The sequence below is a fragment of the Mauremys reevesii genome, linkage group 5, assembly GCF_016161935.1.
Source record: "Mauremys reevesii isolate NIE-2019 linkage group 5, ASM1616193v1, whole genome shotgun sequence".
Taxonomy (NCBI): Eukaryota; Metazoa; Chordata; order Testudines; family Geoemydidae; genus Mauremys; species Mauremys reevesii.
In genome coordinates this window covers 58,344,114-59,497,546 of record NC_052627.1, presented here as the reverse complement: position 1 = coordinate 59,497,546, position 1,153,433 = coordinate 58,344,114, and the positions used below count along the sequence as shown (strand labels likewise).

General features: G+C 42.1%; 8 protein-coding genes, 5 long non-coding RNA genes and 1 other non-coding gene across 48 annotated transcripts; 6 read left to right on the top strand and 8 right to left on the bottom strand.

The window, feature by feature from the left end:
• Positions 1–55,719: 55,719 nt before the first annotated feature.
• FHDC1 (FH2 domain containing 1) lies at positions 55,720–111,178 on the bottom strand. Of its 4 annotated transcripts, XM_039542641.1 has the most exons (13): positions 109,231–109,447; positions 108,960–109,092; positions 103,823–104,444; positions 92,524–92,585; positions 90,073–90,175; positions 79,181–79,266; positions 78,995–79,095; positions 72,776–72,846; positions 72,582–72,689; positions 71,494–71,564; positions 67,892–68,009; positions 64,668–64,832; positions 55,720–59,819 (listed from the first exon to the last, which is right to left on the bottom strand). In XM_039542641.1, the coding sequence occupies exons 3-13, from the start codon at positions 104,297–104,299 to the stop codon at positions 57,750–57,752; spliced, it is 3,432 nt and encodes a 1,143-aa protein (XP_039398575.1). In that variant the 5' UTR covers positions 104,300–104,444; positions 108,960–109,092; positions 109,231–109,447; the 3' UTR covers positions 55,720–57,749. The 4 variants fall into 4 exon arrangements, with proteins under 4 accessions (XP_039398575.1, XP_039398577.1, XP_039398578.1 ...); XM_039542643.1 differs by lacking the exons at positions 108,960–109,092; positions 109,231–109,447 and adding an exon at positions 111,031–111,178; XM_039542644.1 differs by lacking the exon at positions 108,960–109,092.
• Positions 111,179–133,650: 22,472 nt separating this feature from the next.
• Positions 133,651–230,124, bottom strand: ARFIP1 (ADP ribosylation factor interacting protein 1). 5 transcript variants are annotated; one of them, XM_039540668.1, is made up of 10 exons: positions 229,844–230,121; positions 218,422–218,501; positions 207,463–207,564; positions 185,435–185,543; positions 181,738–181,833; positions 179,451–179,563; positions 164,174–164,395; positions 159,144–159,301; positions 153,772–153,946; positions 133,651–135,237 (listed from the first exon to the last, which is right to left on the bottom strand). In XM_039540668.1, exons 2-10 carry the CDS (start codon positions 218,497–218,499, stop codon positions 135,082–135,084), a joined length of 1,209 nt encoding a protein of 402 aa, XP_039396602.1. In that variant the 5' UTR covers positions 218,500–218,501; positions 229,844–230,121; the 3' UTR covers positions 133,651–135,081. The 5 variants fall into 5 exon arrangements, with proteins under 5 accessions (XP_039396602.1, XP_039396600.1, XP_039396603.1 ...); XM_039540666.1 differs by lacking the exon at positions 229,844–230,121 and adding an exon at positions 229,501–229,623; XM_039540669.1 differs by lacking the exon at positions 218,422–218,501 and having other exon boundaries at positions 229,844–230,124.
• LOC120407210 lies at positions 161,211–161,325 on the top strand. Its single transcript, XR_005599840.1, has one exon. It is a non-coding gene; the product is annotated as a U5 spliceosomal RNA (small nuclear RNA).
• Positions 230,125–233,471: 3,347 nt separating the features above from the next.
• Positions 233,472–236,510, top strand: TIGD4 (tigger transposable element derived 4). Its single transcript, XM_039540665.1, has one exon. It carries the CDS (start codon positions 234,940–234,942, stop codon positions 236,479–236,481), a length of 1,542 nt encoding a protein of 513 aa, XP_039396599.1. The 5' UTR covers positions 233,472–234,939; the 3' UTR covers positions 236,482–236,510.
• A 17,823-nt stretch (positions 236,511–254,333) lies between these two features.
• TMEM154 (transmembrane protein 154) lies at positions 254,334–284,805 on the top strand. Of its 7 annotated transcripts, XM_039540674.1 has the most exons (8): positions 254,728–254,812; positions 256,545–256,654; positions 259,184–259,379; positions 272,547–272,873; positions 276,089–276,116; positions 277,684–277,769; positions 279,658–279,718; positions 281,842–282,141. In XM_039540674.1, exons 4-8 carry the CDS (start codon positions 272,588–272,590, stop codon positions 281,876–281,878), a joined length of 498 nt encoding a protein of 165 aa, XP_039396608.1. In that variant the 5' UTR covers positions 254,728–254,812; positions 256,545–256,654; positions 259,184–259,379; positions 272,547–272,587; the 3' UTR covers positions 281,879–282,141. The 7 variants fall into 7 exon arrangements, with proteins under 7 accessions (XP_039396609.1, XP_039396611.1, XP_039396607.1 ...); XM_039540675.1 differs by lacking the exons at positions 254,728–254,812; positions 256,545–256,654 and adding an exon at positions 254,334–254,392; XM_039540677.1 differs by lacking the exons at positions 254,728–254,812; positions 256,545–256,654 and adding an exon at positions 254,426–254,456.
• LOC120406217 lies at positions 281,523–336,638 on the bottom strand. 5 transcript variants are annotated; one of them, XR_005599146.1, is made up of 6 exons: positions 336,382–336,638; positions 332,116–332,208; positions 302,533–302,679; positions 289,181–289,307; positions 284,299–284,465; positions 281,523–281,895 (listed from the first exon to the last, which is right to left on the bottom strand). It is a non-coding gene; the product is annotated as an uncharacterized LOC120406217 (long non-coding RNA). The 5 variants fall into 5 exon arrangements; XR_005599148.1 differs by lacking the exon at positions 289,181–289,307; XR_005599149.1 differs by lacking the exons at positions 284,299–284,465; positions 289,181–289,307.
• A 386-nt stretch (positions 336,639–337,024) lies between these two features.
• On the top strand, positions 337,025–632,149 carry FBXW7 (F-box and WD repeat domain containing 7). Of its 7 annotated transcripts, XM_039540659.1 has the most exons (14): positions 337,025–338,160; positions 376,608–376,661; positions 435,619–435,689; positions 491,443–492,003; positions 586,567–586,649; positions 590,102–590,243; positions 603,597–603,731; positions 609,174–609,297; positions 619,118–619,254; positions 621,757–621,870; positions 624,010–624,191; positions 625,395–625,620; positions 628,699–628,909; positions 630,282–632,147. In XM_039540659.1, the coding sequence occupies exons 4-14, from the start codon at positions 491,512–491,514 to the stop codon at positions 630,548–630,550; spliced, it is 2,115 nt and encodes a 704-aa protein (XP_039396593.1). In that variant the 5' UTR covers positions 337,025–338,160; positions 376,608–376,661; positions 435,619–435,689; positions 491,443–491,511; the 3' UTR covers positions 630,551–632,147. The 7 variants fall into 7 exon arrangements, with proteins under 7 accessions (XP_039396593.1, XP_039396591.1, XP_039396598.1 ...); XM_039540657.1 differs by lacking the exon at positions 435,619–435,689; XM_039540660.1 differs by lacking the exons at positions 337,025–338,160; positions 435,619–435,689 and adding an exon at positions 338,409–338,467.
• LOC120406218 lies at positions 346,184–368,115 on the bottom strand. Its single transcript, XR_005599151.1, has 4 exons — positions 368,010–368,115; positions 356,603–356,645; positions 352,735–352,942; positions 346,184–346,594 (listed from the first exon to the last, which is right to left on the bottom strand). It is a non-coding gene; the product is annotated as an uncharacterized LOC120406218 (long non-coding RNA).
• On the bottom strand, positions 478,195–481,585 carry LOC120406215. The gene is made up of 2 exons (XR_005599141.1): positions 481,296–481,585; positions 478,195–478,469 (listed from the first exon to the last, which is right to left on the bottom strand). It is a non-coding gene; the product is annotated as an uncharacterized LOC120406215 (long non-coding RNA).
• On the bottom strand, positions 589,784–813,246 carry LOC120406216. 4 transcript variants are annotated; one of them, XR_005599142.1, is made up of 6 exons: positions 813,097–813,246; positions 709,251–709,358; positions 628,689–628,868; positions 602,137–602,240; positions 594,020–594,205; positions 589,784–589,880 (listed from the first exon to the last, which is right to left on the bottom strand). It is a non-coding gene; the product is annotated as an uncharacterized LOC120406216 (long non-coding RNA). The 4 variants fall into 4 exon arrangements; XR_005599143.1 differs by lacking the exons at positions 589,784–589,880; positions 594,020–594,205; positions 602,137–602,240 and adding exons at positions 607,488–608,026; positions 609,164–609,266; XR_005599145.1 differs by lacking the exons at positions 589,784–589,880; positions 594,020–594,205; positions 602,137–602,240; positions 628,689–628,868 and adding exons at positions 706,776–707,224; positions 708,689–708,813.
• Positions 813,247–898,263: 85,017 nt separating this feature from the next.
• On the bottom strand, positions 898,264–946,908 carry LOC120407174. Its single transcript, XR_005599823.1, has 3 exons — positions 946,758–946,908; positions 903,989–904,029; positions 898,264–899,436 (listed from the first exon to the last, which is right to left on the bottom strand). It is a non-coding gene; the product is annotated as an uncharacterized LOC120407174 (long non-coding RNA).
• Positions 946,909–950,863: 3,955 nt separating this feature from the next.
• On the top strand, positions 950,864–1,013,760 carry GATB (glutamyl-tRNA amidotransferase subunit B). Of its 3 annotated transcripts, none has more exons than XM_039540024.1 (13): positions 950,868–951,591; positions 954,322–954,472; positions 983,262–983,375; positions 987,284–987,482; positions 988,562–988,684; positions 991,404–991,517; positions 992,174–992,258; positions 994,064–994,108; positions 995,707–995,896; positions 1,001,808–1,001,941; positions 1,002,476–1,002,554; positions 1,007,445–1,007,523; positions 1,008,327–1,008,355. In XM_039540024.1, exons 1-13 carry the CDS (start codon positions 951,434–951,436, stop codon positions 1,008,338–1,008,340), a joined length of 1,485 nt encoding a protein of 494 aa, XP_039395958.1. In that variant the 5' UTR covers positions 950,868–951,433; the 3' UTR covers positions 1,008,341–1,008,355. The 3 variants fall into 3 exon arrangements, with proteins under 3 accessions (XP_039395957.1, XP_039395958.1, XP_039395956.1); XM_039540022.1 differs by lacking the exons at positions 1,007,445–1,007,523; positions 1,008,327–1,008,355 and adding exons at positions 1,008,753–1,008,887; positions 1,011,870–1,013,760 and having other exon boundaries at positions 950,875–951,591; XM_039540023.1 differs by lacking the exon at positions 1,008,327–1,008,355 and having other exon boundaries at positions 950,864–951,591; positions 1,007,445–1,007,618.
• Positions 1,013,761–1,019,349: 5,589 nt separating this feature from the next.
• On the bottom strand, positions 1,019,350–1,144,502 carry FHIP1A (FHF complex subunit HOOK interacting protein 1A). 6 transcript variants are annotated; one of them, XM_039540017.1, is made up of 13 exons: positions 1,144,394–1,144,502; positions 1,125,666–1,125,740; positions 1,072,035–1,072,268; positions 1,069,678–1,070,304; positions 1,061,106–1,061,261; positions 1,058,181–1,058,267; positions 1,044,266–1,044,433; positions 1,035,906–1,035,985; positions 1,034,109–1,034,296; positions 1,032,548–1,033,591; positions 1,026,957–1,027,135; positions 1,026,547–1,026,685; positions 1,019,350–1,022,260 (listed from the first exon to the last, which is right to left on the bottom strand). In XM_039540017.1, exons 3-13 carry the CDS (start codon positions 1,072,134–1,072,136, stop codon positions 1,022,010–1,022,012), a joined length of 3,021 nt encoding a protein of 1,006 aa, XP_039395951.1. In that variant the 5' UTR covers positions 1,072,137–1,072,268; positions 1,125,666–1,125,740; positions 1,144,394–1,144,502; the 3' UTR covers positions 1,019,350–1,022,009. The 6 variants fall into 6 exon arrangements, with proteins under 6 accessions (XP_039395951.1, XP_039395950.1, XP_039395953.1 ...); XM_039540016.1 differs by having other exon boundaries at positions 1,144,023–1,144,484; XM_039540021.1 differs by lacking the exon at positions 1,019,350–1,022,260 and adding an exon at positions 1,023,071–1,023,871 and having other exon boundaries at positions 1,144,023–1,144,485.
• Positions 1,144,503–1,147,949: 3,447 nt separating this feature from the next.
• Positions 1,147,950–1,150,947, top strand: LOC120405975. Of its 2 annotated transcripts, none has more exons than XM_039540025.1 (2): positions 1,147,950–1,149,721; positions 1,150,349–1,150,947. In XM_039540025.1, exons 1-2 carry the CDS (start codon positions 1,149,436–1,149,438, stop codon positions 1,150,696–1,150,698), a joined length of 636 nt encoding a protein of 211 aa, XP_039395959.1. In that variant the 5' UTR covers positions 1,147,950–1,149,435; the 3' UTR covers positions 1,150,699–1,150,947. The 2 variants fall into 2 exon arrangements, with proteins under 2 accessions (XP_039395959.1, XP_039395960.1); XM_039540026.1 differs by having other exon boundaries at positions 1,147,954–1,149,639; positions 1,150,349–1,150,944.
• The last annotated feature ends 2,486 nt before the right edge of the window (positions 1,150,948–1,153,433 follow it).

Sequence of the window (1,153,433 nt, the reverse complement as noted above, 5' to 3'; positions counted from 1 at the left end):
GAATGAAGACTGAGAAGTGACTTGATTACAGTGTATAAAAGTACCTACGTTGAGAGAAAATACTTGGTGCTAAAAGTCTCTTTAATCTAGAAAGCCATAACAAGAACCAATGGCTGGAAGTTAAAGCCAGACAAATTCAAATTAGAAATTAGACAGTTTAAAAAAAACCAAAACACAGACAGAGTAATTGTGACCTTCCTCTCTGGTGTTATCTGGACCAGTGATCTGCTAGGCCTCTCCAATCCTTGACTCTGGGAGCCAGCCTTACCCTGCTCTGCTTTGAGAACCCCTACTCCTGGACTGTTCATGCACAGCCTCTGGCATGTAAGCTGCTCCCAGCTACTTGCAAGCAAATGACACTAGCCAATATCTCTGGTCCCAGAAACAACCCTAGGAACCTCCATCTTGCAGTGTCCAGTTATGCCCACTGGATGCTGCAAGCTTATATAAGTTTGTCAATTTAACACAGGGCCGCCCAGAGGATTCCGGGGGCCTGGGGTCTTCGGCAGCGGGAGGCCCTTCCGTTCCGGGACCCGCCCCCGAAGTGCCCCAAAGACCCGCGGCAGGGGCCCCCCCGCCACCGAATTGGGACCCGCCGCCGAAGTTCAGCTCGGTCTTTGGCGGTAATTCGGCGGCGGGGGGGGGGCCCTGCCGTGGGTCTTCGGGACACTTCGCCGGCGGGTCCCGGAACGGAAGGGCCCCCCGCCGCCGGGGCCTAGGGCAAATTGCCCCTTTTGCTCCCCCCTCTGGGCAGCCCTGATTTAACAAAGAAATTGAAATGTACCAGGCTTGTTATCCCAAGAGGTGCCTCTGACACTCTGCAAACCAAACACACTGCTTCAGGTAGAACAAACAAACTGGTTTATTAACTATAAAGATCGATTTTTAGTGCTTATGAGTCAAAGCATAACAAGTCAGATTTGGTCAAATGAAATAAAAGCAAAACTCATTCTAAGCTGATCTTAAACACTTTCAACGCCCTTAAAAACTTAGATGCTTCTCACCACAGGCTGGCTGGTTACTTTTCAGTCAGGCTCTCCCTTTTGATCAGCGTTTCAGTTGGTTGGTGGTGGTGGTGGTGTCTGTAGATGCAGGTGGAAGAGAGAGCATGGCAAAATGTCTCTCTTTTATCATGTCCTTTCTTTCCTCTTGGCTTTGTTCCCTCCTGCCCCTCCCAGAGTCAGGTGAGCATTACCTCATCACAGTCCTACACTGACCAAAGGAAGGGGGTGACTCCTTTGAGGATCTAACAGATTCTTTTGTTGCTGCCTAAGCCAGTGTCCATCGCTCCTGTGGGGCTGTGCTGAGTTTCTCCCATCTGTGCCCTGACTGAGGTGTGAACTGCCTCTCTGTTCTTGGAGAGTTTTTGCATGGGCTTGCTTTAAACCATGAGGATACATTTTCAGCATCTTAGCTATATACATGAAATTATAACCTGTAACCTTACTATAACATTATTGTAACAATTACTATAACATCACTATAACAACCATGCTCAGTGCAATATGAGCCTTCTGAAGACACCCAACATGACAAACTTGGATACCACACAATCATTTTATAAAGATGAACATGTGGGTGTAGGGTGTCCCCCCACCCCCGAGGTACAGAGTGTCACAGTGATTAATCATTGAAACAAAGACTCTCTTGATGTCTTTGAATCACGACCAGATGCCTTTCTGGAAGATACCCTTTAGCCACACAAGTTATTGGCCCAAAAGAGGAGAAACCAGATGAAATTCCATGACCTGTGTTATGCAGGAGGTCAGACTAGATCTTCTGGCCTTAAAACAGTGAATCTGAGGGGAAAAAATTAAAACGAACAAAAACTGACAAGCATGAGAGTAAATACACTCTGCAGTCACCTTTTAAGCATCCTGAAAAAGTTTGTGCCATTTCTGGTATAACAGGTCAGCCACCCATCCCCTTTGCCCAGTTAGTGACCTTAACGATTGTTTCCTCATGGCAGAATAAAATCAAGGATAGATAATCTAATACAAATCCAAACGTGGAAACGAGAAAAGTGTGGGACAGCATGAGCCCAAGTATACAGCCTATGTGTCTCCCACAGTATTGGAGGCATGGGAAGAGGCAGAAATAAAAAGAGCTATAAGCAATTCTGCAGTTTGGGTTTGCAGGGATTCTTCCCGACCAGTTCTTTGGCTTCTCTTTATGAAGCTCTGCACTTCATAAGATTTTCTCTGACTTTCAGATTCAGAACAAGACACAAAATCAAACTCAGCCCAAACTGCTAGATTTCATATGATAGTGCTCATACAAAATAAATGGTTGTCTCATTAAGGCCTTGGCTACACTGGCACTTTACAGCGCTGCAAGTTTCTCGCTCAGGGGTGTGAAAAAAACACCCCCCTGAGCGCAGCAAGTTACAGTGCTGTAAAGCGCCAGTGCAAGCTAATCCCCACGGGGAGGTGGAGTACGTGCAGTGCTGGGAGAGCTTTCTCCCAGCGCTGGCGCTGTGACCACACTCACACTTCAAAGCGCTCCCGCGGCAGCACTTTGAAGTTTCGAGTGTAGCCAAGCCCTAAGTAACCCCAAAGATGTGTGACCCTTTCAACAAAGCTGAGATTCAAGTTAGTGATGAAACACTTACAGCCAGCTGAGATTCTCTTTATGCCCTGCTTCCTTAGAAATATTTCACACACCTCTAAGAATAACCCTGTCATAAAAATAAGAATACAAAAGATGCAGTGAAAACTACATATTACACCAAATTTTCAAAAGTGTATGTGTAATGTACACCGATAGAGGGCTGCGCATACAAATCCCCAACTGGTGCATGCGAGTTAGATATTGTTGACACACTTTTCAAAGTTCTGACCGTTAGGAATCCAGGTCTGGTCTCTCCTTAAAACACACTTCTTCCCCCAGGCCTACATAGGCTACACTAGTTCCCTACCTCTCAAGAAGAACTAGCAAAACATATGATTAAATGATATTAACAAAAAAATCATGGAACTAATAAAGCCAATGGTAAAATTAATCACTTGCTTCTTGCTACATCACATCCTTATCCACAATTCAGTCTTTGTCCCATGCTGGAGTAGGCGTCTGGCTTGGAAGGGGCATGATGAAGGATCTAGGCCTGCAAATTCTTCAGGGCAGGTACTCTATCTTCTTATTATTAGCAAAGCACCTTGCACATTTTCAGTGCTATTAGATAAATAAAATAATGTTCCTTAGAACACATTCTCTAAGATGGCAGCATAAATCTAAAGCACCCCATAAATCCTTCCACCCCACCTCAATAAATATGATGCAGGACTAAAGGGTAATTCTTGGAAACACTTTTGTGAAGAGCATTTTATTTTCATCAGCCAGGAGAGCTGGGAAATATTACTTCCTTGCTGGGTTATGGTTATGCTGGATTCAGCAAGAGCCTGAGTCAAAGCCCACTGAAGTCAATAGAAGGACTCCTATTGACCTCAATGGACTTTGGATCCAGTCCCCTAATGAAGATCTACCTTCTGAGAATTTAAATAAATATTCAGTGCTAGGTTCTGCAATACAGTAACTGTAAAACAAAGAAAGGGAAACCACTTTCCCTGGGTTTCATTGATCCTCTTTGTGAAGACAATAAGGGATCATGCCTGAAGGCCAGCCTCACCGCAGGAGAGCTACTGACTTTGAGCAATGGTTCTCAAACTGTGATCCAGGGGATAATTATTGGTGGTCAGAAGAGTGCTGGCAGGTGTCTTCTCCTTGTTTCCAGCTGATACATTTTAGTTTAAAAAGCTAATATAAAATAATAATACCACCTAACTCACAGAGTCTTTCATCAGTAGATCTCAAAGAGCTTCACAGTCTTTAATATATTTATAAATACTTTCCTAATACGTCAACTTACCATGTAAGCAATTGCTGTAGTTGCCACAAGGATACTATACAATTACTAATGTGGAGGAAGGCGATTCACTCAATGATGACTTGAGAGTGGACATGTCCACGAGACAATCTCTCTATCAAGATTTAGACCATGACATAAAAAGTTTGAGATCTTTTTATGCAGAATCCTATGGGGCCACCCAGTGGTTACTCAGTATAATCTTTTGCCAGAAATTTGCGGCATTCAAACACATCAGGGAAGAACGCAGAGACAGAAAGCCCTAGTTTTATAGACTAGAAACAAAGATTAAAATTAAAAATTAAGAAAATCATCTGGAATGAGTTACGACTTTGGAAAACACTGCAAAGTATTAGAATGTGGGAGAGCCGAGTGAAAACGATTGATGACTCTTTCGTTCTCCTTTCAAGAATATAAAACAGATTTTGCTTCCCACTGAAATGCTTCACAGTTTAAAAAACATTCACTTAGGCATCAAATAGCTTAGCTACAGAATGAATAGAAAATGCTAATTTTTCTAGACTTTTTTTGTATCTGTTTATAGCATTTAATATACAGTTATAGCCCTGCTACTTAATTCTATGCAGAGGTTAAAAGAACAAATAGAAAGGACAGTATTTTCCCATTCAATTCTATTGGTTTTTGAATAGTTTCTAAAGACTGCTCTCATGTTTCTCTAAACCCCAATAGATTCACTTCCTATTAATATCTATAGGACTTTTCCATCAAGGTCCTAGAATTTTCAAGTGACAGGGTGAAAAAGTAGAAAAGAAGAAGACAGCAGCAGCCAGCAATGGGGAATGATAAAGCAGTTGTAAGCAATGCAGAACTGGTCTCATGAGACATTCAGATAAACAGACATTTTTATTGATTTTTTAATTTCTTTTAACTTTCTATTTTATTTCTTTAAATTTTTGCACCATACAATTTCCTATTGAGAAAGTGAATCAAACCCATTAAGCGGGTCTATGCCAAAAGCACAGCCTTTTGCAGTCCTCTGAAATTTGGCAGCTTGAATAAAATAAAACAAATCCTAAAGCGGCCGTACTTTAACGTGGCTTGTGTAGTCGCTGCAGAGTGCTGGGAAAGCCATCTCCATGAGGGGTGTAGCTACCAGTGCTGGGAGTGAGGATCCCAGCACTGGTGCACTGTCTACACTGCCACATTACAGCACTGAAACTTGCAGCGCTCGGGGGTGTTTTTTTCACACCCCTGAGCGAGACAGTTGCAGCGCTATAAAGTGCCAGTGTAGACAAGCCCAAACTGCCCCTGGTGTTGGTCTTGAATTTGCAAAAGCAGATGGATGCAGTTTTAGAGAACTAAGATTTGGCCTAAAAATGAGACATTGTGGGACAAGGGGACCTGTTAGATCAGGGGTCGGCAATCTTTCAGAAGTGGTGTGCCGAGTCTTCATTTATCGACTGTAATTTAAGGTTTTGCGTGCCAGTACAGGTCTGTCGCATCTTACGCTGGGGTTACGTTCCGCTGTCAGCGCGTAAAGCGAAAATTGTGTATAGTCAAAATTACATTGAGTGTAATGGCGGGCGGAAACGCCCGCACTACAGGTACAGTATTAAAATTGTTATTTTTCTTTTTTTTTGTTTTTGCCGACTGCGTAAAGCTGAAATCGAGCATGTTAAATGTGCGTAAGATGCGACAGACCTGTAATATATTTTAACCTTTTTAGAAGGGCTCTTTCTATGTCTATCAAATATAACTAAACTATTGTTGTATGTAATTTAAGAAGCTTCATTTAAAATTAAATTAAAATGCAGATCCCCCCCGGACCGGTGGCCAGGACCCAGCTAGTGTGAGTGCCACTGACAATCAGCTTATGTGCCGCCTTCGGCACATGTGCCATAGGTTGCCTACCCCTGTGTTAGATCAAATAAACAAACAAACAAACAAGATTTAGCTCATTCTGTAATACACTGCTAGCTTTTTCCTTTAGCTAATCCTCCCTTTTGACCATGGTGAAGCCAAAAAAATTTGTTTCATTACAAACCCAACACATTCCAGCTTCCTGATAACAAGTGGCAAGGCAAAGCTTCAAAAGAGATACAGATGGGAGAAGTGGCTTCCAAGAAGATCTGCTGACTGTGATGAAGTCTGGGCAAGAGAAAACAATATTCAAGCACAAGCATCTCTGAGGGAAAAGGAAGTAAAGCCAAAGCACTTGATGCTGGAGAGAAAAGATGACAGACATGCCTGTGGCTGCAGTACCATGTCTGGCCCTCTTATAACTCGTACCTTTGATAAGTTTAACTGAAACTGGGTCCTTTGTCTCAGTTAACAGAGAGCAGATGGAAAACGCAATCAGTCACTCTTAGAAGAGTTCTTCAGGGCATGAGATTTTCTGATGGAAGGCAACGTGAGATTGGCTGGGGATAAAGAGGACTTGCTCAGTAAGCTTTTTTTGGTGGTCATTTCCATTACCAGGGTTGATATTGAGTCATGTGTAAGCTCTTCAGGGCGGGAACTGTCTCTTACGGTGTGTTTGGACAGCAGTTAGCACAATAGGATCCTGATCTGATGCAGGCTTCTGGGCACTGCTGCAATATAAATTCTAATAATTTATTAATAATAGACCTATTCCACTACTATTAATTCCACCATATTCCATGTGGCGAGCAACCATGGCAAACTGTGTACTTTTATAAGGCTGAAGACAGTTTCTGGGTTACATAAACACAGGCAAAGGAGAAGCAGACTGTTATATATACACCCACTATAGAAGGTTGTTGTGGAAATACCCATTTATTTTTGCATAAGAGACTGCTCACAGGCACATTACTTTATTTTTATGCTCAGCAGGTAAATTCTTGCCTATTGCTAGATATAACTAGCAAAAATTAGTTCCGATTTTTTCCCATCAAATCAGAGGGATAATGAATTTCAACAAATATTTCCAGTTCTACAACATATCTCTTCCCTTTCCTCCACTTTGCTGTCAAAGGCAGCCCCTCTTCCCCTCTCCCCCAGCTGTGTGATCTAGACCTGCAAATGTGCCATAAAATTGAAAATGTAATTTTATTCCAAGAGTGGCTGCCAAAGCTTAACTGGGGGACCACACCAGAAGTGGGAGTAACACAAAAATATATTAATCTTTCTTAGAATGTCATATGGACATATTGTCTAATTCAGCCAATTAATAGATACAATGGGCTAAATAAAAGCATTCCGTTCATATATAACAGCGCTACTTCTTATAAACAATTGAAAAGATGGAATTTTTTTCAAATGTGAAAAGCCGTGTCTTTTACGCTCCTTGCTTTGTCTCCCAGCATAGGCAGGAGCTGAGCTGTCTGATCTGATGGGGAGCTGCTGCCTGTAGATTTCAAATTAAATCCAATACTCTGAGTATAATCCAGACAACCCCCTTTCTAGCCATGACGGCATCCAAATAAAAATGATCCAATGAAGCTTCCAAGGGTATGTCTACACTACAAGACTATTTCGAATCAACTTAAGTCGAATTTGTGGAATCGACCTTATGAAGTCGAATTTGTGTATCCACACTAAATACACTAATTCGACTGTGTGAGTCCACGGTAACGGGGCCAGCGTCGACTTTGGAAGCGGTGCACTGTGGGAAGCTATCCCACAGTTCCCGCACTCCCCGCTGCCCATTGGAATTCTGGGATTTCCCCCCAATGCATGCTGGGGGGGGAAACTGTGTCGAGGGTGGTCCTTGGTAACTGTCAGCATTCAACCATCACTCCCGCCGGCAGGAAATCAGTTCGTGCACTTTTCCTGTTATAAGTGACAGCGCGGACGCCACAGCACTCCACTGTGATCATGGAGCCCGCTGCGATCATCGCTGCACTTATGGCCGTTGTCAACTCCTCGCACCTTATCGTACACCTCTTCAACAGTCAGATGCTGAGAAATCGGGCGAGGCGGCAATGGCAGCGCAGTGAGGACATGAAGTCTCAGACTGGCACAGACCTGTCAGAAAGCACGGGACGCCGCGCCGTGGAGATCATGGTGGCACTGGGTCATGTTCATGCTATGGGACGGCGATTCTGGGCCCGGGAAACAAGCACGGACTGGTGGGACCGCATAGTGCTGCAGGTCTGGGATGAATCACAGTGGCTGCTAAACTTCAGGATGCGTAAGGGCACTTTCCTTGAACTGTGTGACTTGCTGTCCCCTGCCCTGAAGCGCAAGGACACCAGGATGCGAGCAGCCCTGACAGTGCAGAAGCGAGTGGCCATAGCCCTCTGGAAACTTGCCACGCCAGACAGCTACCGGTCAGTAGCGAACCACTTTGGCATGGGCAAATCTACCGTGGGGGTTGCTGTGATGCAAGTAGCCAACGCAATCGTTGAACTCCTGCTCTCGAAGGTAGTGACCCTGGGAAACGTCCAGGTCGTCATAGCTGGCTTCGCCGCGATGGGATTCCCAAACTGCGGTGGGGCTATAGATGGGACTCACATCCCTATCCTGGGACCGGACCACCAAGCCAGCCAGTACATTAACCGAAAGGGCTACTTTTCAATGGTGCTGCAAGCACTGGTAGACCATAGGGGACACTTTACCAACATCAACATCGGGTGGCCGGGCAAGGTTCATGACGCGCGTGTGTTCAGGAACTCTGGTCTGTTTAAACGTCTCCAGGCAGGTAGTTTCTTCCCGGACCACAAAATAACTGTTGGGGATGTGCAGATGCCTACAGTGATCCACGGGGACCCAGCCTACCCACTAATGCCCTGGCTCATGAAGCCCTATACTGGAGCCTTGGACAGTGACAAGGAGCTCTTCAACTACCGGCTGAGCAAGTGCAGAATGGTGGTGGTGTGTGCTTTCGGACGTCTCAAGGGGAGATGGTGGAGCTTACTGACTCGCTCGGATCTCAGCGAAAACAATATCCCCATTGTTATTGCAGTTTGCTGTGTGCTCCACAATCTCTGTGAGAGCAAGGGGGAGACCTTTATGGCGGGATGGGAGGTTGAGGCAAATCGCCTGGCTGCAGATTACGCTCAGCCAGACACCCGTGCCATTAGAAGATCCCAGCGGGAAGCGCTGTGCATCCGGGAGGCTTTGAAAGCTAGGTTCCTCAGAGAGCAGGGTAACCTATGACTGTCCAGTTGCTTTATAGAGAAGCTGAACCTGCCCCTGTTTCTTTACCCATTTACTGTTGACTCTCCTCTGCAGTCTCATACCCCGTTCACCCCATTTGCCCCCTTCCAACACATGTGTAAAAATAAAGGTAATGGAGCATTGTTATTTAAAAACCTTTTCTTTAATAATGATTTCGCGTCAAAGGGTTGAAACAGGGTCACGGACTGTGGTGGGTAGGGTGTGCAGTGATGTAGAGACTGCTTCTAGACTCTAGGAATGATAGCCTACTGCTCCTACAGCGGTCTCTGGGGGGAGGACGGTTACAGGTGGGTGTGCAGGAAGGGGTGAGGGGTGTAGGCTTTGGGACGGAGTTTGGGTGCAGCCTCAGGGCTGGGGGTGGGGGCGTAGGAAGGGGTGAGGGGTGTGGGAAGGGGTGTGGGAAGGGGGAGGAGGCGTAAGGGGTTGTGGGCTGTGGCTGGGGCTGAGGGTTTGGGGCATTGTGGAGGCTCAGGGCAACGGTAGAAGGGCAGGGTGATGGCAACCTGCCTTGCCATTTGTGGATGGCAGGCGCTAGTACCCTGGGGCAGCAGACAGCATTTGTGCCGGTAGCTGCTCTACTGTCAGGTAGGGACGCAGCGTGGAGGGGGGGAGGGGTGGCAGGTGGGCGCTGGGACCTGCTCCAGGCAGGGAATTGACGGGGCGGGGGGAGACCCACGTGGGCCAGGGCCCGATCCAGGCTGGGCCGGGGGAGAGACCCACCTCCAAGTATACCTGGAGCAGGGCACCTGCCGCCTATGAACAGAACATTAAAAACACCTCACAGACTGACCAGGGTGCCTAGTGACTGCATTCAGTGAGTAACCTGCTGTTGATCCTGCCCCCATGTCTGTACCCTGTTCATGGTGACTGTCCTATGCAATTACCAAACCCCTCTCCCCCCTTCACAGAAAGTCTTCAGCAAACAAACATGACAGAAACAGTAATTAACAGCAAACTACTTTTAATACTCGACAACACAGTAAAGGTGAGAACTTTTCAAAATCTAGGGACTGAGAACTTTTGGGTAATTTAGCAGTCCGCTGTGGTTCAGTGACAGTTTTCACAGCCCTTGGTACCCCTCCTTCTTGTTATTCTGGGAGAGGTGGGTATTGGAGTGTGTGGCAGGGGGAGGGCGGTTGCAGACACAGTGCAGGGGGGCTCTGTCCTCCTGCCTGCGGTCCTGCAGAACATCGACAAGGCGCCTGAGCGTGTCCGTTTGCTCCCTCAGTCCAAGCAGCGTTTGAGTCGCCGGTTGGTCCTCCTGACGCCACCTGTCCTTCCGTTCGCTGTGTGAGCGCTGCTGCTGTGTGAGGTTCTCCCTCCACTGGCTCTGCTGGTCCGCTTCTGCTCTGGAGCAGCCCATAAGTTCTGCAAACACCTCGTCCCGGATCCTTTTCTTACGACGCCTAATCTGCGCCAGCCTCTGTGAGGGGTATGGTGGAGCAGGTCGGGATACTGTTGCAGCTGTGTGAGGGGGAAAAGGGAGTGAATTGCTTACAAAGATGCCTTTTCTTAAAAATGAAACATAGTCTACTCATTGCCTGTGAACCAGACCATGGATGGCACCTATCTCCTGAGCACTCACTCAGGGAAAGTTCGATTTATCTGCATTCGCTTTCATTGCCTGGGGTATTGCACTGCAGACCAGACAAGCGGGGCAGGAAAGCTGAATCCGTGGAGCAGCCAGGCATGGTAAGCCAAAGGCTTTTGGCTGCTTAAAAGTCAATGTCCAGCTCTGTCCTCTTGCTGCAGGCAATCCTGAAAGCATAAACTCTGCCCCTGTTCCACCCCCTCGCGGTTTTCCCTTGGAAAAGATCCCTGTATGCTGCCACTCTGTAGCCTCCAGCACGTGGCTCTAAAGTGACGCTTCTTGTTGTTCGAAGGAACAGTGAAGCACTACCAATAGTAATAGTACACAAATCACTCTACTTCCATGCAGGAGTCTGCGCGCGAGATCACCCTGAGGAGGGTGTCACGGAGAGACAGGGAGCGCATGCTGAATGAAAGCCAGCACAAGCCAGGGCCCTATGCTGCGATGCTCGTCAAGGCACTGGTCCCGGAGTACCAGCTGAGAGCGTGGCGCGGAAAAGTGTGCTACCTTGGAGCACACAATAAGCCAGCTCTCCCCAGGAACCTCCTCCATAGGCTTTTCGACTACCTCCAGGAGAGCTTCGTGGAGATCTCCGCGGAAGATTCCTGTTCCATTCCCCTGCATGTAGACCTTCTGTTCGCCTAGTCTATTTTCCTGTTCCATTAATAATAAAAGTTTACATGTTTAAAGCACTTACCGACTGATCCTTCTCCTGATTCAGGGTCCGTGGTAACGGCTGCGGAGGGTTGGTAGGGGATCTCAGTGAGGGTGATGAAGAGATCCTGGCTGTCGGGGAAATCAGCGTTGTAAGCGCTGTCGACTGCCTCCCCCTCCTCATCTCCTTCCTCATCTTCCCCATCTGCGAACGTCGACGAGGAACTGGCCGTCGACACTATCCCTTCGTCAGAGTCCACGCACACTGGTGGGGCAGTGGTGGCAGACCCACCGAGAATAGCATGCAGTGCCTCGTAGAAGCAGCATGTCTGGGGCTGGGCTCCGGAGCGTCCGTTTGCCGCTTTGATTTTATGGTAGCCTTGTCTCAGGTCCTTGACTTTCACGCGGCACTGCATTGCATCCCGGCTGTATCCTCTGTCTGTCATGGCTTTGGAGACCTTCTCGTAGGTCTTCGCATTCCGTTTGTTGGAGCGCAGCTCCGAAAGCACAGACTCATCGCCCCACACACCGATCAGATCCAAGACTTCCCGGTCAGTCCATGCTGGGGACCTCTTTCTATTCTGGGATTGCCTGGACTCCTCTGCTGGAGAGCTCTGCATCGTTCCGATGCTGCTGAGCTCGCCCTGATGTCCAACCAGGACATGAGATTCAAAGTGCCCAAACAGGAAAAGGAATTCAAATTTTCCCAGGTCGTTTCCTGTGTGGCTGGTCAGAGCATCCAAGCTCGGACTGCTGTCCAGAGCGTCAACAGAGTGGTGCAGTGTGGGATAGCTCCCGGAGCTACTAAGTTCGATTTGCATCCACACCTAGCCTAATTCGACATGGCCATGTCGAATTTAGCGCTACTCCCCTCGTCGGGGAGGAGTACAGAATTCGAACTAAAGAGCCCTCTATGTCGAATTAAATGGCTTCCTGGTGTGGACGGGTGCGTGGTTAATTCAAATTAACGCTGCTAAATTCAAATTAAAGTCCTAGTGTAGACCAGGCCCAAGTCAGTTTACACAGGAGTGCATCATGTTACATCACTATCCACTATGACAGAACAAACACAGGGAAATTTATCCAACTGCCTTCACTTCAGAGCTGATCTGTACCTGTCTCAATCAGCAGATCAACCTCTTCTATGCTCCCAGGTGCACATTCCCAGAAAGCAGTCCTCCCTCAGCCCCATCCCTAAAGCCCCTCTCCTCCTGGTTTTTAGGGCTGTTCCCTGATTACCAGCTCCCCCTCAAGAGATCCACATTCCTCTCTCTCTTTCTTGCCCCTTTGTTCTGATGACTGGCTTTGCCCTCCCTCTTGCTCTCTGGAGTAGCATTTGTTTACCTGATGCTCTGACGGCAGGGCTGGTTATTCAATCACAGGTGTGATAACACACAGGATTTTCCAGATTCTTTCCACATGGATTGCAGTCTGCATGATGCTGCTTTGCCCCTCTGAGAAGTTACTGGGCTGGATTGTTTGACAGAACTCTACATTTTATTTGGACACTCTCAAGTACTTTTTTCATTATTTTTTTCCAGTGATTATAATACTTTTTCCAAAGCTTGAAAGGGGATTTTTATTTTTCTTGCCTTTTTCTCCCACAGTTTTGTCTTCTGGACTTTACAAGCATTCTCTCCTCACACCCGCACAGGATGAGTCAGAACAAAAATTCCAGCTCCTAATTTCATATTTCTTCAGTGGGCAAAACCAGTTGCCCAGACCTGAACATTCCCACACTTTTGGATTTGAAATCTAGATCCAAATCTAAACTTCCCTAAGTGTCAAGTTGTTTGAATTTGACACATTTGAGGGAGAGATTCAAAATTAAATCTAAACCAGGACCCACATCTGGAGTTTAGACGCAAGGTTTTGGTTCAGGCAATTTCTCATGATTAAAATTTCCCCAGATTAAAAATAATGCAACTTTTCTTATTAGCTTATTGCATCAATGGTCCATCATTGAGTACTGTAGCAGAGCTGTGGCAAATGGGTTTGTTAATGAAACCACTGTTCTGCAAGTTACTCTGCAAGGGGAACAGACCCTGCAGCCACTCAGAACCCCATTGACTTCAATAGGGCTCAGTGTGGGTGGATACAGACCACGGGCCCTTATTTTGCAAATCCTTATGCAGTGAAGCTACCCAGCAGAACTGAATGCAAAAATGGACTTTTTGGTTCATTGACAATTTTGAAAATTCAGGACAAATCATTTCTGGTCAAAACGTTTTGTTTCAATCTGAAGCATTTTAAAATATTTTTTAATTTTTTAAAAATAAAATTAAAGGTAATTTTGAAATGAAAAGTTGTTTCAAATCAAAAAAAGAAAAAAATCAAAACATTTTGTTTTGAAAATGTCCAAACTGGTCATTTTGATTTTTTTTCTGAATTCTTAAATTTTTCTCCTAAACAAAAACATTGACAAAATTGACACATTCAATAAATGTTTTGGTGTCACAGAATCGGCATTTTTTGCCTTAAAAAAGTTGTGCATGAAAAATTTTGCCAAGCTCTGTCCTCAAATATAAGGATAAGTTACGTGTTTGCAGGTTTGAGGCCTTTACTTCTATGCCCTCTAATAGCAGAGCACAAAATATTGTAGGTCCTACATAAACAAGGTTGAGGAGAGGTTGTTTGTTCTGTATTTATTTTGAACCAAATTGGTGGAGATGTTTTAAAAGGCCTGATTTTCAGAGATGCTTACACCCACAATCATATCCAATACAGTTCTACAATATTACTTCCCAGGATTGATAGCCCTCAACCTGAAGATCTCTGTGAAACTCGAATGCTTGTCTCTTTCACCAACACAAGTTGATCCAATAAAAGATATTACCTCACCCACCTTGTCTCTTTCATATCCGTGGCCCAATATGGCTATAAGGACACTGCAAACAGCCCTCAACTCATCAGTCTCAAAGCCATTTCAGAGACTAGAATCAGGACCTTGATTTCTCTCCTTTTTTACCATGGACTAAACGCCATCTCTGTAGCAAACTTCTCAATCAACAAATACTCAGAAATAGGGAACAAGATGTGGTCACGTGGTTTAGTCATATGTCAACTCCCCAACAAAAGGCAGCATGGCCATAGTTAATCTGAAACCGTGATTATGAGCCAAAGAGAACAGTTATATAATTCAGAAAACTGAAACTAAATAGAACAAAAACAAACAAGTAAGTGCCACATTTACTTGAAAGAACAATCACCCAACACTTACGAATTTATTACACTTGCTAGGCAATCAAGACCTTCATATAACTGATTTTTTTTTAAATTAAAAAAAATAATGGAGGGATTGTGCTAATTAAAAAGTACATGCAAGATGCTGAAAGGCAATACATTATTTAAATACACGCTGTAACAAAGCAAAATATTTGCTTTACCTGTACTTACAGAATTAGCAGACTCAAGACAAACAGCCTGGTGCTGCATTTACCAGCTGGAAATGGACAAAGACAAACAGAACACTTCCCAAGAGATAAACTGCCCTGGGAAGGAATGGAATCCACTGTCTCTAGGTCAAGGACAGAGGTTTACCATAGAGGCAGTCACCCTTTTAAGCCCCCCAGAAGAAATCAGCCCTGTAGGTGAGGTGCCACTGAACAGTGATAAATTTCAAAGACAAAATCTACTGCATGGATCAGTGATCTGTTTACCCATTGGCATCATTTCCAAACCTAGAATAAAATGTTTTTTAAAAAAGGACAAATGTCCATCAGCAGTGTTTCTCCCTCACAGTTGCAGGAAGTGATTGTGTAGGCTGTGCCTACCTGATCCTAATGTATGATTTCCCCCAGAATACATAACAGAACTACATTCCCTCCTAAAGTCACTCTCAATATGCCCTGGGAGGAAATGCCTCCTCAAGCCCAACATGGCATTCACTTTAATCACCTGTATGTGGTTATGTACTGTTGTAGTCAAGCATCACCTCCTGAGATATCATTTGTAACCAGTGTGCCATCCATTTTTTTTCTTAAATCCTAATAAAGTGGATTCTGGAAGAAGAGAATTTAAACCAAATAGGAAAAAATTAAGAGGGGGGGGGGGTAAAATCCACATCAGAAATGTGTCTCATTGCATAACATGCTAGCCCTTTAAATTACAAATTCCTGCCACTGCTGTGGGAGTGACTGGTGCTGTTCTTCACAGTCATGGGCAAATTCTTCATGCTGAGTACAGTTATTAATAACATTAGCATTTATATGGTGTTTTGCATCTTCAAAGCACTGTGCAGACATTCATTTATTAAACTGGAAGAAATGCTTTTACTCTCAGCCTTCATCATTTAACAAATAGGTCCATGTTTTTTACCATTGTACGTCAGCACCAGTGAGGGGTGCTATAGAAAACCCTAGCACAGACAGACAGATGCCAAACCTCACTTGGTCTCAAAACCTGCACATGTTCACATATGACTGTAACATTCATTAGGCACATGAGCGGTCCAACTGAATTCAGACTGGAGACAATCTACAGCTCTCATATATTTAAAGAGAAAGCCAGTATGTTCAGTCCAAATTAACTTTACTTTGGATTGAGAGACTATGCAAAGACAAATCAAAGCAAGGTCTGTGTGAGACAGTACAGGAGGTGTGCATCTAAAATGTAGCATTCTGCTCTGAACCAGCCCCAAATGGCTACCTATTTCTGCAGGCAAATCCTTAAACATTTATGGGAGGCAGTGCTGCCCAAAGGTTTGGGTGATGGGCTGGAACTCAGGAAACATGGGTTCTATTCCTGGCTCTGCTACTAACTTGCTTTTAGACATTGGGTAAGTCATTTCACCTCCCCATGCCTGATTCTCTTCCATCCTTTTTGCATCATGTAAACTGTAAGTGCTTCAGGGCAGAGACTGTCTCTCTCTATGGCCATGTCTATAAGAACGTAGGAATGGCCATACTGGGTCAGACCAAAGGTCCATCCAGCCCAGTATCCTGTCTGCCAACAGTGACCAACGCCAGGTGCCCCAGAGGGAATGAACCTAACAGGTAATGATCAAGTGAGCTCTCTCCTGCCATCCATCTCCACCCTCTGACAAAAACAGGCTCGGGACACCATTCCTTACCAATCCTGGCTAATAGCCATTAAGGAATGGTACAACGACACAGCTCTGGGGCTGTAGCACAGTAGTGTAGACACTTCCTACAGTGATGGAAGAGGTTTTTCCATCGCTGCAGTAACACCACCTCCTCAAGTGACGGTAGCTACATTGATGGAAGCATTCTTCCATTGACCTAGCTGCACTGACACCAGGGGTTTGGTCAGCATAGTGACAGCACTCAGGAGTATGGATTTTTCCCAACCCTTGAGCACCACAGCTATATGGACCTAATCTTAAGTGCAGACCAGGCCTTAGTGTATGCTCAACACAATAGGGCCCGGATCTTATTTGGCCTCTAGGCACTATGTTAATAATAGAGTGGTACAAATAAATGAATAACAGTTACATAACTAAAACACACCACAAATGAGATAATGTTTGTAAAACACTTTGAAGATGAAAAGTGCTACAGCATATAAGATCTAAGCATTGCCTACCTATGAATTTTTTGCTACTGAGGACTCAGAAGCCACTCAGAACATGCCTTTACTTAACAAAAACAGCATATGAATCACTATTACACACTGTCCTCCTCCAGCAACAAATAGTACTTCCAGAACTTCCCATAAAAGGACATTGTTTTTAAAGAAGTATTTTACATACATTATAAATATATGTCCTCACCGGTATTTTAACACTTTTGAGTATTGAAGATGACCAACTCTCGGGGAAACAACCACATTTGCTTTTCACTATTCACCTGCTGCTTTCTTTACATTCACTTTTGTTATGAGTTCATTACACTTTCCGGTTCTCCTGCAGTAGCAGAATGCTGCCTTGTTTGCATTGCAAAGGGAAACATTTAAATGCAAAGAACAAAGTATTATTATTTGAATAATAATAAAAAAATCCTGAGACATTTCCTGGAAACATTTCCATTGAACTTAGATTTTGTGAAACCTAAATTCTGGATTTAAATTGACTTTCCAGTGTCCCTTTAAATCAAAGTTGAGTCTCAGCCAGAATCAAGATCCAAATTATGGCAAAGTTTAGTTACCGGTCCAATTTTCATGGCTAGGCCCTATCCTATGATGCTCATGGGCCTAAACTGAATCCCAATCCAAACACTCCCCAAACAGATTCCAGCTCCAAAATGGTGCTCAGGCTTATAGCTGCTTTAGTTGTTCTCATGCACAGTGTAAGCACATATCTATTTATTACTGTGATCATTATTATTTACTTTATGGCAGGAGCAGTGAGAGGTCTCAGGTTACCGGGGTGCTCTCCAAACAGATAGGAAGGCCTGGCCCTGGGGCCGCACCCTGAGCTCCCATTCTGAAGACTCAACAACAACAGGAAGGAAAGGACCAGGGTAACAGGTGAACATATGATTACTTGGGTTAACTTTGTGCATAATTTGGTGGTTCTTATTCATTTAAAGTATGACTATAAAAAGAGAGAGAAGATACAATTAAACAAAACAGATCTCAGCCATCCCAACTCAACATCTACCTAGATAAAATTACAAGACTCACATTAACAGATAGTTCCACTAGGTGGAGCTGAGTAACAGTTCTCTCAGGCCACATCTATACTTGCAATTTAAATTGCATTATCAATGATACATGCTGAAACATGCTCGTTCACCTGCACATCTACCAATGTGATATATGCCATCATGTGCCAGCAATGCCCCTCTGCCATGTACATTGGCCAGACCGGACAGTCTCTATGTAAAAGAATAAATGGACACAAATCAGATGTCAAGAATTATAACATTCAAAAACCAGTTGGAGAACACTTCAATCTCCCTGGTCACTCGATTACAGACCTAAAAGTCGCAATATTACAACAAAAAAAACTTAAAAAACGGACTCCAATGAGAGACTGCTGAATTGGAATTAATTTGCAAAATGGACACCATTAAATTAGGCATGAATAAAGACTGGGAGTGGATGGGTCATTACCCAAAGTAAAACTATTTATCCATGTTTATTTCCCCACCCCCCATTGTTCCTCACACCTTCTTGTCAACTGCTGCAAATGGACCATTTTGATTACCACTACAAAAACTTTTTTTTCTCCCCTGCTGGTAATAGCTCACCTTAACTGATCACTCTTGTTAGAGTGTGTATGATAACACCCATTGTTTCATGTCCTCTGTATGTATATATATATATTCCTACTGTATTTTCCACTGCATGCATCCGATGAAGTGGGCTGTAGCCCATGAAAGCTTATGCTCAAATAAATGTGTTAGTCTCTAAGGTGCCAGAAGTACTCCTGTTCTTTTTGCGGATGCAGATTAACACGGCTGCTACTCTGAAACATGTTGAAACAAGTTTCTTGCTTACAGGGTGCTCACATTGTTTCCCTTGCCAGTTTAGACAGGGCTGAGCTGTGGTGAACAGTCATAAACTGATTACCAAACTATGCTACGGGCTAGGCTGATTCACCCTTCACGTGTGATGATGTCAGACTTCCCTTAGTAGATTTTGTAGTTAGAAATGCAGTCCATGTGAGTTTGGGAGGAGAAGGGAGGAGCTAAATTAGCTAACAAATGAACAGCGGTTGTACAAGATCCTTGTTCTTAATGGCTTCTTTTGTCACCCAGAAGACAGGAAACATTAAGCTTGCAGTCTTTAGGCAACTAAAATATTTCTAATCACTGGGAACTAGAGCTGGTTGGGAGCAAGGGGGAGAGAGACAGACAGCCCGTTGGGCCTAATCTAGATTTCATAGATGCCAGATCAAATCAGAAGTAACTCCACTGATATCAGTGGAATTAAGCCAGTGTAAATGAGAGGAGAATCAGACCTTAACTGTTTAATGACTGCACTAATACAAGTATACAGCTTGCACAGGCAGATGAAGGGGAAAAAATGAAATTAGTAAATGGTCATCTGAATCTGAAATGTTCAATTCCAAACACACTATCCAAAAAACAGTTCAGTCTAGTATTCAGCTTATTAAGCAGCTGCACCTATGGAGATATAGTATATCACCTTAAAACTTGTTTGATTGTTTTGTGGTATAATGTGGTATCCTGTGTTTAGACAGCTGTAAAGTATATGCTGAAAGATCTTTTGACTAGGAGGTGTTAGTGGTTGGATACCATTAACACATCTCAGATGCACTATCCAGAAAGGGTCTGTGCACTAAGGGCAGATTTGTATTGTATGGCATCCATTAGCTGAACAGGGGAACATCTGTGACAGCACTGAGCTGCTTTTATGTCAAGTGGAGTTTGGAGCCTTCAGAAAGGGTGTGGTGTCTTTACTAAAGGATGAGGATGATCTTGGTGTCCTGTAGAATGCAGGCATCACTGGTGTCACATTACTGATCTCTCTATTACAGTTAGTGTTGTTGGGCTCCACATTGTTATTAAATAAAATGATAGCAAGCCTGGGTTAGAAACTGTATGATCTGCAAAACAGTGAATAAAGTGAGACATAATTACCCAGAAGATTAAAGGAAACACTCAACTGAAATCAATGGAGAGCCACCGTTAATTTGCAGAATTGGGGTTCCAGGTGCTTATTCTGCAAACACACCCATATAAGTAATTTTCTCAGCTTGGGAGAAATCTCAGGAACATCACTATTCTCAAATGCTTATCAATTCATTCATTGCCTGAAGCTGTGAATGAGGCTATTTTATTGTCACCCTTTTAATCTTCTATTAGCCTATTAAACATCTAATGGAGGGAATTCTGATCACAGTTTATGGTGTCAAGTATCAGAGGGGTAGCCATGTTAGTCTGGATCTGTAAAAGCAGCAAAGAGTCCTGGGGCACCTTATAGACTAACAGACGTTTTGCAGCATGAGCTTTCGTGGGTGAATACCCACTTGCATGCATCCAACGAAGTGGGTATTCACCCATGAAAGCTCATGTTCCAAAAGTCTGCTAGTCTATAAGGTGCCATTCTAGGTGGCCTAGAAAGCGCTTATAGATCAGAAACATTAAAATCTTTTTTATATTGTGCTAAAAAAACCAATAGCCCCTATAACTAAGCCTGTTAGGCTTTCTTGCAATTCAGTCAAGGGTGTAGCAAGAATAAAAACAGCACCCGCCTGAAATGAGAAACAAGAATATGATAAAATCATAGGCGGGGTCTGGACAGCCAAACTCTAACCTGGGCCTGTACAATTGGTGTATGGAGGACAGCAGCCTCCTGTACAAACAGCCTGCCTACACCAATGTTTCCATGCAAGCAATACTACTGTCCGCTCTTCCAGGTTCTCTCTTCTCTTCTCTTTAACGCTCTCCTTGGAGTCCCTCTCCCAAACTCCACATCTAGTTCCTACGCTGAGCTCCTAGTTACTCCACTCTGCCTGTGCTTGCAATAAAGTTATTTTCATTTGTGCCCTCAATTTAAAGAGCTGTGCTAGAATTTAGTAAATAGATCATTTAAGATAGGGATTGATTTTGTGCCTTGGCTCAAGAGACTGTTAATGATAAATGTTTGGACTAGCATCACCAGGAGAATCAAACCGAAAGCCTAGAAGTGAGACTGCCCAGGGGATGTTTTGAATCAGTGCATCCACCTAATGTCCTGGCTATGCCCCCTCCATCAATTCCCAGTGTATATGTTTGGGGCTGCCCTGATCAGCTGTAAATCCATGGGGGAGCTAAAATTACAAAAACTTTGTGCCACTGCAGACTCCAGACTTTCCACCACTGGGGGCAATATGCCTTAAAAAAAAAAACCATAACTCAGAGCAGAATTGCACCCTGGGATGCAAATCTATTTAATGCTGCTATGAGTTCACACAGTGTGGAGCAGCCAAGGAGCTCAGTGCAGGAAATGGAATTGGAGGAGGAAAAGACAGAGACTGGAAGGTTTTGGCACCTGGGATGGGGTTTTTGTCAGGGAATGATCATGAGATTTTGGCAGCTGGTTTCAAACCTCCCCTTGTTTAAGCTGGAACCATGTGAGTTGTAACTCCCTAGAGTAGGATTTTTCTGTAAGAACAAACATAAATCAGCCCTTGCAATAATTTTTTGGTCCTGCACCATGGTGGGAAACTTGGACTCAGACAGAAGAAAACAGATGAGCAGCTTAACATGGCTGCGCAGAAGGGGTGTACAAGAATGGTGGAGACTACAGCCTGATCCTGCAACCCATACTCACTGGAAAGTGCCAGAGAATGAACTACAGCATCTGGCCCTATTTAGTAACTGAACTATGGATTTCTTTCTTTCTTTCTTTCGCTCTCTCACCCCCCCCCTCCTTTTTAGGGTTCAGAGAAAAGCATTGTCTGGGCTGAGAACTTATGGAAAGTTGTCCCTTTGGGAGAACTCCTCCTGCATAGCCAGTTCCCTGCCATTTGGCAGTCCTTGGCAAGACATCTCCAGGTTGGTCAGTGGGAAGGGGAGGAGCAGTGGTATCGGGAGCACCACCTACTGATAAGTGTGAGGTTCAGGGTTTGTTTGGTGGGTGGGTATATGTAATTAACTGTAATGTTCTTGCTTTTCGTTGTTCTCTCAGGAGTCTGGCATGTGGGAACTGATGTTAAGGCAGCTCCCCAAGGAGCCTGCCAACCCCAGCCCACATTAAGGTATGTGGCTGCAATAGGATATCTGCCACTCTTTACCCTTCCCCTCCCCTTTTTTTTTAAAGGGTGGAATCTTAGGCCCTTGTTTCTCTGTTGCATGCACTTGCTGCTGGGCATAGCAAAGTGGGGGGCTATGGCGGGGGTGTTAGCAACTTGGTTATGATTCCCTGACCCTCTGGCTTAGCCCTCGGCTCAGTAATGGCTCCCTAGAGGCCATTTGCCAGCTGGGGGTACTAGAGCACAGTGAGCTCCAGCCACACCTTTTCCCTGCTGCAATGCACCCCCTATGCTAAAAGCTGAGAGGTGGGGAGCACCCATATCAGAGCTGATTATTCTGGCTCTTTGCCTACTAGGGACTCCTAGCATGGGAACAAGATACTGGCAATTTCCACTCCCCTGTCACCACAGGACTGGCACAAAGGTAGCAGAGGGGGAGAGAAAATCTGACCATAGTTTCTTTGCAGGAGCTGACAGTCCCTTCACTTTTTTTCATTGCACAGATCCAGTCTTTATTCTGAATGTTTTTTAAGCAGAGCTGAGGCAAACCAAGTGAGATTAATATTTACATTCTTTTTTAAAGAGCTTTGAGACCTAATGATGAACAGCACTATATACCACCTAGGTCAGGGATTCTCAACCTTTTTCTTTCTGAGCCCCACCTCCCCAACATGCTATAAAAACTCCATGGCCCACCTGTGCCACAGTAACTGGTTTTCTGCATATAAAAGCCAGGGCTGGCATTAGAGCAGGACAATTGCCTAGGCGCCACCACAATGCTACATTGGTCAGGCTTCGGTTTCAGCCCCGGGTGGCGGTGCTCAGGGCCCCAGACTTCAGCCCTGTTTGGAGGACCCCCTGAAACCTGCTCATGGCCCCCAGAATCCTGGTTGAGAACCACCGACCTAGGTATTAGTGTGGGTGTGGAGTGGACACTGTTTTACAATTATTTCAAGACCCAAACCTGTGGCAGCACCACATTATTCTCCTTCTTTCTCTCCGTTGTCTTTGCTTACTCTGCCTGTGTAAGTGAGATGGACATTTTTAGTTTTATTGCCGTTCAGAACATAGAGATTGTTTTCAGGTCCACCATCTGTTATTTATTGTTTACACAGACTGGTTCAGCTTTGAGCCAAGATCAATGGTATTGCTTTAACTGCTAGAGAAAGTGTTCAATTACCACAAATCTTTGACAGTTTTTCATATTTCAGGGCTGCATGCTGAGGCTCCAGGGCACAATCTCTAGTTAAGTCTCCAGAGACCAGTTGCAAAGGAGACATGAAAGACATACACGCTCCCATTTTTGCCAAGCTGCTAGAATTAAAGCTGGTTACAGCAGTGTGAAAAACCCTTCATGCAGTAGGATAATGTCTTTTTTTTCTAGGACCCTTTCTTTCGTTGTGCAATAATGAGAGCATATTCAGAACAAATGTCAGGGAATCCAGCTCCTGCTTCTTACTGCCCTGCCATCACCTTTTAGAGTTCTATTTGTTTTGACAAAATGAAAGCACTGCCTTCCAGCAGTGATATGCCAGATGGGTGATTATGCCCAGAAACTGCACAATGTTCCCTGGTTATTTATTCCCATTGTGGTAGGGCCCAAGGACCCCAAATCAGGATCAGAGTCCCAGTGTGGAAGATACCACACAAACCTACATGAAGTTACCTGGTGTCCCAAAGGGTTTATAGTTCAATATGAAACTAGTGAATTAAATAAACAGTAGGGTGAAGAGGAAGACAAGGCTCTTAGGGATAAAATCACAGTTAAATAGGATGGCTCTGGGACTAATTTAATGGTCCCAAATCATTCATTAAAGTTTTTTCCTCTTATAAATAAAATCAGCTATCCCTGACTGCTATTCAACCCAGCCATTGTCTGCTTAATTCTCATAGGCATCTCCGCAAAACTAGGTGTTGAAGAGGGATTTGAAGGAAAGAGTAGTAGGGTTATGGATCAATTCCCAGCATAAAAAGGGGCTGAACTAGAAAAATAGACATTCAAGACTGACGTCACCTGACAGTGCAAACACAACAGCAGGAATATTGTTGCAATAAGAATTCAAACTAAAGCCACCCCATTCACTTAGATTGCTGTAAAATATTTACTATGAGAGCAGAAACCAACCTAGAATATCAGCTTCACTCAAGAGCTATTGGTGAAAAGACTAATTATACACATGGAACATCAATGGGGATTGTTAAAATGCACTAAGCTCTGCTGTGCATCTTAATAGCCCTGAGGTGTTATCTTCACCCTTCCCCCCAGTCCCCATTTATTTGACTGGCAGAATGCAGATGCTGGGATTGTCATTCTATTTCCTGCCTTGAAGTGCTGACTCAACTGTAGGGAAGAGGCAGGAGGGCTGATTACACAGGTGCTGCATACAAGCCTCAGTGGGAATTGGAAGTGTGCAGAGGCAGGAGCATAAAGCCCTGGGTTGGCACTGTGAGGAGGAGGTAGGTGAGGGAAGCGGGATAGAGATGGGAGTGTAAATAAAGTGAGAACGGAACAGAAATGGAAAAATAAGTTGTCTGAAAGAAAAAAAAATGCAAGTAGTAAGAGCTAAGCAGAAGAAGAGGACAGAGAGGAAAGAAAGGGGAGAAGTATAACACTGAATGGATGGAGAGAAGAAAAGCAAGGGCTGAAAGAGGGTAAAGAAGATGCCCTACCATTAACAAAATCTTTTACCATTTCCTACAGCAAAACTTGTCAAGTAACTTGCCTGTTTTATTATTGTGATATTTATGGCGTTTGTGAAGGGTTTGCAAGGCTCTGTCAGAGGTATGCAGTTATATCAGTACTGTTCGTTTAGGCCTAAATTTATTGGCTTGGCCTAAATAAGAGAAGTGAAACAGCTTAAGGTGAAAGAAATAAAATCTTAAAGTCAGACTGCCTACTACCTATGAATAGAAGTAAACTAGTTGCTTGTTAAGCATCTCAACAAAAATTAGCCCAAACTGTTGCCAGCCCAACAAAGGTCCACAACCCAAGTCTAATATCTACAACACATCCAGAGAATGTTCCTTTACTAGGAGCCTTCACGGATCCCAGAATTGTCAACATTTTGGTTGTAGTGAATACACTGTCAGCTTGTCATGACACTTACCCTGCTCCATACATGGTACTTTAACAACAGGTGGGCATCTGTCTGCATAGTTCAAAACTCCACCCATAAACTGCAATGCTTTAACTCCTTGGCAGCAACTGGGGCTCTTGTGCAAACTCAGATCTAGTGCCAGGGACAGAATGGCCTACCAGCAAGTTACACATAGTAATTAAGGCCTAGTCATAGCCAGGGGTGCTGGAACAGGGGGGCCAGGAGCCATGGCCCTGCCCTACTTTTTACCATCTGTAACGATGCGCGATGGGGGAAGGGAGGGAGTATTGGGGGGCGGGGAACAGATGGTGCGGGAGTGGGGCCTCAGAGGAAGGGGTGGTGAGAGGATGGGGCTGCGGGGGTCTCACCGGGATCCCAGGGGAGCCACACTGAGGTCACTCAATTAGGGTGAATTGCAAAGAATGGGGAAGACAATCCTCAAAGCTGGTGGATATTCCAATACTTAGATTTACCAAACCAGCACAAAACAGCTTCTATAATACCTCACTGGTTACCCAGAAGCCAACAACACAGTTCCCTTAAAGCAACCCAGCCTTAGGCCTCCACCCAGATACCCAAGTCAAATATGATGAGGATTACTGAAAATCGTATTCATCATATAGAAAAGTTCTACCAATCCCAAAGGATCAGACACTATCTCCCAGGTTAATGAATATTCCAGATCTTACTCAAATACACAATTACAGCCAATTCTTATTAACTAAACTAAAATGTATTTATTTTTTTAAAAAAAGAGTGAGATCAGCATATATACAGACATGAGTACAATTCTTGAGATTCAGATTCATAGTAGAGATGGTGAGCTTTGTAGTTGCAAAGAGTTCTCTCAGAATTAATTCATAGGTTATAATCCAAAGTCTATATTCAGGGTCATTCCAGGTTAGGACTGGAGATCTCAGTCTTGGGCTTCCCCTACATGAAGCATCAAGCAGATCTGAGATCAAAAGGATTGGGACCCAAAGCATCTTTATATAGTTTCAGGCCTTCTTTTGACAGCTTGGAGTCCTTAGGTGAACAATAGACACTCATGGGGACTTTGAAGTGGACCTATTTCCTAGGCTTCACAGAAAATTATCTACACAGATTAACATAAAGCAATTGCTCATTTTCCATCATTCTCAGGTGATTTGCTGTACATTTCAAAGAAAGATGAACACAGCTATATCCTATGTTTACAGTTCATTTAAATGTTAAGGTGTCCTTTTGATCTCTGAATTAACAGAATACAGCCTAGACAGGGACTGTGATTACATTGTTAATCTCTACCAAAATATATGTAAACACACAAAACCACAAACATTATCTACCAATATGTTTTTAAAGGTTGAATTTGGGTCATTTATCCTGGAGGATACTTAAGCCTTTCTGGTTATGTGTCACACTTTATATAATTGCAACAAATCTTATACAACAGTGGTAGCAACAATGATTTGCCTGGTCATACTCTAATCAGATAACGTCATGGGGGGATGGGTGGTCTGAGGGCAAAGACTCAGGGGAAGGAGCATCACTAGGTGAGGCCACAATTCAGGCATCAGTGGCCCTCCCACTGTAGGAAGCTTCTATCGCCCCTGGTCATAGCATATCAGTACAGGTTGCCTTCATTCAAGCCCTAGCTCCCCTTCTCCGAGTTCAACAGTGGCCTTTGGCATACCATTCTTTTTTTATTTATAAGCTTTTATCCAATATTCTGACTATTTTTTTCTTTAAGTTATTAACTAATCCTAGTTTTACATATCTTGTGTGTGACCCTCCTTCAGGTACCTTGGCTTCATACTTATCTGTAAAGCATTTAGCGAACTGTTGAATTAGCGAACAAACAATAACAGAATACTATACACAGAGCCCTGATTAGTTTCATAGGTGTTTTGTTCCTTTTTGTTTGTTTGTTTTTTGTTTTAAGATGAAGCAGCCTAAACTGAATAAATTCCACACCAAGTGATCATTAAAAATATGAACTGATTATGAGCTTAGTGAGGTTGGGGTAGTTTGAAGGCCAAAAGAGTGGGGTGGGGAAAGATTTCTTTCAGGATGTGGTTCCCATCAAGTATGAGTTGTAATAGTTTTTCTGAAGTCCTTCGGCAGAGCAACTCAGCATATTTGGAGTTGTATGAAGCAGTGTGAGGTGAGGTCTCGGGGACGATGTTTCTTGAATTTGCTCAGGAAATAGATGTTGCTATTAAGTTTGGCTTCCTTTTTCTTCATGTTGCGGAGTTTGCATGTCAGATGGCAAAATTCTTTCACAGAAGTACCGTGAGAATTAGCTATTATTTATAAAACAATTGACATTCTTAGTATTTGCTTCTTAACTACCAAGCCAACAAAAATAGAGTTGCTTTTTATAACATATGTATTTTAGATTATAGGGCCCAAAGAGGCGATATGTTAAACAATGATAGGTGTTTGCAACAGAGGTATAAGGGATAGGAGACAAGTGACCTCAGATAGGATCAAATGAGCAAAGCTAACTTTCGACATAGACATCTCCCATAGTACAAACAAGTATCACAATTACTGAGAGGGGTGGACTGGCACAGATGGGAAAGTCCTCCAAGAGCCATTCCGGAGCCAGTGCTCCAGCATGGTACTAGCCGGTATTGTGCTGTGACAGACCGTGGGACAAATTCAGCCTTGCTGTAATTCTACTTACGATGGGAGACTGCCAGGGTGAATCGGGCCTGATGTCTTTTGGCTGAGACAAAGCCCTTGTTTACTCACAGCCATTAGAGACTTGACCAAATTGTAAAATACTGTACCTCATGGCAAGACGTAGTATTGGCGGGGCCGGAATCTTGGGGGTTGAAAACCTAAATAGTAATAAACTGCCTGTTTTTTTAAAACAGGCATAACAGTCTGGTTTTAGGGAAAAGGGGAAATATAGGAAGAGCTAGGCAAGGAAGCCTAGAGCTTGCTGTTGTCCCTCGGGTCCAGAAATGCTCTAGGCTGCATACCATATAAGCTGCCAACATGCCATCGATATGTATCATGCTTATAGTAACCCAGATAGTAACATTGATTTGGTGTCTCATCTATTAAGGTTAAAGGATGCTTGGATGTGTATTTGGAGCCTCATGTGTTTTTCTAAAGTGTCTTACATAAAACACTGCTCTTATGTGTTATATTTTCTGAAATATGTTACAGATCTCTTCAAAACTTAACACCAGGATGACTGATTTTTTCCCCCCAGCAATAATTAAGTAATGACACCTCCACCCCCACCCCCACCGTTTATTGCTAAATAGTATCCCACACCAGATTATTTTATTTTTAAACAAACATCGATTTGGCAAATCCAGAGAAAGATTCAAAGCTGAAAGTCAGAATTACATTCGAATTAGGTTAAATGAGCAAGTTCCAGAAAGAGCCCTGTGGGTCAGTGATGTTAATGTAATCATCTGTTAGACTGGAGAAGTTGCTGGTAGACATTTTCCTCTGGGTTATCAGCATAACATAGGGCAAAATCCTCCTTCTTTGGTGTAGAACATTTATTGTAAATTTGCTGTGATCCTTCCTCCCCGCCCCGTAAAAGCTTACAATGTGGTAAATTGAACAAAACAAATGAAATTATTGGATTAGCAGGAGTTAGACAGCTCTGCTTCTAACAGAGGCATTTGATCTTACCAGATATTTCATCGCTTTAGAATAATTCACTAGAAAATCAAAGTAATTTTCCTGCCTCTGATCAATGCTAAGTTGTAAGCCTTCTTTTTTTCTGAAAAAAGCACAATGTAGTACTATTCCACCCCCCACACACACCCCCAAAAAGTAACTTCAAGGAGTGTGGATTTCAAAAAATAATTACACCTTGGGGGGGGGGGGGGAGAGAATCAAGGCTGTGCATTTAAATTCATAATACCCCAGGAACTGTTTATTGTAGGATGGCCATGCCGAGTGTCTAATGCCACACCCTGTAAATATTATGATGCTCAGTAAGCAATCAGAAAAGTTCCTTCCTGAAAAATGTGAATCCACACATTTTAATTTAGACATTGGTAAAGTAGAAATTCAAAGCTCCAAATGTGGTGAAGTTAGAGGAGTGGGAGCAGGGTAGAGTCGGAGGTTACCCCTTCCTCTTTTGCCAGTGGAGCAGACACTGCATGTGTTTGTTTCCTCAACTGAGGGAACAATGTAGTCTTTCATATGATGCAGGTGGCTTGAAGCATAGCAGAAAAAGGACATTATGAATTACCATGATACTGTTGGTTGAAAGATTTGGATCCCATTATTCAAAAAGCCTTTGCTGAGAATATTGCTGCTGCATTAAGTATCAATGAAAGCTACATATCTGCTGGTATGAATGTGAACACCACAGAAAATGAGCGGAAAGTACTGAGCGGCATACAGTATTTCAAACTGAAGTGAATGCCAGGACTAGGTCAGTGAAAGAACTGCTTTGAAGAAATAAGGAAGGATCATGAGCAATCTGCAGCAGATGTGAGAGGGGGAAAAAACAACAACAACAAAACCCAGTGAATGCAAGAATCTGTGAAAGATGATAAAGACCAAATTTTGCGTAAGGAGACCTTTTTGGACAGGAGCATGAAAGATATACAAGTTTATGAAGGCAACAAATATAAAATCTTTCTACAATTCCCTGCAAGAATCAGTTTATGACCACAGGGCCATTCTAATAAGTTACGGGAAGTAAACTTCACTGTTGAAAAACAGACATCCTAAGGAGAAAACAGGAGCATTTTGGCTCTGATTTATCTGCCACCAAACATCAGGAATCAAGCATTAAAAACAGCAATTCAATAAGCACAAGAGGTAGGAAAATATTGCCATTTTACAAGAAGGAAAACTGAGATGCAGAGAGGTGAACTAACTTGTCCAAGGTCACACAGGAGCCAGACATAGAAACCTGATCACTAGCCCCATGCCTTCACCAAATTCTACTCCTAGTTTACAAGCTGTTATGGCATTGAAAGTTATTAAACTGGAAAAATTCCAAGCCCTGAGTGAATCTCTTTGAGATCTACAACTACGTCAGTGCACGTACCAGCCAGCTACATATGCACCTCATTTAGAACAATATGTAAGTAGAGTTCCGTGGGACTATGTACAAGAAACTTTCACAATCATCATCATCTGTAACTGCAAAGGTGTGGAGGGAGCAATAGTGGCTACTAGAGTGGTATTCCCCTATTGTCACCTGCAGAAATAGAACTTTCTGCAGTGTTTCTTGATACTGATGTTGTAGCCGTGTTGGTCCCAGGATATTAGAGAGACAATATAGTGAAGTAATCCCGATGTACAGACACTTTCCCCAACCTATGTATTATAATTTTTTAATATTAGCTTTAATAAAAAATTTAAATCTTTTATTGGACCAAACTTCTGTTGGTGAAAGCTTCTGAGTTAACACAGAGCTCTTCTTCAGATCCGGGAAAGGTAGTACTCAGAGTATCACAGCTAAATACAAGATGTAACAGACTACTTAGCATAGGGAGTAGCAGCCATGTTAGTCTGTATCCGCAAAAAGAACAGGAGTACTTGTGGCACCTTAGAGACTAACAAATTTATTTGAGCATAAGCTTAGCATAGGTAGTTAACACATATTTCAAGGGACCACTCAATGTGAAGTAGCCCTTAACACATTTCCAGTCATAGGGAGGAAAGGAACAGGGGGAAGGAAAAAGCAACGGGGAGCGGGGGGTGCTGTTAGTGGGTTACAGATAGTTGTAATAAGCATACATCTGGATTTAGGAACATGCAAATATTACAGATAAAGAATTACACCTGTCTTCTGAAGAAGAGCTCTGTGTAAGCTCAAAGCAAACTCTTGTCCACCACAAAAAAAAAAAGCCAGAAAAGAATATATTCACACACCCACCCTCTCTCTGATATGGATGGATGATATAGTTAATGCCACATATACATTACCACTGTTGTGAAAAAAACTTGTTGAGTGAGAAACACACAACACACACACACAGTTTAAGTTGGCATAAGTGGTGGTGTGGTGTGTGTGTGTGCTACATAGCTACTGCCACTCATTGCGGGTGCTTTAAATTATACCACCAGGAGAGCTCTCTCTCATCAGCATAGAGCAGCTACATGAGAGATCTTACAGAGGCGCAGCTACTTCAGTACAGTTTTGCCACTGTAAGGTCTCTAGTAGACATAGCCTGAGTCCTTCCAGAAATACAGTGCTGCTTCAGAGTAGAAAGAAGTGCTATTGGCTTTGAGTGAGTTTGTTACCTGAGAATTACAGGAAACACACTGGGAATTAAACACAAGCTTGTTTACAGTTTTGCCCAAAGTTTTGATATTGTCAGCTGGTTAGGATTGAGCAAACTGCCCTCAGAGCATGAATTTCTCTAGGCCAGTCTGCCTGACAGAATTCTGGATGGAGTCTTTGTACATGGTGCTCTGCCTTGCCCAGTTGTAATAATAAACTTAATGGAGGCAAGCAAGACTACGTTTTGCCCCGGAGTCACTTTGGACTCAACTTGGTAGCATAATTGATGACGCTATCAGAGATGTCATGATGTCACAACTGTGATGACAAGATATTGTATTACATTTCAAACATCTACCAGAGCAAATTTGAAAGCCTATGAGAAGGTTATGCAGGTGATTGTGCACTTGTCACACATGCTCCAAAACTTCACCACCAACAAGCTTGCTGAGGCAACTAAAAACTACAGACTTATCATTCTTAAGAAATCCCTGGCAATATGCTAACTACACCTGAAAATGCAGCAGCACAAATCAATTTCACCATGCCATATGGTAAGAGATCTCTGCCCTCTCAAACTGTTCTCATTAGCCAAGAAATTAGTAGAGAGATGTTTGCCATAACTACCCCAAGGCTTCCCTTGAATAGACAGGGCCTTTCTACAAATTTCCCACCATTGCTAACACCAGAACAGTTACAGTGGTGTTAGCAGCTACCACCATTTTGAACACTAAACATGCTCAAAGCAGCATTACGTGACACGTTGGTTAAAATGGCAATGGGTGCCCATTCATACTAGCGCTCCCAATGTTGGTAAGACTGGTGGAGCCAGTGGAATCAATATTAGCAATTAGGGAAATGTTTAGAAAGTTTCCCTTGCACAGAAGGAGCCAAAAGAGTTGGGTGGTATTAATTTATACTGCTAGAATAATTTAGACCATAGTTTAAACTATAGGTGTGGATAGTGCTTAGAAATATAAAAGATGACAAGATCCCTGCCCTGGGGATCTTACAGTCTAGTAGAAACAGGTAACAACAAGAAAACATATTAAAACTTGGGTAGGGAGTAGGGACAGGTTGGGGGAGAATGTGGAGAAATTATCTCTGGCACATCAAAGAGCTGGGAAAAAATCCATCAACAGAACCTGAGAGCTATTTATGTTTTTCAAGGCGCAAGATAAAATCATGACCGAGTTCCTGCAAAGACTTTGCAGAAACAGCACTGAGGCAGTGCTTATAAAAGCACTCGTCTGCCTCAATGAGTCCTCTGCATGGTGGATACAAATCTAAAGTGTATGGAGAACTTTTGACCAAAAAAAAAAAAAAAAAAAGAGGCTGACAAATGTCCTGGGGCAAACGGGCAGGACCCATTGACACACTAGCAACCCTGGGGATTTCGTTCCACGCCTACATGACAAGAGTCTGTATCCATGCAGCCTTCTTTTTTGCAGCTCCTTTTGCCCTTGACTGTGTTCTCAAACTGTGTTGTCTCTACTCCTGAACCAAACTCTGGTGAGGTCAAAGTTCAGGTTCCTTTTCTCCTCCCAGCAGTGCTTCACCCCATTGTCTTTCTCCAAGTCCAATTCAAAATACATGTTAAGAGGAGAACATAAATACAACTAAACCTTACATTTAGCTGGATATTACTTAAACAAGATGGAGAGTTGTGTGTTTTGTTCTTTTGTTTGACTCACTATTCAAACACTGTCAGTGTGTGATCTTCTCAACTTGTCAGCTGAAGAGAGGTGTACATAGGTCAGATTTCACCAAGAACCTCGCTGCTTGTTTAGGAGTTGCATTGGGTTGGCTTATTAGCCCTGTACCTTGTTCTGGTTCTGTCCTCACATGTTGCATTTACCAGAGTTTCATTTAAAAAAAAGAGAAGTAGTAGTCATCATCTCCTATCCTGTGTGCAGCTGAGAAGCATTCAGCCAGTTGACTACAGCCCAAGAGACTGAAATGGCATCTAGAAATCAGCAGAGCATATGCCACAATGCCTTCTTTTCCCTATATCAGCCACAGGGAGTGGGACAGCATAGGAGCTTTCATACAAGCTCTATGCCACAAGAGGCTTCCCCTACACTGGGATGATCCTAATGTCGTCAGCTACACTGGCTATAGGGCTGCTTTAGCACAACCCTGTGTAAAGTAACCACAGCACAGCTCAGGATCTGTGTCTGGGTCTTATCCCTTACAATTACAGAGAAACCCTCCAATATGTAAATTGAGTATAAAACCAGTGCTGTTCAGACAAACAGAAATGGAACATGAACAGAAACAGTTCCCATTCATTTCAACTGCATGCAAAACTATGAAATCTACTGATGAAAGCATGTGTCAACAATGTTAACTATTTCACTAAAACAACGAGGAGTCTGCTAGCACCTTAAAGACTAACAAGTCTATTTGGGCATAAGCTTTTGTGGGTAAAAAACCCACTTCTTCAGATGCAATAATCTGTGAGTCTTTAAGGTGCCACCGGACTCCTTGTTGTTTTAGTGGATACAGACTAACAGGGCTACCCCTTTGATAACGATTTCACTGCTGATCAAAGCACACAAAAAAGTGGGATAAACCAACTATGAAGTTCTGCACAATCTGTGTGTAGCATCTGTAACCTTTTTAGCTGGGAGATAAATTTTGAGTGATGTAGTTATACTGACCTAACCCACTGCCCCCTCTCCTCCCTGGTCCCATGTATACTGCGCTATGTTGAAGGGAGGGCTTCTTCCATTGACATAGCTACTGCCTCGGGGGGAGGTAGATTAACTACGTCAATGGGAGAAGCTCTCCCATCAGCATAGTAGCATCTTCATTACAGCACAAGAGCAGCACAGCTACACTGTACATGAAGACAAGTCCTTAGTCTGTGAAAGGTACTCCCAGCATCACAGTAAAATGCAAGGTGGAACCAGGGGTGAAAGTAAGCTGGTACATGCTGGTACGCTGGACCGCACCAGCTTCCCCAGGTGGCAATTTAAAGAGCCTGGGGCTCCCAACAAGGCCGGGGTGGTGGCTGCAGCCTGGGCCCTTTAAATCGCCACCCGATCCCTGCTGCCAGAGCCCTGGCGGCGGGGCTAGGGCAGCGATTTAAAGGACCCGGGGATCTGGCCACCGCAACTGCCCGGGCCTCAAATATCCGAGGGCTCCGGCAGTGGGACTCGGGCGGCAATTTAAAGGATGTGGGGCAGTTGTGGCGACTGGAGCCCCAGGCCCTTTAAATCGCCACTGGAGCCCCACTGCCAGAGCCCTGGGGTAGCGGCAGCAGCTGGGACTCCCGGGGCTCTGTCGGCAATTTAAACCGGCTGGGGCTCTGCTGCAGTAGCAGTGGCTGGGAGCCCTGGGCCCTTGAAATCACCGCCGGAGCCCCTGGCCACTGCTGCTACCCTGGGGCTCTGGCAGCAGGGCTCAGGCAGTGATTTAAGGAGCCTGGGGCTCCACTCCGGTAGTGTCCCTTTAAATGGCCCCCGGGGCTCCCAGGCACCTCTGCATGTGGTAGCTCTGGCAGTGATTTAAAGGGCCCAGGGCTCCCAGCTGCCACTACTGTAGCCGGAGCCCGGGGCCCTTTAAATCTCGATTTAAAGGGCCCGGGGCTCCAAAGGCCCTGCCTCTTCCGTTTGAGGACACGCTACCTGCTCGGGACTCTGGAGTACCGGTAAATTCTTTAAGTTACTTTCACCCCTGGGTGGAACAGATTGTTTAGCATAAGTAATTGGCACATATTGTAAAGGACTATCCAAGGGAGAATGACCCATAACACCTCACCTATCTCATTTCCAAGCATTCCCCCCCACCTCTCCTGCAAGCAGCTTATCAGGCACCTGCTTCTGCCTGCTGACTTTTTACACCTTGACCAGTATTTCTTGGCCCTGCCTGTTTGCTGATTTATCACCTCATTATACATTACACTCTTCCCTGATTTTTTTATTTTTTTTTAAACAATGCTTCATTTTCCAGCACTTGGAAATGAAAAGGTAACTTCCTCTTGAGAAAATATCAATAGCCTACCACTTATGGGTCAAGGGAATGTAGCTGAGACAGTATTTCAGCTCTGAAAAGCTTTGATTCCTCTCATTTATCATTGCTTAACTCTTCACTACAGAGTTAGGTCGATGTAAGGCAGCTTACGTTGACCTAACTCTGAAGGTGTCTACATGACAGCGTTGCTCCAGCCAATGTAAGTCCCCCACTACGCTGACCTAGTAACTCCACCTCTACGAGAGCCGTAGTACTTTGATCGATGTAGTTAGGGCGGCAGTGTAGACACTGCATTACTTACATTGTCTGTCAGTGCTGGGCAGTTGGGCTCCCAGCTCCCAGCACCAGGAGCCCTGCACAGGGCTGACCACACTGTACCACTTAAGTCACTGGACACATACCACCGGCAGAAGTAGGGTAGTGTGAGCATGAAAAACAACAGTAATTACTGCAGTGGCTGTACACTGACCTAACATAGGTCAACTTAATTGTGTAGTGTAGACAAGGCCTGAAAAAGTATCCTTTCTTCTCCGTATGGCATTTTGTATTTTATACAGCATAGAGCATAGTACATACGACATAATTTCCTCCTCCTATAGTACCCCCAACACATAGGATCATACTATAACCCACGCAGAGAGAATTAAACAATCAATTCTGCTTTGCATAAACTGGGCAGTTATAAATTATATGCATCACAATCTGGATCGTTAGTTAAAATTAAGTGTGCACAAGCATTTAGTTCTCATCTTTGTACAGACGCTACTCAGACACAAATGCCAAGATGATTATGAAGTCACAAGGACAAAGATTATTTTTACATTTAAATGATTAATTCTAGGAAAGCATTTCTATGAATTTCTCCTGCACCCCAAAGATCTCCAGGGACCCCTCCCTTTGATACAGATTGGAGGCATATTACAAGAGGTAAGAAATTAAGACATATGGTCAAATTGAATGGAAGGGGAAAATTACGTTTTCTGACCTGTAAATGGAGTTCTTAGAAATGACCTCATCACATTCCCACTGTAGGGGTGCTGATGGTGCATCCCAGAAGCCACTCAGAACAGCCTAAGGTCCCCAGTCTTTGTCTTCTATTTTAAAAAAACTTGACTCGATGTCCCTCTTATTTTCACTGCTCTCATGGCACATTTGTGCAGCTTTTGTGACAAGTAAAGACTGGAGGGTTATATTTTGTTATTGATTGTTTTTATTTGGTACAAGATACACAGATGCTGTCATGATTAATATTTCCAAAAGCATATAATGGTGATAAACACTTAAAAGAAGTCTGGGGAAAAAATGGGGCAAATGCATGTTGTGTGTTTCCATACACAGAGAAACTTCTAAACCTGAATCTAAAAATAGTGAAAGACAGATTAAGAAAAAACAAGCAATAACAAAAATTAAAATCTCCATGAGATAGAAGAGTGCATCTCCTCTCTAACAGGCAGCATCTGAAGGAAACATAAAATGGCAGATTCATGCCACATACTCCTACAACGCAAATGTGCAGTAGCTAGAAAATGAAATTGTATATAACAGAGCTACACACACTTCAGTAGGCAGAAGAGTCAAAACATGTACTGGCACTTTAGTGACAACTAGCCATTGTGGGTTACTGAACCAGCATCCATTGTATTAATAACAGCACCATGTACTAACCTAGCCCCAGAGACTATAGGTGAAATCCTCGCCCCACTGAAGGCCATAGTAAAACTGCCTTTGACTTCACGAGGGTAAGGATTTTAACTTTATGTTGACCTGACAACTTTGTTTTCAGGCTATGGCTACACTAGAGAGCTTATGGCTGTCCTCTCACCATCACCTTTAACTTGCTCCTCAAACCCTTTTCTCCTATAACCCCTCTACTTGTCCTAGTGTCCCCATCCCATCTCCTGACCTTTCTGTGCCCATCCTCATCCATTCTCTTACTCTTCTTCTTAGCTTCGCATTGTCTAGTTCTTCCCACTCACAATACAAACATGCTTTAGTCTCTCCCATATTAAAGCAACAAACGCTTGACCCCAATTGGCTCTCTGACTATCACCCCATCTCTTTTTCATTTGTTAGCTCATTGAACTCTCTACAAATTAATCTTCTCCTCCAGTTCTCTAGGCCCTCTCAATCGGACTTCTTCCCCTTGCATTCAGCTGAAACTACTCTCACCAAAATCTTTAATGAGCTCTTCCTAGAGAAAGTTCAGAACCAATACTCCATCCTCATCCTCCTTGACTTGTCAGCTATCTTCAACATTTTCGACCATACTCCACTTCGTGAAATCTTGTCCTCCATTAGCTTCTGTGTCTCTGTCCTCTCCTGGTTCTCCGCCTACCTCTCAAACCACTCCTTCAACATGCTCTTTTGAAGGCTCCTCCTCATCCCCTCTCCAATTTTCTGTGGGCGTTCCACAGGGCTTGGTCCTTGGTTTCTGTGAATAATTTGAACAAGAGTATTGTCAAGCTTGAAATGAACAATAGTATGGTCAGTGTTAGGCCTAAAACTTCCGGAAGTTTCACAAAGCGAGCCTTGTAAAATTAGTTTTAAAAAGCAAGCTTTGCAAAAGGAAACAGACTTGTGGTCAAAATGCGCTGCAACCAGATAACATATTATGCTGATTCCTATAAAGTGAGATAAGTTGTACCCCCCGGGCACAGCTTGTCTAACCCACATTAACCATATTTAAAACAATCGGCTACAAGAAAACAAGCATAAATTATACAGTCAAAGGAACAATGCTAACCACATTAGATATTTGGCCTAACTTGATTGGTTGACCTGCTTCAAAACACAGCCAGCAAATACTGTATAAAAAAAGGTGTAAAGACGCAAGTGTTTGTGTGTGTGTTGACCTAAAAGAGATCACTCATATACACACCCCCTGAACCAAAGGGACTTGCGCTTCACCGACTAGCTGTGCTTGGCCAGTGCGGAAAGCGGTCGACTGAAGGTAACGTATCTTTGGAAGAATGCAGGGTAAGGTTTCGGAGTGAAGAGGTCTGGTTGTGCTCAAGCTAGTTAATCTTAAGTCTGTATCAATACTATAACTCAATTATCTTGGTAAAGTGTTTTAGAGTTGTTTAAGTTGTTTAAAGATAATAGTAGTCAATAGTTAATCAATATATAATAACTGTATATGTTCTTGTGCCTTGCTGGGAATGGGCACAACGCAGGTAAAGCTAGTAGTTTGTAAACAATAATAGCTTTGCATGTTGCTGTGCCTGTCTTCAGTATAACTTGCCATTTATATTAATCCTCACTCAGTGCTGGTCTTTAATTCTGTTTTTCTTATTCTGTCTGTGTTGTCTTTATAGTTGTAAGTCATTAAAAACCTTTCTTGAGGAATAATTATTTGTTTAGTTTCTCTTTTGCGGACACTACTCAACTTCATTACATCTGTGTTGGGTGGTGGGAAGTAGCGATCACCCAGACCCCCACCAGGGTCCTGACGTGTGCCTCCTCCTTCCATTAATCTCCACAGTTTCCTTCTCTTCGCCCTCTAGACCTTATCTCTGGATAATCTCACACACAAACAATAATTCAGCTACCACCTCTGGGCGGATGATTCACCAAACTACTCCTGATCAGTCTCCCTCTGTCAACTAAAATTTCAGTCTGTCTCTTTGTGGATGTCTAGCTGACAGCTCAAACTCAACATGGATAAATCAGAGGTCTTAATCTTTTTCCCCAAGCCCTCCCTCCTACCTCCTTTCTTGAGCAGCAAACCCACCATCCTGCCTGTCACTGAGGCCCACAGTTTGTCATCATCGTTGATTTGGACCTGTTCCTTACACCCAGGCTATGTCTAAATATTGCTGATTCTTTCAGTGTAACATGTTTAAGATACAGCCTTTCCTATCCATTCATACAGCTGCTCTGCCTCATTCATCTAGCCTGTCACTTTGACCAGGTCACCCCTCTCTTTACATCCCTCCATTGGCTCCCCCTCTTCTATCATGTCAAACAAAAGCAACTTGTCTTAACTTTCAAGGCCCTTCATATCTTATCCCCACCCTACCAATTGCAACTCCTGCCTCCAACTGGCCCATACCAGCCTCCATCACCCACTCTTTAGATTTTCAGACACCTTAATAATTTCTCCCATGCGGTCCCTCACTCCTGAGAGAAGCTCCCCATTAACATACACAAAGCTACCTCATTATTTCCGTTCAGGTCTGGCCTTTAACCTATCCTTTTACATAATGTCTACAAAAAAGCTTGGCAACAGTTAAGGCCGCTGCCATGTTGAGACCACTGCTTCTCGTACAGAACAATACTGGCTGTCTTCTTGTACTTCCCCATCTGCTGCTCTTATCTTAGATTGTAAACTTCTTGGGGCAGGGGCTGTCTTTTTGTTGTGTGTCTGTACAGCACCTACCACAATGGGGTCCTGATCCATGACTAGGGGCTTGATAATACATATCAACTATAATAATGTCACATTTCCTTTGGGCATTGACATGCTTCCAAATGCATTCACTTTTCACAGATTTTACCAGAGAAGATCTCAGCAATTTTCTTCCACCTAGATTTGGGATTCAAAGTCTCCAGATACTTTAAGTAATTCACACAGCATTCTCTTCTGTCTGTGCCTCCCCAAACAGCCTGGCCCCTTCCCCCCCATCTGCCCCCTCGCACTTCCCACCCTCCTTAGAACTTCCTACCCATCCAACCCACTCTGCTCCTTGTCCCCTGACTGCCCTCTCCTGGGACCCCCCGCCCCTAACCGCCGCCATGGGACCCCATCCCATATCCAACTCCCCCCCCCCGTTCCCTGGCTGCCCCAACCCCTATCCACACCCTCACCCCCTGACAGGCCCCCCAGGACTCCCATGCCTATCCAACCTCCCCTGCTCCATGTCTCCTGATCGCCTCCCCCCCGAACCTCTGCCCCATCCAACTGCCCTCTGCTCCCTGTCCCCTGACTGCCTCCTGGGACCCCTGCCCCTTATCCAACCCCCCTGCTCTCCTCCCCTTTACCATGCCGCTCAGCACAGCAGGAGCTCATAGCCCCGCCGGAGCCAGCCACGCCACCAAACTGCCCAGCAGGAGCTCGCAGCCCCATTGCCCAGAGCACTGGTGGCACGGCAAGCTGAGGCTGCAGGGGAGGGGGGACAGCAGGAGAGGGGCCGGGGGCTAGCCTCCCTGGCCAGGAGCTCAAGGGCCAGACAGGATAGTCCCATGGGTCATAGTTTGCTCATCTCTGAGCTAGACAGAGCTCCTACACTTCCAAGAGTACCAACTATGAAATACAGCAGATTCTTTTGATTGTTCTCTCTTCAGGGCAGGGATCAGGTCTTCCTCTGAACATGGAAAGCACCGTACACACCACTGTAGGTACTGCTGCTGGCCGTAAATGTCTTCAGAAGTTGCAAAAGTCTCTTTAAAAACATTAGACTGACCTACAAAGAGTTCAAAGGTCAGTGTGATTAAAGCATTAGTTGCAATTCACTTCTCAAAATACAGACAAGCTGCTATTCAACACTTGCTGTGTACATAGTATGTTCAGTACTCCTTATTTTGCTCTAAGTGGTATTTTTAAATGCACATTAAAGACAAATTTAGCTGTGCTCAAAGAGACATAGAAGAACATTTTACCTGATTATTTTGCCTGCAAAAGTGGATCATGCAATACATTGTTTGGGTTCACCCTTAGTGCACCATCCAAAGATCTGAAAGCACTTCTCCATTTTTTATTAAGTTTCTCAGTCTACCACTAAGGTAAATAAATGTTCTATGCAGATGAGGGTGCTGAAGCAGACATAGGTAGACAGATTTTCACAAGTGGTGACTCACTTTGGGTGCTTTAAATTTTGGGTTATATATCTTGGGCCCATGTTCAGTGTTGCTAAGAACCCACAGTTCTTGTTTTCTTCAACTGAAATTGTTGATGCTCAGCATTTCTGAAAAATCAACATCAAGGTGTCAAACAGAGCACATGCTGAGTAAATGGAGGGTTTAAGCTAGAGGAAGGATATATGGTCTAATGCAGTGGTTCTCAACCAGAGGTACGCATACCCCTTGGGATACCCAGAGGTCTTCCAGGGGGTACATCAATTCATCTAGATATTTGCCTAGTTTTACAATAGGCTACATGAAAGCCACTAGTGAAGTCAGTACAAACTAACATTTCATACAGACAATGACTTGTTTATACTACTCTATATACTATATCAGTGTTTCTCAACCTGGGGGTTGCTATGTATTTTATAATTGTATGGTAAAAATGAGAAAATAAGCAATTTTTCAGTAGCAGGGTGCTGTGACACTTTTGTATTTTTACAAAATGTCTGATTTTGTAAGCAAGTAGTTTTTAAGTGAGGTGAAACTTGGGGGTACGCAAGACAAAGACTCCTGAAAGGGGCACAGTAGTCTGGAAAGGTTGAGAACCACTGGTCTAATGACAGGCGAGAAGGATCATTTTAATAGTCACATTTTGGATTATTTTCCTGACCCCACCAGTGTGTAACTTAACACTTTCCTGATACAGTTTTAAGTGTTGTTCACCACACGCACACACACGTACGTAGTGGAAATCAAGGAAAAAACAGAAGATAAAATGTAAGCTATGGACTTCCAGTATACAAGTTAGCACCTGGTCTATGGGATTCACTGTTCATCACTTGCAGAACCAAGTGGTGCTGTGCAGATAGATAATAAATAATAACGGTCATTAAACATTTTGCTGCCCTAGGCCACCAGCCTTATGGCAGAGTTAGCTCCAAAAGTTTTCTGCCATCCACCTGCTGTGTGGTGCTCAGCTTTGCTGCCCAGTGTATTCCTCTAGGACTTGCCTACGGCATCCTAAACTTAGCTTCTTCCCGGGGCTGCACAAATTTTTACTTCAAGTCTGTTCTGCGTCATCTCCTCCTCAGTGCTTCTCTTGTCCTCTGGTTTAGCATCCTAGTGCAGCACTAGAAATCCCTTTCCCTTGGACAGCAGCAATAAGCCATAAAACTGGAGAGAGACAAGGTAGGTGAAGTAATATCTTTTATTAGACCAACTTCTGCTGGTGGAAGGTACAAGCTTTTGAGCTTCACAGAGCTCTTCTTCCTGGTTGAGGCTGGAAACCAAAGCTGGTCTAATAAAAGATAGTACCCCTCCTACCTCCTCTCTCATATATCCTGGGATCAACACAACACCACTACTGCAATAAAACTGAAGCACAACCAAAGCTGTGCTCTCTTGGGACTCCAGCCTTGTCATGCACCAGTGAGAGCTCCTGCAATAGGTAGCAAAATGAAGAGTGTGTTAAAATAACGAGCGCAATAACTTGCAGAGTTAAGGCCACCACTAACTCACCCTCCTTGTGCTGTGACCAAATTCCCACACCGCAGACTTTGGGATTCTTCATCTCAGTATCAAATCCAACAGCTCAAAAACCATGAGATAAACAGGAAAAAAAGGAGATTAAATCATGTTTTTCTGGTCTGTATTCTGAATTTTGAACTCCCACTCTCCAACCCCAGGGCATGAGAGACAATGGGCAGCTTTGAGCCAGCTCATTGTTACACACACCCATTCTAGCTCATTTTGCTTCTCCAGACTCCAGACCTGCCAGAGGCTTGTGACAAGATTTTTAATGTAATTTGTATAAAGTGCTGCCTGATGGTGCAAAAGGCTTCCAAGTTTCTTCCCCAACCCCAAAATGCCAATTAATGAATTCTATGCCCCACCTCTCCAGCTCTCATATCTGTCCCAGGCCTACAGCAAATCTGCAATCCCCCCTCCCCAACCCCACATGTGCTTGCCCTGCAGCAGCAATAAAGGATCTTCAACCCCTTCCAGACCTAGGCTTCCCCACCTCCCCCATGCCCTCCCAGGCCTAAGATATGGGGGAAGTTCCAATGGAGGCACGGGGGAGTGTGTCTCTCCCTTCCCGGGCCTAGTGTTCCAGCGTTAGAGAGGGAGGAGCAAGAGCCAAGCCATTTTTCATAAGAGGGAAGTGTGGGGAGAAGGGAGGAGAGCTACCTTGCACTGCTGGGCTTTCTGCTGCCCCCTCCTTTCTTGTCACAAGGCACATCAGGCTACTCCCTGTGCTCCTCCTCAACCTACACATTTACGTGGCTCCTGAGGGGAGAAGGAGAGATCTCCCTACTTCAGAAGCTGTAATTAACTGCTCTTTCCCAGAAGGTGGGGAAAGCAGCCAATCAGAGGGACTCCCTCCTCGGACAGTCTATAACTGCTGTGAAGGCTGAAGCTTTTTCCACCCACAGGAGATTGCCTGTGGCAGAGACCAGAATCCCCACTACTCAGATAATATTGCAAGAATTGAAAACACTGAAATCAGTTTTGATCAAATTGCCTGTCTTTGGGGTTTCCATTATCATCCCTACTCTGGTTTTCCAGGTTAGGGTGCACGTGATTGACCACAGGAGCTTTAGAGTTTTGGCAAACTGCTATTTCAAATCACCAAGAATATGTTCAACGAAAAGAGGAAGTACCTTCCATTTGAACTTGCCCAGAATTTGCTATGGGTGAGCTGGTATTTCACTCAGCATTTGCTGAAAGTCTCAACTGTTTTATTTCCCCACCCCTCATAATAGGAAATTAAAAAAAAAATCTGCTTTCCTCTTAATGTTGGTGTGACATTTTCATGAACTATTAGCATATTTCACAAGTTTGAGATTTACAGACTTTACTTCAGTAGATAATGTGAGAATTGGTTATGCTTCATAAAGCATTTTGAAGATGAAAGTGCTACTTAATGTTGAAAATTACTAGGCTATTTGAAAGAAATACTTTAAAATGCAGTGGAAAATTATGAACAATAGTTTATTAGAAAAAAGTCACCTGTTTGTCACTGAAATTACATGACCAAGCCTGAGTGTTTATTCTCTAAGGTCCAGAGAGCCGATTCAAAGCAGTACCACAGGAACTCCCGCCAAACATATTTCCCCAACAGAATATCAAGTTACAGAGAGTACATCATCAGAATTCTCCTGGGCTGATGAGGGCAGATCACACTGCTTTTAGAAACATAAAAAATTAAAGTTAAAATCATAAAATTATTTTTTAAATTATAAACTTAACCCTTTTATGGGCCATTCGCCACAGTTATTAATTTAGTCATAGTATGGGCTCTGAATGTATCCTGCTCCATAAAAGCCACATAAACCTGTTTCTCTCTCTCTCTAATCTCATGCTGGTCTTTCACTGGCAAATGTATCACTCTACATAAGGAAATTCACCATTTAGGCTCTCTCATAGTGAACCATGTGTTCTCTTGCATTATGGGAAAGGTTTTTTTCTGGAATTCCATTTGCCTGGCTCCTAAAGCTATTTTATGCATGAATGTATTTGTATTACTGTCAGGAGGCAATTACATCATCACTTAGGAAGGTGGCCCAGGAAATAGTGCAAGTCTTCTCAGGCTGCAGTGACTCAGTCTGAGCCTTCCTGGTGTGGCACTGGTAGAGCAAGCCACCCTATTATTCACCATTAAGTTGAGTAAACAAATGTATTTAAGATCAGTTTGGGAGCCACAGAGGCTGGTACAGAACAATGTTTATAATAACAAGGACATTCCAAACCAGCAATTAGCATCCCTCACCCCTGCCTTCTCACCACCCCATTCCCAACCTCCCAATGCTAAAGACTAACGTGCTTCTCGTGCTGTATAATAGAATATCACCTACCCCATTATAAAGAAAAATGACCAGATATGAAGACTTCAGTTTAATAATCCCCTTGAGGCACTGCAGCAGATGTGTCACACACTAAGCTGAAGTCTGAATCACTGCGTTATCAAGTACAAAGAACAGGGATGAGGAGGAACTAGCACAGCTGCTGGCCTCGAGTTAGAAGAGGGACTGGATTCTTTTTAGAGATAGTCTTCAAACTGGAGAACGTAGTTAGCAAATATATATATAGTTAAAAATGAAGGATGTTATCCCATATCTGCCATTTGATCCACAAACCCATCAGGATAGTTCAGAGTTCCTTGTTATTCTGAGTAAAACATGATGAAAGAAGGAAGGGAAGGGGCTAGGGAAACCCAGCTCCCTCATTATAGGATGCCTATAAAATGAATCATTAGAAATCAATGTCTCCTAATTTCAGAATGCTCAGTGTGACTCCTGGGAAGGTGGGAGTGGAGGGGTAGGGGGAAAGGTTTACAAACAAATACATTACTGGCATAAATGATGACAGTGAAGAGAATTCTGTGCAAGGCAAGATCTGCTTGTACCCTATTGCTGAAAAAAAAAAAAAGGAAAAAACATGGAGAGACAGCGAATAGGGATTTATCAATATTAACATTGCCCAAGCAAAGCACAAAGGAACTTCTACAGTGCATGGAACCCAACTTCTGACAAGAAGGCAACAACCAATTCTTTCCCCGCACTGAAGAAGAGCTCTGGGTGGCTCAAACACTTCTCTCTTACCAACAGAAATTGGTTCAATAAAAAAAAAAAAAAAAATTACCTCACCCACCTTGTCTCTCTAAATCAATCCTGTGATTTCTAATAGTATTTAAATCTTCATTAGAATATAGTAGGATGCTATTTACAAAATAGAATTTCAAAACAACATCCTACCTGACAATTATTTCATTTTGAAACAAACCTCTTTCGTTAGCCATATTTCTAATGAAAGAGAGAGAGGGGAGAGAGAGAGTTGCTGGAGTGGTTTGGAAACTAGTTCAGGGCACCAGGAGCCTGGCCTACCTGAGTCTCCACCCAGTTGTAAAATCAGCCCAGCTGAACAGGTTTTCAAAATAGTTGGCATACTAGCCAAAGTTTCCCTGGTGCACACCAAAGCCTAGACAAATGGGCTGGATTCTCTGTAAGGTAAGTTTGTGCCATGCAAAGTGGCCTTAAAGCAGCCAGAGAAGGTCAGTGGAGAATTCACCCCATGCAGGTAAACTCTGATGGTGAAAAGCTGGTGTTGGCGGCAGAACCACCTCCTATGCCAGATGCTCCACCTCCCACCCCCAGCCTGAGGACGGGGTGTTCCCTCCCTGTCCCAGCCATGCTTTGTTCTGGGAGGGGGACTGGCAGAGCAAATCTCTGCTACATCCAATCCACCAGCTTGTACCAGTCCTGAATAAGGGAGCCACACAGACTTCCTGCAGCTGCCACTCTCCCTTACAGCCAAGAGCATTGAACATAATGGAGAATCAGGGCCTGTGGCCCAGCTTCAGTCTGGATGAGTAACAGCTAATTTGTTGCAAAGGATGAAGTTATTTTTGAGGAAGTTAGGGAAGTCTTTATGCATCAACTTTGCAAATTGGTGTTAAAGTGACACATCCTCATGGACGTCTATTTTACAATCATTTAGGATCAGGCAGTTTGCTATGACTATTACAGAATGTCTCCTATCATAGTCATGTGTCGTCCTCTCTGGGTTGTTTATGGCACATTTCACATGATTTCCAACAATATCTTTATCCAATGCAGTGAGATTACAGCGATATAGAATCCCCTTGGTTGTCCCCACTCCTCAGTCTGTTGCTCAGCTGTGGACCAGGCACATATTGGTGGGAAGGGTGTCCTTAGATTTGGCCCAGCAATCTTAGGCTTGGTCATGTTCGCCCTTTGAGCCTCTCCTCTAGATGTTTCTCATACTGAGATTCACCCACAACACACATCTCCAGCCAAGAACATCTCTTTAATTGGTTTTTGCTGTACTTAGGAATTCCCACACAAGATCAGACTTGTGGTCTGAAAGTAGCTAGTCTGAAAGTAGCTAGTTACCAGTCTGAAAGTAGCTAGTACCAGATGATTCAGAGGAAGGTGCAAGGAACTTTACAATAAAGAATTACAGTTCCAACCTCATCAGTTAGTTGTTGGCTTACGCCCTAAACATGAAGAGTTTATATTGCTTAGGATAAAAACAACAGGTTCTATCATGTCTAACATAACTGTGAGTGATCTCATTTAATCATAAATGTATAACTGTCAGGAGAAACGTGACCTTCTTTGGAGCATCTCATCCAAATCAGCTGGAAGAGGCTCATAGGGTCAGAACGCCTCTTCAGAAAAACTGGACCTAGCCAAGGTTTCTGGTGTTTGAGACCTGTACCATGAAAAACACCTGACTTTAGGCTTCTTTTCTCTCCTCCATTCTGGCTTTGTGATGTAGTGAGATCACATCCCAACACTGAGAAACAAAGGTACAATATTGTGGTAGCGTAGATGTCAATTCTTGGTCCTGCTTTGAAGATTTTGCAAGAGATGGCATTTTCACATGAGCATTTTCAGTGGATAAAGTATCCCCTGACAAAACACAGTGGGTAGAATTTTAGCAAAACATAGTGGGTAGAATTTTAACTCAGATGCTCATCCCTGACAATTCAATATAATTTACCAATGGACCAATCAGCCAGCCTTTTACCTCTCGCCAGTCTTAGTAACTATCAAATCCTGGAGGACAACTATGTAGTTAGCAATATTAGTGTTGCGAGTTATTTGTTTTACTTGGCCTTATTTTCCTTTCGCCATTTGGCAGGACTATTTCCACCTAAATTCACAACCTTGGTGCTATCTTTGACTTCTCTTCCCTTCAACCTTTATATTCAGGACCGCACCAAAGACTGCCATTTTCTTTACAGTATCTCAAATTCCTCCTTTCCATTCTTATTGTTCCTGCCAAAATGTTGATTCACATGCTGGTCAATTATCTTTATTACTGGAAATTCCTCACATCTCTCCCCACTCCACTCCATCCAAAATGCAGTTGCCACGGTCATCTCTCTCCCCACAAGCCTGACCATTCCTCCCTTCTCAAAACTCTTCAATGGCTTCTTTTCAAATTTCTCCTCGCTTCCCAAACATCTTTCTGCAACTGCTTACCCTTCCTTCTGCTCCTTGCATTGAACTCAAACTTCTCTTTAAAAGGGGAAGAGGGAGCACCCGGGGCATCCAGGGAGATTTTGGCAAACCAGTAAAGTGCCTGAAACCACTATTGCTTATTGCTAAAAGAAGCCGTGTCAGCAGGCCGTAAATTGGCCATGCAGCAGCCTCAGCTTAACCAAGGCAGGAGGGGAGGGGGTTTAGGGTGCCAGAGACAGGGCAGCTTGACCCCCATCCTTCCTGATCAGCATTGTGTTGAAATTTCTGATACAAGCATTTTAGAAGAACAGGAAGCTTGTCTATGTGCCTTCAGGAATGTGTCTGACAGGGCCTCAAGGCATGCAAACTCTGAAAAACCACGCCTGGTTAATCGATGACCAGAAGGAAACCTCTTGCTTGACCTTTGAAACTGCTTGTTTAACAAGTTTTCTTGAAGTGACATGTCATTGTATTACTAATGTATAAATTAGGGGGGAAAGTTTGAGTTAGTTGGACTTTTCGGGAGGGTTTCTTCAGGGACTCTTCCTCTGGACACATCATGGTCCCCACCATCAGATGGAAGATTTGGCCACTGTAAGGCTGCCGCTGTGCCACTCGAGAGCCACACACAATTATCTAGGGTTGTGGTGTTTTATTAACCTGTTGTGGACGTACGCAAGTGCTTGAGACTATGTAAAGTTTAGCTTTAAGTGAAAGCATTCTTGTGTTGCCCTGTTTGTGCCAGCCATCTATCGGTCGGATGGCTGCGGCTCCCTTGATTTATTTACTCACACAGAGTAAAAGCTACCAAGAGCTTTGGGTTGAAAGAACCCCAGGTAACAGGGGAACTACAGACTGGTCAACCTCACCTCAGTCCCTGGAAAAATCATGGAGCAGGTCCTCAAGGAAACCATTTTGAAGCACTTGGAGGAGAGGAAGGTGATCAGGAACAGTCAACATGGATTTACCAAGGGTAAGTCATGCCTGACTAACCTGATTGCCTTTTATGATGAGATAACTGGCTCTATGGATATGGGGAAAGCAGTGGACAGGATATATCTTGACTTTAGCAAAGCTTTTGATGCGGTCTCCCAGAGTATTCTTACCAGGAAGTTTAAAAAGTATGGATTGGATGAATGGACTATAAAGGTGGATAGAGAGCTGGCTAGCTTGTCAGGCTCAATGGGTAGTGATCAACGCCTCAACGTCTAGTTGGCAGCCGGTATCAAGCGGAGTGCCCCAGGGGTCAGTCCTGGGGCTGGTTTTGTTCAACATCTTTATTAATTATTTATCTGGATGATGGGATAGATGCACCCTCAGCAAGTTCGCGGCTGATACTAAGCTGCGGGGAGAGATAGATATGCTGTAGGGTAGGGATAGGGTCCAGAGTGACCTAGACAAATTGGAGGATTGGGCCAAAAGAAATCTGATGAGGTTCAACAAGGACAAGTGCAGAGTCCTGCACTTAGGACTGAAGAATCCCATGTACTGCTACAGGCTAGGGACCGACTGGCTAAGCAGAAGTTCTGCAGAAAAGGACCTGGGGATTACAGTGGATGAGAAGCTGGGTATGAGTCAGCAGTGTGCCCTTGTTGCCAAGAAGGCCAACAGCATATTGGGCTGTATTAGTAGGATCATTGCCAGCAGATCGAGGGAAGTGATTATTCCCCTCTATTTAGCACTGGTGAGGCCACATCTGGAGTATTGCATCCAGTTTTGGGCCCCCCACTACAGAAAAGATGTGGACAAATTGGAAAGAGTCCAGTGGAGGGCAAGGAAAATGATCAGGGGACTGGGGCACATGACTTACAAAGAGAGGCTGAGGGAACTAGGCTTGTTTAGTCTGCAGAAGAGAAGAGTGAGGATGGGATTTGATAACAGCCTTCAACTACCTGAAGCAGGGTTCCAAAGAGGATGGAGCTTGGCTGTTCTCAGTGGTAGTAGATGACATAACAAGGAGCAATCATCTCAGGTTGCAGTTGGGGAAGTCTAGGTAGGATATTAGGAAACACTATTTCACTAGGAGGGTGGTGAAGCACTGGAATGGGTTACCTAGGGAGGTGGTGGAATCTCCATCCTTAGAGGTTTTTAAGGCCTGGCTTGAAAAAGCCCTGGCTGGGATGATTTAGTTGATGTTGGCCCTTCTTTGAGCAGGGAGTTGGACTAGATGACCTCCTGAAGTCTCTTCCAACCTTAATCGTCTATAATTCTGTGATTCTCTCCTGGCTATTCCCTTTATCTCTTATGCTGACTCCTGACTTAATGCCTCCTGTTAAGCTTCCTCATGTGCTTGGAACAGCTTCCCACCTAGGTCTTGTCTAGACTAGGATAACGCGTTAATTAACATAGAATCATAGAAATGTAGGTCTGGAAGGACCCCAAGATATCTTCTAGTCCAGCTGCCAGCACTGAGACAGGATCAAGTATACCTAGACCATCCCTGACAGGTGTATGTCTAATTTGTTCTTTAAAACCTCCAACAGCAGGGATTCTACCACCTCTTTTGGAAGCCTCTTCCAATACTTTACTATCCTTATAGTTTAAGAAGGCCAGGCCAAACTCCTGCAGGACACCACTATATAAGCCCTTCTAGTTTAACTATTCCGAGTATGGTTTTTCGACCAATTGTGCCCCCATTTTACAACAATTCCATCTAGACCACATTTTCCTGTCTTAACAGGAGGGCTGGCTGGAAAACAAGAAATCGGTTTCACCAAAAATGTTGAGGTCTTGCTGTTTGTTTCCAGTCCCATGAAGAATAAAACCAAGACCTTTTGAAAATGTTTGTGAAAAGAGGGATGGTGGGCAGGCAGGCCAAGAACCTAATAATCCTGGGATGTGGGAAACCCATGTTCAAGGGCCTGCTCCAAATCAGGCAGAACAGAGACTTCAGCTTGGGTCTCCTATATCCCAGGTGAGTGCCCTAACCACTAGGCTATTAGCTATTCTGAGATGGGGTGTTCTTTCTTTCTGAAACCTTCCCATTAAAAGTTGCACCAAAACACAGGTTACGTTGGTGTGAAGGTATTCTACCTTGCTTACATTAGGCTGCTACCACCTTCCAAATCCTAGTCTAGACAAGATCCTAATGTTCTGCTAGTACCTTCCCCAAAATACCATCTATATTTTGGTAACACTTTGGACCACCATGACATGCCATAATTTTTAAATGAGCTGTATTTAAAAAAGCGCACCAATTTCCCTTGAAGCTATACACATTTGTATACCACATAAATATATTATGCACAAATTCAGAGTGCTCTGTATCATGTAGTAATTCATCAAGTCTATATTGATGAGCCATCGTTGGTTTTTGCAGGTTGGGGAATGCTTTGCAGAAATCTTCCTCCACAAGCAGGGAGGGGGAAATTCGTACCATTAGTAAAAATTAGTGATTTAACACAAACTGGAAAAACTGCAAGTTAGTCAAAAATTACACCTGCATTTACCTCAGCAGTTACAAACTGGCAGTTCAAATCTCTGGTATTTGCTCATGTCACTAAGATGGCACTGAAGATTATGGGTGGTTTGGAAGTCTTTTGGCAAAGAGGATATTTAAGTCCAAATGCCTGGCATTCTTTCATTACCACTCATTTATCTATTGACCCAGAAAGCCAAGAAAACCACACACACACACACACACACTCCATTCCCCATAGACATCAATTGTTCCATTTTTAGAAGAGTGTGTCCCAGCCTCTTGCATTATTACTAGTATGGAAACTCCAGTGATCAACAACTAGCTGCCCTTCCACTTGGTAACAGCTGCATCCTAGCAGTTCAGTAAGAATGAAAGGTGGAAGCTGAGATAGAAGCAGGATCCTTAAGACCATATCTCTGTTTCTTGTCCTATCTTCCTCCCTTCCTAAGTGTTGGAACCAGGGGTGCTGGTGGTTTCCATTATACACAGAGGTTGCAGCCTGGTTTAATGGCTCTCAGCACCCCCACTGTACAAATTGTTCCAGCACCTCTGCCTCCCTTACCAAAGGCTGGCAGAATAACTCGATTTTCACACACCCACAAGAGGACTTGAGGAAAGCAGAGAGGATTGGAAGGAGAAAGAAGTGATAGGATCAGAGAACTAAGAAAAAGCTTGAGAACGGAAAATGGCAGAACAGAGCTTGCAGAGAGAAGCAGAGAAACAAAATGAAAGATAAACAGAGTGAGAGTGTTAGGGAAGGATGGAAAATAAAATAGGGATGGATGGAAAATATAAAAGGAAATGGGAGTGGGAGGAAACAGCAATGAGATGCAAACAGTTGTTTGAGGGATGGAAAGAAGAGCACGTTTGTAACAGCTTTTCTTTCTAAAAAGGTGGTTGTAGATTTTAATGATGAATACATCTAACACCTTCAGATGCCCCATGAAAAATAATAGAAACACACACACTGAAGATAGTGACTTGGGTCTTTTTTTAGTAATAAAACTCAAGCAGCAATATGCATCACTACTAGTCAGCTGTTTGCTACAATGCTTCAGTTCGGCAGGCACAAAGGACTCTAGCCCTTTCTCTGTGACTGATCTGTGTAACTATTTGCCAGCAGTAGTACTTCCAAGACTAATTTAAAGATGTTAATGACACAGAAGAAAGGATCCATATGGGCTTGAAAACTTGTCTCAAATTGTGTCTTAATTTATCACTTCCACATTTGCCTACTAAACCTGACAAATCTATTTCCATACACAACTTATTAGCTACTAAAAGCTAATAATGCATTACTGCCATTTCCAGACATATTTATCTTAAGAACATTAGCAGCCTCAGGCCCCAGAACACGTGGTAGTACATGAAGATACAGAATATTACTTCCCTGAATAAGCTCTTAGAAGTGCACATCTTTTATGATTAATCCGCTGGCTTCCTTTACACGTGCAGAACAGTTAAGCATCACACGACAGTTTTGCTTAAATGAAGAGCTAGATAAAGCATTACTAATACAGACTACTCACCTTCTGGTTTTGCTGGGGGATTTTGATATTGTTAGCTATTGTTTATTGCTCTCTACTACACTGAAGGCAACTTTCTTTGGTTTCTAATGACCCTCAGACAGAAGGCCATCAGGAAGGCAACTCTCATAATAAACCAAGAAACAGAAATGGCACAAACATGTGTGGCCAACTTTCTTTGATGCACACATGAACATGGCCCTTCTTCAATGGCTAGGATTTATATTTCCAAATAAAAAGACAGTCATTTAGCCCCATTTTGAGGCTGAGAAGAGATTCTGCTTTTTTGTCTTAGCTACTTTGCTACTGAATCCATATCCAATGAAAATGTGTGCCCATTTCCAGCAAAGGGTCTGTTTGCAGTTGCCAACTATTTTAAATGGTCAGTCTCCTTGATAAAAGTGGGTAGAATTTATATTTTTTTCCTTCCACTTTGCCCATATAAAAGCATTAAAGTATTTTTTTAAAATAGACAAAGATAGAATAGGACAGAGATGGCTATTGTGTATTTGTAGCCAACACCTAAAGCAGGAGAGATATATTCACTGCTGTATCTCCAATACATCATCATTCAAAGGGAGTTTTCCCCACACTCTTTACTTTGGACTGGGAGAGTCTCTTTTGGAGGGATAAAAAACCCAAAACACGTATGCAACTTTTTGATCCTTCCCTATTAAGGCCACCCTTGCTAAGCATTGACTCATCATCTACAAAGCCCCACTCCCTTCCCCTCCCAACAAAATCAGTACGCTCATGATGACCTTTGCACTCCAAGTTGGTTCAGTGCAATAAGAAAGGATAGCTGCAGTTGGAGGTTAGCAGATCTTAAGAAAGGAGTAAGTTGACAGCTGAAAGTTTGTATTCATTTAGATATGTCATTGGCTCTAGGAAGCACAAATTCCAGGTACACTGCCAGTGATGTCCATATGCCAGCAAATAGCCTTGTTCCAATGCAAATAACTGACTTGACACACTGCTGGTAAGCTAGTCTCGTAATTATATAGTCCTCAGTGGGTCTGTTTTAATCATTGTCATGGAAGACAAAAATGAAGTCTTACAGTGAAAAATTATTTACAAGTACTGCACTTCAGTGTCTTTTTTTCAGTTACAAGGTTATTTGCCCAAAAGCCGTTACTAACAGTAAAGAAGATTTCTAGAATATGTCATTCAATCACCAGAGCTAGCTAGATTTAGATTAGCTATCTGTTAATAAAAAGGGAACGAGTTGCTGGCTGTTTAAGTAATGACACAGTAGATGAACTCCATTGTTTTGGGTAGTGGTTATGTAGGCAAGTGTTCCCAAGATTTAAACAGTATGTGTTAAGTTTATAAATGTTATTGTTAAGCAGTTAGAAAACTGGATATTTTGGTGAGGATATAGTTGAAAGAAAGGAGCTCTGTTTAGTTTGGTCTGTTTAACTGTAGCTACATCATAACATATAGTAGTTAGCCAGACAAGCAAGATTAGAAAGATGTCAGATTGTTTCAAACAGCACAGTCTTGCACTTGGATGAAAACTTTTTCTTTCTTCCCTGAGAAATTCAAAGCCATTGTAATGAGTGATGCAGTGAATCCCTGATTCTGAATGGCTAGGTATGTAATTCCCACAAAGTGTATATTAGATACCTGTAAGTATGCCCCAGCATGTTTCCTTTCTAAGCTTGCTTGTCTACCTGCCAACTAGCTATAGAGATCACCACGTGTACCCCTAGCTTCCTCACTTCACTCTCACTTTGTCCCTCCACCCATGACCCAGCAACACCATAACTGGGGAGAAGGATCACATTAATCTATTACCAGAGACAAAAGTGTTTGACATTTGGCAAAGCTGGAAGAAGTGGAATTGTCTTTAGTCAACTCAGAACTGACTGCAATCTAGTTAACTGTGGGTACGTCTACGCAGCAAAGAAAACCCCCGGTTGGCATGGGCCAGTAACGGGTCTTTTTTTGCTGTGTAGACATACCCTATAAGGCCTTTCATATGCAAACTTGTTTATAGGGAAAGGGGTTAGGTTAGCTGATGTCAAGGAAAATTAAACCTACAGGGCATTTATCTCTGTCACTCAATTCTGACAGCAGATCTGGTAGTTAAAAGTAATGAACTGGTACTTACAAACCCTGTTAAAATGAAGTTTAAAAAATTAAAAAAGTTAAGACATGTTTAAACGGTAAAGGAGCCTTCCCACAAAGCTCACATCTGTCAGCAGTCAGGCTGCAGGTCTTTGTCACTTATAAGGGACAAAGCACTGACTAAACAAACAAAATCAGGAGCCGAACAAGTCTGAAAAGAGCAGCAATGCCAGCACAGACAGCATTCTCCACAGTACAGGGGAAAAGGGTTTTCTTTTAGGAGAACTGATGTCCCACTTGACATGGGCTGGTGCTGTATTTCAGCTTATACCAATTGCTATTTTATAATGCAATGGAGGAAATAAAAGATGAGATGAAGCTTTAGCCCATTTTTTCCTTTAAGGGTTATAGTAAAACAGTCATCACACTCTCATTTCTAAACCCCTGCTAGTTATGAGCTAGGATTTCCCAATAAAGTGTGCTATGCCAAAAAGTATGAAGATAGCAGCAGATCCAGACTTGTTAGTCCCATGAATATTTATCTTGGCCAAAACACAAAATGTGTGCAGAACATGCTGCAAATTAATCCTTCACTATAGATCCAAATATGCTCCACAAATTTGCTGTTAACCCATGTTTAGAGCAGGAAGCCCTGCATTAGAAATGCTTAATCATGAAACTGAAGTTATATAAAATATCTTTTAAAAAATGAATCCAACATTTAAAACTTCCTGAATTTCTATGTTAAAGTCCTTCCTTTTGGGACACTGTCAGGTTGAGAAATATAGTACCAAAATCAAAATAGAAAACAGGGAAAATATAAAGCACAACCCCGGTAAGTGGGAACTTTATTAAACTACCAAGTTACTCAGAAATGTATAAATGGTCCATTAAATACATTGTTTGTTTTTACAGACATTTATATAGATATTTATTTACATTTTCCAAACACATTTAAATTACTTTTTTTCAAGCTTACTACCAATAAAAGATTTTTAAAAAAGTCACCTGCTCTCGCAAATGTGTACTCAAGGACACAGAGAGGGCTAAGGGACACACTTTCATATTTAACCCACAAGGGAGGGAAGATCCTAAAGCTTATGAGATTTAAAGCAATATTCACTCTGAGGTCCTTGCCTGTGAACTGATTATAAAAATTCTCACTTTGAGACAGACTTTCACAAGAGGTCCCATGGAACAGCTGATAGTGTTTTGGTATGCTGTCTACAGTGGGATCTGCTTGGTTAAGGGCCACTTGCTTTATTAAAATCATATAGCTGGCTGTACCCAACTGGTTGGTTGCTAGCCCATGGAAGTGTATGGGCAGGTAGTTAATTCTGAATGAAGTATACACTCCTAATGGAAGGGGATGGTGGGAGTGATGTATCAGTAGGCAGAGATACAACTTTCCAAATATATTTCATTTTATGATTTTTTTTTAAAATGAGGTTTCATTCATAAGTGAATAAAAAGGCAACTGTTTAAATAAGATGTTTGGAGACAGTCAGTTTCCCCACACCTACATACATTTCTCTTGGAAAGGCAAAGAGCATGTTAAAACAAGTTTTCCCTCATTCTCTGTATCTTAGTCTGACACGGTGTTAAAATTTGTATCTGCAGAAAAAAGGTATTTTTTTTAAAAAGCTTATGAAACATAAAACATGTCTTTAATTCATCTTTTAGCCACTTTAAACATTAAACACATTTGAAGCAGCCAAAGCAGCTTAATTTACAAAACATTGTCCATGCGTAAGCTGTGTGTTTCCTGCTAAATGCTCCTGCTGACAAAGAAAGGAGGAGGAGGAGGCAGGGAAATGGCTGTTTCGAAGCCATAGCAACATTCAAGTAATTTGATAGTAGATAAACCAGTGGAAATAAGGAATGGTAAGAAAGTGCTCGGCACCAGGTTGCAGCCTTCAAATGTTGAGCTGCATCACCTTTGATATGTATTATAAATATGGCACTTTTGTATTACCAAAAGCTGGCAAGTTTGCATCTGACTGAAATGAGTCAGAACATGAGTAATTATTATCCCTAACAGCTACTGGTGGTATTTCCAATAGGCATGACCTCCAGCGGTGCTACTACATCCAGCACCAGTCAATTTTTTTACTATATTCTACTTGTACGTGCAAGACAATTCTGCCACACTCATGGAGAATAAACTTTCTGCCCAGCAGAGTTTTCCTTCCTTCCTACACAGACACACATACACAATAAGACATGCCATAAATTCTTCAATGAGGTTAAGACAGCCACAAACAGTGAATGTCCCGTTTCACCATTTTTAGGCCAGCGGTTCCCAGTGTGTCCAATTGCCAGCAATGGACTTTGCAACAGGCACAGATGACTCTTGAATCCAAGGAATTAAGAATGACAGAAAGTATCTTCACCCAAGTTCATTTTCTGCACTATTCCAAAGGCGTCGTTTCAACTTTGAATAAAGGAACCAACTAGTAAAACTGCTTAAGCCTTTAAAAGAAAAAAAAAAAAAAAAAAAAAAGGCTCCTGTATACAAAAACTGGCCATAACCCCACCCCCCCCCCTTTTTTTTTTCTTCTCATGTCACAAAGTAATTTCAATTGGTAGTTTTAAATTCCTTCAGGTTTGTTTTTTAGCAACGTACTGTACCACAAATGCATAAAAGATTTGTGGCATTTGTACTCCACCACAGTAACATTAAATACATTCAAATTCATGCTTGCAGGTTGAAGACCAGAATAAAAGTAGTTGCTGTCCTCTGATGGTGTACTGTACATTAGATACCAGGAGATGTTATTAAATAGTGATATTACTGTTTTGGATATTTCACAAGACATCCAGTGCTTAAACGTGTTCATATTCCAAGATGTCAAAAAGCTCAAACCCTTATTTCAATAATGGTTTAAATATCTTTCCTATTGTGGTCCGGTTTGCATCTTTCAATTTAAGGGACGACTTTTCCATTATACCTTGTTCCTTTGCTGTAGGTTCCACTTTAACACTGAGAATATCACTATGGTCTGTGTTCCTTTTGAGAACTCTAGCACTACTTGCTCGTTTTAGGAAGTTTCCAGTATTCTCCTTGGGGATGAGGTCATCAGAGTTTGCTGCTGGCCTCATTCTAGGTAGCCTCTGAGACACTGACCTTGTGATGCTTGGAGTTTTCGAAGAGTTAGGTAGATCCACCTTTGCACTCCTTGAGGAAGAGGCCACTGTGTTCCTTGCAAAGTTTGGTATAGAGGACGGTGGCTTGGGAGCACTGGATGTCGTGCTTTTGTTAGTATCTGGAGGGGCCTGGGGTTTTACAGTGGAGCGACAAATCTTACTTTCATCTGGTTTTGATTTGGGAATACCTCTGACAGATTTAGAACCTGGCACTTTAAGAGAGCCCTTGCGCTGAATTTGGTCCCTCTCAAAATGGGCACTGCTGGAAGTTGCAGTCCCTCGCTGTAATTTTGGCTCCTCTACTGATAAGCTATGCCTGTAAGGAGTTCTTGGAGGGGTTTCTGTTGTGCCTCGGATAGCGTTGCGATGGGACAGTTGTGTTTCAGCTGTACTGGCCTCTCGAAGTGCTGGTTTGGCTTCTGGCTTTTTCAGACTGCTTGGTGCTTTGTTTGACCTGGAAATGGGCACCACTTTTCTCATACTCACATTTTCAGATGCATTCAAAGTTCTTATTGGTCTGGCAGTAACTGTCTGGGTAGGGCGAGTGCCACTGGATTTTGAGGAGTTTAGAGATCTATCTTTTAGAGAGTTTCTCTTTGGTCCTAAGGATTCTCTACATTTTACAGGCTTTTCCTTAGGAAAGTTGTGCTTGCTGCTGGAGTCCTCTTTGTCATTTGATGAAGTAGGAAGAGAAATTTCCTTTGCAGAGGATGAATTCAGATTTGAGGCAATTGTACTACTGCCATCTCGAGCATCATTTGCACAAGAGTAAGCTCTGCCATCTTGCTCTTTCATTTCATCGCCCACTAATTTTAAATCATTTCCTTCTGAACAGTCGAAAGTCAGAGAACAATCAGTAGTATCAGATATATAGAATGTTGGCCCATGTTCTTTACTGCCAGAAACACTTGTATCCATAGATGTGGGGCCACTACTGGTATGCTCGGAAACTTCATTTTTGCAGCTCCCCACCTTGGCTTGACAATCATCGGCCTCTCTGGAACTTTTGTAAGAGGGCACTGGATCATCATTATCTGCAGTGCTGAGGGAGTGCAAGCTCAAGTCATCTAGAGTCTCTAAGTCTGCTGCACCAACATCCTCTAAGTTTATTAAAGGCATGTCTTCCATAGGTTTTGTTCCTTGGATATCAGACTTATATAGTCCTTTAACAACTTTACATTCCTCAACAGCAAGGGCCAAAGCATTTACATCTGTTGCTTGCCCGCCAGGCACACTGGACCTGTGCTGACTGTTGTCAGTATTCTTTTCGGAGTGACAGAGGTTAGTACTGGTAGAGCCCACCTCCATGTCCTGTAAGTGACTGGGCTGAGCTGAAGGCAACTGAGACAGATCTGCGCTATCCATTTTGGTTTCAGATGCTTGGTGTAAATTCAAGTTATTTAAACTGAGATCTCTAGGCTCTTTGGATTCAGTCAAGGCTATGCTGGGTCTTGCTTGTCGTGTGTTTGCACGAGGAAGGCTGTTGAATTTGTTTGGATCCTCATCCTTGGAGATTTCCAGGAAAGTCAGAAGCTCTCTCTCTGCAGTAATCCCTAAGGACAGTCGGGAGCGCCTAGTGCTGGGGTTTCTATTCAAAGGACTGTGAGGTCTCTGCCGCAACAAAGGTAGAAAATCCTCCAGTCCTTTTTTAGCCAATGTCTGAACATCATTTTCACTGCTACTTCTCCCAAAGCTCCCAAGTTCTCCAGCGGCCCAGGATTGGCGCTTTTCCTCCAGCTCCCTTAATCTCTGCAGTTGCTGAATTTCTTGACTCTCTCGTTCCCTATTTTCCTGTCAAAGAAAGGAAGAGAATGAGGAATAAATACACATTTCAGAGTGAAGCATCCCTTATTTCAAAACAAGCTAAATGAGGCCACCCATCCCTTCATTTTTTCCTACTGTGGTCAGTTCCTCACTCAAATCACCATGGCAACTATTGTACCATATGGAGAACAGTTTCCTGCCTAATACAGCTCATTAGACCAGCCAGCATAGGAAGCACTGAAAATCACTATCAGACCCCCGCAGAGACCAAGAATATGAACTACAATATGCTAGGTTTTAAAGTCCACTTTTAGTAAGTTTTAAGTCAGCAGTTTTTATTGCATATGCAAACATTTAAAGCAGAAACATATTAGACAATTAACCTCAGCCATTAAACAATCAAGTTTGATGATACAAAGATCCATATGGCCCTCTGGATCCATTCCATCCTTCTGGACTTGGATGTATCAGAGAGCTTATACTCAAGCACCCCAGTTGCAATTGTTCCTCAACAACAGGTGGCATTCTATAGCCAAGTTCCTCTGAACTCCACAGTGACAAAGCCCCAGATTCTGTAGCATTCTAGTGCAGCAGGCAGGGAATTCTGTGGCAGAGACTTCAATGAATTATACATGCAAGTGATACTCTAATCAGCAGAGTTAACTTGTGTTCTTTATTTTGATAATAAATTCAGTTTTACGCTGTCCCCACACTCAAAATTGAGTATATTCATATATTGTCGAGATATATATCTGCAACTACAGCAGCAGGTTTTTGGGGGCAGGCTGAGTGTTTTTCTGCTAAAATCACTGGCAGTGACATAGTTAAAGACAGCATTTAAATTGTTACCGTTAGATTTAATATTTAAACTATTCAAGACTTATCTGCACTACATTGTTTTTTGAAACATGTGCACCTATTCCTAATACCACTGCAACTGCACAATGGAGTGAATGCTAGTATAGACAAGGTACTGATGACAGCCATCATTTCCCATTATTTTGCTAAAACCTAATCAGAGGAGGGCTATGCAGCAACATTTAAAGACAAAAACAAAACCACACACACCAGCATTCATATGGAGATTTATCTACCCTAGCACGTCTTCTGTTGCTACAAGAGGTGCTGCACCAGTGGTAGCAGCTGCAATGGCATGAAAAATTTTCAGAAAAACAAAAAAAATTAGTGTGGACATAGTCAGGAAAAAGATCTTGGAGTTATCGTGGATAGTTCTCTGAAGATGTCCACGCAGTGTGCAGAGGCGGTCAAAAAAGCAAACAGGATGTTAGGAATCATTAAAAAGGGGATAGAGAATAAGACTGAGAATATATTATTGCCCTTATATAAATCCATGGTACGCCCACATCTCGAATACTGTGTACAGATGTGGTCTCCTCACCTCAAAAAAGATATTCTAGCACTAGAAAAGGTTCAGAAAAGAGCAACTAAAATGATTAGGGGTTTAGAGAGGGTCCCATATGAGGAAAGATTAAAGAGGCTAGGACTCGTCAGTTTGGAAAAGAGAAGACTAAGGGGGGACATGATAGAGGTATATAAAATCATGAGTGATGTTGAGAAAGTGGATAAGGAAAAGTTATTTACTTATTCCCATAATACAAGAACTAGGGGTCACCAAATGAAATTAATAGGCAGCAGGTTTAAAACAAATAAAAGGAAGTTCTTCTTCACGCAGTGCACAGTCAACTTGTGGAACACCTTACCTGAGGAGGTTGTGAAGGCTAGGACTATAACAATGTTTAAAAGGGGACTGGATAAATTCATGGTGGCTAAGTCCATAAATGGCTATTAGCCAGGATGGGTAAGAATGGTGTCCCTAGCCTCTGTTCGTCAGAGGATGGAGATGGATGGCAGGAGAGAGATCACTTGATCATTGCCTGTTAGGTTCACTCCCTCAAGGGCACCTGGCATTGGCCACTGTCGGTAGACCGATACTGGGCTAGATGGACCTTTGGTCTGACCCGGTACGGCCTTTCTTATGTTCTTCAATGGGTGGAGTAGTTCAGACCTCTCTGAGCTATTTTTCAGGCTGCCACCAGACTCAAGAAGATCAGATAGCCTTGGAAAGACCTACAACACTGTTTCTTCAAAATCAAACTCTCTTCTTAAAAAAAGGAAACGCTTGGATGTTGGAACAAAATTCTGGGGCAAAGGATTTATTCCATGACAATGGAATGCACTAAATCCTGCCTGTAGGTGGGTCTCACTGAGGACCAATCAACTTTAAATAATCACTTTCTAAATATTAATTGTTTAATAATAATTGCATATAAATATACCTAATAGTGGAGTCATCCTTCAATGGTCTATGGTTTTACTAATTATTTCCCTTTAAAAAAAACACACATCTTTTTAAGGAACTTTATAAATTGTTACCATACACTTTGTTTTAATGCATCATTGCATGATATTTCTCTACATTTTTCTATTTGATAAGGTTACACATTGAATTTTCTTACCCCAACCAGGATATATTTCTGGGGATTTTCTTATGCTATATTTACAAACGTGACATACTCAGACATGTTCAAACATATTAATATTCAAAAAACTTCCAAATGCAATTCTTCTTCTGGATCCAGTGCACTCCTAGTATCAAATGAATATCTTCTGTCCTTGGTCTATTTTGCTGTGTGTCTACATGCTGCTTCCTCCCCCACCCACGCCAAACTATAACCTCTTATATTTTTTGGAACCATTTCTCTGTTTTGGGGCTGTTTCTTATCCACCACAAGAGGCTACCATTAGTCTAGTGGCTACTAGCAAATATGAAATTAATTATTCATTTATCTGAGTGTGACCTTTTCCACGAGAAAGAGCCTGGAGGATCACCCGTAGATAATAAACATCAAACAATTTGTAATGTTTGGTTACGAAATGCATCTCAATACATGAATAATTGCATATGTCCTCTATATGCATAAAATCAGCTCTTTCACTATCATTTATTCACTTATCCAAACAAATGGTTTTGTATTATAAGTGCACGTATGCACACATTAACCAGGCTGGTGTAGAGTACTACACAACCGTATTTTTAAACAAAATATTCTTGTATCATGTTACACACAGAGATTGCTGACCCTCAAACTGAAGAGTATTTCTCTGGTGTAATTTGTCAACCCTACTATATATGATAAAATGCCAAAAGGATTTGGATATTTTGTGAGAAGTTGTCAGCAAGTAATAAATTACTTTTTTTATTTGCAATCCATCCAGAAGTCACCGCTTTTATTACAGTTAACTTTCTATATAAAAACAGCTTTCTAGAAAGCTGGAAAATAATGCTAAATTGAAGGTGCTGATACCAGAGGAGACTGCAAGTTAAAGTTGGGTTTGAGTTCTTTAATAATAATAATAAAAAAAAAAAAAGAGCGAGAGAGAGAAATCTCTTTAGTATACAACTGGCTAGTTGTGTTTTTATTCTGTGACTTTCCCAATCTTGCAAGCTCTCTGGTTCACAATTGAGGATAAAGTCTGGATTATTTGCAATGGATGTCACTGGCAAAGGAAGACATGAAATCTCTAGCTTTATCCCAAATGGAAAGGGTAGCTTTCCTTTGCCAAAAGGGTGTGTTCACATTTCTGGAATCCTACTTTTTATTACATTATTAATCCATCAGAGCCTAGCAATATTCACACTACTAAAAAAATTATCTACCCTGTGTCAACACAGAATGACAGAATATATTAGCTAGAAGAACAGAGGGAGGGGGGAAGAGTTAGTCTTTACAAATTGCTGTCAAATGCACAAACAAAAAATTATTATCCAACTTATTCCAATGTGATTATTTTAAGTGTACAGTTAACAGAACTTTTGTTGTTATCGTCATCATCAGAAATGCAATTCAGGCTGATGGTATTCCTTTAATATTGAAGTACCCTGTACAGGCTAAACACAATAAGGATTGGTCTGAGATATTATACATTTTGAATTAGTTTTGTTCAATATAATCCCAATTCAGATTACTTAAGCAGGTGAGTAGTCACATTGAAGGCAATGGGACTACTCCAAGTGCTTAAATTATTTGTTATGAACCTGGGTATTGTATATCTGTTTTATTTATGTGTATTTATAAGCCAGGAGTATTATTCAGATCTTCATGTCCCATCCAACAGTACTTCCTCGTGTATTCTTAATATGCCAATATCAATCGCTTACTTAATTGGAAGTTGCCTGTTTATACCATTATACAGCACTGTAGGGGAAAACAGGCATAACGCATTGGATTAAATGAGACAAAGAACATATTTATGTACACAAAGCTGTCCCTGGAAAAAAGCAAAGCTGCCAATGACAAAAGTAGAGCAAAGGCTACGAAGGCTGCTTTCACACCACAGCTGCCATGACCACACTGGCAGGACTGGAGGTCACCTATAATAGAAGTCTTGAAATAGATAAAAATCTGTTAGTCACCCCCCAAAAGGCCACAATGAGTCTTCATGGAACCCAAAACACCACTTAATGCCTTCCTCTGGAGGGAGAAAGAATGCAAGTCAGAGACAGGGAATTTTTACAGACTTGTAAGGAGGGTGAGGGAGGAAGCTATCTTATAATGACATTTAGATGACTGGCCTGACGTCCTCTGAATAATCTAATTGGCTGGTAACAAAATATTTGGGGCAGCAAAATGTTTGACTTGATTATTGGACTAGCTACAAGGCTGGGAGAGGTAGCTATTTTCCGTTTGCTTAGAGCAATAAAAGCCCTAGAAATGGGCAATTTGCCACATTATATTAATTCAAACAAATATGTCAAATAATATGGGGATGTTAGGTCCCTGAAGCAGTCTTAGATCACATAAGAATAAAGAGATTTATTTTAAGTGAAAGAGAATGTGTTTTCATTCTCCTTACCTTAACAGCCTTGTTGAACTTTATGCAGAAGTCCCTGAATATCTGGAAGCACTCATCCAGTTTCATGGTTTCTTTGTCTTCACAGAAAAAGTCAATAAGCATATTTCCTTGCTCCTGTAATTCTCGTTTCCAGTATTCTAGTTCTTTTAGTTCTTTTACAGCAAACTGCAGTAAAACATATATATTGTAAGCCAGATATATTAAGAACTTATACACCTGATAGATATAGTAGGTGCTGATGAAATCCATGTTCCCATCTACCAGCTATCACAGAGTCCAATAAATCAGGACTTTGAGAGTAACATCCTACAATGTAAAAGCAGATGTGTTGCCATTTCAGTGAAGTGAGGAAGAAAGAAAAAGAAAAAAGATAAATCAAAACAGTAATTCCAATGAGCAAGATGTGTCACTAGATGAAGGATTAAAGCAAAACAACATGTTTCAAACTTTAACTCTCAGAACAATGCAGTCAGGTTGGAGTTGCCTCTTATCAAGCTGCACTAAGAATATGATGAGCTTTCTTGTCTACAGCTGCTGATCCTTCCCAAAATAACTTCGCCTTTCCTGCTGGCAGCTCCCTTCTCTCCCCTAGAATTTGCCCTTGCTATACTAATTTCCCATCCTTTCCCTCTGGACTAGAGCCATGATTAATTCCATTACTAGTTCCATCCCATTCTTGTCCATTCTTGAACCCATGCACATCCCAGAAGCCCTCCTGTATACCCCACACATACAACTCATTCACAGCACCCCAATTATTTAGTTTCCAGAAGCTGGTCTTCCTTACAATATTTCATTGTGTTTGATCATGGCTGTGAACAATGGAGCTAAGTAACATGACAGTGACGACTTAGTGTAGACCAGGACAATTTTTGGTCAATGCCATGTCATTGCCCACATTTATGTGCCATGTCAGATTGCTCACAACTCTATTTAGGGGTGGCTGAAAGATTTCCTTCAAAAAGGGATTTGATAGAAGATTGGGCTTTCAGCTAATCAATAGATTTAAAAAAGTGTCTGTTCTCCATGGGTAGTTTCTAATTTTCCATCCCAAACCTGAAATATTTTGATTATGAAATGCTGCTGTGGTGCTTTATGGGAGTTGTAGTTTCAATGCCTCATGCTCCTATTCTCTTCTATAGGGCAGGCTCCCCAGCTGGACTACATCTCCTATGATGCATAACGGTCTCCCCTCTTGGAGGGTAGAGGTGGTTCATCATGTGAGACGAAGTCCATCTGGGGATCCAGGCTCATGGAAAACCAAAAATGGAGCCCTAAATATTTAGACTAAAAGATCTTAATTTTCAACCCACATATATCAGATTCCAATTTTCCAAGGAAGATCCAGACAAATTTCCTCCCCGCATTTTCATGGAATAATACCCCCCCAAAATTTCTGACTAGATCTGGTTGTATTTAAACACTATAGTATTTTGAAATATTCACAAGGTCTGAGTGTCTTCCATGAGGAACTTGCTCAGATACTACAGTGATGGGCATCAGTGTAAGAACCTAAATAAGAATCTATATGTTTTATCCAAATGTTTAAGGAAAAGCAGGAATGGACTTAGACATTTTAAATCCAAGCCTTTTTTTCAAGGAATTGACAAAATAAAAGTTAAGTCTAACAACCACTAAAGACAAACTAATGTTTGAACAAGCTTAGGATATCACAATATTGATCTAAAAAAATATTGACTGGATTATCTTATCCTCCCTCTTTTCTCTTAAATGTATATAGATAAATAGACACAAATAATGCCATCAGCTCCTTTATTAGTTTAATTTAGACAATGAAAGAACAACAGTCTTAAAAGTATAACGAAAAGATCAAAAAGGGCCAGAAATATTAAAAACAACCTAGTAAACAAAATTGCTGTATAAAGTAGCAGTTTGTATCAGGAGCCTAAGGCTCTATATAGAGGGCGTGCGGGATTTTTTTTTTTTTTTGGATGGGAGAAAATTACTGTAGGATTACTACTGTAGGAATAAATCTTTGCTTGTCAGTCTTCAGACACACAAACACACACACCAAAACAAACAAAAGCTGGATTGAAGAGAAACAGGACAATTGACATGCATGGGTAATTAGTTCTACCACATATTAGTAGCTTATTCACAGGGATGACATAATGTAAGCTGATTTATCAGTGTAGTTATTGCCCACAATTTCAAAAACGGAAGCATTATATAAAGTATCTATTTGTAAAGTGAAAAATGGTTCCAAGATTCCACTTGGAATTTGTCCTAGGCAAGGTTTTAATGGTACGTAAAGCTAGCTATTAAAATAAAAAACATGTTAAAACACAACATTAAGGAGTCTTAATAAAGTCGATAAAAGCTAATAATTCAGAGTGATGGCAACTACTCCATTCTTAACACACCCTTTTTCTCCATCAACTTCACTGCTCCTGACAAAGTGCAACGGCTAATCCATTAACAGCTTCTGTAAATTTAAATCACACCTGCCTTAACAAGTTTCTTGGTAAATACTGTATTCTTATTTGCAATATTTATACAACGAATATATATATATAAATAAAAAGACACAGATACACTCTTACACTTCATGGAAACCCACGTATAGATTCTTCCACTCATCACACCCGCTTAAAAGGTGTTACACTACATGTGCCAAGATTGTACTCCGTTTATTTACATACAAAAAAAATGACTGGAAAATCAAATAAAACCACCACCCAAGAACAATCATGGGGCTCACACTAAAGCATGTTAAGGGTTAATCCACAGCAAATCTGTTAAGCATACGAATTGCTAAAAATACCCCTTCAATCTCCCAACAACTAGGGATTGAAATGCTCAATACAGTCTCAACTAAAACTGGCATGCTCCAGCATAACAAGTTGGTAAGAATCTAGTTTCTGCGTGTTAAATACAAAGCAGTAGAACCATGCAAATAATCTGATATTCTAATCACTGATCTCCGTCAGCCATTTCACAACAGTTAAACATGCTTGCCTGATCAGCCCTCAAGGCAACATACATCCAATATTTCTTCCTCTAAACAGTGTAGTCCTTTATAAACTCATATTTGACAAACATAGTAGTGCAGCGTGAGCAGCTCTGAACAGATGATTTCTGATGAGGCAGACATATTAAAGTGAATCTACTGCCTGTTAACATATCCATGCAAATTATGTTACGCTGAGAAACACAGCTGTATGGAAGTGACAGTAGCACAGTAGCAAGGATATTCTACAAACCTGGATAAAACCTTCCATCTGGTGAAAGAGTCCTGGGTCCTGTCGAATATTGTCTTTAAGAGATCTTGTCTTGGCAGATAGAGAATGAAGTTCTGCTTCTATATTATCAATGGATAATCTAAAAAATAGCATATACAGAGAGTACTCACTGAGAGAAAGGAGTTGCCCATTGTTAGATGTTGCATGCTTCATAAATTTGTCATAATACACCACCTGTACATCAAACAAGACCTGCCTGCTTGGTAAACCTTCCCAGAGCAGAAGGTAAGAGTTAGCAGAGAAATCTGCTTATTTTTCCTTATTTGCAATGTTGAAAGGTTCCCCCCTAAGCTTTCTTAGAGGGTATTCCTTCATGAAGTCACAGCAATGCAGGCAGCTCAAAGAGCCACAAGTTCCCTTTGGCCCAGCAGCCATGATGTTTCATCCTTCTACCATATTACCTGCATAGCTGCAACAAACCCCTCCACATCACTTATGTGATGTGGCTGCTAAACAGACACGTTCCTGACCATTACACAGCCTAGTCTCCGAAGAACTGCTGGCTCTCCCTGAAAACAGCAGTGCAAGTTACAGAAGAATCTCCCCCTCTGCAGGTTTCATGCATTGTTCCTGGGGCATTATTGCTCACTTGGCAGGGCAGTGCAACAGGCCCAAGACTCACAGAAATAGCCCAGTTCTTAGAGAACCTGAGCCTCTTTGTGTTTGAAGGCCCAGCTCCTATAGTTTTTGCAGCCCCACTTGCAAATTAAGTATCAGAGGGGTAGCTGTGTTAGTCTGGATCTGTAAAAAGCAACAAAGAGTCCTCCTGTGGCACCTTATAGAGTAACAGATGTATTGGCGCATAAGCTTTTGTGGGTGAATACCCACTTCGTCAGACGCAGGTGAGTCTGACGAAGTGGGTATTCACCCACGAAAGCTTATGCGCCAATACATCTGTTACTCTATAACAGGGGTAGGCAACCTATGGCATGCGTGCTGAAGGCCGGACATGAGCTGATTTTCAGTGGCATTCACACTGCCTGGGTCCTGGCCAGGGCAGGCTCCAGGCACCAACGAAAGACGCAGGTGCTTGGGGCGGCCAATGGAAAGAGGGGCGACACGTCCAGGTCTTTGGCGGTGGGTCCCTCAGTCCCTCTCTTCCTCTTTGAGCTGCCGCCGAAGAGGCACCCAAGAGGAAGAGAGGGAATGAAGGACCCGCTGCAGCATTGCCGCAGAAGAATGAACTGCCGCCGAAGTGCCTGCCGATCGGCTGCTTCTTTTTTGTTTGTTTGTTTTTCCTTTTTCCCCCCGCTTCGCCACTTGGGGCGGCGAAAAGCTGGAGCCGGCCCTGGTCCTGGCCACCGGTCCGGGTGGCTCTGTATTTTAATTTAATTTTAAATGAAGCTTCTTAAACATTTTAAAAACCTTGTTTGCTTTACATACAACAATAGTTTAGTTATATATTATAGACTTATAAAAAGTGACCTTCTAAAAACATTAAAATGTATTACTAGCACACAAAACCTTCAATTAGAGTGAATAAATGAAGACTTGGTACACCACTTCTGAAAGGTTGCCGACCACTGGTCTATAAGGTGCCACAGGACTCTTTGTCACTTGCAAATTAGTAGCAAATGACTGAGTCTCTCAACTACCTCAGCAATGGATCTTTCAGGGTAACTCCCCACAGGGAGATGCTATTACCCTAACACAGTGAGTTCAACACCACCCCAGAATTTTAGCCTTGCTTAGGAACTGAATCATATATCTCTCAGATGGCCCAACATTACTGACTGCATACACTTATTCTGGTTAGAGGGCATTTCACCAACAGCATGATTTTAATTGCCGTCACTGCTCTTTTACAGGTATGTGAACTGCAGTCCCCATGACATGCTTCCCAGAGTACACAGGGCTGGTGATGATGGCAGCAGCACCTATAATTATCAGCACTAGAGCAGGGAGTGCACATATCTATGGGTATGAGGTAAGCTATTTTTCCTCAGCATCCTTCATCTCTACTGATACACTCCCTGCTTCAGTGAAGATCACAGATGCTTCAGAGATCTGCATCCCAGTGCACTGCAGAACCTTCAGCAGACCAAAAAGTCTGTAGATACAAGGGTTGTATTTGGCAGACCTATGAAAGAGAGCAGTAAGAAAATGCAAGAGAACTAAGTTAACAGAGGGCACAACAACAAATCTGTGATTTTTAAGGTTTTAAGGGTTTATCAGCAGCTTGTACTAGCGAGTTTTCGATCTTGTTTATGTCCAATGGTATATGTTTTGGTTTGTTTCATTTAAATCTGACTAAAACCAATGGTGAGACAAAAATGACAAATGTTTTGTTGTAAATTGGACCTGGCCAGAAAACAGTCTTTTCCCTCCCATGAAAAATTTTGAATTGGGGGGCGGGGGGGGAGAAGGACTTTCACCCAAATGGGATAAGGTCGTCAAAAATTCTAAATATTTCACAGGAGGGAAAAGACAGGAAAAAAATTCTGTTTTGGGAGAGCCAAAATGGAAGTTGTCCGCTTATTCCCTGAGAAGCCTGGGCTCCTCAGCAGTTTGCCAGGCAGGTTGCTGAGGAGTCAAGGGCAAGACAGCAGGAAGCCAGGCAGGTTTCCATCAGAAATTTCCAGTCAGGTCTATTGCCAACAGATTCAGAGCACCTTCCCTCAGGGGATCTCCAAGTAATTTACAGACATTAAATTAAGACTCAGTATATCCATGAGATATGAAGTATCTCCATTCTACAGATGTGGAAAGAAGTTAAGCCCAAAGCTAAAGACAGACATGATGGCCAGGATTAGAACCCAGTGGTTCCTAACTTCCAGTTCTATGCTTGAAATCATACACTGCCTCATAAAGGTACATATGTAGTTTAGCCAGGTATGAATTAATGTTTGCTGTAGCAATTCAAGGCCTCAGGTTGAAAACTGTACTCAGCCCCAGGTATTATAGGTTTTCTTCTATACACAGAATGAATACAACATGTTCATTCACAAGCATAATCTTCCTTCCCTCTACCACCTAAGAGAAGTGGGGACTCAAGTTTGTAAAGTTAGTTCACATTTTACAAGAATGGGGCGGTCCAGCATTTTGAATGTCCCATAGTAGAGTATGTATTATGGAGGGAGGCTCTCAAGGATAGAAAGGGAGGGGATATTGCAAAAATGAGGAAATCTAGTCTGTAAAGGAAGTGGGAGCCACTAGTAAACTTTATGAGTGTACATGGTACCAGACCTGGATCTGTACTATACCAACCCAACAAATAGCTGGAAGTTATTCTATAGAGCAGCAGTAACAGTAACATGACACTATTTTAAAAAACATGCCCTGTAGGTCGATCTCTTAAAAGTAATATATATGCATTTACCTAGTTGAACGTGTTGACAAAGGCAAAAAACCCTATAAAAATCAATTAATAAAACCCTCTAAACCTGAAGGCACATTGCAGGCAAACTTCTGTTTGCAAATTAAAATGAAGCCCTAAAAGCTATGGTAAACACTTGTAAAGATCTCAGTTTTAATGCCAAAGCTCTGTGAATGCGCTTCTGTGCTTCACAAAAAGAAGTCTCATGTGGCTTTCTAACAATAAGTTCTCAGTTTTCTTTGCTTACCTGGCTGCATCATGAACATGCTGTAATTTTTCTGAAAAGGTTAGAAGAACCACATCTTTCTTTTGTGCTTCCTAAAATTAAAGAAAAAACAAACAAACAATGTCCCCTTGACATTCCATTACCCTGCTAAAATCTAAGTAAAAACTGTTTCTAAAGCTTTGGGAAAGGCACTTAGTTTCTGTATTACACTGCTGCTTTCAGTTCAACTGAGTGAATTATTGGAAAAAAGCCTCACTTAAAAGGTGGACAAGGATCAGATGTAGAGAGAGTTTAAACAATTTCCATTTCACAGAGCACAGATAATAGTACCTTCTTCCACTGAAAACAATCCATGTGCATTAAGAGAGAATCTTAGGTAAGGGCAATTGACTAATGCCAATTGTTTGGGCTAATGCAATATTTCCTGCCTAAACATCACCTAATACTTATGTCGTTAGCTGAAGGTGTCTTCCTGATGTAAAAGCTGTTAAGCCAGTTTGCACACAGACAGTGGAAAAAAAAATCACAAGTGGAGGTATTTCAATCTTTTCCCTTCCATGGAGGGAAGAAAAATTTGGTCAAGACAGTGACCCCAGGTGTGTTTCAAAGTCATTCCAATTAGAAAAGGAAAAAAGGAAAAAAACCCTGAAGGAGCTGCAACAGATTTGATAGCTTTAAAAACTATCCAATGAGTCAAGCAGTGCAATGAAATAGGTCATTTCTCCTCAGAAGTTTTAATAGAAAGAAGTTTTTATCAAAATTGACAGCTCCTTTAACAAAGTATCCCAGGACTCGAATAGTCAGGGGGATGTTATACTTGAAGAGCTAGATAGGAGAATTATTTTTATACAGTACCAGAAAGTTTCTGCTGAAGATTTAACTAGTCTTTATATTTGTTCAGTTTTCTGTGGATGGGATCACCATACACCGGTAGGCTAGTGGAATGTGTGGAGGCAGAGAGGGAAGGGTTAAGGACCGGAGTCTTAAGGTTTACCCTCTTATTGTATAGCACATACCTCTTTCACTCAACTAAAACAAACTGTCAGTCATCTGTACCTCCCCTAATTAGATTATAATATTTATTCTCAAAGATGGTAGTTTTTACATACCAAAGCAACAAAATGCAGCAGATTCATCCCAGGTTTGTTTGCTTTTGTGTCTGCCAGCTTGAGCAGTGACGAGAGTTTAAAGCCAACTGCATTGCCAGCATAACCCCCCTGAAGAGGAAAAGAGACAGAGAAGGCATGTGACATCAGTGGACTGCAATAGTCAATCAGGCCTCTTCATATTGATGCACACTTACTGCATTCATAATATTCCCAGCTTGAAGGACCAAGTGTAATATGGAATGTAGTTCTTCACATGACATTAACTCTGTAGAGAAACAAACAGAAAATTGCTGTCTGGAGGCTGTTTGTTTAGAAATATATACAGTGTGTATATTATACATGGATTGTCAGTTACCAGAGTCCATTTCATTCATCCTCAAGCTCATAAAGGTGTGAATATTTATTTATTTATTTATTTTTATTTTTTACAGGAAACTACAATTAACTGAAAGGTCATGGGAGAAAATGGCATTATATAATGCAAAGTCACAGACACAGTTGGCAAATCACAAGTATACATTCAGACCTTAGCTCAGCTAGTATAATGTTTCCAAGGCAACCACCAGTAACTCATGAAACATTTGGGGTCTAATCCTGCCCAGTGCTGAGTGTCTTATAAGAGCTGCCAACCTCCCTCACCTCTCACTAACTTCAGAATGAAGCAAATGTGCATAGCACCTTGCAGGAACTGTTCAATGTCTGACAGGATTGGGACCTTGATTACTAAAGTTTGTATATAAAAATAATTGGTGGGGTCTGAAAAGGTGTAAGGAAAGTACAACTTTCCTTACTTACCCCTCCTCCCCTCACCCTGCAGACTTTGTGTATAATCAAAAGACACTGAGTTACAATAAAGACAGCTCTGAGACATCAAAGATAGCATATAAGGCTACATTAAATCATCATACAGACAGTAATATGAAATAAAACTTCTTTATAAAACTCAAGAATAAAAGCTTATTTCCTACATATTCTACTTTTGCAAAACACAACAGTACTTTAGATAAAAATATACATGGACATTTTCAACAAGATTCAACTTAACATACATTTATGTGCTTAGAAACTATCATGATAAGTACCTTAGGGCTTGGCTACACTTACAAGTTGCAGCGCTGGGAGTTACAGCGCTGCTCATGCAGCTGTGTAAGGGCCAGCGCTGGAGTGTGGCCACACTGACAGCTACCAGCGCTGCAGTGTGGTCCAGCGCTGTATTGAGAGGTGCATTGTGGGCAGCTATCCCACAGAACACCTCGTACCGTTTTGGCGCCGTTTTGGCGCTGAGTATTGTGGGAAGGGGAAGGAAGTGTGCGGGTCATTCCGCTTCCTGTTTGCCAGCGCCCCGTGGTGCATCGCTTCACATCCCAGCATTCATTCCGGCAGCGTTTGGCGCCATTGTGAGTGTCTTTCTGTTACTCTCTGTGAATCGCGATTTCTGTGGCAAATGGAGCCCGATCTGCTGAGGACTCTGCTGATGAGTGTCACCAGCACAACACGTTTGGCAGTCGAGCTATTCCTTCAGCTCCAAAGTGACAGTGAGGAGTCCGGCGATGATATCAATATGGATTTGTCTGACACTAGAGTGCTTGCGGCATTCACGGAAATGCTCAGCACCGTTGAACGCCGCAAACAAGCACTGAGTGGTGGGATCACATCGTCATGGAAGTCTGGGATGACGAGCAGTGGCTGCAGAACTTTCGTATGAGAAAAGCCACTTTCATGGGACTGTGTGCTGAGCTCGCCCCACTCTGCGCGCAGGACACAAGATTGAGAGCTGCCCTGACGGTGGAAAAGCGGGTGGCTATTGCAATCTGGAAGATGGCAAATCCAGACAGCTACCGGTCGGTCGGGAACCAGTTTGGTGTGGGAAAGTCGACCGTGGGAATCGTTTTGATGCAAGTTTGCAAGGCAATTAATCGCATCCTGCTAAGAAAGACCGTGACTCTGGGGAGCGTGCAGGACATTGTGGATGGCTTTGCACAAATGGGTTTCCCTAACTGTGGAGGCGATAGATGGGACGCATATTCCTATTCTGGCCCCACCTGGCATCAGAGTACGTTAATCGTGGTATTTCTCTATGGTTCTCCAGGCGCTTGTGGATCACCGCGGGCGTTTCATTGACATTTACACAGGCTGGCCTGGAAAGGTGCATGATGCACGCATCTTCGGAACAGTGGCCTGTTCAGGAAGATGCAGGCAGGGACTTTTTCCCAGACAGGAAGATCACAGTAGGGGATGTCGAAATGCCCACTGTGATCCTTGCCTTGGCTCATGAAACCCTATACAGGGAAGCTTGACAGGAGCAAGGACCGGTTCAACTACAGGCTGAGCCGGTGCAGAATGACTGTGGAGTGTGCTTTTGGGCGAAGGCTCGCTGGAGATGTTTGTATGGGAAGCTAGACTTGGGGAAAGCAGCATCCCGCTGTACCCTCCATAATATTTGTGAAGGAAGGGTGAAACATTCAGTGAGGCATGGACCACCGAGGTTCAAGTCCTGGAGGCTGAATATGCACAGCCAGAGAGCAGGGCTAATAGAGAGGCCCAGCACAGGGCTTCAAGGATTAGGGATGCCTTGAGGGAAGAATTTGAGGCTGAAAGCCAACAGTAATGTTTGCTGCCTTGCATGGGAGTGAATTGCACTGCTTACACTGTTATTCTATTATCCATAATAATAATATGATTTGCAGTGCCTCTTTCTTTACTGGGCTAAGGTGTCTTTCACTATCTGCTATAATAAAGACTGTTTTCAAAGCCAAGAATTGTTTTATTGAAAAGAAAAAAACTTCCTTGACAGACAGACAGACACACAACATTTCATTAACACAAGAGGGCAAGGTGGTGGGTTGGTGAACTGTACAGTCACAAGTTTGCATATGCCATGTCTGGATTGCTGTTTAATGAATCCTGCACTTCAGGGTGCATATACTGCATGGTGATGGGGTTGAATGCAGAGGGTAAGGGTGGTGGTAGGTATCAGGGCTGGTTGGGGAACGTACAGGTGTTGGAGGCAGCTGGTGGTGGTAAGAGCCTGGATGCTGGGGAAAGGTGGTTGGAGCTGACATTGGGGCACAAGGCACAAAGGACGGGGCGGGTGGGGGAGTAGCACGGTAGTGCTCTGCTTGCATGGCAACGAGTGACTCTATAGACTCCGCTTGCGCTCCAGGATGCTTAGCAGCCGCTCCGTGCTTTCCTCTTGGCCACTGCATTTCTCTTGGTCCTGCTTTCTTTCTCTCGCCACTCCTTCAATTCTTTTCTCTCTGTAGCAGAGTGCTGAAGAACAGTTTTCAGCATGTCCTCTTTGCTCTTTCGGGGATTTTTTCTCAAATTTTGAAGCCTCTGTGATGTTGAACATCTGGGCAGTCCAGTCAAGGTCACTGTACACACAGAAATGACAACATTTAACACGGGCAGCATTGTATCCACTATCTCCAGACATGAATTGTTACACTGAGGAGTTCTCACTTGCAAGTTCTCACTTGCATTCTTTATCCCAAAAGGAAAACACAACAGAAGCCACGAAATGGTGAGTGAGGAGTGGGGCTTGAGTGAGAGGAGCTGGTTGGTAATCTGGAGTGCTAGAGGGGTTGAGTGAAGATGCAGATGCAGGGTGATCTTATCTCCTATCTCTTCACTAAAGAGTCTCCCAACATTTTTCACAGGACTTAATCCTGGAAGATGTTTAGTCACTAGGGAACAGCGGGGGCTCTTTTAGAGCAATGTGGATTCCGCCGGGACCCTATGCGGCGTGCCTGTGTTCAGAAATGGTCCCCTGGCCGAAGAGTGGCGCGGACGCGTCGTCACACTGGGACAAGGGACACAGTGGCTCTGCCTATAAACCTGCGCAGGCATATTGCCCACGCTCTGGATGAAGCTTTGCTGAGATAACTGAAGCAGATTACCGCGACGTGATAGACCACATCAACGGGCTATTCCACATCTAGACGCTGCCATGCATGCATCCATAACCCCCTTCCTCTCCAGAAACATTTCCACCCAGAAAATAAAAGCCGCCTCTGCCTGTCCTTCTGCAACTGCTGGCTGCTGCTGCGATTGGGTACTTTCCTCCTGGCTTGAGAAGAGCTCCTGGCTGCATGCCTCCAGGAATCTGCGGTTTCTTCCCCATCCCAGGAGCTTCACTCGCGGTTCCTCTCCCCGCAGCCTCCTCCTCCTCCTGTCCCCAGCCTGCTCAGAAGTGTCCATCGTTACCCTGGGATTGGCAGTGGGGTCACCCCAAGTATGTTGTCCATCTCCACGTGCGGATCCGGATCTGCGATTCTCTCGGGCTTTGTAATAGGCACTCCGCAGCTCTTTAACTTTCACCCTGCATTGTAGTGCGTCCCGTTGATGGCCCCTATCCAGCATGTCCCTTGATATCTGCTCAAAGATATCGGCAGCTGTGCCTGAACAGACGCCTCACCCCAAACACTGATGAGGTCCTGCAATTCACCTGTGCTCCATGCTGGGGCTGAGGCATGGTTACCTGAAACCTGTAACTGATTAACTGATTGCACTCCACACATGGCTGCAGCAAACAGGAAGGAGATTTTTAAATTTCCCGGGGCATTTAAATGGCGGGTCACCTGAGGCAAGAGCAGTAGAGTGCAAACTGATGTGCAGAGTGGCTGAACAGGAATTCTGGGATAGCTCCTTATTCCCTGGAGGACAGGTAAAGCGCTGGTGAGTGTCCACACCTGCTGAGCAGCGCTGGTGTCACCAGCGCTGCACTCTTATACCCCAACCCGGATGGGTTTTCAGCCAGCGCTGCAACCAGGGAGTTGCAGCGCTGGTTGTGCCCTGCAAGTGTGGACGGGGTGTTAATTGCAGCGCTGGAAAGCCTCCACCAGCGCTGCAACTTGTAAGTGTAGCCAAGCCCTTAGAAATAAGAGAAACAGAGCTATGGAGCTGTGAAGAGTTAATAAAATTAGTATTCTACAAATGCTGTAGAGTAAAAGATCTTTGCAAATTTGCAAGGTATTCACAGCATGGGAACAAACACAGAGGGCAGGGGAGAAGAGAGCTCAGTGGTTTGAGCATTGGCCTGCTATACCCAGGGTTGTGAGTTCAATCCTTGAGGGGGCCATTTGGGGAACTAGGGTAAAAATCTGGGGATTGGTCCTGCTTTGAGGAGGGGGTTGGACTACATAACCTCCTGAGGTCCCTTCTAATTCTATGAATATCTAGCCACCATTCATACTAAAATATGGAACCCTTAAATTGTAGAAGGCTTAAAATAAACACACTTGCAATCACTGCACTGTAAAAAAAAAAATTTTTAAAGACAAGACATTATATTGCTCCAAAATTAGCATTATTTAAATTATCCTGTTTTTAACTGCTTAATCCAACATGCTAATCTGTCATTATGGGAGCAGTCAGCAGTGGTACCTCTCAAACCACTTTGGTCAGTGTTGCCAAAACACAAGGTAATTTAAAATGTTTTGCTATAAAAAGGTTTATACAAGGAAGCATGACGCATTTTATAGCAAGAGGCAAAAAAGAATGTGCAAGTGGATACAGAAGTCTAAGAAGTCAGCCTACAAAGATAGCACACAGGACGAGCCCGTCTATACTACAATTGCTACCCTGTCAAGTGACAATTACAACATAGTTCCATTTTGCAGTGTATATGGACCTTTATTAATTGACTTTCTTGTAAGTCCCCGGTTAAACCCTCAGCATTAGCAAGATATAATAGACTTTTTTGCCAAAAATTTACAGCCATTACCACCACCAATTCAGCTCTACTAGTGGAAGAATTAGTGTAGACAAGGCTCCTGCAGCTGGACACTTTGCTACTGTGTTGTCTAACACTGCTTGGGACAAGTGTGAACAATGCTTCTGTGGCTTTCAGTGTGTTTACCAGTATTCCCACACTAAGGATCAGAGTAAATGGGCAACATAAGGATTAGGTGAAGGTCAGAATCATAGGAAGGAGCAGAACCAGAAAATTAAGAAGTTAATTATTTTGCATTAGCTTAAAAGAGAGCTAGGAAGGCAGGACTTAATTAGGGTTTGGCTTCCTAGGCCAAAGGAGCAACATATCACCAGCGCTACGGTGTCTGTAAAGTTTAGAATATAGAGAGTTCAGAAGAACAGAAGGAAATGGATCTGTAAGAGATTATATGAGAATCCATTATGATAATGATTTCAGTCAACCAATATCTCCATCTTACAGACAGCTTTACCAGGCATAGAGGACTGTGAAAGAGATGCAGTAACTTCAGGATCTTTGGCCCTGGGAGCAGAGTTAAAGATTCAACAGACACACCCTTATGGAATGTGTCACAGGCTAGTTAGCGTCCTTTAAATAGCTACTAGGTACCTGAAATTCAAGATCTAGTCTCCATAATGCAGATTGATGAATCCTCTTGCAAAAACAAGAATGTAATGCATGTCACAGCATGTTAAATTACCTTTGGTAGCTGTTCTTATAATTGCCATGTCTTTCTGCAGAGAAGTACAAGAAGGTGTGAATTCTCTCTTTAGCACCATAGCTTCAATCCGAAGAGAATAGCTGGAACATAAACAAACTCAGCTTTAAAACTGAGAGCCAAAAAAGAGAGTTTGCCATGAATAGAATAAACCTAGTACCTCCTTACTTTGGCACCTGGATTAGTAAATACATAAAGTAATCAGCTTGACACAGTTTTGCTACATCTCCATCAAAGGCTTTTAATTTCTTTACCTAGAAAAGAAAGAGAAACAAACAACTTAATCTTTAAGTTCAAGATTAAAAATGAAAAGATATACTTTTACTGAAGAGAAGCCAATTTAACTTAAAGAATTACAGTCAGTTCAGTGACTTGTTTTAGGGGAGTCTTGAAATCAGAGTTCCCTTTCAGAAAAATGAAAACCAACTGCACTTCCTTCAATCCCAACATATTAGCAGGGAAGCACAGGGGGAAACTTGCAAGTCATTATTATATGCCTCTCATACCTCCACAACTAGTCTTGCAGGAGCACACAAAAAGACAAAGACATGGTCATGATGTTTGGGAGAACAGTGCCCCAGTTTCCATGAGAATTAGGGTCTTTCATTTTTATTGCTCCATTTGCGATTCTCCATTGTAAGCAGGTGAACTGCCTGTCTGACAGGTGCCAACTATTCAGGTGATCACAAGACTGGCATACTGGATGTATGCTTGAAAGTTAACAGTGTTCAGTGCTTACAGAACTAAGATGATCTAGCTATATATTACAATTGTAATAGAAGTGTGTAGCTAAGTTGCAACATATTGTCATCACAGACATGCTTTCACTCATTGCTTTCCCTACAATTCTCTTTTGGGGTGAGACTACACATTCTTGGTCTCAATTAAATGTGAATTTGTGGGAGGTTTTATCTTATTTTGTAATATTGAAGCCAAATCCAGGGAGACATTTTAAAGTATTTGGGTGTGGCTGGAAAGATACTTTAAATGTAAAGGAAACAAATTTTAAAAATAGCTCAACTTTAGAACCTCACATGAGGCTAGCCCTAGCCCTCCATGAGGATTGGTCACCTATACAGGTTTGGGAAGAAAACAAAAGAAGATACAGTGTAACAACCAGAGTTCCCTAACATGATTATATTTGATGCACAACAGGGCCTTAAAAATATACTGCTGTCTAGTTTATGTGCCAGAGACTCATGGCACTGTGCACACATCACAAAAATGTCCAGAACCACCCTTATCTCAAATACAGACAATATGAGTAAATGCAGCAGATACCACTATCCCCCAATACACGTGTCTGTCATCTGTATTCTCCTCTTTCATCATGGCTGCATTAATATCCATACACATTTTGGAAGCCATAGATACAAACAGACTGTTTGTACACAAGCACCCACAGATACAGTGAAGAAGTACACACACCCTTGTTGAAGCACAACTGCAATTTTGTCCAGATAAGTTATAAGAATGTTTCACAATATGTAAAAATCATGCATAAAATCATGCCCATATCCAGTCATCCTCCTCTATCTTCCCACACACAAACTTCGTATCTAGTCTCACCCTCACATTTCTCTCACACCCCGCATACATACATGCATACAAACAACTCCATCCTCTGTATTATAAAGATCCTAAGGCTTCTGTCATTGTGCTCTTTTATGACATTAAGACAAAGGATCCTACCTCTCCACACAAAAAAAGTGGGTGGGCAGAAGGGGCTATTCTACTTGTTTCAAGATTTGCTTGTTGTGGAAGTCACTATGGCTTTAACTAAGTTATGGACTTCTTTGTAAAAGATCCCCGACAAGTGACAGACAAGGCTCTGCAGCTGGACCCTTTTTCACCACTGTGTGTTAACCCTGCTGAAGAGCTGGGTAAACTTAATTTAATGGTAAAGAGACTGGAAACTGCTGGTGCTTAGTCCACACTAGAGTTCCCAGTATGCACTTAAGGATTCCTCCTCCCCACACACCACCCCAGTACGGTTCCCTTGTGAAGACAGCCATACATGACAGAAGAACTAATTAAGTTATGACACAGGAATCAAGAGAATGAAAGCAGAGTAAAATGAGAGATGAAAAGATATTTAGTCAGACTATTTATTTGTGTGAACTCCCAGTGCCTAATGAACATTCTAAAGAAAAGGATTGCTTTCAAAAGAGCTTTGTTGAAGATTTAACCCTTGCCTCTTCACTTAAGATAAAAGAGCCACCAATAAACCAATTCCAAACCCACCCCCCCCCCACAAAGCCACAGAAGACCAGACTTGATACTTTATTTATTTTTTTATATAAATAGTGTAGAAATACAGCAAAGTATAAAGAGCTGAAAAATTAGAGGAAGCATAATTTTAAACATCAGAAATGCAGGCTCTACCTAACATGAAGGTAGAGCTGATAAAAGATATTTTGCACAAAAAAATTAATCAGAAACTGCAATTGCTATTAGCATTTTCTGCAGATCAATGTTGCTTTCAACATTTTTTGAATTTTAAAAACAAAAACGTGTTTGTTTCAAGCCTACATTTCAAAATGAATTTTTTCCTTTAACATACCATTTTGACTTTTGGAAAATGAAAGTTCTCTCTCTCTCCTCCACCCACCACCACCAGCATTTTTATGCTGGAAGAAGAAATAGGAGCGGAGATGGCATGTAAAAAAAATAAAAAAAATTAAAGAGGGAGAGAGAGGAATCAAAAATCAAAAGGCCAAAACCCCAAACTTTTCAGTTTCCAAAAACCAAAATGACATTTCACATTGAAACAAAATGAAAAAAAAAAAACCTGTTGATTCAAAATGAAAATGCCCATAAAAACCCAAATTCTGTCAAAAAGCGATAAAGCTTCTATTTTTCCAGTTATGACAAAGATATACCAAGAAAGAGAATCCTGGTTAGAGAGAAATTGAGTCGCATACACACTACTTACATACAATTTGCGTAGTCTTTGCAGGTATCCTGACCTAATGATATGCCTACATAGCAAAGAAAACCCCGTGGCTGGCCTGTGCCAGCCAATTCGGGCTCAATGGGGAGGGGGCTGCTGCAGGATGGAACTGGGCCTACACAGCAATGATGAAACATCCCAGCAGCCAGAGCCAGCTGCTGGGGGTTTTTTTTCTCTGCTGTGTGTAGCAATACTAAGTGTGCATTCAATTCTCAAAAAAAAAAAAGGACAGAACATGTAAAAAAAAATAATTTAAACTTTAAATAAAAAATGCAAAGCAGGCAAGCAAGATAGCAGACATCAGCTATGGCAGAGGGTGAACACACCGTTGGGGGAGGCTGGGTCCCCCCCCCCCCCTGCCCCCTCCTCTCTCCCTCCCTCCTCTCCTCCCCTCCCCCCCCCCACCTACATACACTGCAAGCCGCAATGTGCCTGCCCCCCCCCCCCCCCAGCCCCCCAGCGGGCAGCGGGCAGCGCCCCACCCCCCCCCCCCAGCAGCAGAGTGCAGCCAAGCAGCAGCAGCAGCAGCGCCCCAGCCCCAGCGCAGCCCCGGCGCCGATGCAGATTTACAAAGAGAGGAAATAAACAAAGAAGACAAAAGAAAGAAGATTTGAGCTGCACTTTAATTTCTATACTATATTTATAACTAGTAGTATATTACATATAAGTTTTTACATAGTTTAACTACTTTTTTATATATTATTAACAATCATGATTATATCTATAAATCTCTGGCAATATTGCAATATCTATTCTTTCACATTTATTTTTATATTAAATATTTATAAAAAATAAAAGTCACAAAAAAAAAAATAATGAAAATCAAAAAGCAACCATGTTTCTAGAATTCAACCTTCTGCAAAAGTTGTTCAAATAGTCAAAAATCAAAGTGCTCCCATGTGCACAGGGGTCTCATGCACCACCCATTTTTTGCACACTATTAAAACTTTGCACACTATTATATTTGTCATTATTTGGCATATACACCACTTACTTAACACATGAGGACTACTATGATGAACCCCTGTCTACTGATGCTTTACAGTCAGTACACAAGAGGATATTTTATTGAATGTGAACAAGATAAACTAACTAAACTTCAAAATTTTCACATTTCTTATTTTTTTTTTTTGCTGTTGCTAATTTTTTTGCTTGCTTTTTTTTTGATGGATTATTTGTTATATGTTTGCAACATTTATGAACAAACATTTTTTAACATAATTCACATATTCACATTCAAGTCTACAATGAAATGGAAAAAAAAAAAATCTGATATGAAATGGTTTTTTTCTAACCAGGAATATTTTTTATTTTTTATAAATTTTTAATTTTTTAGATTTGAGTAATAAGCAGAGTTATAAGCAGCTGCAGCCAGCGCAAAAGCAGCAGTAAGCTAGCAAAATAGAGGAAAGTAATTTTAGAATTGAATACATCCACTCATTCTTGGATGCATATACTCATATTAAATCGGAGTAGATTACTCCATCTCAAAAAGAGGCAGCGGTACACAATGGGAGAGATGAATAGGATAAGTCTCCTCCATTTTTCCATGTTTCTATATTATTGTGAACATACATGGCGTTTTAAAAAATGTTCCCACAGTGCTTACTGGCTAGATCAAACAATGACACATTGGAAAGCAGCTGAAGTGAAAGGAATGGAGACACCACATGTGAAATGCCCCTCCCCTTACCTGTGCAATATAGAGGAGATAAGAAAAGGAGACAAAGGGTGCAGTCAAAAGAAGACTACAGCTGATTTAAGGGGTAAACAAGGATGTAGGAGGAGATAAAAAATGTAGAGGGGCAGAGCTACACACAGCATTGAAGGAAAGGAAGAGGGGACTGAATTTTATATAGAAATTGAGAAGGTATTTAAAGGGAGTGGTGCAAGCAGAGAGAAGTTTTCCAGTAATCTAGGCGAGAGATTATTAGTGTTTTTAAAACGAAGAACTAGCAAACATTTTTAGGCATTGTAAGGAAGGATTAACAGGTTGTTCTGATAAACCTAGGCAAGCATGCGTGTGGTGAGTTGATGAATTGGCTAGACTATCCAAAATTTGTACTTGCAATACATACAGAAAAGAATGTGGCATGGTGGCTACTAACAATTGTGTTCCGTGGACTCCCTTAACCCTTACCAATTTGGGCCTGTTAAGCCGTGTGGTGGTATGCATCAAAAGCAGCTAGATTCCCCCTGGTTTGACCAGGATGCCAGGAAGAGTAACTGTCAGCCATTTTAATGGGATATAGGCCCAGCTGTGTAGCTGGAATCCTTTTTAAATGGGAGGGAGTTGGGGAGGCTCTTATATATCAGAGATTGCTAGCATGGAAAACCAGCACTTTTCCTCGATAAATACGCAGAAGGCTGACCTGACAAGAAGTGGGCTGGGGAAGGAGGAAGCAACAAATACAGATTTGTCTTTCTTCTCCAGTGTTGAGAGATATGGTAGGGTGGTAAATGAATTATCCCAGGAAGACCTGTGGTTGGCAACTAATGATTTGTTGTTGGTGGTGGTTTTTTAAAATTTATTTATTTTAAACTATCTAGAAAAAATTACATTTGTTTTTTGCACCAGACTTTCAGACCATTTTCTGTGGATGCTGGTAACCCTGGTAATAAACCCTCAGTACTCCACAGAGAAAAGCTTGTGGTTTTAAACAGCAAATTTGAGAAATTTCACTAGCTGGAAGCTTTGTCCGACCTTGACTTTGTCAATTTTGCAAATCACACGTTTGAAAATGTTCAATTTCTGTTTGACAAAATTCTTCACACAGTGCCAGTATTTCAATAATGCCTATATTCATAGTTTCACAAAAACACTGAACAAAAGTGCCATTTATACACAATTCTAACAGCTCAGTTACCAACTAAAATGTTCTTTGTGTTAACTTTATTTACATGCATTAAAAGGGTGTTATCACAGTACAATTACAGTGGGGAAGGCACAAAACATTTTGAGGACAACAAAATAAATCCTCATTCTTTGTTTTGTTTTAATTATCTAGCTTTATTTTAAAAAGTTAAAAAAGTTGTTCCATCTCAAAAAAGATCCCACAGAAAGGTGGAATAACCATCAGTGGGAGGTCAGTGAGGGAGGGACAAATTGTTAAGATATAAAACTTGCAGCATAAGTCAGGCTGGTGAGTAGGGAAACACTGAGGTAATAGGGCTATTTATCAACACTTTCTAGGACACTGATAAGATTACAGCATAAATCAAGTGTTTACAATTTACCAGCAGTAGTGTGAATAATGGTTGAGGGTCAAACTGAAAAGAGTATGAGAATTCAAAGCTGACTCCCTTCACAGCTGTGACAAGGAATGCATTTTCATTGCAAGGTTTGTATCACTGTATCATGGAAACTGCAGAAAAATCTCGTAAGTCACAGCTGATTGGGTGGGGGAAAAAAAAGACTGTTCAGGACACGCCTGAGGATGGCTCCTCAACCCAACACACAAGACAAATCAAGAGTGCCCACAAAGAGGTCTACAAGCATCCCACGTCCACATCAGAAACTCTAAGCTGTTCTGCAAGGGACAAGCAGAAAACAGGATGGTGTGTTGTCTTCCTGGAACCAAGATGTGGCTGCAAGATTAGGTAGGCTTCTGAAGTCAGTGCACAAAGATCCACTGGCATGGTGCATGTTGGTATTAATGACACTGTTTCAGATGATACCTCAGAGATTACAGACCACTTCAGAGAAGATAGAAGGGTACGGAAGGAGAGGAATGTGATCTTTCCTGTCCCACAAGCAAAGGAAGAGAGAAAGCAGAAGATTCTGGAACTGCACCACTGACCAGATAAGTGGCTGAAAGGAAGAGGGGTTTGATTTCGTGGAACATGAGTCAACCTTCTCAGGAGAGGGAGCTGTGCAAATCTGGATGACCTCCATCTCAATAGAGGGGGAATCAATCTTTAGGGGACAGGCTGGAGTGCATTTATATTTAACAAGAGAAGCAGATGAAAAAAGGAATAAATGAGCATTCATTTGGTACAAAATAAATCCAAGCACCAAGGGATGCGAAGAGAAGAAATTCTTTAATTGCCTATGTACCAATTATAGGAGTCTGGGTAATAAGAGGAATTGCAATTGCTCATTTATAAGCATAAATTTAACTTAGTGGGTATTATTGAAATCTGCTGGGAAGAGTCACATGACTGCAATGTTAAAATCATTGGTTATAACTGCTTTAAATAGGTTTGAAAGGAAAAAGGGGAAGCGGAGAGGGTACTCTGGCACCCTGTCAAAAATAGAATCCCTGATGACTTGGAAGCAAATGACCTTGAATGCTTATGGACCAACCTTCTAACAGATAAGGCACAAGATATGATACTTGCTGGTGCCTGCTACAGACCACCAAGTCACACTAAAGAACAGGACCACCAGCACCTTAAGCATCTACATGTAGGGGTAGGACAAAAAGCTACATTATGGTGGGGAACTTCTATCTGAGTGACCTATGTGAGAGATCTCATGCTGCCAAGACTGAAATGTGCTTGGAATTTATAAATATTATTATAAATAACAGTTTCCTAACTCAAATAGTGTGGCATCCTACATTGGAGAATTCTGAATGAGACCTAATCCTGACAAAATGAAGCGGAATTGACCATAAAAATAAAGAAGTTTGTGTTTGCTTAGGTGCAAGTGATGATGACTTGATTACATTTATTGTGTGTAAACAAAACAAACGCCAAATGCCAAACCAGTAATATATGTGATGAAATTGGAGTTGCTCTATAATAATATATGAATACTGTGTGTTGACCTGGTTACTGGGATGCTTACTGTATGAACACATGGGTGTAGTTTAATAGGAGGCTATAAAGGAAAAACAAACAAACAGGAAGGGGGGGAAGAACAATAGTTCAAGATAAACAACTTTTCAGCAAACATGTGAGAAACAATGCCAGAACCAGAAAAGGCCTGGGAACCAGAAGATCCAAAGGGCAATAGTAGTTAAGAGAGAGAGACAAGAAAGAGGGAGGGGAAAAACAAACTAAGATGCAGGTGACCACTGGGGTGCCTGAAATTAGGCCTGTCTAGTTACCCTCAGAAGATGGTCAGACTCTAGGTAAGATAAACCTGTGTAGACTATTGTTTTAAAATCTCTCTCTAAATGCTTTTTTCCTATTGCAATGAATGTTTTATCACTATAAACACCACTAGGTCACAGACTCCTGAAAGGAAGAATACAGGTGCCAAACCCAGTCAGACCTGCTGGGTAAGCAGGACTGATAAACAGGGTACCCACGGCCCAGTCTAAGGCCATGTCTACATTATGGGGACTAAACCAGCATAGCTACAGTGCCATAGCCATGCCACATAACCCAGTAGTGTAGACACAGCTGACGCTAATGCAAAGGTTTTTTCCTTTGGTGTAGGAACACCACCTTCTTGAGCTAGGTTGGCAGAAGCATTCTTCCATCAGCCTAGCTACTACTACACTGAGGATTAAGTTGAAATAGCTGCATTGCTCAGAAGGGTGGATTTTTCACACCCCTGAGTGATGTGGCTATGTCCATCTAAATTTTAAGCACAGACCAGTCCTAGAAGTAGGAGGAACCACCCAGAATGGGTAAATCCACAAGGCCTGACACCTGAAAAAGTGACACACCACAAGACCCCCAAAGAGGATGCAGCTAGCATTGCAACTGTGACAGTGCTTTGTGCTTTAAAAATATCAGTTTCACAAAGCTGAAAACAATTATGACCCAAATCATCTGGGAGAAAATTTAAACAGTGAATCTGAAAAGGACTTGGAAGTCATGAATAATCAGCAGAACATGAACTCCCAGCATAATGGACTAGTGCAATCCTTGGAAGTATAAACAGAGGACTATCAAGTACAAAGATTACCTCACCTCTGTATGTGCCCAGTTCTGGTATCTACATTTCAAGAAGGATATTGGAGAGGGTACAGAGAAGAGACATGAGAATGATTCAAGGATTGGAAATCATGCCTTATAGTGAAAACCTCAAGTTGCTCAATCTATTCATCTTAACAAAGAAAAGGGTAAGGGGTGACTTGATCATAATCTGTAAGAACCTGAGATAATAGAGGGCTCCTGAGTCTAGCAGACAAAATGTATAACAAGAACTAATGGCTGGAAATTGACTAAACAAACTCAGCCTAGAAATAAGGTGCACATTTTTAACCATTGGAACAACTTATCCAAGGATGTGGTTGATTCTTTATCACATGAAGTATTTTTAAATAGAGATTAGATGTTTTTCTGAAAGACAGGCTCTAGTTAAACCACAGCTACTGGATTTTAAGTAGGAATTCATACAGGGAAGTTCTATGGCCAGTGTTATGTAGGAGGTCAGACTAGTTTATCACGATGGTCCCTTGTGGCCTTTAGGTCTCATAATTTAATCAGTTTTCTACTGCTGCCTAACTACATGCCAGTCTTCTTTCTCCAGAGATCAACTACAGCCTCCCCACCCTGACAGCCCCATACTAACTGCTTTGCTACAGGACATGCAAGATGTACATTCACTACCCACAGCAGCTTGACTGTGTGTGACGTTCAGCTGTTTCACATAAGGTCAACTGAACTCTCACAGTATCAGAAGCCATGCTCTAGTTATAGAGAATTGCTAGACAGGTCAGGATTTCACTACTGTAAGTCTTCCACAGCATGGAACTCAGAAAACTAGGTTTTAGGACTGAAGTGCGTGAAATTATAATCAAAGCACACAATTAATTTAGAGAGTCACGCCTATCTGAAAGTTAACCTACTCTTGCCACAAGTAACATCCAAGACCTATAGCTGAAAGATTAGAAGGGAAAAATACTTTTTGTCAGTTTATTTTGTGCATTGACTACAAATGAACTGAGGTTATGATTCAAGTTTCCCATTATATATAGTTACTCCACCATTTTCCACTTAATGTGGGTTTTTCCACACGCACGTAAAGCCATATAAAATTGGAGGGGAGATGGGATGGTTTCAGGAACAAATTTCAGTACCCAAAACTACTTTGAACTCCATCTCTAAAATTAACTAGCTACATTTCAAGTTGACGGTGTGCCTTTATGTACAAACCCCTCTAGCTTCACCTTTAGATTACATATTCCCTATCAGAGTCATAGACCTTACCACTATACATGTTATTTGTGCACATGAAAAAGTAAGTAGCCTGGGTTAAGGGTGTGTGTTTGAGTACAATTAACTAGAGATGTGTGGTGTTGTTCGTTATATGTTTGAACTGAAAGCAAGTTGTTCTCAGTGAGTATTTGAATATTAGGACACTGAAGTGGTATGGCATATGAGTTACGGTTGGCCTGAATGTTAACTGTCAATTTCCTGGTTTTTAAAAATTGCTTTTAGAGAGCTTGTGTGACAGTCGACTTAAGTTTATCAAACAAATTGGCACATTTAGGATTGTGGATCACTAAGGCAGCACAGAAACAAACAGCACTCTAAGGCTATGTCTACACTGCCGCAGTAAGTCAACCTACGCTACACAATTCCAGCTACATGAATAACGTAGCTGGAGTTGACGTGCCTTAGGTCGGGTTACCGTGGGGTCTACACCATGGAGGGTTGATGGGAGAAACCTTAATCTTCTCTTCTAGGGTAGAGTACAGAGGTCAACTGGAGAGCAATCTGCTGTCAATTTGGCTGGTCTTCACTAGACCTGCTAAATTGACTGCTGGTTGATCGACCTCAGAGTGTCGATCCAGGCTGTAGTGTAGATGTAGCCTAAATGAAGGTACTGGCCAACTGTGTTTGGTTCCTACTATAGAACCTCTGCACCTGCTGGAAGAGCATTGAGCAGTAATTTACAGGTTGTAACTTAATAAAATGCATCCAAGAAACAAAGCCACCTTATCAGTGCCTTAATTAAGAACTGCCAACAAATAAACAGTTAAACTACTTAGTAGGCAGGGAATGACTAAGACTATGTCCTTGGTATCTCAAGCAAATATGTTGTCATCCTACAGGCCAAATATTCGCACTTAATGGTTTTTCATCCATAGATCTTCAGAGTTTTGATGCCCCTTTTAGAGAGAAAATAAGAGCTATTCTGTAGAACCCCAGGCAACAGCAGCTCTGCCACAAAAACAGCCACTAAATAAAACTGCTTACTTACCTCCTCTGCTTCTGGCAATAATTTAAGGAATTCACGCAGCATCTCAGACCCATAGGGATCACTTTTTCCTTGATTAATATCTTCAATTATGGATTGAGCAGGCCTTGAATACATAATTAATCAATTACATTTCAAATGCTTGAGTAACAGCATTGAGTAACACACTGGAGAAAAAACACACCTCTGCTATGCACAAAAGTTGTAATTAGTCATGCATCAGTACTCACAACAGTGTTATTCTAAAGCAACATTCAGCAATGCCTCTGCTGAAGAACAATTTTCTAATTAGTGCATAAAAGACTCGACACCACCAGCTTACTCTTAAAAAAAGTGACTTCGTCTCATGAGAACAGCTATACTGGGTCAGATCAATGGCTCATCTAGCCCAGTGTCCTGTGTATTCTGACAGTGGCCAATGCCAGATGCTTCAGAGGAAATGAACAGAACAGGGCAATTACTGAGTCATACATTCCATTCCCAGCATCTGACAGTCAGAGGCTTACAGACACCTAGAGCACGAGGTTGCATCCCTGGCCTCTGGTCTAATAGCCATTGAAGTACCTATCCTCCATGAACGTACCTAATTCTTTTTTGAACCCAGTTATGCTTTTGGCCTTCACAATATCCACTGGCAATGAGTTCCACGGTATGACTGTGTGTTGTGTGAGGAAGTACTTCATTTTGTTTTAAACCTGCTGACTATGAATTTCAAAGGGTGACCCCTGGTTCTTGTGTTATGGGAAGGGGGAAATAATGCCTCATTATTCACTTTCTCCACACCATTCATGATTTTTATAGACCTCTATCATATCTCCCCACCCCAGTCATATCTTTTCTAAACTGAACAGTCCCAGTCATTTTAATCTCGCCTCATATGGAAATTGTTGCATATCCCTAATCATTTTTGTTGCACTTCTCTACACCTTTTCCAATTCTAATACATCTTTTTACTATGGTGCGACCAGAACTGCATGCAGGATTCAAAGTGTAGGCATACCATGGCTTTATATCGTGTCATTATTACAGTATATTTACTGTCTGATTATCTATCCATTTCCTAGTGAGTCCAAACATTGCTAGCTTTTTTGATTGCCGCTGCACATTGGGCAGTTGTTTTCAGAGACTATCCATGACAACTGCAAGAGCTCTTTCTCAAATATAACAGCTAATTTGGACCCCACCATTTTCTATGTATGGTTGGGATTATGTTTTTCAATGTGCATTTCTTTGCCTTTATCAACACTGTATTTCATCTGCCATTTTGTTGCCCAGTCACCCAGCTTTGTGAGATCCCTTCGTAACTTTTTGCAGTCAGCTTTGGTGTTAAATTATCTTGAGTAATTTTGTATCAATCTGCAAACTTTGCCACCTCCCTGTTTATCCCTTTTTCCAGATCACTTATTAATATTTTTGACAGCATTAGTCCCAGTACAGATCCTTGCGGGGTGGGGGGATCCCAATATTTACCTCTCTCCATTCTGAAAACTGACCATTTATTCCTATTCTTCATTTCCTGTCTTTTAACCAGTTACCGATCCCTGAGAGGACTCACCCTCTTATCCCATGAATGCTTAGTTTTCTGTAGAGCCTTTGGTGAGGTACCTTTTCAAAGGCTTTCTGAAAAGGTAAGTTCATTGTGTCCAATGGATTACCCTTGTCCACCTGTTTGGTGAGGCATGATTTCCCTTGACTCTTTCCTAGCATATTAGGTTCATTTATGTGTCTAATAATTCTGTTCTTTAATATAGTTTCAACCAGTTTACCTGGTACTGAAGTTAGGTTTACTGCCCTGTACTATAATTGCCAGGATTGTCTCTAGAACCATTTTTAAAAACTGGTATTCCATTAGCTACCTACTGGTACCAGAGGCTGATTTAAGTGATAGGATACATATCACAGTTAGTATTTCTGCAATTTCATATTTGAATTCCTTCAGAACTGCTAGGTGAATACCATCTGGTCTTGGTGACTTATTACTGTTTAATGTATCAGTTTGATTCCTCTAGCATCACCTTAATATGGGACAATTCCTCAGATTTGTCACATAAAAAGAATGGCTCAGGTGTGGCAATCTCCCCCACATCCTCTCTCACCCCATTCCATTCTTTCTTCATAAAGAGAGAGAACCAAATGAAGAACATCTCACATTGAATTACATGAGAATTTATAGCTTTCTATTACTGCATATGAAACTTCAGCTCAACTGGCAAGGCTACAATCAAACTGACCTCATTAGTACACAAGATTTAAGTAAAATTGGCTCTCAAACACATTTTTGTTTAAACTACGAACTGAAGTTATTTGACAATTTTGTGCAGAACCTAAACTAAATTAAAGAAAAATTGCCTTTCCCATTCCATCATGTGTCTTCTTTATTTCCTAGAACACTTATTGTGTAGCCATTTCACTTGAAGCTCAAGTTAATTAATTGTATGAAAAAGGAAATCTTACTTTTTGAATTGCTTGAGAAATATCCCAATATTCATACTTCTTTTTGAATCCAAAATGGAAATCTGAGAGAGAGAGAAAGCAAGAGACATGACTCCAGTAATACCTGTCCGGAAAACCTTAAAATACAGATACTCTTCCTTAAATTGCTATAAAAAGAATCACTATATGCAACTTTCTGTACAAGAGTTGTCACCAAAACACAAGTGAAATGAATGGCAAGATCTGGGTATCATTCATTAGTGAGCAGACAAGGAATGATCTATTATTAAACTAGTCTTTAACAGGAAACAATGCAGCCCACCCACAATAGCCTTGGCTTGCAGAACAGATGTCCAAGTTTAGTGAAAACCACAGCATATTAGTGAGAGAATTAAGACAAATTATAATTCACCATGTAACAAGCTAGATTTTATCATAGAAATGTAGGGCTGAAAGGAACCTCAAGAGATCATCTAGTCCATCCCTGTGCTGAGGCAGAAACAAGTATAGTTAATAGCATCCCTGGCAAGTATACGTCTAACAGTTCTTAAAAAGTTTCAGTGATGGGGAGTCCACAATCTACCTTGATAACCTATTCCAATACTAAAAATGTAACCTACATCTCTCTTGCTGCAGATTAAGCCAATTACTTCTTGTCCTACCTTCAGTGGACATGGAGAACAACTGATCCCTGTCCTCTTTCTGACAGCCCTTAGCATATCTGAAGTCATATCAGGTCACCACTCAATCTTCTTTTCTCAAGGCCTGGTCTACACTAGGATATCAGGTCGGTATAACTACATCATTCAGGGCTATGAAAAATCCACACCTCTGAGCAAAACAGTTAAACCGATCTAACCTCAGAGTAGATAGTGCTAAATTGATGGGAGAATTCTGTTCATCCAGCTACCACCCCTCAGAGAGGTGGATTACTTACGCCGATGGGAGAAGCCCTCCCATCAGCATAGACAATGTCTTCACTGAAGCACTACAGTGGTACAGCTGCACCGCTGCAGCATTTTAAGTGTAGACAAGCCCCAGGACTAAAACACAGCCAGTTTGTTTTTTTTAACCTTTCCTCAGTATGTCAGGTTTTCTAAATCTTTTATCATTTTTGTTGCTCTCCTTTGTACTCTCTCCAATTTGCCCACATCTTTCTTAAAGCACCCAAAACTGGACACAGTACTCCAGCACCAGGTAGAGTGGAATCAGTTATTTCATACCATATCCATACATTAATGTCTCTCACTGGGACACAGACTATAACAAAAGGTTTGAAGTTCCATGACCTCCAGGGACATACTAATGAACTATGCATTTCAAAGTATTATTTTTATTTCAGGGGTAACTTATTAAATACCATGACCACCATAGTATAAGAACCTAATTAAGAGTCAACACACAGTATTGATTTAATTCATATGAATGAACGTCATGCTGATTAAATCAGTGGCTCTCAAACTTTTTTTTTTTTTTTTTTTTTTTTAAAACTGGTGACCCCTTTCACATAGCAAGCCTCTGAGTGTGACCCCCTCCCTTATAAATTAAAAACACTTTTTAATATATTTAACACCATTATAAATGCTGGAGGCAAAACAGGGTTTGGGGGTGGAGATTGACAGCTCACGACTCCCCATGTAACAACCTTGAGACTCCCTGAGGGTTCCCGACCCCCAGTTTGAGAACCCCTGGATTAAATGGAAGGATTTTAAATCATTTAATCAATTTGACATCAGTATTAGATATAGTTAATGCTCAAGTCTTCAGTTTATCTGAATGCAGTACCCCATGACATTAATTTGGTTTCAGCGGCTTTCTTAGTACGGATATGTTAGGATGGAAGACCAGTGAATTGTGAAGCATGTTTACCAAGGAACGCCGCTACTCAGCCAACAATCACATGGTCACCAAAAGTTCTGGCAATACAAGATTGCCAATGGCTGACAGGCTGAACATCCAGCCGGATTATGTTAAGAACCTAGCTAGAGATCAATGTAATTCTGGACCAAAAAAAAGTGTACTTTTTTTCTCCTCCTAAATTTTTAAAGTTCTTTCTAATCAAAAGAATGAGTCAGTTTGTTTAATACCAAAAATTTGTACGAAGTCCTAATGGAACACAGCTAGGAATCTGAAAAGTTAGCAATTATCTTAGTGAATGATATCACCTCATTTCATTAAAGTTGAAATTTTATCACTGCAAGTTTGGTGATAACAGCCATAAGAAACAGTCAGGAGATTTACTAGCACAGGGGAATTGTTTCATGTTAACATTGTCACCTGGCTGTCACAAACAACTCCAAATACACAGATGTACAGGACTCCAATGGCCTTACACTGTGTTTGACAGTTTCACAGATATTTTATACTCAGCAACAGTGCCGGGGGGGGGGGGGGGGGGGGGGGGGGGAGAATTAACATCATTTGCAATGGGAACATCAGGAAAAAGTACCAAATATGTGAAGTTCTGAGGCCAGCTGGTGAAAATAAAAATGCAGATGTAGTTAGTATGCTTCCAGCATACTCCTAGACAATACTGCATATCCAAGGCAATCTCATTTGCCAAATTACAAAAAAAAAGAAGTAGATTTGAATATTTTCCAGAACTTTGATATTCCCTCGCTTCTTGATTCAAAATTCATTACAAGTCTGAAAGAATATGATACAGAGTTCGTGGTTTTTTTATAAATTAGATTATTGCTAGCCTGAATTCCTACCAATCTAGCAAATGTAAACAGTGGGGTACACCTCAGTCTCTCTCCTCTAATCATGGGAGCTGAAAGGCTCACACAGTTCAATAAGTGAAAGCCCCAGCACCTAGAACAGGATAAACTAGCATTCCCCAGTGCATTATCTAATCTCCTTTCAAATGTTTCACTGAAGGTACCCCTCAATTACCTTTTAGATTGCAGTTCTATTCTCCAATTGTTCTGCTCACTTCTAATCTAAATTTACCATTCTTTAAATACACTGCATCCTTTAACAGTCGCATTCAGTCCTTATAGCTTGTTCAATAATTTGTTCAGATCTAAGATCCCTCTCTCCATTTGTGTAAGCTATACAAGTTCTTAACCTTCTCAGACCTTACGTGCTACTCTTTGTATTCTTTTTAGTTGGAGTATTTAACTGTACAGAATAGTGCACAGTTAAATAGACAGTATGCAGCGGGCCAAATCCTCGCTGTTAAGTCAATTTAGCCTCATTGACTTCATGACACTACACAGATTTACATCAGAAAATCTGGCTCAGTGCATCAGGGAAATTGGTGAACCAATCTAATTGTTTTTATTCTTTCCCTTAAAGAGAACATATAACACTACTCTTTCAGTATCAGCACAATACAAAGTTACTGCTATGACCACAAGCTAGGTACAAAATCAAAATTCAACAAATCATCAGTAGTCAGATTTTCTTATAGGGCCTAGTATATTAGCTCTCTTTGCTTTGAATAAGATTTTACACTCATTGTTCAACTTTTCAGTTAAAACTTTTGACCAAGATTTTCATAAGCAACTTGTAATTTTGGGTACCTCACTATTTGTGTGTTCACCGTAAGACTCTTTAAAGGGGTCTTCTTTTCTGAAAAATCCTTGTGCCTCAAATTGGGCACACACCACACAAAAATTACTCTTCACTTTAAAACAATGGCCCTTAACTCTGCATACATGGAGCTAATATAACTTCTATTTTTACATACATTTAATCACACTAAACCTTGTTCTGCATTCCTAACATCCATCCTTCTCGCTGTTGGAGTTTTCCTTTGGTTTTCTTCTTGCCCAAAGGCACAGAATAATAGGATCATAAAAATGTAAGGCTGGAAGAGACCTTGAGGTCAACCAGTCCAGCCCCCTGCACTTCAGCATCTTGGCATGCTTTCATATTAGGTTGCCTCTTGTTATTCCTCAAACATTACTTCAAGTTTTTCTGGAGTCTGCCTTAATCTTCTCTTTGTGTCCGACCTCCAGTATTGGTATCATCTGCAAAGTCTGGTCAACACAATATATGCCAATTCCTCCACATCATTTATAAAGTTACTAAAATAATGCCAGTTCCAGTGTTGACCACTACTAACAACATTTGATACATCATTTCAAGTGGAGAATTTTTTGTGGATTGTAACCCTCCCCTTCACCAAAGCAGATCTCACATGATTTCTAATTACCTTTTCTAGCCAAGTCTCAGGGCTTCTTCTCCACCCTCATCTTCCTTGACCCTTTTGCCTCAAAAATCCCTCCTCAAAACTCATTTTGCTGGTGAAGCCCATTAACACTTATCACCAGTATCAAGGCAAACCCCAAGAGAACATACCTCCTTGCAGATCAAGCATAATCCAGATTGATCTCTAGCTGGGTTCTTAACATAATCCAGCTGGATGTTCAGTCTGTCAGCCATTGGCAATCTTATATTGCCAGAACTTTTGGTGACCATGTGATCGCTTGCTGAGTAGCAGCATTCCTTGGTAAATACGTTTCACAATTCACTGGCCTTCCATCCTAACATATCCATACCAAGAAAGCCACTGAAACCAAATTAGTACTGATGGAGGCAACTGCTGGACTATGAATATCCTCATTGCTAATCTTGTTCTGCCACTTAATATGAACCATCTGATGAAGATGGCAAGATTAAAAAAAATTCACTCCAGTGCTATTCAGCCTTCCTCAGCACCCACATTTCACTGTGGTACAAAAGAGTTGAAATAACTAGTTCTATAGAACCACAGCTTCAAAGCAAGCTTGATGTGGCAATGTCTCCAAACATCACTGAAGGGACCAGAACATGGAGGTGGCTGATGCTACACAAGCGTCCACATCTTTCAAACATCCTCCAGCACTGTCTGTGATGCTTCCCAAGTATTTGACAGTTGCCACTTGAACTCCATATTAACCTGTTCAAATGGGACATTGAGCATCATAAACTGGAGCTAGAAGCTGCTTGATGGTAATGGCCAAGGACTTGATTTTATCCTGATTAATAAATGGACCAATGCGCACTGTTTCATGCCTGCCCAGCTATCAGCTGCAGTGATTCAACAAACTAAGCCAATAAGGCACAGTGTGGGCATCTTTGAGATCTTGAAGCAAAATGGTGTTCAGCTCAGTGCCACCGACCACAACCTTTGCAAGCTTATCAACCAACCAATGCCGATGCTGAACAATGATGGTGACAGAATGGAGCCTTGCCAAACTCCTGTAGAAACTGGAACCATGCTACATATCTGCCACTGACCTAAACACAGATTTCTATCAGTGACAGTATCTTCCCTGGGATTCTGAGTCACTTCATCAGACCCCACAAATGTGCTCAATGCTCTAAATAGAAGGCCTGATGAAAATCTATAAAAGTGCTGGACACTGCTTATTAAATTCAGCCATCTTCTCAAAAAACTGTCTCAAAAGTAAAGATCGGGTGAAAAGTGGAACCACCAGGTTTAAAGCCACACTGAGTATCCCAGCCTTTGCCATGAAGCGCATAAGTGATTTAAGACATTAGCATGGAAGTGAAGACTTTCCCTGGGACCAACAACAGCATAATCTCTCTACAGTTACTACACTTGGCCTTACTGCCTCTTTGAACAGAAGCAAGTACACCATCCTCCTTCTAACTGTTGGGGAGATATTAGTTCACCAGATGGTCTGAAAAAGTCTATGCAGCTACATACAACAGTACCCTCACCTCTTCTTCAGCAACTCAGGAGTGAGGTTACAAAACCCTGGTGCCTTCCCAGATGTCAGCTTACAGACTGCAATCTGGATCTCTTCTTGGTTGAAAGAAGGCAGCTTTACTTCCTGCCCCCACTTCAAGCAGAAGAGAGACAGTAGATGGCAGACACTTAAGGAGCATCTTGAAATGGTCTTCCCAATAATAAAACTGATCTTGTAGACTCTTGTTTCTGCTGCCATCCCAATTCTTTACCAAACAGGCTGATGCCACCTACCACCACAGACACTGCAAAGATTAATAAAAGCTGCACCTGTACCACACTAACTACCTCAAATCAACCACCAGGATTCCTTATCTTTCTTACACAATGACTTGATGACAGTCCAAAGTCAAACCCATTCAGACTTTGCTTTTGCGCTCAATAAATGTGTCTTTAAAGACACAAATTGTAGCCTCACTTTTTCCTGAACTCCAACTGCTGGAGTGTTTTCTTACTGAGCCACCGTTGACGTTAAAAGGGCTGAGATCCCAGCACCAACCTGGCAGTGACCAGTACCAATGACTTGAAACAACGCCATTCCTCACCAGATGACAAGGAGAGACTTCAGTCTGTAATGTTTCCATGGCCTGGAGAAGTTTGGAATAGCAGCTGACCAATAGCTCAGTTCTAATAAAAACTTTTGGTTGAATCTGACTAATTTCAGACAGTTAACTGTGTGGCAAAGTCAGAAACTAATGGTCGGTGTCTAGTTCAGCACCTCTGTATACTTTTCATCCATGACTGTTGAGTAACAACTATAATTAAAGAGGACATGATTGCTAAGAGCCCTCGTCAAATCATCTGGGCTGTAACAGGTCTACTTGTGAGTCTCTGGTGGCAGAAGAGAGTCAGTGATCACCAGGAAGTTCCAGCAATCACTTCCTGTTCTCCTGCTTGATGCCAAGATGCCCGAGTATATTTGCCCAGGTGTCAGTCTTTTCTACCTGTGCTTTAAAGCCACCCAGGGTCATGAGGATGTCTTTTTTCTCAGGGTTCCATTAAGGACTACCTGCAACTGCTGGTAGAAGTCAACTGCATCTGAACTGTTGGCCAACCTGAACATGATAGTACAATGCCAACAGCTGATAGGGAAATCAGACTTTGATGAGTCACAGGTTAATCACCTACCAAGCCTACAATACTCATTGGCACTGGGAGAAAGTATAGCGGCCACCCTTTGCTGGAGCAACCCACCAATATGGCATTAAAACAGAAACATAGTCCTTGACTTTCTTTTCTTCACTTCCTAGCTAGTGCACTTCAGATAAAGGTGCAGATATCAATGTTTAGGCTTTTCAGCTGCTTAAGGAGGACAGCTTTAGCTGGTTTGGTTAACGTTTGGCTATTCCAAGCACAAATTTTACATTTGCTGCCAACAAATGTCCCTTGCAAGGTTTAACTGGCATTTACACCTCAGCATCCAAGGGAAACTCTTCACAATTTCAGCTACAAGGATAATTGGCCAGATTGTCACAAGTTGTCAGCTTCAGTAGAAACATCCTCACAATGTGAACATACAGCCCTTGGCATCAATACCAGGTTTACAATGGTGCCAATGGCCACACTGGGAAGGGACCCATTATGGACTCCTCTAACCTATCCACACGGCTGGGTCTGGCCCCTCATGCTGGGCAGTACAGTGCCCAGGCCTTGCTATGTGAGGGACTCCCAGCCAGCATGTCCCTCTCACCTGTAGAGGGCTCACTGCCCAGAAGCTGGGCTCCACCACTCAGGCTGGGCAGGGCTGCTGGCCATGGGGCTGGTGGACACAGCCAGCTGGGCTCTTGAGGGTTGTGTCCCAGGGATCTGCCGCACTTCCCAGTGCAGCTCCAAGCAGTCTCTGCTGCCCACCATGCATGAGGTCTGGCCCACCTCCCCAGGGCTGAACTGCCTAGGACTTGTGCAGAGGCCAGGCCAGTCGGGGGAGGAGGACAGTGCGTGGAGCTCGGCCAGGCCCCACCAGACAAGTGCGTCCTGATGGAGCCTGGCTAGGGCAGGCCCTGCGCCCACTCCGGCCTGGCTAATTGCACCACTCCGGAGGGACCAAAGCAATTCCCACCCTAGGACTGGCCCTGGCTGCGCTACCAGCTCAGCCCAGCAGACAAGGTCACCTCCCAGCAGGGCCACTGAGTGCAGCTAGGTGGCAGGGCACAGGGGAGTGGGTCTCTGGGAAGTTTGGTGAGAGGCACTGGGCAACGAAGGGTGGGAGAGGTTTCTGTGTTTTGGGGCACTGGGCATAGGGGACCCTGGGGGGACACTGTGCAGTTGTGGGGACTCTGGGAGGTGCTGGGCGAGGGGTGGTAGCATGCAAGGATCTCTGGACATAGGAGGTCTGGTGGGGTCCTGAGCATAGAGGTCTGTGGGGGAGTCTCCAGGCATAAGGGGTCAGGGGGTACTAGGTGGGGAGACGATGTGGCACGGCCTAGCCCCACCCCTGAGAGGAAGCAGCACTCTGGCAGCACAGGGCCAGGAGGACCCACGTGCATCTGGCAGCTGCCGGTTTGTAAACAGGGCCCTCGCACTGGGCTGGGTGGAATGGGGCTGCCCCCCCGCACTGTGCCCCATTGCTCCCATCTAGCCCCTTGCTCTGGGGACCAACACCCCCACCCTCCGCACCATATCCCATTGCCCCCTTGGGGGCCCACAAATATGTTTGGCACGGGCCCACAAAGGTTTATTCGGTCCTATTCGGCATCCACACCAATAAAAAGGCTATCATTCATCCATCATTTAAAAACAAAAACAAAAACCACACGATTCTCCACCTATTTGGAATATAAACACCTGAAAAACAGATTTCGTCTTGTATCATGGACTGAGCTAAGATTTTATTTTTTTTTGCACTAAATAATACTGTATTCGTACAATATTTTATTTATATAGGACCTGCAACTCCCATTAATGTTAAAAAGAGCTGCAAGTCCTCAGCATCTCAGAGGAGATGGGAGAAGATTAGGCTGACCAGATGTCCCGATTTTATAGGGACAGTCCTGATTCTTGGGTCTTTTTCTTATATAGGCTCCTACTACCCCCCACCCTCTTTCCCGATTTTTTACATTTGCTGTCTGGTCACCCTAGAGAAGATCAAAAAAATACTCAAACACCACATTAGCAACTACATACCACCTCTAAGCCAAAACGATTCCATTAATGGCTCCATTGTTCTCATTTCAAAGAAAATCTCACATATCAACACTTTGCTCAATTGGAATATCTCCTAGGGGCATCATGTTTGTTGTTATATTAATGAAAGCTACAAAGTTTTGGTAGATATTTGAGAAATCATGTTATCTGATGCTCGTTATTCCATCATTCATGATACTTAATAAGCAGAGATTCATTATTCCACTCTTTGCTTGATGTAAAAATTACTCATGGACGTCTTTAAAGAGCAGCACTATATTTGCCTCTTTTTTTTTTTTAAATCATTTGGCCCTCCCACCTGTTCACAATGAAGTAACCAGATCTCCAATGTTTGTCTATTTCCTTAGTGTTTATAAGGAATTAGTTTCCTTTTTCTAATATCTGCACATTTGTTTGTTTAAACTTTATTTTGACACCCCTTTTCAAGTCTACTGAAGTTACAAATGTATGATGTTTTAAATCAGTTCCAACAAGGGGGGAGGGATAGCTCAGTGGTTTGACCATCGGCCTGTTAAACCCAGGGTTGAGTTCAATCCTTGAGGGGACCACTTAGGGATGTGGGGCAAAAATTGGTCCTGCTAGTGAAGGCAGGGGGCTGGACTTGATGACCTTTCAAGGTCCCTTCCAGTTCTAGGAGATTGGTATATCTCCTATTATTACCTTTTTATTTTCTCAATAAAGTTTGATACAAAGCAGTTACATTTCCAGCAGTCTCTCATTTGGTGCTTGAATTAATATTGGTTCCGTTCTTTGGCCCTTTATGCATATTTAACATTTCCTCTCTGTAAATTCCCTTTGCCTACCAGTACTTACATTTGCATTTTTACTTCCAGTTTTGCAAATATTTAATAGAAACACTTCCAAGCTGTTTAGTCCAAACAATATAGGTTGTTTGCAAGAATTTAAAAAACAAAAAAAAAGAAAGAAAAAGAACAAAATAGAAATATTACTGAGTGGTTCATTGAAAAGTGTTTGACTCTAAAGATTCCCTTAGAGTTGAAGTAAATGCTTTGTTCTTCCCCACCCCACATGATCCCCAAACCAGATTTCCTGTTGCACCAGAGAATGAAACTAGTCTATTGCTATTGCCCAATATTAAGAAGGTGAACTTGATAAATAGGGAACAACTTAAACTAGATCTAAAATTAGTAGCAGATGCAGTGAGCAATTCTACACTACTGTGCTATATCGGTACAGCTGTACCACTGTAGCACATCTGGTGAAGACACGCTATGCCAACAGGAGAGCGTTCTCCCATCAGCATAATTGCTCCACCTCCATGAGAGGCGGAAACTATGTTGGCAAGAAAGTGTCTCCCGCTGACATAAAGCACTGTCCACATCGCGCTAAGTCGATGTAATTTACATCCCTCAGAGGGGTGTCATTTTCACACCCCGAGCGACGTAAGTTACATCGACGTAGGCGGCAGCGTAGACTAGCCCTAAGAAAACCATTTGTTGTTTCACTCACATACTTACATGTTCTCCCCTACATTGTCTCCAAACAGTCATATTAAGAACAAAGTTTTGTCTCTTTACAGGGCCGTCCTTATACATATGCAAAGTACGCAGCTGCGTAGGGCACTGGGAAATTTGGGGCACCACATTTCCTGATGCCCTGCACAGCTGCGTGCTGCTCCAGCCCCTGCCCCACCTCTTCCTCATGGCCCCCGCCCCTACTCCACCCCCACAGCGGGGCCAGGCCTGCACTCACCGGAGGTAGGAAGTGCAGCGACCCGGCTCCAGCGCCGCCGGTGAGTGCTGAGGGGCAATTCTCCCTTGTCCCGCAAGCCAGCCCTCCTCCCCCACCCGCAGAGGCCTGCCCCCCCACACACACACACACCCTGCGGGGGGGCTGAGTAGGGCCTCAGAATAGCTAGGGACGGCCCTGTCTTTTTACATTTGTGTTAGGATGATTCTTTTATCCTCCTTCAAGATACATCATCATTTACTTTTGCCCCTCAGAACTACTACTAATGGAACGCTGCCTAGTAGATGCCTTTAACAACTCCTTGAAGTCTGTACTTTCAAAAGTAGCAACTGAAGAGGAAGACAATGACATGGTGCATTTATGCACATAAAATAATGCATGTAAATTACTGTAGTTGTACTGTTCATGTACGCCATGCCCAGGAATGAAGATTTATCAAGGGCTAGCCAGACAGAATCTACAGTAATCATTGGAGACACATTCTTTCTTCCTCAAATATAATATTTTTTGCCGGTGATCAAATTAAGGGACTTTATTGAGATAACTTACTTATAATAACAGAGCCAGCCTTTCACAAACAAGTATCTTTAAAGAAAAGCATAAATCTAACAGTTTATACTCTGCAAGTTTGGGGGTAAAGTGATAAGAAAACATATGGTAAATGGCAGCTGGTCAGACTTCACACTAGTTTCTAAGACATGACAGTGAATGAGAGATAGAGAGAAAAACACAACAATGTAGGGCCTACTTCTGAATTCTTACCTCTTCTTTAGTATCTTTAAATGATGATTTTGAAGTTCGCCTTCTGGGACCCTGAGGGTTGGTTTCCTCTTGCTGCCCAAAAAGCTCCTCAATTGTTTTTGTGTCAATCTGAAACTGCTGCCGTCTTGCAGCAATAGTCCAGATATTTGTTTTACCACGGACTTGCTCTTCAGGAATTGTTTTCCAGAAGAAACTCCGCATCCGTTTTTTTTTGCTGTGGGGGCCATGCCCATTTATAAACTGTGGCGGAGCAGGTGGGGTTGGTCCTGGAGGAGGAGGTGGTGGTGGCGGCGGCACCCCGGGTGGTGGGGGAGTAAAACCAGCACCTGTGACTGAACATGGCGGAGGCAACGGTGGTGCTGGAGGAGGCGGCGGCACTTGTTCTGTTGTCGTATCTTCAATCATTAATCCAGTTGCAACTGAAATAGCCCCATTTTCTTTATCATTGACCAAGGAGAGACAATTCATAACATGCATTTTAGTCTCTCCTATGAGGAGAGACTTACTTCCCTGGGTCTCCTTTGAACATTGAACAATGCAGTAGCAATTTGTGTCAGACACTTTCAAACTCTAATCTGCCAGGAGTGAAAACAATGCAGGAGCCCTGAACCATCTTCACAACCTACAACAAAAAACACAATGGTGAAATTCAGATCAAAGAGACTGGATTTTTCCCTGGTACAAGTAGCAATGTATTAGTGGGAAATATACACAATTAAATGTAAAACAATCATTAGTCATTTTAAGTTTTAATCTAGATGGGAGATTTTCTGAAAAAAAAAAAAAAAAAACAAAGTTCTCTAGGGCCTAATTTTGTAAAATGTATGTACATCCACAATAAAATGTCATCTAATTGTAGGGAATTACATTTAAATAAAATTAAAAACTTTATATTTAAATCTCTGAGTGCCTCTGGGGAGACCAGAGGTTACTGAAGTATCTATTTTGGATTCAATATAATTTTTAAAGAAACAATATTTATCTCAAGTCATTTCAACAAACGGAACAAATTCCAACTATTCATTTCAGATTTAAAATACCATTATACAGATTTAAATATGCAGAGTTAGAATGTACTTATATATTGGCAAAAGCTTTGCTTGAAGCTTTTTAAATGGCTTCCCCTTCATCAGTGAATCAAGACAATGAATCATCCCAGATTGTTCAACTATGTAGCATATGGCTTTTTTGCCCTATTTTTCATGCAGTTTTCATGAATAAAGTGTACAGAGTCCCAAAACCCTGGATTCTTAATAAAACTTTGCAATATTTATGGTTACTGACATAAATATGAATCTTCAAAAAGCCCAGCATCTACATTTTGTCATTGTCATTAATGGTCATGTTACAATACATTTAACTAAGTGTACACAATAGAAGAGACTGCAGTTTTATTAGGATGTGTCTTTATAATTCACTCAGGTATCTAGATTACTGTAGCTACCTCAATAAGCACATCTCACTACAGATAGAAAAAAAGGGGGGGGGATATAAATTGGAATCATAAATTACATAGCCTAAGATCTATGCACATGGAAAGCTGCAAATATTTACTTAAGAAAACTTGTATGTCTAGATGAGATAATCTGGTAGCTCAACAGGAGTTTTCAAAGTTATTGTGACAACTGCATTATTTTTTTATATTGCCACTGTGGCGAAGCAGATGGTGATGTCAGTGGCAGCAATTTTAAAGCTAGTTAGTTTTAGTCTTTTTTTAAAAAAAAGGCTCAATTTAAAAGTTTGTCAGGTCACTCATATTAATGAACAGATTTACACTTTTTAGATATTTTCCCTGAGAACGCATCAAACTAAAAAGTTTCAAAAACAAGGCCCAACTAAGAATGCTATTGTTTAATCTCCTTATTTGTTTACTGGAGGATGTGATTAAACACTCAGTTTGGTAGTATCTTTGCACAGGCAAGTTAAATGGAGACTGAAGAAGGGAGTACCAGGCAAAGAATGGCAATAGGAAATCTAATGAAGAAGTTACAGCAATGCACTTGGGCAAGACTACTACTAAACAAAAGTTTGTTGATTAATTAGCCTCATCTACTTGGCATTATTCCTCCCATTTGACAGAACATATACATAATTAACAGCAATTCAGATCATTTAATATTTTGGAACAAAAAATACTGGCGGGGTGGGAGAGGAAAATGAGACACCTTCACCGCTGCCAGATATGAACCATTATAGCATACATGCACAGAGAAAAAAAATTACAGAGACAAGCCATGGGGCAGATCTTCTGCTGATGTAACTTGACATATCACTTTCTACTGAAGCCAGTGGAGCTAAGACACCGGTCAATTTCACCTGTGCTCTTCAGAATCTTGTGGGCAGCAGCCAACCAGATATTTATTTCAAATTTACTAGTCATATTCATTTCACTCTCTTGAGTAGTGAAAGTATTCATGAGTGTGGGGAACCCAGAAAATACAGGCTCTGAAGCATTAAAGGAGGATACTTTGATGGAAGAAGGAAAAGAGAGAAAAAAGGATGTGAGAAAGTGGTGCTTCAAATTTAAGTCAGCTATCTTCTATACAGACTAATAAAATGAATACATCAAAGGTTTGTCTCAACTCTCAGAGTGTTACACAAGAAATGGAAGTTTCTAATAAATTCAGATGCATTAGGAAGAACTGGATCAAATCCTAATCAAACAGTACAGGATATGCTGATTCATCAATGTCAACCACACAAGAGTAGAACTTCAGATACATTAAAGAAGTGGTTCTCAATCTTTCCAGACTACTTCTAGCAACTTCTAGCTGTTGAGTAAAGCCTTTAGATTTCTTAAAACTTGAGATATTTCATTTGTATATATTACTTATATTTAAGCTAACTTTAATTTTTTGGATACGCATAATGATGTAGAAAACTGAATATCTATTATGAATTCATTACAGCTCAATACAGTCTTGGACATTGGAACCTGTTCTATTGAGACAGGAAATGTTGGCAAAAACAGAGCAAAGACTGATGTATCTGAACAGTGCCATGGGGCATTTAACTTCCTTTTAGAGCACTACTAGAAGTCAGAAAGAAGGCACATTGACTTTAATATTTCACCTATAGGAAACAAACAGATTGCACTACTAATTAGCACTGTTTCATCACTGGGCAAAGCCCTTGAATACACAGCTTTCTATCCCAAAGTAGAATTCTATCAAAAGAACTACATCTCCCCAAACGTTTTGGTCATTTCTAGAGATAGGACCTATGCTAGAGGCCCCAGAGAAACACCCTCACACCCCAACTTTGAAAGGGTTTGAGTTTTGTATCCAAATGTTGAGGCTTGTACTCTATTCTAATCAGTTGAATAACTATACATAATCCCAAATGAAGCCTCTTATTCCCCAGACTGGCAGGAGTGTTGCAACAGCTGTTACACTCTTTACAGATGAGTATAGGAGATGGATGGTCCAAAAAGGAAGTGAATCATACATTCTATTGCCTTTCCTTGGGGGAATTGACAAGGAACAAAAGCATCTCCTCTCCACTTCTGTAAAATTAAGCCCATAAGTAGAAGAGGGGGAAAATCCTGGGAAGTAATGGTAAACCTAATAATAGAGACCATCTTAAACCCACCACTACCGCATGCTGCTTTGGATGATGGCAATAGCGATAAACTTATTTTTTCTCCTCCATCCTGGTTATGGGAAAAAATTAAGTCTGGAATGAATGTGTGAAAGGAAAACTACAAAAAACACACAAGCATTCAGCTATTGTTTTCCCACAGATAAGCACAGTCAAGTAGAGGAGGTCACCTGCTCTTAACAGTACCCTAGTTACTAGGCTGAGATACAGAGGAATGTCAAAATTCCTCTCTCAAAGAATCAGTTTGTGGATGCACCATAATACTAGCCACTAATGTGGGTGGATGGGGGAAGAGAAACTAGCAGACTAGGACAGTGTCTGCACAGCTTATTGATAGCAGTAGGTGTTCCCTAGCCCCTGTAGGAAGTAGAGGGAGGGACATGGGGGGAGGGGGAGAGGAGGACAGCAATTTCTACTCATAACTAGGGGGCAATTCCCACTCCTAAAATACACTGGGAGCAGGATCTTTGCTACATCCAAATTTGTTACATCCAAATCAGTCTGAGCAGCAAAACAGTTTTAAAGTGATGCCTTTAGTACACGTTTAAGAATGTTCATATTGAAACTGCTGTACACATATTGAGTAATATCAGATCTGTAGATCATACTTTTCAAAGGAAAAGGAACACAATATTTTAATTTAATGGAGCATTTTATTTTTTGTCTCACTCGTGATTTTATTGTACAGAATTTCACCTATAACCATTCTTCAAAGATGGAGAGCAATAAGGAGCTTTTCCCCAGTTCAGAAGACAAGCATTCGAAATAATGTTGTTTCCCAACCACAGTTACTGCCATTTGAAAGAGACACAAAATTTTGTATTTGCATACACAAATTAACAAGTGAAATGTACAGCGTACAAAGTGATATTTAGAATTCATATTTGTTCCCTTTAGTCCATACCTCCTGTTTGCTACCAAATATATTTCTCCGTAAGATATCTCCCAAACTCACTGAAACAGCACTGCCTTTGAATGCTCACCCACCACAATCCTCACCACAGTACTTAGATGTCTGGATCTCAACAATAGCTTTACAAAGAAGTAAATGGAGCAACTAGTTGCTAATCACAGTTACAGCAACAGAAAACACTGGGCATGTATAGCTAGAAATCTAATCTGTCAAAATGTGGGTAGTAAATGAAGAACGGCTCATATTAATCACAACTTAAAATATGACCATTGAACACATCCTGAGAAAATTCTCATATGAAACATATCCCTTAAAAGTATAACTGAAAAAAACAAAGCCACTTTTAGTTCAGTGCACAAGTAAAACAGACAATGAAAACTAGTGACTGTGTGGCAGGTGGCCACCGGACAATATAAAGACATTTTAGTTTGAAAAGCTAGCCTTTTGATTCCAAGGATACTTTTAGACGGTGGTAAAAGACAGAGTGTTAATATTTGATTTCTGATTGGGAAAAATAAGCCACAAAGATTTGTCCTCTATGCAGATAAAAAGGCATGTGTATGTGTACATACAGAGCTGACTTAAGAGGACCACCCAAGGGGCAGTAAAAAATGGGTTACTTACAGGTTGGTCTTTAACTGAAGGTCGAACTACATGGTCCTGGAAACCTCGGGACACTTCAGAAGAGTTGCTTAAACCTGAGGTTTGACTTTGGAAGTAGGCTGTTTGCCCGGCTAGATTCTGCCCTGCGCACACACTTATACGGGAAATAGCAGGGACTTGATTCAGCTAATTACAGCGAAGCCAGCAAGTGTATCCCGTCGGGTGATTCCTCCTCCCCCTCCCCGCTCAGCTGCAGCCCAGAGAGGAAAGGGTCAGCCCCCCCCTTCCTTACCTCATTCTCCCAGCCCCTGCTGGCTGCTCTGGGCGGATCCTGGGAGGCAATTAAAGAAACCCTACTGAGAGCCCACGTTTGCTGAGTGTGTTCAGTCCTGGAGCTAGGGTGAGGTGGTGCGGGTTGCGGCGCGCGCCCCCTCCCTCCCCCGAGGGAGATGCTGCCTGCGCTCCCCTCCGCAACACGGGCTGCAGCTGGAAGAAAACCCGGCGGCCAGCAGCTGCGTCCTTCCCCACACCAGCGAGCGCCCTCTCCTCGCACCCCCCCCCCCCCGCTCCTGCCCGGCTCAGGGCACCCCCACCCCCTTGTTCTCGCCTCGCGCAGCCCCGTCCCACCGCGTGCGCAAGTAGCGAGGCGCCCCCCCCCCCGTTTCCCGCACCTGGCGGGGGCCGGGAAGCCCCGCCGTGTCTATGCCAGTCCCTCTCTATGGTTTCTCCGTTCCGCCCAGAGGCGACAGGGGGCGCTGCAAGCTGGGGTCCCTGGCTCCTCGGGGCGGGGCTGTCTCTCCATGCCCTAAGCTGACCCCAGAGCCCCAGCAGCCGCAGGGATTCCCCCACCCACCGCCACCGCTTCTCTCCCCTGTAGGCTGCACAACGCACTGGCCCCTGGGCTGCCACTCAGCCCGTCCCCAGTCTCCCCCTCCCATTACGCCCGGGAGGAGAAAGCCTCGCAACCATGGCTGCGGCTCAGCGGACAACAGCATTTCCAGCATCAATCACTGAGCGGGGCGTGAAGAGAAACACACCCGTGTGAAAGCTGGAACAGCTCATGACGCAATCGGGGCCCATCAATATGTGTCTTGTTCTGCAGCTGAGGGGGAAGGGCTGTACCCGCCTCCCTCTCTTCAACTTCAGGGGACTCACGGTGGCGCACAATTGCAGATGAAGCCCCAGCGACCAAGATCACTCCCCACAATGCAAGAGTGCAGCATGGACCTACGTTTACTTTTAATGTCCTTTCCCGCTCTGAAGTTGAAGATACTGAGTAGGGAGTTAAGCAAGCAATAAATATACAATCCCGTGGAAGGAGCCAGGTTGTGTAGAAAAGAACAGCATTTCAGCCTCCAGTGAAGTCACAGTGACACAGGTGCTGGAACTAGGGGTGCTGCAGCACTCCCTGGCTTGCAGTGGTTTCCATCATATACAGGATTTACAGTTTGGTTCAACGGCTCTCAGCACCCCACTGTACAAGTTGTTCAGATATCTTGCACAGAGGTGCAAATATTTGATTTTCTTAGTGGTGGGGCCTTTGAAAAAGACAGAACCAGCATCTACATTAAAATGAGATTGTTCTTCTTCTTTCCGGGAACAAAATCGATTTTAAGTTGCAGTAGAAGGAAAGGGGATTTTTATGGCCGTGTTATTACTTCTTTTTAATTCTGCGGGAAGAGACGCGAGGTCTCACTGCGCCTGAGCCCAACCCCTCCACTTCATCGCCCAGCCAGGCGCGAGCCCTCCCAGGGAAGCCCCAGCAGCTCAGGTCCAGCTGATCTGGTTTCTGAGCTAACGCACACACCGGCCGGAACGCTGGGCAAAGCCAGAGCGAAAGAAACGAAGAATTCGACCAAACCTGCGATACGGTCCCAACCTCGCTCAGCAAAAGCATGGAAGAGAAGGCGGCACGCGTGACAACTCTATAACGCAGCCTTCCCCTGGCCCCTTGTGTCAGTGCCCCAGTAGTCGGGAATTGCCATGTAAACAACATCCATGTCTATAACAACATACATGATCCACTCACACGCAGGCTTCACTCGCGCTATTCACATGTCACAGCCTTGCTCCCGTTTTCAGGGCCACTTACCTTTTCTGCCTCCAGTCGCACGGATCCCCCTGAGGCCCCTCTCCCCAGGGGCAGCTTGAATGCGCACTGCCTCCTCTCTCTCACTCCCCACTGCCTTGGTCTGCCGCTGGGCTCTTCCCCGGGAATCCGGGATAATGCCACCACCTCCGCCCATCTCACTGCAGCCGGGACCAGGCAGCAGGAAGAAGGAGGTAACACGCAGGCGCAGCACTAGGCGGGGCTGCCTCAGGTGACAATGCTACCCTAGTCTCTCCAAGCACGTAGCAAAGGGCAATAAAGCCGGGTGGTTTTTAAATTTCTCTCCACTCTCTGGGCAACATCAAGATCCCACTGGAGTCCGTGGTGAACGTCTCCTTTAACTTCAGTAGTATAGCATCAGGCTCACGCTTTGCACGTGCACCTGTAGTTCTTCTAGCCTAGGAGCTATTGCTTTGGACAGAAGGACAGGAAGGAATAATGACAAAAAGGTTGTGGCTTGGGCTAAACCCATGTCATTTACAGGGAAAGGACTCACACACCGAGACCCCCATCCTGCAAACGCCTATGTACCCACTTACCTTCAAGTATCCAAATAGTCTAGTGCCTAATTAAACAAGTGTGTAAATGTCTGCTAGATGGCATGACTAGTGTACTGAAACTATTCACAGAATGAAGAAAGAGAGGGGACCCCTTTGGTTCTGTTCAGAAAGGACAGTCTCTGGGATTTTTGTTTATGGGCTTGGGGTTTTGTTTTTTAAATGTAACTTCTATCATTTTCCCACTCTGGCCTCCGAAAACTTCTCCATGTCTACTGATTTCCATGGAGTTAAAAGATGTCTTATTTTTCTCCATAAAAGGTTCCCCTTTGCAAAATTCAAATATCTGCAGATATAGCAGCGTGAAGGGGAGTGGTGTTTAAGAAAACTGTCATGGCAAAAAGATTAAACCAAATATTGAAACATTTTAAATTCAGTGTTATACGTTATTTCTTTCAGAGAGGCTTAGAAACACCTAAATTTTCCAATAAATGATCATGAAGAACTGGTGGTCATTCACTTGAGACAAAATAATACAATGTATTACAAACAGTGGGAAATAAATGGGTTGTATCTTTAGATATCTAATTGGTAATTTTGAATAATGATATAGGTCCTAATACTACAAAAATAATGCACATTCTTAACTTTATGTAGTGGGAGTAATGGCGTAATCCAGTGAGGTCAATGGTACTATGCATAATATATAAAATTAAACACTTGCATCTTTGTAGGACTGGGGCATTTGTCTAAATAAATTCATCTGTGGCAGTATGTGACAGGGTCATCTGTACTGGCCCAAGTGCAGTACTGGCTACTGATCTATCCACCTTGACCCCTGTCATAGCTCTTTAAGAACTAAATGGTCTATTATAGATACAACAACCTGCAGAGAGAAGGGGCAAGGCTCCTCCCTCAACCAACTGGGGATAAACTGGGAGAAGGGGACAAGCATAAATGCTGCTTCCTCCCACATAGCAGGGCAGTTTCCAGCTTGTATCCACCGAAGGGAATAACAAGCTTCCTGTAGGGCCCTGAGTTAGTAGGGAGTAGATATCAGTAGGAGGAGACCACAAAACCCTCTGAACTTGAGGACTAAGTGGGGGCAGTTGAGGGAAACAAATTGCAGCCCAGCTCCAGGAGGACAGCTGGGGGGTCCTGCTATAAGGAGGAGACTGAGAGGTTATCCTAAAGTAATAGTAGCTTGAACTACCCAGCTCCCCCAGGAGGGCTGAGGACTCCTGCCATAAGGAGAGACATAAAGACTAACATAGAATACTTGAGGTGACTGGAAAGGGAACCTAAAGGGCAGGCTTCAGAGGAACTCTCAAAACCAGAGGCATCTTTTATTTATTCAGGACTCTTTGTTCTGCCCCCCTTTGTATGAGGTTTTGTAATAAACAAGCCCTGAGGCGAGTATTATTGAGACAAGCATTATGAGTGCCTGACCTGGAGTTACTGGCTTCCTGAGAAGGGAAACTGAGACAAGGAGTTCATACAGTGCAGCACTAACTCAGCAGGGGGTGCTACAGGGCAGGCTTGCCCTAAAACAAAGCTATTTCCCATTTGATCACATATGGGAATCACTTATCACACTTTATCAGAGGAAAGTGTGTCATGGGAGAAAATAATCTGTGCAGGAGGATTAATCTTTTGTTAAATGCTATTGCCAACATTGATGTCATTGTAACTATTTATATAGAAAGAAGGTAAAAGCCTTCTCTAAACACACTCAACATAGCCCTTAGAAAGTAGTCTGTTTCTGGAGATGAAGCCTTTACAGACTCCATTCTTGCTCCCAGATAAGCATCACCCTTTCCATTCCCATCTCAGTCCCTCCTCCCCAATGAGTCAAAACCCAGGATCTCAGTGACATCAGAAAGAGGGTAGGCAAAACAGGCATGTAAATACATTCTCAGAACCAGTTATTAGAAGCAGACTAAGTTCAAGCTGTACCTTATTGGGCTAGGAGGAATTTCCACAATCCCAACCTTTGAAAAACACTCCAAGAGTTTATCTGCCTGGAGAAATTTACGGGGGCAGGGAGCAGGTGTACACATACACACCATTATAATCCATATGGATATTCTTATGTGGAATAAATGTCCATTAAGGGCGTCATACTGGTAAATTTCCCCTTGTAGACAAGCCCTAAAGTCCTACTCATGATTTTAAAACGACTTTAGCACAATTTAAAATACATTAGCAATTGTCTGGGTTTATCTGCTACAATACTCAACTAATATCACTATTGTGCTTCCCTACTTTCTGCCATTTGAAAGCTGTAAACAGAGGAAAAAATAGGTCCCACACCTTTTATACCCATTAAAATACACTGACTAGAAGACAGTTATTATTTTTCAACTCTGTCTCTCCAAAACAAATTTACAAAATAAGGCTCTGATCTTGCAAACACACATGTCCATGAATAACTTTTTGCTCACATCTGTATCCTACTGAGTAAAACTGGTACTATGGCTCAGGGCCCCATTGTGTTAGTCATTGTAAAAACAAAGAGTAAGAGTCTCTGCCCCAAAGAGATTATCATCTAAATACATAAATCAAAGGATGGGGAGGAAAATGATACAATAAATAGTTACTTGTTGCTGAAAATTGGCTCTGCACCAATATTCATAGCTAGTTTTGCCTACCTGCTTCCAAATGTCACTGGCCCCTGTGGGGTTGGGGAGCCTTGGTATTGAGTTCAATGAGTACACTGGTGTTTGTGAAGCTACTCATGTGCATACGTGTTTGCAGGACTGGGACCTAAGACAAACCACAGTGGGCACATTTTCTGCTGGCATAAATACATGCAGTTCCACTGCTTTCAGTGGAGTTCTTCCCATCTACCCCATCAGAGAATTTGGGCCAGTATTTTCTGAATACCTTTTTTCCCTTTCCTGGTAAGAACATATTCAGTATTTTAAAAAATGAAAGTACTGATCAGTTCTTGAGATTTTTTATTTCAGACATAGTAATTTTGGGGGGGTGAGAGGGAAGATACAGGAATTTGCATTCATGCTCTAGAAAGTTTAGTTTAAATAAATAATGATATCCTTAGATAAAGAAAGGAGTTCTCTGCTGATTTAATAATAAAAAAAGTATCACAGTATTTTTTTTATTGTTAAGACTACACTAGTTGCCCTCTTGGCTTCTTGAAAATGAAAATAACAAAATAGTATAAATCCATCAGATGAAAATCTTAATTATATAATATTATATATAATTATATAAATCAGATAAACTATTTTGTTTTTCATTCTCAAGTAGCCAAGAGAGGAAGCAGTAATTTTAAAATCAGAGACACTATGAAATATGTATGGGCCATCCATACAGAAACAAACTGTTCAATTATAATTATAGTAAAAATATGTGTTACATCATCTCTAGCTCTTGTTGGTGATTTCCCAATGTTTTTATTTTCCAAAGATTGTAAAAGATGTTCTTTTGACTAATAATCAGATACAATTAACTTACAATCTTAGCAGTTGCGTTTCTAAAACCCCAGCTGCATTTTAACATTAAAAATTGAAGATGAGAGATTTTGAACTAGGGGTGGAATCTATGAAGGAGTTTAGGGGTTTCAACACTGAGCCTTGTCGTGCCTAACTTCTAGGCACCTAGAAAATCACAGGAACAATACTAGAATCCAATAAGCCAAGTTAGGCTTTTTGACTCCCTATACAGGTCTGTCGCATCTTACGCGCATTTAACATGCACGATTTCAGATTTACGCGGTCCGCAAAAACAAAACAAAGAGAAAAATAACAATTTTAATACTGTACCTGTAGTGTGGGCGATTCCACCTACCATTCAACTCAATGTCATTTTGACTATACGCGGTTTTCGCTTTACACACTAACCGCAGAATGGAACCCCCACGTAAGATGAGACTCGCCTGTACAATTAATGGAGAGACAGGCACATAAGAATGTAATCCATGAAAGCCAGCACAGTAGGTAGGGAACCACCTAAACTAGCCAATGGGAGATGCCAACAACAATGGTGTGGGCAAAGTCCTGCCCCTCTCTTGGAGATAGGCACCTGTCTCCGCTTAGCCATCCATGAATGGAAACCAGCTGCCTGGAGTCAGACAGTTTAGGCATATAACTCATTTCTTGCAGGAATGACTAACGTGCCTGCCTTGCTTCATATGTAATGGTAAGAGGAGGAGAAGATGGTAGCAGCAGCCAACTTATAACATCGCCTAGTGATTAGTGTGCTCAGCTGGGATGCAGGAGACCTAGGCTCAATTCATCCCTCTCTACCAGAGGGAGAGAAAGGATTTAAAGAGGGGTCTCCCATTTCACAATAATCTACCCACTCAGCTATGGGATATTCTGATATTTTAATAGTTGGGGCCTACAAATTTACCCTAATTGTGAGCTCAACTGTAAAAAGTATGTGTAAGTTCATAAGATGTCACAATACCCTATAATGTTGACAGGAAAAGTTGTAAAAGAGAGACTGATTGAATTAGTCCAGCAAAAAGTTCTGATATAATTCAAGGACAGTTATGATCATGTTTGGTAATCAAAACAAGCATGGAACCAGAAATCAATGAACCAGAACTGGTATGTCAGGAACTAGACCTAATTGGTGGACAAAATAATAGGAGGATGGGCTAACCCATCCCTCGCTTTTGGGGTCCTTAAAGAAAGAGATCGTGGGGCAAAAAAATGGCTACAGGATAAATCTTCACTGCCATGGCTACCACCCCCACCATCTCCTGGAACCCTGGGCCTTCATCATCCTGGGAGATGCCCTGACCAGACTGGGCTAGAGAGAGGTACCCAGCTGACATTGCCACCTTTACTAGCTCCAGCTGAATCCCAAACACCATCGGGGATATTGGACTTCAGTGAGAACAGCTCCATCCATTTCAATTAATTTCTTCTCTTTCCCCCCAAAAAGGCAGTTATTGCCATCTTTGATACCATCTAAAGGACAGTCAAAGAAGGAGAGTGTGGGAAGTTCCTTCTAAGAACTCTCTCCAGCAAAGGGAAATAAGGGATGTTGTTACAATGAAAGCCTTCCTTAATATTGTACATTTCAAATGCTCTAATTATTTTTCCTTCTTTACTTTATCTTTAATAAAAGACTAAAAAAATGTTTAATGGTGTGTTTGCAATGCTACCAAGCAGACTGAGGGTCTCTGTATACCAAACCTCAAACCTTGTGTAAAACGGTGTTTAATGTTGGACAATGATTGGGTTATGTTAATACCTTTAGCCTAGATATTCCATCTACATTAATACAACAGGGCTTCCTCAGTCTCTCCTGTTGAAGTTTTTCCCACTGTGGGTAAATATGAAAGCGGGCCTGGATGCAGCGTCTCCCACCTCCCTGGTGGGTGCTCTAACCACTGGACTACAGCGTCATTCTCACACTCATGAGTCCATTGACTTATCCCCTGCCGATAAAGACTCCTAAATAGTCAGGGAGAGAGAGCAAGAGTGAGAGACACACACACACACACACACACAGTTGCAGCTAGCTCTGCTGCCTGGGAGGTGTAAAAACCCCTGGTCAAATCCTCGCTCCCCCTCTGGCCATAGGGAGGCCTGGTTCATTGAAAAAACAGTACTCGTCTTCCACCTTAGGGCAGGTTTTCATTATGACACCAGTGGAGGGGGGAAGGCATTGCTTATGTTTTTACCACTTACCCCATTGCTAGCACTCATGAAGCTGCATTGTTGCTGGAAAATGGATTCACAACAGAAGGATGATAAGGGGATTTGTAATGCAAAACACACATCTCTACATGACAGGTTAAAATCTGCCCCGTACTGCAAGAACTGAAAGCTGTTTCTAGATATCGGCTACAGAATTAACCACAAATACTACATTAGCACTATCATAACTATAAAGGGAAGGGTAACAACCCTCCTCTGTACAATACTATAAAATCCCTCCTGGTCAGAGACACCAAAATCCTTTTACCTGTAAATGGTTAAGAAGCTCAGGTAACCTGGCTGACACCTGACCCAAAGGACCAATAAGGGGACAAGATACTTTCAAATCTTGTGGGGGAGGGGGTTGAAAGGCTTTTGTTTGTGCTCTTTGTTTTGGTGGGTGTTCACTCTTGGGACTAAGAGGGACCGGACATCAATCCATGCGCTCCAAATCTTTCTGAACAAGTCTCTCATATTTCAAACTTGTAAGTAATCGCCAGGATTTTACAGAGATAATTTTTACCTTTTCTTTTAAATAAAATCCTTCTTTTAAGAACCTGACTAATTTTTCGATTGTCCAAAGACCCAGGGGTTTGGGTCTTTGATCACTTTGTAACCAATTGGTTAGGATATTAGTCTCAAGCCTCCCCAGGAAAGGGGGTGTAAGGGCTTAGGGGGGTATTTTGGGGGAAGAGGAACTCCAAGTGGTCCCTTCCCTGTTTCTTGTTAAATCACTTGGTGGTGGCAGCATACCAGGTTTTAACCTAAGCTGGTAAAAATAAGCTTAGGGGGCTTTCATGGGGATCCCCACATCTGTACCCTAGAGTTCAGAGTGGGGAAGAAATCCTGACAAGCACTATCATAGGGTTTTGTACCCTTAATGTAGTGGAGGGGGTGTTTTTAATATAGCTTACCATATAGTGGCTCTGTTTGTTTGTAGTCTCATTGCAGGTACTAATAGATAGTGTCCATTTCACACTTGGTGCTAATTCTAGCTGATGCCCCCACGGACGATTCAGCGAAGAGGCCTAGTAATGAATGGGTCTGGAGATGGAACTTTCTTACCCCTAGTCATGTTTCCTCAAGGCTGAAGTTGAGGCTTATTAGCATGATTATATAAAAATTCCAGTCATTGTACCTGTTCTGTGGCTAGCTTGAGGTCTTCTGTTTACAGGGCTCACCAGCTGGCACAACCATTTGATTCATTTTGTAAAAAACTACCAGCCAGAAAAAGCTTTAGGAACATGGTCAAGTTTAGCTTTAGTTCTAAATGAATTTAGTGGAAACAGCTCAGTCCTACTGAACAGCAATTCATATCACACAACTCAGCACATAATTTGGCACTACTAACAGTAGCGGGAGAGGGAGGATAAGCTCAAGTCTGAGTCATCATGGGCATTCCTAGAGAATATGAAGTCAGGGTTGAGGTCACCAGCAAGGAAGTGCAGAACTGCTTACGCTGTAGCTGCTTGTGTCCGGACTAAAAAGACTTGTTTCTGCTCCTTGTGTCTGTAAAGATGCTTTAGAAGGAGAAGAATTACATATTTTCTCAACAGTCCATCAGTGCTCTGAAATTGTCAGTTACAGCTGTCCTCAGTTCACCAAGCAGTACTTGTGTGGGAAAACAACCTAACAAACTACTAGAAACTGTGTACTGAAAAGCTTCTGACAAAAACCCCACAAGGTGAGAGAAAGGTCAGTTTAAACTTCACATCCAAGCTCGTGCTCTGCCTCTAACTTGACCTGTTGGTTGGACTTGTTATTATTATTATTAATACAATGACATAATGGAAGTCTCTTATGGGGGCATGGAATTTCAACCTTTTTGAGTGAATATTTTTGCTTATGACTGGCAGCAATGTCACAGTGTTGCCATTCATTCCTCTCCATAGCTTTTTCCTCCAATATAAGCCCAGACTGGTCACATCCCACTATCTAGTCAGTGGTCAGCCTCAAGGTCGGACTTTGGTTGCATTGGCTTTATTTTCTTTGATAACCTACCATCTTCTACAGTGTCCTCACCATCATAATCTTTTCAGTTGCAGCTAGTCCCTTATCCTGATTTCACATCCTACTGATGTGATTTCGTTTGTCTCTAAAATCATTCCACTCCCCACTTGCCCTCTTGCAATGAACTCTCCTCTACTGCCTCCAGCCTTCTGATGTCTGTTTCATTAAATACTGCTGCTTCCAGACCATACAGTAATACTGTTAATACTCTGGTTTGATAAATTTTCATCTTGGTACCCGATGTAATGTTATCAGTTCATAATTTCATCAATTTCTGTGCAACACTTCTAGCTAAAACACACCTTTTCTAACCTCATTCTTGGGGGAACCATCAGAACTGATCAATCTTCCTAGGCACTCATAAGATTTTACTTGTTCTACAACTTCACCGCTGCTGCATTTCAACACTTTATCTATTGTTATTTTTCCAAGATACAACCACTTCATCTTCCTGGTATACACTAAAAGTCTAAGTCAACTAACTTATTTTCCCAAGGTAGGGAAGACTACCATCACTAATTCAAATCTGTCTGCCAGTTGTACAGTTAAGAATGTAATCAAAAGTGACTAAAAATTCTATGCCCCCTTGTTTTACAACAAACTTTGAGTTGAACCAGTTGCTGAATTGTCCAACAGTTTTTATGGCATTGCAGGAGTCATTGTAGATGGATAACTGCAATTATAAATTCTTAACTGGAAATCCATATGATTCTACTACTTTTCATAATGCTTCCCTCCAAACTGAATCAAATGCCTCCTGAAGTTGATGAAAACAGAAAATATCTTTAATCCCTATTCTTGCTTCCCCCCCCCCATCAGAGTTGGAATATCTGATCTATGCAACGTCAGCCTTGTTTGAAGCTACAAGAAACATGTAATTAGTAACTTATTAAAAAGCAGATTTGACAAGATAAAGCAAAATGATATTTTGGCACTCAAAGGCCTATTAAATCAACACTTCTAGCATCTGCAGTTCACCCATCAATAATGAATAAATACTTGATCTGAAGTGTTTTTGTTCATACAGTCTCAGCTATACTAAAACTAACAGATAGATGCTTCTATAGTTAGGTAATTAAAAATCAAAGTGAAACACCAGGAAGGTAATTTATTTGGTATCAATCTGTCCTAACTCTTATTTATAACTAAATGACATGTTTTATGCTTATTACTCCCACCAAGGGGAAGAATTAACTCACATTATGTACAAAGTGGTCTCAATGTTTTGTTTCAAGAAATAAACAAATAAAAGTATTTACAATTCCAAAACCAAATTGCATTTGACTTATTTTTTTATTATTATTTTTTAAGTGTGACAGGTGAGTTTGGGCATGGAGAGTTTAAGCCTGGGTGTTGTGAATCTGCATTACAAACCCCATTCAAAATAGAGGCTTTGTTCAAGTGCTGTAAATAGCTTTATTCTCATTAGTGAAACTTAAATAAGCCACACTATTCTATTTGATCGTTAAATTAGAGTGATCAGTTGAATTCATCAGAAGCCTTTGTACTCTTAAAAAGAGCTACATTTACAATAATGGAGGATGAAAGTATTCTGATTTTTTTTCTAGAATGAAATAAGTAATGTGTTAAAGTAAACAGCAGCTTTGGAAACTGGCCTGAATATGCTATAAACTTCAAACAGTATTTTTGTTGACAGCACACACTATCTCTTCATTGTCTACACTAGTGAGGTCCACATAATACATTTTTCATTATAAGTGGGGCTGGTAGCCTACTAAAGTTGCCCAACACTTAACATTAGATTGCCCTGATTTCAGTTGTTCATAGCTTGGTGAAAGCTGAACCATTTGGGCTGAAATTTTCCATTCTGGGTGTCTGCCTCTGGCTGAATTATTATTTGTTTTAATTTCAGTCATTTCAGATAACAAAGCTAAGGAAAACATACATTGTTTTGCTTATTTAAAAAAAATCCAACAACCTTTTCTTTGAAAAGCTCAGGTTCTTCTATGCTTTGGAACAGGGGCTTGAATTTTGGCAGAAGGGGTGGCCTTTGTGTCAGGAATGTGCCTTTTGTCATCAGTATGGAAAATCTTCCCATATTTGGCCAAGTTATAAGCTTTTGAGATATCACAGCTTGCACGTGTTCTGTAGAGACTTCTTAGTTTTGATTGAGCAGCTACATTCCCTGAAGATTCTGTCTTGCAGTGGGCATGCTCCAGCATGAGGCTCAGCAGAATTTTCCCTGAAACTGCAGCTCTGGCCTATTGTGGGCCATTGCTGGCTCTGGGTCTGGGCACCTGAACTGACAGCAGGGAGCCCGTCTCGCCTGTGCTTTCAAGGTGTGTCTATGCTGCAGGTGGCAGCAAGCCTCCCAGCACAAGTAAACAGACTCACACTAGCAGGGCTCACAGTTTGCATGCTAAAAATACCAGTTTGGATGTTGCAGCTCAGGCAGGAGCTTGGGCTTCAAGCCTAGGGCAGCATGTTGCACTCCAAGCCACAATGTCCACAGCGCTGTTTTGTCACGGGCTAGGTCACACTCCACTAATATGAATCTGTCTGCCTAGGCTGAGAGGCTTGCTCCCCGGTGCAGCGTGGACATACACTCAGCAAACTCCAGCTGGGCCCAGGCAGCATGGAGGAAGAAACTGATTCAGATGCAGAGGGGACAAGAAGCAGGGGTGTAGGGAGAGGGAGGGGGGGAATCAGACCACATAGATGTGGGAAGATTGAAATCAGATGAGGAGTCTGGGGGTAGGGAGACTACGATTAGGTGGACAAGGAGAGGTAGGGAGGGAGGGAGAGAGACTGAAATGAACAAGCAGCCCAGAGGAGACTGGGGCTCCAGTAGGGATAAAGAACATGGGCCAGTGAGGAGACAGATTAGATGACAACCCTGCGGGCAGAGCCGGGGGAACTAGAAATGACTGTGTAAAGGCACTGGGCTGGGGAGTCTGAAGGGTGATAGTAGGAGCCTGGGTTGAGAAGCCAGAGGAATGGAGATGAGGGCACTGGGTAGACAAAGAGAGTGGGACTGGGAGGAATACTTGATGGGAAAGAGACAAGACTGGGACAGGCTGGAGGGATCGGGGGAGGAATGGGCAGAAGATTTGTGTCCACTAGAACACACTCCCCTCAAGAGCCTGCAATAGAACCCAAGATTCCTGAGTCTCACCATTCCTGTGTAAGCAAATACATGTGAAATCCACTGGCAAAGTGCATGTCTTATCCCCCTCTAATGTTGGTCTGCACATAGGATGACAACCTGTTACTGCTATCAATCACTCAGGTGGCAGAGGTCTGTGTGATGGATTGAAGGTTTCAACCCTCCTGCTGGCCCATGTGGGTTTTCATATGCCACACGATGGAATTTGTTTTTTTCCAGTTTGCTTTATTTAAGACCTAGGAATACATACAAAATTACATTACAAACATTATTAAGGTTGCAAAGTCAAGCACTCTAAAGTTAAAACATGTCAGAATTAAAGGAGCTGATTCAACCTTAATTTTGCTCCCTTGTGCATATGTATTATGATACAGTTTTTTAATGATATGGTCACACACTGTTTTTCACAAGACCCCTGCCTCACTCAGTGCACAGGATGGACATGATCTGGACATGAATCAGGGTTGTGTTGTGAAGGTGACTTGTCTGTAGGATCCCTGCCTCATTTGCTGCAGAAGTTGGAAGGTGTATAGTGAATGAGTAATTTTACCAGGTGTCCCCTATTACTAATGGACTGCAAAGTATTTCATCATCCTCAAGTGATGTGAGTGCACCATCCTGCTTTTTTCAAATACAGAACAGAAATATGTATTGAACACTTCTGCCTTTTCTTCTTTTTCTCTCTCCACACACACACCATCATATCTCTCTGGATGAACTGTACTATTGCTATATCCGGGGAGGAGAGGGGGGCGGCGGAAGCCCCCCCCCAACTCCCCCCCCCCCCAGAGGGGGGAGGATCCACAGGGCCACGGAAACCCACTAAGTGCGGGGGACAACTAATAAAAGAACAGGGAGGCAGGGGATTGCAGGAAGAGTAAGGATGGTCTCATGGTTAAGACAGTTGAATGCTGACCTGGAGAACTTTATTTTCTCCCTGCCTCTGCCACAGAGTTCCTTTGTGATGCTAGACTATTTAACATTTTTATCAATGACTTGGAAGAAAATGTAAAATCATCACTGATAAAGTTTGCAGATGACACAAATTGGGGGAGTGGTAATTAATGAAGAGGACAGGTCACTGATTTGGATTGCTTGGTAAACTGAGTGCAAGCAAAAAATGTGTTGATACGGCTAAATACAAATGTATACAACTAGGAACAAAGAATGTGGTCCATATGTACATGACGGGGGACTCTATCCTGGGAAGCAGTAACTGAAAAATTCAGATTTGAGGGTCATGGCGATCACAAGTTCCCAGTGTGACACTGATCAAAAGAGCTAAAGCAATTCTGGGATGCATAAATAGGAGACTCTCAAAGACAGAGAGGTTGTTTTACCTCTCTATTCAGCACTAGCGCGACCACTGCCGGAATGCTGTGTCCAGTTCGGGTGTCAGCAATTCAAGAAGGATGTTGATAAACTGGAGAGGGTTCAGAGAAAAGTCATGAGAATGATTAAAGGATTAGAAAAAAACATACCTGATAGTGATAGACTTCAAGAGCTCAATTTATTTAGCTTAACAAAGAGAAGGTTAAGGGGTTACTTGATTACAGTCTATCAGTACCTATGTGGGGAACAAATATTTAATAATGGACTCTTCCATCTAGCAGAAAAAAGTATAATATGATCCAACAGATGAAAGTTGAAGCTAGACAAACTCAGACTGGAAATAAGGCATAACTTTTTAACAATGAGATATTAACTTTTGGAACAATTTAGCGGGATTTTGGTGGATTCTCCATCACTGGCAATTTTTAAGTCAAGATCAGATGTGTTTTATTTTGTTAAAAGAGGTGCTCTAGGAATTATTTTGGGAAAGTTCTATGAGCTGTGTATACAGGAGGTCATGCTACATGATCACAATGGTCCCTTCTGGCCTTTTAATCTATGATATCATTTAAACCAATGTTTTCAGAGGTGATCACTAATTGTGTTCCTCATTTTCTGGGTGCTTGATTTAAGATCCTGGGGTCTGATTTGGAGACATCCTGAGCATTCTGGTACAACTGTAGACAATGGGAGCCATGCTTTAAGCATATGAAGTGCTCTAGAATGCGAAATACACTGAAAAATCAGGTCCCAAGTATCTCAAATTTGGCACCCAAAGCTAGCGGAAACTCTTAACCTTTGTGCTTCTGTTCCCCACCTGTAAAATGGAGATAATACTCACATATACATCACAGGAGTATTGAGAAAATGCATTTATTAGTGTTTGGGATGCACTCAGGTACTACAGTGATAAACACCACTGGAAAACGCTATGAGGAAATTAGAAGTCCTGTCTTCAGAGCAGGGCTTAACTACTGTGCAGTCAATAAAGCATAAGGACACACACTGACCAAGGAGGAAAAGAAATACTGAATAGATGCTTAAGTGAGCATTGTCCATCCTGGGTACCGAATGAAGCAGGAATCTCAGGGGAGGAAATAGCATGTGATCAGATTGTTAAAGGCTGTATCATAATATATATGCACAAATGGACCAAATTAAGATTGTCCAGGCAACCTAAATTTTGGTATTTCCTAACTTTTGAGTGCTTGACTTTGCACTCTAACAAAGGTCTTTTAACAACGTTGTATGTGTAACTATTTATATTACAGTAGCACGTACACCTTGCTAAACACTGTTCAAGATTTAGGGCTTAATCCAAATTTCACTGACCTTCAATAAGCTTTGGATCGGGGGCATAGTGAGACACTATCCCTGTCCAGAAGACCTTACAATGGATGCATCTACACAAGAGAATTGTGCTGTTACTGACCCTAACCATTCTCTTTCCGGTACAGTTCTGCTCCACATACAAATACAGCACTTTAGTCAAGCATTGCAGTTGTCTAGCCATGGGGGTATTTATTCCACAGTTCTCAACACAACTCCTTCAAGTGGTGTCTTGTGGAAAGGGGTTCAGGGATCCTAAGGGAATTGTGGTTCCATTACCCTTTCAGAAATGTAACCATATTTGCAACCTCCTCACAATGGAGGCTAAAGCCTGGTAAATCTGGAGAAGTTATATCAGCACAGCTACGTCACTCAGAGGTGTGAAGAAACCACATCTCTGATCAACGTAGCTATTCCAGAAAACCTCCTAGTATAGACACAGATATGTCGATGGAAAAGGGCTACTATTGACATAGCTAACTTTGGTTGGGAAGGTGGAGTTCTTACACTGACAGGAAAACCTTTTCTGTTGTTCTAGGCTGCATCTACACTACAGGGCTATATCACCACAGATATACTGGTATAGTCTCGGTAGCATAGACATACCCTCAGTAGAATGATCAGTGATTGCTCTTCACTCAGAGCTGGTTTTCTCTTACAAGTTTTGAAAATTCATTGCCAAGTAATAAGGCCTTGGGACAGCAGTATAGCATGGGCCTGGGATATTAATGAAAATCCTACTGCAACTCAGGAAGGCTCCCTCTCCTCCACATCTGTAGTAACTGAGTCCACCTGTTATTTGAAAGAGACATTTAGTGCTGCTTTGGGGTCAGTACCATGGCCCCACACACTGGTAGGATCAAGTTGTTCAAGACATGGCACTACCAGCATTTGCCATCTACATTAATACAACACGTACAAATAGACATAGAAATTAGTCTTGCTAAGAACAACTGCAGTCTGGATGATGGTGCAAACAGCTGTACACCATTGATAGCAATTTTATGCATGAGGCCATGCATGTACCACTGGTTTAAATTTCAAAATGCTCCAGTAATACTAAAATATTATCCAGGCTACTGTGAAAAGATAAGTGACAGATGAGCAGGGAGAGGTATAAGACAGAATCAATGTTCTTTTGTCATTTATTCCTGTTTAAATATTACCTATATATTAACTACTCCACAACCAGCCTTTATAATTTGGTTCATTTCATGTTGGCCTCACAACAGAAGAGAGCTTCAAGGGCTAAAGAGAAGAAGGTAATTGTTATAAGATCTGCACAACAAAAGTGTTCAGTGTGGAAACGGTGGCATGGCAAAAGGTGTGAGTGGTTGTGGGAGAAGCAGACAGCTTGATGGGAGAGAGGTGGAAGATGAGGATAGCATCATGGACAGATCAAAGGTTGTTGCAATAAGAGACAAGAGAAGATAAAGTGGGGTGCAAAGTGGTAAAGGGCTTTGAAGGTCAGAAAAAGAAGTTTGAACTCACTACAGCAACAAATGAAGGACATTAAAGAGGGGAAGGACCTACTCAGAGCAATGGACAATGAAAATCATTTTGATAACCATATTTGGTAAGGATTAGAGGGGGTGAGGCAGATGTTCAAATGATAAAAATTGGATGACTTGTACTGGTAAAGTGACTCTGCACGTTCTGTCTTGTTCAGCATGTCCATTCACAGGACTCCCTCCAAACATAGCAGTGACAGTGTAGTGTGGGGATTTATAGTGGGGTTCTCAGCACAAGCCCACCAAGCAGAGATTTGTAGAAACAGCAATTCATAGTTGGAAAGAGAGACTTCAAAGTGAAGAAAAGTGGGAATTGTTCCAATTAGTATATTGTGTATACACCACACAGTGTACAAAATTATCTTTTGAAAGAAAATATATAAGATTGTATGCATGGGGCCTCTAAGAAATTCTATGCATAAAATTACAGGAACTCCAGGGGTTCAAACCAAGTCAATCAGCAAAAGTACAGTAGACATTACACATTATGAGTATTGAAGGGACTGCAGCTTCATAGGACTTTGCTGGGAATACCCAGTGCAAGAGCACAGCTGCACCACCACACTTTCCATCTACACAAGCATTGAGTGCTACAATGACCTGATGCAGGAAGGAAGGAAGAGTGGTGAGGTGTAGAGTGCTTTCCCTCCTGCTTGGCACAAGGAAATGCAAACAGTGTCACTAATGTTTGTGCACGGGCAACCTTAACTCTGCATTTCCTGGTTTTCAGAAGCTTGAGTTTTGCTCAACTCAGTGGTCTGCCAGGGGATAACAGATCACAAAGCCACCTTAACTCTGCATAAACATAGTTCTTCCAATTGAATGTGTTTGTTCATTGAATAGGAAAACATCTGTTGATAGGCATTAGAAGTCATGTAGGCCATTGTACATATTATTGTCCTGCAATTTTCTTACCCAGGCACTCATCAGCTGGGCCCCACCAGCCATGTTTTGGCACACCTCTCCAGCCATGCCTCTGATGTGTGTGTGTGCGGGGGGAGCAGCAGGGAACCCAACTGGCCCGTTCCCCTCTGATGGACCTAGCAGGGAATGCATTACTCTGAAGTATTCACTCCCTAGTATAGAAACCTTTCTGTTGTGAAGATTTGGGAGTTTGGCCTGTACCACTTCAGAACTGTGAATGATTGTTATGAAATTGTGTCATGAAATTACTGTAATGTAAAGCCTATATGTGTGTGGATCCCCTGTGAGTTAGCAGAGTTGTGTCATGTCTTTGCCCCGCCAGAGACAATGGTGAATGATCAGCACTCAGTGATCATCTGTTCAAGGTAAAACACCGCAGGACAATAGGTTTGCTCTGCCTAGGAGGAGACACTTCCTCCTATTATCTGAAGAGAATGGGGTTGGGGAATAATGTAAAATGCCAAAGGACAAAATAAATGACCCCAGCAGGAGCCTTACAGGGAGGACCTGTGGAGGAGAGAGACATTTTGCACCAGATGAGGGAGGCTGCTACAGGGCCTGGGTAGGCAAAGGGGTGGAAGACCCTGCCTGCCAGCTCACAGATCTCCCCGCAGGGTGAGCTAATGAGGGGCATTGCATTTAGGATGTTTTATTGTCTTGTAGGATCTCCTGTGCGTTACATGATTAACTATAAGAGCATAAAGATGTTAGAGTGGGCAAAATGTGTGCATTTGTGTTGACTGCTTCAGAACTGCTACATGCCCCTGAGGGAATTAAACTGTAAAGCAGAAGCTTCACACCTATTGGGTGGAGTACTGGGAGAGGGGTGCGTTTACGTACTGAGGAGTCTGAAGGGTCAGTGCTGTGCACAGAGGGGCAAGGCAGCTGGACTCTGGGTTCCAACAGTCAGAGGAGGATCATGCCAGACAAAGTCTGTGTTGTGTGTGTGCCTAGGGAGCCGGAGACAGGGGCAGCGGCGGGACTCTTCAGTCTCCAGGAGCTTGAAAAACACTGGTGATCCAGACCCCAGAAGCTTGGATTCCCCTCACATCAGTCTTAGTGGGTGGCCTGGAAAGGGTGCACATTAGGATCTGGGCTAGTCATTACTTCCCCTGCTCCTGTAACCAGACTGACAGGCAGTGCCTGGAGTGAAAGCTGACTGCACCTACACTTCCAACTTTCTGCATGCTGATCCATGGCTTATTGCCCTTATCCCCCCATCATCCACACTCAGTGCCTATAGGTGTGTGTTCAGGGGCATACTGAAACCCAGCTAGCATGGTTGCCTGGAGCATAGGGTAAGAACATGCACTCACCTGTGACCAGCCACTTTAGCCACCCACTTTCTGCCTGCTGACCTGCCCTCAAGTCTACATAGTTCTCCACACCATAACTCCCTCAAACTCCTGTACCTCTCTCGCTTCCGGCCTTTCAGTCTCCTCCCACTTGTTCTCTGTGGACCAGAAGCTACCTACTATTTCTATACTCTTGCTCAAAGTTTAACCCTTCTTTGTGTGTGTGTATGGCTCCACTTCCACAACTTGCTCAAATCAGTCTTGACTGGCCCTTTGAATTTTGTCCCTCCCAGCACGTTGGCAGGCAGGTGGAGAAGCACCAGAATGCTAGTTAACAGCTGGGGTGAGTATACATACCAAGAGCATGACTTTAGCAAGAGAGCACAACATATATGCACATTTATAAGAATCTCATAGGGGCTGGCAGAGCAGGCATCCATTCAATAGCAGAGCAGTGCAGTGCAGGGAACGGCTCAAACATTTGAAGGCCTCATATTGCAAGGGCAAGGCCACAAACAGTAGGTCTGGTGCCATGCCTAGCACCCCTGTCCCCCTGCACGAGGAACTCGACAGGGAGCTTGTCACAGCCCCTAGTATGGAGACTTCTTTCTCACATGACATCCTCCTGCAAGCAGAGGGTCTCACTGTGAGGCTGGAGAAAGGAAATGTGAGTAGAACCACAGGGAACTCGCTGTCCCAAGAGCATATCATGGAACAACCCAGCAGGATGGATTAGCATTTAACATTTGGGGCCCATTTTCTGAGGATTGGTTTGGGGATGGACCCAGTGACCAGCTTGGAGAGACAGAACTTGGAGAAAGAGCAGAGCAGGATCAGGGCATTGAGCCACAGCCCTGTAAGAGTTCCCATCACTTTTATTATTATTGCCACATGATTAAATCTGTGTGTTTTTTAGGGTGGGATTTCAGTTTATGACTAAACTTTGTTATGAGGAGGATGTTACAGCTTCAGACACGTTTATCCTGAGTTGATGATGCTATACAAAAGAGCCCCTTGGCCTCATTCTCTCCCTCTCCCCAAGCTCACCCTCACTCCCATCCACTGCACATTTTCAAAGAGGGATGCCAAGTAAAGGGGGAAAAAAAATTAAACACTATTGTTTCTCCTGCCTAGAGTTAGGTACACAGAGTTCCCATAGAACTCGTTCCCTTCATTCTTGTTCCCTCATCACCTCATGCAAGCTTTGGAGATCTTCCCTGCAGAATGTACAGCAGGGGTCGGCAACCTCTGGCACGCGGCTCACCATGGTAAGCACCCTGGCGGCCGGGCCAGTTTGTTTACCTGGCGTGTCAGCAGGTTCTGCTGACCGTGGCTCCCACTGGCCATGGTTCGCCATCCCAGACCAATGGGGGTTGCGGTGTGGGCTGAGGGATGTGCTGGCCGTGGCTTCCCGCCACTCCCATTGGCCTGGGACAGCGAATCGCGGCCAGTGGGAGCCGCGAGCAGCTGAACCTGCTGACGCAGCAGGTAAACAAACTGACCTGCCCCGCCAGGGAGCCAAGTGCCAGAAGTTGCTGACCCCGATGACTAGGTCCGTCACTAATGCTCATCCCTTTGGCCCTAAATTCTAAAGGAACATGGGATAGATGCTATCTTGGCAGCAGCTTTTCTGGGTCATGAAGGTCTTGTTTATTTCTTCTATAATAAGTGGGGCTGATAGTAGTGAAGTAGTTGGACTCTGTTGGACATTTAGAAAGAGCTCATTCTGAACCTCCTTTCCAGTCAGTTGTAGAGTTCGAATTACACAGGTGTGAGGTGACAGCTTAGACTGTCACTTACAATTGATGGAGTTTTAAAACATCAGGGATTCCAACAGAAGAGTGAGGAGGCTTTACAACTGAATAAGACCACCACATGGAGATGAATACAAACAAACAATAGCTCTGAGATGTGTGAATTACTCCATTCATCCCAGTAGGTGTTCCCATCCCCCTTTAGAGTGCTTTAGAGCCTGAGATATGCATGAAGTATGCCCCTTCTCAGCTCCCCACCTAAAGAGGCAGGACTTCTCTAGATCCTGGTTCACAGAGTGTGTGTGTGAGGGGTGTCTCAGACCCTCCCAAAAGGATTTCCCCTCTCCCCCCAAACCCTGCTTACATATGGAGTGGAGGAGGGAGTCCAACTCCTACAGATGGTCATGGACCTCCCAGGAGAACCAAGAGTCCCCAGATCCGGGCACACACCCACAAGGGGAGAATGTGGGGCTGACAGGTGCCCCGCCCCTATTTTCCCCCAGTTACCCTGCCACTCACCAAAACATTCCCCTTATCCCAGAATCCCACCTCTACTCCCCCAACACTGACCTGAGTCCCCAACCTCTTTCCCCTCCTCAAAAAACCCTTCCCATCACTGCAGCTCCACACTCCTCTCCTCCTAATATCCCTCCCAGGAAGTATTCATGTCTAGTTATCCCTCCCTCCTGAAAGGCTTTATCTTCCCCCTAAAATAAAATTGCTACCCATGACTCACACATTGAAGCAACCTCTGGCCCCTCAGAATATCTCTACTCTGCAATTAGACACCCATGGTGGGCCCATACCAGCTGACTTGGGCTCGCAGGGCTCTGGCTAAGGGGCTGTTTAACTATGGTGTAGACATTCCATCTGCAACCTGAGCTCTAGGACCCTCCTCCCTTACAGAGTGCTAGAGCCTGGGCTTTAGCTTAAGCCCAAACATTTACACTTCAGTTGAACAACCCGTTAGCCAGAGCCCAAGTCAGCTGGCACCAGCCAGCCACGGGTATTTAGGCTATGTCTACACTAGAGACCTTACAGCGGCACAGCTGTACTGATCTCTCGTGTGGCTGCTCTGCCCTGATGGGAGAGCTCTCCCATCAACATAATTAAACCACCCCCAATGAGCAGCAGTAGTTATGTTGGCAGGAGAAGCTCTCCCACTGGTCACCAGGAGATCAATGCCAATTGCAGGAGACTCCAGGCCAATCCTGGAGGGTTGGCAACCCTAATAGTGCTGTGCACACTACCACTTATACTGGTGAAACTTATGTTGCTCGGTGGTGTGTGTTTTTCACACAAGTTTTGCAGACTTAAATGGTAGTGCAGACATGGCCTTAATTGCCATGTAGACATATCTTCAGTCCAAAACTCCTTTTGTCCTAGGGGAGGACCTGTAATTAACATATCCTTAGTTATGTTAATAGAAAAGTGAGTTCACAACCATCAATCTCACCTAGGTCTATCGTTCATCCAGTCACTAGCACCTCTCCATTTTAAGTACAAGGCAGTAGTTTCTTTGAGGGGGCTGTAACTTGGAAACCCTACAGTCAAATTACCACTAATATAGATAATTAACACTATCCCTTGTCTCCCCCCTCCTCCCCCACACCATGAGGCACACCAAATTTCAAACCAACTTAAGAAACTATTCCGATTTTAGAATACTTGTGTCAAGCTAAAAACACCACACAGTTAAATCGACCTAAGCCGCCTTGCATTGAACTAGCTGTGGAGGAGTCTTTGCTTAAATTTGGCTCCTGCGGACGTAAGTGCCTCTGTACACCAATGTAGTGACACCCTCTCCCCAAGCAGTATAGTCATGGTCAATGTAATTAGGTTGATGCCGTGCCACCTCAGACACTGAATTGCTCATGCCAACTGTTCCTGGCGTTCAGGAGCTGTCCCACAATACCCCACATTGACAGACAATACAATTAATACAAGCGCTCCTGGTGAGGTCATGCACAAGCAATTTAACAACTGTGGTGACTATGCTGACATAAATTAAGTCGATAATTTTGTAGCGTAGACATGGCCACAAAGGTGTACAGCATCTGTATAGGCACTTATTAGTTCCTATAACTCTAGTATCTGAACACCTGGATAAATAAGAGTATAGACTGCCAAATGCAAGTATTAAGAAAACAATCAGCAAGATACACCTGTAGGACACACTCTTACCAGAAGTATTAGAATTGGTTGGGCTGGAAACATTAGTTTTGAATACAATACATCAGCTTCCTGACCCATTCCATGAGTAGTATATAGAATGAGTAAAGGGAGTAGAGGAAGAAAGTAAAATTAATACTTATATAATATTTGGAATGTCTTATCCAGCAATTCAACATCCAAACAGGTCTAGCAGCAACACTAGCAGTTTACGGTCTTGCCTTGGGGAGCAAGATAAAGAACAGGAATTTAAACTGAGTTCACATTCACCATTTCTGCCCAGTTATTTACTCCCAGGCCAGGGTTAGCCTGACCCAGCACAAGTTTCATCCTTAAAGATCTAATTCAGGTGGGGAAAATATACTCGGATGTGTATTTTAGAAGAATTATTTTTCCTTTACTGCTCTGACAGCTGGCATTCAAGTACCAGCGTAGGAGTCTACCACCTTCACGTCTCTGCTGTGTCTCTGCCCTCAATGAGTCTCCTGTGCAGTCATATGGCTATTTGCAAAAGCCACTTCACCTGCACCGTCACACACACGCACTTGCAAAAATCCAAAGCTTGGCTGCCGGTAGGTGCAGAGCTCCAGCCCCAGAGCACCCACAGAGTCAGCACCTATGCTAAAGCACTGGGATGGCATTCTGGCACGACTGAAGCCCTGCAAAACAGTAATTATGAACAAGGAATCCAAGACAACAGCAGTGATGTGCATTCATCCTTAATAATAGAATCAGCTCACATTTTTAAGTGGCTTCAACATACAATCACTGACATTTATTCACAAGTAGATTTGTTTGCACTGGATTTTAACTTGTGTATAATGTCAACTTACCCTGTGCTAAGTTATAAAACTTACCATGCTCCCAGTGCTCATTTACTGAAATTGAAGTGTCGTGTTCACCTGGTGGTTCTCAGTTTTTGCTGCAGAGAATTACAGCAGAATTCTATTTATAGTTATCGACAAGGAAAAAGATATTGCAGCAAACACCTTTAATATGAATAAAAAATTCACAATGGAGGTACATTCTGGGGAAATGTAAAAGGAATGATTACAAGAGAAATTCTGACAGAACACAAAAATAAAGAAGGCTCTGTCAGACTATGAATCTAATGAGGAATGACGTAAATATGTTTGATTTATAGTTACATTATTGTGTTAAGCACTGAAAACAAACTTTTAAGAAACATCAGCTGAAAGACACTTGAACATATAGTACATAAATCATACCATCCACATAGTTGTAAGTAATAGTCCTTAAGTACTTCATTTTACTTAACAGAACACAAAGCAACGGAACATGTGCAAATGAGGACTCACATATACTGAATTTAAAATGCCTATGATAAAATTAACATATATAGTTACATTTAAATAAGGATTACACTACTGATGGAGAAATGAAACATACAAATATCAGCCTCATTATCCCTGCTGCTGAAATATGCTCCACAGTTAATCATACTGGCCCTATTTTTCTCTCAAACAAACTTCACATCAATCCATCAATCTTAACCAAAGTTTTATCTTAGTCTAAAGTGTAGAAAGAAATATAGCATTATGTAGTATTTTTTCCCTTGTTGGGAACAGAGACAAAAAAGGCTCTCTTGTGGATTATATACACTGGTTGAAAGAAGTCTCTCGTGAAAAGGCACATACCTGTGATTTAAGGCTAGTATGGTATTTGTCTCATGCAGAAAGTAACATTTAAAAATGGAATTAGTATGGCAAGTGGTTGGCTTCACCCAGCTAGCCACTTGGTGCAAAGCTAAAATGTGTGCTTAGAAGCCTCAGACTGACAGTGATTCTCGCTTCTTTAGAGTTTTTGTTTTTAAATATACAATCGACAGATAAAGACCTACCTTTTAAAAAGGTATTTGCTGCAATTCCATGAGTCAATCAGCCATCTATTACAGCTGTTGCCTCTGTGCAGGTACTGCATGAAGGCCTTATAATATTATTACTCTGAAAAATATTCTTTTTACTCTCCTTTTTAAAACACAATTACATGAAAATGATTCATTAAAGATGTTTAATATATTCATATATAAAATATCAGATGTTGGTACAAATCATGTAAACCTCCCTTTGGAAATATTTTGACTAGCCACCACAATGACCAGAAACCACAAACATCTTATCAGTGCAAATCTATATTTTTTGTTTAACTACAGAAATAGCCATCAACCCTCACATACAAAAGGAGTACTCAAAATCTGAAATGACAAATTATGCTTGGGCACCGGAAAGACACCACCCTCCAACCATATTAAATTACAGTATTATAAAAGGGAAAAATTAAAGCTGTTTGTGCAAGAATCACTGCAACAGTCCTTCTATCCCAACCCCTTATTTTTTATCAGATGTACAGATTCTAGGTTAAACAATGCTCCTCTTTTCTAGTTTGATCACTGTTCTTCAAGCCAGGATGGAGCATCTACTCCAGGAGTTTTCAATTTGATGTGGAACTGTTTAAGTGTCTGTTCAAGCTGCTTCTGATTCCCAGAGAAGTATGCAGCAATGGCATTGTGGAACAGAACAAGTTGATTGTGCAATACTTTAACCTGTGGACAAGGACAGAAGGAGTTAAAGATGAAGAGGCACTTGATTGACACTTGAGGCTTTAGACATAACAGGAGATTTATTGGATGTACCAATTTAAAATTCAGACTCTAAACAGAGAAGAGTTATTCAATACATATTTAACATTTTATGCAAAAATCCAAGTTTTTGTGATACAATCTGAGGGTCATTAGGGTCTATTAATTCAAAGAAATTCAATTCCCCACTACAAGATTTTTCCGATCACAATGAAAACTAAGGTAATGTAAGAAAGTATTTGTTTTAGAGTGTTTACACTCTGCAGCCATTTATTCTACATATGTCTGAACATGTTCTTGTATTTAGCTCTACTTTATTTTCATGCAGAAAGCAGCATACAGATATGCTCATAAGACTTTGTTAACATTAGTAAGAGACTTGCATGCTCTTCTATTAGGAGGCAAATATATTTGTTGATGTCTGAAATACTCTCTCTCATTTAGGTATTATAATAAATTCAACCCACACTGCAACACTTTTTGCGATAAATGATATATATATTCTCACTTGCCAACCCTTTTAAGCTTTATTAGTTCCTGAGAATCGCCAATTTTTCTCAAAATAAATAGTGAAGACATGGGTTTAGCACTTGTGACTTGATACAATAGGGAACAGGCAAAGACAAAATTCAGCTTCACTTGTAATTTAAGAACAACTGTTCTTCAGTGACTGAGTTGACACTAAGGGGGAGATTTTCAAAGGCACACAGCAGTTAGGCACTTGACTGCCATGTGTGCCTTTCAAAATCTCCCCCTAGGTCACTTATGACCCATACGTATTACATCCAACACCACCCGTGTATGGATAGGGGTGTTTAACATATAGAATGCGAACAGGAATATGTTCGCAAAACATTTCTAGGGAATAGGGTTACAGCCTAACCTGACAGATTAGTATAGATGGGCCCTTAATTTGTCATGCAGCGTAGTGAGCAGCCCTTTCTGAATGGACACTGCTGGTCTCAGATAGCATCACTAAAGCATATATTACAACTATTTCTTCTCCTAATAAATATTCACCCCATGATATATGCATTTTGCCCAGGACCTGACATCTTGGGTCTGCTTTTGAAACACTAGGTAGTCCATCTACTCACTAGGTAGGATGCGACTAAGTCACTGTGCCAGCAAGCAATCCACTAAGCAACATAAAGATAATCAGACAAACTAAGTGCTTGAATAGATAGGCTAACAATTCATTAAAGACGTCAAATCGGTGTACAATTTATAAATGCTGGTGGGCCAAATCTACTTCAGATTTGTCCCCTCCGAGATAATATACATAGCAACTCATTTTTAAAGTGCCCATCTCATTTATGTGCCCTTGAGGAAACAAAAAGTCACTTTTCTGATGTAATCTGCTTCATTGAATCATAGGTCTTTTTCCATCCGAGTGCTCTTAGGTAATCCAGCCCAGCTCCCTGCCAATGCAGAATTGTTCCCCCCCGCTATATCATATAATTGAACCAGGATTATGTAAGGTTATACTGATACAAGTTTAAAATACACAAGATCCTTGTTTTCAATAATTTGCTACATGATTCCAGACAAAATGCAACAGATAAATGAAAATTTCATCACAATATGGACAGTTTGCTTTTACCTCACAGAAGTGAAGAAATTCAGGAACAAATGAATGTTTGTCCTTAAGCCCATTCCTTTGCTTATCAGCAACTGAAGACACTTCTATGCAAAAGTCTGAAGTGGGTGTGGGATCATAGGAATCTTGTTCAGACCCACACTTCTAACCTAGCATTTTAAAAAGGTATGCCAAAAGGGAGAATTGCCCAGTGAAAGTCTGCCGCACCAATCTGTCTTTGCAAGAGATCAGACAAACCAAAAGGGGTGAGTCTCCCATCCTGTCACTTCCAATGCCCCAGTTCTTCATCTCACTCCTCTATTAAACACTCCATCTAACTATGGTCTACTTCTTCCCAATCACCTTCACCTGATTTGACTTCATTTTCTTCTTTCTTGTGTCACAATTCCTCCACTAACATCACTCAGTGATTTCAGTGATGACCTGCTTGCCTCATTGTCTTAATCTCATTTGAGCTGGATCAACTCTTCCACTCACTTGGTCTGGTCTTCATTAAACACTGCTTCAACTCTAACTTCTCCATTGAGATTCCCCTCAGACCATCATCTAGTCTCCTTCAATATTGTCCACTTACTTAGACTTGTTTGATATTGTCTGGGCTGAGTATTTGGGCTGGACGGGTTTCTGTTTAAATTTAGTGTTCTGTACCATGGTTTGTTTAGATAATTTGTAAGGAACTTATGGCACCGAGATTAGAAAGAGGGTCATCTGGGCTATAAATCTAAGTACTTAAATTAATTAGTAAGTTGAAGATAGCTCTCAATCTTTTAAAAAATGTTATGAAATTCCAAAAATCATTCTGTGGCACAAATCTATATATTATCCTTGTTTAAAAAATAGGCAACCATGTTTACTGAACTTAAGTATCTTTATAAAGATACTACAGATTATTTCTAAATTATAGTGGTGTCGAATACATTCTATGAAGTTAGACTTTGATAAATCCAGAGTAACAGAAAAGACGGTTACTCACCGTAGTAACTGTTGTTCTTCGAGATGTGTTGCTCCTATCCATTCCAGTTAGGTGTGCACGCCGCGCGTGCACGGCTCTCCGGAACATTTTTATCCTAGCAACTCCAGCGGGCCGGCTGGGCGCCCCCTGGAGTGGCGCCGCTATGGCGCCTGTTATATACCCCAGCCGGCCCGTCCACTCCTCAGTTCCTTCTTGCCGGCTACTCCGACAGTGGGGAAGGAGGGCGGGTCTGGAATGGATAGGAGCAACACATCTCGAAGAACAGTTACTACGGTGAGTAACCGTCTTTTCTTCGAGTGATTGCTCCTATGCATTCCAGTTAGGTGATTCCCAAGCCTTACCTAGGCGGTGGGGTCGGAGTGAGACGTGGCAGAGTGTAAGACTGCGGAGCAGAAGGCTGCATCGTCTCTTGATTGCTGCACCAACGCGTAATGGGAGACGAAGGTGTGGACAGAAGACCAGGTGGCCGCTCCACAGATGTCCTGGATGGGAACATGGGCCAGGAAGGCGGCCGACAAGGCGTGTGCTCTCGTTGAGTGAGCAGTGAGGCGGCATGGTGGCACGCGAGCAAGCTCGTAGCATGTCCGAATACATGCCGTTACCCAGGAGGAAATCCGCTGGGAGGAAACCGGCTCACCCTTCATGCGGTCGGCGACTGCCACAAACCGCTGGGTCGAACACTGGAAGGGCTTCGTCCGCTCGATGTAAAAGGCTCGAAGGGCGGTCCCATAAGCTTGGCCAGAACGAGGTTCAAATCCCAGGTCGGGGCAGGACGCCGCACCGGCGGGTACAACCGGTCCAGGCCTTTAAGGAAGCGGGAAACCATCTGGTTAGAGAAGATGGACCGACCTCCCATAGATGGACGAAAAGCAGACACTGCTGCCAGGTGTACTCTCAAGGAGGAGACCGCAAGACCTTGCTCCTTAAGGTAGCACAGGTAGTCGAGGATGGTAGGGACCGGGACTACGAATGGATTGAGTCCTCGTTGATCACACCAGAGTGCGAATCGCTTCCATTTCGCAAGGTAAGTGGAGCGAGTGGAAGGCTTTCTGCTCTCTAGCAGGACTTGCTGTACTGCCGCCGAACAGTCCCTCTCTGCGTGGGTCAACCACTCAGGTACCAAGCTGTAAGATGGAGGGACTGCAGGTTCAGATGGCGGAGTCTGCCGAAGTCCTGGGTGATGAGGTCCGACCATAACGGAAGGGGGATGGGATCCCGAACGGAGAACTCGAGCAGCAGGGTGTACCAGTGCTGCCTCGGCCAGGCCGGAGCTACGAGTATGACGCGGGCTCTGTCCCTCCGAAGCTTCAGTAGCACTCGGTGCACTAGCGGGAATGGAGGGAAGGCGTAGAGGAGACGATCCGTCCAGGGGTAAAGGAAGGCGTCTGACAGGGAGCCTGGCGAGCGACCCTGGAACGAGCAAAACAGGTGGCACTTCCTGTTCTCCCTGGAGGCAAATAAGTCTATCTGGGGAAACCCCCACCTCCGGAAGATTGTGTGGGCGACATCTGGACAGAGGGACCACTCGTGGGAGAGGAACGACCTGCTGAGATGGTCGGCCAGCGTGTTCTGCACTCCCGGAAGAAAGGATGCTTCCAGGTGAATTGAGTGGGTCACGCAGAAGTCCCACAGGAGCATCGCTTCCTTGCAGAGCGGGGAGGAGCGGGCTCCGCCTTGTTTGTTCACATAGAACATCGCTGTGGTGTTGTCCGTGAACACCGCTACGCATTGGCCTCGCAGACGGGTGTGGAAGGCGTGGCATGCCAAGCAAATTGCCCGCAGCTCCCTGACGTTGATGTGGAGGGAGAGCTCCTGGGGCGACCAGAGGCCCTAGGTGTGTAGGTCGCCCAGGTGTGCCCCCCATCACAACGCCGAGGCATCTGTCATCAGTGTCACGGACCGACGAGGAGGGCGGAACGGGACTCCTGCACATACGACCTCTGGGTTCAGCCACCAACTGAGCGAAGCGAGGGTAGGCTTCGTGACCGTGACTACTCTGTCCATCGAGTCGCGGTGTGGGCGGTACACCGACACCAGCCAAGATTGAAATGGGCGAAGGTGCAGTCTCGCGTAGGCGGTGATGAACGTGCACGACGCTATGTGGCCCAGGAGGCATAGGCAGGACCGAACCGTCGTAGTGGGAAAAGCGTGCAGGTCTCGGATGATGGAGACCATCGTCTGGTGCCGGGCGCGAGGGAGACAGGCCCTGGCCACCGTGGAGTCGAGGACCGCTCCAATAAACTCCACTCTCTGTGATGGAGTCAGTGAGGACTTCTCCACATTGACGAGAAGGCCCAGTGCCCGAAATAGGGCGAGTATCTCAGCAACTTGGTCTGTTACCAATTGGTGGGATGGCCCGCGAACCAGCCAGTCGTCGAGATAAGGGTAGACGTGAACTCGACGACGGCGGAGGTCTGCAGCAACTACTGCCATGCATTTGGTGAAGACCCTCGGAGCGGTGGATAGGCCGAAGGGTAGCACCGCAAACTGGTAGTGCGCACCGTTGACCACAAAACGCAGGTAGCGTCGATGGGGAGGGTAAATAGCAATATGGAAGTATGCGTCCTTCATGTCGAGGGTGGCAAACCAGTCTCCCGGATCCAGGGAGGGAATGATGGTCCCCAAGGTCACCATGCAAAATTTGAGCTTGATCATGTACTTGTTGAGCTCCCGGAGGTCCAGTATAGGTCTGAGGCCTCCTTTCGCCTTGGGGATGAGAAAATAATGGGAATAGAATCCCCTGCCCCGCCTGTCTTGCGGCACCTCCTCTATGGCACCCAACCTCAGAGTTTCGACCTCTTGCAAGAGGCATTGCTCGTGAGAGGGGTCCCTGAAGAGGGACGGGGAAGGTGGGTGGGAAGGAGGGGGCGAAATAAACTGAAGTTGGTAACCATACTGGATAGTACGGAGTACCCAGCTGTCCGATGATATTTGGGACCACGCCGGGAGGAAGCGGGAAAGGCGGTTGCAAAATAAAGGGGTTGGATCCTGGGAATAGACTGATGAGCCGTCCTCGGGCATCCCATCAAAACTGCTGTCTGGGCCCTTGCGGGGCCTTGGACGACGCCTGGGCCTGGTTGCACCTGCTGCCTGAAGGTCTACGGCGGTTGAGGCCGTTGCGCCGACTATTATAGGGCCTTGACCTGGCCTGGGTAAAAGGCCGGAAGGGCTGCTGTTGGCGGAAGGAGCGCCTCTGGGTAGCTCGTGTGTGCATACCCAGAGTGCGGATAGCTACACGACCGTCCTTCAGGGTCTGTATCCTCGAGTCCGTTTTCTCTGAGAACAGGCCGTGAGTCTCAAAGGGCAGGTCCTGGAGGGTATACTGCACCTCTGGCGGCAAGGTGGAGGACTGTAGCCAGGAGATGCGCTGCATAGTTACTCCAGAGGCCAAGGTTCTGGCCCCTGAGTCCGCCGAATCCAGAGCAGCCTGGATGGAAGAGCGGGAGGCTGTCCTGCCCTCTTCGACCAGAGCCAAAAACTCTCGTCGGGAAGCCGTCGGGATCAGTTCCGCGTATTTCGTGAGGGACACGAAAATGTCGAAGGCGTACCGGGCTAAGAGGGCCAGCTGGTTTGCAATGCGCAGCTGGAGACCCCCCGCCGAATACACCTTGCGGCCCAACAAGTCCATGCGCCTGGCGTCCTTCGACTTCGGCGCTGGGGCTGGCTGTCCATGCCGCTCACGGTCGTTAACGGACTGGATGACCAGTGAGTCCGGAGCGGGGTGAGTGTACAGATACTCATATCCCGTGGGGGGGACCGAGTATTTACGTTCCACGCCCCTTGCCGTAGGGGGGGACGGACGCCGGCGACTGCCAGATGGTCGTGGCATTTTTCTGAATTGTTTTAATAAAAGGCAGGGCCACCCGCGTCGGGGCCTCCGCGCCGATGACGTTGGTCACCGGGTCTTCATCTTCTGGGACCTCCGCCACCGGAAGGTCAATGGCCTTTGCCACCCTGCGGAGAAGGTCCTGGTGGGCCCACAGGTCGATCGGGGGAGGGTCCACTGTAGCGGCGCCCGCCACTGCCTCATCCGGAGAGGAGGATGAAGACAGAGTCTGTACCACCACCTCTGCCGGAGGCTGCTCAGGGGCTTGGGAGGTTGACGGAAGCCCTGCGGGATCCGACGACGGTAGGGTCTCCCCCAGTGGTGCTGGGGGAGGGCGGCTCACCGTGGCTTCCGGTACCCTGTGTTCAGCACCCACTAGGCGCTGGGACAAGGGGAGCCCTTGGGACTCAGCCGGCCCAGGGGACCCAGAAACCCCACTGCTGGTGTCCAAGATGTTGGCTCTGGGTGGGAGCCCGGAGATCTGTCTCGCTGTCCACCTGGGAGACGACCGATGGCTGATGCGAAGGCCACGGGGGTGCAGAGGCGCTGATGGAGTGCGCCGCTGAAGGAGGCAGCTTATCCCCGGACGGTGCCGAGGAGCAGTGCCGGCCGTCATGGTTCAGATCACCGTCCTGGCACTGTCGGCCACTTCGGTACCGGGAGCCAGAGCGTGACCTTGATCGTCGGTGGCAAGAGCGGCTTCGGGAGTCGCGACGGCGAGATCGGTACCGGGAACTGGATCTCCGACGGTACCGTCGGTCCGGTGACCGGGACCGTGAGCGATGCCGGGAGTGCGACCGGTACCACGAGACTGAGCGGTACCGGGACTGCGACCGGTGCCGGGACGGGGTGCGGTACCGAGACTGGGATCGGTGCCGGGATCGGGACCGACGTGACGGCGACCGTTGCCTGGAATGGGACCGGGTCTGAGGCTTGGAGCGTCGCCCCTCTCTTCCGTCAGGGGCCGCATCATTGCAGTCTTGCCCAACGATTGAACAGCCCGCACTGGCGGTGCCGGGGGCCGGAGGCTCAGTGCCTCTACGAGCTGAATAAGCTCTCTCGCCATCACAAATGTTTCAGGGGTGGACGGGAGATGCAGCTCTACCGCGGCCAGCGCCGGGGAGCAGGGAGGTACCGGACTCGAGGACTCTTGAGGTGCCGGAGTCAACGGAACCGTGCACGGCTTGTGCACTACCACAGCCGGTGCCGGAGGTGGCTGGGTAAGCTGTCCCGAAGCTGCAGGTTTAGGAGACGGGTGCACCGTCTTCCGCTTCCTCTGTGGGGAGAGGGAACGGTGCCGGGACTTCGGTGCCGTCTGCGTGCCTTTAGGAGCCTCGGTACCGGGACAGCTCGATGCCGCTGGTGCGCCGAGGATGGTTTCGGCGGTGCCGGGGACGGAGCGGGGGGCTGAAGTGCCGCCTCCGTAAGGAGCTGTTTAAGTCGCGAGTCTTGCTCCTTTCTTGTGCGCGGCTTGAATGCCGTGCAAATCGGGCACTTATCTGTCCTGTGCGATTCCCCGAGGCAGCACAGGCAGGAATCGTGCGGGTCGCCGATGGGCACAGGCCGCTGACAAGCCGCACAGGGCTTAAAGTCCGGTGCCTTGGGCATGAGCCCGCACCGGTTGTGGAAGAAGAGGGGCTAACCCCTCTAATTCCCTACTATACTATTACTACCACAACTATAACAACTATAACAACTAACTTATTCAACTAATCTAACTATTAAACTAAGTGAAACAACTATATACACTAAAGATACGGAGAAACGCTAGGGCTGTGGAGGTGAGATAGCACTCCACTGTTCCAACTGGCTGTCACGGGCGGTAAGAAGGAACTGAGGAGCGGACGGGCCGGCTGGGGTATATAACAGGCGCCATAGAGGCGCCACTCCAGGGGGCGCCCAGCCGGCCCGCCGGAGTTGCTAGGGTAAAAATGTTCCGGAGAGCCGTGCACGCACGGTGCGCACACCTAACTGGAATGCATAGGAGCAATCACTCGAAGAAGAAATTAATTTCAGGGCCACACTGTTTTAATTCCTAGTATGTTCTCTTGATTTTCCTGTGTACTGTATTGGAAACGCTTGATGCAAGTGAAAAAATTGCCACATCTATACAGTCTTAAAATGCAGGCTCCCCTCCACTGACCACTTTAAACTGACCAAAATTGGGTTAACTTGATAGTTTCTAATCACAAAGGTGGACATGCTTCCATTTCTGAATCTGCACTATCAGATGACAGTGAATTATGTGAGGGGCTGGGGGAAAGGACTGCGTGTGTTAAAAAGGTTGGGGCATTTTGTTAAACAAGAGAATAAAGAAAGGCTACTTTATCAGTGAGTTACAGTGCTTTGAGAGTGCTGTCTATACAAAGTCACTCTCCTAGGATGTAGAACCCCAGGTGTTATGAACTTCTAGAACCTTCTGGAAAGCTCTGGCTGCCCATTGTGGGCTGCACAAGTACTGCCTCATGGCATCAAAGTTAGGATGTTATAGAAGCAAGTCATGATTCCAAAGTTACGGCTGAGTTTTACATGTGAAGCAGAAATTCATGCCGCATTTTATGTATCAAAAATGGATCATATCACCCTCCCCCCAAACTACAGCACTTATTCCAAATATCATCTACACATAAATCCATAAATTCAGGAATTTAAATTAAGAATTAGACCTTTCAGAAATGTATTACATTGTGTCAGTCTCTTTGCTTCTAATGATTTAAATAATGGGCCATCTCTTTTCTTTTTCACACCTTCCAGATAATAAAAACTCACTGAAGTCTTGTATATAAGCTATATCTGGGGGAAAAAAATAGGATTAATGGTCATTTTTTGCTGCTTTTCTGCATAATTGAAAGTTTCTCCTTCAGCAGAGGCTGACAAATCATGTTCTTCAGAATGCCACCATATCTCATTGGACTGAAGATGCAGGCTGCCCTTAGCAATAACGGCCACTGCTTTCATTCACCTGATCCTCACAATTTCTCAGTGCCTTTGAAAGCACTGGGCACTACCATCTTCCTTAAGGGCAGCTTGGCATCACTCTTATTTGAAACAATGGGGAGATGGTGACTATTTTGAAAGATGACAATTTGAGTTTCTCTGAAGGAAAATACCGGGTATATTTTATTTTTCTGTCTCTACTAACAGATAAACATTTAGTTAGGATAATGGCAAAAAGTGGCCATTAATTCTAAATATTTATTTAAAATAAAAGCTACACATTGCCTAGATCTACGCAACTGGAAGGACAAAACTGGTGTGCATGTACTGTTGGGCATGCATGTGCTGGGGAACATGATGGATGAAGAGGAAAACTCAGGTGTGCACTGCCTCCTTTGCAGTTGTCTGTCACTGCAAAGCAGGTATAAAATCCATCTCAACTGGCCAGTATAATCTGGATGATTTGTGCTGCTCTGGAGTGGCTAAAGCAGCTAGAGCATACGAGTGATTCTGCTTCTAAACGTTAAATAAAGTATGAGCCTTAAACTATGTATCTTCTACTCAATAGAACTATCATATGGGAGCATTCTCTTTGAATTTCTAGTTTAGTGTACATGTATGAACTTTTCAATTAAACAAGGAAATTCCAAGACAAAAAACTAAATTAAGATAGCATTAAGTTGAGAATACATATGTATAAACTCTAGGTAAAATACATTACAATAACATCATTATCCCAAAACCAAATGTTATAAATCTAGATCATTCAAAGTTTAAACTTAACTTAAAAAGAAATCCAAATATGTTAAGGGTAGGCCACCCAAACAACTCTAATTCTGCCCAGTAGTGATACAGGAGAGGAGGGTAGCATGGGTGGGGCAGGGGAAGAAAGGAAAAAATATTTTAAAAAAATCCATTCAATCTAATCTGGAACTACAAATACTAGAATTGTTTATTATAATCATATGGCTATTGCATGGTGTAACAATACTGCATGATTATTTTCATTATACTACTGCCTAGAAGCACTACTGATATCATGATCACACTGTTCAAGGCACTATACAGACACATAAGGGACAGCCCCAAAGAATTTACAATCTAAACAGACAAGGCCAGACACCATTTGGTTGTTTGATTGCCCTACCTATAAGGGCGTCTATAATAGGTGAGAACACATTTTTATCCATAAGACTGCTTCCTTCAGACTGCTTTGAGTTCTTAAGATTTTACCACTCTTCAGCATTTTGCATAGCTAAGGCTCTTAAAGGAGAAAAAAGCTCTAGAATTAAAAAGTTCTCATGTATAATTTATTTCAGCACCAAGACCACATATATTAAGTCAGAAATTTATTGACTGATGTCCATTCTAGAGATACAGATGTACTAATACAGCTCAGTGTTCCTACTGCATTTGATAACATTGTTCATACAGTATGTTTAGGATTTTCTTCATATGCAGTAAGTCTGGCATATGAAAGACGGCTTTCCAAACCAAAGATGCATGCCAAGCAGGCCAGTATGGACTATTGCTTTTTCAATTATCTCCCTTTATTTCAATCTTCTCTTCTTCAATTAAACAGTGGCACTTCTCTTGTGGTATAAAGAGAAGACAGGAAATGGCAAACTCCAATTAATAAGGGGCTTACCAAAGCATAATGTAACAACATCTTTGCAACTACTGGATAATAGTATTATGGAGACTGTTCCATCAGCTTAGTAGTTGAAAGTTCTGCAGTTGTTCTTAAACCTAGTCTCCTATATGGTATACTGAGCTAACAAGTGAAGCAATGGGGTAGCAAAGATTCTCTTACAGCCTTACTCTGGGACTTGTTTTACATGTACGGTATTTCACTCCTTCAGATACAGATTGAGTCATAATTTGACTAGTTGTAAAATCTGTTAGAGTGCTGGTGACACATAAATGTTCCTTTGGTAAGACAGGTTTAAATGATGTCTCAGCTTTCATAACTACAATGGGAAAAAACCTAAAAGACAGATTATTTAATCAAAAGGAAATTGAATTAGAGTGCAGTAATCCCTCTGGATTTCAAGAACCTTTCTTCAAACTTTGTTCTGAGGGCTACCAAATTTATTCTGGGAAGAGCTCAAAGTACTATTTTAGCCTCAAGTTCTATTCTAGTGAAATACTGATAACATTACATTTTCCAGTATCACATACAGGACAAGTACTAGTTGTAGCAAGAGCTCCTTTGTTTTTCCTGATAAAATCCCATCAGCACAGCCTGACATGAAAAGAGAGTGGTGATTTAAGAAGGATTCATTGGAAGAGTATGATTCCTATATGCTCTGTGATTTAGGAATCTTCCAATAAATGCCAGTAAGCACAACAAGAAAGAAGAGTCGTTACATAAAAACAAGGGAAACTAGGAATTATATACAGACAAAGCTACAGGCTGAAAAAATGGGTTCCTATCACAGTAAGTAACCATAATCCTGTTTTGGCTTCTTTTCAACGACCCCATATAGAGACAGTTGATTTAGAACACAAAGATGATGTTAGGAGGTGGGCCTAAAGATGTATTTAAAAAGACCCCTCATTATGGCTGTTTTGATTAAGATACCCTAGAGGCCTCTATTTTCAAATGGTAGCTATAAAAGTCCTACAGTAAATATTTTAAAGCTTCCAATGCCATGTAGTTGAGAAACAGTGCTAAGACTGCTAAGCACACAAGAGCAGTTTTTAAAAATCCCTTTTTAAACAGAAAAAGCCTTTAGCCAAACCTCTCTCAAAGCTCAAGATAAATCAAGACCGATTGCCAGATTTTACAATTTATGTAGGAAATTGTCCATTTCCAGCCAAACCATTAGTCCTTAAATCTATGTGCAAATTCCACTTATATTTGTTGAAAGTATACAGGAAGATTTCACTAATTTTCAAAAAACCTTAGCACACATTTCTAAAACTCTACTTAATTTTTTAGAAATTACCTCAATTAAATTTAAAATACAGTGTTGCTGTGTTAGTGTTTAAATAGGTATTTATGTATAAATATTTATTTTTATGGCAGCAGTACAGAAGTCAAGAACTGTGTACTATGCTCATAAGAAAAAACATACAACTTGAACTATCATAAGAACAAAATATCTACTGTGTAGAAAGCACTGGAGCTCAGAAATTCTGATACTAGATCTTGTGTCCAAAAGGTAAGGATGTATTCCCTGTATAGAGGTTGAATTTAGTCAATGAAGGATTCTCCTTCCCCCAACCTCAAATTCCTACCCAACCCACACAAGCCCAGAAATGACTTCAACCTTTTTACTGTAGGATAGGGCTTCCTTAAGAGATTGCAAGTCTCCCGGCTCCAGTACAGGGTTAACTACAAGGCAATTCTCTACTTCCCTATTGCCAATCCAAAGGTTGTTTGCAGTTTCCGCCACAGTTCTCAGCCCTGTTGAGTTATTTGTCCCCCTTGTAGTAGCAGCAGTGGAAACCAGAGGCTGGCAGGGACAGATTTGGGGATTGCAGGCTGCAACTATCAATATAATTCTGCTGTTAATCAAGACTCCCTGAAGGAAGGAAGAATTCAGAGGTCTCTACAACATTCAGTTTCATTAAAAAAACACAACAAGGTGGCAGTAAATGGACTCTTGTGGGTCAATTAAATCTCAAGATTATTCCATCTCCACACTAGATTGGCTGTGTTTGTTAAACTGCATGTGTGTGACGTGTTTATGCAATTTGTATTTACACAACCATGAAATCTGCAATTTGATATGGGTATAAAAATGCAAAAGGGCAAAGGAAAAATTTCAGCAAGTGCTACCTTCAGCTGTTTTAAAAGTCATATCAATAGCTCCTCTATAAAAGTTAAATCATTTCAACGAGAAAAAAAAGCCAAACTATATCAATTACATTAAGTCCTTAATCATAGACGTAACAGGAAGCAATGAAAGAAAATTCTCAGTACACCAGTTTGCAGAAAAACATTTATCTCCAGTTTCCAGATCAGCATACACTGAAAGTTCAGCTTGTCTGAGAATTAACAGTTTAGTATCTGCATTAACGTTGGGATCTGAGGTTCAGTTTGCTTCAAGAATATAAATTATAACATTACTTGCAAATGGAAGAACTATGCATCAGACACTTAATGGGCTAGGTGCTTCACATGGTGTTAACAGGAAAAACTCTGATAACACTGATTTTCAACAGTTGATGATCTGGCCCATTAAGGGTTTGGTGTGCTGTTTATTTGCAGATGGCAGAGCTATATAGGTATGGATGTTTTTGAAGGAATCTGAACCTCTGGTCCTAATACTGATGCCGGTTTAGTAAAGTATCTTATTGCTCAGAAGAGCTGAATCGGTGAATGTAGAGCTGGAAACCAGAGGGAAGTGGTGTTTTTTGCAAGTGTATGTGCTGAGACTCTCTCCTTTTTCGTCTCCCCACTAGTTTATTGTTCTCTACTACTTTTTCCCCATTGTGTTGAGGGCTTAATCTAACTGTATTGTCTAATTTAGGTTTGGGCTACACTACAGAGGTAGGTTGACATAAGGCAGCTCCCGCAGATGTAAGTTGCCCACTACATTGACCTAATAACTCCACCTCCATGAGAGGCATAGCATTTAGGTCGATGTAGTTAGGGTGATAGTGTCTGCATAGACATTGCATTACTTACATTGCCTGTTGGCCCGAAGGCAGGAGGAGCTCCAGCTGTCTGTGCCCCACACAGTTTAAGTCAGTGGAAGCGCTCCTGGTGAGGACGTGCACAACCAACACAGGGGGCACAGTTTGGACAGGAACCACCATAGTAACTGCGGTGGCTGTATGTTAACCTAATTTAGGTCGACTTAATTTTGTAGTCGAGACAAGGCCTTATATTGACTTCAGTGGAGCTAAGCTGTTTTACACCAGCTGAACATCTGGCCCAAAACACTTTCTCTTGAAAAGTCAGAGACCTGCAAGGATTTTAGGGTTGGTTTGGGTTTTTTGGTGTGTTTAAGAAAAACAGCCTGCACCAGAGTAACAGGTAATGTTACCAATGTCAAGGTTTTGCAATATGAGCTGGTGTGCTACTGAAAATATTCATCCATTGTTAGAGATAGAGGTTGCTAACTCTCCCTTCCCTGTGGGCATTTGCAGTAACTGCAGTCATAGGAAAGCACTCTAACCATTCCAAGCACATATTAATAAGACTGTACTATTTTTATACCTATCTAAGAGAAAATAACTTTGACAAAATGGATTTTTCCTATCTTCATTTTACCCTAATCCTGACATTGTCATTAACTTCCAAACCCATACATGCAGAGATCAGTAGTGTCGGTTAGAAACAAGAACTGTAGTAAGATGTTTGCATGAGAAGCCTTTATTTTTCTAGTTCACAGGAACAGGGGTGGGGTGGGGAAATAACAGTGACTCTTGCATGTCTGAAAAAGAAAAACTCTTGCAGGACCAGAGAGAGAGTATGTGAGGGAAAGGGGCTGGCAGAAGCAATCCTGTCTAGAATCTACGAGAAAGGGAAACTGTTCCAAGAACCAGACCCTTGCCTAGATCCAGGTTGAGGGATAGCATAGTTTTGCTTCTGAGCCCTGGTCTACACTACGAGTTTAGGTCAAATTTAGCAGCGTTAGATCTATTTAACCCTGCACCTGTCCACACAACTAAGCCATTTTTGTCGACTTAAAGGGCTGTTAAAATCGATTTTTAAGGGTACTCCTTCCCAAAAAGGGGATTAGCGCTGAAATCAACCCTGCTGGGTCAAATTTGGGGTAGTGTGGACACAATTCAACAGTATTGATCTCCAGGAGCTATCCCAGAGTGCTCCATTGTGACCGCTCTGGACAGCACTCAACTCCGATGCACTGGCCCAGGTAGACAGGAAAAGGCCCGCAAACTTTTGAATTTCATTTCCTGTTTGGCCAGCATGGTGAGCTGATCAGCACAGACGACCATGCAGAGCTCATCAGCACAGGTGACCATGCAGTCCCAGAATCGCAAAAGAGCTCCAGCAAGGACCGAACAGGAGGTACTGGATCTGATCGCTGTTTGGGGAGACGAATCCATGCTATAAGAACTCTGTTCCAAAAGAAATGCCCAAATATTTGAAAAAAAATCTCCAAGGGTATGAAGGACAGAGGCTATAACAGAGACTGGCAGCAACGTAAGGAGCTCATGCAAGCCTACCAAAGAACCAGAGGGGCAAATGGCCACTCTGGGTCAGAGCCCCAGACATGCCACTTCCATGATGAGGTGCATGCCATTCTAGGGGGTGCCCCTACAACTACCCCATCCCTGTGCGTGGACTCCATCAATGGATTCTCACACAACAGGGATGTGGATTTTGGGGACAAGGAAGATGAGGATGACGACGAAGATAGCGCACAGCAAGCAAGCGGAGAAACCGTTTTCCTTGACAGCTAGGAAATGTATCACCCTGGACTCAGTACCCTCCCAACCCATCCAAGGCAGGCTCACGGACCTTGAAGGCAGAGAAGGGACCTCTGGTGAGTGTACCTTTGTAAATATTATACATGGTTTAAAAGCAAGCATGTTTAATGATTAATTTGTCCTGAAGACTTGGGATGCATTCGAGGCCAGTACAGCTACTGGAAAAGTCTGTTACCGTGTCTGGGGATGGAGCGGAAATCCTCCAGAGACATCTCAATGAAGCTCTCCTGGATGTACTCCTAAAGCCTTTGCAAAAGGTTTCTGGGGAGGGCAGCCTTATTCCATCCTCCATGGTAGGACACTACCATGCCAGACCAGTAGCATGTAGTCTGGAATCATTACATAAAGCATGGCAGCGTATGGTCCCGGTGTACCACTGAGCTATCCCTCCCCTCACTATTCACAAATGAATACAAAACAAATCTGGTCTCTTTATTGTTTTGATCCACTCCATCTCTCTTATACATCTTAGGCTGGCAGCAGACAGTGCAGTATGACTACTAGCCATTGTCGTCTCCTGGCTGCTCGCCAGAAGATGGTGCAGTACGACTGCTGGCATTCGTCATCTCCCATTTATGTCCAGGCGCCCCGACCGACCTCACTGAGGCTGGGCAGGAGTACACATCTACCCAGGTGCCCCCAACCAACCTCACCAAGGTCGGCTAAAAGAGCACCCAGGAGACAATGACTATGGCTACCAGTCATAATGCACCATCTGCTGCTGTGTAGCAATGCAGGACCACGTCTGGCAGCACCCAGGAGACGTATGGTGACAGCGAGCTGAGCGGGCTCCATGCTTGCCGTGGTATGTCGTCTGCATGGGTAACCCAAGAAAAAAGATGAGATGATTTTTTGCTGTTGTGTTCACGGGGGGTGTGGTGGGGGCTGACAACATTTACCCAGAACCACCCGCGACAATGTTTTTGCCCTATCAGGTATTGGGAGCTCAACCCAGAATTCCAATGGGGGGGCGGAGACTCTGGGATAGCTACCCACAGTGCGATGGTTCAAAAGTTAACGCTAGCCTCGGTACTGTGGACACACTCCGCCAACTTAATGGTCTTAAGTAAGGACACACACAATCGATTGTATAAAATCGATTTCTAAAAAACCAACTTATATAAATTCAACCCAATTTCGTAGTGTAAACATACCCTAAGTTGAAGGGTTGGCATGTAGAACAATTGTTACAGTTCCTCAGTCTAATCCTCATCTAACATTGATTAAATACATACATCTTGGCACCATAATTATTAATTCTTAATTAGGAGAAAGATTAGTTTTGAAATGGTCTCTTTACTGCCCTTTGTGGAAGTAGAGAAAGAACTGACAGGGATTTGAAGGGGATTTCATATTCAAACAGTCCTCTTGTGTGAACAAGGGTCAGGCTAGCTGTAACCCTAATAACGCGAGATTTGTGTGAGGCGAGTGGGAAAGAACTGTATGAGAAGTTGTGACCCTGTGTTAGATAAGTATGGAATGTAGACTATAGTCTAAATTGCTGAGGAAAATAAGCTATTAGGAGGACTTATGTATAAACAAAAATGCAACTGTCGCCCATTATTGTAAGTAACAAAAGATATAAATGCTTGCTGTAATTGTTTACCTAGTGAGAGACCTGTTCTTCTCTCTCCCCCTCCACGCATTTACTAGAGAAAATGAAGTATCTGACTTGCTGCACCCAACCTGAGTGTGAGAACTCTGTTTTTCTCCGACACCTTACTCACTGCCTTTAAGGCCTGGTCTACACTACACTTTTATACCGAATTTAGCAGTGTTAAACCGATTTAACCCTGCACCCATCCACACAACGAAGCCCTTTATATTGATATAAAGGGCTCTTAAAACTGATTTCTGTACTCCTCCCCGACAAGGGGAGTAGCACTGAAATCGGTATTGCCATGTCGGATTAGGGTTAGTGTGGCCGCAATTCGATGGTATTGGCCTCCGGGCAGTATCCCACAGTGCACCATTGTGACCACTCTGGAAAGCGATCTGCACTCAGATGCCCTGGCCAGGTAGACAGGAAAAGCCCCGCGAACTTTTGAATTTCATTTCCTGTTTGCCCAGCGTGGAGCGCTGATCAGTGGCCATGGAGTCCCAAATCCAAAAAGAGCTCCAGCATGGACCGTATGGGAGATACTGGATCTGATCGCTGTATGGGGAGACAAATCTGTTCTATCAGAGCTCCGTTCCAGAAGACGAAATGCCAAAGCATTTGAAAAAAATCTCCAGGCTAAGATAGACACATAGGGACTCAACATAGTGCTGTGTGAGAAGCGTGATGGAAAGCCAAAGAATCAAATGGACGCTCATGGAGGGAGGGAGTGGGGACTGAGGACTCAAGCTATCCCACAGTTCCTGTAGTCTCCGAAAAGCATTTGCATTCTTGGCTGAGTTCCCAATGCCTGAAGGGTCAAAAACATTGTCGCCAGTGGTTCAGGGAATATGTCGTCAATTTACCGCCCCACCCCTCAAAGAAAAGGGAAAAAATTCAAGTAATCTTTATTATATGCTTTTTCCTCAATAATTTAGAGTGAGGGACTTGAGGTCTCTAACTCCATGAAGGCATGTTCCAATAGTACAATAAGAATCCAGAAACCAATCTAGTTTACTTCTCTTTCTTCTTTTACATTTTGAAGCAAACTCTTTCAAGAAAATGTGCTGCTATATCAGATATTGATCTCGGGAGACAGAATCTAGCAGAAAGCAACTCCACTACAAAGTGTAGGAGGTGATGTTGTAGCTTACCTTGTTTTCCTCCAAAAATTTCAATTTGATAGATACATCATTGCGCATTTTGTCATATTTCTCTTTATGCACTTGGAATAGCTGCTGTGACTGTTCAATCTTTGGCAGCGTGTTTGCATCACGGGGACCAAGATTAAGTTCTTCTAGATCTGTGCGATAGGCATCATATTCAATTCTAGGAGGGGGAAAAAAAAAAGTTAAAATGAGCCACAATGTCTCAAAACTTGCACACCAAAACCAGGCGATTAGAAAGAAAGCTGGACCAAATATACAACTGCATGTAATGCTCATGAAAGGTACTAGAATGACAATGCTTTGTTTATACACATGCTTTGATGCAACATAAGTCGTACTGATGAGGGAACATGCCGACAACTCAACCACGTTATAAGAATATGTCTTCACTGCAGAGTTGATTCAGGTGATCAGCACCTGCACCTGTGCATTCAAGTTAGCCTAGAACAGGTATGAGCAGCCACATCGTAAAGCCACAACCCAGTGTCCTCATTGATGCCACACTCATCCGTAAGTGTTGATGGGGTTTCAGGGGCATATCCTATGGTTCTTTGTACTATAGTAAGCTGAACTGCTGTATGAAAAGGGAATCAGAAAAAAGTTTGTCCTTTTGGGCACAAAGGGATAATTGTGGGAAGGCACTGGAGTGATTTAGTCTGCATCCTCGTTGCAAAAAGGGCAGGTTACCAACCCAAGTGAAAACAGCATTTGGGTTTTAGCCTACATCCCCAGACAAGCCAGCTAGCCTATATGAAAGCACCAAATTCTGGGAAAGGGTTGTGTGTCTGGATGGGAGGGAGGTTACAGGCAACACCTTTGTAAAAGCCTGCATTACAATCTGCAGTGAAGACATACACAGAAGGACTACTAGACATGAAAGGGTAATTCAATCCATCTGTTCATAAAATTTTTGATCTCTCTCTGCAACTTCAAATTAGTGCCAATGTAGATTCTTTTGAGATGAGGGTTCCAGGGAATGGACTGAAATAATCAGTTCATTTTACCCTTACCCACAACCAGCACAAGATGGATTTTAAGTTGTTCTTATAGATAAGAGGCTGTGTCCTGATACCAATCCCATGAGCCATCCAGCCCTCAAATACGATTTATTCTAAGAACACTCAGCTAGAAAGAGTGCCTTTAATATACTAAACCATTCTTTATAAACCTGATGTAAGAGAAACCTAAACTCTCAAATTACAAAACACCTTTGACATGTCTTCCTAGATTAGATCATACCAATTATAAGATAAATCAATTACAAGTCTGCCATGTGTTTTATGCAAATTAATGTAATCCGAGTAGCCAGCAAGCCTATCCTTGTTTTCATGATCCTAAAATATTTGTCCAAGTTATTTCCACATTTTTGTAGTAAAAGGCAGTAGGAAAGAGTACTCCCAATAAGCAATGCACTTTTCAGCCATCAGTCTCAAAAGGTAAGACTCATTCCCAGTTGAGAGCTGGAGAAACTGAGGTACATTAAAGTTAAATGAATCATCCCCAGTATCACAGCAAGATAATGCCAGATCTGAAAACTGAACTCTGGTCTCCCAATTCCCATTGTCACATTCACCAGCCTACTGAACTCCCTGGACTCCAATTAGCAAGGTGTGCATGATGTTTTATTTTAGTAAGAAACGCTTTTCTACAGTTGGATGGCGCTGAAGAATGGAGTAGACTTGAAGGACTTATTTAGACAGGGAAGACATTGTGAAATAAGCCAGGGTGTGAATTTACAGTGTATTAGTTATTCCACAATAACTTGCTGTGTGGAGTATCAGAGGGGTAGTCATGTTAGTCTGGATCTGTAAAAGCAGCAAAGACTCCTGTGGTACCTTATAGACTAACAGATGTATTGAAGCATGTATTGAGCTTTCATGGATGAATACCCACTTTGTCGCTGTGTGGACACACACTTATTCCACACTAAGAGTGACTTTGTGTGGTTTAGTTTAAACCACTCTGAAACCAAGAGTCACCTACTTCCATTTTGCTTGAGAAAACAGAATTAAGTACTATCAAGTACTGTGAACTGGAACCAGGAAGAATTTTGCCACCAACAAACCTGGCTTTTCAGTTTGGTGGTGGCAAAATTGCCCCAAGAGGAAAGTTTATATTTTCAGAGTGAAAAAAGATGATATGGTGCCTATTCCAAAGAGCTTACAACTTAGTTTCAGACATGAAACAACAAAGTAATAAAACAGGTCTGCTGGGAGGAAATAACATTGGATAGTTATTAAAATGCCAATGCACAACAAGGAGAAGCCTAGAGATAAATCTGACTCATCTTTGAAGGTGTCATGTTAAAAGGGAACTTGTTCTCATTTAAATCCTTCAAGGTATAATGGACCAGCTTGGAGATGTTTGTAGGAAGAATGGACGTGGAGGTGGTATCACTGGCAGAGTGGATAGGGCAGGAAACAGTGAGATAAGAAAGCCCAGATAAGTAGGGTGGGGCAGAGTTATGCAGAGGCTTCAAGGCAACAACAAGAAGTTTTAAAACTTATTGCATAGAAACAAGTACCAGTGGAGGGATTTCAAGAGAAAAGGATGATTTTGTCAGAATGCCTGGTGAGTAAAATCATTTTAGTAGCTATTCTTATGCATTTTGTATGGATGAAAGGGACTAATGTATGTTGTGGACACCAGAGAGGAGATGTACGCCTCTGACAGCACTCCAACTGCAGAAGGTTTATTTTTGGGCGGTGGGAGGGGGAGAGGGAGGGAGCGGGGGGAGAAAAAAATCAGTCAGAAAGAAAATAGTCAAAATTTTGAATGATCCACAATCCAAATTAGAGACTTCTCGTTACTCCTCTCTTCGCATCCCTTCACTGGTTCTCTCTTCTCTGTCATATAGTATTAAGCACAAGCTGCTTGTCTTTACTTTCAAGGCCCTTCATGACCTATTACTTATCTCATTCAGAACTGAAAGGTCAACCCTGCCTCTGATCAGGCCATGCCCATTGCCCACTTGTTACATTTTCAAATAAGCATGTTTGTGTTTTCTTCCATGCTTCCCTCACACTTGGGAGAAGCTCCCCATAAACATCTGCAAAGCTATCCTCCTTCAAACTCTTCTTTACCACAAGGCCTATTTAAAAAAAAAAAGTAAAAGCTAGGATGCTGCTATGCAGAAACCACTGTCTATCATGCTGACGGATACTGTCTTATTGTTTCCTTGTACTCCCCATCTCTGTGTGTATCCATCTGTTGTCTTGACTTATACTTGGATTGTAAGGTCCTTAGGGCAGGGATAGTCTTTTTGTTCCATGTTTGTACAGCACCTAGTACAATGGGGTCCTAGTCCGTAACAGGGGCTCTTAGGCTCTATAGATAATAAAAGCAGATGTCTTTAGAGGAATCTTTCTGGAGAGCTGTGAATTTTTTTGCACCACACTCCATGGTGAATGAGTAGCACTGCTCACAATGGAGCAATGAAAGAGGATGGGAGAGGCAGAGGAGAACATGGTAGAACAGAGTCCAAGAGATTTAATAAAACTAAGTAGCAGGAATCATTCCTTCACCTTTGTCTGCACATGAATGCATATAGCACTTGATGAGATCACTGATTTATAATTTGGCATGACTACCTGACTAACTAAAAATAAGATGAATATATAAAACTTCTACAATTCAAGTTTTGCAATAGGAAGAGCTATTGATTCATATTAAGATTGTCTGGAAAAAAAAATCACAACACATTATTTTATTCTCCTGCTAGAAAATGTTTGGCATATGTAATTAAAAACGTCACACAAGTGGACTCAAAATTGTTTTCCCCATATGAATGTATATATAGTATTCGGGACTTACTCCTTCTCCCATTGAAATCAATGGCAAAATTCCCACAGAAGGAAGCTCAGGCCCCCAAGAAAGGTTAAACTCTAATACAGTGTTACTCAGACTAAGGCTTACTAGCCACAATTGGCTCTTTAATGTGTCTCCTATGGCTCTTTGCAGCACATGATATTAAAACACTGATTTAATTAACAACCAGTCAGGATGGTTTTAGTATGTTACTAACCAACTGTAGTTGATAAAAATAATAATACTTGGTCAGACATACATATATGTATATACTCTTTTGGGTAATGTTGGGTCCAGAATCACTGAGGTCTCAGCATCACTGCTCTAGTATATGAACACTAACCACTGAACATTAGTACACTAATGCTAGTCTTTTGTGACCTGCACTACATCATCCATGCATGGAGAGCACAAGAAAATAACTGGTATAATCTTCTGAAGTCATTTATTTAGCATTCCATTCAAAGTAAACTGTTAACAGATTAAAGACAGGGGACTAAATGGTTTAGGTATTCAGTCGAGAGGTTAGAAGCCTGTCACGTCCAGATTATCAGTTTGAATCCAGCCCAATTCAGACAAGAGCTAAAGTTACTACCTGATCTGTTTGACAGATCTGACATGAAATTAATTTAGCTTATACATGACACCATATTAACTAGGCACTGAATTACTGGTCTCAGTCCAGTTCATAGCAGATAGGTATCCATACTATAAAGCCCCATCAGTTCAGCTGGCACCTAGTCAGCAGACTCCAAAGACTGGTCAGTGACTGAATGGACCACTATTCAAGGTTAATATATACTAACAGGAAGCAGACTGAGAAATCTGGCTTTGTTGCCACCAACTATACCTTTACTGTGGGTAAGTGTCTCCAAGTTGGATAATCAGTTATCTAAAGAATGCACTAAAGGGAACTGGAAGAACATTTTATTTCTCATTCAGAAACATTACTTCATATACGACTATATGTAACCTCCCAGAATTTCCACTATTATTCTACCGGGGCGGGGAGGGGGAAAAAAACCAAAATCTTTACCCTATAGGAAACATTAAGGCCATGTCTATACTACCCCTTATGTCAGCAAAACTTATGTTGCTCACGGATGTGAAAAAACACCCCCCCCATGTGACATAAGTTTTGCCCACATAAGTGCTTGTGTGACGCTCTCTCACTGACATAACCACCTAAACAAGTGGCGGTAGCTATGTCAATGGGAGAGCTCTTTCCTGTTGGCATAGCACGACTACATGAGCAATCTTACAATGGCACAGCTGTGTCAGTACAGCTGTGTCGCTGTAGGCTTCTAGTATAGACCTGGCCTAAATAGAATCATTTCTGAAAGATCTGAGTTTAGCAGAAAATTTTCTGCAAGTTTAAATTTCAAACATCATTTTGAAGTATTATGCAAGTGTAAAGAGAGAATGTACTCAGGATTTAAAATATGGAAGTTGTGTTATATTTACAAACTTTTCAACACTGTTTACCAGTCCAAACACAGGGAGTAAACCTGAAGACTATGTTAAATGAAAATAACTGACAAAATATCTACCTGGCACTTTCATACTGTTTCACAGTCATTAAAGTATCTTCAATTGTTTTATTCACCAGTGTGTTCACACTGGCAATAAAAAAGTTAATAGCACCAAGAAGGGTCTCTCCATTTTTAGCTAGAAGTTTCTGAGTATCTGCATTGTATCCAAATTCCTCCTACAACAAAGAACAAAAAAAAATAATAATATTGTGGTTTATAATTAAATCATGTCATTTACCCAAATACTCATTAACACTGGAAAAAAAACACACATACTTACTAGGAAAACACAGATATGATAGACCATGTTGTATGCAATTTCATCACTGCTGTTTGAATGTGTGTATATTTAAATAGACATAGTGATTACAATAGTCTAGGCAACAAATTAAGCTCAGAGAGAGAGTCATAGCCACAACTATCCCTTTGTTTTAGACCTTTACAAGCAACTGTTCAAGTTTCTCCCATGAAACCCCATTGACTTCAGTAGAATCTGTCCCAACAGGATGGATAGCACCTATTCTTGATACCAATTCTATTGTGAAGACAGTTACAGATCTTGGCTAAACACAAAAAAATTACCCTTATTACCACTTCAAAGAACACTGCCAAAAATCTTCAGATCATTTTGTAACCATTTAGGATTAGTCTAAATTCAGTGTCTCCCTTAAAGACAACTAACACCATGAATTATACAGCAAAATTGGAGTAGTTAACTAAATTCAGAGAGGGTAAATGGTATTAATTAATGAACAAGGGTGGTTGTTATATCCTGGAACACCATGATCTGATATTTATTTTAATATGTTATAAGTGACTGAGACAGCAGAATGTACTATCATAATGGATGGTGAAAAAAAGGAATAATACAGATTAGCTACAGATGTTAAGGGGGCATGATTAAGATGGAAGTTATTGCCAAAGAGAACTGCAATCAAGTTTAGGTATGACAAAAGGCAAGGACCAATTTATCAATAGCAAAAGATTTCAATGTCAGATTGCAATGATTATTCTTTTAATGTAAGGCTCCCACACATAAGACTCATTGATGTATTTGTGTTTTCCATACAGCATTTTCATATTCTGCATAACCTGAGCTTTCATTTACCAAAGTAAATTTCTAGCTATCATGGTTGTGAAGATGTGAACCTAGTGTAACCAACTGATGGTGTAAACACTAATGCCAAATTAGGGCTCTTAAAACGTTAACATTAACTGTTTCACATGTGATAATTTTAGTGGTTGGGAGTAGGGAGTGAAACCTAGAGGAAAGAAGATGCAGAGGAAACAATACAAAAAGAAACAGCCAAGAGGGAGAGAAACAGACAAAGATGGGGAAGAAAAGGAACCTAAAAAACAGGTCATATTATTCTGTTTAGCGTATAATAAAAGTACTGAATAAATAAAAGTTTAGTTATTACATAAGGGCCATATTTTACCCATGTTCTTTGTGCGTACGTCCTATAAACATTAATGGGAAATCCTCTCTGGATTGAGGATAGTCATATTTACATCTTGACACAGATTATAATTAAAAATGGAATCCAGCTCTCTCAACATAACCAGCATGACACCCCTGTTCAAAATAAATAGGCCTTGAAACCAGGGAATAAATACAGGAGAAATCCTTGAATCTGAAGGATAAACACAGTAGAGAGCTCAAGATTAAAGCTATCACCCACTGATTTTATAAAAGGTAAGAGCTCAGTTTATTAGAGCAATGTCATGTCAAAATCTTGATTTTTCACCGAGTAGCAACTAACTGCTTTGCAGCTCAAATGTGGATGTCCGATTATCTACTGTGAATGTTAACATTCCAGCTTTTTAAACTTGTTTTGCTCAAGTCTAAAAAGTGTTATCCAAACACCTAGCTCTAGTGAGAAAAAGAACCCCAGATTCATCAGGCATCACTACAGTGAAGTTCAATTAAAACTAGGGTAAGTTAGAGTACTTCGTTACATTTGTGGAAACCTTTATTTATTAACAGAATCCTCTTCAACTATCTACAGAACAAGAAATGAGTGGCATGAGGGAACTGCTATAGATATGAGAAGTAAGATTGCTTCCCTCCCCCCAGATCTGTTCATCCTCTGGTTTCTCTTCAGATCGTATGGATCTTTTGCCTTTTACTAAAGATTTCTGTGAAAAGGAATATATATGAGTTTCTACCCAGATCCGTTCATCTTTTTTGTATACGATACCTGGCTTCCGCTTCTTACAAGATGTAAAATTTACAGTCAGTTACAGCAATATTGCCTGAATAGTATACAACTCTGAACTGAAGAATTATCCCAACACTAAATGTAAGATTTCTAAGTGATCACCTCTAACATTTTTGCTTGGAGAGTCTAAATGCTGTAAAAGGAACTGGTTTTCATTATACTATACAGGTTGTAAGGCTCTGATCAAAATGGTGCTCCATGAAACAACTGAACTCAACATTTTAATCTGCTAAACAAAAAGTGATTAATCCACATTGTTACCTCACCTCTTTTGCATGAACCCCACTCTATTCCCAAACATAGGCACCACAGGCTTGTTGTATTTTACAGGAAATGATGATCTAGAACAATTCTATTGACATTTAATTAGTGACAAATGAGGAGCAAAATTGTTCACTATACAGAGTAAACTTGTATGTTAGGGTACGTCTACACTACGGGACTATTCCGAATTTGCATAAACCGGTTTTGTAAAACAGATTTTATAAAATCGAGTGCGCGCGGCCACACTAAACACATTAAATCGGTGGTGTGCGTCCATGGTCCGAGGCTAGCGTCGATTTCTGGAGCGTTGCACTGTGGGTAGCTATTCCCTAGCTATCCCATAGTTCCCGCAGCCTCCCCCGCCCCTTGGAACTTCCGGGTTGAGATCCCAGTGCCTGATGGGGCAAAAATCATTGTCGCGGGTGGTTCTGGGTAAATGTCGTCAGTCACTCCTTCGTCTGGGAAAGCAACGGCAGACAAGCATTTCGCGCCTTTTTTCCCTGGATTGCCCTGGCAGATGCCATAGCATGGCAATCATGGAGCTTGTTTTGCCGTTTGTGACTCTCACCGTATGTGTACTAGATGCCGCTCACAGAGGCGATTCAGCAGCGCTACACAGAAGCATGCTTTTGCTTTTGCATGACAGCAGAGATGGTTACTAGCCATATTGCACCATCCAAACCCTTCCATAAATTGGAACTGAGGATGATCATGGCTACCAGTCCTTTTGTACCATTTGCTGTTAGTGCCCCTGGTCAATCAGCCAGGCGCAAAAAGCCAAGAGTGGTTACTAGCCATATTGTACCTTCCATCGTTTTGTACCATTGGCTGCTGTCATAAGTGCCCCTGGCCGATCAGCCAGGGGCGCAACAGCAAAAATTGGGAATGACTCCCTGAGTCAATCCCTCCTTTTTGGTATCTAAAAATAGAATCTGTGCTGCCTAATATAGGCAAGTGTGCTAGAGAACCACCTGCTCTGTGTCAGAGCCCGCAGAAATTATCTGTATGCTATTCACAGGGGGTGCTCCTGTAACAACCCCACCTGTTGATTCCGTTCTTCCCCCAGCCTTTCTTGGCTACCGTAGCATTGTCCCCCCACTTGTGTGATGAATTAATAAAGAATGCAGGAATAAGACACACTGACTTGTTAGTGAGAAATGAGTGGAAGGCAGCCTCCAGCTGCTATGATAGTCCAGACAGGACATTAAGCAGTGTGTAGGAGAGAAGCCCAGCATCCCACTGCTAGTCCAGGGCAACTGAATCTTTTCTTTACACATGAAGGGTGGGGCTGATGGAGCTCAGCCTCTGTTGCTATGATGAGGATGGTTACCAGCCATATTGCACCATCCATCCACCAGAAAAAATTAGGGCCAATAGGCTGATGACGAGGACGGTTACCAGTCCTTTTGTCCCATCAGCTGAAGCTGATCATGAGGATAGATTTCCATCATTTTGTACGATCAGCTTATGCTGATGATGAGGATGGATTTCCATCTTTTGTACCATCAGCCGCCCATGACGGGGAGCAAGGATGTTGGTGTTGAGTGCGGCACTATTGTGTCTATCTGCTGCATTCAGTAAAGATAGGGTGTCATGTAAAAGAGTCAGTGGATTGTTTTACCTTTCGCTTCTGGGGTGGGTGGGGTGGGTGAGTAGATTGCCAAGCTATGCCTGACCCGCGGGAACTGTGTTTGACGCTAGAAGCATTTTGAGCTCAGCCAAGAATGCAAATAATTTTAGGAGGCTGCAGGAACTGTGGGATAGCTTCAGTCCTCCAGTCCATGCGCATCCATTTGATGCTTTGGCTTTCCGTTACGCTTGTCACGCTGCAGTGCGCTGAGTCCCTGCTATGGCGTCTGTCTGGAGATTTTTAAAAAAGGATTCTAACGGAGCGCTGATAGAACGGATAGAACGGATTTGCCTGCCCTTACAGCGATCACATCCGCATGGTCCATGCGGGAGCTCTTTTTTTTATTTTGATTTCGGACTGCATCGCCACCCGTGCTGATCGGAGCTCCACGCTGGGCAAACAGGAAATATTCAAAAGTTCGCGGGGCTTTTCCTGTTTACCTGACCACTGCATCCGAGTTCAGATTGCGGTCCAGAGCGGTCACTGGTGCACTGTGGGATAGCTCCCGGAGGCCAATACCGTCGATCAGCGTCCACACTAACCCTAATCCGATATGTTAATACCGATACTAGCGTTACTCCTCTCGTTAGGGAGGAGTACAGAAACCGGTTTAAAGAGCCATTAAAATCGATATAAGGTGCCTGCTAGTGTGGACGGTTTCGGCGTTAAATCGGTTTTACGCTCCTAAAACCGATTTAAACGCCTAGTGTAGACCAGGCCTTAGTAGTCTTTTAGTTTAAATTCCAATTAAAGCCAGGCATTAAAAACTACTGGATGACTGTAATTTCAATGATTTCCTTCAGAGTCTCAAATGTTATTACATAGCAGCTATCTTCCTAAATATTGAAGATGATCTACTGTACAACATGCATAAGCCAGTGACATTCATCCTCAAATTTGTATTTTATTTTCTAATACTATTAAAGTCTTACATGGAGTTCCAATGATTTCAAACTCAGGTCTGCAAATGCATCTCCAAGTTGCCTTTGGGTATTCACCATCTGGTACAGTTGTGTGGACAAAGTCTGTGCCAATCTTAAGATATTTTCATACTTTTTTTTGTTATCTCTTAGTATGTCTATTTGGGCTTCCAGTTCCAGGTCTACTGTTCTTGAGCCACGGCCCAACTTTTCAGAGATGATCTGACGAGTACACTGCAAATTCATAACAAATAGTTTAAAATTATTATAAAAGCAAAACAAAATTCTATATTCAAGACAGTACAGCACACACCATTTCTTGGCTTCAAGGAGTACATAATTATAAGCAATTCTTTCACAATCACCCCTCCCAATTTAAGTTTGCACAACAAACTGAAGAAAAATGTCAAGCTCTTTAGAAGTTTTTCAAGACTCAGCAAGAACATTTGTTGGACAAGTCTCAACTCCTACTAATAAAAATATTTACGTTAACAAATCAAGAGCAGAACTAATTACAATTCTCAAATGAGAAATTTCAGATCTTTACTTTTTAGATTTGGTGAATCTCATTAAGTAAAAGCAATGATTATTTAGTTCAATACATTCAAGTCAGTTTATTAAACACAGCATAAACCAGAACGTTACTGATTCTAAATAACTGTTCTAATATTCATTCCATCTTCATCTACCCAACCATCCAATCCTAGAGGCATTAGCCACTTAATTCCAAAGTTAGGCCTAATGGATATAGAGCATCTTCAAATGTAAGTTCCTATATTTCAACATTTAGAATCTTACTATTTCAGGAAACAATTGCTTCTTCCCATACTGTGGAGGCATTTTTAAGAAACTGAAAACTTTTGCTGAGGAATTTATAGGAAGATAGTCTTAAGACTGAATTTGTGCTTGTCTGATTATAAAAAAAGCGCGTTGATTATCTTAAACCTTAGGATTTAAAAAGTGAAGTTTACTATACCCTGCTACAGGAGAAAACTCCTAAATTGACTTGCAATTCATTGGTATAGTGAGCAGCAAATTCAGCACTTCGAAAGATAAGATACTTAGGGTATGTCTACACTACAGGATTACTCCGACTTTACAGAATTCGATTTTTGGAAACAGATTGTATATAGTCGAGTGCATGCGGCCACACTAAGCACATTAATTCGGCGGTGTGCGCCCATAGTACCGAGGCTAGCATTGATTTCCGGAGTGTTGCACTGTGGGTAGCTATCCAATAGCTATCCCATAGTTCCCGCAGTCTCCCCCGGCCACTGGAATTCTGGGTTGAGATCCCAATGCCTGATGGGGCAAAAAACATTGTCGCGGGTGGTTCTGGATACGTTGTCAGTCCCCCCTCTCTCCCTGAAAGCAACGGCAGACAACCGTTTTGTGCCTTTTTTCCTGGGTTACCTGTGCAGACGCCATACCACGGCAAGCAGGGAGCCTGCTCAGCTCAACGCAGCAGTCATGAACATTGTAAACACCTCACGCATTATCGTGCAGTTTATGCTGAACCAGAACCTGCAAAAACAGGCGAGGAGGAGGCGGCAGCGCGGCAACAAGAGTGATGAGCACATGGACACAGAATTCTCTCAAACCGCTGGCCCCGGCGCTTTTGGAGATCATGGTGCTTATGGGGCAGGTTCATGCCATGGAACGCCGATTCTGGGCCCAGGAAACAAGCACAGATTGGTGGGACTGCATAGTGTTGCAGGTGTGGGATGATTCCTAGTGGCTGAGAAACTTTTGTATGCGTAGGGCCACTTTCATGGAACTTTGTGACTTGCTTTCCCCTACTCTGAAGCACCAGAATACCAAGATGAAAGCAGCCCTCACAGTTGAGAAGTGAGTGGCGACAGCCCTGTGGAAGCTTGCAACGCCAGACAGCTACCGGTCAGCCGGGCATCAATTTGGAGTGGGCAAATCTACTGTGGGGGCTGCTGTGATGCAAGTAGCCAAAGCAATCACTGAGCTGCTGCTACCAAAGGTAGTGACTCTGGGAAACGTGCAGGTCATATTGGATGGCTTTGCTGCAATGGGATTCCCTAACTGTGGTGGGGCGATAGACGGAACCCATATCCCTATCTTGGCACCGAAGCACCAGGGCAGCCAGTACATAAACCACAAGGGGTACTTTTCAATGGTGCTGCAAGCACTGGTGGATCACAAGGGACGTTTCACCAACATCAACGTGGGATGGCCGGGAAGGGTTCATGACGCTCGTGTCTTCAGGAACACTAATCTGTTTAAACGGCTGCAGCAAGGGATTTACTTCCCAGACCAGAAAATAACTGTTGGGGATGTTGAAATGCCTATAGTTATCCTTGGGGACCCAGCCTACCCCTTAATGCCATGGCTCATGAAGCCATGCACAGGCACCCTGGACAGTAGTCAGGAGCTGTTCAACTATAGGCTGAGCAAGTGCAGAATGGTGGTAGAATGTGCATTTGGACGTTTAAAGGGACGCTGGAGCACTTTACTGACTCGCTCAGAACTCAGCCAAACCAATATTCCCATTGTTATTGCTGCTTGCTGTGTGCTCCACAATCTCTGTGAGTAAGGGGGAGACATTTATGGCGGGGTGGGAGGTTGAGGTAAATCGCCTGGCCACTGATTATGTGCAGCCAGACACCAGGGAGATTAGAAGAGCACACCAGGAAGTGCTGCACATCAGAGAAGCTTTGAAAACCAGTTTCATGACTGGCCAGGCTACGGTGTGACAGTTCTGTTTGTTTCTCCTTGACGAAAACCTGCCCCCTTGATTGACTCACTCTCTGTAACCCACTCACCATCCCCTCTTCGATCACAGCTTGCTTGCAAAGGAAATAAAGTCACTATCGTTTAAAAACCATGTATTCTTTATTAATTGATTATAAAAATAGGGAGAGAACTGACAAGGTAGCCCAGGTGGGGTGTGGGAGGAGGAAAGGAAGGAAAAGGCCACTTCAAAACTTGTTGAATGACAACCTTTTTGCTTGGGCTGTCCACTGGGGTGGAGTGGCAGGGTGCACAGAGCCTCCTCCCACCCCCCCAAGTTCTTGGCCGTCTAGATGAGGAGGCTATGGAATATGGGGATGGGGGAGGGTGGTTATACAGGGGCTGCAGCAGCACTTTGTGATCCTGTTGCCGTTCCTGAAGCTCCACCAGATCGGAGCATGTCCATTTGATCCCGCAGTAGCTGCAGCGTTACATCCTGCCTCCTCTGATCTTCCTGCCACCACCTCTCATTTCAAGCATCCCTCCTGTCCTCATGTCCATCCCTCCTGTCCTCACGTCCGTTAGCCACTTTCCTGTACTATGATACTGTGTCCTTCCACTCATTCAAATGAGCTCTTTCACTGCGAGTCGACTGCATGATCTCAGAGAACATTTCATCTCGCGTGCGTTTTTTTCGCAGCTTTATCTGAGATAGCCTTCAGGACAGAGGAGGGAGGCTTGAAAAATTTGCAGCTGCGGGAGGGAAAAAAGGGAGATAAGTATTTAAAAAGATACATTTTACAGAACAATAAGTGTACTCATTCCCTGTGAACAACACTATTCACAGTACATAGCACATGCGATTTTGGTACAAGGTCGCATTCTGCATCTTGCTATTGAGTGCCTGTGGCTTTGGTGTTAGAGATCACAGACACAGGGCCGGGCAACAGAATTCAGCTTGCATGCGGCCATGGTAAGCCATTGTCTTTCAGCTTCTGCAACCTTTATAAAAGCAGTGCCGTCCTTTTCCATACCAAGAAAAGCCCATTGAGTGCTGTGGTTTTCATGTTAACATGCAGCAGCAGAAACCAAACTAACCCCCTCCCATCCAATTCTCTGGGATGATCACTTTACCTCTCCCCGCACCACGTGGCTGGTATCAGGAAAGATCCCTGCTAGCCAAATGCGAACAACTCAGCGCCAATGCCTCCACCGCCCCCCATCGCTTGGCTAACTGCAGGGAAGGATTTCTTTTCAGCCACAGGCAAACAGCCCCGTAGGAATGGCTACCTCTGTCCCCTTAATAAAATTCCCCTATTTCAACCAGGTGACCATGAATTATATCACTCTCCTGAGGATAACACAGAAAGATAAAGAACGGATGTTGTTTGAATGCCAGCAAACACCAGGACCATATGCTGCCATGCTTTGTCATGCAATGATGCCAGATTACTTGCTACTAGCATGGCGTGGTAAAGTGTCCTACCATGGAGGACAGAATAAGGCTGCCCTGCCCAGAAGCCTTCTGTAAAGGCTTTGGGAGTACATCCAGGAGAGCTTTATGGAGATGTCCCTGAAGGATTTCCACTCCATCACCAGACACGTTTACAGACTTTTCCAGTAGCTGTACTGGCCATGAATGCATCCCAAGTCCTCAGGGCAAATAAATAATTAAAAAACTTTTGCTTTTAAACCATATTTTATATTTACAAAAGGTACACTCACCAGAGGTCCCTTCTATGGCTTCATGGTCCGGGATACCGCCTTGGGAGGGTTGGGAGGCTACTTCAGTTAGGCTGAGAAAAAGATCCTGGCTGTCGCAGAGAACGGTGTGCTGTGTGCTCTCCGCAAGCTCGTCGTCCTCCTCCTCCTCCTCATCTTTCCCATCCACAAAATCCTCAGGCATGACTGAGAGTACTGCCTCCTCAGAATCCATGGTCAGAGATGGGGTAGTGGTGGCGACGCTCCCTAGAATTGCATGCAGCTCAGCGTAGAAGCGGCATGTCTGCGGCTTTGCACCGGACCGTCCATTAGCTTCTTTGGTTTTCTGGTATGCTTGTCTGAGCTCATTAACTTTCATGCAGCAGTGTAGTGAGTCCCTATTGTGGCCTCTCGCCATCATGCCCTTGGAGACTTTTTCAAATGTTTTGGCATGCCATCTTTTGGAACATAGTTCTGGTAGCACAGAATCCTCTCCCCATACAGCGATGAGATCCAGTATCTCCCATACGGTCCCTGCTAGAGCTCTTTTTCGATTCTTAGATTGCAGGGTCACCTGTGCTGATGAGCTCACCACGCTAGCCAAACAGAAAATGAAATTCAAAACTTCCCGGGGCTTTTCCTGTCTACCTGGCCAGTGCATCTGAGTTCAGATTGCTGTCCAGAGCAGTCACAATGGTGGATTGCGGGATACAGGGGCGGCTCCAGGCACCAGCACGCCAAGCGCGTGCCTGGGGCGGCAAGCCACGGGGGGCGCTCTGCTTGTCGCTGCGAGGGTGGCAGGCAGGTTGCCTTCGGCAGCATGCCTGTGGAGGGTCTGCTGGTCCCGCAGCTTCGGCGGACCTCCCGCAGGCAAGTCGCCGTATTCGTGGGACCGGGGACCTCCCACAGGCAAGCCGCCGAAGACAGCCTGCCTGCCGTGCTTGGGGCAGCAAAATGCCTAGAGCCGCCCCTGGCGGGATAGCTCCCGGAGGCCAATACCGTCAAATTGCATTCACACTAACCCTAATTCGAACCGGCAATGTCGATTTCTGCGCTACTCCCCTTGTCGAGGAGGAGTACAGAAATCGATTTCAAGAGCCCTTTATGTCGCAGTAAATGGCTTTGTTGTGTGGACGGCTGCAGGATTAATTTGATTTAGCGCTGCTAAATTCGACCTAAACTCGTAGTGTAGACCAAGCCTTAGGTGTAAACCAATGGTTTACTGCTGTGCTAAGCTATTTTTAGCAAGCTTTAAAGAGGAAGGAAATCTGTGGCCCAAAAGAGAAGCGGAAAACGGTCGAGATGGAATGGTGTTGCGCAAGTGGAAGAATGACCTTGCGTGAAGAGAGTCCTGATGGAACTGAGATGATCAAGGTCACAACTACAGTGTTGGGAGGGTGGGACCTGATTACAACAGTTTAGTCTTACAGTGTAAATGAAACCAAACCCTGTTTCCACAACATGTTACAGTATTGGACTTTGCAGGGCTACAGCAGGATTTGGAAAAATGGTTTGATCTGTTCTACACTTCAAGATCAGTGTTTTACCAGTGCCTCCCAACCTCACAGACTCTCTCTCAAAGACAGATACACTCAGGAGTTCCCTTTCCTGTAGATTTTGGAATACTTTTGTTGTGCCAATAAAACATTTTTAAATTGAATTGACAATGTAGATGACACCCAAGAATGGAAAACTAGATGGTGGGAGAGCTGGCAAGTACAAAAGACAAGACCAACGGGGTAAAGGTGGAGTCAGTCCACAGAATGTTATTGTAAAAATGACTAACTGGGCACATGACTTTCAGTTGGAATCAGAGCTATCAAGGCAAGAGAAGGGAAGGCAATACAGTACCATTTCTGAGCGAGCACAAGAGAAACAGTGCACATTGAGGAGTATGGAGTTACTACAAAAAGTCCATAAAAGGAATTGCAGCAGATTAGACAGAATGCAATTAGAGTATAAGTAAGTGTTGCATTAGAAGCACAGTATGGGTAAGGATAAGTTCTGGCTATTTTCCAGAGATGTTGATAGGCAAACTTACAAAGAAGGGACATGTAAGAGGAAACCTGAGCAAGGGATGACAAAATGTTTGGGAGCAAGAGGTAAGGAGACATGTCAGACATGACAAAATGGTTTTTATTTTGAAAACCAAGAGGATCTTGAAGCATTCAGCTTCAGAAACATAGCATAGGGGAAAAAAACAAACTTAAGAATCAACATTCACAAATGGGTGAGAAAAGGAATTAAAAAAAAAGTGAGGATTCCATAGAAGTGGTGTTCAAAGCTTACAATAGCAATCAGCTAAACTGAGTTGCCCCCAAAGAATAAACTATACAAAGAGGAAGTTAAACAGAGAACCTATAGAGAGGGGAAATTATCTTCTCATTTGATTTTTTTCTTTTCAGTGGGTTAGTCCAGACATGTGGCTATTCTATCATCCCACTAGCAGATGGAGATAAGAAATCAAAATATCTGTATTAAGTGAGGTCAAGTGCCCTGTATAAAGTAGGTGGCTTTGGCTGGGCAATCTATGATGCAAGACATGGAAAAAAATTAGTGAGAAAAAACTAAAACTGAGAATAAATATTTTAATGAAGTTCCTCTACCTGTGGGTAAGACAAGCATGCATGAAAAATGCAAACAGTGCAATAAAGAAATGCAAAGCCTGGTTGCCTAAATGAAACATCATCATGAGAAATGTTCCTTCTCAGGAGGAAGCTGTTGAAGATGATGAAAGGAACATGTCTGAACATGCAGGATCTTCAGGTTGGTCAACTTTTTTATTTCATACTTCTTTCTTAAGGACCCCCTGTCTTCCTTCTGGACTATTCTTGAATTCTCATGTTTGAGCAAAAAATATAGTTGTTACTCTATGGTACTAATCATTTTAGATGCAGTTGTAATAAAAAATAAATAGCTGAAATATGCAGCTCTTCCTTGTACAATTTCCCCTTTAAAGTAGTACTGAGTGTCAGGGAATGCAATGAGTAATACTAAATGAGCAGTATGGTGATAATTAAATAACTGCATTGACTTGTTTTGTTTAGGAGAATCCATCCTCAACATACAGGATTCTGAAGACTATCCACCTTCAAGATCACCATCATTTTCTATGGTTTCAGAGTTATCTGTCAATGATATTGTCTCAGTCACATCATGTATGTCACAGCCACAGTATATCACCTGTAGCAAAAAAAATTAAAAATCTCCATCATCTAAAAACAACCATAGATAAGTTTGTGATAAGAACCAGCAGATTTCAAAGAGGTAATTGATGAAAAAAAATGCCCGGTTTGTTTATGCAACAAACTCTCCTTTCTGTATGATTGAGAACCCACACTTCATTAACATGGTTCAGTGATTAAGACCAGTCCACCCAACAGAACAGATGTCGCAGGAAAATTGCTGGATAAAGTGTATGAAAGAGAAATTGAGCAGTGTGCAAAAGATCTAGAGGGTAAAATTGTTAACTTGAATCTTGATGGGTGGAGCAATGTCCACAATGATCCTGTTGTACGTGCCTGTGTGACAACAGAAGAAGGGAATGTCTTCCATACAGAAACACAGCAGAATACTTACAAGAAGTAGCAGTAAAAGCTATAACAAACTGTGAAAAACAATTCAAATGTCTAGTACACAGCTTGGTCACAGACAATGCTGCAAATGTATCCACGATTAGAAGAAATTATTTAGAAGAGAGTCCCAAGCGAACAACATACAGTTGCAGTGCTCATTTGGTGCACCTCCTAGCCAGAGACTTCAGAGCACTCCAGTGCTCCAGAAATAAAGGCTAATGTTGTTGAAATTGCGAAATACTTCCACAACAATCACTTTGCAGCAGTTGCTCTGAAAAAAGTGGGAGGAACCAAGCTAACTCTCCCACAAAACATATGATGGAACTCCAAGGTGGACTGTTTTGAGCACTATATCAAGAACTGGCCTAATCTGAGGACAGTTTGTGAACAAAATCGTGAAAAAATAGATGGCACTGTCATAGCCAAAGTTCTCAACATTGGGCTTAAGAGAAATGTTGAACACGTGCTGAGTACCCTGAAGCCTATTTCTGTAGCCTGGAACAAAATGCAGGGAAATAGCTGTTTTATTGCTGACGCTATTGAAATTTGGAAGGAACTGAGAGAGATCTTAAAAAGAGAAATTTGCAATGACACACTTAAATTACAAACATTAAAAAAAAAAAAGGGACAATCACTATCTCCAGCTCATTTTCTTGACAATATTCTAAATACTCAGTACCAGGGTCAAACCTTAACTGCTGAAGAAGAGGAGTTGGCTATGATATAGACATCATGCAATCATCCCTGCATATGTCAACTATAATAAAGTTCAGAGCTAAGGGTGAACCATTCAAGAAATACACATTAGCTGATGATGTCTGAAAGAAAGTCACGCCAGTAAACTGGATTAAATCACTTTATCACTTCAACAGTCTCTGAATCCAAGTGCTTATCTCACTTTTAAACAGCAGTAGCTTCTTCTGCTGGTTAGAAAGAATATTTTCTTCCTTTGGACTAATTAATTCCAAATTGAGAAATCGTTTGGGTCCTGAAAAAGCAGGAAAGCTTGTTTTTCTTTTCCAGATTATAAACAAACAGGAAAATGAAGGTGAAGATGACTGAGTTAGCTGCAGAAACCAATATTTTAAGTTTCTCATGTTGACCTGGATGACAGTTAATTTAATTTTTTTTAAATATTTCATTTAGCTATTGTAATTAAAAACAATTTTAACAAAAACAAACCTGATTTTAAGAAACGTGAATGTTTAACTAAATTAAAAAATTAATATGCTTTTTTGTTATAATATAATATGTTTGCTGTTGAAGAAAAAAATCCAGAATATATAACGTTGTTGTTTTACTTAAATAAAACAATTTAAATGTCTGTCTGGTGATGTTCTCCTCCTAATACAGCATGGCAAGAAAATCCTTCAAATATTAATGATTAACCTGTTGAATTGGAGATACTTCACCTCCCAATGACTTCATAAATATCTGCTTCAATTACCTTTGATAAATGAAATAACCAATCATTCATTTTCTGATATAGCTGTAAAACTAATCTGAAAAGTTTCCAAAATAAATCACTTAAAAACGTATAGTGTGTACCTTCTAAAAATGAAACCTACATCTCCAAGTTGTGAAGAATATGTATTAAGGTTATAACAACCAACAAGAATGCATTTTTATGTAGAAATCCATGATTAAATTGAGTCTTCCTGACTAGTGATTTAAATCAAATCCACCGTCGCAGAATCACACCTTATATCTTCTGAGGCCAGGGCAAGACTAACATAATAACCTGTTTTGAAATTGTCTACACATGCAAAATTATGCTCTACTGTACTACCAGGGCACTATCAGTTTGTAAAAGGATACTCTGACATGAAAAAGCTGACTATGTAAATTGCCTCCTCCCTGTTTGTGCCACTGTTTCTCTGGGTACCAGCATTTGGACTTGATACAAGTCTCCCATGTAAAGATGACGCTGTGATAACTAATGCTATATCTACACTATAGCCTAAGTTGGCATAACTTATGTCACTCAGGGGTTTGAAAAAAACCACCTCCCTGAGTGACATAAGTTATGCCGACATAAGTGCTCACTCGCATAATGCTTATGTCGATGGGAGAAGTTCTCTCCCGTTGGCATAGAGCGTCTTCACGAGACAAGCTGCAGCTGTGCACCTATATTGGTACAGGTGCAGAACTGTACGTATAGACATAGCCTAACATGTTGGGGAATTCTTCGTTCTTGACCAATCTGCTCAAAAGACAGAGTTGAAGGCACTGACTGATGGAAAAAAGAGTAAATCTTCTCTTGATCTCTTATCTATAGATCCTGTATGGGTGTAGACAAGACCGTAGGGAGGAAGGGGAATAGGTACTTTTATACAAGACATACTTTTATACTTCCACACTAAGAATGGTACTGATATCAGGATAGACTGACTTAAATTGAAGTGATTTAAATAATCAATTTTAATCATGTTTTGCATTTGTACTTTTTTAGTTATTTTCATAAAGAAAAGTTGCTTCTCATTAAAATGTTGAATTGCAACTAAATATAGCTTTTTACACAATTTGCAGTGTGTAGGCCTTAGCATAAGTTGTCAATTTCAAATTTTAATTTTAAATGTTTATTTTTTATAAATATATTTAAAAAAAATCTGATTTTAAAAATTGATTTTTATCCACCTGGCCTGATATACCTCTACAGTTAAAATCTCAGCCCTAACCAAAATAATTATATCAGTACAAAAAATGCATATAAACCAGACCTAAGAAAGAACTGAGAATTTTTTTTCCTCCTCCAGGGATAGAAAGGTAGAAGGAAGGATGGAATGGACTCAAATAAAAGGTGATTTAAAAGTTGCTAGTTTTAAAGCTTTGTTTAAATAAAAAATTAAACACTTTCCGTAAGAAAAAGTTAAAGGCATATGGGTAAAGCAGAATATAGTTACCCAAAAATGAAATTTGTGCAGTACATTCACATTTGCATGAAGTTCTATTGATAAAGAGGGGGATGCTGCTGTGACTTTGTCCCTTTATCATATTAATTTCAAGACTAGAACTGGCCTATTCCAAAGTCAATGCTTCCTGCTGACATCAAAGAAAACTGTTCCACTGAACTGATGCAGATTGCCAGCCTGCTACCTAGATAATGAGTTTAAGAAATAAACCAGTTTGCCTGCAATATCCTCTTGCAGGTGTGGACAATACTGTTCCCATTTCAGACTAGTTGACTCCCAAATGGTTTCTCAAATTTGAAATTAAGCTCAAGTCCATCTCCTGTATCATGTCATCATCAATCCCTCCCCCTCCTATTTACCTTGACTATTTAATCTTGATGCTCTTCTCAAAGCTATATTCTCCTTTTCCTCCACATCTGTGTCTGCAAATCTTCCTTTCATCACCTATGCCACTGTGCCTGTAAACACCACTGTATCAATTCAATCTTTGCTGCAACTGCATACATGAATTCATCTTCTCACCCTCCTCACACGTGCAACTCCCTTCTTTAAGGCCTCCCTCAGCCTCAGCTCTTCAGATTCCTGCATGCTTCCTCCCTTTATCTTCTCACACGTACAAACAGAACCACATCACCACAATCACTAATACTCCACCTACTCTCCACTCATGTCAAGATTTCATCAAAACTGCCTTTTCTTGTTTCTAGAATGTGTTTTCCAGATCTGATCTAGCCAATTTCAGACTTCTCACAAGTCCAGGGCTGGCCAGCAAAAACAAGTTTAAGGACACAGCCTGAACTGGTTACTTTAGTCCTTGTTAGAGTTTACTTTAGTTTCTATTACTAATACAAGGTCTTCTAGGTAATGGACAAGAGAATCTAGCCCTGGGTAAATCCACTTTCCATTGCTTGGGTGGGTGTTGGCTCTGCTAAACTTAATCTTCTACTGGCATAATTTCGAGCCGCTCCTCCCCTGTCCCACAACCAAGTGGAGCTTTGGCCAGGTGGAGAATCTCCCAATATCAGAATGAATGAAAGGAGTTGCAGTGTTCAGGGTATGACTCCTACAGTAGTCGAGAGAATTGGCAGACACCATCAAGAACGCCTGGGAACAGAAAGGAAGCTAAAGGCAAAGTGGTAGAAAGAATAATCAAGATGGATTCTGAAGTCCCAAGGGATGGTGAAGATAGAGCCCAACAGTGGTAAATGGAAAAATTCTGACGGAAGTATCATTAGATAGAGATGGCCTATAGGCTACACAATTTCAGGCTGAATCCTGATGGAAAGTGAGAGAAAGGCTCATGGACTGTAGTAAGCTGATTTAAGAATTTATATTCAGATTAGCCAATAACTCATTTCAAAGCAAGAATTATTTCTAAATGGTAACTAGGTACAGTAGCCTGGAGAAAGAAGAAGTCAGAGCCTGAAATCTATTAGATCTCTGTTAGAGGATATAAATTCCATCAAGGTGCGTAACAGTAAGGGTTTGCTAATTCATTTGACATTAAAGGGGGTTATTAGATGATATAACTTCTGTTTTACAAATGTGTTCAGAGCCATATCGTAGGAATTACATGCCTTGGCAGGCAGCCATAGAACAATTCTGTGCTGTGTTAGTTGAAAGCATGCCTGCCTTGGGCCGAGGGTATACATAACCCCCTGGCTCCATCAATAACCGTCACCAATTTCTCCATCACCAGAAGCCCTGAAAGTATTTGGGCTTCCAACTAGGGGCAGCAGATTTTGGTGTGGCTATGTAGATTCCATACATTCACAGATCAGCAGTTACACAAGGTAAGTGACCTTTTCTCCTTCACATATGTACCCCCACAGAACCACAGTGCAGGAAATTAGCCAGCAATGACCTCCCTGAGGTGGACCAAGGAAATGCACTAGTCACACACAGCAAAGCACTGTCCTCCCAAATTAATCATCTGTTCCGGTTCAGAACAGAGGTACAGGGGTTCATAAATGTAACCACCAACCACTGTATAGATGCCAGATAGATTTCAAATGAGGGCATGTTACATAAGTATGCCCTGAATTATCCCATTCTTTTGGTGGAAAAAGCCCCAAAATGTTCTAGCATAGGGACTTCAGAGACATCACACACGACCTGGATTCACAAACTAACTCATCCGGCAGCTTTAGGCAATAAATGTTTAACCTTAGGATCTTAAGGCAAAAACGCATCCTACTCCATGTTCCAAAAAGTTTAGTGCTGTCATTCTGAGCAGTAATGAACGTGAGTTTTTGTTTCGCTTTGTTCTCTATGTTTTTGTAAGTCAAACATGCAGCCTGACCTCTCTGAGATGGTTTTGTGGCTTTGGAAAGAGCTTGGCAGAGAAATAATGTTTCAAATGAATAACTGAGACTTTGCCAAGGTTTTGCATATACCTCAGCCACCTTTTCTTTGTAGAAGACTGCATTAAGTGAATGAGCAGTCAGTCCGCAACTTTGGGCCAAGATGATGGCCAGCAGGAAGGAGTCTTTTAGTAAGAGGTGGAACAAAAAGCCAGATCGAGAGCCTTTCAATAAAAGTTTGTGGAGCGCCAATTCAAATCCCAAGGGTCGGCAGGCTACCTGACTGGAGGGTACAGAGAACTTCCAAGAACTTCTTCACAAGGGGAGGCAAAATATTAGTTCCCTCTCAAAGGGAACACGGTAGGCAGAAACAGCAGTTGGACAGACCTTTGCAATTTAGATTACATGAAATTAGAAGTTCCTGAACCAATGGAACTGAGCAAGAAAAAAGATGCAGGCCTCTGTCCTGAACAAATCTTTTGAACTAGTTACAATTAGCAGCATCACATTTGCTACTGAAAAATGTCCTCATTTGTTCTCACCTCTATCAAAGAGGAAGTCAGTACATGGATCTAAGAGTACAAGTGATTAAAACGGATAGGGAATTTTGATGAAATTGTTTCTCCCATCAAAAAATGCCAATCAGCTGAAACCAAAATTTTTTGTGGAAGCTTGCCATTTTTGTCAAAACTTTCATCAGGAAGGCTTCTGAGGTCCAGGGTGGAATTTCTGGTTGAAACAGAGGGCACACACCACCCCAAAATAGCCAATAGTCTGGTATTAAGGGCACTCACCAGGGACGTCAGACATTCAGGGTCAAGTCCTTGTTAAGACCGATTCAGAGCATGGATTTGAACCTGCATCACCCACATCCCAAGAGACTGGAGAGTCCAGTGGTTAGAATCAGGTTTTGGGGGTTTTTTTCCATCAAAGGATTTTTGTTTCATCCCAGTGCAAAATGGGGAAATTTTTGAAATCTCAAAAAGTTTTGCAGGACAGGAAAACAGTTTCCTGTCCAGCTCAACTAGAGACCCTGGTAGTCAAATGATGGGAGGGTGGTGGCTTGGTATCTTTGCAGGAGTTCTTAGATTTGTGGGGATTCTCCACTGCAAAGCATTCTCCTCTCCACAGGCTGAAGGAGTGGTGAAGAGCCCAACATGGACCGATACACATAATCCAAATTCCTTCCCTCCAGCTCTCTGTCAGCCAAGTTTCAGGGAGAGTAAGGAGCTGCTGCTCTGAATTGGGCTAAATTTAGAGCTCTTGGCAGTAGTCGGTTTACTGTCACAAATGCACCAATATATCCTTATATCAAGGGTCCGAAAAATGGGAGGATGGGGGAGCCATTTGCAATTGTCACTAGCAAAATAAATGCACTTTATCACCACCATGTTATTACTCATTCACTTGTTCCTGTACTGTTCCGTCAAATTCAGGCTACTGGGTGCACTTGAACACAAGAAATGCAGTGGAAATATAAAAAAAAATACCAGAGCAAAAAAATCTCAAAGAAGTCACCTTGATACCAGATGTAATCTCAAATTAAATTTTTTTTTAGATAATTTGTGATAAAAACAACCATATTTCACATTTTTATTGCAGCTAATGCTACCCAATGACAAATCATATAAAACTTAGCAGTTCCACTAGCAAAAAGACATAGGATTTATGCATTAATTTTGAAGTTCACTAAACTTGTTTTAGCTCAAGTAAGTGTGTTTGTGGGGAAAAATATAATAGACTATTTTTGTCATGTAAATAAGGTTTAAAAGCTATCATTGCATCATAAAAATTTAAGAGATCTATACATAATTTTGCACATATGTAGGTTCTAACAGAAGATTCTGGAGTTCTAACCTAGTTTAAAAAATCTGAGGGAAAAAGAACAAATCAGTAGAAGGCCTAGTTTACATAAGTCATATCTACATCAATTCAGAAAATATGTTTCTCCATAACAATGACAGATTTTTAGCTATCTGTAACATGCTGCATCTATCAACACATCGTATGCTACAATAGGATACGTTTACAAATTTTAATTTACATTAGCAATAATCTGGAAACAGCAATACAAATTTACATGTGTAAACTTGCAAACCTTGTAAGTGTTTAGGCTCCATTTTCTCACAAGCTCTAATTTTTCCATTGCTGGATTCTTTACTTCATCTGCTAGAACAACTGGCCCACTTTTCTGCTGCATTCTTACACCACCTGAACAAGACACAGAAAATCTTTAGGGCCCACTTTTTTTAAAAAAAGTCAAGCATATATCTGCATATCCAAAGAGTTATAAAGCAGCACTCGTGCATGGAAAAGCAAATTATGCATCTAACTAGATTTTATGTGAACGGTGTTAGGTAAATGGACATGAAAGACTGTTTTCAAAAAGCAGTTTTGTGCTAATCGGGCCTAAAAGTGCATACAATAAAGGGAAGTATATCTATATTGATTTTAAAGTCAAACCAGAATATTTGTGTAAGTGAATGATTTAGGTAAACTAACATTAAATTGAGTAAGACAGTATGATAAAGTTACATGGGTGTTTCTGTATAGAATTTTTACTACCCTCAACAAGTAATTCAGATATTTGTTTAGTTATTTAAACTCTTTTAAAAACAGCATTTAGGCAACCTTTAACAGTCCAACATTCTGCTGGAATTAGCCAGCCTAAAAAACTTTTACACATTACAAGCCATTGTTAGTAAGTTACAGAAGTATACAAAGTCAAATCAAACTGCTGCCACCAAGTACAGCCAACTTAAGATGTACAGAATTATCAACACAATATTTGTTAACATAAGAGTAAGACATTCACATTTTTCCAGATCGTGCTGCTGTTAGTCTCAACATGTTTAATTAAAATTAACAGGAGAATCATAACTCTCATGTACATGTAAAAAGGTTAGTGTACTTCATAGTTTTATTAGGTCCTCATTCACAGAGATAGTGGAACTCATTAGTCCTCATTCAAAATCAGCAATAGAGAAACCACAGCAAGCAGTGAAACAGAATAAAGGGTCACCATCAGTACACTATAATCAGTCCAAACTTTTTGCAGGTACCAGTCAGTACAGAATGTTATTCAAATTGCACATTTTGATTTTGAATTGAAAAGCTGACTCTCAATATCAAAATTGTAAAAAAATGTTGCAGCCATTTTGTTGGGAGCACCCTTCATTGTCACATATGCACTGACCACCCAAGTTATGCCAAGAGCTCTTTAGCATTGTACAAATGAAAAAAAAATTAACAAAGAGCAAGGTAGTTTGCTTGGTCGAATTCCCAGAGTTACATCCACTTCACGTGGCTCCTGATGCTATGTTAGTGTACTTAGTAGCATATACAGACCCTTGCTGACTTCACTTCTAAAGAGAACAGCAAAATAAAATGCCTAGCATCAAATGCAAGACAGAGTCAGTACGGAAAATGTTTTTCTTCAAGTTCCTAAGGAAGTATTACACACATGGCAGAGTTAAAAACCTAAGCAATTTACAAAAGGATATTTGATAGTGGCCCCCGTCCCTCTTTAGATAGAAAAAAAGCAAGTTATATAAGGAAGAAAGTTTAGTCATTAGGCTTTACAATAGCATTCCAGGCTGAAAAACTGAATTATTAGCAGAAGACCCATCGGCATATGAAGGTGCAATTATTCAGAAGGCCCATTTAAACTGGAGAGAGAAAAAGAGAGAAATACTATCCCTGCACCTGCCACATCTCGTATAATACAGAATGTATTAACCTTGCCAGGTTATTTGTAAACAAGGGTTTGTAAAAACAGTATGCTTCTGCATATGTCTCCAGACATTCCTTTATAGCACTGAGCACCAACATGTGATTTACACATTAAAAACAATTTTTATAGTAAGTAATTAATCCTCACAGCACCCCTCTGAGGTAGCCAAGTATTCTCTCAATTTTAAAGAGGAGGAAACAGACACAAAGAGGTTAAGTAACTTGACCAAAGCCACAGAGGCAGTCGGGACAAAGCCCAATTTGGGTGTTATGAACTCCAAAATCCAATCTCATACTTGGAGTATTAGAACATGTCTCTGTTTTGGCTGGCAAAGAGAAAAAAGCTGACTGCTTCAGCACTAACAATTACACCTAGAGTACTTTTTAAATGTCATTTGTTTTTATTTATTGTTGATAAAAAGTAAAGATCTGTACAGATTATACTTCATGCTTTGGAGCAGGAAAAGTTGTTCAGAAGGGAAAGCATAGGTTACTTTGCAAACTGTTGAAGCCCAGAAATGACAGAATCACCAAATAGCAGGAATTACACACTCACCTAGTAAAAAAAGTGAAATTATTACAGACAGTAGGAGTTAGTGTAACAAAGGTGTTAGTGTAACACTAGTGTATCCAGCAGTGAGTGTTGTGAATACCTGTGGGAATAATTAAATCACTCCCTTGTCCAGCCAGTCTGCTAGCTGCTGCATTGCTAGGAGATATAACAGATGATATGGGTGATGCTGAGGAACCTGAAAAGGGGACACATTTAACCATGAAAACCCATCATCTTCTTTCCTCAGAAAGTGTGTACTTTTATGTACAGAGATAGCTTTTAGTATTGCAGATATACCTGTAACATCAACACAAAACTAGAATAGAATAGTGTATGGAATAATTCTTGGGATTTCTGGTAGTGATATATTAGCAGGGACGGCTCTATGTATTTTGCGGCCCCAAGCATGGCAGTCAGGCGGCTTTTGGCAGCATGCCTGCGGGAAGTCTGCTGGTAATGCGGATTCGGCGGCGTTTCTGCGGGAGATCCGCCAGTCCCACGGCCGAATTGCCGCTGAAGCCGCGGGACCAGCAGACCTCCCGCAGGCATGCCGCCAAAAGCCGCCTGACTGCTGCCCTCACAGCGACCGGCAGGCCGCCCCCCGCGGCTTGCCACCCGAGGCACGCACTTGCTGCGCTGGTGCCTGAAGCAGCCCCTGTATATTAGAAAGGAGCAGCTAATATGAAATCCTCAAAGTTACTCCTGACTTAACTGTGTGTTTTCTTTAAAAGAAATTGGCAGTATGACTGGAAGTAATCAACCAAAATACAAAATGCCAGATATAGGAGGTAGGAAAGAAAACAAATAAAATGACTTTCATACTGATCAACATGGCTGCTTTTCAGCTGAAATCTGATTTTTCTTATCTAAGTAAAAGTCACTCTACTGTTATCATGCAATACTCCTAACCTTGAAGGTTGATATTTGGACTTTGGATTCAATTCCAATTTCAAATAAGCAGGTGCAAGAACAGATTTTAATGAAGTGCAGTAGCTATATGTCTAGAATATGCAGCAAGAATGCTTAAGTATGTGAGAACAGGATTGAGCCATTAGGTTGTTAAAATATTAGCCTGTGTGGTTCTCTGTCTAGAAGAAAAAGGCCTACTAAAAACATTAATTATATTTAAAATATTGAGTTACGGGCATCATTGCGTTAACAGTAAGAGTGCTGTGCTCCCAAAGCTATTATACATATTTTAACAAGTCATACAGCTCATGGCTTTATACTCTTCCACATCAAGGAAAGCATATAATAAAATAGTCAATTTAACTGTATAGAGGCAACCATGAAAAAAATCACCCCATTTGCCCAGGACAAAATACTTTTTTTGATGGGTGACTAAAATCAGTAATAACCCCCTCTGCCCGCCCAAATTGATCATCATGGTATTGCAATGGTATTTGCAAGTCAATTTCGTGCCTGAGCATGTTAATTTTCATAACATTTTTTCAAGGTTGCATAAAAATCTAATGGGTCAATGTGCCCTCAGAAATTATGTACCCTTTAATGGCTTCCACAAAAGCTATACTTTATTAATTCAGTAACACCTCAAAAGAGCTCTTTAAATAACTGAAGCAAGACTCAGCATATGTTTCTTATATATGTCCCTGTAGTATGGAGAATTTGTCTCCCCTCATTATTCCAACTGTAAGAGCAAAGCATAAATTTTTTAGCAACATCATTAATCTGCACACACAAACAAAGTTAAGGCTGAAAGACATTTATTTAACTTGCCCTACCTTGTTACAGTATGATGATATGTTCTACGAGAGCGGCAATACCTTGGGTACTAATGTCCCCAATTCTGCAACTGGATTCATGCAGGCACAAAGGTCTGCCCACAAGGACCCTTTTACAGGAGCAGTGTCTAATCATGGAATGTAAGCAAGCTAAAAACAACTTTTCATTCTTTAAGTTTTCTTGGCTTCTGGCACAAGAGTATCCAACTTTGCTTAAGCTTCATTGTTCACAATAAGAATCATAGAATACCTGGGTCGGAAGGGATCTCAGGAGGTCATCTAGTCCAACCCCCAGCTCAAAACAGGACCAATTCCCAGACAGATTTTTGTCCCAGATCCCTAAATGGCCCCCTCAAGGATTGAACTCACAACCCTGGGTTTAGCAGGCCAATGCTCAAGCCACTGAGCTATCCCTCCCCTCATCCCATCCCTACTAATTTTGCTTCCCTCCCCCCCTGTATTTCTTTTTTATCCATTCTACTGGACAGAAATCAAAGCCCTTAAAATTTGGCATTAATCATATTTTATCTTTTTGTCTATTGGGTTATTCAAAACCTAATTTCCATCATTTCTCCTTCATTTGGGAAAAACATAATCAGAAATAATCTGAAGCAATTGGTTTTGGAGAAAGACTGGAGTATTATTTTTAAATTCAAGTCAGTTCATGATAATCTACGTTTCACACAGAGAAAGCACAAAGTTCCCTGTTTCTATAACATATGAAAATTAATAATTGTTGCCTACATCGTAAAGCATTTATGACATTTCAGAATTATTAGCATAGCTTGAACAATGTCCTGTACACTTTATTTTGGTATTAGTTCTGTTGTACCTGCTCTGTTAAACTAGTGTATTACTTCCTTACAGATAGAATGAAATGAAAAGGGAATGGCAAGCAGTGTTTATTATTTATGCAACTTTTCATTAGCTGCACTGAATATTTCAAACACTCATGAGCCACAAAAACATTTTAATTATGTAACAAGTTGTACATTTTCCCTTCATTTTTGAATTTTTAAGGTTTTACTTATAAAAGCAAAGATATATGCAAGTTATACCTACTACTACAAAGACTCAATCTCACAGCTGCTCACTCAATATTCAGCCAGATTTTCTAAATTCATAATCTTGCTCTAGATAAAGTAAGACTATGTATAGTGGTTTATTAAGATTTCGTTTATGTCCTGTTTCCTGTATTCTTTATTATTTTCAGACAGATTAAAGAGAAAGTGCTATTATTGGATTGTTTAATAATTTTGCATTTCTCAAGGTTAGTTTTTAAATAAATCCATTCAAATTAAAGAAACCTGCAGCTCTATGCTGAGCAAGTAAAATGGTGGATCCATCTTCAATATAACCAAATTTTTGTAGTATTTTTAGGACTGATTCTTATGCTTGGTGTCTAAGAACCTTTAGAACATATACATCACAATAAAGAGGAAACAATTTAGTCTCTTTGGAACAACCCACTACAGAGCTGGGAAAAGAATTTCACTGTAATTCTATTTTCTTTAGAAAATTGAAGTGGAGTGGTAACTGATAGTGGGACTGATTTGAGCTATGTTTACAACTGGAACAATACCTCTAACTTAATTAGAGCTATATAACTAAATCATTATGTATAGAGTTTTTATTATAATAACCTAAATTTTCCCTTAATATAGCAGTTTTTAAATTCCCAGTATCCATCAAACAACATACATACTTTTGTAACACCAAGAATCTTTTCATTAAGAAATCCAACATGATTATAGGAAAGGACCTATTAAAATTAACTGCAGGCTAGTTAAAAGTTACCAAATCTGCTATAAGTTTTCATTAAAACCCATTAACAAGTGGATATCAATTTCTCATTTTAGCAACCCAGCGACTGAGGAGAACACTTTTCACACCTAAGGTATACATGGCACATCAGAATAACTGCTATTTATGCTGAAGTGCAAAGCAGCTACAGAGTTTGAGAAGAGTCTAGGGAGGCTATGCCTTTAAAAATCTGCCCAAATCAGGTAAATTGTTCAAATGTAAAAATCACGTAGGTATACAAGTAGTTTTTACCTTGAAATGGCCCTGCTTCAATGACTCCCTCTTTGGTGCTGTCAAAGCCATGAGATGTTATTTGGGTTTCCGAGAGACCAAGTCCAACTGGTAACGAACGTTTCAAATCCTTGGAAATGTTTGAATAAAAGGGAAAATCCATATAAAAACCTAGATAAGGAAACTTTTAGGCACCATAATATCTTTTCAATTGCATCTTAGACAATCCTGTCTATAGCCTGGAACTTGTCTTACGGTGTCATGGCATTCTATTGTGATGCATTAGTAGCAAACATTTACAATGTAAGACACTGTTTTACAATGTGTGTTAGATGAAACAGTTTGTACACTCATTTTAAAAGTGTGCTGATTTGTTAAGTATGTGAAAAAAAATGAAAAATTAAAACAGCAGAAAACAAAATAATACTTTTCCTTTCCTTACCAATGTCCTTACAGAAGAAAAACAATAAGGTAAATTCTAGTTTTTCCAAGTGGTTGAGTGCAAGATTAACTCCTAGAAACTAAAGAGTAAATAGTAATTGCTAATAGAAGGTTTTCCTGTTGTCACAGTCTTCATTTAGACAAAGTTTTTCTGGATTGTGCATCGTTTTACTTGTTCTGTAAAGTGCCAAATACATCATGATGCCATATAACACTTAGCACATTTTACTCATTCAAAACACTGTGAAAACACTAACAAATCCTTAAAGTTGATCTGAGGTTGGAGAGTTAGTATTATCCATGTTTACAAATAGAGAAATTGAGGCAAAAGATTAAGGTACTTCTCAAAGGCTATGCAGCACAGTAAGTCAGGGTTAGAAGATAGAATGCCTTCCAACCTCACTAATTTCCCTGTTCCACACTACGTAAAAATAAAACTATTAAAAACAATGAGCAGAAGACAGACTAATAATTCAGTCACATCACAGTAGATTACATAATCAGAAAACCTTAACTGCTGACATGGAATTCTGAATCTTTCTGATCTTAGCAAGGTGAAAAATAAATAAATAATAAAGGAACAGATGAGCAATGCATGAAGTATGCACAGAAAAAAACATTTATTTTCAAGATGCTATTGCAGGGCATATGCAGTAACTTCTTCTATCACCCCCCCCCCCCGCCTAAGAATTAATATCTTTAAAACCCAACTGATTTTTTTTTAGTACAGTACAGAAATCATTTAATCTGCAAGCCCCATGGGAGTTGCTGAATAGGTGTAATATTACCTAAAGGCCCAAACTGGAAGTTAGAATGTAGCTCTGAATAATCCCAATCCACAGTAATAATTCCCTACAATATAAACCAAGTATCAGGAAAAGAGAAAAAGGAACCCTACAAACACACAAACTCCAAAGTAATAAAAATGTATCCTTAGCAGAAGAGACACTATACTTTGGTTAAACTAACCATGATTCCTGATTATTAGTTATTTATAAAGGGCCAAACAAAAAGTGAATCATTTAAGTGCAATAATAAAGAAGGAAAAGAAATAAACAGCACCATGATCACTAGCAGCTTCTTGGGGCATGTCTACACGCACAGTGCTGCATATGCATCGCTGCAGCACATTTGGTGAAGACACTAAGTTGATGGGAGAGCTCTCCGATCAGCATAATAAAATCACCTCTGCAAGCAGCAGAAAAATTTGAGCCACACCGGCGCTTATGGTCAGTGTAACTTATGTCACTCAGGGTGATTTATTCAGACCCCATGAGTGACATAAGTTCTGTAGACATAGCCTCAGGGCTTATCTATGCTACCAGCCAGATTGATGGGCAGCGATCGATCCAGCAGGGATTAATTTATCGTGTCTAGTATAAAGGTGATAAATAGACCGCCGATTGCTCTAGAGTAGACTCCAGTACTCCACCTCAACAAGAAGCGCAAGGAGAATCGACAGGAGAGCGTCTCCCATCAACACATGCAGTAAGTAGATCTAAGTACATCAACTTCAACTATGTTATTCACGTAGCTGAAGTTGCTTAATTTAGATCGATCCCCCCGGTAGTGTAGACCAACCCTCAGTCTCAACCTACCTATGGGCACTAGACTCCTGTAAAGCTTTGTATTTTAAGCTAAATTTCTGAAGACTCTAAACTCCAGCCCACCCATATCCTCTGGCCCATTCTTCACCTTGTTGAGGACATTGTTGTAGGGGACAACCTTGGCTCGAGTGATCATGAGCTAATTCGTTTCCAAATAAATGGGAGGATAATCAATAGTGCATCTGAGACTAGGGTGTATGATTTCAAAAGGGCTAATTTTACTAAATTAAGGCGACTAGTTAGGGAAGTGGACTGGGATAACATATTTAGGGATCTAAGGGCAGATGACGCCTGGGGTTACTTCAGGTTGAAGTTGCAGGAGTTGTCAGAGGCATGTATCCCGAGAAGGGGGAAACGGCTCGTAGGTAGCAGTTTTAGACCGAGCTGGATGAGCAAGCGTCTTAGAGGGGTCATTAAGAAAAAGCAGAAAGCGTACCAGGAGTGGAAAATGGGAGGGATCAGCAAAGAAACCTACCTTATTGAGGTCAGAGGGTGCAGGGAAGCTGTGAGAAAGGCAAAGCGACGAGTGGAGATGGACCTAGCGAAGGGGATTAAAACCAATAGCAAACGGTTTTTAGCCATATAAATAGGAAGAAAACCAAGAAAGAAGAAGTGGACCGCTTAAAACTTTAAACGGAGTGGAGATTAGGGATAATCTTGGAATGGCACAATATCTGAACGAATACTTTGCCTCGGTCTTTAATGAGGCTAATGAAGGGCTAAGGAATAGTGATAGAGGGACCGATGGGAATGAAGATGTGGGGTAGACATTACGGTATCTGAGGTAGAAGCCAAACTTGAACAGCTTAACGGAAGTAAATCGGGGGCCCGGATAATCTTCATCCTAGAATATTAAGGAATTGGCGAGGATATTGCTAGCCCGTTAGCGATAATCTTTAATAAATCCTAAATTCGGGATTGTACCGACTGACTGGAGATTAGCTAATGTAGTTCCTATATTCAAGAAGGGGAAAAAAGTGACCCGGGAATTATAGGCCTGTTAGTCTAACATCTGTAGTATGCAAAGTCATGGAAAAATCTTAAAAGAGAGAGTGGTTCCGAGCATGAGGCCGATGGCAACTGGGATAGATTACAGCATGGATTTACGAAAGGTAGATCGTGCCAAACCAACCTGATCTCCTTCTTTGAGAAAGTAACAGATTTTTAGACAAGGGAAATGCGTGGATCTAATATATCTGGATTTCAGTAAGGCGTTTGATACGGTACCGCATGAAGAATTACTGGTTAAATTGGAAAAGATGGGGATCAAATGAAAATCCAGAGGTGGATAAGGAGCTGGTTAAAGGAGACTGCAGAGGGTAGTATTGAAGGGGAACTGTCCGGTTGGAGGGGGTTACCAGTGGAGTTCCTCAAGGCTCGGTTTTGGGTCCGATTTTATTCAATCTATTTATTGCTGACCTGGGAACCAAGAGTAGGAGTGGGCTGATAAAGTTTGCGGATGACACCAAGTTGGGGGGTATTGCCAATTCGGAAGAGGATCGGGATATTATCCAGGAGATTTAGATGACCTTGTAAACTGGAGTATTAGTAACAGGATGAAATTCAATAGTGAGAAGTGTAAGGTTATGCATTTAGGGATGTCTAACAAGAACTTTAGTTATAAGCTGGGGACGCACCAGTTGGAAGTAACGGAGGAGGAGAAGGACCTAGGAGTCCTGGTTGATCGCAGGATGACTATGAGTAGGCAATGTGATGTGGTTAAAAAGCTAATGCGGTCTTGGGTTGCATTAGGCGAGGTATTTCTAGTAGGGATAAGGAGGTGCTAGTCCCGTTATATAAGGCGTTGGTGAGACCTCATTTGGAGTATTGTGTGCAGTTTTGGTCTCCCATATTTAAGAAGGATGAATTCAAACTCGAACGGGTACAAAGAAGGGCCACTAGAATGATCCGAGGAATGGAAGGCCTTTCGTATGAAAGGAGACTTGAGGAGCTCGGTTTGTTTTCCTTAACCAAAAGAAGGATAAGAGGAGATATGATTACACTCTTTAAATATATCAGAGGGATAAATACCAGGGAAGGAGAAGAATTATTTCAGCTCAGTGCTAATGTGGACACGAGGACAAATGGATATAAACTGTCAGTCAGGAAATTCAGGCTTGAAATTAGACAAAGGTTTCTAACCATCAGGGGAGTGCAATACTGGAACAGCCTACCGAGGGAAACAGTGAAGTAAGGACCTCCATGACTTTAAGATTAAGCTAGATAAGTTTATGGAGGGGATGGTATGATAGGATAACGGGCTTAGTCAATAGGTCAATTAAGTGCCACACTGGTAAATAGTACAATGGGTCAATGGTATGATATAACCTTTTCCAGAGGGTTTGGCTGGAGAGTCTTGCCCGCATGCTCGGGGTTCAGCTGACCGCCATATTTGGGGTCGGGAAGGAATTTTCCTCCAGGGAAGATTGGCAATGGCCCTGGAGGTTTTTCGCCTTCCTCCGAAGCATGGGCCAGGGGTCGCTTGCTAAGGAGTGGGTGGATCGGCTTATGTGGCCTGCATCTTGCAGGAGGTCAGACTAGATGATCATAATGGTCCCTTCTGATCTTGAATTCTATGATTCTATGATTCTAAATTTCTGAAGACTCTAAACTCCAGCCCACCCATATCCTCTGGCCCATTCTTCACCTGAAGATGTGGAAGCCAAGCCTCTTTCCTGTGAAAGTGTTAAAATTCTCAGCTACTTGTCTGTACTTTTAAGGCCCTTCAAAATCTATCCCCACCTGCCCAATTCTCTAATCTCCAAAGCATATGTGTACTCTCACCCTCACTCTACTGATGAAAGCCTTCATTGCCTGTTTGCTAAGTTTTGACAAGAGTACCTACATGTTTTCTCCCTCCCCTTTAGAACTCTTCTGCCACAATGCCTATAAAAGCCTCAACAATGGTATGGCAGCTGGCATGCTGTGACCATTGCCCATCATAGCAAACAGTATTGTCTCATTGTTTCTTGGTGCTCCCATCCGTTTATCCACCTACTGCATCACTTCTTATTTTACAACCAAAAGTATAAGCTCTCTGGGGCAAGGTCCATCTTTTTGTTAAGTTTGTACCATGTCTAATATAATGGGACACTAATCCATGAGTAGCAGCACATCGGGACCCTACAGTACAAGATAATAAACAGAGAACTTTACTGCTAGAATAAATTATAGTAGTAAATTGTATTACCAAGACTTAATATATTGTGAACCTGAGGTGGAATGGATAAAAACCTATGATTTTTAATCAGATTTTTATTTAAATTGAGTTATTTAAATCAATAAAAAAAAAGCCCAAATGTCAATGTTTATTGATGCAGAGTATTTAAAGGATTTTTATGTATTGTAGTAAATTACGGGCTTACTATAGGCTGTCATAATTTCAAATTTAATGTTAATACAGAGACAGAAGAAATGATCCGACTCGTCTAGTCAACTCACACTTTATAAACATGTCAAAATATCATGTCCTTAAGTAAGCATTATTATTTTCAGTCTAAAATGGAGCAACTGCCGGTAAAATAAGCTAGCTAGATTAAAGCTAGCTTAGGTTCCGGAGCAATGAAGCTGCTTCAGCATGCACTACAAGCCCATCCAGAATGCTGGGTAATTACTCACAGGGTTATCCTGCACTGCCCTGGCTTCACTGCTCTGGGGCCCAGGCTACCTAGGGTATGTCTACCCGAGCTGCAATCACAGCGTGTGAATGCAGCATAGACATATCCTTAGTGTAAATACTATAAAGTATTTGGTTGCAAATCAACATGTTTTAATGGCAATACCAACCAATGACAATCAATATTTTTTTTTAAATAGTGGAAAGTAACTAAAAAGTACAAATACTAAACAAGAATAGAATCAATTATTTAAATCAGTGTTCTTGCTTGCTGATTTAAATGGGTGATTTAAAAATCAATCATCTCTGACCTGAGGGTTTTTGTTTGTTTGTTTAAATAAGCAAAGGAGGTGTTTGTTCTGGACATACGAGTTCTTGCATGAAAACCTGGGTTAGGTTTTATGGCATATAATCTCAGACATCTAATTATGATTTATTACACAACACTCCTAAATAAGAAGGCTGCCAACAGCCCATAATGGTCTTGATGAAGGGATTTATCACTGACAGTTTTTATAGGAAAAAAATTGAGATAATTTGGAGAAAAATTGTGGGGAAAAAAAATGAGGCATGGTATGTACATTCCTATTTACAACAGTAGATAAATGATATGTGTGGTATAGGAGACTTATTTTTGAAGGGCACAGGGATAAAAAAAAATAAGTGGCTTTGACTTGCACTCCCTCAGAAGCTTGTTATTTGGTACAATGAATAACCTCATTCTAAAGGAAAGTGACGATACTTTATCTCATTTCACTTTTTTGAAAGTCCTGGGACAAGTCCTTCCAACTTCATGCAGTTAACCTTCACTTTGTCAATGCAGAACCTATGCAGTCTCCAACTTCCATTGATGCATACATTTAAAAGACTGAAGAGTGGTTTGACCCAGAAAGGTGACCTAAAAATGGTCTTTTGTAATCTGTTGCATCTGACTCCAGAGCTGCACTGGTACAGTTGCTCTGCTTTAGCGCTTAGTGAAGACACCACCTATGCAAATAGGATTTTCAAAGTTATAAGGATCTAAAAATGCAGAAGGTGTCTAGTGGGATTGTTAGGAGTACCTAACCTTAGGTACTCTTGAAAATACCAGTAGACACTTACTTGCATCTTTAAGTGCTCACGTTTATTGCAAATCTGGCCCCACACTCTTCCAAGTTATCATAATTACTAGATCTCATCCTCTCCCACCTGATTTTTATTTATAGATTGGAAGAGAAAAACAAGCTTTCCTGCTTTTTTCAACTTCCAATTTGCTTTTCAACTTTGTTTGAACTAGTCCAAATAAAGAAAACATTCTCTGCACTGAAACCAAAAATAATTAGGGCAAAAGTTCTCTCTCTAACAAACAAACTACTGACGGTTGGTGAAAAGTAAATACCAGCATTTGCTCCATTTTAGACTGAAAATAACAGATGCTTACTTATTGAAGAACATTATTATTTGGAAATATTTATCAGGCTTGAGTTGACTAGAAAAGTCAGATGTTCTCCCCCGGTTTCTGTTCTGTACAGTGATCAATAGTACAAGTGTGGAGTCCCAGGAGAAGCTTGTCAGACTGTATATTCCAACATATAAAGTATCGATGCCACCAGTACTGATGAAGCAATGTAGGTCACCAAGGAACATGATCCACCAGCCTTTGAAGGCTCATAGTTGCAATGTAGTTTCAAAAAAGCCTGTTTAGACAAGTTAGCATGACGACTCTTGGCCTTCTTCTTGGTCAGTATCAGAGACTGCAGTCATCCCAGAGTCCCATCTGGAGATCTTTGTTCTTCCCTGCCTCCGGGAAGGGAAGTCTAGCCCAAGGAGGGCTGACTGGAAGGCTCAGAATGCTCAATAGCAGCATGAGGTCCCTCATGGCTAGAAGATCTCTCATGTCTCAGAGTGGCAGCTCTGTAGCCAGGACCACTTGTTGAAACCTGCTTTGAAGCAGGAAGAGATTGCTCCCGAGAGGATACTTCTAAGTCACACATACTCCACGTAGACCTTTCCATTGAAAATAATTTTGTTAAGGGGCATCATGAGTCCTCTGTGTGCGCTTAGAAAAAGAGGTACAAATGGCACACTTGCTAGCAGTTAAACTCCCCTAAACAAATCAAACATTTTATAGGAATATCATTAGCAGGCATAGCATTCTCATAAGCAGGACAGATTTTAAAACCTGGAGAATGACACTGACAGTGGGCAGTCAGAAGGAATGGAGTGGTGTTTGCAGCTGTTCTACTCTTTACCTTTGTTGATGGAGGTGAGAGAGTACATGGGTAAATGCACAGCCCCAATTGACATTGCTGGCTAAAAGATTCTGGGCTAATGCCTGGGGAGCACAAACCTACAGTGGGATCTCTGTGGACAAATGCTCAAACAAAAAACAGAGTTCTTGGTATAAACCCAAAACTGATTAATATAATATACTTGATACAACATATACATACGTTTGTAAGATTTGTTATAATCCAACATGACTGACAAATATTTCGTAAAGTTGCAATACATATTTTATTCTCAGTAAAATTAATAATTTTACTTAAAAACTAGATACCAGCACTGAAAAAAAAATCAAGCTTGAATTTGAGACACTATCAACCTACAGTTCGGGTTTTTTGTTTTTGGCTGATGGTTTAAGTAGCAAAGAAATTCCATAATCAGAACTTGATGACAATTTGTTGATTAGAAACTTCTATAACTTATTTTCAGTATGCACTGCTTTCAGTAGTAAAAACTTGTTTCTCTCATTAAGGTAAACAGATAATTAAGACAGTTCCATATCTTTTCAGACTTCAGTCCCATGTTGGAGCCAAAAAAGATCAAGAATGCATTTGTATCATGTGATTGCATCAGCATTTTTACTACCTAACTCTAAATTTTTCAGGCCCCAACATTTTACTCAGGTTTTTCTTTCAAGTTTATGAGATTTAGAGTTGAAGGCAATTAAGACAAAGCTTAAATTACAGAAAGAAACTACTGTTTTAAAGTATGTTTAATTTAGTTTCCCACAAAGATTCCATTAACTGTTACCCTAGCCTATATTTATATTAAAATACCTAAAAGAAGCTAGTTATGTATGAACTTGAAGTAAGGATAAGTTAAACAGAAATGATTCAGGAAATCTAGAAATTGAACCATATATGTGAATACATACTGTAAGTTATTAAAAATTCCTTGACATAGAAAAGGAGAGTATCAAGCTTTACCTTTGAATTTCCTGGTTTATGTCATCTGATAAAGGGGAAAAAGCCTACCTCATTGTCAAGTTTCCTAACAGCTGGACATAACATTATCTGAACATACTGGGGATTTGTTCATTTAATGTTTTAATAGAATGAAAAATAATTACAAACCATTAGTACACAAGTTGCTGTAAGAAGGTATTTTACTTGATGATCTGTAAAGCTTTTTTGTGTTTTTCCATCAATGCAAGAGACCAGTTTTTGGTCCAATAAATAATTCTGCTGCTGCTAGTATACTGTCACACGCTCGACTGATATTTTACGGTTAATTTAATTATAAATCACAACATATAATATTATGATTAAATATTGTAATTAGCAGTGGGAGAGCTAGTGCATCATACTGGTGAAGTAACTCAGTACATTTAGTAACAGTTAGCCACACACTAGGCTCAAACTATGGAGTTAGCCTGCTGATGACATTCAGTTACATTAAAAAAAAAAACTATCCGAAGATTAGACAGCCTTCTTAAAATAACTGGTCTGGTCCACCAGTAAGTTATATAGAGGTCAGTGTGTTCTATGCAGAAGTCTGCATTTGTGGGAAATCTGCGTACATTTTAAAATATTTTAAAATATTCACTCAAACTAATTATTTCTCCTCTGAAAAGTTAGTTTACAAGACCACTATGGTCTCAAACATTTTCAATTAAACCTGTTTCAGTGAGGAGAGTATAAGACATCTAAAATTAACATACACAACTTAAAAACCACTGCCTTAAAGGGGGCTTTATCTTGGAGTGAAAAAACAAAATGTTAAAAATGTTAAAGTTAGTTCCTAACATCATTCTGACTCCATTACAGAAAGCACTGGAAAACAAGTGTGCTGTCAGGAATTAGGCTCTTATTCAAGCAAAAAAACCAAAATCACTTTCTTTACAATCTTTTTTTTGAAGTGTGCTTCAGCATGAAACAGTCAAAAAGAGGAAATAAACATTTGCCATAGGTGACCTATTTATGAGAAATTCATGATTACCCTACTCTGAAAAATAACTGCTTTATTAAGTGTGTGTTTGATACATAGTGACAACAGTGACATTGTGCTATAAGTTTTTATTATGGGTAGTAGTTCCACTACTGATAGTAGTATTATTGTCCCTTGGCCAAAGCAGTTAGCTAACCTGTTCTTTCCTTATTCAGGCTTGTGTTCTATTAAGTAGTTTCCAAGGGAGGCTGTGGAATCCCCATATTGAAGTCTAGGTATACTTGGTTCTGCCTCTGCGCAAGGGGCTGGCCTATATGACCTGAAGGTTCCTTCCAGCTGTGCATTTCTATGATTATCCATGTGACCATTGGGGAGCATATCAAAACCTATAGAGCATATGGAGCTTATGATGGTTTGTATAACATCAAACCTGCAAAACATTACTCTTCTGCCTGTCTAAACAGTAACTAAGTACAAATAACTTTTACATCACCACGTTATGAGGGTGGGGCAAGTAGATTTTATACTTAGATTTCACAAGATTGGAACAATACGACTTAGTCCAATCATTTTTTGTTATGGAACTTGCCTGGGCTGTTTCTTTTCCATTTAAAGTTTTATCCTCTCTTAGTCACAAAAGGTAGTGGTGGTAGGAACCTCAAGAAGTCATTAGTCCATTCTCCTGAGCTGAGGCAGGACCACCTAAACCTAGACCTTGCCTGACAGGCATTTTTCTAACCAGTTCTTAACAGGACATTAACACCCAACTTGCTAATTTCCCTAATAGTAGACAGAGACCCCAACAGCTTAGTGAGGCAGTGCGGCCTCCCTCTGAGCCAGAGGGGGAGGGACAACCACCACCCAACTACACACAGCTCATGAAATACCGCAGGACAGCCACATTGTGTTCGTAACACTCATCACCAGACTGGTCAACAGTTCAGGATCCATGCTGTCAGGCAAAGATGGTGGGCGCACAGTTTACAAGGACAGTTGAAAAACGGCATGAAATGAAGTTCGAAGCCCATGAAATGATGGGATGGAAAGAGCCACACCACGGAACGGCAAGCATGCCCCCATGATGCACCGTGATCCATTCCCAGAGCTCCCGGCGGCAGAGGGTGGTGTGTTGCATTATTAGTAGCTATCCCACTGTGCAACACCCTCGGTCAGTGTAAGGGCAAGGACTGTGGACATGCTCTGCCGTCACAAGGAGTATTGTGTGGACATACACAACCGATGTAATTAAAGCGGCTTATGATCACTGATGTAACTTAAGTACTTCTTTGGGAGGAAAGTGGAATGAATAAAAAAACTAGCCCACTTATGCAACCCATTAATAAGAATTTAGGGAATTTAACTGGGAAAGACTATACACTGTTGTCATAGGTCTCACCCCCACTTAGAGCTGTTGGGTTCCAAAATGGGGACGTGCATGGACTCCCCTAAACTAAAATCCTAGTTTAGTTCTGGTAAAAGCTGCCACCACCCAATAATGTACGTGTATTGGGACACAGTCCTCCCCCAAAATCCTTGGGGATCCCAAGAGCCCCAAATCCATGGAGTTCTTACACCTAGGAGAAAAACCATTCCCCCCTGCTTCCTCCCCCCTCCCTTTTCCTAGGAGAGATACCGGGATTCAACTACAGAGGGTTGCCTCCCTCCTCCCCTTTTCCTGAGAATTTACCCAAGGAAAGATCAACCAAGTCCTTAACAGAAAAGATTTATTAAAGAATAAAAAGAAAGTAACTGTCTCTGTAATACCAGGATGGAACAATACACAGAGTCTTACTTACTATACTTACTATTGGATAGTAGGAACTACTCCAGGAGAACTTGGAGACATGACTGGCCTCTCTTAGATTCAAAGAGAGCATGAACACTTACACAAAGAACACAAAAAAAAACTTCCCTCCACAGAGATTTGAAAATCTCTTGTCCCTAATTGGTCCTCTGGTCAGGTGTTCACAGGTACTGCTTGTTAACCCTTTACAGGTAGAAAAAACCTTAACCCTTAACTAACTGTTTATGACAACTGTCCTCTCCTTAAGGATGAATCCGTCCTAACGAATAAAGCAACAATTAACGCAGATTCATATTACCTTCTTTTACATTTTTTCAAAAGCACTGAAGTGACTTAGGAGCCTAAATCAGATTGTCAAAAGTCATTTAGGAATTTAAGTTCCACTGACTTTCAATGAGACAAAACATTGGCTCTGTCTGTTCATCACGTCGCATCTATTCCACACTATTAAGATACTTGCCATGGTCACTTTTGCCTTGACTAACACGGCCTCCCAGTTCTCAATTCCAAGCCTCACCAAGTGTGTCCACTTGACTTTACAGTGAGTATTGTAATCTTCCTCCCACTACAACCATATTACCCACACTTTGCTTTGAATCAATCCATTGTTTTCCTGCATTACTACCATTCTAAGCTCGCCTCTTAAGCTAAAATACCCCACTAACTTGCCCGCACCTACATTTGTGTTTTGGTTTCCCTCTACACCCGGGTGGCCAACCAGAGCCTGAGAAGGAGACAGAATTTACCAATGTGCATTGCCAAAGAGCCACAGTAACATGTCATCAGCCCCCCCCCCCATCAGCTCCCCTGCCTGCCCCCAGTATCTCCCACCCACCAGTAGCTCTGCCGATCAGCACCTAACCCTCCATCCCTGTGTCTCCTGCCTGCCGCGATCAGCTGTTTTGTGGTGTGCAGGAGGAGGAAGAGGAGCAGCAAGGGCGTGGCAGACTTGGGGAAGGGGCAGAGGCCTTGGGGGAAAGGAGTGGAGTGGGGCCGGGGTCTGGGGCAGAGCCAGGGGTTGAGCAGTGAGCACCCTGTGTACCACATTGGAAAGTTGGTACCTGTAGCTCCAGCCCCGGAGTTGGTGCCTAGGCAAGGAGCCACAGGTTGGCCACCCCTGCTCTACATTAAATTTAATTCACTTTGCTTACTACTTACTCTTTGTATCTCCTTTTCCATCTCCTGGCCTCAGGCCTTAAATCATGTTACTCTTCACTTGAAAGAAGTCTTTTCCTCCTCCACTAAGCAGTTTGTCTTCTCCACATCTCACCTTACAATCCACCTTTCTGAACAATTTCTCCTCCAGTCTTATCAATGAAGTCCAGACCCTTCCTCTTTTAAACTGCATGAAATAAGCTACTTGGCAGCAGAAAATAAAAACCCACAAGTTTCTAAAGGTTTGTTTTTATGATAAGAAGCAAAGAAATGGCTTCTCCAGTTGAGACATTCTAGTAAAATTGAATATAATTGCCCAAACTGGAATTTGGCCAGGCCAGAGATAACATACCTAAACTTAAAAGAGAGACTACAGGTGATCACGGGTTTGATTTCCAACGCATCTAAAATAGAGCACCACAAGCAGCACACCTCAGTGTTCTCTACCACCAGGCTGGAACACTAGCTCAGTATTGACTCAGAAGGCATAAGCACTTCCTAAAGCACCTGAGTTTCCTTTTGTTAGTCTCCCATATAAGTGCTCTGACCTTACATGGTTTATGTGATCTGACAAGATTACAGCCCAAGGTGTTATGAGTGCAGGTGCAGTGAGTAACAGATCTTAAAGATACTCTTTATTATAATAGCACATACTGAAGATTCACAATGAAGCTCAAGTTTCCCACCCTGCCAGATATCCTTTGCTATTGGCAGCATATAAAGATGCTTAGAGTGCTTTTGCTCTGGAAGAGGGCAAAAAGGGACAGGAGGAAAAAGCCTGTCCTGGGAGACAGAGGAAACCAACAACAACAACAACAAGATATACAAAGGAATTTCAGAATGCAATGCACACATCAGGTTTTGTATTTTCATAAGGCATTTCAAACATATGATGATGATGCATCTGAAGAAATGGTTTTTTACCCACAAAAGCTTATGCCCATTATAAATCTGTTAGTCTTTAAGGTGCCACCTGACTCCTTGTTGTTTTTGTGGATACAGGCTAACACAGCTCCCCCTGATACTTGACAAATACATAAAAGTAAGTTTGTAAGATAACAGTATTTGGGCTCTTGGGTAGCCTAACCACAACAATTTTAATTCATTCTTTAGAAACTCTCTTTCGGCCAAACACATGGCATGTTTTCAGATTACAAAGAATAATGCACTTTCCCCCATCTCAAGGTCCGGTTTGTTAAACAATGTTAAGTATTCTCACCTACATTAAAAAAAACTGAAAGCAAGTATTTAAATGACAAAATGTAACTTTTCTCACACTATTCATGTTGTAAAGAGTGTTAACTACAGGACCAACAAGTTAAAAAATTGCAATCAGCTGCGTTTCCTCCAGCAAACAATAATAAAGGGCTATGTCAATTAGTCATCCCATTAACACTACCATTACTAATGGACTTTAAAGGTGCATAGACACTAACAAAACCAGTATGCTTAAGCATGCTTTAAACTCAGATAGTTTTGTCTCAACCATACGATGTCATAACATAAAAACAGCAAAGAATCCTGTGGCACCTTATAGACTAACAGACGTTTTGGAGCATGAGCTTTCGTGGGTGAATACTCACTTCGTCGGATGCATGCATGCATGCTCCAAAACGTCTGTTAGTCTATAAGGTGCCACAGGACTCTTTGCTGCTTTTACAGATCCAGACTAACACGGCTACCCCTCTGATACTTGAGCTATATTGGGCCAAAAGTTTGTTTTTATGTTGTCAAGGCTACAGCCCAGTTCAGTCACTTTAAAGTTTACATCTATTATAATGGCTGGACAAACCAAGTTAGAATTTCAGTCATAACTGTATTTAAGTAGTTCTTGATAGTGCACATGAGGACAAGTGAGAATACAGCAGCTTTTTATGAACAATTTTAATTAAGTGAGCAGTGATTTCATCTATGGTGAGGGTGCAGGTGCAAGTAATTCCTGACCAACAGTGCCACTATTTACCTACCAGAACAGCCATACAAGAATTATATGTGGAAGCAGAAACCAAATAGGACACACATTTTACAGGACACTTTTGAAGCAAGGGAGGTAGTAACTGAGTAGCAGTTTCTTCAGCTCCCTCTGCTTCCAACAACAGGAGGCTCTCACTACCTTCCTCTCAGTCATGAGGGATCTGCTGTCCACCTCCTCTTCCTATGTGAGGCTCCACTGTCCCTTCTCTATTCCCCAAGCAAATGTAACTTTGGCTGCTAGAGCTCACACCATCTGCCCCTTTAGAATGATGTGTGCACCACATCATTTCTGCTAGTTACAGTTCCTTCGGGTTTTTTTGGTCACTTGCCTCAATATAGACAATACACAAAGGGTAACAACATTATTTCATTTATTGCAGGTCTCTAAAACTGGTTATAATGGGTGGAGGGATATGTTTATTTGTGAAAAAGATACATCCTCTCTTTTATAATTCCAGTGATGGGCCTAATCTGGGCTCAAACCACAAAATTTGTATTTTGATCACAAATCTCCCCAGATTAGAGTGTGTTTGGATCCACAATTTTGTTTTTCCTTATTGTAGGGATATGAGATAGTCCCGGATTTAAAAACCATCCTTCCCTGAATCCAGGAGTGTCTGGATACAGGATTTGTATTCTGGACCATCCTGAATGTAAATCATATTAAATTACTTGCATAGCATTCTTCAGCAGTAAACCAGGTGAGCAGGGGGGGATGGGGAGAGAGGTGTGCACACAGCCATCAGCGTAACAGCTTCACTATACTGCAAAGTTAATCTGAGTCAAAGTTTGGTGGCTGACAAATAATTAGTAAGCACATAATGGCGAGCCATACGTTCTGATTGGGGGAAGCCTGGAAGGAGACTAATCTTTTGCTCTGTTGTTGCAGCTATTAATTTTTCATAACACATTCCCGCTTTTATAGATCACCAGTTATGGTTTATCAGTGATTATGTCTGAGAAATAGGTCAGTGCTTCATTTAGTGACCAGATCATTAATGGATGTACAATGCTTATATAAATCTGTTAACTAACAATTGAGCCAGTTGTTTATTATTGGTTATGTAGATTTGTGCACTTCACTCAACAGTGAAAAATGAAAAGCAAAATTAAAAGGAAACCGTGTAACATGAGGAATGAAAGAGGGGCTTTCAGTTACAAAAGTAATTTTAAATTGATTAAAATATTTTGAGGATCCTGTTTAAGCCTCTAACCTGTCTTTTTAATTATTAATTTAGATTTTGTTAGAGAACCGTTTACTGGAGGTGATGCAAATATGTTAATACAGCAATATTTACTGTTACCGATTTTTTTTAAAAAAAATCAAGTACATTTGGTGACTCATGTTTTATTTAACAGCATATTCCTGCATGATGCTGTATGCAAGTACTATAAAAGCACTTTACTGCAAAAATGAAATACCATTATTTTACAAGAACTCAGAAACAAGGAGAGAGATGTGTATTGCAAAATCATATATTGCAAAATCATATATTGCATTTGCTTGTGCATGCATAGAAATGGATTTATGCAGAACAGAACCTCAAATTGGTCTCTACTGTTATTTTGTTGCTAAAGGGTATATTCCCAGAGCAAGAGTTTGTGTAAATCACATTAGCATTGAACAAGACTTGCACAGCTAGATCTCTGTGCATACAGATGAGAACAAATACGCCTAAAGCTGCTGAAATATCTGCAAAGTTATTACATTCGCAAAATGTAAATGAAAATATGGGTCAAGTCAAGCATGGGGGTAGGGTTGCCAACTTTCTAATCACAGAAAACCGAACACCCACCCTTGTCCCACCCCCCTCCCTCCATCGCTCGCTCACTCATTTTCACTGGGCTGGGGCAGGGAACTGGGGTGCGAAGGCTCTAGCTGGGGGTGCGGGTTCTGGGGTGGGACCAGGGATGAGGGGCTTGGGGTACAGGAGGGGGCTCCGGTCTGAGGCAAGGGTTTGGGGTGTGGAACAGAGTATGGACTCTGGGCTAGGGGTGTGGGCCCCAGGGTAGGGCCAGAAATGAGGGGCTCAGTGTGGGAGGGGCTCTGGGCTGGGGTGCGGGAGGGAGTACAGGCTCTGGGGTGGGGCCAGGGATGAGGAGTTGAGGGTCCAGGAAGGGGCTTAGGGCTGGGGTAGGGGCTTGAGGCATGGGAGGGGGTTGGGGCACAGGCTCCAGACGGCGTTTACCTTAGGCCGCTCCCAAAAGTGGCTGGCATATCTCTACGGCTCCTAGGCGAAGGGGCAGCCATGGGGCTCTGCGTGCTGCCTAGGAGCCGGAGGGACATGCTGGCTGCTTCCGGGAGCTGCACAGCGCCTGGCAGCCCCGCTGCGCCAGCAGTGCCACCAATCAGACTTTTAACAGCCTGGTCAGTGGTGCTGACTGGAGCCACCAGGGTCCCTTTTCAACTGGGTGTTCCAGTCAAAAACTGGACATCTGGCAACCCTACATGGGGCACTACCACAAGTTTAAAAAAAGCAAAAAAAAATACTAAAATGTTTCTCAACTGAATCCAACTTATTCAAAACAAAAAAAAGGCTTCCTTGAAATTTAGTCCATTTACTCATTGTAATCACCTCCACCACCCTCTTTTATTTATGAAGTACTACTATAATTGTACAACTGAAGTATATTCCTTCCCCCAATCTTAGGTGAACTCCTTTAACCATTGCTGTGCTGGCTCTGCCTACAAACTAATAAATTAATACTCGCAACAAAGCTGAAGAAATTTCAGAGCAGTAACTAACACATTATATATAGTTTTACATTAAACTCAGAAATAATGACCAAAATTACAGGAGAAAAGGAAAAAGCAAAAGAGAGGCATTAAAAGTAACGAAGACGAAGCAAGATGAATAACACTTTTTTTTTTTTTTAAGGCATAATAGTTCTGATTTTGGAGACTGACAATAGTAAACAGATCCAGAAAGCTATCCCAAAGGAAACAACCTATAAGCCTTTAATCTTTTTGCAATAATTCTGATCATCACACATTCTAAGTTAAGAGGGCGTCTCAGATGTGAGTGTAAAATTGTGCTACACAGAGTTTCTAGATCACCATTTTCTTAAACCGACTGGTTTACAGTAAATATTTAAGAATGTTTCCTTACTGCAGATGGAAGACATTCAGATCTCATCTTCAGGCTGCAGAAAACTGGTGATATATGCACACTATGCTCTGAGGATTGCTTGTATTTTCTACTTTCTGGGTTACTAAGAAAGTAAGTAACTTCTGAAAAAATCAGTGAACAAAAAAAAACTAGCTGCTGCAACTTTTCATCTGTAACCATGAACTAAAGCTACTATACACAATTATACACAATTTCAATTTTCTATAGTTAGAATTCTATTATTTAGCCCTATAACACAAAAAATCCACTTATTTTGCCTGCACAGTGAATTTAGACGAGAACACACAGATTCTCTGAACACAGAGCATGTATTAAATTTTAAATATTTTAAAATGTTTAATAAAACTTCCTTGAAGGTTCTCAAATACCATTCTTACTCTAAATCTGATTAAGTTAAAAATAAACTTCCTCTTAATCTTTGCACTGTCATGTGTAAGTTACAAGAATTGGAACAGTTGCACAGGTTTAAAACATGACAAGTTTTCAGACTACCATTTTTAGCTTGCACACAGTAAATTCAACAATTTTGGTTAAAAATACACAAAAAAAGTTTATATATCTGCCTCTATTATATTTTAGTCAGCACCCAGAATACTGCTGATATTTACTTTGGGCAACAGTAGAGATATACCCTTTGAATGTAGGTGTAAAATATCATGCTTAGAAAGTAGGTACCTCCATTTTGCACCTAGATAGCTGAAAGCCCACAGAGTTTTGTATTTTTAAAGACAAGCATAAGTCATTTGCTTTATGCACCACATAGCAAAATAAAAACCAGAATTCTTACTCAGAAGACTTTAACATGAAAAGCAACTATGTAAAAATGGCACCATGTTACTATGCTCTCTGTGAGCATTCAAAGCCACATCTGCTTAAGTACTTGCTTTACTAACTAAAGCAAGTTTCTGCTACTTTTCACCTATTAGCCCTGCAGAGTCAAAGATACAGCAGAGTAAGTTAGAATTCTATTCAAGCTTGGGCATCAAAAGAATTGTTAGCCTTGCTCCAACTGTGGGATCTTTAGCATAAATAGTCTATGACCATAAAAGAACTGAAGTTGACTCTGCAGATCTGGTAGTTAGCGATTTTCAGATATTTACTCTAAGTTAAAAACAACAACCACCCCCACCCTCACTCCCCCAAACATCACTTTCTAGTCTAAGTATTATTTGGTCTATTTTAACATTACTTACCATACAGTGTAGGTTTGCTGTCACAATACTAACCAACCAAGGACTGAGCAAACTCTTTATAAAAACAATTTAATTCTTTAACAGACTACAAGCCCAATGCTTCTCCCTATTGCACAAGGCACAAGTTCATTGCCACGGCAGAACTCTAAGTTCTGTTTTAGTTGCCCTAATCATTCACAATTACCTTTAAGATAAATTACAAATGAAGCTTTCTTTTTATTTATTACACATATCCTGACTCTGGGGGCCCTCTTGAAGTTCTCATTTGACAGCACAGATTTAATGTCACTGAAGTATCTTTTCTCCCATAATGTGTATTAACAGCATAGTCATGGAAACGCAAAGGGACACACATCCAGGGTGACTAAAAAATATACTTATGACCGGGGATAAGAGCAGTAGTAACTTTACATCTTTATTATTGGACACCATATTGTGTTCCATCCCCATGAAGTTCCATTCTTCTTGTCAACCAGTCACTAAACCTACCTGATGACCACAAATGCAGATTGTGTTAACCCTGAAAACAATTCTTCCAGACAACAACAACAACAAAAAAATCAGTTTCTTCCTCACTCAAGGATCCAGTAAGGATCTACTAATTTTTAGGTCTTGCCAGTAATTTTTTTTTTTAAAACACAAAAAATATCCCCAATTCAGTGTTGTATGGGTCTAATTCTAATTCATATTCTACTAGAAGATCTCACTTAACTCTAGGCTACGAGGGTAAACAAAAATTTAGAGCAGGAACCAGCCTTTGTTTCTACAGTATGAAATTGAAAATGTCTAAATCTCTATGGCTTGTACCACAGCAGCCCCTGCTGGTCAGTCAAGGAACAAATTATTAGCTATCAATTAAATGTCTGGGGGAAAAAGCATGGGTGTTGAAAGAAATGACACGTGCATACACACAAATTCTTTACCATGTAATGTAAATGTTACCATTTTTGTATTCCATTTTAAAGAATTAGAAACTATTGATACCATATAGCAGGGGTAGGCAACCTATGACATGTGTGTCAAAGGCGGCACGCAAGCTGATTTTCAGTGGCACTCACACTGCGTGGGTCCTGGCCACCAGTCCGGGGGGGCTCTGCATTTTAATTTAATTTTAAATGAATCTTCTTAAACATTTTAGAAACCTTATTTACTTTACATACAATAATAGTTTAGTTATATATGCTAGACTTATAGAAAAAGAGACCTTCTAAAAACGTTCAAATGTATTACTGGCACGCAAAAACTTAAATTAGAGTGAATAAATGATGACTCGGCACACCACTTCTGAAAGGTTGCCGACCCCTGCCGGCAATAGGTATATTTTATATAGATATGTGGCACGAAAACTTCAGTTACCCAAATGAACAGAACTATTACACTCCTCTGCCTTCTGCAACACTACTTGGTGCAGTTGCATACAGAAGCCAAGGTGCAGTTACATATAATTTTAAATGTGCCACCTCTTATTTTAAAGCCTTTTGAAGTGGCCTGCTTTTTAGCAAGTAAAACTTAAGAACCAGCTAATTGTGTAAACTAGCTGCCTGTACAGTAATTGCATAGCCCCTTAAGTACCCATTTTAAAAATACATGATTTGAAATTTTAATGAATAAAAACTTGGGGGCAAAAACCTAATGTAGGCTCTTTTTTTTTTGGTAAGAGAAATTTTATTATGAATGTAAGATTTACATGCTGGACTATGAGCTATATGGTCCATTACTAGTGGCAGAGTTTTGTAAATGTACAATAGTGAAAGCATAAAGTAATTTCAGTACAAACTTACTCCAGTTTGTGATGCCTGCTTGATTTTATCTACTTTAAACTTGAATTTTTAAATAGAGCTTTTTAACAAGTTTTTCCATTAATGCTGTCAGAAGACTGCCAAGATCACTGACATCCCCTTACCTCCTCCAATAGACATTTCATCCACAGAGAAATAAAATTCAAGGTATTGCTTGCTGCAAACTTATTTTTTTCCATGTAAAATTAATTTTACAACTAGGACAGAAGTGTACCAAAAAAAACAAATATAGAAGGCAACCTGAGGCACCAGAAAACATCTGTCTAATGGGAGACATTCTACTTTCAACTCATAACCCCAGTAGTAACTGTAGTTGGAATTAGGGTGAATTTACACACAGAAATACAAATCTATAAGTACTTACATTTTCTTAAGTCTCTACTAGAAACACTTAAAAGTACTAAACATATTTATAGATGTATCTTAACGAAATGCTTAAGGGTGAACAAGACAACCTAGTAGTCCAGAAGGCTAACCAAACTAACTTTAGTAAGATCAAATTTTTATCATATTTCTGTCTAATAAACTACTAGAATGCTTTTCCATTTAATTTCTTTGAACAAATGCAAGCCTGCAGGCATCTTTATGTAGCACAGTGATACTCAGACTGAGGCCTGCAAGCTGCAAGTGGCTCTTTAATGAGTCTCCTGCAGCTCTTTGGAGCACATGATATTAAAAAATCGTGTGATTTAATTATTCACCAGTCTAAATTATAAACCTATCAGGATGCTTTTACTATGTTATTAACCCATTGTAGTTGGTAAAATACTTTGCCAGTCATTTTCCTGAGAGAATAAGGATATATAAAAACTAAGTATTTCCCATCATACCGTTTAAATATGACTACATATTACTATAGTAAATTAAACAATGAATTCACAGTATTGTGGCTCTTTTGGGAAATGCTGATCGCTAATTTGGCTCCTGAACAACTGAGGACTGAGTAGCACTGATATAGCTGTTTGTAGTCTAATCTCCTCCTCAACTACAAGAATAGGCATATGTTCACCTCTGACATGATAAAATATTAACCAAACTAGCCTTCTGTGAGCCCTAGGGAATCAACCCAGGCCAGATTCTGTTTATTACATATTACCTTGTAATCTCAGCATTTCATTAATTGGATTTCTGATAGTGATTTAGTGGTAATTAACGATACTGAAGAAACTCTTTTTACCCTGTTAAAACTGCGTTCACGTGAATCTTCAAGCTCTCCATTACTGGTCACAGGAATTTCTGCTGCTGAATTTTTGGGAGACTCTTGAGCCATTGCAAACTCCTACAGTGTAAAAAGAAACAGGTTACTATTTGCCAATACACCACAGTGACTAGCATATTATAAAAGTGCTCAACAGAATATTTAACAATTAATTTTACATACAAGCTGCTGTTACAAAATGGGAATCTAATTCTAACATTTCATTGATACAAAAACTGAATTCAGTCAGTATTTAAAATCACACAAAAACAATGTCACTGTGTGTTAGATACTTTTTTCCAAGTTGTGTAACACAATTCCATACTTAGGACCTGACCCACATCACAGTGTTTGGTAATTAAAGAATGTCATTCAGTTTACAGAATCATAGAATACCAGGGTTGGAAGGGATCTCAGGAGGTCATCTGCGGATGGGACAGGTAAACAAACCGGCCCAGCCTGCCAGGGGCTTTCCTACACAAGCGGCAACCCCAGTTTGAGAAACCCTGCAGTAAGCAATAGCAGACAGTTACTGGAACCGTTTATGTGAAAGACAGACCGAAAGGAAAGGGGCTGAGGGAAAGAGCAGATTATTGAGTTCATCTTTTCCAACTCCAGCACAGCAGTTAGTTAAACAGTCCTGAAGAGACTAGACAAAAAGCATCTTATCTGTTCCATTAGCTAGGGGAGGGAAGACTACAATTTTAGACAACAAATTAAGGCTTCAAAAGGGTTAAAGGCCAGCATCTCTCCTGCCCCCCACACAGAAAACTTAGTGTAGTACAAAGATTTATTGACACTTGTGTGGGATGGCCTGCATAATTCATACTGATAAAGCTTGTTATCATACATATTTTCCCCTCTTCCACCGTTGTTTCAACTGTGTGGCTGACAGAATAAGTCTGGTTCAACAAGGAATACTTCATTTACGACTTGAGACTCTCCCTAGACTCTGATAACCATTGATCCATTTTTTAACCAAGCTCTGAATGTGCATGTGTCTGAAGCATGGACTTTAATCCATGTGTTTCTCCATCACCAGATGATTTTCAAAAGCAAATTAACATTATATGAATTACACTTGCATGCTTAAAAAAAAAGAAAATCACTGACTATAGTAATGATTTTTCACTCCACTCAGTCTTTTGAAGAAGAGATCATAATTTCATCCAACTGCAAAATAACACAGTGTAAAGTGAAAGAGCAAAATGAGGGACCTGGGAATAAATATTTAGCTTCCCATGTGGCTCAAGGAGTCTGTTGCATGAGCCACAAAGCAAGAACATTAGCCATTAAGGATAGAAACATTAACTGTCCTTAAATTGGGTTAAAAATGTACAAAGGCTTGCCCAGTATGAAGTGCTATGCTCTTGCAGTACAATATACAAGATTTTGTGCAATATCTATACAATTTTGTCTAGCAGCACCAATTTGCTTTAATAACCGTATACTTTTGCAAGACTTTTCATAGCTTACATTACTATCAATCTGTAACTGTAAGAACAGGGAAAGAGTGTGAAGACAAATGAAAAAGTCCCTTAAACCCTGATGAAGTGTTGCTTTCAGGTGCATATATGGAGGCAGTGGCGAGGGAGAAAGAGAAAAAATATATTTCTGATTCTTAGCACTCTTGCTTACAAACTACGATCTTCCTTTCTTTTAGGAAAGGAATACAACACACTGCAAGCAGGTGTACAGGGTCCAAGAAAATCTGAAGTTGTATATTTATAGTTTTATTCTCCATTGAATCCACAAAGAATCAACTAATTTCCGTATTTAACTAATCCTATACCTTTGAAAGACTTTTCACAACTTACATTGCTATCAAGCTGTAAGTGTAAAACAAAAAGGCTATGATACCAGGCTTTTGAAAGAACTCTTATAAGCCTTTAAAAATGAATTAGGAAGAGTGGATTACAGATACAGTAACTCCTCATTTAACGCTGTAGTTAAGTTCCTGAAAAATGTGACTTTAAGCGAAACGATGTTAAGCAAATCCAATTTCCCCTAAGAATTAATGTAAATAAGGGGGTTAGGTTCCAGGGAAATTTTTTTCACCAGACCCCCCCCCCCCCCCCAAAAAAAAGACACACAGTTTTAAACAAACAATTTAATACTGATACACAGTGATGATGATTGTGAAGCTTGGTTGAGGTGGAGGAGTCAGACGGTGGGATATTTCCCTTACTGCTAAATGATGAACTAGCAATTGGCTGAGCCCCCAAGGGTTAACTCTCTCACTCTGCAAGGCAGCAGGAATGGAGGGAGATATGCACATTTCCCTTAAGTACCAGCCTTGTTAATTAGGTCAGCTTGCGGAGACCAGCCCTGGTGTGTCCCCCCCGCTCTACGGAAGATGGGGTAAGCAGGGTGCAGGAGCAGGGGGGAGGGGGGACACCCTGACATTAGCCCCCCTCTTCCTTCCCTCCCCCACCCGGCACAGCAAGTAAGAGTCTTGGGGAGCAGCTCCAAGGCAGAGGGCAGGAGCAGCACATGGCAGTGGGGGGGAAGGACACAGCTGAACTGCAGGCAGCTGCTGCACAGGGAACTTAGGGGAGCGGGGAGCTGATAGGGGGCTGCCGGTCCACCCTGGTTCCAAGCCCCCACCAGCTAGCTGCAACTGGCTGCTCTTCCTGCAAGCAGTAGACAAAGCAGGCAGCTGACGTTACAAGGGAGCATTACACAACTTTAAAAGAGCATGTTCAGCAACATAACAACGAAACACTGTTAACCGGGATGACTTTAAGTGAGGAGTTACTATAATTTAAATTAAACTATACATTCAGAAACACCTACTAAAAGCAGTATGCTACTGTCCAAAGCAAATTAGTGATTTTTGTGTTTGTTAAAGAAGAGTTGTCTTAAAGAAAAAGAAAAATATTTAGAAACTCATCCATTGAGACAGGAAATAAGTTTGTTTTTGAATATTTCAGACTTTTGTTTATTTCGGGAGAGCTCTTTGGGCTGGGGGAAGGAAGAAAATTTCCATCACTGCAAAAAATTAGTTAAGGTATTTGGATTTTTCCTCCAAATTAGTTAGAAGAAATCAGTTTCAAAACCCTTGAGATCCAGAGTATTTATAAATTCTTGAGTTGGGACAGTCTAAGGCCAACATGAGAAATATATGGGTAATGAATAGCAGCTGATCTATTTATCTGAGCACTGGAACTGGCTGTGTTCACAAAACAAAGGTTTAAGCAAAAAAAATTAAGTGAATATCTGTCAGAACTCTATTAACATGGTTGTGATCATCAAATTTACATCAGGAAAATAAAACTCTTTCTGTCAAGATTATCAAACAGACTCAGCTGATTAAATGACATAGCTCTTTCAAGAAAGGGGCTGCCTTTATTTTGGGCCTTGCGGTATCTAGCACATTGACAGTGAATAATAAGCAGCCTCAAAAATACAACATAACAGGTTATTTTTAATTGATCCTTTAAAGGTTCTATAAAGTAAACTGTGAAATTATACATCTTTAACCAAGTGAATTATGAAGTATAACAAAAAATCCACTAGACTTAAATATATTTGGATTTTAGGTTCAGACAACCAACTAGGTAAAACAGTCCAACACCAAAGCAAAAAAAAACAAAAATCAAAAAAAAAAATCACACCATCCTCCACTTCAACTGTCCATGTCCATCAAGAGTCACATGGTGCTTGTTTCCACCTGCTAGAGTCACATCAAAAGCTAAGACATGCACCAAATGCTTTCCCAACACTTTTCCAGATAAACAATTACTGTGGTTGTTACAAAGATGTTATTCAATTGTCAATGGGAGGGAAGATGATCCATGCAATGATGAATGGGGGGAGGTTGGTGGGGAGGGGGAGATCTGTGCCACAAAAACACTGTTGCTATTAAGATGTGATGCATATAATGAAGAAGTTTAAGAATTCCTGTCCCACATGAAATCTTTGTGGCCAATCAAAAAGTACAGTCTAGTTCTATTGAGATTGGACAAATATCCATCCATAAACTGCACACCTTAAGGGTATGGCTACACTTACGGTTTGCAGCGCTGGTCATCCAGCTGTGCAGGGCCAGCGCTGGTGTGTGGCCACACTCACAGCTACCAGCGCTGGTGTGTGGCCACATTTGCAGTATTTGCAGCGCTGTTGGGAGTGATGCATTATTGGCAGCTATCCCAGCGTTCAAGTGGCCACAACATGCTTTTCAAAAGAGGGGGGTGGAGTGGGGTCTAGTGTGACAGGGAGCGGGGGGAAAGAGAGGGGATTTTTGGAGCCAACACTGTGTGTTTAGCTTCCTGCATTGAAAAATCAGAACATGTTTCTGACCCCTTAGTCTTAACTCTTAATTGCAAACAGCCTGCCTCCAACACGGACTCCCCGCGGTGTACTGTGACAGGGAGCAGGGAAGAGAGAGATTGGAAAAAATCACAAAATGTTTGCGAACCCTAACAGCCTGCATCCAACGCTGTTTCCCCTGCCTCTCATTTGATCGTTCACAGCCAGGTACAGATAGCTCCTGTTTGCTGTGATCAGTGTTTGTTTTTTTAGATAAGCAGTTCAACGGAGCTCCTCCGTTCTGTTTCATTCACTCTCCCTGCCTGCCTCTCATTTGATTGTTTACAGCCAGGTACAGATGATCACAGCAAACAGGAGCTCTGTTTGTTCGGAGCTCCGGATCGGAGCTCATTCACAACAAAACAAAGAGAGGCTGCATAACAAAACAAAGAGTAATTTATAAAAGCATTCTGGGATACACCTTATACCCTGCAGGCCAATCACAGCGCTGGTGTGTGGCCACACTTGATGACCAGCGCTGCAGCACCAGCGCTGGAATCCTTATTCCCCATGCCGAGGGAGGTGTACGGCCAGCGCTGCAGCCAGGGAGTTGCAGCGCTGGAAGTGCCCTGCAGGTGTGGCCACTTACTAATTGCAGCGCTGGTGGAGGCTTTCCAGCACTGCAAATCGCCAGTGTAGCCATACCCTAAGTTACTGTACAAAATCATTTGTCCTTTAACAGTAATGAGATAGAAATGAGATTTATAATATAGTTCACTATCTGAAGGTGCCCTTATGTAGCACATACACACATATAAGCATAGTGTCTCCTTGCTCAGGAAGTGCACATATAGGGAGCACTAATGTATTTTATCCTGCCTTGCTATCACAGTAGTAGGGAAGTAATTTTTGTCCTCATTCTGCTGGAATTTGTGTTTGTTTTTGTTGTTTTATTAATTGATTTATAGAGCTCTAATAACCCCATTCAAAAATACAACTGCCAGAGTTACTCGGGGGCCATACACAAAACAGCGCAGGTCTCATAGCACAAACCCAGTTTGTGGGAACAGTTCAGTTTTTAAGCTGGAGAGAATGGCTTCCTGCTTTGTTATATTTGATGTGCGTGTGCTGTTGTGAATATTTAACCCTTTTTTCGGCACCATGTCCCTACTTACCCCGGTTATATGAATAACAGTAATTTGTTAATTTATCTTTTCCTACTCTGAAAAAGTGTTACTTTCTCTTTTGTAATAAATACACACAACATAACAGAGTTAAAATTGCACATACTGATTTGGAGGGTCTAACCAAGACGTTCAGGTATCACAGCAATGGTCATCTACATACAATCCCTAAATAGTGTTAGTAGAACAAGTCCTTTTCTATGGAAATTATATTGTACTAGAGACCTTAGGTCCTGGGATTTAAGTAGATTTATTTCAGCTCGTTGAAAATTTATCAAAGCGCTGAAAATATTTACTGTCACAGATGCAACATCCTGCACCGTCCCAACTTTGCTTCAGAAATCTGAAGCAGAAGGGTACAAGAATGCTATGAAGATACTAAGATACCACGTATGACAGACACCTTAGAAATATTTGAAGTGGACTCGGCATTTCCAGCCTTTAGGGGGAGTTTGAGAGAAAAATAAAAACAACATGCAATAATGCTCAATACAGCCAGCCCTTCTTTGCAAGTGTCACTTTAATTCCCTCTCTTGGAAATCTTCACATTTTCCTGAAACGGATCAAGCATTGTCCAAACAAACCTTCCAGTTTTATAATAGTGTATGTCCAGTGTATAGAGATTAGTAAGTTTTTCCATGCTATGTGCCTCATACAAAAAAAAAAAAAAAAAAAAGAACCAAACCCAACAATGTTTATTGGGTGAATATGTAGCTAAAAATACATTAAGGTGCACCACACAAGCCCTATGGCTCTTCAGTACATATTTAAGGTGTGTTTTAAATGCATTAGAAGTACTTGGTGGATAGACAGATAATCTGTCCCACTCCTATGAAAGAACACTGGGCACAGAGATGCTAATCACCTGCCAAAATTAAGCTTTATTTTAAGAAACCTATAAACAACTCAACTGTTTTTAAAAATTGCTCCAAAACTGAACTCTCATACACTAAGTCTCCATACAGACCAAGTTATCATAGAATTATGACCTGCTTCAACTTGAAATGCAGTACAATCGGTTATATTGGCACGATGGCTCCAATTGTTTCTATATGTGGTACTGCAGTTTCTGGACAAGTCAAAATACTTTAATTTGTTATCCTATCAACTGTGCAAGAGACTATATCAGGCCTGCACAACATACGGTCCGCATGCGGCCCGCGGAGCCTCACTGTGCGGCCCGCCGGGGGATTCTAAATCCCCCCCACATGGAGCTCTGCGGGCAGTCCAGAGCCCTTTGAATCCCAGCCGCGGCCAGGAATCAAAGGGCTCTGGGCTCCCTGCTCCTGCAGGGAGCCCAGAGCCCTTTAAATCTCAGCCGGGGCCGGGATTCAAAGGGCTCTGGGCTGCCCGATGCGGCGGGGAGCCCAGAGCCCTTTAAATCCCAGCCGTGGCGGGGAATCAGAGGGCTCTGGGCTGCCGGCAGCCGCGGGGAGCCCAGAGCCTTTTAAATCCCAGCCGCGGCCGGGAATCCGAGGGCTTTGCGCTGCCTGCAGGGGCAGGGAGCCCAGAGCCCTTTAAATCCCAGCCGGGGCCGCAGCTGGGATTTAAGGGGCTCAGGGCTCCCCGCAGCTGCCAGCAGCCCAGAGCCCTGTGAATCCCAGCCCCTGGCCGCTGATTGCCCCCTCCCCAGACCCCTGCCCCTTGGGACCCCAGCCCCATCTAAGCCTCCCTTCTCCTTGTCCCCAACTGCCCCCTCCTGAGACCCCACCCAACTTCCCCCCAGGACTCCACCCCCTACCTGTCCCCTGATAAACCTCCTGGACTCCCCTGCCTATCCAATTGCTGCCTGTCCCCTGACTGCCCCTCCGAACTTCTGCCCCATCCAACCCCCTGCTCCCTGTCCCTTGACTGCCCCCCCAGAACCCTCTACCCCTTCTCCAACCCCCAAACCGCTTACTGTGCCACTCAGACCAGCGTGTCTGGCTCCTGCAGCTCCAGACAGTTGCTGCCATGCTCCCCCATGGAGCCCACAGCCCTCTCCCACCCCCAGCACCTGCCTTCCAGATTTGAACACCTCAAAATTCAGGACTGCTCAAGCTTGGTTTGGGCAGCTTTTACTTAATTTCTCCCAAATCAAATATACTGATCCACTGTAACTTGCTGTAGAAAAAGCAGGATAAAATTGAGCAAGAAATGCTTCTCAGTGGTTATTAGGACTGGAATTGCAATTTTCAACAGCCATTGCCTTTTTGTTTGTTTGAAAGGAAGACAGTGATATTGCATTGGCAAATTCCCCATAGAAAGAAAGAGTGGAACAAAAGAATAATAAAGGCACCTCAACTTTTCCTCATTTATGGAGGACAGTCTTATAATATGCATCCAGATATCCTCCAATCACACAAGTTGAAAATTGTTCCACTTTACTGCAGCTCTGTAACCATATGGAAACCAATCCTGTCTGTGTTTTGTGCACATCCGAAATTCCGGCTGAATGACCCGCCCTGAGAGCAAGTTACCAGTGACCCAGGGCTGGGGTGGCAGGAGGTGGGGTTACTGGTGGGGGGGAGCCCAGGGCTGGGGCAGCAGCAGGGTGGAGGGAGGGCACTGGTGGGGAGGAAAGGGGGAAGCCCAGCGCTGGGGTGGCAGGGGGTGTGGGTGGGTGGGGGGAGAGCCCAGGACTGGGGCAGCAGGAGGGTACGGGGGGGAGCCCAGGGCTGGGAAGGGGGATAGCCAAATTTTTTTTTTTGCTTGGGGCAGCAAAAAACCTAGAGCCAGCCCTGCCGGGTTCCCCCAGCCACCGGAGCCCCGGGCTCTTTAATTTGACCCTGAGGGCTCCAAGCCACCTCTTTAGCTGGGAGCCCCTGGTTAATTTAAAATAAAGTATCACCTCCCCACCCCCAACCTTCCTTTTTGGCCCACAGCTGTTTTGGTGGGGCAGTGCTGGGGAAGGAGGGTTTGTTCCTGCAGGGCTGGGCGGCCCTGGGGCGGGGTGTTTCCTCAGGCTGGGAGGTTTCGGCCCTCAGCTGTTTTCTTTGGAGGAATGTGGCCCTCGCCGCTTTACGAGTTGTGCGGGCCTGGACTATATTCTTCATATAGATAGTTAGGTTGAGGTTAGAAGAGGTGGGAGTTGTCCCATATTGTCATGCAAGAAACATTAGTGTGACAGTAAGCACATTTTGGATTACCAACAATTTGAGTATTAAATATTTTGCTCAAATGCCTTCCATCAAAGACTTTGTCACTTTACTCATATTAATGAGCTAAGCCTCTCAATTACTATTATATAGATGGTAGAACTGAAGTACAGTCATGTTACCTGACTTGCCCCAAACAATATATCAAGTCTGTGGCAAAAAACCAGGAAGCAAAAATAGTATAAAGTGGATGTATTTTGTGGAGATTTTCAGGTGGGAAAAACCAAAATGCATCACAAAAAATATAATGAGCAAAATCCCAAACTCAGTGGAGAGTAATTTTTTGTGCAGCAGTGGGAGGGAGTGGCACAGTCAGAGTATTTGAGCAACTGAAAAAGTTCTGAAGAGTTCTGTGAAATCACAAACTTTTGCATGAACTAAATGCTAAAGAGGGATCTAGATTAAATAGGGTCCCATTTTAAATTTTAAAATGGCTACTTTAATCCAAGACAAATACTAACGTAATCAAAGTAATGTAATTAAAGAATGATTACCATATTCTCTCTTTTGTCTATTAATTTAACTATATTACAAATTGAGGGTGAAATTCATAAACAATGCCTACCTAATGAGTTGTTTTCACGTAGTGAATACAAATCAAAATGTAATCAGATTTATGGTTTGATTTTCAGCCACACTACCATGGACAAGGACTTTTAAAGAGTCAACTTTACAAAACTATAGGTATGGGATACACAGAGAATGAACAACAACTGATTTCCACAATATTTACAACAACACAGATCTCCTTGTTTAAGTACAACAAAAACAGTTTTCAAATAAAATTATTGGTACCTCGGCATATTCTATTTCATGAGCCACTACACTGTCAAACAAAAATATAAAACAAGCTGGACACGAGCCTTCACCTGGACAGAAAAGCTTTCTGCCAAGTGAGTCGAGCATTTTACACATTCATGCTCTCAGAAAATGGCCTGAACCAGAAAGGTGCTGAGCCCTCATTACTTCCATTAGGTCAGTTGGAGCAGGTCAGCCTTAGATGAGCAGGCCCAAGAGAGTGTAGGTGGCATTGTCCCTATCTTGGGGGAACAAGATTGTACAGAATTACCCTTTATGCTTACACTGTGTGCATCATTTTCAGAGGTTATTAGTCCAAAGATAATACACATCTGTTCTTTGAACCAACAGAGAAACTCTAGAATAGACACATTTAGAAGCACATTCGTTTTGTGACAGTTTTGCCTATCAACTGATGCACTCCTTTTTCTAAATTGTATTTGGCCCATTCTGTGATGGGGAAAATGTGTTCAACAAGATCAACTGATTCACTATGGAAGCACCTTTATACACAGTTGGGCACCCACTCAAATTCCCAAATCCTCTATGAGTCAGTGTTTGACAAGTACTTCCACTTTGTGGTCAAAGCCATGTCTGCATCAAGTGAGATTATTGCACAAGTTCCCTGGCTTTTCGCCACCAACTTTGCAAGATGAAATGATCTCCCAAGAATTGAATTAAAAGTGCATTTTAGGTAATGGAAAGAAAAATATAAAAATTAAGTGCATTTTTAAAGTTTCTTGAGTTAAACTATTCTACTGAGGTAATTCTATGGACAATATTAATTATCTTCCCATGTCAGCTACATGTGAAAGGGACTGCAGTACATCCCACCAGTAGCAATGGGATGTGCACTATGCGTTTGCCCAAATTCTTCAGATTGATAAGTATTATGAGACATACATAAGATGACTACACAGAACAAATGTTATTTATCCCCTCAAGAAGGTCTTTTCTTTCAGTGTTAAAAGAAAAATTTCCCTAAGTTGGTTTTTTTTTTTTTACTTCTTATCCAAACTCAATAATATTTTAGTCCTTTGACTAACAATGTCCAATATAGCCCTTTTCATCCTGAAGGATGCCAACATTTACTACCTTAAATCATCAACTACAAGTGGTCAGATTCTCTGTTTTAGTTTTCACTCTATGCAACATCCCCTCCTACTCTATCATGCTGAGGAACTAATCAAGGCAGACTGAGGGAAGATCATCATATTTTTAAGTTACCAGTGCCTCTTCCTGCAGTACCTGTGTGTTCCTTCTAATCCCCAACCCACCTAAACCTATTTAGCTCATACAATCAAATAGTAGCACAGCACAGCAGGAAAGTTGCTGGCTGAAGTGATCCTGAATTATGGACTAAATTTAGTGTCACTGCTTCAGATGCAACAGGACAATCTGAAACCGGACCCAAAGTTAAAAAGGCCAGACTATAAAGCTAGCAGCACCACATGCATGTGTGCACACCCAAGAATTTTATTATGCATTGCATTATGCATTTTTGGTAGTCTGAAACTGTTACTGGGATTGGTTGATTTTACAGTATTACACAAATATCACCCAATCACCTCAGAGTCAGACCGGACCTCTTCTGCGGCTGGATGAGATTCATCAACTGCTGTGGGATCATTGCTGTGTCCTGACATACCTGAAAATGAAATATGTTGAGCATGCATTAATTCTTATGCAAGTGATTATATGTTATACCTCACAGACATTACTGATGAAAAATAGTGAACTTTCAGAAAATATTAATGCCATGCTCCTTCTGCATTAAAATGTAATTCTTCTAAATTCACTATAGCTGCTGCTGTATAGTAGAATATTTTATAAAAGTCAAAAGGACAATATCACTAGACAATTTTTAGCAGATTAATTAGTTTTATCTCTTAGCAGCCAGATATGTTCATAAGCACATTACAGTTATACAAGACAGTTAGCACGATTTTGGTGTCCACCATCTGGGAAAACCACATAAAACATTAAGAGTAGGTCTACACTGCAATGGAAGCTCAAGATTAATAGAAATCGAGTGAGCAAACATTTTGTTAACCTAGGGCCTGAACACCTACACTCATTTGTAACCCCAGGTTGGGAACTGCTGAATCTTAGGTCCCAATCTGAGGCTCCAGAAACTACATTGCATTATGTGGGCCCCAGTCCAGTCACCCATATCCCAGATTCCCTAGCACCCTCCTAAAATGTGGCCATTCTAGCCCTTTGTTCATGGTGCTATGTGACAAAAACCGAATTGTTCAATAAACTTGACTGTCCTGGTCAAAGAAAGTCAGCCATGGGGTTGAGGAACACTTTTGGAAAACTGCCAGAGCACAAGTCCAGTGGGGCTACAGCTACACTGCAAAGAAATAAGGCTGGAACCCAGGGTCCTGGCTTGACTCGAGCTCAGACCTTCCACCCCCGTGGGGTCCTGAAACTCTGGGTCTGACCCCTGAATTAGCACTGTGTGTATGTAGACAGAAAAGGGGGAGGGGGGGAAGAGAAGATTAGGCTTCAGCCCGAGTTCAAACCCCTGGTCTTACATTACTATATATATATATATATATATATATATATATATATACACACACACACACACACACACACACACACACACACACACACACACACCTTAAGATGTTTTGAGGTAATAAGTGTTTAAGGCCATGTCTGCACTACAAACTTACATCGACTCAAGGTATGTTGACATACAGCTGCTGTAATTAGTACATCATTTGTGCACATGCATACTTGACTCCTTGTGTCAGTGATGCATGTACTCACTAGGAATGTTTGTGTCGATGCAGACTGTGGTGCACCATTGACAGGCATCCCACTGTGCAACTCCCCACCATCAGCACACTGACTTTTGGGAAGTTTTGGCAATGTCTGATGGGGCAAAATAAGTTATGCAGCAGTGACTGGGAGCATGCAATCAACTTCTCAGTTTGCAATTATTTCCATCCCATAACGGTATCAATATCCCATAATTTTTATGACTTTTTTTCAAAATCCCACAAACCCGCATGGCCCTCCTGGCTGTCCACCATCTCTGACAGAAGCATGGAGCCTGCACAGCTCTGCATTTTTGTCATGAACTTTGCAAGCAAAGGGCGTACAATTCTGCAGCATTTCCAAAGCTGCAAAAAGAACCAAATGAGTGGGGAGCATGAGGATTCCTTGGGGGACAGACTGCTGTGGGACACAGTGAGAACCAATTCAAGGTTGTTGGCGGCATTCACCGAGCAGCTGCAGATGGTGAAGCACTGCTTCTGGGCCTGAGAACTTGCACTGACTGGTAGGATCCCATCATAATGCACATTTGGGAAAATAAGCATTGGCTGCAGAACCTTTGGCTGCACATGGCTACATTCCTAGGTCTGTCCATTGAGCTTCCAGCAAAGGGACACAAAAACAAGAGCTGCACTGACAGCTGAGAAGCAAGTGGGATTGCACTGTGAAAACTTGGAATACCCAATTGCTACTGGTCAGTTGGGAATCAATTTGGAGCAGGTAAATCCACCATGGGGGATGCAAGTGTGCAGGGCCATTAATTACATTCTGCTACACAGCACTGAGACCCTCGGCAATGTGTAGGACATAGTGGTCAGCTTCACAGCTATGGGGTTCCCAAACTGCAGTGGAGAGACAGATGACACACATATCCCTATTTTGGCACAAGACCACTTGCCACTGAGTACATCAACAGAAAGGGCTACTTTTCTGTGGTTACGAAAGCACTGGTGCATCACCGGGAACGCTTCACCAACATCAACGTGGGCTCGTCAAGGAAGGTGCATGACACCCATATCTTTAAGAACACAGAACTGTTCAGAAAGCTACAAGCGGGACTTCCTTTTCAGACCAGCGGATTACCACTGGAAATGTTGAAATGGCAATAATGAATTGGGGAAACCCAACCTACCCCTTGCTCATGAATCTATACACCGGCTACCTTGACAGCACCAAGGAATGATTGACCCACCAGCTCAGCGGGTGCAGAATGACAGCCAAATGTGCTTTTGCTCATTTGAAGAGTCAATGGTGTTGTCCACTCACAAGACTGGATCTCAGTGAGAAAGATATCCCAATGGTTTAAGCCGCCTGCCATGTCCTTCAAAATATCTATGAAATAAATGGGCAAAGTGTCTGCCACTGTATGATTGAGATGATAAAGGAGCACTCAAGAACGATAAGGCCATTGCAGAGAAATTAAATGAATTCTTTGCATCGGTCTTCACAGTTGAGGATATGAGGGAGATTCCCAAACCTGAGCCATTCTTTTTAAGTGACAGATCTGAGCAACTGTCCCAGACTGAGGTATCATTAGAGGAGGTTTTGGAACAAACTGATAAACTAAACAGTAAGAAGTCACCAGGACCAGGTGGTATTCACCCAAGAGTTCTGAAGGAACTCAAATGTGAAATTGCCGGACTATCTGTAACCTATCATTTAAAATCAGCTTCTGTACCAAATGACTGGAGGATAGCTAATGTGATGCTAGTTTTTAAAAAGGACTCTGGAGGAGACTCTGGCAATTACAGGCAGGTAAGCCTAACTTCAGTACTGGGCAAACTGGTTGAAACTATAGTAAAGAACAAAATTGTCAGACACAGATGAACATAATTTGTTGGGGAATAGTCAACATGGTTTTAGTTAAGGAAAATCATGCCTTACCAATCTACTAGAATTGTTTGAGGGGGTCAACAAGCATGTGGACAAGGGGGATTCACTGGATATAGTGTACTTAGATTTTCAGAAAGCCTTTGATAAAGTCCCTCACCAAAGGCTCTTAAGCAAAGTAAGCAGTCATGGGATAAGAGGGACGGTCCTCTCATGGATTGGTAACTGGTTAAAAGACAGGAAACAAAGGGTAGGAATAAATGGTCAGTTTTCAGAATGGAGAGAGGTAAGTAGTGGTGTCCCCCAGGGGTCTGTACTGCTGGGACCGGTAATTAGTTGCTTTCAGAACTACTGAGCACCAAGCAGCATATGTTGTGAAATAATAAAGATGACTTGTGTTATAGAATAAAATTGTACTATTTGCAACAAAATCAGTGCAAAAAGTTCTGAAATTTTAAATCTAATACATTATAAACTTAATAAAACTTAATAGAACCAAATTTGTGAAGGGGAAAGAATATTCATGTCCATTTCAGCTACACATACACCAACCGTAGGTTTCACAGATCTGTGTATGTGAAGCTGTGATTGTCTTTAATATACCCCAGGCCAAATAGCAGGAGCTCTGCATGCAAGACGCATCAGACCATCATCTGGGTTACGTACTGACAAACCCTTTCAACCTTAGCCTCAAATCCCATATCTATTAGTCATGTAAAGCGTAGAACAATGTCTGTGATGGCAGAGGAGCACAAATATTCTGCACAATCTCCCCATGACTTTTACTGGTTTTGCGATCATTCATAAAGCAGAAGGTGCCAACAGCATTTTGGCCTTTATCTTTTTAAAGCATGGTTCTACTTCAAAACTGGACTAAAAATGCCAGTTGTACCAAGTTCAACTTCCAGAGCAAACATGCACAGTTTACAAACAAAAAGGTGGGCTTTTTTAAATGTCAGCCCTTATTATTTATACTATGACAGCACCTAGGGATCCCAACCAAGATCAGGGATCCATTATTCTAGGCTGTAGAATAAATATAAAATTGAAGAACTAGAGTTATATTTCCTTAACCAAACTTCAGCTAGGTGTTGTAAAAAAATGCCCTGACTAGCAGGTAGGAGGAAGGCCTAGAAAATAATGAGTTTAAGACCAGAAGCCCAGTGAGGCTCGGGCTTTGGCTTTGGTCCCCTCTCCCCTCACAACCAGGACAGTGGGGCTCAAGCAGGGTCAGGGTTTGGTCCCCCCTCCTGGGTCGTGTAGTTATTTCTGTTCTCAGAAGGGAGTCGTGGTGCAATGAAGTTTGAGAACCCCTGACATAAAGGGATGTTCATGAAAAGAAGGCCTTCAATCAATAGGAGTGACTGCAGATGGGTTTAAATAAGACAAAAGGAATGTCTTAAGAGGAGCCAACATGGACCTTCGCACCTCGTATACCAGTGTTAACAGAAAGGAGAGGAAGAGATAAGGAGGAAAGACCTTGGGTAGAAAGGAGATTGTAAATCTTACCTGGATTAAACCTGGAAATTAGGGTGAGCTGTCTCAAATTGGTTGTTTAGATAAAGTGGTAATTGGCTAGGACATAATTTGCTTGTTGAAGGAAATAAAAAGCATTATGAATTTGAGGTTTCATTGTGAGACCCTACCTGATCATGCTGGAGTATGTCAGGATGACATGGTTTTCCCTAGGTCTGGCCTGGTGGGAAGCATCTTGGTCACATGCTTAAGAATACTTTGTTACTATATTGGGTGCAGTAACTGCTTATTTTATAGGCTGTTAGACGTGTTTAGAGCAATTGTATAAAATATCATTTGACCACTGGACTTAAAAGCAATTTATAGTTAAATTAGTGTTTTGTGGTCTCCCATATTAATAATTCCAGCACAGGCACTATACATAGAATAAGACAGCCCTTGTCCTGAAACAGTTATGGTCTAAATAGACAGGAGATAAAGGGTTGATGGAAGGGATATAACATACAAAGTAGGATGAACAATGTGATTGTTTGCAATTGGCATGGTAGTTCCATAATTTATATTTTGTTAGGGTTTTTTTAATATTTGGGGTGAAGCTTTTGGCAGTATGTCACGTTCTGGGAGTGCAATTCAGACCAGTGAAAGGGTGCGTCATTTCTTGTATTATAACCCTGAGTGACCCAAAATGCTTCTGCTACTAGTGTCTCCCCATCTGGGACAGACACACAGCCAGCAGGCACTTTGCATTCTGTACACTATACAGCTCTTATTCAACTGCTTCGAGTCCAACAGCCTGCCAGTAGTTATCACAGACTTTACCAGACTTGTGTGACCCTAACACTACCCCAGCACTGATCTTCCCCCAGACTCATGCGCTCTGATATGTCCAGCCCTCTCCTGCAACGTTCAGAGCAGGGGTCGGCAACCTACAGCACACATGCCAAAGGTGGCACGCAAGCCGATTTTTGATGGCACGCGCTGCTCTGGGGTTCCGGCTGCTGCCCTGTTGCCAGCCGGTGTCCCGGCTGCCGGCCCCCCCTCAGCCCGCTACCGGCCTGGGTTTCTGCTCACCGAGGCCGACAGGAGGCTGAGCGGGGCCAGGGGCTGGGACCCCAAATGGCAAGGGGCCGGTAGCCGGAACCCCAGATCAGCAGCAGGCCCTGCTCAGTCCCCTGCCGGCTGAGTAAATGGAACCCCAGACCGGCAGCGGGCTGAGCAGGACCAGCGGCTGGACCCCAGACCGGCAGTGGGCTGAGCGGGGTTGGTGGCTGGAACCCCACACAACGATGCCAGGGAAGGATCATACTAAATTGATAAGATCTGCATTTTAATTTTATTTTAAATGAAGCTTGTTAAATATTTTTAAAACCTTATTTACTTTAAACACAACAATAGTTTATTTATATGAGAGAGAGAGAGAGAGAGAGAGAGACCTTCTACAAATGTTAAGACACGGGAAATCTTAAATTACAGTGAATTTGGCACACCACTTCTGAAAGGTTGCCGACCCCTGGTTCAGAGGAACAGTAAGATGCATTTTGTCTCCTTCAAGGAGCAAATGGAACAGCCTGCAACTTTAACTGGAGTTAACATTCACTTTGGTACAGACACAGCACTGTTGGTTTATATGAATAATAAAACAAAATAAGATAGGATTGTAAGTGATTTAAGTATAACAGATGAAGTTAGAAATATAGAAGCAAATAAAAGTGCTAATACTCATGTAAAAGTCAAACCTAATCTAGCAGGGTTTGGTTCAGGCTTTGTTCAAGACAGTCTCTCTTCTAGAGACAGAAAGTTGTGGGTTCCTTTGTTTTCTTAGGTGAATACATTTGAGATTTTCTGCCCCTTTCTCTTATAGTCCAATGAACCTTTGAAATGGATTCTTCTGAAGGTCACTCCTCACAATAAAGTTTATTCAAGAAATGAGGAAGACAAGATGGAGCCTGCTGGTGAAGGAGGCTCCATGCTCTATTCTCTCCCCACCCCTTAGCTGGAGTTTGCTAAAATGCAAACTGTTCAGTTTCCTGCACTCTCCCCCCACCCCCTCACCAACTGTCTTGATTGTTCTGTTTATTACTTCCATATAAATTAAGATAAACACACAATCCTTTGTTTAGGTTAGGCCTGTTTAACAACGTTTTCCTAGGCAGGGCTGCCTGGTTTTCAACAAGTATCTTAAGGGGGAATTCACAACTAGACATGTGATGTTGATACATACATTTTACCATATTACTGACCAGTGAGTTATGAGTGTTCAGATGATACCTCAACAGGTTTCTTTTGTACAAAGACTGTAAGTGTGTTAGGGTGTGAATCACAGAGGACATTAGCTGAAAAGAGAAACAAAGTTAAGGAGAGGAGAAACTGAAGGGAGGAGGAAAGAAGAGGTGTAGGAGAGGGCTGGTGGAATGAAGGTGAAGAGAAGAGATTGTGAGGAAACTGGAGCAAATACCAATCAGCAGAGAGGAAAAACATCCAGAGTAAAAGCTGCAAAAAAACAGCCAGATACTTGTAACAGTGTCCAAAGTCCTAGCTGCAACTGTTTTTCTCTACTCCTGACAGCTCAGTTTCATTTGGCTTCTAAGTCTCTCTTCCCCACGCTCCCAAGGCTGTGAGGAGGGCAGCAGGAGGAGGTGTATGCTCTGGCAAGGAGGACTAAACTTGCAAACCAAAACTGGGTTCAGAGGTTAAGGTAGATTCTTCACCAATCACCTGTAATGAAGGTTATAAAGGTCAATTATGCCCTGCAGTCACCTCTGTAATTCCTTAGTCACTCAGGACATACTTTGAAGACACATGTACAAACTCTGTTAACGCTGATGTAAATCACTGGAACAGTAGACACTTCAGCATTATGCATAAATAGAAAATGAACCCAGATTTCTCTTAACTGTGTTGTCTGTACAGCCTAACAAGAGTGAGACCCTCACTTTTGATGCTAAAGCAAGCAAACAGCTCTCTGAATACACACAAGGAACAGTTCTGTAGATGTACAGTAATGTAGTGCTATTTTTACATGATCACTTTTCATAACAGAACTGCACTTGGAAACTGTAATCTGAAAAAATTTCCAGATCGCTGAAACCTACAAATGATACTGCACTGTTTGAGCAACCTGTGAGGTAGACAGCTGATCTCTGAAAAAATAAATCAAGACTGCCAATAATCTTCGGTATAACAAAAGGTGGCATGCCCTGTGTAGAGTAAGCCTCCTAGCATTCCACATTTACTTACTTGCACACCAGATACAGAAAATCCCAGTTAAATAAAGCAGCACTAGTTATCTTCATAGCACATTTCAACTTTCCAATTTGTGTTGAATGTTTTATTTACATAAAGTCTAATCATGAGTAGTCAGGTGGTCCATGTGATGTATAAAATAAGATAACAAGCAAGATATAGCAAACCTGGGGAAATGAATTATCTAAATTACTTTATGTTGAGCTGACTCATTACCTTCTTTTAAGAAAGGTAAATAGAATTATGCAAGAATGAGCAACATTCATGACAAAAACAAGAAGACTACTACACAGAACTGTCTTTGCGAGCAAACCAAGTATTACTTTTGCTCTTATTGATCCAAAAGCCATATGAACTACTTCAGTAAGTAATGCAAATAAGTATTTGCAAACATGAAGGACTTACCAGTAGGTGATCATTACAGAAGTGTCCCCACACAACTCTGCCAATACTCCACTATTTGCCTGCAATATTTCTGCCATGTGTGAATGTCTTTGATGGGGCTAAGTGTCCACTAGGGACGAGGAGACTAATAAACCCATTTTGAACAAGACTAGAACACAAGACTACAAATCCAGAGACATTAACTCTGCCATGCTGTGTGACCTTGGTCAATCTCCGTCTGAATTGTACTGTATGTAAAAAGAGTGTTTTTGGGTGACACTTACCTCACTTATAGCCATACTCCAACCATATAGGTTTAATTTAAATAAAAAATAATCAGAGATCTCCCATTCAAACAAGGGGTTTGCCCTTAATCTAGTCACTTTGGGGGGGGGGGGGGGAGAAGAGAGAGAAGAGTGATTGACACACATTGCAGTGCGGAAGACTGGATTCCAAACCACTTCTTTTTCTCTTTAAGGACGCTGACCACCAACTTACCAAAGACTTCACTAATGCATGAATTACCAAATTGGAAATACAATACTACCTCTCTGGCTGAATGGTGCTTGTTACACAGCATATTTTTATTTCAGATTAGTATCTCAATCTGCTGTGCAAAGAACATGCAACATTGTATCTAACAAAATTTGTAAGTATTAATGCAAAGTGACTGATTATCACATCTCTACTTCATCAGATTGTTCTATCTTTCTCTCTAATGAAAAAAAATTGAGCATCACTGAAAAATGTTTTCCTCAAGTGACTTTTTAAGTTTCAGCTATTTAAATTTGCATCTCAGAGTCCATTTTTCAAGTACCATTTGTCCAAACTAAACAGGGCTCTTATAGTCTACCTTTTCAATAAACATTGGCTTGCCAAGACTCAGAGCACAATAAGGCCCCCATTTACACTGCAAATACAGTAGTATCAAAAGGAGCAGTAACACCACAGTTGTCCACTGACATGATTAAAGCACATTTCAGTTTGACAGTATAGATGGAACCTAAACACTTACGGTTCCAATGCAAATTTAAAATGAGGCATCCTTTAACACTGTCCCAGACAATCATGTTCTAAACAGACACTGGTGTATTTCCAAGGTAAACTGTGTCTAAGTACTCTGAAAAAAAGCTTCAAAAGTGTTAGCTTTTGAGAACAGCTATGGCTTTTTTTCTTATTTTGAAAGACTGTCAGAGGAAATATAAGTTTTGGCTGTCCCATGGATTTTTAACAAGTTCACATTCCTACTTCATCTAAGCCACAACTATCAGCCATCTGCTCTGGTTCATTCCACCGTAGACAGCCAACCTAATTTAATTGAAGAACACACCTTAACTACCTAGCAGAGTGATATAAAAAAAGAGCATGCTGCCACTTGGTTAAATGAACTGGCAATACTGTGATTGATGCACAATTACTCCTGAACAACTAGAGCACAAACAATTTGCAATTCCCCAAGGACCATTCACTTCTTTCTACCTAATGAATGTCAAACAGAGGCCAATTAAAAATAACATACTGCTGTCCAACTTCATCCTCTCCCAGTCACCGCCCATCTCTCCTTCACATATAAGGGTTGAAACTATCAGCCCGCAATAAAATGGCTTTTGAACAATAAGCCTTTGAGCCACAAACCACAAAATAATCTCTTTCTCTAGCCCACTCCAGTCATGAGTGCAAAACCACTATTTGGAAAGATCATTGGTTCTGAAAGCACTTCTACTGATTAAGTGTTTAGGCCACACAATATGAATAAAATCTTGGATGATATCCCTATTTGAAATCATGGGTGATCCTGCCGACGGACACAGACCGTTTAATGCTATATGGTATTACCTCCACCCCCATTTTGTCACTTTGTAAAGCTCCTCAACAGTGCTAGAAAACAATATAAATATTTGTTCTGCATCTTCCCTGAGGTTTGTCCTCCCAGTGAAGTCAGACAGTGTGTTGTATATTACGCTGCGACTAGTTTCCCATTTTACATTCAAGAAGCATCTCACTTTCTGTATGGTTACAACCAGAATCTCAATCACAAGAGTGTTCCCTATGTCTTCCAACACACGTGAGAAAGCTGCAGGATTTCTGAGCAAATGGAAGGTGACAGATGTTGGCAATTCCAACCCCTTATAAGAGCTAGGAAAGTGGGGAGGAAAATAAAGGACTGAAGTGCAATGGCCTAACACTACCAAAATGCAATATCAGAACTCTTCACCCCGATATGTGACTCCGCCTGATGACAAAATGGCTCTCTAGCTCTTCAAGAAAGAGTATGAGTGCTGTACACACAGAAATTCAAACTTTTATTTTAAACTGAAAACTACCAACAAGAACTGGTCATAATTTCCTCAATAAGCCATTAAAAAAAAAAAAACCAAACACACAAGGAGAGGACAAGTCTCATTTAAACAGACTGTTGAAAGAGTTAACATGCCATTCACACTGTCTGCTGCAAATTAGGCTTGTATCATTTCCTCCTGATGCTTTCCACACTTCATTTCTTACTACCATGTAATCAATGGTAAGTGGCTTTTTTCCCCTTGAGGCTAAACAGCGTGTGGAAACAAAGGATCAAAACAAATGACTTTTTTTAAAAAATGTTTTTTTCTTTTCACTTACGTTTATTTCATTTTAACGAAGCAACCAGTTAAACACCCATTTAGTCAATCATTAAAAACAAGCCTCTAGATGCCAATTATTATTTAAAGTTGCAAGACGGTAAAAGCTGGCTAAAAACAAAGTGAATACCAAGAGCAGCTAACAACCGGGGTCTCTCTGCAGACCTTCTGCAGCCCACCCAGGCGCTCGCGGGCTGACGGTCCCTGGGGAGGCGCCGATGGCAGACCGGGGAAGGGAAAGTGTGTCAGGATCAAGCTTTCGTTGCTGGTGACAGGCGTGCAGCGGTGACGCGGAGCGGGACCTACCTTCAGGGAAGCGCCGCCGCTGGGAGCCCCGCACAAGCACCGCCCGCGCTGGCACCTGGGGCGAGGGACGCGGGACCGGGAAGGGGGCTGGCGGGTCCCGTTCCGGACACGGAAGCAGCTTCCCGGCCTCCGCGCCGAGACGTGACACGTACACGGCAAGGAGGGGGCGGGCGCTGCGGCCCGGCTCCCCGCCCATCGCCCGCGAGCTGCGCCCTGCGCGGACAACAGCCGCCGCTCGCACCGAAGCGCGGAGCTGGGCACCGCCGCCATCCCCGCGGGGAGCCTCCAGCCTCAGGGCCCAGCACAGAGCGCTGCGCTGCCCCCCCGCCCGACCTCCTCTCACCTGCCAGCGGCGCCGCGCCCGCCCCGCTCGCGTCCTGCTCCGCGGTGGCCGGACGAGGAACAGCTGCTGTCAGGCCCGGCGGGGAAAGGGGCGGCTCCTGCGGGCAGAAACGGCTCCGGTGCCAGCGCCTGCACCTTTATTTCTTCCTTCTCCGGCACCAGTGGCAGCCGGAAGCGCTTGGCCGGAAATGGGGCAGCGGCGGCCTCTCTATGGCCATGACGTGGAAGAGTCTCTCTAGCCAACAATGTCCATTTCTATGGTGTCGCTGCCTCCATGCAGCAACCATAGCAACGACATCCGGGTCCGCCGCCGCTTCTCTAACGCCCTCCCGCCTTCACCCGCTTCCGCAGCATCTTGTGGGCTCTGCCGGGGACTGGAGCCGAGTCCCGGGGCGGGAGGTCACGTGGCGGCTACGGCCGCACACCGTGACCCCCCCCCCCCCGCTGGGGGCAGCCGGGCAGGGAGCTCGGCGCAGCCTCCCCCGCCGGAAGAGACGGGTGGGGCGGGGGCGCTGGTGTGTCCCGGGAGTCTCTCGCTGACGCTCGGGCGGGCGGGTTCCTCCCAGAACCTGTCGCCGCCCGGCTGCAGCGCTGGGGTCAGCCAGGCTGAGCGGGGCGGCTCCCCGAACCACAGGGCAGCGAGCGAGCCGCTCTGTAGGTGCGTCTACACTACGGGATTATTCCGAATTTACATAAACCGGTTTAGTAAAACAGATTGTATAAAATCGAGTGCACGCGGCCACACCAAGCAGATTAATTCGGTGGTCTGAGGCTAGCGTCGATTTCTGGAGCGTTGCACTGTGGGTAGCTATTCTGCAGCTATCCCATAGTTCCCGCAGCCTCCCCCACCCCTTGGAATTCTGGGTTGAGATGCCAGTGCCTGATGGGGCAAAAATCATTGTTGCGGGTGGTTCTGGGTACAGCCTCACCCCTCCCTCCCTGAAAGCAGCAGACAACCGTTTCGCACCTTTTTTGCTTTGTGAACTGTGCAGACACCATAACACAGCAAACATGGACCCTGCTCAGCACAATACTGCAATCGTGGAGGTTTTAAACACCTCGTGCAGACTATGCTGAACCAGGACCTTCAAACCCAGGCGAGGAGGAGTCGGATATGGCAGTGTGGCGATGACAGTGATGAGGACGTGGACACAGAATTCTCTCAAACCGCGGGCCCCTGCGCTTTGGAGATCCTGATGGTAATGGGGCAGATTCTACCCACTGAACGCCGATTTTGGGCCCGGGAAACAAGCACAGACTGGTGGGACCGCATTGTGTTGCAGGTGTGGGATGATTCGCAGTGGCTGCGAAACTTTCGCATGCGTAAGGGCACTTTCATGGAACTTTGTGACTTGCTTTCCCCTGTCCTGAAACGCCATAATACCAAGATGAGAGCAGCCCTCACAGTGGAGAAGCGAGTGGCAATAGCCCTCTGGAAGCTTGCAACGCCAGACAGCTACCGGTCAGTCGGGAATCAATTTGGAGTTGGAAAATCTACTGTGGGGGCTGCTGTGATGCAAGTAGCCAAAGCAATCACTAAGCTGCTGCTACGAAAGGTTGTGACTCTGGGAAACGTGCAGGCCATAGTGGATGGCTTTGCTGCACTGGGATTCCCTAACTGTGGGGGGGGGGGGGCATAGATGGAACCCATATCCCTATCTTGGCACCGGAGCACCAGGGCACCCAGTACGTAAACCGGAAGGGGTACTTTTCAATGATGCTGCAAGCACTGGTGGATCACAAGGGACGTTTCACCAACATCCACGTGGGATGGCCAGGGAGGGTTCATGACGCTCGCGTCTTCAGAAGCACTACTCTGTTTAAACGGCTGCAGCAAGGGAATTACTTCCCAGACCAGAAAATAACAGTTGGGGATGTTGAAATGCCTGTCGTTATCCAGAATGGTGGTAGAATGTGCATTTGGCCGTTTAAAGGCGCGCTGGCGCACATTACTGACTCTCTCTGACAGTTGGGGATGTTGAAATGCCTGTCGTTATCCAGAATCGTGGTAGAATGTGCATTTGGCCATTTAAAGGCGCGCTGGCGCACATTACTGACTCTCTCAGACCTCAGCCAAACCAATGTCCCCTTTGTTATTGCTGCTTGCTGTGTTCTCCACAATCTCTGTGAGAGTAAGGGGGAAACCTTTATGGCGGGGTGGGAGGCTGAGGCAAATCACCTGGCCGCTGGTTACGCGCAGCCAGACACCAGGGAGATTAGAAGAGCACACCAGGAAGCGGTGCGCATCAGAGAAGCTTTGAAAATGAGCTTCATCACTGGCCAGGGTACGGTGTGACTGCTGTGTTTGTTGATGAACACCCACCCCCCTTGATTGACTCATTTTTAAGCTGCTGCAGTCCACGAACCCAGTAGGAAAATGGCCATCTCTGTGTCCCCTTAATTAAATTCCTGATTTTCAACCAGGTTACCCTTAACGATATCACTTTGCTGAGGATAACACAGCGAGATAAAGAACGGATGCTTCTTGAATGCCAGCAATCACCGGGACCATACGCAGCCATGCTTTGCCATGCAATGATACCTGATTACTTGCTACATGCATGGCGTGGTAAAGTGTCCTACCATGGTGGACGGAACAAGGCTGCCTTGCCCAGAAACCTTCTGCAAAGGCTTCTGGAGTACCTCCAGGAGCGTTTCATCGAGGTGTCCCTGGAGGATTTCCGCTCAATCCCCAGACATGATAACAAACTTTTCTAAGTAACTATACTGTCTGCGAATGCATCCCAAGTCCTCAGGGAAAATGCTTGATATTTGTAAAGGTACACTCACCAGAGGTCCCTTCCATGGCTTCATTGGCTTGGGAGGGCAGGGAGGGTAATTCCGTCTGGGTCAGAAAAAGCTCCTGGCTGTTGGGGCTACCGGAGTGCTGTGTGCTCTCTGCAATCTCATCGTCCTCTTCCTCCTCCTCATCTTCCCCGTCCACATAATCCTCAGCCATGGCAGAGATTACAACCCCCACCTCGGAATCCACGGACGGGGTGGGGTAGTTGTGGCGCAGCCCCCTAAAATTGCATGCAGCTCAGCGTAGAAGTGGCATGTTTTTGGCCCTGCACCGGACCTTCCGTTGGCTTCTTTGGTTTTCTGGTAGGCTTGTCTGAGCTCCTTAACTTTCACTCTGCACTGCACTGAGTCCCTGCTGTGGCCTTTATCCGTCATAGACTTTGAAATTCTTTCAAATACTTCTTCATTTCGTCTTTTGGAACGCAGTTCTGTTAGCACTGAATCCTCTCCCCATATAGCGATCAGATCCAGTACCTCCCGTGCAGTCCATGCTGGAGCTCTTTTTCGATTCTCAGGATACTGCATTGTTATCTGTGCAGATGAGCTGTGCGTGGTCACCTGTGCTGATGAGCTCTCCACGCTGGGGAAGCAGGAAATGAATTTCAAAAGTTCGCGGGGCTTTTCCTGTGTATCTGGCCAGTGCATCAGAGTTCAGAATGCTGTCCAGAGCGGTCACAGTGGTGCAATGTGGGATACCGCCCGGAGGCCAATACCGTCGATTTGCGGCCACACTAACCCTATTCCGATATGTTAATCCCGATATTAGCGCTACTCCTCTCGTCAGGGAAGAGTACAGAAACCGATTTAAAGAGCCCTTTATATCGATATATCGATATAAAGGGCCTCTTAGTGTGGACGGGTGCAGCGTTAAATCGGTTTAACGCTCCTAAAATCGGTTTAAACACGTACTGTAGACCAGGCCTGTCTCACGGGCCCGGCCGCCGCTCCGCGGGAGGTGCTGCGAGGTGCAGAGGTGTTAGCCTCCCGCTCTCTGGTTACCTGGTGGGCTGGGGGACACCGTGCCGGGGGAAGATCCGTGTCCGTCAGCGGACGAGAGTGGTTAGGTGGGAGAGTGTTTGTCCTGTTCGCAGCGTGGGCCCAGCTGCTGCAGGGCTCTCTAAGCCACCAGGTTATTGTCGGCACCTTGAAAGACTCAAATTGGCAATGTGAAAGCTATTTGGTGCCCCCTCCCTGCCCTTTTAATAATTTTGCAAACGGCCAGTAGGTGGAGGCAGAAGCCTCCAAAAACCTCACCTACACAGTACCCTGAACTTTTCAACTAGCTTTTCTCTTCTGCCACAAAGCAGCTAAATCGTGCTCCAAGCCAGTTTTCCCTGACCAGATAACGGTTTCACGGGGTCCGGTAACCACCAATGAAGCGTTAACACGGCATGGTCTTTGTCTGAAAGTGTATAAAAAGCTTGTGAAACTTGTGTGCAGTAGAGTCTTCTGTATCTATTACAGAGCTCTCATTTCTTCTGCAGAATAAAGCATTTTTCCTTATCCCTGTCAGGCTGTTATTGGCTCTCAGCTAGGCAGACCCGATATTTCGGTAACAGCAACATAACATCCCTTTGACGCCCAAATGAAATTCAGGCCTGGGGTTAGGTAAATGAAAGAAATGCTGCTAATGTGCGTCCTTTCTCTCTCCTTGTTTTAGTGGCCTGGGGTGAAGGAAACAGTTGGCCTCAAGGGAACCTGCTGCCAGCAGCAAAGTCTTTCCTAGGCCATGGTCCTGCACAAAAGGAACACCAGACAGCTTTGCATCCATTAAAAAAAATTATTTATCCATACAGGCAAGGGCACTGGAGGCCACTTTTTTATTGACTATGTTCTCTTCTTTGAATTAGTTCCTAGGTGTGGTTAAGGATTATAACGCACCAGAAATAAATCAGTGGGACTGAAAGGTTTTTATATTTATGTTAATGAAGTCATCCTTTCCCCACCCTTACTTTTTCAATCTTTGGGGGTGGGAGGTGCGAGGGCAGTTTCCCAGAATGAACCTGAAAGGAACTTGTAATCATTGTGTTAATTTGTATAAATGCTAACTTAGTTTTTAGACTCCTCTTTCTAGATAAAGACATTCAAAGAAGTAAGAGAGGCTAAATTGCTATTAATGTACTGATAGTATCCAGGAAGATACCAGTGACTGTACCACATCAGCATTCACAATGTGATGACTGTGACATCAGTATATATACTTGAAAACTAATCTAATTAAAGAAGCTGATATCAGAAAGGACTAGAAAGAGTGTATGTTTGTGTGTGCTTGTTTGTAAAAGAGTGCAGGATACCATGGCAGAGACTTCAGTGGATCCCTCATCTTTACCTGTAATAAAGAAAAAGAAAAGTTTATCCATTGAGGAAAAAATTGACATAATAAGTGCTGTGGAAAGTGGCAAGAAAAAAGCAGACATTGCAGCAAAATATGGCATAAAGAAAAATTCATTGTCTTCAATTATGAAGAATAAAGATAAAGTTCTAGAAGCCTTTGAGTCCTTACGATTTGATCCTAAAAGAAAAAGACTAAGAACAGCTTTTTATACAGATCTGGAAGAGGCATTAATGAAGTGGTACAGAATTGCTCAGTGCTTGAATGTACCGGTAAATGGCCCAATGTTGCGTTTCAAAGCTAATGATTTTGCTCAGAAACTTGGACATAGTGATTTTAAGTGCAGTAACGGCTGGCTTGATCGTTTTAAATCAAGATATGGTTTAGTATTCAGATCTAAGTCTATAGAACCTGTGGCTACTACAGCAGATACTTTAACTGTTTGGTACCAAAATGTTCTTCCTTATTATTTAAATGATTATCAGCCAAAAAATGTGTTTAATGTAAAGGAGACTGGATTGTTTTATCGAATGTTACCTAATAATACATTTGCATTTAAAGGGGAAACTTGTTCTGTTGGCAAACTAAGCAGAGAGAGAATAACTGTAATGGTTGGTACAAATATGGATGGCTCTGAGAAACTTCCTTTGCTTGTTATTGGCAAAAATAAAAATCCGCACTGCTTTAAAGATGTAAAGTCACTGCCTGTGGATTATGAGGCAAACAATATGGCATGGATGACCTCAGAAGTGTTTGAACAATGGATGCGTAAACTTGATGAGAGATTTCAAGCACAGCAGCGGCGAGTAGTATTTTTTGTTGACTCTTTCCCAGCTCATCCAGAGGTAAAGAATCTAAAGTCTATTGAACTGGTGTTCTTTCCTCCATGCTCATCATCCAAATTTATAGCTATGAAACAGGGAGTTATAAAAAGTCTGAAAGTCAAATACAGGCATCGTCTTATCAAGAGATTTGTAGACTGTGTAGAAGGTAGTAAAGAGTTTACATTGACTCTACTTGATGCAGTTGATATGTTGCACCTATGCTGGAGGAATGTAACTCCAGAGACTGTTGTTAAAAGTTATGAAGAAGCAGGATTCAAATCACAAACAGGGGAAAATGATGACACAGACAGAGAAATTGAAAGTGGTTTAGATTTGATTGCACATGCATTGGCAGCTGGGGTAGAGTTTCCAGAAGGCTTATCTTTGGAGGAATATGCAGCTTTGGATGATGATTTGGTAACATGTGAAATGCCCACAAATAATGAAACGATATGGACCAAAGAAAGCACTTCGGTTAAAACTGATTTGTTTGTTTATGATGAAGAGGAAGATGAAGGTGATGGATCTCCAGGAATTGAACAGCCTTTGCCATCAAAAAATGAGGCTCTAACTGCTTTAGATACTCTTCGAAGGTTTCTCAGAAGTCAAGACATGAATGATTCTCTTCATAATTCCCTAGCAGATCTAGATAATTTTATTCAGCATGTCGCATCTAAATGAGGGTTTATCCAAGTATGAAAGCATTTAAATGGAACAACTAGTTATTTAGCTAGTTAAAAAACAAAAACCTGCAGCATGGTTCTGTGGTTTGCTTTGCAAACATATCTAGGTATGACGAATACAATTTAAAAAAATAGCTCTAAACTGAGGTCTTCCAAGGATAAGGGTGGGGAGAGAGGTAACCAACCTTTGTGTATTCTTGGGCCTTTTAACTTGATAACTGTGGAAGGTACAAGAAAAGTAAAAATGATTTTCCAGTTGATAAATGTAGGCAGATATTGAACTCACAGTTCGTTCCCTTTTTTATTGATTTCCTCCCCTCCCTCTCTCTCCCCCCCCCCCTATTAATAGTCCCACTGAAGTTAGTGGAAGTCTGTATAGTATTTCAATAAAGATTTATAAGATTAGGCCTTAGGACTTTTACTCTGCTTTAAAATACGCCCCCTCCCCCCCCCACACACAAAAGTTTGAGCTCTTAGAGAACTAAAGTTTTTTTTAATGTAGAACTTTCTTCTTCTTAAAGAAACCTAGTGATATGTAGATATCAGAATTTGTTTTTTAAATGAGAAACAGTGGAAAATTGGTGCTTGTTTTATTTTTAAAAGATATGTTTGACCTGGATCTATACGAGTAGCACAATCTGCACCAAAGTTTAAACAAAAACAAAGTTGACTCTATTTGATGGGTTGTACATCAGAGTTCAAAATGGAGACCCACTTAACTCCATTTCAGCCTTTTGATATCTGAAATTTGGGAGTTGACCCTTCTATACTACTACTATATTCTTCTGTGGTAAATAGAACAATTTAGGATTAGATTATGCAGTATCTGCATTTTAAATCTCACAAAACTTGTAGTTACTGTACTTAGTAACAGTATCGATATAAACCAAGTAAAGTACTTAAACTTGTATTTGTGAAATACATAATATAGAGACATTATCTAGACTAGGATTTTATTTATGAATGAAAGCTCATAATGTACATGCAGTTTGAATTGGTGCAGTTTACAATGTGGTAAATTACACTGCACTCCTAAACTGAGCCTAGAGTAGAGGCATGTCAGAGTGCAGCTAAGTGAGAGGCTAAAATCCCACTGTAGATGAGGTCTAGAATTTGTAAGACTTAAAACAAAAACAATCTTCATTTTTAATCATATTGTAGATATTTATCAAAATATTAGTTTTTTAAAAGTCAATAACTTATTTTTTTCTGATTTTTGAGAAAATACAATATTTTACAGGACCACTTTAGAAAACCTAAGTTATATAGACTCTATTGTTGGAGCTAGTGTCTAAACCTTACTCCATGTTTTTTTAAAATTCTTGGTTATGTAAATGTTCAGTTTGGAAATTAATAGTTTGAGTAAGACTATATTTATTTTACATTTACTAGATACTGTATCCAATTGTAAATTCATCCCTGCTACCAGAAAACATTGTATCAAAGTGTTATCTTGCAAATCATGATGTTCCTTTTCATGTGACAAATTTCCTATGGCTAAATTGCATGAATCTTTCATGAGAATTGTTGTCTACAACAATATTAATTATCTACTTTTTGGGTTCTTGTTACAAAATGACTGAGTTCTATCAAAAAAATGATTGGGCTCCTTTTCTGAATGACAAATATAGTCAACATCTGACCCAGACATTTATAGATTATGTAGAAAATGCATCCCGTTCCATCATACCCTTAGAATGCTGTTGGAAGAATATAGATTTTTGTGGTTTGTAAATTGGAACGATAGTGTCTCAGTCACTAAATGCTTTAGACCCAACATTTAGAAAACATTACTTCTTATGCAAGCTAAGGCTATTTTAAAGCTACAGAAAATGAAATGTTAAATACCATAAAACCTGTGACTAATTTTCCTTTAATATTATTATGATTTGAAGCTTGTCAAATACTTTGTTGATATGTTTACCTTACTGTGGTTTCAATTAAAGCAAAATCCCAGTGGCCCTGATCCTGCAAGCCAATCTACCTAGCAGACCCTACAGCCGTGACCCATTGATGTCAGTGGGTCTGCAGGTGGGTGCAGGGACCACATGCTTTAGTTGCCCGGGCTCAGGGGTGGCTCTACAAATTTGGCCGCCCCAAGCAGTCATGCCCGGGAGGCGCCCCCGAGCCGCGGGAGCAGCGGACCTGCCGCGGGCATGACTGCGGAGGGTCCGCTGGTCGCGCGGCTCAGCTGGACCTCCCGCAGCTGCGGACGGTTCGCTGGCTCCCCCGGGAAAGGGCCGCCCCAGGCGGGTGCTTGCCCCACTGGGCTCTAGAGCCGCCCCTGCCCGGGCTAACTAAGGAATCTGACCTTGCTTCCTTCTAAGTCAATGACAAAACTTAAATTAACTAAATGGAGCAGGCTTGCACCCTAAATAGTGAAGATAAGTTATCTTTATTGCCAGATGTAAAAAGTGAGCGATGTAAAGGGGACGTGAACACAACAGATTTTTTTTTTTAACCCAAGGTCTTGTTGAATAGTTGGAATCTTTGGAAACAGATTTAGAAGGTCAGGAGAAACTGAAATAAGCAGGTCTATGAACAACTAAACAAGAAAAGATAGTGGACAACAATAGATACTATAATAATGTTTTACTGAAATAATTTTATGCAGAATAGTACCCTAGTAGATCTTATAATTATAGAGGTTTTTTGCCATTTTGTGCAGGGGCAATGTGTGACCATGGGAAATACCAGAAATTCAGGGGCTTGAAAAGTCTGAGTTTATTCATGCTAACAAAACAAGGCAGGAGCAAGAAATAACTTATTACTTTGGCCTTAGACATTGAAAGTGAATTGTAAAACTTTCATTTAAAAACACCTCTCAAGATTCCATATTTTTGATATAATACACTTGAGAACTCGGTATTTTGAAACCTCTTTTTTTCATGTTGAGGCCAGCTAGAGAACTCTTACATTGAAATATTTTTGCAGTTAACCACGTTAAACTTGAGTAAAATTTTCAAACTGACTTACAAGTTCCGAGTCTTGTTTTCAAAACTGACTTAGGAAGCCACTTTTGAAAATGAGACTTAGGCTTTTAAGTCAATTAGGTACTTTAAGTCCCATTTTCAAAAGTGACTTCATAAGTCAGTTTTGAAAACAAGACTCAAACTTGTAAGTCAGTTTAGGTGCTTTTGAAAATTTTACCCTTGCTCTCAGAACACTAGCCAGCACAAAAGTGAGAATGCACTGTCTAGCAACAGACTAGCAGCAGAACTTGCCAGTCAGACTGAACAAATTTATTGTCCTTTCATTTCTGTTCACTTTTTAAAAATTCTTTCATATAGCAAAATCTACACTATTCACCAGTGTATGTAGACTTAAAAATTACAAATAATTTGAGATTCTGTGTTGAAACTTAAAATGGGTTCAGCTGTTGTTGTTTCAAGTGGCTGTAATATGATCAACTTTCAGAGGGAAAATATTTTTCAAGTCTTCAAGTCTTGGTAATGGTGAAAAAGGAATTTGAATATGTAAATATATTTTTAACTTTAGTCCACATACACACTCATTTATGGATTTTTTTTAATTGCTTAATGTAAATCTGCCAAGCACATAAAGATTATTCATTTTGAATGATTATTCATTCATTCACCAAGGAGAAGATGAAAGGAATTGTCTTCAAACTGAAAAATGTTTGAAATTATGAACATTTATATAAAAGGCAGTTTGCTTGACTGGTCATTCTCTCTAAGTATTTGTTAGGCTAATATTTTATATATTTGTACATTTATTCCTCCATAATCATCCTCTTGCTTTAGCCTTCAGTGAGTTGATAATTTTGTACTGTGAGATTATATTTTTTTTTAATTGGGTCTGCCAGAGTCAGTACCATATCCTCACAGGTAGATCAGGTAAGAAGGAAAAAGGAGCCATCTTAAGAACATAATTTCAATAACTTGCAAACAGGGCCAGAAAAATAAAAAAACTTAAAGGTTTGTTTGATATACTTGAAAGCCTTCTCCAGCATAAAAGTCACTGTTTCAAGTTAAATTTACTTTGTAAGACAACATCTGCATTAGAAAATTTTAGTAAAAATAACCCACTGGGGGGATTTTATTCTTGTGGCATAACTCTGCAAGATTCTGAGAGGTTCTAAGTATGCACAAGTCCCTTTGAAGTTACTGAGCCTTGAGGATACTCCTCACCTGACAGGAGGCTGTCAATATCTGGACTCTTAATGCTTATGGGAAATTACTTGGAAAAATTTTCTGTGCATCCAGTGATCAACAAAAGAGAGGGCAGTAGCTTGTTTGAGAAATGTAACCAGCTAGGTAAGCTGGAAGTAATAGATCAGTAGTACTGGTTTTTATTACATATTAGCATTTATATAAGTCTTGAGAACCACATTTTTAAAGGTGCAAAATTTTGTTCAATAGGGTTTTTAGTTGAAAAATACTATAAATTGTTAGTCCTTATGTGTACAGTAGAAAACATCAGTTATATGCAAGTATAGATTTGAGAGATGTTGATACAGTTTTTCTGTTTCTGAGGCACTGAAAAAGGAGATGGTTCAAGTAACCTGTATTTTACACCAAAACCTCCCTAAATTTGTAGCTGTGATTACTAATGGTCTCAACTGTAAATTAGCTTATATTGTAACAACTGCTAAAGTATATAATTGAATACACATTTATGAGAGTCCTTGTGGTTTTGTTACACTGAAATGTGACATATAGCCCACTCCAATAATATTACACTGATTGGGGAAGCACAAACCCGACGGTACTAAGGACACCTCAAAATGACATGGAAGACCATGGTGATTTATCATACAAAGTGAGATAAGGAAAATTGGCAAAAGAAGTATAACTTTTGTATACGTTTTGTCAGAGCCTCACCATTCTCTCTCACACAGAACCCTTACAATTAAAACTTGTCCTACGTAACAGCCAACACTCCTGCCTGAGAACTCCATGGAGATTCATCCAGAGCCTACAAATGCCTCTTCCCAGTTTGCTGGCATACTCAGTATTGAATCAAGTGAGGCACTCTTTCTCTTCCCCCACCACCCCGGCGTCCTAGCCTACCTGTGAAGAGAAAAAAACACCTTTGGTGCAACCACTGATCCATCATATCAATTAAACCTAAACCATGTTTAAAATTCAGCTGAACCAGTAGCAGTACAGTGAGAATTCTATAAAATTTCCCAATATATAGTATAGTATAGGCTTTAAGAAATGAGTGAAGAAAGACATTCCCTGTGCTGGGATTGAATATGCTATATCTGTAGTACTCCCTTCTCAGGCTTCAAAACCCCACCAAAATTAGAAATTGCACCTAAGACCCTTGCACATTGTCAGCATTGGGGAACTTGTGTACATAATCAGTGTTTGCTCATTTGTGTTAAATCCGTTGATATTCTGCTAATTGATTTACCTAATGTAGATAAAGACTTGGGCACCAGGCTTCCCCTTCCCCACAAATGGCCCCTTTGACTCTGCTGTTCTAATTCACAGCCAGAAAATACCTATTTTGCTCCTAATTATATATAAAATTAGCCTGGAAGGGTTGTGGCATTGTTGATTTGTTTTTTTCTACGGCTGTCAATGGCAGTTAACTCACGTGATTAACTCAAAAAAATTAATCGTGATTAATTACTGTTAAACAATAGAATAGCAATTGAAATGTATTAAATATTTTGGATGTTTTCTATATTTTTAAATATTCAGTTATAACATGGAATACAAAGTGTACAGTGCTCACTTTTTATATTTTTTATTACAAGTATTTGCACTGAAAAAAAAACCAAAAAAAAACCAAAAGAAATATTTTTCAATTCACCAAATACAAGTACTATAGTGCAATCTCTTTATCATGAAAGTTGAACTTACAAATGTAGAATTATGTACCAAAAATAACTGCATTCAAAAATAAAACTATATAAAACTTTAGAGCCTGCAAGTCCACTCAATCCTACTTCAGCCAAACAAGTTTGGTTAAAATTTGCAAGAGATAATGCTGCCTGCTTCTTGTTTACAGTGTCACCTGAAAGTGAGAACGGGTATTTGCATAGCACTTTTGTAGCCCTTGTTGGAAGGTATTTACATGCTGGATATGCTAAACATTCGTATGCTTCTTCATGCTTTGGCCACCATTCCAGAGGACATGCTTCCATGCTGATGATGCTTGTTTAAAAAAAAATGTTAATTAAATTTGTGACTGAACACCTTGGGGGGAAATTGTATGTCTCCTGTTCTGTTTTACCTGCATTCTGCCATATATTTCAGGTCACAGCAGTCTCGGAGAGTGACCCAGCACATGTTTGTTTTAAGAACACTTTCACAGCAGATTTGACAAAACGCAAAGATGGTACCAATGTGAGATTTCTAAAAATAGCTACAACACCCAACCCAAGGTTTAAGAATCTGAAGTGCCATCCAAAATCTGAGAGGGATGAGGTGTGGAGCACGTTTTCAGAAGACTTAAAAAGAGCAACACTCAGATATGGAAACTACAAAATCTGAACCACCAAAAAAGAAAATCAACCGTCTGCTGGTGGCCTCTGAATCAGATGCTGAAAATGAACATGTGTCTGTCCACACTGCTTTGGATCGTTTTCGAGCAGAACCCGTCATCAGCATGGACGCATATCCTCTGGAATGGTGGTTGAAGCATGAAGGGACATGTAAATCTTTAGCACGTAAATATCTTGCACTGCTGGCTACAACAGTGCCATGTGAATGCCTGCTCTCACTTTCAGGTGACATTGTAAACAAGAAGTGGGCAGCATTATCTCCTGCAAATTGTAACCAAACTTGTTTGTCTGAGCGATTGGTTGAAATAGGACTGAGTGGACATGCAGGCTCTAAAATTTTACATTTGTTTTATTTTTGAATGCAGTTTTTTGTACATGAACATACAAATGTAGAATTAACTTTCATGATAAAGAGATTGCACTATAGAACTTGTATTAGGTGAATTGAGGAAAAAAAATTTTTTTACAGTGCAAATACTTGTAATCAAAAATAAATATAAAGTGAGCACTGTACACTTTTTATTCCATGTTGTAATTGAAATCAATATATATGAAAATGTAGAAAACATCCAAAATATATAAATAAATGGTATTCTATTATTTAACAGCGCAGTTAACTGCGCTTAATTTTTTTAATCGATTGACCGCCCCAGTTTTTTCTTAAACACATTAGAAATAGCTTTTGACTACTCTCATTTTATTGGAGGACTTTGTCAAGCTCTTAGTAAGAGCTGAACAGTGATGTCACATGAGGAAATAGTTTATTTAAATAAAATATAGGTCAGGTCTATCTGGGCACATGGTATCTATGTGCAATTGTTTTTATACACTGTCAATACAGTGAGAAACGATGCACAGCTTCTGGTTATCTTTGAAATGGATTTATTTAGGGCTTTATAGAATCATAGAAATATAGGACTGGAAGGGACCTCAAGAGGTGATCTAGTCCATCCCCCTGAAGCCGGATCAAGTATACTAGACTGTCACTAACAGGTGTTTGTCTAACCTGTTTTTAAAACTTCCAGTGACGACGATTCCACAACCTCCCTTGATAACTTGTTCTAGTGCTTTAAAAAAAAAAGGGGGGGGGGGATTCAGTCATATTGATCCCAAGGGAAGGGAACACAAATTTTAGATAGCTATCACATTAGGTTTGTACTCTTGCCTTGCCATATAGGCATTACAATTACCTACCCAGTTACCAAATGTGATATCTATGGATGAAACTGTTGAAAGAGCAGGATACTGTCTCTACTGTGTTCTTACAGGAGACCCATTTTAAAGGGTCATTGTCAAGGCAATTTAGTTCCAAGATCTGTTTTGTGCGTAAAAAAACAAAAAAAGATTTTTACATTGCTCCATAATAAAAACAGAAATGTTTCCATTAAAGGAATAATAAAATTGAAACTGATTAGAAACTGACTAAAAAGTAAAATTGATTTGGGTATAGCCATGGTTGCTTGTGAATGAAATGAACCAGGGTGAATAAAAAGCAAAGATTTAAAAAAAAAATTAAAACTGGATTTTTTTATTGAAATTGGATTTTATTTGATAAAGATAGTTTTTAATTAAGATAAATTATAGCTCAAAGATATCTCATGGAATAGGGATTATAAATTCTAATTCTACAGTATGATAATATATTCATGTAATGTTTAAGAAAAGTTTTGTTAATGAGTTCCAATAGTTCATGGATTAGGAACCCAATTTTATGGGGCTTCCAGGGCTTCTGTATGGATTATTTAGGTTAATTTCTCTATCTACCCAATGAGACTCAGTGCTCAGTCTAGAAGATACCATCAGAGATACTTAGTTTTGCAGTTCTCAAACTGTGGATTTGTCTCCAGAGATAACATTTTGTTGTTAACAAAAATGTTTTAAAAATAAATTAATAATAGAGATGAGAAATAACAGACTTCAATGCTATTATCCCACGGCTAATTTGTGTACACAGAGTTAATCCCTTACCTCTCTGTAAAAGTGCAAAGTTTCAAAAAATTCAATGACTAGAAGATTGTTGAGGGTGGAATAGACCTTGGCAAGGAGAAGAAGTCTGGAGATAAATGTGAGAAGGTAGGGACAGGCAGTAGAAACAAAGTTAAACTGTTTGAGCAGCATATTCCAGAAGTCTTGAGGTCTTTCTGAGTGTAGCCTTCATTGATTTGAGATCTACCATACCATTCTCTCACTAAAAGAGAAAACCTATCATGACAGCAGGCCATAAAAGAGACCCAGTTTGGGAATATTTTAATGAAGTTCCTCTACCTGTGGGTAACACAGGCATGCGTGCAAAATGCAAACAATGCAACAAAGAAATGCAAGGCCTGGTTGCCCAAATGAAACAGCATCATGAGAAGTGTTCCTTCTCAGGAGGAAACTGCATTGAAGATGATGGAAGGAACATGTCTGAACATGCAGGATTTTCAGGTTGATAAACTTTTTTATTTCATACTCCTTTCTTTAGGACTGCTTGTCTTCCTTCTGGACTATTCTTGAATTCTCATGCATGAGCAAAAAATACAGTTGTTACTCTATGATGCTATCATTTTAGATGCAGTTGTGATAAAAAAAATAAATAGCTGAAATAGGCAGATCTTCCTTTTACAATTTCACCTTTAAAGCAGTACTGAGTGTCAGGGATTGCAATGAGTAATTCTAAATGAGCAGCATGGTAATAATAATTAAATAACTGCATGGTCTTATTTTGTTTAGGAGAATCCATCCTCAACATACAGGATTCTGAAGACTATCCCACTTCAAGATCACCATAATTTTCTATAGTTTCAGAGTTATCTGCCAATGATAGTGTTTCAGTCACATCATGTATGTCATATAGCCACAGCATATCACCTGTAGCAAAAAGAAGAAAAATTCTCATCTTAATCCAGAAACAGCCATAGGTAAGTTTGCGATAAGAACCAACAGATTACAAAAAGAGGTAATTGATGAATAAATTGCCCAGTTTGTTTATGCAACAAATTCTCCTTTCTGTATGATTGAGAACCCACACTTCATTAACATGATTCAATCATTAAGACCAGGATACAGTCCACCCAACAGAGAGATGTTCTGGGCAAATTGCTGGATAAAGAGAAATTGAGCAGTTTGCAAAAGGTCTAGAGGGCAAAATTGTTAACCTGAGTCTTGATGAGTGGAGCAATGTCCACAATGATCCTGTCGTATGTGCTTGTGTGACAACAGAAGAAGGGAATGTCTTCCTTCCAGAGACAATTGATATATCAGGAAATGCACACAAAGCAGAATACTTACAAGAAGTAGCAGTAAAAGCTATAAAAAACAGTGAAAAACAATTCAAATGTCTGGTATGCAGCTTTTTCAGACAATGCTGCAAATGTATCCAAGATGAGAAGAAATTATTTAGAAGAAAGTGAAGAGAGTCCCAAGCTAATAACATACAGTTGCAGTGCTCATTTGATGCATCTCCTAGCCAAAGACTTCAGTGTTCCAGAAATAAAGGCTAATGTTGTTGAAATTTCAAAATTCTTCCCTAACAACCACTTTGCAGCAGTTGCTCTGAAAAAAGTGGGAGGAATCAAGCTAACTCTCCCACAAGACGTGCGATGGAACTCAGGAGTGGACTGTTTTGAGCACTGTATCAAGAACTGGCCTAAGCTGATGACAGTTTATGAACAAAATCGTGAAAAAATAGATGGCACTGTCACAGCCAAAGTTCTCAACATTGGGCTTAAGAGAAACGTTGAACACGCGCTGAGTACCCTGAAGCCTATTTCTGTAGCCTTGAACAAAATGCAGGGAAATAGCTGTTTTATTGCTGACGCTGTTGAAATTTGGAAGGAACTGAGTGAGATCTTAAAAAGAGAAATATGCAATGACAGAGTTAAAATACAAGCTTAAAAAAATGAATGGGACAATCACTATCTCCAGCTCATTTTCTTGACAATATTCTCAATACTTGGTACCAGGGTCAAACCTTAACTGCTGAAGAAGAGAAGTTGGCTATGATATGGACATCCAGCAATTATCCCTTCGTAATGCCAACTATAATAAACTCCAGAGCTAAGGGTGAACCATGCAAGAAATATATGTTTGCTGATGATGTTTTAAAGAAAGTCACACCAGTGAACTGGTGGAAGTCACTTAAGGATTTGGATTCAGAGACTGTTGAAGACAATGTCACTTTTAACAGCAGTAGCTTCTTCTGCCAGTGTAGAAAGAATATTTTCTTCCTTTGGACTAATTCATTCCAAACTGAGAAATCGTTTGGGACCTGAAAAAGCAGGAAAGTTGTTTTTCTTGTCCAGATTATGAACAAACAGGAAAATGAAGGTGAAGAAGACTGAGTTAGCTGCAGAAGCCAATATTTTAAATTTCTCATGTGACCTGGCTGATGTAGTTGATTTAGTTGTTTGGGGTTTTTTTTTTGTTTGTTTGTTTGTTTGTTAGTTTTTGTTTCTTTAATATTTCATTTAACTATTTTAGTTAGACATTTTTAACAAAAACAAACCTGATTTTAAGAAACATAAATGTTTAACTAAATTCAAAAATTCATATGCTTGTTTTGTTAAAATCTTATGTTTGCTTTTGAAGAAAAAATCCAGAATACATAACATTGTTATTTTGGTTAAATAAAACAATTTAAATGTCTGTCTGGTGATGTTCTCCTCCTAATACAGCATGGCAAGAAAATCCTCCAAATATTAATGATTAACCTGCTGAATTGGAGATACTTCACCTCCCAATGACTTCATAAATATCTGCTTCAATTACCTTTCTTTGGTAAATGAAATAACTAAACTATCATTCATTTTCTGATATAGTGGTAAAATTAATCTGAAAAGTTTTCAAAGTAAATCACTTAAAAATGTATAGTGTGTTTCTTCTAAAAATGAAACCTACATCTATCTCTGAGTTGTGAAGAATATGTATTAAGGTTATAATAACCAACAAGAATGCACTTTTATGTAGAAATCCATGATTAAATAGACAGGGGCGGCTCTAGGAATTTCGCCACCCCAAGCATGGCGGCACACCGCGGGGGGGCGCTCTGGCGGTCGCCGGTCCCGCAGCTCCGGTGGACCTCCCACAGAGGTGCCTGCGGAGGGTCCGCTGGTCCTGCGGGTCCAGTGGACCTCCCGCAGGCATGCCTGCGGATGCTCCACCAAAGCTGCGGGACCAGCGGACCCTCCGCAGGCACGCCTGCAGGAGGTCCACCGGAGCCTTGGGACCAGCAGACCCTCCGCAGGCACGCCTGCAGGAGGTCCACCGGAGCCGCCTGCCGCCCTCTCGGGGACAGGCAGAGCGCCCCCCGCGGCATGCCGCCCCAAGCACGCGCTTGGCGCGCTGGGGTCTGGAGCCGGCCCTGTAAATAGAGTCTTCCTGACTAGTGATTTAAATGACATCTACCCTCAAATGAACAAAGTAAAGAAACAATATATGTGGTGCCTATGGAAACTAAATTAGATTTTTCAAACTCCACTTCTAGTGATGCTGTCAGTTGCACATATAAGGAAATGCAGGTTTTTGTTTTAAATACATTATCTCTGTTTTTCACCTTTAGTGTCATCGATCTTATAAAGGTCTAATTTTCTCAAGTAGTAAAATCTTTTAAAATCACATTCTCTCAGGAACCTTAGCTGTCCTACAAAAAAACAATATCCTGTCCAAACAGTTATGTGAGCAGTATGGTTTTCCAGCCACACCTTAAGTAGCTGAAGATAAACTTAGATGTCCCAAAATAATATTGCTTACATGTTTCTTGATTCTTTTTTAGATCATGGTATTTCTCACTTGATCCTCCCATCTACAATCCTGAATTCAAAACAGCTCAACTTTTTTTCCTTTGCCTACAGCCAATTCCATATTAAGTACTGCACTATACTAAATAGGCAAACAGGGTTACAACTATAAATAAATTAGATATTAAGGGTCAGATTTTTAAAGGTATTTAGACACCTAAAAATCTGGTTCTATGAGCCTAATTCTTCTACTGTTACTTAAACTGAGTGGTATCTTACCCATGAGTAATCCCTTTGAAATCAAGGGCAATGCCTGCAAAGTAAGGCCCCAATCCTGCAAAGATTTAATTGTATTTAAATTTAAGCATTCAAGTAGTCCCACAGGGTTAACTGAGGCAGAAGTCTTTTGGAAAAAGTAGTGTGTGATCATGTAATTAAAGACTGTATCATAATGCACATAGAAGTTGAATTAAAATGACACAGATAACTTTGAATCTGGCATTTCCAAACTTTCAAATGCTTGATTTCATAACTTAAAGCCCTCACTTAGGAAAGCATTCCTTTTCAGTAAAGCACCTAAATGTGTGCTTTAAGCACATACTTCAGTCACTAAGACATGAACTTAATACTATTATTTAGCACTTCCACAATGATTTTCAGAGAGACAAACAAGCATTTAACCTGAGGGTCCTCAGTACAACTCTGCTAAGGGGTGAACATTATTTTTGACATATTACAGATAAGGAATCTGACCCAACTACTGTAAGATGGATTCATTCTATTTCAATCTTTGTCATTAGCCTTCAAGGTAGTAGTATAATCAAAATGATTAGAAATGGCTGATATTTGATTTCCAAATTGCATTATAAAAATCTTAGGTTTCTTGTAAATTAATGAATGAGTGTGCTTTGTGTAGTTATAAAATTCAAATGTAAAAGTGTCTCTCTGCCACCTAAAAGCTGGAAAGACTCTGAAACTTCTGGCTTTATCTGAAACTACAGGCTTTCCTGAAAAACACCACCTGAAGTTGTACTTGGAGTTGTTTGCACCACATAAATCTTAGCCCAGTGTTCTTCTCATGTAAAGATGGACCTAAGCTCATGTGGATTTCAGTACTAGTAGTCCTGGAAGGTCGCAGATAGTGGGATACCTTTGTGTACTAAAAACACACTGGTTCAGAACAAGGTATTGTTTGTAACTATTGTCTGTCACATAATAAATAAGGATATGTTTCCAAAGTGAACAAATAATGACCAGGCTCTACGCTCAAATGAAAACTCTTCATTGTTTTAGAAATCTGTCTTTAGCCAATGTTGGCCTTTTACACATTGGAGAGCACTTTAAAAAAAAGGTAATTCAATAGTGTGAGATTTTAGCCCAACTAAATGAGCCTCCAGAAGAGAATATATTTCAGAACAACATTCGTGCTATAATACAACATGGAAACAGTTTATCACTGTATGTTTTAAGATTTTGTAGAGTATCAAAATGTGATGCTGACAGACATGATGCCAGCTCTCGCCCAGGTTACAGGCATTAGCTAAGAACTAACAAACCCATAGCTGGAAACCAGACCAGTTCACCTGTATGCTAGTTTTGCTCATAATAGGTATTAGTCTGATAAGAATATTTAGTGTTTGGACTCTATAGGATGCTTGTAAGTTGCTGCATGCATTAATATCACTTATAGCATGGAATAGTGACATGACAAGAAAATATGTAAGTTTTGCTTTATAACTTTGAAAATGCTCTGAACTTGTGAACCTAGGCACAGGGATCATCCCCCCGTCCATCCAGAAGGACTATGAAAATCAGATGGGCCATCAAGGAACATCACAATACAAAACATTGGTTAAGGGCAGCAGCAGCAGTGCAGAAGGAAGGATGGCATGGTATGGTATTGCCACCCTTCCTTCTGCGCTGCTGCTGGCCAGCAGCTGCCACTTTCTGGCCACCCAGCTCTGAAGACAGCACAGAAGTAAAGGTAGCAATATCATGACCCCCCCTACAATAACCTTGCAATCCTCTCCACCAGGACCCCCAGTTTGAGTAACAGTAACTCTGGTCTTCACTGTGAAATCTGTATAGTATAGGGTTAAAGTACACAAAAGACCAGATTTCACAGTCCATGATGCGTTTTTCATGGCCATGAATTTGGTAGGGCCCTAGTTATACTAAATTAATGGTGTGCAAGAGTACAGAATCCTCTTAAGGAGCCAGTCAATGCAATGCAATTTTATTGAAAATGAAGAGGGATCCATTCCTCCACGTTAGCCAAAGGCTTTTCGTGTATAATTGCAAACATGTCTGCCACAGTTCTGAAGCTTGTCACAGATTCAGCTGTTAGTACTCAGAATAATATCACAATGAATTGGTTTGTGGAATTGTGAAATTTTTTATTCTGCTAACCTCTTTCTAAGAGAATGAGTCAGACAACCTTACATTCTAGTAGACACTGTTTGGGCTCTGAATCCTTCATTCTCCAGAGCATTAGAAAAAGTTCAGGGCCAAACCCCTGAGAATGACTGGGCTCATGTGTATATACCATTGGCCTCTACTGGATGGAACTAACATGGATTAACTGTGTGTCATAAGCACCAATACTGTCAACAACAAAAGTAGCCCCTCGTTTCATTCAAATCAGATGGACCCCAGTGCATTTTAGCAGGAAGATCTGAGTTATAAACCACTTGTTATGGTAAAGTACCAAGTGGCCATGATGTGCAGCATAATGATAATTATGATTTCCTAGGAGGCCATAGATTCATTACAATATGGTTCTAATGACATTCCAAATCCAAACAGAAAATTCATCCTCAAGGATGCGCCATACACCAAGCTAAAATTCAAGGACAAGTAACACTAAGATATGCAGAGATGGTACTTGTAACCTAGAGTGTTGCTGTTACATTGCTAGAGGCTTCTACTCTGTGAATATTGCCTGGGGATTGAGAATCAGGATGGGCAAATTGGTTAGAAAAAATAAGAGCCTTAAATCTTATTACAGACCCTGATCTGAACCCAGACCATTTAGATTAAATTAAATAAGGATCCACCTTCTTCCTATTCCTAATATTGATTCCATTTCTTTCTTCCTCTCTGGGTATGTGTACCTATTGGGTTCTGGGAACCTCTCTGGGTATGTGTACCTATTGGGTTCTGGGAACCTCTCTGGGTATGTGTACTATTGGGTTATCCGGGAGAGGGGGCGGGCGGAAGCCCGCCCCATTCTAACGGATCCCCACCCAGCCTAAGGGGAGGATCCACAGGGCCACGGAAACCCACTAAGTGCGGGGGACAACTAATAAAAGAACAGGGACAGGAGTGAGTTCAAAGGGTCATAAGGAGGGAGCCTGATGGGGACACCGAGCAGAGAACCCCGGACAGCGCCCACTGCTCCTCGAAGGCGTCAAGGGAGCCAGCGGACGCCGCCCAGAGGAACTCCGCCCGGAGACGTGAGTGGACAAGGGACCGGAAACAAGCCCCACAGTCGCAGGAGTCTCCGTCGGCCAACCTCCTCTCCCTGGTCATGTGGATGGCCTTTTTAGCCAGGGCGAGGAGGAGGTTGACCAGGAGGTCCCGCGACTTTGTGGGGCCACGGATAGGGAGTGCATGGATAAGGAGGTGAGGGGAAAAGTGCAGCCAGAAACGTAACAGAATGTCGGTGAGGAGCCGGTATAGGGGCTGCAACCTGGCGCACTCTAGGTAAACATGCGCCAGGGTCTCCCTCATGCCGCAGAAGGGGCAGGTGTCCGGGACAGGGGTAAACCGCGCCAAGTACACGCCCGTGCTCATGGCCCCGTGAAGGAGCCGCTAGCTGATATCCCCGGCGGGCCTCGGGACCAGGGTGGAGTACAGGCTGGCCCACCGGGGCTCCTCACCCTCCACAGGTGGCAAGAGGTCCCGCCACTTGGTGTCGGGGCGGGACACGAGGGTGAGGAAGTGAACGGTATGGAGCACGAGCGCGTAGAGTTGTTTCCTTGGCGCGGTTTGTAAAGGGACCGGCTGCTGATCGTGCTGCCGGCTGGCGGAGAAGGGGGGGGGGGGCCGGTCGGGTCCACGGGGCAGGGGCCCGATGAAGAGGTCCGGAGGGCTCGGGGTGGGGGGTGGGCGGGGCGTGCCCTCACGCAGGACCCGGTCGAGGTAAGCCCGAGCAGCGGCCTTCACCTCCTGTAGTACGCGCCGGGGAGTACAAGGTCTGGAGAGCCCCATCCGCCGAGCGAGCGTCAGGGGATCCAGCCAGTCTCCCCGGTCGTAGTCCAGGAGGTCCAGGACCAACCTCTGGCGCACCGCGGGGGACTCCGCCACCTGCACACGGAGCTGAGGGTTGTGTACTATTGGGTTATCCGGGAGAGGGGGCGGGCGGAAGCCCGCCCCATGCTAACGGATCCCCCCCCCAGCCTAAGGGGAGGATCCACAGGGCCACGGAAACCCACTAAGTGCGGGGGACAACTAATAAAAGAACAGGGACAGGGGTGAGGTCAAAGGGTCATAAGGAGGGAGCCTGACGGGGACACCGAGCAGAGAACCCCGGACAGCGCCCACTGCTCCTCGAAGGCGTCAAGGGAGCCAGCGGACGCCGCCCAGAGGAACTCCGCCCGGAGACGTGAGCGGACGAGGGATCGGAAACAAGCCCCACAGTCGCAGGAGTCTCCGTCGGCCAACCTCCCCTCCCTGGTCGCGTGGATGGCCTTTTTAGCCAGGGCGAGGAGGAGGTTGACCAGGAGGTCCCGCGACTTTGTGGGGCCACGGATAGGGAGTGCATGGATAAGGAGGTGAGGGGAAAAGTGCAGCCAGAAACGTAACAGAATGTCGGTGAGGAGCCGGTATAGGGGCTGCAACCTGGCGCACTCTAGGTAAACATGCGCCAGGGTCTCCCTCACGCCGCAGAAGGGGCAGGTGTCCGGGACAGGGGTGAACCGCGCCAGTACACGCCCGTGCTCACGGCCCGTGAAGGAGCCGCCAGCTGATATCCCGGCGGGCCTCGGGACCAGGGTGGAGTACAGGCTGGCCACGGGCTCCTCACCCTCCACAGGTGGCAGAGGTCCCGCCACTTGGTGTCGGGCGGGACACGAGGTGAGAAATGAACGGTATGGAGCACGGCGCGTAGAGTTGTTTCCTTGGCGCGGTTTGGAAACGGACCGGCTGCAGATCGTGCAGCCGGCTGGCGGAGAAGGGGCGGGGGGGCCGGTCGGGTCCACGGGGCAGGGGCCCAATGAAGAGGTCCGGAGGGCTCGGGGTGGGGGGTGGGCGGGGCGTGCCCTCACGCAGGACCCGGTCGAGGTAAGCCCGAGCAGCGGCCTTCACCTCCTGTAGTACGCGCCGGGGAGTACAAGGTCTGGAGAGCCCCATCCGCCGAGCGAGCGTCAGGGGATCCAGCCAGTCTCCCCGGTCGTAGTCCAGGAGGTCCAGGACCAACCTCTGGCGCACCGCGGGGGACTCCGCCACCTGCACACGGAGCTGAGGGTTGTGTAGCAGGGTGGTTACCCGCTCCTGGCCTGAGGGGTTTAAAAGCAGCCCTGGAGAGGGCTGCAGCTCTAAAAGCTGGGCTGATTGGGGAAGCAGCCACAGCTGGGCCATGCCCCAATCAGGCCACAGCTGGCCTGTATAAAAAGGCTGGGAGCCAAGCACTCAGCAGTTTTCCTCTGCCTGTAGAGAGAGATGGGCCTCGTTGCAGGGTGCTAGAGACAGGGTACCTGAGTTGAGGAAAGGTAGGGGTGCTGGGGAGCTCTAGCCTGGAAAGCCCCAGGCTGCAGCCTAGCACAAGGCCAACAGGTACTGGGGGTTGCAGAGGGCAGCCCGGGGTAGGCTAAGGCAGTAGGCCCAAACCCAACCTTGCCAGTGATGAGTAGGCTGATACTGCAGTCTGCCCCAGGGTGTGGAGGCTAGATGATGACTGGCAGTAGCCTTATAGTGAGGTGAGGTGGGGATAGTGGATGGGGGTTTCTTAGGGAGGGGAGACCCTGAGAGAAAGGGGTCACTGCCAGGGGGCAGCATCCCAGATAAAGGGGCACCTGGTCTAGAGAGGGACATGGGGGGCCAAGCGGTAGTGGATCACCAGCCTGCAGAAGGTGCTCTGGGCTGGAAATTGAGCTAAGGCCCAGAAGAAACCAGCAGGAGGTACCACAGGGGTGAGTCTGCATGCTTACAGTATGTCTATGCTGCAATTCAACCCCGTGGCTGGCCCACACCAGCTGACTCTGGCTCACTGGAACTGGGCTCAGAGGCTGTTTAATTGTGGTGTAGACATTTGGGCTCAGGCTGTAGCTCAGCTCTAGAACCCTGTGAGGTGGGAGGGTCCTAGAGCTCAGGTTGCAGCCCAAGCCTGAACACCTACATCACAATTAAACAACCCCTAGCCAGAGCCTCTTAGCCGAAGTCAGCTGTCTGGGCCGGCTGCAGGTTAATAATTGCTCTGTAGACATACCTGCTATGGCCTCTGGTAAGTTTCTAGCCTCATCTCACTACCTGAGACGCTTCAATATTCCCCAGCTCCTTCCTCCTCTCTATGCCCCTCCCACAAATGTTTGTTCTAATTGCAACCCCATACTACTTTTGAAGATGTCCAAGGTTTTTACCCCATTTCAGAATAAAGTTAAGATCCTAACTTCTCTATATGTAACAAGGTTCACTGAATATTTGTAGGGTGCTACCAAATTCATGGCCATGAAAAAATGCTTAATAAAGGGTAAAAGCACACAAAAGATGAGATTTCACAAAAGGAAGCCAGATTTCATGGTCATGATGCATTTTTTGTGTCTGTGAATTTGGTAGGGTCTTTCCTATACTATACAGATTTCATGGGAGAGGCCAGCATTTCTCAAATTGGGGGTCCTGACCCAAAAGGGAGTTGCAGGGGGGTCACAATATTGCTACCCTTACTTGTGTGCTGCTACCATCAGAGCTGGGCCTGGAGAGTGGCAGCTGTTGGCCAGGTACTCAGCTCTGAAGGCAGCGCCCCACCAGCAGAAGCACAGAAGTAAGGGTGGCAATATCATACCGTGCCATCCTTACTTCTGTGCTGCTGCTGGTGGCAGCTCTATCCTCAGAGCTGGGCTCCCAGCCAGCAGCTGCCACTTTCCAGCTGCCCAGCTCTGAAGGCAGTGCTGCCACTAGCAGCCATGCAGAAGTAAGGGTAGCAGTACCCCCCTACAATAACCTTACAACCCCCCCCCCCCAACTCCTTTTTGGGTCAGGACCCCTACAATTACAACATTGTGAAATTTCTTATTTAAATAGCTGAAATCATGAAATCTAGGATTTTTCAAATCCTATGATCATGAAATTGACTAAAATGGACCATGAATTTGGTAGGGACCTATATATTTGTACTGCTGGCAGACCTTTAAAGTATACCAGAAACATCCTTGACAACTGTTTCCAACCCATTTGTTGCCAGTAGAGTTATGTCACATTTTCCTGTCTGTTATAGATAAGTTTCTTTTTAACAACCATGCTAGGTAGACTGTAGTTTCTGAAAATAGTTGGAACACTTTGTAATAATGATAAATGTGGGCACTAGCCATATTGTTAGAATTGTATTAGTTTATACTAGTGTGTGAAAATGGTTTCAAACACAAGCACAGTGTGGTCAGGGTCTCTCTCCAATAACGTCTTCCAGCTGCTTGAGTCAGAGTTCTGTTATGGATGTGGACTTCAACATATACTGTTGCTTGGTGTTAACCGATTGTGTGCCACTTAAGTCTCTGTGACCTTTGCCATTCACTTTAAGTGTCCGGTTGCCTCAGATGTTGGAGATGGTAATAGAATTGTGAAGGGTAAGGTAGGTATTTGCCTTAGGACTTGTGATTGTAAAGTGTAGTGAGTGTGCCACATAATAGTTTTCTCCTTCTGTGTTATCAGAAAGTCCTCAACAACCTTTATCCTGCTTGTCAGACAAAATCTACTCCATAAGGAATGGCACATCAAACTGGGGAAGGGCAGGTTGAAGAAAAGAGTAAATAAAATAGAAGGTAGAGTGCTGTTAATTAAAAAGAGGAAGGAGGATATAAACTGCCCCACCCAGTCTTTTTAATTTTAACTTTCTAAGCTTCGCTCTCTTTAAATTTAGATTGCATCTTGAGTTCTGTTGCAACTCATATTTTTTACTTAGTTGTGAACAGTTTTGGGAGATCAGCATGTTTTGTGTGTTTATCCTCAATGGGTTAATATTAACTGCAAAAGTAACACAAGTTGCATTGCACTGTATTTTAATGTTTCTCACAATGAAACTAGACACCCTAACTTGACCATTTTAAAAGGGCTTTATGTATCATCTCTCTGACTGATTCTTCTCTCTGCCTGACAACAGGATATTTATTATTTCTCCATTAGTTAACTATACAATTTGTGGTTCTTTATTTTTAGGTTCAGATGGGTTTGTACTTCAGAAGTCTTTTTTTTTTTAAACGATTTTTCATTATGTTGAGCAGGCACAAAAGTGAAAACATCTAGACTTTTTCAACTGAAATTTTGAGTTTTCATTCTGTTACTGTTAGAAGCTAGGAATAGGCGACAGGGGATGGATCACTTGATGATGGGGCACCTGGCATTGGCCACTGTTGGAAGACAGGATTCTGGGCTAGATGGACCTATGGTCTGACCCAGTAAGGCTGTTCTTATATTCTAGCATCCAAGATATTTCAGCCATGATTTTGCAATCATTTTTGTCTGATGTACAACAAAAAGCAAAGGCTCAGGAATTTATAGGGCCAGTTGTGCAGATTCTTCTTAATACTGCCAGGCTTTGTCTACTTTGAGTTTGGTTATTTAATATCAATATTTTAACTTCACTCAAAGGCCCCAGTCAGGATCAGAGCCCCATTGTGCTCCATGCTGTGCTATTTTTTTATTGATAACTTTAGTTTGAGAGACAATATAAATCTAGTTCCTTGAGAATCTTTCAGTTTCACACCATCAGAATAGATTCCATTTATCCTGCAAAGAGCTAGTCATGTACATCTTACTCTGGCAAAACTTTCATTGAAGTCAAAGCGGTAAAGCTTCTCTACAAGAAATCAGATTATAGTCTTGATTCTGCAACACTTATCTTCAATAGCATTTACTTACATTAGTATTCTATGAACTTCAAAGGGACTGATTGCCTAAATAAATAATATTGATTATAGGGGTATGTCCTAAATGCAGCATTAACTTCAGTTATCTACATTCAAGCTATTCTTCTCAAGTTAGCTAGCTGGAGAGAGAGCAGCCATGCTGAGAAATAACATTCAAGCTACTGTGTCCATACCGGCACTGCAGTTATTCATATGTGGCACTAAGATTTCTGTGGGCACATCCTATGGTTCTTTGCACTGCAGTATGCTGAGCTATACTATGAATTCTTTCCCAGTGAATTGTGAGATAACTTGTCTGTCCTTTGGGCACCTGCATGGAACTATAGGAAGGCACTAGAGGATTAGCAGCACTCAAATGGATCTAGCCTGAGTCCACACTACAGAGTGGTCATGTTAGCCACAGATCAATTGTGTTAACTCAGGCTTTAACCTATACCTCCTTATGGGCTAGCCAACTTTAATTAGAAGTGCCACTACACTTGAGTGTAGCACCTAACAACATGAGTCCCATCCACACACAAAACCCCTTAACTCAAGTTATGACTTTCAGTTAACTTTGAAGTGAAGACAGGCTCTAAGAGTTGCAGAATCAGACCCCATATTAATAAGGTTTTGTTCAATGTAAGCTACAAAGGTTGTGATGGATACAAAGTTTGGCATTAAAAATGGTAAAGAGAGATGATGGTTCTGCTGTATAACCCTGGTATTCAGTATATCCTTTCTCAACTTTTCAGTTTAAGAAGTAATTCTTATGTTCCAGCTTGTTCTTTACATTCTATTGTGATTGTATATAGGTTGCATTTCCTATAACTTGATTTGTCTATTGCACCTTGGCTTGAAGAATAGAATTTCCCCCATTGTCTTCCTCCACCCCCAAGCTTCAGAAGCAGTTCTGTTCAAATGCAGCCTCCCATGGAGGGGTCTGTATGCTCTCTCTATCGGAGACCTTGGTCAAGATTTAAAAAAACTGGAGCCCCTGTTCAGCAAAGTGCTGACACATGTTAGTTTATATTTCTGGAAATGTCACTCTGACAATATCCTGTAGACTTGGTGATAAAATAAAATGTCTGAATAAAAAGTTACATTAGTAAGTCTAACTAGGTGATCATAGTAGTGGTCCCCTATGGCCTTAAAATCTATGAAACCAGGTGGCAGACAGTGCCTGATCAGACAGATTTAGCTGAACCACATACACACAAGATAAACAAGGAACTTTTATTTTTCTCATTGTAAACCTTTGATAAGATCTTTTTCTCTTCCGAAGAGGTACTACTGGTACCATTGACTATACCAAGGTTTTGGAGGCTATATCTAGTCTGCTGCTGTTGTAATTATGATCTGTGACTGTTCCTACCTCAGCTCTCAAGCTCTTTGTACAGGTTAGTTGTTAGATTGTCAATACCTGTTTTATTTTCTTCATTATAGTGCAAGCTGACAGGAACAAAGCTGAAGAGGAAGATTGAAGAATTTGGATTAAGTGTATTTTGATACAGTAGATGGAACATACTGGAAGTGTTTTGGAGGGGGTTAAATCACAGCCCTCATGAGGATGAACTGATTATCCACTATGACCCCCAAGTCTTTTTCGGAATCAGTGCTTCCCAGGATAGTCCCCCATCTGGTAAGAATGGCCTGAATTCTTTGTTCCTATATGTGTATGTATACATTTAGTCATACTAAAACTCATAGTGTTTGCTTGCCCCAAGATTCCCATGCAATCCAGATCATTCTGTATCAGTGACCTGTCCTCTTCATTATTTGCCACTCCCTCTAATCTTTGTGTCATCTGCAAACTGTTATGATTTTATGGCCACTTCCAGGTCACTGATAAAAATGTTAAATATTGTAGGGCCAAGAACTAATCTCTGTGGAACCCTACTAGAAACACACACTCTGTGATGATTTACTCCTCCACCCCACCTTTGAACAATTACATTGAAACCTACCAGTCAGCCAGTTTTTAATCCATTTCACGTATGCCATGTTGATTTTTATATTATTCTAGTTTCTGAAATCAAATTGTTGTGTAGTACCAGGTCAAATTTCCTGAACTTTAATTTTCCATACAAATCCATTAATTGGATACGTAACAATTGGTGGTGGTTTTGCTTTAAATGGGAAGTGGGTCACTAGCTGAATATTTGTCTAAAATTGTTTAAAATAGATAACTGGAATTCTAGTGAGAGGCTATAGTATATATAAAAGGAGGATTGGGAATGGGAAAAAGAAGGGAGATTGCACTGTATATCAGAAATATATTCATAAATAATGAACTAAGGACAGCTATAAGGATCAGAAATAGCAAATGTGCATAGGTTAGTTAGAGATGAGTAACTGGTTTGGGGCTACAATGGGGCAAAAGGGCCAAGCACAGAGAGGAATAGATAACAAGTGGAAATGCTCCACTACCCATACAGGTCTAGGGATGTAGAAAACAATGAGCTGGGAAGGGGGTGAAGAAATGGGGGATGAGGGGGAGAATAGCTAAATGTCATCAAGAAAATAATATAATTGAAGAAAGAGGACAATGATATCAGAAGTTATGACAAACAATTGCTGAAAACTAAAAAGTTTAGACTGGACAAAACTAGAAGCATTCTTAGAGTAATTAGTCATTAGAATAGACTGCAGGTGCTCAAAGCCCTTTCCCTGGAGCTATGTAAAGCAGATAAGACAAGACATGATTGAAAATGTAGGGAATCGTCTTGCAAAATTCAATGTGTCAGACCAGATGAGCTAAGGCTTTTCAGGCCTTAGACAGTATTATCTGTAAACCTAACAAAAGAATACCTGCCCTAAGAAATGGTCCTCTCTGCATTTGGAAAAATTGGGTGTGTAATTCATTTCCAGTGGAGGCTGTGGTTTAGACAGGACTCAGGGTTTAACACCATGTCATCTAACCCTGTGCTCAGGGCCAGCTCTAACTTTTTTGCTGCCCCAAGCAAAAAACAAGAGTGCTGCCCTCCGCAACCCCGCTCCGAGCGCCACACCGCTGAAACCCTGCCCCCCGAGCGCCATGCTGCCCGAAACCCTGCCCCCTCAGAGCGCCGCGCTGCGCCAAGGTGAGACCTCGGTGAGGTCTGTCGGGCACCTGGACATAAATGGGAGTGACTCCAGGTCATTCTCTTTTTAAGTTTTGTCTCATGGAGATTCAGTCCATACTGCACTGTCTTCTGGTGAGCACCCAGGAGACGATGGTGGCTAGCAGTCGTACTGCACCGTCAGCTGCCAGCCTAAGATGTATAAGAGAGATGGAGTGGATCAAAACAAGAAAGAGACGAGATTTGTTTTGTATTCATTTGCTCCCCCCCTCTCCCTCCATGAATAGTAGGGGAAGGGATAGCTCAGTGGTTTGAGCATTGGCCTGCTAAACCCAGGGTTTTGAGTTCAATCCTTGAGGGGGCCATTCTGTATGACAGTTGTGTGTGTTTCTCCTTGATGCAAACCCCCACCCCCTTTGTTGATTTTAATTCCCTGTAAGCCAAGTCGTCTCTCCCTCTGTCAGAGCAATGGCAGACAATCATTTTGCACCTCTTTCTCAGCGCAGACGCCATAGCATGGCAAGTATGGAGCCTGCTCAGATCACTGCGGCAATTATGGGCACTGTAAACACCATGTGTATTATCCTGCAGTACATGCAAAACCAAAACCAGGCAAGGAGGCGACAGCAGCGTGGTAATGAGAATGATGAGGACATGGACACAGACTTCTCTCAAAGTATGGGCCCTGGCAATGTGGACATCATGGTGTTAATGGGGAAGGTTCATGCTGTGGAACGCCGATTCTGGGCCCGGGAAACAAGCACAGACTGGTGGGACCACATAGTGTTGAATGTCTGGGACGATTCCCAGTGGCTGCGAAACTTTCGCATGCATAAGGGCACTTTCATGGAACTTTGTGACTTGCTTTCCCCTGCCCTGACGCACAAGAATATGAAGATGAGAGCAGCCCTCACAGCTCACAAGCGAGTGGTGATAGCCCTGTGGAAGCTTGCAACGCCAGACAGCTACCAGTCAGTCAGGCATCAGTTTGGAGTGGGCAAATCTACTGTGGGGGCTGCTGTGATCCAAGTAGCCAACGCAATCAAAGAGCTGCTGCTATCAAGGGTAATGACTCTGGGAAATGTGCATGTCATAGTGGATCGCTTTGCTGCAATGGGATTCCCTAACTGTGTTGGGGCGACAGGCGGAACCCATATCCCTGTCTTGGCACCGGAGCACCAAAGCAGCGAGTACATAAACTGCAAGGGGTACTTTTCAAAGGTGCTGCAAGCACTGGTGGATCACAAGGCACATTTCACCAACATCAACCTAGGTTGGCTGGGAAAGGTACATGATGCTTGCATCTTCAGGAACTCTGGTCTGTTTCAAAAGCTGCAGCAAGCGACTTTCTTCCTGGATGAGAAAATAACCATTGGGGATGTTGAAGTGCCTATAGTTATCCTTGGGGACCCAGCCTACCCCTTAATGCCATGACTCATGAAGCCGTACACAGGCAGCCTGGACAGTAGTCAGGAGCTGTTCAACTATAGGCTGAGCAAGTGCAGAATGGTGGTAGAATGTGCTTTTGGATGTTTAACAGCACGCTGGCACAGTTTACTGACTCGGACAGACCTCAGCGAAACCAATATTCCTATTGTTATTGCTGCTTGCTGTGTGCTCCACAATATCTGTGAGAGTAAGGGGGAGACGTTTATGGTGGGGTGGGAGGTTGAGGCAAATCACCTGGCTGCTGATTACGCGTAGCCAGACACCAGGGCAGTTAGCAGAGTACAGGAGGGCATGGTGAGCATCAGAGAAGCTTTAAAAAACAGTTTAATGACTGGCCAGGCTACGGTGTGAAAGTTCTGTCTGTTTCTCCTTGATGAACCCCCTCCTACCTCCCCCCCGGTTCACTCTGCTTCCCTGTAAGCTAACCACCCTCCCCTCCCCTCTTCGATCACCGCTTGCAGAGGCAATAAAATCATTGTTGCTTCACATTCATGCATTCTTTATTAATTCATCACACAAATAGGGGGATAACTGCCAAGGTAGCCCAGGACGGGTAGGGGAGGAGGGAAGGACAAGGCCACACTGCACTTTAAAACTTATTGAATGCCCCCTTTCTGTTGCTTAGGCAGTCCTCTGGGGTGGAATGGTTGGGTGCCCGGAGGCCCTCCCACCGCGTTCTTGTGCATCTGGGTGAGGAGGCTATGGAACTTGGGGAGGAGGGCGGTTGGTTACACAGGGGCTGTAGCAGTGGTCTGTGCTCATGCTGCCTTTCCTGAACCTCAACCATACGCCGGAGCATATCAGTTTGTTCCTCCAGTAGCCTCAGCATTGCCTCTTGCCTTCTGTCACCAAGCTGATGCCACCTATCATCTTCAGCCCACCACTTATCTTTAGCCCATGTTCATATTGTGCTTTCCTGGACTCTGACATTGTCTGCCTCCACGCATTCTGCTGGACTCTTTCAGTGTGGGAGGACTGCTTGAGCTCAGAGAACATTTCATCAAGTGCAGGTTTTTTCGCCTTCTAATCTTTGCTAGCCTCTGGAAAGGAGAATTTAATGTGAGCGTTGAAACATTTGCAGCTGGTGGAGGAAAAAAATGGGAGAGTGGTAGTTAAAAGGACACATTTTAGAAAACAACGGGTAGACTCTTTCACGGTAAACCTTGCTGTTAACATTACATAGCACATGTGCTGTCGGTACAAGGTCGCATTTTGCCCCGTGTTGAGGGTATGCTGGTTTGGTGTGAGAGATCACTCACGCAAGGCCGGGCAACAGAATTCGGCTTGCAGGCAGCCAGGGTAAGACAGTCTTTTGGCTTCTTTAACCTTCATAACATGTGGGAATGGTTTCAAACAGCAGTGCCCTCATTTCCCATACTAAGCAGCCGTTGGGTGGCCATTTCAAATGGGTTGGCAATTTAAAAGGAGGGGCTGCAGTTTTCGGGTTAACGTGCAGCACAAACCCAACTAACCCCCACACACACACCCAATTTTCTGGGATGATTGCTTCACTCCTCCCTCCATGACATGGGTAACAACGGGGAACATTTCTGTTTAGCCACAGGCAAACAGCCCAACAGGAACGGGCACCTCTGAATGTCCCCTTATAAAATCACCCTATTTCAACCAGGTGACCAGGAATGATATCACTCTCCTGCGGATAACAGAGAGATAAAGAACGGATGTTGTTTGAATGCCAACAAACACCAGGACCATACTTTGTGTTATGCAATGTTTACAGACTATGTGCTACTGGTCTGGCGTGGTAAAGTGTCCTACCATGGAGGATGGAATAAGGCTGCCATCCCCAGAAACCTTTTGCAAAGGCTTTGGGAGTACATCCAGGAGAGCTTTATGGAGATGTCCCGGGAGGATTTCCACTCCATCCCCAGACATGTTAACAGACTTTCCCAGTAGCTGTACTGGCTGTGAATGCCAGGGCAAATTAATCATTAAACACACTTGCTTTTAAACCATGTATAATATTTACAAAGGTACACTCACCAGAGGTCCCTTCTCCGCCTGGTCCGGGAGGCAGCCTTGGGTGGGTTTGGGGGGTACCGAGTCCAGGTCCAGGGTGAGAAACAGTTCCTGGCTGTCGGGGAAAACGGTTTCTCCACTTGCTTGCTGTGAGCTATCTTCAACCTCCTCCTCCTCCTCATCTTCCTCATCCCCAAAACCCTCATCCCTGTTGTGTGCTACTCCATTGACGGAGTCAAAGCACAGGGGTGGGGTAGTTGTAGGGGCACCTCCTAGAATGGCATGCAGCTCATCATAGAAGCGACATGTCTGGGGCTTTGACCCGGAGCAGCCGTTTGCCTCTCTGGCTCTTTGGTAGGCTTGCCTGAGCGCCTTAAGTTTCACGCGGCACTGCTGCGGGTCCCTGTTATAGCCTCTGCCCTTCATGCCCTTGGAGATTTTTTCAAATGTTTTGGCATTTCATCTTTTGGAACAGAGTTCTGATAGCATAGATTTGTCTCCCCATACAGTGATCAGATCCCGTACCTCCCATTCGGTCCATGCTGGAGCTCTTTTGCGATTCTGGGACTCCATCATGGTCACCTTTGCTGATGAGATCTGCACTCACCTGCAGATTGCCACGCTGGCCAAACAGAAAATGAGATTCAAAAGTTTGCGGGCCTTTTCCTGTCTACCTGGCCAGTGCATCTGAGTTGAGAGCGCTGTCCAGAGCAGTCACAATGGAGCACTCTGGGATAGCTCCCGGAGGCCAATACCGTCGAATTGCGACCACACTACGCCACTCTACCCAAATTCGACCCGGCAAGGTTGATTTCAGTGCTAATCCCCTTGTCAGGGGAGAAGTACAGAAATCAATTTTAAGAGCCATTTAAGTCGAAAAAAATGGCTTCGTCATGTGGACGGGTGCAGGGTTAAATCGATGTAATGCGGCTAAATTCGACCTAAACTTGCAGTGTAGACCAGGGCTAAGAGTGGCCAATTACATAGGTGATTCAGTTGAATCAGAGCTTGGAGAGCAATTTTTTTTCTCCTCTTTTGCAATCCTTCCTTGTCTGACAGGCCCAAACTGAATTACATCACTTCCTAAAAGCAATCAAATACAGCACATCTTCTTAAGAAATTTAACTCACATACACATCAGCAGGAAACAGGAAACGTACTTGTTCCTGTAAAACAGGGAGAAACTAAAATTGAGAATCATGCCTAATCACAAAAAATGTAACATTCAGAAACAAAACTTCATGCTGTTTTTTGTCCTGTTTCTCGCAGCAGGATCTGCCAGATATGGTAAGTAATAAAGTGTCTCTTGCATTCTGAAGTAGAACTATGCAGACATGTTTTATGCCTACAGCGACAGAACTCTGTTAGAGGGTAACACCCTTAAAACCTGATCTCTCTGTAGGAGGTTTATGAAAACTTGCACTGTTTGTTTTAGCTTTATTTAACTTTGCTACTTTTGTGTGTGTGTTGTTTAATACAGATCAGCTTCACCTGCAACATTTGGATCCAAACATCCTTAAATCTCAGGTGTTTTTAGATACAGGGGTTTGGTTAACATCCATCACTATTTTCTGTTATGATTTCCACCATTTGGTGTATTTTGTCTGTAAAAGTCATGTCCTTTATAACGGCATTTAATGGACAAAAAAATTTACTCCGATTACAGTACATTCAAAGTTTTCAGTTGAATATTTCAAACAGCCATAACAAACAACTTTTGTTAAGCAAAATAATAATCTAGGGATGGTTCATACTGTTTAAAAATATTATGTGTTGCAGGCTTGAATAGTTAAATTATGAAGAAAAAATCATTAAACCATTACATGTCCAATTGTTTCATTTGTATTTTGCACAAGAAACAGAGGCAGTAACTGAACAATGTTGGTAGCTGTTTTAAAGAAAACTTACAAATTGTTTTACTTATGTGCCTTTGGGTGTGAAACAAACCACTGTTGAAATCCTTTAATATACAGTGGTATTATTAGCTCAAATTGCTGTATCACATAACAGTTCTGCACAAAATGGGGAGAAAGGATAGTCACTCTGTTATTGCTGCCACACTTTTATTATGGTTTTAATGACCATGGTGAAAATGAATTTAAAAAAAAAAAGGGATTATAGCCATGCTGTAAGTCTGGGCAATAGTCCCTGTCTATACTACAAACCTTACCGTGGTTAAGGGTAATGTCTATACACACAAGTGCTATGACTGAATTATAACATGGCTTGGTCTTGTCTGTGGAGATGGAATAAAATTGTGTTACAATCATGCTAAGGATGGTTATAACCCAAGTTATTAGAAAAAAGTCCCTGACCATAATTATCAGGGAAACTATGCAGAAGTCTTTCTAAATTTGGTCTAGTAATAATGAAGGACCAGAGCTCTCAGGCGGTCTCTCTAAGGTCTCACCTACGTGTTTGGGGACTATTTAGAACACAGTATGCCTTAAAGATGGTGAAAGCACAATTAGGTCTTGCAGTGTGGATAGGATTATGTTATAAATAACATTTCCAAAGTATATTAGAGTCTTGCAAAGTCAAAATCCCACAAGTTGAATTACAGCTAAAAGAAGACAAAGCTGTAACAATCTCTGAGGAAAACTGTATTGTAACCAACCCCCTCACCACAGCCAGCTTTATAATGCAGATAAAAGTTGTAAAAGCTGTGCTGGTATTCCCTGGAGTGTTCCATGTCCCTTTGTACTATGTTGAATGAACATTTAGGAAGTTACAGAAAAGGCTTCCTCACTTACTGAGCTATGCCACAAGAACCTTGTTCAGCCATAGAGATAATGGTATTCAATAGTGCTTCATGCAGAGGATGTCAAGAGCTAAGAGGTGATAGAATTTGTGCTGTGTATGCCCATGCTATTATCACCTTTAGCCATAATTCAAGAGGACTTCTCAGTTCAAGAGCCAAATGTGCTGTAGATTGTACGAACAGCATTTACAGACACCCTATAGTTTGCTGAAAAGACTTCTTAGGTCTTAGCTAGGACCACTGGGGGATTCTTGTTCTTGATCTCTTTTCCTTAAATTAATGAATTTTAAAATGGATCTGAACACATCAATGTTTGTAGACAAAAACTTTTTTTTAATCTATGAGGAAGCTTAGTATAATTGCTGAAAATGGAAGTAAAATCAGATTTCCTTTTAGTCACTATGAAGTTGTCTCCCTCTCATGTATTTTGAGACCAAAAATGTGCATGTAAATTTTCTAGCAAAGTGATAAAGCAAGAGATGAGGGTTTGCTAGGATCCTTCTGTCTGGCCTGGTGCAGCAACTGCTAGCTTGCTGCATCATCTCTTTTTAAAGATGCATCAAAGTGCAACTCTCTGAAAAGTGGCCATGTAAAAATAGTACCTTTTTACGCAACAGATTAACTCTGTGTATTCAGCCAGATATTCCCATTTGATTCACAAACAAGTTGTTACTGCTGTTTACTCCTGCACTAGAGAGCCATCTCAGAGAAAGAGAATCCTTCTTACTCATAAGTTAAATTGTATATCAAATTCCAGTCAGTGACCCGTGTTCGTGAAGGTATCTTATGATTGCTGGTGATAAAGGCTTCAGCTCATTTGGTCTTAAACACAGAGGTCCTCTTGAGTGATACCTTAAGGTGAGAAGATTCACATCACAAATTTGTGAATGCAATGGAATTGCACAAGATGTCATTGAGGGCAAAACTGAGACAGTAAGGTTAAACATAAATGCATAATTTGGTCTGCAGAACCTTTATTACTGTTGATGATGAATGATCCCAGTTTGACTCCTAGATGCTGGTCTGAATTTGCAGGACTGGCAGTAGAAATGTCTATACCAGGGATGAAGTTGTTCCATCATCTAGAAATAAACTTAAGTATATTTCCCTCCTGATTCACATCTATCTGGACAAGACTTTTTTGTAAGCACCCATTTTCTACAGGATCTTTTCTATTGATTTACCCCCACAAACATGTGGCTGTTTTACCCTTCAGGACACCATATCTATTAATCAAGCTGGTCTTCAGTTGTTTTAAGGATTCCTACATATCATATTTGAGGCATGTTTCAACATGTTACCTGGGCAAGCCTTGCCCATTTCAAGGAGCAACACTCCCTAGATCAACAGTTAAATGTAATCAGATAAAAGAGAGTTGAAATGATGTAGAGAAAAGTTATTAGGTAGAAAGAAACACCTGGGCAAACTGGAGCCCCCCACCACCACACACACACACAGTGTTTGTTAGTTAAAAAGTCCAATGGAAAACAAAAATCCTGCCAGTACTCCATAAATAATGCCACCTGGAGAAATTTTTAAAAGGATGTTATGAGTATAGGGGGTATTAACAAACACAGTTATGGGGCACTCCAGTTTACACAAATGTTTTTTTCAGGATATATAGTATTTTAACTCTGCTTTTTAGCTCAAAATTGAGTTTTCTTTCACATGGACTATTTGTATTTTATAGCAAAGTTTGGAGAAACCAAAATTCCCTTTAAAAGAAAAACTGATTATTCCATCAATTGAAATCTTTTATTTTTTTCCCTTTTATTTTGTGCTTAGGTACAAAACTGTAATTTTAAAACATTCCCCTCCAGGGACTTGTTTTATCAAAAAAATCTAGGTCTGCTCTGGCAATTTTATAATAGGATGTATTTATATTCTTTAGAAAGAGGAAGCTAATTACATGGTTTTTGCTTTGTCCTCCCCTTCAAATTAAAAAGAGAAGTCTTGTTTACCTGCCTACTTCATCAAGAAGGCCAACCACTCAGAGCAGGAAATGCAGCAAGCATTGTGTTCAGATGTGGCAACAAAAATATCATTTTGCTTTTGTTGTGTAGAGAAATGTGATCTAGTCAGTACGGCCAGTAATGAGAGAGAGTCAAGCAAGATTCACCAGTTTCTCACCAGCAGCTTTAAAGAGGGGAAGATGCTAAGCAAGCCTGCATGCCTTAGTATACATATCTGCAAACGATACTGCTTCTCCTTTTCAAAATTTGAATGAACAACTTCATTCATTCACTAGCACAACCAGTTGTGATAAAAGCCCTATTGTGAAATTTAAAGCAACTTTTGAGCAGCTGCTAAATCTTAATCAATTATAAAGGGCCCAATCCTGATACTCTTACTCATGCTCTGTAATATTGTATTCTGTGAGGAGTCACATTACTGTTTGTGGATTAAGGTGCTCTTCGCTGTGAGTTAGGATGTCAGAATCTGGCCCAAAGAAAAGGACTAATAGCATTAATTTGAGTCCCAAAAAATGAAGGCATGTTCTGTGATAGCTCCCATGCTTAGTGCCACCAGTGCATTTCAACTCTGATCTATAACTTCTCCTCCCACTGGGTGGAGCTATGTTACACTATGCAGTGACTGTATGATGTTGACCAGTGAGGTCATCACAGTCGTCATCTATCACTTGAGACCTCAGCAGGGCTGGCGAGAGCAGGTTCAGGCCCCAGTGAAAAAAAATTTTCGGGCCCCCCAGCAAGGGCGGACTGGCTAAACAGGGCCGGGGAAGCCGGGCTCCGGGCCCCCTTATGGACCACTGGGCCCCGGTAATTTGTACCGGCTTCCTCCCACTCTCGTCAGCCCTGGACCTCAGTCATGCTTTAAATTTTGGCCGCAGTTAAAACATAATTTCTAAATACAGCAGTTAAAACACAGGAGGTAACAACAATATGCTGGAAGCAGCACTGTATAACTGGCTACTGAACTGCTGAAGGATGTATTTAATTCTCTCAAATTAAATCACTTAGGAAAAAGAAAGTGGGGATAGATGCTGTTTTGTCTCTAGAATTATGGGAAGTGAACAAATATACATGTTAACAAGGTCACTCTCTGTTATCTGAAATTATCTTTGGCTGGAGACTGGAAAGGGGAATTTTATTTAATAGAGAGACAAGTGATCTGAAATCTGCTTTATAGCTTGAACATGGCAAATAAAGAACAGAAGAGACACTGGAACAGTCTCTCTGGGACATCAAATGCAAAATATATTCCAGCTGAAAGTTTAGGATTGTGGTTAATGAGATGTTACTATTTGTTCTTGCTTTCAAGTGTACATCATGCTTCAGACATTTGAAAAGCTTTTAATAAATTCTTTGCTCCTGAAATAACAGAAACCTAAACTATTCCCCCCCCCCTTTTCCCCATTTGTACTATTTTTAGCAGTGGGCTTGTTGCTATCAGTATGTTAAGTAGAGGAAGCTGACAGATTTCAAGAGAAGAATGATCAGAGGAGGGATAATTAAGCAAATGCGGATAAATGGTTCTGTGACACTGAGTTGGTTTATCTGTTATGTCAGTATTATGGTTAGCCATGCAGGCGTCTGCAACACACATGTCTATACTGGTGCGTTGGCCCATCATGACTAGATGATGATAACTGTCAAATAGAATTGCTGCAAACACTGGTGGTGACTAGAAACAATTTCTGGGAAGAAGAATCAGGAAGAACCAGGTTGCAAGGAATAGAAGTACAGTGGCTCCTCTTGATAGGATTTAAGCAGAACCAAGAATATAATGGGTTATCAATGCATGCAAAAATAAGAAGATGCATGTAAGAGGTCACATGAAGGCTATTACCTACCAAAGAGGCAGAGATTCTGTTTTGCTGTTGAATGAAGATTGGAAATAGTAAATAAAGAAGTTAAGTTTTACTAATTAATGTTTTGTAAAGTGCTTTGAAGGAGATCAGTTAAAAGTTGTTGCTATGTTTTGAAGTAGTCTGATGACTTATTTTTAATATTAAACGTTTTGTGATGATGATTTTTAGTAAAGGATAAAATGACAGGCGCTCAGATGATGAGTATGGCATAAATACCTAGATAGATAAATCATCGCTACAATAACTTAATGCAATAAACTCAAATTATTTTAATAATTTAAAATCTTGTTCCCTAGGATACAGCCTCGAGAGACACTTATCTCCTTCCAAAATCTAGCAGTAAGGAAAAGCAATTGTGGTCCAGTGGCTTAAGCATGAGATAGGGATCTCGAGTTCTAATTCCGTTTTTTTCACTGACTCACTGTGTCCCCCCTGGGCAAGCCACTTCACTTATCTCCCTTTATTTCCTCATTTGTAGAATTGATATAATTGCTTCTCTCACAGGGTTGTGATGAGGATTTATGTGCTTACAAAGCAATTAATGTGTAAAATACTATTGGTCCCAGTCCAGTGAAGGTCCTGAGTGCCTCCAGCATGGGGCTGAGAATCTTTAGCTCTCATTTAAATGGAAGCTGAGGAGGATCAGCACCTTGCAGGAAGATGTTTAGCACATCACAGAATCGGATCCCCAATATGTTGTTAAAACAGCCAGACAGTCTTACCCTCATAGATTCAGTACAATGAAAGCCACAGAACACAGGGCACTGTCTAAAATAGCAGACAACACTGAGCAGTCACAACTTCAGCTCATTTTAGGCTGAGAGTTATTTAAGACTTGATACATGGAAATGTACAAAGGACTCATTCCTGCACCCTTCACTCAGGCAAAAGCTTCCATTGACATCAACAGGAGGTTTTGCCTCACAATAGGGCCCACAACTTGTTCAAGTTGTTCGAGTGATAAACACCACAATGGTTAATAAAATCTATCTGAGGAAGCCTTGAATAATCCTGCTCACCCAACGCAGGCAGAAAGTTTTCCCACATCACAGTGATCGATGTTATCAAGTGTAGCCCCATTTGCTTGAACGAACAAACAAAAAACTCTACCCCTATTAGATTTGAAATGAGGGTAGCCAACTCTTTAGCTGCTATTTGTGCTATCCTGCCTGGCTGTAGAAGGAGTTCTACTCACTGCCTCATTGTAGGTGGAGGTGGAGGAACTGCAGTTGTGTCTACTAAATTCTCCATATTCTTGGCTCCTCCAGTGCAGAGTCCACAGGGAGGATGAGTGAAAGTCAGCAGTTTCTATGGGCTTTGCCTTCTCCTGAGCCAGACCTATTCCCGCCCCATTCTGGCTGCCAGTGTGGTGTGGTTGCGTGGTGTGTGAGAGAATGTATATTGTGCAAGAGCAAGTGGGTGGGTGTGGTTGTCTGGGAATGGGGTTACACGTGTTGCTGTTTATAAGAAGAGCAAGCTAGCAGAATTTTGTCCAGATCATACATTTTTTTGACAAATTGGCAAGGGTGATGTGGTTATGTATGAAGTGCCCATCACTGTGGTCAGTCAGTCTGCAGACATTCAAGTGAGGTTTAAAAAAAAACAACAGGATGGGTACAGGAGAAATGAAGAGGAAATTTTAAAACCATATGCTTTGACACTCTATCTATTTTGGTTATCCAATTAAAAAGTGACAATGTTAAGATGTTTACATATATTTGGCAGGCACTGCAAATGAAGAAGCTTCAGGAGATGGTTCACCCGTAATGAATGTCGCAGTAACACCTAGACCAGAGACATCTGCAGTATATTTTACAACTGCAGGCGATCATGATCTGAAACCTGCCATCAAACCAACAGAGACTGAGATAAATGTTGAAACAGGAAATAATGCAACTACTGAGTTAGATTGTATGAATAATGACAACACCCCAGAAACAGCAGGTGCACAGCCTGCCTTAATGTTTGGCATTCCTGTGGTGATACTAGTCCTACTAATTCTGCTGATAGTTTTCTTTGTGATACGTCATAAAAGGAAAAAGTCTAAGCAAGGTAAATTTTAGGACTTCTCAAATTTTAGAAGGATCTTTGTAGAAAATATTGAACATGAACAGGAAAGGATTTCAGGAAATGGAATGCAATGTTTATGATGTATTTCTCTGTCTAGTGATACTTGAATTTTCATATGCAGAAATGCAATGTATTATGAAACTCTAGAGTTTTGTTTTCCTCACTAAATCTTAGCACAGTATGTACAGTGTATCCCATGTAAATTGGTCTAGTTCTGCTTCTTAGCACCCTCTGCTTATTTCTCACATCCATGACAGCTATGGGCTATAATAAGATCCTCTGCCATCTTAGCCCTCTGGTAAAATTTAAGGGAAAAGAGATAACTATTTGACCATGCATGTTTTTTTTTCTTGTTCTGTTCTTATGCTTACTAATTCACTGTTGAGGGTACTTCTCTAATGAACAATTTACTTCTTTCATTACTGACAGGGAGAAACTACCTGAAAATAAAAGCAAAATCTTGATAAGAGTGAATTTATCTTAGCACTTCAAGGGAAGCTTTCACAGAGACCCTGTAGTGCGATTGCTGTTATGAAACCACTTGTTCAGATCAGCCTAAAGTGCTTAAGAATAATGTGATCAGGATAACTGTATTCTGCAATAAGATGCAATTTCAGGAAGGTACATACACCCTACCTCAATAACTCCACTGTGTGAAACAATAGGAACTGAACAGAGGAAGGGCCTTAAAGATATAGAGTGATATAGGAACTTTTGAAGGAGGTGTACTGATATATTTTGGAATATTTTGTACTGTTAAAAGTATGTCAGCCTACAAATATTAAACCATAAATCAAAAGTTAGGGCCAACCTTTCAGTGTGCCTCTGAAAATGCCCCTTCATTAGTATTGGGTACATCACTGACATACACCAAATGGGTAATGAAGCTTCTGCCTAGTTGTTCATATGTGTGGGAGCCGTTCATGTAAATATATGGGTCCATTTTCAGAGGCCCACTGGAAATCTGATCATAGGTGCCAACTTCGTGGGTGCTCCAGGGCTGGAGCACCCATGGAAAAAAATTGGTGAGTGCTCAGCACCCACCGGCAGCTCCCCGTGGCCCTGACTCGCCCCCCTGCTCCAGCTCACCACTGCCTCCGCACTGCTGTGTCCTGCTTCTCTCCCCTCCCTCCCAGCGCTTGTGCCACAAAACAGCTGATTCGCAGGGTGGGGAGGAGGGGGAACATGGCATGCTGGGGGAAGAGGTGGGGCCAGGATTTGGGGAAGGGATCCAATAGAGGCAGGGAGAGGGTGGAGTTACGGCAGGGACTTTGGGGATGGGGTTGGAATGGGGGCAGGCCCAGGGGCAGGGATGCGGTGGAGTAGTGGCGGGGAAATGGGGGGGGGCATGGGCACCCACCAGCACCGGAGAAAGTTGACGCCTATGTTCCTGCTCACTTTTTCCTTTTGCTTGGAAGCAATACATTGGGTGTCTTAGTCTTGTAGACATTCTACTCAGCCTATTCACTGCTCCTGACATGGCAAACAGAGAGATAAGGTAGATGCGCTGGGGTAGATTGGAGGCTTTGGTCTCTTTTGGCTGGGCTGAATTTAAAATGAGCTGATTTGAACCATAAAATAATTGTACAATGTGGATATTACATCCAGCCCTTTATTCTTTTTATTACATGCTGGGATGCCTAAAGCATTTTGAAGCCTGTGCAGAAGAGGTTAGTTCTCTGTATAGTGGCCTGCTATATGCCACACCACCTGACTGCTTGCTTGCTTGCTTGCTTGCTCACTCTCTCTGGTATTTACAGCTATTGGTATATGCACATTTCCCTTCTGTTCTTCCCACGGTTTCTAGTACTCCTTAATATCTCACCCTACCCTCAGTCCTCTTTCATTTTCCATCTCTTGTGTGGCATCTCATCCAATTTCCCTGACAATTGTTCCCTTTGGTCTCTGTAATTTAGCACTCTGAGATTTCAGCTACCATTCAAGCTTCTTTACCTTTTCCTCCAATGTGGAAAGCAGCTCCTATGATCTTCATAAATAGGTACACTACACATGGTCTGTCTCAAAGCTTGCAATAAGCCAATTTTTATACCAGTTGTTACTTTTTCAGGATGTCACTTTCCTTCCTGGAACTTGTTAGGTTCAAGGAACTTTGCGTTTCCAGTCTCTTGTTCACATTCTGAATGTTAGCTCCCACTGCACTGAGCTGTATTTTAGGTTTACCTCGGCTACTGATTTCTGCTCAAGTCAAACAGGGCGAGGTGACTTGTGGGAGGGGCCTGGGTCAAGTGTCCCTCCAGCAGCCGGCTTGGGTGGGGAGAGAAGGGGGTGGGGCCAGAGACTGTTCCAGCCACACTGCCTCGGATGTTGCCCAGTGCAGTGGCTGACTGGGAGAGTCCCTGGCTGCCCCCACCCAGGCTCAGTTTCTGGGCACAGTGGCCCAGCAAGCCGCAGCCCTCCCACCCCTGTGGCATGCTCAGAGCCGGCTCCTGTCCCCAGAAGTCGAGCCTGGGCAGAGACTAGAGCGGACTGCTCCTGCCCCCTCCCCAGCCAGGCGCTCATAGCCAGCTACTGCTGTGCGCAGAGCATGCTAGGGAGGAGGGAGGGTCTCCGACTTGGTCAGCTGCTGTCTTGCAAGCCAAGCCCAGGCGGGAAGCGGCCTGCTGCCGCCACAGCCAGGCTCTCCCAGGCAGCTGCTGTGCTGCACTGGGCAGCATCCAAGAGTGGCTCCGGGGCCTGGCTGCCAGGGAGAGCAGCCGAACATGCCAGGGGGAGAGCGGGCAGAGCAGGAAGATAGTGTGTCTCCTCCCCTCCCCCCCCCCCGGTGTAACGTGCAGTGGGGAGGGGCCGGGAGAGCATGGGGCCCTGGACTGGGGGCAGGGAGGAGCCACGTGGGGAGATCACGTGTCCTTCCCTGTAGCTGGTGCCCCCCAGTCATCTCATGTAAATTAATAACCAGTAAGAGTTGTGGGTGGTCAGCTTCTTTTAGTACATTAGAAAAAATTACTGATTAAAAGCAGTCAGCACCTACGTAAACGACATACTATGTGGTTAATGGAAGAAAACGTATAAAGCATTTTATTTTTAATCTAAAGGATAACCAGTTATATATTGAAAACTGTTCCATGTTTAAAATAAACCTACTGCAGAATTTTCCCAGCTATTTGGGATATCACATTAAGAGAAAATGGCTAGTTAAAGACAAGTTAACTATACATTTTTAACTTATTTTATTTCAGATGAACTGGGAAGTGAAAATGTCAAAAGGTAACATTTATAGATACTGCTCATTGTTCTAGCTTGTTTCTTAAAGTAGACCATGTTAATTTTTAGGGCCTTATTGTTGTGGTTTTAAACTTGTATGTCCTGCACGTCTTGAGAAGTTTATATTTTGCACTTTCAACACTCTTACTCTTTCTCATTAATTAACCCTAGAGGACGCTAAAGGACCCCGAGACCCATCAAATAATAAACACTGTTGTATTTTGTGGTTGATGTATTGTAGGGTGTATTACCTCCTGCTAACATTTGCAGGTTCCTCTGGTGATTATAGGACATCTGGCTGCCACTGTGGGACTTCTGATCCTTCAGCACATAGACTGCAGGTAGCAGAGGGAGGTTGCACCTAACAGGGAATACAGGCTTCTGTTGGGATTATTTCAGCCACACAGGTGGCGTATGACATAGGTGCCATGAGGTCTTTGATCCAGTCTGCTGTCTACAGCCCCACCACTTGTTTTGGGCACGAGCCACCACTGGTTCTCTTACTCTAAATGTGGATGCCGCAGGATACAACTATACTTTCCGTAACAGGGACAGGCTTCTATCTGCCCAGAATAAAGCTTTATGTCATGTTCAATTATTTTTCAAATTTGTTTGCTCATTATTACATGACATGTAAAGATTCTCTGGAGCTTGTGTGAACTGAATAACCCTTGTCCAATAAAAACAAGCAGGCTGCAGAATAGTTCTCAACCATTTGATAGTTGTTACCTTATTATTTATTTTACTGAGATCCTTCCTCATGGTAAGTGGTGAAAATTATTAAAATGGATTGGGGGAGGGAAGATTCCCTTTAATTCAGGGGTTCTCAAACTTCATTGCCCTGCGACTCCCTTCTGACAACAAAAAATACTACACAACCCCAGGAGTGGGGACCAAAGCCTAAATCCGCCTGAGCCCCGCCGCCCTGGGTTGTGGGGCCCAACGCCCGAGCCCTACCACCTCAGGTGTGTGTGTGGGGGGGCGGGGCAGAAGGCCAAGGGCTTCAATCCCAGGTTGGCAGGGTGTAAGCCCTGATGACCCCATTAAAACAGGGTCACGACCCTGAACTGCTGCTTTAATTCATGCTAAAAATACAAAATAAAGTTAGCAATAGTCTTTCAACCATGAGGCTGTCTCTAAAAATGATCAGTAAAAGAAAGAGTAAAATTAGTAACATGTAGTTAGTATAGTTATGACCTTTTCTTTTTAGGTCATTGCTGAAGCCAACCTCCTGGTTGAAATAGCATTTCTAACTTGGGGCTCTATCTTGCTTCCATTGAAGCAATGGGAGTTTCACCATGGATTTCAATGGGGTAGGATCAGACCCATTATTTTCTAATTTTCTATCTACAGTGTGTAGTTAAGATACCCATTTATTCCATTGCGGGCCATGATTATTTGTTTTTTACCTGATGGGCTGACACATCTTCAAAAAGTAAACTCACTAGAGCAGCATTGGTGTCCGACATGTAAGGCCCAGAATTATACAAGATTGATATGATGCTGTTATGTTACATGTCTATTTGAGTGAAACATGTTGTCTAACCCATCTTTTGTTTCCTGGATCAAGCCCTATTTTTGAAGAAGACACACCCTCTGTTATGGAAATAGAAATGGAAGAGCTCGATAAATGGATGAATAGCATGAACAAAAATGGTACTGGTAACCCTCCAATCATTTCTCTCTCTGTGTCTGAGGTAGCCTCCATGAATAGAAAAAATACCACAGAGCTATTTTATATTTGTGTTGCTACTTTTCCTAAAACATTTTTAGTCCTGACCTTAAGCCTACAATACTAGAATAGTTGCACAAGCAAATATCAGGGGTATTTTAGGCGTGCTTACTTTTAACAAATGTTGGGATACTATAGATATAATACCATAAAGGTTTCAATTTTCAGTAGAAGCTTTCATTAAACACGTGTACTGTATTTATATTTTTAAATAAAAATTGCTTTTTAGGGGTAAAAATTGTCTCTTTAAAAGATCTGTCTCTCTCTCAGTATTCAGTGTGTCTGGACTAGAGTGCTGCATATTGTGCCATTCTAAGAGAAATCACTGTTTACTCATAGCCCATAGCACTATTTACTTATTACACTGCTGCCAGGATCATCTTCCTGGCTCATCACTATGACTACATCACCCTTCTTTGCATCCTTCCACTGGCTCCTTATCCTCTACTGCATCAAACACAAGCTCCTTCTTTTTGCCTTTTAGGCCCTTCACCATTTAGCTTCATCTTATCTGTCAGAAATACTGCTTATCAAGCTGTGAGCCTCCACCATTAATTTCTCAGTGATCCTCTTCTCCCTGAAGCACCTCTGTGCTTTCTCCCAGGCTGCCCCTGGTTCATGAGAAGAGCTCGCAGTCAAAATTCTCAAACGCGTCACCTAAGCTGCCTTCAAGTCAGTTCTCAAAACTCACTTCTTCCTTAATGCATAGAGTTAACTGCAACCTGATTTCAGATACACAGGTGGCACCTTGTGATTACTGCTCCATATTGGCTAAGAATTGCACATATTCTAATATTTTTGTTGCCCATCCCTTGCCCCATGCCCCAAAATGCTTGTTTGCTTCATCCACTTATTATACCTTGTCTTTCAGATGGTAGCCTCTTTTGGTAGACACCTGTCATTTCCTGTAGGTTTGTACAGTGTTTAGCAGGATGGTCCTTTGACCTTGTTAGTCTGTAGACACTACCACAATACAAACATTAAATAATAACAATACTATGTCAATGGCTTTAAATACAATAGATGGGGAAATATTTATTGTAAAAAGATGTTAACAATTTTTTTAAAAGTCAGCAAACATTTCACGTATTTCTTCAGCAGCAGCACCACATACAAAAATACCCCAAACTGCTGGCTGTACTAATCTTGTGAAATAACAGATGTGATTGTAAACAGTAGTACTGTGCATAGCTAACACATAGCCCTTGTAGTCTGAGTTTATGGCAAAGATGCATGCAAACAAGGTAAGGCACTTCCTATGTGTATACATACATCTGCACCAGGGGCGGCTCTAGCCATTTCACCGCCCCAAGCACGGCAGCATGCCGCGGGGGGCGCTCTGCCGGTCGCCGGTCCCGCAGCTCCGGTCGACCTCCTGCAGGCGTGCCTGCGGATGCTCCACCGAAGCCGCGGGACTAGCGGACCCTCCGCAGGCACGTCTGCGGGAGGTCCACCAGAGCTGCCTGCTGCCCTCCCAGCGACCGGCAGAGCGCCCCCCGCGGCATGCCACCCCAAGCACGCGCTTGGCATGCTGAGGCCTGGAGCCGCCCCTGATCTGCACACAAACAAATGAAATAAATATCATAAAGGTTACCAGGTCTTCCACTACAGCCACAAGGGCAGGACATTTTTAAATAGCTGATAATTATATTAAACAAAACATATGAATGTGCAAATATTACAGATAAAAAGAACTATACCTGTACCCTGGAGTTTTGTGGTTTGCAGTCACTACTCTGAAAGTGAACACAATTTTGAAATGTCTGAAAGAATTACCAAAGGTAACAGTGTGGTTATCTTTTCCCTTCTTAGCTGACGGTGAATGTTTACCTACTGTAAAAGAAGAAGAAAAGGAATCCAATGTCTTCACAAGGTACTTTTAATTCTACCATTGTATTACTCTAAGAAACACTATCAACATTAGTAATTTGAAAATGTGATCTACTTTTTTTTCTTTGTCTACTTCTAACATTGATTTATTTAATTAGTTATTATGGACTTTGATTTCTCTTCAGACAAATGCCTCAATGCTCTTTTATCTTTAAAAAAAAGTGTCTACTTGTAGCTTTGCACCCACTGAAAACCCTACAGTAAAAAGCCTATGTGTGAGAGAGATGGAGCAAACAGAATTTTATTAGTTGATCAGATTTTAATTGCCATTTCCCAAGGTATTAATATGAGCATGTTGAAAAATCCATTGTTTGTGAGCTGTCAAAAAGAAAGGTCAGTCAGCGTAAGACAAAAATCTTGAGTCTTATCTTTTACCACTAGGTGGCTCTACTTGACTGAGAATGACGATCACACTTTTTGGCTTGTGTAAACAATTATTATATTTTGCATTTAGTTATCAAGATCTGTTATTATGAGATGATAATACATAACTCATTTGTCTGCAGCAAGTATACTGCTGGGCTCTGAGTTTGTCCAATCTCACAAACCAAGTAGGGTCAAGTCTGCAAGATCAATAGCTTGACAGACCTTAAAAGAAAGCCAGCAGTGCAGTAAAAATGGTTTTGTTGCTTCAGGAGGTGAGACTCTCCCCTCAAAGTCAATATTGAGTTAACCTCCTACATGGTATTAAGGGGAGGAGGGAAACACTGTGCTGCTTTCATTCAGATTAGATTTAAAAATCAAAATCCTGATGGCTTGGTAGACAGTAAAATTCTCTTGGCATTTTTTCACAAGGGTAAGGGCATGAACCCTGGTATCCTGAATAAACTGGCCATTCAGTTCTGCCTACCTAAAATTGCTCCTATTCTTCAATTTGCTCCTATTGGCTTCAATTGCTCCTATTCTCTTCTTGTCATGCTCCTGCATTCCCACCATAGAGGTGGCTGCATTTCAGTGGTAAGTGAAGTAATTAATCTCTCTAAGATATATAATGATGAACAATGACACAGGCAGAAACAGCTATGCATAGATGCCATGTCAGTAGTTCCAAATGCCATGGGGTGGTTCCAGTAGAAAAGAGTTGCCGAGAAATCAGCTGTGGAAAGGCTACTGGGGCCCATGAGGCCACACAAGGCCTCCTTATGGGTGTTCTCAGCCTCCACAGATTCCTGGGGATCCAGCAGCTTTGGGGTAGAGCCTATAAACTCTTTGGTGGGGAAGCAAATTCCATGCTTGCAAACAAGATGCTGGGGGCGGGGGGGGAGAGAGCATGGAGGAAGGGAGAGATTCTCCTGGAGATTTCTTTTCCCAGAGCCCCATTCCAGGGAGATTATCATGGCAGATGATGAGCTAAGATAAGGTTACTTCATCATAATGTGGGTGCAAGCAACTAGTCTCAAAGGGCATTTTTAAAAGCTCGTGTGGTATAAGTTGTATTGGTCACATGCCTGGTGAGCAAATAGTGTGTTATATGGGGGAGGAAGAAGTGGTTTGGTTAATGTTTACATAGTGACTTGACATGCACACCAATGCAGTGTTTCTGTGTGATCCTGCCTCCCCAGCTGAGGAAGTTACAATCAAACCTCCCACCAGGATTGTGTTCCAAACCCATTCTTGTTTAGGCTCATGTAACACCCCATCCCGAATGAGCTTCTATAAACTTTAGTTAAAATAATATATAGAACCTTGTAAGGTTAAGCTTTGTTTCTGCTGCACTCAACTTCCACATTCAATTCATATAACTGATCCTGCATGAAAAGATGAAAATTGACAGTAAAGACAGGAAGTGATCTGGACTCTGAAATATATTTTCAAGAGAAGAAAATAGAAAAGCTTAGATGGTGGGAGATGGGTCACAAGAATGAAAGGATCAGATCCATGAGCAAGTCACATTCAGGGATCAGATGGGGGCGGTGAAAAGAGTTGCAGCCTACCCTCCGTTCACCAAATGAGAAGCCATTTACAGAAGATAACGTAGATCTTCCTAATATGTTGATCTCTTTCTTTCATGCCTTGATGAGTGAAATAGTTGTATTGACAATACATCATCATTAGCTTCAGAGCTGACTCAGGCAGTTCACATTTCTCTCAACGCTGTTGTTCCAGGATGTCTGCAGATACCGCTGCATCTGTTTGCATTTGAAGACATTTCCTTTACAACTATAAAGACAAGAGAAAGTACTCTTTTAAAAAGTGAAAGCTTAGATTCTGGGTCCAAGATGCAACCACCAGCAATCAGACTGTGAAAAAGCATGTAATAGCCCTCCCGTTTCTCTGTTCCTTCCTGTGTATGAGCCCATCATGATGACAGATGAAGAAGGAGGGGGCAGAACTGAGAAGCCATGGATTGTAAAGATAACTACACACCCTTTCTCTAAAAGTTAGATTTATCATAGGTCCTTGCTTGCCCAGACTTGAATTAGCAAGTAGAATAAGACCAAGAATTTCTTAAACACCTGCTAATACCAATACTGGAAGTGTTGCTGCAAAAGCCATTTTTAAGATATAACCTTCCCTAGTATTAATTTTGTTCTCCAAAATTACATAGCTATTGAATTACAACTCTTGGCATTTTCTTAAGTGTTCATTTTCAAAAGTATCAGCTTGACCTACCAATTTGAGTTGATATTTTATTACCATAGGTCTAGTTAGGATGGTCTTGTGGCTAAAAAAGCAAGAATCTGAGGCTGTCTACCCTGCCCCACTGTTCAGCCTGGGGAGTGTGTGAATACAGTGCTGCACTGTAACTCCCCCATGTGATGCTGCAAGCACAAACGAAAACGTTCCTAATTCACATTAATGTAGTCCTGTCTGACAAGGACTATACTAGGAATGTTTTAGTTCATTGCCACAAATCTACACGGGGAAGTTACAGCACAGCACTTTTATGCGGACTCTTATGCACACCCCTGTAGTCCAAACTGTGGGGCAGTGTAGACAAACCCAATGTCAGGAGAGCTGGGTTCTTTCCTGGCTAGGCCCCAGATTTCCACTGTGATTTTGGCCAAGATGTCTTTGGGCCACTCATTGCCTCAGTTTCCCCAACTATAAAATGGGGATATTGCTACTTCACATTGTTGTTATGACTTAGGCCCTAAGTCAGGAAAACATCCCTATTCAGGAAAGCACACATAAGCATGTACTTACATCCCACTGAAGTCAACAGAAAGTTAGGCACTTTCATTAAAGCATTCCTTAATTATGGTCTGAGTTTCTTTTAATATTTGTAAAACACCCTGATGCCCAGTTGAGGGGTATTGTTGAAATGCAAAGTGTTATGACTGATTCTTTTAAATTTAGTTCCAAATTCAGGAAGACGGGCTCATTTAGGCAGAATTTTTTTTTAAATTATGTAACTTTTTTTTTAATGTAATGCTAAATAATTCTACAATGCAAAGAATCTTAGCCAACTTTTCAATGCCTTCTTGAACAGAAGTGGTGATCCTTTTTGTCAGGGTTATTTGTTCTTTTTTTAAAAAAAAATTTTTTTGAGGAAAATTCCATTTTCATCAAAGTCCAAATGTTTTGAAAAATGTGGTGATTTCAACTACATTTTGTTTTGAAAAAAATTAAATGAAGCATTTTTGATAATGCTGAAAAAGCCGTTTCAACATTTTTGGAACAGACCATTTCAATTTTTCATTTTGAAAGAATTTTTTCAAACAAAATTCATTGTTTTTATATTAAAAACACTTTAAAATATAAAATGTCAAAATCAGAACTAAATTTTTAGATTCTCCCAAAACTACATTTTTTCAGAGTTTTCATTTGTAGGAAATTTCTAAATGTTTTGGTTGTGTTCAGGGCCGGCCCCAGGCACCAGTGAAAGAAGCAGGTGCTTGGGGCAGCCAATGGGAAGGGATGGCACATCCAGGTCTTTGGCGGCAAGTCTCTCAGTCCCTCTCAGAGCGAAGGACCCAGCGCCGAATTGCTGCCGAGGAATGAAGCAGCACGGTTGAACTGCCACCGAAGTGCCGCCAATCGTGGGGTATTTTTTTTTCCCCTTCGCCACTTGGGGCGGCAAAAAAGCCTGAGCTGGCCCTGGTTGTGTTCCATTTTGGAGTAGAGATCAAAATCTTGCAAAAAAAAAAAAAGAAAGAAAGAAAAGGAAAAAATCTGATTCCCCACCCAGCTTTATTATTGAATCTTACCAAACAGACATGTTTTGCTGACAATGCCTCCTGGGTCACTTAAATAGAGGAAAGAAAAATACATAGAACTATTTTAACAGCTCATTTGAGGAAGTGTGTTATTAAAGTCAAATAAATGAAGTAAAACAGCTATTATTAAATTTTAAAAAATCCTGTTAATCCAGCATTAAGTTATAGATTTCAGCACACAAGGCAGGAAATTACAGTACACTCGGGAGCTGCTAGCCTATGCTGAATTCTGCACCACTACGCCTTCAATACTGCTGTTACCTGTGCTAGCTAGAATCCAAGTTAGCACAGGTATGCCTAGCCATGCTGCAATCACAACTTCACTTGCAGTGTAGACATATCCTAAGTAACAGAAAGATCTTTTTGTGTTACAATAAACAAAACAGGTTATTGGAAAAAATACCTGAGAGTAAATTGTTTACGTGTAAACAACATGAACAGAAGGGGGGCGGGGAAGGAAACGATTTGGCTTATATAAGAATGGTTTTAAAAAACGAATTCCATATGGTTCCCATAGCACAGAAGCTGGGGTGGGTGTGTCCGGAGGAAATATGATTTGTCAGGGTTTGTCTGCAAACAGAAGAGAGAAATGAAATCAGCTCCGCTCACACTGCCTGGTATCACAAACACGTTCATTTTATGGAATCTATAACCTGTGTTTATTTTCAGTCCACAAGATCATCATTACAATACACTGTCCCACCACTACCACTGAGTAAACTTAATTGGAAAATTATAGTGACACAAGTTGTTTCTCTCTTTAATACATATACAGTGACTGCGAATCATGAAGTCCAAACAGCACTGAACTGGTTAAAGGGAAGCTGTGCACAAGGCTCGTAGTCCTATCCCACAGATACTAGATGAACTGGATGTAAACTTAATTCGTCTCAGACAGCGAGAGAAGCAAATGCTTTGTTGTTTCCTGTTGCATGCATTCTTCATAATGGAGGCATCACCAATAAAAACAAGGAAATGCATTAAAGTAAGATTAAGGATCTGATTTAAACTGCATTGCAATGAAATTTCAGCATTAATATAGCGAGAACAGTCCTATTTCTGAAGGTCCTCAGAACAGTCCATGTTCCACCTTATCCTCTATCAGTGTGTGGCTGTGATATGTATGACTGCTCATGTACCAGAGTTCCTCCATAAAGCATCACTGTAGCCTTAACTCCCAATTTCCTTGTGCTAGTGGGTTTAAATCAGACTGCTAAATTCATAATCTTGTGGGGGTAGGGGTTGTATATAATTTACTTTTTTTGTAATGGTGGAATAATTTGTGTTGGATTTCCATTGATGAAGTAAAAGGCTCTGACTGCCAGAAGAGATTTGATGCCCACTAAAAAATTAAACTGCTGAAAGCTACAGCATGGATGATGCTCCTTAAAGCCAACTGCAGCCCCAAAGGAGGACCTAAGGTTTGTCAAATGTTTTGAGATTCTCAGGAGAAAGGTGCTATAGACGTGGAAAGTTTTATTTTAAGATTTCCTCTCAGCCGTTGAACCATAGTCCTCCAGATATTCAGAGCTGTTCTCTCAGCTCTTCTCTCAGTTCAGGGCTATTTTCTAATAATAATTAACTCTAGGGATTTTCAGTTTAAGGTACTTTCTGTGAAAAGCAGGATGAATATCAAACAACTGGATACCAACCTATTCTGAACATATGCATCAGAAACTGCCTGCCCACGATTTTTAGAATTAACAAGTTGATTCAGATGCCTCAATTTTTGGGTACCCAACTTGAGTCACCTTCAAGGGGGGATTGCTAAAGGGTGGATGCTCAATACTTTCTAAAATCAGTCCTCTTACAGATGCCAGAAGTTGGGCACCCAAATATTGTGGAACCCAAAAAATTACTAGCCTCTTTTTTGAAAATCATAACCATGGGTTTTTTTAATGTGTAACAAATGTGTGGAACTGAATGTTAGTTAATGTAGATTTTTGTCCTATATTTAAAACATTAACCTCAAGTCCTAGCTAAATTTACTTTCTATAATATATTATTTTGTACCTGGGCAATATATTTTTGAGAAGTTGGGCACAACTACTTTAAAAATATTTTTCCATGCACAGGGTTTTTTTTGTTTTTTTTTAAGTGAGGCTATCATCTAACCCTCACCAACCAGCCCAACATTTTAGGGGGTAAGCAACTTGAACAGTATGACTTTCACTGAAGAATTTTTGCTCTTTATATTCTCAGGTGGCCTTCTTGAATTTCTTCTTGGCTTAAATGAGCAATTTCTACAAAAGAGTATTTGGTCTGTACATTGTTCCCAAGTAGTTAATTGCAAGTATTCAGCCACTGAGCTGTGGTGACTTCATTTTTCCTGACTGGATGAGTTTATCTTTGAGAATCAGGTTTGAGTTCAAAATTAGTTTTTCACAAAAATTCTCCAACATTTCCCAAATGCTCTTGACAGTAAATTTGTTCAGTAGAATATTTGTCAAAAACAACAAACACGACAAATTAAGCGGAAGCAATTTGATTCTCAGGAACATTTTTTGTAGTATTTGCTCAACTCTGTTAGCAACTTAGTAAACTAAAACCTGGATGTTACTCTGGCATTTTTCACTCCTTGCAAAGAGTAATTCTGAAGACCGCATAAAAGTAGGATGATTTCTAGAAGAGAATGTGGTATAAGATGTATTTTGACAGTTGTAAGAACTTTTGAGTTCTATGTCAGTCAGTTCCAGTCTAACATTTTTAGAGCAAGGGCAAGCATTGACTAGACTGCTCTACCTTCATTTCCCATCAATCCCTTTCTTCTCCTCCCCGCATTTCCTGTCTTCCCCATACCATGACACTCTTGTCACTCACCCCTTTCTCCTTCTTCCTGTTTGAGCTCATGCCATCCATTCTTTCTGTATGTGGCTGTCATCAATATCTGTCTCACTCTTTTCCTATCATCTCAATTCCTCATCTCAAACCTAGGCGACTTCAACCTCCCTACTGATAATTTATCCAGCTTCCTTTCTTTACTCTTTATTTGACCTCCTGTTTTGGACTGATTTCTCTACTCACCAAAAACCTGATCCATTGCTGATTGACCTCAGAAAGTTTGAATCAGGCCTCACTTTGATTACTTTCTTGGCTTTCCCTAAGTACCATTCTAACATGTCTTAGTCTCAGAGTTCCTTCTCTCAAACTCACCACTTACTTAATATTGCTCATTCCATTAACCTTTTGTATTGCTCATCTGCTCTCAGTTCCTTCCTTTCTTAATTTCTCTCACCTTTTACAACTCTATGGCCATCACATTCCTCTCCCTCAGATTAGTTTCCATTGCTCATTGCTCTCACAGCACTGTCCATCCAGACATGCAGAAATTTGCTTTTCCTGCATCTGTTTCCACCCCCTCAGATGGTCTCACTGCTGAGTACTTCTCAAGAGAATCCAGGGACCATAACTGACTTCCTCCACTTTCTTTCAGCTCTGCCTTTTTCTTTGCTACATCAGTTTGCTGTTCCTCCATGATTGACTTCTCCTCCTTCTTTATGAATAGTCTCTAAGTTTTGCAAAACTTAATCAGTGGGTCATCAGCTATTAGATTATATAAACATCAAAATCCCACTGGCATCAGAACACAATTTAGGCCTCTTTGTACATAATGCTGATTGTTAACCCGATTTGACCTAATTCACTACCATTTTGTGCCATTACTACCTCTCAACATAGACTGAGAAAAAATATTGTATTTTAAAAACAATTATTAGTACAATGTTATTCTAAAATGTCTCCCAGTTTCATTCCTCCTACTTGTTGGAATTGTTGCCTCCTTTTTAATTTTTGTCTTCCACTCATTACTAGGCACTGATCAATACAATTCAATATAAATTAGAGAATATAATCTGCTCATTTGTCCAGTAAAATGGGGGAAATTAAGTTAGTTATTGACTCAGAGAAAAGTAGTGATTGAAAATTAAATCTATAAATTGAAGAGTGTAATTAAGAACTACATTTTTCCTACAAGTGATTAGAAATGCCTATGTATTAGCAGAGAATCATTAACTGACAAATAAAAATAATTCTTCTGTGAAGTTACTTCAGTATAAGCTACTAACAGCTAATACCAATAACAGTGAATTGGTACCATGATATTTTGATCATAAAATGAGGGATCACTTTGATTTACCTGAATGCATCTAAGAGGATGAATTTTTTGCTATTATGCATTTGCACTTCAGCAATCCATAAATATCTATAGACAGATACAAGGGCAATGCAAATTGGATAAAATAGGCAAAAATACTTTTAATGCAGAATCTGAAAAAGTCTATGAAAAATCCATTTTCCATTCACTTTCAGTATATGGAAATGCTCTGTTTGTGCCAGCAAATTTCAAGTGAACTTTTAATATAAATATTTCAAAGTGGGAATATAATTTTGTTAAGCTGTTAATAAAAGTTTCATATTTTTTAAAAAACACTTTTGAATAAAAGAGTTTTAAAAGTATTCTCACTGGAGAAGGCTTTTTATCTTTTCCCCACCCTTTTTATCCGCCCAGGTTCTAACTACCATCAATGACATTCTTTGGATGTTTATAGTATTTATTTATGCAGATTGCTCAGACAAAAAAGAAGGGAGCAGAGTCACTCATGGCACATATATAGCATAACCTCATAAAGGATTCAAAATTTAGAAGAGCAAGTATAATGATGGGTTAGTGCACTAACCTTTCATCCTTGTTGACATGCTTCAACATCACTTCCACTTTACCAAAAATTGTTACATTGTAATGTGAAACCCTGCTTTATGCTGCCTCCTCTTTCATTGTTGATCCAGTTACAGTCCTATTTGGATATTCCAGATAATGCGCACTCAACATGAAATTCTCATCCCCTTGAAGTCAGTTGCAAAATACCCACCGACTTCAGTGAGATCAGGATTTCACCCATAATATTCCTCCTTGGCTGACTTTTTACCTTTCTATTGTATCTGAACAGAGAGCTCATCTCTTTAATGATCAAACACTTCTGAAGCTATTCTTATTACTCACCAAAATGGGAGTCTTTAACCTGATAAACTGAAGAGATCAACCAAGCTGCTGAGGTCTTTTAAGGGGAAGCAAAGTTTCCAGTTAGAAATTCAGAGAGATTAACAAAACAGGACAGTACTTTTGTCCATTACTGTTACAGGAACAGGTTCACTAGAGGGGAAGGAAGTGGTCTTGGGATCCTCCAAAAGGCTTGACTCACTCTCCATTTAGTTTTTTTAAGTTTAATATTCAAGACCTCAAGATGAGAGCTCTGAAGACATGGATGAACAAGAATTCCTCTTCTTACCTGCCTAAAAATCTGTGTAGAAGAATTTCCTTTGCTCCTTACTGTTCCTTGAATCGAGTGGAGACCCCTGAAATCCATTTTTAGGTTGTTTTCCTTTAGTTCATTTGCTTTCTCTTTTCTCTCAAGTCTGAGGAGTATGGATAGAAGTGTATGAATACCTACCTACCCACTTTGAGAGTGCACACTCATGCTGTCCTGGACATTTCCTACGTCATCCTATGGAGGATTTGGGTCATGTTTCCAGTGTGTGTATCAGTGAAAGAGGAGGGGTGAGATGGAAACAGTGGATGGGAAGCACTGTCTTCTCAGTTCTCATAGGGGATAGAGAGATATGCAAGCAGCATTCTCCTTATAGCATCTGTGTGAGGCTGTCTTATGTCAGCCTGCCTCAGTAATCATGTAAACAGAAATGTATCACACACCTACTGGTGCAGTAGCACAGCTATAGTTAAGGTTGTGTCATGATGTATGTTTAAAGGTCAGCCTAAGTCCTCTAAAATCAAAATGCGTAGTCAGATTTCTTTGAGATTTGGTGTGCCTCATGAAGGAGCAGGGCCGGGGTAGTGACCTGTATTCTGAGTCATTTGAATGTGGGGTTCTGGAGATATAAGACCAACCAAATATTAGCCATTTAAAAAAATTCTTCTAGGTGGGAGATTTTATGGAGAGCTAGACAGCTAATTTTTCACAAGCTGTGCATCAAAATGGTCTTAATCTGTGAAGTTTTCAGATATCCAAGGTAGTGCATGGCACCCAGTAAATCTTTTGGGGACCCAAATTGAGAATGGTATTTAAGAAAATGTAAGGTTTTTTTATACTCTGCGTGCTCCAATACAGAAAAATGGCTAGAAAATTTCAATTCCTGCCATTTTATATGTTTGAAATATGACTCCTGTAAGTGCTCTAAAATCTGTACAGTTAATTGGATTGCTTTGAAAACTGGTGTGCCTCATGGGGATGTGGGGTGATATTAGTAATTCAAATTTGGGACCAACGGGTTCCCAAATTACAAAACCCAAAAACCCTGATTTCCTTCTGTTGCCTTGTACTGTTAAACTGAGAAATACTAATGACTGGATGAATCAGACCTCTTGGTGGCTGAAAACTCATCCTTCAATTAACCTATCTAAGGATAAGTTAATCACAAGCCCACACTTGAGACAAAAGGAGTTTTTAAAGGAGAGGCTGGAGGTTGCTGCAATTTGTCAGTATTGGATGGCAATTTTATTTTGGGGGCACTGTAATCAAAGTATTTGAGAAGAAAAATAAGACACGTGACTGCTTCCTGGAAGGGGAGGGAATGGGATATTAGAAGGCAGAGGAGTGGGGGAATATGGAGAGAAGGGTTTGGGGCTGCAGGAAGTTATGAGAAGGGGAATATGTGGGGATGGATGGTAGGGAAGGTGAGAGAGGTTGGGGGCTCAGGTGAGAGAGGCATTTTACCCCTGATCTTTGCCAGTACACCCCAACCCCACATACTGTCCACAGCTCTGCCAGTCCACCTTTCTGCAGCCCCAGTCCTGCCAGTGCACCCGATCCACCCTGCAGCCCCATCACTGTAGCCCAACTGCTATCCCACAGATTTGCTAATGCACCCCACCCTCTGCACTCCACCCTTCTTGAACCCCACAGCTCTGCCAGGGCACCCCAACAGTGCAACACTGAAAATTAAGTGTTGGCAGAACATTAATTGGGACATTAGAGGTTTCCTGGCTGATCTGAAAATGTGTACTGTAGGGTACAGAAACATTACAAGGTCTGATATCTCAGGGTATGTCTACACTACCCACCAGATCAGTGGGCAGCGATCGATCCCGTCGACTCCTGTACTCCAGCGCTGCGAGAGGCACAGGCAGAGTCGACAGGGGAGCGGCAGCAGTCGACTCACTGCAGTGAAGACACCACGGTAAGTCAATCTAAGTATGTCGACTTCAGCTACGTTATTCACATAGCTGAAGTTGCGTAACTTAGATCGATTCTGCCCTCCTCCCCCCAGCATAGACCAGGGCTCGGTGTTTCTCAGAGATGGGATACATCTAATGGACAGGGTCTACAGGATCTTTCCCTCACACATAAAACTGTCAGTATTTTGGAAAAGAAACCCTGTCTTTGATTTCTCTCACCAGCCCTGCCACAAATTTCACCCACCAACCATTCTGAACCCTGACCTGGAACACCATTCCACAGTTGTCCTTTGCTCCAGGCAATGCATCTCAAGCTGCATCCCGTAGGCTGCTTGTGCCCCAATCAGCACATAGCCCATGTGACACCCTCAGGGCCATACAGGTAGTATTGGATGCGGCCCACATAACACACTGCAGCCCACAATGGTAAATAGGTTGAGAACTACTGCTGGAGGCACTTAATATGTATTGGGTTATAGGAGGGGGTAAGTAACGGCAATAGAAACATTTGTATACCCGGGAGTAAAGACTTCAGGGAGATGAGTTCTCTGATTAATGTGTGAAGGCCTGAATACATTAGTGGGGATGGGACATGCTGGGGGGCGGGAATGCAGTGAATGGGCTAGGGGCATTACTGGAGAAATGTGCTGAAACAGGGCTGGTGGGGCACAGCTGATGTGTGAGTGGGGCGAAGGGAGAGTGCAGCTGGTTCGATTTGCTAATTACAGGTACAACTACCTAAATGACTACTAACTCCTAAGAACATCTCTTTTCCTGTAAAAAAATCTAGGAAACAACTACAACTGCAACAGGGCCACCGCCCTCCTCCCATCCCAAATAATGCTGATTTAAGGTTGCTTGGTGGTATGGTATCCCCTTACAGAATACTGAGTTGAGCAAAATGCAAATTTCTGAAAACCAGGAAATGCAAACTTAACTTTGCCCATGTAACCTTAACTCTGCCCTCTTTCAGTAATGCCCCAGTAAGCTCTGTTAACACACATATCCTTACTCTGTCAACTCCACAGTTGCTGAAGTGTACAAACTCTTCACCTCCTTTTACAACCCATTCACTCTCACCCACAGGATTCCAGTTAACACTATAAAAGGACAAAAAAAAAATGTGCCCACGCCACCTTCCCTCCATCTTCTTGGAGCAATCTGTCTGAATGCACATAGTGCCAAGGGCTGGCGAAGTATGCAGTAAAAAAGTCAGAAGTTTACAGATCTGGGCTTATAGTCCCACACTTGAGCCAACTCCCCAGAAAGAATATATCACCTACAATTTAAGAACCACTTTATGGCCTTTCTCAATTCCCTAACCCTAAGGCAGTGTTTTTCAAACTTTTTAGGCTGTGTACCCCTTTCCAAATAATGTAGCCTACCTCATACTCCTATCTGATACAGGGTCATAATATACCTATGATTAGATCGCCAAGTCTTACTAAATAAAATGCGTTGTCCGCCAGTACAGGATTTTTCTCTTGTACCCCCTGACGAGAGCTTGTGTACCCAAGTTTGAAAACCACTGCCCTAAGATTATGTCTACATCTGAACTGGGAGATGTAACTCCTGGCTCACACAGATGTACCTGCGCTACCTCTGTTCAAGCTAGCACACTAAAAATATCAGTGTAGCCAGAGTATTATGGGTGATGGCGGTTTGGACTAGTTCCCAGAGTACCTACCCATGGGGTGGCCAGGTAGGTTTGTATTAGGGCAGCTCATCCAAGCCACCCCTTTGCTACCCTGGCTGTGCTGCTATTTTGAGCATGGTAGTTCAAGAAGAGCATGGATACATCTACAGGAGCTGGGAAGCACAGCTGAAATGTAGATGTGGCATTACTCACAGGATACTATCTCATTTCTCTCCTACCCCATTAATGATAGCAGAACAATATTGTTTCTATCAGCAACATCAGGGAAGAGGTGTGTTGGTAGCACAGTTTGTTGTTGCTCTAAGGTCACTTGTCAGAGCATTGTTAGTTCCAAAAAACATTAAGTGATGCTCTGCATGAACAGTTTGTCTCTGGATTATGCAATGACCAGATCTGGAAAAAGTTACTGAATCAGCACTTACATTCAATAAAACTGTTGAGGTAGCTATTCCCATGGAAACTGCAGAGAAGGCTCTGGAATTTAGTCTGAACTGAGGAATACACCACCTGAATCAGCAAAACCAGAGGGTCATGGGAATGTAAGGAATTTCCATTTGGCCATTGGGCACACACTATGCATGCTGAGGAGGCCTGTTGGGCATGCCAGGTCATTTGCTGGAAGTGCCAGGAGAAAGGACACATTGTTGTAACCTGTTGCACAGTTCAACAACCAGCAACACACAGTAACCATTCATCCTAGAAGACATCTATGGAGACTGAACCTAAGAAAAGATGGAAATTGGGAATTCAAAATGTAAAAAAAGACAGGAGCATTCATCAAGATCAAGCATAGCACGTATTATCGAAAGCAGGAGTAAAAGATGGCATCTGGGTCACACTCTTGATTGAGGGAGCTTGGTACTGGAGCTGCCATCTCACTGATTACTGCATCTAGCTTCCATCAGACTTTGTCACAAGTTCCTCTGGAAGAAACTTTCATGATTTTGAAGACACACCAGAGAAAAGTTAATCCCCAAAGGGATACTACAGGTGAAAGTTCAGCTAGATGGATGGTTGTTTTATCTTTTCATGTCACTGAAGGAAATTATCCATTCATTATTTGGCAGCACTTGACTTGAAATGCTCATGGTACAGTGAGTCAAGATCAAGAGTGATCTTGAAAACACCTTGAAACCTTCAAGAAATACTGGACAGACACCAGCGTTTCTGAAAAAAGAACTTGGAGAGATGAGGAGCGTGTCAGTGAAGCTCACTGTTAAGTCTGACAGTCAGCCAAAATATTGTAGGCCCGGCGTTATGCCTTATGCTCTGAAGCCCCTAGTGGAATTTGATTTGGACTGTTTAGTGAACCTGAATTATCTGTGAATCAGGAGTGTATCTTATGGAGAATGAGTGATCATTCCAAAAAAATCACTCAATTCTCACAGTCTGGTAGCTCTTCATGAACATCATTTTAGTATTGTACAAATGAAGGCTATAGCCCCGAGTCATGTCTGTTGGCCAGGAATGAATAAAGACATAGAGAGGAAGATGAAGTGCTGTACTAAGTGTCAACAAATTCAGCATGATCCTGGCCCAGCTCTTCTGTACTCTTGGTCATGACCACAGATTCCTTCCACACTGTGATGCTCTGAGGCTTCACCCAGATCAGTAAAAGGTTGTGCCACTGCCTGCTCTGTAACCTTGGGTGCTTCTGTGCTGTGATGCTTTGACTCAGAACCCTGACACCAGCAGCCTGCTCACTGCACAATGGCCTCAGGCTGGCCTCCATTAGCCTGTTTATTCCTTGCAGGGTGACACCAACAGCCCATCTAGGCCCGAGTCTCCCCAAAACTATGCTGCCTGCAGTGTCCACTGGACCCTCACAGAAGTTGTCAAGTTCACTGCCTCCAAAGAGACAGAATACTCACTGGCCTGTTAGTTTGGCTGAAAACCCACACTTGAGTTTAATACATAGCACTGAGATGGTTTTGTAAAAAAACAAGAATAAGCTTTTTAACAAAGAACGTAGCTTTAAATAACTACAAGTAAGCAAGAAAGATAGGAACAGTAACAAATAAAACATACTTTCTAGTGCCTAAAACATAATTCTAGCAAGTTAAAATCTTTGCCTTTTCCTTACTTATATCAAGTTATCAGCATCCCTAGTTCTCCAGGCCAGGAGACCCAACTTTCGTAGGCTCGAAGGGTGCTGTACTCTATCATTCCCTCAGTGATAGATACCAAAATGGCTTCTTGCTTGTGCTTTATCTTTCCAAAGTTTACTGACCCTGTTTCAAGAGGCAGGAAGGCTTCCTGGGGGTGCAGCCTCCATCCCCCATTGAAATTGTTAAGTGGTCATCTTCTCCAACTTGCTTGCCTAATGGCTTTGTTTCCCTTTCATGTACATGTCCTTTTAATTGTCTTTGGTCTTACCTTGCTTAATTTACATTAGAGAGACAGTCACACCAGAGAAACTATATTCCTTTATCTAGGACAGGTGGGCTTAGGCACTGTCTGCCAAACACATTTCCATCACACATCTATAAATCTTTATACACAGCCCGTACATACATGATGCAATAATATTGATGACCAGAGTGATACCATTTTGCATATGACACCTACACAATACCTTTTAAATACAGATTATGACAACAGTAAATTGGGCCAATCAGTGTGTCAGGACTGATGAGAGTTGTTATGGTGTGTGCTCTTTCAGTTGGCATTGACGGGCTCCCTGGATCACATATATGTATCTCTGTGGACTTTGCAGAACCATTAGGTGGTTATATGTTTTTGGTCATCGTTGACACCATTTAAAATGGCCAGAAGTTTGCAGAATGACTTCTTCTACAGCTGCCAAGACCATTGGACATCTTCATACTTTGTTTAGCTAGTCTGGTCTACCATTAGAGTTGGTGAGTGACAATAGACTTCAATTCTGTTCAGAAGCGTTTCAGAGGTTCCTAGTTAGAAATACAATTCAGCACGTTTGTTCTGCTCCGTAGCATCCTGCCACAAATGGACTAGCAGAACACTTCGTACAGACATGTAAGCATGCCTTAAGAACAAACTATTCTATTTTGAGTCAACAGCAGAAATTGGACAACTTCTTGCTAGTCTACAGGAACACACCACATGCTCAGGAGTCACATGCAAGTTTTTGTTTGAAGCAATCTTTGCATATCTGTTTGGACCTGCTATGTCCTGATGTTGCCCCACGTGTCACCAAATCCCAAGCTATGCAAAGTGAAACTTGTCACTGTTCTTTCCGAGCAGGAGACTTAGCATGGACTCACAGCTACAGATGTGGAATGAAGTGGTTACCTGGAGTTGTAAAATGCACAGGACCAGTTTTGTTTATGGTGAAACTCTCTGATGGTAGTTTATTGAAATGACATATGGAAAGGTTGCCTCCTCAACAAGTACCAGAGTCTAGGGCTATTCCGGTAGGATTTTCTGTTTCTCCAATCAAGCTGCCTCCTGTTACAACTCCTAATTTTATAGAATCATAGAATTGGAAGGGACCTCAAGAGGTCATCTAGTCCAGTCCCCTGCACTCAAGGCAAGACTAAGTATTATCTGTACCATCTCTGACAGGTGTTTGTCCAACCTGCTCTTAAAAATCTCCAATGATGGAGATTCCACAACCTTCCTAGGCAATTTATTCCAGGGCTTAACCACTCTGACAGTTAGGAAGTTTTTCCTAATGTCCAACCTAAACTGCCCTTGCTGAAATTTAAGACCATTGCTTCTTGTCCTGTCCTCAGGGGGTAAAAACAACAGTTTTTCTCCCTCCTCTTTGTAACAAGCTTTTATGTACTTGAAAACTGTTATGTCCCCTCTCGGTCTTCTCTTCTCCAGACTAAACAAACTCAATTTTTTCAATCTTCCCTCATAGGTCAGGTTTTCTAGACTTTTAATAATTTTTGTTCCTTTTCTCTGGACTTTTTCCAATTTGTCCACATTTTTTCTGAAATACGGTGCCCAGAACTGGACACAATACTCCAGTTGCGGCCTAATCAGTGCAGAGGAGAGCGGAAGAATTACTTCTCGTGTCTTGCTTACAATACTCCTGCTAATACATCCCAGATGCTGCTTGCTTTTTTTGCAACAGTGTTACACCGTTGACTCATTGTTAGCGTGTTGTCCACTATGACCCCCAGATCCCTTTCCGCAGTACTCCTTCCTAGGCAGTCAATTCCCATTTTGTATGTGTGCAACTGATTGTTCCTACCTAAGTGGAGTAATTTGCATTTGTCCTTATTGAATTTCATCCTATTTATTTCAGTTACTTTTCATAACTTGTTGGTAGGAACTCTGGTACCAACTGTTTCTGTTGTACAGGACAATGTCACACCACCACATTATCCAAAAAGAATGTCAAATCCAGATGTGTACATGAATTTATCATTTGTTTAGCTAATGAGTTTCTATGCCAAGGCAGAATAATCTCTTGCAATTTGAGAGTCTGTGCTAGTCCACCTACAACTGTTAGGTTGGCTTTATGTTAGCCCTGTAAATGATAATGTATTTGGAAAGTATTTTAAAGCTGGGTGGAGAAATGTGATATTCTGCCCCTTTAAATGTTTGGGTGCTCTGTATCGACCTTGAGCAGAGACTCACTTCTGTTTGTTTCTGTTTGTTGCCAGAACAATAAAATCACCATAACAGATAGAAACACAGCTATCAGCTTCCCTTATGTCTATCTCCCTCACTGTTGGTTCTAAATATAACCGGGGTAACCTTAAGTCCGCATTTCCTGGTTTTCAGAAGTCTGAATTTTGCTCAACCCAACATGCTGCAAGGGGACAACATACCACCCAGAAACTTTAACTCTATTAACATAAAAACCTATATGATATTAATATTACATATGTAATCCTCTCCTTAGGAAGTCCTCTTCCCCTGGTAATGAAGGCTAAGAGTTAATCTGAAATGTAATGCTTAGGAGATTAAAGGATCTGAGGCCACATCAACATGGCCTTATCCTGTGTGGCAAACTGCACTCAACCTCTGCATCAAAGCCTCCTAGTTTCTTGAATACACTAGGGTGGATGAATTAGAACTTTTATGGCAGATTTAGGTAAATTCAGAAACTGAGGATTCCAGTTTCTTGAATACACTAGGGTGGATGAATTAGAACTTTTATGGCAGATTTAGGTAAATTCAGAAACTGAGGATTCCAATACATAAGAACTTGAATAATACACAACATTATACTCCCCTGTGACATTTATTTTGATATTATATCACTTATTCTACACTGCTCTCAATTTTTCAGTGCCGTGCATATTTTTTGTACTGACAATGCATAACTGTATTTTGGAAACTGTCAGGAGGGAAGGGGGAGATTTTGGCAGGTGGGCATGGGGCAGTTGGGGCTTTGGGCACCCAGATGGCAGCTTGAGGCCTCAGCCCCCAATAGCATTTTGGCAGTGGAAATGAAATACCTCTTTCCCTCCACCTGTTGACAGGATTGGCAGTAACATGACATTTGGGAAGAGGGTTAGGGGGAGGTGACTTAAATTTCTAGTTCTTTATCCTAGCCACCTGTGGGCTAGTGTACTGATTTCACAGCCTACAGAATAAAAGTCAGGTGAGCTTCAGTCAGTGTGGTCCCTTCTTCCCAGAGCCACTTTTATGAGAACTTATAAGGAGTCCAAACAAAACAAAACCAGCAATAGCAAAACAAAGACTGCAACTACAACCAACAGTCTCAACATTCAGACCTGCAGGCAAGGCCCCAGTTCACATCCAGCTGTCCCCCTCCCGGCAGCCCTCTGTGTTGCTCCGACTCTCTACTCCCTCTAATAGGTCAGGGTTAATTGGCTGCTACATTTGGGTGTGGGCTAGGGGGTGCTCTTGTACCCTGTTACACCAGCCCTTGGCAACAACCAATTACCCCTAGCATACAATAAATATGGATAAGTACAGCTGGTTGGAAATTCTTTGACAAACTGGTTTTTCAATGAAAAAAAAAGGCCATTTCTGTCAATTGAAATGTTTTTAAAAAGCTAGATTTTAACAAAATTTAATTTAGAAAAACACAAAACAGTGTTTTGATAATGTTTAAACATCTTGTTTTGACATTTTCAGATTGAAAATTTTGATTTTTCATATCAAAATGAAATTCATTTTTATATAATTTGAAAAAAAGGTCAAAATCAGAGGAAAATATTTTTATTTTAATCAAGAAAAATATTTTCAATTGACCCCAAATCAACTTTTTTTCTAAAACTCATTTTGTGAGAAATTCTATTTCAGAATGGAAAACATTTGAAAATCATGATACTTCCTGTGAAACAGAAAATCTGGTTCCTGCCCAGCTTTATACTTAAGCATATTAGCTCTTTATTTCTGCTAAAGATATCAGCACAGAAATAGGCAGAGGTGACATTTAAACTGTCATCATTCACTTTCAGAGTTAATATGCAATTAAGAAGAGTAGAACATTGCACATATCTCAGGACTGTCATTTCAAGCTGTCTGCAGACTCATGCATGTGGTTTATATTGCACATAAGGGTGTGTGAGTATATATATATAGAGACAGACAGACAGCTTAGGATCTGCCTTACAATCCTGTGATAGATGGAAGCTTCTATGTGGAATGTGGAATACACTGGGCCTCACTTATAAAAATAAGTCATTTGTATTCCATGCCATCTGATGTGAGGAGCAAAGAGAATATTTTTGCTGCTGTCATCAGGATCCAAAAAGCATGGCATTAAAACTAGCTCCAGTTCCTCATCACAAGAGCCATTTAGTTTATTCTCTATGCAGGAAGAATTCTATTGGGAATCATTTTGATTTTGTACATTAGTTTTCACTGTGTTGTTTTGCTATTTAAATTTTTTTAAATAAAATGCATTACATCTCCTTGATTGTAAATATGTATCTGGATAGTTTATGGAACTATTGTGAGGCTTTTCTGGTCCCCCTGAGCACTGTTGAGTGATGTTTGTGTAACAAATGTATGCTAGGCAGCACATGTGCTGCTGAAAATAATGTATGTGCCTCAGATTATTTGAGAGACTAGGTGGGTGAGAGAATATCTTTTACTGGACCAACTCTTTTTACACATAGCTCTTCGGATAATGTTAATAAACTTTATGACACTGAATTTTTTAATGTTTATCCTCTTTTCACTCTCTTTCTGTAAGGAAGATGCATACACGCTATTCAGGTTAAAACAGTTAGGTATCTTCTTCACTTTTGTTTTGTTTAAAGCTTCTATTTCAGAATATAGCACGCTCTGTGTAATACTGCAGAAAAAATGGGACAGTCCTAAGGAGAAACCTACAAAAAAAATGAGCCATACATAAAAATGAATATTACCAAAAAGACCTCTTACCTGGCTTTCCCAAACATATATTTATTTAACAGCTAAATTCAGTCATAACACAGAATTAAGCCACTGTATCATCTTTTTAGTGAGTGCTCAGTTGATTTAAACAGGCATATTGTGAAATGAGCATTCTAGATGGCCATTATGATGATAGTACTTCTCTCAACACTATTTTTATGATGCATACTTTCAAATCAGTGAAATATATTCAGAGCTGTTTAGAAATGTTATGAGGAATGCCACTTTCAAAAGTGTTATCTATTTTTAGTTGGTGAAGCTATTCAGTTTTAAGAAGCTTTAAGCCTTTTATTGAAATACCTTATTCTGTATAAGTCTCCCATTCATAAAAACCCAAAACAAAAACAACAACAAAAAATTAGGCATCACACAGATGTTTTTCCTTCATAAACTGAGTTTTCCATTGTGTATTTCTGGAAATGTTTTTAACAGTATTATACAATCCTACTATATGGTTACATTTGTTCTCTCACTATTGCTGATAATAACTACCAGCTCGGTGATTTGTTTGTTTTTTTGGGGGAGGTGGCTAGGGTTTTTTTTACGATTTATATTACTTCACACTCTTTTCTGTCCATAGAAAACAAACCGTACAACAAGATGTAACCAGATCTAGATGGCTACAAGCTGGTCTATTCCTAATGGATCAGGGGACAATGTGTTCAGAATGCTGGTTAGAAGGATAATTAGGGTCAGTGACACTCTCACCATCTGGAATTGTTACAGTTGCCAAAATCTGAGATGACTCATCATGCTCTGGGGACCCTATCTCTAATGGCAGCACTAATCATAAGGGAACAGTAGACAGGGATGAAACTGTTGTTAAGTGTCATAGCTTGAGGAAAATGTTCAAGAAAAAGAGGGAGGGGCCCTTTTTGACTTAATATTTTTTTCACACAGAAAAACAAGATACTCTGACTCTCACCAAACCAGAGGTTTGTGTGATTTTTATGAGTTCCAGCCACCACTGAGAGTGCATCTCCTTATATGTTTTCAGTCCAAACTAGAACTGGTTGTATAGATTCTTACATACAATCCCTGCAGGTTTTTGTTTTACTATGCACTGAAGAAAAAACAAACAAACACAAAGAAAACCTCATGAACCTATAGTCCAGTAAAACACTCGCTGAAGTAAATGGGAGCGTTGGCAGAGTAAGGACTGCAGGATTTAGCCCTGAATGATCAAACCAATGATTAGTATATGAAATTGTTTCACAAAATTAACATAATATGATTAAAATAAATCTTTAAAGGATTTTTTTGGGAAAGTCTAAATTATTTAAGAATGGGAAAACCAAATCTACAGAATTGCTATGAGATTTTCTTAATAACAGCTATGGCTGTTTTGATTTGAAAAAATGTAATTAACATTTGTAAGGAAGTGTGGTTTTTATGCACTTCACCAATACATACAGAAAAATTGGGAGACACATTTGTGAGTGGATTAATTTGAGAAGCATAGGTGCTTTACTCAGAAGCCTGATTCTGTTATATAAACAAACATAGCAGGGATTGTCCTAAGAGCTAAATATATTCTCCTCACACTGCATATAAGGAAAAGAAAATTGAGAGAGACATTAAACTGCAAATCCTTTTGCAGAAGTAACAAGCAGTGTTTGAGTGACAATACTATAAGGAAATGTGCAGCAGGCACTGCTGTCTCTGTGGAACTATGACTGTCACAGTATACAAATAATTAACACAGATAAAGGGAGTAGCTAAGGGGAAATAATTGGCTGGGAATAAAATTAAGAGAATATGGCCATAAAGCTGAGGTTTTATACTGTTGCATTAAAGATAAATATATTTAAATATTGTTCATAAGAAATGTTTATTTTAGAAGACACTCAGATGTACATTAAACACAGTGTTACACTTCATATAGCCATGGCTATTTCTTCCCAATTTCTACAGTAACATTAATAGTTTTACAGGGAGATTCCAAAACATACTACAGTAGTAGCTAGAAAAAATAGGCAGTTTGTGAAATATACCAGTGTAAAAATGATTGATTCCTATGTTTTCTGATGTAAAGCCAAATTGCCAAATGCAAAGGCAAATATTAGGATGAACCAAAATACTCTATCTGAATATACCCTGAATGTTGGGAAAGTTCAGATATTTATCCAAAACTTGCAGCTCAGGCCCATTTGTAGAAGAAATTAAGTCTCTTTCTGTACAGTTCTGCTTTACAAAGATTAATTTTGTACTTCATGAATAGTGAGATCAGTCACTCAAGACTTAAGTTAACATTTAAGTTATATTTAATAGAAATGTGTCCAGAACAGTACAGGAGCTCTGTATTGCTCCCTCAGATTCTGGGCAAGGTTGGACACAGATTCAAGTGTCTTGGCTTGAGACTCTACCTAGTGCTTTAATTTAATAAATGAATAGCTAGAGTCAATACACCATATAATAGCCCACAACCTTGAATAGGCCACTGTAATCTGAAGCATCTACTATCATTTCTGTTTACTCACATATTAGAAAGAGGAAAGTGATGCTTTTGGATCCAATCAACGTTCCATTTAACTCTGTGGGTATCTCTCCACTGAAATCTGTGGGAGTTCCATGAAGCCCTTGATTGTCCTTAAATGATGCGGGTATACAGGAGCCATTTTCTCAACCTGAAAAGATCCCAATTTGGGGCACGATGTGTGACAAAGACCCAGATGAAGGGCACAAAAATTATTTGTTAGGAAACATAAAATGAGGTGGGACTGAGTCCTCTTGTATAAATAACTTTTCCTATAACCTCAGTTTCATTCTTTATTTCTCATGTAATTAATAAATAGTAAAAGTTAGGGACATCACATTTGTGTGAAGTGTAGGGATGAAAAAGAATGGCATTCCTTGAAATTAGGAACATCTGAACGGTATGGCAGATTCTGTTCCTATTCTGAAGCCAAGTCATCTACCATATACAAAGACTAATAGCACCATGCTTTGCTCAGCTGACCTTCATAGGGGAATGTAGTTTCCTATACTCCTCTCATCCAGGCCACAAACAGAGCCATTCTGTGCCTACTCCTATAGTTTCAGAGCTGCAGAAGGGTGCCTGTACTCTTCCTCAACAGGTTTTAATCAGTGGCTCCCTGCAGTGGTGGATTCACACCTCTAATCATTCTGTCCCTAAACCTCCCTCCCTATTACTGAAGAGAGAAACACTCAGCAGGGCAAGCAAAGTCTTACTGTGCAGCCTCTCCACAGCCTGATGCATCCACCAGCATGGTGAAACCAAGTCTGTTCCACAATTTTAGCGCCATCTGCATCCAGAGGGCCAGGACTTTGCCCACAAAGATCAGATATTGGTTGGAGATGTACGGTCTTCTTTAAAAAAAAAAGTATTTTCCCCACTTTCCATTAATAAACTGGACCACAGTAATTTGTGACTTGACTACTGTAACCACTGTCTTTCTGGCTTTTCAACTTTGCTCCCCTCCAATCTATCCAAAATACTGTTGCCAACCTCATCTTCCTCACCCACCTCTTTCATCATATTACCCACTTTCTTCAAGTCTCTACCTGGATGCACTCCGCATAAATTTCATACACCTTATCCTCACTTTCAAGGTTCTGCCCATTTCTGCTCAAGCCTGCATCTCTGGTTATTCATCCTACAATACTTCTGTTTCACCTCATGCTCTACCAATTTACTTCCTGGGTTGTTTCCTCTCTCATATGTCACATATGCCCCTGTGCCTTCTCCAATGGTGCTCCTGCCCTGCACACCCAGTCATCAGGTTTCCTCCCTGATCCTGTACAGCATCCACTATCCCTTTCCTCTTCTATATCTCTCTTCAAAACCCCGCTTTCCTCACTCATCCCTCCAGCAACATGCCTCTAATCTGCTAAAAACTCATAATTCTAATTTTAACCCCCCCACACACACATGGTCTGTAAACTGCATTTCTATAAAGAATCCAATCACCATATAAATATGGGCCTCAATCCTTGGCCCCTGTTCTGACTGCTTTGTACCACCCTTAAGGGGCAGCAGAAGGATCCTCCTGGCGCAGGAGTACTTGGATGGTGCAAAGCCAATGTAGTTGGCGCTATACCACCCATTTCTCTCCCACCTCTGCCCCACCACACACATACATTTTGTGTACGCAGCATATTGTGGGTGGGGGAATGAGGCATATGGTGCTCTGCCAGATCCATGGCTGGCACTGCAAGTGACTGAAGCTGAGGTAAGTTAGAAACAGTCTCAGGACTCCTCTACAGACACAGAAGAATCTGCCTCACTGCCTGAATTTGGTCCCAAGCTAATTTGTAGAGTGTTACTGTTCCGCATCAAGGGCTTATAACTGTAATGCTGAGTTATACATTCCAGCTTTGAAGGTGGCTGTCTGTTTGTTTACTGTTTTTCTTACACACAAATCACTTAAAAACATCTCCTTTATTTTTTACTTTAATGAAATATTCCTTCTGGCTATTGCCTAACATTCAGGAGTTATGGGGTTTTTTCCTAACCTGTTACATGCAGCTATTTCTCTGTTACCATGACACCCACTAATGTGCATGAGACTGGAGTCTAAGAACATTAAAGTCACATGGGAAGATGGACAAGTTGACACGAAGATGATGCTAAAGGGCAGACACCAGATACTCAGCTGGTGCAAATCAATGTAGCTGCGTTGAAGTCAGACTTTAAGTCATCTCTTTAATGCATTTGTAAATATTTTTAAGGTACACATTTATTAAAGACCTTTACCCACATTGTTTAGTGTTGCAGCAAATATTTTACTACAACTGTCTATTAATTTGCATGGAATTAACAAAGGCACCAAAATTTGAGAGTGATCACTGATTAGGGTTGTCCAACCTGAGACACCTTGACACATCTGACACATTATGTATTTCAGGAGTGTAGGGCAGCTGCATCTCCAAGTGAAATCCATAGGAGTTGTGAGTACCTGATACCTTTAAAAATCAAATATAAAAATGTCTGAAATTGGGCACCCAAAAACAAGTGGTCACTTTTCAAAAGCTTTGACCTAACATTCCCTGATATCAACTGGCTTTCTGACAATTTAAGAGCAACAAAAAGTGTTTAGAAAAATCAACACATTTTAAAATAGCAACATTGAATATTATACCATTCCTCACACTACTTCAAATTCTAAGCCTACCCTTTGCTCCAAAGCACTGAAAAGATAGCAGGCAGAACATTTGTTGCCCAACACTCTTGTTTTCCTCTTGTTATCTGTGTCCCACGGTTGTCTTCTCTGTGTATGCCACACTTCCAATTAAAAACAAAAACAAACAACCCAACAATTTTAATTTTACCAACGTCTGAATGCCCCTGTTTCCATGTTGTTTTCATACTTGGATGAGTCTTAGTGTTTTGAGAATGAGAGGTTTGATAAATGCAGTATTGACAGATGCTGTTCATGTTTCTTTTCCCACCCCATCTGATGGAAAGCCTCCTTTCTTTCCAAAGACATCTTGAAAGCAAACAACCCTTGACTCTGCAGTGCTGGACTTTCCTTGAACAGAAATTATTAATTATGTCTATTACAGACTAGATTTAAATAATGAAATTCATGTCATCCTGTCACATGTGAGCCAATCTGGGTCTTCATCAGTAAAAAACTAATGCACTATATCCCCCGATATTCAATTTACCAGACATTTTTTAATTAAACATATTGCAGTTACTTTTAAAAAAGATGATAGACAATGATGTAATTTATTTTAGGGCAATGCGAGCATCATGAGAATTTTTTTATTAGTGAATTACGAAAACATGTCATACTAAGCAATTTGTCTACCAAGCCCAGTACAATGACAATATCAGTGACAAATACTTGGATGCTTCAAAGACAAAATGCTCCTGCAATCAGGGCCGGATTATGACCTTTAGAGGCACTAAGCACTGAAAAGATTATGGTGCCCCCCCATGTAATTCAAAATAAAACAATACTATACTGTAAAATAAAATTTTATTATTTGAAATGACACAAAATTTACATGTATGCTGAAATTAAAATAGCTTCTTTCTAGATTTTCTGATTGCAAAATTCTGGGTAAGTTCATCGAAGCTGACTCGATGAAGCATGTCCACCTCCATACACAATAGAGAAAGTGAATCAAGTCTGTCCTGACACATTGTTGTTCTCTGAGGGTTTTTTATTCTTTTCAGCTGAGAAAAAGAGCGTTCTGCGGAGCAGTTAGTAAGCATTAATGTTAGAAAAATACATAGTGCGATCTCTACATTTGGAAATATTCATTGTATTCCGCAACAAAGAGTCCTGTGGCACTTTATAGACTAACAGATGTATTGGCTTATGCACCAATACATCTGTTAGTCTATAAGGTGCCACAGGACTTTTTGTTGCTTTTTACAGATCCACACTAACAGGACTACCCCTCTGATACATTGTATTCCATCTTTCAATATTGTGTCATGAAGATCAATGTGACAATTTCATTTTTCCTGTTTCATTAAATTTTGCGTGCATATAACAATGGAACCGCCGTACTTCTCCACAGAGATTCATGTTTGAGTCAACAGGGTATGAGTCAACTAGCTTTTGGGAACCTTGTGAATATTGTTCGTCAGATAAGTTCATATCGTTTAGAAAAGAAAATCTACTTGATACTTCTTTGTACACTTCACCTCTCCTCTTCATATGAGTTTCCACTGTATCAATTATAGCGTAGTAAGTAGATACACAAAATTTGTCTCTAGGATTCAATGCTGTTTCTGTTGCACTGCTATCATTTGCTTGTTTTTTCCTGATTCACTTGCGGGACTGGGATTCTTTGTAGTTAGTATCAGGCAAGATATCTTTTGATATGTCTTCAAATCTTTTGAAATCATTCCTCAAAGTGTGTAAGTGGTCTGCTAATGATTGACAGAGGTCTGCATATGTTTTCAGATTCAATTCTTTTTCTTGGAGAGCTTGACTTGTGTGGTAAAAGTGTTGTAAAATTTCATTCCACATGGTCAACATGAATACAAACTCTAGTTCCTGCATCTTGTTTGCAATGTTTTCTGCCTCTCACAGTTTCTCCCTTTTCTGATTGGTCTTCAGCTATACTTTCTAATGCATCCACAATCTTTGAGTAGGACTCCAGAATTGCACTTGCTGCCACTGCATGTGCCTCCCAGCAAGTATTAGAAAGAGATTTCAACACACGATCATTGCCCAAATATGTTTTAAGAAATGCCCATCGGTGTGTTGAGGCAGAGAAAACTGTATAAAGCAGGGGTTGGCAATCTTTCAGACGTGGTGTGCCGAGTCTTAATTTATTCACTCTAATTTAAGGTTTCGCGTGCAAGTAATAAATTTTAACATTTTTAAAAGGTCTCTTTCTATAAGTCTGTAATATATAACTAAACTATTGTTGTATGTAAAGTAAAAAAGGTTTTAAAAACGTTTGAGAAGCTTCATTTAAAATTAAATTAAAATGCAGAGCACCCCAGACCGGTGGCCAGGACCCAGGCAGCGTGAGTGCCACTGAAAATCAGCTCACATGCCGCCTTCAGCACACGTGCCATAGGTTGCCTACCCCTGGTATAAAGTAACTGGACTGTTGAGAAAAAAACTTAGTGCCACTGGACAACAATCAACAGCACTGTGTCCAACAAGATTGAGAGAGTGTGCAGCACATGGTATAAATATGGCATATTTGTTCTGTTCTAAAAGCTTCTTCTGCATTCCTTGATAATGCCCTGACATGTTGGCAGCGTTGTCATAAGGCTGACCTCTGCCCTTTGAGAAATCTATTTTGCAAACTTGGCACAGATAATGCAGTACCTGATTTGCCATTTCTTCACCAGTGTGGCTTTTCAAATTGAGGAATGTTATAAATCGTTCAACTGGTTTTCCATCTGTGGGAGACATATATCTTAGTACAATACTCAATTGATCAATATGTGAAAGATCAGGTGTAGAGTCGACAGATTAACTGAAGTACCCAGCAGTACTTATTTCATCCACAATAGCTGAACAAACCTTGTCACTCTTTAGACCAATGAGTTCATCCCATATTGTCTTGGATAAGTATGATGGGTTACATTTGCCAGCATTCCCATATTTTGAGATATGGCCTGCTAAAAATGGGTCAAACTGATCCACAAGCTCCAACAATCCCAAGAAATTTCCATTCTGCAATGATCCAAATGTGTCATTTGATCCCTGGAAAGGCAGACCACGTTCAGCTAATGTTGGAATAACAGCTATAACATGCTGCAAGATATGTTGCCAGTATTCACGCTCCCCTTTAATTTGTTCTTCCAATTTCTGTGTCAATCCAAAGCCCTGTCTTTGATTTAAATATGTCAACATCGAATCTCTGTGAGTAGTGCTATTTTCATGTTGTTCAATTAAAACAGTATTCCACCAGTCACTAAATCCATCTGCAGCAAACCGGGATGTTGAAGGTTTATATGCAAAAAGTTTGCAAACAAAACAGTACACAGACCCTGTTGATGGTGAATACAGTAGCCATTCTCGAGTGTATTTCTCACCATTCGCTTTCATGCCAAAAAATATTTTTTGTGGATAATATCTTGTTTGTTTGCCATTGGTAAAAGTCTGACGTGATTTCTCAAATGGCCCAGTGTGGTGTTGACAGTCATTTGGTCCACTATCTATCCAGTAAGCTACATCATCGGTACTGAAATCAACCCACATACCAGGACCTTTTCTCCTATTATTTACAGCATGAGCAGTTTCAGTCTCTGACACATTCACACCTTCTAGAACAATGTCTGTTTTACCACCAGGAGTAGATGATCAGTTACAGTCTCTGATTTCCTTGCATTATTTCGATCTATGTTAGTAGGATGCCTCCCTGGTTTAGGTGGGGATAACTAATAAAAAGAGAACAGAAAAACTGGGGAAGAGTGTGTAGTGGAGTGTAAGGAAGTCTAACAAAGTTCTGATTTTTCCCATGATGACTACTTGGATGCTTTTTTTGAAATATCAAATTTTTAAAAAAAATTCATTTTTTTTGGTGCCCCCTTCTTTGCTGGTGCCCTAAGCACATGCTTAGTCTGCCTATAGGGTAATCGAGCCCTGCCTGCAGTGTTTCTAGATTTCATAGTGCCTTGCAGTACGCAGTGACAAAAATTCCTTCCTGATTCCAGCTGATACTATAATCCATGAGATTTAATTACATAAATATGGACGTTATCCAGTAATTTTAAAATTCCAGCCACAGCATTTGATTCTACAAACTCTTGTTGCTGTGAATTCCACAGGTTGATTTGATGGAATACAAAGTAGTATTTCTTTTCATTTGTTTATGCCAAGCTATTCATTTTATAAAATGACCCTTTGTTCTTTTACTATGCATTAAGGTATTAAAGAAGAGACTAATTAATGTTTACTATAATCATAATTTAGAATAACAATCTATTCACATCCTCCCTGCTCCAGCCTAAATGAGACTTTACACCAGAGCTAGTTAATAGGACCAATACTGCAGCCAGTTCATTGCATTCTTATGTAATGCAATAGGTGTTTTGCATATTGAATACCTCATTCTGCCCTATAAGGAAAAGCTATGACTGAAGAAATTGATTCCTTTGCCTGTTATTGTTGTAACATTTTTTAAACCTAAAATAACACAAAGACAGTCAGAAGTCATCACACAATAATTACTAAAATCAAGAATTCAACACTTCTTTCATTTAAATGACCTTCCCAAAAAGAAGCTAAAACTGTATATGAAATAAAAACTTTAAAAGCAAAGTAGCATGCAAACCATACCCCCAGATCCAAACTCTGAGATAGCTCAGATATGGATTTGAATGTATCAGTTTAGATACCACTCTCCTGAAGAGTCACATGAATGTCAAGCAAATGTATGTAGGTTAGTAATGCTGATTTAATTGTCTTAAAGGTGACCTGTAAAGGAAAATAAATTGGAATGTGTGCCCGCCCTCCTTCTTCATAATATCTAAAGAAAACCTTATGTGTGTGGTGTTTTGTCTTTCTTGGAAAACTCTATGGCAGCTGGATGACAAATAGAATTGTGACATCACAAGCACAAAGAAAGAGAAATCTGATTAAATGAGAGAGGAAATTATTTGTATTCACAGCAGGTGAAATCCTGGCCCTATTGGGCATTGACTCCAGTGGGGCCAGGATATCAGTCACTGTTCAAAACTCTATTTTTGGTTTGTGTTGTAAAAACCTATTTAACATAAATGACTGAGAAGCACTTGGATGAAAGGATGGCTCTAAGATTCAGCACCACTTTCTCTTCAGTTAAGGTGTGAAATGTTCAAACCTACATTTCTAAGACTTCCCACAAGTCTGCTCATAAAACCAGGGAAGAGCAGACAGTCCTGCTATTTATAAAGAGAAACCAAGCAGATTTTACATCTTTCAGCACTTCTTTATACTGTACTTCCTAATTAAAAAAAACAACTAAACAAGTTCTTATCTTTGTAGGTCAGCTTTAATTGTCTTGATAAGCTACATCAACAGTAAAAAAAAAGATAAATGGCTTTTTAATTACCAGCAGCTTCTTAGCTACATCCTATCTAGCAACAGTTGTTGGGTAGGACAAGCTTTTCTTACATTGCATCATTAACACAGTAACTTGCAAACGTAGAGGCCTTGCATATCCTAAAATTCAAACTCCCACAGGAACAAGGTGCTTAGCTGTATGATGTCTGGGAGCAGCTAGATGATTTTTTGAGTTGGGGTCAGCCACAAGTCACTTTCTCTATAGTGTTGTCTATGTGCGAGAATTTTTACCAACCTCTGGTTTAGTTGCATTACAGAGATTTCTAAATTAGTACCCACTGCATTGCTTGGAAAACTAGCATGCAATCAAAAGTAACCTAATTCAGTAGGAATCCCTGAAGACCCAGGGAATTTGTACAAAAATTCTTACAGTTGTAACACTGGTTCAGCTGCATTAGTATTAGCAATGTTGGGAACTGGTGCAAACAATTTTCCATCTCCAGCAGCTGTTTTCAACATTGTGTGAATTAGACAGGCACAAGTGCTGAAAATAGCTGTTGAAGTCTGAGAGCCATTTATATTAGGGCTTTCAATATTGCTAATACTCATGCAGCTGAAGCAGTGCTACAACTGTATGAATTTTTTGTAAGAATTCCCTGGGTCTTCAGGTAAGTATCTTTCTTAACATAACTTCAGTAAATGGGTAATTGTCGGGGTTCGAGTCCCTGACCGCAGAGAGACAGGCAACATAATTAAGGGTCAAGCTGCTGATTAATTTAAATAATTTAGCATGTATAGGTTAATGAGCTATATATGTAGGATAGTACCACATACAGAGTTTTGATTGTCTATATATATATATACACACACACACACACACACACAGGGAACCCTGTAGTGGACAATTATGGAATAATCACCTATCCTTAGTGAAAACTTCTGCTTTAACTTCATCAGTTAGTGGTTGGCTTTGGCTTATGCTCAGTAGGATGAAACTTTATATCACTTTTTTCAATCCTATTTAATATAGTTAGAGATGTTCTTATCATTCTCTCATTGGACACATATAACTCAGCATCCTAACACAGGTGCTAAAATAATGGATTACTCCTGTAGTTAGAAAGAGGGTGGTCACAACTACTCTGTACTATTTTAACCCCCATACTTCTCCCCTACACATGCTTTTAATGGATAATGTATTTGGGTTACAATGTCATTGTTAGAGTTAGGAAGTGCCACTCCCTGCAAAAAGAACAATGAGATACTGCATACACTGATTGAGGAAATATCTCCTCAGGAAATCCTTGTGGTTTGCTGTCATTATCAAGCAGGAGTAATAGGCCTGTAAATTACACATGCCAGAACACTATGTTACAGCCCTGGCAGCACCACAAAACCACCAATGTAAAGCTGAGTCTTCCAACTAAGCATCTTCATCAGCATGACAAAGAAAGCATCTATAGAATATAAAAATTCAGTCTAGCAGGAAACCTTCAGAAAATGTGCTTGTGCCTACATTAGCCTTAAGAAAATACTCAGCTACTCCCCAAAACATGCAGCCTCTCCCTTTTCTGCATAACTTATTGGATCTTAAGGCAGTGTAAGAAAAGCTTGACCTATGCAGGAATTTAAAATGCATCCAGGATTATAAAAACTAACAGCTATTCAAAAAATTATAGTCTCTACATTTATCTTGTGACGTGCTGAGAAATGGAGCAAAGGTTTGTTTGTTTAATTGCATCATAAGCCACCCTCAGGAAATTCTAGGGGTAAAGCACTGAGAAAAGATGGGTGTGATGGAACACACCCCTGTATTCAGTCCCCACACACTATTGTGGTAATCTTTGTACAAGGTATGCCTTGTGAGGTATCATTTGAAAACTCCTAACTTGCTAATCAGTAATATCATGGTGGAATACATGTAACAACATTATGTGTAAAGTTATGAATAGAAGCTGAAATTAGGGGTCTTTCCAAGATAAGTCTGGGGAAAGGCTAAACCGGTTCCTCAGAGACAAAGGGCAAGCTGATGCCCCAGCGAGGTGCATAGGCGGTGAGTTATATGGGTCAGTGGTGTCCATCTTGCCCAATATTTGGGAATGTGGGCCTGGCTCCACCAATGTTTGGGCTTAGCACGCTTTGGGGGGCCCTGCGCTTAAGGGGAATGCAGGTCCAAAGTGGACTGGGGGGTTAGCAGGGAGCCTGGCTCCAGCCCGCCCCACTCCACTCCACCCCGCTGGCTCTGGCGTCGCTCAGGGGAGGGGATGGAAGCTGGAAATAGGCGGGGCAGGGGCATGGAGAAAGGGGTGGAATGGGGGAAGAGAGGGGCATAGCAGGGGCGGGATGTGGCCAGGTTGCTTGCTGCTGCTGCTGACGCCAGGCCCTCCGCTATCAGCCCCAGGCTGCCTTGGACCCAACACACCTCTGAATCGTGGGGCCACCAAAGCATGGGGTGGTTGCCCCAGTCTGTCCTATGGACAGGATGGCTCTGCTCGGGCTGTTCTGGGCACCACCAAAATTATACAAATGTGGCACCCATTGCCAGGTGTCAACAAAGCTGATGGGCCATCACCTATCAAGTGGCCATTCTTTGGCAAGAAATGGGGGCAGGGATAAAGAGATCTGCATCTTAGCAAAGAAACAGCATAAGGTGTCCTTCCTCCACCAGATTCTGTGGTTCACAGCTGGAAATGCTTTTCATTGAGGGACTGAAACTATAAAAAGGAGGGGCAAACACCTCATCACCTTCTCTCTCTTGCTCCCTGCCCATCTCATTCTCTGCACCCAAGAAGACAAAAGAAACAGTCACTGGAGTCTGGGAGAAGGTTCCTGACCTGAAGACTTTGGTCAGTAATTCTGTTGGAAGCATGTGATGAGAAACTTTGCTTTAAACCGAATATAGTCTGTTAAGTTAGGTACTAGAAAGTGTTTTATCCTTATTTTTCTTGTAACCATTTCTGACTCTCATGCCTCATTACTCGTACTCACATAAAAATCTGTCTCTTTGTAATTAATAACCTTGTTTTATCTAATCGAGTATGTTTAAAGTGTATGGGTAACTCTATTTAGGGTGGAGAGTTGTGCGTGTATATTATTCCCTTAAAAGAATAATGGATTTAATGCATTTGGACTGTCCAGGAGAGGGCTGTGCAGTACAAGATATACATTTCTGAGGGAAAACTTGGGACTTGGAGTGTGTTGGGGTAACCCTTCAGTGGAACCAAGGCTGGTGAGAGGCACAGTGTGACTGGCAAGCTGCAGTTGCACAAACACATCTGCGAGTGACCTGTGTGCTGGCAGGCTGTCAGCGGTCCAGGTTGGGAGTTACAACAGTAAGGCATTGCAAGGCATCCCAGATTGAAGGGCAAGAGTGACACAGTCTAACATAGGTTGAGATTGCACCCCGGTACATCACAGTGGGTCAGACATTTTAATCTGAAGGTGATCAGATCTCTAGTCTTTTAAAATCTTGTGGAAGGGTGTTTCACAGCTGTGGGACCAATTCCTTCACATCTTGGATGTTTCAATTCTACAGTCCCTGAGGAGTGAGGCTGTCATGGTCAAGAGAGAGTTCTAACTCCTCTTGCTAGGATGGGACTTTAGGCACTAAGATATTGGTAGCATCATCATTGATGCTTAAACTTTAAATTGTTGTTTCTCTGTTAGGCTCAGGCTTCATCGGCTATGCAGGATGGTCTTGTATCTTTGCAGTCCCAGAGGCTGTCAATCATTTTGCAGATGTGAATACCACAGAATTGAAGGAAGATACAGAAAACATGGATTCAGACACCACAAATGGGTTTATTTTGCTCAGGACTTCTTACTTTTCTGCACAGCTTAATTTTGTGATTAAAATTATCATCAGAGTTTCTAGTAACATGGTTTAATATTTTCAGAAACCTTACTGTATTGACAAGTGCTGCAGTGATTGGCCTCCGCTGTAAAGACAAGGTAATCAGCCTTTTGGAGTTTAAACTGTTCTCTATCTACTGGCTAATGCTACTTTATCTATCTGACGTTGAAGTACACTGCTAAGGGGTTGATAAGAACAGTCAGGAAGTCCAGTTGGCTCCTTCTATGTACAATGGAGATTGCGCAGTGGACTCAAGTAATACTATTGGTTCCTGGCTTTGAAATAACTACGTCTTCATCTGATTTAAACCAAAAACGGGGGGAGGGGGGGGAAGGGGGGAAGTGTTCAGTTTTCTCTCTGTTGGGTTATTGGGCTCAATGAAAAAATGTTTTGTTTACACTTACATATTCAGCATCACCTTATTCCTTAAATTCTCACATACAAACTCTCATGTTGCTGTTGGATGTCTTTGGACAAGAATTGTAGACTTAGCTCATGAGAAAAAAGGCATTTTCTTCCAGAAGCTGGAGAATATACCAAGCTATTTTAATCTGCAATTAAGAGTTCATTCTCTTTGTTTGGTTTTCTATTTTATTCATAACTTTCTAGTAATCGGTTACTAAATAATTGATAAACTATCAAGCAATAGCAATTGGAAAGTAAAACTATCTCAGAGGTAAGGAAATGTAAACTGGCATAATAAGTGTTAAATGTAAATATCTACCATTCCACTGTGGTGGTGGTTTTTTTTTTAGGGGGGTGGGGGAGTATGCTAGATTGGTAAATTCACAGATGAAACTAGGTTAATTGGATAACCACTCTGCCATTTCTAAATAAGAATTATTGCTTTGGATCTATATAATTAAAGTGTGTTAATTCCACTGAATGTATGCTAAAATCCCTCCTTCAGAAGAATAAAGCATCAGACAACAGTGCATCCATACCACATTTTTTTGTTATGCCTTTTTTTTTTTAAACTGAGTACACCTTTCACAATTCTGTAGGCATAATGACAGAAGTTAATTAAAAACAATTAATATAACTATATAAATGGCCACATTCAAGTTTTGAGTGGTATGGCTGTAAACCCATTGAAGTTAATGGAGCTGCTTCCCACTTGCCTCAGTGTTGAATTTGTCTATACTAGGTTGAATTTGGCCCAATGTCAACAAAAATGACACTAAAATCCACACTGCTCTAATCCAACCCCTCAGAAAAGACCTGCTTTAAATAGCATACATGGAAAATCAGCAACTGAGGTTCTATCGATGAATGGGTCAGCAAATTCTAGAGTGGAGGCCTCTCCTCTGCAAAGTGCTGTGTAGAGGTTTGTACTCTAAATGGTCCAAGGCAACGAAAGCACAACTCAGACTTATATAAAATATTGTTTAGCAAAAGATACAAAAGGGAAAAAGACTGAATTAATCCAAACAAAAAGGTCTACTGCTAACACCTAAGGACAGTGTTGAGATCATGGCTGGTAAACAAGACGAGAATGGAACTAGAAATTAGTGAACCAAAATGGGTGTACTGAAAATTAGATCGAATTGGTGGACAAAATAATAAGGGGGACAAGTTATTCTACCCATCAACCCCTTTCTGGGGTAACTTAAAAAAAGAGATTACAAGTGTGAATCAGAACGATAGGTGTGTGGAGATGAGTAACTTGGACAGAGCAAGCTTTACCGCCATGGCTGCCACCTCCCTGCCTGTGGGGATCACAGTGTCTATTATGCCACCATTGGACCTTCATTGTGCTGATCCTGAGATGGCCTGACCAGAACATAGAGGGGGACCCAGATGACATTGTCACTTCTATCAGTTCAGGCTAAATCTCTAATACTTCCTGGAATGCAACACTCGGGTTCCTGATGTCACCCTCAACCCTGCTCTCTCGTGTCCTTTTCCTTCCCCTACCTTATTTCTCTTTTTTTTCTCTCTCTCTCTCCCCCCTTTTGCCTTCTGTTTAATCAGTCTAGCTTAGTTGGCCAATGCTGTCTTTTGCAACAGTGCTGCATGCCTAGGACTGGAAAGGCAGCTAAAAGCAATCCCTTAAACATCCTGCTACCAGTACAAGTTTGCCAGCTATCAGAGGGTACGTCTGCACTGCAACATAACACCAGGGTTCAAACTCAGGCTAACCTCCCTTCTGTTTTCACACAAATCCCACTAATCCAGCATCCCAGGACTCCATGGGAGTAGAGGGTTCAAGCCTTAGTAAAGCCGGGACCCAGGGTTCAAGCCCTACTGCTTTGCAGTGTCAACACAGCCCCACTGGACTCGTGCTCTTGGAGTCGCCCAGAAGTATTCTGCAATCCCATAGGCCAATGTTCTTTCTCCTCTGGACAGTCAGTTTTGGTGGACAGTCAAGTTTTCTCACACACCGCAAACAAAGCGCTAGAGCGGCCACCTTTTGGAAGGGCACTAGGAAGTCTGGGATATGGGTAGTTGGATGGGGGCCAGCATAATCCAGTGTAGATGAACCCCAGGTTCAACATTGGGGGGTTACAAATGAGTGTAGAGGCTCTAGTCTTAGGTCAACAAAGGTCTGCTAATTTGAGCTCTACTAACGATGAGCTTACAGTGCAGTGTAGACATACCGAGAATGGCTGATAGGACTGTATGCTATGCACGTGTTTCTCCTGAGTGAGGCTGAAAGCAAATAAGAGTATGTCTACACTCAAAACAGCTGTGGCTGGCCCAGGTCAGCGGATTTGGACTCAGGTTGTGGGGCTATAAAATTGCAGGGTGGATGTTCACACTTGGGCTAGGGGTGAGGGTCCCAGAGCCTGGGCTCCAGCCTGAGCATCTACAGAACCCATGTTTTGTTATGATGTTGGAGGATCCGAGTGACCTTACTCACTCCATCTCTTAATGAGACTACGATGGGGTCAATTGCTATAAATGGTAGGAGAGTAGGAACTCCAACCTCAGTAAGAAGATGGGCTTCATTCATTAAATAAGGCCCAAACTTGCTTTAGATGGCTATTTCAAAAGGGGAAACTGGACTAGGAGGCACTCTGCAGCTGCACAGTTAGGAGACTAATTCCACAGCTGCATCAGAGAACATTCAGTCTGAATAGAAGCACCTGAGTGTAGAAAGCAAATTTTGTGTTTATTCTTTATTTTGTGCAAATAAGTCGTGCTGTTTCTTTCAAATCACAGTTTGATTTGAAGTACCAAGATACACTCTGTGAAATAGAACATAGTGATACTGTATTGCTGATTAGGAAACCAATTTCCTTCCAGGTATCATCTTCCAGTATTTTAACATAAGATTTTTAGCCCATAATTCATTAAATTTATCAACCCTGATGTAATAAGGTGTAAATGAAACACTCTGAAGTTAAGATATTCTTGGTAATATGTAAATCCTGTCTGAAAGTGGATTGATCTCCCACATCTCCCTCGAGTCTGTCTCTTCTCTTATCTGCCCAAGGAGTGAGAGTCTCTTCTTGCTTCCTCCCATATCAAGATTCTGAAGCATTCCATCACAGATTTTTTTTCATTTTCAGCAGAGAAGTGTGTAACTCAGTTATTTCAGTTTACAACACTTTGTGTGAACATATTAGTTGGTTTCAGTCCATTCACATTTGCACTGTTTCCCTCTTTCCCCAGCCTGTCCATGGCCTTTACTTTCAGCTAAAAAGTCAAAGCAAAACTCATGCAAAGCCACTGAATTTAATTGGGTTTCACATCAGAGTCATACAAAAATGGCTTCTGCATTGAGATGATGACAGATAGATGATGTCCATGCAGTTGCAGTGTTCTCCTGTGCCCAACTTGTAACCACTAGTTCTTCTGTGAGGAACGCTGCAAATTTTCTTGTGCTTTTAACCAATAGTTATCTTAATTTTTTTCCTCAATCATGCTTAGAGGACAGAGCTCTGTTTTTTTCAAAAGTGACGGTGCCTTTAACTTTTCTCAGGTAACATTGAAAATCAAATTTAGTTTAGATTGAATATAAGAAGAATTTATTGACAAAGAAAACAGAAATTAATTACTCATTGTTAAAAGCATGAAAGATAGCTTAAAAAAAGAGTTGCATGCTCACAGAATTTTTATTATTAGTTTTGTTAGTAAAGCCTAGTATCAGAAAAATATCATTAGACGTTGAAGCTCTTTTTTTCCCCTCAGCACCAGTCCTACCCTAGTTCTATGAAATAGGGAACTCTCTTCCATATGTGCTTTAGGAAAGAGGCTCAAACTTCATTCGGGTTACTGTGTTAAGCTTGGAGGTCCAGATTTTGATTGCCTTAGATTTAGGTGCTCTAGTTTTATAGTCATGCAATTCAAATCAAATTAGAACTTGGTTCAAAAACTTTCCTTTTTCCTGAAAGTGTTGCCAATTAATTACAAAATGGATGTTTATTTCTAGTTAGTTGTGAATACGCTAGTCTAATTTCCTTCTCTTCCTTGCATTGTCCCTTTCTCACCAATGCAAACAAATGGTCGTGAATATTTCATCACTAACTGGGCTAACCACTCATAAAATGTAACTTTTTCTGTTTTGAATTGTTAATGGGCTAGTTAACACATCAGTTGAACAAACCTTTTTAATATGTTAATTGTTCTGGACCACAACAGAACACTGCTAGGCAGTATGGAGTGAGAGGAGAAATAAAATTTGTGCATTAGAGCTTAATACAGAACACCAATATTAAAAAATAATTAGCATAAATATAGCTAGTAAAATTAACTTTGGACAGGAAGGCTATAAGTTCATGAAGTTTTTGAGTGAACCTAGTTCTATTTATGATCGTGTGGATCCAAAACATTAAAATCATGTCTCTTAGGAAATTGAAACATTACTGAAAATAGTTTTGAGCACTGGTTTCCCCTGAACTGGTTTTCCAAATGATTTTAATATTAATGTTGTCAGAAACAAATCATTTCAGAATGTTTTTCATGTGTTGAAAATTTGTTCCAACCAAATTTCAGTGGCCCTATCTACAATGGAGTTCAAACCACATTAGGTCCAATGATGTTTAAATATGGCGTATGCTAGAAAGGTGCTAACACTTTCAAATTCAAATGCAGACAAGGCCTAACCATACTAAATTGATTTACAAAGGAGTGGGCTAGCTTGTACAAAATCATAGCTCAGGTCCCATCCTCAGGTCAGTGTGTGTTTCCTCTGGGGTATTCATGGAAATAAGCTGTTGTTAGCTAAATATTTTAATGTCTTCATTAATTTTGGTGCTAATGAAAGTGAGAGAATAACAATATTAGCTAGAGAGAAGCATGCTGATTAATGTTGTGGTAGCTTCCCTGCATAGTTCTGCCAACACATTGCTCTGCAGTACCCTTGCTATTTATATCTTGATTTCTCCAGAGGACAGTAAATGTTTAAATATGGCTCTAACATAGTTTTAATTCAACTATATATATTGCCTTAGTGGTCCTTTGACAAACCTGGCCAGTGTATTTAAGCTGTGATTCAGAAAAGCCTATCTATTCATGACAGCACTTAAGTTCAAAGTGCTGCCTTAAATAGAGATTGACTTAAGTGATTTCCAGTTCAGGGCTCGAGCTTGAAATATTGCTCGAGTTCAGGTGAGTTTTAGATGGTTTTGGGATTTGTTCCAAGCATTTCACAAAACCCTAATTTTCATTTAAATCTATATAATTAAAAGGTACTATTTTTAATGATGGTTAGCTTAACAGTAGTGAAAGAATACCTTAATGTAACTCATTTGTGATCTAAACAAACAATCCTGCTAATCTTTACCACAATGATGCTGTCATAAACAGATAGTTAAGGGTTAACGTCTCTTTTACCTGTAAAGGGTTAAGAAGCTCAGTAAACCTGCCTGACACCTGACCAGAGGACCAATAAGAGGACAAGATACTTTCAAATCTTGGTGGAGGGAAGTATTTTGTTTGTGCTCTTTGTTTGGGGGTTGTTCGCTCTTGGGACTAAGAGGGACCAGACATCAATCCAAGCTCTCCAAATCTTTCTGAATCAGTCTCTCATGTTTCAAACTTGTAAGTAATAGCCAGGCAAGGCGTGTTAGTCTTATTTTTGTTTTCTCAACTTGTAAATGTTCCTTTTTGCTGAGAGGATTTTACCTCCGTTTGCTGTAACTTTGAACCTAAGGCTAGAGGGGGTTCCTCTGGGCTATATGAATCTGATTACCCTGTCAAGTATTTTCCATCCTGATTTTACAGAGATAATTTTTACCTTTCTTTCTTTAATTAAAAGCTTTCTTTTTAAGAACCTGATTGATTTTTTCCTTGTGTTAAGATCCAAGGGGATTGGATCAGGACTCACCAGGAATTGGTGGGGGAAGGGAGGAGGGGTGGTTAAATTCTCCTTGTGTTAAGATCCAAGGGGTTGGATCGGTATTCACCAGGAACTTGGTGAAAAAGCCTCTCAAGGCTGCCCAGGGAGGGGAAGGTTTTGGGGGGACAGAAAGTGATCCAGACACTGAAATTTCTGGATGGTGGCAGTGTTACCAGATCTAAGCTAGTAATTAAGCTTAGAAGTGTCCATGCAGGTCCCCACATCTGTACCCTAAAGTTCAGAGTGGAGGAGGAACCTTGACAGATGCCAACTTGCTTTCGCTAGAATTATATTTGCACTAGGGCATAACCAGACATGCAAAGACTGTTTGTACAATATCACATAATTAAACCTGTGATTAATACACATTCACACTTACAAGCCCTAAAGAACCTTCTCACTGACTGCCCTATTTTTTCCTCTCACTTTAAACAGTTGGTTCAACTACTAGAAATTACTCCTGTCAAAACAATTACTATATATAAAACAAAGTTAGAACCTACAAACAATAATGTATTATCAACTTTAGCATTTCTAAAAAAAGTAAGAATTACCCTAAATTAGGATAAAAACTTGCAAATCATCTCCGCCAAACATTACTAATTGAACCCTTGGGTCTCAGATTGAGAGTCCATGGTGACTAATTACCTCAGCACAGATAATATAGAGATGGGACAATATTAGCTAGAGCAACAGTTTTCCTGTAGGCCAAATCGTGAAGTCCTTATTTTGATTGTACTCAGACTTCCCATTGAAATTGGTGCAACGATGTATGAATAAAAACTTAGTAAGTACTGCTACTTCGAACCACATAATAAATTAAGATGTTCTAAAGTTCTGTTTCCTACTCTTCTTTGGTTACTCGACACAGCTCATTGCTGCAAAGGAAACTGTTCATATAACAATCTATTCGCTCAGTTATCCTACCCATACTTCCCAAAATGGACTGACAACAATGTGAATATCTTCCTTGATATTAGGATCTGATCCTACTTCTATAAAATTAATTGGCAAAACTTCCATTTACTTTGATAGAAACGGGATTGAGTCCCTAGGTCTCCTAATTTTGTGATATAACTGTTCCAGGAACCAGTTGTTGTTCTGTTCCTTTAAAATGGACCTTAGCCATCCTAGATATTTCCTGTTTCCCAGACTTCTGCTGTCCATCTCCTTGCAGTTGAGAAACATCAAATGTGAGGCTGTGCTACCTCCTCAGGAGAGGTGTGACACTCCTTTTTCCTTTACCAATTCCACTAAAGATGTAGGGAGGCAAAGTACTGCTGACTTTGGGTGAGTAATCAGTATATCCACTAGGCACCTTTTCTGTATGTTCCTGTAGTGCTCAATGTGGGTGAAAGGAGTTGTTTGGTTCGTTTCTTTTTTACTTTTAGTGTGCCTGCAATCTCTGGTCTTATTTGTTACTTTGGGTAAGTGTATTAGGCTCTATTATGTATGTTACCTTACAGGCTATCAGCAGCAGCCAGTTTGTACGTAGGATTATAGTACCAGTAAAACTGTGGGAAAAGTTTGGATAATGCCTTGAAAGTCACTCTGAAACTAATAAGAATTCCTAAAAAGGAAACAAGATGACAAAAATGAACCAAATATTTAACTAGCTGAAAGGAAGAGAGTTGCAGCCTGTTCAAAATAGGCTCCTTCGGGCTAAAAGCTGCTTGTTTGCTGGGAGAAAAAGGACTAGCTAACAGTGAAGATCAGGCTGGTAAAAGTCCCCTATAAAAAGAACTATTTGCTCCCCATCTTGATGTTCACCACATCCTGACATCAAACACACAGGATGTTTCATGTTATATTAAAGACAGAAGTAGCTGAGACCAAACACAGCTGAAAATTACTACTGCTCAGAGGGAGCGGGATTGTATTTAGGGGATGGTTTTCATTAGAAAAGGGGTAGGATTTAGATAAATCAAAAGATTGTAACTGGATGCAAAACCTTCAACTGGGAGGCCAGCAGTTCAAATCTGAACCAGGCTGGTAATTATCAAATGGTGAAGTCTGTTTACTGCCTTATATATAAAGAATTAATACACAATCCTCTTACAGATGGACAGGTGTCCACCACAAACTAGCATCCTTGTTAGTACATCTTGTAGAGAAGCTGGAGAATGAACTTCTTCCTACCCATAAATGTGATCCCTCCACTTCAGGACTGAGGCATGTTGACTAACATACCTGTTCTCTGAATGAACCAAGGACTTCATTTTCAAGGCTGTTAATTTGACACCCTTCACTTAAAAAAAGGGGGGGGGATTAAATAGGAAAATAAGGTAACGGGGCATGTGGGAGAGCAGTTGGACTAAGGGAAGTTCAATTTGGCTAAGGAGTGTTCTCATAGCTATAGCAACCACCTGGGTAAAATTTACCCAGGCATAGGTCTGTTGGAAGACAGCACTTGCATCTGAGTTGGTGAGATGATACAGGGATTATACTTTTGGATTGGGTATCTCTAGTTGTAGATAAGGAAAGTAAGAATAAATAAATTAATCTAAGATGGGGATAAAGAGATTTTACAGGAAGGAACCTCAGAAAATTAGCAACAGTTGTGAATGAGATGGCCTAGACAGAATAAGATAAGGAAGAAATAAATATTTTTTTCCCATTTCCTTTCCTTTAAAATGATTAAAAAGCCCAAGTTTCCCAGTTCTAAATATGAATTTGTTTCAATTGCAACCAGAGAAGAGGAGAGTGTCAGGGCAATATGTTAATTAGAGCAACAGATATTCAGGGTGTGCAATGTGCCCACAAAGTATTAATTTTCTTTTAAAGCAAATGAGTATATTATAGGAAATGTAGTGAACATGTTGGTCTTGCTGCTGTAATCAAACTAAATCGGATTCTTTACAGGCTCATCCGTCATTACCACCAATAATAGAAGAGAAAATAATTGTAGAGCCAACATGATCACATACAGAACAATTCTTATGAATGAAACTAATCTGATTCAGCATAGGTAAGTGGTTATAAATGTCCCAATCTGCAAATGTACTTAGTTGCCTAAATCCCAGACTAAGGCCCCCAAGTCTCACATTTAGGCTACTAAATCCCAGTTTTAGGCTCCACTGAGATCCACAAAACTCTTGCCGAACTGTGTAGATGCCTAAACTCACTTGATGCCTACATTTTCAGAGTAAAAGTTCTCTTGGAGCCTAAATTTCTGCCTCTGGGTATGTGCACTGCTGCCTTACTTTAGGCATCTGGATGTTTATCTCTCACCTAAGCCTCAGAGTGATTCAGGAACATTCATGCACCTATCTTACATGCAGAAGCTGATTCAGTAGGTGTGCCCAGAAGCCACCTATTGGATCAGGTCCCATTCAAAATCCAGGTGGAGGAGGTGAGTTATGGGATAATCAGATGTAGAGCTCCCTCTAAGTCCCCTGTTGAAGCTGTTCCACTATGTATAAATAATTAAAGGTGATTGGAGCAGTGCAACTGGACTCTGGGTCTCCTACCTCCTGGGTAGGTGCCCTAACCACTGGACTATAGAGTCATTCCCTCACTCTAGCCCAATGACTGTTCTACAGTGAATACCGGTAGTTAAATAGTCATTGGCCCACAGAGAGGGACAGACACTCAGGAGTGTGGGAGAGCCCTAAGGTCAAATCTCCCTGCTCCAGTGATTAGATCACTCTCTTGAGAGGTGGGAGACGGCTGTTCAATTTCTCCCTCTCAGGCAGAGGGAGGAACCCCACCTGGGTCTCCGACATCGCAGGTGAGTGCTCTAACCACTGGGTTAAAAGTTGTAAGGTGGCCTCCACTGGCTGTTTTACGGGGAGCAAAGCAGGTGCCTAACTCATTCCCACAAGAATGAATGCCTAAGCTGCCTGACTCCAGAAGACAGGCTCTCATTTGTGAATCACCAAGCTGACAGGTGTCTTCCTCCAGCTTGGACTTGGGCACCTAATTCCAGGAGAGGAGCAGGGTTTTGCACTCACCCCTGCAGTCGTCTTCTTCCACTGGCTAGTTTAGGTGGCCGTGGCTCCCTGCCTCGCATACTAGCTTCAGTGGCTCGCATTCTAAGGCCCCTATCTCTCCCTATCATTGTACAGGGAGCCTAGACGCTTAACTCAGGCTTTGTGGAGCACAATGTTGTTCCTTGGGTTTTTTTTTTCTTCCCTAGATGCCTAAGTTAGGCGTTATGATACTCAATGTTGCAACATCTAAGTCTCTTTGTGGATCTGAACCAAAGGACCCAAGCCAAATCCCACTAAAGACAATGAAAAGGGTCTCATTGACTTCAATAGGTTTTGGATCAAGGCCTAAGAACTAATAATGCATTACTAGAAATAGTGTCAGTATACATTTTATGGGTATTAAGAAAAGATGAGGTTTGTTGTATTCCAATTTTTGGAAGCTATTTAAATCAAGGTATGAGACCCAAAAGTGAGTTATATAATTGGTATGCACTGTGTAAATATTCCCACCGTACTCAAACTCCCCAAATCCAGTCCTACCATGCACTAGGATGTAATACTGTACCTAGGAAGGCCTCTTGGGGGGCAGTCTCATTTGTTCAAAAATCCTGATCAAGACTCTGGAGGGCATGTCTCCATGACACTGCATGGTGAAATGTCATCCAACCATTAACTGAACAGTGAAATAGCTAGAAAGCTACAGGGGAATTCCACTTCCACCACTTGTAATGCAGCCTCTTTTCTTCCATTTAATTCTGGTGGCTCACACTATTGTCATTGTATTATGGGGATAATCATTGCTTTTCTTCTTCTTCTTTTTTTTTTTTTTAAAACATTTATTCTTCCTCACACAAATTCCCAAGAAAAACGATCTCTCAATTTCTTCCTCTTGTGATGTTTTTCTTTACTTTCCTTACTTCTTGTCTTTCTAACCTATTTCCATCTCTTGTTAGGCCACTTGTGCAGTCCTACTCAATTTCGTGCTGCAACTGGCTCCGTGAGTGTTGGTGTTTTTACCCATAGGCATATTATTACCTCTTGTCTACTGCTGCTGGCACTGGTTAATCCGCATGATTGGCTAGCGTCATGAACAGGAGCGGCTAACGGGACTTTTGCGAGGGACTTCTCCAGGTGAAGGAGGCGCGATTACATGACCCTTGAGGTAAGTTTGTTGTCTCGTGTGTGTGTGCGCGCGGTGCTGTGCTTGCTGCTGGACTGAAATATATACCGTGTGGTCTGTTTGTTTGGGGGACCGTGTGCTGACCATGTGGGTGCTGAGCCTAGTGGTCTGCTAGGCATGGCTGAGAGCTTCTTAACGAGGCTTTGATCCCTGAGCCCGTTAGCACCCATCAATCCTTAACCAGGGGGTGGGGCTACTTAGGAAGACCAGGGCTTTCAAAAGCCTGCTCCTAAAGGACCAGAGGAGCTAGTGTTGTGAACAGGAGCGGCTAACAGGGGAGTTTTGCGAGGGAGTTTATAGGGGAAGCAGGGAGGGGCTACATACACTTAACATTCCTTAAACGAAGCACAAAACACCCCCTGATAACAACAACAAAGGAACAAACTTCAGGAGTAAAAAGAGAATGCAGGCAGAAGTCCAGCAACAGACTAGGGGCTACCTGTCCAGTTTATTGCACCCGATGCAGCATGTATGGGCAGGTGGCGTATGTGTGCATTTCAGGCAAGAAGCTCCTGGCCCTCAGAGACCAAGTATGGGTTTTGGTGGCTGAGCTGGAGGAGCTAAGGAAGATAGATAGGTACATAGATGATACTTTCTGGGACACAGTAGAACAGTCCCACCCCTGGTCTGACAGACTCTGTGCTGTTGAGGAGGATGAAAGCCTCAGAGAAGGAGAACATCTAACTGCAGCAGAGGGAAACGATCCCATAATTGGGACCCTCCTTCCAGATGGTGTTGTGGTATCCTCTCGCACTGAGGATACCTCTCCAGGGAAGGGAACTCCAGTTATTAGGAAGAGATAGGTATTAGTAATGGGTGATTTGATCATTAGAAACATAGATAGCTTGGGTTTGCGATGACTGGGAGAACTATATGGTGACTTGCCTGTCTGGTATGAAGGTTGCGGATCTCTCAAGACATCTAGATAGGCTTATGTGTAGTGCTGGGGGGGAGCCAGTGGTCATGGTACATGTAGGTACCAATGACATAGGGAAGGATAGGAGAGAGGTCGTGGAGGTCAAATTTAGGCTGCTAGGTAAGAGATTGAAGTCCAGGACCTCCATGGTAGCATTCTCTGAAATGCTTCCAGTTCCACATGCAGGGCCACTTAGACAGGCAGAACTGCAGGGTCTCAATGAGTGGATGAGATGATGGTGTAGGGAGCACGGGTTTAAACTTATTAGGAACTGGGGAGACTTTTGGGAAAGGGGGAGCCTATAGAAGAAGGATGGGCTCCACCTAAACCAAAATAGAACCAGATTGCTGGCGTTTAAAATTAAAAAGGTTATAGAGCAGTTTTTAAACTAAGAACTGGGGGAAAGCCGATGGGTGCACAGGAGCACGTGGTTCAGACATCCCTTAGGGGAGGATCTATAAATAGAGATTCCCAATGTCCTAATAAGGAGGAGAGGATGGAAGATTATAAAATACAGGTAGGATCTGATGAGATACAGTGAAATGAAAAAAAGTCCCATTCAATTACATCATGTAATGGCAGGCAGCTAAAAAGTGACAAGTTTTTAAAGTGCTTGTATACCAATGCTAGACGTCTAAATAATAAGATGGGTGAACTAAAGTGCCTTGTATTAAATGAAGATATTGATATAATAGGCATCACAGAAACTTGGTGGAATGAGGATAATCAATGGGACACAGCAATACCAAAATATACTGGAAGGACAGAACAGGTCATGCTAGTGGGGGAGTGGCACTGTATGTGAAAAAACGTAAAATCAAATGAAGTAAAAATCTTAAACGAACCAAACTGTGCCATAGAATCTCTATGGATAATAATTCTATGCTTGAATAATAAGAATATAACAGTAGGGATATATTACCGACCACCTGACCAGGATGATGATAGTGACTGTGAAATGCTCAGGGAGATTAGAGAGGCTATTAAAATAAAAAACTCAGTAATAATGGGGGATTTCAACTATCTCCATATTGACTGGGTACATGTCACCTCAGGAAGGAATGCAGAGATAAAGTTTCTTGACACCTTAAATGACTGCTTTTTGGAGTAGCTAGTCCTAGAACCCACAAGAGGAGAGGCAATTCTTGATTTAGTCCTAAGTAGAGCACAGGATCCGGTCCAAGAGGTGAATATAGCTGTACCACTTGGTAATAGTGACCATAATATAATTAAATGTAGCATCTCTGTCGGGGGAAAATACCACAGTGGCCCAACACTCTAGCATTTAATTTCAGAAAGGGGAACTACACAAAAGTGGGGAGGTTAGTTGAACAGAAATTAAAAGGTACAGCACCTAAAGTAAAATCTCTGCAAGCTGCATGGAAACTTTTTAAAGACACCATAATGTATACTTGACTTAAATGTATACCCCCAAATTAAAAAACAGAGAACCAAAAAAGAGCCACCATACCTAAACAACAAAGTAAAAGGCAAAAAGGCATCCTTTAAAAAGTGGAAGTTGAATCCTAGTGAGGAAAATAGAAAGGAGCATAAACTCTGGCAAATGCAGTGTAAAAATATAATTAGGAAGGCCAAAAAAGAATTTGAAGAACAGCTAGCCCAAGACTCAAAAAGTAACAGCAAATTTATTTTTAAGTATATGAGAAGCAGGAAATCAGCTAAACAACCAGTGGGGCCCCGGACGATCGAGAGATAAAGAAGCACTCAAGGACGATAAAGCCATTCAAAAATGATTTTTTGCATCGATCTTTACGGCTGAGGATGTGAGGGAGATTCCCAAACCTGAGCCATTTTTTTTAGGTGACAAATCTGAGGAACTGTCCCAGACTGAGGTGTCATTAAAGGAGGTTTTGGAACAAATTGATAAACAGTAATAAGTCACCAGGACCAGATGGTATTCACCCAAGAGTTCTGAAGGAACTCAAATGTGAAATTGCAGGACTACTAACTGCCATCTGTCACCTATCATTTAAATCAGCTTCTGTACCAAATGACTGAAGGATAGCTAATGTGATGCCAACTTTTAAAAAGGGCTCTAGAGGAAACCCTGGCAATTACAGGCTGGTAAGCCTGACTTCAGTATCAGGCAAACTGGTTGAAACTATAGTGAAGAACAAAATTGTCAGACACATGCATAAACATAATTTGTTGGGGAACAGCCAACATGGTTTTTTTTGTAAAAAAATCATGCCTACCAAATCTATACTAATTCTTTTTGAAGGGGCCAAAGTGAAAGGGGAGGGATATAGTGTATTTAGATTTTCAAAAAGCCTTTGACAAGGTCCCTCACAAAGGCTCTCAAGCAAAGTAAGCAGTCATGGGATAAGAGGGAAGGTTCTCTCATGGATCGGTTACTGGTTAAAAGACAGGAAACAAAGGGTAGGAATAAACTGTCAGTTTTCAGAATGGAGAGAGGTAAATAGTGGTGTCCTCCAGGGGTCTGTACTGGGCTGCTCTATTTAACATATTCATAAATGATCTGGAAAAAGGGGTAAACAGGTCGCCCCATCTCAAAAAAGATATACCAGACTAGGAAAAGGTTCAGAAAAGGGCAACAAAAAATGATTAGCGGTATGGAACGGCTGCTGTATGAGGTGAGATTAATAAGATTAATAATTTGCTGTTACTTTTCAGCCTGGAAAAGAGATGACTAAGGGGAAATAAGATTTTATAGACCTCTATCATGATAGATGTGGAGAAAGTAAATAAGGAAGTTTTATTTACTCCTTCTGATAACACAAGAACTAGGGGTCACCGATGAAATTAAAAAGCAGCAGGTTTAAAACAAACAAAAGGAAGTATTTTTTTCACACAACGCACAGTCAACCTGTGGAACTCCTTGCCAGAGGATGTTGTGAAGGCCAAGATTATACCAGGGTTCAAAGAACATAAGAACATAAGAAAGGCCGTACCGGGTCAGACCAAAGGTCCATCTAGCCCAGTATCTGTCTACCGACAGTGGCCAATGCCAGGTGCCCCTGAGGGAGTGAATCTAACAGGCAATGATCAAGTGATCTCTCTCCTGCCATCCATCATCCATCCTCGAACAGAGGCTAGGGGGGGATTTCATCATCATCCTCCCTAATAGCTAATAGCCACTTATGCCCATGAATTTACATGTCCTATTTAGTCCCTTTTAATATAGTCTATAGTCTAGCCTCTCTCAACCTCCTCAGGGTAGTTGTTGTTGACTGTGACTGAAGAAGAAAAAAGAGAAACTTTTTTTTTTTTTTTTTTTAAAACCTGCTATTTATTTCATTTCTTTGGTGACTGTATCTTGTATATAAGGGAATAATTACTTTTTTTCTTTTCCTTTTTCACTCAACATCACTCAATATTTTATATATATCTTTCCCTTCCCCTTTTCCTTCTCTTTTTTCTAGCCTCTTTAAGTTTTCTTTTCTTCTTTCCTCATATCTCTCAGTTGCTCTTTCTGAACCTTTCTAGTGTGCTAGAATATCTTTTTGGTGAGAGACCACATCTGTACACACAGTATTTGATGTGGGCGTACTCATGGATTTATATAATAAAATATATATTATCAGTCTTATCTCTCTTCCCCCTTTTTTATGATTCCTAACATCCTGTTTTTTTTTTGACCGCACACACACTGTGCGTGAGCATCTTCAGAGAACTATCCTATCCAACTCCAAGATTTTTCCTGACTTCTAGTAGCTATTAGCCCCCATCATGTTGTATTAGTTGTATTTATTTTTTTTTCCATTTTTTTTACTTTTATTTTACATTTATTTTTAATTTTTTCATAAATTCATGAAGGATAGGTCCATCAATGGCTATTAGCCAGGATGGGCAGGAATGGCGTCCCTAGCCTCTGTTTGCCAGAAGCTGGGAATGGTTGACAGGGGATGGATCACTTGATTACCTGTTCTGTTCATTCCCTCTGGGGCACTTGGCATTGGCCACAGTCAGAAGACAGGATACTGGGCTAGTTGGACCTTTGGTCTGACCCAGTATGGCCGTTCTTATGATCCAGAATGCAGCCTGGTCCATGGTTAAGGCACTAGTATGGGAATTGGGAATGGAATGGAATGGGACCCAGATATCCTAACTTTTCCAGTGACATGTGGTATGACATTGGGCAAGTCACTTATGGCTTGTCCATTCGGGGATACTCGGGAAAGTTAATCTGACTGAACCGAAAGGTGTGAATTTAAAGTGTATTAGTTAAAACACATTAAACTCATATGGATGCTCTCATTCAGAATTAAAGTGGCCTTTGAAAAGATAACTCTAAGTGCCATGTGTAGACAAACCCTGGCCTTAGGTCCATATTTTCTTTTTACCTATAAGTGCTACACACTTTACATTTACAAAGCCCTTTACAAACACTAGTTAATCGACTAGTACAAGTGAATCAAATTGATTTTTAAAAAAAAATGCTGTTTTTAGTATTTTGATTTGCATCAGATTGTATGCAGTCCTTTCAACTTAAGCACTGATATACAATTTTAAACATAATATAATTAACTAGCATAATACAAGGTTAGATTTCCTCTTGAATCAGTTATTCTAGTGTCTATTTGACACTAAAGACTGCAGCTTCTCTTCCCAAATTTATCAGAATCAGCAACATTTTCTCATCTTCATCTATTTTTTCCTCTACATCTGTTGACATATAATTTTCCATTTATCAAGATCATACCTGAATTTAGTCTAGTCCAATGACATGTCCATGTACAAGCATATTTTGTCTTTTTAATCTTATTAACAAATGTTCAGTTGTATTACCACTATGTTTAACGTCAGCTGCTTGCATAGATAGCAATGTCTCAAAATTCAGAACACACAAGAAAGCTAGTGACACTGTGAATATATTTTCTATCTGTTCAGTCTTCAGACTAAGTGTTTGGAAGAAATGTTTCGCTAGCTCTGTCACTCTCACAAGAACAGTAGTATTCCCTGATAAATTTCTGTTTTCTCTCTGGATTATGCATGAAAAATAAAGAGTCTGCAATTAATACTTAGTTATACTTTCTTCTTTTTTAAAGGAATTTAAATGCTAATGAAAGTGTGTGTCAATACTAGAGCCTGAGATATGACAGTGTAAGCTTATCTATTAAGTTCTGTCAGTACATTAATCTGCAGTACCCTTGCTATTTTTATCTTGCTAGCCAAAGAATAATCATAACAAAATTTCCATTGAAGACTAGATACTGAACTAGTTTAATTTGTGACTTAATCAAAACTTTAACAGTTTTCACTAGATTCTGATGCAGATTTAGCACTACCACCACTGCCAGATAACTACTGTTGTCATGATTTTTGATCAATAATCCACCACTGCCTTGGATGCATATTGATGAAGCAGCTGACTCATTCTCAGCCCCTAAATTACTATATTTTATTTAGATTTCAGTACCCCAGATGTGCTAAGTGGTTTCCAAACACAGTAAAAAACAGTCCCTGCCCCCCAAAGCATACCTTCTCAAAACCAGGAATTCCTGATTTCTAATCCTAACTCTGGCACCGATTTCTTATGTGACCTTGGACAAATCACTGCTTCTCTCTCACCACCTGTAAAGTGAGGATAATAATATTTATAATGACCTACCTCACAGAGAATTCTCAGGATGCTCTTTATTTAAAGTCTATTGAGACAAGTGTTTTAATCTAACACAAAAACTTTATACTAAACCAGAGAAATATTCTGTAACCTATGGTCTTTAATTCCCTATATCCAGCATCACTTATCATTGCTTACTCTTCTATATATTTTTCACTACTTTTCACACTTTTTTCTCTTCAGGGCAGTGTTACCTAGTAAAGAGAGCACTAGAGACCTGGGTTATTTTTCTGATTCTGTCATTAGCCTGTTAAGTGACCTTGGGCAAGTCACTTCATCTCTCTGTACCTCAGTTTCCTCATCGGTACAACAGGGATAATGACGCTGACCTCCTTTTGTAAAATGCTTTGAGACCCACCAATGAAGAAACTGTGGTATTATTTATTACTTAAGATTGTTGCCTTCATGAGGCATCACCAATATGTTTATTTACACACCAGAGACATAATCAACTCTCATCTCATCTTCCTAATATACTCATGTCAGACATGGGACATTTTCCAACTATTTTAACCTTTTACTATTCAGTGGACAGTTCCCTGGCTAAGGACAGTTTAAATCCTATATGCCATTGGCATTATAAACCAGTGGAACTGGGATTTAAGGTGTCCACAGCTACAGAATTAGGCAGGATTGAAAATGATCCATGCTGCTAGGTTTTCTAGCTGAAAAGCCAAAATATCTGGGTTTAACATTTGAATTGACTGAAAATAAATCCTTGTCATAGACACAGCTACTTTTTACAGAGGATGCACAGGTTGGTAGAGATGTGAGGGGAGAGTTAAGGTTGTTTGGAGTATCTTAATACTGCAATTCTATCCTTTTGATGTTAGGAGGTTAAGTGTAATCTTAAATTTGAATTTTCAGGCTTTTAGTTATATATTATAGGCAGGGGTGATAGCATCACCTATGATTAAGGTTCCTCAATAGTTTATAAAACCCTGTTTTCTGTTGCTCGTAACTTTTTTGGCCCCAACAGTGAAAGTTTTGCAATTTTCCATTCCAGGTATCTGCTTCAAGTTTTTTTTTTTTTTTTAATTTCAGCCAAAATGGTTCAGTTGTTTCTGAGAATTACGCTAGGGAAAATATGTTTTGCCCATGTTTAAAAAATTGTGGAGATTTTTTCCTTGAAATGCTCTAGTGTCCCATGCTTTGGAGCAGGGACTTGAAACTTGGCGGAGGGGTGGCGTGTTCGTGAGGGATGTGCCTTCTGCCATGCCTGTGAAAACTGGCTCAAAATTTGCCAAGTTACAAGTCTTTGAAAAATCTGTTTGCGCATGCTTAGTAGAGCCTTGCTAGCATTTAATAACTGAAATCTCTGAAGAGTCCTTTTTCACTGAGGGTGCTCAAGCCTCTCACAGCTCCAAGTGCTGATTGGACTGTGTATGCACAGTCCTCAAAGAGCAACTGAGCATGTTCCAGCCCAGGGTTATGAGCACTCAAAAGGACTTTCCCTGTAATTGCTGCTCTCAGCAGTTTATTTTGCAACTTCAATAATATTCTTTTAACATGTTTTTTGGAAGTAATATTGTAATATACATCTTTCCTCTGTACCTATCAGGCCACAGTAAGCATATGTATAAGTATTTACAAAAACACTATAATAAAGGATTTAACAAAAGGATATTTATCACCAGTACTCATATGTAGTTGAAATATTGACCACTGCTTAGCCCACTTAAGGATAATCCCGAGAAATCAGACAGGTATCATATCATGCTCTGAAAGTCAAAGGATACCAGTCACAAAAACAACCCGAGTAAACATCAGTCAAGAACCCTTTTCTGGAATATCCTACCCTCAAATGCTCAAATCTAAGGAGTGAAAGTCACAGCATTTGGCTGTCTCAATTGTTTCAATGGCCTATAATGAGAGAGACCCAATCTCTTAGGTAGCTTGGTGGTCGCAACCAATAGAGGGCTTTAGAAATTAAAATAAAGACATTGAATTTCACCTGAAAGCCTATGCTGATTTTGGGGAGCATATATAATATACTATGCCTGAGTGCAACCATATTCAACATTAACTGCAGTTTCTGAGTGTTCCTAAGGGTAGTGCCATCTTCAGTGCCTTGCAAAAATCCTATCTAGAGGGGTGACCAAGGCATAAATAGTGACAAGGTCACTATTACGGTGAAATGTCACAAGTATCTAACGAGATTAAGAAATTAAAGGTACTTCTGGCTACAGATAATATCTAAGCATCTAGGAGCACATCCAAATCGAGTATTTATTTGACCCAGTGGAAAACCCATGTAATGATGGGGATAAAAATTCCCCATGCCACCCAATATCACCTCTGTCTTGTCTGGATTCAGTTTTAGTCAGTTTACTCCTCCTAGCCCCTATCTGGCCTAGACAGTAGGGACAGTCCATCAACCACAGCAAAGCCTTATCATAAATTGTTGTAGTGAAACATTGAATATTATGGCAAATTAGGGAAACCATAAGGATAGGCTCATACTTGCCTTACAGATGTTGACGTGTCCCATACTAGCTCCCTGATATACAGGATCTGCCATAAAATAGTAATGGGAAAACTAAAACTGTCAAACATTTCCTGAAACCCTATCATTTTAAGGATGAACAGGGCTAATTGGTTAGAGGATGGCATGCTGGGTGAAAAAGGCAAGAATGCCTGTAACTGACTATTCTTGCAACTGATTGAACAGTACAGTTACGTATCACCTTGGGATAATGCTGAGGCATCACAACCCAGGAAGAACTGGATGATCCTGAAGACTGGAGTAATAGAAATGGCATGAAACTGCACTTAGGGACTAATAACAAGAATTTCTGTTGTAAGCTGGGGGCTCATCAGGTAGAAATGACAGAGAAAGAGCTGGATGTATTAGTTACATAGAATGGTGGCTTGTAGTCAATGTGCTATGGCTGTGAAAAAGGCAAGTGTGATCCTAGGATCTATCAGGCAAAGTATTTTCAGAAGAGAGAGAGAACTATTAGTGCCATTGTACATCGCACTAGTAAGAGCTCATCTGGAATATTGCATACAATTCTAGAGACCCATGTTCAAGACAGATGCATTCAAACTGGACCAGGTGCAGATAATTGCTACTAAAATGATCAGGGAAATAGAGCCATCTTACATAAGGAGACTAAAAGAGCTTGTCTTGTTTAACTTAGGGAAACAAAAGCTAGGAGGGGATATGATCACACTCTATACATACATGAAGCAAGGAAACAGCAGGGAGAGAGAAGTTATTTACCTGGAAGGACAATGTTGGCACAAGAACACGAGTATAAACTGGCTATGAATAAATTTAGGCTGGAAATTAAAAGAAAGTTTCTAACTATCAAACGAGTGAGAGTCTGAAACAGCTTTCCAAAAGTAGTGGGGGCAAATAACCTGATTAGTTTTAAGATGGAAGTGGATACATTTATGGATGGGAGTTACATGATGAGGTTACCTGCAATCACAGGGGACTAGACTCGATGACCCAGAAAATCCCTTTCTGTCCTATCTTCCTAAATCCAGAGAGTGCGAGGTGGAAGGGCAATTATATCTGTAATTATTGACAGTATTCTTGTAACTAATTGCCAATTATGTTGGGTATTAGTACTTGGATTCTCAGCTGATAATGGTAAGGCCTCACAACCCTGTCTCAGAAGATTAAAAAAAAAAAAAATCCAAAGAGGTCCTTTTATTGTTGTGGGTTTGAAAATACTAGCTTAACAAACATTTAACCTTTATATTTGCTGTAATTTGTTTTTCAAATACTTGGTTAAAGTGCTTGTTAATTTCACTATATGTTTCACAATAAAACAAATTACATAGCACTTAAATTCATATAGTGATGTCAGAGTGGAATAAAGGATTTAAATTTCAAGACAAAATATTTAGTTTTATTTATGTATATAAACAGTAACTGTGGATATGCTGGTGATAAAAAGCAAGACTATTCAGGCAGCAGATAGGTTTTGTGTACTGAATGTACAGGGGTATCTGGAAATGGAGCTCTCCAGAGAGAGCCTGAAGCAGAACCTCTTTTTAGGAAAATGGACACTGGAGAAATAGAGAGCATATAATTTAAAAAGGCTTTTAGGAGTGCAGTATGAGAGGGCCTAAATTCAGAAGCACTGTGGTTCAAATCAACCAAAGCATACCTGACAACATCTTGTTTCTATGGGAGGAGAGGCTGCTCCATTACTAGCCAGTCACTGAATTACCACAGCTGGTACTGTAGCTGGAGGCCAGCAATTCTTGTGCCTGTGTAAACTGCTGTTGAATCTTGCTGCTCAAGACAACAATACAACTTGTGCAATGAAACCAAATGTTTTCAACACAATTGCTGTACAGGAGGTTGACATCAACATGCTTGTTTTCGCAGATGCTTCTTGGATGAGAAGGGGCAGCATGTTAGAATAAGAAGCTGCCTGGTGCATGGCAGCTGTGAAGGACAATTGGCTAAATCCAGTGGAGGAATGTGGATGAGAACATGAGGAAAAGTCAAGAAGGGGCCAACAAAGGCCGTAGTTCACAGCAGTTTTCCTTTCCACGCTACACAAGGAGAGGTAAATGGGGGTAGGAGAAAGAGTGCAAAGAGCTTCTGGTGCCCGGGCAGCAGGGCACGGATCCCCTGTGCCTGCGTCCCAAGCCTCCCCGCTGCTCCCTGTCTGAGCTCTGGGCTTTACCGCAGTAGCACGCAGCTCCCCGCCAGTAGCCCCCAGAGGCCAGTCACCGCCTCGGTCTCCGCAGGGTTTAAGTGTCCGAACGTCCAGGGCCGCGGGGAGTCGCTGCTGTGACGTCAGCTCTTTCTAGTGAGGGGCCAGCGCGGCGCTGCCCGGGGATTACTGCACCCGCTCCGCGGCCCCTGGCGCACGGTTCCGCCCGGCGTCCCCTCGGCTTCAGCGCAGCTGCCCTCGGAACAGCGGGGGTTAAACGTCTCCCAGAGCCGATTCCTCCGCCAGCAGCCCGGCACCGAGCGGGTTAATCCCCGCCCAGCGCTTTGGCTACGGCGGGGTCTCTGCGCTCAGGCTCCTCCCCCTTGTCCTGGCCTGAACCATCCAGCAGCAACGGTGCCCGCCCCGCGCCACCTTGTCCTTCTCTGACGTAATCGCCGTGCGCCAGCAGAGAGGTGGGGGCTGTTGCCTGGTTACGCCTGTCATACTCGTGCGCCGCCGGCCTCTTCCCCCTTCTGCTCCCGAACCAATCGCTCTGTGTGAGATACAGAAAACAAGCGGATCCGAGGCGCGAGCTGCAGCCCGGACCGGCCTCCCCAGCGCCCCCTCCCGCCACAGCCGTAGGGCTCCGGCCGAGGAGGTAACGGGCACCCACGCGTGGCGGCTGCCGCCCGCCTCTGCCTGCGGAGCGCCCCGCGCAGAGACTCACACATGCCTGAGACCAGAGTGGGAGCGGCGCTGAGCCCGGCCGCCTGGGTTCCCCGCGCTGCCTGGCTGGGGCCCTAGCAGCGCCCCGGCCGCTGGAGCCGGGTGCGGCGGTGCCCGAGTGTATGAGAGGGAGCGCGGAGCGGGGGCCGCGGCCCGAGCCACCCGCCTTCTCTCCCGGACGGCGGCAGCAGAGAGACCGGCCCGGGGGGAAGCGAGGGGGCAGCGAGGAGGCGGCGGCTCCATGTGAAGAGACCCGGACACGCACGTGAACTGCCGAGCAGCCCCCCGGAGCCGGGAGGCAGCGAGAGAGACTCGGAGACCCGGCAGCCGAGGGGGCTGACCCGTCTCTCACTAAACTTTCCCGGACACGCGGGGTGTCTCGGGACCTGGCGTCCAACTTGCTGTGAAGTCCTAGAGCCCCCGCAGGGAAGCGGATCCCCGTGTCCCCGGCGCAAGGGTGAGCTTTAGCTGCCCCCTGTATCACCGATAGCCTGTCTGCTGCAGCCAGAGAGCCAAAGGAGGGAACCTTAACCCGCTGCTGTTGCTGTTCCTAAGGTGAGTGAGGGTCGGGAGGAGGGTCTAGTTCTGCTGGTCTCTGCTCCGCGCCGCTGATGACTTTCCAGGTGAAACACGTGAATGCAAAGACCCGCAACCCCCGTGAGCATGGAGCTGGGGACTAAGTGGGAGCATGCGGCTCAGTCCCTCCCTGCGGGGCGGGGGCGCACCGTCATCGCAGCAGCCCCGCCCGAGGTATCCCCTGTTTCACATGCGCCTCACGTTGCCGGGAGCTTTGCACGGTCTGCTGAGCTAAGTGTCCCTCTCGAGAATGCAGCTCTTCTTGCTTCTGCGAGAGAGACGCACGGTAGGGAAATCCTTATGTTAAATCAATTCCTATCCTGCCACTTTTCACCTTGAGACTTAGGCGGTTTCGGCTTTGTAAAGAGTTACTACGGTGAGAGGGGCTGATAGCGTCCAATCAAAAAACGAGTTTGGGAATTAGTTCCCTTTTTGAAACTTGTACGTCTCGCTTTGTACTTGCTGCAGCAAGGAACAGCAGAGAATGATACTGAAGTCTTGAACAAAGACCACGTTTTTTAAGCGACTTTGAACCTCCTTCCATTCACTATTGTTTTACGTAAAATCTTACGAGCTTAACAGAACTGTGCTTGTGCTTTATCAGCATGTATTGTATTGTACACCAGAACTGAAAAATACAAGCATCTGTAAAAGCCACAATATTTTAGTGGAGGGATTTTCAAACTCTTATAGGGTGGGATTCATCTTAATAGCAAGATTGTGGATTCCTGTCTATGCACAGTTGCATAACATTCCTCTGGAAGCTGTAATTGCTTGTATGAAAAAGTAATATTAGGCAAGTACTTAATGCATTTTAGCTGGATTTTAATACAGTTCAGCAGTTGGAAATAAGAAGGAAGAGCCAGTACCATGTGTCTAATCATCTCTCCACACAATACCATCAAGTGCTCCCTGGGTCTCAGTTTGGAAATCCTATGCTGGGTATTGAGCCTTCATATACAGGGTGTTTTTTATATTGCTACCATACAAGTTACTGAAAAGGATCTGTCTGCTTGAGTAGCATATCTTCAGCCTCATTTGCCAGAAGTTCAAGTTGCTGCTAAATTAAATAAAAAACATTTTATCCCACCATACAGGCTTTGACAAATGGAAATCACTCTACATTCTGCCTTATGGAGAGCTACATACTGTACATATGAATTTGGTTTGTCTAAATTGGGCTTACACATAGACTATATGCAAACCAAGAACATCTGTAACTACCATTTGAATGGTATTTCAGATCTAGTTTCAGAATTAATAACATTGGGATAACACTGGTGTCTGCAACTGTTTATAGGGTATTTTTCCTAGCTGTCTTTCTGAAGGAGAAAAAGGAAAACCTTTATGTTTAACTGACACTTTTAACTGAATGGAGATTAAACAGGTTGACCAACTTTATCTAGATTTATTTTTAGAGAGTGTTATTGACTTCCCTCCTACATTTCCCTCCAATCAGCTTTTACTTTCTCCTCTTTCAATCCTACATTGCAGCAGCTGACCTTCTATCAGAGAGGAATGTATAGAATTCCCTCTGGATCTACTAAATAGTGCCCTTTTGGAGTGTTAATATAAATTGTCATGCTTTTTGTCTAAAAACTTTATATTTCTAATATCACTGTCAGCTAGGATTACTTCAACTGAAAGATTAGAGGAAAAAAACCACCTTGATCTGTTTTTTTTTCCTGTTTGTTTGCTCTAAGCATTTGACTGCACTACATGTATACCTACTGTACTCGTGGCACTTTAGAGACTAACAAATTTATTTATTACTCCTGTTCTTTTTACGGATACAGACTAACACGGCTGCTACTCTGTACCCGTATAATCAGTTTCTCCAGTTGTTTAAAGGTCTTTCACCAGGAAGCGAGAGACTTTAAAAAGTGATTGTAAAACCTAAAAAATTGCTGGGGTACTTGAAGAATACTAGAAATTTCTTAACTCCTTTTTTTGAGACAAAGTCACCTTGAGGTGCGCAATACTTTCTTAAACAACAGGAGCATGGATACAACACTTACTGCATTAAGGACATTCAAGAATTGAGTGATGCCTCAACAACACTTCCAGCTTCTGCTGACTTACAGGGCTAAGGTACCAGAAGTTGAATGAGTTTCCTTGAGTGTAGAGGATTAGTAGGATAGTCAGTCTTCCCATATTTAATTTATACATGTGCCTAAAGCAACATGATTTAGTTCAATCTGACAATAACATTTCAACTTCCTTTGACATAAACTTAATTTGGATTCCGGATATTGACACAGCTTTAACTTCCTCTCTTTCATTATTATCTCTTTATAGCACCTTTTTGCAATGGTCAGATTGTTAGCTGTTTTTTTTTTTTTTTTTAAATTGCACTCATATTCTGCATGGTCCATGCTAGTAAACATCTTGATTCTGTGAAATAATTATTAATAAAATGTATTCATTTATTTATTTTTATTTTACAAAACTGAAAATAACTTGGATTTTTCGCTTCTTGGGCTGTCTTAACTTTTTAATTCCTCCCTACTGTGTACCAACTGCTTTCTGATAGTCTTGGTATTGTGCTGGCTTTCTCTCTCTTTTGAAATTAAATTTTAAAGCTATTAGAAAAAGGAAGGCGTTAGAGGGCCCATTGTAGGTCTGTCAACTTCAACAATGTCTGCAATTTTTTTTGGTTGGCTTTTTAAAAAATGAAAAAGCTTATAACAACACATGAAGCATCACCACTCAGGGTACTCCAATCCTGAATTTAATCTGATATTTGGGCACACTGGCTGTTACTCTTCAAAACATATATCCACTAACTGAATTTATGTATGTAGTACTTGAATATCTGAAATCAACATGAAGCCTTTGAAGATACGTGAACATTTATAACACTTTTGTGTCAGCGTATGCACAACTTCATTTTAGAGAAGGAGGAAACAGTTCAATTGATGATGGTGGTGACTAACAGATAGAGCAAATGTTACATTTTGATTCCATTTCCTGTAAATAAACTAATTATGTGCTGGGATGCATTGTTTTAATGTGTTTAGTAAATTCATGAAAGATGATGGAACCACCTGAATTGAAATCTTCTGTTTATTCACAAAACAGATAAATTGTGAGCAGTGGCAGTGCAAACTTCTGCTTACTGTCCTGGCCTCACTTCTGATTTCTATACTTTTTTGAAAAGCCTCTACTTTTTCGGTTCCAGGTCTCTCTGCGACTGCCACAAAGTGTGCCAATTATGATAGATATTTTTGAGATCAACCTGTGGAACTCTTTGCCAGAGGATGTTGTGAAGGCCAAGACTATAGCAGGGTTCAAAAAAGAACTAGATAAATTCATGGAGGATAGGTCCATCAATGGCTATTAGCCAGGATGATCAGGGATGGTGTTCCTAGCCTCTGCTTGCCAGAAGCTGGGAATGAGTGATAGGGAATGGATCACTTGATGATTACCTGTTCTGTTCATTCCTTCTGGGCCACTATCAGAAGATAGGATACTGGGCTAGATGGACCTTTGGTCTCACCCAATATGGCCATTCTTATGAGATGTGATTACCTATTTGGTATTCTTAGGCCTTGGCTACACTGGCGCTTTACAGCGCTGCAAGTTTCTTGCTCAGGGATGTGAAAAAAACACCCCCCTGAGCGCTGCAAGATACAGCGCTGTAAAGCGCCAGTGTAAACAGTGCCGCAGCGCTGGGAGCACGGCTCCCAGCGCTGCAAGCTAATCCTCTGCGGGGAGGTGGAGTATGTGCAGCGCTGGGAGAGCTCTCTCCCAGCGCTGGCGCTGCGGCCACACTCACACTTCAAAGCGCTGCCGCGGCAGCGCTCCCACGGCAGCGCTTTGAAGTTTCGAGTGTAGCCAAGCCCTCAGTCCAGTTCCTAGGGAACAAATTTTCATTTTACATAAGTCAGCAAATTTAAGGTACTACATATCTGTCACAAAGGAGCTCTTCTCTCTTAGCTTTAGCTCCATGTGCAGATCTTGATGGATCTGCAAATAAATGTAGCAGCAGCCAGAAAATTCATTACCCACATCAAAAATAAGCAGTTCCTTCTTTAGAAGGTTTTTTGCCCAGGTGTCAAGATGGAAAATTATGGCCTTACTGGCATAAATATATGATTTGAAGGCACTTGAGACGGATTGGGTGCGGGGGTGGGGGGGGGAGTGCTCTCTTGAATTATAAAATGGTCTGGGGGAAAATATGAAATGTAACACTTGAAAGAAATATTTTGATTTATATTGCATTCTGGCTTGCTATTTTTGTGGGGTGAGAGGGCAAGATACTCTGTCAGTGGTTCTTTCCAACAAGAGCTGTGTTAATCCTATACCAACATATAGTGTACAAGTAAGCTTTTTTGTGTCTACCATATCTGGTTCTGGTTGCCAGTCCAGGTCTGGCTTTTGCCTCTTCCCCTTCTGTCAGATTTAAACAAACATGATTACACGTCTAGAAAACATGATCTCTGATGGAAGATTGGAGGGAGGGGGGAAAAGGGTTTGTTTAGTTTGGAGAAGAGAAGATTGGAGGGGCATAACAGTTTTCAAGTGCATAAAAGGTTGTTAAAAGGAGGAGGAAGAAAAATTGTTCTCTTTAACTTCTGAGAGTAGGACAAGAAGCAATGGACTTAAATTGCAGGAAGGGCAGTTAGGCTGGTAGGAAAAACTTCCTAACTGTCATAGTGGTTAAGCACTGGAATAAATTGCCTAGGGAAGTTTGGAATCTCGGTCATTGGAGGTTTTTAAGAGCAAGTTAGACAAACGCCTGTCGGGGTAGTCTAGATCAGTGGTTTTCAACGTATTTACCATTGTGGGCCGCATTCAACACTACCTGTATGGCTCTGAGGATGTCACATGAGTAGCAGTTCTGTGCTTGATTGGGCCACAGGTTGAGAATCAGTGGTCTAGATAATAATACTTATTCCTGCCTTGAGTGCAGGGGACTGGACTAGAATACCTTTCAAGGTCTCTTCCAGTCCTACAATTCTCTGATTTAATTTCGGTCAGCATAGTAACTGTGTTCTTCCTCTATTGTTGTTCTTAGATTGAAACAACAGGTTTTAAACAGCTTAGCCAACATAATTATGATCTAGAAATATGTAAGGTGAGGAGAGGACAGATGTGTGTAATATAAACTTATTTATATAATGTGCTCAAAGGAAGTTAAAAGAACACTTTTAGGGTTGCAAAGTCAAGCACTCAGAAGATAGGAAATGCCAGAATTAAGGTTTCTGTACAACCTTAATTTTACCTGGCTCCCGGCCTAAGTCTCTGCCCCAGTTCCAAGTTTGCTTGCCCAGCCATTCCCAGTGTCCCCCTTTCCTTCATTCCAACTCTCATTTCCCTTTCCCTCCAGCTGCCTCCTCTTTCCCTGCCCCTCCTCCAACTCTTGTTCCAATCTACTTCCCCAACCTCCTTTCCTCCTGCAAGTCTGGCTCTTGTCCCCTCAGCATTTGAATCAGATCGCTTTCTCCTCTACCCTGCTAGGGACCAATAGGGGAGGCAGTCTCCTTGCTCTCTGAGTTCAGGTACCCATACCTGCCCAGCACAGGTTGTAGCAGCCTGTAGCTGCAGTTGTAGGGAAAGTCTTGTAGAGACCCAGCCTGAAGCATGCCTATTGCAGACAGAATTCTTTGAGATTTGTCTTTTAAGCTTTATCAAGTCTCTGCTGAGCATGTGCAAACTGATTTTTTTTTCAAAAGGTTTAAAACATGGTCAAATTTGGGCACATTTTCTCAGGGATGACAAATGGCACATCCCTGACACAAAGGCCACATTTCTGCCAAATTTCAAGTCCCTGCTCCAAAGCATGGGGTATTAGAGCTTTTCAGCGAAAAGGTCACTAGAATTTTATAACATGAACAAAACAATGTTTTTTCCCAGCCTTGCTTTTGGGAATGGCTTAACCATTTTGGCTGAAATTTCCCAAAGAAATTCAGTGAGGCAGATGCACAGCATGGAAAATTTCAGCCCAAATAGCAGAGTTATAAGCAAGTAAAACCAAGGTCTTATGGTGGGAAGTGTTGGGCAACGTTTGTAATAGGCAGTGCTCTAGCTATAATTACATGAAACTCCCCAAACCCTACACTGAAATAACATAAAGATTGCAAAATCAAACCCTCATAGACGTTGCCTATTTTCATTCAGTGCACAAGGTGGATGTCGCTCACTGAATTCAGTGTCGTCTTGTCCTTGTCATCTTATGTGCATGGCTCCAGGCCTTATTTACTGCACACTATCCAGACCCTGCACTGAATACTAAAATTACTAATTTTTTCCTGGGGTTTTCTATAATGCTTATTGCCATAGTGTCAATGTCCTTTTTACAAACATTTAAAGAATTTGTGTTCAAAATATCCCTGTTTGGCAAGGTGCTGCTAATACTGTTTTTATTATGATAGTGTCTAGGAACTAACCAAGAACAGGAACACCAAGACCCCATTATGCTAGGTACAATACAAACATAGAGTAGGAGACAGTCCATGCCCTAAAGAATGTACAATAAGAGTAGACAAAGACAGTCAAAGGTTAAGGAAAAGGGATATAATGCACAAGCAGACTAAGTACTGTGATGGTGTGCAAATGTCCTGTGTTGTTTTTTTTAAACTTCTTGGAGTTTTGTTGGGGTAGTCTTTGATCAGATCAAGGAAGAGAGGGGCTATAGAAGCAAGTGCAGCAAGGGGTGAAAGAGGGAAGGAAGCATGGAGTGAAGCGGTTAGCTCCAATCCACTTCTTCACCATCAGGACAGAGGAGAGAATATTCAAAGTCAGAACTAGAAAGCAATCTGGCAGCATGCTGCTGAGGCAGCTTCAGTATCTAATCCAGCTGGTTTGAGGTTCTCTGGCTTCTGGGGCTGGCTTCTCGATAGAATTTTTTCCCCCTGAGCTCTTGTGGCTCTGGGGGAGAGGGATGTGCTACACAGCTTGTAGTATTCCCAGAGATGTTCCATGGAAAAAGTAGTATGTGATCATCTGATCATCATTTGCCACAGAAAAATGCAGAATTTGCTTTTTTGCAGAGAACATTTTTTTAACGTGTTGTGAAAAAACAGTTAATATATGTTTTTATTAACTAAATTTTGCTGACAGTTAGGGTAACCATATTTCCCAAAGTGAAAATGGGACATTGTGTGGGGTTAGCCCAAGCCCCAGTGCCTGGCATCTCCACTCGCCCCTCTGAACATTCCTCTGCACTGCCGAGAGGGGGCACACCCAATATTTTTTTTGCAAAACTGGGCATTTGTCCCGTTTGCTCTTGCCAGCTGATCATGAGGACATCCAGGATAGGAATTAAAAAATGGGATGTATGTCAACTGATATTTATATATTGTGGCTAGGGAAACTAAACTTCAGTGTTTTATTTTAATTGTAGAAAAACGTTGATTTTTGTGGATTTTTTTGGGAAAATTTTGTTTATCATGGAAAACTAGGATCCCTGGTAATTAGATTATATCATAATGCATATGCACAAGGGGGCTGAAGTAAGATTACACACGTAGCCTAAATTTTGATATTTCCTAGCCTTTGAGTGTTGGACTTCTCATCTTTAATGTTCATGTAATAGTTTTTTTCAAGTAATTTCCTTGCTTTTTTTTTTTTAAAGCAAAAATAAATTCAGTCACGTAGAAGCATGTGGATTCCCCCATGTGGGTCACCAGCAAGGTTGGAACATCTACATCCACAGCTAGAGCTAACAGTATAACTGTTACGAACAACCTCCATTCCCAAGGTGTTTGTAACTCTGAGATTCTACTGTAGATAAGTTCATGGAGGATAGGTCCATTAATGGCTATTTAACCAGGGTGGGCAGGGATGGTGTCCCTAGCCTCTGTTTGCCAGAAGTTGGGAATGGTCAACAGAGGATGATCACTTGATGATTACCTGTTCTGTTCATTCCCTTTGAACCACCTGGCATTGGCCACTGTAGGAAGACAGGATACTGGGCTAGTTGGATCTTTGGTCTGGCCCAGTATGGCTGTTCTTACGTAGAATTCCCCAGTTCAGTTTCAGGTTCTCAACGGTAGTATGCTATATTGGTTACAGATCCTTCTGCCCCTATTCCCTAGCAGGTTCGAGGAAACTTGCTCTCTTCTTCCCCTCATACTTCTGCATTCAAGTCAAGCTGCTTCCTCCTCCTTGTTGTCTGGGTTTTAGGAGTGCCTAGTGACAGTGGTTGCCAAAAGCTGGGAGGATCAATTGAGAGAAAAGCCCTGCTCAGTCTCTGCAGGTATGGGCTGGAGCATGGTCACAGCAGATGAATTTTAGGAGAATTTACCAGTCATCCCTTACTTAGCATGTGCAAATGACAAATTTCAAAGGCCTATAACTATTGAATTTGAGTGGATTTTCACATGGCCAGTAAATTGCATTTCTGTGTCCCTAGGTTTGACGCTGCTGCCAAATTAAATCTGTGCTCCAAAGCAGGAAGGTAGCGCATCTGAAAAAAAGATTGCATGATTTTTTTGAAACATTGGTAAAACTATACTTTTCTGTAACTTTCTTCTGAGAAACTGCAGAACCATTTTTGTTGAAAGATTAGAAGACAAACAAAAAACCCCAAACAAATAATAGACACCTGGCATCGAACACTTTAATCTGAACAGTTAAAGTATTTTTAAGCAACTGAAAACAGGGTCTTATAATGAAAAGTTTTAGGCAATCTTAACTATAGGCATTGTTGCCTGCTCTTGCCTATAATTACACAATCTGTGTCTTTTGCACTAAACTTTGCAATACTGTTTACTTGATTTATATGTATTGCATAAGTTTTGTATTTCTGTTTTATATTCTCACAAAAGGTTTATTCTTTAAATTTGGTAACTTTGTTGAATTATACTTTTATTTAACCAAGTTTATTCTTATTAATCAGTACTCCTACCCCTTCACTAGTTTGTGGACTTAAGGTCCTTTGGGGAATTTCTTAAGTCGATGACATGTCTGTGAGTGTTGGATTTGTATTTCTGATTTTGATTATGACTATATACTTGAATGTTATGGTGTTGGTGGCCATATAAGAATTTCAGTATACAAAAGGACCTCTAGAGAACCGTCTAAGCATTTGCAGAAGCTAAGGCAGAAGTGGGCAAACTATGGCCTGTGGGCCACATCCAGCCTGTGGGACCGTCCTGCCTGAGCTCGCGGCCAGGGAGGTTAGCCCTTGGGCCCTCCTCTGCAGCCTCCCCTCCCCACAGCCACGCCGCCGCGTGGGTGGCACTCTGTCCCGCCGCTCCTGCTCAGCAGTGCGGTCGGCGTGGCTGGCTCCGGCCCGGTGGTGGGGCTGCAAGTTCCTGCTGCTCTGAGCAGCATGGTAAGGGGAGGGGGGCAGTCAGGGGACAGGGAGCAGTGGAGGTTGGATAGGGGGTGGGGTCCTGGGGCGGGAGGTTAGGGGCAGGGAGTCCTGGGAGAGGGCAGTCAGGGGACAAGGAGCAGCGGGGGTTGGATGGGTTGGGAGTTCTGAGGGGGGCGGGAAGTGGGAGGGGAGTGGATAGGGGGCAGGGGCCAGGCTGTTTGGGGAGGCACAGTCTTCCCTACCCGCCCCTCCATACAGTTTCACAACACTGATGTGGCCCTTGGGCCAAAAAGTTTACCCACCCTTGGGCTAAGGGCATAGAATAAATTATATTAATATATTTGTTCCAGATGCACTACATTTAAAAAACATAGTATAAAAATAGTCTGTCTAAATTCTCCATTTGTAAATGCTTTATAATTACTTTCTGTTGTATTGTAGTGGTACAGTCAATTTAAAAATTACACTTCTATATGGAAAGTATGAAACCTGATCTAACGCATATAGTTTAACTGTGAGCCCCTGCCAGGCCGCATCATGGGAGAAGTCTTTCTGCTAGGAGTGAATTAATTGAGCTTCAAATCCTGGGTAGTGTGGGGAGGAGAGTGAAAATGGCTGTTAATATCAATTTCATTTCCAGCCCAGTGAAAATTTTGTGGGAGAAGAAGAATGGAAGTGGGGAGAGAAACTAGGCATCTAAAAGTGGATGGGGACTACATGGGGAGGTGATCTAAAAAATCACAGATAACACAATGGAATTAACTAATAAGTAAAAAAGGAAGATGAAGAGGAGAAAACACATGGGGGCTGGGGGAGGGATAGGGACTATAGGACTTACATAATGGATCAAATCAGTGGTCTGTCTATTGCAGTATCCTGTCTGACAGTGGCAATGTCAACTGGAACCCTGTTTGGGGCAATTATTGGATAACCTGGGGCAGGTTAAGTTGGTAGTTAAAGGTTTTATTATGTCATGAAGCTTGAGGGTTTGTTATAGCAGCGGGCTAATTCCACTATAGTTAAGGTTGAGCAGTGTTTTCTGTTTAAAGGTTGACTATTCTAAATGTTTTAAAATCTATACTTATTCAGATTGTCTTAAAGCTAACTATGCATCATCGGAGTGAGGGGTAGGGTTAGTGGCCCAAATTTGAGGTCTTTTGAGAAAAGGATTCTCCAGTAGAATCCCTTTTAAAAACAAACCCAAGTATCTTACAAAATCACCTGATTCTTCTAATAGTTTTTGTGCGCACTTGAGGTTCAAACTATGACATTAATCATCCCCCATCTGATATCAGTTGCTTGATGTTGCTCAGATAGTGCATGATGCCTATTGCCCCACTGGGGACGCAATACTGGAAAAGCTATGGACCATAGAGTTTAGGTCTCCAAAATGGCTTGTGCCAAAACTGTTGAGTCAAAGAGATGGAAGTGTACATGTTCTGTGCACCAAGGCAAGGACTCTATTGAAGTAAGAGAGATTCTAGGGAGACTGTTGTCACAGTGACTATGTGGCAAAGGCGCCGACTCCATGGGTGCATCCACAGGGAAAAGAATGGTGGGTGCTGAGCACCCACTGGCAGCCCCCTATCAGTGCCTCCCCCCCAGTGCCTCCCACCTGCTGATAAGCACCTCTCCCTCCCTCCCAGTGCCTACCATCTGCCGCGGATGAGCTGTTGAGCAGCATCAGAAGGTGCGTGGGGGAGGAGCGATGGCGCAGCGCGCTCTGGACATGGGGTGGAACTGGGTGGCGTGGGAAGAGGCAGGGCAGAGCGGAGGTGTGAAGAAGCAGGGCGTGGTGGGGCATTGAGGGAAGGGGTGGAGTGGGAGCGGGACTTGGATGGAGCTGGGGGGCAGCAACCCCTGTCAGATTAGAAAGTCGGTGCCTATGCAGTGTATTGACATTAGTGAACTTGAGCTACACCATGCACTGAGTTTGAGCATTGCCTGTGGCAGCTTTCAGAGAATGTGTTTTGTGCATGATCCTCAATATCTGTCTGCATTATGCAGATACTCCTTTTGGAAGTTTTGCCCCAAGACCAAAAATTCTAGTTTACGATCTAAAATCCACTCTGATTTTACTTTATAAGCATTGTCAAGGGGAAATTAGGATTGATTAAATAGAGCAGGGGTCGGCAGCCTTTCAGAAGTGGTGTGCCGAGTCTTCATTTATTCACTCTAATTTAAGGTTTTGCATGCCAGTAATACATTTTAACATTTTTAGAAGATCTCTTTCTATAAGTCTGTAATATATAACTAAACTATTGTTGTCTGTGAAGTAAAAAAGGTTTTTAAAATATATAAGAAACTTCATTTAAAATTAAATTAAAATGCAGAGCCCCCCCAAGACCGGTGGCCAGGACCTGGACAGTGTGAGTGCTGCTGAAATTCAGCTCACGTGCCGCCTTCAGCACGCGTGCCATAGGTTGCCTACCCCTGAAATAGAGTGTTTCCCTCTATGGTCCAGCAAGAGCATCTCAGCCATCACATCTCTTGGGCAAAGTCCTGCATTTTTTCCCCTCCTGACCAGGGTGGGTGGGGTTGTGGTACTTCCAAACTGTACAGCTCCCTGCCTATACTGGGATCTCCCCAGCAAAGTCAGGCTGCCTAAGCCAACCTGCTTTATTTTTCTCCTCAGAGATGGTAATCAGTCTAATTGCCCCAGTTAAGCTACCACATAGCTCTTTCCAAGCAAGCACATTCTTAAGGAAAAGCATTAGAGAGAAAACATATTAAAGACATTCTGATAAGCTTACCAGAGATCACACCCAACTCCAACAAGGACTTTTCCTGTAGTCATGAGTTCATCCTAGCTTCAGCTCAGAACAAGCATACTCTGTCTTAAGGAGCCTCCCTGGGAAAAACTCTTTTGCTATGGATTGGGGCCACACTTGGACCAGATTTCTTCTTTGCCGGATCAGAAAGAAAGCCCGGAGTCAATTTAAACTCAGGATATTCATCCAAAAGTATTTCCTTTGAACCAGTATATGCAACCGTCTCGCCAGGTGATGGTAGCTTTCTGGAGGTGTTAGAACCTTAGTGAATGCCTAACCACTCTCTGCTCTTCTTAGTTCCTGGAGGGGCTGTAGTCCTGCTTTCCCTTGGGAGTATATACACTTATTCAAAAGGTTTGTCCGGAATATTGCAGGAAATTGCTATCTCTGGCACAGATGCCTCCAATTCACAGCCCTATCTCTCAGGATAATGACCAGAAGCCAGAGCAATTTGGTGGGCTCTGCGTCTCAGAAGGGGTCTTACCCCTCTCCTTGCCCCCTTCCCACATATAAACTAGGATTTGGGAGTGGAGGGGAGCTGAGCTCCTCTTTCTAACACTCCATGTGAGCTGAGATTTGGAGGGGGGCCACTTCACACCTCTCTGATCTTTCTGTGTAGCAGATGACGTGTGGAGTCCTTTTTCCATATACATTAGGCCCTGATTTTGAGTAGGTACTCTGCATCTCCACTCTCCTGTCTTCCTCCTTCTTGTCTCTACCTGGTACATGCAGTTCTTACAGCCCCACCACTTTCCCACATTCTCATAGTCCCTCCAGGCTTATCAAGGGCATGGAGTGGTGGGGCGTGCTCTGAGCAACGCATGTGTGGAGGGAATTTTGGAGGAGTTAGAGCAATGGTTGGAGCTGGGTTGTTATGGAGAATGTGAGGAGTTGGAGTTGAGAAGGGGAATTTGTGTGTGTATCTGTGGGGTTGGAACAGTGCAGGGAAGAGTGGGATGGAAAGGAGATTGTCAGGCATGCAGTAAGGGATGATGGGGGGGGGGTTAGTTCTGTTCCCCAGCATCCCCCATCATCGATCCATCTGTCAGTCAATGGCCCCCATCACAGTAGTATCCTGAGTGCCTCACAATTTTTAATGTGTTTATTCTCACAATGCCCCCATGAGGTAGTATTGCTTCGGTTTTACTGAGGGGGCTCTGGGTCTGTACTTGGGTGGCTTGCCCATGTACTGTGTCCACGCTGCTATTAACTTGAGCAAAGTTAGCGTGAATCTGTCTACCTGGGCTGGGATGCATGCTTCCAGCTGTAATGTAACATACGCAGTGAGACTAAGACCTGCCCAGGGTCACACTGGAATTTTGTGGTGGGCCAGGGATTTGAATTCAGGTCTTCCAAATCCCTGGCCCTAACCAGGGGATTATCCTTCCCATCATGCCCACTCTCAATGTCAGAAATGTCCCCAGTCTCCATGCTAGACCTTGTTTGTGCATCTTCTCTCCAGTTCTTCAACCTGCGATTCCCATGCCAACACCTATGTCTGTGCTGGTAGGAGGGAGAATTGGGCAGTGCTGGACACAGACAGAGGTGGGAGATGATACAGTAGGAGACGAGATCAACATGTTGCCATAGCATTCAGGGGTTGAGGTGGCAGAGGAGGGGAAAGCTGTGCTGTGGTATGTAAGGATGCTGAGAAATTACTTTAAAAAAGCCTAAGGAAATTAAATGTCTGGAATTTAGATAACACAGAGTTAAGATTGCCCAGTAGTTCTTTATGCCTTTCCAGAATCTGGAGAGAGGCTAAACGTAAATCTCTGAAAACCAGGAAATGCAAAGTTAAGGTGGGGGTTACTACTGTAACGCAGCCTTATTGCAGTTGTCTTTGAGCAATGCCTCAACATACCAATAACACAAGTACTCTAGCTCTCTATCCCCACAGATACTACAAAACACTTTAGGAACAGAGCACATGGTCATTATAGACTAAAGACAAATGTTTTTGCTAAGGCAAAACTTGGATTTAGGTCAAATCAGACATAGCAAACAGGAGCTACCTACACTCAAACACTGAACCTGCTGTACACAAACCACCCCACACTGCAAAATGTTACCACCCCTTCTTTCTTGCCTTGAGGATCCTGTCTGAAGTGTTGCGTTCACTTGTCCCTCACTAAGCCCTGGAGGTGACTGTCAGGTATGCCACCATGCAGAGGACCCTCCTCATTCATTATAGCTATAGCTACAGCTAACAACCTGAACACAGCTGGAGTAAATGCAGATAAATGCTGAAGTTCAACCCTGTAGAACACAATACAAACTGTGTCACCTTCTCTTAGTCCTTCCTTATATCTACTTATGAATTTATAGATTTTTTTTTTGAGGCCAGAGGGGACCATTAGAACAGATCATCTAGTCTGTCCTCCTGTATAACACAGGCCAGAGGATTTCATCCTGTTACTTCTATGTTGAGCCTAATACTTTAGTCAAACAAGTTATCTTCCAAAAAGACATCCCATTCTTGATGTGAAGACTTAAAGAAATGCAGAATCCTCTACTTACCTTGGTAGTTTAACCTTTGCATTCGCATTACATGGGGTCCCTGGTATACGTCTCCCCCTTATCCATCAATAGGTGAATGTGTTCCGGTTCATGTTGGTCCCTATCCATATATCCGTCACTTCATTTTTTGCGTCACTTTTCTGTGGGTGCTTAGCACCGACCGGCAGCCAGCGCCCTTCCTTTCTTCCCATTGGCTGCTACCAGCTCCCTAGGGGCAGAGTTAAGGCTGTGTTATGGGGTTGATGTGTACCATAACTTTATATTCCCTGGTTTTCAGAGATTTAAGTTATGAATTCTCCATGTTCTGGATGGGCATAAGGGACCACCGGGCAACTTAACTGTGTTAATGAAGTTTTTGGGTGTTTAATATTCCTTCAGAAGTACTCTTTTACCAAAAAAAAAAAAAAAAAACGGTTATAACTCTAGGTATTCTTGCTAGTTTGTAAGTGGGTAATCCTTTTTTAAATCTTGAACTCTTAGCCTCAGTATATTATGACAGTGAATTCCACAGTTCTGTGTTGCATGGAACAGTAATTTCCTTTTCAGTCTTGAATTTGCCACCTTTCAGTGTCACTGAATGTTCCCTTGTGTTTGTAATATTACTCAGGATAAATAGAAGTTCTCAATCTACTTTCTCTATAATATTAATTATTTTGTATACTTCTGTCATGTCTCCTCTGCAATGTTAACAAATCTAATAATTTTCAATATCACTTTATATGAGACCTTGTATTAAATTAATATTAAAATTGTGCCATCATGAGAATTTTACCATTCTTTTCTTTCTGATTCTTAATCATTTTCTGATTCACACATCTAATAATTGTTGTCACTTGTCTATTTTTGCGATATCATTTTTTGAGATGGGTTGATAAGAACTGAAAGCAGAATTCCAGGTGAAGACTTACCATTGTTTGTATGATGGCATTGTAATACTGTTCTCCATTCCATGCTCGTGCATCCTAACATTTTATTTTATTTTTTTTATTTTATTTTGGTCACTGTTGCACACTGAGCAAGGTCTCCACTGAGCAGTCTGATCTCTTTTCTGAGTTGATATAGTTAATTTAGAATCTTGAAAATTGTATGAGTAGTTCAAATCATTATTTTCATTTTGCAGTACCTGGTGAATATTGACTTTCATCTGCCATTATTTTGTCCATTAGTCTTGCTTGGTTAGATCTGTCTGAAGTTTCTTCCTTACAGTCTTCTCTCATCTTGACTAATGCCTGGTATACATCTAAAACTTAGGTCATTCTAGTTATGTCACTCAGGGGTGTGAAATATTTCATGCCCTGAGCACTCTACTTAGGTTGAACTAACTCTTGGTGTAGGTGCAGCTAGGTTGATGAAAGGATTCTTCGATTGACTTAACTACCACCTTTGAAAAAACCCTTTCCGTTGTTGTAGGAAGAATCTACGCTACAGTGGTGCTGCAGCGTCATGGCTGTACAGACGCCCCCTGCCTTACGCAGTCGTTCCATTCCGGAAAGCCTTGCATAACTCGAATTTTGTGTAAGTTGGAAATGTATACCTGTACGTTACGCAAAAATGTCTGCAACTCGAAAATCCTATTGCTGGCTTATGGAACTTTTTCCGTAAGTGCGAATTTGTGTAAATCGGGTCTTGCGTAACTCGGGGAGTGTCTGTAGTGTGGACATAGCCTAGTCTAAATAACTTTTTGTTGATAAATTTTGCCATCACACGGATCACCTCTCCTTTTGGACCAATAAGACATACATTAAACAGTCCTGATATGGAACTTTGTGGCATCCTGCTGTTAATCCCCTTCCATGGTAAAAATTGACCATTCAGCCCTACTCTTTTTCTATCTCTTAGACAATTTCTGATCCACAGTACTTTGTGTCTCACACCAAGATTAATTTATTTGGAGACCTTTTGGAAGTCCAGACTGGAATAAGAAGAAAGGGTTGACATGTTGTTTTGTTAATAATTAGTGAGGCATGATTTTCCTTTCCAGAAGCCATACTAGTTGGACTCTCTTTTATCATATGATCTTCTAGGTATATATAATACTACCCTTAATTATTGTTTCAACCAGTTTGCTAATTACAGATGAAAGTTACTGGTCTGTAACTCCCTGGATCATCTCTATTGCCTCTTTTTAAATATCAATAGATACAACATTTGCTATATTCCTGAGCAATTGCTGTTATAATGAGAGGTGGAGATTGACTGGTAAGCAAGGGAAATTAAAATACCTTCCATAAGATGAAAGCATTTTCTTTCATCTCCCCCATTTGAGTAAGGAAATATTTCTCACCCTTGACAAAAATGACAGAGAATTGCTATTTCTTAACCCACATCTGGTCTTTGTTTCTAAAATACAAAACTGCAAGCTTTCAGATTCTTCGAATTGAGGTTTAAAGGGACACTGTTAGCTCCTTGGAGATTCTATCTATCTACCCCCCCCCTTTTTTTTTATTGTAAACTTCCCTTATATTGTAATTTACATGTTGGATTAAGACGTCCATGTTGTGCTGAAAACCAATCTAATCTTGACAGGGACAATCTATTCTAGATATTGTCCTGCTCATGCAGAAGTGTGGGACAATAATAGAACCATCACTTTTGAATGACTTATTCCTTAATGGAACAATGCAGGCAGGATCATTGACAGAAGTAGGAGAGCAGGGTGTCTGGAGCCTGGAATTCTCCCAGTGGAAGCACATGGACAAAAATAGGGACAGAGACTATTCTAAAAGGTGTACTTTTCTCTGAGAAAAGGGACCAGATCACCACCACATGCCGGAAGACCAGGTTAGGAGAGGGAGAAGGCAGGAAGTTCTGTCTACCATAAAAATGCTGATCAAACCTCATTCTCAGAATGGGTGATATGTAGCTATCGGCTACTTTCAAGAGTAAAGTGACTGTGGTTAAGAATTCATTGGCTAAGCATGTGTTTCCTGCTTTTCTGCCATGTTGTCCCTGAAGTGTTTGACCAGAAGTCAGAGCTCCCATAGGCCGAATGTGTCTAAGCACCTGGGGTCTTAGGAGAGCTGAGGCACTGGCTTCAGGGTCTAAGGCAGCCATACTGGGATCACATTGCTCAAAAAGAGTGTCGGACATGGGGACTGCACCTGGGAGACCCACAGCTAAGAGCCAGTCACTGCCCTGGCTAAGGATTTGGGTCTCTTGCAACATGGCGACCACACAGAGGGAGGATAGGCCAGGTTGTAACAAGTGGTTCTCAACTTCCCTCTTTTTGTGGTGGTAGTTAGAACTGCTTATTATTATGCACCGGAAGACAGGGTTCTCATTCCTGTATTTCCTTTTTCTTGTTTCCCAGTACAGTTGCTGGCCTTCCTACTTTCCTTTTCTTGATTTCACATCTTGTATGTGTACATGGGCTTTTTTCCTGACCTTTTCTTCTAACCCCCAAAGACCACTACGATATGCTGTTTCTGTAGGTTATGCATGTCCATTGATGGCTTAATCGAGTGGGTTGCATGTGCTTCCATGGCAGTCAGCTGAGCCATAAAAGCTTGGATAGGAACTACTGCCTTCAATCCAGAATACATGAGCTGATCCCATGGCTGGCTGCATTAAGGGCTGCGTGCAGACAGGGAGAGAAGGTGGATAGCTTTCAAGGAGCCGCTCTCTACTTTTACTTGCAACTGTTAGAGCATGTTTACAGTCAAAAATGAGCTTTCCCTACCTCTGTGTCTTCTGCATCCTGATATCCCCAACAAAAGACCAGCCCCTTGTGGTAGAGGAAACACATAACTTACATGGCTAAAAGTGAAAATGAGAGAGACAAGGTGGGAGGGTAATTTATTGGACCAACTTGTGCTTGTGAAAGTGCCAAGCTTTTGAGCTCCACAGAGCTCTTCTTCAGCTCACTCACCTTGTCTGTGTCGTATGCTGGAACCAGCACGACTACAACAACACTGCAAACATAAAAGTGAAAATGTTAAGATCACCTTGGCTTTCTCCTTAAATACTATTTACTGCTTGCACACGCACTTGCACAAGACTTCAGAACTTGTGTTGACTATGCTGTTAGGTAAGGTCTAAATCCAAAGATGCCCTAATAAGGGTTTATTGTGCATCCAGCTCTAACGCTAGAAAGCTTAAAAAATTCCCTAACAGCTCATAACTTGGGGTGGGGGACGGGATCAACCAAAAGTATTTTACTAATAGCATGGGTGTTAGAGCATATTGCACTCAATAAAATGAGTTTTGTCCCTGAAAACTTGGCAAGCTGACTGACAAATACATGGGATCACAGTCATTTATGCAGAGGTGAAGGAAGTATGTCAGTGGTGTGATCAGCAATTGAAAAGGTGATTAAAGAAGTTTTGAGGAAGGTGCCTTGCAAACGAAGTAGGAAGATGATCAGAGTACAATGGGTACAGTGAAAGAAGATATAAAGTTGGATGTGAGGTCACAGTACTACTATGTAGGTATGATAGGATAGCTAGGAGGCGATAAGAACAGAAATGTTGGCAGAGGGAGTTGTGTGAGGAAAAAGCTTGAACTCAATATTGGTAAAGGTTAGATAATAAGCCTGAAGGGTAACTCTGGGGGCACAGAAGAAGTGGTTGAAGTGTTTGTTGAAAGAGGAAGATAGACTTAGGGTAAGTGAGAAGTAGGATGTCCATTGTGGCTTTAGTATCCCCTTTTGAGCTTATTAGATTTGCTCTTTTGGGGCTTGTTTGTTCATGAAAACACTTTATTTGAAAGTATTCTTTTAAAATGTTGTAATCTTTACTTGTATCTTAAAATTTTTTTTTGTTTTTAAAAATGAAAGTAAATGTGACTTAAAGGTAAAATGTCTTTATTGCATTGTTGGTTTAAATTCTATGGCTTGTGTTAAATAGGAGGTTTGAGGCCAGACTAGATTATTTTAATGATACCCTGTCCTTAATATCTCTCTTTGACTCTTTTGTAGCATGGAGAAAAGCTTTTTTTCCCACCATCTACTTCTCTCTGTCATTTGGATGCTCCTGGCCATATCTCTGCTTTCTTGGCATGTAACTCTTCACAGTTTCGCCTTCAAAGTCACACTCAGGCCACAAACATTTTCTCTTCAGAAAGCTTGAGCAACTCAGGTGGTTCATAAATCCTCTTGTCTTTCAGGAAGGAGAGCCAGGACCATTCATGAAACTGGTGGGAGGAAAAAGTGGCAGCCTAGGACTGCTTTGGCAGCAGAATTTTATGCTACTTGCCAAGAGCAGCAGGTATAGTAAGAGGGAAACTTGCAGAAGACCCATGGATGTTTGGTTCAAGGGGGGAGAAGGGAGATCATGCTTGAAGACTGACTAGTATTCAGTTAAGGTCATGCTTGGGGAATGGTGGTTTAGATTGAAGGTTGGGCTATATAACATATGGTCACTGATGGATGGGTGGGAACTGTGGAATATTATGTGCAAAATCTTGGACGGGGATTGGAGAAAAAACTTGTCTCTCCTTGTCATAGAAAATGGCAGCTTTCATGCTATAAGATTATAATCTATATCCATAGAGATCCATCACTAAACTCCCTCCAGTGTTTGAGCTAATGTTCTTTTCTAATATTAATCTTACCTGAAACATTTAAACAGTCTTTGATATAAAAACGCTGGAATTTTCCTTAGTTGTGGAACAAATAGTTTCTTCTGGACTTACTGTACGGTAAGAGCTGTTGAATCATAGGTTAAAATAGCCAAATACAGTCTTCGCTGGTCTGGAGTTGGCAGCTTTTGTGTTATTGAAGCTGTTTTCAAGTCTGCTATGCTGGCATTGGATCATCAGTAATAATATTTAGCTCTTAATACTGCTTTTCGTTGATAGATCTGACAGCTTCACAAAGGAAGGTGATACGTATTGTCTCATTTCACATGTGAGGGAAGCTAAGCTAGGGTCAGAGAGGTGAAGTAACTTGTCTTGGGTCAGTTAGTAGGTTAGTTACAGAGCTGGGAACAGAACTTGAGTCTCCAGACTCTCATTCTAGTGACCTGTCTACTAGATTATAGTTGCCTTCCATCAATACGTATCTTTAAATAACTAAATTAGTTATAACTTCACTAGTTTAGAGTAAATTTTGTAAAGTACAGTTTGGTTGGACTACAGAATGATGCCACGTTTTTTTTTTTTATATACAGTATAAATATGAGATTTTAAAACTTTCTAGTTTCAAAGACACACTTTTAAATGCATTAGGAAAGTCCTTATTCTTTGTCACTTTATTGTTGTTTCATACTGCTCTGCTTAATTTTTTAATTTTGGCAAGGTGAAATATCCAAAAATTAGATTTCTACAGCACTGGCACATACCACTTCAGAGATCCAGATTTTAGTAACTTTCACCATACCAAAAACAGTGAAAGAGAGTTGTGTGTGTGAAAGACCAGACAGAGCACTCATACAAATGTGTTCATGAATGGAATATTTCTTTGCAGAGGATTTGGGAATTGACAATAAAAGCTCAGTCAGGAAAGGAAGGTGAGGGGAGGGAAAGGAAGCTATTACAGAATGATTAGGGTTATTGACAACATGAGTTCCCCCACCACATGCGTGGCCATATCATTATTGATTACTTTTTTTCAAATTGTGTGTACAGTGGATATAGATGATTTCTGCAGTTGAAAGATCGCAACATAATATTTTTCAATCAGTGGAGCAATGGTAACAGTATAGCAGTATAGGTTACTTGGCTGAGGGTCTTATTGTATAGGTATGATTTTAATCTAGTACCTATTAGTTTCCCACACAGCCTAAAAATGACAGTTTTTATATAAGCCACTTTTCTGAAAGAATGTATACAAGAAATATATTCTGTATGCTAGATATTTAAAATTTAAATTGGGTCCAGACCATGACCACAGACTAGTGCAGGAGTCTCAAACTCAAATGACCACAGGGGCCACATGAGGTATAGTGCATTGGCCAGAGGGCCACATCACTGACACCCCCACCCTCATTGCCCCCCGGTCCTGCCCCCACTCCACCCCTTCCATGAGGCCCCACCTCTTCCCTGCCCCTTTCCACCCCTTCCCCAAAGTTCCCACCCCAATGCTGCCCCTTCCCTGTCACTAGGGGTACAGGGTGTGGCAGGGGCTCAGGGCAGGGAGTTGAGGTGCAGGAGGTGTGCAGGGTGCGGCAAGGGGCTCAGGGCAGGGAGTTGGTGTGTGGGGTCCAAGAGGGGTGAGGGGTGTGGCAGGGGGTCAGGGTGCAGCAGTTGGCTCAGGGCAGGGAGTGCAGGAGGGGTGGGGCAGGGGGCTCAGGGCAGGGAGTTGGGGTGCAGGAGGGGTGTGGGGTGCGAGCTCCGGCCTGGTGCCGCTTACCTAGAGCGGCTCCGGGGTGGCAGCGGCGTGCATCGGGGCCAGGGCAGGCTCCTGGCCCCGCGCTGTGCCACTTCAGGAAGCAGTTGGAACCATGGCCCCTGGGGGAGCGGGGGTGAGCACAGGGCTCCGCTGCTGCTCCTCCAGGTACCTCCCACGAAGCTCCCATTGGCTGCGGTTCCCTGTTCCTGGCCAATGGGAGCTGCAGGGGGCAGTACCTTGAAGTGAGGCAACGCAGGAGCCCTCTGCCTCCTCTCCCCTCCCCTCCGGCCCGAAGGGACGTGCTGCTAGCCGCTTAAGGGAGCGGTGCGGGGCTTGTGGTGCCACGGGGGGCAATCCCGTGGGCCGGATTCGGCCCGCGGGCTGTAGTTTGCCCACCCCTGGCCTGGAGGTAGGCGGCGGGGGGAGGGCGGCCCACGGGCAGCATGTTTGAGACCCCTGGGCTAGTGGAACTGACTTGTTCTTGAAAGTTGGAATGAGTAGGTAGTATCTGTAGAAATTCTGATTGTGCAAGAAGACTTCACTATATTAGGCCTGGTCTACACTAGGCGTTTAAACCGGTTTTAGGAGCGTAAAACCGATTTAACGCCACACCCGTCCACACTGAGAGGCCCTTTATATCGGTATAAAGGGCTCTTTAAACGGCCTCGGGCGGTATCCAACAGTGCACCACTGACCGCTCTGGACAGCAATCTGAACTCGGATGCAGTGGCCAGGTAGACAGGAAAAGCCCGGGAACTTTTGAATATTTCCTGTTTGCCCAGCGTGGAGCTCCGATCTTAAAAATCAAAATAAAGAAAGAGCTCCCGCATGGACCATGCGGATGTGATCGCTGTAGGGCAGGCAAATCTGTTCTATCAGCGCTCCGTTACAGAGACGAAATTCAAAATCATTTTTAAAAATCTCCAGACAGATGCCATAGCAGGGGCTCAGCGCACTGCTGCGTGACAAAGTAATGGAAAAAAAGAATCAAATGGACTCATGGACTGGAGGACTCAAGCTATCCCACAGTTCCTGCAGTCTCCGAAAGTATCATTGCATTCTTGGCTGAGCTCCAAATGCTTCTAGGGTCAAACACAGTGTCCGCGGTGGGGTCAGGGCATAGCGGCAATTTTTTTCACCCCCCACCCCCCCCAGGAAAGAAGGGAAAAAAATCCTCTCTTGACTCTTTTACATGTCACCCTATCTTTACTGAATGCTGCAGATAGATGCGATGCTGCAGCACTCAACACCAACATCCTTGCTCCCCCCCCCTGCCATGGGTGGTTGATGGTGCAATATGACTGGTACCCGTCCTCATCATCAGCCTATTGGCACATGGGGCAGTGCAAAAGGACTGGTAACCATGCCGACTAGCATCAGTTAGGTCAATCAAGGGTGCCTGGCCCTAATTTTTCCTGGTAGATGGTGCAGTATGGCTGATAACCATCGTCATCATAGCAACAGGGGGCTGAGCTCCATCAGCCCCCACCCTTCATGTGTAAAGAAAAGATTCAATTGCCCCTGGACTAGCAGAGGGATGCTGGGCTCCTCTCCTCCACACTGCTTAATGTCCTGTCTGGACTATCATAGCAGCTGGAAGCTGCCTTCCACTCATTTCTCACTAACAAGTCACTGTGTCTTATTCCTGCATTCTTTATTACTTCATCACATAAGTGGGGGGACAATGCTATGGTAGCCCAGGAAGGCTGGGGAAGAACGGAATCAACAGGTGGGGTTGTTGCAGGAGCACCTGTGAATAGCATACAGCTCATAATTTCAGCAGGATCTGACACAGAGCAGCTGTGCTCTCTGGTTCTATGATACAGTGGTTCTCTAGTACACTTGCCCATATTCTAGGCAGGACTGATTCTATTTTTAGATACCAAAAGGAGGGATTGACTCAGGAGTCATTCTGGCTGATCCCAGCCAGGGCCACTTACCACAGCAGCAAATGGAGCAGTGCACAAGGACTGGTAACCATGATCATCTTATGACCAATTTCTGGTATGGTACATGGTACACTATGGCGGGGAACCATCTCTGCTGTCATGCAAAAGCAAAAGCATGCTGCTGTGCAGCGCCGCTGAATCGCCTCTGTGGCGGCATCTAGTACACATACGGTGACAGGCACAAAAGGCAAAACAGGCTCCATGGTTGCCATGCTATGGCATCTGCCAGGGCAATCCAGGGAAAAAAGGCGTGAAATGCTTGTCTGCCGTTGCTTTCCCAGAGGAAGGAGTGACTGACGACATTTACCCAGAACCACCCGCGACAATGATTTTTGCCCCATCAGGCACTGGGATCTCAACCCGGAAATTCCAAGGGGCGGGGGAGGCTGCGGGAACTATGGGATAGCTACGGAATAGCTACCCACAGTGCAACGCTCCAGAAATCGGCGCTTAGCCTCGACCGTGGGGACACCATCGATTTAATGTGTTTAGTGTGGCCGCGCGCACTCGATTTTATACAATCTGTTTTGCTAAACCGGTTTATGTAAATTCGGAATAATCCCGTAGTGTAGACGTACCCTTACTTTGGAACTCTTGCTCCAGCATTGTACTGTCAGATTACAAAGACCAGAATACTGCTCAGTATGGAAAATGTGGTCATTGGCCTGTAGAAGTTGGCTATCCTGGATAGTTATTGGTGATTGAGCACACAGTTTAGGGGGTCGGGATTAGAGGTGGTTGTGGCTTGAGGTTAAATTGAGTCTGGATGCAATCTAATCAAAAGAAACCTGCAAAGGTGTTCTTGGCTCTGCCAGTGCTTCCCTTCCTTCCTAGTCTGCTGCTTGTATATACTACTGTTCTTGGGTAATTCGCCTCAGCCTCAGTGGCTTCTTGGATCTAAATGTAATGGGTTTATGGATCCAAATGTAGTGAGCCTGGGCTCCAGCCTGAGCCCAAATATGTACACTGCAGTTTTACAGCCCGGCAGCCCCAAGCCCTGCAAGCCTGCATCAGCTGACTCGGGTGTTTAATTGCTGTGTAGCCATACCCAGTATCACACAGCTCATTAGCAGTGTGATAAAGATCTCTTGAGGTTTCTGTTTTAGGTAGTATTTGAATTGAAAAATATTCAAAAATATATTCCTGGTCCTGTGTAGAAAAAGTATTAAGACTAAGTTTAAGTGGAACTAATTCATGCAATTTCTATAAAAATATCACAAAGTTCTTTTTCACCCAGTTTCAGGAACTGAAAAAGTGAACTGATTTTAAGAGAACATTCTAGTTTTTATGATAAAAACAGGAATATTGCAAAGTTAAATGCATTCTGTGAGGTTTCTGATGTTTCATAGACTAACAAAAGGTTGCTTTATTAGTAGCTTTAATGAACAAATCGCTTTATTGGCTTAGACATACTGGTAGCTTTGTCGGTTGAAACAGCTATGAGTTCTTGTTTCAATTCACCATTGTGTAAGAGTAGAGAAGTGATAGCCATTGACCTTCTGTTAAAGCACAATAAAAAGTTTTTTTGTGAAGAAGAAAGTGTGTGAAGAAAATAGCAATGCAGTTCTGACTTCAGTTCAGCAACTTAAAAATTAAGAGCCCTTGTACTTCTCTTATACACACAAATGGTCTCATTAAGTGGTTCAGTATAGAAAGGTAAAAGAGCATTTACTTCTGAAAGTTGTTTTTCAAAGGACTTGTAGGTAAAGTAATTGCATTTGTGTAGTAGCTATAACAAAGAAGTAATGAATATGTTAATGTTTAATTTATTTTGGACACTAAGAACTGTGTATTCAAGAGCAAGTTTTTTTGTTTTTTTTTTAAATGGGCAACCTACATAATTTAACTTTGGATTTTATTAAGTGAACATATGCCCTAGTTTTTGAGAATTCGGCTAAATGAGGACATGTTTTGTTTCAGGCTATCAGTAAAAGGAAAAGAGGAAACTGGTTAGAAAGTTTCATTGAAACTTGCTTTGCAGGGATTCTTAGTAGAGTAGTTCAGTAGAACTCAATGGTTGATCGATATTAAGTTTTGATATATTCTATATAGTGATTACTATATAACCCTTCCTTTTTTAAAATAATAAATAAATAAGAGCAGGAACTTGAAAAACGTAGTCAACACCTGTAGTCCAAGAACTCTAGGACAAAATAATTTCATGCCCTGAGCCACTTTTTCTTCTTCTTGATCAATGAGATTCCAGGTACATCTCCCCTCAATCCTTACAACCACTACTTGGGCCCAAAGACCCTTTTTTGTTCTTGACAGCTGAACTTTGTTCTCAGAATTAATGCTAGCCCCTGTGCAGAAACATCATACCAATCAGTGCAGCTTTGTATGTCCCCAAAACATCCATAGAATCCTCAGCTGGAATGGCAGGACATCTTGTTCTAAGAAGTGGTAGCACACCCAGATCACCCTACTCCTAACAGGTGATGCTTCTCTCCCCAAACTGGCAGTGGCATCACTGGACTGTGTCTGCAGATTTAGAAAGACATCACTGAGTCTGTTTATGCCTGGTTTGTGTTGGAATGTTATCTTCATAACCATAAGGGTTTGAAATTGTTTTCAAATGAAAGCTTTGATTCTGCAGAAAACTGATGGTACTTACTAGGAATGATTCCTATTCATTCTGTGCAAGTGGGTTTTTCAAGTCCTGATCTAGGGGAGAACATGCTGTAGTCAATTACCAGGTGTTACTTGAGTTTTTCAGTTTCTGATCAGGATACCTATCACCTAGTAGGGGTAGCCATTACACTAAAGAACTTTTTATTCGATATATAGTTCTTCAAGTGCTTGTGGTAGTGAGGCCGTGGCTGTTGGGCAGCTGGAATAGTATAACCATAAATTGTAAAGATAGATAGATACATGCTGAGGTTACTTCAATAGGTATGTGCCTCCTGAGTTCTGGGCTGGGTTTCTGGCTGGTAATCAAGCTGACTTCCTATGTGGCCGCCCCTCAGTGTCCTGAGTTCTGAAGAAATCCTTGCTTTCTTGAGGCAGCTCTTCACTGCCTTTCTTATGTTTCTCCTCCAGTGACTCTTGCTGCTTGTTCGGGGGGGGGGGCAGGGTTTCCAACCTTCTTTGGTTCAGTAGTGATGTTATTACGTAAAATCCTGTCCACAGCCTCAAAAAATGTACAAGTTATGTGTTCCTGGCTGATGGTTGTGTGTCCTGCCACCCCTGGTATTAATGTAAATTCTCCTGAGCTGTTTGCTCTTTATCTGGCACTGATAGGCATTCTGGTTGTACCTACTCTCAAGCAGCTATCTACCAGTGTCTACAATCTTTATTGCAGTGACTGGCCTCAAGAGGTTGCTGCAAAACCACTTCTCCCCAGATGGCAATGAGATTTAAGATCTCAACATGGCTTCAAGCAGATGGTCAAGGCATGTTGTAAAGGCTGCTAGAGTAATAATGCTGTAATGCCAATATATTGAAATCCAGGCTCAAATAGGCCAATCCTGGCACTGTGCCAGCTTTTAAATGAAGGAGAAGGATATTTGGTTAGCTTGACTCCAGAATGTTGGAGGGTACGGTGGTAAGTAAACAGGATGATCGTGGATACCCTCAAAGCAGTGTGGAATAGTGGTTGGATGACTGCCATAGTTGTGCACAGCAGTATTGTGTGTGCACGAACAATAGATAACAGTAACTCAATTCACATCAAAGTTAGTACACTCCGAAAGAAGATTCCAGAATTTGCGATAAGTGCAGACTTAGGTGTAGTCTACACTACAGACCTGTATCAGTACAACTATGTCACTGGGGTGTGAAAAATCTTCACCCCTTAGTGATGATGTTATACTGACCATAACCCCCTTTGTAGACAGCACCATTTTTGTGCGAGAGCTTCTCCCATCAACATAGCTACCGCCTCTCAAGGAGGTGGATTAATTATGCTGACAGGAGAGCTGTTTCCCATTGTCTTAGAGCGTCTTCATTAAAGTGCTGCTGATATAGCATTTTAAGCGTAAACTTTCCCTTAGAGTTCTCTAAGGAATTGTCATTGCAGATCAGGTTAACTTGAGTCAGCATGGATTATACCTCCTGTGTAGACAAGTGCTTAATTTCATTTTTGGGTTCTGAATGCTGCAGTGCTCCAGGGTTTCAAGTGATGAGGAATGTTGTGTTTTTAATATCCAGTGTGAAGTTGTTTATGAACAGAGCAAACAATACAACCACCATAAACGTTTTCATAACTCTGTTTTTTTAAATTAATAACATTGAATGTATATCTTGGACCATTCTTCTGTTGATAATGGTGTCTCAGTTCTGTGAACTTGGGTAAGTTTCCTGGTAAGTCTCATGAGGGTCTTGTGTTACTCTGACATGGTTCAGGCTGTTTCCGATAATTTCTTACTGTTGTAGAACTTCATTATATTTCATTGTGCAGGTTATAATCTGAGTCGTGATGTTACAATGATATATTATGCACCAAAACTGGCTGTTGCTAATGTTAACTGTAAAGAATGTAGCTTTTTATCTCATTATTTGTAAGTTTGCAGAAGACAACAAATGGGCAAACAAACATCAGTTGGAGATAGAGCTCTCTCTCCCATTTCATACTAATTGGGTAATAAAAACAGATGATTGAGGGGGGCAAATAACTGTTCTCCAATGGTACGGCTTTTTGGAGTATTATTATTTAACAAACAGTTCTGTTCTTAAGATAACAGTACCTTTTGCTAATGACTCCATACAGCCCAAATGTACTCTAATTTTATAGAATCCACTTCTTGTTCCAGAAATGAGTTACAGAATCTTGGGTTTCATTTTCTAAAATAAACTTCTAGCCCTCATCATTGTGAAGATAATCAACAGTGTTAAATGATCATTGTTTTCCTGAGTGTCTTTCCAACTATCCATAATCATCTTGATGACTATAAATTACCTTACCCATCTCAGTGGTTGTTGATTCTGAAATCTAAAGATGACAGTTTAAATGTCAGTTACACACAGCTACCTTTAAAAGAACATGATTAAGGTTGCAAAGTCACTCAAAAGTTAGAAAAACTCAGAATTAAGATGGGCTCTGCAACCTTAATTCAGCTGCTTGTGCGGTATGATACAGTCTTTAGTTACATGATTTTGTACTATTTTTCCATAGGACCCTTGCCTCATTCATTGCACAGGATGGACCAGCTCCAGAGATTTAGCAAAGTTGCAAGACTGTTTTCAGTTGCTTATAATAGCAAGTGCTGATGACTTAATACACAGTGTTACCAGCCTCATCTCGAATACTGTTAAATATTTCACTGCTTTCATTTTTGCAGATATGCTTATTCCAGTGCCAGATTGCCCCATGTTTTCCTATGAGGGGAGTATAATATCAAAATAAATGAGGGGATAATGATTGCATTATTTTTCATATTTAATTAAATCGTAATATTTCTGGATGGCCATAGCTATGAGGGACTTTGCAGCAGAACTTAAAGATGGCTTTCCACATGCTACACCAGATTTTGGTTTATAGGCTTAAATTTAGGGGGTCATTAACTTATATGCCTTTGATCCTCAATTGTGGTAGTTCATTTTGTTTTGTGATACTGTTTTGTGAGATAACCAGGACCCAACCCACATTCAGCATCAAGTGAATTTTCCAAGTTGTCTTGATAAATAGCTCTACATAGATTGTATAGCAGTAATCTAGTTTCAAGGTAGCAAAGAGTTGGATCACTATGGCGAGGTCTAGGTCTGAAACTTCCAGCTAAATGCAGATGATAAATAATCTTTGTTACAGCTGCTACATAGATATGCAGAAACATCTGATAATCCAACCAGACTCCAAATACCAAAGCTGAGTAACAAATGGCAGGCACACTTCCACAACTGAAGGAGCATGTGTCACCTCGGGTATTTCTTGTAGTTATTTTTCTTAACCTACATCATAACTTCAGTCTAATCTGGATTAAATCACAGCCATCTTTCTATCATCCAAAACTATATTTTTACATGTCAGCAGGCAAACCTATCAACTGCATCAAATAGGTCAGCAGAATTTCAGATGCATAGTGGAATGTTATCTGCATATTGGAGAATATCACAGCCCTTACCTGTTTTATTGTCTTCCACATTTGGGTTCATATACATGCTAAAAAGGAAAGATGTGAGACTAGAATCTTGTGGCACCTTCATGAGAGCGCCCTTGGGGAAGGTAACCATTTGCCAAGTATTATACCATTGCATAAAAATAACTGATCCATTTGAACAATTCTGCTTGTCTGTCAGAACTTGCGATTGTTACTTCCTTGTGATTAGTGGTATCCCAGGTAACTTTGTCTGAAGAATCTAAATGGACACTTGACTTGCAACCATTTCCAGAAAACCAGCACTGTCTCCTTACCATACTTTGGTCTAAAACTGGATTGAATATTTAAGTCTAAAGACTCCGGGTACTGCCAGAGTTGCTTTGATACCATCTTTTCTAATCGTCCCCAAATTAAAACGAACAAAACAAAATGAGAAACACTGCTAATATCAAGTGATCAGCATTTGGTTAAAAAACTGTTGTTTAACCATCTGGCACTTGTCTTTTTAAAAAAGAGACATTCATAGCTTCCCTCAGTCACAGATCTGGTGTGTCTCCATCTTGCAGCCAGTCCATATGCCAAGATGATTTCAGTGGAAGAAGATACTTGGGAATCACTGCACTGACAGTCATGGTTTAAAAAAAAATAATTGGCAAACCATCTAATTAATAAGGCTGAGATTTTGTCACAGATATTTTTAGTAAAAGTCGGGCAGGTCATGGGCAATAAAGAAAAATTAATGGAAGCCTGTGATCTGTCCCTGACTTTTACTTAAAATATTCATGACAAAATGGGGAGCTCAGCTGTGAGGTCTCTGCAGCGGTTAGGCAGCTGCGGGGGCCCACTCAGAACTCCAGGGGTCCCCCCACCATCTTGCAGCTCCCAGCCGCCATGGGCTGAAGTCATGGAGGTTGCTGGAGGTCATGGATTCTGTGACTTCTGCGACCTCCGTGGCAAAAATCTAGCCCTACTCATTAATAATGGGCTGTGGTGTATGTAATAATTTTCTTGAGAACCTCGGAAACCAAACTAGTTCCATTAGTCTGAGGGGAGACAACGAAATAGATCTTACGTCCCAACCTCAAAGAGCACAAGGGAGTGGTCTGTCCATGACAAGTATTGACTCTCCTATTTCCAAACCAAAAACAAGATCCAGAGTGTAATCTGCTGTATGTATTGAGTTGGAACCACTTGGGATAACTGCGTGATTACCATAGTAGTCATGAAATTCTGAGCAATTGGTCATTCCAGTGAGAAAATCCTCCAGTCCAGTCATAAACAGTAATAATTTGAGCCACAGTCAGAGAACAAACTCTTGAAGGGACCAGAGGAACTAGTGTTAAAGGCTGCACAGCTTTCATCTGCCTAACAAATGGACTGTTCTTGTATCTTTGTCCATAACTCTGATCAAGAGGCTCAAACTCATGCCACATAATCTTGTCTTCCTTCCCCTTACAAATGGTGTGTGCATGTGTGCGCTTATGGGAAACATCTACATTTCTGGGTTATCATATTATTTGACTTGTGCAGTGTTGCTTGACTTTCTCTCGAACACCCTAAAACATGGGTGGTTCAGGTGACTGACTAAATGAGGACAACCATCTATGTAATTGCTTAAGTTCCCACAAATCTGACACACAATGCTCTCTTAGTAAATCTTCCCTGTACCATAGTCCATCAGCCACTTCAGTTGCTACCACCATCCTGAGCAACATAACTTACATCAACTTAGGGCAGTATAGACACAGCTTTATATCAGTGGGAGACATTCTCCCGCTGACATAGCTTCCACCTCTTGTTGAGGTGGAGTAATTACGTTGATGGGAGAGCGCTCTTCCTTCGATGTAATACATCTTCACCAGAAGTGCTAACCGCTGCATCGATGCAGTGGTCCCGATTTAGCACAATAGGGAAGACAAGCCCTAAGTTTCAGTCAGTTAAACCTGTGCAATGCTATGGAATGCAAAGGGGTTGCACAGATGGGTGTCCTTGAAGGCTTCATATGAAAGCAGTGGGGCTGTACAGGTGTCACTGAGTGTCTAATTGGCTTTCAGAATTTTTATTATGAGTAGTGGTGTGCAAATAGGAAAGTCTATTGTGACTTTCAGATTTTAGGAGCTACTTCTAGAAATGATAGCTAGAGAAATAAACATTTTAGTTGTAAATTGAGCAAATGTACTTTAGTCCCAAATTCCACTAAATCTGCAGTGTAATATTCCCCCTTCTCCAGAATAAAACAAAACCCCCAATTACCTTATATATGGCTTTGAGAATGTTTGGTTTCTTTAAAGATCAAAGGGCTTGGTTCACAACAGAGAACTCATTCCTGGGTCATCTTGACAAGAAGTATAAAATAGTTTCTCTTTTCTACCAATTACCTCAGACCTCTCACTCTTTTCCTTGTGTACTATTGAGACAAGGTGTTAAGAATATCTTGGCTCACCATTCTGCTCTCACAATCTATCTGGCTCAAAAATATATAGTTGGTGTACTTTGTGTCCGGGGGACTAGGCCCTATTTTTAACATGTCAGTTACCAGAATGCTTCACAGAAGCTTTAAAATGAATTTTGCTCAGTGAGTGAGTATAAGTCAAGTTCTTTGCAACATAGACTGTAAGGGAAATTTTCATCCATTTTCTTCAACTCCATAAACAGTTTTCAGCCTAAAAACTGCTTGTTGCCACAAATGAACTGTGACGTGTTTAAAGTTCCTAGTTGCAACTGTACTTCTATGTCTATTACTAGAGGTGGCCGTGTTGTGTAGAAGCTGTCGCTTGTGGTGTGGGAGCCCACTGTAAAGACACTTTGTAAACCAGTTTCTATGATTTCATAATGTTTTCTGTCTTGCAGTTTTTTATATAAAGCTGATCGTTGTAATATCTATGATATCCAGTTAAAAGATGATAAACCTCATGTTTTAATTTTTAAATGTTACACAATATTGGCTTTTCAGATGCTCTTATTCAGTTACACCCCACTCACTAGAGAGCGGGGAGCAGTACAGAGGCATTGTGGAAGAAGGAGGAGCAGGGACCTCTTGGCTGCCAAGGTGCTCTAGTCATTCTTCCCTCTTCAGTTCTAAATGGAAGGAATCCAAGTTACTCAATCTCAACCTATTGAGAATTTTGGGCAGTGAAGAATAAGTTTTTAGTTTGCTTTTGAAGGATGCATATTTCCATGTTCAGAGTACAATTCTCCTTGTCTCCTGTGCGATATTCAGTACAGAGCATTACCACAGCTTCCTGCATATATACCAAAATGATGGTTGTGGCATCAAATGTCTGTGTTCCATAAAGTCTGTCAGCTGTATTTATACTGAAATTCTGGTATCTTAGTACCTGCATGTAACGTTTCCAAAGAGTTTAAGAAAAGCTATGAACTTGCCTGACAAGTGGCTGCATGTGCCCAAAAAGGAAAAAAATTTGATAGTAATTATTTTTTTTGGAATTTGCAATACTTTAAGTTTCCTAAAGCAGGTAATGTGGGAGGCTTGTTTACAAGATAACTGGTGAGTTGTTCTGACAGAACCATAGAATTGTCCTCTTTCTGAACTGTGAAAGGAACCTGGTATATTGCAAATCTTTTCTGTACTTATTATCCATTTTCAACATAGCCATTGCTGTAATATATCCTCAGACAGAACTTAAATTTCATAGTATGTAAAAATGTGTATCAAGGGGGTTTAAGACTGAGAAAATATAGGAAGACACAACTTTTTAATGACCTAAATACTGACGCTCTACTTCTGTAAAGCTAAGAAGTAATTAATTCTCCATGCTTGCTCAGTCAGACTTTTCCTCTTTCAAGACAGACAGCTTGTGTCTAATTGGAGCTGGTGGTTTTGAAATGTGGGCTGCTTTCACAAGGGAATGAAACAAGACCACAAAACTTATTCTGCCTAAGATCACAAGCTGAACTCAAATCATGGTCTCAGAAGTAAGAACAGTGGATTCTTTGTGGATTTTAAAGGCCGAAGACAAGTATTATTAATTTTAAATATATGGAAAAATAACACGGTAGGTATTAAATTCTATTGTCGGATGAAAACACAGGAGGTAAAAGCAACGCATTTTTAATAACACTCGGAGAGGAAAACAGTTGTGAAATTAATCAGTAGTTATAAGTCACTGAGAAATGGCCTCTGTTCTCAGTTCATCGCTCAAGATGGTGTGAAGTTAAAAACAAAACAAGTAGTGAATAACATTCATGAAATTCATAATGTAAATCTACAGCTATCATCAGACAGTCAAGGCTATGCAATCTTAAGAATAAGTGGTTGAAAAACTGGAGGCAAGAAACTTAAAGGTGTACTGGTAATTTATTACAATGATGCCCTCCCCCCTTTTTTTTTTTACTGTAAATGAAGTAACAATTAAATAATTGATTTAGTGGTTTCAGGCACACTTCTAGGTAAGTGTTTACCTCATAGGTTGGCACACTTGTAGAAATCATTTTCACTTAACATTTGTCATAGCTATATCTGAAATTAGCCTCTGACGCATTGACATGAGACTTCAGTTATCTAAATTCCTTCACAGTAAACATTTTTGCCTGGTACAAATAACTTTAGATCATTAAAGTAATAATTTTGGAGATTGTGTACAGGTGCACACCCCTTTCAGATGATGGAATGTCTGTGAGCAGAGAGATGCATTGGCAGTGTTCTGTGTTTGTGGGCCTAGGCAAGCACAGACATTGCCTCCAAATTGTATTCACTTAGTGGCCACTTATGAAGAAGCTGCTCTATGTACTTTGAGGCCTCACAGATAGTCAGAGAGGATGATGAGAGACGCAGCCATGTAATTCCCTAGCTGTGTCTGCCAGGGAGAGGACTGGTGCAAATAGAGAGCCTCTTCAAGGAACAGACTGACAGCAATGGGGAATCTGTAATAGGAGTCATGCTGTCTGCTCTTCTGAGAAATTCCCATTTCAGAGACAGCAGGGTGAAGGAGCACTACTTGATAGCAACCTGTCATGGCTTCCGTCCTTCTAGCAGGGAACAGGAAGACAAGCGTACTCCACTGGAAAAACAGACTTATAGATAAAGTGGCTGAAATCATTGCCCAGGGATGTTCAAGTCATCATTACTGCGAGGAGGCATCACTACCGCAGATGCTGCAGCAGGAGGGGAGTGGTATGCTGACAGGGGGAGCAGAAGGTCCTTTGGCACAGCCTGCAGGGCTTTGAACTTGTCTGCGTTGCCTCTTCACACCTTGATGAGGAGTGTGCAGCGGACCGGATAGTACAGGAACACTTATAAGATGGGATGCTGGTACTCACTGAGTCAGATCCTCTTCATTGCATCAGTTGGCTGTCACCTTCCTCTCCTGCTCACCATCAAGTGTGTACTCAGAGTGCCTTTTTAGCACAGCAGTGCCACAGTCTCCAAAGGGTACACATGTGTCTTCACAGGGAAGGTGGAAAGGCTTTCATTCATCTGAATAGACAGACACTGGCTTCCTCAGGAACTCACCCTGTATGTAATACAGGACACCAGCAGCAGCCTAGTGGAAGACCCTGAGGCCAGGGCTGAATAAGAAGAGGAAGATGACAACAGTGGTTTTCGTGCATTGGGGGGAGAGTTGGAAGGAGTTGTGTGAAGAAATACACCTTTTTTACCCCCCTTTTACTTTTTCTTCCAGATAATGTGAGAAGGTCTACTGCTTTTGCTGTCAGCATGATACTTAGGTTTAAACATAAGAATGGCCATACTGGCTCAGACCAAAGGTCCATCTAGCCCAGTATCTTGTCTTCTGACAGTGGTCAATGTCAAGTGCCCAGAGGGAATGAACAGAACATTTAATCATCAAGTGATCCATTCCTTATCTCCTATTCCCAGCTGCTGGCAAACAGAGGCTAGGGACACCATCACTGCCCATCCTGGCTAATAGCCATTGATGGAACTATCTTCCATGTATTTATCTAGTTCTTTTTTGAACCCTGGTATATAGTCTTGGCCTTCACAACATCCTCTGGCAAGGAGCTCCTACAAGTGGAAATGCACAGAGGCTCTCAAAGCAGAAAGAGGTTATTTATTGGTAATTGTTTTTCAGGAGAGATTCTTGTGAATTCATACTATCAGTTCACCTTCCCACCTGATTCTGAATTCTCAATAACATCAGAACTCTTGTGTTTTGGGAGACGGGACTGAGATGTGTGTGATCTACTTTGTAGTGTAGATTGATAAGATTGCCCTCCTGAGAGATTTCAATTGACATAGCTTTTCAAGGCAGTTCTGCAGCTGTCTATCAGTCTCCTTATTCTCTCTTCTGCTACTCAGTGGCACAGCAGTGACTGGCAGCCAAGAGAAGCAATTTCAGGTCAAGCCCTGCTAAGCCCCTGATTCTGTAGGCTGCAGCTTGAAGTAAGTTTGTCATGTTGGAGCTGTGTCTGAACTGGACATGCTCAGTGTGAATAAAATTCTCTGAGAATTAAGCCACCATATTTGTCTAAGAAGTCTCTACAGCAGATGTACAAATGGTGATTTTTTTTCCTCCAGAGGCTTATAAAACTGCCGAATTTGGGTGGATTTTTACAGGAATGGCCAAAGGCACCTCTTTGGCTCCAGGGCAATCCCTTTACCAAACTTCAAGCCCCTACTCCAGAGCATGGAGCCCTAGAGTTTCTCAATAGAACAGTTGTATGATTTTATTATTGTACACATGGCTTTGTTTTGTTGTTTTTGCTAACCTCTTTCTCTGAACCGGCAGACCTGCTTTTTTAATGCTAAAACTTAAAAGTTCAGCATAAGACAAACACCCATCATGGAAAATTTCAGCCCAAATGGTTGAAGTTTGGCCAAGCTGTAAGCAAATGAAAACAGGGTTTTATAATGGGAGATGTTGGACAACCTGAGTTTATAGATGTTGATACCACCACCATATATAGAGCGGTGAAACCAAAGCTGAAATTGTTCAACTGCACTGAGCAACCTGCCACACTTAATTAAATAGATGCCTATTTCTCGTTTGCTATTATTAATTTATTGTAGGGTTAATTGTTAGTGTTTGAATTTTTTGTTCAGATTTGTACTCAAGTAGTTGATTTGCTTGCTGTTTTTGACTTCTCTTTTCATGCCCGTCTCTGTCCTGAAACTCATTAGACTTGGGAGTTAACCAGGTTGTCAGTATTGAAGGTTGAATGCCACCAAGAATACTGTGGAGTAATGCTAGCATTCATCTATGAGTAATTTAATCCACAAACACAAATTCAACTACTATCTCTATGCTGATGACTGACAGAACTCTTGTCTCAAGATCTGTCTCTTTCTGTCCCAATGAAAGTCATCTCCTCATAGATGTCTAGCCATCAGCTCAAGTTAAATATGATTAAAACAGAACTCTTGATCTTCTGTTCTCCTGCCGACAAAGCTGCTGCCACTCGTTGGGGGAGGAAGTTTTTTGTCGTCAGGAGAGCTCTCTCTCCTTCCAACAAACAGCAGCTACACTGCGTGCCTTTTAGTGGCATAGCTGTAGTGGCACAGCTGTATGGCTAAAAGGTGCGTAGTGTAGACAAAGCTTTAGTCTTGCTGATTTTTTTCTGCTTAATGTCTCTGAAAATGGCCTTTCATATCCATCCACACACCTAAACCTCGATTACTGCAACATTCTTTTTTTGCTACATTTGATAAATGCAACATTACCCTACTCCTATCCATTTAGAATGCTACTGCAAAGATCATTATCATAGCACATCACTTTGACCATGTCACTTTTCTCTTTGCATCCCTCCGCTGGCTACCTCTTCTCTATCACATCAAATATAAACTACTTATCTTTTGTTTTCAAGCCCATTCACAACCTGTCCCCACCCAACCTGTCATCTCTCATTCGCTATTGAGACGTTGACTCCTGCCTCCCAGAGTCACATGATGCCAGCCTCCGTCGTCCACCTGTTAAATTTTCAAGTGAGCACCTTTGTGCTTTTCCCCATGCTACCATCGCTCTTGAGGGGAACTACCCAGGAAGATCTGTAAAACTATCTCGTTATCTTCCTTCAAATCCTTCCTTAAAACTCTCCTGTACCATCACGTTCACAAAAAACTTAACATCTGTTAGGCTGCTGGAATGCTGAAACAACGGCCTATCCTGCTGCCCAGTGTGGTCATTGTTTCCTTGTATACTACCATCTGTCTGTATGCACTTATTTTATACTTAGATGGTAAGCTCTTAAGGGCAGGAACCATCTTTTTGTTTTGTATTTTGTACAGTGCCCAACCCAACGTATTCCTCCTCCATGACTAGGCCTCCTATAGTAATACAAATAATAATCACTGATGTTGCTTTTTTTGATATACAAAAGCATTTCTAAGGAGTCATCAGCTTGCAGCTGCTGGAGGAAATGATATCTTATCTTTCTTGTGGTAGTTCTTATAGTTGTGATAAGCTGTATTTGCCTGCACCCTAATGTTACAAGTTATTCTTCAGCCTCTCTGGTATTATTCATATAATGACAAAACTTTCTTAATGTATGATTTTACTGTCTTCATTTTGAGCCTTGTCCTAAGAGCAAGGAAGACCGTTTGTTTATATTAAATGTAAATTAATTAAGGATTGTATAGTTAATGTAGGATCATTTGCTGTTTACATAGGGTTTAAAAAATATTTTTTTTTTATTATACAGGCATAATATTAGACTACCAGAGAGACTGTGAGAAGATTATTTTAAAGAAATCTGGTGAGTAACTGTTAGCTTTGTCTTCTCCTTGTTCATAAAACCATATAGGGGCTGCTAATCCCTCTGTTTTTTTGGTTAGATACAATATATTTTGATGAAGGAGCTCATTTTAAAATGTTTTTTTCCAATCCTACATTTATAGGGTTTTTTGTTCTGTGTCTGTGCTTACATGAAGAACTTGCTACATAAGCAGTTCATGCATCATTTCACTGCATGAAGTCCTTGTTTTAGTAGTAGTTACTCCTGTCACAGTATGTGCTGTAGGATTTATGCTGATACAGCAGTTAGTTGCAAAGACTTACATACCATGTAGTTCCATCTCAGAGCCAAGAACTAATGTGATGGGATTTTATTAGTAGATATCTGATTGAATATTAGTACTCTGAAGCTAGTAAATAAATTAGTTTGTGCACAGCTGGGTGTCCCCCAACTCTTGAACGTAGAAGTTGACCTTGTAACTCCATATTTGAGAATAACTCCTTTTGATTTTGAGTGATTTATGTAAGAAGTGTAGAAGACAACTACGTATTTTTCATGGGTGTCCATACATTACGTGTACTTGTGGTTTTTCTGTTAATTGTGGAAGCTTTGTTACAGTTTGGGAAAGAAATAATGTAGTGACTCTTCTGACCAAAATCTCGGTGGTGTTATATGTGCTGTGACATCATACGTGAGCCCTGTACAACACCTAGGCAGACAGAATATCACTAAGCTCTACTCACTCAAAACCGCCTATGGTAAACTAGGGAGAAAAATCTTCCCTAAAATTATAATCTGTGCAGGATTCTCAGAGAGTTTATGCTGTTTAGCGCAAGACAAGTGGACGCCACAAGTGCTGAAATTTTTGGTCTCTAAAGGTGGTATTTGTGGGCTGGGTCATGAGTACCACACATTTGGCTCCTTACTGGGGCTCATGTGGCAATCAGAACTCTATTGCCCTCCCTCTGATTAGTCCCTTCCTTATGGCCTATGAACAAACTCTTGTAGGACCTCTGCCTCTTCAGCTGCTGCTCTTGCTGTTTGTTTTGCCCAGTTCTAGCCTGCTTTGGGTATCCTCCTTTGGTATGTCCTCTTCTGCCTCCAAGTCATGCTTGTTTGCCTCCAAGTTATTTAATTTTATTTTAATTTTCTGTCCCTGCAGCTATTTGGTATTTGAGTTGTGTACTATAGTATAAACACTCGATTAGTAATAATGTATTATCACAGGATAATTAAGGGACTACAGAATGGTTTGAATCATTTCAGAAAGGCTGGTTTTTGTGATTTTTTTTTGCCATACTTAAGCTTCTGTTAAGAGCTTTCCTTGTTCCTTAGGAGTTAATTTTGATTCCCCCAGGAGGATGGGTTACCTCCTGGTGGAGTGCAAATTGAGTGTCCTGTGAAACTTTTGAGACTATTATGTGATCTTCAGTAATTATTTCCACTCATCATTGATGGTCTATGGATAAATTTTTTTATGTGCCATAATCCAAAGCAGCACAGCCTATTTCTCTTTCCAGTCTCATCTTGTTGGTTTTGAAGATAATGTGAGTCATAGCCTATACTCCATATTGGACTACCTGCTGAGCAGAAAAGAAAATGTATATCTTAACCTTATAAATTGGATTTCTGCAAAAGTCCTTTCCAATGCAAGATCCCACCTGTGTGTTTATTTTTCAGAATTATGATTCTGCTTTTTTGCTGAGGAAGTTAATAATCTTGTATCTGAAGGCAGATGCCAATGCAGGATTGCTGAGAGCACAAAATCCTTCTAGGATTGTGAGTGGAAGGTTTTGTTTTTTTTTTTTAAATAATAAAAGGAGCAGCAGCCCAGATTCTGAACTAGTAGAGCACTTAGGCAAAAAAAGAAAAATATATCTGAAAGACAAAAATGGCATTTCTGTAGTTTAGTTACTACATTCAAATATTTACATGTGAGACTATATTACTGATGATGATCTCTTTAATTGGCATTATTTTGAGATGTATATTAAAATATTATCTGTTAGAGGGTGTTGAAATAATTTTTTATAAAAGCATTTCCTGAAAAAAGTTTAGGGGGTTATTTCTTCTGGAACTATGCTGTACTTTGAGTAGTATTTATTTAAAAAAAACCAAAAAACAAAAAACCAATCCCACCACAACAAAAAGCTAATCTGCAATTGCCAGCCTTCTTCCTTTTAAGTAGTGTTGCGAAGACTGGTTGTATACAAAGACTTTTTTTCCTGCCCTGCCCTTCTTTTTCCCCAGACAAACAGGTGCTTTGGCCAATGGGTTGAACATCTGGGTGGATGACATTAAATAATACTGAGATAACATCTTCCGTTCAGTCCCAAAGCACTTCACAATTATTATGCCTTAAATCCTTTTTAGGGTAAGTTGGTAAGTAAGGATTTAAGGTTGGGGAGGGAAAATTAATGACTAGGAAAACAAATTACTGGCAGAAAAGAGGAAGCAATAGGCTGAAATATGGTTTTGAAGCAGTAGAAATGCCAAGGGTGACACTGGGGAAATTGCTGAAAGGAACTGAAGCTGTCTGAAAGACTTCTGGAGTGACACTTTTTTTTTTTTTCTTTCTTCCTTTGGTGTGACCATTGGTCCAAATGTTGCTGGACAAATATCATGAAGTTAGATGCTAACAAATAGGGAAGAAATGTTATTTTTATTTAAGATTTTCAATATCAAAAGTTGCACCTTAAAATTACATTATTACAGCTGAATTTTTGCATTTCACTGTCATACTTTTCTGTTTTCTCTAGTTTAGAAGTTAATATAGCCTAGTCACTTTCATTTTCTGTTTTTGTGTGGTATTCAGACAATAGTATGGTATTTAGTTTGGTAATAAACAGTTTTTACTGAGCGTATAAAGACTTCTATAGGTCATAGGTTTGGAAACCTGAAATCTTGGTGGGTCAAATTTGACCCACAATATGGACATGGTTAACTACTTAGTACATTTTCTAAATTCCCAGTTGTTTAATAATCCTTGGCACCTTGAAAATTGAATATTGCCTAATGACTTTGTTCTTTTACCTAAAAGATGCTCTTTTCTTTCTCTATCACCCTGTCACTTATGGGTTTTGACTTTTTTTTTCATCTGCTTGTGTACCAATACTATTCATGCCATGATTGGTCTAGAAATAAAAAACGTGCATAAGTCATGTTTGGAGTGCAGAAAAAATTCTACTTACATATTTTGAAAGATTCTTTGTAAATAACATATAGGGACTGTAAGTATTCAAAAGTGAAGGGATATTGCCTTATTTAGTAACAAATATAAGGATATTACAAGGTGGCCTCCCTCCAATCCATCAGTACTCTTCCTCTTGAACTACCCATGTTCCTGGTTTCCTAAGAATGGTCTTGGAGTAAGACCATCTTTGTTTCCTGTTCACATTCTCTCTGTTGTAGCAGTGTGATAACTTTTCCATAGTTAAGAGTAAGACCAGCTTTCTGTGTAGAGCTTGATTTGTCCAAGTGCTCTAAAATCTGTACCTTTTCTCATATTGCCTTGATTTTTTGTGTTTCTCTTGGGGGGGTATTGGGTTTAGTCAGAGATCCATATTTGGGGCTGTTCAAACTAGGAGTTCCCAAGGTACTGCTCCCTAGAAAAACTAGCTTCTTTTTTTTAAGAGGTGGTATGGTTTGCAATTTTTTGTGCACAGATAAAGATCAAAACAGGGCTGAGTTCATAGCATCAGAGTCTCAAATGCTTGAGAGTTACCCCAATAGCGTGCATGCCACGCACTAGCCCTTTAGGGGAAATTATTTTACAATATTAGCTGAAGAATTTGGTTCTTCGTTTAGTTGGTCTAAAAAGCACTTATAATGCTAAAAAGCCCCATGGATTACACAAAGGCCTGCTCTATACTGTAAAATTAGGTTTTTAATTTTGGGGGAATGTATTCAAAGTAGATTTATAAAATATATGAATATATATACATGCAAATGATTGCTAGTAGGGGAGGGGCATTTTAGGGATTGAGGAGTCGGGGGAATAAAGATGAGAAGAGAAGCATTTGGGTCTGCATCAAGGGGAGAGAGGATTATGGAAGGGGGATAGATGAGAATGGGTGCTAGTGGAGGTGAGAAGAAATGGGGGCTGGTAGAGGGAGAGGGACACTGGGAAGGGAACGTGAGGGTGAGGGGTAGGGACTCTGAGGAAGAACAAGGGTCAGGAAGATGTCAGCCCTCGTTATCCCCTTCTGTGTGTGTACCAACATTTTGGGCCCCGCCTGCCCCTGTAGGGGCCCTGATACTTTCTCCCTTCCTTCAGTCATGTAAGCTGGGATATGGGGGGGCCTTAAATCTCAGGGGGGTCTGAGTCATGCTCCCTGCCATCCTGTCTGTCTGTGTGCCAGGATCTAGGGGGCCCCTGTTCATCCACAGGGGTCAGACTTGCTCCATGTCCCCCTCATGTGAGCCAGGTTCTGGGGCCTGACTTTCTTGGGGGTTGGGGGTCTGAGCCCTCTGTGCTTTCTCTCCATGTGAACTGGGATCTAGGATCCCTTTCACCCTGGGGGTGTGTGAGCCCTGCTCCCTCTCCCCTGTGTATGTGCTTGGATGTGGGGGTCTCTGCCCATCTTTGGGGTTCAGCCCCCCCCCCCCCAATCACCGGCTCTCCTGTGAGCCAGGTTCTGGAGGGTGGTTGTCTTTCTGGGGAAGTCTCAGACCCTCTGTGACATTGCCCTGGTATTATCTGGACCGGTGATCTGCTAGGTCACTCCAATCCTTGACTCCGGGAGCCAGCCTTACCCTGCTCTGCTGTGAGAACCCCCAGTCCTGGGCTGTTCACGCACAGCCTCTGGCATGTAAGCTGCTTGGATTGTGCAACCGAATGACACTAGCCAATATCTCCAGTCCCAGACACAACCCTAGGAACCTCTGTCTTGCAGTGTCCAGTTATGCCCGCTGGACGCTGCAAGCTTATATGAGTTTGTCAGTTTAACAAAGAAATTGAAATGTACCAGGCTTGTTATCCCAAGGGGAGTCTCTGACACACTTCAAACCAAAGCACTGCTTCAAGTAGAATAAACAAATAAATTTATTAACTAGAAAGATAGATTTTAACTGATTATAAGTCAAAGCACAAGAAGTCAGATTTGGTCAAATGAAATAAAAGCAAAACACATTCTAGGCTGATCTTAACACTTTCAGTGCCCTTACAAACTTAGATGCTTCTCACCGCAGGCTGGCTGGTTGCCCTTCAGCCAGGCTCTCCCATTTCATCAGCGCTTCAATCGCTTGGTGGTGTTGTCTGTAGATGTGGGTGGAAGAGAGAGGAAGAGCATGGCAAAGTTTGTCCCTTTTATCATGTTCTTTCTTCCTTCTTGGTTTTTCCCCCTCCTTCAGATCAGGTGAGCATTAGCTCATTGCAGTCCCAAACTGACCAAAGGAACGGGGGTGAGTCACTTGAGAGTCCAACAGATCCTTTGTTGCTGGCTAAGCCGGTGTCGGTTGTTCCTGTGAGGTTGGGCTGAGCTAACCCTAACCATACATGCCCTGATGAGGTGTGAACTGCCCCTCTGCTCTTGGAGAGTTTTTGCCTGTGCTTGTTTTAAGCCAGGAGGACACATTTTCAGCCTCATAACTATATGCATTAAATTACAACCTATAACATTACTATAACAACAATGCTCAGTGAGCCTTCCAAAGACACCCAACATGACAAACTTTGCATTGGATACCACTCAATCATTTTATAAGGATGAACATGGGGTGCAGGGTATTCCCACGAGGTACAGAACATCACAACTTCCTCACCCAACTCAAGTCATCTCCCTGCTCCTCTGAGTTGTCCTGCCTCTCATGTGAACCATTTTCTGGGAAGTCAAGCCCTTCTGGGTGGGATGCTGAGAACAGGCATACTGGGTGCATTCACCAAGAACACTGGTGAGGACTGGGGTGAGGAATTGAGAACCAGCATGCTTGATCCATATCATAGGGTCTCCAGCACTGGATAGGGGGATGAGAACACCCACTGACATGAAAGGAGCAGTTCACACATCTCAGAGCTGTTGTTTAAGGCAGGATTCATTTCAGTTTGGAACCATCACTTTGAGATGCATGGGTCACTTCACAACTCTCTGAGTCTACTGTGCTTTTGGGATTATCCTGTGCTAAGGATATGCATATATAACTAATCCACCTCTGATGATTAATTTCACAAATATAATAGTGGAGTGATAGATTGTCTACAATTACAATTGTGAAGATTTTTTCTGTTTTAAAAAAACTGATTATTCCAAGTGGTCCAAAATCTGCCTGCATACCTGGGTTGTCTTGAAATGTGTGTGCCTTATAAGGTTTTGGGGTAGGGATAGTGATCCAGATTTGGGGTCATTTGAGCAAGACGTTCCTGAGAACAGCTCCCTGAAAAAACAGCTTTTCTTAACGTTCACAGATTTTTCCAATGTTTGTTGCAGGGAATAGTGGGGTTTTGGGGAGGAAAGAGGCACACCAGTTTTCTCTCACATGCTTAAGTACTGTAACCGCTATGTAATAAAACTGTTAGTGTCATGTCTGCGATTTCTCACTGGCTTTGTTACCAATTACACATTGCAGACGTCAGGGCTGGCTTTAGGGCGATTCCCCCGATTCCCGGGAATCAGGCCCCACAGCGTCCGGAAGAGGGACCCCGCACCTTCCACCAAAGTGCTACCAGAAACAGCAGCAACCGATTGAACTGCCGCCGAATTGCCGCTGCTATCTTTGGCGGCAGCTCAGTTGCCGCCGCTGTCTTCGGCATTTCGGCAGCAGCTCTTTCAAATTGGGCCCCGCACAACCTAAAGCCAACCCTGGCAGACATTTCAAAGCACAACTATTATCCCCTAACACTGCAAAAAAAAGTGTATGTTAGGGTGTGGAGGATTTAGGAAATACATAGTCCACGTGTGACCGGATGAAGAGAACAGCGGACAGGGACTCAGAATACCTGAGCTCCATTCCCAGCTTTTCCACTGGCCTGGGACTTGGGCCAAGTCTCTGCCTCGCTGTGCTTCAGTTTCCCCATTTGTTCAAGCAGATGAAAAGTGCTATGTAAGAGCTACATGTTGTTGTTATTCCCTGTCCACCAGGTGTCTGTACTTCACGCCTGCATGATAATTGCAACTGCCTGAAAAACTACTGACTCTTACTCACAATGTTTCTCTTTCTGTTTTAAAAAAAAATCCTAGAAAATTAAATGGCAAAAAGCTTTAACGCAGAGTTAAGGTTCTCCAGGCAGTGATAGCTCGTGAACTTCCAGGACGTTGAGTTCAGTAAAACTCAGACTTACTAAAAACAAGAAATAGAGAATTAAGGTGCACAACAGTACTACCTTAACTCCGCCCTCTTTGAAAGACGGCCCAATAAGCCCATAATATACATTTACATGTTGCCTTTGCCCTGTGCTGAACAAGGATTTTCTACACTCAGGGCTTGTCTACACTTAAAACACTGCAGTGTTTCAGTGAGGACACTGTCTATGCTAAGAGCAGGGTTCTCTTGTCGATGTAGTTTACTACACCTCCCCGAGAAGTGGTAGCTATGCTATCTACACCATGGTTAGATTGGTTTAATTGCATTGCTCAAGGGTGTGGGTTTTTCACACCCCTGAGCAACATAGTCATACCAACCTAATTTCCTCATGTAGATCAGGCCTCATACACTTAGCCTACTCCACAGAAAAAACATCATTACTAAAGTTTACAACTCCTTCAACCCCTTTTTACAACCCTTATGCACACAATACGCTTATGCACTCAATACCGTGAAACATTATTTCACTTACCCTTAATTAAACTCTCAGACCACACTCATCTCCCACCTAGCTGCTGACAGTCCTCATTGCAAGAAGACCCTGTGCCCCACTACTGATCCAGTCTGCACTTCACAGAGCTGAAATGAGTCATATTGAACCTCTGAATACACATGCACCTCCTTCCTTTGATCACAGGGTTCAGGGAGAGAGGCTCACATACACCCACACAGTCCCCCAGATCTCCTCAAACCACAGTCACAGCTTTTCAAAGCTGCTCCAACTAATTCCTCCACCATTCAATACAGCTCCACTTAACACAATGAATGCAGATGGAGTGCATGCCAGCCGCAGGGGGTGCAGAAGTACGATTCTGTAGTCCTATACCTTGTACCTTATATTTCTGGGTTTTCACAAGTCTGAGTTTTACAGAATTTGATGTTATGGAAGGATGCAAGCCATCACTGGGTAACCTTAACTCTGCATTAATGAAGTTTTTTGCCATTTAATTTATCCAAGAATAAAGCCTTTAACTACGCTGCTAGTAAAAACACTTTCTGAGCCAAATAATCTTACATTTCTGAGATTAGCAGTCCTTCATAACACCTTGTCTAGATGAGGATAAATGGTGAGATGTTAAAACATGTTAGCTATCATATGTATTTGAAGGTCTAATACAGAAAAGTCATTGCATACTTTTTAACGTGTTAAATTGGGGGGAGTCTAAACTCTAGCTTGTGCTAAATAAATTAAGTTAAAGTATACAATGATGCGTATATGCTATATTTTTCTAATGTTAGTTATCTGTACTATGCTTTATACAAGGGGCACATCTTCCTGTGTAGACTCTCCAAATCCTCTTCTACTTTGTGCAGTTGAATATGTTTTACTACAGAAAGACCATTCACACCTGCAAAAGAGAGGCAAGGATTTGGTCTTTGGAAGGAGTGAAGTGATGTGATGTATGTATTGGAGTTGTCATTGGGCTAGATTGTCAGCTGTGCACATCGCCTACTGTGTGTAGATGGGGAGTGAAGCTGTTTTGCCCCTTCACATCCCTGCTGGGATGCATTGCATGGAGGTTGGCATCACTAGATTTATGCCAGCTAGGGAGATCAGGTGACTTTCTACCCTCTTTACACTGACAGAGCATTGCAAAAGGCTCAGATATAGAAGAGAATGTATGTTGGGTTATGTGTAGCTTTACCCTAAATGTGTGTGTGTGTCCCTTTTGTATTGTTTGGAGAAACTGATACCCATAGAATGTCCTAAATGTCATGTGAAGGAGTCACATTCAGATAACATATTTGGAAGTTAGAGAGACTTGGTAATATCTTGTATTGGACCAACTTCTCCTGGTGAGAGAGACAAGCTTTTGAGCTTACACAGAGTTCTTCCTCAGGTCTGGGAAATGTACTCAGAGTTCAGATCTACACTGCAGATGCATATCGGTATAACTACGTTGTTCAGGGGTGTGAAAAATCCACACTTTTGAATGATGTAGTTATACCAACCTAGCCACCTGTGTAGACAGTGCTATGTTGATGGGGGTGGTTCTCCTGCCCTCTCAGGGAGGTGGATTAATTACGCCGATGGGAGAAACTATCCCGTTAGCGTAGGAGGAACATCTTAATTAAAGTGCTACAGTAGCACAGCTGCAACACTGTATGTGAAGACAAGCCCATGTTACCATAATTGTTTCATGTTCCCCGGGTATATAGATATCTTCCTTCTGTATTTTCCACTACGTGCATCCGATGAAGTGAGCTGTAGCCCACGAAAGCTTATGCTACAATAAATGTGTTAGTCTCTAAGGTGCCACAAGTTCTCCTATTCTTTTTGTGGATACAGACTAACATGGCTACTACTCTAACAGCTAAATACATGGTTGAACATATTTGTTTAGCGTAAGTAGTTAACAGATATTTCAAGGGGCCATTCAAGATTAGCTGACTTGAGTTAGCATTTTATGCTTACATTTTTTCTGCTGTTATTTAATCAGTTTGATTTATCATTTTAAATAATTTAACTAGTGATTACACAGTGATGCAGAGTTTCCATCTCTGTTTGCATTGGTTGCTTACTGATTTGTGATTGCAGACATATGCACATATGTAAAACTTGGCTCATATCTTACACATAAATGCATGGATAACCTCACTAATATCAAGGTGCGAGACAGATTAACCAAAACTTGCTAATGTCCAATAAAATAATAAGACTTATAACATCCAGGGCTGATCCTCATTCTTTCATATATAAAATTTTAAGTATTAGTAACTGTAACGAGATTTTTTTGGAAGGTTTGCTGACTATCCTCTAGATTTATACCAGTGGTTATATATATATATATATATATATATATATAATATATATATTATTTATTTATTTGGACAACTTTTCCCCCTTTAATAATGTCCAGTAATTTTAACATAAGGATTGGTTCTCCTGCTGGTCAGATACAAAGGCAGCCTAGAGCTGTCATTTAAATAGCTGAGCCCTCCGGATCCCATTGCTTGAGCAGGGTAGCAGGAAGCAACAACATTCCTATCTAAGCAGGATTCCAGTGTTTATTTTTGCATTTCTGTCTATTTACTGTTGTAGACACAGTTCTTCTTTGTGTTTGACGTTACTGGAGCTGGCCTGCCAAAAGTTAAACATAGAGAAGGTGGGTGAGGTAATATAGTTTGGACTGACTTCTGTTGATGAGAGAGACAAGCTGTCGAGCTTACACGGAGCTCTTCTTCAGTTCTGGGAAAAGTATACAGAATGTCACAGCTAAATACAAGGCAGAACAGATTGTTTAGCATAAGTAGTTAACACATATTTCAAGGAACTATTCAAGATGAAGTGACCTGTTAAAATCTGTCCAGTCATAGGAGGGAATAAGTGGTGGTGGTGGGGAAGCTGGGGGCAAAGGGGGGTTAGTGGATTATAGATTGTTGTAATAAGCAGTAAATCCAGTATCTGTATTCAGTTCATGATTTTTAGTGTCTAGGACAGTTATGAATTTAAGCTCCCAGGCTCATCTTTTGATTGTGTTATGCAGGTTTTCTTTGAAGATCAGGACTGAGAGGTCAGATATAGAGTGATTGCTTTGTGAAAAGTGTTCACTCACAGGTGATACGGTGTATAATCAGTTTTTCTGTGTTTGCTCTTTTGAGAACAGAGTGACTGTCTGGTTTCACCCAGATAGTTGTTGTTGGGGCATTTAGTGCACTGGTCAGGGTACACCACATGTTGTGATAGGCATGTGTAGGACCCATGGATCTTGAAAGATATCGTGTGTGTGTGTGTGTTGGGGGAGTGTTGATCATCATAGCAGTGGAGATATGTCTTCAGGTTTCGCATCTGTTGTTCTGACAGGGTCTGGTGCTTCTTTGTGTTGGTGTGTCCTGGTCTGAGGGGAGCTTGCTTCTGATGATGAGCTTGGTGAAGTTGAGGGGTTCTTTCAAGGCCAGTAGAGGGGGTTCAGGAAAGATTTCTTTCAGAATGTGGTCCCCATCGAGCATGGGTCATAATGGTTTGATGGTACCCATTGTCTCGCAAATATCTTGGGACCAATGGGCCACAACAATACTGTATACAAAAGTTAAACATGTCTCTTACCCCTCACTCCTCCCATCCTCTTCCAGCAGCATAGGTAGTAGAGGAAGAAAAGCAAGAGCAGGATTTTTCTGATTAACTTTCTGGATCTATGTTCAAGGTGAATTGCTGGGATTTTTTTAAGTGGTTCTCATTACCATAGTAATGAGCACATCACAATCTTTAAAATATTAATCACTGGAACATCCCTGTTAGGTAGGGAAGTGCTCCTATCACCATTTTACAGACTGGCAAGTGAGACACAGAGAGACTAAGTTACTTGCCCAGGAAATTAATGATAGAGCAGGAAACTAAACTTGCGTTTCCCAAGTCCCACACTAACACCAATCACTGAACTATTCTATCTCTCATCTAACTTTCAGGGCTCAGAGATAGGCCTGGACAACATGGCCTCCTGCGTAAACACAGGAGGAAATTACCTAAGTACCTTCTTTCCCTTACTCTGCTGTGGACAGCCTGGCAGATTAGTTTATCAGTTGTGTCCATGTACTTGTAAAATTCACAGCTACCGCTTCATTCTCTAATTCTTTTTTTCATCAGTATAATGCATGGAGGAGACACATGATAGCACAAGCATCATATGAAGAGTAATCAGGATACAAAGTCCCTATATGGTTTGCCATATGTGGGTAAGGTTAAGAAAGCACCAGATGAAACTGTGCAGGGTGTAGTAAGCAGTGTTCTGTACAGCAGTAAAAAATAGTGAAAAGCTTGCACTTCCGAACCTTAGTGCTCATTTCTCCATAACCATGTCAATTCCTTGAGCTGAGAAGCGTTCTGTATCCATGAAGGATATATGTATATGTGTATATACACACAGATGTAGAATCTTGTCACTTCCTCCTGTTAGAAGGAAATCGATAAAGAAAAATATATCCTATTAAGTATTCGAGTGCTCTGTTTTTAGAGTCATGAGGTACTCTGAATTTATTTTCCTTTATTAATCATGGAAATGGAAAGCGTAGCCAGGAAACAGGGTTTGCAGAATACTCAATCTCCTTTGACCACTTCGGGCTGCCTTTACACTTTCCTAGCTGGAGGAAGTAATTCCCCTTTTAGGATTGTCAGACATGATATAGTAGAAAAGAAGTTAACAAGCAAGACACTTTCCCCTTTCTTTCTTTGTTCACATCTGTTAATGTATTTTGATGTTAAACATTGCCAACTTCTGCTATTAGGAAGACCCACTCTTCGCGCCAGAAGGTTAACAGCTATACAGAATATAATTGTCTTTTATTTTTAAAGCTTTAATTTTTTTAGCACATGTAAGTTGTTCTTAATAGCTTTTTAAACCCTCATAACCTCTTGGTATTGTAAAATAGCATTTTCCCATGTGTCTCTCTCATGCAGATTGTGTTCGCTGTAGCAGGGGTTAGATTGGGTAGCGAGCTTCGGACCTGTAACCTCCTAAAGGGTTAATGGGGGAGGGAAAAAAAGAAGAAAGTTGACAATGAGTTACAACACTGAAGAATTAAGATGGACTGTTTAAAATGTCAATGTTTACAATGAAACAATTTGTCCAAATAAATCCTTTGTTTAGAAGAATAAATATACCGTGGACAAGAGGAGGGAAGAAAAGAGGCGAACAAGACAGTTGCAATGAATTCCCATGCTTGGATCAAACAACTCAGATGTTAATGTACACAGACTTGTCTTTAAAGTAGCTGATTACCGTAAATATTTCTGCTTCCTAAATTTAATTAAGGCCAGTCCACTTGTTTTGCTGCAGAGTAAAGGGGTGGAAAGAGTAATAAATGACAACACAACTTTCAGTTCATAATTTCTTTTATGCTTTCTGCTATGGTTCTTGAGTAATCTGAAAGTGTATCAGGGATGCCCCACAAATACGGACTCTTCCGCTCCTTCTTTTCAACGGGGAGATTAACTTGACAGGAGTCCTGTTGAGAATTTTCATAGCAGAGAACCAGAAACGGTGAGTAAATGCCTGCTTTCCAGATCTGCTTGCTAGGGGTACATTTCAGACTTGTGGTTTTATCTAGGAGAAAATATTGCTGAAAAACTGGGTTGTTGCAGGAAACAAGATGATTAACCTGTGGTATCTGTTTCCCTGAGATGTTGATGAGAGAAATGGCTTAGTGCATTTAAAAAAAGTTCCATGTTCTGAATGAGAATAACACTTGAAGTTGCAAAAAATTGCAAGTTTTCAGTTCTCATACTTTGGGATATAACTTGATTATATTCTTGTGTCAACTTCCTCTTGATAAAATATTGCAGTGTTTGGTATATTCCCTGTCAGTTCTCTCTACCTAGAATCCCTTTCCTGCCTGTGTTTGTCTCATGCCTTTTCACATTCCTTATAACCCCTTCCTGAAAATTCACATCTTCCAAAAGCGTTTCCTAAATTGTCTCCTCAAATGTTACACCAGACTGTATAATTGTACTCCTCTAGAATTTCCAAAGACTCATGGAACTACCAAGACTCTGTATGGAGTACATTACCCAATCTACATTGCTTTTGTCACTTCCCATCTATCTGCTTTCTGTCCTACATCCCTCATACATGTTCTCCCTACTGTCTTTGTCTATGTCCTTTGTATTTGTTGTCTCTGCAGGTTTAAGGTAAAATCAGGGTAAGGGATATAAAATGCATGAGAGTAAAGTCAGACTTTTATTATATAATAGCTTGAAGCCATAATGTTACAATATTTAATTTAATAAAAGCTGGGTAAAATTGATAGCCATCATGCACGTAATGAAGTTTGCCTGTGACAGCAAAAGCACTCTGGGTAGTCCTGCACGTGCCCTTCTCAGGGCAGTGGTGCCTTTTGGTCTTGAAAATCCAGTCCTATACCCGTGGGTGATGGCATACAAAGGCCAAGAGTGGCTGTTTGGGGTGATTGTAGACCCCACACAATTTCAAATGTTGGTAGAAGTGCCTCTGTGTTCGAGAATAGCGTGGATGTGTGTGCTATGAGGAAAGCTTGTGGCTCTCCAGAAGGAGATATTAAGGCTAAGGTCTCAACCCAGTGCCCCTGATACATTTTATCTAAGGTGCTATGATTGGTCGCTGTTTTCAGACACCTTTTTGAGAGGCTATAGATGCATCCTCAGCAAAATCAGGTACACTTCCTTTTCAGCCTACCAGTAGGAATCTGTTCATTATCTTGTCCTTTTGAGGGATTCCAGTTTTTTTAATGGTGGCCACATTAGATAATGTCTTGAATGGGATGTCATTCCAAACCTCAACTCCATCTGTAATGATGGATATTGTGAACAAAGGACCTGTTGGTGCCAACAGGCAGAGGACACAAGAGGTGCGGAGGGTTTTACAGTGATCCCCAGAGTCAGATATATGGATATTAGTTCACTGAAGGATGGCATGAGAGGTCTCTACTGAGAGCCAGTAGTCCACTGGAGCCAAAGACCCAATTGCTGAAGCCTCCAGTTCTCACTCACACTCAACCGCTTGTGATAATTATGGGATAAATATAAAAATCTGTGCCATATTGAAAACTGAAAATGTAGGTACAGTGTACCATAAAGTGAATTTATGAAAATAAATAACATAAGGGCTACTTTACTAATGTTTTATATTTAAGTGATTAAAACTTTTAAAAACTTTTTTTATAATTTTTTCTTCCTGAAGACTACATAGAAAGTAGTTTTAAGGCTTATCTACAGGAGAAGTTTCCAAAATAAGAGCAAATTTTCCCAGAATAAGAGTATCTGCATGAGGAGTTAATTCAGAATAGCTATTCGGCTTTAAAAATCATGCCCACTTTAATCTGAATTAACTTCACAGTATAGACAAGCCCTTACATGGGTAGCATTTGATACAGCAGGGAAAGAAGACAACTAAATAAAACCACAGTAAGATGAGAGAGAGGAAATGAGGCTGAACACATATGTAGATATCTCCATATCTACCTGTAACAGGGTTTTACCTGATCTGGTGTCAGATGCTGGCCTTGCCTCAGTTACTTCACTCAGATAGACTCACTGTCTCATGTTTTGGTGGTTCTTTGGCTCCTGGCACTAAGATGCGTTGATTTTTAGTGACTATGTCCTCCAGCCAAATCTAAAACATCAGTCTAAAACATCCCTGCTATCAGGGATAAACCAAGTCTAACAGAATAAACATTTAGCAATCTTGCACTGGGTTTTCCTCTGTTCTACCTAGGGTTAAGGAAACCCAGTAAATTCAAATTACCCACCTCTTTTGGCTAAGAGTGATAGGCTTGCATTCTAAGCATTCGTTCCATTGTAGTTCAGGCAGTGAAGATTCTCACAGCCAACAGCATGGCAGTTTATTACTTGAATTGGCAGGGGAAATTTTTCGTCCCTGTCTTGTCAAGTTTCATAAATCTTTGGGAATAGTATATTCTGAACAAAGTAATATTTTCAGCTCTGCATCTGATAGGAGTGAAGAGAACATCTTAGTAGACTTAAGTCAAATAGGGTCTGAACAGTGTGTCTGCGTCTCTCAAGGATTAAGTGGTAAGCAAGGCTCAAATTTGGCCCAGTCGGTGATTCAGCAGGTCTTGAGGTGCTAGAGAGCAAGTTGGCATTCTCTTTTTATGAAAACAGTCTAATCCTATGATTGCAAGGAAAATCTTGAAAATATAAACTGAAAGGAATAGGTGCAGTGAGGTGTAGAGGCAGCCTAAACCAATAGATGTGAATTCCCATTGAGATAAATCAATGAGAATGCACCTTTCTTTAGAAAATCTGCTGACTCAGTTTTCCAGTGATTTAGAGCTTGTCTAGATTAGGTAAATCTTCACCAGTACAATTAATGACACACTGATGTAACCACATCCATATCACCTTACTATACACACTACACTGATGCAAAACAGAGATTACACTGGCGTAATTAGAACAGTGTAAATAAATAAGTTTAGATTCTGATACTATCATATTTCTGGTAGCTGGGCCACTAAGCACATATCTGTGCTTTAATCTGGCTTTGATTATAGGAGTATCTCAACCCCAGTGATGTGGAGCAAATCCCAGTGATGCAAAGCAGACCACTCCTTCATGTGGTGGAGCCCAACAGAATGCACGTGATCACATTTTGAATATCTGTGTAATCTGCTATGGGTGGCATTTCATTTTTTCTTAAGGAAATAGAGCTTGAGTGAGCCCCAGTACTTTTTTCTATTTTATTTGTTGGTGGCGAGTTCAGTTTTTGTCAAATATGGTCCTCTGGATATTGACTTACTTATCTGAAGTGTAAACACAGTGTCTGAATATGAGTGCCAGGTCAAACATGGACCTAAGGGTATATATGCACTGCAATAAAAGAGCTGCAGCAGTGAGTCTCAGAGCCTGGGCAATAGGCTTGGGCTCACGGGATTTGGGCTGTGGGGCTAAAAATAGCAGTGTAGATGTTTTGGGGTTGAGTTGGAGCCTGGGCTCTGAAACCCTGCAAAGGAGGAGGGTCTTGGAGCCTGGGCTCCAGCCTAAATGTCTAGACTGCTATTTTTAGCCCTGCGAGCCCAAAGTCAGTTGGCAGCAAGTCTCAGAACTCTGTCGTAAGGTGTGTGTGTAGTGGGTTTTTTTTTTTTAACTTTTTTTATTGCAGTATAGACTTACCCTGTGGTTCATGTCAGACATATTTATTTTGTGTTTAGGGCGAAGGCTCTCACTCCCTCTTCTCCACCTTTTTCCCTAGTTCCTGCTAACTTTGGGTAACAGAAGGATGTTTCGAAAAGAATGAACTCAAGTGGTCTAGATCACTTAAGCATCTGCTTGACAGATGTAGACTCCAAGGAAAAAAACATAAGGTATGTCGTTGGAAAGGGCTAACAGATTTGAGAACCACTTCTGTTGTCTTAGGTTAGGGATCAGAAGCATTACCAAGACTTGAAGTCACTTCTTCTAAGGTCATGTGTACGCTACGAAGTTCAGTTGCCGTAAGTTATGTCACTATATGTCCGCTGACTCTAGTAGGTGATGTGTGCGCACTTGGATGCTTTCATCAGCTCTATGCATCTTCACAATGAGTGGTTGCATCAAGGTAAAATGCACTTCACCGTAGGTAGGAATCTCACAGTTCCCCATGTGAATGTCCAGCTCAGTGTCTTGTGGGACATTTCTGCAGTGTTTTGTGGGTTGCCACTTCTCTGCCCCAGGATTTCTGGGAGCTAGGTGTCAAGTTCCCACCATGTCTCTTTCTCCATTCCAGAGTGCTTATTCCATCCCATAACTGTGGTCCTGTTTTTGAAATCTTTTATTGTTTTGTATGCCTCTTAGTCTCTGCCAGCTCTCTGGCACAAGGTGGATTGATTTAAATCAAGGCAATGATTTCAACCACCAAGTGGTAAACCTCGACTTAAATAATCTGTGTTAATCAACTTTTCCATTTGTACTTGAGTTATTTTCTAAAGAAAAAGGTGTATTCTCATTGATTGAGAACCATTACAATGTGTTGATTTATGTATCTATATAATTGCTTAAATAAATGTATATTTAGTTACAATTTTCAGATTCTTAATAACTGTACCTTTTTAGTATGTTAGGAAATGGTGAATGATGTATTGCTTATTAATTAGATAATTAACTTGTAGCTTATGATTTGTGTCATTAGGATGGTAACTGGAATTTAATTAAGCATACTAACCATCATATAACATTTATTGTTATTAAACAAAACAACCTTAAATGTTTTGGATAGATAAACTTCATTGTTTTCCCATCAGCTGGACAGTAAATTTACATGGTGGGTGGTGTCATAAAGATTCATTATTTGAGAACTGAACCAATTTAAGTTCATGTAGGAAGAAGCTGTGAAATAGGAGAATGAGACCACCCAGTTGGGCTTGGTAGATGATCATGATGAGATGCATGATGTTGTCTCCTGGAATCAGAGGCCAGGTCCCAACACCTGTGATGACTTTTCTGGTCCATTGCACCCAGTAGCCCAGCCCCAGGTCCCTCACAGGATCAAGCTCTTAATACAGTACATAATCTGTTGTGCCATGTGTAAAGCTTGATATCAAAAGTTAGTTGTTTCTCCCCTAATTCTTTCTTTCTACATAAAAGCAACCTTTAACTCAAGAGTTTTTGATAGCGGCTCATGGATTCATATTAATTCTTACTTAAATGTTTTAAGAAATTCTAATAAGTTTAGGCCTTAACATATTTTGTATTAAATTCAGATTTTAAAAATAAACGTGTTTAAAATTAAAAGAAAAACTTCTTATAATTTCAAAATCAAAATCAAACAGTTTAAATACGTTTTTTTAAAAGTTTTTTTTAAAAAAAAAATCAATTTGTATCCTCCCTGCTTTGTCAGAAACATGGACCCTACACAACTCAGTGCAGCTCTCTTGAGCATTGCTAGTAGGAACACATAATTCTCATGTATTTGCAGAACCTGGAGTACTACCACAGTCAGAATTGCAATGAGGAAGATATGGGGATGTTCAAGCACAGTAACTGCATGCTGATGGACACAGCAATTGAAAATGCCAGGTTGCTGCCATTATTCATGGATCAGCTCCACACAGAGGATCACCACTTCTGGGGCTGTGAAATGAGCAGTGCCTGGTGGGCTTGTGTCATAATGCAAGTTTGGGATGACAAGGTGTGGCATTAGAACTTGTGGATGCAAAAGACCACATTCCTCAGGCTGTGTGCTGAGTTGGGCCCAGCCATCCAGAGCAGGTACCCCAAAATAAGAGTTGGATTGACAGTAGAGAAGCAAGTAGCGATTGTGCTCTGGAAGCTTGCAACACTGGATTGCTATCTTTCAGAAGGCAATCATTTTTTAGTTGGAAATTCCACAGTAGGGGCGGGGGGCGGACTATTGTCTTGAAAGGGTGTAAGAGTTATTAATCATCTTCTGCTATACGGAATTGTGATTCTTGGTAATCTGCAGAATATTGGATATATTTGCAACAATAGGGTTCCTGAAATGGGTAGGAGCAACAGATGGCAGGCATATTCCTATTCTGGCCCCTGCCCACCTTGCCACTGAAAACATCAGCAGAAAGGGATTCTTTTCCATGGTTATGCAAGCTCTGGTGGATCACTGGGGACACTTCACTGAGAACAGTGTGGGCTGGTTGGGGAAAGTACATGATGCCACATCTGTAAGAACATTGGACTTCTAAAAAAGTAGTAAACAGGGACATTCTTCCCCAACTGGTACACAAACCTTGGGGATGTTGAAATACCAATAGTGAGTCTGAGGGATCCAGCTTAGCCATTGCTCCCCTGGCTCATGAAGCTGTACACTGACCACCTGGACAGCACCAAGGAAAAATTCAGCTACTGTCTTAGCCGGTGCAGACTGATAGTTGAATCTGTGTTTAGTAGATTGAAGGGTTGCTTTCTAGGCAGACATCCCCATCATTATTGCTGCAGGTTGTGTTCTGCACAATATCTGTGAGGCAAAGGGGAGAAAAGCTACTGCCAGGATGGAGGAGCAAGGTGGACTGGCTGTCAGCTGAATTTGGACAGCCAGACCCATGGGCTTTTGGAAGAACTCACTTCGAACTTCTATGGCTGAGGGAGACCTTAAAAAAACATTTTAACTCTCAGGTACATTAGTGTTGTCTGATGTTCAAGGGTGGGTTACTGCCTCACACTTTTGAAATCTAATGCTTGGTGTAATCTGTTTAATGGGGGCTGGGCGGGTTGTTATATGCTGCTATGAATTCCATAATGCTCGGTGTACATTCTTTAATGGGGGGGGGGGGAGGCGAGGCATTGCCCCCCCCCCAATGTCTGTAATGCTTTGTCTAAATATTTGAATGTGTTCTTTATGGGCTGCTGCTATAAGTTCTGTAATGTTTGCTCTACAGTAATAGAGATGCAACATTTTCCAAAAATAGCACTTGATGTGCAAAGAAATAGTCAACAGTAATAGAGTGCCAAAAAGTTAAAACAGACTAGCAACAGTGTAAACCATACTTGAAAGCCCAAATCCAAAATGGGATGAAAGAAGTAGTGTCTGATTCTGTGATTTCTCCTTGTTTACTACCAGCAATAGAGTGGTAGGGGTATGAGTGCACACCATGATGCCAGCTGTTGTGTTTGGAGGAGGAGGGGTAGGGGCAGGGGCATAGGGTCTCCTGACCATGGAGTTTTCCAAGGATTGTAAAGGCTGCGGAGTCAGTGTTCTTTTGGCATGTAGGTCAACAATATCCTGCAACATTTGTTTGTAGCCGGAGCAAACCCACAATGTCATAAACTCATAGACTTTAAGGTCAGAAGAGACCATCATGATCATCTTGTCTGACCACCTGCACATTGCAGGCCACAGAATCTAACCCGCCCACCCCTGTAATAGATTCTTACCCTCTGGCTGAGTTACTAAGTCCTCACATCATGACGGAAAGACTTCAAGTTACAGATAATCCACCATTTACACCAGTTTAAACCTACAAGTGATCTGTGCCCCATGCTGCAGAGGAAGGCAAAAAACCCTTCGGTCTCTGCCAATCTGACGAGGGGGAAAATTCCTTCCTGACCACAGATATGGTGATCAGTCAGACCCTGACTATGTGGGCAAGACCCACCAGCCAGACACCTGCGAAAGAATTCTCTATAGTAACTCTGAGCCCTCCCCATCTAGTGTCCCTCAGCCAGCATTTCCTGTTGCATCTCTTGGTCCTTCTTCCTCAGCTGCAGCAACTGATTCCTCCATTCTGGATCCTGCTCCATGGTCACAGTCCTCCAAACTCTGTTTTCACAATCCAATGCTGTAGAGGATTGGAGGAGGTTGCTCAGCATATCTTCCGGAGTCCTCTTCTTTTTTCTCCTGATCAAGGTCATATTTTCAGTAGGTATGGATTGGGAATCCCTCACTGACCCTGAACCAGAGGCTATTGTTAATTACAGGATTAGATGTACACAACAGAAAGGGAGAAGTAAGTCTCAAAATTCCCTTGTATGATTCACATTAAAACCTTCAAAAAGAAGTGCTAATTATCACTTTTGCTTTGGAGTCTCTTGGTACAGAATGACTTTACAGCTTAAACCATGCTTAATACTTAGTCCTGCCATGAGTGCAGGGGACTGGACTAGATGGTCTTTCAAGGTTCCTTCCAGTCCTATGATTCTGTGATGAATATGGCCTAGACTACTGGGAAAAAGGACAGGGGAGTGATTTGTTCCATGAAAGTCCAATGAATATTACAGTATTTTCACATGTGGTGGTGATGTTGGCTGATATCTCACTCCTGAGGGTGAAGGGACAGAACATTCAGCTGCTGTTGGCATCCCAAAGCAGCCCGCCTACTGCAATGGTCCCAGCTGAGCTCATCCGAGACTGGTGTGGGCAAATTTCCTGTCACGTGGGGAGAAACTAGGCTGCTACCCTTAGAAATGTTTGGGAGAGGGTCGAAGAGTATTTCCAGAAACGTTCATGGATGTCTCTGAAGAAGACAAAAGGGTCCATCCCTATTTAGATTTAAAAAAAAAAATAGTACTCCATATCCTCCTTGTTCCCCACTGTCTCACCCAGCAAACCAAGCAATTCAAAAGCGGATACAGACTTTACCTCTGGTTTCTTTTACCTTTGCCCAAGCACAGGATACTGCTTTGAGGTGGACTGTGTAATCAGACTGCCATACTGTTTTTTAGAATGTATTCCCTAACTCTATATTTTTTAATATTATACCAGTAAAGTAATTAATGAAAAGTCAATGCCTTTTTTCTCAAAAGTTGAGAACAGTCCAGGCCCCATTTTTATATGGCAAAAGTAGGGCATAGTGGGAAGGAGGGAACAAGGGCGATGAGGTTTCAGGCAACAAAAAGAGGAAAAGGTTAGTACAAGCAATAATTCTTCGAACCTACCCATGTTTTCCTCTCCTTAATCTGCGAGATCACGGGAGTTTCCCTGGCTCGACTTGAGAATTTTAGAATAACTTCTGACACACGGCATGGTTTGAGTCCCCTCACCGCATCATCCCTTCTCTCTCCCTTCTGTTCAGGGCAGGGGTCTCTGCCATGGGCTCCTGGTGCCCCACCAGCACCCACTGTCAGGTGGGGCCACTGCCAAGTATGGCATGCAGTTTGTTATAAAAGCAACAGGTCTGTGGGACAGCACCAGATTGTGTGCCTCCCTCATCTTCTGGTATGCTTGCCATAGTTCCTTCACTTCACATGGCACTGATGTTGATCCCTGTCATACCTCTTGTCGAGCATCCCACAGAAATCTGATTATAGATGCTGACATTTCTGTGGTTGTTCTATGGCTGTGCTTGCACAACTTGTTCTCCCCACAGGTCAAGGGGATCCAACACCTCTTGCCTGCTGCAGGCAGGCGCATGTCTATTGGCTCTCTGTGTGTATGGACCCAGCATGATCAGTTTGACGGTTGGTTGGATGCACACAATAAAGGTGAGCTGTTAGCTGTATGCGCCTAGCTGGGCAATCAGGAAAAGGTATTTTGAAAACAAGAGTTTAAAGGGCATGTGTGTGGGCTTCCAGTGTCTGTGTTCCATAGGCAGTGAGGCTCAAAATTGTGACAAGTGGCCACTGTCGCCAGGATAGGAGACTTGTGGGACAGCTGCTGGAGGGCTGTTAGAGTCAACACAGATCAAACACTTCCACTGTGTTGACCTTGGTAGGCTGACTGATTCTGTGGTGCTCGGGGAGGTAGAGGTCTTGCATCTCTGTAACAAGGTGCTTATGTCAGTGGAGGACGAATTTTGGTGTAGACACACATACCTCAGTGCAAGTCAATTTATGTTGACAAAACTTTGTAACGTAGATCAGGCATAACTGTTTGGATGGTGGGCTGTTAATAGGGATGGGAGGGGCATTTGGCGTAAAATATATATATATCTATCTGATCTGATCTTCTAGAATCTTGACACATCCAGAAAATGGCTTCACTCCTGCAAGTGGAAACCTTTTCAGATTTTTATAGAGGCTAAAATGGTGATTTGTAACTTCTCTTTTAGCAATTACTTTTTTCTTCTCTCCCAATAAGCTGTTGTCTTCTATCTACAGCTAAAGTGTATGTAGCAGCCAGCTACCTATCATGTTCTTGTACTGCAGGACTCAGTCTTTTCTCACCCATAAGGAAAGCAGTTTTTAATGATCTGACAAATGTTTAGCCTAGATTCAATTCATAATTACATATTCACAATAAGACTTAAGTTCTTATAATTAGTTTTTGTGAAACTTAGAGGTTCCTTTAAAACCTCTTAGTATCTGTTTACTTTTGCATCTGAATAGAATGTTTCTTTGTGGCTATAACAGAAAGAGTTTCTAAGCTTTCAGGCTTTTATGGTATGGAAGACTTACATACAGTTTTTCATAAAGACAAGGTAGTTTTGAGACTTCATAGAAGTTTTTGAATAAGGGGGGCTCAGTTTGTCACTTAATTTATTTACTCTCCCTAAGCTTTTAGTAGTTTCTGTCTTGCACATATAAATGTGTGATTCTGCTTGTATTCAGGATTGGTTAAAAATTTGTGGACACATTTAGGGGAAGGCTCATTGAAAATTTGGCTTTTGTTTGATAGTTGGAGCAACTATCTGTTTGGCAGGCAAGTTGTGTTCAAGCAGACTAATTGATTTGCAGAGCAATGGCTGGTCAAGATGCAGATATTCTGTACAATTTCTGGGTGGGTATATTGCAGATGTTGAATTTGTTTCTTACCCAGGAGGCCAACCTGAGTATGTCTGGAAGCTGAGCTAGACAGGTCACTTGATAATCCATAGTTCTCTGGGATCTTATGCCCCCTTCTAAAAAGAATCTCCTTAAGACTTGGTTGTCATCAGCAGGAGCTTCTTTTTTCTGTCCTGTGAACTTTCATTAGGTTGGTTCTCTTCTGTTTCTATCTAGAAGATAGCAAAACATTTGTATTAAATTTAGCCTGTTAATTTTTTGTCAAAATTGATAGTTTGCCACATAAAATAAGTTAGAATACATTCTAGCTCTGAATTTTTATATATGATGTGAATTCCCTCTTTACTCTCTATTGAGAAATATTAGCAACGTATTAAATGTTTGAGAGGACATGAATCTCTACCTAGAAAAAAATAAAAATTTTTGTACCTTTCCTAAGAGTTTTTACTTTATCAGGAATCCAATAAAAAAGCAACCCAAGTGTCTAAACTTGCCTTTGAGTTTGGGATCAGTCTTCTTGGAGTACTGCCACTGCCTGAATTGAATGGTCAGAAACCTGTTTCTGGTGTCTACATACCAGAGTTGCTTGGTCCCAAACCTTTGTCTACATTGTGATTTGTGGAGAATTTCTTTTTCAGGTAGTTGTCTCCCCCTCACTTTCCCCGTAGTATTCAACAGTTTCTGTCCAATGTCTTCATCTCCTTCATGACTTATTTATAATTTCTAGGCTCATCCTTGTGAACTATATTTGATATCAGAGGGTGTACAAGTACCGTACATAAGTAGTTTTTTAACCAATTCTTTTAAACTATTCATAGTGTACAGTCCTCTCCCTATTCAATGTCTGAATTTCTGAAGATTTTTCATCAGGACTCCTTAACCAAAAAAAATCTTGTGTGTGCGCATATGTAGCTGTTTTTCCTCTTTATATTTTACATAAGGAAGAGTCAGTTCTAGCTTAGCATGATATCACCTCTGTTTCGCTTTAAGAGATGTATTAGAATTCTATAATTGGTTGTATAAATTGCTAGAGAATAATATATTTGCAATAAAGCATTTTTATTACAGAACAAGATGAATGCTTTTTTGAAATTTCTAAGATTAAAACAATTTTTAAACTTGATTTTTTTAACTGATTTAATAGAAATATTTAAGGCTGTTAAACTTTTGAAGTGGTATATCAATAGTTCTGAGAGTATTGCTTGCCTTACTATAGATTCTGTCATAGAATAACTTGAAGGAGAACGTAATAAATTAGAGTTTGCAACAGGAAAGTGAAGGTCAGGTTGATCTTATGCTCAATTCATAGCAACCAATTTTAACTTTAGTGGTAACTTGCGTTTGTCGGAGTTAAAGTATGTGCAAAATTACCAATGTTAGGGACTGGAGGTTTACTAGTTTTCTAAATGCAGGAGAAACTAATATAGTTGAGACACTTTTCAGATTAAACAAAATCTGATTTCACATTTTTAAAATAGTTTAAGAACAGTTCTCTACAAAAAAAATTAAGGTTGTCACTCTCTGCTAAATTATATCATTAGTATCAGGATTAACTTTTATTGGAATTGTTTTGTCCTTCCCATCCGTAGCCTTGAAAACAAAATTCTGTAGTGATATTAGTATCTTTCTAAACCATCTTCCTTTTGTCTTTTCTGGATAGTTGTTCTATATATATCTGGTTTGTCTGTCACTGGCCCCATCTGTATGCATTCTGAGAATCAATAGTACATTAAGGAAACTGACATGAGGAGGGAAAAATCATAAATAATGAATAACAGCCTTTACTGCTGGTGTTTCATTTCTGTTAAGAGGAATACAAATTCCAATGAAGTACTAGTGTAATTCATAACCATGTTAAACTAAAAATCTTTACCCAGTGCATTAGTATTTTATTAGTCTATTTTTTTGTTTAGAAATAACATTTTGTAATGCTTAATTATGTGCTGCCAAAGACAAAATAAGGTTTCCATTTATTAGAGGTATTGTGCACAGAGTTAGAATATTCTATTAGAACTTATCTACAGTCTACTGATATGCAAGGGTTTGAAACAAGGATTTTGTTTTTTGACAAGATCTCTCTTAGCTTTATAAGCAATAGCATCTTGAGAGAAGAGATTTTTGTGGTATGAAAGATGTGAAGTATTAATGGTCAAAGCGTGATCCTTGCACTTCAATTCTGTGTATTAATTTTTTTTCATTAGCTCTCTGCACATCCACATCCTGCATATTGCTGGTAAGCATGCATCAGCAATAAGACTTTCTTCACCAATGTGTCTGACATATCTCTGAAATGTGACTGGTCAAAGCAGCAGCTGATTTTTAGATGTCGGTTCCTTTCAAACCATCTGAGTAATTTCACCTGATTTTACTTTAAATTTTCGACATAATGTGCTCTTTCAATGAATAGACGTGTAGAATCAGCACAGGAAGAGCAAAGTCCTTGGCAATACCAGCTCAATTGCATCTGCAGATGAGGATTTAAAATTCTATGCAGCAGACAGTACCTCAAGCAGGCGAGTAAAAGGTTATTGCATTATTTTGCTTATTTGCATCCATAGTCTTTATCTACAAAAGGTTTTCTTTATTCAATTTGCAGTGCATGCTTATATGTAGATATTACTGGAAATTGATTGAATAGAAACATAAATATCAAAAGGGCAGAGCAAGGTGAAAGGGAGAGGCAATACTAGCTCAGTTCAGCTTTAAACCTAGGAAGGGGAGGGAAGGAAGCAGAGGGAGCAGGAGAGAGCAAGAGAGAATTAAGCTTTCAATGCAGTATGAAAACAAGAAGTTTTTTTTTAATATATATGTTTAAGCTGCTTTCATGCCATCTGTATTTTTCTTAACCTTTTGATAAAGAGGCTGCTATTGAACTAGACAAGCACTGATAGCTCTATAAATGCAAGTGACAGTTATTTCAAGTCACATTATCCAGTAATGATTTTAAGCATTTGTGTTAAGGTGAGCCCTTCTACTTCAGAAAGCGTATTGCTTACTTCAGTAAGCCAGTTAAAATGAGCTTTTTATAATATTTGTATTGTTGGCATGTTGTTTTAGCATATGGAAAGGAAAAAGCAGTATATGGTTCATTGATATAGTACTATGAGAAACACTGTCAAGTTTTCTGACTGAGAGATTGAATTATATAGATGAAATTAGGCAGATACTATTATTGAGAAATCATATTTTCGTTTCAGAACATAATTTTTTTTGAAACAGGATAGGAAGCCTATCTAGATCTCACTGCTCTTTTGAATTAGGTTTGCCTTTCTATATAACTCTTCCTCTGAGCCAAAGACTTGTCTAACTTTTTTTCAAAGCTGCTTATACTAGATAGTTCTATTGCTTCTCTTGGGGAATTGATAAGCGCAGGGTTATGTTTCAACTTAAATTCCTTTATTGCTTAGTCCTTCTTTAGTTTAAATTTGTATTTGTTTTTTCTTAAATGTTATAGTAACTCACAGCTCGGTAGCAGCAATTCTCATTTCTCTTCAGAGATTTGTATGCCTCGGTGCTATCTTTTTGTTGCATATGCATTTTCAATTTAGAATAAGATTTTAAAATATATATTGTAGAAAAGCTATTGTAGAGTATAACAGGAAGACAAATCTGTCATTCTTCTTACATGTAAGTGACAGGTCCCTCTTGAACACTAGAGTCATAAAAGGTCAGCTGCTTTGATTGGCAGGTCAGGCTCCATCCAGTAATCTGTTCCCTGTTGTTGCTCTAAGCAATGCAGCAGCAGTTCTTTTCCAGGTATTGAGCGGTTCTTGAATAGAGTGCATGGGTGATGTTGAGGGGTGTGGCTCTTTTCTGTTGGCTATTGGAATAGCGTGCACTTAGAGAGAGAACAGGTTGGATAGGCTGAGCTGGTAGAGTAGGTAAATGGACTTGAAGTGATGGAGGAGGACAGAAGCTGTAGTGAGTGTGCAATTTAGCGTGTCTGACACCTCAAATTTATTCCTTTGTTAGATGCCTTTCTTTCCTTTGTAAACCAGTTAAGACCCTTAAAACATCTTATCTTGTAAAACCATAGTCTGGGAAGTTTTTGTTTTTTTTTAATACTGAGTTTTGCTAGGTGATGGGACTGTGGCTGGCCTTTTTGGGGAGGAACACCTGTTTGTTTTTTTTTTTTTTCCTCCCTTCTGTTTATCAGTGTTAATTTCAGCCAGGGAACTGCAGAATGAGGCAGTCAGCCAATTTTGAGTATATATGGGAATGTACCAGTTCTGGTTTCTTAAGGAATAAAGTCATCTGATGAGCAAGTCAATGTGTGGATGTGGCTGCAGCATTATTTCTTCTTTAATGAAGAGGCTGGGCCGTTCGACCTGCTGCTCTGATCTTCTATCTTGCAGCCATACATCAGACCAGTTACAGAGACTATCCATCGAATGTCCCAGTCAGCCAAAGAAGGTAACTATACATATTTATTTAAAATCTAAAATATACCATAAAATAGCTGCATTATAATTTGGACCTACATGAAAAGACAAATTTGAGATGTTCCTAGCAGTTTTCTTGACCTTGCAGTAGCTATCCAATATCATTTTGCTATCATCAGGTTATGTAGCAATAGAAATGTGCTGCAGTAATTGATTTTGTAATAGGATCAGGTGATTTACTGGCTACAATGACAACCACTTGCTTGCTTGCTCTGAAACGTGGAGCACTCTAATGGATGTTATGATTGCAGTCTAGAGTTGCTTTGAAACTGCTGGACTCTTAAAGATGCAGTATCTCTTATTTGTGTCAAAATAAAAACTACTTTTAACAGTATTCTTCTGGCAGCTATTTAATGCACATTTTTGTTAATGTGCGTTACTCATTTCTTGAGAACTTGGATCATAGCAAAACTAATTTAACTCAGTGTTTGGGGAAAGTACAAAGACAGCAATTCTCTTGAACATTTTATCTACTTAGGACATTAATGGGTGGGTAGGAAGCAAAATGCTGGCTCTGGTTAGAAAACAAACTCAGCTGCTAAACTTCAGGTCAAGTTAAGGATTTTATTGTACAAAAGTCATTATAAACTCTATGATGAGTGAAATTGAGACTCATAATTGGTTCTAGCCTTTGGACCAGCCTATCTTATCCTGAAACTGAACATGTTTTGTTAAGCTTTTATATCGCTAAGATTTACAAGGTAGCATTCATTTGCAAGGTACATTTGTGAATAGTAAGTACACCTCTACCCGATATAATGCGACCCGATATAACACGAATTCGGATATAATGTGGTAAAGCAGTGCTCTGGGCGGGCGGAGCTGCGTGCTCCGGTGGATCAAAGCAAGTTCGATATAACGCGGTTTCACCTATAACGTGGTAAGATTTTTTGGCTCCTGAGGACAGCGTTATATCGGGGTAGAGGTGTATAAGTACAAAGTATGCTCCTATGTTTGATGCTAGTTTATATTTAGTCCTTTTCAGTCAAAAACTTTCAGAATGTGTTGCTAATATATTTACCCGTTATTGTTCAGGAATAAGCAAACATTTTTGTGAATACTTAATGCCTCCTGTACGACACCTATTTTGTAAGTAAGAGAGAGCTTAAGACGTGAAAACAATTATTTCTGTGTTTAACTTTTCTTTATGTTGTGCCTGGACTGCACTAGTAATCAGTGAAAAAGTTGCCTATGTCACATTACACTTACCAATGGGAAATTCCTGCATGAATTTTGAAGTAGGAAACAGCTACGTTAAAAGGTAACTTGAATTGTGGATTAGTGTGCTAAAGTTTAGGTGATCATACAGTCACCTCAACCTGAAAACATTAGTAGGATGTGTACAGTAAACAATTAATTGCTAAGATCAGCAAGGTGATGGTTTTTAAGGTAAAGTATAGAGTGCAGTGATTCAAATGTTCCTTAACTAATGTAATATTTTTCAGGGTTTATTTTTCAGTGTAATTGTGACTTTAGAAAGACATAGATCATACAATGTTTTCTGTCTAGGGTATTACTTTGGAAAAAGATGGTATGATTCACTGTATTTTTGTGTACCTAAACTCTGTTAATGTTAGGGATCAGAGGTCACCTTCCGAAGTTAAAATACAAGAATTTATTAAACATTAAGCAAAATATTTGGGAGTAGCTGAGTTCAGCAGTTACAAATATAAAATAGAAACAACACTATTTTAAACAGTAAAATTGTTAACTTCAGTAGGAAAAAACAAGTGTGCAAAAACATTTTAACCACAAGTTTACAATTGTGTGTCATTATAATGATGAACATGGCATAAATAAGCACATTATATTTCCAGTATTTTCAAAATTGCACTAAAAATGGTGATGTGTTATACATGTTAATCACAGTGCCCACAACAGAACAGAGTGAGCGATGGGAATTTCCTTTAGGCTGCAGAAATAGTGTGGCTGCTAAAACTAGGCCCAGCACTCTGAAAGTTCACATGGTGGGCAGTAAATGTGTGTGTATGTGTCTATATGTATGTTGATACAAAAATATATAATAAACTGGAAGTGATATGGAAAATATGAGACAGATTCTCAGGTAGAATCTTGACTTCAGTGGAGCTATGGCAATTTACATCAGGTGAGGAACTGCCCATATGGATTTAGAGGTAGCATTCTTTTACCAGCTATCTGTCTGAAAGATATTTGCAATACCAGCTGTTATGGTAGCCAAAGATCATAAACTTTTAAAAAGTTTAGATCCTGCTTTAATATCATTCTAATACCATAAGAACTACATTGTGAAAACATGAACAATTAGATTAATTTAATATGTAACTTAATATTAAAAGCATTATTAAAGTAAGATGGAAACTGGCTTTAAATTTTACTTTGGATATACATTTCTGTATAGCTCTTTCTATATCTCTATATAAATACACACACCAGTGGACATAAATACTTGTTAATGGAGCAGAAAAATAAAAATTCATAATTAGCCATTTTTAGCATGCTTAGCAAAGTGTTTTTTTTGTATGAATTACAAGAATATAGCACACACATGGCTTTCCTTTAAATTAAAGGGGAAAAGAATGCTTTGGATCCAAAACTTGTCTTGTCTTGAGTACATTCTTTTGATGAATGGCCTTCAAACCTTAAAATACTTTTAGTTTTAAAATTGCTGTCTTTCCAGTTAAGAAATCTTTTTAAATAAACTTTATCTCCTCCCCTCCAGAAACAGCTAGGAACTATTTTTGTAAGATAAACAATAAATGTAAATTATGCACCTGTTAGCTGCTACTATAGAACTTTTAATACTGTTCCCAAAGATGTACTTATAAATAATGTTTCTTGAAAGGACTTTTGAAGTATATTGCATTGGTTAAAATAATACTGCTGAAATGATAGAATCACGGTTTTTAGTGTATGGTGATACATTTGCATAACCATGGTCCCTTTTTAAAATAAACTAAATTAATCTATTTCCAGATTATTACTAGTGATTTATTTCTAACGGCAAACACCTAAACAGTTCTATTTATCATGTTTTTTGAGCTCACAGCAAAAATGTCATGCAAGGCTTGCTATGGTGGTAGTCCCCAAATACTGGAATTTTTTGTTCATGACATTAACAATAAACACTACCAATATGTTCTTATCTTTGAGTAGAGAGCACAGACTTTGATAGTCAACTTGTAACTTGACATAACTAGATAGCGCTTGTTAGTGAGTTGGACAGGGAAGAGATAAGTGCACAAAGTTACAGCAACGTGTCATCAAAATACACTGAAATTTTCTGTATCTGAGGAGTAGCCGTGTTAGTCTGGATCTGTAAAAGCACATCCAACGAAGTGGGTATTCACCCACAAAAGCTCATGCTCCAATACGTCTGTTAGTCTATAAGGTGCCACAGGACTCTTCTGGTTTTCCCAAACAGTAACCTTAATCTTAGACATCAGTGATGTGGGTCTGACAGAGATAATAAGGATCTCTGATTTGTCCCTTAACAGGGAAAAGGTAGATCATCTTTTTTTAGTTACTAACACTAACAGGTTCTTATACAGATCACTATTCTAATAGCCAATATTTGAACCAAATATAACCTGCCTAGGAGTCTAAAAACAGTTTTCATCCCCTCTATATGCACTCAGACACACATCATTTTAAGATAAAGAATTTAGAGACTTTCTCAGTATGCCACTGTGATGGGGCAGCTGCCCCACGCTAGCAGAAAAGGGGTTAAAAGCAGCCCTAGGGAGGCTGCACCAGAGGCAGCCAATTAGAAAGGGTCTGAGAGGAGCAGCCAATCATGGCCCGGCAGGCTCATATAAGAAGTGCTGCAGGGCAGAGCAGAGCGAGTCACTCCCTGGAGGTTGAGGAGGGACGTAGATTGGCTGCCTTGTAGGCTGAGGGCAGCAAGTACCCCGGACATAGCAGTGCTGCAGGCTAAGGCCCTGGGACTAAGGCAAAGAGGATGTTGGGCCGCAAGGAAGTGGCCAGGGAGATCCGCAGAGGAGTTGGAGGGGATGTAGTAATTGGCTGCTATATTTGGACCTGGAGTAATGAGCGAGCCCGGGTCCTTCCCCTCTGCACCTCGCCACTGGGGAAGTGGCTAAACAGTAGAATACACTTGCCACGGAAGGAAGTGGCTGGACAGTGGACTGCAGTTGCCCCAGAATGGGGGAGAACAGTGTGTGACACAGCCAGAGGGCTGTGTCCTGAAGAGGACTCCACGGTCCTTGGGGCGACATAGGTCCTGGAGCAGAGGTGATGGCGTGCAAGACACCACCTGAAGAGGGGCAGAGCTAATTCCCAAGACAACCAGCAGGAGGCGCCACAATGGTGAGTCGAGCCCCATCACAGTCCCCAAGAAACCTATTAATGAAAACTTGAGGAAGCCCATTATACTGGTATGCCACAAACAAAAAATGTAACTTAATACAAGTATATTAGTTCTGAAGCACTGGAGTGTTCAGAGTCCTTCAATTGCAGTTAAGTGAAGCACTAATTCTGCAGAACCAGAGAACCATTCCCCCACCATGTGCAGTGTACTGTAGTTCAGAGTTCAAAAGCCATATTTTGGAAGGGTCAGTTCATAGCACAAGCGCCCCAAGGAATTTATTTAACTAAGCAGCACAAGAAAAGATGTTAAAACTCAATCCTCATATTTTATGCACTGACTAGTTCAGCAACTGATTGATATGTCTTGCCTGTAAGAATGTATTATTAGGACTAAAATGCAAGCATATATATGATTTGATGTTCCAGTAAACAAACTGTGGAGTTTCTATCCTTTCAGTTCAATGTCTAGGGCAGATGTTTTAGTAGGAGATCAGTTTTGCTAGTATACCAAACTTCTTTAATCCATGTCACCTCCCTGTTGGTGACTCATGAATACTACATACTATCATATCTTATCCAGGATTTTATAAAAGGGGGTGAAGGATAAATGAGTACAACTCTGAAAGAAAATACTAGATGGACATGGAGTAATTTTTTAAAGAATAAATTAGCTCTTTCTTAAAATATAAAACTTTAGATTAGTTAGTGGGCGTGGACTAGGGATAACTAACTGATGTGGTTGGGTAAATAGCCAAAACATGTTTCTAATTATTCTCAGTGAGGGTGGTGATTGCTGTGACTGTCTAGATCACCACAATCATTACAATCCTTTGCCTAATTTTTATCTCTATCCTGATTCTCGGTCAGGTCTTTTAGCACAAGATCATTCTCAGTGAGGAATTGGTAAAGACTTGATCAGTAGAATTGTACTGATGATTTCAGTAGAAACAAGAACTGGTCCATAGTGAGTTGCAGTGTTTATTAGGGACTTATCCAACTCATATTGAATGCAGTGGGAGTTGGATTCAATCTGTACTCAGAAAAGTGACTCTAAAAATGGAAGTGTGGAGTTCAGTTTGACACAAGTTCTGAGACCAATGTACTCATTTTACAAGTAAAAAATAGTTGTTTTTTTCTGAAATAATTATCAGTGGAAACTCCACTTTGGAGTCTGGAAGCTAAGCTGTGTTCTTTCTGATTTGAACAAAATAATTAATAATAAAGATTCTGCAACTGACATATGAACCAGAAAATAATCCACTCACTCTCTCACAACTGTATATGGCTAGTAGTAAAAATAAAATAAAAACTATAGTTGGTAAAGTAAGCAGTTGGAATCTAAATAAATATATATGTAGATATCCTGAATAATAAAGTGCCACTTTTAATATTTTGGACCGGAATAGACTTCGTTTCCCTGTTGATTTTTCACACTTAATTGTATTCTCACACAAGCACTTCAAACAAGCACCCAAACTGCCTGAACTCTCATTCCATACAGATGCCAGCATCTCATCTTTTCTTTACGGATCATCAAAAATGTGCATTATGTAACAACGGTGTTTTAATTCATTTAGTACGTTTGTCTTCTTTACTCAGTGCAATGATTCATCATCACCCCGACTTTTGCTCTTTTCATGTAAATACTTTAGTTTCATGATCTTAGGGATATGTAGTTTTGCTCTATAGAGACAGACTAGCTCTGTGTCTAACACTTGGATAATTGGTTGCCCTATGTAAGCATTTCATTTGAGTAGTGGAGTGCTCTCAGTGCCTATCAGAATTGGTCTTGTAATGAAGAATGATTGTCTGTGGGGAGAGTATGGTAAGGAATTTACCACATTAATGCGTATGGCTGTAAAGCCAAACAAGCGCTCTACAAGTAAAAGATATATTATACTTTTGTGATGTTGATAAAACTTAAAGCTTCTTATGGATGCAAAGAAAAGTGTGAATTTCATTTTCAGGGCTTCAGCTTTGGTCCCTGCCCAGGGTGGTGTGGCTTGGGCTTGGCTTTTGGCCCCTCTACGTGGGGTGGCTGGGCTCAGGCTTTGGTCCCCCCTCCTGTGGTTGTGTAGTAATTTTTTTTTTTTTTTGGTCAGAATTGGGTCTCAGTGCAATGAAGTTTGAGAACCGCTGGGCTAGATGATAACAGTGGATCCCTTCTGGCTTTATAATCTATGAATCTGGTGTTATATGAGAGAATTTTTTTTAATCTTTTCCTTTTTCATGGTTATAAGGTATGCAAGAAAAGCCCCCGGTGGACACTGGATTTATTTTCATTTAAAAAATGTAGATCTCCAACTCTTGCTGTCCTATACTAAGCTAGTCAGAGCAGTTATCCCATAGCCACCTTACAAATTCAGAAGTTAATTACTACTCTCTGCAGCTAGACATGTGTTCTGGGCACTAGATGGAGGTGGCCAGGACACTAAATTGTATTTGTCTTTTAAGTGGCAAAAAAGTTTATTCCTTGAGCTCTGAATACCTCTGTTTTCAGTGTGTCTTAATTTAGAAGTCTGTTGTCTTAATTCACTTCAAATCTTGTGCCCCAGACCTAAATTATATCTATATGCCTTTTATTGTAGTGGTAAGTGAGGGCAGGTAGCAACATCAGCCTTATCTAAAGCAACTCAGTTGCACCCTTAGATAGGGAATGACTGCTGTTGCTCCATAATGTCCTCTTAAAAGCTGCCTCTAATGCATCAATCCTTTCTTCAGACATCTCTTCTTTTACCCTCTTTCTTTATCTTTTGTTTATGGCCCTACTGGCCCTTTGCCCCTTGGCAATAGCATTTGCTGAATTCCAGAGTTTACTGACTTATACAATTTTATGAATTAGTGATATATTTTTTTCTTTCCTTTTTTTTACTCCCACTTCTAGCAAGATGGTCTGTCTGGCAGGGTTTGCTAAAGAAATATAGTAGTTTTAAAATTAAACGATTTGCTTGCAAAATTCCTGTGCAGAGAACTTAAGGGTTGTTGTCATAGTTCAGGGCAACCACACCTGTATTCTCCCTATATGAGCTTGCAAGGGTACCCACTTTTAGGCTTCCAGCTCCCCTCCTCTTTTGTCTCTTGGGTGGAGACACCACGTCTCTCTCCCTTCTGACTGGGATATTTCCACTCTGCATTGTGAATTCCTCAGCAAAGTCAGACTGCCTAAGCAGGCCTGCTTTACTTTTCTCTTCAGAGACGGTAAACTCTGTAACTGTTACAGTTAATTTACAACACACTCTTTCTAAGGAAGCACATTTATTCTTAAGGTAAAAGCTTTACAGAGATAACATTTAGAAAACAATAGAAGAATCTATACGCAACCTAATAAGGCATCCAGAGATCACCACCTGACTCCAATAAGGGCTCTGGCTGCTGACCAGTCCTGCGGCTATAAGTTCGTAAGTCCTATTGCTCAGAATAAGAACCCTCATGACTCCGTGAGTTACTCCTTTATGCTGCTTGGGCCTTTTGATCCTGGGAATTGGTCATTTGTAGATAAAGGTTCCCTTCCTAGATAGAGTTTCAGAAGATCAGGTCCAGATGGATGGGCATTTGCATTCGCCTTCTCCAAGTATTTCCTATCAAACGTATTCAACTCACCGTTTCATTCTTGTCTTAGCCCGTTATTTAAAAGAGTCCTTTGAGCCTAACACTTCCTAATCCTTACATGAGTCATGTCTTCTGGATAAGTTACATAGAATCCCACAATAACACTTAACCCATATGCATTTTAATAGAATGAACTCCTAAAATACTTAAACTTAATTCAATAGGTTGTCCAGGATATTGCAGAAATTGCCATTTAACTCTTTTGAAAGCCCCAAAGTGCACTCCATGCCACATTAGTAAGACAGGACGTATGTTTTACCCTTTTAAAAAAAAAAAATGGAGTTTGAAGTTTAAATTTTACATCATGCAACTCCTGAGTCTCAAAACCAGACACAAGGAGGGGAGTAGAGAGAGATGAAGAGGGTAACAATAAATAAGATCATGTACGTACGCAGTTAGGCATGAATCCTGCTTGATGACTTTAACATATTTTTTTTAAAAGAAACAAAATAAAGGTCCTAATTTTGGAGTTGCAAGTGTAATCTAAAAGACAGTTACACAGTGATAGCAGCAAAGAATCCTGTGGCACCTTGCTTCTTGCTTGCTTATATATACACCTGCCCCTGGAAATTTCCAGTGCTTGCATCCGAAGAAGTGGGTATTCACCCATGAAAGCTCATGCTGCAAAACGTCTGTTAGTCTATAAGGTGCCACAGGATTCTTTGCTGCTTCTACAGAACCAGACTAACACAGCTACCCCTCTGATACTTTACACAGTGATAGAATAGACTGGGAAGTTCCAGAGGAGTAACTTAATTTTTAAATTCATAGAATCATAGAATTCAAGATCAGAAGGGACCATTATGATCATCTAGTCTGACCTTCTGCAAGATGCAGGCCACATAAGCCGATCCACCCACTCCTGAACTAATTCTCTCCCTTGACTCTGCTGTTGAATGCTCCAAATCATGATTTAAAGACTTCAAGTAGCAGATAATCCACCAGCAAGCGACTCCTGCCCCATGCTTCGGAGGAAGACGAAAAACCTCCAGGGCCACTGCCAATCTACCCTGGAGGAAAATTCCTTCCCGACCCCAAATATGGCCATCAGCTGAACCCCGAGCATGTGGGCAAGACTCTCCAGCCAGACCCTCTGGAAAAGGCTAACAATATCCCAACATTGACCCTTTGTACTAATTACCATTGTGGCACGTTATTGACCTATTGACTAAACCCGTTATCCTATCATACCATCCCCTCCATAAACTTATCCAGCTTAATCTTAAAGTCATGGAGGTCCTTCGCCCCCACTGTTTCCCTCGGTAGGCTGTTCCAGAATTGCACTCCTCTGATGGTTAGAAACCTTCGTCTAATTTCAAGCCTAAATTTCCTGACTGACAATTTATATCCGTTTGTCCTCGTTTCCACATTAGCACTGAGCTGAAATAATTCCTCTCCTTCCCTGGTATTTATCCCTCTGATATATTTAAAGAGTGCAATCATATCTCCTCTTATCCTTCTTTTGGTTAAGGAAAACAAACCGAGCTCCTCAAGTCTCCTTTCATACGACAGGCTTTCCATTGCTCGGATCATTCTAGTGGCCCTTCTTTGTACCCGTTCCAGTTTGAATTCATCCTTCTTAAACATGGGAGACCAAAACTGCACACGCTACTCCATATGAGGTCTCACCAACGCCTTATATAACGGGACTAGCACCTCCTTATCTCTACTAGAAATACCTCGCCTAATGCATCCCAAGACCGCATTAGTTTTTTTAACGGCCACATCACATTGCTTACTCATAGTCATCCTACGATCAACCAGGACTCCTAGGTCCTTCTCCTCCTCCGTTACTTCCAACTGGTGCGTCCCCAGCTTATAACTAAAATTCTTGTTAGTCATCCCTAAATGCATAATTTTACACTTCTCATTATTGAATTTCATCCTGTTACTAATACTCCAGTTTACAAGGTCATCCAAATCTCCCTGGAGGATATCCCGATCCTTTTCCGAATTGGCAATACCTCCCAACTTGGTGTCATCCGCAAACTTTATCAGCCCACTCCTACTTTTGGTTCCGAGGTCAGCGATAAATAGATTAAATAAAATCGGACCCAAAACCGAACCTTGAGGAACTCCACTGGTAACCCCCCTCCAACCCGACAGATCACCCTTCAATACGACCCTCTGAAATTAATCATCTCTTGTAAACAACAGAGAGGAGCAAAATCTTCGGAGGATAGATTAGTAAGGAGGCATTGGTGGGCTGGAGAACTGAAAGGGGAAAGCATTCCATGTGTAGGAGGTATCATCAGAACGTGTACAGAAGAAATGGGAGGAAGGGAAGATTAATAGATTGAAGGCCTGAGAGACTGTTATGAGCATCTAGTCTGACCTTCTGTGTAATACAGGCCAAAGATTTCACCCATGCTTGTAGTTTATATACAGCGGGTTTTTTTGTTTTTGTTTTTTAAGGTAAGCTGTTCAAATGATTCATTGCCCTCATTATATATATATTTAAAAGTGCCTTATTTCTAATTTAAATTTGTCTAGTGTTTCCCAGACCATTGGATCTTGCTGTGCGTTTGTCTGCTAGATTAAAGAGCCTTCTATGATCAGCAGTCTTCCCATGTAGGTGTTTGCAGATCACGATCCATGATTGTAAAGCAGGTTTTCCAGACCCTGAGTCATTCTTGTAGCTCTTTTCAGACACCTTTCCATTTTTTTGATATGCTCTTGAAAGTGTGGTCACCAGAACTGGGCACAGTATTCCAGTAATTCACAAATGTCATATACAGAAGCAATACCAGCTTACAACTCCTACTTTGTATTCGCCTGCTCATACATCCAAAGATTGTTAGTTCTCCTAGTTACGGCATCACACCAGTAGCTCGTGTTCACTTGGTTATACACCATTACTATTAAGTCCTTTTCAGAGTCACTGCTTTCCAGCATACAATCCTCTATCCTGTAAATGTGACCTACATAACTTTGTTCATATATTTGCAGTCTTTCATTTGACTATATTAAAATACATGTTGTTCAAATGAGCCCAGTTTTAGCAAGCAATCCAGATAGCTCTGTTGAAATTACCAGTTCATACAGTTATTTACCACCACTGCCAATTTTTGTGTCCTCTGCAAACTTTACCAGCAATGATTTTATTTCAGATCACTGATAAAGATACTCAGTAATATTGGCCCAAGAACAGATCCTTGCAGGACCCTATAAACAGCCCTTTTGGATGATGATTTTCTATTTACAATGCCTTTTTTTTTTTTTTCAAATCCTCAGTTTTTAAACCCATTTCATATGTGCTACGCTGAGGTTTTTTTGTATAGTACTTAATCAGAATGTCATGTTATAGTAAGTCAACCCCCTTGCAAAAGCCTAAGTATGTTGCGTCAAATAGTTACCTTTATCAACCAAATTTCTAATCTCATTTTAAAAAATCAAGTTTGTTTGACACGACCCATTTTTTCCCATAAAACATGTTGCTGACATTAATTATGCTACTGTCCTTTAATGCTTGACTGTTACATTCCATATCACTCTTTCCAGTTTTGTTTGACAGTTGTGTCAGACTAATCCAGGTCATTTTATTTACCTTTTAAAAAATATTAGCTCCGGTGTTCTGGCACTTCCCCAGTGTTCCAAAATGTGTTAATCGATATCAGTGGTTGACAGAGCTTTTTGGATAATTCTTTGACAACTCATGATGAATCAAGGCTGCTGATGTTGTAGTAGAGGAAGTGGAGAGGTACAGAAAGGCCACACCTAAAATAACAATTCTATGAAAATCTTGTATTGGGGCTGCTCCATGGATAGCTTCAACAGTGGAAGTCCTAGGGCGGAGCAGAGCATGTTAATCACAATGTTCTGTTCATGGTGTTAGGTGATGTAGTCAGTCTTCACTAGCATTTGCACTGTTCCTGTCACTGGTAGAGTTATACTGGTGGTATCCGTTTCAGGGAGGTTTTAACAGATTTGTGATAAACTCTAAGAAGTAGGATTATAGAAATTGCCATGCAGGTTAGATCTGAGGTTCATCTTCTCCAGCATCCTGTATCTGTTGTTGGCCAGCATCAGAAGCTTCAGAGGAAGATGCAAGACACCTGTAATGGACAATTATCGAACAACATGCCTCATCAATCTACTAGAATTCTTTGAGGGGGTCAACAAGCATGCGGACAAAGGGGATCCAGTGGATATAGTATATTTAGATTTTCAGAAAGCCTTTGACAAGGTCCCTCACCAAAGGCTCTTAAGCAAAATAAGCAGTCATGGGATAAGAGGGAAGTTTCTCTCATGCATTGGTAACTAGTTAAAAGACAGGAAACAAAGGGTAGGAATAAACTGTCAGTTTTCAGAATGGAGAGAGGTAAATAGTGGTGTCCCCCAGGGGTCTGTACTGGCCCCAGTCCTATTTAACATCTTCATAAACGATCTGGAAAAAGGGGTAAACAGTGAGGTGGCAAAATTTGCAGATGATACAAAACTACTCAAGATAGTTAAGTCCAGGAAGACTGCAAAGAGCTACAAAAGGATCTCACAAAACTGGGTGACTGGGCAACAAAATGGCAGATGAAATTTAATATTGATAAATGCAAAGTAATGCACATTGGAAAACATAATCCTAACTATACATATTCAATGACGGGGTCTAAATTAGCTGTTGCCACTCAAGAAAGAGATCTTGGAGTCATTGTGGATAATTCTCTGAAATCATCCACTCAATGTGCAGTGGCAGTCAAAAAAGCGAACAATGTTGGGATTCATCAAGAAAGAGATAGATAATAAGACAGAAAATATCATATTGCCTCTATATAAATCCATGGTACACCCACACCTTGAATACTACGTGCAGATGTGGTAGCCCCATCTCAAAAAAGATATATTGGAATTGGAAAAGGTTCAGAAAAGGGCAACAAAAATGATTAGGGGTATAGAATGGCTTCCGTATGAGGAGAGATTAATAAGACTGGGACTTTTCAGCTTGGAAAAGAGGTGACTAAGGGGGGATATGATAGAGGTCTATAAAATCATGAGTGGTATAGAGAAAGTAAATAAGGAATTGTTATTTACTCCTTCTGATAATACAAGAACAAGGGGCCACCAAATGAAATTAATAGGTAGCAGGGTCTTTGTTTTAAACAAGTATTTTTTCACGCAATGCACTGTAAACCTCTGGAACTCCTTGCCAGAAGGTGTTGTGAAGGCCAATACTATAACGGGGTTCAAAAGGGAGCTAGATAGATTTGTGGAAGATAGGTCCATCAATGGCTATTAGCCAGGATGGGCAGGAAGGGTGTCCCTAACCTCTGTTTGCCAGAAGCTGGGATTGGGTGACATGGCATGGATCACTTGATGATAGCCTGTCTGTTCATTCCCTTTGGGGCACGTGCCATTGGCCACTGTCAGAGGACAGGATACTGGGTTTGATGGACCTTTAGTCTGACCCAGTATGACCGTTCTTATGTTTCCCCAACATGATTGTTGAGGGAAACTCGCTTCTTAACTGTCACAGTTCAGGGCAGCTGCACCTATATTCCTCCTCTACGGGTCCCGCAATGGCCCCCACTCTCAGGCTTCAGGTTCCCTTGGCAATCACCTTTCTTGGCTGGATACTCTTCTGACTGGAGTGTCTCCAGGCTGCACAGTTCCCTGCCTTCACTGTTATTCTCAGCAGAGAGAGGCTTAAGTTAATTCCGTAAAGCTTATCTAAGGCCTGGTCTACACTGGGGGGCCGAGGGGGTCGATCTAAGTTATGCAGCTTCAGCTACGTGAATAACATAGCCGAAGTCAACATACTTTGATCGACTTACTGTGGTGTCTTCACCGTGGTGAGTCGACTGCTGTCGCTCCCCTGTCGATTCCTCCTGCGCCTCTCGTGATTGTGGAGTACAGGAGTCAATGGGAGAGTGCTCAGGGGTTGATTTATGGCTTCTAGACTAGACGTGATAAATTGACCCTCCCCCCCGCTGGATTGATCGCTGCCCGCCGATCCGGCGGGTAGTGTAGACATACCCTTAGTTCCATAAGGTTTGTCCAGGATGTCGCAGGATATTGTCAGTCTGTTACACCAGTTTCTATCAGGAAATGGTTAGTTTTTCCTCTGAAGCATAAGCATTAACGTGCTTCCTAGAATTTTTTTAAATCCTGTCATATAGTTTAATATTCTTATTCTCCATATAAATATATGATCCTATTCTGAATCCTGCAAAGTTGTCACAAGAAATCATTGAAATCAACAGTTAGTTAATTATACATTGTGTAAAAACAAAAAAAATCCTTTTATGACTTTCAAAAAAAACTGTTGCTGTTCAATTTCATTGATAATATCCTTGTAGTTGGAGCAGGTAAATTGGAGTGCCTGATTTACATTTTGAATTGTTAATTATTTTGTCTCTCTCTCTATCATGTCTCCTCTCTAACTTTAGCAGCCCCATTGTTTTTGATGTCTTTGTATAGAACATTTTTCCATGTCCACTTGCCATTCATTGTGTTCACCTCTGAATCATCTCTATTTCTGCTATACCTTTTCTGAAATGAGGTGGTGAAAAATGAAGACAATATTCCAGATGAGAGTATACCATTGGCAATGCCTTACAAAATGTAAAAGATGTAGCCGAATACACGCTTAGGTCTACATTTTCGATGTGTGCCTACCCAGAGATACTTTTATGAGGCTTGACAAGCTAAGGATGGGTTCTCAACACATCATGAAAATCAGAGCCCTTTAAAATGTGCCAGTTTGGGCATCCAAAATCAGTGTAGTCATTTTTGAAAATTTCATTTGGAAGCCCTGACCCTGCAAACCACTACTTCATCTATGGTAGTTGACTTGAATGCTACTAAGGACTTGCAGAGTCATATCCTAAGACGATAAAATGGAAAAATCCCTTCTCCACACCAAAGAAAGAGGGAGAGGAAGAAAAATTGTCATACATAAACATTTGCACCTTGCTCTTTCCAACCAAAATGAAGATTCTGTACTGCCACTTTTCTGTCTACCTTGTAAGTGAATAATACTAAGCTTGTTGGCAATAATAGAAACACAGAGCGAAAAATTCAAGCATTTTAAAATGAGGCAATTTGCCTGAGGTAAGAGTGCATGCTCAGAGAATACAGAAATGCCCAGATAATTCCCCTCCATGAGAAAAGAAATAAAAATAAAAGCAGCATGGTTACCTCCAGTGGCTTTTCCTTCACATTTTACTAAAGGCTGCCATGGACACAGGGCAGATGAACTCGCGTATCTAGCCAGGGTCATCAGAAAGTGATCGTTCCATGCTGGGGAAGAATCCTCAGATTTCTGGATGACTCCTTTACTGCAGTAGGGGACTTACCAGTTCATCTTGATGTATTGCCGGTGTCAAAGTTAGACTCAGGACTCACAGTTTGTCAGACCACTCTGTTTTATTAGCACAGCGCTCTGCTAATAACACCCAGATAATGTGAGCACCATGCAAGAAACAAACTATCTTATTTATACAGATAAAAGGGTGAGAACTTAACAAGGTAACAAAGGAAGCAGAATCAGATAAGTTTTCCTGGGCTAGGCATGCATATCTTATTTCCTTACTAACTATTACCCATCTTCTGTTAATGTTTCGCCATTAGCACCATTGTTTATGCCTAATGTTTCTTTTCCTGGCACCTATATTTCAACATTTCTTATTTCTGCTTAAAGGTACATACAACATTTCTTTAATCCATTCTTATTTTTACAATATAATTCATTCTACTTTCACAATCCCTCCTTTTGGTCAAGCTCACGCCATGACCAAAATTTTACGGGGTTCCACATATTAACCATTCTTTATCTCTTTGTTCATCAGCAATATTCAAAATCATCATATTAGCACTCTGTTCTGGGGCAGTCACCTGAGTGGCATGCCTTACACAATTTTGGGTACAACAGGAGACTAAATGAAAACATACAAAAATTATTAGGATTCCAAACAGGATAGTCAGAGCTCCCTGAAACAACCAGTTTCCTATGCCAGAGAATACTTAGCCACTTCCATAAAGAACTTGGCTCTTCATGGGGAAGATATGCGATTTGTTCTAAGTGGCTAGCATGATCTATTACCTCATTGGTATCGTCAGGTATAAACACACAACATTGTTTTCCAATGAGAGCACAGGTCCCTCCTTTGGCCGCCAGCACTATGTACAATGCCTGCCTGTTTTGGAGGCCACCTTTCGGATTGCCCCTGTTTCTTTGGCCAGGGCTCTTAAACTTTCTCCAGTTTTATTTGCCATTATTTTAACTACTTATTTTAACCTCAGGAGCCTTTTTTTTTGCCTGGTGTATTACTCCCCCAAGTGGGTTAAAGGAACTGCCAATAGTCTCTTCCCAGGTGTCATTACTGTTCTATATTGTGTTAAACGGACAAGGTCCTCCCTCCAGTAAGGTCTGGGGAATTGAGTGGGATAGCCAGGACAGGAACATCAGTTTGAGAGTGGGCTGGGATGTGGCTGCAGACCCAGCATTTAGAAATATTAAGGGTCTGAGCTATCCACACTTGCTGCTGGATAAAAGAATTGTCATTGTGGACTCCCCAGACCTTCAGACACCAACAGCCGAGGAACAGGCACCACCAGAGGCACTTGTTGGAGGCAGGGCCCTTCTGGTTCTGACAACCTCAACTGAGGGAACTGTAGTCACAGTTTTATGTCCAGCAGGCGCTAGGCTCACTACTGCTTTTTCTTGGGCCTTGCTTTAGGTAGTCGTCTGCTTCTGGCAACCCTTATGAGAACGTAGATTGTAAGGTATTGCAGGCTGTTCCTCTACGTCATCTTCTGGAGTCAAAATTGACTCTGCGTGGTCCTGAGGTGATGATTGGTTCGCTGGGGGTGGTGCATTCTTACACGGCAAAGCATGTATTCATGCTGCGGATGCCAGACAGTTTAACAGCTGTCTGGGTAGTAAGCAGTGCCTGATGATTCTTTGATACTCTTTAAGTCTTTTTGCTTCTTTCCTTGACTCTGGCTATAACAATGGCCTTCACACCTTATCTTTTCCTGATGCATTCATTCCTCATTCACACAAACAGATTGAGAATACAAACAGTAGTATTTTATATCGAGCAAAAAGGCATTGCAAATTAAACCTTGCTAAGTTTTACAATTAATAACCAAGACAATTTACATTGAGACCCGGGCCTTCAATGTTTCTCTAATTTACTTAACATAGACACAATAGAGAATCCTGTCTCTTACTACCTAAATCTTAAAACAAAGAGTTAGAGAGGGCCCAATTTGTAATGCATATGGGAAAACAGAATCTTATAGTCCCAGAGGGTCATTTCTTTCTGCTATTCAAAAAGGATGGCTAGCAGGATGAAATCAAATTATACATTATAAAGTCCAGCTCCTACATATCTCCCTTTTGACACTAAGATTATCAATCGCCAGTGTCACTTCTTATGTAGTAAAAATACTGGGAGGTGATTTGGGCCTGAGGCTCTAGCTTTGCATACATTTGTTTTATTCACCAGCATATTTTAAACATTTCAGTTAAACACATACAATTTAAAACCAAAAAAACAATTAGGGGTAGTAACATTAGTATGCCAGTAGTTGTGGGAGTCCATCCAGATAATATGAATGGTTCTGTTTCCCACATTGTTTTGTTTGTTTGTTTTTAGGAACTATGTTACCTTTTTACCTTTTTAAACAGATAATAGGTAACTGTTTGCCATTTAATGCCAAGACTGATAGAGAACTCAGCTAAATCAGTGCTTACAGTAAGCTGAGACTTTTTGGTTGTGGCAAATAGTAAATGTGATTATTGGTAAACACAGTACTTACATTACATGTACATTTGTCTAACACTTTTATTCTTTTAAAACACTTCTTTCCAAGAATTAACACACACATTGCCCGTTATACAATACTTTGGTCTAATTATTAATTTTATTCCACATACAGGATCCTAGTGAGATGTCTTTACTACAGGGCTTTGGAGCAACAGGCATGGATAAGCATACCCACTTTTGAGGAGTTCACTTGGTACAACCTTTAGGGCTTGGCTACACTTACAAGTTGCAGCGCTGGTGGAGGCTTTCCAGCGCTGCAATTAACACCCCGTCCACACTTGCAGGGCACAACCAGCGCTGCAACTCCCTGGTTGCAGCGCTGGCTGAAAACCCATCCGGGTTGGGGTATAAGAGTGCAGCGCTGGTGACACCAGCGCTGCTCAGCAGGTGTGGACACTCACCAGCGCTTTACCTGTCCTCCAGGGAATAAGGAGCTATCCCAGAATTCCTGTTCAGCCACTCTGCACATCAGTTTGCACTCTACTGCTCTTGCCTCAGGTGACCCGCCCTTTAAATGCCCCGGGAAATTTAAAAATCTCCTTCCTGTTTGCTGCAGCCAGGTGTGGAGTGCAATCAGTTAATCAGTTACAGGTTACAGGTAACCATGCCTCCACGCGGCAAACGAGCCCCAGCATGGAGCACAGGTGAATTGCAGGACCTCATCAGTGTTTGGGGTGAGGCGTCTGTTCAGGCACAGCTGCGCTCCGGCCGTAGGAATTACGATATCTTTGAGCAGATATCAAGGGACATGCTGGATAGGGGCCATCAACGGGACGCACTACAATGCAGGGTGAAAGTTAAAGAGCTGCGGAGTGCCTATTACAAAGCCCGAGAGGGGACTCGCAGATCCGGATCCGCCCCCACGACCTGCCGTGTTTACGGGGAGATGGACACCATACTTGGGGTGACCCCACTGCCAATCCCAGGGTAACGATGGACACTTCTGAGCAGGCTGGGGACAGGAGGAGGAGGAGGCTGCGGGGAGAGGAAACCGCGAGTGAAGCTCCTGGGATGGGGAAGAAACCGCAGATTCCTGGAGGCATGCAGCCAGGAGCTCTTCTCAAGCCAGGAGGAAAGTACCCAATCGCAGCAGCAGCCAGCAGTTGCAGAAGGACAGGCAGAGGAGCGGTGTACCGGTAAGCGGCTTTTATTTTCTGGGTGGAAATGTTTCTGGAGAGGAAGGGGGGTTATGGATGCATGCATGGCAGCGTCTAGATGTGGAATAGCCCGTTGATGTGGTCTATCACGTCGCGGTAATCTGCTTCAGTTATCTCAGCAAAAGCTTCATCCAGAGCGTGGGCAATATGCCTGCGCAGGTTTATAGGCAGAGCCACTGTGTCCCTTGTCCCAGTGACGGTGACGCGTCCGCGCCACTCTTCGGCCAGGGGGGGGGGGACCATTTCTGAACACAGGCACGCCGCATAGGGTCCCGGGCGGAATCCACATTGCTCTAAAAGAGCCCCCCGCTGTTCCCTAGTGACTCGCAGTAGGGAAACATCTTCCAGGATTAAGTCCTGTGAAAAATGTTGGGAGACTCTTTAGTGAAGAGATAGGGAGATAAGATCACCCCTGCATCTGCATCTTCACTCAACCCCTCTAGCACTCCAGATTACCCGAAGCAACCAGCTCCCCTCTCACTCAAGCCCCACTCCTCAACCCCTCTAGCACTCCAGATTACCCGAAGCAACCAGCTCCCCTCTCACTCAAGCCCCACTCCTCACTCACCATTTCGTGGCTTCTGTTGTGTTTTCCTTTTGGGATAAAGAATGCAAGTGAGAACTTGCAAGTGAGAACTCCCTCAGTGTAACAATTCATGTCTGGAGATAGTGGATACAATGCTGCCCGTGTTAAATGTTGTCATTTCTGTGTGTACAGTGACCTTGACTGGACTGCCCAGATGTTCAACATCACAGAGGCTTCAAAATTTGAGAAAAAATCCCCGAAAGAGCAAAGAGGACATGCTGAAAACTGTTCTTCAGCACTCTGCTACAGAGAGAAAAGAATTGAAGGAGTGGCGAGAGAAAGAAAGCAGGACCCGCAAGAGAAATGCAGTGGCCAAGAGGAAAAGCACGGAGCGGCTGCTAAGCATCCTGGAGCGCCAAGCGGAGTCTATAGAGTCACTCGTTGCCATGCAAGCAGAGCACTACCGTGCTACTCCCCCACCCGCCCCGTCCTTTGTGCCTTGTGCCCCAATGTCAGCTCCAACCACCTTTCCCCAGCATCCAGGCTCTTACCACCACCAGCTGCCTCCAACACCTGTACGTTCCCCAACCAGCCCTGATACCTACCACCACCCTTACCCTCTGCATTCAACCCGATTCACCATGGAGTATATGCACCCTGAAGTGCAGGATTCATTAAACAGCAATCCAGACATGGCATATGCAAACTTGTGACTGTACAGTTCACCAACCCACACCCTTGCCCTCTTGTGTTAATGAAATGTTGTGTGTCTGTCTGTCTGTCAAGGAAGTTTTTCTTTTCAATAAAACAATTCTTGGCTTTGAAAACAGTCTTTATTATAGCAGATAGTGAAAGACACCTTAGCCAGTAAAGAAAGAGGCACTGCAAATCATATTATTATTATGGATAATAGAATAACAGTGTAAGCAGTGCAATTCACTCCCATGCAAGGCAGCAAACATTACTGTTGGCTTTCAGCCTCAAATTCTTCCCTCAAGGCATCCCTAATCCTTGAAGCCCTGTGCTGGGCCTCTATTAGCCCTGCTCTCTGGCTGTGCATATTCAGCCTCCAGGACTTGAACCTCGGTGGTCCATGCCTCACTGAATGTTTCACCTTCCCTTCACAAATATTATGGAGGGTACAGCAAGCGCTTATAACCGCGGGATGCTGCTTTCCCAAGTCTAGCTTCCCATACAAACATCTCCAGCGAGCCTTTAAACGCCCAAAAGCACACTCCACAGTCATTCTGCACCGGCTCAGCCTGTAGTTGAACCGGTCCTTGCTCCTGTCAAGCTTCCCTGTATAGGGTTTCATGAGCCAAGGCAGTAACGGGTATGGGGGTCTCCAAGGATCACAGTGGGCATTTCGACATCCCCTACTGTGATCTTCCTGTCTGGGAAAAAGTCCTGCCTGCATCTTCCTGAACAGGCCACTGTTCCGAAGATGCGTGCATCATGCACCTTTCCAGGCCAGCCTGTGTAAATGTCAATGAAACGCCCGCGGTGATCCACAAGCGCCTGGAGAACCATTGAGAAATACCCCTTACGATTACCGTTCTCTGTGGCCAGGTGGGGCCAGAATAGGAATATGCGTCCCATCTATCGCCTCCACAGTTAGGGAAACCCATTTGTGCAAAGCCATCCACAATGTCCTGCACGCTCCCAGAGTCACGGTCTTTCTTAGCAGGATGCGATTAATTGCCTTGCAAACTTGCATCAAACGATTCCCACGGTCGACTTTCCCACACCAAACTGGTTCCCGACCGACCGGTAGCTGTCTGGATTTGCCATCTTCCAGATTGCAATAGCCACCCGCTTTTCCACCGTCAGGGCAGCTCTCAATCTTGTGTCCTTGCGCCGCAGAGTGGGGCGAGCTCAGCACACAGTCCCATGAAAGTGGCTTTTCTCATACGAAAGTTCTGCAGCCACTGCTCGTCATCCCAGACTTCCATGACGATGTGATCCCACCACTCAGTGCTTGTTTCCCGAGCCCAAAAGCGGCGTTCAACGGTGCTGAGCATTTCCGTGAATGCCGCAAGCACTCTAGTGTCACACGCGGCAGACAAATCCCTATTGATATCATCGTCGGACTCCTCACTGTCACTTTGGAGCTGAAGGAATAGCTCGACTGCCAAACGTGTTGTGCTGGTGACACTCATCAGCAGAGTCCTCAGCAGATCGGGCTCCATTTGCCACAGAAATCGCGATTCACAGAGAGTAACAGAAAGACACTCACAATGGCGCCAAACGCTGCCGGAATGAATGCTGGGATGTGAAGCGATGCACCACGGGGCGCTGGCAAACAGGAAGCGGAATGACCCGCACACTTCCTTCCCCTTCCCACAATACTCAGCGCCAAAACGGCGCCAAAACGGTACGAGGTGTTCTGTGGGATAGCTGCCCACAATGCACCTCTCAATACAGCGCTGGAAAGTGCTGCAAGTGTGGCCACACTGCAGCGCTGGTAGCTGTCAGTGTGGCCACACTCCAGCGCTGGCCCTTACACAGCTGCATGAGCAGCGCTGTAACTCCCAGCGCTGCAACTTGTAAGTGTAGCCAAGCCCTTAGTGTCCAATAGTTTCCCTTCCTCCCCAGCCCACTGGCTTGAGGTTTGAGGTAGCCAGAAGGATCCCAGGTGCAATCTGTGGAGTGGGCTAACTTTCCATCTCTTTGCTTCCAGAGCCTGTTGGTGTGCAATTTTAACAATTTCTTCACTTAACAAATTTTGTCTTACCGTACTGGAGACATACTGCATCCAGTTATATTGATAGGTATTAAACAATTATTTTTTTCTTTGCTTTAACAGATGTATTAAAACCTTAATATTTTCTGATATTACCCAAAACATCTTATGTTCTAAATATCTGCATTTTAGTACATTCCATAGCTATTGCAGTATGTTTTTTTTTTTAACTTATTTGTTTTTGTAATAGGTTGTTCTGTAGCTGGTATTAGCTTTTTCTGATTTTCTGAAAGACAAAAATAACATTTTTCTACCCCTTTCAAGATGGCATTGAATGTTGCTTAAAATATTCCTTTCTTTTACAAATACCCTTGCTGATTGCAGGCAAAACAGAGGAATTACCCCCATATTTTCCGGTGTTTTTTTTTTTATAGGCAGGCCAGGTTTTAATGGATTTTACTTTTTAAGGGTTATGGGGAAATTATTTCACTGTTTAGTTATTAAATTCATGAGGTGGTATACCTCAAGTTTTTCTTCTTATATAGCAGACCAAGTTTGTAATGTTTTTCCTGCTGTGTTAAGCTTTAAGTTTATTCACAAGTAATAGCTGAGAAGCATCATTACCATATTACCTTAAAGGATTTTTCCAAAAATCATACACACTATACGTTGTTACCGGGGTACTTACTAACATTAAATTTATTTCAATGTTTAATATTAACAATAACATTTAGCATCAAATCTCTTAAAGGGATCTTGTTATACCATGTCTTTTATTTAGGCAATTTCTTTTGTGCTGGCAGTTTTCACCTTCCTTTATCAGGCTTTGGCTACACTTGCATTTCAAAGCGCTGCCGCGGTAGCGCTTTGAAGCACTAAGTGTAGTCAAAGCCAGCGCTGGGAGAAAACTCTCCCAGCGCTGTCCGTACTCCACTTCCCTCTGGGGAATAACGGACAGCGCTGGGAGCGCGGCTCCCAGCACTGGGGCTTTGACTACACTGGCGCTTTGTAGCGCCGCAATTTGCAGCGCTGCAGAGGGTGTGTTTTCACACCCTGCTGCAGCGCTGCAAATTTGTAAGTGTAGCCAAGCCCAGTGTTAGGTAATTTGCTTCAACACAGGCTTGGCTTTTGGATTCAAAGCCATCAGCAGAGCTCAGAGACTCTGTCTTAAAAGGGACACAATCAACTTCCACCAGAGTTTTGATTTCTTTCCACTTTCAACTCCTGCTTACAAAACACACAGAGATCTGAAAAAGAAAACAGTCTATTGCGGCTCTTTTTGGAGCCCTAATAGGATTTTAATTCAGTAGCATATTTCATTTGTATTTCTTTTACCCCTTTTTACAATATACACTGCACATGTCCTAGGGAAAAAGCACATTCCTTCTATACTACAACTTTTTTTTTAAACATTAGCCATATCAATTTTTACATACAATGTAACTGTTTCTTTTTTCTTACAGAGTTTTCATGTACCCTTATCAAAAGTGACAGTCTGATTACACAGAGCCATTTTAAGGCTCAGTATTTTTAACATTGCTTCTTTATGTTTTATGCACCTCACCTCTGCTGTTGCTTCAGAGGGGCACTGTTAAAATTTTTTTTTTCTTTCACTACAGCTCTTATCTGCTATTGTTACACAAAAAAAACCCAACAACAACCAACAAGACTCCAGAATCTTTCCCTATTCTCCTGATTTTGACTGCCCTATTGCAGCCATGACTTGGTTTTTATTTAAAAAACATTTTAAATTTTATAAAGAATCAAGTTACCCCTTAAGGGTTAAATGCTAAATCCCAAAGCCAAACAACACTAATTACCTGTGTCTTGCAAAAAGATCTGTCAGTTTTGCAACTTTGAATTAAGAGTAAAATGAATTTTTAGTGGCATTAAAAACAAAACCAAAACCAATTTATCTTACACCTACAAAACAGGAGTCTTACAAACCAGATGTGCTGGTTTAGATTTTTAGAACTTTACATATTTTCACAGACAAATAGATACATACACATTTTCTTTTCCTTAACATTCCTTTACACTTTTTTTTTTTTTTTTTTACATAGCTCTATATATATTTGGATTATTTACAGGCACTCTTTTGGAAAAGGGTCCATTTTCCCTTCAGAATGGCTGCAAAGAAACAAAGAATTCTCTCTTTAACATGGTCCTTTTTAACATTTTCACAAAGTTTAACTGCTTAATTCTCTCCAGCCTTTGTAGAGTTAACTTTTCACTCTCTTTCCATAAATTACTTGTTTATCTCCCAAAATAACACCTTTATCACCTCAGATTTCACCATTTTAAGTATTGTTCCAGGGGTTCATACCTGCACTTAATGCTTTTCTTACTCCTTACACTATGCCCTTAGGGCTTCCAACCTGTTTTTCAGTTTCTTTATCTGTTGCTTGCCTGCTTTTCTGGGCCTGATCCTGCTCTTTTTTTTTTTTTTTCCCAATGAACCGTTTGTGAGTGATATTGTGGTCACTTCACAATTTTGAAATAAATGTTCAAGGAAAGGGACCAGGAAGGGTGGTGGGGGCTAGTTGAGGAGTCCACCTTCTTTGCTGAATTGGTAGTGGAACACTAAAGAATCAGTTTTTGAGGCAGACAACAAAGGGGAACAGAACAAGGGGCTTTTTGTCCTTTTTACAATGAGATGGGAGTATTAAGGGGGTTGGATCGATCCAGGGTGGGTTTTTGAGAACGGGGTAAAGGGGAGCGCTCGGTCTGGTGGTGGGAGAGGAGGCTTTTAATAAAGCTTTCAACTTATTATTTGAATATTTGAGAGAGGCGAGTTTTTGATTTTGTCCAGCTACGATTTGCCTCTTCCCACCACTGAATGAAACAATTAACCTCTTCTTTAGCCAATTTAGTTTTAGGTTGGCCAAGTTTGTCGTTTAAGACGTCCACTCAGTCTTGTTCCAAGATTTTAACAGTGGCCACTGAGTTTTGGGATCCCCCTGAGTTAGCCTAGACCATTTTTCCAGAAATTTACAGGAGTCCGGACCCTTCTTACAGGAGTCTGGACCCATCCTAAATACATAAAATGAGCCGGCGTTCGTTTAGGGAACTGTCCCAACTTAGACATCTGGATACCCATACAGGAGGACTTCACACACCAATCGCACAAGAAGGAAATTCGGATTCATGAGAGCAATGCCCGGTGCAACACACAAAAGGAGCCCACAGGCTACTGCCTCAATTGCCCTTGCTTTCACACCCAGGGATTTACCCAAAGTGTGGTGCGGCTGCAATTGTGCAGATTCCACTCACTCAGACCGCAGGGACAGGAACCCCTTGGTTGGCCGATCCCCGGACGGAGATGGCACCCAGACTCAAACACTCCACAGGAAGACGGATAGACACAGAGACAGAACTGTCCTCAGTCCGGACAAAACACAGAAATAATTACCTGACCAGATTCCTGATGTCAGATCCCGGGATCCCTACCAGAACAGAGTGGGAACCAACAGGTTCAATGGCGTAGACTTCACTGTGGTCGTGCACCTTTCTGTTCTGGTGGAGGACCGCTCGGGCCAAATGCCCAGGTGCCGGCTGCCACGGTCGTCCTACAAAAACAGTCAGGAATCACACAGCCCTAGTGAAGACGGTTGCCATCTCGGTGGAACCTCCAAATTGTCAAAGTTAGACTCAGGACTCACAGTTTGTCAGACCACTCTGGGCTTGGCTACACTTACAAGTTGCAGCGCTGGTGGAGGCTTTCCAGCGCTGCAATTAACACCCCGTCCACACTTGCAGGGCACAACCAGCGCTGCAACTCCCTGGTTGCAGCGCTGGCTGAAAACCCATCCGGGTTGGGGTATAAGGAGTGCAGCGCTGGTGACACCAGCGCTGCTCAGCAGGTGTGGACACTCACCAGCGCTTTACCTGTCCTCCAGGGAATAAGGAGCTATCCCAGAATTCCTGTTCAGCCACTCTGCACATCAGTTTGCACTCTACTGCTCTTGCCTCAGGTGACCCGCCCTTTAAATGCCCGGAAATTTAAAAATCTCCTTCCTGTTTGCTGCAGCCAGGTGTGGAGTGCAATCAGTTAATCAGTTACAGGTTACAGGTAACCATGCCTCCACGCGGCAAACGAGCCCCAGCATGGAGCACAGGTGAATTGCAGGACCTCATCAGTGTTTGGGGTGAGGCGTCTGTTCAGGCACAGCTGCGCTCCGGCCGTAGGAATTACGATATCTTTGAGCAGATATCAAGGGACATGCTGGATAGGGGCCATCAACGGGACGCACTACAATGCAGGGTGAAAGTTAAAGAGCTGCGGAGTGCCTATTACAAAGCCCGAGGGGAATCGCAGATCCGGATCCGCCCCCACGACCTGCCGTTTTTACTTGGAGATGGACAACATACTTGGGGGTGACCCCACTGCCAATCCCAGGGTAACGATGGACACTTCTGAGCAGGCTGGGGGACAGGAGGAGGAGGAGGCTGCGGGGGGGGGAGAGGAAACCGCGAGTGAAGCTCCTGGGATGGGGGAAGAAACCGCAGATTCCCTGGAGGCATGCAGCCAGGAGCTCTTCTCAAGCCAGGAGGAAAGTACCCAATCGCAGCAGCAGCCAGCAGTTGCAGAAGGACAAGCAGAGGAGCGGTGTACCGGTAAGCGGCTTTTATTTTCTGGGTGGAAATGTTTCTGGAGAGGAAGGGGGGTTATGGATGCATGCATGGCAGCGTCTAGATGTGGAATAGCCCGTTGATGTGGTCTATCACGTCGCGGTAATCTGCTTCAGTTATCTCAGCAAATGCTACATCCAGAGCGTGGGCAATATGCCTGCGCAGGTTTATAGGCAGAGCCACTGTGTCCCTTGTCCCAGTGACGGTGACGCGTCCGCGCCACTCTTCGGCCAGTGGGGGGGGGACCATTTCTGAACACAGGCACGCCGCATAGGGTCCCGGGCGGAATCCACATTGCTCTAAAAGAGCCCCCCGCTGTTCCCTAGTGACTCGCAGTAGGGAAACATCTTCCAGGATTAAGTCCTGTGAAAAATGTTGGGAGACTCTTTAGTGAAGAGATAGGAGATAAGATCACCCCTGCATCTGCATCTTCACTCAACCCCTCTAGCACTCCAGATTACCGAAGCAACCAGCTCCCCTCTCACTCAAGCCCCACTCCTCACTCACCATTTCGTGGCTTCTGTTGTGTTTTCCTTTGGGATAAAGAATGCAAGTGAGAACTTGCAAGTGAGAACTCCTCAGTGTAACAATTCATGTCTGGAGATAGTGGATACAATGCTGCCCGTGTTAAATGTTGTCATTTCTGTGTGTAGAGTGACCTTGACTGGACTGCCCAGATGTTCAACATCACAGAGGATTCAAAATTTGAGAAAAATCCCGAAGAGCAAAGAGGACATGCTGAAAACTGTTCTTCAGCACTCTGCTACAGAGAGAAAAGAATTGAAGGAGTGGCGAGAGAAAGAAAGCAGGACCCAAGAGAAATGCAGTGGCCAAGAGGAAAAGCACGGAGCGGCTGCTAAGCATCCTGGAGCGCCAAGCGGAGTCTATAGAGTCACTCGTTGCCATGCAAGCAGAGCACTACCGTGCTACTCCCCCACCCGCCCCGTCCTTTGTGCCTTGTGCCCCAATGTCAGCTCCAACCACCTTTCCCCAGCATCCAGGCTCTTACCACCACCAGCTGCCTCCAACACCTGTCCGTTCCCCAACCAGCCCTGATACCTACCACCACCCTTACCCTCTGCATTCAACCCCATCACCATGCAGTATATGCACCCTGAAGTGCAGGATTCATTAAACAGCAATCCAGACATGGCATATGCAAACTTGTGACTGTACAGTTCACCAACCCACACCCTTGCCCTCTTGTGTTAATGAAATGTTGTGTGTCTGTCTGTCTGTCAAGGAAGTTTTTTTTTCAATAAAACAATTCTTGGCTTTGAAAACAGTCTTTATTATAGCAGATAGTGAAAGACACCTTAGCCCAGTAAAGAAAGAGGCACTGCAAATCATATTATTATTATGGATAATAGAATAACAGTGTAAGCAGTGCAATTCACTCCCATGCAAGGCAGCAACATTACTGTTGGCTTTCAGCCTCAAATTCTTCCCTCAAGGCATCCCTAATCCTTGAAGCCCTGTGCTGGGCCTCTCTATTAGCCCTGCTCTCTGGCTGTGCATATTCAGCCTCCAGGACTTGAACCTCGGTGGTCCATGCCTCACTGAATGTTTCACCCTTCCCTTCACAAATATTATGGAGGGTACAGCAAGCGCTTATAACCGGGGATGCTGCTTTCCCCAAGTCTAGCTTCCCATACAAACATCTCCAGCGAGCCTTTAAACGCCCAAAAGCACACTCCACAGTCATTCTGCACCGGCTCAGCCTGTAGTTGAACCGGTCCTTGCTCCTGTCAAGCTTCCCTGTATAGGGTTTCATGAGCCAAGGCAGTAACGGGGTCTCCAAGGATCACAGTGGGCATTTCGACATCCCCTACTGTGATCTTCCTGTCTGGGAAAAAGTCCCTGCCTGCATCTTCCTGAACAGGCCACTGTTCCGAAGATGCGTGCATCATGCACCTTTCCAGGCCAGCCTGTGTAAATGTCAATGAAACGCCCGCGTGATCCACAAGCGCCTGGAGAACCATAGAGAAATACCCCTTACGATTAACGTACTCTGATGCCAGGTGGGGGCCAGAATAGGAATATGCGTCCCATCTATCGCCCCTCCACAGTTAGGAAACCCATTTGTGCAAAGCCATCCACAATGTCCTGCACGCTCCCAGAGTCACGGTCTTTCTTAGCAGGATGCGATTAATTGCCTTGCAAACTTGCATCAAAACGATTCCCACGGTCGACTTTCCCACACCAAACTGGTTCCCGACCGACCGGTAGCTGTCTGGATTTGCCATCTTCCAGATTGCAATAGCCACCCGCTTTTCCACCGTCAGGGCAGCTCTCAATCTTGTGTCCTTGCGCGCAGAGTGGGGCGAGCTCAGCACACAGTCCCGTGAAAGTGGCTTTTCTCATACGAAAGTTCTGCAGCCACTGCTCGTCATCCCAGACTTCCATGACGATGTGATCCCACCACTCAGTGCTTGTTTCCCGAGCCCAAAGCGGCGTTCAACGGTGCTGAGCATTTCCGTGAATGCCGCAAGCACTCTAGTGTCACACGCGCAGACAAATCCATATTGATATCATCGTCGGACTCCTCACTGTCACTTTGGAGCTGAAGGAATAGCTCGACTGCCAAACGTGTTGTGCTGGTGACACTCATCAGCAGAGTCCTCAGCAGATCGGGCTCCATTTGCCACAGAAATCGCGATTCACAGAGAGTAACAGAAAGACACTCACAATGGCGCCAAACGCTGCCGGAATGAATGCTGGGATGTGAAGCGATGCACCACGGGGCGCTGGCAAACAGGAAGCGGAATGACCCGCACACTTCCTTCCCCTTCCCACAATACTCAGTGCCAAAACGGCGCCAAAACGGGACGAGGTGTTCTGTGGGATAGCTGCCCACAATGCACCTCTCAATACAGCGCTGGAAAGTGCTGCAAGTGTGGCCACACTGCAGCGCTGGTAGCTGTCAGTGTGGCCACACTCCAGCGCTGGCCCTTACACAGCTGCATGAGCAGCGCTGTAACTCCCAGCGCTGCAACTTGTAAGTGTAGCCAAGCCCTCTGTTTTATTAGCACAGCGCTCTGCTAATAACACCCAGATAATGTGAGCACCATGCAAGAAACAAACTATCTTATTTATACAGATAAAAGGGTGAGAACTTAACAAGGTAACAAAGGAAGCAGAATAGATAAGTTTTCCTGGGCTAGGCATGCATATCTTATTTCCTTACTAACTATTACCCATCTTCTGTTAATGTTTCGCCATTAGCACCATTGTTTATGCCTAATGTTTCTTTTCCTGGCACCTGTATTTCAACATTTCTTATTTCTGCTTAAAGGTACATACAACATTTCTTTAATCCATTCTTATTTTTACAATATAATTCATTCTACTTTCACACCGGGCCCTTCAAGAAACTTTACATATACAGGTAGCTTAAAAATCTTCCTGTTGTAACTGTGGCAGTTTCACATCACCAGGTACCAAACTGCACTTCTCAGGTCTTTCTGCAATAAATAGCTGAAGTTCATTGGTTCTCTGCCTTAAAAGATCTTACTACTAAATTTATGAAAAAGAGAGCTAGTTCTATATGTGCTTAACACATTGCTGGTTGCTTTAAAAACCCAGTTTCCTGTATTTCTGTAAATTGAGTCTCATATGCTGCAGCTTTCTCCCTAATATATCTTCAGTTGTTTAGAGCTTCCATTCTGCAGCTTTCCCCCCAATTTTAATAGTTAGCTTTCTCATTGCATCTTTAACAGTTTTTTGCAGCCATTCTGTAATGCAAGAAAATCAGTACAACAGACATGGATGTTTTTGTATTAGTATGTGATGTTAAGCAATCCCTATGTTTTGTGGTTAATTCTAGAAGTAAATAATAAATTCAGGGATATCTTATACAACCAGCTTTCCAGAGCCTTCAAAAGATCCTTGTATTCATACAAGTTATTTTCCTTAATTGCTTAACAAGCCTAATTTTTTCCATCTCTTCTCTTAGCCTGTTGAGTTGCTGATGGTGATGAAGTATTGATCCATTAAAAAGGCTTGCAGTGAAGGTTTTTACTTGATGTAAGTTGTCTTTTTAATTATAGCTGTGCTGCTCTATAGTGCAAAATGCTGTAGTTAAGGTTGCGTCAGCACTTGCATTTTAAAATTCCCCTTTTTCCCCAGCATTTAATTCTAGGCTATTAAAAAAAAAATTGCTCTGAGCTAACTTGTAACATGCACAAGATGTTGGCTTTCAGGAGAAGTTTACAATTGTAAAAGTCTTTTATCAGTATTTGGGTTATTGAAATGTTAGCTTTTTTTCCCCCCTGGTGCACTATTTGAACGTGTGTGTGTGTACACCATCACATCTCTTCTGATTGTCAGTACAGCCCTGCATGAATACAAAATTTTTATCTGCAGATATAAATTGGTATTTGCAGAGTTCCAGGGCTCTACCAAGAGCCACAGCAGCGAAAGCAACAGCCTGTTGGGCCGCCGCTCCCAGGAGTCAACGCCCCATGCCAGCAACTCCTCCAGCATGGATGTACCACACCAGTCCCACCCACTGCACTAGTGTGACCAGGGACAGCTGCCATGAGCCTGTTGCCCACCCCAGTGGGCAGGACTGGGGCGGTACACCCATGTCAAAGGAGCTGCTGGTGTGGGGTTCTGGCTCCTGGAGCAGTGGCCCAGCAAATTGCTGCTTTCGTCGCTGCGGTTCCTGTTAGAGCCCTGTAGCTCAGCGGATACCAATTTATACAGCAAGTTTGCTTGCTCTCCCCTACACTGGCTCCTTTTCACCAGGCTGGGGCAAGCGGTTGGGGTGCAGGAGGGGGTGAGGGTGCAGGCTCTGGGGTGGGGCTGGGGATGAGGGGTTTGGGGTGCAGGAGGGGCCTCCAGGCTGGGTCCAAATGGTTTTGGAGTGTGGGAGGGGGATCCGGGTTGAGGTGTAAGAGGGGATGTGGGCTCTGGCTGGGGGTGCAGGAGAGGGCTCTGAGCTCAGGGGGGCTGAGGGATTTTGAGTTTGGGAGGGAGCTCCAGGCTGGGATAGGGGATTGGGGTGTAGGAGGGGGGTGTGAGCTCTGGGCTGGGGCTGAGGGGTTTGTAGTGTGGGAGGGGTATCCAGGCTGGGCTGGGGCTGTGGGGTGGGGCCAGGGATGAGGGATTTGGTGTGCAGGAGGGACTTCAGGCTGGGGGGGTGGGGCCATGGGCTCTGGGCAGTGGGGCTGCGAGCTCCTGCCGGGCAGTGCAGCAGCAAGAGCCGCTGGCCTGCCCAGGTGCTGTAGACTGTGCGGTGACATTGCTGGCTCTGGCCGGGTGGCGCGGCTGCCAGTCCTGGTGCTCTGAGTGGCATGGTAAGGGGGTGTGGAGCGGGGAGGTTGGATAAGGGGCAGAAGGTCCCGGGGGATAGTCAGGGAGCAGGGGGCGGTTGGATAGGCATGGGAGTCCCGGGCCCGTCAGAGGGCGGGAGTGTGGAAAGGGGGTCGGGCAGTCGGGACAGGGAGCATGGGAGGTTGGATGGGTTGGGAATTCTGAGGGGGGCAGTCAAGGGGCGGGAAGTGGGAGGGGGCAGATAGGTGGTGGGGGCCAGGCTGTTTGGGGAGCACAGCCTTCCCTACCTGGCCCTCCATACAGTTTCAGAACCCAATATGGCCTCAGGCCAAAATGTTTGCCCATCCCTGGCCTAGGAGCTGGAGGGACATGCCGGCAACTTCCCAGGAGCTGCGTGGAGCTGGGCACAGAGCCTGCCTGCTCTGCTGTAGCCAACTGGACTTTTAGCGGCCCGGTCCACTGTGCAGACCAGAGCTGCCAGGGTCCCTTGCCGACCGGCCATTCTGGTCAAATACTGGATGTCTGGCAAACCTACATATATGTCACAGTTAAGGGCAACTGCATCTCATAGACTTTAAGGTCAGAAGGGACCATTATGATCATCTAGTCTGACCTGCACAATGCAGGCCACAGAATCTCACCCACCCACATTAGTGAGCAGTTATTTACCTCACCAGGGACTAGTCACGTGAGCAACTACTGCCCAATGTGATTTAGGAGCAACATAATCTGGCCCTAAATAGCAGAAAAAACACCAGTGTAAGTCTGTGACAAAATTTTATTTTGTCTGTGGTCACTTGAAAAGGCTCAAATCAGAACTGGGCAGAACAGAGCTGCTAGATGAAACCACAACTACTTCTGGCTAGAAATTTAATAAGTATTCCACAAGTATTTTGATACTTCAGAACATGGGCCTATGAGCCACCCATGGGCATTTCAGATATTTTGATCTTCGGGCCTATAGCTATTATCCATTTTTGAATATCCTCTGGGTATAAAACTGAGAATGTAGTGATTTTTATTGTTGATTATTTCATTTTATTCATATCTGTATTCCCCCCTCCTAGTCCACCTGGGGCACCCACTCTAGGCTCTGAGCTTCTCTGCCATTACCTCTCTTGGGGAGAGACCTGTGTCTTTCTGTCTCCTGACCAGGCTGTCAGGACAACACAGCTCCTTGATTTACACTGTGATATTCTCAGCAAGCCAGACTGTCTAAACAGGCCTGTGTCTGTGCTTTGCTATCTCTCTAGAGGCCATGAACAGTGTAATTGCTTGCAGTTACAAGTTACCACACTTCCTCTTTCTAAATAAGGATATCTATTTGGAAGGTGAAAGCATTACAGATAAAACATTTTAAAAACAATAAAAGAACCTACATGTTTGCTAAAATGCTTACCAGAGGTCACCCCAACTTCAATATTAGAGTTGGGTAGGTGTCAGTCCTTAAAAACACACAGTTGGGTTTTCTCTTCATTACAAGTTCATAACTCCCTCTGATTTGGAACCAGAACACAAACTGAGCAGATCAGTCTATTTCTTTATATAGCTCAGGCCTTTGATCTCCAGTATTGGAGAACAGGTAATCAACAAACAGTGATTCACTCTTCAGGGCATAGCTTCAGGATGTGGACAAATTAGAGGATTGGGTCAAAAGAAATCTGATGAGGTTCAACAAGGACAAGTGCAGAGTCCTGCACTTAGGACGGAAGAATCCCATGCACTACTACAGACTAGGGACGAAGTGGCTAGGCAGCAGTTCTGCAGAAAAGGACCTAGGGGTTACAGAGGCCTCATCTGGAGTACTGTTTCCAGTTTTGGGCCCCACACTACAAGAAGGATGGAAAAATTGGAAAGAGTCCAGCAGAGGGCAACAAAAATGATTAGGGGGCTGGAGCACGTGATTTATGAGGAGAGGCTGAGGGAACTGGGATTATTTAGTCTACAGAAGAGAAGAATGAGGGGGGATTTGATAGCTACTTTCCGCTACCTGAAAGGGGGTTCCAAAGAGGATGGATCTAGACTGTTCTTAGTGGTAGCAGATGAGAGAATAAAGAGTAATGGTCTCAAGTTGTAGTGGGGAGGTTTAGGTTGGATATTAGGAAAAACTTTTTCACTAGGAGGGTGGTGAAACACTGGAATGTTTTACCTAGGGAGGTGGTAAGGTCAGGCTTGACAAAGTCCTGGCTGGGATGATTTAGTTGGTGTTGGTCCTTCTTTGAGCAGGGGGTTGGACTAGATGACTTCCTGAGGTCCCTTCCAACCCTGATAGTCTATGATTCAGAAGGCTGTTTTTTTTGTGTAACCGGAGATAAAGGCATTTGCTAACCTCTCCCTTTGTGTTTCTCAGGAAATCCACTTCACTCTATTGTTCCAGAAGTCCATTCTTGTCTGGCACACTTTCAGTATAGTTCCTTGACTCCCAGGCCTCGCATCACATCTCCCTTGCAGGGAAGTTACATGCAGTCCTGGCCTGTGATAATACATAAGCTTTGCATTTAATACAATGGACCCCAAAGATACTTAAACTTAATTTAATAAGGTCTTCCAAGGATATACAAGCAATTGCTTTATTTGTCACAATGCCTTTGTCAGCAAGGTTGAACAGTTCCCCGCTATCATATATTTTCTCCATGTTTAAGAACCTATACACAGGGATCAAGATACTTCTCAACCTTCTCCTCGATAAACTGAATGGGTTGAAGCTCCTTAAGCCTCACATCTTGAGACGTTTTCCAGCTCTTTAATAATTTTTGTGGCCCTCCTTTGAACTCTTCCAGTATTTCATTCTTCATGAAGTGTGATTATCAGAAATGGATACAACATTCTAGCAGTGGTCTTACCAATTCTGTGTACAAATGTCAAGATCACTTCCATGCTTCTACTTTTGTTGCTCTTTTTTATACATCTGAGGATCTCATTAGCTTTTTGCCAGTGTTGCACTGACAGCTCATGTTGAGGCAAGTACTTATGATTATGCCTATGTCCTTCTCTAAGTCACTGTTTTCTAAGACAGTCTGTCATCCTGTATGTATAACATCTCATCCCACTCATTGAGATCTCCCCATTAACAGCTACATTTTGAGATCTGTCTGTGAGCCAATTGTTAATCCATCTAATGTGTATTCTGTATAATTCAGTTTAAAAAAAAATCAAAATGTCATGTGATACTAAGTCAAATGCCTTGGAAAAATCTATGTATGGTGTGTAAACACAGTTGCCTTTATCAACCAGATCTGTTACCCTGTTTAAAAAAAAAAAAAAAGTTTGACAAGACCTACTTTCCATGAAACCATGCTGTGTAGCCTCTAGTTCTTTGATAGAGTCCCAATTAACTAGTCCATTATTTTACCTGGGATTAATGTCAGACTAACTGGTCTACAATTCCCTGGCTCATCCTTTTCTCCCTTTTTAAATATTGGAACTACATTGGCAGTCCTCAGCCCTTTGGAATGTCCCTTGTTTTTCAAGATTAGTTAAAAAGTCACACTAGCGGTTCAAAGTGCTCCTTGGTTAGTTCCTTTAAGACTCTTGGTTGTAAATTGTTCGAGTCTGTTTATTTGAAAATATTAATTTTGGCAGATGCTGCCTCACATGCTCTTTTGTTACAGATAGTGATCTTAATATTTTCTCTACAAAATCACATGGGTTGGGTACATCTCCTTGTCTCATTCTAAACAGAGAGTAGAAATATCTATTTAACATTCCTGACTTTTCTACATCACTGTTTAAAAGTTTAGCATCTGCATGTACTGATGGACCTATACCTGACTTCCCTTATCAGTTGCCTGCACTTTTTTTAACTTATATTCATTGCCATTTACTTCCCCTTTTTTGCATCCTTTATATATTTTATTTGTTTTATCACCACATTCCCATCTCCTTTTAGCCAGATTGGCTCCTTGTCCAGCATAACTTTTGTTTTTTAAATGTCTTTGGAGTCGTGGATTTTTGGTTATCCAGTAGGACAAGGGGTTCTCAAACTTGGGGTTGGGAACTCTCAGGTGGTCACAAGGTTATTACATGAGGGGTCGTGAGCTGTCAGCCTCCACCCCAAACCCCGCTTTGCTTCCAGCATTTATAATGGTGTTAAATATATTAAAAAGTGTTTTTCATTTATAAGGGGGGGTCACACTCATAGGCTTGGTGTGTGAAAGGGGTCACCAGTACAAAAGTCTGAGAACCACTGCAATAGGTTGTCCTTGAACAATTTCCAGTTTTTGTTAAAGTTTCCATTTTAAATTTGTTCCCAGTCAGTTTTGCCAATAATTGCTTTAAGCTTTGGAAAACTGACCCTTTTAAAGTTCTAAATATACTTACTACTAGTTGGTGACATATTCTGTTTCTACAAAGTAAATATAACTAGATCATGTCTTTTTTGTTTGTTTTCACCAAAAAGGTTAGCAGTGATTGGACGACTAACATCGTGAACAGTAGTATAAATGGGGTAGAATCAGAGGTGAAAGTAAGCTGGTACGGTCTGGTACAATGTACCAGCAAGAGCTGGTACACTGTTCCAGACTGGACTGGCTTCCCGGGCGGTGATTTAAAGGGCCCAGGGCTCCAGCCGCTGCGGGGAGCCCCCAACCCCTTTAAATTACTGCTGGAGCTCCGGCAGCCAGGCTGGGGTGGGGATTTAAAGGGCCCGGAGCTCCAGCCGCTGCGGGAAGCCCCGGGCCCTTTAAAGCGCTGCTGCCGGAGCTCCAGCTGTGGGGCTCGGGCAGTGCTTTAAAGGGCCCGGGACTCCCCACAGCAGCCGGAGCCTCTGGCCCTTTAATTCCCCACTGGAGCCCAGCAGCCGGGCTCAGGTAGTGATTTAAAAGGCCTGGGGCTCCTGCTGCTGTGAGAAATGTAAAGGGCCCAGTGGTCCTGCCGCTGCAGGAAGCCCCAGGCACTTTAAATCACCGCTGGAGCTCCGGCAGTCGGGCTCGAGCGACACTTTAAAGGGCCCAAAGCTCTGCAGTGGCCGGAGCTCCGTGCCCTTTATTTTGCCCCTGAGCCCCGAGGCTCCCAGCTGCCTCTGCAGCTGGTAGCTCCGGGGTGATTTAAAGGCCCTGGGGCTCCCAGCGACAGCCGGAGCCCTAGGGCCTTTAAACACCTCTTCCGGTTGAGGCCACGCCTCTTCTGGTTAAGGTCACACTCCCACTCAGGACTCCAGCATACCGGTAAGTCCTTTCAGTTACTTTCACCCCTGGGTAGAATCTGAGGCTAAAATAGGGAAAGAACAAGTTAAGAATTGTTTAGACAAGTTAGATGTCTTCACCAGCAGGGCCGGACGGAATACATCCTAGAATACTTAAGGAACAGGCTGAAGAGATGTCTGAGTCATTAGCAATTATCTTTGAGAACTCATGGAGAGAGAGGAGAGATCAGAGAGGACTGGACAAGGGTAAGTATAGTACCTATTGATAAAAAACGGAATAAGGACAATTATAGACCAGTCAGCTCAACTTCAGTACCTGGAAGATAATGGAGCGAATAATCAAATAATTGATTAGTAAACACTAAAGGATAACAAGGTGATAAGTAACAGTCAACATAGATTTGTCCAGAACATATCATGTCATACCAATCTAATATCTTTCTTTGACAGGGTAACAAGTCTTGTGGATCTGGGGAAGCAATAGATGTAAGTAAGGATGGGTATAAACTGTTCAGGAAGGACAGATATGGGAGGAAAGGTGGAGGAGTTGCATTGTATGTAAGAGAGCGGTATGATTGCTCAGCGCTCCAGTTTGAAACTGGAGAAAAGTCTGTTGAGAGTATTTGGGTTAAGTTTAGAAGTGAGAGCAACAAGGGTGATGTCGTAGTGGGCGTGTGCTATAGACCACTGGATCAGAAGGATGAAGTAGACTAGGCTTTCTTCGGACAACTAACTGAAGTTTCCAGATCACAAGCCCTGGCTCTAATGAGGGACTTCAATCACCCTGACATCTGCTTGGAGAGCAATACAGCAGTGCACAGACAATCCAGGAAGTTTTTGGAAAGAGTTGGGGACAAGTGCTGGAGGAACTGACTAGGGGCCGTGCTTCTCTTGACCTGCTGCTTACAAAGAGGGAAGAATTGGTAGGGGAAGTAGAAGTGGGTGGCAACCTAGGCAGCAGTGACCATGAGATGGTTGAGTTCAGGATCCTGACAAAAGGAAGAAAGGAGAGTAGCAAAATATGGACCCTGGACTTCAGAAAAGCAGACTTTGATTCCATTAGGGAACTGATGGGCAGGATCCCCTGGGAAGCCAATATGAGGAGGCAAGGAGCCCAGGAGAGCTGGCTGTATTTTAAAGAAGCCTTATTGAGGGCGCAGGAACGAACCAACCTGAAGTACAGAAAGAATAGCAAATATGGCAGGCGACCAGCTTGGCTTAACAGTGAAATCTTCGGTGAGCTTAAACTCAAAAAGGAGCTTAGAAGAAGTGGAAATTTGGACAGAGGACTAGGGAGGAGTATAAAAATATTGCTAGAGCATGCAGGGGTGCAATTGAAGTTGCAGCTAGCAAGGGATGTGAAAGGTAACAAGAAGGGTTTGTACAGGTATGTTAGCAACAAGGAGGAGGTCAGGAAAAGGGTGGGACCCTTACTGAATGGATGAGGCAACATAGTGACATGATGATATGGAAAAATCTGAAGTACTCAATGCTTTTTTGCCTCAGTCTTCACAGACAAGGTCAGCTCCCAGACTGCTGCAATGGGCAATACAGTATGGGGAGGAGGTGAGCAGCCCTCAGTGGTGAAAGAACAGTGGTGAAAGAACAGGTTAAGGACTATTTAGAAAAGCTGGACGTGCACAAGTCCATGGGTCCAGATCTAATGCATCCAAGGGTGCTGAGGGAGTTGGCTGATGTGTTTGCAGAGCCATTGGCCATTATCTCTGAAAATTCGTGGCAATCGGGGGAGGTCCCAGAAAATTGGAAAAAGGCAAATATAGTGCCCATCTTTAAATAAGGGAAGAAAGAGAACCTGGGGAACTACAGACCGGTCAGCCTCACTTCAGTCCCTGGCAAAATCATGGAGCAGGTCCTCAAGGAATCCATTTTGAAGCACTTGGAGGAGAGGAAGGTGATCAGGAACAGTCAACATGGATTCACCAAGTGCAAGTCATACCTGACCAACCTGATTTCCTTCTGTGATGAGATAACTGGCTCTGTGGCTATGGGGAAAGCGGTGGATGAAATATATCTTGACTTTAGCAAAGCTTTTGGTACAGTCTCCCCCAGTATTCTTGCCAGCAAGTTAAAAAAGTATGGATTGGATGAATGGTCTGTAAGGTGGTTAGAAAGCTGGCTAGATTGTTGGGCTCAGTGGGTAGTGATCAATGACTCCATGTCTAGTTGGCAGCTGGTATCAAGTGGAGTGCCCCAGGGGTTGATCCTGGGTCCGGTTTTGTTCAACATCTTTATTAATGATCTGGATGATGGGATTAATTGCACCCTCAGCAAGTTCGCTGATGTCACTAAACTGAGGGGAGAGGTAGGGTAGGGATAGGGTCCAGAGTGACCTAGAAAAATTGGAGGATTGGACCAAAAGAAATCTAATGAGGTTCAAGAAGGACGAGTGCAGAGTCTTGCACTTAGGAAGGAAGATTCCCATGCATCGCTATAGGCTGGGGACCGACTGGCTAAGCAGAAGTTCTGCAGAAAAGGACCTGAGGATTATAGTGGATGAGAAGCTGGATATGAGTCAGGAGTGTGCCCTTGTTGCCAAGAAGGCCAATGGCATATTGGGCTGTATTAGTAGGAGCATTGCCAGCAGATTGAGGGAAGTGATTATTCCCCCCTATTTGGCACTGGTGAGGCCACACCTGGAGTATTGCATCCAGTTTTGGTCTCCATGCTACAGAAGGGATGTGGACAAATTGGAGAGAGTCCAGAGGAGGGCAACAAAAATGATTAGGGGCTGGGGCACATGACTTACGAGGAGAGGCTGAGGGAACTGGGGTTATTTAGTCTGGAGACAAGTGACGGGGGATTTGATAGCAGTCTTCAACTACCTGAAAGGGGGTTCCAAAGAGGATGGAGCTAGGCTGTTCTCAGTGATGGCAGATGACAGAACAAGAACAGGCAGTGGTTTCAAGTTGCAGTTGGGGAGGTCTAAGTTGGATATTAGGAAACACTATTTCACTAGGAGAGTGGTGAAGCACTGGAATGGGTTACCTAGGGAGGTGGTGGAATCTCCATCCTTAGAGGTTTTTAAAGCCCGGCTTGACAAAGCCCTGGCTGGGATGATTTAGTTGGTGTTGATCCTGCTTTGAACAGGGGATTGGACTAGATGACCTCCTGAGGTCTCTTCCAACCCTAATATTCTATGATTGTAAGGCTTTTGTTACTGTCTCACATGACCTTCTCATAAGCAGACTAAGGAAATACAGCCTAGACTAACCTACTGTAATGTGGGTGCACAACTCGTAGAGAAACTGAATTCAGAGAGTTATCAATGGTTTAGAATCAGGCTGAAAGAGCATATTGAGTGGTTTCCTCCAGGGATCTGTCCTGGGTCTGATTCCATTCAGGATCTTTTATAAATGATCTGGATAATATCAGAGAGAGTACACTTATAAAGTTTGCAGTTGACACCAAGCTGGGAAGGGTTACAAGCACTTTGGACAGGATTAGAATTCAAAATGATCTTGATAAACTGGAGAAATGGTCTGAAATAAATAGGATGAAATTCAATTAGGACAAATGCAAAGTACTACACTTAGGAAGGACTAATGAATTGCACAAATACAAAATAAGTAGTGACCGCCTTAGATGGTGTACGGCAGAAAAGGATCTGAGGGTTAAAATGGATCACAAACTAGGTGTGAGTCAACAAATTAATGCTATTGCAAAAAAAAAGTGAATACATCATTCTGGCTGTATTAGCAGGAGTGTTGTAAGCAGGGCCGGACTGGGCTCCAGACCCCAGCGCGCCAAGCGTGTGCTTGGGGCGGCATGCTGCGGGGGGCGCTCTGCCTGTCGCCGGGAGGGCGGCAGGCAGCTCCGGTGGACCTCCCGCAGGCGTGCCTGCAGAGGGTCCGCTGGTCCCGCGGTTCCGGTGGACCTCCCACAGGGCATGCCTGTGGATGCTCCACCAGAGCCGCGGGACCAGCGGACCCTCCGCAGGCACGTCTGCAGGAGGTCCACCGGAGCCGCGGGACCAGCAAACGCCAGAGCGCCCCCCCGCAGCGTGCTGCCGTGCTTGGGGTGGCGAAATTGCTAGAGCCGCCCCTGGTTGTAAGCAAGATACAAGAGAAATTCTTCCACTGATAAGACCTCAACTGGAATGCTGTGTCCAGTTCTGGGCACCACAGTTCGGGAAAGATGTGGACAAATTGGAGAGAAGCTGGAGGAGAGCAACAAAAATGAGTAAAGGTCTAGAAAGAGGAGGGGAATCAGTTGTTCTCCTTATCCATTGAGGACAGGACAAGAGGTAATGGGCTTAAATTGCAGTAAGAGAGATATAGGTTAGACATTAGGAAAATCTTCCTAATTGTAAGGGTAGTTAAGCACTGGAACAAATTATCTAAGGAGGTTGTGGAATCTCTGTCATTGGGGATTTCTATGAACAGATTAGAAAAACACCTGTCAGGGTGGTCTAGATAATACTTAGTCCTGCCATAATGCAGGAGATTGGACTAGATGACCTGTTGAGGTCTCTTCCACTCCCACGTTTCTATGAGTGTATGATCACTGATACCTAGGCAACAGTCATTGCTCTTTCTTGTCTGTCAGAATAAGGATGAATATTGAATTACGCCTATGTTGGGTGCAGGATTTTATGTTAAAAATTATTCTGTTTAGAAACTCTAAGGAAGTTTTGTTACTGGCTGCATAAGATGTCCAGCAAAATCTCCCTCAGATTATAGTCCCCTTTGATATGTTTTTCCTCCTACATATTATGGATAGATATTTAATGAGCATTTTGTCCTGTTCTTTAGTCCAGTGGTTTTCAACCTTTTTTCATTTGGAGGTGCGGACCCCTTTGGAAATCTTCGACATAGTCTGTGGACCGCAGGTTGAAAACCACTGTTCTAGTCTGATTAAGTTTTCTGCAACAGATATCCACCAGTACCCCATCTTTAATCCATAAGCAGTCAAACTATTCTCATTCTTGTTATTTTTAATCTTTGTTGACTAACAGGTAATTGTGTTTTTGATGTGAAGTGCCACCTTCCTTCCCTTTTTTGCCCCCATTCTAGCCTTCGATTTTAACATCCAAATCATAAGACCCAGCCCACCAATATTAACAGTTCTTTGTGTGATCCCAGGGTCACTCCCCCACCATAGTGGCTCCCAGACTCGTTATTCCAGTCTACTTCTTTCCTTCCCCCCATTCTGGCTTTTGTCCCTATATATTTGAATCAAGCAGCTTCCTCTTCTCTTCTGCTGGCAGCCATGCAGCGTGGGTAATTAAGAGCATGAGAGACAGGTTTCCTGCTTACCGTTTTGGTGCCTAGCCCCACCCAACCTGGAGCAGCTGGGATCAGTCTTCTCAGGGAAAGTCCTTCTGAGCCCCCATAGCTCTGGGCTGGAGCATGCACAGTTACTGTGTGGGGACGGTGCATGTGCAGGCTGGTCAGCACTAGGAGCTGAGGGGCTTCAGCATGCTTAGGTGAGGATGGACTCTGAAGATTTTAGCTTTTTAAGCTCTAGCAACCAGTCTCTACTAAGCGTGTTCAAATTGAGATTTTTGAAATGCTTATAACTCATCCAAATTTGGGTGGAATTTCACAGGGACTGCAAAAGGCACATTTTTGACACAAGTCCAAAGCATGGGGGCACTAGAACATTTCAAAGAAAAGATTTGAAATATGGGGAAATGTATTTTTCCCTAACATCGTTCTCAGAAATTGCTGAACCATTTTGTCTAAAACAAATACATAAATAATTAGCCAGAGGCAGACATCTCCCATGGAAAACTTCAGCTCAAACAGTTAAAGTTTGGCAAAATTATAAGCAACTAAAACCCGAATCTTATAATGGGAAGTGTCAAGCAACTTTAATAGGCAGTTACCAGCGCTGCTTACAATCATCTCATACTTCCACAAGCTTCTGATTTCTCTCAGAGGCCTGCAGGTTATTATTCTCACTGGGGAGATACAGGTTTAAATCTAAAGGTCAGTGCAATTTTGTCGTATGCCATCTATATACCACAGAGTGTGTAGTTAGACAAGAGTTTTTTTTATTTCGTGGTGGAAGAAAGCTTTGTTTCCTATAATGAGGTAAGAAGGATTATTTACAGGGTTGGCTTGGTTGTTCCTGTTATCTCTCTACTCTTGGTTTGAGCCTTTTTTGAGGCCAGCTTTCTCCTCTTTGGGAAAGGAGAATAAGCTGGCTTCAATGTTTACTTAAAAACCCATGCAAATTTGAACAATCCTCTGCCTGTTCTCAAGATATTCTCAAGGACTCGGATGAATTTGAGTTAAAGAAATGGTCTAACTTTCTTGTGTGACGGGATGGTTGGTCATTTTGAGACATTTTCCCCTTTTCTTATTAGCTTATGGGCTAAACCTTTTAATTAAAGTTAAGAATACTGAGCTCTCTTGCCAACTCTACCCTGAGCCTGCTTCTCCATTTTAAAAGAATAAAATAGTTTCCTATTGTTCACTGTACTTAATTGTAACAGTGATTCAACGTTCAATTTGATGAACTTTTATTGTACTTACAATGGTTTTGATATGCTTACTTTTTCTTTCCTGACGTAGCACATCTTTTATTGAATTGTTTTCAGTATTTGTTGTTCCCTATTTCCAATTCCTCCTCCTCCAATCACTTGTATCTCTTCCTTCTTTCCTTACATTGTTCTTCTTCCCTCTCCCCCTTAAATCTGTCCCCTACTTCTCTCTTCCAGTTCATCCCCTTACTTTTCCCACCCACACTCAATCATATTCAGATGTCCTCCCTCACCTTGCAAAAAGAATGGAATGTCTGCTCTTCTCCTTGCTGTCTCTTCTTCCCTATCAGGGAAACTTGTAGCAAGCAGCTCTTGAGCCCCACTTACACCATTTGTCTGCTCTAAACTTCCACACAGTATGAGCACGTGGTATTTCTAAGCCCTCTGTTTGTCATTGTCAGATTTGGTAATGATGATCAATGTAAAATTACAATGACAGATGACACTTCTGTTTTAGCTTTAGCTTCTTCTTGTGTTAGTAAGATGGTTTAGGTAGCTTATCAACAAATATTGCTTCAGTGATGAGTCAGCAGAGTCCAGTATGGTTATTACTGGATATAGCATATAACATTTGCAGATGATGCCAAGCCAGGAGTGGTTGCAAGCACTTTGGAGGACATGATTAGAATTAAAAATGATCTTTTTAAATTGGAAAACTGGCCTGAAATCAACAAGATGAAATTCAATAAAGACAAATGCAAAGTACTACACTTAGGAAGGAAAAATCAAATGCACAGTTACAAAATGGTAAATAACTGGTTAGGCAGTAGTACTGAAGAAAAAGATTTGGGGGTTGTAGTGGATCACAAAGTGAATGAGCCAACACTATGATGCAATTGCCCAAACAAAAAAAGAGCTAGTATCTTTGTGTCATAGGTAAGGCCTGGGAAATGTTCCACTCTATTTGACACTGGTGAAATCTCAGCTGGAGAATTGTGTCCAGTTTTGGGTGCCACACTTCAAGAAAGATATGGACAAATTGGAGAGAGTTCAGAGAAGAACAAAAATGATAGAAGTTTTAGAAAATATGACCTATGAATAAAGGTTAAATAAACTGTGCATGTTTAGTCTTAAAAAGACTAAGGGGGACCTGATAAGTCTTAAAATATGTTGAAGGCCATTATAGGGATGATGGTGATCAGTTGTTCTCGATGTTCAGTGAGGATAGGACAAGAAGTAATGGTCTTAATCTGCGTCAAGGGAGATTTAGGTTAGATATTAGGAAAAAATTTCCAACTCCAAGGATCGTTAAACACTGGAATAGGCTTTCAAAGGAAGTTGGGGAGTCTCCATCATTGGAGGTTTTAAAGAGCAAGTTAGACAAATACTTATCAGGTATGGTCCAGGAATACTTGTTCCTGCTTCAGTGCAGGGTGGGATGGACTAGGCAACCTCTTGAGGTTTCTTCTAGCCTTACATTTCAATTATTCTGTATAAGAAAGCTTGATAAATAAACTAGAAAGTGGTGTTCTTTGATTATAACTGGTTCGTTCTTTCACTTTTTGGACTCTGAAGGAGTGATGGCTTGTGGTTATTGCAGCAGATTGTGTTAGGACAAGCAGCAAAGAGTCCTGTGGCACCTTATAGACTAACAGACGTATTGGAGCATGAGCTTTCGTGGGTGAATACCCACTTCGTCGGATGCATGTAGTGGAAATTTCCAGGAGCAGGTATATATATGCAAGCCAGAAGCAGGCTAGAGATAAGGAGCTTAGTTCAATCAGGGAGGATGAGGCCCTCTTCTAGAATATTCTAGAATATTTTCTGGAACAGATAGATCTAGACAGTCAATACTCAAAGAAGAAAAAAGCCATTCAGACCACTCGCTTGAATTAGAGGAAGGTAGTTTGTGATTCATGTTGTGTTGAGAATTCATCTGACATGCTGAAATTTCATTTCTTTTACCTTGCATTGATCTGGCAGAATGTTTTTCACATTACATTTGAAAATCGTGAATTGTTAGTGAAGCACAAGGTATCTTTTTAAAATCTAAAAACTTGAACCAGTGACCTGTCTCACATTATTAAATTAGCATGTAAAATTGCAGGTTGTCAAAGCTGTACAATAAACAAACCATAGAATGGTTTTGCTTGCTATTGCACTACCACTCAGTCCATTCTGTTTAGCCATTCCCTTGCTACATTAGTTTTAGCCACCTAACCAAAACAAGTTTAATGTTCAGTTGCACACAAATTGTGTGTGTCGGCGGGGGGGGTCAGACAGAAATTGACAGATTTTTTAGGTTAAAAAAAAACCTAAAGCTTTATAACTAGGGCTATCAAGCGATTAACAGCACGATTAATTGTGATTAACTTTTTAAAACAATAATAGAATACCATTTATTTAAATATTTTTGGATGTTCTCTACATTTTCAAATATATTGATTTCAATTACAATACAGAATACAAAGTGTACTGTGCTCACTTTATATTTATTTTTGGTTACAAATATTTGCACTGTAAAAAACAAAAGAAATAGTATTTTCAATTCACCTAATATAAGTACTATAGTGCAATCTCGTTATCATGAAAGTTGAACTTTCAAATGTCGAATTCTGTACAAAAAAATAACTGCATTCAAAAATAAAACAAGAGCCTACAAGTCCACTCAGTCCTACTTCAGCCAATCACTCAAACAAACAAGTCTGTTTACATTTGCAGAAGATAATGCTGACCGCTTCTTGTTTACAATGTCACCTGAAAGTGAGAACAGGCATTCTCATGGCACTTTTGTAACTGGCGTTGCAAGATATTTACATGCTAGATGTGCTAAGGATTCATATGTCCCTTCATGCTTCAACCACCGTTCCAGAAGATATGCATCCATGCTGATGACGGGATCTGCTCGATAACAATCCAATGCAGAGTGGATCGATGCATGTTCATTTTAATCATCTGAATCAGATACCACCAGCAGAAGGCTGATTTTCTTTTTTGATGGTTTGGGTTTTGTAGTTTCTGCATCTGAATGTTGCTCTTTTAAGACTGCTGAAAGCACGCTCCACTCCTCGTCCCTCTCAGATTTTGGACGGCGCTTCAGGTTCTTAAACATTGGGTCAAGCCAGGGGCGGCTCTAGGCACCAGCAAAACAAGCTGTTGCCTAGAGCGGCAAAATGTAGGGGGCGTCCCCTGCCGCCGGGGAGGGCGGGAGGCTGGTCTGGCGGACCTGCCGCAGTCATGCCTGCGGGACGTCCACCGGAGCCCGGGACGAGCGGACCTACCGCAGGCATGACTGCGGCGGGTCCCCTCTTCCCGCGGTTCCGGTTGAGCTCCCGCAGGCATGCCCGCGGCAGGTCAACCGGAGCCGCCGGACCCCGGCACTCGCCGCAGTCATGCCTGCGGCAGGTCCGCTCCTCCCGGGCTCCGGTTGACCTGCCGCAGGCATGCCTGCGGGAGCTTAACCGGAGCCGCGGGAAGAGAGGACCCGCCGCAGGACCGGGGAAGGGCGGCGCAGCGCACCGCGCTGCTTGGGGCAGCCTGATTTCTAGAGCCGCCCCTGGGTCGAGCACTGTAGCTATTTTTAGAAATCTTGCATCGGTACCTTCTTTGCGTTTTGTCAAATCTGCAGTGACAGTGTTCGTAAATCCAACACCATGTGATGGGTCATCATATGAAACTGCTGTAACACAAAATACATGGCAGAATGTGGGTAAAACAGAGCAGGGGACATACAATTCTCCCCCAAGGAGTTCAGTCGCAATTTTTTTTTAACGAACATCATCAGCATGGAAGCATGTCCTTCGGAATGGTGGCTGAAGCATGAAGGGGCATACAAATGTTTAGCATATCTGGCACATAAATACCTTGCAACGACAGCTACAAAACTGCCAAGTGAACGCCTGTTTTCACTTTCAGATGACATTGTAAATAAGCAGGAAGCAGTATCTCCTGTAAATGTAAACAAACTTGTTTGTCTTAGTGATTGGCTGAACAAGAAGTAGGACTGAGTGGACTTGTAGGCTCTAAAGTTTTACATTGCTTTGTTTTTGAGTGCAGTTATGTAACAAAAAAAGTCTACATTTGTAAGTTACACTTTCACAATAGAGATTGCACTACAGTACTTGTATGCAGTGAACTGAAAAATACTATTTCTTTTGTTTATCATTTTTACAGTGCAAATATTTGTAATATAAAGTAAGCACTGTACACTTTGTATTCTGTGTTGTAACAGAAATAAATATATTTGAAAATATAGAAAAACATCCAGAATATTTAATAAATTTCAGTTGGTATTCTATTGTTTAGCAGTGCGATTAATCACAATTTTTTTAATCGCAGTTAATTTTTTTGAGTTAATTGCGTGAGTTAACTCTGATTAATGGACAGCCCTATGTATAACCATTGAACACAGATTGTCAGCATCATGTGACAAAATATACAAAATAAATAGCCTTAAATCAAACTCTAATAAGTTTTCAAGCAGCATTTTTATTTTGCATATCTGTAAATTTCAGTTGTAATCAATGGAAATATTGTTTGTGGGTTTGTGTGTACAGTGAAATTGACGTTTACTGATAGAAGTCAAATCCTTTCGAGCCTAGATAAAAAGCATTGTAGGGATGCTGTGAGATCATCTTTTCATCCCTTCACTGAGTTTTACAAATTAAATGTGTGGGCCTCATGGAAGGTTCTGTCTGCTGTGCTCTCCCTGTAACTATTGAAAATAGAAGATGTGTCTTCATGTTGTTTATAGTTATTCATACTTTCTTTCTCTTTCTGGTTATGTATTGCTATTGGCATTCCCATTGTAATGGATTTGTGAACTTTCCATGCAAGGAAGAACACAAAATTATTTTAGCTTACCCTAAAATGTCGTCTTTGCTTCTAGGAAGAAAGTGCACAGATCCATCCATACCAGCACAAATATTAATGCTCTGAGGGTAGCCTATGTTTTTACATTTCTCTCCTCCCCTCACTCCCCCCCGTCCATAAGATTTGTCCACTGGTGTTAGAGATGGAATTTGAAGTTGTCTAGGGGGAAGGAAATGTTCATATGTTTTTCTTGCTATGCTTATGTAACCCCTCTGCCAGGCTGAATTGATAGCAGCAAGGGCTGGGTTCAATACATAGGGATCCCTTCCCCACAACGTAATGCAAACCAGCTTGAGCCCCTACCCAGTGACCTGGGAAAATCTTACACGCACACCCCTGGGCGCCTCAAGGAGGCAATACTTCCCCTCTCGCAAGCACAGACTCTTGGTGTAACAGAAAAGGTTTAATTACATGAGATAAACAACAAGCATTAAATTGGGAAAATACCTCAACTAGAGTTCACAGGTCAAACTGTGAGCAAAGACCCACCCCAGCAAATTGGGCTGTGTCCTTCTCTCTGGGCCCTTGAGTCCAGCAACCCCCAAATCACCCACAGTCCCAAAAGTCCCATAATCCAAAAGTCTCTGTCCCGGGTCAGTGCAGCCCCAGAGTTCAAGAGTCTCTCTGCAGAGGTCCCCCTCCCCAGCCTGGGTAGAAAGGGGCACCTTACGTGGTTTGGGGCCAACTGCCCTGCCTCTTCGTGGGGTTCTGCTTCCACCAGCCATCCCCGCAAATAGCTCAGCTCCGCTGGCTCTGTGGGCTGCTCCGCTCTGCCAGCTGCTCTGGTCCACCAGCTGTCCTGTGATCTGCTCTGGCTGTCCTCGCGAGCTGCTCGGCTCCACTCACCCAGGGCTGCACAAACTGCTCCACTCCGGTCTGCCAGCTGCTCTGCTCCACGGTATTGCTTCAGGCTCCCCCACTCATTAGCACAGTACTCAGTGCTCTCAGCTCAGCAAGTCCAGCTCTTCAGTGATTTCAGCTCTTAGTGATTCCAGCTCATAGTAGGGGAGCCCCAGTGCCAGTGAATTCAGCTCAGTAACCTGTATCTAGATTCTTAAGGGAATCAAAAATTAACTCTGACATTCCACAGTGGAGAGAGACATAGGTGGAACTGGTGTTTCTGGCTCACACAAGGAGCTTATAGCACCAAGTACAGATATCTGTCCCCAGCCTCTCTCCTTTCAATGGGTTTTGGAACCCATGTCCCTTGTCTGGCAAGTGCTATTTAGTTGATAATGAAACCCTCTATCATAAGACAGTTTTGTAGTTCCTCATTTACTTAATCAGGGTGACAACATTTCGTTCCTCCTGCCCCAATAACAACGAAATTGGGGGTCCCACAGCTGTGAAAATAACCATCCCATGCTGCTTTGCAGTATGCTAAGTGGGGTGGGAGTGCCAATGCAAATAACTGAAATGCCAATGCAAACACTTGAAACTTCTTTCCGCACTCCCCATAATTTACCACCAGATGTCAGGGTGGGGCTCATCCTGACTCTGCTTACACTTAATTACTTGTTTAATGCTTAGGGGGAATTAGCTCTTCAGAGCAGCTTTAGAAGTATCTCAAACTGACTTGGTCTTTAGGGGTGTGGCCACTTTCAGTCTTTCTTGACTGACAGGTCTGGTTCTGCCTCCAGGAGGAGCAGAGTGGGATGGTTCATTGTAATCATATATAGACTTTCCCATTAGAAGAAATAAAATTTTAGGTAAATTGAGATAAATTTTCCAATTATGATTGCAAGGTTTCTGCTTTCTTTGCAAGTCATGGAATAGCTGTTCTTCCTGTTCTACATAATGTGATTATAAGCAGCGCTCTGATTCTCTGCTTGTGCATATTTCAACTGAAAATACTGCTTTTGGAAAAATGGGCATTTTTTGCTGTTTTGTTTCTTGCTTCATATTTTGCTGCCTGTCATAGGATAGCAGTTGATTGAGTAAGTAAAACCTGATTTCCCCACAACCAAACCCCTCAACCAATAGCAGTCATGAATGAGTTGTAAATTAAAATGTTTACTCTACTGTACCAACAAACATTCTGTTGTTTTGCCAGTTCCAACCTTTCCCTGATCTGCAATGCAAGTTTAATTTGTCAGGTATCTTGCTGTTGTGGGATTACTGTAAATTTTCAGATCTAATATATTTAAATTAGCCTAAAACTTTGTGAAGCATAATATACCAAACCTGAAAATAGCCGTCATTCATTCATTCATTCATTCTATTCCATTTTGCACTAAAACATTACTCAGAGAAGAGTTTTATAATTTTTGGTTTCTAATTTCCTTGCTTTACCCTCAATTGTTAATGTTACTGAAACTATAGCATCTTTTCTTCATTGGACCATGCAGATTATGAACATAAAAAGAAGCACAAGGGCCAGTAATTCAGAAGAATCAATCTTTATCTGTGGACCAGGCCTACAAAACTTTGGACCTTTGACTAGCTTGGCATTATAAAGTGGGTGTCCTGCTGATGACAATGGGAAGCTTATATGAAGGCTGGGGATAGATTATGGCTCTTATTTAGTTACTTTTGTTGTGCTAATCCTGCAGGCCAGGTCCCCATTGTGCCAAATACTAGATAAATATCTAACAAAATAGACAATCTCTGCCCCCGAAGAGCTAACAATCCAATTATGAAACTATAGGCAGCAGGCAGAACCAATAAGTAGACTGGGGGAGCACAGAAATAATGAAATTATATTGATCAGCATGATGTGAAGTGTGGGTAGCATTCCAGCTGCCTAATTATGGTCGAGGCTTTTTTTTAAAAATTTTTTTTCTGGGGGCTTTTTTGTAGCCTTCACATATGAGAAGGGTTTGAGAGAGGACAGTGAAGTGATTTTGGATATTTATAGAAAGCTGCTCCCATGAATGAGGGATGGCATGGGAAAAATGCAAAGATGCCTGTTGGAAATTTATTAAAAATATGGAAGAATGGAATAATTTGTGGAATGAAGGTTGAGGTCATTGTCTTGGTACTGTATTAGAAATGATAACTAAGGCAGGAATAGTCTATGCAGGACTTCAAGTTTAATTAGCAAAGCTGCTGTTGCATTCAGTTTCAGTGGGGAAGAAACATAATGTGGGTCATCCACTACTTCTTTTGCCCTTTATTTGGTAATTTGTATATGCAAATACCTGATTTGTGCACCCATTTGGGGTGATTACATGCATAAATTAAGTATTCAGTTACAGCAGAGTTATTTAAAAATCTGGTCGTTAAATTGCCAGTTAAGACACCATTATGATAAAAAGAAACATTTGTTCATACCTACCTTAGGCCTTCTCCACATTATATGGATTTACCTCAGTTGTAGTCCTTGGTGGCTAGCCATCATTGTAGCTGCACTGGTGCAATTCCCAATGTAGATGGGCTAAGCTACTATTTGCCACAGTAAATTTATTCTGATTTCAAGTGAAGGTGAGTTTCATCAGTGCCAGTAGTGGCTTTGTCTATCTACTGTAGGCTTGCACTGGTGCTGTACACTGATGGTTGGCCATCAGTGACTACAATTTTCTTTTCAGGTTAAGACCATGTTCATCCTTCAGTTTGGAAGGTATTTTCACAATTAAGGCTACGTCTTCACTACCGGCCAGATCGGCGGGTAGCAATTGATTTCTCGGGGATCGATATATCGCGTCTCATCTAGACGCGATATATCAATCCCCGAACGTGCTCCTGTCAACTCCGGAACTGCACCAATGCGAACGGCGGTAGCGGAGTCGACATGGGGAGCTGCGGACGTCGATCCCGCGCCGTGAGGACGGTAAGTAATTTGATCTAAGGTACTTCGACTTCAGCTACGCTATTCATGTAGCTGAAGTTGCGTATCTTAGATTGATTCCCCCCCGCCCGCAGTGTAGACCAGCCCTTAAACTGCTAGAAGACATGCTTTTTACAAAAGCGTCTGTCCTGCAGGATCTGCTTCTTGCTATGAAGTTGCTTTGCTTGTTTCTGTCGCCATGAGAGGTGCATAGTATTGTCTGTCACTTCCTACTTGGAGTCATAAACTTTGATTTGCTTATGATCAGATTAATTATATTCTGCTTTGGATCCCAGTGTCACCCATACCAAGTATCTGCTTTAAATTACTTGGCTTCTATAAACAACCTCATGCAAGCACTCTGAACCCTGTTTTAACAAAGGTTGAATTTATTAGGTTTGTATACAGATTAACTTGTTTACACACATAGGGACGGGGCTCTAAAATGAAAAGAGTGCTGGGACAGTAATTAAGCAGTCTTGAAATCTGATGTTTCTGAAGGCCAGAGTAATGTTAAATAAAAATAAATCTAGTCAATGGCCTACACCTAATAACTTTTAAACACTTGGATTCTGGGAACCTTTTAACAATTATACAGTGTCCTAAAGAATGTAGCTAATACATTTCAAGGACATTGTTGATGCTTGGACTTCCCTCATTCCTCACTGTATAGGAAGTTTTAAATCTTATTAAATTAGGGAATTGAATTATTGGTCTTTATGACCATGTTCTTTTCTTTTGTGTGCACAAAGCCAATTCTAGAAACAAAATAAACAATCCAGTGCTAACGTTATGAAGTGTCCATTCCTGCTGTTGCAGCTGTTACTAAATATAAAAATGTGTTATGCTAGCTAGAACGTTTATTTCTGAGTCCTCTTTTCCTAAACTCTGCATAATAAAGTAGATCAATAATGCACTTTCTTGGCTATGAATGCTGCACAGTTCTTTTCCTGCCTATAGTACCTCTAATCATTTATCTCCTGTTACTCTCCTCCTTAGGTCTTATGCTATACCATGTACTCTGCACTTCATGCCTCTTCTCTTTATGGTTCTTCTGCCCTTCTCCAGTGCTGCCTTATATACCTGGAATATTCTTTCTGATCCTCAAAAAGAACAGGAGTACTTGTGGCACCTTAGAGACTAACACATTTATTTCAGCATGAGCTTTCGTGAGCTATAGCTCACTTCTTCAGATGCAGCTCACGAAAGCTCATGCTGAAATAAATTTGTTAGTCTCTAAGGTGCCACAAGTACTCCTGTTCTTTTTGCGGATACAGACTAACATGGCTGCTACTCTGAAATCTTTCTGATCCTGTATGTCACACAGCTTCTACTTCATATCCATTCTCCAAACCCACTTTTTTCCACATCAAACATAAAACTTTCCTGTGCTAATACTTTGAAATAATTACCTTAACTAAAGTAAAAGGAACTAAGAGGATGCTGATGCATTTCAAGCAAGTAATTACGTAATTTTATTTAATGTAGTCCTTCACTCTGCCTTGCTTGATGTTCTCAACCCTAGAATCGAATAAGTTTAGTAATGCAGGTAGATATATAAATTGGTAGAAAGTAGTGTAGTTAACTTGAAGTAGTGGAAAAGGATTGTAGAGATCAGGCTAAAACATTTCTATTGGGATTTCATATTAAATATCAGCATGTGAAACTAAGCTGATGGCTGTGTGTGGAAGGTGAAACTTACGTGTATACCATGAGAAGCAAACTCGAGTAATATTCTGTTCAAATGTTCAGAAACTATAGATGCAAAACTTTCAATAAAGGTACTGGTGCTTTTAGTGATACGTTGGGCCTTTCAGCAACTGAGTGTTGTTAGTGCAAGTAGTAAATGATAATATAACAGCAATGTAATGTGTGAGCAAGCCAGGATGAGTTCATTTTCTAACCCCATTGTAGGGAGGCATTAATGCTTTGGGAACAATACATTAGACATCAGGTGCGTAATTACTTGTTTTGTTGTTGCTGTTATTAGCTGAGCGTCCCAGAAGCACTATAAACAGCTCACAAAGCAAGTAAAGACAGCTGCTTCCTAGAAAAGTGTAAAATCTTGATTTGTCGTGACACAAATGGGGTACATAGACAAAAATGGAGTGAAGCGGATGGAACATACAAGGATGAAAATATGGTTACTCAATGAAATATGTGCTCATCTAGTTGATTAGGCTTTTTAAAAATACTTGGACCATATAAACTATGCATTCAACTGCCCTTAATTTGATCAACTATGAAAACCTTCTATCAAATTACTTAAATCCCAGGTAGCCTCATTGGCATGAGTCATCCCTTTTATAAAGACTGAGTAGTGAAGTCTATTCAGCAACAGCGAGCCATCAGTTCAAAGCTTGATTCATGAGAAGCAGCATTCTGAAATATCCCCATATCTGCTGTGGGGCAGGAGCCAATTCTGTGTCTTTCTTGATATATTATTCTGGATTAGAGTTGAGATTTTATGTTCATTTTCACTTTGATTTTTTTTTGTTTAAAAAAAAAATTCTGGTGCTATTTATACATTATAAATAAAGTAAACAAAACAAACCAGCCAAATTGTAGGTTTTTAAATTGACTCTAGTGTACCTTCACACTGATGTGTGCCAGTGATTCTACCCACTTTCATTTAAGGAACATAAAATTCACAATTGGCATATTATATACCTATTAATTCATACGCTTTCCCCTTTGCTATTATTGTATTATGGTCTTTTTCTTGCATCTTATAGGAGATTGTAGAAGTTCTGGCATTTGTCTAATCAGTTATAATCTTAATCAATGCAACATGCTTTTGATAGAAATCAATGAGCAAGCCCTAAGTACAGCACAAAAAAATGGGACCAAATTTTGCAGCAGGTACCCCGAATTATTTGGCATTAGCTCCTAACTTCATCATCAGTGTTAATTTATTATATCTCCATTTATTATATCTTTACCAAACAAGAATTACAAGTAACTTTTCTCTTTGAAAATTTCTGATATCTTAGTCATTTTGTAGTTCATTATGCATGTAGATGAGGTAGTTGCCAGCAGTTAGTCTTGAAGGGGCAAACCTCAGGTTCCATTATAACCTGGATCTAATTCCTGTAATAGAAGTTAGCTATAACAAATCCACATAGTGGGTCGTATGTCCATCTGTTTTCAGTTTGAGGGCTAAATGCTTGATAGGTTGTGATTAACAGCTACCCTGAGGTGATCTGGGTTGAAATCCTGGGCTTGATTAAGTCATTGGCAGTTTTGTCATTGACTTTAATGGAGCCAGGATTTCACCCCAATGCTGTTTTTAATCCCGTTTTGTTTTTAGTTAAGAGGATCAGCTAATATATCAGCTTGTGTTGGAGTCCTAGGGAAGACATTAAATCTGTTTGCTGACTTGTAATAATCTATATTGCAGTGTCAGTCTTCCTGATGTTGTAACATTGTGCTATCGCCGTTTCCATTATAACATTTGTAGATTAAGTGTACTGCTTTTTGACACAATTTTGCACTTGTGTAATTTTTTAAAATGACTGAGTTAAATTATATTTTGTGAGCATATTCTAAATGGTCTTTTCTCTGGGTATTTGGAGGTTCATATGTAAAGTTTAAAAAATGGCTTAAATCTGCAGAAGTTTTTTATTTTCAAAGTAGTATTACAAGGCTTTATTATGTGTCAAAGCAAAATCAACATTCAAGATCATAGTATTTCAGAGTTTTTATTTTCTGGGTAAATGATGCACATAGAAACTAGTGTGTGTGTGTGTATGTATATATGTATATGGTAGAAATGAGATGTCTTCAGTGAAGAATATTTATGCATCTTTGACTTAAAGCATTCTATTCATATTTGGAAAAAGTAATGGGGTAGTTATTTTGAAGTGCTGTGCCTTATCATTGTGTGAATCATCTACCATTGATGAATACTGATAAGCCCAGGCCTGCTTATATATAAAACATTGTCATGGAGAAAATCAGGGCAAAAAGGGGAAAAAATGTTTAGAACTAATAGAAAAGATTTTGTGTATAGTTGCTGTCCTGTAAGCATTTGGCCATACTGCCCGCTTACCTGCTATGGACTATGAAAAGTGGGTCCCCCTGGGCATGTCTACACAGCAGAGTGCATATCTGTATTTGGTCACTTGCACCTATTGTTCCTGCAGCTCTTCCTGGGTGGTGATTTTTCAGTTAAATAATTCCTGTTCCATCTCTTGAGTCAGTATCTATCTTAGATGCATATATGGTCTTCGTCATTGCAGTATCTTTTATGCATCTCACTCTCTTTTATGCATCTTCACAACACATCTGTGAGGTAGGAAAGTACTAGCACCCCCATTGTACAGATGGAGAACAGAGACGCCCAGATTTTAAAAAGTATTTAGGTGTCTAAAGATGAAGATAGGTGCCTAAGTCCCATTGAAATCAATGAGTTAGGCAATTGTGTGCTTTTGAAAGGTGCCTAGTGAGGTTATCGTCATGTTTTGGTCCCTAAATACCTTTAAAAACCTGGCCTAGAAGGTTAAGTGGCTTGCCCAAAGTCGCATAAGAAGTTGTGGTGGAGCAGAAACTTCAACCCAAGTTTTCCAAGTCATAGGCTAATATCCTAACTATTGGACTATTCTGCCTTTCTGTCACCAAAACAAGGTTAGCGGGATCACTTTAAACACATTAGATAGATTATAATTCCAGTAATTTCCACTTCTGTTTTCTGGCAGCCCACGTGAGAGGGTTTCATTGGGGTCTGGGCAGGGCCAGGGCTAGGCTGTCAGACAGGAGTTTGGACTATTTTCACACTTGGCAATTTTGTTTGCTGTTTTTCAGCAAGTGTCTTGCTGAAATGAGGTCAAACTTTAGATCTATTCACCAGATGATGATGTACATCAGAACATTGTGAAGCATTTTCTGGCGATGCACAGAGTAAACCACTTTACTCTCTCCTTACAGTTTGATTCTTAGTATGTTGAGAGGAGTTGGGGGAGTCCTGATGCCCATGAATGGATTTCTCTCTTCTGAAGTAGTCTGTAGAATCCTTAATTTACGCCAAATGTCAGATCACTAAAACCAGAGGACTGTCAATTGATTCTGCTGTTTCTGAATAATATATGAGGTATATTGATAGGCTTCAGCAAGGTTGATGAAAGTTTATCCTGTAGTTCTCCTTACTACTCCACCCTTCTACCCACAGCTTGTATTTTTTTTTTTTTTTTTTACGTAGAGGCTGGAGATCGCTCAGGTGGATTTTGAAGTGTTGAGGCAGAAACATTTTACAGATTCATTGATTAGCTTTCAGAAAGCCAGCTCTAAAATTTAATTCCATTGCTGAAGGTGCATTTTACAAGAAGGTAGCTGCAGATTATTCTTCAGCATGTACTATACAAAATCTTTACTGAATATGCTGGGCTGCACAATTTATAAAGCATGAATTTGGCCACTGGACTAGTATATACTCTTTATAAAACATGAAATAGCTGCACAAACAGAGGATGCTCAGGGGAACAAGACAGGGGGATGAGCATGTGCAATGTGTGCAGCCTACCTCTCCTTCAAATCTCTGGTAAAATATACTAATTGATGTTGCATATGTGAAGTGCATTCTCCACTCCCACTCCTTATTCTTACTCCCGCCCACCCAGCCCTCTCTTATAACTCTGCTAAATCAAATCTAGTTTTGAAATTTTTATTGTCAATTTTTCATGCTATATTTCAGCTTTTCCCCAGTTATTTTGATGCTAGTGGCAAACCATTGTAACACAAACACGTGCATGTGCACACACACTTACTTTTTTCCAGGGCTCTTGTGAAATTGAATGATTAATGTTTGTAAATCACTTTGAGATCCTCAGCTGGAAGGTGCTGGTGGTGATTCCATGATAAACTTTTCTGGCTGCCACTTCATAGTAGGGCTGGGGGGGGGGGCAATTAAGATACAAGAATTTGCCTATCTTCTAGGACACTCTTGATTTGTATAGTAAACAAGTATTTGACATACTTATTTTTTTTTTTAAAAGGCAGAAAACTTTAGAAACTAAATGAAGTTTACTGTTACTTATGATCAGATATTAATGTGTTTACAAGTACGCTGGGCTACATGAGCTTTTGTGTTGTACATTTAGCTTTAGATTTATTAATGTTATTGACTGGCTGTTCATGCAGCTTTGTAAATATTGATATCTTATAGCTTGTGCTTCAGAGGTGCTACAGGCTTTATCCCTAATACCAAATGAATAAATCAGTGGTTCTCAACCTATTTACCATTGTGGGCAGAGGCGATGTGTGCGGGGTGGGGTCAGGTGGTAGTGGTGAAGGATGTGGGGTCAAGTGCCTCCCAAGATTGGCTGCTGGGGGCGAGGGAGAAGGGCTCTGTCCCCCAGCATGGTCAGATCCAGTTCCTGGCAGCCGGGCCTGGGTGGGGAGTGGAGAGGGTGGGAACAAGCTGCTTCTCCTGCCAGCCGCTCTGGGTCCTGCTCTGTGCAGCATAGCATCTTCCTGAGAGAGTCTGGCTGGGGAGGTGGCAGCTTCTGCTCCCCACCCAGGCCCAGCTGCCAGGCACAGAGGCCAAGTGAGCTGAAGTCCCCTCTCCCTCCAGCACATTTAAGGCTCACTTGGCCCCTGGGGAAGCAGGCCCAAGGAGGGTGTGTGTGGGGGCGGCTGGCCACTGCCACCCTACCCAAGCGCTTTCAGGCAGTTGCTACACTGCACAAAGCAGTGACCTACAGCGGCCAGCTTCAACCACATGAGAAGCAGCTCCCCGCCTGGCCCAGTTGCTAGGGAGAGTGGCTGAGCGTGCTGAGGGGGAGGTGCAGTGGGAGATGGACAAAGCCTTCTCCCCCGCACCCCATGTGGGGTGGGGAGAGCACAGTGGCCCTGGGCTGGGAGCAGGGCTGTGGGAGGGTTGCTAGGCAGAGGAGACGTGTTGGGGGGGGTGTCATGTGCCCCCCCCCCTTTAGGTTGTGCCCCCTAGTATGGCACAAGTTGTCTATGATTGTGGGCCTCTCTCTCTTTATGTGGACCGCATCCGGGCGGGTTCTATTAGGGCCTGCGTGGCACTAAATAGGTTGCTGCATGGCTGAGCAGTTTACAGGGAACTTAGAGTGCTTTGGCTGTGGATGAAGACCTTTCCTTCCTTTAATCTGGCTTTTTACTCTCCTTTGCTAATTCTTTAAAAAGGAAAAATTAAACATGACCTGTTCTTTTTAAAACAAAAAAACACTTTTTTTTTTGGTGTTGTGTGAACAATTCTTGATAGGCCCCACCTGTCTCATCTGTCTAGCAACCCTCCCTGCGCCCAGCCCAGGGCCACCGTGCTCTCCCCACCCCACATTACCTTGGCGGGGGAGGAGGAGAGGGAGGCTTTGTCCATCTCCCACTGCACCTCCCCCACAGCACACTCAGCCACTCTCCCTCGCTAGGAGACGTCAGCATGAGGACGATTCTGAGGTGGACATGGACACAGGTGTTCCTGAAAGCACAGGATGTGGAAATTGAGACATCATGGCAGCAGTGGGGCAGGATGATACAGTGGAACGCCAATTCTGGGCTCGGCAAACAAGCCCAGACTGGTGGGACCGCATCATGTTGCAGGTATGGGATGATTCCAAGTAGCTGCGAAACTTTCGCATGCATAAGGTCACTTTCATGGAACTTTGGCCTGGTCTACACTAGGACTTTAATTCGAATTTAGCAGCGTTAATTCGAATTAACCGTGCACCCGTCCACACCAGGAAGCTAATTAGTTCGACCTAGAGGGCTCTTTAGTTCGAATTCTGTACTCCTCCCCGACGAGGGGAGTAGCGCCAAATTCGACATGGCTATGTCGAATTAGGCTAGGTGTGGACGGAAATCGACCTTAGTAGCTCCGGGAGCTATCCCACAGTGCACCACTCTGTTGACGCTCTGGGCAGCTGTCTGAGCTTGGATGTTCTGACCAGCCACACAGGAAAAGCCCCGGGAAAATTTGAATTCCATTTCCTGTCTGGCCAGTTTGAATCTCATTTCCTGGTTGGACATTGGGGCGAGCTCAGCAGCACCGGCAACGATGCAGAGCTCTCCAGCAGAGGAGTCCAGGCAATCTCAGAATAGAAAGAGGGCCCCAGCATGGACTGACCGGGAAGTCTTGGATCTGATCGCTGTGTGGGGCGATGAGTCTGTGCTTTTGGAGCTGTGCTCCAAAAAACAGAATGCAAAGACCTACGATAAGGTCTCCAAAGCCATGGCACTCAGAGGATACAGCCGGGATACAACGCAGTGCTGCGTGAAAGTCAAGGAGCTGAGACAAGGCTACCAAAAAATCAAAGCAGCAAACGGACGCTCCGGAGCCCAGCCCCAGACATGCCGCTTCTACGAGGCACTGCATGCCATTCTCGGTGGGTCTGCCACCACTGCCCCACCAGTGTCCGTGGACTCTGAGGATGGGATACTGTCGACGGCCAGTTCCTCGGCGATGTTTGCGGATGGGGAAGATGAGGAAGGAGATGAGGAGGAGGAGGCAGTCGACAGCGCTTACAACGCTGGTTTCCCCGACAGCCAGGATCTCTTCATCACCCTCACGGAGATCACCTACCAACCCTCCCCAGCAGTTACCCCGGACCCTGAATCAGGGGAAGGATCAGTTGGTAAGTGCTTTAAACATGTAAACTTTTATTATTAATGTAACAGGAATCTGAACTATGTGAAAAGGAGGTCTATATATATATGGGGATAGAACAGAAATTCTCCTGGGAGATCTCCACAAAGCTCTCTTGGAGGTAATCGAAAAACCTCCGCATGAGGTTCCAGGGAAGAGCTGCCTTATTGGGTGCTCCGTGGTAGCACACTTTTCCGCGCCAGGCTATCCTCAGGTACTCTGGGAGCATTGCCTCCACGAGCATGGCAGCATAGGCCCCTGGTTTGTGCTGGCTTTCATGCAGCATGCGCTCTCTATCTCCTTCAGTGACCCTCCTCAGGGTGATCTCGCTCTGCAACTCCTGCATCTAATTAGGGAAATTACTGTAATGTTACGCCTGGTCCAATGTATTTTTAAAAAATCTCCAGACAGACGGCGTAGCAGAGACTCAGCACGCTGCTGCGTGACAAGCGTAATGGAAAGCCAAAGAATCAAATGGACGCTCATGGAGGGAGGGAGGGGGGACTGAGGACGCAAGCTATTCCACAATTCCTGCAGTCTCCGAAAAGCATTTGCGTTCTTGGCTGAGCTCCCAATACCTGTAGAGTCAAACACATTGTCCGCGGTGGTTCAGGGCATAGCTTGTCAATGTACCCCTACCCCCCACCCCCAGAAGGAAAAGGGAAAAAATCGTCTCTTGACTCTTTTAAATGTCACCCTATGTGTACTGAATGCTGCTGGTAGACGCGATGCTGCGGCACTGAACTGTAGCATCCTCCCCCCTCGCCTCATGGGTGGCTGACGGAACAATATGACTGATATCCGTCGTCATCATCAGCCTTGCGGCAGATGGTGTAGTGCAATACGACTGCTATCCGTCCTCATCATCAGCCCATGAGTGCTACTGCTTCCCAGTAGACGGTACAGAACGGCTGGTAACCGTCTTCATCATAGCAACAGGGGGCTGATCTCCATCAGCCCCCGCCCTTCATGTGTAAAGAAAAGATTCTGTACTGCCTGGACTATCATAGCAGCTGGAGGCTGCCTTCCCCTCATTTCATTTCACTAACAAGTCACTGTTTCTTATTCCTGCATTCTTTATTACTTCAGCACACAAATGGGGGGACACTGCAACGGTAGCCCAGGAAGGCTGGGGGAGGAGGGAAGCAACAGGTGGGGTTGTTGCAGGAGCACCCCCTGTGAATGGCATGCAGCTCATCATTCCTGCATGATCTGACACGGAGCGGCTGTGCTCTCTGGTTCTCTGATACACTGGATCTCTAGTACACTTGCCCCATATTCTAGGCAGGACTGATTCTATTTTTAGATACCATAAAGGAGGGATTGACTCAGGGAGTCATTCCCAGTTTTGTCTTTTGCGCCCCCGGCTGATCTCGGCCAGGGGCACCTATGACAGCAGCAGAAGGTATAGTGCAATACGACTGGTAACCGTCATCTCATCGCCAATTTACAGTGGCATGGTTGACGGTACAGAACGGCTGCTAACCATCTCTGCTGTCATGCAAAAGCAAATGAATGCTGCTGTGTAGCGCTGCTGAATCGCCTCTGTCCGCGGCATCTAGTACACATACGGTGACAGTGACAAAAGGCAAAACAGGCTCCATGGTTGCCACACTGTGGCGTCTGCCAGGGCAATCCAGGGAAAAAGGGCACGGAATGATTGTCTGCGGTTGCTTTCCCGGAGGAAGGAACGACTGACGACAGTTACCCAGAACCACCCGCTACAATGATTTTTGCCCCATCAGGTACTGGGATCTCAACCCTGAATTCCAAGGGGCGGGGGAGACTACGAGGGGGTGGAACGGGGCAGAGTTTGTGCTTTCTGGATTACCTGCAGCAGGAGTGCGCACGAGATAGGTGCTGTGCATGGTCTTGTTCACAGAGACAGACTAGACTGTGTTCATTGTTCGCAAAAATGTATCTTTGCAAGGAATTCACTCCCTTTTTCCCATCACACAGCTTCGACTGTCTCCAGACCTGCCCCAGCATCCCCCTCACAGAGGCTGGCAAAGATTAGGCGGCGAAAGAAAAAGACACGGGACGAGATGTTCGCTGAACTTATGGGCTGCTCCCGAGCTGAGGCGGCCCAGCAGAGCCAGTGGAGGGAGAACCTCTCTCAGTACCAGCGCTCACACAGCGAACAGGAGGAGAGGTGGCGTGAGGAAGACAAGCAGGGGACTCAAACGCTGCTTGGACTAATGAGGGAGCAAACGGACACGCTCTGGTGCCTTGTGGATGTTCTGCAGGACCGCAGGCAGGAGGACAGAGCCCCCCTGCAGTGTATCTGCAACCGCCCTCCCCCGCCACAAAGTCCCATACCCCCCTCACCCAAAATAACAAGAAGGAGGGGTGCCAGGGGCCGTGAAAACTGTCACCGCACCCCAGCAGAGTGCTCAAGTACCCAAATTTTGAGAAGTCCTTCCCTTCCAGACTCACCCAAGCCCCAATCCCAGTTTCATCCCCTAACTGTATAGTTGATTATTAAAAATACTTTGCTGTTAATTACTGTTTCCGTCATGTTTTTGTACAGAAGACTGTGTTTGAAGGGGGGTGTGGGGAAGGGGTTTGGTAATTGCATAGGACAGTCACCTTTACCAGGGTACAGAAACGGGGGCAGGATCAGCAGCAGGTCACACACACAGTGCAGTCAGTAGGCACCCTGGTCGGTATGGGAGGTGGTTTCCATGTTTTGTGTGGGTGGGGTGGGGGTATGTGACTTTGTAGCGGGGGAGGGCGGTTACAGATCTTATGCAGCGGTCCTTGTCCTGGACCACAGAGCCACACAGCAGGGGAATCTGTAGCCGTCCTCCTCCACAACAAGAACACATAGCCCCCGCACACAGAGTCCCAAAAAGGAGGGACGGCAGGCTCCGTTGAAACAACCAGTCCGGCACTGCGGATCGCTCTAGGAGCAGGAGCCTGTCATTCCTCGAGTTTAGAGGCGGTCTTTACATCACTGCACACCCTACCCAGCACAGTCTGCATCCCAGTTTCAACCCTTTAACGCGAAGTCATTAATAAAGAAACCTTTGTTAAGTAACAAGTATTTTATTTTTACACATGTGTTGGAAGGGGGGAAACGGGGTGAATGGTGTATCTAACTGCAGAGGATAGTCAACAGTAACTGGGTAAAGAAACAGGGGCAGGTTCAGCTTCTCTGTAAAGAAACTGAACAGTCACAGGTCATGCTGCTCGCTGAGGAACCTAGCTTTCAAAGCCGCCCGGATGCATAGCGCTTCCCGCTGGGCTCTTCTAATCGCACGGGTGTCTGGCTGAGCGTAATCAGCAGCCAGGCGATTTGCCTCAACCTCCCATCCCGCCATAAAGGTCTCCCCCTTGCTCTCTCAGAGACTGTGGAGCACACAGCAAGCTGCAATAACAATGGGGATATTGGTTTCACTGAGATCCAAGCGAGTCAGTAAGCTTCGCCATCTCCCCTTGAGACGTCCAAAAGCACACTCCACCACCATTCTGCACTTGCTCAGCCGGTAGTTTAAGAGTTCCTTGTTGCTGTCCAAGGCGCCTGTATAGGGCTTCATGAGCCAGGGCATTAGAGGGTAGGCTGGGTCCCCGAGGATCACTGTAGGCATCTGCACATCCCCAACAGTTATTTTGTGGTCCGGGAAGAAAGTACCTTCCTGCAGGCGTCTAAACAGACCAGAGTTCCTGAAAACACGCGCGTCATGAACCTTGCCTGGCCACCCGATGTTGATGTTGGTAAAACGTCCCCTATGGTCCACCAGTGCTTGCAGCACCATTGAAAAGTAGCTCATTTTCTCAGCAGCTGACTGTGGAAGAGGTGGACGATAAGGTGCGAGGAGTTGACAACGGCCATAACTGCAGCGGGCTCCATGCTCGCAGTGCTGTGGCGTCCGCGCTGTCACTGACCACCAGAAAAGTGCGCGAACAGATTGCCCGCCGGCGCTTTCAGGGAGGGAGGGCGGAAGTGACGGTTCAAAGATGACAGTTACCCAAAAGCACCCTCGACACATTTTTTCCCCCAGCAGGCATTGGGGGCTCTACCTAGCATTCCAATGGGCAGCAGGGACTGCGGGAACTGTGGGATAGCTGCCCACAGTGCACCGCTTCCAAAGTTGACGCTTGCCCCGTTAGTGTGGACTCACTAAGTCGAATTAGTGTCCTTAGTGTGGATACACAAATTCGACTTTGTAAGGTCGATTCCACAAATTCGACTTAAGTTGAATCGAACTACTCTTGTAGTGTAGACATACCTTTTGTGAGTTGCTTTCTCCCACCCTGAAGTGCAGGAATACCAAGATGAGAGCTGCCCTGACAGTTGAGAAGCGAGTGGCGATAGCCCTGTGGAAGCTTGCAACACCTGACTGCTATCGGTCAGTTGGGAATCAATTCGGAGTGGGCAAATATACTGTGGGGGCTGTTGTGATCCAAGTAGCCAAGGCAATCAGTGACCTGCTAACCAGGGTAGTGACTCTGGGAAATGTGCAGGTCATAGTGGATGGCTTTGCTGCAATGGGGTTCCCTAACTGTGGTGGGGCAATAGACAGAACGCATATCCCTATTTTGGCACTGGACCACCTTACCAACCGTTACATAAACCTCAAGGGGTACTTTTCAATGGTGCTGCAAGCACTGGTGGATTGCAAGGGACGTTTCACCGACATCAACGTTGGATGGCCAGGAAAGGTGCATGATGCTTGCATCTTTAGGCACTCCGGGCTGTTCGAACAGCTATAAGAAGGGACTTACTTCCCAGACCAGAAAACTACCGTTGGGGATGTTGAAATGCCAATAGTTATCCTTGGGGACCCAGAATACCCCTTGCTCCCATGGCTCATGAAGCCATACACAGACAGCCTGGACAGTAGTAAGGAGCAGTTCAACTATAGGCTGAGCAGGTGCAGAATGGTGGTAGAATGTGCTTTTGGACGTTTGAAAGGTCGCTGGCGCTGTTTGCTGACTAGGTTAGACCTCAGTGCAGGCAATATAATCATTGTTATTGCTGCTTGCTGTGTGCTTCATAATATCTGTGAGAGTAGGGAGGAGACATTTATGGCAGGATGGGAGGTTGAGGCAAATTGCCTGGCAGCCAATTTTGAACAGCCAGACACGAGGGCGATTAGAAGAGCACAGTTAGGTGCACTGTGCATCAGAGAGGCTTTGAAAACCAGTTTCATGACTGGCCAGGCTACGGTGTGAGTTGTGTGTGTTTCTCCTTGATGCAAAACTGCCCCCTTTGTTGAATTTTCTTCCCTGTAAGCCAGTCCCTCTGCCCCCTTCGACCACAGCTGGCAAAGGAAATAAAGTCCCTATTAATTTGAATCCATGCATTCTTTATTTATTAAAAACAAAGTCAGATCGCTGACAAGGTAGCCCGGGTGGGGTAGGGGAGGAGGGAAGGACAAGGCCACATTGCTTATTGTGGCCACACTACAAATCAAAGTTGTTTGAGTGACAGCCTTCTGTTGTTTGGAAGTTTAAATCTTAACATAGGTTGTCATAATTTCAGATTTTTTCAATGGGTTTATTAAAAAAAAATTAATTCAAATTAAATAAAGCTAGTTTTTTAATCAACCCCAAAAAGTGTGCCTCCCTCCACATTGACAGTGGTTCCAGGACTCTGGTCTGGGCTTCACAGTTCCTGATCTAGGGAGAGTCTATGGCCTCCCTTGAGGCGGAGAAGTATACCAACACCTGGGCACATCCACGGGAGTCCGCATCCGACAGACCTCCAAAGACGCCATCGCGGAGATCCTATGGGACGTTGCCCAAATCGACTCCTCCCTGCTCGCCCCCTGCCAAAAGATCAATGTGCTCAATACCTTCCTGATCCCCCGCATCTCCTTCATCCTCAGGGGATTGGCTGTGGCCAAGGTGCCCCTGAACAAGACTGGCAGCACCATCAGGCAGCTGGTGAGAAAATGGCTCTACCTTCCCCAGAGGGCCAGCACTGATGATATCAATATTTCTCACATGCAGGGCGGTGCCAACGTGCCTTGGATGGGCGACCTTCTGCGACGTGGCAGTGATCACCCCTGCCTTCTGCCTACTGATGTGCCTGGGCCTGACAGTGAGGAGCATTGCGGATGGTGCCGTATGGGACATGGTCAGGAAACGCATTGCCAGGGCCCCCTGTGAGCGGGATGTTGCCACTTACCTCAGCGGCTACCTGGAGGCTGAGTTCGGGAGAAAGGGGGGAGACCTGTCCTCTCTCTGGACCTGTGCCCACAATGCCTCAAGACGTCTAGAAAAGAGGATTGGCGGCCGCTGGGAGTGGTGTGAGGAGCGCTGGGAGTACTGGTGCCATGCATAAAGACCTTGGACCACACCATCATCACCCCAACCACCAGAATGATGCTGGAAAGGACTCTGAAAGACGCCATTTGCCGCCACTACACGAGAACCTCAATTGGAAGCCGGACCAGAGCAAGGTGTTTGAGGTGACCAACCAGTGGGATGCCAGCAACCACTTCCTCCCTGGGGGCAGCTTCACCAGGTTCGCCAACTGGCAGTTTGTCCACAGGGCCCGGCTCAACTGTGTTGCCCTCAAAGGACCCGTGCTCTGTGGAAACAGGGACAAGCACTGCAGGAAGTGTGGCAACCCCAACAAGACCCTGCCCCATGTCCTGTATGGTTGCCAGCACCACTCTGGAGCCTGGCAGCACCACCACAATGCCATCCAGAACCGGCTGGTGAAAGCCATCCCGCCGTCCATGGGGAAGATCACCGTCGACTCTGCCATCCTTGGAATGGACAGCCAACTGTGACTCGACGTCGTCATAACCAATGCAGAAAAGAAGGTCCTTATGGTGGACTTCATGGCGCCATTCGAAAACAGGTCCCCTGCCTTCCACGAGGCCCAAAGGTGTTGAAATACACCCTGCTGGCCAACACCCTGAGAGCCCAGGGCTACCAAGGTCCAGATCCATGCCCTGGTCGTGGGAGCCCTGTCTGTGTGGGACCCCCACAATGAGCTAGTGCTGAGAGTGTGCGGAGTCAGTCGGTGCTACTCTTGGCTCATGAGACAGCTCATGGTGTCCGACACCATCACGTGGTCCAGAGACATCTACATGGAGCACATCACTGGACACTGTCAGTACTAGGACAAATAAATAAGACCGCCGGTCAGGAAAATAACCCACTTCCTTCCCTGACGAACCAAGGGACGCACCCCATCCATGTACCTATTCGCTACACCAATACTGACTTGGACTCTAAATACATTCTATGGGTGGCATACCCTAGATCACTTATTCACTGATTCTTTAAAAACTCCCACCCTGCAATCTTAGTCTCTGGTGGATATGTACAATGTATGTATCTTGTGACCCTTGTAACTAATACTTGTAATCTCTCATAATTCAAGCCTGACCCCAAATATACAGTACCTTCCTTCTTAACTCGTGTAAACTTGATTTTAAACATTAGCTTTAATAAAAGTTTGTATATCTTAGTTTATCCACACTTGATTTAAAGACTTAAAGTGAATGAGAATCCACCATATCTCTAAATAAGTTGTTCCAATGGGTTAATTGCCCTTACTGTTAAAGATTTGCACTTTATTTCTAGTCTGCATTTGTCTATCTTCGCTTCCAGCCATTGGATCTCATTATGTCTTTTTATGCTAGATTAAAGAGCTCTCTACTATCAGCAATCTCTTCCCCATTTAGGTGCTTGTAGTTTGTAATTGTCACCTCTTAACCTTTTCTTTACTTTAACTAAATAGATTAAAGAAGCTCAATCGCTCATTTATAAGCCATGCATTCACATTTTGAATCATTCTTGTAGCATGTTCTTGAACCCGTTCCAAGTTTTCAACGTCCTTTTTAAAGTTTGAACAGCGGTATAGGGGACAGCATTCCCGTAACTGTTTCACTAGTGCTGAATATGTAAATAAAACCATCTCCTAAGTTTACTATTTCTTTGCTGATGTATCCAAAGATTTCAATAGCTGTCTTAGCTACAACATGTCACTGGAAACTCATGTTCAACTGGTTACCTACTGTGACTCCCAAGTATTGCTTTCAGTGATATAGTTCCTCATCTTATAAATTTGACCTCCTTTTTTTGTTTCTAGATGTATGACCTTGCATATGGCTGTGTTAAAATGCATATTTTTCAAATGGGTCCACTTTGCTAAGAGATCTAGGTCAGTCTATATAGCTGACGTGTCCCCATCATTATTTACCACTCTACCAATTTTTAGGTCATCTGCCATGATTTTATATTTTAATCCAGATCATTGATAAAGATATTGAATTGTATTGGGCCAAAAATCAATCTCTGCAGGACCCCACTGGATGACCATTCCATTTTATGGTCTGTTTACCAGTTTTAATCCACTATACTATGAGCTATGTTGATTTTTGTATATTGCTAACTTTTTTGTCAGAATGTCATGTGGGACTAAGTTGCTATTTAACATTCTCCCTAGTTACTAGTGGAGTATAAAGTCATTATTCCTTTAAGATATGAATTCATCATCTTTCTTTCAATATGTAGAACACAATCCATAGTGGTAAATGACGTAGCTATGAAAGGAAATGATTTTTGAACAGTTTCACATTTTCCCCTAACATTTCTTATAGGTGGCCTTGTACAATTGTTCCGTAGTAATAATGTTGATATTAATCTTCAAGAAACACAATGAATGTTGTGTGAGAGTTCTATGACAGGAAATATTTAATACTGGATATTGGTAAAATTCATGTTTCATCTACCCTAAAGTCACTTTTAAATCCATTCTTGAGTTTTTGACATTCCGAGCAGGCACCATTGTCTTTCCTTGCCAGAGACAGTACAGTAATTTCCCTGCAAAGTGGCATGTTAAATATACCAGTTAGACTCATAGACTAAGTTTAATTTCAGTCTTTGTGATTGTATGTATATAACCTTGTAGTGTAGTACGGCCTTCTGGCTGGGGAAACATTATCTAAAGTTGTATCTGTTACTATGATGTCTGTCCTAAAAACCTCCTGCAGTCTTAAATGGTGGAAAAAGAACTGTTTCCACTGTATCAAATCTCTCCATCATACACTGAGTTAGCACTGGCTTAGTCCTGGGATTCTGAGAGCACACCTGAAGCAGGACCTCTGACAACTAAGACATTGAATGCTAATATACTGCAGAGCAGGTGTTGAGTTTTTTTGTTTTAAGTTAGGCAACTTAACTCCCTGGTAGCTCATTTGTAAATATACCTACTCCAAGGTAACCACAATGTGTTATTTCTTAGTAGCACTTTGTATGGAAAGATTTTCTTCCATGTACATTTTTTTTTCACCCAAATCAGTTTACAGTAGTTAATTCTAAAAACACTTAAACTGCATAGTGATGGAAGGCAGCTTTAGTGTTTCACATCTCTGGGATAATGCACTTCCATCTGTCCTTTAGCAAATGTGTCACTGTTTTTGCATATTGATGCTTTCTGATGAAGTATTGCTTGTAATTGAATTTTGATACTGCCTTTTTAATGGAACATTGGAGGAGAAAGTTGAGAGTTCTCTTGTGAGGATAAAGTATAAATGATGTCCTGCTTTACTTCAGCTAGTTTTATGAATTGCTGCCCAGTGCCCACAAAGATTATTTAATATTATACATCTTGTCAATGCACGAACACTTTACATATAATATTACAAGACAGCATTTACAAAGAAAAGGTGTGGGTTTTTTTTGTTTTTGTTTTTAATTACCTAGTGATTTCACTTTCTGAAGATTTATGGTTGCTGGAATTGGAGCCACAATATTTTCTGTCACTTCGTTGTTAAACTAGATCTGATCCTTTTATTTCTTCAGTGTTTCAATACTGATCCTTTTCACACCAAGCCGTTTTATGGACAGAAATAGCAACATAAGTTTTAGAGTGCAGCATTTACAACTTGATAAATAGATTATAAAGTTAAATGATAATATTTTTACAAATAATGCTGTTGATAGTGAATACTTGTTAAAAATTGTTAAAACTTCACTCATAACAGCCTTTGCAGTTGAAATTACAATGCTTGATCCCAAATAAATTAATATATTTTAAAAAAATTGAAAGCCTGTTCCATCTTTAACAAAGTATGTTTTTAAACTAAATACTGAAAAAATACTTCCTCCACTATAAAAATATATATATTATTGCCATCTTTTTTAATATACTTAATATGTAGTAAACTAGGTATGTAAATTGTGTTAATCTTTTGAAGCATATTCCTAACCATGTTTGAAAAATTGGCTGATAAAATTGTATGTACTAAAAATTGCTTCTGTCTATACTTAGTGCCTACGCTCTGGAAAAATGTTAAATGAACACTTCCCTCTTTGATATCAGAAACCACACGTTCTGTTTCAAGTGCTTGTTTATTTTTATATCTGTCTGTCTGTAATATATAATATATATTCCATTCTTTATGTACATACACTCCATGCTCTTGATATTTGAGTGTGTTAGCCAGCAGTGTCTACTGGGACCACATATGTCCTTGTGCTCCTCAGTAAGCAGCACCTCCACAGTCCATATACAGAAAGAAAATGGTGCCCAACATTTGGCATGAACTCTTACGTACATTGCCATGGGGAGGATGTCAATTTGTGGATTAGGTCTGCTGCAGGGTGGACACATTCAGGGGTTGGATGGAATTGCCTTGTGGGCTGCCAGTTGGACCAATCTGATGGACTTCAGTTTTTCCCTTCACTCTGGTATTTTTTTCCTGGTACCAAGACTTTAGGATGTCTAACCCCAAGTCTCCAGCAAAGCCCCCATGCCAGGGGACAATACCTATAAATGAGGGGCATGCCATATGCCTCTCTTGTTTGCGGGAATCCTATATCCCAAGCAAATATACTATCTGTAAATCCTCCTTAAAAAGAACGTCAAAAACCAGAGGGGCCTGTTTATAGATAGTTTTTTATTGGGCCACTCTGTGAGACTGACTTGGGATCCTGGTGCTTCTGGTCCCCTCGACAAGTTTCATCTCTTCCCAGGAGTGCTCTAGAGCTGCATTGTCCAAAGCTTTGGCTTCTGTTTATGGCAGGACAGACAAAAAGCTTTCTAAGCAAAAGGAGCGTCACTCCTTGGGGACAGTGAGAGTTGGATCTCCTGTGAAAACTTGCACTACAAACAGATTTAAATCTCCTCGTTGCTCCCATTCCAAGGAGACTTATCGGCCCAATATGGTCATTGTAAGAGTTCTGAGGGAGCATGCTACTGAGGCTTCACTGCTGTATCAATGCACTTAATTGGCCCCTATCTCAGCGCCAACTGCTTTGATGTTAACTACCACAGTACCAGCATCATTGGTACTAGCTGTTTCCCTAATGGTCACATTGATGCCAACAAAGCTATCTACACTCCCTTCAGTACCAGCTGTATAAGCGCTGACTACATTGGCACAATCAATGTTGATGCACTCCACTCTGGCTCTGATGTTTGTGGCATAGCCCTGTTCCGTACTGGTGAAGTATGTGAAACCCGGATATTTAGAAGTTTTGGAGGAACCTGAATCACTACTCTTCTCTACAAATGTGAACAGTCTGTCATTGATACTGGGACCTGCAATACCTTTGATTCCAGGTGTATCACCTGGTCTGACTGCTCCTACAGTCTAGGACCTAGACTCTCCTTGCAGTCTAGCAGTCCAGTTTTGATGCCCCCCCCCTTGGATGTTGAATGTTCTGTTTTCTCTTCACCTGAGTCAGAGGAGTGGGCAACATTCTCCTACATGTTGGGCTTCTAGGTGCTACTGTCATACTACTATTAGAAATAATAATATTCCTGATAGGCCCCTTCTTGTGATTTTTATGGACTGGGAAGAGAATCCAGAATTCATTCAACAGAGACTATTAGGTACTCATATGCTCTGGTATCCTACTCCATGACCTTCAGGCCCTTCTCCCTGTAATATTCCAGAGTTTCCTGGCCTCGGCGGGTCCATACCGACTAGAATGCCACACCTGTGTATCACCCACCCCCGACAGAGGGAGGTAGTACTCTTCCACAGCTCCACAACATGCTCCTCTCAGGTGGCTTCATGAGAACCTGCCCATTCTGAGGAAGAGCTGCCTGAAATGGGAGATCTACCTGGGCCCACAGCTATATCATCCTCAACCCTCCACTCCATCTAACCCAAATAATTTGAAACATTTTCAGGACTTGTTCAGAAGAGTAGCTGAGGCTATGCAAAGTCCTCTTGAGGAGGTGTAAGAATCCTCACATAAACTGGCATACTTCATTCACCCATGTCAGGTTTTGTGCATTCCTGATTAAACATGTCCTGTTGGACCTTGCAAGAAATGTATGGCAGACACCTGCAATTGCTGCTCCTATGTTGAAGAAGGCGAGCAAGAAATACCAAGTCCTCTCTTCGGGAGCAGAATTTTTCTATTCATACCTGGTACTGCGTTCCTTTGTACTGGTTGCAGCTAATGAGAAAACCAAATAACATAGAATGACACCAGAAGAACGAGAACCAAAGTATCTTGGTTTATTTGGCCATAAAAACTAGTCTTTGTTGAGTACTGGTCCATTTATGTATTCCACCTCTGGGTATGCATGCACACATGACTGGAGGGTTTTTGCAAGCAGTGTCTATTGGTCCCCACCTGTGCCCCAGCTCTACTTGTGCTCCCCACCAAGAGTATAAGTGGAAGGGAGGACCGACTGCCAGTTCTTTCTTATCACTTCATGGACTGAGTCAGGATCCTCCAACGTCCAGAGCTTCTCCTTTTTTTCCATCCTGTAATTATATGCAAAGACATATTATTCTTAGTTTGCTGTTAGAGTTTTTGATGGTTGTAGTTATAGAGTTAGAATCTCCACTCCAGGGAACCTTACCAGTCTCCCAGTGTGGGACTTGGATTATGCCCAGGATTTCATGCTTCAAAACCTGTGGTTTTGCCCCTGCAAGTGTGATGTTCTGTACCTCGGGGGAACACCCAGCACCGTCATGTCCATCCTTATAATATGATTGTGTGGTATCTAATGCAAAGCTTGTCATGTCGGGTGTCTTCAGAAGGCTCATGATGCACTGAGCATCGTTGTTATAATAATGTTATAGTTATCGTTGTTATACTGATGTCACAGTAATGTTATAGGTTGTAATTTCATGTATATAGTTATGAGGCTGAGAATGTGTTTTCATGGCTTAAAGCAAGCCCAGGCAAAAACTTTTGAGAAGCAGAGGGGCAGTTCACACCTCTTCAGAGCATGTATGGGACAAACCCAGCCTAGCCTCACAGGAACAAAGGATACTGGCCTAGGCAACAATAAAGGATCTGTTGGACTCTCGAGTGAGTCACCTCTCTTCCTTTGGTTAGTTTGGGACTGTGATGAGGGAATGCTTACCTGACTCTGAAGGGGTGGGGGGCAAGGCAAGAGAGAAGAAAGAACATGATAAAAGGGAGAGACATTTGCCATGCTCTTTCTCTCTCTTCCACCTCCATCTATAAACATCACCACCCAGTGACTGACGCGCTGATCAAAGGGGAGAGCCTGGCTCAATGGCAATCAGCCAGCCTGTGGTGAGAAACATCTAAATTTGTAAGGGCATTGAAAGTATTAAGATCAACTTAGAATGCGTTTTGCTTTTATTTCATTTGACCAAACCTGACTTATGCTTTGACTTATAATCACTTAAAATCTATCTTTAATAGTTAATACATTTGTTTATTCTACCTGACGCAGTGCATTTGGTATGAAACGTGTCAGAGACTCCCCTTGGGATAATAAGCCTGGTACATATAAATTTCTTTGTTAAATTGACGAACTCATATGAGCTTGTAGTGTCCAGCGAGCATAACTGGACAGTGCAAGACAGAGGTTGCTACGGTTGTGTCTGGGACCAGAGATATTGGCTAGTTTCATTCGGTTGCACGATCCAAGGAGCAGCTTACCTGCCAGAGGCTGTGCGTGAACAGCCCAGGAGTGGGGGTTCTCACAGCAGGGGAGGGAAAGGCTGGCTCCCAGAGTCAAGGATTGGAGTGACCTAGCAGATCCAGTCCAGATAACACCAGAGGGGAACATCGCAGCATGTTTTCAGTCAGCGACAACCACCAGCACTGCCTCTACTGCCCTTGGGAGGCACATATTTCTGCCAAGTTCAGTATTTGCCACTTGGGAGGTACATATTTCTGCCAAGTGCAGTATTTCCCTAGCCGAATGCAGCAGGTGCAAGAGCTCTAGCTTCAAAAAAACTTTATGGAGAAGGCAATGAGACCCCTGTCAAACCCCGTCTGTGGAGACCCCTTGTACGTAGGCTGGAGTTGGCAAGGAGTGTGCTCCCTAGTTCTCTGTCTGATTCCTGAGTGGAGAGAGGCACAGGGAGGACCCTTTGGCTGGGCCCCCTTATGAAACATACAAAAGCAGATGCCCTCTTAGACTCTCTAAGAGGAGAGATACCTTGCTGACATTGGCCTGCTAAACCCAGAGTTGTGAGTTCATTCCTTGAGGGGGCCACTTAGGGATCTGGGGCAAAATCAGTACTTGGTCCTGCTAGTGAAGGCAGGGGAAAAATGGGGGAGGGATAGCTCAGTGGTTTGAGCATTGGCCTGCTAAACCCAGGGTTGTGAGTTCAATCCTTGAGGGGGCCACTTAGGGATCTTAGGCAAAATCAGTATTTGGTCCTGCTAGTGAAGGCAGAGGGCTGGACTCAATGACCTTTCAGGGTCCCTTTCAGTTCTATGAGATATGTATATCTCCATATATTACTATTATGTATTGGATCCTGTCCAAGTTGGTCAAGTCTTCATGCCAGAAGGGCTTCCTAAGCTGCATGACAAGACACATAAGAGCAAGTCTTCTTCAGTACTGGTCTCTGCAATGACCTTGACACTAATGCAGTACCACCTAAACTGAAGCACTGAGAGCCGTTGAAATAGTCAGGTCAGAGACCATCAATACCATCATGGCCCTGTAGGGAACTGCCATCTACCACCACTCTGGTTGTGACCGATCACAACCTCAGAAAGTACTGGTGACTTGTATTATTCCAGACAATATTTTCATCCTGGACCCACAATCTCCCTTGTTATCAGGACAAATCTTAATCAGGGAGATAGCCTTCTCCCAGAGTATTTGTATCTGTGGTTCCATCCACTAGCCGCATTTTTGTCTCCACGGATCTGCTGGCACTACTGATGGACCTGGAGCCAATCTTTTCATCTTCAGTAGCGTCGGCTGTACCGGTGGAACCAGCTTCCCCTTCACCCAGGAAATTCAGCCCAGACGGTATTGAGAATCTTCTGGAACCAGCCTCGGCCACACAATCATAGAATCATAGAAGATTAGGGTTGGAAGAGACCTGAGGAAATCATCTAGTCCAACCCCCTGCTCAAAGCAGGACTACCCCCAACTAAATCATCCCAGCCAGGGCTTTGTCAAGCCATAAACTTCCAGATATCCTCCACCATGAAGGCTCCAGTAGGGGTGCTCTCCTATCAATGAAGCCATTCTGGAACCAGCTAGAACTGTGTGGCACACACCTGCCACCTGTGCCACTACCCCCAAGAGGGCAGGGAAGTGATACTTTGTGTCAGCTAAGGGAACTTAGTTCTTGTTTTCTCACCTTGCTCCAAATGCCCTAGTGTTGCAGATGGCCACTGAAAGATTCAGGCAACAACGCCTAATAATAACTCTCACAGATAAGGAGGCCAAACATCTTGACTTTACTGGGTGAAAGGTCTTTGCATCTACCAGTCTACGGTTTAGGATCTTGAATTATGAGGCCCATCTCACCAAATATGATTTTCTGAACTACTCTAGACTTTAAAGATAAACCTCAGGAGGACTGGGCTCAATTTCAAGCCCTTGTTGATGAGGGCAGATTGGTGGCCAGGACCTCTTCACAGGCTGCAATCAATGCTGCTGATACTGCATCAAGATCCTTGACAACTGCCATTGTGATGCGGTTGGAGTTGTGGTTACGGTCTTCAGGAGAATCCAGGAAGATTTAGACCACAATTGAGACCAATTCCACTCATGAAAAATGGACGAGTTTCTGCACATATTGAAAGTATCTAGGGCAACTCTTCTCTTCCTGGATATTTATACACCTGCCACAAAGAGGAAATATAAACAAACTTACAAACCAAAGCTCTTAGCTCAAACCTTTTATAAACAACACTCCTACGAGCCACCTTGCAAACGACAAAGAATGCAGAGATGAAAGATATCTGGTGCCTCCCACTCCAGCTGCAACTACCTGACCTCACCCTCCAACCAAGAAACACTTTTGACATGATACTAGAGAGCTGTGAATGAATATCGATGGCATCCGTACCCGATTTATGAGATTTATTTGAGGCCATCTAGTGAAAATTTTCCCAAAACTGGGAGGTGATATCTGTCACTCATCTGATGTTATCATCCATTCCAGCCATACCATCAAGTTTCTTCACCGCTCTCTCCCAAAGCCTCCTTGTCCGTGCCTTTTCAGGGACCACTCTCATGAGGGAATTCTCTTTCAGGCAGTACAATCTGTTCTCCCCTAAGGAGCAATACAGCAGGTACCCTCTCAATACTGGGAGAAAAGGGTTCTATTTAAAATATTTCCCCCCCAAGAACAACGGAGTCTGCATACACATTCTTGACCTGTAGTAACTCAACATTTTTATTTGCAAACTGAAATTCTGCATGGTTATGTTGGGATTGATAATACCATCCCTAGAAGAAAAAGAGACGTGTTCATGGCTCTCAATATGAAAGATGCATACTTTCATGTGAACATTCATCACGCTCATAGAGGGTTCCTCAGGTTTGTGATGGGCCTCCATCACTAGCAATACAGGTTGCTCCCGTTAGGGTTAGGTACAACTCCCTAAGTCTTCAGAAAAGTGTTTCTAGTAGTAGCAGCTCAGCTCAGACATCTTCTCCATTTTCTCATATGGAGATAACTGGCTTCTGACCAGCACGTCTTGCCTGGAAGTCTTGACATCAACCATGTCACTGTTCCATCTTTTAGCATCCTTGGGAATCTGTGTAAACATGGAAGAGTCTACCTTGACTCTGACACAGTCTGTGGAATTTATCAGAGTAACGTTGGATTCAGTCAAGACAGGCCTACCTCCTCATGGACAGATTTCGCACAATGTGTGTTCTCAAAGAACTGGTTACCCGCAAGCCTCAAACATCAGTTTGGGTGTGCCTTGCTCTCCTGGGCCATATGGCATCATGTACTTATGTAATGCTATTTGCCTGACTCCACCTTTGCCTGAAGGCTTGGCTTCGAACAGTACGTACACTGAAGAAGCACAGCATGAATAGCGTAGTGGCAACTAACTCCAAGATGAAGGCTTGATGGAGTGACCGTGGACGTGTGTGTGGGAGTTCCCATTCTGTTTCCCACATCTGACAAGATAATTACAGAGGCCTCCCTGATAGTCTGCACAATCACACAGCACAAGGTACTTGGACACCTCAGCAAGTCAGAATGCACATCAGTCTTCTGGAACTGAGAGTAGTACGAGAGGCTTGCAAAGCATTTCTACCATTCAGACAGTCCCAGCATGTTCTGATAATGTCAGACAACCTAACCACCATTTCTATCTAAATTAGCAGGGAGGGGCATGGTCGCCCCCCCACCATGTATATAGAAGCTGTCAGTTTATGGAACTGGTGCATACAGAATCACATCACCCTGTTGCCACCCTCTCAGGCACCCAAAGTTCACTTGTTGACCACCTCAGCAGGCATTTTGCCACCAGTCACAAGTGGGAGTTACATGATTCAGTAGTTTAACAACATCTTCACTCAGTGAAGAACCCTGACTTGGGACCTGTTTGCCTTTCAGCAAAGTATACTGCTCCAGAGGAGCCAAAAGATAGTACTCCAGGGTTGGTGATCTTTTCTTGCCTTGGGACAGATTATGTCAGTTATGCCTTCTGTCCCATCCCACTGCTATCCATTTCTATGGAAAATTCTAGCCAGGGCACAAGTCATCCTCATTGCCCCTAGATGACCCAGACAGTTTTGATTTCCAAGCCTCCTACAGATGTCATCCCATCCACTATCAGCGTTCAGACCTTTCCAGATCTCTTGACCCATAAAAATGGCAGGGTCACGCATCCAAACCCTGATGCTCTTCATCTCATTGGAGATCAGTATTAGAATGGACATCAAGCCTAAAATGCTACTGCTCTAAGCTGTATGCATCCTTAACAATAGCGGGAAAGACTCTGCCAGAAGATGCTATGTAGCCAAGTGGATGCATTTTTCTATCTGGGCCCAGCAAAACCATATAATCTCCAGAGATGGTGTATATTTCTGCTATTTTGGACTATCTTCTTATCCTCAGGACAGCCGGCCTTTCCCTTAGCTCGCTATGGGTTAATCTGGTGGCAATTAGTGCATGTCACTCCACATTGGATGGTTACTTAATCTTTATCCACCTGGTAACAGCCAGGTTTTTGAGTGCCTGATCAGAATCTTTCCATCAGTAAAAAAAAAACCAAACCTTCACTAGAGTCTTAATTTAGGACTGACTGTATCCCACTCTATCAGTTAGCACAGTTTCTCCACGTGAGATACAGGCTCACTCTGAGGACACGAGCAGTTTTAGTATCATCACTTCAGAAGGTATACCTGATTGATATTTGCAAGGCAGCTATATGGAGTTCCAGTCACACATTCACAGCATATTATGCCTTGGGTCCAGAACTCCTTCAGTGACTTATCCTTTGGAACAGTGGTTCTACAAGCAGCTATTCCACCTGCATCCTCGTTCCCCCTTCCTCCTTTCTGACTACTGCTTACTAATCGCCGCCAGTAGAATACACATAGGATCAGCACTCAAAGAAGAAATGAAAATTACGTATTTGTTGTAACTGAAGATCTTCAAGATATGTGGTCCTTATCCATATTTCGTTATCTGTCCTCCCTCTGATTTGGATCATGAGATTCATTTGTGGTAAAGAAGGAACTGGAGACGCTGTCAATCCTCCTCACCCCTTATGCCCTCAGTGGGGAGCACAACGAGAACTGGTATGGACCAGTGGACACTGTTTGTAAGAATTCTGTGGGCTCACACCTGTGGTGCGCATGTGTATCCACAATGGACTATGGATAGGGACCACACATCTTGAAGAACTCCAGTTACAATAAGGTAAGAAACTTTACTTTCAGTACATCTTCATTTTAGAGTTTCAAATCACCAAACACTACTGGCCTGTTACTATAATACATTTTCCATTTTTTTCTTGATAAGCTACCACAGGAAAACTGTGAGTGGTTTGCAGAAGGGCATTTAAAAGCAAGAACATCACCAAGTGGCACTGGATGCTGTTGACAGTATTTCTAATATTGTGGTCACATTAGTAGTTGTGAGAAGGGAATCCTGGCTTCAAAGTTCCAGGTTTCCACGTGAGGCTCAATCAGTGGTGGAAGATCAGCCTTTTGAGGGGCTGAATCTAAACGTTAAATGTAAGATCTGGCCAGACTGTATCCCTGAGATTTGTGCATAGATCTTGCTTTTTCACATGCACACCATGTAACGGGGCGAGGGGGCTAAAAATTGATGAGTTTTTAAAAATGGATTTTTAAAATGTAAACTACATGTTTTGTATTTAAACTGGATTTTTATTTAAATTAAATACACCTCTACCTCGATATAACGCTGTCCTTGGAAGCCAAAATATCTTACCACGTTATAGGTGAAACCGCGTTATATCGAACTTGATTTGATCTGCCGGAGTGCACAGCCCCATCCCCTCCCGGAGCTCTGCTTTACTGCGTTATATCTGAATTTGTGTTATATCGGGTGGTGGTATAACGGGGTAGAGGTGTAGAAGCTTATTTTTTTAAAAAACTTTAAAATTTAATTTGAAATTGACAATTTATGCCAAGGTCTAAACAAACTATAATATATTAAAATATTTTAAATACAAAAAATTAAGGAGTACATGTTTGCTGCTGAAGTTTGAAAGAAAGTCAAACTACTGAAGTGGTAGAAGGCGCACTGGCTAAGCACCTAATAATGAAGTTTGTTGAAGTGCTAAAACAGCTTTTGTTAGAAGTAGCTTCTGCAGGTGCAGAGAAAATATTTTCTTCATTTCAGTTTATTCAACTAGTTCAGTTCAATGACTAGTTTATGCAAAGTTAAGAAACCAGTTGAGAGTTGAAAAAGCAGGAAAGCTTGTTTTCTTCTTCCAATTTTAGCTTGTTTTCCTCTTCTAAAGACTAGGTGTGAGAGGATGGGATCTACTGGTTTTAAAATCGGAAGGATATGGGGAACAGAAATAGTATGCTCAATTCACTAACTACAGATAATACTTCCTTATTTAATAAACCAGTCAGTTTTAAATGAAAAAAAAAGTTTTGTTAAACTTTTTGGTATACTTTTTTTCTTATGTATCCACCACATTTTAAGGTTTTATTTAACTAATTAAAAAAAAAAGTGCGTTGGTTCATTTTGAACTGCCACTCAGAGCTTGACACAAAGCACAAATAAAAAAAATCTAGTAAATAAGAAATACATCATTCACCCATTTTCTAACATCATAAAAATGTAAAAAATTTAGATTTTTGAAACGATATTTTGAGATAGATCATTGCTTAAATAAATATGTTTAGATGTAATATGGCTCTGTGAGCTAAGATCAAGTGTAAGTAGTCTCTTGGCCTATCCAAGGCCGTGATCAAGTGTCTTGATGTTTTTGGTCTTTTGGCCTCAAGATGAAAACCTTGACTGCGTCTCTGGGGCCTTGAGGTAAAAATATTATCTAAGTTATATCTACTTGGTTAGCAAAATGAAGCACCACATTTAGTGCAAAGGCTATATTTAGTTGCAAATCAACATGATTTAATGATTACCAACCAGTGAAAATCAATCTTTTTTTAAGAAAATAACTAAAAAATACAAGTGCAAAACAAGATTAAAATTAATTATTAAAATCAAAGTTTCCAGCTTGCTGTTTTTAAATCATGATTAAAATCGGTGATTAAAATTGTTTTGATCTAAGTCAGCCCACCTTGCCATGTAGAAGGGGCTCAGCCAGCTCAGAAACAGCATCTTTCTCACTTCTTTCGAGGACCTCTGTACTGTTCTTGACAGGGTCAAGTTCAGTGCACAGAGAGGAGGAAGGTCTGAGGTAGTATAAGGAGGGCTACTGTTGGAGATGGTGAAGGAGATGCTCATTCTTTCATCCTCAACCCTGCTCCCATCTGTCTCCCTGGGTAACTGTTACTACTTGTTCTCTGGAGTGTTCTCAGAATCTGGGATCCTCCTTGAAGGGAGGGGGGGATAGTCTTCAGGACAGCTTTGGCTGGAAGGAATTTGGTATTCCTTTTTTGTGTCTGAAAACTTTTTGATTCGCAAACAATTAAAAATATTTTTTTTTAGATGCTGTTGGATATAATAAACAGTAAAAAGAAGAGCAGATTTAGAGTGAACATATCATTTTGACAAAATGTGTTGTCTTGAATTAATCCACAAATTTAAGAAAATGCAAATTACAAATAAATCAGTTCCTTTTTATTGATTTTGGTGTGAAACATAGCTGTCAGTTTTGATTTTAGAATATGATATGCATTGTTTAGGTTTTTAATCTATACATCTGGTAAAATTATAGGGACAGAGAAATAAGGAATTAAGAGGAAAGTAACATTCTGTATTTATTCATAGATAATGTATTGTTAAAACTTGATTATAATCTGCTTTAAGTGGCTCCAGTAGTAACTGTCTGTGATTTGATGCCCAGAAGGAATCTCCCTCTAGTGGAGTGAGATGAGAATTTAGTTAACAGATTTCCTTCTGAATATAGTTTTGATTATACTACATTATTAGTATTATTATTTTTAATGTTTCCATATAATACAGAAAGATCTGGTGGTAGTCAAAACTTTAAGAACTTCATAGTTCTAAGCATAATTTAAAAAATTGCAAACATACAAAGTATTTGCTATACAATGTAGTTGTATAGAGATTTGTTTTACACAATTCAGAATATTCAATTAAATACCTGTGCCCTATGAAAATATGTGTTATACTAGCATATTATCCCTGTTTTGCATCATTTCTTTAAAAAAACAAAACAAAGTCTAGATTTCAGAGAAAATATTTCTTAAACCATTTTGTGTGGCGTTCAGATAGGTACATAATACAGATTATAGTGTAAAGTACTGATAGTATACCAATTTTTAAATTAATAACACAATTAAAATTCATTGTTATTTACCGTATTAAAATTAACTGCATTCTCACCACCCAGTGAGAGTTCAGGGACTTAACAGTATTCTGAAGCATTCCTTCTTACTAAAGTCTGTCTTTCTGCAGCTCTTGGATTGCTGAAAAAATCAGTTGTCTGCCTCTAGTAGAATATTTCACTTGAAATTCTGTTAGTGGGACACAGTCTTGCCACGCAAATTGCCCTGAGTTGTGTAATTGCATGTATGTCTCCCACCTCACTTACTATGGCATCTATCTCCTTATAGTGGAAAAGAGTTGAAACCTGGCATTGGTTACAAAGCACTTTTGGGTGAGGTTCTTGGTCTTCTGTTGTGGATGTCAGACTAGGTGATCATAATGGTGCTCTCTAGCCTTAAAATCTATGACACTAGCAATAGCTAAGAGGCAAAAGGATATGGTTAATTACAAATTAATACCTTCTATTAGGAAAGACATTTCTGATGAATGTGTGGCTTCTCATTCATTGTGTAGGTTGCTGTAATACATAGTTTAGTAGTCATCAGTTGACTGTTTATCCCTGAAATAAGGCTTTTAAATGTGTTCATACCAAATGCATTCCTAACAAATGTTGATTATTTTTTAAATCTGTTTCGTGAGTTTAGAGCAGAGGTAGGCAACCTATGGTACACGTACCAAAGGCGGCACACGAGCTGATTTTCAGTGGCACTCACACTGCCCGGGTCCTGGCCACGGGTCTGGGGGGGCTCTGCATTTTAATTTAATTTTAAATGAAGCTTCTTAAACATTTTTAAAACCTTATTTACTTTACATACAACAATAGTTTAGTTATATATTATAGACTTATAGAAAGAGACCTTCTAAAAACGTTAAAATGTATTACTGGCACGCAAAACCTTAAATTAGAGTGACTAAACGAAGACTCAGCACACCACTTCCGAAAGGTTGCCAACCCCTGATTTAGAGTGTCATTTTTTGAGTGGTGCAGGGAAACATTCTGTCTAACTGTGTAGCACCATAACAAACAAAGCACGCATCCTGGCTTAAACAGAAATACAGTTGTATGTTAACTGAGGTACCTGAAGCCCCTGCCAATTCAAATACCCACAATTTTTGAACAAATAAACTCTTTTGCAAACATCTTGTCATCTTACTTGTATGTTTATTGTACTTTAAACACCAAATTATCTGTAAATACCTAAGGATGTGATGGATTTCTTCATCACTTGATTCTTCTCCCCCTTACCACGCTTTCTTCTTTTGAACCGCACTACCTCAGACTTTTCTCTCCTCTTCCCCTCCACGTTGCTGTCATCTACCATCCACCCAGATCCTCCCCATCAGCCCTCCTCTCCTTACGGTCTCGGACTCTCATCCTCTGTGACTTCAGCTTCCATAATGATGATCCATCCCTGACCCCTTAGCTGCATGTTTCCTCTTGCTCAACTCTTCATTTGTCCTGCAACTCTCACTTGCCAAAAGGGCCATTCACTTGACTTGGTCTTCACCAAGCACCCATCTCTCTCTCTGATCTCTCTGTTGCTGAGTTCCCCCATGTCTTTTTCAGCATTGTCTCTCAGCCCTCTGACTCTGCATTTCTATGACTTCTAGTCCATCAGTGTTGCAGACTTCTTATCTGCTCTCAGCTCTCTCCTCTTTGTCCTTACTTCCATTGATACAATTGTTGATTCAGTTCTTTACTCTCCTTCGCTCTTGACTTTTTTGCCACTCTCTCCCATTAGAAGATACAGCTCTGCTAACCCCCAACCCTGGGTCGCTCCCAAAATCTGATTCCTCTGTTCCTACTCTTGTGCTGTGTAGCATATCTAGCAGAAATCCTCTGATCAGACTGACTTCCTCCACTACAGATTGGTTCTCTCCTATTTCTGTTCTGCTATCATCCTAGCTAAACAACTCTGCTTCTCCATCTTAATTGAATCCCATGTCCTCGGTCCCAGCCGCCTATTTGTCACCTGTGATTCACTCCTCAAATTCTCCCCTTCTTCTGCCTCCACTTCTCTTTCTGCACAAGATCTTGCTGACTTATTCTAAGAGAAATTTGACAAAGTATGATGTGATCTTTTGTCTCCCCTTGATTTGCCTTCTTTTTCCTCTTCTACCACTTTCTCCATCTCTCCTGTCAGAGAGACTGGAGTTTCTCATCTACTCTCCTCCTTTATCGCCTCTTTTCACAGTGACCTGATCTCCCTTGTGTGTACTCTCATCTCCACCTTACTCTTCCCAACTTCTCACTCTCCCCTGTCTCTTTCCTTCACAATCCAAACATGGTCTCTCCTATCTTAAAAAAATAAAGAAAAAAGACAGCAAAAAAACACAACCGTTTCTCTCTCCAACTACCACCCCATTTCTCTTTTTCTTTTAATCTCTAAGCTCATTAAACATGCTGTGTACAGTCAATGTGGGAGTTCTTCTTCATCCTAGACTCTGTACAATCTGGCTCGTGCCCCTGGCACTCCACTGAAATTGCTCTTGCCAATGTCTTTACCTCTTCCAAGCCAAAGCTCAGAACCAGTACTCTATCCTCCTCAACCTGGTTCTATTGTTACTAGCATAATATAAATAATAATATTGCAGTGTTAATGGAATACACCACAAGTGTGCATGTTTTTAGTGGGATCCTTCCAGGATCTGTTCCCTGCCCAACATTGTTCAATTTTTAAAATCAGTTTTCAAGGGAAAAAATATAAACCCATTGCTGATAAAGTTTGCTGATTACACAAGGGTCAGAGTGGTAAATAGTAATGTATGTTATAGAATGATCTGGATGGCTTTGTATACTGGACAATCCAGCTGCTCTTTTTGTGTGTGGGAACTACAGCAAAATACAAGGTCATACATAAGAAAAACAAAGACTACATAGTAGTGTCTTGGAAAGCAGTGACTATGGGATAATACTAGATAACCAGTGGAACATGAGTTCCCATTGTGGTGTCACTAAAAGGGTTAACCTGATTATTGGATGTATAAACAGGGTGATACAGAATATGGGTAGGAAAATGGTGTTACTGTTGTATGTTGTAGTGAGATCATTAATGGGTGTTGTAAAAAAAGCTCCATGAGTGACTTTAGATGTGGAAAATGTGTCTTAGATGAGATAGCTATGTAGTTTATAGGTAGCTCAAATGATAAGACCTATGTTTAAGGTTGCCAAACACTTTCCATTATAAGACCCTGGTTTTGGTTGCTTGCAACTGTGCCAAACTTGACTGTCTTGGGCTAAAATTTTCCTTTCCAAGTGTTTGCCTGAGGCTGAATTTTTTTAAATGTCAGCAAAAACACTTCTTTGCCTTGCTACCAATATTATGATGCTGCCTGCAATGTCATATTTAACAACCCAACTGATCTTTTTCCTGGTGTACAGTTGTTGTCTTTTTAGAATGTTGTTGTACTGTGCTACTGATAGGTTTTTTTGTTCACATATAAATTATCTGTTGCTAATTCTAGTTGGAATTTTAAAATGTCAGAAATAAGCCAATTATATAATAAATAAAAGAATGATTTAATAAAATTAAACATTTTTTAATCATTCTCCAAATTTTCTTTGTCTCCTTAGAATGTGAAAGCATTTGCATCATCAGATAGTCTAGCCAAGGTCCAAGAAGTAGCAAGCTGGCTTTTGGAAATGAATCAGGAACTGCTGTCTGTGGGCAGCAAGAGGCGACGAACTGGAGCGTCTCTTCGAGGTAATGCTTCCTCAAGCCAAGTAGATGAGGAGCAGATGAATCGAGTTGTGGAGGAGGAGCAGCAGCAGCAGTTACGACAACAAGAGGAGGAGCACATTGCAAGGAATGGGGAAATAGGTGGAGCAGAGTCTGGACTTGGTGACAGAATTGAATCCCAGCAAGAACAGTTAGAAGAAAACAACAATAGGCTTATTGCAGTGGATGAAGAATCCACTGGTAACCACGAGGAGGAGGAGGAGGAAGAACATGGTGCTGAACAAGAGGAGGAGGTGGAAGAAGAGGAGGAAATGGACCAGGAGAGTGATGATTTTGATCAGTCTGATGACAGCAGCAGAGAAGATGAACACACTAACAGTAATAGTGTCACAAATTCAAATAGCATCATGGATTTGCCCATACACCAGTCATCTCAATTCTACATAAAGACAAAGGTGAGCAACTTAATTTAATTTTTTCTATTTTGTACTTAAGATGTTGGTTACTCAGGATTAGAAAATAAATTGCACATCTAATTTACTCTGAAATCTTTTACTGATTTGAGTATGTTATCTGCTAGAACAATACACTTTTGGGAATACATTGATTCTTAACATAATATACTAAGTCTCACCTATTAATAATCAAACTCTTTACACACATTTGATATAAATAAATAAAGCTGTTCATAGACTAATAGAAATAGAAGTCTGGAAGGGACCTCAAGAGGTCATCTAGTCCATCCCCCATGCTGAGGCAGGATTAAGTATACCTAGACTATCCCGGAAAGGCTTGTCTAATTTGTTTTTCAAAACTTCCAGTGATGATGATTCCACAACCATCCTTGATAATCTGTTCCATCACTTAACTATCCTTCAGAAACAAAGCTTTATGTATTCGATAGAATGGCATTCTTAACTTCTTTCATATCATAAGCCTACAGTCTCCCGAAAATGCACTCAGGAACCATTTGTGACATTTTCCTTCTCAAAGGAAGCATGAGAGCTTCTTTTATCAAAAGGCATCGTTCTAAGGGATTGGACATATGCACTTTGAATTAGAGACAGGAAATGGGAGAATGTTCAACTCCTCATCCTAGATAGCTTCAAGTGACATCCTTGGCTAAGTATAGGTGAAAAAATAATAGTTCAAGTACAAAGTCATCATATGGCGCTGTGGGGTTTGTGAAGAATAAAGAAATCACATTTAATAATTTAAAGGGTCATTGTCGATTTTAAAAAAAAGTCATTCTTCTGTCTGAAAATGTTGAATTTACAAGTAGCCTCTATGGGCTTTTCTGTACATGAGACTTAGTGTGCAGCAAGCCTGGGTGTGAATTTACAGTTAATCAACCTGCCGTACACTAAGTGGCTGCATGGACTTTATTGCCATGCACTAAAATTTCCTTAGGATGAAGGTCAAATAGCAGTAGATCAGAGTGCACTCAGGAACAGGATCCACATGGCTGCTTAGTGCACAGCAGGTTGATGCATTGGAGATTCACACCCAGCTTTGCTGTGGACTAGATCCCTGTATAGACTAGCCCTCAGATTATTGAAAGACTGAAAAAGCTTTAAAAGATGATAATCTTTGCTTTTAAAAGTTTTTTGTGTTATCAGTTTCACTGTTTGGTGGTGGTGCAAGTCATTTCCCAGGCTTTTCAAAAGGGAGTTTACTAATCTTAACAGCAGCAAAAGTAAACGTAAAACAGCCACAAACAGTAATGTGGATAGAGAAAGAGATTGGAGGAGAATGGCCATAATCATGAATGGTGTTGCTCCTGGGTCTGCCCAACAGATTCTTCTAAACATCAACAGCAGGAAGGGAAACTCCTTTTACTCCCTCAATAAATAAATAAAATAAAATAATTATATGTGTTATTTAAAGGATACATTGTCAGAAAACTTAATTTTAAACATTGTTTATTATCTTGAAAATATCAATTTGTCAGTGTCTCCTCAAAATCCACTACTTAATTTCAAGGTGATGGCCCTATTTTAATGTCAAATGCATCAGTACAAGCATATTGATAGAAATACTGTACCAGAATCTGTGCGACTACACTTGTACAGACATACAGACACCATTGGTTTTCCAAATGTGCAGTAGTACGTTTCAGGTATTGGTAGTTAGAATCTAAATCTCCCATTAAGTTTTTATCTATTGTGTTGATTGAGATGCTTGATTTCAAAAGTTGTTATAAGGATCTTCCTAGGTTTTTTTTAAGGAAATAATGGAATTTTACATGTACATTGTTAGCTGTCCTAAATGTTGAATCATATATCTCTGAAGAAATTCCATTTAAAAAGATGTCGTAATGGAAACACTGGCATATCATTGCCAAGTTTTGTCAGATTTTCTTGGCTCTGTTAGTCTTACAACCACTAATTCTTCTGCTGTGATGCTTTTTTCTCAACCAGCGTAGTGTGATGAGGAATGACATAACCACCTATACTCAAGCATTTTGAACTCTGTGCTGAACATACAGTATCCCTCCACCCGAAAAACATTTAAACTTGCTGGATCAGTAAGTTCAGAATTTGTAATACAACTATGTAAACAACAATACTCAATATATATGCATGCACACAGAGCAAGAGATAGTGGTTAACGGTCTTTACTTTTGCCTCTTTTTCATTTTTTTCATAATGAATACAATTTTTATTATGTTTTAAACAAGGCACATTTGATGTAAATAAGATTCTGGTGTTTGGAAAGCATGTATAGGTAGGATTTTTTCTGTATTGTCTGATAGCCACTTTTCAGTTTGATTCCGTTACTAAGACTTGAACAGCACAACAAGAAAAATTCATTTTGACTAATCTGTTTTTAAATCATCTAAGATTAAAAATACAAACATCTTCTGTGCAAAGAAACACTGCAGAAATCCTGCAAAAAGTAAAATGTTGCATCACACTCAGCTGATGATGGAGCGTGAACAATTACTATCTGAAGCAGGGTTACTGAATACTAAAAAAAAATGACATGTTTATATGTAATAGCATTTTTGAGACAAGCACAGTATTTGTGGACTCTTATTAACACTAATAAGTGTGATTTCCAGCTCTGACTATTGTAAATTGAAATCAAATGGTATATTTTTTAATTTTTTTATTTTTATCACGCGAAAAGAATACCATTCAAGTCAGATGACTTTTTCATACAAATAGTCTCAAAAAGTTAAAATGATATATTTTTACGTCTTCACATATGCTTTTCTGGGCTCATTAGGATCTGATTACTTACTGCTTCAGGTCAGATTACCTAGCTCCTTATTTGGATCTGTACATTAATTTAACTTGTTTTGTACCACCACCTTCAGTAGAAATAGTGTGTGGAATCTGCTGCATACTGTCTAAGAATCAGCCGTAAGTTTCTTTCTGTTTTTAGGCGAAACTTAAAAAGTATATTCGGTTTTGGTTTTGCAGTAATGGGATTTTTATTTTTTTTAAAAATCTCTACTGGAGTGGTAAGCTTTCTCATTGTGCCATTGGTAATACAGCAGTGATTTTTTGTTAATGTTCCAGCATTTAAAAGATTCATTACCTCCTTTGTCCAGAAGCTCATATAAAAGTATGTCTGGTCGTTCTCTACTAACTACCACTAATTGCTGGCCCCAGGGAGCTTCTTTTTTTTTTTTTTTTTTTTTTAAGTCTTAAGACTATTGTAGAACTCTTTCCTTCCTACGTATATCAGAAAACATGTAAAGTAACACTTATATTTCATGATACTAATTATGGCATCTGTTTGATTATGAATACACTTTATTACAGCTAATCTCAGGAGCATACATCCACTAATCCAGAACAACTACTAGGTTGGTCCTGTCTTCTGTAGCAGTGTAGGCAACATGTGCAATGTTTTTCTTTCTGCAAAGATAACAAGTAGCACCCAATATACTACTACCAATATACTAATACCAGTATTGTTCAGCTCATGTTAACTGTCATACCTCATTTTTAAATCCTTTTAATTTCTGTTCCCTTTCTTTTAACTTAAACTGCTGAGTGAAGTCTCTAACCTGATTTTTTTGTTTTATTTTGTTTTGTTTTGTTTCTTGTCTTGCGGGATCCTGTGACATTAAGGGAAGCTACCTCAAGATTCCCATGTAAAGATATAATGTATCCTAGTTATGCTTGCCAACTAATGTCCAGTTATGCTTGCTCCTAATATTACTCTTCCATATAAGCAATTGCTGTAGTTTCACAGGGATGTTGTGAAATTCCAGTGAGTAAAGGAGGTGGTCTATATGATTGTGAATGGGAGGGAAATTGGTTCTTCATACACTCACTTAATGTGATCTATGTTGTGAAAGAAAATTGACTGTTCAGACAGCTGAGACCAGTCAGCCTAATTCTACCAAATATTGTCTCACATCTCCATGAGGGAAAACAGAAAATAAACTCCCTTATGCCAAAGGTAGGAGGTGTTGGGGGAAATGTGAGTCTCTACAAACAGCCCCCAAGGCAGGTCCAGTGAGCAAGACGTGTAGTTTCTCTGTCTGTTCCCACTCCTGAGAAAACACCATCACAGGATGACTGTGACAGTACAGTGACCACGCTTTAAGACTCCTGTTTGAGTTCAGTAGTGCAGTGAATTAAGGTTCCCGGCACAAGGTTTGATTCTTGAGCCACAGGAAATTGTTCCCAGGTTGTTGAGAGGGAGGCAGGTGAATGGCAGCCTCTCTACATTGAGGGGTATGCCCTTCCTTTGAAGGCAGATATCAGCTTGAATTTTGGTGTCATTTTATTTCTTTTCATACCAGTGTCCTCTTTTCCAAATGGAACTTCAGTAGCCATTTCTCACATGCCCATGCAAGTGGAGATTTTGTCCAACGCTGATCTTTTGCAGGGATAGAGTTCCAAATAGCATTGTTGGCTGTTCTTCCCCATCCTGTGGGATGCAAAAGGACTCAAATTTTGAAATCCAAGTAGATAAGCCTTCAGAGAGCTGGGGAATTGTTAGACAGCAAGCGGTTGTTTTTTCTCTCCCTGCCTTTTACGAAATGGAAACCTATTCCATCTATTCTATAGACTCAAGTGACAGGAAGCTGTCATCTACTACTGGATATTGAAGAAATGATCAAGCTCTTGTCAAGACCTTCCTTTCACATAACAGCAGTTTCATGGTTTCGCTTCCTGGAAGTTTTCCTAGAAGAGTTGTTCATAGGCTTGGCAGATCATCAGATGCTTATTTCAACATTCCTGGTCTTCCTTCTCACCAAAATGTGCCTGAGTTTCCACAATATTGAGGTTTTCACATGAGGGTGGCTAATGGGGATCCTAGCTGCAGCACTTTAACAGAAAGGTGCATGTCTGCACCTGTACTTGGATAACAGGCTAATGTGAACTCCTAAAAATCAGAAGCCAGGTCTACAACGGAAAGGATTCAAGAATATGGGGACATAGGTGAGTCAGCAACCATGAAGAACACTTTGACTTCCTTCCAGAAATTTAATATAGTTGAGAGTTTGCTTCATTATTAAAGTGGTCAAGATGTTTCTATCACATGCAACAACAAAGTTCAGGGAATGGATTACTATTTTTATAGACCGGGGTGGCCAACCTGAGAAGGAGCCAGAATTTACCATTGTACATTGCCAAAGAGCCACAGTAATATGTCAGCTCTCCCACCCTGCTCCCAGTACCTCCTGCCCACCGGCAGCCCCACTGCTCAGCATCTCCCTCTCCCTCCCCGCACCTCCTGATCAGCTGGTTTGTTCCGTGCAGGAGGCTCTGGGTGGGAGGGAGGAGGAGCGAGGCCATGGCAGGCTCATAGGAGGGAAGGAGTGGAGTGGGGACAGGGCCTGTGGCGGAGCCAGGGGTTGAGCAGTAAGCACCCCCCAGCACATTGAAAAGTTGGCACCTGTAGCTCCAGCCCCAGAGTTGGGGCCTATACAAGGAGCCGCATATTAACTTCTGAAGAGCCTTATGTGGCTCCAGAGCCACAGGTGGGCCACTCCTGTTATAGACATATTGAGTCCTACTGTGGGAGTATATCCAGATTCAGAGTTCTAAGGTAGCTTGTCAGGACATAAATCAGTGGGTGTGTTCTTTCTAATGAGTTATTGATGTCCAAGACTTCTCTACCTTGGTTACTCCTTGTCCCTCCAGAATTTAAGGAGAAAACAGGTTCAAGATGGAAACTCTCCATGAAGATACCAGAAAACTTTTAGAGAGAGAGAGAGAGAGTGAGTGTGTGTTTTGTGAATCTAAAGGATATGCTCAAATAAGCGTGTATGCTATCAGTCTAACCCAGCAAATCCCAAATACATGCATTTTGGCTTCTCCATCCCCTGGGTGGAGTTAAAAGTGCCTTCTGATCTTCCATTATTCAAGCAGTTTTCTGGTCAGTGTTCTCTTGGAGAATTAACTCAGCCAGATATATGTAGTTCTTCAGCAGGATGACTCTACTACCAAATGTTGATTTTTCTGTGGTGGGATCATTCTCAGATTAAACTGTTTTTTTGTTTGTTTAATGCCAACCTACTTATATTGCCCCAGACACCAGGAACAGAGTATTTGGCAAATGGGTGTGTGCGCACTCTCTCCTCTTCCTTTGCGTTTAGAAGACCAGACAGAAATTCATTGTCCAGATTGGCACCAGAGTTTTCTATTCTTCTAGAGGTTTCGTTCAGGGAAACATTGAGGTCCCTACAGTTATGGACTCCTGCAGTTGAAATAGCCAGACTTAATCTGACTAGAGGTTGATAGGATGGATTTTTAAATAATCTCAGGCAGATTTTCAGCTGGTGTAAATTGTAGCACTAGTGACTTGAATGGAGCTGTGATAATTTGCACCAGCTGAGGATCACCTCCCAGCCCTCGGAGTTTAAATATCTGCCTTAGGAACTCTGAACAAGGCTTGCGAAGATTTCATTTAGCCCTAAAGAGACTCAAGCCTATGGAGACCTAGGTTGTATTTGCCGGTCAGACAAAATGATCCTATAGTGGAGAGACTGTTCGTTTCAAGATGATACAGAAAGCTTGTAAATGAAATTAAACATCTGCTATGCTGATGTGAAATTCTTACTGAGTTATTTTCAGTACTTTTGCAGGATTTTTGTGGATGGATAGAATTCTTTTTATAACGAGAAAAAAAATTAGTCATCTGTTGTAGTGAAAAGTACTGTGGGTGTGGTGTGTATGTGGGATCTGTTGTGTGACACTCCAGATATTGGTAGAAAATCAAAAGGGAAAACTAAAATCTTTGTGGAGAGATGGGGAATCAAGGATTCATTACAGAAATAATGATCCTTGAGAAATTGGTTCTTTATGTACAAGAAGTAGACATAATCCAGGAAACCAACTCCTTAAATGTTTGCAGTATATGTATATTATTTTAACATCACTTTCTATTTTTTTTCTTTTGAACACCAGAGGGCACAATCAGATGCTTTATTGACTGTGCATTCTGCTGGAAGCTGTTTAATGTGTCTTGATAAATGGGCTTTCCTTTGCATTGCTGCTAACTATTAAAAGTACAATTTTTAGCCCAGAAATAAATGTTTGTCATACACAACACTGCTTTTGGTTTTAATCTGTGCAGAAGGGTGTTTTCCAACATAAAGAAACCTATCCCTGCATTTCTTTTAAGTGTGCTACGCTTAAAGTATTTTCCAGATGGCTCATGTATTAGGACTTTAATGTGTATCTTTTTTTTCCTGGAGTACAAAAAGTACAAAGTGAAGTGAATACTTAGTATAAAAATAAATAAAAATGAGCAACTCACTTTTTACTACTTAATTTTTTTGGTAGTGACCAACCCACAGAAAATAGAGATCAGTTGATTCTTCGTGCCTTTAGTTCTTCTTCGAGTGATTGGTCCTATGCATTCTAGTTAGGTGTGCGTGCCGCGCGTGCACGGCTCTTCGGAAGATTTTTACCCTAGCAACTCCGGCGGGCCGGCTGGGCGCCCCCTGGAGTGGCGCCACTATAGCACAGGATATATACCCCAGCCAGCCCGTCTGCTCCTCAGTTCCTTCTTTCCGCCCGTGACGGCCGTTGGAACAGTGGAGCGCAGCTTAGCTGACCTCCACTTCCCTAGCTATTCTCTGTTTATAGCTGTAGTTAACTCTGTTTGTTTGTAGAATAGTATAGTGTATTTATTTTACAGGGGTTCGGGGTTTATCCTCTTCCCCTCACCCGGGGCCGGGTCCGATGCCCGGTCCACAGGGTTTTCTAATGCTCAGCCGGCCATAAGCCGCTGCCGACAAGAGATCTTCTCCTAAGTGCCTCGAGGGATCTTACCTCACAGATAAGTGCCGCATTTGTGAGGCCTTTAATCCGTGAACAAGGGGGAGCGGGGCTTTCATTTTAAACAGCTCCTGAGGGAGGCAGCGCTGGCTCCGACGTACCCTCGGCATGGATCCCTCTCCTGGAGGATGAAGAGGCACAATATCCTTGCCCGCTGGTGCCTAGAGCCGCCCCTGGCTAGGAAGTTGTGTCCGAGCCGCCTGCTCCGCAGCCGAGCGCTATGTTCAGTGGGATCGCCCGGCACCGATGTCTGCTGCGGCACCGACAATATCCGCACCATTAACTCCGGCCAGGCAAGAGCCGTCGAGTCCGGTGCCGGAAAGCTCCCCGGTACGGACCGTGGTTGAGCTCGCTCTGAAGCTGCGTCTGAGCTGCCTGCTCCGCAGCAGAGCGCTATGCTCCGTCGGATCGCCCGGCACCGACAATGCCCGCACCATTAACTCCGGCCAGGCAAAAGCCGTCGAGTCCGGTGCTGGAACACTCCCCGGTACGGACCGTGGTCGAGCTCGCTATGAAGCTGCATCCGTGGTGCGAGCTATGGTCGAGCTCACTATTCCCTCCACGCCGGAGACAGTGTCCACGGCGAGGGAGCTGATTGCAACGACAGCATCTGCGCTGCCTCAACCCCCGGCACCGCCGGTGCGGGTTACATAGTTGATGGGCAAGCCTGCCTTGATCAGACCACCCTACGTCGGCACCGCAGAGTGGCACCGTTCAGGGTCGCGGTCCCGCAGATGTTCTCGGTCCCGTCACCGATCTAGGTCTCGACGCCGCTCACAGTCTCGGCACCGTTTTCCATGTTGGTACCAGTGGTACTCGCGGCACCGGTCAGCATCCCGTTCGCCGGTCCGGGGCACTCAGCTCCGATCCAGCTCCCGGCACCGCCCCAGGCACCGGGACGCCCATAGCCACTCCTGATCATCGAGCCTCGCACCCGCGGTCGACTGCCCGGCACAGCTTCGGTGGCAGGTCCCGTTCTCGGTACCGGTCTGTCTACCGGTACCGATACCCGCTGCCGCATCGAGCGACGTCAGTTACAGACGGAGACTCTACCAAGAGCTTTTCAGCTCCTCCAGGGCCATCCAGCCACGCATCAGTGTCGTCCCGTGCGGACACTTCATATGCGTAGCACTCTGTTTTCCGATGTGCCCTCCAGTGTCTTCCAGGAGACCTATCAGTGGTCATTCTGGACGCCTTGGGTGTACTACCACGCCAGAGGCGTACCAGTGATCCCATCTCGCTCCGTTCCCTCGGAGCTCTGGGTGCCAGAGGTGACAATTAGTTGTCCCCGTCCGACCGGTATGGAGCAACCCCCGGTTCGGCACCGGGCTCCCAGATCCCACTGGATCAGGAGGTCGTCCAGGAGCTCGAGCCACACAGGACCCGCTTGTCCCTGGCCTTTCTTCTTCCCCCTCCCCAGATGAGGCGGGGGTAGGAACATACCCCTCCGGCCCTCCTCTAATCGAAATGCGACCAGCCCCTAAATCCAAAGAGGCTGGGCGTGTGGTCTTACTGGGCCGTAAGATGTACCCGGAGGGGGCCCTGCAACTTCGTGTAGCGAACCAGCAAGCCCTGCTTATCTGCTACTGTGGGTGGGGGTGGGCAAATGTACAGAGTCGGTTCTTCGGAACTACCGTCAAGAGTTCGATGCCCTCCTGCAGCAAAGGACGGAGCTGGAGAGAGCTTCCCTCCAGGCCTCGTTGGACGCAGCTGATTCCGCTGCCATGACTCTGGCCTCGGGTGTTGCCATGTCGCGCGTTTCATGGCTCCAGTTGTTGAGCCTTCCCTCGCAGCTGCGGCACGCTATAGAGGACTTGCCCTTCAATGGCACAGGCCTGTTCTCTGAAAACACTGGCCCTAGGCTGCAGAACGGGCAGCAGGGTCACTTTGCTCTCTCTCTCTCGGCATGCACACGCCGGTGATTCAGCGCCGACGTTTCCGTCCCCAGCCTCCGCTCTTACCCTGCGCCTTGACAATGTCAGGACTTGGCCAGCGGGGGTGGCTTACACGGTCGTGGCCATCAATCGGCACCCCAAAGGAGCCGAAATTAGGGTCCTTCTGACCACCAATGGGGCAAAAGCCTACCCATCCTCGCCCCTCCTAAGGACCCCTCTCACGAGCAATTCCTCTGGCAAGCGGTGCGGACGCTCCTCTTCATTGGAGCTATTCAGGAGGTACCTAAGGGCGAAACCTAATCCCCTAGGCGAAGGGTGGTCTCAGACTTATCCTAGGCCTGCGGGAACTCAACAAGTCACGATGCAGATGAGTTCCGCATGGTACCCAGGGCGACCGTCATCCCATCCTGGGATCCTGGAGACTGGTACGCCACCCTCGATATGAAGGGCGCATGTTTTCCCGTCGCCATTTCTCTTCCACACAGAAGGTACCCTCGGTTTGGGGCCTACCATCGTTATTCCCAGTATACGGCCCTCCCGGTTGGTCTCTATACAGCCTAGGGGTATTAAAAGTGCATGGCTGTAGTCGCCGCCTTTCTTCGCCACCGTCAGATACACGTTCTCCGTATCTAGACGAGTGGTTCATTCGAAGAACCACCGGGCCCCACTTACCAGTCATGTGGGCATCCACACGAACCTATTCCTGTGTCTAGGCCTGATGATCAATAGTAAATCCACTCTGATTCCCACGCAGGGAAGGGAGTTCATTGGGGCCGTCCTGGACTCCACACTCGCCAGAGCCTGCTTACCTCAGCCTTGGTTTCAGGCGAGGGTAACACTTGTCCAAGGTCTACGGACCTTCCCGCCAACTTGGGCTCGCACTTGCCTAAGTTTCCTGAGTCACATGGCTGTCTGCACGTTTGCAGCCAACCATGCCAGGCTTCGCCTCCGTTCACTTCAATCGTGGCTCACCTGGGTGTGCCACCCGGGCAGAGATGGCATACTCGTGATCGTCTCGTTCCCCCCGTGCAGCCTAGGCTCCCTTGACCGGGAGTCAGCGTCCTCCCTGGTGTATCCAGGGATGCTGTTTCATTCACCCCTCGGGGTCCCTCGTGACAGACAGCCCATCTCTCGGCTGGGTGCGCACCTGGCGTAGTTTCGCACTCACGGCCTTCGGTCAGCGCAAGAGCTGGCCTTACACATCAGTGTCCGAGAGCTGAGAGCAGTCTGCCTTGTGTACCAGGCGATTCAGCTGGCGGATCATCTCAGCAGATCCTTCCTGTCTCACAAGTGGTAGTTTCCTCCGGTCTTTATCTATTCCGTTTTCCAGAAGTGGGTCTTTCCCCGCATAGCCCTCCTCACTCTCGCGAGAACGGAAAGAGAGAGAAATTCTCCTCGTTCCAAGGCCTCTCCCCAGGCTCGGTCTTGGAGGATTTTCCTGAGGTCGTGGACCAGCCATCTGCCGTACACTTTCCACTGTCCCCGCTGGTTCACAAGGTCCTGCTAAAACTCCGCAGGGACAGAGCGCCCCTGATCGTGATCGCTCCAGCGTAACCTGGGCAGCACTGGCACACCATGTTGCTACACCTGTCGGTAGCAACCCTCTTGGCACAGACCCCATGACGCGGGATCACGGCAACCTTCACCACCCGGTCTTGTAATCCCTGCACCTCACAGCAGGACTCCTGCGTGGCTAAACCGATCCGAGTTACGTTGTTCTGCCTCGGTTCTACAGGATTCTCCGGGGTGGTAGAAAATCTTCCATTCGGTTAAAGTATCTGGCCAAGTGGAAGCGTTTCACCTGCTGCTCCGAAACGCGCAATGTTTCTCCCGCCGAGGTCCCGCTCCATTCCATCTGGTTCCTCAGGTCTTGGAGCATTTATACCTCCCCCAGTGGGTATAACTCCCCCCCCCAGTGGGGCCCCGCCATAAACCTGGCTCTTCAATCTGGTTCTAACCAGTTTTATGACTGCCCTATTCGAGCCAATGTCAACATGCTCATTGATATACCTGTCCTGCAAGACAGTTTTCCTGTAGCCTTTCCTGTGGCCAGACGAGTCTCCGAGCTTCAGACTCTCACAATAGGCTCAAGGTATACTGTGTTCCTCAAGGACAAGGGCAGTTATTACCACGTCCGACCTGCCTCCCTAAGGAGGTGTCGGCCTTTTATATCTACCAGGATATCTTCCTTCCCGTCTTCTTTCCAAAGCCACTCTCTTTCCAAGGAGAGCAACGGTTGCCCTCCTTCGACATCCGTAGGGCGTCCGCAATCTCTATCCAGCGGACAGAGCCCTCTCGTAACGCCCCCAAAACCTTCATCGTACCGGCATACCGGACGAAGGGCATACCTATCTCCTCCTAGAGGATTTCATCTTCAATGACGTTGTGCATCCGCATCTCCTCTGTTTGGCCCATGTTCCATAGAGCCACCTTGCTGCACATTCCGCCAGGGCTCACGCTTCTCAGCTGCCTTCCTGGCTCGCATTCCCTTTCGGGGGATGTGTTGTACACCTACCTGGTCCTCGGTCCACACCTTTGCCTCATTGGTCCAGGAGTCCAGAGCTGATGCAGCCTTTGGCTTAGTGGTTGCGTTCTGCAACATCTAACTCCGACCCTACCGCCTACGTAAGGCTTGGGAATCACCTAACTGGAATGCATAGGAGCAATCACTCGAAGAAGAAAAGACGGTTACTCACCGTAGTAACGGTTGTTCTTCGAGATGTGTTGCTCCTATCCATTCCAGACCCGCCCTCCTTCCCCACTGTCGGAGTAGCCGGCAAGAAGGAACTGAGGAGCGGACGGGCCGGCTGGGGTATATATCCTGCACTATAGTGGCGCCACTCCAGGGGGTGCCCAGCCGGCCCGCCGGAGTTGCTAGGGTAAAAATCTTCCAAAGAGCCGTGCATGCGCGGCGCGCACACCTAACTGGAATGGATAGGAGCAACACATCTCGAAGAACAACAGTTACTACGGTGAGTAACCGTCTTTTTCTGAGACTTCCAACAGTTGTGTCAATGATGTAACCAGACTCTTAACTGAGTAAACCAAATGAAGGTTTGTCAAAAAGGAAAGGTGTTAAGAATTGCTTAAATCTGGCTATGAAAGTCATTGGTGATATGGTCTGTTCTTCTAAATAGCTCTTCCGTATCCCCGGTCTGATTAGTGCACTTCTTCTTTTCCCTCTTTTAATGCAAACAAATATTAAACTTTTATTTTGATTTCCAGTATAAGGTGTCTTTAATTTTGTGGCTGGTATAGAATATAGTGGCAAATGGTAAGTATCTTGGGGCAACAAACAGATCTTCCTCTATATACAGAACTGAGCACACTAATAATATTCAATAAAAACTGATTTGTTTACACATCAAAGTTGTGTTCAGTGATTTTTATAACTGCAAGTCAGACTTACTTTTAAGTAATCATAACTGTTAAATTATTTCTGGATAACTCTTACATAATATTAGAAGAAAAACGGAGTTATAAAGTAGGTATATAATTAAAGCTTTGTATTGTTTAGAATAATCCTGACTGTTAGGTGTGGAATTTTGTTTTTTATTTTGTATTGGAGTGTAATTTAGTGCATACTTGAAGGTTAATACCAGTCAAAATATAGAATGTTTATTACTTTCCTCATTCATACAGTATATAGATTAGTTGCTAAAATTTCAAATAATTGTGTTTTAGCTGTGCAGCTGTCATTAAATTACTGTTATGCTTCTATCATATCACAGATACCAAACTGGTTTCACCGTGCTAACATCCTTACATCACATGGATGTAAATCGAATTAAGACATTCAGTTTTCCCTGTGGGTCTCCTCCATTTGTCTTTTTGTCTGGTGTAGAAAAATGAGGTGCCTGCGGTGATGGCTGTGTGAAGGGTCTGGGCTGTCCTACCTAAGAGGTCCCAAGTTCATCCTCACCCGCATGCAAAAGCATCTATTTGGGGCAACCTAAACTTGCATATTGAACAAATCTATATTTTGGGAAGACCTGGCTGAGCCAAGTGCATCATATGGAGTTCACAGTAAGTCATGATGAGGGCTTTGTTCCTTTTTTAACACTAAAGCAACATTATTACCTGCTATGCTCAGCCTAGTGGCAGCACTTACCATTACAACACTTTCTAACATATCAATTTGATCCAAATGCCCTAGGACTGCCAGAGGCCCCAGAACTACTTGGAACCTTAGAAATGTTTCATGAACTTGTCAGGTCCCTGTCCACTATGCATACTTGGTTAAGGAAGAGGAATTTCATTAGCCTGGAGTTCATTGTGAAACTCTGGGAAGGCAATTTAAAAAAGCATATTATGTAACATTAAAAATATCTGTGTCTCTCTTGATAATCTTGATACAACCAAAAAGTATTAAAAATGTATTGGGTTCCATAGAGGTTGCACAAGATAAAGGCCTTATCCTCTGATGTTTGTTAGTGCTGTAACAGAGAAAAAGAAACCCTGAGGCATATTCTGTGGGACTGTTCAACCATCAGGCAGCTCTGGAACACAATGGACATGAGTTAAGATAGTGCTCAGCTTCAGCAGCCAAACCTCAGCCGAAAATTATATCCTAGGTTATTAACCTGTTAAGCTGGGTTTAACTCCGCCAAAAAGACTTTGGTACTTGAGGGCTTCAGTGATCATTAAGTGCATGATTTTACAAAAATGGAGTGGGCTTATGGCCAGAATACAGCAGTGGTATTCAGGCCTGTCAGAGTTAGAAGCTAAAGAAAGAACAGCTTACCCCTGCAGAGAACAGTTACATGAATTTGAAGAAATTTGGACCCCATTTCTAGATACATTTTGATAAAAAGATTGAGAAGACTCAAAGAATGTCAGACCTCTATTCCGCATAACCCTCCTTGCCCCTCAACCCCTTCCTTCCTTCCTTCCTCTCCCTATTCATGTATGTCTTCTCCTATTTCATTGCTGTTACCCCCATCCTAATATGTTATGTCTTTGTAGTATTGTCTAGGTTTGTATTGCTAGGTCTTGCAACTTTAACAAGTTGTAAAATTTCATAATGCCGTAATTCTACCTGTGAAGCATGCGTTATTTGGAAACAATTAACCTTTTTGTTCTTTCTATTGTCTGTGTCTTTAGGAAAATCAGTAAACTAATCACAAAAATGTAGCTTTTTAAATACTAACGTATTTATGAAAGGATTACTGATTCTCAATTTGTCTGCGCATTTTGTTGGTATTTTTAGATTCTCTGCGCACACACATTAAAGAAATAACTCCAAAATTATGATTATGTACCCTTTCTGTGGCTAGGGATGAGATAGCCTATAAAAACAGCTTTCTAAGAAGAATTGGTCCCAGGGAGCAAGTTTCACATGTTGATGACTCTGGCTAAGAAGCGACCCCATCTCCTGCCTGCTACTATCTGAGGTGGGCATATGCTCCTCCCTTTTGCATTCAAAGGTGGGGGGTATGTTTCAGTTCCTCTTACAGGTAGAGCTAGGCCCATACTAATCGTTGCTCTGCTAGTCTTGTCAAGTCTATAAATGGAGCAGGAAGAGTGCTAATTGATTCATGGGGCATGGATTCTGATTTTTACAATGACAGGTAACTCTTACAGTGATCCCTGCCTGAAATAGTCTGTGATTCATAAGAACTTAGCTACTGAGTAGCTCTCTCAAGGAAAAAGTTTGAAATCTCTAGCTATTAATTATATCTGTTACATTAAAATGTCACGTGCAGTTACAAGAAATATTGTCATTCGTTCTATAATCTCTGCTATTTTCTGTTAACCTTTTTGTGGTCCCCATACTGCTTTTCTCTATGGTTTCCAGAGGTAGTGCTTGAAAGTTGAATGACAAATGACTGAGGGTGTGTCTACACTAGAAACTTAAGTCAACCAATATTAGGTTGACTTACAGCTACTGCAGTAATTACTGTGAAGCTGCGTGTCGACGCTACCCTCCTTTAGTTGGTGGTGTTCTTCCTCACCAGGAATGCTTCCGCCGACCTATGAGGGGCTGAGTAGGAAGTTGAGAGCCTGGTCTCTCAGCTCCACTGCCGACTCCCTGCTGCTCTACAGGCTCCCGGGGGACTTGCCCCTCCCCTCTCCAACCATGTAATTAACAAGATAGCCAATGTTCCCGGCCGGGGGCAGGGTGCGGAGCGGGGAGGAAGCTGCTGGGGGTCCCGGAGCAGGGTCCAGCTGCCCAGTTCTCTAGGGGAGTGGGGTGGGGGGGCAACAGGGCTTTAGCTGCACAACTTTCTTGTCAGTTTCATGGCTCCTGCCTAACAAGACAGCTAACAGCCAATGTAAGTAACGGAGTGTCTACACAGATGCTGTGTCACCCCAGTTATGCTGACATAAGTCCCAGGGATGTAAATATTGTTTTAAAAGTTAACTGTTTAAATGATTAAAATTATATTGTTTAAACGGTTAACTGATTAAGGGGAGAAGGGCTGGGGTTCCGGGGGCCGGTGTATGGCGGGAGCTTGGAGCCGGATCTGGCAGGGCCATCCAGCAGCCGGGGGTTAATGGGTTAAGATCAGTTAACCCAGTGGTTCTCAAACTTTTGTACTGATGACCCCTTTCACATAGCAAGCATCGGAGTGAGAGCCTCCCCCCCTTATAAATTAAAAACACTTTTTAATATATTTATATATTTAACATCATTATAAATACTGGGGTATTGTGGTGGAGGCTTTGTGGTGGAGGCTGACGCTCACGTAATAACCTCATGACCCCCTGAGGGGTCCTGACCCCCAGTTTGAGAACCCCTAGGTTAACTGATAAGCCTAATAAAAGCCAGACCTGCTGCTAGCTGTTTCTGGGGCGCAGCGCAGTGTCAGAACAGGTAGAGACTACTAGTTTTTATTGGCCAGCCACCAAGGCCCCTCGGTGCTGAGCAAGGCAACCCAGTGCCTTGCGTTCGGCGACCCAGTACTAGGTCGCGACCTGGACTTTGAAAACCACTGAACTAGACAAGATATTGCAGTTTTTACTTCCATGCAGTTAGTTGAGGTTAACTTTATATCCCCCTCCTGGGGTTTACTTTGACTAGCTACATCGAGATAAAAGCTACAGTGCCTCGTCTGCACCAGTTTACATCAAGATAGCTAACGTATTGTAAAACCACACCTTTTTTTGCTGTGATGACAAAGCCTGAATCTCAAATGCATGTATTCTGTTTTTCTCTGATCGTCACTGCCAGACTCAATCAACGGTTTCTTGTGAAAATTGATTCACTCAAGACAGGCATGTGTGGTTCTTCCTCTAGCTTATCTGTTAGTCTGTTTGTGCGGAGACTGCCAACACCTCCTCCAGAAGACAAAATGCTAACATCTCTTAAACTTTTGTCAATAAATCATCTCTTGAATCAGAATCTCACAGATTGTCACTGTCTCTAATCTCCAGTTTTTAAGGGAATATTATTGAAAAGGTGGCAATAATTAGAATCTTCCATTATATTGATTCCCTGAGCCTATATGAAGCCCTATTGAAACCTAAAAATAGAGGTATCACCACCACCTAGGTTGCTATGGCAGAGTACTCTGATATAAAAGTGGTCTTAAAATACTAATTTTTCTTAATTTAATTACCTGAAACAGTGTCTTGTAATGAATACAAACAGTATTGTGTGTGTCAATTGTCCTTTTTTTAAAGCATTTCAAGTGAGATTATTTAAACCTATCAATTATACAGCTATATGGTAATAACATTCATAAATGTAAATCATGAAAATGAGTCTGAGGAGATTTTCAGTATGCTTAAGAAGTACACAGTGATACATGGCTTGTCTAACAAATACATTTGGGAGCTCTGCCCCACTTAAAAATGCCATTTGTTCCTTATGTTGTTCTTGGCTATGTGGCAGGTGCTGTTGGCTGATGTGATCATTAGCCCAAATATCTCTCGACTGGAGTGATACAGCTGTATTTATCTGTGAATGTTGCTCTCAGAGTGTGGATTTAAAACTGCTTTGCTTTTTCTGACTTGGCTTAAATTGACATTACTTGTTATGAAACTCAATACAAATGGTCAGTCGAAGTGTGAAGAAAGTAAAACTTTTGCTGGTGAGTTTGCATTATACGAAAAAACAACAATCACTAACAATTCATTCAGTGTTAGCTTTATATTTTTAGTAGTTGTAATTGTTTTACAGATCCTTATGTTGAATGAAACCAATAATCAATGTGATTAAGTTAACTCATTGCTTCTTATATGGAAGTGGTAACATATACTTGCAAAACTGTTGCATTTGGAATTGTCTTGCAGGGGGGTTGGTGGTTCCTGAAGGCCAAAGCTATGTTGAATGGGTACATCAGGACTATATTTTATCCAGTGGCATATTTGTTACTGTTGTCAGTTTCAGTAAAGTAGTAGTATAAAAATCTCTCTCTTTGTGAACATTTATTTTCCAGTTTATCTGAATATATGTTGTCGTGACAAATGGTAAGTAAGTAGTAATATTCACATTTCTTTAAACCTGACTGTGCATAGTACAACTTTCCTTTTGGTATACATTTTCTATCAGTTTTCAGTTCTGTGCCATGCAATCTGCATATTTGGAAGCAAAACTATTCCAGGTAAATCAGAGGAATACTTGGATAACAAGTAGCTAATGTGTGTCACAGAGGAAAGAAACATTTTGACTCTTTATTTAATATCATAATTATTTCTCTTTGGTGATGTATGGTATCTGAGCTGTACCTAGGGTGACCAGATGTTAAGGGGAAAATATCAGGACCGCCAGGGGGTGGGGTGGGTGTTTTACACTCACCCGTCCGGGAGTTTGATGGCAATTTGGCAGAGAGCCCTTCAGTCGCGGACGGTCTTTAGCGGTATTTTGGCGGCGGGTAATAAACTTTGCTGCCAAAGACAGAAGCACCCGCCGCCAAAATACCGCCAAAGACCATCCGTGACTGAAGGACTCTCTGCCAAATTGCCGCTGAAGACCAGGAAACAAAATATCGGGAAAAATTGCATCCCGACGGTACTCTGGTCGGGACGCGGGACAAACTCCTCAAAATCGGGACAGTCCCGATTTTATTGGGACGTCTGGTCACCCTAGCTGTACCTGAAGTTACTTATATCAGCGGCTATTAATGATCAATAAAGCCAGAATAGTTTGTGATGTCACTTACATTCTGTATAGATTTATTCTGTTGCTGTGAATTTTTTTGTTTTCTACCAAAAAGCCATGTGAACATTTAACCACTGAGTCAATTGGGCAAGTTTAGCTTCCTTCCCCCCTCACCTCCACCTCAACCCGTACATCAAAATACAGAGAGTGTGGGAAATACTAAACTTTACCCCTCACAAATCTTGTAACTACTCTGTGTGAATTAAAGCCTCTTGTTTGTTGGATAAATATATGCTTAATTCAGTTGTTCATATCTTTTCTCGAATTGTGTGGATAATTTAAACAATTCACAAATTGCAGTTTTCCTGATCACTTGTGAAAATTTTAATTTTAGTATTGTAACATTTTTGTACTTCATCCTAACCTGGTAATGTAAATAATTTAGTATATGGGTTACTAAATAGTAACATTTGGTTTATATATGACTTTATATAAAAACCTGTGTGTGTGTGTGTGTGTGTGTGTATCAGCGTATTTTTTAAATACACTGTTAGTTTCTTTTTAAATTGGCTAGCTCACACATGGGTCCCACTAGTTCTCCATCACAGGAAGGGCAATAGCTATATATTTCATGAATCAGCTGGTGGAAAGCACAGAACATACTTCTATCAGGCATTGATGCTGTTCTTACTCCCAGTTCTCATGGTTAGTTGGAAATGGTTGTAATGCCACCCATGTTGAATACTTCCAAACCTGACTGTATAGCAGTTCCTTTTCTCTATGTAAAATGTCACTTGTCTTTACTTAACTCGTATATTTGGTCTTGGCTTAACAAAAGCTGTGACTTTCTCAGTCAAACTTCATTACCTGGCCATGTCTTACATAAAACTAAACAAGCAAGTTCTGAATTATAGGGTTGTTCAGTTTTTGGAATCAGTGGCTGCTATTCTCATCTGTGACATGGAAATATCATTTTGTTAACACTTACTAAATTTTATCATGCCCACTCAGTCCATGGTCTCTTTCTGCCAAAATGGACAGTGTTACAAATACTTGATATAGATATAGACGCACCATAGATTATCAGCAGTACTGAAACCCATAATTTTCAACACAAAGCCACTGCCACTTGAAGTAAAGTAGTAATACTGTTAGCTGTGAGGAAGTAACAGTGTCTTATTTTTTTTCTATATAGTCCAGCCTTTGGAAGGAGACTTAATCACACTAACATTTTGAACTGGACTGAGACGACCAGTTCACTTCACGTAGACTATGGAATGTGCCTATGATGAAAGCTACTTGTGGTTGCTGCTGACCTGAATATGGTTAACTATTTACTCAGAGGCGACATATGCTGAATACCCTCTTACTAATTTCATGAGCTATCCAATTGTCCCTCAGTCAAATATAATTTAAAAAAAAACATATAGTACTTTACCTTCATTAAAAAGTCTGAGTAAAGTGTAACCCTGAAGATGAAAGGAATAACTATAAAGTGATACAGCTAATTAATTTAATGGTAGCTGTCTCAGGTGTTCGATTTTTGGGTCTGAAACTCATTGTTCCAGCCGAGAGTGATTCTTCTTCTTCTTCTGTTCAAGTCTGGACTTTATCAGAAATTAGGCTGTTCTGAAAGACTGATCTGCAGCTTTCACCCTGATACATCATTTTTGACCACAGGCAGCAGTTCTTGTCCAAAAGTATGGAGGCCAAACTTCTTTTAAAAAAGCTGCTGTTGCTATTACACAAATCAACCATCAAGTACACTCAGGACTCCTGTGCTCTGGGGAGCCTGAACTGTCATCCATAATCTGTCAAAGTTTACAAGGTGGAAGGAGGAGAAATGTAGAAGCAACTCCTAGTAACACATCTCGTTTGATTCCTTGAAGTGTTACCAATTAACTCAAAAGTAGATTTTAGTCTTTTTTTTTTTTAAACTTAAGAGGTAACCATTGTTGTACTTCATAGGAATGAATGACGCTTGAACAAATGAAAGAAAGCAAGAGTTTATATGAAAATGTAAACAAGGGGAAGGTAGTAAAAGCCTGGGACAGCCCAGAATATCAGCCCTTTCTTGGGCTACCTGCTTTTTTCTGTAACCCAGACATTCTTTACTTTGCATATTTTGAGCTATTATTAATAGCCTCACACCCCTTTGCAGTATGCTGTTAACCAGCTGAGAAGGATTATGTAGCTTAATTTGTCACTCTCATGTGAATGCCAGTGTAACAATTGGTTATATTACATTTGTTAGGTTTTATATTTATTTTATAGTTGTAAAAAGAAAAATTTTATCTTGTGGTCTTGTATTTAAGGTCTCTAGCAACAAAATGAGTTATTTTCTTTATACATGTTAATAAACCGGATATTTAATGCTAGTTACATGTTCAGCCTTCCATTTTGGCATTGGTTAAACTCCAGAAATGGATGGAACTATGCAAGTGAGGGCCTTCCTGTATTGTCTTATTTTATATAAGAAATATTGCTTTAGTCTGAATGAAAGGTGGCGGGACAGCAAGTTATACCACCAAAGAGTTACTGAACAATACATATTGAGACTGACATTAACTAGTTATTTTCATCCTTTTAAGACCTTCTTAGGGTTGAATTTTATAGTGAGAAGAGTGAGGGAAATCGTAGTTTTATTTTTGAATGCTGTTTTTTTTGTACCTAATTCTACATTTGTAAGTTCAACTTTCATGATGAAGAGATTGCACTAGGGTACTTGTATTAAGTGAATTGAAAAATACTATTTATTTTGTTTTTTACAGTGCAAATACTTGTAATAAAAAATAAATATAAAGTGAGCACTGTACACTTTGTATTCTGTGTTGTAATTGAAACCAATATATTTGATGATGTAGAAAACATCCACACATATTTAAATTAATGGTATTCTATTATTAACAGCACGATTAATCACGATTAATTTTTTTAATCACTTGACAGCCCTACTTTTTAGTAGCCCTTCCTAATGAACATTGATATGCCCTATTAGTGATTTTCAGTATTGTCTTGGGACTCTTGAATGCATACATATTAATTCTTCTTTTCTTGTTAAGTTCACATTTCCCTCCCCCAAATGTTAGGGATTTGACCTTTAACCCATTGTTATAATGTTTTGAATGACCTGTCTACCTGTTTTAGCTTGTTTTAGTTTTCTTTTACGGTGCAACCACAGCATAAATAAATAATCAGCAACTGAATTCTTGGATAACAACTGTAGGAGTTCTTTTTAACAGCTGGTGGAACCCTGAACAGACCAAAGAGTTAAACTTAATCATCAGACAAATCATGTTATAGCCAATAAAGATTGGCCAGACATTTCTAGAATATTTGTAAAATGTAAGACGATGCAGTTGGGTTTATGTTACATATCTGAAATACTTCGTCAAATATTTAATGAAGGAATGAAGGCAAGTGCATTAAAATAGTTTAGAAAAACAAGAAGGGGAAATAAAGTAAAGCTAGAAGATCTGTGGATTTAAAATAATTAAATTCTTTTATAAAGTCCTTTCCCAGTTACAAATGATATAGTATATTCATCTAGTGATGGAAAAATTCAAGAAGAATGTAAGAATAAAATAGAATAAACTTTAATATTGTCTATTAGTTAACCACGAAGTGGAAAGAGTAACTACCATAATTTGTATTTTCCTTGACGTAATAAGGAAAAAATGAACATTATTGAACATTCATTCATTTACTTTTGACAAACTGAGTACTGGTTACTAGGAAATGGAAACGTTTATTTTTGTTTGAACGTATGCCCAGTTTTCCTTCCGCGTGTGAGTGTGTGTGTGTGTGTACAACATAGTAGCATGCACAAAAGATCTCCCTGCTTCCCATCAAAGATTTAACAGTAGCGGTCTCATAATAATGATTAAGGGTGAAATGTGCAGAATTTAAATCTAAAAATTCAGGGTTTTCAGTATCTATCTGGTCATTATTCTGTTTTCTTATCGTTTTCCTTAGGTGTTGGGAGGGGGACTTACTTTTTTTTAACTGCTGATATGATCATTCCGTTACTTATCCTTGGCCTACACACAGGTTTTGTACAGTATAACTATGCCAGTTGTGGGTGGGTGTTAACCATTCCTCTAGTCTGGAAGCAGTTTACCTATTTCCCTGCCTATACAGAAACAAGCTATACTGGTATAAAGTACCTTCATAGCAACATAACTGTGGGAGTGGTACCACATTAGCTATATCAATTTAAAACATTACAACTTTCTAGTGTAGGGAAGCCTTACTGGAAGCTTGGCTGATGAAAAGCTGGTTTCCACTCAAAGTCAAAAGACTGGTTCTTGCACATCTGTAGGGAGATGAATGAGTTGTGGACAAGGAATAAGACTTCTGTGTAATGTCCAGTCAGACAAATCTAAGGCTTTCCAGAATTCTCTTATAGCTCACTAAGTATACAACAAAATAGCTCCAAATTGCAAATGGGAAGAGGGGGAGGTGGAGGGGGAGGTGGTATATTTGTGTGTTTAAAAAAAAAATGGCGAGGTTGTATTTTACAATGTTGCAATGCTCTATTTTAGCCATTAGAGGGCAACTGTTCACCAATGATAAGAACTCTGGGAAAAGCGTGGTTTGGTTTTGTTTTGTTTTTCAACTTTCCTGTATCTGTAAATGATTAAGATAGCTCCTTATGGGGGAAAAATCACTACATCAGTACATACTTCACTTTTTTGTTTTTCTTTATTTTCTCAGTAATTATTAAAGTTAACATTTCAGAATTGGGTAGCTAAAGTTACTTACCTCTAGCAGAAGATTCTGTAAAATTTCAAGCTGCTTGTTAATACAGGTAAGCCAAAATCCATTATTCTCATAAATACTCACTGTACTGTTTTTAATGGATTCTTCTTGGTCAGTTAGGCTGAAAGAGTAAGCCCATTTAATAATACTTACTCAGTCAAAGAAAATAATTTTTTTCTATAGAGCCCTATTAGTGATCCACTTTCTATTTCTTCAATCCAAAGGTAGTTCAAAGTTCTATCACTTATTATGTATCTTTATTTCAAAGTAGATTCTCTTCAGTGCTGTGTCCAGGAACTTTGTGGTTTTACAGGGTCTAACCAATGCAGGATAGCATTTGATGACAAACTGAGACCAAAACTTTCAAACACAAGTGCCTGAAGTTAGGCGCCAGAATCAATGTTTATGTACATAAATAGAAGTCACCTGATTTTCAAAGAAATTCCTTTTAGATTTTAATGAAAATCAATGGAAGCAGCTTTTGAAGATCAAGCTACTTTCATTTATTTGCCAGCATTTTATAGCACTAAAACTCAAATTTTCAACTTATCCCACATATGCACATATCTAGTGGCTGGTATAAGTAACACATTCCTATCAGTGTTAGGAGAGCCTTTCCATTTTCCTCTGCTTCTTTCACCCACTTATTGCTTAAATTAGATTGTAAGATTTTCAGGCCAATGACATTCTTTTCTTTTGTGTTAGTGTAGCACTGTGGGGCCCATATACTGATTGGATACTCTGTATTAGTGTCCATACTATGAGAAATAAATAACATTATCTGCAGTCCAGTAGTATGTAATAAGCCTGTGAGAGTGGAAGAGAAGTGGATATGTAGAAATGGAATTGGGACAACTTGCATCAGTTCAGTTAGTCAGTATTATCCCTGAGAGAAATAACATATTCAAAAACACAACAAAACCAACACACACACACACAAACCACTCAGGGCTTGTCTAAACTTGAAAATTAATTAAGGTAGGGTCTGAACTTAAAGTGCAGTAGCTATTCCGAATAACTCCATATGTGGACACTTTTTTTTCTTGAACAAGTTATTTATCTTAATCCACTCTGAAAGTGATGATACCAGCCTCCATTGCGCACTTGTTTGAAAACTTAACAAGTGCCTTTTTGCTTTTTCCCATGTTGCCTCACAGTCTTGGGTGGGACTCCCTATGAACATCAGCAAAGCTACTGTATTATGCCTCCTCAAAACTCTTTTGCCATGAGACCTACAAAAAAATTGATAAGGCTGCTGGTGTTGAGAGATCACTGCCTATCATTCTGACCAGTATTATCTCATTGTTTCCTTGTACTCCCATCTATCTGTATCCATCTATTTTCTCTTGTCTCAGCCTTGTCAACGCTACACAGTTTTTGTCAGCAAAAGGCAGCTTTTACAAAGCTACTTTTGGCAGCAAAACTCTGCTGTTTTGCCGACAAAATAAAACCACCTCAACAAGAGACATAAAGCTTTTTGCAGCAAAGATAAAATGACAGAGCATCAGTGTAGATGCTGCCATTTGTTATACTGACATAACTGGCCTCCACCAGTATCCCACAATGCCTGCGGTGACCGCTCTGCTCACTGTTTTGAACTCAGCTGCTCTGCAGGCATGCACCCCTCAGGGAAGACCATGGAAGGAGGGATTGAGAAACCTGCATCATGTGACACTGCCCCATGAGGCATTGCAAAACCTTCCCAAAGCACCCTGTAGCCAGTTGCAGTGAGATAGAGAGCAGTGCACTGTGGGTAGCTGTGTTGATGCACGAGTTGCAAGTGTGGATGTGCTCTGCTGACACAAGGAGCATAGCGTGGACATGCAACAGCGATTTAATTACAGTGCTTTAATTAAAGCGGCACAAGTTTTGTTGACAAAACTCTGTAGTGTAGACAAGGCCTTATACTGAGATTGTAAGCTCATTGGGGCTGTGTAGTACAGCACATAGCACAATAGGGTCTTGGTCTATGACTAGGGCTCCTACGGGCTATGGTAAAATACTACTAATACAACTAAGGCCTTTTGAAAATGTCATGTGCAGGTAAAACATTTATTGCCTTTACATTTATGCAGTTTTTTAAAAAGATTGAGCTGGAAAAGTATCAGGCGTGAAGGGTTAAAGTATTACCAGAGCTCTTCTTTCATTTTTACATTGTTAAACATTGGAGGGTTGTGTATATAGGTGAGTGCATAAAGGGACTCGTAAGATTTCTTAAGGATCATTGCACCAGGCACTGCATTTCACACAATACTAGGTTTGACTGTATTGTGATTGGTTTTTATCAACAGTGTCCTATGACATGTTCACAGAATTAAGATAGCTGTCACAATTTTTCTCAGGAAGGTTTTTTAAATTCAAGTAAAATTAAAAAAAAAAAAGTTTTCGTACAACGGATTGTCACAGAGTAGAAATTACCATGTAAACATGGTAAATCATAGCAAAAGTTTTTTTTGACTAAATTTATCTTTCACTATTGAATGTTTTTATAATTTGAGTAAACTGATTACAAAAATCTGGAACATAATGGTCTGCATTGCCAGTTCTCGTGAAGAACTAGGTGATTTTGGCTGAGGCTAGAGTCAGTCTTTTAATAGCATGAGAAGCTGCAGCCTTCCTGCAAGTTTCAGCCCTTTCTGAGGGGAAACCCCCTCTGATAGGTTGGCTTCCCCACTTGCCAGTCTCCTGGGGAAGAGCAGCCATTCAGGGTTGCTGCAGGAAGCAGGCAGAACTCTTCCCCCTCTCTGCTCATGAGCAGACATTATTTTGACAGGATGAGAAGAGAGAGCAGAAAGAGACCAGCAGCTCAGGATGGCTCTGGGTCTCAACCCATCCCTCCATCCATGAAAAATGAATCTGCTCCTGCCTTTTCTGTCTCTCCAAAAGCACACCTGGGAAAGGAGAAAAGACCCACTGCATCTGGCTTGGTTGGGGAGGAGAAGAGGTGAGGTTGAGGGGGCAGAAGTGATGTGGGCACTGAGGAGAGGTGGTTGACGTTAAGGTAAGCAGAATTGACGTGGGAGCTAAAGGATGGTCTGATGTGGCAGAATTGATATGGGGACTACAAGACAGAATTAATTGCTGGACTGTGACAGATGTGAAGGGAAGGGGGACACAGAATTATTAGAAATTTGGGGGCTAAGGAGAGGCTGGAAAATGCCACACCGTCAGGCAGCCAGCAGAGCTTCAGCTGTGGTGGCCAAAATCATCTTAATAAATTAGCAACACTAATTGTCTTTCGATCATACACAAACTCCCTCTGCTCACCTTTGGGCTAATATATTTTTCGAGTTTGATTTGTGATTTTTTTTTATTTTTACTTTTAGGGTTGGTAATACAGGGTTTCCGTGTAGATTATGGATTAGAAATAGCAACGTTGTGAGATAAGCTTTTTCTTTATTTGGTCAACAATCTTCATTTAAACATTGAAAGTCTATAAGAAGAATCGTTTTCTTAAAGACCTGAAGGCTTTTGTGATGGGATCCCTGGGGTGCAGCCTGGGACTGTGGGAACGCTGTGCCCGCTGAACTCTCTGCAGCCTGGGCTGTCTCTCACAATGCCTTGCTAGTGACCAGCAGCAAACCCCTCCAGGTGTTGTTATCACTCAGCACCAGGGCTGGCTCTAGGCACCATCAGAGGAAGCATGTGCCTGGGGTGGCACATGCTAAGGGGCGGTATTCTGTCCATTCTTGAGGTTGCACAGTCCGGTGGCTTTTATATATATATATATATATTTGCTTTGGCAGTTCGGGCGGCAGTCCCACACCCAGCTAGATTTCACCCAGAGCCACTCATGGAATCACCCAGAGAAAGGCACCAGAGCCAAATCCCTCCCAGTGCTGTACCTCAGGAATATACCATCTTGCACTGCTCAGGATGAGCAGTGCAAATTTATTAATTGATTCACTACTTCATCAATGGAACGTGGATATACACTACCCTTTGCAAACCTGAGCAGATTACCAAACACTTCAGGCAAACTCACTGGTAAAGATAAACAGTTAAACAAATTTATTGACTAGGAAAGATAGATTTTAAGTGATTATAAATGATAGGCAAAAAGTGAGTTAGTTATCAAAATAAAATAAAATATTAGCACGCAGTCTAAAGTCTCAACCCCATTAGACTGGGCAACCTCTAGATTAAGCAGTTTTTCTTACCCCACTGGATATTACAGTTCATAGTACATAGATTTCACCCTTGAAACCTGGGCCAGTCTCTTCTGTTGGAGCCTTAAGTCTTCTCAGTGACCTTGTTGTTGCAGCATAGGTGGGGGCAGGAGGAAAGCCAACCATGGGTCCCCTGTGTTCTGTTTTATATCCTCAGTCCCATGTGCTTGGAGGACACAAGGCCAGGCATGTCTGGTGGGCATTGCTGAGTCCCCAGGCATAGTTGAGCAATTCCCCTGGTGTGGCCTCATGCGGATGAGTCACTGAATTGTAACTCCCTTGTTGGACAATGGCTGTTGATGGTTGTTTGACACCACGCCCAAGCGTTGGTTACTTTCCTTTCTGTTGACTCTGGGGAGCTATCATCTATCTGGCTGATTCCCCAATTTACAGCATGTTTTAGTGACAACCATACAACACAATCTCATAATTTCATATGCACTAAAGATATACATATTTAGATAGAACAATGACTTTCAGCTGATTATAACATTTTCCCACATGGAATGCTTTATATACAATATCACAATTATATACAGATAAAGAATATGGGGGTTACAAGATGCTCCCCCAAAGTATAGTATGTCACAGCTTGATACTGTGGTAACACCTGAAGTGACTCAAGACTGAATTTGCCATTTTCTTCTCAAAGGACAAGTCTTCAATTTTTCTGTAAAGTCCTTGTCTAAGTGCGTTTGGCTGTTAAAACTAAAAGCAGATGTGGTTTTTCTTTCTTTTTTTTTTAATCTTATGCACCCCTTTCAGAAGATGGTGTCTTACTCTTATTGCATGAGAAGTCCCCCAAGCTGTTTGATTGGCAAGAGCAGTCTGCCTTCACATTAGTAGTTTATAATTCCTGTCTATACTGGGATAGCTTGCACTTCACTAAGCAGCAGAGAAGTCCAGATACTTGGCAGGAGAAGGTTGAAAGACAAAGGCAGCAGGTTGTGGGGAGCTGACTCATCTGTTTGTAATCTTTATTTTTAAAAGAAATCATGCAATTTTGCTTTTAAATTTTTTAGCAATGGCCTTACATTGCTAATAGATTTGAGACCAAGCAAGAACCGTAAAATGTCAAACCCAGGAAAAGCTACCATAAACCATGGCTTGGTTCCTGTTGATCTTAAAAGTACAAAAGACCCTTTGCCACACCAAACTGTGATGAAGATATTTAGCATCAGCATCATTGCCCAGGGCCTCCCCTTCTGCCGGAGACGGGTAAGTACAGAATTCTTAAAAATCTGAAGTTGCATTGCTTGGCCTGAAATATGCCTTGTTTTGGTGATTTCTGTCCACAAAGAAGAATTTAAATCTGTAGTGCATGTTGCCTCTAGGTACTTCTCCTAGCACTTACATAATTTGATTTCAGTAATATTTGTGCTTCAGTTTGTAACTGAAAATCTACATATGTTGTCTTCAAGATATCCTGGAGCCTTGTTTTTTATTACACATTTAATGGAACATGGCAAAGATCCTCTTTTAACAGTTAACTACATTGTATAGTATGTTATTTGCAATTTATCTAAACTAAGTTAAAACATTTTTTTAAGTTCTCTTAAAAATAAGTGTCTGTTTTATTTACAGCTTTATGCTAAAATCAATTCCATACAGTTCTGAGCTACTTTGGCGCATGTGACTTATTAGATACTTAAATAGGAAAGTCAAAGATCTTAAACTAATTTAATATAAATATTTTAAAGGTATCTTAAAGTTTAATCCTAATACTTTTTCAGTTCATAATAACAGAGATAACATTTTTGCTGTTACAGAAAATAAAAATAGCATGTTACTATGTGGAGGTTGTGATAGAGTTTATATATAGACAGTCCTAGACTGTCAAACTCTTATGCTACAGGCTCAATAACTGTAATAATAGTTATTCTAAAACACATTTTATGAAGGGAAATTTTGGTTTTTTGATCGCATTAAAAGTAATGTATATTTTCATTTAATTTCCAAAATTAGTGAATGTTTTTTCCAATTTATCTGAATTTATATTATTCTTAAACTCTTCTGCTTAAATGCTACTTTTTAAAATAAAATGAATAGTTTTTCTTTTTTATTACTTCTTCAAATATATCTACTTTTCAGTAAATTTACCTCTTTTCATTACATTTTATTAGAAGTATTCCTGAAGTACTGAGTAAGAATTGTTCAGTTTATTGAAATCAATTTAAAAAAACCTTACTTTTGCAAATATGCAATTTTCATCTTGAGTTTCAAAATAGGAGTTCTTTTGTTAGTAAACTTGTACATTTAATTAAGCTCAGTGGTAAAATAGTCTTTTTAGTAAGCAGTTGTCACAGAAACAAAAACTGATCAATACACTTGATGAAGAAGATTGCCCAGACCCCTTATATATGGAGAAATACATTGAAAGCTGGCATGTGGTACTGACCTAACCTATGCAAAATAAATAAGTAAATAAGGAAAGAAAGGTGTATTCCTCCGAGTTGTATATAGTGGATTAATACATTTATATTTCAGATTTATCATATTTTATTTCACATATGATCTCAATCAGTTTCAGACCTAAGAGTGCATTGTTTGAAGGGTGAATAGGAACATTTTGTGGTAAATAGGTGGTAAATTGTCTTCCTCATTTTTCAGATAGGAGTTCTTCAAAAATAGTAGACAAATGTAATTAAAAGCTGTTTGATTCATAAAATAAGCATGATGGAACACAAGTCTGTTGGCCTGTTAATTCTAATTTCTTTGTGTGTGCCTCATTAGGCTCATGTTAGTCTGGGCACTGCAGGTAAGAAAAATATGCAGAGAAGTAAAAATATTTTTTATCTTTTTAGGAGAAAGATATTGTTATTTTTGTGATATTTCCAAAACGTGGCTATTTTAACATTTATTTATGCAATTTTTGAAATTGGTACCTCAAAAAGATAGTAATATTTTAGAAAAACTGTGGGAGCCACAGTTTGAAGAATTTTAAACATATTACAAATGTGGAAAATGAGTATAAATGCATTTCTGAAAAGATACTCAGCATTCCAAAGGTAGTCAACTTAACCAATCAGCTGAGTTGTCCTAACTCATATTTAAGCAGGCAGTTCAGTGAATGTTACTACAGGTTTCAGATCTTCCGTGGTTCCAAAGAATAGACTTACTTCATTTTATTTGAGTGATAGGACAAAATTGGAGAATACTGAAACTAGAAGTGATTTACTAGCTTAATTGTCAAAGTATACACATCTATTTTTATTTTAAGCATCATTTGTTTTAACTAATTTGTGTTATAAAACTACTAACTTCTATTAGGTGGTCAGTAATAATGAGAAGGAGGGACTCTGCCTTTGCTCTCATGCCTAATAACGTACTCAATATTTGCATATATCTCATTCCAACTCTCTGTCCTTGTATGTGTGTGTACACACTATATGTGTGTGTATAGCTATCTGTATATTCTCTTTTTTTTTTAAAGAGCCTTATTTGTCAGAAATGCTGACCACACAAATGTGCAGTGGAGTGCACTGGGGCGGATGCTGGGCTTCTCTAAAAATTGGGCTCTAAATTAATGTTATCTTTTTATAACTGTCTTTAAACCTGCCCTGTGACATTTTCTTCAATTTCAAAACCTATACTACTTAAGAAAAATAAATAATAATAAAAAATAATAAAAGATTTAAAAGTTGCAACAGGAAACAGTTAGCATTTGGGTTATATGGCTTTATTTAATGTGTGCTACTGTTTTACCACTTTATTATTAAAGACACTGGTAAACCCTGAGAAATGCTCATGTTTTGAGATCAGAGGTCTTAACTGATGTGTAGTTGCAATTAAGCTTTTCTTGATTGTGAGACTTTTTCTTCTATAATGCTTCTTAAAAATAAATCAAAATTGTTCATCTAAATGCTTTTAAACTGATGATAAAACATATTGCACATTTGTCTGCAAATATTAGTTGCTTCCAAAGTTTTTTCAGAATAAGTGAATTTGAAATGTCAGTACTGATACCTACAGGTTTTTTCATTGCTTGTGTGCTGTTGATTCATTCAAACTTTGACCTGACTTAACTGATGATTAGCTTTTTCCTTCTTCAAACTCAAGGTTTTACCCTCCCACACTCAATTTTATGTCTGTCTAACCAAAAAAATCTAAAAAATGTGTTTAGTGATCATTGGGAGTACTTCCATTATGAGATCTAACAGTTCATATCTCGTCCATCTCTTGCATTAGTTATAGTCAGCATCTCTTGCATTAGTTATAGTCAGCTTCCATCAAGCAGTTTACTGTAAATGTTCATAGGATGCAACAGCTGGATTTAAAACATTTCTACCTGTAATGCCTATTTGAGACGCATTTGAAAAAATAATACTCTTTTAGCATTCTTTGTGTAGCACTTGAAAATAAACAGTATCAGTATAATAGGATAATATTAGCAAATAAAATGGAAAGCTTAATTCGTATTGCCTATTGTCTCATCCCTGAAGAGATTAATGTGGTATCCTCTAAAAACAAAAGTGTGTCATTGTGGTCCCTGGTTTAATTGAAAACATCTCGTCTATAAACACTTCCTTAATGGAACTTGTTACATAATATGAACTAACAAAATCCTTGCACTCATTCTTTCACTTATTCTGCATATTATGTATCACCTAATTATTCAATAGGACTAATTATTAATACGACTAATTGTTAATATGACAAATTATTAAAATTTACTTTAAAATAGTTGTGCATAGTATGTGTGTTCAAAAAGCCAGTGTTGTGTTTCATCTGCCAGTTGGTTCTGTTCCTCTTTTGGTTTATTTTTTATGGGGGAAAATATTGCATGTTAAGTTTCAGTACAGTTGCTCTTACATGTTGCTGTGTTGTTATTTCTAGCATATTAAGTATGGCTTTGTATACAAACTGCAGTGAGTCTAAGAATGTTTTCAATTTGAGAAATTAACAACTCAACTACTTTTACATTTTATTTCACATGACTTAATGTAGTACTGAATTGTTGCAGAGTATGAATTAGGTGTGTACCACATGCTATGCGAGGTGTGTTTAACTGGAAAAATTGGGTCAATAAACTCACCCATTTCCAATGCCTATTCTTTGAGAAAAAGAGCATCTCTAATGTACTGTATGCATTTTATTTGGATGTTTTACTTTTTAAAAGAGATGCTGCTGAAATTAGGTAACTGATAAAATCCTGATGATGGAATACTTTACTTCATATTGGCAGCATGCAAATCACCGTGTCTGCTTAATTTAGGGCAAGATTGTGTCTGGTCCTGGTGGATGGAAAGGAGGTGTCGCAAAGAGCGGCCTCCTTGTCCCTCTTATGTGCACCTGTGTAGGATCCACCTACAGTTGCAGCCTCTTGCTTTAGAGGACAGCCTGGCCTGCTCGCTCCCTCCATCCCCAAAGGTGAAATCCACTCCAAAGGGGATGGGGAGAGGGTGAGGCCTCCAGCCATTCACATCAGTTCTCAGAGTGAGACCAGTGCAGCAGGGAAGTAGGCTGTACCTCCCTTCCCCCTGAGGCAGAATTGTTCACCAGGCCCTCCGGGGTGGTGCAGTTCCACACCTTCTCTTGTCCGGGCTGTTTGCAATTTGCAAAATCTAGCCTTAGATTGTAAACTCATATCAGGGATGTGTCTTTGTTTCAATTTAAAAAAGTGACCTTTTGTGACAACATATAAATAATACACTTTATTCATATAGTAGTAAATGTAGCTTTGGTCACATACACAACCCATTCAAATTTGTGTATTAATTTGGGGGGGGGGGGGAGTATACATTACTTACATCGGCATTCACTGGTCTATACATTACACATGGGTTAGGGCTGCTCATTCCACCATGATAAAACAGTTTACAATCAGCTGCTCTGAGTTCAGATTTTCTCTGAGCTGCTATCGCACCAAACTCTGACCCCAGTTTACTGTTCCTCTACCTAAAAGAACAGATTTGTGTTGAGTGCTCTTCACTACAGAACTTTAGAGTGTGAGAACTTCCTTCTATAAAGAACTGGGAACTTGACATGAATTGGAATTGCAGTCATTTGAATCTGTTGACCTTACTTTTAGAGCATGCTGAGGAATCTGTATGCTGAATCTGCATCTCTTTTGGCTTTCATCTAGTTCTTATGTGTCAGTGTGGCCTAGTTCAGGCTGCCATTTTACTAGTGTTTCCCAGGCTTCACTCATCTGTAGAGCCATATAATCCATACCACCAGTGCCAGTGGATCTTCAGGATTGCTTTCAGCTTCTTGGAAGAGTATGTGTGTGAGTGCAGCCTAGCCCAGCCACTCTTTCTACTGGCTTTCTCAGCAATGCACTAGACTAGAGCAGTCTAGTCTTACTGTGCCAGCAGCCCATTCAAGTTGCTGATCTTCAGAAGATAAGCCTGAATTTCTCTGCATTAAAGTCATCCACATGGATGTACCAGAGCAGTTAAGCATGGAAGACAGAAACCTTCTTTCTCCTGTCGCCCTGTGTATTCATGTATGCCTTCCCCCATTCCATCTAAACACCAAAATTGTTTTGAAAATAAGTCTCAATAAAGCATATATAATTCTGACCACTTTAATGGATTCATAGACCACAGTTACATAGGTTCATAAAGGATGGCAATCACCAAACCCTGAAATCTTCTCCATAATTCCCACAACCACCGTGACTTTCACAAGTATGAGTTTTGTTTGTGTGCTTGTTTTTCCTCCCCTCAAGCCTGAATGTCTGAGCCTTTAACATCAGAGATATTCCTTTGCAACTGATAAATTTTCTATTAAAATGGCAGAAAGCTTCCATAATTCGAGCATGCAAGAGGAGTTAGGGGGCGGTTCACCTGATATATAGATCTCATCCTAAATTTTCTCCAAATATCTATCAGAAAGCTAATCCAATTTCTTATGAATACTATTGCCTGAATTATAAAGTTTTCTGATATCAGTCTCCTTAAGTTTGATGTTTTCTTGAGAGCAGATCTCAAAACTTGCAGGGAAATTGTGACATTTCAGCCTACTTTTGTTGGCCCTCAACAAACTGCCTTTAGGACTTCACATTTGTTTTGTCACCTCTTCTATAGTAATTATGTCTGATAGGATAAGAAAATTAGGTTCCTTAACTGACCATTTCCATTTTAATTTTTTCCTTGAAAAAATATTGCTTATCCTAGGTCCTGGCTAAGTGAGTGTTGCTACTGAGCTTTGGATCAGGCCCTAGGTATAGTCAAAAAGAGCAGTGCATGACTACAAACAATTTTTTATTCCTTTTTTTGTCCTATGCCCCAAATATGTAGAGAGTTTCATGTTTTGTATGTGAAATGGGCTTTGAAATCTCTTTCCGTCAGACGAGAGTGTGGAGAAAGTCAGATACCTTGTTCTTTCTTCAGATGGGATTTAAAAAAGAAATATGTGAAGGTCTCCAGTACAGTCTATCAGCAGATCAAATGAAAACATAAGCATGCAAAGCAACCAGTAAAAACCCTTCTGAGTGCACCAAAGTGTACTCTGTGCAAGAGGCTTCCTGGAGTCGTGTGCTGAGAAGCATAGAACTTTGTACAGTGTGATTCGCAGTGCAGCCACGACACAAGTTCTGCATAAGTCCAGCAGAGAGAGACTGAATTTAAAGGGAGGAACTGCCTCTATGGGGGAAAAATGAGCAAGTATATTCTATGAATAATGTCCTGACTAGTGTCTGGTCTCCCTTAGAATATAAAATTACATGTTAAGAAAACTGGTTTTCTTTAAAAAAAAAAAACAAAAAAAAAACATCATATGTGTATGAATAACTAAAAATGTTCTGGTCAGCTTACTTGCATTTTTAATAAAGTGCAATCTAAGGAAAGTTAACTGAAGAAGAAATTAATCATTTTTCTTACTACATTTGTAAGGATGCGAAACACAGTGAAATATATTAGAATCAAAGGTTAGTATGAAAGACTGGTGTGTAAGCCCTATGCACCACAGGCTCACCTCTTTCTCTGTTTATCTCTTCACTTCTTTTTCTCTCCCCAATACCCATACTCTTTTTTTCCTCCTTCACAGCTAGCTCCTTCTCTTTCATTCTCACATGAAGTGACAGAACGGTGATTGGCCAGAAGTGTCTCCTCCCTCCCCATAAAGAAAAGCTTCAGATTTCTTACTTTGCTCCATATGGGACAGTGGTGGTTTCTAATGGGGTTACCTCTCTTTTCTCCTCCTACCTCTGCCCTCCATTTTCTCCACACAAAAACTGTGGCTGCTATCAGCATACATTCAGAGCATGTAAGTAGAGGAAAGAGGGCTAGAGAGAAGGTTGAAATAGCAGTAGAAGAAAAAAACAGGAAGTTTCCATGGTTCACTTTACCATATTGAAGAAATAATTTTTTTTAAAAGCCCATCAAGGCGCCTCTTAGGTTGCACACAAATGCTTTGCACCTTCTGCATATGTTGTCCAAATACTCTTGACTAGGATGAAAGTTGAAGCAAAGAGCTTTCTTTAAAATTAACATTAACTAAAATGTTTTTGTTCACAGTACAGATTAAATTAATGTTCATACCCTATACAGCAAATAACACTTTTCCCTTGCAGACTGTTACACAAAAAATACATTAAGAACATAATGCAGTTTGCAAAATCAAACACTAAAAATATAGGAAATTAAGGTTACCTGTGGAACCTTAAGGCATATGCATTATGATAGTCATAAATTATATAATTCTATTATATTTTTGCTATAGAACCCCTGCATAGTGCATAGAATGGATGATGCTCACTTAATGAGCAGCTATTCAATATTTTGTTTTCTCATTGTTCAATTGTCTCCTCCTGCATCTTGGCTCCTCATCAGATCTGTCTCCTCTTTCCCCTACCCTCTTCACCTAGCCCCATTGGTCCTGATCTCCTTACTCAGCTAGTCCCACTCTCCACTCACTGGCTCCCTTTCCCCTCCCTCCATGGATGCCTTCCATGGCTCCCGGTCTCATTACCCAACCAGTACCAGTCTTCCCCACCACAGCTTCCAGTCCTAGTCTCTTCCTCCCCCATGCTTCCTTTGTACTTATGTGCTTTGTGTTTTCATTATAGAATTACATGATTAATCTTGGCTGGAACCATTGTTAAACAGGACACAAACAGCTTTCTGGCTTGTGTCTAGACATTAATTGCCGTTCAGCTATTTGAAAAGTTGTATAAGTAACACTTAAATTTTAGTTGGGGATATTTTTCTGCTGCTGTATCTTAGGTTGAAAAGAGCCTACACTTTAGATCTCTTGTGTTCCTTAAAATATTTGCTGACCAGCCAATTGGAATGAAAGGCTGTTATGTATAGGGACTGAGAGGCTTGCAGGACATAGTCATGTGTTAAGTTTGATCATATTTCAAAAAACAACTTCTCATCTTACTGCGTCGTAAATGGATGTAGTTTTAATAATTTAAAAAACTATGCATTTTAATAAATTTTCATGATAAACCAGGTGGTAAGTTTCATAATGATAGACTGTTGGATATAGTATATTAAAGTAGTGATAGCCTAATCCATTAAAAGATACTACTTTGCTGCATAAATATGTATTGGATATATATGTTAGAAGAAGCTGTTGATACTGAGCAAGAAAATGCTACAGTAAATCCCAACCTTTTAATAATGTTGCTACTGGTATAATATTTAATAAAAACAGAAAACAGAGCATAATAAGAATTTTTGTGCAATATAGAGGACATAGAACCTGCCTTAACAGTCAACTTACTGAAACACTGGAATGTATAATTTTGTATATATGTGTACTTTACTAGTAGATCATCTGGGTACTTTTCCATAGATGAATTTTTGATCCTACTAATTTCATCCTTTCTATCAAAGAATCTCATTGTGGTTTACAAACGTAATGAATTAAGCCTGGTGAGGTAGGGAAGTACCCTCATTTTACAGAGGAGTAATAAAGGCACAGACATTTGTGACTTGCAAAAGTTCTCACGCAGCAAGACCATGGCAGATTTGGAAGGAGAACCCAGACCCTTTTAGGGGTTGTCTAAACAAGGAGCTATTGCTGAATATTGATTGCTGATTAACTCTTCCTAATTAACTTCATGAGGGGACACTCTTATTCCGAAATAAGAGTGTCGTTTTCTGAAATAGCGTAATCCATTTTTTATTTTAGCCAAAAGCTATTACATGAATTAAACTAATTTGGGGTCTGACACTCTTATTCCAGAATATGTGTTCAGATATGGAGTTAATTAGGAAGAGTTAATCTGCTTTAAATTCGCACGCTACCTTTTTCTGGATTAATTTTCATGTTTAGACAAGCTCTGATTCTCTATCTTATACTTAAATTGATAAACTATGCTACTTTTCTTCCTGAGTTGCCACTTGTTGTTGTTTCATGTATTTTATTAAGCTTATGTATGCTATGTTGCCTTGTGTTTGTTCCATAGATATTAGGTATCATTTTGTTCACAACTGAAAAAATTAATTAAAACAAACTGTAGATGCAAGACAGAAGTATATAAAATACTTAGGTATATTTTAGAAATCTAAACAATTTCTAAACTATAAACAGTTTTGTTGGCATCACTTTATGTAATTTAAGATTGAATGACTACTTACTGGGGAGTGATTGTTTTGTTTTTTAAGGGAGGTTGGTCACAAATTCTCGATTTCTGTAGTTAATCTATATTTCTTGCAATATATAATAAAGGTTAAAAATCATCTTTTTACACACGTTAATTTTACACACGTAAAGCATGCTGCTTTTACCTGGTATTTTATCATTTGATATGTTTTCTTTTGCAGTTTAAATAGTCTTGTAAGCTTGTGGATTTTTACTTTACTTGTGGATCTTATTTTTAAATGGCTATTTCAAGTCTATTGTTTGGATTACAATAATACCTAGAGTCAGCCACCCAATATTAGGCCCCATTGTACTCCGCACTGTACAAACACACACAGATAGTTTGTGCCCTGAAGAGCTTTCTACCTAATCAGAGGATGGGTGGCAGGGGAAATAGGGGCACAGACAGGTGAAATGGCTTGCCTTTTGTCACACAGCAGGACCCTGCTTGACCTGGGACTAGAAACTAGGTTTTCAGAATCACAGTCCAGTGCTCTATACATTGCATCTTACTGCCTCTCTGTGCCTTGGCACTCTTCTGCTGACATTCTCTCCCTCCAAAAGACAGAAAAAGAATAGTACAACAGATGCTATAGAAGGTATTCTTGGTATTTTTGGTATTAGCCCCACACTTTTTACACACTAACTGATTCAGTATTTTGGCACGCTTTCTGATGGGCTTGAAAACAATGTAGTAATTTATGTTGCTTAAATTGAATCTGCATATATAGTGTTCAGAGAGTACAAATGATAGCCTTTTCCAAAGCATGTTGCTATTTATAAACCCTACCATAAAATTACTTCTCTTGATAGCAGCAGCAGCTGATAAGAATGCTTGCAATTTTGACATATTTGGTATAGCACCACAACATTCCATCTTACATTTCTACCATAACTTGTTGTCAATTTCAAGTTAAACTTACATTTTTTTCTTTATAGTAGCAAAATATCTTTTCCCCCTACAGAGTGTAGGAGAGATCCAGTTTCTGTAGCGGATGGTTTTCCTTGAGCTATGCTCTTCTAGCTAGCAAGCATAGGTCCCTCAATTGCCTAGCATGTATCCTGTGTTCAAGCATGTGCACACTGCTTGTTAAAAAAAAAGCTTCATCTAGAAATGTCTTTTCTCTCCTATCTTTGCACACCCAGAGCCATTCTGTCCGGTACTGACAGGTTTCAGAGTAGCAGCCGTGTTAGTCTGTATCCGCAAAAAGAACATGAGTACTTGTGGCACCTTAGAGACTAACAAATTTATTACAGCATAAGCTTTCGTGGGCTACAGCCCATTTCTTCGGATGCATAGGATCCGAAGAAGTGAGCTGTAGCCCACGAAAGCTTATGCTGAAATAAATGTGTTAGTCTCTAAGGTGCCACAGGTACTCCTGTTCTGTTCTGTACTGGCAGCTTTAAACTTAGACTATGTGCAGGAATGGCAACCCTTCCCTCTGACAAACTTTCATAATGTAAGGATAGGATTTAGCCTATTTAGGTTTTAGGACTTCTAGAAAGTTTGTTTTTTGTTTCTTTTTCTAGACTATTTAAATCATGAAATATATTGAGGGAACTGATTTTGTTACGTTGAGATTTTCTCAGCAATAAAATACAACTGTTATAGCAGATGCTAATTGGCTTTTGCTGTTCAATGCCGTAATATTTACCAGATTTTGCTCTTGACCGTATTTTTATACATTCATCCGGTCTGAGCTTGTGCAAAACGTTCAGTGCTGATACCTCTTCTCTTGACCTACATATAATCAGAACCAGATACTTGTTCAGCTTCTATTTTCTTGAGAGTGAGGGATTTCTTCCAAATGGTGGTAATCTTCTTCTCTTTGTTTTTTGTATTTAGACCTGTAAATTTGCCACTAACATAATTGCAATTCCCAGCTCATAACGATGCCAGAAATTAAGTTCAGGTTATCAAATGCAAAGACAACACATGGCAGAATGATAGTAGTGTTGAATAATAACATAAAATGGCTCGCAGTATAAACTCTCATAATCTAAATTTAGTTTTAAACTCATGTTATAGTTTGAAATACCCTGAGATTCAGAGGTCACAATCTACTATAAAAAATGACTTTGGCATTGATTGCAACTACTTGCATCTATATCAGGGCACTGAAACTCATACCAGGGACTTAAATATTAGTGAACATGATCTTTGCAATATTTGTTGTTGTATCCTTGTCGTTAACATTGTAATGCATTATCTGTCCTTCTAAAACTAGCAAGTTATTTTAGTCAGTGCTCAAGTCATATTTAATATTGTCTGGCTTAAAATTGCAAAATGTGATTAGATGGAACACAGACGTACTGTCCTTGTTTTATTTTTTCTTTAAGCACAAAAATCAGACTGGACTAGGGGAAGGTAAAATTTAAAAATAAAACTTCAGTTTAATCATACTGCTTTGTTTTAAGAAACATTTACATGTAGAATCTTATTGAAATTATTTTTGTTAAATAGAATGTAAAAATGGCATGCCCCTCTGATTCTCTGCATTGATTTCCTTCTCATATAAAAAGTGGCCACCAAGGGGGAAAGCCTTGTTAAAGTTCTTAGTCACTGTGGCAGTCTTGTTCCAGAAAGAGAGAAGCCAGCTTGGACCACCTCAGGCCAGCTGTGAGTTGGTGATTTGTGTGTTGTGATTAGATCTGCTGCCATCAGTCAAGACAGCCTGCCAACCAGGTTGATTACTGGCTACCCTAAAATCTTGTTTATGATTAACTCTGAGGCTATGTCTACACCAGGGCCGCCCAGAGGATTCAGGGGGCCTGGGGCAAAGCGGGGGAGCTGCAGCGCTTGTACTCACCCGGTGGTGGTCTGGGTCTTTGGCGGTGGGGGGCCCTTCAGTCACTCCGCGTCTTCATTAGCACTGAAGGGCCCCCCGCGGCCGAAATGTCACCGAAGACCCAGAGTGACTGAAGGGTGCCCTGCTGCCGAAATGCTGACGAAGACCTGGACCGCCGCTGGGCCAGGGCTCGTGGGGCATTTCGGTGTCGGGGGGCCCTTCAGTCGCTTCGCATCTTTGGCAGCACTGAAGGGCTCCCCACTGCTGAAATGCCACCGAACACCTGGGCCACCACTGGGCCAAGGCTCGTGGGGCATTTTGGCAGCGGGGGGCCCTTCAGTCACTCCACATCTTTGGCAGCACTGATGGGCCCCCCACCGCCGAAATGCCGCCAAAGACCCAGACCGCCGCTGGGCCCGGGCTTGCAGGGCCCCTGCGGGGCCCGGGCCCTGGGGCAAATTGCCACACTTGCCCCCTACTCTGGGCGGCCCTGGTCTACACTACCGTGGTAAGTCAATCTACGCTATGCAACTCCAGCTACGTTATTCACGTAGCTGGAGTTGACATACCTTAAGTTGAATTACCGCGCGGTTGACGGCAGAAACTCTCCTATCAACTTACCTTGCTCTTCTTGTCGGGGGTAGAGTACAGGAGTTGACTGGAGAGTGATCTGCTGTTGATTTGGCAGATCTTCACTAGACCCGCTAAATCAACCACCAGTGGATCGATCGCAGAGCGTCGATCCTGGCTGTAGGGTAGACATAGTCTTACTTGGGGCTTTATATTTAGGTAGACTATTCTCCTGTTGCCTGCATCTGGCTTCATTCCTCGTCCTAAACCCACTCTTCCATTTTTTCTTTTCTTTTGTTTTTAATTAGTTGCCTTCCAAGTTAAGGTTGGATCCACATTTCTTCATTTTGGTGTCTTACATAAAGATACACTGGTGGCTCATTGCTTAGTGCTGTGTGTATCTTGCGGTTTCTGGAATAAACCTTTGAATGGGTAAAGAAGAAGAAATAGTTTTTCTATTCTAAAATAATACCCAATTTGAATTTTGGCATACAGGTGAGTGTTTTGCCTGTCTTGGGGATCCACACTGCACATTTTTGTGTTTAAGGCACAGTTTGCAGGCTTCATCTTGGCTTTTTCTGTTTAGGTAGAATTTGTTAAAGTGCTTCTGTGGATCCTGCTTTCTGATGACATACCTTTTCTGCTGTCCACAGGTTGTGAGGAAAGGCCGGAGAGCTTAAAACTATTAGTATGTGCAAGGAAATACTTCATTGTTCAACATATGGAGGGTGGGGAGGCACATCTGTATTAAAACCCAGCACAGAATGATGGTCCAGGTCACAGCATGATTCTTCAGTGCTAAGGTCAGATCAGTAGTGGCAGCACAATAGATCATGTGGGACTTTTTTGCATCATTGGCTGTGATCCAGAAATACCTGTACATTAAAATATATTAGTAAGGTTAAAAAAAATGCTAGCAGTCAAAATTTAGCAAGGGTTATCTTTTTGGTTTTAGGTTTGGTCTCTTGGTAACTTGGTTATTTAAAAAGGAAGAATAAAAAGCCATCACCAATTTTATCTTGAGTCTTTCAGTGTCTTTTTACTGATGGCTTAATGTTGAGAAATGTGTGTTTTTAAATCTATAACTATTATTTTTTTAATTTAATTTAATACTACAGCTTAAATGAAATTAGTTTCCAAAGTAATGACATGAATAGTACTGATTTACACTCCAATAGAAATTAAATGTTTTTTGCATTTTGTATGAGTTGGAATACTGAGGTTATTACCATACTGGGACCCCTGATTAAGAGCGCCTCCTCACTTTAGGTCTAGAGTGATAGAACTACCAGGAAAACAACACAAATTAATCTACTTTTCAGGTGTGAAAGTTATCTTTCTTTCTAAAATCACATTTTTAGAAAGAAATTAGATACTCTAATCACTGTTGATTAATGGCAAAATGTGCTTTTTCCCCTGAAGGTCTAGAGACTTTCAAAATTGATCAGAGCAAAGAATGGTTGAATTTTTGTTTTTAGAACTATTTCTGCAATTGTGATTTTTCATGTCTTTTCCATGTTTTATCATGACTATATTCTAGTTTTAAATATTAATATATTATTGGAGGAGCAATAGCAACTTTATATTTAGGTTGCCTAACACTTTCAGTATGAAATGTTTCCCATCTTTTTTAAGGGATCTAACACCTCCATAGTTTGCATCAGTATTTTGAAATTTGGCTTTTGTGTAAGAGGGAAGGGGCTGTTTGCTGTTCTTATGAAAATACCTTTTGATTTGTGCAAGTTATAAACTGTTGAAAATCATAATTTCCCAAATTTGTTTTGCTCAGTTGTCAGCTAAAGGCTGACCTGCAAAATACCTCAAATTCTATGAACACAGCACATGCATTGCCCTGACATCTCACTTCAGCATGCCATGCAAATTTGAAATTCAGGGAGAGGAGAAGGTGAACCAGACAAAATGTCTGCAGCTGCCACTGAACCTTCCCCTGCCCCCAATCAAAATACTCTTTGGCGTATGGGAATGTGCACTATGCTGGGGACCAGGAGACCATGACTTACATTCTACAGGGAGGCTGCAGAAGCTGGTAATAGAACCCTGGGTTCTAATACGGTAGACCAACCGTCTGTCACTTAACCGTGCTGTCACCAAGAACAAATTTGATAGGCACTAAGCTATTCTGCTTGTAAAGCAGGGCTACTTTTGTATATGACTTATTGTTCCAGTGTGTAAAGCATTCTCTAGATCTCATTCACCCAAAAAAAAAAGGGGGGGGGAGGGCAGCTCTGCCACCTATTGTAGGTAATCATGGAGCATTTTAGGAAAATTGTGTACTGCAGGTCCAGGTTTCATACCGTGATGATGAGGATGTATGCACACAATAGAGATGAGGGAGTTTTAATATTTTTAAATACTAGGAAATATCAGGAATGCAAAAAGAATGTTATTAAGGCAATAAAGCCAATTACTCAGAAGTATACAAGAATTAAGGTTGCTCGTGCAGCCTTAATTGTGCCCCCTTGTGCATAAGCATTATGATATAGTCTCTACATGATAACATATTACGGGTTCTCCCCCCACACACACATCTGGAATGCATGGAGCTCAGGGAATGAGGCAACTGTTGAGTGTTTTTTTTTTCTTCCATCCTCCTCATCCGCGAATGACTATATCTACTGAACTCATCTAAAACTCCCAGCACTGAATAAGGAATTATTGATTTCCTTATTGGCTTTTCTGTGGAGCTCATCATTGTAGTATCTGCGCCTAACAAACTTTTTAATTTCTTTGCAATACCCCTGTGAGTGGAGGAAGATTTTTACAGAGTAGGAGCTGAGACACAGGATTATTAAGTCCAAACTTGTAAGAGTCTCCAGTAATTTTAGATGCTTCAGTAACATAGGGAGCAATTTAGGACATCATCTTAGGCCTCGTTCGTGTGTAGTTTTTGTTTGTTTGTTTGTTTTTTAAAGAGGTACAGACATTTAACTATTATCTCAGCTGCAAATCCTTCTAGGAAAATTGTTTCCTCTGGTTTTATTTACATCTATTGCTGTCCATTTTGTAAAGAAGCTTGAACTGCTAATATCAAAATCATATCTGTTACACCTGATATTTCTAAAGCCACGATTGCTAACTATTTCCTCTAATTTTGGTAGCACTGGTACTTGATTTTACTAAAATATATTCTTTAAATTTTTGCTGTATGTTTTATTAACTTGGGCAAAATATTATTGGTCAGCCATTGCCATTGATAACTGAAATTAGTTGGTTACAATTGCTGCCATTCTCAATAATATCCTTTGTACTTTGATAGATAATTTATGTCCCTTGAGGTTATTCAGGCATAATTATCCAAGCATAATCTGAACTGCAGACCTAATAAAATTATTCCTTGAAGAGATGTTCCCATGTATTTTGCTCTCCAACTCACACTAGTATAGCCTCTCTTTGCATATGAATATTGAGATAAAAAATTATGAAACATCACTTAATAATTGGGTGTGTGGGAAACCCACCGGTTCTCTGGGTTTCTTAATTTAAGAACTCACTACTTAAACTTGTACAATATTAACTGAGTGAATAAGGCTTTAAAGTGAACTGCCTTGCAGTCTTGATTATGGAGCCAGGGCTATAACTACATAATCTGTACACACGCTCGTGTGTAGTTAGTGTGTGTGTGTGTGTGTCTGTATACATGTATATTTTTTCAATTTTTTATATTTGCTTTTTAATGCTTGTACTTTGATCCTGAAGGCAAAACACAACTGTAACATAACCTCAAAAGGCAGAGTTCTTGAAAATTAAAGTGAGAAAACTATAGGCCTATATAAAGCTATTTCCCAGTACAGTTTTCTCAGTTTTATTTCCAAGTACTCTGTCTTTTTGATGTTAAATTCTAGTTGTATTTTGCCTTCAAAATCAAAATAAAAAAACTTAAATCAAAATGATGAAAATTGAAACAGTGCCAGGTTTATAACTGTCTTTATAAAGAACTCATGTTTATCTTGCTGAGAAAATATGTAAATGGAAACGTTAAGACTTTGATAAACTATTCTATAATATGAAGTGGTGAATTGTTATAAAGTACTTTCTAATTTCATTTTTTTAAAACTTACTGATGGAGAAATAAATGTAATTATCTATAACAGCTAACAAAATCAGAGCTCTTATTAAAGTCATCATTTTCCTAATATGGAATTGACAGCCTCCGTATCTCTTGTGCTTTAGGAATGCACTGTCGAACTGCTTTATTCTTTAAATTAGCTCAGCATTATACATTGAGAACACCAGATCAGTGAGAGTTACAATAGAGAGGGCATAAAAATATACACTCCCTTTGAACAATACAAATATGTCAAATATTGGGTGTGGCAGTCCAAAGTATGTAATGACGAAGATCACAAAGCTGCTGTCCTATTAAAAACTTAGTATGTATGACAACCACTGTGTTTCAGAAAGAACTGTAGTGGTTGTGTACAAATATACTAAAATCAATCTTTCCAAACTTTTAAATTCCATTGACATCACTTAGGAAATATTATTCTGTATTTTCTTACTAGATAAAGTAGTTAGCATTCAAGAACATGCAATATTAAAACTAATAGTTGTTTCATTTTTTGCCCCCCCTCTCCCGCCCATGAGGACGGTATTCAAAAGTGATGTCACAACATATTTGCATGCACTCTCAAACATCTTGGTATCTAATACTATATACATTTTTTTCTTCAGAATACAGAAAAAGACACTCATGATGTCAAAATATCAATTTCTGCCAGAATACCACTTTTGTTTGTTTTCATTTACAAAATGTGTTTATAGCTTTCAGCGGATTATGGAGATAAACCCCGTTATACTGGTATAACCATGTCCCCACTAGGGGGCTGTACTGCTTAATCTCTGTTTCTAAACAGATCTATTGAAAGAGGTACAAAAATTATGTGTAGATAAGCTGTAAGGCCTTATTTAACTGTTTCAGGGTTTATTCGTTAAGCAGTTTGTACCACTTTAAATAGATGGAGTCTTAAATTGATTTAGATTAACTTCTCTGGTATAGAGAAAGTTTGTACTAAAAATCCCTTCTTGGGACTTTTTCTCTTCCTCCTTATATCATCTTTACAGTAACTTTTCAGTCAGCAGAGTTTTCCAACTGAGATAGAACCAGAATTCGTAATGTTATATATAAAAGCAGAAGGAAAAAAACATTTCAAGCCTTCTTGATACATCATAAATTACCACTCTCCTCCCCCTTTCCAGGTCAGCTGTAACATAGAGTTTTTGTCCCGGATATGGAGGAAGGAGGTCAGAGAACATGGAAAAGTTTTTTTTTTTAGGATGCCTATCTGCTAACTTACCTCATCTGGAAACTGTCTAGCAATAACTTGTACAGTGCTGGTCATCCCTAAACTGTCCTATTTGTTGGAAGGTTTGCCATCAGCCCCTCAACTTTCCACACCTGTTTCCAGTCTTATATGAGGGTTAAGGGATTGTCTAGTAGCCCCAACTCTGTTCCCTGACTTTTTTGAGGGATACCTTCCTTTAAGTCTGTATCCAATTCAAATTTATCAGGGAAAGGCCACCCTCCCCACCTGCAGTGGAACAAGTATCTGCACTGGACACCTTCAACCTGCTAAGTTGGGACAATTTGAATCTTACCTGCTGACCTATCCAACTAAATTCTTGAGCTGCTGTGGGGAAGGTGAAAAAAAAAATCTTACCCTGGCCAATCTGGAAGTGAGCAAAAAATTCCTCCTCAGTCCCAAAAAAGGTAACTAGCACAACGTCCACAGGCATAGCAGACACCAGTCCTGCTCTAATCTCAGGGTTGGGAGGGTTGGATCCCCTGTCCTGGGTACGTAATGCACTCCAGCCAGGGAGAAAGGGCTTATATGACCCCATCTCAGGTATGTGGGAGCCAATGGGCTCTCAGTTCCCCTCTAACCACCCGATCAGCTAGGATGATACCTCTTCTGTTCCATCTCCGAACCCAAACCATGAGAAACCTGAACTCCCGCAGTGAGACTAGGGGCGAGCACATAAAGGAGCCGTAGTTCCCCTGCCTCTGAGACAGCAATGGGTACATTAGCTTTTCCTAATTGTTGCATCAGCATTGTTTTTCTTGTAGTATATGTGATCTCAGATTTAACAAGAATGTAATTTCGTTCATTTTTTTCTATTATCATCACTATTATAACTTAATAGAAACCCTTACTTTTTATCAAGGACCATGGGTAACCGGCTTGGCAGATACTAGCATAATAAAGCAATCTGCTGAAATTACTTGTATCCATTTGGTTGCCTCGATACAATTTTTGTTGTTCATTTAGAACAGCAAAAACTATAGTTGTATAGGCAATTATATTGTTTTGGAAACTCAGTAAATTGTATTTCCTCAATAGTAGATTTTTTTTAGTTCTGAAAATGTTTGGTAAAAATCCTCAGAGTTGACTGCATCAGGACTTCATACTTTGTGTGGAGAAATGCTTTTTCAGCTTTTTAATGTTAGAATTCGTAAGGAAACTGCACGTTTACATTTTTATGGCCATGGGTAGATTTTAGGAAACTCTGTATTTGAATTAAGCAGCAACAGATCAGTGCTAAATTCTAAGCCGAGAAATAGGCAGAATAGGAAAATATCTTTTGAAATACTGACACTTAAGTATCACTGGATTTTGGGTAAAGGAGAGTATGAGGGCACTTGCTTAATTAAATCTCTGAAATTGACTTTTAATTAGCTCAGCATTTTCAAATGCAATGTATCGTTTCTGTTAATTTATGAATGGGAAAGTTTGATCTCAGATTTCAAGTGTCTTTAATTCTGTGATAATAAGAAGTGCCACATAACTGACTCTCACCACACCCAAAACACAATTTAGAAATGGACAAGACTTCTTGATATAGTACTTAAAAGGAATGTTGTGGGTGATTCAGCGGTATATCACAAGTGGTTTGCTTAATCTAGAAATAAAACTTGAGCTGCTCCCTGTGTGGTCTTTGGCAGTGATTACTCACTTCACAAAGGTTGCTTGAGGGAGATGGCATTTCCTGCCGCTCTGGCGGATGCTTCAGATTCAAAGAATATTTAGCAACATTATAGTTATCACAAGATGGAGAAAGCTAGGCACTGCTACTCCAATCAGAGATTTGTATCATAGATAGAAGATTGCTTCATTGGCTGTGAATGAATAGGCACATAGAAAGTGAGGCTGACATAAAACAGCACAGATGAGTGGGTATAGTACTGAGCAACGGCAGCTAGATTTCCAACATTCTGACTTGGTGTCAGTGTTTCACAAGTAAAGTAAAAGGTTAGAGAAACAGCCACTCTTTGGCAGCGAAGGTTTATCTGTACCTTAGATTATTTTACTTTCATAAGGCAAAATGAACAATACAGATGATTAGTCTCTCGATCATTAAGATCAAACAAGAATACAGCAAAAAAGCATTTTTTATCTGAGCATTTCATTTCCCACATAAAAAAACCCCCAAACCCAGTCTTTCATTGTACTTTTATGTGGTGGACAGTTGAGCTATTATCTCAGCAACTGTTTATTTGAACACATTTCATGTCTTCCTTGCAGTAAGAAAAATCAAAGCTGGACTGATTGTAGTTACTCAGTTATTACTTATCGATATCACCAATATATAAACCGTCATTCCCATTCAAAATCCTTTTGTTAGCCTAGAATTAAGGTTGTAAATAATTGTGTTACTTAAAGGGATAAACCTTTTAAAATTGTAATTTTCACAAATGCAAGAGTTATTTCAAAGCTAAGGATACACCTAAAAAAATAAAATTCTTCAGCGATAGGCATTGTTACTAAAACTTATATACATATGAGGAAAAAAAAATTAAAGCATGCCAATGCACAGATAAGGTCACCAAAATAACTGTAACACAACTATTTGTCAGGTTTTATTCTCCTTATTTTAAAACAGATGTCTTGGTTCCCTTATGATCGTCTCTTTTTTCTGCTTATGCATATTCAGATGAGGTAGCTTGAATTTAGCTGTCAGTGCTTAACGTGGAATGATTCCTTTTGGGACAGAGGGTTGAGAGAGAGAGTTGGGAGAATGGTTTTGATACTCTTAATGCCACTGTTTATAAAATAATATATGAAGTTGGGAACTGTTACTTATAAAAGTTCACCAAAAATGAGTTCATCTCCCCTGATCTCAATGGAGGAGCTATAAGTTGTCTCTGGTAAACCTGATTATTATATACAGTATATGTATACAATGTCAGGGCAACAGTAGCATAGTGAAGTCAATATTATGTATGGGAACACCAGCTCAGCAACTGTTTGATGTTGCCTATTGCCCTTGAGGTGCCCCTCAGTCCTGTCCTTTCCTGTTACTGTGAATCATGTAAATTGTGTTCATGGGTTTGCAACTTGTCTCAATTTATTAATAGAAAATACATTATTTTGGGGTAGGGTGCCAATTTGGTGTCCATAATTAGGTAAAAGCCACACCTAATTTTTCCATTCTTACTCCATTGCTTTGTATTGTATGCATGCATGGGTATGTATGTGTATAACTTTCACCTAATCTAATAAATCATGTGGCTAATGTTCCATGTTGGAAATTGTTATAATCAGACTCTACTATAGAATATATGAAATTTCCCACAGATTTACTGAGATGCATACAAAGAGAGAATTACAGTATATGATTTTTTTAACCATATCTATGGTAACTAGCATAAATATATTGAATCTGTTGTAACACTGAAGGATTTGCTAAGGCATATGTTATGGTAATGTTAGGTTTACTGCAAATAGCGTATCAACATTTTGAGCGTAACAGATGAGCCAAGTGATCATCATTTTTTAAGTTTAGCAATTTGTGACATTTCACTACTAAGTGATGTTAAAAAATGCTTCTCTTTGATGACAAATTTCTCTTTACGTTTTCATCATGTACAATTTTGTGGACGAATGAAAAAGAAAAATGGTTATCAGTATACCTGGGGTGAGATCTTTACCCTGCTCTAGCACTGTTACTTGAGATAAGAGACTCTAAAAGTCCTGGTTCTGGTTGGGGGAGAATTCCCTTTGTGCTGGCAGTGTGAAAGTTGGCTGTAGGGCTACAGTCCAGTGAGCCTCAGACAAGCCCTGTTGTAGAGAGCATGACAGGGAGAGAATGGGTATGTTGGGATGGAGAGACAGCGCAATAAAGATACCAGTTTGTACTGTGTGGACAGTTGCCAAAACTTAGATTGGCCCCTAGAAATGTCTTACTTGTGCTGTCCCCCTCAAAGTAGCTGAGAATCAGGATGGGTTAAAATCACCTCCCTCCCTCTGAGCTTGAGTTCTGTGCAGCACCTCCTAGAGGTGCAGTACCAAATATCAACCCTGTGTTTTAATGGTAAACTTCATTTTTCTCTACAATAAAATGTATATGGCTGTATAGTTCAGTTTGTCAGAAATAGTGATCTTGAAATATTTTTGGTCTTAAAAAGAGAAAAAAAAGTTCCAGAAGGCAAAGTTAGCTAAATATTTTAGTATGTTCGTAGTCATACTGCACTCTCTAGTCTTTTAACTTTGAATTTCATAGCACACACACCAGACAATACTATATTTGAAAACCATACTGTTCGCTCAGCTGCTAGTAACTTATATTTTTGTAAAATAGGGGTTCTTGTGGATTTTACCTGCTTTGGAACAATAAACCATATTGTCCGATACGAGCAGTCAAAACATTGCACTAAGCTGTGATAATTCAAAATACTGTTAGTAGCCACTGGCTTGATAGCAGTTTAAACAGAAATATTATGTATTCTTAGTTGCCAAAGCCTGGTAATGTAGTGAAGAGTATTCAGTGACAGTTAACTAAAAATATCATTTAGTGAGGTTTACCCAGATACAGTGTATGCAACTCTGAGAGGCCATGAAAACGTTTAAAGAACCTACGTTTTCACATTACTGAAAGATGATTGACCTTAATTGGAATATTTGTTTTGTTTTTAAAAAACAGATGTATTATCATTTATATTTCCCTATGTTTTCTATCCAGATAAACTGCTCTAGAAAAATATTCTGAAATGGGCCAGATTGCAGACTTCTCACTGAACATTTTGAATTCACTTATAGTGTGTATTTTATTTATTTAGATATCTTTTGGCTAGTCAGAGATTTTTATCAAAAGAGAGCGCAAACTTCATTTCAATTTTGCATATACATTTTCTGCTTTGTCTCCTTCCTCTAATTTGTCTTCCCTCTATTCTGAGAAACAAGAATTGGAGGCTTTTGCAGATGCTGATCAGTCATACTGGACTGATTCTCATATTCAGCAGGTGCAATCAATAACTCTTCATTTGTTCATTGTACCCATTTTTCTTTTCACTATTGCAAACAGACTAATTTTAATTTAGCAGTTTTTCTTTATTAGCCTACAAACTGAACTGTCTTTTTTGTTTTGTTCTTAAAGAAAAATTCATTTCAAATTTGTGGTGGTTAGTCTGAGGATAGCAGTTGCCTATAAGTGACATAACACAAATAAGCAGCAATCTCTAGAGACCAATGTTGTAAGTATGGGTCTGCTGCATGGTCTAGCATCATAAGCTCCTTTTGAATTAAGGACTCCACCTACCAACCTAGTCCCTAAAGATAGCTTTTAAAAATGGAACTGCTTTCTTCAATTCTATTAAATAATTTTCAAGATGATTTTTTTAGAAAGCCTTTTGATGAATGTGAACCTTGAATAGTAACTTAGATGTTTAAGCAATCTTATTTGGTTCACTTCACATCTTCAGTATATGTGCTGGAGCACTGGGTGTTCCATCTGTTCAGGTTCAAGCCCTGTAATTCATGAAGTTGCAGCCACGCCTGAACTTGTATAGCCTTTATAACAAGCCAGTTATGTGAACAACTTTGCAATAACATGAAACACCGGTCTCGTGTGTGGCTGCATTGGTCTGCATTGGTACCACTTCTACCCAAGGTGATTTGCCAGATTTAAATGGGCAAGAACAATATGCCATTATCATCTTTTATATTCTCCGCAACAGGCCTGGTTTGCAGATCTGATTCAGGTATCCATAGACAGACACTAGTTCCTTCCACCCATTCCCAGTCGTCCCTCTTTTATTTATTCTGCTCCCTTCTCTCTTGGTAGCCCTTCATCTCAGTCTGAAGATGCCCATCTGTGTTAGTCTAATGTATCGTGAGCTAAACTTTCAGTGAAGGAATCCTTTCTTCTGAATACTTAATATTCCTGCATGATCAGGCATTAGGTAGCATATTATGGTTAATAGCAGTTTTTTTTCTTTTTAGTGTCATCATTATTCCATCATTCCTGTGTCATATGCTCAGTTTGCTCCCTGAGAGTCTACAAATTGTCTTTCTGATATCCTAGGACCAACACGGCTACAACTACTATGCATACAAATAGATTGTCAGTGGCTTCTGCAAAGCTCTTTTGAGACCTAAAAATCTGTGTCCCTAAATTTCTGACCAATAAAATTCTGTTTGTAGTAACCATCATTTCTGCAAGGAGTGTCAGTGAGCTTCAGCTCTGTTCTTCAAGCCCACTTCTCAGATGTTCTGTAGGGTATCTTGTCTTCCGATGGAAGAAGAACATGCTCTAGGGAGAGGCTTAAAAGTTTTTCAACAGTGATTTTTAAGCCTCCCAGTTAATGTTTGTATCCTACGTGGTTTCACCAGTTATTGCTGGTTTAATGCCTACATTTCAGGAGCCACGGATTTTGGTTGTAGAGTGCTGAATACTGGTTTTGTCTGAATAATTCTTTCCCCATCCACACAATTCCCAGAACTGCTTGATTCATATAGTTACAAATTGGAAAAATCTTACCATAAAAATAAAAAAATTACCAGTGAATGCTATTTCTGCTTTCTGATGAACCAGTCTGTAACAACCCTTCTGGGTTATATTGTTCATAGTGTAAAGTGTTCATCATTCTTGCAGAAGGAAGGAAGAGAGGATGAAAGGGTGCTGTTTTTATTAGGAGTGGGGGCTGCAGGTATCTTACTCCATGTTCTTGTGTTTTTACTTGGTAAAGTTATTTTCTGTTCTTGAACAGTACTGAAGTTAATTCTGCATAAACCAGGAGACACAAGGTAGGACCTACAGCTCCTTGTGATTTAAAAAAAAAAAAACTTTGGTACAATACTTCTGCGTGTCACTCAGATAAGAGAATCATAATACCCAGCATGATATGGCCGAGATGGGGAAACATAAATTATAGGCTAAAATTATTTTAAAAATATGACCAAGGGGAAAATCCTCCCATTCTGTAATGATAGATCTCTGCAGAAATCAATATCCAGAAAAGCCCTAAAAGCTTTACTGGCATTGAACCCTAACTAAAAAAGGAGAAATCTCTTCTTGAATTTCTGTGTTTGCAGCTTTTCTGCAGAGGTAAACGTCTAGAGTTGGAAATACATTATCGTTTATCTGAATAAATTTAAAAAACATACCTTTTATGAACATGAACAAGTAATATATTATTTCCTAAAAAAAGGAAAAGATTTACCATACCATAAATATGAGGTATTGTGGATATAAATGTTAACTGTACTATATATGCATGCATATGCCTATACAAAACATGGATTGCTGTGACCATTAAGTTTATTAAATGTAATACATTTCCTACTGCCATGGCTGTCTTGTACTTGGAAATAATTCAGTGTGCAAGAAAAAAGGGGAAGAAAATCATGACAAGAGGAAATGTATTACATTTAATAAACTCAGTTGCCACAACTCTTATTAAAAAAATCCATATTTTTGTAGTCATAATTGAATTGAGCCTGGATCTCTCACATTCCAGGTGCATGCTCTAACCAAGATTATAAGCGGGGAGTCCTCCTCCTGCTGCCAACTGGAAAAATGCATTTCAATTTGAAAGGAACATGTTTTGTTTGACCCAAACTGGATTTTTTTTATTCACCCACACTTTTTCCCGCCACCAGTGTTTGGATTCAGTTTGACTCAAATCGATTTTTTTTTTTAAATTATTTTGGAACTGCCAGCGAACTGAAAAAACATGTGTTCTCCCTGCTCTACCCATGTTTTTTACCAAATGCAGCTGATTTCAACTGCCTATTTCAATCTTAAGACATACAGATGCCCACTTGTCCGAACTGTCAAATCTGCATGTGATACCCCTCATCTACTACAGTTTAAGTCCAATAAAACAGCAACATGTAGCAGAAACTTAGATTGTTATAAGAAGACGGGGGAAACATGGTTTCTGACCTGACAAGATGATTTGTGTAGGTCCTTGTATATAATAGAGAAAAATGTTTAAGGATAAAAAAAGTTGCAATGTGGCATTTAAGGCTGATGCTCAGCTGTAAGATTTTTGCCTGAGGTGATAAGTGTACGTCCAGGTCATTTATATTGATAACTCGAGACTTGTTCTGACTATTAAATAATTGAGTGCTAGATGAAAATTGACTAACTTAAGAGAAATTGCATGTTGGAGAGCTTTAATTCATGTCTGCAGTATTATTTAAATGTAAGGAGTACACAGGGAGTGAAGTAGACTATACTAAACTATAGATAGATCAGTGACTTTAACAATGAGAGGGGATGATAATGCAGTTTGTAGTACAGGAGTTACATTCTTATCTTTGTGCAACACCACTGACACATCCCATTTTGTATATTTTTATATAAAAGAGTAATTGGCCTATATTGTTACTAACTGTAATTTAGAATATTTGGTCATTTAAGAGGAATTACAACATTTGTCCAATCAGATGAAAATGTTCACATTTAATGGCTGTAGTTCCCAATATGCTGAAGATTTCAGTGTGTTCCTAATCTTCTTTTATAGTGCTATTTTTGTTTTATGTATGCATGAGTACAAAATAAAACATGAGATTTAACTAATTTCAAAATATTCTGTAACAGTGCTAAACTGAAATTTGTCAGTTATGTCTTTGGGAAACCAGCAAATTGTACTGCTGTTTCTGTTGTGAACATGTAGGGGCAGTATAGTACTGTCTATAAATCTTTTCTGTTTTCATCTCCTTAGTAGATTCTGAAAGATAAGAAGTTAAAATGTAATTATTTTATCTATTGTACATAAATGCATAAATGCACTACTTCCCCAAGAACTATGGTTAATACTTTTAGGTGAAAGGAGTACTCCAGTACTAATATAATCATAAGGCCAAAAAAATCTTTTTTTACATAATTCACAGTTTGCTCCTGAATATTGCTCGAAGTGCAGAGTGTGGTAGTAAAACTGATCTCCTTCTGATCATCCGCAAAAAAATGGAAACATCTCCTGTTTATACCAAATTGATCTGGAGAATGGGAACAATATGAAAATGAAACAACTCTGTTTAAATCAAAGGTCCTTTTGTTAAGTTCCACCCCCCAAGTTTGGACTGAAGAATGCTTGTGATTAACAATATTCATTGTAAGTAGTAGTTATAATGCAACTAACACTCAGCAACTAAAGTGGAGTAAAATCTTTTTTAAAATCTCATTTAATATTTATTTTTATTATAAATGTTTAAAGAGAAAATAGGCCTTGTTTACAACAAAAATGTGTATACAGTGTGTATGGACATGTTTACAGGTTATTTAAAAAATAAGCACAACAGAAAGATTAGAATGGATAAGCATGACACACATTTAGGAATGCTCCATATCTATGTATGCTTACCTCATGCTCTTCCCCAATTTCCCTCCCAAAAAAGAGAAAAGACATGGGAAAGGCAGATTCACTGGAAAAGTAAAATGTTCATTTCTGTGGAGGAAGTAGTTGGACCAGGATATTGATTTTTTTTAAATGATAATTTTACAGTATTTTAATAAGCAAATACCATGTCAGAGGCTCCTAACATTGGAAGGTCCTTATAATCTAGTTAGCAAATAGGGTGAATTTGCAAAATACTGACATATTGGGATCATGCATTTGTTTAAAAAAGGGCATAAAAATACAAGCATTGACTGAATTTTTATTTTAACTTTTACATACTGAAATATATTTGAGAGGGGTACATTTCTGATTTTAATTGTAAACAGTGCATCTGTATACCTGAGATCCCCGCTGTTCTGAAACATTTACTGATGGGTAAGAATTGCTGAAGTAGAATTCTTTAACTTATTCAGGTAGGTATCCAAAGCAGGCACTGTATCTCCATCAGATAAAACCACATTATTACAATAGATCTGATCTTAAGATGCATTGTCTGAATTGCTGTTCATTTCTGATAATCCTCCATTTGCTGAAATTCACTCTTAAGATTTTTTTTCTAGCACTGTTTCAGTTGGTCAGCCCAAATGATTCAGTAATGGGGATTTTTAAGTTTCAACTAGATATTTACTGTAATTTCAAGAATTTTAGCTGTAATTGTACCTTTTTCTGCAGTGGGCTTTTTCTTATATACTATCTCACTTTTGAATGTAATGGCTGTTCTTTGCAAGCCATTTAGACACTTTTTAGTGAGTGTCTAATTTTATTTGTAAGTAGTAAAATTATTTTTGACACTGATCATTCAAATTAGTGCACACTGAAGACAATAGAGTTCTGTATGTAAAATGATTATGCCCTCGTACAGGCATCCCCTGCATGAGAATGGGGCCTTAATCTGTAAAGGTGAATGACACTAATGAGAATCTCAGGCTTCCTTCTGGGGAAATAAGAAAAGCAAACCACGACCAGTAGCCTAAATGATGCCACCGATGTACAATTTGGGGCTTTAGTGGATTTTTTCAGCATCCCAAGAACTTCAGAAAGTATGAGAAATATATATTTGATGGATAAAGAACCCCAAAGTAGATTGAAATAGATGTATTTAATTTTTTCCACAGTAAAGATTACTGAACCCCCGTTTCATTGTGAAGTTATCGTTTGTGATTAAAATCATTTTGGCAAAGTGGTTTTTATGGTAGTTCATGTTAAACAGAAATTTCAGAAGAAGAAATTTTAAGATTGCAAGAATAAATAGCAATATCTGTGATACACAGTCCTTAATATCTTAGTAATATTCTGTATGCCAAAATACTCCAGCAAAGACACAACTTATTGTTAACTTATTCAATGAATGGAGTCTACATGAAAGCTTGAAATTAGAGTGGAAGCACGTACTGAGGTTCAAGTAAGCTTCAGTAGTGCACAAGCAACAAGAATTAATTCCATCACTCACAAATATGCCTGTGTGTAGTCAATGACAATGTTTTTGGCTCTCTGAGAAAATTGCTTTCTCCTTGTCTTCTGTTTATTCTAAGATCCCTGGTTAGTTGGAACCAGTAGCACAACCACCTTTTATACACATGCCCTGTCTGAGTCAGTAAAGCTCACAAGAGTATAAATTGGGGTTTTTCCCCCTGCTTTATTATGTGTAAAGAAGATCTTAAGGGTAGTGAAGGTGATGATTTTGCCCACCCCATTTTGGGGAAAACTAAGTCTTGAGCTCTCTGTTCTAGGAGGACTTTTTGGAAGTCTGAAAAATAGTGGGATTATGTTTTCACAAGAGACCAAAGAAAGCTGAGAAGCTGATACCGGGAGAGTTTTTTAGTTACTCTGTTTAAAAGTTGTGGATTTTTTATGAACAGCTTTTTAACACACACCCTTTGAAGAGAGTCAGCCCTGTCCCCTATCAATTCACAGCTAAGAAAACTCCCATTCTAGTCCTCCAGGTGCATAGGTGCCGATATTCTTCCTTCCAGGTGGGTGCTCCACCCCTATTCCACCCTGAGGCCCTGCCCCACCTCTTCCCACCCCTGCTCCAGTTCCTCCCCTGAGTACACTCCACTCTCGCTCCACTTCTTCCCACCTCCGCTCTGCTCCCTCCCCCTTCCCCCCTTGCCTCCTGCTGCAGAACAGTTGTTTGACGGGTGGCTGTTGGGTACTAAGTGCACTATTTTTTTTTTGCCATGGGTGCTCCAGCCCCGTAGCACCTAGGGAGTCGGCCCCTAAGTGTCCAGGAAAAAAACAGGGAAAGTGGCACTTGATGTTCATGTTACATCTAAGGCTCTGTCTACCACAAGTAAAGTTTTACTGGTATAAGAATCCTGTGTGCTACACCGGCAGAGCATTCCTTGTGTGGACATGCTCAGCTATCAAAGCTGTACTTTATACTGGCATCGTAAAACCACTCTTTCATGAACAAAATGAGTTACATTGGGAAAAGTGCAGTTTTGCCAGTATAACTGTGTCGACACTATGGGCTTCTACCAGACAGTTATATCTGTCCAGGATTATGCCTCCAGAGGTAACGGTGCTAGCAGAGGTCCGTAGTGCAGAGCTGGCCTCAGGTAACTTACAAATCGGAAGTGGGGAGAGGGGACACAGATTTTTTTTCACATTTGCCAAGCGCCTGATTTTCAAAATTAGGTGCATGTAACTGAGAGTGCAAAAATGCATGTTCAGTTGTCATGCTGGTATGCAAATGGCCAGTTAAATGTCTACCAGGCTATTTGCATATGCAGCTGCTCAACTGCAGACATATTGTACTCATACCAATTACTGAAAAATAGATGCAGTTATCCACAATTTTTATTTTATTTTATTTTATTTTATTTTATTTTAAATCAAGCCCAGTGGGCCTTATATCCCCAGAGATAAAATTGTAGTCTGGACACTGAAATATTAACTTGTATGTTATCAACATCTTGTAAAAACTTGCTTTACAACAAAACTCTTACTCTATGAGTACTATGTAAAAACATAATAAATAATGTGGTACTTGTTGTTCACACTTGGTAAAAGTAGCAGAAACTTAGATAAGAGAAATAATGTATTTTTGTTCCTAAGGCCTTCCCCTCCCCCCAACCTGCAGCTCAAGAAGACATTTGTTAATGAATAGAAAACTTTCATTAACAATTTGCCTTCTTTGAAAACTAACTGAACTTGCAACTGATCAGAATGGCACTTGGCATATCATTAGTATACAAGGAATAAGCCTTAGAAAATCTGAAGAATTGGTTCACGCAGTGTAACAAAAGTACTTTAGAATTTAGGCTTTTCTTTGGTAGCTTGTATACCCCTTTTGGACTCTCTTCATTCCTTGGCTATCTATGCAGAACCTTTACATTTTTTCCACACCTCCCCCACCTCAGTTCAATAGCTAATCTGCTAAACTCATGCTGCAACTGCTTCATTGAGTGGAAGCGTTGTTCTGCCCATTTCGTACCAGCTTTGTTACTGTGCACTATTTTTCAGCTGTTTGTGCTCATTACCATACAGCTGGTATTTAGAGGAGAGAAGGAAACAGGCAGAAGCTGCACTGTCTGCAAGTAGAAGAAGCTCTTTTGCAAACGGGGTACTGGCAGATGGGGCATGTGTTTGAACGGGTTTTGCTGATAACAGACTGCATTAAAAATCATTTTGAGAAAGTCTGAGGTCAGCCCCATGAATTCAGAGCTTGAGAGGTATTCAGCTTTTTGAAGACCTTTATAGAATATTAATTAACCCGCATACATGAAAGTGACAAATGGGCTATTTGGAAAAACGTTAGATACTATCCTGACTCTTTTTCTTGCAATTGTTCATTTCCTTCAGGATTCCCTGAAATTTTGTTACCACTGTAAAGAACATACATTTTGTGTTCATGTTCAGGGCCACTTTAAGAAAAATGTTTGAAGATACTATAAGAATGTAACGATTTTTCTTGTTGCAAAAGATTTAATTCTAGATGTAGTATTTTTACACTTACACAAATCATCCCAAGAAGTCTACCTTTATATACATTTTTCAGCACATATTTGGTTCTGTAAATAAAAATATAGAGGCATTCTTCTGGATTTGTAGGCTCTGGTCCTGCAGCGAGGTAAAAAATGTTAGTAATTAAAGCCAATGATTTATAGTCAGAAAATGGGTTATAATCCTAGGTCAGCGATGGAATAGTGTGATCCAGGCCAAGCCTTTCTGTCTCAGTTTCTCCCTCTGTAAAAGGGGGATACTTGCCTATTTACTCAGATTTATTTTGTGGAGTTTTGTAAAGCACTTTGATCACTTTAAAGAGAAGATTATTGGAATGCAAACAATGTTGTTGCCCAATTTGAGCTATAATATGTAGAAAGATTGACCCAAAAGACCTTTCCTTTAATTGATTTCAGTAGTGATGTTGACAGAACTGATGTTGAAGACTAAGGTGGAGTTGATGGACAATCTGCACTGTAGGTTAAATTGCTATGTGTTGGCTAGACTTCAAATTTTAAAGCCATTTCCATCATATTTCTAACAGAATTAAATGTTACAAGAAGTTTAAAGATAACAGTGGTTTCAATTGTTTTGTACAGCTGATAAATTAATAATAATATAATATATAATAATATAATAAATAGTCTGTTAGTATTGCAGTAGAACAAGCCCCAGTCATGGATCAGGACCCCACTATGTTAGGGACTGGCCAGACACAGAACAAAAAAAGATGGCCTCTGCCCCCAAAAGTTTATAATCTCCATGGCCTTGTCTATGCACAAACATTGTACTACTTTAACTATCAGGGGTGGGGAGAACCCAAAAGCACTCTGTGAATCGGGGGCGGGGGGAGGGGCGTACGTGAAGCAATAGGAGGAAGAGAAAGGGGAACTACTGAGTCTTGGTATGTGGGTGGGGAGTCAGCTCCATGCAGGGAAGATGTGTCCTAGCAGTTCCTTCTGCCGTTCCCAAGGCTCTTCCTTTAGTGCCGTGTGGTTCCCCTTCCCTGTGTGCCAACAACCTCTGTGCCCCACTCAGTGCCGGTGCCCCACTCCCACCCCAGCAACTTGCACACATGTTCCTACCTATCTCCCAGGCCAAGTGTGTCTGCTGTGATCTGCAGTGGCTGGAAGGAAGAGAGAGGAGAGATGATCCTACCTGCCCGCGGGCCCAATCTTGTGCGCTGCGGTGGCTACCCCAACCCCTCCTCTGGTTTCAGCTCCACCTCTGCCCTGTCTACTCCCATACAAGTGCGCAGGGATGGAAACATAGCCACGTCCTGCTTTTGCCTCCATGAGCTATTGAGGGGCTGTAAAACATTGGGTGGCAGAAATGTACATCAGCCCTCCTCTCCCCCCCCCCCCCAGTATGTGCATTGTGGGGGTATTCTGCAATCCTGTTAACTATATTCATATAGTTAAAGTAATACAACTGCCCTAAAGTGGAGGCAGTTATATTGATATAGCTTATTCCTGAATGAGATAGGGAATATAGGCACTTTTATACCAGTGTAATTGTGTCCATGCAAGGGCATGTACAGGAATAATGATTTTAGTTAAAAATTGCACCCCAGCTGACATAAATATAGCAACAAAAATTCTGTGTAGACCAGGTCTAAGAACAGTCCTGCTTCAACAAACCCATCCCTCTTCAGCAAAGCATTTGTGATTTAAAATGATACATATTTAATCATGTGCTTAAGTGCTTTCCTGAATCAGGGCATATATTAGAAAAGTAGACAATAGAAGTAATATTTCCGTAAAAGTAACAGAAAACACTATATTTGAAAGGTATGTCTATGTTTACGGCGGTGTGTAGAGTATAGACACTGCATGCCCAGCTAGTGTTGGTACAAATAGCAGTGTAGATGGTGAGACATTGCGTAAGTGAGTAGAGTATAGACATCGCAGAGCCATCGGTTATATACCCTACATGGCTCTCTACACATCCAAGCATGCCTCCCATGTCTGCATTGCTATTTCTAGCAGCATAGTGTCCGACTGCCTCACCATAGCTGGAGCCTTTCCCTGCTACAGTGAAAGACTCCAGCAGCAGAGAGAGGTTCTGGCAGGTGAGAGGCAGCAGGGAAAGGCTCCGGCAACTCCCCAGTGCCAGAGCCATTCCCCACTGCCTTCCCTTGCCAGAGCCTTTCATTGCTGTATATAGCTACACACACCCTATGTGCCACCACAGGTGTAGAGGTGGCCTAATTCAGATTGTGGTAAGAAGAGTCATGTAGGGACTTGCATTTAATCTTTCTATAAGTAAATGAAATGTAGTGTTGAATTCAGTGTCAAGTGAAATACTTACAAGCATATACTTAATAGTATTTTAATGGAAATGTCCAATGAATTAATTGCTAATAACTTTTAAATGCTGTGAAAGAAATCAGGCAATCTAAATAAGTGTTTCACACTAAATATACCATCAATGTAAAAGTTGTGTAACAGCATTTTTAGACACAAATTACTTGAGGTTTTTTGAAATCTACCAAATTTAACATCCTTAAACTTGTGATTGGGAATACAGCGAGCGGCACCAGGCACCAGCGCTCCAAGCACGTGCCTGGGGCGGCAAGCTGCGAGAGGGCCGCCTGATGGTTGCTGTGAGGGCGGCAGTCAGGCAGCCTTCAGCGGCGCGCCTGCGGGAGGTCCACCGGTCCCACGGTTTTGGCGGTAATTCGGCGGCGGGGATGCCAAAGGCACGGGACCAGCGGACCCCCCACAGGCGCACCCCCGAAAGCCGCCTGCCTGCCCTGTTTGGGGCGGCAAAATACATAGAGCCGCCCCGATGATGGACAGGTAATTGTGGTGTGATCTAAAGATTTCTAAGCACCTGATCCTGCAAAGTCTTATACACATGCCTAACTTTATGCACATGAGGTCTCACTGAAGTCTTTTTTGCATTATTGGGATTGGGATTGTTTGTTAAACTATTTCAGGGTGAAATGATTAAACCACCATTTGCAATATATAATAGGTTATTAAAGTATGGGATGCCTATACTATTTCAGTGTATTTGAAGAGAATTTCTCTGTATTAAACTGATAGTGGCATTTTAATACAGATATTTTACAACAAAGAGTAATTGAGTATCAAGGTATTTGAATAGCACCACTGAAAGTGATGTGTCAAAATAATGCTGTACTGAAGCATCATAGAATCACAGAACTGGAAGGGATCTCGAGAGTTCATCTAGTCCCCTGTACTCAAGGCAGGACTAAGTATTATCTAGACCATCCCTGACAGGTTTTTTCCAACCTGCTCTTAAAAATCCCCAATGATGGAGATTCCACAGCCTCCCTAGGCAATTTATTCCACCGCTTAACCACTCTGACAGGAAGTTTTTCCTAATGTCCAACCTAAATTGCCCTTGGTGCAATTTAAGCCCATTGCTTCTTGTCCTATCCTCAGAGGTTAAGAAGAACAATTTTTCTCCTTCCTCCTTGTAACAAGCTTTTATGTACTAGAAAACTGTTATCATGTCCCCTCTCAGTCTTCTCTTCTACGGATGAAACAAACCCAATTTTTTCAATCTTCCCTCATAGATCATGTTTTCTAGACCTTTAATCATTTTTGTTCCTCTTCTCTGGACTTTCTCCAATTTGTCCACATCTTTCCTGAAATGTGGTGCCCAGAACTGGACACAATATGCCAGTTGAGGCCTAATCAGTGCAGAGTAGAGCTGAAGAATTACTTCTCGTGTCTTGCTTACAGTACTCCTGCTAATACATCTCAGAATGTTTGCTTTTTTTCCAACAGTGTTACACTGTTGACTCATATTTAGCTTGTGATCCACTATGATCCCCGGATCCCTTTCTGCAGTACTCCTTTCTAGGCAGTCATTTCCCATTTTGTACATGTGCAACTGATTGTTCCTTCCTAAGTGGAGTACTTTGCATTTGTCCTTATTGAATTTCATCCTATTTACTTCAGACCATTTCTCCAGTTTGTCCAGATCATTTTGAATTTTAATCCTATCCTCCAGAGCACTTGATACCAAGCTGGGAGGGGTTGAATCCATAAACTTTATAAGTGTACTCTCTATGCCATTATCTAAATCATTGATGAAGATATTGAACAGAACCAGACCCAGAACCGATCCCTGCAGGACCCCACTCATTATGCCCTTCCAGCATGACCGTGAACCACTGACAGCTACTCTCTGGGAACGATTTTCCAACCAGTTATGCACTCACCTTATAGTAGCTCCATCTAGGTTGTATTTCCCAAGTTTGTTTATGAGAAGATCATGGAGACAGTATCAAAAGCCTTCTAAGGTCAAGATACGCCGCATCTACTGCTTCCCCCCCATCTACAAGCTTGTTACCCTGTCAAAGAAAGCTATCAGGTTGGATTGACGTTATTTGTTCTTGACAAATCCATGCTGTTTGTTATCGCCTCATCTTCTAGGTGTTTGCAAATTGATTGCTTAATTATTTGCTCCATTATCTTTCTAGGTACAGAAGTTAAGCTGACTGGTCTGTAATTCCCTGGGTTGTCCTTATTTCCCCTTTTATAGATGGGCACTATATTTGCCCTTTTCCAGTCTTCTGGAATGTCCCCCGTCTTCCATGACTTTTCAAAGATAATTGCTAATGGCTCAGATATCTCTTCAGTCAGCTCCTTGAGTATTCTAGGATGCATTTCATCAGACGCTAGTGATCTGAAGACATCTAACTTGTCTAAGTAATTTTTGACTTGTTCTTTCACCATCTTGGCATCTACGTATTTTTCACTAAAATTGCTTGAAGAATTCAGAATTATAGGATGTCTCTATGCCTTTACTGACAAATATAACCAAACTGAACGGGTATGATATTAAAAAATGCTCAACATCAAATGCAGGGTCAAAACTTTTTTTAAAAAAGGTGGAATTTTAAATGTTTCTAAATGAAATCACTTAAATGTAAGTTTATAATATTCATGAACATTCCAAAAGTATAAATAAGAGACACAAAGAAAAAATAACCCTTCATAAAGAAATTGAAGTCTGTAGGCTTCAGCTAATTAATCCCACTTTTCTTTTTAATTGTAAGTACAGTCGTATCAATAAAGATTTGATACACAATTTTCACCTAACAAAGTTGTTTTAGTGGAGCAATTTAAAAAAAATGCATGTCATAAGTAACTTTTGTTTACAGTTCAGTTGATATGTTCGTGTGTTCAGCACTGGGAATTGACAGAAGGATTGTGAACTGGTGAATCATTTTCTGGGTTTTAACTGTTAGTGACATTACTTGTATATTTGCTATTGAAAGCTGAAGTTGGATCACAACTTCCCTTAAGATAATAAAAGTTCATCATGTAAAAAAGGTTAAAAGAAGCTATCAGAATAGCAAAGCAAATAAAAGGAAAAATATACCATGCTGAAGAATGAGGTGCTGTCCTGGAGTCCATTCCACACTAACTTAATTCAAAGCAAGTTCACATGAGCTCGCATCAGTAAAAGAAGAACAGTACAGTTTGATTTGGTAAACTGAGAACATTTTGGAGGATTTGAATGAGATCGAATAGACAGCAAAGTTTTTATAGACCATATTGTATAATAGCATTTTTAGAAGTGCTGTAAGAATGAACTGAGATTAAAAATAAGTGAAAGGATAGAAATTAAATTTATCTCAGTGCTTTAGGATGTTAATCAATTCTTTCATCTGCAAGCTAGAGTCCATAGATCAATTGTAGTGGTTACTTCCAGGGGCGGCTCCAGGCCCCAGCACGCCAAGCGCGTGCCTGGGGCGGCAAGCCGCGAGGGGCGCTCTGCTGGCGCCGCGAGGGCGGCAGGCAGGCTGCCTTCGCCGGCTTGCCTGCAGAGGGTCCGCCGGTCCCGCGCCTTCGGAGGACCTCCCGCAGGCAAACCGCCGGAGGCAGCCTGCCTGCCGTGCTTGGGGCGGCAAAATCCCTAGAGCCGCCCCTGGTTACTTCAACCTGCTTGCAGCATGTGAGCAGAACCGGACCTGTCAGTCACTGGCAGCAGGGGAATACCCCACCCTTTGGAGAACTTTGTCTGCCTCTTTCGTGGCATACGGGCTTAACCAGACCTCCCTGCTGCAGAACTTTTTTTAAAGAAAATGCCTATTTATTTCAGATTTCTAACTAACAATTTGGTGCTTTGGTCATCTAAATCCCAGTTGTGTCTCTTGGTTCTATTTGGGTTTTGGGGAGATTTTCCCCTCAGCTTTGCTTCCCATTGTGAGGTGCTGCCATGGCTAGTGCCCCTGCTGGCTTTAGGGCTGAGAAAGCCAAGGCAAAAGGAAAGGTCTGTGTCCTCTGATAAGAGGGAATGAAGGAGCTGTCTCGTTGGGAAGCTCTAATTCCCCTGTGGGCAAAAAGCTGTCTTCCCCTCCCCCAGCCTAGATTGGGTGAGGTCATCTCAGCCCCTTGCTGCTGGGCAGGAAAGAAGCCAAGCAGGATTGGAGAGATCAACCCTTCTGGGGAAGTCTCAGACACCATCTTATCAGCCTTATGTTGGTGGGGTTGCTTTGGCACCCATCCCCTGAGGCAGGAAGGATTGGAAAAGCTGGGGGAAAGTGCAGAAATGCCTGGGTCTACAGGAATCTTGGCTTTGTAGCAGTGGTGCATCAGAGTCACCGCTGCTACACCTCCCATTCTGGAATCCAGCATATTCGGGTCTGATGGATCAGCAAACCCAATGGGGCCTCCCAATGAAAATAAGAAAGATCACATCTAAATCCCTGGAGCCTTTAGCAGCAGGCATGCTTCAAACTGCAGAGCTCAACCTTCCTTCTTTCTTCAGGCAGTGAATGGGAGGATAGACCCTGCCAGCATTGGAGGTCATGATTTCTAAAGCAAGGAAGTGAAGTTAGTCTTGCAAAAGAAGACAAATTGACAGCCCTAGAAACAAAAGCTTTATATTGGTCATCATTGGCAGCAACAGTGCAAGTTTGCAAATGTGTATAAACTTTGTTCCTGAGGGTCCTCTTTTAGGAGTAAAACTATATTTCAGTCTTCCATACTCATGCGGGGCCAGATTTTCTAGTCCACCAAGTTCACTTTGGTTCACTCACACAGTTCAAAATGAACTGAAGCACCCAGAGATGTTTTCTCTGTGTAAGACACCTACACTGGCATAGAGCTGGTGGAGGCAGCTCTGATGCCTCTTTCACCAGCTCCAGTGCTTGTGGTGCCAGACAATGCCCTGGCACTCCCAGCATAAGAGGAAGGGGAGGGGGTTTATCTGGAGGAGAGGAGGGGAATGGGTATGCCAGAATAAGGCTCCTCTGGGCATGATCCTACTGGTGCAAGGTCCCCAAGGGAACTTTTATGTTGGTGGCGTAAGAAGCTTTCCCCCTGCAACTTTAACTTATACCAGGGCTAAGAATCAGGGACTTGCAACTAGCTCCCTGACAACCTCCCCTATCAGCTGCGCTTGAACAGAGCTTGGGCGCAATGCTTCCTTTTGTTTTGGTCTGTGATATAGATGCTGAGGTAGTGGTGGTGTTTGAAATGCATACTGAGACCAGTTGATTTTTAAATGTTCATTACACCAGGGGTTCTAAACCTTTTTCTTTCTGAGCCCCCCCCCCCCCCTACAAAAACTCCACAGCCTACCTGTGCCACAATAACTGTTTTTTTGCATATGAAAGCCAAGTCTGGCATTAGGAGGTAGCAAGCAGGGCAATTGCCTGGGGCTCCATACCACAAGGGCCCCCACGAAGCTACATTGCTTTGGCTTCAGCTCCATGCGGTGGGGCTTTGGCTTTCTACCCTGGTCTAATGTTGGCCCTGCTTGGCAGACCTCCTGAAACCTGCTCGCAGCCAGGGGGCCCAGGATCTCTGATTGAAAACCACTGCATTAAACAACCTGCGATTATTTGCAACTTGGCTATGATTACAGCCAGTGTCTTCAGAGGTGAAAATACCTTAACCTATTAATCTCTGGGTTCACCTAGTCCTTTCTTTTACCTCCTGTTTGGAAAATAGTTTGTTTATAGAATGCACCAGACCTAAACACTTGGTATTTGGGTACACAGTGATGTGTACTGCAGTATTGCATATTCGAAATACAGGAAGATAAAACAATTATTGCAGATATGTGGAGTAGTGGATATTGAGTTTGTATTGCCTGTATTTATACAGCCATATATTTACAAATATAATATTCACAGAAGCATGAATAAAAATAGCACAAAAGTATGACAAAGTGAAACTACAACAAAAATGATACTGAAAAGGCAGGAGATAAACTTTGCAGTATATTTTCTTGTTTCTTGTTGCATCCCGTCCCCATTTCTTTCTCTGTGTTGTCTTTTAGACAATTGTCTGTTTGTCAGTTAAAGATGTAGTACAGCGTATAAATAATAATAATGGCTAAATTCCGGTCCAATAGAGAAAAATGATTAATATGGCAATTCTATATTCTCAGCATTTGGAAGTAAAGTTAATAACTTTTCCCCTTAACTTATTTCAATTTCTTTTACCAAGGCACCAGGTAATTTAGCTGGCTCAAAAGATTCTGTACTTTAGATGAGGTTGATGTCATGAAAATGGTATGTTCTTTGTTGTGAGTTACCTACAGATTATGCTAAATAAGACAAATAATTATAGTCTTGGATTCTAATCAAAGCAACTTTCCTGTGCAAGGGGATGCTTCATTCTTCATACTTTCTCTGGAAACAGCCTTTTTAATCATAGAAGTGCAGAGACAGTGGTAAATTTAAAATGATACCTTTTTCTGTTTCATAAAAAATTCATAACTAATTGTGATATGGAGGAGCATGTGGGTACCCTTGCTGCAAAAGGCTTTTTCTGTCTGTCACGGAATACACCCTGTATTCACACCTCATATATTACTGTAATAATCTTTGTACAAGGTATGACTTGTAAGGTATTATTTGAAAACTCAAATTTGGACAAAGCAGATCTTATGAATTTGATGTAATCTAAGTCTCTAAACAACAATGTAAAAAGATTCTATATAAATTGTTTTTAGAAGATTATTACATCTTGTCCCTACAGATTAATCCTAGTGAAAATGGGCACAAAAAGTTTATTGGAAAAACTTTTTGTTCCTGTTTTCATTCCCACTTTAAGGAAAGTGCACTTTTTTTCCCTAAGTAAAACCATATTTTCATTTAAAAAATAAGAACTGCCTACATAAAGAACTGCCTACATTTATTCCCATGTGCGAATAAATAATATCTCAAACTGTATGTATTACATTTAAACACAATAATAGACTAATTGTTATGACGGTGTAAAACGTGTGAGGATCAATGGCCTGAAGTTTTTGTTCCATGGGTTAACAAAATATATCAGGTGTTCAAACTGGAGTTTTAAAGAGCAGCATGTCAGAAAGTCTTTGTTCTGTCTTTGACTTTGTGCTCTTTTGTATATTTAAAGTATCCCTCCTAGGAATTTTTTCAGTTTGCAGACTTTTTTGTACATGAGCAGGTTGATTAAAAAACTTGCAGACTTAGCTTTTAAAGGTGTCCTTCAAGTAGTTATGCAGATGTCCTATACAAAACTGCTGTAAGCTTTTATCAGGATTTGCCACAGTTTCAGATACCGATATATACATATACTTGATCTAAGTGGCATTATTCCATATAACCTTTACTGAACATCAGCTTCAGTGAAGAACAAAGCATACCATAGATGCACAGGGCCAGTACATTAATTACGAATGTGCAAAACATATATAATGTCAAAAATGTGTGATAAAACTAGAAAGTTGGGATTTTTAGCTATGGATATGTTCAATAAATAGTTTGGAGTAAAATTTTATAAAAGTAACACCCATTTCCTTATTCTTTTTAAGTGTAATGGTGAAACCCTGTAGTAGAAGGCTACAGTGAAGACAAGACTTTCAAGGCTTAGCAAGCCCACCAACTAAACTTTTCCTTGTTCAAAACTCCCCCCTTTTCCCACAGTTCCTCAAACTGATCATGTAATCATGTAACATAATTTAATTAAGACCATTGGAAGTGTAACATACAATTTAAGGAATTCTGCACTTGATTTATTTCCTCTAACCCTTCCTACCTCCCCTTATTCAACTTACATTGTAAAATCATCACAGTAGACACCAGGTCTTTACTGACAGTCTAAAGTTCCGTGCATACCTATTGTGCTACGTGTAATGTTTACTAAATCATTTGCAGTCTGCACACTGTAGCATTTTTTTTCTAGTTAATTATCTACAAAGACTGTCCTTCATAGGGGTTTGCCTGGTAGTTGCATTGAATAGATCTGGATTTCTTCCAAGCAAACACTTGTCGGGATGTAAGGCCGCTGAAATCTGATATATTTTTAATCAGGGTGGGTATAACTTATGTGTTTTGAAAATGATTCCTAGACATGAATTAAGTCCCACTTTCTAAAGTGATTTGGGCACTAAGGAGTTTTGACTTTCAATGAGAGACAGTGCCCAAGTCTCTTTTGAAAATGTTGCCCTATGTCTATTGATTTGAACCCGTATAGCCCTTTTTATACTGGTGTGGTCCGATTCTTTATTATGTGAGCAGATGGCTGCAGGAGCAGGAAGAGGCTTTTTGACCATTTGTTGGTTGCATAGAAGTGTTGGACTCTGACTTATAATATAGTTTGTGTGTTGCATCTTTGTCCAATGGGTTGATTTTTTTCCTTAAGGGCATCTCCTTGTGGGTATACTATGAGGCAATAAGTAGTCAGAATGTAGTTAAGATTGCAAAAAAGTTTCTGTTTCAAGCTAAATTTCCAATCTGGTCTAAAATGCACACATGTAGTCAGATTATCTTGAAAAATGGAGTGTCAGTTCAGGTCCCATGGTAGTTTGGGGATAGCAAATTTGGGGAAATTTGATCAAGGGGTTCCAAAGTTATAGCCCCCTTCAGAAGTGATTTGATTTTAAAATTTCAACTTCCTTAACACTTTTGTGCCAAGATGAGGAAAAATCTATGGGCAGAAGCCACATGAAATTTTTGTACCACTGGAATTGCCTGTGTTGAGATCTAGTATCTGATTCAAAAAATAAACTCCAAAATAAAATGAATAAAACATTATTAGACTCTTTATTTCTGGTTCTGTAGAGTGGTGTTCTGGATGACTACAGACACTGCACGGAATGCCAGCACTGTGTGCAGACTACTGACTGGAGGGGAGTAGAGAGGATATGAAAGTGACACCACAAAATATCCTGTAGCAAAGGCAAGGTGTGTGAGAAAGTAAGCATATCAGATTGAGGAGTAATGATTTTATAATGACTGCATGAATAATAGGAAAGGGGCTGACTCCAACCTCACTCAGGGTGTTTTATTTAGACATGTTTCTTTGGGCTAGTCTACACTTACCAGCCAGGTTGACGCGGTGAGTTCGACTTCTCGGAGTTCGAACTATCGCGTCTAATCTGGACGCGATAGTTCGAACTCCGGAAGCGCCGCGGTCGACTCCGGTACTCCACCACTGCAAACGGCGGTGGCGGAGTCGACCTTGCAGCCGCGGGCTTCGATTCCACGGCGTCTGGACGGGTGAGTAGTTCGAACTAGGGTACTTCTAATTCAGCTACGCTATTCACGTAGCTGAATTTGCGTACCCTAGTTCGACCCCGCTTCTTAGTGTGGACCAGCCCTTAGTTTGCATCTGCAGCTGAGACTTGCCTATCTCACTTCTACTTGAGTGATTTGTGAAGTAGCAAGTGTTACCTGCATGTACTTTGAACATATGGGATCCAAAATAGTTGGATCAAATGAAGAAATTGAATCTTTTTTTCTTTTCTTTTTTCTGAAGAATAGTAGACGGTGCTGCTAGCTTTTCTTACAAAGGTAAACCTAGAACAGAACTTGGAGTTGAACAGGCAGAATAGATAAGGGCCCTCCAAACAAAAAAAATATACTGTAGCTATCCATTGGTATGCTCCCTCTCAAAAAGAGTTGGAGCATCATATGAAATTAGGCACGAATAGGACTGGACTGAAACATTATTCATCCAGGCCTATCATATGCCAAATTTGGGTTGTGCTCCATAGTAGTATCATGAATAGCCTCTACTTATTTCACAATAGTTTGGGCCCTGCCCAAGCAAAATCTCAGGCAGAAGGAATGTGGCCCCTAGTTCCTCCCAGACAACTGAAGAATTTCAGGAACCAAAGTGAGGTGCCTTCTGCTATCTCTTTTCCACTATTTTCTCCAGCCTATCATCTCCCCAACATGAAGTCTTCATTCACAGAATCATTGATGTGCTCTCCCAGAACATGAGTTTAATTCCCAATACTCAAACATTGGAAAACCGGTAAACATGAAAATCCCTATACAAAAGCATTAGAGTAATATGAAAAAACATGTTCTGAAACTGAAAAATGAAGTTAGTGACATTTCACACACAACACAACCACATGACTGTAACTTTCTTTCTTTAAGAATGCCAACATGCAGCTGCGTCATTCTTTTGGGTGGGCTTGGAGGTAGTGGTGAACATTTGCCTACTCTGCATTACATTAATTTTAGAGAGTCCCTAATGCATTATTGATCTTTTTAATAGTAATTGTTAAACTGGAAATGAGGAGAAGTGACATGCAATGATAGCTTGTAAAATAGCAGCAATTATTCCCCTTAATACCTGACAATCTAAGAATGGACTTGAGGTCTGCACTATCTATAAATGTTCCCTTCCCTGACCAATGTCTCCTTCGGATGAAGTCCCAAAGTCTCTAAACAGCATGGAGTGACTTGAAAGCTTAAAAAAGTTCCTCAGCACTAAACTAGCCAAAATCAGCTCTGAAAACACAGTCAAATTATACTGGTAAAATCCCCAATAGCCAAAAGAGCCTACAAGTAAAGAAATGAGGCACACGGATTGAATAATGTGATCAAGGTCACACAGGAAATCTGGATGAGTGAATTTTCTACTCTGAACTAGCAAATACAAGATCGTGGGGTTATCCTCAAATCTTTCTCTCCATATGAGCTTGCAGCTACATTTCTGTGCAAAGTAGCACATTTGCTCCATTTGTCTCCTTATGCTAAACCATGCTGGCAATAGCCAGAAGATCCATCTAGGTGCCACTGTAGCCCTGAGACCTGTCTGCCCCTCAAAAGAGACCTGTCTGCCCCATAAGTTTATTTGAGAGGACACTTGATCGTACTTAGAATGATAGCACTGATGAGGATTCTAAAGTGTAAACCTAGTTTATTGTCTTGGCTTTTAACAAACTATCCCCTGGTATCTAAAATGGTCTAGATTTTAGAAAAGTTCTTTTCATTTCTCATTTCAGGCAGGACAGTGGTCTCACTGGTTTGTCCAAAGCCTGAGTCCAGTGAGAGTGTCTGACTATTCCAAAGTTAATTCTCCACTAGACTAAGTCAAAGGATGACACTATATCATGGTTTTCAGAACCATTCAATACCTGACAGACTTTCTGCAGCTGCCTTGACCCGATATGGTCCAAATATACCTTATCCCATGTAGGTATACTGAAAGATCCTACATTTCTTGTAAAAAATAATTGAGGATATGCCAGATGACCTCTCAAATATTAGAGCCATTGTTCAAATCCTACATACCAGAACATTTAGGGATTTATTCAATGTGATTGTAAATCAATCTGGAGGTGATCATTTTTTTCCTAGACCTAGAATAGTTCAAATGTCATATAACCAAAAGAAGGCTTGGAATGGAGTCCACCAGAAGTCATTTTAGGAACCAGCCTAGGGGATTTCCTTGTATCAATCAAGCTGTTGAATACTTATCAACATATCCTAAAAGACCAGTGTCACCAGAGGTATCAGAGACTAAAGCAAGAAGAGTTCCCTTCCATATTTGCAGCCACTTGTCATTGTTATTTTACATGTTCTTAAAATGTGCCTGTCTCCCCCCTAAGCACCAATACAATAGAATACATACAACATTTATAAGACACGATAGACCAAAGGGGAAAAACATATGCTCTAAACTTAGTCTGTTGCATGATACTGCACAACACTTGTAGCACTTCAAGCATGATTCACCTCTGTTCACTGTGGACGTGAAAATCATGTTGGCAATTTGCTAGCAAGAAGTGTGTTTTAACTTTGTTCTGGTTAACTTAGTTTGAATTTGTTTGTCAGGAGAGTTAATGAACTTACAGCGCTGTACTAAAGGCTGCTTTTATTTATTTTTTAATAAGGAAAATTATATGGTTCTTCGAACATGACTTGTCACTCCCTGAATTTTCTATTTTCTTTTGAATCAGGTATTCCCCCATTATTGACTGTGGTCTAACAAGGGACAAAGGTCAAAAATTTCAAATTTGAGTGCAGAGAGTGAAATTAATGGGAATAAAGGTCCTCAACATCTCTGAAAATCAGGTCACTTATTTAAATACTTAAATGTGGATTTAGGTAGCTAAATTTAGAGTCACAAGTTTGAACAATTTGAGAGAACATGTAGAGCATCTAGTTTTCAGATCATTTGTTTATTCTCTGGGTGGCATGAGGACTAAATGTAGACAATGTTGACTAAATGACTCAAATAATGAATCTGTGAAGTCTGTAATGGGGACAGGACTTGTCCTTCTAAACATCTTATCTTACTCCACTTTCCTTTTGTCAACTTTTTCGAACAGAGTGGTGAGATGTTTTGCTAAAGAAATTAATACAGCAGCCAACCTTATCTGTTTTACTGGAGAGCCCTAGTCATCGATGTGTCAGGTACTATATAAAGGCAGAACAGAAAGACTGTCCCTGCCCCAAAGAGCTTACCATCAAACAAGTATTAGACAAGAGACAACAGATGGATACAGGAAGAAAAAGACCCAGGAGTACAAGTAATCAGTGAGACCACATTGATCAGCATAATAGGTGGCTGTCACAGCACACCAACTGCTGTAAGTTTTATAGGCATCACAGCAGAGGAGAGTTTAAAGGACGGGTGCGAAGGAGGATAATGGAGGTATTTGTAGGCATTTACAGGGAGCTCCTCTCAAGTGGAAAGGGCTGCATGAGAGAAGCACAAAGGAGTTTGAAAATTTAACAAGTGAGCGATGGAGGTTAGCATCATGAACTGATCAGAGGAGGGAGCGGACGTTTTGATAATAAATGAGAGGGGGTAGTTTGGGAAAGGCCTTGAAAGTCAAGACAAGCAGCTTATATTTGATGCGATAGAGAAAGGGGAGCCAGGGGAGAGATGCAGATAGAGCGGAGACATGGTCAAAGAAATTGGGTGGGAGAATGATCCTGGCAGCAGCATTCTGAATGGATATGAGGGGGTCAAGATTGCATTTGTCAAGGTCAGAGAAAAGGACGATGCAATAATTGAGATGTGAAATGATGGGAGCTGGGATGAGAGTTTTAGCAGTGGATGGATAGAAAAGGCTGCTAGAGAAATTATGCAGAAAGAATCTTCAGGATTTGGATAAAGCCTGGATGTGAGGATCTAGAGAGAAGTTTGAATGGAAGATGACACTCAGGTTGCTGGCCTGAATGACCAATAGGATGGTGGAGTTGTCCACAAATATTAAGAAAGGAGGTCTGGAGAGAGCTTTAGGTGAGGACTAAGAGGTCTGTTTAGCACTGGTGAGTAGACATCCATAGGGAGCTGTGGATTCTTTAACAGGTTACTGGCCTAGTGGATGGGGGGAAGCCATACATGTAATATATCTTGATTTTTAGTATGGCTTTTGACACAATCTGACATGACCTGCCCATAAGCAAACTAGGGAAATATGGTCTAGATCAGGGGTGGCCAACCTGAGCCTGAGAAGGAGCCAGAATTTACCAATGTACATTGCCAAAGAGCCACAGTAGTACATCAGCAACCCCCCATCAGCTCCACCCCCACCTCCCACCCTCTTGCTGCCAGCGCCTCCTGCCCACTGGCAGCCCCGCCGATCAGCCCCTTCCCCCTCCCTCCCCACACCTCCTGATCAGCTGGTTCTTGGCATGGGGCTCTGGGGGAGGAGCGAGACCATGGCAGGCTCAGGAGAGGGAAGGGATGGAGTGGGGGCAGAGCCAGGGGTTGAGCAGTGAGCACCCTCTGCACATTTGAAAGTTGGCGCCTGTAGCTTCAGCCCCAGAGTTGGTGCCTATACAAGGATCCACATATTAACTTCTGAAGAGTCACATGTGGCTCTGGAGCCACAGGTTGGCCACCCTTGTTCTAGAGGAAATTACTATAAGGTGGGAGCACAACTGGTTAAAAGACCATACTCAAAAGAGTTGTTAGCAGTGGTTTGCTGCCAAACTGGGAGAGTGCATCTAGTAGGGTCCTGTTTTCAGTACTGTTCAGTATGTTGAACAGGTTCTTTCCTGTTTTCAGTACTGTTCAATATGTTCATTAATGACTTGGATAATGGAGTGGAGAGAATGCTTATAAAATCTGCAGATGAAACCAAGCTGGGAAGAGTTGTAAGAACTTTGCAGGATAAAATCAGAATTCAAAATAACCCTGACAAATTGGAGAATTGGTCTGAAATCAACCAGATGAAATTCAGTAAAGATAAGTGCAAAGTTCTTCACTTAAGAAGGAAAAATCAAATGCCCAACTATAAAGCGGGGAATAACTGGCCAGGTGGTAGTACTGCTGAAAAGGATCAGGGGGTTATAGTGGATCTCAAATTGAATGAGTCAACAATGTGATGCAATTGAGAAAAAGATTGAGATCATCCTGGGGTGTATTAACAGGAGTGTTGTATCTAAGACACAGGGAGATAATTGTCGTATTCTACTTGATACTGGTGAGGCCTTAACTGAAGTACTATGTCCAGTTCTGGGGTCATATTTCAGGAAAGATTTGGACAAATGTGGAGAGCAACAAACATGAGAAAAGATTTAGAAAACCTGATGCGTGAGGAAAGGTTAAAAAACCAGCATGTTTAGTCTTGAGAAGAGATGATTGGGCGGGTGGGGACCTGATAACTCATCAGGCACATTTAGGGATGTGATAAAGAGGACTGTGATGAATTGTCTCCATGTCCACTGAAGGTAGGACAAGAAGTAATGGGCTTAATTTGTAGAAAGGGGGATTTAGATTAGATATTAGGAAAACCTTTTTAGCTATAAGAGTAGTTAAGCATTGGAATAGGTTTTCAAGGCAGGCTGTGGAATTCCCATGATTGGAGGTTTTTAAGAACAAGTTAGACAACAACCTGTCAGGGATGGTCTAGGTTTACTCAATCCTGCCACAGCACAAGGGACTGGACTTGATGATTTCTCAAGGTCCCATCCAGCCCTATATTTCTATGATTCTATGTCAGAGACAGACCAAGATTTTAATTTTTGACAGAAAAAGAAATGTCCGCAATAGAGAGGTAAATCTGCATTTAAGACTACCCAGACATAAAGTGTAGAGGGAGAAAAGAAGTGAACCAAGGACAAAGTCCTGTGGAGTCCCACAGAAAGTTTGGGGGAGGGGATAAGGCAGATCTATCAAAGGACATGCTGAAGGAGTGATTAGAGAGGTGGGAGGAGAACCAACAGAGGACAGAGTCACTGAAGCCAATGGAGGACAAGATTTCAATAAGAGCCTGTTCATGGCTGCCAGGTCAAGGAGGATGAAGATAGAGTACTGGTTCTGAGCTTTGGCTAAGAAGAGATAATTAGAAAGTTGGTGGGAGCAGTTTAAGTGAAGTGCAAGGGATGGAAGCTGAATTGCAGAGGGTCTGAGATGGAATTGAAGGAGAGGAACTCTAGACAGCGACCGGAGATAGTACATTTAATGAGCTGATCAATAACAGGGAGATGGGAAGACAGTTGAAGAAGCAAGTAGGATCAAGGGTTGGGCAGGTTTAAGAAAGGAGAGACTGAAGTATGCTTGTATACCAGAGGAAAATGAGGGATGAGGGTGAGCACAAAGATCAGGAGATGGAGGAAAATGTCTCCAGACTTTTGCTGGCTAGAGACTGGGGGAGTTCAGAATGGAGACAGAAAGAGGAGCAGCAGGCAGAGGGTAGGAACTGACTCTCTTACGCTTTTCCCTCCTTTTGTTGAGTATCACTGCCTGGAGAATGTGACATGCAGCACATGCCTCTCTTTTCCTTTCCAATGTTTAACTGATGAGGGGATTGGTAAACAGATTCCATCAGTGCTAAATTAGTATATTGGTGCAACATTACATTAAAAACTTTTTTCACTATCTATAGGTCTTCTATGCTTTAATCTGGCTGGTTGAGATTTGTTGGAGTATCTCTGGCATTGCTGTAAAGGTAGTTGCTTGAGCATACTCATAGCTTACTTGCTTTAATTGTTGCATGAATAAAGGGAATAAATTAGATAAAATTTGACAGAACACTACCTGTTGTGCTCTTTGTATAAACTATATTTGTATGCAGTTGAAAATGGATTTGAAAGAATAGATTGTAATAGTTTTGTGTATTTTCTAGAGTTTTAAACATAATTTAAGTTGCAAGGGGCAAAGTATTCCTAGGTAGTCTGCCAGAGTGGTAGGTCAGACTCTCCTCAGATGTTTTAATTTGTAGTATCTCATTAGGGTTTTTTTTGTTTTGCTTTGGTAAATCAGCAATGTAAGTGACTCAAATTCACTTAAGTAACTGGATTAAAGGAATACTAAGAAGCTGCATAACATTACAAATTTTAAAACAATGTTTGCTATCTAATTTTGTGGTTACAAAATGAACAGAACGGTAAACCAAATATTGCTGAAATCTTTAATTTACTTTAGCCTGTCTATGAAAAACAAAACAAAACTGTAGGCTTTCGGAAAACAGGAATATAGTTACTTGACTCACTGTTTATTCAACGTTGAATGGATTTTGTTGAGGGAAAGCATCAATTGCTTAGCTTTCAGCTGATGAGTTTTTAGAAGTACTGGAGAAATGGTTAAATATGTAATGCCTGTGGATGTAAAAAGTCTGCAACATGCAGTTTTTCTCTGATAGAATCTGTCTCTGAGAGATTTACTTCATGGTATTAATGTTTTTAACTGAATAAAGGAACATTACTTTTTCTTGATCAAAATGGTCTCCCAATACAGACAATAAAAAGCTATTGATATTTAGCAAATTTTCTGTATCTTTTATTGAGGTAGGACTTTTTGAAACTTTCTTTTAATGCTAAAATAACACCTGCAAAGAGGCCATTTGTTTGAGACTGGTCCTGTTCTCTTAGAAGTCTCTCTTTTCAATATCTATTCTGAGAGTTCAATGGACTAGAGTATTCATCTCTGTTCTTACTTATTTAATGCTACATTTCAGTGCAAAAATCAATCCTATGTCCTCATTCTAGATTGTAAAATACTTACCCTTGATAGTGTCCTGTTCCCTCCCTTGTACAGACAGAACAGTCTGAGAGACTATTTCCTCACTCAAGGCACTGGTTTGCAGATGACTTTCATTTAAATTGGACAGGTTCGCTAGCTTGCCAACTCCAATTGCAGCCATTCTTGATGTGAAATTGCACAGCAGAAGGTTAATGACAATGGGTTAGAGAGGCTTCAAAAGGTTTCGTATGACCCCAGCATGCTTGGCATTCCTTTCTGCTGTGTAAAGGTTGGGAATTGTCTCCCCACGGTCCAAAGAGCACACTTAGGGCAAGGAACCTAGCTCTGTGGTAGGTTTCTCCTCTGCCCTTGCAGAGAGGAGATGATTATGGCAATAAATCAGGAAGATCATAGGCATATGGAAGAAAACTAAATTCCCTCCTCCATGCTATAGTGTATGTATGCATTTTCAGAGGGGAAAAAGGAGGCAGGTGAAGTATATGTAGTATACCATATCATGTATTAACAGTAAAGTTAAAGTTAATGGTTAAAATCAGCCAGAGATTCTAAAGCAAGAGACGGGGAAATTAGTATTTATGAAAAAAATTGTTCTGGGGCATTTTATACGTGCTAAATTGCTCTTGTCCTAATATGCACAGACATGTTGCATAAGATATTTTAAGAAAGTGTGACTGTTCTATTAAAATATGTACAAAATTAATTCTAAGTAGCACTGTGCATTTAATTTTAAAAGGTAGCAGTGTTAATGAACGGCTTAAGCACTTACAGAGAGTAAAGATGTTTACATTTTATTCTCTGTTCTCCTGCAGATTTATGGTGACTATTTGGACATATCACTTGGTCCTCAGTTTCCCTCTGGGAATAACAGTATACTTCCCAGGAGATTAATATTTATAAAGCCTTGTCTTAAGATAGAAAATGGGGGGAGGGATGATAGCACTGCCTATTCTTAAGGATGCTTGCCACTTCCCATTTAAGACTCTATTTTCATTGCTTATAACTTTAACAAACTTTAACCATTCAGGTTCAAATTTTCCATAACAGGTGTTTGTCTCAGATTAACATGTTTTGCAAATGTCAATTTTAACATGTTTTGGAGGATGTACTTGAACTTTGGCAGAGTGGTGGCTTTTTTTATCAAGGATGTGCAGTGTGACATCCTCATGAAAATCCCCCCAAATTTGGCCAAGTTTATAAGCCTTTCCAAAAATCACAAGTTTGCACATGCTCAGTAGAGACTTCAGAGATTTTAGCAGCTGAAATCTGTATAAAGATCCCATCTTCACTGAGCATCCTCAAGCCTTTCTTAGTTCCCGGTGCTGACCAGACTGCACATGCACCATCCCCACATAGCGAATGAGCATGCTCCATCCCCTCTCAGATGTTACGTATGATAGGGCTGCACATGCACCATCACTACAGAGCATCTGAGCAAAGTTGGACCTCCCCTGTATTGGAACTGTCAGCATGGAGTCTGTTTCTGCTATGCTTTTGGTGACCACCCCCCATGCTGGCACCCAGGCAGCATGAAGGAGGAAGATGCCTGATTTGAATTCAGAGCTGAAGAAAGCTGGACTGTGAGGGGAAGCAAAGGAGTAGTTTAGGACAAGGAGTCTGATGAGACTGGGACTGGATAAGGGAGAAAAAATGAGAACGCTTAGGCAAGAAGACTGGAAAAGGGAGCCTGGTGGGTAGGTTAGGACTGTGAGCTAGCAGGGAGAGTGAGGCAGGGGCTGGTTGATTGGGGAGGCTGATAATCGGATCTAAAGGGTGGTGAGAGGAAGTTGGGAACTATTGGGCAATGAGACTGGGATGGGGAGTTGGAACTGGTTGGACAAGGAACCTGGGACTGGGAGGCGGGTCAGGGGAGACTGAGCCTGGGGGCCAGTGAGGAAAATGGGGGGGACACAGATCAGATGGGGAGCTGGGGGAGAGAGTCTATTGTCTGGACAAGGAGACTGAGACTAGGAACCAGTTGCGGGGATCAGGGTGAGGAGGGATGGGATACAGATCTAACAAGGAGTTGCAGTGCAGGAGAACTGGGACTGGCTGGACAAAGAGACTGGTACAAAGAGCTAGGAAGGGGAAGAGATGGAAAAGGAATCAGGGAGTAGGTAGGAAGAGAGACTGATATTGGATGAGGATCCATAGAGGGAGACTAGGACTGAAAACCAGTGGGTAGAGGGCAGGAAAGGAGATCAGATGAGAAGCTGGAAGGAGATACTGGTACTGGCTGGGCAAGAAGACTGCAGCTTGGTGATGGGGAGGCGCTTGTGGTTCCAAGAGTGAGCCAGGAGGGAGACTGACTGTCTGGGCAAGGAGGCTGGGGATGAGAAGCCTGAGGTGTGGAGGATGGGACCGGTGAGTCAAGTAGATTGGGATTGGGACTAAGAACTTGGGTGGGAAAAGATTCAGAACAGATATGAGTTGGAGGGGACAGGTAAGCGAGTCAGGCTTGACAGGAATGGGCAGAAGGGTCTGTGATCACTAGAGCACACACCCCTGCAGGGCCTGGATTGGAACCCAAGTTTCCTGAATATCACCATGGCTCTGCTGTCAGGAAATATCTGTGACACCCACCGACAAAGTGTCTCTTTCATCCCCCTTTAGTGCTGATGCGTATGACAACATTCTGTTGCTGTCAGTTATTCCATTTGCTCAACGGTCGGAGATCTGAGTAGTGGAACTGAAGATTGCAACCCTGCTGATGACCCATGTGGGTGTCAATATAATGCCATATGATGGAATTTTGTTTTTCAGTTTGCTTTTTTAAAAACCTAGGAAATTACACACAAAAAACAACATTAAAACATTATTAAGGTTGCAAAGACAAGCATGCATAAGTTAGGAAATGCCAGACATAGGATTATCTTAATTTAGCCACCTTGTGCATATGCGTTACAATTAGGTTTGGTGGAATTTGATTTTTAAATAATTTTGATAGCTAATATTGATATTTATTTTCACAGTGACACAATTATATGGTTAAAGCTTTTTTCATTTTTTGTCAACTTAATTTTTCACACCTGTGAAATTTTATGATGGGTCAGACAATAATTATTTAGTGACAGTAGACAGATTCAAAAATTTAAAGGTTTATAACCATTCAAACACAAATTGTCAACATCACAGGTCAATATATACACAGTAAATATTCTTAAATCAAACTCTGATAAGTTCTCAAGCAGCATTTTTCTTTGCCTATGTATAAATTTATATTATTGATGGAAATTTTTTGTCAGTTTGTGTGGTGAAATCAATGTTTACTGACATTTACTGATAAAAATACAATTCTTTGAAACCTAATTATGGTGCTGTCTTTATATGATCACATTTGCCACAGGACCCTGCTTCATTGAGAGCACAAGATGGGTTGTTTAGTGAAGGAGGCAGTTGTCCCTAGGGCTGCTGCTTTGTTTGCTGCAGAAGATGGAACGTGTGTAGTGAATGAGGCAGGGGATTGCTATAAAACAAAGGAGGGTCTCACGGTTAAGCTAGTTGAATGCTGCCCTGGAGGACTGGATTCTGTCCTGCCTCTGCCACAGAGTTCGTATGTCATAGGCAGGTCACTTAAATCAAACTTTTTACAGGTAGTCACTAATTGTGTGCGCCTCACTTTTTGGATGTCCAACTTGATACCCTGGGGTCTGAGTTGCAGAAATGCTGAGCACTCACAAATGCAACCGAAGTCCATGGGAATTGTGATTGAATATATAAAATGCTATATAATGCTAAGTAATCTGAAAATCAGGCCCTAGGGATCTTAAATTTAAGGACCCAGAATTAGCAGACACTTTTGACCTTTGTCTCTGTGCCTTAGCAACCCATGTATAAAATGGGGATAATACTGCCCCTTCATCTCACAGGAGTGTTAAGAAGATAAATTAGATTATGAAGCACTGAGATATAGGGATAAGTGCCATGGAGAAACTCATGAGGAAGTTAATAATTCTGACTTCAGATCATGGTTTGAATATTGTGCAGTTAAATAAGACATGGGGCCACCCACTGAACAATGAGCATAAAACAAAATATTAAATAGTTGCTCATTAAATGAGCACTATCTATCCTGTGAACTGAATGAGGCTGGGATTCTGTGGATAAAAGAAGTATGTGATCATGTAATCAAATACTTAAAATTCTGGCATTTCCTAACTTGCGTGTGCTTCACTTTGCAATCTTAATAATGTTCTTTTAATGAAGGGTGTTTTTTATTAATAGTGCAAAAGTTCAGTCTTTGTACCCATTTAATCCTTGGTTGTGCCTCAACTGAGATTCTTGGCTCAATCTCCAGTCTCTTGTGCTATGAACTCTAACCCCACCGCTCATCCTCTCTACATCCCTAGTACTGGAGAGATTGAGAGAGGAACAATTTTATAAATTTAGGGTTTAACTTGTATTTCCAAACAATCCACATACTTTACTGTATACAGGAACTGTTAGCAAACATTTTAAATGGAGCACTGGTATCTTCTATAGTTGAGGTTGCTGGAGTGTTTCTTATTCTAATCAACTGGAAATAGGAATTCATATTTTTCCAACACATTCATCTTTCAGGCTGCAATTTGCAGACAGGCCTTATTTCTGCTCAAGCGTGATATTTTTTCTTTAAGTCTGAGCAAAAACAGTTGAGCCACTTGTGTTCAAGGAGAAAATATACTTTTCCCCTGTAAATACAAATTCTTGTGACTTTTTGTAAATGAGCTCTATAACTGAAATATGGATGCAGAAAGCTGTAATTTGACAGAGAAGTAATCTTCATTGAGTGTTCTGGTCACAATCAGTGTTGATTTGGCAAAGTTATAAACCTTTGGAAAAAGTCACACACAGTAAGGTTTAATAGGGGAATCACAGATGCATGTCGTTCCCATTGAAGTCAGAGGAATACAGATGCTTTTATTCAAGGGCAATTTGATCCCAGTTTTTTAACAATGATAATTGTATTTTAAATAAGGATCAGTCAGCAAATTCGGCTGGACACTTAAAACATTTCAAAATGTATGCAAGGGGTCAGAACCTGGCCCTTGGCTCTGTCATCTTTGCAATGCCTTTGAAGGGCAGCCAGGAATTACTCTGACAGAGAGGGACTCCCTGGGTGGTTGATGGCTGTATACAACCTACTTCCCCTACCTTTAGCTTGGATGTAGGGATCCAGGAGGGGAGTGCTAAGAGCAGGGCCAGAATGCATTGCACTGTTGTAATCTCAGCTTAAGGACAGTGTGGAATTCTGTCTCCTGCAATTTAGAGCAGAGGATCATGGGGAAGCAAAGGGGCACAGAGCCTTTTTCCCTGGAGAGAGAGAGGTCCTACACTGACCATAGGTCACCTAAGCTTGGGAACTGACTCAGGGTTTGTTCCCTGAGTGGAGGAGGACTTGGTTAGCTTTGCCACTGTTGAATAATAAAGCAAATTTAAAGTTACAAAAGTCACCTATAGAATTTTAATGCTAATTGTATAGTACCTTAGAGTGTCACAGGGTCTCTCCACTCAGAAAATGTTCCTACAACCAAAACTGGAATGTTCTTTCTATAGTGTAATGTTTTACTGTAATCTCTGTCCTTCTGGGGATTATATAGCTCTGTGGGTGATTTGTGTAATTCAATCTAGTCTTTCATTAGAAGTAATAGACAGTCTTAATTACAACATGCCACATAACAAAATGTTAAAGGTTCTAGAAATGTTGCCAACAGGAAAAGGATTGGACAATGTGAATTTTGATTAATTAAGAGAGCTGGCAGTACTGACTGGGAAATAAGATTTTGTGTCCGCTGGAAACTGTGTAATTTTGGTGTAGAAATTTTTCCATTTGTTGTGAATTGTAATAATTAAGTGGTTTTTTAAAAGTTGTCTTCTGAGATAGAAAAAGTTTGCTGATGTTGAGTACATATGAATTGTGAAATATAGATATTTACTTAACTATTTTTTCTCTTCTGAAGGAAGTTTTAAAAGTGTGTTTCAGTGGGTAGTCGGCTTCAGTTGTAATATAGTATGCTAATTGTGTGGAGGGAAGATTGATTAACTAGGCCTCAGAATAATGGGTGTTTCTAGAGAATGGAAACTCAAAATTGGTTCTGAAGACTATTGCATGTCAGGCAAAGATGAAAATGGGTATTATCTGTTTGTTCTCTCGCCTACCCCCTCTCAAACCACCCTAGAAGCGGAAGAGTAGGTGTGTTTCGCCACCCCTTGACCTTACCTGGTGCCACCCAGGGGGCCGCTCAAAGATTCATGGATTTGTAGGATTGAGCCAGATATGGGAACTTTGTTGCACAACACCTGGTGCAGTGCCATCACTCATAGTTACTCTGGCTGGCACAACAATCCTTAGTAGACTATGTTTGTGTGTATGTTTCCTGTCTTCCTCAAAAAGGAAGGGAACTAGATTGCCAGATACAGTGGTCACCATTAAAACATTTGCATCTGCCAATTCTTAGCTTTCCATATATTTTTCCCATATAATTAGAATAAGTAGTATGACACCCTGTATTTAGACTAAGTAATATCTGTGAAACTAAGTTTCCATTGTGTGATAACTACTGGCAAATGGTGACTCTTTGAGCTAATGGTCATGATTCAAGTAAAGAAATTAACAGGTAAAGCAAGTTTTGTGGGGGAGGGGTGTTTTATCAGAGAATCACTGGCAATCATGAGTAGTGGGGGAAAGTAATCTTCAGTAATGTACCAGAAGAGAAGAAAATGGAAAAGTAAAATAGAAACACAGAACTTCACTTTAACCTCTAAGAAAACTGCTAATGATTACTTGACTATCTCACCCTGGAGCCCATTTTGTTGAAAAGTACATCCACCTAGGCTATAAGGTCAACCTTGTAATATTTAGTAAATGGGTAGGGCTTGTCCATGTTGATCATGTTGATAAATTTTCTCTGTTGTGGCTGAGAACTTACTATTCCCAGAGTGAGTTAGCAGATTTACAGGGAGAGGCAAATCCATGGTTTTAAGTGGCTCCACTGTGCAATTTTTGAATCCACATAGCAATAATATCCTCTGCTTGTTTCTACCCTGACAGTACAGGTGCTAACTTACTTCTCATAGTTGTTTATTCCTTTAACAGTGATCTTAAATCTTCCATATGCATCCAGCATGTGCCTTTTTTCTTTCTCATGAGATATTTTAGAGTAGGAGGAGTTAAGTCTGCTGAGACATATGCAACTTTGTTCACATCTGACATATGAAGTCAGCTCAGGACCACTTTGTTTTTATAAAATAGACAGCACTGCAGCTTAATGGATAATAGTATAAATGCCAAGATTTAATGGGCAGAGTTTAAAATGATTAGTAAGGCTAGTTTAGTTGGGAGATAGTTGTGTAAGGACTCAAAGTACTTGTTCATTAAAGCCATAGAGAACTACATAGAAATCATAGCTAGATAAGAATGTGTATGTGTTGGGATAGAAGCTATGCCTTCCTCTATGTTTGGGAAGAGCCTAGTACACTTTGAGTCCTATTACAGTCGAAATAATGATACATAAGAAAGCAAAAAAGTTGAAATACCAAATTGATATTTGTGAAGAAGTTGAAGGAGCCCAGATGAAGTCTGTCCTTTTGAGGATATGTACCACTGTCTATACCAGACTAACCTTTGTACTATTTTTGGCTACAAGAATTGTTTCCCCTCAATTCAGCTTGGTCTTGGCATTTTTCTACTGAGCGGTGGTGTGCCTCATCAGCTCCCATTGTAGCCAATGGGAATTGCAGGTGACTATCTCATAGGTTCATTCCTCAAAGTGCACTGCATGTGTTCTTTCAAATGCTCTGCTGAAAAGTTTAATGCCAACCAATCTTGCAGAAGCCAGAATCCACTTCATGCAAGAGTTTTCTTTTCATGCTCCAGAGTTGTTGCCCATGGATCTGGCTGAGAACTTGACCTGGCTCAGAACTAGAAAAGGGAGGCTGGCAGATTTTTTTTAGTGGATTTTATTACCATGTTTTTATATTTTTCCATTAGGTCACTGCATCAGGCTATGACCACTGTAAGAAAAACATACAAAGGAGAAGGAGATTTAGCATAGAGGGAGCTGGAGATTTGAAAGAGTTCTCCTTAGTGAGATATTTAAAAAAAAAACAAAAAAAAATTACCTCGTTTATTTTTTCCTTCCATCTTGTTAAATATTCCTCTGAAAGGATCACTCTATCTTCCCAATGGTGGTCGCCATTGTCACAGTTCAGGGCCACTACACCTGTATGTCCTTTTAGTGGTTCAGCGAGGGCATCCACTTTCCATTTCCAGCTCCTTTGCTGTTGCCTTTCTAGGTGGAGACCCAAGTATCTCTCCATCTGACAGGAGTATTCCCAGGCTACCCAGTTCTCTGCCTTCAGTATGTATTTTCTAGCAAAAATATTCTGCCAATTTATATCTGCAGAAATCATTTAACACAGAGTTCTTTCTAAGCAAGCCTACTTTATTCTTAAGGTAAAAAGCATTACAGAAAAAACATATTTAAAACCTTAAAAGAACCTACACACATGCTAATAAGTTTACAAGGCATCACCCCACCTTAGGGGTTTTTTTATGGTTACAAGTTCATCAGAGTTCATCACATTCTTACTTAGGCCAAGTCTTTCCAATCCTTCTGTTAGGATTGGGGCCCTCCGTAGACAAGGGATCCTGTCTGTTTGCTAGATCAAGGGGAAAGGCCTGGGTCAGCTTAAAATCCAGGCTTTTATCCAAAAGTTGTAGGGGGTTTCTGTTATGTTTTGGAGTTTAGTTTGTTGGTTGATCCTGGAGAATCCACTTTGAATTAATACACATGTATATCTCCCATGGGGGAAGGGTGGCTTCAAAAATGGATAACAGAGGAAGTTCATTAGCATCCTCTCCTTCCTACTAAAGGTCCATACAATGCTACAAAAACACATACACAATTTCATTTGAATACAATGTACCCTAAAGTTATTAACCCTAATTCAGTAAGTTTTAGCTTAATTCCATACAATTTATCTTAATTCCATAAGATTTGTTCAGGATATTGTCAGTCTGTCATAACCATATCCAGCTTAGTTTGTCCTCTAGAATATTGAAACAGTTTAGGGTCTGCTTAGACCTTTCCTTTTGCTGGGAAACTTCCATTTTGCGAGGATAGTTTCTTCCTTTACTCTCTTTCAAGTGATGACAAGCTCTTTTTGGAGAGCCTCAGCTGAATGTATTTTTGCCAGGCTTAGCATTCTCAGATTGTTCAGCCTACAGCTCAGAGATGCTAATTACCTTCTTTAACCTAGGCTCAAAGAATTCCACTGGGAAAATTCTTTCCTGGGAATACATGGCAAACTTGATTTACTTTGATTTGTAGAATTCCCATTTTGCCACAGACTTCCTGTGACTTTGGGCAAGTCATTTTAATCTCTGCCTCAGTTCCCATCTGTAAAACGAGGATGATGCTTTTCCATTTAATGGGTGTTGAGAATAAATCAGTGAATACTTGGGAGACACCTAGATACTACAGTTTAGGAGCTATATAAATACATACATAGAAGATGGACAATTACAGGATGCTGTTCTGGCATTGCATGTCTTTTCTGAGGCAGAACTTCTGTGGTACATGGAGCAGGCATGCAGAGCTTAAGGGATACTTTTCTCCTTGACTGGCATCTCTAAACTTTCTTACCCTCTGTATAGCAGGAAGAGCAACAACACAATTGTTCAGGAGTTTTAGAATCATTCTCATGAGAGGAAGCTGGAAGCTACCTCATCTCTTTCGGCCAGGTGTGTGTGGGGAGGGGGGCAGGTGGGTGAGAGACTCCCAATTTATCAGATCTCTTCTAACTGATAGGAAAAATGGAAATTCCAAGCAGGCTCAAGGGAAAGTTCTCTTTTAAAAATATCAGTGACATCCCCTTGGGTTATCATCCTACTCCTGGGGAGAAGTAAGATTCTCATCTAGGCATTGCCCCTGGATTTTGCACTGCACCTCAAAATGTCTGTAATGCACTTTGGCTAACGGACATCTAATGAACTTTTGATTATACTGTTCTCCTTAATGGTTATAGAAACCCACATTTCTCACAAACTGGAAAAAATATATTTTGTACATCCTTCCTGTGCCAATGTTGGTGCACAGGATGGAAACCAGTCTCTTCCATTCTTCTGTCATTTGCTGCTGCTTCCTTAAGATTGGCTCTTCTGCCCTCCCTGCTAATGGCTCTTAACATTTTTCTTGGATACCCTCATTTCCTCAAACAGTTGGTTTTCACTTGACAGTTTTGTGTGGGAATCTGTATGTTGGCATTCAGCGTACATGCCCCAAATACATCCAGAGCTTCCTGGAAAGAGCTGGTTGGTGGTATTTCAGATCTCTTTGTTGGTGCTGAAGTCTTTGCAGTCAATGTTCAGAATCTTTCATAGGCATTTATTTTGGAAGGCATCTAGTTTTCAGTCTGTTTTAGTAGATTTCCAACTCTTGCAGCCATATATTAGCCCTGAGATTGTTTAAATTGAAAATTCTCAGTTTTGTTCTAGTGCTGTATATCTTTGATTGCCATACTATGTTGAGTTGCCTGTCTTATCGTTAACATCTCATTTCCTCTTAAGGTCTCCTTTGGTTAATATGGTGCTGCCCAGGTAGATGAACTGTTCAACTTCCTTGATATTTTTGCCTTGTAATGTGATGTTACTGGGTTTCAGTAATGTTTGATCTAGCGTAATTAATTTTCAGCATCATTTGGCTTGCTATTTTTGCCAAGTAGTCTCTCTGTCCGTCTCTTTTGAAGAGTGTCTCTGGATAGCACAATATCATCAGCAAAGTTGCTATACCAGTGTTTGTGTTGCTAATACACTTCTTCATTATCTACGGCGATGCCAAACAACAACGGAGATAAAATGCAGCCCTGTTCCATGCCAGCATCCACACCGAACCACTCTGTTGTCTGGTTGTTCACCCCCACAGAACACTTTCCATCTCTGTACATGGCCTTGATGATATTGACAATTTTAACTGGGATTCCATAGGATTGAAAAATATTCCATAATGTATGTAAGTGCAAGCTATCAAATGCCATTGGAAAATAAAAATATTTGATGAAGAGAGGGGAGCTTGACATTCTATATATTTTTGTATGATGGACCTTTAGTGTAAATATCTGATCTACATGGGATGTCTTGGGCCTGAATCCACCCTTTTCTTCTCACAGATTTGCATCCTCCGCCTCTCTCATCCTGTGCAGTATCATACTACAGAAGGCTTTCCCTAGAACAGAAAGTAGTATAGCTCCTCTCCAGTTGTAACAGTCAGTAAGATCACCCTTTATCTTATGATGATTCCATGTTTCCACTGGTCAGGTGGGGTCTCTTCTTCCCAAACTTTTTTGACCAGCTGTATCAATTTTGTTAGGATGGTTGTATCAAGCAATTGTAAATCAAAAAACGTCGTTTGGAAAATTGTGTGTGAAATATTCAAAGCTTTCCTTAAGATTTTTCTAAGTGTGAGAGAGAAACCATCAAACAGTTTGTGTGTGGACACCAGAAGCAGACGTTAGAAGCTTTTTAATGTTTGTGGGGGGTTCGTATAACCTTCAACTAATTTTAAAAATAGGGAGATTTTCTGGGAAGAGGATGCACAGAATATTAAAGGTGCACTGGGAGGACTGCCTTCCAAGGAAAACCTGGACATACTCTTGAATTTTACAGATTAGCCACAACAGTAATAAATATTTTAATCTGTATTACATAATTTTCAGTTTTAAAAGTTGCAAGTGTTAAATTCGCCAAACCAGTTTATTGTGTATCCAACAGAATATTTCAAATATCTTTTTGGCAAATAATATATTTTAAATTATTTTAAAATTAACTGCACTTTTTAAGTACTAATTTGTGTCCACTGCAAGCACTAATGTAAAAGTCCAGTTAACTGGCCGAGGGCTACACTATAATTGTAATTTGTGGCAATGAGCTTGCTTGCTTCAGCTGGAAAAATCTGAAGCATGCTGCACTTTCAAATATAAAAAAATGGTTTGATAACATTCCACCAGCTTCCAAGGCTACTTTAAAAAATGCATTTTATTTTTCAAAGAAAAGATGAAGACAAGTTTGAGGAGGGGAATGTTGGTGTGGGGGCTATTTAATTTCCTGTTCAAGTCCTTCCTGTACTCTGTGCTTACAGGCTCCCCGGAGCTGAGCACCATATAATTGATGTGCAGCCTGCATTGCTGAAGGTTGGACTGCACCATTCCGTGAACGAGGGAAGATGTAATCTGATCCTCTGCTGCTAAGGGAGGAATCTGTTAAGTCAAGGCTTTGACAGGGCATAGTCTCCTCCAATAATCTTCCCCCTCTCTCATTATTCCCTCAAGTTCTACTCCAGCAAGCTGCATGTATGTATGTGTCCTGAGAAGCGGTTTGATACTGAGCTTCATTTGCCTTTACAGTGGAGTTTTGTTGCTGGTTCTGCTGCCTAATCTTCCTTTTCTGACGTGCCCGAGCATGTCCACATTAGAGTCTGTGACATACCTACCTGAAAAAGGTTTATATTGTCAGAGACTACCAAGCAGTCGGACACTCGGGGGCACAGAATCACTGAAGGGGAAAAATACAGAAAACATGGGTTTCTACGGCACTTTAAAAATGATTTTTTACAAAGTAAGTAATCTGTTTTTTCTTGTTTGAGAGAGTGTGTGTCTGTGTTAAGGGAGAAAAAAATCTGTATCATCAGAGATGGCTGCAGTATCTTCTCTTTTTGGTGGGTGGCTGGATGCCTGGCATTCTATTCTACACGATGAATGAAGGCAAATAATGAAATGGCTAAATGAGATGCAAAAAGCTTTTATTTTAGGAATCTGAAGAAGTGAAATGTTGATCTGAGAATTTACCTTCAAATAAACTGCTTGACTTGCAAAATGCAGCTCATCTGTACATTAACGTGAAAGCACTTTATGCATAACTGTTCTTTAGTAAATCTTCTTTCTGTACCTTACCATTTCTCTGAGGCTTATTTTATTTTAATTTTGCTGTGAATGTACAAAAAGGTGCAAGTAATGGTGTTGATATTTACATGTAATGCAGTGAGCTATGGAAGACTTTGATACCACTCTGTATTTCTGGTTATGATGCAGAATACAGTTTGATATTTTGACTGCAAGATCAGTTATTTCAGTAAATCAACACTGTCTAAAGGACTCTAGTACTTATATTAACAGAGAATTATTTCACAAGGATGTTTGCTCAGGTATTTCTGATACAAGTTTTCAGTCACATAAAAATCATCTTGAAGTCTAAAATTTATCACTAGAACAGTCTTCTGGAAACAAAGTTTTATCTTAGTATGGTAAATGTAGTTGTGTCAATGAATTTACTTGGCATCCTGTGAAGTGCTGAAAACACATATATGTCACTAAGCTGATAAGAACAGATGAAAAAGTTTCTTAAAATAACTGAGAAAACAGGAAATTGGAGATGTCATTAAATATAGGACTGCATGTTGATTTGAATATTTTCTAAGCTCTTATAGAAGAATAAATGAATATATCTGTTTATACTGGTGCTGGTATTATATTACTTATACCTAACAATTTTTGCTTTTGAAAAAGTAAATCTCTTCTTTTGAGAGAGGGAACTAGAAGATAAATATAAGCATTGGTGTGAGGATATTCTCTCAGGAAAATCAGTTTAATTTTTAACTGAGATTAAAAACTTCCTGTAACATTAAAATACTTCCTTAAGATTCCTACTATAAGATTTTTCTAGTATGGTGTTATACTAAAACAAATGAGATTTATGCCTCCAGTGGTTTTGCTGTCTTGCTCCTGTACAATGATAAAAGATGGTCTCCATTATTCTCAGTGTTGCTTAGAACAATTTTGGGGGCAGTGGGGGAGGGTGGGGAGGGTTGGTTCTTGTATTTGGGATTTGTTATGTGGTTTTTTTCGTTGTTTGTTCTGTTTAATTTTTTTTATGGTGACATGGTTATTGTGTCCCATGTGAGGCATGGGCAAGAAAACAAGGTTTAGTTATAAGGCAAGCTGTTTTTCTTTTTTTAATGAGTATGTATAACCTTAGTAGTCCTTTCTCTTAATTACTAATGGAACAAAATACAAAAGCTTTATTGAATGTTTATTAAGTGACATGTAAATGTCTGATTATTTTGAAGGAAAATGTTTCTAATGCAAACATTTTTTTATAGCTGCAGAGAATCCAATTCATTTTAGGAAGGAAGACTAGTACAATAAATGGTTGAATCCAATCATAAAGATGAACATTTTAAAAAACAGAGAACCACTTAGCATTATATATCCAAGATATCAATTTAAAACCATTCATTTTAACAGATTAAATTAGAGAAGCTAAAAACCCTCACAAATATTTAAGGTCCAGATTGATACACAGGTCATTTATACATTCTGCAGCCAATAGCTGTTGTTCCTCTACTAATGGCTAAAATGTTTTCCCTACAATAAAAACACATCTTTATTTGGCATAAAATGACTTCTTAGTTGAGTCCAAAAATCTGTGGTTGAAGATTACCAGCATATGCAGCAAGTAATCCTTATTTGTTTGGCTGGAGGAACATGCCTTTCACTGGTTTCCATCTCTTTGGTAATTTTTGCAGACTTGCTTCTCCTTTTAACAGCTGCCCTGCTCATTATTTGTTTTTTGATCATATCTAATTGTGGGTGACATTCTAGACTAGATTTATTCTTTTTCATTCTACCCCTTTTGTAAAAATGTCAATGGCCTCTTGAAGTCATTTCATTTAAGTCAATGTTGTTTCATAAATGTTTGAAATATTAAATTAAAAATGTTAAGATGAGTCATTTTGAAGTATTTGAAATTTTTTTGTCTTAATGTCTAAAATATACATTTGGTCTACAATGCACAGAGACTATCCAAAATGTAACCCACTTCTCATTTTCAGACTTTACAGTTATAATAGCTATGAAAGTGAAATAATAGGGATGGAATTCTTTCCAGAGACTTCACAAAGATCAGTTTTTTTAAATAAACCTTTAGATAGTTACATCCAAATATAAAGTAAGATAGTAGTTTTAAGTATCTGTACTCCCCAAAGTAGCAGTGTTATAACACTTTAGTCATAAAATAGATACTTATTCATTAAAACTATTTCAAATTTTGTTACTTCTAGTTGTAAACTAGAACATTATTTTAAATTATTTTATTAATGGAGATTTCTTATGAAAATTCAGAATTAAAATAAAAGGAAAAATGTGTTCATTTTAGATATTACAGACATGATTTATGCTGGTCGTACAACTAAATCTTTGGGGTTTTTTTTCCCCTCCCCACCTTGCAGATGAAGAGAAAGTTGGACCATGGCTCCGAGGTCCGTTCTTTCTCTCTGGGAAAGAAACCCTGCAAAGTCTCAGAATACACGAGGTAATTAAATGTAATAACAGATGACCTGGTCATGATTCTTATGTGTACATCCTGTCTTTCCAGCTGCTCAACTTGAATCATAGCTCATCTTAAATGTTAACACTATAGAAGAGAACTGGTGGTATTATCCCTATTAGCGTGTAGTTCAGGTGGTTAAAATTATGGAAACTGAAGTTGAGTTTTAATAGAGTAGCCAAAGTTGTATTTCTTCTTTTGAGGTTTGCTTTCAATTTCTAATATATTGCCCATCTCCAAAGAGCTTTCTACAAGGCAGAAGCATCCCTCAAAATAAAGTGTGAAATCAATACAGTTTTAAAAAGGACTTAATGGTAAGAACTTGTAAAAAGAAAGACTTTTACAAAATATGATCAAATGTATCAATTATCTAACGCAAGTGAAATACTTGAGTGGAAAATTATGTAGACAGAACTGAACGTATGATCCTAAGCAAATTACAGAAAAATGCTTGCTACCTACACTATGGTATTATTGAGTCCCCGTTCTTCTCCCTTACTCATGTTGATTAGTATGTTAGTGCACAAGTCGTTCCATTTATTTCAGTGAGAATCCTTGCAGAGTAAGATAATAATCAACATGAGTAAGGGAGCAAAATAGGGCAATTTCTGAATTAGCAAGTATATTTTATTTGCTAAAGATAAGATCTTAAATGTTCTATATGCTGCATACATTACAGTATGCTCAGTGCTTAGTGTAGTTGCCATAACAACTAGATATAATTGTTCACTGATGTACTGCTGCATTCCATCATTTTGGAATTTGCATCATTGTAAAACTTTTCCTGCTTCTTTCCACTTAAAATTGGCTTAGGAAGTCAGTTCTTGAATATGTCACTGTGGATGTATCTTAAAAGTGTAAATTACGTTTTATACATCTCTTCTTTTAAGAGGGTTATTGCACAAATGAAAAGTTCAGAAAATGTGGGAAAGTATGTTCTGTGTTTTGTCTTTGATTTTGTAAATGGCAACATTAAAGAACAGAACCTTATCTTGTTAGTGAGCAAATACAACCATTCTGACTTCCAGATCTCTCTAGTTGGTATATTATTTTTTCAATTGTTCTGTTTTCTGAGCTCATTCTGCCAAAAACCTGCCTCTTTCTGTAACAGTTCCTCACATGACACAGTCCTTGGTGTCCACAAAAAAAGACAATTCAGTAAAGTATACTGTTTGTCAAAATATATGTACTTGTTTTCAGAGGAATTGTTACTTGTCCAGCTTCCTAGAACATATGACTATATTTTAATAGAATGAAAACAAACATTCAGAAAGTTCTAAACACAAAAAGAATAAAGAATGAACAAAGATCATGTTTAATGTGATTGCAAAGGAAAAAGATTTTGCTTTTAGTTTCTGTTGTGGATTATTGCAGTTCTGACCAAAAAGTCCAATGTAGCAGTGAAAAACATTTAAATAAAGGTATAACATCCCCTATATTAAAATAAATAGCCACCAAGCATTTTATTTACTTAAAATATGTATTTTAATGCCTCTAGCCTAAAGATAGCATTTATGTTTCATGTTGTTTATAACAAGTTTCTAATTTTCTAACCCATTTTATCACCAACGTTGTAGAGACTTACCTTCTAGAAAAGTTGATCATATTCAGTCCTATTTGATGATAGTTGAGAAGATGTGAAAATAGTGTCTCTCAGAAACAGAGATAGCCTTTGCTTGTTCACCCACACCAAGGGTAGAATTCAGCTCCTGTCCAGTTAAATCCCACATAAGCTTCATTCACAGAGTCTTATTTTTGAACTGAAGTGTTGGATTGGCTTTTTGCTGGCCCTCTGCACAGGGGTGAACAGAATTAGAAAAGTAATTGATTTTAAAAGTATTATGGATTAACTTAAAAGTATGACTTTTCTAAGACTTCTTTCCATTGGATTTCAGAAGGTTGAGTTTATATACAGGAAAAAACCCTTTTCATAAATAATATAGGACAATCTGATGACTTGATCTTTTGAGTCGTTTGATCATATTATATTTAATATTGTTTAGGTAAAATGATTTAATTCTTGCATCTCAATGTTTGTGTGTTTTCCTTGTTGTTAGAAGGAAAGACTCACAGGTCTGATGAACCTGGGGTTTGTTTGCATCCGTAAAAAATACCATTGGGTTATTTGCATTAGCTGAATGTCCTTAAAAGATGATAGTGTTCTGTGAAACAAAGTGCTCTATATTAGCTTTTGTTTACATTAGAACTTACTGAAATATCAAGTAAAGAAATAAACCTGTTCTTATCAGTCTTTAAACTTCATCAGTTCATGCAAATTTTTGGTACATGCTGGTGAAAAAATAAAACAATAAAATAAAACAAAATTAGAGTTAAAATAAATGTTAGTTATAAATAAATCTGTATTGCATCAGTTTACAGCAATGCTCTGTCCAGTGAAATTGTGAAGAGCAAATCAGCTAAAGGACTAGATTTACTGCAAAATATTAAATATATTAAAGCAAAATATTTAGGAATCTCCAGTGTATTTGAATTCTACATCTTCTGCAATAGTTTGTACAGATAACTATGTTTTAAATAGGTGTTCCAAGATACGTAAGCAGGGACTATATCAGTGAGATACATCATGTAAAATGCTTCATTTACAAGATAAGGTGAGAGAAAATTGAAAGCTGGACAACATTACTGTGGTAGACTTTTCTAGGCGTTTAGACCACTCACATGGGATGGAGTTCAGGAAAGAAGAAAAAAAAAGACACTTCAGGCAGAAACATATATTCCTGTGTCTGATCTTTTAAATATGTGAGTGAGAAAATTGTGTGTAGATGGGGCAAAACTACTGCCTCCCAGCTCCCCCTCCCTCCAAAATTGTGAGATTGGTGTTAATCCATCAGTATGCAAACTTCTAAAATACAGTAAAATATACTGAAGTTAAACTAGTCTGTTATCATTATACAATATTAATAGCCTCTTGCTAACAAAACGTATCAGGGACTTATATAATGGATTATTTCATTGTTTGGCAATGAGGCAGCAACATGTTTTACCATTACAGTTGAGACCTGTGAACTCCTGCTTTCCACATCACCAGAGACCAGGCACACAGGAAACATGACACACTTGGTCTTCCTTGAGAGAAAAGGATATATTTTTACTGCATCTCTTACATAAGCACTCCCTTCTGGCCAGTTGATGGAGTGGTATTCATTTGGCCTTCAGTGGATGCTACCCATTTTTTTCCTGGCAGGAAGATGAACACTAGAATGATAGAAACAGCTGTATTGATGAGAGTGAGGTTACTGACTCCTTGAATGACAAAGTTCAAACTGTTGTTGCCTGGGTAATTTCACATAAAAATCAAAACATTATTTTATATTAATTCTGATTTGTAACTGCTGTACTAAAGCATTTTAAGTATATAAACATTTTATTTTTCATAATGCAATAATTTCTGTGACTTTCACTTATTTATATCATAGCACTACTGGGCTTGTGCCATGTTCAGCTACACCTACTACTTTTGGGGACCTGAGAGCAGCCAATGGCCAAGGACAACAACGGCGCCGGATTACATCTGTCCAGCCACCTACAGGACTTCAAGAATGGCTGAAAATGTTTCAGGTAACCAGCAACTAGAGCGTGAGACTAAATAACATCTGGAATGGTTCACCTTCATGATTTAAGAAAAAACAGCCAGCTTAATGTACCCCCATTGATTCCATGTAGTCTTGACAAAATAAATGAGCACCAACTTTAAAGGAAATACAGTTTTCCATTCCAGTTAGTTACTGTACAGATTCACAAAAATTTTGCTTTCTTGGGTTTGCTACCAAAATAAACTCTACTGTTAAGCACTTTGAAATTTTCTGCAAAATCTATCCAGCATGTTACCACTGCTGCCATTGTGGCCTCAATTTAAGAAGACGTTCATTTTGAGACTTGTAAGCATTAGTGCATGGTTAGTCTCTGTGTGATTATGATGCTAAATTTATCAGAAATCTGATAATTTAAGTGGAATAGAGGGAACTCTAGTTTATAATACTTTAAAAACTTAGTTATATGACAAAATATATTTCTGATGAAAAGGAAACTCAATGTTCATTCTTACCATTCTGTGTTTTAATCACATTCTTGGCTTGTGCATATTTGTATAGTTGAAAAGAAGAAAAAAGAGAACTTTTTTCTCTCTTCCAATAGTCTAGTCAACAATGTCTACACGAAAAGCAACACTGACAAAGAGTCTGTAAAATAAAACGGTATGCACGAATAGTAATTAATGCAGGGGCGGCCAACCTGAGCCTGAGAAGGAGCCAGAATTTACCAATGTACATTGCCAAAGAGCCACAGTAACATGTCAGCAGCCCCCCATCAGCTTCCCCTTCCCCCCACTCCCAGTGCCTCCTGCCCACCAGCAGCTGTTTCGTGGCATGCAGGAGGCGGGGAGGGGGAAGAACGAGAGCATGGCAGGCTCAGGGGAAGGGGTGGAGTGCGGGCAGGTCTTGAGCAATGAGCACCCCCTGGCACATTGGAAAGTTAGTGCCCGTAGCTGCAGCTCCGGAGCCAGTGCCTATACCAGGAGCCGCATATTAACTTTTGAAGAGCCACAGGTTGGCCACCCCAAATTAATGCAACGGAAGTAGAATATCTCCTACATAGATGTCTATGTGTGTGTTTTTAAAAATATGAAAAAACGACCTACTGATTAACAATAAAGCAATATGTTTTTGTTTCTGAACATTACTTCTGTAACAGTTTAAAAAGAAGAGCTGGACCAATGAAAATATAAAAATTGCTTCGGTTATTATCAGCAATCACTTTTACAGGTTCAATGTAAACTTACTGATACACAGTTTTAGGCGGAAACCATTTTTTATAACTTGCTCAATGTGCATTATTTGATGATAATTTCATTATGTAACTAATTTCAGATGCAAATTCTTGCCCTTAAAAAAAGTAAAAACCTCTCCCTTCATAAATTATAAATATATAATCTATTCATACAAAACTCATACTTTGAAGTGAAGTGGAGAAGACTAAATGATTTGCAGCAATAAGTATTCAAATGTAGTTGTTAAAGGTATGTTTTTGTGATGTTTTTTCCTAGAAAGATGTTTTTTATCCACAAGAATAAGATTTTAATGGTACATGTGCTTCTTTCTAGACACAGCAGATACTTCAACACAGCTCCTGAATATTAATCAGTTGAAAGCCTTTCTGTTATCAAAACTTAGTTTGTTTCACAACAGAGGTATTTTATTGGTAATTTTAAGTACTTGGTTTACTTTTTCACATAGTCTATAACTACATACAAAAAACAGCAGGGGGGATTTGATTTAAATCATGATTTAAATCACTAGTCAGGAAGACTCAATTTAATCATGGATTTCTACATAAAAGTGCATTCTTGTTGGTTGTTATAACCTTAATACATATTCTTCACAACTCAGATATAGATGTAGGTTTCATTTTTTTAGAAGGTATGCACTATACATTTTTTAAGTTATTTATTTTGAAAACTTTTCAGAATAGTTTTATAGCTATATCAGAAAATGAATGATTGTTTGGTTATTTCATTTACCAAAGGTAATTGAAGCAGATATTCATGAAGTCATTGGGAGGTGAAGTATCTCCAATTCAACAGGTTAATCATTAATATTTGGAGGATTTTCTTGCCATGCTGTATTAGGAGGAGAACATCACCAGACAGAAATTTAAATTGTTTTATTTAACTAAAATAACCACGTTATGTATTCTGAATTTTTTCTTCAACAGCAAACATAATATTTTAGCAAAAAAAGCATATTAATTTTTGAATTTAGTTAAACATTTAAGTTTCTTAAAATCAGGTTTGCTTTTGTTAAAATTGTTTTTAACTAAAATAGTTAAATGAAATATTTAAAAAAAAATTAAATAGACTGTGTCAACCAGGTCAACATTAGAAACTTAAAATATTGGCTTCTGCAGTTAGCTCAGTCATCTTCACCTTCATTTTCCTGTTTGTTCATAATCCGGAAAAGAAAAGCAAGCTTTCCTGCTTTTTCAGGTCCCAAATGATTTCTCAGTTTGGAATGAATTAGTCCAAAGGAAGAAAATATTCTTTCTACCCTGGCAGAAGAAGCTACTGCTGTTAAAAGTGAGATTATCACTTCAACAGTCTCTGAATCCTAGTGCTTAAGTGATTTCCACCAGTTCACTGGTGTGACTTTCTTTAAAACATCATCAGCAAATATATATTTCTTGAATGGTTCACCCTTAGCGCTGGAGTTTATTATAGTTGGCATTATGGAAGGATGATTGCTGGATATCCGTATCATGGCCAACTCCTCTTCTTCAGCAGTTAAGGTTTGACCCTGGTACTGAGTATTGAGAATATTGTCAAGAAAATGAGCTGGAGATAGTGCTTGTCCCATTCGTTTTGTTTTTTTTAATACTTGTATTTTAACTCTGTCATTGCAGATGTCTCTTTTTAAGATCTCACACAGTTCCTTTCAAATTTCAACAGCGTCAGCAATAAAACAGCTATTTCCCTGCATTTTGTTCAAGGCTACAGAAATAGGTTTTGAGTACTCAGTATGTGTTCAACATTTCTCTTAAGCCCAATGTTGAGAACTTTGGCTATAACAGTGTCATCTATTTTTTCACGATTTTGTTCCCAATTCGTCATCAGATTAGGCTAGTTCTTAATATAGTGCTCAGAACAGTCCACTATTGAGTTCCATTGCACGTCTTGTGAGAGAGTTAACTTGGTTCCTCCTACTTTTTTCAGAGCAGCTGCTGCAAAGTGGTTGTTACGGAAGTATTTTGCAATTTAAATATTAGCCTTTATTTCTGGAACACTGAAGTCTTTGGCTAGAAGGTGCATCAAATGAGCACTGCAACTGTATGTTATTAGCTTGGGACTCTTTACTCTTCTAAATAATTTCTTCTCATCTTGGATACATTTGCAGCATTGTCTGTGACTAAGCTGCGTACTAGACGTTTTAATTTTTTTTCACAGTTTGTTATAGGTTTTACTGCTGCTACTTGTGAATATTCTGCTGTGTGTGCATTTCCTGATATATCCATTGTTTTCTGTAAGGAAGACATTCCCTTCTTCTGTAGTCACATAAGCACATACAACAGGACATTGCTCCACCCATCAAGACTCAGGTTAACAATTTTACCCTCTAGACCTTTTTCACACTGCTCAATTTCTCTTTCATACACTTTATCCAGCAATTTGCCTGCGACATCTGCTCTGTTGTGTGGACTGTATCCTGGTATTAATGACTGACCCATGTTAATGAAGTGTGGGTTCTCAATCATACAGACAGGAGAGTTTGTTGCATAAACAAACCGGGCAATTTTTTCAGCAATTACTTCTTTTTGTAATCTGCTGGTTCTTATCGCAAACTTACCTATGGTTGTTTCTGGATGATGGAGGGTTTTTTTTCTTTTTGCTAAAGGTGATATGCTGTGGCTATATGACATACATGATGTGATTGAAACACTATCATTGGCAGATAACTCTGAAACTATAGAAAATGATAGTGATCTTGAAGGTGGATAGTCTTCAAAATCCTGTGTGTTGAGGATGGGTTCTCCTAAACAAAAGAAGTCAATGCAGTTATTTAATTATTGTTACCATACTGCTCATTTAGTAGTACGCGTTGCATTTCCCTAACACTAAGTACTACTTTAAAGGTGAAATTGTAAAAGGAAGATCTGCCTATTTCAATTATTTATTTTTTATCACAACTGCATCTAAAATGATAGTACCATAGAGTAACAACTATATTTTTTGCTCAAACATGAGAAATCAAGAATAGTCCAGAAGGAAGACAGGCAGCCCTTAAGAAAGAAGTATGAAATAAAAAAGTTTACTATCCTGAAGATTCTGCATGTTCAGACATGTTCCTTTCATCATCTTCAACAAAGCTTCCTTCTAAGAAGGAACACTTCTCATGATGATGTTTCATTTAGGCAACCAGGCCTTGCATTTCTTTGTTGCACTGTTTACATTTTGCACGCATGCCTGTGTTACCCACAGGTAGAGGAACTTCATTAAAATATTTCCAAACTGGGTCTCTTTTACGGCCTGCTGTCATGATAGGTTTTCCCTTCTAGTGAGAGAATGGTATGGTAGATCTCAAATCAATGAAGGCTACACTCAGACCTCAAGACTTCTGGAATATGCTGCTCAAACAGTTTAACTTTGTTTCTACTGCCTGTCCCTCCCTTCTCACATTTATCTCCAGACTTCTTTTCCTTGTCCAGATCTATTCCACCCCCAACAATCTTCTAGTCATTGAACTTTTTGAAACTTTGCACTTTTACAGAAAGGTAAAGGATTGGCTCTGTGTACATAAATCTTTATTTATTTATTTGTTTACAATTTTGCTGTTAACAAGCATGTTACCTCTGGAGAGACAAATCCTCAGTTTGAGAACTGCAAAACTAAACATCTCTGATGGTATCTTCTAGACGGAGCACTGAGTCCCACAGGGTAGATAGAAAGATTAACCTAAATAATCTATACAGAAGCCCCTGGATCCCCATAAGATTGGGTTGCAGATTGTTATGAATGACACTTGTTAGATACATATATTAGCCTACAGAAAAACTGTTTCAGTAACAAATAAACCTGCTCTTAATAAAAATGTAACTAGACATTTAAACTAATGTTTTAGGTCATGATTTCAAAAAGAGCCTAAAGTTATATTTCTAAATCATGATTTAGGCTCCTAAATAAGTGATTTTCAAAAGTGCTGATCATGCAGAAGTTCCCACTGATTACTTCAGTTGGAGCAATAGGTGTTCAGCACTTGTGAAAATCAAGCCAGTTATTTTGGAGCCTAACTTTTGAAACTCTTGGCCTTCAGGTTTAAAGTCACATCTCCTTGACTCCTCTAAGGGCACTTACCTTTATTACCTTTATTTCTCTATAGGAAAATAAAAACTTGCACAAAGTATAGTTAAAAATTACTTAAGATGGTGCAGTTTCTGAGCATGCACTGACAGTGTCACTCTTACAATCTGATATTTTGTTTCTGTATGGCAATCAAAATGGGAGCGCTTTCTCCCTTATTAGTATAGCATGGCTGTTAAGTCCGTTAAGTAGCACTATCCTATTTGTCTATAAATCTAGCTATACTGACAGTGTCTTCGCAATCAATTTTAAAATTGAATTCCCAGACCAAAAATAAACAAAGCAAAACCAACTTAGTTAAATTAGAGGTACAGTTGTAAATGTTTTAGTTGTGGGGAAAAAATCCTAAGAAAACTTTGCAGTTTTCTCAAAAGCTTGTAAGCTTGCCTGGAAGTCAAAATAAGATTACTCTTTGAAAGAAAATTTTACAAAGGATTGGAAATGCACAGTTCTTGATGCCATGCAACCTTAATGCCTGTCCATTTCCTGCCAATCTGCCATCCAGTATTCCTGCCTGCCTAGTGTGTAAAATGGAGACATTTTGATGAAGGACTTCTGATTGTAAGGACTTCAAGTAGTTCATCGCGTGGAGCTGGGAATATCTTAAATCCACTTTACTTATGTTGCTGCTTGTAGAATCAAGAAACTCTGGAATATATGACTTTGGTTTTGAATGTATGTTTCTGCTACATAAGTATGATTTGATTTGTCATCCACCTGATGCACAGGTATATCAACTACATACATTTTAGTTTAGCCATTAAGAGTCTTATGGCCTCAGATATTAATGATCAGTTTCAGTACAACATAATTCTGTATAATTAGGGGGATCTGTCTCAAACACTTGTCTTGAATCGATCATTTCTGATGAATAGAGATTTTCTTTTCCGTCTGAATGGTTCAAAATAAGACACAAATGGTTTCCTGTAATTAGTGTACATTTTGCTTTAAATGCTATAGTGGCATACAGTCTCTATAAACTTGATTGAAATAGTTCAATAAGATTACTTTACAATTTCTAGAGTCACTGCTTCAATTGAGATGTGCATTGTTTGAGGATTTGTCTCCTGGTCTTACAACTTCGTATCCTGGTTTCATACATCTGTTCTGAGGATAATGTGGGTGGCACTGAAGTAGAGTTATAGTTATTTGAGTTCTATTAACTGTATATTCCCATTCATTTGAATTTCCAGGCTAATGTCTGAGTCTTTTAAGAACACTAAAATGTTCTAAGAAGTCTTTTAATTTACTCTTTGATCTGAGCTCAGTGCTTTGAACATGACAACTAAACGAAAGTCTCTGCCCCAAGAAGCTTATAATTTAAAGGACACAATCAGATAAGACATAATGCAGTTGGGGAGACAGAGTAGAGCTGATGGGAAAAGGTTCCATTGGAAAATTTCCAATCAGTATATACTGATTTCTGCAAAATTCCAACAAGAATTTGTTTTGAAAGAAAAGTTGAAAAGAAACATTTCAGTAAGGTTGAAACAACCAGTTCATTCAACATTCAGCCTTTTTTAAACAGAATCTTTAGATATTCCATTTTATATCATATATAATTTTGGCAACCTAAAAAATGTTTTACTTCTGTCTTGCAAATTTTGAAAGTGAAATTCCTCATGAAACCAAAAATCCAGTTCCTGCCAAGTTCATCTGGAGGCAGAATTACATCAAATATTAATCCCTTCTTTACTCTCTCCCTAAACTTTTCCCACTTACATACTATTGTGGTAAGGGGGCATTTGTCTAACATGGGCAAAGTTTGTGAAACCTCCTCGTTTAAATGAAGAGAGGTGGGAATCTGGCACACTGGGATTGGAAAAAATTTTTCTATGCATAATAATGTCAATCAGTAGAGGAGCTGGTAAGCACCATCACTTTGCCTATAACTGAGAGTGTTTGCTCTCGGCAGCTATGATAGTGTCCAGGTTCTGCCACTTCTGGCAAAAAGACTATTTCTTTCAGATAGAGACCTCGCCACAGTAATTCACACATTCGTCACTTCCTCTCTGGTATTCTGCAGTTCTCTTTACCTCCACCTAGACAAGATGTTCATGAAGAAACTGTAACAGGTACAACACAGTGGTCCATCTCCTAAGCAGAACAAGCACTAGACTATATATCATGCCAGTGTTCTACAACCTATACTGTCTTCCCACGCACTTTCAGATCCAATTCAAGGTTCTGGTATTTGAGTAGAAAGCCCTCACTTGGACAGGTCCACATCATATCAAAGACTGCCTTCTTTAAGAACATAAGAACAGCCATATTGGGTCAGACCAAAGGGTCATTTAGGCCAGTATCCTCTTTTCTGACAGTGGCCAATGACAGGTGCTCCAGCAGGAATGAACAGAACAGGTAATCATCAAGTAATCCGTCCCCTGTCGCCCATTCCCAGCTTCTGACAAACAGAGGCTAGGGACACCATCCCTACCATCCTGGCTAATAGCCATTGATGGACCTATCCTCCATGAATTTATCTAGTCCTTTTTTGAACCCTGGTATAGTCTTGGCCTTCACAACATTCTCTGGCAAGGAGTTCCACCGGTTGCCTGTGCGTTGTGTAAAGAAATACTTCCTTTTGTTTTAAACCTGCTGCCTATTAATTTCATTTGGTGACCCCTAGTTCTTGTGTTATGAGATGGAGTAAATAACACTTCCTTATTTATTTTCTCCACACCAGTCATGATTTTAGACCTCTGTCATCTCCCCCTTAGTTGTCTCTTTTCCAACTGAAAGTCCCAGTCTTATTAATCTCTCCTCATATGGAAGCTGTTCCGTGCCCCTAATAATTTTTGTTGCCCTTTTCTGAACTTTTCTAATTCCAATATATCTTTTTTGAGCGGGGGCAACCGCATCTATCCCTTTGTTAATGATTCCTAACATTCTATTTGCTTTTTGCCTGGCACTGCACATTGAGTGAATGTTTTCAGAGAACTATCCACAATGACTCCAAGATCTTTCTTGAGTGGTAACAGCTAATTTAGACCCCATCATTTTATATGTATAGTTGGGATTATGTTTTCCAACATGCACTACTTTGCATTTATCAACATTGAATTTCATCTGCCATTTCGTTGCTCAGTCACCTAGTTTTGAAAGATCTTTTTGTAGCTCTTTGCAGTCTGCCTGAGACTTAACTATATTGAGGAGTTTTGTATCATCTGCAAATTTTGCCACCTCCCTGTTTACCCCTTTTTCCATTTCATTTATGAAGATGTTGAATAGGACTGGTCCCAGTACAGACTCTGGGGGACACCACTATTTACCTCTCTTTAATCTGAAAACTGACCATTTATTCCTACCGTTTGTTTCCTATCTTTTAACCAGTTACCAATCCATGAGAGGACCTTCCCTCTTATCCCATGACAGCTTCAGTCAACATAGTTATGTTTTGCCTTGCACGCTACGTTTATCCAATCCAAATACGTGTTTGAGGGAGCTGAAGGCAGTGTTTTCAACAGCAAAACCAACACACTGGTTCACCCTCCCAAAAGGAGATCAGGAAAAGCCCCTTCTCTCCATCTTCAGGTATCTCTGTAAGACACACCTTTCAACCACTAAAAGAATTCAACAGCACACCAAAAAGTAATAATCTAGATTAAACCTAGAGCAGGTCAAAGTATGAATATGCTCAGAGTAGGAAAGAGATCTAATTGCCTCCACCCAGCTAGTCCACAATATGTGTTTTTAGTCCATGTAGTGGTCTTTACTATTACAGTGTTAAATATTATATAAATGCTTCTTGATAGTAAGGCACAAAAACAGGAGTGGGGGGAAAAAAAGGAGGGAGTGAGGCTGACATCTTTATAGCCCACATGGGTTCAGAAATCAAGAACAATTTATTTAATGTTTTAGGGAGAAAAACCTTTATTTAACTAGCAAACTGAAAGAACTAGCTGGAGTTTCATTCAGTGTGAGCCTGCATGTAGTTTTCACACACCAGCATTGATGTGGCGTGGTCAGCGCATACAAATTCCCTGCATTCTCCACATTGCTTGCAGCTCTTGTGGTCAAATGACCTTAAGCAAATGTGGCAGCATCCACTGCCAAGTCTGCAGGGTGATCCCATGGTATCTGTTTTTTTATAGTAGCCAAGGGATGAGAGTGCTGCTTTGATGGGCATGGTGAGATGATGGATATCAAGGATTCTTCTCTTTATATGTGCATCTTTGAGTCATTCTCCTAGATTGACAAGGAATAAGTGTCTTGTTTTCGTTGACTGTGGTGCCAAACAGGATCACTGCTGACTCAAATAAGGAAACCGGGATGCCAGCAACATCACGCATGTTGAAGAAAAGAAACATTGGCCACCTTTTTATCTTGCACCCACAGGAGTACATTCTTGCAAGATGGTCCATGTTGTTGACAGCACTTTTAGTGTCATAATGGAGAATTATGTGGGGTTTCTTTTTGTCTCCTCCTAGAACCTTGTCAAGATGCATCATCGATAGTATTATTACCAACTTGCCCTTCTTTGGAACATAGGAAGCCAGGGTAAGTGGCCCAGCAAACCTGAACACTGATGGCAGTTTTTCTCTGCTCCAATGTGGATGCATCTCACTCGGTACATCTGGCTTGTTTCACTGCATTGTTCCAACATAGGCAAATTTTCATTAAGTAGATCTTCAGTAAGCTTAATACTGGTGAAGTTATCCCCAACTGTGTTTCTTCCAGTCTTATACCAGTCTTCCAGTCTGAAAATGACCCTGATGAACAGTCAATGGAAATGTAGTCTTCCTTTTTAGAGCTACTCTTGACATGAACTGGCACAACATCACTGTCATCTAATAAGTTGTCATCACAAAACAACTTACTTTCAGAGTTGCAAATAATTTTTCTAATATCAGAAGCAGAATATCATGCCTGATTGTTCACCTTCTTGAATTGCACAACACAGAAAATGCCCTCAAGAGTCTCGTTAGTCTGCAGTGTTTGGAGCACAATACCTAGACAGACAATCCCCTCAAGAGTGGTAGACAGAGAGCCACCATTAGTCCACTGTGTTGAGGATACCTAACAAGCCCAGATTTGAAGGGACCAACCTCCCTGGAGTACCTTCTACCGTAGGGTAACTGTATGCAGCAACCGCTGTCACTGCAATCCATTATCCAGTTAGCATATGCTAACTATTACAGTACAACATACTCACACTAGAAGCAAATGCGTACATAGAGCTACTAAAAACAGAGGATCGTGCAATATGTTTGGGCTAAATTTGTGCCCCGCATACTGTTTTTATACAGAAAAAATATTTTTCATGCTAAATTACATTTTTTTAATTTAGCTGAATTGTGTTTCTTTGCCTAGGTAACAGTGTCCTAAAACTGTATAATTGGAGGGCCACTGATTCATGAGTTATCACAACATATATGCTTGCAGCGTACAAAATTCCCATGAATGTGGAGGAAGGTTAATGGAGCTTTTTTGCCTGGAACATTTTTAGGAATCTAAAATGTTTGAGTTGCTCAGTAACAAAAATGTTTGAAAGTTTGCATCATTGCTTGGCACCTATTTACTTTTTAGTTTACAAACATGTTCACTGTTATTGTTTATACAAAACGCACACTTACTCCTTCCCCTCTCTGTCTCTGCTGAATGTGCTGTGTGCCATTTTTTGCTAACAGGTCAATCTATAGATCACAGAAATGCTAATCTAATGAAAATGTCATTCCCCCATCAATGTATTTATCTGGCAAGACTACTCACTCAACAAAATTTTCCACAGCAAATATTTTTCCTCAGAGATCTCTTACTATTACAAGTTTATTTTTAAAAACATGAAAAACCAATCAGGAGAGCTCCCTAGAGTAAACCTCTGTTAGCAGTTGATTGCTTGGAAGGGTCTTAATGTTGTTGCCTCTAGCCAACCTATAAAGCTGAAGGAATAGATTTCACTGTCTTAAAGTTTGTTTTCCCCTGTGAAGGGGGAGGGGGTGGGAGGCAGTGTGTGCCTCTCAGTTTAGTTCTACATGGTATTTTGTCAGTAAAGATAAGAGTAAGGATTACTTACACTGAGGTGCAATATTGTCATCAGAATTTAGGGACCATTAACAATTTTTATCGATTTACAACTACAGCAAACATCTGCCACAGCACAAAATGTTGATATTCAAGTTCTTTGAATTATTTTTACTATATTAATTACTAACAGAATTGGATTATAATGATTTTGAAAGTTATGAGAGACTAATACAGATACTGTGGCTTCAGTGTATTTTCCCTTTTATTTTCCTATAATTCAAAAGTAGTTTGATCAGATTAAATGTTGCAAACATATCTAGATAGTGTCAACAAGTATCTTGGAATAAAAAACAAAACAGTTTTTAAAACAGCTGATGAGATAAGCAGCTGCTGTGTATGTACACTAACTACTTTACTTAAAAGGATTTTCAGAAGTATGGTTTATGGTTTGATTGATAGTTTTGATATCTATGGTTTATTGTTTGTATGATTGATAGTTTTCAATTGAGATAGTTCCCACTGAAAGAGTCCTATTGTAAAGCTCTAAAAGCTGTTGATAGGAGCATCTTTGAAACCTCCACTGAGATCAAGTTTTTTAAAAAATATATATTTTTTTAAATTTTTAAATCCCAGACCTACTTCTACCAGCCTATATCATCTCGTCAGTTGACAGCAGGGAATGCTGTGGTTCAGGTTTCAGTCTCCTCTAACGTCGCATCCCAGTCCTCAAATCTTGCCAATGTCTTCCAACAAAAAGTGTGAAGTCAGGAGCTAATTTTCCCAATATTTCTAATGAGTTAATTAAAAAAAATTCTTAAAACTACAAAGATAACTTTTTACATCATAAAGAAGAGTAAATTACTGTTCTGCTCACAGTTCATCTTTCTGACTTCTACTCTATTCTTAACTTGCCTCACTACGTCTAGGCATTGTAGTATATGATCAGTAATAATATACCCTAATTTCAAATCCAAAGAATGATAATGCACAATATGGCAAATCTAGGTCTTGAGGCACAGGTTAAGTGGTATATGAATCTTAATTCTAAACTATCTTTCTTTCTCATATTTCAGTCAGCCCTTTCAACTGTAATGTAATGTGTTAATTTACTTGTATATGCCATTCTAGAACCCATATGTTCAAAAATATGAATATGAATCTACTTAGAAAACACTGTTGCTGTTTCATTTTCTGTCCTCTTACACTTTGTTCATGCTCTAATTTGATTGCTAAATCAGTTCTTTCTATTGTTTTTTCTCTTGAAATTGTTTTTGCATAACAAATCAAAATCTGTTGAGCACAGATGAGTTTGAGAAAGACATGCTTATCAGATATGCCATATATTCCGTTATTAATTTTTCTGCAGATGCTGCTAATCTGCTGTACTCTCAGATGAGTGCCTATTTAAAGTCATCAAATTTTATGCTGCCCATTAGTAAGAATGTGAAGTAAGAAAATTACTAGTCGAAATTCCCTGTTTACTTAGTAAATTTGTGTTTACAAAATCAAATATTGGTTTACAGCCAGGATTCTGAAATATAACATTGTGGCAGATGAACATATAGTAGTAATAACCTTTGGGCAATAAGCAAAATGATGTATTTTAGAGAAAGTTGCCACTTGGTGTTTTTTGGTTTGATTCTCTCCCCACACCCTATTTAAAGTTTCTAATGAAACAGTGAAATTTTGATGGCTGAAATTGGACATTTCATTTGAATACCCATTGGAGAGAGTACTCTTGCATTAATCACTTCACTCTCAACACATTCTAAATTGGTTTTAAAACAATGTACAATTTTTTTAGTTATTCATGTTGGATTTTAATGTTATAGATCATACTCATCAACACAATAGATACACTTCTCTATTGGCACTTGAGTTTGGGTTCTAAACATTTTCCATCCATTTTATTTTGCTTAATTTTAAATGATTATTACAAAAACCCTAACAAATTATTTTGTGTGGGTAAGATATTTATCCATAGGAAGCCTAAACACACTATCGATGGGTATCCTGCATACTCACTTTTTTGCAAAGTAGCTTATAAGTATTGTATACTAAAATAGTACAAACACTGAACATATCTTTCTCTCTTATAGAGCTGGAGTGGACCAGAGAAGTTACTTGCTTTAGATGAACTCATTGATAGTTGTGAACCAACACAAGTGAAACATATGATGCAAGTGATAGAGCCCCAGTTTCAACGAGACTTTATTTCCTTGCTCCCAAAAGAGGTGAGGATTATCAGTTAATGCTGGGCTCTGGGTGCTGTTTGACCATGTAATGCATCATCTATCACCTTTAAACATTTCCATGCTAATTATGGTATTCAGTATTGTCAATTTAACACTGTTAATTGGTGTTAAAGAGGACTACAAGTTGACAAACTGCCATGTCTTAATAATGTAATTCTCAGATTAATGTATGATTTTGAGATAAAGGCCAGATTTTTGAAGATATTTAGGCACCGTTTGGGATTTTCAGAATGCCTATTTCCATCTTCAAGCACTTAAAATCTTTTAAAAAATCTGTCCAAGTGACTTTCTTTCAACTACTGAGATAAGTTCCATGTTGTACTATGTCATTTGAGTTCTTTCAGCTTAGCTAGGTTTTCTTTAACCACGTTTTCCTTCTGGTTATTTAGTGTCTTGTCTCTTACTGATTTGCCAGTTTTAGTCTTGCATATATTCTGTATCATCAGCGTGTACGTTTTGATCATCATCCCCTCCACATTTTGAAGAGACAACAAAACATTCAACATATACAAATTTATTCTTGATTTGTAACATGCACCTATCATTCTCCAGGTGTATGCATTATTAAATCTGCATTAAATCTGTTAATGTTACTTATATAATTAAAAGAGAACTTGACAAATTCCCCAGCAACAAGGACCCGAAAACTCCAATCCCCTTATTCTAACCCCCAGTCAATCCCATGGGTAAACAAATATCTTTCAATATACCCTGCAGGTCAGCAACTCAGACTCTGTCAGGTCAATAGGGAAGCAAGTACTAGATTCAAGGATCCTCCATTGAGAACATACAACCTAAGGAATGTTGGTGAGAGTACTTCTGAAGTAGTCCACAGTTGGTATAGAGTAGTATGAGAGAGGTGGTCCATTAGGCTATGTCTATGCTATGGAGGCTATGGGAGCATAGCCCCATAGCACTGGCAGAGTGTACACTGACAAGGAGTTTTTCTGTTGGTTTATGAACACCGTCTTCCTGAATGTCGTTAGCTACGTTGACAGAAGCATTCTTCCACTGGCATAGCTGAATCTACAATGGAGGTTTTTTGTCTTTTTCACACTCCTGACCGACATAGCTATGCTGATATATCTTTTAAGTGTTGACCAAGCCTTAGATATCCAGGCCTTAAAACAAATGCCTTAGTTCTTAGAGGGTTAGTCAAAATTAGTGGCTTTACTGCTGACTGGTTTTTATGGTATACTTGACTGTTTTTCACGTGGGTGTCCACCAGTACAACTACCCAGTACCTGCTAGTTTGTTCCCTATTAAAATTTTGCTTCTCGTTTTAATTACTTTATTAGCTAAGAGATTTTCTTGGTAGAAACATGGATTTTTCTTTTCCTACACCTTTTAAAGCATTCGTAGTACTGTTATGCTGGTGTTAGAATATGTTCCTTATGTTCTTCATGTGTATTAAGACTGTTCTTGTGTTCCATTCTCTGGCATTCCTTTCAGTGTAAGCTATATATTTTTAATACTTAGATAGTCGTGGCCCCTGTTTTCCTTTCATGTGCTAGTGTAGTATCTTCGTAACTGTGGAAAGTGTCATAGCCATCCTTTGGGGTTAATTGGATCACTTTTGTTAGGGGATGGAAGTAATATATACTATGAATATTAACTAAACATGCACAGTGCATGTAACTAATATTGACATAGGTGTTTTCTACACCCAGTTTCTTTGGAATCCTTCACTTGTTTGTGAGGAATACTATGGGGAAAGAAACATACCATGTTGTGTTATTCCTAGAGAAGCTGCCCAAAGCTTTCTATAGTTCAGAAGCACAAGAAGGGTTGGGTGGAGTTGTAGGAATCTTACATTTTGAAAGGAGGGAAGATGCTTTATCACTCCTACAGTTTGGAAAACTGGATACATGTAATGAATATCACCAATGCTTAAATCTCAATTTCCCTCACATGATTTAGCACCCAAACTAATCCAACTACAAATAATCCTCTTCTTATGTTGTGTATCATTTGTGCTGTCCTTGCTCTTAGTCTTAAAGAGTATGTCTACATGGCAGTTAAACACCCTCAGCTGGCCTATGGCAGCTGACAAGCTTACCAGGCTTGGGCTGTGGGGCTGGGAGGATCCAGAGCCCTGGCTCTAGCACAAGCCCAAACATCTACACCACAATTTTACAGCCCTACAGTATGTTCCATGAGCCTGAGTCGTGGGCTGGCCACAGGTGCTTAACTCCAGTGTAGCCATGCCCCAAAATAACTTTTTGTATAGAAAATAATTCCCTCCCAGTATTAGTGTCATACTTAACCACAAATCTATTTACTTTTCATTTATTTTTCCTGATACCAATGCTAAATATTGAAATTACTTGTGTTTCGTTTAGGAGTTTCTAGATATCTTTCTTGCTTACTGAAACTTGAACATTAATGCAACAAAAGAAACTCATCAATACCTATAATGACCTCCTGTGAGGGCATACACAATGTTGTGATTGATTGATTGAATGAATGAATGTATGCCTGGGGTGACCAGAAGATGAAAATGATTTGTATAAGAGGGATCTTATTCGAAGATGTCTTCAGCAATGGCAAGGAAATACAGTAGAGGAAAAGCCAAATATATGCCTTCCCTCCCCAAGTTTTCTTTAGTGTGAAAGTCCTTCTAAAAGAAACTGACACCCAAGATATTTTGGGAGTAAGGGATACTGTTTCTTGCTTTTCTCATTACAAAATTAGGAAGAATCATTGGTATTGAACTGTTTGGACCAAATCTAAAAAATTCCATAGTTACTTCCACTCCTGGAAATAAAATGCAAGAAGTGTGATTTAGGGAGAGACTGCCAATAATTTAGAGGATTTAACCCTTCAGATATGCCCAATAAATAATTCAAACATGTATATTTATGATGCCTCATTACTGGATATCACTAATCCTTTAAAGGATGTGTGACGCAGTAGGGAGCAGGGTGGATTGATCTGGGAATGTTGTTTAGTTTTACTGGGACTGTCTGCATGGGGGGATGGCAGAGCAGAGGATGACTTTAGGTGAGGGACGGTACCTCGGCCTGTAACCTGAGCTAGGAAGGGGGGTTGGGTGAGTTGACACCTTTGCCCAGGAAACTGGAGAGGGGGAGAGAAGGAGGGGGAGAGAGCCTGCTGGACGGGTTTTTGGTTTCAGTTTGGGGCTGGCTGGGAAGAGGCAGGGAACCCCAAGTCTGGGGTCTAAGATCCTTGCCCCCTGAGGGACCTGGCTGAGGGGTCCTTGTTGTACCTACAAGCCCTGCTTGGGACTGTGTTCCTGTCGTCTAATAAACCTTCTGTTTTACTGGCTGGCTGAGAGTCACAGTGAATTGCAGGAAGTGGAGGGTGCAGGGCCCTGACTCCCCCACACTCCGTGACATGATGTTAGCGCTAAATACAGCATTTAGGCAGCAGGGACCCAATCTTCGGTTCTGTCTGAGTTGCATTTAGGACTAGATCCAACAGTTTGGGACAAATGTTATGCCACCTTTATGCACCCACAATCCTAGTGCCAGCAGTGAGCTGGTTTGACCCTTGATACAATTTAGGCCACATCTAGATTAAAACAGGTTGCATTTTAAAACATGTTAGTTAACATACTTTAATGAAGTATTGATTCTAAACAAAATTTTTACACCTAATGTAAGCAGGGTAGGTTGTGTTTAAAAATATATTCTTTTCTGATCAGAAACACCCAGAGGAAAAAATGGGATATATTTCACATGCCTCTGTCTTACTGACATGCCAACTGTCTGCTGTAATTCACGTAATAAGATCAACATTTCCAAACTTCAGTAACTACTGTTATTTCTTCCTTTTTGGGTGTTTTTGTTTTGTTTGGAAGGCAGGTTGTGGGTGGGTCAACTTCATTTTTTGTTTTTTATTAAATGTAAATAAAACAATGCCAACAAACACAAAGACACATACTAGAGGTCAGGGCAGATAACCTGACCTCCATGACAAATGAGAAGATTATTCTGCCTCATATTGGACACTTGTCAATAGCTACTGTTTCTGATCACAAATAGTTTTTCTGTTAGCCATTCCTATCCAATTTTTTTTTCTCAAAACTTTTTTCTGCAGTGATCTATTGGCTACTGATGTGGATTTGCTGCTTGGACCCTGTGTTTATCGCTCTGTTTTTCATTTTTAGTGATTGAATGGATGTGTGTTACTTCTGTCAGCAGAGGAGCAGTGTCCGTAGCATCCTGGATAGCTCCAGAAACTGAGGACTGATGTCCTTGATTTTGTTTTAGACGTCTTCTGTTGCTTGTCCAGGACTGATGTTCAGGAGTCTGTATAATATATGACAGTGGAGCAGATTGTGTGTAGCTGTCTAGTTTTATTTTGGTCACCATTTGGTTTAATCCAGCCAGCTAGTGACTAAATTAACTCAATAACCTCTGATGTTACCATCTAGCTAAGTTCAAATTCTACAATCTACATTAATATGATGTATTATATCCAGTATGCACCCTAGTAGTCCATAAAACATCTTGTAAAATTAAAGAATATTTTTGCATTCTGTTCAGTAAATAGGTTATATACCTGTTTGATCAACTGCATTTGCACTCTGTTTTCCAACTCAAGCACACATGGAACTTAATTGTTCCATTATTTAAACTCTGCTGAATGGCATATAAGCATGACAAGATATTTGCTCCACGGGGTCATCTTATGCTTACTATATGAAACAAGCTCAGTTTTCAATTTTACAGTTGGGACAGTCACTAAATTTTGTATGTTTGCTATGATAACATTGCACTCAACCCAGTATCTGTTTTGAAATTCATTTTTTGTTCATTTGTTTCTATTGGCACAAACTGTTTCTACTACAGAAACTTACTTTGTAAATTTTCTAAGGAATCACAAAACTGTGTTTTTGTCATTTGTTTAGCTTGGTGTTCTGTGTAAGTGTTTTATTGTGCATTTTTAATTAGACTTTAGTTTTTACGGCTTGCTAACTTTTATTTAGGAAGCACATTTTTTTTCACCAGTCCTGCAAATATCCACTGTTCGTTTGCACTGTCAAATCCATTTCTCACAATAACCTTGCTTTGATCTGAATATTAATTAAATAATCAAATATTATAATATACCACAAACTAATCACCTCTGATTAGTTTCTGATAACTTATAATTTGCATAACTTAGTTTTATTATATAGGTCTGACACTCAATAGTCAATGGTCCCACCTGGCACCTAGTTTCTTTTAAAGAAAATATTTCCCAAGTGACATTTTTTCCATGGATCTCAAGGTATTATTAAAAACTATTTTGTCTAGCAGTACTTTGCTCCTATAGGAATGTACTGTAGCTCTCTAATACTTCTGGGCCTGTCAGATATTTCAATTTATTGTTTTAATACATCTATTCTGACTGTCTGCATCTCAATCTCTGTTTTCTGTGAATGACAGAGTTTAATCTCCTACCTCTTTACAGTTGGCACTATATGTGCTTTCATTCCTGGAACCCAAGGACCTTCTACAGGCAGCACAGACATGCCGTTATTGGAGAATTCTGGCTGAGGATAACCTTTTGTGGAGAGAGAAATGCAAGGAGGAGGGTAAGGCTCAGGAAAAATGCTAACATAGTGGTAGAAGCAGCTATGGGTGTTCATCTTCATTTATGTAAGAAGCTTAACATTTTTAGAAAGGAATTCAGTTGAGTGTAAATTTGTTACTAATGCTTGACCTCTGTAATAAATATCTTAGGCCTGGTCTACACTAAAGGGGGTGGGGGGTCGAACTAGGGTACGCAAGTTCAGCTACGCAAATAGCGTAGCTGAACTCAAAGTACCCTAGTTCGACTGACTTACCCATCCAGACGCGGCGGGGTCGAACTCCGCGGCTCCAAGGTCGACTCCGCCACCGCCATTCGCGGTGGTGGAGTTCCGGAGTCGACCGGAGCGCACGGGGAGTTCGAACTATCGCGTCTTGATTAGACGCGATAGTTCGAACTCCGAGAAGTCGAACTCACCGCGTCGACCCGGACGGTGAGTATAGACCTACCCTTAGAAGCAGGGTAGAAAATATTTAATGTGATATTTTAAAATAAACTACAGTTAAATGTTAACATTATATCTATAAAAAGTTATATGTAGTATAAAGACCTATATATGCTGTATCCAGTTGGTACAGTGTATATATACTATTAAATGATTTTTACCATTTAGAATTAATTTTCATACGAACTACCACAGAATACCTTACAGTTACCAGGAGAATAGAAAGAATGCTTTAAAGAGTTTGGGTAGAGTGACTCATACAAAACAAAGGGAAAGTGATGTACAGTGAGAGCAAAAGGCACTGAATTGTGAAATTGATAAAGGTACAAGTATGTATTCTTGCAATAACAAGGGGAGAATAGAATGTGTTAATTAGGAAAAAGTGAGATCAGTGTGGTCTAGTGCCAATTGTAGGCTAAATGAACAGGGAGGTTTCAAGGTTAGACTTGAAGAAAAGTGATAATTTAATAGCTCAGGTAGAGGCAGAGTTTCCATAAATAAAAGAGGGTGCAGCCTACACTGGTGTGGCAGAATCCCTGTGAAGAGTCAAAGAAGAGCACTGTGAAATAGACAAGATAATAGATTTGTATAGGGTCGGAGAGAAAACAGCAAGACCTTGGAGAGTTTGAAAAACATGTAGATCTATTTTTACTTGTATGAATAGGGAGCCAGTATAGGGATGGAGCACATGGATGCAGTCCTTCTTTGAGTCATGGTTCTTGTGCGTATTCCACTCTAGGTGTCCGTATGCTCCATCCACCTGAGACTGGAAGATTTCTGCTAGCAGTGTCCATTGGTCCGTGCCTGCACCCCTCATTTCCTCATGTTTTAAACCAAAGGCATGAAGGGTGACTTGGACCAAGTGCTTTTCCATTTCTTTTTACCACTCATGGTCTAAGACAGAATCCCTCTGTGTCCACAATATTAGTTAGCGTTTTTTCCTTCAAGCTTGTTCTTATGTGTAAATAGTTTTTAAGTGTAGTTTTTAGTAGTATCGGTTTAGGGGTTCCCCCACTCCACCAAAGCTCTCCTCCATATGGAGTGCCTAGTTGTTATGTCTAGTGTCTGGGTTTCAAGAATTGTGTGTCCTGCCCCTGGACTTTTCAGTCAGTGACAACAACAACAACCACCACTCCTGCTTCAGGGAAGCTTTATGTCCCCTCCAAGTGTAGCATCTGCTGGTTCTTCCCAAGCTGAACCTGTGAAGTCCGTGAGTACAGGCTCTGAAGATTCTTAATGGCCTGCATGATGCACCCCACTCCGATCCTTCCTGTGGTCCATTTGGTGGCTGCCTGCCTTTTTTTTTCCTCCAGGCTTGGCATCTGATAACATCTGACAGCTGTGTTCTGGAGATTATCACCAATGGATACATAGTTGAGTTCCTTTCCCTCTCCCTGGCCCCACAGAACTGGTACGTCTTCAGCACAGGAGAAAAGGGTTTTACTCAAGATATTTCCTCCATCTCCAAGAAGAAAAGAGGTTGATATTAGCTGTCAGACAACTAAATGTCTTTATCTGCCTTCTGAAATTCAGAATGATCACCCTGGACTCAGCTCTTGATTTAAAGGATGGTTATTTCCACATAGACATTTATCATGCACGTGGGAGATTGCTGGGATTCACCAAGGACCTGGACCACTACCAATGCAGAATGCTCCCCTTCAGCCTCTCACCAGCACGGAATGTATTCACTAAAGTGCTACTGCTAGTGACAGCTCATCTCCACTGTAAGGGTTCTTCAGTGTTCTCCTACCTTAAGGACTTGTTACTCATGGGAGATCTCTATATGAAGTATGGGAAACCAGACAGTCCCTACTCAGTCTCCAAATAAAGGTAGAAAAGTCCATTTTAGTTCCCACACTCACTATAGACCTTATTGGGGCAACCTTAGATTCAACCAGTGCCAAGACATCCTTACCTCAGGACAGATTCTCAGACAGGATCTCATCATGCAGCATCAATGGAGCGACCAGATGACAGTTCAAACTTGTCTAATCCTCCTAGGTCACATGGCCTCGTGTGCCTACATGACACCTTTGCAGGGCTTCACCTTTGATGCTTACAGGCCAAAATAGCACAGTCTGACAAACTGGCCTCTCCCCCCCACAAAACTCAGGCTTCTCTCTCCTGAGAAGTGAGAAACAGGCTGTGTAGCATTTCCCTTTGTCCCTCCCCCAACCACAAAAAGATTGATCACAAACGCTTCCTACCAGACTGGAGAGCCTAGCTGGACGAGCATGTGGCACAAAGTATCTGGACCCACCAAGAATCCCACCTACACATAAACCTTCTGGAGCCGTGTAGAATGCACAAAACCTGTAAACAATTCCTGCCATTACAGAGTCATAGAGCTTAAGGCCAGAAGGGACCACCAGATCATCTAATGTGACTTCCTGAATCTTACAGGCCGCGAACATCACCCTGCATCAGCACACTGAGTCCAACAACCAAACTTAGAGCAAAGTACTGCAGACCACAGAAGACTGCCTGTGACATGTACCTAGAGAATAGAAGGGATATAGGTGCACCAGTGCCCAAGTCCCCCGCAATAGAAGGGAAATGTTTAATGATGATCTTGGCAAGTGATCTGCACTAACACATTGTTTGTTTTTGGCCACCTTCTGCAAACAAACAAAAAAAAAACACCCCACAACAACCCCAAAACCAAAGGTCACTGCCAATCTGACCTAGGGAAAATTCCTTCCCAGCTCCACATATGGCAACCCATTAGACCCTGGGCACATGAGCAAGAACCAGCCAGCCAACAACCTGAGAGAGAGAGAACGCTTGGTGCTATCTCAGAGCCCTGTCCCTCACTGTCCAATGTCCCATCTCCAGCCATGGCAATCCTTGAGGAAGGAGATTTAAAAAAAAAGTACATAGAAAGGGGAGTGGGATGGAATACCTTTCTGACCCCTGAATGTGGACAGCTGAACCCCTGAAACATGAGCTTTAAGGAGCATAAGACATAAACCAGAAGTGAACCCCAAGGTTGCTGAGCTCTGCCTCTCACCATCACAGGCAACCCTGTCACATAAACACACATAAGTCCAGCTCTCTCTCAAAACTAATTTAGTTGGCTGCCCCCATTTATTTGGACCTTACATGTCCATATGTGAGGTGGTTTGACTTTTTGTCCTCTGGATATAGACTATGTTGGCTGGACCATGGGCCCGTGTAGGCAGCTGAAACAGGTCTGTTTGTTGGTAGCTTGGTAAGGGCCACATGGCTCTGACACTTGAAGCTTAGATCAGCTCCACTGATTGAAGTCTGAGTGGTTAATTGCTCTCTGGTGATGTGGGGCAGAGCTGATATAATCAGGGAAACTTGACAGGCAAACTCGAGAGCTATGAACAGAAAAAGCTAATAAGAGAGTTTGAGGGAGTTTAGAGAGAGTGTGAGAGGCTTTCCTTGCAGGTTCGCTACTACATGTGATTTCAAGATGGCCAGCAATGGAACAGTGGTGGCCTACAGTGGATATGCCATGTTTTCTTTTCTTCCTGAAGCCAGAAGGGACTTCCTGTGCACTAAGTGCAAGTTGGTGGCTGTGCTGGAGGAGAAGAGCCTTGAAATGGAGGGCAAGTAGAGACATTATTGAGCATCAGAGAAGCTGAGGAGTTTCTAGACAGCCACATTCACGAAACATCAGTGTGCCAGGTTCAAAGAAGAAAGAAGCTGCCCATCAAGGAGTCAGAGGGAGAAGAAGTCAGAGAGGAGGCCTAGTAGTTCATAAGGGGCAAGAAGTCATGGCAACATTCTACACAGACAAGGATGGGTAAGCGGTGGCCACCAGAGAGAAGAGGACCAGGAGGGAATTCCACACTGCTAGAAGTTTCCAGTCAATACCAAGTTCTTGCCAAGGAACTGTGGAAGATATCCCTGAAGATCGAGCTGGTCCAACGGAATGGAGGGATGTATGGGACATATCTGTGGATGGCAGCTTGGCCCAATCTGTAAGAAACCAAGCTTACCCACAAACATATCTCCAACTGTCCAAGGGAGACAGACCATTCTTGTTGAGGATTCAATACCCAGAAGAATTCAAAGAACATTCTGCAAAGGACAGATGGACGTGGATGGCAGCTTGGCCCAATCTGTAAGAACCAAGCTTACACAAACGAGACAGACCATTCTTGTTGAGGATTCAATACCCAGAAGAATTCAAAGAACATTCTGCAAAGGACAGATGGACAACAGAATGGTGTGTTTTCTCCCTGGAGCCAAGACATGAAATGTAATTCTAAGACTGCATAGGCTTTTGGGCAAGGACGATGGATGGTTCAAACTGGCAATAACGACACTGTTGTGTGATATCTCGCAGATGATAACTGACTTCAGGAAAATAATGTCTAAGTGATTTTCCCTGAGATCCTTTCTGTCCCAGGACTGAAGGAAGATAGAAGGTAGAAGATTCTGGAAGTGATGTGGTATAGGGTGAATGGGTTTAATTTTGTAGAACATTTGTTCCACCTTCTGTGGGGAGAGAGGACTTGTATAGTTCAGATGTCCTCCATCTCAGCAGAAGGGAAACCAACCTCCTCAGGGACAGGGTGGCTAGAGAAGTTAGGAGGGCATTAAACTAATAACAAAAGGGAAGGGTAAAAAGAGGAAATATGAGTATTCATTTAGCACAAAATTGAGATGTTGAGAACAAAATCAATCCAGGGAACCAAAGGACATGAAGAGAAGAAATTCTTTAATTGCCTATACACCAGTGCAGGGAGCCTGGGTAACAAGAGGAATTAGAATTGCTCATTTACGAGCATGAATTCAATTTAGTTGGCATTAATGAAACCTGGTGGGATGAATCGTGTGATTACAATGCTAAAATCAATGGTCATCATCCATTTAAGAAAGGGGAGTGGCACTCTGTCAAAAATGGCATTACCTGTTTCCGAGTCCTTCGTAGGCTCAATAATAATGCAGAAAAGGCAGAAGTGTTAAATAAATTTGTTCCTTATTTGAGAAAAACAAAGATGACCCAGTCATATCATATGACAACATATTTTCCCTTTCACTCGTGTCTCAGGAGCATGTTAAACAGTAGCTACCAAAGACAGACATTTTTAAATCGGCAGCTCCAGCTAACTTGCATCGAAGAGTTTTAAAAGTGCTCTCTGAGGAGTTTGCTAGACCATTAATGTTGATTCTCAATAAGTCTTGGAACACTGGAAGAAAGCTAATGTTGTACCGATAGTTTAAAGAGGTAAACAGGATGAGCCAGGTAAAGTTAGGCCTGTCAGTTTGATCTCTCTCCTGGGTAAGATAGTGGAGCAGCTGATTGGGAGTTAATTCATCAAGAATTAAAGGAGGGTAATATAATTAATTAATGCCAATCCATGTGAATTTATGGAAAATAGATCTTGTCATCCTGGCTAATAGCCATATGTTGACGTAACATGCTTAGATTCTATAAGGCGGTTGACTTGGTATAATATGACATTTTGATTAAAAAAACTAAAATGTTATAAAATTAAGATAAGTTGTGTTCAAAGGCTGTACAATCCATCTTTAGCAACAGTATGAAAGATTCCACAAGGAGATGCTATACAGCAAAATGGAAGAAATTTTCTACAGCATCATCTGATACCCCTAGAAGGTGCTAAAATCCCTACTATTTTGGATTACCTCCTCTCATTAAAAAAATTTGAGTCTCTTTCTCAGCCTTCATTGGGTGCACTTGGAAGCTATTAACACCTTTCATCCCCTGGTGACAAGTGTTTGATCTTCACCCATCCTGTGGCAATTGACTCTGATGTGGGACCTCAACCTAATCCTGTTGGCATTGACAAAGGCTCTGTTTGAACCCCAAGTGTCATGTTCCTTCATCATCCTATCTATGAAGAATGCCTTCCTGGTTGCACTCACCTCAGCCAGGAGAATAGGTGAACCGGAGGTCCTCGTGGCAGACTTATCTTTACAGTCTTCCATTGGTACCGTTTCCTTAAGATTACACCCCAAATTCATCCCCAGAGTAATCTTGACATTTCACCTAAATCAGGTCATATACTTGCCTGTTTTCCGCCTGAAGCCACTAGAAAGAACATGACACTGCACTCTGGGTGTCCATAGAGCGTTGGCATTCTACTTACAAAGGACAAAATCATCTTAGAAATCTCTTAAAATGTTTGTCGTCTTTGTGAACCGATGAGGGAGAAGCCGTATCTTCACAGAGGGGCTCAAAATGGATTTGAGGCTGCATCCTGCTGTGTTATAAGTTAATAGCCACCCCTCTCCCTCAAGGAGCGAGGGCCCACTCTATCAGAAGCTTCACTTTGAGATACCCCTGTTCAGCAGATCTGTAAAGCAGCAACACACGACTCTCTGATCATGCCTCCACAAAACAGTACATTGCAATACTGCAATACATTACAGTACATTTGGCTCTACAGCAGCCAAATCGTTTGGCAGAGCAGTCCTTCAATCCATAGTACAGAAAGGGTTCTTTTGGACCCTCCTCCTGAGTTAATACAGCATGAGAGTCATCTAGAGTGGAATACGTATAGGGACCCTAATTTAAAGAAGAAAGAAAGATTACATACCTTGTACAGTAACTGGAGTTCTTAGAGATGAGTAGTCCCTATCTGTGTTCTACTACCTGACATCCTTTCCTTCTATTGTGAGCCTTATCCTATGGTTATTTGCAGTAGAGAAAGAATTGGTGAGGTGGTTGCTCCATGGTCATCACTTATGTTACCAGATTTGCCCGTTACTTTGGGGTGTGCTCATTTATTAGGGTTACTCTTCTGCAGGGGTGGGGAAGAGTTCTGTAATTCTATCAATGTACTGCTTGTGTCACTTGTGTTTTCATATGGAGCTCTACTTCTCCCTTCTGCAAGTCCCCTCCCAATGGAGCTATCCTGCAGGACCTAGGTTCCTCAGGGCTGGGTTCCTCCAGCCCGGGGACAGACACACGCGCACACACACACAGACAGAGACAGCATGTCTGAGTGCACCGGGTCAATCAACACTTTCAAGCTGACCCCTTATATGTCCCTGGACTCAGTGGGCTGGATCAAGCAGCACTTTCAGGCTGCTACCCTTATATGCCCTTGTGCTCAATAGGCTGGGCCAAGCAGCACTTTCAGGCTGCCACCGTTATATACCACAGGTACCTCACCGGAATAGAGTAAGCCTGAGCAGGCTGGGTTGAACAGCACTTCCAGGCTGCCACCCTTATATGCCACTAGACTCAGCAGACTGGGTCAAGCAGCACTTCCAAGCTGCCGCCCTCGTATGTCACAGGTTCAGCATGTCCCTATCCCCACTTTCATGTTACAATTGTACCGGTAGTAACCCACTTGATGAGCAAACCCCATAGTATTTTGGGGCACTACAGGGATCTTTAGCTTAGGTAAGAGAAGTGATGCAGAGTAAATGGGGGAAGCCAAAAACACCAAAGAGTAAATCTCAGTGAGAGAGAGAGGGAAGCAACCATAAAAGTTATTTATTGAGTAACAGTGATGATTACACAAGGAGAGCCTAAACCACCCTAACAGTTACATTATTAAAGGTTACAAAAGTCGTATATAAAAAACTATATCTGATCAAACAAGTCAGGGTTAGAAAGTTATACCTGAGGTAGAAAAGAAAAGGGGGGGGGGGGAATCTCACCACTCCAGGAAGCTTGAACTGGTCGGGGTTCCCAGGTGGTGATGGTAGCTCAGAGTCCTGAGTGCTGGAGACAGGCAGAGCCCCCAGCACAATCAGTCTGGAGAAGATGAAATCCGAGTGGAACTGATGCAGGGTTTGGATCCAGGCATCAGAACACATACTGGAGTGTGGGTAGGGGTTTTTTTTGTAGGGAAACAACAATGGTTCAAGGGAGAACACTAGATTTGTTTATGGGTAAACTGATGACTCAAGGTTTTTTTTTAAGGCTAGACAATAGGAGCTGATCACTTTTGGCTATAGGTGGTGTTCCTTCCAGGGAGCTCACAATGCAATTAGGCAGCTTCCATATTCTGGATATCAATCAAGGATTCATTACTAAAATTGGTCTGATAACTGCTGAGCTGGGTGCGTGCAGGTGTAGGTTCATTAAAATCTGGAGCAGAGATCCCCCATGATGCAGTGCTTCCCTGCTTTTCTGGTCCCAGAGTTCAGTGCAGTTCTTGCCTTGGAATCTGTGTTCTCCATTCTATATGCTAATAGAGATGCCTCCCTTTCCCATCTTTGATGCACATGAGGCTAGGGGAGTTGCCTTAATCCTTTCACCCTTGTCAGGAGGTGTCTAGGTGTGTCTCCCATCACCCTTCACTGCTCTCTGTGAGTCTTTTTCTCTGATAGATTTTGGTTCAAGCAGAGGCTGGAGGGTGGGGGAGTGTCCTTCATGAGTCAGACAGGCTGGATACTGTGCCCTGGTTCCCAAGAACGCAAAACTGACTGGTATTGCCTATGCCCTCAGTTCAGAGCACAGTGAGGCAAGAGGTAGACCAACAGACACTGCTAGCAAATTCTTTTGATGTCAGGCACATGGAGCACATGTAAACCTAGAGTGGAATACAGCTAGGGACCACATATCTCAAAGAACTCCACTAACTGTGTACAAAGTAAGTAACCATTCTTTCTTCCTAGCATGTCGAAGTGACATAACTACAGTGTTCTGGCCCTGGACCTTGGAGAGACATACACAGACAACCAGCCTTCCCTGGTTTAGAGAGTAGGGCTTTAGGAGAAATCAATAAAAGGGTACTAAAACAGACTAACGTATGAATCAACCTGTACTTTTTAAAGGCTCCTAAGGTAGTGAGGTGCCAAATCCTATTGGAGTGGGAGTTCTCTTATCCCATTAACCTCCTTTGACAGTCCCTGCCTTTAAAGGTTTCACTGAAGACAGAGCCAAAATAAAGATATATTCTTGTCTTGTTCTTATGATGACAGTATTGAGAAAAGAAAGATGAAAGAGTGGGGGTTCAAGAATGATTCTGTAACTTCTTAGGCTTGGAAACCAAGTATGTCTGATTAAGAATGTCAGAAGGGATGACAAAGGAGAGAGAACTCTTTTCCCAGCAAATGTATTTCAGACTTTGAAGCGCTCAGTAATTTTAAAGTGCAGTTTAGTCAAGACTGACAAATATAGGTACCAGAGAATGATTTGAGAAGGATGGAGAAGTAGGAATTATCCGTGTACTGGCAACAACCAAGATTGAAGCTAATAATTAGATTAACCAGAGGGAAAAGACGTATAGAGAAGGCAAGTGGGCTACAGACAGAAGCACAGGACAACAAATGAGGTTGGAACAGTATTTGATGAGAAGGTGATTATGTCACTATAATATATGAAGTCTGTGGTGGCTTTAAAAGTTTAGGGGTGAACAGAGGTTGATGTTTGGTGGAATTGACAAGATTTTCTTTTTTTTTTTTTAATTCATTTTAGGGATTGACGAACCATTGCATATCAAGAGAAGGAAAGTAATAAAACCAGGCTTCATACATAGCCCATGGAAAAGTGCTTATATCAGACAGCACAGAATTGATACTAACTGGCGGCGAGGAGAGCTTAAATCTCCTAAGGTAACCATTTCTGAACTATGTACATGTCGAGAATTAAGTAGGATCAGCCTGTTAGCTGTTAGTTTTGTTTTGGACTAAACTAAATCATTTCTGACATCCAAAAAACTTTTTAAAACTGTTAACTTTGAAAAGAGGGTGTTAAAGCCCTTTGTGACAAATTTTTTTCTTAAAAATAATTAAATCAGAAGAAAGTCATGTATATTTTACAGTGCAGAAATTTATGTATGTTTCTACCTATCCTGTTTTAAGCCAAATGAAAACTTCTGAGCATCTGTAAAGGGGAACATTTTGGGGGAGGGATAGCTCAGTGGTTTGAGCATTGGCCTGCTAAACCCAGGGTTGTGAGTTCAATCCTTGAGGGGGCCATTTAGGGATTTGGGGATTGGTCTTGCTTTGAGCAGGGGGTTGGACTAGATGATCTCTTGAGGTCCCTTCCAACCCTAATAATCTATGATTCTATGAACATCTGTTGTCCTTCTAAGGGTTGGTAGGAGAGCCTGGGCCCACCCACTCCAGTGGGCTCCAATGCAAGGCCCCAATGGTAGGCAGCTATGTCCTGCATCCTGATGTGTTATGCAGCTTCCTTGCGGGATCTCTTCCTACTAAGTCCCCTCTCTTTCCACAGGATACAGTAACATATTGAACGTAAGATAAAATTTCTAATCTTCAAAGCATCACCAGTCCCTTTGCAGGCTTGGTCAGGCCACAGTAGACAGGCCTCAGACAGCAAGAGCTCCTAAAAATTCTTTCCCAAGAGCTCAGGTCAACTTACCTCCACTGTCTGCCTGGCACTAAGATACTCTGCTTCCTTTTTTAAGTGCATCCAGTCTGTGCAGGCTTTATAAGTATGGTGGGGCAAGGCCATCTGGGACCAGATCAACTCCTTAACCTCTTCCTCTCCTCTGTAGGGTTTGTATACCTCACTTCAGCACCATATCAGAAAATCAAAATATAGTTGCTGCTAGTAGAGTTAAATCCTACTGCTGTGGCACCATGCAACAACATTTTCACTGAGGCCCCAATCCTGGGAACGTTCAGACTGATACTTAACTTTACACATGAAAGTACTCCCATTCACTTCAACAGGAATACTTATGCATGAAGTTAATCGTGTGTTTAGGGTATTTTTAGATTGTAATATGAAACTATTACATAAATTCAGATATTTGTTTTCATTTTGTGTCTTATTTTTACATACATTTTTTATAACTTTTTAAAAGTAAAGTACCTGATTTCCCTTTTTAAGATTTCGTTGCCTTTGAAAATAAAAATGAAGTACTATAATATAGATGAAAATTGTTTCATTTCAGCCTGATAACATTAGCAGGGTATGCCCACATTTTAATGATATTGATACTAGATTATAGTATCATAATGTGCTTTATTTATGCAAGAATGTAGCAGTCGTATCATCAAGACTGACTGTGTCTCTGACTGCCCTTTATACATAAACAGCAGCCAGAGACTTACACCATTCTTTTTAGAGAAATTCTGTGACTTTTCTTAATTTTTGTATAGTAGTCCAGAAAACTAAACAAACAAAACAATACAGGAGTTACCTAAAAAGCTGAGAAAATCTCCTGCTATTTGAATATCTGACTGCAACTTTCTGTGTTTCTGGCAACAGTGCTGCATTTTTTGTCATATCATGCTATGCTGGAATTATTCAAATGGTAGCCCCAGACATTACCCAGCTTCCCATTTCATATCAATAGACATTTTGAAAAGTATTCAGATATTTTAAATAGTAAATTCCTTGTTTAATTTGCATGTTCTGATGTAATTGATCTTTACTGTACTGTAGTAAAAATAATCTGTTGCAGTTTTCCATAATCAAACACTGAAAATGCCATTTTTGAAAAATGACATTCAAATTCACAAACATGGAAATACGCATATTTTCTTCTCATTCAGCCAAACTAACTTTTGTTTCTTCGTAACTGGTAAAGGTTTCTATAGGTCTTATTTTGGATAGTATCTGGTACCGAGTAGATCAGGAGGAGTGGGGTGGTTAAGAATATAAGTACATATTAAGACTAGTTCATAAAAATAAAAAAAATGCATTGGATAACAGAAGCAAATTTTTTGTTCATAGGTAAAATATTTTCCATGAAATTATTCTCATGCTTTTAAAGATTTTATTTTGACATTATTAAAATTATTTTTCAGAATACAGTTGTCTATCCAACGTGTTATCCTAGTTTTAGCAATGATCTATCTCAATTATTTTAGAAGAAGGGTAAAAATAGTGTTAATGCAGCTGGTCAGCTATGCAATGCTATATCATGGATGACATTTTATATCAAGGAAATGTCTTCCTGTCTCCAGCTAGTAATAAAACAGATCTGAACCATAAGGACTGACAATGATTCAATTTTTTAATCTAGTTACATTAATTTATGCGCCCTTCTTGCTGATGTACACCAGTCTGATTCTGATTTTCTTTTCTGTTTATCTTCTAATCTTTTGGCTTACATTGCAACACACATTCTGTATTGTCAGGTGCTCAAAGGACATGATGATCATGTAATCACATGTCTACAGTTCTGTGGTAACCGAATAGTCAGTGGTTCTGATGACAACACATTAAAAGTTTGGTCAGCAGTTACAGGCAAGGTAAGTTCGTAATTGCTGTTAAGAACCCATGAAATGGACCATTGGCATAGTAGTAGCAAGCTTAAAAGTGTGTTAGTAATTTATCCTGTTTCCCAGAACATTTTATGTCTTTGCCTTTATTGCTGTCTGGTGCAAGATAGAATATTAGAAAATATTTGGGCAATCTTTCTCTATGCCAAAATATGTTTATTTTATGAAAGTCACCTTGATGTGAAATTATAATGCTGTTCATGTTACCATTGGCATATATCCTTGTTCTCTTGGCAGCCGCTCTATTCTTGTGGAGTCATTTTTGACATTGATTACAGAGAATTTAGACACACACTACGTTATATTCCCTATAGGTTAATTCATCCTGACTTTATTCACATGGATTTTGTTTCTGGCTAATGCTTGTGGCTTCCACATTTATTTATATGGTTTTTAAGTTTTTCAATATTTTTTATTGGCTATAAATAGCCTTAGACTGTTTATTTCTCTTTATTCTAGTAACAGAGAATCTTCTAATTTCAACAGCCCAAATGTTGATAGTGGCAAGCTTCAAATATAAAAGATATCCACATTGTAATAGTCTTAGATGTATTTAAAGGTTTTAGTTTCTGCCTTTGCATGCCTCAAAGTGTCTTGTCTGGATTGTAACTACTACCTTAGGGAAGAATAAAATAAAATAAAATGTGGTATGCAGGCAGCCACACCCAATTCATCTGGCTTCCCTTCACTAAGGCTAGTTCATGACAGAAACAACGGGGCAATTTTAACATTCTTTCATCAAAAAGGACAGGATGGAGTTATTCTTTAATGAAAAACATGTGTTTGGTATATTCTTCCTCCTCAAAAATATAATGTACCACTGAATATATGAAATTAAACATGGCAGGATGACTTGTCAGCAGTTTTAAGTTCTCAGTAACATCTTATCTAATAATTTTAAAACATCTTTATATGAGGGATGTTTAAGCCAAACTTTAGAGACTATTCAGAAAGTGTTGCATCCAATATGGAAGAATTCTGTATTTGACCTCATCCTGACTGAAAAAGAGAAATTGCTCACAGAATGAAAAATGTAGTGGTCGCTTATATGCAAGTGACCATGACTTGATCGTATTTGTTATGTGTAAAAAGAATAAAGTCCAAACCAGTAAAATATATTCTTATTGCTTTGAAAAAGCCAATTTCACAAAGCTGAAAACAATTCCAAGCCAAAACACATGGGGAAAGAATTTAAACAGAAAAATGTGAATAATTGGGAACTGTTCAACAACATTTTACTTGGTGCCCAAAAAGCAACAATCAAGAAAGGAAACACTCATTAAAAAACAAACTGGCTTAGAGAGGAAATGAATGCAGCAATTAAAATAAATATATATATGAATAATCAATGGAAAAGGGGAAGTTGATATCAATGAATATAAATTGAAGCTAGGAACTGAAAAAAATTGAAAAGGGAAGTAAAAAGACACAAGAAGTCTGTGGCGAGCAGAGTTAAGGAGCTGTTTAAGTACATTAGGAAGAAAAGGAATCCTAACAATGGTATTGGTCCAATATTAGATGGAAATGATAGAACAGTCAATAATACTGAAAAGCCTAAATGTTCAATAAATATCTGTTCTATATTTGGGGGAAACAGATGATGGATTTATAAAGTATGATGATGAAATACTTTCCATTCCAGCAGTTACTCAGGAGGATGTTACAAAGTATCTAATAAAGTTAGACCTCTTTTAATCAGCAGGTCCAGAAACTTGCATCCAAGGGTTTTAAAAGATTTGGTTGAGGTGCTCTCTGGATTGTTAATGCTGATTTTCAGTAAGCTTTGGAACACTGGAAAAAAAGCTAATGTTGTGCCAGTATTTAAAAATTATTCCTGCCCCATTGAGGGTAATTAACCATTAGAAAAAAACTTACCAAGTGTTGTGGTGCATTCTCCATCACTAGAAAGTTTTATATCAATATTGGATGTTTTTGCAAAAGAGATGCTCTAGTTCAAATAGCAATTAATTCAGAGAAATTTTATGGCCTGTGTTATACAAAAGGGCAGACTATATGATCACAGTGTTCTGGCCTGGCCTCATAATCTATGAACCGATTAAATTTCTTTCAACTTCTTCCAAAATACTAACTATACAAAATATTTTTCAGTGTTTAAGAACACTAGTTGGACACACAGGTGGAGTCTGGTCATCACAAATGAGGGACAATATCATTATTAGTGGATCTACAGACCGAACACTTAAAGTATGGAACGCGGAGACTGGAGAATGTATTCATACTTTATATGGACACACTTCTACTGTGCGTTGTATGCATCTCCATGAAAAAAGGTAAATGTTTACTTAAAATTAGATATCTTTTTTGCCTCTTATTTTGTGATTTTTTTAAAAAAAGGAAAATGTACCTAAAATTTCATTAAGTAGTCCTAAAATAGTAAAGGTCTGTGCAATATAAAAGTATATATTACTAAAATTAAATTTATACACTCAACATGAAGAGAAAAGAGCACCTGACTGCAAGAAGAAAAGGTGTGAGAGAATTAACCAAAGTACAAACGACTTAAACCTCTCCATATACAGTCAAATAATTACCTATAACTTTCTTTCACAGTTTTGTTATTGATGTGATCCATTCTGCTATGCTACGCTACAAACAGTCCTTGTTTTTAACTTATTTTTCTCCATTTTGTTGTAAACCTTTACCTATTTTAAAATTACCTTTTTTTAAATGTCTTTGGACTTTAATATATTTTATTTACATTTCTTTTACACTGTCATTTCATTTCGACAATAGTATATCAATTCAAGAGACTTTGGCTGAGATGTTGTAGTTATTTGTTTTAAAGCTTTGCATTGATATGTAGTTGTGTCTAGAATGTTGTCTTGGTTATTCATCCCTTCTTTTCCTTCTAAGAAAACTAGGTTTTTCTGCCCAGATAGTTAATGGAATTACAGTAATCTTCATTACTATTTATGGTTCCGTCTCAGTAGGTTAAAAACTGATATGTACTGTACAAATCAAGTGACATAAATGTTGCATGATGAAGAAAAACCTCCAAAGAGGGTTTTAAAAATAAATAAATAAATAAATAAATACTAGGTAAGTGTAGTGCTCATTAAAGCAAGACTATATTACTGGCTTGAGCTAACCATCTGTAAAAGTAGGTGGTATATAATCTGTCACATACAGCTCTCCCAACCCACCTCAGTCTTGACCTGCAATATCTTGTTATTCAAGTCTGCATCTCTCCTCTTAAATACTGACTGCCAATCACACCAAATAGTTTGGTGTTGTGATGATGAACAGAGTGGGAAAACGTAACGTGCTTTAACTTTCAACCTGAATAAAATGTGAAGCCAAGCCAGCTCTTCTGAAGCAGGCGGACTAGTACTCAGGCCACCTCACCTTCCAGAGAGATAAGTTCAGTTTAACTGCTAAAAGGTTGATATATCAGTCTTCCTGCTTTGGCATACATGATACAAATAACATGGAAGTTTATATGCTAAGTGTAGTTTCTGTTTGTGTTTCACCAGAGTTGTCAGTGGGTCTCGAGATGCCACGCTGAGAGTTTGGGACATAGAGACAGGCCAATGTTTACATGTTCTGATGGGACATGTAGCTGCAGTCCGGTGTGTTCAGTATGATGGCAGGAGGGTTGTTAGTGGAGCATATGATTTTATGGTCAAAGTGTGGGATCCAGAGACTGAAACCTGTCTACACACACTGCAAGGGCATACTAATAGAGTCTATTCATTACAGGTAAGCAATTTGCATCTAGTGCTCTAGATTCCCTTGGATACACCACCTTTATTGTTAAACTACTAAAATTATGGGTATTTACTGATCTGCAGATGCAGTCCTAGAAAATACATAGAGATTCAGGTTATCCTCATCCTACCTCCCTCCTCTTGCTACATATCTTGTCTTAATTTAGAATGGGAGCCAAATCCTGGTTTGGGTCTCTGAGAGCTACCACAGTACACAATAAGATTTTTTTTTTAAATCACCGTTGTTTATTGTACATTATTTTTAATTTTGCTGTGAATATTCTTGTTTTCAGTGTCCCAGTTTTTCATAGCTTATCAGCAACTGAGGAGTTAAGTCCACCAAAAGTAATGTCCCTTTGATAGTCTGAAAGTTCATGTATTAGTATTCTAGAATTTTAATCTTAGAGAAGGAACTTAGTGCTAAGGTGTATGAGGTAGTGCTAGACTAGTTCAATCTGTGCTGCAGTAGCTGGAATATTCATGTGCTTCTTCATGTGGAATATTTTACAGCCATGAAAAAATTACTTCCTCCCCCAAAAAACTGTAGTGTTCATCTTTAAAATTAAACCAGAGCTTGTCTCTCTTACTCCAAACTAAAGAACTTACTTAGTAAATAAATGCTGAAAAGACATATATCCACAAAAAGGAGAGAGCGAGCTGCTTCTGGTATTTACAAAAAACAAGCAACTTTTGGCAGCTTTGTATCATTGAATTTTTCCTTACTCTGATGTTTGAAAGGAGATTTTGTGTGTCCTCTAGAAATTGCGTTTATTGAAACATATGGGTTTAGTTTGCATGTTATCCCTTTCAGTATACAATTGTTGGGTTCCTGGCTAGCAACACTTCATGGATTGTTATAAACATGAAAACAGTGGTTTATATTTGTGTGTGTGTGGACCTAGGATTTTAATGGCTGTTAGTGAAGGGTTCTGATCAGCTCCCTGCCTACCTATGCTAGAGGCCACGTCTACATTTGGAAGGTTTTGCTGGTGTAGCTGTACCAGCCCAGTAAAGTACATCAGCAAAGCATTCCTAGGGTGGACACTTTTGCCAGCATAGTTTATTCCAGTCACACCTCCACCCCCACTCCAGCAGAAGTGCAGTTTTGCCATAATAACTGAGTCTGCACTAGGGGCTTTTGCCAGCACAGCTATGTTGGTCACAAATCACATCTCATCACACCCCTCAGCAACATAGCGATGCAGTAAAAGTTTGTAGTTGAAGAACTGTTGTGGATCCTCCTTTACCTTTTTACCTACCCTGAACATCCTTGTTTCTCTCTGCAGAGCTGAAACAACTTCCAGAGTCTGAGAAGGCATTTAGGGATTTATTTTGTGCTAGGGCTTGCTGGCACCACAGTCATAGAGGACAGCAGATGGAGAACTGGGAATGGCATTCTGGCTGGCGAGCTGGGGGGGTTGGTACTGTGCCTAAGCCTCTACTGTTACAAAGGCCTGAGGCTAATACTTGCTCAAACTTTTTTTTTAAATTGGTAAATATAATTAAAAACAAGAAATTGCATGTCTGCTAGGCTGGTCTGTGGCACAGGAAGTGTGGCTCAGTAACTGAGAGACTAGAGGATTTCATAACTCATTTTGAACATAGAATGTGTTTATTAGAAAGCAAATGTTTCTTAACTTAACGTGGGGCCAGAAAGAGAGAGTGACTCTACAGAGGTTAGAGCGTTCACCTGTAAATGTGGGAGACCCCTGTTCCAATTACTGTTTTTACAAAGTAGAACTGTTTGGGATAGTTTGAGATGAGGTTCTCAAAGCCCAGTGGTTAGGACACTCTCCTAAGAGTTGAGAGACGTGGACTCAAATCTCTGCTCCAAATCAGGCAGAGGGAGGGATCTCCCACATCTTGGCTGAGCACTGTAACCAGCGGGCTACAGGTTATAAGGGGGCAGCACTTATCACCTCCAGGTAATGGTGTGTTGGTTGTGGTGTGTGTGGTTTTATGATGTTTATGAGAAAGAGTTCCTGGCTGTGAATTTCAAGCAGTGATAGATGCCTCCCTCCAACCTAGACTTAGGTGTATAAGTCCCTTTGAGGGACAGGGCTTAAGCCCCACCCCTCTCCCTGGTGGCTTCTTGATGGGTTTTGTTGATCCCATTCTTAGGTACCCAGGCTTCTAATACCATGCACAGGGAAAGTTAGGTACCTATGTCACAGCTGTAGATTCCAGTAGGCATCAGAGCACCTAGTATAGTTAGCATTGCAATGCTGAGCCTGGCACCTTTGTGAACCTAGCCCATAGATGATAGTGGACTGGACTTCCTGCTGGAAAGCATATGTAAAATGCCAGTCCTTACAGAAAGAGTCCTCAGAACCATTGATTTATAACGCATTACATTTTTTTCAAAAAGGTTTAAATTCATATTCTTTCTCAATTTATGATTTAGGTGCAGTATATACTACCTGATCACCACCAATGGCTCTTGGTTTTAGTTGACAAAGTGCTTGCATTAACTTTTTGCTCTGATACTGTGGATAGATGTTACATAGAGTGAAGCTGTTGATTTGATCAAATGAAGTATTCCACAAAAGTTTTTTGGATGAGGAGGTTGACACTGAAGGCAGAAGATCCTTTAAAACTCTTTGCAGTTGCTTGAAATATCAGAAACCACACAAATATTTTCTGTTCTGTTTGCTTGAATTTTTAGCTATGTATAGTACTATTCAAAGAGAGGGTCAAAGTAAAGTGTCTGTCAGTATGTACTTTTCTCCTTAGTCAAGATTAAGATCTGTAGGTGTTGAACTGCAGAATTCCATAGGCCTTGTCTACACTAGGAAATTATACTGATAGCATCAGGTGTGTGGGGTTAATGATAGGGCCATGTTAAACATAAGGCTTTGCACTGAGTTGTAAGTTGTATTTAACATTGTTAGTTAACATGTTGTACCATAATGTAATTTCCTAGTGTAGGGGATAGTGCAAGGTCATAGCGTATACTGTCTTATTTTGTGAAACTCTGAATTAAATGCAAGTAGCACGCTTAATGTTTTTTTCACAGTGTAAATGCTAAGAGCTTAATACAATTGCTTGTAATGTGTTTACCTTTTTTTAGTTTGATGGCATCCATGTAGTGAGTGGATCTCTTGACACTTCAATCCGAGTTTGGGATGTGGAGACGGGAAACTGCATTCACACATTAACGGGCCACCAGTCATTAACAAGTGGAATGGAACTGAAAGACAATATTCTTGTGTCTGGGAATGCAGATTCAACAGTCAAAATCTGGGATATCAAAACAGGACAGTGTTTACAGACATTGCAAGGTGAGCTTATACTATCCCAATAGAAACCCATTCGTTTAAAAGGCTGGTGCAAAATTAGTGCAGGTCAGTCCTCAATTTACCAATTGCTTCAGTGCTGAGTGCTGCTGAAATAGGTAACTTAATATCAAAATACTTGTTCATATCTGTTAAATCGGAGCATTTCTACTTCCCATATATTGCTAGGGGACAGAATTAGCTTTGGGGAGATTGTTTCAATTTTAGGTCAAGTCAAGCTGTGTTTTAAATGTACAGTCTTGTTTAATACACCATTCTGGACTCGGGAAAGGAAAAGATTCCAACCAGCAATTAAAAATAACCTATATGCAAGGAAAACAACTGCTGATCATTTAATGCTCAGAAGTTGGCCATGGCGACAGCTGTACTATTTTTTATATTTGTGAAATTATCTTTCTGTGAATAAACCTTTTTTTTATAACTCAATCTAAAATCATTTGCCTAGCTGTTCTGATAGAAATTTGCTGTCTGTATGTTAGACTAATAAACCACCAAAATCTGTAGGAAATGGCATCTCAAATCAGCAGTCGACTTAGTTATTTAGGTCACTTGGACATTACAAAGCCTCCAGACTAATTGGGTTGAGAGGCAGTGAACACTGTCTGTTACAATAAATCAAGAAAAATGAATGGAAAACAGGAAAGAGAGACAGATTTTAGTTTTCATTTTGACTGTTGCTGTGCACATATACACACATTCACTTATTTTCCTAAGCAAGTCTTTTGTAATATCTTTCCCTGGCTTTTGCCTGCCAGCCCTGGTTCTGGGAAAAAACCCACTTCACTAAAAAGCATCCTCCACTGTTTAATCATATTTAATTACTGGACAAAACAAGCTCTGACCTTTTAAAGGACAATTACTATGGGATGGCTTAAGGGGAAAAAAGGCATCTAAAGAAAGAGAGTTTTGTTATTTGAGTTAATATTTAACTATGACTTCTCTTGTCTGTGGGGGTTCTGTAACATTCCACCAGAAGGGATTTTAAATTAGATTAATGGTTGGGCAACAGCACCATTTCCTGCCATCAAGGTTTAGCAGTGACCTAGGAACCAGACCACCCTTTCTTCCCAAAGGGGGTGGGAGTGATAACTACCTATTCTGTGATCACTTCCTTCTACTAGGTAAGTTCATTTTGATGAATCTCAGATGAGACTACACACTTACCCCAGTGTTTGTTACAGTAGTAACAGACAACTGTGAGGATGGGGATTTTTCAGTATCTGTACTAGTCCTTTGAAAACACAGAATAAGGCTTTTGTGTATGTTAAATATTTGATTTACCCTGCATACAAATATATCTAAACATGGTAACCCCTTTCTAACCACAAGCAAAATTCTTTGGATTTTAATATTGTAGGTCCCAACAAGCATCAGAGTGCTGTGACCTGTTTACAGTTCAACAAGAACTTTGTAATTACCAGCTCAGATGATGGGACTGTAAAACTTTGGGACTTGAAAACGGGTGAATTTATCCGAAATCTAGTCACATTGGAGAGTGGGGGAAGTGGAGGCGTCGTCTGGCGGATCAGAGCCTCCAACACAAAGCTAGTGTGTGCAGTTGGAAGCCGAAATGGAACTGAGGAAACAAAGCTGCTGGTGTTGGACTTTGATGTGGATATGAAGTGAAGAGCAGAAAAATGAATTTGTCCAAATGTGTAGACGATGTTTCCCTTCCCTCCCCCTGCAAAAAAACAAAACAAAAAAAACCCCTTGTCCTTGGTGGTGCAGGATGTTGGCTTGGGGCAACAGATCCTAAAGACCTACAGACTACGAAGGAGGAGACTGCGAGATGACAAACTGTAACTGACAAGAGAGGCATTTGCTGTCTCATCACATAAAAAGCTTCACTTTTGACTGGGGCAGCTTTGCAAATATAAGACTTTCTAAATCAAACCAGGTGCAATTATTTCTTTATTTTCCTCTAAGTGCTCATTGAGCAGAGTGGAGGTTAAAAAGTTGTTACAATTCTTGCTAACCTGTTATTTTACCACAGAGATCTAGAAAGTTGCTGCATAACATCCGTTACTGGATGACTTTGTTGTCGTCACAGATGCTCGCAACTTTGAAAGTCAAATCCTGATGTGGAAAAGCTAAAATCTTACTGTGAATTGTTTTTGTACAGTTTTATCAGAGCTTTTTTTTTTTGCCAGCCATTGCCAATGTCAATCACAGTATTAGCCTCTGTTACTCTATTTACTGTTGCTTTCATCTACACTCTACAATGCATATGTTACTCTGAGGTGGCAAGTTGTCCTGGGTTCTAAGAGTTCTTGAATGGATTGAACTCTCAATGCTGGTGCTAGAAGTAGGTCTTCAAGTATGGGATTGTTGTCCCACCCCTGTACTGTATTCCCAGTGGCCAAACTTATTTATGCTGCTAAATGAAAGAAAGTAAAGCAAATTATTTCTTGTTTAATTTTTTTTTTCTGCTGTGACGTTTTAGTCCCAGACTGAATTCCAAATTTGCTCTAGTTTGGTTACAGAAAAAGACTTTTTGCCACTGAAACTTGAGCCAACTGTGCCTCTAAGAGGCTGAGAGTTAAAAAGTTTCAGACAATTAAGAGTGAAGTTTGCCTGCAAGTAAAGAATTGAGTGTGTGTGCAAAGCTTATTTTCTTTTTTCTGGGCAAAAATTAAAACACATTCCTTAGAACAAAGCTATTGCAGCCTGTTCTGTGGGGAAACTTTTTTCTTTGTGAGGGCTGTGGTGAATGGAATGAACATGCATAATAAAACTGACAAAAATTTTAAAAATATAAATACAAAAATAAAATTGCTGGTCAGTCTTAGTGTTTTACAGTATTGAGAAAAACAACTGTTACAGTTATTGCTGCAAGGAACTGACAGTACAAAAACTATTACGTTTTTGTAATAAAGATGTACATGCAAAGTCAAATGGTTTGCCTCATTCTCCAAGAGCCACAACTCAAGCTGAACTGTGAAAGTGGTTTAACACTGTATCCTAGGCGATCTTGTTTTTTCCTCCCTTTTTTGTTTTGTTTTATTTTATTTATAGTCTGATTTAAAACAATCAGATTCCAGTTGTTTAATTTTAGTTATGTAACAACCTGACATGATGGAGGAAAACAACCTTTAAAGGGATTGTGTCTATGGTTTGATTCACTTAGAAATTTTATTTTCTTATAACTTAAGTGCAATAAAATGTGTTTTTCATGTTAGCACGTCTTTTTCTTCTAATGGTTTGCTACTGTACTAATATGCAACACTGAGGCCAGTATATGGGCAAAATCTTGACCTATCTCAGACTATGAAATGTGTAACATCAAGTCAAGTTTCTCAGCTTACTGAAAAGAGAGGAATGTACAGAAACCAAAATGTCTTCAAGGGCTTCTTATGTAACAAAGTTCTACAAAGAAACTCCCCCCCAAAGAACATGCAAGAACACTGAGTCAGCATCTCTGTGCATAAGTCACTGTACTGAATTTGTCACTGGGGCTTCGACAAAGATGGGAGTTAACCTAGTAGTATATTCTAGTGATAGGAAGCTAAGATTTGACACTGGCAGGAGTTTGCCACAAAGTTACTCAGTAAATCAAGAGGAAAATTACATGATTAAGCTTTTTGTGGCTATTACATTTCTTCTCAGACCATTTTGTTAATTGCATCTGAGATTGACTAAGTCTAATAGGAATGAAATTTAATGTTTTTTATTGATTAATTGAAATGCTACAGAAAAGAATATACAGTATCAAATGAAAAGCAAGAAGCAGTAAAATCCATATCAGAATTTAAAAGCACTCAGGGTCAGTAACATAAGATAGCTTTAAAGTGAACTGTCAAAATAATATTGAAAGAAAGTCCACATGGTCCAAAGCAGTCCCATCAACTTGCTCAAACAGAAAAGTCAACACAGGTGAGCTAATCAGAATATCAGTTGCACTGGAAGCCTATCAAATGTTATCTTCTTCTAAAACGACGTGTACAAAACCAACACTGAATTTTTTTCAAGTAAGATTGAGTGGTAGAGAGACATGAGGTACACGTCTTTGTAGATTTTTACTATCAATTTAGCTGGTCAACAGTTTATCTTTTTAAAATATTAGTTATATAGAAACTACTGGTTATAAAAGGATCAGAAAATGCAGATAGGATTGGTTTCAAGACAAAAACAGAAAATAAATATATTAATATATATCTAAGTTTAGTTCTGATCCACCCTCCTTCTGAAAGTTAAGGTAATAAACAGATCTCAAATGAGCCTTACTCAGTACTGACTGCAGAGAGGCAAGCTATTTGTTTACAAATGGAGGCAAACTATAATTTTTTTAAAAAAAAACACCAACTGGTATTTGCAAAAACTGTCCAGTGAGTGTGGAAAAGTGACCTGTACTGCTTTTCCCACAAGTGACTTCTGTGAAAGAGCTAAGAAATCTCTAAGGACGGTGTGTTCTAGTAGCGCAAACTTGGTATGAACTTCCAGCAGTTTGCCCTTGTCATCCTGACTAGTTAGATCAATTAAGTCATCACTAGAGCAGAGCTTTCTTCAGTTGAGTTTAAGGCCACAAAACAGACACATTATAAGATCGAAAGGAACGCTTTGATATTGGATGCAAAAATCCAAGGTAGGTTTTTAGTTTGTTTTAAAAGGCTGGGGGGAGGGGAATATACAACAACTGATGCTGTGGAAACCAGGCCTAACAGTCACCTGGGTAACTCAACAAAAGCTTTGCAGTCATATAACCTTTTATTATGATTTGTAAAGCCTGCCACTACTAAAATTTTCAATTAACTAATTTGGTAATTCTAAAAGGGTGGGGTATTTACCTGATCGTAAAGGAAATGAGGAGAGATTACACTAACGCACAAGAATACGAGAAAGAAGCAGAATAGGGCGAAGGAAGTGATAGGAAAGGCAGGTTTGAAATAGTTCAAGCTAGTTCATTTGAAACGTGTTGAGCCACCAACATGAATAGGGCCAAACTGTGTTCAGATAGAGCAGGAGTGACCAACCTATGGCTCTGGAGCTACATGTGGCTCTTCAGACATTAATATGTGGCTGTTTGTATAGGCACCAACTCTGGGACTGCAGCTATAGGTGCCAACTTTCCAATGTGCCAGGGGGTGCTCACTGCTCTGCCACAGACCCTGCCCTGACTCCAGCCCTCCCATCAGCCTGCTGTGCCCTTGCTTCCCCCTCCCCCCCAGAGCCTCCTGCACACCACAAAACAGCTGATCGGGAGGTGCTGATCAGCAGGGCTGCCGGTGGGTGGGAGAAGGCTGCTGACATGTTAGGGTAAGGTAATGGTAATAATTGGAGATATACCAATCTCCTAGAACTGGAAGGGACCTTGAAAGGTCATTGAGTCCAGCCCCCTGCCTTCACTAGCAGGACCAATTTTTGCCCCAGATCCCTAAGTGGCCTCCTCAAGGATTGAACTCACAACCCTGGGTTTAGCAGGCCAATGCTCAAACCACTGAGCTATCCCTCCCCCTGTTACTGTGGCTCTTTGGCAATCTACACTGGTAAAGTCTGGCTCCTTCTCAGGCTCAAGTTGGCCACCCCTGAGATAGAGTTTTACAGTCTGCTTGTCTCTGAGCAATGTGAGCTCCTTAACCCTTTCACAACTCTTGTCCCTCCACTTCTGCTAGGCTGCAACCTATATTCTGTGAAAATGCATTTGCAGATCAGGTGCATTCTACCTGGAAGTTTATATCTGCAATGTTTAGCAAATGTCATTTCTTGCCTACTTGTAATGGGATTTGTTTTCATTTTGATGAAAATGTTGACGCTTGACTGGTGTAAACACAATAGAACTGCTTTAAACTTCCATCCTGCACATGCAGTTTGGATCAAATGGGTATTCATTCTTCTCACAGAGTAGCAACGAACCTACAGGGGATTTCTGGCACTATTCCTGGAGTCCCTTCCTGTTGCTATGATATTCTTTCCCCTTGTCTATTTCTGCTTCAGCATAATTTCTATATCTCTTTTCTCCTGTGTTTAAAGCTGATAAATAACACTAAAAAGCCCATTTTTTAAAAAGGAAGAAAGAGGTTTCTGCATTCCACCATTTTAGCCAACAGTAAGCAATCTTGTATCAGCCTTGCCACTCACGCCCAGGGTCTTGACCAGACCAGGTTCTCAAATGCTCATTTACATGTCCAACACGAGTGGTATCACTGCTGAAGGAATGAGACAGATTTCCTCTGGCTCTGAGTAGCTGTTTCTCATCCACCAAACTCCCCACCATACTCAATTGCTTATTTCCATAAATAGTGCCCTCTCAGTCATGAAACCCAGGCCCTGGTAAACAAGACTGACTCTTACCCAACCAAGCAAAAGTAGCTTCACCCTTACAGCCTACCATCCTTTTTTCTCAGAGAAGTGGTTCTAGGGATCGTTTTTGACTGGTAGGACAAAGAGTCCTGCCAATCAAAGAGACAAGGGACCAGATAAATGCATGCTGCCAATATTTACTCAAGGTCGCTGTATGATTGAGCAACTTATCAGTTCAACGATATTGTCCTTTCATCCACCAGTCAACTCCCAAGAGGAGAAAAGTATTCTTCCCTCACCTACATACTGTACTTAACATTTTCAATAGGTCCTGGTGCCCAGAGCTGAGAGGTTTTAGGGGTATATGCTTTATGACCCTTCAGAGATCTACAGGAGACTGCCATTTCAGATCAGAATTTGGACACACCCAATTTGTCAAACATTTTAAGATTGCATGCCCTTGGGTCACTGATTCCAGCTAATGAATACAACAAATGTTCTGTCACAGATGGTTTTCCAAGATCCCCATATATTTTATGACAAACTAAGGCCATTAACATTTCACTCTGGGCTCTCACTTCCTGCTCATTCTGCTAAACAGCAATTCTTCAAAGACAAGGATGGTGTAATTCCAGACCTAAATTACCTGAAATGCCCACATCAGAGAAACTGCTCAGTACACTTCTATATAGGTTCTTATACAACTCTCATCACTGTAGTATCCGAGTGCCTTCCAATAAGACATTAAGCCATGTGATCAACATCTGTCATATTTGGTTCACGCTCTCACTCATCCTCTCCAGAGGAGAAGTGTGCGTGTGCAGTACCGTATAATGTTTTGTTTTTTAAACACACACTCTGCTATGCCTTTACATAAGAGAAGGCGGGGTTGAAAATGTGTGCCTTGCCCTTGGAGTAAAAGAGGGTGAGGTTTGTGATTGTCCTTAGTTCCTGGGGGAGTTTGTTCCATGGTTTCTGACTGGCCCCCCAAGAAATCTCTGTCTCCTGCATGGACAAGTTTTACCCTTACTGTATAGCGTTCCATTGTGCCTGAGGAAGAGCTGTTAATCATAGTCTTTGTGCTGGACCCAGGCCATTGCACATCTTGAGGATAAGGACTGAGACCTTCAACTTTATTCAGAATTCTCTGGGGTAGCCAGTGTAGAGAAAGAATAGGTGTGATGTCCTCACAATACCATATAGTGCTGAGGCAAAATGCTGCAATGTTCTGTACTAGCTGGAGTTTCATAAGTGTTGAAATCATGCCGAGGAATATTTTATTGCTGTAGTCCAGACAGGAGAGGACATAGGCATGAATAACTGAGTCCTGGTAATCATTCATAGGATGGCCGGAACCTCCAGGCCAACCAGAGATGGTAGAAAGTGTTACGTGTGGATGCTGCTAAGGGAGAGTTTAGCATCATCAAGAAATCCAGTAGCACATACACTTAATCCTGCCTCGGTGCTAGGACGTGTACTAGATGACTTCTTGAGGTTCTTTCCAGTCTTACGTTTCTATGATTCTCTGAACACTCAAACTACGGCCTGGATTGTCCAATTGTAGGAGTGTACCTTAAACCAAAGGAGACAGCACCATGTCTGCAAACTCCTCAAAGTGCTTTCCTTACCCTCTCCCCACCATCATCATCTTTGTCTCGTTCAGTTCCAGCCAGCTGCTCTTCATCCATGAACTGATCTCAACCACTAGCACTAGGCTATCTTGGTGGTGCTGGTATTGTCATGTGTAACAAAGGATAGGTAGAACGGTCTCTCAGCTGCATATTGCTGGCACTTTAGTCCATGTCAACTACCCACTTCATTAAGTGGCTACATGTAAATGTGGAATAGGACTAAAGAGAGAACTGATCCTTGTGAGACTCCTCAAGTGAATAGTTCAGTGGTGGAAAGCCCATTACTAAAGGCTGCGACTTTCCAAGACCTCGTGACCTCTGCAGCAGCCAGTACAACTGACCCCTGGGAGGGCAGCCCCCAGGCCACCCACTGCTACTAGGGCAGTCTTGGGCCACTGTCCCATCCCACCTCCCGAGCACCAGCAGTGGTCCCGGGCTGTGTGCTGCTGCCACCCCACCCCGAGCACCAGTGGTGGTCCCAGGCCGCACGCCGCCCTCCCCCCACAGCACCAGCCACTGTCCCGGACTGCCCCCTGCTCCAGAATACCCATGGGGATCCCAGATCCCCACTCCTGAGTACCTAAGTCATGGAGAGGTCACAAGCCATGAATTTTTGTTTACTGCTCGTGACCGGTCCATGATGTTTTACTAAAAATACCTGTGACTAAAACATAGCCTTACCCATAACTACTCATTGGCTGCATCCCTCCAAGAAGAACAAACCATTTTAGCGCACTCCGCTGGACCCCTGCTACTTCTTTCAGGGGACACAGCAGTATCCTTTGATCAAGAATGTCAAATGCTGCAGAGAGGTCCAGTAAGAGACCATCCATTAACACTAGTAAGGGTTGTCTCATGTCCTGGCCTGGATCTAGACTGTGCTGAGTCTGGGATATTAGCTTCAGTTAAATGAGTTTGTAGTTGGCCAACAGGAATGGGAGGTTGACCCTGGGAGGTAGTTGGCTAGAATTCACATATCCAGGGTGAGTTTCTCTAGTTCTGGTTGGACTACATCATGTTTGAAAGAGGAATAGAAGATTCCTTCCCTGAATAATTTGTTGTCTATGTCACTTGTGACTGGAACCAGTTGCTCATAACTTTCTTTCATCAGCCAGTAAGGGTTGGGTTGGAGTCCTTTACGTTGTCCAGAACTTCCCAATGAGTGAATACACGGAACTCTGGGAATGCAAGTGTGCTATTGGTTGACTGGTGTATGGGAAGTGGATCCATGCTGTTTAATATGCCTTCCAACATGTTTGTGATCTTTTGAGTTAAGTAGGATGATATTTCTGTGCTGGTACTCTATTCCGATGTAGGCACTCAGGGTTGATGAAGTAGTTTGCCATCCTGGATATGTCCTTCTGATTGGATTTGGCAGCTTCAATTGAAGCTGATAGGAAGCTTCTGTTGGCCTGTATACAGCCTCAGCATATACTTGGAGAATTTTTTTGTTTCAAGCCTTCATTCTCCATCACTGGTGCTTGAGTTTCTGACCCCTCTCCAATCTGGCACAGAGTATTAGAAAATTAAGGAGATCAGTCCAAACAAATTGTCTATTCTAATTCAGCATGTCCCTGTTACAATACAGTTATATTTTACATTCTGACTCCATTTTTTGTCCCAAAGCAATTTTCAGTTTATATAAATGCAGCCTGCTTGAACTGCTGCAGCAGTCTCTAGGATGGAGAGCTGCAGCCATTTGGCACAGGATACAGCAAAATAGTGAAATGACAGAAAATACTGTTATGCTCTTAGAAAAATGATCAGAGGTTCTAATGTCTAATGGGGGTAGGGATAGCTCAGTAGTTTGAGCATTGGCCTGCTAAACCCAGGGTTGTGAGCTCAATCCTTGAGGGGGCCACTTAGGGATCTGGGGCAAAATCAGTACTTGGTCCTGCTAGTGAAGGCAGGGGGTTGGACTTGATGACCTTTCAAGGTCCCATCCAGTTCTAGGAGATGGGTATATCTCCAATATATTTTTTTTATTATTTTTTTTAATGTCCACACAGAACAGACACAGCTTGTTCTTGAAAATCCACAACTGCACAGAAAATGTTTTTTTTCTGAAGGATGAAAGTATGGGGCAATGCTACCTGCAGTTGAACTTAGGGTTCCAGGGAGACTAATTTCTATCCTGTTATTTAAACTACTGAGTCCCCCACTCTAACAGAGCCCAAAGTTCCCTTACTGCTGTGTCCTCCTTCCATCTCACGTTCTTTTTAAACTTTGCTTTTCTTTTCAGGAAACGCTTCTCCCATATATCCTTCTCACCAAAGCTTCCCTTTCTCCCAGGCTCTGTGCAAGGCAGTAGGGAACACACAGGGATATTTGCTCTCCCCTCTGTAATGCTGACCTGTGCTTCTCCAAGATGCAGGAGACGACTAATAATAATTACAGTGCTTTATATTTTCAAAGCCCCAAAACAAACAAATGAATCCCCACCGCTTCCCTGTGAGGAAAGTAAATGAATGCAATTATCAACATTTTAACAGAGAGATGAAGTACCTTGTCCAAGGCCACACAGCAAGTCAGCAGCAGCACTGGGATAACAATGCAGACTTAACCTAGTCAATCACAATGTCCCCAAGCAAGTCATCTAACCTCTCAGTCGATTTTCCTATGCTGCACTCTCCATTTTGGCTTCTCCTGTCTGAGGCCAAGAACCCAGGACAAAGAGAGGAGTTGGTCAGTCACTCCTTTATCACAGCTTTTTCCAAGATGACATCCATTGTCACTTTTGTAACGTATATACAGTATGTAGTGTGGCACCCTGCTGGGGATGTTGTTGCAGAAGTAACCTGCCTTTTCTCCCTGTCCAAGTTTCCTCCCCAAAGCTGACCTAGTGGCCAATCTCAGTCTCACAAATCTATGATCTAACAGCTAGGCCACAAGCCTTTGTGAAATGAGTTGTATCATCCATGCTCCACCCTCAAGTCAATAAATATCAGTGAATCAAGTGCCAGCTCTGCATTAAACTAGGAGGCCACTACGCAGGTATGCTAGTGAGAGTTTAGGTAAATATGTATTATTATTTCCTGCTTACAGATAAGAAATACAGGTAAAGTGAGTCACCTGGAAGGCACCTTGATATAATAGATTACAACAGGAGCTAGGGAGTCAAAGAAAATGGGTTCTAATCATGAACACTGACTTGCCATGTGGTCTCTCTGAACCTCTGTTTCCTGTCCTGGAAAACAGAGATACTGATGTTTACCTAAATCAGAGGGTTGCTGTGATGCCTAAGGAAAAGTTTACAAAGTGCTATATAAATGAAAAGTACTAATGCCAAATAGGGGCAGAAAGAGCAATAAAATTCAATCCTGTTTTCATTCCTCTTAACCATCTAGCACAGGGGCGGGCAAACTATGACTCGGATCCAGCCTGTCAGGGCTTTGGATCCGGCCAATGGGATTGCCACCCCCGTGGCACCATGGGGCTAAGGCAGGCTCCCTGCCTGCCCTGGCCCCACACCGCTCCCAGAAGCGGACGGCACCACGTCACTGCGGTAGCAGGGGGCAGAGGGCTCTGCACGCTGCCCTCGCCTGCATGCACCTCCCCCTACAGCTCCCATTGGCCAGAAACGGGGAACCGCAGCCAATGGGAGCTTCGGGGGAGGTACCCACAGGCAAGGGCAGCGCATGGAGCCCTCTGCCCCCCGCTGCCACAGGGACATGGTGCCGGCTGCTTCCGGGAGCAGCGTGGAGCCTGCCTTAACCTTGCTGAGCACCACTGCTACCCCAGAGCCGCTCAAGGTAAGCGGTGCCAGGCCAGAGCCCACACCCCGAACCTCTCCCACTTCAAAATTTAACAATAGTAGTCAATACTGCTCTCAGTATTACCAATATGCAGTGCAGCTGGGAGACTATGACTTGTCAGTGTGTATTAGGCATAACATAAAACAATCTAGTAGACATTTCTTACTAATTCTTAATATGGGGTGACAGCACATGTAGTAACAGCTCCAGAGCTAATGTATGCTGTGAATGCATATTAAGCATATTACCCTTCAGCCAGATATATTTTAACGGCTCTGTTGACACTGTATATGCAATCCAAAAGAGCTTTGGAACAGCAAGCACAACTATGAAATTTTTCTTGTAATACTATTAAAATAATGTAACTGAATTCAAAATGACAAATTAACATTGAGTGACACAAACTGACAAAAGCAACAAAATTGTGAATTAGATCTGACACACTAGTCCCAGCAAGATAAAAACAGTGAAAATACAAAACCATGCACTTTTGCTCTCCTGTTTCTTGTTCATCACATTCCTAATTCTATCTTCATAGTATTTTTAATTATAGTTGGCCCCATGATTATGACAACCTGTTTTCCATAGCTGTATGCATGTGTGTCCAGTACTAACCTGATTTATGCTGTACACATATAGTATGTGTATATATTTATACAGCAAGAAAAATTAAAAGAATTTGCTTCACATTTGTTTGTGTTGTTGCTTCTGCAATGGCTAACTCTGCTTGTGTGCATATGAACGTTTACAACAGTGGCACTGCAAAGCTTTTACCTCCCCTCGCCTGGAACAAAGACAACAAATCAGTGTTGCTGCTTATCCTTGCTAAGCTGAAGAATTATTACATTGGTGAAAATAAATTAGAATTAAATCAAATGGAGATTCAAAGTCCAAGCAGCACGACATGACTAGCATTACTGGTTGTATTTTTAATGCCTGAGGTGTAGAATCTTTCCCCACTGACAGGACAATGGGTATTTAAGTCTGGCTAATGGATACCACCATATGGGGAGAGAGGAGTTCCTATAATCTTTGACTCTCCAAACAAATTATCTTCTCTAATTAATACCTGAACCCCTTTATGTACAGTAACTCAGCTTACATTTTCTTCATCACAAAGAAAAAAAACATCAGTATGCTGGGCTGTGACTAGTATTGGCAGAAATGCCACAAATCCCTTTTTACTAAACTCCCTAGTTCTGGATCAGAGAGGAAGAAACATCATCTGCTTAACAGACTTACAATAAAAGCTTGTCTCCCCCTGACTGTTCTCTAGTCAGAAGAAAACTATCTGTAAAATTAAATTCTATATAGGCTACCTTAACCTCAATATACCATATACTATTGTAGCAATGCATAAAATACATGCATTGGTTCTGCCAAGAGACAATACTATATACAGGATAGTGGGACTATCACCTGTCCCCCCATCACCACCACCACCTACCTTTAGTTTTATGACCAGTGTGAAGAAATAATCTAGGTAATCAAATGTAATGCAGTTACAAGTAATGATTCCTCACTCCGGAAGATGAAGTTCATCTTGGTATATACATTTTGGGGTTCCCAGAGATTGGGAACGGAGCTATAGAAATGACCAGCCATGAATTTTAAGGTTTTTGTGACTAGTGAAAATGACAGTTTGCAGCTTGTTTTTCTTACCAAATGAAAAAAATCTCTATTTTTAGCACAGCCCAGGTCTCTTGCCAGAACAGGGCTTTTAATTTTATGGAAAGTATAGTCACTCTTTTAAAGTGATTCACGTGTTTCTAAGAGCCACTCCACTTTAGAAGTTTGTTATAGAATGTAGAGTGTCTTCTGAGATTAGTGTTTAGTAGTAAGAGCATTTGTCTGCCTAAGTACTCAATCTCACAGGCCCTTGGATATTTTAGCATCTGATGTGCACTAAACAGTGAGCAACTGAGAATTCAAGCAAGTGATATGGAGGAAAAGATAATTAGTCTATAGGAGCCCATCCAGTTATGGTTACACTGCACTAAGGTTAAAGACCAGATTCCTCCTTAGCATTCAAACCTGATACTAAAGGAATTTACAGAGCTTTATCCAAGCTGCTAATTCTCAATTTTACTGCAAACAATTTACAATCAAATGAAGTAAAAGCTAAAAGCATAAAGTACATTAAAGATTTAATTTTCCTGTTGGGTTTCCCTCCATTTTATCTTTCAGTGAAGAACAATTTAAAAAAAATGGGCTATTAATGCACAGAAGCCAAATTGCTAATACAAGCATCCTTTGCCGAAGATGATCCTGTATCACCATTCTTTAACAAAATACACTTGAAGAAAGGCACTGCTTATGGTACTGAAAATTCAACCTCAGCACAAGTTATAGATAACGCTTCTTCTGACACAGTATCCTGGGGGCCTGATATTCCATACATCACAAAAGTAGCATTCTGGTCAAAGTCTACAGAATTACAAACATCAAAGAAATAGGATTCTGACCAAATGCGCTGTAGCATGTAACTTACAAATGTAGGAGCTATTTTGTCAATAATGAAATTCAAACTGTTATTAAAACCTTTATCAGTAGGGCTGGACAGAAATCACAGGGTTCAACTGGCATCATGGTAAAACCTCTCGAAGATGCCAGAGCCTTGTCTACTCTAGGGCTGGCAATGGTGCAGCTGAACTGATGTTAGCACCAATGAACAGGCCTTTACTGGAAACCTGGAAGCACTGGTAGAAGAATGATGCCTGGGCCAGCATAGCTCAGGAGACGCTCTCAGTTCAGGGATCACTTGTGGTGAGAGGAGGAGGACTTGGTGAGAGAAGGAGGACCTGCTGAGGCGACCTGCCAGCATGTTCTGGATGCCAGGGAGGTGCAAGACTTCCAGGTGGATTGCATGCTGAATGAAGTCGTCCCATAGATGGAGGGCTTCTTGACACAGAGCCGACGAACAAGCTCCCCCTGCCTGTTGACATGGAAGCTGTGTTATCCGTCAACATCTGCACCACCCAGCCATCAGCTGGGGAAGGAAGACTCTGCAAGCCAGGCGGATGGCTCTGAGTTCTCTGACATTTATATGTAACGCAAGCTCCTCTGAGACCATAATCCCTGAGTCTTCAGTGTGACAAGATGCGCTCCCCAACTGAGGTCGGACGCATCTAAAATCAGGGAGACAGTTAGTCAAGGGCTCACAGATGGCACACCTTCCATTACCAGAGTTGGATCAGACCACCACTGCAGGAAGGTACGTACCCGTGCTGGGACCATGACAATCTTGTCCAGGTGATGTCTGGCCAGGGACACCACCCACATCTGGAGGGGACACAGCCTGAGTCTCACATGATGGAGAATGCATGAACAAGCTGCCATGTGCCCCAGTAGTCTGAGGCAGTCCTGGGCGGTTATGAGTGGATGGGCCATGATGCTGGCGATCAGGTCTTGCCCTGAATCTGGTCTCCAGCAGGAATGCTCTGGCTTGGATAAAGTTGAGTACCACCCCAACAAATTCTATCCTTTGAACATGGATTAATGTTGATTTTTGTTAGTTTATCGACAGGCCTAAAGCTTCGCAACTTCTCAACACTGCGCTGGACCTGGGACCGGGAGCAGCACTCGATAAGCCAGTCGTCGAGGTACAGGTAGATCTGGATACCTTGATATCTGAGGTAGGCCACTACCCAAAGGTGAAAGTAAGCCGGTATGCCCCTGTACAGTGTACCAGCAAGAGCCGGTGCGCCATACCAGGGCAGCCCAGCTTCCCCAGGCGGCAATTTAAAGGGTCTGGGGCTCCTAGCAGCATCTGGAGCCCCAGGCCCTTTAAATTGCCACCAGAGCCCCACTGCTGGAGCCCTGGAGTAGCAGTAGCAAGGCTCTGGGGGTTATTTAAAGGGCCAGGACTCCCGCTGCCTCTACTGCCCTAGGCCCTTTAAATAGCCCCCGGAGTCCCGCCACCACTACCCCAGGGCTCCAAGGGCTATTTAAAGGGCATGGGTGGTAGAAGCAGGGGAGCCCTGGGCCCTTTAAATAGCCCCCAGAGCCCTGGAGTAGCGGCAGGGCTCTGGGGGCTATTTAAAGGGCCCGGGGCTCCCACTGCCTCTATGGCCCTGGTCCTTTAAATAGGCACCGGAGCCCTGCTGCCAGAGCCCTGGGGTAGCAGCGGCAGCTGGGAACTCTGGCAGTGGTTTAAAGGGCCCGGGGCGGTAGCAGTGGCCAAGCCCTGGGCCCTTTAAACTGCTGCCGGAGCCCCCAGCTGCCGCTGCTACCCCGGCAGGGGAGGAGCAGGGCACTTACCAGTACAGGGCAGGTGGGCCAGGTCTGGCTATGACCCCCCCCATCCCCGCCCCTTCCACCTGAGGCCCCACCCCTTCCGGGGGCCAGAGCTGGCCCCAACCCAGGCCCGTACCAGTAAGTCCCTATTTCTACTTTCATCCCTGCCGCTACCACCAACATGCACTTTGTGAATACCCTTGCTGACGTTGTTAGCCCAAAGGGGAGCACCGCAAATTGGTAGTGAGCAGTCCCTACTACAAAATGTAGGAACCATTGTAGGTCCCTGAAATATCGATATGTGAAAATAGGCATCCTTCAGGTCCCCCGGATCCAGGGAAGGAATGATGGAGGCCAGGGAGACCATGCAAAACTTCAACTTCTTGAGATACTTGTTGAGGGCCCTCAGGTCGAGGATGGGGTGTAGACCCCCTTTTGGGATCAAAAAATAGTGGGAGTAAAACCCTTTTCCCCTTAAGTGCAGAGGAACTTCCTCTACCGCTCCCATCTACAGAAGGCCCTGCGCCTCCTGAGTGAGCAGATGCTTGTGAGAAGGGTCCCTGAAGAGGGGTGAGGAGAGAGGGGGGAAGATAGAAATAAACTGGAGGATATACCTCCTTGCTACTGTGCTGAGGACCCACTGGTCAGATGTTATAGAGGCCCAGGCAGAGAGGAAGGGAGACAGGCGGTTGGAAAAGAACAAGGATGCTGGATCCAGGGAAGAGGCTGGAAGATCGCCCTCGAGTGCACCCTCAAAATGCCTGCTTACCACCTGGTTGGGTGCAGGTAGAACTCGAGTGAGCTGAGGAGGCTGGATGATGGCCTTGCCAGCACTTGTAGCCCCTGACCTGTTTACAGAAGGACCCCCGAACCCGTGGGATTGTTGCAGCTTGAACCACTTCCTCGCGGGTGCCGGAGTGTACAGGCCCAGCAAGCTCAAGGTGGCCCTAGAGTCTTTTAGGCAATACAACTTGTTGTCTGCCTGTTCTGTGAACAGTGCCAAACCATCGAAGGGGAGGTCCTGGATGGATTGCTGAACCTCTGCTGACAAGCCCGACAGCTGCAACCAGGATGCCCGCCTCACTGAAATGGCCAAAATCATAGACTGGGCCGCGGAGTCCCCCACATCTGAGGCTGCTTGGAGGGCTGCCCTGGCTAATGCTCTGCCTTCCTCCAGAATAGCAAAGAATTCCTTCCTGGGCTCCTCAGGCAGCAACTCTGTGGACTTGGCCATGGCCTGCCAGATGTTAAAATCATAGTAGCCAAGTAGGGCCTGATGGTTGGCCACTCTTAGCTGGAGGCTGGCCATAGAATAAATCTTTCTACCAAAAAGATCAAGCCTCTTTGCCTCCTTATTCTTAGGGGTTGATCTCAGTTGGCCCGTCTATCGCACTCACTGGCTGCTGACACCACCAGTGAGCCAGGATTTGTGTACAGGTATTCGAACCTCTTAGCGGGGACACAGTACTTCTGTTCCCCATGTTTAGAGATGGGGGGGCAGGGAGGAGGGGGTTTGCCAAAGGGCTTTTTTACAACTCCCTCGTGTACTGGTAATGCCACCTTTGAGGGGGCTGCTGCACTCAGCACATCCAACAGGGATTCTGAGGGCCCCACCTGCTCCTCAGCATCCAGCCCAAGGTTCGATGCCACTCTCTTCAAAAGCTTCTGGTGGGCGCTTGCATCATCCTAGGGGACCATGTGAGGGCCCCACTATCATGTTGTCAGGCGAAGATGATGATGAGGCAGGTATAGGTGGGCCTGGTAACTCCACTGCCTCTGCCAGGGGAGCCTCCATTGGAGCTGGCTGTCCCTGGGGAGCTTTCTCTGACTCTGCTCCGAGTCAGGGGGCGGGTGGGAGACTGTGGCCAACGCCTCTGCGACGGCTGGGGAAATGCCCGGGGATTCCACAGGTGCCAGAGGGTTGGCCATTGGCCCTGGGGCCATGCAGGCCCAGAAGGAAATGCCAATGCCCACAGTCTTCCTCCTTGCTTTCAGAGCCTGAAGGGGGGAAATTTTTCTGGGGGGACGAGGACGTGACTGATGTCACCTGTCCGGCCGCTCTCGTCGGCTCTCTCCATGGACTTCCTCTGGGGAGCTGTACTGGGATGATGTCTCTCGGTGCCACAACTCCACTGACTGGTGACAGTACCCCGGCAATTGACACCAGGGGCTAGTGGGCCTGTTCGGTGAGCGCTGGCAGGCACCCCGTGCTGGGGAGCAGCGCTGCACTGACGGAGACTGCTGGAAGGGTTCCAGGGCGGGTTTTCCCTTTGAATGCGGCACCTCAGTAGCGGTCATGGGTGGCACTGGAAGGGACATTATGTCATTAGTGGTGCCAAGTACCTCTGCCGCTTTCCAGGGTGTCAGGCAGATCTCGAAGGGGGCTTGACAGCTCAGTAGGTAATGAAGCCTGGCCAACGTCCAGAGAGAAAAAGCTGCCCCTTGCAGGTCTTTGCTCTCCTCCAGCGCTCTCCTTCCCTTTACGGGATGCAGAAGAACACCCTCTCCCAGACTTTCTTTGCTTTTTAGCCAGTACAGGGTATGGGGACCGGTGCCAGTCTGAGGTCAGTGCCCGCAGTGCACTCCACACTGAGGCTGTGATGCTTGGAGCAGAGTGCGATCTAGTCGGCTTCAAGGCAAATTATAAAGACTGGGAATGGATGGGTCACTACAGTCCTCTTCGTTTGTTTTTTTTTAAAAAGGTGAGAGACTGGATGTAAAAATGCCCAGTGACTGTAGAATATGCTATTTCTGAAAGGCTGGAAAAAGGAAAAATCTTCCCTCCTTGATTCCAGCCCAAGTAAATGCAGCAGAAAAAATAAATTCTTCTTAGCAGTGTATGAAACACAAACTACAGTGAGCACTTCTCCGTATGGGAACTATTAGATTGGCCAGAGAGGTAATGACAGGCCTAGCAGCAGAATTTTACAAAGAAACGAATACTAGGGAATCATTTGTTTCTGAGCACAAAAATGAGGGCCATTCTTGCTGTGCTGAGCAAAAGTAGGAAGAATTTAATTCATATAACTTAAGCAGGCCTGCATCAGTGGCCAAAACTCAATTCATCAGTCCAGAAGATGTGTAGAACACCTCACCACTTGTTAGGGAAAGTCAGATTCACTAAGAAGTGGGTCTTATAACAATTTCATAAATGATCTGGTGAAAGGTAGTAAACCACACAAACAGAATACAGAGGCAAAACTGAGTAGGGAAGAGTTGTGAACCCGAGTCAGAAAGGTGAAATGCTAAAAAGGGACCTAGAAAGTAAATGGGCTGGAAACAACAAAAAAAGATTCATCATGGGAAGATGTAAGCAAATGCACCTGGGAGAAAAATAATTAAATGCACAGCGCTGCTTCTCTACTACCCTGTACCTTGGTCATTTATACCTGTGCAAAGTGAGCAAAATGAATGTTAAATGCAAATCAGAATGGTTGCACTTTACACAAATGTAAAGGACTATACAAGGTGCAAGGTACTGGAAAATCAGGTTTGTATACTTAATGAGAGGGAGAAACCTATGAAGCAGAAACTTAGACCCTGATTTTTAGCTGTGACAAAGGAATGCTCTGCACAAATCACGCAGGGAGATAAAACTGTGACTTTTAATCACTTTTGCACTCCCCAACCCTGGAGCTGCTCTGCACTGGGCCAGCCTCCCAGGACAAGTCAGAACAGTTTGAAGGGTGCTAACTGCCAACAGCCCTGAGGGTTCATTATAGCAGCCAAGGGTCAGTGGGGATTCCTGAGGTGCTAAGCTGAGCTAGCTCCACCCTCACTTTTAAAGGCACCAGAGCCAATATAAGAGCTCTACACCACACAAGAATCCCTTTACGCTCGAGTGTTCTATTACTGGCTAAACTGGTTCTGGGGTAGCTTTGCACCAGCAGAGCAGCATAAGGCGGTCTAACTTCAGGGCAGACACTGGCCCTTAGCAGTGATAGTGGAAAGCAAATGAGATAAAAGTTTTCAGAGTAATAAGATAAAGTGCCCAATGTGAATATGAGCTGCATAAGCAGAAGTCTGTGCAAAAGGCACATGCATACCGTGGCAAATGCAAAGCACAAGGTAATGAGGCTTTGATGTGACCATACCTGCATTAAGTGTTCAGTACTGAGCAAATTAGAGGAATCTGGAGAAGAACAGCAAAAATCTGAGGGCTGGAGGGACTGACTCCACAGAAAGATTGAGCTTGTATATACGGTGTCTTAGTCTGCACCACCTAGACCATGTGGACCCTGCTGGCACACACTAATAATTCCCTTAATGTTCCTTCATGTAGTCCCGTTCCAAATTACATTAACGCGCACACACGCTAAGGAACTTTTAGTGCACTTCAGGGAGTCCACACAAGTCACTTAGTGCACGACCTACTGAAGCACATTAGAACTTAGTCCACACTAGCTGAGGTGTAAGACACCATGCAGAGAAACCCATTGAGAGAATCAAATATAAATAAGACCACAAAGCGGGTAACACAGAGTCTCCAAATATTTCAAGGGTATGAAGACCAAAGATTAAATCTTGGTACATAGGGGTAGATCTAAGAGTAATGGGAAGAAATTAAGAAAGGGAAAATGTAGGCTGAATATCAGGATAAAATTTCTTGACAGTGGGATTTATCAGAGTGTGAAATAGCCACCCCAAGGAAAACAGCAAAATCCCAATTTCTCCAAGCTTTTAAAATGACACTAGATAAAATATTAGAAACTAAATACATTTTGTAGGGAGCTATCCAACAGTTGCAGGAAGATGGAATGCTTGCTCTTTTCCATCTCTAATTTTTATGCTGCTATAATTCTTATGATCTTGTACAGGAACAACGACAACAATTTCTGCTACTACATACTAAAGTTGGTGGTGTTCTAGCAATGCACAATTACTGTTTGTAGCTTGATTTTACTTTTGATAGGATAAAGTTAGCATCCCAACAGTGGCCATTAATGGACTATGTCTGCTTTATTCTCATTTCCACTGAGACTGAAATCAATGCGTCTTCTGACCATGTCAGTCTGGGCCAAATTGCTCCTCTGAGACCCCACAACTACCACTTGAGCAAACTGAAAAATTATTTCAAGAAATATGAGAAGCTTGGTGCTTTATGCCTCATTGACTCCAGGACAAAGAGATTCACACAGGATGTGAAAAACATTAGGATGTTTCAGTCTAAGTATTATGTAACATCTACTTATCTGATTTTCACTTTAAAAATCCACAGCTGTTAATAAATCTCCTAGTGTTTAGCAAATAGAGTATGCTGATATGACAGACTCTGAAACAATTTAATGATGTTTCTCAGTCCTTTACCTTCCTGTCCACTACATACAGAATTTCTGGGTTTCAAACAAATTGGTGTCATGTCACTTCACTTTGATTCTTGTGTAAATATGTGGTCTGATGTGTCACAAATTTCCATACTACTTGGTTGACCAGCATTCCCGATAGGGCAACTGATGAGACATTGACGTCTTATTATTGTACAGCCACCTCTATGTGTCAGTGTATAAGCTGTGTGCGGACATGGGGTTGCAGACAGGGGAGTTTGAGAGGGAGTTTGACAGAAGGAGGCCTACGATGGTTAGGAAGACCCGCAACACCTGTGCCAGCACTGCTTCTGTCTCCTCCACCTGCGCCTGTAGCCAGACAGAGCGCCTGAGCATGGATGCTTCTACCCAGATCCTGGTGTCGTTTTGCAGGGACTGTGATTTGCAATTCCCACTTAATGATACCCAGGCTCGGGGGACCATCCAATGTGAAAGGTGCCTGCTGGTGGAATCTCTCAGGCAGCAGGTGGGAGAGCTACAGGAGGAGGTGGCTAGGTTGAGGAGCATCCGAATCCACGAGCAATTCCTGGACAGTGTCTATGTGGAGATAGCTGAGGTAGCTGTCCCAGTACACAGGGCTGCTGACACACCACTGGTGGAGGAAGAGATGGCTCAGGGTGGACACTGGCAACTGGTTACTTCTGGCAGCAGGCAGTGCTTCACCTCTGCTCCAAACCCTCCCGCCATGGTAATAGGAAACCGTTATGCTCTTCTTGATACAGGAGGAATCCCCCCCTACAGCAGAGGAGGAGAAGCCTTGTATCCCTAAGGCTGGGAGGTCTGCTGCCACCACTGCGAATAGGAAACATAGGGTAGTGGTGGTCGGAGACTTTCTTCTGAGGGGGACGGAGGCACCCATCTGTCACCCTGACATTTCATCTCGGGAGGTATGCTGCCTGCCGGGGGCCCGTCTCCGAGACATTGGAGGCATTGTCGAGGATTATCCAGTCCTCTGACTACTACCCCATGCTACTCATCCATGTGGGCACAAATGATACTGCGAGATGAGACACTGAGCAGATCAAGAGTGACTACAGGGCTCTGGGAGTACGGGTGAAGGAGTTTGGAGCGCAGGTGGTATTCTCTTTGATCCTTCCTGTCAAAGGTAGCGGCCCGGGCAGAGACAGGTGCATCGTGGAGGTGAATGCCTGTCTGCGAAGATGGGAGGGCTTCGGGTTCCTTGACCACAGGATGCTATTCCAGGAAGGACTGCTAGGCAGAGATAGCGTTCACCTTTCGAAGAGGGGAAAGACTCTATTTGGACACAGACTGGCTAACCTAGTGAGGAGGGCTTTAAACTAGGTTCAACGGGGACAGGTGAGCAAAGCCCACAGGTAAGTGGAGAACATGGAGACCTGGGAGATGGGTCGGAAATAAGAGGGAGCGTGGGCTATAATGGCAGTGAGAAAGGAGGGTCAGGGCAAAACTGGGAGGCAAGATCAGATCAGTATCTTAGATGCCTGTACACAAATGCAAGAAGTATGGGTAATAAGCAGGAAGAACTGGAAGTGCTAATAAATAAATACAACTATGACGTTGGCATCACCGAATCTTGGTGGGATAATACACATGATTGGAATGTTGGTATGGATGGGCACAGCTTGCTCAGGAAGGCTAGACGGGGAAAAGGGAGGAGGTGTTGCCTTATATATTAATAATGTACACACTTGCACTGAGGTGGAGATGAACATAGGAGATGGAAATGGTGAGAGTCTCTGGCTTAGGCTAAAAGGGATAAAAAACAAGGGTGATGTCGTGCTAGGAGTCTACTACAGGCCACCTAACCAGGTGGAAGAGGTATATGAGGCTTTTTTTTAAACAACTAACAAAATCATCCAAAGCCCAAGATTTGGTGGTGATGGGGAACTTCAACTATCCAGATATATGTTGGGAAAATAACACAGCGGGGCACAGACTATCCAATAAGTTCTGCATTGCAGACAACTTTTTATTTCAGAAGGTTGAAAAAGCTACTGGGGGGAAGCTGTTCTAGATTTGATTTTAACAAATAGGGAGGAACTGGTTGAGAATTTGAAAGTAGAAGGCAGCTTGGGTGAAAGTGATCATGAAATCATAGAGTTCACAATTCTAAGGAAGGATAGAAGGGAGTACAGCAAAATAGAGACAATGGATTTCAGGAAGGCGGATTTTGGTAAGCTCAGAGAGCTGACAGGTAAGGTCCCATGGGAATCAAGACTAAGGGGAAAAACAACTGAGGAGAGTTGACAGTTTTTCAAAGGGACACTATTAAGGGCCCAAAAGCAAGCTATTCCGCTGGGTAGGAAAGATAGAAAATGTGGCAAAAGACCACCTTGGCTTAACCATGAGATCTTGCATGATCTAAAAAATAAAAAGGAGTCATATAAAAAATGGAAACTAGGACAAATTACAAAGGATGAATAGAGGCAAACAACACAGGAATGCAGGGGCAAGATTAGAAAGGCAAAGGCACAAAATGAGCTCAAACTAGCTACAGGAATAAAGGGAAATAAGAAGACTTTTAATCAATACATTAGATGCAAGAGGAAGACCAAGGACAGGGTAGGCCCACTGCTCAGTGAGGATGGAGAAACGGTTACAGGAAACTTGGAAATGGTAGAGATGCTTAATGACTTCTTTGTTTCGGTCTTCACCGAGAAGTCTGAAGGAATGCCTAACAGTGAATGCTAATGGGAAGGGGGTAGATTTAGAAGATAAAAAAAGAACAAGTTAAAAATCACTTAGAAAAGTTAGATGCCTGCAAGTCACCAGGGCCTAATGAAATGCATCCTAGAATACTCAAGGAGCTAATAGAGGAGGTATCTGAGCCTCTAAGCTATCATCTTTGGAAAATCATGGGAGACAGGAGAGATTCCAGAAGACTGGAAAAGAGCAAATATAGTGCCTATCTATAAAAAGGGAAATAAAAACAACCCAGGAAACTACAGTCCAGTTAGTTTAACTTCTGTGCCAGGGAATATAATGGAGCAAGTAATTAAGGAAATCGTCTGCAAACACTTGGAAGGTGGTAAGGTGATAGGGAATAGCCAGCATGGATTTATAAAAAACAAATCATGTCAAACCAATCTGATAGCTTTCTTTGATAGGGTAATGAGTCTTGTGGATAAGGGAGAAGCGGTGGATGTGGTATACCTAGACTTTAGTAAAGCATTTGATACGCTCTCGCATGATATTCTTGTCAATAAACTAGGCAAATACAACTTAGATGGTCTACTATAAGATGGGTGCATAACTGGCTGGATAACTGTACTCAGACAGTAGTTATTAATGGTTCCCAATCCTGCTGGAAAGGTATAACAAGTGGGGTTTCCACAGGGGTCTGTTCTGGGACCGGCTCTGTTCAATATCTTCATCAATGACTTAGATATTGGAACAGAAAGTACGCTTATTAAGTTTGCAGATGATACCAAACTGGGAGGGATTGCAGCTGCTTTGGAGGATAGGGTTCATAACTGAAAATGATCTGGACAAATTGGAGAAATGGTCTGAGGTAAACAGGATGAAGTTTAATAAAGACAAATGCAAAGTGCTCCACTTAGGAAGGAACAATCAGTTTCACACATACACAATGGGAAGAGACTGTCTAGGAAGGAGTACGGCAGAAAGGGATCTAGGGGTTATAGTGGCCCACAAGCTAAATATGAGTCAACAGTGTGATGCTGTTGCAAAAAAAGCAAACATGATTCTGGGATGCATTAACAGGTGTGTTTTGAGCAAGACATGAGAAGTCATTCTTCCACTCTACTCTGCACTGGTTAGGCCTCAACTGGAGTATTGTGTCCAGTTGTGGGCACTGCATTTCAAGAAAAATGTGGAGAAATTGGAGAGGGTCCAGAGAAGAGCAACAAGAATGATTAAAGGTTTAGAGAACACGATCTATGAAGGAAGGCTGAAAGAATTGGGTCTGTTTAGTTTGGAAAAGAGAAGACTGAGAGGGGACATGATAGCAATTTTCAGGTAACTAAAAGGGTGTCATAAGGAGGAGGGAGAAAACTTGTTCATCTTAGCCTCTAAGGATAGAAAAAGAAGCAATGGGCTTAAACTACTGCAGCAAGGGAGGTTTAGGTTGGACATTAGGAAAAAGTTCCTAACTGTCAGGGTGGTTAAACACTGGAATAAACTGCCTAGGGAGGTTGTGGAATCTCCATCTCTGGAGATATTTAAAAGTAGGTTAGATAAATATCTATCAGGGGTGGTCTAGACAGTATTTGGTCCTTCCATGAGGGCAGGGGACTGGACTCGATGACCTCTCGAGGTCCCTTCCAGTCCTAGAAGCTATGAATCTTTTCAAATGGAGTCCACCAGAAAGGACTGAAGAAAGTGAGGAAATTTGGCGTTAGGATTAATACACGAATGTCTGAACGTTTGCATATTAAAATAGTGTGGTTAAAAAAACTACCAGTCTGGAAACACTCCATTAAGACCAATTTTTGAACTATATATTTTTTAATCTTTATCAACACTTCATTTACTGATATATGTCAATTAAGGGACTCTGTAGAAAAGAAGTTGAACACAGTAAAACATATTTTATCTGAATGATATAGGAGACACTGTAAATTCCCTCTTTGAAAATGTATAATTAATAGATGTCGGAGAACTTGTTTTGGATAACAGGGAGTTTCATCTAACTAAGGTTTTGTCTAAGTAAGGTAGTGCTAAGAGTGTGCTACCCTTTTCAGTCTTCTGTTTAGTTCCTTCTTGATAGTAAAGAAAAGAAAAAAAGATGATTTCATAAAAGTACCAATGTCTTCAAAGACAAAATTAAAAAGGTGTTGTGTTCAAAGGGAAACGTAAGTAAAAGGATTTATTTTATGTAACCTCAGAGAGCCTCAGAAGAGTACAGTCTCTCAAAAAGTTCTGTACCCACCTTATAGTAATTTCATCTAGCCCATATGTCAACTAATTTGCCAGTGAGAATGTCATATGGGGGACCAAGAAGATGTAGCAACGGACAATGAAACAATTATTTTCTTTGCAGCATGTTTGTATTACATAGCCTCAGCCCCAGTGTACGCACACAAACGTTATACTTTAAAAAATCTTTCACATTAGACTTGCATACTTGTACACTCAAAAGGTTTCCTCTGAACAAATTACTTAAAATGACTGGGGTGAGGAATAGCCCTTAAATTTGGGCTACTTATTGAACAGGATTTTAAAATTTCAAAAAGTGGAGGGCGGGGCAGGTGCTGTGTTGACAAGGAAAGTGGAAACCAAAAGGGATAATTAAATGTGGGCTTGAACAGAAACTAAAGCTAAAGGAGGGATTTGGATTTTGTCTCTTTCATAATGTGAAACAAGAAACAGCTTAAATGAGAACCAGTGATTTGTTTGTAAGTGACTTGCTTAAAACTTCTTTCCCTATGGTACGTACCCCAGTGGAGACTTTTGTTTTTCTAAGTGAATTTTGATAGAAACCTATAAAATGATTAAAATTTACTCTCTTCTCCTCCTCCTAATGTATACATGGCTACTTAGTTTTGCTTCCCAAATGTGCGGCTTCCAATTTGAAATGATCTTTTCAAACAAAACTACCTTATAATCCATGTTCGGTGTTTAGCTCCCAACGAGGCAGAACAATGTAAAGATGATTTAGGGGACATCTACTCAATAAGCAGGAGAATACAATGCCCTTAACAGAAGGGGTACGATAAGCAAAAGAAGAATGACTGAAGGATAAAAGTAGTGAAAGAAAAATTAAGAAAATAAATAATAGGAAAGGAAAAGGAAGGATGCCATGTGGAGATGAGGCAAGGGCAGGATAGAGGAAACCGCCCCTTTAGCTTCTATCTTATATCCTTATGGTACATAACTTAAAGTCCGTTGACATCACATGTAAAAAAGTTGAGCACATTATTCAACTTCAAGTAGCATGTTTACTAAATTGGCACTACAGGACAAGAAACATGTCTTCCTTTTTCCACCTTTTGCCCCACTGGTCCATCCTGAAAACAGCAACTAATATCATCTTATTTGCCTGTGGCTCAGGCCATATCACTCCACTCTCTGGCTGTGTTTAAAGTTCTACCAATGCTACCAGCAGCTCAGCTGAACAGGTGGAAGCCCTATTATAGACAGGGCTCTGGCAGTTTCTGGAATTGTTACTCCTATATTAGTTCAGCCTATTATGGATCAAATTTATGTGAGGTGGTAAAAATGTCAAGACACCAGAGCCTTGCCTACATTATGACTTCCACCACAGGAATTTTTTTCTATAATTTTCTAGTGTAGACAAGTCCTTTGAGCTTTTCATTTGGCTTTCCCATATTAAATTTAATAGATTACCATCTTTCAAGTCTCTATGTAACACTGCCCCACCTACTATCCTGCTCTTGTTTCTTATTACATTCACAATTGTCCTCTCTGATTTGCCAGTGATGTGAGTCCACAACTCACTGCATTTCCTTTTCCCATTCTGTGTTTGTGCCCTTTTTCCGTGCCATCTCCTGCACTAGGCCTGTAATATCTCCCGCCCTGGAGTGCCAGCCAAGAATGTCTTCCTCTCAACATTCAGAAACATTCAGAAACATCCTCTCAACATTCAGAAAGCTCCTGCAATGCAGTCCAATAGGTCCACAAATACTAACACATCTTCATGTAACACAATTGTCCTCTCAGTACAGTGCCTTTACTCTCTCAGTATAAAACTCCACACCAATCACCACCATTTCCCCATTGTGTTATTCCTAATTTTTGTCTGGTTCTTAGAAGAGGAGAACCTCAGGCCAGGGACTGTTCAGTTTGACCCCAGACTCTCATTTTGCATACTGTTAGGATATAGATATTCAGGCCTGTCTGCAAAAGCCTATACTTTAAGAATTTAGGTGTATTCTTATCACTAAGCTAGTTATAGAGGTATAAAAGAAAGAATCAAAATCACTGTCTGTCTGTGAAAGGGCCTTCTCTTACTGTGACAGTCTTCGGCTAAGCCTTTGGCTAAGCAGCAGAGGCAGCCATAAGCTGGGAAGTGAACGGTCACATCCTCACATTCCAAACTAGTCACATTGAAATAAGGTGCTATTGGGTTTAGGAATACAATTCTGTCCTGATATTCCTATCACCTCCAGAGAAAGGGAAGAGCCTAGAAGATGTAAAAGGAAACTTAGTTCAATAGCATCCTGTCTGGCAAGAACTCACTTATCAATAGCTGGGATGTGAAATCCTCATTTCTATATTGTTCTATCACTATCACTGTAGTCTCCACTTCCCTATTATTTGTCTGTATAATCTCGGTCTGCTGTAGAATTAATTTTGTTGGGTGTAAACCAATTAAGGTGGTGGGATATAATTTGTTAAATAATCATGTTACAATATGTTAGGATTGGTTAGTTAAATTTCAGTAAAATGATTGGTTAAGGTATAGCTAAGTGGAACTCAAGTTTTACTATATAGTCTGCAGTCAATCAGGAAGTAAGGGGGGGAATGGGGGTGGGGGAATTGGAATCATGTTTCGCTAAGGGGGAAAATGGGAACAGGGACACCAGCAAGGCTCTGTGGTGTCAGAGCTGGGATGGGGGACACTGAGGAGGGAAAATGGAATCATGCTTGCTGGAAGTTCACCCCAGTAAACATCGAATTGTTTGCACCTTCGGACATTGTTGCTCTCTGTTCATGCGAGAAGGACCAGGGAAGTGAGAGGGTGAAGGAAGAAGCCCCTAACGCATACCATGTTTTCCAAGTCTGTAAATCTATCATCACTTCCAAAACACCAGCTTCCGGACCCCGCTACTCCCAAATCCACATCCATGTCTTTACCTCCTTTTGTCCTGTGTACTGTAATTCCCTTGTTCATTATCACCGTAAGTCCCAAATAAATCTTCTATTTTTAGGAAAGAAGTACTTGGCCTTTTTGCCTGTATCTAGAAACACAAGCCTATTATTCCCATTCTACGACATCTTCATTAGCTTCCTATGAACTTCAGAATAATGTAGGAAATAAAACTCTTCCATACCCTTTGAGATGCATCCTTCCTCCTACATCCATCATTATATTCCATAAATATTAGACTCCTTTCTGACCACCCTCTGGTGTCTGACACAACTACACTTGGTGCAGGACTGGAGTAGGCAGGTGGTATTTTATGCTACCTTTGTGGCACCCAAAACCTGGTAAGTTTGGTTCCAAAAGCAACTTGGAACAGTTATTTCAGCAGCTAGGAATAGTTGGCCAACTCCCCATGCCTGGATAAATCATCATGTAGTCAAATTAGCCACTTAAGGACCTCTGCAGCTCTGTTGCAGACCAAAGATTTAGCTCTTGGTTTCTCCACAGCATGCCGTACATACTTCTGCTTTGCACCACTACCAGGAACAGCTTATCTGCATCTAACTGATTCCTTAGTTTCATGTTCTTTGTCAAGATCCTTCTCTTTTCTCCCTGGCTTATAACAACTCACCTTCTAATAAAATAATTAATCTTGTTTCTCTGAGCCTCTAGTTTCCTTCACAGTCACTATACCACATCTACAAGAGCTCCCTGTGTAACCTGCACATATAAATTTAAATCAGCAATGAAGTACTTTGAGATAAATATATATGGAATAAAAAGTACTTCTGCAAAAGTACATTTTATTAAATTGAAAAACTATTGAAGAGTGGTGTATTTTGCCTTATGGAGTAATAAGTATGGATTGTTTAATATGGTTTGTATTGGAAGATATTTTTCTGCGTGATTACTTTGTGCTTCTGTAACAGATGGGACAGAATTGCTGCAACTGTGGGCCAAAGTCTGAGAATTATTCTAGTAAACCAGGCAATAATAAAAACCACAAAGATTAAAATGAAACAAACATTCACATTTCACTCACTGCCACTAAGTTGTTTTTGGTTTGTTATCTTTTTGCACAGCTAAGTTAGCAACATGGCTCTGTGCTTGTGATTGTCTCAGGGTGTGCGATAAAACAGCCACAAAGTGTCGGACTTTCAAATGCATCTAAGTTTACTTAGGAATAGAGCTGGAAGAAATTTTTTGTGTGAAACTTTTTTTTTTTTGGCCAGAAACACACATTCAGGTCATCCAAAACAATTTGCAAATTCAGGTCAATTTCAGCAATTGTTTCAGTCAGGGAAAAGGGAAAACATTTGTAAATGTCAAAACTGTTCATTTTCACATTTCTGAAATGAAACATTTTGATTTTTCATTTCAGAAACACATTTCATGTCTGAATTTCCCTTGACTTTATTTAAACAGCTATTTTAAAACAGTGGTGGTGGAATAATGACACGTCTCCCCCACAACAAACAACCAGATTGGACCGATAACTCCGTCCGCTTGGACATGTAGGGAACAAGGTCGGATGAGACCGGAGAGGTTTGTCGAGATTTTCCATGCATCACCAGGTCCATAACGTGGGACAATACTGGGTCAACGCGAGTTGCCTTCTTTATCTGCGTAGCAGTGATGGGTGTATTCTCTACCTGTTCAAAGTAGAAGATTTCCTTTTGGGCACTATCTTGGTGTTTGACCGGCAAAGGCAACCTTGAGAGGCCATCTGCATTGCCGTGCAGAGTGGATTTCCGATATTTGATTTCATATGTGTGTGCTGAAAGTAACAATGCCCAACGTTGCATACGACTAGCAGCTAATGGGGGAATGCCTGTGTAGGGTCCAAAAATTGATGTCAGAGGTCGATGGTCTGTGAGAAGAGTAAATTTTCGCCCAAACAGGTACTGATGAAACTTCCGAATTCCAAAAACAATTCCTAATGCCTCATGTTCGATTTGGGCGTAGTTAGTTTCTGCTTTGCTTAGAGTGCGTGAAGCAAAAGCAATAGGTCTCTCTTCTCCTGAAGGCATAATATGTGACACGACTGCTCCCACTCCATAAGGGGAGGCATCGCAGGTCAATTGCAGTGGTAAGGATGGATCAAAGTGCGTTAGAACTTCAGAATTTAGCAATGCATCCTTAGCTTTGTTAAACGCAACATCACAGGCTTCAGTCCACTTCCAGGCCTTGTTCTGCCCAAGGAGCTCATGAAGTGGTTTTAGCAGTGTGGCTAACTGTGAGATGAACTTTCCATAATAGTTCAGTAGTCCTAGAAATGAGCGTAGCTGGCTTACATTTCGAGGTGGGGGAGCCTCCACAATAGCTTTAACTTTTGCAGGGGCCTTATGAAGACCTGCAGAATCAATGATGTGTCCCAAATATTCAACAGAGGGCTTGAAGAATTCACACTTGTCTTTGCGAACTCGTAGGCCATACTCTTCCAGTCTTTGTAGGGTAGCCTCTAAATTCTTTAAGTGATCCTCTTCATTTCTTCCAGTGACCAGGATATCATCCAGATAGCACTGAACTCCTGACAAGCCACACAAGATCTGGTCCATAGCCCTCTGGAACAGGGTGGGAGCAGATGTTATTCCGAAGAGTAGGCGACAGTATCGATAAAGCCCCTTATGAGTCACAATAGTCAACAGCTCTTGGGACTTTTCATCGACGTGCATCTGTAAATATGCTTGACTCAGATCAATCTTACTGAACTTTTGTCCCCCAGCCAGGCCTGCGAAGAGGTCATCGATGCGGGGAAGCGGGTATTGCTCTGCACACAACACTGGGTTGACAGTGACTTTAAAATCACCGCAAATCCGGAGAGAGCCATCTTTCTTCATGATTGGAACGATAGGAGTGGCCCATGAGCTATGGGTAACTGGTATTAGGACTCCATTGGTGACCAGGCGCTCCAGGTCTGCTTCAACTTTTGGCCTGATGGCATATGGCACAGTTCAGGCTTTCAGATATTTTGGTGGACTGTCAGGTTTAATGTTCAATGTCACAGTGATTCCCTTCATACTTCCCAAATCATCTCCAAAAACAGCAGCATGTTTCCTTAGAATAGGGGTTAGACTGGTTTCTTCTTTAGTCATCCGGTGCACTTCTGCCCAGTTCAGTTGAATCTTCCCAAGCCAAGACCTACCCATTAAGGTTGGGTAGTCACCTCTCACCACAAACAGTGGCAATTTAGCTGCCTGTCCATTGAGCTCCACCTTAACATTAATAGTGCCCAACATGGGCACAGCTTCACCTGTATACGTCTTCAGAACAGTTTTTGTTGCCTTAAGCGGAAGATGCTGTAGCTTTTCCTTATACACAGTCTCAGGAACCAGTGAGACAGCTGCACCGGTGTCTAGTTCCATGCGTATAGGTTTGCCCTCCAATAAAGGGGTTACCCAGTATTCATGTGAGCCCGCTGCCAAAGACAAAACATGCAGTGGCACTTCCTCTTGTGAGGAGATGTCACCTTGATCATCCTGGGTCTGCTCTAGGGTATGCAAGGTTCCTCTTTTTGTCGGCCAGACCACAGGCCTCTTTTTCTTTTGTTTACAGGCATACTCAATGTGTCCCTTTTTGCCACAGTGTCGACACACCAGGTCCTTACACCAGCATTCTGATGCCTGGTGACCCAGCTTACCACAGCGGTAACATTCTTGACTCTGCACCGTTTTGTGGGTCAATTCTTGTGACACTTTTTGCACCCTAGGAGATGCACCGATGTATTGTGCCTCCCTTGTAGCCAGTTCCATGGAGACAGCAATATCAACAGCCTTCTGTAATGTAAGCTGAGCCTCTGTCAGTAGGCGCTTCCGTATAGCTTCACTGCAGAGGCCACACACTAACCTGTCACGCAGGGCATCATTTAACATCTCTTTAAATTCACAGTGTTCTGCTAGCTTTTTTAAAATGGCTACAAATTGTACAACTGTTTCATCTTCCTTTTGGTCTCTTTTGTGGAACCTATATCTTTCAGCAATTACCAGTGGTTTTGGGGAGAAATGAGACCCCAGGATTTCCACAATGTCACTGTAAGATTTAGTCTCAGGCTTAACAGGGTGTAGTAAGCTGCGTAGCAGAGTAGGTTTTAGCCCCTACAACAGTTAAGAATATTGGCACCTTCTTCGCTTCTGTAATGTCATTTGCAATACCAAAAAGCTCAAAACGCTCAGTATACACATGCCACTGCTCTGTATTCTCATCAAAAGGCTCCAGGGGCCTGGTCAGAGTAGCCATGATTTTTAGTTTCACTTTCACAGTCAGTGCAAACAAGCAGCTTTTTTTGTTTGTTTGTTCTTTACCTTGACTTCTACTTCCTTCTGTTACTGGAGCAGCACCAGGATCCCATCCTCGTCGCCAGTGTTAAATCCTTGGGGCAGCCGGTGTAGGAAGCAATCACTTGAGGCCAGAGAGCAGGCAGCTAACCAAAACCTCCATTTTATTTACAGATATACAGAGAGCTCACTCAGCCAGTTGAAACCGGTTGAGCTAACCCATAATAATCTAACTCAGTTGCCATAGCAACAAAAACCATGACAACCAAATACACAACAATTTTTAAAACCTCAAAACAATTTTTTTTCAAACATTTGTTTTTCTGGAAAATGTAAAACATTTTTGTTTCAGGTCAACCTGAACATTTGGGGGGGGGGGAGGGGGAAGGGCGCAGGTGGAGCTGGACCCAAACCAAATATTCAGTTATTTGGACAGGTCTGCTAAGGAGTAGAGCTGACTGGATATTGGAATTCTGTTCCATGGGAAATCCTGAAATGTCTGTACAATTTCCATTGCTAAACAGAATGAAAAAAGTAATTTCAGAATTTCCCACAGAATGGGAATCTCAGAATTTCACTTTCAGTTAAAATGCCTTTTCATTTCAACATTTCTGAAATGTTTCTGGGGCTCCCAAGCTGCCCAAAGCCCCAACAGCCACCGGATAGGTAGCCAGGATGCTTGGGGACTCTGGGAGCCAGGGCTCCCGGGCTGTCGAGGAGCTGTGGGGATCCTGAATGTTCCAACTCTGAGGCAGGCTGCTAGGGGGGCTTCAGCCCCCACAACGCCTGCTGGAGCTCGGGGCTTCCACCTCGTGGCTCATGCCAGGGCTGGGGCACCCATTTTTCAAATTGTCCGGGGCCCCTGGGCATGGGCCCCATAGGCCCATGCATTAAACAACCACTGGCCCTGACTAGCAGGTAGGAGCCCCCAGCTGGTGCACTCCCAAGAGCACTGGGGAGATCAGACCTACCTCCACCTCCAGGAGCCTTCTCCAGCTGCAGGAAACTCCGCAGCTGCTGCTTTCAGAGCAGGGCTCTGAAGGCAGCACAGAGATGAGTATGTCAATCCTGCAACCTCCCTACAACAGCTTTGGGACCACCATGACCCCCAACCCTCCCCTGCAATCCCCTTTTGGTTCAGAACCCCCACGGTTACAACACTGTGAAATTTCAAATGTAAACACCTGAAATCATGAAATTGACGAATTTTAAGACCCTGGGGCCATGAAATTGACCAAAGCGAACCATGAATTTCGTAGGGCCCTATCTATGATCAAGACAAAATGTTCAATTATATATGCCATATTTCTTTCCATAAAACAGGTACACAGAGGAATTGCAACTCATTCACAGCACTTTAGCACCAACAGAAGCAAGAAAGTATTCATTTCATGATTTGAAGCTTATCTTGAATTGTTAAGTACTTTCCAGAGTGTAACGGTACAGCACATTTTGGGATGCTTATTGCTAACATTTCCTTGCACTTTACAGTCTGTTCTGCAGGGAGACTTTCACAGTGAGTGAGCCAGCCAAGAAACGTGTGGTGACTGGTTTCCCCTGAATTTGGGGGAAATGGAAGCATACGTATTTGTGTGCTGCTTTAGAAGATTTTAAAAACTGACTAAACCTATACTTCACATATTTTGTGTTCTTTTCCTCCTCTGATTGACTGGATGAGAAGTTTCATCTGTCTGTCAAGGCTTAATGCAAAACCATGCAAATGTTTAAACTGGGTAGGAAATCCCTGGGATGAACATTTCAAGGTCTCAATAATAATATTAAATTATAGCTTTCTACAGTGTACAGTCTGCTTATCTACCAGACAAAAGTCTACCAGATTAAATCAGCTGCGCAGCCACAAGGCACAGTGCAATGAAGAATCCATTATCCAAATCATTTTATATCTAAGCAAAAAATGTAAAGACATTTACATTAGCATCTCCTGGTAAGGCAAATGTTGGGCTCTGGATGGGAGCATGATACTGCAGCTGTCCATACTGTGTGTGACTGCAATATTGGGTCAGCCATTTTTCAAGCTGCCTCTTTTATTTAAAATGAATTAAATGTATGTACACACACGGCACTATGCAGTAGCTACGAAAAGAGATCATGTTCTTCTGCAATTTGTTATCTACCATCTATGCAAAAATGGAAGCTGAAAGGTTATTATAAATTATATTTTTGTAACTGTGTTTTTATTCACAATCCATTCTTTTCTTTTTATTATTTCTATTGTTTAACAACTGATTATCCTCCACTGGAGTCAAGGTGATATTAATAATACTTAATATTTTACTTTTTCAAAGCACGGTTAAAGCATTAATCCAAATATTAACTCAGATCCTCTTGGCTCACAAGCACAATGTTTGATATGTGCTAAGATGAAATAAAACAGAATAATAGGCCAAATCACACTCACTTTATTCACATATGTTGTCCCTTGAAGTCAATGGGACTATATGAGTCAGGAGAGGAAGCTGTGGCCCAGTATATTTATCCCCACAGTATGTGGACATACAACATAAACTGAGAGTGAATGACAACATAAAATAGAGGACACAGTAGAATAGTACCTAAATTAATCTGTTACGGGTTTGGTCTAATTCTTATAAGAACATAAGAACAGCCATACTGGGTCAGACCAAAGGTCCATCTAGCCCAGTATCTGTCTACCGACAGTGGCCAACGCCAGGTGCCCCAGAGGGAGTGAACCTAACAGGCAATGATCAACTGATCTCTCTCCTGCCATCCATCTCCATCCTCTGACGAACAGAGGCTAGGTACACCATTCTTTACCCATCCTGGCTAATAGCCATTTATGGACTTAGCCACCATGAATTTATCCAGTTCCCTTTTAAACATTGTTATAGTCCTAGCCTTCACAACCTCCTCAGGTAAGGAGTTCCAGAAGTTGACTGTGTGCTGCGTGAAGAACTTCCTTTTATTTGTTTTAAACCTGCTGCCTATTCCCATTCTTATCACTGGGAAGCTACTTTCACATTGAAATTATAGCCAATACAGCCATACCACTCTGGGTGAGGATTTCATTAGGTCTCTTAAGCAGAATCAGTGCTGAAAGTGAATGGGAAACTTCCAAGAAAACCTAGAGATATAGGAAAGGCCAATGACGATTCAGTAGGTGACACACTTCCTTCAGAGTCAGGGCAACCAAAATGCCACACCACAATGTTAGGAGGCACGAGGCTGCTTGAGTTATTGTAACAAATGAAACGAAAAACTATGGCCTTCACCATTTGACCCCATTAAATATTCTATAGGGTATTTTTTTAAAAAGCAGGGGTGTTATCCAAGCAGCCTGGCAAAATTCCAGTTTGAGAGATTAAATTCTGCATACTTAAAATTCTTGTAATTGCTGATGATTATAGTTTTCTTAACTTCCTCTCCTAAAGACACTGAATAGGAATGCTAGAGTAAAACAGGAGCCACATTCCACTTGAGACGTGGCTGTACTTCAGAGATGAGTATAGAGTTGCCATCATTTATCATAACCCAGTGTTAATATAACATTGTGACATTTACTTTGTCATGCTGCATAAGTCCCAAAGATATTTGGGGACTGTTTGGATACTCTTTAAAAAGGACCAACCTTTCAAAAGTGGTAAGAAGCAACCCTAACATCCTCAAAGATAAAAGGCATTATTTAGATATAAAGTAAAGTGATCACTATTAAAAAGTCAACTGGTGAGGCCTAAGATTTATTTCCCTGTGTCAGATACAGAACCACAGTGGATAAATGTTAACTTTTTAATGGCAATCACTGTGTTGTTAGTTTTGTTTTCTTTCTTACTCCAGTAGGAGATGCTTTGGCGCTGAGTCACTCAAATGAGAACCAATGCATATTCAATAACTAATTTTTTTAAATCAATAAAAATGAGCCTATATCTTCCCGCATAGCCCAAGTCTAGCTGAGCTCTTCTGTCTCAGATGACCACAACTATAGTTCTTTTTCAGACAATAAAGCTATACTTGTTATTCCTACACCTCCACAATAATAGAATTTAATTACACATTGTATATGCTACTAGCATTGAGTATATGCACTGGCCTGCAATAGAAGAACTGCATTTATTACGAAAAATAAAGTAATGTAGTATCAACAGAAAACCCTGCAATTTTATTTACTCTATCGCCTTTCAGGAACAGGGAACAGTAAAGCAATTTCAAAGATTATTGGACTTTAATGTTTTTAGTACATTAGAAGACATTTCTCATAGGAACACTGACTCTGCAACTTAGGGGAAAGAGCTGATAATTGCAGAAAGAATGGTGTGGCACCAAAAGTCTTGCAGACCTTTTTTAGAGGTGTTCCAGAGAGATGGACATAACTGACTTAAAAAAAACACTACCACCAGCACATTTTTGGATGATTTTAGTGATCTTTCAAAAATGTATTTACTCCCAAGAAAGCCACAATAATACTGAAGAAAACCAGATAGAACACTGACAGCCATCTCTGCCAGCATAACTGTCTCAATGCAATATGAATATACAGCACTGTGGTGTTTAGATGTGCTTGTAATTATTAGAACTGGGAGCACTGGCTGTTGGAAGTCTGAAAGGACAGGAAACAGGAAGGAGGGGGGAGGAGTTGAGGAGGCTGAGTGAGAGTTACAGAGTGTGCAGCAGCAGCAGCTTGGTAAAGGGGTTTCCACTGTAAATAAACTCCTGTTGAAGCTTGTTAGTACCTTGCCTGCTTGATACAACAAGCACCTACCCAGAGCTCAGGCTTTTTTGAAAAAAACATTATGGAAAACTTGTTAGAGATTGATAGTATTTCAGGCCATATTAATGTTAAATATCTTCTTTAAATTAAAAAAAATGTGTAGGGAAACTGTCTTTAGATTGTCCATGCTGAATATATATTACAGCCAACAAAATTTCCACGAGTTTTCTCTCTCTATTCAATGATAACCAGAAGAATCTTTGTATTCAAATATTTTATGCCACCTCTTACAATCTATCAGTTATGACTGATTAAGGCTGAGTAGAGTTTAACAGAAAGCAAGTGACTGCACAGAAGGTGGGTAGGTTTGGCCTGGAGGCCAAAAAACATTCATAAAGATGTATGTTTGCTATACAGGATTAAAAAGGCTGAATGAAAATTACTCGGAAAGAAAAAGAATGTCATTTTCCAATAAGAATATTTAAAACTGACTGCAAATTCCTATGTTTTCTCAGTTGAGTTTGTCTGAGCCTGACATCATAATTGCACCTATGCAGAGAAATTCATTCTCCAAACCCCCTCCAGGCCTCTGTGCTTAGTAGTGTTGCAGTTTTGACAGTTGAGGGAGCCTGTATTAAGAAAGTCTTATTAATATCTGAGGTGAAATACCAGAGATTGTATGATATAACTTGTGGTTATATCATACAATAAGACCATTCAAATGGTGTTCGGGGTAAGCAGAATAGAAATGGGATCTGACCTTTTATGTACATAATGATGGTGGATCACATTGAATCACTATTGTTTGTGTCTCTCTCTCTGGGATCATTTAGGGGTTTGTGCTTCCTTAGATGTGCACTCATACTCCTACCAATGTAAACAGAACAGATATGTACTGAAGGGAGAATTAGACCCCTTTAAATTGACCACAAATCGATTTAATATTGGTATTTCATCACTGCATCTCAGAAGACTCCCAAACAATAAAATCCAACAATGCTGATCACTTGTAGCCCACAGAGTTCTCACAATCCTGCCAAATCGGCAGCTGCACAGTTAAAATGCCTCTGGGGGGAAGGGGGAATATTTCCCACTTTATCGCAGCTTTGGCAGGAGCACAATGCAGGTTCCCCTCTCATCCTATTTAACAAGAAACTTCCTCCCTCAATTCCCCTAACTCACTCCACAACCACCACAATAGTTCTGGACACACTGCCTCTTTCAGCATCCACTTGCCCACCTACCCCAGATGGCACAGCAAAGGAGTCTGAGGCAGTTGGGGGAGAAGGTTGCATATTCAATTATAGATATTACCGCTGGGTGTGGAAGACAGGCTTTGTGGGATGCCCTATAATTGCCATCTCCATTGTTAAACAGGGGGTAGCCCTAAAACTACACCCTTGGGAGCTCGGAGTTTTGAAGGTCATAAGGAAACGCTATAAGAAAAGAAATTAAAATTAGAAGAAATGTACTGTAGTTGGGAGCAAATGTAATGTATAACAAAGAGGGATACAGTAAGAGCAGATTTTGAATTTACTCATAAAGTGAGCAATCTGCATACTAAGGGCTTGTCCACGTAGGAACATCCAGGAAAGTTAATCTGAATTAGCCCTCTATGTGGACACAGTTATTCAGAATTAAAGTGGCCTTAATTCTGTTTTATTTGTTTTGGGATTCAACAATGGGGAGAGTTGTGGCCACTTTGCTCCAAGGAAGTTAAGATCTTTCACTTTAACCAAAAGGGAACCAAGCTCCTATCAATTTAAATTTTGAAGGTTTATGGTGTCATTTAAAATAGGAACTGACAAGGATTTGGATTAGACAATGAAAGCTGTTTAGGAAAGCACGTGTAAAAATGAAACTATGTATCCAGCAAGAGTCAACAGAACTATAATTCTAGAAGACCAGATGAAGGACAGGTTAGAGACAACAAGGAACAATCCAATTAGGTAACACCAGTTAAGGTTAAATGTACAACTGCCATCAATCCTCATGCTTTAAGGCATAAATTAATCACCAGCTGAGGTCAGAAAGATACTCCCTCCTATCATACAGTATCACACAATTGAATCATCATGCATTGGAGACTGTCAGAGAAGGATGCGAAACTACATGGACCCCTGGTCTGTTCTTGGCAGCAATTTCTACATTCTTCATTTTCTTCATGGTTCTTATAGTTTGTGATCAAGTTATTTATGCTATAGCAGGCATGTCTACAACAGATTGTAATTAATTTCTCTAATTCTGCAACTACCACAGATAGTAACTTGAATGATTCCGACATCTATCCAGAGCAGTATACTATATTTGTATAGGTCTTGATGATTTACTAGTTTTGTTTTCGAAAACAAATCTCACACTCTAAGCTTAATTACTTGTTTTAAAATGACACACAAAACCACTGCATATTACTCAGCACTTGATATAACAATAGCGACAACATGAAGAAACAGCATCAATGATCTTTTAAAAAGCAATTTAGAATTTAGCTTTGAATTTATTTTAAAAAGGAAAGATGTAAGTACTGTCTCCATGGCTGAGATTTATGAACACTCTGCTTTTCCATTATCCAAGCATCTCAGTTACCCTAAAGCACATCTGTAAAGCAAAGACAGTAAGAGACTGCAAGAGTTTTCTATATCCATAAATTACAGATGTTGCTCTGAGCCATTCATCTATCAAGACAATTTTCCATAAAACCAAGACCAACCTGTAAACTATCAGATCTAAACAAGTAACAGAGAATATGAAAAAGAGTCAGTAAATGGCACATAGTATTAAAAAGCTTTGGGACAGAAATGAAAATGTCCCCCATAAAACGTATTGGGTCTGCAGACTGTTTGACAAAATTAGGGTTGGCAAATCAAAGACCAACTAAGATCTTTGACCAGCAAATCAAAGTGTTAGTTTAATATTTCCCTTGGCTCGCAAACACATGATCCAGTGTGAACATATTACAGTTAACAACACCATAGTAAACTCAGTGAAGAACATATGAGTAATTTATGACTAATTTGTATTCATTTTAACTTGTACATTCAACCACCAAAGCTAAGTTGTATGTTCAAACCACTAATATTTATATTTATAGAGTGTTGTAGCTTGTCTACATATAATCTTTGTGTTCAGCTCCATGAACACATGCTATTTGTATCTACTGTGAAAGAGAAGGACTATATCTAATATAAGAGTTTATTGTATAAATAAAGTGTACAAAATAAAAATCAAATTGAGAAATCTGCATAGTAAAATCCAGAAGTCAGTTTTTTTAAAAATTGTTTTGTCATTGTAAAGATAAGTTGCTTTAGCTGGAACCTTAGACTTCTACTTCTTCAGGCAATTGAGAAACAAATATACACTGAAAAAGCAGATAAATAAGATTAGGGGAAGCTATTCAGCCATGGAGCCTTTCTTAGGCTGTGCAAAATACAGAACGTGATTTAGCTGAATGGAAAATGGGGAAACGGTACTTGGGAGAAAGAAAAAAAAGAGAGAGATACTGGAGTACTCAGTGCCAATCAATTGCATATCCAAAGTAGAAGGCAAATATTGTGCTGCTGCTACCTTCAGTGTTGCAAATCTGATGAAGTTTCAATTTGTTGGAAATGTTCTTCCCCACCCCTCACCATAAACTTGTATCTCATACATAGCAGAACGCATTGGGCTTCCCCCTACATTCTCCTTGTCGCATAAAATTGGCAATAAATCATTGTTTAGCTTTGTTAAGTGAAATTATTTTACAAAGATAAGACAAAGGAAGAAAGCACCTTGGTCCTGGTTCCGAATGATTCAAATAAACTAAATGGTCTGGGAGAAACCGTAATGTGATGGCTACATAACACAGGCTTGTGTGGCTTGATTTCTGCATGCTCCAATGAAGAATGCTTTCTGAATTGAGGGACGGAAGAGAACATACTCCAGCATGGAAAGCACTGTGGAGACTAGAAGCCATTTCATACAATTAACAACAGTTAGAGATAAAATATTTTATTTTAATGATCCACACTGGAGCCCTGAGGAATCCTGCCCTTTTCCCAAGCACACACACTTCAGCCAGTGAACAAGATTTTCCACACTGGGTGCTTAATTGTTAGGCTCCTAAGTCTATATGTAGGCACTTACATAAGTTGTCTGTTTTTCAAGAGAGATGAACAATCAGCAGCTCTCACTGAAATAAGTAAGAATTGCTGGATGCTCAGGACTTCTGAAATACAGGCCTCTTCTTTAGGAGCCTAACATTCGCAGTAGTCCTTGAGTTTAAACAAATTGTGTTCATCGTGTAGATGAAAAACTACAAATGCTCTGTGAACTGGTGTGTTTAGTGTTACCAACATTACATTATGAGCTAGACAGCGGGAAGACTACAATCACTTTAGCAATTTACATAGCTGCAAGGAAATAGTATTTTGCGATCCAGAAACAGATTCATAGATTTCAAAGCCAGAAGGGACCACTGTGATCATTCCAGTATGACATGTATAACACAGGCCACCGAATTTCCTCCAAATTATTTCTAGAGCCTATCTTTTAGAAAAACATCTGATCTTGATTTTTAAATTGCCGGTGATGGAGAGTCCACCACGAACCCTGGAAAAATTGTTCCAATGGTTAATTATTCTCACTGTTAAAGATTTACCCCTATTTTCAGTCTGAATTCATCAAGCTTTAACTTCCAGCCATCGGATCGTGTTATACTTTTCTCTGCTAGACTGCAAACCCCATTATCAGATAGCTGTTCCCCATGTAGGTACTCACACTGTAATCAACTCACTCCTTAACCTTCTCTTTGTTAAGCTAAATAGATTGAGCTCTTTTAGTCTATTACTAGAAGGCATGTAGTTTCTAAACCTTCAACCATTCTCATGGTTCTTCTTATCTTCAATTTATCAACATCCTTCTTGAACTGTGGACACCAGAACTGGACACTGTATTCAAGCGCAGTTACACCAGTGCCACATACAGAAGTAAAATAACCTCTCTACTCCTATTCGACAACCCTGTTCATACATCCAAGAATCGCATTAACTCTTTGGGCCAGAGCATTGCACTGGAAGCTCATGATAAGCTGATTATCCACTATTGTCCCCAAACATTTTTCAGAGTCACTGCTTCCCAGGATCGCATCCCTCACCTGTAAGTATGGCCTGCATTCTTTGTGCCTAGATGTATACATTTACATTAGCTGTGTTAAAATGCATATTGTTTGCTTGAGCCCAGCTTACCAAATGATCCCAATCACTCAGTATCAGCGATGTGTCCTCTTTATTATTTACCACACACACACCATTTTTCTATCATCTCCAAACTTTATCAGAGATGATTTTGTTTTCCTCCAGGTCATTGCTAAAAATCTTAAATAATGGAAAACCAAGAACTGATCCCTGCAGACCCCACTAAAAACGCACCCATTCAATGATGACTCCCTGTTTACAGTTACAGTTTGAGACCTATCAGTTAGTCATCTTTTAACCTGTTTATTGTGTGGCAATATTAATTTTATACTGTTCTTGTTTTTTTATTCAAAATGTCATGTGGCACCATGTCAAAACACCTTACAAAAGTCTAAGTATATTACAACAACACTATTACCTTTGTCAGTCAAACTTATGATCTCATAAAAAAAGATATAATTTGATAGAATCTATTTTCCATAAACCCATGTTAATTGACATTGATTATATTACTCTCCTTTAATTTATTAATTGACTTCTGTATCAGCTGCTCCATTATCTTGCTCTAGATTGAAGTCAGATTGACAGGCCTATAATTACTGGGGTCATTTTATTTAACTTTTTTAAAGACTGGCACACCATTAGCTTTCTCCAGTCTTCTGGAACGTTCCCAGTGTTCCAGGACTTACTGAAAAATCAATATTAATGGTCCAGCAAGCTCCTCAGACAGCTCATTTAGAACTCTTGGCTGCAAGTTATCTGCAGCTGCTAAGGCTCATCATTGTTTATGGCTTTGTGAAACTGGCCATTTTAAAGCACCAAATATACATATTACTGGTCTGCACTTTATTCTGTTTGCACATTACAAACGTGATCAAGTCATGACCACTTGTACCTAAGCTACCATTAATTTTTAGTTCTATGATCAGTTCTTCTATCTGTCAAACTCTATTATAGAATTCCCCCATCTTGGAGGCAACAATTTTTGAGTTAGGAAATTGACATCTATAATATTTAGAAAAAATCCCATGGATGTTGTAATATTGGCAGCATGACACCTCCAGCATAGGTCACTTAAACTGAAGTCTCCGCTTCTCTTCCTACTTGTCAGAAATAGTTGCATAGGAAGCTGGTCATCCTGTTCCCTAGTATGATTTGGTGGTCTGTAGCAGACACCAACTAATACCCATCTTGTGCTTTGTCTGTTAGGATGCTGATCTATAAGCATTCAGGATTATTTTCTTCTGAGTTATCAAGGACTCTGAAACAGGTAATGCCATTTTTGACAAAGAGAGCCATTCCTTTTCCCCTTTTGCCCACTCAATCCTTCCTAAATAGGTTATAACCATTGATTTTAACATTCCAATCACGCAAATCATCCCACCAGGTTTCAGTAATAGCAACTAGATCGAATTCATGCTCATAAATGAGCAATTCTAATTCCTCTTGTTTGTTACCCAGGCTCCCTGCACTGGTGTATAGGTAATAAAATATATTTTTCTCTTGACATCCTTCAGTTCCTAGATTGATTTTCTTCTCAATATCTCGATTTTGTGCTAAATGAGTGTCCATATTGGCCCTCTTTTTACCCTTCTCTTTTGTTACCAGTTTAACACTCTCCTGATTACTCTAGGCAGCCTGTCCCTGAGTTGACAGTGTTGATAAACACAACAAGAAATGCTCAAACTTGAACAGTTTTTATATTTTAGCAGAGTGTAGTCTAAACACAGCAAAGGGATACATGCGGTGAAATCTTAAGACCAGGCTCACTGGATAATAACTAAAACCTGTGAGGGCAGTAAATCATTTACACTAAATACAAAAACTGTGGGTATACTTTAAGAGAGGCAAATGCTTTGATCCATTGTCTCTCATCTTCAGTGGAATCTGTGAAAACACACAGCGAAATATATTTTATAAGCCCTCAAGAAACTAAAAGACAATTAATTAAGAACAGATTTTTGCCTTTTGATCCTCCTAACATTTTTGCCTCTCTCACAGTCATGCACACGTAGCAATAAGAGAATGAAGGGCTTAGGTCACTGTTGCTAAAGGCATTATTTTCTGTAACCTTTTCCTCGCACACTATTAAGAAGAACGCGGAGCTCATGTCTACCATCACTGCATATTATCCTCCTCAAATACACAAAGATACGCACCAATATGGAATGGTTGACCTGGCAACAGAACGTTTTCATTTCCTAATTTATCCTCTCTTTCTTTTAATAATATTTGTTTCAGCTAAGTAGAGAACAGATCTGGCTTGAACTATTTGGCATATGTGTAGGCACACCCAGTATGAAGGGCAATCCGGAAGCAATTCGACATTCTGTTTACTCTGCTATCAATGCACATGTAGAAGATGTGAATCAACAAGAGAAATAGACTCTTGAAAATCAAAATCCCTCCGTCTGTCTACAACTTGATGCTGCTTCATTTTCCACCCCTCATCCCTTCCAACTGTTTGTTAGCATGAGAGCTGTTGAAATATACTGTATATACTCAATTATAAGCCAGTTTGTTTATAAGCCAACCCCTGCAAGATGGATAAGTAGAAATGGCAAATTTTTATGACCCATTCACAAGCCGACCCTATAATTCAGGGGCAGCAAAATTTGGCTCCCAGCCCACCAAGATAAGCCGCTGGTGGGCCAAGACAGTTTGTTTACCTCGAGCATCCGCAGGCACAGAGGTAAACTTAAGTAAACGAAATGTCCCAGCCCGCCAGCAGCTTACCCGGACACTAAGAAACAAAGCAGAGTGTCTCCTCTTTTGTCCAAGAGCAAGAACAGAAACCAGCTTTCTGACAGACATCTTATTACTAGACTAGGATAATCAATTCATGTATGCCTTCTGTCTGATTTCCCTTCTTCCCCAAGCCATTGGGAAGATAAGACAACATGTCTCATGTGATAATTATAGTTTCAAATTGGGCATATCCAATCTGGTGTTCTGATCTCTGAGACATCTAATCTCTCTGCTACCAAAGCTTCTAATAATGGTTACTGGGGCTTCCATATTTCTGTACTAGACAAGTAGGTGGAATTCATCAAGATCTGCCATGCTTTCACCTAGCTCATAATAGTTTGTTGAATAAAGATGTTCAGTACTCCAAAGAAATGCAGAACATACTTCTACAATCCAGGAATAACACCTCTACCTCAATATAACGCTGTACACCTCTACCTCAATATAACGCTGTCCTCGGGAGCCAAAAAATCTTACCGTGTTATAGGTGAAACTGTGTTATATCGAACTTGCTTTGATCCGCCAGAGTGCGCAGCCCTGCCCCCCCTGGAGTGCTGCTTTACCACATTATATCCGAATTCGTGTTTTATCGGGTCGTGTTATATTGAGGTAGAGGTGTACCTGAGTTTTTATTTATCATGGAAAAGATGCAAATTCACTTTTCTATGTGGACTCAAGCCAACTATTTTCTTCTTTGGCATTATCTGTTCCTGAATTTTTTTTTTACCACTTAATTCAAACAAAGCAGTCAAGCCTATCTGTTACTACCATCAAAATACACTTATAGATTCACAGATTCTAAGGCCAGAAGGGATCACTGAGATAATCTAGTCTGACCTCCAGTACAGCACAGGCCATAGAACTCCCCCAAAATAGGTCTTAAAGCATATCTTTTTAAAAAAGATCCAATTTTAAAACAGCCACTGACAGAGTCCACCACAACCCTTAGTAAATTTTTCCAATAGTTAATCACTCTCACTGTTAAAAAAAAATTACAGCTTATTTCCAGGCTGAATTTGTCGAGATTTAGCTTCCAGCCATTGGATTGCGTTATACTTTTCACAGTTAGACTGATGAGCCCATTATCAAATATTTGTTCCTCACGTAGGTACTTACACACTGTAATCAGCTCACCCCTTAACCTTCTCTTTGTTAAACTAAATAGATTGAGTTTTCTAATCCTTTATTCATTCTTGTGCCATCTCATTACCTGCCATTTTTGCTTGCCACCAAGTAGTTCAAGGTTTTTCTATCTTCAACCATCCTATAAATAAGTTTCCTAACAAGACTAATATGTAGCTGCCAGTCCAAGAACTTATTCCACCTTGTGTCTTGAGTTCAGTGCTTAAAGGACTGATGGAGCCACCTTCTGCACTTCTGAAAAACACTCTCTTTAGCACTTATCTTTAAAAAGGTCTTTTTAATAGCTGTAACATCTGCAGAGGCAGCACGTAAACCAAAAGCCTTAATGGCTGACTCACATTTTACTGTGTTCTACAGGGACAAACAATTCAAACAAAGGTGGCTTTACTTCTTCAACCTACATTTTTGCTTAATGTGGTTTCAGGTTTCCATTTCAATCAATCCATATCGTTCATCAGTGTTTTTACATATCCATTATATGGGAGGCTAGATTACATAAACTTGATTTTAGAGAAGAGCTGAATCATAATTTAGGAAAAACAAAGTCCTCTAGAAAGTCACCCAGATTATATGTAGCTTTGATGATAGACTATTATCTATTCCCTGGCATCTTTTTCTATTCAAAGATTTTTCCAAATGAATGAAACTCTGCACACAGATCAGGACCTGAAGTCCCATTCTATGAAATTAAAGCATTTTTGCGTAATGTTTCCATTCTGAAGATTTGCATCTTGATAGTCTATTCATGCCTTTGTGCAACACTATACTTTTCATTTGGCATCTCACTGTGACACTCGATTGGGGAGAGCAGTTTAATCACTGCTTAATTAGTGCTTTCCCCATTAATGTATAGAGGTTGTCCTAGTTAAGCTCCCACAAGTGGGGATATTCAGAAGCAATTCTCAAAAGAGGAAGAACAGTTATCTACCAGTAACTGTTGGTCTCCAAGTGTATTGCTTCTACCTATTCACAACTCTGCCCCTCTTCCCTGCTTCTTCAGAAACTTCCTGGGATTCTGTAGGGTGTATTTTTGTTCCACAACACATAGAACTCATTGATCCATGGTAATAAAGTCCCAACCACAAAGAAAGCAGCTAACCTGTTGAAAAAAAACAGGGGCGAAAAAAACTAGCACTAAACAAACTGGTACTCTGTCCTCGACAAGCCAATCAAACACACTGCTTAGAACAGGGGTCAGCAGCCTTTCAGAAGTGGCGTGCCAAGTCTTCATTTATTCACTCTAATTTAAGGTTTTGCGTGCCAGTAATACATCTTAATGTTTTTAGAAGGTCTCTTTCTACAAGCCTATAATATATAACTATTGTTGTATGTAAAGTAAATAAGGTTTTTAAAACGTTTAAGAAGCTTCATTTAAAATTAAATTAAAATGCAGAGCCCAAAGGACCGGTGGGCAGGATCTGGGCAGTGTGAGTGCCACTGAAAATCAGCTCGCATGCCGCCTTTGGCACGTATGCCATAGGTTGTCTACCCCTGGCTTAGAATTTTATGGCTTGTCTGGAAGAACCTGCTGCAAATGAAACCTGAGGAAGTGGTTCTTGCCCTTTTTTCTGGAGTAGTCCTGCTATCTAGGTGGGGAAAAAGGGTATCGCTGGTAAGACTGAGGGTGGAATTGTTTTCTTCCAGGGAAAGGATGTAAATTCCCAATATCTTCAGCATGGACTTTGAGTTTCTGAGATTGTGAAGCTTCTCATCTGTCTGCTGTGAGAAAAGGGTAGGACCCTCAAACCTCCTGTTGGAAACCCGATGATTAAAACCACGAACTCCTGCGCATCACTATCACAGATGCCAAGGCACTGGCTGCCGAATCTGCCCCATCTAAGGCCCTTGAAGAGAGGTCCTTTGCTCTCTTCTAAGATGGCCTGGAACTCCTGCCTAGCATTCTCTGGCAATTTCAGTGTGTAGCCCCAGAGAGAGAAATTGTATCTGGCCAGCAAGGCTTGCTGGTTAGAGATATGAAATTGCAGACAGGCAGTGGAATAAATGTTTCTACTGAAAAGGTCCAGTCTCTTTGCTTTGTTATTCTTTAAGGTAGTAGTAGACCATCTTCGATGTACTCCATCATTTACTGTCAAGACAACCAAGGAACCTGGCAAGGCATCCATGTAGAAATATTCATAGCCCTGACAAGGTATACAGTACCCTCTCTTGGTTCTCTTGGCTGTTGGGAGCAGAGATTATGGCATTTGCCACAGCGATCTTGTAGGTTCTAGGATACCTTTATCTGTAGGCAGAATCACTCAGGGAGGTCCTGTTGACCCCAGTATGCCCATCAATTTGTGGGAACTCCCCAACCTGAATGTCAAGAGAGGAAGCATTCCTCTTTAGCAACTCCTGATAGGCTCTGTAGTCATCCTGAACAGGTGAAGATGCACCAGGCATTACAGCCGCATCAGGTGATGAGAAGGCGTGTGCAAAGGAGGTTGAGATTGAGTCTCCTGCACTGAAGTGGATTGAAATTCTGGTACATGAGGCCATTCTTGAGATTCCTAGGGGTGAAAGTAATATTAAATTCTTACTGGTACGGGGGCCAGGGGCTCGGGAAAAAGGAGTGGGGCTAGGGCGTGTCAGCCTCCCCCAGCCAGCCCATCCACGCTTCCTGGCCCCTACCGCCCGGGGCGCCGGTGGCGATTTAAAAGGACCCAGGGCACCGCAGCAGTGGCAGCCGGGAGCCTTGGGCCCTTTTAAATCGCCGGCCCCAGGGCAGCTGCCCCTTTTGCCCCTCCATCAGCGGCTGGGGGGGAGGGGCAATGACGTTAAAGCACTTAACATGGGCTGCGTACGGACCGGTATCAGACCTGTACCGGCCCACTTTCACCCCTGTCAGTATCATACTCAGTACTGGTGGCAACATCATGAGCCACCTCATGGGAACTAGCCCAGCCTCTGCTTGGGGATCTCGAGGGAGGAGGAACCAAGGAGGATCTTGGGGGAGGGAACTCTACAACATAGGTGCTGACTCCATGGGTGCTCACCAATCAGCTCGTCTCCCTCTCCCCCAGCACCTCCTGCCCACCATTGATCAGCTGTTCAGTGGTGAGCAGGAGACGCTGGGGGAAGAGCGGGGGCAGGAAGAGGCGGAGAAATGGTGAAGTGTGCTCGGGGGAGGGGGCGGAATGGTGCAGGAAGAGGCAGGGCCTAGGGCGGAGCAGGGGGTCGAGCACCCCCAGGAAAACCAGAAAGTCGGCATCTGTGCCCAACAGGTTCCAATATGGCTGTGATAGGGTACAGGACCCCGACTCCTACCAGCCCAAGGATCTGGGTCCCTGGCTCTCCAAGGGATATCTGCTAGGTACCGGAGCAGAATCCTTATGATCCAGGTGAGTGTCACCTCCTATTCCAGGAGCAAGGGGCATAGGAACCTAACTCCGACAAAGATCCTGAATCATCTGACCATGGAGGCGCTGTACTAGGAGGTACTGAGGTCTGGTGGTGTCTCTACAGAGATTTAAGTACCAGAGACAGCATGCTGGGTTTGCCTCTGGATGACACTGGGTAAGGAAGCAATGGACATTCAAGTTGCCCATGTTAGCAAGGGCTGGACCTGTCTTAAGAGTAAGTCCAAAGGATCAAATGGTATCTCCTGCACCGCTGGAGAATCTGGTACCAAAAGACAGACCAAATTCTGCACCGCAGCATATGCTTCTGGTGTTGTCGGTATCAAGAGATTTCCCTGATACTGCTGTTGTTACGTCAAAGGAGTTGGTACCAGTGGGGGCTGGTCTCAACAACATATGCAGGAGTGGATGATCACACGAGATAAAGTCAGTATCACGGAGTGCTTCTTTTCCAAGGACACTGTACCCTGTACTCCAGCTTGTTTGCTAGTGGACGGTACTGGGGACCTCTTTTGGAGGCACTTGGCTCTTTCAAGGGATCCTGTCTGTGTTTCTTCCTCAGACTCAGGAAAGGGGATTGGTACCAAGTCTCCGCTGTCTCTGGAGGAGCACTTCTAACCGAACAGGAAAGTTTGGAAGGTGGATGCAGAATTGCCTCCATGAGGTCTACTGACCTCATTAGGAGCTGCTAGGAGTTCAACACTTTTGAAAATCAAGCCATTTATTTAGTTGCTTAAGTATGGACTTAGCATCCTAATTATAAAAAACAATTTTGAAAATCTTGGTCTTAGGACTTAACTTTAGCCCATTAAAATCAATAGGCATTGTACTTGTAATCATAGCACTAGATTTGCCCTAAACATGATTTTTTGATGTGATTATTATGTTGTCTTCCAATTTCACTGCCTCTGAAGCAGGCCTATGGGGACAGACTAATGGTCTGAGTGTAGGTCCAATGGGTCAGACTAATGGCCTAGTGGACATCAGAGCATTTTAACCCAAGGAATCCTGAGGTTTCAAGGTATCCTTGAATCCTCTTCTACTTGGGCTATTAAAAAGGACATTCTTCATCTACAAAGGAAGATTCCAATAGCATCATTCCCTACTGTTCTTCTCACCCTCCATGTTTGGCTTTAGGACCAGTTTTGCAGCCTCTAAGGAGACTGACTTTGCCCAGCAGATTATGAGGCTTATGAGGGGTTACTCGTTTCCCAGAAGATTATTACATGAAATAGAATGTGGAACGTAGTGGGCAGAAGCAAAGTGCCAGTACTGAGTTTTGGGGGGTGGGGGGAAGAGGAATCTTACCCTCCACTGAATAGTAATCACCTATCAAGTCTCATTACCTCAGGAAGGGCCCCTTTGACATAATCCCCTGCTGATGATATTAAAAATTTAAGGTCCTTACATTCTTCTTTCTCAACGCTACCAACACAATATGCCTAAAAATTACAGAACATTCCCATTTTCTACTTACTGTAATGTAAATAATTATGTACATAGAGAAGGGCAAGACAACTTTTTAAAACATGAGCAGATAGCTCATCAGAAGCTCTGTGTACTGCTGATATCCTTGAACAACCACAGTGACAATATGAGGTTGCACAGTTCAATAATCTCCCCTACAAAACGCTCTACCGAAGAATTATGTCCATATCTTTTTGTGCTGATATGTTATGTGAAAGGATAATGAGGAAACTGTTTCTCTAATTCTTCAAAAATCTGAGGAACAGCCATCCCAAATGCCTTCCCAAGAGGGAAATATCTCCTCCTACTTTATGAAGCAAAATGAATACATGTCAGCTGTAAGTAATTGTATTTTCTGGTAAAATAACCCCATCTGTATGCTGCCAAAGAAACAGAGACCTGTAAGTACTTTTTAAGAGGGTTGGTTCTTTGCCTTCTGAAAAAGAGAGAGCTATAGTGCATCAGTAAGAAACAGAACAGTACCAATGGGACAGTGATGCATGCTGGTAGCATTTTTGCACTACCTATTATGAATTCTCCCATGTTCAGATGTAAATTCAGCTTTCCACATCGCAGACCACTTACAGCTTCTGCAAATAATGTGCTCAGTCATCAGTGGGTACAGCAGGGTGGGGGTGGGGAGGAGGAAAAGGGAATGCCAGTAGCACAGCTTTTACAATACTCCCTGTCAGATAATTCTAAAAGCAGCATAGCTTGTGGAGAAAGCTGTTCTCTTCTGCTTTCTTAGCTGGAGGTAAGGTGCCTTTGCTGGGAGTTAACACTGCGTAAGAGGGAAATAAGAGGAAAATAAATGACAAAAAATGCTGGAGCAGCAGCTGCCAGGGGAACCCGGTCTATTCTGATAATCAACTAACAGTAAGAAAAAGATTTTTTTTTCCCAAATGAACCTCCGCAAGAGCTATCTAATTAGAAATGTTGGCATTGGCCTTGGGAGCCTGAGCTTGCCTCTATGCTCAGCTCTGCCCCATGGCAGCAGCATACTGCATTACTAATGTGCCAAAGCGCTGCTGAACATGGAACAGAAATAAAGATTTAATCTGGATACATATTATGTATATATATTTAAAACTCAGTTTTTCTCTCTCAAAAAAATCTTCATTAGTGTAATGGACAAACCAAATTTTGGGAGGAATATACAGTTACAATATGCTACCAAGGAAGCATTCATCCATTAGCTATTATCTTTGAGAACTCATGGAGGATAGGAGAGATCCCAGAGGTCTGGAAAAGGGCAAATATAGTGCCTGTCTATAAAAAGAGGAACAAGGACAACCCAGGGAATTATAGACCAGTCAGCTGAACTTCAGTACCCAAAAAGATAATGGAGCAAATAAGCAAACAATCCATTTGTAAACACCTAGAAGAAAATAAGGCAATATTTAACAGTCAACAGTCAACATGGGTTTGTCAACCACAAATCATGTCAAATCAATCTTATATCCTTCTCTGACAGGGTAACAAGACATGTGGATATGTGGAAGCAGTAAATGTGATATCTCTCAACTTTAATAAGGCTTTTGATACTCTCTCACATGATCTTCTCATAAACAAACTAGAGAAATATAGCCTAGACCAGTGGTTCTCAAACTTAATCGATTGCACCCCCTTCTTTGTGTCTGTAGTAGTTTTTGTCCCTCTCACAAAAAGAGTACAAGTACCAATAAAAAAAATCAACATGCAACTCTCACTAAATATTAAAAACAGTAAGGCACTGATTCAAACACAGCCAACGATCCATTGTAACAAGAGCAAAAGCAAAACTGCGATTGTGGTCAATGCTTACAATTAAATGCGCACACTGTGTCACAGCAAATGGATTAACGCACAGGTGGCAATTACTTTGTATATGCAAGCTTAACAGAAATCCATCAAAATGCACAGTGCTTTTGGACAGTGCCATCTGAGGACGTGATGTCTGGAGGAATCAGCTTTGCTAGCTATTCACTGCTGTGGGTAAAATGTGCACAGAAAGATTTTTTTTAAAGCTTCTCACGCTCCTCCTTGCCCCTGAATACATTCCATGTCCCCCAGTGTAAGAACTTGTGCCCTAGACAAACCTACTATAAGGTGGGTGCACAACTGGTTGGAAAATCATACTCAGAGACTAGTTATCAATGATTCACAGTCAAGTTGGAAGGGCATATCAAGTGGAGTGCCAGGGGAATCTGTCCTGGGTCCAATTCTATTAAATATCTTCATAACTGATTTAGATAATGTCATAAAGAGTACACTTATAAAGTCTGAGGATGATTCCAAACTGGGAAGGGTTGCAAGTACTTTGGATTAGAATTTAAAATGATCTTGACAAACTGGAGAAATGGTCTAAAATAAATAGGGTGAAATTCAATAAAAGACAAATGCAAAGTACTATATTTAGGAAGGAATAATTAATTGCACACAAATCAAAAAAATGGGGGCTGCCAAAGCAGTACTACTAAAAAAAGGATCTGGGGAGTGGATGTGGAAAAAAAAATGAGTCAACAATGTAATGTAATTGCAAAAAAAAAAAAAGTAGTTTCTATGATGTATGGTATAAGTTGTAAGCAAAAAAAAACAAGAAGTAATCAGGGGCCAGTAGGATGTTTCGCCGATGCCGCCCTAGGCTTTCTCTTCTGCACCTCCCCCCCCCATCCCCCCCCCCCCCCCCCCCCCCCCCCCCAGCCCCCCCCCCCACCCACCCCCCTGCCCAGCCCCCCCCCTCCCTCCCCCTCTGCCCCACCCCCCCCCCCCCCCCCCATCCCTCTCCCGCCTCCACCGCCGCCACGCCCTGCTCTCCCTCCCCCCCCGCCCCAGGCGCTTGTGGCGCTGTGCTGCTTGGCACCGGGGGGAGCAGAGCACCTGGGAGCCCCTCTCCTGAGCCCTCTCCGACGCCTCACGCGCCCGCCTCCCAGGCGCCCAGTGCCCTTGCCCAAGGTGCCGCAGGTGGGCCAGGTGGGGAGGAGGAGGGCACGCGCCTGAGGCGGAGAAGGCGGAGCGGGGCGGGCGTGCATGCCTGCCGGCCCACCCCACCCTTACTTGCTGCAGGAGGCCTTCCCCGCGCCTCCCTGCCCCAGCTCCCTCCGCCTAAATGCTGGCGGCGACCGGGGTGGCCGAAGATCCTCAAGGATCAGTCTTGGACCTAATCTTATTTAATATTTTTACTAATGACCCGGCATAAAAAGTAGGAGTGTGTTAATACAGTTTGCTGATGATATAAGGTAGGGAGGCTCATCAATACAGAGGAGTACTGGAGTAGGATATAGGAAGAGGGTGGTTAAGCACTGGAATAAATTGCATAGAGAGGTTGTGGAATCTCTATTATTAGAGATTTTTAAGAGCAAGTTAGACAAACACTTGTCAGGGATGGCCTAGATAATACTTAGTCCTGCCATGAGTGCAGAGGACTGGCTACATGACCTCTCAAGGTCCCTTCCAGTCCTATGATTCTAAGATCTGGATGACCTTGAATGCTGAAGAAACAGAAATAGGATGAAATCTAATAATAATAAAGTGCAAGGTCATGCATATAGGATCTAATAATAAGATTTTCTGTTATAACTGGGGGCTCATCAATTGGAAGTGACTGAGAAGGGGAGAGATCTGGGTGTGTTGGTTGATCACAGGATGACAATCAGCCACCAGTGTGGTATGATTGTGAAAAAGGCAAATGGGATCCCAAAATGTATCAGGTGAAGCATTTCCAGTAGGGACAGAAAAGTATTAATGTAAGTAAAAGTAAGACTTCATCTGAAATTCTGTGTACAATTCTGGTTACCCATGTTCCAGAGAGATTAATTCAAACTAGAACAGACACAGAAAAGGGCAATCAGGATGATCAGGGGAATGGAGAGGTGACTAAAAGAGGTTGGCTTGTTTAACCTAGCAAAGGAGGTTGTTTAAGGGATACAGTTACTCTATATACATACATACATCTAGAGGGAGAGTAAAACACCAGGGAGAGTAAAAAGCTATTTAAGATAAAGGACAGTGTTGGTACAACAACAAATGGGCATAAACTGGTGATTCGCAAATTCAGACTGGAAATTAGAAGACAATTCAGAGGAGTGAGGGTCTGGAACAGCCACCCAATAGGAGTTGTGGGGGCAAACAACTTAGTTTTAAGAGAGAACTGGAAAAACTGCATAATGGGCTTGCTTGTGTGGGATGTGGAAGGCAGATAGATAACCCCCTTCCCTCCCAGTTTAAAGCTCTGTTTTTGGGGGGGGGCAAGATTTTCCCCCCCCCCCCCCATTCATCTTTTTTTTTTTTCTCCCCCCCTCGGGTTCTTTACCTGACTGGTTCTTGCTCATATGCCCAGGGTCTGACTGATCACCTTTATGGTGGGTAAGGAAAGAATTTTCTCCCAAGTCAGATTAGCAGACAGTGACCTACTTTTGCTTTTTTTTGCCCTCTGCTGCAACATAGGGTAGGATCATGGATATATCTCGTGCATCTTCCTGCCCTCAGCCACTGCAGGGGCCTCAGACACTGATGTACCTCAGTGCTCCTATTCTCTGCCTGTGGGTTTAATTTAGTGTGGTAATTAATTGATTGTAATTGTTGTGTTTTTTGGGGTTTTGTTTAGTGTTGTGTTGCCTGCACTATAGACACAGAGGTCAGGAATGATCTTCTGATCTCTCTGATCTTCTCTCACCTCTCCTCCTCCTCTCCACAGCCACACTGAGACCAGCAGGACACTCCAGCAGGCCACCCTGGTGCCCCACAGCCACTAACAGCCAATAGCAGCAAATGCAAATTCAGCCTGCAAGAGCCTCCTGTTCTCAAGATGGAAGAGAGCCCAGATACCTGTGCCCTCAGTGCATACAGCAGCATTGAACAGTGAGTGGAGGGATGGGAGCAGAGCATGCTCAGGGGGATGCAAATGCTTATAGCAAGAAAAAATCCAAAGATGCACAAGTGTAAACTATGTGTATTTTTGTGTGTGTATGTGCAAAAAACTTTTTTTTCTTTTAAAAATTTTTTTTTATTTGTTAAGATTTTCAAGAACCAGGCAACCGCCCCAACTGCCAGTGCAACCAAAGTGTGCAAGTGGGGAAGTGTGAAAGGCTCTCCCTATGGTTCCCTGGTTTCATTCTTGGAAATTTCTTCTTGTTTTTTCTGAAAACTTTCCATAATAGTTTAACCTGGGACAGACAGTTGGCATAGAAAATGGCATAAAAAATATTGTAAATAAATAAAAGCTTTAAGCAAAAAAGCAAAGTAAAAAAATGGGAAAGCACGGCAAGCATCTAACATATCATATCATATATATACAGTACATTCATATTGAAATCTTTCTTTACACTCTTTTTAGTTAATTTACTTACAGTTTATATACTGTTTATATATATTCAGTCTCTTTCATTCTGGTTTTCATTCCCCTTGGGGTCTGCAAACCTTGTCTGTCTGGTCCATAGAAGGTTGTCTAAAAAACACAGTGTTTTTGGGGACAACCTGTGGCCCATGGACTCCTTGGGATCCGCACACTTTGTGTAAGATTTTCAAATGGAGGTATGGACCCCTTTGGAATTTTTTAAGGGGTCCACAAACGAAAAAAGGATGAAAACCACTGCTCTATACTAGAAGAGGTCCTTTGTAAAGGTTTTCTAATGATATGTATCCAATGGTGAATAATTTAATTACAAAATCTAAAGAGCTACCTTGCCTTATGAAGGCAATTTTTCAGAAAATAATTATATTGGCCTCTTTATTAATATCATATAATAGAACTGCTCAAGATAGTTAAGACCAAAGCAGATTGTGAAGAACTTCAAAAAGATCTCACAAAACTAAGTGATTGGGCAACAAAATGGCAAATGAAATTTAATGTGGATAAATGTAAAGTAATGCACATTGGAAAAAATAACCCCAACTATACATACAATGGGGGGCTAATTTAGCTACAACAAGTAAGGAAAAAGATCTTGGAGTCATCGTGGATAGTGCTCTGAAGATGTCCACGCAGTGTGCAGAGGCGGTCAAAAAAGCAAGCAGGATGTTAGGAATCATTAAAAAGGGGATAGAGAATAAGACTGAGAATATATTATTGCCCTTATATAAATCCATGGTACGCCCACATCTCGAATACTGTGTACAGATGTGGTCTCCTCACCTCAAAAAAAGATATTCTAGCACTAGAAAAGGTTCAGAAAAGGGCAACTTAAATGATTAGTGGTTTGGAGAGGGTCCCATACAAGGAAAGATTAAAGAGGCTAGGACTCTTCAGCTTGGAAAAGAGGAGACTAAGGGGGGATATGATAGAGGTATATAAAATCCTGAGTGATGTGGAGAAAGTGGATAAGGAAAAGTTATTTACTTATTCCCATAATACAAGAACTAGGGGTCACCAAATGAAATAAAAGGAATTTTTCCTCACGCAGCGCAGTCAACTTGTGGAACTCCTTACCTGAGGAGGTTGTGAAGGCTAGGACTATAACAATGTTTAAAAGGGAACTGGATAAATTCATGGTGGCTAAGTCCATAAATGGCTATTAGCCAGGATGGGTAAAGAATGGTGTACCTAGCCTCTGTTCGGCAGAGGATGGAGATGGATGGCAGGAGAGAGATCACTTGATCATTGCCTGTTAGGTTCACTCCCTCTGGGGCACCTGGCATTGGCCACTGTCGGTAGACAGATACTGGGCTAGATGGACCTTTGGTCTGACCCGGTACGGCCATTCTTATGTTCTTAACTCACAGCCTAGAAAATGTTAGCATCCTCTTAAACATTAGGCTGATAGAAGGGGGTATTAACAAGGATTAATACAATTAAATTAAGAAAAGAGAAATGTAGGACACACATTCCAGACAATGATATCTAATGGATTGTGGAACAGGCTCACTAAAGAATTGGTGGAACCTCATCACTTGAGACAATAAGAGCTAGAATTGCCAAAATACTAATAATGTACTGTAGGGAATAAATCTGCACTCCCGGGGTTGGACTGGCTAGTCTATTAGGTCTTTTCCATAGATTCGGTGATTATTTTCAGTAGGAAGCAGAACATCTCATAAATACCAAACACATCCCCTCTTTTCCTTTCTTGTGTTTCTTTAAGATATCTGAGGAAGGCTGAGTAGAAGACGATCACATTATCACAATTAAATCTCTCCAATCTGATGAGGCGGCCTCTATAAGGGCCGGATCCTATGAGGTGCTGAGCATTTCCTCCAGCAAGGTACTGAGCACGCTAGCTCCATTGATGTTAATTGGAGTTGAAGGTGCTCTGCACCTTGCAGTAGGTACTCAAAACATTGCATGATTGGGTCCCATATCTCTACATTGGCATTGTCTATGTGAATGAGGGAAAGATGTGGTGAGATGGAAAAGGGTAGCAAAAGACTGTGAGAAAAAAAGACAAAGTCAGATATGTTAAATATTCAGACCATTTTCTTTATTAGCCAGGAATATGTATTCTCATCTCAAAGATACACTACTGCAATCCTTACAGTAAAAAAGTTTTGCACTGATAAATTATATTTGCCGATACCTCTTTTATGGAAAATGGCACATCAAATAAATATGATTTTTCCACTACAATTTTACTAAAAAGTATTAATTCTGTTTTTGCCATTTTTAAAAAATTGGCAGGCCTGCCGCTTCTCACCTAGTCCTCCAGAACCTTAATAATCATCATCATCATCATCATAATATGAACAGGAATTTCTCCTGATTCTGTTATCAGAGGGGTAGCCGTGTTAGTCTGGATCTGTAAAAAGTGACAAAGAGTCCTGTGGCACCTTATAGGCTAACAGACGTATTGGAGCATAAGCTTTCGTGGGTGAATACTCACTTCGTCAGATGCATGTCATCATCATGCATCTGACGAAGTGAGTATTCACTCACGAAAGCTTATGTTCCAATATGTGTGTCTATAAAGTAACACAGGATTCTTTGAGTCAGACATGGTGTGAAAGGCAAAGCTGAACTGCCATGTGACTTCCCGCTGATGCACTCCGACAGACACTCACAAGTACAATATCTAAATATTTTGTAAGGCCATCATGAACGGACCTATACTTTTCCCCTTCAACGCTGTCAGCATAAATCCAGAAAACCATGACTCAACCTGAAGAACAAATTGCTGGCTTCACCAACACAGGCAAGACAATCAAAACGAGTCTTATAGATCAATAAATCTATTAGAATGGGTCATTTGAACCACCTACTGATTTCTTTGTTGTGAGGGATTTTGCAGTGGTTTAACACTGAGCTAAGACAACCACTGAGTCATCTCATTGTCTTTCTTAGGAGGTTCCCTGTACAGTGTACTTAAGATATTTCAGCAACCTCTGTAGTCCTTCGAAGGATAAACTAGGGCAAAGAAAAAAGAAGATTTTGCTTTTTGTGAAAAGGAATTTCTTCTTCCTTAAACTCAAAATTTATTTAAAAAGAATTTTTAAAAAAACGTTAATTATAGAGCACTGAAACTCATTTGACCAATACAGCAGAGGACACACTAACATTAAGCACCTCTATTACCAAATAACAAGCCCAATTCTGCACTCAGTTATGTGTGTGTAACCTCCATTGACTTTGATAGCATTTACTCCCAAGTACGTGATGGTAAAACTGGGGTCATCCAACTTGTGTGGCTCCAAGCAGCAGAAATTTCATATTCAAGACTGCTTCCAGTCTTCCATGTTTTCAGATAACATGCAATAATTATCAATAGAAAGTTTTGCCACTGACTTCAAATGGAGTATGTGTGGGTCCCTATAGTGGAAAAACACCAGTTACTTCAAATACCTTGCTCCCAACATTTCCCTGTCCTGCTCCATCTTCAATCTAGGTAAGAAAGTCAGACAGTTACTCTATTTATTCCATCAACAAAGCCTGTGCTTTATTAGCAAGAGGCTATCACAAACAGCCAAGTTCTCCATACAACTCCAGGAACCAATCTCAATATAGGCACAAAATTTTGGGACATACCATTACAACACTAACTGTAAAGAGGAAGGGGATTAAAATAACATACACCTCTACCTCGATATAACGCTGTCCTCGGGAGCCAAAAAGTCCTACCGCACTATAGGTGAAACCCCGTTATACTGAACTTGCTTTGATCCACCAGAGTGCGTAGTCCCCCCCCACCCTGGAGCGCTGCTTTACCGTGTTATATCCGAATTTGTGTTATATTGGGTCACGTTATATTGAGGTAGAGGTGTATTTCTTTGTTCACAAAACATACAAATGACTCTGTTTTTCTGTGCTTCAATTTATATTTATAAGCGCTCCTCTAACTACACCACTACCTCGATATAACACCACCTGATATAACACGAATTTGGATATAATGCGGTAAAGCAGTGCTCCGGGGGGGAGGGGGGCTGTGCACTCCGGTGGATCAAAGCAAGTTCAATATAACACAGTTTCACCTATAATGCGGTAAGATTTTTTGGCTCCCAAGGACAGCGTTATATAGAGGTAGAGGTGTATTATTTTCTGGCAGCTCAAAGACAAGCTCACCTATGGTTCATAGTGCAGCAGAATCTCACTAATTCTAACTAATGACTTGGAACAAGTGAATAATACAGGAAGAAGCAAACACAATGAATCACAAACTGTACTTTGTTCATCTGTTTTTGCATCTGTAGTTTAGTTGTAATTCTTTATGATAAATCTTAGTAATATGAGATCTCACAACAGAACTCTGCTATTACATTTTATGGAGCTGCCATTTTAGCGGGTAGATTATCAAGTGGAGGACCTGATTTAGGGGCAGGGGACCACCTGGGGTGCTGTTTTTGTTGTTAGCAACAAAAGAGAAAATAGAATGTTTGAAGTAAAATGTTTCAGGTAGTCCATACATGGATTCATTTTTCACTAACCTCCTAGAATATTCTGGACCTTTGTAGAATCTTATGAGAACTACATGTTCCTTGAACCTCTTAGAATCTTGTCAGCCATGCCCTCACGGGTATAAGGGGTGGGGCATCACCAGTCAGTCAGTGAGATACAAGACTGAAGTGAAGTGAAAGCCCAGCTGCGATACCGTGAATCTTCTTTTATTGTGTAATTGTGAAAGTGTACTTATGTATTAAGATTTGAAAAGTGTAAGTAGCAACTAATAAAGGACATATTTAATGAGAAGCCAGAGATATCTATTGAACCCCTATCTACGCAACAATATAAAAGAAATACTATTACTACTCTTGCCATGCTTAACACATAATGTTTGATGACTTTTTAAGACTGCAGAACACAGACATTTGTTCTCCCTAATACTGTCTGTTTCCGCCGTAGAAAATAAAAGATGCCCCTGAAGAATCCCTCAGCAGCTCAGTATAGGAAGCAAAAAGCTCAGCTGCAATCTACTTTGCAGCAAGGGACAAATTTGATGGAAAAATATCTGAAACAGAACAACGTAGACTAGGCTTCAGGCAGTAGCGATTGCCCCAGTGCAGAATAAATTGAGGAGCAAAGTGTAAATTATGGAAGTCTTATTGTTAAGGAATTAGCAGATTTACCTGAAGATAAAGAATGGAAATGTGAGGAAAGTGATGGAGAATTATCTAGTTTTTCTGGCGGTGTAAAGGAATGATGATAAAGAAGAATGTGGCTCACATGAAAAGGAGAGTAATGACAGAAAAAAATCTGGTTTACAGGAAAAGGAGAAAAATTATAAATAAGAATCATGCTTGCATGATGACAAAAACAGCAATGAGAAAAACTGCACACCACAAATCGATACATCAAATCCTGCTGTATGGGTAGCAATCCTAAACTCTGCCAATATTATAAAATTATGAATGACCAGGCAAAATCAAGGATATGATATTTCCAGTAAATGAGCAGAAGCAACATTTTTCTAAGTCACGCTGCAAAAGAATGCTTGAGAATGGTGAGAAACTGAATTGGCGTTGGCTAGTTTACTTGAAATCAACTGACAAAGTGTTTTGTTTTTATTGCAAAATATTTAACAAGAACGCCAAATCATAGCTTGAACTTTCTGGGTACAATTATTGGCATAATTTAGCTGATGCTCTGAAGCAACATGAAAAGTCACCCAGCCATTTTACGGCCTACTCCAAATGGATGGAGGTAGAGTCCAGACTCAAGCTGAATAAATGCATAAACACAGAAAACCAGTGCATTATTAATATAGAAAACCAGCACTGGAGGAACGTGCTCAAGCATCTCATCTCAATTACCCTCTTCCTTGCAAATAATAATGTGGCTTTCCAAGGCTTATTGGATAAGTTGTTCACTGAACATAATGGCAATTTCCTCGGCTGGTAGAGTTCCTTGGGAAATATGAAGATGTCATGTGTGAGCACCTACATCAAGTAGATCATAAAGAAGCTATGGACCATTACTGCAGCAAAACAATTCAAAACAAGTTGATTGACCTTATGGCAAGGAAGGTGCTTGATGACATATTGATGCGCCTTGACAAAGTGAAGTACTACACCATAATAATGGACTGCACTCCCATTAGTCACAGTATCATTTACAGATGTCATTTACAGTAAGATTTGTTGATGATGAGGATGGCTGCATCCAAGTAATGGAACACATTATCTGTTTTTGGTCTGTGGATGACTCTATTGGAAAAGGCCTAACAGAACTGTTTATGAACATTTTGAATGAGAATAAAATAAAGCTTCAGTACTGCTGCAACCAAGACTACAACAACAGTGTGAACATGAAGAGAAGAAACACTGGCATCCAGGCAAGGATCCTTGCACTGAATCCAAGAGCTTTCTTCATGCCTTGTGGCTGCCATTCCCTCAACCTGGTTGTATCGGATGCAGTGTCATCTTCTTTAGAATCAATATCTCTCTTCAGAGTACTGCAAAGGATATATGTCCTGTTTTCAGCATCAACTATCAGGTGGAAGATCCTCAAGGACCATGTTACAAATCTGACCATGAAGCCACTAAGTGACACTCACTGGGAGAGCCACATTAACAGTATAAGGCCAGTGAGGTACCAAGTGACTGAGGTTTACAACGCCCTGATGGAATTGGCGCAGTTGAGTAAAGCCGAGGCATTCAAATTTCTAGTCTCAATTGTTGTTTGATATCCTGTTCCAAGTAAACACTGTAAGCAAGGCATCAGAAACTCCGTCAATGGACATCGTGACCACTACTACTTTGCTGAGAAGCTGCCTTGATTTTGTTGTGTATTACAGAGACAACGGATTTGAAGATGCCATCACTGCTGCCAAAGAAACGGCAGAAAACTTAGGAGTTCAGCCTGTCTTCAAGGAAACCCATGTTCATCGGATGAAGAAACAGTTTGGTTACAAGGGCAGAGATGAGGTGACAGGAAGCTCAGAAGAAAAATTAAAGAGAGAGTTTTTTTGCTCACTCATTGACACTGCTCAAGTGTCCAGTGAAGAAAGTTTGGACAAATGAAGCACCACAAAAAGATCTGGGGTTTTTTGTATGACCTTAATAAGCTACTGGCAGACAGGAAAATGCTCTTGCAACAATTATACAGACCTTTACCAGATGCTGACACACGGGGAATGTTCAGACGACAATGATAAAGACCTCTACGTCGATTTGGACAACATCCACCACATTTTGCAACCTGAGAAGTACTCTCTACTCCAAGTTCTCCAATTCATTCATGATGCAGAACTGAAAAACACTTTTCCTAATATGTGGATAGCTCGGGGATTCTGCACATGCTGAAGGTCACAGTCACGAGTGGTGAGTGCAGTTTTTTGAAGCTCAGGCCCATTAAAACATATCTTCGATTGACGATTACAATGAGAGACTGACATTGCTTGATATTTTATCGCTCAAAAATGCCATTGGCCAGTCTTTGACTCTCTCTGACACTGTGCTTCAATTCGTGAGGGCAAAGGCAAGAAAAGCAACCTTTTGAACTAAAGGACTAGGATTAACATTCTAAGGCTATCACCTACTGTAACACTATTTAATACTGGTCCACCCAATGTTGGTGCACAGTTCAATTTACTGATGTTAGTCCATTTCGGTTATTCTTAAAATGAAAAGGTTTCTATAAGCTTAGAGGAAATGATTTTTTTTAATTTGCTTATATATGGCATGAATAGATACAGATTTACAGATCCTAGCATGCAAATGTATCATCTTACATGACAGGAATAAATCATGCATGCAAATTGTGCATCAAAGTCATGAAATGGACTACAAATGCAATAAAAAAATATAGGTATTCAAAAGTTTTACAAATGGACGGGATGGCGCCAAAGACACTCCTTGCCTGAGGTACCATGATCTAGGGCCAGCCCTGATCAAGTGTACCGGTTAGCAAGGTTCTACATCCCAGTACTTGGTAGCACCGAAACAATACGGGAGTGCATTTTATAATATGGTAATGAGACAGGTAAGGGAGGGCTGATAAATATATTCAAGGGATATCTTTTTACTAGCTCTGTCCTACTTTTCAAGCTCTTAGTATATTAGTAATGTTATTCTCTACCTAACCTTCAGCAGATGGCATGGTTTCCTTCTGTCCTTTCAGTCTTTGTAGCATGGCTAATAAGTTCTGGGTTTGAGCAGCTTAGACCTCAGGCTAATACTATGCTGGAATCAATTATGCAAAACCCATTCATTTTGATACAATGTACTGAACTGCTTCTTTCACTGCAAATAGGATAGTTGTTTGGGGTTTGGTTTTTTTATCATTACAATTTCCTCATCCATGGCCAAAGTTGGCACCCTTCTGTTAAGTACATTGCCTCTTGCCTACGAGGCAGTTCTCACTTCCAGTTTAATCAAACACCGTTTGAAATATCAGTAGCAACAAAAGGTGGAGACGTTAATATTTATAGCATGAATTTAAGATGCAATGAGATTAGGGGCCAAATTCATGAAGTATTTAGATTAATAAATTTGGTCATGAATGACTAGCGAAGTTAAAGACAAGAAAACTCTTTAAGGCAGAAAAAAAGAACAGCACGGATTAAGAGGCACGCCTTCTCAGGCAAAAAATGGATAGGTAAGATGGAACATTATCTATTAACAGGGAATTGTTATTTGCTTTGTGTCTAATGTATGTAGAAACACACATACATCCTGCTAACCATCCCCATATGTTTCTCTGAGCTTTGTACTGTCCTAAAGTTTTTTGGTTATGTTTCTCTTTAATTTTTTTCATATTCAAGTGGCATTAACTATCTATGGAGTCCTGTCAAATGTCTGCTTCATTTTTTGTATGATATATTATCTAATTCACTGGCAGACATGGCACAGCATATAAAAGGATGTACTGTATATATTGCCCAAAATAACCAAAAGTAAAAACAGAACAGTAAAGGATTACTAAACACACAAGACAGTTAATTGGGACAGTGCTTTGTGAAAGCATGTGAATTATGACATGCTGTAGTTTGTCATATTACAAAAGTACATTTCCACATATCACTCTAGAACATCAAATTTTGCCTTATTCCATCGAGAGTAAATGGACAGGCATCAAAGGCTTTATAGGAACCAGTAAAAAAGGAAAATCATTAATCAAACATTTTCTCCTGACTCAGATGTTGGCAGGGAGTTAAACTGATAGTATGCTGCTCCTCTCCCCTGTATTTCCAGGTTGGAGTGGGAAAGGATACTTTCATATCACTGCCACTGGCAATAATATTTTCAAACTCATGGATGACAGGAGAGGTCCCAGAAGACTGCAGAAGGGCTAATGGAGTGCCCATCTTTAAAGGGAAAAAAGGAGGAGCTGGGGAACTATAGAAAGTCATCTTGACCTCAATACTTAAGAAGCTAATAAAGCAATGTAGAAAACATTCAATTTGCGAATACCTGGAGGATGAAGGGGTAATCACTAGCAGCCAGCATGAATTTACTAAGAATAAATCATGCCAAACCAACTTGATTTCCTTCTTTGAAAGGGTAACTCGTTTAGTGGATAGTAGGAATGCAGTGGACATAATATACCTCGACTTCAGCAAGGCTTTTGACGCAGTCCCACATGACATTCTGATAAGTAAGCTGGAGAAATGTGGCTTGGCGGAACTACCATTAAGTGGATACATAACTGGTTAAAAACTGCAAACAAATGGATTGATCTCAGATTGGAAAGAGGTCCCAAATGGGATTCCACACAGATCTGTTCTGGGTCTGGTGTTGTTTAACATCTTTATTAATGACCTGGATGTAGGTATAGAGAGCATACTGATCAAATTTACAGTTCGCACCCCAGCTTTGTGTTATTGCCAATACTTTGGAGCAGGGGTGGCCAACCTGAGCCTGAGAAGGAGCCAGAATTTAGCAAGGTACATTGCCAAAGAGCCACAGTAATACGTCAGCAGCCCCCCAACAGCTCCATACCCTCCCCCCGCCCCCGGTCCCAACGCATCCCAATCAGCTCTTTTGTGGTGTGCAGGAGGGTCTGGGGGGAGGGGGAGGAGCAAGGGCATGGCAGGCTCGGGGAGGGGGCAAAGCGGGAGCAGGGCCTGTGGCAGAGCCAGGCGGTGAGCAGTGAGCACCCACCGGCACACTGGAAAGTTGGCGCCTGTAGCTCAGGCCCCAGAGTTGGTGCCTATACAAGGAGCCGCATATTAACTTCGGAAGAGCCACATGTGGCCCCAGTGGCTTTGGAGGATAGAGCTCAAAATTCAAAAGGATCTTGATAAATTGGAGAACTGGGCTATAGACAACAAAATTAAATTTAACAAAGACAAATATTAGGCACTACACCTAGGGAAGAAAAACAAAATGCACAAATACAGGATGGAGGATAACTGGTTTGGCAGCAGCACAGTTGAGAAGGATCTGGGAGTTGTGGTGGATCACAACCTCAACATGAGTGAGCAATGTGATGCTGTTGCAAAAAAAAGCAAATGCAATTTTAGGTTGCATTAGCAGTTGCAGAGCATGCAAATCATGGGAGGTGATAGTACAATTCTACTTGGCGCTGGTTAGGCCTCAGCTGGAGTACTGTGATCAATTTTGGTCACCAATATAGAAAGGATGTGGAGAAACTGGAAAGGATACAGAGATGAGCAACAAAGATGACCAAAGGGATTGAGTGCAAGCCATATGAGCTAAGGCTGAAGGAACTGGGTATGTTTAGTTTGGAAAAGCGGAGATTAAGGGGGGACACGATAACAGTTTTCAAATACTTGAAAGACTGCCATAAAAAAGATGGAGAAAAGTTGTTCTCTTACTACAGAGGACAGGACAAGAGGCAATGGGTTCAAACTACAGCATAGATTTAGATTAAATCGCAGGAAAAACTTCCTAACTGTCAAAATAGTAGGACAATGGAACAGACTGCCTACGGAGGTTGTGGAAGCTCCTCCACTGGAGGTTTTCAAAAGGAGACTGGATAGCCATCTGTTTTGTATGGTTTAGACAACAAATCTCGCATCTAGATGACCCTTGTGGTCCCTTCTCTGTCTGTGGTGCTATGATTCTATCCTCTCATATAATAGGGTGGGGTAGGGAGTGCCTCACTCTCAACTTGCCAAAGCCCAAATGTGTGACACAGACCCAAAATGAGAGAGAGAAGACCATTTTTCTGGCAGGACGCTTTAAACAGTGGCACTTCACTATTATTTCTTATAAACTCAGTTTAATTATTCTACACTACTGATGTAAATAATTTACAATATTAAAAGTGATAACATTATATTTGAGTATAGTATAGGTAAATGTGTCTTTCATAAGGAAGGGCAGTGGAGTTAATTGGGGGAGTGTAGGAATAGCACTCCATAAACATCATGGGCCTGATTTCAAGGAATTTGTAGGCCCACAATTTTACAGGAGTAATACATGCATGCTTAGAACATGCACTTCTGAATATGCAAGAGCACATGGCTATTTAGAGTTTTATTTAGCCATGTGCATGTAAACAGATGTGCAGTAGTGCATTAACAAATGAGAGCTTAGAAACTTTCTGGAAAAGAGGCACTAACTGACCAATCAGACCTTTACAAGGAACTAGGTTATACAGAACTATCTCTCACCCCAACTTTATGAGAACTTCTATACAGTTCAGCTTAAATGTCCATGTAATAAGCACTGTGCTCACTCTCATTTTCTGCTTTGCTGCTGAGACACTAGCTTACCAGTACTTTCAAAACTTGTTTCTTCCTCATCTCCCAGCCTCCCCCCACCACTTTCAATTCAATCTCTAAATGCAACAATCATTAAAAACAATGAGTATGTCTGGCGCAAGAAAACGTGCCTTGATTATTAACTATTCATTAAGTACCTGGCACTGTATCCATAATATGGGATGCTGACATGAAAAGAAAAGCTTTAGAGCTCATTGAAAAGTACAAGCTTTTCCATATAAAAGAGTTAAAAGGGGGACCTTTGTCTGACACATAACAGGAGGCAAAGTCCTTTGTGGTGATGTTGATAGTCTCATCATTTGTGTAAGCTAATTCTCCTGTTTAGATACCACCTTTTCCAAATCACAGATAAATTAACTCAACTTTAGCTAATGTGGTAATGATTTGTAGTGAGTGGCAGAAATTCCCCTCTAATTATGCATGAATTGATGTGTGATTTCCTAATGAGCTTAAGTGAAGAAATCATTATTTTGTGATAAATGCTTTATTTCTTAAAATGCTAGTAACACATTTCTAATAAATTTAATCAAGCTACTCTCACTCATGTAGCATTTGCAATTATTAAATATGCAGACTTATATACTGCCTTATTGCTTTGGTTGATTGCAGGATGTTAAAGTTCAGTGTTTCATAAACAAGCCCATAACAATTCATAGCCCCCACACCCACCCCAACCATGAATTATTTCATTTTGAAGTTCATTCATATTCTGTGGAGATTTCATGCCTTATTAGAGGCAGAATTCTTTTGCCATTTATTTATGAATGTACACATCAGTAAATGAAGTCAAATGTAAATTTTGGTGTACACCTCATTCTTTGAGATGTCAGCTGAGGCAGAGCAGATCACCACAAAAAAAAAAAGCTTATAATTGGAATTCCCTTTAAAAAAAATCCTGGAGGCTCAGATCATCTTAGTCCACTAAAACATCTGTTCTCTGTACCCCTGCTCCTTCAGCTTGCATTGCAGGAATTCACTGGAACATGCCACTTATGTGGAAGTCACATTACTATAGGAGCCTTGGGCTCAGAAAAATCAGAAACTTCCTAGAATTATATGAAAGCTTCTTGTCCCATGGACTTTTCACTTTGGCTAATTCAGACTTTCCCCTTCCCTATTTATCTTTTCAAAAGAGAATTATCCCCCTAGGGATGGGCAGTCTCACCGAAGCTCACTCCACCAAACCCAAAACAGCTGCAGACCTGGTTATTCCACACCTATGAATTGCCCCACTAAAAATGGCCAGTGGAAACCTCCCACAGTCCCATCTAAGCTATTCTGAGTTTCTCAAATGGGTTAGCAACTCAACTGAAGTGTATTTGCCTAGCCATTACCAACACTGAGCTTCAGCCTAGCATGAAGGGTAAACCTTCAGCTCTGCCCTTTTTCAGAGTCCTGCCTGCCACCTTCAACAATTCTTACATTAGAGCTTCATATGAAAAAACCCTACAGGGGCAACTGGGGCTCCTAACAGGCATCTGTCTTGATATTCCATACCTGGAGGAGACTTTTGTTCAATTCCTCATAAGAAATAAGGTTATTCTGGAGAGAAAGAAAATTGAATCCAAGATTGGGGAGAAGTACAGAGTGCTAAGCGCGGTCCTGTGGAATATCTCGGGCACAGTGAGGCCTTCCTTAGAATGCTAGTTTTCTGTTCTAATTCTGAACAGCCCAGCTAACAGAGATGTTCATTAGAACCAGTGATGAGCTGCCAAAATATTAACAACCGGTTCCCTCCTCCTCACCCCACGAGGGGGTCATGCCCCCCCCCTGGGACCCCTGCCCTATCCACCCCCTTCCCTGTCCCCTGACTGCCCCCTGCCACCCCATCCAACCCCTTCTCTCATTCCTGATGGCACCCCGGGACCCCTACCCCATCCAACCACCCCTTCCCTCTGTCCCCTGACTGTCCCTGGAATCCCTACCCCTAACGGCCCCCCACCGCCCCATCCAACCCCTGCTCCTTTCTGACTGCCCCCCCGGGACCCTTGCCCCCGTTCAATCCCCCTGTTCCCTGCCCTATGACCGCTCCGACATTAATCCCCTCCCCAACTCCCCTGCCCTCTATCCAACACCCCCTTTCTGCTCCCTTACCATGCTGCCTGGAGATGGGGGCCCAGCTGGGCTGGGACCGGGGCTGGGACCGGAGCCACCCGGCTGAGGTCGGGGCCGGACCCAGGGGCCGGGCAGGAGCCGCGTGGGTCGGGCAGGAGCCGCGCCACCCGGCTGAGGTCGCGGCTGGACCCGGGGGGCAGGAGCCGCGCTGCCTGGCCCCCAGGTCCGGCAGCGACCTTGCCGGGCGGCGCGGTGCCTGGAGCCCTCCTCCAGCCCCCGCCCCCCGGCCCCAGCTCAAGCTCACCTGGTGGAAGCCGCTGCTTCTTTCTCAGCCCTTCCAGGCTTCCCACTCGAACGGCTGATTCGCAGGAAGCTGGGAAGGGGGAGGAGAAGCCGGAGGAGCTTCAGAAGAGAAGGCAGAGGCGGAGTGAGGTGAGCTGGGGCCGGGGGAAGGGTAGGGAGCTGCTAGAGCTTTTGTTAAATTTAAAAGCCCTTTTGGAACTAGTTGTCCCTCGAGGGACAACCGGTTCTAAACGGGCTTCTAAATTTAACAACCGGTTCTCGTGAACCGGTGGGAACCGGCTGCAGCTCACCACTGATTAGAACTGTAAGGCCTGGTCTACACTAGGCGCACACTAGAGGCACCTTATATCGATTTTAATGGCTCTTTAAATCGGTTTCTGTACTCCTGCCCGACGAGAGGAGTAGCGCTAATATCGGTATTAACATATCGGAATAGGGTTAGTGTGGTATTGGCCTCCGAGCTATCCCACAGTGCACCACTGACCGCTCTGGACAGCATTCTCAACTCGGATGCACTGGCCAGGTAGACAGGAAAAGCCCCGCGAACTTTTGAAATTCATTTCCTGCTTCGACAGCGTGGAGAGCTCATCATCACAGGTGACCACGCACAGCTCATCAGCACAGTTAACAATGCAGTCTCCTGAGAATCGAAAGAGAGCCCCAGCATGGACCGCTCGGGAGGTACTGGATCTGATCGCTATATGGGGAGAGGATTCAGTGCTAACAGAACTGCGTTCCAAAAGACGAAATGAAAAAGTATTTGAAAGAATTTCTAAGGCTATGACTGCTAAAGGCCACAGCAGGGACTCCGTGCAGTGCAGAGTGAAAGTTAAGGAGCTCAGACAAGCCTACCAGAAAACCAAAGAAGCAAATGGAAGGTCCAAACATGCCGCTTCTATGATGAGCTGCATGCAATTTTAGGGGCTCCTGACTGTGGATTCCGAGGTGGGGTTGTAATCTCTGCCATGTCTGAGGATTATGCAGACGGGAAGATGAAGAGGAAGAAGAAGAGGAAGAAGCAGCCAGGAGCTTTTATCACCCTGACGGAATTACCCTGCTCCCAGCCCTCACAAGCAACTATTGCAGAGAATGACGCCCTGGAAGGGAGCTCTGGTGAGTGTACCTTTGCAAATAGCAAACAGTGTTTTTTAAGCAAGCCTTTTTTAATGATTGATTTGCCCTGAGGACTTGGGATGCATTAGTATAGTTACTTAGAAAAGTTTGTTAACATGTCCGGGGATTGAGAGGAAATCCTCCAGGGACATCTCGATGAAGCGCTCCTGTAGGTACTCCAGAAGCCTTTGCAGAAGGTTTCTGGGCAAGGCATCCTTGTTCTGCCCACCGTGGTAGGACACTTTACCATGCCATGCATGTAGCAAGTAATCAGGTATCATTGCGTGGCAAAGCATCGCAGCGTATGGTCCCGGGACTGCTGGCATTCAAGAAGCATCCGCTCTTTATCTTGTTCTGTTATCCTCAGCAAAGTGATATCGTTCAGGATAACCTGGTTAAAAATCAGGAATTTAAGTAAGGGGGGTGGCCATTTTTCTACTGGGTTCGTGGAATGCAGCAGCTTAAAAACACTTTCCTGCGGAGGGGGTGAAATGCCGATGATCTTTTCTGTTTGGTCACCGGACAAGCAGTGGGTGGGGGAGGAAGGTTGTTGATTAGCAGGAGCTAGCGTGGTATTAGCCATGCGTTGGGAGGGTAAATCACTGAGACAGTGGCTTACCATGGCCGCATGCAAGCTGAATCCTGATGCCTGGACCTGTGACTGTGAGATCTGTAACCCCAGAGATGCAAGCAGTCACTATTAAGATGAAAAATGCGACCTTGTAGGAAATCACATGTGCTATGTAAGGTGAATAGTGCTTTTCACTGTGAAAGAGTATAACCATTGTTCTGTAAAATGTATCTTTCTAAATATTTATCTCCCTCATGCAGCTGCTCCTCCATCCCAAAGGCTAGCACAGATAAGGCGGAGGAAAAGAAGACGCGAGATGAGATGTTCTCAGATATTTTATGAAAGAGCTCATCTGAATGAGTGGAAGGACGTGGTTTCAAATTACAGGAAAGAGGCCAGTGAACGTGAGGACAGGAGGGATGAACGTGAGGACAGGAGGGACAACCGAGATGAGAGGTGGCGGCAGGAAGACCGGCAGGAAAATCAGCGGTGGCGGCAGGAAGATCAGCGGTGGCGGGATGCAACTCTGGGGCTGCTGCGGGATCAAACTGACATGCTTGTGGAGCTTCAGGAACGGCAGCAGGATCACAGAGTGCCGCTGCAGCCCCTGTATAACCACCCTCCCCTCACCATGTTCCTTAGCCTCCTCACCCAGACGGGAGGCTCCCTCCACCCCGTGGACAGCCCAACCAGAAGGATGCCGTTACTCTGAATTTTTTTAATGGCCTTCTCCATCCCTCCTTTCCTCCTCCCAAAGCACACCCTTACTTTTTATAATGAAAAATAAAGAATTCATGCTTTTTAAATGAGAGTGACTTTATTTGCATAAGTAAGCTGTACTCGAAGGGGGAGGGGGAGTTGCTTACAGGGACTGAGTCAATCAAAGGGTTGGGTGTTCATCAACAAACACAGCAGTCACACTGTACCCTGGCCATTGATGAAGCTCGTTTTCAAAGCTTCTCTGATGCGCACCGCTTCCTGGTGTGCTCTTCTAATCTCCCTGGTGTCTGGCTGCGCGTAATCAGCGGCCAGGTGATTTGCCTCAGCCTCCCACCCCGCCATAAAGGTCTCCCTTACTCTCACAGAGATTGTGGAGAATACAGCAAGCAGCAATAACATAGGGGACATTGGTTTGGCTGAGGTCTGAGCGAGTCAGTAATGTCAAATGCACATTCCACCACCATTCTGCACTTGCTCAGCCTGTAATTGAACAGATCCTGACCACTGTCCAGGCTGCCTGTGTATGGCTTCATGAGCCATGGCATCAAGGGGTAGGCTGGGTCCCCAGGATAACGACAGGCATTTCAACATCCCCAACTGTTATTTTCTGGTCTGGGAAGTAAGTCCCTTGCTGCAGCCGTTTAAACAGAGTAGTGCCTGGCCATCCGGATGTTTGTGAAACGTGATCCACCAGTGCTTGCAGCATCATTGAAAAGTACCCTTCCGGTTTACATACTGGGTGCCCTGGTGCTGCGGTGCCAAGATAGGGATATGGGTTCCATCTATCGCCCCCCCACAGTTAGGGAATCCCATTGCAGCAAAGCCATCCACTATGGCCTGCACGTTTCCCAGAGTCACAACCTTCGTAGCAGCAGCTTAGTGATTGCTTTGGCTACTTGCATCACAGCAGCCCCTCAGTAGATTTTCCAACTCCAAATTGATTCCCGACTGACCGGTAGCTGTCTGGTGTTGCAAGCTTCCACAGGGCTATCGCCACTCGCTTCTCTACTGTGAGGGCTGCTCTCATCTTGGTATTATGGCGTTTCAGGGCAGGGGCAAGCAAGTCACAAAGTTCCATGAAAGTGCCCAAAGTTTCGCAGCCACTGGGAATCGTCCACACCTGCAACACAATGCGGTCCCACCAGTCAGTGCTTGTTTCCGGCCCAAAATCGGCGTTCAATGGATAGAATCTGCCCCATTACCATCAGGATCTCCAAAGCGGTTTGAGATAATTCTGTGTCCACGTCCTCATCACTGTCATCGCCGCTGCCGTATCCGCCTCTTACTGTCCTGGTTCAGCATATACTGCACGAGTGCGCGAGGTGTTTAAAACATCCACGATTGCGGTATGGAGCTGAGCAGGGTCCATGCTTGCTGTGCTATGGCGTCTGCACGGTTCACCAAGCAAAGGGCGCGGTTGTCTGCCGCTGTCAGGGAGGGAGGGAGGGGTGAGGCTGTACCCAGAACCAAATGATTTTTGCCCCATCAGGCACTGGGATCTCAACCCGGAAATGCCAAGGGGCGGGGAGGCTGGGAACTATGGGATAGCCCACAGTGCAATGCTCCAGAAATCGACGCTAGCCTCGGACCGTGGACGCACACCACCGATTTAATGTGTTTAGTGTGGCCACGCACACTCGATTTTATAAAATCTGTTTTACAAAACCGGTTTATGCAAATTCGGAATAGTCCCGTAGTGTAGACGTACCCTAACTGACAAGAAGATCTCTCATTTGTGAAATACACAAAGATGTTCAACCTCAAGGTGGGACAGGCTGAGTTGTTTTAAACTCAAGTTATCAGGAAACAAAGCAGACATTTCTGAGCTAAATTCATATTAGCATTTCTATAAAGTAAGGAAAGTGGCTCAGAATTACTATTACTTCACTTAAGGTTACTATACCATACCACTGGTGCATAATTACAAATACATTGATTTTACTTTGAACATAATGTCTTTTTAGTGTACTCAAGACCCACTGATCTGATGTTTGGAAAGCATTTTACATATGTGTCAGATATGCAAGCTAAGCATTTTACGACATGTGTCAGACTGCAAGATGCTGTTAAGTGTTATATTGTAACTGTACCTCCTCGATTCTTTTTGTTAACAGCTGCCATACCAGATCAGTCAATAGATCTATCCAGTTCAATATCTCCCCATATGCCCCCAAAAGCACCATCATGACAAACTGTACAATTCTCTTCCAGAAGTGTGGAGTCCTTCGTGACCCTCACAGACAATCAACCTATGCCCTAAAGAATGAGAGTCAATTACCCTTATCGTGATTTTAGCTACCACAGCTGCAGGTATTAAATATGCTTATAATACTGAGTCTTTTTAGAAATGCAGCTACTGTATTTGTCTTCCAATGAACTCCACAGCTTTAGCAGTAACATTAATGAGTCTTCCCTCTACACGAAAACATAATGGGTCTAATTTTTAAAGGGCCTCAACCCAGCCCTTTTTTATGCATGCCAATCCAGTCTAATAATTGGACATATACATGCCATCATTTGAGGCCTCAAGTAATTGCTCCTGCAAAATGAGAACCACTATTATTTGCATGCTAAGTTACCCATTCAAAAGGAGAGGACAGTTTTAAATATCAGGTACAATAACATATTGAGATATATATAGATATAGATATAGATAATATGATATATATTTGTTGGGGTTATTTTTTTACTAGAACTATATTTGTCAACCCCCTATCTATCTATCACCTTATCATAGTATCATAGACTATCAGGGTTGGAAGGGACCTCAGGAGGTCATCTAGTCCAACCCCCTGCTCAAAGCAGGACCAATCCCCAACTAAATCATCCCAGCCAGGGCTTTGTCAAGCCTGACCTTAAAAATCTCTAAATGCCGTTAGCCTTCTTGGCAACAAAGGCACACTGTTGACTCATATCCAGCTTCTCATCCGCTGTAACCCCTATAAGGCTTCAGTCACCATAGTATCTGAGTGCATGCAATTTCTATACAATCTCTGTGTAAGCTTGAAAGCTTGTCTCTCTCAACAACAGAAGTTCATCCAATAAAAGATATTACCTCTCACCTTGTCTCACAATCTTTAACGTATTTTTCCTCGCAACATCCCTGTAAGGTAGAGAAGGAAGTACTAGTATCTCCATTTTACAGATAGGCAACTGAGGCAGACAGAGTCTAAGTGACTTGCCCAAGGTCACACAGAAAGCCAGAGCAAGAACTAGAATCTGGGATTCTCAAGTCCCAGGCTAACACCCTAATGACTGGGTCATACTTTCTCTCTACAATCTCTTAAAATCTATAAAATGAAAAAATATAACAAAAATAGTTCATCCATCTATCTTAATAATTCACACACAGCTTGGCATGGAAAAGCTATTTGAAAAGCATATATAAAGTAATAAGAAGATTCACAAGCCCGTGTTTCATATCTACTTATATTTGGATTTTGAGGCATCTTCCATATTAGCATCACTTTGCAAGACACAAATCCTGAGCACTGTAAATTGTAGTTTCTCCTACTCTGCCTACTCACTCTTGTTCTAAATGCTTTAACCTATATCTTCCACTGCCGGAACATCTTCCACAAACTAATTCAGACCATTAAATTTTCCTCTCTCAGATACCCAAAGTCTGTCTCATTTGAGCTAAAGCCTTTATGTTATAGTCAATAATTATGTTAAATATTGTAAGAAATATAAACAATGATAATATAGGCTGGGATTTTCAAAGGAGCCTAAGAGAGTTAGGCATCTGACACTCACTGAACTTCAATGAGACCTGGGCATTTACTTCTCTTAAGCTCCTTCAAAATCCCAACCATAATGTATCAAACCGAAAATTAACTTATCTACTCCTACATTTTGATTTTGGTGTCCCTTCTGTTTGCCCACAACAGCAACATTTCTGATTTATGTTCACATGATTAGAGGACGGAAGAATGTATAGCACTACTTCCCATAGTGCTTCTTTTAGACAAAGGTTAGTAACATGTCCATTGAGCTGATCACACAGTCCTTACTCAGGCAAAATACCCTGACTTCCATCACCGAAGGACTGTTCCCATAGTTTCCTTCATTTCCAATTATTGTTGTTCAGAATAAGTTGTACCATTTCTGACGGAAATGAGCAAAAACTTCAGTTTATGAAATCCTGAGATTCAAATTCAATATTGTTTTCCTTCATCAAAACATGCAAATTCAAAATGTGGTATACTGCAATTTATTAAACACCATTTCACTAACATTCCTTAAAGAGAATTTTTTGGGGCTTCAAAACAGCCCAGAATGAAGCTGAATATTGTTCTGTATTTTTTTCTGTGAAATTTCATTAATCGTTTTTGCAAAGTGTTAATGAATATTGTATGCATAACTATATAATGAAAAGGGGCACAGGAAGTTACAATTTTTCTAGACGTAAACAGCATATGTATGTTCATTAGTCAACATTTATTTAAAATAAAAACATATTATTCTGCCATTTGCTAATTATAGTCTGCTAACAAAAGAACTTTTTCATAAGGGATTCTTTTAATTTAAGGAGTCTGGTCCAGAGCACTTTATAAGCCCTAATTTTGCATAAAGTTTTTCAATCCTTTCCTTATGCAATCCTTTTCTGTAGGTATGTCTGATTTCCTATTTTAAAAGATTCTGTTTCTCCAATCTTGGCTATTGGACCACATAGATCACTTCAAACTTTCATTCCATATTTCAGTGTAAACTAGATTACAAAAAGGAAAAAAAGTTAGTCAATTTAACAAGAGTTGTGGTATTAATATACTATTTTTTAAATCAGAAAATATCTTCTGTGAAGGACAGAAAACAGATTCCTTTTTTTTTAAAATCAGAGTCTCTCTGGTCTATCCATCGATATTCATAATAATTCATAATTTTATGTAAATATCTATGTTTTATGGATGTTACCAGCAAATGTTCCTCTGGACTATAAAAGTAATAAATAAAACATATATAAATCCCACATTAAGCATTCCCCAGAAACACAGAGAAGCAAAGTCTAACCCATCATATTGCTAAAGACACATAGAAGAATGGATAGTCATACTATTTTTTAGGAAACTACAGAGGGTTTTTTCAGTAAAATGGATCAATTTTGTGAAATCAGAACAAAATATGCTGCTCTTCCTTTCTATAAACATGCCGGATTATAAATTGTCCTGTTTATGATTTCTGTCAGGCATAACCAGACATACATATAATAAGTAATACTTTGTGTGAAGAATTATTTAATAACAACCAATAGGTTAAAATTTTTCAGTGATAATGCTCATGCTTGCCACATGTACTCCTCATGCATGAAAAACTCCCATTGCATTCAAAGGCAACTATGCCTAATTAAGGAGTGTATGATCATGGACAAAATCTTTAAGAATACTGGAAATTTCAACTTAATTCACTATCAGGACTGTATGGTTACAATGAAGACCAGCATAGATAGATGTAAGCTATGTGCACAACACCACATATCTAGTCTTTTATTAGTTCTACTGCACAGTTCCATCTAACATGCTCACTATGGCCCCAATTCATCAAGGCACTTAAACACATAGCCAAAGTTAAGTATATGCTCAAGTGTTTTGCTGAACAGGCTCCTGTATCAGGAACCATACTGTGTGTAACAGTGCTTCTAGTTTTAATTATGGGATACATCAGATACAAAAGATGGGGGATGGATTAGTACTTAGATATTACGGCGATGGGCACTACAGAAAAGTCAGGTAGATAGATAAACAGATCAGCTAGTGGACTAGCTGGCATGTGCACGAGTTTGAAATTGCTTGCTATATCTTTGGCAATTAATAGTTTATTATTACAAAAGAGCAATTAGACCACGCGTTTATTTGCACCATCAAAGATCCAAGGAGTAGATGAGATTAAGGGATAGCACACAGAGGAGCACTATATACAACATTGTTTTCAAAAACAGGTTGTGATTCACTGATGGATTGTTGAGGATTTTCAGTGGGTCATGTCCTTAGAAAGCTGTTAATATTAAATCTATAGTGAACAGTGTACTTTACTTTAAAATTACTATCATAGTACTGCATTTGCTGGCCTATAATATGCAGTTATTGGAACACATTAGGTATTAATGAGTGTAGTAAAATATACACATAACCACCCCGAGTCATTGACATTTGAAGTCAAAGTTATGGCATTGACTCACATGATTCTGCATCCTGGGAACCAGCAAGGGTTGCCAAAGAATCCTTGTTAACTTGTCATTACAAAATTTCTGTTTTGCCAACCTCTGCAGGGCAGATGCATGCAATCTTGGTATGTCAGCTCTTTCTTACAAGATGAAATCAGGACGAGATCATTAATTAATCAAGTTAAATGAGGAAAATCTCAAGTATTCTCTGTAAGCTATTCTCATCTGCCAATGGATCACAACTATATTTCTCTACTTTATCCCTATGTGGCTACACATTTGCTTATTTATAGGGGGAAAAAAGGGAAACATGTTTTTAAGGAGATAATTTGGCATACAGAAATAGACTTAAAATAAAGAGAGACACATCAGAAATAGTGAACCTGGCACACCACTTCCCTCTATATGATTCTGTGAATTTTAAATCAATTCAGAATTGTACAGGGAATAACTTCCCTGTCTTCTGCAGGACTAGAAAGAAGACTGACTGCAGTAACTTCCATTTTCTTATGTACAATAAAACCCTTGAGACATACTTATTAATATCATAGAGAAATGCAAGCTAAAAAATAAAAACCTGAGTAAAGTTTCAGGCAGAAGAGGAACTTATCTGTTGCTGAATTCATCTGGGTATGACGCAGGTTGCTGCAGACATAAAACTATCGAAAGTCCTTCCTTTGGGGTTCTGAAATATAAAATATTCATGGTCTATAATTTTGCATAATTTGTTTAGCTGCTGAAGCATAATTTAATTATTTGGTGCATAAATTCTTAGAAAAGACTGAAGAAAAGAACAAAGTATTTTCTCAAACTAATTCTTTTATTGGTAAACTAAACGTGCAGTATAAACACATGTAAGACTCGAGGCATGTGCATACTATAAATGTATGCATGTATACAGTACCGATATCATGCTCACTACTTTCCTAATACCATCTTTACTTCACCACCTATTGTGTTTGATGACACTTGGCTTCTTATATTCTTGTTTGTTCACTAATGATATTGATTTTCCACATCAACGTGATGTGATCTCAAAAATATACTGGAGTTCTGTGACGTCAAGCCACAGATTCCAAAAGCATCTTCTACAGCATTTGCCTGCATTTGAAGGCTATCGTGTACTTTCTCAAATGTTAAGTGTATGAGGAAAACATGCAATTTTAATTAAACAGGAGTCAAAATTGTACAGTGAGATTTTTACCAGCAGTCAGTTTGGGCCTAACTCGAATCTCATTGAAGTCAATCCTATCAGTAATTTTTCATCTGAAAACCACCACCTTGAACTCTGGTGGTTCCGATGAAATGGAACACAGCTCTAAACACGCCATCCTGCGAAAACAAAATCTGACCAATGGATTTTTTCAAACCCCAAATCACCTTGGTTTATCCATTACAGAGACTGGACAAATCCAAGATCTTTTATTTGAAACCCACTCTCCATTAAATGTTGGTGGGTTGGATCAAAAGGAACAATGCTAATTAAGAAAAAGTATTCACTTGCATTTATAAACAGCCTTAATTGTTTACATGTTTTTATCATTATTTGTTTGCTTAATTAGAACAGCATACAAAAAAAGCTATGAAGGCAAGGTCCCTCACTTCAAGAGCTTACAATCTAAAAAGACAACGTACAAAGGATGGGGAAATGAGATGCAACAAACAGCAGAACGGTGAAGCAGAAAACATTTATTGTTATTGCTATGATTTGTTTGTTTGAATGTGTGTGTTGTGTTTATGATTTTCAGTCAGCTGCTTATTTAACACTTCACTGTTTATATACTTTACAGTATTTTGGAAGTATATTTTAAGGAAGAGCATTTATGATATAAATATACATTATTTTAATAAACAAAAGAGTGCTCTGCTCTTCTTGCTCACATGAGTAGTCCCCTTGAAGCACATGCACAAAAGGAAAAGTATTTCCCAAAAAACTGGCAGAATAACAAAATTTCAAGTAAGTGTTTTAAAAGATCATTTGAGTATGTTGGTATTCCAGAACAATCTATCTCATTTTTTACAAACCAGCTGTAAATCAAAGTCAGGTTTATATACACAATATAAACTAAATCCTGTAGGTTTTTTTCAACCTAAGTTCCATTGGGAGTTTTACCTGAGTGAGTACTTCAGGATTAAAACATTATGAAATATTATATCTATGTAAAGGTATAAACATGAGCAATGATTACAAGATATAGGGAGGTATCCTCAAAAGCTGCTGGGGATTTACGTGCCGAACTCCCACTGAAAGTTGATGTAAGGTGGGCACCTAACTATCTTTGGCACATCTGAAAATTTCACTCTTAGTCCATACAGTACATATAAAGCTCACATTGATTTACAACTGAGGCCCAACTCTCTCAAAGCAAGTTAAGTACTGAAGCCAATGAGAATTGCTCATTATCTGGCTCCAAAATAGGGCTGCTGGCTTGGGAAAAAAAAAGTGATGATCACTGTCATGAGATACCACCGTACATGGAACTGATTTAAAAAAAACATTCCTGAAATTTCACAGTCTTATAGAAAATCAGTTCTTAACGTTTATTGCCTTTAAACCCCATATTTCTGGGAAAACTATGTAATAATCCACTAGGCCTTTACTACATCACCTAAAAGTACCCCTGTTATAAAAAATAAAATAAATAAATAAATAAAAAGCCTGATGGGAAGGAAAATTGACAACTATTAAAAGATTTTATGAATTTGATTATACACAAGTTTGATTTCTATGACACTGCAAAGTAGGAAGCCTACTGCTCTGCACAGCCCCAAATTCGTTTCTGACCCCTTATCACAGCACACATAAAACTCATAGGCAAAAAACTATATTCTTCTTATTTTCTAATTAATGTAAAATTCACAAAGTGAGTGTGCCCATGTCTAGGGTACAATGAGAACGACTCTTACTTGGAAAGCTGCAAATTCTCCCCAGAGTCACTAAGACAGCCAATCAAACTAAACCATTTAAATCATAGCCTATCGCTGCTACCTTTGAAGAATCTCAAGAAGCTCTGGGAGCAGGAAGTACCTGAATTTGGACAACTACCAGTAGCATATGTATCGCGGGTGTTTACTATTTATTTGAAAAGAACATGTAGGGGTAGAATACAACACAGAAGGTATTTAAAGTCCTTTTGAAAATCAAGTCACTATTGCTGTGTGTTTCTATATCTCAGGCTACATGATTCTGAACCCGACCATTTTGTTTTATTTCATTGCGATTGGCAGGCTGGGAGTTGCCCAAGACAATGAACGTAACCATAACCCTTCTTCATGGTAAACATATAATTTCCCCAGTGATCCAGTGAGTAATAACAATATGTGTAGTACATACAGTGTTTACATTCCCTTGGGTTTAATATAGCTCACAGCAAAATTGATTTTCTGGAATCTTGCAATAAACCTCATCAAAGTAAATGAAACCCACACTGGCTTTTTATAAAGTGATTGGATTCAGTGTGATAAATTAACCCTAACCATCAGAGAGACTCCTGGTAATGTGCATGTTCAATTAACCTCCTCTACTTCCGATGTAGGATTTAAATTTTGCTACAGGGCTTATTTAACTCTCTCTGAGTCTGGCCAGCACTTCAACAATTCCTTGCTAGCATGGGGCTTTGCAACTGAATGCTGTGCACAACTTGGAAACTAGAGATTTTCTTTTTGAACTAAGTTTATCAAGCTCAGATCCAGAGACCCCCCCCCACCTATTTTCTACTCAATATGAGTAGCTCCTCCCTCTGAAGTCAACAGGAGTTATTTGGATCCTGCAGGGGAATACTCAGACCCCAGAAGGCAAGAGAGTTCCCAGTCAGGAGGAGCCAGAGAGGGAAGATGTTTTTGTAATGCTCATTATTACATATGTTTCTGTACCTGTTTGAAATTAGAGCTCGTGAAAGATACTGGATTGACAGCCATAAAGACAAATGCCATGTATTAATCTACAGAACTGTGCAAGCTTTGCCACTCTGCCCCACCAAGGTATATCAATTCTGATCTGGAGGGACCACCTCTAAGGTTAAGAGGGTGGTTCATTCCTCTTAGTCAGTCTCTGGACTCAGGTTTAGTAATGCTCAGGTCCCATTCCGGAAGGAGGGTGATATTAGCATGTGGAGGTCTCAGGCTACATTAGGATGTAGCACATGTTGGTTACCAGAGAAGGTTTCTTTTCAGACAACAATGAAATTCAAGGTGGCCTTCCCTAAAATGCCTCAACAGCCTCCGGTGACTTCTAGAGAAAGAAAATGCAAGATGTACATTTGCAGCTAATGTGCAATGTGTATGAAAACTATTTTTGTTGTAATGTTTACTACTGGTTAAATGAAAAAATTATTCATTTAAACAAGGGTAAAACCTATGAGATTTTTCTTCTCATTTCCCAGAGTGTCTTGGGAAAACAGGCTGCAGAAAACAATCATGCCCTATTTTATTCCTACTTAAATGAATTATCATAATAATAACAACTAGAAAAAACATCTGGTTTCTGCACAGCACAGACGGTGGAATTTTTTTGACACATTGCTCACATTTACCCCCTTCTTCCTAGTCTCTGGCTGAGGATCTCCTACTTTTTTTAAGACCTGCTGCAGGCCGACCCCAGTGTGTCTGAAAACACAAAGTTAAGAGATTGCTGATGCCTCACACAAAACATTGAGGAACATTCTATTTTCAGAAAATTATTACTACACAATAACATCCTCTCTGTAGAACATTCTGCTTGTTCTTTATGCTGAAGACATTTGCATGAAAACAGAGCCTTTGTTTCTAAACTCATTTATGTGTTCCTACTGTTTCTTTCACTCCTCACAGTAACTTAGACAAGATAATCCTCTCTTTGTGACATCACAAGCGGTTGTTATAGAAATGGTCATGATGTCACTAATCAAGGATTAGAATCAGGAAATGGGAATAAACAGCAGGAACAAATTAACACTTTTTGTTTTAATTAATATTTGTACTAAGAAGTAAGCCCTGCACATATCATTTGGTAGAAGAGATAAAAACAAAACAAATATCAGTAATCACAATCTTTTGATGATTTTAAAAAGTACTGACTGTGACATGGTATGCTAAAATAATAATGTGAACTTCCATAATGCCTTTCATCTGAGGATCTAAAAGCAGCATTAACTGCTGCCTTGCTTCCACATCTGTGCTAACCAGTTGCACGAGGGAAAAGAGTGCTGGATATGCAGCATAGCTCTCTGCTGAATTAGCATTATAATTTGCAGGGAGTGCAGAGGTGGGTGAATGAAGCCCACTGTTACCAAATGAAGTGATATTTGGTGTTTTTCTCAAAGACCCCAGTACTGCAATCAAAGGATTGCAAAAATCTGGGCTTTCATTTTTAAAAACTAAAAAATAAGTTTCAAGCCCTAATGATTGCTGAGAAAAGCTTGAAAAAATGACAACAGGGCACCATAAAGGCTCAGACACCAGAAGCCAAGCAAGCAGACCATAACATTTTTTTTAAACATGATTTTTAAGCCAGACTCATGACTGTTGAACACTTCTACAATACAAAAGAGGCTTCAATAAGGAGAATTGGGGAAATTCTCCCACAGGACACCTTTGCTTTAAATACCTGCCATTTGGTGCAAACTGTTGTGCCCCAAAATACAAACAAAACCCAGAACCACCAAAACAATTGTGTAATATGCTGACGTGCATCTTGCTAATTAGCCATTTTAATGTAACCTACTACAGCTCTCTTACTTTTGTTCTCTTTTCCTTGCCTACACTTTTTCTTCTCTTTCACTCAGCTTGCCGCTCTGGAAAGGAACAGGCGTGGGCCTGACTCAGAGAGGAACCACTCCCTGCAGCAGCAGCTGCAGGCTTGCAGAGCCGTGGGGAAGCAGGTCCCGCAGGGAAGCAATAGACACGCGTCTGTCCAGAGCTAAACTATAGCACACAGCGCCCCCTCTGACAGACTGCGGGAACTGCTCCCCTTTGCTCTGCTTAGAGAAAGCTGGCAGTCGCAGCTTCACAGGCCTGGAGCATTGGGAAGCTGGAAGGCATCAGCCCCCGGCAGCCTAAGCAGGAAATCAATCCACAGAGCACACAGTGGTTTCCCTGTAACCCAGTCCAGAGGCCTGGAAGGAGTCCTGTTGTCAGTGGGAAATAGGGGCAACACCTGCCTATAATGGGAAAGCAAAAAACCTGAACATTTCCAGTTGGCTGATCATTCCCAGGTTGCTTTTTGCTCAGCTGTTTAAAATAAAATAGACAAAAAATAACTTTCAGTTAAAAATAGATAACTAATTATACTCTAATGTACATGAATCAGAACAATTGTGAAACACAAGAATTCTAGTACTGATATTATATATTTTACAGCCTCCCTGAACTATCCTTCTCGGTGTCATCTCCAGCCATTACTCTTGTGCCACCAGGGAAAGCCCTGAAGGTTCTGGAGGTGACCGTGAGGGTCTGGGAAATCCCCCCCAAAACCATAAACACTGGCCAAAAGCCTGAAATGGGCAGCCCTATGATCTATGAAGCAAGGATGGCCTGCTTTGTACCAATATCAGGGTTTTGCATCCTGGTCTACCCCAGCAGGTTTTTTCATAGAATGGAAAAGTCTTGCCCTTGGTTTTTAACATTATTTTCTATCATGTGAGCTATGTAACACAAGCCAAACCCAAATAAGATAATGCCACATTGTGTAAAATTAAATATATAAGGCTTAATTCCAGGTACAGCTTCAGAGCAGTTCTTGGACTATCCCAGAAAGCTCGGGGGAATAAGTGACTTTCTCCCATCTTTCCACCCTTTGAGGTTGAAGTGGCCCCCAGCACAGGTCAGAATTGCCTCAGAGTAGCTCTAAATTATGCTGGAAGATATGAGCTTCTATGGAGTTGTGTCCCTGGCCAGGATCACAGGAGTGCATCGCACTTCAACCGAACCACCACCAATCCACATCCTACCCTGGAAAGACTCCTGTGTCAGTGAGAGGAGGGCTTCAGTAGTGAGCACTTACCAGAGGCTGAGGAGCTGTCCCATAATACCTATTAAAATAATCTCTTATAACTTGTATGATATTTCAGTTTTAGATCTCAACATGTTTTAAAAAGTTAAGTATTTCTTAACTTTCTATTCTATTCTAGTTCTATTTCACAAATGGAGAAGCTGAGGCACAGAAAGATGAAATAACCTGCGCAAGGTCTCACAGCGAGTCAGTGTCAGAGTCTCAGAATCCTGGTCACTGTGCCTTATTCACTTGGCCATGACGACTCCCTTAAAACCTTTTAGAAGATCTGCGGTTATGTCTGCACCACAGCAAGGATGCTACCACTGTAGTCCTGTAGTGTAGATGCTACCTACTTCAAAGGAAGGGGGTTTTCCATTGCTGCAATAAATCCACCCCTTGAGAGACAGTGATTAGGTCAACGGAAAAATTCTTCTGTCTCTCTAACTGCATCTACAGTGGGGGTTAGTTCACTCTAACTACGCTGCACAGGGTGTGAAATTTTTCACAGCTGAGTGATGTAGCTAGGTTGATCTAATTTTTTGGTGTAGATCAGGCCAAATTTGAAACAGATTATTGGTTATTCCTGTTTACCTGAGTGATATAGATATTTGTAGTACACTCTCAGCAAATGGCTTCCTACATGGATATAACTAGCAGGAAGCATGCCTCCATGCTGCCAGGGGCGGCTCTAGGAATTTGGCCGCCCCAAGCAGGGCAGCATGCCGCAGGGGGTGCGCTGCCCGTCCCGCGGCTCCAGGGGACCTCTTCCAGACATGGCTGCAGAGGGTGCGCTGGGAGGGTGGCAGGCTGCTCTGGCGGACCTTCCACAGTCATGCCTGCGGGAGGTCCACTGGAGCCGCGGGACCAGCGAACCCTCCGCAGTGTGGAAGCCAGTAAATAATTAACAAGGATTTGAAGAGATCTTAATGAATGTTAGTTAGCAAGAGTCAGGCCATACTGTAACCTTAATGACGTAAGACTTGTAGGAGCAAAGATAGTGCGAGGCGACAGGACAGGAACTGTGTACAAAGTTATTACGACCTTGCAATCACTAACCAAAATGCAGGCTTGCTTTTCTTAGGATTGAGACAAATAAGATAAGCCTTTTTGCTATGTATAAACTAAATGTAGTTGTTGCTTTTTACTGTCTGTATTATTGTTAGAAATTGTCTGTAAAAGGTATAAAGGCTTGCTGTGATTGTTTACCAGTTGAGAGACCTGTCCAGAACTGGGGTGACCCTGTGTCCTATGGCACTCTCTCCCTCCATGGAAATTACTGGAGAAATAATAAAGTATTTAATTTTGCTGCACCCAAACAAAAAGCGAGAACTAAGTTTTTCTTCGACAGCAGGCATGACTGCAGAAGGTCCGCCGGAGCCGCCTGCCGCCCTGCTGGCAAAATGCCACCCCAAGCGTGCGCTTGGCGCGCTGGGGTCTGGAGCCGGCCCTGCATGCTGCATGATGTCATTATTAGGAGTAGGCTTAGTTGTGTGCTCTCTCTTCACTATTCAGTATAATCTGTTTTATGTCCCTGTTTGTATCACACAGATTTCACCTTTCCGTTATCTGAATCTGAGTCTATCTCACTTTCACATGATATACAAGATTCAAAGTTAATCGTTATAAGCTCAAGTACATAAAATCAATGCAATGTGAAAGAAGCAATTAAAAATCAAGCATGTGTACACTTCATAATAAAAAGCCTATTCTAACACAGGGTCAATACATTTAAATGTCTTCAGCAACTGACTGTAAATCTTGTTGCAACATTTAAATTCTTTTTAGATTTGTTTATGGACTTTCAGATTCATTTTCTGATGTTTTTCATTTTTATGATGTTATAAAGGTATTTCTTACCTGCCATTAAAAACCATAAAAAACCCAAAAACACCCTCAGAATATTACCACTGAGATTTTCAAAGCACAACTGAAACATATGGTGCAAATATCTGTGAATTGTTACCTAATTTTTCTTGCACTAAGTGGATGGAAAATGTTTATGGCTTATCGTGTACCATCAAGAAAGCAAACTTTTGTTACGTAACATTTAATGGGCTTCTTTACCTAGGGCATAACTAGACAGCAGCATGCAATCAGATGATGGTTTATCTAAGTGAGGCTTTGCACTGTAGGAAGGAGTATAGTATGAGTTTACTATATAACATTATGTTAAGAATAAACAAAAATTGATGAATACAGTTGTATTGTAGTTTTAGGAACCAATCTGCAGCCCTCACTCACAAGAATAATCTCATTGACTTCAGTCGGAGTACTGGTGTGAGTAACAGCTGCAGAATGGATCTGTTAATTCTGAGGACATAAAATAAGTAAAGTAAGCAAATGGAAATAAAGTTTTCAGAATCTTAAGAAAGCAATAGCCATATCTGTCATACACTGAAGAATCTGAGATTTTCCTTGTAGCACAGGCTGACCCTGTATATACCCATCCTCTACCACAGATTAATTTCAATTGCAAAAAGAAACCAAACACTGACATTTTTTGTCATGGAAAATATTGCAATTATATTCAGTGAATTTTGACAATGGCAGCACTCAAGAACTCTTTTTTTGTATGGCTTGGCTAACCTATCCTATTCAAATTACTTTAATGGTTGCAACATCAGCAGGCCATGACAGCACTGAAAACTCTGATGGCCATATTAGATGTCTGGGAAATCCCCTCCCAAAGACTCTGTCTCAGACCAAAGGCCTGGAGTTAGGAAGTATGCCAATAACCCACAACACAGAGTGCAGCCGTTACATCAGATCATACATTTTTCAATAGCCAGATTTGGAATTCTGGCCCCATTCTCTCTTTCATATTGGTGTACAGAGTGGAGCCCGTACTTGAGAAACAGAGGAATCCCATCTCTGTGGCCTGCTCACCCCTTAAATTTCTACCCCACGAAAACCTCTCCACAGCTCTGCATGATTACAGCCCCGTGGAGGATGTAGCTTGAGGTGGAGGTCAGGGGAGCTAGGTTGGTGGAGTCAGCTGGGCTCCTATTGATTCTCCCCAGAACCTGGGCAGGAATACAGTGTAAATTAATACAGCCTCAGGCTATATTAATTTGGGCTGCTTTCCTCTTGCACTGTGGAACTCCTCATTTAGAAAGGATCCCAGGGACTGCCATGGAAAGAGGAGTCCTGAGCAGCACAGCTCCTGCAAGAGATAAGCTTATGTAGGCCAATAGGAGCTAGTGGGACAAAGAAGGACAAAGATTAGGGTAAACTGAGCAGATGCACCTTATCTCCTGTGAATCACACACTAAAGGTGTGATACATAGGAGTGCTGGTAAGAAATTAATCTTTATTTTCTGGCTGCAGTTACAGGACTTTGGTTGGGGTTACAAAAGACTATACCCATATCTCATGGCAGAGGTCACTGACTAGAGAAGTTACTGTTACACCAAATCACCGATAGAGACATCTAGGATGGAGATCAGAGTAGATGACTTTCACATCCTTGACAGACAAAAAGATTATTCTGCCTCTAATGGAACATCTGTAAACAACAGCTATCCCTGAAACTCGAGAGCTTTGTGATAACACAGCCTCGTCTTGTTTACAAAACATTTCCTTCTGCATTGGCATCCATGGGAACTACAGGATGCTCAGCATCTCTGAAAATTAACCATTTTTATTTAGGTGCCTAAGTATAGATTTCAGAGTCTATTTCAGTAACTCATTCTGAAAGTGCCTCCATAAGCTACATAATAAGGGAAAGAGGTCGCAGACAATATTATTGCCAACCCTAAGAGTTCAAAATTCACATGATATACTCGGTGTCTCAAAGTTCCCTATCTGTAAACATGGGGATAATATTTTCCTACCTCACGGAGGTGATGTGAGGATAAAATCTATTTATGATGCTGAGACATTGAGATATGATGGTGACTGACAAGGGCCGTATAAGGAAACAGTTAGATCTCTTCCTCCCTGTCCCCATATTCTTCATCCCTTACCTCTCAATGTTTTGCCATCCTACTATCTCCCTCTCTGCCCCACACTCTCCCGCTTTGCCCCATATTCCCTTGTCCCCTCCATCCTCCTACTCCTCTAGATTTATCTCCCTCATATTCACTTGTAGTGAATATGTTCTTCCCTGAACTCTCATATTCACTTGCTCGCAACAATCCTTCCCCTGTCCCCCATTCACTGGCCCCATTGTCCTTTTTCTCTACAATCTCCCATACTGCCACGAAATTCTCATATATGCCTTCATATGAGCCTGATCCCACATTGTCCCTCACTGCCCCCCTTTACATTCATGTTCTCCATTTCTTCCATATTCACCTGCTCCTCGCTATGTGTTCCATCTCCTGAGACCACAAGGAAAAGTAAGCCATTTTTACTGTGGGCAGATTGGATTCAGATAGTGGCTGTCTAAACCAGGTGCAACTTCTCTCCCGGCTGCAACACCTGAAGAGAAATGGTGGCCATTTTAATTGAGGGAAGCCTGACATCAGTTCCACTGAAAAAATGGTAGATGGCAGCCATTGTGAAAAAGGATAAAACTTCTCAAGTTAGCCCTTGATCATCCTAGATCAGAAGAAGGTTAATAACGTTTATTATAATGAGATTCATGATAATTTCCAAAGAGTTGACAACTTTGGGAGAACAGGGCACCAGTCTGTGATGTATCATGCTACATAACAAAAGAGGTGAATTGCCAATGTTTATATATGTGGAGCATTCCTGTATTTTTATTAGGACCCTGGACAACCGAGAGGTTAAATATTTATTTTACTGTGAGATTATGGGCTCAAGTCTGCAAGGTGGTAAACAGCTGAAAGACACAGAACCCTGTACCTGGCTTTGAAATCACTGGGAGTGAAGGGTGCTTGGCACCTTCCAGAAGGCACTAATGACTTCAGAGAATCAGGCCATACGTAAAAATAAACACATACAAAGTCCTATAGATACATGAATCTCCTGACTTGCTATATAACAGTTACAGCCATATGTTTCCAGCTGAAGAAGTACAGATACAATCTTCAATCAGAAAATAGAAAAAATTAATAAGAAAACTTGTAAGTTAACTGAAGCTACAGGAAGGGAGGAGGGTGGGGGTGGAAGGATAATGTACTGTACCAGTATTGACAGATTTCTAATCTTTTGCCAATTGTTGCTAAAATGACAGATGGCGATGTTTATGAAATGCATTATTCAAAGTACATTTGCCTAGATAGCCAAGTTAAAGATGCTTTATCCTCTCTAACAAATGTTGTACAGCAATTGGCAAAATCCAAAGTACATAATGCAACCTGGGAAAGAAAAATAAATAATTTAATTCTCTCTAAATCAACATATTTTCTGTTCCCAAATAAGGAATTTGGCCTTTTTTCAAACCTTTGTAACCAATCAATAATTTAGTCATTGAATGAAAAAGGATATATCCAAATTCTTAAAAATTTACATTTCCCAACTGTTTCCAAGGTCACATTACTCACCAGTTGTTCAGTTTATCCAACTTTTGTCTTGAGCAAAATCATATGATCTTTGTTTCATTAATATTTAATAGTAATTTAGATTGGACCAGATGATCTTAATGCTCATTTAAATCAGCTTGAAGGTAATATTAAGCTTTCTCCCAGCACAATCTACTACCATAAATGATTGTGTCATCTGCATATAAATGACAGCTGAATATGATAATGAAGTGCAAAGATCATCAATATAGAGTGACAAATGCATCTGACTTAAGATAAATCCTTCAGGGATCCTTTTATTCTGTTTTCAGTGGTAAAAGATGCATTGTTTCATTCAAGTATTCTAGAGAAAACAAAGGATTTGGATCTTGAGATATAATATTTATCCTGCATGAAAGGAAGAAAAAAACCTTCTAAATTGTAGAACTCTCACTTTTCAAGTATGGTAATTACAGTTCACACATATCCATTATCTATCTAACTTTTTTTTTTTTTAAACTACAGGCCTTGACTAATTGTAGGTTTTTTAGATGTATGATTACATTTAAGAATACATTTTATTTAGACCAGGCTTTTAAAAATTTTCATTTAATATTTTGCTAGATGGTCATTTAAATCAGCTAGTTTTAATTACCAAATAAATGCCATACCCACTGGACAAACGTACCTGAATATAGGTAACAGTATGATACCCAAAGCTGTTCCTCCTGTAAAAGTGACTGCTGGGAGGACTTCAGGGCCCCTTATTTGGTGATAAGGATTCATTTAAAAAAATTAAATTGTCACATTTGCTAGGCTCGTGGACCTAATTAAAGCCAATGCACAATTTTAAAGTCAATAAAAACAATTACAGCAATAAGAAATACTAATAAATCCATTAAATCAGTCAAAAGCAGTCCAGGAGAAGGGAAGAACTCATGCCAGTAGACACTGGTCTGAGGAAATTAGGATACATCACAGTATACCACTGGAGGAAATACAGTGAGGTGACACTAGAGTACTGGAACTCAGCACTCACACAGAGCTGAGCAAACAGATGCTTCAGAGAACACACCATATTCCTTCTCAAACCGTTCCTTCCCACAGAAACAAACGCCAGGAGGAAGCTCAGGGAGGAAACCTCTGCAAAGATCCTCATAGGGAACTCCTCTCACACTGTTATATCAACAGGAGGATTTTGTTTCTTCTATCCTAGGAACAGGCCAACTGGCTCACTTCTAAATACAGTGATTCCAAGGGAATCTGCAGGAGACCAAGGCTATCTGTACAGAAGCCTCTGCACTAGTTCTGGTCCCTGTTGAGCTACCTTTTCCCTCACAGCTCCTTTTCGGGCCTGCCACCAGGTACATTACCTTGGTGAATCCCTCAGGACCCATAGTTGTATTATACATTTATCATAGCTCTGCAGGACTGAAGGGAATGCTGTGCGTGTTCTCCTCCATTTCTGCCCCACTCCTTCCCTTGCCTAGGCTCCATCCCCAACACTCAAGATGTACACACTCACAAAGGATTATGTTTTTGATACTGCAGAGTTGAAATTTTGAAATATTTTTTTTTAGTCTGACTAGGGTTGCATGTAGTCTTATGTACTGTTGGGTGCAATCCAGAAAGCCTTGTTAACTGAAGTTCAGCAGCAAGGCAAATTCTTTATAGAAACTATGGCAACAATACATGCTGTATGCATTTATGCACAAAGAAAGGGCTATAAATCTGTTCACCTCCTGAGTTATCAGCTCAGAAGTTCTAAGTATTTGTTCTGGTGGATTCATCTGGTGTTTCTGTTCAGATGTGCACATATACAGCAACTATTGTATGTATGCAGTATCAGAGGGGTAGCCGTGTTAGTCTGGATCTGTAAAAGCAGCAAAGAGTCCTGTGGCACCATATGCATTCTTTATTATATTAGGAATAGTACACGAGACAAGTACGTGGTTTAAAACCCTATATGCAGTTCATGCGCCTTAGTACATTAAGACATGACATCAAAGACCAAATGCCCGTAGCACATGGGATGAGACATCAGTGTGCATGTGGGCATGTACGTATGCGCACATCTTCACAACCATGCACCCTAACATTGAAAGGGTCTCTGGAATGCTGGGGTACCAACCTTTGTCCTGAAACAGTCCTTGGTAGTGTGCTCTGTGTACTGTATCATGAATCAGATGAACACTATAGCTGCTTCTGCTGCTAGACCCTAAGGCTCTAGCACATGATGGGTACCAAATAACATGGTCTGCAACCACCACATTCCAACCACCACATTCCTCTCATAGTCCCCAGACACCCTGTCCCTACAGCTCATTCCTTACTAACTGTCTTCTAACTGCCACAGAATCCTCCCACTCCTTGTGACCTCTATCCCCCATGAGCAGGAGGAAGAGAGCCACAGCAGATTCATTTTAATCAGATTCATCACATTGTTAACTGGTTGTTAAAGTTCCAAGAATACAAATCTTTACTCACACCCTTAAGTTGATTCTGCTTGCAGGAGTGGGCCCTTAGTTCATAAGGATATGCAATGTGCTCAGTGTCTCTGGGCACATGGGGTCTGCTCCTGGGAATAAGATGAGGTCCATGTGTAGATTGTCAAATACCACGCATCTCATGTGACCCTCTATGTTGAGGAATGCTGACAGACAGTGTGTAAGAACCTATGGTGTAGGCACAGGAGTGGGACTCAGAAGATCTTGTTTCAACAGCTAGTTCTACCACAGATTTCCTAGGTGGTTTGCAAACCTAGAGGTAAACATGTAACAGAAAAGACCAGGAATTCTGTTTGGGCCATGATAATTTTAGAATGGCAGCAATACATACAGGAGATATTAGAGAAACAAGCTGAATGCAGGATTGGTGAGAGGGAGGCAGGTCACGAGGAAAGATTTTGAAAAAAGATGTAGTTTTATTTAACAAATGGACAGCTTTCTTTAAAAAGTAGGCCTTTTCCCCAATTAAGTCTTTAAAATAGATTCTTTACTTTTTTAAAAAAGAAAAGTAAAATGGTATTGTTTCTCTTTGATTCATTAGCAGTACGTGATGTTACAGGCTGAGTCTTGGATTTATACCTTAGAACAGGGATGGCCAACCTGAGCCTAAGAAGGAGCCAGAATTTAGCAAGGTACATTGCCAAAGAGCCACAGTAATATGTCAGAAGCCCCTCATCAGCTCCACCCCCCTGCTCCCAGCACCTCCCACCCACCGACAGCCCTGCCAATCAGTGCCTCCCCCTCCCTCCCTGCACCTCCCGATCAGCTGGTTTGTGGCATGCAGGAGGCTCTGAGGGAGAGGGGGAGGGGAAGAAGTGAGGGAACTGCAGGCTCAGGGGTGGAAAGGGGTGGAGTAGGGGCAGAGTCTGTGACAGAGCCAGGGGTTGAGCAGTGAGCACCCCCCGGCACATTGGAAAGTTGGCACCTATAGCTCCAGCCCCTGAGTCGGTGCCTATACAAGGAGCCGCATATTAACTTCTGAAGAACCGCATGTGGCTCCAAAGCTACAGGTTGGCCACCCCTGCCTGAGAAGGATGACCATCAGCTTGCATTCTTGAGCTCTAGGTGTCACATCAAACTAGGTCCCTCCTGAAATCTGACAACCATACGACACCCTGGAGTCCTATTCTTCTACTGAAGGATAAAAGTATTTGTCATTGAGTTCAATATGAGCAATTTATATCCTGCAACATAGCATCCTAGTTAGGTATAAGAGTTAGGGATCCCTGTATTGCCCAAAGCTTTATGGGAAATAAAATAGATGCAATACAAAAGCCAGGGGAATGAGAGTGTCTATGATAGTGATAAAAGCAAAAGAAGGTTACTAACTAGCTCTGGGTCAAGCCATAAAAGGCAAGTAAGTGTAAAAAGGCCCTGATACCACAAGGAGACCTGGAGAAGAAGTGTCAGGCAGGAGAATATGAAAACACAAGTTATTCTATGGGGGGAAGAAAGGAGACTGTGATAAATTGAACAGCTTGACTGAATACAAAACAAAAATGAGAGAGAAGGAAATAGCTGAATAGAAAAAAATAATGAATCATAGGCTGTTTTTACAGCCTGTGTGCTTGCTTTTTTTATTTCTGTAAAACAGAAGTTTGTCCTGGAAAATAATGGCAGAAAAAAAAGGCTATCAGGGTTTGTCAAATGAAGTACACTGCAAGTCAGTAAAATTTGCTCTCCGCTATCTTATCATGTAACCACTAACTTGTTTTTATTTCAAATGGCCTACAACAGGTGCCAGAGTCTGCACAAAGTGTATTTCGTACCTTGTAACAGCTGTGAATAGTGTACACACTGAAATACTAAAGAAATGTTACATGACGAGACAGTCTCATATGGCCCAGGGCAGGTTCAGAATTTAAAATATTTCCTTGTCTTAAAGTTAAATTGAGTCTCCATGATATTTGTTCTGTAACTTAACACCAAAATATTTTGATAGATGTATATAGATAGAGGGATAGAAAGAGCTGGTTATAGGAACCTGCAACATGTGTGACATGAACAAAAGGCTATAGCTATTGGGAATGGGCTACAATTTTTCCTGCACTGTTGATACTTTCTGTAAAATTTGTTTGGATGGGTGGTTATTCCCAGAACACAACTGGGCAATTTAATGCAACTGTGCTATTGGTTAAAATGTTTCTATGGTATCTAACAACTTCACTTGATTGATGGATTTCTACTGCAATGTGCAAACTGTGACATGGATTCAGAATCATGACAAGGAGTCATGAGACACGTGGAGTTTGCTATGATAAAAAGTTTTTTTAAAAAAGGTATACAACCTTAACTCTGCCCTTTTATGTGTAATCAGTTATGACAGGTCCTTTCATTATGTTACCATAATACTAAGTAAAATTACTTTTCAGCAAATAAAATGTGTTTGGGTGTAATATATACTGCATGAGCCAGCCAACTCCTCAACTGGGATAAATGGCATAGTTTCATTGACTTTAATGGAGCTATGCTGATTTGTGTCACTTGATGATCTCTGTGTATACACTGTATATTGCTCCATTTATACATATGCCAAAACAAATTTAAATGGCCAAATTACAAACCTAACTAAAATGAGGTTTGCAATGAAAATGTTGTCAGGCACTTACAGTAGTAGCTTAAACAGTACCAGTGCTGCAGGTTAAAGAAAATAGAACGACAGCTTTTTCTAATTAATCAAGTAAGAACAGCAGAAGGAGTCGAGGAGGAAGTACCGGTAAGTGGCTGAATGAATGAACAAAAAGATCAGCAATCTTTATACAAAGGCGAGTAGGCTTCACAGAAATGACTACTGGTATGCAATTTAATATAAAAAAATCTATTATTACAGGTTAATCTCGTAACCTGAACAGATTTATTTACACTTTTCAGTTCAAAGCAACTAAATGTCATCATATCAATAGAGCCTTTACAGAATTATCATAAATGCATACCCCAGTAACTCCCCTCTTTCACTATAAGGCTCTCCCAAAGCAAGGAGACAGACAGACACAAGTTTGTTTGTTTTTAAGAAAAAAAGCTGCTTCCCTCATCAGATGTGGTGAAATTTTAGTAATCAACACATATCCTCAGAGGCATAAACAGAGAAATTTATGTATATAACCATCTATCTGTATGTGTATCTGTTTATTTGACATTTGATCCCTTTAACCTAAAAACTGTAAATAAATCTTGGCAGTATACTGAATAACCTTTAGCGTTAAATTCAATGGATAACTAGTTTCATAGATCAAGCTTCTTATAATGTGATTTTAAATGCATCACATTCATGCTCTGCAAATAAAGGATCAGTGGCTACTTTCATAATAAACATAATTTAGAAGGGGATTATAATTAATCTGTTTTAATTAATTCCACATTGAACCAGTAGTGTTTATTCATAATTCAGAAGTTAACTTTTTAAAAAGAATTTGTAGATGAAAAAAGTCTCCATTACCTCATGCTTTCTTTGCTGAGTTAATATGTAAATAATAATACTATTGCATCAATAAATTATCTATTAATATCTGTATGCATATGCACAGTCCACTCACTTGTTCTAAATCTCTTAAAATCTGCACGGTTTTTCATATTACCTTGAAATTTGGTGTGCCTTATGGATCTAGGATACTGTCAGTGATCCAAATTTGAGGCAATTTGACCACAGGGTTTCCTGAGATACAGCTCCCGGAAAGAAACAGCTTTCCTTAAACCTGACACATTCTGGCAATTTTTTTTTAGCTCACAAATAACAATCACACCAGGGCTCAAATCATCACCCTACGATCTCAGATGCTCACAGGTGACCTCATCAGAGTGCATGGCACCCACCAGTCCTTTGGGGGAAATCAAATTAAAACATTATTTGAAAAAGTTTGCTTCTCCAATTAGGTGTGCTAAGGCTCCCATGTCTATTCACATGCCTAATGGAGTACACTGTGCATGTGCAGAGAGAAGCTAAATATCTGGAAAACTGCCTCTATTATTACAGGACCTGGGTGGCTCTGAGGGTGTTATGACCATTAAATCCAAGCACCACCTCAGGCATTGTGACTTCAAATCCAAGCCAAAGCAGAAATCTGAAGAAAAACAAACCAAGCATACTGTTTCAATCTGCCTCTATCACAGGGGATTTCTCTTTTCAGTAAATCTAATCTGCGTACAGCAGAATATTCAGAAGGTGCTGAAACTATTTTAAAAAAAGAAAATAAACTACCCAAGCAAATGCTTATTGGTGGGGGAAGATGATTAGGGGTGGAAAAGTAGATAGGAATAGGGGAAGAAGGGTTAGGGGATCAGGTGACGGGGAAGGGCAGAACACTGGGAAGGGTGACATGGGGTTAAGTGACAAAGGTAGTGGGGAAGAAAAGGGGTAGGGTCAGACCCACATTCCTTTCCCATTTGTGTGCTACCATCTGTGAGCATCTGCCCATCTATAGGAATGTGTGTCATCCTCGCCCCCAATCCTTGTCTCCCCTCATATGAGCCAGGATCTGGAGCAGGCTTGCCTACCTGGGAAGTCTGAGCACCTCCCTACACCCCATAAAGTGGGATCTGGGGTTCACTCCCTACTGGGGATGTCTGAGTCCCATTCCCTGCCGCATTGTGTCAGTGCCAGGATCTGGGGATCCCTGGCTCCCTCTTCCCTCATGTGAGCTAGATTCTGGGGGAGAGATTCTCTGGTGGTGTCTGAACTCCTCTTCCTATCCTGCCACATGAACCAGGATCTGGGGAAGCCCTACCCCAATAGGTGGCTTACAAGAGGCATGTTCAGATGCACCAAGAACACACTGCTGAAACTCAGGTGAGGAGCTGACGCTGGATATGTCTGACACATATCAGAAACTCTCCAGTACTTGGAAGGGTGGAAGGGAACACCTACAGACATAAATGGAGAAGTTTACATGTCTCAGAGATATTGTTTCAGGACATATGCACCACCACTGTGTATTCTCTTTCAGCTGAAAACATCTAATTGGGATGATTGAGCCACTTCATACCTCTCTGAGCTTGCTATGCTGCTGATGGATATGTACAGCCTCTCCTCTCCATTTTTTCTCCCTCAAATTTCATACACTATTTTAACAGAGCACCCAGCTCTGCTCTAGCTAAGGTTGGGACATCCTATTTGTTAAATTGATAACGCTTCTTAGTGCTCTAATATCTGTGGTCTTACACAGGTTGTCTTGAAATTTGCTATGCCTTGTGGGAGGGCAAGATAGGGTTAGTGATCCAAATGTGAGGCCATTTGAGCAAGGGGTTCCTGAGATACAACCCCCTCCCCCAGAAAACTCCCCCAGTTTTTCATTAATTTCACAGATTCTAGCAACTCTGAAGTTTGAAATCCACTGTGGGCAGAAATCTGACAATGGACTATAAACATCTGGGAAAAATCTGCATCTGGCAAGGTGTGGTGTTTGTTTTTTTGTTTGTTTGTTAAGAAATGTAATCTGAGTACAGTAGAATATTCAGAAGGTACTGAAACTGGTTTAGAAAAGAAAATAAATTACATCTTAAAGTTGGTCAAGTTCTTCTGCCTAGCTGGATCCAAGCTAGGTAATGCTATCAGTACCAGATGTGGCTGCTTGCCAGAGAGTTTTCAATCTAGAGAGCACTAGCAGTCTTCTTGGTTAGTGCAGAAAGCTTGGTACTAGGAGCCTCAACGATACCCATACCAGGACAGAAGGTCTCCTTACTGACTCATTTTCTTGGCAAATTACCCATTTTCTTCAATGCCTCCCCATCAGGGGACTTACGTCTCTTCTTTTGGGGGGGAAGAGGGGCTTTCAGCTAATCTCTGAGGCTGCTCCATGGTTCTTAGCCAATGGAGCTACATAGGAAGTTGAAGGGGCACCCTGACTGGTCAACCCTGCCATAAAAGGGGGTGCTGGGCCCCGACTTGGAGGACACCTGAGGAGCTGCTTAATACTGTCCTTCCTCAGTTTCTTGGACCTGCTTCTGAATCCAGTGCAGATCTTACAAATTGACAGAATATATGTCTCCCTCCGGACAGAAGAGACATCTGGAATAACCCATCACTGAAGGGGAAAGACCTCCTACAGGTCTGGCAGGATTTAAAAACCAGGATTTGGGGCATACTCAGTAAGAAAAAGAAATGAAGAAGCACCAAACAAAGAAAGTCTCAAACAAAGGGAGAAGCCCTAAGCTGGAGCAGAGCCTGGCCACGAAATAAAGAGGGGTGGAGACCCCCCCCAAAAACAACCTCCCACAAATTTGTGCAAGCCAAGTATAAATAAATGAATAAAGATACAATTTTAGAATGAAAGTTAAGGAAGCTAGCTAGGACTAAAGGAAGGCTAACTAATGGACACAACAGAGCTCTCTGATATTGAAACTAGTGCTGTTTCACTGTATTAGGAAAGTAGCTAGACTCAGGAGTCAGCGAAGGGTGTGCACACACTTCATGGCAGGGAGCAGGTGGAGTTTCAGTGCCGGAGGGACCTCCAAGGCTGGACTGTTTCTCAGCCCTGAGTGCTGCTCCATTTTTGCTAGTTCCTTTTAAGGAGTATTCCAGTTACATCCCTAAATTATTTCAGAGACACTTTTATTATAAATCGTTACTGTATCAATGGTGGAACTGCAATGGTTCTGTTACAATGGCACACATTGGATACAAACTTCATAACAACTATGAACAATCTACAGCATCCAGGGCCGTTCCTAAGGCGGTGCAGGGCCCAGGACAAATCAGCCTATGTGGGGCCCCCTTAACAATTTTTGTACAGGCGCTGAAGTCCCTTTCCAGGTTCTCATGCCAGGGATGCTCTGGCTCAGGGGGAGCATGGCTGGGCTGCTGGCACTGCAGCCCCTGCAGGTTTGGCATGTGACTCACTTCTGGTCTGCAGCTGCAGAGCTGGCGATGCACTGCAGACTCACTGCGGTGGGGACAGAGCAGCTGGGTAGGATTGGTGCTCAGAGTTGGGGGCCTTGCTGCACACCTGGTGCACAGCACGATCGGGCACCCTGTGGTCAGGACCGGGCAGACCTCAATTCCCTTTCAGAGGCTGCAGCTAGGATGCACCATGTTGGCCTAACTGCTCCCTTGGCCTCCCCTGAGGGACCAGCTCCACTACTGGGACTCCCAGGCCCTGAAGGGATGTGCGCAGCTTCGAGCTGCCAGCAGAGCTCGGGGCCGAGGCCACATTACACACACAGATACCTGCAGAATGTAAGTGCCGCAACTGGGTAAAGCCCCCCGCTGAGCCCTGCACCGCCTCGGGAGCAGCTCACAGGGGCAGATGCTTAGAAATCTCTTCCTGCCGATAAGTGTGGGCCCGACCCCCGCTAAGCTCCTGGGCCGGCCTGTCCCGCTGGCTAGCCAAGTGCCCCCTGCATGACACATGCACACTGAAGGGCGGGGGCCCCCCAAAGGGCCCGGAGCAGTCGCCCCAATTTGCTATACCCAAGGGACGGCTCTGACAGCATCTTGTCAATAATTGGAGGACTGTTTTGTACTAGGCAATGACACAATAAACCATAATGGTACCCAGTCACCCACAGATTAGGACTATGCATTGACATGGGATGAGAGGCCGTTAACTGTTGCCTCCGGATCTCTGGATCATTTCCATCTCTGACTTATATTGAAAATGCACAAAATAGCTTGTCATCAATGAGGCCTGTCCATGGGCAGGGGGACAAGAGCAGATTGCCCCCTGGCTTCATGAAACTCCTGTTGTCAGAAAACAGCCATTCCTGAAAACTTATGTGCATCTGTGCCTCCCACCCAGGGGTGGCTCCAGGAACCATAGCTCAGTGGTTTGAGCATTGGCCTGCTAAACCCAGGGCTGCGAGTTCAATCCTTGAGGGGGCCATTTGGGGATTGGGCCTGCTTTGAGCAGGGGGTTGGACTAGATGATCTCCTGAGGTCCCTTCCAACCCTAATAATCTATGATTATCAACACCAGCGCAGCAAGCGCATGCCGCGGGGGGGCAGCCTGCTGGTAGCTCTGACAGCGGCAGCCTTTGGCGGTGTTTCTGCGGGAGGTCCACCAGTCCTGCAGTTTCGGCGGCAATTTGGCGGTGAGTACGCCGAAGGCGTGGGACCGGCAGATAACCCGAGAACTGCCTCCGAATCCACGTGACCGGTGGACCCCCTGCAGAAACGCTGCCAAAGGCCACCTGACTGCTGTGCTTGGGGTGGCAAAAAACATAGAGCCGCCCCTGGACTCCCACCCACTTTAGTACCCCACCCCTTCCATACACATACAGCCTGCATTACTTAGAAATGAGTCCAAGTATGATAAGGAGACTTAAGTTCAATTCCTTGGTCCACCACAGACTTCTTGAGTAATCTTTGGCAAATTTTTTAGTACCTTGATGCTATGAGGTACTGAGAACTATGTTCCATGGGAAGTGAGGGTACTCAGCACTTTGCAAGACTGAGCCCTTAGTCTGTGCCTTAGCTCCTCCCCATGTGTAAAATGGGGATAATAAGACTTCCCTATCTCACAGAGATGATGCGAAGATAAATACATTAATGACTGTGAGGTGCTCACATACTGTGCTAATGAGGACCACAGAGGTCTGACAGTCTATTCTGAGAGCTTCATGAAAACACAATCCTACACACTGATTGGCTGGTCACAAGGTTAAACTTTAATAAGAAAGATAAGGATAAAATACAAGGACCAGGAAACTCACAGTTATAACTGACCTACTATCTTTAATTTAGCTCAGTATGGCAGCACCCTTAGGGCACTGGTTGATCTTATTTACAGTAACACATGTGCTGCAGTGCTGAAGGCATAGTGGGAGGAATTAAGGATTAGAGTATCAGCTTCTGAATTCTCCATCTTTAGTGGGTTTAAATCTGAACCTTAATGTTAGGTTTTTTTAAGGTGGGTTTTTCTGTGTTTAATTTCTAAACCATTATGCACATGCACATTCTTTTAAACTGCCAGGTAACTTTGTTCACATATGGAACTGAAATATAACCTTTAATTTTAAAGCCTATACTTTAGAAAATTATGTGTTTGAGCTGCTGAGACTTTTGGAAGGTGGGAGTGGTATGCCAACCACAAGAGAAACAGAAAGCCACAAGAGAATTTTTGTGCTGTGAATAATGAATCAGGAATTCAGCGACAGAAAGTATATACCCTACTCTTTCATCTATACTCAGACTCTTTCCTAAAGCTATTCTTGTCTTCTGCAGTCACTGTTGAGACACACTAAGACAAGTTCAGACCTGGCATAAGCAGATAAAACTTAAGTCAATGGAGTTGCACTCACCTACTCCAGAGCTGAATCTGTCCAGGGTTGGACCGAAAGTAAATAATAGGTAAGGTACAGTTGTTTGGGGGAAAAAAATCAGTTTAAGGGAATAATGCTTCCCAATTTCCACTCTGTCAGAATATCTGTACTTCACTGAATTAATCATACATACCATGGTCTAAGGAAGATCCCCTGGCACTCTGCCAAGGAACAAAAAGACTCTGGTACAAAAGGCCAATGAGCATTTGTTTGTCTGATGCAATACCTGAAAATCTTTGGGCTAAGCTGCAACCCACTGCTTGCAGACACTGAGTTCCTGCTGTTTATATCTTCATTAATTGCCACTATCATGGCATTTGCTGTACCTTAAACAGAGCACTTTGGTAACAAACTTCTGTGGGAGCAAGGTCACATAGACAAGTAGTTAGGATGACTGCTAGCCTCCTACACACTAAATATACTTCATACAGTCCATGTATGTGTGTGTGTAGACACTACCCACCCCCTCCCCATACGCCCCACCTGGGAACAGCTGAATGAACAGACTTTAACTCTGCTGTAACTTGTCCAGCATGTTCAGTTTTGTAGGCCCCATTTGCTTCATACAAGATTTAGTTCCTGATTAAATCTGCCACATTTTATTTCTGTCTTCTTTAAGATGATTATTAAAACTATGTTGTAGATCGCTCATCATCCCTTTCTCAAATTTTAATCAACACCTTGAATAGGTAGAGTATTATTCATTGCAATTGTTATGTCCTTTGGAACAAAAAGTAGTAATAAACTCTGTTTAGAGTATATGGAGGTGTCAGAACTGTTTTACTCATACATTATATTTTTAATGTTACCCTGGATGAGTTTGTCTCAATCAGCCTTGAGCTTGGCGATGACCTGAGGCATGACTGGAATAGGAGGGAAGGCATATAGTAGAGTCAACTGACAGCTGCAGTGGAAGGCATTGGTGAAGGAGACTGGGCTGAATTCCCAGCAAGAGCAGAATAGGCAACACTTCCTGTTTTCCCTTATCACAGATCGATCAGTCATGGAGATGCCCCACATTGCAAAAACAATCTGAAGGACACTTGCCTTCAGGTACCATTCATGGTTCAGGGAGAAGGTCCTGCTGAGATCATCTGTGAGACTGTTCTGCACCCCTGATAGGTGGATGGCTACCAGGGTGATGTTCTCTTTGATGCGGAACTGCCACAGGTTGATCGCCTCTAGGCAGCGTGACCTGGAGTAGGCTCCCCCTTGTTTGTTCACATAGTACATCATGGTGGTATTGTTGGTGAGTATGTGAACCACTGAATTCCTGATACAGTCCCAGAAGGCATGACATGCATTGTGGATGGCCTGCAGCTCCAGCTGATATGGAGTGAGGCTTCCTGTTCTGATCATAGGCCCTACAACTTCAAAGAGTCCAGATGCACCTCCCAAGAAAGGAAGAGTCGGTAACCACAGACTTGGTTGGAGAGGGCCGAGTGAAGGGGACTCTCGTGGCACACATTGCTTGAGAACGCTCACCAGCTCAAGTACTCCAGAACTGGTGGACGAAGGCAAATCAACCTGTCCAAAGAATGCAGGACAGGGCGGAAAAACATCCTGAGACATATCTGAAGAGGGCAAAGGTGCAACCTGGTGAACATGTGGCCCAACAAGCTCAGACATCATGGAAGGCTGAGATTGCAGACTGAAGCACAGCCGTTGAATTGCCTGGAAGTGGTCAGTTGGCAGGATCACCCTTGACTTTGGGGAATCTAACAGGGCCCCAGTGAACTCTGTTGGTTGAGTGGAAGCCAAGGTTGACTTTGCAGTGTTTAAAATGAATCCCAGACAGATGAGTAAGCATAGTGTGGTGCTGTCTGTGAATAACTCAATGAATTAAAAATAATATTAAATTAATATCAAACATTGATACTATGTGATGTGCCAGATACAGTAGTAAAATTGGCCACTTAATGGAATCTAATATTATAATTGATGTATGTATAAAAGGGAAGTAAACTATAAGTGATACTGCTTAGTTGCCAACTTTCATGCAGTAAATAAGCATCCCAACTTTCACAATAAGCCAAAAATCAAGCTAATCCTATTTCAAAACAAGGCAAAAACAAGCCAGTCTCTAAGAACCTCAACACTTTATGTGACTAGATCCCCCCAGCGTGCAGTCTGGGACTGTGGTGGGCCTGCTGTGAACGCTTGACTCTCTCTCCCCCTTGCCCCTGCTTGTCCTGCTAGCCTTCCCTTACCCCAAGCCAATCAAAAACAAAAACAAAAACGAAGCAACAAGCTACAGCAAGCAACAAGCTACAAGCCAAACAAGCAACAAGCTAAAAACCAGCCAACAAGCAATTCACATGCCAATTAAGCCAAAAACAAGCCCAATTTCTATGTTTTTATTACGGGTTTGGCATGTCTGCTTAGTGCAAAATATTGTAAACTTTAAAGATAGCGTTTACCTCATGGGCAATCCTGTTACCAAAGAAAGGGATTGCATTCATATGGATATTTTTTTCAGTTTAAGTGAATAAGTGAAAAAATAAGGCAAATGTTTGCAATCAAGCATAGTTATGTTACCAAGTTAGTGAAATACACCTGTGCTGAAAGAGGCAGTAAATGAAAAGAACTAAAACCAAATAAAGTGCTTGTAAAGATACATGACCACAAAGCAGAATAATCAGAAATGTAACTGTCTGGTTAATAATGCACAGACTCAGCTCAGCTATGGTCTCATCATGGTTGCTAAAACAAGGAGAACAAAAACGGAGATTTATATAGTTGCTCTGGTCTTCTGGAGAACAACAATTCTTGAAGTGATTTGTATTATATAACTTTAAACTGGATATTTCAGTAACTAGCAGAGTGTTGAGGGAGAAACAGCAACTTGAGCAAGCATAAATGCAAAGATGGCCAAGGGACCAACAGAAAGCGACTTGCAGGGTAAGTTTGCTAACCTGTGCAAGCCAACCAGTGTTCAAGATATGTCCCAGGATGGTTGTACCAACATTTATGGCCTAACTTGTCTTACACAAGCTGGTGTGACAAGACATGTTGCACAAAGAGAAAATTCCAGTCCCAGTTCCAAGAACTCAAAACCCTGATTGGATGGTGAGAGGGGACAACTCTCATTTTGGGTGGAAATTCTGAATCTTTAGAAGTATGGGTCACCATCTGATTCATCCATGCCAGCACCTCCAAGAAAAGGAACCAAGTTGGACCACTCACCAGAAACAGGATAAAAAGGGCTGTCTCCTTCAGCACATTGCTTCCCAAAAGCCAAAAACACCTAGAAGGGAGAAGACTGAGATCCTGGGCCAGCCACCTGAGAATCCTAGTAATATCAAATACCTATCCTGGAGAAGCACCTTTAACTGTTTCTTTCTATTTTCCAGCAATTTAGGTTGCCCACTAGCACACCAGGAAAAGACTATAGTCATATCCATTCTTAGCTCCAACAGTGTCAACCCCAGCTGAGCTGAAAGCTAATGGCTGAGCAAAGATTTGGTGTTAAGTAACACACAGACTTTCTCTTGGGCGATGAGCAAAGTCAGTCAACTGCCCACTTCCTGAAACAGAGTACCTAATTAGTTAGAAAGGGTACATGCGTGTGTGTATGTTTTAAAGACTGTCCTAGAGTTACAGTGTCTGTCTTTGTTTTTTAACAGGTCCCACTGATTGCTGTAAAGTAGCTTTAAAACTGATGAAATTACTGTTAACTAAGATTATAGAACACTGTACAGGTATCTACCATAGTTAATGGTTTAACACTGTCTTTCTAGTTGTGTGTGTATGTGTGTAAAATGAGCCAAGCATCAGTGTGGATAAAAATCAATTTTTTTTAAATTTAAATCAGATTTTTTTGATAAAATGCTTTTTGAGGGAAAAACCTATCTAAAGATAAAGATATATTATAGCTCAAATATATCTCATCATAGGATAGGGATTATAATTCTAATTCTATAGTATGAGAATATATTCATGTAATGTTTAAGAAAAGTTTTGTAAATGAGTTCCAATAGTTCATGGATTAGGGACCCAACTTTATGGGGTTCCAGGGGCTTCTGTATAGATTACTTAGGTTAATCTTTTTATCTACTCAATGAGACTCAGTGCTCAGTCTAGAAGGTACCATCAGAGATGCTTAGTTTTGCAGTTCTCAAACTGTAGATTTGTGTCTCCAGAGATAACATGCTTGTTAACAGCAAAAATGTTTTTAAATAAATAATATACAGGAGGTGAGAAATAACAGACCTCAACCCTGTTGTTCCTCTGCAAATTTGTGTACACAAAGTCAATCCCTTACCTCTCTCTAAAAGTTCAAAGTTTCAAAAAGTTCAGTGAACAGAAGATTGTTGGGGGCGGAATAGATCTGGACAAGGAGAAGTCTGGGGATAAATGTGAGAAGGGAGGGACAGGCAATAGAAACCAAAGTGAAACTGTTTGGCAGCATATTCCAGAAGTCTTGAGGTCTTTCTGAGTGTAGCCTTCATTGATTTGAGATCTACCATACAATTCTCTCACTAGAAGGGAAAACCTATAATGGCAGCAGGCCGTAAAAGAGACCCAGTTTGGGTCTCATTTATCTCTGAGTTGTGAAGAATATGTATTAAGGTTATAACAACCAACAAGAATGCACTTTTATGTAGAAATCCATGATTAAATCGAGTCTTCCTGACTAGTGATTTAAATAATGATTTAAATCCATTTGATTTAAATCAAATCCACCCTGCCAAGCATGTAAGCTTTTTGAACTGTACTCAATCTATACAGTCTCATAAATGTAGGAATCTGTTTTAGGTAGTTAAGAGTATTAATTGGGTCCTGGCACTAATAGCATTCATTAGGAAATACCGGTTACAAGTGTTGACTACTATAGATCCAATGGGAAGACAATCTTGGTTAATTAGTATTTAAGTAACTGACCAAATTGGCTTGTGATCTAGCCTTTCTTCTGTTGTGTCAGCAACACTAGAGTTGATAATCAGTTGACACAAGGGAGGCCCTATTCTGAAGGATTCTTAATCCAAAAATCTAAATAAAGTAATCTTCCCTAGACATTAACTGAGTATAAGTATTAATTTCTATTGTGGTTGGGTGATTTGATTCTGAAAACCTGAATGGTTATTCTGACCAATTTTCTAGTTTGCATTTGCCAAATCATACTCCAATTCCATTTTTGCCTTCTTATGTTCTATACTATTAGCTGTTATAGTTAGGATAGTTAATTAAACTTTATATAACTAAATTCAACTTTCAAGTCCTTAGCTTTAGTTAAGCAACTGAAATTAACAGAACTCCAAAAAAGGTGGTATGGGTAATCAGTTAAGCGGTTGCTTAACTAAGGTTGATTTTATACTGTATCTTTCATACATGTATGTATATCACACACAAACTTTACCCATCAAATATCTGCTACAGATTACACTAACGTTCAGAGGTTTCCCTCTCAAAGAAACATACCTGTGGACCTTGTATGAGGCAGAATATATTGCTGGCTCTTCTAGATTTTCTATATATAGCACAAAGACATCACACCCTGAGGGCTCAGAGAAAGGATGATTTATATATATATATTTATATATATTATAAATAAAACCTGCCTAGATGTCAGCAGCAGCAAACCAATTAAATGCAACAGAAGTTGTAAATAAAACTGCTTACAGTACATGTGGGGGATCAGTGGGGGGGGTGGAATTTGTCAGCATGATAATAGTGGACTCAAAGAGCTATGTTTATCTGAGAATAGAAAGAGATGTGCCTCCAACCCATCAATCCCCAGAGGACTTACACTCCTCAACTAATAAAATACAGTACAGAACTCATAAGGAGCTGTGCTAGTGGAGAATGCTTGTAATAAGCTCATTGTCCAATCAAGGCAACTCATGCTGGGAAAACTGAACTAGTTTTGGACATTGGCCAGTTTACATTTTAGCTTGAATTCTGCCTTTTTCTCTTGTTTTCCAGACTTTGTTGCTCCACATGTGTGCTGTGTTTGAAGCATGTTGACACTTTCTGCCTGGGTGCAGCTGGCATCCCAGATCAATTACTGTAAGCACAACTTGAAAACACTTGAAAGGAAAACCCACAGGGCAGACGATTTGGTTGGATCTCAAGCCTGCTGGATTTTGGCTGACCCACTATGGCTTCATCCCAGTGGAGTTCCTCTGTTTTGCATTGCTTCACTGAAAGCCATAGAGACTTTAAAACATTTGTGTGCACTAATCTGATTTTCCAGTGGCTATCACAACACCTATATGGTACTTTAAAACTTTATTAGGTAAGAGGCACTCTCCATTTCTCATTCTGAAGTGTGCCTTCTTTTTGTCCCTATTTTTTCAGTCCCATCTATCTCCAACCTCTATTTCATTTGAAATTCCTCCATAGACAAAGACTGGCATTATTGACAGCTGGTTCTGACCAGATCAGTGACCAATAAAGCTACCTGTGCTCAGTCTGATGGCATCAGCACATTTTCTTAGTTTTATTACTGTAGCACCTACAGTCCCATCTAGAAACATGTCCCCACTGTGTTGTGTACACAGATTAGAAGACAGTCTCTGCTTTGAAGAATTTAACAGGGAAAGCAAATAATCATTGCTAACTACAATGCTGAACTCTGACACCAATTTCTTTATAGGTCAGGACTAGTAGTATAGGCGGCCAGGGCTGCCTCCATGCCAGTGGTCTCCAAAGTGGGGTGTGTGCACCCCAGGGGGGGTGCAAGAGGATCCTTGGGGGTGTGCGGCAGGAGGAGCGCTTTTTTTTTTCCTTCTTCATCAGTTTGGGTGGGAGTCTGAGCGGCTTTTTTTTTTTTTTTTGCTTTGGCAGTTCGGGCGTGAGTCTAAGCGGCATTTTTTTTTGCTTTGGCAAAAATAGTAGAGCCGGCACGGCAGGGGGGGTGCTCAAAATTTTTTTTACTGATAGGGGTGCGTGATCAAAAAAGTTTGGAGACCACTGGCCTATGCTACTGAGGCTTCACATAATGATAATAACAGTAGCACTGAATTAATCTGGACAATACCAAGGATCAATGAGTTTAGGCTGCCACTGGTAACTCTGAGCTAGATTCTGCCACTCTTACTTATAGTGAGTAGTACTTTACTCCTCAAGTTGTATTTGCAGAGGGCGTTACTACTTAACATGAGTAAGGGTGGCAGATTCTGATCCCATACCAGTAGCAGTGAATAGAAACTGCCATGGTTTATCCAGTGAGAACAGGCTGCCCCTGCGCATTGTACCAGTGACTACAGATGGCTGTACTCTCTGCAAGTGTGCTTATAATGATTCTTAAGCAAATGAGCAGATTCAAGAAGTTAACCATCTTTCCATGCAAGACTCCTATCTGCTCCTCTGATGTCCAGATACATTCTCATTAGATACTAGGGTGCACTAAAGTCATATGCCTGGAGCTTGATGTCAGTTCATAGTATTAATGAAGCCATTAAGAGTTTTAATTCTGAAGAGTTCTTTTTGGTTTTGATATCTGATTGGCTACTAATTGGGTAAATCTAACATCAGGAAGAATTAAAGCAACTTTCTCTCTCTCTCTTCACCTTCCCTCATCTGCACATTGGCTTTTTAGGACAGTTTCCTTTACCTTTATTTAAATACTAATAAAAAGGGACAGTTTCACATTATAGAAATAGTCTCATATGTCATGCAGAGTCAACATTTTAACATTTATATTCAACTGGCAGGCCAACAGGAGGATATGGATACTATTATTTTTCATTAGGAGCCAACTGTGTGTTTTCTGTCCCTTTAGTATTAATTTAGTAATGATTTAAGGGACAATATAAGGAAAGATGAACCATTTGTCACTGTTCTGGGTTGCACTAGATTACCATTTGTGTGTCAGACAGAAGTGTCCATTATATTAAAAGACCTAATGATATTCTCCATTAATATTCAACCCTTTGTCCTCAGTTCTCTCCAGTCCTGGCAGCAGTATCCTGTGACCACTGCACAAAGTATCATTAGGCTATTTATCATAGAGAAGTGCTTTCGATGGCTGTAGGGCCAATTGGGAAGTATAATGTTGCTGCTCCAGATAGGGTTTTTTGCCCCCACATCATTAGATTAAAAAAAACAAAAAAACAATAGGAGTGACTTTCAACTCATCTTCTTTCCCTCTCCCTTCAGATGCTGTGAAAGTAAGATAAAACCCACTGTCAGGTCCATCACTAAATTATGGTTTATTTACTATGAAATAATACAGTTTCCTCAGCTATCTGTTCAGCTTCTCCAGTCATCATTTATTAAAAGGGAGGGAGGATCTACTTTTCAGAAATATATTCCTTTGTGCCTATAATGCATGTATTGGAGGTGAGAATTTTCCTTTATATTTATTCAGGAGATTTGTTTGAAAATATATCCTGTTGTATTGGCTTTTGCTTCCTCTAGAAACTTAATTGTGCTCCTATTAGGGCCGCTAAGAACACTTCTGGAACTAGGGACAGGAAAGAAACCTAGAGCCTCCATAGGCACCCTCTGTCTCCTATTTTCTTTCCCCCTTTTTATGTTTCTTGCCCCGTCCCTGTCTAAATACCCCACTCTCCCCTTCCTTATCTGCCCCCTACCCCTCATTGGCCCCCACTAACAGAGTCCGTGGGTACCTCAACACAGTAAAAAAAGACCCATGGCAGCGAGTCTCAGAACCTAGCTCACGTGACTCTGGCTCGTGGGGCTTGCGCAGCAGGGATAAGAAGAGCAGGGTAGATGTTTGGGCTTGAGCTGGAGTCCTCACTCTGAAACCCAGCAATAGGGGAGGATCTCTGAGCTTGGGCTGCAGGCCGAGCAGAAACAGCTACACTGCTATTTTTAGCCCAACAGTTCCATTCCCATAAGTAAGGTGATCAGACGTCCCGATATTATCGGGACAATCCCGATTTTAGGGGACTTGTCCCGTGTCCCGACCTTACATCAGTCAGGACACACTTTGTCCCGATATTGGGACCATCTGGTTAGGACCGTCCGCAAGCTGTCGCCGGCGCTGCTCATCTCTTCTTCCTGGGGCAGCTCCCGGCACGCGCCCACCCGCTGGCAGGAGCCTGCAGTGCAGCCCAAGGCACAGAGGTGGCGAGGAGGTCTCTGCCCTGTGCTGCAGGGCTGGGACTTGCAGGCGCCGGCAGAGCGCCCCCTGCCCTCCCTCCTCAACCCGACCTGACCTGCGACCCAAGGAGCCAGAGACCTGCCTGCTGGATGCTTCCTGGGAGCTGCTCCAGGTAAGCACTGCTGGGACTCACCTCGCCCACTGAGGGGCTGTTCTGCGTGCTGCCGGTGCCTGCAAGCCCCACTCCGCGGCTCCGGCGGCTCCCATTGGTGCCTTTCCTGGTATGGAGGGCTCTGAGCAGTGGGGGAGGTTTGTGTGTTTTGGGCTTCTAGGCAGTGGGGGCCTGTTGGGGGGTGCTGGGAAGTGGGGGATATGTATGTGTGTCAGGGCACTGGGCGGGGGGAGGTCTGTGTGGGGCGATGTGGTGGTGGGGCTGTGGGGAAGGGCACAGGGAGAGAGGGAGGAGAAATCTGTATGTATTGGGAAACTAGCAAGTGGGGGTATTCTGTGTGGGGTGCTGGGCAGCTGTGGGTGGGGGGGCACTGGGTAGGGGAGGTGGTGTGCACAACACTGTGAATTTGTTGTGGGGGAGCTCTGGGCATAGTGGGTTCAGGGGGTGCAAGGCATAATGGATCCAGGGGACACTGGGCAGGGGAGCTGTGTGGCGCAGTATTGGCCCACCCCCAACAGGAAGGGGCATGCTGGTAACACAGGGCCAGCCGGACCAGTGTGCCTCTGGCCATGCCATGCATGCCCCATTTCCCCTGGCCGGCCCTGCCCTTCCTGTTGCTCATCTCCTCAACTGAAGGCGGGGGTAGGGAATGCAGGAGTGGGTCCTGGCAATGCTTACTTGAGGTGGCTCCCAGGAAGCAGCCGGCACTTCCCTGAGGTAAGTGTCAGAGGCTGCATCCTCCTCCCCAGCAGAGTATGTGCAGACCGGTCCACCTTGCTCATGGCAGAGCCAAGGAAAGGAGGCACCTGCCTCTGCGCATGCTGATTCTACGCAAGGCAGGCTGGGGCTGAGCACTGCTAAGATGCTGCCCAGTTCACTTACCCACATTAGCAAGCAGGGATTTCACCTGGAAGCATACATCTGCTTGATGTACAATTGGGATGCCATTTGTCCCAATATTCAGGTAAAATTTTACGTTTGGTAGTGAAATAGAAAATTAGTTGATTGGGAATGTCCCATTAAACTTGATCGTGATTGGTTATCTACTGGCAATTTTGGTTTTTCAGGTTGTTTTCCGGTGTAACGCAAATTTACGGTAGGAATATGTAGTTTACAGTTCTGAACCACAGTGCATACCATAGGACGAACTACAGTGGGCACCTAATAACACGTAAGAAGCACAGAGACTGCACAGTTCTTTTCAATGGCTAGCTATCTAGCTAACAGTCTTCAGCTGAAAATCCCACCTGAAATGGCAATGACAAGGGAGGAGCCAACTACCAAAAAACAAAAAAGACAGTGCAGATGCAGGACAGAATGGGAAGCCACTTACACCTGGATTTGGAAATCCTATGAGTGTGATTCAAAAGCCTTTTATAAAGCATGCAGAAATTAATTTAGCATTTGCCATGGTGGTGAGTCTGATGTTAAGCATCATGCTGAATCAAAAAATCATGAACACCCAGACTCACAAGAGCAATACCCTGGTCTTACATTTTTTCAGCAAGCCAAATGAATCCTTCAATAACAAGGTTATCGCTACTGAGCTAACTCAAGTTTACCACACAGTAGTCCATCAACACTCCTATCACTCATGTGACTGTGAACTTAAACTGGCGCCTACCTTGTATCCAGATTCAACGATTGCAAAGCACGTCAGCTGTAGCTGGACTAAAGTGGAGGCATTGATCAAAAATGTGCTGTCACCGCTCTCAACAGAATTTTTTAAAAGACCTCAGCAAGCCAGGTGGTCCCTATTTCTCAGTTGCCACAGATGCATCTAACAAGGGCAATGTGAAAAATTTCCCCTCATCACTGAGATACTGGACATCTGAACATGGAGTCCAAGATAAACTGTTAGACTTCTGTGAGCAAAGCAAAGAGACTGCAGAGACAATAAGCAACACATTACTTGAAAAACTTGTGACACACAAACTAGACCTAAACAAAGTGTCTTCCTACTGTGCTGATAATGCAAACGTGCATTATGGAGAGCGACAATCAGTGTACCCGAATTTAAAAAAACAAAATGAAAATATCTTGCCAGCAAACTGCCCTGCCCATGTTGTGCACAACGCCGTGAAACATGCTAGCAATACCCTACAAGTTGACACTGAGACTCTGGTGATTAAGATGTTCAATCATTTCAGCAGTTCCGCTAAGAGAGTAGCAGCATTGAAGGATATGTTTGACTTTGTGGATATGGAGTATGCCACTTTACTGCACCATGTTCCAACGCGCTAGTTGAGTCTTTTCCCAGATGTAAACAGGCTTGTAAATATGTGGCAGGCTGTTAAGTGCTACTTTGTTTCTCTGGGCAGTGAGAAGTGCCCAAAATCTCTATGGATGCTGTTCTCGGACAGGGAAAACAGTGAACAAGGTGAGGGACCTAGCAAAGTTGAGGTTCATCTGTTTTTCCTCCAGAATGTCCTGAAAATCTTCAATGATACTGTGCTCTGTTTGGAAAATGAGAGTATGACAGCATGTGAAGTGTATGTCATAATGAATACTCTGAGAATTAAACTTCAGCAATGGAAAAATGACATTCTTTGACTCCAAAGTTGAAAGTGCATTAACTGAGATGCTGCCTTTCACTGCTGCATATCTCCAGAAAGACTTCATGAAATTTTACGATGTGTCAATCTATATTTGGAGAAATGGTTTGATTTTTCAGCAACTGGCTACTTGTTCAATACCCAGTGCTTCAACATCAAAGTTAATAGGGTATTCAAATACAAGGATCTGTCTGCGGCTGTGACAGCTGTAAACCTTCAGAAAACAGTGGATCTTGATCAGCTCTATGATGAATACTGTATCATTAAAGACATCAACTCCAAGTTGGAGCCCAGAAACTATTCAGTTGGGGAACTCTGGTCTCAAGTGCTGAGAAACAAGAACAGTAGCACTGAATTCCTAAACATGGCAAAGCTGGTGTCATACGTGCTCAGTATACCCGTAAGCAATGCATACTCAGAGTGTGTATTTTCAATCATGAAAGGTGTATGGACTGATGTCCAGAACTGAAGCAGCATAGACTTGGTGCGGAGTGAAACCTTTGTCAAAATGAATTTCTGGATGAGTTGCAAGGACTTCTACAGCTTTGTGATTGCCCAGAAGCAAGTCATGACTATGGCAAAGTCATCCAAGAAGTACTAGACTTCTGGCATGTCTGAGAGGTATGCAAATTGGGAAGTTGATTTATTGACTGAATAAAAAACCCGTCCCTTTACCCCTGTTGTTTGTTTAGTGTACAAATAAATCTGTATGTTTAAATATGTATTACGACTAAGTCTATAATTTAGACTCACTGATTCCAAACCTCTGTGATGTAGTTTGCTTCAGCTGTCTGTTCTTAAGCTGGGGCTGAATTCAGGACTGGGGGCCTCTTCTCTGTGACTGCGGCTGGAGCCAGAGCTAGAACTGGGACCCTTTGCTCCCCTGGCGTGCAACTGGATCTGACTTTGCAACCAGGATCCTGTGCCCCTGTCCCGCAGCTTCAGCTGGGGGCTGGAGCCGGAGCTCTGTACCCCTGGCCCTGTGGCTTCTACTGGGGGCTGGAGCTGGGGCCATGAGTCCTTGCCCTGTGGCTTGTGGTGAGGGCTGCAGCAGAGGCTGTACAACCCCTCTTGCAGCTTTCTAGGGCTGTGTTCCCCCTCTCATGGCTCTGGTCAGGGCTTTGCATCTGTGTTTATCGTCATCGTCTCCCCACCCCCACCTCACCTAATGTGTCCTGATATTTCACTCTTGTGATCTGGTCACCCTACCCATAAGCCAACTCAGTTAATCCAGGCTCTGAGATTTGCTACTGAGATTTTGTTGTTGTTTTGCTGTGTAGATGTACCTTGTATGTCTTCTTTCTGTCACTGCTAGATTTTGAATCCTATTCTCAGTATCTCAAGAACATTTCTGAGTGGAAGAGATGATATTTGGCTCCCTACTTCCGTCTTCATCTCCCCTGCTTCCTCCTGTTCATCTCTCTTCTCCATTTTATCTAATTCCCTCTTCCCATGTCCAAACAAGTTTTCTCTTCAGAAGTGTCTTTGTATGTTTAGCCATACTCACAGAGGAAAGATGAGAGGGTTTAATCTCACAAACTAGGGGAAGATAGGTGTTTGGCCACCCAAATCACAGGTGGGGGTCTGAGCCAGTAGCCATGCTCAAAGGCCACCGCCCAGGGGAGTTCACACAAAACTGTGAGGAGGAAGTTATAATCTTCAACCCAGTGGTTAGGGTACTAATGTGGATTCATGTTCAACTTTCCTCCTGTGGGGAAACAGATTTGAACAGGAATCTACCATCTCTCAAGTGAATGCCCTAATATCTAGGCCCTGGAGTCATTTTGACTGGTCCAATTAAATAATTGAATAACTAAATATTAACTGGGCCAGTAAAAATGACTCCATAGGCTAATGGTTAGGGCACTCACCTATGAAGTGGCAGATCTCTCTTCAAATCCCTTCTCCTCATCAGGGGGAGGTGGGACTTGAATCAGAGCCTCCCACACCACAGGTGAGTACTCTAACCACTAGGCTTCTCAACTGTTTTGTACACTCTCCCCTGAGGGGCCCAATCTGGTAGGCAGCCTTAGAGCATGCCTACCATATTGGATCCTTACTTGCGACTTACGCAGCTGAATGCCTATCTTCCCCCATTTTGAGAGGCGCTCTGGGGCTTAAGTGGGAATTATGCAGCTGGACACCTACAATGAGGCAGCAGTGCACATGGTTAGGCAGGAGATAAGTGCCTGGGCTCCTAGAGAGCGGCAGCAGCTTGCATACACAGAGGCAAAAACTCAGGCGCTGAGTGTAGGTGCCTACTGAGGTGGGCGGCAGCCAAACTGTACTTTTGTGGATCACAGTGGTGCCTAAAAACAGGAGTTAGGCACCTCAGTACCTTTGTGGATCCCACCCTTGGAGTCTTCCTCATAGTTTAGGCTTAATCATTCTTTTGAAATAATAGTAATTGGTGCTATTTAATCCAATCTATCAATGCTATGAGGCAGCTGGGGATTTCACAAGAATCATCAAATACTGACTTAGTATTTATTTACTCAGTGGGAATAAACTCCCCCCCCTCACCTCTTTGACTTCATTAAGATGCTAACTGACAAGGATGCTAAATGAACTGGAATTATTTGTGGCTGTTTTGTGAGCTCTGGAACCAATTTTTAAAGTCAGAGTACCAGATTTGCTTGCTTTCATATAGTCTGTGTATTAAAAAAAAATCAAATCTGAGGAGGAAATATGTTTAAATGGATACAATAAAGTGGGAATGCTCGGAGTATCATGGATTCAAATAGCAGTTGCTGAGTTATTCACTCTTTGACTACCCACTTGACCTTCTTATGTGACTTGGTCAATGCCGCTGTAAAATCAAATGAGTGCTGGTCTTAACCAGTAACAATATAATAAATACTATTTTGCATCTCTTAGCACCTTCCAGCTGGGTGTGTCTGTGAAGTGCTCTACAAACATGCATACATTTTCACCTTTCCCGCTCTGTATGATATATGCGCAAACTGAGGCAGAGGGACAGATTGTGATTTGTGTAATACCAGACAGAAAGTCCAGGGCATAGCTGGGAACAAAACCTAGATTGCCTGACCTTAGGTTAGCTCTTTAGCCACAAGACTATTTTCCCCTTCTTCCTCATCATCCTGCAAAGTAAATGATCAAAATAAAACTTCCAGAGAATATTTCAAGAGTCCATGTGGCTGGGTGGAAATTGTGCCCACATTTGGAATTGTGGCTTAAAATTCAAATACATTTGGGGAGTGTCAAGTCATCAAATACAAGATTTTCCAGTCGTGTTTTGTTTTGTTTCAGAAACATTATGTTTAAACACTGGGTTCATCTCTCCTGGTTGGCAAGGAAACAGGCTTCCATTGTGCTGCCAAACCAATTCAGGCACCCACACAAGTTCTACTGCCTGGAAGAACAGATCTCAAGAAGAAAATCTAATCTACTATTGTCAATATTTGTGAAAAATGCCTCTTGTGATTTAGATTGGATGGAGGGGCATCACATATAACCTCGTTCGGACTTTAGGGCTCCCGACAATACTAGGAAATTTAATATGGGAGAAAAATAGAAGTCATGGGGGTGTTAATTATCTATTTAATTAAAACAAGATATAGTTGATATCTTTTATTGTATCAAATAGAGAACACTTACAAAAATGTATCCCTCTACAGTGTTTTTCAGTATAACAATTGCATGCTAATTTTACATAGAAAATCAGGGCCCAGTCTTTTACGGATATCTGATTTAGATGATCAGAGCTGATCGGCTTCCAACAATGATTTATATTACCATGTTAAATGCTTTATAACAGGTCTGTCAAATTGTCCTTTTCCACTGCCTGACCTGGTTGAAAACTCCTAGTGACGTGGTTTTCAACCTGGCATCCACAGATTTCCAAAGGGGTCTGCACCTCCATTTGAAATGTTTTATGGGTCCACAAATGAAAAAAAGGTTGAAAACTACTGTTCTAGAGACACACGTGTTTAGCAAGACTATGCATAAATTCCTAGTAACATCCTCTCTTTTTCAAACCTTTTACACCTGTTATTTTGTAACAAGTTAGGAAGCTTATCACTGTAAAAAAACCAACCAAAAAACCCCACAACACCCACCTTTTCTAGTTCTTGTAGAACAATATTTTAGACTTCTACAGCACCCTCCATCTTTAGATAGCTAATCAATTTACAAGCCTTGATTAATTAAATCTTGTAACGTCTCTGTAAAATATGTAGTACTATAATCTCCAGTTTACAGATGGGGAAAGTGAGGTACAAAGGGATTGAGAGTCTTGCTCAAAGCCACAGAAGCAGCTTGTGGCAAAGCCTGAAATAGCATCCGCATCTCCTGGGTCTTAGCTCTGTGCTTTTACCACAGGACCATCTCTTGCCCTGCCAAGATGGCATACCTGTTCTGCACACCTTCCATTTTCCTGCCCAACTCCACTTATTTACTAAAATTACCTGTTTTTTTTATCTTTAATGACAGAAACAGAGGGCAATGCACGATCTCCCCGGCTGCAACAACAGCATGTGACAAAGGCATTCCACAGCTGTTCTCCAACTGAGGCTCTGACACATTTGTTTTGACAATAGTTTTGTGCTTAGAAAGAATGTTTTTGACCACTGTTCAAGGGGGTAGATTAAAGCTCTCTCGAAACAATGAGTCTGTGCAGGAAAAATTCTGAAGCAAGCATATGCTTGCTATTTTATCCTGCTAACCTCGACCCATCATTTACTGGGACAATTGAATGCAAGGAATTTAGCTGCCTCACCAGTACATAACTAAACAGGAAAATCCCTATGGTGAGATATTATGGCAAATACGTTTCAAGAAAACTAGCCTTCAGGAAATTGATCATGCCTTTGAATTTATGGAACAACATCCATTTTAAGGTTCTAGATATTCTAGGTAATGTGTAATCAAGTTTTAAAAGCCTGTCATGTATGTCACATGATGAGAGGGAGGGATTTTCATGATGCAAGAGGCAACTGGGCCCATCAGAATTTCTTCTTGACAGTAGAATACTGTCAAAGATAAAAATGAGGTGAGTGACATGTTGGGACATGGTGAACACAAATGAAAGTGGACTGGGCTGACCATAGTCACAGAAATTAAATGCTCTGAGGCAGGTATGTTTACTGCTCCTTTCAGAATACGAAGATTCTAATAGCAACGGTGTTATAATGAACATATGGGGGAGAGGCATAGCTACTGATATCAGGTTGTGAGAGTTTATCAAGTGAGAAATAAATGTCAGTTTTATTTTGGCTTGTCCTCTGATTTTTGAACACTGGATTTGGTCATTCTGTCATTTGCTTATCATGGAGCATTACGTTAGACTCTGCTGTTTCGCTGCCCTGGGTCCATCCACAGCTAGCTTTGAAGCAGGCTAACATAGTCATGCACCATTCCCAGACTTGCAGATTCTGGCCATTTCATCCTTTGCAAAATGATTTATCTTCTAATAAAAATCACTTTCATGCCCCTTAAAAAGGATACAACAAGACTGGCATTCTAAATGTATTTAGACAAGCAGTCCGTAACAAAATGTCTTCACTGGGGTAATGCCTGACCTGATACTTCTCTGAGATCACTTTAAACACTGTCAGCAAATAATTGTGTTTGGTATTGTGGGTGACAAATTCACACACGACAGCTATGGGTGCCCCAATCCCATAAACATGGGGGTAAAGGGGTCATTGTGAATGTAATGTCACCCACAATACTAAATACAGTTCTCATACCTGCTTGCTATCTAGTTATTTGCTATCAGAGTGCACACTTCTAAACTTAGCAAGAATCACTTTACTTGAGACTAAGGTGTAGTGATTCTTGCTAAGTTTAGAAGTGTGACTTCAACTCCAATGTTGTTGGGTTACCGTTTCTGCCTAGGAAGTACTGTGTTAAAAAGAGCAGAGAGAATAAGTCTAGCGTAAAAAGGTGAGAATCAAAGCAAAGCGTAGGCAGAGTAAGAAAATAAATACAGCAAGACTGAGAAAAAATTGAATTAGAAAATAAACACAGTGGCCAAAATGTTTACACTGAGCTTAGTAAAGTTAGCTTAGAATCCTGAATTTTTAAAAGGTGCTGAGCACTAATATCTTCCACTGACATCAGTGGCACTGTGGGAGTTCTACAAGGGAACTTAGAGGGACCCCATCATCCAGTGGTGCTAGTTCAGATATTTGTTTGGAGTGGAATTTCTGGTCTCTGCCCCTCCCAAAGTAGGACCCTATTCCAGTCCCAGCTCATTCTCCTCCCTGACCTCCACCAACTGAGACATCTGTTGGCCTAGGAGTTGTCCCTCTTTCTTACCCATACAGTGCCTGAGCCCAGTTCTCTGCAGTGTCACACAGTACCCTGTGTGACACTGTACAGGAACAGGCTCCCCATGTGCCAAGTCACAACACCATTTGACCTGGCCACCCCTCTGTCTGGATAGAGAGATAGCCAGGCCAAATTTGAGTGGCATTGTGACCCTGTGTGTGAGGTAACAATGCCACTCACTGAAATTTGGCCTAGCCACCCCTCTCTCTGTATGAAGGAGCAGCTGCGTCAAATTTCAATGGCACTGCAACAATACAGCCTGAGTAATGCTCCAGGGCAGGGGTGGCCAACCTTAACCATGAGACAGAGCCAGAATTTACCAATGTACATTGCCAAAAGAGCCACAATAATACATCAGCAGCCCCTCATCAGCTCCCCTTCGACTCCCAGCACCTCCCACTCATTGGCAGCCCCACCGATCAGCGCCTCCCCGCACCTCCCAGTCAGCTGTTTCATGGCGTGCAGAAGGCTCGGAGGGGGAGTGGAAGGAGCGAGGGCACGGCAGGCTAAGGGGAGGGGGCGGGAAGGGGGTGGAGTGGGGGCAGGGCCTGTGGCAGAGCCAGGGACTGAGCAGTGAGCACCCCCCAGCACATTGGAAAGCTGGCACCTGTAGCTCCAGCCCCGGAGCCGGTGCCTATACAAGGAGCCGCATATTAACTTCTGAAGAGCCGCATACGGCTCCGGAGCCACAGTTTGGCCACTCCTGCTCCAGAGACTTCCAGTAGCAGCCGTATTGATTTAGTACAGGACCACAGCTTAAAAGCAATTGAACCATGCCCCCACCCAGCCGGCACCACGGTCTATGGAACTTTGAGCAAGTGAAAAAACCTTGAGGAGGGGAGCATTCCTTCCTAACCCCTGTAACTGGTGCCACTGCCATCAACATAATATCTGAGTGCCTCAGTACCTCTGAAAAGCAACCCACTTTTATTTAGGTGATTGATCTGGATTTTTAGGTGCCTAACTTTAGGCACCCACATTTGAAAAATACAAATAGCTAAATTTTGGGGTTGTTTTTCCATCTATAACACAGCTAGAAAAAACTAGAACAACAACATAATCAGATTTAAATTACACAGGGGAAAGTAGGTTTGTGAATTGAAATAGTTTTGTGAACCACTGAGTAGTTCAGAGTCCGCAAATCCTCAAAACACCAGAAGGTTTGCCTATTGGTAGTTACCATGGTCTTAATTAACACAGATGGATACCTGCTAAAGGCTGAAATTTCAGCCTTTATTCCCTTCCTTTTAAAAAAACTTCTGAAAAATCAGGCTGTTCTTTTTATGCATTCTGCCAAATGCTTTGTGGGTGAAAATTGTCCATGATGGAGAGTACCCAGCACCAGGCTCTCTGCACCACTGAAGCCCCACAGCAGAGCTGCATGAGAATACCACAGGCAGAGCAGCTATGCTGTGCACACTCTTTATTCTGCAGAAAAGGTCTCCAAAACAGGCCAAAAAAATAGGTCACAATTACAGTAGACCAGGGACAGTGGATCCACATTCAGGTGGAACCAGAGGCTCTAAGCCCCTATGCCCCCACACACAACCAGCACAGAAGGGCTGCTGCTACTATTTCAGCTCATTAGGGGCTAGATTAGAGGCTGTAAGAAAACTGTGTTGCTTCCCTGTATCCTGGCCTAAGATTGAACTTTACCTTCCCAACACAGCCTGTACTCCAGACCCCATAAGGGTAGAGTGGGCTTTATCCTGAATTTGCATTACACTGCACTCTCTCATACATACAGACTTTAAGCTCTTTGAGGTGGGATTAGTTTGGCTCAGTTTACCAATTGCAGAGTACCCTGTGCATTTACAGTGCTGCATTAATATTAAACACTAATTCCTCTCAGCCGAGCAGGGAAAACTCCAGTCGATTAAGTATTACTGAAGCTTGTGAGTGTGAAGCCGCCCGAGTCTCCTTATGGTAACAAGTAATGAGGATTCCCCAGAGAAGGGTCCAATTTGGATTAGAAAGTAACCTCTGAAGCCCATTTTATTCAGAGATAACTCTATGCTCCACTGCAGAGGAGGAACATGAGGCCTATGTGGTCAGTTAATGAAAGGTGGATCTGTGATCTATTTGTGTATGTCCCACTTGGAGATGTTTTGACTGGACAGTTTCCTGTTGTTAAGGTCTTATCAATGCCCTCTTGATTGCAAAGCATAAGGGGAGACCATGGGACCGAGTACAAGCAAATGTTTAATATGAGTTGTTGAAGGGGTCAGCTCACTGCTGGCACAGCCTCAGGTGCAGTGTGGCAGTGCTCTCTCAATTGGGGTCTGTTGCTGGCTGCTCCAGCTATGCAGTAGCCTGCCTCTCCTGTGATTTGGCCCTGGGCCAGAGCACATCCAAGTCTCTCCCCTTCCAGGGTACGTCAAACAAAAAGAAAAGGCGATTAACTCAAGCAGTTAGTAAGAGGGAGAGGGGAATGCCACCCTCCCAGAATGTATCAGGATCAGGCCCTTCCTTCTCACAGGGAGAGACCTTCAGGCAGTGGTCATCAGAGAAGTTCCTGCCTTCAGTCAGCCCTTTCCTCAGGGGCTAAAGGCCTGTTTTCTTCCCCAGTTTGCCCACAAGTGAGCTGTTTTGCTTTCCTTCCAAACTCCTCCTCCAACCTGTGCATGTCTTGGAGGTGTGGTAGGGAGATTGTCCAGTGTGGGGTTTGTATACCCCATCACATGAGTCTATATCTTGCTGTCATTATCAGCAACACAGGGGGCATGATAGGCAAAATGCAAATGACATGGAAAAGAACCATGTTTTACTCTTAACTGCGAGAGGTACAGTTTTTGAACCTCTTGAGAGAATTTGCTAACATGTTTCTGTCCCATTTAATAAAGCTGATCTTGGAGAACTAATTTTGCTAGGTAAATAGCAACTGGCACATCAATTTTCTGTCAACAGCTGCAGCTTCAACAGTTTCAGTCCTTCATTCAAATGTGTGAATGCTCTGCCTAAATTGCACATTTCTCATTTAGCGTACCTTGAAAGCATATACTGTCACTCATGCAATCTCAGGGAAGTCTGTTTGGCTATGCTGTGGTTTGCATAAAGCAGCACTGGAGAGGATCATCAAAAGGAGACATTGGAACACACTCTGCTTGATATTGAGGAAAAAAGAATAAAACCATTCTGCTTAGGAAATAAGGCACGTGGAAGCTTAATTTTAGTGAGCTGATTTAAAATGTATCTGATTTTTCTTCAGAGTTTAAAAATTTACTGGTTGATTTTTTTAAAATTTTTATAATTACCACATAGCCTCAAGCATATTAAGGACATAAAATGGGTTTCCTTTTTTTGAAAAATAAATAAATAAATAAATTGGAGGAAAGTAAGTATAGCAGGAGATTTAATGCGAGTCTTAAAAAAAATGTTGCCTAGTTTAATGGGTCACATCTATAAGAAATGTTTCTTTCTCTCTCACTCACAATTGAGTCATGATAAACAATTGGTGATGATAAACTGGGATGTCACTTACTTAACCAATCAAAGATTTTTAATTTATAATCCCAAAGGAGCCACATCTGCTCCTCTTGAGTCCAGAAGCAGCACAATTTATATGGATTCCAAGCATCCAATATGCTAAGAAGATTGTCAGTAATAATGGATGAGGCAGGATAGTCTTGTAGTTAAAGCTAGAGCTGGTCAAAAAAATTTCCAGTTGAGTGTTTTTCCAATGGAAAAAGCCAATTTGTTGAAATCAACACATTCCAAAGCAAAATGCCAATTCCAACAAAATTCCATTTGGAAAAAATGGCCAAAAGTAATCACAATTGGAATGAAATGTTTTGAGTTTTTGTTTAAAAAATTACTTTGTTTTGAAATTTGCTATTATAAATAATATTAAAAGTCAGAAGCAATGCAAACATGTCCATTTTATTGAAATTAAGCATTCTAACAATCAAAACATTATTTTGAAAATTTTGTTTTGCAGGGAAGTTTGAAATTCTTTGGTTTTGTCCCAGTTTAGAACAAAAACCATGTTTAGAAATTGCAGAATTTCATGTAAAATGGAAAATCTAGTTCCCGCACAGCTCTAGTTAAGCACTAAGGTAGGAATTGGAGATGGGTTCTGTTCTGAATCTGCTATACATTTCCTGTTTAACTAAGAGCAAGTCACCCTGTGCTTCAATTTCTTCATCTCTACACTGGGGATTCTAATGATTAACTATCTCACGTGAGTGTTGTGAAACTTAAGACTAAGATTTGTTAAAGGCAGCTAGTTATTTTGGGTATCTTAATTTTGGGGTGCCCAAATTGAGATACCTTAAAAGGAGTCCAATTTTCAGAGGGAGGCTGCTCAATACTTTCTGAAACCAGGCTCCTTACAACATTAGGCGGGAGGGATAGTTTAGTGGTTTGAGCATTGGCCTGCTAAACCCAGGGTTGTGAGTTTAATCCTGAAAGGGGCAATTTAGGGATCTTGGGCAAAATCAGTACTTGGTCCTGCTAGTGAAGGCAGGGGGCTGGACTTGATAACCTTTCAGAATTCCTTCCGGTTCTATGAGATAGGTATATCTCCATATATTATTTATTATCTCTAGCTGGGCACCTAAAATCACTAGTCACTTGTGAAAACCTTGACCTAATTTACTAACATTTATAAAAGTGTATTGAGATCCTCAGTCCATAGGCACTCCATAAGTTTCACACATTATTATACTGAAGGAAGCTATTACCAAGTTCTTTTAGACCTTCCCTGTATAAGAGGAAAGCAGATATTTTATCTTTTGAAAAAGACATGAGAAACACTGGAAGACCATCTTTTTGAAACTATGTCTCAGTTCTATGGAGAATCAGGTTGGTGTGTGGCCCAGAAGCTTTCCCCGTTCAAGATCCAGGGTTACTTGATACTTAGGTGAGAGTATTAACCCGGTGGAAGAGAAGTACTAAGATCTAGGAAAAAAAATCAGACTGAACCACCATACTGAGTCAATAAAAATGTGCGCTTGAGTCCATTGACTGACAAGTACGAAGGCACTTTCCTAGTAGTGGTGATTAACTCGAGTAAAACTTTTGCAATACTTTGTAGAACTGTTTGCAGAGCTATAGATTTCTCTGTCTACATCACTACATATATCTTGTTATATATAACAAACCAAAATCATAAGACAAAAAAATAAAACTATACTGTCGGCAAAACATTTATTACCTTTTCCAAAAGGACGTGTTACCATTGGCATCACTCCTGCTAACTTTCAAAGATATGCTACCTGCTTCCCAAGCTACAGGAAACAGAGAAAGTAATGGACAAAACCCAACAACTTTGAATCAACCCTGTAGTATAACCTGGCACTACGGGACCAAACTTTTCAAAAGTGACTTCTGATTTTGATTGCTTCCATTTTTAGTTACACAACTTGAGACACCTAGGGCCTGATTTACAAAGGAGCTCACATCCCTGTCTCCCATTGAGTTGGAAACTGGGGTGCTGAGTATTTTTGAAAGTGGGCTAGCCAGTAAGTTTCTCTTAAGACTAAAAAGTGACCTCAGTCACAAAAGACGGTTACTCACCGTTGTAACTGTTGTTCTTCGAGATGTGTTGCTCCTATCCATTCCAGTTAGGTGTGCGTGCTGCGCGTGCACGGCTCTTCAGAACATATTTACCCTAGCAACTCTGGCGGGCCGGCTGGGCGCCCCCTGGAATGGCACTGCTATAGCGCTGGATATATACCCCAGCCAGCCCGTCCGCTCCTCAGTTCCTTCTTGCCGGCTACTCCGACAGTGGGGAAGGAGGGCGGGTCTGGAATGGATAGGAGCAACACATCTCGAAGAACAACAGTTACAACGGTGAGTAACCGTCTTTTCTTCTTCGAGTGATTGCTCCTATGCATTCCAGTTAGGTGATTCCCAAGCCTTACCTAGGCAGTGGGGTCGGAGAGAGATGTGGCAGAGTGTAAGACTGCTGAGCCGAAGGCTGCATCGTCTCTGGATTGTTGCACCAACGCGTAGTGGGAAGCGAAGGTGTGGACAGAAGACCAGGTGGCCGCTCTACAGATGTCCTGGATGGGAACATGGGCCAGGAAGGCGGCAGACGAGGCTTGCGCTCTCGTAGAGTGAGCGGTGAGGCGGCTAACTGACACTTGAGCAAGCTCGTAACATGTCCGGATACAAGATGTTACCCAGGAGGAAATCCTCTGAGAGGAGACCGGCTTGCCTTTCATGCGATCAGCAACCGCTATGAATAGCTGGGGCGAACGCCGGAAGGGCTTCGTCCGCTCTATGTAAAATGCGAGGGCCTGCGGACGTCCAGGGTGTGAAGCTGTTGTTCACAACTTGAGGCGTGCGGCTTCGGGAAGAAGACTGGAAGGAAAATGTCCTGGTTGAGGTGGAAGGCCGACACCACCTTAGGGAGGAAGGCTGGGTGTGGTCGAAGCTGCACCTTGTCTCCGTGGAAGACGGTATACGGTGGACCAACCGTTAGGGCACGGAGCTCGGAAACTCGTCTTGCTGACGTTATAGCGACGAGAAAAGCCGTTTTCCACGAGAGATAGAGCAGGGAGCACATGGCCAGGGGCTCGAAGGGTGCTCCCATAAGCTTGGCCAAAACTAGGTTCAAATCCCAGGACGGGGTAGGACGTCGTATCGGCGGGTACAAGCGGTCCAGGCCCTTAAGGAAGTGGGAAACCATCTGGTTGGAAAAGATGGACCGACCTCCGATGGATGGACGAAAGGCGGACACGGCTGCCAGGTGTACCTTCAAGGAGGAGACCGCGAGTCCTTGTTCCTTAAGGGACCAGAGGTAGTCCAGGATCGTAGGAATAGGGACCAGGAAGGGATTAAGGCCTCTCTGATCGCACCAGAGCGCGAAACGCTTCCATTTCGCGAGGTAGGTTGAGCGAGTGGAAGGCTTCCTGCTTTCCATCAGGACTTGCTGCACCGCCGCCGAACAGTCCCGCTCCGCGTGGGTCAACCACGCAGGTATCAAGCTGTAAGATGGAGGGACTGTAGGTCCGGGTGGCGGAGTCTGCCGAAGTCCTGCGTGATGAGGTCTGGCCATAACGGAAGAGGAATGGGATCGGGATCCTGAACGGAGAGCTCAAGCAGCAGAGTGTACCAGTGCTGCCGTGGCCAGGCCGGAGCGACGAGAATGAGGCGGGCCCTGTCCCTCCGAAGCTTGAGCAGCACCCGGTGTATGAGTGGGAACGGAGGGAAGGCGTAGAGGAGGTGATCCGTCCAGGAGCAGAGGAATGCGTCCGACAGAGAGCCTCTGGAGCGACCCTGGTAAGAACAAAACCGGTGGCACTTCCTGTTCTCCTTGGAGGCAAACAGGTCTATTTGGGGAAACCCCCACCTTCGGAAAATTGTGAGCACTACATCCGGACGAAGGGACCACTCGTGGGCGAGGAACGACCTGCTGAGATGGTCGGCCAGCGTGTTCTGCACTCCTGGAAGAAAGGACGCTGCCAGGTGAATCAAGTGGGTTACACAGAAGTCCCACAGGAGCATCGCTTCCGTGCAAAGCAGGGAGGAGCGGGCTCCGCCCTGCTTGTTGACATAGAACATCGCCGTCGTACTGTCCGTGAACACCGCCACACAGCGCCCTTGCAGATGGGCGCGGAAGGTGTGACACGCCAAACGGATCGCTCGCAGCTCCCTGACGTTGATATGGAGGGAGAGCTCTCGGGGCGACCAGAGACCCTGGGTGTGTAGGTCGCCAAGGTGAGCCCCCCATCCCAACGCCGAGGCATCCGTGGTCAGGGAGACGGATGGGCGAGGAGGGCGGAACGGGACTCCCGCACACACGACCTCTGGGTCCAGCCACCAGCTGAGCGAGCCGAGGATTGGCTTCGTGACCGTGACTACCATGTCCAGAGGGTCGCAGTGCAGACGGTACACCGACGCCAGCTAAGTTTGAAATGGGCGAAGGTGCAGCCTCGCGTACGTGGTCACGAACGTGCAGGATGCCATGTGGCCCAGGAGGCGTAGGCAGGACCGAACCGTCGTCGTGGGAAAAGCGTGCAAGTCCCGGATGATGGAGACCATCGCCTGGTGCCGAGGTCGAGGGAGGCAGGCCCTGGCTAAACTGGAGTCCAGGACCGCTCCAATGAACTCCACCCTTTGTGATGGAGTTAAAGAGGACTTCTCGACATTTATGAGAAGGCCCAGGTACCGAAACAGGGCTAGGATCTCAGCCATTTGACCTGCCACTAGCTGTCGGGATGGCCCGCGAACCAGCCAGTTGTCGAGATACGGGTAGATGTGCATGCGACGACGGCTGAGGGTGGCGGCAACCACTGCCATGCACTTGGTGAAGACCCTCGGCACGGTGGAAAGGCCGAAGGGTAGTACCGCAAACTGGTAGTGCGTCTCGTTGACTACGAACCGCAGGTAGCGTCGATGGGGAGGGTAAATCGCGATATGGAAGTACGCGTCCTTCATATCGAGGGCGGCAAACCAGTCTCCCGGATCCAGGGAGGGAATGATGGTCCCCAGGGTGACCATGCGAAACTTGAGCTTGAGCAGGTACCTGTTGAGCTCCCGGAGGTCTAGTATAGGTCGGAGACCTCCTTTCGCCTTGGGGATAAGAAAATATCGGGAATAAAATCCCCTGCCCCGCATGTCGTGAGGCACCTCCTCTATAGCACCCAAGCTCAACAGAGCCTCAACCTCTTGCAAGAGGAATTGCTCGTGAGAGGGGTCCCTGAAGAGGGACAGGGAAGGTGGATGGGAGGGAGGGGGCAAAACAAACTGAAGGCGGTAACCATACTGGACCGTACGAAGTACCCAGCTGTCCATTGTTATTTGGGACCACGCCGGGAGGAAGTGGGAAAGGTGGTTGCAAAATAACGGGGAAGGATCCGGTAAGGAGTCTGATGGGCCGTCCTCGGGCGTCCTATCAAAATGCCTGCTTAGGCCCTTGAGGGGCCTTGGAAGGCGCCTGGGCCTGGTTGCGCCTGTTGCCCGACGGTCTACGGCGGTTTAGGCTGCCTCTGCGACTATTATAAGGCCGTGACCTGGCCTGAGTAAATGGTCGGTATGGCTGCTGCCGGAACGACGTCCGCTGGGTAGCTGGTGTGTGCATACCCAGGGTGCGAATGGCGATTCGACCATCTTTGAGGGTCTGAATCCTTGAGTCCGTTTTCTCCGAAAAGAGACCCTGAGTGTCAAAGGGGAGGTCTTGCAGGGTGTACTGCACCTCGGGCGGCAAGGTGGAGGACTGCAACCAGGAGATGCGCCTCATGGTCACTCCCGAGGCCAGAGTTCTGGCTCCTGAGTCTGCCGAGTCCAGAGTGGCCTGGATGGAGGACCGGGAGGCTTTCTTGCCCTCCTCAAGGAGGGCCGAGAACTCCTGTTGGGAGGCTGTTGGGATCAGCTCCAAGAACTTGGACAGGGACACCAAAATGTCATAGGTGTAGTGACCAAGAAGAGCCATCTGGTTGGCAATCCGGAGCTGGAGGCCACCTGCCGAATAGACCTTCCGGCCCAACAGGTCCATGCGCCTTGTGTCTTTAGATTTTGGCGCCAGAGCGGGTTGCCCATGTCTCTCCCGGTCATTGACAGACTGCACCACGAGGGAGTCCGGAGTCGGGTGTATATATAGGTACTCGTAGCCGCTGGGAGGAACCGAGTACCTGCGCTCCACTCCGCGAGCGGTGGGAGGGACGGACGCCGGTGACTGCCAGATGGTAGTGGCATTCTTTTGAATGGTGCGGCTAAAGGGTAGGGCCACCCGCAGCGGGGCCTCAGCTCCAAGCACCCTGGTCACCGGGTCATCATCCTCAGCGACCTCCACCACGGGGAGGTCAATAGCCTGAGCCACCCTGCGAAGAAGGTCCTGGTGGGCCCGCAAGTCAATTGGAGGGGGGTCCGCTGTAGATGCCCCCGCCACCGCCTCGTCCGGCGAGGAAGACGAGGACAGACCATGGACCACGGCCGCTGGAGGTGGTTCTTCCAGGGGGTGGGAAGCCGACTCGGCCACAGGATGCTCTGCCGTAACAGGTGGCGGTGGGGCCTCACCCGGTGGAGATGGGGGAGGCCTGCTAATCGGGGCATCCGGCACTTTGCGTTTGGAGCCTGCGGGTTGCGGGGGGAAGGGGAGCCCTTGAGCCTCGTGGTAGGCCCAGGGGGCCCAAAAGCCCCACTGCTGTGGTCTGTGGTCCTGGCCTTGGGGGTTGGTCCAGAGATCTGTACCGCTGCCCGCCTGAGAGGCGACCGAGGGCTGACGAGAAGGCCACGGGGGGGGGGGGGCGCAGAGGCGCTCAGGGACTGCGCCGTTGATGCCGCCAGTCTGTCCCTGGACGGTGCCAAGGATCGATGCCGGTCGTCGCGGTGCCGGGAGCGAGTGTGGGACCATTGACCATCCCGGTGCCGGGAAGTCGACCGCGATCTTGACTGATGGCGGTAGGAGCGGCTTCGTGAGTCGCAGTGCCGGGAACGGTACCGGGAGCCGGACCGCCTGTGGTACCGACGGTCGGGTGACCGGGACCAGGTTCATCTCCGGGAGTGCGACCGGTACCGCGATACGGAGCGGTACCGGGACTGCGACCAGCGCCGAGAAGGGGAGCGGTACCAAGATGGTGATCGGTGCCGAGACCTGGATCGGCGTCTCTGGGATCGGCATCGGGACCGGGACCTGGAGCGCCTTCTATCCCGTCTGTCAGTGGAAGGGGGCCGCATCATAGCCGGCTTGCCCGCTGACTGGACAGCCCGCACCGGCGGTGCCGGGGGCCGGAGGCATGGTGCCTCTGTGAGCTCGATGAGCTCTCTCGCCGACGAGAAGGTCTCGGGCGTTGACGGGAGAGGCAGCTTGACCGCGGTTGGCACCGGGGAGCAGGGAGGTACCGGACTCAACGGCTCTCCAGACGCCGGAGTCGACGGAACCGTGCACGGCTTGTGCACTACCACAGTCGGTGCCGGAGGTGCCGGCTGTGGCTGGGTGAGCGGTCCCGGTGCAGGAGGCTTAGAGGCCGTCTGCGCCGTCTTCCGTTTCCTCATCGGAGAAAGGGAACGGTGCTGGGACGCCGGTGCCGGCTGCGGAGGTCTAACAGTCTCGGTACCGGACCGGCTCGGGACCGCTGGTGCGCTGCGCGTCGAGGAGGACTTTGGCGCCACTTGGGTCGACGCGGCCGGGCTAAGTGCCGACTCCATAAGGAGCTGCTTTAAGTGCGAGTCTCTCTCCTTTCTTGTCCGTGGCTTAAAGGCCGTGCAAATCGGGCACTTATCTGGCCGATGGGATTCCCCGAGGCAGCGCAGGCAGGAGTCGTGTGGGTCCCCAATCGGCATGTGCCGCTGGCAAGCCGAACAGGGCTTAAACCCCGCTGCCTTGGGCATGAGCCCGCACCAGTTGTGGAAAAAGAGGGGCGAACCCCCCTAATTCCCCTTACTACACTAACTAACTAAACTATTTAACTAACTTAACCAACTATATACACTTATCCAATGGAGAAACACTAGGGTTGTGGAGGTGAACGGAGCACTCCACTGTTCCAACTGGCCGTCACGGGCGGTAAGAAGGAACTGAGGAGCGGACGGGCCGGCTGGGGTATATATCCAGCGCTATAGCGGCGCCACTTCATTGGGCGCCCAGCCGGCCCGCTGGAGTTGCTAGGGTAAAAATGTTCCAAAGAGCCGTGCACGCACGGCGCGCACACCTAACTGGAATGCATAGGAGCAATCACTCGAAGAAGAACAACTTGTTTCTATATTCTGCAACAACACACAGGAGAGCCCAAGTGCGGGGAAAGCCTACATTACAAAGAAGTGATTTCTCAGTCTTAATTTTAAGGAAAGATTTAAAAAAACAAAAAAACAAAAAAAAAAACCCAAATCCCATTCTTTTTAGGTGTATAGGAAATGTTTTGTTTATTTCCCTTTGGCTAACAAAACCTAGACAATTGCAAATGTCTCTTTAAAAAAAAATAGACTGCACACTATACACAAACACTCACACAGACACCGAAGAGTAGCTTGTGCTGGAGGTCACACACTACATCTCATAGTTTCAAGGCCTCCACAGAGACTGCTTTTCATTTGCCAGCCAATCCCTAGTGACAACTTTGATATGTTCACCACGCAGTTCAAATTATTTCTAGACAGACATATAATCCTGTCTTAACTGATTTTTTTTAAAAAAAGAGTTCACTAGTGTCTAGTACATTAAATCATTTACTCATTAGAGAACACCTCTGGAACACCAAAACTACCCACTAATGATCTCAGTTGGGAAGAAAAATATACTAGAATGGAATCTTTGACAGGTAAATTTTCAGGTATGCAAACCTTTTCATGCAGCTGATAATGAAATGGATACTGTTTTATTTATTCAATACAAACAGCAAATCTCAGATAAATGAAGCCCCAACCAGCATGTCTACAAATCACTTCAATTAGATGCTTCTCTGAGACATACAAAATAAAATAACTTTGGTGTCAGCTTCATTACTGGTAGACTATGGCTAGATGGGGGATCTCTAAGGCTTGACATAAAGAACAAAAACTTAGTGTGTTTTGGGGAAAAATCAGTGAATAAAGAAGTCAACTCCATTATGAAAGGCAAAACTTAAAAAGAGAGAGTTAGAAAATCATGAACCACTGAGTTGCTTTAAATTCCTAGATAAACGTTTGGCACACCCCTAGTTCCAGCACCAGTGGATGGGGTGGGGGTGGGGAGGGTTAAAACTTGTGTGCTGCTGATGCTCAAGCAAGTAATGCAGTGAGGATGCATCAACTGTGAATCCACTCAATCTGTGCTGATAATCAAATCACTCGCTGTAGCTCAAGTTTTGTTTTGCAGTGTGGTCACTCTCATTCCCCTTTCAAGATAATCGTAGGCTTCATTAGGTTGGCTTGAGTGGAGTAACTTGAACATGCTAATCAACTCAAACTGTTGCTATGAAGAGAAGCCCTTACCCACACTGGTTCTTAGGGTACAACTACACTTTGAGCTGGAGAAGTAATTTCCAGTTTGGGTAGATGTATGCCACACTAGCTTTGATCAAGCTAGTGCATTCAAAATAGCAGTGTAGCTGCTGCAGCACAGATGAGTGGAGGGGCCAGCCAGTCCAAGTAAATTCCTAGGGTCCCACCACAGCTACAGGTCTACTTTTAGAATGCTAGCTCAATCAAATCTAGCATGCATACATCTACCTGAGCTAGAAATTACTCCTTAAGGTCAAAGTGTAGGCTAACCTTCAGACATGGCCTTCCAAATCTAAATATTTGAGTATGCTGCCTGTGAAATGGGTTTCTCTGTTCCAGTGTGTTACACAACCCCTCGCCCCAGGACGAGTCCACATAAGATAAACAGCCTACTGCTACTGCCGGCTAGCTACATTAACTCAAGTAGTAGGATTCTGTGATGTAACGGTGAAGGCCCTGAATTCAAATCCTGTTTAAGACTAATGAAGGTAGTTATTGCAGTTGACCAAGCCAGTATTTATTTCATTAATAATGCCACATATAGTGCCTGGTTTGGATGGTGTACAGTAAATAAGGTTGCATAATCAACCTCAATTGTGGTATTTACTAACTTTTGAGCACCCAACTTTTCAACCTTAATAACATCCTTATATTGCAAGGTTTTTGTTTGGTTTTGGATTAGGTTAAATCTTGTTGTTATGGATTGGGTAAAACCACCACCTTTCATAAGAACATAAAGTATGGCCAGACGGGGTCAGACTAATGGTTCATCTAGTCCAGTATCCTGTCTTCCGCCAGTGGCCAGTGCCAGAGGATTCAGAGGGAATGAACAACACAGGGCAATTTATTGACTGATCCAGCCCTATCTCCTTGCAGTCTGAGATTTATGGCCACCCAGCGCAAGGGGTTGCATCTCTGACCATCTTGGCTACTAACCATTGAGGGACCTATCCTCTAGGAACTTATCTAATTCTTTTTTGAACCAGTTATACTTTTGGCCCTCACAACATCCACTGGTAATGGCTTCCACAGGTTGGCTGCATCATGTGAAGTAGCACTTCTTTATGTTTGTTTTAAAGCCCTTGCCTATTAATTTAATTGAGCGACGCCTGGTGGTTGTGTTGTGTGAAGGGGTAAATAGCACTTCCCTATTCACTTTCTCCATACCATTCATGATTTTATAGACCTCTATCATATCTCCCCTTAGTTATCTCTTTTCTAAAATGAGCAATCCCAGTTTTTTTAATCTCTCCTCTCTCCTCTGCTGTGCCATACAATAACCATTTTTATTGCCCGTCTGTACTTTTTTCCAATTCTAATATATCTTTTTTGAGATGAGGTGACCAGAACAGCACCCAATATTGCAGGTGTGGGTGTAATATGGATTTATATAGTTGGATTATGATATTTAGTGTCTTATCTATCCCTTCCCTAATGGTTCCTACCATTCTGTTAGCTTTTTTGATTGCTTCTGTATACTGGGCAGATGTTTTTTGAGAACTATCCACAGTGACTAAGATCTGTTTCTTGAATGTGAACAGCTAATTTAGACTTCATCATTTTGTATGTATAGTATGTTGTCTAATGTGCATTACTCTGCATTTATCAACATTGAATTTCATCTGCCATTTTCTTACCCAGTTTTGTGAGATCCATTTGTAACACAGGGTAGTCAGTTTTGGACTGATCTTAAATAATTTTGTATTGTCTGCAAACTTTGCCACCTCACTGTTTACCTCTTTTTATGAATATGTTGAACAGCATGAGGTCCCAATACATATCCTTGAGGGACCCTACCATTTACATCTTTCTACTGTGAAAACTGACCATTTATTCCTATCCTTTGGGTATGTCCAGACTACCCCCCGGATTGGCGGGTAGTGATCCATCTATCGGGGATTGATATATCGCGTCTCGTCTAGACGCGATATATCAATCCCTGAACACACAGCCGTCAACTCTGGAACGCCACCAGGGCAAGTGGCGGTAGCGGAGTCGACGGGGAGAGCCGCGGCCATCGATCCCGCACCGTAAGGATGGGAGGTAAGTCGAAATAAGATATGTCGACTTGAGCTACGCTATTCCTGTAGCTGAAGTTGTGCATCTTACATCGCCCCCCTCCCCCCCCACATGTACACCAGGGCCTTTGTTTCCTATATTTTAACCAGTTACTGATCCATGAGAACCTTCCCTCCTATCCCCTGACTACCTACTTTGCTTAAGACCCTTTGGTGACGTGCCTTGTCAAAGGCTTTCTGAAAGTCCAAGTACACAATATCCACTCAATCACCCTTGTCCACATGTTGATTGACCCTCTCAAGGAATTCTAATAGATTAGTGAGGCATGATTTCCTTTTACAAAAGCCATGTTGATTCTTCCCCAACATATCATGTTCATCTGTGTGTCTGATAATGCTGTTCTTTACTATAGTTTCAGCCAATTTGCCTGGTACTGAAGCTAGGCTTACTGGCCTGTACTTGCCTGGCTCGCCTCTGCAGATTTAAAAAAATAATTAACATTACATTAGCTATCCTCCAATCATCTGGTATAGAAGATGATTTAAGTGATAGGTCACATACTACAGTAAGGTAGTTCTGCAATTTCATATTTGAGTTCCTTCAGAACTTTTGGGTGAATATCATTGGGTTCTGGTGACTTGTCACTGTTTAATTGATCAATTTGTTCCAAAACCTCCTCTGTTGATGACAGTTCCTTAGATCTGTCACCTGAAAAGAATGGCTGAATGTGAAAACCTCCCTCACATCTTCTGCAGTGAAGACTGATGCAGAGAATTAATTTAGCTTATCCTCAATGGCCTTGTCATCCTTGAGTGCTCCTTTAGCTCCTTGATCATCCAGTGCATTCATTCAGGATGTAAATATAAACGTAAAGACGTGACAGAAATAATAGTCTCCAAATTCAAAACACGGGCACATGTGTCTGTCCAAAACAAAGGCAAATACAAGGCTACCCAGAAATTTGAACGACTTGAGGGAAAGGTGTTTTTTTTTTTAATTCACACACACACACACACTCTTACTTTAGAGGTGTGTGTAAAAGAAACAGGACACAACAGACAGACACAGCCTAAACAGGCACTGTGTATGAAGCCTAGACATAGGGCTGCCTTCTGGGTCTGATGCTGGCAAAAATCTTAGGACTGTAAATAATGAAATTATCTCCTTATGTTTGGTTCCTCCTGTGTTTACAAAAACATTTACTTACAAGGTATATACAAAAATATTGCATCAAAGCAAAAAGTATGTTTCCTCCTCACTGGAACAACCTACAACACCCTGAATTTGGCTAACTGCTTATGTCAAAAGGGATATCCATCCATCCATCCATCCATCCAATATATATTTATCACACACACACACACACTGTTTTGGAATCCATCAAGTGAGAGGTGTTATATAAATGTAAATCATTCTAATTAATTTTGAAAATATAAGACCAGAATTTCTCTTACATACTACATGAACATGTTTTTTTCTTCTTCTCTCATTTTACATTTGATTCCTCTCACCTCTTATTGATGCCCATATTCACAGCAGCTCCTTCTGTTCACTGAGCAGAAGGGGAAAGTATTTTTCTTTGAAGCGGATGTGAACACTGCTCCATGAATCATTCAGAAGGGATCGCTGTAGCTCAATCATCTGACAGTCCACACTAGCTCTAGGATCCTTGAATCAATTGTCAAAATGAGCACTAGTACAGCATGTTTCTGTAGCTGAGATACATATGACTTTGTGACGAATATAGAGAAATATCCTCTACTCTAATCTGAGGTACATTATAATAGGCTCTACTTAATATTCAGCTGAAAGATTTCAACAAGCTTTCATTTTAAACACAGAAGACTGCAATACATTTACCTATTTCTCTCTCTGGAGAGCCTGAGAATATTTTCCCCATTGTACTACAGACGGAAAAGAATCCTTCAGTATTCTGACACATTCCTTTGGAGACTTTCAGTGCTTTAAATCAAAGCAGAAAAATAAGCATTTATTGAAGCAACCTACAAGAAAGCATCATCTCCAATATCCTGATTCTTTGCAGCAGCTCATAAGGCCTGGGTGCAACCTGGTTATTATCAGTAACGAAGTAATCAAGTAAGGATCTTTCGTTGTGGAAGGGGGTTCTGTATATCTGTATTGTATGAACTGTATATGTAGGACAGTCATAATATTATGAGCAGTCATATATATATAAACTATGTCAAAGACTCAAAAATTAGGAAATGACAGAATTAAGGTTATTTTGCCCCCCTTATGCTTATGCATTATAAGAGACAGTCTTTAATTTCATGAGCAGAGTATTTTCCTACCCCAGAGGCCTCAGTCTTCATTCAGTTCACAAATGGAAGATGCTGAGGAATTTATTCAGGGTGATATAGAGAAAGAGGGTGTTGTCTATGGGACCACTGTCCTTTGGTTGCACAAACTGGATGATGTAAGTAAATAAGAAAGGAAATTGCAGGAAGAGAAAGGATGATCTCATGCTTAAGGCAGCTGAATGCTGCTCTGGAAAAATGGATTCTATTCCTGTCTTGGCCAGAGTTCCTGAATAATGCCAGGAAAGACACTTAAAACTAAACTTTTCAAAGATGGTCACTAATTGTGTGATCCTCATTTCCTAGGAGTCTAACTTGAGAGACGTGGGGCCATAGCTGTAGAAAAGTGCTGGGCACTCAGAGCTGCAACTGTTCTTCCAGTTAAGTACTGGGACAGGTTACCTAGGAGTTGTAGAATCCTAGTCATTGGAGGTTTTCAAGAACAGATTAGACAAACAGCTTTTGGGAATGGCCTAGGTATACTTAATCCTATCTTAATCACTGCAGAACTGTGAGGGGATGGACTAGTGGACCTTCCAGTTTTACATTTATATGATTGTATTAAACTTCTTGTAGTTGACTTACTGCTGCTCATTAGAAATTCATCAGATGTGTAGACATTCCTAACTCCTGTAAACAAGTGACATTCCCTGTACAGCTATGTCATATGAAAAATATGGACCGTGCCAATAACTGTTGTAATCATAAAACGTGTTTTTAAATTATCACAATGTATCTGAAATTGAAAGAAACAGAATATATGATGAATTGCTGGAACATAATTCAAGTCCTTCTATTCAGAAATGCATATAACACATCACATAATAAGATGCATAAATGACAAACACACATCTTGTATTGAAAACCTTATCCACAGATGTACAACTAGACCTAGTTAGGAATTTTTTGATTAAACATTTTTTAAATCTGATTAGCTCTGCAGTTGCATTCCATTTCTCTGTCTTTCAGTCTGCAGCCCTGCTCTCACTCACTCACCAGTTTCTGCTTCCAGGGGAAGTTTTTCCAAGGTCTCTGTCCCCAAGCAGCGTCAGGCAGCCCTCAGGTCTGCTGCCCTGACAATGCCACTCCAGCAGTCTCTCTGTTCACTGCCCTTAAGACCACCACTCTGCAGGGTTAGTAGGGGAACCTAGGCCCACCCTCTACTCTGGATTCCAATTCAGGACCCTGTAGTGAACAGTTAAGGCCTGCCTCAGCATCACTTTACTGCTCTTGCTCCTAGACTCCTTCCTACCATTCTTCTTCTCCCTTACCTCAGGGAGTGGGACTACAAGCTTCTTCCCTACTGCCTCCCAGGCTATTTCCAGCCTCCTGGATTTATAGGAGCCCTGACTGTTCCCTCATAGATAAACCTCCTTCTAATTAGTTGTTTTAGTACATGAACAATGTCTAATAAATACTTGATCAGTTTTAAATGTTTGGGAACTTGAAATCAGTCTCAGATCTATTTACAAAAAGAAAGTAAATCAATAAATAGACTTGCGTGAGTTAAACAGAATTAATGCCATCTTGGGGGTTTAGTGACAACAAAGATGCTGGAATTTTGATGAAATTGGGTCATTATAGTTCGCTTTAGCTCATCTATTATTCTATGTAAAATATATGGTTTCTGAAAATTTCCCCCAGATACCAGTAGACACGATAAAGTGCTGTCTGTCTTGGGCTAGTCTACACTACCGTGCTACACTGGTGCAGCTGCGCCGCTGAAGCGGGTCTGGTGAAGATGCGCTATGCTGATGGGAGAGCACTCTCCTGTTGGCATAATTAATCCACCTCAACAAGAGACAGAAGCTATGTTGGCGGGAGAGCATCTCCCCTGACATAGCGCAGTGTAGACTCTGCTGTAAGTCAATGTAACTTATGTCACTTAGGGGGTGTCTTTCACATCCCTAAGTGATGCAAGTTACATGGACTTAAGCAGTAGTGTAGACAAGCCATTAGTATTCATGTGGCTTCATGTAGTCATATTAGTATTATGACATATTGATGAGTGTAACTTGCTTGGAATATGGAATGTAAATAGAAAATGTTTCTACCTTTATATTATAAAATATGCAACACTAATATAAATGAATGATATCACTGGGTCTTGTCTACACCCAAAAGTTGGGCTGCTTTAACTATACTATACAACCCCCCACCCACATGGATTCAATTAAGCAAGTATAAGAGTGCTATTATTGGTATAATTTATTCCTGTATAGAAAGAGGAATAAGCTATACTGGCATAAGGCACCTTATAACTGTATCCACACTAGGGCTTTTACCAATATAACTATTTATTTTGCTTGTTTAAAAAAGTCACATACTGAACTAAAATAGTTGTACCACTACAAGAACTGTGCATAGACTGGGCTTTAGTGACCAAGAATCATCTCACCAATCAATCACAAGAGAGGACAAAACAGCATTAGCACTTTATTTGCTAAAGAGACGTTTTGTGCTGTAGTCATCATATCAAGAGGCACAAAGAGAAACAGATGGGATTTGGGATGTTCGACTACAGAACTAACTGGCAGGAGCCTGTGTGCAAAGGAGGGTGGGGGGACACACGAATTTATTTTCTTCTTTTTGCATCTGCATAAAAATACACTTTATGATATTTCAGATTGTAGCTATATATTTATAAAGGCTCCCTTGACTGCCATATTTGTGGCAGTATAATGCACTCTCACTCATTATATGGACAATTCTAACAACTAGGCATCTGGAATTCACAGTACTTGATATTCACAAACAGCTCATGAGAACACTTTATAAATTCCAGAAACTAATGGGTCGGGAGCTCTTAGAGAGAACCTGGAATGCAAACCACTTGAGTTCTGCAATTATGATTATTATGCATCCTCCAAGAAATATACTTCTTCATACAATTGCTTATCTACCACTAAAAGTGGTCCTTTTGAGTGGAGACAATGATATCTGGATGGTCACCAAATCCTTCTACCCAAGCCTTGCAGCTTTCCATCATTTACCCCAACTCCTAACCCATGCCCACACTCTTTCCTCTGCCCCCTCCCTTATCTCCCTGAGCCAGATGCATCCCCCTCCTCCCCTCAATGTGCCAAGTCAGGGATTGTTCAAGTTCCCCACTCAACATGCATGGTGGCAGCCTCCTTGTGTTTTCTTCCCCATCTGCCTCTGGGGACACCAAAAGAGCTTTGAGGAGGGAAGGTAGATGCTCAGATTAGAGGATGGCTTCAAAGGAACAGCAGCTTTAGGGTAGCAGGAAGAGTGTGTCAGTGGATGGTAAGGGAGTAGACAGCTTTTCCCTCTAACTGGTTCTCCCTTTCAGTTCCTTCTGCCCCATCTCCACTGCTGCTCCTTGAAGGATATATCAAATCTCATGCTTCAAATTTTAAGCAAAGCTCTAACTACAAGGAAATTCCTTGCACTTTCTTCTGAAGCATCTGGCCACTGACACAGACAGCATAACAGAACAGATGGATCAGTGGATCTGATCCAGTATGGCTGTTCCTAGATCTTACATGTCTCGTGCTTATCACCAGATCCCACCTCCTAACAAGTCATCCAGTGAAAAGACAGGAGAGGCTGTCCTTAGTGCCTCACTGACTTCTTCCATTGGCATCTGTAATCCTTGCTAGAAACTACAGGAATGGCAGGTGTTGAATTTACACCCTTCATTTTTAGTTTTCATATTTTCATATTGCTTGAGGGACAAAAATGTTACCTAGATTGTCAAATAATGTCCATTAATCCAAGATCTTCTAAGATGTTATATTTGTGCTGAGCTTAGTCATCTTTTCTGTTGCGAGCATGATGCAATGAACATGTGGCGCGATCTATCTATATTTTCTGAACTATTAATGTAGTGCTGTGAGAAAGTAGTGTAAAATTACAAGAGGCCAAAAAATGCTCTTTCAGCCAGAATGAAGGAAAAGTGCCTGATTTTAGGGGACAACTATAAAATATTGCCCAGGAGACTGAAAATTTACAGAAATGATAGTCACTTCACTTTTGCTGTGGGTAACTGGAGTGAAGTCACACTTGGGGGGGGATTTGGTTTAATGTGTGTGAGCAAGTACACTATTCTCTGATCAGTTTAGATAAACTTTTGAAATTTTTTTCAGGCAATGCTACAAAGCTGTTTTAGGGGACATGATCCATAAAGCCTCTGGATAAGGGAGGACTCTCAGCAACAAGCCCTCAATTCCTTTCCCTTCATAAATCAGAAGGAGCATAGATCTCAACTATAGAGTGGTATGCAAGACCCTGCTCTTTGCAAAAGCTTTCCCACAACAGCCACCCTAAATAATGGGTTGACATCAATTCCCTAAAGGTAAGTGATTAGAAATATTTCAGGGCTTTAAATAACTAAGCACAAACAAGCAAGCAATGATCAAAGTATGCCAACTGTAAAGTTCAAGAGACAGATAGAGAATAGTCTTTTGGGTAGACAGTGGAGATGGTGCATTAGAAATACCTTTAATGGGTAGACAGATGATGCTGTTTCCCCTAATCTAAATCAAGGGGGAGAGGCAGGGGGAGAGAAGAAAGTCTATTTCAAACAGAAAAGCCAATCTTACTTACTGACATGCAAAGAACTGAATCAGCACAAAGCCACCCAGGCTATAGTATGTTAACGTTACTGAGGAATAGTGCATCAATGAAAAGCAGTGATTCCCACACTGGCTGCCTCAAGTAAGAATACTTAGCCACAGGGCTGATGTAAATGTGTAAGGGTGGCATACTCAAATCCATTACAAGATAGATACCAGAAAACAAAACTAACTGTTTGTATAACACAAACATTTTTTTGATGACAAGAAACTACAGCAGTTGGATTCTGGAAAGGGTGCCTGGTAGTGTGTACAGTAACCAGAATAGTGATGACTAAGCATGTAAAATAAAAACAAAGGTAAACAATGTGACATATGGCAATTTCCTGCAATATCTTCGGGAAACCTTACTATATTACGTTTGTGTATCATTGCGGGGCAGAAACTGTTTCTAGTTCCATGAGGGAGAGTGATGACAGCTTCTCCAGGAACTAAGAATGGGGTGGAGGGTGGAATGATTAACCAAATTCACTCATGTTGTTAACACTCCAGAGGGATACCACCACGTAGAGAGGCTTGCATGTACTGGTTCAAACTGGATTATTCAGAGACCAACAAAAAAAATAAAGGAATAGACTTTTGGATAAATAGCCTGAATTTAAATTGACTCAGGGCTTTCTTTCTGACCTAGCAGACAAACTGGATCTTCTGTCCAGAGGGGAACCCAATCCTCAGGGAAGGGGTGGAAGGACTGACATCTACCAGTGTCAGCTGGAGTTAGGGTAACCTCGAGTAAGCTTTTTAGCATGCATATAGGTTTTTTCATTTTTTAAATATATTTTCCTGTAATCCTTTCCCCTTAAGAATAAATGTGCTTGTTTAGAAAGCTTTGCAGTAACATAAAACTGTAAGCAAGTATGCTGTTTATAGCTTCTGTAGAGAAAGCAAAGTGTAGACGCTGTTTAGGCACTCTGACTTGCTGGAGAGATTACAGTGTAAGCAGCAAACTGTGCAGCCTGGAAAACCCCCAGTCAGGAGGGAGAGAAATATGGGCCTTTGCCCAAGAAGTGATGGCTGGTAGCCAGAAGCTTAAGAGTGGGTGCCTTTCCTGGACCATGGAGAAAGAATACTGGTGCAGTTGCCCTGAACTGTGACATGCACAGCATTAGGAAAGCTGCTGCTTGGCACAGAGATGGTCAAATGGTAACTCACGTCTCATTATGCCTCCTACAATGCTGTATTAAAAATAAAGGTTTTTTCCTCATTATCAGTCTCCTCTCAAAACTCACTTCTTCAAAGGGTAGGTCTATACTCACCGTCCGGGTCGACGCGGTGAGTTTGACTTCTCGGAGTTCGAACTATCGCGTCTAATCAAGACGCGATAGTTCGAACTCCCCGCGCGCTCCGGTCAACTCCAGAACTCCACCACCACGAATGGCGGTGGCGGAGTCGACCTTGGAGCCGCGGAGTTCGACCCCGCCGCATCTGGACGGGTAAATCAGTCAAACTAGGGTACTTCAAGTTCAGCTACGCGAACTTGCGTACCCTAGTTCGACCCCCCCCTTAGTGTAGACCAGGCCAAAGAGGCTTGCAGCTCATATATATCTGATACGTAAACAATGTAAATTTAAAAATGAACACTTTGTAACTGAAAGTGTGAATTAGCATTGCAAGATCATAAGATCTTCACCCTCATTTTCCTTCCCCATTGCTGTAATCTCCTCTGTTCTCATTTTAATTGGAGGCCCAGTTCTGCCATCCTGATTAAGTGGGACTAAATGTATAGTAAGATATTACTCATGTGGAAGTGTGGAAGAACTGGACCCTTAGACTGTAAACTCTTCCATCTTTGTTGTCATTTATAGCTCTGTAAAAGCAGCAAAGAATCCTGTGGCACCTTATAGACTAACAGACGTTTTGGAGCATGAGCTTTCGTGGGTGAATACCCACTTCGTCGGATGCATGCATGTATTCACCCACAAAAGCTCATGCTCCAATATGTCTGTTAGTCTATAAGGTGCCACAGGATTCTTTGCTGCTTTTACAGATCCAGACTAACACGGCTACCCCTCTGATAATTTATAGCTCTGTACATGTTAAACACAACATTAACATATAAGCATTTTAGGGCTATCTTGTGAGCAACTGTACAATCAACTGGTGTAAAAAACAATCATTCCCCCATTTTGAGGAGGCTCTATACCAGCTTTATTCAGTACTTTAAATCTCACAATCCATCAGCCTCAAAATAACCATAATAAAAAGGATATGAAATTTGACTTATGAAATGAATAAACCAGGACCATCCACTACAGGTACAGATTTGAATTTCTGGGATAAAATAAAGATATTGGAGTAAAAAACACAACATATTGATCTTTGAAAAGACAGAAATTATAAGCACTATTTATGCAGTTAAACACTTATCTATATAGGCCCTCAGGTCAGGTCTTTACAGGTTCATGACTTCATGAGTGGCTCCACCATGCAATTTACTGCAGGCTATTTTTATACATAAACTGCTTTCTCTAAATATGTCACTTGCACTTCCTCCTTATGTTTATGAAGTAAAAACATACCAAATTAATATGCTTCTACACAGGGGCGGCTCTAGAAAATAGGCTGCCCCAGGCAGCGCGGTGTGCTGCGCTGCCCTTCCTCGGTCCCGCGGCGGGTCCCCTCTTCCCGCGGCTCCGGTTGAGCTCCCGTGGCAGGTCCACCGGAGCCCCGGGACGAGCGGACCTGCCGCAGGCATGACTGCGGGAGCTCCACCGGAGCCGCGGGAACAGCGGACCTCCCGCGGGCACGGCTGCGGACGGTTCGTGGGTCCGGCGGCTCCGCTTGAGCTGCCGCAGTCATGCCTGCGGGAGGTCCAGCCGAGCCGCGGGACGAGCGCCCCCTCCGCAGTCATGCCTGCGGCAGGTCCGGTCGTCCACGGCTCCGGTGGACCTCCCGCAGGCATGACTGCGGCAGGTCCACCGGCCCAGCCTGCCGCCCCCTAGATTTGGCCGCCCCAGGCAACAGCTTGGTTTGCTGGTGCCTAGAGCCGCCCCTGCTTCTACAATCATACCAAATTAATATGCTTTAGAGCAATTAACTGTTGCTCTAAAGATGTTATGTGCTTTCCTTAACTTACTAAAAAAAGGAATTCAGATTTTGCATGCAAGCTATTTCTGTGGTTCAGAATTATGGTGTACTTGCACCAGTTTCTACCAACATTTTTCTCCTCCCCTCCCCCTCTCTGTCCCTGAAGTCCACCCCTCTCCTTAATGAAAGCTATTTCTTCCTCTGCCTGGTTGAGAGCTCCACTCTATGGCATCTCTTTTCTCCCCCTATATAACCCTCTTCTTCCTCCAAGTGGAGAGGGCTGATCCCTACTGGTTCTGTCTCTCACTTTGCCTGATCTCCTTCACTCCCCGGGAAGCAGCTTCTGTTGGCATCTGCAACTACAGAGAGTGGAACTTTCTTCTGCCCCAGCCAATGCTGGCTACCTGAAGCTGAGCCAGCTACTCTAGTGAGCTGCCCTCATCCCAGTGTTATGGTGAGTGTCCACACTAGCAGCTCAGGAGCTATAATGGTTTCTGGGAAGGAGCTCACAGTTGCATTAGCATTGCTGGAACAAGCAAGAGGATTCCCAAACTCTCAAAAATTGGTCAGGGCCACCTTCCAAATTGGTGCATTTCATGGGCCCATAGCTGCTATGGTTGAGATCCATGACTAACTTGGGATTCTTTGGAAAAATCACCATGGACAACTTCAGTCTTAGTGCTCCTAAATTTACATTTCCTAAATTGGCTTTGTAATGAAAAGGGTAAACAAGTGTTTAGAAAAGCTTAAAGAGTAAGTGCTAATTTAAAGTTTTCAAAATGGGGGACCCACAGCCTTCCTGGGCTCCGAAGGCTTTGCCCTTCACCAAACATGTACTGAAGAATGCAAAAGGCTTGGACAAAGCAAACAAGCAAAGCCAAGAAAGAAAAAAGGACTGAAGCTCATCTGACAATATTGACAAGACCAAGAGTTAAAGAACACACAAATAAAGAAACCTATAAACAGAATAAGAAATTACTCAATCTGGAGCTTTTTTTTCCCCTTGTCTTCTGAGGAATATGGGGTCCATGTTGTGCCATTGTGGCATAGCTCGATGGGTGGTTAGTGTTTGAGGGGAAGGGAACCTCAGTACCATATTCTGGAAACTCTGCTGCAGTGCCTGAGGAAGTACAGTTAGTTTTGTCATGTTAAAAAGGTATTTCCATACCTGAGTGCCCGCAGTTATATTGAAAATGTGAAGTTGGAAGGGGTTAATAATAGCAAAGGAAAACATTATGCTGCAAGCAAGAAGGGCTGAACAGAAACAAGCCCTACATAATAAATAAATATTAAAAAGGAAAGCGTTTGATAACAGAGAGGGTCAGATTTTGAGATTCCTGATTTATTGGCACCAATAATACAGCAATAACCTTACTGGCTCTGGAAGAATTGTGTCATTTACATTAGTGTAATTGAGAGCAGAGTCCAGCTCTGAATGAGACTAGATAGTAGTTTTACTGCTTGCTTTCAGTGCAATATTTTGGATTCAGATCACCCCTCCAGGTGAGAAATCTGTGGCAGGAGGGTAGAGGGATAGAAAATCTCCTAGAAATGTCCCCTGAAAGCCTCCACTGGATGTGAAGGATTTGCAGACCTATGTAATGATGAGAGGGCAAAGACCTAGACCTGTGGAGATGGGAGTTGTCTGCATGAATAACTTCTGCCTATACGCTGCACAGCTGTTCTCACTCCCTTGGCTCCAGCAAAAGCCATGCTGCTATTAGTTAAGTCCTTAGCCAGATATTTAGTAGCAGCAGCAATTGCGCAGGAGACACAAAGAAGTTAATGCAGTCCCTGAGGGGGTGGGAAAGGTTGCAGGGAATAGTACTAGGCTTTGCTTTCACTCAGACCTGGCTATCTTCTTTCCCCATTCTACTCCCTGGGTTACAATCTCCTTTTATTGTTCTCATCTTAATTTAGGGAGCATTTACAGGGCTCCCCAGATAATCCACTAGGGAAAAGCAGCCCTCTTTCCCTTTTTCTGAACCAACAGGAAATTCCCTCTGCAGGGAGAACTCCATAAGGCATGATTCTTTTCACCTGGAGTATATCCTTTCCTTGTAATGGAAAGAAATTGGGTTTGGTATCAGTCATGAAGGTATGACTCTAAACATGTATGGATTATAAATCCATGTAAACAACAAGTATTTTACCCAAGTAGTTTAGTGCTAGAACATGATACCATTTTGTTGTACTTGTTGGGGAAGAGGGCTGTGACACTATTCTTCAATGTCTTTCTTTCTGTCTGCTTCCAATCAATGGCAGCCAAAGACAGCATCTGACAACTGTGGAGGAGTTTTCCAGGAAAAAAATCACTGCAGGGACACGAGTGTATTAGGCATTTTAAATCAAGGCCATCAAACAAACAAACCAACCCCTACTGAAACAAAACACTCCACTGCACACACAATTCTCCTTCTGGGAAGAAAATGAGAGAAAGAACAAACCATGTGTAATGGATATTATTCACATCACCAAGGGTACATGTACACTTGAGCTGGAGGTGTAATTTCCAACTCAGGTAAATGGACACATCCTAGCTTTGATCAGTTTCGCTTGGGGAGGGGGACCCACAGAAGTATAGCAGCAACAGCAGAGGGAGGACTATGTGCCCAGGGTTTCAACTAGGACATACTTGGGGTGGCTAGCCCATCCCATCGCCTGCACAATTACACCTACACTTCTATTTTTAGCACACTAGCTCAATCACTGTTAGCACACGTATGTCTACCTGAGTTGGAAATTACACCTCCAGGGCAGTTATACTCAGGTACTACAGTGAAGAGGGAGTAGGACGGGTTTGCTCTATTCACTACTGGATGGCACCACCTCATGGAGGTTCAGGGGATTAGCTCAGTGAGGCCACCACCCCTTCCAGCAGTAACACCATCCGTTTCTCCTCTACAGCCCCTCTCTCTCACTCTCAGGAACCACAGCTGTCCTCTTCATGATTCCGCCCTCTGCCAGGTCACTATTGTGATTTCCCCTTTCGGGGGAAAGCATATCCATGTTCCTGCTCTCCAGCAGTCTCAGGAAGCCTTCTGCTTTACTGCCTCGTAGTGCCACTCGTGCAGTGGCTACCAGGGGAACCCAGGGCCATCCTCTACTACAGATTCTGGCTCAGGGACCCTCTACATAGCAGCCAAGGTCTGTTCCCTGCACCTTGCTGCCTTTTCCTGAGCCACTTCCATAGCTCCTGGCCTTCCTAAATAATACTTAGTCTTTCCTTGTGAGCAGGGGACTAGACTAGAAGACCTCTCAAGGTCCCGTCCAATCCTACAATTCTATGATTTCCCCCCTCATCTGGGTTTGCCAGTCTCTTTACTCTCTCCTCCCAGAGAGGGACTGAGGCAACTCAGCTCTGCAGCTTCCAAACACTCCTCCCTCTTCCTAGGGAGAGACTGCAGACTTTCCCAGCACCCTCTTTGGTTGCCAGTCTCCTGGCTTTTGTAGAAGCCTCGCCTGTCCCTCGCAGGTGAGTTTCTCTCTAATTAACTGCCTCCAGTCTAAAGCATTGCTCTTTACATCCTAATTAGCTGTTGGGCCTACATGGCCCAATTCAGCTCTGGCAGGGCTAATGTGGAGCGCAAACCCCATCGTAGGTCGGTATAAGAACCTATATAGAACAGAAGAGAATCTCTTTTTTAAAAACTAGCAGAGTCTTGCGTGGAGGGGGAGATTTCTCTAATGGTTTATTGTCAGGAGTGTTAAGGTCATTTTATGCAAACAGAAAATGAATTAAACTAAAATGAAACCAGTCTTCCCTGGTATGGAGGGCTACTCTTTCTGAAGCCCCTGATTTAACCAGATCACTACTAATCTCTTTCCTTTGCCTATCAAGGAGAACTTTTTCATAGAATGCCCTCATTTAACCTTTAGCTCCTCATAGAGGCAACTTCATTATTCCTAACCCTTTCCATCTGTTTAGGTATGATGATCTGAAGATTTTAGCAGGGAATTAATTCCCTGTGCTCTAGTGCAAGGGTTCTCAAACAGGGGGTCACAAGATTCTTACATGGGGGGGGCACAAGCTGTCAGCCTCCACCCCAAGCCCCACTTTGCCTCCAGCATTGATAATGGTGTTAAATATATTTAAAATGTTTTTAATTTATAAGGAGGGGTCGCACTCAGAGGCTGTGTGAAAGGTCACCAGTACAAAAGTTTGAGAACCACTGCTCTAGTGCAATTGTGGGGACTCCGCACCCTTTCTGTAACATTCCAATGTATGTCTAGTTAGGTCAATTGAGAGCAGTACATATTGATCTGAACTAACCTGACATTGCACTACACATACACAGTTTGAAAATTCAAGAAATGGAACTGTAATTTTTTTTTACAGTACATATTGTGTAATGTGTCTGAAGCGATGTACTGCCTACCAAGTGGTGACCATGCATAATATGCAACTACTTGACTTCACGGTGTATAATTTAGCAAATTTTTATGAAATATAAAGATGTAAATGAGGGGAAACAGAGAAGACACTATTATATTAGTGAGGTAGTACCATTAAGAAAGACTTCCATTTAAGAGAATGGTTCACTGACTAAAACATCAAATCTGATAGGAATATACAGCTTTTTAGGTAAATCTAGGGGGATAGGGCAGAAGAAATTGATAGTGTGGTTTCAGTTACAGGATCTTAAATGGATACCTGACTGGGGTTACAATATTTTTCAATACCTTTTTTACCATTGGCAGTTTGCTAAATTTCACAAAAGATCTTATAGGTCAATTGACTGAAAAAGAAATAAAGTAGAGTAGCAGCTGGCACCACATGTACACAAATCCAAACACAAAGATGCATAGATGCTGGAACTATGGGTGCTGCCGCATGCCCCTGGCTTGAAGTCATTTCCATTATATACTGGGTTTAAAGTTTGGTCCAATAGCTCTCAGCACCCCCACTATACAAATTGTTCCAGCACCTCTGCAAAGATGTTGAGAAGAGGTCAATTTTTAAGATGTTTTGCAGGAAATGCAAAGACAAACTCCAATTAAGAAATAATAACCTTATAGTAGAATCTCATGGGTTAGGCTTAGGTTCTTATGTTCTCATATCATTTAGCTTGTATCCGTGCTTGGAACCTCATGCAAAAGCAGGGCTAATAAAGTTCCATTCTAGCCAATTCAAACAGAGCTATAGTCTTGAATGGATCTTATAAAAACTTTACAAAAAGTTAAACTGATTTTTTGTAATGATGTCTGGAAAGAAAAAGGACAGTCTATTTATATATCTTACGGGAAGCCGAGTCTGCTTCTGTATTTCAGCACATTTTCAAGTCAGTACCATGAAACACTCAGTAACCTCGCCCTGTGAATTTACAATGAGCCCCGTCATTGTGGTCAGAGGCTGAAGTTTGAGAAAATAGCATAAACAAAAATTAAGATAGGATCCATCATTTTCTGTGCTCGCTGATAAGTGGCAAAAAACATAGTAATTGTCCAGCTGCATTTATTGCATCATGTGTATGCAAAAGACAACACAATAATATGCAAAGGACTTCATCAATTCCCTAAATGTGATGCTGGCAGTGCAAAAAACAGCATAGTTTACTATTTGCAGTGTGGAGGTCTGTGGTGAGCAAAGGGCCATGTAGTGATTTATATTGTGAAACAAATCCATCAGATACATTACAACCTCTTCAGCAAAACATTCTGTGAAAGGAACCACAAGCTGAATTTTCTTGCACTGCTTGTTGTTTGCAAAAGTTTTTAGCATAAATGAAAATGCAGCACTCTACTCCATTCAGGCTTGCGCATCATAAAGAAAAGAGATGAAGAAAGCTCAGCAATGAACAGGACCAGAGGGCACTTCAAGTTGAAAGTGAGTCAGCTGTGGCAGCAGGAAATGAAACTTAGTGAATAGGTTCAATTCTACATGAACATCCCATTAAGGAAATAATCACACCCACCCCAAGTAGATATCAGATGCAAGAATCAAGAGTAAAATTGTAAAAGGAGCATTTTAGAGGCAGACTTCAGATCAATTCTTTAGATTTTCCAGGAAATAACCAATGTACTGTACCAGGTTTTGCAAATGCCTACATCCTTGTAACTACTTTTAAAGTTCATAGGAGTCCTGGCTTCATGGCAAAACCACAATAGTTTGAAGTGACAAGTTTTGGGGTACAGAATAAAAGGTAGTTATACTGTACTTGCTTAATCTACTTTTTTAATGAACTCCAAAGACCATGAACTTTTTGGAGCAGGGACTGTTTCTTATTGTGTTTGCTGTGTAGTTGTAGCCATGTTGGTCCCAGGATATTAGAGAGACAAAGTGGGTGAAGTAATATCTCTTATTTGACCTACTTCTGTTGCTGAGAAACACCAGTCTCTACCTTGAACAGTCCCTTACATTCAATATGTACTAACTTATGCCAAACAATCTGTTCCACCTTGCATTTTGCTGAGACACTGGGAGTATCTTTCCTAAACTTGAGGAAGAGATCTGTATAGCTCAAAAGTTTGTCTCTCTCACCAACAGAAGTTGGTTCAATAAAAGATATTACCTCACCCACCTTGTCTCTGTTTTGTATGTCACCTAGCACAGTGATGCCCTAATCCCTAGATGCTACTGTAATACAAACATTATTGTTTGTACTACCAACTGAAGACATCAGAGTTGTATTACTGCAAAAGAAGGCACATTTTCCCCCTGTTGGATGAAAACAATTTAAAAAGTTGTACACAAGAAGTTCAATCTTTCTCTACTGAAGTAAAAGATAAAAGTAGAATTGGGCCCAAAATGGCCATTTTCCTCTTTCCCCACACACATTAAACTCAGAGGGTTGGTTTGTGGAACTTATGTCATTGCTCTGCATAGAGGGTGATGCAGCATCCATTAGAACTAGAGTTGTGTGAAATTTTTTACCAAAACATTTTTCGGGGGGAAAAAAAGTGTGTATATACGCGATCGTAAGCCGGTTCATTTATAAGCTGACCCCCCAAGATGGATAAGTAAAAATGGAAAAAATTGTATAACTCCTCTCACGGTACTGCTCTGCTACCTACCCCAGTAAGGGAGAACTAACAACTTAAAATGCCTTGTTCAAAAATTTTAAGTAACACTTAACTTTCAAACACCTGAACAGCAAAATGTGACTTTTCTTGTCTGCATAGTAAACACTGGCATTTTTATCTGTTTGAATAATCAAAGTGGTGCTTTCTGTGCCTTCTAGGTTGCAAAGATTTGAACTGCTTCCTGCTGAAGGTCCACAGTCTGGGCCAGTTCATGTTCTATTGAGATGGTTGCAAGGCTGACCAGCCTCTCCTGTGTCATTGTGGAGCTGCGTTCTCCACTGGCAACTGTTACAGGAAGTGTTAGAAGTATGTGCAGAGCAACAAAAGCATTTGGAAAGATGGTGATCTTATTTGTGTACATATATCCCAAAACAGCTGTTGATCCTGCTGAAATGTATCTTGAAAGGGTTTTCAGTTCATCATCTAAAATCACTCGCATCAATATCGCGCATGTCGTCATGTGTCAACACTGTCTTCTTCAGGTATAGTGAGGAGTTTTGGAATATCATACAACATCCCAAATATACTGCTGTATTCCTTGAGCTGCATGAAACATTCTTCAACTGACTGTATTGCACAATCTGGCACCTGGTTAAAGAATTCAACTTTGAATTGTTGTTTGGGGTCTGTGATGGGATTATCCGGTGCCTCAAATCAAAATGTCTTCTTCTTGGGTGACTCTTGTATTCTTGAATGGGTGGGAAAAATAGCTTCAGTGTGAAGTTCCTCTGCCAACTTCTGTGCACTCTTCAGAATGTTTTGAAATCCCTCATCTGACCGGTAAGATTGTAGGTATGACTTTGCTTTGTCCAATTGTTTTATTGCTCCAGATATATCAAGGTCAACATCCTGGAGTCTCTTGCTTACATTTATTTCAAACAGTATGTCATGCCACAACACTAAGCCACACAGAAATTTGAAGTTATGTATGTTTCTGGTGATTCCATTTCCCTCTGCCACTGTTCTCCCATGAACAGTTCCTGTTATAGCATTATGCTCCACAATGGCAACTATGGCATCATCTATCTTCCCAATTTGGTGTTTGATAAGCTTTAATCGCCTCCACTTGACTTTTCCATCGTGTGGCACTCAGTGGTTTCAGTGTCAGAGAGGATGTTCCCAGATGTTGCTTAAAAATTTGCCATCGATGAGTTGATGCAGAGAAAAACACAGAGATGCTTTGAATTACATTAAAAAAATTGAGCAGCCTCACTAGAAGCTGATGCTGCATCACTGACCACCAAGTGCAATGAATGAGAACGGCATGGGACAAAAAAAAGCTTGAGGGTTTAACTCTCAGATCCGTGTCTGCACTCCTCTGTTCTTTCCTCTCATGTTGGCATCATTATTGTAGCCTTGACCTCTCACGTCAGCTATCGCAATTCCCATATCTTCCAGCTTTTTAAGAAGCACATTTGTCATACCAGCTCCTGTAGTATCATCAATGTGAATAAATTCTAGAAAATGCTCTCTGATGGACACCATTGCAGGGACATTTTCACTAGGTTCACTAGGTTCTGTTGTTACAAAATGCACCCTTAAAGTCATTTGTTCCGTATGGCTGATGTCAGGTGTGCTGTCCAGAAAACAGAGTAATATCTTGCTGACTTCAGATCTGCCAAAATCTTCTATTTGACTTCTGTTGCCAGTAAACTGTATGATCTCATTTTGAATTGTTTTTCCAAAGTAGTGGTGTGTGTACATTTCTTGGGTGGAGAGACTTCTTAGATGCTCCTGAAGTATAGCATTAAACTCAGCCATCAGCTCCACAATTTTAAGGAAGCTTCCATTGTTTGGCATATACAGCTAATCTGAAGTGCCACACAGTGCTAGGTTTTGGGTAGCAAGCATTCTCACAATGGCAATGATCCTTTTCAGAACATTTTGCCAGTAAAGAGACTCTGATGCAATCTTCTCTTGATACTGATCATCTATGGTGGCCTTTAACCTTAGTCTCATCCCAAGCTCTTGCCACCTATGGAATGCTCTCTGGTGATTTCCTGCCTTCTTGTGACATGCCAGATTTCTAGCCAGATTTTTCCATTCCTTTGTTCTTGTAGAACCCAATGTAGCTGGAACATTAGACTGGAAGAGTTTGCAGCAAAAACAGTATGCAGCAGTCTGGGTTTTTGAGTACATAAGCCATGGCGTCTCCACTTTGTCACCATTGGGGATTTCATGCCAGTAACGTGTTGGATGGAAACTTCTATTTTCATTGTCTTTGGGGAACATGAAGTTTTTCACTTGCTGTGGCCCATGCAGTACAAGGAAATCCCTCTGGCTACTGCTCAAGAGGGTCCACAGTCCAGGATCATCTAGACTTAAGGAACTAAACTCAGCAGCAGCTGTTTTTTGCGCCTCCACCACACTCTTCTCTGATCTACACTTTTCTTCAGGAATGTGCATGGTTACATCCATTTGAGATGAAGATATGGATGCTGCAGTAGCTGCCAGGTCACCTGCACTCTGACTAACTGGAAGATCAGGCATCTCCTCACCACTCACATTCTCACTGTGGCCAGAAGGCTCACCATGAACATTTGTGTCTGTGTATCTCAGGAGAGCTCCTTCCTGCTTAGATAGAAAAGCTTCCTTTGCTTGCTTTCTTTTTCTGAATGCTGCCCCAGAGGGGAGTTTTCTTCTTTCACCCATGACTGCTGTTCTATGCCAGCTATAGTGGCTCTCAACACTCAGTTGAAGGGGACAAATAAGCAGGCTGGTAGCAGGGCCTGAGTGAGGGAAGATATCAGTGTCTTAAGGGCCTAACTAGCTCCTACTACTTCGGTTGACTGCCTGTTCCCCTCAAGTGGGTTCAAGGAAGCAGCAGGAAACAGGAAGCTCCCTTACAAGCTGGTGTTAATAAGTCCAGGCTCCTGAGGATCCTAGAGAGGTACATTAGAGGCTCTTCCTCCTCTCTCTCCCTGCAGCTCCTGCTGCTTTCTGTTATTCCCTCTCACCTTTTCTCCTGCCTGCCTGTTATGTCTCTTGTGCCCTCCTTCCTCCAGCACAGCACTCCACCATCTCTGTGCATCTAGAGCAGAAAGAATACATATGCACCAGCAGCAGACATAATTTTCTACGCTCTGGGTCCTAGTGCCCCCTTTCCCCAGTCTGGCACCTGAGGCGGGTACCTCGGTTCGCCTCATGGTAAGGCCTGCCCTGCATCTACATTACATTGTTGACTCATTCAATTTGTGATCCACTATAACTTTCAGATCCTTTTCAGCAGTACTACTGCCTAGCTAGTTATTCCCCATTTTGTAGCTCTGCATTTGATTTAAGTGTAGCACTTGGAATTTATCTTTACAGAATTTTATCTTATTGATTTCAGATCAATTTTCCAATTTATCAAGGTCGTTTTGAATTCTAATCCTGTCTTCCAAAGTGCTAAGCATACTCTCCACTCCCTTATCCAAGCCACTAATGAAAATATTGAATAAAGTACTGGACCCAGGATTGGCCCCTGCAGTACTCCACTAAAGATGGCCTCCCAGTTTGACAGTGAACCACTAAAAATAAACATTTTGTTTTGGAATGAGAAAAAGCATTCTGTTCTACTTGAAACTTTTTGTTTCCAACTTCTCAAAATAGCCAACAAACCTAAAAATCTATTATTCATGCAGCTTTAGTTAGGACAGAGCAAACTGTTCCCCTGATGCACTGGCCCCACTCCATAAGCCAGTGTGGAGGATGGGTGGTGCCATGATTTGACCTACTCTCTCCCCTTCTCTCCATGTTTTTTTCTGGTAACTTGATCTCCAGGAGCACAGTATAGTGCTCAGGGGTGTCCAGTTCATTTGTAGCACCTTGAGAATGCCTCACTCTCAGATCTTCATAAATAACTTGCCCTAATGACCCTGAGTTGTCGTCACTTCCTAGGTACATGGCATATTACTGTATTGCAACCACTGATGATTAAACTGACAGTACATCTGTACCCCTCCCAAATACAAAAATCAGAGAGAGAGAGAGAGAGAGAAAACCTGGAAAGATCACCAGACAACTATATCCTGTCTAGTACAATTAGCAAACAGCTACATCAAATGGGCTCAGCCCAGACAAACACCAAATCCTCAACCTCATGCTGATCATTGCAATATCTGGCATGCACAAACTCTTCACCATCCAGGATCTGATCTCTAACAAGTTGTCTGACTCAGTCTGCATCACAGAAACAAGATTGAAAGATCATTGTTAGCTCACCTCAGCCCCCCTGCCAGGTTACACTATTCATAACAGACCCAAGCTGAAGCAAGTGAAACCTTGAGGACAATCTGGGTTCAAATCCAGGAAAACATCACTCCACTCAGATTCCTTCCAAGTGTCCACTTAATCTGCAAGTCCAGAGACAAGATTAATGGAAGTATCCTGCTGAAATATAAAATCTCCAGCACCATGTTGTTAGTACCCATTCCCTATATTGCATATTACATCATTTTGTTGGACGCTATGTCACTGTATGCTGTTTTAGAAGGTAACAGGATATGATGAAACACACAATATATCAGACATTAAAAAGAAAAGCAGCATTTTCCTTTGACTGAGCTTACACTATCCATTTGTTCATCTCAATTTACTGCGACAAGCAGAAGTTCTGAGAACACTAAAATATTTGGCACTGTTTGCAAATTGAGTATATCTGTATTTATCAACTACCTGAGTTACATTTGCCTTGCATCTCCCAATATTATGGGAGAGTAACTGCTAATACAGGGGTGGGCAAACTTTTTGGCCCGAGGGCCACATCTGGGTGGGTAAATTGCATGCAGGGCTGGGGCAGGGGGTTGGAGTGAGGGAGGAATGTGGGATGTGGGAGGGGGTGCGGTGTGCAGGAAGGGGCTCAGGGAAGGGGGTTGGGGTGCAGGAAGGATCCAAGGTGCGGCAGGGGGCTCGGGACAGGGAGTTGGGGTACAGGGTGCAGGAAGAGTTCAGGGTCTGGCCCACGCTGCTTACCCAGAGCAGCTCCGGGGTGGCAGTGGCACGCAGTGGGGCTAAAAGAGGCTCCCTGCCTGCCTGCCCTGGCCCTGCCACCACATCCCTGTGGCCCCTGGGGGAAGGAGGGGCAGAGGACTCCACATGCTACTCTTGCTTGTGGGTACTTCCTCCGAAGCTCCCATTGGCCACTGTTCCCCATTCCCGGCCAATGGGAGCTCTGGGGGGTGGTGCCTGGAGGCATGGGCAGCGCACAGAGCCCTCTGCATCCCCCCCAGGGGCTAAAGGGATGTGGTGCGGGCAGCTTCTGGGAGCAGTGTGGGGCCCGCAGCACCATGGGGGTGGCAATCCTGTGGGCCGTAGTTTGCCCACCCCTGTGCTAATACATCACAGACTATGAGTGCATATGAAGAGACAAGGAAAGACCCACAAGTGACATCTATTTATAATTTCTCCTCATGTAAAGCTAATAGAATCATAAGCTGCTATTGACACAGAGCCAGCTGAAAATGGGAGCTAAGGCAAGGGACATAATACAGATAAATGTCCTTTTTCTGTAGTTTAGAGAGCACCACAGACTCTTTTTCCTAAATCCTTTCATTGATTATATTGTCTAATAGAAGACAGAATTTCTGCAGAGGCTAAATCTTGCCTGCCACATATTTGGCACTCATTCCTGACCCCATCCCCATAAGCTTCCAGGAAGAGTGTTTGTTTATGTAAGCAGAGTCAGGATGAGCTCTACCCTGACATCTGGTGGTAAATTATGGGGAGTGCAGAAAGAAGTTTCATGTATTCGCATTGGTATTTCAATTATTTGCATTGGCACTCCCACTTCCATTAGCATAGCGCACAGCAGCCTGGGATGGCTATTTTCACCGCTGTGGGATCCCCAATTTCTTTGTTATTGGGGCAGGATGAATGAAATGTTGTCACCCTGATTGGGTAAATGGGGAACTACAAAATTGTCTTGTGATGGGGGGTTTCATTGTCAGCTGGATAGCGCTTGCTAGATGGGGCACATGGGTTCCAAAACCCATTGAAAAGAGAGAGGCTGGGGACAGATGTCTGTACTTGGTGGTGCAGGCTCCTTGTATGAGCTAGAAGCACCAGTTCCACCTATGCCTCTCTCCACTGTGGAATGTCAAAGTTAATTTTTTGATTCCCTTAAGAATCAAGATACCGGTTACTGAGCTGAACTCATGGGCACTGGGTTCCCCTACTATGAGCTGAAATCACTGAAGAGCTGGACTTGCTGAGCTGAGAGCACCGAGTACTGTGCTAATGAGTGGGGGAGCCTGAAGCCATACTGTGGAGCAGAGCAGCTGGCAGAGCAGAGTGGAGCAGTTTGTGCAGCCACTGGGTGAGTGGAGCCAAGCAGCTCGCGAGGACAGCTGGAGTGGCTCACAGGACAGCTGGTGGACCAGAGCAGCTGGCAGAGTGGAGCAGCCCACAGAGCAAGCGGAGCTGAGCTGTTTGCGGAGATGACTAGTAGAAGCAGAACCCCATGAAGAGGCAGGGCAGTTGGCCCCAAACCACGTAAGGTGCCCCTTTCTACCCAGGCTGGGGAGGGGGACCTCTGCAGAGAGACTCTTGAGCTCTGGGGCTGCACTGACCCGGGATAGGGACTTTTGGGATGGTGGGTGATTTGGGGGTTGCTGAACTCAAGGGCCCCGAGAGAAGGACATGGCCCAATTTTCTGGAGTGGGTCTTTGCTCACGGTTTGACCTATGAACTCTAGCTGAGGTATTTTCCCAATTTAATGCTTGTTGTTTGTCATGTAATTAAACCTTTTCTGCTACACCAAGTCTCTCTGCTTGCAAGAGGGGAAGTATTGCGTCTTTGAGGCGCCCAGGGGTGTGTGTAAGATTTTCCCAGGTCACTGGGTGGGGGCTCGAGCTGGTTTTGCATTATGTTGTGGGGAAGGGACCCCTATGTATTGAACCCGGCCCTTGCTGCTATCGTTTCGGACCGGCAGAAGGGTTACATTTAGTTGTGTGGAATAAGGATGTGTATCTAAGCACTGTTGAGCAAGAAGTGGTATGGCTACAATTATACAAAAACAGTAGTTATATATTGAAGTTACACAAAAAAGCTGAGAGACTTAGTTATAACTACTTACAGCTCAACTATGAGTTTTTGAAAGGGAATTTGATGGGTTATTTTATGATATATAGAAATTCCATTTCATTTTTCCTGTCTCACACACAGACCTTCCAACCTCCTTTAACTGTCTCTCAAGCATTGAGAGACAAGGAGGGTGAGGTAATACCTTTATTAAACCAACTACTGACAAGCTCTTGAATTTACACAAAGCTCTTCTTCAGGTCTGGGTAACTAAGGCCATGTCTATTCTAGAGTTAAGTCGACTTAAGTTATATCAACAACCATCAACTGCTGTAATTACATCACTTGTGCATGTTCTCCCAACACTCCTTGTGACAGCGGAGCATGTCCATAGTTGGTGCTCTAGCAATGATAGAGAGAGCAGTGCACTATAGGGAGCTATCCCACTGTGCAAATTGCCACCCTCTCCCGCTAGAGGTTCTGGGAATGGATTGCACTGCATCGTGGGGGTGGGATCATTGCCCCATAATACAATTCTCTGTCCCATAATTTCAAGGGCTTCCGACTGCATTTTGTTCTATTTTTCAACTGCCCCTGTAAACTTTGTGCTCGCCAGCTCTGCCTGAAAGCATGGATCTTACAGACTTGTGATTAGCCTTATGAACCTGATGAGCATTGAATCTGAACAGGAATCCTTGGTGCCTGCCCCATTGTGTGCCATGGAAAGAAACAATTCAAGATTGATGTTGGCATTCACGGAGCAACTGAACATGGTGGACTGTCGCTATTGGGCTTGAGAAACAAGCACTGAGTGGTGGGATCAGATTGTGATGCACGTATCGGATGACAAGCAGTGGCAGCAGAACTTTCATATGCGCAAATCCACCTTCCTTGAACTGTGTGGGAAGCTCTGCCATGGGGTGCAAGGACACAAGAATGAGAGCTGCCCTAACAGTGGAAAAGCGAGTGGCTATGTCGAAGCTGGCAACTCCAGACTGCTACCAGTCAATTGAGAATCAGTTTGGACTTGGGAAGGCCACCATAGGGGTTGTGGTGATGCAAGTGTGCAGGGCCATTAATCACCTCCTGCTACGAAGGATTGTGACTCTGGGCAATGTGCGGGAAATAGCAGATGCCTTTGCAGCAATAGGATTCCCTACCTGCGGTGGGGTGATAGATGGCATGCATATCCCAATTTTGGCTCCAGACCATCTTGTGACAAAATATGTCAATAAAAAGGGCTACTTCTCTATGGTATTTCAGGGGCTGGTGGATCACCAGGGTTGTTTCACTGATATCAGCGTGGGATAGTCAGGGAAGGTGCATGACACATGCATCTTCAGGAACACAGGCATGTATAGAAAGCTGCATGCAGGGACTTTCTTTCCAGACCAGAAGGTTCCAATAAGGGATGTGGAAATGCCCATAGTGATTCTGGGGGGTCCAGCCTACCCCTTACTCCTGTGGCTCATGAAGCCATACACCAGGAACCTTGACAGCAGAAAGAAGCACTTCAACAACAGGCTCAGCAGGTGCATAATGATGGTAGAATGTGCATTTGGCAGATTAAAGGGTCGCTGGCACAGCCTTTTTGGCAGGTTAGACCTCAATGAGGAAAATATTCCCATGGTCATAGCAGCTTGCTGTGCTCTTCGTAACATTTGTGAAGCCAGGGGGGTGGAGGGGAGGGGAGAAAATTCCTCAGAGGTGGAGCATTGAGGTGGATCACCTGGTGGCTGATCACCTGATACCACTTGTAGAGGTGGTTTTATGTCAGCAAAGCGGGAGAGTTAAATCAGCAGGAGGAGCATTGTTGTGTGTACACGTCCACTGTTTTGTTGATGAAAAACTTTTTGTCCACAAAACTGTGTAGTATAGACAAGGTCTTATTCAGAGTGCCAGCGCAAAATACAAATGGAACAATTTGCTTAGTATAAGTACTTACCACATATTTCAAGGGACCATTCAAGGTGAAGTGGCCCATTAACACCACTCCAGTCATAGGGGGAAATGGAAAAAAAAGCTGGGGTTGAAGTGGGTCATAGATTGTTGTAATAAGACAAATCCAGTGTTTCTATTCAGTCCATAATTTTAATTTTGTCGTCATTTTAAAGGCTAAATGCACAGCCATATGATCCCAGACTATATAAAATAAATGCTCTGTTTTTAATCCTTCATTTATATAAATAAAATAGTATTTGTTTCTTAGGTACAGTATTTGCTTTGCTTCATTTGTGTAAATATATTGATTTTTTTAGAAGAGCTGACAGTGGCTTAGATGTAGGGATATACTGTAATTTCTAAAGAGTGAGAATGTAAATGGGAGGATTTACAGCTGTTGGAAGTATTCTTCCATCCTCACAATCGTTTCTGATAGAACTGAGCACAATAATGTCTTGTACACATGGGCTTTTCTTCTGCTTTGGTCTCTCTTGAGGAAGGAAGGAAGCGGTTAGAGCTTTTACAAGCAAAAATGTGTGTTATGAAAACTGAACAGGGGAGACTGTAAGTGAAATATTCCCGGATAGAAGCAAACTTTGCTTCTTTAGAAAAAGACAGAGCCCCTCTGAAATGAATGTCCTCTACTTCAGCATTTTCTGCTGCACAAGACTATTTTTGGTGCTCTGTGGTAGTAACTCTTCACTGAAGTGAATAGTGATTTCTGGGGATCTCGTATTTTTGCAGGAATACGGTAGAGATTTGAATATGCGGTGACCATTAAACTAATGCACTGAATGTTAGATGGCTATGGCACAGCTAAAGAACTATTGAGTATGTGGTCTCTGGAAAGTATTATTCATGTTAATGGAGAGAGACTGCCACAGAGCAAAAATTCCCTGTGCAACAGGAATAGAGGGAGGAGAGAGACCACGGGCCAGAGAGTCTCTCCGTCTACAAAAAAACCAACCAACAAACTTTTTGTTTACAAGAATTTTAAGCTATTAAATGCTGTTAACACTGGCTCCGGCCAATGCTTGCTTGTGTTAGCTCTTCTCTACTGTAGATAATGGTATTCCTTAGCTTGCAAATTTCAAGGTTATCCAGTGCTCAAGTTACCTACATACTGATGGTAACAAATGGTAAAAAAAAACTTCCTAACTGTCAGGGTGGTTAAGCACTGGAATAAATTGCCTAGGGAGGTTGTGGAATCTCCATCATTGGAGATTTTTAAGAGCAGGTTGGATAAACATCTGTCAGGGATGGTCTAGATAATACTTAGTCCTGCCTTGAGTGCAGGGGATTGAACTAGATGACCTTGAGGTCCCTTCCAGTTCTATGATTCTATGAAATGTGGCTAGTAGTAGTCACTATTTCCAGTTTATCTGAGATAACACATCTGTTTAGTTTCCTATACCTTATTCATTAGCAAAAAGAGCCAACGTGTTTTTTCCTTTGGCTGCATCACATCACAATGCAGAGAGGCAATATTTCCTCTCCATACTACTGGTGGGACCACACTTGGCAGCATTCAGTTTGGGGCAACTCAGTGATATTGAGAAGACATTTAGGAATATGATAAGCTTCTCTTTTAAAAGCATAGAGATGTGGAGTAAGAAAATATCTAACATTACAAAAAACAGGTTTCAGAGTGGTAGCCGTGTTAGTCTGTATCAGCAAAAACAACAAGGAGTCCTTGTGGCACGTTAGAGACTAAACACGTTTTAAGTCTCTATGGTGCCACAAGGACGCCTCATTGTTATTACAAAAAATAGTATCCTGTAATGAACTGCACCATGTTATGTGCCACACTGCCCTCTACTGGATGGAATCAAAATTGGCCAACTGTGTGTCATAGGTCCTACTCAAACAGTAGGACGGTCCAAGTTCCAAGGCCATGGTTTACAGCAGTGGTGACATTCTTCGGTAACCACAGATTTAATATAATTACATTTAGTATTTGCCATACGTTTTTTCCAGTCCTGTTTTGTTAGGAGAGAAAAAGTGCTAGTGGTTAATCTGCTTAAATCCTCCCTGACTCTTCTGGAATTCTCAGGCTGGATCCTGAGAAAGCATGTAAGAATTCAGATAATTGGTAAGCTATTGTTCTTGAAGTGAAATGGTCTCAACAATTACAGCTCATAGAAGCCAGCAAATTAAGCAGCATAGAAGAAGTTGGGTGTGTGTGTGGGGGAAGTTTCAGGTTCACCCTGTCCCTTAGCAGGTACATTGAAACAGCAAAGATAAACATCTCAAAATAAGGTCAACTTGTTTCCATTTAAAAAAAATCCCTATTATTACATACTTTTGTTCTTTTATCTTGTTACACAAAGGGTATGTCTACACTATCCGCCGGATCGGCGGGTAGTGATCAATCTATCAGGGATCCATGTATCACGTCTTGTCTAGATACGATACATTGATCCCTGAATGCATTCCCCATCAACTCCAGAACTCCACTAGGGCAAGAGGCAGAAGCGGAGTCGATGGGGGAGCGGCTGCCTTCGATCCTGCGCCACGAGGATGCGAACTAAGTCAATCTAAGTCGATCTAAGATACGTCAACTTCAGCTACGCTATTCTTGTAGCTGAAGTTGCGTATCTTATATCGATCCCCCCCTCCCGCCCCCCAGTGTAGAGCAGGCCAAAGTGCCCTGTTTAAAACCACTTAATTTCTGTCTAAAACTTAAATTGCATCTTGAAACAAGACAAACACAAGACAATGTGACCCCCTACTCATTACATAGCAATTCCTCACAAATAATTTACTTCTGCTTTTGGTTCAGATAATGCCATCTTACTTTCCATGGCCTCTGCTCCACGTGAATACAGAGCACTGTATGTGGCAGTGTTGTAGGGGTTCCACTGTGTGAAGCAAAAAAAGATGTCAGGATGAGGTTCAGAGGCCTTTCTTCCCAAATGTCCTGTGGAGTTCTGTTCTAAAAGAGCTCCCTGCAACGCCACACATAGGAGGTCTAGGGGGACAGTATATGCTTTGTAACTATATATTTAACTCATGGGAAGTCCCACAGTGGCTACTGTATGCCTACTGCCATAGGTGGCGAGTCCCATACCCACATGGTGCTCGGGCACCAGCAATATTCAGAGCCAGGGGCTTAGCTCTACCAACATTTGGGGCCGGGGTACCCCCCTCACCCCACCTGCAGCCCCCTCCAAGTGTTCCGTGGCCCCGACTTGCTGCCCCCACCCCCCGCTTGCCTTTCCCAGGTCCTGGAGCAGAGCATCTCTGTCTTTGTCTCCTCCATGCTGCTTCCCTGCCCCATGCTGGGAAAGGAGGCAGCCCCATCCCTCACCCCCAGTGAGGCTACAGTCAGGGGCAACAGCAGGGGAGGAGGTGCATGGAGGAGGCGCATGGGGGAGGCAAGAGAGATTCCTGGACCTGAGAGGGGCCCTAGGAGCACATGCAATGACAGTGGTGGGGGTGAGTGTGCTGCTGGAGGGGCAGGAAAGTGGGGCTCATCCCCCACAGCTTGCTGCTGCCGGCAGGGAAAGGGCTGGGGGGAGCCTCTGTCCCGGAGCAGCCTGCCTGCACCCCAAACTCATCCCCAGCCCTGCCCCACCCCAGAGCCCACACCCCTGTCAGAGCTTTCACCCCCCCCACCATACCCTCAACCCTCTACTTTAGCCCTGAGCCCCTCCAGCACCCCAAACACCTTATCCCCAGGCCCAGCCAGAGCCCTCACCCCCCACACTCCTACTCTCACCCTGAGCCCTTCCCACACCCCAAATCCCCCATTGCCAGCCCCAGACAGAGCCCTCATCCCCTACACCCCTACTCTCACCCTGAGCCCCTCCCACACTCCAAACCCCTCATCTGCAGCCACACCCCACAGCCCTCACCCCATCCCTCTGCACCCCCCCCATCTCCAGACTCCCTCCTAGAGCCTGCACCCCAATCCCCTGCCCCAGCCTAGGGCCTGCACCCCAGCCCTCCTCCTTCACCCAAACTCCCTCCCAGAGCCTTGGGCAGGTGGAGTTTGGGGGGGCAGAATTTGGGCAGTGGTGGGTTCTGGGCACCACCAAAATTTCTACAAACATGCCACTCCTGCCTAATCCTGGGTGGCATGTTTGGGGGTGGGGGGGAAGATGTCTCAATGTAATTAACTAATGCTAACAAAATAAATTTGTAAGAAGTGGTGTGAGTACATACACTAAAAAGGTTTGTGTAACTGATAAGTTCACTGTGCTAACCACTTGTCTACTTTCCCCAACACTATTTCCCTCCAGTAATTAATCTTCACTTCTTTGCTTAACCACTTCACAAATTGACCTTGAAAATATTGTAAGGGATGTTTGGTGCCTGAACCACAATTCCCAGTGGTAGGAACGTGGGAATAGAAGTTATCTAGCAGATAAGCACCAAATGCAAAGGCTGAAAATGGGGAAGGGTGGATAAACAGTTGAGAAAACTTGGAGCCTATCATCACCTTTAGAAGAGATGGACTGACCCTGCAGTGTCAGGCTATGGCTACCACCAAAGTTAGAAATCAGTTTTTTATCCCCATAAATAGTTTAGATCCAAATTCACATCCAACTTCCAAACCAAAAATGACAGAAATGTGGCCAGAATTCTATGAGACTTTAGCCATTTCAGCCTCCCATCCCATAATCAATACTCTTCTTACCCGTTGATCCCTACCCAGTATTGACACTCACATGGTCTTCTGGGTCTGAGCTTCACAGGCCTCCATTCCCTTCCTAGACTCTTCAGAAAGGGGCTCTAGATAACCATTTCCATGCAACCTGTTGTGTTATATTAGCTTAGAGGGCAGGAGCATAAAAGGGATGCAATCTGAGATCGAGAGAGCCAGGAGCAAGAACAGATAGGTCCTACAGCTAAGAACCCTAAGAACAGCCAAACCCAGGAGAAAGCTTAGGCTGAGGTTTGTGTTTGTTGTGGTTATTTAAGTTAATGATAAAAGAAATCCCAAGACATTGGTATGTTTGGACTCTATCTAGTAGGTGTATGCTGTTTTAGGAGTGGGCTGCGAATACCATCTGTTTTCCAAACCATACATGGAGAAGCATTGTAATCATTGAGGGGAAAACCCCTTGAATTAAGAAAAAAGAATTTTGAGCAAAGAGATAGGCAGCCAAGTAGGATTTTCCTGCAGTGGCATTTGTTACATTTACATTTCTTACAATGGATCCTTTCCTGATGGGTCTGGAGATGAAAAATGTATGGTATTGGCATTATTGATACCTTGGGTGCTTTTTATAAGCATTGTGACTAAAAATTGTACTGTGTGTTTTTTATGCTCATAAGACAGAATGAAAACACCAGGCTAGCTGTAAACATAGGAGTCTCCAAAATACTTTAGCCTAGTGCATTCACCTAAGTGCAAACACTTTAGCCTAGTGTTTCAGTGGAAGTTTATAGAGTAGGATTTGCCCTCATTATTTTGAGCGAAATACCAATTTTCTATTACTGCAATCACACATCTGTTTAACAAACCTCAGAGAGTGGATTAAAGAATGTGATTGCCACATCAGAGTACCCAGCTCTTTACTAATTATGTACACACTCAAAGATACAATTGTAGATGTCCAATAACTTGTGAAAAATGACGAATGATTTCACAAATATTTTAGTGGGTGTTACTGCTATACCCAGTTTCAGAAAGAAAAATTCTCTTTCAACCTGACAGACCAGACCCGACCAGTTTATTACTGAAATATGGTAACATTATAGAAATAACAGAAAAGATGAATTAGATAATCTAGTTCATCTCTTTGCCAAGATTGCTCCCTATTGCAGAACATATTCCAGTGTTTTGTCCAGGCCAGGTTTAAATGACAATCATTGATTTTTCCCCTTGGTATGTTATTCTGTCATCTAATAAATCTCACTGTTTAGAATATGTAAACTGAAAACTGTCAGGAAAAAATCCTAAATCTCATCTTATCCATTCTAAGGTTTTAACATATTAAAAAGTATTATAGTAATCAGTAGCAATAGCTTCAAATATTGCAAACTCACTGACAGCGTTATGGACCATCATTCTAGGACTATTATAAGGCTCCACCTAAACTGTAGTCAACATTTCCTCTTTCCTTGTTTTTTAACTCTTGCTGTATTAAGCTCACTAGACTCTAGTGGGCAATCTCGGGAAAGAAGTGAAATAACGTGGAGAGAACATAATTGAGACTCCATGAGAGGGGATTCCTCTAGGGCAAGATTGAGACGAACTGGCAAAATTTCCTAGAAGAAGCTTGCTCTCTCTATTCTGTGGATAAAAGGACTTAAGTCTTTCATGCTGTTCACCTGGCACCTTTTAAGGATATTACATTCACTTTATAAGAAACATAATACTATAAAATCAGTTAATTTTTAAAATTACTTTTTAACGTTATTCTAGTTAGTTGAAAGGGGTAGAATGGGTTCCCTGTTAGCCTCAAAACTCCTTAAAGACAGTATTTACTTACTACATGATGGGCTAAATTCTGCCTTTACTAATATCCTATAGCACCTTATTAAACGCTGGGCAGAGTACAGAAGGAAGAGTATGTCCCCACTGAGCTGTGTAGAAGACCCACAGGAACCAACCAACCAAAGGAAAGAAAAAAACCCACATGCAAGATGTGAATATAAGTGCTCAGGCAAGAATCCTACTGTAGAAAAAAAAATAAAAACTTGTTTTGATAAAATGTCCCATTATTGTTTCAGTGGAAGTTTATAGAGTAGGATTTGCCCTCATTATTTTGAGCGAAATACCAATTTTCTATTACTGCAATCACACCTTCATCTGTTAGTTTTGCCTAACTAGCCTCCACTGGATTGTTTAAATGGGCTCACTCGTTTTTAAAGACCTTTCTTTTGGCGTTACTTTGCATGCAGTGTGGAACAGTACATACTCTACTAAAACATACACAGCAGCAAAGGAGGAGGCCTACTGCATAATAATTTTTGAAGAGATTGACAATAGCCTCAATGAAATTATGCCTTCATTTTTCTTCTGCATCTCTTTTTTATTTTTCTTAATTGCATGTTTGCAAGATGTTAATTATCAGTGCCCTACACTTTACAGTGGGAGAATGATTTGACTATAAAAGTGCAATCTTGGAAACAACTTGTTGTAGGCACAATTTTTCGCCAACAAATGTGATTTGTAAATAAGCAAGCTCTAGTGTATTACACACAGAACCAAAGAGGGTATTTTTAAAATGACTTTACATTTATGAAATGTATCAGATGCGTTCAGTAGGTTTCCCCCATTTTTCTAATTGTCATAAAAATTGCCAGAATCACAGAAGCAAGCCGAGACCTGGGGCCCATTCTGCTATCACTGAATTTTATGGGGGTTTGCCATTGACTTGAAATGGGAGCATAAGGAAGCACCTGATCTAAGTGGGCATAACTACACTGAAGTCAATGAGTTGTATCCACTTACAACAGCTCTGAATTTGACTTAATAGTGTCTAGAATGCACCAAAGTAGTGACATCAGTGAATCTTAAATATGCATTGAAAATGAATGTGCTCAGACATTCCTGGATTAAGTAAAATGCTACAGAAAAATGAGCAAGAACTTGCTGACACCAATTTACAATTGGAATACCCTTAGGTAATCAGAGGCTTCCCTTGCTACTTCTACAAATTTTCATTCTTAGCCTGAGTTTGAGACATATTGAGTGCTTGACTGCTTCCTTGGAGAACCTCAACTCCTAATTAACTCAAAGGAAGGCACTCGGCAGCACCTCACAGGATTAGGCCTCTTGTGGGGTGGTGTTGGGGGGGGGGGTCTTGACAGAAAATATTTGATATAATTAAGCAAGTGCTTGAGAAGAAGCAGATGTACAGGTTTTCAATGATGCATTGCAGCCAGTTAGATTTGTGCTCCTACTAATGACAAGCCTAAAGATATGTGATGCAAAGGATAGTATGAATAATTCAAGGAGTACTAGGGCTTGAATCCACATGTTCTTTCATAAAGAGAGAAGTAATGCTCCCCAGGTACAAAGTTTTAGTCTATCAGGGCTTAATCTCGCTTCTATTTCAGAGCTGTGTTACTAAGTGCTGTGTAGGTGTGAAAAGCTTTATTACCATGTAATTTTGTTGGGATCAGACTTCCAAGTATCTACTTTGCTTCATTTTCATATACACAAAAAAAGATCAAAATCCATTTTATTTCCTAACAATAGCCAATTTTGTTCTAATTATTCTAAAATAGTGAATTTTAAGGAATAGTGCCCAAGTGACTTCACATATTGCTCCTATCCACACACGAATAAAATCTCTTATTATTTATTGCTTTTTCCATAATGAACTTTGAGATAAACAACTGAAAAAGTAATTTGTTTTTTGACAATGCTGAACCTTTGAATAGAGAAAAATCACAGAGTTGAACACAGAGTGCAGTCCTGTGTGGTAAGTAGTCTCCATAGCAACCAATAGATTTTATGCTAAGTCTGGCCTTTAAAAACATTTCACGTTTACCACTGAGAAAAAGATGGCCTTGATTTAAAAATGATACAACAAGTATCTTGAATGAGCACACTTTCCACTCTCTGTTGCAAATAAAATTAAGAGACTTCTCTTTAACACTAAACCCCCTCAGTAGTGTCCGTCATCACTGACGCATATGTAGTTTTAAAACGAAGAGAAGGATTTTTTTTTTAAACATATCATTACATGATATATAGCACTTGGGTTTGGTTTTCTTCATTTCCCCCCTCCTTGTTTTTCTCTACCCTGAACAAAAACCAGAACATTAAGCTCTTATCTTAGTCAATGATCATGGTGACAGTGAAAATATTATTGCATGCTTATCTATAGCAGTTCCAATCACAGAAGCTTTAATAACCTGCAATAATGTATGAAGCAGTAACTATAGCTACAACATCTGCTACAAACTAAGCACCTTAATTTACTTTCTCTTCTCATTCAAATAATTGAGGTCCAGAAAATGGAATGTGTTTTTAATAAATATGGGATTCTATCATAAGAATGAATGTATAATTATTGATAATACATACATAATAGCTAAGTATGATCATCATAAGCAGCAGCATTTAATGGGTATTTTTCATAGTAGTGTAGGGATTTGATCAACAGTGCATGAAAGCAGATAAACAGAACCATGACTGAACTAAGCATTGTAGTTGAAATTACCTGTTAACCAGTGTGTAGAAATCACTTTTCCTTAACCCTTTGTAAAAAGGTGGAATTTGTATGGTTAGGCCCTTTCCCGTGGCATCGGAGTGGGGTGCGTATATTTCCATCTACTTTGGTCTAGTAGGAATGCAATGTACAGAGCTTTGGGTGAGTAGGAGGAGAAAATACAGAGATAACCTGTTGCTTCTTTCAGTCATCATCATACTTGACACACACAACCTTTTACATCATCAAAAGTATGGCCCCCATGTTCTACTCCCTGCCTTGACCAGACAGGCAGCGTCGCTACTAGATTTGAAATCCTGCCTCTGTGGCATTCTACCCTTATTCCCAGCCTCAAAGAAATTCCTTGGGGTGGGGTGAGGTGGTAGTGGGAAAGCCAGATTCTGTCTCCCAAAACCCATGAGACACAAAGCACCATAATACAATCTGCAGTCATTTTTGTTGCACTCCTCCTCTGCAGATAGGATCTTTCACGCCCCTAAGGGGGCTTCCAATGGCAGCCATACAACAACATAGAAACTAGAATCCTCTGTGCAGAATCCTCCAGTCTGCAATGGATTACTGGGAGAAGTGGAGATGGCTTGAAAGGAAGTCCCATGTAGGAAAGAATGGGGCCCTAAGCTAGCAATCGTCAAAACAGCCTTTGGAAGCTGATAAAGGGGAAAAAAAAGTTACTTTTCAGTAAGTGTTGTTTTGTCACGAGAGGGAATCATCATATAAGTGGAAATGCACAGAGGCCCTCAAAAAAGTGTTCTTATTGTCCCCACTTTACAGATGGGAAATGAGATATGAAATGACTTGCCCAAATTTATGCAGCTAGTATTAGAGCCAGAATTAGCATTCAACAGTTCCTGGATGTTAGAGCAATTTTCCTTGTTTATTTATATATAGGTAAAACAATAAGGCTATACATCATGGAAAAACCCATGATGGAGGGAAGACACATGAGGAACTCTGCCAAAGCATCAGAAGGGAGGGGGGCTTGTCCTTCCAAATGTGCAGACTATGTGAGACCTGCAGATTTCATGGCACTGATGGTGAGCCCAGGCTTCCATGTAGAGGTCCTATACCTCTCCTCAGAAGCTGTGCTGCCAACAGCAAACTTCTCCCTATCTCAAGGTTTTGAAAGCAAAGAGCAAGAACCAACAGACATAAACAACAACAGAGAGAGCATAATTTCCCACATAAATTGCCCTGAAGATTTGATAGAAGTACCATAAGATACCAATAGGTATCTTATTAATACGCAAGCTAAAAGGCACAAGCAGTTTGGCAGGAGATTACGTTACGTAGCATTGCTATCCTCCAGCTCAGACACATGGAACCCCTGCGTGGTGTTTGAATTGGGGAAGGAGGCACTTCTGTGAACTCAAAGAAAGGATGTTTGTGCTCCTCTCCCCGACCATGTGCACACTTTTACTGGCCATGTTTCGTTATTTGCATACCTTTCATCCCCTCCATACTTCACAGTGAAGAATTTGATATGGCTAATATTGATACTTAGAAAGGTACAGCAAATCTGCTGTATATTTGGGACTACACTGATAAGTCAACTATTCAGTATTTTCAGAGAAAAAAGCACACATACCTGAAGTCTTCTCTGCTTAGGGACTCCTATTTCTACTATCTGTCCATGACCATTTATGGGTATGTCTACACTACCCGCTGGATTGGCGAGTAGTGATCAATCTATTAGGGATCGATGTATCGCGTCTAGAAGAGACGCGATACATCGATCCCCAAACGCGCTCCCTGTTGACTCCAGAACTCCACCAGGGCAAGAGGTGGAAGCGGAGTCGACGGAGGAGTGGCAACCGTCAATCCTGCGCCCCGAGGACGCAAAGTAAGTCTAAGTCAATCTAAGATACGCAACTTCAGCTATGAGAATAGCGTAGCTGAAGTCGACGCATCTTAGATCGATCCCTCCCCCCCACCAGTGTAGACCAGGCCTTACTGTATAAGGAGGATTGAGATTTAAATCTGTAGCTGGAAAGGAAGTGAAATAGTTAAAAATATCAATATGGCTCCTCAGTGAGATCATTAGCCAGTGCTGTAAACAAACTGAGCATATTTTAATGTGACAAATGTGCTTAATGACCTTCAGATGTCACTAGCCTACACTCTTAAATTGTGTATCAAAATTGTGTGATCTGATTCAATGTAACAAAAAAAATTCTACCTAAATTTTGGAGATCACACCAAGTGTGATCAGAAAGCAGAAACTCAAAAACAGACACGAGCACACAATTTAGGCCAAATGGAATTTTCATATCCTAATACTAAGGTACACTCAGTATTATGTGTACCTTAGTATTATAAAATCCTATCATCAATAAAACCAATTTTAATGTGCCACTTTCCTATGTCAGTGCCTCTTCCAAACAGACGGAAGAGTTGACTTTGGCTGGCTGTCGATTGTTTTACTGTGTGAAACATAAACCTTTCACTCCAAGATCCTGTTAACTTTTACTTATACCCTGTTTTAATGTAGAAGTGTTTGGAGACTGAAAATAATATATAGTGACAGGTTTAGGATTAAAATCTCAGGTAGTTAAGATTGTGAGTTAGGTTGTAAATTGCATTTAAAGAGCAAAGCATATACTGTAAACCTCACATGCCTACTACAAACTGACACCAACAAGGCAGGGGGGACAAGTGTATGCTAGTAATTCATCTTAATTATTTTTCAGCAAAGCTGTCTTAATAGGATGTGCCTTTCATTTTGATTAAAATGACCCTCCACCCCCCAAAATGTGGAGAAAGCTATCAGAGGTAGAAGCTGAATCTTCTGGTACTTCTAATTTTGCATCAGGAAACTGAAAGGATACTTCTAAAGACTATTGGTCTCTCTCAGCTTAATTTCCATACATTAAAGGCCTCTTAATATCTCTTCAGTGATCAACAGTGAAAGTGCTTGTCTTCAGTCCTTGCCTCTTATTTTTTGTTTCTGACTTCACGCCCCCCAGTGGTGGTTCATTCAATGGCTCAAAAACTTATAACAATTCAATCCCAATGTAGTTAAATGATTTTTTAAACATGTAACTATAGACACGATTAAAACAAATTAAAACCTACCAGATGGCACCCAGAAGCACTGGGGTTTTTTTTTAAAACTTTTTTTTTTAAGTCTCAAACGATCAAGTACATTATGTTTCCCAGATTTAGGCACATTATACTCTTCCATATTAGCAGTTTTTGATCATGCTCCAGTAGCATCAGATCACATTAGGATTCACTTTTTTGATAGGCTCCCAAGGGTTATCATTTTACTGGCTTAGAACATAAACAAAACTGACATTTACTGGTAGAATGTAAAACTGTGAATGTAATGTTAGAGTTGCTACACAGCTGTCTAGATGCAGTTTAATTGAGATTCTCATTAGATTATAAAGTGGATCACTTTAAGATGCCAGTAAGATATAAAGTGCAATTTTGCTAGAGTTATTCCATTTAAGTTGTGTAGCATTGTCAGTAGGTAGCATTGACATGATCTGGAATGGCTTAACTTGGGAATCAGCTGTACTGAAGGTACGTGTGAAGGGAAGACATGGATCAGAAGAGCAGCTTGGCAAGAGTTTGTGGCAGACAATTATGAGGAAGGGGATCATGGATATAGGTGCAGGAAATGGGTTAATGGTAGAACTGGCTAGAAAATCTGCAACAAAACAACTCCACATTTTTCAGCCAGACTTAGTAAATGGGAAAGCAAGTGTCAATGTGGTAATTTGAGGGAATAAAGAATACAAATATTTTAGGGCTTATCCAAACCTCTTACTGTCTAAAACTATCACTACACTACAAAACAATGGGAAGGTTCAGGGATACTACCAGTCAACTACAATGCACTGTTTATGCTTAGTCTGGACCCCCATGATGTTGGCAGACTCACTCTCTCTCTCACACACACACACACACACACACACACACACACCCTCTCTCCACGCACTAACCTTAAAAAGGATGATGCCAGGGAAATATTACCCTTTAGACTTTTACTTCCAGTCTTAGCTGACAAATAGAAGTTAAAAATTAGCCAGACCTTTCAGAAGAAAATTAGGAAAGGTTTGGATGCAAGTTCAGTAGTTCTACATTTTGGAAGTTATGAGAGAGGACGACAAAAAAAATAAAATCAATCAATCAATCCAGCTTGCAGTTGAGTTTAGCTATAATTGGGTTACTAAATGGATCCAGCTAAGGTCCCTCACCCCCAAGTTATGTTGAAACTTGTGTTCTCTTTAATGAAGAGGACACTTACTTAACTCTGTCATTTCTTTAATTTCATATTTCATAGCCAGAAATTCTCACCATAAGTTAAATCCCAAGATATGCTACCGCCTCCCCAATTCCCAAGGAAATCAATGATGCTCAGTACCACTCAGGATCAGGCTCTGTGTGCCTCATCTTATATTACAGCTCTCATTGGCATCAGTGAGAGTTTCACCTGATCAAACAGCAGATGACCGAGGCAGTAGTCACATTTAAGGGATCAGGAGAAAGCCTATCAAACACAATCTCAGAAAGATGCATAAAGTTGATTAGAGCTGTGCAAAATTTTTCAGACAATTTTTTTTTTCTAAAAATGCAGAATCGGGTTGACAAATCTTTTCCACATTCGTGTAGAATTCAAATTGTTTCAAACTAAAAACCTAAAAAAAAAGTTCTAAAAATAAACATTTTTCATATTTTCAAAATGAACCATTTCAATACAAAATGACTTTGTTTATAGAGATACATCAATTTTATTTAAAAAAATAAAATTAAAAACCCTTGAAAATAAAGCAAGATGTTGAACTTAAAAAAAAATTGGATTTTTCAACATGACCAGCATACCAGGAAAAACAAACAAACAAAAAAAAAAAAAAAACCCAAACAGTTATTCATACAGCTCTAAGCATTGTAACCATTTTAAAAGAAATTTCAATTGGATTTTCATATCAGATTATATTTTCTCAGTCCTTAATGAGAGACAGGCAGAAACAGATTGAGAAAAAAGAAGGAGGATGGTTGCCACTTATTTTGTCAGGCCTAGGACAAAAAACAAACAAACAAAACAGCCTGAACACCATGAAACATGTCAATTGTCATAAATTACATGCAGACATTGAGAGCATTAAATCAATGTTGTTTAACTTCTGAAAAGAGAAAGAGGAGGCTTATGTAATCTTGCAGAGGGAAAGGGAAACATTAATATTGCCAGACCCCCTGTCTGCCCATTGACTGCTTCAAAATTCTTTCACAACGATGACACCACTACTCACAAAGATCATGTCCCCATCAACAATCATAAGAAAAAAGAATCGTCTTGCTAAACACCACAGAGAGGATGAACCCACACTTTTAATCATTATGTTGATTGCTTCAGGACATTTTTTTGACAGTGAAACCCTTAAACATCACATCCACCACAATCTCTCCACTGCTAAGAGGACAGCTATACAGTCCCTGAAATCTAATCACCAGTTAGCGATCAAGCCAACAGACAAAGGGGGCTTCAACCATCATGACTACATTAAAGAGGCCAACCAACAGCTATCCGACACCACCTACTATAAAGAAGTAAAAGAAGATCCTACATACATTTTACCCAGGAATTTAAGAATCTCATCAAATCCTTCCCCAAACAACTCCAAGAGAAACTCTACAAACTCATCCTCCACAAACCCACCCCGGGGACCTTCTACATGCTCCCCAAGATACACAAATAAGGGAACCCAGGCAGACCCATATCTGGCTATGGCACTCTTACCAAAGGAATATTGGGACTCATAGAAACCATCTTCAAACTGCTCACCACACAAAGGACCAGCTTTCTCTAGGACACAACTAACTTCCTCCACAAACTCCGCAACATTAATAACCTCCCTCAGAACAGCATCCTTGCCACCACTGATGTCACCTCCTTATACACCAATATCCCTCACAATGACAGCATAGCTGCCCGCTTCAAATATTTACAAAACAATGGACAACCCTCAGATATACACCCAACTCATCCTCACCCATAACAATTTTACATTCAACAAAACACTTTCGAAACCATGGGAACTGCCATTAATACTAGGATGGCTCCCCAATATGCCCCATCTCTTGATGGGCCATCTTGAAGAATTTCTGGATTAATTCACCATGAAACCAATGGTATACCTGAGATACATGGATGATATTGTCATCCTCTGAACAGATGACAAACTCCCTCAGATTTCCACTACAACTTCAAACGACCACCACCTGACCATCAAACTATCTCGGACACTCCCACACCAATATGAACTTCCTGAACACTACGATTATCTTCAACAATGGAACCTTACAGACAACTATATATAAGAAACCCATGGATCACCACACCTATCTTCATAGATCCAGTAACCACCCCAAACATACCAACAGATCTGTTATCTACAGCCAGGCACTTTGATACCACAAAATATATTCTGAGGAGAAAATCCAGGATATACATCTGAACACACTCAAAACCACCTTTACCAAAAAAAGACACTCCACTAGAGAAGTAGGTTACCTCATGGAATGGACCACCCAAACACTCAGCGAGAACCTGCTTTAGACAGAAATACAATCCCTTCCAACCGCACATATCTAGTTGTTAACTACCATCCCACACTGGAACTCATACGAGATATCAAACAATTACAACTTATACTTGATAGGGACCCCATCCTTAAAGAAGTCTTTCCTGAACTCCCTTCTCCAGCCTTCAAACAACCCCCCAACCTTTCCAAGCTCATCATCAGAAGCAAGGTCCCCATAGACCAGGACACACCAACACAAACTGGCGCCAGACCTTGTCAGAACAACAGATGCAAAATCTGCAGTTATAGCTCCACTGCTACAATGATCAACACCCCCCACAACATACCTTTCAAGATCCATGGGTCCTACATATGCCTAACAATATGTGGTGTACCTCACCTAGTGCCCTAAATGCCTTAATAGCAACTGTGTGGGAAGGGCCATCCATAGGCATACGCAGCATATAGGGCTGCATAGGGCATCTGAAAATTTGGGGCACCAATGGGTCTTAGTGCCCTCCCTCCCGGCTCTTCCTATTCCTGTTCTGACCCTCCCTGCAGGCTCCCAAAGCTGGCTGCTACAGCCTAGTGACTCTTACTCCGGAGGGGATCTAGTAACTTAAAAGTGAAAGTCTTCCAGACCTATTAGCACAACATTGAAACTGTTAAAGATCCATTCAAGTAGTAATGAAACCATTTAACAGGCATTTGCCAACCTCCAGGTATATACCGTCAGTTTCTGAATTTACTGACAAAAACAAACAGTTGTGCATAGGGTTACTAGACATCCTGATATTATCGGGACAGTCCCAATTTTAGGGAACTTGTCCCGCATCCTGACCTTACATCGGTCGGGATGCCCTTTGTCCCGATATTGGAGACTGTCCAGACCGTAGCCACGGCACCCTTGCTCATCGCTTCCTGGGGCAGCTCCCAGTGCCCGCCTGCTGGCAGGAGCGCCGCGTGCTGCAGGGGTGGGGCTTGCAGGCACCGGGAGCGGGCAGAGAGCCCTCCGCCCCCCCCGACCCCCGACCCCAGGAACCAGAGGGACCAGCTTGCCAGATGCTTCTCAGGACAGCAGCCACCCCAGGTGAGCACCACCGGGACTGGCAGGTCCCTCTGGCTCTTATAGTGGGGGGTGGGCTCTGCATGCTGCCAACGCCTGCTCCACGGCTCCAGCAGCTCCCATTGACGCTTTTCCCGACCAATGGGAGCCACGGAGCTCACTTGTGGCAGGCGCAGCCCGTGGAGAGTCTGGAGACTCCCCTTGCTGCTCTCACCCTAGGAGCCAGAGACTTCCCAGCAGGGCTGGTGGGTGCAGCTAGGGAAGGGGTCAGGGTGTGATGGAGTGAGTGTCTGGGAGATGTGTGGGGGGTGCTGGGCTGTGGGGGAGGTTTGTGTGTTTTGTGCTGCTAGGCAGTGGGGGCCTGTTGGGGGGTGCTGGCCAGTGGGGGAGATCTGTGTGTGTCAGGGCACTAGGCAGTGCGGGTCTGTGTGGGGCATTGTGTAGTTGTGGTGGTGGGGCTGTTGGGAAGGGCACTGGGAGGGAGGAAGGAAAGGACGGAGGGGAAATCGGTGTGTATTGGGAAACTAGCGAGTAGGGGATTCTGTGTGGGGTGCTGGGCAGCTGTGGTGGGGCTGTGGGCAGGGGGGTGCTGCATGGGGTGTGTGTGCACAGCACTGTGAATTTGTGGTGGAAGGGTTATAGGGAGGCTCTGGGCATAGTGGATCCAGGGGGCGCTGGGCAGGGGAGCTGCGTGTCGCAGCATGGGCCCATTCCCAACAGGAAGGGGCACGCTGGTAGCGCAGGGCCAGGCAGACCAATGTGCCTCTAGCTCCGGATGGGGCTGTGCACCTGTGTCTGTCTGTCTCTCCCCCCCCCCCCCGCCCCCCATCACTCGCCCAATGTGTCCTGGTATTTCACTCTTGCAATCTGGTCACCCTCATTGTGCATTACTGTAATATTTACTCAGAACATGTTAGTTTAAAATATTTCATTAGTGAGTTGGTGAAGATTATAAAATTACATCTCTAAAAAAAATCATTGCATAGATTTTAGATGCACAATCATCTTTAGCCTTAAATGCTTGGATCTTTAGACATACAGTTTTTTAAAATAAATCCTTCAAAAGACCACCCTTATCTAAAATACACATTTTAATTACTATAGTAGAAAAAAGAACAAAAACACACACACACACAAAAAAGTTGCTTCTAAAGTCTTCCTGTCCATCCCTGTCTCCCTTCACCCCTTCCCCCACATTTAAGAGAGCCCTTAAAGGGACAACACCCCTTTCTTTTCAGATAGCTGGACAGAGTTTCCCCTTTCTTTACTTCTGACTATCTGATGAACTAGTTTTAAGAGAACTCTCCAGCAAAATCAGTACCTAGTAAAATATAAAATCCTTTGTTATGCCTAAAAATCTTTGGAAACATTTTTTAAAGTTGGTGAAATTTCATAAACATATCTATTGTTATGGAGATCACACAAAGTAAATTAGTGTTCCCTTTTTTCTAAAAGCAATGAACATTGTTATGAACACACTAAACCTCTGTGACTGATTAATTTAAAATAATGTCTTGGTTTCAGTGAGTTATATATGTAGTAATCTGGAATTATTACATTATGAAGGCTTAAGAGTACATTTAAAATACAAGATCAGCTTAGAAATACTGATTAAGAAAATGTAAAACAGAAGAGCTGCATCATGTATTCCATAATATTTAATGTTGTATTCAGCAAGACAGCTGACTACAAAGTTTTTGCAAATAAATCTCTGACTAACTTCAGGGCATAACAAAAAGCTTGTGACTGACATTTTTTATTCCCAAATTTTGTGCTTTTAATTAGGTACCTTCTGCATGTCCAGTCTTCACCTTCTGGCATGCAGTGGAAAACATGCTCCATTTTCTTTAGAAAGAAATTGCAGAAAAGTGGTTTTTTTTTCAAATGTCATTTGCTTCATTTGGATTCAGGGATTTGGCTGGAAGGGAATAAGCAGGGTTGGGGGAGGGAAGAGAAGAGGGAGACAGTGGGGAGGGGCAGAGCCTTGGCAGAATGGGGGTGGGGCCTGGGGCAGAGCAGGAGTGGAGTCTGGGCTGGGCCACAGGCAGAAGAGGTGGGAAACCTGCACACTTTTAAAAGATGAGCCTGGGAGATTAAATTCATAACTTTGCTAGACATTAAAAATCATGGATTGAACAGAGACACTGGATTTATGGTTTATTACAGCAATCTATAAACCACTAAACAACCATACCACCACCCCCCCCCATCTATTCCCCTCTCACTTCCTATGGGTGTTAACAGGCCACTTCACCTTGAATGGTCCCTTGAAATATGTCAGCTACTTATCGGTTCTATCTTGTATTTAGCTGTGACACTCCAGTTTCCCAGACTTGAAGAAGAGCTCTGTGTAAGCTAGTTGGTCAATAAAAGATATTACCTCACCTACCTAGCCCTTACTATGACTGTCAAAGACAAGGATCATACTGCTCCTAAAAATTTGTTCACTCGGATATTACCTATTGTGAGCAGTCTCAGCTCACCATAAAGTTTAATCACAAAATTGTGCTTAATGTTATAATTGTCATATCACTTGCAATAATTTTCCTGTTCTCCAGCAAATAGGTAGACATTGGAAACAGCTGGACATTTGTCATCAGATAAGGCTGCTCAAAAATGGCAAATGGGCAGAAAAAATAGAAGATCCGAGATCCTTTCATCTTCCACAGGCAGAGGAGATGACGATAGAATAAAATCCTGATTTGCATGGTATGCACCTTATATGAAACCAGATGCCCCTCCATGGGTCTCTGTAGGACTCAAGATTTACATTGAGGAAAGGGCAAGCCAAGGTGGTGGCCACTCTCTGTGTCACAGAGCTCCAGGCACCAGCGCAGGAAGCAGGTGCTTGGGACAGCCAATTGAAAGGGCAGCAGGTCCCTCAGTCCCTCTCGGAGGGAAGGACTGGCCACTAAATTGCTGCTGAAGAATGAAGTGGCACGGTAGAGCTGTCGCTGAAGTGCCACCAATCGCAGCTTTGTTTTATTTTTATTTTTTTCCTTCTCCGCTTGGGGTAGCAAAAAAGCTGGAGTTGGCCCTGGTCACAGTTCCCCTCAATTGTGCAGGAATGTTGTGAATGAGTTAATACTGACAAGGAAGGTTCTGAGGATCACCAGACCTCTTAGAAGACAGGGGCGGCTCTAGGATTTCCGCCGCCCCAAGCAGGGCAGCATGCCGCGGGGGCGCTCTGGCGGTCGCCGGTCCCGCGGCTCCAGTGGACCTCCCACAGGCATGCCTGCGGATGCTCCACCGAAGCCGCGGGACCAGCGGACCCTCCGCAGGCATGTCTGCGGGAGGTCCAACGGAGCCGCAGGACCAGCAGACCCTCCGCAGGCATGCCTGTGGGAGGTCCAATGGAGCCGCCTGCCGCCCTCCCGTGGGACGCCGCCCCAAGCGCGTGCTTGGCGCGCTGGGGTCTGGAGCCAGCCCTGTTAGAAGATTCCCTTGGAGCCATGCTACCAGTGAGGACAGGAAGAAGCAGTGGGGCCAGGTGAAAGTACAGAAGCAGAGAGCAGTGTGTCCCTGGCCTCTGCAAATGCCTGACTATCTGCTTGGATCTCAGAAGAAATTGTGGTTTTAGGGGCCTAACTTGTGGCCAGTTCTGTGGGGTGGAGACAAGACATGCCTACTTGAGGGGAAAATATATAGCAAACTTCACAAACTAACACCCCACAAAGTCCTCAAGTCCACGTTGTGGATGATAGAGCAAGAAGGAGGGGGAGACTGCATGATCAAGTAGATAGATCAAAGGAGTTGGAGTTGATAAGCTATTCCTAGCTCTGCCACTAATGTGCTGAGAGAATTTTAATAAGTCACTTAACTTCTCTGGGCCTCAGTTTCCCCATTTAAAAAAAATGGAACTAATGATACTTCTATAAAATGCACTGCTATACAGAAGAAAAATTCTGAAAAGTATTAATAAGATTTCTGCATTTTTTCCTAAGAGCTGAAAATCTTAAAATCCCAATTTCACAATTCAGTGAAATATCCTAAAACAGAAAAAAGTCTTCAGATAAAAATATTTACATTTAGCTATATTTAACCTTACATCAATACAATAAATAAATAAATAAATAAATAAATAAATAAATAAATAAATAATGACTACTACTTTAATCTGCCTTTCATATTTAGTAGCTATGCTCAAGGTAAGCAGAAACTCTTCAGACTAGATATGCTAGGCCTTTTACTTTTTTTAATTGCAGGATCTTGGAGCCAGCACTATTTTTTTTTTCAGGGCTTTGGAGCAGAGGCCGGAGCTGGAGCACAGACCAGTAGGTTTTTGCCCAGAGCTGGAGTGGAGCCAGAGCAGAGCAATTAAAAAATTTGATTGCTCCAAATCCCTGATTTTTTTCCTTCTGCTCAACTGGATCAAATATATAAATGACACAGGGATAAAGGATGAAAGAAATAAAATTGATTACTAAATTAACCACATAAAGAAGTAAAGGAAAACAAAAACATAATTGGTAGTTTGAAGCTGGACATTGATCTACCCTGCTATGACTACCCTAACTGTACTATCTCACTTTAACTACAACTGCTCTACTTCAGGGCTCAATCTTATTCTTTATTTTTTGTGGGACCCAGAACATGACAATGCACTTTTCCTGGTGACAAGCAGGGGAACACAGGTCCCTGTCCTCTGGGTTCCAGCCCAGAGACCTTGTATTAATCAGCTAAAATCTGCTTCTTCAGATTCATCACTGGTTTCCTAAGCCACTTCCTACCTGCATCTGCCTCCAGGCCCCTTTTGCAGAGGAACTGCTCCCAGTACTTTCTCCCTGGAGGTTCCAGCTCCTTTCACTGCTTCCTGCCAGTTTGTAGCTGAGGCAGAGTCTCTACAGGCTCCTTGGAAGCCTCCTTCTACCTCATTTGCAGGCTCGCATCCCAGCTGTTGATGGTCACCCAGTTAGTCACAGCTGAGGAGGTATCTACTGTCTCTTAACCCTTTAGTGGCAGGATATGGTTTGTACACCCCATTAGAGAGAAACATCATGAGAATGAGGAGATTGTTAAAGGCCCACATGTTGCAGCCAAGGCAAGGCAACTCTCAAGAAGAGTAGAGATTTGTTTAGGATTTTAAACAGGTATTCAAATATTTGGATGCTAATCCAAACTTCCAATCCTCACATGTTTCATTCATCACTAGCTAAAAGACCAAGAGTTACTGCAAAGTTCTCAACCAGACATCCTCCAGAAATTCAATCAGCCTGAAATCTAATTCCAGCTCCCCAAATCTGCCACCCACTAGAGAAGGTTGGGGAATGTATTGTGACTCATAGTTGAAAGGTGGGTGGGATGAGATTAGAGAGGAAGAGGATTTTTATGAGTACCATTAGATGATCATCTCTGTGTGTTTGTGTGAGTGGGTGTGGGTGAATATTGTCTGTAGTTTGCACCTTTAATTTCTAAGAACACTCTCTGTGTGCAGATTTAAGTAGCCATTTTGTTCCCAGAGTTGCTCCAATTTGTACAGAGGAGGTGAACACCACTCTCTTGTTCTTACTCTTGTTTTCTTCATATAAAATAAAGGTCTTTCTGACTACAAGTATGGGGGGAAAATGCTGTAACAAAAAAAGCTCACACCAACATGACAAAATACCTATATGTATGTACAGTTACTGCTAATCTAGACAATGTTCACATCACTTCACAATTTCTTTACTGATTGATTCTGAGAGAGAATATTAAAGTGAGAACACTAGTAGCATCAATGTATTAGATAGTGACAGTGCCAACAAAGTATCCATAGTTAAGGAAAGTAGTACTGGCCATATAGAGCCATAACAGTACCATGCTCTGCACTCTGTTTAAATCTGATTGTCAGTGACTTTCAGCAGGATAATCAGAATACTGAAAATATAGTAGATCAGGCATTACACTTCTACCCAATGCACACACATATCATTGGAATGATATTCTCTCAAAAAGAGCTGCAAGCCATCCCATCCTGCCTGCCACTGCTCAGCTAAGACACCAAATATTTTCCTCTCTTATACATCTGTCGTCCCCTCCTCCCCCTTTTCATGCTGGTTTAGTAGCACTGAATGCTGCATCTCTAGTCTCCCCCTCCTCTTTGAGTATTTAACATCTGAGTGACACTTTTTCAAAATTACCCAATTGAAGTGTTTTGGTGGGTACCCCTGGGCAAGCCAGGTATTTCAGTCTTGCCCTTACTTGTCTCAAATACTAAATAATGTATGCAGCTTTATTTGGGATGCTAGGCACCATCCTTAACCATAAAGAGATCATGAGGAGTGAAAAGACAAGATGGTATATCTCCAAAAATGCAAGAGCTAGTCAAAAAGAATCTCTGTGTTACATGATGAATATTTCTCTAAAGTTAATTTTCAAACAATTTAATTCTGTCTTAAAAGATACATTTGCTATGTGGAGAAAAATATTTTCTGACATAATTGCAGCAATTTCAGTCACCATCATAAAAGCAAAGAGGAACTAAAAAAAATACCAACACTTGAACATCTTCTCATAGGTCCGGCTCTCCTTGAAGTCAATGGAACTTTTGTCATTGGTTTCAGTGACAGCAGTAGGCCCTTAAACTGCTAGCAAAAAATGCCCGGAGTCCTCCTACTGACCCCTGGCAATCTTCCTCTTCGCTAATACTTATGAGTTATAGTGTGCCAGAAGATGTTCTTTCAATGCCAAGCATGTCTCTAAATCAGAAAACACTATTAAATATTGCCCCTAGACTTTCCCCTTTTCCGAAACAGACAAAATTAATCTCTCCAGATGCAAGTTACAAACTTAACAGGAAAGACATTTTGATTACTGAGAAACCTTAGATCTGTCAGGATGTATAGGAGATTAAAAGCAAAATTAGCTGACATGTATCAGCTACACTCCATGTGCAGTCTTACATCAAGCAGTTCTAAAAGTTATTAGTGCTATGCTGTGGAAAAGAGTACAGAGTGCCACTTTATAACATGCTTTCATTATTCATTGGCTCCTTTCATGCCCTTGCAGTGTTGTAATATTCTCTACACGTAGACAAGCCAAACATTAGGAAGGTTAGAAAATATTTTACACAAAATGTAATTCAAACAGTGACACTGATTTAGTATTGACAGACTTTTGATTGAACTTGGTCACTTCATTTCTAAAATGGAAAGGCTGTGGTACTTTTAACAAAATGTATTTCACAATGAAATGTGAAAACCTTACCAAGGCTGGCTCTTCTAATGGAATTTAAACATGACCCTGTTTATGATATTCATTTAAATTAGGCTGTGAAAACTCCAAAACTAACGCTCTCTCTTAGGCTATATAATCCAACCCCTGCATCAAGCATAAAGGGTTCTACACTGTACTTTCCATATACTACTCTAATCTTGACTTCTACTGAGTTTGCCACAGTAATGCATTAGAAAATCTCTTCCTCTGACTGTCCATGCCATCAAAAACTATTTCCTAATTGCCAAGTTGAACTTGCTCTTTATTAACTTCAACCCATTGTTCCTTGTACTTTTAATGCACGGCTAAAATATCCTTTTCTCCTCTGTTACCTTTTTACTCTTTAAGTGCTTGTATATGTGGGTCCCCTGCACAAAAATGCATGGAAGGGAAAAAAACAGTATCAACGTTCAGACAGAGCTTGAGGTTGATGCATTCTAACTTCCTGGTGCATAGGACCATCAGGTTTTGGGGCCAGTAAAAGGACAGATATACGTTGGTGTGACATTATGCCCCCTATTCTTCATAGAAATATACTAATGATATGATTATGGCATAACTAAGATGAATTTTATGCAAGATGGGTCATGTGAGATATCATTGGAAAAGTTATGATTTACTGAATATGATTATCCAGTTTGTACGCACGTATCAATCCTGTATCTAAAGTTAGGAATATTGATTGTGTGTACTCTTGGGGAATGCCCACCAGACAGTATGCAATCAGCCTGGATAGGACATTAGGAAGGATAATAAGACTTTGAAGATACTAATCACCCTCCTTCCTGAGACATTTCCTGGGATGCTGCTTTAACACTGCATGGTCAGGTGATCATGTCACCTAGTACTGGACATCATTTTGGATTTCTGGTATTTTTCCACTCAAAGGGGGTGGGGGATCAAACTGGGAAACAAAACGATTCCTGCCATATGCAAATCCTATTTAAGGCTAGGAAGTGAGTTAATCTAGGCTCTTCTTCACTGCCTCCTCACAAAAGAAGGAAGAACTAAACTGGGCAGGGGCTGAGCCCCGGCAAGAAAGGTCAGTCTATGAAGGGTATACCTGGAGATTTAAGCTGCAAGCAGTGCAGTTTACATTCAAGAAACTCTGAAACCTGCATAAAACATTTAGAGTGAGAAATTACTATTTGTAGCCAATTTCTTTCATTTATTAAGCCTAGTTTGCATGTTTGTTTTATTTGCTCAGTAATCTGCTTTAATCTGTTTTCTATTCCTTATAATCACTTAAAACCTACCTTTTTGTAGTTAATAAACTCAGTTTTTGTTTATTCTACAACCAGGTTGTGCAATTCATAACTGGGAGGGGGACAAAAAGCTGTGCATATCTTCCTCCACATTGAGGGAGTGGCTCATTTCATGAGTTTATGCTGTATAGATCTCTATACAGTGCAAGATAATATCATTTTAGGTTTACACTCCAGAGGGTGTGTGCACCAGAGTGCTGGGCAATTCCCCAAGCTGAGTCTTCCCATACAGAGCTGATTACAGACTCTGTGATTCTACAGCTGGCTGCATCCCTACCTGTGTGTGTGTCTTTGTGCAGCAGAACAGGGTGAGGGAGCTAAGGCTGGTGGAACAGGCAGGCTCAGTAGGACCCCAGCCCATCAGGTGGCACCCAGAAGTGGGGTCCAACCTGTCACAATGGGTATCTGTCATACTCTCTCTTCATACCTCCCACCAGCCATAGTAGCCAATAGTTTTGCTACCACTCTCACCTCTCTGAAGGAGAAAATACAGAGCATGCAGGACCATTAATGCTACTTCAAGGACCATACCACTTAGCGTGCCCAGAATGGCCATAGCAGCATCTTCTGTGGCTTAAGCCACAACAGGACAACTGCATGCCATACATTGCAAGGAGCTTATGACGGTATAACGGGGTAGTTACCTGCTCCTGCCCGTCAGGGCTTAAAACAGCCCAGGAGAGGGCTGCAGCTGAGGCAAGAAGCCTGGACTGATTAGGGAAGGTAGGTTCAGCTGCGGCCAAGCCCCAATCAGGCCCAGCTGGCCCCTATAAGAGGCAGTGAGCCAGGTGCCCACTCAGTCTCCTTCTGCTTGTAGAGGAAGAAGGGCCTGGCTGCAGGGAACTAGAGACAGGGTACCTAGTGGAGCAGGGCTGGGGAAAGGCAGAGGCGCTGGGGAGCTCCAACCTAGAAAGCCCCAGGCTGTGGCCTAGCATAAGGCCAATAGGTCCTGGGGGTTGCAAAGGGCAGCCCAGGGGTAGGCCAAGGCAACAGGTCCAAACCCAACCTTGCCAGTGATGAGTAGGCTGATACTGTAGTCTGCCCCAGGGTGTGGGGGCTAGATGATGACTGGCAGTAGCCTTATACTGAGGCAAGGTGAGGATAGTCGGTGGGGGTTCCCTGGAGAGGGGAGACCCTGAGAGAAAGGGGTTACTGCCAGGGGGCAGCACCCCAGCTAACAGGGTACTGGGTCTGGGAGGGATGGGGGAGGGGCAAGCAGTAGTGGGACACCAGCCTGCAAAGGGTGCTTTGAAGGCTGGGAGAGCTAATTCCTGGAACAGACCAGCAGGTGGTGACGCAGGGGTGAGTCTGCATGCTTACAGAGGATAGATTTTGCTGTCTTTGCAGTACTTGCTCAACAGGAATTTTGTCCTTGACAGCTCAGGGGCTATAGTTGAGGGGAGAACCCTTCCAGTAGAATTTAAAATGTGGTTCTCCTCTGAAGAGAATAGAGTACCTTCATGAGATTCTAGGTGCACTGGATCTCAAGTGTGCTAGATGTCTTGGCATGCTAGGCATATACATTCAACCTAGAATTTGAAAGTTAAGCTGGATTCTTTCTTATCTCATGCATTATCACCAGTAATAAAGGTTCTGCAAACCAAATTAGGCCCTCAGTATCAACTGTGAAATCCCATGGTCTTCAATGGCCACTAACCTAACTTTTTAAAGTTTGGTAAATATTCTGCTGCTCATGCATCAGAAGGAAAGAAATCCAACTCGCACACAAAGCTTATTTTTGTCACTAAAGCTGGATGATTAGATTCTGAACATACCCAGGGAGAAGCACTGTGGAGCAAGAGAGTGCCATTTTTACCAAGCAGAACCACACTTTAATACTCTTTAATCATATCATTTCACATAAGCTTCATGTTAAAATTCCAGTTGCTTACAATGTCTAGCCTTTAATACACAATGTATTTTAAAAAGTTCCTCAAGTCCTTGTGTTATGCCATAGAGAATGTATATAGGCATATGATTGTGTCAATCAGAATTTAACATATGCCAAAACACAACATTCTGGAACCAGGAAAATTATTTAGTTAGACCATATAACTAACAATTTTAAAGCTATTAATAAACTAACAAAACGTAGTGACCTTATTTCATCAAATGACATGGAAATATCTAAGAGGACAAGTAGAAACATTTCTTCTCTTTTCAGAGATCAAACCTAAGCAAGGAAAAGGGTCATCAAGTTATAATATGATTAAAAAATTGTAACTGGAAAAACTACAACAATAACATTTTTCTATAGGGGCCTTGATTTTATCAAAACAAGTAAACATCTGTAAGGTTGTTTTACTGTGCTATTTGGTAATAGATGAAAGCAATATTTAGCTGTACTATTCATTACAAGTTGATGAAATGTTATCCAAATAAAATGTTGATTTGGTGGATGTTCTGGATAAATATCCAAGGATACTATAGCACAGAATCATATCATGCAGCCTGTTGTCTACAATCTGTAGACAAAATCAATCATCCTGGAATTTCAGTTGGTTGGAGGACCCTATGTGTTCAGGAATTTCCCCACAGCGTTTTCCAACATAGGGAGGAATCCTAAAAGTTGTTAACTTGGAGCTGTTAAATGAGCAACTCATACGTCATTCTAAACTCCATCACTCTTAAGTCAGAGTGTGGAATATATCAAAGTTGAAGCAGCTCCCCAGGACCAATGCAGACAAGGAAGGAAATGCCTAAGTCTAATATAGAACAAGTAGAGACCAACCTCTTTATTTTCACTGGTTTGTGAAAATGCAAACCCCCTTAATTTTATAAATATTTTAGTTTGACCTTATATACCACCTTCCATCCATGAACCTCAAAAATCTTAATATTAACTAAGATTCATGATACTCCACCACAGGCAGGTATGTTATTCTACCAATTCGTAAACAGCTAACATGAGGCACAGAAATGTCAAGTGGTTTGTCCAATGGCATGCGTTACACCATAGTGAGGATAACCAGAGTTAATGAGTTTCAGCCCCTTGTTCTAACCACTACACCATTCCAGACAGCCACAGATCAGTATCAGACTGGAGCTGTTCTCCCCCTACTCCAATTATCACACTGAAAACAGGAGTGAGACTTAGTGAGAGAAGAACATGGTCCTTTTTTAACTTTAGTTTTTTTCTGTTTTTGTTACCTCAAATGTGGAGGCTGGTCTTTCAGAAGTATTTAAATACACACAGGATAGCTAACTCTCTCTTCCCAGGAAGTGTAGAGGTGTTTAGCTTGAGAAAGCCTCAGAGATACAGACCAGGTGCACCACACTGCCACCTCAAGGACCAACTCCTATGACCTACCAATTCTATAGAGTGCAAACTTTCATTAACTTTTTAAGGGCCCAGTTTTTAATGGTATCAGAGACACCCATCTAATTGTGAACTAAAATAGTGATGTCTTAGGCTGACAAAACTCAGAGACATGAATGTCCTACATTCATATCCAATATGTTGTTCATTCTGAAACTGAATGATGGCATAAATCATATTTTCCAAAAATTTTGCTCAACACATGGACAGGATTTACATACACAATTACCACAAGTTGCATATGCAAATCAAATACTAGGACATCCAAATGGGCAAAACCACAAATGCCAGAAACAGTGGGGTCCATTTAAAAAAAAAAAAAGCACCATTTCCCTCCACCAGGAAAGTGATACACAATAGCAACTTTAATCACTAAAAGGTTAGGCATTATATTAGGGCTTTGTTGTATCTCTGCTTTTTGTGCAATGCTCCTGTTAACAGCGATAAGAGCTCTATGGCAGATCAAGAATGGCCTAATTTTTCAGCCCTGGCCCAATGACCATAATTAACAATATAATTGGTACTCTCCACAGAATGAGTCTGGCATCCCTACGCACATGAAAGCCTCTAAGGGGCTAATGCAGTTGAGTGAGAGCACCCAAAGGCAACAGCACTGCAGAAATGTGGAACATAGTTCAGAAAGTTGTTCCAACTGATGTGGAATTCTGAGGAAGCAGCAGTTATTTTATTTTATTTTTCCTCCTATCTTCTTCTTAAGACTTTGCTATTCTTTTATAATACCTTCAAAATAAAGAGGCTTGTTGGGGAAGGGGAAGCATTCTTGCAGCAGTGCTTCTTTGTGCAGGTCAAGTTGATTTTTATGATCTTTGTGATCTTTATAATCAAAAGGTAGAGTAAAATGGAGAAAGACAAGACAACAGATCTTTCTGCCATTAAAGGGTGTCAAGGTTCCTTGAACAGGGAGAGGAGATGCAGTGCTCAGAATTTACAGGGAGCATAAAGATGCTTTCCAAACTTCATTATGTAACTCACTTTCTTTTTTGGTTAACTATGTTCCTCTATCTACAGTGGAACCTCTATAGTTCCAGGGAGACTGAAAGGAGAGAGAATAGTGATAATATATTTACATTCATATAGTACTTTTCATCCTAAAGTACTTCACAAAATATACACACTGCAGTGAGGAAATTCTGCATTCCTTGGGGTGCAAGTGGCAAGATACCCTTCACCATCAATCAGAAATTTTGGCCAAGGACACCAAGATAAACTCCTGGTCATAACAGAAGTGCTATGGGAAGACACAAGCCTTTGTTGTTAAGGTCTCAGACCAGGGGTGAGCAAACTATGGCCCATGGGCCACATCTGGCCCATCAGACCATTTAATCCGGCCCTCGGCTCCCACTGGGGAATGGGGTTGAGGGCTTGCCCTGTTCTGTGCAGCTCTCAGGAAGCAGCCGGCATGACCCCCTCTGGCTCCTACATAGTAGGCAGAGGTGTGGCCAAGCAGCTCTGCGTGCTGCCCCATCCACAGGCGCCACTCCTGCAGCTCCCATTGGCTGCATTCTCAGATGAATGCTCACTAGACAGTCTGGTTTTGAAAGCACCTTACATTCCCAAGTATTCTCAAGTACACCAAGTTGTTCTTAGACAATGAATTAGCTTAACAAATTTGTTTTGTCTTTGAGAATTTATATTCCATGTTCCCCAAATTCACTCTGGAAATAGATTTATGGTAATACAAGTAATACCAAAGTAAGCTGATTAATAGAAAAAAAAATACACAGTGAAGGATAACAGCATGTGTAGAACCTTCCAACCCAAATGAAGGGATGTATTGTGTATATTACCTCTAGGCTTTCCTGCCAAGAAACACTGGACACACTTACCCAAAGGACTTCTAAATGGATTGGTGGAGCTAAAGCAAAGACAAATAACACCAGATCAAAGATTATTAACAACAATTTTCTACAAAAGGTCTAAGAGCAGTTCCTCCAATTGGGAATAAGAGTTAAGTAACAATACCTGTTTTGTTTATCAGTTGAACTTTCTTATCTTAATGCCAACAGAGTTCAGGCCACAAAATATTTACAAGAAATTAATTATTCTTAAGAGGTCATAAGAAATTAGTATTGCCAACCTGCTGTAAGGAAGCAGTCAAAATACTCTTTAGTTTATCAACTCTAGTGTTTATGGGTATAGATGTGATGCCAGAAGTTGAAAGACCAAAACAGAAGGGAATGTCTATGAATATTTTACACACAAACATTTCCCTCAGCTACATGAATTATGAGAGACAAACAGCATTCTCCTACCCCAATCAAAATGCTGAATGCGTGGTTCTTTTATTATACCCTAAGTATTTTAATAAGAGTAAGTTCACTCTGTCTGTACTGAAGCTAATATATTCAAACACATAATGAGCCAGAGCTAAGCCTAAAGAGATTGGATGTTAGCTTTCTTGACCCCCCTTAATCACTTTTCTATCACCTAAAATGAAGATGAATGTGTATCTGTGTTTGTGTGGTTTTTTGTATTGTCCAAGAGTGTACATTATGGCTTTTCCATATCACTATTCCTTTTCTATTTTATAACCTTCATAGTAATCAGGACTGTCACAAGAAATATATAGGAAAAACAGCTGACAAATGCATGTTAATTGATAGAGACTACAGGGCCAGATTTCTGGGCCTGTTTCAGCTCCTTTGCACTGTTGGAACTGGAAACCCAGTGTTATCTGGCCTCCTAGAATTTCTGCTGGTATAGAGGGAATCTTTGGGTGTTATAAAGTTAGTGTTATGGCCCTACACCATCCCATCCCTGACCCCTGCTGAAATATGCATTCTTTAGCTGAAATATATTCTATTACATGGGAAGGCTCAAAAAGGTTATTAAAAGGCTGTCCCATAAGAGGACAGCCACTTAAGATGAGACAGAAGAAATGAAGTGCTAGTTATGCGCTTAGCAGCAGGCCCTGTGATTTGCTGAAGCCTGGGTGGAGCCAGGGTGGTGGTATTGCCAACTTCAAAAGATCAAAAATCTATGACTCAGACCCCCAAATATCATGATATATATCTATATAGATATGCATGCATTGTGTTTTTCCATCTGTCTTTTGATTTTTTGACCTGTTCCTTCCCATCCCCAATGCATGCGTGTGTGAGAGAGAGAGACACACAATTGGTGTTACCTAATGTTGCCAATTAATTTTGGTCCTCACTACAAAAACAGTCATCCCCCACATCTGCCCATCAATTCATCCTATCCCTCAGTCCCCACCCCCCATCAGTTCTGTCTCCCCTCAGCCCTCCTATCAGGTCAGCCTCTCCTTTAGTCCAAATCCCCTCAGTTCAGCCCTGCCAGACTCACCTTTGCTCTCCCTGGAGTTCAGCCTGGGGGGCTGCAGTGGTATCTTCTCTTCTACTTCCCAGACTGGGTGGGAGGTCCAGGGGGCTCTTTGCCCCTCCCCAGGCTGGGTGTTGCCTGGGGAGGGGCAGAGGAGCAGAAGTGCTGTCCGTTTCCTGTTGCTCAAAGGAGGGGAGAAGGGAGCAGAACTGAGCTGCTTAAAGGTAATAATTGGAGATATACCAATCTCCTAGAGCTGGAAGGGACCTTGAAAGGTCATTGAGTCCAGCCCCCTGCCTTCACTAGCAGGACCAATTTTTGCCCCAGATCCTTAAGTGGCCCCCTCAAGGATTGAACTCACAACCCTGGGTTGAGCGGGCTAATGCTCAAACCACTGAGCTATCTCTCCCTCCTCCTTGATCCCTCCTCTTCCCCTGTGAGAACCACAGACAGAAGGGAGACTGCCATCTTCCAACAGCAGAACTTCACAAAGGTGCTGGGGCTTCTTGCATCATCACAAGACAATCTGAAATTCCATCACTTGTGGAGGGGGAAAAAAACACCCACAAGAACTGGCAATACTGGGATGGCTATTGCATGGGTAACACATCACTAGAAGAACTTCACATGCAGCAGCACTGTTCTCACAATAAAATTGTCTCTTAACCTCCAAAAGGTTGGAAATTTCAATTAGGATAAACAGCCAAAACCTAGGGACTTGACCAAACGTTAGTAGAACATTCTAAAACTCTGAGGGTCCATAAAATTGGGCTGCAAATCTCTTATCCCTTCCCCATCTCCAGTCATCCTAGTTCTAGCTGGGCAAAAACTGTTGTCAGAATATTCTTCTGGTATTTCAGCGCTTCAACTTCCAGATTTGGCTGGAATAGGAGAAATAATTGGGGAAGAAGTTATTCAAACAAGTCATTTCTAATTTGCTTGGAAGCAGCTCACCTGACTCTGTTCTGGCCTGACTAGAAACAAGAACCAGGAAGTACAGGAAATTTCACAAGGAAACCTATTCTCTTGAGGAGTTTTAAGTGTTGTAGACTTAAGAGGTTTGAATGGTTAGCATGATGTTTGGACAAGAATTTGAACTGCTGGTTGCTTAGCCCCATTGAACTTTGAACCTTTTGCAGTTCCCCCACTTTCACAAGGCCACATCTATCCTGGGATTAGCCCAAATCAGCCGAGTAGTATTAGGCACCAGTACCAGTGCACTGGTGGAAACACTTAGTATAAACCAGAAAAGCTGCTAATTGCACCGGTTAAGCTAACCCCAGTTCAAGATGCAGTAAACTTAACTGGTGAAAAACTGCAGATTTCCTTATCTACTTTGCACTCATTCAGCTACCCAGCTGCTGAATCCCATCTAAACTGACACCTAAGAGTTCAATAAACCACATCTAAAGTCAAACAACAATTTGAGTTATCTAATGTATTTCTTAGTCTTAGGCATTTCAAGTGTGCCTCTTATCATTGTATCTAGGCATTTCTGTCATCTGATTTTCAAAGAGTCTAAAATGTAGCTACTATTAAGTTTTATAAAAGGGGTCTCTCCACTTAAAAAAAAATCAATCTTTTGAAGTCCTAGTTATTCTAGAGTTATGCTGGTATAAATGAGATCTAAGTTTGACCCCAACTGAAAACAATCCATTGCTTTTTTTTTTAAATAGTAGAGACATTACTTACACAATTTAAAAAAAAACATTTGTATGAATACATGACCTTGTCACAGGGTGATGACTCACCAGCACAGCGCCCTCTGCTGGCCATCTTGGGATTTAGCTCTTTCCAGCCCAGAGCACCCTCTTCAGGCCAGTGTGTTGCCTGCCGCTAGCCCTGTGTCCCTCCCAGACCCTGGTGCCCTTTTGCCCAGAGGTTCTGCCCACCACAGTACCCCTCGCTCTAGGTTGGGGAACCCCTAACCCTAGGGTGACCAGATAGCAAGTATGAAAAATCAGAACGGGGTTGGGGGAGGTAATAGGCACCTATATAAGAAAAAGACCCAAAAATCGGGACATCTGGTCACCCTAGAATCAGAGCAGTCTCAAGACTGCTCACATTTACACTCAGCTGCTCATAGCCTTAAGGGGTCATTCCAGCTGCCAAGAATAGTTGCTCTCTGGCCATGCTCCCTTTAGCCTGGCCACACATGGGGTCTGAGAAAAAGGGGTGGTATAAAGCTATCACACCAACTCTATACCACCTGGGGAATCCTTGGTCTCCAGGCTTTAATCCTCCTTTATAGTGGCACAGGAGCATAAGGGTATTGTCAGATGCCTTGGGTCTGAAATCCCAAAACAAGGGGCTTTCTGGTTTTCTTTCTTCAGCTCAGGCCAGAAATATCACAATTCGTATGAATAACATTGCTTTCAATAGGAATCAGTAAATGTCAATGAAGCAAAAGTGAAAAATAATGATGAGCAAAATTATTCAAGGATGTTTTTTAAAAAGTTCAGTTCAAGTTCTGGATGAAGATTTGGGTCAGACTGTATTTTATGTACCTTGATTCTCCTATCACTTGTCAGACTCATCATGATAAGTTTCCAGAAGAGGGACCTCCCTTTCATGAATGCCAGATGCCAGACAATCTCCAGCCCAGGAGATTGTCTAATCTGACACACTTTACCAGTACATCTGCAAATTCTAAGCAACACTGCTCACTATGAAAGTGTTACAGGGAGCTCAAACTCCTGTAGTACAGCTAATCACAAATACAACCAATCTAATGAACAACACAAAATAAAGGTACAGAGGCAAATATTATTTCACATATAATGCAAATATCTTCACAATTACTCTTTATCCCTGTTGAAGTTATAACACTGAGTTTTAAATAATGCAATACACTTCTTTAAGATTGGACTAAAACTGCTACTAAATTTCAGTTGTGAACCAAATACAATTTTTACATGCTTTTAGAATTTTCTTCAATAACTATTGTTTCAGTTACTGAACTCAGTCAAAATGTATGCTTCTTTGCAACCAAGTGTTTTGCTTCATGAGTGTGTGTTGCAGTTTTTTACTGATAATAACAAAGATTCACAGCTACCAGTTACCCTGTATTGCCAACCCTGAGCATTCAATAATCATGAGTCAGGCTCTCAGAATCATGATTGGCTTATAAATCTTGAGACTTTAAAAATAATCAATGTTGGGCTCTTTTTACTTGGTTTTTAGGTTTTCTGCACAACCATGAAGGCTAGAAACTTAGTTAAAAAAAAAAAAGATTTTTATATAATCCCCTGACTCCAAGAGCTGGATATTTAAGAACACCAAATACCACAAGACAACATATAATCATGAGAGCTGGCAACAAATCCAAAGTTTATAACCAATATTTTTATGATTGCTATTTAAGCTGTATAACCTCTTGTCGAAGAAAAAAAATACATGGCCATTCACTTAACACATAATCCAAACCCCTTTGGGGGTCTACTCAGAGACCCACCCATTTGTCTGCTGACACTTAAACAGAAAAGAAAATTACACAGAGAGCAGAGAAAATTACAGTCTAAGCCAGATTTTTCCACTTCTATTACATTGTCCGTTACAAGGGGGGCGGGTGCAAATTGTACCAACTAACAGGGAAGCTGGGCTCAGCCTAATTAAAATATTTGCCATTATATCATTGAGATCATCTTTTTTAGTGAGGCTGTAGAGGTGAAGTTGGTGTACACAGATTCTCATGATAAAGGCCTGCCTATAATTTTGTTTTAAATTATATATCCTGAGCAGAGCAAAGCAGGGAAATACTTGCACATCTGTTTGACAGTCTGCTCTAAGTACAAGTGTATGCTGCACAACCCCTTCCCCATCTTCTGTGAACAAGGTTTAAAATGAAGCAATAAGAACCAATGTACCAGGCATTTATCTGTCAACTAAAGATCTACTAGGATAGTTAAGGGCCTCAGGAAAAGCTGACGTGAAGTTTGTTCTTATCTGACTTTTAAAGGATTGCTATGGATGCCTTTATTGCTATTATCAAACTTATTAACAATTCAGTTTTGAGTGGATTCCTTTAAGATCTGAAGTATCAGAGGGGTAGCTGTGTTTGCTGCTTTTACAGATCCAGACTAAGAGTCCTGTGGCACCTTATAGACTAACAGAAGTCTTCGGATGCATGTACGACGAAGTGGGTATTCACCCACGAAAGCTCATGCTCCAAAACTTCTGTTAGTCTATAAAGGTGCCACAGGACTCTTTGCTGCTTTTAAGATCTGAGAAATTCAGCTGCCATTTTTCAAGTGTTGGGTACTGCTTTTCTAGGTTTGGGTGAAGAATGCATCTATTGACTGTAAAAGATACTTGCATCTGAAGAAGTGGGTATTCACCCACGAAAGCTCATGCTGCAGAACGTCTGTTAGTCTATAAGGTGCCACAGGATTCTTTGTTGCTTTTACAGATCCAGACTAACACGGCTACCCCTCTGATCTATTGACTGTGCAAAGGAACAAGCTGATTGGAGATATTAGCAATAGGAGCACTGCTTCTACCCCTAGAGAGTAAAAGAAACAATGAAATATGGAGATATGTGTCCATAACACAAAGTTTGCATTCAGATGCATCAACAGACTTACACTGAGCGGAAGAAAGCTGGGAAACAATAACTGCTGAAAGAGACCTTAGGATAATAGTGGACACTGGACAGAATATGCAATATGCAGATTGCAAAAAAAGCCAATACACTTTTGGGTTGCATAAGATGAGGCATTCCCAAAGTTTGAGGCTGTTTAGATATGAGGTTTGGGGCCATCTATAGAAATGTGCCAGTCTTAGACCTGGTTATAAAATGGGCTTTTTTCAGAAGAAATATTTACTTTTTGATTTAAAAAAAATAACAAAACATTTCAGCTGAAAACTGAAAATTGTTAGCCAAAACAAGACAGTCTGAAAACTAAAAAAATACTATTTAGAATTGCTGTTGTGATGCCTTAGTGCCCTCGTAGTTTGGGTGCCTCATGCCCCCATTCTTCTAAATGGGCCAGGCTCCCTGACTGGATGACATCTCTAAAGCTGACTAGAATTTTTCTAATGGATGCTTTTTGCAACAGCAAATGCCAATTAAGCAAAAGGAAACATTTAATGGAAATGACAAAATTTAATTTAGAACAAAAAATTGAAAAAAAAGGGTTTTGATCTAAAAAGATCAAAATTACGATATATTTTGATTGACTCAAAATGATTTCCCCTCCCCCCCATAATTTTGTTCCACAGCAAATTTAGAAATGTTATGGTTTTGTTCCATTTTGGTATGGAAAACATTTAGAAATAACAGATTTTTCCATAAAACAAAAATCCTGTTCCTGCCCAGCATTATCATCTCTCACGATGCATCATAGTCCTACCTTATTGCTGAGCCACCGCAGTGCAGCATGGGAGATGTAATCTGGCTGTGGAATCCAACTCACAGAGGTGAAAGGTGGTATGAAGCAACAGAACTATAACTCTTGTGAAGTCCTATGGCAGCATTTCTAAATCTAAAGTGTTTGGTTTTCAGCTGAAATCTTTTGGATGCGTTGTTTTTTTGATGAAAAGTACAATTTTTATACAAAATGCAGATTTTTGTAATGAAAAAATTCATTTTGTCATAGTTTAGACAGAAAATTTTAAATCAGCCCTCATCAGTCAGTGGAATTAGAACCATTATTGCTTCACAGTTTCTGATGCTAGCCTTTCACTGGGTTTAAAATGTCAAGAGAACAACTTCCAGGCAAGCTTTTACTTCATGGTATTGACAAGTATACCATGCACCATCCTAAAGTGCCCACTCATGAAACTGAGTCTATTTAGCCCATGGGTTTATCCATTAACTGTATCCCAGAGTTCTACATTCCCTGTGATCAGGATGGAGTCACTGAGTACTATTTGTTCTTTACTCTGTAATGTAATGCCTCACCGTATGCAACCAAAAAGTGTGTTCCTTTTTTGCAGTCATGTCATATTGCAAACTCTGGTCTAATTTGCAGTCTAGTGTTCACTATCATCCAAAGGTCCCTTTCAGCATTAAGGCTTCCCAGCTTTCTCCCACTTACTGAAAACATAGGCCTAAATTGTCTTCATTTGGAAGTTCTATGGCCACTGCTGCTTAACCCAAGAACAACTCAATTCCACCTGTTTGTGTAAAAGTCATGACCAAAAGCAGAGCTGTGCCCAGTGAAATGGTGCACACAACTGGTTATTACAGGCTGGAGGAGATGGAAATATGAATAGACTTGCAGCATTAATTCCATTAGATGCTGGTCTTAGTCTTTAGCGATCCAGATATATTACCAGAACATGCACCATTGTCTTGCATGGGTCACCTAAAATGCTTCCTGGTTACATTTCAGGACCACCAGTAGAAAATTGTCTCTCAGAGCAGTGAATTCTGGTAATTAATCTTAGCTACTTTTTTTTTTGTCAATATACCATACAAATAGCTATGTTTCCTAAGGCATTACAGGAGTTTGACTTCTCATATGATTCCCTTGGATTTCTTGCAGGCCATTCAAAATCTCCCACAAAGCAACTACTTCAAAGAGCTGAAATGATCACTGTAGGATAGGTACCCACATTTGACTAGGATGCTGTATATCAAAGTAGGGTGGAACTGCACCCAAACAAGGATAATTAGTGCAGAGGCACAACCACATTACTATTTACAGATGGGCAAGGTCACTGGTTCAATTAGTGATGGTCCAATTCTCCAGTACACTCACATCCCTTACTGAAAGAGCATCAGGCGCTATAGTTTTGGATTTCTTTTCTTCTGGTATATCAGCAGGGCCGGCTCCAGGCACCAGCTTATCAAGCAGGTGCTTGGGGCAGCAACTCGGGAGTGGGGCGGCACTTTCAGGGATTCCGCGGCAATTCGGTGGATGGTCCCTCACTCCCGCTCGGAGCAAAGGACCTCCCGCTGAATTGCCGCAGATCGCGATTGCGATCGCGGCTTTTTTTTTTTTTTTTTTTTTTTTGCTGCTTGGGGCAGCCAAACCCCTGGAGCCGGCCCTGTATATCAGTTTGTATTTTTCTAAACTAAATCTCTTTGTTATTTTTCTGCCATGTTTCTGATCTCCCTAAGTCCCTTTGTATTATTTCTATGTTCTGAATACAAAGTACAAAAGGATTATTATTGCTGTGAGACACTCAGTGTTTTTTCCCCTGAGTCCATAGTCTGCATTCAGAAGAGGAGGCACCAAATGAATTTTGGATCCTAAATTAAAACTATGTTCTGTAGGATTCAAGATGGAGCCAGATGTTATCTTTGTGGCCAAACCCTTGGAAATCAAATTTCCATATGAGTTATAGAATCATTAATTTTTAGGAGCAGACTACACTCCCTATATAACTTGGAAGAGCCAAAATCTAATTCATTTTAAGTTACTGTGAAAAAGAATTTAGAGAAAGATACAGGTTACACAGCTGTAAAGAAGCAGAAGAAGATGAAATCTATTTTACTCAGTCTTGCCACAGGAAAATTGTTTGCACAATATGTCATGTGTATTAGGGATTTCTAAGATAAGTATCTTTTTATTAAACAGGTAAATAAAGAAGAAAATAAAAATCCAATCCACATTTTTCTCTGGATTTTTGGCATTTTTTCAAGGGTTTTTTTTTTTAAATAAGAGGCTTGCAGACCTTGCAAATCCTTATTCACATGACTCTAGTTAGACCAAGAGTAAAATTTTCCAGAAGTATCTAAGTAATTTAGGAACCCAAGTCTCATTTTTAAAAGTGACTTAGGCCCAGATTTACAAAGTTATTTAGCTTTATTTAGCAGATGGGCATGTTGGACTAGATCTTCAAAACTATTTCAGTGCCTAAATATGCAGAGAAGTGCCTAGAGGGATCTACAAAAGTGCCTGAGTGAGACAGGTGTCTAACTTCATTGAAAGTCATTTTTGTAAAACCCAGTAGACACATCTGCTTTTAGGTGCCTAAGTACCTTTGAAAATCTGACCCATTGGAGTCTATGTTGCATTGACTCTCATTGAAAGTCAATGGGATTTAAAGCTCCTAAGGGTAGTCTACAGTACACTGTAAGCCCAGGCTTGTGGATCTGGTGTTTCCAATATCATGCTTGAGTATCCAAACTGCATTGTAAAGCGTGGTTTATAATTGCTGGACCAGGGTCTCCCAGCTGTGCTAACATATCCATACTTCACTACACAGACCTTCTGAATGGGGATGTGGCTTGAACTGAGTCCACATTGCAAAATGACAGGGTTGGATATGGGACTCTGGCACTGACCCACCCCACAAACATGGTCGTAGGACCAGGTTCCTGAGTGCTTGCTGACTCAAATCAGACTGATTTGTGTGTGGATGGAAGGAGGGCTTGGGCTCAAACCTGAGTCAGAGCCCAGGCTTAGGTACAGTCTACATCAATTTTGAAAATGGGGCTTAGGTTCCTAATTCACTGAAAGTATGTCTACACTGCAACTAAAAACCCCTGGCTGGCCCGTGCCAGCTGACTCAGGCTCGTGGGGCTCAGGCTGTGAGGCTGTTTAATTGCAGTGTAGATGTCTGGGTTTGGGGTGAAGCCCAGGCTCTACGACCTTGCAAGGTGGGAGGGTCTGAGAGCTCAGGCTGCAGCCTGAGATGGAATGTCTACACCGCAATTAAACAGCCCCACAGATCAAGCCCTGCAAGCCTAGTCAGCTGGCATGGACCAGCTGCAGGTATCTAACTGCAGAGTAGACATAACCTTAGGCACTTTTGAAAATGTCACCCTGAATGCATATTGACTTCAGTTACTCTGTGTGAGTAATGACTAGTCCTACCTAGGCTCTTATCCAATATATTCTGGTTTCATTGAAATATTAATTTAAAGTGGCAACAGAGGAGTTATGCTTGTGAGGGGAAAGATAAGGGAGGAAGATCAAGCAACAAAAGAGTTAATAAATATCAGAATTTTTTCACATTGGAGGTAAGACTGCATCTACAAAGGGAACAGAATCAGATGTTTGTTGTGACAATTGGACCTACAAATTTACCCTCTTTGTGAGCTCAACTGTGAAAAGTGAGTAAAAATTTATAAAATGTAATACAGTAGTAACCTATAACTACACATGTCGATGGGAAAAGATGCAAACAGGAGACAGACAGGCTGAATTAGTCCAAACAAACAGTCTTACTTATGTAACTCAAGGATTGTGTTAAGATCATGCTTGGTAAACGAGGAGTAAAGAACCAGAAATCAATTACCAAAATTGGGGAGCTGGAAAGTAGGTCTAGGGCGTAGACAAAATAATGAAGGAATAGAGCTATTCCAGCCATCACTCTCTTTTGGGGTCCTTAAAGAAAGACTTTGGGGAGAAAAACTGGCTTCTGGAGCAAGATTCATCACCATCACTGCTACCTCCCTGAGGCCCATAAACTTTCTTCATCTTGCTCCTGAGAGATGTCCTAACCAGATCAGGACACAAAGAGGGACCCAGCTGACATTGCCACCTCTGCCAGCACCCCTCCCAGAAACCATCTAGAAATGAGACTTTATCCCTGCTTCCCAAAGGAAGAAGTGATGCCTTGCAAGTGGATGGAAGCTACCACCCAGGACAGAGCCATGCTGGGTAGGAACAGGGGAACAAGACGGAGCTCCAGGCTGGCTGCTAGGACTGGCACCTGAGGAAAGGGTGAAGAAGGTTGTGGGGAAGTGGCCCAGAAAAATATACTGAGGAGTTAGCATGTGGCTGTCATCTACAGGTTCCTGGGACCAGGACCCACAGTAGTGGGCGGGCCTGGCTTCCCTCCACTTGGCAGTGGGGAAGTGGCTGGCCAGTTGACTGCAGGACCCCCAGAGGCTGTGTCATGAAGAGGATGCTGCAATCTGTGGAGTGACAGGGGTGTGTGTGTGTGTGTCTGTCTGTCTGTCTGTGTCTGGGAGCAGACGTGATGGCAGGTGAGGCGCCATCAGGAGAGGGCATACTGACGTGCAGAGCTAATCCCCAAGATGGACAGCAGGAGGCATTATTGTGGTGACGTCCCATCATACTGTCTAATAAGAATCTGACTTAGCCAGCCAAGCCTGCATATTTTACAACATGGCTGTAAGCCTGTGACCAGAAAGAGGCAGCTAAAAGCAATGCCCTAAACAGTTCAATGCTAGTACAAGTTTGCCAGGTCTCAGAGCAGCTGATAACACAATAGGCTGAGCCTGTGTTTTTCCAGCAGTGAGGTTGCATGTGAGAGTCAACACCAGAGATAGAAGCTATATTTTCTGTTTATTTTTCTCTTATGTGTATTTGTCTTCTATCTTGAATAGCAACTAAGGGAATGTCTACACAGCAAAGACTCTCCGACCCTGCAGGACCCTAGAGACCGGACTCCAGCCTGAGCCTGGAAGTCTACACAGCAATGAAACAGCCCCACACCCCAAACCGTGCAAGCCTGAGTTTTTATTTGCTGTGTAGACATACTCCTAAGAGTCTATCAAACATGAGGGGTTTTCATTTTAAAAAATCTCTCCAGATAAAGGGGGGGGGGGAAAGGGATGTTGTTAAAATGAAAGCCTTATTTAATACCTTAAATTTCAAATGATTTAACTGTTTTTCCTGCTTTTCTGTATCTTTAATAAAAGGTTAAAAGGGATTTTAAGGGTGTTTGCCAAGTAGGCTGAGGTCTCTGTATACCATACCCCGAGTCTTGCATAAAGCTGTTTGATGTTGGACAGTGACTGGGTTATGTTAATACTTTTGACTCTTTGGGCCCTTTATTCCATCTAAATTAATACAAGATGTAACTATTTTTGCACAGGCAAAAATGGTTAAATCCATGCAGCAGGCATGTTACTGAGTAAATTGATAAAGTATCTGTAGGTAGCTCGTAAATTTATGAGGTTCCAAAAAGGATATGGTAACATACATAACTATCAACTTCAAACAATGAAAAACTTAGAGTCCTGCTGCAGTTTAAGAAAATACAGTCTTGAGACTGCTAAAATGCTCTCCCAATAAATGTGAAAGGTTTGCTTTACATCTGTAAGATGTCACTTTTATGAATCAGACAAATCGTGAGTCACATAGGTAAACTGAGGGTTGAGAATAATGTACGTCTGCAGTGTTTTTAAATTTAAGATGCTTTACAGTGATTGAGAGAGTTAGGTCACAACACAAGTGTTTGCATTTATTTTTTTGTAGAGTAAAAACAAGCTGAGTTTGGGATAAGGTGAATTAAACTTTTTAATGGTGTGTCTGGAGAACTCTCAAAGTGCGAGGAGCTCTAACCATAGAATTCAAACCATTTAAACTCTCCTTAGAAAACAGAGCTACACAACTGCAGTTCCTTGCTTAATTAATCTAGCTGTTGCCACCATGACCCTGTTTATTCTGAGGCATGGAATCATGTCCATACAGTAGATTGTTAGAATAGTAGGCCCTGATCCTGCACGCTGCTTCCTGCAGGTAGACTCCTGCAGAGCACTACTGATTTATCAGGGCTCTACATGGAAGCAGGGGTGACCACTTGCTGGATCTGGGCCACAGGATGGAATTTCCATTTCTTCAAGCAGCCCTGTCCAATAAAGCAATAAGAGGGGAGATTTCCTGTTCATCCAAAATTAATGCAAAGTAGTATTCTGCTTCCTTATTATTTAGAAACATATCAATAACAAACCATTATGGTGATATCTACTGAGTTTGTGGTTACAAAAACTGGCACTTCATAAAATACTGAAATATACTGTTAGCTATCGTATCTCATATTTAGATAAAAATGGCATCTATGAACTGTAGTTTGTAGCTATCACTAGAATGATTCATTATTTATAGACTTTTCCATTTTAAGCAGCAGGATAATACAATTTTATTCATTAAAATTCCAAAAATAAAAAGTATCTACTTGTTAACCCTTTGATGTACATGCTCCTGAGAAATGGAAGCTGTAAATGCTGCTGACAGATCTCCTTGTGGTATACTAATACATTTATCACTGTATTATCAATACAATTCTTTTTAAAATGTGACCTAATGTAGCCAAGTAATTACCATGAAGCTTCACTTCAGTTAAAACTTAAGAGTTCTGTCACAGCAGGAGATCATAATTATGTATCTGTGATTTGTTCCCATAGAGTGTTTACTACTAAGGATATACAGTTTGACCTGGCATCTATTAGCCCAATATTGCACATGATCCATATGCATGCAGAGTACTAATGAAGTCAATGGTACTCTTCATGTATGAGGACACTCTGTGCACAATTGTATCAATAAGACTTATTATGGGAAGATGCTAACCTTCTTCGAGTGATGGTCCCTATTGTATTCCACTGCGGCTGACTGACAAGCAGTACCTAAGTAGAGGGAGGATGTGAAGATGTAGAGAGAGCTGAGTGGAGTACCACTGTCCCAAAGAAGGCATCAGCAGAGGAGTTCTGCACCAGGGCTTAATGTCTGACAAACATATGAACAGAGCCCCCCATGATCACTTTACAGATGTCAAGGAGGGGTCCCTCCTGAAGTGATAAGCTAGGTGTTGCTTGTGCTCTGGTGGAATAAGCTCTTACCCCATGGAGGTGGGGAAGAAGGGAAGGTTTGATAGTTGATGGAGTAGAATGCAGCCAGAGATCCATTTGGAGATTTTCTGGGTGGAGATGGTGTGTCCCCTGACTCTTTCTGCTATAGTAATCAACAGTCTCAGGGATTTTCTGATTGGTTTTGTTCTTTGCAGGTAAAAAGGCAAGGCCCACCAAAAATCAAGGGAGTGGAGTCTTTGTTCCTTTGCAGAAGTGTGTGGTTTTGGGGAGAACACTGGTAAGCAAATTGATTGGGTAAGGTGACATTCTGAAACTACTCTAGGGATGAATTTGGGGTGTAGATGCAAAGAAACCTTATCCTTATGGAGCATCTGCCATCATCATTCCAAGCTCGCCAGCTCATCTAGCTGAGGTGATGGCTACAAGGAAAGCGACCTTCATGGAAAGGAAAAATGTGGAGCAAGAAGCCAAAGGTTCAAAAGAGGGGTCTTGTGAGTACTGAGAGAACAAGGTTTAGGTCCCACTGGGGAGTAGGGCTTCTGAATAGGTGGGAAGGTTCTGATTGGGCCTTTCCAGAATCTAGTGGTCCGTGGGTGCGTGAAAATAAAATAGCCCTGAGAAGATGGATGATTTGCACTGATTGCTGTCAAGTGGATTCGCAAGGCCATTAGTGCCTGGCAATTGGCTATTCTGAACTAGAGGCTGGATGATGAAGAGCTTTCTCCACAACAGATCCAGGCATTTGTCCTCTTTATAAGTAGAAGTAGCCCTTTCAGAACTGGCTTGGACCACCAATGTGTTGGGAGTGAGATGAGAAAACAAAAATTCTGCTTCTTTGGCCAGCACACAGTAATGCTTCCCCACCCTTTTGGGAGTGGGAGCGCAGATAGCAGGGGTATGCCAAACTATCCTAGCTGGCTCCTGTGGCTTCATTAATGGGGAGAACTATTTTGTTGGATCTGGATGAATGGAGGATGTCAAAGTGTTTGCGCTGAGAATCCTGGATATCTTCAATTGTATCTGAAATTCTCCAGCAACTTTGCGAAGAAGGTATTGGAACTGTTTGAAGTCACTGGGGAGAGAAGGAGATGTAGGAGTCACCATTTCATCCATAGATGAAGATGGCAGTCTTACTAGTTCCAGCAGAACTGCCAGATCTGGTGTGTAATGTTCCTCCTCCTTCTCTCTTGGACCTGGGTGCAGATCTGAGCATCCCCTTAGAGGAGACAAGGAGTGATTCCCTAACAGATATGATCAACTCTGCAGGGGGTACTGGTCCCAAGGTCCCACAATATGGCCAATAGGAGGAAGGTATAGGTGGCTGTGGGGACCCCCATGTCAGAGGGGTACCAATAGCTCTGAGTTAGATGTGGCAGAGGTTGGTCCCAAACTGGTGCAGGTCTTTTGGGCAGTGGAAGATATGTAGGATGAGGGGAAAAGGTCATGAGGTGATTTGGAATCTCTCAATGAAAAGAAGGCTGATTCCCGTCCCAGTGGCAGTACCATGGGTGCCATTGGAGGGGAGTTGTATTCTGTGTATGGGGTGGGCAATAAACTCCCTCCAGCAGTTGACTCTCTCGATAGTGTATCTCTCTAGCAATGGAAGGGCCCAAACAAGGAGAAGATTCTGGATCTGGGGGAGTGAAAATGTCCTGTGGGGCAGCAACAGATTCAGATTGATGGGTTCTACTTGTTCAAGCAGCTGGAGCTGGTGAGGAAGATGGTGCTTGAAATTGATAATGATCGGACTTTGTGGTGCTGACTGCTCCCAGGGTTTGGGAGGTGCCGAGGAGACAGTACTGACAGATCACAATGCATATGGGCTTTTTGTTGTGCCTCTGGGACTTGGCCCATGAGGACTTAGGACATCCTGAGTTGATGAGCTTGTTTAGAGCCGAATCCAACTTCTTCAAAGTCGATTTAGAGGAAGACTTAGTCTCATGCTTCTAAGAGTGCTTCCTGGATTCCTGACAAGACCCCACTGTGGGGTCTGGGGTGGGGTGGGGGCAGATTCTTCCCCACCAGAGTCAGACTTCATAGCAGGAGGCTCACTCCTTGCTGAATGAGGCTGATGTACAGGGGAGTCCCCGGCCTGGGTCTGACTGGGGTCTCATGGCCTTCTCCTTGAGCTATTTGTGAAGATGAAGTTCCTGCCCATCTCAGGTATGGCTGGGGAACAAATGGCAGATACTTCTCCTAATCGCAATTTGGGCTCCCCCAGGGCACTACAGACAGCTGACTGAGAAGGATCATGGGCAGGAAGCAAAGAGTTTGAAGCCTGGAGTCCTAGGCACAGTACAGTACAAGGACGGCTTGGTACTAGGGTCAATTCCCCAAGAGACTATACACTAAAACAGTGGTCTCCAACCTTTTTATGCCCAAGATCATTTTTTGAATTTAAGGGCAACCTACTCACTCCATCGCCCCCTCCTCTGTTGCTTGCTCTCCCCCACCCTCACTCACTTTCACCAGGCTGGGGCAAAGGGTAGGGCTGCAGAAGGGGGTGCAGGCTCTGAGCTGGGGCTGAGTGGTTTTCAGTGTGGGAGGGGGCTCTGGGTTGAGCCTGGGGCAAGAGTTTCGGGTGCAGGAAAGAGTGAGGGGTGTGGGCTCAGGGAGGGAGTTTGGGTGCAGGATGGGGCTCCGGGATGGGGCAGAGTGTTGGGGTGTAGGAGTGGGTGCAGGGTGCTGGCTCTGGGAGGGGACTCAGGTCTGGAGCAGGAGTTTGGGGTGCAGGATGGGGTATGGGGTGTTGGCTCCACAAGGGGGGTCTCAGGGGTGGGGGTTGCGGTGCAGCCTCCTTCTGGGCAGCACTTACCTTGGATGGCTCCTGGTCAGCAGCGCAATGAGGCTAAGGCAGGCTCCCTGCCTATCCCAGCCCCACAACCATCCTGGAAGGGTCCAACGTGTCCCTGCAGCCCCTGGCGAGGGAGAGGAGGGAGCCAATGGGAACTGCAGGGGTGGAGGCATGAAGGTAAGCATAGCGGTCGGTAGGTTTTCGGTATAGGGTGGTGCACCGGTGCAAATAAGTGGTGGTCACATTAACACCACCCTATACCGAAAACCTACCGACCGCTATGCTTACCTTCATGCCTCCAGCTTCCATCCCGGGCACACCACAAGATCCATTGTCTACAGCCAAGCACTGAGGTACAACCGTATCTGCTCTAACCCCGCAGACAGAGACCAACACCTAGAAAATCTCCACCAAGCATTCTCAAGACTACAGTACCCACACGAGGAAATAAGGAAACAGATCAACAGAGCCAGATGTGTACCCAGAAACCTCCTTCTGCAAGACAAACCCAAGAAAGAAACCAACAGGACTCCACTGGACATCACATACAGTCCTCAGCTCAAACCCCTCCAACGCATCATCAGGGATCTACAACCCATCCTGGACAATGATCCCACACTTTCACAGGCCTTGGGTGGCAGGCCAGTCCTCGCCCATAGACAACCTGCCAACCTGAAGCATATTCTCACCAACAACTGCACACCGCACCATAGTAACTCTAGCTCAGGAACCAACCCATGCAACAAACCTCGATGCCAACTCTGCCCACATATCTACACCAGCAACACCATCACAGGACCTAACCAGATCAGCCACACCATCACCGGTTCATTCACCTGCACGTCCACCAATGTAATATATGCCATCATATGCCAGCAATGCCCATCTGCTATGTACATTGGCCAAACTGGACAGTCTCTAAGGAAAAGGATAAATGGACACAAATCAGACATTAGGAATGGCAATATACAAAAACCTGTAGGAGAACATTTCAACCTCCCTGGCCACACAATAGCAGATTTTAAGGTGGCCATCCTGCAGCAAAAAAACTTTAGGACCAGACTTCAAAGAGAAACTGCTGAGCTCCAGTTCATCTGCAAATTTAACACCATCAGTTTAGGACTAAACAAAGACTGTGAATGGCTTGCCAATTACAGAACCAGTTTCTCCTCCCTTGGTTTTCACACCTCAGCTGCTGGAACAGGGCCCCATCCTCCCTGATTGATCTAACCTCGTTATCTCTAGCTTGCTTCTTGCTTGCTTATATATACACACCTGTCCCTGGAAATTTCCACTGCTTGCATCCGAAGAAGTGGGTATTCACCCACGAAAGCTCATGCTGCAAAACTTCTGTTAGTCTATAAGGTGCCACAGGATTCTTTGCTGCTTCATGTGTAAGGTTGTGATTTAGTCAGAGGTCACGGAAGTCATGGAATCCATGACTTCCAGTGACCTCCATGATTTCAGCCTGCGCTAGTCAGGAGCTGCAGGGTCCCCCGCCACCCGTGGGGCAGGGAGCTGCGGGGCACCCCACAGCCTCTGGTGGCCCCCAGAGCTCCAAGCCACCAGGGGGAACAGGGTACCCTGCAGCTCCTGGCCATTGGGGGAACCCTGCAGCTCCTGGCCACCCCAACCTCTGGAGCTACGGGTGGTGGGGGTACCCCACAACCCCCAGCTGCTGCAGGCGGCAGTCTAGCCCCTGAGCAGCTGCCCTGCTTCAGGCAGAGTGGGGACCTGCAGATCCCCATTTTGTCATGGATATTTTTAGTAAAAGTCATGGATAGGTCACTGCTTCCGTGACTTTTTCTTTTTTGCCCATGACCTATCCATGACTTTTACTAAAAATATCCATGACAAAATCTTAGCCTTAACCATGTGTCAGTGAGAAGGAACTGGACAGGTAGTCAGTCCACCCCATCTTTATCTTCTCAGACAGAGGCACAAGGTGAACTAGAGCGCATGCGTGGACCAGTGGAGACTACTTTCAAATTCTCCAGCTCCAGGTGCCTGGGGCGCACATATAACCCACAGTGGAATACAATAGGAACCATCACTCGAAGAACTAGCTGATCTAAACTGAAGATGGATCCAGCTAGATAGCTGATGTTTTAAAGGCTTTGTGAAAGGAGGTAAGGAATGGAAGGCTGGAGGATGGAAATGGTATTGTCATGTATCAGTATAGGTTTTTTTTTTCCAAAATGTAATATATCTGCGGCAATAGGTTACAGACTTCTTAAGTTCCTCTTAAAAAGTTATGGATCCAACAATAGCACATTTATCCTAGTAGGTATGAAAGGAACAAAGAAGGAAACTGGGAAGCTGGCCTCATTGTAGGCACAGATTTAAGGCCGTATGGATACCTTACTGTGAATCTCAAATGTTTGGAGGGTGGTTAAATTTAACCATAATTCTATATTTCTTGTCCTGCTAAAGGTTGGTTTGGTTTGTCTGGATGGGAGTTTATAACTGTTGTTGTTGTATGGATTTTTGCCCTTAAATTACTCAGTACTCTTAATCTTCAGTACAGTTTTAAATCAAGTCATAAATAAAGCCTCTTTCAACTTGGAAGCAGAATTTTGGCATAGACTGAACTTAAGAGGCTGTGACAGCTGCATGGAAATATGCTGCTAAGTGTTCTGTCACATGTGGCATCCAAGAAACACATGTACTGCAAAGAATGTGTATACTTCAACTAGACTGTGTGGTATCTTTATTTCCCCATATGTGCTGGGAAGAGTGCAGAGAAAGGGAGTTCTTCAGCTTCATGTATAGTGGCATCTCCCCTACCTATTACAGTTTTGAATGAAGATGCAAAAAAAAGTTAGACATTGCAAACACAATGTCAGCAATTTTCACTTGAAATTTTTCTGGAGCTACTAGTGATGGTCTATTCAGCCATTTTATTTCTGGCCGACAACAATATGGCTGCAACAAAGGTGAAAATGCCTGTTGTTCCCACAACACATTTGAAAATTTGGAAAATATTTGCTTATCAAGAAACTCACTTTGTGTCTCAAGCATGGACTGATGTAGAGCTGTGCAAAATATTCTTATCAAACACTAAAACTATGCCAACCTTGCATAGTTTCAAATTCCATAACAAACTTGAAACTCAGCCCAAGGTTTGTGAACCTTTTTCATGAGAATCTGAGCACAGTATTGTGCAAACCTAGGCTGAAGCTAGTGTTGAACCTGAAATTCAAAGTTCAACTCTAAACAAAGCTGCAAATGTTCTTAAAATTCTTGTTTGGTTCCAGGGTTTTACGACATGGCAAAGTTCAGATCTGGAACCAAACTGCTAAAATGTAGGTGTTCGGACAGAAAATCGGGTGAAATGGAGCACTGTTGGCTGAATTTTGTTTTGAGCTTTAGGGGTGTCCTAACTTGAAAATCAAAGTGGAAATTCCAAACCAAATGTCCAGGATACAAACCCATGCAAATCAAAATGTACTCTTTCATGAGCTTCTTTGATGCTGAAAGCGCCGGCATTTGGCAATGCTGTAGTTACCTGGCCCCCTTTCTCATGCTGTCACTAATCTGTGATGAACACTTGCATTTGGACTGATTTTTTCAAGCAAAATTCCTCACTGAAATGCTATTAGGCATCAATGCCTATTAAGGGTGTCACCAGCCATATTAAGTTCTAACTTCTCTGGTTTTATTTATACTGCATAACTTGAGGAGGTAAGAAGGAAACTGAATGAAGTGTATGTAAGCTTTGTGGAGTCCTATGTGAAGATCCTGTGGGTCCCTAGGCAAGCTTCAGTAGTCTACCAAACACATTTGAGGAAACAGGGAGGAAGGCTTAACATCTGGGCAGGGGATCATGAGCCAGAGAGAAATGCCAGTTTCCAGGAAACCAAACTTTTCTCTGAAGGAAACAAACTTTAATGCTAGTGGAGGAGATAATGAAATATAAAGATCCATAGCTGGTAGAATGTCAGTTCAAGGGAACCTTTGCAAAAAATGTAGTGGATAAAATAAACACTCAGGGTTATATTCATAGGGATCCTGAGTCAAACAAAAAGACAGGGGAGCCATTGGCTCTCTTCTAATGTCTACCTTTCCCCGAAACTGTAGCTAGCATGGGGGGGAAGTGAAGTTATCGTAGCCTCCAGCTGTCCCCCTCCACCCCCCGATTTGTACTTCTGTACTATGGAGCTCCAGAGAAAACTGTGGTTGGTGACACACTCTGAGTAGGGTTTCCAACTTTCTATTCGCACAAAACTGAACACCCTTGCCCTGCCTCTGCCCGCCCCTCCTCCGAGGCCCCGCCCCTGCTCACTCCATCTCCTCCACCCTCATTAACTCATTTTCACCAGGATGTAGGGTGACTAGATTAGCAAGTGTAAAAAATCGAGACAGGGGATGGGGGGTAATAGGTGCCTATATAAGAAAAAGCCCCCAAAATCAGGACTGTCCTTATAAAATCGAGACATCTGGTCATCCTACCAGGCTGGCTCAAGGGGTTAGGGTGCAGGAGGGGGTGAGACCTCTGGCTAGGGGTGTGGGTTCCAGCATGGGGCCAGAAATGAGGGGTTCAGGGTGTACAAGGGGGCTCCAGGCTGGGGCAGGGTTGGGGGGTGTGAGGGCTCAGTCTAGGGGTGCAGACTGTGGGGTGGGGCTGGGGATGAGAGGTTTGGGGTGCAGGAGGGAGTTCCAGGTTGGGGGGGGGGGTAAAGCCAAGGGGTTCAGAGTATGGGAGGGGGCTCTAGGCTGCCCCTATGCCTAGGAACAGAAGGGGGGAATATGCCGCTGCTTCCAGGAGCCAGGCAGAGCCATGGCAGGCAAAAAGCCTGCCTTAGCCCCACTGCACCGCTGACCAGACTTTTAACGGCTTGGTCAGAGGGGTTGACCGGAGCTGCCAGGGTCCCTTTTCGACTGGGAGTTCCGGTCAAAAAACAGATGCCTGGCAATCCTATCTCTGAGTGGCCTCAGGGGAGGTGCAATGTCCAGGAACACAAGAGTTCAAAGCTAGTGCAGATGAACAGTGCATCCACACACATAGTGTTTACAGGTAACTGAGAACCCCAAGATTATGCAGACCTCTGGAAATCAGTACGTTCAGGGAATGAACTTCTTGCTTTTTCCAAGGGAAGAGGGGAAAGGTTACCCCCATAATAGAAGAATTCCTAGGAAAGTTTGCAAGTCAGAATTGGTGCAGTTCTCTCCCTCCCAATATGGATAACTCCCACATAGGGGAGAATGAGGCCTTTGTTAACATGCACATAGGTGTCTGTTAAGTAGCATAATCTTAGAGGAAAATTTTGCATTTATGTTTATTTAAAACAAATTAATAAGAGTCACTAGCTTAAGAGTCACTAGGCCACTTTTTGGAAGTAAAGGGAGATGTGACATACCAAACAGCAGCTGGTGGCTTGGGAAATTCCAAACCATGGAATTCCTCAATTCAGAATGCATTATCTCCTGGAAACTTAGAAAGGATTTCCATAGATCAGGAAGATGAGTTCTGAAGATCGTATGCAAGAGCCTGTGGGCTGCTTTGCAACTTGAAGGCAGCTTTGAACTGAATCTTATAGAATCATAAAAATGTAGGATTGGAAGGGACCTTAATAGGTCATCTAGTCCAGTCCCCTGCACTTAGGCAGGACTAACAATTATCTAGATCATCCTTGACAAGTTTGTCTAACCTGTCCTTAAAATCCCTCAGTGATGGAGATTCCACAATGTCCCTAGGTCAAATCTGTTCCAGGTCTTTAACTACCCTTAAAGTTTGGAAGTTTTTCCTAATATCTAACAAATCTCCCTTGCTATAATTGACACCCATTAGTCCTTGTCCTGTCCCCCGTGGTTAAGGTGATAAACCTTATATCCTCTTTATAACAGCCTTTCATGTACTTGAAGACTTATGTTCCTCCTCAGTTTTCCCCTTTCAGACTAAACAAATTTTTTTTTCAATCTTTCCTTGTAGGTCATGTTTTCTAGACCTTTAATCATTTTTGTTGCTCCCATCTAGATTTCCTCCAATTTGTCCACATCTTTCCCAAAGTGTGGTGCCCAAAACTGGACACAATATTCCACCTGAGGCCTTATCAGTGCTGTGTAGAGAGGAAGAATTACTACTTGTGTCTTGTTTACAACTCTGAATGTTAACACATCCCAGAATGATGTTTACTTTTGGCAACAGTATGACAAACCCCTCAATCCTTTTCTGCAGTACTCTTCCCTAAGTAGTCATTTTCCATTTTGCATTTGTGAAGTTATTTCTTCCTAACTGTAGTACTTTGTAGTACTTTGCATTTTTCCATCGGATACATTGGTGCCCGGTAACCCTCAAACCAGGCAGCATGAAGGTTGCTTGAAGCCATTAAGCATGCGTCTCTAATGTTGCATTGTAGACAGAGAGGCCACACACTCAAGATCTAGATGATGCATTATGCATAGCAAAAAAAAGGTACCTTATATAAGGAGAATGTTAGTTTAGAAATCAGAGATCGGACTGATTTTTATCTGAATGTATATACTTTCAGATCAGCAACTGATAGTTTTAATTCCCCTGTGGACAGGTAAAGACATAAGTGCAGTAAAGCAATTCAACTCAACTGTAAATCACCTGCTGTTAAATACTGAGCTGCATATTGTAGCATTAGTAAGATTCCACACACAAAAGCTCAGACAGAGACAAGCACCTACAAAATCTCTATCAAGCATTCTTAAAACTACAATACCCACCTGCTGAAGTGAAAAAACAGATTGACAGAGCCAGAAGAGTACCCAGAAGTCACATACTACAGGACAGGCCCAACAAAGAAAATAACAGAACACCACTAGCTGTCACCTTAAGCCCCCAACTAAAACCTCTCCAGCGCATCATCAAGGATCTATAGCCTATCCTGAAGGATGATCCCTCACTCTCACAGATCTTGGGAGACAGACCTGTCCTCACTTACAGACAACCCCCAACCTGAAGCAAATACTCACCAGCAACCACAGAACAAAAACACTAACCCAGGAACCTATCCTTGCAACAAAGCCTGATGCCAACTCTGTCCACATATCTATTCAAGTGACATCGTCATAGGACCTAATCACATCAGCCACACCATCAGGGGCTCGTTCACCTGCACATCTACTAATGTGATATATGCCATCATGTGCCAGCAATGCCCCTCTGCCATGTACACTGGCCAAACCGGACAGTCTCTATGCAAAAGAATAAATGGACACAAATTTGACATCAGGAATCATAACATTCAAAAACCAGTAAGAGAACACTTCAACCTCTCTGACCATTCAGTAACAGACTTAAAGATGGCAATTTTGCAACAGAAAAGCTTAAAAACCAGACTCCAACGAGAAACTGCTGAACTTGAATTAATATGCAAACTAGATACCATCAATTTAGGCTTGAATAGAGACTGGGAATGGCTGAGCCATTATACACATTGAATCTATTTCCCCATGTTAAGTATCCTCACACCTTCTTGTCAAACTGTCTGAAATGGGCTATCTTGATTATCACTACAAACGTTTTTTGTCTTAATTAATTAGCCTCTTAGAGTTGGTACGGCAACTCCCACCTTTTCATGTTCTCTGTATGTGTATATATATCTCCTTACTATATGTTCCATTCTATGCATCCGATGACGTGGGCTGTAGCCCACAAAAGCTTATGCTCAAATAAATTTGTTAGTCTCTAAGGTGCCACAAGTACTCCTGTTCTTTTTAATAAGACTCAAGTTGCTATAGCACCTGACATGGATTACATGGGGCACTGGCATGGGGACTTTTTCCTAATTATTCTAGACTTGGGCCTGAGCAAAGTGGGCTGCAAAGCATGGCTCTCAAGCTTAGCTTTACTGAAGTTCAGGAATAGTTGGATCTAGGATATTAGTTCTTCCCATCTCTGTTATATTTGATTTTCACCTTATGCTTCATGAATTATTGATGAGTATCCTGCCCTCTGTGCTACGAAAGCTTTTTATTATTTTGTTTCTGGAAAATACATGTGTAAGACACACAAAGTTTGAGAGTATACCTGCAAATATTGTGTTGCCACAGATTAACAGAACATCAGTACAGACCAGAAGAGTTGGTGAAGTGGAAGCAGGATTTTCTTCCATATTTAGAGTCAAATGTTTAAAAGAATGGAGGCTGTGGTCCCTGTGCAAAATATGCACATCCACATAGACCATAATATGCAGGGCCAACCCAATACTGCATGTGCAAACACACTGACTGTATGATTAGACAGATATTCACATATATACCAATTCCAATTGCTGTGATTCTTCATGTGTTAATATTCCTGCTTCCATTAAAGGTATTCTGTGGTCGATAACTATATTAAATAAACTACAGCATGTAAGCAGTAGCTTACAGACTTTGAAGCTACAGGGAAACATATCACCAGATCTATCTACACATCTGAAACATTGTCTGAATGCCAAATGTCTCTTCTATCACTGATATGAAGATCTTATGAACCTTGTTAATACTTCAACTCTGAAGGGGTATAGTAATTTAGAATGCATATCATCACCATGATTTCATAGGGAAACCTCCATCACCTGTGTGGAATAAAAAACAGCTATAACGTGTCCATCAATGTCTAAAGAGGAGCTCTGAGATTGTGGTAGCCACCTGCTAATGATTTGTCCTGACTCTCAGTGGTGCTGGAGGGAAGTGTGCCTGATTATGCACCAAATAAAGAGAAGTGCTGAGCAGCAGCTCTTTGAGTAAGGAAAAATCAATGAGCATTGTGGGTGCTTAGCACCTTTTAGTATCCGACCCTATGTTTGTGGCTATTGTTTTAGGATCATGATGCAATCTTCAATCTATACAAGCAGGGCTCACAGATCGTGCTATGGGGAGGAATGAATATACAAATTTAGGTCCACACTCTCAACTAGTGTAAATTCATGGAGGTCAATGAACCTCCGCTGACCTACACCACCTGAGAATCTGGCTCTTCAAGTCTAATGTCAGACATGCAGTCTATTAAGCATTTTTCGGAGTATCATGATTCCATTTTGCTAATCTGTAGGGTGTACGTGATGCAGTACAAAGGCTTAGGGCTTGATTCATAAAAGTAGTTATGAGAGTGTTCTGCAATTTTGTCATGGATCTCTTATACAGCAGCCAGGCTGCATGCTGAATGCTTGATTCAAAGAGAAGAATAGCTGCATTACATGGCAATATTGTGAAATGCCGGTCAGGTGCTGGGGAGACTGCAGCTCCACACAAAATTGAATTATGGTTATCATGGGGAAATATCCTCCTGTGCTCACTGAAGGATTTAATCACATTGCCCCAATCACCTCTTTGTCTGTTAAAACCTGTCTCAAGGGGCCAGGAGGGAGGAGAACCTCACAATTTTTTCTCTGAATTCTTGAGCAGGAATAGGACCCTCTGCACAGAAGCGAGAGGTTCAGCCTCAGGAGCCCACAGATTTCCCAAGATCTGCCCCGATTTCTGAGGTCTGCCAGAGGAAAGGGCTGTCAGCATGGGGGCTCTGTGACTCCACACCATCTGGAGCCTCTCCTGCTCCCTAGCAACACAACTCTAATTCATTCATGGTGCCAGTGACATCTAGCCTGTGGCTGCTTCTGGAACACTCCTCCCCCTCTTGGGTGGGGGCGGGGAGAGAAGGGTTATGCAGCATGGAAGGGATTGCAGATTTTATTAGCTTTACTGAGTATTCATCAGGTGCTTGAACGGAACCTGTGCCCCCTGCCCTGCCCCAGGTCCAGCCTCATCCCCACTGAGAGGTCCTGGACTCAGAAAAGAGCCATTTTTTGGTCCCAAAACAGGAAGGAAACAGTGCCCTGGGAGGGCCTGGCTATTTCTGCATAGACCAGTGAGGAGGATCTTTTGTCTGCTGGAATTTATGCACTTTATACCACTCTCTTAAAAATAAAAGGGTATCGATGACAACATTAAAGCAGATGCTTCCTGTGGTGTGGTGTGATGGCCCCTTACACCAACAATTAGTCCCTTCTCCATTCTCATTAATGTTTTAAAAATCCATTAGAGAACATTATATACGGAAGTTAAGACAAACCAACTGTATAGTTTCAAATACATACATTAAAATGTTTTTGGAGACTGGGTTATTGTCTGGATAAAATTAATTATGGGCCTAAATTTAGCATTGGTCTCTGTTTTGGGGGACTGTCACAGGGTGCTCCAGTCACTGCTAGGAAGGCACCTTCTCCTTGGTCACTCTGAGGAATAGTTCACCAGGTTGATGCCCCTTCCTACTGTTGCACGACACCATCTCCTCTCCTTTGTCTCTGTCTGCAGCCCCTCTCTTGCTCCAGGAGCTGCTGCGGCCTCTTTGTGCTTGGCCCTGCAGCCAGGTCATTCAGTGTTCCCCCTGCCCACCTTCCAGGGTATAGTCCTTCGAAGTCTATCACTCCCACAGAGACCCAGGCAGTCTTCCAGCTCACTGTCCCACCAGTGCCACTTCTCTAGTTGCAGGTAGGGGAACCTGGACCCACCCTCTATGCTGGATTCCAGCCCAGGAACCCTACACCATGCAGCTAAGTTCTGTTCAGTCCCCAACCTTGCTGCTTACTCCCTAGACTGCTTCCTATCCTGGCACTCCCCTCTGTCCGGGGTTTGCAGGCCTTTCTACTCCCTCCTCCCAAGGAGCAATTGTGGGCTACTTATCTCTATAGCCACCAAACACTTCTCCCAGGGAGTGACTAGAGACTACCTCCCTGCAGCCTCCTTCCTGCTTCAGCTCCCTGGCTTTATAGAAGCCCTGCCTTTTCCTGCAGAAGAAAACTTCCCCTAATTAGGGCTCTCCTCTCAACCTTCAGCCTAATAGGTTAATTGGCTCATCTGACCTCCATTAACCCCTTCAGGGCAAGTGTGGGGTCAACACTCCATCACAGGGACTTATCTATTTTCATAAGAATCATAGCCAAAGACTTTACATAACTGATTCCGATATGAAAATAAAATAATTCTTGTGAAATGGGAATCATATATGTAAAAAGGGCAAATTAACTGTCGCTGTAAAGGAAAGAACATCTTTCAAAATACTGACCAGTTTAGACATTTTCAATAGCACCTAGTCTCAGTTCCTGGACCTCTGTTAACGGACAAGAATTACTATAGATTTTGCTACTTTTCTGTCTTCCTTTATGGCAAATACAGCAAAAAGCCCAATCTTGCAAGGAGCTGATGTGCCTTCTGCAAGGTGGTCAGTGCACTCAATACCCACTGAAGTCAACAAGACTTGAGGGAGTTCAGCACCTTGCAGAAGGCATTTACCTTCCTGCAGGATCATGCCCATACATATGCACAGAATTCTATTATGCAATATGGCTGTATGCACACAGTCAACATTCAAAACAAGAGATAGATGGATCTGAACCAAAACCCGGAATTTGAACCCACTTGTACTTTGGAGGCGTTCAAAGCTCAAGTGTGGATCAGAATTATATTTTGCAAACAGCCCATACTTTTCTAATGGGCAAAATCAAACCCCATACATCTGAACTGATCCTGGTTGAGGTTTTTCTAAGTGACTAGGGATGGTGGGTGCTAAAATGGACCACACATAAAGGGACTTGATTTTCAGAAGGCAGATGGTAAGTATTTTCTGAAAATCAGTCCCCCTTTAAAATATGTCAAGTTGGGCACCCAAAAATTAAGGCGCACAAAAAACTGTAGGCACTAATGATAGACTGGGTGCCAGATGTTGTGGGAAGGGCTTCAAAATTCTGGTCTGGATTTGAATTTTGCAGCTGGAGCCAATCTCTAGTCAAAATCAATACAGAGTTCTGAGCTGGAGACACACACAGGAAATAACAGAAACAAGAAATGTTTCCCATAAAGAAACATGTATTCCCTTAGCAAAGTGCCAACTACAACTCATGTGAAGGGGCTTTGTGGTACAAATACCCAGTGAGTGCACTGTTTCTCTATAGTTCAGTGTTACAGGTAACTAGAAAGGATTTTCAAAGTCACATTGCTTTATAATTGTCCATATGTCTAAAGACTAATTAACTGTGACAACCTGACCATTAAGAAAAAATGTTCATACAGATGACAAGATTACAGATGTTTTAACACAACTACAATGCCATCCTTAAAAACAGATGTGACAAGTTTAAATTTCAATTCATTAGATGAGTTTTAGAATACAATAGTCATTTTCAAACCACTGAACCATATTAGACTAGGATAACAGTATTTCTTATTTTAAAGAGGCATTCTACTCAGAAGACTGACTATGATTTGTAAAAACAGCAACTTCTTATTCAATCAATCTGCTCCCGATGTGTATTCAGACTTGACTGATTGGAGTAAATATCTACACCTTTTTACTCCCATTAGCATAGCAGAGCCAAAGCAGCTAGGAGAGTAAGCTAGAGCTGGATTCTATTTTGACTCTTTCATCATCTAGAGAAGTAACTTAACTAAGTTCAGAGTGCAGCATCTTTAAAGCTGATGACACTGGAGCCAGAAAGAACTCAGCCTGACTTTTAGATTCCAGGATGAATCTGCAGAGCTACCAGTTAGAAATAAACAATTTTTTATTTCTAAGCTTTCTACATTTGATCTGAAGTTAAATGCCAGACAATAAAAATAAGACTCCAGAATGCCATACTTTCAAAGTAGATCAACAGTTCCAGGCCTTCATTTTCAGCAGTACACCCCAGAATCGATATTCCAGCTAGAAATCCGGTAATCAGTCTTTGCTTTGACATGTTTCCTTGTAAACCATTGTGCTTTAATGACTGCATTAGGGATTTTTCACAAATTTGATCCAGAATGAATGGTCCAAATCCTGAGCTGCAACCAAGGCAGTTCAAGAGGGTGGAGTGCAAAAATGACCTTAATCTTCCTTTCAATACCCCATTTCTGGGACAATCCTGGCACTGGTCCAGTCTATGGCATACATTACAGCAGTCTTCCAAGGGGAAGTTCTAACACCTAGGATATAAAGGATCACTAGTCACACCTTCTTTTCTTTGTACACACTACCTAGGCCAGTAGTCACGAGCCACTTATGGCTGAACATTGCTAAGGGTTCCCCTGCAAAGAGGTGTAAAACTGCTCCCAAAGCACTGGGAAGTCAGAGCCCATGCCTCTCTTCTTGCCAGTGAGAACAATTTTCTGTAGCAAAAATTCCAGCATAGGAGCAAAAAATCTTGATTTTTTTGTGAATTTTGTCATAAGGATAAATTAAATATTTTTGCAAACACTTTATTGCAAAATGACACCTTTCCAGCCAAAAAATTGCCTTCACCTTCTATAACAGCAATTTAAAATGAACATTTTAAAATATTTCATTTTTTTGGAACTCATCAAAATAAGATTTTTTTCTCCCAGTTGTGTTATAAGTGATTCGTCTGCACAGCTTTCCTAGCAACAGGAGGGATAAATCCAGTACAAAAATACTCACTTTTAGTTAGCTTGGATCTGGATGCAATTTTTTTTCTCTTTTCTGTCCTAAGGCATACTAAATTATGAATAACTTAAACAATCCTTTGTATATATGGCTGGGATACACAGGCTAGCAGAGTCTTCGCTGTGCCAATCTGTCACCACACTTTAGCACACAGTCTGAATCTTACACAGTAAAGCAAACTTCAAGGCCAGCGTTTATTCATAAGCGCTCAAAACCACAAAGACATTGGAAATAGGCTGACAAAGTGACTATTTCCATTCAGAAAGAGGTGCATTATTAAAAGCTGTTTCAATAATGCTTAATTGGCAGCCCTTCTGGGGTTTTGCTTCAAAAAAGCTGCTAAGAGCTATGTTGTGCTTGGAGTGCACAAGAAGAAGGAAGTGCATGTAAGAATCCTTCCCCTCTCTCATACAACTGTGCAGTGGTTGGGTACCAGCACAATTCCTGTACTCCTTAAGGGTACTTCTACACTGGCAAAGTTACAGCACTGGCAATTACAGTGCCGCTCAGAGTGTGCAGAAGGGAAACCGCTGTTGTGTGTTCACATTGACAGCTACCTGTGCAATATGGTGCTCACACTTGCGGCACTTGCAGTGCTATTCAGAGTGGTGCACTCTGGGCAGCTATCCCACAAACCACCTTTTTCTCTTTTGCTGCTAAGACATGTGGGAAGGTGGAGGGGAGGGTCGCGGGGCATCCTGGGTCCTGTCCCAATGCCCCGTGATGCATTGCTTCACATCTCAGCAATCCCTGTGGTTCCATCCACATTTGGTACCATCTTTCAATGTCAAGTATCAGAGGGGTAGCCGTGTTAGTCTGGATCTGTAAAAGCAGCAGAGTGTCCTGTGGCACCTTATAGACTAACAGACGTATTGGAGCATGAGCTTTCGTGGGTGAATACCCACTTGGTCGGATGCATGCAGTGGAAATTTCCAGGGGCAGGTATATATATGCAAGCCAGAAGCAGGCTAGAGATAATGAGGTTAGTTCAATCAGGGAGGATGAGGCCCTCTTCTAGCAGTTGAGGTGTGAAAACCAAGGGAGGAGAAACTGCTTTTGTACTTGGCTAGCCATTCACAGTCTTTATTTAATCCTGAGCTGATGGTGTCAAATTTGCAGATGAACTGAAGCTCAGCAGTTTCTCTTTGAAGTCTGGTCCTGAAGTTTTTTTTGCTGCAGGATGGCTACCTTTAAATCTGCTATTGTGTGGCCAGGGAGGCTGAAGTGTTCTCCTACAGGTTTTTGTATATTGCCATTCCTAATATCTGATTTGTGTCCATTTATCCTTTTCTGTAGGGACTGTCCGGTTTGGCCGATGTACATAGCAGAGGGGCATTGCTGGCATATGATGGCGTATATTACATTGGTGGACGTGCAGGTGAATGAACCGGTGGTGGTGTGGCTGATCTGGTTAGGTCCCGTGATGGTGTCGCTGGTGTAGATATGTGGGCAGAGTTGGCATTGAGGTTTTTTGCATGGATTGGTTCCTGAGTTAGAGTTACTATGGTGCAGTGTGCAGTTACTGGTGAGAATATGTTTCAGGTTGGCAGGTTGTCTGTGGGCCAGGAAGTCGTGCTGATGGAAGTGTGCAAGGCCATTAATCACATCCTGCTCCGAAAGACCATGACTCTGGGCAACGTGCGTGACATTGTGGATGGCTTTGTACAAATGGGATCCCTAACTGCAGAGAGGCGATGGCATGCACATTCCAATTCTGGCACCAGACCACCTAGCCACCGAGTACATTAACCGCAAGGGGTATTTCTCAATGGTTCTCCAGTGCTTGTGGATCACCGTGGGCGTTTCACAGACATTAACACAGGCTGGTCCGGAAAGGTGCTTGATGCACACATCTTTCAGAACACTGGCCTGTTCAAGAAGTTGGAAGCAGGGACTTTCTTCCCGGACCAGAAGATCACTGTAGGGGAAGTCGAAATGACCATTGTGATCCTGGGAGACCCTGCATACCTCTTAATGCCGTGGCTTATGAAGACATACATGGGGCAATTTGACAGCAGCAAGGAGCGGTTCAACAACAGGCTGAGCAAGTGCAGAATGACTGTTGAGTGTGCATTTGGCCATTTAAAAGCCCGCTGATGATGCCTGTATGGGAAACTGGACATGGACGATGACAATATTCCTATGCTTATAGCTGTGGGCTGTATGCTTCATAATATTTGTGAAGGGAAGGGTGAAAGTTTCACTCAGGGCTGGACCGCAGAGGCTCAGCCCTGGAGGCTGAGTTTGAACAGCCAGAGACCAGGGCTATTAGAGGGGCGCAGCACAGGGCCACAAAGATCAGGGGTGCCCTGAGGCAGCAATTTGAAGCTGAAAGCCACTAATATTTGTTGCTGTGCTCGGGCTTGCAGTGCTTGTAATGCTAGGAGGTGATTGGTGTACATGATGCAAGAAGGGGGCTTAACATAATTGTATATTGCTTTGTAGTGCTCTTTTTGCTTTCACTTAATAGAATATATATTGTTTTCAAACCAACACAATTCTTTTATTAAAAGACAACAACTGGAGGACAAAGTCAAACAAAAAAATGCATCAGGAGGGAGGGGGATAGTGGATGGGAAAAGGGAAGGTCTCAAGAGGAGGAGGGGTTCCAGGACAGCTACAGATTTGTGTATGTCCAGGGATCATACCCAACCTTCTCACCTTTGGAGTACAATGCAGTGGGTTCTGTACTTCAGCAGGGCCAAATTGCTGAGGGATGGATGTTGAGTGCAGTGGGTAGTGGGAGTCCATTGTACTGGACTGTGAGGAGGGAGGAATGGAATGCTGCGGGTAGAGGACCCAGGAGGTTGATGGCGGTGTGGGGGGAGGGATGCGTGGGAAAGAGTTTTGTGACAGTGGCTGCACAGGAGAGTGGACGCAGGGCTGCTAGGTTTGAAGAGTTAGTAGCACCTGGAGTATATTCACTTGGCGCTCTTTAACATTTAAGAGCCACTCCGTGGCTTCTTTCTGGTGTGCCGTGTTCTCCTTTCGGTCCCTCTTCTCGCTGTCCCATGACACCTTCAATTCCTGTTTCTTGGCAGCGGAGTGCATCATAATCTCATAACCTCCAGTTCTTGGCCACTTTCTAATTCTGCGCAGCCGTTCTGCTACCGATAACAAAGAGGGAGGCTGGGCTCCCAAGGTCATCTCTGTGAAGTTTAAATGCAACATTTTACAGAAGCAGTATTGTTTGCAACACAAACACTGATTCAGTGCTTTAAAACACAGCCAGTACTCACACACCTGTCACTAACCGGCTGACCCCAGGCAAGGACACATGAGCCACAAGACCCCCAAAATGAAGAGTAGCCGCAGGAGCAGGGTAAATCACTCTTCCTGGACCCTGTTGTACACTGGGCATGTGGTTGTTGGGGAGAGCCAGCACTGGAGTGGGAGACTGATAATCATTCCTGTCCCCACACTTTCCACAGGATGTGCTCATTATGGAAGATGTCTCGCTGCTGAGGGTGAGCAGAGAATCAAGGGAGGGTCTTCTCCAAGCCTGTGGCTCCTGCCCTGGCCCCTATGCAGCTCGCTTGTGTGCAGTAATGGTCCATTCCCCCTCCCCCCGCCGTGATGGCACAGTGGCGTGGGAAAGTTACTGTTAATGGGGCAAGAAACAAAGCAGCTTTGCTGAGGAACCTGCAGCAGTGGATTGCCCAGTATCTACTACAGACCACCAAACTAGGAGGAAGAGGTGGATGAGGCTTTTTTTAAATAACTAACAAAATCATCCAAAGCACAGGACTTGGTGGTGATCGGGGACTTCAGCTACCCAGACATCTGTTGGGAAAATAACACAGCGGGGCAAATATTATCCAATACGTTCTTGGAATGTATTGGAGACAATTTTTTATTTCAGAAGGTGGAGAAAGCAACTAGGGGGAGGCTGTTCTAGATTTGATTTTGACAAATAGGGAGGAACTGGTTGAGAATTTGAAAGTGGAAGTTAACTTGGCTGAAAGTGATCATGAAATGGTAGAGTTCATGATTCTAAGGAATGGTAGGAGGGAGAACAGCACAATAAAGACAATGGAGTTCAAGAAGGCAGACTTCAGCAAACTCAGGGAGTTGGTAGGTAAAATCCCATGGAAAGCAAGTCTAAGGGGAAAAACAACTGAAGACAGTTGGCAGTTTTTCAAAGAGACATTATTAAGGGCACAAGAGCAAACTATCCCACTGTGTAGGAAAGATAGGAAGTATGGCAAGAGACCACCCTGCCTTACCCAGGAGATCTTCAATGATCTAAAACTAAAAAAAGAGTCCTACAAAAAATGGAAACTCGGTCAGATTACAAATAAATAAATAAATAACACAAGTATGTAAGGACAAAATTAGAAAAGCCAGGGCACAAAACAAGATCAAACTAGCTAGGGACATAAAAGGAAACAAGAAAACATTCTACAAATACATTAGAAGCAAGAGGAAGACCAAGGACAGAGTAGGCCCATTACTCAATGAGGGGGGAAAGACAATAACAGAAAATGTGGAAATGACTTCGTTTCGGTTTTCACCAAGAAGGTTGGTGGCGATTGGATGTCTAACACAGTGAATGCCACTGAAAATAAGGTAGGATCAGAATCTAAAATAGGGAAAGAACAAGTCAAAAATTACTTGGACAAGTTAGATGTCTTCAAATCACCAGGACCCGATGAAATGCATCCTAGAATAATCAAGGAGCTGACTGAGGAGATATCTGAGCCATTAGCAATTATCTTTTGAAAAGTCATGGAAGATGGAAGACATTCCAGAAGACTGGAAAAGGGCAAAAGGGCAAATATAAAAAGGGAAATAAAGACAATCCAGGGAATTACAAACCAGTCAGCTTAACTTCTGTACCTGGAAAGATAATGGAGCAAATAATTAAGCAATCATTTGAAAACACCTAGAAGATAATGAGGTGATAACAAACAGTCAGCATAGATTTGTCAAGAACAAATCGTGTCAAACCAACCTGATAGCTTTCTTTGAAATGGTAACGAGCCTTATAGATGGGGGAGAAGAGGTAGATGTGGTATATCTTGACTTTAGTAAGGCTTTTGATACTGTCTCACATGACCTTCTCATAAACAAACTAGGGAAATTCAACCTAGATGCAGCTACTATAAGGTGGGTGCATAACTGGTTGGAAAGTCGTTCCCAAAGAGTAGTTATCAGTGGTTCACAGTCATGCTGGAAGGGCATAATGAGTGGGGTCCCGCAGGGATCAGTTCCGGGTCAGGTTCTGTTCAATATCTCAATATCTTCATCGATGATTTAGATAATGGCATAGAGAGTACACTTATAAAGTTTGTGGACGATACCAAACTGGGAGGGGTTGCAAGTGCTTTGGAAGATAGGATTAAAATTCAAAATGATCTGGACAAACTGGAGAAATGATCTGAAGTAAATAAGATGAAATTCAATAGGGAGAAATGCAAAGTACTCCACTTAGGAAGGAACAATCATTTGCACACATACAAAATGGGAAACGACTGCCTAGGAAGGAGTACTGCAGAAATGAATCTGTGGGTCATAGTGGGTCACAAGCTAAATATGAGTCAACAGTGTAACGCTGTTGCAAAAAATACAAACATCATTTTGGGATGTATTAGCAGGAGTATTGTAAGCAAGATATGAGAAGTAATTCTTCTGCTCTACTCCGTGCTGATTAGCCCTCAACTGGAGTATTGTGTCCAGTTCTGGGTGCCACATTTCAGGAAAGATGTGGACAAACTGGAGAAAGTCCAGAGAAGAGGAACAAAAATTATTAAAGGTCTAGAAAACATGACCTATGAGGGAAGATTGAAAAAACTGGGTTTGTTTAGTCTGAAGAAGAGACGACTGAGAGGGGACATGATAACAGTTTTCAAGTACATAAAAGCTTGTTACAAGGAGGTGGGAGAAAAATTGTTCTTCTTAACCTCTGAGGATAGGACAAGAAGCAATGGTCTTAAATTGCAGCAAGGGCAGTTTAGGTTGGACATCAGGAAAAACTTCCTAACTGTCAGAGTAGTTAAGCACTGGAATAAATTGCCCAGGGAGGCTGTGGAATCTCCATCATTGGGGATTTTTAAGAGCGGGTTGGACAAGCACCTGTCAGGGATGGTCTAGATAATACTTAGTCCTGCCTTGAGTGCAGGGGACTGGACTAGATGACCTCCTTCCAGTTCTATGATTCTATCTCCACAAGAGTTTCCTGGAGATCTCTGAGGGAGATTCCCATGAAATGAGGACTCTATCAACAGCCTGTTCCGTCGCTCAGACTAGGCATGCGGTGGGAGACAAGCCTGCTTTCTGCAACCCTCCTGCCCCCAACAACTTGCTTCAGCAATTCCCAAAATCATATCCACTTACCAGGGGCCCCCTCTCCTGTTTGTGCTTTGCCAAGATCCGACTGCTGTGACTGGCTAGGCTCCTCCAAGTTAGCAAAGAGGTCTTGACTACATGCATCTCTGGCCTCCGAGTCATCCTCTGCTTCTGGGTCCCCCTTTCCCTCTGTCCAAGATTTCCTCCTCCTGGCTTGGTCCACTCCCAACTGGCATGCGAGCCAACAAAGTATCCACAGGGGCCTTTGCAGTGGAGGTGGGGTTACTACCGAGTATCACGTCCAGCTCTTTGTAGAACCGGCAGCTCGAGGGCACAGCACTGGCATGGCAGTTTGCATCCCGTGCCTTGTGGTAGGCGTTCTGCAGCTCCTTCACTTTTACCCTACACTGCAATGTGTCCCGGTCATGGCCCATTTCTATCATGCATCGTAAAATCTGTCCATAGGTATCATAATTCCTATGGCTGGAGTGCAGCTGGGACTGCACAGACTCCTTTCCTCAAATGCTGATGAGGTCCAGCAGCTCGGCATTGCTCCAAGAGGGGGATTGCCTGGTGCATGGAGCAGACATGGCCACCTGGAAAGATGCACTGAGGCCACTGCATGCATCACCGAGCAAACAGGAAGGGGACTTTCAAATATGCAAAGGAATGTACGGGGTAGGGATGACGGTTGGTCACCTGAGGGCAGGGCAGCAGAGTTCAAATCGATGACCAGACAGATAAGAACAGGCATTGTGGGACACCTTGAGGTAGCCAATCTCAGCGCTGTAATTGCCACAGTGTCTACACTGGCACCGCAGTGCTGTAGCCCTGGTGCAGAAAGCTGTACGCATCTTGTTGGGGTGGTTTTTTTTAGAGCACTTCAACTGCGCAGTTTCTGCGCACTAAGTGGCTTGGCAGTGTGTACATCTCAGGAGTTACAGCGCAGAAACCTACTTTACTGAGCAGAAACTTGCCAGTGTAGACAAGGCCTTAGTGCTTCCTCTTTGCTCCTCTGGGGTGCAAGACCCCACCACTACCCTTGCTTACACACCAACCCACAGAGCAGGACCAGAGAGCAACGAGGAGTATGCTGCACCATATGAAGGGGTGAAGCAGCAAACACATTGCCACAGTCCACAAGTGAGCTAGAGGAATAATTCTGTGTACTGAGTCATCGTTCCCGGAATGGTCCCTGGAATTGTGCACCTCTGCACCACCTTCAATGCATGGCCATGCCTGTAAGGCACAATCAAATCTTAAGAAGAAATGATTATTCATACCATAAATAATATATATATTAGAAAGCGACAAAGATTCCTGTGGCACCTTATAGACTAACAGACGTATTGGAGCATGAGCTTTCATGGGTGAATACCCACTTTGTCAGATGCATGTATTAGAGATGAGCCTGAGCCATAGAATCAGATTTTCCCCTCACTTAAGCCATTGCAATTCCATTCTCTTCAATGGAGCTGCTCTTGATTTACAGGGTCAGATCAGAATCTGGTCTACAAAGTTCAGACTCATACATATGTTAATCAAAGTTTGCGACATTTGAGTCCAAGGCTTTGGTTTGGGCCCTTATCTAATGAATAATGAAGAAAAAAAATCTATGTTATATCTTGTTAGTGTGAGCTTTTATTGTGGTGCCTTTGACTATCATTTTAATCCATTGGAAAAAAACATTTTATTTTAGGGCCTTGGAAAGCTGACTGTAAAACCAATATGAGTACAGCAGAACCTCAGAGTTACAAACACCTTGGGAATGGAGGTTGTTCGTAACTCTGAAATGTTTGTAACTTTGAACAAAACATTATGGTTGTTCTTTTAAGAGTTTACAACTGAACACTGACTTAATACAGCTTTGAAACTTTACTATGCAGAAGAAAAATGATGCTTTTAGCCATCTTAATTTACATGAAATAAGCACAGAAACAGTTTCTGTACCTTCTCAAATCTTTTTTTTTTAAACTTTCCCCTTTATTTTTTAGTAGTTTACCTTTAACACACTACTGTATTGTATTTGCTTTTTTTTCTTTTTTTTGTCTCTGCTGCTGCCTGAGTACTTCTGGTTCCAAATGAGGTGTGTGGTTGACCAGTCAGTTTGTAAATTTGGTGTTCATAACTCTGAGGTTCTACTGAATTGCTCCCAGCTATCCTATGCTCTTGTCTTAAGTTTATGTTCTATCTATCAAGTCAGCCACCCCTTTAGTACTCCTTGTATAGTTAAGGGAAAATAATGACCATGTCACCTCAAGATTAAAAATGCAGGAGAAACACGTTTCTGCTGTGCAGTAGATCCAGGCATGGAGAGGCCAGACAAACAACTCAGCAACACCATAGCACTGTGGCAAAGAACTCTGTGGAGGCTCTCTGCCACTCACGTTGAGCGGGGTGTGGAAAGAGCCTAATTAGTGAGGCAAATAGGAAGTATGTGGAGGTGAAATTCTCCCCTCCGAGTGCAAGGCCCATCCATTGCTTAAGGCTCACTGAAACCCTATTTTAGCATTTAAGTGGTATATAGGTCTTGTGCAGGCCCTTTACCTTGGGGCAAATTTCAGCCAGGACAATTGGCAAGAGCCACCGGAATGAAAAAAAACCAAAAACATTTGTATACAGTTTGTGATAGATCTTTGATTAATCTGTGATAAATTTCAGTGTCTTTGTACTTTCTGATCCTGCATTTGGGGTTTACCCTCATGGATCCAGTTGCAGGACCATGACTTTAGAATCTTAGCTCTTCTTACAGACCAAAAGATTTACTGTCTTCCTGTGTGTATATGGACAGTGTGTCGCATACTGTGACTCCTATGAAAATACTAAATAAAATAAATACTACTACTACTACTACTACTAATAATACAGCTGGACATTCTGTTCTCAGTTACAATGGTGTAAATACAGTGTAATATTTATTCACTTTTGCAAAATTGCTCTAAATTTACAGTAGTGTAACTAAGTAACGTGTAGCTCGAAGACTAATGTGAAAGATAGTTTAGAATCCAGGTAAGGCTATTAGATAGTTTAATTAGGTCTAGGTAAAGATTAATGTTCACTGAAAATATCAGGCCAGATTCACCACTGGCCTCACATGGTGCAACTCCATAAATTCAATGGAGCTGCATATGCTTCTACTAGCTGCAAATACAGTTAACCACCTATCTGCCGATCCATCTACCTAAGATATCTAGCTATTGCCTTGGTATCTAAGACCCTATGCTTAATCTACAGTTTACAGCAGATTATCACTTTGACATGATTTAACATGGACTGTTATTGAAAAATGTACTAGATTATAAAGTTCTGAAGATGTAGTTGTTGAAGCTTAGAAGATGACAATTATTTTTCTGCATTAAGGGAAGCAAAGATTTGCATTAACAAATTGATGTTTGTGAAAACTGCAGATTTTCATCAGCTAATAAATACAAATGCTAATTCTTAGCTCTTACACAATACTTTTCATCTGGAGATCTCAACACACTTTACAAAAGAGGGTAAGTATTATTTTCCCCATTTACTGATGAGGAAAAAGAATCAAAGCACCCTGGAGTTAAGCGACCAAGGTCATGCAGCAGATCAGTGCTAGAGCCAGCCAGAATCGTCTTCTGACTCCTAGTCCAATGCACGGTCTCCATTCCCCACAGTCTTCTGAAGTGCACTTAAATTGTGTTCTACCTCCCATTGTACAAATGATGTAGGGGGCTTGCAAGGAGCCTAGCCCTTGAATGGCCCACATAAGCAAAGAGCATAATAGCCATCCCTGTGAACAAAGACTGCTTGGTCCTTGCTCCTTCCTGAGAGCAAATGCATGGGAAGGAGCTAGGGCTATGGCCTGGCCCTCATTCTGCATCCAATCTACACCATCTGTGTGGTTCCCCCAGTCCTCTGCACAACGAGAAGTGCTGGGAGAGACTGTGCCTCCTGAGCCACAATCTTTCCCAGCACTCCTCCTGGAACAATACAGTTCCACACCCGTTCTCCAACTGAGCATTTATGCAGGCTCTGTACTGGGCTCAGGATTGTTTTTGTATCAATTATATGTAAGACATTTCTCAGGACAAACCCAATAACCAGGAAAGACTATTCTACACATTTCTGATTCACTGTATTCAAAAAAGTGCTTCCTAACATTTCTTCTGAGTCTTTTTTTTCCTCCATTGCAGTTTATATTTTTTCCTGCCAGTTGGATGAACTGAAGAAAGCAATAATTTAAAATCCAACTGCTTTAATTCAATTGCATCAACAATCCAAAGAATCTCTCACGCAATCCTGGAATCAGAGTTAACGAAGTATAGGTATTCCTCAAATTATCTGGTAGTAGATTAAACAAATCCTCACTTTACTGTCTTTCGCTATGAACCTGGAAAAACTTTTGTTCTTTTCAGCTGGCTTCCCCTTTAACAACAAACCAAAAAATAGGGCTCAACCTCAATTTTCAGGGCTTGTCTACACTTACCAGTGGATCAATGTATGGCAATCGCTGGATTGGCGGTCGATTTAGCGGCTTCATTAGACACACTAAATCGACCACAGCTCACTCTCCCGTTGACTCCTGTACTCCACCTGAATGAGAAGCACAAGGGGTGTCGATGGGAGAGTGTCTCCCATCGACATAGCGTAGTATGGACCCCGCGGAAAGTAGATCTAAGTACATTGACTTCAGCTACATTATTCACGTAGCTGAAGTTGCGTGACTTAGATCGATCTCCCCCTGTAGTGTACACAAGGCCTCAATACTTCAAATTAAATGAACAAACATTATTAATACATTGTCCTTACTGGAAATGCACAGGATTTTAAATAAGATCTTAAAGAGGATTATGTAACTAGTAACACATAGTATACCTTTAGGTTTATATTCTGCTACATTAGGACCCTATTTAGAACTCATTCTGTTTTTTAAATTTATATAGGAGCTTTGTCTGAAGTGAATAGGACCCCAAGTGTTTTTACTGCTTCCCCGTACACTATTGGAATTTGTAATTTTTCTTCCATTACTTGCTGTAAGCAATACAGGTCTTTAGCATCTGTTTCATCTCCATCTGAAGTGAATGTAAGTCTTTTCATTGATATCAATAGGAGTTGAACTGGATCCTTTTGAGATCCTTACTCAAAGCTCATTTTAAAAATCCTTCTAATCCATTCATTCTGTATTTGTCTTAACTGAGTGCTGATCTTGAGACCTGATTGTCTAATGGCACCTTTTTTATTTTAGCTTTTGTATCTCTCTTAATTGGAGCATTTAGGGCTGTTTGTTAAACCAATGCACTTCACTAACACTGCAGCATCTAAAGCTCACATTTCAAATCAATCAGTTTTGTTGTGTTAAATCATAAATACTGTATTTTAGCCTCTGTGGTGGTTGTTCATGCTTTTTTTTTTTTCCTTCTTCCTTTCGGTTAACAAATGTACCTGCCAACTCAGCTTTTGAAGCGTTGCTAATATTTCTCAGCTTCATGGTGTGAAATCTTTTTTGTTTTCCTCAGAAACAGATCTTCAGTACCACATCACTATTATAACTTCCTGCTGCTTTTCAGGAGCAGTTTTATGGATAGTCACAGCAGAGAGAACCCTCAAGCCCTTTTTCCCCTCCCATCCCCCAATGAGTCAGACTTGACAAGGTAATTTTGAACAACTCTTCTGAATGTACAACTCGGATTTTTATCAGCAGGAAAAAACATAAGTAGTTCACAAAATAAAGCTATAAACTTGTTTTCTCATTGACTTACTAAATAGCTTTTGTTGAGAAAGTTCACTGACACTGGGTGAGGGTCCAAAATACATACATATGAAATGGTCAAAAACTAATTCAGAGAGAAAGTTAACAGGCGGTATCCAAGTGAAATATATAAACCATACATAGGAGGTGTCCTAAATATCCCATTGCAAATACAACAGTGTAAGCTGAAATGAAGACAATGATCTTCAAAAATTTTCCCTGATTGGCTAAAGCCAAACAGAATTAAGATCGATTCCCTGTAAACATAAGGAATATTAGTGTTCAGTGTATACTGAGATTCAGATTTATCACTGTCTAATAGCTATAGTACACAGGGTTAACACAGGGATTTGGCCCTGCATGGGAGAGCACTGTGCTCCTGCACTATATATTAGTTTAGTACATATGATCATGTCTTTCTCTGATGGCTGAGCCCTGCAACTATAACTTGCTATTTACTTGCAGTTAAAGGAATTCTCCTTTGGTACAAGTGGTAGAGGCATGTGTTTTCAATGCTAAAAGTCCCAGATCTGCCCCAGTGGTGACTATGGTGTCAATGCAGACAAGCCTTCCTTGGAAGTCTACAGATTGATTCCATATAGGGGAGCCAGCTGGTTAGTGGAGAGCAGTAGAAGAACACAGCCTGACCATAAAAACAACAAGGAGTCTGGTGGCACCTTAAAGACTAACAGATTTATTTGGGCATAAGCTTTCGTGGGTAAAAAACCTCACTTCTTCAGATGCCTGACCATAGTGTCTTTCCCACCAACCACGACTGCCTCTGTCTTCACAAACAGGGTCAGCTCCCAGACTGCTGCACTGGGCAGCACAGTATGGGGAGAAGGTGACCAGCACTCTGTGGAGAAGTGGTTCAGGACTATTTAGAAAAACTGGACAACCACAAGTCCATGGGGCCGGATGCGCTGCATCAGAGGGTGCTAAAGGAGTTGGCGGATGTGATTGCAAAGCCATTAACCATTATCTTTGAAAACTCATGGCAACCGGGGGAGGTCCCGGATGACTGGAAAAAGGCTAATGTAGTGCCCATCTTTAAAAAAGGGAAGAAGGAGAATCTGGGGAACAACAGGCCAGTCAGCCTCACCTCAGTCCCTGGAAAAATCATGGAGCAGGTCCTCAAGTAATCAATTCTGAAGCACTTAGAGGAGAGGAAAGGGATCAGGAACAGTCAGCATTGATTCACCAAGGGCAAGTCATGCCTGACTAACCTAATTGCCTTCTATGAGGAGATAACTGGGTCTGTGGATGAGGGGAAAGCAGTGGATGTGTTATTCCTTGACTTTAGCAAAGCTTTTGATATGGTCTCCTACAGTATTCTTGCCAGCAAGTTAAAGAAGTATGGGCTGGATGAATGGACTATAAGGTGGATAGAAAGCTGGCTAGATCGTCGGGCTCAAAGGGTAGTGATCTACGGCTCCATGTCTAGTTGGCAGCCGGTTTCAAGTGGAGTACCCCAAGGGTCGGTCCTGGGGCCAGTTTTGTTCAATATCTTCATTAATGATCTGGAGGATGGTGTGGACTTCACTCTCAACAAGTTTGCAGATGACACTAAACTTGGAGGAGTGGTAGATACGCTGGAGGGTAGGGATAGGATACAGAGGGACCTAGACAAATTAGAGGATTGGGCAAAAAGAAACCTGATGAGGTTCAACAAGGACAAGTGCAGAGTCCTGCACTTAGCACAGAAGAATCCTATTCACTGTTACAGACTAGGGACCGAATGGCTAGGAAGCAGTTCTGCAGAAAAGGACCTAGGGGTTACAGTGGACGAGAAGCTGGATATGAGTCAACAGTGTACCCTTGTTGCCAAGAAGGCTAACAGTATTTTGGGCTGTATAAGTAGGGGCATTGCCAGCAGATTGAGGGACGTGATCATTCCCCTCTATTCGACATTGGTGAGGCCTCATCTGGAGTACTGTGTCCAGTTCTGGGCCCCACACTACAAGAAGGATGTGGGAAAATTGGAAAGAGTCCAGGGGAGGGCAACAAAAATTATTAGGGGGCTGGAGCACATGACTTATGAGGAGAGGCTGAGGGAACTGGGATTGTTTAGTCTGCAGAAGAGAAGAATGAGGGGGGATTTGATAGCTGCTTTCAACTACCTGAAAGGGGGTTCCAAAGAGGATGGATCTAGATTGTTCTCATTGGTACCTGAGTACAGAACAAGGAGTAATGGTCTCAAGTTGCAGTGGGAGAGGTTTAGGTTGGATATTAGGAAAAAACTTTTTCACTAGGAGGGTGGTGAAGCACTGGAATGGGTTACCTAGGGAGGTGGTGGAATCTCCTTCCTTAGAGGATTTTAAGGTCAGGCTTGACAAAGCCCTGGCTGGGATGATTTAGTTGGGAATTGGTCCAACTTTGAGCAGGGGGTTGGACTAGATGACCTCCTGAGGTCCCTTCTAACTCTGATATTCTATGATTCTATGAATGAGGGAGCTCCACAGGTGTGGCAGCCACCATCCTGAAGACCCATTCAACATTTATAATATTTAGTACCTATGATAATTCTTATGTCAACATCAATGTATGAGGATTCACCAAACACAGGTGAACACATACATGAGAGGTCAAGCCAATGTAAGAATCACAAACGCAGTTACATGGGGGTAGACAAGATTGTCCTTGACCATTGCATTACAAGCTGTTGTGTCCTTGCTTTGGCCTATTCATATTTTTCACAGAAGGTGTGAATGCACCTTGTTTCTAAGTGGTTAATGGTGACATGACAAATCTGCCGTCACTTTGCTCTGTCATGGGCAGGGATGGCTCCAGGCCCCAGCACGCTAAGCGCGTGCTTGGGGTGGCATGCCGCGGGGGGTGCTCTTCCAGTCGCCGGGAGGGCGGCAGGTGGCTCCGGTGGACCTCCCACAGGCGTGCCTGCGGAGGGTCCGCTGGTCCCGCGGCTTCGGTGGAGCATCCGCAGGCACGCCTGCGGGAGGTCCACCGGAGCCGCGGGACCGGCGACCGGCAGAGTGCTTGGGGCGGCGAAATGGCTAGAGCCATCCCTGGTCATGGGCTGTTGCTTCCCAGTTGCTGGGGTCAATTTCACTTGCTTTTAAGTTTGACTTCAGTGTGTCTTTATATTGTTTGTTACTGACCACCATAAGAACAGGTGCCTTGCTTCACCTGACCATAAAATAGGGCTTTGGATATTCTTGAGTCAGCCATTCAAACTACAAACCCAGACCAATGCAGCTGAGCTTTTATGAGCATTCTTTGAATGGCAGACATTTGACAAGAATTATGGATTTCAGTATTGGGAATCTTGTCCCACCGTTTCACCCTGCAAACAGACTGAAGACCATTCCTATAATAGTAAGATAGTACCTAAAACACTCTTGCAATCTTCACAGTGCTGTGCAACCCTTATATAATTAATCCTCATAACATCCCTCTGAGGTAGATATTATCCACGTAGTACAGATGGGGAAACTGAGGAGTCAGAATCCACCTTTTTAGGTATTTATAGTCTCCAACATAGTAGTATGTGAGTGTCTCACAAACATTAAGGAATATTTCATCACAACAGCCTTGTGAGGTTGGGAAGCTGAACTGAGGCACAGAGAGATTAAGGCAAGATTTTTAAAAGGTATTCAGCTGTTGCGGCACTCCTGGGGGACACCAGAATCACATTGACAGTCAATGGTATTTTGGCTTAAGTGCCTAAATCACTTTAGAAAATGAAACAGCCTCTTCAATCAATTAGTGTTACAATGTTGAGTGCCACAACACCTAAATATCTTTAAAAATCAGAGATACAGGATGGGTGAGGTAATATCTTTTATTGGACCAACTCCTGTTGGTGAGAGACAGGAATTGGTCCAATAAAAGATATTACTCCCCCATCTTGTCTCTCTAATATCCTGGGAATGACACAGTTACAACACCACCGCATATTTAAAAATCTGGGCCTAAATTATTTACCCAAGGTCACATAGGAAGTCTGTGTCACAGCCAGAAATTGAATCAGCTCTCCTGAATCTCAGTCCAGTGCCTTTACTGCAACACTGTGCTGCAATAGCTGAGATCAGAACTTGGGAATCCCTGGACCCCAGTCCTGTGTTCATACTATTTGACCATGCACCCGTCTCTCTGTCAACTGGAACAAATCTAAAATTCACTTTTTGCCACTGTGTAGAAATATTGCCTCCTGCCAATCATTAACAAGAAGGGCCTTTGCTACCTCCAGTAGTAGAGTAGATTCAGAAGAGTAAGAGGCCAGCAGACTAGTAAGCAATTCCAGTTCAATAAGTTGTGAAGGCCTTCTGCAAATCCCACTACCTGATAAAAGATGAAAAGGTTAAAAAAAAAAAAAAGAGAGAAAAACTAGTATTGTATAACATCAAAGCATTTTGTACAACCTGAACTCTAACTGCATTTTTGTGGTTGTAGATAGTTAAACTAAGAATGCCTTTGTAAGCATTTTTCATTGCTGCTAGTGCCCTTTTCTGGCATTCCCTTCTAGTGCTATTCAAATTCTTTGAGTTTCCACAGTTTGGCTAATCCTATTTCTTTTTAAATCTCATTAAATGCCTTAGTATGTATTACAGATATTGAAAGGAATGAATGCACACCTTGCAAAAATAGTAGAATAGGTCTCTCACATGAAGAGAGAATTTAGGTGGCCAGGATCCATAAGAGTAACATCTAACTTTTGAACAGAGCAGTGGAAAGACATGACTAATGGTTTGGACAGTCTGTAAAATGCTTTTTAACTCCACTGTGATGGATATTTGTTATGCTGGCTTCCATCACCTGTTTGGGCAACAGACATGGCAGAAGACTCACAAATGCCAATTTTTTTCAGTATTTTGACACAGGACAGTACAATAAGCTTTTTACCATCCAGAACAACAACTTTGGTAAATCCAAGAAACCTTTTATTTTCTCTTTACTGGTCAATAATAATAGATATATCTGACACAAATAATTTGTTCTTAATGTGGTCTGTCCTGAGAGGCTTCAACTAAAAACACAACTGGCTTTGCTTAACTTACCATTGCATCAATAACCCACACATTGCAGGCTGAATGACTTCAGGTTTTTGATTTTGATATGGGCATGGGTTATCACAGAATCATTTATCATTAAATAGTAGTCACAGGATCACTTTTTTAAAATATATTAAATGAATATCAGGCTCATATAAGGTGACAAATTTACAGGCCTGGAAAATGAAATCCTCTGTTTACCTTGGGGGGACATTATCAGCATTGTATCAAGTATCAGAGGGGTAGCCGTGTTAGTCTGGATCTGTAAAAAGCAACAAAAGAGTCCTGTGGCACCTTATAGACTAACTGATGTATTGGAGCATAAGCTTTGTGCGTCTGATGAAGTGGGTATTCACCCACGAAAGCTTATGCTCCAATACATCTGTTAGTTTATAAGGTGCCACAGCACTCTTTGTTGCTTATTATCAGCATTGGCAGTGACAATATAAACTTCTCCCCTAAGGACATGCCAAAGTTTCCCAACCCTATTCTGGATAGAGGGGGTTCTAGGGGTTAGTGAGTGCATCAGCGTCCATGCTTAATCTGTCCTTGGCCGGATGGCAAATTAATGCCAATTTGGATGATGGTTTTTTGTAATGTGCACACATGTTCACCAGGAAATGGACTGAGACCACCAACTCATTTCACATAGGCCACTGAACAGAACAGCCATCACATAATAATGAGTCAACTTATGGCCCTCATCTACCAAGGCTGAATTTAAGCTAGTAACCTGATAAGAGAATCCATATTCCATTTCCAATTCCGTGAGCTTGGTAGGCTAGCTGTAATATTTTTCCATAAGCTGTTGTTGTTAGGGCTCTGCTTTCAATCATTGTGGTTATGAAGAGTTGTGCCATTTCTTACCAAATAAATTAGTGAGTTCTAAAAGTAGTTTTGTGCATTCTCCTCTCTGAATTTTGCATCTTGTTGAGTTTTACTTGCTGAAAAATGTTGGCTTTGTGTACAGATGACTTGTGTACGTAGCCCAACCTGCCATTCATTTTTCAAGTGCTGTGGAAAACTAATTTTCCTAGTGCTTATTTTTCCCTCCCAGACTGTAAAGGCTTTGGGTGTAAATGTGTCCTCAGCATTCTGCTGGCCAATTAATGGATATATTTCTCACAGCTCTATTCAGACCAATATAACTTTTGTACTATTCAAGATTATAAATGTCTCTCTTTTGTACCACAAATCATTACAGAAAGATTTGGCAGGATAGACTGGGACAGACCTATACCTTTATCTCTTAAATCACAAGCAGCATTACTTCCATTGTATAGCAGTTGGCCTGAAAAACTCAAATGAGGAGAGTTCAATATAATTATTAATGCCACTGATATGCCTTGTCTCACCCTCAGAAGCAACATTATTATCTTTTTCATTATCTAATGCGGAAACATCACCAGTGCTCTTATTAATAATTGCTGCTGTGATAGAACAACAGTATTTGCCTTTTGGAGCTTTATTTTTTTGTGGGGAATTTTTTGTTTGTTGGGTTTAGTTTTTGAAGGATGATTATTAGGAAAACAAGAACTGAAGTCTCAACAGTTATCTCTGAAATGATACAATAAGAGAACTGTAACTTGGAAAGTAAACAGAGCAAAGTGATCTGTGTACCAGTGTTCTCTGGGTCTGATTCCTCTCTCACATTGGAGTAACTTCTGGAGTAATTGTACTGAACTCAATGAAAGTAAATAAGTATAAAGCCACTACAAGGAAAATTGGAATCAGGTCCTCTAAGACTAATCCTCAGCACCCTCTTTTCCCACACAACTGAATAGAGAGTTAGGACACTCAAAGGATGAATTTCTTACCTTGTAGGATCAGGCTTTATATTTCTAAATCAGAGCTAAATATTTCCTAGTTAGATGGTATTGTGTGAGTGTCTTCTACAAACAAGTTTAAAGAGAAGAGGGTCTGCTTTTATTTAAATGCAGTTTGAATTTGTATTACTACAATTTGAGACTTCTGGTATGAGGCCTACCCAAAGAAGAGTGACGCTGACCAGACACAGGGTAGCACAGGGATTCAGATAGGTTGCCCAAAGAATAGCACAGATCAAAGCAAGCAATTTATAATGATTTATAATCTTCATATATTATCCAGAGAACAGACTGAAAGTCAATTTAGCCTTGGGAGCTGCTGTGTACTTCAACTTCCATTGAATTCAAGGGGAGTGGAAGATGCTAGGACTGCATAGATTCTAAAATAAATACTTTAGGATTTACAGATATTGCCCATAGCACTGATTGACTCTGACCTGACAAAAACAGTTTATGATTTACAGTAGTAGATTTTTTTTCTAAGCAAGCAAACAAGTGATGTGAATAATTAATTAGGTTAATTAATGGTCCTGTGTGTTGTTAATTAATGGTCCCGATGCCTTGTGCTGGGCTCTCAGCTAGCTGAGTATTTCTCTATTCAGATCTTCCTAGGCTTAGAGATTTTGCAGGGGCTGTTTTCTGCTTATTTTTCCAAACCCCAAAACTTCCTAAGCAGAAAAAAAATCTTAACATAATGTGGTGAATTAGAGAGTTATCTGCATTATTCTTTATGAATATCATATATGGCTCAATTTACCTGCTTGATACAAGCCTGCCTGTCTGCCTGGCGTTAAACTGAAGGAGGCTGTTAGGCAGAGAAACAAACAAGAAACAAAACAATGGTGAAGATAAGATATGTGGGGGTAAACTATTTCAAGGGAGTTAAGATACCAATGCTGGCCCATTAATTTGAAGATGCTATTTTCAAGGTGCCAGACAGAATTATACAGCTGATTTGCCAAAGGTGAAAGACAAGATATCAAAAATACCATAAACAGTTTTTAAAAAACTCCAGGAAAAAAGAAGAGGGTTGAGCAGCCAGAGGTAGTGGCTGGAAGGGCATCTCTGACTGAGTGCAGGCTTCAGGAGCTGACTGTCCCTCCCAGCCAGAGATAGAAGCAACTGGATCTGTGGAACTCACCAAAGCTTGTAAGGAAAGATTAAAACTTAGGGAAACATTCATAGAGGCATTTATTATTATATCCCTTTGTTCCGCATGTTATGTATCTTTCAGTGAATAAACAATGCTTTGTTTTTAAATAAGCTGTTTTTGAGTCTTTTTAATCAATTGCTGTCATAGGCCTCTGGATAGGCTTACAGGCACCAAATGCAGCGGGGCCTGTCATGTTAACACAACTGGTAGACAAGGGGCTGTAGCAGCCCAGAAACTCAGCCTCATAGGGGTAGGACCTCATGATTCCACCCGCAGAAAGGTTACGGTAGCAAAATCTCTCATCTCAAGGGTGCATTTGAGAGTGACTGTAACAGGGTCTACAGCACAACTTGCTCTATAACCATGACTGTATAGTGGGAGTAGAGGGCATTGTTGCTGAGTGGTTGTCTGAAGTGGGGTGAATGCTGCAGTTCCACTCTGGGGAAAGTGCAGACAGAGGCTTGTCACTTGAAAAGAATGCACACAGTGAGGCTGAGGGAGAGATCACAGGTGTAATTTGCCCCTACACCAGGACATATAATATTTTAAAAGGCTAATTTTTAAGCTTCTTTCTGACTGCAGGCTTACCTCCTTCAAAGCTTTCATGCTCTGTGAATGCTGTTTCGGTCTCCACACACTTCTAAGTGCCTCAGTTATAACTAGCAAGTCCGCATTTCCGCCCACTACCTGGCTGCATGGATGGCTGTCCTGCCTGCATTGAGATGCATCTATTCTACACTACACTGATGATGCATTGAAAGCTTTGATGAATCCCTCATGCCCTAGCAGCTTCTGCTATGCTTGTTGAAAAGCAAACTGTAAAGTCTACATGTACTCATTATGTCTTACCACTATTTGTTTCACTAATTATATAAGAGATTATATGTATAATTGTCATATAATTGTCACTTAATCCCTTTTTACAGATTCCTGATGACTCAAAACTGTTTTGGTTAATAAAAAACTAAGGAGGATTGCAAGAAACTACAGATGGATTTAAACACTATGGGGATCAGACATCATGATGCAATTTAACATGGATAAATTAAGGAAATTCACATTAGCAAAAATTATCTAAACTGCTCATATTCACTGATTAGCTCTGAATTTGTAGTATACTCTAAAGGGGGGAAAAAATCAAGTAGCAACTAATATCACAAATTGTGAGATTACCAGACAGAGAATGCCTTAGAGAAACTGCTTGATGAGGAGAAAATGAACTAAATTTAGAGAGGTATTTAAAGGTGACCTGCAAGGTATTTTTTTAAGAAAACAGAAAATTTAAAATTATGTCCTGGATGTCCCAACTAGCCATGCTGAGATGGCACAAGGCAACTATATTTGCTGTGGTAAATATATAAAGCTAGAAGATGTGTGGAAATAAGTTACATCACACTTAGGAATCTACTTTAAGGAGAGGAAAACATAAAACTGTTATGAGGAGACTGCTCCAGATTCATAATATTGGCATGCACTTAAGCAGGGAATTTAGACACTAGATAACATTCTTGAAGAGGAGTTCACAGCACTGATTTTTCTTAAAAGCTGAATGTTGCTGAGTGTTTTACAATACAGGCTATGCTACAGTAACCCAGCTTTGCTCTCAGACAAATATATACCTGTATTCACATGTTCAAAAGAATTCCACCTTTGGTGTTAATAAACCAAATTCCCCAAAACAAACAACATACTGTTCTTTTGGTCCTCTGAAGCCTATTTCCCCCCTGCTCAGCCCCACTCCCAAATACAACACTTCCAGGGTTCTTTACAGCCCTTCTTCTAGAGGATACACCTAATACTTTTTATCCCTTGGCATAGGGTTTCCTCGCTCCTCCTACAGGCTTGCCTAGAGCCCTAGATCCTAGCTGGCAAGCTTTTCCAGCCTTGCTCCACTTGCAAAAGAGCCTTTCTCCAGGTTTCTCCTCTTCTGATAGAGATATAGGCTTGCCTTTTATGTAGTCATGTCACAGGGTGTGACTACACCACAACTGGGAGGTGTGATTGCAGCATCTCTGCCTATCTTCGCTAGCTTTCATTGAGCTTAAAGGGGCAGAATCTTGGAACAGGACTAGATGACCTTGGACCACAAGTATCCTTATTGTATTTCTGTCTTTATAAAAATATAAAAGCATCACCTGCAATCATCACAATTTTTAAATGTATATTGCCTCATATCTCCTTTTTACCTAGTGATGCTACAAAAGATTTAAGATGTACGAGCTCACAGTCTAGTCCAAATATATTAGCTTACAGCCAACCAATAAACAAACAAATAAATAAATAAAAATGATGCAGAGGTAGGGATAAGAGAGCGAATATCTGAGTAAATTTGAATCTACCTGATGTTTATAAATTCAAAACATACTCATGGAATGGAACATTTTGAAAAGTTTTATGTTCTGCAAATGCAGCTCCTTTATATTCTGGACACAACACAACCCCTAAAGAACACAGTCAGTATGTTTTGTGACAAATACCCTCATGCTTGTGCTTTGAACATGCTCAGATATTTCTCTGCCTAAGGCAAGAAGCATTCCCATGGGAACATAACATAACATGGTGATGCATCAGGAAGAAGAGAAAAGAAGACAATGAGAGACAGAAAGGACTTGGAGGCAAGAGAAAAAAATATATGGAAGAAGTTGGTTCTAATTTTTTCAATTTAGACATAATTTATTTTAAAGAATGCTCCAGAAACTGTATGTCATTCCATTGGCCAGGGGCGGCTCTAGGGATTTTGCCGCCCCAAGCACAGCAGGCAGGCTGCCTCCGGCGGTTTGCCTGCGCACGGTCCGTTGGTCCCGCAGCTTCGGCGGACCACCGAAGCCGCGGGACCAGCGGACCCTCCGTAGGCACGCCTGCGGGAGGTCCTCCGAAGCCGCCGGGACCAGCGGACCCTCCGTAGGCCCCCCTGCGGGAGGTCCTCCAAAGCTGCCGGGACCAGTGGACCCTCCGTAGGCACGCCTGTGGGAGGTCCTCCGAAGCCGCTGGGACCAGCAGCCCCTCCACAGGCAAGCCGCCGAGGGCAGTCTGCCTGCCGCCCTCGCGGCGCCGGCAGAGCGCCCCCTGCGGCTTGCCGACCCAAGCACGCGCTTGGTGTGCTGGGGCCTGGAGCCGCCCCTGCCATTGGCGTAATGTAGCTCTAAATCTAGCAGTTCTAGCCTATAGAGACGCTCCCTTGCAGAGGGAGATCCTCAGGACCTTTAGAGGGCGGTTAGCCTCCATAGACGCTCCTATGGCACCCTCACCCCATGTGCTGGTGTAGAAGGCTTGGCCAAGGAAAATGGGGTTTGCTTGGGCTCCCAGATGCCCGTAAGATCCCCACCTTCTCAAACAGTTCTTTTGAGCTTTTGGCAGGCTCAGCATTGGGAGAGTGCAAAAAGTACTCCTGGGGGACAGGAGAGGATATGGCCCTAGAACTTCACAAAATGATCTACAATTATTTAGAACTTACAATTTTTGAAGGTTCTACCATGACAAGCAGAAGGATGATGTGCTGGGTACCCAGCACTTTAACTTTCACTTCAGTCCCTTTCCTCAGGTTGCCAGAAGATTATGATTGTACAATTCCTGCTGGAGTCAATGGACTGCAATGGGATATGTTCAAAATATATATTAGATCTGAAGAAAATGAAATAATAGTGAGTTCTCTTGTAATATTCAGAAATTGAACATGAGAGATACAGGTTTACTTCCATTGCTCCCATATAGTCTGATCCTACACCCAATGTAGTAAATGGAATGACTTCAAGGGGCTTTGAATCAAGCCTTTAAGCAATCAGAATGTAAGTTTGTAAGTCATGGTGGTCATTAGCATACTGGCAGTAGACAATGGAAATAAGTGATAATGATTGTACAATGGAACTCTACATGGGAATTAGGGTTGGCAACTTTCTAACACCCTAGCCCCGCTCCTGCTCCGAGGCCCCGCCCCTTCTCTGAAGCCCCACCTCCACTCACTCCAGCCCCCTCCCTCCATTGCTCACTCTCCCCCAACGTCACTCAAACTGGGCTGGGGTAGGGGGCTGGGGTGCAGGAGGGGATGAGGGCTCCAGCAGGGGATGAGGGGTCTGGGGTGGGCCAGAAATGAGGGGTTCAGGGTGCAGGAGGGGGCTCCGGGCTGGGGCAGGGATGCAGGAGGGGGTAAGGGCTACGGCTGGGGGTGCAGCTCTGAGGTGGGACTGGGGATGAGGAGTTTGAGATACAGGAGGGGGCTCCGGGCTGAGGCCAAGTGGTTTAGAGTGCTGGAGGGGGCTCAGGGCTGGGATAGTGGGATGGGTATGGGAGGGGTGCAAGGTGGAGTGGTGGTGGTGCATAGTCTGGGAGGGAGTTAGGGTGCAGGAGGGGGTTCCGATTTGGAGCAGGGGGTTCAGGGTGCAGGCTCCACCCAGGCAGCGCTTACCTCAGGTGGCTCCAGGCTGGTAGCGTATCAGGGTTAAGGCAGGTTCCCTGGCTGCCCCAGCTTCACACTTCTCCCAAAAGCGGCCGGCATCTGCGGCCCCTAGATGGAGGTGCGCTGCCTGCACCTGCAAGCACCACCCCCGGAGCTCCCATTGGCCATAGTTCCCAGTCAATGGGAGCCGCAGAGATGGCGCTGGGGGTGGGGGCAGCATGAAGAGCTTCCCTGATTGCCCCTGCACCTAGAGGCCAGACATGCTGGCCGCTTCCAAGGAGCTGCGCAGAGCAGGGCTTTGGAGCAGAGCCCGGAGCTTGAGTGCGGAGCAGTTCCGGAGCAGTGGAGCTGCAGATTTTTGCCTGGGCTGGAGCGGAACCAGAGCACAGCTCCAAAGCCCTGGCGCCAGTCAGCAGTCCTGACTGGAGCTGCCACGGTCCCTTTTCGACTGGGTATTCTGGTCGAAAACCGGACGCCTGGCAACCTTGATGGGAATAGAGGCCTATATGGATCAGATTGCTATCACAACTGATCAACGATTGGGGCCCTAAGGTACTACCCTATTACTACCACCATGTTATGGGATGTATAGAGCCCATGCGGGCCTGGCAACCAAGGAGTTAATGCAGGAACTGCCAGCCAGTGATGATTAGCAGCCTAACAGCAGCTGAGAGAATAAAAGAGCTGAGACTAGAGGAGCAGGGTAGCCACCCCAGGTGCAAGGAGACCAGAGAAAGACAGTCCTGCCAGCAAGTTGGTGAGAAACTGCCCAGAGTGGTGACAACCCAAATAATTGATGACCAGAGCCACAGGCTGCAGAAGTCTACAGAACCAAGGGAGATAGGAAAGAGCTCAAGTTACAGCAGAAGAATTATTGAGCACTGATTCTGCCTGCCTGGGTTAAGGGCCCTGTGCAGGAACCAGTGCAGTGGGTGGGCCTGGGTTCCCCTACCTACTCCTTAGCTGAGACTTGAAGCCTAGAACCTCTTTGGTTCTTGGCTTCTTGAGGACAAGGACCAGATAACCCCCACCAAACATAAGGGGAAACCTGTACACCCCAATGAGACAGTTGGGACGCATCAGTTGGAAGTAACAGAGGAGGAGAAGGACCTCGGAGTATTGGTTGATCACAGGATGACTATGAGATGCCAATGTGATATGGCCATGAAAAAAGCTAATGCGGTCTTGGGATGCATCAGGCAAGGTATTTCCAGTAGAGATAAGGAGGTGTTAGTACCGTTATACAAGGCATTGGTAAGACCTCATCTGGAATACTGTGTGCAGTTCTGGTCTCCCATATTTAAGAAGGATGAATTCAAACTGGAACAGGTACAGAGAAGGGCTACTAGGATGATCCGAGGAATGGAAAACCTGTCTTATGAAAGGAGACAAAGAGCTTGGCTTGTTTAGCCTAACCAAAATAAGGCTGAAGGGAGATATGATTGCTCTCTATAAACAGGGGCGGCTCTAGGAATTTCGCCGCCCCAAGCACGGCGGCACGCCGCAGGGGGCGCTCTGGAGGTTGCCGGTCCCGCGGCTCCAGTGGACCTCCTGCAGACGTGCCTGCGGGAGGTCCACCGGAGCCGCCTGCCGCCCTCCCGGCGACAGGCAGAGCGCCCCCCGCGGCATGCCGCCCCAAGCACGCGCTTGGCGCGCTGGGGTCTGGAGCCGGCCCTGTCTATAAATATACCAGAGGGATAAATACCAGGGAGGGAGAAGAATTATTTAAGCTTAGTACCAATATGGAAACAAGAACAAATGGATATAAACTGGCCATCAGGAAGTTTAGACTTGAAATTAGATGGAGGTTTCTAACCATCAGAGGAGTGAAGTTCTGGAACAGCCTTCCAAGGGAAGCAGTGGGGGCAAAAGACATATCTGGCTTCAAGACTGAGCTTGATAAGTTTATGGAGGAGATAGTATGATGGGATAGCCTAATTTTGGCAATTAATTGATCTTTGACTATTATCGGTAAATATGCCCAATGGCCTGTGATGGGATGTTAGATGGGGTGGGATCTGAGTTACTACAGAGAATTCTTTCCTGGGTGTCTGGCTGGTAAGTCTTGCCCACATGCTCAGGGTTTAACTGATCACCATATTTGGGGTTAGGAAGGAATTTTCCTCCAGGACAGATTGGCAGAGGCCCTGGGGGGTTTTCGCCTTCCTCTGCAGCGTGGGGCAAGGGTCACTTGTTGGAGGATTCTCTGCACCTTGAAGTCTTTAAACCCCAATTTGAGGACTTCAATAGCTCAGGCATAGGTTAGGGATTTGATACAGGAGTGGGTGGGTGAGATTCTGCGGCCTGCGTTGTGCAGGAGGTCAGACTAGATTATCATAATGGTCCCTTCTGACCTTAAAGTCTATGATTCTATGACAGAAATTAACATCTTTGCGTCCAGAATAGGACTATAAAGACTCAGACAAGAAGGGCAGACTGATGGTCTCCCAAACATGACCAGACTCTGTGCAATGCACTGTCTGACTAAAAGGAAGATCTGTTGCATTGGAGCACCAATAATAATTATTATTAATAATAAATTAGGGCCTAAATGTTCAAAGTTTTGTTTGTACTGTTGACAGCCAATAAACAGGCTGAAAAACAATTTAAAACACAGAATTTAGAGGAAATGCTCTGTACAAGAAAGCAAGGTATATGGTACCAGAAATTGCTGTCCACTGATAGCTAAGAGAAATAAATACTTCTACATCTAAAGAACTGCTCTATCCCATAATTCCAAAAGTGAGACTATTTGTCATAAATTAGATTGCCAGGGACTATGTTGTCTTATGTATTTGTACAGCATGCAGTACCATGCAGCTCCAATATGACTGGGGTCTTTACAAGTCACTATAATAAAAATAAAATATTAATGAACTAATTACTATTATCCCTGAAAAGAAAACATAACTGCATAACTAGAGAAAGCAGGATGATGAGACAAAGACAATATCTTTGGACACATGCAAGATAGCCAAACAGGTCTCCTAACATACCCATTAAGTTCAATCAGCAAATCATTCCCAACTGAAATGTGGTTCTAATGGCTGGACAGATGACCATCTGCTACTTTTAATGGAAGTAATACTGTCTTTTGCCAGATGTGACTGAAATCTATTCCTTTTTCTTGACTATTAAGGTGGCCCATCCTCCAAATTGCTTCCATGGAAAAATTGTGTTATGAGAGTTTGTATTTGGTTGGTGAGTCAGGATAGAAGGCTGCTATAGCTGCACTCTCTCTGAAGAGACAAATGTACTTCATAGCCACTATACAGTTTTATATTCCCCCTTCCCCCAATTCCATTGTACTCATCCCCATACCATACAGTAGTTTCCCAGTACAAACTTGGTTAATAATTTATTTGAAACTTGTGAGCAGTGAGAACCTTGCTTTCACTCTCTCCTTGTTGCTTTGTGTCCAAAACAGCAGAAGGTCGAAGTATGCTACAGAACTTTTAAAGTCTGGCAGCAGGGTCCCTATGGAAAGGACTGCATGGCAAGCAGTGTGCAACTGATTTATTTTCCAACTTGCCAAACTTTAACTATCTGTTTAGACAAAGCCCTTAAATTCATTCATGCATTTTTTTTAAAAAATCAGAACTTTCCTTAAAACAAATTAGAAAGAATTAGAATCTTATTCTACCTGCATCCTCACACTGTTAAAAGTATGTAGCTTCTTGCTTGATTTTCTTTTGTCTTTGACATATTTGAGATACATTTAAAAAATTCAAATGATTTACTCTTCTTTATAATTAGGTATGCTTATTATAATAGCTTTTATATTACACTGCAGTTTTCCTCTAATGGTACAGAGGCAACAAAATCTTTTTGCAACAGATGGGAAATTGGTAGACTTGATTGGTGCGCATTCATCCGAAATAATTTAAAATAGTCTATAGAAAAAATTTACTTGTAATAACTTCTAAACTTTCCTATATTTCTCACCCGCCCTCCTCTCAGCATTTTGGCTTAGTACCTCAGAGGAAAAAATACCGTGGGCCTGATTCTGGTGTCACTTAACTGTTACTGACTTGTGTTGGTGTAAGTTATTGAAGTTACCCTGATGTAAAAATGGTGTCAATGAGATCAGGAACAGAGTGTATTTCAGGTCCTAGAGGGGCTACTCAGGGGCGGCTCTACAGTTTTGGCCGCCCCAAGCAGTCATGCACGGGAGGCACCCCGGAGCCGCGGGAGCAGCGGACCTCCCGCGGGCATGACTGCAGAGGGTCCCGGCTGGACCCCCCGCGGCTGCGGACGGTTCGCGGATCCCGCGGCTCCGCTTGAGCTGCCGCAGTCATGCCTGCGGGAGGTCCAGCCGAGCCGCGGGACAAGCGCCCCCTCCGCAGTCATGCCTGCGGCAGGTCCGGTCGTCCCGGGGCTCCGGTGGACCTCCCGCAGGCATGACTGCGGCAGGTCCGCCGGCGCAGCCTGCCGCCCCCTAGATTTGGCCGCCCTAGGCACCAGCTTGTTTTGCTGGTGCCTAGAGCCGCCCCTGGGGCTACTATCTCTGTTAAAAAGCGTTCTTTATATTATCAAATCATCATGCTGTTCTATAATTTGTTTCCTTTAATAGAGAGTAGCAAATTAATCTTATCTGCATGTAGGTGAAAACAAAAAAAATATATGATTAAAAATTGCTATTGTTGCATGGTATGCAAGAATGAGACTGCTGTACATTCCAGCTCATCTTCCATATTAATAAGTAAGGAATGATGTGTCTTGAGTAGTACTTCTCTAGTGTCAAATTTTTGTTTAAGCAAGCAAAAAAGAGGACATAGGAGAGGGAAAATAAGAAAAAGAATACCCTCTGAGGTGAGCTGCAAAGGTAGCTTTCTGTTCCACTTTGCATGTGAAAAGATCTAACTCCTGCATCTTCAGTCTTCAAATTTCCAGTTTTCAAACCATTCCTCATACTACCAGTGCCTGACTCAATCTTCAGCATCTTTCAGCATATTGACCTTACACATCCCCAGCCATTCATTATGGAATAAATGGAAAGTCAATTTTTTGGTCTCATTTATCTTGGTAAGTAATGAGGAAGGCACAGTCAAGAAAAGAAATAAAAACAAGATTTCTCACCTATATACATACTTTTTTAATTTCAGTAAATGGATACCTAAATTCCTTGTGGTTCAGATCACAAAAGCACTATTTTGTTATACACAGTTTAGCCAGTGACAAGTATAGCCGGAGATCCAAATGGTGATTAATATAGTTTTAACAGTGAAAAATCAAATGGTTTTATAATATTTTTAAGCTAGAACTGTCCTTACAACAAATTTAAAAGTCTCCTATGTGCCTCTACATTCAAATGGCATCTGCATGCCATGAATTCTTCCTTACTTCACGGAGAGCCTTCTGCTAGGAAGCATCATTAAAATGTCTGTTTCACAGAGACCATATATAACTATGTGGATAGTGAAAGAGTTACAAATACTTTTAAAAACTGTTTTGATATTTATAGAGTTCTCATTTAGAAATAATCAGTATGTATTAACTAGGGATGGGCCTGACTAACCCCACTCCTGAAATTTGAGAGTATGGAGAAGTAGGGTTGCCAACTTTCTAATTCCAGAAAACCGAACACCCCTGCCCTGCCCCTTCCCTGAGGCCCAGCCCTGTCCCCCGCTCACTCCATCCTCCCTCCCTCCAACACTTGGTCACCCTAGCTGCAGGAGACTTCCTGTGCCTATGGGTCCCTCGCCCAAGGGGCTGCAGTGCTGCAGGCATGAAGGTTGGGCCCCAGAGTGACGGGGCTGGAGGCTTGCTACCTGGCACTGAGGGGGCTCTGCTCTGCCTGCACCCCGGGCTGCTGGCTGAATTTTATTGTCTGGTTGTATTGCCTTTTAATTTTCTCTCTCTTAAGTCCTCCTGGGCACCATCATAATCACTCTTCCTGGGGCTGCCTAAGTCACCCAGATGGGAAGGGAGGAGGGTGGGTTGGAGGGGAAAAGATTGGGGGGGGGGGACATGGAGGAGAGAGGATGGGGAAGGAAAGAGGCCAAGGACAAGAACAAGGTGGGGGTGAGAGGGGACAGTGAAGGAGAGAGGAGCAGGTATGGGTGGTATGTGGGGTGGATGGGGATGCAGGGGAAGGCAGAAGGCTACAGGTGCATGAGGATGTTGGGGGCACAGAGGTGTATAGGACAAAATGGGAGTACAGCAGTATATGGAAGTGAATTGGCTGCAGGGCTGTGGGAGGTGATGGACATGGGGGTGGCGGTTCTGGGAGGTGGAGTGGATGGGTGAGAGAGCACTGTAAGGGGTACAGGGCTGGGATGGGTAGGTGTGGGGGCCAGGGCGGAATGGGATAGGGGAGAGATGCAGTGAGGGGGATGGCAGTGCGGGGGAGGTTGGGATGGGGAGGGATGCAGTGATGGGGGTACAGGGCTGTGGGGGAGGGGTTGCCCAGAGTGCAGGGCTGCTGGGGCAGCAGCAGACTCAGGAGGATTGTCCCGGGCCTGGAAGGTGATGCTGCCAGGGCAGAGGCAGAGCTCGGATGGTGCTGCCGGTCTGGGCCCGCCCCCGACTCCCCTAGGAGGCCGGGCCAGGCTGGATGCTGGATTCGTCTCATTCTCCTCTCCTCCCCTCCAGCAGCTCCATTCCCAGCATTTGGAGATGGGGATACCTCGAACTCCTGGACGCCAGCGATGGGGTGACAGATAGAGCCTAGCCACAGGAGGAGCGCGAGGAGGAGAAGAGGGCCGGCAGCAGAGGGAGAGGCACGCGCACAATCCCTCAACAGCTGCCTGCTGAGCGCTCGCAAGTTGCTATAGTTTGTCCCTGGCCCTGACCTGGCCAATGGAAGCTGTGCCTGTGGGCAGGGCAGCACACGTACCCCCCTGGCCACACCTAAGCCTCAAAGCTGGACATGCTGGCTGCTTCCTGTGAGCCGGGCAGCATGGAGGGTAGCAGGGAGCCTGCCAGTCCCGCTGCACGGTGCCACCAACCAGACAGTAAACGGCCCAGTCAGCAGTGCTGACCAGAGCTACCAGAATCCCTTTTTGACCAGGTGTTCTGATTGAAAACCGGACACCTCGTCACTCTATGGGGAAGGGACAAATACAATTATATTTACTATTTATAGGTATCTCTAAAATTATCATCATTATAATGTCAGTCAAGATTTCTGTCATTTCAGTTTAAAAATCTCATCATGGTTGCCAAACTAGATCTTTACGGTATGTCTACAAGCAAAGAAAAACCTGTGGCTGACCCAGGCCAGTTGACTCAGGCTCAGGCTATGTGGCTGTTTCATTGCTGTGTAGACTTCCAGGCTTATACTCTAGGATGGGATGGGAGGGTGTCAAAGTTCCAACTCCAGCATGAGCCCAAACTCTGGGATCCTTCCACCCCATCCTAGAGTGTAAGCCTGGAAGTCTACACAGCACTGAAACAGCCACATAGCCTGAGTTCAAGTCGGCTGGCACAGATCAGCAGTGGGGTTTCTTTGCTGTGTAGACATACTATTAGGCTAAAGCAAAGGCTGTTGAGGCTACTAAACACCGCTCAGGTTCAGGCCACAAAGGCTTCAAATGATTCACTAGTCTGTTTGACAACTTTTCCTCCCTCTGCTTTCTCTTAGATTGCAGAATCCTGAAATACATAGCTGCTTTTAGAAAACCATGGCACCTTCTTTAATACTGTCTTCTAAAAATGAAAAATGGCTTAATTGCACAACTTACAAAAAGTGCATAATTTACTGAAAGTTCATAAGCCATTCTCATCATATAAACATCCTCTGTTTTGCACTCAGGGTGCATAAAAGATGCATAAGCCCTCAGTGGCTGTGTGCACTCATTAGACAACATAATACTCATCAGACATCTCGTGCAACTAGAAACCTCAGCTGGATTTCTAGTGCGAACACCCAATACCACTAAATGAGAAACCAATACAGCTTGATAGAATTTTGCAAAACAAGTGCTGTATCCACTCCTGCCCCCACACACCTAATTTAGCGCCAAGTTAGATGTACCACCCTATTGCAGAATGTCTCACCCAGAGCTGCAACTGAGAACACACTGTACAAGGGAGCTAAAATGTCAGCTTAGCCAGCTATTTGATTGCATGCACTATAGAAGGACAGAGCTCAATTTCCTGTGCAGCATATAAGGCATTCTTGAGAGACCACACTGTGTTATATTTTGAATAGATATTTTCACTTACTAGGATTTATAATAATTCTACAATTTAAAATGGGAATATTCATAATTTGTAATGCCAGTATCATACTGTCCATCTCAAGAAGTTAAATCCTTCTGGAAAACAAGAAAGCCAAAAACAGTATATTAAAAATATAGCCAGGAAAGTAAAATCAGTGCTCCACCAGAGGCTGTTACTCTAGAACAGTGTTTCTCAACCTGGGGGTTGTGAGACAGGATTGGGGCAGTCGCAAGCAAGGCTGGTGTTAGGGGGTAGCAAGCAGGGCAATTGCAGGACGTCACAGGGGGCCCCGCAAAGCTAAGCTACATGCTTCAGCCTTGGGCAGTGGGGCCCGGGGCTGAAGCTGAAACTTGAGCCCTGATGCCTGGGGCTGAAGCATGTAATTTAGCTTTGCAGGGCTCATTGTGGTGTGGGGCCCCCGGCAATTGCCCTGCTTGCTACCCCCTAACGCTGGCCCTGATATTTGCGTAGGTTTGAAATACAGGCGAGTCTCATCTTACGCGCATTTAACATGCGCAAACTCAGCTTTGTGTGGTCGGCAAAAAACAAAACAAAAACAAAAAAAGAGAGAAAAATAACAATTTAAATACTGTACCTGTAGTGTGAGTGATTCCACCTGCCATTACACTCAATGTAATTTTGACTATACACAATTTTCGCTTTACGCGCTGACAGCGGAACTGTAACCCCAGCGTAAGATGAGACTCGCCTGTATCAGTTTATTAATGCTGGTGGGCCAGTATTTTTAATAATTTACTTAATGATATTTAAGGTAGGGTGTTGCAATTTTTTCAAGTCTCAGTATATGGGGGTCACCATTTTTTTTTAAGTCCAAGGGGGGTCACCAGCACAAAAAGACTGAGAAACACTGCTCGAGAATATAATTTGTCAGATGGAGTGTGTGAAAGCCTCTGGTTTCATCTCACATACATTTTTTTAGTCCACACTGCAAGATTTTTTTTTCCAGGGTAAGCAAGGGGTGAACCCCAAAATTTAAGGTTCAAATCTATTGGAATCCCCATAAAACTTACCATTTCACCCCTCTCCTTCCTCTAAACAGCAACAAACTCTCTCAACAGGCTCAACTACCGACTCCAATTTCCTTCTCCATTTTTCTTGGGACTTCCTGTGACTTGCATTTCTGCTCTTTGAAGCTTCCTGAGGAAACCCCTTGTTCCCCTCCATCCAGTCCCTGAAAGGAATCTTCTAGAAGATGGTAGGCCTGCTTGCCCCCTTTCTGTAGCAGCATAGTAAAGCTTCCTCCTACTTCATAGTGAGCACACAACTTGGAACACCATGGACTGGGGAGCCTGGAGCAACTAGGAAAATCAGAGTTTCCATAGCAACCGCTCAGGGCCCACTATCAGTATGGAACAAGTAACACCTGGAGCTGGAGGCTTTCCTGCCCTCCTGCTACCGGAGTGGGGGGAAGGGAGGAAGCTTTGTATTATTGTAATCCCCAAAATTCAAAAATCATGAGTAAGACCCCCAAACAATTAGGAGACTGTCCCCCCACACCGCAAGACTTTTAAAAGGAGATTATATAATGTTTTTGATAGGTTTTCTCATTTCTGAACACCCCCTGCCCACCTCCAGTAAATGTGACAATTACAGTGCTGGCAAACCTCAGAGATGGATAGTGAGTAATGCTCCTGCTGCAGGAGATCGTGCTATTAGACCCACTTGAGAACAAATTACAGATTTGTCTAAAGTGGTGCCTGATGGTGCAGAGATTCCACCTTCTTTCCAAACCCCAAAATTCTGATTACCGTATATACTCGTTCATAAGCTGATTTTTTTTAGTAAAAAAGGGAAGCATCAGAGAAGGGAGTCGGCTTATGAACGGGTATAGAGAGGGAAAGGTGGGACACAGCCCCTCCCCCCAACAGAGGCAGCAAGGAGAGGCAGCAGAGCCAGAAGGGAAGAGGCTGGGCCAGAGTCTCTCAGCTTCTGGCCACACTGCTCTTCTCCCAGCCTCCGAAGCAGCTGCAGCTCCGGGGCTGGCAGGCTGCAGCCGTGCCCCTGGGCCCCACACACCAGAGCAGGCTATGGTCGTGCCGCCTGGCCCGCTGGAGCAGGCTGCGGCCGTGCTGCCCAGCCCAGCCCGCTGGAACATGCTGCAGCTGCGCCACCCGGTCTGGCCCGCCAGAGCAGGCTGTGGCCGTGCTGCCCAGCCTGCTGGAGAAGCTCCAGCCAGGCCAGAGACATCCTCCCCTGGCAGTCCCCAGATAAGGTGGGAAGAGATGGGATGGAGAGAGTGTGGGGTCCCAGGCTAGGGGTGGGGACATGTGGGGGGTGGTCACAGGGGTTACTCCTCTGACTCCCAGATTCCCCCCAAAAAATTTACCCACCAGTTGCTGTCTCGGCCCATCAGGGTAAGCAGCTGGCGTGCCGGGACACTTTGTTTACTTAGGTTTACCTCCGTGCCTGCGGACGGCCGGGGTAAATAAACCATCTTGGCCCACCAGCAGCTTATCCTGATGGCCTGGGAGCCAAAGTTTGCTGACCCCTGAATTATAGGATCAGTTTATGAATGGGTTATTAAAAAAATTCAATTTTTACTTACCCATCTTGGGGGGGGGGGGTCGGCTTATAAACGAACCGGCTTATGATCGAGTATATATGGTAATCAATGCTGTTCCCCCAGCCTCTCATCTTTCTGTCCCCCCAGCACATCAATTAGTTGTACACCTACCCCCTTTCTCCCCTACATAAATTAATTTTGTGTCTTCTGCCTCAGCCATCAGTATTGCCCACCCCACAGCCCCACACCTGCCCAGTGCCCCCAGCCTCCCCAATACTCCTTGTGCAGCTGTGGAAACCCACTCTATTCTCTCCGGCCTGGGGTAAGGGGCAGTTCCAGCCACAGAGTTCTTCTGCCTCTTCTTAGGCCTGCTGTTGCAGGATTAAAGGAGAAGGCTGAGGGAGGAGGAAGGAGCAAGAGAAACTGACCAATTTCCATAGGAGGAGAGAGAGAGAGAAGGGACCAAAGCTGCCCTGAGCAGCTAGACTCTTTCTGCTCCCTCCTCCCCTCTCTACCCAAAACTTCTGTCAGAGCCTGGGGGGAGAGGGAAAGGGCTCTGCCTGCTTCCCACAGCAGCCCCAGTTGGCTTCTCTTCCCCAGGAAGCAAGGAAGTGGGAAGGCAGCCAACCAGAGCTTCAAGGCATTGCAAAACCGTCCCTGGAAAGGACCAAAAATGGGATGAAACTGGGAGAGTGGTAACACTGCACCTGCAGAAGACCTTTCAAGGACTTGTTGGGGCAAAATACCTATAATCTAACCACCCTAAATTATAGGGCTAGTTCAGTCAGTGCTTCCTAATAATCTCTGGATTAGGACTGTTGTGGCCTCACCAAAATTGTAGGTCCTTTTCTTGTGGCCTTACACATGGGTGGGAGAATATTGTTGCTCCTTTTGACATGAGCAGCTAGTTGTAGTTTAGGGCCTTGGGGATGTTCCAGTTGGAAGCAGAAATTGATGGAAACTGGTATCTCCTGTAATGCTGCAGTTTTGTTTATTTACAAAGAATATACAAAGTTCTGTGTCTCTGACCGCAGAAGGAAGGAATCGAATAGCAGGACACAACTTCTTTTGCTCACAGCACCAAGAACACTCTTTTCAGCCTGCACTCTGGTCCAAAAAGCCCTCCCCAAGGTTTCTTCCAGGGTCAGCCACTGTGCTTTCACAGCTTCTCCGTTAGGTTGGCTCCCTCTCTCTCTTAGGCTATGGCTACACTAGAGAGTTTAGAGTGGCACAGTTGCAGCAGAGCAGCTATAATGCTGTAAGCTCTCTAAGGGCTAGTCTACACTGACAACACTAAAACGCTGCCATGGCAGCACTTCAACATGGTTTGTGTGGTCGTGGCACAGTGCTGGGACTTCCACGAGAGGCACGGCTCCCAGCGCTGGTGCACTGTTTACACTGGCGCTTTACAGCACTGAAACTTGCAGTGCTCAGGGGGGTATTTTTTCACACCCCTGAGCAAGAAAGTTGCAGCGCCATAAATTGCCAGTGTAGACAAGCCCTAATATAGCCACTCTAAGCCAACAGGAGAGAGCTCTCCCATCATCTTAATTACTCCAGCCCCCACAAGGGGCAGTAGGTACGTTGGCAGGAGAAGTTCTTCCACCAACATAGCGCTGTCCACCACTGTGGCTAATTCATACCCCTGAGCTACATAATTTATGTTTACTTAAGCTGTAGTGTAGCCATAGCCTTAGTCTTTTTTGTCTGTTCTCAGTTTCTTTGTGGTCTGCCTCCCACACCCATCTCTCTCTCACACACACAATACTCAGAAAAGCTCCTGGGCAGGTTCACAACTTTCTTTTGTCTTAAGTGGGAGTTATGCTTACAGTTATGCTAACTGAAAGGTAAACTCAAACCTATCAACCTCATCCCATAGTAAGGTTTCACACAACTCAAAACACCTCCCTCCCCACTTCAGCTTTGTCTGTTATCTTGAAGACCCCTAAATAGGTAACACCAACAACCCATCTCAAACGTAAAGAAAATAAATAATTTAAGAAATTAAAAATAATACAAGATTAACTATGATCCAAGACAGTGCCTTTCTGTCAAGATGTTTTCATATCACCTACCCAAAATAATTTTTTGCCCACCCACATCTCTTTGGGGCTTTTCTCTCACTGAGTTTCCTTTCAATCAGCCCTGAAGGAACACCTGTTGTTTCTGTGGAATTTGATGGCTGAGACAGACTCTGCCCATCTTGTCCTAACTCTTAATGGGGAATTCACCTTTAACAACTCTTTCAGCCTCAACTTTCAGCTACATTCTCAGAGTTAGGGGGCAGCCAAGCTGAAATTCTGTCTCCATGATATCTTCTCATATGTATGGACAACTTTGGTTTTAGTCCTGGGACCCAATTGTATCCTCTTTACCTCTTCATTTATTTGAGTCAGTACTGTACAAGGCCAAAGATTATCCAGTTTAAGGTTCCTACTCTTCTTTCTTCTAAGATTGTGCATCCAGACCAGGTCCTCTCTTAAGTTTCCCCATATGACCTTATACAGCCTTTTTATTTCTTCAAAGGTTATCCTCAAATTTTCCCTAGAAAAGGTATGAACTTTTTCAATTTTGGATTGTAGGGTTTCCAGAGTCCAAATCATTCAAGTCCATTTGTTCCTCTTCAGGAATGCCATACAAGAGGTTTGCTGTGGTCCTCAGTTCATGCCCAAATATGAGGAATGTTGGGGTACACGCGCTCCCATTGATTATTGTTCCATAAGTCATCAAAAGGAATGGGATATGCTGGTCCCAGTCCCTTTAGTACTATTGTACCTTGTAGACCTATTCTACAAAAGTGGCCAGCTGAACCCCAAAAGTCCTCTTGAACCTTTCCAGCATGCCATCAGATTGTGACTGTACTGGGGACTTATGAGTTTCATGGATCCCTAGAATCTCACAAATCAATTGAAACACTTTTTATTCAAAGTTTCTCCCTTGCTTTGTATGTAATTTACTCATGACCCCAAATCTGGTGAAAAACTCATTCACTAGGACCTCAGCTACTGTCACAGCCTCTCAATTTCTTATTGGATAAGCCTCAGGCCATTTTATGAGTAGTTCATAGCTACCAACAAATATTGATTGCCAGCCTCTGTCTCAGGCAAGGGCCCAAGAACATCAATGGCAGTGTGTTCCATTGGGGCCACCACAAGATACTGCTGCTAAAGGGCTCTCTCATTTTAAGGGGAAGGGGTCCTTCTTTGCAACACAAGTATCACATTTCCTGCACCAATTTTATACTTCCTTTCTGCATTTTATGCAACAGAATTTCTCCCTTAGCTTGGCTAAGGCTTTTGTAACACCAAAAAAATGTCCAGTGGTTTTAAGATCATGACCCCCTACTTTTTCAGTGTATCTGGTATAACCAGCTGGTACCTGCATCAACAACCCACTGGCCTCTCCCATATCCTATATATTTCATCTTTAAACTCCAGGTTTTCCCACTGTGACCAGAAAGCTTTTACTGTGCTATTGTGAGGAGAACTCTGCTACTGCTAACAGTGCTGGTCGTAAGCCCAGATAAAAGAGGAGGGTTCTGCAGTTGGGTTTGCAACTCACTCAGGTAAAACCTTACTGCAACAGGTAGGGAGATCACTGGATCCCAGTGTTTCATAATCCCAAATTCAGAAGCCCAGTATTGGTCCTCCAAAGATCCTGCTTCAGTCTGGTGCTACAGTCGGGGTGGGGGAAATCTGGCCAACCCCCATCCCAGAAGACATCAGAGGGAGGGTTGCAGGTCACTGGGCCTCTGCTTTGAACACTTTAAAGTTAAGTGGATCTCAGAGAATGGATGGGGGCCAAAAGGAAGGTTATCTTGATTCTCAACTTGTTTATACCATAACATTTGGTCCACCTCACAACCATTTCTGTGAACCTGGGCAGGACACTGAGTCCAAACAGAAACCCAATGAAGTTCCCTGTGGTCTCAGTTTTTAGCAAACATTTTCATTGCATTACCTGGTATAAGCAAATTTTTATGGTATACACTTTTAGCCTGGAAGAAAACCATAAGATCCCCCCAAAACTAAGTTTTTTTGTTCAAATACTAGGCTTATTACCCCCCACCAACATTAAAATCAGCATAATACTGGTAGATATGTGGACAATAATAATATAATCAAATCCTGACTACAATTAAAAAAAAAACATTTTGTGGGTCTCAGTTTGTGGAACGACATATTTCCTTTCTATGTCTTTTAAGGCTATTTCAATGTGACCCTGGTACAATTGATAATGAAAGCTGGCCTGGAAGAAAATGCTTTCACTGTCTTAGCATCATAGTCAAGAAACAGCTATGCTATGGCATCTTTACCAACTAGGTTCATATATCAGCTGCTGCTTAGATTATTGAGAAGCAACAGAACAGCCCTAAGGAGCCTTCCTCCTAAGGGTTACAGATTAGTGGATTAGAGCTCTTCATTTCAAAAAGTACTTTGGAGTACAGTATGAAGGATCAAATGAAATTGAATGTGGGAAATAACAGGGCTGGAAAGACCTGAGGCATCCATTCAGAATAAACAGCTATCATTCCTCAGAGGATATAAAGGTTGTCCCTATAAGAAGCCACTATTCAATTTTAGAGAGATTAATTTATCTGGACAAATACCACACTCCTTACTCAGGTTTCAGTGAGAGTTTTGTATAAATAGAGAATAAGAACTTCAGGATTTGGCCCATAGTTTCAAATCCTCTTCCAAGTTTCAGTACCTCTTTTGGGGTTGGGGACCTCTATTAATGGAGGAGGAGAAGGGGAACGGGAGAAAACAGGTGGGGCAAATACAGTTACACCAGACTCACTCTGTGGTAACTAATCCAGCCAAGATTCAGGGTAGGGTCTATGGTACAGAAAGGACTAAAGGATCTGTGCAGTTAGGGTAACCAGATGTCCCGATTTTATAGGGACAGTCCCGATTTTGGGGTCTTTTTCTTATATAGGCTTCTATTACCCCCTGCCTCCGTCCCGATTTTTCACACTTGCTGTCTGGTCATCCTGTGTGCAGTGGGAGATCCTCCAGCCTGCCCTGTCATTTCCCTCTTGCCCCACCCCAGTCATTTTCAGCACCATAGCACCATGCAGGCGCAGGGAGGCATTGCATCCCCTGTCTGACCTGGAATTTTAACTTACAGTTCCTGTTCTCTTCCACATCCCATTTCTGCATGGTGGAACACCACCAGCTCCATTGCAGGAGTATTTTCCATTCCTACAGTACAGGCTGGTAGGATTTGTGTCTCATAATGATTAACGTAGATACTGAATCTAGATGATTTCAAAATTGTTATTAATGTATACACAATAGTTTACTAAAAGACACTGTGGAGTAAAACAAATGAAAGCAAATGGTTTGGGACAAACCTCAGTTAGGAGAATCCATTATAAATTAATATCATAACAATATTTGTTTTTAAACAGGTGCATTGTGAAACAAATATTTGTTACCACCGAGACATATACAAAATATTCATTTGGAATTTCCCGCAGTTGAAGAGCCAAGATAAAATTATTTCAGGCAAGATGTTTTTTTCTGAACAACATGCTTAAGATTAGAGAAAATGTCCATTTTAATTAAGATTTTGGCATTGGCTTTTGAACAACACAGATTTGTTAATTTTATAAAGGAAAATAAAATTATATTCTCCCTGGACTCCAGCAAATTAAATGAAAATAATATTTCCTGCAGCTAACTTGAAAAAGGATATCATTAAAGTACTCTATTGAATCTTATCTGTAGCTACCACTTAAACTTCTAGTCACGACACATTCATTCAAAACAAAGTAGCAGATTGTAATGTGGGCTGATATCTGAAGGCATTTCATGCTCATATTCATATTAAAGTCTAAATTTTACACGATCACTAGAAAGATTAGCTTTGAACTAGTTACAAAGCTGTTTTCTCTTCTTTGTTCTGTCTGAAATATTACAAGGTTGTGGAATGCTTAAATACTCCCTCTTTCCCCCTTTTTCTTCCATCTACTGTAATATACCTCAAAAACAATTTGCTAAAATAAGATACTCTACAAACTGGGAAAAAACAAGTACTGGCTCAGTAATTGTAACATGGAGGAAAAAAATCACAGATCAAACCTATCAAATTACACAGCTTTCAACTTTGCAGTCCAAAATTAGGATATTATAGTGACAATTATGTCCATCCTTATTTTGCTGCACTAGGGTTATGATTTTTCTGTGTGTATCCAATAGGATTGACACTTCAGTATGTTTTTGCTGACAAATTTGCTTTGACACTTGTCACTGCATCTTAAGCAAGTGTTGTTTCTAATCAGAACAGACAAAAGTACTGTACCATTTGATGAAAAGTACAGTTTCTAAATGCTCTGTGTAAGCCATTCTAACCTAATGCCAGATCCTTATGGATGGTAAGTACTGCTAGGAAACATTACTAGGCAGCTCTATGCATGCAGACGGTTAATTATGACCTCAGTGGAGAACAGTTCATGAGATTATGTACAGTTACTCCATGATTAACTCTGTCATTTATCTTTTCAAATGTAGCTGCAATGTTAATGCATTTGTAAAGTATCTATCCTCTGCACATCATTCAATTTTAACTTCTTGTATGCTAAAGATCTCAAAGCTGAAGTTATGTACCCTGATTGCCTTTTAAAGAAGGGAGAGGGTAGCTCATTTTCAGGTTACAGACAAGCCTTTCTCTATCTCTGGTGCTAGCTTTTAGTATTGCCTATAAAAAATTAGCCAGATCAGTGCATGCTATAGTCACCTGCTGAAATTTCAGCACCAAAATACAATCTATAATTGGTGATACAAAGGCAGAAGGTATGAAATTACAGCTCTACAGGCCCAATATTTGCAGCATGGGTGATAGAATTCTGCAGCAGTGTTCAGATGTGGCTGTCGGCAGTTGTACACCCACAGAATCTACTATTAGCAGTTAAAAAAAAAAAAAAAGCTACCTCCTGTAGCTCTGGCTTTTCACAATCCCCAGAGCCAACTAGCTCCCCCAACAGCCCCAATGAGGAGTCTGTACGACTCATGCTGTTCAGAGGGAATAAACAGGTCAATACCATCTTAATCATAGCATACTCTGGGAATTTACAGCAAGGAGAAAACTCACATGAACCAGATTAAATGCTGTGTGCTATTCTGGAGCAAAGTCATAACTTTAAAGCTATATCTAAACAACAGGGGTTATAGTGACAATGCTATGGTGCTGTAGCTATGTCAGCATAACCCCCGTTGTGAAGAAGGGGTTTTTCTGTCTCTGTAGGAAGGAACACCAGCTTCCCGAGCAATTGCAGCTAGGTCATCAGAAGCATTCTTCCATCAGCCTAGCTGTGTCTGCACTCTTACATCAGCATAGCTATGGTGCTCAGGAGTGTGGATTTTTCACACCCCTGAGTGCTGTAGCTATGTTGACTTAAGTTTAAGTGTAGACCAGGCCTTAGTTAATTTTTTTAATTAAAAATATTTTTATTTAGGGGTTTTTTTTTAAATAAGAGTTGTAGGTACAGAGTTCATGTACATTCATTACATATTGTAGGTTCATTTTTATAACAAAACAACTACAACCACAGTCCAAAAAACAGCAACACTCTCCCGAATCCCCAAAGTCACCCAACAAAGCTATTTCATACCACTACTGATTGCTCCCCCTAAAAAAACCCTGAGAGAACAAATAAGTTTTGCCATATTACTGGAATTTCAGCAGATTCAGGCTCAGATGAACCGGTGAGTGAAGTAAATTTTATAACTGCTGTCACTCTAGAGAATACCTTGTCTCCAGACTCTTTGCAATTACACTGGCAGACTATTAGCTCAAGCAATCTCACCTGATGAGAAAGCCAGTCTGTGAGGTGATCGTTTCAGATTTTAAGGTTTAAAAATAATACCTTAAATTGCATCCTGAAATGAGCAGTGAGCCAATACAGATGTAGCATATTTCTAGTAAGAAACACACTTAAGCACATGGATCTCTGCTTTCTACATGAGTGGCCTCAATGTGTAGACCTAGGTAGGCCTTATCTACCTTGCCATTTCTTTCAAGGCCTCCCACTAGGGTGACCAGATGTCCCAATTTTATAGAGCCAGTCCCAATGTTTGGGTCTTTTTCTTATATAGGCTCCTATTACCCCCCACCCCCATCCCAATTTTTCACACTTGCTGTCTGGTCACCCTACCTCCCACTGGTGCCTGAACATCAGTGTAGCTCCACTGGCAGGAGCAATACTGAAAGTGCCAGTCTGGACAAGCCCTCCCAATGCTGCCAGGATTTTAACCAGAGTTCTACACCTATTCACAGCAGAATTAGTGGACGCTGTGGTTAAAGCACTGGCAGTGAGTTTACATTAGTGTTCCTGCAGTTGCTAAAGAAAGTTTTAATACTACTGGATCAAAATAAAGGGAAATACTCCCAGCACAGGGGGGAAGCCCTCATGTCATATAGCTGGCATTCCTACTGTATGTGACTCCCTTGCCACTCCTGGTGTAAGGGACATGACCAAAAAAAGGGGACATGGCTTGGGTTCAACTGTGTGCTCTGGCTATTTTCAATTGCTGGAACAGCCTCATGTGGCCTTAAGAACCCAAATGTAAGTTAAAGGAATCTTGCAGCTGCTCTAAATTACACTTTGGGCCAGACCCAGTGTCTTAAAACCATCTTTGCCTTCTCCTGCTTCCCAGTTCCTGCACTGAGCAGAGAATTGAGCCTGCTGTGTTTACAGGATGTTTTATCAACTGAGTTACATGGATTCAGCTCACAACAGAGGCCCAAAGCTAATCCAGTGTCTCCAGAATCTCAATGGGAGAAGCTGACCAAAACTCCAGCAGTGAAGACCCTGCATTTCTCTCCTTTCCCCCCTCAGAAAAATAGGTGTTTGGGGTTTTCCCTTTCTTACAATTTATCTTAGAAATCACAGCTCTCCTGGATCTGCTGAAGCATTTGCTGGCTGGAGGTGGGGTGGGTCTTCTATGTTATGAACATCTCACACTGTAATTGCAGGGTGCTGGGTTGCTGAGTCTGTGATTACAATGTTGCCCACTCTCCCCATTAGTGGGTATGGAGCCAGCCTGCTAACATCAGAAACTTCACCCCTCTTGGAACATTCAGCTCAGCCCAAGAGGAAAAACCCCTCTGTGTCTTCCCTGCTTCCTGGGGAAAAGCTACGGTGCTGCTACTAAAGGCATCAGACACTCTCCCCTCAGGCATTGAAATGAGTTTTTGGAGAAGGAGCAGCCCCTTCATACATAAAAAGGGGGGTGATACCAGCAGGCCTGGAAAAGGGAGCGAAGAGCTCCTGGAGCTGCAGGAAGAGAACAGAGGTGAGGCTGAGGGCAATAGGGCAGGTGTGTGGCTGGGTGGAGCACAGCTGACATGGAGGCTGGGGTGTGTATAATTAATTGATGGACTAAGGGATGGCCAAATATGGGGCTGGGAGGCACAGAATTAATTAGAATATTTGGGTTTGGGGAGAAGCCATGCCCCATCAGGAAATAAATCCGTATAATTTGACCTCAGTTGGGTCTTCCAATGAGAGCTCCTGCTGCAGAGTTCAAAATCACTTTACTCTATAAATATGAAAGAATTGTCAACACTATGACTGACACACAAGTATATGAGTGGCAGGGAGAGTTCAAAATGAAAAGACAGATCACGTACTACAATATAATCATTCTTAAAAGTTATAAAAAAAATTGGGGACAATGTCATGGGTTTTGGGGGGTGATGTGATTCTTGAACTTTTGGGGTTGGCTGTATTGTAATTAGTGCCTACTTGTGTGGTCTTTGGAGTACTGTGCTATCAAACTTTGGGCTGAACCCTGGTAGCACATGACAGCCCCGGCACGAACTGAAGGAACTTTGGCTGCTAAGGCTCTAATAGCTGGTGGGGCCCACACAACACTCCACCAACTTCCACCAGACACTGTGCTCTCCCAAGAGAACCCAAACATTCATCCTCTGAGCTGGCCCTCCTACTGCCAGAAACCCTTTTTCACCTACATCCCTACCCAGGAGGGAAAAAGTCACAAAAAACTCTCGCCCAGCAGATTCATCAAAACGTCTCTTGCTGACCTCGCATGATTCTGTGGATTCATCACAAGTCTCTAATGAAGATAGTCTCTCATATTATGTATTTACAGTAGTGCCCACTCTGTGCTAGGTGCTTTCTAGACCCCTAAGAAAGATGGTCTCTGCTGCAAGGCACTTGCAGTCTGGCCAGACGGACTAGTGGACAGAAGTTAGGGGAAGTGGAATAACAATGTGCAATTTCTATACAAGACAACTTGACACACTGTATTGCAGCATGGAAGAATTTAAATGTGGACAGGCTTTAGGCACTGTGGATGAGTTTAGGAAGGTTGTACCATGCATATGGGGCTCATAGAAGAAGGCACAGAGATGAGAAGTTGACATATGAACAGACAAGACTGTGGGAATATTAGCAGAGTTGATGGCAGAGGAAATGCAAAGCTTGGCTAGGGCTGATAACTAGGGAAGTGGGGTGTACCATGGTTTTGCTTCTGCCTGCTGGAGGTCTCATCACCTTGGCACATACTGCCTGAAGAAGGGGTACTTTCCAGGGGAAACAGTGCATTCAGACCTCCAAGAACAGCTTAGAGAGGCCACCCAGAATCAGCTGCTGGCAGAACCAATAAGTTCTGGTTCTCCAGAGGCTGGGAGCAGTCAGAAGCCAATCAGGCCCAGCAGGCAAGATTAAAAAGTTTTGTCTGCTTTCTCCAGGGATCAGCTCTGGGGGAAAGATCTCCTCTACCTTAATCTAAGGAGCCTAGCAAAGTCTGGGGCTGAGGTCTCACTGCACCTTTTCAGTTGAGCCAGCCCTAGACAATTATTTTATGTGTTGGGAGTTTAAAGCACAGGTGGCCAACTTGACTTCAATAGCTATTTACTGCTGAAAAATTCAGGCAAGCTCACATTGCCAGGTGACCCACTGACTCAGGTGAGCCCATGACAGAAGAGTAAATGTTTATTAGGCTTAGAATTAAATAGTTAACAAAATACAAAGAGTTTTAAACACTGACAAGTAGGACGCCTTTCTGCTCTTTATTGCTCAACTTTCAATATCATGTGAAGTCACAACTTCACTAGTTTTCCAGGATCCATAGAGACTTGACTTGCTGATACTGAAAAGCAGAAAGTCAACTTTTGAGGGGGAAGCCTTTATATGTTATATGTATATAAGAGGGAAGAAGCCCAAAGTTACCATTTTGCATGTCACCTTTAAAGCTTGATTTGTGATCTATTGGGATAGAGAAACAGAAACTACAAGCCTCACTAGTCTCTAAGGGTCTGCTAAATTACAAAAGAAACGTGCTTTTTAAATTGTTACGTAACATGATTTGAAACATCCCTTAAGACCTTGTATAGACAGTTTACACCTTAACTAACATAATTTGAAACAATTATTAACTCAATTTTTAAAAGTGTCTTTTTTCCCCATCATCTAGATGGACTGTAAGGGTGAAATCAATGTCAGTGGAAATTGAGAGCACTCATCACCCTCCTGTAGATTTACCAAGGAACTCATGCAGGGTCCTCAATGGCACAGAAGCCCTGGCAGGGACAGGAGGGTGTATGCCTTGGGAAGAGTAGCTTCTGCAGATGGGCCTCCATACCCCATGCATGCAGTGGGAAGTGAGCTCCATGACACTTGATGTAGAAGGGAACATTAGGAGTAGGACAGAAAGGGGGCTGCTGGATCCATATTTATCCAGTGGCTGGGAACTCATGCAGCTCAGGGAGTGGCTATAGAAAGACTGTACTGCAGCCCTGCGGGCAGAGGGTGGATGCCATTCCCGACCTCTGCTTAGAAAGGATTAGTATGGCTTTGTGTGGGAGAGGTGAACATCACCATCAAAGCATAGCTGTGATAGTTCTATATGAAATTCACCTCCTTGGGTACAGGGCCTGCATGACTCCCATATAAGCTCATAGGAAATCATCCCATGGCAATGGCATTCATTACTCTTTGATGCAAAGAGAAATTAGTGTACAACAAAATGTGTATATTTTCCAGAATACTATTAGCCAGATAACAAAGTGGCAGAATTCTGTGTGGTAGAATGCTTGATGAAAGATGTAAAAAGGAAAAAGAGCCATGTTCTTTTCTTTCTTAACAGAAATATTGTAAAGCCTAGTGAAGAACAGTTCTCTTCTCCACTGGTCCTCTCTTATCAACTGCTTCATCTCTTTGTTTTGAGATCTCTTTGTTAGCTCCAATTGTGATGTTCACTTGCTGCTTGACTGGCTAGATGACATCAGTCACAATCACTGTGGGCAAAAAAAAAGATAGTAGTTTGTAATGCATCGTCCTTCCTCTGAAATGCCAGCTTCAATTTGCCTAGAGCCAGCGGTTCAAATATATATTACACATAATTACTCTTTAAAAAATTAATTTATTAAGGTTGAGAGAGAAAAAAAAAGAAAATAAATTAAAGGGCCTGATCCTGTGAGTGATGAGCACCCTCAGCTCCCACTGACACAACTGCCAAGCAGTGGTAAATACCCCTCCCAGTATTGACATTGCTGGGAGATGTGGATGTAAAGTACCTTGCAGCTTGAGCCCTAGATATTCTGTCTGCTATATTAATATAGTGTCCTCAATTTACCTCAGTGTGTTCAGATATCACGGCACCCTGAATCCCCGAGAGAGCCAGGCCCCTATTATGCTACAGTCTCTAATTTAATGTAACTGTTCTATTTTATAACTGTATTAATGTTCCTGTGAGTGAATGGTGGTTTGTACTCCAGCAGTTAAATGAAATTTAGGACTGTAACAAAATTTTTCTGAGAGACCTGACATTCATGACTAACATTGTATAAGTGGCACGTTATTGCTTAGGGGAAAAAATGGTTCTGAAAATAGATTCTTACACATGCTTAACATTTGTTTTATATCATAAAAGAAACAAATCAACCAGTAAAAGAGAACTTGATCTCCTGCAGTGACTAACTTTATGGAAAACTATATTTTTTAATATTAAGTTCAAAAGTTCTGCAATCTGTTATAGATCAGTAAACAAAATATGGCAAAAATGTTCATTCAAAAGGAATCTGAAATTAAATTTAAAACTGATAAATGCTATTTGTCTTCCCTGTGACTCATATCCTGGAATGAAATAAATATATTATAAATTATTTGTCTCAACCTCTTTTTCTCTTTTTATTTTGTTAATTTGTGGGTGTGCGGCAGATAATTGAATTTTGGAACATAATGGAGAGACAGTTTGGAGAGTGCTTTGCCCCAGTCTGTAAGCACACATTTTACATGTTTTTCTAATTATTGTATTTGAATGTGTTTGAGTTTCAAATACAGTTGAAGTATTTTTAATTAAGCCATTTTAGATCTAAAAAGTGATGAAAATGACCCCAGTCCAAAATGTGGTTCTCTTCGCTTTAGCCCATAAAACAACACAAATTTGCCCCCATGTTCTGCTGCCCATACAATCCTGACCTAGCAGTCCCTGCAGATTGCTCTTGACTAAAGCAAGAGTAATTTTAGCAGCAGACGGTGTGTTACAGGAGGATCAACATATTTCTATGAACCGACCATGCACCTAGTTCCCAACCACAAATGCTGCTCTACAGCTCAGTGCATAATGGAACTATGGAACCTGAACTCCTCAGTAGTTGAGTGAGCTAGGAGTGGAGTACAATGGTTGTACTGCAAGGTACCTTTTTTGTCTGTAAGCTTATACTGAAGCCAGGATTTAGCTAGTCTTTCACTTTCTTCCTCCCGTCTTTTTTTTTAATACCCCCAGAGTTCAGAAAATATAAATCAACTTTCTACATTTTGAATAACAATAAAAGTACATGTTGGTGGATGATTTGGAAACCCAAATTGGCCAAGATGTTAAAACCCACAGAACCTGGGCATATAATACAAACATCAGCTCAACCTTAATGCACATCCCAATCTTTTGCTTGATAATTGTAGAAATATTTGTACCAAAACCATCTGTTACCAAAGAACAAGAATATTTACACTCATTGTCCTCAGATGTTATCACAAGGGTTGACAATTTGTTCTATGCTATGTTTTAGTTTTATAGAGAGAGAATTAGTATAGAAATAAGACAGTCACAAGCATTACAGTACACTGATCACATTTAATGAAAGGTAGTGTCAAAAGCCAGTCGAGACTAGAAACTACTGCTGATATATCAGTGTTGGGTAAAGGTGTGATTTAAAAAAAACAAAACATTTTTATGCTGGCAAACACTATAGTGTAGATGTGGTTATACTATCAAAACAATGCTTTTAACAGTACAGTTAATTTCTTTTGGAGAACTGGTATAAACTGCATTTATGCTAGGAAGGTTTGCTGATATAGCTATACTAGCAAAGTTTTGAAATGTAGATTTGGCCTAAAGCTCTTTCTACAGTGTGTAATATGTGGACCAACTGGTGCATATGCATGGCACACCCCTGTAATCAATGGAGCTCCACATAGGTATAGCAGTATTCCCTCACACTACATTGCACGACCAAGGCCTAATTGTGATTAAAATAATTTGAAGATACACTATGGGCCCTGACCTTTAAAAAGGCCTCAGTTCAGCCTCTGATTTTGAGCAGGGTGCAGTTTTTGTGGGCACAAATAACTTCAGGCACATTAGACACCTAATTACTTAATTTGTAGGATGTCTTAATGCTATACAATGTGCCTACAATTATTTTCACTTGAAAAATGGTGCCTGCAATTATTTCTGGTGCAAAAGTGCAGGTGCAAAATTGGGGGTCACTTTTCAAAATTAAGTCTATAATGAGCCATGAATAAAATTACAGGTTCATCTGCATGAGGGTTAACCTACTTGATATTCCTGTTGGTTAGACAGTTGGCTGTTACATGCCTCTCCTAAGCATACAGGTAGCATGGGTTGGAAATGAACTGTTAAGAGATTTAAATGGCTATATGATAGAAGGTGATGGTTTTGATGGGAGAATGTACCTTGCACTTCAGAGTTCTAGACCTGAGTTCTAGCCCTGGCTTTGATGTCTGTGGCCTTACACAAGTTACTGAAGCTTTGTGAGGTAGTGTCAACAGGAATGAAAGGTGCTCAGCACCTTCAAGGATGTGTTCTGTATCTCACAGGATCAGAATCAATGCTTGCAATGTCCTTTAAGGATCAAGTGCCATACTTGGCCCTCTGGTCTATCTCAGGGCAGAATTTGGCTTAAAAAGCCCTATAGACAGTAAGCATTTAATATTATTATTAGTCAGTCCATGCCAATGATTTAGATGACAGCAATGAAAATAAGATCTCAAACTTTGCAAATGATATTAAAATTAGTGTTAGAGCAAATAATGTGGAATAAGCAACTGGATTCAAATTTATTTGGCTCATATAGGTAACTAGGCCAGCAGATGGCAAATGCAGTTCACAGTAGAAAAATGTCATATAATTGGTCAGAGAATATGTCCTAAATGGAACAATCATATAGCCCAGTTAGGAAAAAAGAGATATTGGAGGGAGGAGGGGGGCTTAAACCATTCAGAACTACATGCAAAAAAGAATGCTTTTCTGTTGAATTAGCAAAGAGAATATAAAAATAAGGTGATAATCAGGGCCGGCTCCAGCATTTTTGCCGCACCAAGCAGCGAAATAAAAAAGCAAAAAAAACCCAAAACGCGATGGGCAGCACGTCGGCAACAGCTCTACTGCTGCCGCTGCATTCTTCGGTGGCAATTCGGCGGCAGGTCCTTCCCTCCAAGAGGGACTGAGGGACACGCCACTGAATTGCCGCCGAAGACCCGCACATGCCGCCCCTCTCTGTTGGCTGCCCCAAGCACCTGCTTGCTGCGCTGGTGCCTGGAGCCGGCCCTGGTGATAATAAGGCACATATTGGATCCCACCTGGAACTATATTTGTGAGCTATTTTTGTTATACTACACCATAACTATAAATAAGATTACAGGTCTCTGTCCCAAGGATCTTAGAGTCCAAATAAGCCTTAACACAGCAAGGGATGATAATAATAAAGGGTACGGGTAGATGGTATCACCAGGCAAGATATGCAACAGTGAGAAATCACTCAGAGATTGTTATATACTGTTCCTTTTTAAAATTAGTATAAACAATGGGGGACCAAAACAGGCAAGAAGTGATGTTAAGATTAATAAGAAGTTTAAAGAGGAATTTGAAGAACAATGATTGATCATCACTAAGACTGGGTACATTCTTGAATAATGTAAGTTATAAGGAAAAATGCAGGTAGATAGTCTCATTTTCTGTAGTAAAGAGGACACCGATCTGACAAAATAGAGACTTCAAAATTATTAAAGGGGTTTATGAAAGGGATCAAGACATACTTTTCACACAGGTGAAGGGCAAAATCCTTAACTTAGTCATGAAATCAGTCTCGTCCATGGCAATGGGCCTACTTGCACAAGGTGAGCAGGATTTGGCCCCAGGGTTTTAAGAGTTAGGGGACATAAACTTTAAGAGTACAGAAGAAGCTAGTACAGACCTACTTCACACAAAGGTATTATAGATGTATATAGAACACATTACTGAATGCCACTGAAACATAATGAGTGATGTTTTTAAGACTGTTGTTATTTAAAGAGGAGACAACTGAAGGACTGGACAAAGCAGGAAGGTGGGGTTAAGATACTGATAAATATTAAAAGGCATAATGTTCGTGATCCTAAGATGTTGTATGTCATAATACAACAGCAAAGTTCTGTTCCTAACCATTAATTTTCTTTTTCATTCTAATCTACTAACTTTATTTTGCACAGAAGCTATCATCTGAAAGTGCTTGAGTGCTTTTTTCTGATTGCACTGGCACAGTTATATGAACCATTAGCTATCATTACCTTTATTTCAAACCTGTCACTTCTTCTTTGTAGCCAGCACGCTGTGGGGGTAAAAATACACAAAAACAGTCTCTAAGAAAGAATAAAATCACCCATACAAAAATGAGCTGAAAGAAACATGTGAACCAAGAAGAGGAAAAAAGGAGATGAGAATCTTGATAAATCAGCTCTCTGTTTGAGCAGAGGACATATTCTATTGCTATAAAAAAAAACACCCTGAAACACAATGCAAAGCTGGAGCTGGCTTTTGTACATGCTCCTTCTCCCACCCAACCCTCCATACCTAAGATATCTCAAACATTCCACAAATAAAGCAAATACAAGTCATATTTGTATGACTGTGTTACACATGAAAAAATATAAATAACTGGAAAAGAGTTTGAAAACTTGAGATAAAAGTAGTGATTTTTTAAATGTAGATCTATGCATGGTGCTGTTCTATAAATCCTGCATGAGCCACACAATGAGCTATGAGCAATTAACATTAATTAAATGGACCCTTCTAATTATAGGGCTGTTGGTGACATATTAATAACTTCAGAATGCACTTGGATTTGGAATTTTTTTTTTCAGGGTGCGTGCTAGGCTGCCTTACCTCTGTAGATCTATGGCATGCTCCAGCTGCTACTGCACATGAATAGAATACCATTCACACTTACAGTAACAAGCACTACTAGCCAAACACTAGGTAAATTAACCATTATACAGAGCAGTGCAGAAATAGCTTAGACTAGAACATACCAGTAGGCCTGATTTGCCTGCCTAAAACACCCAAGGAAGCTAACTGCAAATGGATAGGAGCACTGACAGACAGATGATCATGAAGGCAGTTTATGCAGCAGGAACATGTGCTCCAGAAGCCTGCTTATCATACGCAATAGCCAATGTTAGAAAGTCTACTGCTTACTTCTGAATAAGACAGGACCAGAAATCATGGGCCAAATTAACCTCAATGTAATACAATGGAGTTATGCCAGGAATTAATTTGTCCAATTATCTCCTTGTCAGCTTTATGTTAAAGGCAAGGAATGCAAGAGGTGACTCAGTCCATGTATGCTGGCAGTAACATGCAAGCCAGGGGGATATCCAGAAGGAAATAATGTCATAAGTTTGGCAAGACGGCAGCTGCGTATACCAGCTTAAACAAGATTTAGTCATCAAAAATGTACAACTTTAAGACCAACTTACGAAGTGTCAACTCAAATGTTATTTTCACCTTAACATATGGACGTGAAAGGTCCAGACAGACATCTAAATGCCTTCAAAAGCAAATGCCTCAGGAAAATACTAAATGGAATGAATTTATAACAAATGCTGAGATTCATCAGAGAGTTTGACAACTTCTCATCTCCAAAGTTATCCCAAAAAGAAGATGGAAATCTCTGGGTCATGGGATAAGAATGAAACCAGATCATCTGCCATTTCAGGCCTAGGGTGACCAGATGTCCCGATTTTATAGGGACAGTCCCGATTTTGGGGTCTTTTTCTTATATAGACTCCTATTATCCCCCACCCCGTCCCAATTTTTCACATTTGCTGTCTGGTCACCCTATGTAGGTCTGCCATTGCAACTATATTACTGTGGCTAGTGGAAAACATATATTTTTAGTACACAAAGAATCCCTCCATCAACCAGTACTTAGAAACCCCAAACTTTGGCATAGCATTTCAGGACTCAAAGAGCAGCCCTGTTCGTGCACTAAGTAAGGTTTGATGGTGTGGTAAGGCTTCAGATTCAGAAGCATGGTTCTCACCCCACTATGAAGAGCATTGACATCCCCTCCCCATATAGTTGAAATGTACTCCCTTCTTGGGACTTGGCTTTATTGTTAACTCAAATAACACATCATCCACAGTCTACCGTAAATTCCCTCCACAGGCTTGCTTGTTCCTGGGGCTGCCCTGCAGAACCCCCTCTCTTTGTTACTACTTCCCTTATTTGAGAAATCCTAAATTCACTGGTGCAACCAAACCTTTTAAGGGTCCGTTTTTGTTAATCTTCCCCCTTTATGGTGGCTGGGGACATGTGAAGGAGTTAGGGTGTTACATTGCTCTTCCCAGTATCTAGCTAATGGTAGAAGAAGTAGGGCTGGAATGATAGGAGGCAGAGACAAGGATAGGTAGCAATAGCCTCTGAAGCTTTGGTAGGGAATAGCAGAATGAGAAGTGGTTACAAAAGCTGTGCGGAGAATTCAAGAAAGTGTTTGAAGGATCCAGAAGAAAAAATAAAACAAGGGAGGAGCAGAGAAAAGTTAGTGAGAGCAAGACCTATCTCCAGAGGATGATGTGAGGTTGTAGCTGTGACGCTGGCAGACCAGGGTGCCAGCTTGAAGATATTGTCAAATTCCCTTAGATGCTGATGCCCAGGAAAAATTAGCTTTTATAGTGGAATCTGGCCTATATCCATTAAAATTATGCCTTTTGGATTAATTAATGCAGGGACTACCTTTTAGAGGGTTGCCAATGAAGTGCTGCAGGAATTACAGAACTTTACCAGGACTTATATAGATATCCTAGCTATTTTTAGTGACTCTTGGTAAGATCACCTGGACCATGTGGGAATTGTACTACAGAGGCTTAAAGACACCAACTTCATTGTCAAGGTCTCCAAATGCAGAGGTATCTTATTTAGGACACAGAATGGACAGTGAGTTTGTTCACCCTGACCTTTAAAAGTAGAATCTATCCAGAGTTGGGGTGCCCCACAAACCAAGAAGCAGATCCAATCCTTCATTGGTCTAGACAACTATTACCGGAGGTTTGTAAAGGGGTTTAGTGACATTGTGGCCCCCAGAACAGACCTTACAAAAAAGGGGAAGCCAGACTGGGTGGTATGAATACAGGCCTGTGAGAGGCTTCAAAGACATAAAAGAGGCTTTGTCTAAAGAGCCAGCCTTGATTTCAGCAAACCCTTTGTGCTGTGCACTGATGCATCTAACATGGAGTTAGATGCAGTGCTAATGCAGGAAGACAAGTGGCATCCCATTGCCTTCTTGAGTAAAAAACCTGACCCACATTGAAGAGAACTATGCTGTCATTGAGTGGAAATACTATGCCATAGTTTGGGTTTTTAGGCAATTTATCTTTATTTGTGTAATAAAAAATGTATGTTTTTACAGACCACTCCACAGTAATATAGTTGCAGTGAGCAAAGGGACCAATTCCAGACTTACACTGGAGCCTAGGTTTGCAGGAGTATGGCATGGAAATAGTCCATATCAAGGGGAAAGAAAATTTAATGACAGATTCCTCATTAAGGATGGTGGTGGGGGCTGAGCTGTATTCAGGAGCATTGGTGAGACCCCTTCCTACAACAGTGTAGCACTGGGGGTGTGACGGTGGCAGACCAGTGCCAGCTCATGGGCATCACTGAACACTGACAAATGCATAGCTGGAAACTAATCTGGTTCACCTGTATGTTAATATTATTAAAATAGATTCTATAAAAATATGTCTAGTGCTCAGACTTCATGAAATGCTTTTAGGATCCTGCATGTATTAATCTTATATCTGTATCCCATGTTATAAAGTAATATTTAGGTGTTGCTCTGTAACTATAAAAAGTGATTGCTAAAACTTAAAACCCCAGTCAAGGGAGAAACATTACCAAGTGTTAAATACTGCTTTACCACAAGAGGTGTCATCTCCTCCCCAACAAAAGAAGACTCATAGACACCAGACAAGCCATTGTGGAACATCAGTGGACAAGCGACTCTGTTGATTGCTCCCCACATACCCATGAAATGGAACTTGAGCTCTGGGAGAAGGGGATAAAAATCCCTGTCAAGAAAAATTACCGCTATGCTGCTTGGAATTCAGAGAGGGCCATATTTCCTAGGCTATGTCTACACTCAGAGGTGAAAGTAAGCGGGTACAGGCCGGTACGGAGGACCGGTAAGAAAAGGTGCCGTAACTATCGGCAAGAAAATGGAGCATTCTCTCCCTCTCTGACTCTGCCTCCTGGCTCCAGCAAAATTGAGGGTCCGGAAGCCCAGCTCCACGAATGTTCGGGGCCGGTCTCCTCCCTGGCCCCACCTGCTGCCCCCCCGCGCCTCCCCTGAGTGTGCCCCAGCCCCCCTTTGCTGCCCCCATGCACCTCCCTGGGTCCCGTTTGTCTCTCCCCGTCCCCTGCAGCTCCATGCTGCCTGCCTGCATTAACTGCTGCCACAGGGTCCTAGTGCCCCCCTCCACTACTTCCAGGGCAGTCTGCCCTTCCCCCTTGAACCCTTTCATTTTCCAGTGGGACCCTCCACCAGTACAGCCGCCCCCCTGCCCGCAGTCACTGCTCTTGCCCCACGCTGGGCAAGGGGCAGCCCCAGTGAGGGGCAGCAGCAGGGGAAGAGGTGCACATGTGATGGCAGCACCCCCACCCCCGGCATAGCATCCACCACAGGGGAGGCGAGGGGGATTCCTGGACCTGAGAGGGGCCCTAGGAGCATGTGCAGTGACAGGGGGGGTGAGTGTGCTGCCGGGAGGGGAGAAGGGGGTCCTTACCCCAGAGCTCACTGCTGCCAGCAGGGAAAGGGCTGGGGGGAGTCCTCCTTTCTGGCTCCAGTCCCAGGGCAGCCTACCTGCACCCCAAACTCATCCCCAGCCCTGCCCCACCCCAGAGCCCACACCCCCAGTCAGAGCCCTCATCCCCTCCGCACTCCAACCCTCTGTCCTAGCCCTGAGCCTCTCCAACACCCCAAACTCCTCATCCCCAGCCCCAGCCAGAGTCCTCATCCCCCTGCACCCTAACTCTCGGCCTCAGCCCTGAGTCCCCTCCCACACCCCAAACTCCTCATCCCCAGCCACACCCCAAATCCACCCACAGCCTCACCCCACAGCCCTCACCCCAGCACCTCGTCCCTCCACATCCCCTCCCATCCCCAAACTCCCTCCCAGAGCCTGCACCCTGCACCCCTCCTGCACCCCAGTCCCCTGCCCTAGCCCAGGGCCTGCACCCCAGACATCATCCCCCACCCAAACTCCCTCTTGGGCAGGTGGGGGGTGGAGTTTGGGGGGGCAGAGTTTGGGCAGGCGCAGGTTCTGGGCACCACCAAAATTTCTACAAACCTGCCGGCAAGAGCTGGTGTGCCATACCGGGGTGGACCGGCTTCCTGAGGCAACAATTTAAGCCCAGGGCCCTTTAAATTGCTGCCAGAGCCCCGCTGCCAGAGCCCTGAGATAGCAGCTGCGGGGCTCGGGTGGAGATTTAAAGGGCCCAGGGCTCCCGCCGCCACTACCACCCTGGGCCCTTTAAATCACCACTGGAGCCCCACTGACGCTACCCCAGGGCTCCGAGGACAATTTAAAGGGCCCGGGCCCTTTAAATAGCCCCCGGAGCCTGCCGGAGCCCTGGGGTAGCGGCGGCAGGGCTCTGGTGGCTATTGAAAGGGTTCAGGGCTCCCGCTGCCTCTACCACTCTGGGCCCTTTAAATAGCCACCGGAGCCCTGCTGCCGCTACCCCAGAGCTCCAGCAGCAGGGCTCCAGAGATGATTTAAAGGGCCCTGGAGGGTAGTGGAGCCCTGGGGCTCCGTCAGCAATTTGAAGGGCCTGGGGCTCTGCTGTGGTAGCAGCAGCTAGAGCCCCAGGCCCTTTAAATCACCCCATTTAAATTGCCCCTGAACCCCAGGGCTCCCAGCCACCTCTGCAGCTGGGAGCTCAGGGGGTGATTTAAAGGGCTTGGGACTCCCAGCTTCTGCTACCACAGCCCTAGCCCCGGGCCCTTTAAATCCTGATTTAAAGGGCCTGGGGATTTAAAGGCTCCGCCTCTTTCGGTGGAGGCCACGTCCCTCCTCCAGATTCCGGAGAACAAGCAAGTCCTTTAAGTTACTCTGACCCCTGTCTACACTGCACAGTTTTTAGCAACACAGCTGTAGCTATAGCCGTGCCGCTAAAAGTATAGCCACAATTTGTCGGCAGGAGAGAGCTCTCTTGTCAACAAAAAACTTCCACCCCCAACAAGCGGCGTTAGCGTTGTCAGCAGGAGAGCACTCCTGCCAATAAAGCACTGTTCACACCAGCGCGTATTGTCGACAAAACTTCTGTCTGCCAGGGGTGTGTATTTTTTTTAACACCTCTGAAGAACAAAAGCTTTGTCTTTCACTTGCCAATGTAGACAAAGTTTTAGCATAAGCAAGAGATCCCCAAGCTACTTGGCTTGTGTTAGCCCTCAAGGACGTATAGAGTTTTCATATTACAGCAGCTTCTATTACCTTTGGAATCCTAAGACTGTATCTCATTTTTGTTGCATATTTACCTACTTTAACCTTGTAAATAACTTATTTCTTTTTCTTAGTTAATAAATCTTTAGTTAGTATTACAGGACTGTATACAAAGTGTTGTCTTTGGTTTGAGATCTGAGGTATAATTGACAAAAACAGGCTTGCCTGGGTGGCAAGATGGAGTGTCCAAGGGGACTGTTTGTGACTCTGTGTTAAGGCTGGTAGTTGATTGGTGAAATCTAATTAGAGAACACCCAGCCAATTTGGGGTTTGTGCCCTGGTTTATGGCAGTCTGTCCTGAGATTGGCATCCACTTTCATGAGCCACTCCAGCCAGCTGGACAATAGCATCCCCAGAAAATTGCAGCCTAGTATGTCTGAAAATGGCATTTTAATAATGGCATTGTGCATTCCACTTGAAATAGAATTTAATCTTTAGATTGTATTTTCATTTCAAGGCATAAGTCTGTCTAGTGATGGCTACATACCCAATTCCCACTTGAAAAGACCTTGATAATTTAATTATTTAAAAAATAATATATTACTAATGCTTAGATCCAAAAGTAAGAGAGAGAAACACACCTACACAGAAACAGAAAGGGAGAAAAGCCTTGGCAAAAAAGAGAATAGAGAGTGCCAGAAAGAGAGAGAGGGGCCTGAAGGAAGGAGACGTCTGAAAATTGTATTGCAGTAATGACATTGAACCTTGCCCAAATTAGAGCTTGTTGCTGGGTGTGAAATAGTTTTCATACATGATTACAGAAAAAAAAATCTTTAAAAAAATGAAATTGTTAATTTTCATAAGAAAACGTTATCATATAGCAAACATTGTGAAATGTTTTCTGCTAAATTACATGCACTCAGAACATACCGAGTATTATTATTATTCATTTGAATTACAATAGTACTTATAACTGCTAGGCACTTTCCAAATACATAAGATTCCATCAATGCCCCCAAAGGGCTCAGAATCCAAGAAGGAAAATAATATACATGAGCAGGGATAAAACACATATGTTTAAAAAAATATCAGTTTACTTCCCCATAACCAAGAAATAACTGTAAATTATCCATACTACCCCATCTATTACCCAGAAATGCTACTCTCTGGCACACAGCATAGAGGAGTCCTACTGAAGACAGTCTTTCCATTGATTTTTGGTGAGAGATGCATGGAGGCCCATCTAGAGGAGCAAAGATCAAGAAAATGGGTACAAAGAACCAGAAATCCACAGGAAAAAGGGGTAGCATGGCATTCTTCCTCCTTCCTTCCCTTCTGTAAGCCCCTTTGTGTAAACACCCTATTTGGATGGTGTATTGTGGTAGAGGGGGTGAAGCCAACGAACAGAAGAACCTCTATTCGGCATGCACCTCTGTTACACCAGTGAATTTAAATGTGGAAATCTATGTGGGAATTAACATAGATTGGCCCACCATTATTTTCTCCTTCGTGTGTCAGAGGTGCCGGGGAACAGTATGAAGCCATAGGGAGGAAGCCAATAGTAGACTAATGTTATGAATTATTTATCTTTTGTATTACTATAATGCACAGGAGCCTTAGTCATGGATCAAAACCCCATTGTGGTAGGTGCTGTACAAACACAGAACAAAAAGATGGTCTCTGTGCCAATGAGGCTACAATCCAAGTTTTAGAAGAGACAATAGATAGTTACAGAAATGTATTGGGGAGAGTACAAGGAAGCAATGAAACAGTATTGGTCAGCCTGATTAGCAGTGATATCTGTGCACCAGTGGCCTAACTGTTGTCAAATTTATTGCAAGCATCATAGCAAAGGAGAATTTAAAGAAGAGACTTGAAGGAGGATCCTGAGGTAGCTTTGCAAATGTTTACGGGCAGCTACTCCTAAACATAAGGGCAGCACTGGAAAAAGCACAAATGTGCTTGAGGCTGGTATCATGGGCCAGTGAGACATCTCAATAGTGAACAAGAGATGAGAAATAAGGTGGGGGTAGGCCAGGAAGGACCTTGAAAGTGGTGAGAAGCGGCTTATGTTTGATGCAATAGAAAAAGGGGATCCAATAAAGGGATACAAAGAAAGGCATGACGTGGTCAAAGTGATGGTCCAAGAGAATGGATGTGAGCGGGGCAGGGTTGTATGATGGGCATCTGGATGAGAGTTTTGGCTCTGTGGATGGATATCTTAGAGATGTTATTCAGAAAGAATCAGCAAGATTTAGACCTAGCAAGGATGTGAGGACCTAGAGAGAGGTCTGAGTCAGAGATGATGCCTAGGTTATGAGCATGCCTTGCAGGCAGGTTGGTGTTTTTCACAGTGATCAACAAAGGAGGTGAGGGGAGGAAGATTAAGAGCTCTGTTTTAGCCATGTTGACCTTGAGCTGATGGCTGGACATCCATAAGATGATGTCAGGGAGACAGATCAAGATTTTAGTTTGGAGAGAAGGAGACAGGTCTGGAGTAGAGAGGTAGATCTCTGAATTGTCTGCATAGAAATGGTAATTGAATTTGTGTTTGTGGATGAGATTACCCAGAAATCAGGTGTAGAGGGAGAAGAGAAGGCGACCAGGAATGGAGTTCTGTGGACCCCCCATGGAAAGTTGGAAGCGGGGAGGGGTGAGGAGGATCCTCCAAAGGACATGTTGAAGGAACAATTAGAGGGGTAGGAGGAGAACCAGGGAAGGACAGAGGCTCAGAATCCTAGAGTGTACAATACTTCAAGTACAAGAACATGGTTGACTGTATCAAAAGTGTTTGAAAGGTCTAGGAGGATAAGGATGGAGTGCTGGTTCTGAGATTTGGCTATAAACAGGTTATTAGAGACTTTGTTGAGGGCAATTTCAGTGGAGAGCAAGGGCAGAAGCTGGATTGGAGAGAGGCTAAAGTGGAATTGGAGGAGAGGAACTCCAGACAGTAATTGTAGACCCATGTTCAATGAGTTTAGAGATGAAAAGGAGGAAGGAGATGGAGCAGTAGTTGGGGAGCAGGAGGGGTCAAAGAAGGAGGCACTTTTTCTAATATGGGAGAGGCATGTTTGTATTGTGAGGGAAAAGAGCCAGAGGACAATGAGAGGTTAAGGAGAAAGAGGGAATGAAGATGGGCACAAAGATCAGAAGATGTGATGGGGTCACTTGGACAAATGAAAGGGTTAGAAGATGAGAGCAGATGAGAAACTTCTGCATCTGTGACAAGGGAGAAGGAGGATAGATTTATAGGAAGGGTGACAGAGGAGAGGTAATCCAAGGGGATGGGGTAGGTAACATCTTATTTTGTCAATTTTCTCTTGGGAGAAATTGGCAAGATCCTATGAAGAAAGAGAAGTGGAAGCAAGAGGAGGGGAGAGTTTGATGAGTGAGTTAAAGGTGACTGGATTTGCAGACTGGAGGTCCACTTAAGTTGGCGAAGTAGAGGGTTTTTTTTTAGCTAGGAAGATAGCAGAACTGAAGGAAGAGAAAATTAATTTGTAGTGGTGGAAGTCAGCCTGAGCACAGGATTTCTACCAGAAATGTGCTGTGGCATGAGAGAAATGGGTGTTTGGTGTAAGCCAAGGGTGAAGGTAGACCTTGCAATAGGAGAGAAGGGCAAAAGACTCATAAATGGAGGAGAGTGAAGCACAGTGAGACTCGATAACCATATCAATGGTTATTAATAACTACAGCTTACTTATGGATCTTAATAGTAATGGATTATTTTTAAAAGTAATTTCACCTGCCTAAGCCTTTTGTACTGAGGTCTGGGAGCATGTATTTATCTGTTCTTGACTGCAACTGTTATTGTACTTATTCATTTATTAAAATGAAAACAAATTCACAGGTGAAACTCATTACAGGTGGACTGTATCATGTTTTCTTACTATATTTTTTTCAGATTGACTAAACTTCAACAATCCTAATTGTAGCTCCCAGAGTCTATCCCTTGCTATCTCTGTTAATCCATAGACAAAAGAGCAGGACACATTGCTGTCTTTCTGCATTCCAAGCTATAGCTTGTCCTTCCTCTTTTATTTTTTTTTTCTGCTAGACCATTCTAGTCACAAGAAAAGAAGAAATTATCACTATGATCCAGCTTTAAAAACTCCTGTACCCTAGCCAATTCTGAAGCTTATGGAAAATTCCACCTAGGAGGGCAGAAAATATACACCCACTCCATAACTACTGCTATAGATACCTGAGCACCAGAGTACCTCTTCCATTCCACTACCAACACAGATCACTCTTGTTCTTGGACGATCTGTGACAGCAAAAATAAGCAGGAAAAAACCTAAAGCATCTGTGGTGGAAAGCACGGTGTGATACAGAAATATTGGTTTCTGTGGTATTTCCATAAACCAATGCCACTGCTGTGAATGAGGCAAAAAGAACCTACTTCTCCTCTGGCAGAGAGGTAGTAAAGTTATGGCCCCCAGAATTTGTCCTACCCCTTCATCACTTCATGAAACCAACTGCCTCTACTCAACCACAGAATACAGCACTTCTTAGTGTGAGGTAGGCAGGAATAGGAGGGACATGAACAGGAGTGGCCTGTATATAGCCCAAGAGCTGAGAGCAGGCAGGCTGGTGGTAGAAGGGAGGGGTGTTAAGACTATAGAGAATAATCCACAGTTCCTCCTTGGAAGGAGGGAGTTGGGAGTCTTACAAATCTGTGGGGGGAGGGGGAAGCCAGGAAGGTAGGAGCAGGCTCAGGGGAAAAGCAGCAAGGAATAGGAGCATAGACCTTGGCTGTTGACTAGAGGGTCCCTGAGCTGGAATGTGGAGTAGAGAGCCTGGGTTCCCCTACCTGTCACTGGGGATGTGGCACATACCCGGCAGAGGACAATGGACTGCCTGGGATGATTTGTTCCTGGAAAGACTTTGTTACACTCCCTTGGAAGGAGGAACTACATAGTGACCTGGCCAGAGGGCTGAGTCATGAAGAGGAGGCTGTGATCCCTGGAGTGGGAGGGGTCTGCAGTGAAAGAGGATGACGGAAGAGAGACCACCGGAGCTAATCCCCAGAGTGCCATGTGCAGCAAGTGGACCCCATGACAGGAGGGGTGGGGGGACCAAACTGCAAAAAGCAGTCTCTAGTACCACCACCTTGTATCCTGGATCTTTGTCAGGCTTCAGGTCAGGACACTTGTTACTCTGTGGACAGAAAGAACCAATCCGCCAAACAAGAGGAAACACCTATGGTTATTCTGCTGGACGTCCCTGTGACTTTCAGTGCCACTGATCATCAAATACTCTTGTCATGCCTCAGGTCCTTCCTGTCAGAGTGAATCCAGAGGGCCATTATGGACAACTGTTCCTCCACCTCTAAGGTCCTCCTGCAGAGTGCCACAAGAGTCAGTCCCCTTCCCCCACCCTATTCAACATCTATATTAAACCATTGGGAGAGCTGGTGAGATAACATAGGGTGAAGTTCTACCCTATGTGCAGACAACAGAAGATCTGTGTCTCCTTTGCACGCAATTTCCCAGCTTTCTCTATGCCTAATCAGAGATCAACACCTGGTGGCTAAAGCTGAACTTGGGTGATAGTGGTGGGAAAAGGAAGCACATACCAGACTATCATGGACATCTGCCCTCAACTTGTTTAATAAGTACACAGCCCTGGAGTCCCCTTGAACTTCTCACTCCTAAGAGATAGACTAAACGATGGCAGCAAAACACAATTCCATCTGCAATTGGCCAAAAGATTGCACCTTATCCTATCAGACACAGATTTGGCCATGGGTGTCATGCATTCACATGGGTTGAATATTGCCACTCATGTAAGTAGGAATTAAGCCACATATGCTAAAAAGAGCTACATCTGGTACCTTGCATAATGCTCTATGCCATTCCCTCTCACAGCCAATGGCATGGAGGCATAGCCTGAAGGGAGAGCATCACAGCAGTCAAGCTATTTTTGACTGGTGGAATGACCCCTTGGGGCTATTGGCAGCCTGGTGTCAGTTAGTGCCCTGGCGATCCCCTAATTTATACTGGGGTGAACAAGGTCCCTGGCCAGCCACAGCACTCAAGGAGGTACAAATATGGTGAGAAGACACTGTGGCCCCCTCATGTCCAGTATTTTGCTGGAACTGGCAACCAGATGGATGTTATGTAGGGCTAAAACTCAACCTGTTCAGAAGTTTCATTTCCTTGCAAACAGATTAATAAAAATATAACCCAATTCCATCTGCAGAATGTCTGCAATAAACTTTGCTGATTTACCTAGCAGATTTTTGGGGGGTGGAGTGTGGAAGAATCTAGTGAGCACAGTTCTTTTCCCAGAGATCTAGATCCCTGTGGAGATGCCACAGAAGGGATTTAACATGGCTGAGAAGGCGTGGGACAATGATACAGACCCAGCTGTCTCCAGTCCATGCTTCCCTGCTGCCCAGATTTGCATGTTTCAACTCCCTACCACTTCCAGAAGAGAAAGGAAACATGGGGCCCTCTATTTTTAGCTACTTTATATGGCTGCAGTAAAACTACCAACATCTAAACTCTAATGTAAATGGGTGTGTATTTTAGTTTTTCCTCCCATATTCATAATAAGTGTTATTAAGAATAGAGAAGGTCTCAGATTTTAACAAGGCACTGGTTATATCAATGGTAAATCTGAATAGATTTTTTCAGTATGGTGTAGTAAGGCACTAAAACATAATAGCCTTTTAACTGACGCATTGTTATCAGCCTTATTATAGCTTTCTTCATGCCTGTCAGTGGATTATGGTAATTTTTTTAGTCATTGGTCTAATCAAAGTAGAAGACTCTGAGCTGCTGACAGCTCAGGAGAGAGGCAACTGCTATAAGACTGGCTTCACACAGTCATGAAATTCTAAAAAAGGCAGAAACTTCAGCCTCCATCACATCGCTCCTCCTGGTAAAAACAAAGCAATTTCTTTGAACAACAGACTCCTTTTCTACACTTCAAACAAAGGGTCAAGGAGGCAGAGGGCACCTGTTTCTCCCCACTCACTACATTCAAAACAAGAAAAATTGATCCACTAGAAAGATGGTGCTATGAGAAAACACTTCAGCTTGGCTAATATTGCTCAGTGGAGTCTAGAATCAGACCTATGATCACTACTGTGAATTAACCTTAAATTCTGTTTATACAATGTTTACATGCTGCTTGTTCCTGAGAATTTGATGAATTTGAACAATTGTGCTGTATAAGGAAAGGCCTTATACAGTGGAAACACCAGTTCCTTGTGGCAATGGTAGTAAGCTGCATTCACAGAGGGGACTCCATACTCCCTGCACACCAGGGGACAGCTTGGCAGGTTGGCTCTACAACTATGTGCATTTGCTGGCCAAAGCCTAGGTGGGAGGAATAAGAGGAGAATGGTGGGGGTGATGTGCAGTGGCTGTGGCCATACTACAGCCCCTGGTTTACAGTGTATGTGGCAGTGGAGGGGGGATTTTCGGAAGCCCTGCAGAGATCCTCTGCACCACCAATGTATACAGAGGGGTCACGTATTCCCTCTTTAAAGAATAATGTTTTAAAACATTTTTATGTGTACCCCTTCTGCCAGGTGCAGCCGGCAGCAACCAGGGCTGGGTTCAATAGCTATGGGTTCCTTTTCAACAATACAACACAGAACTCAGAGTCCGAGTGTAGAAAAGAAACTTTTAATAAAAGGGAGGAAGTCACCCGATATTAATTAGGGAAAATGCCACAAGCAGGATTCAGAATCATAAGACTATGAGCAGGACACCCACCTCCGAGTGAGTGGGGCAGTGACTTCTGCCTCATGTTCTTGAGTTCTACAACTAACAGTTCCTTTTCTGTGCTCCTCTCTGCTCCCTCACCATGCCATACTCACAGTGGTTGTCATTGGTCCATGAGGACCCAGGGTTCAGAAGTGCATCTGTGAGAGTTCACCTGCCATATGGGAGAGAAGGAGGCATGTTGCTTGCTCCCACAACTGAGCACTTGCTCTGGCTGGCCGCCCCGCCAGCCGCAGTTGCTCTCGGCTGGTTGCCCTGCCAGCCACTCATTTGCTGGCTGACTGTCAGTCACCTTCTGCTGTGACCTCTGCACATCAGTCTCAGTGATTTTCAGCTCTTTGCAGGCTGGGCAGAAACACTGCCCCACCACAAGTGATTTTAGCTCTCATTTGAGCACTTTAACATAACAAAAGACTTCTAATGAAGCTTACATAAGAACATAAGAAAGGCCGTACCGGGTCAGACCAAAGGTCCATCTAGCCCAGTATCTGTCTACCGACAGTGGCCAATGCCAGGTGCCCCTGAGGGAGTGAACCTAACAGGCATGATCCAAATGATCTCTCTCCTGCCCCATCCATCTCCATCCTGACACGGGCTAGAGGCCATTTCTTCTTCATCATGCATCCTAGCTAATAGCCATTTATGACTTATGAATTATGAATCAGTCCCCTCCCCTTTAAACATTGTTATAGTCCCTTCACAACCTCCTCAAGGTGGGAGTTCACACTGTGCGCTGCGTGAAGAAGAAGAAGAACTTTTTTTTTATTTGTTTTAACCTGCTTGCTATTTATTTTCATTTTTGGTGACTAGTTCTTGTATTATGTGATAAAGTAATTTCCTTTTCTCCTCTTTCTTTTATCTCATCACATCACTATATATATACTATCCCCCTCTCATTTCTCTTCTTTCTTCTCTGTCCTCTCCTGAAGAGTTAATCTTCTCTCATATCTTCCTCTCTTGGGACCTTCTCTATTTTTTCTCTTTTTCTTTAGTTGCTCTTTTTTTTTTTATCTTTTGACATCTTTTTGAGTTGTACAGGATGTGGCAGTACCACATAGATATACAGGTGATTTATATATTTGAATTTATATAATATATTCTTTTATATATTCTCCTTTATCTTTTTCCCCTTTTTTTGTTTTTTTTTTTCCTTTCACTGCTTTTTTTGACTCACATCTTCTAACTCCACTTTCTGAGAACTACTTTGTATAATAAATTAGCCCCAATCTTCCCATCATGTTGTGTATATGTTAGTTTCCATTATTTGTTATGTATTTTACCAATTATTTTTATTACATTTATCCACATTTATTTATATTTTTAATTTTTTTTTTTTTTTTTTTTTTTTGTTTTTAGTTTTTTGAGATCTTCTTGAAGTTCTCTTTTCTTAAGTTTCTCATTTAGTCTCTTGAGTGTAGTTTCATCTCATCTGCAAACTATTTATTAATACCACTGATTACCATGAATAGGATTTTCATTAGGGAAATACCACTAGTTACCCCTCCCCATTCTGAGAATCTACACCAGATTCTACCCTTTTTTCCCTGTCTTTTCCCCAGTTTTTAACCAGTTCTCAATCTTTTTTTCTTTTATCCCATTACAGCTTCCCATGACCCTTTAACTTTTAGACACTTTGGTGATTTTTTTTCTGAAAAGGCTTTACACTATTCCCACAATCCCCTTGTCCACATGTCTGTTGACCCCTTCCACCCTTCTCCCTTGTCCATTTGTTTGATCACTCTTAAGAACCATCTTCAGAACTTGTTTATTTTTTTACACAAGAGTTTGTGTTATTCTTTCTATTGTTTTTATTATTTTTTTTTTTATTTCTTTTTACTTATTTTTTACTCTTGTTTTACTAATTTGCTGTTTACTAATCCGTAGTGCAGGATTTAGATAATTAGCTAATTTAAGGCATTGGCCAGTTATAATTAAAAAACATTTTTATATTTAAGTTAACTTCAGGGACAGGTACCAAAGTTAGATCTTTCAAACACTTCTGATTTGTTCTTTCAGAATTCTTTTTGTGAATTTGTTCTGTCCCGTGACTTGTTAAATTTGAGTTGACTTATCTTAACAGTTTCTGATTAATGTCTACTAACTCTCCAGAAACTTCTCCTCAATCACACCATAAAGCCCCTACAGGGTTTCAGAATCTCTCCAGGCCATCTTATCCCAAGAAGTTGACTCCTTCATAATTTTCCGCCGCAGAATCTTTATCATTTCTCCGTCATGTATTTTTTCGCTCCTTTTGCCCCTTTTTTCGTTTAGCAGGCTTCCTGCTTCTGATGTACTTAAAAAACAGTTAGCTCTGTCTTTGAACAATGGGGAGGAACAGGTTAAACCAGGATAAAACACCAGAGACCCTTGGGAAGAGTCCACACCTCCTGTCTGGAACACCTGCCCCCATCCCTCTTTCACAGGGGTCTAGCATTTGAGCCTCTGGCTTAGTGAGTTCTTTTCAGCTGAGGGTGACCCCTCAATCAGGACAAGCCCAGCATGGTTCTGCTTCCCTTTAGTCATACAATGAAGGTAACAACATTTCACTACCTCTGCATTCTAAAATGATTTGTAACCCAACACCAGCCAAAGCTGATCACTTGGAGCTACACAACTCCTGTCCGCTAGATACCTATGCAGAGAATGTGTTCACGTAAATACAGTTTGCTCCTGAAGTCTCTCCTCCTCCCGAACTAGCTGTCAGGGGATAGTTCATTCAGACCCTGCATACATATGTAACTTGAGAGGAGCCAGACTGACAGCCATAGAAGCTGAATTTTAATTAGAGAACAGGTACAGCATCATCGTCACACAGCTCAAGCTTCCCACAGTGGTCTGCCAATGGGCATCGAACCTCTAGGGCTGAGGGGATAGGTGAGTCTCCATGTTCAGTGCAGTCTGTGGCCATCTTGCTAAGATGGCCATTAGTTATAGTGTTGTTGGCTTTATGATGTATCACTGTGATCTGCACTCAGACCACCAATGTATTTCATCTGGGCCACTAAACAGCAATGAGATGGTAATAACTTGCAGTGATGGCTGGGCTGAACTGGAACTGCTAACCTAAAGGTGACAGGCTCCACGGCACATTGCCAATACTTTGACCCATTGAGTCCACATAATTCTTAGTCTTCAAAAGACAATAGGAGGCCTATAGATGAATGTGGTCTTAAAAATTCAACCTATCAGAGTACCAAACAAAGATATGTATGGGAGGTCTGTACCTAAAAAAATTGCCAAGATAGTCTCTCCTTAGGTCAGATGTTGTCTTACCTGCATTCAGCATCACTGACAGTGCAAGTGGAAAACGGGGGAAACCTAGGAAAATGAGATAAGAAAAGAACAAGAAAAATAACCCATGCTGCTTCCTAAGATGGAGAATAGCAAAAGAAGTCTGAGATGAATGAGTCCAGGATTTCAGTCCAAGTCGATGGGAATTTTGTTATTGACGTCAATGAGGCCAGGATTTCACCGATGATCTGCTTGCCCTTTGTGTATAAAAAATATGGTGGCAGTGCCCCATGCCTGCATCAGATGGAAGGGTACATTCATGCCAAAAAATATTTTCTGTATTCTGCTGAACATAAGGCATATCATAATGGTCAGCTACATAAAAGCACAGGCTGTAAACATTTAAGGCAGACTTGGGCAAATTACGGCCTGCGGGCCACATCCGGCCCACGGGACCATCCTGCCCGGTCCCTGAGCTCCTGGCTCCTGGGCAGCGTGGGGAGCGTAGCTGGCTCTGGCTGGGTGTCGTGGCTGCGAGCTCCTGCTGCCGGTAAGGGGGCGGGGAGCGGGGGGGTTGGGTAAGGGAGCGAGGAGTCCTGGGAGGCAGTCAGGGAGGAGGGGGAGGTTGGATGGGACGGAGGTTCTGGGTGGGCGGTCAGGGGATGGGGAACGGGGAGGGTTGGGAGTGGGAGTCCTGGGGGGCCTTTCCAGGGGCCAGGATGTGGATAGGGGTTGGGAAGGCAGTCAGGGGACAGGGAGTAGGGGGGGCTGGATAAGGGGATGGGATCCCAGGGGAAGTTAGGGCGGGGGGTCCCTGGATGGGGTGGTCAGGGGATGAGGAGCAGAGGGCAGTTGGATAGGGGGTGAGAGTCCCAGGGGGGCTGTCAGGGGGTGGGGGTGTGGATAGGGGTCGGGGCAGTCAGGGGACAGGGAGCAGGGGAGTTAGATAGGGGGCAGGGGTCCCAGGAGGGGCGGTCAGGGGACAAGGAGCAGCGGGGGTTGGATGGGTTGGGAGTTCTGAGGGGGGCAGTCAGGGATCGGGAAGTGGGAGGGAGCGGATAGGGGGCGGGGACAGGGCCGGCACTTCCATTAGGCGACCCTAGGCGGTTGCCTAGGGCGCCAGGATTCAGGGGGCGACATTTTGTGCGCTCCTCATGGGGCGCACGGGAGCTTCCGTTTCCATTCCCGTCGCGCCGCCGAAGAAGGACCTTCTGCTGACGTGCTGCGGAAAACAGCAGCAGGCAATTGAGCAGCTCAATGACTGCCGCCGTTGCCTGCGGCATTTTGGTGGAGGGTCCTTCTTCGGCGGCGCAATGGGAGCGGAACCGGAAGCTCCCACGCGCCCCATGGGGAGCGCACAAAATGCCGCCCCCCGAATTCTGCCTAGGGCACCAGAAACTCTGGCGCCGCTCCTGGGTGGGGGCCAGGCTGTTTGGGAAGGAACAGCCTTCCCTACCTGGCCCTCCATACAGTTGCACAACCCCGATGAGGCCCTTGGGCCAAAAAGTTTGCCCACCCCTGGTTTAAGGCAAGATATGTGTCTAGCTAGTGTAATTATCCTTATCACACAATGCTTGGCATTACAATCTAAAAATGTCTCCTGGATTCTTACCTCAATTTTTTTCTTTTACTCCCTACTCTCCTCCCTGATTTTATGTATATCTTTAACAAATTTTACATATTTACAATAACATATTGCCACAAACATGATATCCACAAATAACCTTGGGCTCTGAGCAAAGAATTTAATCTTGACAAACAATAATAGACAAAAAATGAAATTTAAATATTGTCCAACAGCATATTTGCATTAAAGCAACGATGCAGATAATAGACAAAAAAGTGTGATGAAATTGAAGGAAAAAATAGAATTTGGAAGCAAATAATCAAAAGCTATGTATACTCAATTTGAAGAACAATATCAAAAAAGCTTAATGAAATTCAAGAAGAATAGTTCCGAAAGTGAATCATCAAAAACATCTAAACTATGTCCATTCAATTCAACCTTTATTTGCAATTGGGTAGTTACAAAAAGACTTCACATCATCAATTTAAAAAAAATGTATTCTTAGGTCTATATAACATAGAATTTTTGGATGGAAAAATAAATGATGCCCTTATAGAAATGGAACTGAGAAAGATTTGAAAGGAAACTTAAAACAGAATAAAAATATTTTCTAGGACCAGCAGAGCAGTATTAAATGACACAGGGCCTTCAACATTTACTGGTTAATAGTCTAACATTGCAGGATTTAACATTATGCAGTTTCTCTTTCTACAGTGGAGTAGGGGTGTTATCTTTAATTCAGACTCCAGTAAAGATTTCACACACTTGCTCTGATCTTCCAAATCCTTAATCTTATCATCCAATTTTTGTTGTAGTCTTCCATGTCATCTATCGTCTTTAATAATATACCAATTTTAGAATCTACTGAATCAAGCTTTGACACAAATAAGTCAAAGTGTGACTTGAGGGCATAAATCACAGAAAGTACTGCCTCCAGTAGAGTCTGAAAGCTTGATCAAGAAAGAGTGATACGGAGATGGCTTCTGCAGCTGAATGTAAAGCATTGCAAGCAGCTACTACTAATGGCACTTGGGGTGGATGGATGGATAAACCATGAGTCCCTCCTACTTAAACTTCAGAAGTAACATTCTTCTCTGTGCTTGTTTTTCTGTTGACATATGTTGAGAGACATTTGGGGGTGGGGAGGCTTAATAATGTATAGTCGAGTCTCCTTCCAGAAGTGCAGAACAATATTTAAAGAATACATTTCTATGCACCGTTAGTATTTACACAGTTTTTATCACATAGATCTCACCTGATCTCTGGCCCAAATGATTGCTTAAAAAATATATAGAGAGAAAGAAAACTGAAGTAAGTTCCATAAGTACCAAAAATATGGCTCTATGGAAGGAGGTTTAAACCCCACTTTGACGTTTCTCTCCTTTGGAGGGGAGATAGCAGTAGACTGTGGGCAACTTCCATTTTGTGTCTTGGCCCAGGCTGCCTCTTAAGAGTGGGAAAAGCCTGTCAAAATCTGTAAAGCTACCACCTTATTCTCTCCTTAAAACTCACTGCTTTCTTAATACCTACAGTAAACTGCAATCTGGTAAAAGACAAGCAGATGGTGAGTTGTTGATTAGTGATCCTAAGTGGCTAAGAATTGTGCACACCCTAAAATTTGTTACCCTGTTTCCCTTGCCTCACACCTTGACCCGCTTGTTTGTACAGCACCTAGCACAAGGGACCCCCAGGCTGCCTGGCTTCTAGTCACTAATACAGCATAAATGTTAAATAATAGGAACAATAACAAGGGCAGTGGGATTTTAAGTCTCCTCCTCCCTTGTGATAGTTTCCTTATGGAGAGCTGCCATCCAGCTGGTACAGCTGCTGCTTTGGGGTTCAAAAGGTTCAGCTGAAGTCACAGCAGGGCAGGTACCTTTCACTGTCCCATCAGGAAAAGGTTGCCAGGGATGGCTGACAGCTAGACTTGTAAACTGTTTCCTGTAAGGATAAAACTGATCTAAATATAACACATTTATGTTCTGTATAGTAGCAGCTCATCTACCTCCTCTTGGATGTTTTGCCTGTAAAACTGGCACACAACAAGCACTCCTTAGAATGATTTCAGCCCAAGAAAGGAGTAAAACCTCATAGGAGCAAGTTGAGGCATGGAGAGTCTAAAATTCTAATGGTAGTTTGGCCATTGACTTCAACAGAGCTCAGATTCCACCCTGAGTTTGTTGAAGTACTCTCTCTCCTGATGTTGCATTTGAGCAGGGTCTAAGCAGCAGGCAGTCTGTTAGCACTCAGGAGGCTGGAAGAGTGCAAAGTAGCCATGTAAGATAGGCTAGCTAGGCAGGTTAGCTGGATAGGCCACAGGCTAGAGAAGAAACACTGAAAGCATTTCTCTTTCTATTGCATTCCTCCTGCAGTGCACCTAAAGTAAGGAGACTGGGACATGTTACATACTGGAAATTAATCAGCAATATCCTGCTGTTATGCAGCACATGAGTGCATGAAAGCGCATAAGGAGCATTTGGTTTATGCATGGTCCCTTTCAGAAAGTCCACTCCTCTGAAAACAGCTCATAGAAACAAAACAACAACAACTGCCCCCTCTCCCCCACCCACCCACAATGTTACATACTGTCTGAAGGGCTGTGGCTCTAAAAACAATGAAATCAACCATTGTCTCTGGTTGTGGAGAAATCACTCACCAATGGTGGCTTTTGCTGGTTGGCAGTCAAATAAAAATGAATCCACTACGTGTCACACAACAGATTTCTGAGTGATACTGCAAAAGTACCAGCCCTCAGATGGCACTTTAAAAAGCTCATTATGGCATTTTATTGCATTACACCTAAGACTATGGTTATCATTATGCTGAACCAATAGCCACTCAGAACTTCATGAAAGCATCAGATATAACTCAGATCCTCCTGTGCCAAAATCATAGGCTTCTTATCCCTTGAATAAAGGAGAATGACTGTTAGCAACATACGGCATAAGACTCACTGTCGAGCCATTCTGATTACAACCAGGAGGGGGCAGCTGTGCATACATACAAAAGCCAGCTTGTTACCATATGTTTTTTGTTACAATTCAGGGCAACTGCACCTATATTCCCACTCTGTGGTCCAGAAAAGGCATTCACTCTAGGCTCCTGGCTCTTTAGCTGACACGTCTCTTGGGAAGACACCCACCTCTCTCTCCCTCCTGACCAGGGTTTTTCCAGGCTGCACAGTTCACTGCCTATACTGTGTTATTTCCAACAAGTCAGACTGCTTAGACAGGGCACCAACTGTGCTTTGCTTTCTCTTCAGAGGCTATAAACAGCATAATTGCCCCCTGTTATAAATTACCAGCTCTTTCTAAGCAAGCACACTTATTCTTAAGGTGAAAGCATTACAGAGAAAACATATTAAAAACAACAAAAGAACCTACATGTATGCTAACAAGCTTACCATAAATTACCCCATCACTCCCCAATTCCAGCAAGGGCTCTGGTAAGAATCAGTCCTTCAAATATCCCACAAAGGGCTAAAACTTCATAACAGCTATAGCTCAGAACAAACACACCCATGCATAGGTTAGTTTTTCCTATATTCAACTTGGGCCTTTGATCGTCAGATTCCAGGAACAGGTAATCAGTAGACAGTGGTTCTCTCCTCAAGGTGTAGTGTCAAAAGGCTGGGTTTTTGCATAACTGGGGGTGATGAATTTGCATTCACCTTCCCCTAATATTTCCCAAGAAATTCATTTTGCACACATTGTTACAAGACCATTCTTGTCTGCCACATTGTTCAATACAGTCCTTTGATCATGCAGGTCCACAATAATACATTACCTTTGCATTTAATACAATGGACTCCAAAGATACTTAGATTTAACTCAGTAAAGTTTTCCAATGATATTGTAGGAAATTGCCATACCTGTCATACACTGTATTCAGTTTAAAAAACAAACAAACAAAAAAACAAAAAACCTAGAATATGCCCTATACCACTGAAAACAAAAGCCACAGTGAAATCAGAAGGTAAGAAAATTATTAGCTAAAAAACCTACAATTCTATAAGCACACCAGACTATTTCTAGCACCCAACCTGAAGGACAACCAGTTGTTCCACATACAGTAGAAATTAATTTTGTGATTATCATAGAATCATAGAATTCAAGATCAGAAGGGACCATTATGATCATCTAGTCTGACCTCCTGCTATGCAGGGGCCATATAGATCCACCCACCACTCCTTTAGCAAGCCCTGCCCCCCCATGCGAAGGCGGGAAAAAAAAAAACCAGCACCACCACTGCCTTCCTGGAGGAAAATTCCTTCCCCCGACCCAAATATGGCGGTCAGCTGAAGCACAGGAGCATGCGGGCTCTCTCTCCAGCCATACCTGGAAAAAAATATATCATATCATTGACTTATTGTACTATTACCCAGTGTGGGCATTTAATTGACTATTGACAAAGCCCCGTTATCCTAACATACCATCTCCTCCATAAACTTATCTAGCTTAATCTTTAAAGTCATCCTCCCTCTCCCCCCTCCCCTTTCTCGGTAGGCTGTTCCCCTGATGCACTGAAACCTTGGTAATTTCAAGCCTGAATTTTTTGACTCTGAACTGACAATTTATATCCATTTGTCCGTCTGTCACATTGTCACTGAGCTGAAATGATCCCCCCCTCCCTTATCCCTCTCTGATATATATATTTAATATGCAATCATATCTCCTCTTATCCTTCTTTTTTTTTTGTAAAAAAAACAAACCTCTCTCAGTCCTCTCTTTCATCTTCATCAGGCCTTCCTCCCCGCCTTCCATTCTGGCTCCTTTTTCTGTGGCCCTGTTTCATCTTCTTCTCTATTTAATGGGAACACAAAAACTGCAAACAAATACTCACAAAAATGAGGTCTCACACAAACGCCTTTATATATGACTAGCACCTCCTCCTCCCTAGAAATAGACGCCGCATCCCTCCTTTCAATTCCATAGCTTTTTTTTATTACATAGTCACATTACTCACTCATTCATATCCATAGTCATCAGGACTCCCTCCTCCTTCTCCTCCCCTCAACCCTCCCAACCCTCTTACCAGCTTAAAATCTTGTTAATGCTCCTAAATGCATAACCTTACACTTCTCACTTCACTATTCACTATTGAATTTCATCCTCCTATTACTAACCCACTCCACCTCTGGATCATATCCTCCTCCTTTCCGATCCTTCCTCCTTTCTTTCCGAATCTCCCAACTTTCCCACTTCTCCTCTCAACTCTACTCCACCAGTCCCCCAATAAGTAGAATAAAAATAATACCCATAAATAAAAATAATCCCAAACTCAACCCCCCTTCAACCTGACCACTCCCCCTCCCCTTCCCCTACCAGTCTCCCCTTAATCCTCTCCTCCTAAGTCTCCTTTCCATTCTTTTCCCTCCTCATCCTTTTCCAAATTTTTCAATTTTTCTTTTTAATTTCATCATCAGTTATTCTTTCATATATACCATATCCAGAATATATCTTTATTCCGCATAAAAAGAAAGATTAGATTTCAAAAAAGAAAATCAAATTTTTTTAAAAATCTGGTGATGTCTATCCATTGCTGTGCTCTATCCCAGTCTAATGCCATTCTCTGTAATCTGTCATCACCTCCTTTTTCTTTTTTTGCTTTTTTGCTCTCTCTTAAGATTTTTTTAACCAGACAGTAATTACACTATGTAAACACTTTTTTCCTTAATGCCTTCACTTTTTACTTTTTTCCCCTTTTGGAACTACAAAATTAGAGACTTATTAGATTAATATTAAATCAATTATTTAAAATCAGAATATATTTATTATTATTATTTATTATCCATAATATTCTAATGAATCAATTCCGCCCCCTATTCCCCTTCAATTTCTACAAGTTTGTTTCCTTTCTTTCTCTACCATTCCTCATCTTCATTTCCCCCCCCATATCTTCATTCCCCCTATCCTCCCTTCATCTCATTTCCTATCGCCTTCATTATTTCTATTTAGCCTTCATAGATTCATTAATTTTTCATTCAAAATGATTATCCTAATATCCCTTTTCTTCCCTTTTTTAAATTTATTCTTCTTTCTTATTTTTCTTCTTATTTTTATATTTACCTAAAACCGTTTGCTTTTTGGCTTTAATTTGCTGGCTGGGCCATTTCCCACCGTTGCCCTTGCCTTTCCACCCTCTCCCCTCGCCAACCTCACTTTCTCACTCCTCCTTCCCTTTCTTCCTTCCTTTCGCTTTCTTTCTTTTTCTTCCTCTCTTTTTTCTGTTCCTCCCTCTCTCCTCAACTTTCTTTACCCTCCCTAAGCTTGCCCTGCTACCTGCCTCGCCCCTTCTCTTCCTGCATCTTTCTTCTGAACTCCCTTCTCCTCATGCCACTTCATCCTTCCCTACCATGCAATGTCAACCTGAAGTAACCCCTTAAGTCCTTAATTTAGTAACGTCTAAATTTGTTAGTATAGTAAGCCCTCTCAATTGATCTATTGATTTCTCTCCCTCTTTTTTTTAAAGTCTATTTTTTCCATAATCACTTCCATCCAGGTTGTTCCCCCAACAATTTCCCTACAACACAACGAGCCAAGTCAAAATCAAATCCAAAAATCACCCCCCTCAATGGTTCAGCAACCAAAATCTGAAGGGTTCATTAGCCTATCACATCTAGAAAAGCTGAGCCTATTAATTTATTATTAAGCTTTTATTCCCAATCTATATCCGGATTATCTATTAAAGTGATCAAAAGTTAATTATTATTATTAGTTCCTAAAAAATAAAAACATTAAAAAAAGCTCTCCCTCCTAATCCAAGCCAAGCTAGATTCTTATAATCACTTCCCATCCCCCTCCCGCTCTTTTGGTCCACTTTTTCCTAGATTCAGACGGTTTCCACCCATTTCTCTGTATTTGCATTTTACTTCTAGTTATTTTATTATTTTATTGAATTTTAATTCTATACCCCCTCTTTACATTTTCCTATGCATTGCTACTAAACCACATTTACCTCCCCTTCCTTACTTCCTAATACCCATATACCCTTCATGCCTTCCGCTCCATTTATTCCTACCGGCCATACATCCTTCGGGATTATTACCTCTGTCTGAGATAATGCAACTGCAAATACAAACTTTTCAGACAGGCTTTCTCCTCCAAAACAAACACTTACTTGAAGAATCATCTTATCAAGCCATTAAAAAGTCAAGTGGACTATAAAGCCATTAAACTCCAGGAAATACTCTACAGAGGACTGATTTTTCAATTTTTATCTAAAAAAATTAGCTCTTGTATTGCAATCTTTTTATCATACAGGTAGGGAACAGGAAAATTCCTTTTCCCAAGTAAAGCATTAGCATGTTGAGAACTGTATTATTTCAAATAGTAACTGAAAACATTTGGTCCGAGTCATCTGAGTTACCAATCACCCTCCAACTTCCTTTCAAATATATCGATATCTTTTTATTTCTATCCTCCTTAAACCCCCTTACTTTTGATATATTTTGTGGCCTGCGAACCTTTCCTGTACTAGTCCATCTTTAATTCCTCATCTAGAGCAAGCCAGGTGATTGCTTACTCCATGAAGCCCTTCATGGGTGAGATTTTTAGGTCTGACAAGGAAGGTAAAACAATACTACCTAATATTAGCTGAACAACCGTAAACATCCCCTAGTAAATACTTGGAGTGACTGGAAGACACTAATCCAAATGAATAAAGAACTTCTCTTTAGGTCTGCTAAGGGCTTGATAAGCTTCTTGTCAAGGCAAAGCTATCTATTATTGAGCTTGGGAAGTTAAGCATGTAACACAGTTGCCAACTTATCCAGCTTACTGGGATTCACTTCTTTGTAAAATCGGGGGGGGGGGGGGGGAATTAAAAGACTATGTAAATTCTAGGAAGTCCCATACATCTGGCATCTAATGCACATGGTTATGTCCATTCATGCACTAATTGTGTTTTGTCTCGCTGAACAAAGAGTTTAAAAATGACTAAAGCAAGAGCACAGTTGTATTTGCCTGCCATATCCTCCCCTGTGTTCATTTGCCAAGTAATCATAACATTATACAAAACAAACCTGGATGTCTCTTCTCATACAAGGCTAAGAATTATTTCATCATCAATTACATTCTGATTAACTTCCCCTCCCCTCCCCTCCCCTTTCTTAATTTGTGGGAGGAGGAGGTAGTGGATACCAGGGAGGAAACAGAGAGTAGGTTATTAATTTGTATTATTTAGCACTCTCATAAAAGTGCACAGCATGAGTCAGGTACCTTAATAATGGATAATAAATAGAACTGTACTAAAGTAGATCACTCCAGTGAGGTCATTGGGAAGTTTATAAGTGTAGCTGTCACACAACTGCATTGATTTAACCCCTTGCCTGCACTAAGTTATTTGTTTTTCAGAAATGATTGCCACCCAACAAGTTGCCTACAGGTTCCATTATGCATGTATCTAATGAGATTTGATGTAGCTAAATTGGAGCTATATAAACTAGAGTAAGTTCATTAGTACAGAATTTCACTTATGCTCTTTTTTATCATCTATTTACAATATCTTCAAAAAGAACAGGAGTACTTGTGGCACCTTAGAGACTAATAAATTTATTTGAGCATAAGCTTTCGTGGGCTACAGCCCACTTCTTTGGATGCATGGAATGGAACATATTGTGAGGAGATATATGTACACATACAGAGAGCAGGAAAAGGTGGGAATTGCCCTACCAACTCTAAGAGGCCAATGAAGTAAGGGAAAAAAAAAACTTTTGAAGTGATAATCAAGATAGCCCAGTACAGAAAGTTTGATAAGAAATGTGAGAATACTTACAAGGGGAGATAGATTCAATGTTTGTAATGGCTCAGCCATTCCCAGTCCCTGTTTAAACCGAAGGTGATTGTATCTAGTTTGCATATCAATTCCAGCTCAGCTGTTTCTCATTGGAGTCTGTTTTTGAAGCTTTTCTGTTGCAAAATTCCCACCCGCAGGTCTGTCATTGAATGACCAGAAAGGTTAAAGTGTTCTCCTACTGGTTTTTGAGTGTTATGATTCCTGATGTCAGACTTGTGTCCATTAATTCTTTTGCATAGAGACTGTCCAGTTTGGCCAATGTACATGGCAGAGGGGCATTGCTGGCACATGATGGCATATATCACATTGGTAGATGTGCAGGTGAATGAGCCCCTGATGGTATGGCTGATGTGATTAGGTCCTATGATGATGTCACTTGAATAGATATGTGGACAGAGTTGGCCTCGGGCTTTGTTGCAAGGATAGGTTCCTGGGTTAGTATTTTTGTTCAGTGATGTGTGGTTGCTGGTGAGTATTTGCTTCAGGTTGGGGGGTTGTCTGTAAGCGAGGACAGGTCTGTCCCCCAAGATCTGTGAGAGTGAGGGATCATCTTTCAGGATAGGTTGTAGATCTTTGATGATGCACTGGAGAGGTTTTAGTTGGGGGCTGAAGGTGACAGCTAGTGGTGTTCTGTTATTTTCTTTGTTGGGCCTGTCTTGTAGGAGGTGACTTCTGGGTACTGGTCTGGCTCTGTCAATCTGTTTTTTCACTTCAGCAGGTGGGTATTGTAGTTTTAAGAATGCTTGATAGAGATCTTGTAGGTCTTGTAGAGACAAGCAAGCTCAAGTAAGGGAATCAGAATCTGTCCCTTTGTCTGTTCTCTGTCTAGGTAGAGCGAGATTTTTCCACCCTCATTCATAAGGAGTGGGGTTTTCACCTGATGTAGTCTCATTGAAATCAAGGGAAAAGAATGTTGGTTTCTCTAGAGTTCTACTCAAGGATAGTAAGGGGGCACCTTACTCCTCTGTTGAGATACCTGCATTGTGGGTTGCAACCTGAGGGAGAATGGTCTCTGCAGAGTCACTTCTCCCCTTCTTGCAGTGATAGGAAGGGAAGTGCTTTGATGCTATTCCCAAAAACAGGCTGGCCACCAGAGCTGAGTGAATGGGGATCTATGTAGGTGCAGGGATCCACCAACCTGGATGCAGTTGCAGGATCAGAGCCTTAACTGAGAAAAATTGGCCATCCTTACACCAGCACTGCATGAGCAATGAAAGGTGCACACACCTTAACTTGCAGAAACCAAGCCTCTTTCCCTGCCAGCACTTCCCCTCTGTCTACTGGGATGTAAACCATAGCAACACTAGCAATGAATTGCCCCAGTGTGCAATTACATTTCCCTCTCACTTAAATAACCCCAGAAAATAATTTTGCCGACATCTAAATAATTGTATCACCCATTACACGGACAATGAATCCAGCCTGAAATGTTTGCTTATGCTAATGAACACTTAACTAATGAATTAATGATTAATAAATGTTAGTGCAGTGATGTGAAGATGTAAAATGTTGTGAAAGAACTAAGTGATTGTAGTGAGTCGGCGTGGCTCCCCTCCTGCCCTGAGGAGGGAGCTCCCTTACAGACACCCAAGTGGGCGGAGCCACCACCACCAGTCCCCGCCCCCCGGAAGTCAAGGGGCGGGACAGGAAGTAGAAAAGCCGGCTGGCAGAGCTTAGTCAGAGCCCAGCCACCGCTGGGAGCAGACGTGCCGGCGGGAGCTCCTGACTGGGAACCCTCCAGGACCCGAGGCAGCTGTTCTGACTGGCCGTAGCTTCCCCGCGCCCACTACGACGAGGAGCCGCCGGAGCTTCCCCGTGACAGGTACTGGGGGCAGCCGCTGGAACTCCCCCGCACCCCCTACGAAGAGGAGCCGCCGGAGCTTCCCCACCCCTGCTGTTACCCGGAGGAGCCGCCTGAGCAGGCCTGGCCGGACTTCCCCGAGCAGCTGCCAGACCTGCCACCAAGCCCTGGTCCCGAGGAGCCTATGCTTATTGACTGGCCTGGACCCAGTGCAACTGACGAGGTAGGCCCTGAGGGGGAAATGGAAAGTAGCCCGGGGGTAGGCGACCCCTGTCAGGCTGCAGGCACCAAAGTGCCGATGTCAGTGTGTTGCGGTCAGGACCCCACTGACCAGCAGCGGTGATAGCCGCTGCCAGGGCCCCGGGCTGGGACACAGTGGAGTGGGTGGGCCTGTGTCCCCCCTGCCACCCCACTCGTGGGTGGCAGTCTTCCCCCTCAACCCACCGCTCCGGTCTAGAGACCTGAGCTTTCTGTACGGTTTGCTGCTCAGCCCCTGCAACCAAGGGCCTGAGCCTCCTGTACTATTTACTGCTCAGCCCCTGCCACAAAGGGCCTGAGCTTCCTGACTTTGTTTTCTGCTCAGCCCCTGCCACAAAGGGCCTGAGCTTCCTGACTTTGTTTTCTGCTCAGCCCCTGCAACCAAGGGCCTGAGCCTCCTGTACTAGTTACTGCTCAGCCCCTGCCACAAAGGGCCTGAGCTTCCTGACTTTGTCTGCTGCTCAGCCCCTGCACCAAAGGGCCTGAGCTTAGTGTACTGCATTGCCGCTCAGCCCTGCACCAGAGGGTCTGAGCTTCCTAACACTGTTGACTATTATTCAGCTGGTTCCACAGAAGACGTGGAGTGAGTCGGGGTAGCTCCCCTCCTGCCCTCAGGAGGGTCGAGCCCCGGCGCGATCGATTACAGTGATACTGTATATAAAGACTGTGACAAAACTGAACATATGATTAAAACAATCTTTGAAAACTTAGTTGTTGAAATACTGCATCTTGTACTCTGGTAGTACACAATTCATAATTACAGTACTAAAGCTACAGTAATAGCTGTGACAGCTCTGCAGTCTTGCAGGATGTGTCCCAAGGACTAAGGAAGCCAAGTGTTGTTTGGTAACTTGCATTAGATATTAGAGCAGAGGCAACCAAATCCACTGTCCAATGAACGGACTCTCTGGACACGATTCTAATCCGTTACGCCACTTTTATGCGAAAGTGAAACTACACCGGCATCACTAGAGTGTGGCAGGGCCGCCCAGAAGGAGGGGCAAGTGGGGCAATTTGCCCCGGGCCCCGCAGGGGCCCCCACGAGAGTTTTTTGGGGCCCCTAGAGCAGGGTCCTTCACTCGCCCCGGGGGCCCTGGAAAACTGTCGCAGGGCCCGGGCCCCTGGAGCTTCTTCCGCTCCAGGTCTTTGGCGGCAATTTGGCAGCAGGGGGGTCCTTCTGCTCCGGGACCCACCTCCGAAGTGCCCCGAAGACCCGCAGCGGGGGGGTCCTTCCACCCCGGGACCCGCCGCCGAAGTGCCGGGTCTTCAGCGGCAATTCCCCTGCCGCCAAAGACCCCAGGCCCCCTGAATCCTCTGGGCGGCCCTGGAGTGTGGGGGAGAGACCTCAATATTGATGCAAACATTATGATAAAATATAACTTTTTAACACATTACAAACTTGTTTGCACCTTTGTGGAATATTGATATATAACTACAGGAATGTCACACCCAGGATGCTCAGAAATATAACAATACATACTCTTAGCTAGTTACGTTACAAAATGTTAGAGATAATCAAAGAGATTTCCAGAAAGTTACTGCTTCTGTCTCCCAAGGACAAGCAAACCTGAAGAAGACAGAGCATGAAAACCACTCACATTTTAAGAAGAAGCCTAATTGTAAAAAGGAACATAGGTTATGTTATCAAAGCCATGAGTCTAGTTTGGTAAGTGGTGATAGTATAGGTCTATACTATCCCCCACTCTTTCTTTTCAAAGAAAAAACATGAGTTTAAACCCACACAAAGAATTTGAGACATCTCCTCATTGAAAATGAATTCTTTTGTAAACACACTAAAGTCTCAGGACAGCTCTAAATTACATCTGGCTGCAATTTCCCCCTACGGAGATGTTCGACAGCCATATACTGCCAGACCACAGCGATGCTCTAGCTTCACCTGCTTCAAACCCCCAGTACATTCCCTACACCAGGGTTGGGAGTCTTCGCCTCAGTTTCCACCACCTGGGAATTCTCTTATACCCAGGGACTTCCCACATAGCCAATAACCTAAGCTGAATGCTTTGAGCTGCCAGAACACCATGAAGGTGCCTTATTGCAGCTGAGGAGCTACCCTAATGTGTACTACTGTTGCTGAGATTCAAACCAAAATCACTGTTGTCTGAAGGCAGCAGCCTAAAGAGAGCCTTTCCTGCCTAGCTAGGGACTTATGCTAAGTCTGTCTCATCTGGAATTTGCTTATACCAAGAGTATAGAACTCCACACCTTCTACTGAGTGTGCAGTCATGCTGCCTGCACCAAAGCAATTGTAGACAGAAAGGTGGACCCACTGCAGATAGCCTGTCACAACAAGAAGCCCAAAGATAATGTATGATAGAGTAGGGAATAATGTGAATATATAATGTAATGTAGTGAGTCCAGAGCTATCGTAACTTTGTGCTTTGCTTTGAATAAAGTGTGTGTTGGGGGGGAGGGGGAATGCTGTTAAATTTACATCTCAATTATAGATTATTTATTTTCTAGACTATTCCTGCAGTTAACTCAGTAAGCTGATATTTCAGGAGCCCTTTTTACAGTTGAAATAAACTACCCATCTCTTGCTAAAATTCAGAGAGGAATGGGACAGATGACAAATATTGAAGCCCAGATCTTTTGGTTTAAATGAGCAGGATAAAAGTGGCTTTAAGCTACTTTTGTAGCATCCAGATCCTGGGGCTGATCTGCACTGCCCCAATTCCCCAGGGAAAGTTAGAGCAGTTTGAGAGTTACCCAGCAGCTCTGACATATGCCCACAGACTCCAAGGATCGATGGGGCACTGCTATGTCCTGACTATGCCTTGTTAACACATGACCCCCCTGTACTGGGGGATAGGAGAAGGGGTGATTAAGGGTATGTCTACACTTGGAGCTGGAGGTGTAATTCCCAGTTTGGGTAGACATGCCTATGCTAGCGTTGATTGAATTAGTGGGCTAAAAATAGAGGCAGGACCTGCTAGCTACCCAAGTAATGCCTAGTGTCTCGGATCGGTACGTGATTGGCTTGTCTTCACTACCAGGAGATCGACGCTGCTGCAATCAATGCAGCAGGGGTTGATTTAGCGGGTCTAGTGAAGACCCACTAAGTCAATGGCAGAGCACTCTCTGGTTGACCCTCGTACTCCAGCTCCCCAAGAAGTGTTAGGTAAGTCGACCGGAGAGTGTCTCCCATCGACGCAGCGCAGTGAAGACACCAGGGTAAGTCGACCTAAGCACATCGACTCCAGCTACATTATTCACAGTGGTGCAAGTAGGGTGGTACGGTCCGGTACACCGTATCAATAAGCTATTTATAGCCAGTATGCCGTATCGGAAAGACACAGGAAGAGCAAAACATGGGGCCGCTGGCAGCTCCTCTGGCACAGCTGTACTGCCCCCAGCCCTTCTACACAGCTGCATGCCCACGTCTCCTGTCCGGGGTCTGTACAGCAGCCCCGCTGGAGGACAGGGCTGGGATGGCACAGCCACACGGGAGGAACTGCTGGCGTGGGGCTGCCTGATGTTCTGCTCCTTTTGCCGCTGTGGTTCCCAGAAGAGCCCGGGGCAGGGTTCTCCCAGGAACTGCAGCGGCAAAAGGAGCAGAACCCCATGCTGGCAGCTCCTCCAGCATGGCTGTACCATCCCCAGCCCTGTCCTCCGGTGGGGCTGCTGTCATGGCCATCCCTAGCCATTCTGGGGCCCTATGCCCCCTCCCGTGGGGGGGCTGTGTGGGGCCCCAGGCCTCCACAGCAGGGGGGCTGGCTTGGGGAGTCAGGGGGAACTTCCCCCCAGCACTCACCGGTGGCGCAGCTGGGGCCAGGTCGCTGCACTTCCTGCCACCGGTGAGTCCCGCCCCTGCTCCACCCCAACCCTGCTGTGGTCCTCAGGGGAGCTTTGGGGAAGGGGTGGGGTGGGGGCAGGGCTGGGGCGGAGCAAGGGTGGGAAGAGGCAGGTCTAGGGCAGAGCAGGGGCGGGGGCCATTGGGAAGAGGTGGCGCAGGGGCTGGAGCAGCATGCAGCTGCGTACTTTGCATATGGGTAAGGAAGGCCCTGGCTGCCATACAGACCCTGGACAGGACTCAGGAGACGCAGCTGCATGGAAGGGCTGAGGGCAGGTACAGGTAACGTAGGATGAATAATGGGCATGGGGAGGGGGGAGTTCGCAGGGCCCTGGGCTGGATCACATGAGGAGTCATGTAAGGGGGGGGTCACATGGGGAGGTCACTTCCCCCCCGCCCCATTTAGCTGGTGCAGCGTACCAGTAAGAAATTAATTCTACTTGCACCACTGGTTGTTCATGTAGCTAGAGTAGTGTAACTTAGGTCGACTCACCCTGGTAGTGTAGACAAGGCCTGGGGTGGCTAGCCTCTCCTTCAAGTTGCACTGCCATGGCTATGCTCTGTTTTTAGCATGCTAGCTCTAACAGAGCTAAGTATGTCTCCTCAAACTGAGAATTACAGCCCCAGCTCAAAGTGTGGACATAGCCATAGAGGCAACACTGATCTCCTGTCATGTTCCCTGGTGAATTCACCACTGTGATCCAAGGGTCAGGTTGTGTAAACTACTACACTAGGATCATCAAATTGGCCCCTGGAGTTTAAATTTCTGGTATAATTAGCCACTTGATTGTGTGCGAGTTCCATATTGCTCCACTGATCACTCAGGTGACAAATACCTGATGAGCAGTTTAGTATTCTTTGGCTCTTAACCCTTAAGTCTATTTACTCTATACAACTGGCTCTTTTCTCAACCAAACCCCTGATTATGGCAGGCTTCAGGCATCCTTGAGCCCTTTGACTCTTTAGTGTTGTACTATATTTGCTGCCTACAGAAAAGCAGATTCATCCCATTCCTATCATTTTCTATATACTACTCAAATGAATGTTTTTGTGGCTTTTGAGTAACATCAGTATCAGACAATGTCTACGCTACAAAATTAAGTTGACCTAACTTACATTGTCATACAGGCCCCACCGTAATTACATTACTTGTACGTGTCTACCCTTTGCTCCTTGTGTCGATGGTGCGCGTCCTCACCAAGACTGCTTGTATTGATTGTACTGTCAGTGTGGAACATTGTAGGATGACTCTTGAAAGCCAGTAACAGTCACTGTAAGCAATGCAGTGTCTATACCAGTGGTCACCAACCAGTCGATCATGATCGACTGGTTGATCCTGGAACCTCTGACAATCGATCTCGGTCAGAGTCTAGAGTTGCCAACCCTCCTGCAGACAAAGTGGGAGATTGAACAGTCTGGTGGTGCAGTGGAGCTAAGGTAGGCTCCCTGCCTGCCCTGGCCCTGCGCCGCTCCCGGAAGCAGCTGGCATGTCTGGCAGTAGCTCCTGGGGGGGGAGGGGCAAGGGGGGTCTCTGCGCACTGCCCTCGCTTTCAGGCACTGCTCTGCAGCTCCCATTGTCCGGAAATGGGAAATCACGGCCAATGGGAGCCGCAGGGGTCAGCATGCAGAGCCACCTGCCCCTCCCCCCCAGGAGCCACTGCCGGACATGCCATCCACTTCCAGAAGGGCACGGGGCTAGGGCAGGCAGGCAAGGAGCCTGCCTTAGCTCTGCTGCACCGCCACCCAGGAGCCACCTAAGGCAAGCAGCGCCCAGCTGGAGCCCGCATCCGGAACCCCTCCTGCACCCCAACCCTCTGCCCCAGCCCTGAACACCCCCCCGCACCCAAACTCCCTCACAGAAGCCACACCCTCTCCTGCACCCCACCCCTGGCGCCAGCCCTGAGTCCCCTCCCACACCCTCTCCTGCACCCGAACTCCCTGCCAGAGCCCGCACCCTGCATCCCCTCCTTCACCCCAACCCCCTGCCCCCTCCCAGAGCCTACAGCCTGCACCTCAACCCGCTGCCCGAGCCCTGAGCCCCTTCCAGAGCTAGCACTGCGTCCTTTACCCAAACCTTCCGCCCCAGCCCTGAGCCCTCTCCTACACCCAAACTCCCTCCCAGAGCCTGCACCCTGAACCCCTTCCTGCACTCCAACCTCCTGCCCCAGTCCAGTGAAAGTGAGAACGAGCGAAAGAGGGGGGGGGATGGAGTGAATGGAGCGGGGCCTTAGAGAAGGAGCGGGCAAGGGCGTGGCCTCAGGGAAGGGGCAGGACAGGGGCAGGGCAAGGGTGTTTGGGTTTGAGTGATTATTGTTATTTCTACATTTTCTTTGAGATAGATCTTGGGTTGCACTTAAATTCAAAAAGTGATCTTGTGCTTAAAAAGGTTGGAGACCACCAGGGCCGCCCAGAGGATTCAGGGGGCCTGGGGTCTTCGGTGACGGGGGTCCTTCCGCTCCAGGTCTTGGGGGCACTTCAGCGGTGGGTCCTGGAGTGCGTGAAGGACCCACCGCCAAACTGCTGCCGAAGACCCGGAGCAGAAGAAGCTCCGGGTCTTCGGCAGCGGGTCCTTCACTTGCTCCGGTTGTGCAGCGGCGCTGAAGGACCCGCCAAAAACTCTTGTGGGGGCCCCTGAAAACTCTTGTGGGGGCTCCTGTGGGGCTTGGGGCCTGGGGCAAATTGCCCAACTTGCTCCCCCCTCTGGGCGGCTCTGGAGACCACTGGTCTACACGGACATTCATCGATCTAATTATATTGACCTTGATTCTATGCTACTCGTGGAGGTGGAATTATTAAGTTGGTATAGCAGGGCAGTTACATTGGTGAGAGTGAAATTAAAGTGTAGACACTTCCACAGTTAGGTCAACGTAAGCTACCTTGCATTGACCTAACTCTGTAGTGTAGACCAGGCTGTAGTAAATCAACAGATTCTATTACCAACTGACTATACCTGGGTCCAGTCTGGGAGTTATACTGAAGTTCTGATATTCCACTACCTTGTGTAGCCATTTACTTTACCCTGGTGTAGTAAATTACACCTTTTGCAAAGTGGGGGTAAAATTCTCTGATTTCCATTTCTCATGATTGTTATGAATCTTGTGAAATTTCTTGTTTTACTTCAGGCCCCAGCTCCTGGAGTCATATTATATTACATGAGACTCTCAGCTTTCATTTTTTTTAAAGTAGTTTCCATCCTTCATAAATGCAGAGAAGACCTTGAAAAAATGTGGCTCAAAAACCAGAAGGCAAATAAAAAGAACCCAGCATTTATTTTTTAAAGTCCCATGATTTTTAGGCCATTTTATGATTTTTGGGGGGAGGGAGCTTGACTCATTATTTTTTTAATACTTGGGGTTGTCACTACTGAAAACTACCATTCTGATGCATTCATAGTACATATGGGCAAAGCAGTGAAAAGTCAGACCCTGAACGCCTAAGCTAAAAACACAGACACCTTGTGAATAGATATGTTGTAAAATGAATAGCTTAATTGGACACATGCAATTAATAAACTTGTCAAAAATAATCTGTACATGATAAAAGTGGCTACATTGTAATTCAACTTGCTCAATTTATATCATATTATAATTGGTGTAGGTTCCACCTTCACCAATAAGTGGTACTGTATTTTAACATTAAGTGTACATTTAATGATGTTTTTTGAGACTTCTTTTGATTTTTGAAGTCCCCCTGCCCAGCTCCACTCTTTGTGAAAAATGGTGTTGAACATTTATACTGAGACATATAGTTTTGGTCACTGCATCCCTACATCAGTTAATTTTGTGTTCCTTTCCCCATAATGACTCTGAATCCCCAGCCCCAAATGAGCGAATTTTGTGCTCCCAGCTCTCAAAGCTGCCACAGCTACCAGCCCCACAATTCTGCACTAACCTTGCCTCCCAGCCCCACATCTGAAAGGCAGCTCCAGAAGGAATTCAGCATTAGAGAGGAGAAAGGAGGAGTAGACAGGAACTATCCCATTTTTTCACAGTGGGAGAGGAGGGAGCAGAGCCACCCTGAGCTGCTGGGTTTATTTTGCTCCTTTCTCTCATACCCCTCTTGTGAAAATGGCATTGGCTGCTCCCTTTCCCCCCTTCTGTATGGAAAATCTCTGTGCTCCTGACAGGAGGGGCCAGACTTCTGTCTGCCTCCTGCTACAGTTCTTCCCAGGAGGTGGGAAGCTAGCCAACAAGAAGGAGACTTCCCCTGGGTAGTCTGAAAACCATGTGAAGGGGGCAGGTTATTTTCACTATTTAAAACCCCAGCCCCTGTTTTCTAATGAACAAATGTGAAGGAAAACCCAAAACTAATAAACATCATTGGGAGCCCACTGCTGCCCCCACTGCAAAGTTCCTATTGACTTAAATGGGAGTAGGATCTGGCTCTAAATATTTAGGGCATATTTAGCTCTTGACTTAGTATTTTGGCCTTGGATTGGTATTTGTTAAATCTAGTATCAAAATGCATCTGCTTTCCAGTTTTATTACTTATAAAAGGTTGAAAATTTTGTGCTGCCTTGAGGGCAACAGTCATATGAAGAGTTATACATCAGCACACAAAATGTATCTGTCATTGTGATGCTTCCCTTTTCTGCTATATTAAAGGGAGAAAGGTGTAGGGGTCGGGTGAGGAGGAAGGGGGAAAAGATTAAGCACTGTTATTATTTTACATGATCTGAGATTTGCCCTTAAATCTCCAATTATGGGAACAAGATTCTCGGTGTAGAAACTTATTAACCTATCAATCAGTAACTGGTGTGACATTGAAGTGGTTCAGTTCCAGTAACTGATTGGTAAATTGCAGTCTGAAGCCAAACATTTAGGAGATGTTCCTGCTTTGCACATATTGGAGCATTTAATAAATTGGATAATCTTTGAAGTTTCTATTTCATCTTTGCTTAACACTATCCTGCAGCACATGCAAGGAATTCAGTATGAGCCAGCAGACATAGAATCATAGAATCTCAGGGTTGGAAGGGACCTCAGGAGGTCATCTAGTCCAACCCCCTGCTCAAAGCAGGACCAAACCCAACTAAATCATCCCAGCCAGGGCTTTGTCAAGCCTGACCTTAAAAACCTCTAAGGAAGGAGATTCCACCACCTCCCTAGGTAACCCATTCCAGTTCTTCACCACCCTACTAGTGAAAAAGTTTTTCCTAATGTCCAACCTAAACCTCTCCCTCTGCAACTTGAGACCATTACTCCTTGTTCTGTCATCTGCTACCACTGAGAACAGTCTAGATCCATCCTCTTTGGAACCCCCTTTCAGGTAGTTGAAAGCAGCTATCAAATCCCCCCTCATTCTTCTCTTCTGCAGACTAAACAATCCCAGTTCCCTCAGCCTCTCCTCATAAGTCATGTGCTCCAGCCCCCTAATCATTTTTGTTGCCCTCCGCTGGACTCTCTCCAATTTATCCACATCCTTCTTGTAGTGTGGGGCCCAAAACTGGACACAGTACTCCAAATGAGGCCTCACCAGTGCTGAATAGAGGGGAATGATCACATCCCTCAATCTGCTGGCAATGCCCCTACTTATACAGCCCAAAATGCCATTAGCCTTCTTGGCAACAAGGGCACACTGTTGACTCATATTCAGCTTTTCGTCCACCGTAACCCCTAGGTCCTTTTCTGCAGAACTGCTGCCCAGCCATTCGGTCCCTAGTCTGTAGCAGTGCATGGGATTCTTCCGTCCTAAGTGCAGGACTCTGCACTTGTCCTTGTTGAACCTCATCATATTTCTTTTGGCCCAATCCTCTAATTGGCAGTTTCTCTGTGTGACAAGGCTGATCCTGCAAACCTTGCTCTCGCAAAACTCCCATGGACTTTAACGAGAGTTTTGTGTAAATAAAGTCTGTAAGATTGGTCCAATGATTGCTGCAGGAGCTAGAGCTAAAGAGTTTGTATCTTATAGCATGTTTTAGGACTTACAAGATAATTTCTGAGCCAACGAAGCCACCTCTGGTATCCTTTTCCATGTCCCTCTTCCCTTTGTCTCTCCTTTCCTCTCCCTTTAAACCATTAAAATTCATGAGTGGATGTACCTTGTACTGTATCTATTACAGTAATATGTTCCCTTATCTCCTCCTCCTGATGTTAACCACAGTAGTTTGAGTGCTGGTAAAGGTGTACGATGGCATCTCTGGGTTTGTCCCATAGTAATGCCTGAGATCTATGCTCCTTTCTCCACGTTCTCTGCTACTATGTAGACCAGAGAGCACCTTCATGGGAACACTGGAGGGGCATGGGCATCATCAGCCTTCTCGACAACACACCATATTTGGAGAAGAAGAAATTCGCTAGCAGCCACTAGAGCCTACATAGAGGTTTTCACCAAAACCAATTATTGTGCAGCAAAACCTTAATGTTAAACATGGAGTGCAGAGGCAACTGGAGAGTGGAAGGCTGCATGGCGTACCAGGCATTGAGGACATACTTGTGTTTATTACTTACTGTGGTATGAAAATGGAAATTTAATAAGAGCCCACAATACTGGAGAAACAGCACAGTTAGGGGCATAACTACTCTTTTGAATGGAGGTACAGCTATGTTTGATTTGTTAGTTTATCTGGTACATGGATGAAGGGGATTATGCTCTGGGTACCAATAAACTGGGTGGACTGAAAGGCTCAAGGGAGCAGTATCAAAATATAGAGGGTTAAATCCTGGCCCCATTTAAGTTAATGGAAAAACTTCCAATGGGGCCAAATTTTCAAACAGAAACTTTTACCTCGGTTCAAAACCAGGCCAAAAGGTGCTGAAAGTTCTTACCATCTGACGGCTGCTCAATAGCCTATGTGAAATGACTCTATTGTCAGTGGACAGCAGTTCATATTACAAAAACCACCACTCTTTGCACTAGTTGGCAGTTTCAGCATAAAGACCAAGGGCTATGGAGATGATGTCGCCAGTTAAGGATTTAGGACAACATGGAGGAGGATGTTTTCCATGCTGTACCTGTTTTGTAGCTAAACAAAGGAGCTTGTTGCTCAGAGCTGTCCATCTGGAACCATTCATACAAACTCAAATATTCATACAAATAAATTCTTTGGATGATGAATTAGAGTAAACAGGCCTACACATCATGGCTATGAAGTAGCCACTATCTAGATGAGAAACTGATAAGCTTTTCTGTATCTGGGTGAAAATGCTGTCTGTCCAGCTAATCTATCTTTCTAGGCATTTATACCCCAGTCATCACTGTGGTATCTGAGCACCTGATTTTGGGTGGTGGGGGAAAAGCCTGTAGGTGGAACTTGCAGAATAAAGGAGTAGCTTCAAGAAGCTTGGTCAAGAGCTTTATCATTCTCTCTTTGTTCTTAGGAGAGCCCTGTTTACACCTCTCGATTACAATGCCCACTAACTATGTCCGCAAAGTTATCAAACACGTGTCCAATATAAATAAATTATATAGTATGCATCAAAATCAGTGCGCCTTCCTGAAGGAGAAGGACAAGTGACTTTATACTCCTGCCTCCTAAGGTCATAAGTAAGGGAATCTTTTAGTGCAATTAAAATCCTTGGGGCCAGGTTCAAAGCTGCTGACAATGGTTATGTTAGTTACTCAGTGGGGAGTCAGTGTAAGCCAGTGTGGTCTAGATCCACAGCTGGTGTAAACTGGTAAAGCTCCACAGAATTCACTGTAGTCAAAGGAGCTACTTCAATTTACACAAACTGAGGATCTGGCCTTAGGAATCAAAGATGGTGTAACTTAAACACCAAAAAGACAGACACAAGGATTTGTAAGAGGAAAAGCAAATAACAGGAAGGTGTAAGACCGCTCCCCTTTCTAGGTTTCAGAGCCCAAGCCACAACTTCTACGTGCTGTCTATAAGGCTATTTTTAGAGCCCTAGCATGAGTCCTGCTAGCCCAAGTCTGTCCACCCAGCCTCCGTCTTGCTCACTCCAAAATGCTGTGTAGACAAACCCAAGAGAGTGGTTCCTTAGAGGGGCGGAAGTGATATTAGTTTGACGATTTGTTTGAACTTTCATTTGGACTTATTTGTGTTACTCAGAAGGGGTTTAGACTTCATGTGATTGGCTGAAGGGCTAAGCCACAGAATACCCAAAGAGGGAAGATGAAGGCTGAGGGAGAACCCAGTAGGGTGGGATGCCAAAGAAAGGCCCTATGCAATGCTGCAACCAGAGATGAGGGGGGTGTCCATGAGGTGATGATGCATTATTACAAACACCTATTCGGTTCATTTTCAGAATTTGCTCTTTTCCTTCATTTTACCTTATTCTACTAAAAAAACAACAACAAATAATCAGAACATTGCAACTGGTCAAGAGTTTTTAATTCTCATTTCTTATTGCTTCAGAAGATTAAAAGCAATCATCTGTGTTAAGTACAATAAAGGCAGACTCATCAGCACAGTGCTAAACCTCTAGAGTATCATTTTCTTTTATAATGTAACCTCTTGAAGTGCTTGTAACCTATAAATAATCCTGCATTTTACAAAAATTCCTCTATGAAAAACAGCACTGGACTGGGATTTAACTCTTGAGACTATTTTTAAAGTTTGTAATTAAAAAAATAATTTTAGACTAAAATAATGCCATTATTATAATGGGCTTACCACAAGTATTGTGTTGCTTAACAACTCTTTCAAACAGTTCCCCCACCTATTTCATATGAGACACAGTCATTTTTAACACAGTGAAAACACTTTGATGTGTATTTCTGGGATCAGTGGAATTTTTCGTCGTAAACAAACTTAGTATTGGTCTTTGTGTCTATTTTCTCCTTGGGTGAGGTTGTCAGCTGGAATCTTAAAACTGAAGTGAGCACATGAAACTGAAGCTCTGAATAATTTGAAAGGATGTTGTGATAGATAATTCATATTTCAAATGTAGTTTGGATGGTATAGTTTGTCTGAAAATAAATAGATATGATAAGCCATAGGACTGTGTCACAGTGGCTTTAGAAACAATGAAAGGTTATGATTTAGACTTGTGCCTTGTATAATAGCACTTAGTGTTTTCCCTTATATCCAGGGGGTCATAGGAGGAAGTTCTTGATCTAGGCCTGTGTTATATGAAACCATATGCTGCTGAAATCTTATAGCTTTGACCTTATATATCAAGTCATAGTCTGAAACAAGAGTTGTAACAAGAGTTGTTGCTCTTAATTTAGGAAATATATGAGGTCTCAGACATAGTTACCAATAACAGCTCTTTGCAACTACAGTTAAAAATAAGGAAGGGGGAGAAATAAACAAAAATACTAGCAAAATATAAGGAAAGAGGAGAAAAAGAGTGTCTTCAAATCCTCCACACACCTTCTCCTTTCAATACACAAAATGAAAAATGGGGAGAGGAAAAAACAGACAGAAAATAAGGAATGTGAAGACATTATTAAAGGATTCTCTTATGCAGATACCACTACAACTGAGACTTAAAAGGACCTGATATACTTACAAATATTTGTATCCGCTGAAACTCTAGATCGCTTCCTTTTATGTGTTCCTTCAGGAACTCATGAGGATCACAAAACAAATTAATTAATGTTTCTGTAATTTGTCCACTTTGGTCACTGACTCTGCTATATCAAAATATAGCTTCCTGGAAAACTGTGTAGTACCTAAATATAAATCTGATATGGTTCCTGAGTTACTTACAGTATTTTAGCTCAAAGACCTTTAAACATGGGACCACTACCATAGGGTGTGGTCACCCTGAAAATACCTTGGGTTTCCCATTAAAAGGAATGGATGTCAGCTGGAAATCATGTCAAAAAGCAGTAAAAGCTCACGAGATGAAGAAATGCAAAAATTGTGCATGTCAAGTAACTTAGTGAAAGAGAAGAAAGAGCTTCAGTACTGCTAAAGATGCTGGAAAAACATCCCTATGCCCACAATATTTGAATACCTTTCTGCAGGAAGAGGGGTGTTTGGTTCTACTTGGTTAGCAGAGATACTAGGTTAGATATGGCTGAAGCTCTACTCATTGTTGAGTGAAAACAGTGGATCTGTGCCCACTTATGCCATCTGTGAATTTGACCATAGGGAATAGTCTGACGGCTTCCACAGGTGCAGTGAGGACAACAGTACCTTTGCCCTATCCAAGTAAACTGAAACATAAGGAGGGCATTGTGTCACAGGCGATTATCTTCTACGGTTGCCAGATATTATTTTCCAAACTTAGGGTTGCATAGAATGCAAATTGCAGGGCCTTCAACCTATTAAAAACAGCACTCAGATAATTAAAGGATGGAGCCAATGATCTTATTTCCTACTAAGTTAAATTAACCTCAAATACAAAATATACACCCACCCACCCTGACACGTTCATTTGGAACGTAAAAGTCCGCATAGAACTGCTGCAGGGTGAGGCCAGGGATCTTCGTGCCATAGGCACATCCTATGACACAGCCTGTGAGGACTACTTAACCCACCTTCTGACTTTTTTGTTAGTGTTGTGTTTATTGTATATTATTTGATGGCCAATATATTTGTTAGATTTTTGCCTTAGGTTAGCTTGGCACCTTTTTATGATCAGTAGTAGCACTTTTAATAAAACAAACTGAGAGGCACTCACCGCCACAGTAAAGAATACTATTTCGTTTATTGCTCTACTCTTCCATGCTTTGTTAGAAGATCCCCTCAAACCTGGAGGCCCATACCACCCACCTACCTAAGCATGTGTGCATACATCCAGAGACTTGCTTAGTGGATCATAGAAGGCAACTGTTTTAGCTGCTTATCTGCTGTGGTCAGGAAAAAAATGCCCTCCCTCCCTTCTCCTAATATAAGATATTGCCTAATTGGTTAACTATTTTTTTTTTTACTTTAGAAGAAGGTGGCAAAAAATATCGGTCACTGCAGGAAGCATGATGAGTTGGACCATGGTCTGATCTGCTATGAAAAATCCTTGTACCTACTAGCTGAAAATTGCAGGATGTGAGGAGAGTCTTCCTTGTTATACCTGTAGAGAAAAACAAGATACAGGTGTGGGTTTAGGAGCTATAGAAGCCTGAAAACATTCCTTACTATAGTTGGTTTCCATACTGAATAATCATCTTCATTCCTTTTCCTTGTAGGATATTTGGTTTTCAATAGACAAGGGATCCACTCTTCCAAAAGCCACACCCTCCACTTCAGAATATAACAGAAGCTCCTGCCTGTTTTTATTCCACATGCTGAAATAAGACACTGCAGACAGCCTGTGAGCCATCCAACAAATACTTGGGCCTGAATACCCCATTCCCTGATACGCTACAGGGAGATCTCCCAGTCCACAAAAGGGATAAGAACGCATGCTAAACATAGCTTACAAGAAAGCAAAATTTAGAGCGGTCAAACTCTCTAAACTGAAATTCAGGAAGATCCTCTTTCAAATAAGTGGGTGTGTATGGTTTAGATGATACACTAAGTACGGCTTTTGTCCTACATGAAATTCCAGTTTCCTCTGAGGCATCAGCTACATTCCAATAGTAATAAGTTCAGATTCACAGAAAACTGTCCCTTGGGCTCTCACCAATAGGGAAGCCTACATGGTTAGTACAGATCTACTGTCATGCGAGTCTTTACGCAACACTGGAGATACCCTGCTGTTCCAAGGCAGGACATGATCTATAAACACACTGTAAAGTGTATGTCACTGACTAGGGTCCAAAGGAACAAAAAACACGAAGCCCTTTACCTCAAAGCAATCTGCTGGGAAAGACAGTTATTCCCTGCTTGCCAGCAACTGACCAGCATTGTGTGCATGAAAGAGGGCCAATCAGAAAGATTTTAAAAAATGGGATTTTCTGGGAAAGGAAGTAAGAGGGTGTGTGGGGCAGCTTGAAGCACAAAGACTGGGTCTTTTCCAAAACTATTTAAGTGAAAAAGCCACTGAGTTTTTCTGGAGGGATGATAAGGTTGTTTAGATGTGGAAGGTGGAGGCCCTTTTCATTCCAATTAAGTGGACCCTTCCCTTTTTCAATTATATACTCAAAAGGGAGAAATCTGCTAGAGCTAGGGTCACAGGATTTAAGGCCAGAAGGGATCATCTAATCTGACTTCCTGCACATTACAGACCACCCATACCAGGTAGTTCCAACACATTAAGCCCAACTGAAACGAGTCCAAAGTATTACAGTCCCCAGGAGAATAGCTGGGATCAAGGTGTTTGAGAGCCCGAGGCTCCCACAGTGGCAGGGAAATGATTAACTGAGAGATACCCAGATAATCTGGGTAAGTGACCTGTACTTACACTACAGAGGAAAGCAAAAAACCTCTAAGGTCACTGTCAATCTGACCTGGGGGAAATTCTTTCCTGATCCCACTTATGCAATGGCAATCAGTTAGAAAAAAAAACCTTCCCAGAATGCATTGGTGGGGGGAGGGAAATCCCTTCCTGACCCTGCCAGTGGCTGGCTGAAAGCCTGAAGCATGAGCTTTAGGAACATAAGACATAAACTGGAAGTAAGCCTGTTGAGCCCTGCCCCTCACCGTCACAACCAATCCTATCATACAACAGAACTCATAAATTTGTTCAGCTCTCTCTTAAAATTAATTAATATCCTTCTCATCTCACTACCTCACTTTTTAATTATTTATATATAAAAACCAGAACTATGGAATCAAAAGAATAGAACATGCTATCTTTGCTAAATAATTTACCCTCCACGGTTTTCTGAGCTTTTTGCAGTCACAACTTCCTTGCATTCTATTTTGAGGTTTGGCAAGATGAGAGGCATAAGGGTTGCAAAATACTAGCTGGTGTCTATGTGCACCACTGTCCTCTACTGGATGAAATCAGACCTGCTCAAATGTTTGTGACTGATTCTCTTTTCCTAGCAGTTGGCCTACAAAAAATGATATAAACAACAGCTAATGACTATTCCCATTTAAGCTCCACAGGCCTGTGATCTAGAACAGAGTTGTTAATTCTATTCTCCATGCCCTGTAGCTGTATAACTAGCAACTGTGATGTTTGCATAAGTATGTGACAATGGACGATTTTTGTTATTATTTATTTGTATTACAGTAGCCTTCAAGGCCCTACCCTGATCATGGCCCTATTGTGCTAGCTTACATGTAGTAAAACAATCCATCCCAAAGAGTTTATAATCTAAACAAACAAGATGGACACAGGGTGGGAGGGGCAGAGAGAAATGACATGACTTCCCCCAAAGACTGGCAATGTAAGGCCCATGCACAAGTTAGTCTATCTTTGCCTGTGTGGAGCCAGGGGTTAGCCACAGAGCAGCTTGAATTATCAGTGTTTAAGTGATTTAAATTAAGTACATAACTATAAATAAAATCAAGGTATTGGGATTGCCTTCTGTTCTAGGATCTCCAGGATTGCTGTTATTTTACATAGGATGAGCCTGCATACTGCAAGCACTGTAAAATCAAGTATCAAGGCTTGTGAAACCTCTTAATGTTACAGCAAGATGTTTTGATGCAATGCACTAATGTCTTTTGGCACCGTGTGAAACTGTCCTTTGAGAGGGGTTAACTGGCAATCTTATGGGCCAGGAGGCCTTTGATTATAAAACACAGTTTCATTAGACTGGCCCTTGCCCAGAGATGATAACAATCCAGAGCAGCTGAGTGTGGGCTCAGAGTAGGAGGATGCCGATTTGCAGCTGATCAGTGATAGAAGGCCAGAGGGAGAGAGAGATGATGAGAATTTATGATGCACAACCTTTTCAAAGTGAAGTCCCCGTATTTGCAAACGTTTAACAGGAGATGGGCCAGGTTTCTGGATGTGAACTTTGCGAGCAGCTGGAGCCCGACTGGCCCCATATCTGTACTGTTAAGTCCCAAATTCTTGGCTCCTGAGCTTTGGAGCTCTGGATCCAAATCTCAGTTTGGGTAGCGGGGCGGCGACTGCTTATGCATCAGGTGAGGTGCCTCCTCCAGCAGAGACACAACCCTGGGTCGCCAGCCATGGGAACAACCAACACCCTTCATCCTCCCCGCGGGACTCCAGAGCAGAGGAGTAGGGCAGGAACAGGAGCAGTTGGCTTCGCCTGGCCTGGCGGGAGTTGTAGTTTTCCCTGCCCCTCTCCGCCCCGCAATTTCTCCCCGGAGAGACTACATTTCCCAGGAGGCGCCGCAGCCGCGGCTGGGTCAGCTGATCCATCACGTGCCTAGAACAAGATGGCGGCCTCCATACTGCGGCGCTCCCTTCTAGCTCCGCGCTGCAGAGCCGGGGATGTCGCCGCCCTGCACAGTGGACCGAGCCGGAGAAGGGCGCAGGCCCCAGGGCCCATCGCTTCTGGCCGGAAAACGGTGAAAAGTCCTGCGGGAGAGCGCGGGTAAGGCGCAGGTTACTGGGGGTAGCGATAGCCTAGCGCGGAGTGCGTGGCTACAAGGCTGATAGGTTTCGGTCCCGCCCATGCGCACCCCGATCGCTCCGCCTGCGGGATATTGCTGTCCTGTTTTCAGAGCCCGCGTTCCCTGCACACACACTATGCCCAATAGCCTAACTCTTCACTGTACCCATCTCACCACCCTAGAACTTCTGCCCCAGTTTCCCCGCCCCCGGCTATACTCCCCAATATCATGCCCTTATTTGGATTCCCCCACAGTTTCACAGCCCCGTTAATATTCCTCAGATACTCCCAATATCAGCTCTCAAGTTATGTACCCCTCCCCCTCCAGTTTCATAACTTCACCACCCAAGTTTTCCCCTCCCTTTCCCCAATTTCCCACCAGTTCCAGTAGATCAGACACTAGAACATCTCATTCCTGTTGCCAGAATAAATGGTTTTTAAGAACTTTAAGAATCAAAGGAGATTTTGGAAGCTCACTACCTGCCAGGATTTGAATTTGGGATTGTGCTTTTCCTGCACCAGTTGATAATTTAAACATTATTTAACACAGGGAGCAGTTGCATGTTACAGTGATTGGCTTCTTAGATAAACCTAATATAGATAAAGCACTGTACAGAATTGTGGGTTCTTCCTGTTCAGGGAAGTTGCAGCTCTGATACAATCTGATGTTCATGTAGAGACCTTTGCACCTGAGTGGAAACCCAGGCTCTGACTATGTGCATCTGAATGCAGGATAAGGGCCTTAATGCAGAAAGCTTCTGGGGAAAAAAAACCCCTATGTTAGAAGGGAGATTTTTGGGGGATATTTTCAGGTCAAATTATGCCCAAAATTTAGGTAAAAATAAGCTTTTTCCAAACTTGAGTCATGGAAATATTTCCATTAAATACTTGAAAATCCTAGTAAAAATCATTTTAAGCAATCATTCTTCTGCAGTGTTTGCAAACCAAACATTGTAGTATATTATGTGAAATTGATTAGAAACAGGCTATAAATGCAAATTAAACAGATCAGTTGTTTTTCAGAGTCTGAACTGAGATCAGAGGTCAAAATGAGAGATGGTAAGTGAGGTAGTCTAAATTTCCACCTATTCACAACACAGAAATGAGATGCCACTCTCAGTAGATTGTGCAGGTACTTGTAATTTCATAACACCTCTACTTTTGTGTGTACTTTGATCAGCAATGAAGTAGTTTAATGTTGATATTAAAATTGACATAATTGATTCAAAATTAAGATTCTGTTCACATGAGTGCAAGCTGTCCACATTCATCAGAGCTATTGTTTCAGGTCTTCTGCAGATACAGGCAAATATCATTGGTTTCAAACATAATAGCTAGATACAGTACTTAATTGTTTTTTTTTAAATGAAACCTGAGCTTCTGGAGCATAACAGTGCAGCCACCATAAACAAGTAACTGCCTGCCAAGCCACCACAAGCCAGTTCAATATGATTCCTTGTTGAGATAAATGCAGAAAGAAAACAGCATAAATAATGAAAGCAAAGTTAGGTGCCCTAATCATGCAAACTCTTACTCATGTGCTTAACTTTACTATCATGAGTTGTCTTGTTAATTTCGTTCCCACTGGTTTCACTGGAATCAATGGGATTTCTCAAAGTAGTAAAGTTAAGCACCTGTAAGAGTTTTTGGATTTAGGGCCTTAGATATTCTACCTGATGTCTGAAACATAGCTAATGAACCTTGCTTTTACAAATATGATTTTGTAATCTCAGTCAACACATGGAGAAAAACTATTTGTTGTAAAATACTTTATTTAAATTCCTGAAAATAATCCTAAGTGACAGTATTTCCATGCCATTACTCAGTTTTTGGTAGTGATGTAGTCAGTGGTTGAAGGAGAGAGACAGAACCCTGAACTCAAGTCTTGACAGATCAAGTTTATTGTGTTCACTTTTGAAAGAAATGCTGCATTTGATGTATTTGTTCAATGTTTTTCCCACTTATCGACTATATCTAGGTACTTAATATTGCTTTAGTATCTTGTTATACAAACCTGACTTCACCAGTGAAATACTATATTTCTGTCATTTCATTTGTACAAGGCCAGATAATTACTTACAGAAACAGTCAAGCAATTCACACTGTGAAAGTGACCCCCATCTCTTGCCTATATAAGGGTTATGGATGTGAGAATTGCAATTACTTTTCAGATGATATGTAGAAGCTCATTCTTGTGGACTATGTTCAGAGAGCAGTTGCTCTCCAATGGAAATTATGATTTCTTTATTATCAGACTACTAATGTTTATGCTAATGTAGTACAACCTTTTCCAACTTGCAAGTGATTAGCTGACAATGTATACATAATTGATATGCCACCTGTTTGTTGGAGACTTATCAAAGTACATGAAATACAATTCATATTTATAATTTCTGTTGGGTATAAAATTGGAGGCTGATCAGGCAAGCTGTTACTCATGTGGGTTTGCCTCATTGATGCTACTCATATGAGTAAGATTTCATGGATTTAGACCTTTATTTTTTTCCTTCTTATATAATTGTTCCTACTTACCATCCTCTACCTGTATATAATGAAAAAGTTTGCCTCATATTTCCCTTCAATATTTATTATGGATCAGCAGCGCAGTGCTACCACATGGTATTGCAAGGGTTTTCTGGTCTTGTGTTTAGAAGTTTATGGAGGTTTAATAGAGTATATGTTAATCATATTTACTTTCCCCTTCTCTTTCAGTGTTGCTCCATGGGTAGCAGTGGTGGGTCTGGAAATTCATGCACAGATCAGTTCCAACTCAAAGCTTTTCTCTGGCTCCCAAGTCCAATTTGCAGCACCACCTAATTCTTTGGTATCTTTCTTTGATGCTTCTCTACCAGGGACCTTACCAGTAAGTTACATTTCATCTTAATTTGTCTCATAAGAGAATCTTAACATTTTTTGTTGAGCAGATACTTTGAAGCACAATTCTTATCTTTTGTTCGTCTTAACAGTCTTTGTCTCTAGCACCATTCTTTGTTTTCTAAAACTTTGTTTCACTATTTTCTTTTCTGTGTACTTACTCTATCAGATATCCATGGTGATCAAGTTACAACTCCCGCTGAGGAATTAACTCAGGAATACCTCTTGCAGAGATTGAATTAATGGCAACTTCTTTTTGCTGTCAAAGTCGGTGTATTTGAATGGCAATGTTACTTTAGTTAATTTTAATATATTTGGTTAGTATGAAGCACTGGAAGCTCATTAAATGTGAGAAGACATATAAAATCCTACGAGTAAGGTTAAGATTTTGTCAGTTATTTTTAGTAAAAGTCACCGGTCATGGGTAATAAACAAAAGTTCACAGAAGCTAAAATGCTTTTAAAATACTTTAAGAAATAAAATTACTCAGACTAATTGGGTGGGGCCTGACCAGGGGATAACTGAAGCCTGAGCCCCATGGTGGGGGATGAGAGACGAGACCTGCTGCCGGGAGCAGGGGAATCCAGCACCCACCACTCCTGGCAGCTCAGGGCTCCTGGGCCCCCTGTCAGTCTCAATAGCACAGGGCTAAAGCGGAAAATATCACGAGTCTCTGAAAGTCCTGGAATCTGTGACTTCCGGGACCTTCGTGACAAAATCTTATCCTTACCTATGAGTGATGAGCATCTTGGTTTTCTAGTTGGCCATTTGACATTATTTTGCCATATGTGTGCTCAAGTAGGTGTGCCGTTTCCTATTTGGAATGTCTCATTATAGAGTTATTTGGTCTTCTAAGCAAAACCGATCTGGTATGGGAAAGTGTGAACCATACTTATTGACTGTTTGTTTTATTTGTAATACACTAAAGATAAGCATGAGATAGGTGACCTCCTGAGCAGTTTTTGGTTAAAGTCTGCAGTTTTGGGGGCGTGGACCAGACCTGGGTCTGTGTGTTGCAGCAGGCTAGCGTGTCTGGCTCAACAAGGCAGGGTTCTGGAGTCCCAAGATAGCAGGGAAAACGGGCTCAGAGGCAAATTCAGCGCATCAGGTGACAGTCCCAAGGGGGTCTCTGTGACTGAACCTGTCACACTGGTAACATAGGGCTCTTCATTGGTCAGCAGCCGCTTCAGAATGCTGATGTTCAGGTTAAACAGCTTTCTTTCCACTTCAGTTATTCTGCTGCCATCTCCCCCCACTCATTTTTAGTTTATCCTCTAAAGTCACATTTTTACTCCTTTAATGTAGTTGTCTATTGGGGTGGGCATGACGGTGCTACAAATATTTGTTCACTGTAAAGCTCCCTGGGCTCCTTTCTGGTGCCAAGTACTATATAAATGTAAAATATTATTTACTATATATACAAACTTGGTGTGAAGAGAAAGTAACCACTGAACAAGGTTATTGTTGTATCATATAACAAGTATGCTCTTTATAAAGCAATGAGTGGTGTCAAAGTATTTAAAGTAAAAGTGCCTCCCCAAATGTATTTATTGGAAGTAAACCCTAAATTCCTTTTGCAGTCTTCTGTTTTTTTACTGTGCTATTTGAAGATTTTATTTCCTTCACTAAAAAATAGCTTTAGGTAGGATTCTGAAATTGAGAATAAACCTAGAGAAATATGTTTGGGATCTGGAGGGAATCCAAGCAGTTTGGAGAGACTTGTGGGGCTTGGGAAGAGAAATGCATGGTGACAAGTCACAGTTTGTGAAAGTATTAGATGGCTGAAGAAGCGGTGTTTGGAAGATCCTGGTAGGGTTTAGACTAGGTTCCGAGGTCAGTGCCAAATCAGGGCTAAGTTTCAGATCTGATGATACAGAAATCTTGAGCTGTTCTAGATTGGTGCTATCTTGAGAGGACATTGTATGAGAGTGGCTTTTCTGAGGAGATTTTCGCTGCACATGAATTGCAAAATAAGTCCCTTCCAGTTTTGGATCCAGCCTATAACCAAAACCAGAATGTCCAGATTCGCATCTGAACACCTTCCAACGCACTGAAACTTGAAATGTGGCTCGAGTTCATGATGTTTGTTTTGGCTCATCTAGTTAACATTTTGTTAATGATGTGAGGAAATCGTACTTAAATCATATCTTTAATCAAACTGGAAGTTTGCCCAGGAAAGAGTAAAAATTTTTGCAGGGTAAACATGAAAGCTGGTAGAATGTTTCCCTTTTTATATATTTCTTTACTTTCTCTTGTTTTTTTTAATTGATTTCTGTGCTTTATAGGGTGTGTGGCTGTTTCCTTCATGATTGTACCTGGTGGAAAATCACGTGCTCCAGGACATGCAGGCTTCTGCAGAGAAGATAACTGCACCTGATTAGTAGGCAGCCTGATAGGTTAATTAAAAATTAGTGATCCTGCACTTGTCCACCTCCACCAACTGCTGTTTTCTGTACAAGAAAAAAAAAATCTTATTCCCAATATTGGAGAGAGCAGAGTTGAAAGTGAATATTAAAAAGTTCTTGTATTCGTATGTAAGAATGTGATATGGAATCCTTTCTTTAGTATCAACTTTGTTTTTCTGTAGCACTTGCTGTATTAGCCAGGGCTGTTTTTTGCTTTGTCGGTATAAATGTAGACTTATTTATTTAAGCAGGGTATTTTAGAATATGCATTGGTAATATGTGGAGACCTATAAGAGAGATTATTTTTGGAAATGTTTTAAATATAATTTTTCCTCCAATTTTTTAGACCAAAATATTTTGCCTGTGTTAAAGTTGTTGCATTTTGATGGTATAAGACTCTTTAGAATCTAAATGTGTAGTAGTTCCTTTGAACTCTTCCTGTTTTTCAAAGAAACTAACAAAGAAAAGCAATGTTATAGTAGAACTGAGAAAACAGAATATTTGTGCTATGTCTGCAATAGAGGATAACTACAGTAATAGATGTTCTAAGAACTGTAGTCACAGTTAGAGCCCTGCACGGATACAAAAATGTATATCTGCATCCGATCCACAAAAATTGTCCGCAGATGCAGATATCTGCAGCTGTCCACAGATTTGCATGGCTCTACTTACCCTGTCCGGGCTGCAGCTCTGAGGCAGCCCACACTGGAGCACGGTCAGGGTGAACAGCTGTGGGGAGCCCGCACAGAGTCATGGACGGGCGGGGAGCCTGGGAGGCAGGGACATGGCTGGGGGCTGTTCTTAGCCCCCGCCCCCCACACTGCGGGCAGGTGTGGGGTCTACTGTGGTTCCCTGGCTGGGCTCCACACTGGCCTGGCTGGGGGACAAGGGGGGTGATCTGTGGAGCTGCACAGGGGCTGCTTGGGTCCCCCACCCAGGGCAGGTGGAGGGTCCACCATGGCTCCCCACAGCTGCCTGCCTGGCTCTTACCGTGGCAAGGCTGAGGTTCTGAGCAGCCCCGGCTGGAGCCGGGTTGGAGAGAGCTGTGCTGGCAGCTGTGGGGAGCCTGGATCTCTCCACCTGCCCTGGGTGGAGGACCTAGGGGGCAGGGACATGGGCTGGAGCTGCTCAGGCCCCCCACCCAGGGCAGGTGGAGGGAACCAGGCTCCCCACAGCTATCAGCATGGCGCTGCAGCGGGGAGAGGGGGTGGCTCAGAGCCAGAGCCCAGCCACGGTGAGAGCCCGGCGGGCAGCTGTGGGGAGTCTGGGTCCCTCCACCTGCCCCAGGCGGGGAGCCCACCCAGTTTCCCCACCCCTCAGGCTCTCCCACCCAGGGCAGGTGGAGGGACCCAGACTCTCCACTGCTGCCAGCGTGACTCTCCCTGACCCGGCTCGGGTGGGGGCAGCTCGGAGCCGCAGCCTGGCCATGGTAAGAGCCGGCTGGGCAGCTTTGGGGAGCCGTTGTGCATCCTTCACCAGCCCTGGGTGAGAGGCCTGAACAGCCCCCAGCCCATGTCCCGGTCCCCCGCCCAGGGCAGGTGGAGGGTCTGCACCGCAGTTCCTCACAGTGGCCACATGGCTCTTACTGACAGAGCTCTGCGTAGATACAAAATTTGTATCCGCATCCACGATGCTATCCGCAAAAATGGTCCATGGATATAAAGCGGATACCTACAGATTTTCAGGGCTCTAGTCACAGTTATCAGTGTCAGAAGAATTTAAATTTACTATGAGTTTGAGAGAGAATTGCAGCAAGGATCATGTCTGTATTACTGCTCAGCTCTCCCATAATGCTTCCCTCTTGGCCCTAGAAGAAGCAGCTCTAGACATAACTGACATGATAGTCCTACATTCCTGGATTACTGGTGGAATACAGATGTGATCTGCCACTGCTGAGTATGTTATGTAGGAGGAGGGGGAGAAGTCTGTATCTTCTTTCCTGTCCTAAGTATCTTTTGCCCCTATACTATAGCTACAGGAGAATGCAATTGATTCTCCTGCCTCTAGTACTCTGCAAGTGGTTCGCCAGAAACAATATGATTGAGGGTCATGTCTATTTCACTGTGCTGCTGCTGGTGGTGATGCCTCTGAGAAATAGCTATGGGCACGAACAGCAGCTCAGGTGTAGTCAAGGTTGGAAATGGATAGGTTTTTAAGGGGAGGTTGGATAAAAAGCAGATAATCTCTCCCTCCTACTCCCTTATTTTGTTTTTGTTTAGCAGCTTGTTTCACTCTTCTTCCCCTTATTCTTCCCAAAGAGCTGTTCCTGTAGCAGTGGTGGATCCATCTGTACTGTTTCCACACATACCTTGTCTCCATGCTACTATACACATTTGTTCCACTTACCCTAGAACTATTAGTGGTAATGGAGCCCCTCATCAGTGAAGAACATATACCATTCTCCACAGTTGCATCCAAATCCTTTTAGGGTTGTGCTTTCTCGTGGAATTACGTAGGGACACACAAAGCTTTATAATGCACAAAAGCATAACTTTTTTTCACCATTTTTATGTCCCGTTAAAAGTGCAGCAAATTCAGGAGCATCTGCCTTAAAGCTGCATGATTTTGTTTTCTTTGGATGAAATAAACTCTACCCTAAGCATTGTCTTAGTGTTAGTGACCTTCCCCCACCCCTCCCCCAAAAAAAGATCCTACAGCTGCCAGGTATGGGGTCTCAGGTTTGTAGATTCTATGGCCGGAAGGGACCATTATGATCATCTTGTCTGACCCCCTGTGCAACAGACCTTAGAACTTCCCTCAGATAAATCCTAGAGCATATCTTTTAGAAAAACATCCAATCTTGATTTAAAAATTATCAGTGATAAGGAATCCTCCATGACCCTTGTTAAATTTTTCCAATGATTAATTACTCTCACTGTTAAAAATTTACATCTTATTTCTGGTCTGAATATGTCTAGCTTCATTTTAAGATGGATCAGATAGCAAGTTTTTAATGCATTTAATGTGTGCCATGTTAATTTTGTATCATTCTAGTTTTGTGATCAAAATGTTGTGTGATGTCAAGTCAAACACCTTAGAAGTCTGTCTATTACATCAACTTTATTACCTATGTCAACTTATAATCTCATCAAAAAAAGATATCAAGTTAGTTTGACATAAACCCATGTTGATTTGCATTAATTACATTACCCTCCTTTAGTTCTTTATTAATCAACTCCTGTATCAGCCGCTCCATTATCTTGTTTGGATTTGATGTTGGGATGAGAGGCCTATAATTACCCGGGTCATCACATTTACCAATTTTTAAAAATGGCACATTAGCTTCTTTTCAGTTTTCTGGAATTTTCCCAGTGCTCCAAGACTTATTGAAAATCAAAGTTGATGGTACAGCAATTTCCTCAGCCAGCTCTTTTAAAACTCTTGAATGCAAGTTATCTGGACCTTCTGATTTAAAACTGTCTGACCATAGTAGCTTCTGTTCAACATCCTTCAAAGATACTAGTAGAATGGAAAGAGTGTTATCACCATCTGATGAGACTATATTACCTGTTTTTCACCCAAATACAGTACAGAAATATTTATTGAACACCTCTACCTTTTCTTTAGTACTGATAGTTCCACCATTTCCATTTAGTATGGGCCAATACAACTGTCAAGATTCTTTTGGTTCCTAATGTATTATTAAACTCCTTATTGTCTTTAACTCTTGTGGGTATAGATTTTTCCTTGTGTCTTTTGGCTTCCATTATCAATTTTCTACAATTCCTAACTTCTGATTTGTAGTCATTAGTATCAACTCCTCCTTTCTTCCACTTATATACAAATTTTTGTTTACAGCTGCTTTCACTTACCCTCTAAACCAGGTGGGGATAATTGTTTTTAACCAGCACAGTTTTCTTCCTAGATTGTGGCTTTTTGGACATCTAGTAGATGTTCTTAAATTATTCCAAAATATCATTCACATTTTTCTGATTAAATTCTTCCTCCCAGCTGATTTGGCTCATAATTGTTTTCAGCTTTATGAAATTGTCCCTATTAAAGCACCAGATGAATTGTGTCCTGTTGTCTTTAGAGGACCGAGTACAAAGAGGGAGTTGGGAGCATAAACAGCAGCCACTATAGACCCTGCCATAGAAAAGCCAGGTGGCACAAGACACGTCACATATACCATAGCTTTTTTTAAAGCTCTGTTTATGAGCTATGAAGGTGACCTAATTTAAGGCCTGATTGATCTACCATTGAGGTTGGAAGTCTTTATTTTATGGGAGCTGAAATCAAGTCTATAGAAAGGGAATGAAAACTCATCTCAGGATTACTTGAGAGGTGCCTGAATAAATGATAGCTTTAGTCTTTAGAAATAAAATGGAATGTCTGATGTTTAAAAGCTATAGCCACTTTCCCCACAATGGCTGAGGTTTCCAGACAACAATTTCCAACTAAAAGCAACTTTGCATTTTTCCATTACAGGTGCTTATAAACGTTTAAAATGCCTGCATTTACCCAATTTTTGTTGTTAATCATAGGAGGTTGCTGTATCCTTTCTCTTAGTCTCATCAGTTTCTCTGCACAGTGAAGTCATTCTTCTTCTCCTTAACAGACAGAAACACTGAGACAGAATTCAGGATTTAAATAGTCATAGAAATGAACACAAACTGAACATGATCTTTAACCATAGCTATGTGTTTCTAGACTGTCAGCCATTTTAAAATAACTAAAAGCTCCTAATGTATTTTCAATGTATCTACAATATGAACTGTATTTTTGTACTATTTATATGGTTTTTAAAATTATAAAGATTTCAGATATTTATGAAGAGAGGATTTTCAAAAGCACTCAGTGATGGCTTACCTCTGCTCCCATTGAAGTCAACATAAATTCCTGTTTTCAGTGGGAACAGAGTTACATCACTGCTGAGCACTTCTGAAAATCTCACCTTGGATGTCTCAAATTTATCTGAATCTGCATCCTTCCCATGCCTTCGGATGTCACTTTGGACATGAACATGGCTCTGCCATCCCTGTTTATCCTGTGCTACTCCTTGCACGTTCTCAGTGTTGTTAGATGGTATATGTTTTCCTTCTGTAAGTACTGTTCAATGGAGGGATTTTTTGGTCAGCCTCTTTTACATGTTTCTCCAGCTTCCAAATGGCATGTTTGTTATGGCAGAGGCTCTGGCTTCATCCATATTACATGTCCCAGATATTTCCATCATTTTTTTTTTTCTGGATAGCTTCAGAGGTAAAGAAGTTGTTCGACTCTGATAAATCTCAGGCACTTGTTTTAATTTTTTTCCATTTTATACCTAGTATTTTCCTGAGGCATTTGCATTCGCATGCATTTAAACATCTGCCTATACTTTGTGTGGATTTTCCAGCTTTCACATCCATATTTAAGGTAGAGATAACATTGACATTAAAGATTCATAGTTTGGTCCTTAAGTTGCAGATTTTTTGTTTAAACTGCCGCTGGTGAATCTTGTGTGAGGTGATGAATGCAGCTGCCACCTTGCCAATTCATAACATTATTTCCTTCTTGAAATCCTCATTGGCTTTCATGTTACTGCAAATATATGTGAATTGACTCACCTGCTGTAATCTTTTGTCTTCTGATGTAATGCTTGAGTTGGACGTGTCTGAGGTTCTCATTACATTTGTGTTTTCATAATTGATTATTAACCCCATCTTTCTTGTGATGCCAGACAGTCTTTGGATCTTTGCTCGCATGTAGCTTGAGCTGTGACTTAGAAGAGCTATGATGACAGCAAAAATTAGATCTTCTCATGTACTACTGTTAAGCCACACAATGCCTGTGTTGGAGCCATCTATGCTGTGTCTCACAATAAAGTCAACGATAATGCCAAGCAGCAAAGGCGAGAGAATTCATCTTTGGCACCCCTAGCTGTTAAACCATTCTCTCAAGTCTGCATTTAGTTTAATTGTACATACTGCACCCTGATACAAAGCTTTGAAGATTTTAATCATTTTTGTTGGCATATCATAACACTTCAAGATGTTCCAGAGTGAATTGTGATGGAGGCTGTCAAAAGCTTTCTCAAAATCTCTTAAGTTTACAATGCGGGCTTTTGCCATTCACTGCTGCTTCCAGTGATTAGTCATAAGGTGAAAATCTGATTGACACATGATCTTCCAGGTCAAAATTCCGCCTGATATTCCTTTAGCTTTGCCTTATCTGCTATTTTATTCTGCTTAAGATGATACTGTGGAAAACTTTGTCTATCACTGCAAGGAGTATAATGTCTTGCCAGTTACTGCAGTTGCTTAGATCACCTTTCTTTGGTATTTTGACTATACTGCCATTATTTTAGATTCTTCTGGAAACTTTTCCTGGCCGTGTACTGTTTTGAAATATTCAGTAATTTTATTGATAGTCTCGTCATTACAAGCTTTGAACATTTCCCCGGTGACTTGGTCTGCACCTGCCAGCTTTGCCAGGTTTTAACTTAATTGCATTTTTCTGTCCTTGTTTGTGATGTGAAATGTTACAGTGTCTAGTTCTGGGTGTTTGATTTCTTTGTCAATATCAATAATTCCTTGTGGTGTTGGCCTGTTTATCACCTCTTGGGAGTGCTCTGCCCAGGGCTCTATGTTCTTTTTCTGTTGTTAAGCTCTTTGTTCAACCTTAACAGGCTCTCCAGCTGGTGTAAACTTGCCAGTCAGAATCTTGTTGATTCTTTTAAAATGTGATGTTTTACTAGTGCCTCTTTCAGCAACTGCTTCAGCGTCTTTATTCACATATTTCCTCCATGTTGCTCTTTGCTACTTTATCCTTTCTTTTTGGCTGCTGCTTTTTCTGAAGGTGTTTTTGATGATTGATTGTTTTGCTTTGGCTTGTTTCCTTTCTTGCACACAGTTTCGTGTAGCCTCACATATCCAGACTTTAGGTTTGCTTGTCTGGAAATAATCTGCAGGCATTGTGGCATCTATTATACTATCAAGCAGAAAGAACCATGACATGTCAGTAGATTTCTTGTGATGGTTTTAAGGCTTATAACATCTGAAATGGGTTTTTCAGTTCCATTCAAAATTGCTGATGTAATGTCTTGTCTGTTAGACTTTAGCTGTCAGTTTTCTCTATGCTTGTTCTGTTATTGTTTTAAGTGTGATCTTCAGTCTTGTGACACACAACCTGTGATCACTTCTGACACAGCTCCTATCTTGGAGAGTTGATCTAAAGTTCTTTCCAATACATAAAAGGTCAGATTGGTTCCACGGGATTCTGTCCAAGTTACGATATGGATATCTATGTGCGTGACTAGTGTTTCATCAGTTAAGCCCTGATACCTGCCACAGTTCTACCAATCTGACACTGTTCTTATTCTGGGGACCAAGGTCACACTTGCCCCATTGCTTTCTCCACTCTGTTGTTGTCATCCCCCAACCTTGGCATTACTAAGCAGATGTCATGCTTGGCAATATTGTCAGTCAGAGTTTGTAGACCATTGTAGAATTGATCTTAGATCTTGTCATGGTAGTTGCCTGTTAATATGTAATGTATATTTGTAATTTTCATGTTTATCTGGAAGCTGTTAATTGGCTACCACTCTGTAAGAGATTTTTCTGTTTTGCTATTACCTCTGTGTAGTAACTATATTGCTTCCCAGAATGTATTATGATTTTGTTTTGATTTTTGAATCGCCTTTTCTCAACTCAGCTCCTGGCTATTGACATTCACTTATTTCAAGGATTTGGAGGTTATATTTGTCCATTTCTTTCATTACCTGTCTGGCTTTTGTTGTTGCAGCCTTTGTTCTAATGTTCCAAAAACCAGCTTTTATCGTTTATCTTTTAGTAAAGAATTTCTCCGTCTTGTTTTTTTTGTTTTGTTTTGATGGATTTCACCAAGACTTGGCATGTCTGCCAAGAGTGCGTTCATTACTTCAGAACTGGATACAGTATTCCAGCAGCAGTTGCACTAGTGCCAAATACAGAGGTAAAATATCCTCTCTATTCCTACTCGAACAGAGATTTCTCTGTTTATATATCCCAGGATCACGTTAGCCCTTTTGGCCACAGCATCTCACTGGGAGCTCATGTTCAGCTTATTGTTCAGCATGACCCCAACATTTTCTCAAAGTCACTGCTTCCCAGGATAGTCCCTGTCCTGTAGGTATGGGGCACATTCTTTGTTCCCACATGTATCTATTTACACTTAGCTGGATTAAAATGTATGTTGTTGGCTTGTGCCTTACTTACAGAGCAGTCTGGATCATTTGGTATCAGTGACCTGTCCTCTTCATTATTTACCACTCCCTCATTTTTGGTCTCATCTGCAAACTTATCAGTGATGGGTTTTTTTTTCTCTTCAGGGTCACTGATTAAAAGTGTTAAATAGTATAGGGCCAAAGACTGGTCCCTGCGGGATCACCCTAGAAACGCATCTGCTCAATGATGATTCCTTTTTTTACAATGAAACTTATTCAAACCTGTTACTGTACTGGTTGGAATTTATAACAGCCTTGAACCAGACTGGAATTTACAGTCTCAGAGCAGGGCTTTGGAGCTGTGCTCCGGCTCCGCTCCAGCTCCAGGCAAAAACCTGCAGCTCCACTGCTCCAGTGCTGCTCCGTGCTCCAGCTTCAGGCTCCGCTCCAAAGCCCTGCTCAAAAGGCCACATCAACAGAGCGTAGCCTACCTCTGAGTGATTTGGCTGATGGATCTTATGGATTCCTCAGGTTGTGCCAGCAGAGTTTATAGATTCTTTGAATCTGAGTGATTGGACTTCTCAAATTTTGCTAGAGTAGTGGTGCTCCAGTGAAGTTCTTAACTCTGCTAGAAGCAGTCTTTGGCAAAGTGCAAAACATACAGTGGGGACCTAATAGTATTCAGCGGTTCAAAATTCCAAAGTTGTACATGCAGGTTTATCCTGTGCCATAGATCTTGTTCAAAACTATGGAATAAAATAAATCTGCAGTTTCTAGACTATTGGATATTGCAAAAAGTGGGGAAAATCTCATGTTCCAAAATTCTATCTCACTGAATGTCTGATTAGCCTAAAATTGTCTTTTAAAAGTTTCCTTTTGGAAAGAGACCACAATGGTGAAATCTGCAATTCATTGGGTCTCTGCAGGTTTGGGTCCTCTTCTGGAATGATTGCTGTGTCTCTATAATGACAGAGTCTGATCCTGCTCCCACTGAAGTCAATAGGAATTAGTCTGTTGACTTTGGTGTTATGCTTAGCCCATAAGCTCTCATATTACACGTTCTAAACAATTATAAACACAAAATAGTTATTGCCTTCTAGATGGTGGGAAGACACAAAGGAAGAGGTCTCGGTGTAAACATTGCTCTGCAGTTGCAGAGCTAATATTCACAATTACATTAAAACAAAATAGATTTGAAAGTAATAATTTTAAAGTTTAAATTATTAATGCATTTCAAAGAAGCGTATATCAGAGCAAGTTAGTACTTTCCACACAGCACTAATGATAGTGGAAGCAAATAGAAACCAGAGTGACATAAAATATCCTTAAATTGAAAATGTGTGTCTAGCTCAGTGGTTCTCAACTATTTATTATGTATTACCTGGGCTGCAGGTTGAGAACCACAGCGCCCCTCCTCCCCCCTCAACTCCCTGTGCAGCAGCCTTGACCCTGGACCTGGCCGGCAGCCCCTGGAGGCCTGCCCCCATGGGGCCAACCAGTAGCCCCCGGATCCCCAATGCCATGCTGGGCGGCCGGGTAGCCCAGCAGCCTTTAGCATATAGCTGGGCCACAGCTGGGTACTAATTGGGCTGCATGCGGCTGCGAGTTGAGAACTGCTGGTCTAGCTATTGTGGGATAGAGGTTCTTAAGCTGTGGTTCATGGAGTACTTGGTGGTTTTCAGAGAGGTGAATGGACGGTCACGTTGTACTGCGTCCTTTTTGTTTCCAGCTGCTAAGTTGCATTTAAAGAAGATAAAAATAAACTAAATACATTGTGTGTGGTTGCCATGGGATTGTTGGTGTGTTTTTGGTGGTCTGCATGATCATAAATGGCAGAGAAGGTTTCCTGAGACACTATTAAGATGTAGTGTCCCATATGAAAATGTGTGAGGACCCATGGCCTAGAAGCAAAAGACTGTAAGATTTTTAGGGCGGGAACTGTCTCCTTGTTCTGTGTTTGTAGAGCACTTAACGCAATGGGCCCTGTTTTATGACTTGGGGCTCCTACGTGCTATTATAATACAAATAATTAATGAATTAAAATGTGTTGACAAAAGGATTGTAGGGAAAGCAAGCAGATGCTTTCTCCAGGGAAAGGAGTAGGTGAGTCACATCTTTGTCATTCACATTTTTTATATTCTTTAGCAATCTGTAGAGAATACCTGCTTTCTTACTGTACAGAAGTGATTGGTTATTGAATATGGAAATTTAGGTTTTTAGCTAAAAGCAAATTAATTTTAATCCATTGATAAACATCTTGGAGTCTTTTTTAAAAAAAAAAAAAAAGAGGAGGAAAAAGTAAGTTAAATAGTGATTAGATTGCCAGCACTGGTGCTAGTAGATGTTTATGCTGTTGAAGATGCTATCTCAGATGGACTTAAAAGTGAGGTTCTGTCTAAACTGATCTTGCACCTAAAGATAAGGTCATGCAAAGAATTTTTACATCTCCAGCAGTGGAAGGAGTAGAGTGAAAGGAGTAGACTAGTTTCTATACAAATAGATCTTCGCAAGGTTATTTTTTTTATTTCATTGGCTCTCAGTTACCATGGTACCACTAGCAAGATAATGTAGCTGGGAGGGGTGGAGGGAGGATGATATTGATGCCATCATTGAATCCTTTCATGGTTTTCCAATACAAACAATTTACATTTCCTTTATGAGAGAACTTTTTAGGAATTCCCTAGAAATAAATATCCATGACAGATGTTAGGAGGATGAAAATGTTTAGAATTTTTTGTAGATGCTGGGTTTTGTCCACATCTATTCCAGCAGTTCCATATCTTTCTCTCAAAACCAGGACTGTGCAAGCATTTCAGACTGGCAGCTTGTCAGTTCAAGCCAATAATTTAAATCCTCAGTGCTAGTCAAAGCTGTCAAGTTAATAACATCGTACTACATAAATAAGCTGGGGAACTTACTCTGGGTCATTAGTAAGGGAAGCTTTCACACACAAAATTGATGTTTATCATTATAGATTATTCTAAAAGCTGTGCATATTCTGAGGAGACATAGTAGTTTTCCTAACCGTCTGAGTTACCCAGGTGCAAAACTTAAATGCTAAAACTGCAGCCCAAGCAGAAGAAAAGTGAGTAATTAAACCTCATCACCCTTTTGAGGTAGCTAATACATAGATAGGATCACTTCACTTGACAATGAATAAGCACACCAGCACTATCCAATTGTTAGGAAGTGAAGAATACTGTATTTTGCTTAAAATTAAGTGGGTAGTTGGGTGGTGAAAGTTAGTTGTTACATGAGTAAAAATGTTCCGGACACCAGGGCCGGCTTTAGGCAGTGCAGGGCCCAATTCGAACAGTTTTGATGGGGCCCCGGCAGCGATGACTTAAAAAAAACAAAAAAAACCACACATGTAAAAAAAACACGTGGGGCTTGTACTCACCGGGCAGTGTTCTGAGTCTTCGGCAGCACTTCAGTGGTGGGTCCTTCACTTGCTCCAGGTCTTTGGCGGCACTGAAGGACCCGCCGCCGAAGTGCCGCCGAAGACCCAGAGCAAGTGAAGGACCTGCCGCCGAAGACCCGGAGCGAGTGAAGGAAGCGCCGCCAGGCGAGTAAAAATTAAAAAGGCGCCTCTAGCCAGGGAAGGGATTCTTACTGGGCGCGGGGCCCTCTTAGGCGCGGGGCCTGATTCGGGGGAATTGGTGGAATAGGCCTAAAGCCGGCCCTGCCGGACACTTGGGTTAGCACACTCTGGTGCACGTGCAAAGAGTGTCATAGGATTCGTAATGGCTACAAGTAGCAGTGACTGTGGTTTTGCATCTCATTCCCAAAAAAGAACAGCTCTGGAAGCATAATTCTAGGCCCCCATTCAGTATTTACTCAGAGGGTAGAGTGCCACCTTAAGTCACCAACCCCACTTTGTGCAGCACTTGAGCATTTTTTGGAGGTCTCCTATTCAGCTATTGACCTATACAGCCCTGCTTAGCTTGTGGGATCTAACAGGATCACACATTAAGGAGATAAAGCCACAGGCCATGGAGGGAGGGAGGGAAAGTTGCCTGGGGAATTTGAAATGTCATGGTTTTGTTTTGTTTTTGTTTTTAAAATTCAGTGGTCAGACTAAAATTGTGATAAAATACAAGCTTTCTGGATAGTAATAAATGCTGTGTATTGTCAGGAACATAAAATACTAATTGGTGAAAGTAGGAACTTTTGTGTAAGAAACTATAATTATGATATTAAAACAAATAAGTACTTGAACATTATACAGTATGTTTCTCTCTGGCATTGAGGACTAATTGAGCCCATTTTGCTGCTGGTCAGCATTCAAATTGGAAATTATTCTTATCCCATTAACACTGTGCTTTAGTTCCCCTCCCCTTCCCCCCCAAAAAATGTTTTTTATAACTAAAATAAGACCCAGCAGACAATGTATCCAAGCCAGAAGCATATAGTTGCAATAAGGATGTAATAGTACTCTGGTTAAGTGCCATAAACATGTAATTCCTTTTCTTCTTTTGGGGGGGGGGGGAGTTTTTATTCTTTTAATTATATTAAGGAGTTGTATCCCATTGTAGTAGAGCTTTGATTTCTCAATTGCTAAAGAGGCAACCCAAAAACAAATCTATGAGGTTTCTTTGGGGGGGGGGGGGGAGGAAAGAGGAAGTTTATTTTGTTCTATTAGTAAAACTCCAATGTAGTGAGATCCTAACTACTATGTCCAATTTAAATGGTGTGTGTGTGTGTGTGTGTGTGTGAGAGACCCGGGATACCTAGGATAGCCTTCACTGAAAATGCCAGGGTCAGAGCAGGCTGTAAAAGGACAGCAGATTTTCCAAAAACTGGTGGTTTACACTGAAGTTAGACTCACCAACTAGTCATGAACTGTGCTTCTGATCTCTCACATTGGTTATCAAGAAGCTGAAAAAAGAAATCATACAGCTCCCTTTATTGCATTCCAGTTCTCCGGCTCCTAATTAGCAAATCAATACAGTAAGGTGCGGAGTTATTTTAAAACTCCTGCTCACTATACAAAATGTTCTTCTGATCCCCAAAGGGCGTGCCACATTGCCAGGTCAATACTCTGCCAGCCAATTCCTTAATATTTAAAACTAAAGGTTTATTAAAAAAAAAAAGAGAGATTTGTTAAATGGTAAAGCAGTCAGATACATACACAGATTTAAAGTACATATATCAGGTTCTTAGAGTTTGTTGGCTTGAGAGTCCCTCTAGAACACATCCAACGCTTGGATAGATCATTCAGTCCTTTGTTCAGAGCTTTAGTTTGTAGACAAGTTGCTCCAGAGGTGAGAAGCAGGATTGAAAACCAAATGAAGATGATGCAGCTGCCTTTTATAGCCTTTGCCATGTGGCTTGTACATCCTCTCCCTAAGCACATAGGCCTGGAAAAACCTTGGAGTCCCCTGTCCATAGGCATGTCCCTACGCATCTGGCTGACTCAGATGTAGCCCCAGGCTTCGTTCCATGTGTTCTTTGTATAGCTGATTGCCTTTGATAGGCCATCAAGCAAGCTAGATAGTGCTGGTGCCTTTTTGTCTTGGGATGTCACCCAGAAGCACAGTGTAAGTTTGAAATACAGATTATATCAAAAATATATAATTCACAATACAAAGATGATACAAACTTGTAAACAAGATTATCATACTTGGCAAATCATAACATTTTCACAGATACCTTACACTGCATATCTGGTAAGATTCATTGCTATTTTATAATATTGGTATCAATAATATCATAGTGTCTCACATATGCCATACAGCGTCAGTGTGATTTTACTTTTTTTTAAAGTGTCTGATATATAATGAAAATAATAATTTGAAGGACACAGTGAGGTCAAATTTGACCTGAAGTTTAAGCTTCATAAAAATTATCTTTTGTAAGACTTGAGACCAATAGAAATGTTTCTCCTGAAATTGAAAAGTGAATTCAGTCGGCAACATGTTTTTAAAACTAACTTTCCATGTTTGCCATATAGAGATTGTATCATTATGCAATGTATAATAACCTTAAAGTGAAATTGGCAAAAAATTAACTATAGGAATAAAAGGAAAAATTGTTAATCTGTTTTCATGGTTCAAGCTGGTAAATACAAAAAGCAAATGATTACATAAATAGCAAAAAATCAGTATTACTTGTAAAGATGTCTCCATTTTTATCACCTGTGATAGTATCTGTAACATAGGTAAGGAAATTTCAGTACTTAAATTATTTTATCTTGACGCTGTCTCTTTAACAATCCTACTGGAAGTTGCTATCTTGACAGCTTTATGATGCAGAGTAGGATGGAGACAATACTGTGCCTATTTGAAAGCACTGAAAATGTAAGCACTTCAAAGTTATATTAAGAGGTTTGATTATTTCTTTCAGATTGGTTGATTTGAATTAGTTAAATCAATTATTAAATTAATAAACAAATTTTAAAAAATAGAATTTATCTTAACTTAAAAAAGAGAGAGAAGGTGGGTGAGGTAATATCTTTTATTGGACCAACTTCTGTTGGTGAAAGAGACAAACTTTTTAGCTACACAGATCTCTGGTCTGGGAAAGGTACTCAGAATGTCACAGCTAAACACAAGGTTTAGCATAAGTAGTTAACACACATTCTAAGGTGCCATTCAAGGTAAAGTGGTCCTGTTATCACCCCGGCAGTTATAGGACAAAAGGGGAGTGGAGGGGGGGGAGGGATCAGAGAGAAGGTGGGTTAGTGGGTTATGGATTGTTATAATAAGCCACAAATCCAGTGTCTTTATTAGGACCGTGATTTTTAGTGTCTAGAAAAGACATGCATTTAACCTTCAGGCTTGTCTTTTGGTAGTGGTCTTTAAGTTTATTTTGAGGATGAGGACTGAGAGATCAGACGGAAAGTGATCACTTTGTGAAAAGTGTTTGCCCTTGAGTTATGTGGTGATTTTGTCTATTTCATTTTTCTGTGTGATTCGTTCAAGATCCTAGTGATTGTCTGGTTTCACCCACATAGTTGTTGTTGGGAGATTTAGTGCACTGGATGAGGTACATCCACATTTGTGATAAGCATGTGTAGGACCCATGGATCTTGAAAAATGTGTTGTGGGGGAGTATTGATCATTATAGCAGTGGATATATGTCTGCAGGTTTTGCAGCTGTTGTTCTGTCAGGTCTGGCGCCACTTCGAGTTGGTGTGTTCTAATCTGTGGGGAGCTTGCTTTTGATAATGAACTTGATGAGGTTAGGGGGTTGTTTGAAGGCCAGAAGAGGGTTTTTTTTAAAGATTTCTTTTGGATGTTGTCCCCATCAAGTACTTAGATATCATACAAGAAACCCAAAACAACTTAAAACAAACAAACAAAAACCCCTGATGACAGCCATCCAGTATAAAAACAAAAGTATAACCAACTACAACAACTCATAGAACTTCACCTCCAGGATAAGCCAGGACCCACCACATGGATGCTACACAAAACCATGAAAACATCAGTTTATCAAGAATGCCCCTTACTGGAGCTGAATTATCTCTACTCTCCAAGGGACTGAACTTCAGCCCCACCTCTGTACCTGATACCATACTAACATGTCACGAACTAGAAGAATTCTTTTGCCAACTCCACCTCAAGAATTCTTTCATAGCAATGACAACATCACCCACAACTACCATGTCCCCACTGACAGGCATAAGAAAAAAGAATGATGTGACTGGACAACCCACACTCTTGACCATTATTATATTGATGGCTTCAGGAAAAATATTGACTGTGAAATCTTGAACAAACATCACACACACCGCAGTCTCTCCACTGCTGAGAGAACTGCTATACAATCCATGAAATCCAACCACCATATAGTAATTAAACTAGCGGACAAAAGTGGTGCCATCATAATTCTCAACTGTGATGACTAGGTCAATAAGGATAACCGACAATTCTCTGACACCACCTATTACAGAGAACTCAAAGAAGACCCTACATCATAATTCACCAGGATTTAAGGATATCAAATCCTTCCCCAAACAACTCCAAGAGAAACTCCACAACCTCATCCCCCATGGACCTATCCCAGCGATCTTTTACAAGCTACCCAAGATGCACAAACAAGGGAACCCAAGCAAACCTATCATATCTGGCCTTGGCACTTTTACTGAAGGAATATCAGGACTCAGACACCATCCTCAAACCACTCACCACACAAAGGGCCAGCTTCCTCCAGGACACAACTGATTTACTCCAGAAACTTCACAACATTAACAGCCTCCCTCAGAACACCATCCTTGCCACCATGGATGTCACCCCCCCTATACACCAACATCCCTCTCAATGACAGCATTGCTGCCTGCCTCATATACCTAAGGACAATGGACAACTCTCAGATTATCCACTCCAAACATATCACCAAACTCATCCATTTCATCCTCACCCATAACAATTTTACATTCAACATGCACTTTGTCCCAAACCATGGGAATAGGGTGGCTTCCCAATATGCCAAACTTTTCATGGGACACCTTGAGGAGGAATTTCTGAACAACTGCACCATGGAACCAATGATATACCTGAAATACGTTGATGATATTTTCATCCTCTGGACAGATGACCTAAACTCCCTCATGGATTTCCACTGCAACTTCAAGAACCTCCAACCAACTATGTCTAAAACACTCCAGCATGAGCATCAACTTCCTGGACGCCACAATCAGCCTCAACAATAGAACCGTACAGATAACTCTATACAAGAAACTCGCGTATCACCACACCTGCCTTCACAGATCCAGTAAACCACCGCAAACACACCAAAAAGTCTTATCTATAGCCTGGCCCTCCAAAGAAAAAGTCCAGGATACACAACTTAACACACCAAACAAGAATACTTCATACTGCAAACAACTTCAGAGAACATTCTGATATCCAGTATTTTCAAATAGGAACTGAATTTTCTCAAGTCTTCATTAGGCTGCTGGAAGGTAGAATGCTGCAATAATAGACTGCTTTCAGTGAGAGAGAAAGAAGCCCTAATTCACTGATGTCTGATTTCACTTATGTCTGATCCCTTTCCAGGACTTCGTTGGGAGTTGATGCCATTCAGGATCTCTTAGGATTGAGGTCTGCATGGGAGAAACTCTGAAAGAAATTTCTAAAAATGGTTTCTGAAAATCCACATGTGCAGACATCTGTGTATTCCCCTTTCCACCCCATCTCCTATTGTGTGCTAATATCTATGTAATAAACTGTAGGGTTGTGATCAATTGACTACACCCTGGTCTTGATTGAGCAAGGCATCTATACATATGCGTATATTCATTCCTATTCAGCAAAGCATTTAAATCCTCTCAAAAATCCTATTGAAGTCAGTGGGATTAAGCATATTTTTAAGTGCTTTGCTGAAATGGGATGTTGGTCTCTGACTCAGATCCCCTGTGTTGTACCCAGTATGAGATATCAAAAATCAATTGGCAAATACCTCTGTCATCAGTTGCTCTGATTTGCCTCTCTTTGGGTATGTCTACACAGCAAAAAAAAAAAATACCCACCTATGGCTGGCCTGGGCTCGTGGGGCTCAGGCTGTGGGGCTGTTTCATTGCTGTGTAGACTTCCAGGCTCAGGCTGAACTTCTGAGTTCTGAAGGCACTCAAATGTGAGGTTACAGACTAGTTAGTAGTTCTGCAATTTATCATTTAAATCAGCTTCTGTACCAAATGACTGATAGCTAATGTGACACCAATTTTTTAAAAAGGCGGCGGAGGTGATCCTGGCAATTACAGGTTGGTAAGCCTGACTTCAGTGCTGGACAAACCGGTTGAAACTATAGTAAAGAACAAAATTGTCAGACACACAGATGAACATAATTTGTTGGGAAGAGTCAACATAGTTTTTTGTAAAGGGAAATTATGCCTTACCAATCTGCTAGAATTCTTTGAGGGGGTCAACAAGCATGTGGACAAGGGGGATCCAGTGGATATAGTGTACTTAGATTCTCAGAAAGCCTTTGACAAGGTCCGTCACCAAAGGCTCTTAAGCATAGTAAGCTGTCATGGATAAGAGGGAAGGTTCCCTCATGGATTGTTAACTGGTTAACAGATAGGAAACAAAGGGTAGGAATAAACGGTCAGAATGGTGAGAGGTAAATAGTGATGTCCCCCAGGGGTCTGTACTGGGACCAGTCCTATTCAACATATTCATAAATGATCTGGAAAAAGGGGTAAACGGAGGTGGCAAAATTTTCAGATGATACAAAACTACTCAAGATAGTTAAGGTGCAGGCAGTCTGCGAAGAGCTACAAAAGGATCTCTCAAAACTGGGCGACTGGACAACAAAATGGCAGATGAAATTCAATGTTGATGAATGCAAAGTAATGCACATTGGAAAACATAATCCCAACTATGCATATAAAATGATGGGGTCTAAATTAGCTGTTACCACTCAAGAAAGAGATCTTGGGGTCATTGTGGATAGTTTTCTGAAAACATCCACTCAGTGTGCAGCGACAGTCAGTAAAAGTGAACAGAATGTTGGGAATCATTAAGAAAGGGATAGATAATGAGACAGAAAATATCATAGTGCCTCTATATAAATCCATGGTACACCCACATCTTCAATACTGCCTGCAGATGTGGTTGCCCCATCTCAGAAAAAAAAATCATTTAAAAAAAATTGGAATTGGAAAAAATTCAGAAAAGGGCAACAAAAATGATGGAATGGCTGCCATATGAGGAGAGATTAATAAGACTGGGACTTTTCAGTTTGGAAAAGAGAGCTAACTAAGGCGGAAATATGACAGAGGTCTATAAAATCATGACTGGTATGGAGAAAGTAAATAAGGAAGTGTTATTTACTCCATCTCATAACACAAGGACTAGGGGTCACCAAATTAAATTAATAGTCAGCAGGTTGAAAACAAACAAAAGGAAGTATTTCTTCATACAACACACAGTCAACCTGTGGAACTCTTTGCCAGAGGATTTGTGAAGGCAAAGACTATAACAGAGTTCAAAAAAGAACTAGATAAATTCATGGAGGATAGGTCCATCAGTGGCTATTAGCCAGGATGGCAGGGATGGTGTCCCTAGGCTCTGTTTGCCAGAAGCTGGGAATGAGTGATAGGGGATGGATCACTTGATGATTACCTGTTCTGTTCATTTCCTCTGGGGCACCTGGCATTGGCCACAGTCGGAAGACAGGATACTGGGTAGATGGACCTTTGGTCTGACCCAGTAGGGCCGTTCTTATGTTCATATGACCCTCCTACTCTGCAGGGCCTAGGGTTCAGGCTCCAGCCTGAGCCCGGAAGTCTACACAGCAATGAAAGAACATGAGCCCGTGTCATAAGTAGTTAGTTAAGGGTTAAGGTCTACCTGTAAAGGGTTAACACAGACCTGGTGAAACACCTGACCAAAGGACCAATCAGGGAAGAGAATTTGAAAATCCCAGAGAGCGGGAACTTGGGTCTCTGTGTTCTTTGTTCTGAGTTCTTAGCCGTCTGGACCTACACCAGACCAGACGCTTAACCAAGTCTGCTCATCTTTCTGAACTAATTTCTCCTATTCAAGCTAGTGAGTATTAGAAGAACTGGGTAATTGCATATAAGAATCCTGTGTCTGCAATTCTGTGTGTTTGCATTGATTATTCGTAATTTTGCCTGTATTGTTTGTACTGAGGAAAAGGGAGAAATTTCTCCAGGGATTAATAAGATTAGACCCTATGAATGTCTATCTTGGATTCATAGAGATTGTGTATTTTTCTCTTCTTTCTTTTATTCTTTTAATAAACTCTTTTAAGTTCAGGACTTGGTTAAGTTCCTTACCTGTGGATTCAGGGGAAGGAAGCTAGGCGCCACTCTGTGGAGACAAGAGTTGTCTCCAAGCAGAGAGAGAGCAGGAGAGGGAGGGGGGAAGTGGGCTGCTTCCCTGTGTGTAGAGATTCAAGGGATTTGAATCTGGGTTCCCCAGGGGAAGCTTGGGGGACAGGCCGTGCGTCAGACACGTTAACATGACATGGTGGCAGCGGAGTTTCGAACCCATTGTTAGAAGAAATCTTCAGCCAGGTTGGCTGGAGGGAATAGAGTTTCCAACAGGCTTTGTAGAAGCAGTTTTTCTTTTGGGTTGCTTGGACAGGCAGCTTGAGGAAAAAGCAGTTTTCTTTCGGGTGGCATAGAAAAGCACCTTGGAGGAAAAGAAAGTGTGTGCATTCCTTAGGTGGGGGGAAGTGCCCTCACAGGTTTGCTGGGGAGATAAGGAATCTCAAGACAGAGGTTTTTAGCTCTGGTTGCAAGGAGGTGTGTCCCTCCTTTGTGTGATCAGGATTCCTTGGGTGGGGGAAGTGCTCCTCCGAGCTCATCCCGTCCAACAGGGAAAACAGGTTTGGTGAGGAGAGAGAGCTCCTGAAGCCAGTTTTTTTTCCTGTGACTTTTGAAATGCAGAAGCCAGGAAGCCACTGAGATTTTCACTAGTCTTTTCTCGCAGAGAGACAGAGAGTTTTTAGATTTTCCCTGTTGCTCAGTACAGAACAATAGAGAGTTGCAACACACAATTTGCTATACACAGGATTAATTACCCTTTCTCTACTCAAGTTATCATAAACAGGGAGGGGGTGTCCAGCACCCCAAGGCACAGATATGACGGAAACAAGTGACCAACTAGAGCTTGCTCGATTGCAAATAAAAATCCTGGAAGCCAAAGAGAGAGAACACAAGATGGCCATTGCAGCCATGGAGGCAGAGCAGAAAGCCAGAGAGGCAGACCACATCAGACAAATGGAATTAAGAGAGAAAGATCTGGAAATCCAGAGGCAGGCTCTGGAAGTAGAACAGGCTAAGCAGCATAATCCACCACCCCATCCACCTACTGATCAAACTTTTCGGAGAAAATTTCCCGCCTACAGGGCAGGTGATGATGTTGAGGCCTTTTTAGAAAACTTTGAGAGGGCCTGTATTGGATACCATCTTCCTAAAGACCAATACATGATGGAGCTGAGGTCACAGCTCAGCGGACAATTATCCCTTGTGGCAGCTGAAATGCCTAGAGACCAGATGGACGACTTTCCACTGTTCCTAACCAAGGCCAGACTCAGAATGGGCATCACCCTAATCACGCCCGTCAGCGTTTCAGAGCCCAGAAATGGAAACCAGAGATGTCATTTCCAGAGCACGCTGCTTACCTGGAAAAACACTATTTCTCATGGATATCAGGATCCAAGGTTAAGGAGCTAGACGACCTACACCTCCTGATGATGATGGAGCAGTTCCTAGATGGTGTTCCTGAGAACATTAGACGCTACATCCAAGATGGTAAACCAAAAACTCTCACTGAGGCAGGAGAGATTGGAGCCAGATGGATGGCATCGGTAGACAACACGAAAGCTACTGCCATAGGGAGCGAATCACACAAGGTACCCACCGAGACTAAACCTTACCATCGAGGCCAATCAAGCCCACACTTACAACCCAAGCACAGTCACACCCTACCTCTTCTTCTACCTCACCAGTTTCCAGTAAACCAACACAACCCCGTGACCCATCAAGTGGGCGATGTTTTGGATGCAATGAACTGGGGCATATCAAAGCCAAATGCCCAAAGAACCTGAACCGGGTCCAACTCCTTGCACCTGCACACCAAGGAAACCGAATTAGATATCTCTCAAATACCCGTATGCTTTAGGGAAACTTTGAGAGTGGACGGAAAGGAAGTTATCGCATGGAGAGACACTGCAGCACATGTGTCAGCTATCCACCGAACCTTCGTGGACCCCAAATTCATCAACCCGAAAACCAAAGTGACAGTTCGCCCCTTCATGTCAAAACCTGTAACATTACCTACAGTGCGTTTACCTGTCCAGTACAAGGGCTGGTCAGGGACGTGGACTTTTGCTGTCTATGACAATTATTCTGTCCCCATGATACTGGGCAACCACTTGGCCCATCACGTTGAGCCGCCAGAAACAGAGGGAGTGGTTACACGCAGCCAAGCCAGACGAGCTGCTGCACCCATCCCTGTTCCTGAGCCATCCACCAAGACCCCGTCTGTGTTACCAGAGACCCAGACAGACGTGGTGGAACCGGATCCCAGGCCAACACCGACAGCAGCCATAGTTCATCCAGTCCCAGAACCGGAACTGGAAGGGCACCCAGCGCCAGCACCGGCGCCAGCTATTACAACTCCACCGCCAGACCTGAACTGGAAAAACCAGCAGACAACCCTACCCTAGAGGCTCAGCCGGAGCCTGAAATAACACCTCGTGGACCAGCGGAGAGCGGTTCACAGTCAACAGAAACAATCTCATCACCTACATCACTTCCAGAGGAACTGGTGTCTCCCGCCTCAAGGGAACAGTTCCAGACAGAGCAGGAAGCCGATGACAGCCTCAAGAAAGCATGGGCGGAGGCACGCAGCAACCCACCGCCTCTCAGCTCCACTAACCGATCCCGGTTTGTTGTGGACCGAGGACTTTTATACAAGGAAAGTCTTTATGGTGGACACCAGGAGGGCTGGCATCCTCAAAACGGTTGCTAGTTCCGAAAGCTCTTAAGCTTAGCCCATGATCATCCCAGTGGCCATGCTGGGGTGAACCAAGCAAAGACAGGTTGGGAAGGTCCTTCGACTGGGAGGATGGGCAAGGACGTTGATGTCCGGTCTTGTGAGGTATGCCAAAAGGTAGGGAAACCTCAAGACCAGGTCAAGGCCCCTCTCCAGCCACTTCCCATAATTGAGGTCCCATTTCAGCGAGTAGCTGTGGATATTATGGGTCCTTTCCCAAAAAGACCCCAGAGGAAAGCAGTACATACTGACTTTTGTGGACTTTGCTACCAGATGGCCGGAAGCAGTAGCTCTAGGCAACACCAGGGCTCAAACTGTGTGCCAGGCCTTAACTGACATTTTTACCAGGGTGGGTTGGCCCTCTGAAATTCTTACAGATTCGGGAACAAATTTCCTATCAGGGACCATGAAAGACCTGTGGGAAACTCATGGGGTGCATCATTTGGTTGCCAACCACCAAACTAATGGCCTAGTGGAAAGGTTTAATGGAACATTGGGGGCCATGATCCCAATGAACACTCCAATAATTGGGATCTAGTGTTACAACAGTTGCTGTTTGCCTACAGGGCTGTTCCACATCCCAGTTTAGGATTCTCACCATTCGAGCTGGTATATGGCCATGAGGTTAAGGGGCCATTACAGCTGGTAAAGCAGCAATGGGAGGGGTTTACACCTCCTCCAGGGACTAACATTCTGGACTTTGTAAGCAACCTTCAAAACACCCTCCGAGACTCTTGGGCCCTTGCTCGAGAGAACTTAAGAGATGCTCAAGCGGAGCAAAAGGTCTGGTATGATCGACATGCCAAGGAGCGGTCCTTCAAGGTAGGAGACCAGGTCATGGTCTTGAAGGCGCAACAGGCCCATAAGATGGAAGCGTCCTGGGAAGGACCGTACATGGTCCAGGAGCGCCTGGGAGCTGTTAACTACCTCATAACATTCCCTGATTCCTCTTTAAAGCCTAAAGTGTTTCATGTTAACTCTCTAAAGCCCTTTTATCCCAGAGAATTACAGGTCTGTCACTTTACAGTTCAGGAAGGAGATGACACCGAGTGGCCTGAAGGTGTCTACTACAAAGAAATGGTGGTGTGGAAGAGGTGACCCTCACCACAACCCTGCAACGTCTGCAGCGGCAACAGATCAAGGAGCTGTGCACTCACTGCTCCTTGTTCTCAGCCAACCCAGGACGGACTGAGCAAACCTGCCACTCCATTGACACAGGTAATGCTCACCCGATTAGGACCCCACCCTACAGGGTGTCACCTCATGCCAAAGTTGCTATTAAACAGGAGATTGACAACATGTTGGAGATGGGTATCATCCGCCCTTCTACCAGTGCATGGGCATCTCCAGTGGTTCTGGTTCCCAAACCAGATGGGGAAATACGCTTTGTGTGGACTACCGTAAGCTCAATGCTGTAACTCGTCCAGACAACTATCCAATGCCACGCACTGATGAGCTATTGGAAAAGTTGGGACGTGCCCAGTTCATCTCTACCATTGATTTAACCAAGGGATACTGGCAGGTACCACTAGATGAACCCGCCAGGAAAAATCTGCCTTCATCACCCATGCAGGGGTGTATGAGTTTACTGTGCTTCCATTCGGACTGCGGAATGCACCTGCCACCTTCCAAAGGCTGGTGGATGGTCTACTAGCAGGATTGGAAGACTGTGCAGTTGCATACCTCGATGATGTGGCCATTTTCTCTGATTCATGGCCTGAACACCTAGAACATTTGAAAATGGTTTTTGAGCGCATCAGGCAGGCAGGACTAACTGTTAAGGCCAAAAAGTGTCAAATAGGCCAAAACAGAGTGACTTACCTAGGACACCAGGTGGGTCAAGGAACCATCAACCCCCTACAGGCCAAGGTGGAGGCTATCCAACAGTGGCCTGTCCCAAGGTCAAAGAAACAGGTCCAATCCTTCTTAGGTTTGGCCGGATATTACAGGCGATTTGTACCACACTACAGCCAAATCGCTGCTCCACTAACTGATCTGACCAGGAAAACCCAGCCAAATGCAGTTAAGTGGACTGATGAGTGTCAGGAAGCCTTTATCCAGCTTAAGGCGATGCTCATGTCTGACCCTGTATTAAGGGCGCCGGACTTTGACAAACCCTTCCTAGTTACCACTGATGCATCTGAACGTGGGATAGGAGCGGTACTAATGCAGGAAGGACCGGATCACAACTTCCATCCTGTCGTGTTTCTCAGCAAGAAGCTGTCTGAGAGGGAAAGCCACTGGTCCGTCAGTGAAAAAGAGTGTTACGCCATTGTGTATGCCTTGGAAAAGCTACGCCCATACCTTTGGGGACGGCAGTTCCAGCTACAAACCGATCATGCTGCACTAAAGTGGCTTCACACCAACAAGGGAAACAACAAGAAACTTCTCCGCTGGAGCTTAGCTCTCCAAGACTTTGACTTTGACATTCAACACATTTCAGGAGCTTCCAACAAAGTTGCTGATGCACTCTCTCGTGACAGTTTCCCAGAATCTAGTGGCTAAAAAGTGTTCTTTACATGTTATATGCTTAGTAGTATATGTAATAGTGCATGTGTTTATTACTCTGTTGGTTTTGCAGTTTAGGAGGAAATCACCGCCAGTGCTCCCACTGTTGGTGATTTTCATAAGTAGTTAGTTAAGGGTTAAGGTCTACCTGTAAAGGGTTAACACAGACCTGGTGAAACACCTGACCAAAGGACCAATCAGGGAAGAGAATTTGAAAATCCCAGAGAGCGGGAACTTGGGTCTCTGTGTTCTTTGTTCTGAGTTCTTAGCCGTCTGGACCTACACCAGACCAGACGCTTAACCAAGTCTGCTCATCTTTCTGAACTAATTTCTCCTATTCAAGCTAGTGAGTATTAGAAGAACTGGGTAATTGCATATAAGAATCCTGTGTCTGCAATTCTGTGTGTTTGCATTGATTATTCGTAATTTTGCCTGTATTGTTTGTACTGAGGAAAAGGGAGAAATTTCTCCAGGGATTAATAAGATTAGACCCTATGAATGTCTATCTTGGATTCATAGAGATTGTGTATTTTTTCTCTTCTTTCTTTTATTCTTTTAATAAACTCTTTTAAGTTCAGGACTTGGTTAAGTTCCTTACCTGTGGATTCAGGGGAAGGAAGCTAGGCGCCACTCTGTGGAGACAAGAGTTGTCTCCAAGCAGAGAGAGAGCAGGAGAGGGAGGGGGGAAGTGGGCTGCTTCCCTGTGTGTAGAGATTCAAGGGATTTGAATCTGGGTTCCCCAGGGAAGCTTGGGGGACAGGCAGTGCGTCAGACACGTTAACCTGACTGGTGGCAGCGAGAAGGAATCCTACCCTAAGGGTTAGGGTGGGGGGAGAATACCTGCGGGTCCCCATCTTGAACCCACAAGCTCAAAGTGGGGGTGAGATCCCATGACAGCCCGTGAGCCCAAGTCAGCTAGCTCAGGCCAGCTGCGGGTTTTTCTTTGCTGTGTAGACATACCCTGTGAAGGCTTGGGGGTGTCAGGAGTACTGGTTATCTTTGCAAAAGAAGCAATCCAAAACACTGTGTGGCTTCTCATGCAGCATACAACAAAAACAACTGTATGGTTTTATTTTCCATATAAAACTTTGCAGATTTGTAGCTGCTGCCAGTCTGATGATGAATATGAGCTACTCACGCAAGAAAACAGAGATAATGCATACTGAAGGCAAGCAAAATTGAATATACGCTCTGTGTAAGGCAGCGTGTGGGAGAAGCATTTGTTATATAGTGAATGTCTGGGTAAAATTGTATGTCATGTTTCTTTAGGCTCTCAACAGGAGATGTGTAGAAGCAGCAGTGATGACAGGCCTCGCACTGAACTGCAGCATAAACAAGAAGTCCTTGTTTGACAGAAAACACTATTTCTATGCAGATCTGCCTGTAAGTATGCTTTATGGTTGGTCCCTCTATAGCTGTAGAAAAGGATGAGTCTGGAGTAGGACTGGCATTAGCAAAGAGATGCTTTTTATGTTTTCTATCAGTGTTCTGCCCAAACTAACAGGATGCTGCGCCAAGCCCTGATGAATAGATAGCTATACCCTAGTGCTCACTGATTGAATATGATTGCCCTGATTGCTGACTCCTTGCTTAGCCTCACGATTCCAGTGGCTTTATGTAATTGAATTGGGAGATGGAGCTGCTGTGCCTGTACTTTCTCCATTCCTAGTATTAGCACTAATTGTCTGTTAGGGTAAAAGCAAACCAGTCTGATAATAGCCCTTCTTTTAAAATGAATGTGTAGCAAACACACATTACAATAGTATAAACATCATAGCATCTGTTTTTTGTTTTTGTTTTTGCTATTAAATTTAAGGACCTATAAATATCACATTTGCTTTTCAAACATTCTAATCTTTGCAAGGATCTTGAATGAACTTAATAAATGTGCCTTTGCCACATGCAGTAATAGGTTTGGATCCTGTGGATTGCTTTCATATTTGGAATAAACTGTCTTTGGAAGTGAGCTACACTTCACTGCACTTGACAAAGTCAAGTAAGAATATGGAAATTAGTTGAGAGTGTGGTTTTACCTTTTTGACAGCATACAGCAGAGCACAAGGACCTTATTTTTGTTTTAACAAAGTCACAGTTCTAACTTTAAAGATGGCCTTTCCCTCCATATATTTGTTCTGGATGTTGTTGAACATAAAAGTGGCCTGTAAAGGGAAAAACAATGGATTTGCTTCACTTCGCTTTTTTGAATAAAGAAGACTTGAATGCTTTCTCCTGCTTGTGTTTTAGCCAAGAAAAATCAGAAATATCAAATCTTATTTTCCCAGTTTTTCTTGGAGGTGTCCTTGGAGGTCCAGGGAATTAGGGAGGGCGTGTTCTTCAGACCATAGATCAATGTGTAGAGGTGTTGAAACTTTAATCAAGGATTTTTTCTTCCAACTGTTTGTTCAGGCATTTGAGATTTTTTTTAAGAAGATAAGACACAGAATTTTTGAATAAAATTCCATTTTCCCCCTCATTTGATGTCCTCGGAAGAAAGGTGATATTCTAGTTAATGCATAGCTGGGACCCAGGAGATCTGGGTTCAATTTTCATCTCTGCTAGAAATGACCTGTTTGTCATTGGGCAAGTTATCTCTGTGCCTCAGTTCCCTATCTATGAAATGGGCATAATGCTTCCCTACCTTGCTTGCAGGAGTGTTGCGGATAAAGTCATTAATATTTGTGAGGCACTAGAGCCCCAATCCACAAAGTAACTTAGGTGTTGCGATGCTTAAAGAGTCTCAGGGTCAGATAGAGAGCAACAGTGAGGCTGACTATGTAGCCTGGTGGTTAGGGCACCCATGTGGGAGGAGGGAGACCTAGGGTCCAGTCCCCATGCTCCAATTACTATTTATTTTTTTATACATAATGAAACAGCTGCAACAGGAGAGGTTGAGGGAGCCACACAGAATATCCCATATCTCAGAGGTAAGAGCACTCTCTTGAGAGGTAGGAGAGCCCTGTTCAAATCCTTTCTCCTCCCTCAGGCAGAGGGGGATTGAACCTGGGTTTCCCACATCACAGATGGGTGCTCTAACCATTGGGCTAAAAGTTGTAAGGTGGGTGCCTGATTTTGAATGGGACCTCATCTGGTAGGCAGCCATTGAGCACACTTCCCATATTGGGCCCTCCAGGCAAGGTAGGCGGGCGAACATCTGTCTTCCCTGGGTTCATGGATAGCTCCGGGACTAGGCAGGAGATAGGCATCTGGATGCCTGAGAGGAAGGCAGCATTGTGCATACCTTGAGGCAGCAACGTAGATGCCTAGGTAACTTTACCCTGAGAACTTAGGTACCAAGTGAATTTAGGCACCTAGAGGGTTAGGCAGCAGTGGAAAAAGAGTTTTGTGGATTGCAGTGGAGCCTAAAACTGGGACTTAAGCACCTACGTACCTGTGTGGATCTGGGCCCTCCATACTATAGTGATGGAGGACGTATAAGTACCTAGATAGATAGTTACTTTGGTTGTCAATACACTCCTACTTCTGCAGTCATCATCGATAGTCTTCCTGATAAAAACAGTAAGTTAACGAGAGCTGAAATTCTAAACAAGCAGGAGAAAAAAGTAGAAACAAAAGAAGCCAAGCCCAGCTTTTCAAACTGGCTTTATATATCACGTAGAAGAAGAAAAAAGAAATCACAAATCCAATTGCTGATCACCTTTAAATTGTAGGTGTTTCTGCTCCTACATTAAAGAATGTTCAGACTTTCCTGGTGGTGATCACTCCACCAATAAAAAACGAACAGAAAAGAATGAAGCAGAGTAAAAATTAGTCCATCTGTTTTGAAAGAGAGCAATGGGAAGATATGTCTTCAGGTAGCATATATAGTACATAGGCACTGTGTTCTGCCACTACCTAATGGCTTATATTACAGCATCTTTTAGTCAAATAATTAGGAAAATTTGGGTCAAGAAGATACCTGACACATTCTATTAGCTTTAAACACACACAACTCAGGATCTAGCAGCTGGCATCTATAGCGTTGAGCACTAACTGTAAAATGCCCAGCCTGCATTTCGTAATAAGGCAGTCTTCTCAGGAGCCCTTGTAATAAGATACAGAGTTTAAGCTAATGAGCTGAATGGAATAGATAAAATAAATCCTGCTCTTAGGGTCTTTTGACAATGGGATTATTGTTACTCCTGAAAAGGGGGCTTCGGATGGGAATTGGGATTCTTGTTCTTTATTGTCACGCATCATTTGAGGCTTTTTTAAAACATCACTTTAATGAGAAGCTAGGGGAGGCAGGAAAAGCTATGTGCATAGATTATATTGAGCCTATAGAATGGAGTCAATTGTCTCATTTTTATTATAGTGCTTAAAACTAGGTTTGGCAGAATTCAATTTTTATTTTTTATAGTTTGGATGGATAATATCAATGTTTATTTTTAAGCATTTGTTTTGTTTTTATCTATTTACATTTTCACAGCTGCATGAAATTATGGGGGGTGTCAGACAATAGATATTTAATGACTAGACGTTGAGATTCAAAAAGCTAAAGCTTTATCACTCTTAAACACAAATTGACAATATCACATGTCAAAATATATAAAGTAAATATCCTGAAATCAAACTCTCTAATAAGTTCTCCGGCCTATCTGAAATGTTGATTATCATTGGTAGAAATATTTTTTGTCAGTTTGTGTGCATACAGTGAAATTGATGTTTATTGACTAAAACTCTAATACTGTACTACCAAGCGTTCTTACAACTAGAAGTTTGCACACTTCACTGCTTATGTAGTTCAAGTTGTACACCCAGCTTGGCCCTTTCCCCTCCACTCCAGCTGGGCCCCTCTCCCCTGCTAGTCAGGTCCAAACACTGTTGATTTTGGTGAAAATCAGAAAAGGCTGATTTTCCACTAAAACTAGGCTTCCCCAGTTTTTCGATTTTCACCAAAATCAATAGGGTTCTGGCCAGTGGGGGAGAGTGAGGGGCCCAGCCAGAGTGAGGGACAGGGATAAGGGAGCCCTGGCTAGACTCACCCCTGTGTCCAGACTGACTATTCCCTTGCCACAGGCTTCTGTGTGAGGGGTCACTGTCTCTACCTGTATCCTGAGTGACCAAATGGTGATTTTAGTGGAAATCAGGCTTTTCTAGTTTTTCTGATTTTCACCAACAGCAATAGAGCTCTAGCCAGTGTAGGCATGACAGTTCCAGCTATTCGTGGGGGTGGGGGCTGGCATGTGGGGGCCAGGGGCCTGACTGAGGGGGTTGGGCCCATCTTGGGACAAGAATTAAAATTATTGTTCATGTAACGACAATTCTGAACACAAACCTGATTCTGTATGCAGGCTGGCTATCAAATCACTCAGCAGAGACTTCCCGTTGCTGTGAATGGGAGTCTTTCATACAGCCTCTGTGTAGGGGGAAAAAAGAACCAGATGGCAACCAGGACTGTGAGGATTAAGCAGATCCAGTTGGAACAAGACAGCGGAAAGAGTCTTCATGATGACACAAGGAGCCAGACTCTCATTGACTTGAACAGGGCTGGTAGGCTTGGATCACTTATCCCCTCAGTCTTTCTATGTATGGGCTGAATATTTAAAACTCATTGGAGTGGCAGGGGCGGGGTGGGGTGGAATCTGGTTTGTTGCTTTCAATATAAATTTTTAAATGTGTAAAAAAAATTCCATCTGGCTAGTGTTCATCTTTTCTGGCCTGTTTGCTGATGACACAGTGGCACTGGCCAGTCAGAAGGCTAGTGGCTCAGTTTCTCAAACCTGTCTGTCAGCCAACTTCCAAATAAGACCTTTAACATGTCAAGGGGGTATTCAGTGGGACAGAGGAGCCACTTATGCTCCTGCAGCTGTAAGTGTTGTTTAAAAAGTGCAGACTCTGAATGAAGCAATGTGGCAGAAATGCACAGACGGCAGAGTGGGATGCCAGTGCTTGAGTCAGAAATGGCTTTTCACTTTTAGCTTTTATAAAAACAATCATTTTCCCCATAAAGCTCTAAAATGTCTATTGTATAAATCAAACGCGACCAACAAATCCATGTACCTAAATGTGTAGTTAGGTGCCTAAATACCTGGCCTGACTTTCAGAGCTGGTGAGCATCCACAGCTGCCAGTGAAGTTGAGGGCTGCAGGTGCTCATCACTGCTGAAAATCAAAACATTTAGTTATGCGCCTAACTATGGATTTAGATTCCTAACTTTAGGCCCCACACTTGCAAATATTGACTAATACCTTTACTCTAGGAAGCTGTAGGAAAACTGTGATTGCATTACATTATCTGACTGTAATGAGAAAATGAAATTGGGAAATCAGGTGACCTGTTTGTAGGAGCTTTCTCAGAGGAAAGATGAATAATTTTTCCATCTGTTCCCTATGTCATCAAAGGGGGGAGTGTGCGGAAATGCCTTTAAGTTAAATCTTAAAAAGAAAACCAAAAATAATCTATGTGACAATTCTGCAGATAGCCCCATTTTGACAGTTATTAAATAAAACATGGTTTCCCAGTTTTCTCAAACAAACCCAAGTGCTGTCATGTGTTTAGCTTGTTGGCACTTGAATATGTCAAGATCAAAAGCTACTGCTGGGAATCTCGTTTCTCTCCCTTTCTGGTAGGTGTTGGCCTCATGGAGGTTGTCATGGAGCCTGATATGAGCTCTGGGGAAGAGGCAGCTGCAGCAGTCAGAGAGCTTCAGCTTATTCTTCAAACACTTGGGAGCAGCCAGGCAATCATGGCAGGTAAAGGAGCGGGCAGGGCAATGCCCTCCAGTTAATTGTAATTCTCTGCATTTGCAGGGGTAGTTTCACAGCTTCTGGTTATGTTGCTCTGTAGTTGCCTAACATTTAGCATTTTCTTAATGCTGCTTCCTTCTTTTAAAATCTTCAGTGTCTGTATAAGATCAGCTATGCTTCAACCGTCTTTACAGGCCCAGCTTCCTCCGCAGCACTTGGATTTTTATACTGCCGCATACATCAATTTTACATGATGGACCAGGGCAGGATGAAGTAGCGCAGCGTTCTTGTTATTTTTCACTTATTGTCTTTCTCTGCTCATCTTGCATGTACTTAACTGTGGATGGGAAACATTGCAACAGTGATTAGTAGTTGAGAGTGAAGGGTCCCGGCACAGATGATTGTGTAAGTTAAATTTTGGGTGTAAATTGATCATAAAACAGATGTTCAGCAGTGAACCAGCGCAACTTAGTGATTTAACATCACATTCAGCCCCTGAGGTAAGCAAGTGCAACTCCCAGTGAGTTCAATCAGAGCTGTGCCTGCTCAGCCCAAAGTGGATTGTGACCCTGGGAATGTTGGGGAATGGTTCAGGTTTAATTTAAAATAATGGGTAATTAATAGTGCTTAGATATTAAGCTCTCTGGAGCAGGTATCTTCATATGTATTTATGCAGAGGGACATTGATCCTCACTTAGGCTTCTGGACACTACTGTAATAAAGAGAATATTAGTGGAGGCCTATTTTATCTTGTACCCTCAGGCTACCTGCTTTTTCTGAGGCAACTTCCACTGCCTCAAGATCTGATTGTCTTCACTTACACTAGTTTTACAGTATTGTAACTCCAGTGGATTTACACCAGTGTTAGAGGAAACTCGGGCATTCGGTGGAGGTCACTCATTTTGTATACCTTCTGAATGCCAAATCAGCACATTATTCTGCGATTTATACAGACTGTATGATATACAGTAACTTAGCATCATCTTTCATTCCTGAATTTCCCCCTGAGACTTCCATTAGCATGTCACCAATGTATCCCACACTATGTTTAAAGAAAGACCTGCCATGCTGGCAATATTCCCCCCCCCCCCCCAAATATTATTAGATTTTAAACAAAATCATTTTATTCAAGTGTGCTTAGTGAGGTATTTTTTACTATGTGTTTTTTTTTACCAGCGTTGTTTGTGTTTAGGTGAGGGTTTGCGCCCTCACATTTTATCTTCTTTCTATTTGCGTGTGCCGGGAAAACACTTGCTGAATTCATCATCCATCACTTTGCAACAAACTGCTTGAAAGCATGACTTCACTGCAAGATAATCAAATAGGAGATGAAGCTGGGCTGTGAGGGAGACAGCCTTTTTAAAAATACACAGGCTCCAATTCACTTTTCAGTTATGCCTGGTTAATCCCATTCTCTTCTGACTAACAACAGTGAGAGAGTAGAGTCAAACCCAGATCTTCAATAGAAGCAAAGTGAAGACAGAAGAATACTATTAACATATATTTCCTTTGGTACAAGTGTTCTCTTCTCCTCACCCCTGAGTATGATCCAGTGTGAAAAGTCTCTTAAAATGAACATTGGGTCCCTTCTATACCTCCCTTCTTCATTTGCCTATTCAAGAAGGCTCCATCAATACAGAGAAGATTAACAAGATGACATCCATTCAGCTTTTACAGAATGGGCAAGGTCCACTTTTGCAAATTTACATCGGCTGTCCTGAATGGGCTCTAAGGCTTTACACCTCTCTACAGATTTAACACTGGGCTATTGTCATTGCCTTCACTAGTGCTGTTGTGTAAATACCAAATATTTGCTTCATTTTACAGCGTATTAATTTTAAGTTCAGATAAGGATGAAGACTAGAGAATGAGTTTCCTCTGATATAGCAAGAGTCTTATGAGCTTATAGTGTGAGAGATGTATGCCTATGTTGTTATTTTCTTTATGCCTAATTTGACTATCTCAACAAATTCTCTGCATGGATGGATGTTTTGGAGGAACCTGGTAAAACCAGCAAGATGGTCAGACAGGACCTCCTGGGGCTTCTGGTCCACCCCTTGCCTTAGTGTAGGTTTGCCCTCTGTGTAACTTTCTGTTTGCCTGTATATGTTATGCTTTTGTCAGTCAGGAAGGATTCAAAATCTTCTTTGTTGAGGAAGAAGATTACAGTTCCTTGAGGGAGGAAAAACCAAGTTTCTGACATTTGCCCTTCAGCTTTAAATTCCCAAGGATGCTTCAATAAATCTACCCAGCATTGCTGTTAAAGTCTTGCGCTCCATGGTAGGGCAGTGTACAGCCATCAAGTAGTCATTTCATGGGGTGTTTTCACACACTTTTGTTGGGGCAAAAAAATAAAAACTGGAATCTTGCAGCCTGCTTTTTTTTTAAATTGTCTTTTAGGTGATTCACCCTAGTTCTGTCCTCCCTTTACAGGACATAACCTCTCTCCTAGAGTATGGTTTTAAGCCCATGCACTTACACTATACAGCTGACTTTGAGAAGAATCATGTCATTCCATTCCAAAAGGTAGTAGTCTCAGAAAATTCAGTGATTGAGGATGGAGATTTAAAATGGAACCATAAATAGGAAGCTGTTATAAGGCAGCTGCTCTCTTCCTGACGTCAGATCTTTTACAGAAGTCCAGTATAAACATCCTGTACATAACATGCTGCTTATTAACATATGCCAAAGTCATCTACTCTAGTGATGATGTTTCCTTTTCTAGAGGGTCAACTGAGAGTGGATGCCAATGTATCTGTGCATCACCCCGGAGAACCTTTAGGAGTAAGGACTGAAGTGAAGAATATCAATAGTGCACGATTCCTGGCAAGAGCAATAGGTAAATGTTGTTTGCTCCTTTATTGAAATACTAGATACTTTTCATCTAGGTGACAGAACCAAGTCTCACAAAATGTAGGTATGTCGGCCACATTGGCTGTCAGTTTTATTGTGGAAGTGATCCTCTGTCTCCAAGGAGAGTAAAGTGGATGGTTCTGCTTTGATAGATTCTAGCAATACACCAGGTCTGTGTCCTCAGATAAAGTTGATTGCTTTCCCAGGGCACGGTGCCTGGTGTGTGTGACGCGCAAAGGGGGTGCAGCTGCAGTATTGGTCTGGGCAGGAAAGGAGAAACAATGCATCTCCCAAGAAAAAAATGCAGGGAGATTGGATGGAGAGCCTCCACTCAACCCCTGATGTGGTGATGATGGGAAAACTGCTTTGGCTGTACAGTTTAGCTGAAGTCTGGAGTGTCTGGAACTGGCTGCAGTGTGTGTATGTGGGGGGGACCTCCCCTACCCCCCTCCTCCGCAGGAACCAAATGCACACACAACAGTGCCAGAGAGAAGTCAGTTTTGCCAGTAATTCCGTCCCTAATAGGTTGCTTTTGGTTTCAGTAATCTTTTCATTTACTGCCTGGCAGTGAAGAACGCAGTAATGGGAGGTATAAAAATGCAGTGGGTGCAGTGTAATTCAGCTGAATTTTTTTTTTGTCAGACTATGAAATACAGAGGCAAATCAAGGAACTTGAAAATGGAGGAACTGTTATTAATGAAACCAGAGCCTTTGATTACAAACTTGGGTGAGTTTATATTTTAGAGAGGTATTTGAAATAGCATCTTTGGAGTTCTAATGCTTCCTAGCGAGATTGTCACTGGTGTTAAAACGTCCTCTCTCTGTTTCTGTTTGTTTGAATTACCATTCAGGGGTGTGGTCCCATCACAGGCATTAATTATATTACAGTAATACCTAAAGGCCTCAACTGACGTCCGTTGTGCTAGGCACAATCCCTTCTCTGAAAACCTTTCAATTTAAATAGACAAGACAGGTTAAGCATGGGAAGGGGAACAAGCACAAAGAAGTGAAGTCACACAGTAGTTCAGAGGCAGAGCTGGGACTAGAACCCAGGTCTCCTGAGTACCAGGCCCATACCGTATACACGAGACCATGCCGTCTCTCCCCAGGGACATGTACTGCTCTCTTGCATGTAGTAAGCTACTGAAATTATTTAACAATTGCAGGATCCAGGTAAACTTATTTTAAGTCAGACAAAATTGCCACTGGAGTGCAGTGGGACTTTAGCCTGTGAAAGGCTGTAAGATTGGGCCCTATATGTTTCTGGTGCTATAGCATCAGGACCACCTGTTGTATCTTTTTTACTCTCCCCTTTTTGTGGTGTGATAAATGATGGGGGGGGGGAGTAGCCCCCTTTTATGGACACCCAGCCAGCCAGTAGCTATAAAATCCCTCTTGGTAGCTGTTCTCTAATTGCTCTACCTGTAAAGGGTTAAAAGTCTCACTGCTCTGCATAGGTAAAAGGAAATGAGTGGGCACCTGGCCAAAAGAGCCAATGGGAAGGCTAGAACTTTTTTAAATTGAAAAAAAACCCTCCCCTTTTGTTTGTCTTCTGTTCTCCTGGGGAGAGGTGGACAGGGCAGCAGCCATGCGGTAAGAAGCTTGGGCCAGGTATGAAAAATCGTCAGTATCATACCTAGAAAACTAATCATTTAAAACCCCAGATATGTAAGTAGATCAGGAAATGTCTAGAAAGACACAATTAGGTTTATCCCTTTTATTTCGTTATGGCTTGTGGATTCCTCTGTGCTAACCCCAGGTGCTTTTGTTTTGCTGTAACCTCTAGGCTGGACCTCAAGAAAGCTATTCTTGGTGCTTGATCCTTGTAGTAGCTCTTTAAAATCTAGCAATAGCCTGAGTTCCCAGATGTAGTTTTTCTTTGTATTAATAAAATTTACTTTTTTTAAGAACAGAATTGGATTTTTGTGTCTTAAGAAGTTTGTGCACATGTTGTTTAATTAGCTGGTGGCAACAGCTGATTCCCCCCCCCCCCCTTCAGCTGTTCCCCGGAGGGAGGGTGAAAGAGCTTGATGGTACCCCACAGAATTTTCTACCCCACAGGAAGAAATTCCCAAGTGTGCCTTCCTGGGCTCTCAAAGGAGTTCTGCCTTAGATTGGTAGATGCTGCCACCACCCAAGGTCAGAGAAAAGCTGTAACCTTGGGAGTTTAATACAAGCCTGGAATGGCCAGTATTAAGTTTTAGGATCCTTGCGGGCCCCACCTTCTGCATTCGAAGTGCTGGAGTGGGGAATCAGCCCTGATGTGGTTTTGTTTCTTTGCCAGGTAGCACTAAAGTTAAATATTTGTAATATTGGGAGAAAATGATAAACTCTGCATTGGGCCATGTAGGGGGTAGAATTAGACTCCATACTAAGACACACATTTGCCTTGAACAGGCTTAATGAATCTTTCTTGATCTCCATGGTGTGACGTTATTTGCCACAAAACTAGTTATGCAGAGGTACCAGCATGACTGGAGAAAAAGTAAAATCCATCATATTTACTATTTTACTTGTGTTCTCTTATTTTAGGTGTACCATACCAATGAGAGATAAAGAAGGAAAACAGGATTACCGGTAATGAAGATCAGTTTATTTCTAAAGTTTATTTTTATTCAAGAACTAAAAGCCCAGTTCACCTCTTGAATGCCCTCAACCTCTGTTGATTTCAGTGGGAGTTGAGGACACTGGATACCTCTCAAAATCAGGTCCTTTTCACAGCAGTTCCGAATTTGGGCTCCATCCTATCTATCCCTGCTGAAATCAATGGGGACGTTACTACATATTTGAGTTGGATTGTTGGTGGGCTTAGTTCATATGCTACAGGGTGATTGTGTAGTGGCATAATAATTAGTGTAGTTTTAGGCATTTGAGCTCAGTGAAGTCACTTCTCCTTTTTAAGCATTTACTGAGGAAAATTACAAATGTTCAGATTATGGGGACTCATATACCATGATGGCTTATCTCTTCTCCCATGAAAGACAATGGATGTTTTACTATTGACTTCAGTGAGAAAGCAGAGTTAGACAAAAGGCAGAGCATTTTTAAAAATTCTGCCTTAGATTACAAGTTTACAGATGAGTATTTGTGGAAATACAGCAGTAACCATTATTTGGACAGAATGGATTTTCAGTTTTTGACAGCTAGTGTGCTTGGGCGACTGGGGGCTAATATGATAGCCTGGTTAGCCTTTGTTTCTGTGTGCATGGGTGGTAGCTTAAAAAAAAAAGTCTGTTTCACGAATAATTCTCTAATATGTTAGTGTCAGGCCAGATCCTTATTTAACATGGCTAATATGTATAACAGCTATAAGAAAATATTCAGGCAAATGTGGGTAGGAAGAGAGTCCAAGCTATTTCAGTTAAAGATGGACAAAACTTATTATATCAAGTTTTTTAAATTTCATTGTTTGTGTATTTTGTGTGTCTGCTAAATGCCGAATCTAAATCCAACACATTAAACATGATTTCTTTTTAAGTGCAATAGGCTCAAAGGGTGTGTCTCAAAGGTTTGCAAAGGCGAAAACAATTTTTTTTATATATATTTTGAGATTTATCAGTCCATCATTTGTTCATGTCAGGATAAGGTTCTGCTTGAATTACAATGCTTTTCTGATGGCTTGAATTAGCGTTCTCTTTGAGATCCTTTGTTCTTTGATGTTGTCACTCAGTTTTATTTACTATGACATCCTGCTGAGCATGGTAATTCTGCTTTTAACACAGCATGCGGTTTCATCAGTACTCCTCAGGTTAATATGAGAGAGGTTGCAACCTGCACAGAGAACTCCTGGCAGCTGGCTGTCAATATGCTTCTCTCCACACTGCCTTGCTGGTCAGAATCACAATTCATGCTCATCAACAATAGTGATGGGCTGCATCCACACTTAAAATTTTGGGTGTCAAATTTTTTAAATTACCCTTTTTCTATTGCTGGTTGCTTGGCAAACAGTGACATGTCATCAGAGAGAAAATAGTGGCTGTGGACTGATTTTTTTTCCTATTCGACAATAATATACTGAGCTGTGTAGTTTCAGTATCTTGTTCAGTTAAATCCAGTAATACCATTTCCAGAGGACCATTAACTTTCGCGCACAAATTTTGCAGCCTGTTGTTGAGATGCTGAGGATTGTCTTGCTTAAAAAAAACCCCAAATTCGTCTCTCTTCATTCTCCCCAGGTTCATGCCAGAGCCAAACCTCCCTCCATTGATTCTGTATGATACTAAATCGTTGCCCGCTAATACGAACCATCAGCAAGTGGTGAATATTGATTGGATTCGGGAGAGGCTTCCTGATCTCCCCAGTGTGAGGAGAGTGAAGCTTGTTGAACAGTATGGGATTCTGCCTGAACACAGTTTCACCTTATTGGTAGGTCTATTGATTGAGTGCTAAAATAAACCAAGAAACTTCAAAGTTTCAGTGCTTAGAGAAAATGCGCTGTAAAATGTCATATTAACCAGCTGTCAGCTGCCATGGATTTTTAAATTTGGAAACGTGTCTAACAGCTCTCTTAAATTGTACCTCCGTGCCAAATCCTTCAACTAGGCTCAGAAATAACATGTGCAGTTTGTTTCTATGAGAAGCGATTCCTGAACAAATAGGGAGCTAACAAATTGCTAGTGAATGATGATCTCATCTCTCTCAAAGCGGACTCATTAACAGTGCTGACTGAGGCAAGTGTGCAACTTTTTGCTGACAAACTAAGTCTTGTCCACAAGTGCATGATCTTCACAGCAGGTATTGTTTTATCTTTGTGTCTGGAACAGGACCAAGCACATTGTCCATGCTTAACAAAATAATAAATGACCATTGTTTTTGTAAAATATGTATAACATCGAACTTGGTGAAAACTTTGCCCAAAAATGCAGTTGTTGAGGTGAGGAGATTGTGGATGCAAATGAACAGATTGATTAAAATCTAGAAACCTCTGGAATCCATCTAAAGACTATCCAGTCTCTTGAAAACAAATTGCAACATCCTTGTTCTCTTTCAATCCTTTTTGAATTGATCCAACAGTGATGACTTTGTGTGTCAGTATTTAAATAAAATTTTACAGAAATCTCTTGAGAAGAAAGTGGCTAGGAAGGTTCTAACCTTACTGGTGTTGCATCTTACCAGTGAGTCATAAGTTTTCCTTATTTTGGTGGGAAATCAGTCATAAATCATGTAGAAGTCCTATGGCTGTGAAGGTAGCAGTTCAGATTAATGATGTTAAATTGCTCTGCAGCCAGTGAGTCTCTCCACACATGTATAAGTAACTTCACCTCAGGAAAAATGATCATTTATGAAAATAAATGTTTTGATCAGGGACAGTAAATGGACCCTCCTCCGTTTCACCTCAGTGACCCTTTTTTAGCTAATCCTTTCCCCTCTTTGCTATTACATAGTCTCATCAGTGATGATGCGAGAGCCTTCTCCTCTGCAGCTCTAGCCATATGTAACTGCTAGCTGTTTGTCTCATTGACTCTCCTTCACTTTGCAGATCTCACTTGAAAACATTTTTTTCCTTCCTTTTGCCTCTTAATTTCTCTCCTCTTGCGATTTGTTCTTTATAACTGTTAATTCTGAAGATGATTTTGGATTGCTGCTTGTGAGAAAGATGTACAAATACAGCTGCACTGAAAGTTGTTTTTCTTCAATAAATGAACGGCAGGGTGGTCTCGTCTGCATTCTGAGTCTTTCTCCTTTTAGTGTAGATTAGGATGTACAAATTCACTTATTTGACTCACTGAGAGAAGAGTTAACCTTAATTCACCTGAAAATTATGTTTCCATTGCCTAACTCAGAACTACTGTAGATGGCTGATGGGGCCAGATGCACAAATCTAAAAAACAATCTTTCAAGTTAGAGTGCCCAAGAGTATTCATTAAATAAATGGCAATGGTAGAGGGATGCCTTCAAAATGCAGAATCTGTACTCTACCCCAACTTGTTAGTGTGAACATTATGCACAAAAAATTGTGTTAAAATGTCAGACTTCAACATGAACATCAGTTTCTTAGCTCACCAATGCATGAAGGTATTGCACTAACTAGTTGTGTGTGCTCCAGTCAGGGGCGGCTCTAGAAAATAGGTTGCCCCAGGCAGCGCGGTGTGTGCTGCTGCCCTCCTCGGTCCCCCCCCCGGGTCCCCCCCTCCGCTCCCGCGGCTCGCCTGAGCTCCTGCGGCACCGGCCCGGACGGGGGGACTGCCTGCGGCATGACAGGCGGCGGGCACCGGAGCCGAACAGGGCGCGGGAACAGCGGGCGCCGGCGCGGCGGGGGCGGCGGTTCGCGGGCGGCTGAGCTGCGGCAGCCTGCGCCCCCATGCAGGTCCGAGGTCCAGCAGGCCCGCCCCCCCGCGCCCCCTCCTGCGGCGCGTCGATCCGCGGGTCGGTCCTCCCGCGGCTCCCCTGGACTGCCCACAGGCCACGCTGCGGCCCCCGCCCGCCCACCTGCCCCCCCTGCAGCCAGCTTGGTGGCTTGTTGCTTGGGCCTAGGGCTGCCCTGGCTCCAGTATGGAAGATTGTAGCTCCTGCAGGACCTAAGTACAACAGGATGAACTGAAATGGAAGGACATCTTTCACTTTGAATCTCCTTATTGCACCTGACATGCTGAGTTTTTGGCCACGTGTGGTGTTTAACATTTTGGCTTTCTTCCTGGTGGGTTTTTGTTTGTTTTGGGTTTTGTTTGTTTGTTTTGCTGATTTATTAACTCCAACGTCCCATGTCAATGTGCTGCTATAAAAAATAATAAAAAAGCATATTGACATCCGAAGATCAGAGTCATTGAGGTATAGTAGAGATAGAAAAGACTGATATGATCATTCATTCTCTTCCTCTAACTGCTTGCATACGAAGAAGTGGGTATTCACCCACAAAAGCTCATGCTGCAAAACGTCTGTTAGTCTATAAGGTGCCACAGGATTCTTTGCTGCTTCTACAGATCCAGACTAACACGGCTACCCCTCTGATACTTCCTCTACCAGCTCTCTCTAGTACCTATGCACACTCTAATATAGGTTACTGACATATCTAAAGTACCCTATCGTTCTAAAATACAGGTGCATTTCTGCTTATTTTAAGCTTAACTATCTAGAGTTGTTTAAGACCTGATTGATATATCATGAAAGACTTTGAAAACTATTCTGTTTGTTACATAATTGTCTCTCTTTGCCACACAGTCTGTACCTTCACCTGTTGCCCTTTCCCATATGCTCCTCAGTTTATTTCCTCAGAGTTGGTTGCTGTGGAAATTCTGATGGTACAAACATAGGCACCAACTTCTGCTCTTTCCTGTGGGTGCTCGACACCCCCCCCCAACCCTGCCCCCATTCCACCCCTTCCATGAGGCCCTGCCCTGCCCCTCTTCCCATCCCTTCCCCAAAGTCTCCGCCCCAACTCCACCCCCTCCCTGCCAATATTCCAACTTCTTCCCCAAATCCCAGCCCCCTCTTCACCGCTTCCTCCCCTGAGCACACTACATTCCTGCGCCTCCCCTCCCAGAGCATGTTAATGCTGCCAAACAGTTGTTGTTTGGCGGCGGCCAGGCAGGAAACACTTGGGAGGTAGGTGGAGGAGCGGGGATGCGGTGCGCTCAGGGGCAGAGGAGGAGGTGTGGCGAGGGGTGCTGATGGGTGCCGAGAACCCACTAATTTTTCCCTGTGGGTGCTCCAGCCCCAGAGCACCCACGGAGTCAGCGTCTGGGTACAAATAGAGAAAGAACAAAGCAGAAAATGAGATATAGACAGAATTACTTTTCAATAGAATGGTTTCCGTTTTTTCTTCAGTTTTCTGGGAGGCATCAGCTGGTCTTTAAAGGCACCAGTTCACATTGCAGACCCAATGTCTGCAAAGAAAGCTTCCATGATACCTTGCAAAACATCGTAGCATTTTAAAGCTAAACTTGTCAAAAAAGCATTTGAAACCAAGCAGTCTATTTTTGACAGCTCAGGATTATTAAAGCGTCCATTTAAATCATGTGTAAGAATTTTTTGCCTCTGGCTGACATTTTGCATGCCACATTTCATTCCAATGAGATTCTAATGAGCAAGTGACAATGTATTGGTACACTATATAATGAAAGTGCCAAGTGACCCTCCATACCGAACACAATGTTATAATTCCGAAATTCTGTTTCCTATCCTGTTGTTCAGGATTAAGTGGGATAGTCAGTTAACATTCTGATAAATCAGAACATAGCAGCTTTTCTGTGGTTTTAAGATGGTAAATTATTCCTAGGGACAGTTTTGGTTTTGTAGTTTGTATTTTTGCATTAACAAGATGTGGTGTGTTAAGTGCTGTCAGTATATGACCAGTTAAATGGCTTCTATGAGGTAGGTAAAGATCCAAAATATCCTTTGGTTTGTGTCATCCAGTAACTGGCAGTAAGGAGATATTTGCTTTAAAGTGTACATGTTTGTTACGGATGCCTTTTCTGTCAGTATTCTCCATTATTTGAGTTGCATCTTGTTTTTTAGCCTGATACTTGTGCAGCAATTTATATTAGTTGTATATAAAAACATATGCTTCAGTGGTGTTAAAAATTTGTTTAATCTTCTCTTGTACCTGGAAATTTTTATCTCAATATATGCTAATCTTTTTAAGATGATAGAAATGCAGAAGTATTTACTAAATGCAGTTAAGAAAACTGGAAGTTGTGGTGAAAATTAGCTGTTTTATACTGAATAGCAAGGGATGAGAGTTAGGATTTTGGAGAAAGTTGTTCTCAGTGTCTGTATGCAGTGTATAAGAGCTTCATAGCAAAACTGTCTGCATGAGATGTTCCATAGGCTGACAAACATCTTCTCAGATAAATATTCCTAATATGAGTCACAGGATGATTTTGGCACTCCAGTGTCAGTGAATTTGGCTCTAGGAAAGTTGGTCAGAATGCACAACTTGTCCAAACTAACTTCCAACAGTAGGGTAGGAAAGACTGTTGGAAATCAGAGGCAGATCAAGTCTTTTCTGTCATATAACATATTGCAGGAACAATAAGGAAAATATTTCATTCCTGTCACACTGATACAATTTGGTTCAAGTTTTAATTTAATAAAAGCACACGCTTTGTCTCACTTATCTTAGATTGGTACTGGTAAAGACGATACTAGGTAGATTTTCAAAGAAAAGCACAATGAAGTGGTTGCAAATATGTACATTTCCATGTGAAAATCAAGTAAGTGTGGGTCTGGCAGTTGGGTTGAATGTATCCAGTATGAGCATTTTTTGGCCAGACCTGCTCCACCCATGTTAAAAATGTGGCTGTAAAGGCCCACAGTATTTGCTAAGAAGGGGCATTAATATCTGCTCACTTTTTCCTGACTGAACTTCCAAGGTAATATTGTCTGTTTAGTTATCTTGTCATTTTAAGACTTAATATTCTATGCTTGTATTTGGAATAATGAGTCCTGAGGGGAATTAGAAAAATTACAGTATTTATTAAGGGGTCAATTAAATTAATAATTTTACTTTTAACTTGTATACAAAGTCCAGTAGGACAACTGAATTTGGGTTCTTCCCTTGAAAAGTAAGAATGCCCCACTTACAATATCCACAGTCTCTTGGAGGCCTTTTGAGTTACGTGCTACAGTTACTGAGCCATCATTCTCCAAGTGACACACATCACAGCATCCATCAGATCCCGCCATATCTGTTTTACTAAAAACAATCTCAGATTTCTTGTACACTTTAAAATTGAATGTGTCCCCAGTGCAATACGTTTCCAACACTGAGGGCCTTCATCAGAGTTGACTTGAAAAAATTAGAACAATAAAAACTCTGCTTTTTCTAGTCTGACCTATCCAAATCACTCAAGGGTAGAAACGGGTCCATCTTATTCCAGCAATCAGAAATGTGTCTGCAAGATCAAGCATGAAATATTTCTAGGTGGCTTCAGAAAACCATTCCATGGTGAACATAGAATGTTCTTTGACAGCTCATTTCACCAGAGGGTAGGCAGGCTAGAACAGAACAAGGGAACTCTCCACACCTGCCTTGGGTGAAGCAGCTTCTCCTTGTACATTAATTTCAGGGAAGGATTAATGAAAGATAGAAACTACATCATAGGTACAATCTTGTCAACCTGGCAGACGGGCTGACAGCTATGCTTATGTATTCTTTTCATAGAGCATCTCCTAGTATAGATTGCATTATTGTCTTATTGGAGTTACTAGAGGTTGCCAAGGTCTTGCAGTGAGTGCACAGATCAGGTTTACCTGCGAATGAGAGAGGACCAGGACCTAAAATACTCATTTTTGTACCTTTCTGTCATTAACCCATTTAATTCTTTTTTCTAAACAGAATGAAGATGGATTAATGGAGTTCTTTGAAAATGTAGCAAGACAGACGCAGATGAGTGCAAAGAAAGTGATTGGCTGGATTCTGAATGATATGCTTGGTTATTTAAAACAACACAATCTTACAGTCCAGGAAAGGTGAAGCTTTCTGATTATATTGAGCTGATCAAACAGAACCATCCGTCTTCCCGTGGCCAGGCAAACAATTGAGAATAGTATCCCCTAACACCAGCACTGACTCCTTGTTTAGTGCAATGGAAACTCCATGGTGGGTGGACAACAGAGGTCCGAATAGCCACGACTTCTTTTGGGAGCCTAGACCTGTATGCTGTCTTGGTGAACCAAGTCTATTCCATACCTTCCAGAGACAGGAAATCTTCAATCACTATCGATTGTAATCCGTGGGTTTCCATTTTTGTCATATTAAAATGGCAAAACCTACTCAGCTGACCAAAAATAAATTACATTTTGAAAAGTTGTACTGACGGTGTGTACAACAAGGTTACTAGTTTGCTTTCAATAATAACATTTAATCTTTGTTTAAATGATTGTATGTCACTTATACAAATGACCAGGCACCATGTAGAGATGTTAAGTTTATGTTGTCTGTGGTGTGTGTGTTTGTTTGTTTGTTTTTGAGAGCTCTCACCTCACCTTATTTTTTTAATTTAGTCCAGTCAGTTCTCTCTTCCTGGCTGACCTTCTAAACCTTCTAGAGAGAGGAACAATTTCTTCTTCAGCAGCCAAACAAGTGAGTTTGTTTTGGACTTACCTTTGAAACTGCCACTACTTACTTCATTTTAACAGTAAATCTCCATCTGGAATCCATATGACTTCCATGGTGTCGGTAAATTCATTTTATATTTAAAGCATGAAATATGTCAAACTGCTACTGGAGGTGGGATGTATGTGTATAAAAATTTAGGGTTAAATAGTACAGAGGGGTCTGAAACAAATCCCTAACAAAGCCAAACATGCCTGAATTTTGGGCAATTTGGATTTGACGCCACTGACCAGTCACCTCTATAAGCAAATCCCAAATTCTGAACACTCCTGCACTTTGGGAAGGTTAGAATTAACATCCATGTTTTGGTGGCTTGGTCCAGTCTCTGGTGAGTAGATTGGGAAACTTGCTGCTTCATGGTTCTTAATAATTTTAATAGGAGCTGCAGCTGTAAGAGGTCACACATCCCACGGAATGGCGAAGGGCAAAACATAGCTGGGTTTATAAGATAAATTTGTGTCAAATGCCTTGTGAGACTGAAGGAGGAAGACTTGCCCTTCTGATAAACCAGTGACACTCTTTGCTGCATCTTAGTCAGGCACTCAAGACAGAGCCAACTATTTCCCCCCTCTTTTTTTCAACTAGCTGGCTTGTTCAGGCCAGTCTCCCAAAACAAAGATGGGATCTAAGAAACTGTGCTAACAATACATTTGACATCAGGGAATATGTTAATGATCATTATTATAAATAATCCTAATAATTAATTGGTATTGAGGTAGTGCCTATGGATGCCAATCATGGATGAAAGCCCACTGTGCTAGGCATTGAACAAACATAAAGCAAAGAGACAGTCCTCGCCCCAAGATGCTTACAACTTAAGTAGAAGACAAAACACATGGGGAGCACAAGGTAACAATGAGACAATGCCAGTTAGCATGATAGGCAGTGGTCACAGCACACCCAGCTGCCTAACCATTATCAAGGTTTTTTTAGGCTTCATGGTGGAAGTGAGTTGAAAGGAGAGATTTTTAGGACACTAGTGAAGTGACTCTGCACTTGTTTACGGTGAGTCTCTCTCATGCGTGCTGGGCAGTGAGGGCGAAAGGATAAAGGTGCTTATTTGAAAAATTTAACAAATGGCTACTGAATGTTGACACTCTTGGCAGAGCCGAGGAAGGTGTTCATGTCACATTTGACAAGTGAGCATTTTTGCAGGGTTACTGGTAATCTGCAAAAAAAAAAAAAATTGCTGATCTTTCTGGAAAAGCTACTGGATATTTTTTTAGAAATACACTCCAAAATTCTAACATGGTGAGTACACTTTTGAATAATTTTATAAAATTAATTTTTTCACCATTTTATATTTATTAAAAAAATTAAGATCTTTCATTCCCCTTCAAGATCTTCACTTGAGGTTTTCTGATCCCCTGTAAATTGTTTCTTCCAACTCCAGCTAAATCCTGTAGTGATGATAAAAATATATATCTGTGTATATATATATTTGATCATACTTTAAAAAATAAACTGTAAAACTGTGTGGGGCATTGTGACTTTTGTTTGAGTGCAGAGCACCTATCATGTTTTAGGCCCCATGATAATATAACTAATAACTATTTGTCTCTTTAAACCTTGCAAGTTTATAGCTGTAGAATATTAAACGCCACTGGATAAATACACTAGTTTTTTTTAATTCTAAAATAGTCAACAGTGAAATTAAGATATTTAACTCACATAATGAGGTTCCAGGGTTAATGTTCTTAGATCAACAAGGGCAGGTGTTTGCATATTCCTTCCACCTAGTCTTTCATTCTAGCTATAGATTTGGAATGAAATTAGTGTCTATTCACTTTTGCATCAAAAAATTTGTTATAAAGAGAACAAGAGTTCTAAGTCTGGGCACTTAAAGTTAAATTAAACTGGCCTGGTTTTTGGTGGAGCTGAAAAGTCTCAGCTCGTAGTTAAGCCAGTCAGAATTGTGGTTGCTCATGGTGGTTGGAAGTGGTCTTAAAACAATAAAAGCTTGTAACGGGCAGAAAACACTGAGAATACTTAGTGCATGTGGATATACAGAAATTCTGTGTATGTGATTTTTTTTGAGAGCACCCATCAGCCTGGTGCCTAAAACTTTGAAGATGACCTTCAGAGTTTATTTTTAGCTGTTTCCTTGTTGTGGTGTTTAAGTCAGAAAGTTAACGTTGTTTTAAAATGAAAAAACCCCGTTAATTTATTTATACAGAGGCAGTTTTGACAGGATATAAAATGAGGAATTTCAGTGATTGCATCTCCTGCTTAATTACCAGCTCCTTATAGTATATGTATTGCGCTCTATGATCAGAATTCAGACACAGAGTAATAACTCTACTCTTTGCCCATCACTGAGTGATGCTATCAAACTTTGCCATATTTAGAAAAGTGTTTGATTGCCTAGATGTCAGAAGAATAACAAATGTTTATAACAGTTCTCTGCAGTAGGCAGAGATATTGGATGCCCTGAAGGCGAAAAAGGCTATATATATACAGACAACAGCAGATGCACTGCAGCATTTGAGGTGGGTGGAAGGAATTAACTGCAGTAGTGAAGACAGAGCCAACAAGAAAAGATGGAAGAGTTTGATGGGATGAGCAAATAGTCATGCATATGCATATGCTCGTACTGCAGGAAGTGCCAACAGTTTAAATTTTTAAGAGGTCTGTGCTCATTCTCAGTTGTACAAGGCAATAAAATTCACATAGATAAAAACTGTGAACATTGATTAAATGTGGAAGGTTACATGGTGGATACTGCATGTCAAAGAAGGGACACTGCTGTGTTATGTAATTATAGCACACAAACCAAACTTATCTTCAAAAATAGTGTGCACACTAATCAGGGCTACCATTGCAGGCACATGGATTGACAACATTTATTGTTTGCACAATGGTTTAGCTCATCTGCACGGCAATACTTTGACAGAACCTTTTGGCACTTCTACATACAGCAGATACCAGGGAGGTGAGCACAGTGTATGAACCTAAGTTGAACAGGACCCTTTTACAATCATGACTGTAACAGCGCAGTCTGGGGAATCTGGAGCACCTGATCCAAAGTGTACAGCACTTGTTAGAAGCAGAGGCTTTTGGATAATTTGCAAACACAAAGACATTGCATTCTGGGAAGAGGCATGGATACAGGACGGGCCAGAATGGTGTAGCAGTATTTGTACCCATACATGGAACAAGCGGTTGGAGACTGGTTTCAACTGAAAACCTTTTCCCAGGTGTCACAACCAGCTTGCACATTCAACAGTTGTAAAGTGCTTACAATGACCCTTTTGTGGATGCAAGACTTGCAAGCTGTTACTAAATCATTCTGACCACTGGTTTGGTGCTAGGCCTACGTGGCTAGAGCAGGCAGAACCTGGCAATAGTCTGAATCAAACCTTGGCTAGAGTCTATATTTGCCACTATTGGGATTTCAGTAATGAAGGGGAGACCGAGAATTTCATTTTGGCATTGGAGACTTTATAATTAGGCCCCACTGTTCATGTTTAGCCAGTTTATAGCCTGGTTTGACCACTTAGTGTGGATGAATTAAAATTATTTTACACGGTTTTTAGACTAGACTTTTATCTAGACTAGAACATTTAAAAAAAAAAAGTACGATGAGGCTAGCTTTTTCTATAAACTATATCATCAGTCTAATAGGAAACCATGTTTGAATAGTATTGGTCTCAGCTGTGTATGTGTATAACAATGTAGATGGAGGGGCAGGGAGCAAAGGGGCCCTTAAACCCTTGAGGCTAATTCTCTCTGGTTCAGAAAAGCCTACAAGAGCCCAAGAAAAAGTAAATGGAGTAGAACTGCACTTGATTATGCCTGCATGAATAAAATGCTTTCTGTTTAACCTCTGAATACTACTGTAATATATTACACGCAGTGTCCAAGGTTCCCCTTATAATGGACTAACCAATATAACTAATTAGCTTCTCCCTCCTCGACTTTCAGAAATAGCCCAAGGAGGATTTGTGTCCACGTACTCCATAGAGGGAGCCAGTATTGTACTCAAGCAATAGAAGGGTACTTTTTAAAGCTACAAAACCCAAACTGACATAGCTTGCTGTGTATATTTACAAGAGCAAATCCAGTCTCTCCCTGGTCCCATTAAGATAGTGTATAATGGGAAAAATCTCTCTGTGCCATGATATGCTTAGCATAGGAGATGAGATGGCTGTAAGGGGAACCAGTTATTGCTCCCTGAATCTCAAACTTCCCTAGCCCTGACTTAAGTGAGAATTACCAAGAGAAGCCCATTGAGTGGTCTGCTTGGAATAGAGGGTTTTGTTGTTAGAGTGTGTGTGTGTGTCTTCAGTGCCCTCCTCCTCCTTCTCTGGGTAAGGACAACGGTGTCAGAATTGCAGGTGTGATACATGCCAACCTAAAATCAATTCCTGCCCTTTTCTTAGAAAGATGTAGATTCGTTGTTGGTTAGTTTCCATTTTGAGCAAGATCTCTGGGGAGTTTTTCTCTGAGCTACTGTGTGCAAATTGCAAGTTGCACTTCCATGAGGTGTGACATGGAGTCACAATGCCTCAGGGGAGATCAGGGAGAATTACCTTCCAGAAAGCTTCCTGTCTGCTCCCTTGGGGAGCACCTGCTGATAGTAGGGAGGAAGCAACTGTGGGTGTTCCTTAAGTGAGCCCTCAGCATAGTTAGTGAAGTGGACAAGGCCACTGTCTAGCAGTGGGTAAGCTGATTTTTTTCGTAGGCTATTCCAGGTGTGTCTGCAGTGGTGCTAAGGAATGAACTGGAAGGGGGGGGGCATTTTGAGTTTTAGATAGGAACGGATTAAAATATCACTTATCGTGGTTGTAACTCTGATTGGCTATCAGTAATTTTAATAATTTGATCTGTCTTCTCTGCCCTTCTCCCTCTCACAAGGAAAACACAAGACCTGCAATGTGGCTTCACGAGACAACTTTGTTGTTGTTCTTTCAAGGCCTCTGGCAAAACAAAAACAGTAAGCTGCTATTGGGGGGGAGAAGGAAGGGTTGGGGGATAGGAGGCAAATTTGAGTCGCACCTTGCTTGGAGTAGGTAGCATCAGTGCAGAGTTCTTAAAGTACCTGTCACATCATTTCATGCTGAAGGGCTTTCCTATTGGAGAAAAATCTATGAGAGGATTAAAATGTCATTCTATTTATTTTGTTTTTCATAAACCATTTTGCTGCACTGCTAATTATTAAAATGGCTTTAAATTAGGGCTCCTCACCCCAGCCTCCTCTTGATCCCACAGCAAATTTGTAGTGCTGCATTTTTGACATGGCATTCGTTTCCATCCTGGCACACTGGGGCGGCCCAAACATACAATTATATCTTCAGGGCAGGATCAAGCAGCTGTTTTAATAAGGGCTTTCTCTCTCACATCCCCCATCTCTGAAATAAGAACAGAGGAAATACAGAAAATGACTGCCCAAGGAAGTTGCTTTTTTATAAATGCTTTCTTCTTCCAAGTTTATTCCATGGTGATAGCCTTGCTACAAAGTAGGGAAACACAGCCATATTAGCTAGTAATTATTCCAGAAGCGTAGGTTCACCCAGCTATTCCTGGAGGTGAGATATGGATGGGATAGGGCTGCCACATGGATTCTGATTTGCAATATTTTTTCTTCTATTAAGCATCCTCACTCTCTCCCTCCTGTGGTGGTGATGGTCTGTAAATGAAATGAGTTACCTGGAATCTGTCTAGGCACAATAGTTGGCTAATTGTCAATTCTCTGCAGTGGCATTCTCTGTTGACCATGCATGTTGTAATTTCTTTTAGCAACACTCATATGAATAACAAGGGATTACTACACCACCTTCTCGTACGACAATTCTACAGTAGGGGCACAAAGAGCATCACTGTTGCAAAGCTACGTGACATGCATATTGGGCTTCAGAATAAAGGGAGGGGATGTGGTGTGCTCTGGATTATTGTACTCGACTTTAAGCTGTGTTCAGATCATAAATTAAACTGAGTTGCTTGATCTCATCCTGGTGCTCTTGTGGGTGGGCAGGTTTTGCTCTGGAGAGGCATTAGCAAGTCAAGATTGAGATGTGTCAACAGAGCTGCATGGGAAAGTTTGTCAATCACATAAATGTTAACCCTTTGCTTTTATTCTAACTAAATGCACTCACACATTACTGCAGTGGAAAGTGTGACTGCAGCAGGCACTGACTCCCCTCCTCTACTTTTTTGATGCTGCAGGTGCTTGAGGAATTGTGGAAGGGGGAGGGGAAGACCCCACTTCAGATTGTTAAAGAAAAGAAACTTGAACTGATCCAGGATCAGCAAGAGCTTGAACAGATCTGTCAGGCAGTGATGGAAGAACATCAGGAAGAGGTGATTAGAACAGGGGTGGGAACTGAATACAGCAGCTTGGACATGTTGATAGTCTGTGATGCTAATGGGTTTAAATTGCCATCTTTCCTCTGGCTCTGCATTTGTTTGTACATCTTCAAAGAGAAATAAAGGATTTATTTGACTTGGCTTCTTGGACAAGCCAGACTTTGACTATGCATAAAAGTGATAGTGCAAGAAAACAAGCACAGTAGAAGTCCTGTCCCTTTCAACTGTATGTGCACAGAGAGCGCTTTCATTAACCTGGCCTGGCAATTTTGATCAGTATAATTCCCAGATTTTTTTTCATTGTCATCTTAGGAGATATCTAAGGTCAAAGAGATGAAATTAATATAACTGTGTGAAAACTCAGGGTATCTAACAAGAAGTAATTATTTATTCTACATGAATAATATTAGCTTTAAAGGAGATAGCATCAATGTTGGTAAGTTAAAAAGTTGGCTTTTATTGTGTCTCTATGCAAAGTCCATGTCTCTTCTCCCAAGAAACGTATACTGACTGGCTAACCCTCATGAGCAATCTTACACTAACACAGTGTGTGTGTGTGTGTGTGTGTCATAGAGGAAAGCTTTAAACATTTTGATTTCAAAATTCCAGAGATTTTCAGTTAGAAAAAGTAAACTTGTAAATTATAAAAGGGGGGCAAAACGGAGGGGTAACTTTGATCACGTCCAATATTAGCTTTATAAAAAAGGTGCTTTTGTATTCTCTGGAGTGCAAAATGTAAAAGCAGGAATGAATGGCTTATTTTAAGTATAAACATTGTCTAGCGACATTTGCAGTTGGAAAAAAAAGCTAACATCTTTTGAGAACGATACCACCCACGCCAAAGTCTCACTGGGAGACACTAACAGCTTTGCAAAGAGCTTTTGATAAAGAAAATGAACTTGCAGTAGATCTGCATGACCTCCCTTATATTGACTCATTTGCAGTGTCTGATAAACATGCTTCTGTATTTTCAGACTAGTACTGAAGCATAAGAGCAGAGAGCTAGAACTGTTCAGCAGCACAAAAGATGAAGGTCCATGACCAGATTCCTGTTTCAATAATAAAAATTATTTTGTAAGAATTCCTCCCTCAGCTTCCTGTGTTTTAGCAAAGCCAGCTGTGATAAAGCAGCCTTATTTTCCAGCTGCTTTCAGGTGATCATTTTAGTAAAGAAGTTTTTAGTTCTTGCTTTAAATTACCATAAGATCTTACCTTACAGAACAGGTAGTTGGGCTATTGCAAGAGAAAATGCCTTGCTTTTTAATAGTAGTTTATTTTTGAAAAAGGGAAACTAACACTCAAATACTGAACAATTTATGAATGAATGCAATACCTAAACTTAATTGAACTTTCTAATTTAAGTAATTGTAAGCAGATAAAGATAGCACTGTGCCCTGTCTATGCTGGGACATTATAGATGGGCTAAAATTCAGATACAATAATAGGTGGATGTATTTGCAATTGTGCATGCAATTGGTGCAGCTGGTAGTTGATGTATTAATAAGGTTTAAGGCTCTGGAGACTATCAGGGCTGGCTCCAGACCCCAGCGCGCCAAGCGCGCGCTTGGGGCAGCATTTTCCCTGGAGGGCGGCACGCGGGTCCGGCGGACCTTCCGCAGTCATGCCTGCGGGAGGTCCACCGGATCCGCGGGACAGCGGACCTCCCGCAGGCATGACTGCGGAAGGTACGCTGGTCCCGCGACTCGGGTGGACCTCCCGCAGACATGCCTGCGGATACTCCACCGGAGCCGCCGGACCAGCAAACCCTCCGCAGCTGCGGGAGGTCCACTGGAGCCACGGGACCAGCGGATCCTCCGCAGTCATGCCTGCGGGAGGTCCGCTGGTCCCCCGGCTCCGGTGCACCTCCCGCATGCATGACTGCTTGGGGCGGCCAAATTGCTAGAGCCGCCCCTGGAGACTATCTAGTCTGACAACATGCATAAGTTAAGCTATAGAATTTCACCCAATACTTCCCCACAATGCAGAGAATTATTAAACATGATAGAGCTCAATAACTCATGGTTGAACTAGAACGTATCTTTTAGGAAGACCTCCTACCTGATTTTAAGACACAGTGAGGGTGAATTTCATACTTCCCTTGTTAAACGGTTAGGTTTTTTTAGGCATCATTTCCAGCTTAAACTTTTCTATTTTCAGATTGGGTATTTGCATACAGAAATGGGTCAATGGCTACCTGACTGGCCATGCAAATGGTCAGTGCACAGTAATTGTGCAGGCCAATGTGCAGACATTTTGGGGTCAGTCAGTGGGTCTAAAAAAGGAACCTGTCTCTCTCACTGGTAGTATTTTTATGATGAATAAACATAGTTAAACATTTAATGCTTTGTTGCAAGAGATTCCTTCAAGTTATTATATCTGATATAAAACTTTTAAAGGGTTAGTTCTAAAGTTTCTGCTCCAGTGGAAAAATGCCAGGTCAATGTTAATGAAATACAAGTGTCTCCACTTTAGAAGGACACTGTCATAGTAGAATTGTTAAAATAATTCTGAACTCAAATTAATACATTTAAATTTATTACTAATCAGTTGATATTGAACACTTTAAAATCTGTTTATTGGTTGCTATCTTACTTTCTGCATGTCACCCTATTAGGAAAAGTAAAATAGACAAGTCTTACTTTCTGCACTGCATTGTTTTGACTTGAAAACACTGCAAGGAGTTTCTTAAAAAAAAAGTTTTCCTTGGAATAAAAAATAATCATGAAACCAGTAATTCTATTAGGACTAAGGCCCTGATCCTGCAGTGGCCTCTGCTCATCCAGTGGGGCTCCAAGCAGTTGTAGGGTTCCAGCCACACACAGCCCTTGCAGAATCGAGGGCAAAAAACTTACTTTAATACTAAATTTTGGGCTTACATTAAGCTGGTGCTAAGGTTAGAAAATATGCATCTGTTTAAAGGGAAAACAGAACATCTTCCATTATTCATGATAAATACTTTGTCCTCTTGTTTTCAAGGTTATGGAGATAAAGAAGGGAAACCCCAAAGTTCTGAATAAACTGATTGGACTGGTTCAAAGAACAACAAGAGGGCGAGCAGATCCTGTGCTGGTGAAACAAATATTAGAGAAGAGGCTGTTACAGTAACTTTCAGAGCAACTTGCACAGGTCCCTACAGAGGGAACAACAGGACATTCCCTGGACTTTGTACAGTTCAATTCCAGCCTGAGCTAGAAAAAGATACTGTGTAGTCTCAGCATGGAACAGAATCATTATTCCCTTTTGGTGGTTATTCAGGTAGTATCTTGTTATACAGTCTTCCTTGAATGCTTCACCCTCTGTCAGGACAAAAGAAAAGATATTCAGTGCAAATGAATAGGAGAAGCTAGTATTGAGTGCTGTTCACTTTTCCTGTAGCTGGTTTTGCACACATGAGAAAGGTAAGTGATTCAATACATTACTGTTTGTCTGAATACTCTAGAACTTGTATCAGATGTATGTTGTGATTTAATATTGCCAGGTAGCAATGTTTTTCTGAAGGAATAGAAATTCACATCATTACATTTCACACTCTAAAATGCGTAAGCAGGACACACCACCTACTCGCTCTGCCAAAAACCTAGTGGCAGCTTAGCCACTGCTGGCCACTCCCCATACCTGTCAGGAGGGGGAAGTAGTTCATCAGTGCTATCACTCCTCCCTTGCCTCTGCCAGAGGGAGGGAAAGGAGGAGAGACTGCCTAGCTGCCTTTCCTTCCTTCAAGGGATGATCTATCCTAAATCCGCTCCCCACTGGCTAAATAGGCCCCTAAAACCAACTAAGGCAGCTGAAGCCCAGGCAGTCCTGTGCATTATGGAAAATCCTGCTACTTCAAGAGCCTGTGCTATATGCACATCTATAATAAATACTTAATAGGGCTATGGACTGTGGTTTCTGGAGTTCAGAAGCCTCTTTTGATGCTGCTAAATAATCCCTTCTAAAAACCAGAGTTATCCTCAAGCTCAAAGATACTTCTGAAGGGTAGAATGTCTTGCCATTGGAATGCATGCACATACCACACTAAGCGCTTAGGCCCAGGTTTTTAAAGCTATTTACATGCTGCAGTGCTCAGTTTTGCAGTGCCTAACTGATTTAGGCACTTAGCCTAAATCCCATTGACTGTCAATGGGATTTTGACTCCGATGCCTAAATCCTTTTTGAAAATGAAATTTGGGCTCTTACATACCTTTCAAAATCTGGGCTTAATTCAGAGAGGATGTAGACCAGGCCTCTTCTGTGGAATCTAGCTATCATCTTCAAGTTATGGAATTCCTAGTTCAGCCCCTTCATTCTTTGATTATCAGTGCTACTATCTTTCTTGACAGGGAAACATCTGAACAAACAAGCTCACAGTTTAAGCAGAAAAGAGGCAAAATGCAGGAGTTTTCAAATATATTTATTGAATAAAATGTGTACCCATTGTTCACATAAAAATAAGTTAGTTAAAAGGTTGTGCAGCTGACAAAAAGCATTAACGTTAAGTTGCCTCATTTGTGTGAAAAGGATAAGATTTACTCTGAATTTTGCAATGACAGCCGTTGACCTTTTAAAAAATTGTGTATTTAAACTGACATTCAAACAAAGGCTTAACTATCATTTTGTCACATCTCAGCAAAACCACCATTTTATCTTTTACTTAGTGGCACCTGTTTTGTTCCATGATGACTTTGTTCAGAGTGCTAAGTTTCAATCAATGTTACAAAACACATCCAGATAATAAATGGTTATGACACAAACCACAATATACACTGAACTTTGAATTTGTTAGATTAATGCTCTGCCCTTAACTCCTGCCATTCTGGGAGGAAACAAAAGGCACAAGACTGTGAATTATGGACTGAGCATCTGCATAAAGTTTGAATTTTATGAGTCCATGTGTGTTAAGCCTATTCTTTACCTTTACAAACAAACAAACCCTACCTTTTCCAGACGGTTTTGTCGTCCTTGTATTATTAATGCTTTTTGTTGGGCAGCTTTGGAGTGGGATGTGTGTTACTTACCCCCTTACCTGAGAGAGAGTAGTAACTGCACTACACTTAAAATAGAAGGCTCTCAGATACCATAGCATGACTACTGTTGGTAAATATCTTTAATGGTTACCTGTTTTCAAAGCCATTTTGTTCTAGGCAATTACGTAATAGGGTAGAAAATAGTCTGTAATAATTCATGGACAAGTTCTATGAATATACAGCATTAGATCTTTACGTTTAAAATAGCAATTACTATAAATCTCAACCTACTTTCAACGTTACCTGCCACACATACAATGGAGAACAAGGCAGGAAGCACAAACTAGAAGTGGATAATTGTAAAGAACTCTTCCCTTGTATTAGAAGCAGACAGAAGGACACAGGTTAAAAATCTTCAACCACATTATGACAAAGTGAGTATTTACCCATGAAAGCTCATGCTCCAATATGTCTGTTAGTCTATAAGGTGCCACAGGATTCTGTTGCTTTTTCCAGCTCTAGACTAACACGGCTCCCCCTCTGATACTTGAAACCATATTATGGACTCCTCACTTGCTGGATTTTTAAACCAACATTTTGCATCGGAACAAAAACTATTTTCAGGATGTTTCTTGACTGACAATCAAAAAGGGTAAGCTTCTTCAATCAGATCTTAATGTGTATGAAGTCCTCTGTATGCTCATTAAGGTGCTGGCTATCATGTCTAAAGCAGTGTTAGCTGGGGTGGGGGGAGCTTAAGCTTTGACAGGGCTGGCTACCATGGCTTCAGACATGTTATCCTGTGTGAGTTCACTTTCAGCTTACTTCACTGAGCTATCCTGCCTATGCCCCAGCCTTTGTGCCCCTCTGAGCAGAGCAGCCAGTGAAAAATGGCCACAATGATTCTCCTGTCCTGACCAGAAAGCTCAGGGCCAAGTCTAAACTCCCCAAAAGTTTGTTCCCTACAGAGAGTGACAACTCTGCCACATACTCAAGGAGTTAATCAACTATCGGACAAATACGCAACACAGGGTGGGTGTTGTGGGGTGACGGTGCAGAGACTGTCTATGGAGTGATCAATGTCACAAGGCTTGTACAAAGGACAAAAGCTAGGGCTGCCTTGAATTAAGGCTCAAGTTCTGCCCTTAACTCCAGGTGTCAGTTTGCTACTGAAGCCCTCACTGAGCTGCTGCTTAGATGCCTGATGTGCTCCAGTTGTTAGGCAGGGTGAGTTAGACAGTTTCATCCAGATCCTCAGTGTTAATTTAATACACAGCCTGTGTGAGAGAATTTCCCTTGGCCCTTCAGCTTAGAGAGAAATTTCACCAATGTATAAAAGTTGACACCATACACAGTCATTACAATCCCATCCAAATGGACGGAGAGGTAGGTAAACATGGGCTCTTACCAGATAGAGTGTAAAAGCTTTTGGCAGGGGGCATTGATTATACACGTGTAGCAGCAATTATCCTGCATTTGGGGGTTGGAGGGAGAAACTGCCAAAATATTTTTTCTGGCACTGTGGGAGTAATGAGGAAAGACAACCTTTAGCTATCAGCTCTGACTGCAAAGTTTCACAGCAGAGTTTAATTTGATCCATGTTACAGAGGTGTCTGATGGAAACTTTCATTACAGGTTAGGCATTCTACTTGTAAATGTTAATGTAATTTGAACCTTTCCCAGGCCATTAAGTAGGTGCTGTGATATCATTCTAGTGTAATATTCTTATTTCTGTGCTGAGCAGCCCTTTGTAATATACAGACTTTCACAGTCACTAACTGCAGCAGCAGCCTTTCATAGATTAATGGCCTTTGTGTGCTGTATGTGTAAAGTAGCATCTCACTCTTGAATGAATACCCTCCTTCATTTTTTGTTTAAAGCTATAATCTCAGGGTGCTCAAGAAAGGAGACAGAGCAGTACATCAAAACTTTTGCCCTTTGTATCTCCCTTACATTGCTATTTTCATATGATTCAGATAGGAAGTTTGTAACATTCTCCTTCATCTAAGGATGAGAGAAAACCAAGTTACTGCAGGAAGGAGGTCACAATTTATCTTTTCAGCTATAGCATGGATCTGGTTGGCTGTACAGTGTAAATGCCCCAGGTGTAATTGTATTGTTAATGTTATAAGTGAGGCAATATATATTAAAGCCACAGGTCCAGGCAAGCTGCACTGGATTCACCTTTGTCTCCCTACTCCTATGGCTAGTTGAGGGCTGATTTGGGGCCCTGGTACAATTTAGAACAGCCTCACGCTAACTTCAAGTTGCACTTGGAAGGAGCTACTCTGGTAGCTAAGGATTTCTGAAGCAGCCCTCCCCTCTTCAATTGTTGAGGTCCTGGGGGCGGGGAAGTGGTTAGGAAGCGAAGAGTGGCCTGATACCAGCTAGGGATTCCCAGCTAAACAGCAAAGCTGATTTTTTTTTCTACCTGCTTTTTGAAACCCAAGTAGCACAAAACAGGTAGAACAGGGCCAGAATGCAGGCACAAGTGTCCAACAGATTTTTTTTTAAAGGCAGCTCTCTATCCCCATAAATTGTGGGTTCAAATCACTATCCTTGCAGACAGCCCGATTTGGTGACTTTTGTGGAGGGTGGGTTATGCAATATTAAAGAAAAGGAAAGCAGGTTTGAATGAGAAATATGCTGGTGCAGGCTCCCAGCAGGACTTTGCTAAAATTCTGCCACCAAACTTGACAAGAAGGCTGAAGGTTCAAGCTTCTCTACATTTATGAGGGCTAGAAACTTCCACGTGCGAATGTTGACTTTAATTTAATCACAATACTCTGAGCTGGAGCTTTAAGGGAAACTAAATATTGCTAGAGTTGGTAAACTGAATGTCACTCTCCCTGTTAACAAAGTTGTGTCCAGCAGTGATATGGCCTCTTGGCTCAAGCTGGAGCACTGAATGCTGAGACTTGTAGTCTCTAAAGGCTTACCTCTTTCCATTAGACATGAGATGACATTCTGTGTGGGTGCTAGCCAAGCTGACAGAGTAGCATTTAGACAAAGTTTGATTAGACCTAGGTTTAACCCAGCTACATTATTTTTAAGCAAATTGCAATAAAATAGTGATATCAAATGCTCTCTTGAAGCTAATATATCAAACACAGGTATACATGGGCACTTTAACTTTGGCAAAGAAAATTATTTTGTTCAGAAACGCAGCCTTTGCACAAAAGTTCCATAAAGGGTTTTAGGCCTTAATCCAGCTGCCACACAAACTGTTATAATCAATGAAAAAAAAGATTTGCTCAGTAAGCAGTAATGACTTCCCAGCAGCCCTTAGAGGCCAAAGGATCAAAAACTCAATTAAAGTGCATATGTACTTGACACAGTAATACTATTCATAAATAAGTGTCTTCAACCAGTATACAACAACAAAACAAAAAATATGCTAGATCACATTTGGAAAAGCAGGACCTCCCTCAAGAAAGTTAGTTATTAATCTGAGCTTTTGTAGCTAATGAAGTTATAAATTAAATACGCACCATAGCAATCAGAGTTTTGTGGTGGCACCCATCACCGCATTACTTGAATACCTACTTATGCAAACAAATCCAAAAACACATTAACAAGGGGTAATTTTTACCCTCCCTTCTATATTTTTACAGTAATGGTCCTTGACACACAGGGCCACTATGTGACGTTTTTCTGCTTGTAACAAACAAGAGTAATACAAATTTCAGTTCTGTCTGTATTTCACACTGGAATGAGTACCACACTGCCAGCCTGTGTTGTTTTAACTTAGTTGTTGATAATTAATGTCATCTTCTATCTAATCAGTTTCTATTGCTAAAGCCCAAAAGGTGCAACCAGGGACATCTTGTAATGACCTAAATTAAATTTAGACAGTGACAGCATGACACTACTGTATTGTGCCAGAACTAGCATGGTAAAAGTACTACATTACTTGCAATTGTAGCTGAGGTCTAAATGTTATAAATATAAGAATTGGAGCCTTCATAAAAACTGTAGGCATGACATAGTAATTTCAGTCAGTACAGCACAGTAAATTGCTTATTAAATCAAGCTGCCCTCAAAGAGGAACTATTTTATAATCAATGTATAAAAGAAGATTTGCACAGTAAGCAGTAATGACTTTGTAGCTCTGGCTACAATTCAAAGTAATACACTAAAAGGTGTGACATCATTTAACTGCACCAAATAAGACTGTTCTTTTTTTCTTTCCCATCCTAGAGATTTTTTTTTTTAAATGCTTGTGGAAGGTGCTGAATTGACAACACTGGAGAATGGAGTCCTGTGTTTACCCAGAGGCATGCCAGCACAGGCAATGACAGTGCATGCTTCAGCCTTGAACTAGAAGACCTACCTCTAGTGGTAGAAGGGCAGCTTGAACGTAAACCCTCATTCTGTGCTGAACAAGCCAGTTGTGTCCCTAGGGAGTGGACAGAAAGCTGTCTCACTGCACATACGCCAAGGAGCTGTCAACACTTTTCAGCCACTAGTGCCCAGGTTGGAACTGGTGAAATCTAGGTGTACGTGTGTTATTACCTACCCACTCTTTTCCCCCTGAAAACCTGTGCCTTTACCCAAGTTTTAAAAACAAAAAACAGTTCTGTTAAATGGATCAATCTTATCTGTCTGTCCTTAACACAAAGATTATCCAACTAGGTATTATTCACCAAACAGGCATAACTTCACTAAGTGAATGCACTGTGCTTTCACTACAGGATGTGACAAACCCCGATGAAATATTAAAAGCAATTTGTGAACAGCAGAGACTTTGAAGGAATGTATCTAAGTGTACTAAAAGAAGGGCAACCTCCTCGGGTCTGATTTTCGTCCTCTCCACTAATGTAACAGATCAGAATCAGGTCTTGATTTCTGTTGTTCCAGTTCAGTCCAATTTGAAAGCAGCAGCATATTAAACAGCATTCGGATGAAGGACTTGAACAAGAAAGGATTATTCATCTGAGGCTCTGATAATGAAACCACCACCATTTTCATGCTAAATTTCATGTAGTTTGCTCTGTACATTTTCTCAGGATGCTGGAGGTTATGGTTCTGTAATTCAGCCCTCACTGAACCCTTGCCTATGCTATCTCAGACCAGAAGTATTGAATCTTTATTTGGACAGTTTAGAGTTTGAGTATAAACTGACCAGACTTTTATTTGCTATTTCCTTTGTATATCTCAAAAATTGAGGAATCGGTTGCCAAATTTACAAGTCCATAATATGGTCTCTCCTTTCAGATAGGTGACAGAGTTTTTGTTTGTTTAAAGCATACCTTGTGCACATACAGTGTAATGACTTGTCAGTAAGAATTCCTTTGCACACTGTAGGTTTTTTTAAAGCTCACTAATGTGGTAGGCTGGAATAACTCCTTTGGAACCATTACAGCTTACTGGGTCAAAACCAGAAAACTTCCAGATCTAGTTTGCACAGTCCACATTTTAAGGTCTCCATCTACCTTTGTCTTCAGAACAGACTATTGTAATGAGAAAGACCATTTAATATGAAACCACTCCTAAACAGTTCAGAGTCTGATTTTAACTTGAAAGGGAGAATTACCAAACAAATTCACCCCATTAACAGTTTTTAAAAGTGTGGATGGTTTCTTGGGAGTAAATCCCCACTTGGTTATGACTCATTGAAGTTTGCTTATTTTATTATTACATGTATTTAGTCCTTTTAAAGCACTCACATCAGCTTCTTGCTAGAAGATAGTGGCTATGCTTTGACATGGGAATAGATTAGATCAGTGCTTAAGGAATTCAGCAGCCACTGACCCAGCCCAGATAGGCTGGAGCACTGTGGTAAGTGATGCTTCGCCATCTCTCTCTTCCCCTGAGGGATAATTTATGAGAGAACAGGCATGAACCACAGTTCTATGGTGGGTGTGTGTGAGTGAGTGAGAGTGAAGAACCTACCAGCTGCTAGGAGAAGGAAAGGGACCTGAGGCTGGTTGGCCATGGCTCCAGCAGCAATGGAATCAGTAGAAGAATTCTCCCATTCCTAAATTAAATGAGTTTTTAAAAAAAGGCACTCTAAGGGGTGGTGAGTGGAGCAGCTGCACGGAGGCTAGAGGGTGGTTTAGTGGAATTGCATGGAGCAGGAGCAACAGAAAAGAAAGTGACCTGTGGGCCTGAGCACAAAGGGCTGAGCTGCAGCAGGGAGGGCAGCTGGTGTTCAGATATCACAGACCTGAATACATTACAGATATCTAGACAGACAAGTGATGGCAGGTCAAGGGAAGTATTTGCAGGTGGCAGTCTGTACAGATCCACTTTAGGACTTTTAGTGTCTCCTACAGACAGGACCTAGTGTAGTCAGGCACTACTCTACCTCTCCCTGCTATGGATAATGGGTGCACTTTTCAAAGCACCAACGGGTATGTCTACACTGGAATAAAAGACTGGTGGCTGGCCTGGGCCAGCTGACTCAGGCTGTGGGACTAAAATGTTGTATAGACATTCGAGTTCAAACTGGAGCCTGGATTCTGGGATGACCTTCCCCCCCCACCCCCCCACACAATCTCAGAGCTCAGGCTTAACTTAAAGCCCAAACATCTACACAGCAACTTTAAGCCTGCAGCCCAAGCCAGCTGCAAGTGTTTAACTACTGTGTAGACATACCCCGCTGTGACCAAGGACTAAGTTAATGGGACTTCAGATCCTAAGTCACTTAAGTACTTTACAGAATGTTACCTGATCTTTCTTTTTATAGGTTTTTCATTTACATTCCCCAAGTGAAGATAACATGTTTGAAATTGGAGAAGTTATATAATGGGGCTTTTCAGTACTGGGGAATTATAACCAGCACCATAACAAAAACTGCTTTAATATCATTCTTACCTCCGGTTTTCAGTGCTTTTGGGTTGTTTTAGTTTTCTCGTAGTAGAAAGGGGAAGCATTAAGGCTTTCATGAACTGAGCCCCCATTCACGTAGAGCAAAGTTTAGCACTGGAAGCACAATTATGCCACTAAGAGTAAGACAAAATGCAGCAGTGATGCACCAATTCATCATGTTGGGGTTCTTCTAATGAACCTCATTACTCACAGAAGAGAATTTTCTTGCAGTTAGTCACTAGCAAACAGTTTTCAGTTATCCCTGTTACTTTTTCCTCCCCAACTGCTGAACATTCCTCCCCCGTCCCTATTACCCTGAAAGTGCAATATTAGGCAAAGCTAGCACATAACTTAAAAATAAATAACCAGTTTCTCTTTACAAGTAGTCATTTTGTTTTTCCTTAACCAAAATGACTTTTTTTAAAAAAAATTAAACCTCTCTTCAGAGGCAAGCTGTCCTTTTCCATAAAAAGCAGTACTTAACAAAAATAGATCGATTGGAGTTGCTCTTGTAATACTACTGAAAGATATTGAATACTTTTCTTCAGCTTATCAATAGAAGAACACAAACAAATTTCTTCTACAAATTTGTTAGAGCTTGCATAGAAACATTTTGCTTTGTACTTTGTGCAAATTCTACTAAATAAGGCTTGCTTGAGATTTTAGGTAGCAATATAATTATCAAAGAACGCTGAGAAACTGCAAGGAAAATGCCAAGCAGTCTGCACTCTACATCCACTTATACATTTCATTTGACTTCAAAAGACCAACAGCTGAGAGCTGCAGATTTGTATGCAACATAAGGCAATACGGTATGTCTTGGGTACAGCACCTGCTTTCAGCTAGTCATGCATTTAGAACACATGAGACCACTTGGATTCACAACCCCAGCCATTGGTAAAGGGGATTTCAGAGGTGGGACTGTAGACTCCCCTTTTAAAAATAAAGCAAACACCCCCTTCCCTCCCCCAAAAATCTTGGCCCTTAACACAGAAGGCTTATTTGACCAATTATGTACAATTTTCATATATATTTACATATCAGATTTCTCCCACTGGGCAACCCACTTTTCTAGGCCAGAATTGAAAACCGGAGCAGTGAGGTAAAGGAAGTTGTGTAGATGCACAAGGGGAAAAGGGTACACATGATGTATTCCTGAGGGGTTCTATTATTTCAAATTAGTATGTTGCACAGTTGGAAGTCATAAGGCCCAATAGAAAGGTAACATGGAATGAGATTTTTTTTTCCCAGATCAAGTATTGTCAGGAAGTATCAAAGTAGAACTTTCTTTTGTAAGCAGCTTTGCATTTAAAAATCTGCTAATTCTGTTAAGGAAAAAAAATCTGTTAAAATGACACTAATAATAATCGTCAACATCACCCGGTATTTTGTAACCCAGGATGGAGTGTTCCTGTGCAAGAGCTGCTAGCTCCTTCAGAAACTCTGGGAAAAGGGCAGCTGCAAGCACAGCATTCCTCACAGGCAAGGGAATGCCAGGAAGAGTCGTTACTCTCTTTGCTTTGTGTCCCAAGAAAGGCTGGAGCAGGGTTTGGGAAGCTTCAGAAAGATTTCTTCCTTTCCCTGTGCTGCAGTTGTGCTGGATGTTCTCTAAATCCAGGAAGAAAATAAGAATCAATTTTGACCAGTAAACAAACCTAATTAAAACTGCAAGCCACAGTACTGTGGAATGCATGCTAGAGAATGCATTCACTCCACGACTGGTATGTAATGCAATATTTTTACACACTGTGTGGCCCAAATTCTATTTCCCATCCCACCCCCCCAAAAAAGAGAATTATCAAGACATCCGACGAAGTGGGCATTCACCCACGAAAGCTCATGCTGCAAAACGTCTGTTAGTCTATAAGGTGCCACAGGATTCTTTGCTGCTTTTACAGATAGGCATGTGGGGTTATTCCCCACTCCCCCTGTGCTCCCTTTTTTTCTTTAGCAATCTGGTTGCTGGGAGCTGCCAGTGGGAAGAAACAACATGTAAGTGAAGGCAGAGTAATGGAAAGGAACATATATGAAGGTACCGTTAAAAAGGGAAATCAGAGTTATTTGCACTTTATGGGTGGAAAACACTTTCCCAAAGTATAATACAGCCTTGCACTAGTCTACTCTCCTGCTTACCTGGCATTAGCATTTATTTTTGTTTTGTTTTGGACAGACAAGTAAAATACGTTCCCCCATCATCACCCTGGAAAGGCAGGTGAGTAGATTTTGGGCCTGGGCAGGTAAATTTTCATGACAACTCTGCAAAGCTCAAACTCATTATTTAAGAAATACTATCTGAAGTTTCAGTTTTTTCTGCAGCTGTAACCCTCTCTGAGATTTCTCCATGGAGTCTACCATCTTCCTGTGAACAGGCAGGAAATAATTTTTAAAAATAAATGAGAACACCACACATTCTCCATTATCTAGACACCTATATGGTTTGCCCTCACAGAGCTCGTTCCAGGATTGGGACTAAGATTAGTCTCTTATTCAAAGTAAGTAATACAAAATTTTAAAATATTGCTTCTCATTTCAACCCCAGTTGGAACCACATTTTAGTTAAGTGACATTCAATGAAACGGAAAGGCCACAAACTCAAAACGTATAAAAATTACTTTTTGTTACACGATAAATAATTAGCATGTGGAATTCATGCCCCAAAATGTTATTGAGGTTAAGAGCTTAATAGGATTCAAAATGTAATTAGTCATTTACATGACCACTAAGAATGTCCACTCTTATATTAGACAGAATTTAAAAAAAAAAGGATTAAACCTACATCCTTCACGGTATTAACTAACCACTATGTGATATGGTTAGGAGGAAACTTCCCTTAAAGTATGAGCAGGTTATTTGCACCTTCCTCTGAAGGATCTGGTGTCAGCCAACTACTGTTAGAGACAGGCTATGGGATTAGATGGGCCACTAGTCTGATGCACCATGGCAGTTCCTCTGTTCCAGATTCTCCATCCTTGTTTCCGCTTCCTCAGTTTATGGATGTTAGTGTATATCCTTCCGATACTTGGATAAAGTTTTCATCTCTTAGCAATAATTTGGTAAAGCTATACTTGTTCTAGTTAATCATAACTCTTGCCCTCCAGACTCTTTAGTCACTTGTGGTGTTCTCTGGGTTTCTTCCAACTAGGGCTGGCCAGGAACCAGAATTTCTGTTCTGCAGGAAATTCTAATATTTTTGAAAAACAAAAAGCATTTTGAAATTGCCTGCAAAATAAAAATTCAAAAAAGTAGTCTTAATAGCCATCAAACTGTTTTGTTTGGACTTTTATATTATAGTAAAACATGAATTATCTTTTATATACATATTAAATATATTTTAATACTTAAATATAATTAAAAGTAAAGCCTAAACATTGATTTTTTTTCCTATTGAATAATTTCATCCAGATAGACCCACTTCTGCAAAATATTTCAATTAAACTTATCGTTCAATGGAAGTCTGTTCTGTCAATTTTTTCATCCAGTTCTGCTCTCAATTTCCATTTTTCTGGAATTAAGGTGCACAGAACTGTACACAGTATAGAATCTTACAGCATAGAGACTGAAAAGGTCTAATTCTAGATTTTTTTAATTATTATTAAAAAAAAAATAACACCAGGGACACAGGTAGAGTGTGCGTCACTTATCTGGTTAATAGCCTGATGCTTCTACAAATGCAATCTCAAATCAAATAGACTTTTCCCTTCACCATGTACTATTTCAGAATAAGCAGAGATGTACATTTTCCATCATTCCTAGAACTCTTACATCATTATTGTGATCCAAGTATGTCCCCTCTCTTGAACACCTAATTAGGTTTCACCAATGGGATCAGTTCCTGTTTTTCAATTTTAAATCCTGTAGGAGGTCAACTATATTCAGTAATGCAGGAAGAATCAGGAAAGATTGTGGTGTTTGCAGTTATACATCACTTTCACTTTTCAACTTGAAAAGGGAATCTAGGAGAAAGTTTAGTTCCATAATACTGGATTTTCATTTTAGCTTCCTGCAATAATCTCATCAAGTCCAACCATATTTTATTTGCCAATACCGTAGCAATTTCAACTTTACATTTCTTAATCTTAATAATGATGTGGCGTGTTGGTGGACTAGGGAGGTAACTTGCCCCCAGAATTACTGTTTGATTACTGGCATCGCTAGGATGGCAGAGAGCCAAAATTGCAGTTATCTAGGTATTTTAGTCTCTACGCATTAGTCAAGAGGCTCATTCTTTACAGGGGCTGCCACAGGGCAGGAGAAAATGTTACAGGCCAGTGACTGAGCAGCCTCTGCTTCAGGTTCTGGAATAATAACCACTATGAAGGGACTCAGCAAACACTGAAGCCCACAAATATGCTGATGTAAAACAGGAAAATATAAATAAATGCCAAAATCAGAGATTCTTTTATGAAGCAGTTTCACTGTGTCTGAATAGCTACAACAGAGAGCTTTGAAGCATAACACTTACAAGATGGATGAAGTTAGGGTAGGAATGCATTATACAAAGATCTTATTGACAGTACCTAAAAAAAAGCCATTAAATATTGGCTTCTAATCTTGCATCCCACATGCCAGCTACAGTGCGCACTAATTGTAAGGCTCTCTCATCTACTGTTCTTGACCCCGGCTTCTAAACCCCACTGGTCTCTGTGATAAACATCTCATTTACAGCATGCACCTTCCACAGACGAATGCTTCAAGAAGCAGCCTGAGACAGACACTGATTTTGTGGAGTATGCATATTGGGAATGTTAGAAGCTGACACCATGCTGATTAGATTTGAGGAAAATTATTAAGTCCCTCAGAAAAAAGCAATTAAATAAGCATTTTTTAAAAGTCTCCCTTGCTTCCTACACACCAATGAAAAGCCAAACAAAAAAGCTGGGGTAGGGACAGTGGGATATTCATTCCAAATGATTGATAACAATGATTCAGTAAATAGAATCTCTTGAACCCTGTTCTGTTGCTATCTCTATGGTTACTGTTCTCAGCAGATCCTATGTATTCCCATCATATGTGAAAGCAAGGTTTTAATGGAGGCTTGGAGCCTAGTGCTGACAACTCAGCAGCAATTCTAGAACCTGGCGCCTGAAGTTCTGAACTCTGATTACAATGTGAGGCCCTGACCCCATCAGCTGCTGGAGGAATTTTATCATTTAGAAAAGAGGATTCTACATTTTAAATTTATCATCTGACTTACTGTATGAAACAATGATTGACAGCCCATTGAAAATAGGTGTAGCACACAGCATGCCTGAGAAGTAGAAGATGCTAGAAAAGTCAGCTGGAGTGGGAACGCTGTGCCCTGGGGTGGTACCAAGTCACCGCCACCTTTGATGTGCCCCTCCTAGTACTGCATTTCATTTTCAACTTACTTCTTTCCATTTAAAAAGGGCATAATCAAAAATTTCTGGCTCATATTTATCTCCCTTAAAGATATTCTAGTCCAGCCTATAAGGCTTTATCTACTAGAATTTCACAATAAATTTATTTCTGCAACTGCTCTCTCCAAGAATTACCAAAAAAGAGCGGCTGCCTTGCTCAATGTGAGACTAAAAATAAAATGAGGTAGTGCACACATGCAACCCCTCCCCATAAACCATGTACTCGGCCAGTCTGACAGCAAGTCATGCCAACACCTTATTCTGTTACTCTTTCAGAAATAAGTTTTCATGTGCTAAAATAAAACACACTAAGAATTTCCAGATGGGAGACAATTTCAAGGTGCGTCCACATATTGTGGCCTAAAAACTTAGGATTGTCCCTTTAAAGTTACAAAGATATAGAAATACATTTGGCTGGTGATATGCATAATGCCCCCTTTCTGTGGAAAATAGGGCAGACAACCAGCAAGTCAGTGTTTTAGATCATATACCACTGTGAAAATGGTTGATATTTACCTTTGGTTAGTAACTCTGGTGCCACATCAGACAAGTCCGCTCGGAAAAGCAAGTACTGCTGGGCCTGTATAAGAAGACCTGAAAAATCTTTTTGGATGGATGCAAACTGCTCAATTTTATTTTTCACAGAGGCCAGCACCTGCCAAAATAAAAATGGTAATTTTTTAATACTATCCTTGCAATTATGCCCTGGAACCTCAGTCTCTCTCTTTCCAAATTAGAGACTGTTACAATTCCAGTTGTGTAGTTAATTTCCAGCTCCTTGCATTGGCACAGTCAAATCATCAAACTAAACAGAGAGGTCCTCAAACAGGGGAAAGCAAATGCACAGCAAACTGAAAAACAGGTAAACAAGGCACTAGAATTACTGGCAAAGCTAGTGAGCATGAAATGAGGAATTGATGAAGTACCTGATATAATGATCGTACGCTAGGCTGTAATACAATGTTGGTATTGAGCAGAAAGGAACGAAGAAGAGGTTGCGGGTAACTGGCCAGTTGAGTAATAATCCCAATGAGCAGCAAGTTAACATGCAAGGAATTCTCCAACATATTCTCCAGCTTTGACAGCACTACGCTGATAAATGGCCCTACAGGAAAAACAGGGGGGAAAAAATCCTAAAATCAGGGGAATAAGCATTTGAAAATGAATGTAAATCTCCATATCTGACTAAATCAGACTTCCCACATGCCAAGCCAGGTCTGAACAGACAGAGGATGCAGCTTTGAATATATTTAACCTCATTAACTCTATCATGAGTAGGGGCACATTGACTGGTTAGCCAATCAGTTGACATTCTAAGTATATAAAGCATCCATAAGTATTCTACTTCAGATGTGCCAATAAAGATTTAATCCAGCATGTTATGTTCTATAGATCTTCTCCCATTGAAGTTACTCAGAGTCCTGCCAAAGATTTCAGATGAAGCAGGGTCAGGCTACTTATAACCGTTCTATGGCGTGACCAGATGTCCCGATTTTATAGGGACAGTCCCGATTTTTGAGTCTTTTTCTTATATAGGCTCCTATTACCCCCACCACCTCTCCCAATTTTTCACACTTGCTATCTGGTCATCCTACCGTTCTAGCTTAATTCTGCAGAAAGACTGGACAGAGTAAATTATGGATAGGTTTCTCACATGATCATAATACATAGTGGTATTTTAGTCGGACTATAAAAATGCTGCTTCAAAACATTAAAAAAAAAAAAAACAACCCTGGACTAATTTGTATCACAACACAAACATTTTCTACACTGCAAAAATTCACACAAAGTGGGGAAGCCATAAAAATAGGCTATTGGTAGATGCAGGCTTTATCAGATTAATGTCACTTCTAAATAATAGTGTTGGTTTGTGTATGCATTTTACAGTATTGCCACTACAATACAGAGCTATTTACAATGAAAGTACATATCCTTCATCATAAGCCTGGCAAAGACTTTGCCAATATGAACATGAGTTAACCAAATGAAAATGGATTAGTACATACTGCTAGATGATAAAACAGGTATGTAGCTGAAGACAGTAAAGAGACCAACAGAAAACAGTCTATAAAATTACTTAAGTATAAGGTTCAGCCCTGATCCAATTCTGGTTCCTCTGGACAACTCCCACAGTGTGAGAATACTGGAAAGCTAGCAAACTCTCTCCACATGGGGAGCCTTAACATGGAATCCCTAGGTGGCACAAAGCGTAGCCAATTTCTATGCTACCTCCTGTGACCCCTGCCATAGGAGGCATGCCTGGGGGAAAGAACGTAACAGGGGTAACCACTCCAGCAAGTTCCTTCTGTCAAGCCACCCTCTTCAATGTCCTAGATAGCTGGGTGCAGTTTACAGCAGCTGGGTGGGGCTGTTCTAAACTATGCTAGAGGCCGAAAGGAATCCCTGGGCAGCCCAACAATCAAGGAACCAAACCACAAATAACTACTTTGCAGCTCCACCCATCAGGCACAGGGCATGGCTGAGGATCAAAGCCCATTTTGTTTTAGAACTACTGCAACTATGGATGCACAGTATGGCTGGGTCTACACTAGCTCTCTTCTAAAACACGTCCCACTACTGATATTGGTACAGCCCCACTGAGGAGAGCACAAGTGGACGTACTAGTGTAGACAAGGGTCCAGGTGACTATTGGCTTTTAACTACCATGTCTCTCAACTCTAATTCACATGACATAGTGGTTAAAACACAGGGTTAAGGGACAGAATAGCCACCTCCCCAGCTGTGGCCAACTGGTTGACCAGCAACAGTCGCAATAAGAAGTTGCAGCCCTGGCAGAAGGGGGTGGGGCTGCCAGAGAGGCCAAGGACTATTCTGTGTCAGCAGCAAACTGGCAGGAAGCTGCCCAAGAAGCTAGATCACAAATTCTGTGAAGACTAGGATGAGACTGCTGAGGGAAATCCCACAGCCTGGATGTGCTTCCCTTCTCCAGTTCTCAGCGAACTAGAGAAAGATTGGACTCCCTAGGGTGCTGCTATAAAGCCTGAGAGGACTATGACATAAGGATTTGAGGACAGTGGGATCTGAGCTGAAATGTCTCTACGACAATAGGCACCAACTTTCTCCAGCACCGGTGGGTGCTCGTGCCACCACCTCCCCCACCCCGGCCCTACCCCAACTCCACCTTTTCCCTGGCCCTGCCCCCGCCCCCACTCCAACCCCTTCCCCAAAGTCTCTGCCCCCTCCCTGCCCCTATTGGATCCCCACCCCAACCTCACCTCTTCCCCCAGCGTGCCACATTCCCCCTCCTCACCCCTCTCTCCTTGCCCCACGAAACAGCTGTTTCGTGGTGCAAGCGCTGGGAGGTAGGGGGGAGAAGCAGGACGCGGCAGCGCTCTCATGGGGGAGGTGGAGGTAAGCTGGAGCAGGGCCACGGGGAGCTGTCAGTGGGTGTTCAGCACCCACTAATTTTTCTCCATGTGTGCTCCAGCCCTGGAGAACCCACAGAGTCAGCACCTATGTCTACGACCATTTGGTTTGCAGCAAGTTGGGGTGTGAATCTACCCCATTTCAAAGCTGGGTAGATTTGAGCACTGGCCTGCTAAACCCAGGGTTGTGAGTTCAATCCTTGAGGGGGCCATTTAGGGAACTGGGGTAAAAATCTGTCTGGGGATTGGTCCTGCTTTGAGCAGGGGGTTGGACTAGATGACCTTCTGAGGTCCCTTCCAACCCTAATCTTCTATGATTCTAGATCAAAGTACACTAATGAATTGTTAATGCATGCCACCAGGGTCCACATGGACAGTCAGTGTGTGGCAAGCCGGTGGGGTTCACACCTCAGCAAGAGGCCAGTGTACTTCTACGCGGCCCAAGGACAAGCGAGAAGGCTGAGCCACTTCACAGCTGGTTAAAACACTAGTGACTAATTTGGATCCTGTCTACATTTGCAATACCACCAATGGAGGTGTCTTGCAATATTTTGCTGAGATACATAAAGAGCCTTCACCCAACACTGCCTGCACTATCTGATCATCCTGCCCCTTCCTCCTCTCACATTCATGGCGGCAGTCTCAATGTGGTGCTGGGACACTCCCCCCGCCCCCGTGCAATGAAGGCAGCTGTGTAAGAGGTTCCAAGAGAAAGGGTATTGAGGCGATTCCAAGTCAGCCTTGGGATCTGAGCAGCAAAGGCTGAAGCCAGGCACTTACAGCAACAACTGAGAACCACCTCATGAGACTTGACCAGAATACATAGGTGGTCTCTGCCATATGAACAAATCGGGAAAAATAAAAGGGCCTCCAGCACCGTACTAGAGCAACAAATCAGAGCAGCTCAGCAGGTGTTTATAAGCTTCAAAAGGAGCAACACAAACTAATTAGAACAATTTTTTTAATTTTACACCTGGTCTAATGCATGTACCTGGAGATATGGGGGACCTACCCATAATAAAAGTTTATTTGCCACATATTTCTACTACTGACGTTTCCTGGTTTGGGTGGCAGGGAGGGAGGGAGGTTTGTGTTTAATGATCTTATACTGCAAATAAATGCTAAAAGAACAGCCATTTTCTAAACCAAGGGTCCAGCATCAGTGCCACATCCACATAACAGTGTTTTTATTTAGGTACAAGTCATATAGTGGAGCAGCATGTCTACACACTGGTGGGATTTACTGGTGCTGGGAGACTTGGTTTGGACATTTCATTCTGTAGAACAAAGCAGCTTCTTCTAATAGCGCCCCATAACACTAAGCTGACACCGTCAAATCAGAGCCCTAGATCAACGCATAATGTAATAGTGGATCCCAATTATATGCAAAATACTATTTCTGTATAGTAACACAAAGATGGCTGAAATGTCATTTGTTTGAGTGATAGCATAACCCCCATTGCAAAGTCAACTTTGCCAATGTCTTCCCCACTCGTCACCAGTTAGAAAACCATTTGAAATAGGGTCAAGAGACAAAGAGAAACACGGCTTGGGAGGGGTAGTAGCAAAGCTTTGTCTGAAAGGAAGTGAAAGGGGAGAGGAGGACTTGACACAGACAGAAAGGGATGTGGCCAAAGTATCTGAACTATGTTTGACAGGAAATGACAGGAACAGGGCCGGCTCCAGACCCCAGCGTGCCAAGCGTGTGCTTGGGGCGGCGTGCCGCGGGAGGGCGGCAGGCAGCTCCGGTGGACCTCCCGCAGACTTGCCTGCAGAGGGTCCATTGGTCCCGCGGCTTCTGTGGAGCATCCCCAGGCGTGCCTGCGGGAGGTCCACTGGAGCCGAGGGACCGGCAACCGCCAGAGCACCCCCCGCGGCATGCCGCCGTGCTTGGGGCAGTGCAATTCCTAGAGCCGCCCCTGGACAGGAGACTAACAGAGCCGGATGTGACCTAGGGACATGAGGGGAGCTTTTCAGTGCCTGGTACAGAGAACTCATAACAGAAATAGTGGCAAATGTACTTGAAAACCAAGTTGCCTTCCTCAAATACTTAAAGACTGAACACCAGGCCTACTGGCCACATTTCAAAGGCTGCATTTCAATGACTAAAAGATTAATGTATCCCGAGTTATTTAAAGTCAGCCCTTACAGACTTTGCTGTGGGTAAGCATGCCTGAATACATCGTGTCCTCCCAATGATTAGATATAATTCTGTGGCCAAATTTCACTGGATGCCTGGCACAAGAGAAAAACATAACAGTGAGGGTGCCGCTGGCATTTGAAAAGCAAGATGCCTAGACCTGCCTGCAAAGAGGTGCATGCAGAAATGACAATAGCGCTGCCACCTGGTGCACAAAAGCAAAATAGCAGCAGAAGGTGGCAGAGCAGCCTATCACTTTTCTGTTCTGTTGCATATGCCGCTGAATAGGTAGCAAAGCAGTTGCAGAAATGGGACATTTTAAGTGAACTTATCGTATTAGGTCAGATAGTCCAACCACTCACAATGCCAGGATTGTTCCCTGGAATGATGTGGTTAGGACAGTTGTTTGGTGCTGGTCTTGTTCTAAATTTTTATAACAAACTAAACAAATATGAAGGTCAAAAACTTCAGCCCAAGAACGGCACCACACACTTTAATGGCATAATTACATTGTATCAAAGTAAATAACATTAATTTAAAAGTACCATAATAAGTTACTGTTATTCATGTTTCCCCTCTATCCTTCATATTGGTTAACACTTCTCTCCTCTGCTGATTGGCTGTTGTTCCAACCTCTCCTGCCATCTCTCTCATGGCCACCAATGCCCTCTCCTTTCCTTTCTATTTCAGTGTAGCTAATCTCCTTCTACCATGACCCCACTAAAAGGGTTTTTAAAACAAACCAGAAATCATGGAATTACCTAATGTTCACTGCTATCATATTATTCACTCTGCACATTCCACCCCTTTCCCCAACCCGTTTCCTGTCTTATCTATTTAGATTGCAAACTCCTCAGTTCAGGGACTGTCTCTTATTCGATATTCGTACACTGCTGGTTACAATGGGATCCTGTTCTTGGTTGGCTCCGATAAATCATAATAAACATGGTAAAGAACACCAAAAACAAATTAATTAATGAGGAAATTCCACCTGTAAATGCAGCATTCTGGCTCCTTGCAGGATGGTTGGAAAATGTATCCTCCTTTGGCCCAAATGGAGACAGTATACTTTCTGTAGAGGGAGTGTCCACTGAAAAATTTTCGAAGTCCTCCTCCTCTTCCACTGGAGATACAGGATCAGGTGTCAACAATTTCTGCTCCTCCAAGCCTGTTGTGTTAGAATCCAGTTCTTCAATAATTTTGTCATATTGTGCAATGAATTCCTCACTATCTGGGCTCAGCAGCCTCACATTTGAGTTTTGATCTGCTTCTGGAGGAGAGAGTTTCAGCTCTAAGTCTGGCTGTGGGTCTGTTTCAACAGCTTTCTGGTTTATTTGTTCCTCTGTTACATCCTGAGGCAAACCAGAATTTTTCCTATTGTGTTCCTTTAAATTTGTGTCTGGATGTGAGTTTTTCAAAGACCTCTTAATGGGCTGGCTTTGAATTGTGTTTTGAGATTCAGTTGCTATACTTGAAGTTTCCTCCTTGGAATTGTCACCATCCTGAGCATCCTTTTCGGCACATAACCTGTAAACCATGACATCATCCTGAAAATCTGATTCTTCTATGTAAGACCCTTTGACGAGCATGATTGCATTCTTCTTCATCTCTTGAATGTGCTTTGGTGGCTCTGCAGGCAGTTGTCTCTCTACAGTCCCTAGATCATCATAAGGCTGGGGTGAGCTCACATCAGACCCAGGAGAAATCCCTGTGTCGTAGCTGTCATCCCATTCCAGCTCCAACTGTATCTTCTCTCCCAATGGAGTAATTTGAGAGGAGCTGCCGTTACTGGAAGTTCGCTGCTGGAGTCGGAACATAGAGTGCGCCACATTTTTACTGTTTTCCTCTGCCAGCGTTTGGATAAAGGTGTCTGGGTCAGGGTCTTCCCCATCATATGGGGCAGACCAAACCTGGCAATCTTTCATGCAGTGGAGAATGATGGCTTCAGCTTCCCACAGGTACTGCAGGTAACTGATGTCCACAGCTCTTCCGTATTTCACAATGCACATGGATTCGCAATAGCCTATGCAAGAACCTGAGATAAAACAAGAGTATTCACAATATGATAAAAAAAAAATCAAACTGAAGTCCCTACAGTAATGCAAGGCAGCTGCTAAGAAGGACAGGAAGATACTTTTGCCTCAGGCACCCAAAGGGGATGGGTAACCAAGGCACAGAAGTTAAGAGATTTGCTCATGGCTGTGTCTCTAATCCGGAGTCAGCATCAGAATTCAGGAATTCTGAGAGACCAGCCTGGAGCCCAATCCATCAGACCACACAGCCCCTCCAGTAGCATAAGATGTTGCCACATCTTCACATGTTTTTGGAAATATACATCCAACATGGATATTCTTTAACATACAGATTGGATAGAGCTGCCATGGGGGAGTGATTAAATTCCGGCCCCCTCTAATCCAGACTAATTACATATTGTTTGTGAAATTTCAATAGTAAATTCACTTATTTGATATTAAACGTGTTCATTTTCCCACCCTATGCTGAGGATATTCCAAACCAAACCCTTCACAGCACAGTGCACACCCAATGTTTACCTGCACCAGGTGTGGCCTTTGTCCATAGGATGTAATCTTTTGCTTGGTTTTCAACAGTCAGCGTAATCCCAGTAGAGCAGCAGACAGGGGTCAAAGCAAGCAGTTTAGCAGCAGACACTGAATAACAGTCTCTTTCCCTCACAGCCCATCTTTGACTCAACATCATGTGATTACATGGGATCAGATATCTGAAACAACAAACCCAATCATTACACGCCCACAACAACACTCCTTGTATTTTAAGGAGAGTAGCTGTGTGGAAAATTCTCCTCTTGCCTTTCCCTTTGCTCAAGTTAAAAAACACAATCTGCCAAATTACAGTCATCTCCCTAAGAACATCAAACATGGCAGCTTTCTGGGGTAGGTCTGGAGTCTGATGAGTTACACTGGGCACCAGTCTAGAGGAGGAAGGGAAGGACAGGCACTCCTGGGAGGAAATGCCTGTGGGGGTAGTTACAGGAAACCCCTGGACCAGGATTGTGTCAAAGCATTGTCCTAAATGTGGGCAGGGAGGGGCAGTGGAATAGGATGGGCACATGCCAGAGGGTGCCAGTTTGTGTGGATCTATTCAGGATGAGTTAGGGAGGAAGGGTTGGAGAGCCCAGTCCACAGAGAGAGCCAGCACATAAATACAAGTTGAGGCAGTGCATGTCAGGGAAGGGACTAGCAACAAAAGTCCAACTGGGTCATTTTGTTGGGAAGAATCAACATATAAAGCTCTTAGGCAGAGGAGGGATTATGAAGGGACGAGGAGCAGACATAGCACATACTTGCATTCTGTTTCTTAGAGTGATTTAGGGGTTAACAAGATTGGTGTTTTGTCGTTTTAAGTAAATCAGTGTTTAACAACAAGCGACTCCCCAAATAAATAACAATACAAAAATAAATGTAGCACTCACCTCTGTTAAAGTCAGTGGAGGAATCCTACCAACTCTGAGTTTCCCACAGTTATATAATGATCTGGTTCAGTCCCTACTAACGTACCCACAGACACCAGCAAGGACTGGATGGGATCCCAGTGTAACTTGTAGTGGAGGGAGGGGAAAGAGACGCGGAGAGATAGCTAACACCCCTGGATTTCCCACTGAGTTAATGATCTGATTAGGTCATTGTTAATACATCTAAGATTAATTACCAGTGACCTGATTTGATCCAATCTAATCTAACTCTAACAGACATGCCAGCCACACTTATTAAAATAACAACATAAAAAGAATAAAGAAAAGCAGCTAGGAAAATTAAAAAAAATGTAAACTGTGGGTGCTGATATAACTCAAGAAATGCTCAGTTAAAAGCAGAAATCAACTAATCCAGGACACTGCACAATTAAAGCAGCATGTCCTTCTACCCTGGGTACAACAGGTCAGGAATTTATTTAAGAAATTCCTGGGCAACGGGGAGTAAAAAGGTTTGGAAGCTGCAGAAAAGTAAATATAGTCCTGCTTCATAGTGCGTTTAGCAGATTATAATTCATGAGAGAAAATGTTCAGAAGTGAAAAAATATTATAAATTTAGAACCAGGGAACCTTTAGAGGTGGTAAATAATCCAGGGATTCTGTTCCCTCACTTTTCTACAAATAAATTACAACAAAAGAATATGTGAAAAGCAAGGTCTCTCATTGTGCCTGGGTACGATAGGATATATAAACTGTGCCTCTCTTGGTTTGGTATATTTGTGTCAGAAACATAAATGTTTTATCTCTGAATTTGTTTGCTTGTTCCTTTTAAGAGCTCTAGCTTTACATCCAGAGACTTCCTACTGGAGAATTAGAATAGAAAAAGGAGTGTGGATTTTACCTTAAAACTAGCTGTAACATCACATCTTCACAGTGTAAGCCGATGAGTGTTCTGAACAATGCCAAAGATACCACACAGAGCTGGGAAATGATAAACACAGTCAGTTTTTGATCTGGCAATTGTAACTTTTCGTCCCTCCCATGAGGTAAATTTAATTCTTCATTATAGAAAGCACAGCCTGAATTTAGTGCTTTATCAGAGACTAAAAGTATGCTTATTTCATTGTGTCAGCATCCTGTTAGGATTTTATTAGATGTCTGAAGTTATACATACACCAAAATATATTTTTATAAAATACACACAAAACAGCCATTTACTTTTAAGAAGGTGAAGGAGAAAAGTTTGCAAGAACCGAAAAGTGAGAAACAGCACACCTTTCAAAGGAATTTTGCTATTTTAGACAATTTAATTTAATTTGGTTTCAGCAATAAAGGGCTTCTGGCCAACTCAGTGGATAAAGCATTAGCTTTTACCTCTGACGCACTTAGTTTGACCAGCTGAAGGCCTTTGCTGGAAAGAGTTCAGTTATCTCACAAACTAAGGGTATGTCTACACTAGAGCTGGAAGGTGTAAATTCCAGCTCAAGCAGACATACATGCACTAGCTCTGATCAAGCTGGTGTGCTAAAAATAAAAGTGTAGTTACGAAATGTGAAGTTTGTACTTGGGGTGGCTAGCCTGACCCGCCACTTGTGCCAGTGCAGGTACACTTCCAATTTTAGTGCAATACCTCAATCACAACTAGCACAGTATGTCTCCAGCTCTAGTGTAGACACACCCTGAGGGTATGTCTACACTACAAGACTATTTTGAATCAACTTAAGTCGAATTTGTGGAATCGACCTTATGAAGTCGAATTTGTGTATCCACACTAAATACACTAATTCGACTGTGTGAGTCCACAGTAACGGGGCCAGCGTCGACTTTGGAAGCGGTGCACTGTGGGAAGCTATCCCACAGTTCCCGCACTCCTCGCTGCCCATTGGAATTCTGGGATTTCCCCCCAATGCATGCTGGGGGAAAAAAATGTGTCGAGGGTGGTTTTGGGTAACTGTCATCATTGAACCATCAATCACACCCTCCCCGAAAGCACCTGCGGGCAATCTGTTCGTGCACTTTTCTGCTCAGTGACAGCGCGGGCGCCACAGCACTGCAAGCACGGAGCCCGCTGCAGTTATGGCCGTTGTCAACTCCTCGCACCTTATCGTCCACCTCTTCCACAGTCAGCTGCTGAGAAATAGGGCTACTTTTCAATGGTGCTGCGAGCACTGGTGGACCATAGGGGACGTTTTACCAACATCAACATCGGGTGGCCAGGCAAAGTTCATGATGCGCGTGTTTTCAGGAACTCTGCTCTGTTTAGACGCCTGCAGGAAGGTAGTTTCTTCCCGGACCACAAAATAACTCTTGGGGATGTGCAGATGCCTATAGTGATCGTCGGGGACCCAGCCTACCCGCTAATGCCCTGGCTCGTGAAGCCCTATGCAGGCGCCTTGCACAGCGACAAGGAACTCTTCAAGTACCAGCGAGCAGCGAGACCTGTGACTGTTCAGTTTCTTTACAGAGAAGCTGAACCTGCCCCTGTTTCTTTACCAAGTTACTGTTGACTAGCATCTGCAGTTACATACCCCGTCCACCCCGCTTCCCCCACTTCCAACACACGTTTAAAAATAAAATACATGTTCCACTGTAACTTTACAAAGGTTTCTTTATTGATGACTTTGCGTTAAAGGGTTGAAACTGGGACGCGGACTGTGCTGGGTAGGCTGTGTGGTGATGTAGAGACCGCCTCTAAACTTGAGGAATGACAGGCTCTTGCTCCCAGAGCAGTCTGCAGTGCCGGACTGGTTGTTTCAACGGAGCCTGCCATCCCTCCTTTTTGGTACTCTGTGTGCGGGGGCTATGTGGCCTTGTGGCGGGGAAGGACGGATACAGATTCCTCTGCTGCGTGGCTCTGTGGTCCAGGACAGGGACCGTTGCATGAGATCTGTAACCCCCCTCCCCCGCTACAAAGTCACGTACCCCCCCACTCACACAGAACCTGCAAACCACCTCCCATACCGACCAGGGTGCCTACTGACTGCACTGTGTGTGTGACCTGCTGCTGATCCTGCCCCCGTGTCTGTACCCTGGTAAAGGTGATTGTCCTGTCCAATAACCAACCCCCTTCCCCCCCTTCAAACACAGTCTCCTCTAAAAGAACATGACGGAAACAGTAATTAACAGAAAAGTATTTTTTATTATCAACTAGACAGTTAGGGAATGAAACTGGGACGGGGGCTTGGGTGAGTCAGGAAGGGAAGGACTTCTCAAAATTTAGGGTCTGAGAGCTTTTGTGTACTTGAGCACTCTGCTGGGGTGCAGTGACAGTTTTCACAGCCCCTGGCGCCCCTCCTTCTGGTTATTTTGGGTGAGGGGGGTATGGGACTTTGTGGCGGGGGAGGGCGGTTGCAGATACACTGCAGGGGGGCTCTGTCCTCCTGCCTGCGGTCCTGCAGAACATGCACAAGGCGCCGCAGCATGTCCGTTTGCTCCCTCATTAGTCCAAGCAGCGTTTGAGTCGCCTGCTTGTCTTCCTCATGCCACCTCTCCTCCCGTTCGCTGTGTGAGCGCTGGTACAGAGAGAGGGTCTCCCTCCACTGGCTCTGCTGGTCCGCCTCGTCTCGGGAGCACCCCATAAGTTCAGCAAACATCTCGTCCCGTGTCTTTTTCTTTTGCCGCCTAATCTTTGCCAGCCTCTGTGAGGGGGATGCTGTGGCAGGTCTGGAGACAGTCGAAGCTGTGTGATGGGAAAAAGGGAGTGAATTCCTTGCAAAGATACATTTTTGCGAACAATGAACACAGTCTAGTCTGTCTCTGTGAATTCTGGGTTGAGATCCCAGTGCCTGATGGGGCAAAAACCATTTTTGCGGGTGGTTCTGGGTAAATGTCGTCAGTCATCCCTTCCTCAGGGAAAGCAATGGCAGACAATCATTTCGAGCCCGTTTTCCCTGGATTGCCCTGGCAGACGCCACAGCGTGGCAACCATGGAGCCTGTTTTGCCTTTTGTGCCTGTCACCGTATGTGTACTAGATGCCGCTCACAGAGGCGATTCAGCAGCGCTACACAGCAGCATGCTTTTGCTTTTGCATGACAGCAGAGATGGTTACCAGCCATACTGTACCATCTACCATACCATAAATTGGTAATAAGATGATCATGGTTACCAGTCCTTTTGCACTGCACCATTTGCTGCTGTCATAAGTGCCCCTGGCTGAGATCAGCCAGGGGCGCAAAAGCCAAAATTGGGAATGACTCCCTGAGTCAATCCCTCCTTTTTGGTATCTAAAAATAGAATCAGTCCTGCCTAGAATATGGGCAAGTGTACTACAGAACCACTGTATCAGAGAACCAGAGAGCACAGCTGCTCTGTGTCAGATCCTGCATAAATTATGAGCTGTATGCTATTCACAGGGGGTGCTCCTGCAACAACCCCACCTGTTCATTCCATTCTTCCCCCAGCCTTCCTGGGCTACCATAGCATTGTCCCCCCACTTCTGTGATGAAGTAATAAAGAATGCAGGAATAAGACACAGTGACTTGTTAGTGAGAAATGAGTGGAAGGCAGCCTCCAGCTGCTATGATAGTCCAGACAGGACATTAAGCAGTGTGGAGGAGAGGAGCCCAGCATCCCGCTGCTAGTCCAGGGGCAATTGAATCTTTTCTTTACACATGAAGGGTGGGGGCTGATGGAGCTCAGCCCCCTGTTGCTATGATGAGGACGGTTACCAGCCATACTGCACCATCTACCAGGAAAAATTAGGAGCAGGCGCCCTTGATCGACCTCACTGATGCTAGTCAGCATGGTTACCAGTCCTTTTGCACTGCCCCATGTGCCAATAGGCTGATGATGACGATGGATATCAGTCATATTGTACCGTCAGCCACCCATGGCGGGGCGGGGGGGGAGGAGAGCAAGGATATTGGTGTTGAGTGCTGCAGCATCGCATCTATCTGCAGCATTCAGTAAAGATAGGGTGACATGTAAAAGAGTCAACAGAGGATTGTTTTCCCTCTCACTTCTGGGGGTGGGTGGGGTGCGTAAATTGCCGAGCTATGCCCTGACCCACCGCGGACACTGTGTTTGACCCTAGAAGCATTTGGAGCTCAGCCAAGAATGCAAATGCTTTTTGGAGACAGCAGGAACTGTGGGATACCTTGCGTCCTCAGTCCCCACTCCCTCCATGAGCGTCCATTTGATTCTTTGGCTTTCCGTTACGCTTGTCACGCAGCAGCGTGCTGAGTTTCTGCTACGCCGTCTGTCTGGAGATTTTTTAAAAATACTTTGGACCAGGCAAAACATTACAGTAATTCCCCTAATTAGATGCAGGAGTCTCCAAGCGAGATCACCCTGAGGACGGTCACTGAAGGAGATAGAGAGCGCATGCTGCGTGAAAGCCAGCACAAACCAGGGGCCTATGCAGCCGTGCTCGGGGAGGCAATGCTCCCTGAGTACCTCATGATAGCCTGGCGCGGAAAAGTGTGCTACCACGGAGCACCCAATAAGGCAGCTCTCCCCAGGAACCTCCTGTGGAGGCTTTTCGATTCCCTCCTGGAGAGCTTCGTGGAGATCTCCCAGGAGGATTTCTGTTCTATCCCCATATATATAGAGAGACCTCCTTTTCACATACTTCAGATTCCTGTAATATTAAGAATAAAAGTTTACATGTTTAAAGCACTTACCGACTGCTCCTTCCCCTGATTCAGGGTCCGGGTTAACGGCCGGGGAGGGTTGGTAGGGGATCTCCGTGAGGGTGATGAAGAGATCCTGGCTGTCGGGGAAACCAGCGTTGTAAGCGCTGTCGCCTGCCTCGTCCTCCACAAACCCTTCCTCATCTTCCCCGTCTGCGAACATCGCCGAGGAACTGGCCGTCGACACTGTCCCATCGTCAGAGTCCATGGTCACTGGTGGGGCAGTGGTGGCAGGCTCCGTAGCGTCCGTTTGCCGCTTTGATTTTTTGGTAGCCTTGTCTGGGGTCCTTGATTTTCACGCGGCGCTGCGTTGCATCCCGCCTGTATCCTCTGTCTCTCATGGCTTTGAAGACCTTCTCGCAGGTCTTTGCATTCCATTTTTTGGAGCGCAGCTCCAAAAGCACAGACTCCTCGCCCCACACACCGATCAGATCCAAGACTTCCCGGTCAGTCTATGCTGGGTCCCTCTTTCTATTCAGAGATTACATGAACTCCTCTGCTGGAGAGCTCTGCATCGCTGCCGGTGCTGCTGAGCTCACCCCGATGTCCAACCACGAAATGAGATTCAAACTGTCTGGACAGGAAAAGGAATTCAAATTTTCCCGGGGCTTTTCCTGTGTGGCTGGTCAGAACATCCAAGCTCGGACTGCTGTCCAGAGCGTCAACAGAGTGGTGCACTGTGGGATAGCTTCCGGAGCTACTAAGTTCGATTTGCATCCACACCTAGCCTAATTCGACATAGCCATGTCGAATTTAGCCTTCTCCTCGTCGGGGAGGAGTACAGAATTCGAACTAAAGAGCCCTCTATGTCGAATTAAATGGCTTCCTGGTGTGGACGGGTGCACAGTTAATTCGAATTAATGCTGCTAAATTCGAATTAAAGTCCTAGTGTAGACCAGGCCTGAGAGAAGCCTCTTTTGTGAAAGCAGCATGTTTCCTGGTAATGAATGACTGACACTATGTGTATAGGAGAGACTAATCGTTTATCTATCCAGGACAAAAATGTTGAGGTTGCTGGGCAGAGTGAAAGTTATTTGTGATGTTGCAGTACATATCTTAGTTTACACTAGACTGAAGAGAGATTAGGAACTTGAATTTCAAAATGACCTTCGTTGGCATTAAATTACACATATGTGCTTTAACCCTTCCAAAAACGTTCACTGTCTTGGTGGAGAACTGGATGGGTGTCCTTAAGTTGGGCAGGTAGAAGAACATTAGTCCAAGGAAAGAGGACAGTGCCTGACTCTTGCTCAGAGCAATTAACAGACTCCTGTTGGAAATCCTTATCACATGGCCCATTTAAATGCCACCTGTACCTGAAGAAGAGCTCTGTGTAGCTCAAAAGCTTCTCTCTTTCACCAACAGAAGTTGGTCCAATAAAAGATAGGTACAAATACATGGTGGGTTAGGTACTATCAGTAATATCAGAAGCCAATAGGAAGAGACTAATCAGCCACAACCTTGTGACTGTGTAGGGAGTTGGAGAAGGCAGCAGTGAGGAAATAGGTGAGGAGATGACAGGAGCAGGGGAAAGTGGGGTTCTTCCCATAGGTGGGTCGGTTGAAGGAAAATTGCAAGAGCCTTAGGAGGAGGTCAAGTCTTTGCAAAGGTAGAGAGAGGGATCAGTAGTTAGGGAGAGAGTTGGGGTGTTTCGGAGATAAAGGGGAGAGATTGGTGAAGAGCTCTCCTTGTTTCCTTATTGTGATTTGTGGAGAGTTGTTCTAAGTGATTTAAGGGTTCAAAATAATGATTGCTAAAGAAAATCAAAATGACTTCCTTAAATTTATGGAAGGCACATTATTTACACTAAATACCATGTTATTTATAGAGAACCATCTCTTGCATTCATAATACAGTTGTAAAGAAAAATGAGAAAGCAACATGCATTTGAATAAGCAGAGACAGGCTATTTATTTTTATTTCATTAAAGGAAAACAAGTATGTAAAATGTACTAGCAGGAAACAATAAGGATGGTGTTTTATATGTATGGATAGGTGGCCAAAAGAGCTTGTAAATTTAATCCTGTCAATTATTAAGAAGTCTTTTCAGCAATAATAATGTGTGCTGCTTTTGTTCTATGGAAGCCCACAGAAAGCTGCAATTCTAGCTTTTGCACTTGGCCAAGCTATATTGCAGAAAACTCATTCAGTATCACAGAACCATTCTGGCCAAGATCTTGAGTTGCTCAGGGCTGGAGAATTCTTTACAATACCCATTTCCTTTGCCCGTGGAACAGTAATTATGATTAGCCAAGACAACATCTGCATTTTTTGTCCACAAAAGCTGTTTGAGTTTTCAGAGTTAATCCATCTCTGAAATGCAATAACAGCAACATATATCCATAGATGCATGCACTCCCATTCCTAAACACACTTCTGGTCCAAGCTGCTGTCCCTAATACACAAATGTAATGCACACACTGATTCTCTGGCTTTGCCTGCACTTATACCATATGTTACTCTGCAGTATATTAGAATAATAGAATATCAGGGTTGGAAGGGACCTCAGGAGGTCATCTAGTCCAACCCCCTGCTCAAAGCAGGACCAATCCCCAACCAAATCAACTATTATTAATTATATATTTATTATGATTATTAATCAACTAATATTCATCAACTAGTTACCTACAGTGATATTCTATGAATATTTTAACAGGGGGGAGGGATAGTCCAGTGGTTTGAGCATTGGCCTGCTAAACCCAGGGTTGTGAGTTCAATCCTTGAGGGGGCCACTTAGGGATCTGGGGCAAAAATCAGTACTTGGTCCTGCTAGTGAAGGCATGGGGCTGGACTCAATGACCTTTCAGGGTCCCTTCCAGCTCTAGGAGATATAGGCATATCTCCATATTTTTTTTATATTTTATTTAAGGGTCCATCTGCAAAATTATAGCCTTAGCCTGCGATAAACCCTGTGTACTAAAGGTGCATGTGCTGCAGAGACGAGGGAAATCTGATTATTTAAATACACAGCCAAACAAACAAACAAAATTGCTCTTATAAACAAAGAAGCAGGCAACATTACTGGTAAACAAACATGCAGGAAAGGTTTATACTTGGTTCCTAAAGAACAAACTGGGCATATTGACAGTGTTCAACTCAGGTAATTTGGAAGCGGGGTGGGTATAATGATCTCATAGTTTTGGGGCTGGGTAGTTTCTTCTGTGAAAATTATTTGAAAATGCCTATTACTTGGTGCACTCTGAGCTATTTCACATGGCCACCAAAATTATTGTTCTTGAATATTTGTATAAATCTCAGGGATGAGTTATCTATGGCAGGAATAATTTAGCAGTATCCAGAGTGGGAATAACTCCACTAGAGGCAGGTAAATTACTCCAAAACTTACCTTCTATTTTGTGGCAGATGTTAGGCTCCTAGAAGCCCCCCAGAGTCTCCTTCAACCACTCTACAGCTATCTTACACACTCCCAAACTGCTCAGCACTATAGTGGCTAAGTGACAACAATTACAGCAAAACAACATTAGGTTTAGATCACAAAGACAGGTACGAAAGCAAATTCACAGTTAAAGGTTAAACAGAGCCATAGTAAATACAGATATGATGAAGCTCCCACTAAATCTGTTAACCCAAATTCATCAAAAGCACGCGCTTCCCTCCTGCTTGCCTTACCTGAAATGGAGTGTTGATTCGGCTCGTGAGCGTATCTAGGATGTGCACATTCTCATGCTGGTGCAGCAGGATGAAACGCAAGAAAATCTGGAGTAGAGCTGGCTCTGAAACACTGCGCAAAAAGAGATCCAGGTATGCAGTTGTAGTCATTACCTCCTCCACAGTCACCTACAAGCAAATATATGGTAAGTGCATATCTTACAAACACCACCATTGTGCTTACATTATGTGTGGCTTCTGCAGTAACACTATATACACAATACGCTATAACAGCACATTTTGACTTTTTGCTTTTAGATATGTTGAATGGAAAGCCTCTGATGTATTAAAAAGAACCAACATTTTTGTGCTTATTTCAATGATGTGATTAGTTAAAGAAAGTACACCCAGCCACCCCCCATCTGCTGAAATACAACACTAGTTCACAAATACCTTGAGATCCTCACCACCATCTCTCTACCACTGGGCTGACTCCATTCTCCTGCCACTGTTCAGATTTGCATTCAGAGAATGGTAAAGCCATTTATTTGGTATTCAGATGAATCTATTGAATACCAGCATATGCCACACCCCTAGAAATGAACAATAATGAATGAACCAACAAAAAAGGATACAGGTTTTTTTTTTTAAAATGTATCCCTCCATGAAGTTGTATTTTATCTTTACCTTTCCACTTCTTACTTTCCAATAGCACTTTAACACCCTAGCCCAAATACACACACACACAAACGTAGATTGATGCAAAAAGTTTCCTATCAGATTTCAGGCCCAAGTATTTGGTATTCATACGGCAAAATTGATACTGCATGTTACTTTGCTAACGTAGGATTTTTTAAGCTTCTCTATTGACAATATGTGCTGGCAAAGCACAAAGTATTCCAAAGGCTGCCTCTGCATCATGCACTGATGCTACAAAGTCAGCTTTTTAAAAATAGCTACCTATGAGCCTAATAAGCTTACATGTACAAAGATAAACCCTTACATATAGGAATCTGTCTATAAGAAATGGGGCATTAAACATCTTTTGTTTACCACTCTTAGCTGGATGAATGAAAAGACAGATTTGATTAAAAAAGAATCAAAGCTGTCACTTAAAAGCTAAGAGGATTTAGAAAGTACTCAGAAGGGCAGCATTTGCTTAACATGCCGTAAATATTAAAATGCCAGTTCCATTATGCTGCATGTTAGCTGCTACACACAGGAATGCCATGTTGCAGATTCCTTTTAAAGCCCTTTTTAGGATCACCTGCAGAACAATCTTATTTTCACTAGTGACAGAACATAAGAATATTGTCTACAGTCTTGCGAACTGTGTAGAAATGTGGAAGACTCCAAGTACCTCTAAATTTGGGGGTGGTCGTTCACTCTCTTTTTGAAGCTTTATTCTGTTATTCATACAATGCCTCTCTGCTAATAGTTCAGGTAGTTTGGACTACTAACTCCCTTTTTCATTAGAAAAAAAGCTACTGTACTAATGCAAGCTGGTCATTATAACCCTTTACCAAGAAAAAAAAAAATCACAAGTTCATCTTCTTGGTCTGTTACCATAAGCTCAGTCTGAAACAAAACTCAATCTCAAACATAATAAAAAAGGAAGAGAATATAGGATACAAAAGAGGAAATTCATGGCCACAGCCTGTACTCTGCATCCCATTCAAAATGGCTCTGCAGACTCAGTAAAACCAGCTACACATTAGTTGAATGTATTATTTATGAACTAGGAAAGTCTGCTCAGCAGTGATGAAGCAGAGATGAAGACATAGCTCATGCACCCAAGGATCCTACACTCTAACATAGATGCTAGCAATACAGTTTATACATGTATTACACACACACACACACGTTAGAAGATTATTAAGATTGGGAAATCAAGCACTCAATAGTTAGAAAATGCCAAAATTAAGATTGCCTCGACAGCTTTAATTCAGCCCCCTTGTGCTTATGCATTATGACACAGTCATTGATTACATGATCACATAGTATTGATGTAATATATGGGCCAGACTTGTTAACATAACCCAGTCACTGTCCAATATCAGTGTTAAATAAGGTTCGGGATTCAGTAGCCTGTACAGTACCATGGCAAACACACCATTAACAATCCTTTTAACATTTTTTTGAAGATACAAAAGAGAAGGAAAAACAAGTAAAGCATCTGAAGTGTAAAGTAAGACTTTCACTTTTAACATCATCACTTGTTCCCTTTCCCTTTAGCTGGAGAGAGTTTTTATAAAGAAAAATCTTGTTTGACAGTCCCTTAGACGGTAATAAAGATGCTAATAACAGTCCTTTTGGGGAAAAGAGTAGTTAGTTGAGTTGCTGCTGTTGCTGATATTAAAGTCTGATCTTGTTTCATCCCAGGTGGTGACTGGGATTCAGTCTGGTAGAGGTGGCAATGTTATCTGGATCCCTGTGTCTGGCCTAGTGTGGTCAGAACATTTCTTATAATTAGGACAAAGGAGGTCTGGGCTATGAGGAGATGTGGTAGCAGCCATCATGGTGAAATTTTCTTCAGTAGCTTCTATCTGTTCCTCTGTCCCCACTCCCCCGAGTCTCTTTCTTTAAAGACACACGAAGAGAATGGTGGGTGGAATAGTCCATCTCCTTACCTCATTATTCTGTCCACTAATTACACACCAATTTTGGTTCATTAATTTCTGGTTCCACATCTTATGTTTTTACTAAGCATGATTTTATTATGGTCCTTGAGTTATATCACTAGGCCTTTTTGTTTAGGCTAATTCTGTTTTTCTCTCCCTTTCATACTTTTTCTCATCAGCATCAGTTATGGTGACATTTTATGAACTTTTACATACTTCTTTTTACAGCTGAGCTTACAATTAAGGCAAATTTGTTGGCCCAGTTATTATAAGAGGGCCCCTGCACAGGATGGACTGGTTCTGAGGATAAATCAGGGTTGTGTAGTGAAGGAGGCTGTTGCCTGTTGGACCTCTGCTTCATTTATTGCAGAAGTTGGAAGATGTGTAGTGAATGATGCAGGGGGTTGCAGGAAGAGAAGGGAGGGTGTCATGGTTAAGGCAGTTGAATGCTTTCTTGGAGAACTGGATCCCTAGGTTTTTTGAAAAGCAAACTGCAAAAATCTCAGAAATTCCATCATATTGACACCCATATGGTTCATCAGCAGTTTCTTCACCCAGCCAGTCCCAGAACTGCCCCCGCAACCAGACTACTCATCAGATACATCTCCCCCCATCACTTCCTTTACCCTTCCCCAATGGTTCACAGTTTCAGTCTCCCACACAGTTCACAGTCCCTTTGCCCAGCCAGTCCCAGCCTCCCAGTACCTCTCCCGTGCCAGTCTACCCCACCCCAGGCTCCTTGTCCCAATCTACTCACCTCTTCCCCCGACACCCCAAGATCTGGTTCTTGTCCCCTCTGCATTTGAATGAGGCACCTTCCTCCCACCAGCCCCAGGGGAGCATTGAGGGCACAGGAGAGTCTCCCTGCTCTGAGCTGAGGTGCCTGGACATAGCACAACAAGCAGCAGCCCAGAGCTGCAAATTTCAGGGAAATCTTGTGCAGTCTAGGGCTGGAGCATGCCCAGGGTGCGCAGAATCTTCAGGGAATCTAGCTGTGAAGATCTAGTAAGTCTCTACTAACCATAACAGTATGTAACATGTGCCAAGGGCCTTAAGTGAGGATGGGGTGGGATTCTACAAAGAAAAAGTTTAAATGCACAGTTCAGTGCTGAAACAGTATTTGTAGGACATACTAAATATCATGGAACCAGTGTTCTTTGAACTCTTCTCTGTCATTTTTTGAGGACTGACCTGGGACTAAAGAGTTTGATGAACTGTGACAGGGATGGAAGGAAGCGGTTTGGAAGAGTGAGAGTAAAAAACACAAACACTGGACAAAAAGTGTCGTGGAGTTTGGAGAAAGTGGAAGAGGAAGGGCAAAAGGGCTTGTCACCATTGTATGTGGGCCACTTAAAAAGCTCATTATTCATTGTGCCACGACTGGCATGTAATGCAGCCATCTGAAATCTCTGGGCCTGATTCTTGCTTAAACAGATGTAAATCTGCAGTAACTCATCTTCATTTTACATTAGCTCCCTCCTCTCACAATGGTTTTGTGAAAATAAATCCATTATTTGTGAAGAACCCAGACTGTGGTGATGTGCATCACAGAAAAGCTCCTGAGTAAGTTAACAGTTCTGTGTTCAGAGCAGGATTTAAATTAAATAAGGCCTGGGGCCACATGTTGAACAAGGAGAAAAAATATTGCACAGCTGCTCACTAAGTGAGCAACAGACATCTCGTATACTGAATGAGGCTGGGATCCTGTCAAAAAATAGTATGTGCTCATGTAATTAAAGACTATACCATAATGCATATGCACCAGGGGGATGAATTAAGGTTGCACAGGCAACTCCTATGAATTTTAGCATTTCTTTACTTTTCAGTACTGAACTTCACAACCTTAAGAGTGTTCTTTTAACATAATTTATGTGTGTAATTATGTGTGTGTGTGTATATATAATACCGTGAGGAAGCCCAGCTCACAACCTAGCAAAAGAAAAGATTGCTGCTGTTTGGCAGAAAGTACTCAACTACATGCCATGGGTTCTACCTCCAATTGCTTGGGAAAGGGAGCCATTAAGGTGGCAACTGGATTTTTCAAACTAGTTTATCAGTACTCTGTGCATCTCCTCTTCATCTCACATTTTTTTGCTTTTGTTTTCTTTCATGTTATTTGTGACAGTTGGTGTCTCTGTCCTATATGAATTGCAGTTTCGCTCGGAACCTTGGGAAATGAGATATTTTATTCTATAGGTTATTTTATAAGACAGTTTGCCTGGAAACTGAGACTCAGTTCATTTGCTGATACCGAAGCAGTTTTTCCTAGGAAATATCAAAAACAAGGAAATCAATTAAATTTTCTGCAGACTACCGGCTGCTTCCCTTGCCTTCAATTAAATGCCTTTGGGAGAGGGATTTTGGGAAATGTGTAAATCCTTTTTAATAAATGCAAATTAGTATTCAGGTAAATACCAAGAGTACAAGAAAAAAAAATCTAACAAAATAAGAGAACAAAATAATTTATGCTACAACAAAGATGAACCATGGTTGGAGAAAAACATTGTTCTAGTCCACACGGATATCAAAACAATGGGCCCCGCGACATAATGAAGTATCTGCATTTCCAGACTGAAAGGGAAAGGAGTATATTAAGGAGAGAGAACTCTGTCTTGCAGTGAAAGGTTACACAAAACACAGAGACTAGACTACAGATGAGGGACAAATTTCATAACTCAAGTTTTGGGCTCACCCAGCAATGCCTCCACAATAGCTAAATGGATGTAGTCATTTACACTTGTCATACATTTTGTGATTCCTCTCAACTTCTGCTTTATGCCAAACAATTTTTACTTTTATTTAACTGCCTCCCTCTGGTTTTGACTTTAGAGACTTTTTGCAAGGAAAACTCCTTCCCATTATCCCAGAGAAAAATAAAACAACTTCTGATCTTACAGAGTATCTGGTCATACGTGGAAAAGTCACAAAATATTCCCTCACTGGCACTATGAGGAAGCTAGTTGGAGTCAGTGGGAGCGTTGGAAGTGCTTGAAGGCCCCGATACACTATATTTTAACTATAGTGCTGTTTTCTTTATTCTCTTCTTCAACCTTCAATTTGCCTTTCTCCCTTTTGAACAGATTGGAGACTGTGTCCTGAGTTAAGTGCAATATATTGGGTTTGATTCTCTAGAAGACATGCATACCAATTTCTTTACAGTATACAGATAATAGATCATAGGACTGGAAGGGATCTTGAGAGGTTATCTAGTCCAGTCCCCTGGACAGATGGCAGAACTAAGTATTTGTCTAGACCATCCGTGACAGTATAATAGACCTGATGTGGCTGGTGTCAGCTCCAGGAGGCTCTGGACCAGAGAGGGAAGCTTTTTAGAGAGTGTAGCAGAGCTTTGGAGAGTCATGGAATAGACAAGAAAACTGCCTTCTGTATTTCCTATATTTAATACATACATCCACAGTTAAGAAATAAGATGTATAAACCCTCATGCTTTAGGGCATAAGCCAACTACCAACTTCCTGAGGTTAGGAAGAAAGATGGTTTAACCATCATTGCACCTTTCTGTAACAGGATACTGGACCCAGGGCTGAAAGTAAAATTTCTCTCTTACCGGTACAGTTGGGGGCTTCCAAAAACCTTTCACCTCTGGAAGGGGCAGGGCCTCGGGCAGAAGTGGCAGGGCTGGGGGGGTCAGCATCCCCCAGCCAGTCCCAGGGCCGGCTCTAGGTTTTTTGCTGCCCCAAGCAAAAAAATGTTTGGCTGCCCCTCCCCCCAATTAATTTTTGCTTTTACATATGTTTGCACTTTGCAGTTTTCTTTTGACTGTTTAAAATTTAAAAAAAAATGAAAACAGAGAATTTGTAGTTAGTGAAACAAAACCATTTCCTACTAATGTAATTTTAACATTTAATTTTAACAAAACCCTCCTGCCTGGCCCAACTCTTACCTTGCTGCAGATCTGGCCCGAGGCGGATTCAGGTCCAGTCACCACCGCTCCCAGGGCCAGGGGTTGGGGCTGCTGCTGGATCCCAGCCCCGCTCATCCTTGGACTTTGCCTTGGCCCTGGCATGAGCTGGGCTCAGCCCGGGCTGCCGCTCTGCTCCCCTCTCCCGTCCCCTGGCAGGAGGCGGCGCAGAGGGGAGGAGGTGGGGACAAGCCAAGGAGGAGCGGCCCGCCCAGGCATCATGTCCCTCCCATCCTCTGCAGCCGGAACAGGGACGCGCTACCGGCTCCCGCCTGGGGGGTAGCCGCTGCCTGTGGGAGAGCAGCGGGGACAAGCCAAGGAGGAGCGGTCCATCCTCTGCAGCCGGGGAAGGGCTGTGCTACTGGCTCCTGCCGCTCTTCCGCGGTCAGAGGCCACCACCCCCAAGGCGGAGCCGGTAGCGTGGCCCTGCCCCGGCTGCAGAGGACAGGCTGCTCCTCAGCTTGTTCGCGCCACTCTCCTGCGGTCAGCAGCCACCCCCACTCCCTAGGCAGGATCTGATAGCGCGGCCCAGCCCAGCTGCAGAGGACAGGCTGCTCCTCAGCTTGCAGCAACGCGACCCAGGGCCGCCCAGAGGATTCAGGGGGCCTGGGGCAAAGCAATTTTGGGGGCCCCTTCCATAAAAAAAAGTTGCAATACTATAGAATACTGTATTCTCGTGGGGGCCCCGGGAAAATTGCCATACTTGCCCCCACCCCCCGGTTGCCCTGGGAAAAATAAATATTTAAAAACCTTCTGCATCTCAGCACAAACCCAGTTTTGAGAATTTCTTTTCAAGTCACCTTTACAAGGTATCACTGGTTCTCAGCATCAGCTAGTGCTAAAAGCCACTTAAGCTCATTAAAAAGGTTGTACAAATATTTTCCGTCAAAACTTTTTTTGGATCGAAAACTAGGGGTTTTTAAAAAGCAGAAAAAAATCACAGACAATGTCTGCTTTCTTTCAAAATTTGTTGTGGTTTTTCTAATTGAAAAAGCTGAAATAAGTCTGCCAAAACCTGAACATGATTTGGGGTTTCAGAAGTGTGTGGCCAAATATTTGCTGCTTGCTGTGTTTGATTGTTTAAAGGAACAATAAAAAAATTCTGCTTAAAAAAAAATCCAAAAAACTTTTTAATTTTAATGGAGTTACATGGCTTGCCTCCTTGATCTTCTCCGGCAAAAGCACACACAACAATAGACAGACAAAGACTTTCCTCCCTCCCAGATTTGAAAGTATCTTGTCTCCTTATTGGTCCTGTTGGTCAGGTGTCAGCTAGGTTATGTGATCTTCTTAACCCTTTACTGGCAAAAGAGGAATTCACCCTTAACTGTATGTTTATGACACACTCTAAAAGCTTATCAGATGTCACTGCTCAATCTGACGGGGGCCCTAGTAAGCCAAAGTTCTTCCAGCCCTTCTGGAAGGGTTGCGTCTTTGGTCAGAAGGACTTGTCTGCTGGCTGAATCAAAAGAAGGCCCTGAGTCAGTTTAATGTGGACTTTTTATGTCAAACACCCTTTCTTAGTCAGTTGGTCTCTGGAAAACCTAGTTTGAACCGGTTTATGCAAGCGTCCCCAGGCATGGTACCTCTCTGGAGGTCTTTACAACCTGAGTGATTCACCTTAAATCACCATCCACTGCTTTTAGTTCCTGAAGGAGCTGTGGTATCATTCCCCCTCACTCTCCTCCACTGCCCCAAGTTGCATGCAGTCCCTAGCCCACAGTGATACATACACCATTCATAAGCTTAATACAGTATGTATCCCCAGAGATGCTGCACGAGGTTGCATCATATGTCCTAACAACCTAGTATGATATTAGTTTCTTTTGTAGCTGCATTGTATTGTTGACACATTCACTTTATGATTCACTATAATCCCCAGATCCTTTCCAGCGGTACTACTGCCTAGCTAGTTATTCCCTATTTTGTAGTTATGCATTTGATTTTTCATTCCTAAGTGTAGTAATTTGCACTTGTTTTTACTGAATTTCATCTGCTGATTTCAGACCAATCCTCCAATTTATCAAGGGCATTTCAAATTCTAATCCTGTCCTCCAAAGTGCTTTCAACCCCTCCCAGCCTGGTGTCATCTGCAAATTGCCTAAGTGAACTTTTGACTCCATTATCCAATTGATTTATGAAAATATTGAATAGTGCTGGACCCCTGTGGGACTGCTGGACACATTTACCACTTTGAAAGTGTATCATTGATAACTGTCCTCCAACCAGTTTTTCACCCACTATTTCCCTACCTGCACATGACCGAGCCGTAGAAGGCAGGCCAAGCACATACTTGGCTAAAATAATGTAGAAATATCTTGTGGTTAATCTGAAGAGCAGAAATACACTATTTTCCTTCTTTGCCCAAGGAGTGACTCAGTGATAGGTCAGAAGGAGGAATGTGCTCATCCCATCCAGCAAAAGTAATAGTTTCAGCCAGATATCTAGGCACTGGGACAGAGGCTGGGTGAGAAGCTGAGGGTTAAGGTAAGCAAGATATATTTAGCAGGTGCCCCCTGTGAGACTGAACTCAGGCCAGTGGGCCATTCAGGCTAGGCATAAGGAGCATACAGAAGCCTGTGTGGTTACAACTAAAGCTGGGTGATTTTTTTTGTTCAATCAAAACAACATTTAAGAAAAAATGTGCAGAAAAATGTTATTTCATTCAACTTTTGTTTTCCACTTAAAGTCTTTAAAAATGGTTTTCATTGAGCTTTTCCTCTCTTGGCCTTTCCTTCTCCTTGCCTCCTTTTCCCTCTCGGGGCGGGGAGAGAAAAAGGTAAAGAGGGAGAAAAAGAAGGTGCAGTAGAGGGGTAACAACAAATTGAAAAACAAACAAATAAAAACCCTGCTCAACCTTCCAAATGAAATGAAATGAGATTTTTTAGAATCCCTGACCCATCCTGCTCCTTGTCCCCTGACAACCACCTCCCTGAGACCCCCCCAATCCAACCCCCCCTTCCCTGTCCCCTGACCGCCCCCCCCCCACAGAACCTCTGCCCCCTCCCTGCCCCCTGAGTGTCCCCAGGACTCCCTGCCCCTTAGCCAACCCCCCCGGCCCCAGCCGCTTACCCCCGGCTCACCGCACGCGTCAAGAAGCGGCCCTGAACAGCGCTGCAGCCACATGGCTCCGGAGGTGCCTGAGCTCTTCCCCGCTCAGAGCCGCGTGGTAAGGGGAGGAGCCGCTCGGCTCGGAGCTCGCAGCCCCACTCCCTTACCACGCGGCTCTGAGCGGGGCGGAGCTCAGCCCCCCCCGGAGCCACGCGGCTGCAGCGCTGTTTAGGACGCGCTGAGGCACCGGGGGGGATGTCGGCCCTGGCGCGAACAAGCGGAGGAGGAGCGGCCCGTCTTTTGCAGCCAGGCAGGGCTGCGCTACCAGGTCCCACCACTCTTCTGCGGTAAGGGGCCATCCCTCTCCCCCAAGCAAAGCCGGTAGCGCGGCCCTGCCCCAGCTGCAGAGGATGGGCTGCTCCTGCTTGCCTTGTTCACGCCGCTCTCCCGCGGTCAGTGGCCACCGCCCCCCTCCTAAGCGAGAGCCGGTAGCGCGGCCCTGCCCCGGCTGCAGAGGACGGGCCACTCCTCGGCTCGCAGCGGTGGGATGAGCTGGGTCCCCAGCCTTATGCCGCCCCCTATATTTTGCCGCCCTAGGCACCTGCTTGTTTAGCTGGTGCCTAGAGCCGCCCCTGGCCAGTCCGTCCGTGCTGCCTGGTCCGCGCTGCCCAGGGCTCCAGTGGTGATTTAAAGGGACGGCCCCGGGGCAGCTGCTCCTTTTGCCCCTCTGTCAGCAGCCCTGCAGCTAGGGACCCGGCAGGGCCGCCGATGCGGGGTGCACAAGGGGCAGCAATGTTAAAGCACTGCTGTGGCAGTGCTTTAAGCAGGGTCCTTTAAAGTGCTGTCGCGGCAGCGCTTTAAAGTCAGCTGTATGGGCTGGTACTGGAGGCCACTTTTTACCAGTACGCCGTACCGGCCCGTACTGCCTTATTTTCACCCCTGACTGGACCAGATGGAACGCTAGTCTGAACTGAAATGACTGTTTCAGTGTTCTTTCCTGCCAAAGCAGAGCTGTTAGTTAGGCCATTGTTTGGATTATGTATTGAACTAAAACCATGGGAACAGGTTTGGATCCAGAGCTCAGATCTGAGGTCCACCCACAAAAACGCTGGGGAATGGATGGGTTTTGGGGATGGATGAATTTTGGATTCTAGTTTTTGCCCTACTCCTAGGTTTTGAGTTAACAACTATAATGGGCAGGTGGTTTGTGTAGATTTATTGAAAGCAGTTATTCCATGGCTTTGGATAATAAAGTACTTAAAATCCACAAATAAAAACTAAAACTGCCCAACCAGAATGGTCTAGACTAGAAAAATTCATCCATAGTAACAAACACAACAACCATCTCTCTCTCACATTTAACCCTCCACAGACCTACCTATCTAACTAGGCATATCAATTTGGTATTTGAGCTCTCAAAAGGGGGAGGGGAGAGAGGAGAGGAGGAATAGCAGCAGCAAGCTTTGCAGTATTGAGCCAGAAATGTCCAAAAAGATCAGATATTTATCTGGACATTTAAGCCTTTGGATCCCAGATATATTTTAGCATCCCAAAATAACTTCAATTACTTTAGAAATTAGGAAGCCCACAGCACTGTGTATAATGGAAGAAGATTCTATTTTCTGATTTAAGTAAGGATTTGGCTCAGGTGTTTCTCTCATTTTGCCCTTTCTTTATTAAAAAACAAGTCTCCAGGTGGATGAGTGAGATAACTTGAAAAATCATCATCAACTCAGCACTAACTTTTTGGGTGGCAATTAGAAATGGTTTCTATATATGAAGGAGTTGTTCTAGCACAGTGAAAAATCTTCCTTATCTACTCAGCCAGGAGGTGTCTGTCCCAGAAGCAAGGGTTTAAAATAGTAACTTATTATGGAGTTTTTCTGGGTTTTATGAAGATCTCAGATGTAACTGCATTTGCTCATTACCTCCTTCTAGGGGGTTTGTCTCAGACGCATCTGAGTCTTTCTTCAGATCCACTAGACGGTGCAGTCTGTCCTCCATTAAATATGTTTAGGCAAAATAGTGCATTAAATTGTTAATTTTGAACATAAAAATTGAAAAGAAGTTTTGGTAGCCAGCAAAGGTATGTTATTGGAAGAACAATGGACTTGTTGAATCTGAAAAAGGTTCATTAATGACTAAGGCTTGGAACTCAAATACTCTAACAGCCAAATTGACTTTTGTTTTCGAAAGAAACCTGAATTCAATTGACTTCAGAGGTGTATAAGCCTGAAGTACCACTGACAGATCCCACAAAAAGGAAATGTTAGCAGCGGTTTCATTGATGTGGAGATCTGATTTCTTTAAGTAACATTTACATGGTGATAGCCAGCCCAATTTCTCGTTAATTGGTTTAATTACAGATATTGACAGTTTTTAGCTTTTTAAATACTGATGCCCAACTAATCTCAAATACTTCATAGCCAGGGCCTGATTAGACTAATCTCGGGGCTAAATTCTGCTCTCAATTAAAATGAGCAGAACAACTCCCAAGACATCCATAAAATTATTTGGATTGACAAAAGAGTAACTGTAAAAAGAATTTGTGACTGGATAACCCAATTAGAATCTCTTAGTGACTGGATAACCCAATTAGAATCTTCTTCTCCACTTTCAATAGAGTAGAACCTCAGAGTTACAGACACCTAGGGAATGGAGGTTGTCTGTAACTCTGAAATGGTCCATAACTCTGAAGAGGAGGTTACGGAGCTCAGCCACATGGGGTATTAGGGCTGCAGCCATGGGGGATAAGGAGGGTTTGATCATCCTGCCAGTCATCCTTTTCGAATAGCAGAACAGAATGACCCTCCGGGACATTGAAAGAAACGCATCTGACAGACTGCCAGTGTCTGTACTGATGTTAAGGCAGGAACAAACCAGAACAGTCCTTATGGCTGATTATGGCCACTCTCTGTTTTAGGATAAGTTATAATGTTTACTATGGGGTCTTGTTTCCTATATGCATTATAAATTAGGTCTTTTAGTTAAATATACAATTCTTTGTTTTAAGGTTTAGTAAGTAAGAGACAGGATCTTGTGTTGTGTTTATGTTAATGAGATTAGAGGCATGTTGAAGGCCCGCGCCCCAATGTAAACTGTTTTGGTCACAAGATTTAGTAAGGTTTAATTTACAATGTCTTTTTTGCTCAACATAAAACACTGCTGTTTGTATACCTTTGTAAAAGACTGAGTTCAGAGTTCTGTATTAATATGCCTAGCGAGAATCTATTTTGTCCAAAAATATTTTCTGAATCTTTTTTGTCTGTATTGCTACACATACTTGTTGACAGGTATTTTTAAATAAATGACCAAAAATAATTGAAACTAGTGTGATTATATTATGTTATTTTGATAAATAAAATATGCAGAATTTTACAGAATTTTAAAATATTGTGCACAGAATTTTTAATTTTGCCCACCAAAATTCCCCCAGCAGTAGCTAATAGCAAGCGCTGTTTGGCCTCAAGCGCATGGAGTACATGTGTACCCACAGTGCAATACTCATAGGGACCAGCACTTGAAGGAGAATCACAGTTTCTTCTCCAAACATGGGTACAGTACTCAGCACTTCTGTAGAAGCTGCAGGACAATATATAATATAAACCTTGCTTTAGAAAGCTGGAAACAGGTTAGAAGCTCCCACTTCAGCTCTTTAACTAAGAGCAGCACTAAGTTGAAGAGCAAGAAGTAGACAGATTGTACAGCAGTAAGGCTAATGACACTTCAACTGAACCACCACAATGCATACATTTCTTAACAGAGTCATAGCTGCCAAATTTTGTGCATCTCTATATTTAATATTTTTTTATTACTGAAAAAAGTCAGTCTTCCTACCATGGTTTCCTCACGCAGTGGGAGCAAGCCCCCTACCTACCATTAACATCACCAACATCCTGGTACTAATAGGATTAATATGGATTTAACATTAAGGTCACGTCAAACAAACAAGACTTAGTTTTAACATTTCCAACTTGTCCATTCTTGCATTGAGACAGCATCCCACAACCAACCTACTTCATAATCATGTGTAAGACCTTAGCTGGCAACCAACTTGGGGCTTATTTCCCAGACAGGTGGAGGATGCCGACCTCAAATAGATGTGCTACAGTCACATCTCTAACAGAATAAAGCAGTACATACTCCTTTACTGAAAGACGATCTCCTGCCATCACAGAGAGATGCCTCCATCCTGGTTAATGATCAAATGCCATAAAAGATAAATGGAGAGTATGGGAAGGGGAGATTATATGGAATTTCACCACCACCTAATATCCCATTGGTTATTAATGTTGCCTCTGTCTGCTATAAACTTATGTGTATGCACACACAAATCACTGACCTTATGGAGTGCAGGAGCCATCACTGGCACCAAAAACCCATCATAAATGTAGTTCACAAGCTGGTTACGAATCAAGGGATGTGCCACCTAAAAAAGAAATCTCGTGTCATGATAAATTGCATCTCTGAACCATCATATTTGTTCTTAAAGCAATAGTTCTCTGCAAAAATTCTTAAGATATAACACAGAATATCTTTAATCACTGTCAAAACCCTCTGCCCATTTCAACAATACCTTGATTTTGTTCTTTTGAACAGTTTTTGTTTTGGGTATTAAAAGGTTTCCCCTCTGCAACTAAATACACAAAGTACATTTAAGTAACAACAAGTATGATACAGCCAAACACAGAGACAGGGCTTTTCCCATATATTTCAATCTCCCTGCCTGCTGACAAGAATGAATGGACGGACAGCGTGATGCACATGCCCATGAACCAAAATAGAACTGGCAGGTCTAATTTTAGCCCTACCAGCCCTGACGGGGTCACTAAGGTGGACATATCATCATTAACCTGTAATACTACAATAAAAAAGCAGAATGGCAGTTTTTATATATTTCAAGAGTACACTATATTGGGAGCATTCTCACTCCACTGGTCAAACACGCAATCTTTTTTTCCTTCTGAAAGTGCATTACTCACGCAATAGACTGGTTAAGCACTTAAAAAAAAGATAAGTTACTTGTCATGTGTAATAAAAAATGTGTAGTAAAACATGATAAACCATGGATTATTTTTACAACGTGGAGTTAATTTTTTGTTTTCAAAAGAGCAAAACAGTTACGTCACATTAGGAACTAATACTTTCTAAAAATAAATTTGGTATTATAGGAGCACAGAAGTGTATTAGAAACCAAGTATTTTTTTTAAAAACATATTTTAATTATGCTACACATGTATCTGAGTATATGCATATATTTCACACCCACAAAGGGACCCACCCACCCACTCCTCAAAGTGTCCATGAATACAGTCCTCTTATGCCTCTGCTCAGCCCTCCTCAGATTTGTGACTCCGGCTGTGGAGGGGAGAACAGGGGATACTACCCCAATAATACTCCCCTCTTCAACCCAGTGGATGGGGAGAGAGGGAGGGAGTCAGAGGGGCTGGAGTCCTGGCTCCACCCTCCCTGTTTATTCACTGGTACAAGTAGCTGTCCCAGCACAGAATAAACCACTCCATGAAAAGCAGCGATATATTCCCCTCACCAAAGCGACCAAGGTGAATCTGTGGCTGAGGGTATGTCTACACTGTGTTTTAAAACCTATAGCAGAGAGTCAAGCACCTGCATCTACAGACTCAGGCTCACACTAAGGCGCTAAAAACAGCCGTTTAGATCTTCAGGCTCAGGCTGGAGCTTGGACTATGAAACCTGGCACACGGGCTTCAGCGCTTGAGCTACACGGCTGTTTTTAGCACTGTAGCATGAGAGTGTGTAGACCCGGGTGCTGAGACTTGCTGCCACAGATTTTAAAATGCAGTGCAGACATACCCTGAGTCACAATTAGTTCTCTGGTGTGCTCCTGCAGTGTTCCTGCTATGCTCTGCCTCGTACCAAGGGTAGATTGTAAAGTTACAATCTAGCAGTACATTAAAAAAATAGAATTCATTCAATGTCTCACTCCCTACCCCCTTACAGAAACATTTTTTTAAATATCTGGTTGTTTGGATTTATTTTTAAACTGATTTAAAATAATTTCACTTTTTCTTTACTATCTATAACAGCCTTCACTCTAATGAAAAAAATGTAGTACCAAATGTCACTGGCTAAGAGTGTAACCTCTCTTGGAACAGGGTAGACAGAAGGGAGTACGGCCACCATTTCACATTTCAACATGTACGCATTAGAAGGCTGATTATATTGCAGCTTCTGGGATGAAAACAACTATTAATTCTATTTATGACATGTACGGTTTATTTTTTTTAAATGATAAAGCTTCATTTGTGTTAAACAAATAGTCAGCTGTTTCACTATATTTTGCATACAGACCTTTATAGAAATTACTGTTTAATTTACAATAAAATATGACAACTTCACTAATGTTATTGAGCATTTCTTTATACAGAAAACAAATCCACAGATGCAGCAAAATTTAAAAACTGTAGCCTAAAAATATATATAAAACCTGATTTTTATCTTTAGACTGGAGATGAAAATAACCAGGAATCAAAAGGGGGAAAAAATCTAATCAAGAAATGAAGAACAGAGAGTGTGTTCTAAACAGACCAATTTTGAAGGGAATTTAATTTGTGTTGATAAGAAGATGCTTAACTCCTGCTAAATGCAACTACAGTAACAACATTCTTTATATAGTACACATCATTAGGGAAAATAAGTGTTTTTGTTTGTAGACTTTTATGAGAACCTAGATGTAAAGATGAGATATTCTTCTCTATTCAAATAGATAAAATTACCTTTTTCCTCAAATAAAGACATTTGATTTCTTTTAATATCAATGTGGGTATTAATATCAATGTGGGTATTTAAAATGCAATCAACAATCTTTAGGAAGAGAATTAAGACTAGTCTCCCAATTACTCAATGTAATAACTCCCCAAAACCTGCATATTTACATTTTATTAATTAAAAACATTTGCTACTTGAAAGCCAGCCATGTAGATTAATCTTTATAGCCATACTGCACAGTAACAGCTTTGAACACTTTTTTTCATACATACATATATTTCCAGGCCAGAAGGAATCATTGTGATCATCTAGTCTGACCTTCTGTATAACATAAGCCATAGGACTTCCCCAAAATAACTCCTAGAGAAGATCTTTCATTCATCCATTTAAACAAAGATGTTAAACTAAACTAAATATTAGTTCTATACACTACTGTCCACCAAATAAGCACATCCTGTAAAAGGCTTTTAACTATACAGTTTAACTGCTGCTACAAAGAAGTCTGAGTCAGATCCAGTACCTGTATCACTGCATTGCAAAACTCTAGGGAATTCATGAACTGAACAAGAGCAGGGGACAAGAGCCAGTCATCTTTCAGCAGACAGTGCCATTCTCCATTTTCTTCCAGCTTTGTTGGCAAAGATGAATAGAGGCCACTCAGTCCTGTTGCTAGTACCTGTATTCAGAAACAAAGAGGAAACAGCCCTTTACCTAACTGTTCAGTTCATGGGCTTAAACAATGTTTCAACACAACATTAAATCATTTTTCTTACTAGTTTCAGTAATACTTAGAAGGATGACAGAAAAGGAGGGAAATGAATGTTAAAGTGATGCTGCACAAAATCATCAGTTTTTAAAATTCATTTCATCTGAAATTCCTCTTTTTTTTTAATAGCTGCCACTTAGGAAAAACTGCCCAAGACAAAGGCCTCCTAATGATTGTAATCTGTTTTAACTGGCAAACCACCGTTCTTTTCTTTATGCTCAGAAGATCATTTTACATCTGTTCCTTCCTGCTTTCACCTTTCTCCAGTCTAGTATCAGTCTCTATATGATCTCTACCATCTGGTGAAACATCAGAGAAATACTAGTCACTGTCTTCAGAACTCCGTTAACTATGAATATCGAGGGAATCATTGAAGGCTGCCATTTTTATGGTTACAGGTGACTAGACACAGCAGTTCCATTATGAATGATAGAAAGTAGGATCATTCCATCAGCAACAAGCACAACTTCATTCAGGCATCACACATGTGGCACCTTTTGTTCCTAGGATTTGGAACTCATGGTGCCAGATATAGTAAGGAAAATGTATCAGAGGGGTAGTCGTGTTAACAGGGGCGTCTCTAGGATTTCCGCCGCCCCAAAACAGGGCGGCACGCCGCGGGGGGCGCTCTAGCGGTCGCCGGTCCCGCAGCTCCGGTGGACCTCCCGCAGACGTGCCTGTGGTCCGCTGGCCCCGGTGAACCTCCCGCAGGCATGCCTGCCGATGCTCCACCGGAGCTGCGGGACCAGCGGCCCCTCCGCAGGCACATCTGTGGGAGGTCTACCGGAGCCGCGGTCCCAGCGGACCTTCCTCAGGCATGCCTGCGGGAGGTCCGCCGGAGCCGCCTGCCGCCCTCCCGCTGGGACGCCGCCCCAAGCGCGTGCTTGGCGCGCTGGGGTCTGGAGCCGGCCCTGCGTGTTAATCTGGATCTGTAAAAAGCAACAAAGAGTCTATAAGGTGCCACAGGACTCTGTTGCTTTTTAAGGAAAATGGTCACTCTTAATAGTTATAGGTTCTGTTTACCACTGGGGAGAGGTGGAAGAGGGGAAAAGAGTCTTGCGAGAAATTATGGGCATTGTTGCTAACGTTAATGAGTAAAGATACTTTACATATAGAAGATGCTGTGCAAGTATAACACTGTAGTTTTATGACCATGAATATAAAATACACCATTACAAAGCTGTTATAGTGTTAACTGCATTTTCGCAAAGTTAGGAGCAGTTTCAAGTCACAGATTTTATAAGAAGTTACCAAACCACAATGTTCTCAGGCATTATCTTGTGCACAGCTCCATCTTTCCTTCTTTCTCATGATTTCATACAGTTTCTATGCTACTTTTTAAAATGAGCCTCACTTTAATGTGGTCATTAGGACCAAAGCACAAGGGGATCTTTTCAGCTTTCATGCAGCAGATTCTTGGCAAGAATATCCCTACTCTCCAAAAACACCCACTTGACCCTTATAACGTAGGGGGTCAGAGCCCTGCTCCAAAGCAAGCGGATTTATCTATTACAAAATGAATGCTCGTCACAGTAGAGAACAGAGACCCAAAAGTTAATTTTATGGGGATTCCAGTCCTGAGGTGCATTAATTAAATCTATTACAATTGGTAGCTCACCCTACAGGGAAAAGGTAGTATCCCTGAATACTCTCCATTCCTTTAACCACCTAACTTTGAAGATATATTTCTGTAGACAGGCATAATTAATCCAGATATAAAAATACTGTGGGAAAAGTAATGCTTAGATATGCTGAGCTGCACTGTTTCTTTTCTTTATAAGTCAGGATGTAGACTAAGAACTAAGAAGCTGGAGTATGAGTAGTTATAGCAACGGCTCCAGTTATTTTTATGATCACATTCTTCAGTACCAGGATGACTTAAAAACAAGTTAAGGGCGGGGGAGGCTAAAAGCGACAGCACGTCTAGAGCCCCCAAAATGACAGAGTGGCCAAACATGAGCAAGTGGCATTGTGAACTGGTTTAGGTAGGGGCAATTGATAGTCCACCTGCCATTGACAGTCCAGTGAGCAAATTGCCTGCCTCAGATCCCACCACTGCTGCCACTGGAAATGTCACACCAGGCCCACGAAAATCTACCAGGCCGAGAGTCTGGAGGTAGGAGCAGGGTCAGGGATGCCACTCCCACTGGTAGCGGGGCCAGAAGATAGGGAAATGTGAAAGCTGGAGCACACCCTTGCCAGCCACACACAGGGCAGAGCCCCCTTATCACCACAGGGAGAGCAGTGACCCCACAGGCCTGGGCTCCCTCTAATGCCCCAAGACTTTTCACTTCTTAAACTCTTTCATCTCCACGGCAATTCTTTTGGAGGGGAGCTCAGTTTCAGATACTGCCTCGGGCACCTGAAAAACCTCTGTGAAGCCCTTGTGGCAAGTGTGACTCAGCAGCCTTCTAACGGACAGGGTTAGTTTTAGGTGTTTATGTTCTGCCTCTCCTCCAGAAGGTCACTGCACAAGACTTAAATACTATGCACTCAGGAATACACAAAATTGTATTTATTTAGCGTTTGATACTAAGGGCACATCTGTACAACAAAAACAAATAAAAAAATCCTGTGGCATCAAGTCTCAGAGCCCAGGTCAGCTGACTCAGGCTCATGCTACAGGGCTAAAAATATCAGTATAGGCTTTCCTGTTCAGGATGAAGCTCGGGCTCTGGGACCTTACCTCATCGCTGGGTCTCAGAGCCTGGGCTCCAGTCAAACCCTGAACATCTACACTGCTATTTTTAGCCCTGTAGCATGAGCCCGACTCAACTGATCTGGGATCTGAAACTCACTACCTCCCTCCACCCCACCCCTTTTAAAAAAGTATAGTGAATATTAAGTGATCACAGGTTCAGATTCTGGAGAGAAAAAATGAGAAGAAATTGATAAGAAAACTTCTTTGCATTGTTCATACCATAATATAGTTTGGGGGGAAATTTCTAAGAATAATTTCATGATAGGTGTGTTTTTGTTTTGTTTTTTCCATCAGAGAGAGGGAAGTGAAGGAAGGCAGGGGATGGGGCAGATTAGAAAGGAATTAATTGGCCTGTAAAATTACTTCTGCATAGGACAAATGCCTTATATTCACCTATCAGAATTACAGACAACTCTGGGCAGGAAAAAAAATCTTAATTAGATGATTTGCGTTACTTGTGTATTGCACTGGATTAGTCAACATGAATTTGGTTTTAGATCTGCCATTTATTCAGTCATCCATCCACCTTATTCATAAATCCATATTTAGGCCCCTAAATATAAGTGGCCTGGTTCTGAGGTGCTGAGTACTATCCATAGTTCTCATTGAGACACAAATTCACTCCCTGGAACTAGATGAAACGGACTTTCAACTTCATGCCTCACTACACATGAAAAAGGAGTGAAACTCACAACCACGCCAAACAACTCACATTGGAATTACTTAAATAAGGTTCTCAAAAGCAGAATCTATGTTGGGAGCAGTTTCAGCAGTTTATGTAGCCAAAACAGTTTGAGGATTTTTACCATGTGCTAAGGTCTAAACAGAGCTATTGCTAGAAATTAATGTGTACAAGCTTGGCACTAATTAATTCAGAAAAAATAAAATGATGAATGTCAAATATGAAAAGCAAGAACTTCTTAATTTCTGTAACAGGGCACATAAAATAAGGTACTTTTGGGGGGTTATTTCATGGATTTTTGTTTTGTTTTTTTCTATTCTTGATTAGTAGAGACAGAACCATAAATGCTAAGATCATAGAAAAACAGAGATGTAGAAAGAGACAAAGGAAGTTGTTCCTACATCGACCCTTTCCCTTCACTCCAACAATGCTGCCAGTGCCAACACACTATCTGTCTGTTTCTTCCATGCTGTTAACTATGGCTGTAATGCCCTTATGAGGTGGTCCTCAAGGCCACACTCTATACATCAGTCCCCTCTGATGACTCACATCTTCTGTGATGCCCATAAGACACTGACTGATTATGACAAGGCCGTGAGTTATTTGGGGATAGTCTACGTATCTTGTGTGTTCATAGTGGGCCTCCCACAAACTGTGGGCACTCTCAAATCCAGTACATAATGGATGGATTTGTAACTACTAGCAAATATTCAGTATTTGTGAACTTCTACAACTCAAACCCTCTAGAAATGTTAATTCTCACTACGTCTCGGGAAGTAGGTGGTATGTTCAACTCACAGAGAAGGAAACTGAGGCAAATAAATCAAATTATTCATCTGAAGATATAAAGAAAGTCTATACAAGAGCTGGGAATAAAGTTCAGGAGATCGTCTCCTAGTCCTAGGCTCAGAAGAGTAGACCATGTCTTGGCTCATGCAATCCATCCCTCTACCCTATAATCTAAGCTTGAACACTTTGTCCACTGTAGTTTTAAGTGGAGTAAATCAAAGTAGCTTGTGTCACTTCTCTTAGGAAATAGCAGTAAGGAAGCTTTTTCATCTTTCTATTTGTATGTACCCAAGCAGAAGAGAACTAGAGCCACGTTCTGATCTCAAACTTTTGAGGGTCGCAACCCCCTTACCCTTGTCCACACACACACCCCTCCGAGCTGGGGCCTTGGCTCCGGACAGGGATAAGGGGGCCGCAGCTGGGGCCGCAGCTTGGGGTGGGGCTGGGGCTGAAACCGGGGCCGTGGCTAGGGGCCAAGACTGGGGGTAGGAGCGGACCCACGGCCAGGCTTCAGCCAGGCCCACAGCCAGCAGTGGGGGCCGGCAGCCAGGCCCACGGTCAGGTGCTGTTCTTCTCATGGTCTTGCCACCAGCCTTGGTCCCGGGCTAGGAATGGAGCTACGGCCAACAGCCGAGACTGGGGGTGAGACTGGGAATGGAGCCGTGCCAAGTCTGGGGATGGGGACAGGCACAGGCACCAGGATGGGGACGCGGCTGGGGGCAGGGCCTGGATGCACCCTCCCAAACATTCCTCCACAGCCTTCTGGGGACCTCTGATCTAGGAGTGACACCACTCATGCCTAGGGAGTTGTTCCAGATGTGCAAGAGAGCAAAATTTGGCCCTTGATTCTGTTAAGAGCAACATTTAAAAAAAAAAAAAAGACAGTACTGGCAGCCAAATTCCTGCCAGGGGAAACAAGAAGCACAAACCGCAAGATTGCATTAGAGTTTATTACAGAGTTGGACTAGTCTCATTACTGTGCAGAAAATCTGATTCTAACACACACTGACAATCATTTTAATTAGGAAGGCTTTTTGTCAATCACAGTTCCCCGCTGTTTGTAGGTTAAGATAATTGGCTTTTATCTTTAGTATAAAAAGACTTTTTTTTCAAATTAATTGGCAGATGTAATTATGGAAGTTATTGCATAGATTCAATAATGGTATTATCTGAAGGACAATTGAAAAACCAAGCTCATGTATTCTTTAGTAGCATCTATTTAAATTAGGTCGAACAGAGCCTCTCGGTGCAAGAGACTGCTTCATTATTTGCAATGTATGGGTATAGTGTTCAGAATTGTAAAAGTGAATCATCAAAAAGTTAGATAGAAACCCATTTTTTAGGCTGCTACCGAACCCCTGCTTGGTCTGAGCCCTGTTCCGCACTTGCGGAAGAGGTTGCAGGATGGAGTTGAAAGGGTTGATCAAAAAAGGGTCATTAGGAAGAACTAGCCTCCAGTGAGCAACTCTGCCACTGGTTGGGGAAGAGTACATCTTTTCCTTGCCCCAACCTGGCTACTCAGGCTAGCTGCTGGATTCAGGATTTACATAAATTTTTCCCCACATTTAGATGCAGAAAGAGAAGGAGGTTTTGCTGTCTTTTTTTGTTTTTATCAACAGCCCCAACTCCTGCTCTTGCCTGAAGCAGCTGGCACATGGGGGAGGTCTGAGTGTGATGCCAATGCATTGCCTCCTGCATGTCTGGCACAGGACACATCTCTTTCACTGCAGGAGTGCTCAGGCCAAGTAATTACTATGCCCTGCCATGGACTGTTTGCTCCAGTTCAGAGAAGCAGTAATTTACATATGTGATGTTGCCAGCAAGCATGCACTGGGTCAGTAGTAAAAGTGATAGACAACTTGAGATCTAGACACAATCTCCTACCCACATACCCTTCTGGTGTTCTGTGGAGGGTTGTCTCCATTGGGGGCAGGGAAACTGCCACAGAGCAGGATTTATTAGCAGTTAATGGGGGGGAAGGGGGAATCACATGGAGAAAGATATTTATAATTGAAATAGTTATTGACACAATGTTTTAAATCAAAATCTGCATTTCTAGCCTCTGTCTGATGGCCGTAATCTCTGCTTGTGCAGACTGTCCTCTGATTCGGAGCTGGGCAAAGCAGGAATCAATGAAAAATATCCTGAATAAAAATACTTTGGTCTTCTATACACATAAGAACAGCCATACTGGGTCAGACCAAAGGTCCATCTAGCTCTGTATCCTGTTTTCTGACCGTGGTCAATGCCAAGTGCCCCAGAGGGAAATGAACAGAATAGGTAATCATCAAGTGACCCATTATGAGCTTCTGCCAAATAGAGGCTAAGGACACCAACCCTGCCCATCCTGGCTAATAGTCATTGATGGACCTATCCTCCATGAATTTATCTAGTTCTTTTTTGAACCCTGTTATAGTCTTCGCCTTCACAACATCCTCTGACAAAGAGTTCCACAGGTTGACTGTGCGTTGTGTGAAGAAATACTTCCTTTTGTTTGTTTTAAACCTGCTGCCTATTAATCTCATATGGTGACCCCTAGTTCTTGTCAGGGCCAGCTCCAGCTTTTTTGCCACCCCAAGCGGTGAAGAAAAGAAAAAAAAAAGCCCAACTGAGCGGAGCGATTGAGCTGCCGCCGAAGAGGAAGCAAGGCACTGAAGGATCCACCTCCGAATTGCCGCCGCAGACCTGGACGTACCGCCCCAACAATGGACGGACTGCCGCTCCTTTCTATTGGCTGCCCCAGGCACCTGCTTCCTTTGCTGGTGTCTGGAGCCATCCCTGGTTCTTGTGTTATTAGAAGGAGTATAACACACTTCCTTATTTACTTCCTCCACACCAGTCATGATTTTATAGACCTCTATCATATCTCCCCTTAGTCGTCTCTTTTCCAAGCTGAATAGTCCCAATCTTATTAATCTCTCCTCATATGGCAGCCATTCATACCCCTAATCATTTTTGTTGCCTTTTTCTGAACCTTTTCCAATTCCAATATATCTTTTTTGAGATGGGGCAACCACATCTGCACACAGTATTCAAGATGTGGGCATACCATGGATTTATATAGAGGCAATATGATATTTTCTGTCTTCTTATCTATCCCTTTCTTAATGATGCCCAACATTCTGTTTGCTTTTTTGACTGCTGCTGCACATTGAGTGGATGTTTTCAGAGAACTATCCACAATGACTCTAAGATCTCTTTTCTGAGTGGTAACAGCTAATTCAGACCCCCATCATTTTATATGTATAGACATTTAAGAATCAACACGTGCTTTGTAAATTTATAAAATAAGCCTCAATACTCCAAATACCATTATATTGACATGTTGTACATAGGGGATCTGAGGCAAAAATGTTAACTTGCCCAAGGTCACATAGCAAGCCTGTGGCAGAGCTGACAAAGCCAGAACAAGTATCTGCTAAATCCCAGTTCTATGCTAACTAGACAAGATTTTCTTTTCCCATTTAAAACCTGCCTCGTCTTTTTTAGTCTAGCAATAACACAAACCACATAGAATGTAAATAAGAATTAAATACCAAACCAGAAAAAGGTGATTTTTTTCAGGTGGTGTTATGTAGCTCTGTTTTAGCCCTCTTTACCAAATACCATGTGTAGCATCTATAATTTCATCTCAGGCCCCAATTTCTTATTTTACTTGGAGGCAAGCGAAGAAGCAATCAAACAAGAGAAATCCATCTTTGCACCTTGATTTAACATTTGCTTAGCAAACAACTATTCTGCTGTGGGAGGGTTAATTGGTTGTCTCTTTCAAGTAATAGGTTTATTATTGTTTAAAATTGTAAAGTTAGATTTCTAACAAGTACTAAAGCTGAATATATATATATTGGTTTAAAAGACTCAGAACAGGGACCCCTATTGCCAAGTTTGATAAAGGAAGCCTCTGTTCAGCAAGATGGTGGTTAATGGTGAAAACCGTTTCCCTTGCCAGCCACACCTCCCCACCCCGATAGCATCTGTAATTTCTACAGGACTAGCATGGTTTCCAGCCCTATAGTTTAGAATTATGGAATAAGTAAAATGAATCATCTTTCCTAAAAAGGATAGTGGAAGGAAAAAGCAAAAAAGGGAAAGTTAGAGAGAAAGTAAATTTATGGTTTAAAAAAAGAAAAAAGAAAAAAAGCCCAACAACTTACAGGACAAAAGTAGGTGTTTTCTACTATGTGATTTGCAACAACGTTGTTCTCAGCTGACAGGGACATTATGAAGAGCAGAGCGTCACGAGCCTGCTGACCTACTGTTCCTTCCCGATGGATGAAGGGAATCAAAAGGGAAAAAATGAGGAAGTTGGCAGCTCCTTGGTCCTCGCTGGTGTGGAAAAAAAGCTCCAGAATGGAAGGATCTTTGGCTAGGATAGAGCAGAGTTGGTTCAGCAGGACAACCAGCTCCAACTCCACAGCTGGTGTGGCTGTTCCTGAGCAAGAGCTCAGCAACATCATCAAAGGCTTCAAGATGGGCTTGTGGTGCAGCACAGGCTGATGGGACTGAGTAACCAGCATCTCATAGATCTTCAGCTGCTCAATTTTTGTCTCATCGTTGAACTCCCGCCTCAAGCTCCAAAGGAAGAGTTTCTCCATTATGTTCTCTGTGACCACAAACTCAAGGATAGGCCCCATTGCAGCATCTTTTGCTTGCTCCTCAATTAATAAGAAAAGCATATGCTCCACATAATTCAGCACAGTGCTCGCCTCATCTGGTGGAATTGCCCCATATTTCGCCTGAGTATTTTTCAAAGGGTCATGCTTCTCTAAGATTTTTACAACCTAAACAAACCAAATGCACATTTATCATCCCAGTGTACATGTTTAAAAATATATAGATGAATAGAAACAGATCAATGTCTTTTACTTTTCATGCTTTAAACTTTTTGCACACTGATAAATCAATCTTTAAAATTTCACACTTGTCACACATTCTGGACTAAACTGTGACATCTTTAGTCACACTGACCAGTCCCTTATTGCACAAGTAGCCCCATTGCTGCAAATTTGGGATTTATTAAAGTGTGGATTAGATAGGTTCTAGTGTACCTCAAATCTGAGTTATATTATTGTCTTAGGCAAGTTTCTTTCAGTGTCAGCCAAACTCTGTGCAACAGAGGCCTGCAGTCAATAGGCCTACGCAAGGTACTATTCAGTGTGAGCAAGGGTTAGCAAAATATTGCCCTCGGTAAGGTATGCAGGATGTGTTAAATTTGGATGTAGTAAAGTCATTAGGAATGGGTGAAAATACCTCCCACCCACTAATTTCATGGTCAGACTCTGCAAGGCCCTGAGCATCCAATTTTCCCAGTGGTAGAAGGTGCTCAGATAAGACATGATCATACAAGGTGCTAAGTGAGAACAGAGTGGCCACTGCTTCCTGCACACTCTTGCAGTAATCAACCCAACCTTGAGAACAAGTAATAAATGCCACTACTCCACCCTGTTCTTTAGGCTAAATCACAATGCCACTTCCTCCCCCTTTCTGCCTTCTCTCCTCCCCAAGAGGAGACAGCAGAGCTGAGGTGGCCTGTTCTCCCACACAGAACAGAGCAGAGGCCACCTCAGCTAGCTCCCTTGACTAGGCTGAATACCACAAGACATTTAAATTAAGAGTTTCTTCACTACAGAATGCCAGTGCAGAGCCTCACTAAAAATGGTCCATTGGGCTCAGGCATCAGAAATTTGCAGATCACTACAGATTCTCCTGTAACACATCAGTCCATGCAACAGAAACGGAGGGTAGTGACAGCTCTCCTAAAATGACTGTTGCTTAACATCTCAGTGGCACTAAGGCCCAGATCCTCAAAGATATTTAGGAACCTGACTCCCACTGATTTCAAGCTTCTATTGATTTCAATGAGAGTTAGGTGCCTAAACAACTTTGAGGATCTGAGCTTTAGTGGTCATCACAAAATCAGCCACCAGGCGGCTCTTCAAACCCTACAACAGAGTTTCAGGAATAATAAAGACCCTAGGCCAGCTTCCTTTTCAGCAGCAATACAAACAGCTTTTTGAAAAAGCACCCGGCAGGATAAGAAGCCAGTAATATGTAAATTACACCATGCAACCTGAAAATCTGTAGTCAATTATTAATACCAGAAGACCTTTTCACCCTTAAATCTAAAAACACTTTACACAAAAGGTGGTTAAGCATTATTCTCCCCATTACACAGATAGGGAAACAAAGGCACAGGGAAGATAAGTGACCTATCTAATACCCCAGTGAGTCATTGGTCTCCCAATTCCAGTAGCAGATTAGGCAACATTACCTCTCTTTTTGCTGCAAATCTGAGGTCTAGCTCAGTGTGGATTAGCAAGGTCCTACTGTAATTAAAAAACTGAGTCATATTATTAAACATGTTTCAATGTTAGCCAATAAACTCTGTGAAATATGGCCTTGTATCTGGAAAGTGTAGTGTTACCATACCAGTCTTTGCTTTGAGTGGATTCCTATGAATACAACCTACTTCAAATCAATAAAACTATCAAGTATTACTGAATTATATTACCTGTCCCCAATGCGTTTTAAACACTATCATGCATGTTTCTGGGTCAACTCCCTGCAGGCTCACAGCCTGCCGGTTCTTGCTTCTACTAGTACCGGAGGACATTATAAATTCTCCAAAGGTCAATCCTACTAGGCCATATTCAATTTCTGTTGAAAACTCTGTAGTCAAGTCAATGAGGTGCAAGCATCATCTTAGGATGGACATTTCTTTATCGACTCTGCAGCTCATAGAAATCTGTAAAAATGACAAAACACATCAGATTGTAATGCAGGACAAAGCAGGACTTAAACACTGACATACTTTTCCTTGAGACTTCCATCTGAGTAGAATGCTTTGTAAACAAATTGCATAGAGCTAGATTAACGTACCTTTAGTCACACCTTACTCCTCAAATAGCCCTGTTGAAGTCAGTGAAATTATGTGTGGAGTAAGGTGATATATTCAACATGAATAAGGGTATTCAAATCTGGTATGTATGAACATTTACTTTTTGTGTGAGTGTGCGCGCATGCTTTCTGACACCCTTCTCTCTGTACAGTATTGCTTAGTAACTAACAACATTCTGCAGGCTATACATGTAAACAAGCTACAGGTTATTTCTGGGGCTTTTTATAATCTTTTCCTTACAAGCAACCATTCTTTCAAACACTTGACCTTTTTGATTAATAAAGGTAAACACTGTACATTTAGAAAGCTCTGTAGAACACGGCATACAAACAACAGTATTCATTGATACAACGTTAAACACACCAGAAACATGGAACATAAAAGTATAGAAGAAGAACTTGTGTTATCCAAAGTCACATAAATTAAAATGTTATATTAGTTCAGAGGAATCTGAGAATAAGATAGAGACCAAACACTGGATTTTTCTTGTCATGCATTATTTACTACCCTGTATATCACAGCATCAAAGCAGTGATACACCTTCAGGGTAGAGTCAAAATGAAACAGAAAGACAGACATTTCCCAGATATTTATGAGAGGCTTATGAGAACATACTGTTCCGCCAAGCACCAAGGTCTTGAACTACCACATAATTCTACATTTCCTTCCGCATCTATTTTTTTCTTTGGGGTGGGGGAGAACAGACAAACCAACTGGGCTTTCAATTTCACACACAAAAAAATCTGGACATTTAATTTAACTCTCTCTTGGATCACAACTGAAAATCCCTATAAGAAGGTAGGGAGAGAGAACAAATGCACACAGGTGAGATTATATTGTGAACAGTGGGTCATAACACAGAACATGGAGTTAAACATGAGTATTTATAGAGATGTCTGTCTGAAACATTCCTTTCCTCTTCAATTCCTGTTCCAACTCAAGACATCCTGGAGCTTTGTAAACGTCTCTCTCAACTATGAGGCAGATATTGAATCAAATTCTACTGTCCCTGAGGAGTTACATGAAAACAGGTAGAACACGCACACATATATAAACAGGAAATTCTCATATCTTAATAAAGTCACATTGTAAGACTGTTGTCATGGCTGAATCTCTTTTGGTTTTAAAGAATAAAATTGTTGCATAATTCAGAGCCCTTTAACAATACATTAGATGTTCTTTAGTATATTTCTTGTAAGATCAAAATTCTCCTCTCCATGGTGGACAATGTCTCCCTTGTTGTGCTCTACCTACATTCATGGAACTTTGTAGTGGAAGCAGAATTTGTGATCTGAGACCTGCCATATAACAAAGTTTCTCTCTCAACTGTAAGTACAAAACTCCAGGAGTTTACAAAGTTTACAACCTAGGAAATTATACACAAAATACTGCTAAAAAGCCTCAAATGTTACAAAGTCAAGCACTCAAGTTAGGAAATGCAAGACTGAAGGTAAGCCTGTGCAACTTTAATTCCAGCCCTCTTGTGCCTATGTATAATGGTACTGTCTTTCATTATATAATATTATTTCTGCAGAGCCCCTGCCTCATTTAGTGCACAGGATGGTCGGTGCTCACATAATGAACAGCTATTCAACATTTTGTTATATCCTTATTGTTCAAAGTGTGACCCCTATTCCTTATTTACTGCATACTGTTCAAACCCTGCATTGAAGACAGAATATTCATCTCCTCCTAGACTCACCTCTAGAATATCCAAGTGCTTCACAAACAAATTTATTTTCACGATAATCTGTTGAGAGGCAGTTTACAGATGGGCAGCTGAGATACAGAAATATTAAGGCCACTAAGTGTGGGTGCTCAATTTGAGATGCCTAGGACCAGATGCGGGTTGTTTTGAGTACTTTGCATTTATAACACTCTGTATGTTCAAGCACAGTTCCCACGGATTTCAATTGCACCAGTAAACGCTCATCACTTCTGCAGATCAGATTCCAGGGTATCAAATCAGACACGCAGAAAATGAAGAGTATACAAGTAGTGGCCAGCTGGAAAAATCTGGTTTAAATGACTTGCTCAGCATCTCACAGGAATTCTGTGGCAGAAGAAGGGACAGAATCCACTTCTCTAGGGCAGCATTCAATTGTCTTAGTCCTAAGTCCCTTCTTCCCTGCCATCTCCAGCCTGTCCCATTCCTGTCTCCTCATTCTAGTCCCATTCTCTTACCTACACTGTTCAAGTGCTTCCCCCAGGTCTCCCACCTCCTCTCTGCCATGCTAGCTATTGTCAACTTTGCTTCTGTGTCAGGTACCTTCCTCTTCCAATGTTGTCTGGGTGCCAAGCCAGGGGTTCAAGGAAAGCACAGGGAAGACAATCTCCCTCCTGCAGGTTCCATCCCAGCCTGCAGCAACCAGGAGCTGCAATAGCAGGACAAGCCCTGCAGAGGCCCTGTAGCTCTGGGCTGGAACATGCCCAGTTGTTCTAGGGCTTGGCTACACTTAATTTTTTGCAGCGCAGCAGCAGTGTGAAACACACCACCCTGCAGCGCTGCATTGCGCTGGCCGCGCCAGTGTAATGTGTAATCCCCAGCCAGCCTGGCAGCGCGCTGCTGCCCCCCGCACCCCCAGGGGGAGCTGGAGTGAGGAGAGACAGAGCTTTTGGGAGCGCTGCCGCTGCGCTGGCGCTTGACGCCAGCGCTGCCTTAAGCTGCGCGCGCTGCAGCGCGCGCGCTAGTAGCCAGCGCCCTAGAGATGGAGTTTGCACAGTCCATTCATACCAGAAGTGGTGAAGACTGGAGAATCTTCAGAGTTCAGCTGTGAAGATCTAACAAATCTCTACTGTGCGCGTGTGAACTGAGATTTTTTTCAAAAAGATTTATAACGGCCACATCTGGGCAGATTTTCACAGAAACAGTGAAAGGCACATTTCTGACAGTAATTCAAAGCAAGGAATTACTAGAGCTTCTCAACCAAATGGTTGTAAGAATTTTTATTTAACATGGAAAAACAATATTTTACCCTAACTTCATTCTCAAACAGCTGAATCATTCTGGCTGAAGGTTTTTTTTTTTTTTTTTTAAATACGCCAGCCTGAGGCAGACATCCAGCATGTAAAATTCCCTCCCAAATAGTTTAAGTTTGGCAATGTTATAAGCAACTGGGGGAGGGCAGTATCTTATAACTTGAAGTATGAAAAACCTTAATAATAAGCTGTATTGCCAGCTCCATCTATGATAAATAAAACAAAGGAAGAATCATGTCTTAAGATATATATTTATACACAGAAGTTGAAGGGGGGTAAGGGTGATCCAGGGACGAGGGCAATAGTCTTCAACCTGGAGACCTGGGTTTGATTGCCTTTCCTGCCACAGACTTGCTGTGTGATCTTGGGTAAGTCACTTAGTCTCTCTGTGCCTTAGTTCCCCATCTGTGAAATTTAATTTTCCATTTATATTCATATTTAAAATAAAAAGATGCCTATCCAGAGCTCTAGGTACCCTAACATCACTAGCCCCACAATACAAAAACAAAATGGGATACTTCCCTATATAAGTGGAATACTGGGAGGATAACTACATTTAAGATGGTGAGGCACTTAGACACTAAGGTAATAGAGGCTATGTAAGTAGCTTAGATTGCTTTCTCCAAAAAAAGCTATTTCTATATGTAAAATTCACCACCCTAAAGCTTGACATCAAGGGAAACAATACTACTAAATATTTTTTAAAGGTTTCATTTAAAAAGCTTTTTGATATTACATGTACCAAATACATGTGTAACATATTGCAGTGGACAACTATACTAATCTTTGCCTTTTGTAGCTTTATTAGAAAAAAAAATCTTTCAGTAACATTAATCAGAGAGGCAGCACTGGCAGCTCCCAATTTACCCACAAAATTCTAACATCTTGAGTGTAAATATAAAATAGACACAGCTCATTCCCTTGGTGTATCACTTATCCCATTTTGTCTGTACTTTACAGATTATAATAAATGCACACCTTTATGCAGACAGCTATTATCATACATCAGTGCAGAGCAGCAGAATAAAACAAAGAAACTGACATCTAGCAGATCTAGTGGGATTTCCCATCCATCTTCAGAGGGCACTGGAGCTGAGTAAATATACAATCCTTGTCATTGATGTTAAGTATTATTGCTTCCCTGTTAGAAGGGTTGTCCTTTAAATGAGACATCAAATATCTTTTCTACCCCTCTCTTGACGCTGTCCACATATCTAATAGCACTTTTTGGGAAAAGGAAGGCATACCTTTGACGACTTGGCCATTAGACAGGTTTCAGAGTAGCAGCCGTGTTAGTCTGTATCCGCAAAAAAAACAAGAGTACTTGTGGCACCTTAAAGACTAACAAATTTATTTTAGCATGAGCTTTCGTGAGCTGCAGCTAAAATAAATTTGTTAGTCTTTAAGGTGCCACAAGTACTCCTGGTTTTTTTGGCCATTAGAGGCTCTCACAGGGTTGCCCAAATGCTAGGATTCTCAGCAGGCATGGAAAGACCTAAAGAGAAATTCACCAGTTCCATTCAACCAGAAAGAGGGACTCCAAAGAATCTATTTGCTATGGAGTTCTTGTTCACGACTTTTCCCTCCCTAAGATAATGCAGAATCGTGCAACGTATTGCGAGAATGGCCACTGGATCTGACATTACAGTTTGCCTGCACTAGGAAAGTTCGTATATATTTCCCCCCCACAACAACTCTACAGCTGCATTATTCCTACCAATAGTAGTGGTGCAGGCAGGGATCAGGTGTTTATAATCACCCTGTCTTGAAAAACCTGAGTCCTGACTATGCTAATGACTTACTAACTGCATAGATCAACTTTTGCTGGCTGCTGCTGTAGTATGGGCAATACATTTTTTTCTCATGTGACTGAATCCACATGCCTAGCCAACTAGTAAAAAGAACACAAGTGGATCCTAGTCGCAATTATAGCCCATGGCAAAAGGATAGTATCTGTGCAGACACTGTGCATCGAGCCCCCACATTGGTGGGGAGCATTTCTTTCTCCAATTCCTGTACAAAGTCCACGGAGAACTTGTCTACACAAGGGAAATACCCCAGTTTCCCAGTGTGAAGTTAAATTGTGGATTGTGGTGGTTCTTGGAGTGCCCAGGATTACGAGTCTTGTTCCTGCCCCTGCCTCCACTGAGAGGGAGGCTTGCCAGTGCTTGTGTGGGTGCCAGCTCCCTGACAGTACCAGTCTGTTAGTCACCCAAACAATCTCCAGTGGGCTGTGTCAGTCCTCATTTTGCCTTGCGGGTTAACAGGTGCACCTCACTCCTCGAGAGCCTTTGAAGAGTTCCCCTGTAGTGTTCAGCTCCTTATCCACTGAGCACTCAAAGAAATACCAGGTTTACTATCCCCAAAGGGGACAGTGCACACACCGGCTTGTTTGATTCAGCTCATGATCTGCTCCTTTTATAATTCCACAGCACTGAGATACAGTTATAGTGAAAACAATCAAATTTATTATCAAACATCAAGATTTAAGAGATAGTGAATAAGGATAATCAAAACAGAAAGGTTACATATAAAACAAAATCATAACATGACTGTTAGAGACTAAACTTAACAGGCTAACTTCCTATCTAAGGCATCTTATCTCATCCAAAGCCTTTTGCAAGGCTGATTGGGATCTTGTTTTCATGAATGTAAAATGTGCTGTCAGTTTACTTCCTAAGTGCAGGATAAAGGGGTGTCTTCCTCGTCTCCAACATATGCCCTCTCTCCCCTCAGAGTTCATTGTCTTAGCACATGACCAGGCTAACCCTCATGGCTTCTTTTTTCCTGTGTGCTCCTTTCTGGTTGACTCTGTATGTAAATACGGCTTCCATTGTGTTGGCTTACAGATGCTTAATTTACATTTCTACAGAGATACATATATTGCCTCCTGACTGGAAGAAAGCCTGTTTTCCTCTTTGGTTGGTGACAGACTTTAAAACATATTTTCAGTACACATACACAACTCCTTAAATATCATCCGTATATACATCTTGCAGTGATTGTGAGGATCAGTATGACATAAGGTTTTATTAGAGAACTCACATCACCCTCTTTGGTGAGCTAGAATATACATGACTGACTTGGGGGATACCTGCAAGCTCTGTGCCCCTTTGGCAGCTGGCATCAAGAGATTCTTGAGTCACGTGGAAGGAGTTGAAGGTTAAGACAAGAAGTTTGCTTTTTGCAGTAGAGCATTGAACCAGGGAGATCTTGGAAGCATCATTGTGAATGAACTTCAGGAGGAGTTCAGTTGCACTTGTTCAAGGCCAATGAATGGGAAATTATAATAGTTGATCATTCAATCCAGGTTTAGACAAAAGGTGGAATCTTGGAGATACTTAAGCCTATATTAACAGTTTAACATAAAGCCCTGAATTTTGTTACTAACAACATGGCAAATTAAACAGAAAAAAAAAATCAGCATACTCTAAACAAATTTATGCTCTTTGTTTTTGAATTTCACTCACTATAGACAATGAATCTGTCCCGATTTTATTTTTAGTTGGTTTTGCATTCTGCTTCTCAAATAAGAAGTTGATGCTGCAGTCTTTGGGTCTTTTTGCTTAGAAATTTCCTTCAATGTTATTAACAAAAACAATTTTTAAAAGTGTTTCAGGTTGAACAGAAACTATTTTTCCCCCTCTAGAACTGCAAGCAAAATGAAAAGTCAGATATTTGCACTGCTCTAGTTTGTTTTACTTATCAGTCACCAGTATCTCAGTACGTATCCAAAACTGGAACTAGAGGATTCCAATATGAATATTAAGACAAAGTCAGAAATTAAAGTAAATACTTGGAGTGGATTGAATTGATCCTGAAAATATCCCCATATCTTTCCATTGTACTCATTGTTGCTGTGACCTTTCTAAACCACACTACTGGAAAATGTGTTACTGACAGAGCATTTTGTATATGAATTTGTACTGAGAGAAGCATATGTTCTTCCTAGCCATTCTTAGGTTTATAATCTGTAGGCGGATTATGTGCAAATTAACCTAGCACTGCATCACTGTCTAAAATAATGTGTGCTGGGCTAAATGTTTTTAGGCAATAATCTAAAATTGTGTTTGTTTTTTGTTATGGGAAGTCAGTAAAAATCAGGCTGAAGGATTAATGAGAAGCAAGGAATTAATTCTAATAGGATTTTACTGTCTGTGATCAACTGTTATCGGAGTAGTTTGCTCTGAAAAGTATTTTTTTCAGGGTTATTAGGTTTTAAGGGCATAAAATTTTACAGCTGTGATTTCCCCCAATAACTGCAAGGATCCTTCAGGTGGAGTTTCTAATTACAAACATAAATATTTGAGCAAAATTTGCTGTGGTACAGTGCTTGTCAAACATAAGGTATTCCAAAATGCTTTATCAAACAATGGGATAGTGACAACATAACTAGTCACTATGTAATAAATGTAACAGACAGTATGCATGCAACAAGTGCTCAAATATCCTCTTTAAAACCCTTCTAAAAACGGTGCATCGTTACAACACTGCTTCAGCTCCTTTAACGTTAGCAACATTGGAAGCCGTAGTGTAGATGAGTTGCTGATGGCTACTGACATTTTATTAAACATGTTATTTAACTCTGCTTAGGGCAGATCTAATTGTCACATAACATTAAAAATGCCTACAACAGTCAGTGGCCCATGTACCACAGACTCCCGCCAACAAACAGCAGCTACACTGCGCGTCTTTTAGCAGCACAGCTGTAGTGGGATAGCCATCTTGCTAAAAATTGTGTGGTGTAGAGACAGCCTCAGGGACAGAATAGGAAAGAATTTTGGCTGATTTGGCAGATGCCCTGCATGTCTAATCCAAAACTGTACTGTAGTGGGTTTAGGAAGGTATACAGCTACCAGCGAAGGTGAACCATTGCAGAATAAGGGTTAAAGAAACTACAGAAGTGATTAAGCAAAAGTTGAATAGTTTACAGAGACCTTGAGCTCCTTCGGTATGGAGGTGTTCACCTGATGGGCCACAAGGACACACACTTGTTTGCTGCTCACATTCTTTTGTGAACAGGGAGTTCTTTGATAGCCAAATAGCATGAATTCACTGGTGTTCCTGTGGCAAAGTCCCTGGAGGTATAAACAACCGTGGTCTTATCTCTATGTCACACACAGGAGCTCAGAAAGAAACAGGTGAGCTAAATTGGGACTGCAGTTACCAGTGATGAGAATAGTATTATTGCACAATACACTGCTATCAACATCCCCTTATTATTTTCGCAAGTATAGGGGGTGGAAGCTTATTTTTCAATGGTACTTCAGCTCCTAGTGCCAGTTGGGACTATTAAGGAGAAGACCTCAATGATTGTGTCAACTTGGTAGCAGTTAATAGTTCAGATCTACAGATTGAGTTTAATCAAATTTCTGAATAAAGTTGCAGCCACAGCTCTTAAAACCCAAGATTTGTATCTGTGTTTATTCTGCACTATCTAGCAGTAACACTCAGCCAGAACATAATTTAGGTTTCCTTTCTGTGAAAAGCTGACAATAAGTACAACAAGAATAGAAATGTTAAACCTTTAAACTACACCAGGAAGGGGGGTAGGATTTTTTTTAAAGTTACTTTATAAAAATTCAGTCTGAACTATAAGCTTAATAAAATAATCTAGCTGGTCTGATTTCCTTTTATTCAGTTACAAGGCCATAACTCTGCTGATTCAGTCCCAAATCACTATAGAATGTTCTGACAAGAACACAGTCAGCAAGATGAACAACATTAATAAGTTTGAGACAAAAGAGAAGAGAACTTTCTTCTGTTGAGTTGTATCAGCAAAACATTCATTACATGCAAACACACGTCAGATTAAAATATCATACTGAAGATACTGAGATATTATAGAGAAAGAGCAACCCCTAGGGGGATAAAACAAGTAACTGCATGACAAGCTACCTTGCGATTCCTTACAAAGAAAAGAATCTAGGTATTAATATAGTATAAAGGAAAAACAAAACAGAACACGCTCATTCAAAAAAAAAAGGGGGGGGGGGAAGCGGGGAAGAAACAAAAGTCACCAGACATTAAACAGAAACTGCTCGACATACTGGGTTCTGGTGGTATAAGAGAAAGACATCAAAATGATCCACTTAAACCATTAGAGCAGTGGCACAGCTGTGCGCTAAAAAAAATTCAAAATTTGCCATGCTGGTCTGGCAGGGGATGGGGTGGCTGAGAGGGAGATGGCATCTTGCAGCCTCCATGAGCGCTACTGCCAGCAGGGGGCTGGTGAGTGCCGCAGGGGGGCATGGGGCAGGACAGTGGGTCTGTGGGTAGGTTTGGGGGGGCGCTCTGGGATCTAGAGTTTTTCTGGGGTGTTGCAGCACCCCCAGATTTAATGTGGGGCTCTGCTCCTGTGATTGGGTCCAGTCGCTGGGTCCTGGGGTCTGGCTGTTTGGCCCCAGGCAGAGGGGTCTCGAGGTTGGTCTCCGGCTGCCACCCAGCCCCACGCAACAGCATCCCAGGCTCCGGCTGCCTGGACCCACCCAGCGGGGTCCAGAGTTTAGCTGCCAGGTCCCATGCGGGGGTCTGGGTCCCGGGTGCCTGGCCCAGTACTCAGCTTCTGGCCCTGCTCTGGGCAGGGGCGCTAGGCATATGGGATTGCGGGGGCGCTGTGGTTTTCAGCCTGCGGCCCATGTAACACATTGTGGGCTGAATGATAAACAGGTTGAGGACCACTACCTTAGAAAATTGATGTTACTTTTTACAATAATTCTGACACTGCTATGAGATGCTAAGTCCTACACACTTAGAGCAGAATTCCCGTGATGTCAGCAGGCACAATCCATTTAAGTCACGGGACTGAAGAGGAAAACTCCACTGAAGTTATTTAGAATAGTAAGAGGGGATATATAACCAGAAGTCATGTGATGAAATTAAAAGGAATATTTAGGTTGTACAGTAGGAAAAACTTCCTGACATGGAAATATATGAACCTGTGGAATAATCTCCCATGGGAAGCAGTGGAAGCTCCTATGCTTGGTGCATTTACAAACTCTTCAGGACAACAGAAAGATGCATTGAGTAACAGTTTCTAGTCTCTACTGTCTATGGACATTAATGGAAACAAAATTAAGCAGTTATTCAATATACTTGCATCCATACCAATAATAAAAATCACTTGAGCTGATTGATAATTTTTCAGTGTACTTTTGTTGTGGATTAAGACTGACTGTGCAAAAATCTCTGTAGACTGCCATAAAAATGTATTGGGGATCTTATTATGTTTCCAATGTGCACATTTGGGTCCCAATCTTGCAACTAGTTATGCATGTACTTAACCCTATGCCTCTGAATAACGCATTGAAGTTTATGCCACATTTGAAAAATGACCCTTGTACTCCAGCTGCTGTATTAAAAACACAATGCCTGCTCTCACACCTATACCTGCAGCAGAACTTTACCTCTTAGGGCTTGGCTACACTTACAAATTTGCAGCGCTGCAGCAGGGTGTGGCACCACACCTGCAGCTGCAAACAGCGCGTAAGCGCGCGCGCAAAGCCAGTGCCCCCAGCCCCCCAGCCGCTGGCCAGCGCTGTCCGTCATTCCCCACCGGGGCTGGAGAGGAGAGCGCTGGGGAGCTTTTTTTCTTCCAGCGCTGGCGCTTTGACTACACTTAGCGCTGCGCGCGCGCGGCGCGCGCCGCGCGCTGGCGCTTTTAAAAGCCCACTTAGATATGATCCCCACTGACTCTCACACATATACACCCACCCAGCCCTATCTCAATACTAAAATGAGCGTGAGGCAGTGGAAAAGAGCTGCCGCCCTTATATTAAAAAGATTGATCAAGTTCAAGTTACCTACTATTTTAACTTTTTACCAACTATTTTACCAACAGGACTCCACTGGCCATCACCTACAGTCTTCAGCTTAAACCTCTCCAACGAATCATCAGTGATCTACAACCCATCCTGGACAATGATCCCTCGCTTTCACAGACCTCGGGAAGCAGGCCAGTCCTTGCCCACAAACAACCTGCCATCCTTAAGCATATTCTCACCAGCAACCACACACCGCACCATAACAACCCTAATTCAGGAACCAATCCATGCAACAAACCTCGATGACAACTCTGCCCACATATCTACACCAGCGACACCATCACAGGACCTAACCAGATCAGCCACAACATCACTGGTTCATTCACCTGCACGTCCACCAATGTTATATACGCCATCATGTACCAGCAATGCCCCTCTGCTATGTACATCGGCCAAACTGGACAGTCCCTACGTAAAAGGATAAATGGACACAAGTCAGATATTAGGAATGGCAATATACAAAAACCTGTAGGAGAACACTTCAACCTTCCTGGACACACAATAGCAGATTTCAAGGTAGCCATCCTGCAGCAAAAAAAAAAAAAAAAAAAACTGCAGGACCAGACTTCAAAGAGAAACTGCTGAGCTTCAGTTCATTTGCAAATTTGACACCACCAGATCAGAATTAAACAAAGACTGTGAATGGTTGGCCAACTACAAAAGTTGTTTCTCCTCCCTCGGTGTTCACACCTCAACTGCTAGAAGAGGACCTCACCCTCCCTGATTGAACTAACCTCATTATCTCCAGACTGATTCTTGCCTGCATATTTATACCTGCCTCTGGAAATTTCCATTACATGCGCCTGACGAAGAGGGTATTTACCCATGAAAGCATATGCTCCAATACATCTGTTAGTCTGTAAGGTGCCACAGGACTCTTTGTTGCTTTTTACAGCTCCAGACGAACACGGCTACCCCTCTGATACTATTTTAACTGCCTTCTACAAGATGTCTTCATGTACAGTGCTACAGCTACTATGCCACTGGGAGAGAGGCAGTAGCTATGTCGATGGGAGAAGGTCTCCTGTCTACACCTGAGGTTAGGTCAGTATAGGTGTGGATACCCATGAGTGTCGTAGTTATACTGATATATAGCGCTCTGCACACATACAAATTTATATCCACAGATTGGATATCTGTGGATATAAATTGGTATCCGCAGAGGCGAAAGGAGCAGAACGTGGGGCCACTGCTCCTCCGGGGCTGTTTTACCGCCTGCAGCTCTGCCCCCGTCCCTTCCATGCAGCTGTCTGCATCTCCAGTCCGGGGGCATGCACGTGGCTTGAAAACAAGAGCACAACCAGGGACAGCTGCCGGTGAGCCTGGTGTCCATCCCAGTGGGCGGGGCTGGGGGTGGTACAGCTGCGCCGGAGGAGCTGCTGGCGTGGGGCACTGGCTGCTGGGAGCGGCGGCCCCATGTTCTGCTCCTTTCGCCCCTGCAGTTCCATGGAGACAGATTTCTATTCATGTATATAAATTTGTTTCCGTGCAGGTCTCTAGTGATATAGGTCTGTCTTGTAGACCTGGCCTCAGAAAAGGACTAAATATGTTTTAAGAGCAAAATCTCCAAACAAGCTTAAAATTAAAAATAATAAAAGCTGACCTCTCAAGCCCAATTGCTATAATGAGCATCATATCAAGCAAAGCTTCTTTTTTGACTATCCTAAATTTGATATAAATTTACAAAAGCAAATTCATTTTTCCCCTCAGCATCTCATTTGGCTTACCAAGTTTCTACAAAAAAGGAATTTAACCATTGTGCTTTAGCAATATGTTACATACTTTATAGAAAATGTATAGGGTGTTTTTCTTTAAAGTAATTATAGCTTAGCTAAGAAAATCCCTGCACATTTGCCAATATTATATTTACAGCAAATGAATTATAGTTATTGACTAGATGGTTTAAATCAATGTGAAGATCTACTATCATTTACCTCTTTTCATCCTGCAGCTACTGAAGGTTATTTCTTTTAGGGGGATATGATACCAGTCAGCTCTGTGTTCTTGGGGAACCAGGGCACAGTATCCAGCCTGGCTGACTCATGAAAGGACATCCCCGCCCCAGCCTCTGCTGAAACCAAAACCGATCAGAGAAAAGACTTGCAGAGAAAAGTGAAGGGCGGTGGGAGACACACCTAGACCCCTCCTGACGAGGGTGACCAGAACAAAGGCAACTCCCCTAACTTCATCTGCATCAAAGATGGGACAGGGAGGCATCTGCATTAGCATACAGAATGGAGAACAGAGAACCGCACTGAACTCTGGGACCAGAAAAGCAGGGAAGCACTGCATCATGGGGATCTCTGCTCCAGATGTTAATGAACCTACACCTGCACACACCCAGCTCAGCAGTTATCCGACCAATTCTAGTAATAAATCCTTGATTGATATCCAGAATACTAAGGCAGCCTAATTGTGAGCTCCCTGGAAGGAACACCACCCATAGCCAAGAGTGATCAGCTCCTATTGTCTAGTCTAAAGAAAACCCTTGATTCATCAGTTTACCCATAAACAAATTTAGTGTTCACCTTTGAACCACTGTTGTTTCTCTACAAAAAACCCTACCTATGTTCAAGTAAGTGTTCTGATGCATGGATCCAAACTCTGCATCAGTTCCACTGGAATTTCATCTTCTCTTGCCTGATCGTGCTGGGGGCTCTGCCTGTCTCCAGCACTCAGGACCCTGAGCTACCATCACCACCTGGGAACCCCGACCACTTCAAGCTTCAGAGAATGGGTGAGATGCCAGCTCTCTCTCTCCGTTTTCTTTTCTACCTCAGGTATAACTTTCTAACTCTGACTTGTTTGATCAGGTATAGTTTTCTATATATGATTTTTGTAATCTTTAATAATGTAACTGTTAGGGTGGTTTAGGCTCTCCTTGTGTAATCATCACTATTATTCAATAAATAACTTTTATGCTGGTTACTTCTCTCTCTCTCTCTCTGGACTTTACTCTTTTGTGTTTTTAGCTTCCCCATTTACTCTGCAGCAATGCTTCTCTTACCTAAGCTAAAGATCCCTGTAGCACCCAAAAATACTATGGGGTTTGCGCATCAAGTGGGTTACTACCAGTACAATTGTGACACAAAAGTGGGGATAGGGATGCACTGAACCTGTGGCATATAAAGGTGGCAGCTTGAAAGTGCTGCTTGGCTCAGCTCACTGAATCCAGGGGCATATAAGGGTCAGCTTGAAAGTGCTGATTGACCTGGTCCACTCAGGGGTGGGTGTAGGTGAGTATATTGTTCTGGGGCTGGAAGAGCCCAGCCTTGGGGAACTTAGGTCCTACAGGATAGCTCCACTGGGAGGGGACAAGAAGGGAGAAGTAGAGCTCCATATGAAAACACAAGTGAGACAAGCAGTACATTGATAGAATTACAGAACACCCCCCCCCCAAGAGTAACCCTAATAAATGAGCACACCCCAAAGTAAAAGGTAAATCTGGTAACAGAAACTTCTGTAAGCATCCCAACATATTTATCCAACAATTCAAGATTATTATATTTCATATCCTAAAGGATATGAAAGGACATGAATTTAATGAATGGTCTCTGCCTTGAATTCTCAACTAGAAAAAGCTTATTTCTTTCAGTTATGTTCAGAATAATACACTACAGAAGATGGACACATCTGGTAGTGTTAACTCTGACATAGCATGACTGAAAATCAAGTCACATTTAGCATTGCAGAATAGTAGAAGTGAGTCACAAATAGTTCAGCAAAAGTACTAGGCATAGAAGTCTGTTAAAATGTGCACATTTTACATTCTGCATCAAACACATTATTACTGGGGGAGCTGGTAGCAACCCCTGTATTTAGATTACTTAATACTTTCTATTATAAAAAAATTCCTGTAAGATTTTTTTTTTTTTAAAGTTCTACCACTTCCTCTGGTTTGCAGCAGGTCCTTGAAATTCAGAAAGGAGAAAGTCTTGGGGCCAGTGAAGTGCCTTTTCTTTGCCCTGAATTCTGTTTAAGGTTGGCAGAGATCAAAACTTTTGAAAAGTCACTTTTTCCTTTCTGTCACTTGAGGTGGCAGCAAAATTTTGGTAGCATGGCAAAACAACCAACTGAACATGAACCTTCTAGTCTAAAGTCAGGCCAATGCTATCACTGAAGTGTAGCACAAACTGCACTGGGAACACAGGAAGATAACAGGGAAGGGGGGGGGGGGGGGAGAGAGAGAGAGAGAGAAATCTGGACTGGGATCACCCGTAACTACTCCCACTGCAGACCAAGCACTCAGTCTCAGCAATCCATTCCCAAACCCAATAGCAGCTTTCTCCTGCTACCAGCTAATGTAGTTAATCCTGCAGCTCAAGCAGTGCTAGAGGTTCAGAGTTCACATTCTACCAATGATGCATGATGGGGGTGGGGAGGGTGCAGTTCCAGATAATGGAATTTGTTTTTACCTTTCAAAAAAGGTGCCTACATACAATAAAACTAAATTAATTTTTTGAGAAAAAAATGGTTTTATTCCAGAACTTTTTATTTTATTTATGTTGCAAAGTCAAGTAATCAAATGTTTGGAAATAAATATTTCCAGTGCACTTTAATTTATCCCCCTTGTACATACGCATTATGGTATAACATATGATCATATAATTCAAGACTTTTCCCTACAGGACCACAGCCTCATTCCATGCACAGGATTCAGGGAATGAATCAGGTAGAGTTGTATAGTCAGTGATACAGTTCGTAGGACACCCGCTGTAGAAGGTGGAAGGCAGATATATTACCATGTACTTGGTAGAAGATAGGCTATTTTTCTAAACTGCCCTGACCTACCCAAGAATGCAAATATATTCCCTGAGACAGTACAACTTGTAAATAAACTACTAAATCCTATAGGCAACATACATTCAAGATAAAAAGGGTCAAATATTTTCAGAGGTTCAGGAGGAGATTTTCAAAGGCACACATGGCAGAAAGATGCCTAGCAACCATTTTTTACTTTTGAAAGTCTGCCCATCTCTTGCAAGACGTGTTATCTATTTAGGTGCATTTTATTATTGAGACTCATTCTCTAATTGAAAATAACTCCGAGACCTCCAAGATGATACCCAGTTTTAAAAAAAGGAATATTGGGAAAAAGGAAAATCTATTGCATGATGGTCTTTGGTGTATTTTGATTTTTATTTATTTTATATAAACTAGTATAAACAGTACACCAAGTCAAAAAGTACACTGTTGAACACACATACACTTACATAATGCAGACTCATCAATAGACAAAGCCAAAGTGCAGTTTTTTCTTGAGGACATAGGGGTATGGAAGGGGACCAGGGGCTCTTCAAGGCAATTTTTGTGAAATACAAGTACGTGTCTCTTCAAAAATATGCTAAAAAAAGGAAAATCATATACAATTAAAGTTGAAGAACACAGATTGTTATTGTGACCATATTGTACATTTTTCTAATGTTTGTCCAATTTAAAAAAATTTATTTTTATTCCCAATTTTGCCATTGTAGGCTGATCATTTAACCAAACATTTTATGTAGGGAGGATAGCTAAAGAATACTGGTTAGGAAGGACAGAGTCCATTCTAAAGAGAAAAAGTGTTGCCCTACCATTCCAATTTACTTTACTTGCAGCCAGCAAGTGTTTTTACCTTTGAAACATCTAATATTTTCCATAAAGCTCCATGCAGAAAAACTAAAGAGATTACATTACAAAATCTGGTTCCACTTACTTTCAGTGCATTTTACACCCTTCATAGAAAATACGTCGTTTTTCTAAACTGCACCAACCTTCCCAAGAGTGCAAATACTTTGTCATGCGAGAATAGTGTGGAGCTGTTCATGCTTGTGAGCACAAATGAATTCTCCATCTCTGATCTTGTCATGCAAGACTGCACTATTAAGATGGTTACAAGAACAGGTAATGTTTGTACATTTCTCAATCTTGTTAGTCAGTATCCTAGAAATTGATTAATGTCATGCCATCTTCTGGTCCTGTGACTATCTTTGCCTTGAGAACAAGGCACATGAATATAGTCTGGGGAAAGCAATATTAATCCCTTTGGCTGGGAGCCAGAGCACCTCCGTCGTAGACATTGCCAACTTTGTAACTAGGGAGAAAAGGAAGAGCCAGATAATCAAATTAGGGAACAGTTAAAATGTTGCAGCAACTCAAACGGATGCTTTCTTTACAATCCTTGTCTTCAAAATGAGGGATGAAAAAGAAAAACCATCAATCTATTACCGTAACAATGACTAACAAGTCTGGGATCTTGTTCACCTCTTTTCAGAAGGCATTTTTCTTTATAAATTTGTTTAGAAAGCAAATAAAACTTTTCAGGGTAACCACTGTCTAGTTTATTGCATCAAATTTATTATTTGATTGCAATCTTTCCTTTGAAGCTGAGAGAGAGAACGGAGTGGAACAGCTGCCTTTCCTGTCTAGTTAGAGAAAAGAACAGAATGGCAACTCCCATGCCCTAGAGCAGTGGTGAACAACCTGTGGCTCATCAGGGTAATCCACTGGCGGGCCTCAAGACAGTGTTTACATTGACCGTCTGCAGGCATAACTGCCCGCAGCTCCCAGTGGCCGCAGTTTGCCGTTCCCGGCCACTGGAAGCTGCGGGAAGCCGCGCTGGCAGGGGCACGTTGACCATGGCTTCCCGCAGCTCCCATTGGCCGGGAACAGCGAACCACGGCCAATGGGAGCTGTGGGCGGTCATGCCTGTGGATGGTCAAGGTAAACACTGTCTCGGGGCCCGCCAGTGGATTACCCTGATGGACCACGTGCAGCCCACAGGCTGCAGGTTGCCCACCACTGCCTTAGAGGATAGAGGAGGGTAAGTAAAGGAAAGAAGATTTGTGTATGTATTTAAAAGGCTCAGTTCTGAACCAGAGAACCCCACAAAAAACTCCCTAAAATGAGAGGGCAAAGAAAAAAAATCAAAGAGACAGCCAAAAATTATTGTTTGTATTGGTTTTTTTTAACCCTTTGGGTTGACAATATTGTAAGCCTAGGAGCTGAGTTAAACTATCCCCAGCCATGGCACTAGGCTTCCCACTGGTGGTAGTAAGAGGCCAGATCATAGACCCCACTCCTCCTCTACCACAGAGAATTCATTGGCAAGGGAAAGCACAAGCTGAAGCCTGTAAAAGTTTGCTCTCACTCCAGCATGCAGGCCTCAAAAAGAATGTGTGTTGAATTAAGAAGGATGCCTCTTGGAAGGAATTAAGAAGGATGCCTCTGCTGCTTCACAGCTCTGCTATAATCTTTCCCCCTTAGGCTGTGGCATAGAAACCACAATACAACGATACATTTTTTAAAATAAGCAATTCTAAAATTCTTTTTTATTTTTCCCCTGAAATTGAACACTATTTTTATTTAAGTCTGGCAGTTCTCCTGTAGGGTTTCTTAGTAACTTGGTGAAAAATCTGGAATAATATAACAACATGTTTATTGTCTTGCTATGCAAGTTTAAGAGAGGAGGAGTATTGAAATAGTTGAACAAATACACAATGTCAAAGGTCTCAACAAGGACTGAAATTAGTGGTAGTCCAGAACTGCAAACAGAATCCTCAGATAATGATCCAGAATTATACCCACAGATTGCAAGAATTCTGTCCTACGCGCTTTCAAAAGGAAAAAATGGCCAGAAAATTATGAAGACCTGGAAACTACAGAAGTATCAGTTATCAATGAAAGGCAAAATGTCAATCAACTTTTATATTTTGACAGATGAGTTATGGAACATGATATGCCATTTAGTAAACTACAATACAAGTTTTCCAACTACCCCACTATTAATGCTAAAAGTACAATCTTTTTATTACCCATTGTTATATGCCTCTCTTCCCCGGTCATATACTTTTTCTACTCCATCCTGCCTTCCATACACACAATAATACATTTATCAGAACTCACTGCCATATTAAACTGATAAACACTACAGAAGTGTTTCTAAATAAATAACACCAGTCAGCACCTAGGATTACCCGGTCTTCTCAGACACACTTATTGTGTTAAGATTAACTCCTGGTTACTCTCACAGCACCAGATAATCACTGAATGACTGGGAAGGCAATTCATTTTCCTTCTGGAAAAGTTCCCATAATACCAAGTGTTTTCTCTTTGAAAACTAATGAAAAATAAATGCAGTTATTACTAAATCTGTACTAAAACTGATAAATTGGTGATGAATTAATATATGATAGGAAAAGCCTTCTTAAGATACTGAAGTTATTTGCTCCTCAGGATTCTTAATGTTTTAATTGCACTATGCATGCTCCCTGTATCAGGGACCCTGTATCAGGGATAGAGTCAGAGGACCCATTTGCCCTAGAGGGGCTTTCATGGACAAGACACCAGGGGAAAAAGAGAATGGGTATAGTTAAGCTGGAAGCTACTCTGCCACATGGAGGGAGCAGTCCACAGGGTTTAATAAATAAAGTTACATTTGTTCAACTTAACCTGCATTCAGTTCCACTCTTTGCTAATGAAACACAGTGGCAGCATCAGAGCTGTGAGTCTTCTGCAGTGCAGCAGCTGGCAACATGAGCAAACGAATTTGGTTCGAAGCCTCCTGGACCCTTGGATTTTGCAGGCACAAATGTAGCCCAGTGATGGACACAATGGACAGAGGAATTCAAGCAGTACACAGACCTGGCCATGCAGGAGGATGACAACAGCAGGAAAATCAAACTATTATTTTACTTTACTGGGTGACACGACCAGGACATAGGTGAACTGACATAGTGGTCAGACTGGGCACTGGGAATCAGGCCAGGTTAGATACCACGAGATCAGAGTTTGAGACAGGCCAGAAGGCAAAGCAGGAGTCAGGAAGCAGGATATCATCACAGTCAAGCAGTAGGAGTAGATATTGCAGGGGAAGCAGTTCTAAGCAAGGGAAACCCAGTTACACGGGCAACTTCCTTTTTCTATGCTCACTTTAAATACAAGAAGGGAACTCGTCAGGATGCCCAGAGTTCCACCAATCTGATCCCGGCCCTGGAGTCCTCTGTCAGAGTTCAATGAAGATTGAACTTCAACTTTTTTTTTTTTTTTTTTAAATCAGCACTAGTGGCTCGACCCGATCTTCATGCTATGTCTCCTGGGATGAAAGAAGTAGGAACTCATCTCTTACTACTCCCACTTACAACAGCTACAATTGAGCAGGGTTTTTGTTTTTTTTTTGTAGAATTTTGTGTTCTGAAAGAAGTTGACTTCTGCCTGATCATGTGAATGAACTAAAGAGCATATCAATTGAACAACTGGATGTACCGGACACACCAGAAGCCACCAAAGATGAACGCACTGCATTCAAGAAGTTCATTGACAGATGTAGTACCTCATGTAGCACCTCATGCAAGGTCTGAACAGCCAACTTTAATTTGTGTGACGATTTTAAAACATGAAGTTAAATCTAACAAAATCTAATAAAATGGTCGTGAAACATTTCAATTTTTACTGTGGTGCCATACTGCCCACCTTCGCCTTCACCCTCCTGTAAATGTGAACACTGCCCCTAATTTCAATTCCTGGTAAAAATACTGCAGATGCTTAGACATGGGGCTTCCAGCAGAAGCTTCAACAGAAAAGATGAAAGCCCAAGGCAGCACAACACCTCCAGAAGTGGTGTGGTGAAAATCGCAAAGAAGAGTAGGTAACCATGGTTCCATATCCACAGTGAGATGCATTTACTGTGAGAGACAGCATGAGCGGGTAAAGAAGAAGTGCCCTGCACCAGGAGAGCACTGCCAGAAATGTGGCAAGTTGAACCATTTTAGGTCTGTGAGAGAGACAGAGCGAGCGCACGCGCGCGAGAGCAGGGGAAGGTCCCAAAAAGATTCAATCACACTTGTACAAGAGGGAGATGGATTAACATTAACAGAGAAATGTGTGTGCAATTTCAGCTGTGTAGCAGGGCCTCCTGCAATGTGATTCAGGTGGACTTGAACCCACCCATTATAAAAAGCAGGCGCACTCGGATAATGTACAGTGAGAGCATAACAAGGCCTGTACAAAAATGTGACTTCATAGTAACTAACCCAAAAAGTGACAGATGGTACCAACTGAAATTTTGTAGTGATGGATGGTAAGCACCACAGACCCTGCCTGGGGAATACAGCTGTACAAGCCATGGACTGGATCAGGGTGCAGCATCAGAATTTTATAGCTGCAGGACATGCAGCAAAAAAGGGGGAGTCCCATGGACAATGGAGACAAATGTTTAAAGCATGTGTGTTTGGCACTGTCGCAGAAAACAAAATTTGCAGGAAGACTAGAACTCCTTGTTTTCAAGATCTCTAGGTCTAAAGTTATTGTGCCTAGTAGAAGCTGGGAGCTGTATATCAATATATGTTCCATGCAGATGCTCTATGGGGTCTGTAAGTGTTTCATCAGCAAAAAGTGAAACTGAATGCAGGTTAAGTTGCACAAGTGGGACTTTATTAAACCCTGTGCACTGCTGAGTTGCTTCCAGCTTAACTCCACTTATTCCCTGTTCCCCTAATATCTCATCCATAACAGCCTCTCTAGGAACACTTGCACTCTGACTCCAGTTACATTGATAATCATACATCTTCCCTAGTTTACAAACATTTTAATATAGACATTAAAAACAAGGACACGCGGAACATTCAGACAAATGCAGAAACAAAAATAGGCACTGAATTCTTTGGAGGATCAGAGGGAGGTTTTTATAGAACATATGATTACTATTACCATGCTATTCTGCTTAGTACATCAGAGGATATAAGTAGCAGCTATGTCTACTATTTGCAAAGCATGATCCCTTTAAAGACTAATGAGATAAATAAATAAAAATTTACACTTTACTGCATGGTAAAGTTCACTGGTAAAGCCAACACCTTGGTTTGAATATTAAACCCAGTCAATTATCTTTATAATAAATGCTATTTATTAACACTTGAAAAGCTTAGTTCTCAAGAATGGTATTAAACTATAACAAGGGAATGGTATAGTAGAATCATGTCCATTAGCATTATTGTTACTTTGAAGTTAAGTGGTCCCCGTTTGGGGATAAACAGTATAATCATACTGGAAGGAGAAAAAAACAGTGAATAAAAACAAACAAAAAAAACCCAGCATGAAGTCTTTTTCCCTGTCCTCCTCAAAAGCACAAAATTCATGTGTTAACAAAGCTTCAGAAAAAATACAACTAATATGTAGCCTACTGAATCACTTTAAATAGATAAGCACAAATTTGAAACTAAGGCCGTTAGCACTGCTTTGTTACCATTTGATCTGTGGCCATGCTCTTCCTGAGATTGTGTCTGCACATTTTATTCCAGTGGTAAGGATTAAATTTAGAAGCATGTTAGTGAAGAAGAAGAAGAAAAAAAAAAAAAGATACAGAAAACATGTTTGGGTCCACATTATATTTATATATTTAGTATAGATTTTTAATGTCTTTAAAAGCAAGTGTTTGGGTATTTGGCAAACAGGACAAACTTGGACTCCATGTTTATTTAAACTTAAACACACACACACTTTAAATCTTTAAGTAAAGTGTGTGTGTGTGTGTCTCTCTCTCTCTCTCTCTCTCTCCCCCTCCCCCCCAGGGATACTGAAAGTATATTTTAGAGCCTACATTATTCTATGCAGTTTCTTATACCACATCCATCACCATGTATCTGAGCGCTTGAATAGGTTGAAAGTGTCCATGTAAGTACAACAATAATAATGGGACAAAAAGTCATGGCCCAATTTGGATTTGTACAGTATATCAGTATTGAGGCAGTGATGGAAGACAGGCAAGAGAGACTATAATTAAGTTCTAAATACTAGAGGATCAATTGTAGCTTTAAGCCACAGTGAGCACTGGGAGCTGTGCCAGGCTGCACCAGTCCAAGAGGAACTCCTGGAGAGATTGCATCTAAGAGGCACAATTCCTCTTGTAGCGCCCCAGCCCCAACAGAAGAGCATGAGAACTGCCACATTCCTTATGAAGGTACAGCATGCACACAAAGATCTATGGGTCAGGGCTAAGGGAATGTAAGACCATGACCTCTCTGTCCTCTTTGGGCCACTGGGGGTATGTGTACACTAGAATTAAAAACCCGCGGCTGCCGACTCAGGCTCACCAAGCTCGGGCCAAGGGGTTGTTTGATTGCAGAATAGACATTTGGGCTCAGGCTGGAGATCAGGCTCTAGGACCCTGCAAGGTGGGAGGGTCCCAGAGCTTGGACTGCAGCCCAAGCCTGAACGTCTACACCCAATTAAACAGCCCCTTAGCCTGAGCTCTGTGTGCCTGAGTCAAACGGCACAGGCCAGCCATGTTTTTTTTAATTGCAGTGTACATATATCCTGGGAGGACAGGGGGAAGCACCACAATCCCTGAATTCAGGGAGTGAAGGAACTCTGATTATGGACAAGAGCAAAAGATGGCCATCAATGCACTCCTCATTCCTGCTCACCTGCATAGCAGCCAGACATCGTCCAGTCCTGAATCACTTGATTAAGTACCAGGCAAGTATTACATAGCAGCCACCATTTGCCTTTCAAAAGTAATACACACAAAAAAAAAAAAAAAAAAACACCATTTTTTATTTGTAATATACCACTATAAATCAAATTTCCATTAGAGGCATGGAAAAAAGAAAGCAGATCAAAAATAATTTTCCACTGTGCAAAAAAAGGAGAAAAAAGCATTTAGAAAATTACAATAAAAATAACTAATTGAGAACGTTATGTGAAGCATTAAATGGAACTGCTTTTTGAAATGCACTTTTGTTCTTTTTCAATTTCTCACCTGTTTGAACATTAAGCTTATAATACAATCCATTCTATTTCCTTCAGTCCAGGTTTAAAACAATGTCAATAGTACCAACAAAAGAATTCAGTGAATCTCAGAAAAGTATGTATGATTTAAAGCCCCCACATACTTCGGCAGTCCCATGAGCAGAGGCAAGCCTGCACTTGCAGTTCTCCAGTGAGGTTAAGTATCAGAGGGGTAGCCGTGTTAGTCTGGATCTGTAAAAGCAACAAAGAATCCTGTGGCACCTTATAGACTAACAGACGTTCTGCAGCATGAGCTTTCGTGGGTGAATACCCACTTCTTCAGATCTGAAGAAGTGGGTATTCACCCACGAAAGCTCATGCTGCAGAACGTCTGTTAGTCTATAAGGTGCCACAGGATCCAGTGAGGTTGGGTGTGAGTGCCGCCTTTGTGACAGCCCCCACTTCCTCATGACCCTCTGAAAACTTCTCCACAGGAGCTGTGTGTGGTACAGGCTCCATGAGACAGAAGGACCAGCCAACCTCCACCATATTTTCTTAACCACCGGGCACGGCAGTGTAAATTACTGCAAGCTGTCTACACAATACTGAAAGGAGAATGGAAGTTTGCAGTCAGAGAAGCCCCTAGCAGCTTTCTTGTAGGATCCCCAGAGTGACAAAACCAGTCTTGTAGGATGTGGGAATAAAACAGATCTCTGCCCTGCTGTGTGTGTGTGTGTGTGTGTGTGTGTGTGTGTGTGTGTGTGTGTGTGTGTGTGTGTGTGTGTGTGTGTGTGTGTGTGTGTGTGTGTGTGTGTGTGTGTGTGTGTGTGTGTGTGTAAAAAAGTCTCTCAACACCAATGGATCCTTTGAAGTAATGTAGAGCTTAGAAATATTCATGAGTTTTGGGAGCACAGAACCCAGGCCTCTTCCTCAGGGAGCATATTTTGCCCACTGTATCCCCTCAGGGCACAAATTCAAAAGGACACAACCCAAGTTTCCACCCTTCCACACAGGTGGTTCCCACACTGGAGAAAATAGAGCCTTAATGTCTTTTTCTTTCAACAAATTAAATGAGAGCGGATGTAGCTCTGTAGAAACCATTTTATAAATAACATTTTGTTTACTAAAAAGAATCATGGGAAAAGTTGCTGCAATTATTCTATAAATTATTCTACGATTCAAGGTACATTCAGCATCCAAATTCTTCCCTGCTTCCCCATATCTATAAACTCAAAGTATATTAAAAAAAAATAGCAAAGTATTCCCACATGCCTCTGAGTCAGGGAGAGTTTCAACTTAACTGCTAAATTATTAATCTCCCCAGGTTTACTTAAATTACAGATTTGTATTTGTGAGCTTCAGTTCCACAACATTGCTGCTGAAGATTCTTATTTTGTATTCCTGTCCAGTAACAGCATTTACCTTTCATCCAGACACTAACTGTATGTTCCATCATTGTACAGACAGGAGAGAAAAAAAATCAGAGACTCTAACCATTGATTGCGGTTGCTACTATGCAATCCAAAATACTCCATGTCTATGTTTCTCTATTAATGCTTTTATTATTTCTTTCCTGATCATTAATGGGCCAAACCCTGAGCACTCAAATTCCATGGACTTAGTTTACTGCACCTCACAAGATCACACCCCTGCTAAGCCTTGCATCTGTGAGAGTTACAGCTCAACACCTTCAGGATTTGGCCCAGTTATTCTTTTTTATTAAATGTTTTATTGCTTCCTTGGCAAGTATCAGTGACAGCTCAAAGAAACAAAAACTATTTAATGCAAGAACTGATAGACTGCTAGATTGATTAACAAATAAAGGTTTGCAAGTGGTGCAAAAAACATGATGGAAACTGAAGGTTTATTGTGTTATTATAGCATTGTAGTCTGAGGAGCAATTACCAGTGATTTGCAGACTACTTCCGGCTGTCACATTATGCTGACTACTGATTTTCAACTGTTATATCACTTTAAGAGGGGTGTGTGCGTGTTACTTTTCCCATGTTGCTGCTGATGTAGTTATTCAGTCATCAACAGGAAAGAACATGGTCATTCCATACGATTAGGAATGGGAGGGGAGATTGTGTCCAAGACAGTCTCTCTGTTAAAAGTTTGTCCTCCCTATGTAAATATCTGAACCTCTCTAATAAATATAGCATTGAACGAAATCTGAAAGGTTTATGAGGTGCTTCTACATGAACGTTTTTAAAATATGGTAACTGCCAGCTATCCATATTACCTATGCCAGTAACTAAAATAATATTTTCTATCTCATCTGCTAAAGGAATTTTCCATATTTGCTGACATTTGCAAAGGAGCTGGAGGCCACTTTCATGATTAACCTTTGAAGTCAATGGCACCCAGGAACTTTAAGATGTGTGTGGCACTCTCCAGCCACCCTTCATCTCTGTAACACCCCTTTGCAGAGAATTCATCTGGGTGTTTAATTTTTAATAACAGTCTGATTTAAGACAAACATTTTCTTTTTTTCAGACCTACCTTCAGTCCCTGACCAAAGACAAGCTTCAAGAACCTCAAGAACTTGATCCCCTCAGGCTCCTCCTTTGAAAAACCAGCTTGAGTTGGTGAGGTAAGAAATCAAATCATACATTTCATTATTGTGACCAGGGCCGGATTAACCATCAGCCTAATAAGGCTACAGCATTAGGCCCTCCTACTTTTAGGCCTACTGGTCAGGCAAGGAGCGTAGCTGGCGGGAGCGAGCTTGCTCATGCAGCCCTGCTGGAGCACTCCTTAGGGTAACCAGGTGTCCGGTTTTGGACCGGAACAACTGGTCGAAAAGGAATCCTGATGCTCCGGTCAGCACTGCTGACCGAGCCCTTGAATGTCCAGCTCGCGGCGCCGTAGCAGGGCTGGCAGGCTCCCTGATAGTGCCGCGCCATGGCCTGCGCGGCTCCCAGGTCCAGAAGCAGCCAGCATGTCTGACTCCTAGCCTTAGGGGCTGCAGGGGAGGGGAGGAGAGGAGAAGGGACGGGGGAAGGGGTGTCCGTGTGCTGCCCCGCCCCCTGGCGCCGCTCCCATTGGCTGGATCAGGGCAGCGGAGGAACTAGCGCCACTTGCGAGCGCTCAGCAAGCAGCGGTTGAGGGGTCAGGTGGCGTGCACTTCTCCCGCTGCTGCCCGGCCCTCTTCTCCTCACACTCCTCACATGGCTGGGCTCGAGCTGCGGCGCATGCCCCAAAGCAAACCACAGTCAGTCTGTTGCCCCCATTGCCAGCACTCAGGAGTTCGAGGTATGTGTATCCCCATCTCTGAGTGCTGGGAGTGGGGCTGCACCACCATCATTGCTTCCCTCCCCGTCCCAACCCCCCCAGTAGTCCCAATCCCCCCATCATTCCATCCCAAACCGGCCGCACCGTCATCCACCCACATCATTGCATCTCTCTCCATCCCAACTCTGCCGCACCCTCATCCTCCCCATCACTGCACCTCTCCCTGTCCCAACCTCCCCAGCACTCCCAATCCCAATCATTGCATCCCAACCTGGCTGCACCCTCATCCCCCCCTCCATCATTGCACCCTTCCCTATCCCAACCCCCCCACACCTCCATCCTCCCCATCCCAACCCTCATCTCCCTGGTCACTGCAGCCCTCCCTGTCCCACGCTCCCACACTCCCATCATTGCATCCCTCCCTGTCCCAACCTCCCTGCACCTCCATCCCCGCACCTCTCCCTGTCCCAACTCCCCCCCACCACCACACACACACACTCCCATCCCCCACATCATTGCACCCTTCCCAACCCTCCAGCACCCTCATCCCCCCGTCATTGCACCTCTCCCCGTCCCAACCCTCCTGCACCCTCATCCCTCTCTCATTGCAGGAGGGTGGGAAGCTTGCACAGAACCTCCACACACACTATTCAGCTTCAGCCAGAACTATTGCCCACCCATTTGTAGGAACAGCAAAACAGAACATTCCATTCTGGATACCAGTACTTTAACTTTTACAGTATCTTCCAAAGAGGGGCGTCAGATGCACTGTGTTCGATACTGTATTGAACTACGCTAAAAATCCAATATTTTTCTTTGATTTATTTTTCTGTACTGGGATGCACAGGCAACCAAATTCTTTCCTTATGCTCAGCCTAGCTCCACAGGCCAACGCATCTTTGTACTTTGAAGGGGTTGCAAAAGCACTGGAAGAAGCTCAACACACAATGTTGCAGTTTCTCTGTCCCCTCTCCCTCAATGATTTTAAATCCATTTCATAGCAGGCAATGATAGAAAGACGGGCTGAATAGGCTAAAGGCAGGTTCTGCCCATTTGCTGGTTCTCTAGCAGTTCAATCCATCATAAAAGTACCTCACATTTGATTTCTTTTTAGTTTCATTCCAAAAACAAAGCTAAATAAACCTAAAGTTAGTCCTCATTTTTCTGCCCCAACTCAAACTAACTTCTTTCCCAAGTGGAAAATGTTGGGTAAGCCTGAAATGTGATTCAAGAAGGGAATGAGAACACAGGCCAATTCCTGCTGACAGTTACAGCAGTGTAGCCTTATTGACTTCAGGGAGAACAGATTTTTGCACAAGAATAAATTTTGGTCCCTTGTGCTTTTTCACACTTTGTATAAGCAGACTCTCATTCACTTTCCTCCCCTAAACTCTGAGCACTTTAAGGGAGGAAAAAAAAAAAAAAAAAGCAAGGTCTACTTGATTTACACATGCAAAAACAAAACAGGAAGCTCTCCCTTCATTCTACACCAGCTTTAAACAAACACCAGACCTGATGTAACAAGGGTGTCACTACAGCAGCCTTGGTTGGCCTGTTCTTTTGAAAGATCCTTAATAGTTCTTTAAAGATGCTGATTTTCAACGAAGTATTTTTGTTCAGGGGAGGGGGGGGCACGAGGGCGGGGTGCAGAGAACACAATAGGGAATAGGTCTGTTTTGTCAACTCCTAGTCATTCAAAAGATTAAAGGCTTCAGATTAAGTTTAATGTTTGTACAGTGATTTTGAAGAGCTAACATAGTACAGAAGTGCTAAATATTATGACTGGGCAACCATCTAAAGATCTGAGTCACTTCTAGCAGTTACCTTTTTCTTACAGAAAGCTTAAAACAAACAAATGCAAACCATAGGGGGTTGGTGCACACAGAACTCATGCTTTAAAAACCTCATGTCCAGGGGCGGCCAACCTGAGCCTGAGAAGGAGCCAGAATTTACCAATGTGCATTACCAAAGAGCCACACTAATAGGTCATCAGGCCCGCATCAGCTCCCCCCACTCCAACCTGCAGAGCCCCCTGCCCGCCAGCAGCCCCACCAATCAGTGCCTCCTGCTCCTTCCCCACATCTCCCGCCTGCCACAATCAGCTGTTACACGGTGCATAGGAGGCTCTGGTAAGGACGGGGAGAGAGTGAGGGCGTGGTAGGCTCAGGGGAAGGGCGGGGGGGGGGGGCGGCTGAGCACTGAGCACTCCCCGGCAGATTGGAAAGTTAGCATCTATAGCTCCAGCCCTGGAGTCAGTGCCTATGCAAGGAGACGCACATTAAACTTATGAAGAGCCTCATGCGGCTCCGGAGCCACAGCCTGGCCACCGCTGCTCATGTCAGAGCTGCTGATCACACATTCTAGAATAGATAATACTTAGTCCTGCCATGAGTGCAGGGGACTGAATTAGATGACCTCGAGGTCCCTTCCAGTCCTATACAGATGGTCCCCGACTTACGCAATTGTTCTGGAATGCCTGGCGTAACTTGAATTTTGCGTAAGCTGGAAACGTATACCCGACCATTACGCAAAATAAAAACACCACTCCTATTTCTAGCTTACAGAACTTTATCCATAAGTGCGGATTTGCGTAAGTCGGGTCTTGCGTAACCTGGAGAGCGTCTGTAATTCTAATTGTGGAAGAGCTTGGTGACAGAATGGCCTGATGTGGTGAATTACTGGAGATTAACTACACAAACTGGGTATCATCCGAGAAATAACACCAATACTACTTCCTCTACTTCAGTGGATTTTACACCTGGGTGGTTTTCTTTTATATAATAAATGCTGGCTGCCTCCCAGACAGCAGTCACAGTGAGATAGGGTATGTGATGTAGAGTCCATAGCTTGGTGGGAAAACACCAGCAGGGCTTGGCTCTGAACTGTGTGGAGAGCTGAGGGTAGAAGTACAAGGTTGAAAGAGGTGAGCAGGATGGGGAATGCTGCAGTGTTCATCCTCATACATATGAGCACTCCACTGCCTAGGAGGAAGGAGGCCAAAGAGAAGGACAGTGTAGCATGCCTCATGCTACCTCTTACTCAGAAATATGAAGACCTGAGTGTAGTGAAAATAGAATAAACTTGTTAATTTTACATAAATAAATATGTAAATATGTATGTAGATAAATGTTTGATGACTTTCATAATTTTGTTTGCAATATGTAATTCATACTTAGGCCCTTTCCTCCCATTAGCCTTAGGCCCCTCATAACCTTAATCTGGCCCTGATCATGACTGTGCTAGATTACGTTTTTGTTTTGTTTTTTTAAGTGTTCTGCTCTATTCATTATATCATTAGAGAAATCATCTCAGCCAGGAAGTGAAGGTAAGAAAAAAAGATATGGTTCTAAACTATAATTATTTCCAAAACAACTCCTCTCTCGCCAACACAGACTGGTGTGAGAAAAGAATGATTAGCGTATGTGGTAGCCAACAAGGTATGAGTGAGGAGGAAAATGAGAAAAACTGCTCTAAGTGCAGGTCGACTGCTTGTTCTATGAACAGTAAGTAAATGTAACTACTGGACAAGGCTACTAGTGTTGAAAATAAATTGTTATGAAGCAGATTCTCCCCTCCCTTCTCCCCAAAATTAAGACCAATAAATAATGTGTCAAGCCCAGAGATGCATATGGTCAGAATGACTAATATTTGCATTAAGCAAATGTATTACCATAGTAACACAGACACTTCAGAGCTATCTACCTGCCACAGCCCACTAAATTATTTAGCATGCCAATACTACAGTGACACTATGTAAATGATCACATTCATTAACAGCAGAGTGTGCTCTGAAAAACAAAACAAGCTAAATTGATCGCAGTGAAAAAACAACAGTTCCGATGCTGGTGAAGGGAAAGATGCAGAGAAGAGAAAGGGAAAGGCAAGAAACTTACAACAAGAGGCATGTATCTTGAACCACTTCTAAAGAATCTTAAACCACTTCTAAACACATTACCATCCCTCCCCACCTTGAAAATGGAGCAACAAAAAAAACAAACACACACCACACCTCACGCTGAGTCAGAGTTTAAGGCCAGAAAAGACCCCCAGATCATCTACCTTCTGTATTTCCAAAACCATCCAGCACCCATACACTAAACCCAATAACCAAATTAGACCAAAATATTTCAGCTCTGAAGAAACTAAGCTGTTGTGTGCCATAGGCAGAGACTAGGAGGGACCCAAGTACACCAATGCCAGAGGCACCTGCAATGGCAAGGAATTGATTACGTGAGATATATCCAAATTATCTAACCCAGCAACTCATGCACCATGCTGCAGAAGGAAAGATCTTTGCCAATTTGACCTCGGGGGATTTCTTCCCAACCCCAAATATAGCGATTAGTTAGACCCTGAACATGTGAGCAAGAACCAGAAAGGGAAAGAATTCTCAGTGCCACTTCCAAGCACCGTTCCACCCTATTCATTGCCCCATCTACAGCTGTGGCCATCTCTGATGCTTCAGAGGAAGGAGGAAAAAAAAAAAAACCACTGGAGAACAAAATCCATTCCTGACTTTTGCAGGTGATGGCTGAAGTTCTGAGGTATGAGATTTTAGGAACATAGGAATTAAACCAGAAGGGAGCCCTGGGGTTGCTAAGCCCTGCTCTCCACCACCACCACAAGCAACCCTGACATGCAATCCCATTTATGAATTTGTCCAGCACTCTTAAAACTAATTAAGCTGTATTGCATGGCTGTTCCAGAAGCTCATTCCTCTGACTGTTAGAAACCCTCTGACTGTTAGAAACCTGACAGGATATAAGGCTGACATCAGCTGAAAGAATAGCAGTACTATGGCCAGAACCAAGTAAGAACATTTTAAGTGTTCCTGACAAACAGTTTTGGGACAGCTAAACTTGTTTGACATGCATTTTCCACCCCCAAAATAACTTTATCCACAGTCTAACTCACTACAGAAACAGGATTATTAAAACTACTGGGAGTGAGCTATTCAATAAAACTTGCTTTGCACGCTTTCAAGCAGCACACTCTCAGCCACTTGAAATTTTAGCAGTCTGCAATTAGGAAGGAGTTTTTAGAAGACCCCCCTCTCACCTTTTCCAAAATCCATCCCAACTTACTGCCATGAAGAAAATCCTCCAAAATGTGATTTTGTGACCAATAAGGCCAGTCAGGAGACCTGAAATAGTAGGTGTGAGAGGGATGAACTGCCTTTGTTTATGCCAGCCAGATATTAACTTTGATAGCTAATGATGACTTTTAATAATCATTGTTAGCTATTTTACTACTGACCATTTTAGCAGAAATCCCCAACTATTCTGGGATTGCAAGCAATACCACTCTGTTAACAACTAGACATGAGTTGGAAATGTTCTTCCTGCCCAGCAAATATTTTTGAGATTTCAAAAATGTTCCTATTACACATCAAGATGAAAATGAGACCTTTCAAATTTTTCCACAAAAACACAAACATACCACCACTTGGATATTTTGCATGTGCTGTTGCTGGTCTTCCCTCCAAAGCTCCAGCAGGAACAGAGTGAAAATTGACTAAATCTTTGTGATCATCTTCTTTCTATTCTGGCTGCCACTTCCACCATGAAAGCGCAACGAGCGGAAGCACAAAATACAATCCTCCTCTGCTACTGAGGACTGAAGAAGAGATGCATGAACAAAATGGAAGGTATAGAAGGAGAAACAAACAGATGAGAAAGCAGGTTAAGACAACAGAGGGAAGGAGATAGAGTAACCAACAGCATGGTGGTTAGGTAGAATTAAAGGAGATATAATAAATAGGAAGGGATCACTGTCCTTGGGCTTGATCCCATGCCCTCAACTCCTGTTGATTACAGTGGGAGTTGAAGGGCTTAATACTTTAAAAATAGGTCTTTGGCTTGTAAAAGAAAGAAGGGGTGGGGAGGGGCCAAAAAGCATACTTTTGGGAGTTAAAGAAAATAAGTAAGAGAAAAGAAAAGTGAAAAGAACCAAAAAAAAAAAGGGGGGGGGGGGAAGACAAAATATTTATTTGGGTTTTTCCTGCATTTTGAAATATTTATCTAGAAGAAATAGATACAGCTCCATTAATTAGGGGTAAACGCTGCATGTTGATGGGTCAGGAGCCCATCAACAATGTTGCTCATTGCTCAGCATGGAACTGGATTTATTGGGCAGTTTTGTTTTGTTTTTTAATTCAGATTTTAAAACCCTATGAGATCTTAATGCTCAAAGTTTTTATTCCTGGAGCTCTCTCCATCACTACACTTGGCAGAGAGAAATGCTCATTTGCCAGCATATGATCTCCTCATGACAATAATTAAACAGTGACAGTGTATGTGCAAAGTTTATTAAAAAACTTACATTTCTATGCACTTTTTTAAAAAAAAAAGTCAAAATATCTAAAACCAACACACATACACTGAAAAAAAATTCTCATTCCCCCACCTTTGGCTTATGCAAACAAGATCACCTTACTATGCATTATTAAAATGCAAAGCAGTCACTTGTTAATTTTTCACTTGAAGAAATTGCCACACTTCTGCTAAACAAATTAGAAATAGAACAAGCTTATCTTTAACCATCTCAATTTGTGTTTCATTTTCTACCCACCCACATGTCAAACTTTCATATGCAGTTTAATGTAAATAAGGGCACTAGTGCATATAGCCCACACCTTGAATGGGTGAAGGGGTTAGCATTGTCAATGACAATCTATCGTAACCCAACATTTTAACATACACACACAGTATCCACCTCTCCACGTATACAAAACATATACCACACTACTAGGCTGACAGTTCTATATGTCAGAAGATATTTTTAATGTAATCATACCAAAAATGTAAGAGTTACAGAAGACACTGTTCCTAGGGATGTATCATGTGTAATGATGAAGAAGTCAAGAACATGAGGAAGACTTCCAGGAGAACCTAGAGTTTGTAACTCAGACCTGGACCACACTGACTTATATTGGCTGGGGAAAATCCACTCCCCTGAGCAAGGTAGTTATACTGACTTAACTCCCAGCATACACAGTGCTATGTTGACAGGAGACCTTCTCCTGTCGACATAGCTGCCGCCTCTCGGGGAGGTGGAGTACCTACGTCAATGGGAGAAGCTCACCCACCAGGATAGGTAGTGTCTTCACTAGGTGCTACAGTGGTGCCGCTTGCAGCGGTGCAGGTGTGCTGCTGCAGCACTGTAAATGTAGACAAGCCCTCAGATGACTCAGGTGATTTATCGGTACACCAGACGTACACAGTAGGCAGCCTCTTGGCTCTTCAGGAGTCTGAGTCCTTTCAGCAGGTGTCCTACTGCGGGTAATGCTGTGATAATCAGAATCCAGGAATGTGTGCTAAGATTTGCTGCAAGCCAAAGGCCTACCTACAGGCAGGTGTGCACCCATATCACTTTAATCTTTCCCTTTATGAGTCTCACACACATACAATATCTATGCATCAAGTCAAAGATTTTTAATACAAAGGCCTATAATCAACATTCTTTTAAATAAAGGAAAAACAGTGAAGAAAGTTAAAAATATAGCCCTTAAGGCAGCAAATATGTACATTAATCTGATTTATGTAATTTGGACTAGTGTTTGCCATGGCAGATAAGAAAACAGGCATCCACTACATTTTTAGCAGTGGTTGGCAGGTATGGAATACCACTTTGCCAGTTGCACAAGGGGTTCCCTGGTCATCAAAACAGTGATGCTGCATCACAAGACCCGGCATTTTCCCTATGCAGACAGAGCACTCCACTATCTGGCTCCTACAGCAGGATACAATATAGAAGTTCAAAAGAAAAACTATACAAGGCAAAAACCCACCCACTAGCCATATACATGGGAAGAGTACTTACAAATAACTTTTAAACCAATTTAGCTTCTATTTTTGTAGGACTTTCTGCATGTTGCAGATATTTGACTGGAATCTCTCATCTTGTGTTTCCGATTCAGACCTTCTTCACTCCCAAAAACATGTGGTGTTCACCGAGCGAGATTAAGCAGTGTTTTGAAGCGCACCTCATGCTTGGAATTCTCATAGCATCTTCATATGCCTCTCTGCCCACCTCCACTCAAACTCTTTTGGGCTACTTTTTTTTTTTTTTTTAAGTGGATTTAGAACAGGGCAATAGAAAAAAAGAAAATTCTGGCATACCAGCCCAAGACAGAGCTAGACTGAAGTCTAATGAGATAAAGCAACAAGTACATGGCTTCATGCCAAGGTCACATGAGAAATGAGGCCTGGATTTGGACTTGCATATTGGGTCAGAAGCTCCAGCTTGACCTTCCTCAGAACATTTAATTTTTATTTTTGTCTGGATCATTCTATATCTCTAGATCTAAATGAAATGTGAAAAGACTGAAGCCCATTTTCAATGTACACAAGAGTCTGACAAGTAAATGTATTAGTTACAAAACTGTTACATAAATACTCTATTTTACAACTCTCATTCTCTGTGAATTAGCACAGAGGGGAACCTGTAACACATACTCACAAGAAATCAATGAAGGTTTTTGATTTCCCCAAATTCCCCTGTAGTGGATTTTTAAAAAAGAGAAGCAGATCTGTTTACCCTGAAACAACAACAAATGTTTCACTGTTAAAAAAATGATATTGTAGCGCCGAGATTAAGTATAGACCTCACTTTTAAGTGGGTCATCAACGGGCCTTTTTTCTCTCTCAACTTAAACTGTATAAAACCAAATAGTATAAAGTTGTGATAATTAATCTCTTTAATGAAATGAGTGCTTTCATTGGATTAGGAAAAAACAGAACAAGTACCCAATTAACTTATTCATTATTAAAGTTTCAGCAGGAAAAGGACGTTGATGGGAATTAAGGGTCCTCACCAACTTGCAGAGTCATGCTATAATTAAGGTTATTTGTTACAGGCCCAAAAAGAACCCGATAACAGGTTTTGGATAAAGTCAGTACTTTTTGTAGATAGCCTCAAAAAAAACCTCCAGCCTAGACAAGGCAAGTTGTATTTTAATACCTGTCAGCTAGTCTCAGTTAGCACATATTAAAGTACAGCTTGCCTTCTCTAGGCTGGAGTTTACAAACATGCTAGCCAACCCATTCTTTGAAACCAACGTACTGTATGTGCCTGGTCTTTCAAAGCACAAGACCAGTTTTTCTTGTCCCTTCTAAACAAGCAAAAACTGAACCCTGTAAACAATGGAATATAAGGGTTTCACCTCTCCAATGTACTATTCTTGGCCACCCTATTCCATTGTTTTAGACTTCCTCAGGCCTAATATTTTATTGCCCCACTATATATTATTCACCTTTTTCAAAAGTTCCGAACACTAGTATTTTTGCCAGTACAACTGAACCTCATTTTTTTTTTAACTGTACTGAAATCAATAATGTTAGACTAAAACAAATTTTGGTTTAAGATAATTGTTTTCAGCAGTCACTCTAGATTTCCACCAGTGAAAGCAAGAGCGGAATCAGTCCCAGTGAAGTTAGATTTAAAAGACAATGTGGTTCCTCCCGTTACTTTTCTCTCTTTAAAGTTTTCACAATCCTTCATTAGCATTCTGTGCAGACTGGTAAGAGGCAGCCCATTGTGAACTACACAATACTTAATTCACACGTAAACAGACATATCTAAACATTTATTGTCTGACAAAAAACCTGTTTTTCCACCTTTAACCTCTCCCTAGAGACTTAGCCTATGGCTACACCACACAACTTTTAGCAACATGGCTATGCTGCTACAGCACTGCCGCTAAAAGCCGTGCAGTGTAGCTGCTCTTTGTCAGCAGAGAGCTCTCCTGCCAACAAAAAAAACTTCCACCCCCCACAAGTGGCAGCAGCTTTGTCAGCAGGAGAGTGCTCCTGCCGACAAAGCGCTGTTCACACCGGTGCTTTTCATCGGTAAAAAACTTTTGTTGCCAGGGTGGGTGGGGGGTGGGGTGATGTTTTTTTAACACCCCGAATGACAGAAGTTTTGCTGACGAAATGCCAGTGTAGCCAAAGCCTAAGAAATGTAAGTAGGTTAGTGTATTTTACTGGAGACATCCCAGTACTTAACTGGAGCCAAACTCAAGTGCTGTGCACCTCCCACAGCCCCATCAATTTCACTGGGAGCTGCAGGTGCTCAACACAGCCCAAGGCTTTAGCCCTGAATTCAGTAATTAAAGTGATCTTTCTACCTTGTTATGATTACAAGCAGCAGAATGTCATGTACGGTATTACATTATGGGGCATAATCTAAATTAAGCAGGGTTGGACATGGTTAGTAATTGGATGGGAGATCAAAGCAAATTCAGGTGTTGAAGGAAGACCAGGCCAGTGATTCATTAAAGGCTGCACTCTTCTCTCTGAGTCAGTAATGAGCCAGTGTTCAAACATGTGCTTCTATATCCTATTTCAAATGACATCTGAACATAGGCTGTGGGTAACATTTTCAAGAGCACCCAGAATGACTTAAGAACCTAAGTCACTTTTGAAAATGGATTTAGGCCAGAATATGATTTTAGACAGAGGACGAGGGCTAATCTTGTAGACTGGTCCAGTTGGAAGCAGAAACTGATGATGGAGCCTGTTACCTTTGATGCAATCTTGTTCATTTTATAAAGAGTGTATGCAAAGTCCTGTTTACCTGAGCACAGGAGGAACCAGAACAGCAGAAGACAGCTTCCTTGCTCTCAGCTCCAAACCTCTTTAAGCAGCATCCCCCACAACCTCCTCTTTAGTCTTTTCTCAGGGTTTTGCTACCGCCTGCTTATTCAGTACGTGTCTCCTTTTCTGCTTCTTCTCTCTCTCCTGTTCACAAACCCTTACCCAAACAATGCCCCTCAAGAAACCACTCCCACCAAGTCATTTGAATCCTTGAGTGTCATTGTGTGTGCCTTTATCTTGGAGATCACTACAGTTTCTTACATTTAACCTGAATAAAAGGAGACAGTTTAAGGGAACAAAGAGGAGTACAGTGGCACCTTAAAGACTAACAGATTTATTTGGGCATAAGCTTTCATGGGTAAAAAACCCACTTCTTCAGATGCATGGAGTGAAAATTACAGATGCAGGCATAAATATACTGACACATGAAAAGAAGGGAGTTACCTTATATGTGAAGAAACAGTGTTTCTCTTCAATGAATTCAAAGAGGTCAGAGCCATAGGGTAAAACTTTCAAAAGCATTTAAGTGACTAAGACACTTTTGAAAATGGATTTAAAGTCACTTGAATGCTTTTGAAAATGTTACCCTTTGGCTCCGACCTCTTGCTTTCACTGAATATACCAAAGCAGTCTCCTTAAGACAGAAGGCATTATCTTTTAAAAGGAGAACAAAGACGACTTGGGGAATTATAGACCAGTCAGCCTAACTTCAATACCTGGAAAGATACTATAACAAATTATTAAATAATCAGTTTGTAAGCAGCTAGAGAACCGTAGGAATAGCCAGGATGGCTTTGTCAAAAACAAATCATGCCAAACCAACCTAATTTCCTTCTTTGACAGGGTTCCTTGCCTAGTGGATACAGATTTCAGTAAGGCTTTTGACACAGTCTGACATGACATTCTCAAAGCAAAGTAGGGAAATGTGGTCTACATGAAATTAGCGTAAGGTGAGTGCACAACTAGTTGAAAGAACATCCTCAAAGAGTAATTATCAATGGTTTGCTGTCAAACTAGGAGGATGTATATAGTGAGGTCCCACAGGGGTCAGTCCTGGGATAGCCACTATTCAATATTTTCATTAAATGACTTGGATAACAAAGTGAAAAATATGCTTATAAAATTTGCAGATAACACCAAACTGGGAGGGGCTGCTAGCACATTGCAGGACAGGACTAGAATTCAAAAGGACTTTGACAAAATTGAGGAATTGGTCTGAATTCAATAGAGACAAGTACTTTGTACTTTGCTTAAGGAGGACAAATGCACAACTACCAAATGGGCAATAACTGGTTAAGTGGCAGTACTGCTGAAATGGATCTGGGGGATTACAGTGGAATACAGATGGAATGTAAGTTAATGTGATGCAGTTACAAAAAAAGGCTGATCTCATTCTGGAGTTTATTAACATGAGTGTCGTATTTAAGACCCGGGTGGTAATTGTCCCACTCTACTCAGCATGGATGAAGCTTCAGCTGGAATACTATGTCTAATTCTGGGCACCACACCTTAGCAAAGATGGAGACAAATTAGAGTCCAGAGGAGAGAACCAAAAATGATAAAAGGTTTAGAAAACCTGACCTATGAGGAAAGGATGAAAATCTGGGTACGTTTAGGTTTGAAAAAGAAAACTGGGGCAGGGGGACCTGATAACAGACTTCAGATGTGTTAAGGGCTGTTATAAAAAGGATGAGGATCAATTATTTTCCATATCTACTGAAGACAGGAGAAGTAGTAATGGGCTTCATCAGCACCAATGGAGATTTATGTCTGATATTAGGAAAAACTGTCCAATTATAAGGGTAGTTAAACGCTGGAATATGGTTCCAAGGGAAGTTGTGGAATCTTCATCACTGGACGATTTTAAGAACTGGTTGCACAAACACCTGTCAGGGATGGTCTAGGTTTACCTGGTCCCTGCTTCAGAGCAGGGGGCTGGACTTCTCAAGGTTCCTTCCAGCCATACATTATCTAGGGGCCATGTCCTGTTGGAAGTCATATTCTGTTCTATTTATTCTGTACGCCACCTGTAATATTAACCATGGAATTATTAGATAACACTATTACAGACAGTTTTACAAGTTGTGTTTAACTGACTATATAGGTATTTAGATCTTGGAGTCTGCTGTATTGCTAGTGATGTTGCTGTTCTTTTAGAAGCTACTGTATACATAGTAAAGTAAAGCTTCACTACCTTCTCGCCAATTAAATAAATTTCCTTTAGCTGCAGCTGTGGTCTCTGGAATATACCCACATAGCTAATTCCTGGCCTAAAATTAGAACAAAATTTTTTTACTGTACTATTGTTGGCGCAGAATAGTAACTCTGGTTTCACCTGAGAAGTCACTGCATTTTACTGGTACATAATGTGATTTCTAGATATACAAGAATGTGTTCTGGACTCCTTACTTCAGCAAAACTCTCACTGCTTTAAAAACAAAGCAGACAAAGAAAGTGATTGTAAGTCTTGATATTTTGTGATAAAAATACCTTTAATATTTGTCTGTAATATTGCATTATACTTGATCTTCTGGTTACATATTAAGAGTAAAGTATCTTACATAGGAATAGCAAGAAAATGCAAAAAAGAGCTCTTCAAGATTTTTTCTTCAATAGCATTTGATTTTCTATACTTCTTATTTAAAGCATCCCAAAACACTTCAAATAGCAGCAAGTTAAATTCTAGTAGTGCAGCTATTGCCGAAATCCACACAAGCAGTATAAATAAGTACTGCTTTAAAGTCTTGGCCCCAATTCTAATCTCTTGTATACAAGAGTAACACCACTGAAGTCAATGAGTTTCACTAGTTTTATACCAGTATGAAAGCACAATTAGGCTCAAAGTCTTAAAATTGGTCCAATGTGAAGTTATTCCTCAGTCAGTACAAGAGGTCCTAGCAGCAAATCCCACTATACCACAGGCATTCAGACAGTATAGGGATGTAGACCGATACAATTTGTTTTCTGCAGGAAGTTTACCATTCCCCAACCTAAAATACAGTGCAGCCCCTTTGAGGTGGTGCTCTTGGAAGAAAAGCAACAATGACCATATGCTTTACAAACATCTCCCACATGGGCTGGTTTAAAGGGTTTAGCACTGGTGTTGAAAATGGCCATTTGCCCAGCTTCCCACTGGCCTCAAACAGCCTCACATGCAGACCCCACCTGTTGTGATCCAAAGAGAGGAAATGAAGACCCAATGAAAGAACTTGTGTTCTTGTATTTTAGAAGTTAGGAATTTGGGATGAAGGGAACAGAGGAAAAAGGGATAATGCTACAGTGAATGATTTGGCAAGATTTCTGCCATTTCCAGCAACTAGTGTCCTTCAGGAATATATCAATATTAGTCTAATCAGTTTCTGTTTACACCTTGGTTTGACCAAACAACTGTACACACTAATTAAAAACACAGAGCATATAAGCATTCTGCTAAGCTTGCATTTTACAAACTTAGATCTTGTTTGACTAGTAATGGGCATATGGCACTGGGATCATACAGGTCTGTCTCATCTTACGCTGGGGTTACGTTCCACGGTCAGCGCATAAAGCGAAAACCGCATATAGTCAAAATGACCCTTGAAAATCCCTTAAATCACCCATAAAGTACAATTTTGTGTATACAACCCTGTACAGTACTATGTATAGTACATAAGACTACATATGCAAAATATAAAATTGTACAGTACTTTTAATGACATAACAGAGACAGAAGAATGAAAGAACAACAAATGAAAACAGTACAGTGCAGTACTGTAAACCTGAACAGTCACCAGTCATCCTGGATATTCTTGCTAGTCTTGAACTGTACACACTCCAATGATTAGCCTTCCTCTTTCCCTGACAATGCTATTATTGAGTCATCAGGGCTTGATGTCGATTCAGGAGACGATAGGCTAGGCTTGGGTGATGGAGAGCGAGTTGTAGACGAAGTGGATGGCTCTGGTTCAGCTCGAGAAGTTGATTGTGTAGGCTCTGCTGCTGGTGGTTGTTTTTTCTTTAAAAACATGGTGATTGGAAACTGTCGCTGTTGTCTCTTGAGCACCTCAAACATTTCTTGGTACGGTCTCAAATCATCTGTAATACTATGTGTGATTTTGAGGCTTCATTCCATAGAAGGATCATATTCAGAAATTAAATCATTCAAGTGTTTCACTGCTTGGAACACTTCAGAAAATTTATGAAGATTCCAAGTTGCAGGCTCTTCCTGTTCGTCATCATCTTAGTCTTCGTCTTCTGTAGACGATTTTATCAGTTCCTCTAACTCTTCGTTAGTCAATATTTCTCTATGGCCCTCAATTAATTCCTCAATTTCTTCCTCGAGGATGTTGATGAAGCCATCACCGCCCACTTGCCTGGCCACCTAAACGATGAGTTGCACTTCTTTGTCAATGGTCGGGAAACCCTTAAAATCCATTCACACAGTCTTCCCATAGGTTTCACCAACATGCATTGACTGTTTCAGGCTTGACTGCATCCATTCCCTGTTTAATACAAGTGATGCAATCAGCAGTGTTGAAGGACTTCCAACACTCCATCACATTAACATTGTGATCAGCATCCATAGTGATAAGGATCTGTGAGAATGTAAGCCTCGTGTATGTGGCCTTGAAACAGCTAATGACGCCTTGGTCAAGAGGTTGGAAGTGGTATGGCGGGGGGGGGGGGGAAGATGACTTCAACGTTGTTATGCACAAACTGGAGTGCCGCAGGGTGGCCAGGAGCATTGTCTACGATCAGCAACACTTTAAAGTCAAGTCCTTTTTCTTCAAGTACTGCTTGACCTCCAGAATGAAACACTTGTGGAACCAATCCAGAAATAATGCTGCCATCATCCAAGCCTTTTTATTTGATTGCCAGAACACAGGCAGGAGATTTTTGTTCTTGCCTTTTAGGGCACGGGGATTTGCAGCCCTGTAGAGCAAGCCCGGCTTTATTAAATGCCCAGCCGCATTGCCACAAAGCAACACAGTCACATGGTCTTTAGCTGCTTTGAAGCCAGGGGCTTGTCTTTCTGATTTTGAAATATAAGTGCGGGTGGACATTTTTTTTTTTTCCCAGAAGAGCCCAGTCTCGTCAGCATTAAAAACTTGTTCTGGAAGATAGCCCCTTTCCTCTATTGTTTTCTTTAACTGTTCGGGGTAGGCTTTTGCTGCGTCCTCATTGGCAGATGCAGCTTCACCAGTAGTCTTCACCTTTTTGAGGCTGAAGCGGTTCCTAAAACTGTTAAGCCAACCTTGTCTGGCTTTGAATTCCTTCTCATCAGAAGGCTGTCCCTCTTTGGCGGGAGGTTTGAACAGTGCATAGATGCTAAGAGCCTTTTCTCGCAACATGTTGCCATTGATAGGCACACGTTTATAGTTCATGTCTTCCGGCCATAAGTTTAATGCCTTTTCAGTCTTCACTAAAGTCTTATCACGCACTTGGCTCGTCACCTTAGCAGTTACTGGAGCACTTGATGCCACAGCTTGACAAATTTCTGTCTCTCGAATCTTGATGGCACGGATGCTAGATTCGTTGCGGCCGTATTTATGCGCCATGTTGGTGATGGACATACCGTCTCTCAATAAGTCCAACACAGCCAGTTCTTCCTCCAGCGATGGAACACATCATCTGGTGCTCAACCGAAGAAACAGCGAAGTAGGTGCCTTGTGTTTAGGGGCCATGTTATAAAGTACAAAAAATACACACTGTCTCTTTAAACAGTACAGGCACAGTAGAATCTCACTCAGCGCAGCGAGATGCGCATAGTATGAGAGGCACAGGCAGATTGAGTACTGTAATGGGAACAGCAGATTTGCTTCTCCCATCTCACACTCACTCCGGGGCAGACACACTATTTAAACTGGGTTTTTTTTTGGGGGGGGGGGGGGGTTTGCCAACCCTCCAAGGTTATTATAGGGGAGAACTTATCACAGGCCTAAAGACATGCTGTTGCTGTCAAGTCCCCCCAAAAAAATATTTTAGTGGGAACAGCAGATTCGCGTCTCATGCTGGTGGAATCGCCCAGGTTTTTTGTTTTTTTTTTTTCCCCCCTGACGGCGCAAAGCTGAAATCCTGCATGTTAAATGCGCGTAATATGCCACAGATCTGTAATTTAGGTTTCCTACTTATCCTACTCCTTCACTTTGAACAACAGTGTTTGAGGTTCAACATCATTAGTAAACATTAATCCACATTGGGCAGTAAGAGCTTCTCCTAAATTGCATTCACAACACTTTGTTTTTATTGTAAATTTTAAATAGTGTTCCAACTTCTGTTTTCAAAGGTTTCTAACTTTGCAACAACAAAAAAAAAAGTTTGGTTTCAATTTTAGAATACCTTGCATGGTAGGGAATTAAACATAAAAAAAAAATTAACAAAAAAATACATTCAGTTCTTTTTTAATATAGGCTCTGTTATTAAGCCAATATTCTCTTCACTTTTAGGAAACAGAAATAGGTTACCTTTTTTAAATCTTACACATTTCCAGGAACTTTAGTTCTTAAATCTGGGCTAGTTAAATTGAAGTATTTTCAAAATACCAAGGAAATTATGTTAAAAAAAAGTAGTTGCCACTCACATGTGGAAGATCTTCCACAAGACTGTAGGACTGGCAGTTTTGCAGCTCTTGAAATCCACTCAGTTGAAAAGCAGATTTGTTAGCAGTAAGGATTCAGTGGGACTCTTCTCAATGGAGTACAATTCCAGGAAGAGGATGGGGGAGAGCACATTCAAAATCCTATACACATACATACATGTGTATAACATTCATTCAGAAAAATAATTCAGAAGAGTATAAAATGATACAAGAATTAAATGCCTGTGGCCTTTATCCTGCAAGCTATTCTGTGTAGCTGGACCTCGTCACCTTTGCAAAACTCGATTGAAATCAATCTGTTTATGCAGAACAGCTTGTAGGATCAGGGCCCAAAACAGATCAAGGGGAACAGAGAACAAAGTTCCAGAGTCAAAGAACCATTAAGATGGCATCTTTCCTTCAGCCTCCTTTTAAGTCAGGGGCTATTTGCTTAAAAGCCTTCACTGATCACAACCAATGTCATCTGTAGAGCCAATAAACAATGGCATTACTTTCTTTAGTACAGTATCATCATGTTGTCTAAGGGACAGGTTGTTTATATAATTAACCAAGGGCCTGTGTGAGACAATGGGAGCACATTATCTTCCTGTCATTTCAACCAATCAATTAGATCCTCATATGGCCAATGGAAAGAAAAAGTAGCTTAATTTTAACCCAATTATTCTAGGCTTACATAGTAAACAGTCCTATCTCCTCTTGTTTTGGCATGTTTCACCTATCCTTTTAAACTTTTCATTTTGAAATTTATGGACTAAGTCACAAATGTTCAACTTACCCATGATTTGAAACCAAAATACCCTCAAGAAATAATGACCAAAACATCTCAATTTTCAAAAAGCACACAAACAAACAAAAACACCACCACCACAAACACACCCCACACAGGTGGTAATGGGGGAGAACAGTCAATTTTTAATACCCGCCACCATCCAGTTCTACTTTCAGATAAACAATTGGGCCCCCGGTTGGGCTCTGGGAGGGGGAAAGGGGGCGGAGAAACATGGTGTGTGTGTGGGGTGGGGGGGTTACAGACATATTTGCTGACAGATATTTTGAAATAAATTACCAAAATAATTGAAACTGGTGTGATTATGTAGTGCAATTTGGACAAAATACGTTTTGCAGAAATTTTAATTTTTTGGTGCAGGTTGTATTTTCAACCTGACATGACAATGCGCTCTCTCTCTCTCTCTCTCACACACACACACACGTACATACATATAGGCTTCTCTCTAAAAGTGTGTGTGTGGTGGTGAGGAGTGTCAGGGAAATTCACAACAGTCCACAGACCAGTGTAAACAAAGTTGTAGTCTCAAATACTCTCACTCATAACGGATTTATTTTTCTATTCTATTTCCTGGAGGACAATAATCTCCTCTCTAACCTGGTTATCACCAATTATTTAAAAAAGCAGCTAAGACCTGTTTGTATTAATGTTGGTACATAACTGTTAGGTTGGGATTAGCCAAATCCTACTTTAAAATATATATCACAGGACCGTTGCATCCACAAACTGAGTTTCATACCAAAATAATCATTTTACTTTGTTGCTTTCAAAATGTGCACCCCTGAAGAGCTTACACCACTGCTTGTAAGGCAAATTGACCTATTAAAAGGACCAAATTTCTAACGCTATGATCCTTTGATATCCAACTATATTTGATTTAAAACATCTGATTAAGAAAGGAAAAAATGTCAGTTTGGACAATGACAACTGCCTCAGAACAAAGACAGGGGAACACCATGTAGTTATTTGCAGCTCAGTCCATGTCAGAGATCAAGCATGTACTCATTTGCTCTTGGCTGCAGTGCCATCTGTCCTGGAAACACACATTTCTGCTTGGCTAAATGCCACACCAGTGGCTCTTTCAAATGAGGACTGACATCCAGTTATATTCACACACATCACACTGAAAAAGTGCTCAATCCATCAAGCACCACTATCTATACCCACTTTAAAGTGTTTGCTAGGTACAGTAGTTTGGATAGTTTATGCCACTCTCAGAGTGGACAAAACCAGCCCCCCTCCCTACTCATTAGACAGTAGCCCAAGCCAATCCAGGAAGCTAGATGCTCTCTTTTGGTCCTTGTCAGATAGAAGTGCTCCTGCCACACTCCAGTCCACTTCGTGATCAGGCTGACCCAGCACACCCCAGACACAGGAGGAGGAATTCCAGCAGTAATAGGAGCATAGCCTGCCTTCAGATCCAGAGGTTCTTTCCACCCCTGACATCAACTGATGCTATATTTGGTAAACTACTCATTTCTCCCTGATTATTTTCTGAAAAGGGATGCTGAAGAATGACCAGGTGTTGTGTGGGAGAGGGATGGAAACAGGAGGATGTTGAGTTGTGAAAGGAGAGAAGACTGTGGGTTGAGGGCAATTTGCGTAAGCAGAATATTTAGTGTTATAAAATAATTAGGGCCCTACCAAATTCACAGCCATGAAAAAGGCATCACAGACTGTGAAATCTGGTCTTCCCCCTTGAAAACTGGTCTTTTGTGTGCTTTTACCCTATACTATACAGATTTCACAGGGGAGACAAGCGTTTCTCAAACTGGGGGTTCTGACCCAAAAAGGAGTTGCAGGGAGGTCAGCTCTGAAGGCAGCGCCCTGCGAGCAGCAGTGCAGAAGTAAAGGTAGCAATACCATACCATGCCATCTTTACTTCTGCACTGCTGCCTTCAGAGCTGGGTGGCCTGAGTGTGGTGACTGATAACTGAAGGCCCAGCTCTGCAGGCAGCAGCGCAGAAGTAAGGGTGACAACACCATACCATGCCATCCTTACTTCTGCGCTGCTGCTGGCAGTGGCTCTGCCTGCAGAGCTGGGCTCCTGGCAAGCAGCCGCCGCTCTCCAGCTCTGAAGGCAGGGCCGCTGCCAGCAGCAGGGCAGAAGTAAGGGTAGCTCTGCCACAACTCCCCCTACAACAACCTTGCAACCTCCCTACAACTCCTTTTTGGATCAGGACCCCTACAATTACAACACCATGAAATTTTATATTTAAATAGCTGAAATCATGAAATTTATTATTTTTAAAATTCTATGTCCGTGAAATTGTCCAAAATGGACCGTGAATTTGGTAGGGCCCTAAAAATTATGTGAGGGGAAAACAGGTTTAATTGTAAAGCTAGAGAAATAATGTAAGTCAGTTTCCAAGTCAAACTGGAAATATAATAGGAACTGACAGTTTTAAAAGTCACTTCCTTTCCTCTACTCCTCTATCTGCATGATCTATTTAAGTTTGGAAACTATATAAATGCTACTGGCAATTTAAAACTTGGTTTGTTATACAAGTCTCTCCTCTTACTTCCCATTCCCACACTTTGGAAACTAGCCAAAATCCCCTCCCCACGGACTCCTTTGCCCACCTCCTATTTCTTTCATTCTCCCCTTATCCTTATGGCAACCTTGCAATTTATGTCCAACACCCTCTCTCAAAATGGTGCCGCCTGTTCCAGGAAGCATTCAAGATCTGAAGACCACACCCCGCTCTGTTCAGGGTCATTATAATCTGTATCCTCTCATTCCTTGAGACTGTGAGCCGTTTGGGGAATGGACTCGTGTTCATTTGGCACATTTTACCCTTATACAGCAGATTTTGTATTTTACAGCCCTATAACAGAGCATCAAGCACCAAATTCCACTTTTGTCTGTTCACATAGTGGGGGAAAAAGATTTTCCAGAATTTATTGAGGCTCTAGTTTTCCTTTATCAACTGAACTGTTTCTCAACAGAGATGGATTATGAAGATAATACACAATTATCCAAACTCTTCTATCATCAGCTGCCATTTACTTGCATTAGCAATACAAACAATTTAAAGACTGTTCAAAGTTTACAAGAGTGGAGAAAGAGGAGACTTGTCTCTTTCCTCAACCCCTGGATATCCTACAGCAGTGGTTCTCAACCAGGGATATGACGAGGTCTTCTAGGGGGTTTGTCAACTCATCTAAATATTTCCCTAGTTTTATAAGAGGCTACATGAAAAGCACTAGCAAAGTCAGTATAAACTAAAATTTCATACAGACCATGACTTGTTTATACTGCTCTATATAGTATATCAGTGTTTCTCAACCTGTGAGCCACAATTTATTTCAGAATTATATGGTAAAAATGAGAAAGTAGGCAATTTTTCAGTAACAGTGTATTGTGACACTTTTGTATTTTTATGTCTAATTTTGTAAGCAAGTAGTTTAAGTGAGGAGAAACTTGGGGGTATGCAAGACAAATCTGCCTCCTGAAAGGGGTACAGTAATCTGGAAAGGCTGAGAACCACTGTCCTACAGTGAAGCCAACACTGACAGCCTGCCATGTACAGCTCTCTGGTCACATGGTACTGGCTCTCTGTTTCCAGTGGTTAAGTTGCATTGCAAGACAGCTAAAAATACACTAAAATGCTTCCCTAATATTAATTCCCCATGTAAACAATTGCTGTAGTTGCCCCAGGAACACTATATGATTGTCAACAGGTGGAGAGGCGATCCATGGGATTGTGAATGGGGAGGAAAGTAGTTCACTTTGCACTCCATCAGTTAAGATGTAGTCCACTCTATGAAAATACTGGAGAATGTGCGCTCTAAGTTCCAGTCCAGGTTCTTTATTAAAGTTAAATGGCTGTCTGATATGTCAAGTAAGGTTGTGTTCTTGAGCCCAGTTTCCAGAAGACAGTTGTCCACAACATAAAAACCCACCATCCAATCTTAAAGAGATCAAAGTTTACTGGTCACAGAGACTGAACTACTCTCTCATCACTACATGCATTCTCCCACACAATAGGGCTGATGCACATTAGCAGGAAAACTCCCTCTTCAACACACACTCCTGTTATATATTTTATGCATACACTAAGCTACTTTTGAAGACTCTTCATTTGGCATAATTCAGAAGCATTAAGTTCACTAAGGTGGGGGAAAAAAGCATCTAGTATTAATTACTTTTTTCTACTGATACCATGTAATTGGACAATGCCTAGGTAATACCTTTCAGTTTATCAGCTGAAAAACTTTGTACCGCAGAAAATAAATGCCTATGTATTGTTAAACTGTAAATAAATACACTTTAAGTCACAGGAGGAGGAGAAATCAACACCATAATGTTAGGGAGAATAATATCAATTCAGCCTGTATGTGGTATGTACCAATGCAAAAAAAAAAAAAAAACCACCCTATGGAAATAAGGTGGTAGACTATTCACTTTCATTATGGCAGATATTAATAATAAATTAATTTAGCCAAAGTCCTATTTGGCAGCAATTCCTTAGAACAGTGGTTCTCAACCAGGAGTACATGTTCCATTGCAGGTACTCAGAGGTCTTCCACATCAACTCATCTAAATATTTGCCTAGTTTTACAACAGGCTACACAAAAAGCACTAACAAAATCAGTATAAACTAAAATTTTATAGACAATGACTTGTTTATACTGCTCTATACACTGAAATGTAAGTACAATATTTATATTCCAATGTATTTATTTCAGAATTATGGTAAAAATAAGTAAGTAATTTTTCAGTAACAGTGTACTGTGACAGATTTGTATTTTTAGGTCTGATTTTGTAAGCAAGAAGTTTTTAAGTGAGGTGAAACTTGGAGATACACAAGACAAATCAGACTCCTGAAAGGGTACAGTGGTCAGGAAAGATTGAGAGCCACTGCCCTAGAAGACCAAAATAAATTAAAACAAGGAACCTGTTAATTTGTATCCACTAGAAGCAATGTATTAAATTATTCTGTTTCAGAAAGGTTTTTTTTTTAAAAAAAAAGAAGATACACTGTAGCTTTTTTTTTTTTTTTTTTTTTTTTTTAAGATAGGGGTTGCAAATCTTTATGCCAATTGCCCATCATGTAGAAGAGGGGACAGTTCCCCATCCCCTCACATCACTTCTGCCTTCTAGCAAAGGTTTGGACCTCAAAACTAGCTGATTCCATCAGATTCATACCAAGCCCAGAGCCATCAACTGGCTCTCTGTCCTGCAGTCCTCTTCCGGCCCCCTCGAATACAATACAGTCCTCTTCTGACCCGCTTCAATACAGTCTCTGGCAGAGAACTCCCACTGCCCAAAACCCACAAGTAGCATGGAGAGGAAAATGCCAACTTAAAAGACCCAGATAATTTTAAAAAGTTACGTTTTCCAATCAAGTACCCTTTAAATAGTATGTCCTCAGTGGGGTTTTTTAATTCCTTTAAAAAAAAATTTAAAACAAGGTTTTTTCCCCCCTTGCCTCCAGCTGATGCTTAGAAGGGTCTTTCACACAAGCTCAAGAGCACCAAGAAACATGCTCAGGAGTTCCTCCCTTCTTAGGGTTGCCAGGTGTCCAGTTTTCAACCGGAATGCCTGGTCGAAAAAGGACGTGGCGGCTCTGGGAACACAGCCAATGGGACCTGTAGGGGCGGTGCCTGCAGACCGGGGCAGTGCGCAGAGGCCCCTGGCTGCGTGCCTCAGCCCAGGAGGCAGAGGGACATGTCACCGCTTCTGGGAGCCACCCAAGGTAAGCGCTGCCCAGAGCCCGCACCCCTCACTCCCTCCCACACCCCAATCCCCTGCCCCGGTACCTGAGCTCCCTCCAACACCCAAACTCCCTCCTGGAGTCCGCACCCCCTCCCACACCCCAACCCCAGCCCTGAGCCCCCTCCCGGACTCTGAACCCCTCATTTTGGCCCCACCCTAGAGCCTGCACCTCCAACCGGAGCCCTCCCCCCCACCGCATCCCAACCCCCTGCTCCAGCCCAGAGCCCCCTCCTGCACCCCAAACGCCTCATCCCCAGCCCCACCCCAGAGCCTGCACCCCCCAGCCGGAGCCCGGAGCCCGCACCACCCCCCCCATCCCAACCCTCTGCCCCAGCCTGAGGGAAGTGAGCAAGAGTGAGCAACAGAGGGAGGGGGGGATGGAGCGGGGCGGGACCTCAGCTGGGGCAAGGATGTTCAGTTTTTTGCAGTCAGAAAGTTGGCAACCCTATTTATCCCTTCTTCCCATCAGGCTTTGCACACTTCTCCCACCCCGCTGCCTCTTCCATCTAAGCTCTGGTGCTGCTACTAAAACACTGCAGCAGCAAAACAGTAAAACTGTCACTATTCAAAGTGCTATCAAATGCCCACAATAAAAGGCTTGGTTTACGCTTAGTTTCTCGAATTGCTCAGTTGTAGTTATCCTGAGAGGAGGGTGTTACAGGTAACACTAGTTACAACTTCCCCTCCCCCATAGTGTCTCATATCCTGGTAAGACTGGTCATAAAACAAGATTGTAAACTGCACTGCAGTACTTAAGACAATAGGTCCTGAACTCTAACTGGGGCCTCTACATGCTATTATAATACAAAGGTTGCTTGTTTACAAGCAAATGAAGTCCTCAACATTATGATTTACAAAATGTCCAATTTGGTATTTTCCTTTGACCCATTTGCAAATTGTTTATCACTAGGCAACTGACCAAAAGGGGGTACTAGGAGAGGAACAAGACAAAGTTTTTTGGTTTTGGAGTGCACCAAATGGCAGGTACCTATAGAAACAAAACAAACAAAAAAACCACCCCACACTCACTAAGAATACACAACCATCCACTTTCCAAACTGGAGCACTGAATGACACACCACCCTTATCAGAAAAAATAAAGGGAGTAAAATAAGAATTCCTGGAAATACCAGAGAATGAAAAAAAGTACATTAGTTATAAAAAGTTAGAGTGAAATCTGCACCTCACAAAAATCAATGGAGTTTTGACATTGACTTAAGCGAGGCCAGGATTTCACACATGGTTTAATATATTAAAATGTGTTATCACTGTAATGTCTACCTTTTTTATATTTGTAACACGTTGGATTCAACCAATTTTCTGAAATACTAGGTGCTGAACAGCAAGTGGGGGCTGTGGAGAGGTCACATTTTCAATGCTAATCAAACTTGTCACGTACAGTAGATAAATATAGGACAGATAAAACTCCCTAAGGTTAGTCAAAGTCAAAACCTTTTCCTCCTTCACTTTCTTCCTTTAATATGAAGGACATAGGAAACTGTAACAACAACTTTAATATAATAAAATAGAATAACTATACAGACGCTCACCGGGTTACACAACCCGACTTACGGAAATCCGCACTTACAGGAAAAGTTCTGTAAGCTTTTTTTTGGGGGGGGGGGGTTGGGGGCGTAATAGTCGGAGATCCATTCCTGACTTACGCAAAATTCAGCTTATGCAATGCGTTCTGGAATGGAACACTTGCGTAAGTCGGGGAGCATCTGTAATAACAAGGATTTGGGAGTGGGGAAAGGGGAAAGGGGCCAAGGAGTAGTAGTATTTCTGTGAAAGCAGCAATAACCACAATAAACTCTGAGACCACGGTATCACCATAAGAGGATACTGAATTGCACTCAAAATGAAAAGTTTGCCTTAGAGATTCAACTGCACCCAGTGTCTCTTTTCTATAACCTACACCATCCAAGCTAGCACTAGGAGAGATAAACAGTAACATACACTGAACAAGCAATTTCCTGTCCTTGGAAGAAAATATTGACATCTATCTGGGTAGAAAGCTCTCTCTCTCACACACACACACAAAAGAACCACAGGTAGGCCCTGAAACATGAATAGTAAAATAGATCGATTTTTTTGCACATATTCCACTTATATACCGTATATAAGCTGAATATTTTTGGTAAAAAAGTGACATAAAAAAGCAGGAGTTGGCTTATAAACGGGTCTACACCAAAATTTGATGACTTTAAACTCTATGGAATCAAATGCATTGTCATTTTGTTTACCCAAAGCGTTCACAGGCATGGAGTCCCTCAGCTCCCTGTGGCTGCAGTTCGCCGTTCCCAGCCAATGGGAGTTGCGGGAAGTGGAGCACCACTTCCCGCAGCTCCCATTGGCTGGGAATGGCAAACCACGGCCACTGGGAGCTGAGGGGTTCCATGCCTGTGAACGCTTTGGGTAAACAAAATGTCATGACCCGCCAGCGGCTTACCCTGACGGGCTGGGAGCCAAAGTTTTCCAACCCCTGAAATATAGGGTCGATTTATGAAAGGGTCATACCATTTTTGCTATTTTTACTTATCCATCTTGGGGGATCCGCTTATAAACGAACGGGCTAATGAATGAGTATATACGGTAATTTGACATATGGGATATAGCAGAGTAATTAATAATTAAAAAACAAAACCACAGGAAAATCCCCCCACAATGAACCTGATTTTCAATAATAGTTAAGTACATACATTGTTTAAAGTCTAGAATCTTTTACAGGTCCACATATTTTATATCTACTTGAAAACAGTTTTAAAGCTACAGCTTCACTGCTAAACTTGATAGTCACAAAAATGAGATGAAGTATTTACCTCCTTCTCTCTCACACAGCTTGAGAAGTCCACTCTGCCAAGCTACCAGTGCGAAGCTTTCCCCAGCACCAGAGTCTGAAAAAAATATAAGTTTTTAGCCAGAATGTGAATATATCTATTCACTTCAAAGTTCAACGCTTAACTGATGCAATGTGGATTTCCTCAGTCTGCAGGACTTCTGCTGTTGCTCATAGCTTTGCTGAGTAACAACAAATTGAAAATAAGACCCTACCATTTCACTCTGTTATTCATAACACTATGGTAAGAAATGAAATTGTCAAGAATTGCATCAATTTCATGCAAATTTGATTATTCCAATAGTAACCGGTAGGGAGAAAAATAACTAGAAGGTTAGTATAAAAAAAGGCCTCATGTCCTTTCCTCACAGCAGCTAGAGACAAAAGGTTCCTTACCATATCCAGCAAATAGAGAAAGATTACAAAGCTCCAAATGTATTGTGTATCTTCTAGATATACTATGACACAAAGATGGAGTCTCCAAGCAAGATCCATGGATAAAAGTTGAACCACCTCTGCCTCACTGTGGGACTCCAGCTAGTGGGATGAGGGATTCTCATCTGTGTTCCCCTTAGACCAGAGGTAGGCAACCTAAGCACACAAGCTGATTTTCAGTAGCACTCACACTACCCAAGTCCTGGCCACCGGTCCAGGGGACTCTGCATTTTAATTTAATTTTAAATGAAGCTTCTTAAACATTTTAAAAACCTTATTTACTTTACATACAACAATAGTTATATATATATATATATATATATATATAGAAAGAGACTTTCTAAAAACATTAAAATGTATTACTGGCACGCAAAACCTTAAATCAGAGTGAATAAATGAAGACTCGGCACACCACTTCCGAAAGGTTGCCGACCCCTGCCTTACACCTTGCTGGTGGGGCTGTTCCACTGTCATCTTTCATAGCTACCTCTGGAGAGTTAGTTTATTCCTCCTGCTAGTATGTATCTGGTAGCTTTTTCAAGACTCTTACCCCACAAATCCCAAATGCTCCTGTTTTTAACCAAAGATGTAAAATTCATGTTATCTCTGAATATTTAAACATACTCTGCCAAAAATTCTGGACAGATACCACTTCTTGTAATCATTACAAATTGCAAAGGATTAGGTTTAAAAGGCATTAATTCAACCTCAACATTACATGACCTCACAACAATACTGCAATTATCCATAGCTCAGCAGCAGCCCATGTGACCTAAAGAGGCAATCCAGTCTGCCTTGCTGCCATTACAACATAATCTTATCTCCAGCTGCAGTACTTCACAAAGAACATTGACTTTCTGCTAGTTGATGCACTACACAGGCAGATGTTAAGGTAACGCTGAGACCAGCAGTGAGTATTGTATATAAGTGATTCAAAGCTTAAAATTTCCTAAGATAACATAGCCTCACTGAAATATGAAGCAGTCTCACTTTTACATTTTAAGTTGGCATCAGAAGGAGTCAGATCATGTTTTCTATATTTTTAATTCATGCAACTTAAAAAACAAACAACTCATCCATAAATAAAGTAACTCAAGCCAAGTGTTGCTGAATTTTACTCAGGGCTAGGGGGAAGTGTTCATGCAAAAATATATGCCACTGATTCTGCTAGGAATTCTTCCTTGTAGCCAACATTATTACATTGTAGTTTATACCAACTAGTAGAGAATACAGGCTACCGGATTGTCAGGGTGAATACAAATCTATAAGAAACAAATTTTTTTTTTAAATTTAAATCAGATGTAAATTTAAAAAAAAATTAATCTATTTAAAATTGAAATTTAAATTATAACAACTTAAAGCCTAAACTTATTATGATTGAATACACAAAATAGTATTAAACAGTACATGTTTGCTACTGAAGAAAGCCAAACCACTGGAAGTCACAGGCTAAGCACCTGGAAACAGAGTTTGTTGAAATGCTAAGCCAGCTTCTGACAGCAGTAGCCTCTTGTGCATGTACAGAGAGATATCTTCTTCATTTCCATTTACTCAATTAGTTCAGTTCAATGACTAGTTCATTCAAAGTTAAGAAACTGAATAGGAGTCAAAAACAAAAAACAAACAAAAAAAAACTTTCCTGCTTTTTCCTCTTCCAATCTATTAATCAAAACTAAGCATGAGAGAATGAGATCTACTCTTTCTAAAAATCTAGAAGGATGTGGTGACCTAAATTCCCTCTAAGCTGCGTGGCCGTGCAGCTGCCAGTAAGCCCAAAACAGGGGCTGAGGCACCCCTCCTGGCCAGCCCAGCCCCAGTATGGACCTGCAGCAGCCGGGGGAGAGGCGCCCGTCCCCACCAGCCCCTGCACGGATCTGCCCTGGCTGGGGCTGAGGAGCCCCTCTCTCAGCCCAGCCCAGGCCCAGGCCCACTGGAGCTGCCAGGGAGAGGCGCCCCTCCCTTGGCCCAGTCCAGCCAGAGCTGCCGCAGCCAGGGAGAGGCACTCTGCCCTGGCCCCGAGCTGTTGCAGGAGTCCTCTTCCCCCCCCCCCCAGCCTGTACCTCAAACCCTTCATCCCTGGCCCTACCCTAGAGCCCGCACCCCCAGCCAGAGCCCTCACCCTCCCACATCTCTTCCCCAGCCCTGAACCCCCTCCCGCACCCCACACCCCTCATCTATTGCCCCACCCCAGATCCTTCACCCCCCAGACAGAGCCCTCACCCCCACACACACACACCCAAATCCTCTGCCCCAGCCCTGAGCCCCCTCCCACACTCCAAACCCCTCAGCCCCACCCCCACATGAACTTTGTTATGTGCACCAATATGAGGCTGATGTATTACACATCACCGCCATATTGGTGCACATAAAATTCATTCTGCACACGGACATAAAAAATTAAAGGGAACACTGATGGTGACCAGAAACAAATCAGCTCAATTCACCCACTACTTTCTTTGTCTAGTAAGTTAGTTTTAAATGCAAAACATGGTTTTGATAAACTTTATTTTCTTATGTATCTAGCACATTTAAAATAGCTTTATTTACTAACACTATTGCTGTTTTTGGTCATTTTAATTGATTTTGAGTTTCAATATGAATAGAACTTGACATAAATCATAAATGTAAATAAAACAATCATTTAGTAATTAACAAATGCATCATTAACTATTTTCTAACCTTAACTTTTACCTTTATTATGAATCTAAATAAATGTAAATTAAGCGATATAATTGCTTAAATAAATGTATATAGAAATACTGACACATTGAATTTGATGCAAAGGCTATATTTAGTTGCCAATCAACAAGTTTTAGTGGTTACCAACACAGGAGAATCATCTCCTTTTAGGAAAATAATAAGTACAAATGCAAAACAAGATTTAAATGGATTATTTAAATCAAGGTTTCCTGCTTGCTAGTTTCAATCATGATTAAAATTGGTGATTTAAATCAATTCACCCTGCTCATTGTACCCTTACAGTGAAAGAATTTTGTTCACAAGTCATTTTACCAAGATGACTTGAGTTGCAACAGAAGTCATTTGATTGGCTTAACTACATTGCTCCCTTGAGTGTCATAGCTTAGCTGATCTAAGCTCCAGTGTGGATGTAGCTAGATCAGTGGAAGAATGCTAAAGGAGCTGGATTACCTAGCACAGAGGTCAGCAACCTTTCAGAAGTGGAGTGCCGAGTCTTCATTTATTCACTCTAATTTAAGGTTTTGCGTGCCAGTAATACATTTTAATGTTTTTAGAAGGTCTCTTTCTATAAGTCTTATAATAAATTACATGCAACAATAGTTTAGTTAAGTAAATAAGGTTTTTAAAATGTTTAAGAAGCTTCATTTAAAATTAAATTAAAATGCAGAGCCCCCTAGGCTGGTGGCCAGGACCTGGGCAGTGAGAGTGCCACTGAAAATCAGCTTGCGTGCCGCCTTTGGCATGCGTGCCTACCCCTGAGCTAGCGCAATGGAAGAAACCCTTCACTCACCGTAGCTGCAGCATTGTAGCACAGATATGGCCCCCGTATGGAAATCCTTCCAAATACACTTATAAAAATGCTAGATTATTAATCATACATCGATCTATGAAATAATTAGGTGACAAATGTAATACATCACAAATGCAATTTGTTAAACTGTCTTAATTATTTTTGTTTGTATCATAGTAAACACACCATTTCAGAAAAGCAAAGCTTTTCTCAAGGAGTGATTATGGGGGTTCTAAGGAGAAAAAGATAAAGGACATTTAAACTCTACACCATGAAGGGTTAATCATTTAAACCAGGAGCATCTAAACTTTGTTCAATGGAAAGCCAAGTTAGCAATTTTCCAGGCCCCCATCTGCTTTCATGGGCATAGGCAACCTCAGACCTCATCCGCTTAGAGAAATTTTGCAAAAACACGTCTCACCACAGCTAAGAGCAAACAACATTACCAAGTTAGGAAACTAGCACAGATTGACCTCAGGCTGTCACCAGTGTTTTAAGAACTGTGCCATCTAACCCTTCTCAGAGGGGATCTAATCGCCATGTCTGCAATTATTATTGGCAATGTTGCCAGCATTGGTAGGGCTGAGGGTGTTAGCAACAGTGGGAAATGTGCAAGCAGTACTCTCAATTTTGAGTATTATGACTATGAAATCATTCCAGTTCCTCACCATTCAAAAACATTTAAGAAACTAATGAAGTTTCTAATCCTTTATTTGAAACCACAAGGCATTCTCCCCTAAGTATGCACACACATATAAATTAATACTAACGAAAGTTAGGAATTTGCATCAAAGGAATATGCTACTCTGAACATACCTTACTGCAGTTAGAAACTGCAAGCATCAGAGCTATGCTTAGAGCTAAGCACAAAGCTATTTCTTACGCCAGTAGTTCTCAACCAGGGGTAAATGTACTCCTGGGGGTACACAGCGGTCTTCCAGGAGGTAGATCAACTCAACTAGATATTTGCCTAGTTTTACAGCAGTAAAAAACACTAGTGCAATCAGTACAAACTAAAATTTCATATGACTTGTTTATACTACTCTATATACCATACACTGAAGTACAATATTTATAGTCCAATCAATTTATTTTATAATTGTATGGTAAAAATGAGAAAGCAAGCAATTCTTCAGTAATAGTGTGCTGTGATCATTTTGCATTTTTAGGTCTGATTTTGTAAGCAAGTAGTTTAAGTGAGGTAAAACTTGGGGGGTACACAAGACAAATCAGAATCGTGAAAGGGGTACAGTGGTCTGGAAAGGTTGAGAGCCACTGTCTTACACGTTCCTGCAACGAGTGGTACAAAAGGGAACAAAGAAAGGCAATATGGGAAGAGTCACAAAAGTCACAGAGATGTGGAACCCACCGTTCCTCTTGACCCCAACCTCAAAGCACGTGAAAGCCTCTTGCACCAAATCTATACCATAGGTTCTCCAAGAGTATTTGGGTGAGTAGGAAGTCATTTAGCAGCAAAGCTGGAAACAGCTACTGTGTAAACCATGCACCTTTCTGAAAAGGTGGTCATACACACAACTGAATGTCTGGGCCCACCGACTGGGGAAGGAAGGGAGGCAACTGCCATGGGACCTGGGTGATTTAAAAGGGCCCAGAGACCCCCAGCCACCGCCACAGGGTTCAGAGGCAACACCATGGGGGGGGAGAGGGACAGGAAGGGTCAGCCGCCTGCCCTCCCGACGCCTGCTCCGGGCCCTCAACCCAGCAGCCAGCCTTGGCTGGGGAAAGGAAAAGGTGGGGCCAGAGCCTCTCCTCTTCCAGAGACGCTGCCCTGAGGCTCTAGGGACAGTGGCCAAGCGAGCCGGAGTATGCCGGGGAGGGCTCAGAGTTGGCTCCTGTCCTGGGAAGCTGAGTCTGGGCAAGGCAGGGAACGGTGACAGCGGCAGCCCTCTCCCTGCCCAGGCTCAGCTTCTGGGGACAGGAGCAGACTCTGAGCATACCGGGGAGGGCTCCGGCTCGCTAGGCCACTGTCCCTAGAAAAGCTGAGCCTGGGCTGGGTGGCCTGCTGCTGCTGCAGCCAAGCACTCTCCCAAGCAACTGCTGTGCTGAGCCGGGCAGCATCTGGGAGTGGCTCCGGAGCCTGGCTACCAGAAGAGCAGCTGAACAGACAGAGAGAGCTGGGCTGGCGCAGCAAAAGGATAGAGCCCCCCCCCGCTCAGGTAACATGGGATGGGAAGGAGGGGAGGGGAGAGTACAGGGGCCCCAGGCTGGGAGGAGTCACATGGGGGGGGGAAGTCATGGGGGGGTCCACGCATCCCCCCCTTAGCTGGTGCCCCTCCCACTAGTCACCTCTGGCAAGGCTCCTAGGCGTGCATGGGGTGGTACCGGCAACAGTGAAGGCAGCCGGGTGGGCACATGGAAGTCCTGGCTGTGCCGGAAGAGCACACCCAGCAGTGCAGCCAGCAGCATCTTGCCGGGCAGGTTAGCGCAGCACCAAGCAAAATGTCAGGTGGACTGTGTCTGTGCGAGCTGGGGGCCCATTGACTGTTCTGTCCTGGGGCCTGGAATTGCTGTCAGTGGGCCTGTGAATGTCACTCTGGGAACCATTAACTTATTCCCCAGCTGCACCTCTCTGAGAAGAGAGGGGTATTGCACAAGTAGAGGAGAAAATAATTGGCATATCTTCTAAAAGAAGCCATGTTGGCAGGTGGAGGAGGGGAAGCAAGGTGCCACAATGGTAGTGCAATTTCCTTTCCTCAATAGATCCATGTGGGATTTGGAATCCATACCCACACCTCATGCACAGACCAGTTCTAAGAAGGATATTTGTCAGAAGCTCAAAGAGATGAGCTTTACAGGGTTTCTTTGTTCCTCCTTGGATTTTTCTTAGGGGGTATGATTTGACCTTATATTATGCACCATATTTTGATGTGCAAGCATCATTTATTTGATTTACACACATGCTTAAAGAAGAAACATCACCATGTGTAGCACAATAAGTTATCCCAATATAACAAGGCATTTCAGCTCTGAAGTGTGATTATAAAAATAAACCTTCCTATTCAACATCATAGCTTGAATATGCACAGAAAGCAACCTGTTTGAGAAAGTAAACATTTCTACTGCAGTTAATGCTGTAATGCCAGCACAGCAGTGAAGAACCAAGCTGAATTTTCTTCTGCCTTGCATATCACAAACCAAAATCATCAGCCGCATTCTAGCGGCAAAATCTTTCCTACTGGTAGTAAGAAGCAAAAAAAAACAAAACAGCTTGACTGTCAGTTCCCAGGTTGAGTTTACATACCTAGTAGTTAGAAAGACATTTTTTTAATTAGCCCTGATCTACACTACAAAGTAAAGTTGATGTAGGTCCATTTGCGTTGACCTAGTTATGCACATGTCTATGCTAAAATTGGTCTCCCATCAGAGTAAGTGGCCTGGTACAGCAATGCAGTAGAACCGCCTCTCCCTACTGAGGTTGACACAGTTTCAGCATAGACACTGCATTACTTGTGAAACTCTAACCGTCCTCCAGCATCTGTCTCACAATGCCCCTATCCCTGCAATAGCAAACACTCATTTCAAAGTTCTGAAATCCACTCCCAGTGATCGCAGACACTGGAAGCCTATCCAATCTTCAAAAACCTCTGTGTGTTTTTTTAAATGCCTCTTCTTGATTGCCCACCTTGGTCAACACACCTAGCAGCTTACCTTTGTTGTGTGCCCTCCCTAACCAACAAACAATGCCAGCTACACACACACACACACACACACACACACTTCTGCCTGGAATAGGAAAGTAATATTGGATCTCCTCAGATTGTGGGGAGCAGAAGCTGTGCACACACAGCTACAAACAAGCCACAGAAATGTTGACATCTATGAGAAGATTGCCCAGGGGATTCTGGCAAAGGGGTATGACAGGGATCAGCAGCAATGCTGCATGAAAACAAAGGAACTATGCCAGGCAGACCAGAAGGCAAGGGAAAACAAGAGATCTCATCCTGCCCTGGAGACCTGCTGCTTTTACAAACAAACTGCATGCCATACTTGGCGATGACTCCGTCAGTGCCCTACATACTACTGTGGCTATCTTAGAGGAGCCCAAGATAGAGAATCCTTTGAGGAGGAAGACACAGCGGGGGACTCCAACCATGCTGCAAACCGGGAACTGTTTGAAACGCCACAGGAGTCAGTCCTGGCTGACAAGTGCAGGTGAGCCTGATGATGAAGAGGAAGGAAGCCTGGGTAAGCATGTACATGCATTAATCTTAAAATGTGAATTTTGTTTTTCCCCTTTCCTTCAGACCTCATCTCTACTTCCCCTTTACTCTGCTTTTGTTCTCCATTTAAAAATGGCACTTGGCCCATTTGCAAGTTAAGACAGGTATTGATTTTTCATTCCTTTACTGGTATGTTGTTAGAAAAGGAAAAGCTAACGTTCTAAAAAGGGTTGTGTAGCAGTCCAGTTTCACAAGCCACATTAGATCAGTATCCTGTGCTTCGACAAAGGTAGGACAGACAGAATTGGCATCTGCATTTCCTTTCTGTGGCTCATTGTGGTAGGAGAGGGGAAGCAGGAGACCATCTGCATGACTTCTCTGCCTATCAGAATTGGGATGTCTCTTTTATCCTCTTGAGAGATCTCAATGAAACTTTCACAGAAATACTCCACAATCCTCTCCCAAAGATTTCTAGAAATGGCAGCCTGGTTTCTTCCACCACAATAGCACCACAGCACTAAACAAGCTAGCAGGATACAGGCTGGAGTGGTTTCAGGACACTTGTAGCAGCTGGGTTCTCTGTGCCTCTGTCACCATCAGGAGTGAGACAGCAGCCCTCCCTCCATCCCCCAAATCACTGCCTGTTAAAATATTGCAAATATATTCACTGCCACTTCACAATACCTGTACCCAGGGAGAGGGGCCAAACTGTACAGTTACATGCAGGGGTGCTGGAACAATTTTTATAGTGGGGGTGCTGATGATGGAAACCGTGTATGGGGTGTTTGTTATTACTACTTCAAGCCAGGAGGTGTGGCAGCTACCTACAACCGAGCACTTCCCTTCCTCCCAGCCAGGTCAGACTCGCCACGGTTTGAGCTAGAGAGCGGTGCTGTAGCTAGGGGCCCCAAAGTTAAAATGTCAAAAAGCATTTCTTATTAAGGATATTTGTAGGAATAATACAAGGGAGTTTGAGACTTAGCTTTCCCTTTCCATTGTGATTATAAATCTAATGGCATCTCTCTCTCTCTTTTTTTTTTTTTTAAATCAGCAGCTTCTGGCGTGGATGCATTGAGGCGTCCCACCTAGGGGCGCTGGAACAGTGAAAAGTGGATGAGTCTGGCTCATCCATTTTTCATCACAGGCCCGGCCCCTGGCCCCTCCTCTTCTGCCTGATCACCCCCCCAGTCAGGTCGGAAGCTGGAGCCTGGCCCAGATAAGAGCTGACCAGGAAGCCCAGGCAGATGTGGGGAACCATGGACCTTCTACCTAGGGTTGCCAACTTTCTAACAGCACAAAACCGAACACCCCTTCCCTGCCCCTTCCTCACCCCTTCTCTGAGGCCCTGCCCCTGCTCGCTCCTGTGATGTGTTCAGTTACAGAGACCCCCCTTGAGGCTGTCACCTGATGTGCTGGAATTACCTCTGAGCCCATTTTCCCTGATGGCTTGGGACTCCAGAACCCTGCCTTGTTGAGCCAGACACACTAGTCTGCTGCAACACAAATCTAGGTCTGAACCACACCCCCAAAGCGGCAGGCTTTAACCAAAAACTGCTCAGCAGGTCACTTATCTCCAGCACCCAGCTCCCAATGGGATCCAAACCCCAAATAAATCTGTTTTACTCTGTATAAAGCTTATACAGGGTAAACACAAACTGACCACCCTCTATAACACTGATAGAGAGATAGGCACAGCTGTTTGCTCCCCCAGGTATTAATCACTTACTCAGGGTTAATAAAAATCACTGTTTATTAATTAAGTATAAAAAATAGGATTTAAGTGGTTTTAAGTAATAACAGACAGAACAAGTTTCAGAGTAGCAGCCAAGTTACCAAGCAAAATAAAACAAAACATACAAGTCTAAGCCTAATACAGGTAAATCTCACCCTCAGAGATGTTCCAATAAGCTTCTTTCACAGACTAGACTCCTCCTTAGTCTGGGCCCAATCCTTTCCCCTGGTGCTGTTCTTGTTAGTTACAGCTCAGGTGGTAACTAGAGGATTTCTCATGACTGGCAACCCTCTTTGTTCTGTTCCACCCCCTTTCATATCTTTGGCACAAGGCGGGAATCCTGTCTCTCTCTGGGCATAACGGGTTTGCTCAAGCAACAAACCCAAGTGTTTTAGACCATTATTGACCTACAGGTCCAAAGAACCTAGACTCAGCAGCCTTTGCAGTCCTAGGAGAACTCCAAGTTTGCTGCCTTCTACAGCTGCTTTCCCCGCCACATACACACACTACACGTAGCACCACAATATACATTTTTACCCCTAGCACTCCATGCCAAGGGGCAAAAAGTGACGTATACTAACCTGTAAAACCACAGATTGACGGGTATGTATGTAGCCACAGTGGACTGCACTGAGCTACTGTTTACAAACATTGACATACATGTTTACTGTTTACTTCCACTTCAATTTGGGATTGTAAACTGTGGTTCATCCTCAGTTTGTATGTGTTTGTTTGCACCCTAATTTTGTTAACAGCTGATGTGCACACAATAAAGCTCTATTTTTGTAGAGTCAGAGTATCTCTATTAGTTCACACCAAGCATTGTAGAACATATAGCAGGAGGCAAAGAATCAACCACATTTGTAAATGTACACCAAGTATTACAGAATTCATAGAAACATACTGAATATTATAAAATACACAAGACAAACTCTGCTTCATGAAAATCAACAGAGAACGCTACTGTTGCTGTTAAAATGCTCCTTTAAAGCCTCCCTTAGTCACATAGCTCCATGGTTGGCCCTTCTAATAGCCCTTGTCCCTGGCTGTTCAGATTCAGCAGACAGGAGCCAGTAAATTTCTCCCCTCCATTCTGGTAGCAGCTTTTCCCTATTCACTTCACAGATACTATGTAGGACACAACAAGCAGCTATAACCACTGGGATGTTTTCCCTTGATGAGATTCAATCTAGTCAGTTAACACTAGGGTGACCAGATAGCAAGTGTGAAAAAATCAGGACAGGGGGTGAGGGGTAATTGGCACCTATATAAGACAAAGCCCCAAATATTGGGACTGTCCCTATAAAATCAGGACACCTGGTCACCCTAGTTAACACAACCAGCACCCCTTCAATCTACCAAAAGCACATGCAACAGGTATTCTGTACCTGCTGAGCCAATAGTTGAATCTTTCCGGCCAGCAAATAACTGTGTGCCAGGGGAGCAAAAGGTAGGCTGAGTCTCCCAGAATATCTCGGGACATTTCAACATCTTCAATGTCAATGCACAAGTCGGAGAAGAGTGTCCCTTTTTGCAGCTTTTTAAAAAAGTCCTGTGTTTTTAAAGACGCAGTCAACATACACCTTCCCTGCCCAGCCCACATTAATATCAGTGAAGCATCCTGGTGATCCACTAGTATTTGCATAATCATAGCAAAGTAGCCCTTTCTGTTGATGTACTCTGTGGCAAGGTGGGCCAATGCCAAAATAGGGATATGTGTGCTGTCTGTCACTCTACTGCAGTTTAGGAAACCCACTGCTACAAATCTATCCACTATGTCCTGCATATAACCAAAAGTCACAGAAGCAGAAGATGACAATGGCCCCCACAGTGGATTTTCCAACTTCAAAATGACTGCCCACTGACCAACAGGAATTTGGTGTTACAAGTTTCCAGAGCGTGATCCCAACTTGCTTTTCCACAGTCAATGACACTCATTTTGGTGTCCCTGCTCTGGAGGACTGGGGTAAACTTGGCACACAAATCCAGGAACGTGGCCTTTTGCATCCAAAAGTTCTGCAGCCAATGGTAGTCATCCCAAACCTGCATTACAATCTGATCCCACGACCAATCAGTGCTCATTCCTCAGGCCCCAAAATGGTGCTGCACTGTGAGGAGCTGCTCCATGAATGCCAGGAGCAACCTGGCATTGTTTTTCACTATGACCATCAGCATCACCCATCTCTGCATCACAATTCAAATTGTAGCAGTACACCCTCGGATGTGCAAACAATGGAGAACTGTGCATTGCTAATACAAGGATGTACCAGAGAATTGTGCTTAGGCTCTGCAATCTCAGTACTTCTGTCACAGAGATGGCGGACACCGAAATGACCCCCACGAGATAGTGGGGGTTTTAAAAAATGGCATCAAGTTTATGGGATTTGCAGAATATTATGGGATGTGCAAAGTAGCATGTTGGGAACTTAACCCCTACTTTTCACAAGTCTGTTGGTGACTCACTACTGTCCCACAAAGCACTGCAAAAAAGTGTCCCAAAAGGCATTGCTCCATACTGCGGTGAGGGGCATAGTAGGATACCTCTGCAGGGTGTACCACACTTTCCATCAATGTCACATTGATGCATGCACATGCCCAAACAATATACAAACTTCAGCGGCTGTATGCTGATTTAATTTGCATCGACTGAATTTTGTAGCGTAGACATGGCCTCAAACTGAGCAAGTCTTATATGCTCACAATGAAACCCAGAACTATAATACGTGAGACCAAACGAAAAGTACACACTAGAGATGTTGATACCTCTCTATAATGATTTCCTCTAAAGCCATTATCCTCTTAAATATGCATGCATTTAAAACTATGCCCTAAAGTCTGCCTAGGAAAAAAATATATAGTTCCATTTGCAACAGTTATTCATTTTTAATACTTAAGTTGTTGCATCCTAATATAAAAACCAAAAAGTTTAGTTATTTTATTAGTTTCTGTGTTGCTTCAAGGTACACACACTAGTTCTAGAACACGGAAATGCGACATTTCGGTTTAAAATTCAGATCCCGACCCATCTCCCAGTACAGCCCTTCAAAAGTACAGCTAAAAACATGCAAGTTTGCTCTGAATTCATGCAAAACATGAAATATTATATGCTGTCACTGAAACTTCTGAGAGAATCAAAGCAGGTCCAGAGCACATAGCAATTAACACATCAGTAGCAAGCCTAATTTTCTAACACTCCCACCATGGCTTAAATTTGAAGATAGAACCCTGCATCTTATTGGGGCTTTTCAATTGCATTAAATTAATTGAGTTAACATGATTAAAAACATATACCACCTCTTGGTTATAGCTGTACTAGTATTTTTACCTAGATATGCTACAAACGTTTATGTCCTGGAACAAATGTTTGAGGAATGTCCGCTTTAGACCAGCATTTTTCAAACTTCACTGCACTGCAACCCCCTTCTGACAACAAAAATTACTACATGACCCCAGAAAGGGGGACCGAAGCCTGAGCCCGCCCCACTCCCGCCATCCCAGGCAGGGGGGCCAAAGCCAAATCCCAAGTGCTTCAGCCCGGGCAGCAGGGAGTGGGGGCTGTAAACTCAGCAAGGCCACCCAGGGCTGAAGCCGAAGCCTGAGCCCCACCATTCAGTCTAACCCCAGCCCTGACGACTCTATTAAAACAGGGTCCCGACCTGCAGTTTGAGAACCCCTGCTGTATACAATAGCTGTGTTAACTGTCAGAAGATGCCAGCTTCTCTACTCTATTTTCAGTAATACCAGCTGGAAGGATCAGTGTTTCTGAGTGCAGCTGGGTTTGATTCTGGAATAGTCCCAAGTCTTTACATTGTGCTGATTTGATTTCTAAACTTACAGTCTTCCCTGCATGGATGCTGCTGGAACAAACTAAAAAGTACTTATTTCACATTTGAAATAGTCCTGTTTGAAGAGGACTATGTTTGAACATGAACTAGGTAACTTTTAGTTCACACCAGTGTCACACAGGGCAGTCAGAGCGCAAGAGCCATAATAAGATTATCCTGGGATGAACACCAAGCCAAATGATTAGAGGTGCACATTAAATATCAGAGTATGCAGCTCAAATAAGGGGTAGCCTATATTCCACAACACCAATCAGAGCTGAAAAAAGATCATGCTATAAGACTTTCTGTGAGAATGGCTGAGGTAGTGTTTGTAGTGTAATAGTACAAGATATTCAAAGGTAAGAGCAGCAATATTTGTACAAATAAATCAAACATTTTAAGAGTTGTGTTGTACATTGAAAAGACCTCAATACTTCTCAAGTGAATAGCTTCAAAAGTTTAGCTTCCAAGGGAACAAAAAGTTAGCAAACCTGAACACTCAGGGGCATAATTAGCCTTTCCTTTGAAAGGAAAAAGCAGATACAGAATTTTAAAATTCAAATTTGGTGTGACAGACTCCTATAGAAAGGCTTGATGGCATTTTAAAAAAAAAAAAACAAATACAACCCACCGTTTTATTTTTCATAATTTGTAATTTAGCCAGGACCAAGATACAGATGCAGTGAAATCCAAAGCAGAAAATTCAGAATGTAAATAGCAAACACATAAAAGAAAAGCTATCATCAGCTTCCAAAGTCAAATCAAATTATAAACTCCCTTCTTTTTTCCATACACATCTCATCAATTTCTTTTGCTCAATAAATAGATTTAAAAAAAGCCAATAGTAGAAAATGGTTGAGCAAATCTATCCAGAAAAAGGAATGGAAAAAAATGGAAAAAGGCGTCTTAGGGTTCTGGCAACTGTGCATTGCAACCACATTCTCCACCACAGCAATGTATCAAAGGGATTGTTTTCCTTTGCAACCACTTGTACTTTGAGAGACAGACTTCAAAACTTCAGGCTCTTTCACTTTCCTCTCCTCCAGCCTTTCTCTGACCTCTACATACATGAAGCCCAACTAGCAAAGGACAAAAAAAAACAGCACATTACAGAATTAATCCCAGAAATCAGTTCCAAGCAGGCAGACCCTTGCACCTGTACACAGCTCTACTGAAGTTTATGGGACATTATGTAGAAAAATGGAATAATCTGCACAAATCCAACTGAGGGATCAGAGCCTACATCAGAAATGTTATCACCTTCCAATCCATATTTTTTCCCCACTTGTTTTACAAGTGTTATTGTAGAAAATACATTAACATCACAAGATTATAATCCAAAAAGAGCACAGAATTCTATCAAAATTTTGCAGAAATACTGAACTGATGACATAACAATATTGTTCTATTGCTTTGGCTGAGCAAACCGGTCAATTGAGAGGTGAAATAATGTCAATTGATCAACTATTATTTGACCACAGTCAAATATCAAACATTTCAGCAAGAACCTCCTGATGCACACAATGTCATGATTGTATCATGTATACTTCTATTTTTCAGAACTTAATTTTATTGTGTTTTGCATTTTCAGAATTAAAATAATTCAGTTAAGAAACTTGTTTTTTGTAAGTAGGTATAAATAAGGCTAAGCCTATGGGAAACTATAAAGTCTTATTCTTTTTTGTTACTGTTCCAATAAAATCAGTTCTTTAAGATACATGGACCATTTTTGACATTTGACAATATTTTAATCATTATTTATCTGGTCATCTGACCAATTATTTATGGACCAGTCAAATGCCCAATCTTATATTGTATACTACTACTAGGTAAGAAACACAATTTTGATATCTCCCTCTCTCTCCAAAAGCTGGAAATACTGTAGAGGCATCATCCTCAAATCCTCAGCAAGTGAGGCCCCAGTCCTGCAAACAGCTCCACTTGGGTACATGAATCACTTAAGTTAAATGGACACTCCGTGGACACAAAGGAATGGAGCACTGTGCAGGATTGGGGTCTTGCACTGGTCAACAGCAACCAACTAGGTAAAGAGCAGCACTGCTGGCTGCTGAAGAAGTCCATTCTGGCTCAGCTGGGAGGAAGATGGCTATGATTTGGAAACTTAAAGGGGCAAAATACATCAGAAATCTAGTATTTTGTAATTGTTCAAAATAGTTTCAGGAACAAACATCTGCTCCCAAATTCCCCTGTCTGTAGGGACCTATCAAATTCATGGCCATGAAATACCATGAAATCTGGTCTCTCCCCATGAAATCTGGTCTTTTGTGTGCTTTTACCCTATACTATACAGATCTCACAATGGGAGAACACTGTTTCTCAAATTGGGTGTCCTGACTCAAAAGGGCACTGCAGGGGGAGGGGGGGGGTCACCACATTATTTTAGAGAGGTTGCACTATTGCCATCCTTACTTCTGCACTGCCTTCAGAGCTGGGTGGCTGGACAGCAGTGGCTGTTGGCTGTGCTCCCAGTTCTGAGGGCACCACCCCACCAGCAGCAGCGCAGAAGTAAGGTTTACAATACTATACAAATGCCACCCTTATTTCTGCGCTGCTACCTTCAGAGCTCGACAGTCAGAGAGTGGCAGCTGCTGAGGGCCCAGCTACGCAGGCAGTAGCGCAGCAGTAAGGGTGTCAATACCATACCATGCCATCCTTATGTCTGCGCTGCTGCTGGCAGTGGCTCTGCCTTCAGAGCTGTTCTCCCGGCCAGCTGCCCCTGCTCTCCAGCTCTGAAGGCAGAGTTGCCACCAGCAGCTGCGCAGAAGTCATGGAGCAGTACCACAACCCCCCCCCCCACACACACACACAATAACCTTGTGACCCCCTCCCCCAAAACTCCTTTTTGGTTTAGGACCCCTATAGTTACAACACCCTGAAATTTCAGATTTAAATAGCTGAAATCATGAAATTTAAACTTTTTTAAATCCTCTGACTGCAAAATTGACCAAAATGGACCGCGAATTTGGTAGGGCCCTACTTATCTGTTTTAGGGGTTTTACGGTCACACTTGCTTATTTTTAAGTGTTTTCCTGCTCTTTGTTGCTGGGTGAGAGATCCATGCAAATAAGGGAAACCAAACAGAGGGAAAACATGAAAAAGACTAGAGTGCTGCCAAACGCACAAAGTTATAGAAATCATAGGCATTGATCCTGGAAGCTCTTCCATGCTGGCAGATCTTTGTGCCAGTGCAGAGCCCCATTAAAGATAATGGGCATCCACATGGACACAACAATGTACACCTGTGGAGCATGTTGCAGGGCCTGGACCTTAAGTGTCACCTGCAACAACGATTGAGAGAAGAAAAGTCACACGTTAGTATTATTTTTAACATTCTGTCAAACATTTTTTACAGTGTTCCTTTAAGAGTAGGGCAACACGGGAAATACCTTATCAGGACAGACCAATCAATTGGTCCACATTCTCAGGCATTTTAGCTCTATAAATTATTGTACTCTATGTTTCAGTCTGGAAAGAGGTGGGGATGTGGCTTACACACAGAAAGAAATGTGGAAACAGTCTACTATGGGATGTGATTAACTTGTTTAGCAATAATAATAATAATAATAATAATAAATCTGTATTACAACAACAAACAGAAAACAGCTCCCAAAGGGAGAAAACTGATTAACTGATGCAATAATCTCTTGTGTAATTTAACAAATAGTGGTATAAATGCTCTAGATGTACGAATTACATGTATAGGGTGAAAATAATCTCTGAAATAAATTAGTATTTTCTTTCTCCAGTACTAGCTATTTTGCAGGAGAATAGTCAGTACTCGATGTCTCCTCTATCAGAGAAGTTTGTGGCTAAGGCTGTGCAAGTTACACTGCTAAAGCAGGGGGATTGCATTAGAAGAGGGAAACCTTTCTTCCCTTCAACCAAAAAGATAAAGGCGCTTAAGAGGGAATTATTTCCAATGACCTATATAATGTCATCAACCCGCCGGTTGCTATTCGTAGAGGAGATCTAACTTCCTAGTGAGATAGAGTCAATGGCATAGCCCTTCCTGGGGGAAGCTAGAGAGTCGGTCCAATCGATTGGGAAATGGGACAATTATTAGCACTGAGCTCGAACAAAAGGCAGTAGAAAAACGTCCTCATGTTTCACCAGCCCGGGCTCCGTCCCTGCCCCCGGCATCGTGCACCCCAAGCGGGGGCGGACCGAGTTTGCTGACTGAAGGAGGCCGGTTTTGTTCGGCAGGGCAGGGGCTGGGCTGAGGCATCGCTCCTGTTGCCACACACAAGGTCAAAGCAGCACCGGCGCGGCCCTCCCTCCGCGCGTTGCACACGCCGCCCCAGCAGCCCCGGGCGCAGGTGACGAGCTCGCGAGCCCCGCGGCAGCGCTGGGGGCCCCCTGCGCGCAAGGGGGAGCGGGCCCGCGCTCTGGTTTAGGAGCTGCGCATCCCATTTCCGCCAGCGCGCGCGGACTAGAGCGCAGCGCCGCCTCCCTTCCCAGCTCGCGGCGGCGGAGCCCGGCCCGCGCCCTGCCCCGGGGACCCATCACAACACTCCTCGGGCCAAGTCCGGCCCCGCGCATCCCCCCGGCCCTCCCTGCCGCGCTGTGCACGGGGCCGCATCGGGCCAGCGCAGCCCCGGAGACCAGACACCCACCCCCACACGTGGGCGCCGCTCGCCAAAGTGCGTAAAGCGCCTACCTGGCTGGGGCCCCCTCGCCGCTGTGACTGGGGCCGGAGAAATCCCGGGAGCGGCCCCGGCTCGGCTCGGCAGCCGCAGGAGGAAGGGGAGATGCAGGCGGCTCAGCTGGCGCCGCGGGAGGAGCAGGAGGAGGCAGCTCCCAAGAGCAGCAGGTAAATCCCTCCTGGTTGTTAAGCAATAATCCTCCGGCGCCGGGGAGGAGCCGGCGGGGAGGGGTGGCCGCCGTCCCCTGCAGCCCCCGGGGCTTTGTTACCCCTGGGCTGGCACCTCCAACTCAGGGGGGCTCGGAGCCTTTCAATAGCCCCCACAGCAACTTGGGAACAACAATAGTTTGTGTAACTAGGAGGCCGGGGCCGAGTGCGTGACTCACCGCGAGCCCCAGACTCCCAACAGCGGGAGGAGGAGCTGGAGCCGGGGCTGCGGTGGAAGTTGTCCTACCACAACGTCCCCACCTTCTTCTGCTGCTGCGCCGCCTTCAGGCTGCCCTCGTGCAAGCCTGCCACCCTAGCATAAAAAAAATGGGCGGGTGCCGTGCCTGCTCCAGGTGTTTACTAATTGCATGGGCTCATTGAAGCGCACGGGGGAAGTTGCCGCTGAAAGAGTTTGTGGAGCTAGAAGGATGATGCTTCAATTTCAAGTGGGACCTAGGGTGAATTCTTATAAGTTTAGATCGGGGTTGGCAACCTTTCAGAAGTGGTGTGCTGAGTCTTCATTTATTCACTGGTTTCAGAGTACCAGCCGTGTTAGTCTGTATCCGCAAAAAGAACGAGGAATACTTGTGGCACCTTAGAGACTAACAAATGTATTTGAGCATAAGCTTTCGTGGGCTACAGCAGCCGAAGAAATGGGCGGTAGCCCACGAAAGCTTATGTTCAAATAAATTTGTTAGTCTCTAAGGCCTGGTCTACACTAGGGTGGGGGGTCAAACTAAGGTACGCGACTTCAGCTACGCAAATAGCGTAGCTGAAGTCGAACTACCTTAGTTCGAACTTCTTACCTGTCCAGATGCAGCGGGATCGAAGTCTGCGGCTCCCCCGTCGACTCCGCCACCGCCATTCGCGGTGGTGGAGTTCCGGAGTTGACAGGAGCGCGTTCGGAGTTCGAACTATCGAGTCTAGATTAGAAGTGATAGTTCGAACTCCGAGAAGTCAAACGCTATGCGTCGACCCGGCAGGTAAGTATAGACCTACCCTAAGGTGCCACAAGTACTCCTGTTCCATTTAGTCACTGTCATTAATTTAAGGTTTCACGTGCCAGTAATACATTTTAACGTTTTTAGGTCTCTTTCTATAAGTCTATAATATATATCTAAACTATTGTTGTATCTAAAGTAAATAAGGTTTTTAAAATGTTTAAGAAGCTTCATTTAAAATTAAATTAAAATGCAGAGCCCCCTGCACTGGTGGCCGGGACCCTGGCAGTGTGAGTGCCACTGAAAATCAGCTCGTGTGCCGCAGGTTGCTACCGCTGGTTTAGATCATAATTCATCATAAATCCATCTACCCTAGTTCTTTTCCATACCTTGGTTTTTTTAATTGTATATCAGAACCTATCTTTCTCTTATTCTTCTGAGTGAATGAAAACCAAATATTGACCTTGATATTGCATTAATTCTGTACATATGAAGCCAGTTGTCAGCAAAATTATTTATTGTATTATTCTCTGCAGCTTAAACCATTATCTCAAGTATTGGAGTGCAACTGAAAGCACATGCTTTATACAAGAGTGGAAACAAATTTAAAAATTTTATTAAAGTTAATGTTTAAAATTAAATAGACACAAGTGAAAAGGGAAGATACTGTGCATCTGGGGTCAGGCTTGAGTTATGAGGGATTACAGGTATCGGTTGCAAGGGTGAAGAGATACATAGATATCACATAACCGGCATAAACCCAGATTGGGATGCAAGAGTTTTTAAAGTGACAGTGGATAAGTGGGCTTGCGTACACCACCCATGGAACGTATAAGGAGTCCAAGTCAGTATCGTAGCGAATGAGTACATAGGTGGGGTGCGTCCCTTGGTTCGTCAGAGAAGGAAGTGGGTTATTTCCCTGGTCGGCAGTCTCAATTACTCAGTGTGGGTGGTATTGATTGTATCCTGTGATATGTTCCATATAAATGTCTCTGGACCACCTGATGGTGGCGGACACCATGAGCTGTCTCATGAGCCGGGTGTAGCGTTGACCGACTCCGCACACTCTCAGAACCGGCTCGTTGCGGGGGTTCCACGAGCCCAGGGCTCCCACGATCAGGGTGTATCTGGACCTCGTAGCTCTGGGCTCTCAGGATCTCAGCCAGAGGGGTGTACTTTGGTGCCTTCCGGGCTCGGGCCGGTGGAAGGCCAGTGACCTGTTTTCACAGAGCACCATGACATCTACCATGAGGACCTTCTTCTTTTCTGCGTCCGTCATGACGATGTCGGGTCGCAGTCTGCTGTCTGTCCCAGGGATGGCCGAGTCGAGGGTGATCTTCCCCAGGGATGGTGAGATGGCTTTCACCAGCCATCAGGACATGGGGCAGGGTCTCATTTGTGTAGTCACACTTCCGGCAGCGCTTGTCCCAGTTGCCGTGGTAGATGGCTCCGTTGGGAATGCAGTTGAGTCAGGCCCTGTGAACGAACCACCAGTTGGCAAACCTGGTGAAGCTGGCACCTCAAACACCTTGCCCTGGTCCGGTGACCCCATAGTCGTCATACCCCACTTAAGTGATGCAACAATCCACAATATTTGTCAGTAACAGAACAAACACGAGATCTCATCCTGCAGCCAGAATTCCCAGGAGTAGCTTAGTCATGTGAGTAGTCTTGTGGTGGTCTCTGCAAGTAAGGGCTTCAGAATAAGACCTATTAATTAACAGGGTAATGAGGTTTCACTGTAATTGTAGGAAAGAACACATTTTGGGGTAGGGGGAAATTAAGGCATAATAATTAGGTATGTATATTATAAATAATATCTACATTTGATAAGATGGGGGAAAACAGGTAATCATTTGTGGTGGGAGACACTAGCTGATGTTACATATAATGCTACAAATGCTTTTTTCTTAGCCTGAGGAAGCTGTTAAATCATAGAATGTTTGTACTTTTAGTTGTGTGATGCTGTTTGTCTGTGGAGAGCTGTGACAAGTAGCAATCAATGGTGTTTGCTCTCTACCTAGAGCAAACTAGATTCAGTTCTTGATGCAGAGTTCACTGGGAACTAGACACTGGTGTTTTAACTGAGATTCTTGAAAGAGAGAGCCTATGTAATGGTTGACAAGATCTCTATTTAAAGACAAATCTGTATAGTATAATATAGAAAAATAGCACGAAGAAAATACCCAGACTCCATGTCACTGATTTCTCTTCCAAGAGGCAACTAATGTGGCAGGCCCAGGACAATTGCTAACACTCAGCAGAGGGGTGACAGTATTAATGACCATTATAAATCTGAAAGAGACATTAGTCTAAGGTACTTATGTCTCAGTGAGAGAGAATTCCACCCCAAATACCTTAATATAACAGTGACAGACTACCTTCATGAGTAGTTGCCATATTTATTACACATATTACATTTTTTCCAGAAGCTGGGATTGGGTGACAGGGCATGGATCATTTGATGATAACGTGTCTGTTCATTCCCTTTGGGGCTCCTACCATTGGCCACTGTCAGAGGATAGGATACTGGGCTTGATGGACCTTTGGTCTGACCCAATATGGCCGTTCTTATGTTCTTCTTTTTCCTTTAAAAAAAATATGGCTTTAGCTGTATGAATTAGAACATCAGGATAGTGATTCCAAACCTGTGAATATAGCTTTAGCATAGATCAAAATGGGAAGAGAAGATTAAGGTAAAAACTCATTCAAATAAAAGTGCTATGTAACTAAATAAAAAGAATAAATTCAGCAAATTCCGTGAATATGGGAAGTATCCTTCCTAAAAGATCTATGCAATGAAAGATTAATTTATTCATTTAGACTTATTGCATCTATCCATAACTTCTAGATCCTTACAAAGTGTTTTAAAACCACATATATGAAATCAGTATGACAAAAAGATAGTTAAAAGGATCTCACTCCAAAAACCTTCCCCAGCCCTAAATAAAACAATTGCCCCAAAATCCCAGACCTCCACAGAACATATACACCTGCAATGTATAAAAAATTTCCTTCAAGCAAATTTTCTCTGCCACTTCCATATCTACCCCAGTCAGACCGCCTCACGTGAAAAAGACTGGGTGTATGCCCTGAAGGTTCACCAAATACAGGCTCAAATGAAACAAGGAAGGAAGCAAATTCCAGAGACCAGAACTCCTCACTAAGAATATCCTGCTGCTGTCTCCTTTTTAGACTTGGAATGGGTATTAGTTCAAGTACATCAAATACTTGCAAATGTCCTGCAAAAAGAGACTCTCAAATAGGCCAGACCATTTAGGTCATCACAGGATAGAACCAGTAACTTCAACTATACCCCAAAATGAACTGTCAGCTAGGGCATGTCACAATGCTCAGGTGTAATATTTTGTGTGAAACATCACTTCATAAACAGGCCTGTGATTTCTGTACTAGCTGCCATTTCCAGATGTTTTAAGATATAGCCCCATTACAATAATCCAAGGAAGATTATTACAATAAGATCTGTATCTTGGGGGAGGAAAAAAAGACACAACCTCCTCCTAAGTGCAAATGATAAAATGTGCTCTTAGGAACAGCTGCCATCTGAGTAATCAAGAACAGCTAGGGATCCAACAAACCCCCCAGGCTGTGAACCTTTGAAACAGTGGGCATACCCTCTCAACTAAGGATGCTAATATCCCAATTCTTCCACTTGCTTCTCCCATCCCTATAAGCATTTTTCCTGTCATTCCTGCACAGTAGCGGGAATCCCTGGGTAACTTAAGCCTGGTCTATAGTACAAAGGTAGGCCTATATAAGCTGCCCAGTGCATGTGTCTACACTGAAACTTGTCTTCCACCGATGTGAGCTCCCCATTACGCCAACATACTAATACCACTTCCCCAAGAACTGTTGAGCTATGGTTGATGTATTGTGGTTGACGCAGCACGAATGTAGACACTGCATTACCTATGTCGACCCTAATAGTCCTCCAGCAGCTTTCCCACAATACCCAACACTGACCGCTTTGGTCACAGTTGTGAACTCCACTGCCCAAGGGTCATGGAGACTGGAAGCTCTCCCTACCTTCCCCTTAAGCCCTGCATGTTTTTGAAATGCCTTTTAGTGATTGTCCATTTTGGTGAGCACACTTAGCAGCTCTCCACTGTTGCATGCAACTGCCCAGCTGACTATGCTGGCTACATGCTTGGGCCTGTGGAGAGAAGAGGCTGTGAAGGCACAACCTCGGATCGCCCACAGAAACATGGACATCTACGATTAAATTGAATGGTGGATGCAGGGATCATCAGCAGTGCTGCATGAAAGTGAAGGAACAGCAGCAGGCATATCAGAAGGCCAGGGAAGCCAACAGTCAATCCAGTGCCAAGCTGCAGACCTGGCACTTTCACAAAAAGATGCATGCCATACTTGGCGGAGATCCCACCACCACTTCACACAGCGAGGAGAAGGTGGAGGAGGAAGAGGCGAGGATGGGGGATGTGACCAAGGGATCCAACTGTGGGGTGAGTAGGGACCTGTTTGAGACTCCACCACAATCCAGTCAGTTGAGCATGTGCAAACCTGATGCAGAGGAAGGAATCTCGGGTATGTATGTAAGTTTATTTCCCATTAAAGTGATGGTGTCCTCAACTTAGCAGGACACAGCTATTGACTTTTCATTAATCTACTCATACCTGTAAAGTTTGGGGTGGTGTGGTGGGGAAGGGGATATAGACTAGTTTGTTTATGTACACAAGGATGATCTCAATGAAACTTTCATGAAAGTACTCTGCAATCCTTTCCAAAAGGTTTTTAGGGATGGCAGCCTTATTTCTTCCTCTAGGAGACTTTCCCACTCCAGTAAGTGATAACTTTGGCAGGTACTATTGCGGTAAACAAGCTAGTAGCATATGGGCCTGGGCAACTTCAACTGCGTGCCTTTGTTATCCTCAGAAGTGAGATATCAGCTAAAATCACCACCATCTGTTGAAAATGGTGCCAATATTCAGTGCCATTGCCTTATACTCCTGGTTTCATGCAACTGAGCATTTCTCTCCTCATTTCCCTTGCCCCTGGCAAGGCATACTCTCTGTGGCTGGTGCTGTGAGTCGCACCATGCACAAGTGTCAATGTCCTGTTTAAAACTTTAGGGGAGGAAGGGAGCTGTGAATCTTGACTTTCATTTTCTGTTGTGCCTATACTGACAATGCTAACTTTGTGTTTTATTTGTAGCTGCTGCTGTTGAGGCCGTGAGGGGTTCCCCCTCCATACCCGTGGAATGCCTGAGCCAGATAAGGAAGAGAAATAAGAGATTCAGGATGACATGTTCAGCAAGATCCTGCAAGCCAGTGCTGTATCAGACCCTGAACAGAGGACCTGGAGAATTAATATTGCACTGTATGGAGAAAGGCCCAGATGCCAGAGAGGGAGATGCACCAGGATATAATGGGATTTCTCTGGCAGCAAACACAGATGCTGTAGAGTCCTGTGGACCTATGGGTTCAATAATCCTGGACTCACCTCCCTTTGGTGAACTCCAGTACATGGAGAATTCCACTATAGCACACTCCACCCCCCAATAACCACTGCACAACATTCCACAGAGTATCAGGAGTCACGTTCCTACCCCTACCAGTCCACAGTAGGAGATATTAAGGACAACTACAGCTTCACCTATGAGAGCCATGGTAGCTGTATGTGTAGCTAAAATGGACATGAAGGTTCATTCTTCAAGCTCTGTTCCATACATTTATTAAGGTTTTAATGTGTTTGCTTTTAACTTGCACAAAATTTTTTGAAGTGTTTTCATAACTCAATAAAACAGTATTGTTTGGAAAATAATTCACCTTTATTAGTTCCCAACATATGCTGCAGAATGCCTGGTGGAAGTGAAAGCATCCACTTACTTGTTATTGTATGATATGACACAACTCATAGGATCAGTGACAAACACAGTGTAATAATTATAAGTGTATAGCAAGCCCCACAAAAGTAATAGGTGCAGTGACAGTGTTATATTCATAAATGCACACAAAGCACCACACACTTCCTAAGAGCCCCCAAGCTTCAGGGCCAGGTGGGGAACAGTACACCACGGTGCATTACTGTGGATCACTGTTAAAGTGCTTTTTCAAAGCTGCCCTGAGCCCTAAAGCTCTGTTTTGAGCTCTTCTGATAGCTCTTGTGGCTGGCTGTTTAAACTCAGCAGACAGCTTCTCCACCTCCACCCCAGGAGCAACTTTTCCCCCTTTTCCTTCACAGATATTATGCAGGACACAATAGGCACCTCTAACCATTGGTATATTTTTCTCACTGAGATCCAATCTTGTGAGTAAGGAACACCTGCACCCATTCAATCTAGCAATAGCACATTCAACTGTCATTCTGCAGCTGCTGAGCCAGTAGCTGAATCTTTCTTTGGTGCTGTCAAAGTGGCTGATGTATGGCTTCATGAGCCAGGGGAGTAAGTAATAGTCTGGGTCCCCCAGGAGCACTACTGGCATTTCAACACTGCTAATGGTAATCTGCTAGTCGGAAAAGAAACTCCTTGTTTGTAGCTTTCTAAACAGTTCTTTGTTCTTAAAGCTATGAGCGTCACGTACCTTTCCTGACCAGCTAACATTGATATCAGTGAAGCATCCCCAGTGATCCACCAGCGCTTGCATAACTAGAAAACTAGCGCTTTCTGTTGATGTACTCTGGGGCAAGGTGGTATGGTGCCAAAATAGGAATATGTATGCCAGCTATTGCTCCACAGCAATTTGAGTACCATGTTGCTGGAAATCCATCTATTATACCCTGCACATTGCTGAGTGTCACAGGCCTGCGTAGTAGGAGGCTATTAATGGCCCTGCACACTTCCATAACAATGGCCTGTATGGTGGATTTTCCAACTGCAAAATGATTTCCAACTAACTGGTAGCAATCTGGTGTTGCAAGCTTCCACAATGTGATTGCCACTCTCTTTGCCACTATCAGTGCAGGTCTCATTCTGGTGTTCCTGGGCTGGAGGGCTGGGGCAAGTGTGGCAGATCCAGGAATGTGGCCTTGTGCATCTGAAAGTTCTGTAGCTATTGCTCATCATCCCAACCCTGATGTATGATGTGATCCCACGAGTCAGTTCTTGTTTCTTGGGTCAAAAAGCAGCGCTCCACCATTCACGGCTGTGAACACCAACAATCTTGAATTGGTTCTCTCTATGTCCCACAGCAGTCTGCCTTCCAGGAAACTGCCATATTCCCGGCGGCTCTACTTGCAGCTCTGCTAATACCAGAGGATCAGGCGTCCTGTGCTTGCAGAGCTCATAACAATAGTTCAGAGCTGTGCTGGCTCCATGCTTCTGTTAGAGATGGCGGACAGCAACAAGTCCCATGTTGGTTTGTGGGATTTTCAAAATAAGCATGAAAATTATGAGCTAGAGATGGCATTATAGGGTGGAGAAAGTTGTGTGATGGGAACTTGACCCTGCAGTGCCAGTCACCCCTGTGTGACAAATTTCTGCTCCATTACGCATTGCCAAAACTTCCCAAAAGACAGCATCCTGGATGGTGGTGAGTTGTACACTGGGATTCCTACCGCACTGTGCATCAAAACAAGCAGTCGTGGTGAGTATGCGCGGTGCTGATGCAAGCAGCCAAGTATGCATGTGCACAAGCAATATACTAACTGCAGTGGCTTCATGCCAACATAACTTGCATAGGCAAAAGTTTGTAGGGTAGACAGGGTGTGATCCCCAGCATAAGGGGCGTGGCCAGAGTTGTTCTTCACTCCAAATATTCTTGGCTGCCTGAATGACCCTTTGAGGCTGTGAGCAGTTAGGTGTAAATTAGAGCAGTCTAAGGGTACGTCTTCACTACCCGCCGGATCGGCGGGTAGCAATCGATTTCTCGGAGTTCGATATATCGCATCTCATCTAGACGCGATATATCGAACCCCGAACGCGCTCCCGTCGACTCCGGAACTCCACCAGAGCGAGTGGCGGTAGCGGAATCGACGGGGGAGCCGCGGACGTCGATCCCGCGCCGTGAGGATGGGTAAGTAATTCGAGCTAAGGTACTTCGACTTCAGCTACGCTATTCACGTAGCTGAAGTTGCGTACCTTAGATCGAACCCCTCCCCCCAGTGTAGACCAGGCCTAAGGGCTGTTCTGTGTTACACTAGATATGTTCCCAACTAGCCTCTGAATCCAGGGGGGCTGCAGAGGTGGCATACTGCCAACTTCTTATCCCCTGTTGCACCAAGCTCCAGCTCAGAATTAGGGCCTTTATCTCCCAGGGTGCCTGGCTGTGAGTATCATCTAACTTAACTCTCACCAATT

Coding starts and splice junctions, on each gene's coding strand:
- FHDC1 (XM_039542643.1), bottom strand. CDS start 104,299: ATGCATGTTATGAATTGTCTCTCCTTGGTCAATGATAAAGAAAATGGG. Junction 92,586..103,822: donor TTAAAGATACTAAAGAAGAG/GTAAGAATTCAG, acceptor TCTCTCTCTCAG/ATTTCCATTTTGGATTCAAA. Junction 71,565..72,581: donor TGCTGCATTTTGTTGCTTTG/GTATGTAAAAAC, acceptor CTTTAATTTTAG/GAAGCACAAAAGAAAGATGT.
- GATB (XM_039540022.1), top strand. CDS start 951,434: ATGGCGGCCTCCATACTGCGGCGCTCCCTTCTAGCTCCGCGCTGCAGA. Junction 1,001,942..1,002,475: donor AATCTTACAGTCCAGGAAAG/GTGAAGCTTTCT, acceptor TTTTTAATTTAG/TCCAGTCAGTTCTCTCTTCC. Junction 1,008,888..1,011,869: donor TGGAAGAACATCAGGAAGAG/GTGATTAGAACA, acceptor CTTGTTTTCAAG/GTTATGGAGATAAAGAAGGG.
- TIGD4 (XM_039540665.1), top strand. CDS start 234,940: ATGGCAGAGACTTCAGTGGATCCCTCATCTTTACCTGTAATAAAGAAA.
- FBXW7 (XM_039540657.1), top strand. CDS start 491,512: ATGAATCAGGAACTGCTGTCTGTGGGCAGCAAGAGGCGACGAACTGGA. Junction 603,732..609,173: donor TTTCCTTGCTCCCAAAAGAG/GTGAGGATTATC, acceptor ACCTCTTTACAG/TTGGCACTATATGTGCTTTC. Junction 624,192..625,394: donor ATGCATCTCCATGAAAAAAG/GTAAATGTTTAC, acceptor GTGTTTCACCAG/AGTTGTCAGTGGGTCTCGAG.
- FHIP1A (XM_039540017.1), bottom strand. CDS start 1,072,136: ATGTCCTCCGGTACTAGTAGAAGCAAGAACCGGCAGGCTGTGAGCCTG. Junction 1,070,305..1,072,034: donor TTAAAACGCATTGGGGACAG/GTAATATAATTC, acceptor TGGTTTGTTTAG/GTTGTAAAAATCTTAGAGAA. Junction 1,033,592..1,034,108: donor AAAGGCCACACCTGGTGCAG/GTAAACATTGGG, acceptor GTTTTATCTCAG/GTTCTTGCATAGGCTATTGC.
- LOC120405975 (XM_039540025.1), top strand. CDS start 1,149,436: ATGAAAGTGAAGGAACAGCAGCAGGCATATCAGAAGGCCAGGGAAGCC. Junction 1,149,722..1,150,348: donor TGCAGAGGAAGGAATCTCGG/GTATGTATGTAA, acceptor TTTTATTTGTAG/CTGCTGCTGTTGAGGCCGTG.
- TMEM154 (XM_039540671.1), top strand. CDS start 265,428: ATGCCTAATCACAAAAAATGTAACATTCAGAAACAAAACTTCATGCTG. Junction 276,117..277,683: donor GGAAGTGAAAATGTCAAAAG/GTAACATTTATA, acceptor TCCTGGATCAAG/CCCTATTTTTGAAGAAGACA. Junction 277,770..279,657: donor GAATAGCATGAACAAAAATG/GTACTGGTAACC, acceptor TTCCCTTCTTAG/CTGACGGTGAATGTTTACCT.
- ARFIP1 (XM_039540668.1), bottom strand. CDS start 218,499: ATGTCAGGACACAGCAATGATCCCACAGCAGTTGATGAATCTCATCCA. Junction 207,565..218,421: donor AGGTCCGGTCTGACTCTGAG/GTGATTGGGTGA, acceptor TTTACACTGTAG/GAGTTTGCAATGGCTCAAGA. Junction 159,302..164,173: donor TGAAATCATTGGAACTCCAT/GTAAGACTTTAA, acceptor TCTTTGTTGTAG/GAGGAATTTGGATACAATGC.